Source organism: Microdochium trichocladiopsis (assembly GCF_020744255.1).
Source record: "Microdochium trichocladiopsis strain MPI-CAGE-CH-0230 chromosome Unknown B0I36scaffold_15, whole genome shotgun sequence".
Lineage (NCBI taxonomy): Eukaryota > Fungi > Ascomycota > Sordariomycetes > Xylariales > Microdochiaceae > Microdochium > Microdochium trichocladiopsis.
The window spans coordinates 1-1,018,895 of record NW_025763558.1 but is presented as its reverse complement, the minus strand read 5'-3'; the positions used below and the strand labels follow the sequence as shown (position 1 = coordinate 1,018,895).

The 1,018,895-nt window shown below is 52.9% G+C and overlaps 288 protein-coding genes across 288 annotated transcripts; 156 read left to right on the top strand and 132 right to left on the bottom strand.

Moving 5' to 3' along the window:
* Positions 1-7,664: 7,664 nt before the first annotated feature.
* On the bottom strand, positions 7,665-8,255 carry B0I36DRAFT_356377 (uncharacterized protein; the record flags this gene model as incomplete). The annotated part of the gene is made up of 1 exon (XM_046157619.1): positions 7,665-8,255. One exon carries the CDS (start codon positions 8,253-8,255, stop codon positions 7,665-7,667), a length of 591 nt encoding a protein of 196 aa, XP_046004690.1.
* Positions 8,256-9,123: 868 nt separating this feature from the next.
* On the bottom strand, positions 9,124-10,222 carry B0I36DRAFT_400494 (uncharacterized protein; the record flags this gene model as incomplete). Its single annotated transcript, XM_046161674.1, is given in 2 exon segments — positions 9,124-9,252; positions 9,266-10,222. 2 exon segments carry the CDS (start codon positions 10,220-10,222, stop codon positions 9,124-9,126), a joined length of 1,086 nt encoding a protein of 361 aa, XP_046004689.1.
* Positions 10,223-11,326: 1,104 nt separating this feature from the next.
* Positions 11,327-14,372, bottom strand: B0I36DRAFT_370061 (ankyrin repeat-containing domain protein; the record flags this gene model as incomplete). The annotated part of the gene is made up of 2 exons (XM_046159865.1): positions 11,327-14,106; positions 14,165-14,372. 2 exons carry the CDS (start codon positions 14,370-14,372, stop codon positions 11,327-11,329), a joined length of 2,988 nt encoding a protein of 995 aa, XP_046004688.1.
* Positions 14,373-15,321: 949 nt separating this feature from the next.
* Positions 15,322-17,062, top strand: B0I36DRAFT_55432 (Alpha/Beta hydrolase protein). Its single transcript, XM_046163015.1, has 2 exons — positions 15,322-16,594; positions 16,813-17,062. Exon 1 carries the CDS (start codon positions 15,443-15,445, stop codon positions 16,577-16,579), a length of 1,137 nt encoding a protein of 378 aa, XP_046004687.1. The 5' UTR covers positions 15,322-15,442; the 3' UTR covers positions 16,580-16,594; positions 16,813-17,062.
* Positions 16,547-17,468, top strand: B0I36DRAFT_55441 (uncharacterized protein). Its single transcript, XM_046163016.1, has 2 exons — positions 16,547-16,594; positions 16,813-17,468. The coding sequence occupies exon 2, from the start codon at positions 16,846-16,848 to the stop codon at positions 17,335-17,337; it is 492 nt and encodes a 163-aa protein (XP_046004686.1). The 5' UTR covers positions 16,547-16,594; positions 16,813-16,845; the 3' UTR covers positions 17,338-17,468.
* Positions 17,469-18,795: 1,327 nt separating this feature from the next.
* On the bottom strand, positions 18,796-20,365 carry B0I36DRAFT_340907 (uncharacterized protein). The gene is made up of 4 exons (XM_046155978.1): positions 20,170-20,365; positions 19,686-20,106; positions 19,381-19,613; positions 18,796-19,316 (listed from the first exon to the last, which is right to left on the bottom strand). The coding sequence occupies exons 2-4, from the start codon at positions 19,972-19,974 to the stop codon at positions 18,993-18,995; spliced, it is 846 nt and encodes a 281-aa protein (XP_046004685.1). The 5' UTR covers positions 19,975-20,106; positions 20,170-20,365; the 3' UTR covers positions 18,796-18,992.
* Positions 20,366-26,275: 5,910 nt separating this feature from the next.
* B0I36DRAFT_55335 (uncharacterized protein) lies at positions 26,276-27,177 on the bottom strand. Its single transcript, XM_046163014.1, has 2 exons — positions 26,970-27,177; positions 26,276-26,888 (listed from the first exon to the last, which is right to left on the bottom strand). Exons 1-2 carry the CDS (start codon positions 26,998-27,000, stop codon positions 26,434-26,436), a joined length of 486 nt encoding a protein of 161 aa, XP_046004684.1. The 5' UTR covers positions 27,001-27,177; the 3' UTR covers positions 26,276-26,433.
* A 586-nt stretch (positions 27,178-27,763) lies between these two features.
* B0I36DRAFT_256922 (uncharacterized protein) lies at positions 27,764-29,061 on the top strand (the record flags this gene model as incomplete). The annotated part of the gene is made up of 2 exons (XM_046150985.1): positions 27,764-28,822; positions 28,885-29,061. The coding sequence occupies 2 exons, from the start codon at positions 27,764-27,766 to the stop codon at positions 29,059-29,061; spliced, it is 1,236 nt and encodes a 411-aa protein (XP_046004683.1).
* A 565-nt stretch (positions 29,062-29,626) lies between these two features.
* B0I36DRAFT_256677 (uncharacterized protein) lies at positions 29,627-29,839 on the top strand (the record flags this gene model as incomplete). The annotated part of the gene is made up of 1 exon (XM_046150954.1): positions 29,627-29,839. A coding segment is annotated over one exon (213 nt), but the record flags the coding sequence as incomplete, so codon positions are not given.
* Positions 29,840-36,349: 6,510 nt separating this feature from the next.
* On the top strand, positions 36,350-37,279 carry B0I36DRAFT_340887 (uncharacterized protein; the record flags this gene model as incomplete). The annotated part of the gene is made up of 2 exons (XM_046155977.1): positions 36,350-36,372; positions 36,521-37,279. A coding segment is annotated over exon 2 (253 nt), but the record flags the coding sequence as incomplete, so codon positions are not given.
* B0I36DRAFT_378478 (uncharacterized protein) lies at positions 37,204-38,649 on the bottom strand (the record flags this gene model as incomplete). The annotated part of the gene is given in 6 exon segments (XM_046160689.1): positions 37,204-37,500; positions 37,517-37,615; positions 37,627-37,686; positions 37,764-37,894; positions 37,962-38,249; positions 38,364-38,649. 6 exon segments carry the CDS (start codon positions 38,647-38,649, stop codon positions 37,204-37,206), a joined length of 1,161 nt encoding a protein of 386 aa, XP_046004680.1.
* Positions 38,650-43,736: 5,087 nt separating this feature from the next.
* On the top strand, positions 43,737-44,312 carry B0I36DRAFT_256822 (uncharacterized protein; the record flags this gene model as incomplete). The annotated part of the gene is given in 2 exon segments (XM_046150970.1): positions 43,737-43,985; positions 43,998-44,312. Coding segments are annotated over 2 exon segments (564 nt in total), but the record flags the coding sequence as incomplete, so codon positions are not given.
* Positions 44,313-46,403: 2,091 nt separating this feature from the next.
* On the top strand, positions 46,404-47,198 carry B0I36DRAFT_256794 (uncharacterized protein; the record flags this gene model as incomplete). Its single annotated transcript, XM_046150966.1, has 2 exons — positions 46,404-46,603; positions 46,637-47,198. The coding sequence occupies 2 exons, from the start codon at positions 46,404-46,406 to the stop codon at positions 47,196-47,198; spliced, it is 762 nt and encodes a 253-aa protein (XP_046004678.1).
* A 2,120-nt stretch (positions 47,199-49,318) lies between these two features.
* B0I36DRAFT_378474 (SNF2 family N-terminal domain-containing protein) lies at positions 49,319-52,340 on the bottom strand (the record flags this gene model as incomplete). Its single annotated transcript, XM_046160688.1, has 9 exons — positions 49,319-49,339; positions 49,409-49,507; positions 49,600-49,702; positions 49,792-49,839; positions 50,163-51,093; positions 51,150-51,343; positions 51,488-51,718; positions 51,775-51,882; positions 51,937-52,340. 9 exons carry the CDS (start codon positions 52,338-52,340, stop codon positions 49,319-49,321), a joined length of 2,139 nt encoding a protein of 712 aa, XP_046004677.1.
* Positions 52,341-53,399: 1,059 nt separating this feature from the next.
* B0I36DRAFT_256992 (uncharacterized protein) lies at positions 53,400-56,691 on the top strand (the record flags this gene model as incomplete). Its single annotated transcript, XM_046150988.1, has 6 exons — positions 53,400-53,895; positions 53,950-54,963; positions 55,022-55,133; positions 55,199-55,423; positions 55,552-55,952; positions 56,024-56,691. The coding sequence occupies 6 exons, from the start codon at positions 53,400-53,402 to the stop codon at positions 56,689-56,691; spliced, it is 2,916 nt and encodes a 971-aa protein (XP_046004676.1).
* A 2,545-nt stretch (positions 56,692-59,236) lies between these two features.
* Positions 59,237-59,614, bottom strand: B0I36DRAFT_356366 (uncharacterized protein; the record flags this gene model as incomplete). The annotated part of the gene is made up of 1 exon (XM_046157618.1): positions 59,237-59,614. One exon carries the CDS (start codon positions 59,612-59,614, stop codon positions 59,237-59,239), a length of 378 nt encoding a protein of 125 aa, XP_046004675.1.
* A 127-nt stretch (positions 59,615-59,741) lies between these two features.
* Positions 59,742-60,398, bottom strand: B0I36DRAFT_356365 (uncharacterized protein; the record flags this gene model as incomplete). Its single annotated transcript, XM_046157617.1, has 4 exons — positions 59,742-59,845; positions 59,931-60,013; positions 60,127-60,320; positions 60,360-60,398. The coding sequence occupies 4 exons, from the start codon at positions 60,396-60,398 to the stop codon at positions 59,742-59,744; spliced, it is 420 nt and encodes a 139-aa protein (XP_046004674.1).
* A 1,646-nt stretch (positions 60,399-62,044) lies between these two features.
* B0I36DRAFT_340874 (uncharacterized protein) lies at positions 62,045-63,218 on the top strand. The gene has a single exon (XM_046155976.1). The coding sequence runs from the start codon at positions 62,293-62,295 to the stop codon at positions 62,908-62,910; it is 618 nt and encodes a 205-aa protein (XP_046004673.1). The 5' UTR covers positions 62,045-62,292; the 3' UTR covers positions 62,911-63,218.
* A 6-nt stretch (positions 63,219-63,224) lies between these two features.
* B0I36DRAFT_340873 (uncharacterized protein) lies at positions 63,225-63,922 on the bottom strand. Its single transcript, XM_046155975.1, has one exon. The coding sequence runs from the start codon at positions 63,901-63,903 to the stop codon at positions 63,520-63,522; it is 384 nt and encodes a 127-aa protein (XP_046004672.1). The 5' UTR covers positions 63,904-63,922; the 3' UTR covers positions 63,225-63,519.
* A 2-nt stretch (positions 63,923-63,924) lies between these two features.
* B0I36DRAFT_378472 (uncharacterized protein) lies at positions 63,925-66,201 on the bottom strand (the record flags this gene model as incomplete). Its single annotated transcript, XM_046160687.1, is given in 10 exon segments — positions 63,925-64,119; positions 64,150-64,173; positions 64,261-64,293; positions 64,307-64,459; positions 64,514-64,644; positions 64,752-65,202; position 65,280; positions 65,381-65,554; positions 65,570-65,774; positions 66,195-66,201. 10 exon segments carry the CDS (start codon positions 66,199-66,201, stop codon positions 63,925-63,927), a joined length of 1,374 nt encoding a protein of 457 aa, XP_046004671.1.
* A 681-nt stretch (positions 66,202-66,882) lies between these two features.
* On the bottom strand, positions 66,883-69,443 carry B0I36DRAFT_300110 (FluG domain-containing protein; the record flags this gene model as incomplete). Its single annotated transcript, XM_046152009.1, has 5 exons — positions 66,883-67,929; positions 67,997-68,325; positions 68,374-68,894; positions 68,956-69,172; positions 69,229-69,443. 5 exons carry the CDS (start codon positions 69,441-69,443, stop codon positions 66,941-66,943), a joined length of 2,271 nt encoding a protein of 756 aa, XP_046004670.1. The 3' UTR covers positions 66,883-66,940.
* A 1,205-nt stretch (positions 69,444-70,648) lies between these two features.
* On the top strand, positions 70,649-71,165 carry B0I36DRAFT_400412 (uncharacterized protein; the record flags this gene model as incomplete). The annotated part of the gene is made up of 1 exon (XM_046161673.1): positions 70,649-71,165. A coding segment is annotated over one exon (297 nt), but the record flags the coding sequence as incomplete, so codon positions are not given.
* Positions 71,166-72,179: 1,014 nt separating this feature from the next.
* On the bottom strand, positions 72,180-73,580 carry B0I36DRAFT_356362 (uncharacterized protein; the record flags this gene model as incomplete). The annotated part of the gene is made up of 4 exons (XM_046157616.1): positions 72,180-72,452; positions 72,575-72,780; positions 72,810-72,840; positions 73,524-73,580. The coding sequence occupies 4 exons, from the start codon at positions 73,578-73,580 to the stop codon at positions 72,180-72,182; spliced, it is 567 nt and encodes a 188-aa protein (XP_046004668.1).
* Positions 73,581-75,663: 2,083 nt separating this feature from the next.
* B0I36DRAFT_340865 (nucleoside phosphorylase domain-containing protein) lies at positions 75,664-76,956 on the top strand (the record flags this gene model as incomplete). The annotated part of the gene is made up of 1 exon (XM_046155974.1): positions 75,664-76,956. One exon carries the CDS (start codon positions 75,664-75,666, stop codon positions 76,672-76,674), a length of 1,011 nt encoding a protein of 336 aa, XP_046004667.1. The 3' UTR covers positions 76,675-76,956.
* Positions 76,957-78,294: 1,338 nt separating this feature from the next.
* Positions 78,295-78,756, top strand: B0I36DRAFT_356360 (uncharacterized protein; the record flags this gene model as incomplete). Its single annotated transcript, XM_046157615.1, has 1 exon — positions 78,295-78,756. One exon carries the CDS (start codon positions 78,295-78,297, stop codon positions 78,754-78,756), a length of 462 nt encoding a protein of 153 aa, XP_046004666.1.
* A 984-nt stretch (positions 78,757-79,740) lies between these two features.
* Positions 79,741-80,223, top strand: B0I36DRAFT_210348 (uncharacterized protein; the record flags this gene model as incomplete). Its single annotated transcript, XM_046148901.1, has 1 exon — positions 79,741-80,223. A coding segment is annotated over one exon (483 nt), but the record flags the coding sequence as incomplete, so codon positions are not given.
* Positions 80,224-82,558: 2,335 nt separating this feature from the next.
* On the top strand, positions 82,559-83,231 carry B0I36DRAFT_356358 (uncharacterized protein; the record flags this gene model as incomplete). The annotated part of the gene is made up of 3 exons (XM_046157614.1): positions 82,559-82,594; positions 82,657-83,070; positions 83,226-83,231. The coding sequence occupies 3 exons, from the start codon at positions 82,559-82,561 to the stop codon at positions 83,229-83,231; spliced, it is 456 nt and encodes a 151-aa protein (XP_046004664.1).
* Positions 83,232-83,898: 667 nt separating this feature from the next.
* B0I36DRAFT_400407 (uncharacterized protein) lies at positions 83,899-84,636 on the bottom strand (the record flags this gene model as incomplete). The annotated part of the gene is made up of 1 exon (XM_046161672.1): positions 83,899-84,636. One exon carries the CDS (start codon positions 84,634-84,636, stop codon positions 83,899-83,901), a length of 738 nt encoding a protein of 245 aa, XP_046004663.1.
* A 4,562-nt stretch (positions 84,637-89,198) lies between these two features.
* Positions 89,199-90,010, top strand: B0I36DRAFT_400399 (uncharacterized protein). The gene is made up of 2 exons (XM_046161671.1): positions 89,199-89,373; positions 89,455-90,010. The coding sequence occupies exons 1-2, from the start codon at positions 89,204-89,206 to the stop codon at positions 89,594-89,596; spliced, it is 312 nt and encodes a 103-aa protein (XP_046004662.1). The 5' UTR covers positions 89,199-89,203; the 3' UTR covers positions 89,597-90,010.
* Positions 90,011-92,288: 2,278 nt separating this feature from the next.
* On the bottom strand, positions 92,289-93,206 carry B0I36DRAFT_356356 (uncharacterized protein; the record flags this gene model as incomplete). The annotated part of the gene is made up of 3 exons (XM_046157613.1): positions 92,289-92,563; positions 92,724-92,825; positions 93,092-93,206. The coding sequence occupies 3 exons, from the start codon at positions 93,204-93,206 to the stop codon at positions 92,289-92,291; spliced, it is 492 nt and encodes a 163-aa protein (XP_046004661.1).
* A 6,723-nt stretch (positions 93,207-99,929) lies between these two features.
* On the top strand, positions 99,930-101,054 carry B0I36DRAFT_231529 (ankyrin repeat-containing domain protein; the record flags this gene model as incomplete). The annotated part of the gene is made up of 3 exons (XM_046149135.1): positions 99,930-100,144; positions 100,418-100,883; positions 100,953-101,054. Coding segments are annotated over 3 exons (783 nt in total), but the record flags the coding sequence as incomplete, so codon positions are not given.
* A 576-nt stretch (positions 101,055-101,630) lies between these two features.
* On the top strand, positions 101,631-102,506 carry B0I36DRAFT_356353 (uncharacterized protein; the record flags this gene model as incomplete). Its single annotated transcript, XM_046157612.1, has 2 exons — positions 101,631-101,790; positions 102,010-102,506. 2 exons carry the CDS (start codon positions 101,631-101,633, stop codon positions 102,504-102,506), a joined length of 657 nt encoding a protein of 218 aa, XP_046004659.1.
* An 89-nt stretch (positions 102,507-102,595) lies between these two features.
* Positions 102,596-108,249, top strand: B0I36DRAFT_389729 (uncharacterized protein). The gene is made up of 7 exons (XM_046161362.1): positions 102,596-102,610; positions 102,669-102,802; positions 102,872-102,980; positions 104,924-105,069; positions 106,843-106,949; positions 107,072-107,161; positions 107,361-108,249. The coding sequence occupies exons 2-7, from the start codon at positions 102,777-102,779 to the stop codon at positions 107,975-107,977; spliced, it is 1,095 nt and encodes a 364-aa protein (XP_046004658.1). The 5' UTR covers positions 102,596-102,610; positions 102,669-102,776; the 3' UTR covers positions 107,978-108,249.
* Positions 108,250-117,568: 9,319 nt separating this feature from the next.
* Positions 117,569-117,997, bottom strand: B0I36DRAFT_356351 (uncharacterized protein; the record flags this gene model as incomplete). The annotated part of the gene is made up of 1 exon (XM_046157611.1): positions 117,569-117,997. One exon carries the CDS (start codon positions 117,995-117,997, stop codon positions 117,569-117,571), a length of 429 nt encoding a protein of 142 aa, XP_046004657.1.
* A 344-nt stretch (positions 117,998-118,341) lies between these two features.
* B0I36DRAFT_256853 (uncharacterized protein) lies at positions 118,342-119,248 on the bottom strand (the record flags this gene model as incomplete). Its single annotated transcript, XM_046150973.1, has 3 exons — positions 118,342-118,586; positions 118,617-118,762; positions 118,812-119,248. The coding sequence occupies 3 exons, from the start codon at positions 119,246-119,248 to the stop codon at positions 118,342-118,344; spliced, it is 828 nt and encodes a 275-aa protein (XP_046004656.1).
* Positions 119,249-119,614: 366 nt separating this feature from the next.
* Positions 119,615-122,233, top strand: B0I36DRAFT_370043 (P-loop containing nucleoside triphosphate hydrolase protein; the record flags this gene model as incomplete). The annotated part of the gene is made up of 3 exons (XM_046159864.1): positions 119,615-119,732; positions 119,873-120,020; positions 120,082-122,233. 3 exons carry the CDS (start codon positions 119,615-119,617, stop codon positions 122,231-122,233), a joined length of 2,418 nt encoding a protein of 805 aa, XP_046004655.1.
* A 183-nt stretch (positions 122,234-122,416) lies between these two features.
* Positions 122,417-123,898, bottom strand: B0I36DRAFT_356349 (uncharacterized protein; the record flags this gene model as incomplete). Its single annotated transcript, XM_046157610.1, has 5 exons — positions 122,417-122,520; positions 122,638-122,731; positions 122,871-122,915; positions 122,963-123,534; positions 123,811-123,898. The coding sequence occupies 5 exons, from the start codon at positions 123,896-123,898 to the stop codon at positions 122,417-122,419; spliced, it is 903 nt and encodes a 300-aa protein (XP_046004654.1).
* A 1,776-nt stretch (positions 123,899-125,674) lies between these two features.
* B0I36DRAFT_55114 (uncharacterized protein) lies at positions 125,675-126,648 on the top strand (the record flags this gene model as incomplete). Its single annotated transcript, XM_046163013.1, has 1 exon — positions 125,675-126,648. A coding segment is annotated over one exon (861 nt), but the record flags the coding sequence as incomplete, so codon positions are not given.
* Positions 126,649-127,403: 755 nt separating this feature from the next.
* Positions 127,404-128,389, bottom strand: B0I36DRAFT_300104 (uncharacterized protein; the record flags this gene model as incomplete). The annotated part of the gene is made up of 4 exons (XM_046152008.1): positions 127,929-128,389; positions 127,733-127,868; positions 127,534-127,681; positions 127,404-127,485 (listed from the first exon to the last, which is right to left on the bottom strand). Exons 1-4 carry the CDS (start codon positions 128,004-128,006, stop codon positions 127,404-127,406), a joined length of 444 nt encoding a protein of 147 aa, XP_046004652.1. The 5' UTR covers positions 128,007-128,389.
* A 3,750-nt stretch (positions 128,390-132,139) lies between these two features.
* Positions 132,140-132,478, top strand: B0I36DRAFT_370038 (uncharacterized protein; the record flags this gene model as incomplete). The annotated part of the gene is made up of 1 exon (XM_046159863.1): positions 132,140-132,478. The coding sequence occupies one exon, from the start codon at positions 132,140-132,142 to the stop codon at positions 132,476-132,478; it is 339 nt and encodes a 112-aa protein (XP_046004651.1).
* Positions 132,479-133,656: 1,178 nt separating this feature from the next.
* Positions 133,657-134,631, bottom strand: B0I36DRAFT_340800 (uncharacterized protein). The gene has a single exon (XM_046155973.1). It carries the CDS (start codon positions 134,453-134,455, stop codon positions 133,742-133,744), a length of 714 nt encoding a protein of 237 aa, XP_046004650.1. The 5' UTR covers positions 134,456-134,631; the 3' UTR covers positions 133,657-133,741.
* A 4,366-nt stretch (positions 134,632-138,997) lies between these two features.
* Positions 138,998-140,156, bottom strand: B0I36DRAFT_256736 (uncharacterized protein; the record flags this gene model as incomplete). The annotated part of the gene is made up of 4 exons (XM_046150959.1): positions 138,998-139,355; positions 139,410-139,570; positions 139,623-139,749; positions 139,810-140,156. 4 exons carry the CDS (start codon positions 140,154-140,156, stop codon positions 138,998-139,000), a joined length of 993 nt encoding a protein of 330 aa, XP_046004649.1.
* A 1,446-nt stretch (positions 140,157-141,602) lies between these two features.
* Positions 141,603-141,983, top strand: B0I36DRAFT_340797 (uncharacterized protein). Its single transcript, XM_046155972.1, has one exon. The coding sequence runs from the start codon at positions 141,681-141,683 to the stop codon at positions 141,954-141,956; it is 276 nt and encodes a 91-aa protein (XP_046004648.1). The 5' UTR covers positions 141,603-141,680; the 3' UTR covers positions 141,957-141,983.
* Position 141,984: 1 nt separating this feature from the next.
* B0I36DRAFT_340796 (uncharacterized protein) lies at positions 141,985-143,367 on the top strand. The gene is made up of 3 exons (XM_046155971.1): positions 141,985-142,015; positions 142,072-142,687; positions 142,742-143,367. Exons 2-3 carry the CDS (start codon positions 142,344-142,346, stop codon positions 142,950-142,952), a joined length of 555 nt encoding a protein of 184 aa, XP_046004647.1. The 5' UTR covers positions 141,985-142,015; positions 142,072-142,343; the 3' UTR covers positions 142,953-143,367.
* Positions 143,368-145,482: 2,115 nt separating this feature from the next.
* Positions 145,483-146,530, top strand: B0I36DRAFT_400367 (ribonuclease H-like domain-containing protein; the record flags this gene model as incomplete). The annotated part of the gene is made up of 2 exons (XM_046161670.1): positions 145,483-146,312; positions 146,372-146,530. Exons 1-2 carry the CDS (start codon positions 145,749-145,751, stop codon positions 146,528-146,530), a joined length of 723 nt encoding a protein of 240 aa, XP_046004646.1. The 5' UTR covers positions 145,483-145,748.
* A 1,903-nt stretch (positions 146,531-148,433) lies between these two features.
* Positions 148,434-150,374, top strand: B0I36DRAFT_256712 (P-loop containing nucleoside triphosphate hydrolase protein; the record flags this gene model as incomplete). The annotated part of the gene is made up of 3 exons (XM_046150958.1): positions 148,434-149,722; positions 149,786-149,948; positions 149,988-150,374. 3 exons carry the CDS (start codon positions 148,434-148,436, stop codon positions 150,372-150,374), a joined length of 1,839 nt encoding a protein of 612 aa, XP_046004645.1.
* A 767-nt stretch (positions 150,375-151,141) lies between these two features.
* On the bottom strand, positions 151,142-154,748 carry B0I36DRAFT_400351 (uncharacterized protein; the record flags this gene model as incomplete). Its single annotated transcript, XM_046161669.1, has 3 exons — positions 151,142-153,919; positions 154,238-154,321; positions 154,577-154,748. 3 exons carry the CDS (start codon positions 154,746-154,748, stop codon positions 151,239-151,241), a joined length of 2,937 nt encoding a protein of 978 aa, XP_046004644.1. The 3' UTR covers positions 151,142-151,238.
* Positions 154,749-164,973: 10,225 nt separating this feature from the next.
* Positions 164,974-168,123, top strand: B0I36DRAFT_400350 (uncharacterized protein; the record flags this gene model as incomplete). Its single annotated transcript, XM_046161668.1, has 6 exons — positions 164,974-165,124; positions 165,243-165,589; positions 165,681-165,759; positions 165,949-165,974; positions 166,368-167,687; positions 168,085-168,123. 6 exons carry the CDS (start codon positions 164,974-164,976, stop codon positions 168,121-168,123), a joined length of 1,962 nt encoding a protein of 653 aa, XP_046004643.1.
* A 795-nt stretch (positions 168,124-168,918) lies between these two features.
* On the bottom strand, positions 168,919-170,070 carry B0I36DRAFT_389722 (uncharacterized protein; the record flags this gene model as incomplete). Its single annotated transcript, XM_046161361.1, has 3 exons — positions 168,919-169,548; positions 169,629-169,928; positions 170,065-170,070. The coding sequence occupies 3 exons, from the start codon at positions 170,068-170,070 to the stop codon at positions 168,919-168,921; spliced, it is 936 nt and encodes a 311-aa protein (XP_046004642.1).
* Positions 170,071-173,591: 3,521 nt separating this feature from the next.
* Positions 173,592-175,706, top strand: B0I36DRAFT_389721 (uncharacterized protein). The gene is made up of 4 exons (XM_046161360.1): positions 173,592-174,007; positions 175,108-175,134; positions 175,200-175,405; positions 175,527-175,706. Exons 1-4 carry the CDS (start codon positions 173,692-173,694, stop codon positions 175,569-175,571), a joined length of 594 nt encoding a protein of 197 aa, XP_046004641.1. The 5' UTR covers positions 173,592-173,691; the 3' UTR covers positions 175,572-175,706.
* A 3,033-nt stretch (positions 175,707-178,739) lies between these two features.
* B0I36DRAFT_436802 (uncharacterized protein) lies at positions 178,740-179,960 on the top strand (the record flags this gene model as incomplete). Its single annotated transcript, XM_046162859.1, has 5 exons — positions 178,740-178,883; positions 178,966-179,289; positions 179,313-179,469; positions 179,558-179,602; positions 179,639-179,960. 5 exons carry the CDS (start codon positions 178,740-178,742, stop codon positions 179,860-179,862), a joined length of 894 nt encoding a protein of 297 aa, XP_046004640.1. The 3' UTR covers positions 179,863-179,960.
* Positions 179,961-180,539: 579 nt separating this feature from the next.
* On the top strand, positions 180,540-183,225 carry B0I36DRAFT_400345 (uncharacterized protein; the record flags this gene model as incomplete). The annotated part of the gene is made up of 5 exons (XM_046161667.1): positions 180,540-180,567; positions 180,639-180,856; positions 180,900-181,969; positions 182,172-182,476; positions 182,846-183,225. The coding sequence occupies 5 exons, from the start codon at positions 180,540-180,542 to the stop codon at positions 183,223-183,225; spliced, it is 2,001 nt and encodes a 666-aa protein (XP_046004639.1).
* A 1,691-nt stretch (positions 183,226-184,916) lies between these two features.
* Positions 184,917-187,824, bottom strand: B0I36DRAFT_356334 (uncharacterized protein; the record flags this gene model as incomplete). Its single annotated transcript, XM_046157609.1, has 3 exons — positions 184,917-184,968; positions 184,989-186,820; positions 187,384-187,824. 3 exons carry the CDS (start codon positions 187,822-187,824, stop codon positions 184,917-184,919), a joined length of 2,325 nt encoding a protein of 774 aa, XP_046004638.1.
* Positions 187,825-189,042: 1,218 nt separating this feature from the next.
* B0I36DRAFT_389720 (ribonuclease H-like domain-containing protein) lies at positions 189,043-192,067 on the top strand (the record flags this gene model as incomplete). Its single annotated transcript, XM_046161359.1, has 4 exons — positions 189,043-189,378; positions 189,450-190,011; positions 190,066-190,310; positions 190,363-192,067. The coding sequence occupies 4 exons, from the start codon at positions 189,043-189,045 to the stop codon at positions 191,608-191,610; spliced, it is 2,391 nt and encodes a 796-aa protein (XP_046004637.1). The 3' UTR covers positions 191,611-192,067.
* Positions 192,068-199,007: 6,940 nt separating this feature from the next.
* B0I36DRAFT_378463 (E1-E2 ATPase-domain-containing protein) lies at positions 199,008-200,763 on the bottom strand (the record flags this gene model as incomplete). Its single annotated transcript, XM_046160686.1, is given in 8 exon segments — positions 199,008-199,127; positions 199,262-199,510; positions 199,533-199,832; positions 199,878-200,083; positions 200,128-200,207; positions 200,232-200,389; positions 200,407-200,615; positions 200,742-200,763. The coding sequence occupies 8 exon segments, from the start codon at positions 200,761-200,763 to the stop codon at positions 199,008-199,010; spliced, it is 1,344 nt and encodes a 447-aa protein (XP_046004636.1).
* Positions 200,764-201,144: 381 nt separating this feature from the next.
* B0I36DRAFT_340775 (uncharacterized protein) lies at positions 201,145-202,240 on the bottom strand (the record flags this gene model as incomplete). The annotated part of the gene is made up of 1 exon (XM_046155970.1): positions 201,145-202,240. A coding segment is annotated over exon 1 (539 nt), but the record flags the coding sequence as incomplete, so codon positions are not given.
* A 374-nt stretch (positions 202,241-202,614) lies between these two features.
* B0I36DRAFT_340773 (uncharacterized protein) lies at positions 202,615-203,138 on the top strand (the record flags this gene model as incomplete). The annotated part of the gene is made up of 2 exons (XM_046155969.1): positions 202,615-202,841; positions 203,041-203,138. Coding segments are annotated over exons 1-2 (158 nt in total), but the record flags the coding sequence as incomplete, so codon positions are not given.
* Positions 203,139-204,933: 1,795 nt separating this feature from the next.
* B0I36DRAFT_370024 (uncharacterized protein) lies at positions 204,934-205,587 on the bottom strand (the record flags this gene model as incomplete). Its single annotated transcript, XM_046159862.1, has 2 exons — positions 204,934-205,288; positions 205,376-205,587. 2 exons carry the CDS (start codon positions 205,585-205,587, stop codon positions 204,934-204,936), a joined length of 567 nt encoding a protein of 188 aa, XP_046004633.1.
* A 3,949-nt stretch (positions 205,588-209,536) lies between these two features.
* Positions 209,537-211,780, top strand: B0I36DRAFT_378461 (interferon-induced GTP-binding protein Mx; the record flags this gene model as incomplete). Its single annotated transcript, XM_046160685.1, has 2 exons — positions 209,537-211,128; positions 211,192-211,780. 2 exons carry the CDS (start codon positions 209,537-209,539, stop codon positions 211,778-211,780), a joined length of 2,181 nt encoding a protein of 726 aa, XP_046004632.1.
* Positions 211,781-229,067: 17,287 nt separating this feature from the next.
* Positions 229,068-229,439, bottom strand: B0I36DRAFT_356327 (uncharacterized protein; the record flags this gene model as incomplete). Its single annotated transcript, XM_046157608.1, has 2 exons — positions 229,068-229,115; positions 229,170-229,439. 2 exons carry the CDS (start codon positions 229,437-229,439, stop codon positions 229,068-229,070), a joined length of 318 nt encoding a protein of 105 aa, XP_046004631.1.
* A 429-nt stretch (positions 229,440-229,868) lies between these two features.
* B0I36DRAFT_356326 (uncharacterized protein) lies at positions 229,869-231,054 on the bottom strand (the record flags this gene model as incomplete). The annotated part of the gene is made up of 5 exons (XM_046157607.1): positions 229,869-230,108; positions 230,179-230,535; positions 230,616-230,847; positions 230,910-230,983; positions 231,052-231,054. The coding sequence occupies 5 exons, from the start codon at positions 231,052-231,054 to the stop codon at positions 229,869-229,871; spliced, it is 906 nt and encodes a 301-aa protein (XP_046004630.1).
* Positions 231,055-233,200: 2,146 nt separating this feature from the next.
* Positions 233,201-234,680, top strand: B0I36DRAFT_340743 (uncharacterized protein). Its single transcript, XM_046155968.1, has one exon. It carries the CDS (start codon positions 233,359-233,361, stop codon positions 234,193-234,195), a length of 837 nt encoding a protein of 278 aa, XP_046004629.1. The 5' UTR covers positions 233,201-233,358; the 3' UTR covers positions 234,196-234,680.
* Positions 234,681-236,003: 1,323 nt separating this feature from the next.
* B0I36DRAFT_389717 (uncharacterized protein) lies at positions 236,004-237,057 on the top strand. The gene is made up of 2 exons (XM_046161358.1): positions 236,004-236,272; positions 236,402-237,057. The coding sequence occupies exons 1-2, from the start codon at positions 236,162-236,164 to the stop codon at positions 236,969-236,971; spliced, it is 681 nt and encodes a 226-aa protein (XP_046004628.1). The 5' UTR covers positions 236,004-236,161; the 3' UTR covers positions 236,972-237,057.
* Positions 237,058-237,527: 470 nt separating this feature from the next.
* Positions 237,528-239,871, bottom strand: B0I36DRAFT_370017 (uncharacterized protein; the record flags this gene model as incomplete). The annotated part of the gene is made up of 4 exons (XM_046159861.1): positions 237,528-237,605; positions 237,707-237,763; positions 237,816-238,370; positions 238,429-239,871. The coding sequence occupies 4 exons, from the start codon at positions 239,869-239,871 to the stop codon at positions 237,528-237,530; spliced, it is 2,133 nt and encodes a 710-aa protein (XP_046004627.1).
* Positions 239,872-240,979: 1,108 nt separating this feature from the next.
* B0I36DRAFT_340738 (uncharacterized protein) lies at positions 240,980-242,250 on the top strand. The gene is made up of 2 exons (XM_046155967.1): positions 240,980-242,053; positions 242,107-242,250. Exons 1-2 carry the CDS (start codon positions 241,469-241,471, stop codon positions 242,221-242,223), a joined length of 702 nt encoding a protein of 233 aa, XP_046004626.1. The 5' UTR covers positions 240,980-241,468; the 3' UTR covers positions 242,224-242,250.
* Positions 242,251-244,700: 2,450 nt separating this feature from the next.
* On the bottom strand, positions 244,701-245,111 carry B0I36DRAFT_256744 (uncharacterized protein; the record flags this gene model as incomplete). Its single annotated transcript, XM_046150960.1, has 1 exon — positions 244,701-245,111. A coding segment is annotated over one exon (411 nt), but the record flags the coding sequence as incomplete, so codon positions are not given.
* An 871-nt stretch (positions 245,112-245,982) lies between these two features.
* On the top strand, positions 245,983-247,158 carry B0I36DRAFT_256801 (uncharacterized protein; the record flags this gene model as incomplete). The annotated part of the gene is made up of 1 exon (XM_046150967.1): positions 245,983-247,158. One exon carries the CDS (start codon positions 245,983-245,985, stop codon positions 247,156-247,158), a length of 1,176 nt encoding a protein of 391 aa, XP_046004624.1.
* A 2,081-nt stretch (positions 247,159-249,239) lies between these two features.
* Positions 249,240-250,237, bottom strand: B0I36DRAFT_370013 (uncharacterized protein; the record flags this gene model as incomplete). Its single annotated transcript, XM_046159860.1, has 4 exons — positions 249,240-249,263; positions 249,386-249,580; positions 249,670-249,914; positions 250,150-250,237. The coding sequence occupies 4 exons, from the start codon at positions 250,235-250,237 to the stop codon at positions 249,240-249,242; spliced, it is 552 nt and encodes a 183-aa protein (XP_046004623.1).
* Positions 250,238-251,817: 1,580 nt separating this feature from the next.
* B0I36DRAFT_214491 (uncharacterized protein) lies at positions 251,818-252,276 on the top strand (the record flags this gene model as incomplete). The annotated part of the gene is made up of 1 exon (XM_046148949.1): positions 251,818-252,276. A coding segment is annotated over one exon (459 nt), but the record flags the coding sequence as incomplete, so codon positions are not given.
* A 2,625-nt stretch (positions 252,277-254,901) lies between these two features.
* On the top strand, positions 254,902-255,580 carry B0I36DRAFT_400241 (uncharacterized protein; the record flags this gene model as incomplete). Its single annotated transcript, XM_046161666.1, has 1 exon — positions 254,902-255,580. A coding segment is annotated over one exon (679 nt), but the record flags the coding sequence as incomplete, so codon positions are not given.
* A 3,051-nt stretch (positions 255,581-258,631) lies between these two features.
* On the top strand, positions 258,632-260,022 carry B0I36DRAFT_356321 (uncharacterized protein; the record flags this gene model as incomplete). Its single annotated transcript, XM_046157606.1, has 3 exons — positions 258,632-259,168; positions 259,432-259,491; positions 259,903-260,022. The coding sequence occupies 3 exons, from the start codon at positions 258,632-258,634 to the stop codon at positions 260,020-260,022; spliced, it is 717 nt and encodes a 238-aa protein (XP_046004620.1).
* A 2,356-nt stretch (positions 260,023-262,378) lies between these two features.
* Positions 262,379-262,861, top strand: B0I36DRAFT_356320 (uncharacterized protein; the record flags this gene model as incomplete). Its single annotated transcript, XM_046157605.1, has 1 exon — positions 262,379-262,861. One exon carries the CDS (start codon positions 262,379-262,381, stop codon positions 262,859-262,861), a length of 483 nt encoding a protein of 160 aa, XP_046004619.1.
* A 1,243-nt stretch (positions 262,862-264,104) lies between these two features.
* Positions 264,105-264,800, bottom strand: B0I36DRAFT_356319 (uncharacterized protein; the record flags this gene model as incomplete). Its single annotated transcript, XM_046157604.1, has 3 exons — positions 264,105-264,118; positions 264,195-264,717; positions 264,798-264,800. The coding sequence occupies 3 exons, from the start codon at positions 264,798-264,800 to the stop codon at positions 264,105-264,107; spliced, it is 540 nt and encodes a 179-aa protein (XP_046004618.1).
* Positions 264,801-268,423: 3,623 nt separating this feature from the next.
* B0I36DRAFT_340722 (uncharacterized protein) lies at positions 268,424-269,698 on the bottom strand. The gene has a single exon (XM_046155966.1). It carries the CDS (start codon positions 269,615-269,617, stop codon positions 268,439-268,441), a length of 1,179 nt encoding a protein of 392 aa, XP_046004617.1. The 5' UTR covers positions 269,618-269,698; the 3' UTR covers positions 268,424-268,438.
* A 772-nt stretch (positions 269,699-270,470) lies between these two features.
* B0I36DRAFT_256787 (uncharacterized protein) lies at positions 270,471-271,499 on the top strand (the record flags this gene model as incomplete). Its single annotated transcript, XM_046150964.1, has 3 exons — positions 270,471-270,707; positions 270,741-270,859; positions 270,959-271,499. Coding segments are annotated over 3 exons (897 nt in total), but the record flags the coding sequence as incomplete, so codon positions are not given.
* Positions 271,500-274,934: 3,435 nt separating this feature from the next.
* B0I36DRAFT_340721 (uncharacterized protein) lies at positions 274,935-276,261 on the bottom strand. The gene is made up of 4 exons (XM_046155965.1): positions 276,214-276,261; positions 275,817-276,104; positions 275,623-275,753; positions 274,935-275,542 (listed from the first exon to the last, which is right to left on the bottom strand). The coding sequence occupies exons 1-4, from the start codon at positions 276,242-276,244 to the stop codon at positions 274,991-274,993; spliced, it is 1,002 nt and encodes a 333-aa protein (XP_046004615.1). The 5' UTR covers positions 276,245-276,261; the 3' UTR covers positions 274,935-274,990.
* A 2,924-nt stretch (positions 276,262-279,185) lies between these two features.
* Positions 279,186-280,239, top strand: B0I36DRAFT_256698 (putative hemolysin-III channel protein Izh2; the record flags this gene model as incomplete). The annotated part of the gene is made up of 5 exons (XM_046150957.1): positions 279,186-279,304; positions 279,353-279,525; positions 279,574-279,755; positions 279,814-280,050; positions 280,105-280,239. The coding sequence occupies 5 exons, from the start codon at positions 279,186-279,188 to the stop codon at positions 280,237-280,239; spliced, it is 846 nt and encodes a 281-aa protein (XP_046004614.1).
* Positions 280,240-280,550: 311 nt separating this feature from the next.
* Positions 280,551-283,377, bottom strand: B0I36DRAFT_356316 (uncharacterized protein; the record flags this gene model as incomplete). The annotated part of the gene is given in 5 exon segments (XM_046157603.1): positions 280,551-281,004; positions 281,089-282,013; positions 282,307-282,549; positions 282,565-282,863; positions 283,352-283,377. 5 exon segments carry the CDS (start codon positions 283,375-283,377, stop codon positions 280,551-280,553), a joined length of 1,947 nt encoding a protein of 648 aa, XP_046004613.1.
* A 1,542-nt stretch (positions 283,378-284,919) lies between these two features.
* Positions 284,920-287,213, bottom strand: B0I36DRAFT_356315 (P-loop containing nucleoside triphosphate hydrolase protein; the record flags this gene model as incomplete). The annotated part of the gene is made up of 3 exons (XM_046157602.1): positions 284,920-284,984; positions 285,020-285,836; positions 285,975-287,213. The coding sequence occupies 3 exons, from the start codon at positions 287,211-287,213 to the stop codon at positions 284,920-284,922; spliced, it is 2,121 nt and encodes a 706-aa protein (XP_046004612.1).
* Positions 287,214-288,727: 1,514 nt separating this feature from the next.
* On the top strand, positions 288,728-289,560 carry B0I36DRAFT_356314 (uncharacterized protein; the record flags this gene model as incomplete). Its single annotated transcript, XM_046157601.1, has 3 exons — positions 288,728-288,750; positions 288,946-289,255; positions 289,513-289,560. The coding sequence occupies 3 exons, from the start codon at positions 288,728-288,730 to the stop codon at positions 289,558-289,560; spliced, it is 381 nt and encodes a 126-aa protein (XP_046004611.1).
* Positions 289,561-293,173: 3,613 nt separating this feature from the next.
* B0I36DRAFT_389710 (major facilitator superfamily domain-containing protein) lies at positions 293,174-294,305 on the top strand (the record flags this gene model as incomplete). Its single annotated transcript, XM_046161357.1, has 2 exons — positions 293,174-293,651; positions 293,834-294,305. 2 exons carry the CDS (start codon positions 293,174-293,176, stop codon positions 294,034-294,036), a joined length of 681 nt encoding a protein of 226 aa, XP_046004610.1. The 3' UTR covers positions 294,037-294,305.
* A 15-nt stretch (positions 294,306-294,320) lies between these two features.
* Positions 294,321-295,060, bottom strand: B0I36DRAFT_340717 (uncharacterized protein; the record flags this gene model as incomplete). The annotated part of the gene is made up of 1 exon (XM_046155964.1): positions 294,321-295,060. The coding sequence occupies exon 1, from the start codon at positions 294,877-294,879 to the stop codon at positions 294,322-294,324; it is 558 nt and encodes a 185-aa protein (XP_046004609.1). The 5' UTR covers positions 294,880-295,060.
* A 577-nt stretch (positions 295,061-295,637) lies between these two features.
* On the bottom strand, positions 295,638-296,013 carry B0I36DRAFT_356312 (uncharacterized protein; the record flags this gene model as incomplete). The annotated part of the gene is given in 2 exon segments (XM_046157600.1): positions 295,638-295,667; positions 295,681-296,013. The coding sequence occupies 2 exon segments, from the start codon at positions 296,011-296,013 to the stop codon at positions 295,638-295,640; spliced, it is 363 nt and encodes a 120-aa protein (XP_046004608.1).
* A 1,164-nt stretch (positions 296,014-297,177) lies between these two features.
* B0I36DRAFT_356311 (uncharacterized protein) lies at positions 297,178-298,455 on the top strand (the record flags this gene model as incomplete). The annotated part of the gene is made up of 5 exons (XM_046157599.1): positions 297,178-297,354; positions 297,415-297,451; positions 297,519-297,658; positions 297,810-298,069; positions 298,302-298,455. 5 exons carry the CDS (start codon positions 297,178-297,180, stop codon positions 298,453-298,455), a joined length of 768 nt encoding a protein of 255 aa, XP_046004607.1.
* A 4,371-nt stretch (positions 298,456-302,826) lies between these two features.
* On the bottom strand, positions 302,827-304,316 carry B0I36DRAFT_356310 (uncharacterized protein; the record flags this gene model as incomplete). The annotated part of the gene is made up of 4 exons (XM_046157598.1): positions 302,827-302,950; positions 303,010-304,074; positions 304,133-304,206; positions 304,263-304,316. 4 exons carry the CDS (start codon positions 304,314-304,316, stop codon positions 302,827-302,829), a joined length of 1,317 nt encoding a protein of 438 aa, XP_046004606.1.
* A 5,618-nt stretch (positions 304,317-309,934) lies between these two features.
* Positions 309,935-310,828, top strand: B0I36DRAFT_256869 (geranylgeranyl diphosphate synthase; the record flags this gene model as incomplete). The annotated part of the gene is made up of 1 exon (XM_046150974.1): positions 309,935-310,828. The coding sequence occupies one exon, from the start codon at positions 309,935-309,937 to the stop codon at positions 310,826-310,828; it is 894 nt and encodes a 297-aa protein (XP_046004605.1).
* Positions 310,829-312,168: 1,340 nt separating this feature from the next.
* B0I36DRAFT_256886 (Bestrophin, RFP-TM, chloride channel-domain-containing protein) lies at positions 312,169-313,621 on the bottom strand (the record flags this gene model as incomplete). Its single annotated transcript, XM_046150979.1, has 4 exons — positions 312,169-312,689; positions 312,743-313,092; positions 313,155-313,516; positions 313,580-313,621. The coding sequence occupies 4 exons, from the start codon at positions 313,619-313,621 to the stop codon at positions 312,169-312,171; spliced, it is 1,275 nt and encodes a 424-aa protein (XP_046004604.1).
* Positions 313,622-315,310: 1,689 nt separating this feature from the next.
* B0I36DRAFT_256781 (histone) lies at positions 315,311-315,805 on the top strand (the record flags this gene model as incomplete). The annotated part of the gene is made up of 3 exons (XM_046150963.1): positions 315,311-315,517; positions 315,565-315,717; positions 315,767-315,805. 3 exons carry the CDS (start codon positions 315,311-315,313, stop codon positions 315,803-315,805), a joined length of 399 nt encoding a protein of 132 aa, XP_046004603.1.
* Positions 315,806-320,585: 4,780 nt separating this feature from the next.
* B0I36DRAFT_356306 (uncharacterized protein) lies at positions 320,586-321,101 on the bottom strand (the record flags this gene model as incomplete). Its single annotated transcript, XM_046157597.1, has 1 exon — positions 320,586-321,101. The coding sequence occupies one exon, from the start codon at positions 321,099-321,101 to the stop codon at positions 320,586-320,588; it is 516 nt and encodes a 171-aa protein (XP_046004602.1).
* A 527-nt stretch (positions 321,102-321,628) lies between these two features.
* On the top strand, positions 321,629-323,025 carry B0I36DRAFT_356305 (uncharacterized protein; the record flags this gene model as incomplete). The annotated part of the gene is given in 4 exon segments (XM_046157596.1): positions 321,629-321,936; positions 322,029-322,325; positions 322,337-322,658; positions 323,011-323,025. The coding sequence occupies 4 exon segments, from the start codon at positions 321,629-321,631 to the stop codon at positions 323,023-323,025; spliced, it is 942 nt and encodes a 313-aa protein (XP_046004601.1).
* A 3,599-nt stretch (positions 323,026-326,624) lies between these two features.
* Positions 326,625-327,338, top strand: B0I36DRAFT_356304 (uncharacterized protein; the record flags this gene model as incomplete). Its single annotated transcript, XM_046157595.1, has 1 exon — positions 326,625-327,338. One exon carries the CDS (start codon positions 326,625-326,627, stop codon positions 327,336-327,338), a length of 714 nt encoding a protein of 237 aa, XP_046004600.1.
* A 2,818-nt stretch (positions 327,339-330,156) lies between these two features.
* On the top strand, positions 330,157-331,451 carry B0I36DRAFT_356303 (uncharacterized protein; the record flags this gene model as incomplete). The annotated part of the gene is made up of 3 exons (XM_046157594.1): positions 330,157-330,379; positions 330,525-330,862; positions 330,972-331,451. 3 exons carry the CDS (start codon positions 330,157-330,159, stop codon positions 331,449-331,451), a joined length of 1,041 nt encoding a protein of 346 aa, XP_046004599.1.
* Positions 331,452-331,957: 506 nt separating this feature from the next.
* Positions 331,958-334,011, bottom strand: B0I36DRAFT_378449 (glycoside hydrolase; the record flags this gene model as incomplete). Its single annotated transcript, XM_046160682.1, has 2 exons — positions 331,958-333,648; positions 333,969-334,011. 2 exons carry the CDS (start codon positions 334,009-334,011, stop codon positions 331,958-331,960), a joined length of 1,734 nt encoding a protein of 577 aa, XP_046004598.1.
* A 1,746-nt stretch (positions 334,012-335,757) lies between these two features.
* B0I36DRAFT_340704 (uncharacterized protein) lies at positions 335,758-336,685 on the top strand. Its single transcript, XM_046155963.1, has 2 exons — positions 335,758-335,780; positions 335,840-336,685. The coding sequence occupies exons 1-2, from the start codon at positions 335,771-335,773 to the stop codon at positions 336,304-336,306; spliced, it is 477 nt and encodes a 158-aa protein (XP_046004597.1). The 5' UTR covers positions 335,758-335,770; the 3' UTR covers positions 336,307-336,685.
* Positions 336,686-339,675: 2,990 nt separating this feature from the next.
* On the bottom strand, positions 339,676-340,115 carry B0I36DRAFT_389706 (uncharacterized protein; the record flags this gene model as incomplete). Its single annotated transcript, XM_046161356.1, has 2 exons — positions 339,676-339,958; positions 340,019-340,115. 2 exons carry the CDS (start codon positions 340,113-340,115, stop codon positions 339,756-339,758), a joined length of 300 nt encoding a protein of 99 aa, XP_046004596.1. The 3' UTR covers positions 339,676-339,755.
* A 1,852-nt stretch (positions 340,116-341,967) lies between these two features.
* Positions 341,968-342,798, top strand: B0I36DRAFT_436792 (uncharacterized protein; the record flags this gene model as incomplete). The annotated part of the gene is made up of 1 exon (XM_046162858.1): positions 341,968-342,798. The coding sequence occupies exon 1, from the start codon at positions 341,980-341,982 to the stop codon at positions 342,796-342,798; it is 819 nt and encodes a 272-aa protein (XP_046004595.1). The 5' UTR covers positions 341,968-341,979.
* A 1,306-nt stretch (positions 342,799-344,104) lies between these two features.
* On the bottom strand, positions 344,105-344,632 carry B0I36DRAFT_356300 (uncharacterized protein; the record flags this gene model as incomplete). Its single annotated transcript, XM_046157593.1, has 1 exon — positions 344,105-344,632. One exon carries the CDS (start codon positions 344,630-344,632, stop codon positions 344,105-344,107), a length of 528 nt encoding a protein of 175 aa, XP_046004594.1.
* A 495-nt stretch (positions 344,633-345,127) lies between these two features.
* B0I36DRAFT_256804 (cytochrome P450) lies at positions 345,128-346,829 on the top strand (the record flags this gene model as incomplete). Its single annotated transcript, XM_046150968.1, has 4 exons — positions 345,128-345,452; positions 345,519-345,633; positions 345,698-346,146; positions 346,231-346,829. The coding sequence occupies 4 exons, from the start codon at positions 345,128-345,130 to the stop codon at positions 346,827-346,829; spliced, it is 1,488 nt and encodes a 495-aa protein (XP_046004593.1).
* Positions 346,830-348,950: 2,121 nt separating this feature from the next.
* On the bottom strand, positions 348,951-350,447 carry B0I36DRAFT_356298 (uncharacterized protein; the record flags this gene model as incomplete). The annotated part of the gene is made up of 1 exon (XM_046157592.1): positions 348,951-350,447. The coding sequence occupies one exon, from the start codon at positions 350,445-350,447 to the stop codon at positions 348,951-348,953; it is 1,497 nt and encodes a 498-aa protein (XP_046004592.1).
* A 553-nt stretch (positions 350,448-351,000) lies between these two features.
* B0I36DRAFT_400203 (SNF2 family N-terminal domain-containing protein) lies at positions 351,001-354,650 on the bottom strand (the record flags this gene model as incomplete). Its single annotated transcript, XM_046161665.1, has 2 exons — positions 351,001-351,942; positions 352,002-354,650. 2 exons carry the CDS (start codon positions 354,648-354,650, stop codon positions 351,151-351,153), a joined length of 3,441 nt encoding a protein of 1,146 aa, XP_046004591.1. The 3' UTR covers positions 351,001-351,150.
* A 1,873-nt stretch (positions 354,651-356,523) lies between these two features.
* Positions 356,524-358,560, top strand: B0I36DRAFT_400199 (uncharacterized protein; the record flags this gene model as incomplete). The annotated part of the gene is made up of 2 exons (XM_046161664.1): positions 356,524-357,060; positions 357,118-358,560. The coding sequence occupies 2 exons, from the start codon at positions 356,524-356,526 to the stop codon at positions 358,558-358,560; spliced, it is 1,980 nt and encodes a 659-aa protein (XP_046004590.1).
* Positions 358,561-359,109: 549 nt separating this feature from the next.
* B0I36DRAFT_300066 (uncharacterized protein) lies at positions 359,110-362,185 on the bottom strand (the record flags this gene model as incomplete). The annotated part of the gene is made up of 2 exons (XM_046152006.1): positions 359,110-361,128; positions 361,186-362,185. 2 exons carry the CDS (start codon positions 362,183-362,185, stop codon positions 359,324-359,326), a joined length of 2,805 nt encoding a protein of 934 aa, XP_046004589.1. The 3' UTR covers positions 359,110-359,323.
* Positions 362,186-364,076: 1,891 nt separating this feature from the next.
* B0I36DRAFT_378452 (efflux pump antibiotic resistance protein) lies at positions 364,077-365,798 on the top strand (the record flags this gene model as incomplete). The annotated part of the gene is made up of 4 exons (XM_046160684.1): positions 364,077-364,175; positions 364,270-364,397; positions 364,455-365,413; positions 365,485-365,798. 4 exons carry the CDS (start codon positions 364,077-364,079, stop codon positions 365,796-365,798), a joined length of 1,500 nt encoding a protein of 499 aa, XP_046004588.1.
* A 1,652-nt stretch (positions 365,799-367,450) lies between these two features.
* Positions 367,451-370,338, top strand: B0I36DRAFT_256913 (uncharacterized protein; the record flags this gene model as incomplete). Its single annotated transcript, XM_046150982.1, has 2 exons — positions 367,451-369,855; positions 369,912-370,338. Coding segments are annotated over 2 exons (2,832 nt in total), but the record flags the coding sequence as incomplete, so codon positions are not given.
* Positions 370,339-371,322: 984 nt separating this feature from the next.
* Positions 371,323-371,954, bottom strand: B0I36DRAFT_356291 (uncharacterized protein; the record flags this gene model as incomplete). The annotated part of the gene is made up of 3 exons (XM_046157591.1): positions 371,323-371,449; positions 371,585-371,623; positions 371,803-371,954. 3 exons carry the CDS (start codon positions 371,952-371,954, stop codon positions 371,323-371,325), a joined length of 318 nt encoding a protein of 105 aa, XP_046004586.1.
* Positions 371,955-375,138: 3,184 nt separating this feature from the next.
* B0I36DRAFT_369989 (uncharacterized protein) lies at positions 375,139-375,957 on the top strand (the record flags this gene model as incomplete). Its single annotated transcript, XM_046159859.1, has 4 exons — positions 375,139-375,216; positions 375,277-375,611; positions 375,660-375,737; positions 375,813-375,957. The coding sequence occupies 4 exons, from the start codon at positions 375,139-375,141 to the stop codon at positions 375,955-375,957; spliced, it is 636 nt and encodes a 211-aa protein (XP_046004585.1).
* Positions 375,958-376,223: 266 nt separating this feature from the next.
* On the bottom strand, positions 376,224-377,325 carry B0I36DRAFT_400190 (uncharacterized protein; the record flags this gene model as incomplete). The annotated part of the gene is made up of 2 exons (XM_046161663.1): positions 376,224-376,427; positions 376,615-377,325. 2 exons carry the CDS (start codon positions 377,323-377,325, stop codon positions 376,224-376,226), a joined length of 915 nt encoding a protein of 304 aa, XP_046004584.1.
* Positions 377,326-377,926: 601 nt separating this feature from the next.
* On the bottom strand, positions 377,927-378,391 carry B0I36DRAFT_369987 (uncharacterized protein; the record flags this gene model as incomplete). The annotated part of the gene is made up of 2 exons (XM_046159858.1): positions 377,927-378,040; positions 378,104-378,391. The coding sequence occupies 2 exons, from the start codon at positions 378,389-378,391 to the stop codon at positions 377,927-377,929; spliced, it is 402 nt and encodes a 133-aa protein (XP_046004583.1).
* Positions 378,392-381,029: 2,638 nt separating this feature from the next.
* On the bottom strand, positions 381,030-382,125 carry B0I36DRAFT_340678 (uncharacterized protein). The gene is made up of 2 exons (XM_046155962.1): positions 381,946-382,125; positions 381,030-381,892 (listed from the first exon to the last, which is right to left on the bottom strand). The coding sequence occupies exons 1-2, from the start codon at positions 382,109-382,111 to the stop codon at positions 381,042-381,044; spliced, it is 1,017 nt and encodes a 338-aa protein (XP_046004582.1). The 5' UTR covers positions 382,112-382,125; the 3' UTR covers positions 381,030-381,041.
* Positions 382,126-382,547: 422 nt separating this feature from the next.
* Positions 382,548-385,034, top strand: B0I36DRAFT_378443 (uncharacterized protein; the record flags this gene model as incomplete). The annotated part of the gene is made up of 2 exons (XM_046160681.1): positions 382,548-384,692; positions 384,993-385,034. The coding sequence occupies 2 exons, from the start codon at positions 382,548-382,550 to the stop codon at positions 385,032-385,034; spliced, it is 2,187 nt and encodes a 728-aa protein (XP_046004581.1).
* Positions 385,035-388,491: 3,457 nt separating this feature from the next.
* B0I36DRAFT_389702 (aldo/keto reductase) lies at positions 388,492-389,966 on the bottom strand. Its single transcript, XM_046161355.1, has 3 exons — positions 389,745-389,966; positions 389,565-389,673; positions 388,492-389,478 (listed from the first exon to the last, which is right to left on the bottom strand). The coding sequence occupies exons 1-3, from the start codon at positions 389,850-389,852 to the stop codon at positions 388,742-388,744; spliced, it is 954 nt and encodes a 317-aa protein (XP_046004580.1). The 5' UTR covers positions 389,853-389,966; the 3' UTR covers positions 388,492-388,741.
* Positions 389,967-390,678: 712 nt separating this feature from the next.
* Positions 390,679-392,518, top strand: B0I36DRAFT_378450 (uncharacterized protein; the record flags this gene model as incomplete). Its single annotated transcript, XM_046160683.1, is given in 3 exon segments — positions 390,679-391,461; positions 391,480-391,900; positions 392,364-392,518. The coding sequence occupies 3 exon segments, from the start codon at positions 390,679-390,681 to the stop codon at positions 392,516-392,518; spliced, it is 1,359 nt and encodes a 452-aa protein (XP_046004579.1).
* Positions 392,519-402,301: 9,783 nt separating this feature from the next.
* Positions 402,302-403,440, top strand: B0I36DRAFT_436785 (uncharacterized protein; the record flags this gene model as incomplete). The annotated part of the gene is made up of 3 exons (XM_046162857.1): positions 402,302-402,351; positions 402,416-402,536; positions 402,637-403,440. 3 exons carry the CDS (start codon positions 402,302-402,304, stop codon positions 403,048-403,050), a joined length of 585 nt encoding a protein of 194 aa, XP_046004578.1. The 3' UTR covers positions 403,051-403,440.
* Positions 403,441-405,253: 1,813 nt separating this feature from the next.
* B0I36DRAFT_54726 (uncharacterized protein) lies at positions 405,254-406,511 on the bottom strand. The gene is made up of 3 exons (XM_046163011.1): positions 405,822-406,511; positions 405,630-405,761; positions 405,254-405,560 (listed from the first exon to the last, which is right to left on the bottom strand). Exons 1-3 carry the CDS (start codon positions 406,394-406,396, stop codon positions 405,314-405,316), a joined length of 954 nt encoding a protein of 317 aa, XP_046004577.1. The 5' UTR covers positions 406,397-406,511; the 3' UTR covers positions 405,254-405,313.
* Positions 406,512-410,670: 4,159 nt separating this feature from the next.
* Positions 410,671-411,297, top strand: B0I36DRAFT_356281 (uncharacterized protein; the record flags this gene model as incomplete). Its single annotated transcript, XM_046157590.1, has 1 exon — positions 410,671-411,297. The coding sequence occupies one exon, from the start codon at positions 410,671-410,673 to the stop codon at positions 411,295-411,297; it is 627 nt and encodes a 208-aa protein (XP_046004576.1).
* Positions 411,298-413,639: 2,342 nt separating this feature from the next.
* On the top strand, positions 413,640-414,332 carry B0I36DRAFT_369981 (uncharacterized protein; the record flags this gene model as incomplete). Its single annotated transcript, XM_046159857.1, has 1 exon — positions 413,640-414,332. One exon carries the CDS (start codon positions 413,640-413,642, stop codon positions 414,330-414,332), a length of 693 nt encoding a protein of 230 aa, XP_046004575.1.
* Positions 414,333-420,280: 5,948 nt separating this feature from the next.
* B0I36DRAFT_300057 (uncharacterized protein) lies at positions 420,281-420,895 on the bottom strand (the record flags this gene model as incomplete). Its single annotated transcript, XM_046152005.1, has 1 exon — positions 420,281-420,895. One exon carries the CDS (start codon positions 420,893-420,895, stop codon positions 420,281-420,283), a length of 615 nt encoding a protein of 204 aa, XP_046004574.1.
* Positions 420,896-421,528: 633 nt separating this feature from the next.
* B0I36DRAFT_356278 (uncharacterized protein) lies at positions 421,529-425,230 on the top strand (the record flags this gene model as incomplete). Its single annotated transcript, XM_046157589.1, has 3 exons — positions 421,529-421,631; positions 421,718-424,767; positions 425,213-425,230. The coding sequence occupies 3 exons, from the start codon at positions 421,529-421,531 to the stop codon at positions 425,228-425,230; spliced, it is 3,171 nt and encodes a 1,056-aa protein (XP_046004573.1).
* A 370-nt stretch (positions 425,231-425,600) lies between these two features.
* B0I36DRAFT_256915 (uncharacterized protein) lies at positions 425,601-426,929 on the bottom strand (the record flags this gene model as incomplete). Its single annotated transcript, XM_046150983.1, has 1 exon — positions 425,601-426,929. The coding sequence occupies one exon, from the start codon at positions 426,927-426,929 to the stop codon at positions 425,601-425,603; it is 1,329 nt and encodes a 442-aa protein (XP_046004572.1).
* A 2,597-nt stretch (positions 426,930-429,526) lies between these two features.
* B0I36DRAFT_356276 (uncharacterized protein) lies at positions 429,527-430,055 on the bottom strand (the record flags this gene model as incomplete). Its single annotated transcript, XM_046157588.1, has 2 exons — positions 429,527-429,778; positions 429,831-430,055. The coding sequence occupies 2 exons, from the start codon at positions 430,053-430,055 to the stop codon at positions 429,527-429,529; spliced, it is 477 nt and encodes a 158-aa protein (XP_046004571.1).
* A 1,662-nt stretch (positions 430,056-431,717) lies between these two features.
* Positions 431,718-432,251, bottom strand: B0I36DRAFT_356275 (uncharacterized protein; the record flags this gene model as incomplete). Its single annotated transcript, XM_046157587.1, has 1 exon — positions 431,718-432,251. One exon carries the CDS (start codon positions 432,249-432,251, stop codon positions 431,718-431,720), a length of 534 nt encoding a protein of 177 aa, XP_046004570.1.
* A 1,793-nt stretch (positions 432,252-434,044) lies between these two features.
* Positions 434,045-434,869, top strand: B0I36DRAFT_356274 (uncharacterized protein; the record flags this gene model as incomplete). Its single annotated transcript, XM_046157586.1, has 4 exons — positions 434,045-434,231; positions 434,468-434,498; positions 434,559-434,630; positions 434,803-434,869. 4 exons carry the CDS (start codon positions 434,045-434,047, stop codon positions 434,867-434,869), a joined length of 357 nt encoding a protein of 118 aa, XP_046004569.1.
* A 101-nt stretch (positions 434,870-434,970) lies between these two features.
* Positions 434,971-436,314, top strand: B0I36DRAFT_340634 (uncharacterized protein). Its single transcript, XM_046155961.1, has 4 exons — positions 434,971-435,209; positions 435,275-435,818; positions 435,865-436,062; positions 436,119-436,314. Exons 1-4 carry the CDS (start codon positions 435,180-435,182, stop codon positions 436,223-436,225), a joined length of 879 nt encoding a protein of 292 aa, XP_046004568.1. The 5' UTR covers positions 434,971-435,179; the 3' UTR covers positions 436,226-436,314.
* A 519-nt stretch (positions 436,315-436,833) lies between these two features.
* Positions 436,834-439,990, top strand: B0I36DRAFT_228135 (acyl transferase/acyl hydrolase/lysophospholipase; the record flags this gene model as incomplete). The annotated part of the gene is made up of 5 exons (XM_046149106.1): positions 436,834-437,848; positions 437,897-438,463; positions 438,512-438,844; positions 439,077-439,735; positions 439,790-439,990. Coding segments are annotated over 5 exons (2,775 nt in total), but the record flags the coding sequence as incomplete, so codon positions are not given.
* A 5,720-nt stretch (positions 439,991-445,710) lies between these two features.
* B0I36DRAFT_256879 (thaumatin) lies at positions 445,711-446,375 on the top strand (the record flags this gene model as incomplete). Its single annotated transcript, XM_046150976.1, has 2 exons — positions 445,711-445,939; positions 445,990-446,375. The coding sequence occupies 2 exons, from the start codon at positions 445,711-445,713 to the stop codon at positions 446,373-446,375; spliced, it is 615 nt and encodes a 204-aa protein (XP_046004566.1).
* Positions 446,376-448,009: 1,634 nt separating this feature from the next.
* On the top strand, positions 448,010-448,720 carry B0I36DRAFT_356271 (uncharacterized protein; the record flags this gene model as incomplete). Its single annotated transcript, XM_046157585.1, has 1 exon — positions 448,010-448,720. One exon carries the CDS (start codon positions 448,010-448,012, stop codon positions 448,718-448,720), a length of 711 nt encoding a protein of 236 aa, XP_046004565.1.
* A 1,468-nt stretch (positions 448,721-450,188) lies between these two features.
* B0I36DRAFT_228675 (uncharacterized protein) lies at positions 450,189-450,419 on the bottom strand (the record flags this gene model as incomplete). The annotated part of the gene is made up of 1 exon (XM_046149115.1): positions 450,189-450,419. A coding segment is annotated over one exon (231 nt), but the record flags the coding sequence as incomplete, so codon positions are not given.
* A 3,220-nt stretch (positions 450,420-453,639) lies between these two features.
* B0I36DRAFT_340633 (uncharacterized protein) lies at positions 453,640-454,677 on the bottom strand. The gene is made up of 2 exons (XM_046155960.1): positions 453,984-454,677; positions 453,640-453,922 (listed from the first exon to the last, which is right to left on the bottom strand). Exon 1 carries the CDS (start codon positions 454,653-454,655, stop codon positions 454,053-454,055), a length of 603 nt encoding a protein of 200 aa, XP_046004563.1. The 5' UTR covers positions 454,656-454,677; the 3' UTR covers positions 453,640-453,922; positions 453,984-454,052.
* Positions 454,678-456,219: 1,542 nt separating this feature from the next.
* Positions 456,220-456,735, bottom strand: B0I36DRAFT_356269 (uncharacterized protein; the record flags this gene model as incomplete). Its single annotated transcript, XM_046157584.1, has 1 exon — positions 456,220-456,735. The coding sequence occupies one exon, from the start codon at positions 456,733-456,735 to the stop codon at positions 456,220-456,222; it is 516 nt and encodes a 171-aa protein (XP_046004562.1).
* A 497-nt stretch (positions 456,736-457,232) lies between these two features.
* On the top strand, positions 457,233-457,613 carry B0I36DRAFT_356268 (uncharacterized protein; the record flags this gene model as incomplete). Its single annotated transcript, XM_046157583.1, has 1 exon — positions 457,233-457,613. One exon carries the CDS (start codon positions 457,233-457,235, stop codon positions 457,611-457,613), a length of 381 nt encoding a protein of 126 aa, XP_046004561.1.
* A 525-nt stretch (positions 457,614-458,138) lies between these two features.
* B0I36DRAFT_378440 (pyridoxal phosphate-dependent transferase) lies at positions 458,139-459,914 on the bottom strand (the record flags this gene model as incomplete). Its single annotated transcript, XM_046160680.1, has 5 exons — positions 458,139-458,235; positions 458,398-458,524; positions 458,598-459,194; positions 459,247-459,750; positions 459,848-459,914. 5 exons carry the CDS (start codon positions 459,912-459,914, stop codon positions 458,139-458,141), a joined length of 1,392 nt encoding a protein of 463 aa, XP_046004560.1.
* Positions 459,915-462,760: 2,846 nt separating this feature from the next.
* Positions 462,761-463,072, top strand: B0I36DRAFT_226204 (RlpA-like double-psi beta-barrel-protein domain-containing protein-containing protein; the record flags this gene model as incomplete). Its single annotated transcript, XM_046149081.1, has 1 exon — positions 462,761-463,072. A coding segment is annotated over one exon (312 nt), but the record flags the coding sequence as incomplete, so codon positions are not given.
* A 1,523-nt stretch (positions 463,073-464,595) lies between these two features.
* B0I36DRAFT_340630 (uncharacterized protein) lies at positions 464,596-465,012 on the bottom strand. The gene has a single exon (XM_046155959.1). It carries the CDS (start codon positions 464,964-464,966, stop codon positions 464,664-464,666), a length of 303 nt encoding a protein of 100 aa, XP_046004558.1. The 5' UTR covers positions 464,967-465,012; the 3' UTR covers positions 464,596-464,663.
* A 591-nt stretch (positions 465,013-465,603) lies between these two features.
* On the top strand, positions 465,604-467,241 carry B0I36DRAFT_356264 (uncharacterized protein; the record flags this gene model as incomplete). Its single annotated transcript, XM_046157582.1, has 4 exons — positions 465,604-465,677; positions 465,793-466,351; positions 466,439-466,834; positions 466,981-467,241. 4 exons carry the CDS (start codon positions 465,604-465,606, stop codon positions 467,239-467,241), a joined length of 1,290 nt encoding a protein of 429 aa, XP_046004557.1.
* A 2,292-nt stretch (positions 467,242-469,533) lies between these two features.
* On the bottom strand, positions 469,534-470,468 carry B0I36DRAFT_54646 (uncharacterized protein). The gene has a single exon (XM_046163010.1). The coding sequence runs from the start codon at positions 470,217-470,219 to the stop codon at positions 469,575-469,577; it is 645 nt and encodes a 214-aa protein (XP_046004556.1). The 5' UTR covers positions 470,220-470,468; the 3' UTR covers positions 469,534-469,574.
* Positions 470,469-473,852: 3,384 nt separating this feature from the next.
* Positions 473,853-475,355, top strand: B0I36DRAFT_225480 (uncharacterized protein; the record flags this gene model as incomplete). The annotated part of the gene is made up of 2 exons (XM_046149066.1): positions 473,853-473,892; positions 473,953-475,355. Coding segments are annotated over 2 exons (1,443 nt in total), but the record flags the coding sequence as incomplete, so codon positions are not given.
* A 535-nt stretch (positions 475,356-475,890) lies between these two features.
* On the bottom strand, positions 475,891-476,394 carry B0I36DRAFT_356262 (uncharacterized protein; the record flags this gene model as incomplete). The annotated part of the gene is made up of 1 exon (XM_046157581.1): positions 475,891-476,394. One exon carries the CDS (start codon positions 476,392-476,394, stop codon positions 475,891-475,893), a length of 504 nt encoding a protein of 167 aa, XP_046004554.1.
* Positions 476,395-477,308: 914 nt separating this feature from the next.
* B0I36DRAFT_256905 (uncharacterized protein) lies at positions 477,309-477,563 on the top strand (the record flags this gene model as incomplete). The annotated part of the gene is made up of 1 exon (XM_046150981.1): positions 477,309-477,563. The coding sequence occupies one exon, from the start codon at positions 477,309-477,311 to the stop codon at positions 477,561-477,563; it is 255 nt and encodes an 84-aa protein (XP_046004553.1).
* A 655-nt stretch (positions 477,564-478,218) lies between these two features.
* On the top strand, positions 478,219-478,578 carry B0I36DRAFT_206892 (ankyrin repeat protein; the record flags this gene model as incomplete). Its single annotated transcript, XM_046148853.1, has 1 exon — positions 478,219-478,578. A coding segment is annotated over one exon (360 nt), but the record flags the coding sequence as incomplete, so codon positions are not given.
* A 186-nt stretch (positions 478,579-478,764) lies between these two features.
* On the top strand, positions 478,765-479,538 carry B0I36DRAFT_256936 (ankyrin repeat-containing domain protein; the record flags this gene model as incomplete). The annotated part of the gene is made up of 1 exon (XM_046150986.1): positions 478,765-479,538. One exon carries the CDS (start codon positions 478,765-478,767, stop codon positions 479,536-479,538), a length of 774 nt encoding a protein of 257 aa, XP_046004551.1.
* A 1,328-nt stretch (positions 479,539-480,866) lies between these two features.
* On the top strand, positions 480,867-484,169 carry B0I36DRAFT_400162 (glycosyl hydrolase catalytic core-domain-containing protein; the record flags this gene model as incomplete). The annotated part of the gene is made up of 5 exons (XM_046161662.1): positions 480,867-481,576; positions 481,836-481,847; positions 482,578-482,937; positions 483,309-483,419; positions 483,792-484,169. The coding sequence occupies exons 1-5, from the start codon at positions 480,896-480,898 to the stop codon at positions 484,167-484,169; spliced, it is 1,542 nt and encodes a 513-aa protein (XP_046004550.1). The 5' UTR covers positions 480,867-480,895.
* Positions 484,170-484,263: 94 nt separating this feature from the next.
* On the top strand, positions 484,264-485,319 carry B0I36DRAFT_340625 (poly polymerase catalytic domain-containing protein). Its single transcript, XM_046155958.1, is given in 4 exon segments — positions 484,264-484,898; positions 484,917-484,980; positions 484,991-485,100; positions 485,146-485,319. The coding sequence occupies 3 exon segments, from the start codon at positions 484,590-484,592 to the stop codon at positions 485,098-485,100; spliced, it is 483 nt and encodes a 160-aa protein (XP_046004549.1). The 5' UTR covers positions 484,264-484,589; the 3' UTR covers positions 485,146-485,319.
* Positions 485,320-485,784: 465 nt separating this feature from the next.
* Positions 485,785-489,843, top strand: B0I36DRAFT_54621 (acyl transferase/acyl hydrolase/lysophospholipase). Its single transcript, XM_046163009.1, has 5 exons — positions 485,785-486,290; positions 486,337-486,475; positions 486,525-486,809; positions 486,862-487,511; positions 487,579-489,843. The coding sequence occupies exons 1-5, from the start codon at positions 486,254-486,256 to the stop codon at positions 489,600-489,602; spliced, it is 3,135 nt and encodes a 1,044-aa protein (XP_046004548.1). The 5' UTR covers positions 485,785-486,253; the 3' UTR covers positions 489,603-489,843.
* An 829-nt stretch (positions 489,844-490,672) lies between these two features.
* On the top strand, positions 490,673-492,582 carry B0I36DRAFT_426031 (uncharacterized protein; the record flags this gene model as incomplete). The annotated part of the gene is given in 4 exon segments (XM_046162372.1): positions 490,673-491,092; positions 491,108-491,621; positions 491,712-491,844; positions 491,914-492,582. 4 exon segments carry the CDS (start codon positions 490,673-490,675, stop codon positions 492,236-492,238), a joined length of 1,392 nt encoding a protein of 463 aa, XP_046004547.1. The 3' UTR covers positions 492,239-492,582.
* Positions 492,583-500,603: 8,021 nt separating this feature from the next.
* On the bottom strand, positions 500,604-501,960 carry B0I36DRAFT_356258 (uncharacterized protein; the record flags this gene model as incomplete). The annotated part of the gene is made up of 4 exons (XM_046157580.1): positions 500,604-500,769; positions 500,933-500,955; positions 501,025-501,596; positions 501,873-501,960. The coding sequence occupies 4 exons, from the start codon at positions 501,958-501,960 to the stop codon at positions 500,604-500,606; spliced, it is 849 nt and encodes a 282-aa protein (XP_046004546.1).
* A 1,794-nt stretch (positions 501,961-503,754) lies between these two features.
* Positions 503,755-504,778, top strand: B0I36DRAFT_54602 (uncharacterized protein; the record flags this gene model as incomplete). Its single annotated transcript, XM_046163008.1, has 1 exon — positions 503,755-504,778. A coding segment is annotated over one exon (861 nt), but the record flags the coding sequence as incomplete, so codon positions are not given.
* A 709-nt stretch (positions 504,779-505,487) lies between these two features.
* B0I36DRAFT_300045 (uncharacterized protein) lies at positions 505,488-506,473 on the bottom strand (the record flags this gene model as incomplete). Its single annotated transcript, XM_046152004.1, has 4 exons — positions 506,013-506,473; positions 505,817-505,952; positions 505,618-505,765; positions 505,488-505,569 (listed from the first exon to the last, which is right to left on the bottom strand). The coding sequence occupies exons 1-4, from the start codon at positions 506,088-506,090 to the stop codon at positions 505,488-505,490; spliced, it is 444 nt and encodes a 147-aa protein (XP_046004544.1). The 5' UTR covers positions 506,091-506,473.
* A 4,336-nt stretch (positions 506,474-510,809) lies between these two features.
* Positions 510,810-512,491, top strand: B0I36DRAFT_256790 (cytochrome P450; the record flags this gene model as incomplete). The annotated part of the gene is made up of 5 exons (XM_046150965.1): positions 510,810-511,558; positions 511,611-511,674; positions 511,729-511,941; positions 511,988-512,311; positions 512,369-512,491. 5 exons carry the CDS (start codon positions 510,810-510,812, stop codon positions 512,489-512,491), a joined length of 1,473 nt encoding a protein of 490 aa, XP_046004543.1.
* Positions 512,492-513,931: 1,440 nt separating this feature from the next.
* B0I36DRAFT_356255 (uncharacterized protein) lies at positions 513,932-514,621 on the top strand (the record flags this gene model as incomplete). The annotated part of the gene is made up of 1 exon (XM_046157579.1): positions 513,932-514,621. One exon carries the CDS (start codon positions 513,932-513,934, stop codon positions 514,619-514,621), a length of 690 nt encoding a protein of 229 aa, XP_046004542.1.
* A 6,355-nt stretch (positions 514,622-520,976) lies between these two features.
* On the top strand, positions 520,977-524,245 carry B0I36DRAFT_279029 (uncharacterized protein). The gene is made up of 2 exons (XM_046151449.1): positions 520,977-522,044; positions 522,102-524,245. Exons 1-2 carry the CDS (start codon positions 521,048-521,050, stop codon positions 524,111-524,113), a joined length of 3,009 nt encoding a protein of 1,002 aa, XP_046004541.1. The 5' UTR covers positions 520,977-521,047; the 3' UTR covers positions 524,114-524,245.
* A 1,333-nt stretch (positions 524,246-525,578) lies between these two features.
* On the bottom strand, positions 525,579-526,382 carry B0I36DRAFT_356253 (uncharacterized protein; the record flags this gene model as incomplete). Its single annotated transcript, XM_046157578.1, has 3 exons — positions 525,579-525,619; positions 525,826-526,162; positions 526,311-526,382. 3 exons carry the CDS (start codon positions 526,380-526,382, stop codon positions 525,579-525,581), a joined length of 450 nt encoding a protein of 149 aa, XP_046004540.1.
* A 3,585-nt stretch (positions 526,383-529,967) lies between these two features.
* On the bottom strand, positions 529,968-530,736 carry B0I36DRAFT_256634 (Frag1/DRAM/Sfk1; the record flags this gene model as incomplete). Its single annotated transcript, XM_046150953.1, has 2 exons — positions 529,968-530,200; positions 530,250-530,736. The coding sequence occupies 2 exons, from the start codon at positions 530,734-530,736 to the stop codon at positions 529,968-529,970; spliced, it is 720 nt and encodes a 239-aa protein (XP_046004539.1).
* A 320-nt stretch (positions 530,737-531,056) lies between these two features.
* B0I36DRAFT_356252 (uncharacterized protein) lies at positions 531,057-532,268 on the top strand (the record flags this gene model as incomplete). Its single annotated transcript, XM_046157577.1, has 1 exon — positions 531,057-532,268. One exon carries the CDS (start codon positions 531,057-531,059, stop codon positions 532,266-532,268), a length of 1,212 nt encoding a protein of 403 aa, XP_046004538.1.
* Positions 532,269-533,150: 882 nt separating this feature from the next.
* Positions 533,151-533,755, top strand: B0I36DRAFT_340586 (uncharacterized protein). The gene has a single exon (XM_046155957.1). It carries the CDS (start codon positions 533,160-533,162, stop codon positions 533,439-533,441), a length of 282 nt encoding a protein of 93 aa, XP_046004537.1. The 5' UTR covers positions 533,151-533,159; the 3' UTR covers positions 533,442-533,755.
* A 193-nt stretch (positions 533,756-533,948) lies between these two features.
* On the top strand, positions 533,949-535,199 carry B0I36DRAFT_340585 (uncharacterized protein). The gene is made up of 3 exons (XM_046155956.1): positions 533,949-534,163; positions 534,237-534,491; positions 534,551-535,199. The coding sequence occupies exons 1-3, from the start codon at positions 534,094-534,096 to the stop codon at positions 535,054-535,056; spliced, it is 831 nt and encodes a 276-aa protein (XP_046004536.1). The 5' UTR covers positions 533,949-534,093; the 3' UTR covers positions 535,057-535,199.
* Positions 535,200-536,153: 954 nt separating this feature from the next.
* Positions 536,154-536,846, bottom strand: B0I36DRAFT_378434 (uncharacterized protein; the record flags this gene model as incomplete). The annotated part of the gene is made up of 1 exon (XM_046160679.1): positions 536,154-536,846. One exon carries the CDS (start codon positions 536,844-536,846, stop codon positions 536,154-536,156), a length of 693 nt encoding a protein of 230 aa, XP_046004535.1.
* Positions 536,847-544,618: 7,772 nt separating this feature from the next.
* On the bottom strand, positions 544,619-545,016 carry B0I36DRAFT_369965 (uncharacterized protein; the record flags this gene model as incomplete). Its single annotated transcript, XM_046159856.1, has 2 exons — positions 544,619-544,838; positions 544,907-545,016. 2 exons carry the CDS (start codon positions 545,014-545,016, stop codon positions 544,619-544,621), a joined length of 330 nt encoding a protein of 109 aa, XP_046004534.1.
* A 193-nt stretch (positions 545,017-545,209) lies between these two features.
* On the bottom strand, positions 545,210-545,931 carry B0I36DRAFT_54563 (uncharacterized protein). The gene has a single exon (XM_046163007.1). It carries the CDS (start codon positions 545,823-545,825, stop codon positions 545,328-545,330), a length of 498 nt encoding a protein of 165 aa, XP_046004533.1. The 5' UTR covers positions 545,826-545,931; the 3' UTR covers positions 545,210-545,327.
* A 1,207-nt stretch (positions 545,932-547,138) lies between these two features.
* On the bottom strand, positions 547,139-549,063 carry B0I36DRAFT_256830 (major facilitator superfamily domain-containing protein; the record flags this gene model as incomplete). Its single annotated transcript, XM_046150971.1, has 6 exons — positions 547,139-547,295; positions 547,344-548,275; positions 548,316-548,439; positions 548,501-548,517; positions 548,591-548,798; positions 548,858-549,063. The coding sequence occupies 6 exons, from the start codon at positions 549,061-549,063 to the stop codon at positions 547,139-547,141; spliced, it is 1,644 nt and encodes a 547-aa protein (XP_046004532.1).
* A 453-nt stretch (positions 549,064-549,516) lies between these two features.
* B0I36DRAFT_256894 (acetamidase) lies at positions 549,517-551,196 on the top strand (the record flags this gene model as incomplete). The annotated part of the gene is made up of 1 exon (XM_046150980.1): positions 549,517-551,196. The coding sequence occupies one exon, from the start codon at positions 549,517-549,519 to the stop codon at positions 551,194-551,196; it is 1,680 nt and encodes a 559-aa protein (XP_046004531.1).
* Positions 551,197-552,056: 860 nt separating this feature from the next.
* B0I36DRAFT_356247 (uncharacterized protein) lies at positions 552,057-552,644 on the bottom strand (the record flags this gene model as incomplete). Its single annotated transcript, XM_046157576.1, has 1 exon — positions 552,057-552,644. One exon carries the CDS (start codon positions 552,642-552,644, stop codon positions 552,057-552,059), a length of 588 nt encoding a protein of 195 aa, XP_046004530.1.
* Positions 552,645-554,613: 1,969 nt separating this feature from the next.
* B0I36DRAFT_369962 (uncharacterized protein) lies at positions 554,614-555,285 on the top strand (the record flags this gene model as incomplete). The annotated part of the gene is made up of 1 exon (XM_046159855.1): positions 554,614-555,285. The coding sequence occupies one exon, from the start codon at positions 554,614-554,616 to the stop codon at positions 555,283-555,285; it is 672 nt and encodes a 223-aa protein (XP_046004529.1).
* Positions 555,286-557,020: 1,735 nt separating this feature from the next.
* B0I36DRAFT_389691 (S-adenosyl-L-methionine-dependent methyltransferase) lies at positions 557,021-558,470 on the top strand. Its single transcript, XM_046161354.1, has 5 exons — positions 557,021-557,169; positions 557,232-557,360; positions 557,458-557,720; positions 557,838-557,979; positions 558,089-558,470. Exons 1-5 carry the CDS (start codon positions 557,054-557,056, stop codon positions 558,363-558,365), a joined length of 927 nt encoding a protein of 308 aa, XP_046004528.1. The 5' UTR covers positions 557,021-557,053; the 3' UTR covers positions 558,366-558,470.
* Positions 558,471-558,884: 414 nt separating this feature from the next.
* Positions 558,885-559,388, bottom strand: B0I36DRAFT_369960 (uncharacterized protein; the record flags this gene model as incomplete). The annotated part of the gene is made up of 1 exon (XM_046159854.1): positions 558,885-559,388. One exon carries the CDS (start codon positions 559,386-559,388, stop codon positions 558,885-558,887), a length of 504 nt encoding a protein of 167 aa, XP_046004527.1.
* Positions 559,389-561,135: 1,747 nt separating this feature from the next.
* B0I36DRAFT_228040 (uncharacterized protein) lies at positions 561,136-562,734 on the top strand (the record flags this gene model as incomplete). The annotated part of the gene is made up of 1 exon (XM_046149104.1): positions 561,136-562,734. A coding segment is annotated over one exon (1,599 nt), but the record flags the coding sequence as incomplete, so codon positions are not given.
* A 1,630-nt stretch (positions 562,735-564,364) lies between these two features.
* On the top strand, positions 564,365-565,664 carry B0I36DRAFT_356243 (uncharacterized protein; the record flags this gene model as incomplete). Its single annotated transcript, XM_046157575.1, has 3 exons — positions 564,365-564,592; positions 564,880-565,240; positions 565,609-565,664. The coding sequence occupies 3 exons, from the start codon at positions 564,365-564,367 to the stop codon at positions 565,662-565,664; spliced, it is 645 nt and encodes a 214-aa protein (XP_046004525.1).
* A 2,520-nt stretch (positions 565,665-568,184) lies between these two features.
* Positions 568,185-570,251, bottom strand: B0I36DRAFT_356242 (uncharacterized protein; the record flags this gene model as incomplete). Its single annotated transcript, XM_046157574.1, has 3 exons — positions 568,185-568,200; positions 568,225-568,409; positions 568,710-570,251. The coding sequence occupies 3 exons, from the start codon at positions 570,249-570,251 to the stop codon at positions 568,185-568,187; spliced, it is 1,743 nt and encodes a 580-aa protein (XP_046004524.1).
* Positions 570,252-571,837: 1,586 nt separating this feature from the next.
* On the bottom strand, positions 571,838-573,783 carry B0I36DRAFT_436772 (uncharacterized protein; the record flags this gene model as incomplete). Its single annotated transcript, XM_046162856.1, has 4 exons — positions 571,838-572,051; positions 572,092-572,175; positions 573,020-573,645; positions 573,724-573,783. The coding sequence occupies 4 exons, from the start codon at positions 573,781-573,783 to the stop codon at positions 571,838-571,840; spliced, it is 984 nt and encodes a 327-aa protein (XP_046004523.1).
* A 1,951-nt stretch (positions 573,784-575,734) lies between these two features.
* On the bottom strand, positions 575,735-577,111 carry B0I36DRAFT_223651 (uncharacterized protein; the record flags this gene model as incomplete). The annotated part of the gene is made up of 3 exons (XM_046149042.1): positions 575,735-576,050; positions 576,120-576,251; positions 576,312-577,111. Coding segments are annotated over 3 exons (1,248 nt in total), but the record flags the coding sequence as incomplete, so codon positions are not given.
* A 1,262-nt stretch (positions 577,112-578,373) lies between these two features.
* B0I36DRAFT_369955 (ankyrin repeat-containing domain protein) lies at positions 578,374-579,861 on the bottom strand (the record flags this gene model as incomplete). The annotated part of the gene is made up of 2 exons (XM_046159853.1): positions 578,374-578,397; positions 578,473-579,861. 2 exons carry the CDS (start codon positions 579,859-579,861, stop codon positions 578,374-578,376), a joined length of 1,413 nt encoding a protein of 470 aa, XP_046004521.1.
* A 1,415-nt stretch (positions 579,862-581,276) lies between these two features.
* B0I36DRAFT_369954 (uncharacterized protein) lies at positions 581,277-582,590 on the top strand (the record flags this gene model as incomplete). The annotated part of the gene is made up of 1 exon (XM_046159852.1): positions 581,277-582,590. The coding sequence occupies one exon, from the start codon at positions 581,277-581,279 to the stop codon at positions 582,588-582,590; it is 1,314 nt and encodes a 437-aa protein (XP_046004520.1).
* Positions 582,591-585,662: 3,072 nt separating this feature from the next.
* On the top strand, positions 585,663-585,932 carry B0I36DRAFT_224647 (uncharacterized protein; the record flags this gene model as incomplete). Its single annotated transcript, XM_046149055.1, has 1 exon — positions 585,663-585,932. A coding segment is annotated over one exon (270 nt), but the record flags the coding sequence as incomplete, so codon positions are not given.
* A 959-nt stretch (positions 585,933-586,891) lies between these two features.
* Positions 586,892-588,106, top strand: B0I36DRAFT_436771 (uncharacterized protein; the record flags this gene model as incomplete). The annotated part of the gene is made up of 2 exons (XM_046162855.1): positions 586,892-587,255; positions 587,325-588,106. 2 exons carry the CDS (start codon positions 586,892-586,894, stop codon positions 588,104-588,106), a joined length of 1,146 nt encoding a protein of 381 aa, XP_046004518.1.
* Positions 588,107-588,831: 725 nt separating this feature from the next.
* On the top strand, positions 588,832-589,173 carry B0I36DRAFT_256688 (uncharacterized protein; the record flags this gene model as incomplete). Its single annotated transcript, XM_046150955.1, has 1 exon — positions 588,832-589,173. The coding sequence occupies one exon, from the start codon at positions 588,832-588,834 to the stop codon at positions 589,171-589,173; it is 342 nt and encodes a 113-aa protein (XP_046004517.1).
* Positions 589,174-590,377: 1,204 nt separating this feature from the next.
* B0I36DRAFT_356235 (cytochrome P450) lies at positions 590,378-592,240 on the bottom strand (the record flags this gene model as incomplete). Its single annotated transcript, XM_046157573.1, has 5 exons — positions 590,378-590,549; positions 590,656-591,017; positions 591,170-591,397; positions 591,464-591,909; positions 591,988-592,240. The coding sequence occupies 5 exons, from the start codon at positions 592,238-592,240 to the stop codon at positions 590,378-590,380; spliced, it is 1,461 nt and encodes a 486-aa protein (XP_046004516.1).
* Positions 592,241-593,603: 1,363 nt separating this feature from the next.
* B0I36DRAFT_229736 (uncharacterized protein) lies at positions 593,604-594,477 on the top strand (the record flags this gene model as incomplete). The annotated part of the gene is made up of 3 exons (XM_046149125.1): positions 593,604-593,665; positions 593,810-594,211; positions 594,288-594,477. Coding segments are annotated over 3 exons (654 nt in total), but the record flags the coding sequence as incomplete, so codon positions are not given.
* Positions 594,478-596,786: 2,309 nt separating this feature from the next.
* Positions 596,787-597,352, top strand: B0I36DRAFT_340573 (uncharacterized protein). The gene has a single exon (XM_046155955.1). The coding sequence runs from the start codon at positions 596,791-596,793 to the stop codon at positions 597,022-597,024; it is 234 nt and encodes a 77-aa protein (XP_046004514.1). The 5' UTR covers positions 596,787-596,790; the 3' UTR covers positions 597,025-597,352.
* Positions 597,353-598,670: 1,318 nt separating this feature from the next.
* On the top strand, positions 598,671-599,915 carry B0I36DRAFT_340571 (uncharacterized protein). Its single transcript, XM_046155954.1, is given in 2 exon segments — positions 598,671-599,845; positions 599,860-599,915. 2 exon segments carry the CDS (start codon positions 598,990-598,992, stop codon positions 599,907-599,909), a joined length of 906 nt encoding a protein of 301 aa, XP_046004513.1. The 5' UTR covers positions 598,671-598,989; the 3' UTR covers positions 599,910-599,915.
* Positions 599,916-600,615: 700 nt separating this feature from the next.
* B0I36DRAFT_356232 (ankyrin repeat-containing domain protein) lies at positions 600,616-601,911 on the top strand (the record flags this gene model as incomplete). Its single annotated transcript, XM_046157572.1, has 1 exon — positions 600,616-601,911. The coding sequence occupies one exon, from the start codon at positions 600,616-600,618 to the stop codon at positions 601,909-601,911; it is 1,296 nt and encodes a 431-aa protein (XP_046004512.1).
* A 1,202-nt stretch (positions 601,912-603,113) lies between these two features.
* B0I36DRAFT_256765 (uncharacterized protein) lies at positions 603,114-604,313 on the top strand (the record flags this gene model as incomplete). The annotated part of the gene is made up of 1 exon (XM_046150962.1): positions 603,114-604,313. One exon carries the CDS (start codon positions 603,114-603,116, stop codon positions 604,311-604,313), a length of 1,200 nt encoding a protein of 399 aa, XP_046004511.1.
* Positions 604,314-606,426: 2,113 nt separating this feature from the next.
* On the top strand, positions 606,427-607,030 carry B0I36DRAFT_356230 (uncharacterized protein; the record flags this gene model as incomplete). The annotated part of the gene is made up of 2 exons (XM_046157571.1): positions 606,427-606,502; positions 606,714-607,030. 2 exons carry the CDS (start codon positions 606,427-606,429, stop codon positions 607,028-607,030), a joined length of 393 nt encoding a protein of 130 aa, XP_046004510.1.
* Positions 607,031-608,757: 1,727 nt separating this feature from the next.
* Positions 608,758-614,839, bottom strand: B0I36DRAFT_356229 (uncharacterized protein; the record flags this gene model as incomplete). The annotated part of the gene is made up of 6 exons (XM_046157570.1): positions 608,758-608,765; positions 609,235-609,729; positions 609,754-612,717; positions 612,784-613,614; positions 614,278-614,418; positions 614,446-614,839. The coding sequence occupies 6 exons, from the start codon at positions 614,837-614,839 to the stop codon at positions 608,758-608,760; spliced, it is 4,833 nt and encodes a 1,610-aa protein (XP_046004509.1).
* Positions 614,840-620,784: 5,945 nt separating this feature from the next.
* B0I36DRAFT_208605 (uncharacterized protein) lies at positions 620,785-621,051 on the top strand (the record flags this gene model as incomplete). Its single annotated transcript, XM_046148872.1, has 1 exon — positions 620,785-621,051. A coding segment is annotated over one exon (267 nt), but the record flags the coding sequence as incomplete, so codon positions are not given.
* A 2,331-nt stretch (positions 621,052-623,382) lies between these two features.
* B0I36DRAFT_356227 (uncharacterized protein) lies at positions 623,383-626,172 on the bottom strand (the record flags this gene model as incomplete). Its single annotated transcript, XM_046157569.1, has 6 exons — positions 623,383-623,619; positions 623,647-623,775; positions 624,081-624,697; positions 625,446-625,532; positions 625,851-625,987; positions 626,078-626,172. 6 exons carry the CDS (start codon positions 626,170-626,172, stop codon positions 623,383-623,385), a joined length of 1,302 nt encoding a protein of 433 aa, XP_046004507.1.
* A 1,110-nt stretch (positions 626,173-627,282) lies between these two features.
* Positions 627,283-628,395, bottom strand: B0I36DRAFT_389686 (uncharacterized protein). Its single transcript, XM_046161353.1, has one exon. The coding sequence runs from the start codon at positions 628,295-628,297 to the stop codon at positions 627,299-627,301; it is 999 nt and encodes a 332-aa protein (XP_046004506.1). The 5' UTR covers positions 628,298-628,395; the 3' UTR covers positions 627,283-627,298.
* Positions 628,396-630,002: 1,607 nt separating this feature from the next.
* Positions 630,003-630,303, top strand: B0I36DRAFT_256877 (uncharacterized protein; the record flags this gene model as incomplete). Its single annotated transcript, XM_046150975.1, has 2 exons — positions 630,003-630,159; positions 630,221-630,303. Coding segments are annotated over 2 exons (240 nt in total), but the record flags the coding sequence as incomplete, so codon positions are not given.
* A 2,630-nt stretch (positions 630,304-632,933) lies between these two features.
* Positions 632,934-633,596, top strand: B0I36DRAFT_356224 (uncharacterized protein; the record flags this gene model as incomplete). Its single annotated transcript, XM_046157568.1, has 2 exons — positions 632,934-633,036; positions 633,295-633,596. The coding sequence occupies 2 exons, from the start codon at positions 632,934-632,936 to the stop codon at positions 633,594-633,596; spliced, it is 405 nt and encodes a 134-aa protein (XP_046004504.1).
* A 1,332-nt stretch (positions 633,597-634,928) lies between these two features.
* Positions 634,929-635,935, top strand: B0I36DRAFT_340553 (uncharacterized protein). The gene has a single exon (XM_046155953.1). The coding sequence runs from the start codon at positions 635,020-635,022 to the stop codon at positions 635,548-635,550; it is 531 nt and encodes a 176-aa protein (XP_046004503.1). The 5' UTR covers positions 634,929-635,019; the 3' UTR covers positions 635,551-635,935.
* Positions 635,936-636,647: 712 nt separating this feature from the next.
* Positions 636,648-639,723, bottom strand: B0I36DRAFT_300025 (uncharacterized protein; the record flags this gene model as incomplete). Its single annotated transcript, XM_046152003.1, has 2 exons — positions 636,648-638,666; positions 638,760-639,723. 2 exons carry the CDS (start codon positions 639,721-639,723, stop codon positions 636,862-636,864), a joined length of 2,769 nt encoding a protein of 922 aa, XP_046004502.1. The 3' UTR covers positions 636,648-636,861.
* A 3,314-nt stretch (positions 639,724-643,037) lies between these two features.
* On the top strand, positions 643,038-645,094 carry B0I36DRAFT_300024 (uncharacterized protein; the record flags this gene model as incomplete). Its single annotated transcript, XM_046152002.1, has 4 exons — positions 643,038-643,415; positions 643,710-643,997; positions 644,082-644,287; positions 644,519-645,094. 4 exons carry the CDS (start codon positions 643,038-643,040, stop codon positions 645,012-645,014), a joined length of 1,368 nt encoding a protein of 455 aa, XP_046004501.1. The 3' UTR covers positions 645,015-645,094.
* A 2,901-nt stretch (positions 645,095-647,995) lies between these two features.
* B0I36DRAFT_356221 (uncharacterized protein) lies at positions 647,996-649,743 on the bottom strand (the record flags this gene model as incomplete). The annotated part of the gene is made up of 3 exons (XM_046157567.1): positions 647,996-648,133; positions 649,020-649,323; positions 649,595-649,743. 3 exons carry the CDS (start codon positions 649,741-649,743, stop codon positions 647,996-647,998), a joined length of 591 nt encoding a protein of 196 aa, XP_046004500.1.
* Positions 649,743-650,741, bottom strand: B0I36DRAFT_369942 (uncharacterized protein; the record flags this gene model as incomplete). Its single annotated transcript, XM_046159851.1, has 2 exons — positions 649,743-650,394; positions 650,467-650,741. 2 exons carry the CDS (start codon positions 650,739-650,741, stop codon positions 649,743-649,745), a joined length of 927 nt encoding a protein of 308 aa, XP_046004499.1.
* A 1,636-nt stretch (positions 650,742-652,377) lies between these two features.
* On the top strand, positions 652,378-654,675 carry B0I36DRAFT_356220 (uncharacterized protein; the record flags this gene model as incomplete). Its single annotated transcript, XM_046157566.1, has 6 exons — positions 652,378-652,399; positions 652,535-652,569; positions 652,933-652,973; positions 653,171-653,242; positions 653,551-653,581; positions 653,938-654,675. 6 exons carry the CDS (start codon positions 652,378-652,380, stop codon positions 654,673-654,675), a joined length of 939 nt encoding a protein of 312 aa, XP_046004498.1.
* Positions 654,676-655,264: 589 nt separating this feature from the next.
* B0I36DRAFT_356219 (uncharacterized protein) lies at positions 655,265-656,305 on the top strand (the record flags this gene model as incomplete). The annotated part of the gene is made up of 3 exons (XM_046157565.1): positions 655,265-655,876; positions 655,900-655,955; positions 656,152-656,305. The coding sequence occupies 3 exons, from the start codon at positions 655,265-655,267 to the stop codon at positions 656,303-656,305; spliced, it is 822 nt and encodes a 273-aa protein (XP_046004497.1).
* Positions 656,306-657,087: 782 nt separating this feature from the next.
* B0I36DRAFT_378421 (putative hydroxyindole O-methyltransferase) lies at positions 657,088-658,406 on the top strand (the record flags this gene model as incomplete). Its single annotated transcript, XM_046160677.1, has 2 exons — positions 657,088-657,255; positions 657,375-658,406. The coding sequence occupies 2 exons, from the start codon at positions 657,088-657,090 to the stop codon at positions 658,404-658,406; spliced, it is 1,200 nt and encodes a 399-aa protein (XP_046004496.1).
* Positions 658,407-658,754: 348 nt separating this feature from the next.
* On the bottom strand, positions 658,755-660,353 carry B0I36DRAFT_400083 (uncharacterized protein; the record flags this gene model as incomplete). The annotated part of the gene is made up of 5 exons (XM_046161661.1): positions 660,166-660,353; positions 659,982-660,086; positions 659,678-659,868; positions 659,391-659,585; positions 658,755-659,244 (listed from the first exon to the last, which is right to left on the bottom strand). The coding sequence occupies exons 1-5, from the start codon at positions 660,307-660,309 to the stop codon at positions 658,755-658,757; spliced, it is 1,125 nt and encodes a 374-aa protein (XP_046004495.1). The 5' UTR covers positions 660,310-660,353.
* A 2,268-nt stretch (positions 660,354-662,621) lies between these two features.
* Positions 662,622-664,060, top strand: B0I36DRAFT_300019 (short chain dehydrogenase). The gene is made up of 2 exons (XM_046152001.1): positions 662,622-662,750; positions 662,871-664,060. Exons 1-2 carry the CDS (start codon positions 662,693-662,695, stop codon positions 663,668-663,670), a joined length of 858 nt encoding a protein of 285 aa, XP_046004494.1. The 5' UTR covers positions 662,622-662,692; the 3' UTR covers positions 663,671-664,060.
* A 3,569-nt stretch (positions 664,061-667,629) lies between these two features.
* On the bottom strand, positions 667,630-669,397 carry B0I36DRAFT_356215 (uncharacterized protein; the record flags this gene model as incomplete). The annotated part of the gene is made up of 7 exons (XM_046157564.1): positions 667,630-667,666; positions 668,051-668,151; positions 668,357-668,460; positions 668,831-668,977; positions 669,015-669,119; positions 669,219-669,264; positions 669,350-669,397. The coding sequence occupies 7 exons, from the start codon at positions 669,395-669,397 to the stop codon at positions 667,630-667,632; spliced, it is 588 nt and encodes a 195-aa protein (XP_046004493.1).
* A 910-nt stretch (positions 669,398-670,307) lies between these two features.
* On the top strand, positions 670,308-671,539 carry B0I36DRAFT_356214 (uncharacterized protein; the record flags this gene model as incomplete). The annotated part of the gene is made up of 4 exons (XM_046157563.1): positions 670,308-670,374; positions 670,555-670,915; positions 670,959-671,323; positions 671,373-671,539. 4 exons carry the CDS (start codon positions 670,308-670,310, stop codon positions 671,537-671,539), a joined length of 960 nt encoding a protein of 319 aa, XP_046004492.1.
* Positions 671,540-672,925: 1,386 nt separating this feature from the next.
* On the top strand, positions 672,926-673,828 carry B0I36DRAFT_356213 (uncharacterized protein; the record flags this gene model as incomplete). The annotated part of the gene is made up of 1 exon (XM_046157562.1): positions 672,926-673,828. The coding sequence occupies one exon, from the start codon at positions 672,926-672,928 to the stop codon at positions 673,826-673,828; it is 903 nt and encodes a 300-aa protein (XP_046004491.1).
* A 783-nt stretch (positions 673,829-674,611) lies between these two features.
* Positions 674,612-676,681, bottom strand: B0I36DRAFT_356212 (uncharacterized protein; the record flags this gene model as incomplete). Its single annotated transcript, XM_046157561.1, has 5 exons — positions 674,612-674,812; positions 675,283-675,376; positions 675,453-676,149; positions 676,294-676,372; positions 676,502-676,681. 5 exons carry the CDS (start codon positions 676,679-676,681, stop codon positions 674,612-674,614), a joined length of 1,251 nt encoding a protein of 416 aa, XP_046004490.1.
* Positions 676,682-681,900: 5,219 nt separating this feature from the next.
* On the top strand, positions 681,901-685,421 carry B0I36DRAFT_356211 (uncharacterized protein; the record flags this gene model as incomplete). The annotated part of the gene is made up of 6 exons (XM_046157560.1): positions 681,901-682,005; positions 682,097-683,147; positions 683,448-683,608; positions 684,321-684,463; positions 684,576-684,634; positions 685,015-685,421. The coding sequence occupies 6 exons, from the start codon at positions 681,901-681,903 to the stop codon at positions 685,419-685,421; spliced, it is 1,926 nt and encodes a 641-aa protein (XP_046004489.1).
* A 354-nt stretch (positions 685,422-685,775) lies between these two features.
* B0I36DRAFT_389682 (uncharacterized protein) lies at positions 685,776-687,360 on the bottom strand (the record flags this gene model as incomplete). The annotated part of the gene is made up of 3 exons (XM_046161352.1): positions 685,776-686,276; positions 686,340-687,290; positions 687,355-687,360. 3 exons carry the CDS (start codon positions 687,358-687,360, stop codon positions 685,863-685,865), a joined length of 1,371 nt encoding a protein of 456 aa, XP_046004488.1. The 3' UTR covers positions 685,776-685,862.
* Positions 687,361-687,629: 269 nt separating this feature from the next.
* Positions 687,630-688,988, top strand: B0I36DRAFT_340530 (nucleoside phosphorylase domain-containing protein). The gene has a single exon (XM_046155952.1). It carries the CDS (start codon positions 687,739-687,741, stop codon positions 688,756-688,758), a length of 1,020 nt encoding a protein of 339 aa, XP_046004487.1. The 5' UTR covers positions 687,630-687,738; the 3' UTR covers positions 688,759-688,988.
* A 1,014-nt stretch (positions 688,989-690,002) lies between these two features.
* Positions 690,003-691,899, bottom strand: B0I36DRAFT_256916 (uncharacterized protein; the record flags this gene model as incomplete). The annotated part of the gene is made up of 2 exons (XM_046150984.1): positions 690,003-691,780; positions 691,851-691,899. The coding sequence occupies 2 exons, from the start codon at positions 691,897-691,899 to the stop codon at positions 690,003-690,005; spliced, it is 1,827 nt and encodes a 608-aa protein (XP_046004486.1).
* A 2,703-nt stretch (positions 691,900-694,602) lies between these two features.
* Positions 694,603-695,840, bottom strand: B0I36DRAFT_356207 (uncharacterized protein; the record flags this gene model as incomplete). The annotated part of the gene is made up of 2 exons (XM_046157559.1): positions 694,603-694,981; positions 695,761-695,840. The coding sequence occupies 2 exons, from the start codon at positions 695,838-695,840 to the stop codon at positions 694,603-694,605; spliced, it is 459 nt and encodes a 152-aa protein (XP_046004485.1).
* A 1,001-nt stretch (positions 695,841-696,841) lies between these two features.
* On the top strand, positions 696,842-697,863 carry B0I36DRAFT_340529 (uncharacterized protein). The gene has a single exon (XM_046155951.1). The coding sequence runs from the start codon at positions 697,264-697,266 to the stop codon at positions 697,789-697,791; it is 528 nt and encodes a 175-aa protein (XP_046004484.1). The 5' UTR covers positions 696,842-697,263; the 3' UTR covers positions 697,792-697,863.
* A 3,567-nt stretch (positions 697,864-701,430) lies between these two features.
* Positions 701,431-703,577, top strand: B0I36DRAFT_369931 (uncharacterized protein; the record flags this gene model as incomplete). Its single annotated transcript, XM_046159850.1, has 3 exons — positions 701,431-702,130; positions 702,224-702,273; positions 702,408-703,577. 3 exons carry the CDS (start codon positions 701,431-701,433, stop codon positions 703,575-703,577), a joined length of 1,920 nt encoding a protein of 639 aa, XP_046004483.1.
* Positions 703,578-708,289: 4,712 nt separating this feature from the next.
* B0I36DRAFT_378424 (3-oxoacyl-reductase) lies at positions 708,290-709,394 on the top strand (the record flags this gene model as incomplete). Its single annotated transcript, XM_046160678.1, has 3 exons — positions 708,290-708,347; positions 708,468-709,028; positions 709,171-709,394. 3 exons carry the CDS (start codon positions 708,290-708,292, stop codon positions 709,392-709,394), a joined length of 843 nt encoding a protein of 280 aa, XP_046004482.1.
* Positions 709,395-711,392: 1,998 nt separating this feature from the next.
* Positions 711,393-712,692, bottom strand: B0I36DRAFT_400066 (uncharacterized protein; the record flags this gene model as incomplete). Its single annotated transcript, XM_046161660.1, has 3 exons — positions 711,393-711,651; positions 711,681-712,424; positions 712,611-712,692. 3 exons carry the CDS (start codon positions 712,690-712,692, stop codon positions 711,398-711,400), a joined length of 1,080 nt encoding a protein of 359 aa, XP_046004481.1. The 3' UTR covers positions 711,393-711,397.
* A 5,978-nt stretch (positions 712,693-718,670) lies between these two features.
* On the top strand, positions 718,671-721,232 carry B0I36DRAFT_436761 (uncharacterized protein; the record flags this gene model as incomplete). The annotated part of the gene is made up of 4 exons (XM_046162854.1): positions 718,671-718,814; positions 719,015-719,133; positions 720,803-720,907; positions 720,969-721,232. 4 exons carry the CDS (start codon positions 718,671-718,673, stop codon positions 721,165-721,167), a joined length of 567 nt encoding a protein of 188 aa, XP_046004480.1. The 3' UTR covers positions 721,168-721,232.
* Positions 721,233-721,992: 760 nt separating this feature from the next.
* Positions 721,993-722,648, bottom strand: B0I36DRAFT_300014 (uncharacterized protein). The gene is made up of 2 exons (XM_046152000.1): positions 722,298-722,648; positions 721,993-722,202 (listed from the first exon to the last, which is right to left on the bottom strand). Exons 1-2 carry the CDS (start codon positions 722,586-722,588, stop codon positions 722,134-722,136), a joined length of 360 nt encoding a protein of 119 aa, XP_046004479.1. The 5' UTR covers positions 722,589-722,648; the 3' UTR covers positions 721,993-722,133.
* A 3,358-nt stretch (positions 722,649-726,006) lies between these two features.
* Positions 726,007-729,845, top strand: B0I36DRAFT_356200 (peptidase M16 inactive domain-containing protein; the record flags this gene model as incomplete). Its single annotated transcript, XM_046157558.1, has 5 exons — positions 726,007-726,306; positions 726,371-727,222; positions 727,279-728,863; positions 728,923-729,167; positions 729,777-729,845. 5 exons carry the CDS (start codon positions 726,007-726,009, stop codon positions 729,843-729,845), a joined length of 3,051 nt encoding a protein of 1,016 aa, XP_046004478.1.
* A 6,891-nt stretch (positions 729,846-736,736) lies between these two features.
* B0I36DRAFT_369924 (uncharacterized protein) lies at positions 736,737-737,792 on the bottom strand (the record flags this gene model as incomplete). The annotated part of the gene is made up of 3 exons (XM_046159849.1): positions 736,737-737,489; positions 737,562-737,639; positions 737,706-737,792. 3 exons carry the CDS (start codon positions 737,790-737,792, stop codon positions 736,737-736,739), a joined length of 918 nt encoding a protein of 305 aa, XP_046004477.1.
* Positions 737,793-743,821: 6,029 nt separating this feature from the next.
* Positions 743,822-744,573, bottom strand: B0I36DRAFT_356198 (uncharacterized protein; the record flags this gene model as incomplete). The annotated part of the gene is made up of 2 exons (XM_046157557.1): positions 743,822-744,117; positions 744,369-744,573. The coding sequence occupies 2 exons, from the start codon at positions 744,571-744,573 to the stop codon at positions 743,822-743,824; spliced, it is 501 nt and encodes a 166-aa protein (XP_046004476.1).
* Positions 744,574-746,321: 1,748 nt separating this feature from the next.
* Positions 746,322-747,346, bottom strand: B0I36DRAFT_340523 (uncharacterized protein). Its single transcript, XM_046155950.1, has one exon. The coding sequence runs from the start codon at positions 747,338-747,340 to the stop codon at positions 746,726-746,728; it is 615 nt and encodes a 204-aa protein (XP_046004475.1). The 5' UTR covers positions 747,341-747,346; the 3' UTR covers positions 746,322-746,725.
* A 4,561-nt stretch (positions 747,347-751,907) lies between these two features.
* Positions 751,908-752,474, top strand: B0I36DRAFT_356196 (uncharacterized protein; the record flags this gene model as incomplete). Its single annotated transcript, XM_046157556.1, has 1 exon — positions 751,908-752,474. The coding sequence occupies one exon, from the start codon at positions 751,908-751,910 to the stop codon at positions 752,472-752,474; it is 567 nt and encodes a 188-aa protein (XP_046004474.1).
* A 2,559-nt stretch (positions 752,475-755,033) lies between these two features.
* B0I36DRAFT_340519 (uncharacterized protein) lies at positions 755,034-756,754 on the bottom strand (the record flags this gene model as incomplete). The annotated part of the gene is made up of 2 exons (XM_046155949.1): positions 755,034-756,154; positions 756,217-756,754. Coding segments are annotated over 2 exons (1,222 nt in total), but the record flags the coding sequence as incomplete, so codon positions are not given.
* A 6,575-nt stretch (positions 756,755-763,329) lies between these two features.
* B0I36DRAFT_256815 (S-adenosyl-L-methionine-dependent methyltransferase) lies at positions 763,330-764,299 on the top strand (the record flags this gene model as incomplete). Its single annotated transcript, XM_046150969.1, has 5 exons — positions 763,330-763,402; positions 763,463-763,475; positions 763,531-763,957; positions 764,013-764,097; positions 764,154-764,299. 5 exons carry the CDS (start codon positions 763,330-763,332, stop codon positions 764,297-764,299), a joined length of 744 nt encoding a protein of 247 aa, XP_046004472.1.
* Positions 764,300-765,284: 985 nt separating this feature from the next.
* Positions 765,285-768,278, bottom strand: B0I36DRAFT_356193 (uncharacterized protein; the record flags this gene model as incomplete). Its single annotated transcript, XM_046157555.1, has 7 exons — positions 765,285-765,526; positions 766,313-766,445; positions 766,923-767,026; positions 767,107-767,194; positions 767,236-767,302; positions 767,618-767,838; positions 767,997-768,278. The coding sequence occupies 7 exons, from the start codon at positions 768,276-768,278 to the stop codon at positions 765,285-765,287; spliced, it is 1,137 nt and encodes a 378-aa protein (XP_046004471.1).
* Positions 768,279-769,496: 1,218 nt separating this feature from the next.
* B0I36DRAFT_369919 (poly polymerase catalytic domain-containing protein) lies at positions 769,497-771,560 on the bottom strand (the record flags this gene model as incomplete). The annotated part of the gene is made up of 3 exons (XM_046159848.1): positions 769,497-769,631; positions 769,858-771,333; positions 771,399-771,560. The coding sequence occupies 3 exons, from the start codon at positions 771,558-771,560 to the stop codon at positions 769,497-769,499; spliced, it is 1,773 nt and encodes a 590-aa protein (XP_046004470.1).
* A 1,497-nt stretch (positions 771,561-773,057) lies between these two features.
* B0I36DRAFT_436757 (uncharacterized protein) lies at positions 773,058-774,119 on the bottom strand (the record flags this gene model as incomplete). The annotated part of the gene is made up of 3 exons (XM_046162853.1): positions 773,058-773,406; positions 773,782-773,863; positions 773,900-774,119. 3 exons carry the CDS (start codon positions 774,117-774,119, stop codon positions 773,058-773,060), a joined length of 651 nt encoding a protein of 216 aa, XP_046004469.1.
* Positions 774,120-777,103: 2,984 nt separating this feature from the next.
* Positions 777,104-779,212, bottom strand: B0I36DRAFT_400054 (uncharacterized protein; the record flags this gene model as incomplete). The annotated part of the gene is made up of 3 exons (XM_046161659.1): positions 777,104-778,284; positions 778,357-779,016; positions 779,071-779,212. Coding segments are annotated over 3 exons (1,746 nt in total), but the record flags the coding sequence as incomplete, so codon positions are not given.
* Positions 779,213-780,574: 1,362 nt separating this feature from the next.
* On the bottom strand, positions 780,575-783,475 carry B0I36DRAFT_436755 (uncharacterized protein; the record flags this gene model as incomplete). The annotated part of the gene is made up of 3 exons (XM_046162852.1): positions 782,193-783,475; positions 781,987-782,078; positions 780,575-781,829 (listed from the first exon to the last, which is right to left on the bottom strand). The coding sequence occupies exons 1-3, from the start codon at positions 783,399-783,401 to the stop codon at positions 780,575-780,577; spliced, it is 2,556 nt and encodes an 851-aa protein (XP_046004467.1). The 5' UTR covers positions 783,402-783,475.
* Positions 783,476-786,553: 3,078 nt separating this feature from the next.
* Positions 786,554-789,202, top strand: B0I36DRAFT_256990 (uncharacterized protein; the record flags this gene model as incomplete). The annotated part of the gene is made up of 3 exons (XM_046150987.1): positions 786,554-786,788; positions 786,894-787,016; positions 787,095-789,202. The coding sequence occupies 3 exons, from the start codon at positions 786,554-786,556 to the stop codon at positions 789,200-789,202; spliced, it is 2,466 nt and encodes an 821-aa protein (XP_046004466.1).
* A 679-nt stretch (positions 789,203-789,881) lies between these two features.
* On the bottom strand, positions 789,882-790,598 carry B0I36DRAFT_54364 (uncharacterized protein). The gene has a single exon (XM_046163005.1). It carries the CDS (start codon positions 790,448-790,450, stop codon positions 789,932-789,934), a length of 519 nt encoding a protein of 172 aa, XP_046004465.1. The 5' UTR covers positions 790,451-790,598; the 3' UTR covers positions 789,882-789,931.
* A 237-nt stretch (positions 790,599-790,835) lies between these two features.
* On the bottom strand, positions 790,836-792,454 carry B0I36DRAFT_400036 (uncharacterized protein; the record flags this gene model as incomplete). Its single annotated transcript, XM_046161658.1, has 2 exons — positions 791,872-792,454; positions 790,836-791,815 (listed from the first exon to the last, which is right to left on the bottom strand). The coding sequence occupies exons 1-2, from the start codon at positions 791,972-791,974 to the stop codon at positions 790,836-790,838; spliced, it is 1,083 nt and encodes a 360-aa protein (XP_046004464.1). The 5' UTR covers positions 791,975-792,454.
* Positions 792,455-798,762: 6,308 nt separating this feature from the next.
* On the top strand, positions 798,763-808,381 carry B0I36DRAFT_369914 (uncharacterized protein; the record flags this gene model as incomplete). Its single annotated transcript, XM_046159847.1, has 6 exons — positions 798,763-799,066; positions 799,126-800,702; positions 800,802-800,938; positions 801,046-801,672; positions 801,847-806,948; positions 807,027-808,381. 6 exons carry the CDS (start codon positions 798,763-798,765, stop codon positions 808,379-808,381), a joined length of 9,102 nt encoding a protein of 3,033 aa, XP_046004463.1.
* A 1,796-nt stretch (positions 808,382-810,177) lies between these two features.
* Positions 810,178-813,184, bottom strand: B0I36DRAFT_256691 (kinesin light chain; the record flags this gene model as incomplete). Its single annotated transcript, XM_046150956.1, has 4 exons — positions 810,178-810,929; positions 810,981-811,694; positions 811,742-812,351; positions 812,432-813,184. 4 exons carry the CDS (start codon positions 813,182-813,184, stop codon positions 810,178-810,180), a joined length of 2,829 nt encoding a protein of 942 aa, XP_046004462.1.
* A 1,723-nt stretch (positions 813,185-814,907) lies between these two features.
* Positions 814,908-815,635, top strand: B0I36DRAFT_299993 (uncharacterized protein; the record flags this gene model as incomplete). Its single annotated transcript, XM_046151999.1, has 2 exons — positions 814,908-814,969; positions 815,021-815,635. Exons 1-2 carry the CDS (start codon positions 814,967-814,969, stop codon positions 815,633-815,635), a joined length of 618 nt encoding a protein of 205 aa, XP_046004461.1. The 5' UTR covers positions 814,908-814,966.
* A 609-nt stretch (positions 815,636-816,244) lies between these two features.
* On the bottom strand, positions 816,245-818,655 carry B0I36DRAFT_299991 (uncharacterized protein; the record flags this gene model as incomplete). Its single annotated transcript, XM_046151998.1, has 1 exon — positions 816,245-818,655. Exon 1 carries the CDS (start codon positions 818,633-818,635, stop codon positions 816,245-816,247), a length of 2,391 nt encoding a protein of 796 aa, XP_046004460.1. The 5' UTR covers positions 818,636-818,655.
* Positions 818,656-822,104: 3,449 nt separating this feature from the next.
* B0I36DRAFT_356181 (uncharacterized protein) lies at positions 822,105-822,831 on the bottom strand (the record flags this gene model as incomplete). Its single annotated transcript, XM_046157554.1, has 2 exons — positions 822,105-822,561; positions 822,770-822,831. 2 exons carry the CDS (start codon positions 822,829-822,831, stop codon positions 822,105-822,107), a joined length of 519 nt encoding a protein of 172 aa, XP_046004459.1.
* A 772-nt stretch (positions 822,832-823,603) lies between these two features.
* B0I36DRAFT_369910 (family 18 glycosyl hydrolase) lies at positions 823,604-825,041 on the bottom strand (the record flags this gene model as incomplete). Its single annotated transcript, XM_046159846.1, has 4 exons — positions 823,604-824,598; positions 824,654-824,703; positions 824,762-824,860; positions 824,923-825,041. 4 exons carry the CDS (start codon positions 825,039-825,041, stop codon positions 823,604-823,606), a joined length of 1,263 nt encoding a protein of 420 aa, XP_046004458.1.
* Positions 825,042-826,475: 1,434 nt separating this feature from the next.
* B0I36DRAFT_389672 (uncharacterized protein) lies at positions 826,476-828,027 on the top strand. Its single transcript, XM_046161351.1, has 2 exons — positions 826,476-826,761; positions 826,850-828,027. The coding sequence occupies exons 1-2, from the start codon at positions 826,575-826,577 to the stop codon at positions 827,584-827,586; spliced, it is 924 nt and encodes a 307-aa protein (XP_046004457.1). The 5' UTR covers positions 826,476-826,574; the 3' UTR covers positions 827,587-828,027.
* Positions 828,028-828,325: 298 nt separating this feature from the next.
* Positions 828,326-830,459, bottom strand: B0I36DRAFT_436749 (uncharacterized protein; the record flags this gene model as incomplete). The annotated part of the gene is made up of 4 exons (XM_046162850.1): positions 828,326-829,063; positions 829,735-829,857; positions 830,007-830,067; positions 830,388-830,459. 4 exons carry the CDS (start codon positions 830,457-830,459, stop codon positions 828,669-828,671), a joined length of 651 nt encoding a protein of 216 aa, XP_046004456.1. The 3' UTR covers positions 828,326-828,668.
* A 1,030-nt stretch (positions 830,460-831,489) lies between these two features.
* On the bottom strand, positions 831,490-834,280 carry B0I36DRAFT_356177 (uncharacterized protein; the record flags this gene model as incomplete). Its single annotated transcript, XM_046157553.1, has 10 exons — positions 831,490-831,774; positions 831,796-831,875; positions 832,521-832,841; positions 832,983-833,080; positions 833,182-833,227; positions 833,381-833,505; positions 833,580-833,590; positions 833,675-833,778; positions 833,978-834,043; positions 834,181-834,280. The coding sequence occupies 10 exons, from the start codon at positions 834,278-834,280 to the stop codon at positions 831,490-831,492; spliced, it is 1,236 nt and encodes a 411-aa protein (XP_046004455.1).
* A 4,427-nt stretch (positions 834,281-838,707) lies between these two features.
* B0I36DRAFT_340492 (ankyrin repeat-containing domain protein) lies at positions 838,708-840,602 on the bottom strand. Its single transcript, XM_046155948.1, has one exon. The coding sequence runs from the start codon at positions 840,445-840,447 to the stop codon at positions 839,026-839,028; it is 1,422 nt and encodes a 473-aa protein (XP_046004454.1). The 5' UTR covers positions 840,448-840,602; the 3' UTR covers positions 838,708-839,025.
* A 2,096-nt stretch (positions 840,603-842,698) lies between these two features.
* B0I36DRAFT_54283 (uncharacterized protein) lies at positions 842,699-843,421 on the top strand. The gene has a single exon (XM_046163003.1). The coding sequence runs from the start codon at positions 842,839-842,841 to the stop codon at positions 843,316-843,318; it is 480 nt and encodes a 159-aa protein (XP_046004453.1). The 5' UTR covers positions 842,699-842,838; the 3' UTR covers positions 843,319-843,421.
* On the bottom strand, positions 843,422-845,268 carry B0I36DRAFT_54286 (uncharacterized protein). The gene is made up of 4 exons (XM_046163004.1): positions 845,253-845,268; positions 844,983-845,179; positions 844,521-844,914; positions 843,422-843,806 (listed from the first exon to the last, which is right to left on the bottom strand). The coding sequence occupies exons 2-4, from the start codon at positions 845,000-845,002 to the stop codon at positions 843,525-843,527; spliced, it is 696 nt and encodes a 231-aa protein (XP_046004452.1). The 5' UTR covers positions 845,003-845,179; positions 845,253-845,268; the 3' UTR covers positions 843,422-843,524.
* Positions 845,269-846,762: 1,494 nt separating this feature from the next.
* B0I36DRAFT_400028 (uncharacterized protein) lies at positions 846,763-848,763 on the top strand (the record flags this gene model as incomplete). The annotated part of the gene is made up of 4 exons (XM_046161657.1): positions 846,763-846,795; positions 847,595-847,803; positions 848,035-848,153; positions 848,330-848,763. The coding sequence occupies 4 exons, from the start codon at positions 846,763-846,765 to the stop codon at positions 848,452-848,454; spliced, it is 486 nt and encodes a 161-aa protein (XP_046004451.1). The 3' UTR covers positions 848,455-848,763.
* A 5,224-nt stretch (positions 848,764-853,987) lies between these two features.
* B0I36DRAFT_356173 (uncharacterized protein) lies at positions 853,988-854,914 on the bottom strand (the record flags this gene model as incomplete). Its single annotated transcript, XM_046157552.1, has 2 exons — positions 853,988-854,377; positions 854,855-854,914. 2 exons carry the CDS (start codon positions 854,912-854,914, stop codon positions 853,988-853,990), a joined length of 450 nt encoding a protein of 149 aa, XP_046004450.1.
* Positions 854,915-860,849: 5,935 nt separating this feature from the next.
* Positions 860,850-861,338, top strand: B0I36DRAFT_356171 (uncharacterized protein; the record flags this gene model as incomplete). Its single annotated transcript, XM_046157551.1, has 1 exon — positions 860,850-861,338. One exon carries the CDS (start codon positions 860,850-860,852, stop codon positions 861,336-861,338), a length of 489 nt encoding a protein of 162 aa, XP_046004449.1.
* Positions 861,339-862,305: 967 nt separating this feature from the next.
* B0I36DRAFT_356170 (pyridoxal phosphate-dependent transferase) lies at positions 862,306-863,477 on the bottom strand (the record flags this gene model as incomplete). The annotated part of the gene is made up of 2 exons (XM_046157550.1): positions 862,306-863,238; positions 863,295-863,477. The coding sequence occupies 2 exons, from the start codon at positions 863,475-863,477 to the stop codon at positions 862,306-862,308; spliced, it is 1,116 nt and encodes a 371-aa protein (XP_046004448.1).
* Positions 863,478-865,648: 2,171 nt separating this feature from the next.
* On the top strand, positions 865,649-866,152 carry B0I36DRAFT_356169 (uncharacterized protein; the record flags this gene model as incomplete). The annotated part of the gene is made up of 1 exon (XM_046157549.1): positions 865,649-866,152. The coding sequence occupies one exon, from the start codon at positions 865,649-865,651 to the stop codon at positions 866,150-866,152; it is 504 nt and encodes a 167-aa protein (XP_046004447.1).
* Positions 866,153-866,788: 636 nt separating this feature from the next.
* On the bottom strand, positions 866,789-867,368 carry B0I36DRAFT_356168 (uncharacterized protein; the record flags this gene model as incomplete). Its single annotated transcript, XM_046157548.1, has 3 exons — positions 866,789-866,881; positions 866,911-867,013; positions 867,070-867,368. 3 exons carry the CDS (start codon positions 867,366-867,368, stop codon positions 866,789-866,791), a joined length of 495 nt encoding a protein of 164 aa, XP_046004446.1.
* B0I36DRAFT_54178 (uncharacterized protein) lies at positions 867,177-868,285 on the top strand. Its single transcript, XM_046163002.1, has 4 exons — positions 867,177-867,692; positions 867,773-867,790; positions 867,926-868,106; positions 868,215-868,285. The coding sequence occupies exons 1-3, from the start codon at positions 867,363-867,365 to the stop codon at positions 867,974-867,976; spliced, it is 399 nt and encodes a 132-aa protein (XP_046004445.1). The 5' UTR covers positions 867,177-867,362; the 3' UTR covers positions 867,977-868,106; positions 868,215-868,285.
* A 200-nt stretch (positions 868,286-868,485) lies between these two features.
* B0I36DRAFT_389670 (uncharacterized protein) lies at positions 868,486-870,067 on the bottom strand (the record flags this gene model as incomplete). Its single annotated transcript, XM_046161350.1, has 2 exons — positions 869,214-870,067; positions 868,486-869,039 (listed from the first exon to the last, which is right to left on the bottom strand). The coding sequence occupies exons 1-2, from the start codon at positions 869,875-869,877 to the stop codon at positions 868,486-868,488; spliced, it is 1,218 nt and encodes a 405-aa protein (XP_046004444.1). The 5' UTR covers positions 869,878-870,067.
* Positions 870,068-870,147: 80 nt separating this feature from the next.
* On the top strand, positions 870,148-871,915 carry B0I36DRAFT_389669 (uncharacterized protein; the record flags this gene model as incomplete). Its single annotated transcript, XM_046161349.1, has 2 exons — positions 870,148-870,736; positions 871,821-871,915. Exons 1-2 carry the CDS (start codon positions 870,445-870,447, stop codon positions 871,913-871,915), a joined length of 387 nt encoding a protein of 128 aa, XP_046004443.1. The 5' UTR covers positions 870,148-870,444.
* Positions 871,916-875,405: 3,490 nt separating this feature from the next.
* Positions 875,406-876,731, top strand: B0I36DRAFT_356164 (uncharacterized protein; the record flags this gene model as incomplete). Its single annotated transcript, XM_046157547.1, has 4 exons — positions 875,406-875,470; positions 875,524-875,586; positions 875,870-876,076; positions 876,590-876,731. 4 exons carry the CDS (start codon positions 875,406-875,408, stop codon positions 876,729-876,731), a joined length of 477 nt encoding a protein of 158 aa, XP_046004442.1.
* Positions 876,732-879,472: 2,741 nt separating this feature from the next.
* On the top strand, positions 879,473-883,946 carry B0I36DRAFT_378408 (uncharacterized protein; the record flags this gene model as incomplete). Its single annotated transcript, XM_046160676.1, has 8 exons — positions 879,473-879,640; positions 880,316-880,425; positions 880,485-880,609; positions 880,637-881,981; positions 882,033-882,143; positions 882,201-882,836; positions 882,899-883,074; positions 883,660-883,946. The coding sequence occupies 8 exons, from the start codon at positions 879,473-879,475 to the stop codon at positions 883,944-883,946; spliced, it is 2,958 nt and encodes a 985-aa protein (XP_046004441.1).
* Positions 883,947-888,192: 4,246 nt separating this feature from the next.
* Positions 888,193-890,025, top strand: B0I36DRAFT_400001 (uncharacterized protein; the record flags this gene model as incomplete). Its single annotated transcript, XM_046161656.1, has 1 exon — positions 888,193-890,025. One exon carries the CDS (start codon positions 888,193-888,195, stop codon positions 889,867-889,869), a length of 1,677 nt encoding a protein of 558 aa, XP_046004440.1. The 3' UTR covers positions 889,870-890,025.
* A 2,224-nt stretch (positions 890,026-892,249) lies between these two features.
* Positions 892,250-893,248, bottom strand: B0I36DRAFT_256757 (uncharacterized protein; the record flags this gene model as incomplete). The annotated part of the gene is made up of 4 exons (XM_046150961.1): positions 892,250-892,534; positions 892,585-892,758; positions 892,818-892,871; positions 892,934-893,248. The coding sequence occupies 4 exons, from the start codon at positions 893,246-893,248 to the stop codon at positions 892,250-892,252; spliced, it is 828 nt and encodes a 275-aa protein (XP_046004439.1).
* Positions 893,249-897,296: 4,048 nt separating this feature from the next.
* B0I36DRAFT_369899 (uncharacterized protein) lies at positions 897,297-898,117 on the bottom strand (the record flags this gene model as incomplete). The annotated part of the gene is made up of 2 exons (XM_046159845.1): positions 897,297-897,905; positions 898,025-898,117. 2 exons carry the CDS (start codon positions 898,115-898,117, stop codon positions 897,297-897,299), a joined length of 702 nt encoding a protein of 233 aa, XP_046004438.1.
* A 4,200-nt stretch (positions 898,118-902,317) lies between these two features.
* Positions 902,318-903,221, bottom strand: B0I36DRAFT_356159 (uncharacterized protein; the record flags this gene model as incomplete). The annotated part of the gene is made up of 2 exons (XM_046157546.1): positions 902,318-902,617; positions 903,150-903,221. The coding sequence occupies 2 exons, from the start codon at positions 903,219-903,221 to the stop codon at positions 902,318-902,320; spliced, it is 372 nt and encodes a 123-aa protein (XP_046004437.1).
* A 2,658-nt stretch (positions 903,222-905,879) lies between these two features.
* B0I36DRAFT_369898 (uncharacterized protein) lies at positions 905,880-906,855 on the bottom strand (the record flags this gene model as incomplete). The annotated part of the gene is made up of 2 exons (XM_046159844.1): positions 905,880-906,630; positions 906,701-906,855. The coding sequence occupies 2 exons, from the start codon at positions 906,853-906,855 to the stop codon at positions 905,880-905,882; spliced, it is 906 nt and encodes a 301-aa protein (XP_046004436.1).
* A 4,045-nt stretch (positions 906,856-910,900) lies between these two features.
* B0I36DRAFT_436740 (uncharacterized protein) lies at positions 910,901-911,761 on the top strand (the record flags this gene model as incomplete). The annotated part of the gene is made up of 2 exons (XM_046162849.1): positions 910,901-911,331; positions 911,392-911,761. Coding segments are annotated over exons 1-2 (705 nt in total), but the record flags the coding sequence as incomplete, so codon positions are not given.
* A 179-nt stretch (positions 911,762-911,940) lies between these two features.
* Positions 911,941-912,542, top strand: B0I36DRAFT_399992 (uncharacterized protein; the record flags this gene model as incomplete). Its single annotated transcript, XM_046161655.1, has 2 exons — positions 911,941-912,208; positions 912,358-912,542. Coding segments are annotated over 2 exons (453 nt in total), but the record flags the coding sequence as incomplete, so codon positions are not given.
* Positions 912,543-914,545: 2,003 nt separating this feature from the next.
* Positions 914,546-915,809, top strand: B0I36DRAFT_340471 (uncharacterized protein). Its single transcript, XM_046155947.1, has 3 exons — positions 914,546-914,858; positions 914,922-915,060; positions 915,129-915,809. Exons 2-3 carry the CDS (start codon positions 914,986-914,988, stop codon positions 915,459-915,461), a joined length of 408 nt encoding a protein of 135 aa, XP_046004433.1. The 5' UTR covers positions 914,546-914,858; positions 914,922-914,985; the 3' UTR covers positions 915,462-915,809.
* Positions 915,810-915,890: 81 nt separating this feature from the next.
* On the bottom strand, positions 915,891-916,756 carry B0I36DRAFT_389668 (P-loop containing nucleoside triphosphate hydrolase protein; the record flags this gene model as incomplete). The annotated part of the gene is made up of 3 exons (XM_046161348.1): positions 915,891-916,075; positions 916,128-916,603; positions 916,649-916,756. 3 exons carry the CDS (start codon positions 916,754-916,756, stop codon positions 915,925-915,927), a joined length of 735 nt encoding a protein of 244 aa, XP_046004432.1. The 3' UTR covers positions 915,891-915,924.
* A 6,000-nt stretch (positions 916,757-922,756) lies between these two features.
* Positions 922,757-923,973, top strand: B0I36DRAFT_436738 (uncharacterized protein; the record flags this gene model as incomplete). The annotated part of the gene is made up of 3 exons (XM_046162848.1): positions 922,757-923,018; positions 923,067-923,335; positions 923,769-923,973. The coding sequence occupies exons 1-3, from the start codon at positions 922,818-922,820 to the stop codon at positions 923,971-923,973; spliced, it is 675 nt and encodes a 224-aa protein (XP_046004431.1). The 5' UTR covers positions 922,757-922,817.
* Positions 923,974-926,357: 2,384 nt separating this feature from the next.
* Positions 926,358-929,611, bottom strand: B0I36DRAFT_436736 (uncharacterized protein). Its single transcript, XM_046162847.1, has 3 exons — positions 929,485-929,611; positions 928,492-929,426; positions 926,358-928,434 (listed from the first exon to the last, which is right to left on the bottom strand). Exons 1-3 carry the CDS (start codon positions 929,590-929,592, stop codon positions 926,436-926,438), a joined length of 3,042 nt encoding a protein of 1,013 aa, XP_046004430.1. The 5' UTR covers positions 929,593-929,611; the 3' UTR covers positions 926,358-926,435.
* Positions 929,612-929,998: 387 nt separating this feature from the next.
* B0I36DRAFT_340460 (uncharacterized protein) lies at positions 929,999-930,495 on the bottom strand. Its single transcript, XM_046155946.1, has 4 exons — positions 930,473-930,495; positions 930,312-930,418; positions 930,245-930,261; positions 929,999-930,195 (listed from the first exon to the last, which is right to left on the bottom strand). Exons 1-4 carry the CDS (start codon positions 930,488-930,490, stop codon positions 930,122-930,124), a joined length of 216 nt encoding a protein of 71 aa, XP_046004429.1. The 5' UTR covers positions 930,491-930,495; the 3' UTR covers positions 929,999-930,121.
* A 1,985-nt stretch (positions 930,496-932,480) lies between these two features.
* B0I36DRAFT_340459 (uncharacterized protein) lies at positions 932,481-933,147 on the top strand. Its single transcript, XM_046155945.1, has one exon. It carries the CDS (start codon positions 932,514-932,516, stop codon positions 933,117-933,119), a length of 606 nt encoding a protein of 201 aa, XP_046004428.1. The 5' UTR covers positions 932,481-932,513; the 3' UTR covers positions 933,120-933,147.
* A 2,140-nt stretch (positions 933,148-935,287) lies between these two features.
* On the bottom strand, positions 935,288-935,569 carry B0I36DRAFT_223907 (uncharacterized protein; the record flags this gene model as incomplete). The annotated part of the gene is made up of 1 exon (XM_046149048.1): positions 935,288-935,569. A coding segment is annotated over one exon (282 nt), but the record flags the coding sequence as incomplete, so codon positions are not given.
* A 1,958-nt stretch (positions 935,570-937,527) lies between these two features.
* B0I36DRAFT_54040 (uncharacterized protein) lies at positions 937,528-938,734 on the top strand. The gene has a single exon (XM_046163001.1). The coding sequence runs from the start codon at positions 937,808-937,810 to the stop codon at positions 938,543-938,545; it is 738 nt and encodes a 245-aa protein (XP_046004426.1). The 5' UTR covers positions 937,528-937,807; the 3' UTR covers positions 938,546-938,734.
* A 508-nt stretch (positions 938,735-939,242) lies between these two features.
* Positions 939,243-939,956, bottom strand: B0I36DRAFT_340451 (uncharacterized protein). The gene is made up of 2 exons (XM_046155944.1): positions 939,845-939,956; positions 939,243-939,793 (listed from the first exon to the last, which is right to left on the bottom strand). The coding sequence occupies exons 1-2, from the start codon at positions 939,883-939,885 to the stop codon at positions 939,352-939,354; spliced, it is 483 nt and encodes a 160-aa protein (XP_046004425.1). The 5' UTR covers positions 939,886-939,956; the 3' UTR covers positions 939,243-939,351.
* A 1,117-nt stretch (positions 939,957-941,073) lies between these two features.
* B0I36DRAFT_340449 (uncharacterized protein) lies at positions 941,074-942,107 on the top strand. Its single transcript, XM_046155943.1, has 2 exons — positions 941,074-941,547; positions 941,636-942,107. Exons 1-2 carry the CDS (start codon positions 941,110-941,112, stop codon positions 941,996-941,998), a joined length of 801 nt encoding a protein of 266 aa, XP_046004424.1. The 5' UTR covers positions 941,074-941,109; the 3' UTR covers positions 941,999-942,107.
* Positions 942,108-942,390: 283 nt separating this feature from the next.
* On the top strand, positions 942,391-942,965 carry B0I36DRAFT_340448 (uncharacterized protein; the record flags this gene model as incomplete). The annotated part of the gene is made up of 1 exon (XM_046155942.1): positions 942,391-942,965. A coding segment is annotated over exon 1 (223 nt), but the record flags the coding sequence as incomplete, so codon positions are not given.
* Positions 942,966-944,511: 1,546 nt separating this feature from the next.
* B0I36DRAFT_340446 (uncharacterized protein) lies at positions 944,512-946,102 on the top strand. The gene is given in 5 exon segments (XM_046155941.1): positions 944,512-944,771; positions 944,839-945,602; positions 945,652-945,774; positions 945,787-945,993; positions 946,008-946,102. 5 exon segments carry the CDS (start codon positions 944,654-944,656, stop codon positions 946,029-946,031), a joined length of 1,236 nt encoding a protein of 411 aa, XP_046004422.1. The 5' UTR covers positions 944,512-944,653; the 3' UTR covers positions 946,032-946,102.
* A 2,000-nt stretch (positions 946,103-948,102) lies between these two features.
* B0I36DRAFT_340439 (uncharacterized protein) lies at positions 948,103-949,066 on the top strand. The gene has a single exon (XM_046155940.1). The coding sequence runs from the start codon at positions 948,246-948,248 to the stop codon at positions 948,720-948,722; it is 477 nt and encodes a 158-aa protein (XP_046004421.1). The 5' UTR covers positions 948,103-948,245; the 3' UTR covers positions 948,723-949,066.
* Positions 949,067-950,418: 1,352 nt separating this feature from the next.
* B0I36DRAFT_356146 (uncharacterized protein) lies at positions 950,419-951,994 on the top strand (the record flags this gene model as incomplete). Its single annotated transcript, XM_046157545.1, has 3 exons — positions 950,419-951,138; positions 951,532-951,677; positions 951,766-951,994. The coding sequence occupies 3 exons, from the start codon at positions 950,419-950,421 to the stop codon at positions 951,992-951,994; spliced, it is 1,095 nt and encodes a 364-aa protein (XP_046004420.1).
* A 552-nt stretch (positions 951,995-952,546) lies between these two features.
* Positions 952,547-954,612, top strand: B0I36DRAFT_356145 (uncharacterized protein; the record flags this gene model as incomplete). The annotated part of the gene is made up of 2 exons (XM_046157544.1): positions 952,547-954,281; positions 954,446-954,612. The coding sequence occupies 2 exons, from the start codon at positions 952,547-952,549 to the stop codon at positions 954,610-954,612; spliced, it is 1,902 nt and encodes a 633-aa protein (XP_046004419.1).
* Positions 954,613-958,661: 4,049 nt separating this feature from the next.
* On the top strand, positions 958,662-960,983 carry B0I36DRAFT_340429 (uncharacterized protein). Its single transcript, XM_046155939.1, has 4 exons — positions 958,662-959,482; positions 959,534-959,644; positions 959,704-960,339; positions 960,403-960,983. The coding sequence occupies exons 1-4, from the start codon at positions 958,752-958,754 to the stop codon at positions 960,761-960,763; spliced, it is 1,839 nt and encodes a 612-aa protein (XP_046004418.1). The 5' UTR covers positions 958,662-958,751; the 3' UTR covers positions 960,764-960,983.
* Positions 960,984-964,194: 3,211 nt separating this feature from the next.
* On the top strand, positions 964,195-964,542 carry B0I36DRAFT_356143 (uncharacterized protein; the record flags this gene model as incomplete). The annotated part of the gene is made up of 1 exon (XM_046157543.1): positions 964,195-964,542. The coding sequence occupies one exon, from the start codon at positions 964,195-964,197 to the stop codon at positions 964,540-964,542; it is 348 nt and encodes a 115-aa protein (XP_046004417.1).
* Positions 964,543-966,274: 1,732 nt separating this feature from the next.
* On the bottom strand, positions 966,275-966,851 carry B0I36DRAFT_369890 (uncharacterized protein; the record flags this gene model as incomplete). The annotated part of the gene is made up of 2 exons (XM_046159843.1): positions 966,275-966,519; positions 966,599-966,851. The coding sequence occupies 2 exons, from the start codon at positions 966,849-966,851 to the stop codon at positions 966,275-966,277; spliced, it is 498 nt and encodes a 165-aa protein (XP_046004416.1).
* Positions 966,852-969,006: 2,155 nt separating this feature from the next.
* On the top strand, positions 969,007-970,989 carry B0I36DRAFT_299985 (calcium ion transporter; the record flags this gene model as incomplete). The annotated part of the gene is made up of 7 exons (XM_046151997.1): positions 969,007-969,196; positions 969,277-969,722; positions 969,791-969,992; positions 970,029-970,255; positions 970,312-970,423; positions 970,476-970,561; positions 970,620-970,989. 7 exons carry the CDS (start codon positions 969,007-969,009, stop codon positions 970,737-970,739), a joined length of 1,383 nt encoding a protein of 460 aa, XP_046004415.1. The 3' UTR covers positions 970,740-970,989.
* A 591-nt stretch (positions 970,990-971,580) lies between these two features.
* B0I36DRAFT_389660 (calcium-translocating P-type ATPase) lies at positions 971,581-975,186 on the bottom strand (the record flags this gene model as incomplete). Its single annotated transcript, XM_046161347.1, has 2 exons — positions 971,581-972,566; positions 972,643-975,186. The coding sequence occupies 2 exons, from the start codon at positions 975,184-975,186 to the stop codon at positions 971,766-971,768; spliced, it is 3,345 nt and encodes a 1,114-aa protein (XP_046004414.1). The 3' UTR covers positions 971,581-971,765.
* A 4,579-nt stretch (positions 975,187-979,765) lies between these two features.
* Positions 979,766-980,494, bottom strand: B0I36DRAFT_256833 (uncharacterized protein; the record flags this gene model as incomplete). Its single annotated transcript, XM_046150972.1, has 1 exon — positions 979,766-980,494. The coding sequence occupies one exon, from the start codon at positions 980,492-980,494 to the stop codon at positions 979,766-979,768; it is 729 nt and encodes a 242-aa protein (XP_046004413.1).
* A 5,844-nt stretch (positions 980,495-986,338) lies between these two features.
* B0I36DRAFT_369886 (uncharacterized protein) lies at positions 986,339-987,392 on the top strand (the record flags this gene model as incomplete). Its single annotated transcript, XM_046159842.1, has 3 exons — positions 986,339-986,425; positions 986,490-986,567; positions 986,640-987,392. The coding sequence occupies 3 exons, from the start codon at positions 986,339-986,341 to the stop codon at positions 987,390-987,392; spliced, it is 918 nt and encodes a 305-aa protein (XP_046004412.1).
* A 105-nt stretch (positions 987,393-987,497) lies between these two features.
* B0I36DRAFT_369885 (uncharacterized protein) lies at positions 987,498-987,830 on the top strand (the record flags this gene model as incomplete). Its single annotated transcript, XM_046159841.1, has 1 exon — positions 987,498-987,830. The coding sequence occupies one exon, from the start codon at positions 987,498-987,500 to the stop codon at positions 987,828-987,830; it is 333 nt and encodes a 110-aa protein (XP_046004411.1).
* A 5,539-nt stretch (positions 987,831-993,369) lies between these two features.
* B0I36DRAFT_356138 (uncharacterized protein) lies at positions 993,370-994,775 on the top strand (the record flags this gene model as incomplete). Its single annotated transcript, XM_046157542.1, has 3 exons — positions 993,370-993,550; positions 993,627-994,038; positions 994,565-994,775. 3 exons carry the CDS (start codon positions 993,370-993,372, stop codon positions 994,773-994,775), a joined length of 804 nt encoding a protein of 267 aa, XP_046004410.1.
* A 704-nt stretch (positions 994,776-995,479) lies between these two features.
* Positions 995,480-998,673, bottom strand: B0I36DRAFT_256884 (peptidase M16 inactive domain-containing protein; the record flags this gene model as incomplete). Its single annotated transcript, XM_046150978.1, has 4 exons — positions 995,480-995,871; positions 995,895-997,479; positions 997,536-998,387; positions 998,452-998,673. 4 exons carry the CDS (start codon positions 998,671-998,673, stop codon positions 995,480-995,482), a joined length of 3,051 nt encoding a protein of 1,016 aa, XP_046004409.1.
* Positions 998,674-1,000,118: 1,445 nt separating this feature from the next.
* On the top strand, positions 1,000,119-1,000,412 carry B0I36DRAFT_369883 (uncharacterized protein; the record flags this gene model as incomplete). Its single annotated transcript, XM_046159840.1, has 2 exons — positions 1,000,119-1,000,320; positions 1,000,381-1,000,412. 2 exons carry the CDS (start codon positions 1,000,119-1,000,121, stop codon positions 1,000,410-1,000,412), a joined length of 234 nt encoding a protein of 77 aa, XP_046004408.1.
* Positions 1,000,413-1,001,437: 1,025 nt separating this feature from the next.
* On the top strand, positions 1,001,438-1,002,143 carry B0I36DRAFT_53917 (uncharacterized protein). The gene has a single exon (XM_046163000.1). It carries the CDS (start codon positions 1,001,591-1,001,593, stop codon positions 1,002,104-1,002,106), a length of 516 nt encoding a protein of 171 aa, XP_046004407.1. The 5' UTR covers positions 1,001,438-1,001,590; the 3' UTR covers positions 1,002,107-1,002,143.
* Positions 1,002,144-1,002,181: 38 nt separating this feature from the next.
* On the bottom strand, positions 1,002,182-1,002,841 carry B0I36DRAFT_256882 (uncharacterized protein; the record flags this gene model as incomplete). The annotated part of the gene is made up of 1 exon (XM_046150977.1): positions 1,002,182-1,002,841. The coding sequence occupies one exon, from the start codon at positions 1,002,839-1,002,841 to the stop codon at positions 1,002,182-1,002,184; it is 660 nt and encodes a 219-aa protein (XP_046004406.1).
* A 1,687-nt stretch (positions 1,002,842-1,004,528) lies between these two features.
* B0I36DRAFT_278974 (uncharacterized protein) lies at positions 1,004,529-1,005,184 on the top strand. The gene is made up of 2 exons (XM_046151448.1): positions 1,004,529-1,004,882; positions 1,004,978-1,005,184. Exons 1-2 carry the CDS (start codon positions 1,004,592-1,004,594, stop codon positions 1,005,041-1,005,043), a joined length of 357 nt encoding a protein of 118 aa, XP_046004405.1. The 5' UTR covers positions 1,004,529-1,004,591; the 3' UTR covers positions 1,005,044-1,005,184.
* Positions 1,005,185-1,011,761: 6,577 nt separating this feature from the next.
* B0I36DRAFT_299979 (uncharacterized protein) lies at positions 1,011,762-1,013,818 on the bottom strand (the record flags this gene model as incomplete). Its single annotated transcript, XM_046151996.1, has 4 exons — positions 1,011,762-1,012,337; positions 1,012,569-1,012,774; positions 1,012,859-1,013,146; positions 1,013,441-1,013,818. 4 exons carry the CDS (start codon positions 1,013,816-1,013,818, stop codon positions 1,011,842-1,011,844), a joined length of 1,368 nt encoding a protein of 455 aa, XP_046004404.1. The 3' UTR covers positions 1,011,762-1,011,841.
* A 3,322-nt stretch (positions 1,013,819-1,017,140) lies between these two features.
* On the top strand, positions 1,017,141-1,018,874 carry B0I36DRAFT_369880 (nucleoside phosphorylase domain-containing protein; the record flags this gene model as incomplete). Its single annotated transcript, XM_046159839.1, has 5 exons — positions 1,017,141-1,017,373; positions 1,017,463-1,018,053; positions 1,018,132-1,018,139; positions 1,018,331-1,018,512; positions 1,018,581-1,018,874. Coding segments are annotated over 5 exons (1,308 nt in total), but the record flags the coding sequence as incomplete, so codon positions are not given.
* Between the last annotated feature and the right edge of the window lie 21 nt (positions 1,018,875-1,018,895).

Sequence of the window (1,018,895 nt, the reverse complement as noted above, 5' to 3'; positions counted from 1 at the left end):
AGGAGAGAGAGACCTAAAACCTAAACCCTAACCCTAACCCTAACCCTAACCCTAACCCTAACCCTAACCCTAACCCTAACCCTAACCCTAACCCTAACCCTAACCCTAACCCTAACCCTAACCCTAACCCTAACCCTAACCCTAACCCTACCTGCCGGGTTTCTAAAGCCTTCTCTTTCTTCTTCTAAACTACTTGTGCTACGCACGGATCTCTGCCTACGGACGCGCTTCGCGCGACTACGTTTAACTATGACCTCTCTTGTCTATTCTTTCTCTACTTGTCCTACATACGGATTCTGCCCTAACGGGAACTGATCACGGCCTACCTCTTTCTTTACTAACTTGTGTACTACGTACGGATTTCCGTCCTTACGCGAACGGACTGTACCGCCTTACGTTCTGCTAATTATATCTCTGTTGTTTCTCTTACTGTTTATTTCATGTTTTTCTATATTAAACTCAAATTATTATTCCGCCTAACGTCGACAATCCTTTTTCTCTCATTAACCTGAAATATATAACCCTAACCTTGAAATAAATCTTCCTCTCTTCCTCTAACCCCAAACATATAACCCTAACCCTAAAATTGTTCCCTCTTCTTCTTTAACCCTAAACCTCTAACCCTGACCCTGATCTTACCTGACTTCTATACCTGCTTCTCTTGTATTCTTCGCGCCTTGAAACCCCTCTCCGTCAACCCTTCTCGCACATTCCCATTCTCCTCTAACCCCGAACCGCCCCCCTTGAATTCACATCGCCCTACCTCTTCTTTCCGCTACCTGTGCTACGCACGGATCTTTGCCTACGGGACGCGCTTCGCGCGACTACGGTTCTCAACCCTCTTCTTTACCTACTTGTACTACGCACGGATCTCTGCCCTAACGGGAACTGATTACGGCCTCCCTCTTTTTTTCACTACCTGTATACTATTGGAATAATTACCTTGAAAATCCGGCCGTATATGGTTATGGCCTGGACCCTACATCAGCTACGAAGCGACGTTTTAACCTTCCCACGTGATATAGTAGTACATGAACATGCCGGCTTTCTGGCCCTGAGTCTTTAACACGACGACTTACACTGAAAATAAATATAGCTTTGGCCAGTACCTTTTATCAGCCCCGAAGCGACGTTTCGACCTTCGCATATAATACAACACCACCTGGACCTGCCGGCTTCCTGACACTGACTGCACGACCCGTACAATCACCTGGAATTCCAGCCGTATGGGGTCTTGGCCTGGACCTTATATCACATGTGAAGCGACATCTCAACCTTCACCCATGATATTGTGGCACCCAAATACGCCTGCTTTTCTGGCCTGAGTCTTCGACTTGAAAACTCACCCGAACATATATATAGTTCTGGAACTGCCCTTATATCACCCGTGAAGCGACGTCTCAACCTTCGTGCTTGATTCGACCCGCTTGAAATACCCTGCTTGATAATTACCCTCTGCTTTGACTAGCTGAACCAGTACTCTCCCCCTCGGTATATCTCCCATATTACCGCCTCCCATAATGCCAAAGCATTCGTCCCGCGCATCCCGTGAAATCGTCGATCCTTCCCGAGCCACGCTAAATATGCATCCTCGTCCTTCACATCCACCTCGAACTGGCTCTGTGCTATTCTGCGTAGCCGCCAGCTCTGCGTCCCGATCAGTAGCAGCGGGAGTATCTTGTCCATGTATGCACAACTCCCGTCCGTCTCCTTTGCCTCCTCGCACCAGTCTAACGGGAGCTTACACTTGTAGCAGCACGAATGCTGCCCGAACCGAACCTTCCTTCGTGCCTCGCTGTAGTTCAGCTTCCCCATTCTCCTACACATCTCGCCCTCCTTGCAGCGCGTCGCCTGCTCCGGTGCCTGATTGCCGTCCAACAAAGCCTGGTGTCGGTGCATGTGGCATACGGAGCACTCGTCTGCGACCTCCTCTAGCCACCGTCGTAGCACCATATCCCGTTTTCCCCTGTCTGCCCTGAACTGCTCCCAGCTGCCCCTTCCTGCCTCCTCTCTCCCTGCCACTGTATCTGCATCTCCCTCTCCTTCTGCCGCTGTCATTTTGGCGTCTGCTCCCCCTCCCTGTTCCTCCTCCTGGCCTTCCTCGTCTGCTATCCGGCACCGGTCACATCGCTCTGCCCCGGCGATATCTCCGCACTGCTCGCCCACGACCCCGTCCATAAACGCTGCAATCACCGCTCGTCGGCATCCAGTCGTCGAAACGAACGCCTTCATCGCAATCTGGTTCTTCTCGGCTGCCAAGTCCTGGTGCGCGTTCACCCATACTGGTCGTCCGTCGTGTATGATAACCGACTCCACCACCTCGCCCTCTCGCCGTGCCCCACGACCTGTCTGCTGGATAAAGTCGACGAGCCCGTACGGCTGCTCCATGTGTACGATCGCCACGATACCTCCGATGTCGATACCCGTGCCCAGTCCTGTCGTCGCCGTAATCCACCGGTGTCCCCGTCCCGTCGCCCAGTCCTCTCGTGCCTTGCGCATCTCCTCCTCCGTCATGTCGCCGTGGTGAAACCGGCACCCTAAACTAACTGCCATAGCCTCGCTCTGCGCCTTCGACCGGCAGTACACCACCCCCTTCTGGCCCGCTGTCATCTTGCTGTCCAGCCGTGCTACTACACCCTCGGTTGCCTCCTGTACTGCATTCCGTCCGGGCTCGACCTGCTCGATACTATAGCGGCAGTTCAGCTTCGTCGTTCGGTCCCGTATCAGCCCTGCCCTCTGTACCCCCATCACGCTCCGGAACCAGTCTTCCAGCCCTACTGGCAGCGTTGCTGTCAGCAGTACCAGCGGCCGTCGGAATCTTGCCAGTCCGCGCAGCTGCTCTAGCTTCGGCCGGTATCCGACGTCCATGATGATCGTGTGGCACTCGTCGACGAATATCCGCCCCAGCTGTCCCGACTGCACCAGCCCGTCTGCGTAGCCGCAAAAGTCATCGCTGCCCACTACGTCCGCGCTCACTACCACGAGCCGCGCCGACCGTGGTACCAGCTCTCGTCCGACGCCGATAGCCGGTCGATACTGGATACAGTCTACCCCCATCAGCATTGCCCGCTCTACCAAGTCGTCGATGAGCGCCACGAACGGCACTACGACGATACTGGTACCCGTCTCTTGCATCCTCGCCGGCAGCATGAATAATATGCTCTTCCCGGCCCCCGTCGGTAGTACGCTGATCGCCGCATCGCTGCCTCTCAGCCGCATAATCGCCCGCATGCTCTCGGCCTGCTTCTCGCTCCTCCACTTCGCTTCCGGGCCCAACAGCCTCTTTAGCCCAATCGCCATCTCCTCCTCCGGATCCGGTTTCGTCCGCCGCCGCTTCGTATCGCTGCCTGCCTGACCCTTCTCGTCCGCCGTGTTGACTCTCTTATTCGGCGTCTCTGCTTTTCCCTTGCCACAGCTACAGCAAATGCTGCTCCTCTCATCCTCCGCTTTCACGCTGCTCCCCTCCTCCTCTGTGTTGCCGCTGCTGCCATTCTCCAAAAACTCGTGCCATAATTTGCTGATCGCCCGGAACGACCGAACCATCTCCGGCTGTAGCTTTCCCGGGTGTGCCGTATGTAGCCCATACATCGCCCGCGCGATCCGTGTCCCGTGTGTAGCCTGTAAGTCCCAAATTACGTTCCGACTACCGCCACAGTCGACTGGCTCTCCGGTCAGTGGGTTGATCTCAACGTTGTCCTCGTCCTCTTCCTCGCCCATGTCTACCTCCTGCTGCTTGATCGCCAGCGAGCGTATAAGCCGGCCCATCTCGATAGCTACCGGCCGATACCGACCTACGCTGAGCGTTACCCCGGTACCCGCTAGCGTAATCCGTGCCATGACCGTGCTGAGCTTGTTCGTATCCCAAACCTTCGAGTCTCCGTCCCGCCACATAAACTCGCATAGCTGCCGCTGCGGTACCGGTAGCCCACACCTCTTCCGTAAAGCCTTCTCTGCCGGTAATAGCCACGTGACGTACGCGACCAGCATCCGCCCGATCCTGTCCGGCATAAACCGCGCCACCTTGCGGCCCATATCCCGGATCGCCTTCATCTTATCCCGGTCGAATACGAACATGACCTCCCCGGACTGCACAAACATGTTCCGGAGTAGCTGCCATGAGTCGCAGTGCCGTAGCGTCGCAACTTCCGGCCCTCTCCCGGGCTGCCCTCCGGTGATATGCACCAGCATCATCGCGAGCTCCTTGAACTGTCGTAGCTGCCGTAGCCATCGCCGTACCGCGCCCTTCTTAAACCGAGCTCGGGCGGCGTCCCATAGCTTCGACTCTCCAAGCCTGAATACCTTCTTGCATCCCGGCTCTAAAAAGCTGTTCTTCGGGTTCGTAACGAACGACTGGCCGGCTCCTGCGCGTACCATGCTGTCCTGAATCCGTCCTAGCTCGAGCCCCTTGCCGATCGTCGCCCACGACCCGAACATCAGCTCGTCCAGTAGCTTCTCTGCGTCGTTGATTGTGCTCCGTACCGTCTGTCTGAAGTCGTCGATCCTGATCCGCTCTCCGCAGTGATATAGTGCCGTGCCGTCATCCTCCCACCGCATCGTCGCCGTCCCCGTCCGTAAGTTGCGGTGGCCCTTACCGTACGCCATCCAACCGATCACCGTGCTTATTACCGTATTGGTCCCTAAACACATCCATTTGGGGTGCTCCTCCTCCCGGAATTTCTTCGCGCCCGCCGCGTCAACTTCGTACAAGTCCCTCCCGTACTCCTCGAACGCGGCCTCCAAAAAAAACAGCCTGGCCCACCAAAGCAGCCCTGCCAGCATGCCCGTGTATAAGTGCGCCTCCATATATCCTTGCGGCTTCTTCATAATCCCTAGCGCGGCGCAAAACGCTAGTAGTGGGCTCTCGTACACTCTACCTCCGACGTATTGCTTGATCGAAGCCATGATGAATGAAAACACGGCCCGGTCTAGCCGGCTCCACTCTCTCGTGCTGTCTCCGCCCTCTTCTTCCTCCATCTCCTCCTCCTCCTCCTTATCGTCGTCCTCGCTGCCCTCGCTACTGAAAAAGCCGCTGTCCTGCGTCGTATCCACGTCTTCGCGCTCTTCGTGCTCGGTCTCGTATACCATATCGCATAGTAAGCCCCACTGCTTATCGTTGAACCGGATGGCTAGCTGCTCTTCTGCTGCCTCTCGTCCGAGCTGGTGGGCCCGTAAGCAGTATCCCAAGTAGCGATGCCCGATCGACTTGTACTTCGTCATCGACGCCTCGTTTTCCTTCCGCCCAAACGGCACGCCGCTCTGTTGAGTTGCCGATATCGATGCCAAACACTGCAGCGTATCTGTCGGCACCACATCCAGTCTCCAGCAGCACCGGTCTACCTCGCGGTCGAAGCTCTCTGCTAGCCGTGTTAGCAGTAGTGACTGGCGCATGCCTGCCTCGTCCACGGCTCTCCTGCCGTACTGCTGTTCTTTCCGGGCCCTCACCCACTGGGCTGCGTCGCTTATGTCCATCAAGTCTCGCCCAGCGAAGTGCCTGACCCAGCCTAGCCTCTTGACCCACGATGAGTCACTGTTTATCCCCTCCTTTAAGTCGCCCTGTCGAAGCCATGCCTCGTTCTCCTTCTCCTCCTCTGCGTCGTCCTCTATAGCCATTTGGTCCATCATGGAGATTAATGGTGTCGCTTCGGGATCGGACAAAACCTCGTCACTGTCGTGCCCAGTACGGACGATCCAATAACGCGCCCACCGTCCCTTACACCACGACTGGACCTTTACGGCGCTCCAGCCTGCCTCGTCGCTACTGTGACTTGCAGTACGTTGGTGTCGAACAATGTTGTCTCTCGTGGTCGTGATATATCGACATACTGCACAGCTGAAACCGTTCACGACGGGAAGCAATTGAACTGGCTTGCCGCCATCGGCCGGCAGTCTGCACGTCTGCGGATCTTGGAGTTCGATGTCGCTAAAGCTGTAAATAATGTCCTGTAGTAGCTTGCCCCGAATCTGGTGTTGGTAACGGAAGTGCGCCTCGATGCCAGCGCCGGGCTTAACACCAGCTGGACATAATCGACATAGCAGTACCTGCGTATCCACGTCAATTGTCACCACGTCGTCGCGCTCGTACAGTTGTTTGGCCATGTTTGACGTTCTTGAAGTTGTTGGTTCTTGAAGTTGTTCATTACTCGATTATCTACAGCTCTGACTATCTACAGTTCTAATCATCTATATACTATGTTGTCGCGTCGCGCCCCTGATCAAGCCCATCATTTCCTTTTTGGCTTCTCGTGTCGCGTCTTCCCTGCGAAACTGAGCTGTCGCTTCAGCTGGACATCTCATGGGGCTGCTAACCCTGTGAATTGACCTGGGGTTGATTCGGGTTGGGGTAGTGCCGGTGGGTCTGGGGTTATTTTGGGCCAATCAACGACCCGGCCCTAGTCAGCTCGACAGTGGTCAAATGCACGGACCCGCTGCACCAGTTTGTGTGGGCAAGTGGCCCCGTCTTTAATACAAACGTCTGCGAATAGTGCCTAGGGTCCCTAACCTGAGCTTGTGGAGCCATCCGACCCGGACGCTCGAGCTAGTCACAGTTGAAGAGCTAGGTTCGACTCCTAGGCGTGGCATTTTTTTGGCCCTCCTCTCTCTGCCTCTCTCTTTTGCGCGCGCCTCCGCCTGCCTGCTTGCTCTGGCAGTCGACGCGCCTCCCTCGTCGTCGTGCGGCCTGTGCATGTACGCATATGAGCGCGCGACTGGGCCCCACAGGTTCGGACCCCTGCTAGTTGGGGTTGGGCTTGGGGTTGGGTTAGCTGTGGGTTAGCCCATTTTTCGCTGGCCGGAATGAACTCAATCTGGGGTTAGTTGGGGTACCGGAATGGACTCAATGGCCCGTGCCCCCGGCCCCCTGTCCCACCAGGAATCGCCGAAAGTGAGGCCAACCCGGCCGGGAATGATGGTCAGGGCGATGCTGTCATAACGTCCCCGGAGATCAGCTAATAGTTCTTTTGCCGCGTCATGCTCGTGGAGCCTGTGTATGGAGAGGGACATCTTTACCGGGTTGTTGATATCGTTGGGGTTCACCGTGATCCAAATGGCAGGCATACCAGTCCAGACGTTAACGGCTTGTATCTTCCTCCGCATCAAGAGTCTGGTTTCGTTCGAGAGTGGCTGTGCATGGCCAAAGATGGATAATTCGCGAAGCAAGAACGATATGTCCGGATCTGTCGTGGCCCTTGTCTCCCGCAACTCCTCCTTAGCTCCTTTTAGGCGGACCGCTGTCAGGCGTCTATAGACCCGTTCTAGTCTGTTGAAGGAGCCCTTTGCCATACGGACCATGCTGATACGCCGATTTGTGGATCGGAGGAGAATATTGAAGACCAAGAAACAAAAGACTGGATGTGTGGCAAATCGACCACCGTGTCGTTGCAACACATATTTAGCCCAGTAATTGAGCGAGTGATTCGCACCGCGCTGCACAGGCTGCGAAGCATCAGGTCTATTCCCATCTAGCTCACTAAGCGCCTTGGGGCCGCCACTCCCCCACGGAAAAAGCCTCGGAAAGGTTCGCGGAAAGAAATCCTCGCGCAGGTTGTCCGCGAAATCCGCACCACGCTCAACCCGAACAAACGGCTGGTCTCCTGCGGTGTGGACCCTCATAGCGGAAGGTTCGGCATCGTCACCGTGTCTAATATGACTCGTCTGAATAGCCCCGGCTAGGAAGGACAGCCTTTCGACCTCAGAAAAAGCGGCCGGCCCCTCCAAAAAGGAACCATTCCGGAGGTTGAAGTCTCGTAGACGACATCATCGCCGCGGCCACGACTCCTTGGGCCAAGACCTGGCGCACGGAAATCCTCAGCCAACGGGTGAGACTGTTCCTCTGATGCATTGTCATCCGACGGGGAGGTATCGTCGCTTGGATCTGCTCGTACCGAGGCGAGGAGCTCTTCAATGTCTGTGAAACCATTCTCCTCTAATCCTCGATCGGTATTTGGGACGATGGGGTCTGTGTAGGTCTTTTCCACGACCGAGGGTTCCTCTCTCCGCATCCGCTCCATGAGAACGGCGGGAACTGTCGAGTCCTCGGCGTATTGCCAGCCCTGTATTTCATCCTGGTTGATTTCTATGTCCTTGTAGAGGGGATTGTGCTTTCGTAGCCAGAAAAGGGCGGCGGTCACTTGAGACTTACGCACCTGGAGAAGAGTCCCCACCTCCGCGGGGCTGGGTCTAATTGGCGCCACTCCACTTGCTGTATGCACCAGATCGCCGGCAGGTGTAGAGGCCGCAGATGTTGGACAACGCGTCATGGCTCAAACAAACGCATCGGCTTCGCTTCGAAGACTGAGGTTCTTGACGGACGAGACACGGCTGACCAGTAGGGAGTAAGTCAGCGTCTTATGAAATGGTAGGCGATGCGCAATCCTGTCGTAGGTACCATCCTCGCGCCGTTGCTTCACACTAACACGCTCGATGAGCCCAAGAAAGAGGGCGTAGATGGCGGAAAATTGAGCAGAGTCATACTAGATGAACTTATCGTGGTTATCGAACCCCATGTCCAGCGGCATGCGGTCGTAGCTGGGGCTGAACCTCGCGTGGTAGGCCAGGCAAGAGCGTCTCGACGGCAAAAATCCAACTTTCTCTGATGCTTATCAATCGCATAAGGGCAAGACTGACTCCTTCATCTGCGGCCGGGCTAATTGATCTACCTGAAGAGACGGTATTAGCAAGGCACTTAATTTCAGCTGAAGGAGGAAAGCGAGACGAAAACTGGACTACTAGATCTCTTTTGGTCCTAGTGAGAAGGAGGCAGGGGATGGCCAGGCAGACATTAATAGATGCAGCAGGGATTGAAATCAGGTTACGTGAATCCCACCCGGACAGCGGTTGTAGTACAAATACGCCAGCTGCTGATGGTCACACCCTCTTCCCTCCACGCCACGCCAACCAATAGAAGGAAGTCCTCACTCTCTGCCACCTATGCCGATTTTCGAGGCTGCGGCTCGAAGTAGTACAAATTTCAGCAGATCAGGTCATAACTGCAGCCAACTACGAGGTCCTCTAGCGAATGATTTGGTCAAACAGCGAACGCCAACTTACCTGGTAATGGCATGTCTTGCATTTTATGAATTTGCAACCGATTTAATCGAACTACGCTTAGGCATGTTCTCGAGGACCTTACTTGCCAAATTGCACAGATCCAGAGAAATTAGCCCCAGGGAACTGGCTGCCACTGCCTTTGCTGATGTTCTGAGTACCGCCAGGAGCATTGAATTGATCTCCGGGTCCTACTAAAGGATGAGTTGGCTGGCTTCTTGACTTGAGTGTCTCCCTTCGATTGTGTTGGTTGACTGACAGCTGAACTCCAGATTTGTGATTCCCATCTAATCAGCTCACCCAGCACCCTTTTGAAGCCATTGTCGTCCGCGGAGCTGAACTTGACCATATTGCTATGATTGGCGTGAATGGTGATCGCATTGTAACTTTCGAGCGTGGCCGAGTCACTCGGAACGACTAATCCGATCACAGGCAAAGGCAGTTCCTCAGAGAAGCATGTTACCTCGACATCCCGGCCGGCTTGTTGCCGCTCCCGTACCATGGACCAGAACCGATCTTGAACGGATCGCAGGTAATCTTCAGCTGTCTGCAAGCTCTTTAACAGCGAATTATTCGAGGACTTCACGAGACCCAGAGCCGAAGCCGGTATACGGGCCCAGTGAGCCATCCAGGAACCTCTATGCGGAGTGCCCATGAATGCGATGGCCTTGGTGCAATCGAATATGCCTCGGAGGTGTGCATTAGGGTTGTTTCGCGAGAGTAGAATGGCTTCTTTACGAGGCCGCCCAGGCTGTGGGCAACAAAGATTAGCGGTCGCGAGGACGGAACAGGCTCTGTCGGTCGTCAAGTCATTCAAGAGGTTCTGGGCATAATCGACCAACGCATTTACCGATGCCGGTGATTTTCGCAAGACATACGCGTCGTAGGCATACGTGAGGATGCGGGCCCTGCCAAGGTTGGGTGGCAGCAGCGTCGCGGGCCATGGTCTGGATTGTCCATTGGCAGTCCAGGTGCTGTCCCGATCACCGGTCAAACCGTGAACAAAGCAGATGTCAACTGTCGCGTCGTGGCAATCGTGCAGAACTTCAACTCCATCGGGGAACGAGGAGGGACCTGCAGGGCACTGAGAGGATAGGCCAGGGTCCCTGTCATGGGGCGATGGTGGACTAGGTGGGCCATGGTTGCGGCTTATATCCTGTTGATGAGTTTCTGGCGCCATGTTGGCGGCCAGACCCCGCTTCCGCCATGGAGATTTCGCAAGCATTGTCCTCATCGGCAATGGATTGTAGTATGAGATATGAACAGGACTGGGTCGGTGGAGATCATCACAATTGTACCTGATGAATTAACGGTGCTCGAAGGCCGAAGAAATAGAAAAGTCGAGAGAAAGGTGGATGCGCGTGGATGACAGCTGAATGCGACATGTCATCTTTCTGTACTGCTGTACTACCCAACGTCCCTAGGTTGTGACTGTTGGCCTTGAAGGTGACGCATGTGTGTACCAAGAGAGCACTTCACGCCAAGCAGTGCCGCATATCCTTGCTATTTCGCTTCAACCTGTGATGAAGCTGCAAAAAAGGGCAGGTTGAAGACAAAGCTTTAGGAATTCCTTCCATCGTTTTGAGCCGGTCCCGGGAGACGCCCAAACATAGGAGCCCTCTGGCCCCTTTGGTGCAGCCTGGGAACGTTTTGGAGAACCTGAACAGCCAGCAGTGCTTGGACGACCTCGGCAGCGAAAGGACTTGCTCGGAATCAATGCCAACAAGCTCATTCTGTACACATAGGAAAAGGCTTCAAGTGCGCCAACCTCTGCGATGTCGGAAGCCACAAAGTCGACGCTCACCAAATTCTTCATGATTCCGACCAAAGATCAAGCCCGGCACGCCCCAATCCAGTACTGCCCCACAGAAGAGCGTAACAGGGATACTGCCGAAGTCCTGCGCGCTCTCTCGGAGCCTGCAGAGCTGCTCGTTCGGGCATATAGCGTCCGAGCACCGAGCATGCTGGCCTCATCGATGATCCGCAGGTATCTCTCCAGCCACTCCATCCTTGTCCGCCTATCCATGCGGAGGGCTGCTGGGCTAGGCAACGCGAAACCGTCGACGTCCGCATATTAGCCTCCCCGTGGGGTCGGCTCCTTAGAGGCTTTACACGCCGCGTTAATGCTTGCAGCTACTGTCCCGAACGTGGCCGAACAACTCCGCGAGGGGCATGATGATCCGAGGCTTGCCGGTGCCCCTTCGCCGCCGATGAAGTGGTGTTGAAATAGCTTGAGAGCCTTGTGCTAGGACTGAATACAGACTGAGCAATTCCTTGGAAAGCGTCAAGTGACAGATGCCAGTAGCTTCGCCACTGCCTCGTACTTTTCTTTTCGAGAATATGGGTTCTTTGTGACCCGCAACACCCGCAACAGCGGCGTCCGACCCGACTTATCCTTCGACTGGGCGTCGGCCCCTTTCTCAAGCAGCAACTTGACGACTGCCTCGTGCCCGTCCGTTGCTGCCCACGATAGCGGCGTCCGACTGTCGTTATCCTTCGACTCTATGTCGGCTCCCTTCTCGAGCAGCAGCTTGACGACCGCCTCGTGCCCGTCCGTTGCTGCCAACGATACCCGCTGCCCTGCTGACCACGACAACGGCGTCCGACCCTGTTTATCTCTCGACTCGAGGTCAGCGCGCTTTTCGAGCAGCAGCTTGACGACGGCCTCCTGCCCCCTGCTGGCGGCCTTAGATAGCGGCGTCTGACCGGAGTTATCCTTCGACTCGAGGTCGGCGCCCCGCTCGAGAAGCAGGGTCATCACGGCCACTTTTCCTGATATGGCGGCCAAGCTTAGTGCCGTCAAACCCCACTGATCCTGGCAGTCGATATTGGCGCCTTTCTCGAGTAGCAGCTTGAAGACGGCCTCATGCCTGTCGGCATACATAAGCGGCGTCCGACCAAAATTGTACATGATGCAACTCTTCGAGTCGATGTCGGCGCCTTTCTCGAGTAGCAGCTTGACGACGGCCTTATGTCCTTGCTCAGCGGCATAGCTAAGCGGTGTCCGATCCCAGTCACCCTTCCAGTCGACATCAACGCCTTTCTCGAGCAGCTGCGTGACGACGGCCTCATGCCCATGCTCGGCGGCATAGCTAAGCAGCGTCCGAACCCGACCATCATCCGACGTGCCCTCACTCTTCGAGTCGATGTCGGCGCCTTTCTCGAGTAGCAGCTTGACGACGGCCTCATGCCCCCGCTCGGCGGCATAGATAATGGGCGTCTGACCTGCATTGTACGTGCCCGTGCTCTTCGAGTCGATGTAGGCGCCTTTCTCGAGTAGCAGCTTGACGACGGCCTCATGTCCTTGCTCGGCGGCATAGCTAAGCGGCGTCCGAACATACCGATCCTTCAAGTCGATGTCGGCGCCCTTCTTGAGCAGCAGCTTGACGACGGCCTCCTGTCCGCTCCCGGCGGCCCACGACAGTGGCGTCCGGCCATGAGAATCTTTGGGGTCGATATTAACGCCCGCCCTTTTCAAAATTGCCCACAACGCCCCTACCACTCCATACCTCGACAGAACGTGTACCAGACTAGTCCCTTCTGGCAGACAGTCAGAATACTTCTCCAATATCCTGTAAGCACGCGCCCATCGTTCCACAAGAGTGTTTGATGGCCAGGCGAAATATTCCGGAAGATCGTCTTGAAGGACACTTCTAGCATCACTTTCCTTCGTGTGCGCCACCCACGAGGTCGTGGCGTAATGCAGGAATGGAAACTCGGATGCTATGTCGTTGCGCTTAAGCGTTGCCAACCGACCGATCTCCTCCATCGCCAAGTAGTGTATGCAGATCCTAGAAAGCCGATAGTGTGCGATTCCGACTAGAAAATCGGGTCCCGCGGCCCCGTCCAGAACCAATAGGCCCTTCTCGACGAAAAAGTCGTGGGCGGACTGGTGGATGAACTGAACAACCTTCGTATCCGACGTGATCTCGGCAAGACCGCAGCTAAGCGTCTGAACTCGCCTCTTCATCCCCTCCTCGTCGGATGTGTAATCTCCTGCGCTCTGGCATTCGTATAATGACCGGTGTGGGCAATCGGCCTCGACAACCAGAGCCCATCGCAATTCGTCTAATGACAAGGGCCGCGTGGCAAAGCAGATCCATTGGATGAGTTTCAGAGAGTCCGGGCCCATGTTTCGGATGAGTTCGCGGTATAAGTCATCGAGCATTTGAGGGACTGAGCGGATTTCGGCGTCAATCTTCGTTGATCCGGCACCCTTGCGCTCAAGGTCCAGAACTTGGTTCACCACAAGCCACGCCCACAAGAAAACGCCCTGGGCGCGTTCCGTGATCAAATCGGGAATCATGGATGACGTTCGTACACGGAACGAAGAGAGCTTGTCTCGCACGAAAGTCGATATATCCTTCTTGTTTTCTTCCTCTGTGTATATTGTGAACACACCATCCAGGTCCAGAATCGGGTAGTGACGACAAGTGAAGCAGATGCGAAACTCTTTCAAGTTGATAGAGGGGAGCCTCTGGAGCAACGACTTGAACTCCCCAACTAGCTCGACCGCATTCTCTGGGCTGCATTCGTCTAACGCGTCGACGAATAACCAGACTGGGCGAGTCTTCAACACCTTCAGAAGCGATGACTTGAAGAAGCGTTGCAGCTCGCACGGATGCCACTGCCACTTTTCGCCGGGCTTGCCAACAGTTTCGCACCGCTGTTGGAAAGTGGCCACGAGGTCTGGCAGTGCGTCAGGGACCTGAATGAGGAGCTGGTAAAGGAGCGACCGGAAGAGGCCCAACGGCGTCTTTTGGAGTTCAGTACCACGACCGTGGAAGAAGAACGAGAGGATCAAGGCTCTCTCTCTGATGTTGGGTATTGCCGTGACATTGTTCAAAACGTACCGCAGCAACGTCGACTTCCCAGAGCCGGGCTTCCCTTTAATCCAGAGCAGGCCACGATCACAAGAGGCCCAGTTCGTGTACGTTTTATGTCGAAGCAGCCACTCGCATGTTCCCTCAGCGGCGGCATCGATATCGTGGGACCGACTCTCCATTTCTGGAAAAGCCAGCGATCTCAAGCAGTCTCGTGACGGATTTGGGGGTTCGTCGGTGCCTGAACGATACAGTGAGTTGAGAATCTCTATGCTATCCACGAAAAGGCCTGCTCTTACCCAAATACACGGGCGCTTGGAAATATTGGTTGCCACTGCCTTTGCTGATGTTCTGAGTACCGCCAGGAGCGTTGAATTGGTCGCCGGGGCCATAGCTGTTAAAGGATGAGCTCTGGGAAGACGGCCCGGTGCGTTCCGTCTCCCCTTGTAACCCATCAGTCCGAGGCCGCTCCTGTGGCCGAAATATCTTGCCTATGGCTCGCTTCATTGTCTAACGCACGTTAGATCAACTGGCCGAAGACGACGGAAATATGACCGACGCTGTACCGGGAATATAATCTGTCCGAGGGCTTTACCAAGGCCTGTAGTTGCGGCTGAAGGAGGAAAGGCAGGGTGAGAATCGGACTTCTAAATCTTTCGTCTTTGCCGAGGAGGCAGATGTGCGACCAGACGTGAAGGCACCTGGAAATTGGCGGGAACGACGAAGTCTGTCCCTCGATATACTAGTTGGCGCTCATCGCGGGGCTGAAGAGGCCGACGTTGGCCACTCGGGCTCGCGAAAATGTGACGGCCCTATCAGACGGAAAATACAAACGAGACTGCCGTTGTCTTGCGAAGATCAAAACATGTACAACACGCAGAGGATTCTCTTGCGAGCCGAAGCATAGTTTGATACTCTTATGAAGCGCGAAGAGGGCTCGGAGCGCTCAATAATAAAAATTATCTGGCTTCCTCCCCTTCTGTGGGATGGCGCGGACAACCTCTTGCGGTATCGCAGGGCAGTCTCGGCATTTGCCGAGTCTTGTGTGCGTGGTGGTTTGGCGTCTCAAAATGTTGCTTGGCCAGACCACTTGGGAGAGGACCCTCTAGGGTTGCCTCGCCACCAAAAAGAGTTTCTCGGCAGTTGCTGAACTTTAATCCCCAAATCACGTGTAAATTACGTCTCATACTACGTATGGCCATGGGGGAGGCCTGCCATTCTACTGGTTGGAGGGGAGGGAAGAGGGTGTGGCCACCAACCGCTGGCGTCGTGGTGCCAAGCCACTCTGACGAGACCAAGCACAGTCTGGCGGCGTCTGGCCATTTATCCCGGCTGGAAGGGCGACAGCTACGAGGAGACATTGGGTGTTGGGCAGCAGCCACTGCAGGCCGCGAGAAAAGATGGCTCGTGACTTTCGCCTGATATCCCCACCCTTCCTCCTTCCTCTCGACTTCACATTTTCTCGGAGCTGCCACTCTTCTTCGATGAGGCCCAGTGGCTAATGCATCAGGCACACAATTGTTATGATCTCCGCCGACCTAAGCTCCCTTTCCTATTGATTCTACAACACATCGTTGATGAGGAGATTGCGAGCGATGTTTACATTGCGGAAGCAGCGTCTGACTGGCGTCGATTCGCCGGAAATTCATCATCAGGAGACAAGCCGTGACCAGAACCCGCCTAGCCCACCATCGTGCCACGAGACAGATCCCAGCCCTCCACTTCCCTATGGAGTTGAAGTTCTGCACGACTGCCGCGACGCCACGATTGACATCTGCTTTGTCCACGGGTTGACTGGCAATCGGGACAGCACCTGGACTGCAGAGAAGCAATCCAGACCCTGGCCCGCGACGCTCCTGCCACCCGAGCTCAGTAAAGCTCGCATACTCACGTACGGCTACGACGCGTACATCGTGCGGAATTCGGTCGCATCAACAAATGGGCTGACCGAGCATGCCAACAACCTCTTGAACGACTTGACGACCGACAGAACCCGTTCCAACGCGTCCTCTCGACCGCTAGTCTTTGTCGCCCACAGCCTGGGCGGCATCGTCTGCAAGGAAGCCATTCTTCGCTCGCAAAATAACGCTGGACCACATCTCCGAGGCATATTCGATTGCACTAAGGGCATCGTATTCATGGGCACTCCTCACAGGGGATCCTGGATGGCCGACTGGGCCAGGATACCGGCTTCGGCTCTTGGGATAGTAAAATCCACCAATAAGTCGCTGTTGAACATCTTGCAGACAGATGACAAGTACCTCCGGTCCGTTCAAGATCGGTTCTGGTCCATGGTACGAGAACAACAGAAGGCCGGCCGGGATCTCGAGGTTACATTCTTCTTTGAAGAGCTTCCTTTGCCTGTGGTCGGAAAAGTCGTTTCTCAGGACTCGGCCACTCTTGAAGGTTACAATGCGTTTAGCATTTACGCCAACCATAGCGATATGGTCAAGTTTGGCTCCGCGGACGACAATGGCTTCAAAAGAGTGCTTGGCGAGCTGACCAGATGGGAGTCACAATTCAGGAATTCACCTGCCAGTCAACCAACACGATCGAGGGGAGAAGCACAGATCGAGAAACCAGCCAACTCATCCTTTAACAGCTATGGCCCCGGCGACCAATTCAACGCTCCTGGCGGTACTCAGAATATTAGCAAAGGCAGCGGCAACCAATTCCCTGGGGCTACTTTCTCTGGGTCTGTGCAATTTGGCTAAAAACTAGATCGGGTTGTGGGTGTTTCGATGCTGTTAATGTCTGGGGCTCTTGTTAGCTATTAATATTATGTTCCCAAGAGTCGGGCCTTTAGCAACTACAGAGAAGATTGCGACTTTTCTGACCGATGTGTCACGAGCTCTCTGAGTCGGGATAAAGCTATATCGTGTAAAGATCCTGGGGATAGACCATTCCCCGAGGGCCTGACGGTTCAGCAGCTGACGATTCTGGCTAGGAGATTCGATCCCTGGATGTCAGAGCCTCTTCAATGGCTATACATCTGGAACATCGTTTCCCCCCACAGGGCACCTCCCGCTATGGTCTCGCTGCATTCGGGCAAGATAGAGTATCCTATACCTCTAGGACGGTGTTTGAGACCCTGCCGAGAACCAGTCCCGTATACCGTGTAAAAATTCTAGCGCAACTGCACAATCGCAACAGTACCCTGGGGGTTAGCCGATTTTGGCGGGGCCGGAATGAACTCAATTGGGGTACCGGAATGCCCTCAATGGCCCGTGCCCACCACCCCCCTGCCCACCAGGAATGCGCGAAAGTGAGGGCTTCCCGGCCGGGAATGACGGTCAGGGCTTCCCGGCCGGGAATGATGGTCAGGCAACTTCCAGCGGGAATGATGGTCAGGGCGGCAGAGCTGCGTCTGAGGGATTTTGGAATATCGAAGAGTAGTGATCGCGTATATGTTCTGGAAGTCCTAAGCGATCCGCTAAAGGGACACTATGCTTGTTCCATAAGTGTGCAGTAACCTGGGCTCCGTCTGGTGAAATAGCGTGTCGGCATTCGGGTCTACAGCAGATGAGGACATTGTATGTTAGGTCGGCGTAAATCTGTAGGGATGTCAAGACCGGATCGGGATTATTCTCGCGGTCCGGCGTCGTCGCGGAGTCGGTTCGTAACTTGTTACTCCTCGTTCTACTGTAGGCTGTCCTACTGCTGTCGGGTTGGGCGCGTGGATCCCTTGGATTTCACCTAAAGCCGCCCTGGAATAAGACAGTAGTACTTAACTCTAAACCCAGATTCTCTTTATATCTCGTAGCCCGTTCGAGTAAGACGTACTATAAGGAGTCTTTACCGACGAGACTACCGGCGAGGCGAGGATAGCTGCAGGATCACTCTGTGATGCCGCCATTCCGCCTAGTCGAGAATGAGGTGGCTTTTAGCGCGTAGTTGACACACAGCACTGTAGCCCGTCCAGCCGAGAGTGAGGTGGGGTCCCCTCTCGGCTTTACCCCGCTTCAACACCACTGACAACCATTGGACCCGGGCCAGGGTTCCAGCGGTCAAACCACGGTTCCAGGCACAAGAACGGTTCTGCCACAACCATGGTTCCATCTTAGGAACCGCATATTATTCAGCCACGGTTCTTACTCTCCAAACACGGTTCCAGCCCATCTAGGCAGCCCCTAGGGTAGGCCATGAAAAGTAATTCCTCGACAACTTTCCAGAGGCGTGCTTCTGTGCCAGTCCAAGGTAGACGGCTTATTCCGCGCGTCTGCAGCCACTAACGCAGCCCCTATCATATCCCCGGCACACCATCACGCCACTTCAACACAAAGTTCAGGTTACTTCGGCGGCCTATCACTTCATGCCACGCCCGGCTCAGCTTCAACCCATTGCAGCCGACGGTGTGGTAGTACAAACGTCCACTGATCGCCGTAAGAGAATTGTCGCTGGTTTGAACAATTCCAGGCGTCCTTGCACCTCAAACTCATCGTGTTCGGTCGGTTTCTCTACCACTCAGTCCTACTATCCTGAGACTTATCCTCTTCGGAGCGCAACAGAGAATTTCGCTGCTACTCCGACTGCTGCTGGAGATAATGGACCGACTGCTGCGGGAGATAATGGGGTAAAGTCCATGGATTTCAACGGAAGTGCACCGGCCATTAATCATGTTAGCAGATCAAGATACCCGCACGACAAACACATTCCCGACACGGCCACAGGTGCGAAGTTGGATAGGTTTTTCACGCGGATTAAGAACTGGAGGCGTAGAAGATGGGAGGGGCGAGAGGTGGGGGGTCGTCTTGCCTAAGGGGCGCTATACACTAGGGTCAGAGTGTTACGTCGATCGTTGCGGTAGTAAAAGGGGCTGTGGTAAGGAGATAGAGTGGATGGGACCTAACACAGAGGCAGACTGTGACGGCTGGCATGGTTCGGATAGTGACATAGCAACTAAACATCAACTACTCCTATTAACGAAAGAATCCTAAGCTAAAGAGAAGAACGTTCTCTGGTGTCTTATGAGGGAGCGCGAGCTTTTTGAAGTGCACGCGTACAGATTTGGCCTTGAAACATCCTTGAAACTATCCCTATTTGGCGTCCGGCACGCGCCATGACACAGACACAAAAGTCAAATATCTCCCTATGTCTTCGTTGGAGTGAGTGTCACTGAATTTGAACTCATACTCCCGTCGCGCAGGTACAGGTCCCGCTTTGATCTGCCTGGCTTCCGACATATACGACCAGTACAGCGGCGTAAGCGGCCGTGGCCGCGAAGATGTCTCTCCTCTGAATGCCAGTGGTTGTCGCAAACCAGCCACAGAATGCTGCCACGAACCCGGTGACCAGCGCAAGCCTCGTGACCATGTCCGTCAGCTTGTAGAGTGCCCACATAGCACCCACGAGAAAGCCGATGGAGATCAAGGCTTGCAGAATCGCTACGAAGCGCCGGATGCTTGTAAGATCGATCAGTGCCTTGCCTTGTTTAATGGACCCGATGATATCCTACGTTTGATTTAATATTATATCTGGTAAGACACGTGCAGGATATGTCGGCTCTTTCACTTACAACAAAAAGGAACATGAGCCAAGTGCTCGATATGAAGCGAGTTAGGGGGTCGGAGAATGTCGAAATAGCGACTAGGTCCGAGAAAGGGCGTCCTCCCATCGGCGAATTCCCGTCCCATATCGCCCATGCGCCATCGTTGCCCTCCTTCTTGAGCATCTCGACCAGATCACGCACGTAAACGGCTGGAGGCCTGCTGAGATTCACAACGTCGCTGTAGCGCACGATTGCCTCATCTAGTATCACGTAAGAGTTAGCCCCACAGGTACCGTCGAGTCTTCCTACCTTACATATACTTTAGGACCTACGATAGGCTGTGATTGCACTATGATAATTCTCCGAGGCGCGATTCTTCGAGGCGTGATGACGTGCATGGTGACTCCGCAGCGTCTCGTCGGTCCGCAGCGTCTCGTCGGCTGCTCTCTGCACGTCGGAATGTCCTTTGTCGATCTCGGCCAGTTCAGCATGAAGCTCCAGGATGTTTTGGATCGCAAGTTTGTCGAATCGGCGGACAATGATGGATTGTAGGTCACAGTGAGCTGCCACTTGTGCTGCAGCGCCGGGTATAGAATGGGAGCGCTCTGTGGGGGGTTCCATGGCTGGGCAGTCAGTTGCCGAATTGACAGTTAGCTGGGCGAAGAGATACGAATTTCAAAAGAGGAGCTTCTGCGGGAGAGCAAGGCAGGAACTGACGAGCTAAATACGGCGTAAGTGGTGTGAAAAGGGTGCCTCGTCACATATTTGGCTTAGCAAATCGGTATTCGGCTTAGATAGGTGTCCTGCAAGGCACACCTCGCCGCGTGAAACCGTCAGGCTACTCAAGCCGGGCGTCAGGCCTCCCCGCGTACTTGTGGACGCAAAACGTCCGACACAAACGAGGTTGGCTCCACTCGTGCCGTTTGTAGTATTGCCCAAAATTCCATTTAGTCGCCAGGGGGCGGGGTTGCTTGGATACATTGGCAACTTTAGAAACTGGCGAACGTTGGGTGTGCTGTGGCGTCCGGGTGCTTCAATGGACTCAGGTCAACTCGTTGCATAAATGGTTCGGGTAACGTATCATGGAAGCATGTGCCATCACATGCAAATGTCGCATGGGTGTGTGGCTCGATTGTGCCTCCCCAGCCGACGGCAGAAATCCCACACCTTCACCAGCTCGAGCCGGCTCCGTTTGTAGGTCCGCTTAACGCAGAGCGTCATCTCCCTGACTGCCCAACCAACACAATACAGCAGGGAAACCGGGAGCAGATCTGCGCGCCCCAGCTCCCGCCACTCGACGCCGGCACCAGCCGCCCCGTATAGCACCTCTGCCGGTCGTTCTCATCGAGGACCGGGTGGAAATCCACGGCCCGCCAATTCCGCGGGGTTGGCGTCCTAGCAACCGGCCAATTCATCAACACGATACAGCTTGTCTAACGGTCCTTAGCACCGAATCTTGACTTTGCGGCAGAAAATGGTCGGTCTATTCTCGCCGAACTAGCTCCAACTTTTTCACCCGGCCCGCAGCTGCAGTGTCACCTATTTCTTCAATGAATCTCGTATCCATTCGCTATCCTGACATGTGAAATACGTGTACGACAGAGGCGCAGAATGTTTCAGCTTATGGCTAGGTATTTGCTCTCTCTCTCTCTCTCTCTCACACACACACACACACACAGACATAGAGCCTATAGAGCCTATTACGTCGAGGCTAAGCCGGAGGACTCTCTACACTATGATGCAATCTCGTTTCCTCTGTCACTGACGTGGTCTTCCGAAGTCCATCCAAAGGAAATCCTCGCTGATGTTTCTCCCTCCTCTGTGCCGAGTCTCGTATGACATCTTACATTGTGCACCTTAAGCCGCAGTAACTTGCAGTTGCAATCACCCAGGCTCACTAGGAAGAGTTCAAAAGTTTGTGATGTACAGAATCGCGGCGATTACCGCATTCTGGGATAAGCCCCATATTCTAGCTAATGACTGCATTCGACCGGGGATGGCACCAACTGATCGTATTGACCTGGACACAACAGGACACCGAACCGAAGGCTTGCGTCCAGGTTGATGCATGGATGCAATCCTGGGGCATACTTTCAGTGACCCGGACATGAACGCCATAGACACAAGACTGTCAAAATAGTTTGATTGAAGAACTAGGATTTAAGGGACAGTTAGGGTTAAGCGCTCGCAGCGCCATCAAACTAATGCTCTAATGCTTCCAATCGCCGCAAGAAGTTAGGTTTCGAGATGCGACAAGATATAGACCTGAGAGGAGAACAAGGGGAAGAGTTAGAATATCAATTTGTCAGTAATGCTCGGTTCCCCACCTGCACGTAAAGTATCGCAGCCTGCGATTTGGGATGACAGGCTGTTGGGGTAACTTAATGGAGTATTTGTGTGTTTCAATAAGCACAATTTTAGACCAGTTAGGAAAGCGCTGGACCTTCAAGCGGAGACCTGTGAGATAACTGTGTACGATCGTCCATTCGCATCAGTCCGCGTTCGCACATAATTAGCTCGGATTCCTCATTCTCTGGCATCTCTTGGAAATGATCCCTGACGACAACTCCAATCTACCGTTAATTCCGACTGGCTGGCCGGACGTGATTATTTCAAAGGTCCTAGCTCGGTCTGGTCACCCACAATAGGGTTTGCGAATGGACCGAAGCCCCAAAATTGAGCATGTGAAATTTTACGTACTTTTAGGTACTTTTACACGTGAAATGACCAACAGGCCACAAAACAGGCGCAATGTTTAATTTGGGGCATAGAGCCATACAATAGTAACGCTAAGCACTTTTTCCGGCTACACGACAGCACTGAGCATACATATCCAGTGTGGCTAACAAACCGACCGACCTAGACCGGCCCCTTCGGTCCGTCGGGTTGGGTTGGTCAAGGCTCCCGGTCGGTCGGCCTTGGTCTGTCTGGGTGCGCTGCCAGTCGGTCTGGGTCGGTCTGATAAGTCCTATACAGAGGTTCAACGGGTGCAATTGAAATGATTCCCTGAATGGTTAACTAACGGTACCAAGCTTGTGTGACAGGGGAGCGGACGGGACCCTCAATTTCCTTGATCCTATGGTCGTACGTGAAATGATCTGTCTTTAAAAATCACTCTATCTCTAGGGGGGAAGTTCTTAGTTGTGGGTACACTCAGATCGAATGCCCAAGATCATTGTATTGATACTGGATAATCCTACCAGGTGTTCAAGCACAACCCATCACCGATGCTTGACAGAAGTGCTTTCTACACGTCATCGCTGCATGCCATGAATTGGCTCGAGTTCTGGCCTGTGAACGGATCCATCCTGAGCCCCAGTCCCGCCGACTCTTCACGGAAGTCGAGGACTGCGAAATTCTCGGGTCATTCTTTGAGCTGCAGAACCATGACTGCGGCAGCTTGTGAAGCGGTCTTGGCTTATCGGACGGTAACTGCGGCCCCCACCCTGCGCCTTGATGCTGAGGTCATGACTCGAACAATCAGCTTCTTGTGCTACCGTCACCAGAGCGGGATCGGGATGGTCACCCGAGACCGCTGCTCAGGCGCTCCCGATGTTCATGTGGGTTACACAGACTATCATGGTCAGTATCTCACAGGCACACGCCGGAGTCCGATGTCGATGCCCAGATTCCAATGGCAGGGATATGAGTGCAGCTAGGCATATAGGAAAGCAGACCAAAGCCAAAAGTCCTTGCTACAAGCGCGGATTTGACAATTAGCAGTTTACAGTCAGCCTGGTACCCAGAACTTGAACGAAACTCTGGCCTGTTGAGACTGGCTGTCCACATTCAGAAGAGTGCTAAGATGACGCTTATTGCTTCATGTCCTGTATCATGTAAGATGACGAGGCGATCTTTGCACAAGCTCTGCCAGTTTTTGTACTGCACTAGACAGGAACGTTAGACAGTCAGACCTGTCGTGAATGATCCAGTGCCGGATGAGGGCTGCTTTGATCTGTGCATCCAGTCTGTGTTGCACTCTGCTGGTTTCTGATCCGTGTATCCGGACAAGTCCCGGAGGCGTCTGCTGATGGGAGTCAGGTAAGCTGATGTGTCAGGACAAAGGCATTATCACGACATCGCAGCAGCTGAACTCGTGTTGATTGGCATGTGAGATGCTGATACTGTGTGGTATGGTTTGCGCCTGCATCGACTTCTGAACGAGAACATATCCTCGCGCCAGTTGTGTAGGCTCTGCTACACAGCATCAAAGCAGGCCTTATGTTGCTCAGGCCAGCCCGTGGTCACAGCCCAATCCCATGCATGTCCTTCCCGTGCACGAATGAAGGTATGACAGACACGCTTAGAACGACGCTCTGCCAAAGATAGCTGCCGTGCATGTGTCGGGTGTTAGCTTTGTGACTGCTGCCAGTGAATATGGAGCGCTGGACCTGCGGCGCATTGAAGTCTTCAACTGTGCCGCTTAACTTACACAGCAGTAAGGTCACCGAAACCGCTGACAAAAGGCTTGCCGGAGTACGAGCATCATACAATCTCAGGAGCCTGCTGGCTTTGAGACTCCGGGCCCGTGTTAGTGCTGCAGACCGTAACTAGAGCACCCCCTCCAGCCGGTCACCGTGGTGGAGGCGATTTCCATACGATTGCGGATTGCATGAGGTGCTGCATTTTGAGCCACATGAACCAGTAGGTAACCTTTCATCCGCCGGCTGGCCACTGGCCATGCCAGTTCATCGCCGAGTCGGTGGTTACAGACGTGCTCGGGTGGAGCAGAACTGGGTCGTGCATTAGCTGATGTCTGCTGACCACCCATTACGATAAGCTCGCGCTGTTGTCTGTCTGGGGAAAGTCCGTGACCTTGGAGCGACGCATGGAGCCTCCAGCATGGAGAAGACAAAGGCTGCGCTAAACGTTGGAGCCGAGCGAGCCGGCGAAGGAGAGACTAACGGCAGCTGTGGTTGACTAAAGCACACCTATTGTGGCACCGACGGCATAGCATCACAGAGCAGTTCTCCCGGGCGAGGGACGAATCGCCCATCGATTGTCGATCACTCAGCGTCGAACCTTGAAGCTATCCCCGGGAAGGAACCAGCCGAGTGCGACTGGATCTAATTCCCGGCTAGGTGTCGCGACCCCGGAGTGGACGGCGTGGGCAGACCCGACCCGGCGCCTGTAGCGGGTGTCGAATGACAGTGGACCTGGTTTCTCTTTGGCGCCAGCGTGTCTTGCTTCGGGGCTGGGCTGAACAATGGCCGGACACCTTACAAGGATGGCGAACAGCGGCTCCGAGGCCCCCAGCTCGAGGCAGACGGGGGATGAGGCGCAGGGCTCGGCACTCGGAGCCACAACACGCTGCGTAACAGCGCAAGTGCTGTGCTGAGTGGGATTGGCAGGGGCGCCAAAAGGCCGGTGCCGACGGCTTGCATGACGCGAATGTGTGCCGGGGAACTTTGGTGAAGATGGTGGAGGCTGTGCGGGAGGCGGCTCGCTTGGCGGTGCTGGCGGGGTTGTTGGCGGGCCGCCTGCTCAGGCTGCCAGGCCCTGAGTGTCAGCAACCCGTGATAGCCTCAAAGGCAGAGCCGCAGCCTGATTGTGGAAGGGAGTCGCATTGAAGCTGCCGGGAAGCCTCACAATCTTATTTCTCGGGGCGCAGTTACCAGGCTACCGGTATCATGTCACTGACCGCGTCTCAGTTGTGACATCCCTGCCTCCGCCTTGTGCGCAGCGCCCTCGTTGCTAGCAAGCGCGACATTGCACCATCTTGTCATGACGTACCGCTCGCAGGCGAGGATCTTCTGCAAGATCGCGACAGTGATGCCTTCGCCCTTGCTTCACCTGCCATGACCTGTCCCGGGGCCGGAAAGGTCCGCGAGACGTAGCACGCCTTGTCTCTCGTGGCTTGGCCCTGGATCTCCAACTTCACTTTGAGCGGGAGAAAGGCCCCGCATCGAGCCATATCAACCATTCTCACGACTGCCGCGTTCATGTCGTGGCAGAAGACGCAGTCTCACCCCCGGGTGCGGAATGATGCAGACACAGGCACTTCTCGCGCAACACGAGCACGCATGGCATGCCTCAGTGATCAGCAAGGACGAGGATGCCTCCGAGCACTTGCAGCACAGCGCTACGGCCCAGTCTGCTCGACAGCCTCAGCTCAGGTGCTTCCGCCATGCCCATATGTATCTATGTCTTGTCACTCCTCTATGGGCATCGTCGCGGCGCCAGCTCTCTTCGCGACCCAGCTGTCTATCCGGGAAGTCGCAGCGCTGTGGCCTCCCGTCTCCACGCGCCTTCCTTCTGGAAGTTCTTGATGGTTCTCCGCCACCACGGAACAATTCTTGCCAGACAGCTTCAAGTCAAATGGTCTAAGCCACCTCGACGACATGGCTAGAGAGTAGGCCCCGCCATCATCGCCCAAATATGCAAGCCAGCAGCAGTTGGGTTCCCCTTTTACATCACAGCTGTCGTTCGCCCGTCAAGCCATTTCGGGACAACAGCCATCGTTATAAGCTCCAGTCAGCCCCCACACGGCGTCGTGGTCGAATCTAAATGCAGCGCCAACACATCACCGGCTCTACAAGGCCCGCGCCTTTGAGTTAGGCAGCACACGTCCTTTTTGTCACACGTCCAATTCGAGCGGCATGCCATCGTCCAACGACGCCCGCGAGCATAGCCCACGGGCCTTCGCCGCCGCCGCCGCCCTTTGCTCGTGGCCTTCATGTCATGACCAGCCAACTTACCGTCTTTGCCGTGCTTGCATGGGCACAACATGCCTACCATCAAGCTTCGAGATCCTGTTGTTCGCATGGCGTCTGCACCATAAGATATTCATAGCACTTTCTAAGCTTTGGTCTTGGAGAAGTTCTCGTGCAGATTTCCCCACGCCTGATCCGCAAGAATCTAAATGCCGCAGCCATCAGCATAGATAAACACAGAATCTGCCTTCAGAGCGGTGCGTCAATAACGACTCCACGGATTGCACATGCGTGCGCCTCGCATAATGGCTGGCCTTGACTTGGCGACAAGATAACGGCTGGAATATGGCTTTACCCACGTGAGGTGCGTGCGAAGTAAGTGCGGCACAAGTCGGGTAGGCAAGGGTAGAGGACAGAACGCCTGAATCTACTCATCCGAACAAGCTTGGGTTCGAGCTTTCAGCAATTTCCCGCAGTATTGGTACGGCCACGGAGAGGGCGATTGACGCCGCTCGTCATAGTGATCAGGACAGCGAGCCTCCTGGTCTGCGAGAAATTCACTGCCATTGAGAGCCAGGCAAGCCGTGATATAACGCGAGACAGCGGCGCCCTCGAGCGGCCGGGAAACTGATTGACCCTTCTTTGCTCCGCCATCGGGCGGTCTGAACACCTGCATCCTGTCATCTATGACCAAAGAAGCTAGCTTAGTCGTCCGCGCAGCTTTCGACGAGCTCTTGCACGTGAAAGAGACGTAGAGCACGGCACCTGGGCCCTCTGGCCTCGTAGCTGATCGAATTGGCGATTGGTTCCGGTTCGTCGAACTGTGGTTCGCATTTGTAGTACCGGCATTCCGGACCGTCGGTGGTCGATCTGGGGAAGAATCTGGTAAATTTGGGGTTAAGAGTGAACTCTAATCCGCCTGGAATGGGGCTGGAATGAGACGGATCTGCTTCGTGCACAGACCTTTCGTAGGACATAACATAGGACAAAACATGTCCTACGTGGGAATGAGAAGGAAGTCGAGGTATGCACGGTCGACACTGCACTTGTGGGCCCTGGAGGTTGACTCAAATATGAGGTGGAATCAGACAGTAGGCATGTTGGGTCGTGGCGCAATTGCAGCCACAGCAGCTGCCTCCTCCATCACACTACTCGCCAAACACATCAAGCTTTAGCGTCCATTCGTGCGCGTCGTTTATTATCCGACTTACACATTGCCACTCGAGGCTGACCTGCCCCTTAAGGAGTTCTGTCTTCGGTGGTGCGAGAGGCTATCAGTCCCAAACTTCAAACGCGCATTTGTGCACGCTTGCATGTGCGCAGGCTTGTGCATGTGCAGGGACGAGAAAGACCTTGTCCACAGCCCGGAGCTTCCGCGCTACTGCTTAGGTAACTAGTCGCTGACCACACCACATACAGTTGCTTGGTCGTTGCTATGCCCCACCCTTGGAACCGTAAAAGTGGGTGCTGGCTCCTCTCCAGTCCCCTTACGATCACCCTACAACGCAGTGCACCACTTCACAACGACAGCGAGTAAGCGATCACTAGTCACCACGCGCAGGGTACCAATGGCCAATGTGCTTTCATGGCTCGAGAAGATCGAGCCGGAATCGCAACCGCCGGAATCGCAACCGTCGGAATCGCAACCGCAACCGCAAGCCGTGCTCGGCAAGCGCGGACGAAGTGCCAGCCCTAGCCGTCTACCAACACCACCAGCATCTTCACATCGGCTTTCCATGGCAGCAGAAGCAGGCGGCATGGGTCCAGGTTCTGACCGCACCAATACGTCGCAACAGCAGCGAAGGAGGTTATGGGACTCTGAGGAGGACGAGAACGAGTTTCAGGACTACCCGGCCAGTGGCGATTCCGTACAGCACAACACCCCTCGCGCTTCGAGAGCAGCTCATCTACAACTTGATCGCACGCCGACTGCATCGTCAACAACCAGCCGCAGCGACCAGTCAGACAAAACCAGATCTTCTCGATCACCGACGAAGCGGATACGCGGGCTCGAAGTTGCACGCAACAGGTCCTTGGTGCTGCAGATCGACCGCGCCGATCCACGCATGCCGACTGCGCTCAAGAATGAGCTTGCCCAGCTTCGACAATGCAGCCGGGGCGACAAGGTCATTCCGCCTTATCTGCGAGACGAGCTGACGAGCCAGCGCGGAAGCGACGAGACGCTTTACGATATCACCGACGCTGCCTTCGCCAGCAAGGAGGACGAGTTGGCCATGGCGACGGCAGGTTTCCCGCTCGTAACGATGCAGGCCGTGCGCAACATCTCCTCGGAGGCAAAAGAGTGCTACAACCACGGCCATGCCGAGGCGTCATGGAACATGCTCGTCCACTGGCCGCTCCTGGCGATCGCTCTGGGCCGAAACGAACAGCAGCCGCAAGATCCGACTCAGCCTCGTGTGCACGCCATGCCCTGCACCATGGCGCGGCTATCTGGCGATGCGCGTGGCAACAAGATGGTCGACTTCTGCCTCTATATCGAACCAGCGGATGGGTGCGATAAGAAGCGCATCGACGGGCTACGGGCGCAGCGCCCCAGCGAAAACATCAACCACACCGACTACACGCCTCTACGGGCACGGCCCATCCTTCTCAGCGCCGAGTCTAAGAAACCGGGTGAACAGCTTGCTGAGGCGCATCTGCAATTAGCTGTGTGGCAGGACCGCCAGCTGCGGCTGCTAGAGTCGGACATCGCTCATGAGCGGAGAGCAGACACAATGATCGCTTTCCTCCCGTCGCTCGTGATTCAGGGCCACGAGTGGTGGTTCACCGCGGCCACACGGCACGAAGGCACAACGGTATGTCATCATCTACAGAAACCCTTGACTACACAAGCTGACCAGTCGAACGTTGTACACAGATCCTCTGGACACAGCAGCATATTGGAAGCACCAGCACGCCACTAGGGATCTTCCAAATCCTTCACGGGCTGCGACATATCGCATGCTGGGCAAGTACGACATACTGGCCCTGGTACTGCAAGCACGTTCTCAGAGCTTCCATGGCCCCGACGATGATGATTGATTCGAACACCTAGCGCGACCTTGCAGCGTCAAAGACTATAATTGCTATCACAGTTAACACAACACGCAACTTGGCGCACAAGAGCACCATCCAGGAATGGCACGAGAGTGGTCGATGCAGAAAAGGACACTGGGTTGCAGCGTCGGCCCCGCTTCTGGTTCAGCCAGTGGTAGGGGCTGTCAGTCAACCCCGCAGTTTCTTTCCTTGTTCAGCCGCTGTTGACGCCTGCTGTTTGTGCCACGCGTCGATCGTGTTTTTCGAGGAGACTCGGGCTTCATGAATAAAGTCGCATCGCGCGGTCGCTGATCAGACCTACCAATCAGTCAAGAAATCTTGCTCAAATTGCGCCGACGAGATGCGCCTTCTGAAACTCCAGGAGGATAGCAGCCTCAGACTTGGGGAGCATCCTCCAGACGACGTCCCGCCATATGCCATCCTCTCGCACACCTGTGGAGCCGATAACCAGGAGATCAACCTTTCGAGACGTTCAACATCATACAGGCAGGCCATCATAAGGATGGGTTTCAAAAGCTCACGTTTTGCAGCCAGCAGGCGACGCTGGATGGCCTGAAACATTCTGGATCGACACCTGCTGTATCGACAAATCTCACGACCAGGAGCTTCAAGAAGGGATCAACTCCATGTTCCGTTGGTTCAGAGAAGGCAACCATTGCTACGTCTACCTCACCGATGTGCGACAAATACTAGCGACGATAACGACAGACCTTCACAAGTACAATGGGAGAGAGCCCTCAGAAGCAGCCAGTTGTTCACCCGCGGCTGGACACTAACCACGGGAGGGTGACATACCCAGGTGGCCACAGTCGCGCTCCCCAACGTCGCGGTCGCTACAGCTATCGGTATGTTGCACCTCACTGGGTTTGGGCCAGGAGGCTTCGTTAGAGGCAGGTCCTATTGCTCGCTCATTATTCACTCAATGCCCTGCATGTCTGGCAACTCACTAACACAACAACCTGGGCTGGTAACAGGGAGCATTGCTGCAGCTGCACAAGCCTCAATAGGTAATGTTGTCGCTCCGAGTCTCTTCGCCACTGCGACCAGTGCTGTGCTGGAGGTTACGGGCACGGTGCAAGCGATGGGAGGAATCGTCTCCAGGTCCACTGCCGCCGCGAGCGTGATGCTAAACACTTCGGCATGATGAGAATAATGGGATGGAACTCAGCCGGGAGTCCACTGTGTGCATAGGTCCAGGAAGATTGTGGTAGCCAAGTACTCGAAAGTTTGTTACCATGGCATCGGTTCTGTGACTGCTAAGTTTGTACCTATGTATGAGAAGCCTGGCGGCATAGCCTATAGTTGGTATCACTCCCGACGGAACTTGTTGAGGACATCGCCTATCACGCCACAATACCTTCTGCCGGGCTCGCAGGCTTCCTGTCAACACTCGTGGATCAGCCAACAGCAGGACCAGAGAGGGAAGCCTCACGTTAGCAATGCCTGCATCCGATGAGGAAAGGCAGGCCTCCCCTACATGCATGCCCTTCTCGCCACTGCCTGGTCGAATGACATCGGCTTGCCGCAGCTGCTTCTGGTCGTAAGGCTCCAGGGCGGGGTTCTCGTAGAACGGCGGCTGTAGTGCGTAGTGCTTTTGAGCATATGGGCAATCAGACAGGTTCCTGTTGCTCTATAGTGCCGCTGGCCATCGTTTAAATAAGGTTGATATCTGTCGTCATTCTCGAAACTCTCGCAGTCTTCGGCGTGGACGGCGCCCCCATCACCGTCATTTTCCGGCACCAGCGTCGCCCCCTTAGCGAGCGTGGGCGAAGCTCGTTATACTACAGCAAAGTTTTGCACAGGGCATCGGTTGAGAGAAATGCATCTGGTGTGATGGCGTGTCGGCACTCGCTTCTGCGGCAGATGAGGACCTGATATTGTAGATCTGCGGAGACTTATAGGTACGTGAAGACCTGGTCGGGACTACTATCGTCCTCCGCCCTCGTGGCTGGTCTGATTAGGCATTGGTTCCGCATGGTCGTACTACAGGTTGTCTTCGTGGGGCCGGCATTCTGGACTGTCGATGGGTCGCATCTGGGGAAGAATCGGGGCAGAGTTGGGATTAAGAGTGGACTCAAGTCTACTTGGAAAGGGGCTGCAATGAGACGGATCTGCTACGTGCACAGGCCTTTCGTCGGACATGACATGTCCTACGCGACAATGAGAGGGACGTCGAGGTATGCACGGTTGACACTGCATATGTGGGGCATGTGGACCCCTGGAAGTTGACTCAAATACGCGGTGGAAGAAGACAGTAGGGCAATCCGGCCGGGAATGATGGTCAGGCCGAGGGATCTTGCCGGACATATGGGGCAGGTGGACATGGGATTTGTCTCAATTCTGGGGTGCAATAAGAAGACGTGGTCAGCGCTCAGATTCCCTCGCCAAGGACAGACTTATTGGACGTCTATGAATTGATTGATTTATTGTTATATATGTCTCTACAGAGAATCGCCTATTCAGTTCACTCTTAGCCCATTTAAGAGGGCGAAATAATTCAATTACCTTCACTCTATATTCAGTACTAGCTGTCCACTGGTGCTGAGTCTCCATCAAACGTAACAAGACTACGAGATCTCAATTTATTCAGTTCTTCAATTACTATAATCTTAGTGCTGATGGGCAGAAGTTCGCGTAAGTGGCAGCCTCTAAAAACCGGTTATGTACGTTCTCATTCTCTTCCGACACTTGTATGCCTTGCAAGGTTTTGTGGCGGCGCCTGGCAGGGGAGATAGACTGGCTCCTATCGTTTCGAGGGAACGGGGTGCTCGAACCTCGTGATCCTCGGGGGCCTTGCCTTGGCGCCTGACTCTTGTCCCCTGGCATTATTCATTGGCAATTACTACACGGGCATGAAGAATTGCTACCCGGGCATGACTCTTACACGGGCATGACTTCTATCGCCTCTGATTCGCTCATTTTTTTCCTTCGACCCACAGGTACATCAGTGCAAAGGCGGTGAAGCAAGCTCTCTTAACAAGGCCGTGCTTTCGGTATAGTCAGAACCAACCAGGTCAACCAGGCCTCTAGAACAGGTCTTAGGCGTATATCAAAACAAGGTCTGGTTTTCAATACAGAACACGGCCAATTCCAGCACGCCCTAGAGGGCAGCTATCTATATCTCTATCCTCTAACTACTATAGATGGAAGAACCTCCTCGTCGCTGTAAAGCAGCTCCCACTGACTCCTTCGCCTGCGAATGCTAGATTGCGTCTTCCGTCCGTTGGCACGTACTCCTGTAGTTCTTCCAGCTCCAAGAACAGCTGACCGGCTGCGCGTCTGGCGCTGGGATGAGGCACTGGCCTGGCTACTAGCCTGGCTGCTGGCCTGTTGGCTCGCTTCCAGAGCAAGCCTAGCTAGCGTTGACTTGTTGTGACTTCCTGGTGGTCGACCTCGTCTGCGCCCTGTCGCTTGGCTTGCTGGATTGCTGGCTCGTTGGCCACTCGGCTGGCTGCTTGCCTCAATGGCTAGCCGCGCTGGAACAGCCTGTGTGGTGTTCTTAGGTCTGCCACGGAGAGCAGTGGCGATCTTAGGGTCGAGGATTCGTCGGTATGGATCTCGAGAGGATGGCTCTCGTAGGCGCCACCGAGGATGGACCTCCCATTTGGTGAGAGGCGTGCCACTCACCAGCTTTGAGTAGATTGTGTGGCAGCAGGGGATTCCAAGCTCGGTCGAAACCGAGCAGTCCTCACTGCAATCGCCAATGGGGTCAGGGAACGGATTCTTCCCCGTCGGCATTGCTTTCCTTGCTAGCCGATATTGTTTGTTGATAAGCCCGAGACCCTTCGAAGAGAGTGCTGTCCGGGGTTCGCCTAGATACTCCGAGCTGGACCCTATGTACTCTCGCGCGGTAAGTACCTCGTCCGCTGCGCAGGCGTCGTTGAAATCTCGCTCCTGGTCCTTCATCATGTCCTGCATAGCCTCGATAAGCCGATAGAGATTGCTCATACCATTCAGGAGATAGCTCTTGATGTTGTTGTTGCTTGCTTCTGTCCCAGATGTGACGCGTATGCCGAAGTTGCGATAGTTGCGAATGAAACATCGTGCCCACTGCGCCCTGACAGGCATGTAGGTTCCATGGAGATACCGCAGGATGGCCCGCTGATCGTCAAATTCCCTACAGAGGCTTCCCCACGCCTTCTCGTGAGCCTCCTCTGTCTCCGCAAACAAGACGACCTTCCACATCATGAGAACCCCTCGATGGCTATGAGGGACGACTTCAGCTGTCTGCGCGTTGACCAACTGTCCGTCTTTCGGGCCGAGCTCAGCCTGTGCCTGTGGAGCGTAGTCCTCCCCGTTGCTGCTGTCGGGACTACTACTGCTACATTGGCCCTTGACCCACTTCTGCTTTGACTTGAGCAAGACGTTAGAATTGATGTGGTGGATGCACAGCTGCTGCTGTGCATCAGGGAACTGATCATTCAGGGCGGCCTTCATCTGACCGTCGAAGTCAGTAATGATAACGTCCGGTTGGCGAATAGAGTGCTGCTCTGAGATCTGTCGAATGCTCTCAGAGAGGAACTGGAACCCCTCCCGTCTCTCGTTGTCGATCAGACCGAACGCCGCATTGTAGACAGAACCAAGGCAGGTCTGTCCTGTTGCTTGGAATAATGGAAGCTTGAAGCGGTTGGTGTTGTATGTGTTGTCGAAGCTGAGGACCTCAGGAAACCGCTTCCACATCTGGAGGCAGTACGGAAAGGTCCAGACAAGACCGACGAGGCGGTTTGGCTCATCATCCGCCCACTTAACAAGATAGGGAATCTCCATCTCGTCGAACAGCTTGATCAGTGCTGCAGTAGGAGTGTGGCCGCTCAACTTGTCTCGACTGATACGAGACCTGGCGTTATAGATATCCTTTCGTGTAAAAGATGACTCGGGATGCTGCTCCAGGACGATCGCGCGTACGTCACGGGCCCGAATTCCGACCCGACGGCTTGTCGATTCGACTGTTGCCCTGATAGGTGTAGTGAGTCGTCTGTGGGAGGGATGGGCGGATGGTTTGATACTGGCCCGGTGGTTATGCTGGCTATGCTCGGAATTATCGTGGTGTCGTAGAAGCCATCTACCCTCCTCCAGTGCTTCGGCAATGACCATCCATTTACAACCACACTTTCGAGACTTCCGTTGCCGAATACCGGTACTCTCTGAGGGGCGTGGTTCTCCGAATCGATCGCATTGGAAAGAGTACCGGATCTTCCGACCCTTATATGAGTAGGCATTTCGTCGAACAATACCGAAGCCATTAGCCTTCGCGAAAGTATTCACCCACTCGAACAGGACTTCGGCTGACGGCGCTGGGTCGTCTGGGATAGGTGGGTTCGGGATCGGGTCAGGGACAGGCGACAAGGGGTGGTCGGGCGAGGGCGGCGAGGCGATAGGCGGAGAGTGCCTTTCTCGGGGAGGCGAGTATGGCGGAGATGATTCGAATGGAGTTGAACTGAGCGGCGAGTAGCCCCATATCTCGCGCCATTGGCGGACTCGTTCGTATGACCGGACGAGCTCGATGGTAAGTCTTCGATCTGTCCCAATCACCTCGCGCACTAGCCTAAGGGCGGACTGAAACTGGGGTCTTGTTGGAGAGAATTGTTCTTGTGCTGATTGTTGTGGAGAGCAGGCAGGTGGCTGGTCGATTTCCGGGCCTGGTATAGGCATTCTTACTCGTTGCGACCGTCTTCCTCGGGTTGGGAAATCATTCGATAGGTGAGTCTCATGATCGAATCGCAGCTCCCATGGTGGCTCGTTCAGCCCACGCGATCCATGGGGGCGTGGAGCGGTCGTGAAGGTCTCTGGGTACGAGGCGAAAGCATTACAGAGTGCCTCGTCGTCTCCCACGCCATAGTGTGGGCCAATGCTCGTCCCTGTGCTATTAGACGAAGGTGGTCTTGAACTCTCAGATTGGTTCTGCCGCTGTCGTTTTCGAGGACGTAATTGATAGCTTCGAAGTCGTTGGTTGCTTGCTGAGCTAGATCGAGAGCCGGGCTGGGACATAATGACGGCCTTGATCGCGACAGGAAGAGTGTCGCACGCACGGATGAGAGCATGGTTAAAGGGGCAGTTGATTTGACTATGAAAGAAGGAAAGAGGGGACCAATTTCAGCACAAAGGAATGACCTGCTTTGTGATGCAGATGCCTTGGAAGATGAGGCTATTGGATATTCCTGATACAGCGTGTGTTTGAGTGTTGGTCTCAGCAGGGGGCCTAACACACCACGCCTGGAGCCCTGGGACCTTGACAAATATGGTATCTTTCACGAACAATCATTATCAGTAGGCTTGACATGCGACAAGAGGTAATTGGTGTAGTAGCTAGCTAGTGAATAGCTTCCATATGTCTCGTCGATCGTCGTGGTGGAGAGCTAATCCCGAGGTACAAGGGAAGCGTTGGCAGAATCTAGATGCACTAACAAAAAGGGATGGACCAATCAGAGGCTGCAAAAGGTCATGCCCGTGTAAGAGTCATGCCCGGGTAGCAATTCTTCATGCCCGTGTAGTAATTGCCTATTCATTTACCGCTGATGGATAACATTGAAATCGCGGACCACGGCTTCAAGATGGAGGCACTTCGGTCATTACCCTGAAACCCTTTCCGCTTTTTGGACTACATTTCTGCGTGTATGCTCTCACTTGTAGATTTCGTAATATTATGTCGAAACTGACAGCAGGTCAGCTTGATTGGAATTCTGACGCAACAGGACAAATGAGCCCCCAGATCAAAGCGGTCCTCTTTTGGTAGAGCCTGCTTATGTATTTGCGAAAGGCGATTTGCCACTCCAGAAGATGCGCCATAGCTGTGTGGCTGTGCTCCATCTATCTCTGTTAGACGTCGCAAAAGGCGAATGCGCGGATAAGGTCGTCATAATAGTGGCGCGGAGGGCACGGCCTTCTAGATGAGTCAACAGGGTAAGCCCTGACATGTGCCGTTAGCACAAAGGAACCTTTCACGCGGCACGACGTTCAAGAGAAAGTAGCACACAGACACTCTCGACATTTGGGAGTTGTTTGACCGAGGTTTGGGCGATGTGGAACTTATGAATTTGCATAACGATGCTAATGAAGGGACTTTGAAACCACGTAAGTATTGCCTTGTCTATTGAACTATGAAAACCTTGCCTAACGTAGATCGTGACGTGATTGAGGGATGGTTGGACAAAAACTGGTCGAGGGTCTATACAAGACGTATGGGCAGATTGAAGAGTATCTCCAGCCTGCTTATGTTCCAACTTTCGAGAAAGTCAAGAAAGACACAAAGAATCTCCGACACCACGAGGTTCGTAAGCACTTGCGCTTGGAAGACCAAAAGCGAACTGGGCTGGAGAGGAGTTAAGGAGGGCAGGAGAGACTGTAAAGGATCCGTGGCAGAGAGTGTGGATGAGATGAAGGACCTGCATGTGGTGATAGATGGATGCCTCGCTGTAGCAGTCGGGATCGTAGCAGGAATCTGGAGTCACGATACTTACATCGGTCTTAGTCGGTGCACGGCTTTGGTGTAGTAATTGAGGTTTGCCTTCCTGATATCCGCCGCTTCCAGCAGGCTGACCCTGAGTACCCGCTCAACCCGCATTGCTTGTGCTGCTGTCGGCTTGCTGGCGCTCTTGTACCCCGAAATGGAAGCAAGGCACCTCCCGGCTCGTTCCCATCTTGTTTCGCTGAGTGCGGTATCATCCCGCGACGTACTCGGCAGCCGAGATCTCCTTATCAACACCAATCACCATGGGCCCGTCATCGAGAAGCTCGCCACATCCAAATCCGCCGTACTGAAGGAGCTTCACGTTGTCATTGCAATACATTTGGCGATTGTATGGGTCAAGATCGATGAACTGAGGCCCGCAAATGGTGAACAAAGCCTTACCAAAATGAGAGGGACGTCGCGGTGTGCACGGTCGACACTGCATGCGTGTGGACCCCTGGAAGTTGACTCGATTACGGGGTGGAATAAGACAGTAGGTAGGTCTGAGGACATTATCTACGCATGCTGCGGAGGGCTCTAGGTAACCTAGGTCCGGTCGGCTTCCTTCTTGCCTCGAAAACTGGGCGAGCCCGCGAGATCTCGTCTACCGATCGTCTGGTCCACAGACCTTTATCGTCCTTGTCGTCTATGCCTCCAGCAAAACTCTGCCAACAGATGCTAGAGTTTCCTGGTTTAGTGGATTTGCTGACCACAAACAAGGCAGTCCAGAGGCTCCGTCCACTCCTTGAGACCACCGGTCACTTCTTCCCGCAGATCAGTAATCTCGACAACTAGCGGACTGACATCACTTCTAATGATGGCAGAGAAATAACCCTCGTATGGTTTTGCCTTAATAATGGGAAGCACGTTCTCGACATCGGCCATCTTGACGGTGTTTTGCTCCTCGGGCTTCACATCAATAGAAGGCTCCGCCGTTGGTGCTGCTCCCGACTCGCTGGGCGACAGAGGCCGGCGGCCAGTCTCATTTATCTTGCTCGTCCTTGACGGGCGCCGGCTTGTGAGGTTTGTTGGTTCCGAGGCGTGCGAAAGTGCGCAGGAGAGCTTCGTGGACCAGGCAATCGTCGTGCAGCCACTTGCGGCACTCCTCGTTGGTACAGCAAGTGAGCTTCTTGTCGGGTTTTCGGGACGGTTGCAGCGGCAACGTTCTTCAGCGGACTGTTATCAATTCATGAGTCAGCAGCGTCTCAACAGCAGGTAATTTCCAGAGTCCTGTGCGAATGTGGATGGCATACCGAGAGGTCCATGGTTCGCACGTCAAAGGCTTGGCGCCAGTACAGAGCCGGCTGTACTTCATCTTCATTTGTCTCGTCCCACTGATGAACAGTAGCGCTTGCCGTGACACTGACGACATTGATGACATCCACTGCAAAGACGACGAATGTCAGCTATCCACGCGATACACACCAGTTTGGGCGCGCAAAATTCCTTACTGTGATTGGAAGCGATGAGCTCGTTGTTGCCGTGGTAAGGCTGTCTACCCTTCATTCTTTGCTTTCCTTCTGTCGTGCCTGCCGGCAGCTCGTCAGGCCAGTACATCCAGTAGACGCGCGCATAAACGTGATGCTCATCCGCAGCGCGAATTTCGAGAATCCTTGCGACCCAGTCGTCACCGGACTTCTTTCTAGGTTGACGGGACTCGCCGGAGTTCTTCTGGCGCTCAATAGTGTTGTCAGTTGCGACGAAGACGAAGCCTTCACTGTGGTACTTGACACCATTCACTATGCACCCGCATGTCAGTATCGATCAAGGTACAAGTTGTCAGAGGACGAAGCAGGAGACATCACAAGACAGATTGAGACATAGGAGGGGTGGTAATAGGGAGGCCCGCGTACAAACGAAGCTGTTATATCTGGTCATGTCCATCCACTTGGCAAACGGAGCGATCTGGTAGTGGCGGTCCATGGTGTTGTCCTTGGCGTTGAACTTGCCGATCGGAGAGAATGGCGAGACCTGGAGGTGAATTTTTGGCGAAGGCGCGGGCCGATCCTCTGAACTGCCACGGCGGCGCTTTGTCTTCATCTCCTTCTCATTGGGATCCGGATGTATGACAGTGAACGGGCCCTCGGCCACATTCTCGGTGGACTCCTCCGGCCGAGGCCGCTTGCGAGCGGTGGCCATTGCTGCAGAATCGTATGTTCTTCGAACCTTGAAGATTGGCGTGTTTTTGGCAGCAGCGTTACCTGTTTGCTATGCCGATATTTGCGCGTGGGATTCAAGCGACGTGTCTGGGCCGCGTGGACGGCTGAGCAGTAGCCGAGGATGGAACAGACGGTTGAAGCTCAGCGCAATCTCTTGGAAAGGAAAGTAGAGCAAGTAGGCCCAGGCAGCAGCGGAGAGACTGCAACAAAGCGCCGCGTTGGAGTTGCGCGCAGCCTCGGAGGGGGGGTGGCAAGTGCTGTGCGGATGGCGCAGCAGGAGCTACTTCAAGATCCGCAGCTAGAGAGCTACGCTGGCGTGGCGCTCGCGGCAGGGGACCCTGTCTCTATCTAGCGGCAAAAAGGAGGGATGCTGCCCACGATGATATGAGACTTGCAGTCGGCAAAGAGGATAGATGTCGGCTGCTATGCACGGCGCAGTGGAGGAAAAGCTTGTAAAGGTGTGTGGGCTTGGTTGGGCGGGTGATGCGGCCCGAGGTGCTGACTGATGCGCAGACGCCGACGCGCGCACGGCTTCGAACAGGAGCAAATTCAAGCTGGTTCTGAGGGAGCGACGAGAGCGCAGGCGTTGTCGCGATTTGACAGGCGCGATGATTGAGACGGAGCGGCGCGCGGCAGTGAGGCTAGCGTGCAGCGGCTACTCTGGTGGACAAGGGTGTGGGCCGGCGGCCGGCGCGGCGCGTGGAATCAGCTCGTGCTTGGGTAGGTGGGCAGGCAGCACCATCTAGCAACTCGACAAGCTGCAGCTCGTCAGAATGGGCTGGCCACTGTCCTTCTCGTTACGGGCACCAGCCAGCGCAACACCAACCCCTCCGAAATCCTGCTGGCGGAGGAATCCAGCCCGACCATCTCTGCTTTGCGTGTGTGCCCCGTCATGCTGGCCACCACCACAACGACCTACAGCCAGTTTCTCAATTAAGGCACCGCTAAATGCAGTAGACTATGCCGAGTGTTATACTCACGCTCCAATCACTCTGGACCTGCAGAGAGATATACAGAGGCCTAGTTCCTGACAACACGAAGTCCCGATGATCATTACCAGGGCCTCCCGGACGCTTGACAGAGCTGGCATGCAGACCAGCTACGCGCTGGAGCTCGGCCATGTCCGGCCCCACTCCGCATATTCGGTCACCACTTTTGCCGCCATCTTGGCCTCAAAGTCTTGACCTCCACCGCCGCCATCCGGCCCCGGCTCCGCCCTTGCATGCGTGGTAGCTTGCCCGCTGCCGGCGTTCCTACGACCCAGTACCGCGTGCGGTGCATTGCCGACGAGAACGACTGTAGTCGCACTTCTTTCCAATACGTGTGGCCTATGCCTGCCGAACAGTCCTTTTGGCCGGGATCATGGCTGACCGCCTCTCTCGCCCGGTGCTTCTGAATCTCTTCCCGCCTTCTTGTCACGAATCAGCACGCTATACAGCAGAATTCGGAGTAGACCTGCAGCTCCGTGATAGTTGGACTGCCGCCCACTGGGGGCTCTGCCTCGTATGGGTCCACGTGCCTTTGGAAGCCTTCTGCTGCTGCTGCCGCTGCTGATTTGACCGCCCGTAGCTGGCCACCCTTGAGCCGGTGCCTCGTAGAACCCAGAGCACCCATGCATACGGAGCGAGCCATTCTCCACACGCTCGCAGACCAGATGCTTGGCCATCGTTTGCAGGCAACGTCTCGCTGATCACGGTGGGCCCGCTTTCTCAGTCTCCCGCCCACCTCCGTTCAGGACACCAGCTATATGCCGCTCGAATAGAGAGTCCAGTAGTGGATTTCTATGGAATTCAAAGAACACCAATGAGTCTAGAAAACCCAAAGCTATCGTATATTATGATGGGAGGAGGATGCCGTGAAGACCCTTTTTAATAGGTAGGTGCACGAAGGCGTACTCAAGGACGACCTCTTCCTTTTGGAAAGCCCCACTGTGCTGGGGTCCTCGCGTCGTGTGTTGGGCGCTCACGATAGCCCAATTACAGGTATGATCCAGCGTGTTCTATCTTTCAAGCATATCCATCGCGTCTATCACTCTTGGACGGCAGCTTGACATTTGGTCAGTGCACCTCTATCCTTGTCAAGATATCTTCCGTTGCCGCACACTTGGTGGCGCAGCCTAAGGTCTCGTCAAATGCTGGTGAACTACTATGTATCGTACCCGGCTTTCTAAAGCGATCCATGACTCCGAAGGCACTGCAACCATACGCTCTATGGCGAAGCGAAAGTTGTCTGGTAAAGGGGACATAGGATTGGTTGCTGAGAGTTGCGAAGAAGCATTCCTCCAGCGATATCAACAGTCCGACACAGGAGCACTTGCCCGGCCTCACCAGTAGTGCTGGCTCGGATGCATCTTGGCGGTGGCTCCGAGCCCCGGGGGTCCTCACATGTTCGAATTGGTGCTCAGAAGCTCGTCCTCTTCCACTCGTCCAGGTATTCGCGGAATGGGAAGCATCAACATTACTCCAGTCTTTGTCGCCCCTGAGAGGGCATTCGCAGGGCTGCCAAGCCGATCTGGCCACATGGGGCGCGTTCGTGGCCTGTAAACCCCAAACGTACTCGACCTTGTTCTGCCTGCGTGCTTCGCCAGTAAGCCGGTCCTCAAAGTTCTGCGCGTTGTTCACAGTTGGCCTCATCACCCATATCAACCTCGAGCTGCTGAATGACTAGTCCTCGAATGTGTCGACATAGCTCGATAGCGACGTGGCGATAGTCAGCCACGCTCAGCTTCACACCAATACGCGCTGTCGTGACGGCTACATGCCTGACGGTCATTACCAGAAGCATGAACGTCATACAGGAGGGGGGTGACCACGTAAACTCAGCGACGAAGGACAAAGGTATATGGTCAACCGGATTCCCTTTACTCTAGATAGTCACCTCCTTTGTACTTCAGCGATCAATCTAAGTATCAGTTTCACACACACTTGCAACTGGTCACTCAATTGCCGAGACTATTATCTCTTCCAAGAGGCACGACAACGCCCAAAGAGAGAACGACAGCAAGAGTTAGTGATATTACAAAGGTTCAACCTACCTTTCCAGAACAGCAACCTAGCGCCCTGCCAGTCGGTTGACCCCGGAGGCTGGATCGTGACACTGGGCTCCGTACAGTGAAATAGCGTGTCGGCAATCGGGTCTACAGCAGATGAGGACATTGTATGTTAGGTCGGCATAAAGCTGTAGGCATGTTAAGACCGGGTCGGGATCCTTTCTGCGTTCCAGCGTGGTCGCGGAGTCGGTTAGTGACTGGTTGCGCATCGTTCTACTAGAGGCTATCCGGCTGCTGTCGGTTTTTTTTTTTTTTTTTTTTTTTGGATTTATCGGTGGATCACATTTAGAGAAAAATATGGGGGTAGAAAGGAAATCTATGGTAAAGAGTGTTAAGTAAATTCGCGGGAAAAGGGGCTAGAATAAGATAGACCTGCTCCATGCACAGACCTTTCGTTGAACATGACATATCCAGAGACAGAACGAGCGAGACTTCACGGTGGCAGGGATGCTGTCGGAGATGTGTAGCGCGCGGGTCCCATGGATTCAGCTTAAAAGCTCCCTGGAATTAGATAGTAGGGTATAGTACTAAGTTCCTCAGGTATAGGTTCCTAGTACTCTTCTATTATCGCTTACTAGTACTCTTTTTTTGTCGCTTAATAATTCGGCGCTGAGTCTGCAATGACGGACGGCTAGCGCACCGTGCTCGGGGGCGGTCTCATCCGCTGTGTTTTTCATTCTAACTATATAGTCTTGGCGGTTCCGTAAACATCCCTTTGGTCAATGTTAGGTTAGGGATACGTGACATCGTGTGACTCAGTAAAACCTTTTACGTGGAGCTAGTTCCTTTTTGCCAAGTTGGCTCGCGGGTACATATACCCAGGAACCTACGCGGCGGAGGAGTACAAACGGGTTCAGCTGAAAGTACTGGTTCTTATTAAAATGCAAAACCATGTCACGCAAGCTTTTCAAGAGCTTGTTGCAAAGGATTGGACTGAGATCCACGAGTTGGCAAGCTTTAAAAAAGAACGAGATCAGGCCTTGAGAAGGGCCAGTCAACTACCGCTGGAATCTCTGTTGCTGAAGCTTAGAGCTTTTGCCGAGAATCAAGACGTAAAGAAACTGATCGAGGCTGAAGTTGGGATAGATCAGATCAACTTGCGGGCATTTTTCACGCTCGTTACTAAGCACATTGCGAGAGAATACGCCAAAATCAGCATTGAGGACGCAAAGGCATACTACGCCCTTGCATCGCTAATCAAACTCTGGATTCGTTCGTGCATCAATGGTCAATGGGAACAAATAGGAGTTCAACCATGGGAACAAACAGAGTTTCAAGTATCGGAAAACTTCCGGTTTCTACAGGTTATGGACTCAATTGGAAAAAGCAGCCTGCACAAGATTAAGCGACTTGAAGCTCATACGTGTATGAAAGACTTGACCCGCGAACTAACTGAGATAAAATGGTCCGGCATTAAAGCACTTCACCCCCTTTGGAAGACTTTCAAAAAGTACCGCCGGAATCTAGCTCGGGAGGAGTTGGATCCGGATGAATTGTCCAAAAGACTCGATAACATAATCAGAAAATGGAAAGTGGGAAATAGAAAGAACAAATTCGAAGAGATGCGCCACAAAACGAGCCAACCCTATCTACAGCTTGCAGCTCTCGTGGGTAGATTCATACTCGAGCGACCGGGACTATTGAGGCCGAACGCCTGCTGCCACTGGCCCAAGCGGTGAATAAAGTTAGCCGTAACTCCTGGGTGATAAAAGACTTTATCTTGTCTCTCCAATCGAAGAGTGGTACGGAGATAATCAAAGAGAGCGTTCCGAAGACTAAAGGAACTGCGAGTAAAATGAGCCCTGTGAGGCTCAATGTTGTACCAAGAGCTAAGACGGGCACGAAAACGACGAGGTGGAGAGCATTGCCAAACAAGAAGCACATCAAAGCAAGGTCACGGATAATCGAGAACTTATAGAAGAGATAGGGGAGGTAACAGGGGTCCTAAAAAGAGCAGGTTTAGCGATTTTGGTGGGGACTTGGTGGTCGCGAGGTACTCTGGTCGCGAGACGGGGGGCAGACTTACCTACATGGGAATTTACGCCTTCACACTAGCCAGTAGCAACTACTTCACACCAGTCATCTGCGGTTTGATTGCAGAGTATCACCGTTGGCAGTGGGTTTTCTATTGGCCAGCGTTATTCCTTGCGTTTGTCTTCATACTGCTGCTCTTTTTCATGGAGGAAACCAACTACACCCGCACGTGCCCGTCCCACAAACCGGCATCCACGACGTCCCCTTCCACAGCTTCGGGAGCCGGGTCAAGTGTATAGGGGAAGAGTCTGTCAGCAGCTGCGACATCGCCAGCTGTATCAGAACCCGGGGAAACATACCCGGCGATCAAGACTTACATGCAAAAGCTGTCCATTTGGCAGCCGTCTCCAGGCCAGGGAATGCTTAGCCGTGCGTTACGGTCCGTCAGATTTCTGTCGTGGCCCATTATCTTCTATGCTGGGTTTTCCTACGGGACATACCTGATCTCGTTCAACGTCTTGAACGCCACGGCATCAATGATCCTTTCCGGTGAGCCATATAACTTTCCCCCTTCCCTGGTCGGGATCAGCTATTTCTCCTGCTGCGTAAACATGCATTAGTTAAGTTAACCCTAAGCAAAGTTTTAACCTTACAAACTTAAACGTTAATGAGGAGCATGTTGGTGGATAATTACCAATGTTTACCACAACGTCTCCCACGCACCATACTCAGATAGCATCGGCACCTGATACGGAGATTCAAATGGCTATTTAAGGCATGCATAGAAAGTGTAATGCTCTATTCAACGAGGAAGCATCTTGATCGGAGCAATGAAGCTCACGCACAGTTCGGATCGTTCTACAATAACCTGCAATATGCGAAGCGCGAGCCACGAAGCTGACGCAATCCGAGCGCATAGCCTCGATTGCTGTTAAAGGAGGCTAGAGTCAGTGCGGCGAGCGCACGTGCGGCTTCTCCTGATTACAAACGTTGGGACTTCCCCGCGTAAGGAAAAGCTGACCACGACGCGAGCTCTTGGCTGCGCGGCGGAGTGGGAGGTGTGTGTGCAAAAAAGACATTCGCGTTACAATCATCCCACATCAACAGGCACAAACAGGCTTTTGATGGCCTGCGTTGTGTGGAAACTGTTATACTGTGCCGTGATCCTTCGGCAGGTATGGTGAAATTTGTCCGACGATTCGCGATGGTCACCATTGCAGATAGGTTGACGAAGAAACAGCCCCCAACTGCTGCATGTCATGCTGTAATCCACTTTTGGAGGGTACTTGTTATGGGACAGTCTGCACAGTGTGCACCATTATGTGCCACAGTTTTATGGTCCGTGCGGGAACATCAACTACAGTCTGAAAAGCGGACACAGTTCTCGGTCACTGCTGTATGATCGAAGCGCTCAGCAACTCATTGAAATGGCCCAAGCGTGAAACGAGCGCCATTGGGTCTTCAGCGAGTGGGATTCACGGGCAAGGCATCAGACGCGAGGTCCAAAATCGGCTCTTGTCGTACGAGCTTTGTGCATTCGGCATCACAGGATACACAGAGAGGACCCCTGAGGGAGCCAGAAGATGCCGAGGAAACCAGGTAAACGATCGAAGATCTCTAAAGCCGAAAGTGGCTTGTCGAAGGGGTGACGTTAGACGGCAAGGGTCGGGTTATCATGGAGTACCCTGACATTTCATATCTCAGGGATGGGGTGCAGGGTCCCAGTCTGCTAAACAAGGGCCATGATTCAGTGCTCCGCAGTTTAAGTACCAAAGCGTTGTGCTCCATCCATGGAGGGTACTGCGCGGGTTCCTCAGGGTTGCCGAGAGCGAGGGAGACGCGTTCTCTCTCGCAGTTCCCACGCCCCATAGCAAAGCTCAGTTTCGCAAGCACCCCAGCTGTCCTGAGTCTGAGCATTGTCGCACACTCGGCGTCCAGGATAGACAGGCAGAACACCATTCACGTCAAGTAAAACCATCATGCGTAGGCACTCGCAGGAAAAGGCCAGCCGCCTGTATCTCGCCACCTCAAGAGTGTTCATTTCGTAGTCTACCTATGTCTCAGTGGCCCCCTTCTTATCTGCTAAATGCCGAGAGATGCCCAGCCTCCTGATAGCTAAATGAAGTGCAGCTTAGGGTCAGACGAGGGTCCAACTCTGCACAGGCCGCCTTGTTCACCTTATCAGCTGCAAAGCCCTTTGTCACGAACTCGGAGCAGGCAGAAGGTCGCAGCGCGGAGGACCTGGACGCCGCGGTGGTCGGCGTGATGACGTGGCTCGGGCGTGATGACAACCGCGACTGGCTGCTGGTGTTTGACAATGTCGACCTGGACCACGATCGGGACGGCGCGGAAGGTGGCTACGATGTGAGGAAGTACGTCCCGTGGGATCACGGCGCAGTCTTGATCACGACGCGATTATCGCGCCTAGCACAGCTAGCACCACCGGGCTATTCACGCAAGCTGGTCAAGGTGTACGGCTGGCTCGGGAGGGCCATCCTCGAGGCATGGTATGGTGGTGATCTTGGTGAGTGGCGTATTGGCCGATTTTGGTTGGTGTATTCTGACTAGATCCAGGCCCCGGCGCCTCGTACCTCCTGACCCTCCTCGACGCGCTGCCGCTGGCGTTGGCCCAGGCCGCCTCGTACCTCCGAGAAACGGGGGCTAGCATCGCAAAGTATTTGGAAATCTACCGGCGTCAGTGGGACAAGCTGATGGCCTCTGGAGCAGGCCGACCGCTGCTGGACTACGATCAGGGCAGTATCGCGACGACGTGGACGGTCTCGTTCGGCCAGATCGAGGCCAAGGACGGCCCCGCCGCCAGCCTGCTACGCCTCTGGGCCTTTCTCGACAACAAGCACCTGTGGCACGGGCTCTTGACAGTGGCAGGCCGGGATGGCTCTGGCAAGCGCAAGTGGCCACAGTGGCTCCTGGGGCTCGCCGTCAGCGAAGTCCGCTTCCTCGAGGCCGTCGGACTCCTCCTGCGCTACTCCATGATCGAGGCGAATGAGGACGTCGGAGCTGGCTACTCAATGCATCCGGTGGTGCACAGGTGGGCGTCGCATCTGGACGAGGGCAGCCGCAAGGCAGACTATGCACGGCTGGCCCTCACAGTGGTCGGCTTGTCGGTACCCATGTCGACGGAGAGAGACTATTGGGTGTTGCAGCAGCAGCTTTTGCCGCATGGGCAGCGTTGCGCCGAATGGGTGCAGAGTGATGGGACTAATAGCTTAGGGTTAGCCGACGAAGACCAACTTGAGGCACTTCACAACCTGGGACTTCTCTACGCGGACCAAGGCAGGCGGGCCGAGGCCGAGGCGATGTATCAGCGAGCGCTGGCCGGCAAAGAGAAGGCCGTTGGAGCCGACCATCCCAAGACGCGACTGGTTTTGCGTAACTTAAAATTACTGCAGGAATCAATAGGTGAGACGACGCATTCTGCTTTGGGCCCAGTAGCTGACTTGATTACCAGAGGGTCTCGAGGGAGGGAGGCTCTGGAAGAGGGCTAAGACGAAGCTCCTAACCCTTCTCCGCACTGACCGTGTCAATGTGCCAAAGGGTCAGGTCGGCGGGAATGACAACAGTTAGCGGCAGGCTGTCCATGAGATGGACAAAAATGTGAAAGGCGAGCTACATGATCGAGTGCCCGCGATCTGGTTATTACGACACTCACTCTCTACGCACGTGCTCGCTGGAGGGGCGGACAATGCGATGTCACGATGATGCCCACGAATGGACTGACCTGCATGTGTTTAAAGGAGTACGGCAACAACATAGAAGCTGCATCTCATATCTTCCTCTCTGCGTGTGTCCATCGGGCTAGACGCTCCTCAACGCTGGCGCCCCCTTGGCGTAGCTTCTATCCGTCTCTCCGTCCCCGAATAGCTCCTTGAACACCGCTGCTTCGGGATCCACGGGATGGGATGCCAGAGATGTGGAATACCAATCAACGCCACCAAACGAGCTGCATAATCGTCAATCCAGTAGTGAGCACCAAATCCGTCATAACTTAAGTCCGCCAAGCAATAGGCAGGTTCACCCAGAGCGGTGCTGTTTACTTCTTGTTTCATCCTTCTATCACTTGGCTCTCTCGTCACTGGAAGATAGCCTTCTGGCTTCCACCGCTGATTTTGACTCCATACTAGCTGCTCTGCCACCGAGTCTCGAGTCTACGTACTCGAGCTTCGTTGCCAAGATTCTGAAAGACAATGTGGTTAGTGCACATCGACTGCTGAGTCTGATCCTGGCCAGTTCGAGGAGCCTACGGGAGGTTTTGCTCGGTTCTCAGGATGGCGCATATTCTTATCAAGCACACCTGGAAATGCCTGCCATTACCATCAAGAGCGCCGCGCTTCATATGGCGAACGCTTGCATTCTCTACCTTCTTCTCAAGGACTTTCAGATGACTACCTCATCGTCCGAGCCATTCCCGATTGACGAGGTTTTCAACACGAATGTGGTCGGTCCTGATCATGATGATGTGTTTCATGAACATACGCTGGGACTGGCGGCACCGGACTTAGATCAAGTGTTCCAAGACAACGAACTTTCACACGCTCTGAACAAGCAGGGGTCTCTGAGCCGCGCGAGCCGCGTCCGCTCTTGTTGCCCCAGCGCTCTGGAGGCGGCACCCCAAGCGGCCGCCTTCCCTCACTTCTACACCTCCGAACCCATGGATGGTCATCTTCTCTACTATGCCTCCTAACTTCCAGCGCAATTCCTCAAACCACCGCGATCCCCATTCATGCAAAGTCTGAAGCTTCACCTAGCCGAACACGATCGCAAATACAATCAGCGACTCTGAGCACTCGACGGCGCTTCAAAGCCCGAACAGCACCTCCGTCTCACATGACTCGTGGCAGCTGGCGAAAGAACATGCGGCATCCCGACCATATATACGATTCGAGACACAAATCCACGACGAGGAGAAGCGGATCATCGAAGCAGGCGCAACCCGCACGAGCACTTGTCGCATTAAAGCTCACGCACAATTCGTATTGTTCCATAACTACCTGCAAGACGCGAAGCGCGAGCAACGAAGGTGACGCGAGCCGAGCGCATTTCCTCAATTGCCGTTATAGGAGGCCAGAGTCAGTGCGCCAAGCGCACATGCGGCTTCTCCTGATTTCAACCGTTTGGGCTTCCCCGCGCAAGGAAAAGCTGACCACGACGTGTACTCTTGGCTGTGCGCCAGAGTGGGAGTTGTTTGTGCGTGTGTGCAGAATAGACATTCGCGACAAAATTATCCCGCATCAACAGGCACAAACTGGCCTTTGATGTTCTGCGTTGTGTGGATCGCGTCATACTGTGCCGTCATCCTGCGACGGGCATGGCGAAGATATTCCGACGATTCGCGATGGTCACCACGGCAGGGCCACGAAGAAACGGCCCTCCGTTTGTGCCAACTGCTGCATGTCATGGTGTAATCCACTTTTGGAGGGCACTTGCTGTGGGTTGTATGCACAGCACGTGCTACAGTGCGAAACCGGGCACTGGTCCGTGCGGAATCGTTCTTTGATACTAGAAAAGCGGACACATCTAGTGGTCACTACTGTACCCTAGCAACGGGAGAAAATCATGATACTGTGGAACAGGAAGCTTTGGCAGCACCCCAGAAGTCTGAGGCGGCTCACAGGAGTGACCGTAGCCTCTAAAAAGACACGTTATCCTTAGCTGATGCCCTTTCCAACAGACTGAGAGGCAGAGGCTCAGAACTTACCTCCAATGTTCCCAGACTGGTGTCCGTCTCAATTCCGTCATGGGGTGACAGAAGAATGCCAGCTAGATCCCGTTTCGAGTCCTGGAGTTTCATGACCTCCTGCGACACATGTCAGCCGTTGAGCTTGAGCGAAAACATTCTAATTCCGTAATCTAGAGTCGACGGAAACATGTCCAACACTGCGGTCTTACTTCTTCAAAGGAATTGCGCATGTAGAGACGAATCGTCGTCACTGGCCGTTCCTGTCCAAGGCGATGGACTCTCGCCAGAGCCTGATCCTCGAGCGTGGGGTTCCTACGATCAATGATCAATATCTGGCCCTCAAGGTGGACCTAGAGGGTGTCCAGGAAGTGTTCCCAGCAGAGAGATGGATGACGACTTACCAATGAGGCTCGAGGAGATAAGCTCGCGAGGCGGCAGTCAACGTCAAGCTATATCAGGCGGAGAGATCAGTCGCAGGCATACGCAGAGGGCATCAACTCTAGCCTTCACTCACCCGACTGCGCCGCAGGATAGCGTGAGCAGCATCACGCGAATACCAGGATCGTTCTGGAATCTGTTGACGATAGGCAGCCGGTCTTTTTGCGCGACTTTGCCGTCGAATCGAACGGTTGTGACGGAAGCTTGATTCAGCGCACGCTCGACCAGATCGAGAGAAAGCCTCCAGCTCGAGAACACGATGCTGATGTAGACACCGGTATGTCAACAAAAGCCTCGTTGAATATATTAGATGGGTTCTGCAGGAAGAGCTCACCATTTCACGTGTGCAGGGACTGTATGAATGTCAGCCACCAGTGCCTTTACCTTGGAAGACATGTGCGTGAAGTTCTGAGAGTCCGATGTCTCCAGAGTATTGTGAGCAACGACTGTGTCGTCGACCTTAGATGTTAAGCTTGTCGATACGGAGGCGAAAGCACACGACTTGGTGTGCCCGCACGGAAGCGAGCGCCTAGATCGGCCGAGATTGTCGACGCAATCGCTGCATATGAAGCGTAGACAGCTGAAAAAGCGTGCCCTAGGTTCTTGCCGTTTCGACGTGTTAGAGGAAAGCCCATCATCGCTCGCGATTTCTGTCATGTCGGTCGCAGACGAGCACTGGATACAGATCACTGGTCCCAACTCGCACTGGCGATAGAGCACAGCCTGAGCTTGCTGCTCCCACTCTTCGGAATCGGCCATGGCCGATGGTCGGGAATGGTAATGGAGGCCAAGGTCGCTGAACAGTCTCAATGCTTCGATCTGCTGCAAAGCATTGACATGAGATGAGCCGTGTGCGCGTTGCTGTTGGTGCCCTTCATGCAACGCGTCATCGATACGTGTGATGGCATGCTCTCTCATCCGCTCGTACACTTCGCGCTCCTTCTGTGTAAAATCAACAGGACATAACAGGTCTTTCCGTGGAGGTAGTTCGATTGTTCCTTGACTTCTGCGGAGGACAAGAGAGGCGGAAAGCAGCTTCAGACGTTCGACTGCTTTGGTACTTTGTCCTGACTTCCACAGCTGAGAGATGTCGGCATCAAAGCATCGGGGGTCGCCGTAGGGATGCGGGCGTACGAATTGTAAGAGAGTGGCGAGATCGCTCAGACGGTTTTGTATCGGCGTGCCCGTGACCGCCCATCGAGCGACGGCCTCGAGTGCACACACAGCTTTTGTGATGCGAGTGTTTCCATTCTTGATAAAGTGCGCTATGGCCCAGCCTCATTAGCTTTTGTGCAGTGGAAGAGATTGAGCAGGTGCTTACCTTCGTCGAGGATGATTCTTCTCCAACAACGCGAAAAAATGAAAGATTCGTGCGACGTCCCAGCTGGCTTCCAGTCAGCTGAAACAGTGTGGAATGTTGTCAACACGATATCGCCCCTCTTCAATGTCGAAGATTCTCCCAAACGTGTTTTCCTGTGGTGAATGTGAACATTGATACATCCGGGTCTCACGTGCCTGTCCTTCAAGTCAGCGTATGGTAGGACAACCATGGGCACCAACGTACTGGTTGATCTGTTCCTCCCATGTGCTCAGAACTGAGAGTCGTGTATTAGATTGTTGCTCGCACGATTGGGCTCGGCCTTTGCGGGGATATAGTACTTACGTGGTGGTGGAACAATAATGAGCGTTGCGGACGTGGTCGGTCTTCCGCAGGATTCTCCATTGTCGAAACCCTGAACATGGCAGTGCTGTTGGTCGTTCTCGTGGTCGGTGGTCACTAGAGAGATCATAGTCAAGGTTTTACCAAGGCCCATTGTGTCTGCGACGATTCCGCCATAGAACTGTGGTGGCTCTTCCGCCTGACACGAGTTTGAGACCGTGTTAAGAAACCTGGCCAGGCTCTATAGTGAGAGAGAGATCGGTGCGGAAGCAGAGGCAGCACTTACACCGGGATGCGACTCGAGTCAAGGACTTCCCAGACGTCACCTCCTGCACTTCGGTAATTCCACCCCTTTTCCCGTTCAAGCATGAAAGTCAATGCCTGCTTTTGGTGCCTGGATCGCAGGTCAGTTTGCGAAGCTTATTCACTACCACAGAACAACTCCTACTTCTTCAACGCCGTCAGAATTGCTGCTGGCTGGTCTGCTTCTTCGAGATCTTTCCTCGTGCTGAAGACATCAAGAACATCTCGACGGTCGGTAATCTCCTCAAATTCGAGGACGGTCTTGTCTGACACGTAGTCGGACAGCCAGGGGCAGCTGTCTAAGTCTGATGATGATAGTCGATGAGGATTGCAATAGCGGACGTTTTGGTGGCAGTGTCTCGGATCCTGTAGATACACCTCGTAGTCTTGGAACCAGGTTCCTACTTCGTCCAGTTGAGAGAATGGACCGCACACCGTAATATCTATGGTGCATTGCTGAATGACCGACTTGCGCGTGCCGGACTGTTCGTCTGGATAACAGCGTGCGTGCAGGGAAAGATCAGGCTCCTCCAGCAGACTCTGAATCATCTGAGTGTGTGCAGGATTCTTTACCCGCCCAGTGATGCCGTTATCTCCGATGCCGAGAAACAAGCTTCCGGATTGAAGGATGACTTCGAAATCGGTGATCCCGTGAAGCGACCTTGAACAATCGAAGGTCGACGAGACATTCGTCACCTGTATCTGTCAGCGAGGCCGGCTAAAAGGTGCTTGCACGTACCACGCCGTAGCAAACAATACTGTCTTCATCCTGCCTGGCATCGTCTGCAGCATGCTTGAGAGGAACGCCGTCGAGTGCAAGAGCGTCCCACATCGGCTGTGAGCTTGCCAAGGATGTCTCCCATTCTGGCAGAGTTGCCACTGACGTGAAGTGTTGCTGATCGTTCCAGAGGCCTATGGCAACACAGTCCACCTGCTGGCTTTCCACTCCAGTCCTAGGCAGGATATGTTTGTAGCCAACCACGGCAGATCCTGGCGCGAATGGCTGTAGAATGCTGTTGCTTATGTTTGCCAGGTGGTTCCGAGCTGCCGTGTTTAGGTACTGATTCGGCTCGGACTGGTCGCACATGACCAGATCCGCCCATGGAGACGTTGTTGGTTCGCTGATCCGGGCTCTCTTGTGCGGTCTATGAAGCGTTTCGTCGTCCATGGCTGAATGAGTTATCGGACCGCAATTGAGCGCACGAGTCACGATGACCGCGGGTCCCCTGAAGTGAAATGATCAGAGATGCCCGAGTCCATGACTTGTAGCGAGAGGAACGATGGCCAGGCTCGCAGCACTGCCATGTCACCATTTTCGCCCCAGCTGAGAGGTGGGCGGCAGTGCAGACAGTAGTGTGCTCAGCTGAAACATGTTGGTGGTGGCATTGGCGCAGCGCCTGCATGGCTTGGGCATAATTCAGCGCCTGATTCCATGTAGGCAGACCTTGGGGCTGACACACCGCTTGCTGTCAGCTGCAGGAAATGCGGCCTGGTTCGCAATTCTCAGCCGCTAAATACTGCGCCATCATATAGGTTTCCCCGGGGCCCTCCGTCCAGTCGTCTCGTCTCACCTCGATTTGAGGCACCGATGACTGCCAACCGACGACGATGCCACTCAACCCAGCACCCTGCCCACAGGCGATACAGACCATCAGCAAGGCTTTCGAGGACCTAAGGCAGACAATCACTCCCTTTGACTCACGGGGGTTTAGTGAAACTCTGATCGAAGATGTTCGGCAAGCGGCGCTCAAAATCGAGGACCAACTGGCTGCTAGACAGTCGTTGAGGAACATGAAACGGCTGATGCCACTGTTCGCGAGCCTGGAGCACTATGGCAAAGTCATGGGTATCCTCTGCAACGGGACTCCATTTTTGTCGTGGGTCTGGGCGCCGATTACGTTGATTCTTCGCGTGGCTTCAGAATACGTCGAAGCGTTTGAGAAGATCATCAAAGGTTACTCGAAGATGGCGGAACCCCTGAGGCGATTCCAAATACTGGGCGCCACATTCAGCAAGAGTAAGGAATTTCAGCAGACGCTCGCTGTCTTTTACGCGGACATCTTGGAGTTTCACAAGCATGCCTACGTATTTGTGAAACGCAGTGGTGAGCTCCCCCACGATACTTCGATGCTGCATTGGTCCTGCTGACGCGCAGTAGGTTGGAAGCTCATTTTCCTCACTTCCTGGGGTCGATTCCAACGAAAGTTCAACGGGATCTTGGAAGACATGACTCGACACGAAGCTTTGATTGACAAGGAAGCAAATGCACGCAACATAGCCGATGCGAGACAAATGCGAGAGGATCTCCGATCATGGAGGGAAGAAAACCTCCTGACGCAGCGGGCGGCGGACGAGGAACTGTCATCGCGACAACTGGCGTTCGTTACGTCCTGGTTGAAAGTCGACGAGTCGGACCAACTGGCCATCTTTGACGCTCTATCGGTCGAGGGCGAGGCCTATCCTGGAACCTGCGACTGGCTCCCGAACGATGAGAGCGTGCGCTTGTTTCTAAAGCGTCACCCTTCAACAGCGCTTCTCTGGCTCCAGGGAATTCCTGGTGCTGGGAAGAGCATCCTCTCCAACCGGCTCATCCGCTTCATGGAGCTAGCAAAGCTTCCCGTGGTACGACATTTATGCAATCATTCTTTCGCAACCTCCCTGACCTACGAGAATACCATGCAACAACTTGTCCTTCAACTCATCCGGAACGATGTCGAGCTCATATCGTTTGTCTACGAAACCATGGTCCTTGGTCGGAAAACACCCTCAAAAACAGCACTGCAAAAACTCATCCTTGACATTGTGTCGGTGTCGTCCAAGCTATCAAGCCAGACTGACTACATGTGGATTGTGGTCGACGGCATCGACGAGTGCCGTGACGATCATCAGAAGGCCATCATCAACTTGCTTGGCCTCATCACTTCAAAGGCCGCGAAGTCGAACACCACTACCTTCAAGGTCATGATCTCCAGCCGCCACACCTCCACACTGGCACACTTGTTGAAGAAGAGTCATATCATGTCGCTAGGCTCAAGAAGTGGCAATGTTGATCATGCTATTGGAGCATATGTCACTGCACGCTTGCGCCCTGTTTACGAGCACCTGGGGGAGTTTGGCTCAACCCAGGCAGACATTGAGGCGATTGAGACATCGATCGTCCGCAAATCAGACGGTGATATTCACCTCCCTGCCCGATCTAAGTTTGTCGCTAACACTTCCATGCCTTGTAGGAATGTTCCTCTATGCGAAACTTGTGGTCGACTACTTGACACACAACATCATCTACAATACAGCGGAGATCATGAACTCTGTTAACGAGCTGCCCGAGAAGATAGTGGACTTGTATGTCGCCGCCCTCCGGTATATGAAATATCCAACGTTCGAAGCACTAACAATGTGTTCTGTAGCTATCAAAAGATACTGTCGCAGATTCTGACACATCTTGACGACCGCTCCATCACGCGCCTTCAATTGATTTGCAGCTGGATGTCATACGCGAAGCGCCCACTCAGGAAGCATGAGCTGCTGTCCGCACTCTCCTACCACTTCCAGGAGCCCTTCGTTACCAATCTCGCTCCGGCTCACATTTTGGTGATTTGCGACTCACTCATTGTGGAGAAGCCCAACAACACGTTCGCCTTCGTTCACGTGTCTCTGCAGGAGTAAGTCAGATTCTGCTTTCTCCCTAGGGACGACCAGTCTCCAAGCTGACAGTCTGATCCAGGTTTTTGCAATCGCCTTCCAGCCCGTTGCGGACAAGCCCCGCAGCTGCCGCCATCCAACACACACAGACAGTTTTGGCCTGTCTGATACACGGCATCAAATCTCTTCCTGGTGAAGAGACCTATGACAAGTCGCTTTCGGTGATCAAGGGCCTCCACGGGCTTCTCGTCTATGCCACAGAGTATTGGATAGACTACCTGCAGGAGACGTGCTCTCCAAAAACGGTAGTGAACCACAAACCGAACTTCTTGGACCTCCTACGCATTCTGGACGAGCATCTCGCCGTGTTTCACTTGCCTACGACTCCCACGAGAAATGACGGAGGGCAACTTGATGATGACTGGACCGACCAAGCGATGCCTCACTGGCCGAACGTGCGATTCCACATCACCAAAGAGCAGTCCAGGAGGTCTTCTGATCACACCAACCTTGCAGTTGGTTCCACGGCAGGTGAGTAGGCTATTATTCTCACACGGAGTCAAATACTCTGAATTGCTAAGGTAATGCAGATACTCAACACTCCCCGTCATCCCTCTCACCAGAAGGCGGCATAGAGACAACTCTGACTGCCTACAAGAAGACGATACGCAACTTGCTTGACAAACAATACTTCTCCGGAGTCTCCGCCGAGCACTTCGAATCGTTCAAGGCACAGTTCCGCACGACGGCGTTCAGCTGCCGTTTCGCCTTGTGCCCATATGCTTCACGGGGATTCGAGTCGTTCGAGAAATGTCGTCAACATGAAGCATCACACGAGGTCCGCATCAAGTGCGAGGCTCCGGATTGCCAGTACCTGGCGTTTCATTCACGTCAGGCACTATCTAGACATGTGAACAGGCATCATCAAGTATTGCCGCCTCGGAGACGGATCAGGAGGCAGCCTCGAAGTGTTGGACCATTGCGTGCCGTTCTCTCTGAGGAAGGTCCACCCAACAGTGTCCCTGATTCGGGGAATTCACCACCATGGTTAGCCGGGACTATCGATCGGCTAGATGAATCGCTTACTCAGGATTCCTTCTTCTCTCCCATGGGCCAGGGGTCGTCCACTCCTCCTCATTTGCTCGGAAAATCAGGTGAACCTCTCCCACAAACCATTGCCCTGATCGGAAGCACGCTCAATGCCTCACTCATGCACGCACCATCTCGTTTCACACCATGCTTTAGAGGATTGTACTGACGAGGGCGTAATTGAAAGGAAACGCTCCGGATGACCTGGACTTGCAACTACTTTTTTTCCAATCACATGATCCGATAAGGAACGGTTTAGATGCAGCGGGTGAGAAGTTGCTGTTGGACAAACTCACTTTCCCTGCTCTCTCTCAGGAGGCGAGCCAGCTTCAACACATGACGGACAACGAACTGCTTGACTCATTATCGCACGCGCCGGGAAGTCCAGTCAGCAGCAACGTGTCCCCTAAGTATCTTGGATCTGCTGCTCCAAGACACTTCGCTCGCGACGATACCTCATTCGGTCCCGACGAAGAATACCAAAGAGAATTGATGGCTCTAGAAGCGGAGAATAAGAGACGTCTGCTGATGAACAGAGAGAATGCTAGCAGAGATCATACCGGCCAGCCCACGCCGTCTTCGTCGGTAACCGAGCTTGCAAAACGATTGACACCCGAACAGGAAGCAAGGCTTGGCATGGTCGACCATCTACATCAGGTAAGTTACGTGTGGAACTCATGCAGCTCTTCGATGAACGTTGGTCATCTCCCCAAGCCTGATTACTAACACACATTACGAACGACACAGACAGATACATCTTTGGACGCTTCCGCCAGACAGAACCAGCAGGACGCCGCTTCACAGATGGATGAGAAAAACGCAGTAGGTCTACTCGGTTCTGGACAATTGTTAAATTCTGTTCTGACGTTCCTAGGCGTTTCTTGAACGTGATCCATCGTCTGGGGCCCAGTATCCCAAGCGTTCCACTCAGCAGCTAGATAACACATCTATCGAGGGGGCAGGGGCACCGGCGTATATGGATCCATCTTTCATTACAGGGTACTACTCAGGGGGCAGGAACACCATTGCCACCGATTTGGCTCGGCTCCCCGCCTATGGCGCCCCCGCAGCACGGCCAAGCAACCTCAACTACACTCTGGAGGAACAGAGCAATGAGCATCCAACGACGAGAAGCGGATCAGAATATGTACGTCAGCACCTCAGATACGAAGTGATTGATGCACAAGCCATTTGAGCGGATACACGACTTGAGTCTTGCATGGCGAAAATTCACTGACGTGACGAGCCTTTTCCCAGCATCCCTGCAACAGACCTTGAATGCAAGCTCCCGTCACGCTTTGTGCCCTTGTCGACAAGTGTCGAGGCCAGCCACCTCAGCCGTGGTGCATGCCGAGCATGCATGACCCTCGGAAGATTTCCTGGCTCCAGCCAGCCCAGTGTCCTTCTCCATCGGCCTTGCAAGCCCTGCAGGCAGGGCAGGTGGAGTTGCGACACCTGTGGACAAGATCTGCGCCGCCCGCGAGCTCCGGCCTTCCTGAAGCAGAAAGATTCAATTTGACGCCTGACCTAAATAGGAAAGGCGAAGCTACGCGTACCTACATAGTATAGGTAGTCGGTGCTATGTTCTTGAGGCCGACAAGCCTCCGCGACAAATACAGTGGGTAACGTACGGGCGTTTTTAGAGTACTTGCAAGCGTACCTAGTATTCACCTAGCTTGATGTACCGAAGATCATTGGTGGTACGGACAATCACACTACGGACTGGGCGCTAAGGCTGCATTTTTAAGTACCTCGATCACTGCTAGGATAACGTGGGTCAATTCTCCATTTTTTATGTAGCGGAGGCTTGTCGGCCTCACACACATAGAAACTTAGAAATTGCTACCTATATCCCCTGACGACCCGCTGAGCCAACGTACCTGTATTAGACACGTAATTGTATATATGTTCCAATCATCTTTCTGATATCCCTGGGATGCGGACGGTCGCAACACAATTGATTATCACGAAGAACAATGTCGCGATCAGCGACCTCCTTCCAGTCAGTCTGCCGCATATAACGGCGAAATTATTGTGCAGATGTCGTCTCTGTAAAGTTAAAGGGTTTGGTGCGTCGTGGGCGGTAGATAGATTGGGCATGCGTCGCCTGCGGACGACTGACGATGGTGACGACCAAGACTGGGTGCTGCGGATTGGACAAGCGATGCTCGGCAGATCTATAACCCGATTTCAATAAACTGATTCTCCGGCAATAACCAACAATCATGTTGGTGATCGCACGTAAGAAAAGTGCTCTATCTCTTATGCTCGGTGCCAGTACATCATGCCTGTTCCAGCCAGCTTCAGATATTGGCCACCAGTGGAGCATGCCGTCCGTTGGGTGTAAAGTTCGAGCCCTTGTCGTAGATCTAATGAGTAGCCCCACATTTGGAGACCAGCCTGACGAGGTGGCTCGGCAGCTCCCGTTGTGTCGTAGGCACCGCGGCCCATGTTTGATATCCCCCCGGACATGCTCCTGTGCCTTGGCATCGTAAGTAATTGACCAACGCCGACTGAAATGATTAAACGCAAGCGTGCTTCCTTGTAGGCGTCTTTCTATATATTTTGATTTCCAAAAGCCTGTGGCGCCGCGCTGGGAATGGCCCCTTCGAGGTGACGCACATCCGCACCACCGACTTTTGCATACTCCGATATAACAGATGCTCGAGCTCTGGGAAAGGGAGGGGCCACTTCAAGCATCGAGCACCGCAGGCCTAGCCTGCCGCACCTGCTAGCAGCCGGTGATGCGGCTCTTGCCGGTGCAAGGAGGGAGGGTTGGTGCAGTGGGAGCAGTAAGTATGTTGATGCATCGTCGAATGGGGCCAGCCGACGATGTTGAGGACCGAGATTGGCGGCTGCGGGCCGGGTAAGGGGTGCTCGAGGGGACGGAGGCTGGACCCACGGCTGGTGCGGGCGAGCTCGAGGTCGTCCAGAAGCCAGTCGCGCGTGCGCTCATGCGCGGGGTGGGAGGATGTGAAGGGATGACGGCGGCGATGCCTGAGCCAGCACTGGAACAAGAGTGCGGCTGTGGGGAGGAGGGCGACGAAGACGCCGACGATGGCGATCTCGGCTTCTGCGCTGAGGGTCGCCATGGTTTGGACTGATGTTCGCTGGACTGTCGCAGAGGCAGGAGGGCGGTTGCGTGGTTCTATGTACTCCCTTGGCACGAATGCTCTGGCGGCTGGAAGGAACCTAGAAGGGGCATGCTTCATGATTTATTTAAGCGCGCCCGTCGGGCGTCCCCTGGCTTGTGGCTTGGCCAGATACAGGCGCATCAGACAAGGGGGTGACCCTTTTTGACTGGCATAAACGACATCCTGGGGCTTGAGCAGATCCCGCAGGTCTAGTGCTGCCCATGATTTCCGGGTACAAGTGACAGACCCAACACGGTAGATGAGAAGTACGTACCTGGGATCCAGCTGATGGCAGGGCCCCAGATCAGGGTACCCTCTAGGGTCAACAGTGCCCACGATCTCAGACCAGGCCACTTGCTAGGCGCACACCCTCAGGTTTCACCCATGACCCCAGCCACCACCCTTGTTCAAGATACCTGTAGTCCTTCGGCTCCGGGGAGACCATGAAGTAATTACGAATACGTCTGTACCCTGTGCCGGGGAGAGCCGTGCTTGGTACCGCACATGGACCGGGCGGCTGGTCCCAGGTGGCTTTGGCAAAAGACGACCATGCCCGACGAGGCATAGCTGGCGAGCGAGAGCAGACAAGTACTGCCCTGTACATAGGCAGTATGGCGCTGTTGCGCGGCAGCCTGGGCAGGCTCAAGAGGTCCTCAGAGGTCCACTAGCGTACGCTAGCGTACGGAGTACGACGCTAGCATACCTTGTTAGCAACCACATGAGCCATGCTCGCGAGGGACATCATGGCCCTGAAGGCGCCCACCTTTCCTTCAAGGTCGACCCGACATTGGCTGATCAATGCTGACCCCGAGTCAGCCTGTCGGGGCAGTCTGTCCGTCCCAAGTACACTAGCTGCCAGTGACCCCTGACCATCTCTTCGCGAAGCGAACCTGGTGGAGCGTGCGCGTTGTGGAAACAGGCTCGGAGACGAGCTGGTACCCGGCCCAGGCCCATAGAAGCTTGTGGCGCGGAGCCAGGCTCGCCTAGAACTGCCCGCCTCATTATCTCACCGCAAGTGCGGAAGAAATTCGCACGCCAGCTCGGCACGAGTACAAGTGTGCCAGCTGACGGCACTGGTCTGTACCTGGCCGACACCTGTCTCTCCTGGCCCCATCGTGGCGAGCACCGTCCAATAAACTTCCATCCTGAATCCCTTTCCGTTCCCTGGACCACGCGGCTGCAGAGCCGGTCGCTTGGACGGCCGAGCGAGCGGGACCTCGAGCCCGCCACAGCCATACGACTTGCCAGCCGCGGTGGGCCCTTCGATGAATAACCTCATCTACGTAGCTTGTTACTATCCGAGGCCAATTGCGCAGTATAGTGCACAACAGTGCGGCAATGACTATGTCTCTTCAGATTGCTGTCTAGAGCTAGACCACTTTTCACATTTGGTATGGCGGCGTGCTTTAACGTCTGATTTAAACAAGTCAACGGCGCTTTCCGCCGGTGCCTTAACGAGTGGGCCTTGGCGGGTTGGGGATTCGGGGCAGGGGGCCCGCGGTAGCGCCCGTGGGGGTAAGCGGGTCGATTGTTTCGTGAGTCAAGAAACCAGCCCTGATTGTCACCACCAACACCCGCGACAGTGAGGATGGCGTTGAAAACGCCACCAATACCCTCACCCGCACTCAACTAGGCTTAGTAGGAGTCACGGCTCTGATGTGATGTATTATTGGCTGCCGTCATGCACATTCACCTTGTCGAGGATCATTTTCAGCCCGCCCGCTGGCGAGGACTGGAGGTGCAGGGGCTGGTGCTCGGACGACTTGGTTGGCTGTACCAATATCTGGTCCCACTCTTTCCCACACGACGGAACCGTGACCGCCAGCGGCTTGGAATCATCATGTTTACCGACGGCTTTCGCCTGCTTTTCACTTCAAGATATCTACAGATGATGGGAAACTCAGCCCGGATCAATGTCCGACGCCTAATCGCTTGCTCATGAGTAGTACTGCCCACCGTGGAGGGGGAGTCCAAGTTCACAAAAGCTAGCGGCCTTTTTCCTGGCTCGGCCAGCGAGATCCCGTAAAGATTGACTCGCTTGTGGGACCTGCGGTAGACTAATGGATCGGAATTAGGAAGGCAACAGCAGTTAAGAACCACCAGAGGCAGGGCCAGTCCCGCTTGCCTTGCATGGATGGTGCGGGCGGCTCAAACTTGCCCGCGCTCTTGCCCACGATGCTTGGCGGCCGGCACCGCAAGGGAAGGCTGCATGGGGCTGCAGCTGCATGGGGCAGCTGGAACCCAATATGGCAATTGGCCACGCTGGGTGGCAGCTGCACTTGGTCTAGCCAGTCCTGTCACAGCCATGATCACACAAGAACAATGGGCGCAGAAAGCCCCACTCCTGGATGGGCCGACGAAACATGATTTCTAGCATCCCGAGTCATCCATCAAGTCGGCAGCACGGCCTGCCCCAGGATATATACGTGCTGATAACCTAACAGACAAGCGACCTTCTGATTCAACGCCTGACCTTTTGCCCATAAATATCGCGAGTGCCCAACATGGCCAACTTTCTCCGATGCTTTCTTAGTGCTCGTCGACCATCAACGCTGCGCGACTCCTCATCAAAACTCCATAAGAGCGCTTTCAACCTTTATCACATTCTCTAATCCCCTGGTCTCTGGCGTCTCAATATGAGTTCATCACATACGAGAGATGACTCCAAACATCACAAGTCGAAGGCCTGTTATTCAGCTCGAACAGCTCGTTATCGCCAAAACCCTTCTGACTCACAGAACGCAGCCAGCAAAGAAGTCACTACTTCAGATTCCGTGGCAGCAACTACGAGCCTACTTCATCACCTTGTCGTGACGGAGAAACATCTCTCGCGACTCAACTTCCAAGGCAGCACGTACACGCTCAGTACAGTCGACCACCACACATCCCCACACGAACAAGGCTCGGCCACCGTGAACGATTCTGCCACCACACAAGCCTCCTCCCTTGACGACCCTCTACATTATCCCTACCAAGCCTACAATCCGGACGACGACGATTCGTTCCTTCACGATGGCACGTCCTCATACGGCCCCTTCTGCACCTCATTCCCCTGCCTCGATCCAACCTGCTACACCCACCCAACCTCGACCACGACGCTGCAAGAGTACTATATCACCGGCACTGGGGCATACTTCACGGACACCCACAACGATCCCGACGATGTCCATGACCCTCAGTCGAACACCTTCGATCCGCAGATACACATTGAAGCCGAGGACGAACAGCAGTACGATGCTCCGGCCAGACACTGAAGCAAGCTTAGGAGCCCGGAGGGTGATGTTGTACGATCGGTGTTGAAGGTAAGCCATTCTCCCATACGCGTACTACCCTGCCACAAGACTGACCATACCAACAGTGACTGGACATTGAAAGAACGTTGCGAAGAACTGGATCACTGGTCTCCGTCGTGCTGCTGCATACAATGCTGAAGCGCCTGTTGGCCCTCTCGCAGAAGAGCATTTGAGTTCCACTGCTGCCGGCCCACCTGCTCCCCACCGCACACCCAAAAAAGAGTGGAACAGCATTGTGACCCCCACCCGCTACGACGGCCGACTCGGGACTTAACACGGACAATTAAACTTTATTACGACCTCCATAGACTCAATTCTATATTTCCATATAATCAATGTAGACTCCTCCGATGCCGTAAAATGGAGACAGACACATGTTACAAATTGACCCCACCACCACCTCCTCCGAGCCCAGTGTTGCTGTTCCCACCAGTGTTATTGTTGTCAAGTGCAACAGAAGACCAGTCCGCCAGGCTTTGCCAGAACCCGACCTCGTAGTCCCACGTGTCGAGATCGAACTGGGACGACAGCATCGGATCATGCTGGTGCTGCTGCAAGTTCTGATCCTCATTATGCCCTGCCTCTGCTGGTGCTGCCATGGCCGCTTGGTTGAACGGAGGGAGTCGCTGTCCCCGATCGCTTATTCCGTCGTCGATTCCCCAACGCGGGAAGCTGGGAGCTGCTGGTCATGTGCTTGGCTCGTTTCATTGACAGCAATGGAATCTCCGTCAGGGCCGTGGTTATAGTTTTGGTGCTGTGTCTGGTTGTGCTGAAGACGCGCACGTTTCGCCCGAGTGCCGTGGTGGTTATCACTCTGCACAGCGCCGTCGTGCTGCAGCCCACCACCGACATCCTGCTGGACCAGTACATGATCGCTGCGCTGCCGACCAACGTAATTCGAGGCCGAATACCCATGACCGCCACCGCCACCACCACCGCCGCCACCGCCGCCATCGCCCATGAGCTGCACAGAGTTCAAGAACCCCTGAATCGTTCCGTCGCCGTCGACACCAGACCATAGTTGGGCTCGTCGGGCTTGGCGAGCGTGCCGGTCTCCAGCTCCGCGACGAGGACGATTAGCAGGCGGAGAACTTTACTCTGGTTAACTGGTGGCGCCGGTGCGGGTTGTGTTGCATCGTTCGTTGTGATGGTAGGAGCAGATTTGTGCCGCTAGATAATGGCCAGCAGCAGGATGCCCACCGCAGGGAGGCCGAAGTAGGTCACCTGCAGTGGTCATATCATAGGCCATGTCAGCAATCCAGATTGCTTAGAGCGAGCGCTAAGGCTGTACGGGAGGGGGCAGTGACATACCTTCCATGACAGGTTGGTGCCCGAGTTGGCCAGCTGGTAACCCTACTCTCACCAGCACAATGTCGACCACTAGCTCCAGGATCCCCTCGGAGATCTCGACCATGCTGGCGTCCGGCTCGGTAAAGGAGTTCATGAACACCAGACGCAGGAGGAATAGCACGTGGAGGTAGTCCAGGCGCACGCTGGTAATAAAGTCGCGCTGGAAGGCCGTCGTGCATTGCGTCGTTAGGGCGGCGATGCTGTCGACGGCAACCCCCGGGGTAGCTGGTGTTGGTGTGGCAGTGGCCGAGGGGCCAGTGGCTAGGTGCGGCTTGAGGGAGTTGTTCTCGAGCTTGAAGTGTGCGGGTAAAGCTGCCCATTGGGCTTGTGCGCGTGCTTGTGTGGCTCTGCGTTTCAAGTGATTGATTAGCGCTGTGTTGCGAGGATGCAAATGAGACTAGTATGAGACTGCTTTATATCCTCGGGCAGGAAGGTTGTAGCGGGAGAAGGACGTTGCCTAGCTCTTAGCAGACAGTCTGGCGCCTTCCTATTATTCAGAAGCTCTAATATCTCCTCTTTGAGAGCCGCACACATGGCTGACCACCGGGCGAACGCACGGTACGTGATAGCCGTGTCGGTTCTCCACGAGAACCACGTCCGCGAAGTCTCAAAGTCGGTCTTAGCGCTTGGCTGGTTACCGTGATTCGATAGATTGTCACCAGCACCAGCACCGCCGTACTTAACAGGTTCATAGAACAGCGGACCCTGAAAGTAACAGAACCGCCGGCTGATTCGTGGGGGACGGCCGAGGAAGATGGCGACATTCTTGTCCGCCGAGTAACTGTAGGCGAATGCGGTGCGGCGGAACTCGGCTAGAAAGAAGGGGGCCTCTGGGGGTTTGGTCTCGATCTTTTGGTGGTAGCCTAGGGTGGAGAGTGATGCGATATGGTCGCTGAGGCGGCGCTAGGCGTCGTAGCCTTGTAATATGTTAGCTTCATTCGTATGTTATATGCAGTTAACAAGGTAGATGTAAGACTTACTCTGATTACCGTCCACGTTTGAATGTAGAATAAACTTCTCTATCTATAGCATGAGCTGGAGGTCGTTTATGCAGTCCAGTGTAAGACAATATTCAAGGCACTTATCACTCATCTGAGTGGCAAACTTGCGTAGGCTCATCTGTCCAGCGCTGTCCTTGTATAGTGGCGGCAAGAAAGGCACGTCAAAGGTCGCCCTGCCGACCGCGGTGAAGAAGAGCCCACAGGTCTCCCATCGGGTATTGGCCGCCGTGAACTGCCGCGAGAATTCATCTGCGCTGGTGGCCTGCTACGAGTCCAGGGGCCTGGCGGTGTTGGTGAAGAGTTGTTCCGACAAGGCGAGGCGGGCAGCCTCGTCGGTGCCGAGGTGTGATGTTGGTAACGTGGTGACACTCTGGGTGCAATGCGGTACGATGGGCTCGGCGAGGAAGAGGTTGATGCCTTTCCCAAGCCAGAATGTGACGAGCAGCCTGAGCGAGTCGAAGCTGTAGCCAGTCACTATGTGCATCAATGTGTCTGCCCCACGATGGACGAGCCGACTGCTAGGTGCCCTCCTATGGGCAGCCTGGGGGCCAGGGGTTGAGAATGTCCGTTCCAGACGTGCCGGTCGAGATGGGAAGGCGGGGACTCCTCAAGCCCATCGGTGGGGATGTGGTTGAAGAGCGTGGCATGGCTGGAGAAACCCTGATACCCAGGGTTAGGATACGGACTGGGCCCGGGTGGTGGTGCAGAGGACGGGATGCGAGATGCCGGGGACGAGGCAGTGCTTGAGCCTATGCTCGGCCTATAAGTCTGGTGTTTAGTCGTTTGTAATTAGGTAAGCACGCGTGTACTCATCGGATCCAAAGCACGGACCTCGTCTCGAGCAGGGGCCGGGATTGGCGGCGCCGTTTGAAAGGGGTTGCGCGATAGACGCACTGGCCATGCCGGCCTCGCGCTCGGCACCGGGATATTCAATGAAGGTCCAGCTTATATAAGCTGTGCAGTTGTGGCTGTGCCTAGCCAGATGTGGCGTAGCGGAATGGTGGAGTCAGTAACTGGGGGTCGTGGAAGCGCGAAACCGACAGGCGGCGCTCCTGTACACGAGTTAATAGACCGCTGGACTAGTAGTTGGGTCGGTGACGACCAGCGAATCCCCGGTGTTGTACGTTTTGCACTTCATTTTTTTGTTGTTCGAGAGTCAGGTGGTGATGGAGAACCTAGAATAGCTCGTCAAGGCAGCCATGGCCGCGAATCATCTGTCAACCCTGCACCTCAATCATCTCAACGAAAGGAGCGATTCCAACTGCATACAGCCCTGCATCAGTGAGCACATTGACAAAATAGGCGAGCCTGTCTCCACAGTACTGCCAAACGAAGCAGAACGAAGACATGATGTGGCTTGATAATTTGTCACGGCACTGAACAAGGATTCCGATGGGAGGCATGCGGCCGAGGAAGCAGGAGCGTCCCGTTTGCAGAAAATGGTCACCAGAATACAGCAATTCAGCCAGACTGCAGCTGGGCCAGGCTCCCGTCCTCGCCTGTCCCTTTTGCCCTTGCTACAATAAATGCACACGTGTGTTGCCACTGATAGCTGACGCCTTATCACCATACTCTACATTGCCTTTGTAGCAAATGTCCTTTTCCATTAGCCAGTATCTCAATGGCTCTCATCAAGTGTCTCAGAAGTCGTATGCTTTCCGTCCCTTACAACGCCTGGTGCTCGGTGCGAGCCAGAAGCCATGATCCTTCCCCGCGTGGTTCCTGTAAGCATCGAGGGTTTCGAACTTCACTCCTGCGGAGGTACAACCAGGTACCACGCAAGTGATCTGACTTCGGCTCTCAAGTACTGTCATCTCCCGCAAGTGTTGTCTTTCGAAATGGTTCCTCATTACAGAAGCACGAGCGTAGCTGTAGTATCTCTGACTGTCGGGCAGTCTCCTGTCACCAACGCACCGTGGACAGACGTACTTGGTAATGGGAGGCTTTACAGGCAACCTCTGAGTCTCACTTGGTGCCGAGCTTGACAAAGGAAGCTTCGCTGATATTGGCATCTCGCGTTTCTGACACAGGGCAACCATCAGATCCGCGACTCTCGTCCACAGAGCATTCCGAGCGATACTTGATGTCGGTATCGCATCCTCAAGCAAGATCTCTGCAAGTTTCTGTCTTTCTGGTATGTGGAGGTTGATCTCCGGTTTCACTTCTTCCAACTCTGTTGTGTCCGCTCCAGCGAGTTGTTCTTCGATGTCCCAGTTCGGTTTGTTCTCCAAGTAATATCGACGGTATTGTTCTTGGACATCCTTGCTTCTCTTATCGCGCTTCTGTCGAATCTGTGTCGTGAGCTCACGAATGATATCCTCTTTAGGATTGTTGTGGATATCGTAATGGCCGGCCTTGAGCGTTTCTCGTTCTCTCTCTAACGCAAGTATCTCAGGATCTATAGGCAAGGAGTCCCAGACCTCTGGCGGTACCATATTCCGTTTTGCCGAAGGATCTCTGGTCAAGCTCATATGCCCCATCAGATTGATGAGGCTATCTTGGGTCGGCTCATTCAAGAATGCGCTCTGGACGTCAAATTTGACATGTTGATTGATGTACGCGCTGTTGAAGGTCGCCCACTCTGGGTCGTGTCGCATAGCTTGGTCACGGACAGCATCTGAAGCCTGGCCTAAACGCGGGACATGCTGTTAGTCTTCCCAAACATCCTAGGTCAAGTGTTCAGTGGGGCGTCCAACCATTGATGGCGTCTGAAACCCCACGACGGAACGCCCGAGGGGTGATAGCATGCTCAAACCCTGCCTCGAGGCTTTGTCTTTTGAGGTCCGATGATAACCAGTCGTAAGTCATTGGCGGTTCTGAAATTGGGTCGGACGTGCCACACATTCGAAATATGGGTCGTTTCAGCCACTCTTCCTTCCAACGGAGAGGCAGACACTGCATTCTTTTTGGGATTTGGAGGTTGTAAATGGATGCCGCTGTCGTCAGCCCTTTTGCAGCGAATGCTCCATCACGAAGGGCGGCCACAATGACTGTGTTGATTAAGCAGAATATGGGTCGACGTGCTCTCGGGAATGTGTATATCGTACTGTGGCTGATCAATTAGAGTGTGAACAGCAAGGGATGTGGAGGTTTGACTTGCGGCTTCGGCTTTCTATCCTCTCCTTTATGGTGGATCAGCTTCATTGCCAGGACAAATGTGGTGCCTCCATCCGCCTGATCGCGAAGCGCGATTAGGCGGATATCTTCATAGCAAAAACACTTCGGACGACCTCTTCCCACCGTCTCTTGGCGTAGCAGCTTCTGGATAGCCTTCGACGCGTCGTCTAGGCATTGTTCGTCATCGTCATCATCATCGTCGTGTCCATTATCCCCGAACAGTTGCTTTCTTAACTTCCCGTTTGGGACCCTTTTCTCGTTGAAGACGAACTCCGCAGGCCTAGCACCTGTGCCCGACAAAGCTTGACAGATTCCCGGGAGGTTGATGACTCGATGGCGTTCCGTTGCGAATATACCACGATCGAAGGCTATGTTGAAGACCAGGAGAGCGTGAAGGTCGTCGGCATTCACAACTGGCTGCTCTTTCATGTTGGGAGGATGCAGCTTGAAACGAGGGATCACGACTGTCTTGTGCCACTACAAGAAGTTAGAGAACTGGTACGACTCTCTTGGAACAGCCGCGGAACAGCCTACTTACCTTGTCAACCTCCATAGTGTCAATCTTCGCAAAATCCCGTCGTGTGGTTAACACAAACAACTGCTTGAAGCGTCGAAAATATCCCCAGGTAGTGCCGTAGGAGTTGATTGCCCCATTTTCGCAGATCCATAGCAAAAGGTCCATGGCAATGGCTTTGATGTTTTCAGTCTCTTTCAAGATGGATATCCAGTCGCCGAGGCTGTTGGATTCGCAGTAACTGAGGTGTATAACTTATTAGAAGTCTTCCAAGATATGGCATGTCCGATGACTTACTTTTTCCATTTTTTTGCTACGAGGTAGACACCCAGCTGCGTCGAATCAGCCCAGACAGGGGGAATGAATTTCAACTCGTCGAGGATTTTGCGCAACGTTTCATGCTGTGAGGCGTCGAGCACATCTGGCCGTTTGCTCCGTTGCTCCGCCTCCCTCTTTTGAAAGAGGCGAACAAAATCAGTGTGTGTTCGTGCAGCATTCGCCAACGACGGCATGGTGATCGTCTTGATGGCCGCATTGGCGGGCAAGCAGGCAAGTGAAGGAGGGCATGGCCGCGGTTATTATGGTACTGTGCTTGAAGCTTCATAAGTGGCACAAGGTCAAGCAGGGGTGCAGTGCAGGGCGCGGCCTGGACGCGCTGAAGCAGCCCCGCCCCACCCACACCTTTCCGCACCCCTGCCCGACAGAATACTGTTTCCTGTCCGAGGTTCCAGGTACATTCAAGGAACATCGTAGTGTTCAAGGGTCAAGGAATTGATCCCCAAGCCTGCTCAAAAATGATTCTTGGGCACCGCCTTTCATCTTTATTGTGTCATTCTAGACCCTGATGGCACGAAACCAAAATGACCTATCCCGAACGCGACCCTTGCTATTGTGGAAAGCGCCGGCACAAAAGCTTCTGTCGTTTTCTTGACTCATCCGGAACATCACTTTTGATGATTCACGAACTGTTACCTGACCGTTCGTGATTCCAGCAAGCAACCCCCGCGGCCAAAGGTTATAAAGTAGTCTCAGGAATGCTAGTTCGAGCAATGATGCACGATACTCCACAGGTGTACATGTACTTCGATTTCATTATTGGTATTCATAGTAAGCTGTATCCTATGTAGGATTAGCTAGCTGCAAATCTATCGGTATAAGTAAAGGTAGTCGTCCGAAGCCTTCCCTAAGGATCTTATACCACCACTACTCATTAGGGTGCCGTTCCGACCTACTCCCCTAGCCCGGAGGTCGGTACCCACTTCGCTCGTTGTTCCGGCGCGTAATAATTCGAGTGACGGCTCGATTCGGTGAACCCCTCCTCCTACTGTCGTATTCCAGGGCGGTTTAAGGTAAAAACCAAGGGACCCATGCGCCCCACATCTCTAACAGAATCCCTGCATGCCGTGAAGTCTTGCTCATTGCCTTCATGAGCATGCCATGTCCTACGAAAGGTCTGTGCACGCATCGGGTCTGTCTCATTCTAGCGCCTTTTCCCGCGGATTCATTTAATACCCATTACCCCAAATTCCTCTCAACCCCCATATTTTCCACTCAATGTAATCCGCCAACAAATCCACAAACCAACAGCAGTCGGGCGGCCCACAATAGAACGATGCGCAACCAGTTATCAACCGACTTAGCGACCACGCCGGAACGCGAAACCGATCCCAACTCGGTCCTACTATGCCTATAGCTTTACGCCGACCTAACATACAATGTCCTTATCTGCCGTAGACCCGACTGCCGACACGCTATTTCACCAGATGGAGCCCAGGTTACTTCACACTTGTGGAACAAGTATAGTGTCCCTCTAGCGCTTCGCTTAGGACTCCCAGAGCATCTACGGGATTACTACTCTTCGGGATTCCAGAACCCCTCAGAGGCAGCCCTACCGCCCTGTGGTTCCAAACCCATCCGGAACCCCAGACCTACGATGGCTTTAGCTGCCGCAAGTGCGTCTTCTTTACGACGAGCTTCCACGAGCTTACAAGGCACATCTCTCATGAGCACCTAGATGGGCGAACAGCGGCCCGACCACGGATCAGCCTATCCTACGACGATGTCTACCTGCAGACCTGGGGGGCCGGGCCGAATCGCCGTACGGATGGGTAGTCAGGTACGGTTCGTCCAGTGCCCGGCCGCCTGCAAAATAGAACCCTCTCGAGACAACCAAAGGATAGAAGGACTGCTATCTCGCAGAGAAATCCATGGCTAGACCGCACAGGCTGGCCCGAGATCTTCGAGAGCGCAAACTATGCAGTACTCATCGTGGTCTCTAATTGATGCGCCAGAAGGAGGGTGGCAGCCACATGTGGCTGTCTGCGCCACTCATGTATGATAAGCTGATAGCGCACTGGTGTGGGTCGCTGCAGGAAGCTGCAGAGTGGTCTGTGCGTAGCGCCCCCCACCTGCACTAACCCACCTGCACCTGCAGGACCGCACTCCGCCCGACTCTTCTGAAATGCATCACACCTTCACCTACTACTATTTGACCCCATGGGCACGCGCATCATTAATTCTGTCGATATGCTACAGGACGCCATTGTGGTCAACCTCAAGGGATAGCCGCGGCGCGAGAAGTTGACAACCGCCTCGTTGTCTGCCAGGTGGTCGAAGCTACGAATGGCAGCCATAATCTCGGAGTACACCAAGTACTCGCGATACCCCTGGATGAACTCTTGTAGAGGCGAGGATCCATAATGGCTTCAGAGGCGGTGAATCACACCTCATCCAGAATGACTGGCTCCCCAGATCCCTTGAGTGCGCCAGTAGTGGTGTTCTCCTCATTCTGGACCGCCCGCAGCCGACTCAAGGCGTCTGGCACGTAGTTGAGCCTGCCGGGGATAAAGTACACCTTGAACCGGAAATGAGACAGGTATATGGATGCGTTGGTCTATCTACGATTGCCTCGGTATGTCGAGGCCGCGCGCAAATTAGTCTGGTTGACAATGCCCTTGATGGCGTCGTGATCGGTCAGCACAATCGTCGGCAAGGCGGCGAACTGAATGATGGTGCGGAGGCGACGTGCTGCCCACACAGGAACAGATGCTTATCCTAGTCATGATGATATAGAGTGGTCTTATTGCAAATCGCGTGTTTAGCCACGGCGAAGCTCTGACGCTCGGCCTGGTTCGGCTCGTAGTAGGTTGAGCGGTGGTAGGCTTGACGCTTCTGAGGTTGTCGAACTGGCCGGATTTGCGGCCAGTGGCGAGTAGGACAGTTTTGTGTTTCTGCAAAGGTTCCACCAGTTAAGCATAGTAGGGCAGGAGGGTGTGCAAGGAGCCTGATACGCCAGGTACGGTTCTAAGGCCTACAGCTGCCTGGGGAAGGCGAGGGTAATTGTCAGGTACAATCATGCGGTTCAAGGCTCTCCAGTCAATGACCGTGAGGCCCTGCTCCTTGCCGTGCACGGTTCGCCACAGCACGAAGACGAGGTGTGCAAATGTAGATACTTCGTCCACCCATTCCACGCAGCCTTGATTGTGCAATCCATCAATGGTAACGTTAAGATTGGTCTCATCCTAACGGCTGACTGGGTATCGCTGTGAATTGAGCTTATGCTTGTGCCAGCCGTCGACGAGCGGCATCTTCAATGTTTGTTCGATTGGGACGTCGACGGTGCCGTGGTCAATCCAACCCTTACCCTGGGGAAATTGGTGGCCAGGTTGGCGAGGTTGTCCGCAAAGGAGGCCGATTCGGTGTAGACATGGATGCTGTCGTTAAGAACGCGTTCGGACAGATCGACGGGTTTCTTGATCCCCAAAGCGGAATCGGGTTCTGCGACGCGTAATGATCTGTCCCAGGAATAAAATAACCTATAACCTGTAAGCTGAAAGCCGTCGTAGCTAACTAGTCATACGGGTAGAACAGAAATACACCTGGCATATTGTCTTCCCCTTCGATCAGACACTACATTTGTTATTAAGGACAGTTAATAGCCACCCGCCCCAGGCAGATTACCGTTGCCTGGCGACGGCGATACGATACAAGACCCTGGTGGCCAGGTTGAAGCCCATGGTTCGGAACCTAATGACTTGGCAACAGGGAATGCCCTGTCAGACACACTTGCCCTCGCTTAGAAAAACGGCCAGATAGCTGTCGATGATCCCTCCTGCGGGGCAGGAAGACAAAGTCCGTGGCACGCCCTTGGCGAAAAGGCACGCACATATGGGTACCACCCTTCTGGACAGACACCAATTACAGATTTGGAGGCGCAGCACTCGCAGTGTTTTGGGCCGGTGGAGTTGAAGATGGGCCCAAACGGCGAGCTATAATTAAGCTGCCGTTTAATCTGGTCGTGTACCTTCGGGCTATAATGTGAGTGAAGCGCCTGTTACCGGGGGTAGCAGCAGAAGCTATTAGGGATGGCAGAAGTGCTCATATTGTGGCGCCTCAGGCGCGCGGTGCTGCATGGCGGTTGATATAGCTGTGATGCGCCCGGATTATTTGCCTATATACATGGACAAGCCTTATTGTGGCTCCATATCTCATTGATCCTCCACCCCTGACGCCCTCTATCTCGCCTAATTGGGGCCAATGGCCAGCATGGCTGTGAAGTACAGCAGCAGAGTCCTGTTTGGCTGTGCACTAACCTTGTCCGTGAGCTCGCGGTAAGAGAGCGTGTGGAATGCATTGGCACGACCCTCCATATTGGACAGGCGGCCCACCAGACATGACTGGATTGTGCATTCTTGATCATAGGTAGGGAGTATTTAGGCTGAGAGTGGATCGAAACTTGCAGGAAAAGGGCCTGCTATGAGACTGATCTGCTATGCGCAAAAGCCTTTCGTAGGACCACGACATGCCACTTGAGCATACATGATCTGATTCAGTGATTAGAGGGACTCGCTTTGTATCGCGAGCAAATCGGTACCGGCGTCGCGATCGATGTTGATGGCAATACAAAAGTCCATAAACCGGCCGACCACGGCATGTACGGTGTAGATGTTGCGCTGAAGCAGGGCGGCCAGATATGCGCCTGCCATCCCACCTGCGCCCTCGCGGGAGAGCCTCCCCTGGAATCGTTCAGGACGATGCGAAGAGCGCACCACAGCGACTATCCAGGCCGATAGATAATGGTGCAGCTATAGCACTCGAATAGTCATTCATCAAAGATTATGTTTTCGTGTTAGTACTGTTATTTCGTTGTATTCAGAGACAATCTACAAATTCCCGACAGGGATCTGAGTCACGTCCTCACATAGAAGTAGATGAATCTTACGCCGATAACTAAACATAAAGGCTAACAACTAGCCCTAATCAAGTAAAGGAGTAGCAAACGATGAACGGGAATGTCAAATGTGGCTGTAGCGAGGCCTGATGGTACAATGCAAAGGTTGTGAAAAGATAGTTCCATGAGCCATTTTCCCCACAGGATGTCGAAGTGTACACTGGCGACACTGTATATGTGGCGCGTATTAGACCCTGAAAGTTGACTAGATTCCGGGGTGGAATATAACAGTAGGCCCACCCGCCAAAGACTGTAATAGTAGGTGTCTAGGGTGAGTCAGAAACTAGGGCCAGAGCGTCCGATGTGCACATTCTCCATCAAACCCTTTGATGCTGCCCTTCACAAAGGCTGAGATGAGGAGGGCCGCCAGACTCAAGTACACAGCTGCATGCACCGCACTGAGTGCTATACAACCATCCTAAAATAACAACATCCAAATGCAACCGCGTCAGTCTTCTCCAGAAAGTGTGTGGCGTCCAGAAAGTGTGTGGCGTCCTTGCGCCGCGCTAATCTACGGCCTTGCAGCTGCCAATGTAACATTTAATAGCTCCGCTAAGGTGCAGCAGACGTGATTGCGGATACTTGACCGTAGGTAGGCAGTATTTGCGGGAAATCCGTAGCCGCGAGTGGACTGAAACTTGCAGGGAAAAGAACCTGCCATGAGACGGATCTGCTGGTTTGCACAACTTTGTTGCAGGACATGACGTGTCCTACACGGGAATGAGAGGGACATCGAGGTGTGCACGGTCATCCCGTATAACTTACCTCAATTATGGACTGGAATAAGACAGTAGGTGGGCGAAGGAAAGAAGGTAAGGTTGACCTCCGAGGATAAATGCTGAGAAGCAGTAGGGTTAGGCAGGATTGCGCTTCAGACGAGATATCCGTATGCGCTTCACATCATATGTCGCAGGGGACGAGGAAATTGTGAAGTGGTTGCTCGTACGTAAGCCATCAATGGCCCACCCAATTTGAACCTTACGCTTCCTTGCTCCTGCAGCCCAACCAGCAATTGGCTTCTGGCACCCACTGCTCCCGCGCGTGTCACACTTTTAGGAGGAGTGTGCAACTATCTGCGCACTCGCGCGTTTGGGGGGTTCTGATGGCTAATGCAACGGTGCACCATACAGTTCCGCAGGGCAGAAAGGCTAAGTCGTCATACGGATGGTACGGAATCGCAACGATCCAGGCAGGACACGATCAGCTCATGGTCACTACAGAGGAGCTGTAGATGACAACAGAGTACCCGTGCTTCGCCCCTTCGACCAGCCTTCCCGTCATTCAGGGGTCCGCACATCCCTGAACCCTCATGCAGACGCGGGGTCCATCACGGAAACAAGGCAGACAATGTCTGTTAGGCTGAATGCTTTGCCTGCTTCAGCCTCACCGCATCCTTGGTTTTCCCCTGCCTCGGTGCCCTCGTCTTCCCAAGCAGGAACCCATTCTCTCTATTGTGCTGCTCAGTAATTCAGATTCACCTTTGCCCGCAGCTGGCTGACGAGATGGCACAGTGGTCTGGTGGCGGAGCTCTCGCGAGAAACAAGCGCGCGCTCGATGCACCTCCGGCTCCTGAGAAGAAACGGCGAACGCGAGTGGAAACGCTCACCAGGGACAACTACAATATCGGCTGGGTCAGCGCGCTTCCGATACAGCTCGCTGCGAGTGTGGCTCTTCTCGACGACCGCCACGAGCCACTTCCGAAGCTAGATGGCGACAGCAACGCCTACTTTTACGGCACCATAGGCGGTCACAATGTCGTCATGGCGCACTTGCCGAACGATCTGCCTGGTTCTGGTAGTGCTGCTAATGTCGCCGCAAACATGTGTAGAAGCTTCAAGAACCTTCGGTTCTTACTTCTCGTTGAGATCGGCGGTGGCATTCCACGAACCGGCCACGATATCCGGCTTGGTGACGTGGTCGTCGGTCGCATGATGATTCAACATGAACTCGGCAAAGAGGATTCTGGCGACGGGCCAGAGGATACCGGCGTTCCATACATGCCGCCTCGGGACATCAAGACGACGCTGTCGGCAGTCAAGGTTCGCGCAGAAATGGGGCAAAATCCCCTACCTCGACTTCTTGACGAATTGGAGGAGCGCGGCCTGGTCAGCAACGAGTACTTCGATAGGAAGCGACTTGAGGACCACCTTTTCAAGGAAGACTATGACCATCCTGACGAGACGCAGGAGTGCGACAAATGCGATATTGCGCAACGCGTGCAGAGAATACCAAGGCAGAGCGTCAACCTGCAGATTCACTATGGCATGATCGCGTCGGGATCCCAGGTCATCAAGAACCCCAAGGTCCGGGACGACATAGGGAGACGCCACCAAGCGCTCTGTGTGGAGACGGAGGCCACCGGCCTGATACACAACTTTCCATTCTTGGCAATCTGTGGCATCTGCACCTATGCGGATTCCCACAAGAACGAGCGCTGGCAGAAATATGCTGCCATGACGGCGGCTTCGTACGGAATAGAATTCCTTCGAAATTGCCAACCCGTCAAGAACTAATCGAAGCCTGTGTCTACAATGCATACACGAGCATTTCGTCGTGTACGCGTATATGAGAAGGGTCCGTTACATAACCGGTCGACTTACTCTCCTCGGAGTTGCGAGCTGCCTGATAAAACATTGTTCGCACGCCTTGCTGTGGCAAACATGTAGCTCTCGCATTATGCAGGCGACTTCTAGCCTCCACGCAGTAAAGGGCTAGCACGGCTTAACACCTCGGCAGGAGGCCGCGGTAGACGTCGTGCCCCAGCTTCTACTCCACTAGCAATATCACGAGCTCCTTTGAGTCTTCATCCTTCGTCTTCTGTGACTACGATGCCCAGGTTGGCTGAGTGAGACGAGATGGGTGGATATCGATTTCAGTGCTTAACACGTGGAAATTGCACAGGTACGATACCGACCGATGATGGATGATAATCTTGCCCCTTGAAAGTTCAAACCGCGTAGTGTAATACCAAGGCATCAGGGATGACAGGTTCGGCTTGGCTATGGCCAACTGGTTTCAGGCTATCCCGCAAATGCGACAGCCTTTCTCGGCGGACTGTCGGAGCGATCGTATTCTCGCGTGATGACGACGGGGTTCTATGTCGGTGAATTGATAGGGGGCGGGAACTGTTTTCTGCTGTGCAAGAGCCCCGAAGATGGTAGCACGGCACACTTGACAGATGCGGTTTTCCGGTGGTGCTGGAAGGTCGTGGTCTGTTGAAAGGGGCTCCACGATGCGTCCGGCAATGTGACGGAATAAGAGGAAGTTCAGGATCAGTGCGGCGCAACAGAAGGGGGACGCGAGCAGGAACGGTGCTGGCATCGAAGGAGCGAACGCCGTAGCGTAGCAAAGCACGACAGCGGTCACGCCGAGCTGCGGCTTCTCTAAGTAGCCGTCAAGAAGTTACGGCGCTGACAACGAGGTGAACGAGCCAGCCCAGGCCGTGTGTTAGGAGTGAAGGACAACAAAGATGTCGATGTAAATTAGGGGCAGGATGAGGGTGAAAAGTCTTAACGCCCATAACTCAGGGAATAGAGCAGTGCACTGAAAGCCAGACCGAAGAACCAACCCACTCTGGTGGGACGGGCGAGGCTGAAACGGCCGACACTGAGTTGGGGAGCATCATCGCCCTGGAAGATCAAGCGAACCAGTGAGGGCACTCCACGAAATAGGCCCCAGCTGGGCAATAGATCGCAAAAGGCGTCAAAGTTGACCGGGACTTGCCCTATACGACGACAGCACCACTGATATGCTAACCACACACAGCCTAACGTAAGCAGCTGCGCACCTTGTACTGAGACATGAGTGCTGATCCGCAAAATCTCCCTTGCCCTCATCGGACGTAAGAGTAGGTGTTACAGTCCTTGTAATGTCTTCGGGGTAGTCTGGAAGACTTCCACAATAGACCATATTGTGTGAAGAGTAAAGGCCAGACAAAGCAGCTTCCAGCGCCAGCTTGAACTGGACTTGGATCGCTACAAGATTAGCCAGACATGAAAGATAAGATTGTTCATTTTCGGAGAACACCAGTCTCGGTGTAGTCAATGTTGATACCTGGGCAGGGGTGGAATGGGTGAGCGGGCCAGATTTGATCGTCGTTATTGCAAGGTTAATGACAAGCTTAGCTGGTCGACATGAATTCAGCTACGGTACAGATTGTGGAGGATGAACCGCTCTACCGGAGCCACGTCCTTATGAACAAGTTCCGCGACAAAGAGTGCAGTGACTCCAAAAAGGTTGATCGCAAGATAAAAGAGATCACAGAGAAGATCCGCGGAGGATCTCCACTGAAGCAAGCAGACGATTGGATCCGCAAGAAGTGGTACGACGGGCAAGACCCAGATCGTTCCCACGAAGAAACCGCAACTACCTCTCCATTCTCACTTTTTACTCGGCAGAAGGTCGAGATTCCAGATAAGACGACACATGTTAAGCTAAAATCAACCTTCGAACAACGCGAAAGCCCTAACGGTCAAATGAAAGAACCCAGACGAATCTTGATTCGAGGAAGAGCGGGGTCGGGAAAACCACCTTATGCAAGAAGATCATCCATAAATTCAAGCAAAAAGATGACCTCCCTGAGTGGAAAAGGTTAGGTGACCGTATCCTCTGGGTACCTCTACGAAACCTGAAGCTAGAAGAAAGACGCCGCGAACCTGGACACAACCTTACGAGTCGATTCCGGCACGAGTATTTCCAAAAGCCGGAAAACGGACCGGACTTCAGTTACGGCCAACAAGCCTTCAACGAAGACACAAAGGGAGAATCGTTTCAAACACTATTGACACACATGCAGAGCGGATTCGAGGGTTGTCTCGGCACATAACCACAAGAGGCAAGATGTTCTTGGTGCGACCATCCACACCACGGCTGTGAGGAAATAGAAGGGAATCTCAGAGCCATCGACCCCACCTTGTACTGGACTACAGTCAACGCGTTGATGGCTGGACAAAGGCGCTGACCTAAACCTGGCGCTGAAACGGGATGAGACGGTGTTCACACAACGGTCCAGTGGGCCTCTTTGCCAGATTCCATCTTCTCTCAGCATATGGAAAACTATGCTCTAGGCGCAGAGGTAGCTACACCAATTCGTCGAAGAGCGCGGGACAGCAGGACGGTCTGATACATATCTACTCTTGGTTGCCATTGAGGCTAGAGAAAGTTTCCACAATTCAGGCATCAGTAGCTCGCAGCTGACCCCTCAAAGTTAGTTTTCTGGTGGAAAGTATAGATAGACAGCAGCAATTCCACGTCACCCCATAGGCGAAACCTTGCCACCCTTCTTCCCGATCCATTGCGCAGCGTCAGCAAAGCTGTTTAGTTGTCACACAATGATGCCAAGCTCCTACGGGAGGTATAAGTTGCCTGGCGGAACATGTTCTCCATTTCCATGCGTGGCTCCTTGGGCTACTTTTTACTCATTGCTTCGACCTCCAAGATTCTATTTACGGAGTATTTGCGCAAATAGTCAACGGCGGACGGAACTGTTACAAGCTCTTCATGGAACATCATTCAACCCAGAAGCGGCTACTCCATGCACAACAGGCTTGCAAGCAATCATCGCGCTCGTGCTAGAATTCTTGACGGTTCACGAGGCTATCGACATTCTCTCCGAGTTCCGCGGACCTAGGTGGAGATTGAATGCACAAGTACTCTGGAGCGGCATGAGAGAAGAAGTGGCACAGGCATGGGCAAATCGGCACGGACTTCGCACTCTGACGAAAGCAATGGGTCGCCTCAGAAATCCTCGTCACGATTCTTGCCTGAGACGACCGAAGTCGAACGCGGGATGGACTGCTTACATAAAGGGTGCCTCTGCGCTCTTCGCATGGTGCATTGCTCAAGAAGGGCATGTCATAATCCTCACGCCACCACCAAACCAGCGGTTCCACCCGTCAAACCTCACGAGCTTTCAACGTATCGAGGGCCCTGTTCTTGCAGGGTGCTACGGAGTGCCATTGGTCAAGAGAATCGATATATGCCATCCCCAGGTAGATAACGCACACGAATCGTCATACCAATTGTGGCTAAAAGACAGGGTTGGGTCTTGGCTTGCAGACTTCTACGATAGTCCCTACAGAGGTGAGCCGTTCCGACGAATCAATGGCTGGGCACCTATCGAGGTCTGTGGTCTCCAACCGCCTTCGAAACTTGGACTCGCCTCGATAACAGAGGTCAGAATCGATATGACCGTAACAGGGATGCCAATTAGGAACTCGAGTAGGACAGCGATTCCTTTCGGAAATGCCAGAGACAGCGAACTTCGTCAGCTCAGTGGTTCTCGTTCAGCGGAGGAGTCGCAAGTACATTTGGACATTCGTAAGGCATTTGTGACAACAAACTTGGTTATGAGGGCTGACGAGGTTTATTGAAGCACGGCGACCCGCCGCGCTCGCATAAAAAGCAATTACGGCGACACCAGGGACAACCGTACTATCGTCCAAATTCCAGAAGAAGGCACAATCTATGAAAGGGAAAAAGAACAGAACACGGGTTTTGGGCCGCAGACATAACAGAAGGAGACGAATGGGAATAGATAGTGAGACTTATCAATTGCCCGTGAGAGTCGGAGGGAGCATATTATGTACCTATTAATTGGCGTCCAAAGCTCCACAATGTACTTCAAGAATCCTCGGTGTGTCTGAATCACGTAACATTTTGCCGGACGCTGGTGTTCTCGCGCGCTTCCCGAACCTTGCCGTGCTTACCACTTACTTGACCCACTAACACCACAGATCAACGCGATGTTCCGAAACGAAGCTAGCCAAATGTTGTGGGGAGGTCAGGCGGATTTGCCTCCGTGGCGCACTGCTTTCACGAGCAGGGGGTTTCTTCGTAACCTTTAAGCACACTCCATACTCCTGGTTAAGCTGACGCCCTTGCTTACTGTATCATAAACATTATGCTGGAAGGCCATGGTGTGAATCACGTCCATGAGTTTCAACCTTGACAGCGAGAGGGCGATACTGGCAACTATGAAGGGACTGCTCGTTTGGATGACTCGGCAAACGGGAATCATCAGCTTGTCGTTGAAGGAAGAATGAGACCGAAAGCTGCTAAGGCCTCCGAATAGCGTGATGACCCTGTGGAGCCAACAGATTACCTCTCTCAACTGGGATTCCAGGTTCCAGGTCCACAAGCATAGCCCAATTCTCATTTTCACTTCCCTTCATTCTGTGCGCCGCACAGTGATCTATCCAGCACACTCCTCGATGATGCCTCGGAGTGCTCTCAAGGGAAGGTCCCCTCCATAGAGCCTGAATGCTAGCGTAAAACATCACTTGGTCTCGAAGTCGGTAAAACTCTGCGGTATGCCTAAAACATGGCCAAATACAGGTACTTTCCATGACGAACCAGGCAATATACATCTCTTTGGCGCAGCGTCTTGTAAACTCCATGAGTCCTGAACGAACGGAGATCCGGTAGACTACCCGCCCCCACTCCCATCCTGCTCCGGGACTCTCATCTCCTCTCATTATGCCTCCATTAATCTGAGGTTTAGAGAACGCGGAGTGAGGAAAGAAGACGAGCAGTACATTCCACGTGTCACCTCCGTCTTGCGGACAAGCAAAAAATACCCCTCGGTCGCCCTCCTCCTGGGAAGGACGGTTTGTATTACACTAATCCAGTCAGTCATTTGCTCATCTCACTGATAAGAAATTCATACCATCAAAGCAATAGTCAGTGATCTCTGGACGGCCCAAACCAACTTTTAGCCCCCATAATATTCTTGCCCCAGTTAGCGCTATCAACCCGGGCTCAACACTCACTGATGCACTATCGAGTGAGGAAGGATAGCAAGTACTGCCCGTCAAATAGGTAAGTTCGCGGCTCAGAGATCGCTGGCCTCCAGAATTTCTGCCGGGAGGAATGTAGGGGCGGAACATTTCCGAGTGTGCTTATCAGCAATGTAATCACAGTGTGCAGTGGGATTTTCCCACCTGAGAAGTTGGGAATACCCTCGTCGCCGGTGCTCTGCAATGTTGACTGGGGCGAACCCTGCCCAAGGTCAAGATGTTGAGCGGCCAGAGCTGGCGACAACGATACTTGTTCATGGATATTGGACGCAAATTAAGGTTGGAAAGCCATACACCGTTTCTTGCTTTAGCCAGAATTTGACTATGACACAGCACCACGTTCCTAAACACGACCTTAGTCAAATGACAAGCTTTATTCGAAGACCAAATTCACAGTCAAAGACTGTACTTCAATCATAAATACCGCGGCGTGCCCTTTGAAAGTCGAGTATGGCCGACATCTTTTCTCTCTCCTCTGCCACTCCCTGGGTAAACAGGGCTGCGCTACCTAGCACCAGTCCCATACCTACGAAAATAGGGAAGATAGGGAGAATGCCATTCATAATGTTCATTACAATGTTTCTCGCGAGCAGTGCGGTCAATGTCCTTGCTCTTGTGCCGTCGCCAACGCGGCAAGGTAATGCTTGCCCAGCATCCTATTGCGCTGTGGAGTCGCAGTTCCATCCCATCATGCTCCAGGGGATAACATGTGACGACTGGAAAATGGGCGGCAACGTTCCTGATTGGGCTGCACAACAATCCGGTTGGTTTCCTGTGATCAACACGACTAGCATAGAGATGCTTGCGCGCTACGCATCCAACCGGCCGCAGTCGCCGCAGTGGGATAAAGGACATGACCTGATCGACGCGCTGGATAGAGTGGAGCGCCTTAGTAAGGACTCGTTGTTATCCTGGAATGGTATCCTCTATGCAGCGCTGACAGGATTCTGGCGTACTTACCGGATACCGCTGGCTGTGCGTGTTGGTGAACTTGTGGAAAATCGGAGAGACTCGCTGCTGACCTCGTCTGAGGTTCTAGAGATGAGCGAATACTTGTATTTACAGGGAATGGGCTCATCCTATGTTCCATGGATGAATGGGACGGACCACAAGGTGCGTGATCTAGCGACACGCGTTAATTGTAGTGGCCTGCGCGAAGGAGGTCCATACAAGGGATTGCTGCATTCCGCTGCCGTGTTTCATATGCTAGACACGCATTGTACGCACGATCAGTGGCTTCTCGGCAGCATATTGCATAACATCAATAGAATTAGGTGGATCGCTTATGCGATGAAATGGTCTTACATAGAGCTGAAAGCGGACCTGATGAAAGAACGCTTATACATTATCGGGCAGGAAAGAGGGGCAGAAAATAGTTCGTCACGGTTACCAATACAAACAACGGCGGTATCAAGAAGCTCCCCAGTAGCTTAGATGTAAGGGCTACAGTACTAGGAACAGATAACATGGTCAAGTGATACCTATTTAATGCCAAGATTAAGCATGGAGGAAAGGTGAAACTGTGGCTTAGAAGTTATGACGTAACTTTAGTCTTGTACGACAGCGACCTTTTGGAATACAGAGAACTTCCCATCGCATGCCTATTCCGGATCAGTACCTTCTCCTTAACAGTACCGAAAGCAATACTTCTCTTTGATGCCTGTTCTAAAGGGTTAGTGTTGGTCGGGTGCATTTGCGGTCACGAAATCTGGGCTTGGTAAGAGGGCTGGCTTCACCGCCTTTGTTCGGAAGTATTTATGGATCTAGAAAATTTGGCCCAATCAAGTGTTACAAAAAGTCATGCCCCCCTAAGGGTCATGCCCGCGTATCAATTCGTCATGCCCCCCTATCAATTGCCAATACAAATGAATCTATACTATGGGAAATGGCTGTTGTGTAGTAGAGAATAGAGGAGCAGGATTGTCGGTGCTTAGACTTCCGCTAGCGGAATGTCGGACTACAGATGATCTCGTCGATCTCAGTAGGCCCCCCAGCAACCGTCCACCTCCCGTTGCCCCCGTCGCCAAAGGTCTGCTTGTTCAGGTTGACGCCTCGGTTGAGCAGCACGACTTGCCCGCCGTTTAATGCCTTGCAACGGAGCGCCTGATTGTCCACCCCAGGGCCAACGAAGAGCTCTACATGCGTGAAAATGCTACCAACCGATTGCCTCTGGTCTTTTCGACCCTCCGAGTCCGAGAAATCAAGCTGGCGCTCAAACTCCTGCGCACTGTTTGACAGAGCTACGCGGATATCATCACGCCGATCGAGCTCTGTCTTTCTCAGTGCTGGATCGCACGTGACGCGCAAGTTGGATGCTTTGACTGGCCCGCCAGGCTGAAGTTTCCAAGCTTTGCCAACTCCGAAGTTGAAGTCAATGCTACTGTCCCGCGTGACGATGATTCGGTTGTTGTTCCGGCCAGCATCACGAAGCTCGCATCGGAAGTCAGCCTGAAGGTCCGACGAGGCGGCTTGCTCTGCAGCTGCAGTAACCTGGATGCGGACTTTTCCAATGTGACCCCAGTCAGCACTAGGCTGCAGAGTCACAGGTTGCGTGGCAGAAAAGCCTTGAAGATAGAATATGTTGCCGTCGGTATTGATCAGGTCCACGGTGACTCCGCTGGTGGTCCTCAGGTGTTTATAATGATGTCTTGCAAAGACATTGGTTGGGACTACGGCCATGGCGGCGATGAAGGATGTTATATAATGCATGTTAGTTGTTGTAAAAGATTTTGGGATATGGTTGAGGCGCAGCAAAGATAAATACTAGTTGTAGGTGCTGGAGTAACCGTCTTCACAGTCGCCTACTTGCAGTCGTGATTTTCGATGACGACAAAAAAGGTGTGCTCAGCTCTAGACTTTATAGAGATTCAAGACAAAGAAACTAGTAGATGCAGAGGTGGAGCTCCTATAATTAGAAACCCTCTGAGCGCGCAAATTGTGACAAAGTTCTCGGCACCATGTAACAAACGGAATGTGATACAGGTTACCAAAACAGAAAGGACGATAGTTATGCTTTGACTCTTTCTCCAATATCGTCGGCGCAGTCATCCAATGGCGCGGCAGGCCTTTCCACGGATGCCACCTCCAACGCCTTGCCGACCGGCTTCTCGAACGCTTCCTCACAGGATGCGCCTGAACTCCCGCCCGACGAACCACCTCATCCCTGCGGACAAACGGCCGACAGTCACGACTCGGCACGTTCGGACGGGGGCGTATCTCCCGACCTACCAATGGACGACAGTACACTGCCCGACGAATGGGAGGGTAAAATTATCGGAGAAGAGGCTGACGGGTACTTGGTTGCTTGGAAAAGTAGCTTCATACCCAAGGAATTCGCCAATGAAGCGATGATTCGGGCCTGGGAGGAAAAGAAGGCGAAGATTCTGGCCGCCGGGGGGGGGGGGGGGGGGGGGGGAGGAGAAAGGAAGGGGTACCGGATTAAAGCAGCCAGCAACCACCAAGGGCCGGGTGGAGAAACGAGGAGCGGGAAAACGAGGTCGAGGTCGACAGCGTGTCTAACAGCTCATTCTCTGAGACGAATTCAGGTGTTCTCTGTTCCTATAACGTAATCCACAAGCAAGTGAGCCACACAAGCAAGTGAGCCACCGACCAGGTAACCGTACGACAATATATAAGAGAATTCAACCATAACGCCTTAAATCAATTGAAACTATTCAGAATCCTCTTCTTCAGAGGCAGATACAACTTTCTGACACGTACGAGCATTATGGCCGGGCTCGCCGCAGACGCCACATCGTCGCGCGCGCGTTTCGGGCCTCCTCGTACGACCACTATTCTGACTCGTTTCCGCTATTATCTGCTGCGTCGCATCGATTTGAGCCTTCAAATCCTTTGCCTGATCAATCGTGAGGGACCCTCCTTTCTGTAGCTGCTTTCTTTTCGTACGACGACGGCGGCTGAGGCGGTCGTTTGCATCTCGAAGTTCGGCGAGGTCTTGGCGCATAAGGGTCTGCTCGTGCACCATCATTGTGACTCCTTTTCTCAGCTGCCGTAGGCTCTCAATAATGGACGACGGAGAGCTATTCTGGTGTCGTACGATGCGATTTTCAAGATACTTCGTCTGCGATTCGGCCTCAATTGGGTTGTTCGGCGTCTTTGAAACCCATGGGGGTGGTAGTCCAGCAGAGGAACCTGGCGGTGTCGGCGTATGAAACTTCATATCTAGCTGCGAAATCACATAATTCGGGTCGTACGGTACTAGGCCTGTCGCTCTGAAGCCTGCCTGGATGTTTGATTTGGTCATTGCAGCGTCGTACGCCTTATAAAAGGCTGGGAGGAAGTCCTCCTTTGAAACGTGGGTTACGTGCGCCCGCATTAGACCTTCGATTTCTTTACCGTACGCCCGTTTCAGAGGTCCAAAACACCCAACATCGAGAGGCTGGAGTTTATGTGACGAATGAGCAGGCATACAGAGCGTGACAATATTCTGTTCCTTGCAGTAGAGCTCGAAATCGACGGAATGGTGGCTCTCATGGCCATCGAGGATAAGGAGGCGGTGGGTACCCTTCGTACGACTCTTCGTATGGAAATCGAAGTGTTTTACCCATTCTAGACCTCTCTCGTTCGTCGTCCAGCCATTATCTGAAAGCGCGATTACCCAGTCGGCCGGTAGAGGGCTATTCGCGGTCCAGGAGTCGAGGTGGACCTTCCCCGCGAGGATAATATATGGTGGGATCGAATAGCCGTACGACGCGATACCCTGGATTACTGTAACCCATTCCTGATTACCTTGTTGTACGGCTCTTGGCCTCCCGCGTCGATCGGAGGTCGTAACGACAGTTTCGGCGGAGATCTTGCCCATCGCGAAGCCCGTTTCGTCGAAGTTGTAGATATCGTTATCGTGGATCCCGTATTTCGCGATTATGTTTCGTACGAGCTTAAACCACGCGCGATACGCGTCCGGGTCTTCGCAGAGGACCCTCTGGTAGTCGATTCTTCGATTAAAACGCGTACGGAGCTCAGGTCGTCGTCGTACGAAGTTCGAGGCCCAGTTCGTTCCGACGCGTGGCGCGTCGCGTACGCGGAGGAGTCGATCCGCCATTTCTCGAACACCACTTAACCGCGGTGGAAACGAACGCGAATCTAGGTCGAGTACGTATCGTACGATGCTATCCTCTTCGTACGAAGTTAATTTCTGGCAGGGTGGTCGTACGTCTTGTTTTCGCTGTGCGCCACGGTGTCGGTCCCGGAGCGTCGTACGAGGTACATTATAGATCTGTGCAGCCTTAAGTACGCTTAATTTTGGGTCTGATCGAAGCGCATTTAGCGCTAGAATAATGTCGGCTTCGTTTGATTGCTGTGGCATAATTATTGGTGGAGAAGAAGAGGAAAGAAGATAGCTTGTACGAGAGGGAGAGGAAAGTTGGCGGGTCACTTGTATTGGCGGGTCACTTGTGGATTACGTTATACTATGCATACACAAGAAGGTACTAGGAAGCATCCAAGTACCATATCGAGCCTCGCAATGATCATTTACATATTGCATAAATTTATGCCCGTCGTATAGGGAATTTCAAATTTTGTAGACGTCTCTCATTATCTAATTGTGGAACAGTCTACAGGTTTACAGCCTGTTACAAGCTGATCCATGTAGAATAAATCCGTGAACTGGTTTTACTGAGCCGTACCGTTATTTCTAGGCCCGTTTACTTCAAGTTCTCTCAAATTCGATAGAGCATACACTGTCGATCACAGCATAAGACTGAGGAGCATATTAGCGAAGTTCATTCGACGTAGTTTTATGGTTCTCATTATTCCCTACTCAGGATAGATAATCTGACAGAAAAATGATCTTTATTGTACCACTATTCACTTTATGAATTCTGTTCTAACCCAGTTCCTTGGCTGCGAGCTGGGGGAGTTCAATCGATAGCACGAGATTGCGAACAAGTTCGCCGTCACGTTGAGGCGTAGCGACGCTGGCAAGCGACACATAGACGACATCTGTGAGGACAAGCCCTGTGGACCTAGAGATTCCGTCATAACGCATACTATGGTATACTGTATGCAGCCAAAAACAGCTGGAGCCTAGGCACGAGCAAGCTGGGGCCTGCCTTCAGCTTGAGCTCATTCATGCCGCATTAGAATATAAAAGAGCCACTTTTGGATTCGAATGGTCCCAATCATTCTTAGCTTTCATTGTCACTCCCACATCGGATCGTTAAGGAAACTATCTCAAGCTGTTCCCTCCTCCCTCGAATTTCCGATGCAGCAGCTTCTAGGTCAGCCCTTGTATCGATACTGTACAGTTGGAAAAATCGATTCTGGTCCATCACCAACCTCAAACAACGAATTTCTACCGGTAACCCTGAATCGATAAAACCTCAATCGACAAACCCCAACGGAAAAACTTTAGTCGGTAAATATCGAACTCGCGATAATGGGGAAGAAGAAAAGCGCTGCCGACTATCATCGTGTTGCGCAAGAGAGGGGAGCACACAAATGTTGGACGGGAATAAACAACGACATAGTACACGGCGTGTTGACCAAAGGCGAACAACGTAAAGCAGACCTGATTATGGGCTTGTGGGAAGAGTACGTATATCAAGCAGCACGCTTCCTCATATTTGCGCTAAGTACATTGACTCAGGTACAAACGACGCAATCAAGGAGCCAATGAGAGAGACCTGATCCATCTGAAAAGCTTCATGAAAGAAGTTGCAATGGGAATCGAGGGCTTGAGACCTGATCCCGGGGTGGAACGAAGACCTGGTCTCGAGAACCGTCGTGGAAAACCTTGAGCCGTGTCTACTATCGTGCAGATAATCCCCTCGGTCCACAGCTCACACTTTCAGTTCGACAAGTAAGTCGTGAGATCTCTCCCGCCTTCAACTTAAGGTCCAGTACTAACACTACCTGATTTATTTCAGTATATTAAAACAGACCTACAGATAGACTTCCAATACCCAAGGTGAAGCGGCCTACACGATTTGGTGCCCCTTCGCACTACGGACACCTTACTACTCAGAGTTGGGGACAAGACTAGCATTCTTACGCGACTCCTTTAACGCGAGTTTATAACTGGGCAGGTCTGAATGCTCATGTCACCTCATCCTCTAGAATTAGGGAATATTTCGAGTCAACCTGTCGGCCAGGGACAGAGCGGGGATTGCATTTCAGGGTAAGAAGCTTATTGGCATAGGAGGAATGCACTACAGGGATGTGAAACGATTGAGAAGCTCTTTGCGAAGAGACCTTATCCGGGGGACAACATTTCCATCATTCCATGGAGAAAAGGTATAAGGATGAACCCTTTTATCCTAGCGCATTCAGCAAAGGTATTAAGCGAGCGGGTCCGATCTCTCGCCGGATCAGGGAGCTTAGAATACGGGCCGGCTACGCTAAGCCGCCGCGCCCGCATGACTTCAGGGCCGGCAGCCTACTACATATTTATAAGTGCCGAGACCTTCTTTGAGCACGAATAGCGATTTCTAAGACTTATCAACTAGCAAAACATCATACGGAGGCGGAACGCAGAATATATGCTAGGCATAAGGACAACGGCCCTTACGATAATCACTACGTATTAACTCTAGCGGCAGACGGCCAAGGTACATACTTTACAGGGCGCTCTCGCACGGATATGCAAGAGCTATTCCAGGATCTAACAATCCGCTAAAACCCCGTTATGTTACAGGCACTTCCGGCGCAGAGTCGTGCCGAGTTCGAAAACTCGAAACCTATCAAAGAGCTTCGGGCTAAGCTACATGCACTTCAGCAGGGGTATACGAATAACGATAGAACGAAAAAGTAAAAACAGGAATTATATCGTATGAAACGAAGACTCGAGACCGAGGCGTATCGGGAGCTACAAGAGCAGCAACTTTCGACACCACCGGAGGCGACATCCGAGCTCTACTACTACCGAAGCTATTTTAACCGGACACGCTACCTCATACCTAAAAGAGATCGACTCGCCAAAACTCTATTCCAATCTACTCAACTACGCAACGCACTTAGACGTAGCGCCCTTGCGGATCTAATAGCGCTTTACACACAGAAGCGCGAGGTCCAGTTCCGGCGAGGATTAGAACCAGAAACGTACAATTAGCATCAAAGCCCAGAGAATCACGACTAGATACACGTTCACGAATACTACAAGAAGCAACAATCGGGCTCGACGACGTTTTACTTTTTATACCATCATTAGATTACCGAGGAGGTCGGATAGAAAGAGCATTACCAAGCACACTTAAAAAGTGTAGACGATATCCCGAAGTAGTATAATCCTCTCCTCCACAACGGTATACTCGCCACGCCTGGACTTTGTCCATTCTATCTTAGGGACGAGCGAATTCCCCCTAGGACCCGACTACATCAATTCACCTACATTACAAAATAGAAAAATCACCTCCGCCGCTATTTTAAGCGCCGAAGCATAGAGGCGAACAGCAGTTTTTTAGTCCGGTACAGTCATCCACATTACCGGAACAGAGCGCCATTAGCCTCACTACAAAACCTACTTTATCACCTCGAGGACACTCACGGTTATCAGCTGAGACAATACCAGACCGATCTGGACAACAGAAAGAGGAAAAGAGAGCAAGAAGACACTGCTTGAAGAGCAAGAGAAGTCGTCCAACATCCCTATGTTCTCTTACTTCAGAATATCATTTCATCGAAGTTACTGGAGCCTCGATCAGAGTCGGGTCGCGAAGTGGGCCACACGAAGACGTCACGGTACCACAAAACGACATTCTTGAGAGCACTGTAAAAGATGAGTCACTCCCTAACCAAGCATCAAAGGAACCGCTCGATGAAGTTCGAGTCCAGTCTCAAGAGGATTTCGCGGAAATGCAAGAGCCATCCCGAGAGACGGAAGCTGGACCGATGGACCATGACGATAACCAGTATACGGTAGAGAATCTTATTAGTCGGAGGAAGGGAGGTAGAGCGATAGAGTACTTGGTCAAGTGGGAGGGGTACCCAGATTCAGCCAACAGCTGGGTGAAAAAGAAAGACATCGATCCGGCATTGGTCAAGGCATATGAGGGTCGCTCGTAGAAAACAAAAGAGCATGTGTTCTCATTCTCTTGAGAAGGATGTATCTCTGCCTAATCCTAAGGTATTGCTACACTAGCTGCCGCCGGAGAGTTTAATGGCATGTAAGTTATGTGAGACTGTATTTCAACCCTTAAGACAGTCGTTACTGCGTGTATTGCATCCTTCGAAGAAGTAGGTCTAAGATAAATCCCAGAGCTACTAAAATCGCTTGGCCCAGACCACCACGGGTAGCATAATCCTGTTCATTTGCCTGGCTCAACCTACATCACAGGCACCGTCTTTGCAGGTCTCCACGTAGTTATCGAGGTCGTCTTTAAGCTTGGAAGAGAATCGTTGGTGGAGTCTTTCTTCGGTGTGCTTAGTCACAGAGCGATCCACCATAACGTGCGTGCACATCGATACTACTGTGTCGCAAGCAATGGCGAGGTCAAATCAGACTCTCTGAAGCTTAGAGACTTTGGTAGTGGGATGCCGCGAATTAATATTTCCTGAAAGACGCACATGCGGAGTTCGCTGTCTCGAAATCGCGGTTTTGGACTTGCTACAATAATTTGAACAGCTGAGTCAAGTCGGTGAAGCCAGTCAGCTTCCATTCTGGAGAGCCCTCTGTCCATGCCCTGATTGAAAGTTGGGATGGTGAGTGGCTATGGGTCATGCAGCAAAGGAGTCTTGTCCTGATCTCTCTGGATGTGTTATCTTGGACCGTAATGCCGGGTTCGTTCATGGCGCTTTGCTTCACCTCATTGCAGGTTTTGATATCAGAAATGTGAGGGAAGAAGAGGGGTAGGGGCGTGGTGGGGTGCAAATCAAGTTAAGCCACCTAGCCATCCTTTATTATGGAGGGCCAGCAGCTCGATTATCATGACTAGCTGCGGAGCCTGCTAGGGAGAGCAAGCACGGTTATCCACAGCTACACCTCAATAACATCTTGTTGCCTTCACCAATGCACCTAGTACCCAGGTCCGTATGAAGATTTCATTTCGGACCACGATCATCTTTAATATGTGTCCAGGAGATCGGGGGGCGTGCGGTAAAATTATCATGTGCTGCCGTGCACCACGCCCTTGCCCAGCTTACGCGAGGCGATGCTGAATCGTCATGGGGAAGACAGTTGCGATTGCAGTTATGCACAAGCATGCTTGGACGGCTGAGACTACGCCGGTATGCTATTGGTTCTTTCTGGCGAGTTATTGTGACGGGGGCAGCCGCCACTGTACAGCACAAGTTTTTTTCTGCGTGGCAATTGCAGTTAGAATGGGCCACGTAAACACTGATTGTGGTGGACACCTCTTCTTATGGCTGCAGCGTTATGTGCCAGAAGTAGCTGCGCCGAAAGTGGCGCAAGCAAAACTTGCCTCCTGTGCGAGTGAATGATCATGAAAGCTATTAGCGGACAGACGGGGGAGCTGTCCCTTCATTGAGGAGGCCTTACAGCACCAGTGGTCTTTGATGCCCATAGCTAATGAGTTTGCCAGTCGACTGCTGAACGAGCACGCGTCCTCATGGATTGCTGGCACAGAGAGCCCCACGAAGCACGTGTCAGTAGCGAAACCTGGGTAAGCGCCCTCCGAAGTGCACGGAGCTAATGCAAACGGTAGTGATCCTTGTGTTTCAATATAGGTGTTTTATGTGCTGCATTAAACAGGGCGAGCTTGAGGGAGCCTCGACTTTACAAGAACCCCGAGCAAGGCCCTCACAGTCCTCCCAAGACAACTCCTTCACCAGTACCTTGCTATACGTACCGGCCACGGCGACTTTGCCTGGTACCACCGAAAGTTCGACCACCCAGATGCGGAGCTCAAATGCGCCTGCGGACACTGGAAAGACCCAGAGCACGTTATTCACTGCAGGCGAGTAGAAGTGCAGTATAGCCTCTGGCCAAACAAGCCGATCCCAAGGCCGCAGGGCAACCAGAGGCTTCTCTACCTCGACTATCTTTTATCGGAGCCTGAAGCCTTCCTGATCTTCTCCGAGGTCACAGGGTTCTACAAACGACTTGACCCAGCACCGTAGAGGCCGGGGAGTGATACTCTCAGCTCCGCCTATATATGATACCATATCATATCGCCTCGCTACTCTCTCCTCTCTCTTCTTTGTTTTCTAATGTTACCTTCGTCTGCTTTCATTACTCTTCGCCCTACTTTTCTAGTTCCCACGAGCCGGCTGAGACGAGGGGCTGCCCATTGCGAAGCTCTGCCGCTCTGCACGAACTCTCCAGCCTCCATGGCAGTACGTACAGACAGGTGGGATTAAGACCCAAAAGGATACGTTTATGTCCTATGTAGATGCTGAGCACTGCCCTCAACCGGCCGTAGGGAGGATGCAGCTTCAAAAGGACTGTTTTTAACAGCGCGTATGCTAGATTTGTTGGATGGGCGAGCGGCCTCTCTCGGCCTCGTCGAGAGATGAGACGTTGGAAGTCCTAGCCCAGCACGCCAAAAGTGGCCCTCGGGAGCCGATGGGCCACAGCTACGCTATGGATTCCTGGCGTTAAAGCAATAAATAAATAAATAAATGGTATAGACCCTGCTGCTTATAAATCGAGGTGTTTCCATTCAGGTCGCGATGGTTCTAGAGGACGGAGGCGGGTTTGGTAAACGGAGAAGAAATGGATTCAAGAAGATCATAACTTTAGCTACAGTCCCATTTCTCCAAACATTTTGGCTAATTTTCTGCCTTCCCTGTCCAAACCGCGGTCTTCTCTCAGCTCATAGCGCTCTTCGAGTCTAGCCAGTAAGCCTTGTTGCATGCGTTCCAATCCTACCGCATGCCAGGGTTCCCCAACGCTCTTCAGCTTCAATATAGCAACGTCGATATTACTTATCCCTACTTCAATGCATCTCTTATCCCCTTGCTGGAGAAATTCCGAGATTATTTCGTACTCTTTTGCAAAGAGATCCCAGGATCCCGACTCCTTGTGCAATCTCGATAGTCTGCGCCTCCCTAGCTCGATTCGATGTGCCCCCCCTGTGTATTTGTGCGTCGTTTCGAGCCGGAATATTGCTTCTCCTCTATCAATCAGATCGGCACATAACTCCCGACAAAGTTGGTGCTGACTGGTCTGAATCGATGCGCAATATGATAACGAATCTAAAAGGTTCAATGATTCGTCGGAAAGGCGACCATTGTCTCTGTCGGATTGACGCAATCGATTCTTAGGCGCATCCACTGAAATAGGACAATTGTCCATCGGCCAGGTGTTGTAGTGGCCACAAAGACTGGTCAATACAACAGGATGCTCTGGCCCAAGAATCACACCTAGAGCATTTATTATCTTGAGATGGCATATGCGGAGTGTCTCGGGCACTAAAGATGGCTCAATGTCGCCCAAAGTGTCGATGAATTCCAAAATCGGGCGGCACCATGGAGAACTCACGTTCGACTGACGCCTTAGATAACCAAGAAATTCAGCCATAAACTGATGGCTGCCCACTTGCTGAGATATTTGGTGCAATCGATGTGCTATCTCACAGAGCTTGTATATACCCCTCCATTCGTTCTGGACGAGGGCACAAGCTCTTGATGTGACATCCGGAATCTTGTTTGTTCACCCACTTCGCGGGAAAGTTTCGCAGGTAGCGATAAGTACATCGATACAAATAGTGCAGAGCTGTTTTCGAGTCCAGGTGGGTATATATATCTTGTCGAGTTGAAGGACCAGCCATGGCTGCCGAAGCAACCATGCACAACCACAGTTGCAGCATCAAGCATCTTTTCCATCTTATGGCATGCGTCAGAGCTGCGCATGTATCTTGGAATCGGGTTCGATGCCTGCATGAGCTTTTGTATTTTCTGGAGTCGCAATGGTTGGCTCATCTGCATGCGCTTTCGCCTCTCTGGTCTTCGATTCTTGTTGCTAGTCTCTCGTCTCTTGCTCGCTGGACGTTTCGAGTTGTTCTTGAATAGGCCCCATCTTCCAAGTCTGTCTTTGTACATCTTTGGTCTGCACTATGATTAGAATCCAATAAAATAATCTTCGAAAGGGATGAGACGCACGAGGCTTCAAAACCCCAAATCAAATACATATGGATCATAACATCTTCTAAGTTCCGGCCCTTTGTGGAATATAGGTCCTCGATGATGGGCTTCATCGAAGCCCATTCTTCCCTTCGATTACGTCGTGAGAAAAAAGTCGTAGGATGAGCTTCACCGTGGATCACGCGGGCGTCCCGAGTAGCTTGCTTGCGTGTGCCAAGGCTGTTGTTGGTTACACATTCCATTGAGAATTCTCCAAATAATTCGGGTGGTTGGCCGAACAGGAAGGCGTCGGCGACCTCGGGTTGTTCTGTAGTTGACATGTTTAGCAGAGTCGTTAGAACTTGGACGGCGCTACCGAAGTTACTGTCATTTCTTGCGGCATGGAGAACTAACCGAATCTTGAGTGCTCATTCGTGGTACTGTTTGGCAGTAGAGTAGTGAAAACATTTTGTAGTCCTTGGTCTTCAAGGTTCCAGTTTTCGCATGTGTGTCCACTCCAGAGGCCAGTCTCCGACCATGCATCTCTTGCAGGCATCGATGTGTTACAAGTTACACCACCCATATCGAATCCTTGGATTGGAACCTCTCCTGGCAGAGAAAAATGATAGATGGGAATGCGTAATTGTTGAGACCCAGATGGACACATAATCCCAGCATTGAATGGTGCGAAAGAACCGTCCAGGGCGTTTTCTGCAACAAATTCTTGTTGGTAAGGGGGCAATGGGGCAGGTGCGAAGGGAAGCGGATCGAATCCCAAGATGTTTCCTCTCATTGCGTGGTCTTGTAGATCTGGATCAGAGAACAGCTGTGGTGGAATTGTTGTCGATGCACTGTTGTTGAGTGAGGGTTCGACTGAGGGTAGAGTGGCTTGGAACAGATAATTTGCTGAAGGGGGAAAGCAAGATGCGTCGAGCTGGTGGACTAGGTTTGTATTCAAAGGATTTGATACAAAATCAAGGTTAGAATCACTGGATGTGAGGCCTCCTGATCTGGAGTTCATATGACAATGCCATTGCTGTGATTGTGGAAGATTCTGTTGTTGGAGATCAAATGGTGCATGCCATGGATCGTCAAGGTCGAGCACATGCCGGAAGCTGCCCGTGGTTGATTCCTCGAGGTGCAAATTTGCATGATATAGCTCCATCCTCCAGGAAGTTGAGAAATCCGGGGAATGTCGTCTGTCAGGGCTCTCACGCTCGTCAGACTCTGCGTCTAGGCAACCTTCAGTCATGTTGCCGACGATAGTCTTGAACGATGCGGGGAAAGGTGGCAGCACGCCATAGAAATTCCGGAGGTTTCGTCGTTTGGATATTTGCAGATAATCCCAAACCCCACATCTTTCCCTACAATGCCATTGGACGATTGTACCGAAGTTTTGATTGGTGCGAATGAAAACTGGTCGCTGCGCCACGACCACGATGTGTGCAGATACGAGGTTGTGGCCTACCTCACACCACCCTGTCTCATTAGAACCCATTGTTATTGGCCCAGTTCTAACTTTACATCACTGTGGCTTTGCTTGGCGCATAAGACACTGATGGGGGGGCGTGGCCGGCTGCAGGAAATAGCTACTCCGTCATTGCCATTGGACTAGTCCTAAAGTTCCATTGTCGATGCTTTGATTGGTTGTGTGGAATGAGGGAATGGCCAACTGAAGAAACGATGTCGCTCGAGCAAATTATTCTATAAAGAAACACACAGTAGCCCAGGAGGACGTTCGAGTATGCCTGCGATCGTAGCAACAATATACGACAGCAGATCCGGAACTACACATTTCAGCGCGTTGCTTACGACCACACCTATTAATCGAGATCGGTATGAATAGGCTGTACAAAGTCAGTTGAGTGTTTTAATTCAGAGTTCAATAATATTTAAAAAATTAACTTACCCAAACCAATGAGATAGTCGTTGCAGACTGCCGCAAACCACATCGGGTTCTTCATATCACTGTACCTTGTTGTCGCATACCGCGAACATCTGGGACACCGTGATGGCTATACTCGACTACTAGCATGGCAAGAATACGTTGAGGCGGCATTGAAGATACGACGCTTCGTGATTCTTATCATGGTCGCACTTGCAGGTGTTCTGGGTCTATGTATCATTCCGCGCGTGAATCTATTAGTAAATCATTTTCTATTTACAGACTCTATAAGGGAGTGAGATACACAACTGGATGAGACACTTTAACCTAATACTAAATTACTCCTTTACTTCCCTTAGTTTCTTCGTTAACAGTTATCAGCTAATAGTGAAATAGAAGTGACTTAATTCTAGCTCTTTATTGTCACGATCCAGCCCTTGGGGTCAGCCAAGGCGCTGGGCTTCGGGATTACTGTTCTGGGAAGTAGGTAAGCTTGCGCAATATCACAACTGTCGAACATCGTTCTTCACTTGGGTTTGTCGTGTCTGGGAAGAGATATCACTCTCGTCAATTGAGTGACTAGTTCAAGTGAGGGGTGGGAATGATAATTAGATTGATTGCTGAAGTACAAAGGCAGTGACAGTCTGTTCTAGGAGATCCTTATTCTATGTATTTGTCCTTCATCAATGCCTCTCGGGATGGTCGTGCATGGTCATGCCTGACTGCTGGCGACGGTCATTCCTGCTGGTTGGTGGCCGTCAGTCTTTGGCGGCCCCGACGGTCATGCATTTCATGCACGACCGGTGGTATCCTTATCGTGATTACGTAAGAAACATGTGACTGCCGTCCGCCCTTGTCCGCGGTTCCACAGCTTGCATGTCCAGAGCAGACGGAGCTTCAGGGTCCATCACAGAGCAAAATGATCGACTGTGATTGACAGCGGGGTTGGGCCGTGATTCTGGGGGGATGGCCACGACCAAAGCGATTCCCCACCGAAACGCGTGCTGGAAATGTGGGAAATGCGTAGAAATTTGGCGCGGTGTTGGCAAATGGGCGCTATTGTCTCTTCTGGCGCATAGCGATCGTCTTCCAAGTAAGCAGACAGGCAAACATCGCAGACGAACGATGTTCATAGCCGAGCATCAGCAGTCACCGGGGTCCTTCTCATCCCGCATCGGCCACGCTCGATGGGACAGAATCCCAATGCTCACTGGACTCATTCGGCCGATAGCGCGGACACAGCACTAGCCTGAGCCTGAGTACCCTGGGCTGACCTGCGCATGTGTCCCGGGAGGACGCAGCGAAGAATGAGCGCTTTGCGAATTGAAAGCCCCTGTAGGACACATAGACAGAAGCGGCAGCCCTAAAAGCTGAGCGCCCACTTGCAGAATGACCCTGAAGGCTTGCTCCGTCAGGGCCTGTAGATAATAATTCCTAGACTAACCCTGAATGGGCATCGCTTCAGGGGTTTTTCGGCCCCAGACGAATGGGCCAGTACAATGCTTTGTACCTTTTTTCATGCCCACTTGGTGGTCTGGACCCCTCCACCCCTTGTGCCGCCTTGTCTGCCCAGACGGGACGCCCGCAAGCAAGCCACGATCTGCTGGTTTCAGCACGCCATGTTGGCCGCTAGCACGCCACGTTTTTCGGGTCTCAGTCAGGAGAATTTCGAATTCCCACGCTTTCCTCCCTTCTACACGCAGTAGCTAATGTCGTCTACCTCTGTTGTCAGTCATCCGATCCGCTCTTCCAGTGTGAACTGCGTGGCGTGAGCTGCGAGGACAACCGGCCGGCTGGCAGACAACGCCGCTTGCAACCGACGCCGCCTTCAAAATTCAAGATGCAATTCTCAGCCCTGGTCCTGGCCGCGATGGCCGCCTTTGTCAGTTGCTGTCGTGATGAAGGCGCTGGGGGGGTGGGGGGTAGGGGGGGGTGAGTATCGTCGCCGAGTGTTGAACTCATGGGGACCATCCGGTCAACGCTATCATCGAACCAATGCTTCGACAGCGACTACTTTACTAACGGGGTCGCGACTGCCATGCCCCTCTCCCCTGCTGACACTGCCGAAGCTTTCACACAACGCATCAAAATCATGCGGGGCACGTTTGCCAATGTCGATGCCCATAAGTCTCCCGGCATGCACGCCGAGTTTAATTTGCAGCTAAGCACATCCCGCATCTGACCCTTGACTGCCTAGTGGAACTGCCTGGGGACTGTATGGGATGGGGCACGTCTGCTCACCTCAGCTTTGGTGGAGCCGGGGATGCCTGCCTTGCTGACATGTTGGCTGGTTTCCGAGTGTGCCGCCAGCAGCGATGTCAGCAACCGCTACGGTGCATCTTCAAGATAACAGATTCACAGAGAGGTCGCTCAAGCCTTGCCCCGGCTCCTGCCTCATCAATCCAAAGATCTCATCAAAGTCATCGACCATCAACAGCTTTACAGACTGTACGAACCATCTCAGTTCCACCACAAAAATCGACCAGGCCAGCCAATAAACATGCCTCAAGGGCCCGGTCCCATGTCAGGCGTGGTCTGCAACTTTCAAGACATGTCATCTCCGGCAACACTCTCGCGATTGCCACTCGAACTCTTGGTACAAATCGCCGGCTACCTATCGACCCGGGACGTCCTCTGCGGCCTAGCATGTGCGAGTCGGTTCATACACACAGCCGTCACAGATTTCGCTTATGCAAGACACGTGCGGTACGGCCCGGCCGGAGCGGCACCGCTGTGGTGGGCAGCTCGGCTGGGACTTCTCGAGCCAGCACGACGGGCCCTCGCGTTCGGTGCGGACCCAAACGAGCACACGGAGGACGCCATCGTGATGCGCGGCCAGCGCAATACGACGCCGCTTGCGGCAGCAGTGTTCAACAAAGACGTCGCCATGGTGAAGCTGCTCCTGGAGCATGGGGCATATCCTGGCTCTCTGGTGTACAACCAGACGACGCTCACACACGCCGCGTCCGAGGGGAGCCTGGATATTGCGCGGCTGCTGCTCGAACAGGAGCGCAGAGACTGGAATCCCTCTTTAGTGCGACGGCATCCGTGTGACGAGTCACAACCGCAATTCGCATCAAAGCTGGTCCATCTGCGCAACGCGATTGGATCATCTGCCCTACACAAGGCGGCAGAGGTGGGCAACGAGGACATGGCCCGCCTGCTGCTGAGCTACGGAGCCCGCGTGGATTCGAGAGACATCCAGGGCTTGACGCCGTTATGCGTAGCGACTGGGAACAACCATCTCGCCATAGCGAAGCTCTTGCTGGAAGCCGGTGCTGATCCGCTGGCCATCGACTACCAGGGCAAGCGGTGCTCGCTGTCGATTGCCTCTACACTAGCCCTTAATCGGGGCGCCAAGGCGCAAGAACCACTTGCTTTATTTAAGCTGCTCCTTTCTTCTACGATGAGCGGATCGCCGGATGGTAGAGCCAGTGACAGCGCGGAGGCGCAGCTCACTTTGCCCACCGAGTTGCTACACGACCTGCTCTCCACCGGCACCGCTCCCGTCATCGATGCGATACTCGCACTCGGCGCAGATCCCGACACGAAATCCACCGATGGCTCGACTCCCTTGCTGCGCCGGGCAGGGAGCCAGACTGTCGGGCGTCACAATGCTCCAGCCGTGTGGAAGCTGCTGGACTTTGGTGCGTCTCTGGAGGCCACATTGCCCGGCCAGCTCGAGACGCCTCTACTGCACGCCATTGAGAACAAGCAGGACGAAGTGGTGCAGATTCTTGTGGCCAGAGGCGCGAGCCTGACCGCCAGGGACAAGGATGGGAGAGACCCCCTCCTCAAGGCCATCTCCCTTGATCGCCGGTGGGTGACGCACCTGCTTCTCGACAGTGGCGTGGCCGTGGAGACGGTGGATTCTTATGGCACAAGTGCCCTGGCTCTTGCCGCTGGGAGTGTTATGCGCGGCATCTCAGCCCGCCTGCTCGAACTTGGAGCAGTTCTCGAAACGAAAGACAGATTAGGCAGAACCCCGCTCGTATGGGCGGTGGAATCAGAGGTCTGTGAGGATGTCCGCCTCCTGCTTGACAATGGCGCTGCGGTCGATGTTGTCTACTCGCGTGTGGACTCCATGGGTGGTGCAACAGTCAGTTCGGGGGAGGAAGGGACATCGGAGCCCTTATCAACCCCCCAAAGCGGGACACCACTTAACGCTGCTGTGCGTGATGGCTCTCTCGACATTGTTCAAGCACTTCTCGAGGCAGGGGCGGATGTTCAGCTGGCGCGGCAGCTAGATCCGGCAATGCTGCAATGCGCGGAGCAGGCAGACGAGGCTGAGGCTTTGGTAAATCTGCTGAGAGAGTACGGTCTCCAAGAGGAATCATGATCTTCCAATAGATGCTTGTCACTTGCGTAAATATGCGAAACAGGTTACGTTGGCCTTGTACAATCCGCACTCCGTCTCTGTATTCCTCATTATTTGATTTGAGGAGCAGGGGGGGACTTATTCCTTTGGGTGTAGACACCACAAAGTAAGCCAGTCTGTAGGTTTGTCAATCCCCATCAGAGCTGAATTCAACCAATCGCTTTCAGGAACTTCTCCATGTCGCCAATACTCTCGGAAACCCATGCCTGATGGACAGACTCAGCGTCACAATGTGGCTGCCTGATAAATGCAGCCCCGCACCCAGCGGTCGACACGGATGAACACACGCCCGTTATCTAACATGCGCCAAGCGATGCTGACGACGAGCTTGTAGAGTTGCATATTGGTGTACGTATACTGTACAGTTTGACTCGTGTTCGCTAAAAACGATTGAACTTAATAAGCCTTACCCCACCAAGAACACAAGAAATGCACATCACACGCATCGTGGACACAATTGTCTCGTTACTGATTCTGGGTCACCTTTGGCTGATGTACCGTGGAACAGACGGGGTTACATTCTTTTCGGCTAGCGAGTCTGACGTAACAAGGACAGATCTTGCAACCCTCGGATTTGTGCGTCGAGCGGGTAAAGGCGGACATATCAGGCTCTCGTCAACGTTCAAATACACACAAAGCTGTGTCCAGCTTTCTCGCAATCTACCTGTCGACAGAAGAAGTGTCAGGAGGGTTGCCCTACGGCTCGTCGCGGAGTCCATCGAGGCAAGGCTAGATCAACCCGGATCTCTGCAGATAGAGCCGTGCGATGCGATTCTCCTACCATTCGAAAATGCATACCCACGATCAGCCAAAGATGAAGACCTGGCATTCGGTATGGCCACGTCTTTGGTTCGTCTAAGTCAGAGCGTCGACTCGATTGCTCATTGGACCTCTGACCGGGGCACACTCCTCGTCGTGGTGATCGAAGACTACATCGGGCATGAGGACGAAGTCGCCGACCTGCTTGCACAGTTTCACAGCCTCAAGATCAACGCCATCTTCATACCGCCCATCGCCAGCAACCATTCCATGTCTCAATCACATTTTGCAGTTCTCAGCAAGATGCTCGCCGAAAGCGGGCCAGAGACAAAGTGGTTCGCTCTGCTTGACGACGACACGTTCTTTCCGCACCTGGAGCCTTTATCCACGGCACTCAGCTCTCTTGATCACGAAAACAAAGACCTTTATGTTGGCGGGCTGACGGAGGACTGGGGCTCTCTCACGCGATTCGGTCTCATGGCTTATGGCGGTGCTGGCGTATATCTCTCTGCATATCTGGCTAGGAAGATCGGGAACCTGGACTAGGACCTCCAGTGCATCGAGGAGTCCCCGCCACAGTTGGGAGACATCATCATCCGTGACTGTGTCTACCGCCACAGTAGGGCGCGTCTGACCGTGCTGCCAGATCTGTAAGTCCTTCCACCCCATCATTGATGTCTTGTGACAAGAGTCTAACCTCTTCGATAAGGATATCAACATGATTTGCTGGGCGACCTGCGCGGCTTCTTCGAATCTGGCGTTGAGCCTTTGAACTTGCACCACTGGAAAAGCTGGTACAGCGAACCTGTAGTTTCCATGGCGCAGGCGACCAACTTTTGCGGGTAATTCATTCTCGTGAAGCACCGGGGTCCCAGCAACGTGTATGCTGACTAGGCGAGCTTGTGCCACAGGAACTGCTTCCTTCAACGATTCATCTTTGGCAACGATACTGTCCTTAGTAATGGCTACTCGATCACCGTGTACCCAAAGGGTGTGGATTCGCTTGATCTGAACAAGATAAGTCTAGACCCCCCATTGCGACCAGTGCGCATGGCGACCACCCCCCAACCTGCGCATGAGGGCATCACCGACCACATGGTCACTCTGCAATAACTGAACAAGCATTCGTTAAAAAGGCTTCAAATCAATTGATCGGCACCTCAATGCAGCTCTCCTCGTCACTGTCGTCTTCAATGATCTCTACCTCGTCGTCGCTGCTGTCGGTGTCGTCATCCGTGCTGAAGTCCGCCCCCATCTCGAGCTGCAATTGCCTCTTTGCGCGCTCCACGTTTACGACCTGAACAAACTGTTTATTGGGATCCGGATCGACTCTGCGGCGTTTAGCAGGCTTTGAAGCATCTAATGCAGCTTGGAGACGGTCTTTTTGGTGTTCTGCGGTGGTGCGCGCGATGTTCGAAGTGTCGATTGCCTTCCCGACCTTGTTGAAGAGCTTCCTGCAGGTCGCCGCCCCTAAAGGTACACCACACTTTACCAACTCCCTATGCATTTTATAGACATCGCGAGATGTTTTTGGTGTTTTGACGTCAATTGCGCACAAGGGCGTCAAAAAATCTGGCTCTAAAACCGTCGTTTGGGCCCGATTTTGGGGATTCTGCTGGGCCTCCCGTACCTCCTCATAGTCCCGCATCACGAAGCGGGAACCCAGCGCCTTCAACCGATTGTGAGGCCACACCCCTGTGCCTTTGAAGCCTCCTAAGATGTTCTCCTTATTGAGCTTTCTTTTGCGCGCAATTTGGTATGCTTCAAGGAACTCCCGCTTGCCTGGGGACTCGTTCATAGTGTTATATGCAACCTCCGCGACCGCTTGACGATAGTGGTCCTTCACCGCCGAGAACACGCCCACATCGAGTGGCTGAAGAACATGTGAGGTATGAGCCGGGAGGTAAATCAGCCAGATTTTATTGATGAAGCACTCCGTCATAAATTCCTCTGTTGCGTGCGACTTGTGGCCGTCGAGAAGAAGGCATCGCCACTCTCTAGAATCCGTAGGCTTGGTGTTGGGAATAAATACCTCCTTGAGCCATTTCAGAGCAATATCATTGCTGGTCCACCCGTTTGGTGATGTGTCAAAACACCAATGCTTCCACCTGTCAAGTTCGACGTCGGGAAACCACTGCTGCTGCACGGATTGGCCCTTAAAAATAACAAGGGGAGGGATGAAGCCACCGCCAGCAGAAATGGCCTCAATTATCGCGATCCAGGTGCTCCTGGCGCCGTCCTTTTTCAAGGTAAAGTCGCGCAAGGCATCACTGACCACGAAGCCATTGTGACCTAGGCCCTCCGCGACGCCACACTCGTCAACGTTCCATATGTTCTCGGGCCGTACTCGTTTGCCCCTCAATGACGTCAGGCGGTCGAAGAAGATGTCGATATTGGCCTTGGAGGCACCGTCGTATCGTTTGTATTCAATAAGTCGTGATCTCGAGGTCTTCAAGGTCGGGTTGCGGCGGATGAAGCGTCGGTACCAGTGCTTGCCGAGGTGTGCGGAGGGGTTGTCGAGAGCCAGCAGGCGCATCGCGAAGTGCTTGAATTGCTTCAATGGAGCTGCATAGCCCATTGCTGCTTGGTCGAGGGCCCAAGAGACCAGATAATCCTCCTGGGTCACGGAGAGGGTTTGTCGGACTTGGTACCTTTGCTTGAAGGTTGGGCACGCGTCAAGGCGACGACGTAGGTAGGATCTGTCGACATCGTGTCGTCTAGCAGCCGTCGCGACAGGTACGCCAGCCTCAACTTCATCCAGTGCGCGCAGGGCGCGCAATTGGTAGTCTTTTGCGACCATGACGATAGCTTCCTTTTTGACGGTCACAATGCAGGTGGTCGGGTCGCGGTGCGACGCGGTTAAGCAGGTTTATATGGGAAAATGTATGGTGGGGTGCTCAACCGCGTCGCGACGCGACCCCTGGTCGCGATGCGCACTGGTCGCAATGGGGGGTCTAGACTTAGAGCGAACATGGGGCAACGTCTATGCAGGCAAGGACCCGAAGTACGAGTACAGCATGGGGCCGCTGCGCGACAGGGTGCCCGACAGTGATCACAAAACGTACTACCTCAAATACACGGAAGTCAGGGCAGATCTCATGAGACAGCTGTATGTGTGGAAAGGAGTTGAAGACCGTGGAGTGCCTGACGAAGTTGTCGAGCTGGTTTGGAGGAGATGACTCAACGCCAGGGTCATATCCTGCTCCGGAAATGGCAGAATATCATGTCGGGTAGGATTTTGTTCGGTTACAAGGCCTCAGAGGAAGAACATGTACCTCAAAAACTATCTGGCAGTCACAGAAATATGGCGATCAGCAGGCAAGAAGGCAAAGCGTGGAAGCATGAATCACTATGCCGACATTGACAGACTACTCGTCCTCCTCGCTGTTCCTCCTTCTGATGACCGCAGAGCTGAGTCCTTTGGGACTCGTTATGCATGCCTGGACACGGTATGGCACGAGGACGATGTACACCGGGAACTGAGTCCTAGAATCAAGACGGGAATCAAGACGGGGAAGGCAACCTCGAGTTTTACCAGCAGAAATCTATCAAGAGATAGGCAGCCGTCCAGCAGTCGGCGCGTATGTGTGCAGCCCCCTTGTGCGGCGCCGAGTCTGCCTGCTAGGCTCGACACAATCCCCCAAAATTGGTGAAAAGGAGCTGGGCGGCCGCACCGCCCTGAGGCTCGTGCTCTGTAAGAACCCCGACGATGACCTCTCGAGAGGGCCATGCAATGAACGTGTGACCAGTGATGATCGCTTTGGTTTCTAATCGAGTACGGGGCGGGGACATTCATTCGGCTGCTGGCGAGCGCGTTGCATGGCAACCATTAAAGATGGCACAGCTGCTTTGGCCCGGCGCACATTGTCAGCGACGGCACCCTCAAAACTTTTACATTCAGCGACCCGGAGCTCGGGCAGACCGGTGCTGCAACGGGTTTAAAAAGCGAGCCGAGTCCTAGGCGGCCGAGCATTATGGTGCGATATAGCAAACACGCTGCAGTAGCTACGCGAATGGGCTTTGCGTGACTGCGCATCGGAGTCACAGGGCATGGGTCGCACAGCGGTCGTAAGGCGGCACGTTGGAACAAACGAAACCTCCCTCGGATGCCGGACTGGGCTGTCGCCACGAGCCCGCCACAGCGCAGCGACCGCGGCGGCCCATGGCTTCCTTCGGTTCTTGCTTACCGGCTCAACATGTAAGTTGGTCGAGGCAGTGTCGCCCGGCGGGTCGGTCGCCAGGGTGCAATCGCGGTCTGGGTCATGAGCCATGCACAGCACTTGGTTGGCGCTGCCCAGACTGTCGATGCTTTGTTTGAGAATGCAAAGAGTGCGTGCAAAAAGAACTCCCAGGAAAGTCATCATATCATCGGCTCAGAGGAATGCAGCCTCGTATTGAAAATTACGGTTCATTGTCGGCTTCAGGTGGCCATAATGAAACTGCCCGTCTGCTCTGAGGGCTTGGCCTAGGACTGGTCCTGGGGCCCCCTGGTGAAGGTCTGATTGTGCGCCCTCATGCTTGCCCTCTTTTGAGCTTGCGCGGTGGCAATGACCCTGGAAGTGTCCTGACATGCAAAGGCCACCTACCCGCTGCTCTGAAATGTTATTTGCAGGCGGGGAATACTCGACTCCTGCTTGCCATCATACTTGCGTCCAGTGAAGGCAGACCGACCTCCCTCCATCCATGTTCGGTGAGTCCGTGCGGCCAAGCAGACCACCCCGGGCCCCGAAGGAACATATCTCCAGGAGAGTGCGAGCGTCCACAGGTGACCAGGTGGGGTTATGTGGTGCAAAGGGGTTGAAGCGGGCCCACTTTGAGGGGCTGCCAGGCACCCAGCGTCGCTGGCTGTCAGGCATCCGCCGTCAATGCACCTTGTCACTAGGTGCTCAAGACCGCACTTCCCCGGCAGCCATCACCAGGCCATCGCTCTTTTCTCCATCATCAACATCAACCCCGATCTGCTTCACGGGTGCACAAGCCAGCACCGAGGTAAGCGTACCATTCGAGACCGCCTCCAGCACCTGCCAATACACCAGACAGGGCGATTCTGAATCGTTGAGTCTGCATTCGTCTGCTGACTCCGCCAGCACCTCTTCTTTCTTAGTGGACAGAGACCAAGCCAAACATGCTTCGTCTCCAAAGTCTCTGGGCAGAGGCAGTCGCCATCTCACCAAGTGGCAAGGAAGACCCGCCAGAAGAACGTACACATGGACGAGTTGTTTTCCCAACTTGGCCCTGAGGCCGGCTCCGACGATTGCAGCCGTCACACCCGTCACCTGAATGATTGACACCAAGCAAAAGCGCAAGGTCTAATCGGCGCGTCCGCAGGTCTCATGATCAACGCAGCGATGCACGAGAACCAGCTCTGCGTCCCGGCAGCCTAAGAGAACTGGGATATAGATACCAAGGATCTCTTGCAAGAGCTCTGTGAAGGCGTTATCCACTACATCTTGTCGCTCGACGAGCGCTTCCGCTTCGAGCACAAAGTCGTCTTCGCCGCAGTCAACATTGCTCTCCATGCCATCCTCAAACCTGAAAAATGGGCCATTTTTGAGCCGACCAGGGAGGTGCTCTACGCGAAGGTCGGCAGCGCATGTCTTGACATGGCACTCGGCCTCACTGCAGTCCACAGAGCCATCGTTGAGGCGATGCTGGAGACCGCAGTCATGGATACAGATCGCCAGCTCTCCATGGACAGCATTCTCAGCACACGGGCGAGCATCCTGCACCGCATTGGCCACTGCGTCAACGGCTCAACCCCAATCCACTTCCTCGACTTTGTGTATCCTCCCGATTCGCGCACCCCCTTGGAGCAATACATACGCTTCGAAGTCTTGCGTGTCCTCCGGGCTGTACTGGTGGAGCCGTCTTTCTTCTCTTGCTCTGCGAGCCAGATGGTGGCTGCGGCAGTCTCTGCAACGTGGCGTCGTCGGTTCGGAATCCCCTGGGCGGAGCCGCTCGATTCCCTTCCTGGTCACCATTACGAAGAAATCAAGTGGATAGCGGACCTTCTGTAATGTCGCAAGTGAGTTGCGGGGTGCGGTGATTCCCGGCTCATACTCTCTACAAGAATGTCTTATGTGTATGGGAAGGACGTTCGTAAAACAATGTCAAGGGTACCCATAGATTTCTTGCCCTACGGAACCTCCTCGCCGCGGTCTGGGAAGGTGAGACATAGTGTCTGGCAGTGTAGGTGCGGGCCATTCGTAGGCGAATCGACATTTGTATGTACATAAAGCTGGTCAATGTATCTCTCGTTTAGTTACACTTCCTGTCAAGAATTTGCCCGAACCTTGCTTGTCTCAGCCAGCAATATGTGTGACCTGATCTAGCGAGACGAAGCTTAGCTAATTGCCTCCCCTACCATCTGGCGGCAAGGAGTAAGCCGCTACCAGGCGCTCTTCCCACTTGGTATGTAATACAACTTCCTACATATTGTTGTCCCTCTGTTCATGCAAGTTTAAGTCCGCGTCGAACCACGTCCTCTCCTGCAGCAGGGACGCGGAGCGGCGTTCCGCCTGGTGCGCTGTGGCCGATGTCCCACCCCGAACAAGCCGTAGATAATTGTTTTTTTGTTTTTCTTTTGGGCCGAAGACGACGGCCCACAAGCCCAGCCAGTCCGACGTGCTGAGCTTGTGGGATGCCCCGTGACCGAATACCGAGGGAGCTCACCGCTGTTGTGGTGGAGTCCTGTTTCAGCACTGGGGCGGGGGCGGCTCTGTCGCATGTGTACAACATCCACCATGTCCTGCCAGCTCCTCCTCCCTAAAGTGGCAAGTGGGGTGGGGCAACGCGGCTTAACATTCGTCAGGTCTTTGATAGGCCATCGCGCAGCACGCATCGTGCACGATTATGCCAAGCCCAATCGGAAGGATGATGATCATGATGGCACGTCTTTATTTCTAAGGTTTTTCGAACCTGTCTGCCATTTTTCGCGGTGCTATTACGTATCTGGCCCAGGTCCCCGTTGATCCCGTTAGAAAGCGAACGGACGCCAAGCCAATTGTTTGTTTACGTTCTGTCGGCTAGACCCCAGCATCTGACTCCACCCTTCGTCTCGCCCAGCTGGAGCGGTTTGTTTGTAGTGCAGTAATCTTAAATGCGGTGTTGGGGTGGTTGGGACCGCTACTCACGCGACTTTAGGCACGGCTGTGGAAAAATTTCCACGCCCGTGGAAAAGCTTCCACGCCTGTGTAAAAGCTTCCACGCCTGTGGAGAAGTTCCCACGCCCGTGGAAAAGCTTCCACGCCTGTGGAGAAATTTCCACGCCCGTGGAAAAGCTTCCACGCCTGTGTAAAAGCTTCCACGCCCGTGGAAAAGCTTCCACGCTCGTGGAAAACTTCCCCAGCGCCCCGCATTTCGCGAACCCCCTTTTGGCCAAAGCGACGTCTCTCAATCATCTTTGCGTCTTCATTCTCCGTGTTATCACTGCCTATGGAGGCTATGAAGTATTTTGCCCTGGGCCGGGCTAAGATCGACTATAAAAGTGACGGCGCCCCACCATGCGGTTGGACATTTCCTTCATTCGAAGATTTAGAACGGATCGTGTCATTGTTTGCCAGCCGACATGGATACAAGGCCAGAACGAAGGAGAAGAGGGAGAGGACCCGATTCTATGTCTGCGGATATAAACAATGTCCCGTTGCGTGGAGCGCACAACGAGTGGTCGACAAGTTTCCTCCGCTCTCAGATTCGCTTGAGGTGGTCCGCATACAATATTCAACCACGATCAGCCACAACCACCAGCTTACCGCTCGTCCGGAGCCAAAACCCCTTCCAGTCGATATGATCTGGCTCGGAGTCCCATTTGGCCCCCTGGTTGAGGAGGGTCGATCTGACTCCGCTATACCATTAGGTGTTCCGATGTCTCAGGAGGGGAAGAGGCTAAAGTCGTCTGCTCTCGATCTAGTAAATGTCGAGCCGCATTTCAAACACCAAGAACATGACGATGACGAGACCGTATGGGTCTATGAGCCGTTGATCATGGCGATCTCGGCAACCATCAAGAACCCTTGCCTTACGATGTCGGCGACTTTAACATGGAGTGCAGACTTGTTCCGAGACCTTCGCGAACAGCTTGCCGATGCCACATCTGAGAGGAAGAAGCTCGTTCTTCTCGGATGCATGTCAACGCCCATCCTGGTGCCGGAAGGGCCCTCTTTCGATGAATATTGCGAATATATGAAACTGTTTATGGACAACAATGCTTTTATTAAAGCATATCCTACCACGGAGGAGGCAACATTCCAGGCAAGCAAAGTTGGCGATCTTAGAATCCTCGACGAGTGGGCCGCAAAATTCGACGGCCAAGGAATGAGCTGGCTCGAATACCGACCCATAACGTGCGATGGTGGGCTATCGGCGACGTGTAACCTGCCACCCTCTCATGGTGGCCGCATGGTTATCAAGCCGACACATAGCAGCAGTGGAGAGGGAGTCAAGCTTGTTAAAGTCAGCAATCGCAAGGGACTGAAGTGCCGAATCCCTGGGAACAAATGGGATGCCGATATTCAGCCCAGGAACCATCTCTTCCACCAAGAGTATGTCGACTCATTAGTCAAATTTGGCGAACTTCGGGTCTGTATGGTGCGTGATCTATCTCAAGAGGCTATAGACGGTCTCATTCCCCCAGGTAAGATCATTAGTATCACCATCACCAGACCAACCACTTCTGCCGGCAAGGTTCAATTCTCGGATATGAATCAGAGTCCATTCAGTCACGAAATATTTGGGCAAGGAGTTGGGGATGAGCACGCTCAAAAGCGCAAGTATCATGAACTGAAGCAGTTCGCCTCTCTGTGGTTTGCCATTCTTTTTAGGCTTGCCGATTTTGAACCTGGTCTTGCCTCACTTAAGGATGGCGTAGGTCTCGACATTGGCATCTCAGAAGTCGCAACCGATGGGCGATTTTTCATTAATGAAGTCACACGATTGTGGAATGCGTCAAGCTTTTCAGAGGGGAACTCTACTAACGTTCAAGAACAATGGGGCGAAGCTATTGGCCATTCGTGTACACAGCCTCGATGTTGGCAGCAACACCCCGAGCTGTTAGAGACTCTTGGGACAGAAGGCAGTGAGGTGGGCTTACCTGGACGCCCCGCGAAGCGACAGCGGCCCGGATAAAGACGTACTTTCAACATCTCGTCTTGCTGGTTATTATCAATTCTTTATTCGTCTCCATAGCTTTCCTACTATATTCAATCAATCGGGCTTATACTTGCCGCACGGAGCTAAGCCGCAATGCGAAGCTGTGCTGCTTTTTCTACTTATCCTGGCCAAGTCTATTAGCGTACGACCATCCTCGTCGCGGTTATCAATGTCGGCGCCGCTATCTAGCAGTTTCTGCATAACGTCGTCACGCCCCCAAGATGTCGCCCATGACAATGGAGTCTTCCATCAATATCTCGGCTATCCACCTGAACGCCTCTCGCTAGCAGCAGATCTATAATGCTGATGTATCCCTTTTCGGCAGCTAATGATATCGGCGTCCGACCATGAATGTCTTTACTGTCGGGCTCTGCGCCACTGTCTAGCAGCAGCCGCACGACGGCTTCGGCCCTGTTGTAGACAGCCCATGCGAGCGGTGTCCGACCAAAGGAGTCTCTTTCGTCAATTCTGGCGTCTCTATCGAGCAGCAGCATCACATTCCGCTCGCATCCCATGCCGGCAGCCCATGAGATCGGTGTCCGACCGGTCTCATCTGCACGATCAACCTCAGCGCCGTTGTTGAGCAGTAGCAGCACTACCTCGTCGTGCGGATTGCTAGACGCCCATGAGAGTGGCGTCCGGCCGGCCCGATCCGGGTAATCTACCTCGGCGCCCTTGTGAAGCAGTAGCTGCACAAGATCTGCGAATCCGTTTTCAGAGGCACAAGCTAATGCTGTTCCCACGTTACCACGAAAGTTGATATCAGCACCTCTTTCTATTAGTAGCCGCACCGCCTTTGTATGCCCTTCGTTGACAGCATACATGAGCGGCGTGAACGCAGGCATCAGCATCGTCATAGTACCATTTGTGGTACTAATTAGCGATCTGGTCAGACGTGCAGCTGGTCTCGGGCTAGACTGTCAGCAGTGGCAGCCAGCACAGGCAACCGGGCGAGAGGAGAAGCCGCGGGTGTCACGGCTCGTCTTCGTCAGTGCAGATCAGGTCAATAGCACAGAGTTCTCGACTTATACGGACTGGCTGCGAAGCCGGGGTCTGCTCAAGCGGTTCTTTGTCGACGAATGCCATACGATTATTATGGACGCTAGCTATCGAAAGTGGCTTACGGAGCTGAAGTGTATCTACCGGTACGGCTGTCCGGTCATCTTACTGACAGCTACACTACCGGTGCGGCTTGAGGCTTGGTTCCGCCAGATAATGCTTGCAGGGGACGCCGAAATCATCCGAGCAAGGACCGACAAGAAGAACATCAGCTATAACGTCATGCAAGTCACGGGACCAGGTCGGAGCGCAGTCGAGGACGAGGTCGTATGCCTTATTGGCGTTTCAGATTCCCAGGCGGGGTTCTGTCAGAAGTGGGGCCTATGCCTAACAAGGAAGGAATGATCACCGACAAAAATGAGTTGCCCTTCGCCGTCCGTCGACCCTACCTCACACATCTCGTAGCTGCCCCCCTCTGGGGTTCACATTCCCAACTCTCTAGTAGAACGAAGCTAAGGCTACTGTTTAAGTTTTCTGAGGTCGTCGAGCCACACTTAGACCTAGGAAGGCAATTTTATTCAGCGCACCCAAAGTGCCGTCGCCGGGCAAGCTGTGGCAGTGCGACTAACCCCTCAGCTTTCTCTTCGTTCAAGCACGGGGCATAAGTTGTCCTTCCTTCCTGATTCGGTAAGTAGTGAAGCCACCCGCACAGTCGCTGGAGGTCGTCCACGTAGCGTCCCAATCCGGCGTCCTGAGTCAACCAAATTAACCGGGTGGCTACGGGTTGAAGATGTGATAGGTACAACGCCCTAAGGAATATTACCTCCGTACATGTAGTACTCTCTCGATCGGGTGTCGTGGCTTTCACAGAAGATACCGCTCCGGTGCAATTCAGTGACTGGGTCAAGTGTACGATTAGAACCCTAGATTGAGTCTGATGAAAAGTCACGACTATCTGGCTTAGGAACCTCCATAGCAAATTGCACCTTTCCTCCATGCCAGGTTTTCATAGAAATGTCCTGGTGGTCGCTCGATCCCTGACTGGCTGTCAGTTGCTTCGCACCTAACATTGGGAACCATCAATCGGTGCCTGTTTCCTGATATGGACCCTTATCGATTACTGCTTATCTAATCTGCACGTCGTTGTTTTACCCCACGTGCATGACCTGTCCGAGAGTCACGAAGGGAATACGCGACCAAGACTACACAAGCCGTCTAACAGGAACGCGACAGCGCTGGAGGTCTTAATCAATCCCGTGATCACACCCAACCCATAGAGTGGAACGAGTCGGTCCCTGATCGATCAACCTCACGGCAGGTCTATGACCTCAGCACGCACGTAACAGCAGAAGCTAGTAATGAAGGACGCGGTTCTCCTGCATTCATTGATGGTGATGTCCTCGTGGGGGCAGGAGCATCAAGTATGGTCGCGGTACCCCAGGCCGCGGAACCCATCATTGGTACTTTTTTCAAATACAGGGTGCCAGACAGCGAGTGGTTACCCTTTTATATCGCAAAACCTGATCTCCACCCATGCTAAGCTCTAAGTCGAGCAATGCCGCAGGTGTGTCCCATGTCGGAGATCAGGATGTAGATGTCCCGATGTTACTTAAGCTGGGCAGGCCCGTTTCTGACGGCTTAATAGCGACTTGACGGCCGCATATTCAACCGTCAAGGCGTGGGACTGGCGTCTACCATCTTTATAGACAGCGGCAGCCCCTAGGATTGCTTGGCTTCGCGGCTGAAGATATGAAGGACGTGGAGGTAGGGCTCACTCGTAGGACTCGCAAGCCTTAATTATCAAACGCTTGCTAAAACGCCTCAAGATATCGATCGATGGGAGCAGCTGATTTGCATACTGAACAGGAGGTTTTGGAGAGAATGGAACATTGCATCGATGGTCCGCTAGCCCCAAGGAGATGTCACTCTTGATTCTCCTCAATAGCACCGGTCGCTTCTCTTGGAAGTGGACCAGGCCGAGGGCCGAGATAGAGGAGCCCGATTATGGTGATAGCCACAAGACATAGAAGCCATTTGATGCTGACAGGCGTATGGCTCTCTTTGATGTTGCGAAGAAGAATCTTGAGACAATTTGTCATGATTGAACATCAACATCAAATTAATCGCCGACAGCCGTGTAATCCAACGAATTGACAGTGTCAACACGTCGATATTACTGTGTTGTCGAAGCTGATGACCTCAGGAAACCGCTTCCACATCTGGAGGCAGTACGGAAAGGTCCAGACAAGACCGACGAGGCGGTTTGGCTCATCATCCGCCCACTTAACAAGATAGGGAATCTCCATCTCGTCGAACAGCTTGATCAGTGCTGCAGTAGGAGTGTGGCCGCTCAACTTGTCTCGGCTGATACGAGACCTGGCGTTATAGATATCCTTTCGCGTAAAGGATGACTCGGGATTCGGCTCCAGGACGATCGCGCGTACGTCACGGGCCCGAATTCCGATCCGACGGCTTGTCGATTCGACTGTTGCCCTGATAGGTGTAGTGAGTCGTCTGTGGGAGGGATGGGCGGATGGTTTGATACTGGCCCCGTGGTTATGCTGGCTATGCTCGGAATTATCGTGGTGTCGTAGAAGCCATCTACCCTCCTCCAGTGCTTCGGCAATGACCATCCATTTACAACCACACTTTCGAGACTTCCGTTGCCGAATACCGGTACTCTCTGAGGGGCGTGGTTCTCCGAATCGATCGCATTGGAAAGAGTACCGGATCTTCCGACCCTTATATGAGTAGGCATTTCGTCGAACAATACCGAAGCCATTAGCCTTCGCGAAAGTATTCACCCACTCGAACAGGACTTCGGCTGAGGGCGCTGGGTCGCCTGGGATAGGTGGGTTCGGGATCGGGTCAGGGACAGGCGACAAGGGGTGGTCGGGCGAGGGCGGCGAGGCGATAGGCGGAGAGTGCCTTCCTCGGCGAGGCGAGTATGGCGGAGATGATTCGAATGCAGTTGAACTGAGCGGCGAGTAGCCCCATATCTCGCGCCATTGGCGGACTCGTTCGTATGACCGGACGAGCTCGATGGTAAGTCTTCGATCTGTCCCAATCACCTCGCGCACTAGCCTAAGGGCGGACTGAAACTGGGGTCTTGTTGGAGAGAATTGTTCTTGTGCTGATTGTTGTGGAGAGCAGGCAGGTGGCTGGTCGATTTCCGGGCCTGGTATAGGCATTCTTACTCGTTGCGACCGTCTTCCTCGGGTTGGGAAATCATTCGATAGGTGAATCTCATGATCGAATCGCAGCTCCCATGGTGGCTCGTTCAGCCCACGCGATCCATGGGGGCGTGGAGCGGTCGTGAAGGTCTCTGGGTACGAGGCGAAAGCATTATAGAGTGCCTCGTCGTCTCCCACGCCATAGTGTGGGCCAATGCTCGTCCCTGTGCTATTAGACGAAGGTGGTCTTGAACTCTCAGATTGGTTCTGCCGCTGTCGTTGTCGGGGACGTAATTGATAGCTTCGTAGTCGTTGGTTGCTTGCTGAGCTAGATCGAGAGTCGGGCTGGGACATAATGACGGCCTTGATCGCGACAGGAAGAGTGTCGCACGCACGGATGAGAACATGGTTAAAGGGGCAGTTGATTTGACTATGAAAGAAGGAAAGAGGGGACCAATTTCAGCACAAAGGAATGACCTGCTTTGTGATGCAGATGCCTTGGAAGATGAGGCTATTGGATATTCCCGATACAGCGTGTGTATGAGTGTTGGTCTCAGCAGGGGGCCTAACACACCACGCCTGGAGCCCTGTGACCTTGACAAATATGGTATCTTTCACGAACAATCATTATCAGTAGGCTTGACATGCGACAAGAGGTAATTGGTGTAGGAGCTAGCTAGTGAATAGCTTCCATATGTCTCGTCGATCGTCGTGGTGGAGAGCTAATCCCGAGGTACAAGGGGAGCGTTGGCAGAATCTAGATGCACTAACAAAAAGGGATGGACCAATCAGAGGCTGCAAAAGGTCATGCCCGTGTAAGAGTCATGCCCGGATAGCAATTCTTCATGCCCGTGTAGTAATTGCCTTCGTTTATAGCTTTGGTTCTTGATATGTGTCCTATTCTTAAGTGATTGTCTCCCTGGGAATGAGTAGTAGTTCTACGATGCCTCATTGCAGTCTAAGTACGCTGCCGAGCCAAGAACGCAAACGTGTAGCACGTTATGCATAATGATAGTGTAGCGGTATATCGTCCTGAGGTGCAACTAAACTGTACACCAATATTCGACTCCTGTCGATGATAGGGTTGATTCCATTCTAGATAAACATGCAGAGCTTGCAGTCTAGGTACCCTTCATCCTCGCTCCTCAGCTCTTCGCCTCAAGGCATTCTTTCTAGGTATTATTCCAGGAGACTGTATCATTCCAGGAGTTTGTAAGTACTATAGTGATAGCGCCCCCAGGGTCTGTTATGTCTTCTCGAGTCTCTTAAAAAGGAGCATTAGTGCTGAATAGCCTCACACGTAGTTGCCTTCCTGGACTCTACTTTCGGTCAAGCTGTCATATTCTCTTAAATTCCAGTATAAGACGTAGAGAAGCGCTTCGGAGGCGAAAGTAGATAGGTCCAGTTTATTGCGAATGGGTCGATTTTGCAACTTTTGACACCTGTTCATAATCTACCTCCGCCCCGCTTAAAAATTGCCATAGGGTCCAAAGACAGAGAACGATTGAGATGATACTTCTCATAACTTCGCTTGACGAGTTCGGGTCTATCATGATGAATAGCGTAGGTATCTACTTGAGCACTGCTCCCGGACAACCAGAGGAAAGGAAGGCTAAAGTTGAGCGTACAGTATTATAAGAAATATTGCAATGATCAACATACAACTTAATGACATATGAACCTGCTGCTTCTTGCGCAACTCATGTGGCGGTTACAGCTAGGTTCACGTTCAGCGTCTTCCTTGACCAGTCGGAGAATAAGTGAAAGTGGAGCCATAAACAGTGCCGAGTGAACAGGAGCAAGTACCCTGCCATCAGAAACCTGCGCAGTCACTAATTTTGGCGCCCTTAATCATGAGTCACAGATCCCCACTCAGGCTCCACAACCCATCGACATTGTCCAAGTGATATTTCGCCTTTCTCGCACCTCTGCATATCGCGGCTGGTACGGCTGCCGCTGGAAATGGCTCCACGACTCTCCGACTCCCAACACGAACTGGTCGAATCCATGATCCGCCGAAACTTCACGAACGAAGCCATAACTGATGCGATCTCTTGTACTCCGCGCCCCATTAGCCGAGCACGAACGACCTTTGCACGGTACGGAACCACGAGAATGCCATGCAAACGGACTGGCCCTGATCCGAAGATCACACCTTCAATGCTAATGGCGCTTTGCCACAAGCTTACGACCGAACCTGATACAGTACTGTATGTAAACGACATTGCGACTGTAAGGCTATTTTCCTGGTCAGATCACGTCCTTAGCTTGTTCTCCACGATCGTCCAGTCAATGTTTAGAGCACTGGAGCGCTTCGAGACGTCCGGCTCGCCGCGTTTGGAAGTGGACACCACGATCCTCGTCTCGTCGGATTTGTAATCGTGCCTTGAGGTGCACATGCAGGGTGTTCATTGCACATGGAGCGTGGCGCGAGTAGTCGGGCGCAGGCGCTCTACTCGTCACGATAGTCAGCAGTTCGGATTCCAGGACTTGGTTCCAGTAGGCACCGTTTGCCACGTCGCCATTCTCAATAGTGTCTTTTGTGATCATCGTGAGCCTTACTTTTCGCAGATGCAGCTTCCACATTATATTGTAGCGCAGACCCGAGACAAACCCCACGTCACTCGAAGCCGGGACGAGCGGGTCATCGAATTCTGCACACTCCTGGGGTCCTTCATCGAGCTCAAACTCGTGCTCGTCAAGATGAATGCTACGCATGCTGGTTCAAGAAGCGAGAAAGTTGTGATGGTCGACGTTGAGGTGTCGCGACGCTTCTCTGGAGGCGAAGGGCGGGCACAAAGCGGCTACGATGCCCTCCATTGGCAGGCTAGAGGTCGCCGTAACGTGAGCTTGAAGCCGCATCGCCGCATTGTCGGACCAAGCAAACGCGGTGTCCTCAATCTATTCCCTTACATCCATAATTAAGCACATAGGTCATAGCTCAAAGCCGTAATTCTCCTGACTTCCTTCTTCGATCTCAACTATGCGAAATCTTTTGCGGTGGGCTTTGGCTGGCTCGGGAAAAGCACACTCACTAGAAATGGCCAAGTCCTCGCACCTCTTTATTTAAACATCTGGGCGAAGGAAGCCGCATCCATTTGTCCTTGAAATGCCCGGCTCTTGTTTTGCGCGTCCAACTTCCCGAAGGACTGATCCACGCCCTTCTGCGCTTCTCCCACAATCCCTTGCATGGCCATAGACTGATCGGCCTGCATGTCTCCGAAAGTTTGAACCGTTCGTGCTGCTTGGGTGGCCTGTAAAGCAGCCTCGCAGGTATTTCTCAGCGCTAAAGTCGGCCGAAGACTGGCTTGGTCGTCGTCCGTACTAGCACGCAGACCCTCGCCCGATGTATGCGATTCTATTGTTCCTGGGTCCGTGGGTCTTTGCGAAATCTCGGCGACCAGAGAGGTGAGCGCCTGTTCATGGGCTTGGAACTGCTTGCTCAATTGTTGCAGGTTGTCGGACGTGCCGCTAGATACGATTCTGCAGATGGTTAATTCTAGCGCGACCCCTAGTTGACGTAGGGACATACAGGGTGATCGTCCCAAGCACCAGAGAAATGGTCTTCTGGCAGTCGCCCAATTCTTGATTGAATCGGATGATTTGCGACTCGTGAAAGTTCACCAAGATCCTGTCACGGCTGCTGAACCTTGCATCGGTCGAACGACTAGTGTACTTCGTGATAGTCGTGCCGAACTTGTCGCAAAGTTGCTGCGTAGAAAGCAAGGTCTGGTCGAGTTCTAAGGGTCGTAGAACGGACCCAAGCCTGGCCTGTGTATCTTGCGTCGTTGTTAACGTTCCAATGAGACTGTCCAATGCTGTTTGTGTCCCTGCAAGGAGAGTCTTCGAGTGCGCGATGGCATGTGGGGCTTCCGCTAAGCCGTCGATGGCCTGGTAGATAGCTTTGGTGCTTTGCGCCGCAAGGGTCGCCACGGCAATAGCACTAGCTGTTATGCTCAGTGGATCCATGGCGACATATAGCGATGTGCCTCGCAACGAAGTTGTACGAAAGGATAGCTATAGGGATACGATGCAGTCGGCAAAGGGCGGGCTCACCTCGTAGCCATAATCGCGCTCGTGATGACTCTCAGCCGCACAGTCCGACATTCCAATTCGTGGATGCTAGCAGCACGTGACAACCCCGCACACAGCCGCTGTCCGCTGACCCTCCAGCGGTTCTGCTTTGCCTAGGGTCAGTCGCCTTCCTCGCTTATCGTGGCACTGATGCGCGCAGCCTGCTACGCAGTGCGTCCTCGACCTCAGAAAACGACGGTAAAGTTTTGATCGAAGACGGAAATCCCACTCCTGGCCTAGGCTGCTGGCCCGACGTCGGCTATGGCGGACACAGCGCGGCAGCCGCCGAAAGCTATCCAACAGCAGTTCGGCCACACTGCGGTGAACGACAACAGCCTCTTGTTTCAGGGCATCGTCCATGGGGATGTCCATCTGAATCGTACGTTAGCCTAAATGCAATGCATTTCTGAACACACCAATCACTCTCCTACCCTTTATTTGAATCACCTTGGCTAACAGCGTCCAGGTATGTTACTAGACGTCCGAGCACGACCAGCGCTAATGCTTGTCCCAACCTAGAACGACCAGTGACCCCGCCGAGCCCGACAGCGATCATACCCTTCGGCCGCGACCCGGACTTCGTCGACCGAAAAGAAATCGACCGGGTGCATGAGCTGTGTGCCAAGCCAGCATCGCAAACAGCTCTCCTTGGCTTGGGTGGTGTCGGGTAGGCATAGCTCACACTACGTGTGCATTAGAAGCGATCGCGAAAGCTAACGCACGAGTAGCAAGTCGCAGATTGCCATCGAGTATGCCTACCGAGTCCGAGAACGATCGCCCGAGACATGGGTTTTCTGGATTCACGCGAGCAACGCGGCCCGCTACGAACAGAGTTTCCGAGACGTCGCCGAGTACCTCAAGATTCCCGGGCGACGAGATTCCCAAAGCAACATCTTCGAGCTCCTGTCAACTTGGCTACGCGAAGAGAAAAGAGGAAAATGGGTCGTGATATTGGACAATCTAGACGAAGCTGGCTTTTTCTTCGACGTCTCGAATGTCGACAGTGATGGACAGCCGCAGAGTCAAGGGCGAAGTATACCACTCAGATCATATCTTCCCTGTTGTCAACATGGAGCCGTTCTTGTCACTACCAGAAGCAGGGATATGGCGTTCCGACTCGTCGAAGAATGCAACATTGTCATGATTGAGCCCATGAACGCGACCGACGCGTTGTCTCTGGCAGAAAAGAAGCTCCGAGGGCTGGTAAAGCAGCCGGGCATCGAAATCACCCAAGCCCTTATCAAGGCGCTCGAGTATATGCCTCTGGCGATCGTCCAAGCGACGGCCTACATAGCTCACAAGGCGCCGCGGTGTTCTATCAAACAATACCTCGAGAAGTTTGAGCAGAGCGATCGGAAGAAGGTTGGTCTTCTTGACTACGATCGCGGGCAGCTACGCCGGGACCGCGAAGCCAAGAACTCCATCATCACTACATGGCAGATCTCATTCGATCATATTCGCGAAGCTCGACAGTCAGCAACCGACCTGCTCTCGCTCATGAGTTTCTGTGATCGGCAGGGGATCCCGGAGAGTCTGCTACGAGCATCTGACTACGAGGGCCCCGCCACGGGGTCAGACCAGCAGAACATCGGTACAATTGATTCAGAAGACGAGGAGCATACTTATGATGAGGAATCTGGTGATGAAGAGAGCAACTCGGATTTTAGTGCTGCCGAGGCATTCGAGCAAGACCTTTCGACGTTGATGGACTACTCGTTCATCTCTACAAGCGATGGTAGGACATTCCAAATGCATAGACTGGTCCAGCTGGCTACGCAGAAGTGGCTTCAAGCGAAGGGTCAGGAGGATAGGTGGAAGCACGAGTTTATTGATCGCCTCTCCTCACAATTTCCAACAGGGGAGTACGAGAACTGGCCAAAATGTCAAGAGCTGCTGCCACATGCCACGTCCGCTGCAGCACAACGGCCGAAGACAGAAGATTCGTCGGCCGCGTGGACCGGCATCCTTTACAGAGCTGCGTGGTACTTCTTGAAGAAGGGTCAAGGACCTGAGGCGCAGAAAATGGCGGAAGCTACCATGGAAGCCACGTCTAAAAGGCTTGAACGAACACATGACGATACTCTTCGCTCTATGGATATGGTGGGCCATGCCCTTATGATTCAAGGCCGATGGAAGGCTGCGGAGGAGCTGTTTGTGGAAGTGATGGAGACTCGCAAGCAGAAACTCGGACTGGATCATCCCGATACGTTGACCAGTATGGCCAACCTGGCCTCGACGTACCGGAATCAAGGACGATGGGACAAGGCTGAGGAGCTGTTTGTGGAAGTGATGGAGACTCGCAAGCAGAAACTTGGACTGGATCATCCCGATACGCTGACCAGCATGGCCAACCTGGCCTCGACGTACCGGAATCAAGGACGATGGGACAAGGCTAAGGAGCTGGAGGTGGAAGTGATGGAGACGAGCAAGCAGAAACTTGGACTAGATCATCCCGATACGCTAACCAGCATGAACAACCTGGCCTCGACGTACGGAAATCAAGGACGATGGGACAAGGCTAAGGAGCTGTTTGTGGAAGTGATAGAGACTCGCAAGCAGAAACTTGGACTAGATCATCCCGATACACTGACCAGCATGGCCAACCTGGCCTCGACGTACCGGAATCAAGGACGATGGGACAAGGCTGAGGAGCTGTTTATGGAAGTGATAGAGACTCGCAAACAGAAACTTGGACTGGATCATCCCTCTACGCTTACAGCCATGAACAACTTGGCTTACACCTGGTACGCACAAGAGCGCGCAATAGAGGCTATCGACATGATGGATTCCTGCTACCGACTAAGAGTGAAGGCATTAGGGCAAGACCATCCACATACATCTTCATCCCTCCAGTCTTTAACTATCTGGCGTGCCGAGTAGGAGATATCACCTCTATTAGCTCTAAAGTTGTTTTTAAAGTAGCTAGATCGACTAAAACGACTTGCCCCTATGCAGGTTTTAAACTTCGATTTATTAGAAAAAGAAAAATCAAGTGCACTGTACCTATTATTTAGATAATAGGTGTTCCGAGTGAAGTCGCATTAATTACTTCAATACAAACACTTACGTCGTCGTAGAACTTCCCTTACTTTGGTCGCTGGGTACAATAACAGCCAGGTTCTCCAGTGGCCAGGCGGGCGGGGAACAACAGAGAGTGAAACCGTGACCTACAGTATGACGAGTGACCGTATATTTGACCCAGCAAGTCGGCTGGGTAGACAAAGCGCCGAAGGCAGGCTTTCCGCTGTGTCCGCTCCGCTGGAAAACAATGTGGAGTTACTCACTCAGGGGTTGTTGCGATGTGGGGTTTGTTTCGGCTCCTGGTCGGTGCTGATAGGTCGCGTACAGATTCAGTACTTCGAGGTACGAGGCTGCGCACTGTATTGCAGCCAAAAATAGCGCTGTGGGGCCAAGTCTACACCAACCTGATGGACGCTGAACCTTAACCTCACTGTACTCTCGCATGACTTCGTGGAGTTATTTCTGGACTTTTACGTAAAAGTCCTGCGAATCTTACATGGGGTACTTGAGGTCCATAAGCTATACGATCTGACCCCACTTGCTACATATCGTCACACAGGCCTATTCAGTTGATTGCCTTTGTTCTACCACGGAAACAACTCTGTTCCCGCTTTGGTCAGGCTCCCGGACGTAGCGCATTTGCAGAAAGTCCGCTATCATGTCCGTCGTCTTCGCAAAGTCTGTTTCGTACGGGACGTCCTCAGACTTCACTACCGCGAAGCCAATAGACTTGATGTCTCTGCCTGTGACTAACATGAGGACCTTCTCGACCACCCACCAACCGCTGGACCACTTGTCGGTTCGCGTTCCAGCGGGAACACGCCACATGGCAGTGATCGAACCATAGCCCGCGTCTGTGTATGCTTGTCGGAAGAAGGCGACAACTCGTGATGGCTCTCGCCGTGGAGTAGGATCGAACATGTATGCGGCGCCGGTGTCTTTATCCACGTGAAACAGGATCCAGTCGTCGCCGTCAAGCCAAGGGATCACCAACGCTCCCGTGGTCTGGTCCGTTTCATCTGGAACAGTCTTTCCCAGGGTCTCAATGTCAAGTCTTTGGCTCTGTAGCATACGGAATGACGGCAGAACCATACGTGTCGCCAAGAATGTCCCATACTCAACGTCTTGAGGATCAAGAGGATGCTGTTGCAGTCGTTTGGCTAAGATGGCGAGAAGCTTAGGTCCATGGATCCGCCTGAAAGCCTCCTAACTTGCAGGTGATGATCCCGTCGCTGATGTGCGGTTGCTGAAGACTGGATGGCATCCAGTGTCGGAAGGCGAAAGATATGGAATATCAGCCGGTCTGTCGTATAGAAGTTGTAATTTCTCATTGAATGCGACCGTTCTAGATGTTGGCCAGCTCCTGATCTTCTTCGAAGCCTGGATCCAGCGGACCAACGCACTTGCCGTCAGAGTTGGGCACTAGCCAATTCGACCTTGGTCGATCGCGGCGATGAAGCGAGTTCCCTCATCGGCCGGACTCGCATCTGGACCTTGGAGATCCCGATGCTTCTTTTCGGGCATTGCTCGGCATGGGCTTTCGTGGGGCGAGTGAGTAGATCTACGACATTGCTGACCTGTGAGCCTCTCCTTGTGATGAGTGATGATGTCGAAAAAGTGCATGCGCTTGGACGGCAAAATAATGCGAGTTGAATTCCCCAGGCCTCGAGCTCACTCGGTCGCACGATAAGCAGGCTTGCCCCATGTAGTCGGTTCGCGATAAGGAGTTGAAAGTCTCAGCAGGCAAGCGAACAAGTCAGGGGCGCGTCCCAGACATCTGGTACTAGGAGCGAAGGAGGACCTGCAGTATTCGTGGCACATTATTGCTAGACTCAACATCAGTATGGTTCGGTACCTCTAGAAATGCACAGGCTAGATATAGGTCTACCTAAATTCCTTTCTTTAGCATCCTTTGGAATGACCTGGCGTGGTCTAGTTTCCTCGAGCCTTACCTCGGGGTAGAGCTGGTTCAAGCCATCAAGGGTGTGCAGCGGATCGCTTATAACAAATTGGCTTTTAATCCAAACAGATTATTGTTGCAACTTTTCGCAACCGTGCACATAAAAGAGACTCGTGCGGCAGAGGAGTATGAGATACTGCTCAAGACTACCACACCCGTAGGACATGCGTCAAGATGTCTACCTTCCTTCTATCGACATTAGGGGTTGATCAAGATGCATTATCGATAGCGCTGGGAGCGGACATAGACTTTCCACGTTGCTCCAGTCCTGAGTTGATACAGCCGAATACGCATCTAAATCAGGATTTTGTCCTTAAGCCCGTCCTAAATCGTGATTGCTCACGCATCACGAGCATCCAGCCAAATGGACGCAGCTCGCCCCCACCACTCGCGTGCGCAGCTTTGCCTAGAGAGGAGAACAGCCCCCCATTCAAAGCTACACAGATTGGGTCGAATGGAAGCATCAATATCGCTGAACTCGGCCAGGAAAACCAAGCTCTAGCTCAACGACAAGAGTCACTCGTAAGTCAAGTGTACCACTATCTTGACCTGGGAAATCCAGCAGTAGCATGGAGCTTCGACGAAGAGCTCAGCAGTATCAGCGGCATATCTGTGCAGCAGTTACGTAGAGACGACTGCTTAGCAAGCAGCCTAGCAAGGCCACCTTCCAAGGTGGGTTTCATTCCACGGGACATGCATGTCAAGGCAGGCGAGTCACACTGACAGATTGATAAACCACAGGGCAGTGCCGCAGCCCAAACACAGAAGTCCACGCGCTGGAGGGCCTTGAAGCTGTATATCCAGGCGTGGGAGACCTTGCAGGAGCAGAACAACACATCAAAGACCCGCGACTGTTAGCAGATCCACCCCTACAACCGACAGATATTGTTCAATTGACTGTATAGGTCGGCGATTAGCACAGACTTTTCATGGCACGCGATTCGACATGTTTTCTCCGGAGCGGGTGAAAAAAGGGACAGACGGTATCAGTTCAGCGTTTGGCCATAATCCAGGATTGTTGTTATGGCTGCTGTATCTTTTGTGTCTCTAGCCACTTGATTGAGTCGGCTAAGTTGGGCCCGTCAATGCCCCTACTCGGGATCGGATAGTCGTACCATTCCATATAGCCCTGATATATCGTCCGTTCTATTTTGGTATCCCGCATCACATTCCATTTGTTACATAATGCCGAGATCTTTGTCAAGATTTGCGTGCTCAGCCGGTTTCTAATTATAGGAGCTCCACCTCTGAATCCGCTCGTTTTCTTTTGTCTTGAACTCTATAAAGTCTAGAGTCGGGCACACCTCTTTCGTCGTCATCGAAAATCACGATTGCAACTGTACGACTGTGAATACGGTTGCTCCAGCACCTGCCGCTACTATTCATCTTTACTGCGCCTCAACCTTATCTCAAAACCTTTCACAGCAACTAACATGCATCTTATAACACCTTTCATCGCCGCCATGGCCTTTATGCCAAGCAATATCTATGCAAGACATCATCATAAACTACTAAGGACCCCCAGCGGAGTCACCGTGGAGCTGATCAATACTAACGGCGACATATTCTATCTTCAAGGCTTTTCTGCCAACCAATCTGTGACTTTGCGGCCTAGTGCTGACTTGGGTTACATTGGAAAAGTCCGCATCCCATTCACTGGAGCTGCAGGGCAAGCCGCCTCGTCAGACCTACAGGCCGACTTCCGATGCGAGCTTCGTAATGCTGGCCAGAACAACAACCGAATCATCGTCACGCGAGACAAGAGCATCGACTTCAACTTCGGAGTTGGTAAAGCTTGGACACTTCAGCCTGGCGGGCCTGTCGAGGCTGCTCACTTGCGCGTCACGTGCGATCCAGCACTGAGAAAGACAGATCCCGATCAGCGTGATGAAATCCGCGTAACTCTGTCAAAAAGTTCGGAGGAGTTTGCGCGCCAGCTTGATTTCTCGGACTCGGAGGGTCGAAACGACCAGAGGCAATCGGTTGGTGGCACTTTCACTCATGTAGAGCTCTTCGTAGGCCCTGGAGTGGACAATCAAGCGCTCCGTTGCAAGGCATTGAACCGCGGGCAAGTCGTGCTGCTCAACCGAGGCATCAACCTAAACAAGCAAACCTTTGGCGACGGGGGCAACGGGAGGTGGACAGTTGCTGGGGGGCTTAGTGAGATCGACGAGGTCATCTGTAGTCCGGCATTCCGCTAGAGGAAGTCTAAGCACCGACAAGCCTGCTTCTCTACCCTCGACCACATACCAGCCATGTCCCATAGTATAGATTTTGATTTGTAGTAGCTCATCTTTATCTGTTCTATTCTGTCTTTCGATTAATTAGGAAGTCCAGAGGAATCTGAATCACACTATAATCCGGATGTGACAGGCGGCTGAAATGGAGGCGATCTGGAGTTGCAGTCCTATCCAGTCTTGCTCAGGCTCCGCTTACAACGGCCCCCATTCCACAGGACGACCAGTGTACACACGACATCTGGGCCCTTTCCCTCTTTTGCGCCTATGGACTACCGTCCTACAGAATCGTTGGATAAGAGGCTGCACACTGCAGCGCAGCGTGCTTTGGTTTTAAGGCGACTAAGCATATCGTCCGGAGAGCTTCCGAGCGGAGCTGTTTGGTTGCGAAACGATGGCAAGGCAATGAAACACGAAGGGAATAAAAAATGGGTTGCTCAGACGTAAAGACATGCAATGGTCAGCAAGTACGCGGAAAGTCTAGAAGAAGCTACTATTTGTCATGACAGCCCAGTTGATTGGCGCTCTCTGCAGCAACTGTGACTGCACCTGCACACACCGCGGGACGCACAGTGTGGCTGTTGGGCCTTACTAGCACCAACGCGGCCATCTCTTTTCACAGCACCGACATCAGGGGCTGCGCACCCAAGACTGTAAGCCCTCCCTCCTCTGCCTTGCCCGCAGGCTGGAGGTGTGCCGCCTTGTCTGACTTCTCAATAAGGTTGTCCCCGTGCAGGCCAGAAACTGGCACAATGCTGATTCTATCAGACGCGTGTGACATGGTCAGTCTCGGTGGCCTTGCTGCGGGGGCCGCATGATTATCGCACCAGTCTTACTTGGATTGCGCCGGCTTGATCTTAGCGAATGAGTGTGCGACCTGCGCGAAGACAGTCTCCGACCAGTTGGTCAGGTCCCTGAGTCGCGTTAGTCGTAGATGGACATTAACCATGGCAGTCACTTACATTTTAGTAGCAATTATAATCAGCTGCTCCTCGACACGGAGCTTCCCGAAAGACAGGAGGGACGCAAGCCTTTGGCTCGAACACGCTCCGTAGTCATCAGCAGACGCATCTACAGCCCAGAGGGCAACATCAGCATTTCCGGGAATGTCTTCGGTGGAATGATTAGTCTTTTCCAGATGTCGAGGATAGTCATGGTTACCTGTGATCGTGTATTGGGCCGAGGGGCCGTAGAATGAAACGGGCCTGCCTTGCTGTCGGTAAAGGGTTGCGATGCCACGATAATCGCAAACCCGACTCTTCTCGATGGGTGCAATCTCAGGAAGGGAAGCCCCGCACTAGAATTGAATGTTTCAGCTGGGATGGAACCAGGGCCAGTCATCTTTCTCGTGATTTACCGTGAAGACCAGGTGCCAGGTCAGAGTCTTCTTTCCGGCGTCTGCATCTCCTAGGACGCACATTGCTTTTGAAGCCATTGGACTTGTGTTCGAGCCTGACGTAACTACAAGTGCCGGACGAGGACATGTACGGTCTTGGTGACAGCGGATTAGGGATCATCCTGACCCTAGACCAAGCTTTATGGGTTTTTGGTCTAGTCTATCGGCGGAGCTCGTACAAAGCCGAGGCAAGCAGCTTGTATCTCTCTCTGGGGTGGTCGTGTTGTTTGGAGAAGAGATCGTTCCTTCCGCCCTTCATATGCTAGATCGATGAGTGCTGCAATGCTACTTCCAATGTCAGGTGAGGATGAAAGGCACTGACTTTCTGGCAAGGGTTTCTTCAAGGCTGTATGCACCTCTCCTCCCGGCCAGAATTTTATAGAGATCACATGGCGCTTGCTATCTTCGTGCTCCAAGATTACTATGATTCCCCAAGTCCCGTCGATGGGGATAATGGACCCCCTTGTCTCCCAGTGGGGCCACGATGCAATCCTTCTGGTAGGGCTCTGGCTGATGTCCATGCATGGTCTGTTTTTGTCATCAGCTGGAACCATGGCCTGTTCGGCTGGCCGTCATATTTGTGTCTTTACGGGCTTTCCGATACTGTAGCATTACGGCTTACGGCCACTTAATTCGCCTGCGGTACTGTCTGGCTGGATCTTCCATACCATGGATCGGTACAAAAGATATCGGAAGATTCTGTTTTTTTCCTTCTAACGAGCGACGAATGTTAGCAGACTGTCCCATATCAAAAACTGGAAGCTCCTGAATGATACTCAGCCTGATAGTTTCTAGGGGAACTCATCCACAAGAACAAGCCACTGTTTGCAGAAAGAAGAAATGAAGATGATACCATAATTTCGCGGCTGCTATGTACCTCAATTCTACCGCAGTATCACACCATGGATAGCGGCAAGGTCATTTCCAACTATTCATCGGTAATGGCCGTGCGTATCATCATTCACCTATCTCATCGCACTTTTGGATGAGATATTTCTCGTAACAGTTAGGCACTAAGATAAAGCAATCCACTGGGTTCTCGTATCTTTTACTGCTAAGACAGCCCCCCGCAAACTAGCCTATTCTGCCATAAGTTGGTGCAAAAGATACCACGGACGTTGAAGCCCAGATCCCAAGGCGCTAAGCACCCCCTGTAACACATGATTTGCTTGTGGGTCATCCAGCGGAAACAAACTTCGGGAGGCCTCTATGTGGCTGTGGGAGAGACCCCACCTCTGTACTTGGTAGGGAACACACAGAGTGGGGCCCGACCCACCTTGTCTTCTTACCTCGTTTATCCATTTCCAATGTGTTTGTCTTTGTGCATTGTTTGTTTGAGTTTGTAAAGTTGTTTCTGTGCAGCGCCGTAGGTTGTTGTTTGTTTACGTGGGGGCTGCCGTCATTTCCCAGCAGGCAGGTACTGATTTAATCTCTTCAGTGCGGAGAGGATGCGAATAAGTGGCCAAGCATGGCTCACATCGAGGATATCACGTTCAAACCAATGTCAGCGTCCAGTTTATCACAAATAATTAATGGCGAAGAGTTTTCAGTGGAAGAAGGCGATGCGTCAGACCTCCTATCTTCTCCCTCCAAAATCCATGACTACTGGGCTCCTCTACGGGCAGGAGAAGTGGAAAAGTTTCATAGTTCCATCAGATTTATCAGACAGTTTGTCTACGCCGCAGCGAACATACCCGGAGGCATTCCTATTGCCATCAGAGACACAATAGACCGGGCGGGTACCCAACTAAAGACACTATCAGAAGAATGCTTCGCTGTCCAAAGGGTCCACGACCAAAGCCGAGGCTTTAGTCGAGGATCGTTAGACGGAGCTAAACCAATACGGAGGGTTTTAACCAAGAAGCAATATCCAGTGGAACAGCTCGAGAGGCAATGCGACGTCAGAGATAACACCGCTTTATCTCAGCAAAGAAAGCGAACATGGGACGAGTCTAATTGTGAAGAGTCCGGATCGGCGAACCGACCCTTCAGAAAAAAGCAAAGGCACAGATATTATTTCCGGAACAATCGCATCCCTAAAGCTGGTTCATCAGTGATTAAGACTATGGAAATAAGGTCTCTAAGTGCGACTATGCAGCTTGATATCTAAATAAGGATGCAATACGAAGGAGATATCAAACTTCTATTCTAATAACAAATATTGGGTCGGTAGCTCTTCGGAAACGCATCCTATTTAACCTTGACGAACTTTCGTTGAATGATACTGTAGTGTAAATTATGATCCGGACCCATACAGGCATCTATGTCTTTCAGAATGTGCACTTCTAATTAGAGTAAGGAAGGGATATTGAGCGAGTCAGCCTTAGAGAAAGCCTTGGTGGCACAGCTATTAGGATAAGTGGGGGTTATAGTGGACACCTGGTAACGTAAATGCATAGCGAGTGGGCCAGCATAGCGAGTGGGCCAGCATAGCGAGTGGGCCACCTCCACCACATCTCGAGAATCAAAACCTCGTCAGCAAAACCAAAACGTCTTGAATTGATATAAACTAATCGCTATCTTCGAGTTCAGACCCTAGAGTAACTATTTGGCAAGTTCTCGCATTATGGCCAGTCATCCCGCAGGTACCACAGCGGCGCTGCGTTGGCGTAGTGCCGCCTGCATGACCTCGATTTTCTTGCGTTTCCTGTGTTATTTAAGTGTTCACCTCTCTCTGGGCTATAAGGTCCTGTCCCTCGCCTAGAGTCATGCTCTGGCCTTTCCGGAGACGTGTTTTCTTAGCTCTCCGGCGCTTACTAAGTACTGCATTCTCGTCTTCAAGCATCTTCATCCTTGCCTCCATTAGGGCGAACCGGTGCATGATCCCCTTTGCTCCCTTCGTGAACTGCTCAACTGCTTCAATAATTGACGTTGGAGAGCTTCCCTGGTGACGAGAGATCCGACGTTTGATGAAATTAGACTGTGAACGGGCTTCCATAGTGGTGGTGGGCGTTCGGGAAGTCCATGGCTCCGGTGACGTCCGAGGCGTCCACGAGGGTGTTGGCGTCTTGAACTTCACATCGAGCTTGGATAAAACGGCTTCAGGGTCATAGGGTACAAGTCCCGCCCCTCTGAAGCCTCCCTGGATGTTTTTTTCCGTCATTGTCTGCTGGAATGCCGCTAAAAACGAGGGGAGGAAGTCCTCCTTGCTGATATGCGTTGTACCCGCCTTCGTCTTAAGCTCAATTTGCCGACCGTATGCTTTCTTCAGCGGACTAAAACAGCTAACATCGAGAGGCTGGAGTATATGAGACGAGTGAGGAGGCATACAGAGCGTAATAATGTTGTTGTCCTTACAGTAGAGCTCGAATTCGACCGAGTGGTGACTTTCGTGGCCGTCGAGGACGAGGAGGCGATAACCGCCTTTTGGTCGCGACTTTGTGTGCTGATCGAAATGTCGAATCCAATCTAGACCAATTTCGTTTGTAGTCCAGCCGTTTGCGGATGTTACGATTCTCCAGTCGCGAGGAATCGCGTTATCTTGGTACCAGGTCGAGAGGTGATATTTGCCGGCAAATACTACGAACGGCGGGACGTAGAATCCAGTCGCGCTAACGCCCTGGATTACCGTAACCCATTCCCGATTACCTGGTTGCTTCATCTTAACGTTCGACCGTATTTGCGCGTTTGTAACGACCATCACGGTCGCGATAACGCCCATCTGAAAGCCTGTCTCGTCGAAGTTGTAGATATCGGAGTCCGCTACGCCGTTTTTCGCGACTACGTTCCGCACAAGCCGAAACCACGCGTTTATCGCGTCGGGATCCTCGCATTGGGCTCTCTTGTAGTCGTACTTGCGAAAGAAACGCGTCTGGAGCTGTGGTTGTCGCTTAACGAAGTTTGACGCCCATCGTGGACCGACGCGTGGCGCAGCCCGCTTATCGAGCAGTCGATTCGCCATTTCTCCAAGCTCACTTAGCCGAGGAGGATATGCTCGCGCATCCAAGTCGAGAATATAGTCGGCAGCCTCGCACGAGCTAGGGAAGCTTCTTGAAGATCTCAGGGATTTTCCTATCAATTATAACCACTACTACACTGACGTGATCCAGCGTCGGCGGCAAGAGAGGCTTGGAACGAAACTGAGAGTCCTCATGCCAGCCAGGTTTCCGCATGAATCCCATGAAAGATGCAGCCGTGGCTCCCACTATGACAAGTAGGCCGCCGAGCTCGACATGAACCAGGTCGTCCAAGCTGTGATGAAGAGCAAAGCTACTACCATTGACATGGACACATTCAGCATCGAAGACGCACTTGACTGCATGCGAGCGATCTACAAGGTGCAGTACAAGACCTTTGTTGCCAATGTGACAACTCAGGTGATTGAGAGGCATCTTGTGAGGGGTCTCGAGAACATTGTTTCGCCGCTTGTGGTTGTGAAGATGTCTGATAGTGAGGTGGAGGCTATAGCCTCGGAACAGACGACAACCAAGCAGCAGAGGATCATGCTGGTGAGCCGGGTCCGAATATTGGGAGAAGGCCTTGCTATCTTCCAGGAATTGATTGGGTCTTAGCTTGGATTTGAATCACTTGACTGCCAAGTCTTTTGCTATGTCTTACCAGGCTCTAGCAAATGTCGTAATCCTGGACTTGATCGCGGACATGGCTCCTCTTCCGCATGGGCCTGCGCGCGGAAAGTATCCGAGGGCCACTGGCAGCTCACCTGCACGACCAGCACAGCACTCGAGCGTCATTTTGATCACGCCCGTGGCCCCGGACACCGGCCGCGCTGGTTCCCCGTGACTCACTCTTATTCAGCAATATCAGATATATCGCGTGAGCTCCGACGACATGGAGCATAGTTGGAATTTTAATAAGCACGCGCTACATTCTGAACAACCGCAGGAGCAGCCGCTCACGGCCCGCACGTTTCGCATGCGATGCGTGAGATTGCCAGCATCAGCACCATTGCCTGGAATGGAGTGTTTACGCTACAGTGCCACCAAGACACCATATTTAGCCTGGCTGACGGCAACGAGATTGCCGACAGCCAGCGTCAGCTAGGCTAAGACCTCGTTGGATTTGCCAACCACTGTGTGGCTCACTCTAATAGGGTCGCTCATGGAATACCGACGGGGTTGGAAGACGAAGGTGGCCGGCAAGTACTGCCAAGGAACGGTACAGTATTGACAAAGTCAGGATAGCGAGACATCAGTCACAACGTGCGAGCGCATATCCCTGCCGCTGGTACCTAAATGATACTTGGTGGCCTGTGGGCTGCTCAGATCAGGCTGGGCAGTGGTGCCGCCGACTTGTTTATCCCCCACTAACAGAAACAGTCGAATTATGTCTAAACACCACAGCGCTCCAGGCTGAACTTGCTACATACCTGCACTCTCAAACTCTGCTTGCAGCTTGAGGTGTTGTGTCTGTGCCACGGCAGCAGTCTCAGATGGCGACGTCGCGCTCGGTGAGACTGCCCTTTGCCATCGGACGGGTTTAGTCCACCAGATGCCCCTGCGTGTCAACCAATGCACATATAGGTGGGTGGGCACGACATCACTTGCGGCTCTCCATAGTCTATCAGCAAGGTCAAGCCATCAAATGTTACCAGTTGCGTGCCGCGCAGTAGTAATAGAAGTGGCTCGCGCTGCAGAAAGCGACTTCACCTTACAATTCGTCCCTGGTATTGACGGCACAAGCCCTGAGAGTGGCCAAAACTTCCGAGCCAACGAGACCGGTTTGGGGTAACAGCATTCTCCAGCAACACGCATCTCACGATTGTTTTGTGTGTTCAGTCACTTCACCCGCGACCTATTCTACCTACTCTACTGGCCTCAAGCCAAGGACAATGCCAGAAGGGCCCTCGCCCTCCCCGGAGACTCAAAGTCCGGCTCACCGAACAGCTTCCACACCAGACCAGAAAGTTCTGCCTGTTTTCCACCACGCGGAAACAGCTGCTCCACAACCGCCGACAAACTGTAGGCGACAAAAAGTAGCCTCGCAATGTCAGCATCCTCGACAGTCCAATGCACGCCCACCAAGTGGTCCCATGTCCGCACAGCATCGTGCCCCGGACACTCCTCACAAAGCGCCAGCCTGCACAAGTACTCATCCGCCGCTACCCCATCAGCGCGGCTGTCCTCCGTGCCCGGCAACCTGCCTCCACGAACCAGGTAACCACACAACGCCTGTCTCTCCAGACTCCGGCCCAACAAGTAGGGGTCTTCATCACTCCATGCCCCCCAGTCCGAACCACTCAGTGGTATCCCGTGTTTGACCGCCCAGCACAACAACAAGACGCCTCCCTCCGTCGCCGTCACATCACTACCCGGATCTGCCTCATTGCAGTATCGCACCACCCTCTCCAGGTCTCCACAGGCCTCCGCCTTCTCCCTCTCTGTCAACGCCTCCAGCGCGGCCCAACCAGCCTCACCTACCCACATGAACAGCTTCGGCCCGTCCATCCCGTCCTCCCTTTCGTCCATGCCCAACATCGAACAATAAGCCCGGCACAATTGCCTACATTCATCGTCCATCCTCTCCTCCATTCCCTCGTCACCACCACTCCGTATCGTTGCGCACCGTGTCGTGTTCCAGTAACCCGGAACCCAAGAAGCAAAGCCCTTCCTTCTCCACTCCTTTGTCGCACTTACCTCAACTATTCGTGCACGGCCCGTGTGTCAATCCTCTTGTCTTTCGTCCAAAAGTGTTATGTAGAAAGAAGAGAAACCATTTCCCCTCTTTGTCGGGGCACCACCCCTCTTTATCTCTGTGTGCACAGAGTGCACCATGACGTTTCATTGGTGCGTGTTGTTGTGGGCCCACTGGGCGCACTTCCATTTATGGTAGTCGGTTACGACCACTGGTCCGCCCTCCAAAAAGTGATGTACCGGTGGTACTTGAGGTAGTGACAATAAATACTGATACAGGGCTCTTTTGGGTCTTGTAATTGGAATGAGTACAATTTAAATCCCTTAACGAGGAACAATTGGAGGGCAAGTCTGGTGCCAATGTGGGCCAAACATGGCGTCGAAGCGCCTCCGAGGTCTTCGACGCCATGTTTGGCCCACATTGGCAAGAAGGTCAAGATCTGTCCAGCGACCATCCAAAGGCAGTAGAACTTCCAGATGACAACTTTCAAGCGATGTTGACCATCTGTCTAGTCATACACCACCGCAACGAACTGGCGCTATGCGCCATCGGTCCTGCAGACTTCCTACATGTAGCCATCGTGATTGATAAATATGACATGACCGTCGCTCTCAAATTTGCTCTGGCGCAATGGCTACATGTTGACGACAGCATGGATATGACATCAATAGGATACATCATGGCTGCATCATATCGTCTTGCTGACGAGGAAGTCTTCGTGAAGGCAACAGTACAGTAGCGCTCATTCTCGACCAGAAAAGTTCGTTCTGGTGCCTTTTCGAGAATGACGAAATCAGCCAGGTGGTGCCAGGGAAAGCGATATGTAGGCAGAAACATCCCTATCGGGTGTGAAGACAATCACTCACAGTATCCCAGACTTACTTGAGAGACGACGGAATCGACTGCGGGCCGAAGTCTTGCAGATGCTTGCAACAGCCGGAAATTCTTGTACGCATTGTGGCTGGGGCACAAAATTTGAAGCAAAGCGCGCGGTCCTCCAAAACAAGTACCAGCCGCTAACCATGCTTCAAATTCCCCTTCGTGAGGTTATACATGAATTGGAAAGGATCCCAGTTGACGACATAATGGGCAAGGCCTTTTGTGCCTTAATTCATAGCAAACCGCACCGCGCGCTTTCTTGGGACGAGCTGCCTATTGGGAAAATAGCTAGCCTGAAGAGCAAGGCGGCGGTTTGTCTGGATTGCATAAACAGTGACAGGCTGTCAGAGTGTCGTTTTGCCCATGATTAGCTCGGAGCGCTGAGAGGGCCATCTCGAGGACCTTTAGGGCGACTTCACGAGCTAGAGCAAAAATTAAATATTGTGCGAGAAGAGAGAAACAACCATGATCGGTAGAAATATCAAGCCTGGGACATCCTGTACATGCCAACGGTCTATGCACTGCTGATTGTGTTCGGCTTGGCTTGACAACTCCAAGCCAGAATGCTCATCTCACCCGGGCAAGCAGCCCCGCAAGGACTCCTCGTGATCTGGGCCAACTGATCTCCAAGGTCGTGGCGGAAGGACTGAGCATCTGCAGCGCGAACAGTCCCGCTCGACCATGTGTAAGAATTTGTCCGCAACATTGTCGGATCGCAATGCGGGCTAATTCGATCCACCAGCACAGATTGCAAGTCTCTTTCGTGGGACGTCTAATGGTCTCGGAAGCTAATCCATAGAAACCACCTTGGCGGGAGCAGAAAACCTTGAGGAAAAGAAGCGACAGACCCAGATCCAGACCCGTAACCGCACAGTGGAGGCCATGGCCACGCTTGCTGGATCGAAACCGACCAAAGGTATTCCGAAAACTTGCGACGAGGCGACTCAGGAGCGGCGCTTGTGTCAGGGAAAGGTTGAAAAAATGTTGAACATCATCTATGAAAAACTGATGGAAGCTACGCACGAGGACTGGACGCGACACTAATCAGTTGGCATCCCTGAATTGCCCCGGACGACGAGCATGGTTCTGCATTGGACTTCTACAGCCAAACAGATGTTTGATGCTGCTACGGAGGACATCACGGACGCGAAATACAGCTTTCGCAAACTCGACGGGACACTCAGGAACATCACCTGTTGGATCGTCTTGCTGTGTGCTTTGATCCCCAACAAAGGACGTCTCCAGGCACAGGAAATTCGGGATCTGGCTGAAAAAGGCCAGAACTGAGCAGCCCTGCCACACGAGGAGGCAGCAGATTCGTCACGGCGACTGGAGGACGGCGATGCACGCGGGGCAACCGGCAACCATCATCCCATGCTCAAGCAGGTAGCTTCGCGGGTGAAGCCCGAGCTAGCCTACCTGAAAGCTGATGCTCAGTGCACATTGACCAGTCGTCTCGAGTACGACATTGTCTGTGTTAGTCTGCGGGAAAAGTCCAAATCCATCGGAAAGGGGAGTAGAGTACAAGCAAGACTTCCGCAATGCATGCTTGGATGCAGTATGCTAGAAGCGCAGCAGCCCGGTCAGAACAGAGGACTTGGCGCTTTGGAGAGCATCCAAGTCACGACGTCGCATACCTCAGGAGCTCGCGACAGTCTGAAGAGAGCAGAGCATGTATGTGCTGCTTACAGAGACGAGGATCGGGTCGAGGCGGGTGACTGGCCGCTCCCCGCAGTCATCCACTACCTCCTGGACTACCGTGCCGACTAGTCGCCTCGAAGATGCAAAGTTTTCCAAGCCTCTGCGCTGTCGATTGTGAATACGTGGTGAAGTGCAAGAGCATTTCGCTCAGACCACGTCGTTCACAACTGGCAACACTGCACCTCATTTGACGCTCTAATGACCGTTTGCGATTTTTTGAGTCGATCCAGGTGAGCTTATGCCGAGCGGTCTCGAGATCATCATCAATGCCCCAGAGGCAAAGGCCCTCACGTGGGGCTGCGACAGTCTGCTCACAGACTTTTGAGCCACCATTCACTCGGCTTGCTTCGTTTTCCCCCTTGGTTGTCATGAACTCTCTAAGAGCGCAGCTGATGATGGCCGGGATAATGAGGCGCTCTAGCAGTCAATTTCGCGTTGCCAGGTGCGCTTGCCCGCAGGTTTCAGTCACTCCTCGCTTGCTACATCTAGACCAGGGACCAGGTCATTTCGACACTATTCGAGTGGTTAACCACATACGACCACAAGACGGGAGACCCACGATTACCAGCGCGACCTCGCATTCTTTGTGGTCTTCCCAAGTACAAGGACAACGGCTCCAAGCACGAGGACGATGACCGAGTGTCATGAGGCTTGATCACCCGTTCAGACTGGGCATCGAGGAGGCGCAAGTCGTCAGGCTGTCCCTTACGATACCTATACCGCTGCCACAGACGAAAGTACACTGAACCCTGAGAACCGAGCAATCGTTGACATTTACGTCGACCGTTTCTAGCGTGCGAATAGCAGGCATCAGCCAGCAGAACTGCATCTCGAAAGCGACGTCTCTGCCGGCTGTTGCAAGTCTAACACGCTCAACATTCTCCTTACCGACACGGCGCGGCAGAATGCCCTGCCTAGCACCATTCTGCATTGTGCTCAATGGGAGTTGGTCCAACGAGATGGACGGACTTCCACTACACTCTATTGTCCAATTGCCCGTCAAGGGAGGCGCTACGCTAACTCCTCTACAGGGTACAGCTAGCCTTCCACTAAGAACTCAACAAAACGCCCTCTACAAGCACAACATCGTCAAGGCCCCTGTCGCCAAAATCATCGGGGCTCTCGGGTATCGCAATGCGACGAAACGAGTATTCGTTGCTAAGCGCTGGCGCTCATGACTCAAATTAGCTTCGTGCTGACCAGGGCTATGAAAACGGGTACTATGACGCACGAAGCCGAGAAGGGACAGATCAATGCCGAGCAACTTCTGAAGTTTCAAGGTGGAATTGGGTCTCCAGGTCCACAGATGCTTGCTCGAGCGCAGTCTGCAAGTACGTCGAACGGTTAGATCGTCGTGCTACGAAGAAGAGAGAGTAGCGCTTTGGTGTCGGGGATACTGTCGTGTTTGGCACCACTGAGTTACAGTAGCTTGTGTGTCTGGCATCATCAATGGCTCGACCCTTTGTCGTTGATGCACCGGCGAAAGTGAGGTGCGAGCATTGGGGACATGGCTACGCTATGTAGCTGCTTCATCCGGCGGTGAATTAGTCTCCAAGGGGCTTTGCGAAAGTGGCCAGCTCGTGCTGTTGCGGAGTGTGGACACGAGTGGACATTATTGAGGCACAGAGCGTGGCACAAATAATTGAGACACTTTTGGTGAAGGTATGCCGCGCCGCAAATGCAAGGAAGAGTGACCCAGGCCTAGTTCGTAGCCATTGCTGCCTTGAATCGAAAAGGTTTAGGGGCAAATGTGTGGTCAGGCGGCGAGGACGCACTTGGACCGGCCGCAACTTCTGTCATAGCCACTTTGGAACATCGACGTCCTCATAGCCTTGTCGTCTTCCTCGACGCCTATTCTCTTATCTCCAGCCATTTCGGTGACCACTGATGAGCACGTCATAAGTCAGCGCGGGCAACGTTTTCAGGACCTGACGTGCTTCCTCCATGTCCAGTAGTTCAATATGTTCCTGGAAGACTTCCACTACAACATCTCTCATGCCGCGATCCGTCTCAGGGGTAGATGTGTAGACTTTCTGTGTCGAGTCCAGAAAGTGGCGAGCACTCCAACTCCCTCTGGCAGCAACCCTAAACTTCGTCACTGCAAGAGCTTTGAGTTCAGGCACGAGATACTTGTCAGCAAGCGCGTACATGGCCGTGTGGAAACTGAGAGCAGAGTGCATTTGATCCTGCAAATTGTGGTCAAATGACTCATCCAGACTCTCAGGGACGTCTTTCAAGGAGCTCTGGTGGTAATCATGCTCAAGTAGGAACTCGGCTTGGTCATCCTCGAAGACTCCTCCGATAGTCGATCCGGGGACTGAGCCGGAAAGGGGTGGTTCCCAGGTATAATCACGATGGTAGAAATAGAACATCATCCTGCCGACAGCCTGAGGATCATCGCCCAGAAGGCTTATCTCCCCTGTTCTCCCCTCCTATGTTTTTTCGTAAGCGACGTTTCGCGTTTGCTCAAAGGTGTTGGTTTACCTTGAAAGATCCTTTGCAAGCTGTGGCGAAGTACGCAGACTGAGGGCATACGATGGCCTTGTGGACTGGATACGAATCTTGACCACAGCGGACGAGAAGGTCTGAATACTCTCCGCTGCGGTACAGTCTGGCATCTCTCAGTCAGCGCGAACGTTATGCACCGAGTCACCTGGAAGTGCGGCCTCACCCCTGCACCAAGCTGGTGAGCCCCTTCATCATTTCCACTGATGCTTCTGGCTGAGGAGGGAGCCTGGAGTTGCCCAATGAGCTGTCTTGCTTCTCGTGAGAGACCTGATCGAAAATGTCGGGAAAGACACGTCGCGCTGCCTCATCTGATAAAAACACATGGTCCTCCAACAACGACCCAAGTATTTTAATAATGTTGGGGTGCCAGAAATAGTAATGCAAAGGTGCGTATTTGCTGACAACGGCCTGAATTTTGCTGGGCTTCCTTAATTGCCAGTTGCTTCCAAGTGTAAAAACTGGCTTCCATGACAGGTAGACCTCCCTGCGTACAGCTGCTTCGTAGGACATGTTGTGTGAAGTGGGGGGGAATGTCGCGACAGTCGGGCGAGGCAAGAGCGGTCTAACCTATGCGGTGGTCCCAAGCAGAAGCGGGGATTGCGGGGTTCAAGAGCTTGATTAAGCGCACGGCCGCGTGTGAAACAGTGAATGATTGTCAAGCGAGTCTGGCGCTGACAACGGCCTCGGTAGTAGCGTTGGATTAGAGGCGACAGCCATCGACTATTACTGCGCGTGGCGTCCTACATGTCACTCAGATGTATTGGTGGCTGCTCACGCATGCTATCATTTACAGTACGGTGCTCAGGTCAAACAGGTCCCTTGACCAGGGAGACGATGGGTGAATCGGCAGTGATGCAGGCGACCCTATCCGTAACTGCGAGAATGATCTGTTCAAGCTGAGTTCTGTTGACAATGTGCGCGACAGGTGTGGCTTACCACCTGGGACTGGCGGCTCCTGCTGCGCTTGCAGCTCATTACGCCGCTAATTGGAAGCCAAGGAACGCACCCAGGGTTGTATGGTTATCGTGAGCGAATCTGAGGTATCGGCGTGCGACGTGGCCCACAACAAACACCGCTGGCTCGGACAAGAGAATACTTGTATTCGAATCAGGCTAGTCCGAGTTCACACGGCAGTGCATCTCTCAGTGCTGTGTTATCGCTGTGATAGTGGTGTTCGGCACAGTTTCCGTCCAAGGTTAGCTCCAGTGACCGTGACAAAAGTGGGATGGAGCGTGCTCCATCCAACCTGGTGTCATTGCCCCGCTTGCGGTTCCTCTCCCCACGAGGAGAAGCAACCACAGCGATAACCCCTCGAGCAGGCATCTTCGACCATCTCGGCTGTCACATTCCTGATCTCCGTCCGCAGGTAAGGGAGCACCAGCAGCTACACAACCGCCTGTGTTGTGTGAGTGCGTGCACAGCCTCCAGCCCACTCTTCAGCCATCCGCACCCAAATGTCGGCCCTGGGTTGCCTGGGTCCAGGTTGCCCTTCGAAGTCCTCGTTCGACATTGTTGTGTCAGCCCACCTCGACCGTTCTGCGTTCTGTGCTCTTGCCGCGGCCCAGTGCCTTTCTCCGCTGTCGTGGACACGAACAATTCCATAGGGTCACAGCCGTACTAGGCAACCTCGTCATTCCGCTTGCCGTCTGACTGGGAGCTTACTGCTTTCCCATCATCATCACTCAGAACTACGACACTTTCTGCAGACGACCTCCACTCGCCTCTGCATCTGTGCACGTTCTCAAAACATTCACCACTACGTGTTGCGCCGGCACTGAAAATCCTCAGATCTCCGCGACGATTCAGGTTCACGGCAACCGTGCAGAGCATCAGACGCCATTGTGTTCAACGTCAATCCCGACGCGCCAGACATCAAGTCTAGCTGATTTGCGGCACGCAATTCTTTTACGAACCCATCAAACTGGTCGATTGTCCTGCTGGCACATCGCTACTGAGAGGCTCGTCCCGGCGAAGGTCGACGGGCCCTTTCCCGTTGCAACAGAACCACTGTGTTCTCGAAGGATTTTCCACATCATGTCGATTTCAACGACATCCTCTTGTGCCCAAGCGGCAAAGGGGAAATCTGCCACTCCCAAACCAACGACCCAAGGGAGCCCAGCGAATAGCCAGGCGGGTGACAGCGCGACTGCTGGTGCCACGATCGAGGGATTCGCTCTGCTCCGTCGCTCCGCTGTCTGGTCTGTTGTCTCCAACTTGACCTTGTCCACACTCTGCTGTGCGCTTGTCTTGATCAGCTTGTCGCTCATCATTGGCCCCACTGGGCTCCGACTTTTGCTCAGAAGCCAGTGAGGTCGTTGTTTGTGTGGTGGTATTCTTAGCCTCGGAGCTCGGATCGTCTGGCACAAATGGTATGTTTTTGCTCACAGGAATTTTTCTCTCCGCCACGCCACTGATAAGTGATTAGGGCGATCACATGAGACTGGCTCGGGCTCTCGCACACCGAGCGAGACGATTAAAGCTCCCCAAAGCGAGGCCTCGACGACCCATGAAGCTCGCCAGTCCAATGCTTCAATTACTGCCGAGCCTGTTAAAGCATCTGGTGATGCTTCGATTCCCACACTCCCAGATAGCGTGAAGCCGACTCCCGGCGTCCCTGAGACCGCGGGTACAGATTGGATTATTGTTGAACATGAATGTAGACCTGGACCCTTGAGCGATGCCATACGTTCTTGCAGCATGATGGAGAACGCCAGGCAATTAGCACTGGAGTGCCCTGAGCTATCTGCACGGGTGGCCCCCAGGCAATTTGCACTCGAGGGTCTCAAGGCGCTGGAATTACACCTCAGCACGAAGCGCCCGGGGGAGTATCAACTCGTTAAGAAGAAGATTGACGAGATGCTCACGCATTCAGTACGGCAGAAGACCGACTGTCCTCACAAGATTCTTGCCGCAGCACTGGCCTACATCGGGCTGTGCTGCAGTAGTTTTATCGCCTGTGACACCACCAATGGTGGGGAGGACGTTGCATTAATATTATTCGTAGAGCGCGGGATCCGACTATGGGCCCTCGCTCAAGTCGAGTGAGTCAATATCCTATAATGAAGCAGTACGAAGTAGAAGCTAACGCGCCGTAGGCTCGAACCTGGCTCACTAGGACCCGCTGGGATCATAGACCCAAGGGTTTATGTGGAGGCTTTCGAAGATCTCTGTACTCACATCAAATCCTTGCGGAAGGCTATTAGTAAAGAGACCGACCTGAAAACTCGCGGGAAACTCAAGTTCACGCTAGGGCTCCTCGACGAAATCCTGGAGGGTTTGGCCCATAAACTTAAACCAACGGGCTAAGTCGGTGTTACGCACTCAAGACGGATGCGCCATTTGAGACGTGCAGGAGCACAACTTGTTTACATTTTTGTTTCATCCACATGTGCGTCAATTAGCAAACCGTGTAAAGAGACTTGTTTGGATACACAGGTACGCCTGGATGCTCGGCTAGGGTCTCCGGAGTTCATTTCGTCGGAGAGTGCTTCGGTCTGAAGCATTTTCTTACCAAATTTATTGTCCCTGATGGCTCCATTCAACGGTGCACAAGCCTGGGTCTTGGATGGAAATATGGTGGAGTTCAATCCGCTAGAGTCTAGGCTGGATGTGCACGGCTGATCATGTGCTGGTCGACGCGGCTGGGAAGTATGTCGAAACTGATATGTCGACAATGTGGGTGGCTAAGGTTCTCCAATCGAGAATGAATGGGCGTGTTCAGTCCCCTGTGCGCCATGGCTTTCTGTGCCTGGATTGTAGCCCCGTGGACATGGATGGCATACCTGACTTGTGGGTGGATGGGGATCGAGGTGTCCGAATCTCTACCTTGAGGTACATACGTATGTACGTGCAGAGCGTACCTTGCGCGCACCCGATCCCGGTCCTTGGGGCATGCCGGGTGCCCTAGCTCCCTAGGTGCAGCGCTGACTGCTCGCGCGTCAGTGATCAGTCAGAACAGACACAGGTCAAGTGCCCGCTGATCAGCCCATCCCAGTCACTGTTTCTTCAAGAGACAGCGCATTCGTGCACATTAACCGCCTGTGGCGTGGTTACGCAGCACCAGCACCACCCACATGCAGTCCACGGTGCCTTTGCACCTGTATGACTTTCCACTACTGAACCCAGTCGAACAATTCCACACTCGTCTTCGTCTTCGTCTATATCAAGGCCCGTGTCCTGCGCTATTTTCTGATCCAGGATCGCGACTGCCGGCCACTCAATAGCTCAGTACCATCCTGAACACGGACACTATCGTCGTTGCGAGTATGTGTTATCGTGTAACTTAAATGGCAGTATGAGGAGGTTCTCACAAAATTGCCAGGCCGCCAGCCTCAAGCCACAGGCCGCTGCCACCGGTGTAGCCGGTTAACGGTTGATAACGGCACGGTTTATAGGGCTGAAGCGAGTTATCATTTCCGGGCTCAATCGATGACAGCTCGTAAACTTGCCCTGCGCACAATCCGATCGCAGTCACGCTCGAACGGGCTTTCAGAAGCATCTGGGAACGATGTTCCACCGCTGTGCGTGAGGGCTTCAGACTCCTCTTCGACTGGCTCAGTTAACCGCCGATGTACAGTTGACAACGACCACCTCAGCATTGGGAAGCGTGCTCTCCACAGAAGGGCCTTAGCCAGGTCTCTACCCAATACGTAGTATGCTTTGCGCGCTATCCACAACCGTTCGCTGCAACTTGGGCGTCAGTTCCGTCGTAGCTTCGGCCCACATCAAAGAGTCGGGAGACCACGTTGTCCCCAACTGGGATATAAGACACCGTTGGCACCGCGGCACGAACATCTCCCTATGGGCGTCGATCAGCGCACTGCACATTGCTCGAAGACACTGCCCGTGGCAACAATGGGATCGTGTCGCGGTCGATTTCGTAGAAGCACAACAGTTTGACCTCGTCGTGGACCTTGCCTTGCTTAACGTCTGGCATACCCGTGTGTGGAAGCTCTGGCTGGCTTGTTCAGGGGTGATTGTGAAATGGCTGCATAGTGTCTTGATGGTCTTCTGTTCTTCGCCATTTCGGAAGGCCGCGAGGACGTCAGTGAACCCTACTGCGGCTTCGAGCATGCCGTGGTGGTCCGGGATTCGCATGCGACAGTTTGCTCGGGCAAGACGACTGAGGCAAGATCCGCGCCGCGCAGTAAAGGGCAGCACATACCACCACGCAGCGCCAGCTACGAGGCTATATGTACGTCGACACCATAACTAGGCTGATGAATAACTACTTGCCGTTCACGCCGAGCCGGCCACGAAGACGTGTTTGCTCTTGGAGGGTTAGTACTTGAAGCCTTGCCCTCGCATCTCTGCAGGAAATGGCCTTCAGGCTGCAAGGCTCATGCTACAAGCTCACAGAATCCAGCGTGGCCAAGAATTTCGAGACGGAGTCTGGGAGAAACTGCTTCATCCTAGCGTTATCTTTCCTGAGTTAGGCCGGAAACAACAAAGACACCTTCTCAGTACCCTGACTCTGAGACACCCTTCCACGCACGTCTGCGATTGTGTGCTGCGAGTTGTCCTTGATGTGCTGGACTACCATGCCACAGCCCCCCTCGCTGCGCGATGGCAAGTCAGTTTTGAGCGAGTTTGATACGGCTTCTATTCCTAGAGTATTTTGTCAAGCGGGCGGTTGTGACGGTGTAGATGCATTCCTTAAACCTATTGACTTAACCTACCTACCACATGCCTGAGAGGCGAGTGCGGCCCTGAGACAGGCACACACGCGGACATCGAAATACACCGGTACAGCCCACGGCGGCGGTCGTAGCTCTTCGCCAGGACAGGTACTAGGTCGGGCGAGCATCACAGGCTCAGGCAGAGGGGCGGTCAAGTTGTCGCAAAGCTCTGCCTCAAATTAATTCCGTTGCCCGAAAGGCTGGGTTGCCCGACGGCTGTCCCAAAAACTGCCGCTGTGACTGGGACGCCGGCTGTGTCTCGGACATATTGTGCTCAAAGCGCAAAAAAGCTCTACTTAGACGTACATCAGATGCTTCGCGGCGCCAGAGAAGCCTTTGGGTTCTTCCACTGCTATGCCTAATCACAGCCTTGAAACATCCTTCTCTTCCCTAGTAACTCGAGAGATCACGACAGATCACGACAATGTCTTCATCGGACGCTTCCTACTCTCTGGTCGACTCGATCGAGTCACTCATCTCCTTCCTGGAAGCCATGAAGGGCGTCTCAAGACGGGCCAGTCCCTGCATATCCGTAGATCTCGAAGGGGTCCGCTTGTCACGATACGGCACTGTCTCGCTCATTACCATCTTCGACCAGGTCCCGAACCAAGTATACTTAGTCGACGTACACACCTTGAAGGCCACGGCATTCACCACCAGCCTCCCACCAGACACAGAGACGCCGCCAGAGGCATCCTGGACGCTCAAGACCGTCCTCGAGTCACCCGCGATCACTAAGATTTTCTTCGATGTTCGCAATGACTCGGACGCGCTGTTCAGCCACTTCGGCATTCGTCTCGAAGGAGTCGAGGACGTGCAGCTCATGGAGTGCGCGGATAGGCCGCCCCGTCGCCGGCGCTTCGTCTCGGGACTACAGAAGTGCATCGAAAAGTTTGCGCCTCTAACTTCCGCGCAAAAGATGCAGTCGAAGGCCATTAAGGAGTTTGGTGTTAAAGCGTTCGATCCTAAGCAAGGAGGCTTGTACGAAGTTTTCAACAAGCGACCACTGATACGCAAATGGCGCTGTACTGCATCAATGACGTGCAGTATCTGCCCTCGCTGAGGAATTTGTTCTGGGGGAGGCTGGATTCATCGTGGCGAGATAAGGTTGCCGCCGCAACGAAAGCGAGGATCGTGCTGTCCCAGAATGCAGACTATCAGCCGCACTCGAACGACAATGCCTTCAGTCCTTGGCGATTCGAGTAATGGTCGCTTGGCTGTTTAAATTCTCAGGGTCAACCGTGCATTGGTGGCTGTCAGCGTCCTCGTACATTATCCGGGCGGTCCTAGGTGGAGGCTGAAAGCACCGGTATTTGGCGTGCGATGGTGAACCTGAAGCGCGGCTCCCTCGAGGATCCGCGATGGTGGTGCATTAGACAGTTGCTTGAACATTAAGGTGTTTTGACTGCATTCTGCACGGTCGCATTTGAACCCTCTTGTGACAGGTTGCTCGCGTATTTAAGAACGTGCAGGTCGGGTTGACGGCCTAACTTTCCGACGGCAGTCCTAACAAGTTCTCTTATCTTCATTCGCGTCTTCCGTGTTACGGCAGATTGATGTTTCGCGTGCATTCGTAGCCTTCGCTTGAACAGTCTTGAAGACTGCTACCCATCAATAAGCATGGCCCCGAAGCTCTGAAATGGTAATCGGCCATCTTCACCGTGTGCAGGCTATCTCCGAGGCCGGCTGGAAAAGGACCAAATCCGGGGCAAGGAGTTCACTGAATGCATCAGAGCGATGCGGGGTACGGCATACGTGCCCGTTACGTCAGCAACCAGAGCTCGATTAGCGGACACGGCCTGGAGACTCTCACCGCTGTAGCACACGACTGTTGTCATTCATTGCATCATCCGGGCGCTCAACCCCCGAGTATTCCACGGCCAGCATACGTCGTGACGCGTCACATACCAGCTACGCCACTTGATCCCATCACGGATTGAGATTGTGATACAAGTTATGGCCAAAGTAGCTGCAAGGTCAACTGGGGGCACGGCCCCTCGAAAAACACCTCGGCCGCCGCGCCCGGTGCCACGTTTACAGGTGCTCCGGGATGACCATGAGACGAAGAACTTTTTGTGCTCGGACGTTCAAGGACAATCTTCGCAGAGTTGCCCCATAGAGGCAGTTGATATCTTTTCAATTCGGTTGAAGCAGGAAGATTCTGGAAGTGGCCCGTGCACAGAACAACCAGAACACCTACTGGGTTAGGCCCTCCAGAAAATGAACGAAACCGAGTCGGAGAATTTGTCGATATTCTTGCGAAGCTCTTCGATCGCTCTAATGCCATGAACACCACCACGGCTCGGACGCAACTATTATTATTGGACAATCACGAATTCCAGTACACATTCGTGTTGTCTCAGCTCACTCCCTGCTTTTCAAGGCAGCACTTAGCGGCAAGTGGGCTGGAAAGGATGCAGTCACGGTAGATGATACAATCTCAGAGTCTTGTACGAAAACCACGCTGGACGCCTTGTACGGAGGACCTTTCGAACTTCCTGCGGAAGGCTTGGAGCTTACGGTGGTAGGCAAACAGCGGGGTTTCTACAGCTGAATGATATATTCGAGAGTCTGCTTTCAGCGGAAGAATGTCAGATGCTGAAAAGATCTGGCCGAGATTTATATGATGAGTTCTACAATACAATCCCAGGCCGGCGGACCGACTTTCTGCTTATTTATATTGTGTTGTCACACCCACGGTGACGTTCATCGCCCCATGTTGTTGATATGCGAGCGCGCAGCCGAGTCACGGTCCTCCGACAACGACCCGCTGCCGCTCCGATGCGACATCGTTACCTCGATAGCTGACGCACCTAGACTACCACGACCGTCCTGTCGCGCCGGGGTCTTGAGCGTTCCAAGGTCACCCACAAAACTCCCGCACTTACGCTCATTGTTCTGTGGATCACCGTCTGAAGCATGCCCTTCATATGCATTCGTTGGTAACCTCGCCAACCTCCTGAATACCGGCGAGGACTATCCCGCGATGTGCAGGCGGTCTTCAAGCTGTTCAACACACTCCCTGCCACAGTACGAAACTCAACTCAAGGACGGAAACGCCGAGTGGAAGCCGGCTGGGATGTACCTCAGGTGAGACGAAATGCACTAGATGAATATACCAGAGATCGGCGATCTGCCCATCGTCATAGATGCTGCAACACGTGCCATGGGTATCACCACGGACAGGCACGATAATGCGCAGGCTGCAGACGCAAGGAAGAGTGCCTTTTCCAAGGACACACTGAGCAGCGAAATTAGTGGTCCTTCACCACCCCAACTCACTGTGATCGACTTTCCCGGACTCATCCAGTCTTCGACGAGAGGGGTATCCGAAGAAGATGTTGTAATGGTAACAGAAATCGCAGATCGCTATATCAAGCTACGTCGGACAATTTGCTTGGCCGTCATTTCCGCGACCAATGACGCAGCCAATCAGCCTATCCTCCAACGAGTGCGAAAATTTGATCCGGCAGGGAAGCGAGCACTTGGCGTCATCACCAAACCTGATCAGCTGCCTGCCGGATCTGGCACCAAGTCCAAGTTCCTTGAACTTGCCCAGAACAAGGACGTGTTCTTCAGTTTGGGCTGGCACGTCATTCGGAATCGTCGTTTTGACGAGAAAAACTTCACTTTCCACGAGCGTAACACTGCGGAAGCTCACTTCTTCCAAGAGTCCAACTTCAGCGTTCTCCCCTCGGAAATGGTCGGTATCGCGGCGCTAAGAGAGCGGCTGAGTCTCCTTTTGTTCCAGCACGTCAAAGCCGAACTTCCGCAACTCAATACGGAGCTCGAGAGAGCACTCGCAAGGGATCTTCATCAGCTGAAGATGTTAGGAGATTCGCGACAAACACCTTCGGCATGCCGCATCTATTTGACACAGCTCAGCATGGAGTGCCAGGAAATCTGTAGATCAGCCATCAACGGCAACTATGAGCACGACTACTTCAAGACTCACGACGATGACATTGACGAGGACTTCTCGCTGGAAGATGAAACGACAATCGCCAGACTGCGGGCCGTGGTCCAGCACGTCAATAGCAATTTCAGCGAAACACTCCGAATGAAGGGTCACAAGTACGATCTCGAAGCACCAGGGGAGGGCCCAAAACAGGTAGACAGCATGAGTCTTGGGGAATTCCTCTCCAAGTCGAGCTCGCCAAAGCGGCTCTCCAAGACAGAATCGGTAGCTTGGGTGAAAAAATTGCTTCGGCGTTCTAGGGGTCGAGAATTAATGGGCAATTTCAACCCGCATCTCATCGGTGAGCTGTTCTGGGATCAGTCCGAACCATGGGAGCATTTGGCAGAGGATCACGTCCACAAAGTCAGTCAACTCTGCGAGAAGTTTTGGACAACCCTTTTGAAACACAGAGCCCCTCAGGATATCAGAAATCGCATATGGTCAGTCAATCCTTGAACGCATTCACATCGAACTTCGGAATACTGACCGCAAGTTCGGCTAAGGGCGAGGATGGTGCACAAAGAGCTGCAGCGGCGGAAATCGGCAGCCTCGCACGAGCTAAGGAAGCTTCTTGAAGATCTCAGGGGTTTTCCTATCAATTATAACCACTACTACACTGACGTGATCCAGCGTCGGCGGCAAGAGAGGCTAGAAGGGAAACTGAGAGTCTTCATGCCAGCCGCGTTTCCGCATCAGTCTCATTAGAAATGCAGCCGTGGCTCTCACTATGAGAAGTATGCCCCCGAGCTCGACATGAACCGAGTCGTCCAAGCTGTGATGAAGAGCAACGCTACTACCATTGACATGGACGCATTCAGCATCGAAGAGGCACTTGACTGCATGCGAGCGATCTACAAGGTGCAGTACAAGACCTTTGTTGCCAATGTGACAACCCAGGTGATTGAGAGGCATCTGGTGAGGGGTCTCGAGAACATTGTTTCGCCGCTTGTGGTTGTGAAGATGTCGGATGTTGAGGTGGAGGCTATAGCCTCGGGACAGACGACAACCAAGCAGCAGAGGATCATGCTGGTGAGCCGGGTCCGAATATTGGAGGAAGGCCGTGCGATCTTCCGAGAATTGATTGGGTCTTAGCTTGGACTTGGATCACTTGACTGCCAAGTCTTCCGTCATGTCTTACGAAAGCTCTAGAAAATGTCATAACCCTAGACTTGACCGCAGACATGGTTCTCTTTCGCATGGGTCTTCGCGCGTGGAGAGTTCCGAGGGTCACTAGCAGCTCGCCTGCGCGACCGACACAGCACTCGAGCGTTATTCTGATCATGGCAGAGGATGATATCTGGAGTCAGAAGAACTCCCCAGGATTCTCTGAAGCTTTTTATCAAACAAATTATATGAGGCAGACGCAGCACGGATAGTCCAAGGCGCCAGTATGATTTACGTGTATTTAGAGGTCAAATGTAAGCTGAATACACGGCAACTCGGGCACCCAGTAACAAGTTTTGTGTCTGCGTTCGTTGTGGCCCCCAACAACTTGAGAACGGAGTTCTGGAAGAAACCAGAGGTCCGGCTGGGAATTTCTCAAAATCCATGCACCATTCGAAGTGACACCGTAGCGTTGGCGGCGGGCCATGACGGACATGTTTGGATACGGATCCAAGATGTATCGCATGGTATGCCCGACACTACAAACTCGAACACCAGCACGAACATGCTTATGAGTCGTGGCAAAGGAGACCGGCCTACTGGCCATCGACTGCGTACGTCGCCTCGCACGTGCCCGCAGTCGCATCCCATAGCTTGATTGTATTATCCCATGATTTGGAGACAACGCGGCGGCCGTCTTGGGAGAAGGCTGCTGACTTGGTACCGCCGGTACTGTATAGCCCTCAAGTGTTCAGAATCATTCTGTGGTCTCCCCACAAGCACTATCTCATCAACGGCCAAGAAGAAGGGGAGGGGAACGTGGCCTGCAGGGATGGAAACCACCTGGCCGAGTCACTTCTCTCTCAGCACAAACGTAGCCCCCTCCCATCCATAAGACCGCGTGAGCCTCCTGCCGATGCGCCGTGCCATGGTGAAAGGCAATTTCTTGTGCGGATGAGGCTCGTGGAACAGGATGCGGCTCTGGTCGCCCCCGGCCGTCCTGGAGAACTGCCACGCGGATCCATACAGCTTCTCGACGGTGAACTGCCCAGCAGAGGTCATGGCATGCAGGAAGTCTGTCCAAGGAACCTCTCCGGGCGAGGAGGTAACTTCTGGGTTGTGGAAGAGCACCCGGAAGACCTTAAGCGAGCGCGCGTCAACGGGGATGGTTTCAGTCCTGGAAGCAGGCTCCGGTGCTGTAGTAGGTTCTGTAGGCTCCGCTGGGGCTGGTGTTTGCGACTTGCTGGTCTTGATCTTTTGCTTCGGGGGTGCATATGAGGGTTCATTGATGCGCTCGCCAATGTATATGTTTGACATTGGTCTGTACAACACGGCCAGCGCCGGGTCCAGAGCTTCATTCTTTCGAGCTTTCGCCTGTGATTGACTGGCATACTCGCTGCTCTCGGGCCAGTCTGTGGACACGATAGTCCGTCGGAGGGTACGCGGTTGATCAAAGAACTTGCGAATTGCAGACCGGTTTTGACAGCCAGTGCGTGCGTCCGACCCAGTGGCTGAATCAACCTCGTTCCAAAACTCGTCAAGGTGATGTTCTGCTTGATACAAGGCGTCGATAGTCTCACGTGTCCGTCTTTTTTCCGATGGATAAAAAAACCGCCGATCAGCAGGATCGCTTAGTCGACCTATTCGAGACAGAACATGCTGTTTGTTCAGGTCATAGCGGACTACTTGGACCACGGAAACGAGTTCATTTTGATACTCCGTCTTGATCTCTTCCTCCTTGTCCACCATCGCATTTTCAAATCCTCGCGCCCACGGCTGGAACAGCTCAAGTTGTCCCAAGCAAACAGAGATAATCGAGAGATCACCAACTACTTTGGCGATCCGGGAGGAGACTAGAGTTCGTGCCTCGGCCTCTGTAGCTAGAAGTCGCTCCAGTTCGTCCAGGACCAAAGGCAATCGAGCGAGAAAGAGGTCATTGCCATCGTCCCATAATGTACTTAACAGCCACAGTAGCTGTGTTTGTACTTTTGTCTTCTTGATGGGTTTGAGCATGGTTTTCATCTTGGTAGTAGTTGCATCCAGGGGGGCTTCTCGAACAAACATGGATCGCCAAGGTGGTGACGCCGAAACCCCAACCTTGAGTTCGCTGAGATGTCTTCCGACGACGTGATTCAAATAGTAGCGAAACCTGAGCAAAGCTGCCATATATTCGTCGGGCAAAGTCTTTGTCTCCACAGAGATCTCATCTTTGTATATGGCCTGCATGTCGCGCAGAGCTCTCGCTTTGGCAGCCAGATTTGAAAAGAACTCCAGATTTTCGTATGCTTCAATGACCATGTGCCCTGACACACGAGCCCAAAACGTTTCGATTCGCCCGCGGCTGAGAGTTGGATGATCATTGCCGCGAGTGTCCTTGATCAACTCCTGCCTGTGCTCCTTCATTTCAGCTTGATACTGTACAAAGTAGGCAGGGTCTTCCCTGAGAGCCCAGACGTGGTCCTCAGCAGCTGACGCACGAGCTTCCAGTAGTGAAACTATCCGGTCCATGTTCAGCTTCGCAGGAACTCGATATGGCGCTTCTGCGACTAGGGCGACCAAGGAGTCTAGACCGCCCGGGTTCTTGCTCTCATGCAGTGGCTCCGGCACGATGGGGAATTGATCTGATGTCATCTCCTCCGCAGGGATATCGTGGAGAATCTGCTTGCAACAACCAACGAGGAAAGCTAGCAGACGGTCCTGGATTTCAAGGATCATCAGCCCTTCGCCTGGATGGAACTGTTGGGATGTATGCAACCATTCAAAGTCATCCTCGTGGTCTTCCCAAGAAAGGAGCCTGCCATATTCTTCGGCGTTGTTGGCCCCGTGGAGAACCATGACATGTTGGTTGAGAAAGACGGGCTTGAGGTTCTTTGTGACGCGGCCGAGATGCGTTGCCTCGAAGTCGGCGCCAGCAAATGCAGCAGGGGCGTGGCGGCCACGGGCATTGAGCAGCAGGGGCAAGTTCGCAGGCTGGAGCAGGTCCTCCTGGTTGATATATGGCCACATGAAGCTCTCTCTGTGCTTGCCCTCCGCGCGGGGCCCGCCAGTGCTGCTCCGCTGTCGGAGAGCCGCGAAGTCGGGGCGGTGGGAGGCAACCATGGAGGGCCAGGCGGCGAGCAAGATGACCAGCCGCTGAGACCTGGTCTTGCCAGTCCACCGCTTCTGGATTTTGGCCTCATGGCGGCAGAGGATGGCGTTGAGCAGGCTGTAATGGCGGAAGATGTTTTCAGCCCGTGTCCGTGCCTCTTTTCGAACAGTCTCAGGCCGGCCAAAGGGCGTGTGAGGGTCCATCTGGCGGATGGAGGCCTCTGAGTCGAAGCCGCCTTCAGAACCATCGTTGTCACCGCCACTCAAGGGCGCTTGCGAGTTAATCTGGCGCATGAGAGCTTCCTCGAAGTCGGGCCCGGGGCCACCGAGTTCCTCGCCACCAAGTTGAAGGATCCCAGGGCTGTCGCCAAAGAGCTCTTGGTGAAAGTCTGGGACTCTCGGGTCGGCTCTCGGATCAGACCTCGAATCGGCCATCTTTCTGGTATCTGCAAGCCGAAGCTAGTCAAATTGAGAAGGTGTCGTCTGTCAGGATGTGCACAATCCGGGAAACTGCGTCAAGTCCTGTGAGGAGCACAGGCTCGGGAGTGAAAGACTGGCCGGTGGGGACCCTGGGGTCCAGCGAGGCAGCAACCCCGCTTTCGTGAAATCCCGTAGCTGTTGCGGTAACTTTATTCATAAGCCTCCCTCCATCATTCTCGCGAACCATTTTCTTCAAGAAGTATCACGCTTCGAGGATTCTAACTGACTCCTCGATTCACGGACTTGCCTTTTGTGATCCCCGTGGCTCTAGTCCGCTGTCTTACCTCCTCTACCAACCCCTAGCACGATGACGTCAACAGCACCAGAGATCCTCCTTCTGTCGCTGCGGGACTCATCGCAATGAGCTTCTATTCAACATGGCTATAAATCTCTATTACATCCGCTCGCCTCCAGGTCCACTGTCACCTGGGCATCAGCTGTTCATGAGGCTTCAGAGCATGTCGACCGCGAAGCACCACCACAGGGGGTTTTAGTAGCAGACCCGGCGGTCGTTGACCGTGAACAGCCGCGGGAGCGGTTCCCGGCCCGCACATTTCGCATGCGATGCGTGACCGAAGTGTTTGCGCTAGACACCGTAATTAACCTAGCTGGCGCTGGCTGACGCTGAGTGACAGCAATCTCTCTGCCGGCAGCTACGCTGAGACCCTCGATGGATTTGCCAACCACGGTGCGGCTCTCTGGTGGGTCGCTCATGGAGTATCGACGGGGTTGGAAGAAGATGACTGGCAAGCACTGCCAAGGAATGGCATTGGCAAAGTCAGGAAAGCGAGACATCAGTCACAACGTGCGAGCACATATCCCTACCTCAATGCTACTTGGTGGCCCTGGGCTGCTCGGATCAGGCTGGGCAGTGGCGCTAACAAAAACAGTTCAATTTTGTCTGTGCCACTACAGCAGCAGTCTCATATGGCGAAGTCACGCGGGTCTGGTCCACCGCATTGCCCCTGCGTGTCGACCAAATTGTATGTGGGTGGGCACGATATCGCTTGCGGCTCTCCGTAGCCTGTCGCAAGGTCAAGTCATCAAATGTGAACAGTTGCGTGCCGCGCACTTGTAGTAATGGAAGCGGCTTGCGATGCAGAGAGCGACTTCACCTTACACGTCGTCCCTGGTATTGACGGACGAACCCGAGAGTGGCCACAAAGTTGCAAACGCCATTGGAACCTTTGAAGAATATATGCCCGACAAGCTGAGATCTTAGCTATGCTGCAGACAATTGCCTATATAGGGCAGCACGCCCTTGCCCTGTCTCTGCCATCCTGATGCTCACTTGTAGACGGAAGGAGTGTTGAGACAAATACTCAATTGCGACTGCCCCGATTCCGATGTTTGGGACCCAACCGACGCGTTCTTAAGCAAGTGTGGTACCGCCGACCGTAGTTTGCACTCCTGCATCAATTTGAAAATCCACGTGAATTATCGTTACGATCTCTAGACCTTCTCACCTGTGAGGCGATACGTTCGATACAAGGTGGCCCGAGAGCAAGTGGACCAGGTGAGCCACTCCTTGCCGCTATATAAGTTACCAAACCACTTAAAGTCACCATCTAGCTTTAAAAGCCCCAGGGACTTCACACGTTTAATTCAATTGCAGAGCTTCTATTGGGCTTTTCTACTGAAGCAAGTGTCAAGCTCATCTTCAGTGCTGAAGGGAGGTTGAGACAGGTGGACCAACTATGGCATAACAGAGTGCCATGACAAGAATCAAATCGTGATCAATGTCCTGCTGGAGCCGCACCTGAAATAGCATGAACAGCCAAGAAAAGGACTGCCACCCTCCCCGAACTGGGACAAGCAAGGTTTGGGCCGGACACTACAAGAAATGCGCTTCGGAAGGCCCTCTCTGTCTGGACACACATTCCATCAGCGAATTAACGAACTGATGAATGAACCCTAAAAGCAAGAACAACCCCAATAACCTCTCATCGCACTACCTTCTCGATAAGCTTCAAGGGCAGCCTTGTTTTAATGCGCACATCCGTGTCATATAACAATACCTAATAGTTCGGACAAAAATCTCGGAGACCTGGGATATTGTGCGAAATCCTCTGTTTTGAGGATCGTCATCACGTTTTATGTTCAGCCTTCAATATCTAGCGAGGCATTACCGCGAGTGTCGTTTTCCTCGCGGCATTGAATCGGTAGTAAAGCAACTGGATCATCTGGTTTCAAAGGCGTTAGTAAATGTTCACAATAGGATTTCATGCGACTTATAAAACCACGCGCTCTGCATCTACTAAACGGCTGTAGCACTGTATTCCTCTTGCACAACGCCGGCGAAATGCCTAATATAAAACACGGAAACCAATGATGATCAAATCACGGAGGGTGCACTTTACGAAGCCATATTATAATAGTAAGTCCTCCTAAGCATTCATAGACTATTAAAAGTATACAAGGTGCGAATAAGTGTTGTACAATCTTTCTACTTGAATGCGCTATAGTGGGATCGTTATTGGTTGCTTGGTATGGCCTATAAACTATAATGTTGCAACCAGAATGTTACTTGTGAACAACCTGTTATCAAGACCAGGTCGCGAGTATATCATGACACGGCAATCAATATGAAGCGATATGATCACATCACTTACTTTGCCTCCCTCGGACACAGAATCAGGTGAATAGCAAGCTGCGTTACCCATGCCTGAACGCCTAAGGATGGGAGACAACAGCTACATGTGGTGTGGATGAGTGGCCTCGATTGCTCAATTGATGTAGCGCATCAACTCTACTGTGGTGCCAAATGCATGTCCGGAATTCCAGCTGCAGCTATCCAAACTTTTTCAGTAGATTAAGAGTGCGCGTTTTTTCGACGTCGCGTGCTATGATGACTTCTCAGGGATAATGTGATATTACCACTCTTTATCTGCAATCCTATCGCTGCTAATCATTTCCATGTGAATGAGATTTACACGAAATATCCTCTTTGGATTCACTGGAAATGAGCTGTCTCTCTCGAAGGTAACGTCCTTCACCAACTCGATAAACCGGTCCGTAGGCTCGCCGCCATGAGCTGAGTCGTGCTGGGTAGACCCTCTTCTAAAGCTCTTCGTTATCATCGCGAGTCGTGAATAGTGTTTCCAGAGCCCCCGGAAGTAAAGAGGGCTTGGCTTATCCCGCGTACGTCGGTCAACGGCAGTATCATGTAAGTTGATCTAGAGACACTGATCTCACTCACTCAAACCTCTCCCTTCTTGTTCCTTGCATTGTGTGCTGGGAGGTGGAAATGAACCTGCGCGCTCCATCTATCCCGGAGGCGGAAACGATTCGGTCCGTCCGTGAATGTGATTCAAGTAAGGACAGTTTAGACTGAAGGAAGAAGTAGAAAAAACAATCCCATCACAGAATTCTACGATTGGTTATAAGTGTACCTAGGGAGGAAGAAGCTCTACGCTAAATGTGTTGAAACTGTCGTAGACAGATAATTTCATTTACGAGGACGCTACCACATGTGTATGTCTAGAGGGATAGGTGCATATAGCGGTTTTTTTTTTGGGGGGGGGGGGGGGGTGGGGGGTTTCTTACGGTAGAGCGTAGGTAGCCCGTTGCTAGTGTCGATGTTGGTGCAAGTACAATTCTATCGTAAACTCAGAGTCGCTATCCTAAGCCAATGACTGGAGAATAGTTGTTTCATGTCACACATCTGCAATTGGAATGATAGTCTTGAACCTTGATGTAATAAAAAGATACCTATTATTCATTGATTGGTGAAACGCTCTAGAATGTCAATTCTCCAGAGACGAGAATCAACATCCCGCCTTCCCATTTACGAGGCCATTCCTATGCCCCTACTACAACTACATAAGTCAAAGTCCCTGGAATCCGAATCTACCAAAACACCACGTTTTTGACAGCGAATAACTTAACATATTTCGACTCTGGACATCTGTAGTTCTCTATATTAGAGAGAACTGTATCTAAAGTATTCTAGCTGATTTTTACTGTAACCTGTCACGTAATCGGTGCATGACGAGTTTTTTTTTTTTTGAAACGAACCATCCCCTTTCCAGTTTCGCAAGAACACTCCTGGGAAATCAATGAAAGCAGATAGAAACTTTTCTAGCTCGGACAGTCGATAGAACTAATTATACTCTTTTACCGAGACTTTCACCGACGAGATTTGGCAAATTTTGAGCATGGAGAAACTAGCAGGTGAAGAAATCACATAGTTATGGGGGTGCCGTTTTGGTGACAAGTGTCGGGACTTAGAGCGCGCCGGCATCCGAGTGCCGCGACTTATGCGTCATCCAAGAAAAAATCAAGCAGGAAGCGACTCATGATTATTGCTGGAAGAGAACGCAGAGTTGTACACTTGCTTGTGGCCGGTATAGCCACTGACTAGCTGCCGAACCTAGGTTACGCTTACATCCTTGAAAGAAATTTAGTTCGAAATGAGAATCTGACGATAGATAATTAAATAATAGGAGAGAGATTAGTGATCACTAGATCCAAGGTCCTGGACGTTCAAACAGGACAACATTTCCTGCCCTTCAGGGACAGCAATTTTTTTCCCCAACGCCACGATCACCATCCCATTTCAATTCTGTTCCACAAACAAAGTTCCAGACCGTTGATTCAGTGTATTTCTTATTCTTCTTTTTCGCTTCTCGTTCCAACAAAGGCCTCGGTATGTCTCATTCATGTCTATCTAGCTATTCCTTTCTGTTAAAGTGATTGAAGAAGTGCTCGAATTCAATGAGGTTTCTTTTTTTTTTTTTTTTGAGTAGTACTGAATTGCATGATCAAGCAAGCATGTACTACAGCTTTCGAGATTGGGGTCAATGCAACAACCTCAGGCAAATGCATCAGTCAATTCTACATTTGTTCATCATTCTCATTTTTGACAAAAGCAGACCTAGAATTTGGCAAATTCATCGCTTGGGTAAAAAAAAAGTTTGTTCGGGCGTCTGGGGCATTCTGACTATAGTATGGTAGCACAGACATTCAAATCCCATTTTGGAGATTAACTTCGATTAATGGCAGAAATGTGATTCTCTGCAATGAAAGTACCAGTAATCTCATAAGAGATCATCTGGAAGAATTTCACCGTGCCATTGAATTATTATTTCATATGGAAATAGAAGAGTAAAGTCACGCCAGGATATCAATAAGTTCTATCATGCACCCAATGGGTGTGTAACCAAAGTAGCCAGGCTCTGCATTTATTCCGAAAACGGCGGTTGACTGATATCGTTCTATACATGTATGTATGTGTCTAGTATTTACTGAGATGGAATGATGATTTTCAACCCAGTTATACCTATCAAGGTCAGGGAGAGCTATTGCCACTCACTCACAACGGTACATTCTGGGGCTTCGAGGTTTCAAGAATGTTTGGACGTAAGCACGCTGGCCTTGAAACATGGAGTTTCAGATCGCCGTATAACAGACATGGACCAACGAAGGGTACTACTACTACCAATATGACGACCCGTCGGCATGATCACTAAAATTAAGCCTGCTTAGCATTTCTTCGATGACTATTTTTGAATTGATATTGATTCGAGAAGCGGTACCCAAGCTATGGTAGCGAGCTTAACCTCTATATCTCCTATATCGATCGTCAAGTCATTTCTATGCATCTACCTTGTTTTATTACCTGGAGATATCAAAGAACTTGCCAAAATCACGTATTTAAGCTATCGTATAGCTTTGGCCCCCAACGTTCGATACAGTCGAATTAAATCTGGACCACAAAATTAAGATGTGCTTTCTCGAGCTCATGAACCTATTTGGAAAAGAAGGGCATCGATATCTCTCACATAACAAAGTGCTCCTGCAAATGAAGCCACTTCGGGGACTATATTTAATGGTCTTCAAAGAAGCATGCTTGAGGAGGCACTTAATGCTTACCCGGTCATCTCTATGACTTTCCCTTGCCCTCATCGTCCGCTCACACGTGCCAAATTGTATTTCATACTCTTAATTGTCGTCACCCATCATTCTCTTTAATTCTTTGAGGGGGTTTTGTAATGTGCCCGTCGAATACCAATGAGCGAGAAGAGAACGTGCTAGCTGGCTAGATCAATAATGGCTTCTTCATGCTCAACCATCATTCATGCAGAAGTTGCCATGTTTTCTGAGTCGTGACAATATCGTGTTAAATAACGTGGTAGATACCCTGGCGAAGAATGAGTATAAGCAATCAGGGTATGTTTTCTCTCTCGAAGGCCAAATTCAATTGTTGGCATTAGATTAGAGGAAAAAGAGATACAACGAATGTGATGCCTGTCGTTGGAAATCGAGCCTTAGGTTAGCATTTTTTTTGTTCTCAAAAAACCCGATAGAAGGTGTGTGCTGCTTAAGCAATACACTAGAGTGCCACAATCCGTGTTATCTATCAGCCAAGCATCGAAGACGATTTTTTCTTTAAAATTCAAGTATCTCAATGCGGCGGCATATAACCTATCCCCCATGTGATGATAAACGTGACTTTCACTCTGATTGTAAAGACCAAATGCAACGATAAGAAGAATGCTCTCTATTTGTTCAACTACTGCCAAATTTCCCAAGATTTAAAACATACGGGATTTGTGGCCACTCTTTCGCTTCCACGAGTCTTTCCAACTTCATCCGCCCGGAACAAAAATATGTATCTGCCACGAATTTCCATGGATCAATCACAAAGCTCTTGGAGGTATATGGATATTTGCGTTTGTCACGAACCCTTGAATTCATCCACTTTCAGCTCTTGTTCATTCTTTAGTATTTCTGTCTGAGACCTTGGATTTCCTCTACTTTCATTGGTCTCATATCAATCAAAAGTCCCATGATCTATCAATTGATCCAACAGATTATTGATTTCGATCTGGGACTACATTTGCAAGTAACTACTCGTCACCAAATTCGCATGGCTGAACGAGGACTATATCCACCATCATCGACGTGCTATATGTAGCTAGTGTACTTTTGATCTCGTGAAGAACCAATCCCTCCGCCGACCTGTAAACAAGCATTAAAGAGTCCCTAATTTCATGGCGGCAACGCATGCATAAATTGTTCTCAGCAGATGTGTGAAATTCATATATAGAATATAAGAAATAATAGGCTTTATAGACACATGACCTCAAAACCTTTCGCCCATTGCGAAACGAGAATATATCTCTTTGTGAGATCAACATTGAGAAGTAAAGTTCAGTGTTAAGTTATTATGGATCTGTTATTATAAACTGCAAATCACAAGCCATATTCTTGCTTTCATATAAGTCTAAATTTTTATTGGCCTGGGCATTATCGTGTTACACATTACATGTGTTCGGATTAACAAGCTACAAAGCCAAACAGGAGTGCGACAAGCTTCCTCGTGGTTATCGCAGCTCACTCCATTTTGCCAGGCAGAGAGCGAGTTCTCTGTAACAAGTGAGCTCAAGCACCTGTGAAGTCGGCCGCATTCCTTCCGTATCGCAAGTCGTCGAAAACTGTTCTGAGAGAGAGCTCTGCCATCCTAGGAGCGCCACCACTATTTCTAAAATCCAACAACTTTTGTCAGCATAAGTTCGTGCTTTGCTCCAGTGACTACATATCTGAATTTCAAGAAACAGAATGTGTGTTCAACAAAGATAAGTTGAACAGCGGACCCATCGCATCTCCATCAAGGTAGTCAGATATATTAGTGCCGTGTAGTACTATTGATTGGTACAATTGGACATAAAAAAGCCAAGAAAAGGCATAATTGGGATATTGCATGTGTGTTCGGAATGAAGCTCGATTGTAATGCCAGAACTAACAGGCGCGATCGGACTAGCTTAGCAAGATATTCCATGACTAACTAGTGTATTTCTTCTGCTTTTTCTCCACTTTTTCTTAAGCTAGTGGGAGTAACGCCGGCTCGTTCTATCACGTATGCACAATAAAATAAGCCCGTCAGTTGTTCCCTAGTATTCACCGACGGTTGAAAGTTGTGAGTACCTGACTCACGTTATCTGATCACTACGGCACTTCGCTGATACCGCGAGAAGAAGTCGGGAACATGCTTAGCAGTAACATTGAGCAAATAATTATCAATCTCACCTTCTTCCGGACCCTACCACCAGTCCAATCTATCGTGCGTATCCATTAAAGTCATCTTCGACTTTAAGGATGGCTGTGTTCCAATATGGCAAATAGGCTATGAAATTCAACGTATGTTTTGCAAATTTGTGAACAAGGAAGAAATAATGAAAAAAGGAAACCTACCGAAGATCTCTTGTGGCGCACTCTTTTGTTCTGGTCTTAATTGTGATGCAGCACGTAAATGGAGGAAGGAGGCAAACATGCACAGATGAGGATGGGACAAGCACACTATTGTTAGCAGTAGAATTAAAACATGGACTGATTGATATATACACTTCACCGTATGTCTTGTCCAGTGGCGCCAAAGTCTCACAGAAAGGATATTTCAGAAACGGTAAACAGCTAATAACGGTCACAGTAGACTGACTCGTGCAACTTCGTGAAAGAACTCATCTGGTCGTAACAAGCAAGCGTTGAGCAACTGTAAACTTGGAGCAATCAGCTTCCAAAAAGATGATACTTTAAGCACCAGACTAAAGTCGTATCGAGGCTCGTGTGCACCCAAAAAATCCTTTGTGGTGGACACAGCATCACTTCTTTGCTCTAGCAACTAAGAGACGGCTGATGGCGCTCAACCTGAGAAAGAAGGGTACGACGATCGATGACGGCAATGGCGTCACGCAGACAGAAGCACAGAAGCCCCTTGAACAACTGAATTGAAATCATCACCTGTCTCTTGGAACCTCCATGGCGGCTCGCTTCTCCGGGCTCGGGGCTGAAAGCCATCTTCCAGGAATAATGCTTTTGAAGCTCCAAGATCGAGGACAGGCGATTCCCATTCAGCGGATGCTCTACTTGCCACGACCTTTGCAACGGTTCTTTCTCTGACTCATGCTCTAACGCTGGACGGTATGAAGAGTCTGCTCGAGCTGTGCGCTTCAACCATTCACTTGCCGGATGTAGCCTTAAATATTCTTTTGGAATGCCTCAAGCGCCAAAGTCCGCGTCTGCTTGCTGGGACCCTCAAACCAGCGATCGCCATGCATTTTGCTAATAACATTGTGGGCATCGCTCTGGAGCGTATCCATGGAGATAACGAACAACAAATCGTCAGATCTAGAATGCACATGCGACACAGCCTCAAGAAAAAATGAGATAGATTTCGCCTGGACGAAAGCATTTTCCGTATCGATTCTACCAAAGGTCGCTGAACGGCCGCTCCAAAGCCCACAAACGCGCCCTTGGCCAGAAAGCATGCATCGATGCACTTGTGGTCCAGAGTCACCTGGGCTTGGTTACGTTCCAGTGTTTTCAGCCACTCCCAGTATCCATGGAAGGATGTTTGTGGATCCTGACAAATTACGTCTCTGCCATGAAATCGCGCGCCCTGCTTGCTGCTATGTGGCGTTTCGTCAATACTGTTATGTTGCGAACGAGCTTTTGGCATCGGACAAGATCGCTTGTGCACCAGTGACACCATACAGTATTCAGACGGTCTTAGTGATCTCACAGCACGGTTTCAGCTCTCCCTGAGTGAAAGACAGAGAACCGCGATGCTCTCTGCTCTGGTGTAATCACTTGTTCTCATCTGGGGCTCATCAGGTACTGGCAAGACACAGACAATTGTCGCCATCATAGTTGGCCTGCTGGACCGGTTTCCAGTTGAGAGAATTCTTGCCATGGCGCCCACTTTATATGCAGTGGACAACTTGATGAGACGGTATCTTGATTACACTGGACGAACGGGCCCTACTGCTCTTAGAGTCTCAATCGAGGCGAGTTTCCTCCATTCCCACACTTTGTCGTTGTTCGTTTGGTAACCATTTGTCCATCAAGCTGTTTCTGACATGCAGGACAGGTTCGCAAAGCGGCTGAGAACCTCGGGTAATAGACGCTGGACGGCCGAGCAGAGAGATCTATACAAGTCGTACAAGTCCATGCAAGAAGCCAAGAAACGTGTAGAGTCCTGCCAAATTGCCTTCTCCACCTGCATCGGCGCCGGCATTGGTCTGTGACGATCCGAGGACTTCGGGCTCGTAAGAGCCGACGAGGCTTACCAGCAAACTGAGGCTTCATCTCTTATGCCGCTGACCAAGACGTGCAAGCAGGCGATCCTGGTTGGAGACGATATCCAGCTCCTTCCCACGGTGCAGGCCATCACTACGACCCTTGCTTACGACGTTTCGTTGTTTGAAGGCAAAATGAGCTGAGTGCTGTTGCTGCGGCATGGAAGAATCTCGTGGATATCTTCACAGAGGTCGTCAGGCTGCGACCATCATATTGGGGCGGTCGAATGATTAAATGCAATCGTCTCTTACTATCGGCCGTGGGTGGACTCGGCAAAGCGGGAAAGTGATGGTATTTTTGCGTCTGTTGATTGACAGCGTGTCATACTTGTGGGAGTTCGACCAAGTTACCCTGCCGCTTCAAGATCTATCGGATTGCCTGCTGTCAGCGACAGCGGTGCAATCTACACGTCGAGTATTTACGATGGCCAATTCGACGAATGAGGGTAGCTATCTTGGAGGTCAGCTGCACGGCTCCTGAAGAGGTAGTTTGCTCCTAGGATGCTCGTGGTTGGGGGGCCGCAGATCCAAACCAACTTGGCGGACCACATGGGCTCGTGTCAGATATCTGTCGATATATTGTACAAGGACATGCGAAGGCTCATGACGGACAAAGTGGCGGATATCCACGAGCTCCCATTGATCGCCCTGATGCTCTTGCCGGGCAGTCGATCCACAGCAGCCGGGTGCGTGCGGGTGACAACTGGGCGGGAATTCTTATGGAGTATGCGGTATATCGACAAGACTGCGACGAGCGCAGAAAATTGTCAACACTTAAGGAGACGCTTTGACAAAGGAGTTCCAGAACAACGGTCAAACTTACGGAGAACCAGCCAAATACTCCTAATGGCCCTTGAGATCGAGGGCGCCAGTCTCATTCGCGACGTTCGAGCCGACCTTGCCACACGCATGCAGAGCGCTGTCCATGGAGATGAGCCGTCATGCAATTGAACACGGGCGAGGTCAGATCCTCCGTCGTCGTGCCTACTTCGCCCGCAGACGGCGACAAGCTGATGCGCGTGCTCGTGGGCAAGCCGCAGAGCAAGCAGATGGACCACATGCTTACGTCGAAACTCGGCGGCTCGTTTGATCGTCAGGTCATACATCTCCCATTCTCCCACGCAATCAAGGCCGGCCAGGCCGAGCTCGCCGTCATCGACAAACTCTTACCTCGCTGCCAGACGTGGTCGCTTCTCACATGCGCGACTAGTCGAGCCGAGGGCTGAAGGCAAGCTGTTCGACATGCTTGTCGGTCGGGTGTGCCAATACGGTATCAAGGCTATCCCCATCGCTCAGGCTGCTCCAAAATCTTCGCGAGTACATCAGAAACCCTGCGGCACCGGCGACATCATAAGTCGTGTAAGCAGGCCCTTCCGCTGGTTTCTCGGCGGAGACTGCCAAGCACACGCTGCTTCTGCTCCGCGACCACGTCGCGAAAGGCATCCTCACCTTCGAAGCGGCGGAGGATTGACTGATGGATCAGATACTACCAGATCACCGCCAGCCAAACTGATCGTGTCTTTCCACGCCAAAGATCGCCCCTTTGCCCGTTCCGAGGTTTAGCCATCCGGGTGTGAGCGACTGCTACGAGGGCTTGAACGACAGGTAACTCAATGACGTGCTGGCCCCTTCCGACCACTCCGGCCAGCGCGTCAACAAGTACGTGACCTGGATCAAGGACTTCAAAGCCACTGAGTGCACTCAGCCTCTTGACCCAGGAGGTTCTGGTACGTCCCGCGCCTGCACATGCCACGTCTGTGATGCTAATGTCCTGCGAAGAAGTTTGTCGCCGCCGCCGAGGCTGCGTTGCTTACGCTTGGTGGTTCCCCGCCAAGGGTCGCGTCGGCGCTAGGGACCCCTCGCTGAGCCTGTGTCGGCAGCCCATGGCGGTCGGCTTACTTGGCGTTGGGTGATAGCTCCCGAGAGCTTAGCTCGTGGTGTTGTAAGTCGGACCTTGCTGCGTGTGAGACTCAACTGCGCTGTGACCTTCTCCAGCTTGTGCGCGAACGGCTATGGTGCACTGTGAGCGTGGTCAGTGTACCCCACACTTACTCAGTAGGTCCCCATCCCACAGGGGTCACGCATGTAGTCATTCCTCCACAATGCACATCAACCGTCACAATACGCACTCTGTACCCCTGCATGGCCATTGCATGCCATGCACCATAAAGGCACAGGCCGCCGATTTGGCACGACGCGTGTGCAAGGACCCCAACCGTGGTCAGTCACAGCATGAGGTTCAGCCCACGCTGTTTAAAAGTAGCTCAGGTCATGGCCGCTTTTGGGCCACGACCGCGCCAGCAGCTTCCTCCTTTTTCTTCTCCTGCCTCTCTAGCATCGCGAGGCGTGCATGCGCGCCGCTTCCAGAACGAGGATGCTACCCCACCTCCCTGAAGAGGTCATCTTGGACATTCTCAACAACCTCGTCCCTACCGAATCTGCCACCAGCAACACTGTCAAAGACCTCCAGCCCAACTTGAGATACCTGTCTTATGCGAGTCGCGTCTCTCGTCAATTACGCCGTGTCGCGGAACCTTTACTATACCGCTACATCTACCCGACGCGTCAGCTGCTCGAGACTCTGTGCGAACGGCCCGAACTAGGCAATCATGTGCATGAGGTTGGCGAGTATAGACCGCCTTTGACCTCAGAGGAACGCAAAGCCGTCAAGCCACTCCATGATCGAGTCCATGAACTCGCGAAGGGTATTTATAAGTGGCCAGTGCTTGACGCGTTCCTGGAGGACTCTTTTCGTCCCGAATTGGCTGAGAATGACAACACGACTGATTTCCGCGACGACAACACGACCTGGCTTCCATCAATACTCTGCCTGGCACCTCATGTCCAGAGGTTACACCTTAATGTGTATCAGCTAGAGTGCAGGAAGCTCAACATGCTTGCGCAGCTGTTGCAGTTGTGCGAAGACCGCAAGGAGGAAGGCGGAGATGCAGCATCGAGAACGCCAGCGCCGCTGTCAAAGCTGCGGTCTCTACACTTGTACGCAAAGAGCGATCCCTACCACGCTTTCCTCTACGGGTTCCCACCCCAGGACTGGCTCTGGTTCTACTCAACGAACATCCGCCCGCTAGTGCGGTCTACCAAGCTTCGGACATTGAAGACTAGCGCAATAGACTGGGGTCTCACGAGCATGGACCGACGCCCAGACGCCGAAGAGGCAGAACGGAGGGACGACAGCATATTCCCTGATGGACCACCGCGCAGAGAGCTGTATACCTCCCGAGGTTCTCATCCGAACTTAGAGAGTCTAAGTCTCTGCGACAACCGGTCTCCTGAGCCCTGTCGCGTGAAGGAGATGCTGGAGGCCTATCCTAATCTCCACACTCTCGTCCTGAAGCCAAGTCAGCGCATGGCGCGACAATCTTTTGACTTCAGCGAGTACGGCATTGTACTCCGCGAACGTGCCACGGGCCTGCGCTGTTTAGATTTGGAATTTCCCGGCATTTCCCACTCTGAATCGGACGGTGGCGCGATCGGGTCTCTGAGGCACGAGTGTACTCAGCTAAAGCAGCTGCGTTTGCCCCTTGCTGCACTGCTTGGCCTGGATCCACCCGGTAAGCTGGACCTGTGTGATTACTTGCCGATCAGCCTGCGCTGGTTCTGGACCACTTTGCCGGAGAAGAAAAAATACGCGGAGGTGTGTTCCAACGCGCTGGCAAGGATGCTTGACGACAAAAGGTTACCACGGTTGGAATGGGTTCTGGTCGTCCTGCCTGAAGGATGTGAGCTTGAGCCCACAGGATTCCGCGCGTTGCGACACGGCGAACACCATGTTCTATATTGGAGAAAGCCAACCTGTGTCATACATACGCCGCCGGGGTGGGAGGATGCCAATGTCGAAAGGGGCGTGGCGCTGCCTTAGAGGCCAAGTACGGAAAACAGGGGCGTAGCCATTTTCTACTGGCTCATTCATGAGTGCAAGGTCGACGACCCAAAGGGGAATGGACTCAGCAGGAGTGGGAGTTGGAGAATCGACGCCACGAACGCATGTGCCAAACGGGCAGTTATTTTGCGTACCTGTTCCGTCTGTATAGGAACCTCTAGACCTGCCTGTGTACTCAGTGAACACATGACGAAACTCGTTTGCCAAAAGTAACATCATCTCATGTCACGTCACTACGGTTCTCTCTGCAATCGCCCGAAAAGGGTTGTTGCTACCTAGCTCATGCTATTGCCCCGCGATCAGCTGATGGAACTCAACCTGGAAAGGAAGGGAACAACTGTTGACCGCAATGACGTCAAAGAGACAGAAGCACAGAAGTCAGCTGAAAAAGGTCGGAATCGAGTTCATCCAGGAATCCAGACGCACCGGCTCAAAGGCGAACGCAGGCTACGCACATGCCACGACTATGATAAATGCCGAGAAATATGACTGCTCCTGTGACCTGCCACTTGAGCGACACAGTCACCCTCCGTAGTACTGCAAACGCGCATGGGTGGCGATTCAAGGGCATCCCTACTCGACTGGAGGATGCTAAGGTCACAAGCAAAGCGTCAGGGCGACCAAAGAAGCATTGGAGGGCCCTCGCTGGGACGACCTCCAGAGCTGCATCAGGTATATGAAAGCCAAGAAACTGCTACAGCAGAAGGCCGAGGAAAACAACCACAAGAAGAAGGAGAACCCCAATTGTGTCCCCGAGACAGCGTTCTATGCGTTCATACCGTGTGACGAGGACGGATCAGAAGCTGACCTTCCAGTCGTTCAAATCTACGTGACGACGGCAATCCCGAGCCCACTGCGCGACTCTTGGCTCCTCGATCGCTGTGCGAGCCAGCTATCACGAACGACAAATCCCTTGCCGCTCCAGGGTCACATAGAACAGCGATGGAGACTCGCATGGCCCTCGCCGGCGCATCCAGCTTTGACATCAAGTTGAGGCTTGGCCGAGAACATCGGCCGGGTCAATCACAGGTGCCTGTCGTTGTGGTGTGCACGCCATCGCAGCTTGTTGCCTGATCCTCCATACCCGTGCCTCATCTTTGATCCTTGCCAGCATGAACCCTTTCCTTGCGTGGCCGGAACCATCGTTGCCCAGCTTTCGACTGGTCATTCCGAGATGGACTGTCTCCTGCAACACATACAAGTCTATCTGCTCCTCCGCCTGATGCGCATACCTCCTCTTGAACATGGTCTGTACAGGTGCCCGGGGTTTCAGTCGTCTTGCACCGGTGTCGTGCTCGGCCTGCAGACGGCTTTTCTGCTCTTTGCGTGTTCGACCACTTTGCTGATACCGTTTAGTGGAATCGACAGCTAGCGCCCCGCCCACCTGTTGAAACAACAGCTTCAGGTACTCTGCTGGGCTAGCAGGCGGTTTGCCGTTAGCGAAAAAGCTCTCATTGCCGAGGATCATGCGAGCAATATCCATGCCAACCCATGTCAGTGCCTCCTTGAACTTCGCTGCTGTCGCTGGATCGATGCCACCATTGTCCTCCTCCTCGATGCTGAGCATCCCTTCCTTCTCTAGTGCCTTGAGTAGATGCATCGCGCCGCCGATCGACTCACACACATCAGCAACAGCGAGCCCAGCATCGCGAACAACAGGGAATCATAGACTGGCCAGTCCGGCACGCAACGCACGGTGGTGAGCAAGTCGGAGATTAATGGCACCGCTAGAACACGGTCGTCTTTGAATTTCTGCTCGCCGGTTATGAAGTGCCGAGGGTCTAGCGATGGGTCAAAGCTGCTGTACGTGCCGTCTATGTACGCGGTGAGCTCGTCATAGATCGAATAACTGAAGTTGTCCGTGATCAATGGTCCACAAACGAAGATCACATCCTCACCCCAGCCTTTCAGGCGAAGCTGGAACGCGTGCAAATCAATGAGCAGCTTCTTGAGGCCGCCGCTTCGATGAGCGGCGTGACGTCCTTGAACATGTCCCTGGCGAGCCGAGTCGCCATATCCGTCGCTAGGGTGGCTGCGGCCAAGTCAAAAACCAAAACAAAACCCGCTTTCATAGTTTTCCCACATCCATTTGACGTGCTGGGACTTGTACTTATGGGTTGAAGCAGAATACGGTCATCGCGAGCTTCTCAATCTCAGACCGACGCTGCCAGTTCCGAAGTGCCTGTCGCTCAGTAGCCGTGACATCAGCGCTTGAAGTTGCCAAGGGGTTATGGAGTCCGGCCTTCACGACCGGGTGAAGACTTGTGTCATCTAGGCCATCGTTCATGCAGCATGACGCGACGTGTCACGCGCAGCTTTCTTCTCCCCAACACTATCGTAGATAGCTGAGGTTCTTGGCTTGCAGTGGTGTAGCCCGCTGTCATGCCTTATGTTTCCCATCCTGGTTCATGGCAACTTGTTCCCAGGCATGGCACCAAAACCTCTGAATCTCTGCGATGGGGATCCATCACACGGCCGCTCAATAGACAAGAAGTGGAACGCCGACTAAGCCGTGGGTTGGCAATTGATTGAGGGTGTTATGCCCAATTGATGTCAGGCCCTTTTCACTCCAGCCCAGTTGACAAGATCCCTGCCTTGCAAAAGTGCGGCTGTGCACGAGTACAAGGCTCGAAGACGCAGGCATGGAATGAGCGTGGATGGTGCTGTACGTCTCGTGAAAAGGTGTAGAGCAGGCTATTCATGCTTCGATGTCCTGTGCGGTGGAAAACCTGTCGTAGTTCATTGCTGAAGAAAGATTCATGGCGCGAAGCAAAGGCCGCATGCATCACGTCCAGCAGGATGAAGGCAGCCTACGTACGAGGGCGGATTGCTGCGTCCGCACTATATCTGTGCTGCCAACAAGTGGCAGCCATAATGCTGCCTGGAATCATCAGAGGCCAGACACTGAAGAAAACAACGGATCAGCACGGCATTATGGGAGCAGCAGACCCGCCCTTGGAAAAGGCTTGTAGAGAAGGCGCTAGAGCAGGGGCGAAGCATGACACAACTACAGAAGCAGATGCCGAGGGCAAATGATAATGATGAAGATATTAGGACGTGCCTTCACAATTTCTGGACCATCCATGATTCGGGCACGTGCGGATACACAAGAGAGAGCGGTTTTGGAGACAATGCTCACCGCCGCTGCTTTAAACCCGCGGCTAACGGAGGCACTGTTCATTTTGTCGTTCGACCTGGTCACAACGGACCAGGGCCAGGCGTCTTCTACTCGACTGGCTCGTTCGACCACGCGTTACAGTGACAGGCAAGATACGAAGCTAGTTCTATATGTATCGTCTCGTCAAGTACCATCATCTTCTTCCAGAAGCTCATGACGTACGTTCGAGGCCTTGGTGACCTCTGTAGTCAGAGGCAAAGACAGACGTCTGAAGCCACCGCTAGTCTTTCTCATAGGTTCATGGGTTCGTGGGTTGGTTAACAAGATCACTCGCGAGCACTATTTCATCGAGCTGCCGAAGGCTTTCCTCTCGCTATATCCCGGGGATCGGTCTAGCGGTGTCGAACAGCGATTCCAGAGATTACATAGAAATTATCTCAAGCTCGTCGCATCAGTCGTGGTATGAGGAGGCCTATTCTATCCCTCACTGATTCGGAAACATCTTGCCACTTTGTTCTGGTCAACGCAGGTAGTCTGGGGACACTGAAGCATGACAAGTATGGGACTTTCATTCCGAGACGGTTGTCGTTACACTCAATTGTTAGTGAAATGGAGCTATCGAGTGTCACCTTCAGATTCCAAATGGAGCCGCCTGGCAAGCCAGCATGCCTTCCAGTGAAGAAGGATCCAGATATCCTCTGGCAGACCTCCTTCATCCCAACATCCCTGCCGGGGCGGCCCCTGCGCAGCCTCCGGGGGCGCAATGAGGGCTTTCATAGTCAACAGATAACACCGCAAGCAGAGTTAGAGAGTACAGGCATCTATGTAGCAATGCCAGCCGGGCGCGCTGTGGGATTCACGGTTCCACTGGTGGGTGACGACAATGCTATTGTCGTTATGTCTTGTGCTGGGTCTTGGTCTACAACATCATCTCGGTTGGCAGCTCATCAAGAGTCTTGGATGGAAATGCACTGGACTACATAGAATCATGAAACTTTGAGAGTTTTGATAAAAACTAGTAGACAAAAAGTCGCATCGGTGTTTTAGGAGTACCACGCGGTGATATGTATAACGATGGCCTGAGAGTTTCCGTCTTAAACTTGGGTACATTGACGCGCGAGAAGAGAAAGCCCGCAAGTTTGCTGCTACCTTGTCAATCCGATAGCCACATATATAGCTGGTACACGCTGCCACCGGACACGCTCCACGTTCGCAGGCTGCGAGGACTGGTGTCCATTTTGAGCACGGTCTCATGGCCAGTAGACTCTCCAGCCTCATCACTCTGCATTCAAATGCTGACAAGCGAGTGGCAGTCCTGTTGGTCTGACGATCAAACGATACGCCGCAGTAGCTGCCGGTGCAGAGTCGTTTCGTCCTAGGATGGTGTACTACAGGCAAGTAAATTGCAATTGATTAAACGCGCAGACTTGAAGGGGTACATTCTGTGTCGAGCCCAGAGGGGAAACTGCGCATCATGATGGGCGAACCATCACTTTTGGATCCGCACAACTGACGGCTCGGGGTTTAATTAGAGCTCGGTGAAAGCATCGACCCACGGGGCATGTGGCTCACTTCTCCACCCTTTAAAAGCCTCGGAACTCTGTTGGTAAGGCGGCGGCCGACGGCGAGTTTTGCAACTGGCAAACGATCATCGCTCGTCACAAGAACAGCTTCTCGCTCGAGTGCCTCGTCGCTTTGCGGACCTGCGAGCAGGCCAGAGCACTCGGACGGGTCCTGCATTATAGAGAGCCAGTGGTTGACTGCATGCCTCCCACTATTATTGATTCGGATGAGAATGCAGCCTGGCAATTTCCGGGGACCTGGGAGCAACTGGTTAACTGCGCCATCACAGGGGCTCGACACTGTGATAGAAGGGCTTTTTCTACGGAGTCCTCTCGGGCAGCCAGGAACAAACTGACGAAGCTGGAGAGAGGCGGCGAAACACTTCAGGCTGATGCAGAGCGAGACAGACCAAGGTGCACGGTCGGATGGTGGGAGACTAACTCTTGGACCTTGTTGCGGGTGTGCTTTGCCCCACTTTACTTGCAGTTTCGTTCTTGATGCCCGAGCTCGATTGAAGTCCAAGGGTTCGCCGAGCGCGCAGGCAACGTCCAGGACGAGGCAGCTCACGGCATATTGAAGCACAAGCATAATTTCGGCCTGGCGGCTGGTGCCGCTCAACCTGCACGGAATGGACTAATTTGGCGCCTGGGGGGCGCCGCGATGTGGCAGCCATGGCGGCGTCCTGAGCTTTTTCTTTTTAGCTGTGTGCACGCACTCTGGGCGGGATGGAAGCTTGCAAGCAGGCTACATTTGCTTGGGGCCGGGAATCTTTCGGTGCGCAGCATCCTAGGGTAAGAACAACAGCACTTGCGTGGTGCATGGGGCGAGCAGCGTGGACTTTCATGGGACATAGTGATTGGGGGCACGGCTTATGGCAATCTGTAGTGTCTGAGTTGTGAGCTCCACCATGGCGCATTGCTGCCTGATTGTCCCGCTCGGTTTGCTAGAGAGCACAAGAAAGGGCTCCAAAGCCGTAGCCAAGGTACCCAGCCGTCTTCTCTCCTGCAACACCCGCTCGAACACCAGGATTTGCATCCCATCGCCGCGGCTTCCCAAACACCCTGCCGTGTATGCGCAATGGCCAGCGACTCATTGCATATAACATCGATGTTGCCCACACTTTCTTCCACGTGGCGGCCCTTGCTCGTCTTGATCCCTACTATCATCAACGTCGCCAGTATTTTCAGCGATCCTCTGAACACAGCTATCAACTCGATCTCGACAAACCATGAAATGCCTTATTGGCGCATAGTACTGGACGCAGGACTGCTGGGTCTGGTAGAGTGGGCCTATTTTCCGCTCAAGCGAGGAGCACCAGACCCGACCACAATAGGCAGCTCCATCGTTCTGCGCCTCATGCGCTACTTCCATATGATAGTAGTCGACATCTCTGGTATTCTGCACACTCTACTTCTTATGGCAGTCTCTCCCAGACAGGCTGATGGGCCCCCGTGGTTTAAGACGCTAGGTTGGGGTGTTGTTGTGCTGTTTGTTCTCCACATGAGCTGGACTTTCAAGTGTCTTCTGGTCGGACTCGATCACGACGCACAAAGAGACGCGCAAAGGACTAGAGCGAAGCGATAATACGTACTGAATTCTGACCCGACGACATCAAGCACGAGACAACACACTTTGTTGGTATGGATGAGAGGCGCCACCTGCGCAGCCTTCTCGACCAATGGTCAAAAATCCGAAGATGACGCGACAACGAGGCGACAAGCATGCGTTGACACCGAGGCGATCGTCACACCAATTGTCCCGGCCACTAGAAGCACGCCGCCCAACGTGGGTCTCAGTCGCGGCGGCCTCGCAGCCCAGGAGGGGCTCGTGGTAATGACCGGTCGTCATACCAGAAAAAGGCGAGCGGCAGGCTATCATCTTAGCCTCTCGAGGTGGCTCGCTCCTGCAGAATGAAACTAGGGTCATAAGTCAAAGCACCTGGATTCCGACACCTATATCAACCAAGACAACACCTTTTTTTGATTGCGAATAGCTTAACATATTTCGACTCTAGAGATCCGTGTTTCCAATGTATAAGAGGGAACTGTGTTTATTATTATCATTAGTACGCGTACTAGTTAGGTTTCGCGAGCCTATGAATCTATCGTATCATAAACCATGCCGGAGCTGGATGAAAAGTATACGTTACGTATTCGGTACGCCTAAGCGGCGTCTGCGCTGCGTGGTTCCGTCGCGTGTCACGAATGGCTCTCACTAGCCAGACGTTCTTTGGGCGAGATTGGTCGCCTCCCTCCACGCCTCCAAACCGGTGCAGCTCCTGGGTATGTGTGATTTCGGGGCGCGCGCGCACCGCCAGAGCTGCGTGGGCGCATCGTTGACGGCGCTCCCTCTTGCGGAGGTCGTCGTCGTCGTGATTCCTTCTCTCCTCCTCCAAGCCATCGTCAACCTGTAAGTGCTCCTCGCCGGCCGCATCGAAGTCGCGCGGCTCCAGCGTCACTGTCGAGGGCTTCAAGCTAACCTCCTTCGCAGCAGTCGCAGCAGGAACAACAACAACGATGGGTATGTCGTCGCCTTAAACCTCCAACCTCACCTTCTCTTCACCTGCTAACTTCGCAATTTTTCAGACCCCAACCCTCTCAAGCGCACCCTCCCCGGGGACGTGGAGGACGAGGCGCACGCGCGGCTCGGAACCGTCGCCGCCGGTGCCTCTGCGGTCATGGGCGAGGCAGGAGAGTTGCTGCATCTCCAGCAGCAGCAGCAAGCTCCCCCGGCCCCCCGGACCCCCTCGCCGCCTCCACAAGTGGACGGCCCGTCCTCGCCTTCGGCGTCGGTGAGTGTCGCTCGCGCTTCGTATCCGTAGCGTCGTCGTTCTCGCGCAGCTGATATATTTCCGAGACAAAATTCAAACATTACCAAGAGCGTCTAGACCAATGCATGAAAATTCGTAACAGATATATTTGGTGTTCCTGGCAGACGAAGAGCCATCAAAACTGTAAGGCCCGTGGACGCCATCGATACGGCGCAGGGCTGGCCTGGCACCGATTCGGTGTCGATAAGGTGGAGATGCCCAATGTGCACAACTGTGCTGCATCTACCGAGGTACGAGGAACGCAGACAGTGGGAATGGCAATCGTCTTCAATGCTTGGTTGATAGATAACATAGATAGATGTATGTTAGAATTACATTTACATTGTCCTTGAAAATGAAAATCATACAATCATACGTATTATGGCGCTCTAGTGTGTTGTTTGCTTGAAAGGCATGCAGCATACAGCTAGCGTATAGGGATTCTCTGCAAACATACAAGCGAATATCATGATTATCTACAAAAGCGCTACCTGAAGCGGCGGCTTCCAACAGGAGCAATGACGTTCGTTGTATCTCTTTTGCCTAAACAATCACCCTCCCAGTTCCGATATCAGCATGATGCGCCAATGCTGCAGAGGTACTGTACAGGCTGGCATGATTGTAGAGCAGGAGTCGCACGAGGCAAAGCTCACACGTCAGAGTCCATTCACAGCCAGGTGGTGCTCCCCCCGTTGGCCACCCTCAAGATGGCGCGCTGGAATCTGCTGTCGAAGGTAGGTCTAAGGACTAACAGCTGGAACCAGCAAAGACCTGGGCATTGCGCGATCGGTTAGCCCTCAACTCTTACGGAGCACACTCGAAGGTGAGCAGGCGACTTTCTTAGATCGCGCCCAGTAGAGCTCTCAAAAGATTTCGACAGGCAGCAGTATGGGCGCGTTCCATCTGTGAAGGTCCAGCTGCGTGCAACACTCTTACAGATGTGTTTTCTCTACATGCATCTTGATTGTCTCCCAATTTCACCACCGATCAAGATAGGCCCAACTAGATGATATGATGGACTGCCTGCGAACTTTGCTAATCTAGAACCTAGCCTGTGCGAAAGAGGGCTGGGAGATCGCGGTGTTCTAGGAGTCGTTATGCCAAACGGAGAGCGGAGATGTGAATCACTCTGGGCTAGGGGATTAAGCTCCAACAGCTGGAAATGGCGCCGTTGGCTGGGTGAAGCTGGCTCTGGCGGTAATCCGCAACTGAGGAAACTGCTCCTATGGAGTCGGCCGACGCTATGCGAAAATCCCCCAGAGATGTGAGATGTAGACTGAGCTTGCACAACTGATTATGTGCGAGTCGGCGCGGCCAGGAAGTACGTCGTGACTGGTTTGTTGACAATTGCGGATGAACACTTGTTCGAAAGTGACTGCGTTCAACCACGAATGGAGGCGCGAGTTCAGTCAAATGCGAGCCATGGATGAGACATCCCTGAATTCTGGGGTCAGTGGCAGGAGCGGGTCCACGCCGTGCCTTCCCGGGAAGCTCAGAAGGCATGGAGGTGAGTGCCCCACTACTTCGGTACCTACGCTAGCGTAGATTGACCCCTCAACCCTCTAAATAATTTATTTGTTCTAGGCCATGACTGCGCTGCCCCGTCATCGTTCACCTCAGCGTATTGATGCTGACTGCTCGCGTTGGTACCAAGCTCCCTGGTACAGATTCGCGCCTCAGTGCGCCAGCGACACCCTGAGCCACGGCGCTACACCGTGAGTGAGAACAAACACAGGTCAAGTGCCCGCTGATCAGCCCATACACATCACTATCACTTCAAGAGACAGCGCATTCCTGATGATCTCATAGCCTGACTTCTACAGCACTAGTTCTTCACTGCCGAGACGCCATGGGCCATCACTCCTGCAAATTCGCCCGCCGGAGCTCCGGGCAGTGCACTGCTGGACGCAGCACAGCGCAGCCACGCTGACAGTCGTTGCTCCCGAGGTCTGGCCTCCAGCACATCTCGAAGTGCCAGTTCCACTCTGACGAACTCCGAGAGGCATGACAATGACACGCTGTCGGTTGTCCGATGCAATGAGGCCGCCACCCTCTGATTCTGTCGAGTTCACCCACGGCTGATGTACAAGACGAATGCATCGCCATCCGACAGCCTCAAACTGCACGGTCACAGCTTAACCTTTGCGAAACTATCCACGAGACTTCTCTATGTCGCAGCAGCATTACCTGGCCCATTTTGCCCCCAAATGCGCCGGCGGAAAGTGCAGCACGGCATCCCAATACAATAAGCCCGCTACTCGCCCTTGTCAAGGCAACATTCATCCTTCTCAGATCCCCGATAAATCCACTCTCACTGTGCTCATTGCATCGCACTGTGACGAGAACGACAATGTCCGCGTCTCAGCCTTGATGGCCATAAATAGTGGACGCTTCAATGTCCGCTCCAAGCCCTGTGAGGCGGTGCCCTTGAGCTTCGATTTGCAGCCAGCACGCCACGTCAGCCGTCAAGCGCTGAGGTCGCACATACGACAAACTATCCTACCTGGCCATTCGCGACTAGTCCCTCGAAATTGGCCTTACTGATGTCTACTGCACGGAAGCCCTCTCCCACCAACCCACGACTCCTATCTTTCTTCCTCTGTCGGGAAACCGATTCAAAACTCAACCACGCCTCGGCCGTGCTGCGAGGATTGATGTACCTCTTGATCCGTCAGTGCCCGACCCTGATCGAGCATATCGAGCAAAACATGTTGGGAAACAGCTTTTTGAGGGCGAAGATGCGTTCCATAAACTCTCGACGGTCTTCACCAGTATGCATGGCGGGTGCCCTAGCCCCTAGGTGCAGCGCTAACTGCTCGCGCGTCAGTGATCAGTCAGAACAGACACAGGTCAAGTGCCCGCTGATCAGCCCATCCCAGTCACTATTTCTTCAAGAGACAGCGCATTCGTGCACATTAACCGCCTGTGGCGTGGTTACGCAGCACCAGGACCACCCACATGCAGTCCACGGTGCCTTTGCACCTGTATGACTTTCCACTACTGAACCCAGTCGAATAATTTCACACTCGTCTTCGTCTTCGTCTTCGTCTATATCAAGGCTCGTGTCCTGCGCTATTTTCTGATCCAAGATCGCGACCGCCGGCCACTCAATGGCTGAGTACCATCCTTAACACGGACACTATCGTCGTTGCGAGTGTGTTATCGTGTAACTTAAATGGCAGTATGAGGAGGTTCTCACAAAATTGCCAGGCCGCCGGCCTCGAGCCACAGGCCGTTGCCACCGGTGTAGCCGGTTGACGGTTGATAACGGCACGGTTGGTAGGGCTGAAGCGAGTTATCATTCCGGGCTCAATCGATGACAGCTCGTGAACTTGCCCTGCGCACAATCCGATGGCAGTCACGCTCGAGCTGGGCTTTCAGAAGCATCTGGGAACGATGCTCCACCGCTGTGAGCGAGGGCTTCAGACTCCCTCTTCGACTGGCTCAGTCAACGGCAGATGTACAGTTGACAACGACCACCTCAGCATGGAAAGTGTGCTGTCCGCAGAGGGGCATTAGCCGGGTCTCTACCCGAAACGTAGCATGCTTTGCCCGCTCTCCACAACCGTTCGCTGCAATCTGGCCGTCATTTCCGTCGTAGCTTTGGTCCACATCGAAGAGTCGGGAGACCACGTTGTTTCCAACTGGGATACAAGACACCGTTGGCACCGCGGCATGGACATCTCCCCGTGGGCGTCGATCAGCGCATTGCACATTCGGCACGCATCTTTGCTCGAAGACACTGCCCGTGGCAACAATGGGATCGTGTCGCGGTCGATTTCGTAGAAGTACAACAGGTTGACCTCATCGTGGACCTTGCCTTGCTTAAGGTCTGGCATACCCGTGTGTGGAAGGCTTGTTCAGGGGTGATTGTGAAATGGCTGCATAGTGTCTTGATGGTCGTTTGTTCTTCGCCATTTTGGAAGGCCGGCCTGGCGAGGACGTCAGTGGACCCTACTGCGGCTTCGAGCATGCCGTGGTGGTCCGAGATTCGCATGCGACAGTTTGCTCGGGCAAGACGACTGAGGCAAAATCCGCGCCGCGCAGTAAAGGGCAGCACCTAACACCACGCAGCGCCAGCTACGAGGCTATGTGTACGCCGACACCATAACCCGGCTGATGAATAACTACTAGCTGTTCAAGCTGAGCCGGCCTTAAAGACGTGGTCGCTCTTGGAGGGTTAGTACTTGAAGCCTTGCCCTCGCATCTCTGCAGGACATAACCTTAAGGCTGCAAGGCTCACGCTACAAGCCCACGGAGCCCAGCGTGGCCAAGAATTCCGAGAAGGAGTCTGCGAGAAACTGCTTCATCCTAGCGGCATCTTTCCTGAGTTAGGATGGAAACAACGAAGACACCTCCTCAGTATCATGGCTCTGAGACATCCTTGCACGCACGTCTGCGATTGTGTGCTGCGAGTTGCCCTTGATATGCTGGACTAAGAGGCGCCAGCCCACCTCGCTGCGCGATGAGAAGTCAGTTTGAGCGAGTTTGATACGGTCTACTATGCCCAGAGGATTTTGTCAAGCGGGCGGTTGTGGCGGTGTAGATGTATTTGTAAAACCTACTGACCTGACCTACCACATGTCTGAGAGGCGAATGCGGCCCTGAGACAGGCACGCACGTGAACATCAAAATACACCGGTACAGCCCTCGGCGGCGGTCGTAGCTCTTCGCCGAGACAAGTACTAGGTCGGGCGAGCAGCACAGGCCCAGGCAGAAGGGCGGTCAAGTTGTCGCAAAGTTCAGCCTCAAATTAAGTCCGTTGTCCCAAATGATTATATTGCCCGACGACTGTCTCAAAACCTGCCGTTCCTGTCTGCTCTCTCCAACAAGACGATGTCTTGGAGACCTTGGTCCTCGCCATCAGCAAAATGAGCGACCAGAGCACAGCGCTTTCACAGCCGACGTCCAAAAAGCGGGCGCAACAATTGGATAAATACGCCACTCAGTCAATCGCTGCATTGTGACAGACTATCTCTCGTCTATCTTGCTCACCCTCGGCTCAGCTGTCGAGGTGCCGGCCGCTCCAGTGTACAAGGAATTCATTACATTCCTCATGGCCGCGCTGCTGCGGGAAGCACATAAGCATGACATCGAAAGCGACCTTCTATCCATTATGACCTCGAAAGTCAGCCAACGCTTGCGTAAGCTAGGTGCCAACGCAACACCTGGCTCCGGAGATATGGAAGCTCTGTCGTCAGGGATACAAATCTAGTCCTGGAGGACTGGTGGAAGGTCATCTGCAAGAATGACGCTCACAACCCCGACTATGCCTCCCTTACAACCCTCGACTTCTACAAGGACACTTTCGCCTCGCTACCGGATCTGGATGAATACCTCAAGACAGTCAACCGGCTCGCTCTGCAGGAGCCGGTGGCCAGGTTCTCGCCCAAGTGTAGCCTCCATCTTCCTGACCCCAGAGAACCGCCCCGTGTACGTGCATACGCAGACGACTACCACGACTTCAACCTGGCAGGTGTTGAGAGCTGGATCGAGTCTTCCTGGACGATTGGCTGCCACGAAATTTTTCGGATATGCCCACTTGCGGAAAGTCTACAACTTGCTTTGCGAGTACCATGCAGCCGCCCACGGGACTTACCAGAACAACCCAGAGGCCACCTCCCTTATGGTTCTGGCCTGCCTCGAGCTGTGGATCGCTTGCAACAAGTCAGCACTCAAGATCTGCCCCTTGCTCAGCAAATATCATGACGCGAGTGTGCAGCCCAGTTTGATCCGCGCCCTGCTTCAGAGCCTGATCCTCCTACACAAATCACAGCTCGAGAGGCTCAAGCGCATCGAGTCGTACCTCGACTTGTGTTCGGGTGATTTGAATGCAGCAAGGCCGTCTGTCTTCGACAGCTTTGGCAAGACGAACGCTTTCTACGTGGGGTACTATGAATCATCTCTGGAACAGCAGCAGTTGTATGCTTACATTGAACGCCAGGCCAATGGCACACGTCAGCAGAAGATGATCGAGCTGGCAAACCTGCAGAGGCAGCACGCGAGTCTCAAAGCTCAGGCCGATGTGATGGTTTGCACCTACCGCGATGTCATCGACACGTATGGCCATCGGACTCGCAAGCACACCAGCCGGAAGTGCAAGAAGTGTCGGAAGGTGCGAGAGTACCAAGCATTGGAGATTGGAGTGCACGAGTGGCCACTCCCGAAGAGAATTACGGAAGCGCAGAATGTCGTGTTCGAGCTGCGACCCCCAAAGTGGTTCCCGGCCTGGAGAGATGCCACAGCCTTCCTCCTCTTCGATGTCCTGTCCCTGTCGTCCTCGTTCATCTCGAAGGTGCAGAAGATACATGAGCTATTTGACTATAAAGCTCTCATGCCTTACCGCTCAGCCTCGAGGAGCCAGAAGATCACAGTGGTTTCTCAGGCAAAGTCGTTCCTCAAGTCGCACTACAGGACAATCAAGATTGGCTCCATCACGAGCGATTCCCAAGTCCTCGTCGATCACGCGCTCCATTACGAATACTTTGACCCGTCCGCCCGCGTGCTTGCGGGTCCTGCCCTGTTGACTGACAAGATCCCCCGGCGGTGTATGTTGAGGCTACCCTCAAAAGACGCTGCGATGCAGCCTTGTCTCTATCGCCCTGCCACCAAACCGAGTGGCCCGCCGCCCAACGCTGTTATCGCATCCCAACATGAGTGTCCACCGCATATGACCTTGGCCTAGTTTCGAGAACTTCGTGTGCTGCCTCTGGGCTCCAAAGTGCAGTGGCTAAATATCCTTCGCCAGCTCCACGCCCCCTCAGTTGACTTCAACCAGCTATCCACTGTTCGTCTTCCACGCGCAATGTATCACACAGGCCGGTCCTCCTGATGCAGACAACGTCCTGCGAGAGTCCCATGCCATCCTCGCTGACCCGGCTTTCTCGCAAGAGCTGATGGACGGTGTGATCACTGCCACCTCCCGAGCCGCGGAATCGTGGCAGTCCGCCGAAGCTCTCCGGGCATTCATCCTGATTGTCACTCGTACTCTACAGCTGACGACAGATCTCATCACTATTCGTCAGTGCCTGGAATACTTGGTATCCGCAAGGAGTACAGTCCTTGGCTGGGCCGTCTCTCTCAGGAACAAGGCTCGACGACCTTCGATGTCCGCTCGTGCTTAGCAGCAAGATTGTGACGATCTTCTTGTTCCTTCTCGATAACGTAGAGCTCGACATCAAGATCAGAATTCCACCTGGAGGTTGGGATTTACGTGGCGCAAGAGACCACCGAAGCAGTTAACGAGGTAGCCTTGTTGCTTATGCTACTGGGTGTTCCGTCCGAGTAGACCTGGCCTTGGATCTTTGGCGTCGTGCCATCGGCAGGGTGGACAAGGCAAAACACTCGCATGAGCAGCATGCTCTGCGTCTCGAAGCCGGCCTTGTGATCGGGGTCTCATAGCGCATAGAAGACGTGCTCTAGAATCGTCGAAAAGAACTGCTGAAAGAAGGCGGTCGCAGTCTGGGCATAGGTCTTTGGGCGATGTTCGTAACGAGCCTCAGGCCCATATTCAGACCTGCACCCTCGATATCACGGTTGTCATGCTTACTGGCCTACATGCAGGCATCGATGACGAACTTTCACTGCCGGTTGTTGAGCTCGAGCAGAGCAGGGAAGCAGCGCCGGCTGATGGCTCTGAGAAGGTTGAAGAGCCCGACGCGGTGCTCGGGGAACTCGCAGAAGTCTTTGTCGATCATCTCAAGCGTGCACTCGAGGACGTTCTGCATGATGTTGGGAAATTGGTCCTCCATCAATTCCTGCGAAGGGTTAGACATGCGAAATGGAGGGAAAGTGGGAAGTAGAACGGCATGCCGTTAACTGCGTGATTACCACAGACATGGCACGAAGAACCTCTGCGCCGCGGGCACCTGGCACATTGCGGTTGTAGTTGACCAGGACGGGATCAAGAAGCGGAGGCACCATTTGCGCCCGGATAGCTCGTAGGTCTCGATCAACTTTAGGATCTCCTTCTTGATGGCTCTAGAACCTCGTACTTTGGGCGTTCGCGGCGCAATTGCACCTGTAATATGTGAGAGAAGAGCGAATAACGCGGCTGTGACTTATATCTGAAGCTTACCCATCACGAGCCACAACCTGCGAGATTAGCAGACTTGTTGCGCGGTACATTTCCAAAATATCCATATAGATCCAGCCAATTTGAGGGCCGAAGTAGCCGCCGATTGAAGAGCAAGCAGAGACGTTGGTCTTCATGATGTTTCCAAAGATCTTAATCGTCTCGGAGTCCTCTAGAATCCCGGGACCCTGAGTTACAGCACGAACAATATCATCCCACGGAGCATTGACAGTAGGCATGAGCTCCGCCAGCAGGCTCTCCTGCTGGTGCTTGTTGCTCTGTACCGCAATCATATGGCCACAGGCTTTGTAGAAGGTATGAATCTGTTGCCGAGTGAGATCGCAAGTAATGTGCTGCAGGTTGCGGACGATCTCCTTGATGAACGGCTCGCTCTCGCTAGGTTGCAGAGCTATGAAGTGCGGCGATCTTCATGAAAGTGTCGCATGCACACCTGTTTGATTGTTAGTGGACGTCTCAAGTACAACTCGCCGGATAAAATGCTTACCCTCATGAGGTTCGCGCATGAACTCGAAGAGCTCGTTGACGACCGTTCTAAGGAACTTCCAGTGAGCCTTACGGGAGCGAGGATACTGGCCAACAATATAATACATAATGTTGGGGGCGACGATAGCCTTGTCGCCCTTATGATACTTCATCTCAGTTAGATATTAGTGACTCTGAATGACCGTCAGGAGGAAATGCTTCTCTGCCTCTTCGTTCATGATAAGCGAAATGGAACCGATTGCCCAGCAAAGCACGTTACAGTTGTGCCATGACCATTTAGTTCCGTCAACTGCATTTGAGAGCTTGTCGGTCATGATCTGTTCAGTGTCGATGTGTGACGTAAACAAGACATTCGCGGATTGTCTTATAAAGCTGGACTGTGCCGCTCTCCTAATCGAACTCGCGCACAATCTCGCCTTCGTCATTTGTCTATGATGGGAACTTCCTCAGGTCGGACTATGACGACTTATAGGTAAGAAAACAACTCCTTGTACTTCATCTCTATAAGGTGGGGGATTCGGAAGTGACGTTGGAAGCTCGCGCGCTATTCTGGAACAATGCCCGCACCCACTGTAGGAACGCTAGCTATCCCCTGTGACATCCCCGGTCGCGCCTACTGTAGTATATGCACTGTCGGGTGCACTAAAGCAACCACTGGCGTACGGTCAGTTTAGCTTATATCGTGCTATCATGCACCTGGAGCATTGCTGCAGCGGGGTAAAAATCCGTTAAGGTAACCCCGCCTTCCATCCTGACTGCATTGATGAGGTAGGTAGCTCGACTAGGCGCATCCTGCTCGAGCAAGTGAAGGACGTGGTAAGGACGTGCATGATTATGTTGTCCGCTTGGCTGGCGCAAGAAAGCGAGGCCAGCCAGGTGGTGAGTGTGAGCCATTTCTTTCTTGTGGCGAGCTGACTAAGGAGGCGGTGCAGTCTCAGCCAGTTCTTCACGGTGAACTGCCGAGTTCCTATATCCCAAGGCATGAACCACTTTGCTTCATAAGAGAGCTCGTCGATCTCGAGGCCTGCGGAGCCATTGGCGACTGAGTACTTCTCAAGGAAGTTCCAGATGTGCCTTGGCAGGTCGTGGGCCACAGTGACGTGCGGATCGGACCTGTTGTTGTGGAGCGTGGCGGCCACGACGTATGTCGCTGTTGCGGTGGCAGAATCATGAGCTACGTCCCGAGCCTTGTAGACGACATCGTGTGTGGTGTCGTGGTCTTCAGCGCCGAAAGTCGAGACCCGGAACTGAGCCACGCGGATCTTGTGGCGGACCAGGAGGCTTCTTTTGATACCAGAGTACAGACCTACAGACTCGGTTTCCGGATGACTTTCGTGGAGAAACTTCTTGTCGGTCGCCTGGTCGAGCATTACCTGGACCTTGTCGACAAAGCCATCGTGCTGTGCCAGGACTCCAACCTTGTTGTCAAAGTGCATCGTCTGCATCACCCGCAGGTGCCTGGGGTAAAACTCCCTCTTTGGAGTCAAGCCGGCAATCATTTTGAGTGTTGAGATGGAAATCTGTGTTAGTCCATCGGCGGACCGAACAGCAGCGGATTGCAGAATGCGCAGCGCCTCTTCCGTGCCTGTCCGCGAGGTGAGCTGGTCAGGCATGCAGAAAGACGTCAAGGCATGAAGAAGATATAGAAAGCGCTTGCCCTGCAGATCCCCGCCGTCCACGAGACGGCCAAGAGGTGTGTCGACTCGGTAAGGGTAGAGGCACTTGCTTGGGCCTTCGGATATGTGCAGGGACACATGGGCTCGCGTTCGTTTGGCTTGTGGGCTGCCGTTTGGTACTAAGACGATCCTATCGGGCGACAAAGATGTGCTCTTCAGCACGACCTTGTTGGACAGGCCGACTAGGGTGCCAATTTGCTGATCCTCATCAACAATCATGCCGCGAAAGTCCCTGCACGATACAGCAGTGTCTCCTGCTTCGAGATAGAACCGAGAACGAAGACCGGGCAGCTCAATATCGAGCCCCTCGTGGTCGGCCGACAAGAAGCAGTGGATGCGTGCCTCCTCCTCAAGAGTGCTCAGGATCTTGGCAAGAGTCTTTGAGGTCGGCGTGTGGAGGCCAATGACGGTCGTACTGTCCTTGCATAGCTGCCATTGACCAACAGCAGCTTCACGCGAGAGGGTCCATGGCTGCTGCGGGACAGCCCATGGCTTGTTCAGCGGCCGCAAGCTCAGAACTTGGGTTGTTTCGTCGTAGAAGTGGACGTAGTCACTAATGAAGGCCTCTGGATACGAACCAGACAGGAGCCGACTGGGTACATAGTAGAGTGTGTGGCCGTTCTTTGTCGCCCGAACGTATAACTCACCCGAGTGGAGAGCGAATTGCACATTGTATCCAGCAAATGGAACATTTGTGGACAATGGGAAACCGTGCGAGCCCTTTGGCATGACCTCGACGATTGACCTGCCAAACAAGATCTTGTAAGTCGCGTGATTCTCATATTCTGACGGGAGTCGGTTCAGTGGTAGACCGTTGACAAGAAGTTCTCCCGTAAGCAGATTGAAGCGCACGACGGAAGAGTCTACCTCGCACGCAGTGCTGCCCACGAGCCACTCTGTATATTGGCTCGACGCAGGTGCCCAGTTCTCCTGTGCGCTGTGTCCAGACCAGGAGCTTCTGATGGCATCGTCAAGAGCACAACTGCCGTCTGTGATGGATTTCGAGAGGACGGGGAACACGCGGGTACTGATTCGTTGCCATTGCCAAATAAGAGCATCGTTGGGGTCAGACCCGCTCTCACTGTCGGTGCCCTCGCGAGCGATGAAGGAGCACTGCAGAAATTGAGACGCAGCAACTGAGGACTGTAGTGCAGATGAAATGTAGCCTTGATCCATGTCGAGGGTCAGTGAGCTGATGAGGGCACATCTCGCGGCACGGTGTCGGAAGTCGTTCCGGATCCGAGCATTCGTGCTTGCTCGGCTTGCTAAAGCCGTCCGACATTGGGGACGAGGAGATATGACTGAAAAAGGAGTTCCGGTAGTTTGCGATTAAACACGTCACGAGGCCAGAAGACTGAGGCTCTAGTAGTGAGACCTAAGGTTCCCTCTTTTAGTGGCAAAGCCGAGCACGGGAACCGTGGTTTGGTCTGCCTGAGACGGGACATCGGAAGCAGACGGACGAGCAACACAATGCCTTTAATAGGCCAAAGGAGCGCGAAAGGAATGTTCCCCCATCACCAACGTGGAAACCTTTGATGTATAAGATACCACGATATAAGAGCTTCGCACTTCCCCATGATTAGTGCTGATGCCCTTGACGTTCCCGATTCTACCTCTCCTCGCGTCGTACTAACAAATCGAGGTCATGCTACTGGTTGGAACTCCCGCACACGTTTCCAATTAGCTTTGCTCCCCGGTATTTTCACCCTGATAGTGTCTGCGCGAAGTCGAATTACATCACATGCAGCCTGAATGCTTTTGTGCAGTTTTCGCAACTCTGCCTCGACGAGGACCTTTTTCACATCCGCGAGAGCAACCATTTCGCTGATGACTTGTGTCTCCGCGATCTCCAGCGCCGGGATATCGACCTTGTTGTTATCGCCTGAGTCGGGACGGTATGTACCGGTGCGGACCGCAATGCTGCTACCGGCTTCGACAACTGCGGCGAAGGTCTCGTATTTACAAGCGATTGTTTCAAGCGTGTCGGCCTCGCGAAGCAGGGGGAGGATCGGGGGGATGAGGTCGTGGGTGATGGTACTTTGGTTGATCGGGATTCCTTGGGGCTTGTTGTTTGGGAAGATCTTGTAAAAAGAAAGACGGCTCTCCATTGCTGTGGAGACTATCGCTTCGTGACTGGTCTTTTGCATGCGGTCTCCGATGGTTAGAAGATGCCTGTTTGCGCAGCAATCACTGTTGCGGAGGGGAATGAAAAGAAAGAATGGCTTCCAGCACGCCAAAGTGCTGCAGCCTATTTCTGAAGGCTTGATTGCCCTTTTGATTCCTGGAAGGTAATGGCTACCCTTTTCGGCATAGTATTAACCATGACTGTGTACGTGTGTCGAGCATGGACCTGGAACTGGCGAATGGCGAATGGCAAAGTCACTTTCGCGCACAACGTTTCAACTGTGCGGTACTGTATAACGCATAACCCCAGGCGGCATGAGCATTTACGACCCATAGCCTGGATTGCGGTGCACATTTTGCCAGGCAAGAGAAATGAGGTACATCAATTTGTGTGGAAAGCGCTAGTAAATTAATGATCCTTATTCTTTTAGAGACTGGTTGGTTGGCATGCCAGTCACGTGAAGCAATTTGGGCCAGTCAGAAACGTTAGTGACAGTGATGTAAGGCTGACGTCTACAGTCGGGGACGGGGAACACTCCCCACGAAACGCCATGGGTGACAACAGCAGCCGGTTTCGAGCATCTATGTCCCAGGTTTCAGTCAATATATACCAGTCACCGCTGGCCATTCGATCCCCAATAGGACTGTCTGATGGGCGGGAAATATGTGGTCATTGATATAAAGCCTCACCATTCTTCCCTTTACACTCCTTGCACTAGTGCACACCGGCTAGCTCCTTTTTCTCCTGCTCTGGTTTCAGTTTTGATATCTGACGTTCCAGAGCCGAGATATCTTCTCGGTCCTACTCACCTATTCCTGTTATGTCCGCTCCAGGTCGTGGTGGCTCTTTCCGTGGTGGCGGCGGACGACGTGGCCCTGGACGAGGAGGTTTTGGGGGTGATTCCAGTAGAGGCCGCAGTGCCCGTGGAGGCTTCCAAGGCAGAGGAAGGGGCGGCGTGGCTGTTTCGGTGTTCTCGTACGTATATCTAGCATGGTTTTGCCCCTCTCCTCCACGACTCTACTGACACCAGCGATGGAGGACTGCCGATCGAATCATCCCTGTTCCAAACACGGTTGTCGCGAAGACCGAAGATGCCCTTCTGGCCGCTACCAAAGGTGGCCTCAGTCTCGCCGGCTTAAAGTTACGAGAGGGGTTTCCTTGTCGTCCCGGCTTCGGCACGAAAGGCACACCCGTGACGCTGTGGGCCAACTATTTCGAAATGTGTGCACCCCCAAAAGTCATGTTCTACCGATACGATATTGCTGTTTCACCCGCGGTCGCCGGAAGAAAGCTTAGCCAGGTCATCAGGCTGTTACTGGAGTCCGAAGAATTGATGGAATTTCGACGGGATGTGGCCACTGACTTCAAGTCAACTCTTGTGTCGCGTCAGAAGTTGCCCGCGGATGAGACGGTTGCCAAAATCCAGTACCGCTCGGAAGATGAGGACGAACCTCGACAAAATGCCACCCAATACGAAGTTCGTCTCCTATACACGAATACCTTGAGTGTCTCGCATCTGATCGAGTATCTCACATCTACGAACATAAGCGCGCGGTTCGACGACGCTCAGTCTCTGGTTCAGGCCTTCAACATCTTCCTCAACCATCACTCAAAGCTGACGGGGAATTTGGCTACGATTGGGGCTAGCAAGAATTCTCTCTAGCCGATAACGCGGATACGTGGGATCTTGGCACAGGATTGACGGCAATACGAGGCTTCTTTTCGAGCGTGAGGGTGGCAACCTGCCGCCTCCTTGTCAATGTGAATGTCAGCCACCGTGCCTTTTATGAAGCAGGGCCGCTGGACAAGATCATGTTAATGTACTACTCTGCTCACCAAAGCAGCAGGTACAAACTGAACAACTTCCTCGCGAAGCTCAAGGTGGAGCCTACTCACCTGCCAGAAAGGAAGAACAAAAAGGGTGAAATCGTGCGGAAAGTCAAGACCATTGTTGGCCTCGCCAACACGAATGACGGACACGGCCTCCCGCACCCCCCAAGGGTAAAAGAGTTTGGTGCAGGTCCTAAGGATGTGAAGTTCTGGCTCGAAGGCGGTGGGGGAGGCCAGCCTGCGAGCACACCAGGAGCCGGAAGTCAGGACGAAGGTAAAAAGAAAAAGAAGAAATGGAAACAGGCAGGCCCTTCCGACAAGCCATCGTCGACCTCGTCCAGTGGCAGATACATCAGTGTTTACGACTTCTTTTGGACCAGTGAGTCTCTGAATACCTACTGGGGAGCTCATTTTATAATAACTGTCCGAATAGAATATAACTGGCAGACCAACCCCATGATCCCCATCATCAACGTCGGTACACGAGATACCCCAAGCTACCTTCCACCTGAGGTCTGTGTCGTCGGTCCAGGTCAGAATTCAAACTCACAGCTCAACCCCGCGCAAACCCAACGAATGATACAGTTTGCTGTACGGAGCCCATGGGAGAATGCTGCTTCAATAGTCCGCGATGGTTTTCAAACAGTTGGTCTTTCATCACAGGCGAACGTGCTTCTGGTAGGTAACGCCCTCTTTATCGCTGCACACCGCGACTCACTCTTTATGACAGGATCGGTTTGGCGTATGGGTCCCACCTCAGTTGATCACTGTGTCAGGGAGGGTTCTCAACGAGCCTAAGGTCTTGTACAAAGAGAAGCCAGCCCCGGTGCGCTCTGGCAGCTGGAATATGGTTAACATGAAGTTGAACACCACCGGGACTATGACGAATTGGTCGTACCTGCTCATTTCAATACCTGATCGGCGAGACGCATTTGATCAAGCAGGCCTCATCGCTATGCTCGTCAAGTTTCAAGAGGCTTTGCGCAAAACCGGAATGGTCGTGGCCCCCCCGGCTCAGGGACGAAGACTAGTCCTGAGAGACCAGGATGACCCTGAGCTCGACAACGTCTTCAAATTAGCTGCCAAGTCCTTACACCTGCTTTTCATTATCCTACCAGATACCACACCCCTCTACAACAGGATCAAACACTGCGGCGACGTTAAGTACGGGATTCAAACTATCTGCGTTGTTGGCCATAAGATTGCCAAAGAGAAGGGTCAGGACCAGTACTTCGCCAACGTCGCCCTGAAGCTCAACCTGAAACTGGGCGGAAACAACCAGCTACTCGATAAACCACGCCTTGGTATAATCAATGAGAATAAGACTATGGTTGTCGGTATTGACGTCACACACCCGTCTCCTGGGTCTAGTTCTCGCGAGCCAAGCATCGCCGGGATGGTTGCGAGCGTTGATAGGTGGCTTGGCCAGTGGCCTGCAATTCTCCAGGTCCAGGCCGGCGCTCGCCAGGAAATGGTCACGGACCTGTCAGACATGCTTAAATCACGCCTCCAGCTGTGGAAAACCAAAGGACACCACCAGCCCCTGCCCGAGAATATCTTGGTATACCGTGACGGCGTCTCCGAGGGTCAGTATGACAAAGTCATCGATGAGGAACTTCCACGGCTGCGTAAGGCATGTACGGAGGTGTATCCGACCTCTGACCAGAAAAAGGGCCTCCCACATTTCACCATCGTCATTGTCGGTAAGCGTCACCACACGCGATTTTACCCGACCAAGGAAGCCAACGCCGACCGGTCCGGCAACCCGAAGCCCGGCACCATCGTCGACCGCGGTGTCACAGAGGCACGTAACTGGGACTTCTTCCTCCAAGCGCACGCAGCCATTCAGGGCACCGCGCGTCCGGGGCACTACGTTGTCGTGCTCGATGAGATCTTCCGAGCTCGCTATGCCAAGACGTTGCCGCCGGATTGCAGCAACGTGGCGGATGTGCTTGAGGACCTAACGCAGAGCTTGTGATATGTGTATGGGCGTACGACCAAGGCAGTCAGTCTGTGTACGCCGGCTTACTAAGCTGATATTGTCTGTGAGAGGGCTAGGTGCTATCTGAGTGGTGTGTTTGACACGCCGACACAGTCCGCGGAGCCGTCACTGGCCGGAAGTCAGACGGAGGGGTTGCAAGTTGGGAATGAAGATGTGAGGATTCATGAGAAGTTGAAGGATACCATGTTTTATATTTAAGCAGCGGAAGAAGCGGGGAAGCTGGGATCTTGCAGTCCTTGATTTTGGTCCTCCAACAACGACTCAAGTATTTTAATAATGTTAGGATGCCAGAAATGGTGACGCGAAGGTGCGTATTTGTTTATAACGGCTTGAATCTTGCTGCGCTTCCTTAATTGCAGTTGTTTCCTAGTGTGAAAACTGGCCTCCATGACAGGTAGGCCTTCCTTCGTATGACATGTTGAGTGAAGTGGGGGTAAATGTCGCGACAGTCGAGCGAGGCAAGAGCGGGTCTAACCTTTGCGGTGGTTCCAAGTAGAAGCGGGGACTGCGGGGTTCTAAGCAGTCCTCAGCAAGCTCGACCCACCGCCATTTTGTAGGATCAAGCAAGTCTCATGGCTGATGTCGAACCAGAGTTCTGGGCCCAGACAAGATTCCTTTCAGAATGTTTCGTGACGAGGCATCGAAACAGCAGTGTCTGATTTCGATCCTATCTGCCTGCCGTCAAACTAAACGCCGTCGTGCCTTCAGTTGACGAGTCCGCAGTGGTCCGACCCCAGAGAGTGATCTGATACATGTGCAGGACTGTGGAGCAGCACCAGGCACCAGCAACAAGCTGGTGTTCCTTGGCGACACCACCCTGGGCATGCTCTGCGATAGACGTACCAGTGGTCGGAGGACGATGGCTGGTCTCGGTGCGAGGCTCGAGTTGTGACGAAAGACGCGTAGAAGGACGACGTGTTGAGGCCGTGCTTGGCGGTGATGCTGCAACCACTGTCACGCAGATCCCCATTCCCGACGTGGCTGTGGATAATAATTAGAGGTGCTTATGAAACACGTCCAGCAGTGCCTATACGCGGGGAACACACGACAGGGGCCCCTGTGTGACACGGGTCGTTTTCCCGGCCGAGTAGACTAGCAAAGAGAGCAGCTTATGCCTGTTGCTCTCATGCCGAGAGTCCTTCTTACGAGGTTAGGCAAATGCATGTACAGAACACGAACTGACCCTGAACATGGGTCTGCCCAGGCGGAACAGCAAGACCTTAGCTTTATACCGCCTGCATGGTACAGTATCGGAGTTGGAGCCTTAGGGAAAGAAGAGGACATCTCACAAGCCGAATACTAGACAGGGAGCACAAATGTGGCCAGCCCGGGCCGATGCTGGCTGCACGCCAGCAAGGCCGGCACGGTCGCGTCATCGCTCTGGTCACTGAGCATTGCTGTCAGCCCGCCGACGTTGTATATCCCGACAAACCTGAGCCGCGAGCTGTAAAGGTGTCTTCTATCGGCGTCATGCGTAACAGACATCAGCGATCTGCCCATCGCCATAGATGCTGCATCACGTGTCATGGGTATCGCCACGAACAGGGACGATAATGCGCAGGCTGCAGACGCAAGGAAGAGTGCCTTTTCCAAGAACACACTGAGCAGGTTCCATAGCAGCAAGATATTCCTCCTGTAGAGTTTGATGGTCGCTATGGGTGCGCTCCTCTAGGCATCAATCGGCTCATCAGCACTGGACGAGCCAAGATGCCCCCTTAGTCCTGGGTGTTAGGCTATTGCTGAGCTACTGCAAGACTGTTCACATATGACGGGCTAAGCATTAAAGCTGCCCGCCCAGTCAGGGCGCGCAGGACAACAGCAGTGCCTTGCCCTTAGGTTCAGCCGTGAGGTGCGAGTGCCGGCTGCCACCCACCTGTGGAGGCTGCCGCGACACGCTGCCGCCCAGACTCCTGCAGTAGCGTTCCAGGATGCAAGATCGATTCAGTCCTATGGATATGTTTTTCTTATGTCGTAGTAGACCTCATGTCCTATAGCGCTGGCAGGACAGACCCGGGCTTTTCTGTGTGTCTGTACGGTAGCTCGGTGAAGCACATATGGCCGTCGTCCTTGTCGCCCATGCGTTTTGTAGATGCCTGGGGGATATTATGTCAAGACCATGGACCAGAGGGGGCCTGGGATACCACAGGCAGGCGATTCGCAAGTAAGTGCTGCCGGATTGTACTACGCTCAGCTAGACTGAGATGAGTGCTCCATTTGAACTCAGGAGAGTCGAACATGAACGGGTTCTCTGGGTCATCCCACTTCAGGGTGATGTGACACTCCATCCACTCATCTATCCGATCTGGAAGCATCACTTCCAGCATGCGCATCACCAGCAACTGACACGGCTGAAGACTTCTAAGCTTGATAGCACGCCAGTCGGCCTCTGTTTTATTCCTGCAAACTTCGTACGGCACCAGCTCGTCGATGCGGATGCGCGCTTTAATATCTTAGTCGCTCAGGTCGATGAAGGCGTCGAGCGCGGCGACAATATGGTCTATTGTACTTTGAAGTGCATTCGCGTGGACGACCCTTTGAGGCGGTGCCGCTACACTCGTATATGCAGACCCCGTCTCTATTACGAACTTTTTTCCATAATACATTGGCCAGCTCGCCGACACAGGTGCCGCCTCGGTGTGATACACTGACCAGACAAGCTGCTCACTATCCAAGAGAGACTTGGAGAAGCAACCTCCACGCCTTCGAACCGTTAGGCCGGGTGTTAGACACTGCACTTTGTTGGTGTTGTGGTAGAGTAGTGGTAGTGATTGTGTGCACTGAGTGGGTAGTGCAAGGTGAGTGTGTAGTGTTGAGTGAGGGCATCATCACTCTTGCTGTCGCTCATTCTATTCATCTCCTCTTTTTCATCACTCTATTCCCTATCATCATCTTCCATCATTCTACTCTATCACAGTATCTTCCAAAGGCAATTGCTACACCGGCGTGAACGAATGGCTACACCGGCGTCACTCTTACACAGGCGTCACTTCCATGGCCTCTGATTCGCTCTTTTTTCCTTCGACCCACAGGTACATCGGCGCAAAGGCGGTGAAGCCAGCTCCCTTAACAAGTCCCTCAGCTTCGGTAAAGAACCAATAGGGTCAACCCAGGTCTAAATCGAGCTCATAACAAGATCTGCAGAACAAGACCAATTCAAGTATGCTCTAGATGCCAGCTCTCCATATCGCTATCCTCTCACTACTATCGAGGGAAGTACCTCCTCGTCGCTGTCAAGCAGCTCCCACTGACTCCTTCGCCTACGAATGCTAGGCTGCGTCTGCCGCCCGCTGGCACGTACTCCTGTAGTTCTTCCAGCTCCAAGAACAACTGACCGGCTGCGCGTTTGGCGCTGGGATGGGGTACTGGCCTGGTTACTAGCCTGGCTGCTGGTCTGTTGGCTCACTTCCAGTGGAGGCCTAGCTAGCGTTGACTTGTTGAGACTTCCCGGTGGTCGACCACGTCTGCGCCGTGGTGACTTGCTTGCTGGTTTGTTGGCTGGCTGGCTACTGGGCTGGCTGCTTGCCCCGATGGCTAGCCGCGCTGGAACAACCTGCGTGGTGTTCTTAGGTCTGCCCCGGAGAGCAGTGGCGATCTTAGGGTCGAGGATTCGTCGGTATGGATCTCGAGAGGATGGCTCTCGTAGGCGCCACCGAGGATGGACCTCCCATTTGGTGAAAGGCGTGCCACTTCCCAGCTTTGAGTAGATTGTGTGACAGCAGGGGATTCCAAGTTCGGTCGAAACCGAGCATTCCTCGCCGCAATCCCCGAGAGGGTCAGGAAACGGATTCTTTCCTGTCGGCATTGCTTTCCTTGCCAGCCGATATTGTTTCGTGATCAGTCCGAGACCCTTCGAAGAGAGCGCTATTCGGAGTTCGCCAAGATACTCCGAGCTGGACCCCATATACTCTCGTGCGGTAAGTACCTCATCCGCTGCGCAGGCATCGTTGAAATCCCGCTCTTGGTCCTTCATCATGTCCTGCATAGCCTCAAAAAGGCGATAAAGATTGCTCATACCATTCAGAAGATAGCTCTTGATGTTGTTGTTGCTTGCTTCTGTACCAGAGGTGACACGGACGCCGAAATTGCGATACTTCCGGATGAAACAGCGGGCCCATTGGGCCCTGACGGGCATGTAGGTTCCATGGAGATACCGCAGGATAGCTCGCTGGTCATCAAACTCCTTACAGAGGTTTGCCCATGCCTCCTCGTGGGCCTCCTCCGTCTCAGCAAATAAGACGAGCTTCCACATGATGAGAACTCCTCATAGTTATGAGGGATAGCCTCGGTTGTTGGCGTGTGAACCAACTCTCGGTCTTGAGGGGTTAGTTGAGCTTGTGGCTGCGGGGTAGTTGCCTCTCCGTCGCTGGTACCAGGGCTACTTCTGCTGCTGCTGCGGGCGTTAACCCACCTCTGCTTTGACTTAAGCAGGATGTTCGAATTGATGTGGTGGATGCACAGCTGCTGCTGTACATCGGGGAACTGGTCGTTCAATGCGGCTTTCATCTGGTCGTCGAAATCGGTGACGATCACATCCGGTCGCCGGATGGAGTGCTGCTCTGCTAGCTGTCGAATGCTCTCGGAGAGGAATTGGAACCCTTCTCTCCTCTCGTTATCTATCAGACCGAAGGCAGCGTTATAGACAGAGCCAAGGCATGTCTGTCCCGTTGCTTGGAATAAGGGAAGTTTGAAGCGGTTCGTGTTATATGTGTTGTCGAAGCTGATCACCTCGGGGAACCGCTTCCACATCTGGAGGCAGTAAGGAAATGTCCAGACAAGGCCAACAAGACGGTTTGGCTCATCGTCTCCCCACTTAACGAGATAGGGAACCTTCATCTCGTCAAGCAGCTTGATCAGTGCTGCAGTAGGAGTATGGCCATCCAGCTTGTCTCGGTTGATACGAGATCTGGCGTTATAGATGTCTTTCCGTGTAAAGGATGATTCGGGATGCTGCTCCTGGACGATAGCACGTACGTCACGGGCCCGAATTCCGACCCGACTGCTTGTCGATTCGACCGTTGTCCTGATAGGCTCGGTGAGTCTCCGATGGGAGGGATGAGCAGATGGCCCGATGCTGCGGCCGTGGTTATGCTGGCTGTGTTCGGGCTTCGAGTGTTGTCGTAAGAGCCACTTCCCCTCTTCTAACGCCTCGGCAACAACCATCCATTTACATCCACACTTTCGAGACTTCCGTCGTCGAAGTCCTGCGCCTTGACTAGGGGCTGGTTCTCCGAATCGATCGCATTGAAAAGTGTACCGGATCCTCCGACCCTTATATGAATGTGCATTTCGTCGAACAATACCGAAGCCATTAGCCTTCGCGAAAGTATTCACCCACTCGAACAGGACTTCGGCTGACGGCGCTGGGTCGCCTGGGATAGCTGGGTTCGGGATCCCGTCAGGGACAGGCGATGACGAGAGGTCGGGCAAGGGCGGTGAAGCTATAGTCGGAGAGTGCCTGTCTCGGGGAGGCGAGTAGGGCGGAGGTGATTCGAGTGCATCTGAACTAAGCGGCGAGTAACCCCATCTCTCGCGCCATTGGCGGACTTGTTCGTATGACCGGACGAGCTCGAGGGTTAGTCTCCGGTGTGTCCCAATCACCTCGCGTACTAGCTTGAGAACAGAATGAAACTCGGCCTTGGTGGGAGAGGGATGCTCTTGTACTGATCGCGGTGGAGAGGAGCGAGGTAGTTGGTCCATTTCTGGGCCTGGTATAGGGATTCTAACTCGTTGGGATCGTCTTCCTTGGAATGGGAAATCGTTCGAAAGGTGAATCTCTTGATCGAATCGTAGCCCCCATGGTGGCTCGTTCAGCCCGCGCGATCCACGGGGCCGTGGCGCGGTCGTCAACGTCTCTGGATATGAGGCGAAAAGATTATAGAGTGCTTCATCGTCGCCGACGCCGTAGTGTCGGCCAATGCTGGTGCCTGTGCTATTAGAGGAAGGTGGTCTTGAACTATCAGATTGGTCCTGCCGCTGTCGTTTTCGAGGCCGGAATTGATAGCTTCGTCGTCGTTGGTTGCTTAGGGAGCTAGATGGAGACTCGGGCTGGGACATGACGGCCTCGATCGCGATAGGGAGTGTCGCACGCACGGTGAGAAGATGAGTAAAAGAGTACTTGATTCGACTATGAAAGAAGGAAAGAAGGGTCTCATTTCGGGCAGAAAGTAAAGACCTGCTTTGCGATGCCGATTCTAGATGAGGCTGTTAGCGTGATCTGATACAGCCTGTGTTCGAGCTTTGGTCTCAGCAGGGGTCCAACACACCTCACTCCAGCCCTGTGACCTTAACAAATACCGTATCTTTCGCGAAAATCATTCTAAGTAGGCTCGACATGCGGCAAAGAGGTAATTAGTGTGGTAGCTAGCTGGTGAAGAGCTTCCATAAGGCGCGTCGATCGTTGCGGTGGAGAGGTAAGCCCGAGGTACAACGGGCGCTGTTGGCAGAATCTAAATGCACTAACAAAAAGGGATGGACCAATCAAAGGCCGTAAAAGCGACGCCTGTATAAGAGTGACGCCGGTGTAGCCATTCGTTCACGCCGGTGTAGCAATTGCCCTTCCAAAACTCATTCCATTTCCTCATCTTCTATGATGAGCCACGAGACTCACTACGTTCCTCTTAGTGGCACCCGGGGGGGGGGGGGGGCATACCCCCTAGGTCCAGAACTCTGACCATCTTTTCATCATTCAAGGCTGCCAAAGTAGGGTAACAGCATTCTCTGTAAGTATCTCGGTGGGAGCGAGTGGAATGTGACTCTATAGAGGTGCACTGCGCTGTCTATATTGCGTAACCTACTAGTCCTGGCGCCTGCCCAACACTCAAAAAACCATAATCCACTTCCCATTCCGTGTCTGTATCCTCCGCCTCTCCCGTAGCTTCTTCCTGTGATTCCTCTTCCGACGACGAGACATCCTCACAGCAGACATCGGTCTCATCCTCCTTACCTTGGAGCCCCTCCAGCACCTGCTGCAGCGAGCCCCCCAGGGGCAGGTCCAGGCTCAGCTCCTGGCCCACCCGTCTTGCCAGTGTCTTCAAGGAAGACGAGGTCGTTGAGGATTGAGGCGATTCGACGTGGTCGTCTTCGCTCAGGTCGAGGTACGCGGGAGGCCACTGGGGAAAGTCGCGGTAGGTGAGACTCATAGTGCGGAGCGACTTCTTGGCGTACTTGTCAATTACGGCCTCGATGCCCTCGCGGTCAGCTTGGGTAAGAGGAGAGGCAGCGATAGTCGTAGCATCGGTTTTCTCAGAACTGTAGCCAAGAAGAATTTCGAAGCATCCTTGACAAGAAGTCTGTAGCCAAAACCATCGCGGAGCTTGATGACAGCGCCCATGCACTTCTTGCCAGAGTCGAAGGGGAATATTTGGGCAATTGCTTCATTGGCGCGGGCCTCGGGGAGCGATTGCATGCCAAGGTGATCGCAAGAAGAGCAGTCTCAGTCTTGGAACCGATGAACGCAAACTGGCCGTTCTCCACACCCTCGAAAGCAGTAGAGTCTATCACGATCGACTGGACAATAGCGTGCCTGGTGACCTGCGGGAGACCAAGAAGCCTACTGTGCCAGAGACGGTTCGTTCTTCCCAGCCGCCAAGTTCTGGCCAAAGTTGATGTTGCCGAAAGTGCCTGCAACGACGGTCATCTTGTTCGTCGTCAATGTGCCGGTCTTATCCGAGCAGATAGTAGTCGCGTTACCCATAGTCTCGCACGCGCGCAGGACGCGTAAGACGTTGTTCTCCTTGAGCATACGCTTTGTTGTGATGGCTAGAGCAAGAGTGACTGCCAAGGGCAAACCCTCGAGAAGGGCCACGACAATGATGGTGATAGCAACTATGAGAATGTCCATAAACTGAGAGGCCTTGACAGCCGTCGAATCCGTGTTCTGCGAGAGGCCGGAAGAGGACAACGAAGAGGAGGAGGGCAGCAGAGCTACCACCGATCTTGGCGATCGCGACGGCCAGACCCTCCAGCTTCTTCTGCAGAAGTGTAGCCTCGATCTTCGTGCGAACCGACATCATGATCTTGCCGAAGCTGGAGTTGACACCAACCGAGGTCACCATAAACTTGCCCATACCCTCGAGCACCTTTGCGCCAGAGATGATAAACGGGTCCAGGTTCCTCGGGTCCGCGCCAGCCACGCGCCGCTCCATGACCTCATGGCCGGGCGTCTTCTTCAGCGCATCAGATTTGCCGGTTGCCGAAGACTAGTCACACTTGAGGTCGTGGTTCTCGATGAAAATGCCATCCACAGGGACAAGGTCGCCCGGCTCCAAGTGCAGGACGTCTCCGACGACAACGTCGTGGACGCTGATCATGTACGACTTGCCAGAGCGAAAGACCTTTACCTCGCGATTCTCCTTCTTCGCATTGAGCTTGACCAAGGCTTTCTCTTTCTGCCAGTCGTTGAGAGAGCCGACGAGTGTCATAATGAGGATAGCGGCGCAGATGGCGACACCTTTGATCCAGTCCAGAGGGGTTCGCCGGAGGCATGCTCGACACCAAACACTTCGTAGAGACCAAGAGCAAGTGAAATAATGGCATCCACATTCAGGAGAATAATGACGTCGTCTTTGTAGGGACTCCAGGCGAGCCGTCAGAAGGACGTTGCCCTTTTGGCCGGTAGCACATTCTTGCCATATACCCTGATACGGTCAGCGAATGGCTCAGAGGCGTTTCCGCCCAACCTCTCCGAAGCAGCAGGCAACTTGTCCGAATTGAGGCGAGTAGCCTGTCCAAAGCTGACATTGGAACTGACGGCTATCTCGTCGATGCTGAGACTAGTCTTTGTGTTTGCCTGCAGGCTCTCTCGATGCCCTTCAGTCCACCGAGGGCCCTGAATGCTGCCAGTGACTTTGGGTTGACCAGCTTATCAAAATGTCCAGGAATGAATGCAAAGGGGTTGTTGTCCAACTCGACGTCGGCTTCAGTGCCGGGGTCCGGCTTGAGTGCTGTCGCTGACTCGATGTTGATGCACTTGGGACCACCGTCTGACGGGGCCGGGGTTGGTGATATATTTGAGCCGGCCGAGAGCAACGACGCATCAGAACCGCTGCTATCGTGGTGAATTTCGGTCTGGGTGTTGACGGCAGGAAGGGGCCCTGAAGCTAAGGTACCTGAGCAAGTTAAAAGCGGCATGGTAAGAGTCGTTGGTACTTAGTGAGGGATCTCCAGTTGAAGATGGGATTGTCTTCTAGTCTGGTCGCTCACCTTGAGGGAATAGGACGGCTGGAGAAAACCTGACCAACAAAACAGACTTCGCCTCGTATATGAGAGCGGAAGATTTCTAGCATTGGGGAAACTCGGTATGCCAGGTTGAGCATCCACGAGGCTGTACGAAGTCGAGCAAAAGTCCTTGGCTTGGCACACCGCAGAGAGCCCTGTTGTGTCGCGATGAGCCGGAGCAGTGCCAGAAAACAACAGCGGACCTGCATCAGATCCAACGACAGCTCGGCGAACTCTGTGCTGTACTATGCTTTCTCGATTGATTTTTGTTCTACATACTCTTTGTTGGAGCTTGCCAATTTATCACCATTGCAGAGAGGGAGACTGGGACTTCGCGGCCGTCATTGTCAATAGCAACCGGCTGATAAGGTTTACCTAGTCAGAATAGTAGTACTCGAAGTCACAATCGTTGATAATATCCCGACAGCTTGTTGGACCATCATCATCAGGATCCCAACCACCCTCATCGAAACCCCAACCATCTTCTTCGCTAAAACTGCGATACGGAACGTGATTCCACTTATCCAAAACTCTGTTCTGATCATCGCTCCACGGGGCTAATGTCCGATTGGGGCCATGGGGTTTGTACTCTAAGTCCTGTGATGCTTCGATGCGCTTCTTCGTCTCTTCGTTCACAAGGACTCGCCAATCGTTTGTATTTGCCTGGAATCTTTTCCACAATGTAGGAAGATGGTGGACGTCACCAACACAATAGGAGATTATCTCGTCAGGAATCGGGCGTTGCTCGAAAATCTCGTAGGAGCCGCCGTACTCCGATGTGAAAAGTCGTCTCCCTTTTTCTTTCGCTCGCTTCCAGCTTATAAGCTCCTCGCCATGGAGTGCATACTGCTCAACACACCTGGCTAAGCTGTTCAGATACCTTCTAGAGCTTGTCGTCGTCTTTGTAGCGCTCTCCATCAGCTGGAGATCCTGGACGCCATTTAGTGCTACGCCAAAATGTGCAAATAAGGCATCAGAATCGTTGCGGACGTCGAAAAAGATTTTTGGAATCTTTTCGTCTTCCAAAACATCTTTGAGCGTGAGGCCTTTGGTGCCGGTGGTGTTGAATGTTTGTCGGCCGAGAGAATACACATCGATGACGTAAACGCGTAAGGTCGGGATTCCTGTATCAATCAAGAGGGTGAAGATGGAGAGCGACCCTTCTCTGCAGAGGTTCACCCCTTCGAGATCGACATACATCGTTGGCTCGTACGGCTCAGGAGGTGCATGGCGCAAGACGAGCCAGTCGACTAGATCGCCGATCTGCTTTGGAGTGTTGATGATCTCTATCTTGATCTCCTTCATGTTAAACGCAGTGTAGAGTGGTCTTTGTTCAGTGTTCACCGCTGTTTGCTTGGAAGATCAAGTAGTAGGTCGAGGTGAAAAAGTTGCAGGCACAAAGGAGTGTATTGAAGTCGTTCTTCTCTCCTTCTTCTTGAAGCTCAGGAACTGGTGAGTTATTTCTAGACCGAGCTGGTCTGAGATAGAACATTCTAGATACATGATACATCGTGGTAGGCTTGTATAGAAACATAGAGATATATCTCCAATCTTTTCCGTGGCAGGCAACACAGATATCGGCGAATGAACTACTGCCAAGCATATCGTATATGCAGTTATCGCAATTGGGCAGCCATGAGACAAAAACGAAGCGGGGTGTTTTTCCTGGAACACCAACTGATCGTTGGCGGGAGCATTAGGGATGCCACGTCAGTGGAACGGTAACGTCCCTGAACTGGTGGGCATAGTGACTTGAGACACTTGTTGGTAGGCCTCTCGCACGTGGCTTGCAGACTGCATCTGCAGGCCATGCAGTTGATCAGGCGGTGACCTGATAAGGCCAACCCCGCAATGTGCGATGCTCGTTGGGGCGTTGAGTCTCGGTGTCGGCTGTCAACAAAATCTGCGACAAAGAGACTGCCGCAGGCCGACCAACCGGATGATAAGCTCCGTCCAGATAGCTAGACTGCGGTTAGCGCACAGTGAATCTCCTGAATCGTGATAAGCAAATGTGCACGGAAACACTTCAAGAGTATGGGTGTGGCCGGTGTCTGCATCGCAGTGCCTCGCGCAGAGATATGGAGAGGCTTGTGCTCACCCATGCCCCTACAGAGCTTTTTTTCTGCGGCAGCTGCCGATCCCCGTTCAGCAAAAAAGATAACATCTGGAGGCACGAACAGAGCTCCATACCTTGTCGTCGTCAAGGGAGGTGTGAATGATGCTGTCATAGTCTCTCTCTAGCGCTTCATTTAAGCAATAAATAGTCTCTCACCAAAAGTTGCCAGAGATCATAGTTGCGAATGGTGCAAGTCGTCCTTTCTGTGCCAGCAGCAGAACGATGGAGAATTAGTTGGTGGTTCATCCCAGAACTGTGAAGCGGATAATGAAACCACAAGCGCGAACGAGGAGATGAATGCGTCCTATCTGTTCTTGTTGCCTACCCGAGTTGTGCCGCACTTCTCGAACACACAATGCGCCGTCGGTGCAGTTGGCTGATGCAACGTAGGCGGGGAACAGTCTTGATCTGACCCGTGTCTTTGTTGCCACGTCAGACCCAAGCATCGTGCAAAGCCGCATGCATTGGTAGTGCATGAAGTCGTTGTTTCTTGGCGACTTCACAGACAGATTCTGTGTTGTTCCATGCTGACTGCCACGTCATTGAGACTGTTGTGTGATAGGGCATGGGGCATGCTTCCATGTGACGTGTCCCCGGATCAGTGCTCCGGGGCCCTGGTCTTCTGGTGCTCATATGGCTTTGGACGTAGTCGCCTCATTCGCCTTAGCTAATGGGGCTCGAGTGATACACATTTTTTTGGAACTGACAAGACCTCAGATATTGCCAAGACGATAGAGGATGCCTACAGTCGAACTTCGAAATGGGCGTCCACTTTCGCTAGACGTACAGTACTGTAGGCTTTCCGCAAGGCTCTGTGACTGACAACGTCAGCCGTAGCAACCGCGACTGGAAGGCAGCAAGGCGACGCCATACTAATATCAGGCAATGGTCTTAGTGCTGCGTGCCATAGTCCTGGCCCTGGCGGAAGGTTGACTACGGTGTGAAACTTCCTGTGGGTTATGTTGGCCACGTCACCCGGAGGGTATCGCGCGCCACGCCTGTGGCAGTGGAGTTGTAGTGCCCGGGGTAGCAACGCGAGCACTGAAATGAGCTGCCACAAGTGTGGAGTAATGAGGAAAGCAAAGTCCTGGGGACCTGGCAAGGCCGATCGTGTAGAGGGCGACGACCTGCAAGAAGTTGGCTCTTCTGAGGGTCTCGGTGTCGAACTAACCAGACTTGTGGTCAGCGGCAAGCAGGGCAGAAGGTTCGTTTCTGCAGAGGCTCTACCAGCTGCGCCGCAGGAACCCTGACGCGCCCAAGTACTGTTCCAAGACTGTCAGTTATCTGGAGAAGGCGAGGTTGCGAAAGGCTGCAAGGCGCTCCGAAGGCGTCGGCGTTGACGCCCAGCAGCTCGACTAGCCTAAGAACGACTTTGTCGGCGAGATTGAGATGCCCTGGTCCGTAAAGACCTTCAAGATGCTCGTCATGTTGGCCAAACCGAGAAGATGACGATGTCGTCCAACAGTCTGTCCATCAAGCGTTGCAGATAGGCTGGTGAGTTGCGATAATCCATGAGTGTAACTGTGGAACGCTCGAGGCTGCGATGAGTCACCAAGGCAAAACAGTCGCGATAGTTCAGATGTACCAGGGACTGGTGGAAGAGTGCGGTGGCGTCAATGACGGTAATGAAGGTCTTGCCGCGTAGGGAGGTAATGACGTCTGCCTGCAGTGGGGCCGGATAATTGTCAGGCACGGCGACGCGAATCAAAGCCTTCCAGTTAATGGCCATGCGGCCCTTCTCTTTACCATGCACGGTGCGCCACACCACCTAGACAGGATGCGCAAATGGGGTGCGCAAGCGAAGTCGCTTCATCTACCCGTGCCATACAGCCTTAATTGTGCAAGCCGTCCAGGGTGGCAAACCGTTGACGAGTGGCATCTTCATTTGTTGGGGAAACTGGCGGCCAGGTTGGCGCAGAGGACGCTGATTAGGGGTGAAAGTGGATGCCGTTATCGAGGACGCGCTCTCACAGGTTGACGGGCTTCTTGACTAGGATTCGTGGTGCGAGATGGCTTCTCCTAGCCTGCTTCGGACGCAGACTTGACTTCGTCATGGTGAAGACTGCGTCGGCGAGGGAGTGCGCGATGCCGCTCAATGGGGCAGTCAGCGGCGACTCTCCCGTCAGGATAGAAGTGACGGTAGGTGTCATGTCGAAGCTTCCCCGGAGGAGCGCAGTGGGGGCGGTCTCTACCTGGGCGCTGGTACGAGCGCCTGGAAGGACTCCTCCGACAGTGACCGCGGCTGCCGCACCAGTGGTGATCGCTTTGGCGGCACTGCTCCATGAGGTTGGGAAGAAGCCGCTGTCTCTGTTTTCGCGAAACCTGTCCAGGCAGGTTCGGTGTCTTTGCCGCGGTGGTATATGTTGATTGGCGGGGGGACTGTCACGATACCCCTTCTGGGTATCTTACGGAGGCGTATTTGGGGGCGGCGGTTGACGTCGAAGTTCGACGCCGAAGCTGTCGAGCGATGCGGTCAGAACTGATATTAGCACCATGTAGCTTGACGAGGTCATTCCCAATGAGCATGGCTGGACCAAAGCTGTTCGCAACTGCCCATCCCTCCTCGACAAAGCGCATTGTGTGTGCTTGACGTTCTTGTCGGAGATGGCGGTGTTCGACATCCTGGGAGCCGGGCTTGGTGCGCGCCTTGACACACAGGTAAGAGTAGGTGCTAACAGAAGTGTGAGAATCACCCTTGAGCGCAGGGAACCCTTGGCCACGCGTAGCTGGGTCGGAACCAGGGGCGTCGGACCGGGTTCCGTGTCTTGGAAAGATATGTGGGCGGCTGCTGCGTCGCAGAGCTTCGAAAATCGCGTTGCAGACGCAGGTACGGTTCTTGGCGTCAAGCGGAGAAGGTTTGGCCACCACCTGGCCGATGTCATGGGCGCGCGGCGCAGTGCACTTCTTCTGGCGCAGCTAGCCATGTGCCTTGGACTCGAATGTCGTTTGGCAGTGCAAGCACGTGGTCTGTCGGGACACGGTAGAGAAGTAGGGGTCGGCAGGCGACCTCTAGCGTCTCTGGAGAAAGTCCCGTATCGGCCAGGATTTCAAACGGAATCCGAGAAGGTCCAGACAATTGTCTGATGAGAGACCCCAAGGTATGATCGAGATGTACAGAGCTTCCTAGGCTTCGCCAAATTCCATGGGGATCTAGTCAAGGGTATGTGGAACCCAGTAAGAGGCGGCATTCCAAAAGATGAAGGAGACGCTCGCGATTCTCGCCGATCATAAAAACCTAGAATTCTACGACTCATCAGCGAACGCCAGGCGCGATGCGGAGGGATGCTCTCATCGGATTAGGGCCTCCGCTACCGCCCAGGTACACAAGCCCTCCTGGGCTAGTCGGTCAGTGCTGCCGTCTTACACGACTGGCTACGTGGACCAACCTGATGTGATTATCGCAGGCTAGCTGACGCTCGGCCACAGACTACTTGAAAGCCAAGAAGGTCCGGATGATCGGGGCATTACTCCGTCCCATCCGCACCAACACCGACAGACGCCTCAAAGGCTGTGCAAGTGAGAACAGCCTGTGCCTACAACGGCGCACCAGTGACGACGGTCCCAACCAATGCGAGTCATACATGCTGGGTAATTCCCAGCGCCAGCTGTATGAGAAACAGATCTGGCCCCTACCGGACCCAAAAGAAGTGTTGTTGTCACCCAGGACGTTGGACGGCATCATCACGGATCTGGCTGGCTCTTGCACCAGCCTTCCCCTGGCGGGCCACGACTTGTGCAGGGCTATATCAGAGTCGGAGCGAACGGTGGATCCGTCTAAGAAGAAAAGGATCCAGCAGTACACGACTGACTTCAAGTACTCCGCCTCGCAAGCAGAGAAGACGCACATCGCTAGACAAGCGCATCTGACTGGAGTGGAGGATTTCGATCTTCGAAAGCTGCTCGAGACCCGACATGTGCTCTTCGCATGAGACTGATGAAACAAGAAAGCGACGAGTGTTCTGTATCCGCGGTGGTGTGAGAACTAATTACTGTCGTGGACGGGACGAACTCATAAGACCTCGTGGCTCGTCCAAGCTGGATCAATAGAAGTTCTGGTACTCAGTTACTGCTGGAATCAAGTCTGGAACGGACATAGCCAAGGGCCGTGTCTGGACTAAGAGTTCGCGATAGTGGAACACGGTTTTGTGTGGCTGTTATCGCAGCCACGGTCCTGAGTGCATGCATGGTCACTTGATGCGTGGTCATCCGTAGAAAGTCGCTGTACTTGTGCTCGTGCCACAGCCAACATGTTTTCCTGAAGCATCCGCTCGGCAACAATAGATCCTGTCGCTATCATCTGACCATGGCCAATATAGCCTCGCGGGGGTTTCCGCATCATTGTAGAGGCCGTCACAACCGCACAGATACGCGATCCGGCTTACTCGCCCACCAGTCTCCGTAGCGGTGCCTGGTACCTTTATGAAACATCTTCCCAGCTTGGATGTTACCACGATGCGCCAATGCTGCAGGTGTACAGGTTGTCATTAAGTTGTAGAGCAGGAGCCGCACGAGGCAAAGCTTACACAGGTGGTGTTCTGTTGGCCACCCTTAAGGTAGCGCGCTGCGGTCTGCGATCTGGGACAGGTCTAAGGACTAACAGTTGGAGTCATCAACGACCTGGACATTGCGTGATTGATTGGCACTCAACTTGTACAGAGCACACTCACAAGATGAGCCGGCGACTTCCTCAGATCGCGCCTGGTAGAGCTCAAAAGGGTTCAACTGGCAGCAGTATGGACGCATTCCATCTGTGGAGGTCAAGATGCGGGCATCACTCTTGCAGATGTTTTCCTCTCCCTGCATCTTGATTGTCTCCCGATCTCACGGCCGACGAAGGCAGGCCCACTCTAGATGATATGATGGGTTGCCTGCAAACTTTGCTAATCTAGAACCTAGCGTGTGCGAAGGCGGAGTGGGAGTTCGCGGTGTTCTAGGGGTCATCATGCTGGAGAGCAGATATGCGCTGTGGTCTAGGGGGTTAAGCTCCAACAGCTATAAATGACGTTGTTGGCTGCGTGAAGCTGGCGGTGGCAATCTGAAATTGAGGAAACTACTCCCATGGAGTCGGCGAGGCCAGGAAGTACGTCGTGACTAGTTTGTCCACAGATGCGGGTGAACACACGTTCGACGGTGACTGTGCGTTCAATCAAGAACGAAGGTGCGTGTTCAGTTGAATGCGAGCCGTCTACGGGTAGCTTCAGGCGCCGGTTGCAGCCCGTGGATAAGGCATCACTGATTTCTGGGGTCAGTGACAGGGAGCGAGGTGTTCAAGTCTCCACGCCGTCTCTTTCGGCGGAGCAGGCATTTGCTCTGGAGGCATTGAGCGTGAGGGCCCCACTACTTGGGTACCTACGCTAGCGTGGATGACAGCTCAACCCCTCCAGGAAATTGTTCTAGGCCATGACGGCGCTGATCGACCGCTACCAACCCCAGAGCTTCCCCGCATGCCTCACTGCCCTGTCATCGTTCCCTCAGCGTAGTGACCCTAATTTAGTGAGACAGCCTGTTTGAATGACGACCAAGTGTAGCCTAAAATCCAGTGGTCGCTTGAGGCCGAAGATAAGGACTCTCAGCTCAAAACTCTACGAAGAGCGTTCTGCAATAAGGTTCTCGGCTGCGATTTCTCTACCTGAACTGCCCTGCCTGAACTGCTCTACCTGATTTGCTTCACGTAAGCTCACCCTCCAAAAGCGTGAGACCCCCATGTGGTCAACTACGCTGTTGCTGTAGCCCCTGCTGCTCTTGAATGACTAATAGAAACTGCGACCTATGCTTTCACGGACTACAACACCCAGTTGACGACTATGATACATGGCGCACCTCTCAGATTGATGACAAGTCCAAGTCATGCACTTTCTTTCTTGTCCGTACAGCCTGCAGTGCGCGACAGTTGCGTATTGTCTGCTGTGTCGTGTGTAGGCAAGCTCTTCGGCTTGATGCGAATGCAAACTCTACTTGGGACTACGAGGGAGCTCATCGCATGATGTACGATATGTCGATGAAGCCGCACCAGAAATAGACCTTTGTACAACGCCAGCTACACAAACCTTACTGCGAGGCAACTTCAGTAGGCTTTGGGTTAGAGCGAAGTCAAGGGCCACGTTCAGAGCCTGGAAACCACAAGTTTCAAGGCGCTGCCTCTCGCCCACAAGCGACAGCTCTCGGACATGCTTGCGTTATTAAGGCAGTGAAACAGGTTTATTTTCTGTCTCCGCACTCACGTGCTGATCCATTTGTATCGTGGTAGCATGACACCACAGAACTCGATCGCTCAGTCCAATATCTGGACCACTCGGTCCAATATCATCTGTCCTTTGGCACGCTCAATATAAAATCACCAGCCGTGCCCGGCAACTATCGTTCCTGCTACAACCAGAGCAGCCTCGTATGCAGATCACAGAACAACTGCAGCGACCTGCAGCAGATTCGCCCCGTGCGGTGGTATTGTACAGTCACGAACACTATCAACACTGTCAAGACGCATTAATTCTACAGGAGATATATTGCTCGAGAAGTCAACACGTCATGAGTCAAATCTGCACTGAAGGAAGTGAAGACCTGATTCCAACAATGGACAGGCTTCAGACTGACGAGCAGCGCAAAGTTCTCGATGCCATCACTGACTTACGAAAGTGCGGGCTCGATAGCATTCTTTCTCTCCCGGATATCGTTGTTTGTGGAGACCAATCGGCCGGCAAAAGCTCTGTGCTCGAGGCATTGACAGAGATACCCTTTCCTAGGAACGACAACCTCTGTACGCGCTTTGCAACGGAGATCAGTCTACGTCGGGCAGTCGCAGACAGCCTCACTGTCAAAGTGGTTCCGGACAGCGCCCGGCCGGAAAAGGACCAAATCCGAATCAAGGAGTTCTCTGAATGCATAACAGATATCAGCGATCTGCCCATCGTCATAGATGCTGCAACACGTGTCATGGATATCACCACGGACAGGGACGATAATGCGCAGGCTGCAGATGCAAGGAAGAGTGCCTTTTCCAAGGACACATTGAGCATCGAAATTAGTGGTCCTTCACGACCCCAACTCACTGTGATCGACATTCCCGGACTCATCCAGTCTTCGACGAGAGGGGTATCCGAAGAAGATGTTGTAACGGTAACAGAAATCACAGATCGCTACATTAAGCAACCTCGGACGATTTGCTTGGCCGTCATTTCCGCGACCAATGACGCAGCCAATCAGTCTATCCTCCGACGAGTGCGAAACTTTGATCCGGCAGGGAAGCGAACACTTGGCGTCATCACCAAACCTGACCAGCTGCCTGCCGGATCTGGCACCGAGTCCAAGTTCCTTGAGCTTGCCCAGAACAAGGACGTGTTCTTCAGTTTGGGCTGGCACGTCATTCGAAACCGTCGGTTTGACGAGAAAAACTTCACTTTCCACGAGCGGAACACTGCGGAAGCTCACTTCTTCCAAGCGTCAAACTTCAACGTTCTCCCCTCAGATATGGTCGGCATCGCGGCGCTACGAGAGCGGTTGAGTCTGCTTTTGTTCCAGCACGTCAGGGCCGAACTTCCGCAACTCAATGCGGAACTCGAGAGAGCACTCGCAAAGGATCTTGGTCAGCTGAAGACGTTAGGAGACTCGCGACAAACACCTTCAGCATGCCGCATCTATTTGACACAGTTCAGCATCGAGTGTCAGGAAATCTGCAAATCAGCCATCAACGGCAACTATGAGCACGACTACTTCAAGACTAGTGACGACGACATTGATGAAGAGTTCTCGTTGGAAGATGAAACGACAATCGCCAGACTGCGGGCCGTGATCCAGCACATCAATCATAATTTCAGCCAAACAATCCGCAAGAAGGGTTACAAGTACCATCTTGAAGCGCCAGGGGAGGGGGCAAAGCAGGTAGACAGTATGAGCTTGGGGGAATTCCTCTCCAAGTCGAACTCACCAAAGCGGCTTTCCAGGACGGAATCGGTAGCTTGGGTGAAAAAATTGCTTCAGCGTTCCAGGGGTCGAGAATTGATGGGCAATGTCAATCCGTATCTCATCGGTGAGCTGTTCTGGGACCAGTGCAGACCCTGGGAGCACTTGGCAAAGGATCACGTCCACAGCATCAGTCAACTCTGTGAGAAGTTTTGGGCGAATCTCTTGAAACATAGAGCTCCGCAGGATATCAGAAGTCGCATATGGTCAGTCAGTCCTTGAATGCATTCACATCGAGCTTCGGAATACTGACCGCAACTTCGGCTAAGGGCGAGGATGGTGCACAAACAGCTTCAACTGCGAAAGTCGGCAGCCTCGCAAGAGCTAGGGAAGCTTCTTGAAGATCTCAGGGGCTTTCCTATCAATTATAACCACTACTACACTGACATGATCCAGCGTCGGCGGCAAGAGAGGCTTGAAAAGAACTTGGGAGTCTTCATGCCAGCCGCGTTTCCGCATCAGTCATATGAGAAATGCAGCCGTGGCTCTCACTACGAGAAGTATGTCCCCGAGCTCGACATGAACCGAGTCGTCCAAGCTGTGATGAAGAGCAACGCTACTACCATTGACATGGACACATTCAGCATCGAAGAGGCACTTGACTGCATGCGAGCGATCTACAAGGTGCAGTACAAGACCTTTGTTGCCAATGTGACAACCCAGGTGATTGAGAGGCATCTGGTGAGGGGCCTCGAGAACATTGTTTCGCCGCTTGTGGTTGTGAAGATGTCGGACAGTGAGGTGGAGGCTATAGCCTTGGAGCAGACGACAACCAAGCAGCAGAGGATCATGCTGGTGAGCCGGGTCCGAATATTGGAGGAAGGCCGTGCGATCTTCCAGGAATTGATTGGGTCTTAGCTTGGATTTTGATCACTTGTCTGCCAAGTCTTCTGTCATGTCTTACGAAAGCTCTAGAAAATGTCATAATCCTAGACTTGACCGCAGACATGGTTCTCTTTCGCATGGGTCTTCGCGCGTGGAGAGTACCGAGGGTCACTGGCAGCTCGCCTGCGCGACCGACACAGCACTCGAGCGTTATTCTGATCACGGCCGTGGCCCCGCACACCGGCCTCGCTGGTTCCCCGTGACTCACTCTTTTTCGGCAATTACAGATAGGTCGCGCCACCCCCGACGGAACTGAGCACATACCGGTGTGCAGGGGCCAGGTGAACTGTATCGCGACATCTACCACAGACTTGCTGACGTCAGTGCCGTAGAGCACATGATGGGTCTAAGGAGCACCACGCCACATACCATACAATTCTTTCACAGTTTACTAAGCTGTATAATAATGAGGGATGTTATAGTAGCATTGTGTACTATATGTACTAGGATTCGGAGCACTAACACAGTTCCTCGGAAAACTGGACTAGTATCGATTGTTTCTATAATGCATAGATATATGTTGTCACGATCCGGTTTCTGTAAGGCCAGTGGCCTCAACGGTCCTATATAAGGTGCTGGAAGCCCTGAGTACGCCGTGCGGTGTACTGATAGATCTTTTGGTCTATTGGTCGAGCGGTTACAGGGCTCCGTTCTTACACCTAGAAAGTGGAAGGTAAGCCACCAGTGAATTGTAGTTCTTAAACCATACGTGCTCGCTAAATAAGATATTACTCCTATTCATAGAGAATAACGAGTCTTAAGTAAATATTTGGAATGATACTTAAATTATTATTATTGGTAGTACGCGCTGCCTATCTAGGGTTCGCGGTGCTACAAATCCATCGTATAATAACTCGTGCCGGAGCCGGATGAGAAATATATGCTACGTATTCGGTACGCCTGAGTGGCGTCTAGGTTGCGTGGTTCCGTCGCGTATCTCGAATGGCCCTTACCAGCCATACGTTATTTGGGCGAGGTTAGCCGCCCTCCTCCACGCCTCCAAGCCTGTGCAGCTCCTGGATGTGTGGGATTCCTAGGGGCGTGTGCGCACCGCCAGAGCTGCGCGGGCACGTCGTTGGCGGCGCTCTTCTTACGGAGGTCGTCGTGTATGTCGGCCTCGGTATCCAGGGCTACCAGTGACAGGTGCTGCCGCCCCCTTCACGTCGACGGTGGTATTGCCGTCGTCGTCGTGATTCCTTCTCTCCTCCTTCAAGCCACCGTCAACGACCCTCGACGGTCGCGCCGACGTCGCGCCGTTCCAGCATCGTTATCGACGGCCTCGCGCTGACCTCCTTCACAGTCGCAGCAACAGCAGCAGCAACAACAACGATGGGTACGTTGTGGCCTTCAATCTCACCCTCACTTCACCTGCTAACTCCGCCATGTTTCAGACCCCAACCTTCTCGAGCGCGCCCTCCCCAGGGACGCCGAGGACGAGGCGAGCGCGCGGCTCGGAACCGTGGCCGCCGGCGCCTCTGCGGCTCCGGGCGAGGCAAGAGAGCGGCTGCACCAGCACCAGCACCAGCAACAACCCCCGGCCCCTCCCCGGACGCCTTCCCCGACGCCACAAGTGGACGGCCCGTCCTCGCCTTCGGCGTCGGTGAGTATCGCTCGCGTTTCGTAGCCGTAGCGTCGTCGCTCTCGTGTAGCTGATATACCTCCAGACGGAGAAGAAGAAGGAGGTGCTGGCCAGCGCCGTCCGCGACTAGCCCTGTGCGTATGCGCATCGCTGTTGCGACGTCCTTGGGGGCAAGGGCTGGCGGTGCTGGTCATGCACTAAGGGTAACAAAACTTGCGTCGCCGTAAGTCCTCCGTCGCGCCGACGCAGTGCCCGCGCGGTGTCCTCGCTCCTCTCGCGCGGTTCTATCGTGTTCCGCGGGTGTTCATGGATGGTGCTGTGGTGTCGGTATCGCTCCGGAGTACCGATGCGGTCGATGCGCTCTCGGCCACCTCGAACCGGCGGGCCCGGTGGGCGAATGCCTCGCGAACTCGCTCGCGCTCCGCCTGCGCTGCTCTGCAGCGCCTGTCCCATGCTGCGTGTGGTCCTTGGCAGTTGACGCATGCCTTCCTGGCGCTCGGTGCCGCCCTCGTACAGCTCTTCTCGCCACCCTCGTGCCCCGCTTCGCCGCGGTGTCCGCACCGTGGTTTCGTCTTGCACCCGGGCCCGGTGGCCGTAGCTGTAACAATTGTGCATTGAAGGAATCGGAGGTTAGGGTTGTAAGGTTTGCAGTTGAAGATCCGAGCCTGCCAGACCAGTCCGCGCTGCGCCAGCTCCTGCGCTGCGTACCGCTAGGGCGCATTCATCGTGTGCGGCCGCTTCCACCCACTGGTTGTCAAAACGCCCGGGCTTGGCCGCTTTGCTCGCGGAGGCAATCGTAATATCGCCGCATTGAAGGCGCGTCGCTGCTAGAGCGTCCCCGCCGCGCAGGGCCGCATTCACAGCCTCCACCGTCGCTTTCAGGTCCCTGTCAGGGAGTGTGTTCCTTTCGGGGGTGGATATTATCGCCTGCCTCTCCCTGCGTTCAGGGATGACACCCCGGGGCTGCCGCCATGCCGGTGCGGGGTTTGTTGCCAGCTCCTCCTCCCTAAAGTGGCAAGTGGGGTGGGGCAACGCGGCTTAACATTCGTCAGGTCTTTGATAGGCCATCGCGCAGCACGCATCGTGCACGATTATGCCAAGCCCAATCGGAAGGATGATGATCATGATGGCACGTCTTTATTTCTAAGGTTTTTCGAACCTGTCTGCCATTTTTCGCGGTGCTATTACGTATCTGGCCCAGGTCCCCGTTGATCCCGTTAGAAAGCGAACGGACGCCAAGCCAATTGTTTGTTTACGTTCTGTCGGCTAGACCCCAGCATCTGACTCCACCCTTCGTCTCGCCCAGCTGGAGCGGTTTGTTTGTAGTACAGTAATCTTAAATGCGGTGTTGGGGTGGTTGGGACCGCTACTCACGCGACTTTAGGCACGGCTGTGGAAAAAGTTCCACGCCCGTGGAAAAGCTTCCACGCCTGTGGAGAAAGTTCCACGCCCGTGGAAAAGCTTCCACGCCCGTGGAATAGCTTCCACGCCTGTGGAGAAAGTTCCACGCCCGTGGAAAAGCTTCCACGCCCGTGGAATAGCTTCCACACCCGTGGAAAACTTCCCCAGCGCCCCGCATTTCGCGAACCCCCTTTTGGCCAAAGCGACGTCTCTCAATCATCTTTGCGTCTTCATTCTCCGTGTTATCACTGCCTATGGAGGCTATGAAGTATTTTGCCCTGGGCCGGGCTAAGATCGACTATAAAAGTGACGGCGCCCCACCATGCGGTTGGACATTTCCTTCATTCGAAGATTTAGAACGGATCGTGTCATTGTTTGCCAGCCGACATGGATACAAGGCCAGAACGAAGGAGAAGAGGGAGAGGACCCGATTCTATGTCTGCGGATATAAACAATGTCCCGTTGCGTGGAGCGCACAACGAGTGGTCGACAAGTTTCCTCCGCTCTCAGATTCGCTTGAGGTGGTCCGCATACAATATTCAACCACGATCAGCCACAACCACCAGCTTACCGCTCGTCCGGAGCCAAAACCCCTTCCAGTCGATATGATCTGGCTCGGAGTCCCATTTGGCCCCCTGGTTGAGGAGGGTCGATCTGACTCCGCTATACCATTAGGTGTTCCGATGTCTCAGGAGGGGAAGAGGCTAAAGTCGTCTGCTCTCGATCTAGTAAATGTCGAGCCGCATTTCAAACACCAAGAACATGACGATGACGAGACCGTATGGGTCTATGAGCCGTTGATCATGGCGATCTCGGCAACCATCAAGAACCCTTGCCTTACGATGTCGGCGACTTTAACATGGAGTGCAGACTTGTTCCGAGACCTTCGCGAACAGCTTGCCGATGCCACATCTGAGAGGAAGAAGCTCGTTCTTCTCGGATGCATGTCAACGCCCATCCTGGTGCCGGAAGGGCCCTCTTTCGATGAATATTGCGAATATATGAAACTGTTTATGGACAACAATGCTTTTATTAAAGCATATCCTACCACGGAGGAGGCAACATTCCAGGCAAGCAAAGTTGGCGATCTTAGAATCCTCGACGAGTGGGCCGCAAAATTCGACGGCCAAGGAATGAGCTGGCTCGAATACCGACCCATAACGTGCGATGGTGGGCTATCGGCGACGTGTAACCTGCCACCCTCTCATGGTGGCCGCATGGTTATCAAGCCGACACATAGCAGCAGTGGAGAGGGAGTCAAGCTTGTTAAAGTCAGCAATCGCAAGGGACTGAAGTGCCGAATCCCTGGGAACAAATGGGATGCCGATATTCAGCCCAGGAACCATCTCTTCCACCAAGAGTATGTCGACTCATTAGTCAAATTTGGCGAACTTCGGGTCTGTATGGTGCGTGATCTATCTCAAGAGGCTATAGACGGTCTCATTCCCCCAGGTAAGATCATTAGTATCACCATCACCAGACCAACCACTTCTGCCGGCAAGGTTCAATTCTCGGATATGAATCAGAGTCCATTCAGTCACGAAATATTTGGGCAAGGAGTTGGGGATGAGCACGCTCAAAAGCGCAAGTATCATGAACTGAAGCAGTTCGCCTCTCTGTGGTTTGCCATTCTTTTTAGGCTTGCCGATTTTGAACCTGGTCTTGCCTCACTTAAGGATGGCGTACGTCTCGACATTGGCATCTCAGAAGTCGCAACCGATGGGCGATTTTTCATTAATGAAGTCACACGATTGTGGAATGCGTCAAGCTTTTCAGAGGGGAACTCTACTAACGTTCAAGAACAATGGGGCGAAGCTATTGGCTATTCGTGTACACAGCCTCGATGTTGGCAGCAATACCCCGAGCTGTTAGAGACTCTTGGGACAGAAGGAAGTGAGGTGGGCTTACCTGGACGCCCCGCGAAGCGACAGCGGCCCGGATAAAGACGTACTTTCAACATCTCGTCTTGCTGGTTATTATCAACTCTTTATTCGTCTCCATAGCTTTCCTACTATATTCAATCAATCGGGGTTATACTTGCCGCACGGAGCTAAGCCGCAATGCGAAGCTGTGCTGCTTTTTCTACTTATCCTGGCCAAGTCTATTAGCGTACGACCATCCTCGTCGCGGTTATCAATGTCGGCGCCGCTATCTAGCAGTTTCTGCATAACGTCGTCACGCCCCCAAGATGTCGCCCATGACAATGAAGTCTTCCATCAATATCTCGGCTATCCACCTGAACGCCTCTCGCTAGCAGCAGATCTATAATGCTGATGTATCCCTTTTCGGCAGCTAATGATATCGGCGTCCGACCATGAATGTCTTTACTGTCGGGCTCTGCGCCACTGTCTAGCAGCAGCCGCACGACGGCTTCGGCCCTGTTGTAGACAGCCCATGCGAGCGGTGTCCGACCAAAGGAGTCTCTTTCGTCAATTCTGGCGTCTCTATCGAGCAGCAGCATCACATTCCGCTCGCATCCCATGCCGGCAGCCCATGAGATCGGTGTCCGACCGGTCTCATCTGCACGATCAACCTCAGCGCCGCTGTTGAGCAGTAGCAGCACTACCTCGTCGTGCGGATTGCTAGACGCCCATGAGAGTGGCGTCCGGCCGGCCCGATCCGGGTAATCTACCTCGGCTCCCTTGTGAAGCAGTAGCTGCACAAGATCTGCGAATCCGTTTTCAGAGGCACAAGCTAATGGTGTTCCCACGTTACCACGAAAGTTGATATCAGCACCTCTTTCTATTAGTAGCCGCACCGCCTTTGTATGCCCTTCGTTGACAGCATACATGCGCGGCGTGAACGCAGGCATCAGCATCGTCATAGTACCATTTGTGGCACTAATTAGCGATCTGGTCAGACGTGCAGCTGGTCTCGGGCTAGACTGTCAGCAGTGGCAGCCAGCACAGGCAACCGGGCGAGAGGAGAAGCCGCGGGTGTCACGGCTCGTCTTCGTCAGTGCAGATCAGGTCAATAGCACAGAGTTCTCGACTTATACGGACTGGCTGCGAAGCCGGGGTCTGCTCAAGCGGTTCTTTGTCGACGAGTGCCATACGATTATTATGGACGCTAGCTATCGAAAGCGGCTTACGGAGCTGAAGTGTATCTACCGGTACGGCTGTCCGGTCATCTTACTGACAGCTACACTACCGGTGCGGCTTGAGGCTTGGTTCCGCCAGATAATGCTTGCAGGGGACGCCGAAATCATCCGAGCAAGGACCGACAAGAAGAACATCAGCTATAACGTCATGCAAGTCACGGGACCAGGTCGGAGCGCAGTCGAGGACGAGGTCGTATGCCTTATTGGCGTTTCAGATTCCCAGGCGGGGTTCTGTCAGAAGTGGGGCCTATGCCTAACAAGGAAGGAATGATCATCGACAAAAATGAGTTGCCCTTCGCCGTCCGTCGACCCTACCTCACACATCTCGCAGCTGGCCCCCTCTGGGGTTCAGATTCCCAACTCTCTAGTAGAACGAAGCTAAGGCTACGGTTTAAGTTTTCTGAGGTCGTCGAGCCACACTTAGACCTAGGAAGGCAATTTTATTCATCGCACCCAAAGTGGCGTCGCCGGGCAAGCTGTGACAGTGCGACTAACCCCTCAGCTTTCTCTTCGTTCAAGCACGGGGCATAAGTTGTCCTTCCTTCCTGATTCGGTAAGTAGTGAAGCCACCCGCACAGTCGCTGGAGGTCGTCCAGGTAGCGTCCCAATCCGGCGTCCTGAGTCAACCAAATTAACCGGGTGGTTACAGGTTGAAGATGTGATAGGTACAACGCCCTAAGGAATATTACCTCCGTACATGTAGTACTCTCTCGATCGGGTGTCGTGGCTTTCACAGAAGATACCGCTCCGGTGCAATTCAGTGACTGGGTCAAGTGTACGATTAGAACCCTAGATTGAGTCTGATGAAAAGTCACGACTATCTGGCTTAGGAACCTCCATAGCAAATTGCACCTTTCCTCCGTGCCAGGTTTTCATAGAAATGTCCTGGTGGTCGCTCGATCCCTGACTGGCTGTCAGTTGCTTCGCACCTAACATTGGGAACCATCAATCGGTGCCTGTTTCCTGATATGGACCCTTATCGATTACTGCTTATCTAATCTGCACGTCGTTGTTGGCTCCCAATAGGCGCACGGGTACCCGTGCGTATAATATTACACGGTACCCGTGCAGATTCTGCTTACAGCTTAGCGTGTCTTAATTCCCGCCGACATCGCAATCCTGGATCCATATCCGGGGTGCACCCATATCAGCAGAAAAGGTCTGTCTTGACCTTCGCTGGTGATCTCAGGTGCTGTTTGACCTCCGATCACAGTATGTGCGTTGCCTTACACGTATAACGTATTTGACTTAACCTTTAACTATAATACACTCATCATCATCCCGGTGAAGAACTTGCTGCTCCTCACAGTCCTGTGCCGCCCTCCTCCACACATCACCCATACCTCTTCGATTAGCTAGACCGCTTATCGACTCCTGGGCAACCTGAACATCGATTCGCTCCGTCTCAGACCGATCCCAGTCCAAATATGCCATCATTTCTTCCCTTGTCCAGGCCCGTTCACCCTCTCGCGTTAAGCAACGCCTCGTCATTTGCTTATGGTCTAAGCACCAATCGTACTGCGCTTTACTATACCGTAATGGTAAACCCATTGCCTGCCGGTACATCTGGTTGCTCGCATAGGTACCCGGGAGTAGGGACTTCTTCCAGATCTCTCGCGTAGCGACGTATCTTTGGTAAATCGCTTTTGGGTCACTGTATTTTAAAGGCTGCTCCGGAGCTTGCTGGTGTTCTTCGGCGTACTCTGAGACGGGTTCTTTAGCTCGTCGTAAGGGCTGGTCGTTTTCTGAGAGCCGAGCTTCGATCTCTTCTAAGATCTGTTCCGTAATCCCTTCTTGGGCCGACGAGTTATTAAGAAGTTCGGGAATTGGCGACTCATGTTGAGGTCTGCACGTCGATAATTCAATCGTAGCTTCAGGTATCGACGTGTCGGCCGGCGGCTCTGGTGTTATTCGTAGCTGTTGCGATGCCGCCTCTACTCGAAGTTGTAGCTCTGCGTACTTTAGGGGGCATAATCGAGACGTCCTTGAATGACCTAGACGGTGACATCTAGTACAGGTTGAAGGTCCCTTTCGCTTAGCCGCGACTTCAACAGCTTCAAAGCCGCTAGGCTCCCTTCGGTTACTTGATCGCGGTAAAGAAGTGTTGGTACTAGTCATATCAATACGTTGGCGAGGCTCTTGGAGAAAAGGTTTCGCGCCGCTCCGGATTAGGTGCCAATGCGAATGGAAGTCTCCTAGGCAAAGGGCTTTTCCTTCGGACAACAAAGCCTCAAGTTTGTGAACGCATGGTAGGCCTTGCGACCGAGAGAATATGCCTGTACAGCGTTGTAGCGGACTGCTCGTCTGGAGAAGCTTCCGCTGCTCTTCAACCTTTCGAAGAGCCTCGTGTGATACCCAACCCCGTACTACACCATAAAGTGGACCGGAAAGTTCGATCGGAGACCGAATCTGCTGTTTTGCCTGGTTGGACCTCAGCTCCCCAAGTTGGTTTATTAGCGCATGCTTAATAGCCCTCCAGGCCTCAAACAAATCGAGTGTCGACGTTTTCAGATGACTTTTAAGAAGCGCATGGACACCTTCGACGCGCGAAGTAACAACATTACCGAAATGAGGGTAGCTGTCAACCCAGGCCTTTACAAGCTTTTCCTTATACAGGTCAAGCCATGTCTCTTTAATGTAGGCCACGTCCCGTACATGCGTTGTAATATAGCGTTGTTCAAATGTCGACATACGGATGTCGAATATTGCCTCGGTGGGAGAACGAATAATTTGGTGCCAGTGCTGGTAAAAGTCATGCCACTCTTTCAGTCTCGCAGATTTGTCGGCTTCGGAGTCCTGGAGTTGTAGCTGGATAGCGAATGAAGGCTGACAGTATCGAAGGACGGCTTTGTTCGCATGCCAAAGGCATAGCAATGAAGCAGCAGAAGGAAAGCATACTGCGATTGCGTTGATACAAGCAAGACATCGATCGGTAAGAATAACTGAAGGTAGGCGGGATTTGCTAATTTCGTAGAGTGACCGGAGGCGCTCTAGAGCCCAAACGAAATCTTCCTCGCTTTCTCCACTAAGAAATGCGAATGCGATACAGAAGGATCGTTGAGAAGCGTCTACTCCGATTATATCTAGGAGCGGCATTCCGTATTTGTTCGTTTTGTAGGTACAGTCGAGGATTAAAACATCCGGATAAGCTTGAAGATAGCTTAGCGACTCTGGATGGGCGAAAAGCACAGCCTTTACGCGGTTCTCCGAATCAAGTTGTAAACGGCTCCAGAAACCTTCATGGTCAAGCCGGTTAGCTAGGGCATTGATCGTGCTCTGCCCTTCGTACATCTCGCGCCTACTGTCCGCGATTCGGTTGTAGATATCTTGCTGCGTTGCAATCGAACTCGTGTTTTGGTGTATGTACGTTCGAATCTCCTTAGGTGCGACGCCAGCATTTGCGAGGCTAGATAGACGAGTGATCGTTTCCGTATCGAGTGCGCGATGCTTAGGATGGGCGGATGGGTGTAAACTTGGCTCGTGGTTGTGTTGGGCAAACTGCGGGTCGGGTCGGTGTCGTATTGTCCATGTGCCGCTGTCTCGTGACTCTTTTGCTAGTACAGAGAACGGACAGTTGGTACTTCGCGTAGATGTTTTTCGCTGGCGCGGTCTTCCAGAGGCGTAGTCGCGACATGATCGATCACATGCATATACGACTGAGAGCCTGCCTGTCTTTTCCTTTGTTGACCTTTTCGTAACAAAGGCGTAGCCTCTTGTGTACGCCCACTCGTTGATAGCTTTAAATAAGGTATCTCGGGACTCGTAGGTGCCTTCCGGAGGGAGACTGTCATCGGGAAATGAATGGTGGGTACTACTAGTAGCTGCCATCGGGAGACAAATCTGAGGCTAGTAATGGTAATAAAAGAAATACACGAAAGCACCTCAGCGCGCTTTGTAGCGCGTAAAGTATTGTATGCTGACAGCACCTGAGATCACCAGCGAAGGTCAAGACAGACCTTTTCTGCTGATATGGGTGCACCCCGGATATGGATCCAGGATTGCGATGTCGGCGGGAATTAAGACACGCTAAGCTGTAAGCAGAATCTGCACGGGTACCCGTGTAATATTATACGCACGGGTACCCGTGCGCCTATTGGGAGCCGTCGTTGTTTTACCCCACGTGCATGACCTGTCCGAGAGTCACGAAGGGAATACGCGACCAAGAATACACAAGCCGTCTAACAGGAACGCGACAGCGCTGGAAGTCTTAGTCAATCCCGTGATCACACCCAACCCATAGAGTGGAACGAGTCGGTCCCTGATCGATCAACCTCACGGCAGGTCTATGATCTCAGCACGCACGTAACAGCAGAAGCTAGTAATGAAGGACGCGGATCTCCTGCATTCATTGATGGTGATGTCCTCGTGGGGGCAGGAGCATCAAGTATGGTCGCGGTACCCCAGGCCGCGGAATCCATCATTGGTACTTTTTTCAAATACAGGGTGCCAGACAGCGAGTGGTTACCCTTTTATATCGCAAAACCTGATCTCCACCCATGCTAAGCTCTAAGTCGAGCAATGCCGCAGGTGTGTCCCATGCGCAGATCAGGATGTAGATGTCCCGATGTTACTTAAGCTGGGCAGGCCCGTTTCTGACGGCTTAATAGCGACTCGACGGCCGCATATTCAAACGTCAAGGCGTGGGACTGGCGTCTACCATCTTTATAGACAGCGGCAGCCCCTAGGATTGCTTGGCTTCGCGGCTGAAGATATGAAGGACGTGGAGGTAGGGCTCACTCGTAGGACTCGCAAGCCTTTATTATCAAACGCTTGCTAAAACGCCTCAAGATATCGATCGATGGGAGCAGCTGATTTGCACACTGAACAGGAGGTTTTGGAGAGAATGGAACATTGCATCGATGGTCTGCTAGCCAAAAGGAGATGTCACTCTTGATTCTCCTCAATAGCACCGGTCGCTTCTCTTGGAAGTGGACGAGGTCGAGGGCCGAGATAGAGGAATCCGATTATGGTGATAGCCACTAGACAGAGAAGCCATCTGATGCTGACAGGCGTACGGCTCTCTTTGATGGTGCGAAGAGGAATCTTGAGACAATTTGGCATGATTGAACATCAACATCAAATTAATCGCCGACAGCCGTGTAATCCAACGAATTGACAGTGTCAACACGTCGATATTACTGTATCTTTGATGTACGACCTCTATTTGACTGCTGTGACTGTGCCACTTTCTGAACCCGTGGAAGGCCAGTGACAGAAACAACCAGCCTTGACCACGTATAACAGAACAATCATCATGCTTGGCATCCCCTGTCGACCTGGAAAACCTCAGACGACTCCCATCTCGACTACAAGTGAGGGGCAACTCAGGCAATACCACACTAGTCATTAGTTATATTCAATGATGAATGTCCCTGTCATCTCGGGACAGTTCATTGACCGTGCCAGGTCGGGGTTGATGAGTTGCTGGAACAAGCATTGACGAAAGTCACGGTTCATAGCAAGCAGGGGCTTCTGACATTGGCAAGCAATAGCTTGGAGAAACTCATCCAGCATGACACGCTCTCCGGATTGTAGTCTTCTGCCGGTCAAGAACTTGTGCAGCGCACGGCCAGTTGGTGGATGAGGGGTTTCGGGAGAGAATAATCTCTGTTCTATAACGTAAATGCATAGCGAGTGGGCCAGCATAGCGAGTGGGCCACCTCCATCACTTCACTAGAATTCCATCTTCTAACACATCTTACTCAACAACCAGCCATGGAGACCCCTTCTAAAGATAACCAATTGAATCTCGCTCTTCAAGCTATGGACCTTGATCCTTCCCTTTCTATACGCCGCGCAGCTGCAATCTACAACGTCTCTCGAACAACGCTTACCCGCCGCTATAAGGGGACGCCTTCTCGACGCGATAGCCTACCAAATTCGATGAAATTAACAGAGCTAGAGGAGCAGACGATTGTCGACTATATTCTCGACTTGGATGCGCGAGCATATCCTCCTCGGCTAAGTGAGGTTGGAGAAATGGCGAATCGACTGCTCGATAAGCGGGCTGCGCCACGCGTCGGTCCACGATGGGCGTCAAACTTCGTTAAGCGACAACCACAGCTCCAGACGCGTTTCTTTCGCAAGTACGACTACAAGAGAGCCCAATGCGAGGATCCCGACGCGATAAGCGCGTGGTTTCGGCTTGTGCGGAACGTAGTCGCGAAAAACGGCGTAGCGGACTCCGATATCTACAACTTCGACGAGACAGGCTTTCAGATGGGCGTTATCGCGACCGGGATGGTCGTTACAAACGCGCAAATACGGTCGAACGTTAAGATGAAGCAACCAGGTAATCGGGAATGGGTTACGGTAATCCAGGGCGTTAGCGCGACTGGATTCTACGTCCCGCCGTTCGTAGTATTTGCCGGCAAATATCACCTCTCGACCTGGTACCAAGATAACGCGATTCCTCGCGACTGGAGAATCGTAACATCCGCAAACGGCTGGACTACAAACGAAATTGGTCTAGATTGGATTCGACATTTCGATCAGCATACAAAGTCGCGAACAAAAGGCGGTTATCGCCTCCTCATCCTCGACGGCCACGAAAGTCACCACTCGGTCGAATTCGAGCTCTACTGTAAGGACAACAACATTATTACGCTCTGTATACCTCCTCACTCGTCTCATATACTCCAGCCTCTCGATATTGGCTGTTTTGGTCCGCTGAAGAAAGCATACGGTCGGCAAATTGAGCTTAAGATGAAGGCGGGTACAACGCATATCAGCAAGGAGGACTTCCTCCCCTCGTTTTTAGCGGCATTCCAGCAGACAATGACGGAAAAAAACATCCAGGGAGGCTTCAGAGGGGCGGGACTTGTACCCTATGACCCTGAAGCCGTTTTATCCAAGCTCGATGTGAAGTTCAAGACGCCAACACCCTCGAGGACGCCTCGGACGTCACCGGAGCCATGGACTTCCCGAACGCCCACCACCGCTATGGAAGCCCGTTCACAGTCTAATTTCATCAAACGTCGGATCTCTCGTCACCAGGGAAGCTCTCCAACGTCAATTATTGAAGCAGTTGAGCAGTTCACGAAGGGAGCAAAGGGGATCATGCACCGGTTCGCCCTAATGGAGGCAAGGATGAAGACGCTTGAAGACGAGAATGCAGTACTTAGTAAGCGCCGGAGAGCTAAGAAAACACGTCTCCGGAAAGGCCAGAGCATGACTCTAGGCGAGGGACAGGACCTTATAGCCCAGAGAGAGGTGAACACTCAAATAACACAGGAAACGCAAGAAAATCGAGGTCATGCAGGCGGCACTACGCCAACGCAGCGCCGCTGTGGTACCTGCGGGATGACTGGCCATAATGCGAGAACTTGCCAAATAGTTACTCTAGGGTCTGAACTCGAAGATAGCGATTAGTTTATATCAATTCAAGACGTTTTGGTTTTGCTGACGAGGTTTTGATTCTCGAGATGTGGTGGGGGTGGCCCACTCGCTATGCTGGCCCACTCGCTATGCATTTACGTTATTTAGAGGCAATTGCTACACCGGCGTGAACGAATGGCTACACCGGCGTCACTCTTACACAGGCGTCGCTTTTACGGCCTTTGATTGGTCCATCCCTTTTTGTTAGTGCATTTAGATTCTGCCAACAGCGCCCGTTGTACCTCGGGCTTACCTCTCCACCGCAACGATCGACGCGCCTTATGGAAGCTCTTCACCAGCTAGCTACTACACTAATTACCTCTTTGCCGCATGTCGAGCCTACTTAGAATTATTTTCGCGAAAGATGCGGTATTTGTTAAGGTCACAGGGCTGGAGTGAGGTGTGTTGGACCCCTGCTGAGACCAAAACTCGAACACAGGCTGTATCAGATCGCGCCAACAGCCTCATCTAGAATCGGCATCGCAAAGCAGGTCTTTACTTTCTGCCCGAAATGAGACCCTTCTTTCCTTCTTTCATAGTCGAATCAAGTACTCTTTTACTCATCTTCTCACCGTGCGTGCGACACTCCCTATCGCGATCGAGGCCGTCATGTCCCAGCCCGAGTCTCCATCTAGCTCCCTAAGCAACCAACGACGACGAAGCTATCAATTCCGGCCTCGAAAACGACAGCGGCAGGACCAATCTGATAGTTCAAGACCACCTTCCTCTAATAGCACAGGCACGAGCATTGGCCGACACTACGGCGTCGGCGACGATGAAGCACTCTATAATCTTTTCGCCTCATATCCAGAGACGTTGACGACCGCGCCACGGCCCCGTGGATCGCGCGGGCTGAACGAGCCACCATGGGGGCTACGATTCGATCAAGAGATTCACCTTTCGAACGATTTCCCATCCCAAGGAAGAAGGTCCCAACGAGTTAGAATCCCTATACCAGGCCCAGAAACGGACCAACTACCTCGCTCCTCTCCACCGCAATCAGTACAAGAGCATCCCTCTCCCACCAAGGCCGAGTTTCATTCTGTTCTCAAGCTAGTACGCGAGGTGATTGGGACACACCGGAGACTAACCCTCGAGCTCGTCCGGTCATACGAACAAGTCCGCCAATGGCGTGAGAGATGGGGTTACTCGCCGCTTAGTTCAGATGCACTCGAATCACCTCCGCCCTACTCGCCTCCCCGAGACAGGCACTCTCCGACTATAGCTTCACCGCCCTTGCCCGACCTCTCGTCATCGCCTGTCCCTGACGGGATCCCGAACCCAGCTATCCCAGGCGACCCAGCGCCGTCAGCCGAAGTCCTGTTCGAGTGGGTGAATACTTTCGCGAAGGCTAATGGCTTCGGTATTGTTCGACGAAATGCACATTCATATAAGGGTCGGAGGATCCGGTACACTTTTCAATGCGATCGATTCGGAGAACCAGCCCCTAGTCAAGGCGCAGGACTTCGACGACGGAAGTCTCGAAAGTGTGGATGTAAATGGATGGTTGTTGCCGAGGCGTTAGAAGAGGGGAAGTGGCTCTTACGACAACACTCGAAGCCCGAACACAGCCAGCATAACCACGGCCGCAGCATCGGGCCATCTGCTCATCCCTCCCATCGGAGACTCACCGAGCCTATCAGGACAACGGTCGAATCGACAAGCAGTCGGGTCGGAATTCGGGCCCGTGACGTACGTGCTATCGTCCAGGAGCAGCATCCCGAATCATCCTTTACACGGAAAGACATCTATAACGCCAGATCTCGTATCAACCGAGACAAGCTGGATGGCCATACTCCTACTGCAGCACTGATCAAGCTGCTTGACGAGATGAAGGTTCCCTATCTCGTTAAGTGGGGAGACGATGAGCCAAACCGTCTTGTTGGCCTTGTCTGGACATTTCCTTACTGCCTCCAGATGTGGAAGCGGTTCCCCGAGGTGATCAGCTTCGACAACACATATAACACGAACCGCTTCAAACTTCCCTTATTCCAAGCAACGGGACAGACATGCCTTGGCTCTGTCTATAACGCTGCCTTCGGTCTGATAGATAACGAGAGGAGAGAAGGGTTCCAATTCCTCTCCGAGAGCATTCGACAGCTAGCAGAGCAGCACTCCATCCGGCGACCGGATGTGATCGTCACCGATTTCGACGACCAGATGAAAGCCGCATTGAACGACCAGTTCCCCGATGTACAGCAGCAGCTGTGCATCCACCACATCAATTCGAACATCCTGCTTAAGTCAAAGCAGAGGTGGGTTAACGCCCGCAGCAGCAGCAGAAGTAGCCCTGGTACCAGCGACGGAGAGGCAACTACCCCGCAGCCACAAGCTCAACTAACCCCTCAAGACCGAGAGTTGGTTCACACGCCAACAACCGAGGCTATCCCTCATAACTATGAGGAGTTCTCATCATGTGGAAGCTCGTCTTATTTGCTGAGACGGAGGAGGCCCACGAGGAGGCATGGGCAAACCTCTGTAAGGAGTTTGATGACCAGCGAGCTATCCTGCGGTATCTCCATGGAACCTACATGCCCGTCAGGGCCCAATGGGCCCGCTGTTTCATCCGGAAGTATCGCAATTTCGGCGTCCGTGTCACCTCTGGTACAGAAGCAAGCAACAACAACATCAAGAGCTATCTTCTGAATGGTATGAGCAATCTTTATCGCCTTTTTGAGGCTATGCAGGACATGATGAAGGACCAAGAGCGGGATTTCAACGATGCCTGCGCAGCGGATGAGGTACTTACCGCACGAGAGTATATGGGGTCCAGCTCGGAGTATCTTGGCGAACTCCGAATAGCGCTCTCTTCGAAGGGTCTCGGACTGATCACGAAACAATATCGGCTGGCAAGGAAAGCAATGCCGACAGGAAAGAATCCGTTTCCTGACCCTCTCGGGGATTGCGGCGAGGAATGCTCGGTTTCGACCGAACTTGGAATCCCCTGCTGTCACACAATCTACTCAAAGCTGGGAAGTGGCACGCCTTTCACCAAATGGGAGGTCCATCCTCGGTGGCGCCTACGAGAGCCATCCTCTCGAGATCCATACCGACGAATCCTCGACCCTAAGATCGCCACTGCTCTCCGGGGCAGACCTAAGAACACCACGCAGGTTGTTCCAGCGCGGCTAGCCATCGGGGCAAGCAGCCAGCCCAGTAGCCAGCCAGCCAACAAACCAGCAAGCAAGTCACCACGGCGCAGACGTGGTCGACCACCGGGAAGTCTCAACAAGTCAACGCTAGCTAGGCCTCCACTGGAAGTGAGCCAACAGACCAGCAGCCAGGCTAGTAACCAGGCCAGTACCCCATCCCAGCGCCAAACGCGCAGCCGGTCAGTTGTTCTTGGAGCTGGAAGAACTACAGGAGTACGTGCCAGCGGGCGGCAGACGCAGCCTAGCATTCGTAGGCGAAGGAGTCAGTGGGAGCTGCTTGACAGCGACGAGGAGGTACTTCCCTCGATAGTAGTGAGAGGATAGCGATATGGAGAGCTGGCATCTAGAGCATACTTGAATTGGTCTTGTTCTGCAGATCTTGTTATGAGCTCGATTTAGACCTGGGTTGACCCTATTGGTTCTTTACCGAAGCTGAGGGACTTGTTAAGGGAGCTGGCTTCACCGCCTTTGCGCCGATGTACCTGTGGGTCGAAGGAAAAAAGAGCGAATCAGAGGCCATGGAAGTGACGCCTGTGTAAGAGTGACGCCGGTGTAGCCATTCGTTCACGCCGGTGTAGCAATTGCCTATTTAGAATATAAAACCCCAGCGCCCGATTAGACGGTTGACCCCGGAGATCAGGTCGTGACAACTTAGTAGATGCCTTTAGTATCGAAAGCGCGTCGTTCTCCATCCTGGTCCTATAGTATTATACAAGAACACGTCGCATCATCATCCTTATGGGCTTCCTTGACCGTAGCCTCAGTCTTATTAATCTCTGTAGCCGTTCCAATCCAGAATTCTGAGTCGGGTAAGTTGGCAACCTTTGCTCGTCCCTCTTCAATCATCCTCTTCTCAGCCTCGGCTCTGTTATATCTCTGATGCGAATGATGGATCTCTGCTGTGGTGTGCTCTAGTTCCTTTACGAGCTCGATCTTCCGCTCGCCGGCTATGGTCCGTTGCGAGACACTTGCTTCGCCGATACGCTCTTCGCCGTGAGCATTAATGGCAGCAGCTTGGAGCATATGAAGGGCCCGGAGCAATTTACACTGGTGCTTGTTAAGCCGGTCAATCGCCCATTCCTCGACTTTCATGATCTGGTCTTCGGCCTCTTCGGCCTGACGCACGTATTGCAGACCCGTTTCTTTGGCCGGCAAAAGGGCGAGCGGGCCCCGTAGCATCGCCCTTTGGACCGGCGAGGCCAAGTTGACAGATACGATTAAGCGCAATATAGCGCCAATAGCGCCGAAGAACCAAAAATGAGGGAGGCAAGCTGTTCTTGAGCTTGACCTCTCGTCAGCTCTATCTCGAGGAAGAGGTCTTTCCCCTGGACGAGGACCCGCTGGACTTCATTGTTCGCTTCACGGAGAGAATGAATCTCTTGTTCTGTTGAATTCATAGCTGTTAGCACAATAAACTGGACATGCATTCGAGTGCGCCAACTTGGAGAGTGACTAGCCTGCGTCCTGGAGTCCTAGAGAGTCAAACATAGCCTGGCGACATTTCATGGACGGGGTGAAGCAGTTTGTAGCGGCTGCTTTCTTTGCTGCTTGGAGGATATTAGCAGCAAGGGCTATCCACTCTGGGTCATTGTCCCCAGAGAATTTGCAGATTCCCCTGTGATCACAATTTGCAGTCCGAACGGTTTCTCTGCTTGGTGGCAAACCCAAGACAGCAGAGTCCTCGGGAACAATCTGCACACAGCCAACGGTTAGAAACCAGACAGTGTAGCATCTGGCGTCAGGGGCTAAGAAAGAAACGTACGACACCTAGCCCTGGACCAAACGGCAGACTCTCAACCCAAGTGTAGAACTTAAATGCTTCGTAAAGCGGTTGAAAGCTAGCGTTGAGCTCCTCCCAGCTGCGTGATGTTCTACTCAAGGTTTCTAGGAGGGCGCTACTAGGCTGACGAGTGGCCGTGCTGAAAATGTCAGCGAGAATTTGTCCCCATGAAGCGTGGCAGGAGCCCTTGTGTGGCACAGCAAGGAAAAATATGGCGTATGTAAAGGTCCAGATCATGGGATACGCGTTGTACCCTCGCCACGCAGTAGCCAAGGCTTCCTTTACAATGATGCCGCCCATGCTGTGGGCAATGAAGATGAGGGGACGCGCTGGGTTGTCCTATAAAAGACCGCGAGTTAGTTGGGAACAACTTGAACGAGCAGCCGCTCTATGGGTCTTGAGATGGTTGGGCTGCAAACCTTTCGAGCCATGCTAAGGCAGCCGAGGAGATTAACAGCCTGCTGTTGGACACCAGCCGTTGACGTGCCAAACACCACATTCGCATTGTACTGAAAAGCTAGAACCCTTGCACGAGGAAGTAGTGTGGGCAGCAAGGTCCGAAGCCAATTCACTCCGGTTTCGGCGTGGGTCCACGTATTTTCTGCATGGGTTTCGTTTCCCCAAACATTGATACCATGCACTGCAATGATACTGAGATATATCATGGAGGTTAGCTCAGGAGCGCCCTGAACAACATGGCAACGCGGACGTACTCGACCGTCGCATCGGTGGGGCTCGTAATGGGAACGAGGGTGTTGGAGTCGGACGGATTGGGGGCGTGGGCCGCCTAGACGAAGAAGAGCAGGAGTGTAAGTTGGGTGCGTGCGTCAAAGAAACGAATGTATAAACACTTACCATGATATAACAATTGCGCTGAGAACCTCAGAACGGTAGTAAACCAGGTGTTATCCTCAGTTGTCGAGGTTGGAGTTTACTTTGACCCGACCAAGCTGTTGCTTAATCCTACTACACTTTGATGCCCAACCGCCTAAGCTCTGGTACCCAATCTCCTTGGCGCGTACAACATGCGGGGTCGAATCGACACAATTCGCTAGGAGGGAGGATATGTTGTGTTACACGAGAAGGAGCGGGAGTTGGAGGCAGTTATACATATTATAAGTCAGGCGCATCAGGGCCCTGGAGGGTCGCGGGGCTGTCGGACCTAGTGTGACGACCCGACTAACAGGTCGCAAGATCGGGCCAAGGACAAGGGCAGGTCATGCACGCGGGGCGGGCGCTCCCCTGGTTATGTAAGCATCTCATTATGTCAGCAGGATGGATATGTTGGATCACAACACATCCACACATATCCAGGGACACAGGCACATCTCTATGGAAATCCGATGAAGGGCAAAGGATATATAGGGACAGGAGGATCTCCTAGATACACAGTCACTACCTTTGTACTTCAGCGATTAATCTAAGTATCAGTTTCACTCACACTTGAACTAGTCACTCAATTGCCGAGACTGGTATCTCTTCCAAGAGACACGAACGACAACCCAGAGAGAGAACGACAGCAGAGTGTTAGTTGTGATTGCACAGGCTTTACCTATCTTGCAGAACAGCAACCCCAGCGCCCTGCCAGACGGTTGACCCCGGAGGCAGGATCGTGACACCGGGGGGGGGGGGGGGGGCGGTTCCCTGGGGGTTAGCGTCTCTGCCTACTACAAGTTTATGTCCAAGTGCCGATCCTACTATAGCGCACTTAGGGTGCAGAATGAGTGCAATAGCCCAAGCGCTCGCCCCCTGTTATATAGCAGAGAGACGCCAACTGGACACAAACTGCTTGTGAATGATGGTTAGGACATTGTATGTTGGATGAGCTGAAGGTATGTGAAAACGGGGTCGGGATCCTTGTGGCCTTCCGGCGTCGTTGGTGAGTTGGTCGGTACGTGGTTCCGCATCGCATCGTAATACTACAGGCTGTTCTACTGCTATTAGTATTGTGGATTGTCGGTGGATCGTGGGTTACTGGGAAAAGAAGGGAAATCTGGGGTAACGAACTAAGACTAAATCCGCGGAAAAAGGGGTTGGAATAACGCGTACCTCTAATGCGCACAGACGTTTCGTAGGACATGACATGTCTATGAAGAGAATGAGAGAGACTTCACGATATGCAGGGATGCTGTCGGACATGTGGGGCGTGTGGAACCCGGGGATGTAGACTAAATCACCCGTGGAATAATACAGTAGGCAAGTTCCCCTGGGAATGATGGTCAGGCTGAGACCTCCACCCTGCAGTAGATATTGGTGGTAGCCCGTGTTGGGCGGAGATAGTGGGGTTGCGCTGTGCAGAGGCCCGGCCACGCGCCACCGCACGCCAGCCAATTGGTGTGGTCAGAGCTGCCGTTGCCACTGTTGGCATGGCAACCATTTCAACCACTTAAACTTCCGCAGCTGCCCTCACACACGCGTCGATAACTCCACCACAATCGCAACCACAAACCCTCATTATTCGTCATGCCGACACATCCAATCGAAGCCTGGATATCCGAGATCCAGCCATCTTTTGCAATACCCTGCGCCGCGAGAAGAGGAACAACCACACGAACAAGACCGAGACAGAGTCGCGACAGCCAGCACTCCTGCGACGACCGTACCAACAGCGACGCCCGAAACGCCAAGCGACGCAAGAGCAACGGAACACTGCGAGTGGACAGAAAGGTCGATGTGAAGAGCATATTTCCGAGTCCGACCTCTTCAATGGCAGGGGACGAAGCAAGGACCCCGCGCAAGAGATCTGCAGTCGAAGCACTTGGCAGTGGCGAGGAGGAGGAGGAGCCAACACCTCGTGGCAAAGTACCATCTGCAGCTCCAGCTCCAGCTTCGGCACAGCTACCCCCATCGTTATGGGCGGCGGCCCTCAGTCTGCAGCAACCGCGATACTCCGCTGCCGGGGATGGGGCTGCCACACCGAGCTCCTCGTCGGCATCAAGACAAAGCAAGGCATCAAGACAAAGCAACAGGTCAAAGAGTCCTACTAAGAGCACGGCCGACCTGCGCTCCGCCAACATCGAGGTGCGCGGCTTCTACGAGCACAGAGCGCCACGCCACGCCTGCGTCGACGCACTGTTGGCAGATCTCAAGCAGGTCGCGGATGGCGTCGAGGTCGTTCCCGCCATTGTCGTAGATGCTGCAGCCAGAGAGGGGGGCGACCCCATGAACTGCTTCAGCCAGCACCAGGTGAACAGAAACACGTACTGTCTTGCAGACGAGCTCGCGATGGACGAGTTCCGTCAGCTGCAGCGGATACTAGCCTACGCGGCCAGCTGCAAGCGAGAGTGCCAGTCCGAGGCCGCATGGAACACGCTGGTGCACAGCCCGCTCCTGCACCATGCCGTCGAGACATCCCAGTGTCCCCAAGTCACGCCTTTCATCGCAACAACCGCCGGCATCATCCCAGCCCTACTTCCCCGCAATATCTACACCGGAAACACCGTAAGCGGCCGGCTAGTCGACTTTTGTATCGCCATCGATGTCAACCGCTGCGCCGTCACCGATTTGCTCGCGACGCAAAGCGAGGCCCTCTGCTCACTCAATCAGACCATGTATACGCCATTACGCGAGCGGCCGATTGCCATCGCCGCCGAGACCAAGATTGACACGGCACCGGAAACGGGCGAGAACCAGCTGGCAATCTGGACCAAGGCCTGGTTGAACCGGCTGCGCATCTTTGGCAATGCGGATCTGACCCACGTGCCGCCACTGCCGCTGTTACGCATCAAGGGTCACGAATGGTATCTGCTGCTAGCTTGGGAAGAGGCGCCATCGCCGCGGACCAACGACAACGAAGGAAACGAATCTGCACAGCTCGGGGCACACAAGGAACCCAAGCTGGTTCTCCTGGGAGACCTGCTCATCGGGAGCACCCGCTCGGTCCTGGCCGTCTACCAACTAGTCAACGCGCTAAGGCATCTCGCGCGCTGGGCAGATGGGCCGTTTCGAGAGTGGTATCAGCATAGTGTGCTTAGTCGAAACTGCCAAGCACCTGGTTGATTGATTGTGTCGAGCATGTGAATGATTCAAACAGATATTCAAAATGGCCAGAGGTTAGAGCAGGCAGGACAAACTCTACATGCAAATGCAAAGGCCTCTAGCATATACGCTAGCACGACAAAAAGACCTCCGCCCGGTTCTGGACCGATTCAGCAACCGTCAGGAGATGCCGGGCCATCTCTTGGGCATGTGGGTAGAGGCGTCTATACGTATCCCAGTCCTCATAGTGCGCCGTTGGGAAATTCCGACTCGTCCAGCAGATGAATTGCGATTGGAAGTATCTTCAGCCAGTGTCACTGCCAGTTGCATGAGTCAGTGCATGAAGAACACGCCCGGGTCTCCCACAGCGGTAAAACATGAATGAAGCAAATACTGCACGTCCCTCTCAGCGGCGCCGCTTGAGCAGTTACCGCCTCCGCCCCCAGATTGCAGTCACTCGTTCTTTCGGACGTCGCTCTCATTGTGTTGGTTAGCCTCGGTAACTGCGCTCCCGCCCTGGCCGTCTCTCCGAGGCTCAAGAAGTGATACTGGAATGTGATTGCGATCGAAGAACGCCATGAAAAAGAGTAGAGCAGCGGCGGACTTAATTCCCTGTAGCTGCGCTCGAGGTCCTCGATGATGGGCTTCCAACGGGCTTTGATGAAGTCCGAGGCACTGCAGTCTCGTCGTGATTCACCACTTCCCATTGGAGAAGAGCTCCCTTCAACACCTCATTCTGTTTCAGTTCGTGTAGATCGGTATTGACTGATGTCGATGGGCTGCGTCGCCGTATGTACGCTGCCGCCTGCGTGATTGCTAGCGGATTATGCTCCAGCGTTTGCACCAATTCCACGTAATCCTGCTTGCTGATGGTCGCCGAGTTTCTTCTGAAGCAGCTTACAGCCGCATCTTACAGCCGCATCTGTGCTCATTGCTCTCACCGGCACAATGTCGCTGGAATCAACGGCGAGAGCCAGTGCAGTGTCCTTGTCTCTTGTGGTTACCACGATTGAACGGTGGGAGACATTCGAGAGGTGTAAGAGGCGTCTCAGCGCTTTTGGCGCCTGGGGTGGGGGTTTCGGCCGCGCCACAACTGAGAACGTCGATTTCAGTCACACCATCTAGAACTAGTAACCAGGGGCCATTCGGCGGATCGCATAGCCATTTTGCGATAAGTCGGGGAAGTTCCGCCTCTGTTGTCATAGCATCTCCTATTTCAAGTAGATCGGCATAAGAATTGAGGTCTCTCAGGAAACGCGCACGCGTCTCCGCGCCTATCCAGAGCACCAACGGCCGTCTTAATACTTCATCCGCTTGGCAACAGTACTCGATCGCGAGTTGCGACTTTCCCACGCCGGTAGGGCCCACGAACGCAGCACGAACTGCAGCACGGGAGCCAGGCTTGAACCTGGCGCGTTTCAGTACTGAAACTACTGCTGATTCTCCTCCTTGCAGCGGGGCGAAGTCGGAGTCGGGTTTGAAGGGAGGTAACGGACGGTCGGCAGGGAGCTCGTTGGTAGGGGTGTTGGATCACATCAACCTCAAACCCCGATCTACGCCAGAAAGGAAAGCCAATAGTGATGCGTATCAGTTATTCGAGTGTTGGTCGTTATTATCACACAGACCACTTCGCCATCTGGTTGCTTGTGTAGGCTCGAAAGTAGCTCCACAAGAGGCCTTTTTGAATACAAGTAACTGTGGGTTTACTAGCTTTGTACTTCGTCAGGTACTGCACCGTACTGTAGCTTCGGCTTACGTCACCTATGCTGAATGAACCCCTAGAGTGCTGATCAGCAGTGAGGGGAACATTTTGCGTTCGTGGCCTTCGGAAAATAATGCTTGTCCAACCTCATGAAGACAAACAACCAGATTGGCTATCACAAACGACGGAATGCTCCACTAACGTTACTGTACTGTATACCGTAGCATAAACGAACGTGCAGCCCCGGGTCGCTATGGTACTCGACATTGGAGCCGGTTCACACCAATGTCGCGCGCAGTGCCCCCGAGGACAAGTGGACCTTTCTCGGCGATAAGTTGGAAGAGCGCGCGACTTTTCATGGTTGCGAAACCGCCGGTAAACAATGCCTATCCTCATGTAAGTGCAGAAGCCAAGTCAGTCCCGCTCAGGCCCATGATCAGTCCACTGCTTTGAGGGAAAAGAATGACGACCGCAAGAAGCCACCACTCTGGGCACAAAGCTAACAATACGAGCCTTCTGTGCCAGCTGTCAGACCAAGGTCCATCATCAGCTGGCCCGTGGTCCTCCCCTTGTCCGTCTACTGCCTGGGCGTCAGCCTGGTCTACGCAGCACGGGAGAAGTACAGACGAGCAGCCAGGTCCAGATCTGACCCCGACCCCGACGACGAGGACAACAAGGACAACAACAGGAAGCCCAAATACAGAGAGGGACTGGAGACTGAAGGCCGCAGGAACTAGCGCCGTGCTCTCCTCCAACAATAGAAACGGAGGCACGATCTGTCACGCCTCTCCAGACGTGCAGTTTTCTCATGATACAGTTCAGGCTCATGCCCAGCATGGAAGTCGCTTGCGGAATCCGTCCCCTTCTTATCCTTCTGTGGTTCCAACAGCTCCATCGGCAACCATGACCTTCCCAGTACTATGGTCAGGCACCTCGCGCACCGCCTCGCCGCCCTGGCTGGATTGTCTCAAGCACAGAATAAAGACCGCCATTGCGAAGTGGAAGAAGGGCGAAATGTATCCCCTCAACTGCCAGGTCAAAGGGCACGTGCTGGCGCTGTTGGCTGTTCTTGCGTTTGCCGCCTTAGTGCTGTGATAGAATGGCCTGACGCCTTTCAGGTAGTTGGTCAAGGTATATAGCACAAGAGCTGTCGTTCTAGCAAATCATAAAAGTTACACGAGGATTTCGGGCAATCACCCCAGATGTGACTATTGAATGCATATCCGCTACATGCAAGATTTTCGCCTCACCAAATCATATCCCATTCTCTCTCCATGTAGCTTACTCTCCATAAACATGAAGAGGCGCCGTCATTCAGACTCTCGCGCAGAAGACCCGTGGACGACTGTATGATGGTATATTGCATTGACTTTCGACAGTAAAAGAGCCCCGGCTTAGCACCGCCGAAAGTGTCTTCGAAAATAGTTCGCACCAAGTCATCCCAGAGAGCACGTGTCTGCATGTGCTGCGCCCCTATTCTCAGTGCCAACGCTCTAATGGTGTGTAGGAGAGCTTCTCCCCTTTACGACATAAATCTGTATTCAAACTTGAGCTTGCCCTTCCAAGCATCAAGTGACTAGGCTCCATCTCATGCCACACCTGCCTCTCCATTCAGCCCGTAGGCGTGCCAGGATGTTAGCTTCCACGGCCTTCATCTCGTTGATGCGTAGCCAGCCCTCCTGTGGGTGATGTATCTAGCATCATATTCGTCGCCCTCGCTGGCCTTGTCCTGCCCCATAGTAGATGAAATGTGGCGTTTGGTGCGCACTCTCAATCGACCACCATTGCGTCCTCGTGGCATCCATTACACCGCCATCGGCGACTGCTTACAGGCATTTTCGCCTCCGAGCGGATACAGTCGTCGTGGTAAAAGGGTCGATCGCAATCCTGCGATATCAGTCAGCCAAGCCGCACACCACACCTCAAGATAGAAACGTACCTCATTATCACATATCAGCGTCGAAGGACCACGGACTGGCTGACCACACACGCCACAACCTGACGCAGACCTCCTGCCTTCAACCCTTGGTGACGCCGGTTTTGGCTCCTCAGATGAAACCTCCTCCGCGTCCGCCTTTGCGTCTCGCAACATTGCAAATGCTTTAATGATCGTCTCCTGTGTCAGTGAGTTTCGGGCCTTCAGATAAGTGAGATGCTTGGCGAACTCTATCATGCGACTTTGCCGTGAAGTGAGCCAGGACGCCTTCTCCTCGATGAAGCTGAGGTAGACATTCTGAAGGTGAGGCTCGGATGTTATACGCTGCTTCAGGACAAACGCATCCCACTCGCAGATGTACTCCTTCTCCTCTGCATGCACGTCGCTGTAGTCAAGAATAACATCCCGGTGTTTTTGCATCAGCCAGGAGTCGTCCACGGGTGGTGGTTCTATCAAGGCCCCAGGTGCGAGCGTTGCCTTCGTCACGCGGTTGTAGAGCGGTTGCTTGTTGTCCGGGATCAGCTGCCTCGGGTCCTTTGGCTTCACAGGAAGCAAGCGCTGCTGTATCCATTAGTTGTTGTAGGACAAGTGCACTGATCGGGGCCCAGGAACTTACCTGCTTCTGATGCGATACACGAGGCTTGGGCTGTTTCCGCGGAGTCATCTCCCGTGCCGGCTCACTTTCCGCATCTTCTGGCTCTGGTGTGGGTTGGCCATGTTGTGATATCAAGATCCTCATGCCGTGCTTCCCACTCAAGTCGAGCCTGAACTTGAATTCCGGATGATCCTCTGTGTGCTGCAGAAGCAATGCCTGAGATGGATGCGTGGCATAACATCGAATGCAACCGAAGTCAGCCGTCGTGACTTGACCGAGTTGTGGAAGCACCCAGGTCACGCGTCCCGCCTCGGGGCCACTCTCTGTGGCCTTGACTTGCTGTTTCCGTTCCTTCAGGCCCTTCCCGCGGGCTTTGTCGCTCAAGGCTATGAGGTTGTAAATCTGCTTCTTCTTCTGTCTAAGAGCTCGTGTTGGCGTGACTGCTTCTCCAGTCTCGTCAAAATCTTCATCCGGTGGTGGTTCGTGCCCATCCCCTGCACGTATGATGTTCTCAGTCTCAGCGCTCTGGTTGAGTTGGCCACTCGTGAGCGGTTCTAGAGCACCGCTTGCTGCCGCCTTCACCTCTGAAGGCGATTCGAGTGGCCTTGCGCGCAGAGGCGCGCCTGCATGGTTGGTTGACCATCTCAGATCGATGTCCAAATCCAAACCAGCATCGGCCTCGAAGCCGACCTTTCTCCTGAGCTTCACGGGCGCTGTTGTCCGGTGCTTGGCAAATTGGTATGTTGTCTGGGCCGATAGAACCCAGCGCTTTCCTGCGTCCTTTGCGTCATCTCGCTGCTCCTTGGCAAGGAGAGCTTGCGGAGGCCAGTTCGGGTCGCCAGCTGACTCCAACTCGACAGAGATAAAGTAAGAGTCTTCCAAGGTGAAGAGATCGTCGTCCTCTCGAAGAACATAGATCTTCTCCGCGGGAATATGGAAAGGCTTGGTGAGGTAGATCCGAGCCATCCGGCGACCCCCGTCAGCATCTGACGGCACCTTGACGTTGCAGATTTGGCTGTCACAGTAGAGGATCCGAAGCTCTTCTGGACGTGGCGCGCGACAGATGATCAACTTGCAGCGACATCTAACAGAAGTGGTCACCTTGTCCTTCTTGACTGGAGATCCAGCGCTGGCGTCCTTGGTGGATGAGTCCGGAGTGAGGACCGGCCCGCCCCTTTGAGTGATTTTAAGCACCTCAATACGCAAAGCCTTCTCAAAGTCGCAGGGCTCATCTGGCAGAATTTTGCCAACCAAGTCACCGAGACCTCGGTCTGCCGAGCTCTGCGAGAGGCGGCGCCGCTTTGCTGGCCGATGCCCGGCGTCGTCGCCATTGCCGGTGACGCCATGTTCACCGTTTGTTGTGAAGATGCCCTCCGGAGCATACGGCGACAGATGGCCGACGGCGGTCTTCCATGCCCGGTGGAGGAATGGGAAGTCGCGCTTGAATGGTGTCGTAGCTGCCATGTCTGAGGTGGACCGACCATGAGAGCAGCCTGCCACGACGGCGCGACTCCTTGATTATGACTGATAGCTGTGATCACTTATGCAGACCATGAGTGACGGCAACCGTCCCCCGCTGCACACGGCGCGCACGTGGACAGGACGGCGGTTCAAGCACGCATGCTTCAACTATACAGTGCCAGGTGCCAAGTTCGCGCACGGCACTGGAGAGAAGACGCCTCGTGGCGGCGCGAAAGACAGGATTATCCGCTTGTGCCGACGCAGCCAGATGAGAGTCAGGCGTGGCGACGTGTTGCTTAATTGGAGTTGATGTGCATGAAGAATGACTAAAGGAAACAAGAATAATGGGGGACAATGCGCAACACACAAACGCGCTCGTTTGCGTGGCGATGTGGACGTGTTGCCCGAGACATGTGAGTGTAAGAGAGCGACGGGAACGGTGCGAGAACACTGAACGAGGATGAGGCGCAGAGTGAAGATGATCTCGGGCCGGAAAGTGAAGCGCGTGGGAGCTGGCTGGCGATGAAAGAAGCGACGCGTACCGTGCAACGGCGCTACGGCCAGGGGGCGTGCCTGTCTGGGATCAAGCGCACAGTGCCTGTGATCCCATACACACTGTTGAATATGCGCCTGTCGTTCCAATTACACCTGGCGCAGTGTCACGATAGACTACACGGTGATATCCTTGAACTCAATGCTTTCAGGGCGGCGATTGATAGAGCTGCATGGCGTAGATCAACGGCACCAGTTCCAATATTGCAGTCACTCCAAGGTTACAGCAAGGGCGTCACATCTGCCGGCGAAGTAAATGACGACTTGCAGTTTCTTTGGCTTACTATTACGAGCTCGTGAACAATCAATGGCATCGTCTGGGCTCAGCGACCGCAAAGCCCGGAGTCGCAAGCGAGTCTGTGGTTGATTTCTTCACCAGATCTTTCAGTACGAGCCTAGCTCAACTCCAGATGAGCTGGCGATAGAGCCAGTCTGCGCCTTAGAGGAGACAACTCAACCCTCAGCGTTACCCCCGGTATGATTCTCCTTGATAAATATGCACCTGTGTATGCTTCGTCACCTTCTATTTAACAAGCCGGCGAGGCCAGTGACTGCCAGTGGTACAGAACTGCAACATCGCAAGAATCGTGGTGGAGTGCATGATAAAGCTTGCCCAGGTGAAGACGGGATGGCGTGACATGCCCCACCGCAGCCTCCATTCCCCCCTGGAGCTCGTCTGCAGGGAGCCACAGCGGGGTGCGTAACGCGGGCACTGTGGGCCAGCGGCTGCCTGCCTGCAGGCGGATCTGCACTTGCTTTGTGCAGTCGTCATTGCTTCAATCCTATTGTTCCACTTCCGACTTGAACGAATGCTACGCCCTATTCAACACAATTCTCACACGACCGCCTCACGACGACTGCACCCCCGCGATTCGTGATCCTCGATCATATCTCTTCCACCTCTCGCGCGCTTCAATATTCGACAGCCTATTGCCATGGTCCCCGACCTCTCATGCTCCAGCTTTGCAGATTCCAGTCCAGTCTAGCCATTGCCTCTTCGACTAGCAAGCCAAGCTACTCCTAATGGACCTCACTGCTCGCAACAACCATGCCTAATACCGGGCCGAGTCGCGGCTTGCGATCTATACCTCCTCGTGCCGCCAAAATCAAGAAGCCAGCTCGACACACTCGCGCAGCCGCAGCGCTCCTCGCCTCTCCAGACACAGATCAAAGCTTCTCAGATGACGTTGAGCCAGTTCCGGTACAGCAGCCAACCGTCAATAGAAAACGCCCTTCGAGGGCTGCGTCTCGGACTGCTCGGAAGCGCATGCGAGGGACGGACAAAGCGTCCACATCACAAGGATCTCGACGGTCAAAGGCGAACTTCAAAGATTCGGTCAAGCTGAAACAGCCGACATTCACTTACCCTGGCAATGACCTACCTTACCATGTTTGGCTGCGCATATTCGAGTATGTGGCTGCACCTTTGCGGGATCCGAATGCATCGTATAAGGAATGCGACGAGACCCGGCGCTCCCTCCTTTTAATGGCCAGATGTGATCGAATCTTTTTCGAGCCTGCCCTGGCAGCACTTTACAAGTGCGCGCTCCTGCTATATCCGGAGGACTTTGCCGCTCTTGCGAAGCGGTTGAGTTTGAAACCCCAAGAAGCGTCGCGTGCATGGTTGGCAAGGGTTCGCGATCGTGATTCGAAAGACAATTGGTACAGTTGGCTAACTAGCCACAGCTTCGAACAGGCCCTCGCGCTCTTCGGACGCCCCAAGTCGGTGACCGGCTTCTTCCGGGCCCAGCGGCCCATCGAGAGCGAGCTCGAGCACTCGTTCACCATCAGCCTGCAGTATGACGGGGCCCTTCTGGGCCTGCTCGTCACCGTCAAGACGGCCGTCACGAGCCGTATGGCGCAGCAGCTCAAGCAGCTCGTGCGCGGGACCAAGGGGTCGTTTGTCAAGGTAAGGATTGAACCCTTGTAGAAAGCAGAAGGAACCGCGTGCTGACTGGCCAGTACTTCCAGCAGCGAAGCACCTGTCCCCGGGAGGAGGGAGCAGATCGGCGCTGGTGCTAAGCCCCTCGATGAAGGATTCGGGGTCGAGTCGGAGGCCCTGCGCGGCATCTTGACGACGTACAAGGAGTTCGACCCAAGCGTGCAGAAGCATGACCCTGAGACGAAGAAGTACACCGGGGGGTACCCGACCGTCACGGGACGGTGGATGGGGCTGTACGAGAACGTGGCGGATGCTATTAACGGCAAGGCCAAGCTGGAGGTCAAGGCTACGCAGTCGAGGATGGCCTGCGGCTTATCGAGCCGGCGAGGGAGTCGTACGATAGGGGTATCACGGTGGCGTGGAGGTAAGGGAACTCATTTGTGCATCACGCCGTTGGATCATGGTCTATAGATCATCATCGCGTCATTAGACTTCATGAGCCTGGATCTGCAGCGTCGCCCTGCGCCGTCTTTCCTTCCGCCTCCCACCAGCTCTTCATGCCCTCAACGTCGCACCAGTCAAACTGGCGCGGCTCCTCGTACCACCACCTCTCCCCCGGCCTCCTGGGCCTGTCGCTGACGTACTTCCTGAGGCTCCCGCCGTCCGCCAGGTGGTTCTTGACGCCGACGAGCAGGATCACGGCGCCAACCCGCGGAGCGAACTCGTCGGGGTCAAGGAACACGGTCAGCAGGACGCGCTTGCCGGTGGAGGGGTCCGCGACGCGCGCCGTGCGCATGGCGTAGGGGGGCACCGGGCACGGCTGGACGTTGTTGAGGGCGCTGACGACCACCAGTGTGTTGATGGACCAGTTCTGCTTGTAGGGCAGGGCGGGGATGGACCGGAGGCGGGTGAGCTTGAGCGGGATGGAGGGATGGGTCCAGTCGCGCGGCAGTGCGGCGGGGCCACGGTGCGCGTAGGCGACAGCTTCTTCCCTGCGTCGAGAGGTTTTGGAGGGCGAGACGACCATGTTCTCGACATCGTCCGCGTCGAGGCTGTCGTCGTCATCGTAGTCGTTGCTTTGTTGCTGGCGAGGCCGATGCTTCGTCGGTGTTGCTTGGCGCGATTGGCGTTCCGCCTGCGCCAGTGCTTCTTTGATGCCCTCGAACTCGAGCTGGCTGCTGGGTATCAGGTCGACCTCGTCCTCGACCCCGGCCCGGTCGTCGTGTTGCCCTGCTTGTTCGCCGACTTGCCTGGCAGCCGGGCTCACTTGCGCAAGTTCTGAATGCCACCCGACGGTGACCGGGTCGCCAATGACGAGGTACACCATCTGCAACGGGGCCCCCGATTCGTCGTTGCCGAGTTCCATGTGCCAGATGTGGAAGGTGTCGAGGCGCACGAAGCAACCAACATGGACGGCGCCCGCGTCGATGAAGCGGTGCATCTCAGGGCGCAGCAGGGCCTGGATGCACAGGTCGCCGTCGCCGAGGACGAGGCGGACGGCTCGCCATCGCGTCGACCGCGGGAGGGGGGCGATCGTGACGTCCTCGACGAGGAAGATAGAGCCGGGGATGCAGTAGCTGGTGCGGAGGAGCTCGACGATGAGCAGTTTCGGGGTGAAGGGGTCGGACGGGTCGGCGAAGACTATCGGGAGTTCGGGCGGCGCGGGGCCAGGGTCCTTCTGGGCATCTTGGTCGTGGTCGTCGGGAGACACCGGGAGAGGCATGTGGAGGGATACTGTACATGCTTCGGTCAGTCGTGGGAGGGACGGCGGTGTTGAGTTGTTGGTTGGCAAAGTACATGCCTTTCCTAGAACGGAGTAGGTCCAGCTGATGGCTGATTATCAGAAATCATTCAACGCGCCGTGAAGCAAAAGCCGTGACTCTGAACCTGTGATTGGCGCTAGCCCTACGTAAACTCTAGTAGTTCGGTGCTATGTATGGAGGACCGATGTGACGACCGCACCAACAGGGGACGATTGTTAGGGCAGGAAAGAGCACAAACAACGAGGCCACAGGATCAGGCCAGGGACAAGGGCGGATCATGTGGCAGTGCCGTCACGGGTTTCTTATGTAATCACCGACAAAGATCACGATAAGGATAAGGATCGGGTACCGTACCACTGGTCATGCATCTGCATAACCATCACTCCGCCAAGCATGACGGTCACCATCAAAAGCATGCCCGTCGTGCAGAAAAGAATGACCACGCAAGTCACACGATGAAGGACAAAGGATGTATAGATGGAGGATCTCTTAGCCCAGACAGTCAATACCTTTATACTTCAGCGATGAATCTAAGTATCAGTTTCACCACACACTTGAACTAGTCACTCAATTGCCGAGACTGGTATCTCTTTCCAGAGACACGACAACCCATCGAGAGAGAACGACAGCAGGAGTTAAATGAGAATTGCGAAGGCTTTACCTATCTTCCACAGCAGCAACCCCAGCGCCCTGTCAGACGGTTGACCCCGGAGGCAGGATCGTGACACAGGCCGGCCCGCCCAAGACTGTAGGTAGACGTCGTCGTAGAGTAGGCCAATTCGCGGCCGGGTCGCGGTTTCCCCGTTGAGGTGCTTATGAGAGAGGTGCCTTGTAAGCTCGTGGAAGCTTGTCGTAAAGAAGACGCACTTGCGGTAGCTGAAGCCATCGTAGGTCTGGAGTTCTGGATGGGGTTTGGAACCGCAGGGCGGTAGAGCTGCATCCGTAGGTTTGCGGAGGCCGTGAGAGTAGTTATCGCGTATATGCTCCGCAAGTCCTAATCGGCCGGCCAGTGGAACGCTATGCTTGTTCCAGAGATGTGCGATAACCTAGGCTCCATATGGGGAGATGGCGTGTCGGCACTCGATTCGACGGCAGATGAGGACGTGGTATTCTAGATTGGCGTAGAGTTGCAAGTACGTGAAGACCTGGTCGGGACCACTATCGTCTTCCGGCCTCGTAGCTGGTCTGATTAGCGATCGGTTCCGCATCGTCGTACTGTAGGTCGTCTTCGTAGTACCAGTATTCTGGACTGTGGTGGGCCGTATCTGGGGAAGAATTGGGGCAAATCTGGGGTTTAGAGTGGACTCAAATCCGCTGGGAAAGGGGCTGGAATGAGACGGACCTACTACGTGTACAGACCTCTCGTTGAACATGACATGTCCAGGGAGGGAATGAGCAAGACTTCAGGTATGCAAGGATGCCGTCGGAGATGTGGGCTGCGCGGGTCCTTTGATTTTCACTCAAAACCGCCCTGGAATAAGACAGTAGGAGCCGGTGGCAGATGAGGAAGATGGGGGTAAAGCCCTGGATGAAGCGGGAAGCGCAGTTCCTGCACTTCAATGTGGCATAGTTGTGCTGGAGGACGTAGAGGGGCGGCTCATGGCCGCGCGTGTTGCAGAGGACACTCGAGACTGCATTGTCAGTACGTTCATGCCAGAATGCCGGAGTCGAAAAAGAGCAGGCGTCTTGAGCTCAGCCGAGCGATCGGGATTAGAAGGACTACTCTCTTACGTAAATAACGCAAGATCCACCTATTTTATACATTTAGAGATAAGCTTCGGCAGGAGTGGGCTACAGTTTTCTCCTCCTACAGCCCGATCAAAAATTCGCTCCCGCTACCTGCTACTGCCGCGCTCGTGACAACTGCTTCCCTAGCGGCTTCGAGGCGCATCCATTAGTCGCGACAGCTGATCCGTGATGGCCACGAAAGAGACGCCGTCATTCGTCTCCCTCCCCCCGGAGATTCGGGTGCAGATCTACCAACTTTTACTCGATTACGACCTTAACGGCAATTATAGCTACAAACACGCACTCGCCCTCTTTCGACTCAGCAAACTAATCAATCGCGAGGCAAAAGAAGAGTTTTTCAAACTCAACATCTTTGTCCGGGTCGAAGCTGTGTGGCCCGAGAAATTTGTATTTGAGCGCCATGTCCCCATCGTCCTCAAGGACCAGCAGGCAGAGCGCTTCGCAGAGCACAGCCTGAGCGTGTTCATCACGAGCTGCAACCCCGAACCGCGTCGGCCACAGTACTCCGTCGTGCTTCGTGTCGGCGATCTTGACAACTTCATACTCACGTGGTTAGGGGCGCGACTTCCAAAAGAACGCTTTAATGTCGAACTGCGCCTTCGTAACCGTTGTGCTACGGCTTGGGACGAGACAATCACAACCGAGAGGCTGCAGCGGAGGCTACTGATGCCCTTTGCCATATTCAAGCCTCGTCGGAGCCTCGTTATCACGGGTGAGCCAACGCCACTCCCGTCGGTCACACAAGAATTGCACGCCGCGCAGCTCGTTCGCCTGCCCACGCGAGAAGAGTGCCTGACGAAAGCGACGGCGCTCAAGGCCACAGGCAACGAGGCAATTGGACAGGGTGATTACCATAATGCCCTGGAGAATTATAGAGAAGCCTTGGACGCGATATACTACATCATCAGGGGCGGCCAACAATATAAATACTACCCCTTCACGGTGCATGGTCACATGATGGAGCCGTGGCTCGGCAGAAATTGGCAGGATGAGAGAGAAAGACTGTACCATGAACTTATGGCAAACATATGTCAGGTACTTTTGAAATTGGAGCACTGGAATAAATTGATCGAATGGGGTACGCAGAGTATCTCACCCTTCAGAAGGGGAGGTTGGCGGCCATCGCCAGAGGTTGAAGCTGCTCGTGGTCAAGGTTTTCCTGGTTTTATATCAATTGGGAAGATCTACTACCGTACTGCCCTAGGTTACAAGGCACTTGGGGATGAGGTCGAGGCTCTTAGTCTACTTGAAGTCGCGCAGGTATATTTACCACATGATAAGCTTATTAGGGAGCATATTCAAGCATGTAAAGAACTCATTGCATTGAGGTCAACTCAATCTTAGCTAAGGCAGGTTGAGCAAGTTGCACTGAGGCAATTTATTTCACTTGGAAATCGCCGTACATGGGGCTTATGTTGGGTCACTGTGGGCACACATCAAGGAGATGTGCTGGAATAATGCGCCAAGTACAGAGCAACCGGACCATTGAAGCTCAAGGATGAGTTTCGCTTTGCTGCCCTGCCACACCCATCTTCCTACATGCCCGCTGGCCGAGGTGGCCGACGACTGCTACTGCACTCGTGGACCGCAGCGGACTATTCCTTCGTCGGTATAGGGGTGCAGGTCCTCCTGGTGGCTCCATAGCGTGCTTGAAGGGCCAATGAAGCCCTGGCCACAGGCATTTGGCATTTCCTCCTACACTAGCCAATCCATCCTTCATCATCACTCCCTCACTCCCAAATCACGCTACTCCCCGCCGAGCATCAGACGGGCGTCTGGACCGCCATGTTCTAGCGCAGCTTGGGGCGCTCGGCGATGACGAAGATGTTGCACAGACTGCAGGAAATCGCGTTATGTATGCGAATGCTCGCGAGCTTGGGTCTCCCGGCGCGCTGGTTTGAATTCAGGTAGATAGCGAGGCGGAGACAGCTGAGGAAGGGGAGCCATTCTCCGCCGATCTGTCGCATATCCTTGTTCTGCATCTCGCTGTCGTTTGCTCCATACTTGGCACAAACCGTACCACCGCGGTTAACCCACGGCATTCATGTAGATAAACACCCTGGCTGTCTGCCAGCCCAAGCAAGGGGCGACTCGAGACGACCTGAGAGTAGCACCGCTTTGCTCGTTCTCACCCGTCATCGCCACGCCCGCGAGGTCGCCAACTCGGGATTAATAACGCTCCAGGCGTTTGCCGAGTCTTCACACCGGCCTCTGGCGTTGTAGGGGGTCGGGGTCCCGAGCAGGTGGCTCTCATGGGTCAGGCTCTGTCGACGACTGCGTACCAGCGCCGGGCGTCATGAGGTCTAGCACGCGCTCATCACGAGACAGCACTTGTATCCACACTACGAGGTGTTCTTGCTCCCGGTTTTCCAGTTGTCCTCCTCCTTGCCACTCCCCATTCGCTGCCCTCCGCACGCCGGTCCTCACCTTGCCACGGTCTCTGGGATATGTCATTCTCGACTGCCTTATTGCTTTGCCGGCACATCTCTATGAAGACGTAGTAGTAGAGAAGAATCGCAACGACAGTCATCGGGAATAGGTCGCGCGTGGTAACGAAGTCTCCGCACGCCCGCCATTTCTCTGTGCCGTCCTAAGGCCGGAAGCACTTCCCCGACTCGAGGTTCATAACACCCCTTTTGCAGGCGGTTGCGTCTATCTGTATTTCTCCGAGATCGATTGGCACCCAAGCCATACATGCGGGAAAGTCTGACCGTATGATAGACTTTGTTGGCTCTCGTATGGGGCGTAAATGCCGAGCCCTCATGAAGCCCTTCGGACATTAGGGCCTCCCAGCTGACGAATCGGCGGTCCAAAGGGAGTACTATTGAGCGCCTATTCTCCGATGCGCTCTAACCAGTTGTCGAGGTGTATGTATGCGGAAACCTGGCCAACACGGCTGACGCTCTCTGGCCTTGCACTAACTAAGAATTTCCGGAGTACCTCGAGAAGAAGTCTGTGGCCAGAACCGTCTTGGAGCTTCATGACAGCACCTATGCATTTCTTGCCAGGGTCGAGGGGAAAACATTTGACGGTAGCTCGTTGGCGCAGGCTTCGGGGAGTGATTGTGTACCGGTGTGATCGCGGACGAGACTTAGGAGCGCGTTCTCGGTTGCGGAGCCGATGAACGCAAACCGGCCGTTCTCAATAGCCCACAAAGACATCAGAGTTGATCGTAGTCGACTGGAAAATGGCGTCCATGTTAGTCTGCGGGAAACCAGGAGACCGGAAGCTCACTGGGCTGGAGTCGATTCGTTCTTCTCGCTATGAGTTCTGGTCAAAACTGGTATTACCGAAAGTGCCTGCAATGACCGTCATCTTGTTGGAGCAGATAGTAAGTCTCGAGAGCTAGGGGAAACCCACGGGCAAGTCCTCGGGAACGGCCACTCCAATGATAGTGATGGCGACCATGCGAATTTTCCATAGACTTAGACAGCTGCAGGAGCGGTGTTCTGCGAAAGGTCAGCAACGAAGCGGAAGAGGGGAACTGCCACCGATCTTGGCGATCGCGACGGCCAGGCCCTCCAGCTTCTTCTGAGAGGTGTAGCCTCAATCTCCGTGCGACAGATATCACAATCTTGCCGAAGCTAGAGTTGACACCAACTGAGGTCTCTATGAAGGTGTCGATGCCTTCGAGCACCTTTGCGCTAGCGATGATGAACGTGTCTAAGTTCTCCGAGGTCGCGCCAGCCTTGAGCTGCTTCATAGCCTCATAACCAGACGTCTTCTTCAGCGCATCAGGTTCGCCGATTGCCGAAGACTCGTCACACTTAAGGTCATGGCCATCGATAAAAATGCCATCCACAGTAACAAGGTCGCCGGGCTCCAAGTGCGGGACGTCAGGATGTCACCGGCGACAACGTCGTCGTGGACGCTGATCATGTAAGGCTTGCCAGAGCGGAACACCTTGACCTCGCGATCCTCTTTCTTTGCTTTGAGCTTGATAAAAGCCCTCTCCTTCTGCCAGACGTTGAGAGAGAAGACGAGTGCCACGATGAGAATAGCAATGTAGATGGCAACAACTTCGATCCAGCCCAGAGGGGCCTTGCTGGGGCGATGCTCGACACCAAAGGCTTCGTAGATGCCAAGAGCCAGGGAATTGACTGAGGCCACAGTCAGAGTAATAATGACGTTGTCGTTGTAGGCAGTTCAGGCGAGCTGCTAGAAGGAGGTTGCCTTTTGGCCCGGGGGGGGGGGGGGGGTTCCAGGGCGGAGAACAAGGGGTGGATCACGAGCAGCGCCAACAGCCCCTTCTCGCAGCTCATCCAGGGCTGGGCACTTGATGTGAGTCCTGTTGCTGTCACACTGAATGCTACTGGATCCGGCACGGATACTGACCTACCATTAGCCTGTTAAGTATATCGGTGGCGATTGGCACCTGGACGACCAATCCACAGCAGCCGTCAACCACGAGCATCAGATCCATCCGCCACGCCCAATCACCATGCAAGCGTTCGTTTTGGCGCGATGCAGTAGCATGCTGGCCTGCGCGTCCAGCTGCACGCCCCGGATGCCGCCGCCAGCGGCGGACTTCATACCACGGAAGCACATTACCTAACGGCGCTACGGCCGTGCGACCTCGTTGATGGCGTGACGGTTGCGCCGGCAGCCGGAATAGCAGGTCAGGCAAGACATGCGCAGAGTGATGACGGACATTATCATAGGCTATTTGAATCGCGTCCTCGGACAGCTGCGAGCTGGGGACGTTGGGCACCCACGCGCCACTTGCCCAAATCTGCCAGAGCCTCGAGGACTTGGTGGTCCGGCAGCCTTGGGAGTCGGAGCCCCACATGCCCCGCTGACCGGACAACGCAGTGGGGGCACTAAAGTGCTCTCCATCAACACTGGACGCGACTCATCAACTGATGATTTAATGACGATAATTTCGAACCCTCAGCAACTGAAGTAATCTCAGTCAACGCGGCGATGGCAAGCGCGCCCAGCCCTATGACGCAAGCCGAGCGATAGCACTTTAGAGTCATCATGTATGACACGATCGAAGACTGGATTCCGGAACAACCAGAACAACAAGAACAACAATCCATCATTGCCGAGAAGGCAGCCAGCCAGCCCGAAACGCGGAGCCGCAAGCGCAAGCGACAAAAGGGATACCTATCGCCGGACTCATCCGACTCTGAGAAGAAGACGACCAAGACGGTGACGAATCGTCAGGCGATGTCAAATCAGCTACTCAACCCACGAGCAAAGCGAAGGGCCGAAGATGACTTCGAGATCGATCCACTGTTAGACAACCATAATGAGCAGCAAGAGGAGGACGGAGAGGCTACTCGCGAAGAGGATGCAGACGAAACGCCGAAGAGGCGACCTGGCACGATCTTCCCAGCCCCCGCCCCTTCTCGATCCGGTAGCATCACCACGACGAGTTCGCGGGAGTCGCGGGGGTCATCTCCATCGAAGCGGAACCGCAGAGTCCCCCAGGTCATGCTTGCCACGGCAATTGATCTAGCCTTCTTTGACGGATCAGAACCACTGCCGTTGAACCAAATGGTAGTCAAGCTAGAGAGGCTCGATTCCGACCGGCAGTTTGTGTGGAGTGAATTACTAGAGCCCCTTCTCGCTCTCTCTCAGAATGATCCTCGGTTCCGGAAGCTTGCGCGGCCCGTGTGGTTCACCCGGAGCATGAGCACCAACACAGGCATGCCCAACGATGGAGATAATGATATCTTAAGTGGCCACTTCCAAAATCCGGCCCCGAGCATCCAGGCCTTGACGCGCATCATGAACAACGCGCGTCAGTGTGAGGACGAACTCGACGCCGAGGCTGCCTGGAACTGCGAGGTCCATCAACCGCTGTTCGATTTGGCTTTGGACGGCTACCAGGAGAATTTGCGCGCGTCCAACTGCACGGCGGCCACGATCCGACCCGAGTACAGTACATATACAACGCCAAGCAACAGCAGCAACTACAACACAAAGAAAGTAGACTTTTGCATCACTCTACGAAGACGAGCCGATGCGCGCATTGCGGCCCTCGTGCGCGATGGCGTCGCCATCAATCACACGGTGTACGAGCCGTACATGCAGAACCCCATCGCCATTAGCATCGAGACGAAATCGCGCAAGCCGGATCGAGAGGAGGCACTGCTGCAGCTCGGCACCTGGCTCTCGGCGCAGTTCCAGTGCCTGCGCCACCTCGTCGTGGCCAGATACGCCAATCTCGCCGCGGGCAGAGACGCGTGGCGCGCTGCTCTCGAGGAGCTCGCCTTCCTCCCAGGCGTCATGGTCTTACAGCACAGCTGGCACCTCGTGGCTGCAACGCGACCCGATCCTGACACTGAAGCCAATTCTCAGCAGCAGCAGCCCCGCGTCAAGCTGTGGAGGACTCTCGAAATGGGCAACACGCAAACGCCCGAGGGCATATGCCAACTCATTGTCAGTTTGCGCATACTCCTTCACTGGGCACAGAACACGTACTGGCCATGGTTTGAGAAGTGGGTGCTGCGGCAAGTGGAGAGATCTCGATGATGATGACCAACCGCTGGGTTGGGAGAGACCGAGTTGGAGTGTGTACTCAAATAGCATTTGTTATGATACCCCGAGATGGCCGGCTGCTTGCACTAAAGTACTCAACCATGACTGTTTTGACAAGATTGCAGAGACCATTATGAGTGACGGATTTCGCCAACGTTAGTGACTTACTTAGTGATCTTCTGACAGGATGTGGATGTCGTTCCCAGGCAATGCCAACATACACCTGGGTTAGCCGAACTGTCGCAGTCCTGTAAGTCCGAAGGCCAGACGGTCGCAGCTGCCATCGCTAGGCCGGGTGTCTTCAGACAACCGCTCTATTCACACACTCAATTGACCTACGAACGAATGCGGATTGGACTGAGCTTAAATCTGCCTGGTTCGGGTTCCATATTTTGCCAACGCAACGCAAACAGCATTACGAAGTCGAAGATACCAAGCTATGGCTCACACAGTTCCCAGAATCGCATGAGCAGTTCTGTAATGATAATCGCAACCTCGATTGTCTCCGGATGAACTCGCTTGGCAGCTCAGCACAGATCCGAGAGTTTAGGTTTAGTGATTCCAAGCCTATTGCTCTCGAAAAGCACACGCCAGGCGGTCTCTGGCTGGTGAGGTCGCATGGCAAGCACGGACAGTATCGTCTGGTGGCGATATTACTCTATCGTGCTTGGGACATCCCAATTTATCAGAACTGGTTCTACAGGGGCGGCGATAAGGACCCAGTCCCGCACGGTATTCCCAAGGAAGCCTGCGTTCGTTGCCCGGTGGTGTTGCCCGCCAGATCTGGTCTGGGTTCCTATTCTGACAAGGTTGTTCAAGACCGGGGGGGGGGGGCAAAAATACATTGTTATATGAAGCAGAGTTATAACTGTGACGTAAGTCCTAGCCGGATGCGCCATCACGATGATCGCTACCACTAATTACTGTTATCCAATCTGAACCTGTGACGGGAGGGGCAAGGAGCGCTTTGGCGGATGGACGAACAGACGGCCATGCGGCAGGTTCTACGGTTACGGGGCGGGCGAGCTCTTACTGTCGTGCTCCCCACGGGCGCAGGAAAGAGTCTGTTGTTCATGATCCCATCCGTGCAGACCGTACACGGGGGTGTGAGCATCGTCGTCGGACCATTGGTGGCACTAATGGACGACATTCTCACTCGGGCCCGCTCGGTCGGGATCAACTGCATGCGGTGGAGATATGTAGAGGATGAAGGGAGAGACGCCAATGTGCCGGCTCGCTTGGCAAGCAACCACGAGTTCATGACAAACGTCGACAGCCTACGGGAGCGGCGGCTACTTAGGCGGATCTTCATAGATGAGCGCCAGACAATTATCACGGACATTGGCTGTCATGGGAGGCGAGGTCGGTCTAGAGAGCTACACCGGCTTGACCAGCCGCTTATTCTACACACAGCAATGCTGCTGGTCAAGCTGGAGGGGTTTTCCGGGGGCAGATGGTCGCCAGCGATGTAGAGATTATCCGGGCATCAACGGCCAAGAAAAGACATCAGCTACTACGTTGTCCGGGTGCAAGGCAGGATCCGGCACTAAAAGGGCGACAAGGGGGCTATTTACTGCCGCCCGAAGAAGAGCTGTGAACAGCTAGTTGTGTCGGGTGCTCGTACTACCGCAGCAGGGTGGAAGGCTGGGAGCGGCTCGATGTGCTAGCGAGGTGGTCGAACGGAAGCTCACAGTCACGGTGGATCACGGCAACAACTTGGCTGGGCACAGGCGTCGACATGCCGGGAATATGCATTGTCATCCACGCGGAGCGGCCGTATGGGCTCGTGGTCTACACTCAACAGACAGGGTGGGGCGGCCGAAGGGATGGCGAAGTTGTCGAGGCTATTATCGTCATACAAGATGATGGGAAGCAGGGGGGCGAGGGTAGGGCAGATCAGGGTGAGGAGGCGGATGTGGAGAAGGCTAACCGAGTGGCAATGGAGCAATTCGTCGACACGAAAGGATGTAGGCGAAGGGTCTGGGGTGGTTTTAAGGACGGGGCCGGTCGGGGTGACTGCGAAGTGCTCGAAGCGGTTCGATGTGACCGCTGCGAGGAGAGAGAATAAGATGTTCTTGGTGCGACCAGCCACACCACGGCCGTGAGGAAATGGAAGGGAATTTCAGAGCCAGCGACCCCACCTTGTACTGAACTACAGTCAACGCGCTGATGGCTGGACGAAGGCGCTGAAACGGGATAAGACGGTGCTCACACAACGGCCCAGTGGGCCTCTTTGCCAGATTCCATCTTCTCTCAGCATATGGAAAATTATGCTCTAGACGCAGAGGTAGCTACACCAATCTGTCGAAGAGCGCGGGAGAGCAGGACGGTCTGATACAGAGCTACTCTTGGTTGCCATTGAGGCTAGAGAAAGTTTCCACAATTCAGGCATCAGTAGCTCGCAGCTGACCCCTCAAAGTTAGTTTTCTGGTGGAAAGTATAACTTAGATAGACAGCAAATCCACGTCACTTCATAAGCGAAACGTTGCCACCCTTCTTCCCGATCCATTGCGCGCAGCCTCAGCAAAGCTGTGTAGTTGTCACACAATGATGCCAAGCCTCTACGGGAGGTACAGGTTGCCTGGCGGAACATGCTCTCCATTTCCATGCGTGGCTCCTTGGGCTACATTTTATTCCTTGCTTCGACCTCCACGGCTTTATTTACGGAGTGTTTGCGCAAATAGTCAACTGCGGACAGAACTCTTACAAGCTCTTCACGGAACATCATTCAACCTAGAAGCGGCTACTCGATGCACAACAGGCTTGCAAGTAATCGTCGGCTTCGTGCTAGAATTCTTGACGGTTCACGAGGCTATCGACATTCTCTTCGAGTTCCGCGGGCCTAGGTGGAGGTTGAATGCACAAATACTGTGGAGCGGCATGAGAGAAGAAGTAGCGCAGGCATGGGCATCGGCACGGACTTCGCACTCTGACGAAAGCGATGGGTCGCCTCAGAAATCCTCGTCACGATTCTTGCCTGAGACGACCGAAGACGAACGCGGGATGGACTACTTACATGAAGGGTGCCTCTGCACTCTTCGCATGGTGCATTGCTCAAGAAAGACATGTCATAATCCTCACGCCACCACCAAACCAGCGGTTCCACCCGTCAAACCTCACGAGTTTTCAGCGTATCGAGGGCCCTGTTCTTGCAGGGTGCTACGGAGTGCCATTGGTCAAGAGAATCAATATATGCCATCCCCAGGTAGAAAACGCGCACGAATCGTCATACCAATTGTGGCCAAAAGACAGGGCTTGGTCTTGGCTTGCAGACTTCTACGATAGTCCCTACGGAGGTGAGCCGTTCCGACGAATCAATGGCTGGACACCAACCGAGGTCTGTGGTCTCCAACCGCCTTCGAATCTTGGACTCGCCTCGATAACAGAGGTCAGAATCGAAATGGCCGTAACAGGCATGCCAATCAGGAACTCGAGTAGGACAGCGATTCTTTTCGGAAATGCCAGAGACAGCGAACTTCGTCAGCTCAGTGGTTCTTGTTTAGCGGAGGAGTCGCAAGTACAGTCGGACATTCGTAAGGCATTTGTGACAACAAACTCGGTTATGAGAGCTGACGAGGTTTAATGAAGCACGGCGATCCGCGGCGCTCGCACAAAAAGCTATTACGGCGGCCCCAGGGACAACCGTACCATCGAATAAATTCCAGAAGAAGGCACTATCTACGAAAGGAAAGAAGAACAGAACACGGGTTTTGGGCCGCAGATAAAACAGAAGGAGACGAATGGGAACAGATAGTAAGACTATTAATTGTCCGTGAGAGTCGAAGGGAGCAATTGTGTACCTAATTATTGGCGTACAAAGCCCTACAACTTACTTCAAGAATCCTCGGTGCGTCTGATTCAAGTAATATTTTGCTGGATGCTGGTGTTTTCGCGCGCTACCTGAACCCTGCCGTGCTTACCACTTACATCACCCATTAACACTACACATCAACGCGATGTTCCGAAACGAAGCAAGCCAAATGTTGTGGGAGGTCAGGCGGACTTGCCATCGTGGCGCCACTGCTTTCACGAACGGGGAGTTTCCTCGTAAAACGGGCTAAGAATGGACTCGTTCTTGTTCTGTTCAGGGAAAATCGAAGTTTAGAGCCGTGGCGCACAGCAGTGGATTGGCTTGGCGGGCAGTGGCTTGCCATGATGGCACCGCTGGAGCGGTAGTCAAGAGGCCATAACCGGGTTATGTCCTTGACAACGCAAGGTGGCCACAGTCGCGCCACCCCTTATTCACTCAACGACGTGGGAGCATTACCGCAGCTGACCAAGCCTCAATAGGCACTGTTGTCGCTCAGAGTCTCTTTGCCATACATTATATGTTAGGTCGGCCAAGACCTGGTCGAGATCGTTTTCACGTTCTGGCGTGGTCGCGGAGTCGGTTGGTAACTGGTTGCGCATCGTTCTGCCGTACGCTGCTGTCCGTCTTGTGGATTTCTCGGTGGAGCATATTGAGTACTAAATATGGGAGTAGAAAGGAAATCTGTGGTAATGAGTATTGAGCAAATTCGGGGGAAAGGGGTTAGAATGAGACTACGTGCACAGACCTTTCGTAGGACATGACATTGTCAGGGAGAGAATGAGCGAGACTTCACGATGTGCAGAGATTTTATTGGAGATGTGGGGCGCGTGGATCCCCTGGTTTTCACCGAAAACTGCCCTATAATAAGACAGCAGGTGGGTTTGCCATGTCCCATGGTCGCCTACGCTTATATCCTGATAGCGCACATTTTGAACTTTGACGGTATCCTGCAAGCCTCTGTCATCCGGGACAAGTAAGGTAACCTTTCAGTACACTCCATGCTCCTGGTCAAGCTGACCCCCTTGCTTACTGTATCATAAACATTATGCTGGAATGCCATGGTATGAATCACGTCCATGATTTTCAGCCTTGACAGTAAGAGGGCGATACTGGCAACTATGACGTGACTGCTCGTTTGCATGACTCGGCAAACGGGAATCATCAGCTTGTCATTGACAGAAGAATGAGACCGAAAGCTGCTAAGGCCTCCGAAGAGCGTGATGACCCTGTCGAGCCAACAGATTACCTCTCTCAACTGGGATTCCAGATTCCGGGTCCACAAGCATAGCCCAGTTCTCATTTTCACTTCCCTTCATTCTGTGCGCCGCGCAGTGATCTATCCAGCACGCTCTTCGATGATGCCTGGGAGTGCTCTCAAGGGAAGGTCCCCTCCGTAGAGCCTAAATGCTAGCGTAAAACATCACTTCGTCTCGAAGTCGGTAAAGCTCTGCGGCATGCCTAAAACATGGCCAACTACAGTACTTTCCATGACGAAACAGGCAATATACATCTCTTCTGGACAGCGTCTTGTAAACTCCATGAGCCCCGGACGAACGGAGACCCGGGAGACTGCCCCCCCCCCCCCCCCCTTCCTGCCCCGGGACTCTCATCTCCTCTCATTATGCCTCCATTTACCTGAGGTTTAGAGAACGCAGAGTGAGGAAAGAAGACGAGCAGCACATTCCACGTGTCTCCTCTGTCTTGCGGACAAGCAAAAAAAACCCCTCGGTCGCCCTCCTCCTGGGGAGGACGGTTTGTATTATACTAATCCAGTCAATCATTTGCTCATCTCACTGATAAGAAATTCATACCATCAAACCAATAGTCAGTGATCCCTGGACCGCCCAAACCAACTTTTAGCCCCCGTAATATTCTTGCCCCAGTTAGCGCTTTCAACCCGGACTCAACACTCACTGATGCACTATCGAGTGAGGAAGGATAGCGAGTACTGCCCGTCAAATAGGTAAGTTCGCGGCTCAGAGATCGCTGGCCTCCAGGATTTCTGCCGGGAGGAATGTAGGGGCGGAACATTTCCGAGTGTGCTTATCAGCAATGTAATCATAGTGTGCAGTGGGATATTCCCACCTGAGAAGTTGGGAATGCCCTCGCCGCCGGTGCTCTGCAATGTTGACTGGGGCGAACCCTGCCCAAGGTCAAGATGTTGAGCGGCCAGAGCTGGCAACAACGATACTTGTTCATGGATATTGGACGCAAATTAAGGTTGGAAAGCCATACACCGGTTCTTGCATTAGCCAGAATTTGACTATGATACAGCACCACGTTCCTAAACACGACCTTGGTCAAATGACAAGCTTTATTCGATGACCAAATTCACAGTCAAAGACTGTGCTTCAATCATAAATACCGCAGCGTGCCCATTGAAAGTCGAGTATGGCCGACATCGTTTCTCTCTCCTCTGCCACTCCCTGGGTAAACAGGGCTGCGCTACCTAGTACCAGTCCCAGACCTACGAAAATAGGAAAGATAGGGAGAATGCCATTCATCATGTTCATTACAATGTTTCTCGCGAGCAGTGCGGTCAATGTCCTTGCTCTTGTGCCGTCGCCAACGCCGCAAGGTAATGCTTGCCCAGCATCCTATTGCTCTGTGGAGTCGCAGTTCCATCCCATCATGCTCCAGGGGATAACATGTGACGACTGGACAATGGGCGGCAACGTTCCTGATTGGGCTGCACAACAATCCGGGTGGTTTCCTGTGATCAACACGACTAGCATAGAGATGCTTGCGCGCTACGCATCCAACCGGCCGCAGTCGCCGCAGTGGGATAAAGGACATGACCTGATCGACGCGCTGGATAGAGTGGAGCGCCTTAGTAAGGACTCGTTGTTATCCTGGAATGGTATCCTCTATGCAGCGCTGACGGAATTCTGGCGTACTTACCGGATACCGCTGGCTGTGCGTGTTGGTGAACTTGTGGAAAATCGGAGAGACTCGCTACTGACCTCGTCTGAGGCTCTAGAGATGAGCGAATACTTGTATTTCCAGGGAATGGGCTCATCCTATGTTCCATGGATGAATGAGACAGACCACAAGGTGCGTGGTCTAGCGACACGCGTTAATTGTAGTGGCCTGCGCGAAGGAGGTCCATACAAGAGATTGCTGCATTCCGCTGCCGTGTTTCATATGCTAGACACGCATTGTACGCACGATCAGTGGCTTCTCGGCAGCATATTGCATAACATCAATACAATTAAGTGGATCGCTTATGCGATGAAATGGTCTTCCATAGAGCTGAAAGCGGGCCTGATGAAAGAACGCTTATACATTATCGGGCGGGAAAGAGACGCGGAAAATAGTTCGTCACGGTTACCAATACAAACAACGGCGGTGTCAAGAAGCTCCCCAGTGGCTTGGATGTAAGGAGCTACAGTACTAGGAACAGATAACATGGTCAAGTGATACCTATTTAATGCCAAGATTAAGCATGGAGGAAAGGTGAAACTGTGGCTTAGAAGTTATTACGTAGTTTAAGTAAACAAATTATTAAAGCGTAGACAGGAAGTAGCCTTTCCACATAAACCCTAGTATTGTTTGCATCCAAGCCAAGTCACCACGACTGTCCATTGCCGGAAAGTCTTTCGTGCACAGTTCTAAACTTCTTCCATGGCGTCCTCTCCATCATATGCATCATCCGCTTGGCGCCGCTTATACCATCGAACCTAGGGCCAAACATACGGCAATGGCTTTCGGGATATGCCGCCACTGTACTCAACGACACACTTGCGTCACAATCGCCCTATTGATTTGCGGACTCACTCTTCCACTAGCCAACCAGTGTCTCGTTCGTTAGCAAGACCCGAACATCCAGCTCTCTCAGCGAAGGGAACTTCGAACGAGCCAACGATCATTCTGAAAGACTCTGGATCTTGAATGCCAGTGCATGCTGAGTCAGAAGAGTGTCTCCCAGTGGACAATGAGCTCACCACGAATGAAACTTCGCTGAGTGACTCGGATCCATAAGCAAGACTGCGGCGTTGGTGGAAGCCCTCGGGTGTATGCCATTAGCTATCAGCCAAGCAGGGGCATACATCCGATTGCGAGCGCCGCGAACATCGATCGGCGAGTACTTGAGGGAATTCTGGAGGAGTGAGCATCTGGAGCTTAGTCTTCTTAATAGGGACGAGGGCGACCTTGGGCGAGACCAGAACGCGTTGAATTCGATCGCTGTAACATGGAAGTTCTCGTTCGAAGCTATTCGATCGGAGCAGCCATCAGCAGCCAACCTACTTTCCCTTACGAGGTTTTCGACCGGCAGGGCATCCCCCAGTGTCGATTTGCAACCGCCTTGAACTTTTAAGGGGGCAGTCTTCCCCTACTGCAATAGAAAAAGGTGTTAGAGAGGCAGTCAATAAAACAAGGAACGTATTATCAACAGCAGCTTAGCCGTACGCTTGCTTCCGAAATGTGGAAGGAAGTTCTGGGAGACGATGAGAGACAGAGGTGCGACTCGTAGACCCCGCCGCCCTGTCGAAACCATCAATGAGACAGACCCCGTCGGACAAAGGCCCTTACTAAAAACCAGAAATTGCGAGCCGTGCGACGGCTAAAATGGCCGCGTTCAAGGTGCTGGAGAAGTGGGCTAAGCCTACATCCAGGCAATTTTTCTTTGGTGCTTGCTCACCCTCACGATTGCCATGAGACACAGTACAGCAAGCCGGTATCATCGCCACTAGACTGCATTTGATCCAAGACGCCCTCAACTCTTACCCTGACATCTGAGCATGGCCTGGAGCGTTTAACTGGTTTCCAAGACATGAGTCAAGGCTTAAACAAAGGTTAGATAGATAGGCTGTCGCGAACCATATGCCCCTAGCCGTTATAGTTTCCCGACGTGGATAATTTTCTTCAGGACTACAATACGCGGTTCCTGAGAGATTCCAACTCTATGCTTTTGAAAGCCAGATGGCGGAGTCCTTCGTCATCTTCGACAAGGAAAAAAGGGTGCACAAGCGCCGTCGAGACATGTTACCTGTAACATCAAGCAGCCCTCTCCCTTGATGACAATAGCGCTCCCGGAACTGCAGGAATAAATCTACGCCACGGCTTTGGAGGTTTGAAAAGCCATGCCTTCGGACAAATTCGCCAGCATAGTAGGTGCTCGAAGCAATGATGACCTTTTGCAATCCCAAGGGCTCTCAAAGTTTCGACGCACAGTTCGCTCGATATTGTACCGAGTCCTATGAAGGACGAATCGATGACACACTGCATTCCCCTGCAATCACGCAAATTTCCGCTCAGCCGTCTACCAACCCAATAAGCGGACACTCCAGAGTGCATGCATTGTAGGACGCCTGAGCGCGGTCGATGCCTGGCCAGTGGTCTGAGCATAGAGAGATCATGCTTCAAAGCAGAAGCATTTGGTGCCTCTCACATGCGTTGCTCACAAGAGCGCGTTTCAGTTACCGATCCACCTATCGTATTGCATCTCTTGCTCCATGTCCCTCCCTCAGGCGGTCCAGCACACGGCCATCACGAGAGAGCACTTGTATCCACGCCACGGGGTGTTCTTGTTCCTATTGTTCTTGATTGCCCTCCTTTCTTCGCTGGCACTCTCGGCATGCTATTTCTTCCCTTGCCAATGATTTCGGGAAAAGCCATTCCTGACTGCCACCCTGTTTCGCTGGTACGGCTCCATGATGACGTGGTAGTCGGCAAGCATCAAGACGACTGTCGGTGGGGACAGAGATCGTGTGTGGCGAAGTCAGCGATCGCCAGCCGCTTTTCTGTGCTGCCCCGGGTCCAGTAGCACTTCCCCGCCTCAAGCTTCGTGACCTAACTCTTGCACGCCGTTATTTCCATCCCGTACTGCTCCAAGATCCACTAGCATTTGGAGAAGCCATATATGCGGGAAGAGTCTGTCAATATGAGAGGCTTCTCGCGGCTCTCGCATGGGGCGCGACTAACGAGTCTTCGTGCCTGGATGAAGAAGCCTTTGCTGATGCATCGGCGGCCCAAAAGGACCACCGGTGGACGCCTCGACGAAGAAGCGCTGGAACCAGCCACTGAGGCGTAGGAATATGAAGCCCCGGCCGACGGTGCTACCGCCGGCCAGCTTGTAGGTGAAATGATTCGCGATTGGTACCGCGTTCGAGTACCGCAGGTAATCTCTGTGTTGTCAGAACCCCCCCGGGGTATTGTGGATTCTTGACCATAGGTAGGCAGTGTTTGGGGGAAGTCCGCAGCTGAGAAAGTACTCGGCACACCAGGTAGTGCTCCGCCGTCATAGTTGCCGTCGTCGTTACAATGGTCGTCCTCGTCGTTCCCGTCGTCCCCGCGTGTGCCGGGTTTGCTCCCTTTAGTCGCGCTGCTAGGCGAGCTATACGGTCTACGCCGAGCTTTGCTGCGGCTAGAGCGCCCACGAACGAGTCGAGATCCCTCCCCCAGTCTCCCCTGAGCATTCAGGCCAGTGGTACTCCGATCGGCGGATCGTACGAACGACGATCTGCCACCCGTACCCGTCTGGTGTTAGCCGCCTGCTCAGTAACCGAAGCCGTGAGGAAGACCGGGCGGCGGCAGGCCGACGATGTGCTAGCTTACCTCTTTGACGACGTCCCTGACGTCCTGATTGCGGGCCAGTCACTGCCAACCTGCTCGCCTAGCCCCATCTCGGCCGCGTATGGCCAGGACCAGCAGCTTCCGGATCTAGGACCTGGGGCCGCTCAGTATGCCGTGCCTATCCTTGGCCCTCATACTGTCTGGGTGTGTCCCACCCTCCTTCTTTTGTAATGGCCAGGATGGTAGCGAGCTCTCGTAAAGCCCCGCGTCTTGTGATATAAGAGGAGGCCGATCTGGAGGCGGACCTACTAGTGTCGGTGCACCTCCTCCGTGTCCTTGGCCCTCCTCGCTGCCTGCTCCGAGACGTCGGCTGCCGGGTTCCTGATCCTTCACGGCGCCCAGAGCCGCCCAACACGCTCGCGGATCCTCGCCTCGGCGATTTGTATCTTCTTCTGGGCTGCCGTGAGGGCTGCTTACCGGGTCTTCGAGCAGACGGTATGCTTGTTTGTCGAGAGGTCCACCTCGGCCGTGCGTCGTGACGATGGCGCCAGCCTGTCCCGGGAATGGTCTCCAGCTCGCTTTGCGGAAGTCCTTCCCAAATCACCTTGGCATTCCACATCTAAGAGGACAGAAGAGAGCTACATGTCACGATCAGGCGTCGGGGGGGCCACGCGTCTAGTTGAACTCTTCTACTTTGCGTATCTTCTTTTAGCCCTGAAAATCGAGGACGCTTTTCTCAGTGGGTAGTAGCCGCCCGACGGGGTCCCCCGTAACGCGAGGAAAGCTATTATCTTCGAAATCCTCTTCTATCATTGTCCATTCTTCTCCCAGCGGCACGAAGTTGTAAATGGCTTGGCTAATGTCCAAGGCGAGAAGATTCGGAAAGCCAGGGTCAGGGTAAGGCACAACCAGGGGTAGGAGCTACGAGGAAGATGCGTCTACAGCGAAGGTCAGTCTCCTCTCTGCGTTCATAATTGTGCAATACCGTTGCACGTGACCCCAGCTGACGACAGTACGTGCGACGCCTCGGACTCGGAAAAGAGAAATGCAAGCTCCAGTCCGAACAGCTAGTGAACATCAACAGGGAAATTGTAGGAATCTTGACCGTGGTCATGGCAGGTATGGCGGCAACGTCGCGATACGTCAAGGTCTGGCGAGTATTGAGTCAGCAGCCTGCTAAGTATACCTCTATTTGCCCTATTTGCCCTTGCTCCTGGGGAATGGAAGTGCGTTGCTTTGCGCACTCCTCATGCACTTTCTTGGTTAGAAAAGGGGCTGAAATGAAACGGGCCTGCTACGTGCATAGAGCTTTCACAAGATATTACATGTCCAACATGTGGGTAACAGGCACAGTGAGGCAGGCACGGGGGACTAGGAATCAGTCGCATTATCGAGACGCCGATGCAATAATACATTCATTGACATTGTCTACATGCCGACCTTACGAATCTAAGGGCGATAGTGCTTTACATCTTCACATATCCGTGGCTATGATGTCTGGAAGTATAGATAGATAGTGCTCTGCCTGTTGTTTCTTGACCTCAAAAACGTCTTTTCCCGTTACCTAAGTTGGCGCGCATAGACTCATCTTGCTTTATTTTAGCAATTTCCTCACCATACACAATGCCCAAATCAAATTGATGGTTCAAAGTATCTTTCCATGGATCAGCAGCCATTCTAATGATATCTTTCAAGACCAAGGCAAGTGGGCAGTTCTCGCATTGTTCTGCCTCGAAATCCTGAGACAGCGTACTTAGCTGAGGGCTCTTAAGTTCCATGAGAACCATGGATGTAAAGATACCGTGTAGTCTGGCAGCATCTTTCTCTGCATCTCCTTGGGAGCGCTCTTTTGAAACATCTTCAGAATACATGGCTCGACCGACTTCAGACCATACCAGGTGTCGTACGATTCTTGGTAGTTCAGAAGTCAGCTCCCGCTCAGTTGCACGGAATTCTGACAGAACTTCGAATTCATCGTCGGAGCTATCTGTGTCACTGCACGCGTTGGTAGGGGCTTTGTCTACCTTGCTCCTCGCAGAATAGCATTCTTGCGACTGTTCTTTTTCCCCTGGCTCTATTTTTAATACCTGCGGGAGCGTATATTCCATAGCAAGTTCTTCCTGACCTAGTCGTTTCGGTTGCCAAACTAAGGATTGACATTTCGTACCATGATTTGAACTGTAATCGATAGCGCTTCTGATTTTAGCCCGCCTTACTATTTTAGATAATGCCTCGGGGCGGCGATGAATGGGTATTTTCTTTTCACTCCTGGTACGCGTCATGGCTAGGTATTGTCGACTGGGCAGTCTTCTTATACCTCAAAATAATTCCTAGTAACTCTCGGAATTGGACGAATTTGTCATTCAATGAGAGCTACAAAACCTTTCACAGTTTAATTTACGCACAGTGAGGTAATGCTCCTCATCACATATCTTGCGATGACCGTCAACTACCGACTTGGCCTGCCTGGCTCGGCGACTTCTTCTGACTATTGAGGTCTTCCCCATTGCCTTTATGCTGATCGTCGATAGGTGATTCAAACTCGGTGCGCGAACGCGTCCTTTAATCAGCTGAAATGGGTATGGTGCGGGTTCTCGCCGGCATAGATTTCGTCGTTCTCCACTTCCTAGGTGGGAGGGATCCTGAAGCCTTGAAAGGCCTGTAACACAGCATGCCGCCTGGGTAGTGGTATCACATAAGACTCTGCCCATTGCATCAGCAAAATGGACGTTTGCCATTGTCAATCTTTCGTAAGTGAAACTCGTGGATTCCTCGTAAGGCGATAAAGTGGGACGTTCGTGATTCCAAATCTGTCAGAGTGCGTAGCATTACAGAGATAGGACGCAGCTTGGGGTTGTAGAGCTCCGTATTGCGCTTTGCGGAGCAGGGGCAAGGCCTACTGCATGAGCCTGTCGCTTGCGACCCTAAGCCGAGACTCCACCTAACATGTCCCTCTGTCGGTGATATCCTGAGGCTCGAGAAATGCTGCGCCGCGCGTGATAGACAACGACTTTAATAAGGCCTCGCATTTGCGGCAATCACGGTTTACGGCTGTGTAGACCTACCGTGGACGGTATCCGGGAATGTATTACGCGCTTGACAGTCCCTGCTACGGAAGGATTTGTCGGAAAGTGATGTATGGTTACCACTCAGCGATAGAAACTGTTTGTAGAAAGGACGTATGCACCGCATCTCGGGCTGAAAAGAACAAGCTCCGGCGTCAGCGTAGTGATTATAAAGGCCTTCCATCACATAGCTGCCGCTCTTATATTCTCTTTGGACCAGACAACCAGGGACCCGACATCTGAAGAGTGGCTATTATGGTAGCATCTCGCCGCGCCAGTGACTATTGAAGTATTGGCCTTTTCAATGTAAAACTATTCTCCATCACTCAAAGATGGCTATTTACGGCACATCACTCTCGTTCACCTCTTCTCTTAAGTTGCCTCCTTCGTTTCCTCTGTGGCTGCTGACGCCCTGATTCCAAGTAATAATGGCGTCACTTAGATAAGATGTGTCTATTGATCCTCCTTGCGCAGCCGCCCTCGGTGGGCAGAAGCCCCTGCCTTGTAGCGAATGTGCTTTATTGTGCGAGAATTGATCACGCGGTCTCTAAGTGGGCGTGCTAGTCCGAGGAGCCGCACCATTTCGGCCGTATTGTGAAGGAGGCGTTTACAAGTAAGAATGACATGACGAGACCATGGCCCTCTGCGATGCTCTACCTTGACAATATGATTTACTCGAAGGTGCTGGACTAGACGTATGCCCATGTTTACCAGCGGATTTGCTCACTCGTGGGAGTATCGAGCTATCACGTCAGGTGTTCCTTAGAATACATCTTCTACATATACAGCCCTGTGACGGCTGCTCGGGCCTGGATGCACGCGTCGATGATGACGGTGGTCTGGACGATACACATGATAGACCATCACTATTCAAGCCAGTTCCTGTTCCGGCAGGTGTGGCGCATTGAGTGAGACGACGAAGGATTCACGTGCAAGGTGTCAAGAGGAGTGATAGACAACGGCTCGGATGAAGGCCTCCTCGAACATACTTGTCCCTGCGGGTTGAACATGCTTTCCCAGATCGCTGTGAAGGACTCTGGCTATGAATTCTGCTAGCAGAAGACTCGACTATTGCGGTTCAAAAGAACCTCTCACACATTAAGGACGATGCCGGCGAAAGACGCATGATAGACTCAAGCAAAGATGACCATATATAGACGGGGGCGTAAAAATACTTGGACTGAAGCACGACTCTATACGTCCGACCACTAAAAGTCAGCAGAAGGAGAATCGTCGTTCGTAAAATGTACCAATCTTATTCCGCGAACACCATTATTCCACGCACTACGATTCGTATTACGTGAAGCCACGTAGATCATGAAAAATAAGGCATTGCACAATTATCGTTTGTTTTTTGGCGAATTCTTTATTATTACGCGAGATCAGTAATTATGATCTCATCGCTCACTTTACAGCCTAGTACATGAATACTTAAGCCCATTGGTGTCTCTAATCATTGACTGCGACAAAGGTACAATAAGAACCAGGTTCAGTTTCCACATTTTACGCCTCAGTGATTTCTAAAATAAGTCACTGTGGAGCACACTCACAGTGCACACTTTTGGCTTTCTGGTGTGGGGAGATGACAAGCTAGAAACATCAACCCCACTTCTATGACTCATAGCCATGACCAGACACCAGACATTGGATATCCTAGAATCCCCCAGCATTGCCACCCTATCTGATTTCTTCCTCTTTCGCCACTTCAGGAGCACACCAGGCTCAATATGGCTCCTCGACTAACCCGATCTCAGCATGACCAGATCTCATACATGATCCATAAAGGGTTCGACAACGAAGCCATTCTTGACGTCGTACCTTGCACTAGTCGATCCCTCCGTAGAATACGATCGACGTTCGCGCAGTTTGGAACGACAATTGCACCCGTGAACCGAACCGGTCCAGATCCCAAGATTACTCCTTCAATGAGTGATATACTTATTCACCGACTCAGTAAAGAAACTGACATGACGCAGCGTGAGATGGTCAAATTTATTCATGAAGAGTTCGACGAGGAGGTGTCTGTAACCACAATCGCTCGAACTCTTAAGAAGTGTAAAACGACATTCAAGGTCAAAAGGCGTGTAGCCCAGCAACAGGTGCCCGATCTACAGCACTTCTATTTCTACCGATTGAAAATGCAAGGATGCCGTTCCTACCATTATGTTTTTATTGATGAATGTGGCTTTGACAGGCCAGGTATGTATCGCAAGAAAGGATGGGCGCCAAAGGGCATCACACCAGTAGAAAAGGCTCGGTTCGAACGCGGACCGCGGGTACAGCTCATTGCAGCATATACACAGAGAGGCATCAAGCTATGCCGCTTCTTCAGCGGATCCATGGACAGACTTCTTTTCGAGGATTTTATTGAGCAATTGCTTTGCCACTGCAGCAGATGGCCCGAACCGGAGACTGTGCTTATCATGGATAACGTTGGATTTCACTACTCAGAAAGGGTACAGCAGATGGCGGCAGAGGCTGGCGTTCTATTAGACTTTACCCCGCCATACACCCCGCGCACTGATCCAATCGAAGAGTTCTTCGGAGAAGTCAAGACACACATGAAAGCACAACGCAAGAATTATCCGAACTTGATCCGGAGAGATTTTGAAATCTACACGAAGTCTTGCGTCAGGGCGGTGGGTTGCCGACGCGAAAGTGCTGAGGGCCATTTTCGCAACGCCGGGTATCACGTGGAACATCCTCCGGAGTAGTCTCTATCATCACTCAAATCTTCGAAGCTTCACTCTGTGTTGATTGCGTCTACCCAAATCATAATCTTGTGCACAAACTGCTCCGCTATCCCTGGCATGATTCCGTTCTCTTTGAATATCCCAGCACCGATGGTCTTGTTGTTGTGCAGCCATTCCAAATCATAGCCCAGCTTCAGCGCTGTTGCAGCAGTGGCCTGATAGGCCTCCTTCCAATCATCGTTAGTGGTCTTTTCACTTAGCCAATCGCTGAACGATTGGATGGCCTCATTTGGGGGCATGGGCAGGTTTAGGCGATATGGCGGGACGTCGGCATTGCCATCCCGGCAGTTGGTGCTGCAAGGATCAAGTTCCACTGCAGTAGCTCTCCGCTTCTTGCGTTGCATTGCTTCTTCAGCCCGTGCGATGGCCTGCTCGCGAATTCTATAGGGCACATCCGCATGCGTCTTCAGCGCCATGCCTTCTACAGCGTGATCGATGAGCTGGTCTAGAATCTTGTCGTCCAGCTTATAATGTTTTCCGTTCTGAATCCAACAATAAAACCCGACGTTTGTACACGAGGAGCTGGTGCAAGAGAAGAGCTGATACACTTCTTGCCAGACGGCACCTGCGCCCGTACCGGCTGCCTGTTGCCCTGCAACAAGTTTATTCAATGCAGCGGTGTGCTTTTTCGTGGCACCGCGGCCTACCTTCTCGGTCACGACCTTGAGGCACTCATAGATTGCAAGGAATTCAATTCTGAGCTTGTGCTTCGGGTCACTCCACGACCGAAGCTTATCCTCAATATCTGTCCAGTCGATGTCGGATCCACTAAAGGGTGGTGGTTTGAATGGGGGTTCGCCTCGTCTGGAAGTAGATACGGTGATGATCGTCTCTCGATGTTCGTATTCGGGCTCGGGCAACTTTTCGTTGGCTTTGTTGGCAAGCTTGAAGCGCAAGGTTTCCCCCCAGCAGAGATCCGGGGCAACTTTAATATTATCTATAGTTTCATCTGCAATCTTCATTAGTCTCCCCTTACGCAGTCGCATCTTGAAGTCAACGGTGTAGCAAAGCGTAGATGGGATGGGGCGGTCGACGCCTGACTCAAGCCCGGCCTCATTGCTGCCTTGTGATCTTCCTGGCACTTCCAGACGAACGCTAGGTGTGCTGAAGCCAAAGACGAGGTCATCGTGGCTGTCAAGTAGAGGGCTATCGGGATTCATAGCTGCCATGAATCCTTCAGGGGGCCAAAAAGGTGACTCGGAGAGGGAGAGAGGAAAAGCGAGAGAAGAGAGGTAAAGGGATGTGGGTGGGTGGCGGGCGCCAAACGGGGAGTGTGACCTGCGGCTCGAATAGCGGAGGCTTGAGAAAGTGGGGATAGAATGGAGCCATTACCTTGGAACATTCTAGAAGATCCCAAAATAGATACTTACAGTCAGGGAGAAATGATCAAATGCGCTGTTGAGCGCTGGCCTGGTGTTCCAATATGATATCTATTCACGAAGACTTTGTCGCTGCGCTCATGTGCTTTAGAGAGAGACGGACCCCGACAATTTATATATTCCGGACTTGTTTGGAGCCATTACAGGCGATGAGAGAATTCAGTGACCCCACAAAACAACGAGTCACATGAAATGCCTCCATTTTGTTTGCTCTTTTAATGCTGCATGCGGAAAATGCTGACGTGTGCAGGTCTTCACACTGTGTTCCACCTGCTTAGAAACCTTCCCCACAAATAAGATAGGCTGATAACGTGGAAGCTGAACCTGGTTCTTATTGTATGAAGCAAAAGCACTACAAGAAGTTTATGGCTTCTGGGCCGTCCCGGAAACTACTAGCATGCTCCATTACGGGTCTTCTGTCGTTCATCGCTTGCGTTCTTTCTCGGAACTTGCTTTATGGATCCCTGGCACATTTTCTTATTTCGCTCGTTACTCTAATACCTCTAACAAGCACTTTCCAGCACCTACTTAGAGAGCTTGTCTGGAAACTTCAAAAAGCTAATCATGAGTTCCTGAGTCTGTTACTGAATGGAGTTCTGGGGTTAGTGTTTCCCATCGTTTGTATCGCAAATATACTAAAGAGACTTCTAGAAACTCAATTGATCTCTCCTTTGCGACTATTGCAGTACTGAAGGGGAAGCCTTTAGTAGCACAAAACGCACTCGTGGGAGTGCTTCTAGGGAACCTCCTCGTTATCATGGGCATGTGCTTCATAAGCGGAGGTTTCCACCACTCGTACCAAGAATATTCCTCCACAATGGCACGTCTTAATTCTCAGATGCTCGTAGTCAGCTTAATGAGTATTATCGTTCCTACTATAGTAGGTTGGCAAGGTGAGACTGCCCTGATTAAGACTAGAAATCGCACATCTAGGAAACTAGCTGACACTCAATTAGATAATATACGAGAGCCTGCTAACATATCTCACGCTGTAGCCTGGGTCCTGATTGCACAGTTCGTCCTATACATCTTGTGGTCCTTCCAAGTACACAAAACTTCCAGTGTCCCTGTCTCTGATACTTTTCAAGAAGCAGTGATGTTCCCGGCCCATGTGCTGTTAGCTATTGGGAGCTCTTCCCTCCCGATCAAGTACGAGGGCCTGGGACAGTGGCGTAATCAACAGAAGGAGAAAAACGCGCATATGTCTCGTTTGCCATATTCAGTTTCTATCGCTGGAATAGTTCTGAGCTATTCCGCAGCCGTCGCGTCGTCCTATTTTCTTATAGAGGGTTTAGCCGCTCGTGAGCTACAAACGATCTCTATCGATTTCCTTGAGTTGATTGTCATACCACTGGCGCTGGGAATCATCGACCAGGTAACGATCATCACTAAGACAAAGAATCAGGATATTAGCTGGCTTATCGATACGGCAGTGGTATCAAGCATTAGGGTTTCGCTCTTCGCGTTCCCCATTGCGGTACTTACCGGCGTTCTGATTTCATCGACCTCCGTGCTAGCCTTTGATACTTTCCAAGCAATCATGCTTGCCATTGCGGTCTTACTAGTCAACTACGTGTTGCACTCTGGCAAGGCATTCTGGATCGAGGGGTCAATGCTCATATCTGCATATGTTCTAACCGCGATCGTTCTATGGCACTATCCTATTCACTAGGTGCTTGTTGTCGCGTACTTCCACAAAGATGGAGTACTCAAGATGAGAGATTGGTCTCTCAATTGTCACAGAGGCCTCTGCGCCCCAGCCGCCGATACGCTGGCACACTCGTGGCGGAAGGAGGTGGGGGGGGCAGTATCTCTTGTACAAAACGATAGGGAGTAGCATCCCAAATGGTCACATCGTACAACCACCCAGACCGCTAGGAGGTGAGATTCGCAATATATATGTATAAAGCGGCAGGCAAATAAACGATGTTCTAGTGTAAAGCACTCTCGCAGTCACTCTCAGTGCATGACATTCTAGGTGTCGCCCTGAGCAGAGATTCCACGTACTATATCCCTCGGTCAGTGATATCCTGAGGCTAGCGAAAGACTGCGACACTCAGCGGCGGTGGAAATGATCGCAAGACTAGTTCGATAACATATTGTACAATGCTGCCTTCCATGTACGAGGTCCAATGCTGAGTGCAGGTTGGCCTGCTCGTTGTAGTGGATGGGTTGCATGGGATATAGTATATAGTGATGAAAATTATCGTACATTTTTACCCGAGAAAAACGCGTTAGTAGACAGCGCAGTGAGGAAATGACGGAAGGTGGTATGTTAGGGCAGGGGCAGTCTAGTCAGGGGCCTGGTATTCCAGGACAGTACTTCATAAGCCAGAATTTCGTGATCTTTTCCATAGACACCCAGATACACACCACCAATGCAAGCAGGTTTCGCCACATCTTCAGTTTTGCAACTTGACATCCAGAACAGTGCTGCATTCGCTTGACAATGCCCTGATCAGGCAATCCCTCATATGTGCAGCGACACCCCTTGCATGCTGTCGTTGCTGGCTCCCCCATCAAAACCATCGCTATCTCTACATCTGGGAATTGCCTCACTTAGGTGTCCCGCCTAAGTGAGCCTCGCTAGTAATACCACCGAAATTGGCAGGCGATGAACTCACCTTAGTCATTGGGTGGTTGTCCTTTCCGTGACCGAAGGGAGTCTCACCTTGCCCCTGCTCAGTGTCTCATTTGGTTCAGGATTACCTGGGCATTGTTAAGTTAAGTTAACTTAGTTATAATTTTTCGAACTTGCTATAATGGAATATCCATCTTTTAGACAGTTCGACATAACGGGATGAAACAAATATACAGAAGAAAACCACGCAGTGGTCTAAGTTGAGCAATCTGGGGGATCACCGAAGACGGATCAGAGACCCTATGAAACCTATCTGGGAAATCCAGGACTGGGGTCGATCACCTCTATGGCTACTAGAACACTGCAAGGTCGGGGCTCCGGTGGGAATTACTCAGTGTCCGGACATATGCAACTGATCTACAAGCTGTGACTCAACTGTAGATAAGCATTGGAGTAGCTATACAGTAGGCCGCCAAGGGTAACGTCGGTCACCAGGATCTATTATGCGACGATTAGTCTCCCCCCTTCCCAAACCCCCTGGTGCTATGAAAGATGGTCATTTCTCATGGAGATCTTGGCGTCATCAATTGGTCATAATAAGAAGCACTGTACCTTCCATCATTGAAGCAATTTGTCATGCCTTACTTAAGGTCTTCGACTATAAGTTCGGCCTCGTTGCCCGCGAGAAAATGTACTCAATACTCATTAAGATCAGTCATGGCCCCGTCTACTGTCCAAAACATTCCAAGCTATGTCAATCAGCGCGACTCGGTGTATAATGAAAATTTTGAGGCCAAACGTTTGCGGGATGGTATGGTACGAATCACGTTTAAGTCGGATAAGACCATTCCCAAAAAGGAGTCATACATTAGAGCTATCAAGTTTTCGGATGATCGTAACGGCCTTTCCTATATTGAAGGCAAGACCCAGTATGTGCACAATAAAGACCAGCCTGGCGTGCCTATGAAATTCCCTACTCGGAGTATCTCTTTTCGACAGTACACGTCTATGAAGAAATTCAGACTGGGAAGCTTTAAGAGTCGTTCACATGGTACCTTCCTCAGACGAATCATTCGACTCCGAGGCTTAAAGGCGCAATGGAGGCGGGCTAGGCTGTGGCCACTTGCAAAATAATGAGTCCACACATAAACCACATTTTGTAGTGTATTTCTCAAAAGCATCATATTGCTGCGTGTTTTCACTCCGGGCGATGGGAACCGCTTGTTCCAGACACGCCTCAAATTTAGGCTCAATGAAGATCAGGTCAACGGGAATTCCAGATGCCAGGGTGTCGCAAGTTTGGAGAGCAACATGTTGAGGATGGGGAGGAGTACGGCAGCACATTATTGTACGCAAGAGCTAGCTGTAGCACGTAGTAGGTAGTCAAATAGATAATCAGAAGACCTCGAAAAATCGCGCATCCTACTACGAAGAAACAAAATAGAGGAAAACTGTTTATGCTATCCTTTCACGGGGAGAAATCAGTCATGCAAGTCGCGGACGTTGTGATATGTACGACGTCCGTCATCCATCATTCTACTATCGGGATCACCTGGTGGAGCTGCTGGCTTTCGGCGGGAATCGTTGTTGCGGTCACCGTTTTCACCTTTCCTTCCCTCTGCATTATCACTTTGTAAATGCTCCTGCCGGCGACGATGCCGACGATGACATCGACGTTGTTAGTCCCACTGGCGGTTGGGCTAGGTAGGAAGCCAGACGGTATGCCTGCGCCAATCCGACGAGGTTTCTGCGCGTGCAAACATGTTGCGCAGTTGGAATAATGCGGTCGCCATACGATAGGCCCTAATCGAGTAATGGTGCAATAAGCGACGTGCCCTTTATTTCACACGAAGCTCTCATAGCTCGGCCGCGACTGGGCCTGTCCAGGTTCAAGTCGCCAACTCTGACACAATTCTGGACGCAGAAAACAGGTAGGAAGGTTGTTCTATACTATGGCCTGGCTACATCGCTAAGAAGAAGCACTAGAGACTTTCGACCAGGAGGACCGATGGCTGGGCTGCGGTCTCCGCGACCTCGAACTGCCTTGCATGACGGGTCAATGCTTCCGAGGGTTACGCGGCTTTAGCGTCTACCACGTGGCCTGGCGGCCATGCCCACTTGCACATGTCTTCGTCGCACTGGACGCGGCGGCGAGGTCAGCCTAGCCTGGCAGGCACCTGTTCGAACCTCCACTTCCGAAATAACAAACTCAATGGATATCTTGTCTGCTGGCAAGCAAACAACTTCGCAACCCATGGAGTTGATTAATGCTCTAAGCTAGCATAACCTACGTGGAAGTAAGAACAACGTCGTGGTGTGCATGGTTGACACTGCATACATGTGAGACCCTGCAAATTAACTCGATTACGGGGTGAAATCAGACAGGAGTTAGGTCTGGGATCATTAACTACGCATGCTACGAAGCGTCTCTAGGTAGACTAAGACGGTTGGCTTCCTTCTTGCCCGACAAGTTGGCGAACCTGCGAGATCTCATCTACCGATCGTCTGGTCCACAGACCTTTACGGCCTTGTCGTCTATGCCTCCAGCAAAACTCCGCAAACAGATGCGAGAGTTTCCTGGTTTAGTGGATTTGCTGGCCACAAACAAGGCAATCCAGAGGCTCTGTCCACTCCTTGAGTCCACCGGTCACTTCTTCCCGCAGATCAGTAATCTCGACAACTGGCGGACTGACGTTATCTCTAATGATGGCGGAGAAATAACCGTCGTATGATTTCGCCTTCTGGGCATCCGGCTTGCGGCCGCGGCCTCTCTTTCTCGGTTCTGGCGCCTGACCCGTGCTCTCCGCCTGGATAATGGGAAGCACTTTTGCGACATCAGCCATCTCGGCGGTGTTTGGCTCCCCGGGCTTCACATCAACAGAGGGTTCGGCCGTTGGTACTGCTCCGAACTCGCTGGGTGACGGGCACACGCGGCCAGTCTCATTATCTTGCTCGTCCTTGACGGGCGCCGGCTGGTGAGGTTTGTCGGTTCCGAGGCGGGCGAAAGTGCGCAGTAGAGCTTTGTGGACCAGGCAATCGTCGTGCAGCCACTTGCGGCACTTCCCGTTAGTGCAGCAAATGAGCTTCTTGTCGGGGTTTTCAGGACAGTTACAGTAGCACCGTCCTTCAGCGGACTAATTCCAATATACGAGTTAGCATAGTCTCGACGGCACGGATAATTCCCAGAGTCCAGGGCGAAATGTGGATGGCATACCGAGAGGTCCATGGTTCGCACGTCAAAGGCTTGGCGCCAGTACAGAGCTGGTTGTACTTCATCTTCATTTGTCTCATCCCACTGATGAACAGTTGCGCTCGCCGTGACAGCGACCACGTTGATGACGTCCACTAACGAAGGCGATGTCAGTAGTCCATTCACGTACCCCATTTGTGCACGCGGGATGACTGAACTGTGATTAGAGGCGATGAGCTCGTTATTGCCATGATACGGCTGTCTGCCCTTGATGGCCCGCTTTCCATCTGTCGTGCCTGCCGGCAGCTCGTCAGGCCAGTACATCCAGTAGACGCGCGCATACACGTGATGCTCGTCCGCGGCGCGAATTTCGAGAATCCTTGCGACCCAGTCGTCATCCGACTTCTTTCTAGGTTGGCGGGACTCGCCGGGGTTCTTCTGGCGCTCAATACTGTTGTCATTTGCGACGAAGACGAAGCCTTCGCTGTGGTACTTGACACCATTTACTACGCATCACTATGTCAGTATGGAGGCACGCATTGCTGAAAGACGATGTACTGTAGCAGACATCATTGGGCAGATGGAGACAAAGACGGGTGGTGTGGGGGCAGGTACAAACGAAGCTGTTATATCTGGCCATTTCCATCCACTCGGCAAACGGAGGACCTGGTAGTGGCGGTCCATGGTGTTATCCTTGGCATTGAACTTGCCGATTGGAGAGAATGGCGAGACCTGGAGATGGATTTTCGGCGGAGGCGCGGGCCGATCCTCTGAGCCGCCACAGCCGTGCTTTGTATTCTTCTTCTCATTGGGATCCGGATGTATGACAGTGAAGGGGCACTCGGCTATGTTGTCGGTGGAATCTTCCTGCCGAGGCCGCTTGCGAGTGGTGGCCATTGCTACAGAATCGTATGTTGTTCGAACCTTGAAGATTGGCGTGCTCCTTTGGCAAGAGCGTTACCTGGTTGCTATGTCGATATTTGCGTGTGGGATGCAAGCCACGTGTCCGGGACGTGTGGACGGATGAGCAGTAGCCGACGATGGAGTTCCAATGGTTGAAGCTCAGCGCGATCTTTCGTAAGAGAAAATAGAGCAAGTAGGCCCAGGCAGCAGCGGAAAGGCTGCGACAAAGCGCCTCGTTGGAGTTGCGCGCAGCGTTGGAGGACAAGGTTGGAAGTGCTATGCGGATGGCGCAGCAGGAGCTACTACAAGATCGGCAGCCAGAGAACTATGCTGGCGGGGCACACGCGGCAAGGGATCCTATCTTTATCAAGCGGCAAAAAGAAGGGATGCTGCCCACGATGATGTGAGACGTGCAGCAGGCAAAGAGGATGGATGTCGGCTGCTTTGCGCGGCGCAGGCGAGGAAAAGCTCGCAGAGGTGTGTGGGCTGGGAATGGGCGGGAGATGCGGCCCGAGGTACTGACTGACGCGCAGGCGCCGATGCGCGCACGGCTTGGAACAGGAGCAAATTCGAGCTGATTGTGAGGGAGCGACGAGAGCGCAGACGTTGTTGCGATTTGACAGGCGCCATGATTGAGACGGAGCGGCGCGCGGCGGTGAGGCCCGCGTGCAGCGGCGACCCAGCGATCCAGGGTGTGGGCCGCCGACCGGCGCACCGCGTGGAATCACCTCGTGCTTGGGCAGGCAGGCAGACAGCGCCTTCTAGCAATTTGACAAGCCGCAGCTCGTCGACAATGGACTGGCCACTGTCCTCGCTCTCTGCAGGCACCAACCAGCGCAACACCACCTCCAAAATCGTGGTGGCGGAGGAATCCTGCCCGACCATCTCTGCTTTGCGTGTGTGCCCCGTCATACGGGCCACCACTACAACGACCTACAGCCAGATTCTCAATCAAGGCACCACCAAATGCAGTCGACCATGCCGAGTGTTATACTCACGCTCCAATCCCTCTGGAGTCAAAGTGACGCCGGGCTCATGGCCGATTGTCCGGCCCCGCTCCGCGTCCTTCGGTCGCCATTTTGGCCTCTAAGTGGGCCTCTCAGTCTCGACCACCCTCTACTGTCCGGCCCCCCAGCCCCGCCCTTACATGCGTGGTAACTTGGCCCGCTGCTGGCGATTCTACGAACCACTACCGCGAGCGCTGCCTTGCCTGCCAACACTGCAGTCGCACCTTGCTGCCCTGCGGTCTACTATGGTATTGTATCGGCTGTCCATGCCCATTATTCTCGGGGCTGTTTCCAAACGAGGTCTCTCGCGTACAGTTTTATAAGGAACCTTGACGTGGCATCGCAGTTCGAGCCCCCCGCGCCTCACTTTCACTCTCCTCTGCCCTCACCTGCCCTGGGCTGGTAATATGACGCGTACATCGCGCTTCCCGCTAATTATCTGTCAGTTGCTTTCCCCTCCCGTGAGAGTCTTCCAAAAGTTGCGCGAGAAGGCGGACGCGAACCTGCCGTCACGGTTGGAGATTTCATTTCATTAAATACTCCAGTCGTTCCGGAGCAATTGGCGGGCCAGGGCATTAGCCCAGTCTTGGGCCGTAACGTTATCGTTGTCCGAAATCAGAAGAGTACACTTCGGCGGAGCGCACCTTACAACTTGTCGTGAGCATGCAGCTGTAATGGTTGAAACAGGCCTTTCCTGTCAATTGTCGGGGTTCTATGATGGCTCCGGACGTGGAGAACCACACCTCGTCCACAATTGCGGGCTCGTCATATCTCTTGAGCACCTACGGTGGCATCCTCCTCATCTTGGACCGCACGCAGTCCATTTAGGTCATACGGCACGTAGTTGCACGCGCTGGTCAGCCGGCGATCACCGCGGCTGTGTAAGTGAATTTGGTCAACGATGCGCTGCGTATGATGCACCACAACACCCAGCAAGGTGTACCACGGCATAATAGTACGAAGGCAGGGCATAGCCCACATAAGGCAAGCAATTGCGAGGAACAAGGGCATATTGTTATGACGACGACGTGGTTGGCCTAAATAGATCTCTTTCCCCCAGCCCGTGACGTGCGGCCGGCCAGGTTGGGCAGCAGGAGCCGCCAGCCCGCTGGGGCCTGGCCTCAGAGCGACATCAATATGGCTCGTACCTGACTCGGGCATGGACACAATCCGGCCCTGGGGAGGATCGACATGTCTCAGACCTGCCACCAGGCCGCCAGTCTACCGCGCGCCTTCCTCCCCAGGCCGTGCCTGCCTCTCAACGCGAAGTTTCGTGGGCACAGGTGGGTTTCCAATCACCTATCACGTGCAGCCTCACTCTTCCTCGTCTCTTCAAGGCGCCTCGCGTAGCGAGTGGGTAGATCAACCTATACATCATATCCCCACTAGATGCCACCATCGCCTAAAAGAGAACGCCGTTTGATAGCCCAGGTGCCTGGCTCTTGAGTATGGCCGAAGTCCGGAGTGGAATCATATAGTGGATAACACGAAAAATGCTTGTCGTACTCTATGGAAGGGACAAACAACCAGGTTAATCATGACAAACAATGATTGCTCCACTAACAGGTATAAAAGGTGAATCTGTAGCTCCAAGTCGTTACGTTCGCCATACTTGCTCGCCCTACTCTTGCTTACGATGCCGCAACGATTAAGACTTTGCCCGCTGACATACTGATAATGTCACCTGTTGGGAAAGCAAACCGTATACAGGACCATCTGTCGTCCAAAAGCCTCATGTTATACCATGCGATTCCATCATGGCAACAGGATAATGATTTCATACTATCTGGATATCGGTACGTGCGCTTGAAAGCTGGGTTAATGCATGGCTGATTTTGTTGCAGGCCAATCTCCGGGTCTTTGTACAGGTCACTACGCAGCGTTCTGTATCTGCATAACGAGACTGTGAACATCGTTTCACATATGTCTGGCTGTATCGCATTCACCATAATTCCTTTCTTTCTTCATCATATGCATCATCCTACGGTATCGCGTTACTGCTTCGGAGTGGCCTTTTGTTTCTTATGCTCCGCCATGTAAGCCCGTTGCTCGATTTCTCCAGAAGATTATTGTATTGACGTTGAGAACATATTCCACTCCTTGTCCAATCATAGTCGCAGTTGGGCCCAGTCCTGTAATCGACTTGATTATTTAGGCATCGTGGTCCTTGTCTGGAGTGCTAATGCACCCGTGGTTCATTACGGACTGGCCGGCCTCCCGGACCTGCAGAGGTTCTACAGCTCGACTGTATGTTATTCTTACCCGCAGTTCCTATGAGCGCCTCTGACTACTGTTTGTTTTTAAGAATCTCATTACGGCTGTAATAACTTTGGGGCTCATCTTTGGCCATGGCTTTGGCTTTTCTGCCTTCAGAAAATGGCGTGTACTTGTCTATAGCACATCCGGCTTGGGGTCGCTCGCATCGCTGTTGCATGGCCTTCAAATCAAGGGCTGGGCCGTTCTGGGAAATCATATATCCCTTGGGTGGCTGGCTTGTACGATGTTGCTTAATCTCATCGCCGCAGCTGTCTATGCCTCGAGGGTATGTCGCCTACGATTCCTTACCTGTGACCAAAAATTAACATCCTAGTTGCAGATCCCCGAGAGATGGTTTCCATATAGGTTCGACCTTATCGGAGCCAGCCATCAGATTTTCCATGTCTTAGTTTTAATAGCCACGTTCACACACCTAGCAGGCCTTCTTACAACTTCCCAATATACTATCAGGTAATCGCCTCATAACCTAGCACAACATCGCAGCTATATCAAGTGCTACTCCCACCCGGTCGACTCGCATATGTACCACAGATAGTTGGCGCAATTATGTATGGGATACTATTATGAAACATCTTGAGAATAATAGAGTAGCTGCACACAACACATCGTGATACCCGAGCTTAAACCTACTGCACACCACACAGTGGTAACTTCTTGCGTATCTCTACTATCGCGAAAGAACCGACTTATGAAATAACGCCAAACTGACTAATTCACCCCTCAACGCAGCATCGTCTGTGAACGGTAATAGATAAAACAGAACTGTTACTTCCTTCTCTTTTTCCATCGCTCCTCTGACTGATTGCCTGCCGTCTGGGTACGCTTGGAACTTCCACCCCTTGCCGCATACTTCTCACTCCATGTGGTTAGTGCATCCTGAGCGAATATTGTGTCCTCATGCTCCGCACCCAACAGCTGCTGGCGGACTGCCAGGCACTTCCGCATCAGATCCAAAGCTTCGGTATAATCACCCGATTTCTGCCTCAAAAAGGCCAAATCGTCCATACTCTGTGCCGTGAGGAGATGACTCTCTCCAAACATTTCCTTGGACCTCCTCATTACGGCCCTTTGTTGATTTTCTGCCTTTTCAAACTCCTCCAGCCCGTCATATGCACAAGCCAGATTCAATTTGGCTTGAAGGAGCCTAGATTGATTGTTGCCGGGATTTGTTTCGTGGTACTTTACTACATTGATGTAGATTTTTTCCGCATCGGCCCATCTTTTCCAGTGTAGGTATGTTGTTCCAATTTCTGCCATACAGTCGACGGTAAGACTGTGCCCGCGGCCGAATGTCTTCTCGTACCTAGCGAGCGCTTTCTTGAGAAGCGCTACTGCTGCACTGAGCTTCTTTTTCCCTTGCTTTCGATATGTTGTGGCCAGCTCGATTTGAAAGATCAGCATGTCAGGATGATTACGAGGGATCCTGAATTGCACTGATCTTTTTATGGCATTTTTAAACACCTCCACAGCATCCGGTAGTTTGCCGCACTCCCGAAGTAGCATACCCTTATTCGAATAAGAGCCGACCACGTCAGTAGGGTGGGCTCCTTCGGGCCCTTCGCACTCTTCCCGGACGTGGACGATATGTTGTATCAGCTCTAGGCCGGCCTCTGGTTCTCCCAAGCACGAATGCATGAACGCCCGGTCTTCACCAATGGTTAGGGCCAGGGGATGTTTCGAAATGGAGTGCTCCTTGCACATGGTCCACAGATCAGAGAATATCGTTTCCGCTTCCTCGTCGAGGCCTTGGTCACGCAGGATTCTGCCAACATACTGTTTGCTCTCCAAACACAGTTCGTGTATCGGTGGGTACACCTGTAGCGCGGCGTTGTGTGACTTTGTTGCCAGTGGAAGGGCCTCATCGAGCCAGACTTGTTCCCTGGCATATCGACTGCAACGACAAAGCACTAATGCCCACCCTGTGAGTAACGTATTATCCGTCGGGCGGTGTTCGGCCATGATTTTGACAAGAGGGTATAGGTGATGGCACGTATCCCAGTGCTCGTAGTACGCTTCTGGGAACATGTCACTCATCCAAGATATGAATCGCCGAATGAAGTTCCCAGAGCCTCCATCAGTCTCCAGCAAGTATCGTACAGCCAGTTGCACGGTTTTCGGCACCGTGGGAACGTCTGGCTTGCCTGCGGCAACAAGAGCTGAACGACAGAGATGTTTCTCCGCAGAAGATGGTATTTGCTTAACGTGCTCCTTAACGTGCTCCCGGTGGGCTAGGATGAAGTCTGAGGCGCTGCGGTCCCGTTGTGTATTACAGCTTTGCCATTCAAAGAGAGCAAGTCTCGATGCCTTGTTTTGTTCCAGTTCGTGTAGGTATGTACGGACGGATAGCCCGCGCAGGGTCAATCAACCGGCGAAGTGTCTCCGAGCTCGCACAGTAGCCTCTGCGCCATATCGCGGGCTGCCTTCCCTTACCGTATGATACACCAGGAAAAAATCATAGGAATGACTCAGTTGCTGTTCTAAACGTCCTCTAATTCCCAATATTCCTCTCCATCTAGTTTACTTCTATGTTTCTTAAAGCCACCCACTTCTACAGGATGGCGTTCCCAACGAGGACTATAGTAGCGACCTGCTTCGTCCAGTCCCTTTGGCGCTTCGATTTCCGTAGTATAGAAAGAATTAATCTGGCAAATGACTTCGTAGACCGTTGCGTTAGGAGGAAGCTCAATGACAGCTTTACCCCCATTGTCGAGATCATCTACATGTAATTTTGCTCCATTCTCGAACAAAACAGCATCAGGGTTCACTAGAGAGTTCCTACCATTACTGTCAATATACGCGTTCCACGCCCAACTCCCATTGCTCCAGGTCCACTCCATGCTGCGCAGCTTAGAGGGTTTGTAGGTTACGCGGGTATCGATGTTGTTGAAGAAGTTATACACGTAGTCGTAACCGAGCCTAGAGGGTTTGTAGGTTACGCGGGTATCGATGTTGTTGGAGAATTTGTTCACGTAGTCGTAACCGAGCTTTTCAATAGGAACGAGTTGATCTATAGGCTTCTTCCACATTTGACAACGAACAAACAGCAAGGGACTCCTTGAAGACTTGAAGTCTTGTTGGCTTATATAGGCGATAAGGCAGACCAAAAACTGCTGATATATCCACCCATCCCGTTGAAAGTCACTAATGAGTTCATCCTGCAGTCCTTTAGCTTTCCAACTCTCGGTTGCTTTCGCCAAGGACCACCCCGGTTCCCAAAACCATTCACTGTCGACCTGACTTATCCTTTGTGAATCTTTGGTCGTTTCGGGATTTTTAAGTGTTGTGACCTCAGTGGTGAGAATTTGTATTCCTGCATCTCGATATTTTTGTTGCTGATTCTCTATCCGTTCAAGTTCTTCCTCGAAGTCTCTTTCCACTTTACTGAATCTGTTTTGCACAATCGCATCATAATAGCGCTGGAATCTGGACGCTTCGGGTTGACGCCCTGCCCACTCTTTCTGCCGCTGCAGCCAATTCCATGGCGTATCGCGTTTTTCTGCATAATCAGGACATCGGGACTGGATGACCCATCTGTCTATTGCCATGGAGATTGTATACCATGTTACCTTACGTCACTAGCAGCGTCGCGCATTGTGCAAGTAGGCGTGCTTTGACATCCTTTGCTATTCCTAGCATTCTCTAGCTTGTCAAGTTTGGCAGTAAATCTCCCCTTCGTAGCCTTCTTTTCTCTCTCGCTATTCGCAGTGGTCGTAGCTCTTTCAATCTTGGTACTACGTCTGGACCTCGCAACTGGCTCTCCCTCTACAGCATTCATCACTTTCGTAGCGCCGCCCTGGAATTGAGTCCGAGTCCCTTTCTGGGAACGTGTTTGACTTCTAGTTGATACCATTGTTCTGATGTGTCAAGTGTGTGCTCTGGATGGATTTTAAATATTGCACGACGATGAAGGATGAATGATTGATGTAATCAGTCTTGAGACTGTTTGTCAGGATTGAACATCAATATTGAATCGTCAACGCATCCTATACTACCCGATTCAAGAGATGCGTTGTCGGCCTGGCAATGCGAACTCAATAAACAGGTAAGCGAATGCAAGGCCTGTATATTCGACCGTTGTGACTCCAACTGTTCTCCGATGGAGGTAGCTTGCGGTCTTGCCCAATGGTTAATTGGAGTACGTCTTGCAGTCATTCTCAGACATCTGATTAATCGTTCCGGTTGCGTAATGGCTATTAACCTAGGGCCGTTCTTTGCCTTCGGCGAAAAGGCGTGAAACGGTTCGGTATACTGAATTCTATGGCTCTCACTGATCGTTCTGCCTGCACTTTGGCGCGCCTCTCGGCGCTCAGAAGCCAGCGTAGGACACCTGCAAGTTCGTGCCTTAGGTGGTAGACTCAGACTTCCAAGAGCGGCAGGATTGCGCTGCCATGAATGAAGCATTTTACTTTGCATACAAAAGGCTAGACAACTATCGGGACCTCATAGTTACCGGCTTTGAGTTCCATCGAAAGCGACTCTCGCTACAGATGAGTAATGAGGGTGGAAGAGCAAGGGACCGGAATCACTTTTGTAGAAGGTATTCTTTACCGATTCTCACAGGTAGTTCCGAAAGTGATAGAATTCTGGGCACCTATCTTGTGCTGCTGTAATCGCTCTGACACCGGGGCGCTGTATCTCGAAAACCCCGACATCGGAAACGGCCAAGAAGTATAAGCTCCGGCTCCTGTGCAGTAGTTTTATATGCTGTCCGAAGTGTAATTGTAAGCGTAGCGACCATAAAGCCAAGGGACTCCTTTCCCTTAGCTGTCACTCTTACACATTCAGTCGGCCGGGTTCTGCCTGGCTAATATGAAAATAACCTCTCTTATCGTCGAAGAATGGTTGTCTATGGTAGAAGGATCATTTCTCTTCTGTCAATTTTATTCGCTTCGGCCTGCCTCCTGCATGATGTGCTCTTTTCCTCTGCGCCCGCTGGCGACCTGCTTCCAATAGCTCACGGTACCACCCAGGCAAAACGTTCCGAGCCCAAGTCGTGTCTTCTTTTCTCGAGCCTGGTTGCATGGAGCGGACTGTGACAGAGCCTTGTAGGAGGATGATGGCGCTAGTCTTATGGCCCATGCAATTCTCTGTGATGGCCAAATCCTCCATACTATCCCCGATGAGATCACTGATTTTAAAGTTCTGCTTGGACGTTTCCATCACAGAGACCTGTAATCTTCTTGCATCTTCCCACATGTCCTGTAAATAGTATGCACTGGCGAGGTTTAACTTACTCCTGAGGGTGTCAGCGTGTGATTTGCCGAGTCTGGACTGGCGAAGCTGAGCTACTTCGACGCCCAGCTCTTCCGCCTTTGCGCACTCCTTCAAGTGTAAGTATGTTGTTACCAGGTTTGCCTTACAATTAAGGGTGAGAGAATGATTTCTGCCGAGTGTTATAGTGCATACTGAAAGCAGTTTTGAAAACTCCCCTTCTGCTGCCTGGAATTTTCCTTGGTCTCGATACACAGTGGCCAGCTCGCACTTGATTGCTAGGATGTCTGGATGGTTTTGGTCGAGAGAACTCTCTCTAGCTTGTTGCAGAATGCTCAGGTACAGCTGCTCAGCGCCCTCTAGATCGTTGCGTAATCGGAGGAGTGTGGCCTGATTCGCATCACAGCCAATGATGTCCGCGGGATGGGCATTTGCAGGCCCACCGTATTTGTTCCGATCCGCCCGGACCTGGTCGATCCGCATTACTGCCTCGTCCAGTCTCCCAAGAGACTCCAAGTTCATCGCGTGGTCCTCGCGAATGCTCAGCAACATAGGATCATCGGGGCCGAGATGCGCACTGCATGTTTTCAGTACTTCAGAGAATGTATCATCAGCCGCCTCGTAATGGCCCAGGTTGCGTAGGGCTCTGCCGAGATAGTGTTTGCTCTCCAAAACTAGGTAGTCTTCCGGTTTGTGCATCTTCATCGCTTTAAGAGACTGGTTGGCGAACTCCATAGCTTGGTCGGGATAGCCCATTTCTAGCTGGTACAGGCTGGCGTAACATAGCACCTGTGCCTGCTTTCTAAGCAGTTCAGCATCCGTCAGGCGATGTCGGGCCACCTCTTGAACATGTGGGTTAAGGCGTCTGCACGTGTCTCGGTTCTCATAGCGCCCCACTGGGAAATTCCGACTCATCCAGCATATGAACTGCGATAGGAAGTACTCAAAATGTCTGTTGTTCCTCAGCCAGTCTCTTACTGCCAGCTGCACGAGTTGGTGCATTGAGAACACCCCGGGATCCCCCTCAGCGATGAAGCCCGCGTCAAGCAGATCCTGCACGGCCCCCTCGGGGGCGTCGGTGGAGCGTTGATTGTCTCCATCTCCCAGTGGCGATGGCTCGATCGTTTGGAGGTGGCTCTGGTGGCCCTGGGAAGACTCGGGCACCGCGCTCTCGTCGGCTCCGCCCCTTTGAGACTCAGCAAGCAATTTTGGAATGTGATCGCGATCGAAGAACGACATGAAACAGAGCAGAGAAGCTGCTGGCGTTGTGGCCTTGCGGCTCGGCTCGAGGAACTCGACGACGGGTCTCCAACAGGCCTTGATATAGTCGGAGGCACTACAGTCTCGTCGGAACTGATAACTTCCTTCTTGGAAAAAAGCTCCTAGAGACGTTTTTTTGCGTTTCAGCTCTTGCTCGTACGCGTTGACTGAGATGGGTTGGGGGCGTCGGCGTATGTACGCTGCCGCCTGCAGGATTGCGAGTGGATTGTACTCCAGTGTTTTGACCAACTCCATATAATCCTGCTTGCTCTGCTGATTTTGGTCGCCGAGTTTTTTCAGCAGCAGTTTCGCAGCCGCGCCTGCCCTCATTGCCCTCACGGGCACAATGTCGCTGGATCTGATGCCTAGAGCCATTGCAGTATCCTTATCTCTTGTCGTGACCAAGATTGAACCGTGGGACACATTTGAGAGGAGGTGCACAAAATCCCTCCGCTGAGCGCCGCTGTCATCGCCTGGTGTATTGGGATCGCCGTCGCTACAACTGAGAACGTCGGCGCTGGACACACCATCTAGAACCAAGAACCAGGGACCACTCGACGGGTCGAGAAGCCATTGTGCGACGCGTTCCAGGTCAGTTGTGCCATGATCTGTAATGTGAAGCAACTCAGCGATGGACCTGACGTCTCCCAGGAAACGTTCACGCGTCTCCGCGCCTATCCAAAACACCAAAGGTAGTCTGAACACCTCATTCGCTTGGCAACAGTGCTCAATAGCCAGTTGCGACTTCCCCACGCCGGCAGGTCCCACAAGCGCAACACGGTAGCCAGACTTGGATTTGGCGCGTTTCAGTATTGGAACTACTGCTGATCCTCCCCGCGGAGGGATGAAGTCGGAGTCGGGTTTGAAGGGAGGCAGCGGACGGTCAACGATGAGCTCGTTGCGGTCGGCAATCAGCGGACCATCGAGACGCGGTCTACGCCAGAAGAGAAAGGCCATAGTAAAGTACGTCAGCTCCTTGAGTGCTATGTATTATCGCACAGACCACCCCGATATCTGGTTGTGGGTGGAAGCAGGGACAAAGTCATTCTACGAGAGACCTCTAGACTAGATGTTTTTATAGGTTTGATGATACCTTTCCAGCTCGGAGATGGTATAGCTTCATCTCACACTGAACAAAAACAATGGTGTGATGGCTAGAAATCAAAGGAGCTCTTCGGATTTGTGTACTTATGAGAATGATATTTGTCGTACCTTGTGGAGGAGAACAAACAACCAGGTCAGCTCGCGTGGAATGCACCACTGCAGTATGTAGCATCAACAAACTTGCAGCTCCGGCTCTCTTTGAGATGGTTCGTATACTTGATTGGCTTGACCCTGATTAGTGATAGCCCCTGTTTCGTGACTAAGCCTACGGCTTTCAGCACACTGAAAACGCTGGCGGTTGCTGACCGCACCCGCTGAAAAGATGGAATGGCCGATGCGGACAGCCCCACCATAACACCATGATGCATCCGAGTCCGTTAAACGGCAAAATGGTACAAGCTGGCTGTAACCTGTCGATAATGCTGAAAGGGGACGACCGGCTAGCTCAGGAGATGTTCGTGAATGAATTAGCCTTCCTTCACATCCGAATTTCGTAGAAATCTCTCGTGGTCACTCCAGATTGAGGGCCAGTTCCGGGGTCCAGATCGGTCAGTGCATCTTAATAAAGCCCCACTCGATCTCTGGTTAGACGGCCTGGCTTGGGCACCACTTACGTAGCAGACGGAAGAACAGAGAATATCGGGGATGGCAAATCAGTATGAATGACAATCTCATGGTGCATTCGGCGACGCCATGATACTACTCACTTGCTCTAATCAGACTGGCTCTACTCCGGACTGGCGTTGTCAAATGTTACAGCGCGCACATAGGGTTCTAGGCAGTTACATCCACCACGGCGCCTTCTGCACCATCCTTCAATATGAGCACTTCTGCCATTACCAATAGCTTTTGCTGCCACCCCCGGCAAGCGGTGGTTCACATTATCTAGCCCGAAAGTCGGGAGTAGATTAAGCAGGAGCTTAGTTGTAGCCCTGCCGTATGAGTCCATCTTTAGCTCCACGTGTCCAAAGTACTGCAAGTGTTGCGCTTCCAAATCCGTTATTAGTGTCTGTCCGTGAGGGTGGGACTCATGTGTGCGTGCCTCTTCGCCAGGGGCGTGCCACAGTCTATGTTGTCCTGCCTAGCAGCTATCCGGCCGTCTTCCCGATCAAGGCCAGATGTGTCTAAGCGGGATAGATCATCACGTTTTGAACAAGGGACGAAAGTGTTGCGGCGCGGCAGCTCGGATAGGATCTGACGATACTAGCCAATGGCCTCGGCGCTGAAGCGGTCCTGCAACATTGTGTCGCAGACCATAGACTAGTTTTGTCGTTTCTCCAACACTTTGTCGGCGCCAAGTGAGCTCCAGAGTCTCATGGTTGTAGATGAGGAGGACAAAATCAAGGTTGCTGTCGCTACGCTGACCAATGCCTGACATCTCACGTCATAGGTAAGGTGACTACTACGTGAATATTATTCATTTGTGGCTTGCTTGAACTTATCTTTGCACAATGACTGAGATAAACGCCGCCCTTCGCTTAAGAGTAGCCGTTTTAGTAATGATGAGAGTATATAAAGGCATCCTCAGTTCCAAAAATGGTCACTAAATAATGGTATTTACTAGGAGCAAAAGCCGAATATCTAGTATTCTAGAAACAAGAGGTCAAGATAACACTTATGAAGAGGCCACTCCGGAGGAATACTTTGACGCGGAAGATTACAGATCAGAAACGCCAGATTGTACAACGAAACCTTTAGACACCAACGACCATATTACGCCCTTTCTAAGAGCACTCCTTCAAGAAGACTGGTCCAACGTTTATGGAGTAGCGCAGTATGCAGAAGACGTGCCTCAAGCTCTACAAAGAGCGAATGAGTTTGAGGAAGGCGATCTTTTACAGGAGCTCGAAGCCTTTGTTAAGGACTGGACTTCAAAGGGAGTTCTACAGCCTATAGTTCAAATAGAAAGGCGCGATCTGCGGGCGTTTTTCACTCTCATTACCAACTGCGTTGCGAGACGGGACCCGAAGCTAAGTATTGACGACCTACGGGTTTACTTTACCTGGGCATCCATTACGAATCTTTGGGCTCGTCGTTCTTTCCCGGGCAACGGGGGGAAAATAAAGCCCGACAAGGACTTCCATTTCAATCTGGCTATGCATTCGATTGAATTGGGAAATATTAACATGGTTGATCAACTACATGATAGTAGGAAGGTCTGGATTTTCATAATGCAGATGCTTACAAAAGACTGGCCTGATTTTCCATTACTTAGCCCCTTTTTTACAGCTGCCAGAAATCGCGCACACCAGGTCCATGTTCGAAGCGATAACTATGTTAATAAGAGGCTCAGGAACATCCTTAAGAATTGGGATGGGGTGATCAAACAATTAGAATCTTTGTCAAAGTGGCAAGGTCAACCACATCTACAGCTTGCCGTTGTCATCGCAAAATTCATCTCTGAAGACGCTCGAGTGGGAGACAAGTGGGTCCATTTAGCGATGGCACTGGCGCTGAAAGACGTCATCGAACAGTCAATCAACCTCGGCGAATGGATCACATTCCTTCAGGGAAACTTAACACAACCATCGAACAGGGCCCAGGCGCTTGTAGATCTTGGATGGTCTTGGCCTTTATGGCGCTCGCCATATGAGGCAACAGCCAATGATAGATCAAGCGGTGGGAAGCCTGTTCCTTTTCATATGGACGATATCCTCTTTGAGAATGCAGCTACACTATGGCTACCAAACAGCAATCGTAGCTTCTATAGAGGCATCAAAATTCCGGCAATGTCCAGTGTATATACGGTATTAACGATGATCACCTCTTTCTACGAGAGACGAGCAATGCTAGAAGAGGAAGATGAGAAAGCTGGAGAGATAATTGACGAAGACGAAACATATAATTATACGGATCGTTTCCTTGAATACTTTGAAGGGATTTCAGAAAATGAAGATGGGAAAATTGACGGATGGAAAGTTAACCTTGGAAGCTGACAGTATGTATTTCCCATCTCGTAGATCATAACTAAATCAGTTTCCTTCCCGTCAGACTTTTAGAAGAATCTGTCATGGTAGCTTGGTTCCTGATTGATGGCCGGTCCCAGAGTTTTGATCGATCAGTGCACCCCGCCCCCAGATGAATGTTGCCCCTCGACCTACATCACTGGCTTGGACGCGGGTAAAGTGCTAGGCGAAGAACAGAGAGGATCGAGGATATTACATTGGCATGAATGCCCGAGTGCACTTGAGGAAGCTAAAGTACTACCCAGTTACTCTATCCAGACTCGAGTCTACTCTGGGCCCTGCCGCTCGTGGTTTTGTTTCAGGGCCAGCATTATAAAACTACACGACCCTCGCTCCCAGTATCCGGATATTTCATGCTAATATCCATATCTGCATCGTGAGTCACCTGCGTGCCGAGCCAAAATATAGGTACCTTACCTTCGACATAAACTCTAGGCATGGCTTCCCTTCCTTGGTTAATCGAGGACGTGATATGAACAGGATTTCCCCCCCGAAGGACATCACAATTGTAGAATACATTTTACGTATCAACTTGATCTCTTGACTAAAAGGCATCTAGGACAGAGGGCAGCCACCAACTAATTGGGAACAGGTGATAGACTGAGCGCTTCTGCTTGGACTCCTCTCTCGCACCAACGGCGCTACGCTAACTGCCACATCCAGGCCCAGGCCCGTGACCAGTGAGAGGAGACCCGATGGACCGTTGAACCTCGAAGAGCAGTGAGGGAGCTCTCCACATCCGAGGCAGAGCCTCCGGACATGAAAGTCTCCATACTAAGGATAAATTGTGTTAGCCGATATCTGAGTTATTGGAATATCATCATACAAAACGCCGGAGAAGTTGGCGCGGGAGGCTCGCGCGTTGCTTACTGTTATGATGGAGATGGGTTAGCCGATTCAGAAAACCATGTTTCGATTATCATAGGGGGGACTTTTGCTTACCACTTGGGCATACTGCTCGTTAGTTAGCTCGGTAAGGTCGAAATCCGTACCATCCTCGTAAACAATGAGGTCAGGCTTTTGGCACGGCTCGCCATTCTCCGCGAGATTCTCTTGTATGTTGGACCTTGCGCTGGCGAAGTAATACCTGCCCGCTCGGTATTGGGGCGTGGGAAAACACAAATCGGGACTGCCCCCGCTCTGCCCAGACCCGGCCACTGTGCCATTGCACCCCTCCTGCCAGTACCCAAGCCCAAGGATGTTCCAGTCGGAAGGTATTGCATTCCAGCTGATGGCCGAGTTCGTGTCTTGACGGCCGACAGAGCAGCATCTATCCGGGTTGATGTTGGTGCACTGCCAGTAGTGACCACTGCAGCCGCGTTGTGCGTACCAGCGGAAGTCGATGGCCGTGGAGGTGGCTACGAGGCTTGCGAGGATGGGGAACTTTACGAACAGCATTTTGGCTGGAGGGTTTTATGAGATTCTTTCTCACCAAGAAACTGACTGGTGGCTTATGAGGATGGAAGGAGCAGACACTGACGTCCATAAATGCAAGTAGGACTGACTTTTGTATGCAGGTGAGGTATGCCAACTCGAAACCTAAGCAAGTGCACCGAGTGATGTTTACCATTGGCAAATAAAGCCGCCCCAGCTTTAAAATAATGACGATTCTTTTCACGCTATGCATTGTCATTAGACGCAAAACAATATGTCGGGATGTACTCCATGCGACGGAAATGGCCGGCACGACAGTGACCAGTCTAGTACTGTAGCATGCATAGTGGGGTGATCATTGCAAAGGGTCGAGATGTTTCTGCGCAGAGTGGGGCTAGCATGGGTGTAGTCAGGTTTTCGGGGCTTGCAGTAGACACACGTAAAAACACGCAAACAAGCACGCACAAAACCAAGCAAACCCAACCCTAAGGCGATGATAAGTAAAAGCCGGGGTACACTTTGCTAGTGCAGCCATTTGTAAACCTCGAAGAGGGTCAAGAGTCCGTTCCATTTGATTACTGTAGAATCATTCAACCAGCTATACGCTCGCCGAATGATGTGCCGCGCTTTGATCATCGCTTCAACTTGGTGCTGGTGCTGTTGCGATACAGCCTGCATTTGGTTTTCTCAGGGTGGAGGTATGTTGTGAAGCCATAGGGCAAGGAAGCCTGCAAACAAGCACTCCGTTATGCTAAGAGCTTGGCAAGGCATACAGGCGAGCGTGACGCCAGGCCTCCCCCCTCCCCCCTTCATCTTCGTTCAGACAACTGCGGAGGACTTCAAAGCCACAGAGAAGTTGGCTCCGATGTACCCGTCAGTCGTAGCCCTCCAGTCTTCACCAGTGCCAGCTTTCAAGAATCTCCTGACTCGCGAGAAAAAGAAGAACATTTTAGTCACAGCCCCGAGCGGCGCCGAAGAGAAGAAACTGCTGGCCAAAAAGCACGTTAAGTCTGACTATCCTGAGGTGAATTGATGCCCAGTGTTCGTAAAGAAGCTCGAAGCTGTAGTCAGTGGGGTCTGTGACAGCCTGACGACCGTGGAGGACAAGAAGGCACACAAATTTGAATCAAGAATGCCATCACTGAAATGTCCACAGCATGGAGATGCTCAGATTTACTCAGAACAATATTGTCGAGGAAGTGCTGGTTATAGCCACAGCTTGTTTGGAGCACTGTACGATGAGCATGCAAAAGAGGATACGAGAGGCCCTGAAGCCGCTGACCTCAACCTATATCATTCCTCCTCGTCACCCCCGAGAGAAAGTGCCGGCCTACAAGTGGAAGTTAATGCTCCTTGCGACAGCCCTTCTATCTGCCATTAGTGGTAGATTTTTGTTCCTCATTTCGAGACTTACGCGATCACCAGACGGCCCAACCGTTTTGCTAATCGACTGACGGAATCTTGCTTTTCTCCATGCTTCTAGGCTCCAACGTGTCAAATGTCTCCAACACGCATGTAGCCATCTATGAGGTCTTTGGGCAGATTGAGGTACTACCTTCGGTATCCTTGGCGAACTCACTTGTCAATGCGGCGTGCATCCCGCTCTTTCGCGAGCTCACGCGCATTTTCGACCTGAAGATGTTGTACATTATCGCGGTGGTGCTAGTGATGGTTTCTGCGGCGGTGATTGGCGCTGCCCTGAGCATCGAAGTCGTCATTGTCGGTCGCGCGATGCTGGGCATTGGCGGTGCCCTCTCATACCAGTTGATCCTAACGTACAATGTTGTCTTTGCATTGCCCCTCGAGCTCGCCTTTGCGCAAGCCATGGTCGGCGCCTGCTTTGCAATCGGCCTTCTGACGGGCCGCTTGATCGGGGGTGCCCTTACTGAGACGCCGCACGCCACCTGGCGCTGGGCCTTTTATATTGTCGTTATGGGTGCCGTGCCTCTTGGTATCAATATCAAATACCTACTTCCAAGTCGATAGCGACACAGCCGGACGAGATTGACTGGTTCGGCTGTGTCCTGCACATGGCCACCCTCGTCCTGCTGGGCTTTGCGTGCATCGGCGGCGGGATCACGTGACCATGGGGCTTCGGGTCGTCTATCGCCATCCATGTGGCTTTTGGACTAGTGCTCGTCGGCAATGTTGTCCAGCAGACCTTTGGCCTGGGGACTACCGCGGAGCCCCGCATTCTGCTCCTCACGGTTCTCACCACCAGACCCGTTGTCTCGCTCGTGGCGCTCTACAGTATCTGCGCGGCCATGAGTTATGGCGTCACGATATACTACACGCCGCTACACTTTACCTCTATACGCGGCGAGACCCCCGTCTGAGCCGCCGTCCGCCTGCTGCCATTCATCGGTCCTTTCATCATCATGATGTGTATCGCAGCTGGTCTGCTGCCAAAGGTCCGCTACTACATGGTTGTTTTCGCCTCGGGCTCATTGCTGCTGGTCATCGGTAGTGACCTGTGGCCACTCGTACTCCCAGACACCTCTGAGTCGCCTATTGTAGACTTCGACGCAATCACTGGCCTAGGCTGCCGCCTCATCTGCTCGCTCGACAAGCTCATCGCCTCAGTACTCTTGCCTACAGAGATGCACTTTGACGCCGCTATGCTATACAATCTGTCCCAGCTTAGTGGTGTCATTATAGCTAGGGCCGTCTATCAAAAGGTTGGCCGCCAGCGTATGCAGCACTCCGCCGAGGGCGGTGCCAGCCAGACGCTCACCGACCTCGAGTGCCTTGAGGTGCTGACCGACATCAAGTCGGTTCTGTTCGAGAGGGCTCGCGATGATCCGGCCCTGGGTCCCCGCTATCGTCGAAGGCCTGACGACTGTTGTTGTCCGCCTCTTCTGGATAGTCTTCGCCGCGGGCTTGCTGTCCCTGATTTGTAGCGCACTGATGAAGTTCGAGGCTGTCAACTTCATCCCTGAGGGTGACAAGGTGCGAGCCACAGCTGCTGAAAATTGCGCCAAACGTGATAATCCTGCCGCATAAGAGGCCTCAAGCAGGCGAAGACAATCATTCACCGCATCCTTTGACTTGTTGCTGACCCCATAACCCAATGCGATTTGAAGGCAGGCGGCATAGGGAGTCAAGCAAGATATAGTATGTACGTTAGTGCAAGACTTCATTACTGTTTCATGGACTGAGACATATGTGGCTTTGCACATACGCTAAACCAGAGGTGGTCAGCAGCCCGGACGCAATGGAGGGCCAGCCGAGGAACTATATATGCTCTCAACCGATGTAGGGCGAGCCGGGTGGACTTCAATGCGTTTATTTCGTGAGACGTGGGCATTGTACATAGCCACTGTGTATCAAGCCCGGATACCTCAATTAACAAAGTCTCCCACTGTCTATAGGTAGTACGGATGAACGTCTTTGAGAAACATCCATCCATACATCGCGTCCCACAAAGCCAACGCATCATCACGCCCACAATGATAGTTCCCAAGCAGCGGTAAAGCAACGCGGCTATCCAAATTACTCTTTGCATCACCGTCTACGTGAAGATCACGGAAGTGTCCATCTTGTGGCCATTTCATCTCGCCTGCTTCATCTTCGATATCAGGCCAACTCGATGTGCGCGCAATCCCTCTGATTGTATTAAGGCTGTGTAATATACTGCCGAAAAGCCACTGGTCGTACGTGCAGTGTGCATCCAGCAAATGAAATAAAGCAGGGGCCTTTAGCCTCCCTGGATATACACTTCCTTCTTGCAAACCATCACAACCAACACAGGTCACAATAGTTCGAAATGTATCGTCTGTCCCGTTCAACCATGTGTAATCTGATTCTGATCCTTGGGAATAGAGGTATTCGGCCATGCGCCATACCTCAGGTGATGTCAAGAGAGCAGGGCGCCCTCCACTTACGGGTCGGCCTAGCCTTACTTTCAATGGAGATCTACACAGACGCCACCACTCGGTCAAAGCGATAAATAGAGCTTCATGCCAGCCTAATAGACTCACATTCACAGCCTGAGTTATCTGTTGTGCTTGTTCTAGCCCTTTCATCAGACTGTGTCCGGCTGTCGAACGATTCAGGCATTCGGCGGAGGCCTTCTCCAATGAGCTCATCCTGATGGTAGGATACCAGCCTCGTTTCTGTACAGCCCAATCAGGGACCTCCTCGGCTAAGGCCCAGTCAGCGGGGCATGTTCCTTCACTTATGATTGTGGGCAGAAACTGAGGCTTGGCAGGGCAGTATGATGCCGGACAGGTTTCTCTTCGAGGTGTAGCCAAGGAGGCCATCGCCATCGTGCTAAACAGGAGCGACTGCGCGTACTTCGACTGTTTTACCATTTTGGAAAAACCAATATAGACAGGATATGTCCTGCTTCGACAAGTCTAGCGTTGATTCTAAAGTATAGACCGTTGTTATGGAAGAGTTTATATTGTTTTGTAATCGTATGACGCTATAAGAGCAGTTATTTATGGACGATAACGTTGGTCAGCGTTTTCTGAGGCTATTAGTCCATGTTATCAAGATAAAATCTCAATAGGTTTATTGGTGAGCTAAAGTGGCACTGTAAGTGCTCAAGGTCGAATGAGGGCGCGCATACATGCAAATAATTCAGTTGGGTCAGCATGGCACCAAGGCGGTGCGCTTCGGCCGCAATATGAGATCACTTCTGTGCATGACTACACCTTTGTCTACGGGACGAACCTCCAGGCCAGTGTAACGAGCGTGTAAGGTTGCATGTATCTGCGTTCAGAGACGCGGATTTTATTCCAGCCTCAACTACCTAAGCGACAATAGAATAACATTTGGTCGACGCATTGGAAAGCAAGAATAATGACAAGACAACCACTTCTACTTTAGACCTCGATATAAGTCACGCCCGGATTGATCTTTTAAGGCAAGCGCGGGAAGCAGCTTATGTTGTGCCGCTCGTGACGTCTCGCACACATAACCAAGGTGCATCCTTTAGAGACATTGCTTCTCCGCTGTCGGTCCTGAGCACGGCAGAAGACAGAGTCAAACACCTTATAGCAAATGCCTTCCAGGAACAAGAACAAGGTGTCCCTCGTTTCAGCTAGATGACATACCGCTATGGCGTCCAAAGAAAAGGGCATCTTTAGGAGTTAGGGAGCTGATTAAGGACCTCATCAGCCCCTGGCGCGAGTTCCTAAACGAGCTACAAGGCGGAATAGCTAGTGCAGGACTGTAGGGACCTATTCCGTGGCGGAACGAAAGGTGAACGGGACTAGAAGGGCATGCATAAAGATAAGGCTAACCTCCGGAAGCGCATAAAGTCGTTACTATGTCCCTGGGACCACAGGGGTGACGAGAGGATTGACCCAGAGCCCTTTCGGCGGAGATCCACTGGCTGCTGACCTGTGCATGACGGGACTTGACCATGGTCAAACAGACTTAAAGTCCCCCTGAAGCGCCCCATTAAGGCTGAAAATTTCGCCATTTCTTTCGTTGTGCTATCATCAAGTTATCGAGCTTCTAGATTGGGCATGCCTGAATCATTGAAGATGGACACGACGGCTCTCGTCTGTGCCATCATTGGCATCCTGATTTTCTCTATCAACGTCCTAATCTTGATTTTGCGGCTTAAAACCCGGAAGAAACTGCGCCCTCAGGGCTCGCCGTACTTTCATGGCTGGGATAACTGGTTCGCGATCATTGCAACAGTGAGTTCCCACTGCCGCAAGGAGGTGGTCGCCGGAGACTGATCCTGTTGATCCTTCCAGCTTTTCACCTTCGCCGTGGTAGTGCTCGCGGTACAAGGTAAGATTATACATCCTTCTGCCTCCGACAGGCAAACCATCGTATGCCCTCTTAACTCGACAATTAGGGTTCGCGGGCGGTATCGGGTACGATCTGAACCCTGAGTCCGAGATCTACACTCTTTGTGAGTACAGCAGCCACTACGAGTTTAGACCTGTCAACACTCTAACAGTAACAGTGATAGATCATTTGCCGGCCCTGCTGCAGGTGGGTGCCCCCAAAGGGCGATGGTCGTACATGCCATGCATATTGACATGATTTCTAGGTCACGTTTGCCAGCACCATCTTATACAGCTGTGCCCTCAGCTGCACGAAGTGCTCCCAGCTGTGCTGGTATATAACGTTCATTTCGACACAGTGGATCAACTATTGCTCTATCCTGGCCATATCCTGCGTTGCTGCTTGGCTTGTAGCATCCGTCACCGTCCTTGTGCTTGTGTTCATCAATCCCATGCGAATCCCGTGGATCGAACAGCGACCCGGCTTGGAAGTTCTCATTTTCACACACATGATTACCGAGGTCTTGATCGCAATACTTCCTCTCTATCCCGTATGGAAGTTAAATATGAAATCTTCCGATAGGATGAAGACGATCGCTTGGTTCTCGATAGGCTTGGTGTAAGTAAATGACCTTTCCTGATTATCTGTCTCCATGAGGAGCTGACGCCGGTTTTTCCTTCAGGCATATAATAACGAGTGCATTGCAATTCAAGTTCTTACGAGAGGTCCAACCGTCAAACCTAACAGGAACTTTGCTGCCTACGATACTCCTTGGAATCATCGAGCTTAACGTAAGCCTTTTATGCGTTAACCTGGCGATGGCGCGACACTACCTCTATCCCGTGCGTAGCGAAAGAAAGCCGGTTGGCCATGAGGGCCACCAAGAACAGCATGAAATGCAGGTCCTTTCGAGCTCTACCAGACGCTCTAGCAATTGCCACAGCGGGGCGCTTGCTCGCGTCGATAATGATGGACCCTATGTTGTTGCCTTACAGTTAGCCTAGAAAAAGCAGTGTACCGGAGATTGTGAGAGCCGATTGTGGCGAGGAAGACTGCCGTTGACGTTCTAGCATACAGGGGTAACCGATCAAGAAATACCCTTGGATGTGGTACAGGGATAAGGTGTACTTTGGAGTTAGGAAGGGTGTCCCCTCTGCATATGTCCACAGGAACCATGCAGATTGGAATTGTGGCGAGACAGCTGTCTATGCAGTAGCTACGAAGGATGGCATTACATCACCCTAGATATGCCCGAAAGGCCCGGGATGGCCGAACTTTGCCAATCTTGCTTCCACTATGGATCTGTCAGCCTCCTAGCACATGACCCGCGAGGTTGTTATGATTTCCTATGATTAGAGGTTTTGAAGACTGTCAAAGAAGCTCTGCCAAATCTTGATCTGGTACACCATGTCCAATAGTGCGGTCCTTTTGACGAGATGAGAATCGAGCATTGAAGCAACCGTCGTGTTTGATGCATCCACAAATGGACATGTGATAATATTCCATAATGTCTAGCATGTTCCGTCTATCCAAATTTCCTCGTCTCGCTAGAGGGTGCTGGTTTTGACCAGGAGTTACGGCCTAAGAACCCGACAACCTTGAACCTCTGCCTTGAACACGTGAGCGACTGGATTGACCAGTCAGTGTGGAGAACAATACGTTCGTGCTTACGGACAATTTTCTCAATTGCGAAATGTCCGAACTGCTCTCTACTCCTTCTGCAGCCTTTTGTAGCAGAAAGGATTGGGATGGTGTGTGCTGCCGATCGATGACTGCTCAATCCATAGAGTCGGTTTATATCTTCGTTTTCATCCTTGCAAAAATTAATAAGCTGGTCGAGGTCCATCACCACCTCCGCTACTGGAACACTCCAGGGCGAGAATACCCTCGAGGCTCTGCTGGGCATTACTCACAATCCAGTGCGTGTGCAAACCGTCTTCATGCCGTTAGTTAATCGCAGGTGAGCATTGCAAAAGCTATAAACCGCCACCAATAATGAGCATTGCGAAGATGTATTATTTGACGAGTCCTCTTGCATACAGCCTTGGGAAATACAGCCATTGCCGTTCAAAGTCTTGACGTCGACTATTGGTCATCTCGTGTCGTGTTGTGTCTTCTACCAAGTTGGCATTTGTCATACTCAACATCACGTCCTCGGCTATATATTCAGCGTAGCCGTTTGCAAGAAAGCTCCCTTCCCAGAGATATCAAGATCGATTATGTTGTCATCTAACACGAAGAATGGGCGCAAAACCAAAGACAACCCATCACGTCCCATGACTTTCCGTACTGGGAGTATCCACTACAGGCGTTGGGTGCCCGGGTCCAGGCTGCGAAACTATACGAGTCGGTTGTATGATTTTTGCCTCACACTAACCGGTCGAGTTCTCCTTGCAAATGTGTCTCGGTGGACAAAGCGGTGGTAACTAATAACATGCCGTGCTTGAATAATCCTTCACGTATACTCTCAGTAGAAACACGTTCCTAATTCTACTCTGCGACAGTCACCAAAATCGCTCGTCCAAGGGACAGGGTCCCCACATAGGCCATTAGGGTCATGACCTTTGGCAATCCCTATCCGCTGAGATGTTGCAGGCTTCGAAAGCCAGATGTTCACTTCGGGACATCAGAATACGCAAGCGCTGCCCCGCAGCGGCTACTTGGAACTTAAACTACATAGAGGATAACGCTAACTTATCTGAAAAGCTAATCTTATCATTATTGTCATAACAGTGATGCAGTGTTTGACCACTCTCGCAGGCCTCGAGTAATCTCACGACCCTGCGATGCATAATGACGGCCGGGCTATTGGGACGTGACATTCAAAGCCGATCAGAATCCCGTGGAGTTGTGTGTGCATTTGGATAGGAATCTTACTTTCCTCGCGAGTGCAAGACGCCGCAGAGGACGCCACTTTCCTCATGACGTATATGGTTATTGATTATGTACGTACAATACTACACTAGGTCAGAAAAGGCGAACTTCTAGACTGTAGCTAAAGGCTACAAGTAAGGCTAGACTACGATCGCGAACTTACATAGAAAAAAATCAAATCTACTCAGCCAGTCATCATTGGCAATAATGAGTATGGTTTGGCCTTCACGGGCTGATACGACGGCGTCGGATCTGAACCAGCCACGACTCACCGGGCGACCGGCAAGCAACTCATAGTCCTTGAATGAAACGTAGCTGGAAATCGCGCTGCGTCTAGAACGCGAAAGATGGGAGCGTGCATATGCATGGCGTCATACACTGAGAAATCAGGCCTTTGAAACTCTCACCGTGTGCCGAAGCTAGGATGATAGCAGGGTATGGCAGCCTCCTAGTATTGTGGCTGCCTAGAGGAAGTTCCGCGATTGGTCCACGGTTTCTACGTACCTTCGCGTAGCGAGCTCAGCACACTGCAGGCATGGGACTAGATCAAATACTAAGTATCAGATGCTTCGGTGAATCCGACGGTGACTCCGAGTTTTTCAGGTGCTGAGGTCGCCTGAATAACACAGGTACGGCATAGCACGTCCAGGCATTACTGAAATGTGCTTCAGTCATCATAATAAAGTCTTGAGTATACGCTGAGGACATGACGTGCAACGATGAATGCTCACTATCGCTCCTTGCCAAATGGAATGGATGTCGCTGCTCTGCCACGGAAATCAAACGTTGTCTTAGATCAGACTTAGGACGATCGGGATGGTGGGACTAATGCATCTCTCCATCCTCGATTATTTTCACAGACGTCGGTCAACCTTTTGGTAATATGCAAGATTATCCTAGCGGCTACTATGATCCAACCTTAGAACTGCCTCCGCTCAAAAAGCAATCACGTACCAAATTAAATTGCGCTCTGAAAGTCAGCTCCGATACACGTAGGAATTAGCAGGGGGATAGCCTCATGCCATCCTTGCTCTGATGTGCCTTGCCCAGGCACGAGGGGTCCCGAAGCCGTAGTCAGGGGCGCTCAGGGGCGCACGATATGCCGATGGATGGAATGAGCCGCGATAAGGCCCGACCGAGCCAGAGAAACAATTTCCCACAGAAATCATTGTAGCTAACAGCTCTACGGCACATCTTCAAACTCTTGACCATCAAGATCTAGTCAATTGTGCGAAATGCCGTAGTCACGCGTACACACTTGCACCGGCCGTGAGCTCAAATATTCACGAACAATGTTCGCAGTGTCCACCTAGCCACAAGTGACAGTATCTTCAGTGTCATTCCCATTATCAGACTCGTCCATGGTCTGGATTGCTACTTCATTGAATCTACTGCAGGCTAAAAACAGGCCCTCATATGGTCGCATCAGGATCAGTCAACAGACTAGGGCATCCCTCAGTCGGATATAGCCGCCGTCAATCGGGCCAATCGGATGCGCATCCTTTGAAGCCGTCCTGCACGTCCTCGGCGGTTCCTGCATAGCCTTGAATATCGAAGAGTCTTGGCTGGGTCTTGGATCTTTGGTTTCTTCTTTCGCTGAAGGATACCAGCTTCTTCGCCTATAAGAAGTGCTTCACCCCATGCCGATTAATCCGAATAGTTCCTCAGTATCATCTAATTACCTTTTACCTTCGCCCTTATTATCTCATCAGGCGCCCCTCTTGCATTCGTCAGATCACCTCAACAGCTTTCCTGGACTTTGACTCTCCTAGCAACTTGGTTTGTACGTGGGTTATCAATCCGAGCCATGTCACGCGGCGTCTACGATACCACTGGAGTTCCAAAGCCGCCCCCAAGGCCGTCGCCAAAGTAAGCAGGCCCCACAATAACCGGTAAGATTCTCAGCCAATCTGTGATACTTCTACAGCTCTCATGGATTTCAAGTTGGAGAGGTAGCTAACATGGGTCCTAGCCTGGTCGAGAGCTCATCGTCTTCGACCGTCATCATTATCGGAACCATCAGGTAACGGGTCGTTCATATCTTCAGAGGAGGGGCGGCATAATGGACGTGGTACAAATCAATTAGTTGCACTAGGAATACAGCCATCAAAATCGATAACGAGCCGCTAGTGAGACTCTTCGGATGTGCTGAACGATAGAGCCTGGACATTCGAGGAATGTCAACCTCTCGCTCCACATCTCTGACACCTCGAAATCTCTATAGGTACTACATTCAGGAATTCCATGAGGCTTAAATCGAGATCAACGGATACGTTCTCATCGTTGCAGTACCACAGGTCACAAACAATAATAATTATACGGGGTCCGCTAGCATTAGTTGTATGAATGTAGAAGGATTACATATCTTCCTTAGTAAAGCCTAAAAGTCTCTCAATGCCCAATCCTAATATAACTCTTACTTAACTAGTTGTTGCAGTAGTGTACACGATCCGAAGTAAAGCTATTGCTGGTATAGGCTTTGAAAGTGCCATTGTTATTCTTTAGACGTTATAATCGCGTGTATGATACCAAGAGTCTACGCCCCATTCTTCGGAATACAGATTGCCTTGCTTGGGCCCGTCGGGAGCACGCCTGCACGGAACATCCCACGTCGGAAGCCGAACTCTATATTGATGTACGTCGTATTGATGTTATGAGTAAGCCCTTTCATCAGGACGACTTACGAGTAATCGACTTCGTTTGAACTATATTGAGATTCAGAAGAAGCAACAGAGACATCATCGTACTCCGCGGCATCCGCAGTTGGTGGGGCGTCATTCAATGCCGCAAATGCTGTGCCTCCCACTAACCAATCGCCTCGTGTTTCGAGTCTGTCAGGCGAAGATGTAACCAATCGAAGCGAGACTGCTTCTTCAAGATGCTTCTCAAGCTTAAGAGAAGTGAGCCTGCGTATCTGACCAGCCACAAGATCTGTAAGGATAGAGGTACTTGCAGCCATGCTATCTGCATTGTGACTTTGCAGCAGCGATGGATTATGCCAGAGTTGATGATTATACTGGATCAGATGATACTCGAACTTCTCCTCATCCCCGTGTAGAATTTCTGAGCATTCCCCGTAAATACCAGCGATTAGTGTACCGAAATCCTGCTCAATCCGAAACAAGTGGCGCTCGACGTCTTCCAAAAGCAGACCTTGCAAAGTTGATGACCAGGGTAGCGCAAATATGGAAGCCGTGTCTTGCAAATAGCCAAAAATGACGTCAGGTGTACTTATCCAAGCAATGTCAAAGAAGAACATCGCTGCTGGATGCGGTGGTGTGCCATGGTAATGTAGCCACAGCAATGCCTGCTTGACAACCCAGATACCCAGACCATGTGCTATGAACGTGACTTTGCGGGATTGAAAGACAGGGAGAAGGCCACCAGCCGAGTGGGAGTAGAAGCATTCCTCTTCTAGATCCCCGATGGTTCGTTGAGCACCATGAAACAGTGGCGAACCACTGTCAAGTGTCAAGCTCAGCAGTGAATTACACAGGAAATGTGCAGCAGAGCACAATGCTTTTTTGCCGTACCCTAAGACTTCGGCCGTGTTGAAGGCCATACGCCGCACAACGACTCGCTCTTGTAGTACTTCTGCAGAGTCGCAAATCCATTCTTCGAGGATGTGCCGCGCTCGGGTATACTCGGAAACATCGTGGAGACTATGGCCTCCTTGGGACGTCCGTTCTCTGCAGTCCTCATGGGGTTCAGTGTTACCTGGAACAGCGAAGCCGTGAACTAGGATTATTCTGTTCGAGCACGATATTAGTACGAGCCAACATATATATACACTGCTCCGCTGCTTACTCGTGCGTGTTAGCTTCGTTGTCCAGCTCCCAAACACCGCCTGCTATGCTATCAAATGCCAGCGAGAATTGTACCTGTATGGAATCAGCTTCTTGGATAATGGGCAGCACTGTGGTCAGGGGAGACTAACTGGCGCCTCTGACTCAGCCGCGTAATCACCTTGTTGTTCATGGAGGCTGCTCATTGTTAACCCTACGGTGATTCATTTTGAGGACTTGGGCAAGTGCAGTGGTCATATATGCTGTAAAGTGTGAGCTACAGTGATTATGAGAACCGGTGTCTTGCTGTCAGCTACGGAGTGCCGGAGAGTACTATACCTAGTAGTGAACAGGAGGAATGACGTTTCATAGGAGTAGTAAACATGGCGCCAGTTTGACCTGCTGCCGTTAAGCTGGTGTCACCGTTTTGGTCATTTCATAAAGCTCCCGGACTATTACATCACGGATCAAAGTAATGCAAAAGGGCGTTTGAGGGGCTTCGAGAGTTTCTAACTGCGGTGGGTGGCAGCAGAATACCTTTCGGTATGCATACATCATCCTACTGGAGCAAACCGCGCAAGTCGTTGCTCATCAGACAATCAGGGCTTGCACGACGAGCCCGGTCACGGCCTCCAATACTTCTGTGGCTTCTGGAGGAAGCTGCCTGGCTGAGATTGCAGGCACCTTCCTGGGGGCCTTGACCTCTTGAGTAAATTTCAGGGCCGGTATTGTTATGAGTGTGTCCATTGCCTTGAAACGATATAGAGTAGCAAAGAGGCGGTGTTCTTGACTTTCGTTCACTTAAGTGCATGGCGAGCTAGGCTTTAGCCATCAACCAGCTCTACAGAGCATAGTGACTACATGTTCAACTGGCAATGACTGTACCGGTCACCAGCCTAAAGCTATCATTGGATGCTCTGAGGGCCTGTAATAGTCTGGTAGGTAGGGTTGTCCACAGTATGCTAAGACATGCCACTCTCTAAAGCCCTCTGCAGCTCCCTCCAAGCAAATAGGACTGATATCGGTGGTAAAAGGGTCCGGCATAGCCCCTCCTTCGATACATCTCCAGCTCCGTGGGCATGGGTCCAAAGAGACACTGATAACCAGTGATGGGTGATGAGACCGACCGTCAACTATGTCCAAACAAGTCGAGTAGAGAGGCGCGGGTAGGGAATCATAAAATAAAACGGGACTCCCACATAGGCAACTACATTCTCCTTCTGACTTGAGTTCGGAGGTGAAGCTCACTTCCTACTGATGCAAGGCACTTCAAGAACGAATAACAATTTTCTGTCCTCGTTGCTTGAACGCGCCTATGTATCGAGCTATTCTCTACATGCTCGCAGACCAGATACGTGACCCTCGTTTGCAGGCAAAGTTTCGTTGATTAAGAGGGGCCCGCTTTCTCAGTCCCCGGCCCACATCCGTTCCAGACACCAGCTCGACGCCGCTCGAATTAGAGAGTCCAGCAATGCATTTCTATAAAATTCAAACAACACCAATGAGTAGAGGAGACCCATGGCCATCTTATATTATGATGTTGAGCGGGATACCGTGAAGCCCTCGTTTGACAGGTCGGTGCACGGAGACGTACTCAAGGACGACCTCTTCCTTTTGGAAAGCCCCACTCTGCCGGGGTCCTCGTCGTGCATTGGGCGCTCAGGATAGCCTGGTTACAGACATAATCTAGCTTGTTCTACCTCTCAAGCATGTCCATCGCGTGCATCTTTTTGGACGGCGGCTTAACATTTGGTCAGCGCGCCTCTGTCCTTTGATTGCCACACTCTCGACGGCACACCGACCAATGTTAGGTTTGGCTTGACGTGCGTGGTGTTGCCCAACGTCTCGTCGAATGATGGGCAACTACTATGCGCGGGTCTTTCTACCACGCTTTGACTCCGAACATTCGGAACGGGTCGCTGAGGTCCCGAGAAGCATTGCTCTAGCGATCTTACCCGTCTAACAGAAAAGTGCATTCCCGGCGTCCTGAACAGTACCTCTGGGCCGAATGCATCTTTGCTGTGGCTCGGAGCCCTGGTGGTCCTTGGCTCAGAGTTCGTCCCCCGCCGCTCTTTCAGTTGTCCGCGGAATGAGAAGTGTCGCCACTATTCCAGGCTTTACAGGGCTTTCAAGCTTAGCCCGCAAGATAGAGCGCGTGAGCACCTGGGTGTTTCTGCATGGTAATACCCGAGCAGAGCAGGATTGCAGGCGCCGTCTACAACACGACCGGGTTCCACGAACTCTCGCTTACCCAGGCCGAAGGTGTGAAACCCAGACATCCCGTAGATATTGGCTGGAACAGAGACCATATGGACCTGGCTTAACGGGAAGACTCCTCACTCGGGTCAGCACATAAGGTCTCAAGACAATGGTAGCGCTATGACATACCCTTACTTGACAACTACTGTATAGAAACGTTTATCCAATGGTGAGAGCAAGAATAGAAATCATCTATAACTTACCTCCAATTCTATAAAAGTGTGAGACTTGTAGCACGTGCTCTACTGCTAAGGAACCGGGGACAGCGGTACAACCCTATGCGGAAGGGGCTCCGACTGTCATGTCTGACAATAACCCCAGGATCGCGCACACGCACTGTTCTGAATAGACGCACCAGTACTCGACTACGCTACACCTGTCGTCTGAATTAGTTTTTCGGTCACTGATACTGTATAACATACACCGGTTAAAAATAGGTTCCAACTCTTTATATCATGTAAGGGAGAGTGCTTGCTGGTAGGCCTCCCGCTCTTGTCATAGCCGGGATGATGTAAAAACAATAGTTATTGATATACCAGTACTATTTAAGAGCCCAGGTACTCCAGGCACTATCATAGCACGATATTATGTCCCTCGGCGCAGGTGAATACTTGATTGTTCACACGCGTTCATAGATAATCGCGTTATTACCCTCTTTACCTCAGTATGAGCCCTCTTTTTAGCGCTTACGACCTCCTCGAAAGGCTTCTTGAGGACGACTGGACTGATGTCCCGAGCCTATGCCGATTTGGAGACGCTCGAGCGAAAATCCAAGAAGAATTCGAACGAATTTCTACTCGGGAATGTTATGATAGACTAGAAGTAATGCTCCGACGATGGATGGAATGGAAGGGCGAAAAGAAGAACAACGTCACGCAAATTATCCACAGCGGGCCTATGGGACTTTTCAGTCTTATTCAGGATGAAGTTGCGGAGCACTACCGAAGCCTCGAAATGGGCTGGAGGTTACGCACTTACTACATCTACGCTAGGTTAATAGATATATGGATGTTCGGCGCAGAATATGCATATTATCTATCACCTCCAATGGATCAATGGAGCTGGTTCAAGGGCAAGGAGCTGTGGAATATTTCAAAAAACCTACTGTTGGAACATTTTCTCCCGATATGCCAGGGACATTTCGAAATCCCGGAGCGAGATATTCCGCAATTCTTGAGGGCCTTGGTCCTCCACCGTATACACGAAGCACAACATGTCCATTCCCTTGATCTGAGGCTCTTCAATAGTAGGCGTCAAGACGCAATACGGGTTACAATGAGCATTCCCCCTCGGGAGCAAGAAAATGCAGTCAGGCGATACTTAAGGGAATGGGCAGAACGTGGTACAATCGACACATATACGAGTCAACTCGACCAGGCAAACTACCAAAACCTGTGCTACTACATTAGGAAACACATCTCTTTGGCAGTAACCGGCAAAGTTCACGGTCCGCTATGGGAAACATATCATATCCTAGCCCAGGTCGCCGAGCGGTTGTCGTATCAGCATCCACTCATCGATCATACCACCCGATTCTTGCTGGAGCAGAGGACACCTACACAATATTCCCCAGAAGAGCTGCTTAAGATGCAATGGAAATGGGACATACTGCAAGAACCGTGGCATCTAGCTTATGTGATTCATACTGGGGGCCCCCGAGTCGTCAATCCGAATCTAGTCATGTTTGGAGAGGACACAGAACTAGTAGTTTCGGAAAAAGGCACCTGCAATCTCCTGATGAAGAAGCAGATGTCCAGAAAGAAAACTGTTCGGCAGGTCCTACAAGCGATTAAGGTTCTGGTCCATCGATCTTATGTCGAAGGTCATTCTTCAGTGCGACTGCAAGGCTTTTCTCGTAAGGGCTCAAGTGTAGAGGTTAAGGTTGCTTCAGTGGTTCCCTAGTGCTCCCCGAAGGCGGGTTACACACATGCTCTTGACACTTAAGCCTAGTTATCTCACTATCTCAGCGAAGAACTGGACCAGAATCAAGGTGTGCATTAATGAGAAGTAAGAATATGGAGCTTACGCTGCCTTTTTATGGCAGATTCGAACTCTGTAAAAACTTGATCTTGCTCTGTATTTAATTGTGGCCTCATGCATAATAGCTCAATGAGGAGTTCCCAACTTTCCAACTAAGGGCCTTCTCTCGAGTCTGACCGGCTCCATGCACTGTCAGAGCAATGATTCCGGGATAAAGACGCCGCCAATAAGTAGCTCCATCACCAGGAATGTAATGAATTCTAGGGAACCCCTCCACCCAAACGTCAGATCGGTCAGAAAAGATCGCCAGTGGCCCAGCCAAGCAGAAATTGAGTACCCAGATAGCATGAAAAACCCGTGGAGTCCCGTGAGTAAGACTCGCCTTTGTGCCATGGAGACTAGGGCTAGGCGAAAGGGGCTGTGGGTGATCAGACGGCTAAGGCCAGTGCCCTGAATGATTCGCACAACGGTGAGCATTCCGATGTGAGCACTACCGGCTGTCAAGAGGCCAACAATGAAAGTCAGTGTGTATGCCCCTCTCAATGCATGTCTTCGGCGGAAACTGTCGACAGCCCGGTTGTCGGCCAGTGCAGTGATTATACCACTCAGGAAGAAGAGCACGTTGATGACACCAAGTACGCTGTCGAAGTATGGGGCATTCGTCCCCACGAAGGAGAGCTTGAAGTAGGTTTGAACCCCGAGGTTGGCCCAGGTTGGCAGCGAGTTAGGCAGTGCTTGGAAATACGCACTGGTGTCGCCTCCTACTGTGGTGGTATGTATGCTGATGCGAGGGTATACTAAAGCCATCTCCGAAGCTGTCGAGTGCCGCAATGAATCGTGCAACTATGGTATTTGGGCACTTTAATCGAACTGGTACTTAAAAAAAGGGTTCGAACTTTGGTCGAGTAAAACGTCTTGTTTAAAATGAATTACAAGCCGTTCTCCAGCCCACCAAAGATATTTGCTGCCTGAGGCCCCGCCCGGAAGCAGCAACATCTTTTCACCATTAGTGATCATGCTGCTCTTCACCTTCTTGGTAATACGCATAATGTGCAACCAATGAACTCCTCTTCTGTGTGGCAAACTTGTGGCATGCTTTTCGGCCAACAAGAGCAAGATCAATCCATGCAGCATAGTACAATGTAGCACAAGGTTTAGGATGAGGTAAGACTAGATTGACATATAGCATACAAACAAACAGTGTGGAAGCTTGACCCCAAACATGCGTCATTGTGGTAGGTTACTACCCTATAACCATATCGTCTCTACCTTATCAACCATAATCAGGAAAGCCAATGCCTCCAGGTCTTGTGCCTACATCTTTACCTCGGTATGTTAATTGGCCGTATACGACGTTTACCTCAAGCCACTCGCTCCGGCTGCCCGTCTTGACGGTGGACAAAAGAGTCGATCTTTACACGCGGCCTGCAATACCGTCCATAGCCACGCGATCGGACATTCAAGCAATAGCTCCACAGAAATGGGTCCAGAAAGTGATGCCCAGGAGATCCTAGGCTCCCCATCGACTCAACCAAGCTCATGGGACGTCTGCCGTTTTACGACGGCAGACCTTGCCGTGAGCTCGATGGGGTGGCCGTATGATAGGGAGAAAATTCTCCTTGGGCCTTACAACTACCTACATTCACATCCAGGCAAGGAAATCCGGAGCCTCATACTGGATGCCTTCAACGAGTGGCTGAAGGTGCCACAGGAGAGCCTCGACATTATAACCAAAGTAGTCAGTACACTGCATACGGCATCACTGCTCTTGGACGATATCGAGGACAACTCGCTGCTTCGCAGAGGGCAACCTGCAGCACACATAATTTTTGGCACACCGCAGACAATCAATGCTGCCAATTACGCCTATTTTCTGGCCCTGCGCGAGCTGAAGCAACTTGATAATCCCAAGGCTCACGATATCTTTGTCGAAGAGGTCATCAATCTCCACCGAGGTCAGGGGATGGACCTCTTCTGGCGCGACAATCTTCACTGCCCCGAGGAAGCGGAATATCTCGAAATGGTCGGCAACAAGACGGGTGGGCTTTTTCGTCTGGCCATCAAGCTCATGCAAGCCGAGTCCACCGCCTCACTGGATTGCGTGCCACTGGCTCATCTCATGGGTCTCGTTTTCCAGATCGCTGATGACTACAAGAACCTTTTCGACATCACATATACGCAGGGCAAGGGCATATGTGAGGATTTGACAGAGGGGAAGTTCTCCTTTCCTATAATCCACAGCATTCGCTCCGACGTTTCAAATCCGCTGCTGTTGAATATCCTTAAGCAGAAAACGGCGGACGTCGAGGTGAAGCGGTGCGCGGTAAAGTATATGCAGGGTACCGGCAGCTTCGACTACACGAAGAAGGTCTCAGACGTCTTGATCGAACGCGCACGGAAGCTGGCCGACCAGTTGGACAATGGCCGCGGTCAACATGCCAAGATACTTGAAACCTTGAACAGGATGATGATTTCGTAATCTGGATTAGGCAGCTTTCGGGGATTCATTGTATCTATGGGGCTAGCTCATAGTGTGCGCACAAAGGTTACGCAATTTCTGTTCCTCCGAGTTACCCATGGACTACTTGATGAATCTGGAGAAACTATGAATACATTGCCCCTTCTACACTGGGAGAGGAACTTAATCAATTCCCGTTAACTACTCCATGTTACCGCAGTTTGGACGTGGATGCTCCATTAATAGGGCTCATTTTGACTCATCTTTTACGGGATGACATCGTGATCAAGGAGCCCCATCAGATACACGTGGAAGATGGTGCCGCGAGCCTCCACCTTTGCCTTCGTCGTGAAGCGGTGAAGCACTGATCCAGTGACACTTGTACTGTCTCATTTGAGGAGCATATCAACGCAGTTTGCGGCGTCTAGCACCAGCGACACCACCTGGCAAGCTTCCCCTTGCCGGCTCCTAATATCTTTCGAGGCTTGCCTCGTACGGCAGTGAAGGGCTCGCGGGACGACGAGCAATTACGTGACTTCTGGAGGAAGCTGGTTGAGGAAATCCTACCATTACTTACGCAGCTTCTGCGAGGGAAACGGTAGGGTGTGGGCAGTACGGGCCTTGCCCATAGGAGGAAATAAGCAAGAATTAGACCTGGATACGTGCCAAATCCAGCCATGCCGCTGTGTGCACACAAGGCAGCAACACCATAACCTGTCGAATAGGTGATTCCAGTGGCATGTCGAGAGGCCTTTCCGGTAGGGGGTCTGCACGGTGTTCCATGGTAGCCTGCCAGTGTGCGGTCGCGTTTCCGATGCGGGGGTCGTGCGCCTCGACTCTGCTCAGCTGGAAAGTTGAACAAGGATCGAAGATGCCGAACATTGAGTAGAATGTCGGCGATGACCGATAAAAAGATCCTCGCAACAGCACGAGATTGGCCCTCATCGTCACGGGGAAGAAGAAGCACCTAACGATGTTCAAATTCATGATTGACCAGATATGGCTCAACCGCGATCTGATCCTGGTTCGCCCCGGCAGGGCACAACTTTGCGGCACTATGTTGCCAACCCATTACAGACCTCTAGCGCGCAGTCGCCTTTATTCCTGTGTTGACGAAACCATGCCACGGGAGGGGGCAAGAGGAAGGCGGAGAAGAGGCGCAAACTCCTTGCCAGCACGTTATGAACAGTAGGAGACACTCGGAAGGATGCTTTCTCATAATCTTTGAGCAATGCTATCTCCCTTACGGTCGCATATACCACGAAACAACGGTAACTTGAAGTCACATCCCAAGAACCCCATATCTCAGTCAATATCCCTCGAATGTGTGGCTGCAAACATAATCCGCATATCAGCAATGTCTACCCTTCATCAACTGTCGGGTTACCTTGGTGGGTCGAGCTATCCATGCAGGTAGGCCCGGGACAAAAAGTACAGAATGGGCGATTGCGCAGAGTGTGGCGTAGAGCGCCCTCAGAAAGGGTGGCCCAGTCCTCATAGGACAAATTGCTATGTGGAAAGAGCACCTTATTTCTGCGGCTCTTCGAAGTCTCGTCCCAGACGGGCTTTGGGCGTGAAGTCATGATCTCAAGATCTCTGACAATCTGGGCACAATACGTCTCAAGGGGTAAGTCATTGACATCTGTACCAAAGGGGTTTTCTATCTCGCCGCCTATGTAGAGAATCGACAAGATAATGCCAGAGGCAGCAGCCGTTGCAGGGATTGTGGCCCAGTCTAACCCGTCCACTAGCTGAAATGGTAGGAGCATGAGGTACAGCCACGTGATCTGATGAATAGCAATAGCGTAGGCGATCGGGAGAGGTGTCCTAAGGACACGCTCGCAGCCTATCAACACGTCATTCAGTGAAGCCACACTATTGTCTATTACCTGCTGTTAGCCTGCAAACTAACATTTGAATCCCGGGTTTACTTACAGGCTATGTTCTGTTGCATCGCAATCGGCAGCTGACCGTTCTCACAGAGCGAGTCGAGATATGCGCTCAGGTAGCACAATATTTCAAGCGGTAGACTTCCCAGCGGGCCCTTCGTCCGCTTCATTGCCTTCCGGGGATTAGAATAGGCAAAAGAGAGTCCAAGGCCCTCGCCTATCCGCTTCAATATCCCTTTGTTCTTGAAATGGTTAAGGTCATCATTTGAGACCTGTTGGGCAAAGGTATCGAGGTGCTCGACAAGATCTTTCAAATCTTTGAAGTTTCCGTAAGGCTCAAATCGAAGCTGATGCTTCAGGGAAACAGCAAAAGTGACGAGCAAATTAATGGCGGTACTTTTTGAGTAGGTATCGTAAGCACATTTATCGGAGCTATCACAGACAATGAACCAACTTACAGTTTGGAGAGTACATCCTCCCTGACAGAATCAGAGCGCTCCTTGCCATGAATCCAGATAGTCCGCGCGAGTTTGTGGCACGTCACAGTCAACTGACTCCAGTACCGGCGCCCTTCAGCATACCGCTCGTAGGCGGTCGAGCTACGGAAAGAAAGCCCAAGACCGACGACGAAACCAATCACAGTAAGGAGGACGTTAGTAGTACCAAGACTGATAGAGGGGCCCTCCTTATGAACCCACGTGATGCCGGTGGCCCATAGAGCGATAAATGTAACTGGCACAATAAGCTTGGGAAGGATACTACCTTGAAGCCGCAAGAAAAGAGGCCATTTAGAGTGTTTCTGAATGTCATGGGGCCGAGCCTGAATTTGAATCGGCGCGGATTAGCGCCATCATGATGACAGCGTGAGCACTCGAGAACTTACAAAGGAGTCGTCAACATCGATGCTCGTCTGGTGAGGACGCATTTCGGAGGCCTCACCGCCGACCGTGTGGGTAGCTGCTTCACTTTTAGTGGCCCTCTTCCTTCCGGGACATAATGGATCAGACATCTAGGATTTGGAAGAAAAAGTCGAGGAAACCTACAGAGTAACAAGCGTCAAAGATAACTTGAATCTGGCATTCAATAGGACCAGAGAGTATGACAGTATCGATGACTACAACGACCTCCAACATTTGTTATGTTAGTCGTCATATTTTGAACTTTCGGTAAGGACATTGTGAAAGCCATTCTTGATCTGCGTTCAGCAGTTAGCACTACTCTCATCCTCACGAAAAAAATTCGCTGGCCTCCGCACCAGTGCGACGTTGTAGTAGGCTGCGATATTGGCTTACGCCATGGTCTTCCAAGAACAAATCTAACAACCAGACACGTGATGTTCGATTGAGGATTCTCATTCATCTTCAGCACTTCCTTCCTCACTAGGCATATACATCAGCGGGCTCGACCTGATCGAAATGGGGAGCGGCGGCCCGTATATGCTTTGCGCACTTCTCACAGTCCATGACCTCGTTCAACCTGCCGAATGGCGTTCACAGCAAGTGCATGGGCTACCGCAGACTTGCTCATATTGTTGATTTTTGACGTAGGCAGCTTCGTAGAACATCAACTTCTCTACGCCGCTGGGCATTGTCCAGTACGACGAAAACATCTTCCGAAGTCGTAGCTTGTTTTATGATATCCTGCCTTTTAATATGGTCCTTCCTAGACTTTCGCGGACAAAGTGTCTTACGCATCGTTTCTGACGCATCTGCATTTTCCCCAATTTTGTTTCTAGTTACCTCCATGACATGGTGAGGTAGTCTCTGCCACTGCTGGCGAGTCAGAAAGCTGGTCGGGCTGCAATAGGGCAGCCCGGTCGTCGTGGATGAGTAGCTTATACAAAGGTGAAGGACAACTGTTCATTTTGCAGTCATTCATAACAGGCAGGGCTCGCAGGAATTTCTGGGGTAGAAATCAGATACATTCTCTGCGGTGGCTGGAACAATGGAGAAGAGGAAAACGGGAGGGTCAGGCTCCTGCTATCCATATCATATAGGCACCGTTCTCGTGCTGTCATGGCTGGCACCCGTGACGACAACTCTTCGCCCAACCCCTGTGGTCGTTAGGTTGTTCTGCTTCCGATGATCAGAAAGCACCTCACTTCGCACCAGCAGAGGTGCTCTAGGCTATTGTCATGAACTCCATTGCACCCTCAAATTTGTAGTACCCATGATAGACGAAACCACAGAGGTTAGTTCACGAAGATTCTAGAGCACGAACTACTCAGTAATCATCCAGGTTCGATGATCATTGTATTGAACACGCTACTGGTGTTCGTAACCCCTAGTCATACTTATAAGTCGGCCCGAGGATGTGCAATGACTGAAAAGCACCCACAGTATATAAAAGATATGTATAGCATACAGGAGTCTATCGAGGTGATTACATTGACAAATTCCTACTTCAATCTGGACCTTCCGATACTACTGTAGTGCATCCACCTTCCTGTTTTTAGCTGTTTCAAATTCATATAGCGATGCGGCACGCTATTACGTTAGGAATCGCCAAATACTTACGAAAAGGAATTGCGTCCCTTTCGGACCTTAAGTAGGTGAGACAGTTCGACTTTGCCCACCGTTCGTCGTCGGCCCTTTGAGCATACTCATTATTCCACATGGCTCGGACGAAACAGAATGCGAGGAAGTCCACTGGCGGTAAAGCACCTCGGAAGTCGCTCGCCGGAAAGGCTGCACGAATAACCACCCAAACAAAAGTCGACCGAAACTATAGATACAAGCCGGGGACTGTGGCTCTACGTGAGATCCGACGGTACCAGAAAAGCACAGAACTCTTAATACGGAAGGCCCCTTTCCAAAGAATAGTAAGTGTAGCGAAAGGTCCTAGATTCCAGTCTAACAGATTTCACAGGTGCGTGAAATTGCTCAAGACTTCAAGAGCGATCTGCGGTTTCAGTCTTCGGCGATTGGCGCTCTACAAGAGGCTGTCGAGAGTTATCTGATTTCACTATTTGAAGACACGAATCTATGCGCCATTCACGCAAAAAGAGTAACTATTCAGTCGGTTAGTGCTTCCGCTATCTCGTGAAAGTGTCAAGCTAACAGACCAGTAGAAGGATATTCAGCTAGCTCGACGGATTAGGGGTAAATAGAGCTTTTTCGGTATGATCAGTGTTTCATAGTTCGATGTTTTCTCCAGTTTATCGCTCTCGCATGATAATATGGCCGGGAATGTGTCTATTCAAGTAAGACTCGTTGCAACCAACGAGACGCTCGCTGGTTCCTTTCCTGGTGTCAAGCACTCGCTCTAATCCTTGGTAGTTGTTACCGTCAGCTCTTTAGTGATCAAATAATCCTTCTTTGTGATGAACCCTAGAGTTCGATGCGGCTCCATGCCAAAAATGGAGTCGCATCCCCTACAGTAGCTCAGTCTATAAGTCTAGACCCCCCATTGCGACCAGTGCGCATCGCGACCAGGGGTCGCGTCGCGACGCGGTTGAGCACCCCACCATACATTTTCCCATATAAACCTGCTCAACCGCGTCGCACCGCGACCCGACCACCTGCATTGTGGCCGTCAAAAAGGAAGCTATCGTCATGGTCGCAAAAGACTACCAATTGCGCGCCCTGCGCGCACTGGATGAAGTTGAGGCTGGCGTACCTGTCGCGACGGCTGCTAGACGACACGATGTCGACAGATCCTACCTACGTCGTCGCCTTGACGCGTGCCCAACCTTCAAGCAAAGGTACCAAGTCCGACAAACCCTCTCCGTGACCCAGGAGGATTATCTGGTCTCTTGGGCCCTCGACCAAGCAGCAATGGGCTATGCAGCTCCATTGAAGCAATTCAAGCACTTCGCGATGCGCCTGCTGGCTCTCGACAACCCCTCCGCACACCTCGGCAAGCACTGGTACCGACGCTTCATCCGCCGCAACCCGACCTTGAAGACCTCGAGATCACGACTTATTGAATACAAACGATACGACGGTGCCTCCAAGGCCAATATCGACATCTTCTTCGACCGCCTGACGTCATTGAAGGGCAAACGAGTACGGCCCGAGAACATATGGAACGTTGACGAGTGTGGCGTCGCGGAGGGCCTAGGTCACAATGGCTTCGTGGTCAGTGATGCCTTGCGCGACTTTACCTTGAAAAAGGACGGCGCCAGGAGCACCTGGATCACGATAATTGAGGCCATTTCTGCTGGCGGTGGCTTCATCCCTCCCCTTGTTATTTTTAAGGGCCAATCCGTGCAGCAGCAGTGGTTTCCCGACGTCGAACTTGACAGGTGGAAGCATTGGTGTTTTGACACATCACCAAACGGGTGGACCAGCAATGATATTGCTCTGAAATGGCTCAAGGAGGTATTTATTCCCAACACCAAGCCTACGGATTCTAGAGAGTGGCGATGCCTTCTTCTCGACGGCCACAAGTCGCACGCAACAGAGGAATTTATGACGGAGTGCTTCATCAATAAAATCTGGCTGATTTACCTCCCGGCTCATACCTCACATGTTCTTCAGCCACTCGATGTGGGCGTGTTCTCGGCGGTGAAGGACCACTATCGTCAAGCGGTCGCGGAGGTTGCATATAACACTATGAACGAGTCCCCAGGCAAGCGGGAGTTCCTTGAAGCATACCAAATTGCGCGCAAAAGAAAGCTCAATAAGGAGAACATCTTAGGAGGCTTCAAAGGCACAGGGGTGTGGCCTCACAATCGGTTGAAGGCGCTGGGTTCCCGCTTCGTGATGCGGGACTATGAGGAGGTACGGGAGGCCCAGCAGAATCCCCAAAATCGGGCCCAAACGACGGTTTTAGAGCCAGATTTTTTGACGCCCTTGTGTGCAATTGACGTCAAAACCCCAAAAACATCTCGCGATGTCTATAAAATGCATAGGGAGTTGGTAAAGTGTGGTGTACCTTTAGGGGCGGCGACCTGCAGGAAGCTGTTCAACAAGGTCGGGAAGGCAATCGACACTTCGAACATCGCGCGCACCACCGTAGAACACCAAAAAGACCGTCTCCAAGCTGCATTAGATGCTTCAAAGCCTGCTAAACGCCGCAGAGTCGATCCGGATCCCAATAAACAGTTTGTTCAGGTCGTAAACGTGGAGCGCGCAAAGAGGCAATTGCAGCTCGAGATGGGGGCGGACTTCAGCACGGATGACGACACCGACAGCAGCGACGACGAGGTAGAGATCATTGAAGACGACAGTGACGAGGAGAGCTGCATTGAGGTGCGGATCAATTGATTTGAAGCCTTTTTAACGAATGCTTGTTCAGTTATTGCAGAGTGACCATGTGGTCGGTGATGCCCTCATGCGCAGGTTGGGGGGTGGTCGCCATGCGCACTGGTCGCAATGGGGGGTCTAGACTTAATGGGGAGGTTGAATCGGAAGCTGGAGATTGTTGAACATCCGCGTGGCATACACGGGAGGGTGGCCGTAGCAAGGGAGAGCGCCGCTAAGCTTAGTGCTCACTCGAGTTTCTCCTGCTGTACCCACGTCACAATATCGACCAAGGCCACAATTAAGGCAGTGGGATTGCTTCAGGTTGGATCTGAGCTAGCACATCCGAACTGTACAGTAGTGACCGCAATCAGTGTCCACAAATAACTTAATTGAGATGATTCCCGCACGGGCCACAATGACCTAGCTGTGGCTTAGGACTGTGCGAAAAAGGTTCAGTACTATGTACTGTCCATAAAAGCTCCACCTCCCCTCCATTTCTGACTTCCCTTGACTTGGCTGATGTCCCAGCGACCCTTTATGTATGAGCAGACATAAACTAGCCTTTCAATGTTCTGCATAATGTTGCCGCGTTATAGTTTGCCGTCATCTTGCGAAGGACATAACGAAGTTTGCCAACGATTCGCGGTGGTCAACTACCGCAGATAAGGCGACGAAGAAACAACCCTCCGTCACTACCACCTGTTGTATGTAATGCTGTAATCCACTTTTGGAGAGTACTTGTTATGGACCAGTCTGCACGGTATGCGCCACAATGCGCCACAGCATGCTGGTCTGTGCGGAAACGTTCTTTAGTGCTAGAAAAGCGGACACATTTAGAGGTCACTACTGTACACTCGGAGCGTTAAAAGAGCACGGAAGCGTTTGAAGCAGCATCGTATTCGCGGGGCTCAGGGAAGCAGCAACACTATCCATGCTGAGGCGACTGCTTTGCTGTCAAACATGCTGCTCAATCCCCTGGACAGTGTTTTGGAATTGTACCCACTTGAATTGCTAATTGACTTGCTCCAGTACTTTTCTAGTTAGAAGCCTTCCCGCGTTGGAAGCCTTTGGCAGACTCTGGTGGATAGGTTTCCATGCGCATTGCTGGACTAGCTATTGCTTTGTAAGGAGATATCGCTGGGTGACTTGCGCAGCTCAGTGGTAGGCATCGAAAGAGCAACTTGCTTCCTACTTGCCGCCAACTCTGAGACTTTGGAAGCATCAGGGCCGGCTCCTCAAGGCCATAATGCGACCATAACTTCAGATGAATCTTAGTTAGTGCTTGCGCATCGTGCTGGTTTGATGCCTGCATCTGGGATTCGGGACATGTCTGGCATTGGTCATTCTGATAAGGCCAGCGTAAGTCACGAACCTCAAGACAGCCCTGTGGAACCATAGCCCAATCTTCTTGCTTAAGGAGAGCGCCGTCCGGTTGTATCTCCTGCCTGACCAGACACTTGTCCCCTGATGAAGGCGCAGTTTGTTTACAACGTCGCGAAGCTAAGCTGTCTTGATTGAAATACTCGATGAGTGCTCCTACGCCCTTATAGATTACCGTATGTCACTAATTTAACATCGTGCTGCTATCATTGTTTGTTCGGGCACTGGTCTTCTGCGCCTGGTCGTGGATCGGGTACATATTGGTCTCCCGAGTGCTTGTGTGGGCGTAGTTTGCTCTTATGGTACAGACGCGTCTTACGTTTGGCGAGGAAGTGGAATGGGCGGGGTTCGTGGTTGTAATTGGTCCGCTCCAAGTGCTTGCCGCATTGGAACCCGCATGTGCCTCCATCACAAACCTCCCAGCCATGGTTGCTGCGTTGTCTTAGTAGAGTTTGTAGTTGAGGAGTGCTACCTTACACAGTGGATAGAAGCCCCGCTCGGGCGCCTCCTATGGTATACACCATTACGCCCTGGCCTCGTCAACCTGTGGCAGGGGGACAGCGCAGTGGACGGGGATGCATGCTTGGAACGCCTGCGTCATCGCATCTCCACCTCCTGGACAACCTTTCCGGCAGCCAGGCTAAGCCTCGAATATCACATGGAACGCAAGTGATGTAGAACCGCGCAATGGTACTTTAGGACACACAGTGTGCCGTGAATTAGGACAAATCTATCTTACTATGGTGCCCCACGACCAGTCTTTGCAAAGATCAGACGATACTCAGTCACATCATAGAACTGCTTGACAATTGTTCAGCGCTATGGCTCGTTCACGTACGCTCAATCAGCCCTTCATAACTGTATATTCTTGATTGATGCGCGGTTTTTCACTGATGAAGCGGCAATCTGCTTGAAAGGTGTTCATGCAGCTGCAAATTCTTTGCGTGATTGGGCACATCCGAGTTCGGACCGCCCCAGGCAGTCAGTCAGTTGTCGTGATACCATTGTCGCATCTAATGTGGGCTATAAAGTGTATAACTAATAGTAACTGTAGGTAGAACGAATGTGGATAGAGATTCCGATAAGTTCTTCTCGCGAACGTGAAACGTACATGTACGAATGAGAAGATGAAAAGGGAGTGCTCAATATAAGAAGGGGCAGAAGATCCTGTCCTGTTATTCAGAAGTAGATTTATTTGCGCAGCGAGCTCGGTTGTAGCAAGCTGTCGGGAAGTTAGAGGGTTAGGTAGAGTCTCTTCCTCGTACATTCGAGACAATGGTGGTGAAGGTTATCCAGCGCATCGTGAGGATCAACCTTGGCTTAATAATCTCCGGCGATTTCTCCAGGCGGTATGATCTGGTGCACATGCTGGATTGATGGTTCTGGGTTGCGCTTATTCATCGATCGGCCCCCAAGCTGGGGCATCGTTTCACCTCGCTTGACCACAGGTCGGCCCTCGAGCTGGGGCATCGTTTCACCTCGCTTGACCACAGGTCGCCCCTCAAGCTGCGGTGTCGCTTCACCTCTCTTGACCACAGGTCGGCCCTCAAGCTGCGGTGTCGTTTCACCTCGCTTGATCACAGGTCGCCCCTCGAGCTGGGGCATCGTTTCACCTCGCTTGACCACAGGTCGGCCCTCGAGCTGGGGTACATCTTCTCCATCTCTTTTGATGACCGGAAGGTATTTATCTGCGAAGACTGGCGACACCGCACGTAGCGCCGGGAGCTCTGCTCCATCGGCCCTCGATAGAAATTCCAGTCCAGATCCTACAGGCAAAGCCCCAGAGCCGAGGAGGTGCAGAGGTAGCACGAGGATTAGAGGACTCGAGAGGCGCATATTTCTGAGTACGGACGTCCCGTAGTGTTATAACTTCTGTTAACGGTGCTGTTAAGAGTTCAAACCATTGGTGTTGTCTAAGGTCTGTCTACCATGTAATATTCCAAAGGCTTGCTGTCCTTATATATGTCTTTCTTTAGAGAAACGCGATGAGATGCACAAAGGGGTGGAGTTCGATGTCTGGAAGTATCTCCGATCCCTTCCCGACTGTCCCAGTATCAATAACAATACAAACAACAACATCACAAGCAATATCAACAACAACGTCAACAACAGCATTAACAAATCACATGTCGTAGTCCATGCAAACACTAGCTGCCACCTAATCAGCGAAGTGGCGCAACAACGCCAAAGAAGTTTTAAGGATTCGTTCCACTAGCCAATTAGGTGTTGCAGCTCACGCTCAGAATAGCCGTCTTCCAGGTTACTCTCCGTCCTTGGTATCAGCCACAGAGTAGTCATACCTCATTCCTGCTGGACGCGTCCTGCTCCTAAGCCGAACAACTTCCGAACACTGACGTGGCACAATGGATTCCCAGCAAACACGGCCGTTCCGCATTGTTATTGCTGGGGCCGGCCTCGTGGGCTTGACTGCGGCACACATTTTACACCACGCCCACATCGACTTTGTAATCCTAGAGAAGCGGGGTGATCCTTCCCCAAAAGTTGGCTCCGTCATGACAATCTGGCCGCAGACATCCCGTATATTCCAACAGCTGCGTCTCAGTGAGGTTCTTGATCCTCTCATGGAGTCGTTACGGACCAGCATGGTCATCTCTGGGGACGATTCGCACACGATTGATGTCTCTGACTTCCCATCTGTCCTTGAGAAACAGTATGTGAAGAGCACGCATCTTTCCTTTGGAGCCTCGCTTGCTAGAACACAGGAGATCATTGCAAGAGCTAATGTGCTACTGTTCCCTTTAGTCACGGCTGGGGACTTCGTATTCTACTCCGCACACAGTTGGTGGAAGCACTATACACTATGCTCCCTGAGGAAGCCAAGTCAAAGGTTCTCCTTGGGAAACAGGTTGAGAGTGTATATATGGATAAAGTCGGTGTTCAGGTGACCTGTCAGGACGGCCATAAGGAAGAAGGAGACATCCTCATTGGTGCTGATGGTGTTCGGAGCCGTACGCGCTTATGTATGGAGGCTCTGAGACAACATAAATCCCCCATGATCTGGATGAGAGATATCAAAGCCCGTATCGCTCAACCTACAGGGTTCTCGTCAGCCAAGTTGAGCCGTTGTCTGATGCCCCTTCCCATATGAAATGTGACGGCGTCAACTACGGCGGTGCAACGCAATATCTGCACGGAAAAAAGGTTTCCTGCTTCGCCATCTACGAGAAGCTGGCGAAACCGTCTTCGAAACACCACCGCTACACGGACGATGATAAGCGTGAAATGCTCGAGCGCTGGAGCCACCTGATGGTCATGCCAAACTACTCGGTTCGGGATTTGAAATTGACGGGCGGCAATATTGGGCCTTACGACTGCGAAGAGGGCTTCATTTCCGACTGGTACCACGGTCGTATTGTGCTAGTGGGTGATGCGGTAAGGAAGCTTGACCCCCGCACTGGCTTGGGATACAATGAGGGGGTGATCGACCTTGTGGTGCTAATCAACGGTATTCGAGGGACATCCGAAGTTCTTTCTCCGCGAAAGGTGGGTCCAACCATTGCTTCACTTGGGAAGACCTTTCACGATTATGAGAAGACGAGGACCAAGCATGTGAGCACTGTAATGGGGATATCAAAAACATTCGCTCGGGTTTCGGCATGGCTTTCGTGGAGAGACATGGTTATGGCCAGGTACTTGCAGCCATATTTCAGACTAACTGATCTCTGTGTGGCGTTTATTCTTGATCCTATGATAAGGGCGTCACCCCTCCTGAATGAGACAATAGAAATCGGGCAGATAGGTAATTAAATTGTCAAGAAGCATCTTCTAGTTGTAAGTGATCTCAAAAACTATCAAGACCAAAAGCCTTCAGAACTTTCTGGTATATACTTCATTTCGAGCAACTCCAGTTCTATATAAAACAGGAGCGATAGGCCGATTGCAATCCACTAGTATCTACACGCCCGCTTCTATATGTCATAACGATATGTTAGATAATACCCACGTGTTATCGTATCACACGATACGTACCGGGCACTAATTGAGTACTAACAGGGTTTTGGGAGGGAAAAGAATGAACTTCGAACGCCGCAATGAGACCAACCTAAGGCTGTCCAGTTGCCCGACGATTCAGTTCTAAAGTAATAGAAACACTTCAGAGCTACAGTACTAAACCGGGATATACTGTAGTAGATATCCACACTTGTATATTGAGGCATTTATTACGTCCTCGGTCGAGAGGTCTTACGTGTATAGTAGGTCAGGGTATCGTATAATGTAATCCATCCGACTATATAACACTCATCTAGTCGCAGGTCCTCCTATACTTCACCTGAAACTCCTATGGGTAGGGGCAAAGTCGATAAACGTCTGTGGCTTTTGTTGGCCTCCGTATCTATGGCTCTTTCGATCTTCTACTTTTACTCGACTTTTTTTGTCCTTCTCAATCTTTCTCCTCTGTTCATCGCTACATCCGACCTCTATCGCGGTGGCACATATGCAACCTCCATTATCCTAGCCCTAGCTGGAAAGCATATGGTCATATGCGCAATCTGCGCGTGTGCTCCGGCCTACAGCACGAGTGATTCTTCACACTCAAAGAAGAAGCATGGAGTTGAAGGCATAATGAGAGCCCTGGTTATAGTACATTCCATTCTGTTTGCCTTATTCCTCTGCCCGATCACGTTCGGATTTCTTTGGCATGCTGATAGCACAGTAGGTGGAGCCGGATATGTGGGAATATGTCTTGGTTTTGCTATTTGCATGCTGCTCGAGATAGTTTGCTTCACGTTCTACTATACTACGTGGGTCTGGTCAACCTTCTGGTCACATCTCTGGCTAGCCTTGCGGTCCGCTCTTGGATCAGCTTTCAAGTCAGCGAAGCAGATGTCAAAGACAGCAAGAGACTTTGCCTGGTCCGCTTTTGGACCAGCTTTCCGGTCAGCAGAGCAGATGATGTTAAAGGTATCAAGAATCTTCAGAGCAGGTGACCCGCAGAGATCATACATGACGTAAGTATAGTGTACGACCTGTCCACCCGGAGAACAAGACACAATGCGACTCTGGCGATGCTTGATATCCACACGATACAGATTTCGAAAAAGCGAGACGAAGGCATCGCCTAATAATGCCCATGCATATAATGCATAATCAACGCGAGTCCAACATGGTGAAATACGTACCGAACAGCTGACCACCACTTGGTCTCAGTATAAATCATCCCATTTACCTACAGCTCCGTTTAGATTCCCTAACTCATCCTACGGTAACCCCTTGAAGATAGTGTATCTCTCAATCAAAGCTTGGTTCGAATATTAAGCCCTTCCTGTGGGCACCCGTCCACTTCCAGACGGGGTTCAACCCAATCTCACACTAGTGGTACCTATTTAAAGTGGTGAAGGGCTAAGAATGGTTTCGCGTGTAAACATACTATTCCATTTAGCCCGGCTGTCATCTAGCCGAGGATATGATACAAGCACGCTATGGACACAACATGGAGATCATCTGATTCGTATATACACATCGAATCCAGCTATAAGTCTGACGGTGATCGCGGGCCCGGTGAACACTTGCGCCAAACGTTCAGATAATACTTTCGGTGCTGTAAACTAGTACGTGGGACTTATCAGACTTGGGTTTTAATGTAATTAAAGGAAAGCCTGAAAATGCGTAGAGGAAACTTCAGCAGACCGACTATAGACGAATTCCGGACAACATGTCAGCCAATGAGACGTTGAACAGCATGCGCCGAAGCGTCACAATTGCAAGCGTTTCATCCTGGCCGTGGGGGATATTAATAGAAGCATCGACAAACACCGGGAGTTTCTATAAACTGCCTGAAGAGCTAAAAATAGTGTGTTCTAGCTGGGGCCGCAGCTTCTACTATCTAGGAGGTACTGGAGTATATATAATATTCGAGGTACGCTATTTGTTCCGGACAGGACAGGATAATCACTAGTTATGGCGCCACGGTCCGAGTCTCTACGACAGCGAAATCGCTTAGCACAGAAAAGACATCGTTCTAAAAGACGTGAGGAGCAAAAACGAGATGCACTACGGCTTGAAAGCATGGAGAGCACTTGGCAAAGTATTGCCTATGCATATTATCAGAACGACGTGCCCGAGATCATGGCGCTTATTAGGGATCGTATTGTCTCTCGAGATCCACCAAGACAAATTACACCAACTTGCGACACGCCTAGCGTCGACAAAATATGCTCCTATTCAACTACTGGATCTACAGATCTTCCATCTCACGAGTTACCAGCGCAGACCCTCTTGCCGAGGGCCCCAGACATCTCAAAATATATCTACGATGGCTGGGAGTTGTCCGCTATACCCGCCGACTTGAATACGCTTACCACATATGACGTCTCACTACTTGATGAGGAATCATGGTGGTGGGCAGAGACAAACGACTCTCTTCACGCCGTAAATATCATGCCAGGGTCATTACATGGATTCTGAAGCGCGTTGTCCACTTCTCCACGTATTTTATCGTTTTATCATGGTCCATCAGGACTTAAAGGACCACGGATGGACAAAGTCCGGTATTCTCGCGAATCAAAGCACCGCACGGCCTCTTTGTTTTATGAGTGAAGCCACCCGGCGGTTTTCTCAGAGCTCGATGGATGACATTCCTTCAAATGCTCAGAGACGCAGCAAGTTGGGAAATACTTGCGGACCGAGTAACGTTCTGTGCTCATGACTTGAGATCCGTGCTACGATTAGACGTATGTGTCATAAGGCTTCCAGTCCTGCAGCTGCCCCGCCTATAGGCAGCTCTCCTATAATCTGACGACCCGACAAAGAACCTCCTTTTGTTCGTTGCTCGTTGGGTGTGTTCACACAGTATAGCCATTCCACTCTGTACTATGGTCGCACGAGCGAACACCCCAGGTGCGAAGCATCGACGAAACCGTGGCAAGCTACCGCAAACAATGTCCGATTGCCAATTTTGACACAGCAGGTAACAACACAAACACGATGTTGATAGACTACTCGCTAGTTGTACAGTAGAAGAAGCTATTTGTTGCCATTCGTGCTGTTAATCAGGTCGCATTCAAGTATGTCATTGTTACCAACGTTACTGCAAACAACTAGATCTTATCGTACTACAGCAGATGCCAAAGACTCCTTGGTCATCACCCACCATTTACCTCAGATTGATGTTACAGTAGTGACCACAATCAGTGTTCGCCGCTCCTTCGTTTCTCTCTTCCATCTTCTCAACCATCACTGCTTTCAACTTCTCCTGGAGCGGCAAACACACGCCCCACCTGTCCTTGTGAAACTTGTCTGAGTATCAAAGCTTCCCAGCCGCCAAGTAAGTGTTGCTCAGCCTTCGCAAAAGTGGGCTATCCGCTATTCGACTGACACAATCTAGTGCCTCAGATCGACATGAATTTCGAAGACGTATCTCGAAAGCTCGATGCTATGAAGATCGTCGCTCTTTACAGAGTCCGCGGAGGCACAGCGAAGGGTAGGAGTCGCAAGATTCGTGACTTGTCCCGTGCCTTTTACACGTCCGCCACCCAGGAAGAAGGCATCGAGTCTGCCGTATGGCTGTACGAAGATCATGATGCCGCGCCAAATATCGATTGGACCGAGATTCACGACATTACCGAGCTCGGCACAAAGGCGGGCAGTGGCCGCGCCCAGATCATCACTCTCCCCGATCCATTCGACCCCAGCTACACAACCTACAAGGTCAGCGCGGAGGAGCTCGTTATAACCTTGCATCCCCCATTCGGAAAAAGCCTATGGGGTTTGACCGACAAGAAAGGCTTGGAGTCATTGCAGTGGATTTTGGATGGTCACGCGCGGCGCGTATGCGTGGTGAACTGGTGTGCGGGAAAAGTTGATGCGACTTGCCTCCCGCACCTGCCCGAGAAGATCAAGGAATTGAAGTTGTGTGGAATGCCGAGGTTCCTCGCCGATCCCGTGCCGTGGAACCCTTGCAACCATCATCACTGGATTCACGAATTTGTGGAGAAACTGCAAGCACTGCAGAAACTGACTCTTTCTGGGTGTGGCTACCGTTCTGATGATCTGCCACCTCTCAGGAACTGGATAGATTCATTGGAGATCAACGTCGAAAAGGAAGCGAAGTAGGTAGATATATACTTACTGACAAGTTGTAGACCGCGCGAGAGCAGGCACGGGCAAAAGGAATGAGGGGTAGAATAACGAATAGACAGCTGAGGGTTGGAATGGGGCATCAATGGACCTTGTATTGTACTGCTCGTCTCTATACTATGGCATGTTACAGTACATCACACAAGACGTGGTATTACTGGTCATGTTCCATTTCTAGATTACTGTATCGATCGATTTATCCCCAGAATAAAAGCCATGGCCTTTTTGGTAGAGGCACAAGATGAGACCGACGATAGTAGTCATGACAGAATCGCCCATTGAAACTCATGCCTCACATATCAATTAACAGATGGTACCGAGAAAGGGACCAGGGGATCCGGCCGGTCGATCGCAAGTTATCCGCCAGTATATCCGCTGGCTGAGTTGTTCAGGCATGGCAGGTTGCCGCAGTGAGTGGCTCGGCTCAAACATCTGGTTTCAAATCGAGTTCAGTCTGCCTTTCTTCCGGCAGTAACTTATTGCAAGGACATACCACATTCACCACAGCGTGCTGGGCTGTGCGGGAAGGGGAGCTGACTCCTGAAAGGCGGATACATTGAGTGAATAATGCTGGACTGTGCTAATACGCTCGCCCCGGCAGGGACAGGGTTGCACTAAGTTGCGGAAATGTTACAGTGATTTACCACAAGCCATTTCTAGCGAGTGTTTGGTACAGTACGGGAAGCCAGCACTGTGCACGCCACAATGCGCCACACTACTTGGTCCGTGCGGGACTCGCAACTCATGTCAATAACGTGGACACTGATTGTGGTCATCACTGTATTATATGGCTCGAGGTGCTGTATCAGCCATGTCGCATGCCATGCTTCCTACTTGAATACTACCTGGTCTACCCAGACGAACCGTAATAGTTACTAGCCGTGATAACAAGGTGCACCAACACCGCATACATCCCTAAAGAGCTCTATGAGAGCCTTCCGTGCTTAAGAAAGCAAGATAAATCCAATAATCTAACGGTACTAAGTGTACGATCGTTTATTGAGCGGTATGCAACAGCCAGCGGAATGAAGCTTCACTGTAGCGTTATCGTTTAGTATACTTAGCTGACCACCAAATCGCACTAGTTATATAAGCACCAAGACTTTCCATGTCTATCAATTCTATGATGGTTCTGAAGTAAGGTGTTGTGAAATCTAGTCTATACTATCAGATTTCGAAAAGTAGCAAGAGTATCTACTTCTAGTGATTGGGAATAGTTTGGTGGATCAGTGGATAGACTCGTGTCGATATTCATATCTAGTAACTCTCCTAATAATGCCTCCGTCGCTTTTTCAATGGCATACGCCGCTGCTTGCCAACATGATTTGTGGCCCCACTCTCCTATCAGTGACTCAAATTGTGCCTGGCAGGTTGGAGCACAGACACAAACAAAGGTTCCAAAGTAGACGTGAGTCATCTCGTGCAATAGAGTCCTGAGGTAGCGTTTAAACCTGGATTCAAATTCTGTAAAATTCGAAGACCGCCTAGATGGAGCCATATTAGTCACTCTGATTAAGGCGGCATAGTTATCTGGGATATATTTTCTGTACTCCATGGTTGTTTCCGATGATGTAGTGTCTGCAAGCGTGTTTTCTGGCATCTCACGCGGGTGCCGAAATACTATCTTGCAAAGTCCATTGAGGCAGCCACCGAAGAATATTTCACTGAAGATGTTGTAGCATTGTAGCATTATATCTTCACTCTCTAGTGCTGGTCGAAGTTTTAGTACCGTCTCAACGAGCTTATGATATTCACTAATGCTATTGCCTTGGGATGGTGTAAGATCGGGCCCCCTATTACGTGCAAAATCCTGTATTAGGGCAGAAAGATATTCTGGAGAGTGTCCAGACAGCGTAAGGCTTCTTAGTTGTATAGATACGTTGCCTTTTTCAAAAATTTTAGAGTGGCTGTGATCCTGTTGGATCGTGCCCATCTTGATGTCGAGAGGGGGAAGCTTGCGACCATGTCGAAGTAGCGTCCTTCGTGGGATTGAATTGCTCATGGTTAAAAAGAATAGACCGCAGGGTCACATTATATATGGCCATTTCCGTGTAAGATCCGTTAATCGTAACTTAGTTTTATTGGAAATTGGCGGCTTTCTAGCAGTGATGTATCAAAGTGACATTATATTACTCAACGCAAGATTGAGAGTGATGCGCTTGCACAATCGGTGCTGCACGTCCCACGTTAAATCCTGGCGCTTACATAGTATGATTTGACAAGTTTCACAATATCTAACAGTCTATATTAGTTCGAATGGTACACGGGTTTGGGGGATTCGCGGCCAGTCCTCTGACTTCTCCCAGAGCTCCAATCGGGAGCTGTTGAGTGGGCCACACTGGATGCAGGCACTAAGCTGCTTCTTGGATGTTGGGATGGTCGTGTTTTTATCTTACACTTTACTGCTATGTAGAGACATCATTATACTTCACACCTTATCTCATACAATACTATTGTGGACCAAGCCCAAGCTATGAGAACATCTCTATACGAATGATTTTCCGAGTGGGAAACTATACACCAGCCGTGGATGCGGCGATAACATTTCCGGCGTGAGCCGAGAAATCCATTCTGAGGAGAGGCACGTGCGGGAATGCCACCTGAGGTCTTTCAATCATAACCTCTGACTCAGCCCAAATTGACAGGAAATTCACGTGGAATGAAACCTACCCCAGAATACCCGGACGTTCACGACAGCGTACCGTAGGTTGTTTCACCAAAAAGCTTCAAGACATCTTGAGAATTCGTTCTGAGTTCCTCCCAGTTATCCTCCTGTTTATGCAACAAGTGAACGATGGGAAATCCAAGATGCGGCGCGAGCTGGCTGTTATTGCTGCCCACCCACCTCCGGGCAGCTCTGTTTGTGGGTCCACGCACCTTGCATCGTCAACACAAGGCGGAATATGCACAGAGCGAGTTGCGTTGGGCGAAAATGGACACGGATTTCGAATCTGATTGTGGCTCCTGCAAAACCAGAACTGTTCATGGTGGAGACTGGATTCGTGTTTCACAAACAGGTCACTTGTAGCAAACAAAGGATTCTATAAGTTTGTTAAACATATCTTTAATGATAAGGATACAGCACCGCCAGTAAGACAAGGCGTAAGCCCTGCATACTGAGTCGCCACATGCGGTAGCAGCTACTTAGTTTGCGCTTGTCAGCACCGCTTGTACACAAGACGCTATGGCAATGCTTCTTCATACCTCCCGCACCTCTGGTGCAAGAGATCCTTTTCCTCGAGTTTCATACCCTCTATCTCTATACCGCGTCTGAGGATCGCTCTTTGAAGATGGTGCGCAGACAGATCCAGCGAAATCGGCCCGCGCAGCGGAAAATCATGAAGAAGGACCTACACTGCGCAGCCCAGTCCAATGGATCTCCAGTATTGAGAGTTGACTATGAGCGAAAAGCTGTTGTCCATCCAGAAGAGACTCTGGCTCAAAACGAAAAGACACGATCGGAGGACACCTGCACTTATTGCAACGCCTTGATGTTTCAGGTAATGGATCTCCATAATTACAGCAAGTTTTACTCCTAACAGTCCACAGGACAATAGAATTAGGTCTATCTGCGATAGGTGCGCCGGTCTTCAACACCAATGGGTACAGGCCATGACATCGGGCTCCAGGGAGGCTGCCAGTTCCAACGCAAAGGACTGGCATGGAAGAACAGGGAGTGTGGATATAGATCACACCCAGGACCCTACAAAACATCAATTAGACAATTCCAAACAGAGGACTCGATGGAGCTTTCAACCCCAATACCAGTACACGGAGAGTATCACAGACAATTCGACCAAGGACCCTTTACAGGCTGCCACCGAGGAGTCCGAGTTAGTCTGCTTATGGCCCCTGTGTAATCACATTGCAAAGGGCAACGATTGTCTCGACGAGCATTATAAAAGTAGCCATGTCGCAAATGAGGTCGGAGCGACCGTAGCGATCGAGAAGGCATTACTGACGTCTATTCCAAGCACTGCGTCAAGCTTTGACATGCGACCATCGCCATCTGCGGAAGGGGCGGGCAAAGGAGCGTCTTCAAATCACATCATGTGTGTTGAGTTCCTTCTTGAAAGGCCTAGTGCATAAACCGCCTCACAGCGGTTGCGCTACGTAGATAATCATGTCATCGAAGCGGAAGGAAAATGAGGCTATGCTTCCGGGAACTATGACCGTCTTATAGCTGCTATGCGGTTACCCTATGAAACCCTCGCTCTATCAAGAACCACCGCACATAACGCGGCGGTCTAGTATAGAGGTCTAAGACTTTTCATCCCATCAATATCATTCGACGATGAAATGGTGGGAAACTAGTAAATTCATAGTGGGAATATAGATCCAATTTATCAGTAAGTATCCCCTACTATTAAGTATAATTTTCATTAGTAAGGTTCACTATGGACGAGATCGGCCTAATCCGCCAAAGCATCGGTGATTCTGTGAGTGGGGACTCCTGACGCTTAGAACATGCTGAAAGCTTATGTTTCCCAAGGCTTAATCCCCCCTCTTTCACAATTATTGCATCGTACCGGTACTGGGATATAGTTACCGAGCTCAGTCAATACTACGTTCTACGCTACCCATACCTTCCAGCATTATGGCAACAATCTTCGCAAGGGGTGCGCCTCGGTATTGAACACAAAGTCGTCCAAGCTGATGATATTCGGATCGCTGAACACCAAATAAAAGTATTTCAGCGTTTCCCCCAGCCAAAAGGACTCCATCGAGTCTGTTTGCAGTGGCTTGCCACGGAGGCTTGAAACACCACGTACTGCAGAGTTACCAAACTCGGTGCGCGTGATTCGATCAATCGCTGTGAACATGTTCCATGCTACATCGTGCAGATCCTTGCGGCCCGTTGCACGGTACAGAATAAATATGCTCTCGATCGCTTCCGGTCGAAGCAGATACGCATCGTCCGGGATCGCCGTGAATCCTCTTGGCAGGTTTTTCTCCGTAACGAGCTGAACTAATTGAGAGTAGCTAAGACTTTCCACGTCCCTCACATTATTGTCTCGGAGGACCTGTGTCATCCATAGCAACTCGTCCCAGGTGCAGTTCTGTGGCGATGAGCAGGGGTACACTTTGAAGGTTTCCGGCATAACGCCGTGAGGCATTGACTTATAGGCCCAGATGCAGCCATCTACGAGCTTCTCTGCAGCCGCGAAGTCCTGCTTTCGACTGAACAATCTGCCTCCAAGTGCCATCAGGCCTCCGAAGAAACAAACAAGATGTTGGCCGGCGGGCTCCAGCTCGACAGTGCGACCGCCGTGACTAGTGTGGGCTACACCAGCGATGAGAATGTCCTCCCCCGTGGGGACCATAGGTCGAAAGAGATTATGCCGTAGTGCTGCCTGAGCCGCGCGTTCGTACATGGTCTGATAGAGATCCATCTGGCCGCCGAGCAGAGCTGACATCTTTGGCAAGTACTCATACGCCGAGTCAGCCATGGCGCCGAGTGTAAAGGTCGATCCCAGGCTGAAGAGGAGCTTCTCTGCGTCAACAACGAGTGGCCATAAGCCAGGTAACTCTGTCCACATTTGCTGCTCCTCCATACGTTGAGCAATCGTGTGAACCGCGTCGAACCACTTTGGGTCTCCCGTGAGAATGGACAGGCGCGTAAATTCCATTGATAAGCTGCCAATCTCGGCAACAAGTGTTGATGAGCCCGCCACTTGCTTCTTCTTGTCATTGAGCATGGCAGCATGCAAATCCCACCTTGTGATAGGCATCCTGTTGGGTGTATCGAAGGCCTTGTACAGCATCTCTCCAACCTCGACAGCCTTTCTAAGTAGTCGGTAGTCTCCGCTGACATCAAAAGCACCGAGGAAACCGCCAAGATAACGGATAGTAGTTTCGAAGACATTGATTTCACCAGCGTCGGTCCGTGTGAAATTGATGGTTGTTGCTGCGGCGACGGCGTCCTCAAACTCTTCTCGCATGTCCATGATCCACAGAGTGTCGAGCGAGTCTACCAGTGTGGCAGCCCAGCCGCCGAAAGCGCTTCGTTTGCCTCGGGTAACCGGTGCGAGCTCGTCGGCGAGCCAAGCGTACTCGCAGTAGGATGTCCATGCCCGTGTGAATGTGTCCTTCACAGCTTGCCTACGTTCCTTCCTGAGAGCTTTCTCAAAAGAAGACTCGGGGAACGATATGGCTTGAACAGCGGGAAAGGAAACAGGTCCACTTGTCGGCAAGGCCTGCACTGACGACGGAGGGTAGAGTATTGGCAAAGACTTCCAGAAGTATGAATCGCTTTCCGGGTCACGCCAGTCCGAGTTGTGATGGACTGAAACCGGTGACGAGAAATGCGATGGAGGCTTCGACGCTAGAATAAAGAGTATGAAAGCGGCGCAGATGAGGATCGCAGCCCCGCTGCTGGCATTTGGACGATGGAGAAAGATCATCGTGGGTATGGGGGTAAAGGAACAATAGCGATTCAAAGGTAGTGTTGGCCTCGGGCAATGGTGAAGAGATTTTTCCTTCTGGCGCAGCTGCGGCAAGACCCCTTATCGTGTTGTCGAAGTACACCGTGGTTGTGCACGATTTGAGTACAAACAATGTGGAGTTTCCAGTTTGCCTACGGCATGCTTCCGAACACCGAATCACCATCGAGCAGAGTTGCATGATGGATCCGCCAGTACGTCGCCATGGGCCTTCCGACATCACCTCCGTTAATTGCCCAGCTGTTAAAACAAACACCCTTTACAGGTGGTGGCCAGTCTGTCATCTTCTGGGCGAGTGCACCAAGCCCCTGTTTGAGGGATTCCATTTGCCACTGACGACGTTGTGCAGCGTCCATCCTAAGACCCCATCAGCCACTCCTTTATTAGCGTGTTGGCCGAGACCCCATAGCACCCTGCTAGAGCGTGGTCGAGGAGGACTCAAGAGAGATGCGAGTTTGCATGACTCTCGCAGCTGGCGGATTGAGCCTGGCTGGCTGGCTTGACGACCTGCTTTCAGCAATGCGTCAGGGCCCTAGCCGGGGTGGAAACGCGGTCGGCACGCATCCCTGGTCCCGGAATGTTTCTGGCGAGACGCTTGCCCCGGGATCTTCCCTGCAGGTACGTTCAGGCTAATGCATGTCGTACGGTCCAGCGCCACCACATGGACCAGCACAACAAAAAAGCCTGGCCTGCCTGGCCTGGATCCTCACTTACGACGGATGGCGAGCTGCATCCACAGACCGACCTCGGGGAGGTGCAGAGTGGCGTGTTGTGTTGCTCAGGCGGAACCGTTCATCCACCCGCCATGCCAGGATAACCGGAACCTGCGTGTCCAGTGCCATCCATCGCGCCCACAACGTTGAGCGCACCAGCCGCAGCATTTCCTGTCCATTGGCCCGAGCTCCAGCGAGTCAGAAGAGGCTCACGTTGGGGCCCTGTGGCTGCGGTCGCCGATGCACATGCCAATTGATTGCAGCGGGGCAGGGCTTACGTCCGGCTAGAGAGGGTGCGGGGAACCCAGCCACTACCATGAACGGCTTGGCCGTGTCACACCTGCGCAAGCCACTTTGCGGCTAACCTCTCGGTGCCAATGTGTGCTCGGAAGCCAAGGCGCTCGGGATTTGGGCCAAACATCGCCATGAAGCACGCAGCTGCCAGAGACGAGGCCTGCTTGAGGATACGTATGCATACTTACACCTGCGCGCTACCGGCTGAATGGTGTCTCCAGCAGTTGAAATTGACAAAGCCGAGAGATTTGTGCCTCCGTCCAGTGGCACCGGCGTCGGACAGCCAGCATCAGACACGAAGCCCCCCGGGGTGTCCCAGTCCCAGACATTCAATCTCTCGGCCTTCAATTACCCGAGCCAATGGTGCCCAGCGGGTCGAAGCTCTCTCTCCGTTCCTGCTCTGTCGCTGCCCTCTCCCTCTCTGCACAAGTGCCTCATCCTTTATCGCCCTTCATGTACTCGTGTTCTGAGATACCACCCTAAACCACCATCACCAATGTTTGGTCTTTGGACGTCCTCACGGCCAACGACACAGACTCCCTGTTAGATGGGAAGGCCTGTTTCCGCCCATGATTCACCGCCCACGAGGATGTTAATCCTCTGAGTAACGGTTCGTACTCAACCGAAGCTACCCAGTACGACAAGACAACGAACCTCTACTGACCTGAACTGAGAATGGCAGCATATTTCGCCCCTACCGCCAACGAGAATTTTTGGGCATTGTTCACTTTCACTGTGCCACAATCGACTCCCGTCTACCAACCGGCAGTTCATGAACTGTCACTCGCTCGCATCAAATCAACCAGTTCACCACCGCATACACCGAGCTACCACACGAATTATACACCTGCATCCCTGCGCCGTCTGGCTCCGCGCTCGGCCGATGACGATATGGGTTAAGCGATACTTACAAATGGTCGAAAGCTCGCAAACCTTGGAGCGAGGGGCAGGATCTCGCATGGGAATAAGTATGACGAGGTTTTGACGTCTTGATGCAGAGTCACATAGGCTGATGCAAACTGCGAAGCAGAGATTCCAAGAGTAGACAACAAGGAATCTCGCCTGAACGGCGGCATCTCGATTTGGCTCGGGAAGATATTACTGGGGGAAGCGCATCGTCTTTCAAATGAGGCACAGCGGCTAGAGACTCCCTCATGGCCAAAGGTCTCGCCGCGACAGGTGGCAGCACTGCAGCAGAGGTTGAATTTGCCGACCGGGAGCATGCCTTGCCAGAGTGTATTAATCCGAGAATTCTTCAGCTCAACCATGAGCTACACCTTCCGGACGCAATCTGCGAAACTCCCTGTTTGCAACCGCAATCTCGTCAAAATGGCCAGGTTTGTCTCGAGCTCTAATAGAATCGCTGAGGACAGCACTCCTTCGCGGGAAGCTGTGCTCAGCGCATCAATCATACTATACGACTTTGCTCAGAATCAGGCTGCGGTTTGCGCTGAAGACCTTCAAGGTCTGACAGCACTGAAGAATAAATTGTAAGACCGACTGGGGAGAGAACAGGCATTGTAACTTGATCGTCGTTTGTCGTTCATCTTCTCCGTGCCGCTCTCGACTTTTCTGTGTTTGAGATTTATAGTTAAGTGACGACAGTCCAGCAATCCACCAAGTATAATTAATCATGTTGAATAACAGCTCATTGAGCTTCCGTGCATGCGGCTATTCCTATTCACCCGAGAGAATAGGCTAAGCAGAGCTGCTAAAATTCATCTTCTACATATTGATACAACACAACTACGGACCTCGTAAGAAGTCCTAATTAACAGACACCCTGACGACCAGAGCCATACTTTATGCATGTACACAGAATAATAAAGGAACTTATTCTAAGACTGCTTAGGACTTGCTTATAGAACCAGCGCTGCAATCAAACTTCTGCAGAGACTTCCTGATACTTATCTTGCTGTGCCTCAGAGAACCCGGGGATTTACAAGTGTTGTAAGAGCCGAACCACCGAACCAGCTATAGCACATCTCTCCGGTCTCACTGGTGTAGGCGAAGGATTGTGTGATTGCCCATCCCGCACGGTACAGTACTTGGCCCTCGTGCTCCAACCCAGGCTCCCTGGTTGCATGACAGGTGCCCTTCCGTTGACTCCAAAAAGTCATCTGTCCACACAATTAGTGTTACTCGTTACTAATGACGGGGGCATGCACACCTAGTTTGACAGTGCTCGGTAAGCTCTTTCCCATCCAATTGCAGGTGCAGCTCATCGATTTGCCGACCAGCCAGCAGTTGGGGCATGAGTTCGAGAAGTGGCCCCCACATCTATCAAATGAATTCGAGACATTCAGATAGCCGTTGTTCATCCAAAGGCATGGCGTGAGATCCATGTATGTATATCCCGTTTCATTTGATGCTCCGCTTATCCGACAGTCAGCACCAATAACCTTGGTTGTGCCAAATATCTTTGATAGTGGGTCTTGGAAACCGGGGTGATGGATACGGAAATCTCAACACAGAATTAGTAACTGTACTTAGCGACCGAGGGTGTTCGTACTTACTGGTACATAGATCTAAGCTCTTTGGGGTGGTTCCGCTGGAACAAATCCCGCCTGAGACAAAGATGATTGATAGACAAAGTAACGAAAACGATCTCATCTCGTCATGACTCGTTGTGGATCCGTAGATATGTGAGGGATGGACCTCATTAAATAACCACAGCCCATGACTGGCAGGGTCATCATTGCGTGATAATGTGTACCTCCAAAATTGGATATCATCGCATTGAACAGGTGTGCAATAGTAAACTCAATAACGCTACCTCCTAGGAACTTAGACGACGCTGTGACTTTTCTAAATATTTTTGGGCTGGGTTCAATTATTAATTAGTGGAGCTCGAACACTCCTTTGGAAACGCTAGCACCGAGAAGAAATATAGAAGGCCGCAGATTCGGGACCTCAAGTATGTCAGAAGCCTTGGCTGCCCAAAGCAGGAGATAGAAAGGGGCATGATGAGGAGTTTCCTATAGCCCTAGAAAAAGGTAGACGATAAGTACTTAGGCACAGTGGGGATGTAGAGGGATACCTAGCAAATTTCACTCTTGAAATGCTCCCTGGTATGAGCTGTCTTGTTTATCCCTATCAATTATTTCAGATCCTTGACATAACCCTCGTGATTCCCATCCACATCTGGTGGATTTATCCCATCCTTGAAGGCCTTGACATATAACCGCCCTGTGCGATACGCCTCATTAATCTGCATAATCTTGGCCTGTAGACTGATTCTCATACGCTCGTTGTGTTTTTGGTCATGGCGCACGCCGCCAGGCATTCTCAGCTGCATGTCTTCATTAACCACCTCGTTCCGCCGCAAATGCCTCTTGAGGGACTCCTGCGTTTCCACAAGCAGACTCGCAGCCGGAGGCCCCTCAGGATCCTCGTCGAGGAGCTCAAAGATACGGGTCTCGCCGGCGGCCCAGTCCGTCAGTTTGGGTGGATTGCGGCTTAAGTGTTCTTCAGTCAGCCCCGTAGTCTGTGTCATGTAGTTGACAAACCCCCGTGACCGAAGACGAGGATTGCCGGCGTCGGCCGGTCGTCATCCTCCACGTATGCGGCCCTCCCAATCATTATGAGCATCTTGATTGCTTCCTGTCCACGCTGGATGAGATGCTCTGGGTGCCAGAGACCGTTTTTGAGATGCCATGGCATGTTGCCTGTGTCGTTCGCCCCTGCCTCATTGCCTTGCGGGTGAGTAGTGTCCGCCTTGCCGGCTACGGCGGCGAGGTTGCCGAACGTCGTGCCCACGAGTAACGCGTCTTCCGGCACGGGCTGCACAAGCTGCTCCAGATTGAAGTCGTCCAGGCCGCCGTGAGGGAGCGTGATGCTAGGCTTCCCTCGCAGCTCCTTGTCCACGAGCCGTCTCAGGTGTTTGAGCGGTCTCGTCCGGTCAGAAAACCACGTTGTCTGCTCGGCGATGATCGGCGAGATGGTGATGCCAGATCTGTTATTTAGCCTCTCGGCCGGGAGCGCGATGATGGCGGTCTGGATCGCCCTCGACAGGCTCGAGATGACGACGGGACTGTCAATGGTGACGTGGGAGGTGTCGGGATTGTCGAACATGTCCTGGTACTCTGCTCGTGTCTTGCTGGAGCAGTAGTCGCGGCCAGACATCTCAGCCTTGGACCAGGCTGCCCTTGTCTCGTCGGTAGTCAGCAAGGGGTCCATCTTGCTGACGGCAGAGTTGTCTGGGACGTTGGACTCGGACTCTCCATGGCGGGTGAAGATGACCCTGTAGGTTCGTGGTGCCATTATCTTGTAGATATCCTTCCCTTACTTCCTCCAGGTGTTGGGTCTTACTTGAGGAGGGATTCAAAATTGAATGAAGGTACTTTTCCCCCTTTCCAGAGTTAAGGTGTTGCTCTTCTTTTTATATGTGGCTCCGCTCTTGTCCAATAGATATCTGCTAACGCCTGGTTTGGCTGCCCGCTTTGATGCTCATCTGCCCGGTTATTGCAGCAAGAAAAACACTGCGCTGACCAGGCAGGCATAGTTTGCCCATTACGCCCGAAATGTGTGCGGTGAAAATCTGATCAGGCTGAGCACCAAAGCCACATGCGAAGTGTCTCTGCATTAGCGTGCATCACCTCACCTTCCCCGGCCCTTGCTACTGCGTGATACTGCTGTATGTCTTATGCCGGCGCTTCCACCAATAATCCCTGCCAAGTCTCTCTTATTACGGCTGCACCGTTATGGCCTAGAGACGGCTCAGGCTGTTCCCGCTCGACGACAATGTGCAGGGACGCATGATTGGCCATTGACTCGGTTGAGACCGTGGTGAGGACCGACAACGGTAACTCTTTATTCCACTTGATTCGGTTGCGATAAGCGGTGAAGCGGAAAGGGGAAAGGGCAGTGGCGCCACATTTGCATGACAAGAAGAGTTTGTCACACCCCGTGCAGTATCTTACAGAACGAGCACCTTTCCTAACCTAGGACACCGTTTCTGGGCATCCATGTTCTCCTTCACCGTCATAGAAGATCTTGGTCCCAGGCAACTTGCCTCTGAGCTTCAGATCGTGCCGCCGCGGCCGCACCACATGCCGGGCGGAAAGCTGGGCGCAGGCTAGGCACGAGCCTCGCGCGTGCGGCCGGGTGGGGCTAGAGCAACGACCATCAACATTTGGCTCAAGCTCTATGGTTCAACGTCAGCCAGAATTCCTACAAATCCGGGCGCCTAAGGGCCAGCACTTACTTTTGAAGTTGTCGGAGGTTATCTCCACTTCACGCACATCAAGTTCCTCGGGCTCGACAAGAATCATGCGGTGGTCCGGAGCCTGTGAGCGAGGCATGGCGACCGATTAATGGTAATGCTTCAATGACCCTGAGTATCGTAAACCAAAGCGTATGTTGGTGTGAGATTTTTGCGGCAAGATGCTACGGCTTCGAAGGAGTACGGCCGGCTTTGACGGCAGCGAGTCTCATCCAGATTGCAGTATTGTATCTTGTTGTCTCTGCGATGCGTGAAATCGCAACGCACTCTGTTACACATTTGTCCAGCAGAAAGAGACGCAAGGTGAGACCAGCAGCATAGGGAGCCATTTTGTGCGGCTGCTGCTATCCTAGCAAAGGCAGCGGCGAGTGATGGCTCGCTCCCGCTTGCCTGGGAACCAGGAAGACCGCGATTGACTGGTGCATCGAGACTTTGCTCTTCTGGCTTACTTCCCTCGTCTTTTCCGCTATTTCCATTGGGGCGCCTAGGAGGAGACAATCGGTCATCAGATCGAAGACGGTGCGAGATTCCGGGCTTTCGATCTTAGAGGATATCCGTGCATGTCGACTCCGGTCCCTTCAGTGCTTGCCTTGTCGATGTTGCCCAGACCAGTCTTTTCGCGAGTGGGGCTGTTGGTTGCGGGCGCTGGACATAAGGCTGTGGGGGGTGGCTGAAGCCTCTTGCAGCCCGAGAGCCCCGGAATGTGACGAATGTGATGTCTAAGGGCATAGTGTATGTGCAGGGTGGCTGTGATCTCGCAATGATCCTTGTTATCGCGAGCCAGCTTGCCTGGCCTTCCGTTGGCGGCCTCAGGGGCCATGCACGACCATGCGCTGAAGTCTCATTGTGTGATGGTGGGGCCGTTAGGCGGGCCTCAAGAGAGCAGGCAGCACCCACCCATGCCGGCCAACTTAGAAGCATCTGCAGACTGAACAGCCTCACAAGGACGACTGCCGTGTGCGAGAGCAACGGTCCCAGAGATAATATAAGCTGATCACAGCCTGTACTAGATATTGAAGTGTCGACCGTTCCCGACGACCTCGGAGCGATGGGCTTTGGCCTGAAAACGCATGCAAGTGCCTTGTCCATCCAGAGATGAAGTCCGCCCCACCTTTCTGTTGTGCACCACCCACCCGCCGCGCGCTTCTCGCGCCCAGGTCTCGCAGTATGTTCGCGGATAACACGTAGGGTAGGAGTCTTGTCAATAACACCAAGTTCCAAACGTGCCGCTTCAGGCTCGTATTTGGTGCCAAGCCAGCGACACGCGAGTAACACACCGCCTATCTGTTCGAGATCTCTAGGCACCCTTCGAGCGCCGAGCACTCCGAACTCGACGAGCGCCGTGAGGGCTGGTGGCGGGAACTGGATGGGATCTTTTCGGAGTCGGGTCTTTGTGAAGAGGAAAGGAGAGGGTAAAAACAGTGCGCGCTTGCGATTTGGGGAGCGGCACAGGCGTGTGATGCGGTCAGCGCTTGCGAAGTGGCATTGTGGATGGCCGCTATTGTTTATATTTGGAAGTCCGGACGATACGCCTTATGTATGTTTGCCGGTTTGGCAGATTGTCCTGTGCCATACCATCAACAACCTCACACTGTGACCAAACGGCATACTAAGCTGTATCAAGCTCTACAGGGCTCATAGGCGCCCGATACATACATATTTACCGGTCTCTGTCAGGAGTGAGCGCTAGACGTTTTTGAACGGCCACAGGATTAGTCTTGTATATCGGTGGTCCAATGTTCCGTAGATCAGCCCAGGCCTTCCCTTCACCAACTCTTTGCTTACTCGATCCGCTTACACAAGTACCTGCTTCTACTAGGAAGTTACCGGATACCGCGCTGCGTCAGAGCCGTATTGTCCGGAAGCGAGACAACGTCGCAGGGCATACCGAGTTCCCCGGCCATGTCCGGAATTTGACTACGAAGCGCCATGGGCACTATACTATGGACTCACCATTCACTATCGGCGAGCTGAATAATATTATACTGGAGAAGTCAGCACTCCGCGAACTCTGGAAGGTCCAGCTCAGTGCGAAACAAAACAGACCCACCAGAAGCAGCCTCTATGCTCAAGGAACACAATATCTCTATCATGCCGTCCATCCCCTTGATAACATGGGCCCCAAGTTATGTCAGCCACTCGATAAGCGAGACTTTAAACCTGGCCGCTTGTACGTGTTCCGGCGCGCCTCATCCCCGGGCTACGTCAAGATCGGATGGACCATGAACCCAATCCAGCAACGCCTCAACGATTGGTGCAGGAAGTGCGGCTACCGCCCTATCCTCGTGCACAGTACAGACGTCTTCAAATACACCCAGCGCGCAAAGACGCTCGCGAAAGAGGAGCTGGCGTGGGAGCGTCACAAGGAGCCCCAGTGCGCGGGCTGTGGCAAAGGGCATACCGAGTGGTTCAGGGTCAGCGAGCAGAGGGCAAAAGAGGTTGTCGACAGCTGGGCGTCGCTCATGACGCATGGGGACTTGTATGATAAGCATGGACGAATTAAGTTTAGCTGGACCCTCGCTGCTTTGACGCTGGATCAGGCGAACAGTGATGTCCGGATCACTGCTGAGAGACTGCTCTCCAGCCATAAGGCATTGGAGATGCAGCTGAGACAGGGTTTCGTGCAAGGGGTGTACTATCTTGGCAGCGAAAAGTCCCCGAAGGCTGAGGAGGACTGTGCGGAGCCTCGCGATGGCGCCAATCAGTATCGCAGGCCCTCCATCTGGAGCCGGCTCTCCCGCATTCTCTATGGGCCTCGATAACTGATAAAGCGGCCAGCACAGCACTTGAACGTCAGGTACAGCGGGCAGGAGACCTGTACATGGCAGTTTCAAACAGTAATCCGAAGCAAATAGCATATATTGTTGTGATCAAGATAGATATTGATGCGCGCGCGTGGGGTCAAATAATAGCAGGTCAAGTGGTGATGCCACCTGCAGCTGCCTTGCAGCGACCTACCCCGACGCGCTATCAGTTTATCATACATGAGTGGCGCAGGCAGCCACATGTGGCTGCCACCCTCCTTCTGGCGCTTCAGGCATCAAGAGCTACAATGGCTGCACCCATGATCTCGAGTTTTTCCCGCCTCGGATATGACTGCGAAACACTTCATATAGTTTGACAAGTTCAGTCAGGCTATGCATCCCCTGCGCTCGTCTCATACCGAGCTCCACTGGTCTTGAACCTCCTACCACCGCCGATACTCTCTACATTTCAATCTTGCGGTGCCACACGTCTGCCAAACATGGACTCGTCTGGAGGTAGGACCCATCCATATGCACGGAAGCGCTAGATTCAAACCCAAAATTCCCTTGGTCCTTATTATACCCAAGGGCATGACTAAGTGGGTGCCGCGAGCGTTCACACTAAAGCTTACGGTTTTACTGCTCCTCATGGACCATTATCCATTTCATTGACAACCAAAATGATCATACTAGGGAGGAATGAGACTCGCGATAACATTTAGATATTATTATAGAATAGGTCCTTAGGATACTATTAACCAGAATGTTGGTTTTCGCGACATGACACAGCCAATTGCTATGAGATCTGGGAAGTTCGTTTTCAATCACTTGGGAGACAACTCCTTCGCGCCGAGCGAACAAGATAGCACATCCTCTTGACCCTCAAGGTTTAACTCGTCGAGGATCATGCTTAAGGACTCCGCCGATCTCGATACATTTCTTGTGAAGGCTGAATGGTATCTGAGGGACCAAGGCGCCACGTGTCCGCTGTGTCAAACGCGACACCAGCCTGTTGGATGGGTGCAAGATGGCTTTGCGTAGGAAGCACGCGGGCAGGCGTGTCGGCTTCCTCCCCGCTATCAATAACACCACCTTTACGCGGCCGATAGGAAGAGCTGCGAGCGCAGCCCAGTCCTCATAGTCATAAACTCCTCGTTCTCATCCCTCCATGGACATATGATGAGGCTTCGGACGCATTGGGTCACCGATATTGAACTTTTTCGTCATAAACTATGTCGTCATGCTGAACGAGTAAGAGACTTTTACAGGGGAGTACGACAAAGCAATAACTCCCCCACCCACTGTTGTCCACTCTCGATATTGGCTATTTGAGGATGAGGCACTGGCCACGTCGCCTCGTTCTGTCTTCAATTTTGTGGTCAGTTTTGGGTTGACAGCGACGAGAAAGCTGGTGATCATGTAGGCGCACCGTGGCCGTGCCAGGGCGAGGACCCAAGTGAACATCAGTCTTGTAATGCTCGTTCGCCATAAGTCTTTGGAAGACGAGGTTGGGGTTTGGGATAGTATAACGTCTCAACTTGTCGCACTCGAGCGAGAGAGACTGCTCCTTATATTTATGCAGCTCGGCCTTGCAGAGTATACTTAGCTGGCCATTTATGCCCCGCTGGGGTGTAATTACGCCGCGATTGACGGGCTGGGAAGAGGTATTTGGCTCCAGGAGAATGGAGAGGATAATGTCGTTTGTGTTATGAGGTGGCACGCCTGGTGATGAGTGCGGTGCAAAGCAGTCCGGGGGAGACGTCTTTGACTTCACGACGCGAGCCAGAAGGCTGTCGATGTATGTGGCAGGCAAGGAGTCCTGAAGAAAGAAAAATCGGCGTTCTGAGGACATCGTCACAGCGGCAACGAGGTGATTTCTCTGGTCAATGAAATTGATATGCCAACTTGACTTTAGACATCGTGGCAGAGATGATGCACGACTTGTTATATTGTTTGGTCAAATTCCAATTAGCAACCGCCTACTTCTCCACCGATTAACCTGGTGTGACGGACTGTCAACGTGAAGACGCTTCGTATTTGTGATTTAGCATGGATCAATTGTTTGTTTGTGTAAGGGAAATATCCTTACAAACAGTGTTACCTTGAACGGTATTGGTTGTATACAGTAGTCACCCATCCGACCTCTGGAAACTCCTCAATATCTCCATTTCGGTTCGTCTACAACATCGAAGATTACTTACAAAGAACGTCTCTGAACACACGTCTTCGAACGTTCATCAGCGTTTCATACTTGCTGTACAACTCGCCCTTAGCCCTGAGCCACGCGCTCGCGAAGATGGATTCTACTTCCGTAGCGCATCTTCTCCAAAGTGTTTGGTCGTCGTGGATGGCCACTGGCGCGCTCGCGGCATTGGGGTGTCTCGGGTATCTCACTGTGAATGCAACCTACGCATTAACGGGACATCCTCTGGCTGGCTTCCCGGGTCCGTCTCTGTGCGCTTTTAGTCGCCTTCCGTTCTGGATCCAGGTCTTTCAAGGTACTGACGTCCAGTGGATCCACCAACTCCATCGCTACTACGGACCAGTGGTACGCTATGGTCCGAACGATTTAAGTTATCTATCTGCGCAGTCGTGGAGGGACATCTACGGCCGTCCCAATGGCAGGCCGACACTTCCTAGGACGGAAGACTTTGCAATCAAGCCATGGAATGGTAAGTGGACATCCTATCGAATAAGAAGCTCGGTCATGTATGCTTGTAGCTAAGCAGCAGTCACAGGAGTGCCGAGCATTCTGACGTGTGACGACGAAAATCATGCGCGAGTTCGACGCATCTTTTCTCCGGCGTTCTCCGAACGTGCGCTCCGTCAGCAGGAACCTCTCTTTCAAAAGTAGTCAGTTCTCTCTTTTCTAGAGCGTGCCAGTATAGTGGGCCTTGGCTAAAGTTTACCCCGCTAGTACCAAACTCCTGCTAGAGACAATGGAGAACGATCTGAAGGCCGGGGAGAAGCTTGAGATGACTCGTTTCCTGACCTTTACTACGTTCGACATTATGGCAGACTTATGCTTTGGGCACCCGCTGGAGCTGCTATCAAGAAACCAGTGGAGTCCCTGGGTCTCTGCCATCTTCGACATGATCAGGATGCTACACGTTTCAATGCTTGTCGACTACTATCCCATTCTCGGTTACGTAGTGCGAAAGTTTGAGCCAAAATGGCTTCGAGACATGAAGTCGACTCATTTCAAGCACTCCGCTGATAGAGTAGACCAAAGACTGAAAGAGGGTACAGAGAAGCCTGATTTCTGGAATCTGATAGTCAGGACTCGAGACTCTGGGGGTGGTCTTAGCCTCGATGAAATGCATTCGAATGCCGAAGTGTTTATGCTTGCAGGCACCGAAACCACAGGTAAGATCACTCCCTTCCCTACCGTCGTCCGAAAGCACGGTGAAATGAGACACTATATCTGATGCGATGGTTCACAAACAACAGCCACACTTCTTGCCGGCCTTCTGTATTATCTCTGCCTCAACCAGAAGAAGCTCCAGTTACTGGTCCAAGAGATCCGCACCGCGTATAGTACCATGGACGATATCACCTTTGACAGTCTAAGTAGACTTGAGTACCTTCGTGCATGCATCAAAGAAGCGTTGCGCATGTACCCACCGGGACCTGCTGGCTCTCCTCGACTTGTTCCAGGAGATGGTCATTATATCGAGGGTCGATGGGTCTCTGGGGGCACCCGCGTGGTCGTCTCCCCGTACGCCGCTTACCGCTCAGAGATTAACTTCGCTGATCCAGACACGTTTGCCCCAGAGCGATGGCTGAATGCGGATCATGCCGAAGCTGACACGACGGGTAAATTCGCTGGTGATAAAGGTGAAGCACTGCAGCCTTTCTCGGTAGGCCCGAGGAACTGCATTGGGCAGAGTATGGCGCATCATGAGGCCAGGCTCATCCTTGCAGCGCTCCTCCTACGGTTCGACTTTGAGCTTTGTGAGGAGAGTAAGGCCTGGGCGGATCAGAAGGCTCACGCGTTGTGGCTGAAAAAGCCACTGTTGTGCCGGGTTACTCAGGCCGTGCAGACGTAGGAAATGGTGCTCTGCCTTCTGATCGACCAGCTGGATCTCGTGAGGCTTAAAGAACTCTTCAGGCATAGATATTCGGGTAAGAGGGTTGCTTGGCAGCTACTTTTAGACTGGGTGTTGCCGAAGATAATACCATTTCGCTTCTCTAACACCACTACTCCGTACCTTTAGGCGCCATTTGCTAGTGCATCCCATTATAGTACATCCTGCTCAATAGGAATGTGCCAGTGTCGTTAGATGCTGGCTGCAGGTTGAGCCACCATAGTTTGTTCGAAAAAACTGGGCAGGCATTCTTTCATGGTGAAATGTGTTTGTCGTAGGCACGATCGTTGGCCATCAGCTCTGGGTAGATTCATGGCTTGATTGCCGTATTCGAGTACCCCTTTCTCGCCGAGAATGAATCTGTGCCTTGTAGTACATCGACAAGTCTACCTCCATCCGTACTTGAGCGGCGGTAATGGAGATCGTAACACCACTAGCCTCACCTCAGAGCAAGACCCTGTATGGCTCCCGCGGCCCCCTGACCAGGGGACACGCATATCTTGAGCTGACGCCTTCAACCAACCAGATTTTAAGTTCCTCCCACTTCGTCATTATGAGCAACTCTTCAGTGTTTCTTGCGCGACCACAAAATGGAGCAGCACTGTCGTTACTGTCCGCCAAAAGGAGAAGACGGAAATAACATCCCTACATGCCACCACTCATTATGCAGGGCCCGTCACTCCTAAGCGTCCCAGTGCCCCGTGCGGGGTCGGTAGCCACGCTACTCGCACTAAGTAGAGAGTTGAGAGGCCCCTCGTGGCCCGGCCGTGGTGCGCTGCCGTTTCGCAGTGCTCTGCCAGGCTGGATTTGCTGCGCGATGGTCTGATGTCTGCATATGATACAGTATGTTTCTTGTTCAAGCTCTTTCCAGAAGCCTCAGCGCACCAGGCTGTCTGGCACCGCTGCATAGTGCACGTAGAGATTGAATGCGGGCAGTGGCACAGGAAACCTTGCCCCTGTGTGCTTAGGCTGCGCGGCGTTTCGGCACCCAGAAAAAAGTGAAATGGAGGACGGCACAACTACGATGTCACCCTTCGTTAGACTCGAATTGCCATGGACGCTACTTTGGCGGGGGAAAACGATACCGGCAGTCCTGATCATAACACCAGAGTAGACGGTAAGGATGCTAGGGCTTTGGCGCCCCGCTCGAAACCTAGTCCCACCAATAGCTGCTGCCGCTACTTGGACGCGCACGTCAGCGCCATCACCGTCCACCGTCGTGAGCTTTGAGCTGTGGTAGCAAAAAGGAAAATTGCTTGCAGCCTAATGATTCCATTTCTATCAAGGTGGTTTCAGGGTCATAATTTTGTAGAAATCTCACGATTGCGCCGTCACCTCAGCAAAACCACTACCCAGGGAAAAGTTCACCTGTGAAAAGCGACCCACAGAAATTCAAACGCGGACCAGCAAACCGGCAAGATATACTGTCACATGCCACGTACCCACGCTATTTGTGCAGCGACCTTTCGAGTTCCGGTGATCACTATTGGAGCTACTAGCATCGAATGCCGACCCCATTTCGTTCGTATATCTGGGCAATGTGGACAAACGAATCTCAATTGGGAGACTCGAGCCATGCTGGATACTTCTCCTCCCGCCCAGGTAGATACACGTCGACACACAACCCGAAACGGTCCAGCCTTCTTAGTCTTCTAACTCCGAAGGACTGCGCGTCACCACCAGCAATGGGATCACCATCGGCCATGGTGCCATACCTCCATCCTGTTCGAAAGGACGCGTTCAATAGTTGGAAGGAATTGGTCCTGCGTCCATAGTCACACGTAGTATCGTGGACGGCTGTGCAATTTAGTCAAGGCAAGAGAAGCTTCCATGAACTTTCACACGCAATAATGTGTTTATATCTGTATGCTATCTTTCTGCTGTCTAATGAATAAACCCTGATCGGCAAGATAACTCATAGTTGGCCGCATGCCAACTTTCTCGGACATTTGCTCGTACAGCAACAAACGAAAATCCTGTGACGACCGGGGAGTATCCAGAACAGGGTGTGGCTACACTGGAATGGGCCTGGCCTGATTGTTTGGCTTTCGAAAGGAGGTCGTCAATGCTGGGTGCTCACTCCTATAAATAGACTAGCGCGATGGCGGCCATCAAGAGTGCCTGATGCACGGGCCCACAACGGCGTGAAATGCTCACTAGCTCCACGGTGTCCGGCTCATTACCTAGTACTGGTGGGTCCGCGCCGCCGGAGGTCTGCAAGGCCGGTTGAGCCCGTGCAGTCGAGTATGCATCTGACGAATCGGGTTCAGTCTGTTGAATGCTATCCAGGACTGATGCAGATGTCATAATGGACGCTTTATCCGTGGTAGTATCTGCCCGTACCATGTCCGAGCTCGTGTTATGACCTTCATTTACGTCTCCAACTATCCCTCCTGTATTATATTCGGGGCTGCTACTTCCGTCGACCTCCTGCGCTATGCTTGGAAACAAATCTTGGCTTGAAGTGGGATCAACAAGAGGATACGAATCTACGCTAGATTCTCCGTGTGCTTCTGCGCGCGAGGAGCTTTCCGGCGTGAAGGTGGGCACCACCGGATACTCTGCATATTGCGTTTGAGTTGGACTGCTCCAGGGCGTCTCGGTTGGTTTAATATTGCTTGGCGGCGCTGGCAAGTAATCTGGCACTTTTGTATAAGAGTGTCCAATTGTTGTTCCGTGATTATATTGTGAGGTGTCGGCTATAGCAGTCTCGATCGGAGGACTGCCCTCTGTTGGCATAATAGTGTAGTTATCTGATTCTACCGCTGTAGCATAACTTGATTCCGCGGCGGAGGGGTAATGTTCTGTGCTACTGTCTTGGCCTGAGGAAATTTCAGTAGATGAAGTAGGGTAATCCGGGGTTGTTCCGGAGCTCTTGCTCGATTGCCCTTTCCCTGTCGTGGTAGATGAACCATGGCTATTCAACGAAGATATGGTGATTAAGCCTGTCGAAGAGGTTGGATAAGGATCTGCAGGACTAGCGGTGGAAGATAGCTCGGATACGAGGTAGGAAGACGAACTCCAGCTGTGCTTAGATACAGTGGAATAACTAGAAGAGTGACCAGTAGGTGAGTAGGCAATAGATGAGTATGCAATAGACGAGTATGCAATAGATGAGTATGCAATAGATGAGTATGCAATAGATGAGTGGGTAGTCGATGAGTAGGCAGTAGATGAGGAGCCCACAGAGGGATAATCAGCGGAATACGGAGGCTGTTCTGAGGTCGTAGACAAGTGTGAAGTGGTCTGCTGAGTCGTCTGAGATTCGGACACCGGATATGATTCCATTGATTCCGTTACTGTCAGTGAATAGGAGTCTGGCCAGCTACGTATAGGAGATGATGACATGCTCTCTAGTAAGCTGCTGGGCACGGTGGTGGTAGAGTCGCATGATGATGATGTCTGGCTAGTATCACTCGAAGTCTCTGGATATTGATATGTCTCAGTAGGCGCTGGCTGGACCGGGTAATATGTTGTCGGATTTGCTGTGGAACTGGATAGTGAGGTATCAATAGTTTTGCAGGATGAGGCCTGCGCCGTGGATGAGGAAGCATAGTATCCAATAAGTGCGAGGGCCATTATCGGCTCAGACGCTGGGAATGGTTCTCGTGAGGGAGATTGAAGGTTTGCGAAAAGGTTACGCAGAAAGATGGCGCACGTTTTAACAGCAGATGTAACTACTTGTAAGCCAGACAACACCAGCGAGACTGGGAATTGACATGATCTGACTGTACAATAACGGATGACTTAATTGTTATGTGTTTGTATAGGGGAAGTCGGCAAATTCATTCCCGTTGGTTATTTGCAATACAACAAAAATTTAACAGGTCGAGCTGTCTATACAAATACAATAATGGCAGGCTGGGTGCGCTATGCTCTGTTGGCAAAACAAACATCAAGCCAGTAAAATTATACAACGCTTCGGAGGGCATCACTATGAAATCTGGTGCGCCTGATACTGTATTCCTTCATCCTTCATCTGTTCTGTTTGGATCACCATGATCCGAGTGATCCAGTCGCTGACGTAAGGAAATTGATTACATAATGACTGTTGCCGCACGTGGCCTTCGCAGCTCCCGATCTTTTTTGTCGTGTTCATCAGCCCGAACAATCCCGTGTGGGTCCGGGTCGTCACAACATTGCACACAAACTTAATCAGTGGGAACAACATGCGCCAACTCAGAAATGGCTTTGATAGAAGTCCTCGCTTATTGTATGGATGAAGACTTGTTCGAAGCCATAGTTAGCTAGTTGAGCGCTCATTACACTAGCCGATTTGCAACTAGTTTACCTCTGCGAAACGTGTCCTTTTCTGGGGTCTCTCTGCTACATAATCTACGTCTGAAACATACTGGATATAGCGACCTTGGTGCATTACCAGAATCTCAGTCGTCGACAAAACTTCTCGGGCTGGGTTCAACGTCTCTTTGAATGGCCCCGAGCCCCTGACTGCTGACTTGGAATCAGGGGTGCCAGGTGGAGGAGCGATCACTTGATACTCCTCATTTGTGGTCCTGCGTGTACCCGTGTCCAGCGCAATAAGTCTGTCCCTCTGCGTGACTTGAACTGACGACACGTTGAACACAGTTTGAGGTGCTCGAAGCATTGCGGTTTGTGACAGTTCGCCACCATGGTCCACAAGGTCTACAGGGGAAGGGCCCATGGTGTCGGTGTCCATGGGCAAAATTTCGACGTTTTTAATCCAGTCCATGATTGGCTTGTCTTCAACGACCGACCTCATGGTTCTTCGCTGTTCTGAATGCGTCATGTTCCTACCTCGGTCGACGATGAATTCCTCGATGCTACCCTTTAGAACAAGAGTCTCCACGGTGACAGGCTTCTGCTGGCTGATACGACGAGCGCGACCAATAGCCTGAGCTTGGACTTGTGAGTTTAACACAGGGCTCACAAAATAAATGCGCGACGCACTGCGCATGTCTAGGCCGAAGGCTGCTTGACTAATGTCCATGAGTAACACCCTATTTGTTGAGTCGTGGGTGAAGCGCTCTATACATTTGGCGCGATCTTGGGGGCTTTGCCCGGAGCGGGTGTATATGAGATGCTTTATTCTGAGCTTGAGATCGAGGATCTGGTCAGCGGGAGGCACTACTATCGGCTTTATGGCAGACTTACTACTTCTAGAGCGCTGTTTAGATGAGACGCGATACTGTCGATATCATAGAAAATAATGATTTGCTCTTTCTCATAATGCTGCATAATCGCATCTATCAAGTATGATAGCTTGGCAGAAGCCGTAGAAATGATTCGGGTCGATGCTAGAACTTTCCTTGCCGAAGGAACAGTATGAAGGTGATCCTCACCCTGGAGTTCAGCGACGTTGTCAGTGATGGAAGTGGTCCCAGTGGACATAGAGTTCGAGATCTTGTTGCTGTCCCACCCTGGCTTGGTGTGCCAAGCTGTCGCAGCCTGCTGCTGAAATTGGCCCAAGAACTGTGCGATGATTCGTAATATCTGAAACTGATTATCGCATGTCGCCGTGCTCTCTGATATCGACGTGGGATCGTTGAAGTTGGCATAACCGGATTGTTGTAGTGAATAGACAAGATCCAAACTAACACAGACAGCTTCACCCTCGATGTAATCGGGAGACGGACCAGACCTGACGCCTTCGAGAGAGTGAGTAATGTAGACCGGCAATATATTGAATTGATTGCTGACGTTCTTTAGGTCGTTCGTGAGAGCCTTGTGCCCAATCTCGATAGCTCGGCAAAGTGAGGCTTCATCCTCCGCACTTATTGGTACTGGCTTGCAGCTGTAGAACTCCTGCGCAATATCAACAGCCTTCTGGATCTCTTCCCTGGAAAAGAAAACACCTCCGAAGAAGCAAGCCTGCCTCAGATTGCGGACAAGCTCAAGAAGGCTCTTTCTCTGCCGTGGATGGAATAAGTAGTCCACACCTGTGCGTTGTGACTGGACGGCGTTCAAGATGATCATCATCGAGAACAAGTTCAATGCAAGTTTGTCCTGATAAGAGCCCTCAATATGGACAATCTTCTCATCCACAGGGGGAAGTAGCGTGCTGATGTCTGCAAGGCGGTGCCGAATCAAAATAGAATTCAGCGTAGCCCTCGTAGTATCTACGTGATGTTGGCACCTCGAATGCTGTGTCGGACTCACAACGTACATTTTCCAATCCGCAATAGAATCGTCGACGCATTTTGTCTTGGCCCATGGCGGGGCTTTCAGATACTTGGCAATGATCCTGCCCAGGTGTACTAGGTCGCTCCTTTGTGACTCGATATCGTTCAGTCTGGTCGAAGTATCGTCCACTTCTGCACCATGGAGATTTCTTGTCGGAGTGCCTGTGACAATCCACATCGCACTTGTATTGAGCCTTTGCAGCACCATGGACATAGTGCTCTCGCCTGGCTTCCCCAGCTTATGGCCTTCGTCGATGATTGTACGCTTCCATTGTATGTGCTCCAGTTCACAGTCTATTCCGTGCACTTGTCCCTTGTCATTCTTTCCTTCTGCCCAGATCCGTTCAAGACGGCTCTGGGAGATGAGGACTATATCAACTGCTAGCAGCTGTTCGACACAAGGCATTCGCGCTCGACTGATCAGGGTCATGACTTCGAGTTCAGGTGTATGCCGTAATATCTCGTCCTTCCACTGAGTCACAAGATTGTCAGGAACTACGATGAGAGTCCCACTGCCCAGGAAAATCGTTCTCGTCTGCGGCTCGCCCCGCATGAGACGAGTGCTTCTTCTTGTGGTGAGCCCGACATCGAGGCCTAATTTATAAGCGGCGCGGTTTGCTGGGCGTTGCAGAGCTTCGACGCATCGAGTGTAATCTTGGCCAAGGCGTTGGTTCATGTATGTAAAATATGGCTGCCACGGCACAGAATGACGATTAACACCAGCCGCGCACATATCCACAAAGTTTCCGACATATCTTCGTCGCGGAACTTCTACCGCGAATGGGTCTGGTGCTGTTGTTGGCTCGCGCTTCGTGCTTGAAATGAGAGCAAGACAGATCAACGTCTTCCCTGTGCCCATCTCCTCTGCGAGGATGCCGCCGCGAGCACCATTGTAATATCGCGGCTTGGCCAAAACCAAGCCCGTGGCCGAGTCGTAGTACCATGGACGCCCTGACTGGTCCTGACAGCAGCGCAACCTTGGGTCCAAAACCTTGGTCGGGACAAGCTCCCTTCGTAGCATCAAGGCCGCCGAACGACGCTGGTATGGATAGAGAGTGGTGCGTATACCAGGAAGATTTCCCTCCAGAATGGAGAGCATAGCATGTCGAGCATTTAAATCGGAGACGGAGTTGGGGTCTGGATCCGGAGAAGGGACACTATTGAAGAGAGCCAATAGACAAGGGTCGTCTGGGAGGGGATCTGGTAAATCCGTGAAGGATAGTGGGTGCGGAAGCCTTTGCTGGTTTGAGGCGTCATTCCACGCCTCTGAAGAATAGTTTAATCGTTGTAATAGCATGGCGACAGCTTTCATCAGCTTTTCATCGTGGCGGTCACTCACCCCATGCCGCTCAACGTCGAATGGGAGTACATAGATGCGGAACCGGACAAATGAGCCTTTGGCGGCTTGGCGTACAAAGAATTCGAGCTGGATCCACTGGTGCTTCAGCAGCGTGGTAATGTTGGGCCGATCGTTCGTCGCCTGAAGCAGGGACGAAATGCTTGTTGGCAGTAGGTCCTCCGAGACTCTACGCCAGGTTTGTGTGTCATTGAATTGAGCTGTGGGGTTCGTCGCGATCGGTTGGTCTAAACAGCCTATTGGCCGGAAATCTTCATCCCGCATCCTAGCTATAGCAGGTCCGACCAAGGATAGGCAATTACGTCGAGGCCTGAGGACCTGTTCCGGGGCAAGTCAACTTCTTCGTGACTGTGCTAGGACCTCGAAATTGGCGCCACAACTCCCTATTCAGGGGGGTGATAGGCTGGGTATAATAAAGTTCTTCGCCGAGCATGGCCATGCTCTGGGTTTGGCCGATACTGTAGCTGGAAGCGTAGATACTCAGCTTATCTAAAGAGTCTATGTTCGGCCTTAATCCTGAGTAAAAATTACGGCAAACAAACAGAGAAATGGTTGCTTCCCGGGCTGTTGTTTGTGTATGCTTTCAATGCCCCGCAAGGACAGGCATCATATCAACAAATTCAACGGAGGTCCCACGTCTCTGCGAATATGTCTTATCGGGTACTGTGCACAAGCTCGACGTCGTGCAGAACTCATCCTATATTGCAGTAATATGCAGTACTGCATGTCTTTTGCTAAGTTGCATGGTTTTCCGCGCCCTCGAAATCTTGCAATATCTAAGCCCCAGAAGTAATCAATTATAATGATTGACGTTGACCATTTCCACGCCGGCATAGTGAAGACCCGAGGAATCATTAATATAGCTGAGAGCCGGCGCCTAGAATAGAAATTCCGACAACGAGATGTGGATCAAATTACGATAGGTCCAACACCCAAATTGGCAAGCACAACATGATTTGGGATTACAACGATATATATATAAGAACCTGGGCTCTAATCCGTAAGTCCGAGTGGCTTCGACTGTGAGAACAAGTTTCGAAGTGAACAAAAGGGTTGAAAGAGTCTTCACAGGCTTATTGAACGCATCGTTCACGGTCGTATTCACCAGCGTGGCCGCTGCTTGAGCCCCAGGTCTACTCTCTCCGCTAACGGAACTTCTTATAACGCATATATGATCATGCTGTCCCTGATGCCTCGCCGCGCACAAGGAAGGCAACAGCAGCCTCATCGAGAGTCTGCGCCGTCGGATCCGGGACCAGGCAGTCAGCTTTACAGGGACCGGCTCCATCTATTTTCTTGTTTCAGCCTCTATATCATGCAATGAAGAGTACTTGGAAAATCCCAAACTCTGCCCTGTACAGGAAGTCTGGTAGGGCTGTCGCTTATACTGTTTGGGATTACATCTATCTGGGGTATGGAACGGCCGTTTTCTTGGGCGTCACAGCTAAAATCCTGCTTAGAACTTGGAGATAATGCCCCAACTACTACTTGTGTTGGAGTAGCCGCCATTGCTAATAGGATTTGAAGCTAACATAGCAGTAACTCTAAGGGTATGGAGTGAGCGATGTAGGGAAAAACAGAAAAGTGTAAGGGCAGTGCAATATTAGAGGATTGAATTACATCATATGCAACGGATTGAAATGATCATCAATGAGTGGACTGTGAAGCAGTCAGGCCGTTCATGAAGCGGCTCACGTTGTTGTATCTAGAAACACGGCGGGAAATAATCAATTTGCATTGTTTCGAAGGGCTTATGAGCGCGCAGTAATTATGGTGTTCGACGGGAGTGAAGTGTCTATTACACATCCACAAACATATTTCTTCCAAGACCCAACTTGCTAGAGTGGTAGCCTTGGCTATTATTCCAGGTTGCTCTGTGAGGGGCGGGGTATCACTTTCGTCTACGACATGAACCATTTCACTACCTTTTCAGACCAAAGCCAAAGAACAAGGGCGTGCTACATGTGCACGAAACGGACAACAAAATTGTGCCAACTGTAATGACATAATAGGCCCTCTATTCTAGTGACGTTAGAGTTGACAAATGTGTTACCTCCGCACCGTGAGCCTTTATCTCTGCACCACAAGGTCACTGCGTGCTCATTTAATCATGCGTGCCCTCCGCCACATCGTTGGAATGGATTCGAACAGCCGTCCTTCACGCGAGCGAACCGACGTCCACAACCAGCATGCATTCATACATATAGCGCTAGCGACAATCCTGGTGCTGGCATACTTAATCCCGTTATCTGTAAGTATTGAGAAGTCAATCGACGAGGCACAAGATCGAGCTTCCGTTGCCTGCCTCAAAGCAGAGGCGGTCGGGAGCACGGTTGTCTCAATGCCACATTACTTATCCCAAGGCATTAATTCTTTGACGGCGGACGGCGTAACAAATTCAGTCCGAGCTATCGCTAGCTCGCTCGACCTTGTCTTAGAGGCGATGGAGAAGCTTTTGCTCTTTGTTTTCCACTCCATGACAGACACCTATATGTGTCTGCTACTCATGGCTATTCATGGCGGGTTGAACATAACCATTAGCGCGATGGAGGAGTTCCGCTCGCTTTATCAAGGCGCCACTACCGGGTCCTTGCAGTCTATCGAACAGAGCATAGCGACTACGAACAAGGGCATAGATAGCGTGAATGCTTTCATAAGTCAGGGCGCAAACACAGTAGGCGGTATTTCAGGCACTATTAGCAACTTGTTCGGCTCCCGCACCAAGCGACAGGACGTACAACAACTACCGCACCTCAACGTGGATGATGCGCTGGAAAGCATCAGGAATACGAAAATAGACATTGGCCCGATACTTAATGACTTGAATGAACTGGAGCGGCGCATTCCTGATTTCGCGACAGTGAAGAATATGACCGACATGGTTCTCACAACGCCCTTCCGAGCAGTAAGGACGGAGCTGAATCAAACGCTTGGAAGCTGGGCGTTCGATCCGAAAGAGCTTTTTGTTCCGGAAAAGGAGTCTTTCGTGTTTTGCCCTAACGACACCACATTTTCAGATGTTTTCAAAAAGCAACGCGATCAGGTTCGCTTAAAAATTACATGGAGTATCGTAATCATAATCTGTCTCGCGGTACTACTAGCAGCGTCGCTATACTACATACACTCAAGGAATCTGGAATTTGTTCAAGTTCTTGTGGAAAGCCCAAGGCTGAAGCAAGCTCAAGCACGAATAGCACCCTTAGCTTCTATTTTGACAAAGTTTCGGATCTCTAGGCGCCATTGTTCCAGTAATGCGTCCGCATTGCTTCTAATTGGATTTTCCGGGCTACTGAGCTGTCTCATTGCAACACTGTTTCTTCGCACGGTCGAAAGCGAGGCGCTTGAGATGAGAGACGCTATCGAGATCCGAGCTGAAGCACTTTCTACTAGTATGCAACGAATATCTACCGCATGGGCAGATACTGCTGACTCCGCCATGGGACGGTTAAATGAGGATCTTACTGGTCAACTACAGGATCAGATACACAGAGCCGCTGACGGAGTCAACTCAACGATAACCACGTTCAACGTCCAACTTCAGCAGGCCCTTACGGCAGCGTTCGGAGACTCGATTTTAAGAGATGCTATACAGCAGGCTTTGAGGTGTTTGATAGGGACGAAGATTGACGCCGTGCAAACTGGTCTCCGGTGGGTCAATGAACAAGTCAACATTGACTTTCCTCCGTTTACACACGACGTGTTTTCTATTGGCGCTAGTATTGCAGAGACGGGATTAGACAAGGCTCTATCTTCCGGCAGTGACATTATCATGGACAACATTGACTCTGCGATTATGTATGTGGCAGATAAGGTCCGGCGTGATATCCGTACTCACGCCATAATCTCCACTGTATTGATCCTAGTCTACCTTGTGCTACTGCTGGTGGATGTAGTTGTCTCACGTAGGACAGGTGCCCTCAAGACGAATAATAAAGAGATGTCAGAGTTCTCGGGAAAGCCACTACCACCACCACCACCACAACAACAACAACAACAACAACAACAACAACCACAACAATTGCAACCACAACAATTGCAACCACAACAATTGCAACCACAACAATTGCAACCACAACAATTGCAACCACAACAATTGCAACCACAACAACCACAACAATTGCAACCACAACAATCACAACAATTGCAACCACCAATAACGCCGAGTTGGATCTAAAGGATGAGGCAGTACAGTAGTGACCGCGAACTGTGTCCGCTTTTCAGACTTTAGTTGATGTTCCCGCACGGACCATAAGACTGTGGCGTATTGTGGCGCACACTGTGCAGCCTGTCCCATATCAAGTACCCTCCAAAAGTGGATTACGGCTGTTCTTCGTCACCCCATCTACTGTAGTGGCCATCACGAATCGTCGGCCAATGTTCACCATGCCCTTCGCAAGATGACGGTACTGTAAAGTATGACGCGACAAATACAATGCAGAGCATTGAAAGCCATTTTGTGCCTGTCTATAGGAAATACTTGTGAAGTGAATATCTATAGTACTGTAATGACTACTGGATGTGTCCGGCTTCGAAGTTAGTGGCTGTTTTCGCACGAATCAGCCAGGTGTGGCGTGCTATGGCGTGTTGCCTCTTAATAGTCCACGTCAGAAATAGACAGTATTCCAAGCAGCAGATGGCCTTCATAATGAGGTCGTTCGGTATGCGTCTCCTTTCAGAATTACCTTCCGGCCCTTTCGTTAAGGGGGTGGATGCGGCCAGATTTCATGTACAATAACTCCGGAAAGACGTCCACTCTCTCTTCAGTTGAGACTTTATGCATAAATAAAGCTGAAACTTGATTATCGTCCTAGATGCGATCCACTCTGTGGTACAGCAGACTCCCCGTGCTTCGTTCTCTAGATTTGCATGCTACTCATAGCCTTTATGAGCTTCTCGATGGATGCATGCCTGCTTATGGTAGTGTCCTTGTTGTGCCCTTAGTCATCGCCATCTGAGACTGGACTCTTGCTGTCCATATTCTCATTACACGATTCGAGTTGTATGTATGCATCCGCTAGCAGATCCACGGAGAGAACGCGCTCGGGGTCGTCCTCGGCATAAATGTGAGCTTCAACAGCAACGACATGCTCGAACATCTCGATCGCCTCCTTAATCCGTCGGTCGTCGAGGTATGCACCCGCAAGCTCGTACTCCGATGCCAGTCGATCATGATCCTTCTCGTCCAGTGTCTCCCTCCATATCGCTACCACATGCTCGAACATCTCGATTGCCTCCTTGATCCGTCGGTCGTTGAGGTATGCACCCGCAAGCATATGCTCCGATGCCAGTCGAGAATGATCCCTCTCGTCCAGTGTCTCCCTCTGCACCGCTACTGTATGCTCCAATATCTCGATCGCCTCCTTGATCCGTCGGTCGTTGAGGTATGCGCTCGCGAGCCAACTTTCTATGTGCTCCTTTGATAGCCTTTCCCCTGTATTGCCATTTTTTCCCCAGCGCCACATTTCTTCAAAGCATCGTATTGCTTCTTTAAACCGTCGGTCGATATGCATACATCTCCCAACATGAAACACAAGCTCATATCGGTGTTCTGTTTCCGAGGCCTGAGTGTCATGAAGAAGCCGCATTGCGTGTGGCATACACTGCCGCCACCGCTTACGGTTCTCATGATCGCTTGGAGGAAATATATCGTTGAAGCGACGAATAGCATCATACGCCACCCGTTCATGTCGATCCTGTTTCTTAATCCATTCCCGCGTGGCCATATGCACAAGACTGTGCATTTCGAATATATCGTCGTCTCCTCGCCGAGCAAGAAACGAGTAGCCGCAGAGGATGCCGATCGCCCATTCGTTCTCCTCTGACTCAGACCCGGGCATGATCCATTGTGGTATCGCCTTCGGCTCGATACATGCCGTAAACGAGAGCAGATCGACCGCAACTGGATCGGACTTCAGAATCTGTTCAAATGAAACAATCCATGTTGTGGCTATAGCGTTACGCGAGTTCCGATATCTTGTACTGTCGCGAAATTCTCGACCTAAGAGCCCGACGGCATCTTTCTCGGCCCCACGTAGTAACCCTAGGTATTTGCGAATTGGTACCTTGGTCTGATTGAGATATGCTGCTGCCTGGGTGATTGCGAGCGGAAGATAGGTCAGTTGGATAAGAAGATCTTCCACCAGTGCTTTGTCCTGGGGTGTCTGTCTCTGCGTGAGAGACTTCTGGAGAAGTAGTGTGGCCTCGTTGGTGTCCATTTCCTCAATGTCGACAATATTAGACTGTGCAAACTCCACGGCCAACTGTCTCGATCGCGTCGTCAATAGGATCAATCCGTTCTCGCCCTCAGGAAGGTACTCCTCGATACTAGCCTTGCCGTCAGATCCGAAGAATAGGTCCGGGTCGTCAGCGTTGTCAATCACTAGTAGCCACTTGCCCATTTCGTCTGAGCTCAGATATTGGCGAACCAGTTCCTTGATATCTTCGTCGTCGGTCTTCTTCTGGACACCTAGCTTTCTGGCTATCTCGACGTACGCCTGTTCTACGCTGCCATAACTCAAGACTGGAACCCAGAAGATAGAATAGTCGGGCCGGCTAGCTTTGATATCGTAGGCAAACCGTAGCGCAATCTGCGTCTTGCCGATGCCGCCTAGACCAACCAGCGCCATTCGTCGGGTTTCCTCTCTTGCGAAGAATGCTTGTTTCAACGCGTCCAGGATGGTGTTCCGACCAGTGAAGCGGGCGTTCTGAGGAAGCTGGATATAGTAACATGGAAGAGCAGATTCTGCCAATAGTTAGTAGTATTCTAATTAGAGAGATACCAGCCTTTTCTAGCACTTACCGTTTGATCTCATAGCCCTTGTAGTGCCATCTGTACTACTTGTACTTTTAGCAGGAGGTATCTCCCTCAGCACGGCTTTCGCATACGCAGCCGCCATCGCCGCTGCGTACGGCTGCCACTCTTTGTTTTTCTGCTGGTCGCCATAGTCGCACACCCCCCGGATGACTCCTACGGGTATTCGGTTCATCGTCCCTGCCGCCTCCATCTCGAGGCCAATAACCCCGTACTTGTCCCTGAGCTCGTTCAGTCTCTGCGCATTCTTTAACAGCTTCTCTCCCGATCCAATCGGCCCGTACCACACGCGTGTACGGGCTGTATTTGGTCGTCGAGCGCGTTCAATAGCTACTCCCGGCTTGTTTTCGGTTGTTGTGGAGTAAAGTCGGTCGCGATCTTGCCCAGGGTCGGCAAAGGTACCGGTTGCGTGCTCCCTATTACGGATCGTCTCGTAGTAAGGTAGGAAAGTGGCCGCGTCGTTCGGTGCTTGGAGTTTGATCCTCCCGATTGCCGACCGCACTATCGGCTTCGTCGTGGTCAAGACGTGTCCGTACCGTAGGGGTTGAAATCCGTCGTCGGTCTCTTTGCCGAGATCGTACGCGATGATCCCGGCTCTCTCGCCCTCAGGGAGACTGACCAGCACATCGCCGAGGCGGATATCGCGGGGTGGGTTACAGGATAGGTCTGGCAGTCCCGCCGCGACGCCAACCAGTAGTCCAAACCAGTGATGGGGAAAGCACTTGAGAATCTGGCTTGCGAGTGCTGCCGCCGACCCTGTGCCATACTCCTGGCCAGCTGGGAAAGTCGCTATGACGACATTGTGGCCGCACATGCTGCCCGCGTGGAACACGTACTCATCGCCATGATCCACTGCAAATCGGCCTTGGTGTTGCTCGTCGAGCATATATAAGGCGGCCTTGGCTTCGATCTCGAGGGGTGCAATCCAGACGACAGCATAGTCCTTGGGGTCGAGGATAGCTGCGGGATCACCCTGTGATGCCGCCATCCCGTCTAGTCGAGAATGAGGTGGCTTTTAGCGCGTAGTTGACAGACAGCACTCCCGTCCAGCGTCCGTGCTGACGATTACCTCTGGAAGGTGCCCGACCACAGGGCTGTGCAGCCTTGGATCCGCTTTGCAATCCTGCCCGAAAGTGGGGTGGGGTCCTCTTTACCCCGCTTCAACACCACTGAAGACAACCATTCAACGATCCTAGTTCCACCCATGAGCCTTTCACCTCCGCAAAAGCGTTCGGCACCATCTACATTGCTGCTGCCTTCGAGGGATCTTCCAACCTCTGGTCCTGGGCCCCAGTAGGAATTGTCCGGAGTCTCTGCGCCGCATGATGATTTGTGTGAGGATTACTTCCTGATAAGCATATGTAGAATAGACATTCACTATCAAAGTATCCTGTACTGTATAAACAGACACAAATTGGCCATTGATGCTATGTGTTATGTTTGCCACCTCATACTTTGCTGTCAGCTTACGAAGGGTATGGCGAAGATTGGCCGATGATTCGCGATGGCCACCACTGCAGATGGGGTGACGAAGAAACAGCCGTAATCCACTTTTGGAGGGTACTTGTTATGGGACAGTCTGCACAGTGTGCGCCATAATGCGCCACAGTCTTATGGTCCGTGCGGGAACATCAACTAAAGTCTGAAAAGCGGACACAGTTCGCGGTCACTACAGTATTCGACAAGATGACTGCCATGAAGCTGTATAATAGTTACTGCGAGGTGTCTGAAGGATCAACTTCTTAAATGCTTTCACCGTTTGGTGCTTTGAAGGGATGACTTCAGCAGAAACTGGTGGATTTAGTCACAAAAATGGAACTTCTATGCCAAGACTAAAGCCAGTGCCTTCTCGGGTTTGGAGCGCCCGAATCTAGATCATGGCTACTTATGGAGTCACGATCATATCGCATCGCAATGGACGATGTCAGCCTCCATTAGTTCCGCATAACTGGCCTTCGTACTGAACTCTGCCGGCTTCAGAAGTAACTGTCAAGTCCTGGAGGTGCCACGTGCAACTACAGGACCGCATTCTGACGACGTGCAACCCCTTCAATCATCTCCTTTTTGTGTCGTGAAAAACCCCCGACAGAAATCTCGAAACTCTGAACTCGTCCGTCGTGCCTGGTGTGAAAAGCCACTCAAGGGCTAAACCATATGTAGGCCTAGCGCTTGATGGTGGAAGTGCCTTAATGTAGCCTCTACTTAACAGCATGGGCAACTTTTCAATGGTTTAAATTCCACTATATTCTTTACGTTAGAGATACACAGGTCCGACCGGAGGAGTTTGGGGGACTGATATAATAGCTGAAGAGCAGCACTCGAGAGGTGATCTATGAATCAATGCCCTTCTTGCTAGGCCTAGGGATGAATCAGCAACTTTAAAGGGACAAGCAGTGAAGGCATACTCAAGAGCAAATAACATATTGAAAACAAACAAGGAGAAGGAACCAGCACAAGCACATGCAGAAGCATCGTTTGGTTGTTTATCCGGTTTGATACATGCCATGGCATTCATCGGGCAAGATACACTCGGACCTAATGGCCTTTTCCACGCATCTGTGCTGTACCAGCTCGGAAGAGCGAACCTGAATTTAAGATTAAGGCCAACGGAACGAGACTTCAACATCCCCGACTTATTCAATCTGTATAGCTTCCATCGCCCGTGCATCATTACGTCAAGCTGTACCTCGAGTCCATTGTTGTCCCAGTGTCCTAATACAGGTGTCAGTGGCTGAATTGCGGAGTGAGATTTCATGATGGCTGTTACACCGAATGATAAGGGGCCAGGCGTGAGATGCGTCTGGAAATTGGCAACAAAAGACAACGATCGCGCCATTACGGATATTCAGAAGGCGGAAGGCAATGTCGAAAATGCGCTCATGACGGCTGATGAACATGTTGACTACCCTTCCGGCATGGCCCTGTTCTTCATTGTTCTCGCCTTAGGCTTGAGCATATTCCTGGTCGCACTCGACATGGTCAGAACCCTACCGTCAAAGTCATACTGCCCAGCCTTCCCGAATGGCATGAATGAACCGCAATCAGTGCCAGTGAGACTAACATATCAAACAGACCATCGTTGCTACAGCCGTTCCTAAGATCACAGACGAGTTTGCACGTCTTTCCGACGTTGCCTGGTATGGCTCAGCATTCTTCATGACCATCGGCGGGTTCCAGTCAGCTTGGGGCAAGGCATACACGTAGTTGAATCTCAAGACCGCCTTCCTTATTGCTATGGTCATCTTCGAGGTCGGCAGTCTGTTGTGCGGCATTGCGCCAAACTCAGGCGCCTTCATCGTCGGCCGTGGCATCGCAGGTGTCGGTGCTGCGGGACTCAGTTCTGGGTGCTACACCCTTATCGCGTTCGCCGCCGAGCCCATGGACCGTCCACTGTTTACTGGAATCTTGGGCGCTTCATACGGTATTGCCTCCGTCGCCGGTCCCCTAATTGGAGGCGCCTTCACCGACCACGCTTCCTGGAGATGGTGCTTCTACGTCAACTTGCCCATCGGCGCCCTCTCGGGCACAATTATCCTCCTGTTCTTCACAACCCCAAGCAAGTCAAGGCCAGTCGAGGTTTCTGTTCACGAGAAAATCCTTCAAATGGATCCCTTCGGCATTGTCCTGATTATGGGAGCCACTGTCGCTTTCATCATTGCTGTCCAGTATGGTGGCCAGAGCCATTCGTGGAGCTCAAACACTGTGGCCGGTCTTCTTGCCGGATTTGCTGTCATTATTGTCGTTTTCATCGCCTGGCAGGCGTTGAACGGTGAGCGCGCCATGGTAGTTCCACGCGTCATAAAGGAAAGGACTGTCTGGGTCAATGCACTCTGCGGCTCTGTCCTAGGCTCTGCCTACCTTATCATTATCTACTATCTCCCTATCTACTTTCAGAGTATCAACAATGACTCTCCAGGCACCTCGGGATTGCGCAACATTCCAATCATTCTCGCTGTGACCTTTGCGACCATCCTTTCGGGAGTGCTCATCTCGAAAACTGGCATTGCAGTACCGCTCATGGCGGGTGGTTGTGCGCTTGGGACGACTAGTGCAGGGCTTATGTGCACTCTCAAGATCGGCGCAGATGAGAGCAAGTTGATTGCTTACCAGGTTCTCGCTGGAGCTGGTTTTGGTCTCGCGATCCAGGTTCCAATGATCCATGCCCAAGGAAATGCTGCAACTGAGGATTTAGCTGTAACTACATCCATTATTATGTGTAATTACCGATCCCCAGTCCCTTGCTACTTACCCTCGTACCTAGAGACTAATAATTATGCTTACTATTAGTTTTCCAGACCCTTGGCAGTGCGTTCCTCCTCTCAGCCGCGCAATCAGCATTTGTCAATGAGCTCCTTAGAAATCTTCAAGAGTATGCCCCGGCAGTTCCCCCGGATATGGTGATGTCTACAGGAGCGACGCAGATTCGAACAGCTTTCGCCGCCGCCCAGGTTCCCGGTATCCTACAGGCTTACATGAAAGGCATCCGAGTCGTTTTTGCCGTCTCAACCGCGGCGGCTGGTTTGGCCTTTGTGGCAAGCTTGGCCAGTTCATGGAAGAGGCTGAGCAGGGAGCCGCGCATGGCTTCATGTGATGCCGCTTGAGTCGGCTGGAACCACACCCATTTGGTATTGCAGATGGCGTTGTTGAGCCGAGGTGATAGTGTGTCTGCAATTCGAGGCAGTCTAGTTTAGGTATTTAAAGGCGCGGCATGTAGGCAGGAAAATATGCAAACCGGTGTCAATACCAGAGAGAAGGCTCGTCTCACCCGAAAAGGGCCCCCCCCCCTCAGTCCTGGAACTACCTCATCATCCTATGTCAGGGCTAGAGAGGGATGTTAGAGTCAATTGTGATGTGATTTCTATCGGGGCGTGAGGAATATTGCCGTCCTTACCGTGCTGGCAGTGATACCACGAGAGCCCCTCGAGCTTGGTCCGGCACCCTGAAGATATTCACCTGCAACGTGGCATAGTGAACTCGAGGCATAACAATGCAGAGCGCTCGCTCGGCATCTTATTCCGCATTCCCCGAGATTAAATTCCCTGGGAACATTGACCATGAGGCATAACAGCCTTACAGGATGGAAATTGAGACTGCGTGCCCTTGCCAAGAACCTGCTCACCGGCGGATGGCGGGTGACCAAGGTTTGCCCCACCTTGGTGCAGTAGTTATAGTCCTTTGCATCAAGTTACGGTAATATATGATGACTAAGGCGTAGGTGAACCGATACTGAGGCCGAATGCCAGGCCAAGAGTAGAAGTATGTAATCTAACTTAGTTTATGACATTGTAAATACAAAGCCAAGTAACCCTCGCAATCAACTCTAATGTGTGTATTCGCTGTAGACTTGATAGATCAAGTTCGCGTGGTTGGGCTACCAACAGGCTATATCACGCTTAAGAAGGCTCTCAGAGGAAATCGTGAAGACCACTCTACCCGTCTGCGATCACTACACATTCGGCGTCAGTAACTAGCTCCAATTTAGTGCACTGTCACGATCCTGCCTCCGGGGTCAACCGTCTGGCAGGGCGCTGGGGTTGCTGTTCTGCAAGATAGGTAAAGCATGTGCAATCACAACTAACACTCTGCTGTCGTTCTCTCTCTGGGTTGTCGTTCGTGTCTCTTGGAAGAGATACCAGTCTCGGCAATTGAGTGACTAGTTCAAGTGTGGGTGAAACTGATACTTAGATTGATCGCTGAAGTACAAAGGTAATGACTGTGTATCTAGGAGATCCTTCGCATCTATATCCTTTGTCCTCCATCGTGGTCATGGTCCTGTCCCCGTTGGTCGTGGCCAGGTCCCAGGTCCGGTCCTGATGGTCATGCAGATGTTGGTGACCATCTTCCTTGGCACGGCGTCGGTCGTGCAGATATGCATGACCTGGTACGTACCTTCCTTATCGTCCTTTATCGTGCTTACATAAGAAACCTGTGACGGCGCTGCCACATGATCCGCCCTTGTCCTTGGCCTGATCCTGTGGCCTAGTTGTTTGGGCTCTTCCGTGCCCGTAACAAACATCCCCTGTTGGTTGGCCGTCACATGCACATAGCTTACATAAACACTTCTTAGCTGATCTGACTAACGCGGTCGTTCGTAATCCAACGTCTCATAATACGTACAGCCTACGCTGGTCTGTAATATAAGTGAAGCTCGGGAAAAGGGCCACAAGAGAGTACAAATCCCACGAATGTTGGTATAATGGTCGATCTTGATGCGAGACCAAAGCAGCCGTCCGGTGGAGAGATTACTATCGATATGACATCTTTAAACAGCAATGGCGAAACAGGTCAGAGTCATTGGCATAAGGATTATCGAGCAGTACTAAAGAACAGCCAAAGCTTCTGGAAGTTCACATTAGTGACATATAACGATAAGCTCTTGCTACTGCTGACAAGTACCGTGCTAATATCGCTGGTCATTGCACTATACCAAGAATTGTCCAAAAAACACTCAGTCGGCGATACGTCGAGAGGGTTGATTCAGAGCGTGACAATCCTCGTGGCCATTTCTATCGTAGTTCTCGTTGGGTCTCTCAACGACTGGCAGAAGGATCAACAGTTTTCGAGGCTCAATCGGAGGATGGCCAGTGAAGTCCTGCACCTGGAGCCAGAAGATGTGGTCCCCACTGACGGGACGACAGGCAAGGCAGGGCTCGTCTCAAAAGAGCCAGCAGAGAAAGCCTCTGCGGACATCAAGGCAGGAAAGTTTACAACAGAACCATCCTCATTCGTTCGTGCGAGCAGTTGCGACACGGCGGAAGAGGGCACTCTTCTCTGCAGAAGGACGGGAGCCCTCATCCCGCTTCATGAGCAAGTCGAACTTACACCCCTCCAGTCGAAGCTGAATCGAATTGCCGAAAGGCTTGCTATGTTCGGTGGCGTAGCTGGCCTGACTCTTCTCGTCATCTTGCTTGTCATTTTCTGCACCAAACTTCCACAAAACACGACCACAGCATCTGCAAAAGCTCGAGAGGTCTTGGACATGTTTATTATTGTCGTTGCATTCATCATCGTTATAGTCCCGGAAGGGCTGCCGTTGGCGCTCACGCTTGCTGTCGCATCCGTTACCACGCGGATTCAGAGAAGTAACAACCTTATTCCTCACCGGAAGGCATGCGAAGTTATAGGAAATGCCACGTCAATTTGCGTCAACATGACTGGTACGCTTACTCAAAACGGCATCGTGGTAGCTGCCGCCGTCGGCACTCGGCGTCACTTACACTGCACCCAAAGCGCAAGTACTGAGAGGTTAGCCCATGCGGAATTTATTGCAGGACTTGCCAAGGATAGTCGAAATTTATTATTCGAGGCTATTTCGCTCAGCTCGACCGCGTTAGAGGGCGACAAAGATGGGGTCTCTACCTTTATCGGATCAAAGACTGAAACGGCACTCCTCAAGTCCGCACGAAGTTTTCTCGCCATGGAATCCCTCAGCAAAGACCACACCAATGTCGAGATTCTGCAAACATCTTTAGAGCCCAATCGGGATTGCATTGGTGTGGTCGTCCAGCTCGAAAACGGGAACGCACGTCTGTACGCGCAGGGCGCGCCAGAGACTCTTCTCGCCAAATGCAAAATGTTCCTTAAGCGCCCGGACACAGATATCAGCAGCGACCCCCTCGCCAGCGACGGTAAGCCCATCATGGCACTGATTGAGGAATATGCCTCACAACCTTTGACATCCATTGGCTTTGCTTACCGCGACTTTGCTGAGTGGCCTCTGCAAGGAGCCCGACACAGTAAGCATAACAACAAGGGTGCTCTATTCGAGGATTTATTTGACAACATGTGCTTTATTGGACTTGTTGGAATTAAGCATGCCTTGCGACCAGGCGTCCCCGAAGCTGTCAGAGAGTACCAACGAGCGGGCGTCTTCGTGCGCATGGTGACTGGAGACAACACCCCGACGGCTCGCGCTATTGCTAACGAGTGTGGTATTCTTCGCGATGAGGGCACCATCATGGAAGGTTCAGAGTTCCGGAAGCTTATTCAAGACCATCAGAACAAAATCCCCCGCCTGCAGGTCCTCGCATGTTCGACACCCGACGACGAGGTGCTCCTGGTTCAGCGCCTCAAAGCCCTTGGTGAGATTGTTGCCGTCATCGGTGATGGAACCAATAATGCGCCTGCGCTGAAACAGGCGGACGTTGCTCTCTCCATTGGTAATACCGACACGGACGTTGCGAAGGGCGCTTCAGCCATTATTGAGGTTGAAAGTTTTCCAAGCACTGTCAAGGCTTTGAGGTGGGGTCGAGCAATCAATGACGCGGTCAAGCGATTCCTCCAGTTCCAACTCACCATCACTATCACTGTCGCCGTCCTCGTGTTTTTCACTGCTGTAGCTAGCGCTCACCAGGAGTCTTTATTCACCGCCGTGCAACTGCTCTGGGTTAACCTGATCATGGACACGCTCGCCGCTCTTGCCCTGGTGACAGGCCCTCCCGAGAATACTATGCCTGATTCTACAGCTAACAGCAGGGGATCTGGAATTATTTCTTCAGCCATGTGGAAGATGATAATCGGCCAAGCTCTCTATCAACTCGCTGTAACATTCGGGCTCGAATACATGGCAACACGGCTTGTGGAAGCTGAAGAACAGAGATATATGCGTGCTCTTGTGTTCAACACTTTCGTCTGGATGCAAATCTTTAATTTGTGGAAGTAAGTGAGATTATTCTTTACTTAACTTACACCGATTGTGCTAACCTGGTCTATAGCAACCGGCGATCGGATAATAAACTCAATATTTTCGAGGGTCTAACAAGGCACTGGTTCTTTATTGTCATCAGCCTTATTTTAGGCGGTGCTCAGGTTCTTATTATCTCCTTCGGTGGCACTCCCTTTTCCATTCCAACCATAACCCCGAAGGGCCGGCCGCCTCAAAGTAGTCTACAGTGGGGCATTGCTGTCGGCTTTGGTCTGGTCTCCATCCCCGTGGGCATCGTCATACGTTGTTTCCCTGACAAACTCATATTAAAATGTGTCCCACGATTCCTAAAGGTCAGGCGTTATACGGTCGATCGTTCCCAGGATTTTGACGACGAAATTTCCAGTAGCTCCGCTGAAAACTCTGCTTCTGTGAAGAATGATCTGGGATTCCTAAAAAAGTTCAAAGGCGGTCGTGTCGTCAACTTGAAGTTCGCCAACCATGCAGAGGATCTGCTAAGTTACGCCATGCCCAGTCCATCTTTCAGGGGCCGAAGTTCTGCAAGAGAACCTCCCTTGCCGGTGCTAACAGGGCCAAGTTCAGCAGCTGTAACCTCTAATAGCTCGACGCGCAATCTTTCATGGTCACAATCAGAAACGGAAGACGTAGTTGTGAGCGGAGTTGGATGTGCTAGAGCTGTAGAAATAACATGTATTCAGGACCCCAGAGCATCGTCACAGCTGCAATTGGTAACAGTTCCAAAGGAAAATCCGGATACAGAGCAGATCGGCACTTTGGTAAAGAACGATCCACACAGTGAGTCCTATGGACATGATAACTCTACGCGGCTTTCGTTACCAGATGGCAGTTCCACGCGTCAATCAAAAAAAAATGAAATGGCTGTCGGCATCAGCAACCAACAAAGGAAACTGTCGTTGGAAACGCTTCAAACAGATATTGCAAGGAAAGAGTCTTCAACGGATCGGAACTCACTGGGACTTCAAGGGGAAGGCAATGAGATTCCAAGTCCACGACCCTTACAGGGGCATACTACTCAGCAGGAGCAGCTAACAGGAAGTAAGGAAACATCGCCGTGTACTACATCTCAACCCCCACAAATAAGTGTGGACACTCCGTCCGGAGAACTCTCAGATCTAATACAAAGAATATCGGATATCGCTAGAAAGACATAAGAATTAAAAGCGTGTAAAGAACTCCCACGAGTCCTAGGAAGTTGATTCGTATCCTAACATATCTCTAACGTGTCGCTAAAACACGCTAGTCGGGTGGCTTAACGGAAGCAGAATTGCTCAGATAACAATTATTATAAATCGAATGGTACACCACTTACTATTTGAAGGATAAGGTCAGGACATCGTTTCTTGTGAGAGCACTTTTATTTGGTTAAAAGAAAAGCTGTACGAATCGAAATGTCTTCGTCGTCTTAATATCTATGTAGTTGTACTATTCCCATATTTTTTCTAGTTGTTTTTCAGCCGTCCAGAGTAGATGTAGAACAAAAGACTAGCAGGATTATTATGTCGAGCAATATCTAGCTCAGCAATATTACTCAGTAGCACTGCACGTTCACAGGTCAAGGCAGCAACCCTATTTTGAGAGAGGATTCAGTGTTGCGTAACTCCCCCTTATGTCATGTCCCGGGCAGGTCGATAGACTCCAGACCAGCGAAGCACTCCGCGACTGAACAGGGCCTAGCATGAGACTCAATGCATCACTACTTACGCACCGCGAACAATTGCCAACAAAATACTAGCTGCCAAACTAGTGAGAGGGCTGTATACTTGGAGGCGGCGATATTGATAGTGACTGTCAGATCGAACACCGGTTGTATTCTGCCGGGGCAAAGTCAGGTTCTCTCTGATCATGGGAAGAACAACCAACCAACGACCAAAGGGAGGTTATCGCCTGGCAGGTTCGATGGTATTACCAGTGAGGCTTACTTAGACGTCGCGCCGAAGTGAGGCCATCTCAGATGTCTGGGAACGGCGATGGGCTTGATGGGGCCAGCAACGAAAGCACAAAGAGGTCGCAAGACCTGGCCAGGAACAAACGGCTGGTCATGCACGCAGGGAGCGCTTTCATAAAGGATCATGATTACTCATCCAGAGTGGACCTGTACATTGCAACACCAGAACTGACATCTCCCGCTGCAACGCACGATGAAGGGCAAAGGGAATATAGATGCGAGGAATCTTCTATACAGAGAGTCTTTGCCTTTGTACTTCAGCGAACGATTCAGTGACAATTTCACTACACACTTGAACTACTCACTCAATTGCTGAGACCAGTATCTCTTCTGGAGACACGATAACCCCAAGAGAACGACGATAGCAGGAATAGTAATATTGCAAACGCTTGAACTATCTTTCAGAACAGCAAGGCCAGCACCCTGGCAGACGGCTGACTCCAGGCGGCAGGATCGTGACACCTCAGTGTTCCGCAGTATCTATTATCTGCAATAAACGCCATAGTAAATAGGCGAAGTAACATGCGGTTTGTAGGACGTAGCATACTGAGACAACCCATGGGTAGTGGAGTGACGAAAGAAATATAAAAATGGAGAGACCAGTGACGGAATGATTCAGCCAATATGAGATATCCTGGCCACGACAAAGTGCCCAAATATAAGTCCGCAAATATTGAGTGTTGAGTAGTACTTGGCAACCAGCCAGAATGATCTGGCCAGTGTGTAGCAGCATGGCGGGTTGCCCACTCTGAATGGTGCACGATTGTGATTGGGCCGTTGAAAGGGCAGCTAATAACAAAATAACGGCGATTCTGTTTCTTTCAAGGAGGTGAAAACGCGTCGTAGAGGGTTGGAGATTATACTGTTGTGGTGGCGAGATGGCCGAGGTGACACAGCTTGGCTTTCTTATAGAGACTCTAAGGGAGAAGCATTGTCTAACGTTTTATACACATGTATGAAGTGAAGCCAAGTCTGTAATCAGCACCACAATACCCACTTATTATGTCGGCTATGCTACTAAGGCGTTCTCCAAGGTTGACTCGCTTATCTTAATTCCATCAACTGAAGGTGCACTTTCTGAAAGGCATCGATGTGTGTAGGAATATGGCTTAGCGACAGCTTGGGAAAGCTGAAGAATACGCGAGTCTGAAAAAGGCGTATGCCGGATCTCCATTCTTAGAGCCTAGCCCTCATGCCTCCGCATAGTACCCTCAGTTAAATATCCACAGACTTGACCACTGATGATCCAACTTTAGGGATGCGATTGTTGCGGAAACTGTATCTGTGTCTTTGCCTTTTTTTGAAGGGCCGATTTGCCAATCCGGGCTCTTCACAATTAGACTCATCCCATTTTCGCTTTCGCTGCTGTCCTACAGCTGTGCTATCTCTTACGTCGCAGCTCACCTGGAGCTGCTCCAGTTGACAGTGCTTCTGAACCAAGACCCTCCGTATTGGCGGTGTAATTCCTTCTAACGACCCTCGCCATAAGCCTCGGCGTAGGTCATGGGCCTCTTGGACTTTTTCTGACAGTGTCTTCAGTTGGGTGCCCGCCCGATCTATCATGTCTCTGATCCTAATAGGAATGCCTCCGGGTATGTTCGCTGCGGCGTAGACAAACTGTCTGATGAATCTGATGGAACTATGAAACCTTTTCACTTCTCCTGCCCGTAGAGGAGTCCAGTAGTCAGGGATTTCGGAAGGAGAGGATAGGAGGTCTGATGCGTCGTCTTCTTCCATCGAAAGGTCCTCGCCATGAATTATTTGTGATAAATTGGACGCGGACATTGGTTTGAACGTGACACTCTTGATGTGAGCCATACTTGGCCGCTTTGTCGCACTCCCTCCGCACAAATGAGATTAAATCAGTACTTGCCGAGTGGGAAATGACAGTAACCCCCCTCAAATAAGAATCTTCTAACGGCGCTATAGAGGGACAACTAAACAAACGTAGACAAACACACACAAACACACACAAACACACACAAACACACACAAACACACACAAACACACACAAACACACACAAACACACACAAACACACTTATACATTAGAAATGGATAAACGGGGGTAGACAATGTGGGCCGGGGCCCACTCTGTGTGTTACCTGCCAAGTACAGAGGTGGGTCTCTCCCACAGCTACAGAGAGGACTCCCGAAGTTGCTTTCCACAGCCTGATTGAATGATCCACATGCAAATCAGGGGTTTTAGGGGGTGCTTTGGGCCTTGAGATCTGGGCTCTAACGTCCGTGGTATCTTTTGCACTAACTTCGAATAGTTGAAGCTACTTTGTGGGGTTCCTACTTTAGCAGTAAAAAATACGATAACTTAGTTGATTGTTTTATCTTGGTGCCTCGCTATTACGAGAAATAACTCGGCCAAAAGTGCGGTGAGATAGGTAATCAATTATACTTACAGCTACTACAGTACCGATGAATGGTTAGAGATGATTTTGCTGCTATCCACGGTCTGAAAATACGGTACATAGCAGCCGCATGATTATGGTATTATCTTGATTTCTTCATTCTGTAGATAGTAACCTCCTCATGTGGATAAATTCCCCTAGAAACTATCAGGCTGAGTATTATTCAGGAGCTTCTAGCCTCTGGGGTGGAACAGTCTGCTAACATTCGTCGTTCGTGAGAAAGAAAAGGCAGAATCTTTCTATATATTTCATACCGATCCATGGTATAAGATCCAGTCAGACAGTACCGCAGACGAAGTAATTAGCCGTAAGTGGGAATACTACAGGATAAGAAAGCCTATAAAGACACAAATATGATGGCCAGCCGAACGGGCCATGGTTCTGGCCGATGACAAGAACAGACCATGCTTGGACATCAGCCAGAGCCCTACCAGGAGGATGGCATCGTGGACCCACTGGGCGACAAGGGGGGCCGCTATCCCCATCAGGACTTGGGGAATCATAGTAATCTTGGAGTACGAGGATGGCAAACGCTATGAGATCTCTATAAAATTCTGGCCGGGGGGAAAGGTGCATAAAGCCTTGAAGAAACCGTTGCCAGAAAGTCAGTGCCTTTCATCCTCATCTGATATTGGGAGTAGCATCGCAGCACTTATTGATCTAGCATATGAAGCGCGGAAGGAACGATTTCTTCTCCGAACAACGTGACAACCCAAGAGAGCGATACAAGCTGTTTGCCTCGACTTTGTACGAGCTCCGCCCATAGACTAGACCAAAAACCCATAAAGCTTGGTCCAGAATCGGGGTGATCCCCAATCCGCTGTTACCAAGAACGTATATGTCCTCGTCCGGCATACGTGTTTACGTCTGGCTTGAACACAGGTCCAATGGCTTCAAAAACATTGTGCGTCCTCGGGGATGCGAACGCCGGCAAGAAGACTCTGACCTGGCACCTGGTCTTCACGGTAAATTACGAGAAAGAAGACTAGCCCTAGTTTCATCCCAGCTGAAACATTCAGTTTTAGTGCGGGGCTTCCCTTCCCGAGATTGCACCAATCGAGAAGAGTCGGATTTGCGATTATCGTGGCATCGCAACCCTTTATCGACAGAAAGGCAGACCCGTCTCATTCTACGGCCCTTCGGCCCAATACACGATCACAGGTGACCATGACTATCCTCCACATCTGGAACAGACTAACCATTCCACTGAAGACATTCCTGGAATTGCCGATATTGCCCTCTGGGCTGTAGATGCGTCTGCTGATGACTACGGAGCACGTTCGAGCCAAAGTCTTGCGTCCCTCTTGTCTTCTGGGAAGCTCCGTGTCGAGGAGCAGCTGATTATAGTTGCTACTAAAATGTAAGTGACTGCCATGGTTAATATCTATCTGCGACTAACGCGACTCAGGGATCTGGCCAACTGGTCGGAGACCGTATTCGCGCAGGTCGCACACTCGTTCACTAAGATCAAGCTGGCGCATTTCAAGTAAGCCTGGTGCGATTATAATGTGGTCAACGCAGCAAGGCCACCGAGACTGACCATGTCCTTCGCGTCTGATAGAATCAGTATTGTGCCAGTCTCTGGCCTGCACGGGGATAACCTTGTTGAGAAGTCAGACAAGGCGGCACACCTTCAGCCTGCGGGCAAGATAGAGGAGGGGGGGCTGGCAGTCTTGGGTGCGCGACCCCTGATGTCGCTGCTGTGAAAAGTGATGGCCGGCTTGATGCACCTAAAGCCCAACAGCCATACTGTACGTCCCGCAGTGTGTGCAGGTGTAATCGCAGTCGCTGCAGAGAGATGGGGTGTCGTGACATAAATAATAGCTTCTTCAAGACTTTCCGCGTACTTGCTGACCATGGCATGTCTTTATGTCGGAGCAACCCATTTTTATTCCGTCGTGTTCCATTGGCTTACTACGGCATCCAGACACCTCTACTCGGAAGCGCTCCGGACGATGTGCTTGGTTGATCGCTACAACTTGATTTGTTCTGTGCTTGTTCTGGCAGTGCGCGGCATCTTATCCAACAATTTGTTAGGGAGACAGTCCGTATGCGCAAAAGAGGGAAAGGGCCAAGATGTACACTGGTCGTTCTGTGCAATGGGGCGGTTGACTTGACCGGAGCCTGAGTAATACTGGATAGGACTGCGAGTCGAGATGGTCTCCATTTCAGTCGCCTGTCACAAGAGGATTATAATGTGATTCAGATTTGTTAATCAATCAAAGACAGAATAGAACAGGTAAAGATTGACTAATACAAATGAAATCTATACTATGGAAAATGGCTGGTGTGTGGTAGAGAATAGAGGAGCAGGACTGTCGGTCCTTGGACTTCCGCTAGCGGAATGTCGGACTACAGATTACCTCGTCGATCTCAGTTGGGCCCCCAGCAACCGTCCACCTCCCGTTGCCCCCGTCCCCAAAGGTCTGCTTGTTCAGGTTGACGCCTCGGTTGAGCAGCACGACTTGCCCGCCGTTTAATGCCTTGCAACGAAGGGCCTGATTCTCCACTCCCGGGCCAACGAAGAGCTCTACATGCGTGAAAGTGCCACCAACTGATTGCCTCTGTTCTTGTCGACCCTCCGAGTCCGAGAAATCAAGCTGGCGTTCAAACTCCTGTGCACTGTTCGACAGAGCTACGCGGATATCATCACGCCGATCGAGCTCTATCTTTCTCAGTGCTGGATCGCACTTGACGCGCAAGTTGGATGCTTTGACAGGCCCGCCAGGCTGAAGTTTCCAAGCTTTGCCAACTCCGAAGTTGAAGTCGATGCTATTATCTCGCGTGACGATGATTCGGTTGTTGTTCTGGCCAGCATCGCGAAGCTCGCATCGGAAGTCAGTCTGAAGGTCCGACGAGCCGATTTGCCCTGCAGCTTCAGTGGCCCGGATGCGGACTTTTCCAATGTAACCCCAGTCAGCATTAGGCTGCAAAGTTACAGGTTGCGTGGTAGAAAAGCCTTGAAGATAGAATATGCTGCCGTCAGTATTGATCAGGTCCACGGTAACTCCGCTGGAGGTCCTCAGTTGTTTATAATGATGTCTTGCAAAGACATTGCTTGGCATTACGGCCATGGCGGCGACGAACGATGTTATAAAATGCATGTTAGTTGTTGGAAAGGATTTTGGGATATGGCTGAGGCGTAGTAAAGATAAATACTAGTTGTACGTGCTGGAGCAAACGTATTCACAGTCGCACAGTTGCAATCGTGATTTTCGATGACGACGAAAGAGGTGTGCTCAGCTCTAGACTTTATAGGTGTTCAAGACAAAGAAACTAGTAGATGCAGAGGTGGAGCTCCTATAATTAGAAACCCGCTGAGCGCGCAAATTGTGACAAAGATCTCGGCATCATGTAACAAATGGAATGTGATGCAGATTCCCAAAATAGAACGCACGACATATCAGGGCTATATGGAATAATGCTACGATCCGGTTATGAGTAGGGACGTTGACGGGTACAACGTAGCCAACTTTTCCAGTGGCCAGAGACAAACAAGATACAGCAGCTATAACAACAATACTAGATCATGGCCAACCGCCGCACTCGTACCGTCTAAGGCCTTTTTCACCCACTCCGGAGAGAACATGTCGAATGCGGCGTGCCTCGAAAAGTATGTGCTAATCGCCGACCTATACACAAAATTAAGCAATATCTGTCTGAGTGGATCTGCTATCACTCGAGGGGTGTTGATGTGTTGTTCTGCTCCTGCAGTGCGTCCCACGCCTGGATATACAGTTTTAAAGCCTGCCAGCGCGGGGACTTCTGTGCTTGGGCAGTCCCACTGCCCTGTGGTTCATCAGTCTGTCAGTGCGACTCGCCTGCCTGCATGTTCCGTAGCATGACACGCACCTGGTAAGGTGGCCTTCCTAGGCTGGTTGATATGCAGTCGTCTTTACGTAGCTGCTGCACTGGTATACCGCTGATACTGCTGAGCTCTTCGTCGAAGTTCCATGCTACCACTGGGCTTCCCAGGTCGAGATAGTTGTACACCTGAGTTACGAGTGAATCTGGTCGCTGAGCTGAATTTTGTTTTCTTTGGTCCAGTGGCGCGATATTGATGCTGCTATTCAATCCATCCTGCATAGCTGCGCAATCGAGTGGTAAGGGCGAGCTGCGTCCATTGATCTGGTTGCCCATGATGCGTGAGCAATCACTATTTGGGACGGGCTTAAGGACGAAATCCTGGTCTGATTGCGCCTTCGGCTGTATCAACTCAGGACTGGTGCAGCGAGGAAAGTCTATTTCCGCTGCCAGCGCTGTCGACAACATATCTTGATCACCCCTTAATATCGGTAAAAGGAAGGTAGACATATTGACGCATGTCCTATGGGTGTGGTAGCCTTGAGTGGTTTCTCATACTTCTCAGCCGCACTACTCTTTTTTATATGCCCCGTTGTGGATATTTCTAACCATAGTCTGTTTGGATTGAAAGCTAAACTGTTAGAAACGATAAGCTACATGCCTATGACAGCTAAAACTAGCTCTGCGTCTAGGAAAGACCCGATAAAACTAGAACGCGCCGGGTATTGCTCAAGGATACTAAAGACAGAAACTCAGGTAGACCTACGTCTAGCTCATATCTTTAGAGGTGCTGAACCATACTGATATTAAGTCTAGTACTATTTTACCTCGAATACTATAGGTTCTCCTCCGTTCCTGGTGCCGGATGTCTGCGACGTGCCCCTCACTTATGACCTGCCTGCTAAGGCTTTCCACTCATAATTACCGACCGAAGGCGTGGTGCAAACGTGCTTATCTTGCGGCCGGAGGAGCTCGAAAGTTCAACTCACATTACTTCGCTGTCCAAGCTAAGCGCATCCTAACTCCATGTGCACTTTTTCAACAGTATCGCTTAGCATGGAAAGGCGCTCACAGTTCGTCGTTGTTATAAATCTATTACTCGACCCACGAAAGACACTACCGAGCAATGCCCGGTAAGAGTATCGGAATCTCCAAGGCTCAGACAAGAGCCTGGCCAGATTGGCTGAAGAGGGAGCTCGCTTCCTCCCCGCGATCGACCAATGGCGCGGATTGGCTAGTGCCCAACGTCGACGGCAAATGTGTTGGTCAGCTGGATCCAGGCTTCCATGCAGATCAGGAGCTGGTCAGCATCTAGATCAGTCGCATTCAGTGACAAATTACAACTTCTATACGACAGACCGGCTGATATTCCATCCATTTCGCCCTCCGACACTTGATACTATCCAGTCTTCAGCAACCACATGTCAGCAACGGGATCATAAACTGCAAGCCATGAGGCTCTCAGACGTACCTATGGACCTGATCTTCTCGCCATCTTGACCAGATGACTGCAACAGCATCCTCTCGATCCTCAAGACGTTGAGTATGGGACATTATTGGCGACACGTGTGGTGCTGCCGTCATTCCATGTATTGCCGAGCCAGAGACTTGACATTGAGACCCTGGAAAAGACTGTTCCAAGAAACGGGCCAGACCACGGGCGCGTTAGTGGTCCCTTGGCTCGATGGCGACGACTGGATCCTGTTTCACGTGGATAAAGACACCGGCACCGCATACATATTCGATCCTGCTCCACGGCAAGAGCCATCACCAGTTGCCACCTTCTTCCGACAAGCATACACAGACGCGGGCTACGGATCGATCACTGCCATATGGCGTGCTCCCGCCAGAGCGCGAACCGATAAGTGGCCCAGCGGTGGTGGGTGGCCGAGAAGGTCCTTATGTTAGCCACTGGCCAAGACATCAATTCTATTGGCTTCGCAATAGCGAAGTGAGGACATCCCGTATAAGCCGACTTTGCGAAGAGCACGGACTTAATAGCGGACTTTCTGCAAATACGCTTTCCGTCGTAGAGCAAAGGCACCTAATTGATTAGCCATATGTGACGATATGTCGCGAGTATGGTTAAATCGTGTAGCTTAAGGACGTCAAGTACTCCATGTAAGTGTTGCAGGACTTTTATGTAAACATCCGGAATAATTCTACGAAGTTATGTAAGAGCAACCGCCACATGGCTTGTGTAAGTAGCTGCAAGTTCATGTGTCATTAGGTTGTGTGCTAATCATTGCGATATTGCTTATAATGCGCTCAACTCCAACCTTCCCTTTCCTCTGATTGTCCGGGTGCAGTGCTGAAGTAGACACCTACGCAATTCATCATGATAGACCCGAACTCGTCAAGCGAGGTTATTAGAAGCATTGCCTCAATTGTCCTCTGTCTTTGGACACTATGGCAATTTCTAAGCGGGGCGGAGGTTGATTATGAACAGGTGTCAGAACCTACAAAATCGACATATTCGTCATGAACTGGACCCATCTACTGTCGCTCCAAAGCGCTTCGCTATGTCTCATACTAGAGTCTGATAGAATAACAGCCTGACCGAAAGTAGAGTCTAGTCAGGCAACCACGTATGAGAGTATTCAGCACTAATGCTCCTTTCTAAGAAACTCGAGAAGACATGACAGACCTGGGGCGCTATCACTATGCTACTTACAGACTCCTGGAGTAATACCTAGCAAGAATACCATAGGTTGAAGAGCTGAGGAGGAGGTTGAAGAGTACCAAGGCTGCAAGCTCTGCATGTTAATCTAGGATGGCATCAACCCTATTATCGACAGGAGTCAAATATTAATGTACAATTTATGTACACCCCAGAAAGATATACCCCTACACTGTAATTATGCATAACGTGTTACACGTTTGCGTTTTTGGGTCTTGTAGAACAACTACTCATCCCAAGGGAGGCAATCACTTGGAAATGGCACGCATATCAAGAATCAAAGCTATAAACGACCTATCATTGATCTCAGCAAAAGTCTGGTCGAAGGAGTACTCTAGTTTCTTGGTACTCCGTGTCAGCGAATGTGACTCGTACAGGCGAGCTGGTGAAATGTCCTGGAAAATAGCCATTATAACGTTTCTTGTATGTCACCGACTCCCCTCCTTCTGGGTAATATTGGACCAACTGCGGCTGTTCATGTTGCAGGCTTTTGTCCGTGCTCTTCCGGTCAACCGAAACCTTCTGCCCATCATCCTGGGGTCTCGAATGGTTCCACCATCCAGGCGGGTTCCACAAGCTCGAAATCTGTCCTGAATTGGCGCTGTTCACGTGTCGGCAGTAAGATTGTGATTGGGTATTTCGGGGATGGCAGAGGAGGGGCGCTTGGAAGTCTGTGGCAATGCACGCCGACCCGTGAAGTAATGATCGCTCTCTCTGGCAGCTTTGCGGGTCATTAGCATAGCTGAGATGGCATGCATTGGTGATGTTGCTGCCGCCATCTTCACGAAGTGCTGGATGATGGGCATCCTTGCCCTTTGGAGTCGACGATGAGCGCATTGGCAACGATGTAGTCGGCGTATTGAGCGACAGGGCAAGACCGGACCGCCGTAGGAGCTGACGCTTCATGTCCCTCTGGCGCGTAGTGGCTTTCGTATCTCTACGCCTGGGCACGTGGGAACCGCCGTCTTTCAGGCTGGATCCTCTTTGTGGTGATTGTCGCTGCTCTTCCCTCTTCAAGCGAGTTATGTGTGGGTGACATAATGGGCCTTTTCTCCGAGCTAATGCTCCGTTGTAGACATCTTCTGGCCGGAGATCGTCGCTTGCTCGTGAGACTGTGTTTACATAGATGACGTCTTTGACTTCTTCAACGGTCGTGTCTGCCATCGGTTCGGAGGGGAACGTGGGGGGCGGGCTGTTTCTCTTCGAGTACCGCGTATTGCACAAGCCAGGTATCGGCGATGACAGTAAGAAGTGTGGCATGCATGGGCTGTTTGCGCATGATTGTAACAAAGAACTATTCTTGTATGTTTTCTTCGCTGCTGGCAAGGACCGCTTATCGTTACGCCTCCCTTCTCTGCTCCTTTATCGTGGGCCATCAGAATCTGCCTACAGTCGAATTCGAAATCGGTGTCCACTTTCGCTCAACGCAACTCTCTCTGCGCACGGTCCGCCTTGTCTCGGCGATACCAAGTGTGGAGCCATAAACAGAGCTGCCTGCAGGTAAGTGGGGCAGCGGTCACGACAGCGAGTTCTGGCTGCAAAGTCGGTTTCCGCATCCTTCACTTATTGCATAAACAGGGTGATATTTCACAAACCTTCTTTCTTGGCGGCTTGGCGGTCAACGCAACCCCCGGACCCTGGGAAAGCGGAGACAAAGATCGTATAATTACATATCTGCTGGAGTGTGACTGAATATGGCAAGCCTGTGGCCCCGCAAAGCTCCGCAACAGAGCGCGCGTCAATTATGCCGCAAGCCACACCAGCATGACAATCAAAACATCACCACGACCAACGTATAGGAGCGAGCGCCAAATGAACGAGAACGAGACCGAGACCGAGATCGACAGCCTACGACGGCAACTGCAGGAGGCGCGACAGGAGGCACGAGAACGCGCAGCTGAAGCCTTCAGCGCGCAAGAGCTTCTACGGCAACGTGCAGACAGCGAACGGCAACGCGCAGAAAACGAACGGCGACGCGCAGACAGCGAACGGCAACGCGCAGAGGATGTCACCGCCCGCGCCAATTATACAACACTCACGGAATACATCACCAACTGCCACCGATATCTCGACCTCAAGATAGAAGTCGAGTCCAACAAGTCCCTCACTTCGAAGGGAACCATCACAAATCCCCAGGATAAGTTGGTCCCGTCGTCTCTCAAGCCGTGGAGCGACTTTCTCGAGCAGCAGAAATCGATTCATGGAAGACTGTACTCGACATTTCCTGAAGACAGGCGGGCCTTCGAAAGCATAATATTCCTCGAAGCACTTGGCGAACGACTCGCCAGAAAGAAAATAGCCAACGAGCGCGATCTTGAATCTACCCAGCACAACATTGTCGAGACCCCCGTCGCCAACATTGTCGAAGTCCTCAAAAACCACAATGCAACGAATCGGACATTCGCCCTGGGTCAAGGGATTTTCTTCGACAATCACCCGAATGCGCTAAGCGATGCCGCTGAGGAGCCAATGCAACGACGTGCAGTGCACGACTCGAACCAGCTTCGCGCCGACCAGGTGTGCGTTTACAGGCACGATGACGTGGATCGGGCGCTGCGAAGTCTGCTTTTGGTGGTTGAGTACAAGCCGCCACACAAGCTGACGTTGCCGCACCTTCGTCTCAGTCTGCGAAAGATGGATATACAGCACGAGGTCGTGAATAGGACAACAATACCAACGGACAAGGACGAGCTTTTCTCATACCATGCCGATAAGGTTGTCGCCGCCGCTATCTGCCAGACATACCACTACATGATCACAGGCGGACTGACGTACAGCTATGTGACCACTGGCGAGGCAATCGTCTTCCTCAAAATCGACTGGAGGACTCCTGAACATCTGCTATTCCACCTCGCGGAGCCACGAGCGGAGGTGCTGGCGCATCCACACAATGCTGTGCACTGTACGGCCGTTAGTCAGGTCCTTGCGTTCACCCTGCTGGCAATTGAAGAACAACATTCCAATCCTGGGCAGGATGACCGTGTTCGAGCCATGGGACAACTTGGACGGTGGTGCGTGGATCACGATGCCATTCTGAAGGCCGTTCCAGAGAGTGTACGGAAGCAGACGCCACCGCCATCAGCGTATGCTGCTCGGGACTATGACCGCATCGATCGATCGCCATATTTCTTTCGCAACCGTCTTGCAGTGTCAACATGTCGACCAGCATCAGGCGGAGTCATCGACGACGAGCTTTCAGATCTATCAGACGATGGAAGCGGTGGCTTCGTGCAAAACAGTCCCAGCCTCAGAGATACACGCCGTCATCCACAAACCGGGCAAAGACGAGCCGGTGGCAGCAACAATACTCCCGCCGGTTCTGCCACATCGCAACGACAATACTGTACGCAAAAATGTCTGCTTGGACTCGTCAGGGGCGGATTGCTTCACAAGGCATGTCCGAATGCAGACTTGCACCAGCAAGCCAGTTCGCAAACCCATCCTGTCGGTTTAGAAACTTGGCTGCAGCTACTACGCGATCAGCTGGCTGGATCTCACGACAAGAACATCGTACCGCTTGGCAAGCAGGGAGCGCGTGGGGTTGCATTCCAAGTCACACTTGCTGAGTATGGCTACACAGTCGTGGCGAAATGCACAGTCTCTGAATTTGTCGTCGACCTCGAACACGAGGGTTCGATGTACAAGACACTCGAGCCTCTGCAAGGCATCCAGGTTCCTGTTTTCCTGGGCGCCTTCCACCTCGAGCGGCCATACTACTACGATCATAGAGTGCAACTTGTCTACATGATGCTCCTATCATGGGCAGGCGAACCCATCGATACGCACCAGCAGTGTTCTCCCGAATTGACTCATGCACGTCGCTCGGCAGTCTCCGCGGTAGCACAGTTAGGTGTGGTGCATGGCGACGAACGGGACAACAACACACTGTGGTGCTCCGAGACCAATGATGTGATGCTCATCGACTTTGAGCGTTCAACGCTCGCACCAGTCTCGCCTGTAATGCCGTCTCAGCGAGTCAGGTCCAATCGTCGGCCGCGCATTCGAGAACCTCTGCTGGCAATTGCGACTAATCGGCGATTCGTTCATCACGAGACTGGACTGCAGAAAACTAGACATACAAGAAGTACTCGCTTCTGCATGGCTACCAAAGCGCAATGATGTCGTTGGTTGGTGTTGCTCGTTGTCCGTGACGGACGGGATGTCACCGGACACTTTGATCGGGTCCGCTTTTTGTTTGCCTACACAGCAGGTTGCTGGCATTTCACGTGATAATGATAGCGTTACGAATGACGATAGTTTCAATGGGTTGGAGACGCAGCGACCTTTGCGTACCAGTGAAGCTGTGTCGTTGTGCCTTCGCCAAACTGTGCCACACCTGCCACAGTACATTTCAGTCAGGACCTAGAGAGGTTTTAATCTCAGACATCATACAAATCCAAATTGCAATTGTACTATAGGTTCCGATGCGCTATCCACGATCCGAGAAAACAGTATATTCGATGTCATACACCTATAATTTACTTATTCTAATCACTCCACTCGCTATGGACCTGTCTATGGTCGATTTCGCGGTGCTTCGAATCTGTTCGTCTAGTACTACTATCCTCGAACTCTTGAAATGTATCATGTAGTTGGACCGCAAGCCTAGTAAGAATACCTCGTAGTCGCCGAATCTCTCTATCGCCCTTGCGGATTCTAGCCTTTGCTTCTTCTATGTTTCTAGCTAGCTCCTTGTTCCGCTCTGAAAGACTGCATACCCGCTCCGCAAGTGTTAACATGCGCCGCTCAGCTAAAGGCGCTGGAGCGAGCTGCACTGGGGTTTTCGGCAGTGATTTGTTGAGGCTCATATTTCAGTACTAGGGAAGTGCGCATGACTTTGGATAGAAATTCATGCTTGGGAGAGAGTACTGGGTGGCTTAATATGGCTCAGAGGGCTAATTTGAACGTCATATTCCGCCATAAATTGGGATCCAATTCGGGCCGTTAAAATCAAGAAGGTCGAAAAACTCGTCTACTAAGCTATTTTCGACGCACAGGCTGTATAAAGAGTAGTACAGCCACCAAAGTAGCTCCATTGAGTTTTCGGGGCAATTCATTTCCACCTTTACAGATTATCCGGTGACTACGAACGAACTACAGAAGAAATGGCGAGGCTTTTCATCATCCTATGGTCCCTAATTACGATCGTCGAATCTATAAACACACTCCCACCCAACTGCTTGTCCAGCCCACCCTTTAATCTTACTGCAGGAATTTCCACTATCTCAGCTCTGTTTGTAGCCTCGATAACCAGATTCTCGCTCTGGAACACATTGCTAATCTGCCTACAGCCTTACCTCGGACAAGGTAACACAATGCTTGGCTACTCTTGACTTCTCAGATGAAGGATTTCTGCCCACGTCCTGGTCGTTTAATGCCTCGAAGCCGTGCTCGGGACAGGAGTTGGCAAGCTTCAGGCTACCTCTTGCCGTACCAAACGGTGATGCATGGTTACTCTGGTACGCATGCCACCAGATAAGGCTTGTAAGCCGCACTGACATTTCATAGGCAATGCTCGGGCCAAGAGGCCAGCTGTTATCGGGTGTCGATTGCAGGAGGAGATCCCGATTTCGCTCTCGCAGCGCAACACAATGGTAGTATTGCTTGCATTACGGAGGAGTTCAGCACCATAACTACTTTGACCACCATGACGTGGCCTACCTTAACCGCAACTGAAACCACTCATCAAACAATCACGTTCACGCGAACGTTGACGGATGAAGAGACAAGCCTCTCATCTAGTAGTACGAGCGCGCCCCTAGTGGTAGATCCTGTTGAAGAAACCGCCAGCAAGACGGGAACTACACAAGCAACAGTGACACCTAATGAGACCGTTAGCGGCCCCAGCGTTACACGAACAGCAAGTATTAGTGAGACCTCTAACTTACAGAATGCTGGAGCTACCGCTTCTAGCGGCAATCCCCTTTTTATAGATAGTTCAGGTTCTTCCAAACCGAGCTCTCTTGCTACCTTAACGATTGCCTCAACAGTTACAATGATTCAGACTGTGTCACTTTGCTATGTTCTATCTCACTGAAGGGAGAAATAGACTTCATCTACTATCCGCGGGGCGAGCCGTTAGTTCTGTGTAATAACCTGCTTAGTACACCACGAGTTGCAAAGTCAACTATAGATAGTAATATACGCCATTTTCATCAAGTCCAAGATCTTCCTTAGATGTTCTGGGGTATATAAGAGTAGCTATGTTGATACGTGAGAGGGATGCTCTCGGTACATAATCTCTAACAACATAATGTTACTACTCCATACCGTGCTCATTCAGGTGTGGGCGAAAGAAAACTACCTCCGGTAGATCGAGAAAACGAATGTCATGCCTGGTATCTGCCTTTTCTCTAGCTGGCTCTTTGAGCCGGAACGTTCGTGATGGTTCAACATCATTTCTTTTCCCCTTCTCGTCTTCATTCAGGGCGCGAGCGACAGCCTGAAGTAGTGCTCTTATCGCCGCTCGTGCATCGGCGTCGTCAATGGCAGACTGACAAGGCTCACGGCAAGGTCCGAGGCCTTGAGTAGCAATAGGCTGTATCTGTGCCCGAGCCGGGATGTATGACCGACGATATCGCTGGAACGGGTCCGCCATGTTTGCTAAGGACGATTTTTGTATAGACTTGAGGAGGCCGGATTGATGTGGTCGCTTTATCATGCTGCAAGAACCAGAGTTGTACGGATGAGCCAGTTCTTTATACTACACTTTTGAGGGAACAGAGGAGGGCAAAATTATGCTGAACTATATAAATAACTCCTTGGGCCGACCGGGACACCGCCCGGAGGAGCGGGGTACGTTGGCACACGGCGGCTCATGTGAACTATGATTCGCTAGCTAGCCGGCTGAATCGGCCCCATCATGTCCGGACCCGGACATCGTATGACAATTACGCCGGCGGGAACGGATATGATATGATTGGCAGCGCGAAGATCGATAACCCCTTTGGACTTTTGGCGCGGATCGGCTGACTCTCCGGCAACGACCCCGCGAGCTCTTTCGCTGTGCGTAGGCTACGCCTATGTATCTGCCCTGTTGCCGCTTGTCTTCCCATACACTATGTACACCGGAAGAGCTGTGCGATCCTAAGTTGCCAAGAAAGGTCCAGGTTGCACCATCTTATGTGTCTCTGCCAACCATTCGGTCTGAACTGCTCAGCCATTATACATCTAGCAATTGAACACCGCCGTGAATCGAGACACTCTACCCTCAACTGCCTACTACGTAGTCCATAAGAGAGCCGGAGCGTGCTTCAAGCACGCGAGTCGAGCCTTGTCTGTCCTCTGAGACCTAGTCCCGAGCTATTGCCTTCTTCAATCTCCTCGAGGGCGCCCCAGGATGCCGCTGCCGGTACACGCATGCCGCAGCCTTAGCCATGGCACTAAAGACAAAGTGCCTCCGTCGCCATTGCTTTCTGGGACTCTAGGAGGTAGATACATTTTAGTAGGCAGCATCCTGTCCGCGAGTTGTGTTGTGTCTCTCCCTTCAAGCGCGAGTGTCTAATGCGGGTACAATTCGCTATATATCGCTGATGCGATGCCCTGTATCACGGAGTGGTGCCTGGAACACGCCAAGGCACAAGGCCGCTGACCCGCGCACGGGCCACAATGACATTGGATGTCATTGTGGCCCGTGCCCAACCCAACACAGTGACGTGACTCGCGTTGTATGGGGCCATTGAGCATGAGCTAGCCCGAGCAGTAACGCGACGCACGACTTGATGAGACGTTCTCCACGTTTTACGCGCAGTCTAGTCTCATGATGGCTGTTTTAGTCTTTAGACGGACGAAAGGCGTTAGGTCACGAGCAGCAACTGCTCGTGTACAAAAATTGATTTTGGTGTTACGCTTGTTTATCATTATGCCCTTGTAGTTCCACGCAGGTCCGGGTGAAAGTGACTTTGCGCACTTTGCGGCTCTGCTACTTGTGAACTCTCTCGCAAGAACGGCAAAGCACGGCTACATTGACACGCTCCTGTGCCCTCGACACAGCATGACACGTTTCTCTACCGGGTATCACCCTCTGCAAACTTGTTAGTCCAAAAGCAGCGGTGGAACGCCTCGCCTCCCTTTGCCGAGATGTCCTCGACCTCCTTTGGGGTGAGCTTGAAGTTGGGGATGTTGCAGATGTAACTATTGATGCGCGTCTCGTTTGAGCTGGTGGTGATGGCGACGATGCCCTGGTCGATGCACCAGCGCAGGAGCACGTCCGCCTCGTGGACGCCATACTTCTTGGCCAGGCCAGCCAGCAGCCCGCTCGTGTGCAAGGGCCCGTCGGGGACGCGGATCACGGGGCTCAGCAGCGCGTAGGCGCTCACGGCGATGCCCCGGTCGCGGCACGCCTTGACGACCTCCTGGCGCTGGTAGTACGGGTGGAACTCGACCTGGTTGATGGCGGGGATTACTTTTGGGGGGTTGGTGCCGCCCGAGAAGAGCATCTCAATGTCGTCGGCGAGGAAGTTGGAGATGCCGATGCTGCGCGCGCGGCCGGACGCGTGGACCGCCTCGACCTCTGCCCACAGGCTCTGCAGCCGGGCCGGGTCGCCGCCCGCCATGGCCGGGTGGTGGACGAGGTACAGGTCCACGTAGTCGAGGCCGAGGCGCTCGAGGGAGCCCGTGAAGATCTTGTCGACCTGGCCGATGTGCTCGGGCTTGTTGTCGAGCTTGGTCACGACGTAGAGCGCGGAGCGGTCGATGCCGGACTTGGCGATGGCCTTGCCGAGCTCCTTTTCGTTCCCGTACTCTGTGCGAGCGGAAGAAGCAGGTTAGTACCGTCGACCTGAATGTGAATGGGGTGTTCCCCGCATGGCAGGAGGAAGGGGCGCGCACTCTCTGCACCGTCGAGGTGGAAGAAGCCGGCCTTGATGGCTGTCGTGGTAGCCTTGATGACATCATCGTCGGCGTATTCGGAGTTTGCAGTGCCGAGGCCATAGGCGAGCTACATTGTGACCTTTAGTGATGAGTAAACTACTAGTGAGTGTGACTCGAGTCCGAAGTGCGGGAGCTCACCATGGGGATCTTGTGGCCGTCGTTGAGCTCGAGCATGGGGACGGCTCCGTGCTGCTTGGGGGGCGTCCCGGAGGGGTCGGACCGGAATGCGGAGACGATCGAGTTCATGGCTGCTGTGAGGGGGCGGTGCAATGTCTGAACAGCTGGTGCGTGAGGATACAGCGTAGTTAGGAGGATGTCTGCTGGGCGTAGAGCGGATTGTCTGGTGGGAAAGGGACGTGCCGTCTTTAAGTAGTCGGGCGGACATGACTCTAATCCGCGATCGTAAGGCAGGCGCGCGTACCCGGCGGAGGGGTCCCGGGGGGGTGGCATCGTCAGCGCCGTGCATGAGCTGGGCTGCTCCGCTTTTCGGAACCATGTCCGGGCGTGCGTCCATTGGAGGGCTCGACATTCGAGTCGGGACAGCGGCAACCGGAGATGGCAAAGCTGTTGCAGCGGCGCAGTCGCAAGGCCTCTTGCCCTTGGTCAAATAAGCCACACGGCACCTCACCTCGCGGATGCATCACTGAGGACTTCAGAAGCCGCAGAACCATGGATGCCGAGGCCGTCTGGCTGGCTCCGGGACGGCCTGCCATCGGACCCCACGCCATGCTCGCCACTCCAGAGAGCTCGTCATCCCCGCACCCGTCATCTTTACGCACCAGCCCATCACTGCCGACCTATTTCTTTCACTCGGGCCTGTTGCCTGCTTCGACTTTCCGTTGACTCACCGCTGCCGTCTTTCTCACTGCCTGCAAATTTCTTGAATAATTTTGCTGCAAGCCTACGCCTCCCGGATCACCCTGGCTGAGCTCGACGAGCACGATCCGCGCACTCTGACAAGCTCGAGCCGCTGATGCTTTGCAGAGCACAACCCGCCGCCACCATCCGCCGCACTCTCCCGCGACCTGTCCCACGATCGAACCTCGTGTCGCACCGCCTGCGCCTGGCCCCGATGGCCGCACTCCTCTCGTCCTCGTCCTCATCCTCGGCAGGGGCCGCGGGCGAAGGCGCCTCGATCAACGACATCCCCAAGACCTGGAACTTCACCTCGAAGCTGCCCGCCGACGCCCGCTACCCCACGCCCGCCGACTCCCACAAGACGCCGCGCGACGACATCGGGCCCCGCCAGGTCCGCGATGCCATCTTCACATGGGTCCGCCCCCAGCCCGTCGAGTCCCCCGAGCTCCTCGCCGTGAGCCCCGCGGCCATGCGCGACCTGGGCATCCGCCGCGGCGATGAGAAGACGGACGACTTTGTGCAGACCGTCGCCGGCAACAAGATCCAGGGCTGGGACGAGGACAAGCAGACCGGCGGCTACCCGTGGGCGCAGTGCTACGGCGGCTTCCAGTTCGGCTCGTGGGCCGGCCAGCTCGGCGACGGCCGCGCAATCTCCGTGTTTGAAACGACGAGACCAGCACAACAATCGCCAGCTACAAACGGAGCCTCCTCGTCAGTCTCCGAACAAACAAGCCCCGGCAACGGCGAAGACGTCGACAAACTCTCCCTGCGAGCCCCGCCCGGCGCCCCCGTGCGGTACGAGCTGCAGCTCAAGGGCGCCGGGATGACGCCCTACAGCCGCTTCGCCGACGGCAAGGCCGTCCTGCGCAGCAGCATCCGCGAGTTCGTCGTCAGCGAGTACCTGCACGCCCTGGGCATACCGTCGACGCGCGCCCTCAGCCTGACCCTGCTGCCCAAGGTCAAAGTGCGCCGCGAGACGCTCGAGCCCGGCGCCATTGTGGCGCGGTTTGCCTAGTCGTGGATGCGCATCGGCAACTTTGACATCCTGCGGGCGAGGGGCGACCGCGACCTGATCCGCAAGCTGGCGACGTATCTTGCTGAAGATGTGCTCGGTGGCTGGGAGGCCCTGTCGAGTCGGTTGGACGATCCCGAGAAAGCCACCGAGACTGCTTATACGGCCAAGCGCGGTGTCGCCAGGGATGCCTTGGAAGGCCCAGAAGGGTTGGAGGAGAACAGGTTCGCCCGGCTATACCGCGAGGTCGTGCGGCGCAATGCGGTGACGGTGGCCAAGTGGCAGGCCTACGGGTTCATGAATGGCGTTCTCAACACGGACAACACGTCACTGTTTGGCCATAATAGCTTGAACCAGCTTTGTCCGAGGGAAGACCCTAGAACACGAGAACGCGCCGGGCGTTCTAAAGGAACACTAAAGGCAGGTATTCAGGCAGACCTTAGTGTAGTGATAATGATAATGTGCGGTAAATACTGTAGATTCTCCTTCGCTCCTGGTACCGAATGTCTGTGACGCGCCCCTAACTTGTGGCCTGACTGCTAAGGCTTTCAAATCCTAATCACCGACTGAAGAAGTGGGGCAAGCGTGCTTACCTTACGGTCGAGTGAGCTCGAAAGCCAGAGAATTCAACTCACATTATTTCGCCGTCCAGGCTAAGCGCATTTTCTGCATACGTACTTTTTCTAGGTTAGGGTTAGGGTTAGGGTTATCGACTAAGGCCGGATTGGCTAGTGCCCAACTCTGACGGCGCTGGTTCCAGGCTTCCAAGAAGATCAGGAGCTACTTAATATCTAGAACGGTCGCATTCAAAATGAGATTACAACTTCTATACGATAGACCGGCTGATAATGCATATCTTTCGCCTTCCGACCCTGGATGCCATCCAGTCTTCAGCAAACAAAAATCAGCGACAGCATCATCACCTGCAAGTCGGCAGGCTTCTCAGGCGGATCCATGGACTCTAAGCTTCCCGCCCTCTTGGCCCAACGACTGCAACAGCATCATCTTGATCCTCAAGACGTTGAGTCTGGGACATTTCTAGCGACACGTATGGTGCTGCTGTCATTCCGTATGCTACAGAGCCAAAGACTTGACATTGAGACCCTGTGAAAGACGGTTCCAGATGAAAAGGACCAGACCACGGGAGCGTTGGTGATCCCTTGGCTCGATGGCGAGGACTGGATCCTGTTCCACGTGGATAAAGACACGGGCACCGCACACATGTTTGATCCTACTCCATGGCAAGAGCCATCACGAGTTGCCACCTTTTTCCGACAAGCATAAACAGAAGCGGATTATGGTTCGATCACTGCCATGTGGCGTGTTCCCGCTAGAACGCGAACCGGTCAGTGGCGCAGCGGTTGTTGAGTGGTCGAGAAGGTCCCCATGTTAGTCACTGGTAAAGACATCAAGTCTATTGGCTTTGCAGTAGCAAAGTCCGAGGACGTCCCGTACGAAACATACTTTGCGAAGACGACAAATATGATAACGGACTTTGTGGAAATGTGCTATGTCCGGGAGCCTGATCAAAGCGGAGACAAAGTTGTTTCTGCGGTAGAACAAAGGTAGCTAGCCGAATAGTCCTGTGTGACGATATGTCGCAAGTGTGGTCAGATCGTGTAGCTAATGGACCTCAAGTACCCCATGTCAGATTCGCAGCACTTTTACGTAAAAGTCTAGAAATAACTCTTCGAAGTTATGCGAGAGCAACTGCCATATGGATTGCGTAAGTAGCAGCAGGTTCATATATCATTAGGTTATGTGTTGATCATTGCGATCTTGCTTACAGTAAGCATAACTTTCTACAAAAATCCCAGCGTTTCGAAAATGACCCTCAGCACTGCCTTGTCTACTACCTACCATCTTGACACAAGATCTCACGTACCCCTCGAAATCTCTCTGAATGAAACTTTGGTGATTCTTCCGTTCTGACTTCATATGTGTCTTTACTTCACCAAAGAACTCCTCGATAGGATTAGTTCTCGGGCTGTAGGGTGCAATGAAGTCCCACTTCACAGAGGCGGCCTCACACATCTGTCGAATCCTCTCTGAGTAGTGGAACGAAACATTATCCATTACAAGGACGGTCTCAGGCTCTGGCCATTTGCCACAGTGGCGGAGCAGCTGCTCCACAAAGTCTTCGAAGATGGGTTTGTCCACACTCCCATGCAAGAAACGGGACAGCACTACACCCCTCTGAGAATATGCTGCAAGGAGCTGCAGCCTGGGTCCGCGCTGAAATCTAGCCCTGTGCACAGGCGTGACTCCCTCTGGAGCCCAGCCCTTTCGCTGAAACATAGTCGGTTTATCAAATCCAGATTCGTCAATAAAGACCAGATGATATGATCTACACCCAAGCTTTTTAAGCCTGTACTGGTAGAAGTGTCGTAGTTCGGGCCTCTGTTGTTCGGCTACACGGCGCATTGCCTTCCAAGTCATGTTGCTCTTTCTTAAAGCACGAGTGATGTTGGTCACCGACACATCCTCATCAAAATGTTTACTAAGTCCACCATGTCATGTCTAGTCATATCAGGTTCGGTTGCGAGCTTGTGGCAAAGTGCCGTTAACATTGAAGGCGTAATCTTCGGGTTAGGGCCGGTTCGTTTGCCTGGCATTCTCGTGGTTCCATATCGTGTGTAGGTCGTTCGTGCTCGACTGACGGCGCGCGGAGTACAAGAGATAGCATTGGCTATAGCTTCATTTGTGAAGCTTCGGCGGATCATGGATTCGACCAGTTCGTGTTGAGAGTCGGAGAGTCGTGGAGCCATTTCCCACAGCGGCCGTACAGTACCAGCAGCGATATGTGGAGGTGAAGAAAGCGAGAGAGACGGAGAACGTCGCCTGGGAACTTTTGATGGGTTGTGGAGCCTGAGTGTGGATGTGTGAGTCACAGTCATAGGCGCCTAAAATAGCGACTGCTAAGGTTTTCCATGGCATGGTACTTAATTCTAATCACTCGGCACTGTCAAAGGCTCCACTTTCTCTTATTCTCCGACTGGTCGCTGGAGACGCGGAACCTGAACCTAGCTGTAGTAAGAGGCACCGCTAACGCACACTAGTTACTCACAGGGATCACTATCGCTCTTAGCACAATCCGTAAGTCACTTCATCAAGCCATATTATCTGTGCTGACAGATCACTCGCAACAGTCTTCCTCCTTGGTGTCGGACACGACATGCATTCCAAATCTCCGCATTATGGAGCCCGTACGTACTGTACGTGAGTGGCGCCCAAGCCAGACTGTTGATGCAGTACAACGAGTGGGGCAACACTGATGCGGGGCGCACCTGGGCGACCGAGCAGGACTCTAGAGCTTGCAATCAATCAGGAACCAAGTCACCACGAGAGATTTCTATGAAAATCGAATGTGGGGGAAAGGGGTATTTCGTTATGAGTGATATGCCGTGGTCCTAGGGTCTGATTATGGGTGGAGGTTTTCAACGAGAATCGTCCCGCGACGTAGGCACGCCTGCCGACGACGAGATCGCGGCACTGGCCGTGGTATGAGCGACCGATCTACATGCAAGATCGGCTCTAGCCTGCATTTCCGACGCCATCAATGACAGAAAGTATGACCTAGCTCTAGAGTCTTGGCGTGAAACCCCCGCTATCAATTCCTCCATACCCACCATACTCGCGCTTGTCCCAAAGTCTGTCAGCGATATTATGTCATAGCCGAATCAATGTTCAGCTGTCCAGCCCGTGCGGTCAAGGTTGCATGGCCGCTCATTCCCAATTGGCCGCCTGGTGTGGCGCGACTTGGATTGAAAAGTAATCCAGCTGCAGGGGACGATTCTGCGTTCATGGCGACAGGCTCTGGAACATCGCTTGGCCGCCCTCAGAGGCTTCCGGGGGGCCATGGAAGCTTCAGCGATGGCGGGCCGCATGCCACATACCCGGCGTGCGGTCGTCTCTGGAGCGCCGCGTAATCCAAACAAGCTCATGTCGCTGTGGTAGTACCCGCATCGGATCAGCTCCGCCAGCCGTGTGCAGTTTGCTTTGGACCGGCTGTAGATCACGCCTTATTGCCTCCCGCTCATGCGGCCGGTCAGTCGGATGACATGCTTCACGGCCTCGTCCTCGGCTGCGCTCCGACCTGGTCCCGTGACTTGCATGACGTTATAGCTGATGTTCTTCTTGTCGGTCCTTGCTCGGATGATTTCGGCGTCCCCTGCAAGCATTATCTGGCGGAACCAAGCCTCAAGCCGCACCGGTAGTGTAGCTGTCAGTAAGATGACCGGACAGCCGTACCGGTAGATACACTTCAGCTCCGTAAGCCGCTTTCGATAGCTAGCGTCCATAATAATCGTATGGCACTCGTCGACAAAGAACCGCTTGAGCAGACCCCGGCTTCGCAGCCAGTCCGTATAAGTCGAGAACTCTGTGCTATTGACCTGATCTGCACTGACGAAGACGAGCCGTGACACCCGCGGCTTCTCCTCTCGCCCGGTTGCCTGTGCTGGCTGCCACTGCTGACAGTCTAACCCGAGACCAGCTGCACGTCTGACCAGATCGCTAATTAGTGCCACAAATGGTACTATGACGATGCTGATGCCTGCGTTCACGCCGCTCATGTATGCTGTCAACGAAGGGCATACAAAGGCGGTGCGGCTACTAATAGAAAGAGGTGCTGATATCAACTTTCGTGGTAACGTGGGAACACCATTAGCTTGTGCCTCTGAGAACGGACTCGCAGATCTTGTGCAGCTACTGCTTCACAAGGGCGCCGAGGTAGATTACCCGGATCGGGCCGGCCGGACGCCACTCTCATGGGCGTCTAGCAATCCGCACGACGAGGTAGTGCTGCTACTGCTCAACAACGGCGCTGAGGTTGATCGTGCAGATGAGACCGGTCGGACACCGATCTCATGGGCTGCCAGCATGGGATGCGAGCGGAATGTGATGCTGCTGCTCGATAGAGACGCCAGAATTGACGAAAGAGACTCCTTTGGTCGGACACCGCTCGCATGGGCTGTCTACAACAGGGCCGAAGCCGTCGTGCGGCTGCTGCTAGACAGTGGCGCAGAGCCCGACAGGAAAGACATTCATGGTCGGACGCCGATATCATTAGCTGCCGAAAAGGGATACATCAGCATTATAGATCTGCTGCTAGCGAGAGGCGTTCAGGTGGATAGCCGAGATATTGATGGAAGACTCCATTGTCATGGGCGACATCTTGGGGGCGTGACGACGTTATGCAGAAACTGCTAGATAGCGGCGCCGACATTGATAACCGCGACGAGGATGGTCGTACGCTAATAGACTTGGCCAGGATAAGTAGAAAAAGCAGCACAGCTTCGCATTGCGGCTTAGCTCCGTGCGGCAAGTATAAGCCCGATTGATTGAATATAGTAGGAAAGCTATGGAGACGAATAAAGAATTGATAATAACCAGCAAGACGAGATGTTGAAAGTACGTCTTTATCCGGGCCGCTGTCGCTTCGCGGGGCGTCCAGGTAAGCCCACCTCACTTCCTTCTGTCCCAAGAGTCTCTAACAGCTCGGGGTATTGCTGCCAACATCGAGGCTGTGTACACGAATGGCCAATAGCTTCGCCCCATTGTTCTTGAACGTTAGTAGAGTTCCCCTCTGAAAAGCTTGACGCATTCCACAATCGTGTGACTTCATTAATGAAAAATCGCCCATCGGTTGCGACTTCTGAGATGCCAATGTCGAGACGTACGCCATCCTTAAGTGAGGCAAGACCAGGTTCAAAATCGGCAAGCCTAAAAAGAATGGCAAACCACAGAGAGGCGAACTGCTTCAGTTCATGATACTTGCGCTTTTGAGCGTGCTCATCCCCAACTCCTTCCCCAAATATTTCGTGACTGAATGGACTCTGATTCATATCCGAGAATTGAACCTTGCCGGCAGAAGTGGTTGGTCTGGTGATGGTGATACTAATGATCTTACCTGGGGGAATGAGACCGTCTATAGCCTCTTGAGAGAGATCACGCACCATACAGACCCGAAGTTCGCCAAATTTGACTAATGAGTCGACATACTCTTGGTGGAAGAGATGGTTCCTGGGCTGAATATCGGCATCCCATTTGTTCCCAGGGATTCGGCACTTCAGTCCCTTGCGATTGCTGACTTTAACAAGCTTGACTCCCTCTCCACTGCTGCTACGTGTCGGCTTGATAACCATGCGGCCACCATGAGAGGGTGGCAGGTTACACGTCGCCGATAGCCCACCATCGCACGTTATGGGTCGGTATGCGAGCCAGCTCATTCCTTGGCCGTCGAATTTTGCGGCCCACTCGTCGAGGATTCTAAGATCGCCAACTTTGCTTGCCTGGAATGTTGCCTCCTCCCTGGTAGGATATGCTTTTAATAAAAGCATTGTTGTCCATAAACAGTTTCATATATTCGCAATATTCATCGAAAGAGGGCCCTTCCGGCACCAGGATGGGCGTTGACATGCATCCGAGAAGAACGAGCTTCTCCCTCTCAGATGTGGCATCGGCAAGCTGTTCGCGAAGGTCTCGGAACAAGTCTGCACTCCATGTTAAAGTCGCCGACATCGTAAGGCATGGGTTCTTGATGGTTGCCGAGATCGCCATGATCAACGGCTCATAGACCCATACGGTCTCGTCATCGTCATGTTCTTGGTGTTTGAAATGCGGCTCGACATTTACTAGATCGAGAGCAGACGACTTTAGCCTCTTCCCCTCCTGAGACATCGGAACACCTAATGGTATAGCGGAGTCAGATCGACCCTCCTCAACCAGGGGGCCAAATGGGACTCCGAGCCAGATCATATCGACTGGAAGGGGTTTTGGCTCCGGACCAGCGGTAAGCTGGTGGTTGTGGCTGATCGTGGTTGAATATTGTATGCGGACCACCTCAAGCGAATCTGAGAGCGGAGGAAACTTGTCGACCACTCGTTGTGCGCTCCACGCAACGGGACATTGTTTATATCCGCAGACATAGAATCGGGTCCTCTCCCTCTTCTCCTTCGTTCTGGCCTTGTATCCATGTCGGCTGACAAACACTGACACGATGCGTTCTAAATCTTCGAATGAAGGAAATGTCCAACCGCATGGTGGGGCGCCGTCACTTTTATAGTCGATCTTAGCCCGGCCCAGGGCAAAATACTTCATAGCCTCCATAGGCAGTGATACACGGAGAATGAAGACGCAAAGATGATTGAGAGACGTCGCTTTGGCCAAAAGGGGGTTCGCGAAATGCGGGGCGCTGGGGAAGTTTTCCACGAGCGTGGAAGCTTTTCCACGGGCGTGGAAATTTCTCCACAGGCGTGGAAATTTCTCCACGGGCGTGGAAGCTTTTCCACAGGCGTGGAAGCTTTTCCACGGGCGTGGAACTTTCTCCACAGGCGTGGAAGCTTTTCCACAGGCGTGGAAATTTCTCCACGGGCGTGGAAGCTTTTCCACAGGCGTGGAAGCTTTTCCACGGGCGTGGAACTTTCTCCACGGGCGTGGAAGCTTTTCCACGGGCGTGGAAATTTCTCCACAGGCGTGGAAGCTTTTCCACGGGCGTGGAAGCTTTTCCACGGGCGTGGAAGCTTTTCCACGGGCGTGGAAGCTTTTCCACAGGCGTGGAAGCTTTTCCACGGGCGTGGAACTTTCTCCACAGGCGTGGAAGCTTTTCCACAGGCGTGGAAGCTTTTCCACGGGCGTGGAACTTTCTCCACGGGCGTGGAAGCTTTTCCACGGGCGTGGAACTTTCTCCACAGGCGTGGAAGCTTTTCCACGGGCGTGGAACTTTCTCCACAGGCGTGGAAGCTTTTCCACAGGCGTGGAAGCTTTTCCACGGGCGTGGAACTTTCTCCACGGGCGTGGAAGCTTTTCCACGGGCGTGGAACTTTCTCCACAGGCGTGGAAGCTTTTCCACGGGCGTGGAAATTTTTCCACAGCCGTGCCTAAAGTCGCGTGAGTAGCGGTCCCAACCACCCCAACACCGCATTTAAGATTACTGTACTACAAACAAACCGCTCGAGCTGGGCGAGACGAAGGGTGCACTCAGATGCTGGGGTCTAGCCGACAGAACGTAAACAAACAATTGGCTTGGCGTCCGTTCGCTTTCTAACGGGATCAACGGGGACCTGGGCCAGATACGTAATAGCACCGCGAAAAATGGCAGACAGGTTCGAAAGACCTTAGAAATAAAGACGTGCCATCATGATCATCATCCTTCCGATTGGGCTTGGCATAATCGTGCACGATGCGTGCTGCGCGATGGCCTATCAAAGACCTGACGAATGTTAAGCCGCGTTGCCCCACCCCACTTGCGACTTTAGGGAGGAGGAGCTGGCAGGACATGGTGGATGTTGTACACATGCGACAGAGCGGCCCCCACCCCAGTGCTGAAACAGGACTCCACCACAACAGCGGTGAGCTCCCTCGGTATTCGGTCACGGGGCATCCCACAAGCTCAGCACGTCGGACTGGCTGGGCTTGTGGGCCGTCGTCTTCGGCCCAAAAGAAAAACAAAAAAACAATTATCTACGGCTTGTTCGGGGTGGGACATCGGCCACAGCGCACCAGGCGGAACGCCGCTCCGCGTCCCTGCTGCAGGAGAGGACGTGGTTCGACGCGGACTAAAACTTGCATGAACAGAGGGGCAACAATATAACGTAATCCACGGGTGAGTGAGCCACACGGGTCAGTGAGCCACTTTTCAAGTACTCGTACGACAATGTATAAGACAATTCAACCACAACGCCTTAAATCAATTGAAACTATTCAGAATCCTCTTCTTCAGAGGCAGATACAACTTTCTGACACGTACGAGCATTATGGCCGGGCTCGCCGCAGACGCCACATCGCCGCGCGCGCGTTTCGGGCCTCCTCGTACGACCACTATTCTGACTCGTTTCTGCCCTTAACTGCTCCGTCGCATCGATTTGAGCCTTCAAATCCTTTGCCTGGTCAATCGTAAGGGACCCTCCTTTCTGTAGCTGCTTTCTTTTCGTACGACGACGGCGGCTGAGGCGGTCGTTCGCATCTCGAAGTTCGGCGATATTATGGCGCATAAGGTCCTGCTCGTGTGCCATCATCGCCATCCCTTTATGAAGCTGCTTAAGGCTTACGATTATAGACGACGGTGAGCTATTCTGGTGTCGTACGATGCGATTTTGGAGATACTCCTTCTGCGATTCGGCCTCAATCGGGTTATTCGGCGTCTTTGAGACCCAGGGGGGTGGTAGTCCAGCAGAACCTGGTGGTGTCGGCGTACGAAGCTTTATATCTAGCTGCGAAATCACATAGTCCGGGTCGTACGGTACTAGGCCTGTCGCTCGAAAGCCTGCCTGGATGTTTGACTTGGTTATCGCAGCGTCGTACGCCTTATAAAAGGCTGGGAGGAAGTCCTCCTTTGAAACGTGGGTTACGTGCGCCCGCATAAGACCTTCGATTTCTTTACCGTACGCCCGTTTTAGAGGTCCAAAGCACCCAACGTCGAGAGGCTGGAGCTTATGCGACGAATGAGCAGGCATACAGAGGGTAACAATATTCTGTTCCTTGCAGTAGAGCTCGAAATCGACGGAATGGTGGCTCTCGTGGCCGTCGAGGATAAGGAGGCGGTGGGTGCCCTTCGTACGACTCTTTGTATGGAAATCGAAGTGTTTTACCCACTCTAGGCCTCTCTCGTTCGTCGTCCAACCGTTCTCCGAAAGCGCGATTACCCAGTTGGCCGGTAGAGGGCTATTCGCGGTCCAGGAGTCGAGGTGGACCTTCCCTGCGAAGATAATATACGGCGGGATCGAATAGCCGTACGACGCGATACCCTGGATTACTGTAACCCATTCCTGATTCCCTTGTTGTACGGCTCTTGGCCTCCCGCGTCGATCGGAGGTTGTAACGACAGTTTCGGCGGAGATTTTACCCATTGCGAAGCCCGTTTCGTCGAAGTTGTAGATATCGTCATCGTGGATCCCGTATTTCGCGATTATATTTCGTACGAGCTCAAACCACGCGCGATACGCGTCTGGATCTTCGCAGAGGACTCTCTGGTAGTCGATTCTTCGATTAAAACGCGTACGGAGCTCAGATCGTCGTCGTACGAAGGTTGAGGCCCAGTTCGTTCCGACACGCGGCGCGTCGCGTACGGCAAGGAGTCGATCCGCCATTTCTCGAACACCACTAAGTCGCGGTGGAAATGATCGCGAATCTAGGTCAATTACGTATCGTATAATACTCTCCTCTTCGTACGAGGTCAATTTCTGGCAGGGTGGTCGGGTATCGTGTTTCGCAGCTCGGCCGTCTCGTCGTCGTTGGAGGGTTGCGCGGGATACATTATAGAGTAATGCAGCCTTTCGTACGCTCAATTTTGGGTCAGATTTAAGCGCAGCTAGCGCTAGAACCAAATCGCATTCATTTGATTGTCGTACCATGATTGTTGGTGGAGAAATAAGGAAATGAAGGTTATCTATTCAAAATGGGGGAAAAGTGGCTCACTGACCCGTGTGGCTCACTCACCCGTGGATTACGTTATAGGAAGTTGTATTACATACCAAGTGGGAAGAGCGCCTGGTAGCGGCTTACTCCTTGCCGCCAGATGGTAGGGGAGGCAATTAGCTAAGCTTCGTCTCGCTAGATCAGGTCACACATATTGCTGGCTGAGACAAGCAAGGTTCGGGCAAATTCTTGACAGGAAGTGTAACTAAACGAGAGATACATTGACCAGCGTTATGTACATACAAATGTCGATTCGCCTACGAATGGCCCGCACCTACACTGCCAGACACTATGTCTCACCTTCCCAGACCGCGGCGAGGAGGTTCCGTAGGGCAAGAAATCTATGGGTACCCTTGACATTGTTTTACGAACGTCCTTCCCATACACATAAGACATTCTTGTAGAGAGTATGAGCCGGGAATCACCGCACCCCGAAACTCACTTGCGACATTACAGAAGGTCCGCTATCCACTTGATTTCTTCGTAATGGTGACCAGGAAGGGAATCGAGCGGCTCCGCCCAGGGGATTCCGAACCGACGACGCCACGTTGCAGAGACTGCCGCAGCCACCATCTGGCTCGCAGAGCAAGAGAAGAAAGACGGCTCCACCAGTGCAGCCCGGAGGACACGCAAGACTTCGAAGCGTATGTATTGCTCCAAGGGGGTGCGCGAATCGGGAGGATACACAAAGTCGAGGAAGTGGATTGGGGTTGAGCCGTTGACGCAGTGGCCAATGCGGTGCAGGATGCTCGCCCGTGTGCTGAGACTGCTGTCCATGGAGAGCTGGCGATCTGTATCCATGACTGCGGTCTCCAGCATCGCCTCAACGATGGCTCTGTGGACTGCAGTGAGGCCGAGTGCCATGTCAAGACATGCGCTGCCGACCTTCGCGTAGAGCACCTCCCTGGTCGGCTCAAAAATGGCCCATTTTTCAGGTTTGAGGATGGCACGGAGAGCAATGTTGACTGCGGCGAAGACGACTTTGTGCTCGAAGCGGAAGCGCTCGTCGAGCGACAAGATGTAGTGGATAACGCCTTCACAGAGCTCTTGCAAGAGATCCTTGGTATCTGTATCCCAGTCCTCCTAGGCTGCCGGGACGCAGAGCTGGTTCTCGTGCATCGCTGCGTTGATCATGAGACCTGCGGACGCGCCGATTAGACCTTGCGCTTTTGCTTGGTGTCAATCATTCAGGTGACGGGTGTGACGGCTGCAATCGTCGGAGCCGGCCTCAGGGCCAAGTTGGGAAAACAACTCGTCCATGTGTACGTTCTTCTGGCGGGTCTTCCTTGCCACTTGGTGAGATGGCGACTGCCTCTGCCCAGAGACTTTGTAGACGAAGCATGTTTGGCTTGGTCTCTGTCCACTAAGAAAGAAGAGGTGCTGGCGGAGTCAGCCTGTAGACTCAACGATTCAGAATCGCCCTGTCTGGTGTATTGGCAGGTGCTGGAGGCGGTCTCGAATGGTACGCTTACCTCGGTGCTGGCTTGTGCACCCGTGAAGCAGATCGGGGTTGATGTTGATGATGGAGAAAAGAGTGATGGCCTGGTGATGGCTGCCGGGGAAGTGCGGTCTTGAGCACCTAGTGACAAGGTGCATTGACGGCGGATGCCTGACAGCCAGCGACGCTGGGTGCCTGGCAGCCCCTCAAAGTGGGCCCGCTTCAACCCCTTTGCACCGCATAACGCCACCTAGTCACCCGTGGAGCTCGCACTGCAAGTGCTCCCGCTCTCCTGGAGATATGTCCCCCGGGGTGCTCCGCTTATTAGCCAGCATGAAGGAGCCGAAGCATCGCAGGGACGCTTGTCCTGATAATTCAAGGGGTAGCTGACCGCATTGTGGCGGCCCGAGGCTTCGCCAGGTGACCGCACAGACTCACCAAACATGGCTGGAGGGAGGTTTGGCTGCCTTCAGCGGACGCAAGCATGACGGCAAGCAGGAGCTGAGTATCCCCGCCTGCAACGAACATTCGCGAGTAGCGGGTAGGTGGCCTTTGCATGTCAGGACACTTCCAGGGTCATTGCCACCGCGCAAGCTCAAAAGAGGGCAAGCATGAGGGCGCACAATCAGACCTTCACCAGGGGGCCCCAGGACCAGTCCTAGGCCAAGCCCTCAGAGCAGACGGGCAGTTTCATTATGGCCACCTGAAGCCGACAATGAACCGCACTTTTCAATACGAGGCTGCATTCCTCTGAGCCGATGATATGATGACTTTCCTGGGAGTTCTTTTTGCACGCACTCTTTGCATTCTCAAACAAAGCATCGACAGTCTGGGCAGCGCCAACCAAGTGCTGTGCATGGCTCATGACCCAGACCGCGATTGCGCCCTGGCGACCGACCCGCCGGGCGACACTGCCTCGACCAACTTACATGTTGAGCCGGTAAGCAAGAACCGAAGGAAGCCATGGGCCGCCGCGGTCGCTGCGCTGTGGCGGGCTCGTGGCGACAGCCCAGTCCGGCATCCGAGGGAGGTTTCGTTTGTTCCAACGTGCCGCCTTACGACCGCTGTGCGACGCATGCCCTGTGACTCCGATGCGCAGTCACGCAAAGCCCATTCGCGTAGCTACTGCAGCGTGTTTGCTATTAAACCCGTTGCAGCACCGGTCTGCCCGAGCTCCGGGTCGCTGAATGTAAAAGTTTTGAGGGTGCCGTCGCTGACAATGTGCGCCGGGCCAAAGCAGCTGTGCCATCTTTAATGGTTGCCATGCAACGCGCTCGCCAGCAGCCGAATGAATGTCCCCGCCCCGTACTCGATTAGAAACCAAAGCGATCATCACTGGTCACACGTTCATTGCATGGCCCTCTCGAGAGGTCATCGTCGGGGTTCTTACAGAGCACGAGCCTCAGGGCGGTGCGGCCGCCCAGCTCCTTCTCACCAATTTCGGGGGATTGTGTCGAGCCTAGCAGGCAGACTCGGCGCACGCACAAGGGGGCTGCACACATACGCGCCGACTGCTGGACGGCTGCCTATCTCTTGATAGATTTCTGCTGGTAAAACTCGAGGTTGCCTTCCCCGTCTTGATTCCCGTCTTGATTCTAGGACTCAGTTCCCGGTGTACATCGTCCTCGTGCCATACCGTGTCCAGGCATGCATAACGAGTCCCAAAGGACTCAGCTCTGCGGTCATCAGAAGGAGGAACAGCGAGGAGGACGAGTAGTCTGTCAATGTCGGCATAGTGATTCATGCTTCCACGCTTTGCCTTCTTGCCTGCTGATCGCCATATTTCTGTGACTGCCAGATAGTTTTCGAGGTACATGTTCTTCCTCTGAGGCCTTGTAACCGAACAAAATCCTACCCGACATGATATTCTGCCATTTCCGGAGCAGGATATGACCCTGGCGTTGAGTCATCTCCTCCAAACCAGCTCGACAACTTCGTCAGGCACTCCACGGTCTTCAACTCCTTTCCACACATACAGCTGTCTCATGAGATCTGCCCTGACTTCCGTGTATTTGAGGTAGTACGTTTTGTGATCACTGTCGGGCACCCTGTCGCGCAGCGGCCCCATGCTGTACTCGTACTTCGGGTCCTTGCCTGCATAGACGTTGCCCCTGTTCGCTCTATCTTGTTCAGATCAAGCGAATCCACACCCTTTGGGTACACGGTGATCGAGTAGCCATTACTAAGGACAGTATCGTTGCCAAAGATGAATCGTTGAAGGAAGCAGTTCCTGTGGCACAAGCTCGCCTAGTCAGCATACACGTTGCTGGGACCCCGGTGCTTCATGAGAATGAATTACCCGCAAAAGTTCGTCGCCTGCGCCATGGAAACTACAGGTTCGCTGTACCAGCTTTTCCAGTGGTGCAAGTTCAAAGGCTCAACGCCAGATTCGAAAAAGCCGCGCAGGTCGCCCAGCAAATCATGTTGATATCCATATCGAAGAGGTTAGACTCTTGTCACAAGACATCAATGATGGGGTGGAAGGACTTACAGATCTGGCAGTACGGTCAGCCGCGCCCCAGTGTGGCGGTAGACACGGTCTCGGATGATAACGTCTCCTAACTGTGGCGGGGACTCCTCGATGCACTGTAACGCTTGGTCTAGATTCCTGATCTTCCTGGCCGGATGTGCAGAGAGATACACGTCAGCACCACCATAGGCCATGACACCGAATCGCGTGAGGGAGCCCCAGTCCTCCGTCAGCCCGCCAACATAAAGATCTTTATTCTCGTGGTCAAGAGAGTCAAGTGTAGTGGATAAAGGCTCCAGGTGCGGAAAGAAGGTGTCGTCGTCAAGCAGAGCGAACCACTTTGTCTCCGGCCCGCTTTCGGCGAGCATCTTGCTGAGAACTGCAAAATGTGATTGAGACATGGAATGGTTGCTGGCGATGGGCGGTATGAAGATGGCGTTGATCTTGAGGCTGTGAAACTGTGCAAGCAGGTCGGCGACTTCGTCCTCATGCCCGATGTAGTCTTCGATCACCACGACGAGGAGTGTGTCCCGGTCAGAGGCCCAATGAGCAATCGAGTCGACGCTCTGACTTAGACGAACCAAAGACGTGGCCATACCGAATGCCAGGTCTTCATCTTTGGCTGATCGTGGGTATGCATTTTCGAATGGTAGGAGAATCGCATCGCACGGCTCTATCTGCAGAGATCCGGGTTGATCTAGCCTTGCCTCGATGGACTCCGCGACGAGCCGTAGGGCAACCCTCGTGACACTTCTTCTGTCGACAGGTAGATTGCGAGAAAGCTGGACACAGCTTTGTGTGTATTTGAACGTTGACGAGAGCCTGATATGTCCGCCTTTACCCGCTCGACGCACAAATCCGAGGGTTGCAAGATCTGTCCTTGTTACGTCAGACTCGCTAGCCGAAAAGAATGTAACCCCGTCTGTTCCACGGTACATCAGCCAAAGGTGACCCAGAATCAGTAACGAGACAATTGTGTCCACGATGCGTGTGATGTGCATTTCTTGTGTTCTTGGTGGGGTAAGGCTTATTACTGTATAATGCGCTCAACTTCAGCCTTACTTTCCTCTGGTTGTCCGGGAGCAGTGCTCAAGTAGACACCTACGCTATTCATCATGATTGACCCGAACTCGTCAAGCGAAGTTATTAAAAGCATCGTCTCAATTATTCTCTGTCTTTGGACGCTATGGCAATTTTTAAGCGGGGCGGAGGTAGATTATGAACAGGTGTCAAAAGTTGCAAAATCGAACCATTCGCAATGAGCTGGTCCCATCTACTTTCGCCTCCGAAGCGCTTCGCTACCTCTCATACTAGATTTTGATTGAAATTAACCTGACCGAAAGTAGAGTCCAGTAAGGCAACAACGCATGAGGATATTCAGCACTAATGCTCCTTTCTAAGGAACTCGAGAAGACATGACAGACCCTGGGGCGCTATCCCTATGCTACTTACAGACTCCTGGAATAATACCTAGAAAGAATGCCTTAAGGTGAAGAGCTGAGGATGAGGTTAGAGAGTACCGAGGCTGCAAGCTCTGCACGTTGATCTAGGATGGAATCAACCCAATTATCGACTGAAGTCGAATAATAATATGCACTTTAGGTACACCTCAGCACGATATACCCCTACACTACAATTATGCATAACGTACTACACGTTTGCGTTATTGGCTCGGCAGTGTACCCAGACTGCAATGAAGTATTGTAGAACAACTACTCATTCCAAAGGAGGCAATCACTTGGAAATAGCACACATATCAAGAATCAAAGCTATAAACGAAATTCTCTCATTGGTTTCAGCAAAAGTCTAGTGGAACGAGTACTCTAGTTATTTGGTACTCCGTGTCAGCGAAGTTGACTCGTACAGGTGAGCTGGTGAGATGTCCTGGAAAACAGCTATTATAACGTTTCTTGTATGTCACCGACTCCCCTCCTTCTGGGTAATATTGGACCAACTGCGGCTGTTCATTTTGCACGCTTTTGTATGAGCTCTTCCAGTCATCCGAAACCTTCTGCCCATCATCCTGCGGTCTCAAATGGCTCCACCATCCAGGCGGGTTCCACAAGCTCGGAATCTGTCCTGGGTTGGCGCTGTTCACGTGTCGGCGGTAAGATTGTGATTGGGTATTTTGGGGATGGCAGAGGAGGGACGCTCGGAAGTCTGTGGCAATGCACGCCGGCCCGTGAAGTAATGATCGCCCTCCCTGGCAGCTTTGCGGGTCATTAGCATAGCGGAGATGGCATGCACTGGTGATATTGCTGTCGCCATCTTCACGAAGTGCTGGATAGTGGGCATCTTTGCCCTCTGGAGTCGACGGTGAGCGCATTGGCAACGATGTAGTCGGCATAACGGGCGACAGGGCAAGACCGGACCGCCGTAGGAGCTGACGCTTCTGGTCCCTCCGGCGCGTAGTGTCTCTACGCCTGGGCACGTGAGAACCACCGTTTTTCTGGCTGGATCCTCTTTGTGTTGATTGTCGCTGCTCTTCCCTCTTTAAGCGAGTTATGTGTGGGTGACATAATGGTCCTTTTCTCCGAGCTAATGCTCCGTTGCAGGCATCTAGCCGGATATCGTCGGTTGCTGGTGAGATTGTGTTTACATAGATGACGTCTTTGACTTCTTCAACGGTCGTGTCTGCCATCAGGTCTGGGGAGGAGGGGGAGAGGGGGTATGGTGGTTCTCTTCGATATACGCGTATCGCACAAGCCAGGTATCGACGCTGACAGTAAGAAATGTGGGATGAATGGGCTGTTTGCGTATGATTGCAACAAAGAACTATTATTGTATGTTTTCTTCTTTGCTGGCAAATGACCACTTATCGTTATGCCTCCCTTCTCTGCTCCGTCATCGTGAGCCATCAGAATCTGCCCCTCAAGTTCACTGCAGTGCGACTTCAACCGGGGGTAGCAGGCAACCTGAGACGAGCGCGGGGCTGTCTGGGTTTGTTTGTGTTTGTTCGGGTTTGTTTCTGTTTGTTCGTGATCCCGACCCACACACCGACCCACACACCGACCCACATACCACCCACAAACCGCCACCGCCTATGTGCTATGGCTTACATGTTTTCATGCTCACTGACTAGCCCTAAGAAGCCCCACAGATCATCATTGATGACGAGCAAGTCCCGGCAGCGCAGGAATGTCACTGCTAGATAGCAAGTGGACCTCCAATGCCCCGTTGCGCACAATAGCCTGTCCTAGCTGCTTAGCGCGCTGGTTTGTGACACCTGGACACCGCCTCGGTCGCTCCAGGACTTGGACTTCGAGGGAAACCCCGCTGACTCACTTCGGATCACGCCGTTTTAGAGCGGGGCATCGGAAAGGGTACGTCCTAAACAGCACGAGTGGCCCAATGTGAGATCAGTCGATGTGTCAGAAAAGAAAGCCCATCTAGTCAAAGCACGAGCTTTTAGAGACGAGATTTACACGACTATAAAAGAGATCTATTGTCACAACTATAGGATACTACGCGTCTATACTTATGAAAGAGTCTTTAGAGGGGGAGGAGCATGAAGGGGGTGGTCGGGAGATGGCGTCATAGTTGTCCCGCAGACTGCATGCTCAGCACATGAATGTGCACTCTATGTTTCGGTGATACGGTAACGATAGCTTCCAGCCGTCATGATGACATTGTGGTGCACTCGGAGGGTCGTCCATGGACTCGCTATTCCAGGCGAGATCGCCATAACGAAATTCAACCAGATAATTAATCCACAAATGCGGGCAGCGCCTCTTCAGCGGTTCGTGTCCGCCAGGAAGATCGCATTCCGGCTCCGGGATATCAGGGCTCACGTTCTCAGATAGCTTGATATGCAAAGAACTCGACAGTCCTGTATCGGACGTGGCTAAGGCTCCTTCCCCACCCCACGGCTCGTCAAAGGAGCCAGTCGACGAGCCGCCTCTACCATTTTCAAGCGTATATTCAACAGTTACCTTATCTGAGGACCCGGAATATTTTTTCTGAGTAATCTTCAGCGTGCAGGTGGGGGTAACGACGGGACTAGTGGCAGACTCTGGCGAAGGCACAGAAGAAGTTGTTGCCGAATCGTGTACATGGAAGTCACCATCCGTTATTCCTGCAGTCGAGGGGCCAGGCACAGTGGTTGAGGTGGGTCCTGTACCGATGTCCGGCTGGACACTTCCATCATGACTCGTGGACCTTGATGTAGTGAGGGTTGCAGATGTCAAGATACTATGTGAAGTAGTGTATTGACCTGGCAGTGCCAGGCTCTGTGAAACTGCATATTCTGTGGTCGTCGTGCGAATTGTGTCTGTGATCGTAATTGTCACTATCACATCGGAGGTGTTATCAGAAGTGGTGTGCGAGCCAGGCTGGCTTTGGCAAGAGGCCGGAGGCTCGCACACCACTTGAACAGCGCTCAACAGAACAGCGGTCGCAATGGAGGCTAGTGTATGGTGCTTTGTCATCCTTGAAATGGGCCTGTTTTGGCATAAAGAAGTCCTGGAATGGAAATGCCCCGGCGACACAAGTATATAGATGCCGCTAGCTAGACGCTTATGCCAGGCTTTCATTACTTGTATTCCCATAATCGCGTGACATAAACACCTGTCATTAATGAGGATGTGTCCTACCAGTCCTTGGCCCCACCTTCCCCCACAATTGCAACATTTTGTCTTTAGGACGCCAAGACTGGTGTGTTTTTTGTTGTGTGTGGGTACCTACTTGGGTATGGGGATGTGTTTGTGAGCGTATCCACAAGCGTGTTTGTGAGGTCGTCAACGAGGCGATTGACTCCTATATTATATTCCACGCTCCTGCACGTCCTTTGGACTTGGTAGTTTTGAAAGAATAGTTGCTGGCTATACGAAGCTCACCTTGGTTGCAATCCAGCGAACAAAGCCAGTACACTATGGAAGAGTCAACGACTGTCACCGCGACCTCGATTGAAGTGCAATGTCCCACCTGTAAGAATTTCTCCTCTACGGGTCCCTACGCAATCTTCCATCGGCAGCTGCTAATCGATAAGATAGGCAGCGATAGGTTCTTGTATGAGATGCAGGGGCAAGTGAGCCGAGCCAACCAGGGCATGGAGTCGGAACCGGAGCTGGGCCCGGAGCTGCAGTCAGAGATTAAGCCCCTCGAGCGAGTGGGGTCTGCTGGGCCGCGACTCCAGCGTTCGGACAAACCGAGCCCGCAAACACCCACGACAGAGCACGAAACGCAGGGGCCGTGCACAGAAAGATACACAGACGACGGTCGCAGCGTGGCAAGCAACAGCAAGCGTGCTGATTCTCGCGGACGCTCAAGTCACCGAGATCGCTTTTCCTGGAGGGCCCGGGGCCGTTATGGAGGCTCTTATGGAAGCGCTGAACGAAAAAGGGGCATCGAGCAGCCATACTACCCCGAATACGACTGGCCCTACCAAAGACGTGATCGTTCTGGCTGCTCGAATCGAACGCGAGACTACGACCCAGATGCCCCATCTGATCAGGACCAACGTCGCTACAACCGCCGACTAGTCAATTACGGAAACTAGCATTGTCGAGCAGGAGACGCTTCATCCCATCCTGCGCAGTTCTCCAGAGGTTTTGAGAAAGGACAAACCGCTGGCCTGCAGCCACATCTTGCGCCGTTCCGTCGGAGCAAGGAGCATGAAACAGCAGGCGGTCCCACGATTCACCTCGCGCGCACGCCCAGGCCAATTTCGCGCTTAGAGCTTGAGATAATGTCTGCCTGCATGACTGAGACAAGGCGGTGCTGTGTGACAGGCACAGCAAGGGGAGGATGTGACGCGGGTTTGTGGACCAATGTACCGATGTAGCGCCCGACGATCGGCGATTGGTTTGAGGGAGGTGTCCGGGGTTGCTGCGACAGGACACAATGCCTTGGCCCCACAAACCCGGGCTGGGCATCACACGATAATGCCTCGACTGCTTCCTCGGTTTTCACCACTCCCGCCCAACAGACCTTCCGCATTCGGCCCAGTCTCAACCCTTGTTGTGTGTGGCACGGTGTGTGATTGTCTTGGCCGCAGGTATGAAATCCTTGCTCAGACGTGGAGGGACAAACCCGAAGCCTTGCAGCCTCGGGCTTTCTTCGACACGGCCCCACATGGCCGGTGCCTTTGACGACACCGACGACACACGAACCGGCCTTCGTCCGCATGTAAGCAGGCGTTCGTCCGGGTCCGTAGCTCCCTCAGCCCGGCATCCAGCGAGGGTTCATGACTTTGCTGGGTGGGGCACAGCCTGACTTGGAGAATGCAGTTTTGTTTACCCTGTTGTGGTCTTGGCTACAATGGGCACCAGCATGCTGGTAGCGAGTGGCCCCACCTGCCAAGCCTCAATTACGGACGCCACTGAAAATCTTCCACAGAAACTCTTCCACGGAAACTCTTCACGAAATGAGTACCACGCGACACTCCGTCTCCCCCCCGGGGAGTCCCGACAATCGCGGTATCTCTCGCCTATATGGCGGAGCTGTGTCAGTCAGGCACGGCTCAGCCTGCCTGCCATAGTGGCACTTGACAAGTCCTGGGTGAGTCGTCCACGCCGGCGGACGAGCGCGCGCGTCATGATGCCGACACGAATGCCGCCCCTGCCGCCTCTACCGGCGAACAAACAAACCGGCTCCACAAACATCTAATGCCCGGGGCAGCAGGGATTCTTTGTAGAGTTGCAATGGGAGAAGCCTGGGCACAGGACAAGACCATCACGTGACACCCGCCGGGCTCAAATGGTACAGCATCTACCTGCCACCCGGAGGCTAGCCGTAGCACAAGGTCGTAGCGCACAGGAGCGATTGCATTCGTGAGGGAGCAGCGAGCATTCCAAGCACCCATTATTGTCAGAAGGCGCCGACAACATACTATGCAGCGCTTGAGGTTTGTGTAATGTTGGCTTCACAGCTTTGCAGACTGGACTCGAGGATCGAGGCAGGGCGGCATCCATTTCCTCCACCACATGGTGGCGGCCGCAGCTGCCAACATGTCTGGATCCACCCCCGAGGACAAACATCATGAGCTCAGCCGGTCCGATCCCATGCCATATCTATGCTGTTGGCTGTACATTGGTCCCGACAGTCTGGTTCGCCCATGCTGCAAGACAGGGCAAATTCGTCACAGCTATTCGTGAGAGATTGCAAGTCTGCCAGACTCGAGTCTGGACATGGCTATAAAATCTGCGCGAGCGCGGGCAACCGCCATCGAGTTCAGAATGACTAGGTAGATTGGATGAATTGAAGCCGCATTTGAGCAAATCAACCCAGGCAAAAGATGGCACGAGCAAGAACGAAGAAATCCACGCCCCACAAAAAGACGACTCACAAGAGACCCCCAGCCAGGCACGAAGAGACCCAGCTGGAGCTTACTGGCCACGAGTTTTTGGAATGGGCGGTGGGCGAGTGCGGGACGAAGCTCCCAGAGGGCACTGCGGCGTCCTACTTCGATTTGCGGGTTTGGTTTGACAAGCTCACCAAGGACCCGAGAGACCAAGTAGCCCGGGGGCGATGGTTGAGCGGTCTACTTAGTACGTGCCAAGGTAATGACATCGCGCGCATCCCTGAGAACAGGAACAGTCTGCTGACGTCCACCAGTGCTTAAAGTACGAAAGCAGACGAGGATTATGGTGGCATGCAGAAGGTTGCAAGGAGTTTGCGCTGTTGAAAGCCAGGCTCAAAGTGCACCAGGCTAGGTTACGTGCGCAGACACCACTCGAAGCGCCAGCGCCAGCATCTCCCCAGACTCAAGCGCCCCCGCCGCTTGCGCTGCAACCTAACGACCCAGCACAATTTATCTGCCACGATTGGCACGATCCTGGCGCCCATGTCGAGCCGTTGACCAGCGAAGTCTGCGGAGACGTGCACACCCCTCATTCCTCCATGACTTACGACGATGAAGATCAGCGAGCGGCAGATCAAGCACTTTACTGCGTTCCTGCTGACAATCAGGAATCCTCGAGCCTCTGTGCCAGCAGCGAAGATTGGGGAGACGTGCACACCCCTCATTCTTCGTCCACTTCCAACCTTGCTCATCAGTGGCCGCCAGCACTGCTGACTGATCAGGAATTTTCCCGTGTTCCTGCTGGCAATCCGGGATTTTCGAGCTGCTGTGCCAGCAGCGTGGACTGGGGAGACGTGCACACCCCTCGTTCCTCCATAACTTACGAGGAAGAATATCAGCGAGCGGCAGATCAGGCACTTTACTGCGCTCCTGCTGGCAATCCGGGATTTTCGAGCCTCTGTGCCAGCAGCGGGGACTGGGGAGACGTGCACGCTCTTCATGCCTTCCCAACTTCCAACCTTCACGATCAGCGGGTGACCGCACTCCAGATTCATCCCGAGGTTTACTACGTGCCTGCTGGAAATGCGGGATCCTTGGTCCTCTATGACGGCAGCGAAGACCGGGGAGATATGTACACCGTTCATTCCCTCTCAACTTGCAAGCTTGGGGATCAGGAAGTAGTGAGCGTCCAGACTGATCAGGAGGTGGCATTCTACTCTGCTCCTGCTGGCAATCAGGGACCCACGAGCTCGGTCTACACGGGCTCTGGCCATCCACATCAGTGGCCCTAGGGGTGAAGCAGTGAGGCCAGCAGGCGTACAAGCCAATAACGACAATAGACAGGCAGCTAGTCCAAACGAAGCAATTCACACAAAATGTTCGCCCAGGAACCGAATGCCAAACGTAGACTATGGTAATCCACGCTTGTCGTTAGCGTGCTTCCTCCGTTTCCCGGGGTACATGCCCACCTCCCTGCCGCTTCACACCAGTTCAGCGTGAGACTGTCAGCAAGGTGCAGCCTGTCGCAGCGGCTTGCTTTGTCCCGTGCTGTCTGCGCACGAGGTGCAGCAGCTTGACTGCTCAATGTGGTGCACTCTTGGACGGCTACACATGCTGGCGAAAGTATCGTCTTTTCCACTGGTTCAGACAAGGCTGGAGCGTCCCTGCTAGAGTGTTCCTACATGTGGGGTAAATGGTGAGAGGAAGGCGCACAAGCTCGACATCTTGGTGGTGCTGAGCTGCATCAGCCGCCCAGCCCTCGCTTGACCAGCATTTGCGCGTGGCAAATCATCAGTGTCGGACAACGACAGCCGCTTTTATGGAGGCAATCAATGCCCCACCACGCCAGCCGAATGCATGACTGGACGCAGCTCGTGCATAACCCATGCAAGGTACACCCTGCAAGCTCGGAACGGAAAGGGGAACGATTCCAGCCTAGGCCCGGCTCAGTGCCAATGGAATCAGCCGGGAAGGCGGCTTGGCGGCTGGGCTGTGCCTCCGGCTTTTTGCAGTGCATCAATTCCGCCAAGCGAGGGGGTTTGTTTGTGGACTCAGCACCCCAGGATGGTGCGCGAGTCCCCTTTCCCATGCCGCAGGCAGGTGGAATCGTCGCGTCACACAAACCCCCACTCTGACAGGGCAGCACAAACCCCCATTCAACCAGAGTCGAGATTCCTCAAGGCTCCTTTGGACCTGTCCGCACTCATGAATCATTAGTGAATTGATCCTGGCTAGGCACTGCACAGGGTAGCCATACCGATGCACGCGCGGCATGCTCGGGAGTCCCATCTGAGGGCAGAGGTCTGGAGCGGGCGGTTGGCCCGTCGTCGAGATTATCCTAGTGGGTCCGCCTGGACGAACATATGGGGAATGGGTTTGTGGGATAAGGTAGACCGTGTAGGGGGCCATGCTACTGAACAAACCCCCAATTTCTTGTCCGGGCTTCCCAGGTCTGTCTGGGGTCCGTGCGTCAGCGGCCCCCTCAAGCACTTGACAGGGTGGGGCTTCTGTACCCATGAGAACAAGTGGAAAATTGTCGGCGTTGATCCTATCGGGACGATTCCGTAAGTCGGCTCTACGCCTGGTGCTGACGAACTGGTGGTCCATTTCAGACTGAGGACACAAGTTCGGAAGAATGAGTATAGCATGGCAAGCACTGTTGGCAAGACTGAGAAGCCTGTCCATGATGAGTCAGCAAATTGCTGCTTGGGATCGTGTCCGTTTGTTTCTTATACCATACAACCGGAGTCTTTATAGAGTGGGGATGGTGTCCACTACTGTACTAGCCAGGATGTTCTAGGTTTGATCTTCTACTATGTAGCTATCCCAATGTGCATAATTGGGAGTTGCGCCTCCATACGCACGTGCTGGCGTGTACATACCAGATTCACCCTTTTGGCGGAATCCCGGTCCAACCTTGACAATTCCACCAAGTCATCAGCATCTGCGGGTCAATGTATGGTTCTGAATGATGTCGGTTTGTGTTTGTTTGTCTGTGTTTGTCTGTGTTTGTGTTTGTTTGTCCGTGTTTGTCCGTGTTTGTTTGTGGATGTTTTGGAGGTTTGTTTGTGGGTGTTGTGATTTACGTCTCGCTGGTCTGAAACTGTCCCAACTCTGTGCCTGCTTGGGCCTCAGATAAATCATCAACGGCCACGTTCTGCCTCGATTGAGAAACTCATGGTAACATGCAAGATAGCTGTGCTTACGTTTGCTTCGACCTTCGACCTTGTTTGATACGTTCAGAAGATGGAATATAGTCGAGGGCACACACGTCGTCCCAAGCCGCAGGAGGAGTTCCACGCCATAGTCACAAGTGTTGTGAAAGAGGAATTCGCAAAATGTCTCACATGGATCGTCAAGCACGGCGAAACCTATGTCAAAAAGACTGCTGCACAAGCGGCAGCTGACGCGACAAATGCCTGGCTTGAAGATCCGAGCCTACGAGGCTGCGTGCAAGCAGAGCTAAAGGAGACTCAGATCAAAATCGAGACGGCTGTACAATCCATACAGAGCATCACCGAAGATATGATGCGACGAAATCGACACTTGGAAGAGCATCAGCAACAGATCATCTCCACGATGGACAACAGGCTGATGGCCAGCTATTCGATGAATGAGGCAAGACAGGCCGAAATAACAGGCCTCATCGAGAAGATGCATGGGCATTTGCAGACCACTGTGACGTCCCAAGCCTCTATCACACAGAAGCTTGTCTCGTTGGGCGAGGCTGTTGTCTTGAATGGCACACAGGCTGAATCCATACGTTCTGAGGTCTGGGAGCAGTTGTCCAACATTGGAGAGCGATTCGATTCTCTGGCGAAACTTCATTATGCTGGCGAGAGAGAACCTGCTCTGACTCCCAAGTCAACACAAGATAATGAGCCCCATCAGGCAATATCGACAATAGAGAGGTCGACCAAGGTTGCGAGAAGTGCAAGCCCGAAAGTGGATACCACCGACGGCCCACAGTCGCGCAAACGCAAGAGGCATGAAGAGGAAACACCAATACCAAGGAAGAAAACGAGGATACAGCCACAAAGGAACAAGGCCAAAGGAAGGTTTGAGAGCGACAAGCAGGAAATACTCGACTGTAGTGAGTGTCCATTACCCGTCAAGCCCGTCTCGCAGATCGACTTTGGCGAGGCCGTCATCGAATGCTCAGGCTGTCGGACATGGATGCATACAATGTGCAATTTTGGCACAAGGGAGAAGGAGGAGCTGCCTGACAAATGGTGGTGCCCCCGATGTCGGCCTCGCAAGAGACCGGTAATCCGACCAATACGTCGTTTGAAAAAAAGATGATTGACTTTCCTTTTGGATCGTTTCAACTCGCGGCATATATGTTTTAGTAGTAGGTGACAGTGTTTTGCTTAATCAATTCTGGTTTAGGGCGCCAGAAGGATTCTCTGAATCCAGTCAATAGCATGTTGGCTGCATGTCACCCTAATCGCCCCGTGGCGGCCTTAAAAGCCATTGTATTCTACCTATTTCTACAACAGTACTCTAAATTACGTCCAGATTTGTGCATTCACCGATAGTCTTACATATTGATAAAGCCAACATGACCCTCAGCGCTATGCGCACGTGCAGTGACACGGCGCTGCGACGCTGGCTGCTACAGTTGGCATGAAACCAGCCCCTATTCCAGATGTCGTCGAGGCAGCTCCTCCCAGAATGGGCGCAAAGATGTCTGCGAGAGAAGAGTGCGACGGAGACCCAGAGCTCGTCTGGTGCTCTGACGCCACTGACGTGGATGTCTGGTCAGGAGGCGTCCAAGGTTTGGTTGCTGTTGGTGTTCTTGCTGTAGTCGGATTTGGTAGCCCCCCTTCGTTTGGTTGCCCGCTTGATAGTGGCATGGCCGGGGAGCTGTGCGAGGGCTGTGGTTGTGTGAGCATCGTCGTGCCGTAAGGCTGCGTCGGGTTTGGCAGTGAATTAGTCGCATGGGTCGGCAGGGCCGGATAGCTGTCAGAGGATTGCGGTTGCGGGGGCATAGCACTGGTGTACTGCGGCCTTGGAGTCGATGGTGAATTAGCGGTGCTAGAAGCCGGCAGACCTGGGATGCTATGCGAGGATCCTATTGGCGTGGGATCCGTGGGCGGGTATTGCAGGGCTGACCTGGAGAAGGTGCTCTGGGGGAGAGAGTTTGGCCCGTGCCACGTTGAGTTGTTTGCGTATGCATGACAATATTGCACAATGCTATTTTCGTCGACATCGTAACCTTCCACCTTTCCTTGGATTGTTCCGTTAATGCAAAGTGACTCGCCGTTGCAGAGCCAGGTCAGCGTGTACGGACCCAACGTCGTATTCTGGAATAGAGACAGCTTTTGCTCAGGCTCGTTACTACAGGAACCGAAGTTTTCCACGTCGAGTAATACAGTTTTGTTATTGCTGAATGAGATTGCTGCCGCATGGCAATCAGCATCTTTCGGGCCGGGGATGGAATTCTCTTGACCAGCCCACAGATATTGCGGTAGGCATTCATGGGCATGCCTTTTTGGGGAAAGCGATGCATGCACAGAAGCCAGCCAACTAAGCAGAAACACCAAACGTCGGATCATTAGACCAAAAGCAAAGGCCCCGAGAAACCATTCTTATACTACGTGGAAGAAAGGTTACCTAAATACGTATGCTACTATTATGTTACACGATAACATCCTGACGAGAATTGCACTGAGAGCACTCTCTACAGGGCTTCCTCTAATCAGGTATTACCATGTAAGGGGTATCGACTGTTCTCATCAATCATAGAGATGATGTCAGATTGTGCTAGTCTTGGGGGGATTTCTGACGTCAGCCCGCGCACCTCCTCCTTTAAGCTAGTTAACTCCTCGTTCCACCGACAACGGGTGACCTCGCTTGTATGGTGTATTCTTTGTAGAGGTGACCGACAGACCATCGTTGGGCACCGGAATGTAGCTGCGAAAGTGCGCTCGAGGACCTCCAGCTGCGTCCAGTCTGTATTGCAAATGCTACAATGCCACATAAGTCGATCTTCTTCCTCGATATGACTATTCAGGACCTTGTCCATTACATCAATCCTATGGGTAACAGCGGCAAGGAACACACAGTAGTCGACATAGAAGTAAGTTCCGTGGATGGGGTGATCGTGACTATGGCCAGACTGTAAGCCTATCACTGAGATACGATGCGGTGAGCCAGACCTTTGAATGATGTAGTGCTCCTTTAAGGCGGCACAAATTCTCAATGTTTCGGCCTGGCTAAGTCCAAGCCTCTGAGCAAGCCACGTGTGGTTTGCCCTGCTAAGTCAGTGGATACCCTTCGGCTTCCGAGTACGAGTAGGTTACATACAGTTTTCTGCGAGATAACTCTCTGACACAAAGACGATATTCTGGCTTGTCGAAGCATAAGCTTGTCACTCTGTTCAGCAGGTTATAGCACCTCTCCATGCTGGATAAGTGTCAGTCGCACGATAGTCAGAAAGCCAGCGGCGCGGGAATGCGACAATGGGGTTCTTTATGCCACTTCTCCCCGCCATTTCGGGCTTCTGTCACAAACAATGGATGAAACATCGTCACGTACACGGTGTGCCACTTCCCAGGTATGTTTGTCTTGGTTGTTCTTTGCCCAACCGTTCAGGCTGTACCCGCTGCCTGGAGTATCATACCTACAATAGGACATGGACTACCCTACAAGTAGCGCCGACATCGGACCATAGCACGTGTAGAGCTCAAACAGTTGGTACCCACTCAGGCCTTTCATGCTCATGATGGCCCGTCAAGGACCACTAGTACTGAGAAAAATACACACGATGTACTGATCTCTGCGTGGAGATTCATACTGCAGCATATAACTCCCTTGGAGAATATTACGAACGGAGTCAAGACTTGATAAGAAGACCAGGTCGACGGTGTCGTCAAGTGTGGTCGGAAGCCTCGGCACTGTTTGGGGCCGGGCAATATTGCTCCACTGCTCGCTGAAGTGGAATACTCAACGCTCACGCGAAGAACTTAGTGAGCTCAAGCACAACCAAATATTTGACTGAGATTTTTGAGCGACATCCCCAGCTCAGAGCAGGAAGGCCGCCTTGCGTGCCATTCAGCTGATGGGCGAGCTCGAGGTGTGTGCAACCACTTCAAAGCCCGGAGCCTTTCGTGGCGGTAGTTCAGTAAACCCAGCTAAGGCCAGAACTTTCCACAGATGTATCATTGGGGACGTGGGCAGAGTCCTATCTCGCCTGTTAGTTCATGACAGACTTGCGCAGCTTCAGAAGAAGAGAAACTCACGGCTTTTGTACTTGTTCTGCAACATATCGATTGAGGACAACGATGGCAGCAAAGATAGCGAGGTATGCGTGCGGCCCAAAGATGAGCTGAGTTTCGTGTATCGATAGCATGGACGCTACAAAGTTGGACGCGGTATAGACTGCAGAGTAGGATGGGAGGATTCTCATTTGGTTCAACAGCTTGATCCCGATGCGCGGGTAGACGAACCCGTTAATGACGCGTATCGATGCTCGGTAGAGGAACGGATCACCGGTTAGGTATGCAGCTGCGGAGAGGCAGAAGCGCATCGTGGTGATCGTCTGATACGTTGGCCTAGCGATTGACCGGTCTCCGACCCTCAACCTTGAAGTCAGGGCAAATGCTGTAAAGGAATGTAGTACGCATAGTAAGAAATCGCCGCCAGAAGGGCCCGGGGTACCATGCAAGGCTCTCAGATGGTATCTGCAGATCTCCATGACTGGTATACTCAGATGACATAATACAAGGACGTACTTTTGCAACCTGAAGCTCGGCTTCGTGACTGGAACCGATCGACGAAAGGTGTGCAAGAGAAAGACGCCTGCATAGGACGAAAAGACCCACAGTACCTCGGCAAACTCGATATTAGGCATCTTGACTTATTCATTTAACACGTACAGGAGCGTGTAAACAGAGGTTAGTACCATGAGTCCTAAGAGACACTGTATCTGTGATATTTATAGTGATTCTGCCAGATATTTCCAAGGGCTTATAATGGTGGACGATTTAATATGGACTGGTTTGTTTGCGCAGGCTTACAAACTCTGATTTTCGGCCCTTTTACGCGACGAGAAGACCATACGTATATTAACGCGTGGTGGGTCTAAACGGAATTATACTACTATGGTAGAGCACCACGCAGGAGCCTTGAACAGAAGCAGCAGTATGATATAACAGATTCTACCAGGGACTTCACCAGGGTGCACATATGAGTTGGCATCTTCCCAAGGCATTAAAGTAGCGGGTCCTTGGGACCTACGGTTTGGAGTACCGCGTCAATAAGTATTAGAGTCACGGCGCAATCATTAAGGATGCAATTCCAAAGAGGGACAAAGCTATGTATTGCTACTCCGTTTGAAGATAAGACGCAGATCTAAAGGACGATGAAGGTGCAATCGAGCTATTGGAAGGACCGCTGTCGGCACGGCGGCTTTCTTATCAAGGAGGTACTGACCAGATCTCCACCAGTCTTACGAACTAAGTGGCGTAATTGACGCTTACCTGTCATGTCATGCATGACTCAGTGTCCTCCAACGGCTCCTATATTCGAGCCCATGAAATACTCCTGCGGGGCAGGTTCAAAGCTCTCTCCCGAATTAACGGTGCGAGGTCAACTGCTCGCAAGATGGCGGAAGCGCTATGAGTGAACTTGACGATGAGGGATCCTGTAATATCATCTTTAATGGACCTCATAGATGAGCAGCAGTATGGCATGGTACAGCCCTCGACAGAAGTTGTCAATTCGCTTAGGCCGGAGCCACTGCAAGAGAAGCGCGAAACCCGTGGAAGCCCGATTCCTGAAATCATGGTCCCCCAACAAGATAGTACGAAAACTGTCTCCGAGGCCTCCGATAGACTTAAAGAGATTGGCAATCCTAATCCGGCCAAATTCCCACTCAGAGATTGTCTTGTACGAAACTCACAAGTCCAAAATAGCTCAACCGAGGAAGCGATGGTGGACGTAAAAGATGCCCCATCACCATCTCACGACCTGATGGAAGCACCTATAGTGCCGAAAAAGAGCGTGAAACGGGGTGGGAACTATACTCCGCAGGCCACCAGGTCGCGCACTGAACAAAGCATCGAGCGGCCCCCCGAGCTGACCCAACAGCTTCAGAGCACCGAAATGAACCTTGATTCCTATGAAGATCGTTGTGTAGGACAAACCGGCTTCCTGGTCCCGCTCGATCCACGAATGGAAAATCTTATTCTGCCTGGCTTGAATTCCAGCATTGACTTCAATAAAGTCAATGAACTCACTACACAACGTGGGACAGAAGACACTAATACTAGTGTCGAAAATCACGGCAAAGATGAGGTGCGGATGCATTGTGATGCCCGTGTCACGGGCTACGAGCTGGAAAGTTACAACGGGCATATCGGAGTGAGACTACCGCACGCTGCGAAGAGTCATCCGATAGATAGAGCTAGCAATAATAATAATGTACCAGGCTTCCAGAGGGAGATCAGACAAAGCTTGCTGTCAATCGGTCACAACGACCCAGGAGTGCTCGAAAGTTCTGGCGTGCTCGAAGAAGACTATGCCACAATGAATCAGGAGTCGCTTTCAAAGCTTGCAGGCGTCTCAAGAGATCTCATGTTTGAGGATTCTGTCTCAAAAAACGCCAGAAATGAGAGACAGAGCCAGCCAGAGTACAACAAGAGGAACAGAGAGGTCGCCTGCTACGGGGCGGAGAACCCAGTGTCGCCCCAAGATCTTCCGACACACTTGATGGAACTAGTGGAAGCTTCTATGTTGAAACAGACCGTTGATGATGAAAGAGGCAAATCTTCCCAAGATGGCTCACTGGAGAGTGTCAGTGAACAAGGAGAAGAAGAAGGCAAGAAAGAGGATAAAGGAACCATTTGCTCAGTAGAAGAGAGACTGAACAATGACTTGGCGATCGTGGCAGTATTCAAAGACATTCCAGCGGCCGGAAGTCCGCAACGATCGATTCGAAACAAGCCTATGAGCTCTATATTTGAAAATTCAGACAGTGTTTCACTGGGAGGAGCTGTCTCCCCGAGAATCGAACCATCCCTGGCCCTTAGCGGAGCACGATTACAATATGATAATGCAGCAGATAGCCCGGCCAATGTCGAGCTTAGGCGCCAACTGGAACAAAGGTCCCAAGAATTAGAAAAGGCGAAGGCCGAGTGCACATCTATCAACAACCTCCTACAAAAGGCATACGAAGAAGTGCAAACTGAGAGGTGCCATATTATGGACATTAAAAAGCAACATGAAGTTGCGTTAAATAGATTAAGAAGTGAGCGGCAGTTGGCCGATGAAGAACGTGAATCCCTAAAGGCAAGTCTGAGCGCAGTTTGGGTCCGGGTGTCCACAGCTCCTGTCAATTGTTCACCTGATCAAGATATCTCCGCAGCAGTCAATGCATATCTCAATCGAGTTGTGAGTGAGCGAGCTGAGCTAGAAGAGCAACATCAGACAACTATTCGAGGGCTTGAGGCTTCCCTGCAGTCCATTCTTGCTCGTCACCGGTGGGCCTGCCAGGTAAACGAAGCAGACACAGAACAGTATACGCTAGCGGGTCCTCTCGCTAGTACGGTTAGCAAGCTCGCTTCTCTATATGATGAGCTTCAAATGAGGCATGACGGACATGTGAGAAATTTCCGAGATTCGTCAACACAATGCAGTGGATACCCGCGCGGAACTAATACTGGTGCGACTCACGGATTCGAACGGCAGTCAGCAGAACTACATGAACTCCAGGCCAAGAAGTCAAACCTTGAAAGGGAATTGCGGAGCTTGGAGATAGAATACAACGTAGAGGCAGCCCGAAGGAAGGCTGATCTATCTCAACCTACTGAGCAGAGTGAAAGCGATGCGCTACACCAAACACGGCGAGAAGTTCAGAGTGCCGACTTCCAAACTAGATTCGGCACCCCTGTAGAGATTGCGAAATATCTTGATATCGCTTCGGCACACCAAGACTTAATTGAGGATATTCATGCATCCTTGGAGCGCGCGAAGCAAATTGAGGCTCTTGGTATGTGTAACCTGGAGAAAAGAGCAAACCCTCGCGAAATGTTAGGACAGCTGGATGCGGCATATGGTACACTCGACAAACTTTATAACGAAGAGAAAACTCGATGTTCGAAAGTCAGGCAGGAGCTTTCGAAACTTAATGAAGCGCATGCATCCACGTCGGCGCAACTGAACGAGGCCAGGAAAGAATGCCAACAACTATCAGAAGATGTAACCAGATTCAGAACCGAATTGCACCAGAAGGTTTCGACAACGAACAAGCCCATCCGCCGGCCCGATAGCGTCGAGCAGGCACCAACGGGCACGTCCACTAGCAAAGGTGGCTTGGGTAAGAGTGGCGTCTCGTGTGAAAAGACCATGCAAGACTTAAAGGCCATCCGCGGCGACATAAAAGCCCTCCAAAACAGCTTCATCACGAGAGGCATTAAACAGCCAGACACAAAGTGTATACAGCCAACTGAGCCGATGACGGACGAGATACGCGCGCTGAAAGCGCAGATGTTTGAATGGTTGGACTTTTGGACCCGGCAACAGGAATTATCGTACGCAAACATGAATAGTGAACGGATTCGCCGACATAGTGTTGGGTGCAAGCAAGTCCAATCCTCCACCTATGAAAGAAAGATATGCAAACTTGAAGAGAACCAAGAGCAATTGGAGTCTCGTCTCGCTCTAGTGGAGGCGGGCTTAAAGGATAAGGAAATAACAAAACAATCGAGTCTTCAGGCCTTGGAGGTGGAAGAATCTCAGCTCGCCCCCATGCACTATGAGATAATGACCCCCACAACGATACTTGGGGAGAAGGACGAAACTTTTAAAGGGGCAATCGAGTACACTTTAGACATGCGGAAAGTTCTCCCAGAACTGGTTCAGATTCACAATCATCTTTGCCCGAAACCCACACCATACGCGGACACTGAAAGCCCACAACGATGGGTCATCGAAGCGCCAAAGAAAGGGATCGCGATTAGATCTCAGAGGAGGAAGAAGAGAGAATACCACTGCGGGGAGTGCGGAAAACCAGGGCACAATTCACGCTCACATAAAGCGCCCCCCATTGTACCTCAGACCAGGCACAAGGTACCAGAGGACAGGCGACGTCGCAGACAAGACTCTATCGCCTAATTAATGTTATCAGAAAGAGAAATGTTCAGTAATATCTATAAAACTGTTCATACAGTCGCACGATTTGGTGTAATATCAGGCGTCATTAATTAAAAAGAAAATGTTCAAGAACCGTTGCACAAACCAATTCCTGCATGCGCCTAAACCCCGGTGCCTGCGCCAGCAAGAACAGTTCTAAGTATGTCTGGCCGAAAGCATTAACAGCTATGATCTTTCTTAGATTCAGGGAGACGATACACGAATTGCCTTAGTATAGAAACATCCCACGCCTCCTACTTATTGAAAAGATGAAAAGATCTGTACCTATATAAGACCGGCTCAGTACTCGGGTAGAGCGGCTTGGATGCTTCCTATTGGCCGCCGAATCAACCGCGCATAGGTGCCGCCTCAGGCAGTGCGGTGATGGGCAGCCGGAGTAGGGGCGTAACCAGGACTTTTGACAGTCACGGTAGCAATACCACAGTCTTTTGTCGCATACCTATCCTGAGCGGAAGTCGGACTCGCTTGAGGAGAGTAGACCTGAGCTCTCGAGCAGTGGTGGCCACAGGTGCAGATGAATGGGCAGGAAACTGGCGAGAGCTAGGTAACTGAAGAGCAGAGCTGCTTTTTCTGGCTTGGCTGTTGTCGTGAGCAGCACTTGACGCATCATCGTTCACAGCTTGGTTGCCGACATTCCAACCGGAGAGTGTGACATTGTTGGGCAGCGAACTGAACTTCTCATGTACTCCTGCATTGAAGAAGTCAAACGGCTCGAGAATCTGAGGCTCAAGGTTGCAGTTCTGGTCGGTACTAAGACCGCCCAGGATGAGCGGGCAAGTGTCCATGCCCGCGGTGCCAGTGTTGCAGGTATTTATGATGGCTTGAAGGGTGTCGGGGTCCCAGCCTGAGATGAAGTCGGCGTGAGAGCTGAAGCCAGTCACATCCCCGTTGGCAAAAACGAAGGGCTGTGTCATACCATCCTCAATCCACTGCTCGTCAAATTCGGGTGTGTTCCAGTAGACCTCAAAAAAGAGACGGGGGACATGGATGTGGCCCTCAGGGCAATCTTTGTAGCCGTTCCCAACGTCCTTTGGCCATTCCATGTTCTTGCGGTAATCATCAAGGCTGAACGCAGGATTATAGCAGGAGGGAAAGTGAAGATCCTGACGGAGAGGTGAGGCGTAACCATTACACTTCTTGACAGGAAAACCGACTCCGGCGCCGTGATTTTGAGGGTCCGGGATGCCAGCCCGGCTCCCGTCAGAGTCCGGGGGGTAAGCGGGGGCGTTGTAGTTCGAGGCCGGACAAGTGAACTGGATATTATTAAAGTGAGGCATGTTGGGATCGAGCTGGATGCTGTAACCCGTAGGAGGGTCTCGTTTGTTGGCGTCGCCGACGAGCATCTTTAACCCTGGTGGGAAAGGGACAAGATCGTCGTGAGTCTTGTCGAAAAAGTAATAGACGTTCATGTAATACATGCTTACCTTTTGAAAGCTGCCATCCTTTGCGAAAAAGAGTTGGGGAACCCAGTAATTACTGAAGTCACGCGCAATTTTGGCAGTGGTACACTTAGAATTCCTGAGCAGATCGTCTCCCTCAATAGTAAGATCAAAGGCATCACCACCCTGGATCATATGGTAGTGGTGCGAGGCAACTCCGGGACTAACAACTGGATCCATTCGCCCCTCCGTTAGAGGCTTATGACCATTGAAACGTAGAACAGTAAATGTAGCAGCCTTATGAGACGCGGTAGCCAACGTAGCGAAGGCACTAAGGATAGTACCAAACCGCATAGTGATTGTCAGGGTGCCTTTAGGATGTATTTTGTACGATAGGATACAAAGTGACGCATAGGATCCTGAAGGCTTGATAAGATGGATATTATATCACGAGAAATCTCGTGTTACGTTATTCTATCTATATGAGGAGAAAATACCATTTGAGTCCTGGTTACGTGGGTGACCAGAAGGAAAAGAAGGTCTGAACAGGCGGAACGGGTGTAGAAAGCAAGTGAACGAAATAATGTATCCAGTCTATAAGATAGTACGGAAGTGTTTCCGAGAGTATGTGACTGATTGAATAGCAAGGTAGCAATATAGCCCTCATTATTACCTAATTCTATGTCATAGAAGATCACGTCTATGAAAGTACGAAAGGATTATTGTATGATAATAACCTCAACAACACCCTAGTGGATTGTGCTCCTATAAATAGGACTATTGGAGAGAACATACTGCTGATATACAATGTCGTTGACGGATACAAAGACTAAGACCCAAGGAGAAAGTAACGAGAGACCTTTACCTCCTACACCACCTCCCTCACGTCTAAGCGAACGCCCGATCCGCTTAGATGCCCAAAGGGTTACCTGGCGCAGCTAAACTATAGCTTCATATAGATCCACATAAATATTCTAGATTGCCCAAGCAACTATAATAAAGTTTATTGTAGGGGACTCCGGGTTGTGATATGAGTCGTAGAATCAATTATATTAGCTACAGTAGCCTTAGCATTCACAGCTCTTGCCTTGTATATTATCAGCTAGGTGTTAGAACTTTCTCGGTCTCCCCATCGTAGGCCCTAAGCCTTTACTCTACGGCGAGGTATCTATGTCTCGAATCTTTCTTACACTGGAAAGGATAGGTACAATCTTTCCAGCAGTTTGTATGAGACTTCAGAGAGGAGTGTAGCCGGAGATTGCCGTCGGCACAAATATAGTCCAGACAACCTCCGCCGCCAGTATGCTTGTTAAAACAAAAGCGATGTCCGTCGTGAAGACATCGGTGTGTGACAGCTAGTGAATAGACCTCATCACACATGTGGCATTGCCACAACCAACGGATGCCCATTTGCGAAACAAATGGTCCTTGAGGAGCCGCGATGGGACACTAATAGCGGAATCCCAGATTATAATTAGCAAAGTGATTGTCAGCACAACGTTACTACAACCCAAGTCATAATGACGGGTCGGAAACCCTTGGAACAACCTATTGCTTTAGTCATGTGTATGAACGCGTTCAGTGCCTCATAATGCATAAAGTTTGCCGTGGCATAATATGTCTTAGTGATTAGAACATAGCAATACCTACTTCAATCATCTATATGGAAAGTCGCATGTCATCAGACAAGACCACGACACCATATCAATCAGTGACAAGACACAACCACGCACTTGGGACTTTCATCTTGCAGGTCAGAGTAGAGTCGTGCTTGTATCGCTGTCTCGCAGCTTCGTGGTGCCGGACAGCCATGAGTGGAAGTTGCTGGAGGTCATTGCCTACGAGCATGACCTTTAGCGTGCACTCAACCAGCCTCGAGTTTCTTATCCGTCATCGCCCGCGTGATCTGAAGTATCGTGTTGCTCTTCTGCGAGTCAACAGTCCCAGTTAGGTCGCTATTATCTGATAGCAGGCTGAACATATCGATACTCAATCTCTCATTAGGACGAGTCCGCCGTGTATATCTTGCCCCAACCAGTTGATGAATTCCTGTCTCCCCATCCTGCCCACATCAGTCTAAGCGATCCACAATTTGTTATCGTACACACCCTTGTCCCTCACCTCTTCTACATAGCGGCATACTACGCGCTCAATATGATTCATTGCGTATATAGGACCCGATGATAGCCAAGCGCGAGGATGGCGGGCACGTAAGTGTGCCTGGTATAATAACGGAGCGACCTTAAAAATGCAACTAGGCAATTGATGACCCACACAAATCCAACATGATCTCCCTCATTCCCCAGCATACTTCAGACGCTCGACCTGCAGCTAGACGAGAGGCAAGACCCTGCGAGATTGAGGGTCGCGGTGTGGTTCTGGACGCGTCATCACCCTTTTTGGTGGTGACCAGAATTATAATAGCAACTACCCTGTCGCTGGCGTCGGCCGGCTGAGCGCCTTCGACTAAGATCTGCGCTGTCCCAAGTCCTGCATTTCGCGGACGGTGTCCCATCCATTTACTCTAAACATACCAGCATCCCCAAGTAGTGCTGGAGAACTCCTATAACCTGTAGATTCCCGTGCGCTGATACACCTACCTCGACATTGTCCGCCTCACGGGCTGCATGGAAACTAGGCGAGATGAAATAGCAGATTCTCCGTCTGTGCGGAGAGCATCGACACTACACTCGCCGCAACGGCGGGGTTCACGGTGGATATAGATGACCAACTATTCTGCTGCAGGCCGAGAATTGTGCTGCTGAGGTTGGTTGTGTGAGCTGTTGAACTAGCTAATGCTGACTGGCAGTTCTGGACCATGAAAGCACGAGTGGGAGCTGTTAACCTTCCGAGCCGTCTCACACTGCAATACATGCAGTACGTGTGTCATGGGAGATTTTAAATGACATGTTCGAGCTAGGCGCCCCGACGGGAGTGCGATACAGTACCCACTAGGCTAGCTGGTCATGAAGAAGGGGAACGGTGCTCAGAAAACCGCCACTAAGGGGGAGAATGTCTTTGCGAGTGACATAAAATCCTTGGACCCAGGCACCCAAATCAACAATAACAACAAGGCTGCTCGAGATAGGATGACGCAGAAATGGTCGAGCGATGGCACGAGCATCAGCCTTAGCACGGCGTCTCGGCTCACAACGGTTACGAAGGTGCAGTGCCTTCAGTTTGCCGGTGCTCGTGAACCTTTGCTGTCAGGGAATGTCAGCAGAATATCTCGCCCTACCGAGGGGAACCACTAACCATGTTCACTCTCTTATACCTCGTGGAGCCATTGGAATGGTCCTGTATATCTACTGGCAGCCCTAATGTTTCTAGCACGGAACAGCGTTCCACAATATGCCGCAAGTCGCTGGTGGTGTAGTTGTAGGCTGATTTAAGATCGTGCTCTTGCCGCTTGCTATCAAGCACAAGGTGTCGAAGATTCTTTGCTACCTTGAATATAGAACCAATGGGGAACGGGCTCATTGCTAAAGAGAGGATTATAGAGAGGTCAACCAAGGTTTCAAAGGGAGCGATTTGATGTAACAACTGAATGATGTGGGGTCGATTATAGTCCGTTGTCTTAACGAAAAGTCGTCGAAGGCGCGTTGGCGGGCAGGCTATTAGGGCTTTGAGGAGAAGGCTTGTGTTCTTGCATCTGATCACCTCTACGCTCTCCAAGTCTCTCGTTTCAAAACTGGGCAACAGGCCAATATCTACGTTCTCGAGACGAATTTCCCTCAGAATTGCCATTGCCTTTGGTTGGTCCATTAGTTCTCGGATGGGCGGCTGGTAAGTCGATTTCATCCGTAATTTTAATGAGCTCAGGTTCCGGCAGTTGTTCAAATGCCAATTGGTCCACCTGATGTCCTCATCAGTCTCCAAGGTCATACAATGAAGCGATTGTATGCTTGAATAAAGGGCGTTCTTGTGCACACTGTCCATATTCGAGGAGAAATGGAGCAAGTTCGCAAGCTCACTACTCCCTATGATTGTGGATAGGACAGTCTGAACGATGCCGGTCGGTACCTTGATCCAGGACGACATGAACATTTCCTTGAATTCCAGAGAACGTACGTGTTTCACCAGGTCCTGCCTCAGGATCAATGTTCGCATGAGCGACTCACTGCACGCGCTCAGTTGGCCGGAACTCGCAGTGAAAGAAAGATACCGATATAGATCTGGCATCACAGCTCGATAAAGTGCACGACTGCAACATGTCAGTGCATATTTTTCTCGAGGTGCTAAGTAGATGGCTACTATGGCCCAGACTTCTGGTGGCAGAAAGCTCATCTCGTTGGCGATAGAAGTGATTCGTCTGCCATTCTTCTTGCGAGACAGAACTCCCCATGGATGCGATCACTTATAATGTCCATTCGGGGACACGGTGGACAGGTTAGCCGTGAAACCGTGATCCGCATTACGAGACAATGAGTAGATAATCACGACTAGCCGAAGCTGGGGCGGTGGATATGTACAAGGTGCGAAAGAGACTCGAGGGCGTTCTATTGCAGGGTGAGTCTGCCAAAGTACGGAGTCTCTCAGTGGGCTGTGCTCTATATTTAGAGATAACGTAATGGTCTTATTGCTAGAACAACTACGCTGAACTTTTGCACCAGGCTCATACAGAAGAACCGAATACACCAGGCTTTACCCTACCTTGTGCTCGCTTCATGGTACCTATTACTCAGTGTGCACTATAATTAACCAGTATGTTCCATATCAGGTTAACGGAAGACTTAAGCCATGAGCTGATGAAAGTGAGCACCGCATATTGGGCGCCCATCGAAGGCAAAGTCGACCGATCGGAATGCTTTCCTATTTCGACTAGATCGCGAGCAGGAGTATTAAAAGGTCGGGGTGGTGGAATAATGGATATGAAATTTGGCTATAGTAGTCTAGGAAAAGCCTGCCGACTATTCACCCATATGACAAAATCACCTCCGTGACCACGGTATACGTTGATTCACGAGTTCCCTATACGTTCTGGAGTGACCTGGTATAGACTCAAGAAGGCCAGGAAATAGGGCAGGGCTGGCCTTAATACGTGAGGGATTTCAATATTGATATGCAAAAGTTGGTAAGATTGGCGCTAACCATTACTCCCTCCTTGATATTGGCCATGATTCCGTCAAGGCTGAGTCAAACTTAAGAGAAGAACGGCACTTGGGTAGCGCTTGGGATGCGTTCAGGCTTCGTATGGTTGGGCTTGAGATGTTGCCCCTGTAACTCATTGATTGAGCGGACAATCATGGGCTGAGAGAGAAGTCGTAACAGGACCAGTAGTACATCGTCTTTAGAGGCTTTGGGCCACATGATGGTCTCTGTTCTACGTGGTATCTTGCGGTTGCGGATTCTGCTCCTGTCTTGGATGGCAAGGTTCCAACAACGTCCGGGATGAACTCTTTGACAGTGAGGACAGGCAAAATTGCTATGGTGTCTAGTGGCCAACTGAGCAATATGCCAGCACTCACCAGAATGCCTCTTGTGACAGGTCGAACAACCAGGGGTTGGGCACTCTCCGCCTCTATGGTCTTGACTTCGGCAGTGGATGCAGACTTTCAGGCCTTCATATCTGCATTTGTAGCCATGCCAATTTCCGCAGTCAAGACAACAACGGTAGTTCACCCTAAGCTTGGGGTATTTGCCGGGGCGCGCACGTAGATGGTGGAATGCTAACATTGGGTGCAGTGCGCTGGAGTTTATTCAACATCTTTGCGGCAGGTGTGCCTTTTATTCCTATGGAGTGGTTTTTGAATTAGCCCATGGGGCGTATCAATTACACGTGGACTTTGCTGAGGGCCTCGTCATCCTTCATGTCGGAGGCGCTCAGGTTATCAACTAGTATGGGATTTCAGTTGAACAGTATTACTCATTGTTAAGCAAGCCTAAAGAAATTAGGTAATGGCTCGTTTCTATCCCGGGAGACTCTGAAGAACCAGACAGCACCGTCAACCATATATGCTGGGGCCAATTCGAGCTGACGCACATGGCTACGACTAATCCTTAATGGGTGGCTCCGAACACTTATGCAACGATACCCTCTTACCAAGCCGGTGTAGTAATTTATGTTCTGCTGGATAGATGAAATTCGGAACAGTGAGTGCAATTGTGGTGTTCTCTTCGGACCATCGTGTCTGGGTCTCTCTCCAGCCATCCCACTTTGGTCCATGTGATTCACTATATCAAGTGCAAGAGTGGAATGCCACTTGGAATGATTTCTGTCTGCGAATGGTAATGAGTGTCAGGCAAGGAGATGTTCGTGACTAAGTACAACTCACTCCTCATCGGATCTCAGAGATCTCTCATCGTTGACACATCCGTAACTGACTGTCTAAGATGCATTGTGACTGACCCGCCAAGTCCAAGCACCCGATCTACTGAATTGGGAGCTTCTGATTGAACGACCAGGTCCCGATCTCGAGTCCTCCTAACTGAAGTGTCCGGAAACCCTTAACAACCGTACCCTCCCAGTGATGAAGAATGCTTTTCGTGCACATTATCGATGACACAAACTGGGGCTGTACCGCGCAGTTCGTAATGCTTGCCTTAATGATAATCTTATTGCTTTCCTCCGTTGCCGTTCAGTGATACTACTTAGAAAAGGTTACGAGAATGGGGTATCCTGCTTCTTTCTTCCTGTATGATATCGTCGAAAACTGAAGCGTCAGTCTTTGAGATAGTGTCATAGGTGTTTACTGTTAGAGGGCAGTCGGAGTACGGGAGTCTCCACAGACGACAGCAGCATAGTGTCATGCTCCGGGAGTGAACAACACTATACGGTCTTGCCACATCCCATGAATGCTCCCCGAAACGCGCACATAAGCATATTCCTGTCTCGTAGCAGGGTCGATGCGTCCATCTGGGAGGAATGTGTGACATAGAAGCGGGCTGCGCCCAGGAGCATCGCACTTCTGTGTTCCTGGACGCAACGTCGACGCCACTCGCCAGCTGGGCCAAATCAATATGGCATCGTTGCATAAGTTCTGCACGGCTGTCAGTTAGGAAACTAAGGAAGGTAGAATGCCCTACCCTGATCCGCGTTCAAGAATTTCGCGACAGCCCTCGGTATGACGCTTCTCACATTCCTCCCGACCCAGATTTTGTATAGCCGACGATCATTCCACTGTAAGACTTTGATCCAATATATCTCGCTACGCAGTGTGTATCTCGCATGTATGGCAAAGTGATGAGAGACCCTGAGCCAGATGAGAAGATCTCCTGGACTGGAATAACCTGACACTAAGTACCAGACCTCCGCGGGCAGGGCGCTTAAGCCAGTATGAAGCATGGTGACTGTATCAACGCTTCCGAACAGTGTTTCTTTGCTCTTGCTCAAGATGACTAGAGCACGTATCGAAGGCCGTTCATATAGAAGATTCCCATATGGTAATGGAAGCCTGCGGGGACGGGTTCTGATAACGATTTGTCGAGTTGGATGCCCAGTCAATATCTGGAAAAACAAGCACAAAACCATGTGCTCAACAAGCTTGCTAAAGAGCGTTATTTGGTCACAAGGTTTCCTGGACTCGCGAAATGCCAAGACTCCCACCACTCGCAAATCTCCTCAATGTCCCGAGCATAGTAGTCCGTCTCGCTCTCCTGTTCCCATAGTGTATTCCCAATGGTGGCAAATGAGACTGCGCCCCAGTCCAGGTCGCGGTAAGCACGGCGACTGAGATAGCCGACCAATCCTGACTTCTGGATACGTATTTCAGGTTGCCAAAGCCAAGGTGCGTTAATCGTGGATGGGGTCGAGAGGATATAGACGTATTTTTCGTCCTCCCTGTAGTACACCATTGCGTTTTTCACTCTCAAGCGTGGGGAAAGGTGATAAAGTTCAATTGAATGGAAAGCCTGACAATCGGTTACCTCCACTGCTATTAAGTAGGCTGTAGAAAGCAGCGAGGAGACGCTTCCTGCTTTGAGGTACGAGACTTAGGGCATTAGATGTTGAACAAACAAACGGGATTTATGTGGTATCAACAGTTTGTGCATAAGTAGTGAAGGCCAGGGTCACCGGACTACTGAGAGAGCTGTGTCCATACCACCGGGATTCCGGTAAGTATCAATAGCCACACCTATTGAAGTCCAAGGCATTGCTGAGTTAGCAAGGCGTGACTGTTCAAATAGAACTTCAACGAAATGACTCTGCGTAGACTACTTCTGTTGCTTCAATAATCGACCAATATACAGTAGTGACCACGATGAGTATCCACTTCGGTTATATTAGTTTCGCTTTCCGCACAAACCAGTCATTGTGGCGCATTGTGGCGCCTACAGTGCCAGAATTGGCTTGAAGAATGTACTTCGGCTGAAGGCGGGGTCACGGTGGAATGGCCCAGTCAACCCCGCTCTCTGGTGCTGCCGAATCTCAACCATCTTTTGGCTGTCCTCTGCTCGACATTCTCACTTCTATGAGAGACATTAAACTGCCAGTTGTCCGCTATAGGTTCGGCAGGACTCCTGCCTCGCCTCTTTTCCATCGACTTGTCCCTTGTTATCATGCGTCCACACCCGTAGCTTTCCGACATCTGACGAGTGGAAGTACCGCAATCAAGCGGAAGCACCGACTCCAAGCCAATCGCAAGACGCTTTTCCAGGATTCGGATGGATGAGTCTGCCTCAGCTTGTAGCCATGTCAGCGCCAATAGACACCAATAGAACAAGATTCCGCAACGACTGTATCTGATACGAGCCAGCAGTCCGACCGGTACGAACAAATATATGATACAGGGGATCTCATTCTCCTTCTTGGTCCACACCAAGCGCCATTGAAGGTGCAGTCAAGATGCCTTCGAACGGCATCGAAGGTCTTCGACGTTATGCTTGGACCGAACTGGAGCGAAGGCCAAAACCTCTCTGAAGACAAGCCCAAGCCGGTCGACTTGAGCGACGACGATTTCGGTGCAATGCACACTGTCTGCTGTGTGATCCATCATCGAAACGACCTATTGACGCCAACTCTCGATCCTGCAGACCTTCTCCGAGTTGCCATCGTGGTTGACAAGTACGACCTCAGTGTAGCTATGAAGTTCGCCCTCGCGCAATGGCTCAAGCTTCGAGACGACATGGACATGATACAGCTCGGGTTCATGCTGGCAGCTGCATATCAACTTCGCCATGACGAATTATTCGAGGAAACCACGTTAGCTCTGATCATACGTTGTGATGCTTCTTATTGGTGTCTTCCTGGGCATGAAATAATCAACGAAGTCTTCAACATAAAGACACCTGGAAAAGTACTTTGTAAGTTTTATCTGATAGTCTGTAAGATGAAATACTAACGTCACAGACGTACTTGAGGAGAGACGAAACCGCATGCGAGCAGATATTTTGCGCCTTCTTGGATCATCAGGGCCAAAGTGTTCTTGTGGTTGGGGCAAGGTGCATGCACAGGGTCGTGAAAAGCGTAAGGCAAGGTATGGACCGCTTGACTTATTGAAAACGCCGTTGAGTCAGATCATCGACAGACTTGAAAGGATCCCACTCGGTAATTTGTCCAAATCTCAAAGTTGTCACATCTGGGCTAACATGCATGAGCTGGAGGGGAATGGAGACCCGGCAGGCGAGATAGACATCATGAAGAGGGCTGCAGCAGTGTCTCTGGAGCATATATAGTGGTGGACTTAAACAAGCTGATACTTCTTGCATGAAGGATGAAAGCATTAGTCTCGTTCATTCGCGTAGCAGAATGCTTACTTTTGACATTGCTCCAGACCGTGACCGGTATTTTGCACATCACTACTACATACTAGCACGATTTCCAAAGACCCAGACGCCTAGCCTACCAGGATACATGAAGACTCAATCATGATAGACGATTTGAGATTGTGTGACGCTTTGAGATAGTGCGCACCAATATACACACAGTTAAAAGAAACAAGCGGATCCATATGACCCGTGCGCGAATCGTCTTAATTGAGTTATGTGTGGACACTGACTGTGGTCACTACTGTACTCTATACCATTTCAACAAGACCTGCAGAATGTTGAGGTGCGACGGGGGCGAGATTTGTAGTATTGCAACAGTTACGATATGTCTTATGAGGAGGGATTCGCCGACGCAAGTCATACTGATTCCATCCTAACGTTGCGGGTGAACTCTCGTGGGAAGACGAGACCTTTCGCATAAAATACGTCGTCGGACCCCTGAGCGGATGACGTGTTCAGTACTCTGACAAGACAGCCCATTTTCATTGCGAATTAGTTCAACATATAAAGACTGGTTCAAGGTCTCACATTGCATTTGTTAAGGATGCCGTGCGGGCATAGCAGATGGTTAAGCTTCGTCCGGCACAATGGTAGATCTGCGCTTGAGGCCACGGATTGTCCACAGAGGTTGCTGCATAATCTGCCGGACCCAGACTCGCAGCGGCCTGTTGTGATTACGACAATTGGAAACCGTCTCAAAGTGGAGTTTCTGCGCAGCCTTGGCGTTAACGTTGATCCAAGGAGAAAAGGGGAAAGTCGCAGCGTTATAAACCTATCCATGTGGCCGAAAACAATCAAGGACGACAGTCCCGCAATCTTTATGGACACAGACATCCCTCGAGACGGGTGGAATAGCACCAGGTCATTGAAGCCTGCCGGATGCCACGAGTCAGTCTTCCACAATTGTGACCATCTAGCCAGAGAGAGGCCAGAGGCCATTGCCGATGTACTGGCTCGCAAGGCTCTCTTTCCTTTTTCGGATGTCCTTTGCGTTTTTGCCCCCGATATTGGCGGAGTCGTCAGTGTCGGCAAGCAAATAGCTTCTTGGATGCGAGACAGCCCCTCTACGCCTTTCATGCCACGTCCCTGGCTGATTGTGGTCGTGGAGCGAGCTTTAGAGGGAGAAGCGCTGGATACTATCATTGGAACCATTAGGACCAGTGTCGGCGAAAACGTCTCTGCTCACTTTGCATGTATCCGCGTGGTGAGAGTGGACTCTAAGCCAGCTCAGAGACATCGCCAGTGGCCTTCACTGGCCCAGGAGTTCTCATGCCTCTTTCCAATCTTAGGAGAAGAACGGCAGAGATATGGCTGCCTGTTCACAGCAAGGCACCTCGCTGGCTTTCTACACGATACGGCGGGCGCTTTGACACTTAACTTAGCAGAGAGACCTAACTTAATAAGTGTCTCCAGAGCAAAGTTCCCCCCTGCCGAAGATCATCATGAGCACTTGAGCCGCTTCATAGCGAGTTCAGCGGTATCAACTTGTGAGGAAGCTAAAGAGTTCTTGCTACCTACAATTGCATCAAGCCTAATCCTCGATCATTATGTTCCTCAGATGCACAGTAAGTATTGCTCGTCACGCAGTCGGTTCCTCCACTAACGAATATTAGATTTTGAACCGGATGATGTATTTGAAACTCTGTACCTTGAGAAGTGGAAAAGCGCTTTACAGCGAGCCAATCTATCGGTAATACCACCAGGTGGTGACAACCCTGACCTCATTTGCGCGCTTCGGGCCGCTTTTAGAGACGCATTTCGAGAATATCTTGTTCTAGGATCATCGGAGGAGCTACATCTCAACAAGCTATCCGCTCATAAAAGCAGGTGGGAAGTCGTTCATTCCAATGAGACATGTCTATGTTGTCTCAGGCGCCAGCCAAAGTATTGGTTCTCCTGCGGGCACTCGTTATGTGAATGCTGCGTTGAAGTATTTTCAAAAAGGGACGTTTTCGATCCTTTGCTATGCGAACTTGAGGGCTGTCTGTTATGTGGACGAGTGCTACCCGCGACCCGTATCAAGCTGTGGCCTCGAACAGCTGGGGTTCGCGTTTTGAGCATTGATGGCGGGGGTATTCGTGGCCGGATCCCCTTGGAGTTTCTACGCGTTCTACAAGACCATGTAGCGCTTCCACTTCCGATCCAAAGTCATTTCGATCTAGTCTTTGGAACAAGCTCCGGTACGTGACACTTAACGACTCTTACTGAGCATGAACTGACATAAATAGGTGCCATTATTGCATGTGCATTATGCATAAACGGCTGGGACATCAAAGTCTGTACGGCTACCTTCGAGAGCTTTGCAGCTGAGGCCTTCAAAGCTCGCTTTCCGTATAGAGTACCATTACTGACGAAGATCTACGATTTGTGCCTGCTGATGATTGCGGACTGTCGCTACTCCGCAACAAATCTGGAACAGTCTTTGCAGGCCGTCTTCGGACCGACGAGAAGCATGCTTGAATATTCTAGAGCCTCTGAAATGGGCATCTTGGTGGGGGTTCCTGTCACGACAACTTCCGACGTGAGTTGCCACATATTCAGTAACTATAACGGTAGTGGTCGTCGGGAGAAGACAGGTAAGCACGGACGCTGTACATTGGTTGCATACTTGCTAATCTTTGCAGACTACACTATGGTCAGGCATTCGTCCTCAAGAACCCCCGTCCCGCTATGGGAGATGTAAGCTTTTGCTCCTGATTGAAATGATGAGGGCGTCATGTAAGCTAATCGAAACAACTTATAGTCTGAGATGTTCGACGGCAGCACCGTAGTAAGTCCTAGATGGTTCTCGAGATTGGTCACTGCTAATGGAATATAGCTACTTCCCTGCCAGGCATGTCGACGGCCTGGAAAGATACCAAGATGGGGGCCTGCTGTATAACAATCCTGCCTCCGTGGCGATCAGAGAGGTGGCTGCAATGTTTCCAACTGCTAGGAAACCGAGCACGCTGGTGTCGTTAGGCACGGGATCTAGTCACACGCCTGGAGATCATGCAATACAACCCAAAAGGTTCTGGAATGACTGGTTTGTCCTTCGTGGTTTTAGAGCCTTAATGCAATCTGGAAGCTCAGAGAGAGCGTGGCAGCAGCTGGAGAGTCATTGGAACATATGCAGGTCGGGTAAGATGTTTCGATTTGATGTCGACTTTCAGCAAACAGAGCCACCTCTGGACGACGTGGATAGTATGAAAGAAATCGCCGTCATGGCAAATCAGACAATTCTACGGGCACCACATCTGAAAGAAGCCGCTTGTTCCATTCGTGCCGAGCTCTTTCTCTTTGAACTCGACGAATGCACTCCTTTCTTAGTAGAGGGCGGTTTGTACAAATGCCAAGGGAAAATCATATGCCGACTTGATCCTAGAGTTAGGGCAAGCCATGAGCTTCTTCGGCAGCTTTACAGAAGCAATGCGAAGTTATCAGTCAACGGGGTAGAGTTCGAGCTTTCTTTCGTAACTCCTTGGAGTCACAAACTGAAAAGATCGAATATTCTACCGCGCCCAAAGCTGACAAAGTCCGATTTGACTGATGGACGCACATTCATGCGTGTGGAATTTACTTTATCTAGTCGTTTGGATAAAGTACAAATGGTCCTTCAAGAACAGTCTCATGACAGCCATATAAGTGGCTCCCCCTTCACATTGCAACGACTTCTAGATCAGCAAAATTTAGAACATTGGTTCGGTAATCATAATCACCGTAAGCGAGCTTGGCCAGAACCAGAAGTGCGAGAACGAAGGACAAAAAAACCCAGAGCCTGTACGTCGTAGTAACTACTTAGAGCCATGGCAGGACAAGCTGCTGGTCCGAGGATTAATCGCCAGCGTGTAATACATCCGCTCAGCATTCATATAGCATGAAGTACACAATAACGTAGGGTTTTGTGATTAATAGATTAGGCTCTGTCCTATGTCATTAGAACACACCCTAGTGCCGCGTAAGGTTTTGGACCTTTCAAGTGGGACTGACACCGAAAGAGATTCTGAAGGTCACCTGGACTCGCGATTTCCCCGAGAAGAAGTCACTACGCTCCTTAGATTCACCAAAGCCCATGATGGCCGCCACGCCGTCAACGAGCAAGGCTTCGTGGTAGCCTGCAGCGCGCTGTTCGTCAATTTGTGACCGATTGCCTGCTTCGATCCCAAAATAAGCCTAGTTGCTACGATTGGGCGAGTACTCCCGCCGCCATTTCGTGTCGAGCTTACCAGTCTCCCTACAAGCACTTGCCTTGTTCTTTTTGGAGGCATGTAGGGCCTACGCGGTAAGCTCTTCCACTGCACTCACTATGTTCAGTTGAGTAGCTCGGGGGAGTGTGTGGGATAACTAATCCTTCGCTGCTGGCCTTTGGCTGGGGCGTTCTGGCCGCCGGCCATGCCGAAGCACGTGAGACGCTGCCATCCGCCACAGGACCGATCCCCACGAACACCACGCGCAGCCTTGAGCTGATGGGCGGGCAGGCATCCAAGGAAGCGTAGTTGCACCAGATTAGTAAAGCAGTAGCTCAATGTATCCTAACTCCTGCTCGTTCCCTCATAATGGGGGGCCTACAAAGGCCGTCTGGTCCATAACCGCGGAAGCACCGCGCACCAACAAACTTGGGCAAGGCAAAAACGTACTTTTCACGAAAGTCACCATTGACCTTAAGTCTCTGCATTAGTCTCGCACGCTGCTGTCGTGAGCTTCGCTCGTTCCATGGGAACACGCCATTTGGCGTACAGAGCACTGCCACCTTCTCGCTTGTCCAGAGTCAACGTCATTTCACCGATACTGCTTCATGGACCAACCAATCATCCGTGTGACTGAATTTGCTGTTATGACCAGATCTGGGAACTCGTTGGTAAATTTACCCAAAGATCGCCACAACAACGGCCTTGGTCTCTCCACTGCTTCTTGCGGCATGACTGCGAAGATATCGTGTTTGCAACCTTGTCGACACTGACCTGGAGTGACGCGACCTCGATGGCAACGTAAAGCACGACACTTTCCCTGAGCGTTCCCTGAGCATAGCCCACGGCGCCCGCGGTTTCCACGTTTATCTACCGCGTGCTTCAGCTCCGGAATTGCCCTTGAAATATTTCTCATCAGGTCTGAGACTTCCGCTATTGGAGGAGATTATATGTATATGGAGGTCCCGTTCTCTACTACCAAACGTTCTCCATGATTCAGGCTCACGTGCCCCGCAGCTCTCTTTCTGTTGAGCAAATCGAGTAGTTCGATTGTTACACCAAGAGGATCCCACGTGTCCCCATCTGACCACCAGTCTTGGACATCCGCAGGGAAGTATTAGGACTGCGGAGCTCCTCTGCATGTGTCAGAGCGCTTCAAGAGCGAACCAAGCACCAGATTCCTTGTCGCAACACCATGAATAGCACCGACTGGAAAGCAGTAAGCGCGGGAAAGCTAAGTGTCTGGCAAGAATTAATTATAGAACATGGCTATCATTATTAGTTTAGTGTTAAAATAACAAGTTATGGCACACTCGGGGCTTCCCACCGGCCGACCCACCTAGCCATCTTTGTGTATATACTGTGCACTCCCCACCGATCGACAATGAGAAGGACCCAGGTAAATCCAAATTCACAACCAGGCGAAAGCACTTCCTAGTGGAAATGGACCCACGTTTCATCTCAGTCATTGTGGGCTTTTTTCTGGCTGGCCTATTACACTGTGCCGAGATACTGCTACATCCAAACAGGTCTCCTCTCTTGACACTACTAGGACCTCTCCTTGTTGTCCCGCATCTAGCATTCGTGATACTCCTACTGCTTGGAAATGACGCATACTACCCGGCCGCCAAGCTCCTGTGCATAGGACACCTGTCGGCTCTCCAGGTACGTTCCAACACCTATGCAGCGGCCACGAACCTTTCCTAACTTAACAGCCAGTATATCCTGACCATCTGTCCGATGCTGAGGCTGTATTCAGCGCTCTGGCATCAACAATGGGCAATGTTCTGGCCAGTTGTCCCAGCGATTCTTGCCGCCATGCAGCTCTATCTCGCCATGTTCGGCATGATATCGGGATCGGCCGTTATCATCAGCTGCATCCCTCTAATCACGGGTGCAGCTTCCCTTAGTCTGCCAGGATACGGAATGTTTCATTTTATATCCCATCACTTCAATAAAGGCGGCCCCATCCGCCAAACCTCCATCGCATCTGTGTGGCGAATCGGCGCTTGGATGGTACTGATATGTTCTGGCTTCTTTCTCTCCATCACACTCGTCATACTAGGCGCAGTCTCGGTGGTCGACGACTACGTCGTCTTCAGTGGCCTTACTGCGGTTAATACTGTATTGATATGTGGCGATCTTTATCGTTCATTGAACAAGGTGGAAAATCCCGAAACAGTGTCCGAGGACACTGACTATCTAATCAATGTTTCTGATACTGCTGACAACAGAAGAAAGGCGGATGTGGGTCCGGCTGTGTAGTAGTACAAGTAATCAGTAGGCTGCAGTGCTACAGCTGTCAGTCATTAGGATTACCCATCGTGGGCTCCTTGGGAACACGACATTGGTCACCAAATGTATGGACTTGGGTGTTACTAAAGGGTTTATTAAATGCTTCTTATAACTGCTTGGGGTCTGAAACTTAAATTTGCAAGGGAATGCCTCAGCGATCCCGCGAAGAAGCCTGAAGGCGCAAACTGAACAACCCCGCGATCAGTGTAATATATGCCGTTGGGGGATTCGAAAAAGATAAAGTACGCCGTGTATAAGTTGAACTCCGGAGTGACCATGAGTACTGTTATTACAGCATTGATCGCTGTTGATTCACAAATACGAGCTGTGATAGTAGAGAGGAAACGCGTCGCAATGTTCGACTTGCATATTCCAGTTCAGCTTGGGTTCTGGCCAGAGCCTCCTGTACGAGCTGCAGAGAGGCGAGAGCTTGCATAGCCTCCTCTTCAAGGTCAAGGACGGCTTTCGTCTGCATTGTCGCTCGTTGCAAGGCCATAGTGTTCGTAGGGTCCTCGTCGCAGGCTGGTTTATTCTCACGCTGCTGCTTTGTCGCTAAATACTGGCCTGTATTGGTGAGCCCAGAATTTCATCCTAGCTTTTCGGGGAAGGGGCGATAGAATGTATTATGCTTCTTGGTCGTGGGGTATACCTGAGCCTTCATTTTATACACAAGCTCAGGCGGAACCACCTATTCTCAGGTGTTATTTTGCACAACCAGTAGTAGTGCTAACAACTCGTAAAACGTGGCTTGGTTAAAAGGTCGACGGCATGGTCCCTTAAGCGGGAAACAGTAGGATAACACATGGTTAGAACCATAACAAATCTGTTTATATTGAACAATTGAATAAACGGGAGACATATGTGCTTACCATGGTATGTCCATGGCGCGGAGCCAAGAAGACGTCTCTATTCGTCTTGCTAACAAGTGCAAAGAGAGACAAGCTTGGTGGGGGCCGCCATGGTATCTCGAACCTCAGCGGGCGCTGATGACATCAGAAATCTAATGCGTTTTTCAGTTGAGGTTATATTAGAGTGTGCGTCGTTGATCGTGGACAGATAATGGGGGTGTCTCACGCTACTTGGTCCCTCAGCAGGAAGTGCATGCCGTCCTGTTGTGTGTAGATTATCCATCCGGGTGATACTCTTGTTGAAGATACCATTAGCCAACTACACCCATAGGTGGGTAGGGTGGTCTTTCTTTCGAAGAGGCCTCCTGTAAGAACAGTGCACCATAAGGTAAATCAGCTAGGGGTCGGAGGTCCAATTGAGGTCGCATTACTGCAAAACTAATTCTTGGAGATCTAAGTGCTCTGTCATGAAGTGCACACGTTTCGACCACAATATGGTGTCGTGCCAGAAAGCCCAGTGCAGCTGTCCCGTGTCCACCTGTGTGCACTCTCATACCTCGGTACTGGTTGCACAGTTGTGCACATTGTGCATCCTCACCTTATCGGCACCAAGTCGATCCCCGGCTACGCCAGCACCTTGTCCACAGTCCCCGCGGCCTTACACCTCCTTATGTCATGTGGACTATATATAAATAATTAGTTGGTTGTGAGACTTGCGTATTCCGACGGGAGACATCACGTAAGGATCAGAAAACAAAGAACAAGTAGCGTTGAAGACTTCTGGCGATGAGAACCCAAAGACTTAGCAAGGTAGATCAGGGACTCGTGTCCCCGAACTCTACATAAAGTGGCCTCTTAGCTGTTTAGGACTCGATCAAATAGGTTCGACGAAAGAATGGATTACATGCCCCTCAGGGTTCAATGCCCGTTTGGGACCATGACTTACATATACGACATTTTATGTAGTTACTCGAGAGGAGACACAGTATATCACGGCATTGTTTGCAGGAACCTCAATAGCTACTACTTGTCATGGCTGAAAGAAGGAGACGAATCATCCACATCGCTACGTAGCAACGGCGCTTCTTCTCCAGCAGAGCGTGCAATCGAAAAAATTATAACTGTATACGATGATTTCCGCACGGGGTCCACACTAGCTGCTGTTAAATGGAGAAATATCGAAGAACCGACATGGGAGGATGTCAAGACTCTAGTCGAGGGAAGAAGCCAAATGGAGAATGATCAGATACTTGCCTACTACAAGGAGGTAGATCTACGAGAGAGGGAATACCTCGGCGATACCCTCTATCAAGAGGTATCCTTGCCGGAGTAACGTACAACGCGGTGCGAGCACCAAAATAAGTCAATCAAATATAGCTAGGCTAAGTTATACAATTTATCCATTAGGTAAAACGAGTTATCGAGTATAGATCGCCTTCACAACTTCATAAATAAAGCTGATTATATCTGCGTATCAACTTTAACCCCCGGCTAGGCTACCGAGACAAGTATTAGTGTGGACCACTATCATCGAGAGGTCATGTCAAGGATCGAGTAAGTGATGATGACTCCGTTGCTAGGATTAAGTTATTTAACACAGTAGTAACTCGCATTGACGTACAATAATCTCAGGGCGCCCGAACATTCTTGTAGAATTCTGATAAGAAAGAGCGGTACACATAGTTTCGATCGTCTTTCTAGCCGCAAAGTTACCATACTGTGTCCCTACTCTGAGAGCTGCTGTTCCCCTACTGATCGATCTTTTCTGTCATCCAACCCTCTCCGAAGGGACTGCCAAAGCCCCAGGGGCCCCGCAGCAAGTAGGAAATTGGGCCCATGTAGGCTAGTCCTGGTCGAAGCCCAAGCACCCCTCTGATTGCCGACCTCAGCAGCGAAAATATGACATGTAACGAAGCAGATATTGTAAAGGCATGTGACAAAGGTGCTTTACTACGTCACAGAAACAATGATCACCAAATCACGCGCCCTAGTACTACAATATAAAGATAAGTCTTAGACGCCAGCTTGAGCAGCATCACTATGGGCTTCAGAATTACTCTCCACAACGACGGACTCCAAGATATTTGGCCCTCGTTCCACTTTGCATCTAGTGATCAAATGCAACCGATTCTGCCTGGCATTCTCCGGCCAAATGGATCGTATACCGCGCTTCTCCCGGATGAGGCCAGTGCTGGCCGTCTTTGGGCAAGACAATACTGCGAGGATGGGGCTAACTGTGCGATAGGAGACTGCGGATCATCAGACTGCTGGAGTCATTCTTCAGATAACACGACACTGTTCGAGTTCACACTGAATGCGGACACGTTTTGGTATGATATCAGTCTAGGTAAGTCGCAGGTTCCCACGTTTAGCATTCTATTTATTGACGTAGAAAAGTGGACGCTTTTACCTGCGGTATGACAGTCGTTCCTGAAGTGGAAGATAGCTTGAGGTGTAAGACTATTGCATGTCCTTACGAGTCTATACTTGGTACGTCTCATCAGCCCCCCCTTTGCCCAAAAGAAAACTTGATACTTGGAACAATGACCGCAGGGCAGGCAACAACAGCGCCATATTGTCTCTCAGATTGTAGGTTATATGGATCCGATGAATATTGTTGTAGAGGCGGTACGCCACAGTCGTGTCAACCAAGCAGTACATGGTTTAAGAATGTGAATGCATGCCCGCATGCCTATAGTTATGCCTTCGATGATGCATCCTCGCTATGGGGCTGCGACGTACGGGACGTAAATCATATCTCTGTGCGCTTCAATTGTCCTTAGCATAGATATAAGAATAGTTCAATATAGGTAATAATACTGCCTGATTAGTACCGTTCGCTTTTACTTCTTTACGAGTTGGCTTATAAGGTTATAGAAAAGACTTAAGCCATCAAGAGGATTACAATCAAGAACACGCTCCGTGTCCGCATCGTCTACATAGAATAGATTGTTTGGAGTACCGTAGGGCGTTAACACAATGCCAGGTCAGCCTGCCGACAATACCCGCAAAGTTCTATCTATACATGACGGACCTCCACTACTGGACCGCTACCGACTTCTCCTAAGCGTTATGTTCCAGCCCTTTTTGATTCTAAATACTCGGACATCTCGATCGTCTAAAAGGACTTGATCGTGTGAAGTTAATAAAAGCCTACGTAACCGCTTGCTAGTTGTGCTAGGAGGCTTACTTATTGATATCTCATGTTGCTATATCTACTTTTGATTTGAATGAACTGGTTCTTCCGGGTTATCAAAAGTTACTGAGGCGGCAGCCCAAGCTTGTCCCGCAGAAGACAGAGGAAAACAGCCGCTGCGAGATCACGGCGCAGGTCTGTAACAGGACCGGAATGACTCAGTAGCCAGCACCTAGTGGAATTGTATGGCCCTAGCAAGAAAGAGAGATAGAGCAAGAAACTGATCCTTGGCCCCTACCTCCTTCACTCTCGTGCAGTAGGAGGTATTCCTTATATAAGCTTGGGGGCCTGGAGAGATGGCGGGACGGTCATGGCTCCAGCCTTGCAGCCTATTCTTGTGCTCCCACTTTGAATCCAGTACTGCTGTCCTCGGGAACACCGGGAGGCCAACGGTCTAGTCACAGAGCTAGCTCGTGGTGGCACCGGCACCTCCAAGGCTTGGGCTGGCGTCAGCTCCGACAACACTGTATTCCGGACAGCTCACGGAGGGAGGCAGGACCGCCTAAGATTCTGTACCGCTCTGATGTACATCTGGGCCATTTTCAGTCCTGCACCTCATAACTCCAACGTCGCCATGCAATTCTGCCACTCCACATGCAACATTTTGAGAAATCGCATCCGACCACGGTTGATCACTCGTCTAGTAAAGCTGCCTTGGACTAAGCCGTACATCCCCTGTATAAGCGGCTATTCGAGTGGCTCGACCGGGTTAATTCCCTTATGATTTTATCAATGAGCGACCGAGGCTCCCCGTACAATCACCCCCGCAAGCACGACGTTATTGTTGTATTACACTTTTAGGATCTTGATTGGATAAACTTATTAATCCATGTCAGAAGATGTATTCAAGATTACAAGGGTTATTGATTTGGGTTTGTCTGGGTTTGTTTGGGTTTGTTTGGGTTTGCTTGCTTGGCTTTGTTGAAGCCCCACTTAACATTCAAGCGAACCAGTGGGGGTTTGTGAAGGTTTGTTCTTGTTTGTTTGGGACCCCAGTGACAACTGTGGGGGTTTGTTTGTATGCCTTGACATGGACGGATTGAGCCACGCTATGGTAGCAGGAATAGGTTTCTGGCGCAAAAGCTGTTTCGTGAGCCAGCTGAAATGTTTTCCAAGTCATCAGGCGCCTTTATAGGATGGTGAGGTTCTTCGCTGTTTGCACTTGGCTAACAAGCAGTCCCAGGCCGACAATTCCTGCGATGTGGCTTCGAGGCGACAACAATGGACAGCGATGATCTCCTGGAATGGATGTCCCGCTTCAACAACCAACTGAACAACATTTTCGACAAGGTCAACAATCTTCAAAGCGAGCTTCAGACTGTTCGTCACGATGTGCATCGACTATTATCCCAACGACAGACAATTGCTAGGGCAGCGGCCCCACGCACAACAAGACCACGAGGAAAAGTGAAACTTTACTTCCCGGACGGGACGAAGTCTCCCCCCATACCCTATGTGACACTCATCCAATTTGCCTTTTTAAAGCAAGGCAACAACCCGATGTCTGTCAAGTCCTTGTATCAATGGCTGGCGTTAAAAACGGATGTCCATGATTTAAAGAAGTCATCATGGCAAAACAGTGTTAGGCACGCCTTGAGTTCAGATGATGGGTTTTGGAATGACAAGGAAGAGAAGGTGTGGCGCGTCGACCCAAGCAGAACCGCAACACTGCACTATAGTGAAAATTGGCAGTACTTCCTCAAGGCTTTTCCCGGCTTTATGGACGATACAACCTTGTCTGTATACCCGGCACTGTTAGAACAGCCATCACCATCCCACAATGCCAGATTTTATCCCTTCGAAAAGGATGTTTTTGGGGGAAACCTAGACGACGCCACTTATAGAAACGTCTTGAATGAGCTTAACACGATCGATCAAGACACTGATGGACCTATGAGCCTAATTACGCAGAGCCACAGTTACCTATTCTGAATTAGATACATTAGGTCGCACCCAGCATCAGGACTTTCATTTCACTCGGACATTAAATCCTCATATTCTCTTTTCGTGCTGAGAACGCCATCTACAGCTTCACTCATACAACGGCACGTCTAGGTGGATGCACGATCCCTCTTTTAATAGGGCCCCTCCGCAGGAGCAGCTTGGCAACAACGAGATTCCGGGCACTCGATTCGTGCGCAGTGAAGGCTACGTAATCGCAAGCGCGATTCAGAATAGCGAAACGAGTATGCGGACTGATTATGAAATATGAATGTCGACCACATTGTGGGCTCCCTAACTTGTAAGCAGATGTTGGTGAGCAATTCTTGGAGACTAGAACGAGGACGCCCTCGTCGAAGTTGCTCCTCTTTGACCAGAAACTGCGCCGGGCGTCGCTTTTAACTTGTTAAACATGGTATAGTATCACCAAGGCTTTCGTTTACATGCCTCTACGACTCAGCAATGCTACACGTTCTAGATCCGCTCTGGGGTGTCGCTCGTGCTGCTGGGATCAAGGAGGGACCACACTATTGCGAGTGGCAAATGACTGTAATGCAGCCCACGCGGCGCTGCTGTATGGATTAATTAATCCACTCCCAAAATCTAAACAAAACCACCTCTCGGCTACGAAGCCCTCCCACTTGGAGAAGGCAGTGCCCAGAATGCTATGCCATATATGTCACCAAGAACTCATGAAATCAGGTACTGCAAGTCGCTAGTCAAAACGGCATCGATGCCCATCGCGCGGTGACGGTCCCTCATCCCCTCTGTCCGCAATAAGACTTCTCCAAGCATTCGACTCCCTTCATCAGACACAAAGTGGAGATGACTGGCCCGAACTTGTTGCTCTGATCTGTCTTCGTCTGACACCCTGGTATTGGCTGTCTCTGGCACCTTCGGCATCATTTACAGACTTTTACCATACATATATGACTCCGCCGAGGTATCTATGATTGTATTATACGTCACTTTAACCGCGCCTTGCCCGTCGCCGTGGTTCCAGGGCGAGGTGTATCTCAACACCGTTGGAGCACCTGTGGTTAGCCACACTCAATGCTTTTGGTTGAATGGACGTAGAAAAGCCTTGAGCGCAGCACTCTGGTCACCGTTCACTCTTGCTCCTCCAGCCAGGGGAAAGACCTTATTCTGCTGCTTCGAATACTTCTTGAGGGCCTTTATAGTTGGAAAAGTCTTTAGATTGCGAAGGAGCTCATTCGTCGAGGCCTGAGAGTTACGAGACGCGATCGCGTGTCGCGCGCAGTGTAACAGGTCGAAAATGTTGACATGAATTGCCTGTAGGATCTGGGACGTGCAGAGCACAAAGCGTCAGCTATTCTGGGCCGTAAAAAGACGCAGCAATTGGCCGGGAAAAGGCGGCCGGAGCATATCCAGCTGGAGATGGAATGAGGCTCACCCTCTTGCAACTAGTGATTGACCGTCCGACCTCTCCTCCAGTGACCACGGCACGGCATAGCGCCTGCCATGCAGCTAGATCGTTACTGCTGCCGTACAGATCCTCTAGCTCTATGTCGATGGCCTTGTGAAAACGTTTACTTAGAGCTTCGATCTCTTGGTAGCTCTTGCGGTCACCATGGTACTCTTTGAGCTGCGCAAAGCTGAAAGAGGACGTAGTGAATGGGTCGTATTTGAACCCCTCAAACGCCCGAAAGAAGCGATCCAATTGCGTATCGATATCGACGTTCGGAGAGGAACCTCCCACACAGACGATAGCAGTGCATAGTGAGTCCTCGCTGGTAGGTGTAAGTTCTAGATCTGACGACGACGAAGAGGTCCAATGGTATGTGACATCCAAATCCTGGCAGCGAGCGCATAGTAATGTGAAGTCCTTGCCACAGCATGGACATGTGTGCGCCATGTTACAGGCTTTCGCTGATATGTGGCTTGGATCGTGAAGTTCTTGCCCTGGCCGGAGGACGCGAAGTGTAACGACCTCACTGACGCGGGCGCCTCCCAGCCGGCGATGCAAAGAAAGGCTCGCGGGGGGATAAGGAGCTTGGCAGCATTATCACAGGGGCATGTCAGGCGATACTGTCTGAAAAGAGTCGGGCAATAGCAAACTTTTCGTTTGAACTTTAAACAATAATCCTGCTGGTATGCTATGCTAAGATTCTGTCGCAATGGCCTACCAGCCACTTGCCAGGCGAATCAAATACCGTCCGTTATTGAAGAATCCTTTCGCCGCAGAATGTTTGTTTGCAATGGTCGTGCATTGTTGGTGTGTACTCCCCACCTCTTCCCAATCTCTCCTTCTCACCCATCTGACTGGATTGAGCTTTCCGCCACACCCCACGCCTCCCTCTCCTCCGCCAACCATCTCGGTGATCTATCATCAGGCAAAAATGCTGAGGTCCATCATCTCTGTGTAACATAAGCCGAGTCGTCGTCCGGAGAGAAGACAGCCCATGGGCGTCGCACCTGTGAGGTTAATCGCAAAAAACAAGAAATTGTACACTTCATCTGCATTGCGTCGGCGTTGGGGGGAGTGACTGCGTGTCACCATCTTGGCAAATTGCCCTTGAGGAACCATGTTCCATTTAGAGCCAGATCAGAGTCGTCAGTGAGACGTACGCTACGCAGGGGAAGACGTAAGCCAGTCAAGAAGAGCAGGTGCACGATTGCCACACAAAAAGACTAGATGCACAAAGTAGCATGGACCGGTCTCGGGTTGCATGGATAAATCATACAGAACATTGAGTAGGCATTTCCAATATTTAGCACAATAGGATGTGTCTTTGTCTTTCCTCTCCCAATTAGCTCTTGGGATTATGTAAAAAGGCGTCCAGCAGCCGCATCAATCTGTCGTTGAGAGCTGCTCGGACCTTCACATCTAGAAGTGCGACCCTGTACCCGATTGCTATCGAGCACTGCAACTTTTCTTCATCACCCAGACCGACTTGGAAGACCTGGACATTTGGATGACAATATGGTGAATTTTCGGGCTCCCGGACGAACTGGTTCAGGATCCCCTCCAATTTCGGAATAGACCGACTTCGAGGAATGTCTATTTTGATCGCCGTTCGACTTCCCTTGCTCCGGGATCGATTCTCAATGAACAAGTTGTTCAGGATAATGTTAGAGATCTGCAAAGTCTCGTGCGTGTCGGAGCGAGAGAAAACCGTGAAAAGCAAAGATATCTTTATCACAATGAGCTGTTCCCTTTCGGTGTTCGTAATGACTAAATCATCACCAACATCATATGGGTGCTTTACAAAGAGGAATATGCAAGACCCAATAAACTCCTGAGCAGTCACTGCAAACATGAATGACATTGACAGAATCATTGTCCCGGCTGTTGCGATGCTTGTTAACAATGATGCTTGGAAGAACGAGACTAGAGCGCGTTATGTTAGCCTACCGCGAACAAGAAAGGTAGCTTGGCTTCTCTTACAGAAAATTAAAAGGGTAATAAAAACGACTACGCATAAGCAGACCTTCTCCAGCGATCGGATTGCTTGGGCCATGTCGGTCTCGTTGCTAGTAATTGCACGATACTCCTGTCCAATCTCTTTAATCCTGCGACCCCACTCTTCATTTGATAGGTTTGTAGTGACAACACTGCAACTAAACAGCTCGTTGAGTGGCTCTAGTTTACCGCGAAAATCGCTTCTTGAGATAGTGTTGACCTTTTCGAGACCAAGTTTCTCCCAAATACTTGCGGCGAGCTGCTCGGTAGAGGCCTCCTCTCTTAGCATTTTGAACACATTATGATCGTCTAGGGGATTTTTCATCACGAGCCTCTTAAAACAGTTCCTATATGCCAGTTGTCGTTTCTGCGGCGGCTCACCCGTCCTATAAAGCTTTTGAAGATTGTCCGCATCCTTTTTGTTGCCTGCTTTCCGGAGCTGAAAGGACTGGTGCTGGTAGCTAATCGATACGAGTTGTATAAACACCTTCTCCCCGAGAAGAACCCCTGATGCGATGAAGCAGGATATGAGGATGTTACTACAAGTCGTGACCCATTGAAAGTCGCCATGGCCTCTCTCCATGACAGCCTTATATGTCATCCATGATGCTAAGAAGGCCAGGAATCCCGCGATATAGTTCTCAAGCAGGTAGAGAGCCCTTTCATACCTAGGCTTTGTTATGCTAACAACGCCGCAGAAGAATTTTATCATGGAAGGTAGGACGTGTGCGAATGCTTTGGCTCCCCAGAGCGAGATCCAGGTGGCTTCAGCCCATATGAAGAGATCCAGAACCCGCGGACCGGAGACAACGACGTTCCCGGTTTGAGTGTTTACAGTCAGCTCGCCGAGCTTCGGTTCACTGCCCTTAATGCTTTTGATTGCTAGCAAAGTGCCAATTGGTATGGCTAGAATGATGGCGATGGGTAATATGTACAGTACATATCGGCCGGCGGTTGGGAGCTTATGAACATTTCCGTATAATCTTCCTATTGAATTGGGTTGTTCTCCTTTTAAATCGGCTTGTTCTTCTTCTCTGGGCTCGGGAGACTCCAACATATACCGTCTGCACAGAGGGTCCTGACCATATATATAGTTCTCCATTCTGTTTGAAAAGTTAAGGTCTGTAGAATCATAGACGGTTTTTATTCTAGTTCCCTGACATACTATAACATTGAAATGTCATTATAGTTATGCGAGAAGGCTCTGTCATACTGTTGACTTGCGAGTAAATTACCTTATGCTGAAAAGAACATTTATTACACTGTACTGTACAGTAGTGACCGCGAGATGTGTCCGCTTTTCAGACATTACTTGACGTTCCCGCACGGACCAGCACGGACTGTGCCTTGTTGGCTCGTACTGTGCAAACCATTCCACAAAAAGCACTCTCCGTAAGTGGCGCAAACCACTTGCGGCCACATTTTTATCCAGCCCTAGTCCTAATCCATCCGTATCGCAAGGCATTTCGAAGCAGAACTTTCGGCATAATATCAACGAATTTTCAATATGGCTATCAAAGAGATCTTGTCTATAGATGTAGGCTTTCTTTCGACACTTGATTCAGTCGGTGCACACATTCACAGCTTCCTGCTTCGATCATTCTTTTCCACATTGCAATCGTCTTCAAGAAGTCTTCTAGCACCTTGACTTTCCCACAAGCACACGCCATCTTCCTCAGAGTATTGCGGACCGATGAAGCATCCTTTGGGTGAGATTACGGCGAGGATATACGCCGCTAGCTCTACTCTATTCTTAGCCTGGCAGTGGTCTCTTTAGCATCAGGAAAGATCTTGGAAGCGGCAAAGTTAGCTGGCTGGACTTTCACTCACCGACTTTTCGATTGGACAGGCCGATCTGTGTTTAGCTCGGCACAGCTGGAGGCAGTCTTGCGTTCTGTGTTATAGAAAGTCCTCTGGTGGAGGCAGCCTTGCCACAAAATCTTTCCACTTTAAGGTCTTCCCAAGATACATTGAGATCGCTTCCAATATATCCTTATCCCAATCAGGGGAAAAGAATTTGATCCGTGGAGGTTTTTCAGCCCGGTGGTCAGACAGCCGCATCACGACCTGCATCGCTGTAGTCTGCGAGTACTGAAGACCTGCAATTGCCAAGTCTTGAAGCTCGCCGGCTTGCTTTCCAAACAGATCAAGCTCATCGAGCAATAGTTTCCTGGCTAAGCCGCTTGTGTTGCTCCCAAGTTCAATTGCCAGAATGCACTGGACAGCTTTATCGATTAAATCGCGTGCGCTCTGAGTCTCGAATAACAAACGATCGTTATTTCTCGAAATGTGCCGATGGTGGAACGGCGAGGACATGATTCTGACGATGAACCTCCTCTCGCCGCTTTCGTCAGGAAGGTTGTAACTCTCAAAGGAGCCAATTGTGGCGCAGATGTCCTTAGTAACGGAGTTTTGTCCTGGGATTGTCGCGCGTCGATAGTGCATGAAGAGGTTTCCCGAGTCCGGGAGGTCTCGGAGCTCGCTGACCTCCATCCCGAACATGAAAGGGAGGATTGATTTCGTCCGTGCAAATGGGGAGAAATAGAGTAAGAAGCAAGTGGGGTTAACCGGTTTCTATAGGAGAATTAGTTGCATGTAGTGGGGCTGAAGCGGGGGAGGCATACACAGTGACAATTGGCAACTTGTTCACAGTCAGGAATTTCATGCCCAACGCACAGTACTAAGACAAATTTCCACGCGGTTTCTACTCATGCCTTAAAAGTATGGACCGTGCGGAGATCATCGTAATCAAACTGCTTGCGGAGACTGATTTCCGGTACTTCTGTACCTTATCGCCTTTATTGCTCTAAGTCCAGGCAATGCCGTACTGTACGGAATGCGCTTACGGACAAGTGTGCCTCCACAAAGCACTAGTTTGTGGTGCAGCCAGCACTGTGCATGCCACGATAACCCCGCACAGGTTGGTCCGTGCGGGGATCGCAACTAATATCGATAAAATGGACACGGATTGTGGTCACTACTGTAGTGTCCCTAGATTTCAGAAGACGTCATGAAGTGCGTTACTGTTCTGGGCATTGGGCAGTTATCTCAGAAGGACATCTGATGAGACGGGGTGTGGCCCGAACATCCATGGAAGTAATGTTGATAAAAGCCGCGCTTTTTTAGCTGCCGGAATGCACGCTGAATTAAATGGACAACAATTTGACAAGATATATATAGGTCTGTGGGTGATACTGTATTATTAAGCACATTCGCCTGCTCTTCCTCTATTTCAAATTGTATGATATAGTTATTCATGGGCGTACTAGTATGTTTACGTAGTTAGATTTTATGGGTACGACCGCCAAGGAGGACGGAGAGTATGGAACTATGAGGATAAGCTACAATCTGATGCCACTACTCGCGTAGTACGGTGATACGATCCGATGTCCGGAGTCAACTGTCTGATCGGCGCTGTAGGGCTCATCTCCTGTCAAGGTAGGTAGGACCTTGCGCAATACTGGCTACGTGCTGTCGTGCTCTCTGGGGTTGTCGTTCGTGTCTCTTGTGAGATAACACACTTTGATCAACTGAGTGACTACGTCGAGTGAAGGGTAAGGGTTACACTTAGATTGATCGCTGAAGTATAAAGGGAATGGCTGGTTACAAGAAGATCCACCGTTCTATATATCTTTGTTCTTCATCGGTGTTTCCCTTATTCCTGCTACGTCGATGCGTCGCATGGGAACGAGTCGTCGTCGCGACCCAACTGCTAGTGGTCGCATGCCCACTGTTCAGTGTCGGCTGCTGACGTACGGTAGAGTGATCACCTAATAATCGCCCGCCAATCTTTGCTGGCCCGCCCTTGTCCCTGGCCTGATCATGCGGCCTTGTTTGTGCTGCGCTTCTTTGCTACTTCAGCCCCAAATAGTTCCACTATTGGTTGGGCCGTCATATAGGGCCTGTTTGATAACCTTCTCCCGGATGTAATGCTTTGTCCTCGACTCCTGCCTGGAAGGCATGGTGGAAAAATCGCAGGGCATGATACAACTGCTCGTAGATATTAACTTCTACACAAGCTGTCCCCTTGTCGTGGTCCTTGCTAGTTCAAAATGAGATTGAATTACTATAATGTAGGCGCCATCCAATCGAGAGCAGTAGGATTAATAGATATAGGACTGAGCATGGCATGAGGGCCTATGAGATCCATGATGCCGTGGTCTTCCTTCGTCCCTAGATCTATATCCGTGTCCAGAATATTGGTGCTGATCTCGTCATATATCCTTTGGGTATCCTCGTCCAAGTTGAGATCGAAATCAAAGACACCGAGCTCGGTGTTATCGGAGAGCGTAGAAAGTGCCATTGTTGGCACGTCGGCAGTGCTATTTATGAAAGGGTCGTTTTGGAGGAGGCCTGACATTAACATTGCAGGTGTCCTTTGGGCCATAGGGATATTATATAGTATGGAGTACAGGGCTGACATGTCGTTGCGGAAGACGGCATCGCTTATAGAACTCAGGGTAGACTCGAGCTGCTCGATCTTTTTCTTTATCGACCTCTGCTCTTCGAGCTTCTTCCTGCGATGCTTTTGTTGCGCTAGCCGATTCTTTTCTTTTCGCATTAACTCAGTCTGTCGCGCCATATTGTCTGGTGAACTTGTTTGGATTGGCCTTAAGGGCTCCTTTCCTCCTGAGGTTCATCGCCTCTATATCTTAGTCTTTCTTCGTTCATGATCGTGCTCAACCACTCTGAAGTCCCAAAATACCAGTATTTGCCTAATGATGCTGTCAACAGCATCCTCCAGAGGCTAAAAATGCACCAAGATCTGAAACACTGCATTATGTGAACTCTCTCGAGATCTTGTCTCCAATTCTACCGCGGCCCAAAATAGCCGCGTCTGAAACCAAAAGATTATGTCACTTCTCCGTGAAAGGACACTTGCTGAGTCTCTGCCTCGTGTCAACCCTCTGTATTCGAGTTGTGAGCGCGAGTATTCCCTCTCCGATTGGCGCTAACAAGAGATATGACATAGGTTCGACAAATCGCCGTAGACTGCAAAACAGGCAAGTGATCACTATATGACAAGTGCTACTGCTTTCCATGCATTGACACAGCGAGTCTCTACCTTCCACATCAGCCATGGACGCTACATGCATTTTGTGTCACAAGAGACGGTCCTCTAGACGGAAGACACAGGACACTGTCGACCGCTACATATGCTCCAGGGCGAATTGCGGGTGGATCAAGAACTTGATCAACCCAGTAACCCATAACAGCCCATGTCCCGTCAAGGTCGAGATTCACTGCTACCCACAAAGTCCCAGTACAAGTCCGACCTCTGGCGAACCAACGAAGGAAACTACACTACGCCCCCAGCATTCGATTGCGGAGCTCCACGGCCAGGAAAGAAGATACCAGCCATTCAGACATCAGCCGCAAGTGAACTTCTCGACAAAACCAACAAGGACCGATCTTGCCGGGTCTAGCAGGGCAGGCATCCGCGCCTACGAACTATACTAACAACTCCATACGATTGTCGCCTGTTTCTCCATAAAGCCGTTATCCTAAAAACGGGGCAACGCATACTTCTTCCATGCGCAACCAATCCGAAACATTCCGAAGCCAGGGCTCAATATGAGTAGCCCTACAAAGCTGGCCCTTCTCTAGCGTAGGGGGAGGAGTCGGCCTGGAGTCAAAGAAATGCCAGCACTTATCCGTTATCTGATAGTTCACCAGCGGTTTCGAAGATTTACTTCGCTTCTCAACCGGCGCATTGCAGAGGGTGACTCAATTCACCCCACGATGTCCTTTGTGTTCTGACCTCTAACCTTTTCAGTTTATTGAATGGTAAGATCTTATAACCATAAGATCAGTCGGTTGGGATTCTACTACGGCTTGATAATAAGCTATATGGTGGAATATTTATTGCGTTGAAGCATGATAATGCATGCTCTCGCTGTGTATCTTAATCTCACGCCGTCTCTCGTGATATCAAGTGCGCTCTCTTATCCAAAATTCTACTTTCACTTTCCGCTGTTTGACGCCTCAGAGTTGGTCCTTCATGAAGGTGGCCTGGATAAATTGAACGAGGGCGTCAACGTCCGCTTTTGTGGACATAGCACCTACACTTGCTCTAACCACCCTGAGCAATTCATGAATGGTCAGCAGTCGAAGCCACCAAACTCAGATGTGACGTGGAAACTGCTGCTGAAACAACGGAAGGACTGGGGTCATAGGTGCTGGGGGCTACCAGCACAGTACTGATAACAACGTAGAAGATTCCTATACTCAACAGAATACTTACCCGGTAGGTGTCCCATGGAGGACACCTTTGGCTGATCTGCCACACATGGAGCCTGCTTGTAGTGCGCGATGCAGCATCCATGACTCATATCCCAGGACTGCGTAAATTCCTCCGGGATTGCACACTCCTACATTCTCGATGTCAGCATTAAGAGTATCATCATGCCAGTTATCGGTTCACCCGTCCATTGCTCGGCTCACCTCCTGACCTGACATATATTCCGGCTTGATTCGCTGCTTCTTCAACTTCCGTGAAAGGAACATATTTCCCATCATGACCGATGATATTGAAAGCAACTGCTGAGCCATGTCTGAAGGTGCTCCCGACGGAGACATCGTCTTGCTTCTGGTGTTTGTAATGGTAGATTTGACACACTGACCGCCCATTGTAGTGCCGCAGCGCCACGAGCCCTTGCTGCAACCGCGTGACAAGATCGTGTGTATGGTCAGACACCACCTCCATCGACATGAAAAGTCGTTGGTGCGAATCGATGGCTTCGCCAAGGGCGAGAATGCTATGGAAAGGGAGAGTCCCATCCTCCAGCCCTTCATGCAGATTTTCATCAGGTCCTTCTTGGCCCTTGGAACGGTGAAAGACGTCCTCGATCACACCGACAGCCTCGACCGTTCCACCTCCGAAATATCTCCTAAGACTCAATATATGGCCAGACTCTCTGCGGACAACCAGAGCCCCTACGTCCGGGAAACCGAAGATCTTATAGAAAGACAAGCATGTGAAGTCCGGTGATGATGCTGGATCTGAAAACACTCGAGACATGGGAAATGTCATGGCCAACGCTGCAGCATCCAGCAGCGTGTATGTATTCTGTGAATCGTCAGCATGGCGCACGTGCCCATTCCAAGGGCAGTCGCCTGCCAGTCAAGTTCGATTGGGCCGGGTACGCAAATAAGCCTAAGGAGTGGCGATCCGGCAGTTTGACATCGGCAGTAGCTGGTCGACGAAGCCAGTCTTCGACCTCTTCATCACTCTCGAAGCAGTGCGACTGGTTGTTCGACCACTCACGAACTCCAACGAGGCTGGTATGCGCGTCCCTGTGATATCCGTACCAGAATGATTTCGAACGTGTCTTCTCTCCCAAGTCTCGGAAGGCTTCCCCTACAAGCTTGATAGCTGCTGTAGCATTTGCGACAAAGACAAGATCGAAGTGTTCCGGATTAGCACCCAGGAAATCTAGCGTCTTCGCGCGGACGTCTTCAACGACATTGCTGGAGAGCCTCGCGGGAGCATTTTCCGAGTGGGGATTTCCGTACAAGCCTGTCAGCATCTTCTCGGTGAAACCTTCGATCGCTGATTTCGCATATATCGTGGCTCCACTGTGGTCAAGATATACTCCTATTACAATATAGTTCCAGGTCAGCTGTGTCGGCGAGACTTGTGTTTGTCAAACGACCATATGATTAGCTATGCTTAGGAGTTCTGAGTAGCTCACCAACGTTCATATGCGGATACTCAGTCGGCCTCATCCTATCGACATTTTCGTTATAGGTTCCGGCCATCTTGCTGATGGAGCACATGCTGAAAACCCAGCCTAGCGAGACCCTGAAGGTTACTCTAATTGGAACGCTATTGGTGTCGGGGACGAAACCGGGTTATCAAAGCTGCAAATAACGAAGACGTGCAGATATTAACGAGTATTATACATGACATCCTAGTCACGCCCTTATCCTGATTGCTTTCAACCTATATTTGTTACGGTCAAGAGTTGATGTATGATCTTGTTTGCGGAGCAGACGATAGCGACCCCGCCTTCTAGTGCTGCTTTCCGTTCCTGAAGTGTCACCCCACCCTTGGACAGCCTCGACAGCGAACTGACTATGGGATTATAGTCAATTTCGTCCTCGAGTAAACCTGCTGTGGGCTTTCCGCGCCATTTGCTCTGGGGTGCTAGATGATCAGGCGCTTTCACGGTTTGTACATCAAGAGTGTATGCTCTCAGACTTATTTCGCTGGCAGCCTGCGACAAGTGGCTGCATTCGTGCTAGAGCCTTGGGTGGCCTTCAAAAGCGAGAAAGCTTGGCGCTGCCAAGAAAGGCGTCAGCTATCCAAGCACCAGCTGGCGGCTAGCTGTAATTGTGTTGGTCTTGGAAATCGGGTCATAATGTACGGTGTGCTAGGCGATCTGGTCTTCTGCTTCCAGAGCTTCAAAGAACTCTCCTTGCCTCTGCCCACGAGCAGCCACTCGAGTAACCATCGACCAAGAACCTAATAATACTAGTAGAGCTCATAGAGACGCGATCTGCGTGATCAATATATACCGTACCAACGAATCTGAACGACGCGCTTTGACTCGAACGCAGCGAGCGAAGACATGACTTGTGCGATGTTGTCAACCAAGACGGCAGAAAGGTACTATAGTAGGGATATACAATACCTTGGTGCAAATATGTTACTTTTGGGACATCTTTCCAACCGGCGGACTCCGTCATTCGCGGTACATTAGCAATTATAGAAATGACCTGTTAGGAGTGACCAGATCAGAGAACTGCTTAGCAGGCTTGGTACCTGCAGTTGCTCACTTAATCATTTCGACGTACTGACGCAGCATTCGTCGATGATTCTGTCCGAGCCTCGAAGCTGTACCTGTGCAATCCAGGCGCCATGCACGGTATGCACTCATGTGGGCAAGGCGTCGTTGAAAGCTGAATTAGGACGCGTGCTAAAAGACCCGCGGTGGGTCTTGCCGCCCCCCCGAGATCTTGGTTCACAACCACGAGTAAGCTCTCGATCATGCAGCAACGCAACGCAGAGACATTTCTACGGAAAAGTGATCACGGCAGAACTCGAAAATAGTATAGTGCGTATGACTCAAGTTGGCTCGGTTCAGATGACAAATGTTCTCCAGGCGTAAAGTGAGGTTGATGGAGGACGACTCGGGCGCTGTTCACCCCACTTTACAGGGTCTCCTACCTCCGGCGCCACGCCCCGCAACGACAGCACAGGAGGCGCCAGAGACGTTCTCAACTTCCCCTGGGATTATGCGAATCCTCATACTGCTGCCGAGCGAGCCGTAGCGCAACAACGTTGCGGTGATGTTGCGAGTTACGAGGGCCGTCGAGATAAGCATCGAGTGATGAGTCATGACCCCACGAAACCATTGAAAAGAGGGACACGAAGAGTGCAAGTGAAGCGTCTGTTGCCGGGGTTCAGCTGCAGAAGCGATGGTGACCTCTTTTAGCTAGAAGATTACTCACTCTGAGTTCGATAGAAAGACTCCATGCTTCTAAGGCGCGGTAAGACAAGGCCGCTATGGGACTGTTGTAAACCCCCCGCTGCCGGGACATTGCACCAGACTTCTCCTTTCGACATGAAGGTCTCTATCCGACACGAAGTTGACTGCTGCTGTGCATCCTATGGCTGGTCGAAAGCAGTAATAACGTGCAGCATTATGCGGTATCAAGGTATATGAGCCGCCAGATTACACCTGCAACGCAAGACATGAGTTACTTTGCGGGATATGATCAAGATACTCCGAAAGTCGCAACTCGCAGAGTCGTTGACCAAAACAAGCATCTGCTGTGACCATTTGGTAATTAGCCATCTTTTGTCCGCAACAGTCATGTGTTTAACGGAGCCAAAACGCGTGAGTCAAGCTTCGGCGTGACAGGCTATGACTTAAGTCCTTGCTTATGATGATCCTCTTGATGTGCGCTACTCCAGAGTACATCTTCCAAGAAGTTACTGATCCCAACGGCACTTGTGGCTTTACGACCCATATCTGAAGGCGAGGTGGGCATTTCCTTGTCTGCCGTAGATTTCTGTGCTCGTACATCTCGCTTCTCGACGAACCTTGTGCGACCGTGAGTTATTAACCCTATTCTGCATGCTTAAGAACTCCCAGGTGGTCCTGGCTCGAGTTGCTGCCGACTGCTACTTGTCATGTTTTCTCCCGCATCATGAACTACGTAAGAACAGATAATTCTCTCCTGAAGCAACTTTGCTATCAGCGACAGAACGGCATCAAAAGCGAACGTGTTTCCCAGTACAGCGCATAACCGCAACCATGAAGTCTATCACCATTGTCTATGTTCTTCTAGCGTGTGCTGTCGCTGCGGACCTCCACGGCCACGAGCGCTACCGGCGGCATCCAAAACAGCGCGTTCACGCGCATAACAAACGTCATACATGCGATGAGGACTTGGCGGTCACGCCTAGTTCTGGACTCGTCATCGTATCCAGTGCAGACTCCAGCTCCTCTGCTGGTATGTATACAGCGCAGGCGGCGGCCGCCACATTAAGCGCCGGAGCGGGTTTCTCTGGGGCAGCCATTTCGGTTTCTGTTGCTCCCGAAGAAACCTCCGAGTCGCCTGCTAGCAGCGAACGCACTTACTCCATTACCGGGGATATCACTTACTATGATGTCGGCCTTGGTGCTTGTGGGTATGATGACTCTGTGCACAATGATAGCGGTTTATTCGCTGCCGTGTCTGCAGAGTTTTGGAACGGCATCAGCACGCTCACCAACGCTGGCCCTGGCCTGCCTCTCCACCCTCTTTGTAACAGGAAGGTCACACTCTCCGCTCCGAATAGCAATCAAGTGGTTGTCACTGTGCGCGACAAGTGTCCCAGCTGCGCCAAGGAAGCCATAGATGTCAGCAGAGCTGCATTTAAGGCTCTTTTTGGTAACCTGGATGTTGGCCGAACTAAGGTAAGCTGGAGTGTGAGCTGGTAAGTCCACCGTTCTAGTCTTCAGGCTGCTCCTATCATTTCCGTTTATTAGACAAACGAACAGTGCCCATTTGCATTCCTCCTTCTCATGGATGACGGTCCCACACGGCACCGGTCTCTACTAATCCACAGGATCACTTATGCTCGGAAGAGCTTTACCACAAAACGAAATGAGTGCGCATGTCTAACCCTATCCTGGCGCTTCTGGCACATGGGGCATGCTCGCATGCACTGCAGTCGCAGGCACTAGTGACTCGCTGCCCAAGGGAGAAGAGGCCGTATTCTTTAATCACATAGCAGGGCTACCCGCATATTTATTAGGAAAGATAGTGAACCACCTTTTGTATCAAGAGATTCGTATAGTTTCTTTCAAAACGATCTTCAGACGACGAGTTGATTGATAACATCGCAGGATGAATTATGACGCGGCGTGGCATGACGATTAGTGTGGTCTCTGATGAGTCAGCGGCGCCCAAGAGTCAGGACTGTGCTAACACCTACCAAGCGAGGGAGGGGAAAGAGATCCAGCTCGTGGTGTCTCCAATAACGATAGACACCTTTTGAATTTACACTCTAGACGTTATTGAAGTCCTTAATACCGACTGACTGATTGAGCTTTTATATAACAAAATCCGGAGAGCATGCTGTCGCAGAATAACTTGGAACATGACTGTCACAGTGCGGAAAGGTGTGCACATCCGACCCGAAACGTGGGGGCGATGGATGATGCGCTCGCAGGGATCTGACAGCGCCGGATGCAGGGTCCGCTCCCGGACCTGGTCACATTTCGCGTCAACTACTCAAGCACGAGGGTTGCGCAATTCGCGATCCGGGCAATTCGCGTTGCTGATTGGCGCGACCCGCTCATTGACTGCAGCAAATCCGGACAGGGCTCAATGACGCCTGTCGATGAGACGAACGCAGAGAGAACCTTAATTGGACGTCCTTTCGAAGGACCTTGCGCGCGGCTCTTTCTGGACCTCCCGATACTTGGCCGCACATGCCACGAAACGGACTGGACAATTATGGTGGGTCGAGTCACCCGTCTTTCCTTGCGGCTCGGAACAAGGCGTGAGGTGAGGTTCCTGAATTATGTGGGGTGCCTCCCCAAACGGCGCCCGTCGACGGCTGCTGCTTCGACGTCCTGCTGGTGCAAAGCCTTCTCTGCAGCAAGCTTGAAGGGGCAGGACCCCACTCCTGTGTCATTGCGAGTAGGTCGGCGCCGCCCAGATGGCGCATCATGTTGTATGGCTGTCTCTCTTTCCGAATTACTCATTCCGACAAGGCTGAGCTGGGGCTAGACAAAGCCGATGAATGGCGACCAGGAATTCCGCCTTGGGGTGGCCGACGTGTGGAAGTTCCCGCTGGCAATTTGGGGCGCAGGCAACCCACTGACCCACGCAGGCACACCGTCCAGCTCGCGGCACGAAAGTGGACCGTGGCACTTTGTGCTGTGCCTTCGCGCGACTAGAAGGCCCGTCCTGGGTGTCGACCAACAAGGCAAGCCAGCAACAACCATATAAGGTCACCATCAGCTCGGCATTTCAGGCCCGCATCCTGACAAGAGATCCTCACCCATTTCAAATCACACGAGAAAACGCACTACCGATCCCCAAGCTATGATGCAAGCGTGCAACGCTGCCCGAGCGGCGTCCGGAACGCCAGCCACACTGGCCGCGCCTGTGGCGTGGGCAATATATACAACGCGTTGCCGAACGCCCAGACGCTGTCAAACGACCGTCGATGAAGCTGCCGCTCCTGAGAAGCCGCGTGTGTTGCCGAAAAATCTTCAGTCCATACAGTCCTTCAATGCGCTTGAGGTCCTGGCGGATGGTGCGCGTCGTTGCGACGGCGAGCACCAGCGAGATCCAGCGCTGGAGCATGGACTGCGGGAGCTGAGTATACTCCTCAAAGACAACTCATACATGGGATCAGACCTGCTCCAGTGCTTTGCCAGCTTCCCGGAACCTCCTACGGATATATAGCGCGCTTCACCGTACTCTGACTCGCTGGACGCCGTGGTGAAGTTCCTCTTTTCTATGGCCACTTCATGGACCGAGTTGATGAAGAAGCATGCGGCACACGGTTACCCATTGCTGATGGATGAGGCTAGGACCGCTGCATCTGCATCCAGACGTTTTGCAACTTGTCGTCTTCCGTGCCTCCAGGAGGACAGCAGGTGTTCCCCGCGAGCCTGTCGGCACGCAGATGTAGTTTCTATTCGAGGATCAGGACTTTCATCGGTCTGCGGAAGGTTTTTTTTTTTTTTTTTTTGCCAAAGGCACAGGATCCCGCCTATGCGAATTACAAAGTCAATCTTATCCAGCGATACCAGGAGTTGGCCCACACCACCCGAAAGCCTAATCGACCCATGCCTCCATATAATCAACATAGCAACAACGATATGTTCAACAGTCGGCCTCGCCAACAGCTGCGGCAAACAATGCGCAGAGCTTTGTCGGAAATGTCCCCTCTCCAGCGGCGCCAAACCAACAGTGGACGGCCCTGCCAAGCCAAACGATGTCCGTGATCGTTGGATCTCTTCACAACAATCCTCCCAGCGTTTCCCAAGGAGTTGCCGCTCGGCCCCAGGAGTCAGCAACCCCGATGAATGTTGCAAGTCATCAATTTTCTACGACCTCGCAAGCACCCTCTCCTGGACGGCAGCGCCAACACAGCACGCGTTGCGTACTGAGGCGCCGGGTTTAGCCTGGCACGGTCAACCCCAGAGACTTCACAGACACATGCGCGGCCGAATGCGCATATCTCGGAATTATCGACAAATCAGCAGGCTAGTGGTGCATACTGGTCCAGTGGCTCACCTGTTTCAGCTCAGTCGCCCGTCGTGCAGGCTTCGACGGCCATGCGCACCATTCACAAACGGCAGGCTGTTCAGCCTCAACAAGCCTTTGTGGCACAGCCAACACCGACTGAACCAACCTCGACCGGCCTCTTGATCCCAGGCCGCACTAACCAGATTCCCATCAATGAATCCCCGAGTGATCCGCAGGATAGTAACTGCATCATGCGTACCCTTCATCATGCCCACATTCGTAGTCCAAAGCGCCTCCGTATACGACCCGAAGCACAGAATGAGCGATACTACCAGTCAGTCAGGAGACTCGTGTTAGGTCCTACCTCAATTGCCCCTAGCGCCGTGGTCCACAAATTCAGCTTCCACTTGGGTCCTAGAGATCGTGATCGTTTGACACATGTCGAAACCGATCCCGATGATCGACTCCCTATTCAGGAATACACCAACGGAACCGTACGCGTCCGGATCCGCTGCTGCTATCTGCTCGACCAGCGGCACAGCATCACTGACAGCGACTGGGTCACGAAAGACGTTATCTAGCCTGAACACCTTTTTCTAGAAGTCAATTATTCCGGCTTGACCTTACGGCGAAAGGCGCACCATTCCAAAGACTTGCCGGTTGAGGTTCCAGCAAACGCGCTCTCGGAGGAGAACCACCTTCATGTCTGGGTTCCGGAAACTGCTAAGCGCCCACGGCAGGCGCCGAAGAACAGTCACCCACATCTCGCGGTAGAGCTTGTCGAAACGCTAAGTCACTCAGCCATTTTGAGCTTGGTCAAGACTCACGGCATTCAGCAATCCTCGAAGACTCTTAAAGTCATCAGGCGACGATTATCGAGCACTACAGCCAGTAATGATGATGAGATCGCGGTGGTTAGTCACGAGCTGGTCATTGACTTGGCAGACCCATTCACCTCCGCAATCTTCAAGACTCCGGTACGTGGCATGAATTGCACCATCTTGAGTGCTTCGATCTGGAGACGCGGTTGAATACCCGATTAGGCAAAAAGAAGACATGCACGTGCGGCAAAGGGGGGTCATCGTGTCAGAGTTGCCCAGATGAACCTTCCTCCGTGGACAAGTGGAAGTGCCCACTGTGCTCAGGTGATGCTCGGCCATACAGCTTGCGCATCGACGAATGGCTGGCTGAGGTTCGCGACAAACTCGAGAAAGACGGCACATTACGCGCCAAGGCCATCCTTGTGTCCGCGGATGGAAGCTGGAAGATCAACGAGGTGGTCGAGGAGTATTTACCGCCTGGAGCAGCGCCAGAATTTGGTAACAACAAGTCTGTTGCAGCGGTGGTGAAGGAGACGCCTGTCATTGCCATCGACAGTGACTAAAGTGAAAAGCGCAGAGAGCCCTGATAAGTTGCTGGGTGTGTCTTCTCAGCCTTTCCATAGACTTTCATTAAAGCATTGAGCCTGGGTCAAAACTGGCGATTATATATCTGATAACAAACCAGAATCCCTCTATGATATCCAGTTTCTAAGCCGCGTGCGGGTCCCAATGCTAGTATGGCTTGCTTAGTTTTACGTCTAATCTTACACTTTTAGTGTCTTACCAACTTATAGGGCTTACAAAATTACTACCATACTGAAATATCTCTGATCGGGGAAAAAGAAGAGCATCACTTTTCATCGAATAATTCGTTCATGACGTGTTCCTTCATCCACCTCTTACTACAGCGCGATTCTCCAGATCCTAAGGGACAGAGAGGCGCTCCCGCATCGCCTGCGCATTGAACGCGTGGGATGGCAGAGCCGATGGTTATCGTGGGGGCTTCTGCTGGGCTCGACCAGAGTAAACACCACCCACACGCGGGCCGAAGCGCAGAGGCACCGCAGGCGGCGCGCGAACACACCGAAGGCGACACTGTGGCGAGCGTTTGAACGCAGAACTCGACTGTCGAACAAGAAATTGCCGACGTATTTGGGAATGAGGATAAGGCGTGCCTCCACAACCTCCTCGAGAAATTCTACGCCCTCCGTATACGACGCGACCGAGCCTCGAGCGGGGCACGACCGACAAACATATCGAAGGCGTCATCGCGAAAACCGTACAGGTGACTATCGACGCGGAGGAGAAGAAGCAGAAACCTACTTGGGCCGCGGTCGCGTCGAGCCCGGAGCTTAGTAGCAGTGCATGGCAGCCCCCGGTCTGACATTCCCGAACGCAGGGAGATGCAGGTAATAATATCGGCCCCCGAGGGGAACACACTCCCTGACAGGGACCCAAAGCGACGGTGGAGGGTGTGGACGCCGCCCTGTGCGGCCGGGACACTCTAGCAGCGATGCGCCTTCAGTCCGGCGATATCATGATTACCTTCGCGAGTAAAGCGGCCAAGCCCGGGCGCGACGACTAGTGGCTGGAAGGGGCCTACGGCCAAGGGGCGTTTCTGAAGCACCGCCAAGTCGCGGTGATCGCGAAGGGCGTACCGACGGCACTACTGGCAGCCGCGCACGATGAGCGCACACTGGCCGCGCACACAGCGACGGAGAATAAGGCGGGCATCACAAGGTGCAAACGGGGCCTCCCTATGAACAACCAAGCGGCGAACGCATCGCTCATCATTTTCACCAACGGCGTAAGCGCAGCTCAGGAGCTGGTCCAGCGCGGGTCAGTCCGGCAGGCTCGAATTTTCGACTACGAGCCTTACGACCCTAGTCTCCGCGGTTCCTTCAATGCTACGACTGTTACGGCTCCGGCCACAGGGCCCGGGTGTGCAAGGCCAAGCTGAGGTGCGGGTACTGCGGCGGCGGCGCGCAAGAGGGCGGCTAGAAGAAATGTACTAGGGCGGCACCGAGCGCCAGGAAGGCATGCGTCAACTGCCATGGACCACACGCGGCATGTGACCGGCGCTGCAGGGTAGTGCAGACGGGGCGCGAGTGAGTCCGCGAAGCATTCGCCTACCGGGCCCGCCGTTTCGAGGCAGCCGAGAGTGTCGACCGTGTCGGTCCTCCGGAGCGATAATGACACTAGGGCACCACCCGTGAGCACCCGCGGGGGAGCACGCCTTGACGGCGACGCGCGACGAGTGGCAGGTCGTGCAGGGTAGAGAACGATCCAGGCCCCGTGGCCGCCCACGGAAGCAAACAGCGTAGAGCGTCGGCGGTAGCCAGGATAGGGCTATAACGTCAATGTTCATTGCGCCCGCGAAGCGGAGGCGTGGCGACGGAGGATCAATCGCAGCGCTACCGGAGACGAACTCAACCCGATCAAGATGAAGCTCTCAGTCCTGTACTGGGACACCGTAGCAAGCAGGCAGAACACGGCGCTGTCCCTAGAAGACCACGCCGAGTACGTGGTCCAACAGGGACAAAGGGGGTTCTACTGCCCCAGCCGCTGCCGCTACACGGCGATTTACGAAGGCGGCAGAGCGTTGTTCTACGTATATAAGTGGCTTGACCCAGCCTCGTGGACGTGGCGCGAGGCAACCAATTGGTGCGTCATTACCTTCGGGTCGGAGAACGGGGCTTATGGTAATACGCCGCCCTATCGGTCGGGGCTGGCATTTGGCATCCATACCCCCACGCTGAAGCACGGCAAGAAGGAGACAGGCCCAAGCAGCGAAAGTGCATCGATACAGTCGTAGTGCCTCCGCGTCGTCTGCAGCGCACCACTGTCGACCGCTATCCGGTATCTTGAGGGCGAAGCCTGCGTCCCTCCCTTGGACCTACACCTGAACTATGTCACCGCAAGCTTTCAAGAGAGGACCGAGAAGGAGGATGAGGAGAAGCTTGTGCGCATCGCGTCCGCAAGGGCAGCGGGCTTTGTCAGCCGCGCCCAAAGCGCGGCGGAAACGAAACTCGACGGCGAGCAGCCCATTGCCGAGACCTGACGCAGTACTGACATAACAAGTGACAGGCCTCCTGGCGGGGACCGGAGGGTCCTCACCCAAGCTCGCGCCGAGGGGTGGGAGGACCGCTGGAACGCTGCGCGTGCGCAGTGCACAGACCCTAGACCGATCGCGGAGGACTGCCAGAGCAGGGGCAGTGGCTCCGCCGCTGCCGTCGGCGCGGTCGTCGGCACGGAAGGCACCTAGCAGCTGAGCTGCTGTGAGGGCAGCGGCGGCAAAGGACTGAACGAAGCTATCAGCATATGGATACCGTGAGCAAGCCGAGGTCGTCGCGGAGACGAGGCGCTCGATACGCTCGCGCGCAGCACTTACTGGGTCGGCATCGCTCTGGGCGTGCTCCGGGCGTCGAGCATCTCGCGCACGGCGGTAGCGCCTCTGGAGGGAGAGGGGCGGTGAAGTTTGCTGCTGCTGCTGCTGCTGCTGGCGCATCCGCTCTCCCCCTGGCCAGGGCCGCAGAGGCATCGGCAGCGATGGTTTTGAGTCGTGCGCTTGCTTCGTCCTACGCGCTGCCGGAGAGGGCGCGCTTGAGATGTTTCGATTCGGGTCTGGAACATGGCAAAGTTAGCAAGTGAGATGGGGGTGAGATTGTAGGCGGCGACGTACCCATCGTTGTTGCTGTTGCTGCTGTTGCTGTGGCTGATAAAGACGTCAGCGCGAGGCCCTCGACGAGGAACACTGATAGGTTGACGATGGCTTGAAGGAAGAAAGAAGGAATCACGACGACGACGACGACAATGCCACCGTCAGCATGTAAGGTACTACAGTAACTGCCAGTGGTTGTCCCGGATACTGAGGCCGGCCTATACGACGACTTCAGGCTGAGAAGCGTCGCCATAGACTCCAACGAACCGCACTTTCCCGCGAACCACGCTGGCTTGGTGGCCTGGAGGGTGGCCAACCTCGCCCAAAGAACGCCTGGCTGGTGGGAGCCTTTCGTACTACGCGACGGAACCACGCAGCTCAGACGCCGCTTGAGCGTGCCGAATACGTAGCGTATATTATCATCTCGCTCCGGCACGGTTCGTTATACAATAGATTTGCAGTCTCGCGAAATCGAGATAGGTAACGCGTGCTACTACTACTAATAATAATCATAATAAAATTGCTAGCAAGAAAATGGACTCCATAATATAGCCATCCTTAAGTTATATTACTTTAATCATAAGTCAGCTTTAAGATGTAACGTTAGCGTTAATCAGCTATATAGATAACCGAACGGAGGTAGTAAAGATAGCTTTTGTTAATTCCCTTCCCTCCTTATATTTACTGTTACTAACGTGTGTAAAAATACTCTAGAAGGTTTAGAAGCTTTTTGAAGTGAGCATAAGCCTTATTTTTCGAGAAAGGTTCAATCTCGGTGTCTCGTGTGGGGAAGGAAGCAATTTTCTGCTTTCCGTTGAATGTAATCGGTCCATTGTGATCGAAAGTTTCATCTCGTCCTTTCGGCTTAGCTGGAGATTGCGGTAGTGCTGCTTTTGCTGGAACTGGAGCCCCCTCGTGCTTGTTCCTATGATAGCGACATGACGCTTTCATCCGAGGACAAACCGTTCCGTTGCCCATAGGCCACTTGCACATGACTTGATCGACGTCTGGGATGGATTGGGCAGCACGCTTTTTCGCAACCATTTGTTTTGGCGTAGGGTACAAGGGTGGATTAAATAACGTTGAGTTGGTATTACTAACGCTTCATTGCTGTCCAGTAATATAACAAATTATCGAAATGTAACGGTGATGATTATGTGACTGCTCTCGTACGGAATCTCAAAACACTCTGTAGATCACGTTTTTGTAAATATAAATCACCCATAATCAGTGCTCTCTTCTCTAGCTGACACACTGACCCCCAAGAGTAACGCGTTTCCGACTAGATAGGGCTCCGCATTTTTAGTCTTTAGCATGCCTTTTACTTAGGATTAGAATACTGTATTGCAGCCAGTTGCACCTGATATACATAAAAGAGCCTAGTGTCTCGTCCTATATTGTGGCGTTCGACGGTGGTTCATGAGTTCGCGAACCAAATCGATACGACGAAACAACTTGCACAGGACTATCATTTTCTACTCTTGTATAATTACTCCCCATCACTTTTCGTTTCCTCTGTCTCGTACAAAATGCCTGATCCACCTTGACAGGTCGCGCAAATTGTCTTTCCTACGACATGAAGTGACAGGTTACCAAAGACATGATAGTCAGACAGAACCTTACTAATACAGTCAAAAGGCTTGGGAGAAGTAGTAAATTTGCAAGCAATGGGGTTCACTCGGCCTCCTCGATAGGAAGCATAATGAGGAGAAGGGTCCATGCGAAATTGCGCTTAAGACTCGGATTCTGGCCGCGCCTGGACCTGATACCCGCGTGGGGTAGCAAGTGTTCATTCTAATTGCCGTTCTTGATGAATTTGCCTGGCTCGTGACGGTGCCTGAAGCGACGGAGGCTATGCCCGTTACCTGAGGTTGCTAAGGCTCAAATTTCGCGCGACGGTCTTGCGGAAGATCATGGCCCGGTGTAGAAGGTCGGCCGGCGGTCATGTGATCAATTGGCTGTGAGTCGCAACCCTTGGCAGCGAAGGCGCCGGGCTTCTCAAAATAGAAAGGCCCACGCCGTCTTAGAAAAACCGTCAAAGATGTACTACTAGTCAAGGCAATATTCTTCCAACTCTTGCCGAAGGGCTAGTGGCCGTGCCGACCGCAAGCCATATCCCCACTGCCTTGAGATTATACTGGGGAGAGAGTTCGTCGACGACAGTATGAATAGTTGAACTATCCTGGGCAGATGGAGAGCCGGGAGGCGAGGAGGAAATCGCTGATCGGCATTGGATGGTAGACTCCGGATCGCCCCAGTATAACGGGCTTCTTGGACTATGTGAACAAGACTTGCCGGCAACAAGTTTATCATATCTTAAGGCCCCCGAGTTCTGCTCGAGGCCACAACCAGGGGCTAATACAGGCAATGTTGACGAGAGGCCGAACCTAAACATGCGCAGGGATGGATATTGATAAGTTTGCCCATGGCTGTCTGCAGATGAGCTGCAATGCTGTTGAAGTGCTGGCGGTCTGTATTGACCGCATACTTGCTTGAATCCTGGTATGGTACACAGCGAAAGGCCTGGTACTGTTAGCTGTGTCTTGCTTGTGTACGCTGCTCCTCTCTAGCTGGGTCACATACTGACTCATCTTCCATTCTACACTACCACCTCAATGGAGGTTCTTTGACTTGGCGGGAGTTTGAGCTTCTCGAGCGATCTAGGAAGCTAATTCATCGGAGCGCAGGGTCATAAGGGACATCCCTTCCCGCAAGGTTCGAAGAGGATTAACGAGCTTCTCTGTGCGCGATAGAAGGAGTCTTATGTCACTTATATTCTTGATATGAGAAGGTTTGCCGCACCTCGAGACTCCATGGCTGAAAACGCACTGAGGCTCAAGGTGACAGAGCTTTATTTCGAGTGTCTAATACACGGTATTCCCTGATTGTAGTAGCGACCATGTGTTCGGACTATCGGTGCAAATGGAGATCTCAAAGCAATTCGAGACACGATTGCCAGCCAACCATCAGCTATGAGCATTCTTCCATGCGCTCCGGACAGGAATCATAGAGCTTATGGCGGCACGGTATCGCCGAAGACTGCTTCCCTTGTTATATACACAGAGGGGTGCCAGTGTAGCCACCTACTTGGTGGATTCGTCTTCTGCACCTCAGAGCTCCTGATAAGAACATGAGACCTTGGCTATTGCTTGTATTATGCAGCTTACGAACAAAACCTCGCTAAGATGATAGGGAAGAAGTCCCGAAAATCCCGACGCTCATACAAGCTCTTCAAACGCATCGAGCATAAAATCTCTCGTTATGTCTGTGGGACAACCTACTGAGCAGTCTGAAAGCAAGGAGTCCTAAGTTTCGAAGCATCATTCGGTTACGGTTGAAAATAGTCAACATATTACGCACATACGCATAAAATCGGTTGACCAGTTGGTCATGGCAACAACAACCATCGTCAGGTCCCAGCCACCGCTAACACGACCTCCCGGCCAGCTGCTCGTCATCGATACCTCTCAATCAACCTCTGAGCACCCGTGGCCGCCATACCGACACGCACGTGGCAATTCACCTCTTGAACGTCTGCCTACCGAGATCTTGCGTAAGTTGCAATCGTCCTCGTTTTTTACATGCTGTGTCCCATTGCCAACACGCTATACAGAAGAAATCATAGATATAGTGGCTACGAGAAAGCCAGCCCTCGGGGACCGATCTCAACAATACAGCATACAGCCGCTTCTTAATACTTCAAAGATCCTGTATTCTGTCACTGTCCGCGCACGTTATGAGCACGTTACTATCCCCGACTCGCAGGTCTTCCGCAAGCTGCTCTCCGCCTTGCGCGGTAATCCGGGATTTGGTACACTCGTGCGGCGCATTGACTTCAGCTCATTTAACCCCATAATACTCTTCTCCTCGGCCAAGGAGCGCTTGAGCGCTGATAACCTGACACCGAGAACACTGATTCAGTGCTTGAACCTAACACCCGGGCTGCGCGAATTCGTTGCGCAAGAGCACATGGATGATGAGATAGACATTATAGTGCTGAGGAAGCTCTTTCACCACCTTTCTCATCTAACCGCATTAGACTTTTGTGGCTGCTCCTCGCCACGCTTCCGTACTGCGATGACGACATTTGCCAAGAGTATAACCGACAAGGATATCGCCTTTTCTGTTTCGCGTTTGTCACTGCACCGCTGCGACAATCTACCTTCTGCAGTTTTTGATCAACTACTACGTCGGATGAACGCCCTTACCCATCTCGACCTTGCCGGCACGAAAGTTTCTGACCAGGCTCTGCAGTCAATACCGCACTCGGGGCGAATAACGCATCTGAATTTGTCCCGGTGTAATGGTTTGGCAGCCAGCGCTGTCCTCAAGTTTTTGCAGAGCCATCCCGGCGTAAAAGATAGCCTCGTGGTCCTGAACCTTGCAGTTGACTTCCGTACTCGATGCGGGCTCAGGGGGAACGACCTCTCGGAACTGTTGATGGGCTTGCCACGCAGCTTACGGTCGCTAAACCTGAAAGGCAGCGAAATGGGCTCAGCACATATTCCACTCCTCCAGAGGCTTATGAAACATGTTCATGAACTCGCGCTGGGACGAGGATTGACAGTCGCTGACTTTGAGAAGCTATTCGAGGCGAATCCTCGGTTATCCGACCAGGATAAAGATACTCAATGTTGTACAACGCCACCAGCTTCCATCCTGTCACACACGTTGAGGTATCTTGATCTTTCCGATTATGTGGGTCAAGAGCTCGACCTGGGTGCTCTGTTCTCCCCCGAATGCAGTATCATGCAAAACCGTTCGGCCCCCCTTTCCGTAGTCGAGGTTGCGGGCGAATTGTTTAAAGGGCTTTCCAGGTCCTCTATCCCAATCAAATTCGGCTGGACCGTGGTCGAATCTGGGTGCCGAACTTGGATCCAAAGGCAACAAGGCGAGATTCTCCAGGGCTCTAATGACTTCAGCTGGAAAATGGGAACAGGGAATTGGGGTATGCGCAAGATTCCCGTTGTTTTCGGAGAAGTTTGTGCTATGTACCGTAATTATACTTTTATGCGGGGCGTTTGAAAATAGAAGATATTAAGGCTGTATGGAGCAGCAATGATTCTGCAGCGATTAGCTCCAGCCAGCTTGGGTCTGAGATGAGGGGCTCTCCCGCTAGTGTCCGGGAACTAACCTATGGTACGCACGAACTGGACGCATGTCGCTATCGACTGACTGGTTAAGTAGTGCACATGGTGAGAGGAGCCTCGAAGGGCTGCCTTGTGGCATCGATGGGCCTCCTCAGTTCCGCACATCATAAGATGAAGCCAGTAAGATGGGACACCAGAGAACTAAAGGCACGCAATTCCACGCGGTTAGTTCGGAGAAGCACAGCGTGCTTCACATTCTTTTAGGATAAAATGCTACCATCGCGCGAACGAAGGATTGATATGACACCACACACCAGAGGGCAACAACGAGGGGAATCTATCAAGCAATTCAGGGAAACTATCTGGCTATTCTTAAGGACTCCTTTCCTTATATTTCTATATCACATACAAGTCCCGCTTGCGTTAGAATGCTTACAAGCTCGCCACCCAATATTCTTCCATCAGCATTTATCCGCTTCCGACCTCCACATGCTATTGACCAAATCCTCTCCGTCGCTATCCAGCATATAGCCAATAGCAAAAGTGTTCTCTGCTCCCGTTGTCCCAGCTACAAATAAGCCACAGTTATTTGAGATGTGATCAAAGGCCCGCCGAACTTCGTCCGCGGTTATTCGAAGAATTCGATCTCCCTTTCTATCATCATTGTTTACGATGAAAGCCATGACGTTGTGATTGCGCTCGATGATGGATTCGTGCGGTAAGATTGGGCGGCCAGGGTCTTTATAACTCTGCACCGTGCCAATCAGAGCGGTAACGGCCGCACGAGTGGCGTCGTGATCAAGGTGGCGGTCGCAGCCGCAGGCCCTGTTCCAAAAACCCCCGGCTCTTGGACGGATGGCGTTGTCGTCCTGGCTCGGATCGTCCTCTTTCTTGTTCATGCGAATAGCCTGTGATGCAGTGACAGCTGATATATGCACTTGCGCTACAGACTGCGTTGCAGCCATTGCAGTTGTGGCAGCAAGAAGGAGCGCACGCTGGTAAATCATCATATCTGAAACAGGTTTCTCTCTGTGAGGGGTAAAAGGTGGTCTCCTCGTTTTGCCCCAAGTAGCCAGTAGATCTATATGTGTCTATCTTGGGTCGGACCGGCAATATCACGTCATAACTGAGAACAGGAGGTGGTCCTTCCCAATATGACTAGCATAGTCCGATGCGATTATTCAATCCTTCGTCGTGACAAACGAGCACGCGAAAAGATGTTCTTCGGTTATTGTAGGCCTGGAGAAAATAGCTCACGCGATACATGTGTCTGGAGACGTGCAAGCGTTAAGACCAGGAAAATGGAGCGTTGCAAACGTGTAACAATCAGTTGCAAATAACATAAATACCACCAACGCTTCACTTGTGACGGCGGGTGCATGAAGTCGGACCGACATCACACTGACTTTGTTCGAGTGATTTGTTATTCATTAGCACGCAGTACATAAAGAATAACAACGCAACTAAGACATTGGTCATGCGATGAGCAGGCAGCCTTCTTCCGTTCTTAGTCAGATAAACTAAGCGTATTTGTACGCCTGGATGCGAGGTACTCTCCGAGGGTCAACTTCACGGCTGGAACACCGCACAACTACCATATTCATCGTCTACGTCTTAACAACTACCCACCGGCATAAAAATATCGAAAATGCCAGCGCTGACTATCATGGGGGCCATTGGGCCTTTTCAACTCCCGCTCGTCGTGCAGGCTCATGCGCTGCTCATGGTGGTCATGGGGGCTAGATCCCTTCTTACATCCCCCCAACGGCCAGAAAAGCTTCCAAGCCTGAAGATACAGCCAGATAAAGCGGATCACGATCGCTTCCATGAGGTCACTGTTATACCCAGTGATGTGCCAGGAGACAACGGCGATTCCGGCATGGAAGGAATTCTCTCCTGTGCCCTTGGACTGGCTTATTTCATGACCTCATACATGCCACCAGAGCAAAATCAATTTTTACATGCTAGTGTCCCTTTGCGAATATTCCTTGCTTTATTAGCAGGGGGGAGACTCTTCTACATGCGAAACTCACGGAGCAAAGCTGGCCGAACTATGTTACTCGTGCTTGTCTACGACGGCATCGGGGGTGTAGCCGTAGGAATAAGTATTCGGAACTTCACCGGTCGAGTTTAAAGATAAAGGATATGTCGCGACTGGTGATCGGCTGCACGCAGTCGTTGATCCTGGTGGCATCGCGGGCAAGTCGGTGGGGCAAAGTACAGTCCTATCCTTCAAGTGCGTGGAGAACAGATAGCAACACGAATGGCTGAATCAAGAGAGCCTGCAGGCTGGGGAACGTATTTATAAATTGAGATACATAACAACAAAGCAAACGTGTTTGCTTACGTGGGCTCGACCATGGAGTTAAGTACTGCCTATGAATAGGTATTACTAGGGAAAAGATATGGTCCCTTCAATGTCGTTATAAATGGTGTATGCCTGGAAGGAGCTTGACTGGAGAACATCGCTATTCGACTTCAACATAGACAATCACAAACACAGCGCGCAAAGCCCTGCTCCCACCATGCACCAGCCAACGGGTACTCGTCATCTGGCATCGATACCTTCGACCGATTCTCCTGACGGCAATGAGACGCAGACTTCGCTGTTTCAGGCAGTCCAGGGGGATCACGACGCTTGGGTTCGCGCTCTAATCAACGACGGCGCAGACGTCAACGCTCGAAGTGCGGCTGAACTGTCTTATGAGAACTGGCTGTTATTGTTAGGGGACCCTGACGCAGCAAAGGCCACCACCGAAGATTCAGTGTCGGAAGGTCAGTTCTGGTGGGGAGAGACACCATTAATGTGGGCAGCTCTGAGCGGCAACGCGATCATTGTTGAATTACTTCTGCGGGCGGGAGCAAGCATTGATGCTCGTGGCCGCGGATTTTGCACTCCTCTCCTGTGGGCGACCATCTGCGGGCATCTGCCGGCCGTCCATCTTCTACTTAAGCATGGCGCGGATGTTAACGTTCAAGATGCCGGGGGTCGCACTCCACTGCACTGGTCGTCTAAGAAAGGGCACACAGCAATTGCCCAAAGATTGCTTGAATTCGAAGCAAAAGTCGACCTCAAAGACGCACAAGCTCAGACTCCTTTGATTTGCGCAGCGAAGAACGGTCATAAATTAACAATGGAAGTCTTGATCGCTAAGAATGCTGCGTTAGAGGCACGGGATACATATGGAAGAACCCCGCTTCTATGGGCCGCTTCCATCGGAAGCTTGGATGCGGTCGACACGCTTCTCGAAAGAGGATGTAATGTAAATACGTCCGATATACTGCATTGGACTCCTCTTGGACTGTCAATAGCGCCTAAGTACGATATGGGAAAGATGGTCGATTTGTCATCTGAGTCCAAAGAGGTCATTCGCCGCCTCATCCGGTGGAGGGCGAATGTTAACTGCACCAACATCCACGACGAGACTCCGTTGCTTTTGGCAGTTCGGCGCGGACATTCCGACATCGTAGTTCTGCTACTTCGAGCCAGAGCAGATCCTAACATTACAGACCTCGAAGGATCGACACCTCTCATGGCGTCTGCCGCGATTGGCAGAGTAGATATCGCGAGAAATCTCCTGGAATCCGGTGCAATGGTTACAGTTGAGGACCGCCACTGTCGCTCCGCCCTAACGATTGCCTCCGATAACGAAGATCTAGCCATGATGGAACTTTTACTAGACCATGGTCCTAGCGTTGATACGAAATTCATGTCAGGTCGAACGCTCCTACACTGGGCAGCCATAAACTCCGACTGCGTAATAGCAGGGGCTCTGTGCGCTAGAAAGGCTGACATTGACGCCGTTGAGGATCACACGCAGTATACTCCATTGTTCTATGCGGTCAGGGAGGGCACCATTGACATAGTTCGAGTGTTGCTGGCGCATGGCGCCAGCCTCGAGGCCAGAGATCGAGATGGCAGGACTGTACTGTTTCACGCAGTGGATCGAGGGCATCAGACAATCACGGAGTTGCTATTGGAGCACGGCGCTGATGTGATGGCAGTGGATGGAGATCAGCAGACAGCCCTTTATCGAGCTACCAAGCACGGAGATAAAGCACTGGCTAACTCGCTGGTATCACGCGGCGCTGCGTTAGATCGCCTGTAAGGCAATTATAGTCGCGCGCCACTTTCACAAATGATCGAGGAGTATCCTGTCGCTATCGTCCGTGTGAAAGAGGACATGGGAGTGACCAGTGCAAGAGACTATTTTCAGGTATAACAGAAGAACGAATAACTTGAAAGGCCAAGGTTGAGGAAGCCTCAGGGCTCTGGTTCCGGAAACGGCACTACTGAACTAGACTCGGTTGAATTATGCTATGGCCGCTAGGCAAGTACGTGTAGCAGGTCCCGTAGCCCGTTGTGCTTCATATGTCATGTCTGAGAGTTGAGAGACGCCGAACGTAAAAGATATCTCGAGTTTACGTCACCAGTGAGATAGTCGGTAGGCGCGCCCCTGATATAACTCCCCCATCAGCCCTGCACCCACGAGGTGGTTTTTTCCCCTCCCTGTCACTGAGTATGGGTGAAGACTGGATAAGACTTTTCTGCGGGCTTTTAAGCCTCTGCTTTGTACCGTTTTATGGGTACTTTGCATACTTCATCTTCGACGAGCTTATGCCTTTCCATTTGTCGAGATCGCTGCCCCAAAGTCATCATGCGCCTCTTGCGGGTTTTGGGTGCTTCATCTATGCATCCATATACGCAGCTGTAGTTTCTTTACATACTTCAGCTCCAGGTTTCACGGATTACAAGTGCGTACCAACAGATATCAGAAATTTCGCGCTTTTAGTTCTGTCACTCTTATTCACGATCACTGGCGTATGCGCTTCGGCTCAGGGAATGGTATGGTTTATTTATATCACGATTAATCCGCGCGACGATGAGAACCTGCCCTCTATTTATTGGCAATGCCTTGGCTCCGTTAGCTCTCTGATGGTAGGGGTCATCCTGAATGCTACACTGTGCGCTGTTGTTTGGGTGCAGCAAAGGGGACACGCTCCCAGGTTACACTTTATAAGCCAGTTTAAACCACACGAAGAGAATAGAGATTAGACTTTTTGCGTAGAATAAAATACTCCAGCAGACTCTCGCTGGGTTTTAAGGGACAGCCCAAACTCTGAGATTGGGCAATGAACCTATAAATGCCTGGTAGTCGTATCTGCCAACCTGAAGTAGAATGTGGCTCAAGGTAGAGCGAACCCATCAAGCTCTTATTGTTTTGCAGAGAGGTGGCTATACAAAATAGTGACAAGTGGTCATCCGTACTCAAGGCCGTAGTGGAGGTCGCTCACAGTTTCTCATTCTGGAAAGGAGTCAAGTCCCTACCCTGGTGCTCAGTCCCTCCGCCATGTGCTTGACGTAATATATCAGGTCAGGGCAAAATTCACGCTTCATTGCCAGATATAACTGTCGTTCTGAATCTTCCTACGAGCTGGTTGTACTTACAGAGATCACGCTTCGCAATGAAATCGAACCTTCGCGCCTTCCTCCATGTCCTCCTCATGCTCCCGCTCGGGGCCATCGCACAAAGCAACATGCTTCAGAACCAGAGCCATAGCAGAAAAAGAATTGTTCTTTGGGATCCAAAGAACAGTGAACAGATTGAACAGTTCCCAAGACTCAAGACGAGTGCGGAGGAAATTGCCCGTTCTCCAAGCGTTTCAGGGGCGTTGAATTGGCATCTCACGCGCCCAAAAGAACTTCCCGCAGATGTCACCTTCTATCCTATGCTTCGTGTCATTAACGGTACCGATTCATGGCAGGAAATGATTGAAGAAACAGTCGGATGTAGTCGTATTATACATTTCCTTAACGAGCCAGAGCGAGCCGGAACCCTCGTAGAAGCTGCTGTACGAGTCTGGCGCTCTCACATGCTTCCATTGCGCCAAAAGCACTGCTACAAGCTAGTTGGACCGGGTGTCGCGAGTACACCTGAAGGTAGTGCTTGGCTTTCCGAGTTCATGCATCAACTCGAAACGGACGAATGGCCTGATTTTACGGGCATACATTTCTACTCAAGGAAGGATGTCCCTGTGGCAACTGAAGTGGAGGCTGCGAAACAATTTCTAGCCACGAGACAGTCACTTTACAATCTTCCTCTTATCGTCAACGAAATGGCTTGTACTAGTCGCAACAAGGATGATGTAATACACTTCACGAAAGAGATGGTTGCGTATATGGATGCAGATCCAAGTGTTGCTGGATATGGCTTTTTTGGAGCTTCACTGGCACCGGTGGACGACTTTGTAAGCCCAGAGGCCCAACTACTAGATAGTTACGGCGATTGGAATGATCTCGGCAGGATGCTGCTGGCGTAGGTACGGCAATCAGCTGCTTTCTGCGAGAGGATGGATAGGGTGATAGTGAAAGATATCCGAGTATAATACTCATACCTGTTAACAGGTTATTGATCTAGTATGTTACCTTACTCCGACTGAAATCCAATAGGTGATCCAGTCTATTATAATGAGCTTCCCCTGACGTACTCGTTCCACTAGGGCGCGTGACACAACGCATTACTCGACTTCAGATAACAACCGCCTCTCTGCATCACATTACTTGCTATCAATGTAGTGCCTTGCGACTTGACCACGCTATCTGTGAGCTCGGGAGGTCGTCCCTTCCTATCGACAACGGGCCGGTTGCACCTCGGTTGTTCATTCAACGGCTCCTGCTGTAAGAGAAATCATGCAGACTGCGACTAGATTTATGGAAAACGAGCTACATCTCGTAGTCCTAGGGTCTCCGACCGGAAGTATGATAGATCGACTGGGTGGTCACCTTGGATCGGTTTTGATGGTGTAAGTCATAACACTTGCGTAAACATGGGGGTTGTTCTGATTTGACCATCATTATGACCCATAATGATGGTCTCGAATTCGGGCACTTCGTTATTGCTATAAGAGCAAAGATACATGCACCGCCTTGAACACAACAAATCAAACGCGATGTCCTTTCTCAAGTTCCCATTGAAGAAGCCCACTGACATTCTCAGGGGTTGTCACATATTACTGAGTCTGATTGTTATCGCGCTCCTCATTCCGATTGTCACAAAAGAAGAATATTCAGAGTCCGGTGTAGTGTCGTTGAATGTAAGGAAACCTTTATACGTGTCGGAGCCATGGGGATAAGCTGACCAATGTAGTTCGACAACTTCAAGTTACGTCGCGATATGTCTGCGTCCATAGGCACTATCGGCGGCCAAATTGCTAATTTGCCTGCCCAGGCCACTGCCGTTGTCGCATCTGCTGGGGCTCAGGCCACGTCCGTGGTTCAGGATCTTACAGGCAATGCGATGAACGCTACAGTTGCGGCCCTGAGCAATTTCTTGCACAAGAACTACACTCTGGGGACAAGATATGGTTGTGTAGACACTGAGTGTAGTAGTGTGCCAATAGTCACTGCGATTGCGGGTAGTAGCTTGGGATTCGCTTTGATCTCTTGCTTCACGGCTCTGGCCCCTCAGAGATTCCCTTTGGTGGGATGCGTATCGTTAAGTTTCATGGTATTTTGTCTTTTCGCATGTATGGTGTTGGCAGCATGCTCGCAATCGGTCTCGAGTATCGGTGGTTTGGTCACGCAGGTTCTAGGCTTTGGTGCTTTACAGATGGGGGAAGTGTACCCGCTATCATGGGCCTCATTCATCGTGTCCTGCTTGGCATTTGTTGCCCGAGTTTTGTCACTTTCACCACTCTTGTAGTTACTGTGAGAACCCGATCACCTAAAGACGCGGAAGACAAGTGGTCATGCTGTGATGACGAGGAGATATACCCGCATATATGATGATGAGCCATTGAATCGATCGTAAGATTGACCATGCACTTACTCTACCTTGTCTAGCAGCGGCGACTTTTATGAAGACTTTGTTTCAAGCAGGAGAGCACTTCCCATGGGAATCACGCCATTGAGCATGAGTCAGGATCGGGTCTCGTTGTGAGCCTCGGACTGAGCGGCGCCGCTTTTGCTTTCGTGGTTCTTGTGGCACAGGTGAAGAATAATGGCAGCACGATACTTCCCGTATTCTCTTCGATATGCCGGGCCAGTAGGCACGTAGGGAGTTGTATATGTCATGCCTCAATGCAATCAAATGCGGCTATGGATTGAAGGCCTTAAATTTGCCGACCATAGGGCCGCAGGGAATTGAAGTGCGCTGCTAAAAGGCGTATCGAATGGCCTGCGGCAGTCTTATCCCTTTATCCTAAAGCTATCTCCGGATGCAAATGAGGGACGGGTTGTTTCATGCTTGGGTGAACGCAGTGCTAACCTAGATGGCTGAACGAGCAGTACATATTTCTCACGCGAAGTGGTATCGTTGGCCACACTGGGGAAGTGCTGTTGTCAGAACGTTGCGGTCAGTAGGAAACTGTGCAAAGCTTTGAGGCGATGTTTTGTCAGGTCGCAGGGCAGGAATGGCGCGGTAGATCCAGCGTGAAGACGTGGTGGCTCGACGATGAGTATCATGTCGTCGACCTGAACTACACGCGGAGGCAGGGAGCCTTCCACGTCGACCTTCCAGACTACGCTGAGTTGGATGCGCAAGTTAAGCCTGACATCAAAGACTTGATTACATTGGTCCTGTATGGCAAGAAGGAGGACCATAACGACATTGAAGAAGTCGAGCAGTATATGCCTCATCTTCTGACTGCTCCTTATCGACAGCTCAGCCTTTGGACGATCTATAGCGGCTTCTACTTACTGAAGCGGATTTCTACCTCTTACGGAGCGGAAAGCCCTTGAGATGGAAAAGTTTATGGAGAGCTACGTCAAGATACCGTTGCGTCACTCCCCATTATTCGGGTTCAGTAGGATTGGCGCCGGTCATTCACAGCCACGGTGCTATATTGATTGAACTCAAGCTCCTCTACGCATTGTGCCCCAAGCATCAGGAGATCAAAAGTCTCCTGAACACTGTGGCCCAAGAAGCCGAAGAGCAGAGACGGATGTTCGGGTCACTCTCTCAGCCTACGCGTCATATCTACTCTTGCCTCACGTACAGGTTCCGGCGGTTGACAGATCCAACAGCGGCAGAGTGGCGAGACATCTGCGGATACCTGCACGGCTCCAATCAGCCAGCCCATAGAAATCGAATCGATGGTCAGGGGATCTATACACTATCCATAAAGCCAAACTCGCCGAACGACTATCAAGATTGGCTACATGCCCGTGAGCTGGCACGACTTGATTGAAGCTTATAGGGACGATGGATCGACAGCGGGAACAGCGGCACGCCATCGGATCGACACGAAACGATTGCTGCTTTGGCACGGGAATCCCATGCACAACGTCATCAGTATCCCTGAGACAGGTCTTCGCACTCGACCTCCGAACTGCACAGCCAGGCGGACAATGTTTGGGAAAGCAATATACCTGGCTGATGCGTCCAGCAAGTCGGCCAACTACTGCGGGAGCCACAATGGCGAAGGGGCGGTCCTCGTTCTGTGTAAGGCGGATCTGGGGCGAGGGGGAGTGATGCACGAACAGTAGTATCGAGGTGGCGATATAGTGATCCAAGACGGGGACAAAAAGAAGAGATGTGTGCAAGGAGTGGGTTCAACCAGCTAGCAGTTTGGAAATCAATCAGCTGGCGTATTGCAGCTGCGCCAGCAACATCAGCCGCGGAAGTCGAGATGGTGAGTTGTTAAACTTCGCTATGAACTTGTTAACGTAAGTTCGACTAAATCGTCACTAATTATAGCCTACTGCTGCGACATACCAGGGGAGCTAGCGGTAAACACGAGGTTTTCGCTATAATGAATGCGCGATGAAGAACAAGTGGTGTTTAACCCTGCGCTATATGGCCAGGGCGAGGATTTGGAAAGTCGTCTGTAGGACGAGAGTAAGATGATGTGACGGGGCACACCCGGGAATGCGCAATTCTTATGATGTCTACGAGACGTAAGAAAGCCTCTTCTCCTCGTAAGCGTACAGTGGCGGCCACAATCGGTGTCCACAAGCAACTCTAATGAGATGATTTGGGCACGGACCATATTGACCTCACTGTGGCTCAGGACTTGGTGAACATTATTCAGCACTATGTATCTTTCATAAAGCTCCACCACCCTCCACTTCTGGCTCCCACTAGCGGATGCCCAGCGATCCCATCCTGGCGAGGCGCCCTGATCGAGAAAATGGTTCGTTGAACCGCAAATGCTTTGCGAGTTGAGACGTCCAAATTTCGGACTGCCCTCGCTTTTCCATCGGCTGAACAGTGGTGGTCACCATATCGGTCGCGGCCGATGCTGCTTTAGGCTGAGGCGGCCGGCACACTACGCGCGCCACCATGCGCCACAGCTTACACAATAGAATTGTTCTCTTCGAAGACGTACAGCCACAGCGCTAGGATTCAATCGGTCTTAGTGTTGATAGATCCTGCCATGAAAGAGGCGCTCGGCGAGTTTTAAGCCTTGCGATGTTGAGCCAACTTCTTCAAAACACTGGCTGCGCAATGCAACGGTTCCTTCCTGGAGAGCTCTTTCTCCGATCATGCAAGCAAAAGGCAAGGATGACCGAAACGACGATGGCATGAATACCCCGCTGCAGCCCTGGTGATGATTGGGTGTATCCTGCGTAGTGGCCCGTGCAGACTGGTGTGGCAATGGCTTGCAGCATGAAGCTGACAGCCGAGAGCCGAAGGCTGAAAGTTGAGGAGCGACCGGTGAGGAGGCCTACCACGTCTGGATGAAGATATCATTGCAGGCGCCCCTGCCATGGCTCTCTCCGATCTCGTCTGTCGTCAACCCGATGTGATGACAAGTCTCAATCGAACCCTCCACACAGATCACAGATAGTAGCCCGGAAAAGTCCGACAGATAGACATCACGATGGCGTGCCCCCCGCCATTGCGAGTCCTCTCTCTTGGTAAGGCCCCGCAGTCGTAGCCTGGTGTCGCGCTGACACAGTCCAGATGGCGGAGGGATCCGCGGGATATCGAGCCTCCTCATTCTGGAGAATATCATGGAGCAAATCCGCGATGCCGAGCGACTCGACCACGTCCCGCGGCCATGCGATCGGTTCGACCTTATTGGTGGTACAAGCACAGGAGGGTACGATCACCGGTGCGGATCTTAGGCATGTGTACTAACGACTGCACAGGATCATTGCGATCATGCTCGGACGGCTGGGGATGACGGTCGATGAGTGCATTCGAGCATACAGGAGTGTGGCCAGACAGGCCTTCACCCCTAAGACGAAGACCATCTTGCAAAAACCACGATCCGGTGCCTTCTCCGCCACCGCTCTTGAGGCAGCTATCAAGCAGACGGTCAGGGAGTTCTGTGTGGAGTCGGAGTGTGTTGAACGCCGACGACAAGGCCAGACGACCATGGGGACATGCCCACACGGGGACGCCTTGTTCCGCAGCAAGTCGTGTACAAAGACGTACGTTTACTGTTGTGCCAATGACAGCCGGGATGGCACTGATTTCCCACAGCACTGTACTAGCCATTACGAAGGACAACGTTGATGCTCCGCCGACTCTTTTCAAGACATATGACACATCTACCGCTCTGGATGGCTGCACCATCTGGCAGGTGGCGCGGGCCACGTCGGCTGCTACGACCTTCTTCAAGCCCATCAAGGTGGGCCGGGATGAGATCGAGTTTATCGACGCCGGATTCGGATATAACAACCCTTGCGAATTACTCATCGGTGAAGCCCAGCGACAGTTTCCCGATCATGGGCAGATGCAAGTCCTCAGTATCGGCACCGGCCTTGGGGATGTTGTCGAGATTAGCAGTTCGTGGACTTCCATTATCAAGGCACTCAAGCAGATGGCAACATCGTCCGAGAGGGTAGCGACGGAACTGCACGACCGGTACAGAGGTAGCGGCTGTTATTATAGGTTCAATGTCGAACAAGGTCTGAGGGACGTCACGCTGTCCGATTGGGAGAAGTCCAGCACGATTTCAGCTCACACCCTCAACTATCTGAAGAAAAGGATTGGGGAGATTAACACCTTTGTGGACAGCTTTGTTGCAATCGACCAGGGCGGGAACATAAGGAGTAGCCAGGAATTGACTTCGAATGCGACTGGAGCCGGAACACAGACGCAGCGCATGCCTGCCGAACTTGGCGAATCGAGTATGTACTAGTGTAAAAAATGTCAAGTCTGAAAAGTTGCGGGCGCTGATACTTTGCAAATTGATAGACCCTCATCATTACATTCCCTTGGACAACAATGAACTCTTCGTCGGGCGAGAAAACCACCTGAATCAGCTCAAGACGTTATTTGACCGAAGAAAACGAAAAATTGCACTCGTGGGACTAGGAGGCGTGGGCAAGACGCAAGTGGCTTTGCAGCTTGCATACTGGGTGAAGGAATGCCGCAAAGAGCACTCCGTTTTCTGGCTTCCGGCACTAAGTGACGGAAGCTTCGAGCAGGCGTGCGTCGAGATTGCAAGCACATTCGCGATACCCACGGCTGCAGACGACAACGACGCAAGAAAAGCATTGCAGCGGTACCTGAGCTCAGATGCTGCTGGCAAGTGGCTACTTGTTGTGGACAATGCCGATGATACGAGGCTGCTCTTCGGAGCACCTGATGCACCCGGCGGCATCCACCTGTATCTTCCCAAAAGGGGGGATGGCGTGACGTTGTTCACGACTCGCTCGAATGAGGTGGCGGTCTCTGTTGGAAGAAACGACGTGGTTGAGTTGGGCGAGATGGCTCCGAAAGAGGCGAATTTTTTCCTAACCAAGTCCGTGGTCCAGCAGAACCTACTCTGCGATGAGGTAGCGACGGTAAAGCTGCTGAAGAAGCTGACATACCTCCCGTTGGCGATTACACAGGCTGCGGCATATCTAAGCGTCAAAAGGATGCCCGCCGCGGAGTATCTGGAGCTATTGAGTGCTACGGAGGCAGACGCCATTGGACTGATGAGCGAGGGGTTCAGGGACGACACTCGATATGAAGGTTCACAGAACACGATAGCAACGACGTGGCTTGTGTCCTTTGACCAAATTCGCAACACAGACCCCGCGGCGGCCAAGCTGCTGAGTTTCCTGTCATGCATAGAGGCAAAAGGCATTCCCCAGTCGCTCCTGCCCCAGCTCGGATCAGCACAGCAGTTGGCGAGTGCGATTGGTACACTCTGTGCGTATGCATTCCTTGTCCGACGCAATGTCAGCAAGGTGTTTGACATGCACAGACTAGTGCAGCTGGCAGCCCGAAATCAGCTGCGTCAGGCGGGCCATGAGATACAGGAGATGAGGGAGGCAGTCCGACATATCCGGGAGGTGTTTCCCGACGACGACTATGAGAACCGAGACGAATGGAGGGAGTATCTCCCACATGCTTTCCGAGTACTTAGCAAAGATACCGGGGTTGATTCCGAGGAAAGAAACAACCTAAGTTTTTGGGTTGGACGATGTTTGCGAGTCGATGGACGAAGCAAGGAAGCGGTCTTCCATCTAGAAGAGACGTGTCGGTGGAGGGATAGTCGGTACCCTGAAGAGCACCCCGATCGACTAGCATCACAACATGCTCTCGCCGTAGCATATGAAGCAGACGGCCAGGTCAAGAAGGCGGTCGAGCTGCTCGAGCATGTAGTTACGGTACAAGAGAGGACGCTCGCGGAAGACCACCCGTCTCAACTAGCATCACAGCATACTCTCGCCGTAGCATATGAAGCAGACGGTCAGGTGAAGAAGGCGGTCGAGTTTCTCGAGCAGGTAGTTGCGGTACGACGGAGGACGCTCGCGGAAGACCACCCGTCTCGACTAGCATCACAGCATGCTCTCGCTATAGCACACCAAGCAGACGGCCAGGTCAAGAAGGCGGTCGAGCTTCTCGAGCAGGTAGTTGCGGTAAAAGGGAAGATGCTCGCGGAAGACCACCCGTCTCGACTAGCATCACAGCATACTCTCGCTTTGGCATATGAAGCAGACGGCCAGGTCAAGAAGGCGGTCGAGCTACTCGAGCAGGTAGTTGCGGTACGACGGAGGACGCTCGCGGAAGACCACCCGTCTCGACTAGCATCACAGCATACTCTCGCTTTGGCATATGAAGCAGACGGCCAGGTCAAGAAGGCGGTCGAGCTACTCGAGCATGTAGTTACGGTGGAAGGGAGGACGCTCGCGGAAGACCACCCGTCTCGACTAGCGTCACAACACGCGCTTGCGTTATTGAAACACGATATTGCGCTTGAAGGAGACGACGCAGACGGACGATGATGGGTCTCGCTTGTCGTCCAGCCTTCCCACGTATGCATTTTGTTTCATGCGTTTGAACCGCGGGTGGCTGGAGCCAATGATCGGGTTGGACTTTAGAGGAGAAAGTCTAGTTTCACTCCTGCCCCTAATAAGCAGCTACAAGCACAAAATTGGGTAGTTCCAGTCACGGCCGGCTAGGTCAGCGGGAGAAGCCTCGTCTATAAGGGCAACAATGGAGAAGAAGAACAATCTAACGAAGGAAAAAGAGAAAGTGGAAGGAACATTGCAAGCGATGAGCTCAGGTAGGCTGCGCAGACTCTGCAGCAGTCATGTGACGTGACGCCCGCGCAAGGAGTGACGCTGGTAGCAGCGGTCCTCACAGTCCCCTGCTCGCTACTGTAACTAAGAAAGATAATCATCAAGAATGCCATCCTGGTCGGTTGCACTAGCTGCAACGCATTTGGACGCCGCAGATGACTAGGTTGTTTCTCGACGCTCTATGTTCTGTAAAATGGATTCTATTTGGCAATTTCAGCGTCGTTCAATCGCCTTGTACTGTTCGCCATTTCTGGAGGATACTTATTACGGGGCAATTTGCACGGTACGTACTACAATGCGCCACAATGCGCCACATCTTGCAGGTCCGTGCGGAAACATTAACTAGTGTCTGAAAAGCGGACACAGGTAGCGGTCACTACTGTACAGTACTGTACACGTGCAATTCCCAAGGTTAGATGGGAATGCGGCTTGGTTGCAGATAACTCAGGTTAGTCAAACAAGGAGACGGGGACCCCTTCCCCAGCGCATCATTTTGAGCATTTCTTAAACGTGTAAAGGCGAATGCCGGTCCCGTGTAGCCGGCAGAGACTATAGAAACAAACAGATCCCCCAGGCTCCTCTCTCAGCCATGAGCCATGATGCTTGCTAGTTGCTGTCACCAGGTGATGCTTGATTTTTGCATCTTATCAAGCAAATGCACTGGCTCGTGACTTATCTACTGTACCATGGGCCTGCCATTGCACTACAGTTTGACTCGTGTTCGCTAAAAACGATTGAACTTAATAAGCCTTACCCCACCAAGAATACAAGAAATGCACATCACACGCATCGTGGGCACAATCGTCTCGTTACTGATTCTGGGTCGCCTATGGCTGATGTACCGTGGAACAGACGGGGTAACATTCCTTTCGGCTAGTGAGTCGGACGTAGGAAGGACAGATCTTGCAGCCCTCGGATTTGTGCGTCGAGCCGGTAAAGGCGGACATATCAGGCTCTCGTCAACCTTCAAATACACACAAAGCTGTGTCCAGCTTTCTCGCAATCTACCTGTCGACAGAAGAAGTGTCACGAGGGTTGCCCTACGGCTCGTCGCGGAGTCCATCGAGGCAAGGCTAGATCAACCCGGATCTCTGCAGATAGAGCCGTGCGATGCGATCCTCCTACCATTCGAAAATGCATACCCACGATCAGCCAAAGATGAAGACCTGGCATTCGGTATGGCCACGTCTTTGGTTCGTCTAAGTCAGAGCGTCGACTCGATTGCTCATTGGACCTCTGACCGGGGCACACTCCTCGTCGTGGTGATCGAAGACTACATCGGGCATGAGGACGAAGTCGCCGACCTGCTTGCACAGTTTCACAGCCTCAAGATCAACGCCATCTTCATACCGCCCATCGCCAGCAACCATTCCATGTCTCAATCACATTTTGCAGTTCTCAGCAAGATGCTCGCCGAAAGCGGGCCAGAGACAAAGTGGTTCGCTCTGCTTGACGACGACACGTTCTTTCCGCACCTGGAGCCTTTATCCACGGCACTCAGCTCTCTTGATCACGAAAACAAAGACCTTTATGTTGGCGGGCTGACGGAGGACTGGGGCTCTCTCACGCGATTCGGTCTCATGGCTTATGGCGGTGCTGGCGTATATCTCTCTGCACATCTGGCCAGGAAGATCGGGAACCTGGACCAGGACCTCCAGTGCATCGAGGAGTCCCCGCCACAGTTGGGAGACATCATCATCCGTGACTGTGTCTACCGCCACAGTAGGGCGCGTCTGACCGTGCTGCCAGATCTGTAAGTCCTTCCGCCCCATCATTGATGTCTTGTGACAAGAGTCTAACCTCTTCGATAAGGATATCAACATGATTTGCTGGGCGACCTGCGCGGCTTCTTCGAATCTGGCGTTGAGCCTTTGAACTTGCACCACTGGAAAAGCTGGTACAGCGAACCTGTAGTTTCCATGGCGCAGGCGACGAACTTTTGCGGGTAATTCATTCTCGTGAAGCACCGGGGTCCCAGCAACGTCTATGCTGACTAGGCGAGCTTGTGCCACAGGAACTGCTTCCTTCAACGATTCATCTTTGGCAACGATACTGTCCTTAGTAATGGCTACTCGATCACCGTGTACCGAAAGGGTGTGGATTCGCTCGATCTGAACAAGATAGAGCGAACATGGGGCAACGTCTATGCAGGCGAGGACCCGAAGTACGAGTACAGCATGGGGCCGCTGCGCGACAGGGTGCCCGACAGTGATCACAAAACGTACTACCTCAAATACACGGAAGTCAGGGCAGATCTCATGAGACAGCTGTATGTGTGGAAAGGAGTTGAAGACCGTGGAGTGCCTGACGAAGTTGTCGAGCTGGTTTGGAGGAGATGACTCAACGCCAGGGTCATATCCTGCTCCGGAAATGGCAGAATATCATGTCGGGTAGGATTTTGTTCGGTTACAAGGCATCAGAGGAAGAACATGTACCTCGAAAACTATCTGGCAGTCACAGAAATATGGCGATCAGCAGGCAAGAAGGCAAAGCGTGGAAGCATGAATCACTATGCCGACATTGACAGACTACTCGTCCTCCTCGCTGTTCCTCTTTCTGATGACCGCAGAGCTGAGTCCTTTGGGACTCGTTATGCATGCCTGGACACGGTATGGCACGAGGACGATGTACACCGGGAACTGAGTCCTAGAATCAAGACGGGAATCAAGACGGGGAAGGCAACCTCGAGTTTTACCAGCAGAAATCTATCAAGAGATAGGCAGCCGTCCAGCAGTCGGCGCGTATGTGTGCAGCCCCCTTGTGCGTGCGCCGAGTCTGCCTGCTACAACATCCACCATGTCCTGCCAGCTCCTCCTCCCTAAAGTGGCAAGTGGGGTGGGGCAACGCGGCTTAACATTGTCAGGTCTTTGATAGGCCATCGCGCAGCACGCATCGTGCACGATTATGCCAAGCCCAATCGGAAGGATGATGATCATGATGGCACGTCTTTATTTCTAAGGATTTTCGAACCTGTCTGCCATTTTTCGCGGTGCTATTACGTATCTGGCCCAGGTCCCCGTTGATCCCGTTAGAAAGCGAACGGACGCCAAGCCAATTGTTTGTTTACGTTCAGTCGGCTAGACCCCAGCATCTGACTCCACCCTTCGTCTCGCCCAGCTGGAGCGGTTTGTTTGTAGTACAGTAATCTTAAATGCGGTGTTGGGGTGGTTGGGACCGCTACTCACGCGACTTTAGGCACGGCTGTGGAAAAATTTCCACGCCCGTGGAAAAGCTTCCACGCCCGTGGAGAAAGTTCCACGCCCGTGGAAAAGCTTCCACGCTCGTGGAAAACCTCCCCAGCGCCCCGCATTTCGCGAACCCCCTTTTGGCCAAAGCGACGTCTCTCAATCATCTTTGCGTCTTCATTCTCCGTGTTATCACTGCCTATGGAGGCTATGAAGTATTTTGCCCTGGGCCGGGCTAAGATCGACTATAAAAGTGACGGCGCCCCACCATGCGGTTGGACATTTCCTTCATTCGAAGATTTAGAACGGATCGTGTCAGTGTTTGTCAGCCGACATGGATACAAGGCCAGAACGAAGGAGAAGAGGGAGAGGACCCGATTCTATGTCTGCGGATATAAACAATGTCCCGTTGCGTGGAGCGCACAACGAGTGGTCGACAAGTTTCCTCCGCTCTTAGATTCGCTTGAGGTGGTCCGCATACAATATTCAACCACGATCAGCCACAACCACCAGCTTACCGCTCGTCCGGAGCCAAAACCCCTTCCAGTCGATATGATCTGGCTCGGAGTCCCATTTGGCCCCCTGGTTGAGGAGGGTCGATCTGACTCCGCTATACCATTAGGTGTTCCGATGTCTCAGGAGGGGAAGAGGCTAAAGTCGTCTGCTCTCGATCTAGTAAATGTCGAGCCGCATTTCAAACACCAAGAACATGACGATGACGAGACCGTATGGGTCTATGAGCCGTTGATCATGGCGATCTCGGCAACCATCAAGAACCCATGCCTTACGATGTCGGCGACTTTAACATGGAGTGCAGACTTGTTCCGAGACCTTCGCGAACAGCTTGCCGATGCCACATCTGAGAGGAAGAAGCTCGTTCTTCTCGGATGCATGTCAACGCCCATCCTGGTGCCGGAAGGGCCCTCTTTCGATGAATATTGCGAATATATGAAACTGTTTATGGACAACAATGCTTTTATTAAAGCATATCCTACCACGGAGGAGGCAACATTCCAGGCAAGCAAAGTTGGCGATCTTAGAATCCTCGACGAGTGGGCCGCAAAATTCGACGGCCAAGGAATGAGCTGGCTCGCATACCGACCCATAACGTGCGATGGTGGGCTATCGGCGACGTGTAACCTGCCACCCTCTCATGGTGGCTGCATGGTTATCAAGCCGACACATAGCAGCAGTGGAGAGGGAGTCAAGCTTGTTAAAGTCAGCAATCGCAAGGGACTGAAGTGCCGAATCCCTGGGAACAAATGGGATGCCGATATTCAGCCCAGGAACCATCTCTTCCACCAAGAGTATGTCGACTCATTAGTCAAATTTGGCGAACTTCGGGTCTGTATGGTGCGTGATCTATCTCAAGAGGCTATAGACGGTCTCATTCCCCCAGGTAAGATCATTAGTATCACCATCACCAGACCAACCACTTCTGCCGGCAAGGTTCAATTCTCGGATATGAATCAGAGTCCATTCAGTCACGAAATATTTGGGCAAGGAGTTGGGGATGAGCACGCTCAAAAGCGCAAGTATCATGAACTGAAGCAGTTCGCCTCTCTGTGGTTTGCCTTTCTTTTTAGGCTTGCCGATTTTGAACCTGGTCTTGCCTCACTTAAGGATGGCGTACGTCTCGACATTGGCATCTCAGAAGTCGCAACCGATGGGCGATTTTTCATTAATGAAGTCACACGATTGTGGAATGCGTCAAGCTTTTCAGAGGGGAACTCTACTAACGTTCAAGAACAATGGGGCGAAGCTATTGGCCATTCGTGTACACAGCCTCGATGTTGGCAGCAATACCCCGAGCTGTTAGAGACTCTTGGGACAGAAGGAAGTGAGGTGGGCTTACCTGGACGCCCCGCGAAGCGACAGCGGCCCGGATAAAGACGTACTTTCAACATCTCGTCTTGCTGGTTATTATCAATTCTTTATTCGTCTCCATAGCTTTCCTACTATATTCAATCAATCGGGCTTATACTTGCCGCACGGAGCTAAGCCGCAATGCGAAGCTGTGCTGCTTTTTCTACTTATCCTGGCCAAGTCTATTAGCGTACGACCATCCTCGTCGCGGTTATCAATGTCGGCGCCGCTATCTAGCAGTTTCTGCATAACGTCGTCACGCCCCCAAGCTGTCGCCCATGACAATGGAGTCTTCCATCAATATCTCGGCTATCCACCTGAACGCCTCTCGCTAGCAGCAGATCTATAATGCTGATGTATCCCTTTTCGGCAGCTAATGATATCGGCGTCCGACCATGAATGTCTTTACTGTCGGACTCTGCGCCACTGTCTAGCAGCAGCCGCACGACGGCTTCGGCCCTGTTGTAGACAGCCCATGCGAGCGGTGTCCGACCAAAGGAGTCTCTTTCGTCAATTCTGGCGTCTCTATCGAGCAGCAGCATCACATTCCGCTCGCATCCCATGCCGGCAGCCATGAGATCGGTGTCCGACCGGTCTCATCTGCACGATCAACCTCAGCGCCGTTGTTGAGCAGTAGCAGCACTACCTCGTCGTGCGGATTGCTAGACGCCCATGAGAGTGGCGTCCGGCCGGCCCGATCCGGGTAATCTACCTCGGCGCCTTTGTGAAGCAGTAGCTGCACAAGATCTGCGAATCCGTTCTCAGAGGCACAAGCTAATGGTGTTCCCACGTTACCACGAAAGTTGATATCAGCACCTCTTTCTATTAGTAGCCGCACCGCCTTTGTATGCCCTTCGTTGACAGCATACATGAGCGGCGTGAACGCAGGCATCAGCATCGTCATAGTACCATTTGTGGCACTAATTAGCGATCTGGTCAGACGTGCAGCTGGTCTCGGGTTAGACTGTCAGCAGTGGCAGCCAGCACAGGCAACCGGGCGAGAGGAGAAGCCGCGGGTGTCACGGCTCGTCTTCGTCAGTGCAGATCAGGTCAATAGCACAGAGTTCTCGACTTATACGGACTGGCTGCGAAGCCGGGGTCTGCTCAAGCGGTTCTTTGTCGACGAGTGCCATACGATTATTATGGACGCTAGCTATCGAAAGCGGCTTACGGAGCTGAAGTGTATCTACCGGTACGGCTGTCCGGTCATCTTACTGACAGCTACACTACCGGTGCGGCTTGAGGCTTGGTTCCGCCAGATAATGCTTGCAGGGGACGCCGAAATCATCCGAGCAAGGACCGACAAGAAGAACATCAGCTATAACGTCATGCAAGTCACGGGACCAGGTCGGAGCGCAGTCGAGGACGAGGTCGTGTGCCTTATTGGCGTTTCAGATTCCCAGGCGGGGTTCTGTCAGAAGTGGGGCCTATGCCTAACAAGGAATGATCACCGACAAAAATGAGTTGCCCTTCGCCGTCCGTCGACCCTACCTCACACATCTCGCAGCTGGCCCCCTCTGGGGTTCAGATTCCCAACTCTCTAGTAGAACGAAGCTAAGGCTACGGTTTAAGTTTTCTGAGGTCGTCGAGCCACACTTAGACCTAGGAAGGCAATTTTATTCATCGCACCCAAAGTGGCGTCGCCGGGCAAGCTGTGGCAGTGCGACTAACCCCTCAGCTTTCTCTTCGTTCAAGCACGGGGCATAAGTTGTCCTTCCTTCCTGATTCGGTAAGTAGTGAAGCCACCCGCACAGTCGCTGGAGGTCGTCCAGGTAGCGTCCCAATCCGGCGTCCCGAGTCAACCAAATTAACCGGGTGGTTACGGGTTGAAGATGTGATAGGTACAACGCCCTAAGGAATATTACCTCCGTACATGTAGTACTCTCTCGATCGGGTGTCGTGGCTTTCACAGAAGATACCGCTCCGTTGCAATTCAGTGACTGGGTCAAGTGTACGATTAGAACCCTAGATTGAGTCTGATGAAAAGTCACGACTATCTGGCTTAGGAACCTCCATAGCAAATTGCACCTTTCCTCCGTGCCAGGTTTTCATAGAAATGTCCTGGTGGTCGCTCGATCCCTGACTGGCTGTCAGTTGCTTCGCACCTAACATTGGGAACCATCAATCGGTGCCTGTTTCCTGATATGGACCCTTATCGATTACTGCTTATCTAATCTGCACGTCGTTGTTTTACCCCACGTGCATGACCTGTCCGAGAGTCACGAAGGGAATACGCGACCAAGACTACACAAGCCGTCTAACAGGAACGCGACAGCGCTGGAAGTCTTAATCAATCCCGTGATCACACCCAACCCATAGAGTGGAACGAGTCGGTCCCTGATCGATCAACCTCACGGCAGGTCTATGATCTCAGCACGCACGTAACAGCAGAAGCTAGTAATGAAGGACGCGGATCTCCTGCATTCATTGATGGTGATGTCCTCGTGGGGGCAGGAGCATCAAGTATGGTCGCGGTACCCCAGGCCGCGGAATCCATCATTGGTACTTTTTTCAAATACAGGGTGCCAGACAGCGAGTGGTTACCCTTTTATATGGCAAAACCTGATCTCCACCCATGCTAAGCTCTAAGTCGAGCAATGCCGCAGGTGTGTCCCATGCGCAGATCAGGATGTAGATGTCCCGATGTTACTTAAGCTGGGCAGGCCCGTTTCTGACGGCTTAATAGCGACTCGACGGCCGCATATTCAAACGTCAAGGCGTGGGACTGGCGTCTACCATCTTTATAGACAGCGGCAGCCCCTAGGATTGCTTGGCTTCGCGGCTGAAGATATGAAGGACGTGGAGGTAGGGCTCACTCGTAGGACTCGCAAGCCTTAATTATCAAACGCTTGCTAAAACGCCTCAAGATATCGATCGATGGGAGCAGCTGATTTGCACACTGAACAGGAGGTTTTGGAGAGAATGGAACATTGCATCGATGGTCTGCTAGCCAAAAGGAGATGTCACTCTTGATTCTCCTCAATAGCACCGGTCGCTTCTCTTGGAAGTGGACGAGGCCGAGGGCCGAGATAGAGGAGCCCGATTATGGTGATAGCCACAAGACATAGAAGCCATTTGATGCTGACAGGCGTATGGCTCTCTTTGATGTTGCGAAGAAGAATCTTGAGACAATTTGTCATGATTGAACATCAACATCAAATTAATCGCCGACAGCCGTGTAATCCAACGAATTGACAGTGTCAACACGTCGATATTACTGTGTTGTCGAAGCTGATGACCTCAGGAAACCGCTTCCACATCTGGAGGCAGTACGGAAAGGTCCAGACAAGACCGACGAGGCGGTTTGGCTCATCATCCGCCCACTTAACAAGATAGGGAATCTCCATCTCGTCGAACAGCTTGATCAGTGCTGCAGTAGGAGTGTGGCCGCTCAACTTGTCTCGGCTGATACGAGACCTGGCGTTATAGATATCCTTTCGTGTAAAGGATGACTCGGGATGCTGCTCCAGGACGATCGCGCGTACGTCACGGGCCCGAATTCCGACCCGACGGCTTGTCGATTCGACTGTTGCCCTGATAGGTGTAGTGAGTCGTCTGTGGGAGGGATGGGCGGATGGTTTGATACTGGCCCCGTGGTTATGCTGGCTATGCTCGGAATTATCGTGGTGTCGTAGAAGCCATCTACCCTCCTCCAGTGCCTCGGCAATGACCATCCATTTACAACCACACTTTCGAGACTTCCGTTGCCGAATACCGGTACTCTCTGAGGGGCGTGGTTCTCCGAATCGATCGCCTTGGAAAGAGTACCGGATCTTCCGACCCTTATATGAGTAGGCATTTCGTCGAACAATACCGAAGCCATTAGCCTTCGCGAAAGTATTCACCCACTCGAACAGGACTTCGGCTGACGGCGCTGGGTCGCCTGGGATAGGTGGGTTCGGGATCGGGTCAGGGACAGGCGACAAGGGGTGGTCGGGCGAGGGCGGCGAGGCGATAGGCGGAGAGTGCCTTTCTCGGGGAGGCGAGTATGGCGGAGATGATTCGAATGCAGTTGAACTGAGCGGCGAGTAGCCCCATATCTCGCGCCATTGGCGGACTCGTTCGTATGACCGGACGAGCTCGATGGTAAGTCTTCGATCTGTCCCAATCACCTCGCGCACTAGCCTAAGGGCGGACTGAAACTGGGGTCTTGTTGGAGAGAATTGTTCTTGTGCTGATTGTTGTGGAGAGCAGGCTGGTCGATTTCCGGGCCTGGTATAGGCATTCTTACTCGTTGCGACCGTCTTCCTCGGGTTGGGAAATCATTCGATAGGTGAATCTCATGATCGAATCGCAGCTCCCATGGTGGCTCGTTCAGCCCACGCGATCCATGGGGGCGTGGAGCGGTCGTGAAGGTCTCTGGGTACGAGGCGAAAGCATTATAGAGTGCCTCGTCGTCTCCCACGCCATAGTGTGGGCCAATGCTCGTCCCTGTGCTATTAGACGAAGGTGGTCTTGAACTCTCAGATTGGTTCTGCCGCTGTCGTTTTCGAGGACGTAATTGATAGCTTCGTAGTCGTTGGTTGCTTGCTGAGCTAGATCGAGAGTCGGGCTGGGACATAATGACGGCCTTGATCGCGACAGGAAGAGTGTCGCACGCACGGATGAGAACATGGTTAAAGGGGCAGTTGATTTGACTATGAAAGAAGGAAAGAGGGGACCAATTTCAGCACAAAGGAATGACCTGCTTTGTGATGCAGATGCCTTGGAAGATGAGGCTATTGGATATTCCTGATACAGCGTGTGTTTGAGTGTTGGTCTCAGCAGGGGGCCTAACACACCACGCCTGGAGCCCTGTGACCTTGACAAATATGGTATCTTTCACGAACAATCATTATCAGTAGGCTTGACATGCGACAAGAGGTAATTGGTGTAGTAGCTAGCTAGTGAATAGCTTCCATATGTCTCGTCGATCGTCGTGGTGGAGAGCTAATCCCGAGGTACAAGGGGAGCGTTGGCAGAATCTAGATGCACTAACAAAAAGGGATGGACCAATCAGAGGCTGCAAAAGGTCATGCCCGTGTAAGAGTCATGCCCGGGTAGCAATTCTTCATGCCCGTGTAGTAATTGCCTTCGTTTATAGCTTTGGTTCTTGATATGTGTCCTATTCTTAAGTGATTGTCTCCCTGGGAATGAGTAGTAGTTCTACGATGCCTCATTGCAGTCTAAGTACGCTGCCGAGCCAAGAACGCAAACGTGTAGCACGTTATGCATAATGATAGTGTAGCGGTATATCGTCCTGAGGTGCAACTAAACTGTACACCAATATTCGACTCCTGTCGATGATAGGGTTGATTCCATTCTAGATAAACATGCAGAGCTTGCAGTCTAGGTACCCTTCATCCTCGCTCCTCAGCTCTTCGCCTCAAGGCATTCTTTCTAGGTATTATTCCAGGAGACTGTATCATTCCAGGAGTATGTAAGTACTATAGTGATAGCGCCTCCAGGGTCTGTTATGTCTTCTCGAGTCTCTTAAAAAGGAGCATTAGTGCTGAATAGCCTCACACGTAGTTGCCTTCCTGGACTCTACTTTCGGTCAAGCTGTCATATTCTCTTAAATTCCAGTATAAGACGTAGAGAAGCGCTTCGGAGGCGAAAGTAGATAGGTCCAGTTTATTGCGAATGGGTCGATTTTGCAACTTTTGACACCTGTTCATAATCTACCTCCGCCCCGCTTAGAAATTGCCATAGGGTCCAAAGACAGAGAACGATTGAGATGATACTTCTCATAACTTCGCTTGACGAGTTCGGGTCTATCATGATGAATAGCGTAGGTATCTACTTGAGCACTGCTCCCGGACAACCAGAGGAAAGGAAGGCTAAAGTTGAGCGTACAGTATTATAAGAAATATTGCAATGATCAACATACAACTTAATGACATATGAACCTGCTGCTTCTTGCGCAACTCATGTGGCGGTTACTCTCGCATGACTTCGTGGAGTTATTTCTGGACTTTTACGTAAAAGTCCTGCGAATCTTACATGGGGTACTTGAGGTCCATAAGCTATACGATCTGACCCCGATTGCTACATATCGTCACACAGGCCTATTCAGTTGATTGCCTTTGTTCTACCACGGAAACAACTCTGTTCCCGCTTTGGTCAGGCTCCCGGACGTAGCGCATTTGCAGAAAGTCCGCTATCATGTCCGTCGTCTTCGCAAAGTCTGTTTCGTACGGGACGTCCTCAGACTTCACTACCGCGAAGCCAATAGACTTGATGTCTCTGCCTGTGACTAACATGAGGACCTTCTCGACCACCCACCAACCGCTGGACCACTTGTCGGTTCGCGTTCCAGCGGGAACACGCCACATGGCAGTGATCGAACCATAGCCCGCGTCTGTGTATGCTTGTCGGAAGAAGGCGACAACTCGTGATGGCTCTCGCCGTGGAGTAGGATCGAACATGTATGCGGCGCCGGTGTCTTTATCCACGTGAAACAGGATCCAGTCGTCGCCGTCAAGCCAAGGGATCACCAACGCTCCCGTGGTCTGGTCCGTTTCATCTGGAACAGTCTTTCCCAGGGTCTCAATGTCAAGTCTTTGGCTCTGTAGCATACGGAATGACGGCAGAACCATACGTGTCGCCAAGAATGTCCCATACTCAACGTCTTGAGGATCAAGAGGATGCTGTTGCAGTCGTTTGGCTAAGATGGCGAGAAGCTTAAGTCCATGGATCCGCCTGAAAGCCTCCTAACTTGCAGGTGATGATCCCGTCGCTGATGTGCGGTTGCTGAAGACTGGATGGCATCCAGTGTCGGAAGGCGAAAGATATGGAATATCAGCCGGTCTGTCGTATAGAAGTTGTAATTTCTCATTGAATGCGACCGTTCTAGATGTTGGCCAGCTCCTGATCTTCTTCGAAGCCTGGATCCAGCGGACCAACGCACTTGCCGTCAGAGTTGGGCACTAGCCAATTCGACCTTGGTCGATCGCGGCGATGAAGCGAGTTCCCTCATTGGCCGGACTCGCATCTGGACCTTGGAGATCCCGATGCTTCTTTTCGGGCATTGCTCGGCATGGGCTTTCGTGGGGCGAGTGAGTAGATCTACGACATTGCTGACCTGTGAGCCTCTCTTTGTGATGAGTGATGATGTCGAAAAAGTGCATGCGCTTGGACGGCAAAATAATGCGAGTTGAATTCCCCAGGCCTCGAGCTCACTCGGTCGCACGATAAGCAGGCTTGCCCCATGTAGTCGGTTCGCGATAAGGAGTTGAAAGTCTCAGCAGGCAAGCGAACAAGTCAGGGGCGCGTCCCAGACATCTGGTACTAGGAGTGAAGGAGGACCTGCAGTATTCGTGGCACATTATTGCTAGACTCAACATCAGTATGGTTCGGTACCTCTAGAAATGCACAGGCTAGATATAGGTCTACCTAAATTCCTTTCTTTAGCATCCTTTGGAATGACCTGGCGTGGTCTAGTTTCCTCGAGTCTTACCTCGGGGTAGAGCTGGTTCAAGCCATCAAGGGTGTGCAGCGGATCGCTTATAACAAATTGGCTTTTAATCCAAACAGATTATTGTTGCAACTTTTCGCAACCGTGCACATAAAAGAGACTCGTGCGGCAGAGGAGTATGAGATACTGCTCAAGACTACCACACCCGTAGGACATGCGTCAAGATGTCTACCTTCCTTCTATCGACATTAGGGGTTGATCAAGATGCATTATCGATAGCGCTGGGAGCGGACATAGACTTTCCACGTTGCTCCAGTCCTGAGTTGATACAGCCGAATACGCATCTAAATCAGGATTTTGTCCTTAAGCCCGTCCTAAATCGTGATTGCTCACGCATCACGAGCATCCAGCCAAATGGACGCAGCTCGCCCCCACCACGCAGCTCGCCCCCACCACTCGCGTGCGCAGCTTTGCCTAGAGAGGAGAACAGCCCCCCATTCAAAGCTACACAGATTGGGTCGAATGGAAGCATCAATATCGCTGAACTCGGCCAGGAAAACCAAGCTCTAGCTCAACGACAAGAGTCACTCGTAAGTCAAGTGTACCACTATCTTGACCTGGGAAATCCAGCAGTAGCATGGAGCTTCGACGAAGAGCTCAGCAGTATCAGCGGCATATCTGTGCAGCAGTTACGTAGAGACGACTGCTTAGCAAGCAGCCTAGCAAGGCCATCTTCCAAGGTGGGTTTCATTCCACGGGACATGCATGTCAAGGCAGGCGAGTCACACTGACAGATTGATAAACCACAGGGCAGTGCCGCAGCCCAAACACAGAAGTCCACGCGCTGGAGGGCCTTGAAGCTGTATATCCAGGCGTGGGAGACCTTGCAGGAGCAGAACAACACATCAAAGACCCGCGACTGATAGCAGATCCACCCCTACAACCGACAGATATTGTTCAATTGACTGTATAGGTCGGCGATTAGCACAGACTTTTCAAGGCACGCGATTCGACATGTTTTCTCCGGAGCGGGTGAAAAAAGGGACAGACGGTATCAGTTCAGCGTTTGGCCATAATCCAGGATTGTTGTTATGGCTGCTGTATCTTTTGTGTCTCTAGCCACTTGATTGAGTCGGCTAAGTTGGGCCCGTCAATGCCCCTACTCGGGATCGGATAGTCGTACCATTCCATATAGCCCTGATATATCGTCCGTTCTATTTTGGTATCCCGCATCACATTCCATTTGTTACATAATGCCGAGATCTTTGTCAAGATTTGCGTGCTCAGCCGGTTTCTAATTATAGGAGCTCCACCTCTGAATCCGCTCGTTTTCTTTTGTCTTGAACTCTATAAAGTCTAGAGTCGGGCACACCTCTTTCGTCGTCATCGAAAATCACGATTGCAACTGTACGACTGTGAATACGGTTGCTCCAGCACCTGCCGCTACTATTCATCTTTACTGCGCCTCAACCTTATCTCAAAACCTTTCACAGCAACTAACATGCATCTTATAACACCATTCATCGCCGCCATGGCCTTTATGCCAAGCAATATCTATGCAAGACATCATCATAAACTACTAAGGACCCCCAGCGGAGTCACCGTGGAGCTGATCAATACTAACGGCGACATATTCTATCTTCAAGGCTTTTCTGCCAACCAATCTGTGACTTTGCGGCCTAGTGCTGACTTGGGTTACATTGGAAAAGTCCGCATCCCATTCACTGGAGCTGCAGGGCAAGCCGCCTCGTCAGACCTACAGGCCGACTTCCGATGCGAGCTTCGTAATGCTGGCCAGAACAACAACCGAATCATCGTCACGCGAGACAAGAGCATCGACTTCAACTTCGGAGTTGGTAAAGCTTGGACACTTCAGCCTGGCGGGCCTGTCGAGGCTGCTCACTTGCGCGTCACGTGCGATCCAGCACTGAGAAAGACAGATCCCGATCAGCGTGATGAAATCCGCGTAACTCTGTCAAAAAGTTCGGAGGAGTTTGCGCGCCAGCTTGATTTCTCGGACTCGGAGGGTCGAAACGACCAGAGGCAATCGGTTGGTGGCACTTTCACTCATGTAGAGCTCTTCGTAGGCCCTGGAGTGGACAATCAAGCGCTCCGTTGCAAGGCATTGAACCGCGGGCAAGTCGTGCTGCTCAACCGAGGCATCAACCTAAACAAGCAAACTTTTGGCGACGGGGGCAACGGGAGGTGGACAGTTGCTGGGGGGCTTAGTGAGATCGACGAGGTCATCTGTAGTCCGGCATTCCGCTAGAGGAAGTCTAAGCACCGACAAGCCTGCTTCTCTACCCTCGACCACATACCAGCCATGTCCCATAGTATAGATTTTGATTTGTAGTAGCTCATCTTTATCTGTTATATTCTGTCTTCGATTAATTAGGAAGTCCAGAGGAATCTGAATCACACTATAATCCGGATGTGACAGGCGGCTGAAATGGAGGCGATCTGGAGTTGCAGTCCTATCCAGTCTTGCTCAGGCTCCGCTTACAACGGCCCCCATTCCACAGGACGACCAGTGTACACACGACATCTGGGCCCTTTCCCTCTTTTGCGCCTATGGACTACCGTCGTACAGAATCGTTGGATAAGAGGCTGCACACTGCCAGAACAGGCGCAGCGTGCTTTGGTTTTAAGGCGACTAAGCATATCGTCCAGAGCTTCCGAGCGGAGCTGTTTGGTTGCGAAACGATGGCAAGGCAATGAAACACGAAGGGAATAAAAAATGGGTTGCTCAGACGTAAAGACATGCAATGGTCAGCAAGTACGCGGAAAGTCTAGAAGAAGCTACTATTTGTCATGACAGCCCAGTTGATTGGCGCTCTCTGCAGCAACTGCGACTGCACCTGCACACACCGCGGGACGCACAGTGTGGCTGTTGGGCCTTAATAGCACCAACGCGGCCATCTCTTTTCACAGCACCGACATCAGGGGCTGCGCACCCAAGACTGTAAGCCCTCCCTCCTCTGCCTTGCCCGCAGGCTGGAGGTGTGCCGCCTTGTCTGACTTCTCAATAAGGTTGTCCCCGTGCAGGCCAGAAACTGGCACAATGCTGATTCTATCAGACGCGTGTGACATGGTCAGTCTCGGTGGCCTTGCTGCGGGGCCCGCATGATTATCGCACCAGTCTTACTTGGATTGCGCCGGCTTGATCTTAGCGAATGAGTGTGCGACCTGCGCGAAGACAGTCTCCGACCAGTTGGTCAGGTCCCTGAGTCGCGTTAGTCGTAGATGGACATTAACCATGGCAGTCACTTACATTTTAGTAGCAATTATAATCAGCTGCTCCTCGACACGGAGCTTCCCGAAAGACAGGAGGGACGCAAGCCTTTGGCTCGAACACGCTCCGTAGTCATCAGCAGACGCATCTACGGCCCAGAGGGCAACATCAGCATTTCCGGGAATGTCTTCGGTGGAATGATTAGTCTTTTCCAGATGTCGAGGATAGTCATGGTTACCTGTGATCGTGTATTGGGCCGAGGGGCCGTAGAATGAAACGGGCCTGCCTTGCTGTCGGTAAAGGGTTGCGATGCCACGATAATCGCAAACCCGACTCTTCTCGATGGGTGCAATCTCAGGAAGGGAAGCCCCGCACTAGAATTGAATGTTTCAGCTGGGATGGAACCAGGGCCAGTCATCTTTCTCGGGATTTACCGTGAAGACCAGGTGCCAGGTCAGAGTCTTCTTTCCGGCGTCTGCATCTCCTAGGACGCACATTGCTTCTGAAGCCATTGGACTTGTGTTCGAGCCTGACGTAACTACAAGTGCCGGACGAGGACATGTACGTTCTTGGTGACAGCGGATTAGGGATCATCCTGACCCTAGACCAAGCTTTATGGGTTTTTGGTCTAGTCTATCGGCGGAGCTCGTACAAAGCCGAGGCAAGCAGCTTGTATCTCTCTCTGGGGTCGTCGTGTTGTTTGGAGAAGAGATCGTTCCTTCCGCCCTTCATATGCTAGATCGATGAGTGCTGCAATGCTACTTCCAATGTCAGGTGAGGATGAAAGGCACTGACTTTCTGGCAAGGGTTTCTTCAAGGCTGTATGCACCTCTCCTCCCGGCCAGAATTTTATAGAGATCACATGGCGCTTGCTATCTTCGTGCTCCAAGATTACTATGATTCCCCAAGTCCCGTCGATGGGGATAATGGACCCCCTTGTCTCCCAGTGGGGCCACGATGCAATCCTTCTGGTAGGGCTCTGGCTGATGTCCATGCATGGTCTGTTTTTGTCATCAGCTGGAACCATGGCCTGTTCGGCTGGCCGTCATATTTGTGTCTTTACGGGCTTTCCGGTACTGTAGCATTACGGCTTATGGCCACTTAATTCGCCTGCGGTACTGTCTGGCTGGATCTTCCATACCATGGATCGGTACAAAAGATATCGGAAGATTCTGTTTTTTTCCTTCTAACGAGCGACGAATGTTAGCAGACTGTCCCATATCAAAAACTGGAAGCTCCTGAATGATAGTCAGCCTGATAGTTTCTACGGGAACTCATCCACAAGAACAAGCCACTGTTTGCAGAAAGAAGAAATGAAGATGATACCCTAATTTCGCGGCTGCTATGTACCTCAATTCTACCGCAGTATCACACCATGGATAGCGGCAAGGTCATTTCCAACTATTCATCGGTACTGTATCTCTTTTCATAATGTGCGTGCCTATTTGAGAACTAAGTCCACTCCAAATACATCAGATCACTGTACCTATGTCACTCTATGTAAGAGTAATGTCGACATAGCGAAAGGTACTGCATTATCGCATAGATAGAATGGCATTACACGCGAGGTGACGGGCTTACCAGTGCTGTATTTCTGCAGCTTAGCCGCTTCGGGCGAAACTTTTCGAGCTCACTCCCTGAACCAATAACGCTTCCATGTAACACATTATGTCGTGACATAAAGCTCGCTTGGTGCAGAGCTCGCTGTAATATATGTTATTCTTGAAATTCCCATCTACTCTTATTGCATCCTTCATCTGCCAACTTTTGACACTATGGGTGTTATTCTGGAAGCTGGCGATTCTGCTGCTTTTCTTCACAACATTAAAGAGAGTCATTCGTCTGTCAGTACTGTAACAAATGGCTTCTATGTCTTATAGGTATTACAATAATCGGGCTCCTCTATCTTGGTCCTCGGCATCATCGAAATCTGAGAGAAGCGACTGAAGCTATTGGGGGGAATCAAGAGTGATATCTTCTCTGTGCTAGCGGACCATCGATGCAATGTTCGATTCTCGCCAAACACTCCTCTTCACTATGCTAATCCGCTGTTCCCATTAATCGATTTCTTGAGGCATTTTGGCAAGCGGTTGACCTGCTCTACCTCCCTGTGCCTCATATCCTCATCCGCGAAACTAAGTGGCCCAGGGCTTTCCGCCGCCTATAGTATTCGGCCATCGAGTCGCTACACAACCATCATAATCGGTCTTTTCCAGCTTAAGTAGCCTCAAAGCGTCTTCATCCTGGTCTGCGACGCGGGACACACCTGCGGCACGGCTTGGCTCAGAGCCTAGCATGGGCTCAGATCAGGTTTTGCGACACAGCCAATAACAAGCATACAACTACTGGCTTTCTGGCACCCTTATTCACAAAGGTGCTAATGATTGGATTCTGCGACCGGTCGTACCGCGAATCTACTTGTTGCTCCTGCCCCTACGAGAACATCACCATGAATAAATGCAGGACGACTACATCCTTCAGTGCTAGATTGTCTTGTCACATGCATGCTGAGATCATAGACCTGCCGTGAGGTCGATCAATCCGGCGGATTGGATAAGCAGTAATCGATAAGGGTCCATGCCAAGGATCGAAGCAACTGGCAGCAAGTCAGGATCGAGCGACCACCAGAGTATTTCTATGAAAATCTGGCTTGGAAGAAAAATGCAGTCTGCTGTGAAGATTTCTAAGCCAGAGAGTCGTGACTTTTCAGTGGACCCAATCTAGAATTCTAACTGTGCACCTAATCCAGTCACTGAACCCCAGTGACTCCACTAATTTTAAGACGTACGGAAGAAGGACACCTCATGCCCTGTGCCTGAGTAATGCTAGGACGAAGAGAAAGCTAGGGGCGAATCGTCGCATATTGACGTTTCCAAATTAGGAAACTTTCACGGCCACAGTTTGCCCGGCCGCGCCACCAAGGATGCGACAAATAGAGTTGCCTCCTTTGGTTCACGCGTTGCTAAAGCTTGGCTTCTTTCCATAAGGGGAATAAGGGACCGCGGCAGTTGTCTACAGGTCTTAGTGAAGGAGCCACTGGAAAGAGCATTGACAAGACTGATGGTATGGCCATCTGCACTTGGTGGAGGAATAGTAACCATGAGTGTTGATTGCGTGGCTGAGATGTAGCCACTAATCGCATCCCCCGCTAACCATTTATAAAGTGCTATTTGTCCGATGAAACCAGGTAGTCCTCTGTTTGACTACATGGTCACAAGATCAACGGTCTGGAGGTCAGCCTAGGGTGACAAGGAGCTCCCCTGGAAGGCGTCGGTTGTTTCCGTTCGACCGGCCTGGGTGACTGCGGGCCTCTCCAATGCTGCGGCGTGCTTGTTTGTAACGCTTGTCGAACACTCGAGCTTAGTCAGATGATCTCCTTGACCAGATGTAAAGGTTGCATGAGATGAGGCCGGATCAGGGAGAGAAGTGACCACGAGGAAGCATAAAGACAGAACTTCAATCTTGTACTACATTATTTCTACGACGCATCACAGCACTGTACCTAACTCGTTACAGAAATACCAAATGAATGACGATCCTTTTGCTCGGTGGCAGCAACTCCTATGGCGTCGCTTGCATTTTGGCCGCGAGAAACGGGCCGCTATCTTCAGACCAGACTGCGACAAGCCTAGTAGGGTCTTTCACCACTTTGGCAGGCTCCCGGCAGAGATCAGGCTTTTCATCTGGCAATTGGCTCTTCACCCACCTGGAGGTCGACTGTTTCAGGTTAATCACCACCTGCCTTGTACGAAAGCATCGTGGTGTTTCTATCAGCGCCAGCGCACTCCAAGTACAGCCAACTTCCACGATCACAGATCCATGCGAAATGTCGGCGCCAGCTGTTACGAGGCATGGACTACTATGCAGGCATTGCGAAAGCAGCCAAGAACAGCTGAGCTCGGTCATCCTCTGAGTTTTGCGAACATATCATCCTTTCGTCCTGTTACCGATATCCTGTATTTCGACAGCGCCTGCACAGGACGCCTTCCAAATGCGCAGAGATTCCATCTTTTTGCAACTCCGGTCAAAGCTCAATTTGTTGAGACTGTAGCTCTTGAGGCGAGCTGCCTTGATATGACGCCTGCGGAACGCTCGAGTGACGCCGCCTCTTCGAGGACAGAGGCACTTCAGGCACTGTGCGAAGGATTTCCATCATTAAAGTCGGTACTGATCTTGATTTCTCGTCAATCCAACCCAGATTACATACCTTTCACGCAGCTACGGAGCTGTAGATCCCGACTCTGGCGGACAATCTCAGTGTCTATAATGCTCCCGTTGCTAACGCTCCTGGGTGCATCAAACCCGTGGAAACTGAGAGCAGCGGAAGGGAGTAATAGCGACGAAGTTGTGTTAGAGAAGGAGTGTTGTAAGACCCTACCAGTGTCGATCATCACGGTTTCGGAAATCCAGACCGACCGTCTCACATCTCAGGACCGGGCTCGGCTTGATCGCTGCGAAGCGCTGTTACAGGACACCAAACGTATTTTGGAAACCCTAGTCAGGCGTGGGACTTTATCATCGGCACCCAGAGTCGAGGTTAGGCTGATTGTGCGAGGCGGCGGCTGCACTGGGCCATGGACATATCGATCTGGGCTTTCACAGGACAGCTGTAGTAATGATGATTGGTTCTGGGCGATCAGGGGCCTCACTTTGCCTGTTCTTCCCATAAAGTGCGCCTTGGAGACATTGCAATTTCACTAGATAGGACTACTTGGTCGCCGTGCGGACGATGGGCGAAAACATAATTTTCCATAGAGAAGAGTGCGCTTTAGGTCATGCCTTGTAACACATTTGCTTGAAGACAAGGCTTTGAGCACAGGGAATGCTCCTTTGTGTGGTGTGTGTTTGTGGGGTGTGTTTGTGGGGTGCGTTTGTGGGATGTGTTTGTGGGATGTGTTTGTGGGATGTGTTTGTGGGGTGTGTTTGTTGTGTTTGCATAGCCGAGCGTCTTGGGTCGTTTGGTGTTCCGGTGCATGTGGCGTGCGTGTAATCTGTGTGATACTGATGCTGGTGTACAGTATGACAGGTGCCATTCAGAATTGCAGCTGAACCAATTGATTTACAATGCAGGGCGTGCCCTCGGACAGCAACTTCCAGGTGCTGATGAGGGTCCGCTTAGGCTGAGCCACTACCCTGGTTCACGAGGAGCTACACATTGTACTTAAGAGGAACCTTTGTGCACTATGTAAGCATGGCTCACTGAGTATCTTGGGAAGCAAACTCTGTTCACCATGGCTTTCGTTCGTTTGATCACCAGCATCCAACCCAGCAGCCTGCTTTGCCTTTCCATCATTACGTACTTCTTGTACAGATGGTGGCGGCTTTCACACATACCAGGGCCGCGGCTCGCCTCTTTATCGCATCTGTGGATCGCAGGTCATCTTATCAGGGGTGATTCAGTCGATGCCATGACCAAACTCACAGCTTACGGGCCCCTAGCGCGAATTGGTCCTAACTATGTACTTACCAGCGATCCGGAAGATTTAGACAGGATGTCTCGCGCCAGGAGCCCTTACAATAGGCACGAATGGTATCTGGGAGGCAAATTCGATCCGGAACACGACAATATTCTAACAATACTTGACAAGAACGGACACGATGCTCACAAGAAACGCCTTGCAGACGGTTTTGGAGGGCGCGACGGAGTCAATATCGAAGAGACCGTGAATCATATGGTACTTCAGATCGTTGCCGCCGTTCGGAAGCGATACCTAGCGAAGGAAGTAGATCTCAATGTCCTCATACGAAATTTCACGTTGGACGTGATCTCACGCTTATGCTGCGGGGAAGAGTTCGGATTTATCACAGCCAGCGAAGACCTATCCTCGTTTTCAGAGTCAGCAGAGAAAACAGCCTGGCTGTTCTGTTTGTTCGTCGATATACCCATCCTACGATGGCTCGCGGTCTCTCAGTATTCGATCCTAGCCAAGTGGCTCAGGCCTAGGGCTACCGATCGCGCAGGCTTCAGGAGAGCCATGGGGTATGTCGACCCAGCGCGTCGCGTCAATGCCCGTTGCTAACGGTGGTTCCAGTATTGCTCGCGATATTATCGCCGAACGGTACAAACTCGGCTCGCGGGATACGTGCGACATGATAGTGAGCATAATTGCTACTATGCGCAGGCTCATATACGTGCTAAGCCACATTCAGGGGTTTTTCATGCGGCACGGCCTCAGTCAGAAACAGACCGAAGCCGAGACGGTCGTACAGCTCTTTGCTGGAACAGATACGATTGCAACGGCAATACGCTCTACACTGCTCTATATCATCACGACCCCGCGGGTCGTACGACAGGCTATACAATCGGGGCAGGTCTCTGACCCCATTACCCTCGAAGAATCGCGGCGCCTCCCGTACTTCCAGGTCAGCGCCTTTTCCAACACGAAGGGGAACACTTCACTAACACCAGCAGGCCGTTCTATACGAAGGACTGCGTATGCGCCCACCTCCCATAAATGGGCAATTCAAGAAGGTTCCGCCTCAGGGCGATATCCTCCACGGCACGTCCCTTCATCCCGGCACTGCTGCCGGGATCAATTACATTGGTATGCTAAGGTGTAAACAGACCTTCGGGGAAGACGTTGAACTTTTCCGGCCCGAGAGATTCACAGACGTTAGCTGGGAACAAAGAAGGTCCATGGAATATGTAGTTGAGACGTGCTTCAGCCGCGGACGATGGATGTGTCCCGGAAAGTTACTAGCATTTACAGAGATGAATAAGATATACTTTGAGGTACGTTGCAAACTTCCTTCTTTCAGTTGCTCCATATAGCTACTTACAGCTATAAAGTTCATGCGGCACTTCGAATTTCGGGTGAAATATCCAGGAAAACCCTGGGAAAAAGAATCTCTAGCACTCTTACAGCGGAACATTATCGTCCATATTCGAGATGACGAATCTGCGCAGTGCTGAATCTCTCCTCAATGTACGAGGCCATTCTGGAGCAGATCAAAGGATTTCAGAGAAAAGTACGCGTGCGGAGCATCTGGCAGTGCAAGAAAGGTGTGCTACATAGCTAATCCTATCTTCTAGGCGTGCCAGAAACCTTTCACTCTATAAAGTTGCGGGGATAAAAATTATTATATGATTCTTCTGGCCACGTTTCCCCACAATGTGCCTCCCACAATGTGGTTCAGCTGCGGTCCTTGAATAGAAGATGCCTCAGCGCCCGGGGGTTCTTTGATAGGCCTAGTATGTAGACGTCATTCTTAGGAACAGATCCCTCCAAATATTGAAAGAACTGCCTAACAAAGAAAGGCGCATCGTGCTTTGGAAGAAGTGAGCTGCAGATAGCACGAAGCTGGTCATCCCAATACTCAACGCCCAATCGCCGCGGACAGCCAAAATCAATGCCTAATCGCGTCAGACAAGAATGTCATTCTGGGAATAGGTAGTATCGAACCTATCTTGATAACTCCGTCCGTGGTAAAACCCACTTCGCGAACCGGGAACGGTGACTGGATTGCTTTCAAATGGTCTATGCCCGAGATGATCTTCGGAATTAGCGCCATGTCCAAACGAGAGATGGAAATGACTCACTTGATTCAGGATACAAGATAGTGCCTGCGGCTGCTTGACGGGAAGCAGGGTACATAGGTTCTTGTCTACAAGCTCTGAGACAAGATAGAAGGTCTTCTCGTACTCGTATAGGCGACAAGGGCGCCCTACGTTCATATGGCAAGACTGAACGATGGATTCTAGGCGCAAGTCGTGAATTACCTGCAGACTTTGTATGTTTAACCCATTATCACGACGACGAACAAGTTGACGATCTCCGCGTTGTTCTGAGACTTCGCAATGAACAACAAGGTCAAGCCACGGTGGTTTACCACATTCGACGAGGAACAGCATCAGTGCAAGACTTTCGCGGCAATGTGCATCACATATCAATGCAGCTGATTTCTAGATAACTCTTAGTACTCATGTGAAGTGAAGCGATGACCAAAGTCCGGACAGTCCACAAAGCGGGCATGAAGTGAAGGGTAAGTATGTCACCATGACCACTATGACGTGACGAATTACAGTACCAAGCCCACCAAGTCGGGATGCTGCATATGACGCCAACCGAGCCATTCCCACAGGGACAAACAAACCATATGTGGGTTGAACAACATGGCCCCACAGCAGCACCTCCCTGGGACACCCACTCCTTATCTTCCTGTTTGTTATCACCATCCCGAGCAAACAAAGTACCGTCCAGCTTCTAATCGTCTGCCACATACAGTACATAGCCCAATCATTTAGCTACAGGGGAAGAGAAAAAGACGGCCTTCGACAATTACTAGCTGCCAACTTATTCTACACGCACATGCTATCTGCTAGCCGAGTGTGGCTTTCTGAGAGCTTATCATTATGTCACTATTGTTTTCACAGGACCAAAATTACGACCAGGAACTTGCTGCTTGTCTAGGTTTAGGGGAGCGTCATACATGGCGGGAGGCTTACGAGTATCGCTCTCACCTGCCAATTATCCCACCCAAAGATTATATGTCCCCACCTGCGCTGGGAGGCGGGAGCGGGGCCGAACTAGCTCCTCATTTCTGGGCAACATCGCCGTTGTCCTCGGACAGCACCGTCAACAATGTTGATTGCTTCGGTACCCCTCGTTTCGCAGTGGTTGGTGAGACACAGTCTGACACACTCGGGTTAGAGCGACAGCTAGCAAGTTTTGCCTTCTTCCAAGCGCCCACTGAGCCTAGCAAAGAGCTGGTGGAGGGATGGAATACTTATTCTCCATCTGAGAAGTCGGATGGCTTGTACGAGACCAGAATAGTGGCTTTGCCGGAAGGGAGAAACGTCACGCAGTCTTCTCCAACCAGTCAGCCGACTACAGGCCAACCTGAGCCGTCATACGCAGCGCTCATTCGTCGTGCTCTGTTAAGCACTGGCGATAAAGGGAAAGGAATGACCGTCCAAGAAATTTACGCGTGGCTCGAAGACAACACGTCGAAAGTTGATAAGACCGAGAATGACTGGCGAAGTAGCGTCCGGCATAATCTCAGCCAAAATAAGGTAGGAACACTATCACAGGACAACTTGTAGAATGAACAGTGCTGATGACTTTCAATCAGGCATTTTGCTCATACGAACGCCGGCCGGCTATGAAGGGGGGCAGGGCCAATAAGAACGAGTGGCGCCTTGAGAAATTCGCGGAGAGCGAGGAGGGGCTCAAAAGTACAAGCAGCTACCGAACCAAGAAGTCCTCAAGGTCGTTGATAAGGGTAGCAAGGCGTGCGGTAGGAGGGCGAAGGGGCGGTCAGGTGGCCGCGTCGGCCTGTCGAGCGAGAAGGCTACACTGCAATAAGTCGGAGGAATGGTCGACGGGCTATGCTACTCAAGATAGGATGTGATCGCAGATGCGGCTGATACACGCGAGCCAAATGTGCCACGGTCTGAAGCAGAGCTGCTGGGCTAAGGCCTAGACGCGGAATGGTTTCTCGTTATTTGCGGATACCCGTTTGAAGAACTCCATTTTTTCGCATTGAGAACTGCTACTGTAAGCCCAGCCGTCACCTTTTACGCTCCATGAGCCATCTCGATGCTGGAAGATGTCAGCTGGCGTGGTATAGAGGACGTGGCCCCAATGTTCGTCCGCAAAATATGTTGCAAGTTCAGTATAATAGCAGCGCTTTGGTTGGACACCTGTTTGCAATTGAGGCGATCCTTTTGCTGCCTCAAACTCCGCTCGCATTATAATTCCGCCATACCTGAGCAATCGTCCTTTGATATTAACATGGACAGAATGGATTCGATTCCGACAAATGACGGGTGGAAAAGCAATCAATACGTCCTTCTCTTGGAATAGTGTCTCACAGAGCTTGTCTACCGACATTCCTAGATGTTGGATGTGCTCGTCCTTTAGATGAACCCCCTGACCGGATCGAGTTGACGTGATTAGCATATCTAGGAATGCGAGAAGTTGACGTCTGGCAGTATACATCTCTGAATAGAGCCGAACTGTGCTGCTCGTCGAAAGAGTTGAACACTTAAGGAGGTAATCTACAGGCTACTCTCTCTCCGTGCCTTCAATTGAAAGGCATGAGAGTGGCAAATCTTGCTGGATCCTCGAGCAATGCAACGCGCCCGGCAACAAGGAATCTATATATAGCATGCTTAGGTGTTTACGCAACGGATAGGAGCACAATTATGCAGAGCGTAAATAGAGCACATGCCATTCAATTATCTAGGGTATGAAACCGCGGACGCACATCGCGACACACATACGCAGGCCTCAGCGAAGCTGCGAGGCATTGCCTCGAGGCACAAACCAGCAAATACTTACCAAACATACTCATTAGCTTAATAGTAGATACTCTGGATCACTTCGGCACCACTATTCCGAGTGGTAATCACCATTAATATGGGGCAGAACGTTAACATGTAGTCAAGGAATCGCGTTCCAATATTAGAACGACTTTCAAGACGCTTTGCTTACGTTGCGGCCTGGATATCCGTGAAAGCGCCATTATGCTATCGTGGACGCGAAACCCCATCGTATGATCGAAGAACAGGAATTGGTTTACAAGGACATCAATTCGTATAGTTCGCATCGTGGACTGGGCCCAGTCACGCGTCAAAAGCCAAGTGCTAGAGACTGTGACAATTTAGTCTAACGGAGACTTCGAATATACTGCTATTTATGCAGGAAGTGATATTTACTAGGCGGGTTCTAATCCTACAATGAGTGATAGCTTAAGCACATGGTCTCGAGCTGCTGGTCATAGAGGGACAGAATGGAATGGAGCGACTGCATATGCGCATTAGGACTGGCTACAGCGTAAGCATAATCGATTTTTACGTCACTCGTCTGCGAGACATATGACATGACATCTCCGTCGAAGATGTCATTTACACGAGAAAAGCATCCGTTAATATGTTTCCTATGATTGGAGATCACCTGGTCCCTACGTTTCTGCAATATATAGATGCGATCCTTTAAGCAATAGATGATCTCAGGTCGCAGACAACACACAATGTCGGAACAAATTCAGAATCTAGAGGATGAGATTAAATCTCTGCTGCTCGACTCAGCCTTTTCTTCACACCGCCTGACATGTCACAGGCTTGCAGATATCCTAGGAAAATGCCAAAACCAAGTGCGGAACTCATCCGCAGCCCTGACGTGGTTGGTCAAAGAGGAGGGCGCTGATCAACTGAGCTGGCTGCAGAATATGCTCGATTTCGAACAGATGCAATCTCGGAGTACGCTATGGGAAACTAGAAAAGTCTCAAGACCCCACACAACAATTCCAATCGACGAGAGTAATATTGATCGTCTAGTAGACGAGCTTAGAGCTGGGGTGGAGGACCTAGCCTATATTCTAGACGTCCCGTGCACACCAAGTTCAGGCGGACGCTGGACCTACGTCTCCAATGTTGGATCGTGGTACGACTCACGACCGAGTACCGAAGACATAGAGTCAGAGGAAGAAAGTATAGATACGACTGATGATGAGTGTCTACAAGATTGGATTCCGTTCACAGATAAATATGCCTATATATAACACAACATTATCTAGCCCTATGCTGTCTAGCAGGCTGCCTAATAGATATATGTTCATTACAGAAGCTCCTACAGAACGAGTATTGGTTACACGTAGTGTTAGGCTCTTCGTACCTCAGCAGGGCTCTGGGAAATGGAAATAGATGCACACATTTAGTAAAAGCAGAAAGGAAATAGTAATATGGAAGCAAGCACCGCTACAGCCAGGTCCACTCCGAAGATGGACTCTGCCGCTCTTTGGAAAGAGTATGATAGATTCAAGCTACTTCCAGTCAAGCACGGGACGGTGCTCAAGCTACCATTTCCACCCCGTCTTCCATTATCTAACCATCAATCCGCTTTTCGAAAATGCCGAAGAACATTACATCCACACGCTGATACCCGGAGAGAACCTTAGGGGTTTGTTCTGAAGAAGGTAGATTCAACCATACTACTGGCAACAGCTCCCCTCAGCCATCTGAAGTATATCATTTACTAGATAGAATTGCAGTGCGCTAGAAAGAACAATGCAGCATAGGGTAAGGCGGACAGTAGCGGAATGTCTGGTAGGGGTTCGCATTATTGCAACACTCTTCCTTAGTATTCTAAGTCCGCTCAGCTGGAGCGCGTGCGTTGCTGTTACGATATGGTGTCGTGGCAGCAAACCCAGTTAAGCCCTAGGATCCCACTATCTGCACATCCGTACCGTGGTACTTGTAGTATAGTTATACGCGTGTTACATCTGTACCATCTCTAGATCGAATTAGGGCTAAGCCTGCATCGCTCAATTGGCGTCTACGACCTTACAGCTGTCTATAACACTTCTGTGACCGAACTAGCAGGCGGGGAACCTTCTTTGGTTGGTCGGTATATGTCTTCCGGATGATTAGAGAGACACCAACTCAAAGTATCGTTAGTTTTGGTACAAAGTATTATGCAACAAACGTTGAACTGAAAAGTGCAAGGCGACTCTACATTAACCAGTGACGGTTTAGTGCCACCCGTAGCGTCTTGGTGTAAGGGTCGAAGGAACGACTACTCAAACAACTGTTATTAGCATTGAAATGCGTGACAATACGATTACATAGGCCCGTAGGGATGATTATAGAAAATATTTCACCTGTTTTCACGTAGGGATACTGACGCGCATCTCCTTCAACAAACTTTACATCTCAATCCAGGATAATGTTATGATAGAAATAGCTCCGCCAACCTGGGGCACTGCAACCCAGCATTAGGGCCAGCAAGCTTTGTAGGAACATCCACCTTAGAGTTCGTCTTTCTGGATGTGGCGGGCTTTCGCATTAGAACCGAGGCAGTCTTCTACTTTGAAGGTCCCGGTCTCATTAGGAAAGGAGCCACAACGGGGGAAAGGACTCTCAGATAATCATAATGAATAGATGTTAGATAGCACCCAGCCAACCCACCGTGTGTGAACAACTTTAGAACGCTCACTACTTGATCTGCTCTAAGCCGATAGCTACTATCGACAGCCTAGCAACTCTTTGCAAGGCAGTTATACAGGTTTGTGCATGACTGTTCAACTCATGACAACTGAACCTAAGCAGGGATGCTGACGAGCATCTTCTACAAAACGTCCTATATCTCCATCCACGACAATGCTTTCTTGTAGGTGCAACTCCTTTAGCTTTGGATACGCTGAGCTGAGCATTCTAGCAAGACTGCTTTGGAGAAACATTCTTTTGAGCCGAAGTCGTTCTAGATGTGGCAATGTTATTCCGCAATCAAAAAGCGCAATGGACGAACGAGGCGAAAGTGTAATACTAAGACCAATCAAACTGGGGAATTTGGACAGAAAGTTCCAATCATTAGCAGAGGCTACCTCAACGGCATCGAAGTTGAGGTTGGCAATATGGCAGAACTCGGTGTGACTGGACAGAAGTGAGGCTGGACGTAGCCGGCCGTTAAAGGTTAGAGAGGAGACGTTGTCGTCGATTTCACCCAGGACCGTGTCAGCTAGTGTATCAATCGTACTTCCGAACACCGGAGAAATCCATAATTGCCTCTGCAGTGCTTTCAGCCGTGGATTTCGTGAATTCTGTCCCCATGGCCGCAAGTATCTGAGATTCAAGTGCCGTACATTAGGGAGCTGGCCTAGCACTCTTTTCATCAATTTGCACTCAGCAAGACGATCTTCCTTGCGCAAAATATTCTCATACCGCCTGAACGCGGCTGAAAGTTCCTCCTCCGAAGGCGGCGCAGAGAGACACCGGTATCCATCAAGTAGCAACGAGCTATTGTCCCATTGCTCACGCGTGTAGGCCGGCCAACGACCATAATAAAGGGTTACGGAGTGAGTGAAGCTAGTGTCTACAGTCTTCAGGTATTCAGCGAACTCGGATAGGCAATGGCTTGTACCTAGTACGCAGAAATGCCCAGCTATTGCAGGGTAAGCAAAGCAACAGAGTGTGGAACATGTTAAACGAAACGCTCGAATATCTTCAGTGCACAAAAAGTCGGTGATGCAGCGGATGATGTCCACCGGGAGACGATTCATCGCAGGCGGCGCTTTCAAAGATATGTGGAGACGTTGTCTTAAAATACTAAATGCAAATACAAGGCGTCGTTGTTCGCTGACCAACTTACATGTTGACATAACAAACATCGTGATGAGCTCAAATGTATTGTCACCTGGCTCTTGGTCATTCTCTTAGGGCACGTCGAACTAATGTGCTCTATCGTGCTGATTGTAAGCACAACTATAATCTCGGCCATGTCTATCTCGCTGAGCTGTGCAGAAGTAGGGAAAGATCAGGAGGCGCAGATCAAGTCGCATGCGGCTAGAGATTCCATCGCTGGCCTGGCCTTGACCTTTGGTTCGTCGATTTTGGAGGCAGGTGATGCGAGGACGTCCATATCAACGATGAGAACCTTTTCGTCCTGGATAAGCGTTCGACGGAAAGTCAGGTAGATATGGAGAGACAAAGAGGAAGATGTTGTCGAAAACGAAAGCTTCTCGAGGCAGCAGGTGCAGGCTTTTACATAGATAATGGGCGAGCAAGCCTGTGATGATTGTTGGCTTAGACACGTACTTCCACCAGATCTTCTGTGTACGAAACCTGTAGTGAGCGTGCGATGCAACCATCTCAGAAAGCCCAGGTGAAGTCGGGACCAACTTCACCAACCCTATGGCCTCGGCGATTTGCGTATGACCCCACTCTAATACGTCCGTGTTTTATACCTCGAAGATGGCAATCCTCCGAAAAGCCTCGAAGACTTCCAAAAACGCACTGTTGTGAAACTCGGCCTGATCTCAGATGACATATTGGCCTGAGCTCCTTAATTAATGTGATATATCATGGAGGAGTACAGTAGTGACCGCGAACTGTGTCCGCTTTTCAGACTTTAGTTGATGTTCCCGCACGGACCATAAACTGTGGCGCATTATGGCGCACACTGTGCAGACTGTCCCATAACAAGTACCCTCCAAAAGTGGATTTCAACATGACATGCAGCAGTTGCTGTTTCTTCGTCGCCCCATCTGCAGTGGTAGCCATCGCGAATCATCGGCCAATCTTCGCCATACCCTTCGTAAGCTGACAGCAAAGTATGAGGTGGCAAACATAACACATAGCATCAAAGGCCAATTTGTGTCTGTTTATACAGTACAGGATACTTTGATAGTGAATGTCTATTCTACATATGCTTATCAGGAAGTAATCCTCACACAAATCATCATGCGGCGCAGAGACTCCGGACAATTCCTACTGCGGCCCAGGACCAGAGGTTGGAAGATCCCTCGAAGCTCATCGTGGAACTAGGATCGTTGAATGGTTGTCTTCAGCGGTGTTAAAGCGGGGTAAAGAGGACCCCACCCCACTTTCGGGCAGGATCGCAAAGCGGATCCAAGGCTGCACAGCGCTGTGCTCGGGCGCCTTCCAGAGGTAATCGTCAGCACGGACGCTGGGCGGGAGTGCTGTCAGTCAATTATGCGCTAAAAGCCACCTCATTCTCGGCTAGACGGGATGGCGGCATCGCAGGGTGATCCCGCAGCTATCCTCGAACCCAAGGACTATGCTGTCGTCTGGATTGCACCCCTCGAGATCGAAGCCAAGGCCGCCTTATATATGCTCGACGAGCAACACCAAGGCCGATTTGCAGTGGATCATGGCGATGAGTACGTGTTCCACGCGGGTAGCATGTGCGGCCACAATGTCGTCATAGCGACTTTCCCAGCTGGCCAGGAGTATGGCACAGGGTCGGCGGCAGCACTCGCAAGCCAGTTTCTCAAGTGCTTTCCCCATTACTGGTTTGGACTACTGGTTGGCGTCGCGGCGGGACTGCCAGACCTATCCTGTAACCCACCCCGCGATATCCGCCTCGGCGATGTGCTGGTCAGTCTCCCTGAGGGCGAGAGAGCCGGGATCATCGCGTACGATCTCGGCAAAGAGACCGACGACGGATTTCAACCCCTACGGTACGGACACGTCTTGACCACGACGAAGCCGATAGTGCGGTCGGCAATCGGGAGGATCAAAATCCAAGCACCAAACGATGCCGCGATCTTCCTTCCCTACTACGAGAAGATCCGTGACCGGGAGCACGCTAACGGCACCTTCACGGACCCTGGGCAAGACCGCGACAGGCTCTACTCGACAAACGAGGGCAGACCGGACGAACTCGTCGAACGAGTCCAACGACCAGACTCAGCCCGTACACGAGTATGGTACGGGCCGATCGGATCGGGAGACAAGCTATTGAAAAATGCGCAGAGACGGAACGAGCTCAGGGACAAGTACGGGGTTATTGGCCTCGAGATGGAGGCGGCAGGGACGATGAACCGAATACCCGTAGGAGTCATCCGGGGGGTGTGCGACTATGGCGACCAGCAGAAAAACAAAGAGTGGCAGCCGTACGCAGCGGCGATGGCGGCTGCGTATGCGAAAGCCGTGCTGAGGGAGATACCTCCTGCTAAAAGTACAAGTAGTACAGATGGCACTACAAGGGCTATGAGATCAAACGGTAAGTGCTACAAAAGGCTGGTATCTCTCTAATTAGAATACTACTAACTATTGGCAGAATCTGCTCTTCCATGTTACTATATCCAGCTTCCTCAGAACACCCGCTTCACTGGTCGGAATACCGTCCTGGAAACATTAAGTCAAGCATTCTTCACGCGAGCAGAAACCCGACGAATGGCACTGGTCGGTCTAGGTGGCATCGGCAAGACGCAGATTGCGCTACGGTTTGCTTACGATATCAAAGCTAGCCAGCCCGACTGTTCTATCTTCTGGGTACCAGTCCTAAGTCATGGCAGCGTAGAACAGGCGTACGTCGAGATAGCCAGGAAGCTAGGTGTCCAGAAGAAGACCGACGACGAAGATATCAAGGAACTGGTTCGCCAATATCTGAGCTCGGACAAAGGCGGCAACTGGCTGTTCGTGGTTGATAACGCTGACGACCAGGAGCTATTCTTCGGATCTGACGACAAGGCTGGTGTTGAGGAGTACCTTCCTGAGGGCGAGCACGGGTTAATCCTGTTGACGACGCGATCGAGACCTGTTGCTGTACAGTTTGCGCAGTCCAATATAGTCGACATTGAGGAAATGGACTCGAACGAGGCAATACTACTTCTCCAGAAGTCTCTCACGCAGGGACAGACACCCCAGGACGAAGCACTACTGGAAGATCTCCTTATCCAACTGACTTATCTTCCGCTCGCAATCACCCGGGCAGCAGCATATCTCAATCAGACCAAGGTACCAATCCGTAAATACCTAGGGTTACTACGTGGGGCCGAGAAAGATGCCGTCCGGCTCTTAGGTCGAGAATTCCGCGACAGCACAAGATATCGGAACTCGCATAACGCTATAGCCACAACATGGATTGTTTCATTTGAACAGATTCTGAAGTCCGATCCAGTTGCGGTCGATCTGCTCTCGTTTACGGCATGTATCGAGCCGAAGGCGATACCACAATGGATCATGCCCGGGTCTGAGTCAGAGGAGAACGAATGGGCGATCGGCATCCTCTGCGGCTACTCGTTTCTTGCTCGGCGAGGAGACGACGATATATTCGATATGCACAGTCTTGTGCATATGGCCACGCGGGAATGGATTAAGAAACAGGATCGACATGAACGGGTGGCGTATGATGCTATTCGTCGCTTCAACGATATATTTCCTCCAAGCGATCATGAGAACCGTAAGCGGTGGCGGCAGTGTATGCCACACGCAATGCGGCTTCTTCATGACACTCAGGCTTCGGAAACAGAACACCGATATGAGCTTGTGTTTCATGTTGGGAGATGTATGCATATCGACCGACGGTTTAAAGAAGCAATACGATGCTTTGAAGAAATGTGGCGCTGGGGAAAAAATGGCAATACAGGGGAAAGGCTATCAAAGGAGCACATAGAAAGTTGGCTCGCGAGCGCATACCTCAACGACCGACGGATCAAGGAGGCGATCGAGATATTGGAGCATATAGTAGCGGTGCAGAGGGAGACGCTAGACGAGAGGGATTATTCTCGACTGGCATCGGAGCACGCGCTTGCGGGTGCATACCTCAACGACCGACGGATTAAGGAGGCAATCAAGATGCTCGAGCATGTGGTAGCGATACGGAGGGAGACACTGGACGAGAAGGATCATTCTCGACTGGCATCGGAGCACGCGCTTGCGGGTGCATACCTCGACGACCGATGGATCAAGGAGGCAATCGAGATGTTCGAGCATGTGGTAGCGATATGGAGGGAGACACTGGACGAGAAGGATCATTCTCGACTGGCATCGGAGCATATGCTTGCGAGGGCATACCTCAACGACCGACGGATCGAAGAGGCGATCGAGATGCTCGAGCATGTCGTTGCTGTTGAAGCTCACATTTATGCCGAGGACGACCCTGAGCGCGTTCTCTCCGTGAATTTGCTAGCGGATGCATACATACAACTCGAATCGTGTAATGAGAATATGGACAGCAACAGTCCAGTCTCAGATGGCGATAACCAAGGGCACAACAAGGGCACTACCATGAGCAGGCATGCATCCATTGAAAGGCTCACAAAGGCTATGAGTAGCATGCAAATTTAAGAACGAAGCACGGGGAGTCTGCTGCACCATAGAGTGGATCGCATCTAGAACGATAATCAAGTTTCAGCTTTATTCATGCATAAAGTCTCAACTGAAGAGAGAGTGGACCTCTTTCCGGAGTTGTTGTACATGAAATCTGGCTGCATCCACCCCCTTAACGAAAGGGCCGGAAGGTAATTCTGAAAGGAGACGCATACCGAACGACCTCGTTATGAAGGCCATCTGCTGCTTGGAATACTGTCTATTTCTGACGTGGACTATTAAGAGGCAACACGCCATAGCACGCCACACCTGGCTGATTCGTGCGAAAACAGCCACCGACTTCGAAAGCCGGACACATCCAGTAGTCATCACAGTACTATAGATATTCACTTCACAAGTATTTCCTATAGACAGGCACAAAATGGCTTTTAATGCTCTGCATTGTGTTTGTCGCGTCATACTTTACAGTACCGTCATCTTGCGAAGGGCATGGCGAACATTGGCCGACGATTCGTGATGGCCACTACACAGATGGGGTGACGAAGAAACAGCCGTAATCCACTTTTGGAGGGTACTTGATATGGGACAGGCTGCACAGTGTGCGCCACAATACGCCACAGTCTTATGGTCCGTGCGGGAACATCAACTAAAGTCTGAAAAGCGGACACAGTTCGCGGTCACCACTGTACGACATACTGAAGGTGTAAGATTGTCATCGACGGCATGTGAGCTTTGGTATGTTCGAACTAGGCTCCCGCACGGTGTTCATCCCTACGTCCTCCTCCAAGGATAGCTGGACGTAGTGGCATCATAACCGCTAGGAGTTGGAGGATATCGGACCTCCATCTTGCCACGTATGTGACACCGCCGGTGTGAGCTCTTCGTAAATCTATTCAAGCATTATTACAACCCTTTCTGGCCCCAAGATTCACCACATGGCGTAGGGCTATCGTCTTCGTGAATGAAGAGTTGAGCTATAAGTGAAGCTCGCGAGACTTCTGCGTGCCTAGAGAATGAGAAGAAGCCTAGCTGCTCAGTGCCTACAAGCCGTTAAGGCGATGTTCACCACGTAATATATGACATCCGGACAATACAATCTTAAAAAGCATGTGCTGGTTTCTGTAATCACTCAACGGCCTACCTAGGTAGTCTATATGCTTAATGGTCCTGAAGAACTGCTCCGAGCATTGCCGAAGGCTCCCACCCCATATTCATCTCAGCATCCGGCATTCGCTGTTTCATATGCTTGAGACAAGCTGTTGCTCACGTCGCCATTGGGCTTTGGCCCCATAGTGCCTCACACCTTGCGCTCTTGACAATGTTCTCCGTGGAGCCGGTGTGTCCCCGAATTCGACTGGTCTTTCGACTTCCCCTTGCTATTTCCCTCCTTAATCGGGCGAAGATAGCTATGTCGTTCATTCGGTCGGTTATGATTGACGACTTGCGGCGACACGACGACGCAGTTCGGCTTCTCATCGCGGCATTATTCGTGCAGCGACACGTCGAATGCCTCGCCATTTGCAGCTGTAGCCAGGTTAAACAAGTTGTGCGCGTCCCTTCGTGATACTGCATACGCGAAACTGCATATCGTCATGCGAGACTCTTGTCCGGCTCGCCGCCCCGGGGGAACCTCGTTAATAACAAAATCTCGTGCCCATCCATGATATTGCTGATTCGTGGGCCCCATTGGGTCGACTAGTATACGGGTTTTCTGTGATTCTTATCATTACCATTCAGATTATGGCCCAATGAGCCGGAGGGTCTAACCCACAGTACGTCCCACCCTGTGCCATAAGGTGTGCTATCGTCCAGATAGCTGATCAGCTGGTGCCCAGTCTTGTCGTAGCTGCGGCCAAAGGCACGAACATTGTCTGAAACGAGCCGTATCTGGTCTTTGATGCGCAGGTCCCAGTCCGCATCGTCCTCGAAAATCAGTGCCGTTTCAAGGTCCGAAGATGTTAAATGCGGCAATATATCAATATGTGCTAGCCACGCTGTAGCCGAGTCGGGCTCCCAGCGCGTTGTCTTGCCGACTGGACTATCTTCCAGTAGCCCGTCGCCTAAGCTCTGTACGGCGTTCGGAGTAGTAGAATGATTCTGCATCAGTATCCAAAGGCTGACTGTGAACGTCAATGCTCCTGTGACGAGAAGACCGGCAAGCAGCCGCCGTGGGCGGCGGGCAATCAGTGCTCTTGCAATCTGTATGTGATCATACATGTGCTACTAGCCACTGATAAGATACACCGAATGCAGCGTGAGGCCAGGCAGCCTCCAGCTTATGTGGCATGTCAATGAACTGATTGGCTCGAAGGAGTGAGGTTTCATACATTCATTCCAAACCTCGAGCAAGCATCAACCTGAACCCAGAAAACTCTGATTGTACTATGTTAGTTCTGACACGGACCAGGATCTGGATGTAGTTAAGCGGCTGAAGCCCTTATTGCCAGATCGTGGGACAGGTCGAGTGCTGTCTTGCCGTAGATTGCGCGACGTGAAGTTGAGCGGGGACGTGTGATGACCTGTCAACACAGCGTCCACTGTTTGTGATAAGTGCAGCAAACAACGTTGCAGGATCGGGCCATGGCAGACATGCGCACCAAGAAAGGGCATCCCCCCACGACATAGTTATAGATAGGGTCGACATGACACTATACCGCGACGATCTGCTTGCCCTCGCCGGAAGGCGGCTTCGTTGATAGTGGGCGATTCCAGCTCACCATGCACAACACGTTTCACATGACGCTGGACGGGTGTGGTGAATCCCTGCTCTTCTCGACGTTCCAGCTTCAGACATGCCCTTCACCGACACTCGAATTTCTGTACGCTTGCGCATGGGATAGGCTCTTCTTCTTCGCGTATAGTTTGGGGTATGCCGTTTTCGCGACCTCTGTTGCCCCCAGTTTTAGATCAGTTTTAGTCGATTATAATTCTTTATCTAGCGAAAGAGGCTTGTAGAATCCTGCGCATGATAAACCGCCACTACTATTATTCAGCCAAACAATAGCCTAAGTTTCTGTACGGTGTCTACCAATTTCTTCCCAGATGCAAAGATACCATTTTTCACGATATTCGTATTATAAGGCTCATACATTTTAAGGTAAGGGGAATTCATAACCCCTATTATGGCCGTATATACAACTCCATCCAGACCTTGAGAGACGAACAGGCCTGAACCCTCCAAAGCCGGCTCTAATTCCCCAGTGCCGGCCGTCATATCGGCGTTAGTGTACACAGGCCCGTCATCGAGAAGCCCGCCACACCCAGAAGGGCTGTGCGTGAGGAGCTTCACGTCGGGACTGCAATGCATTGATCGATTATATTGGTTAAGATCCATAAATTGAGGCCCGCAAGTTGTGAATGAGGATCCGTTAAGATGAGCTTGAGCTGCGTCTGGGGCCTGCACATCTACATAGCCCAGTCTATCCCCGAGGTCTTCCGTAAGGATAAGGATTGCGAAGTCACTTTTCCGCTTGCATTCTGGTTTCATGTCCTTGGGAAAGAAGTCCTTATAATACCCATCAAGCTACGCATAACTCATTAGCTTTCTCCTGAGACATCGAGCGGCCTTCAACCTTATATTTATATGGGCAGGTACTAGGATAATTCGTGCTTACTTGATAAGGATTACACTGGTTCCCAAGAGCCTCCTCAGCAAAGGGATAAAACCCAACAATAGTTGGCACCAAACATCCTGATGCGGTAAGCACCAATCGTCGACCAACTAACGTTCCTGTACAGAAAGATTTCCCGTCTGAGGAAACAAGTGTCCCAATAGTACTGTAAGGATAAGGGATGCTCGAATTGAGAGCCGCAGGAATCGTGCGGTTTTTAGCGAATGCTGCTAGGCCAGGCATTCCTCTAAATGAAGCTGTGGTGGAAGAGTTCAAAGTATCTGAGACAAAACTGGATAGGATAGTGTTGAGGGAGTCTTCGTTAAGATAGAGCGATAGGGAGCTTGTCAATGTCTCATTACAGTGCGATGGTTGGGAGCTTCGCGCGATACCATGGACGCCACGGAGTCTGGGAACTCTGTGCAGAGCATCGGCACTATGACAGATCGATACTGCTAGCATCGCAAAGAGAATGGTGATTTTTGCCAAGTGAACTAACATCTCCGCGAATATCTGGGGAGCTAGTCTATTGAGTCGAGGCTGCGGGATTGATTGTGATTCGGGTGGAAAGCGTTTAGTACAGAGTTTTCGCTCCTCTGTATTGACACATATGTAACACTGCGAGTGTTGACCCCTTGCACATCCATTGAAGCATTACGGTAGTAACAGGCATGAAATCTTGTAAGAACGTGCGATGTAACGTGAGCTGCACAAAGATTACATTATCTTATCGTTGCTATTTGTATATTATTTGGGTTGTTTAAACAACCCCATTTGTTAACAGCTATGAGGTTCGCGTTTATCACAAGGTCGTCGTCTTGATTATTGTTGAATGAGATGTGGATTAGACAATCTTGTACTGCGACCACCCTCCTACATTCCAACTTTTCCACAGCCAGGCCTGCTGCTTTAATGACTTAGGCAGCTCCGTCTAGACGATAGCGCAACCGGACCGTTAGTCAGGTTCGTCTAGACTGGGCTTCTTAACCTCCTGCTCCACCGTTGGTTAGCGCAGCGTATCACAGCTCATCGTTATTGATAGCGCTACCAAGCCTGTTATAGTGGATCAGCTACTTGTCGCCGATCGCAACCGCGCACCACTCCGGCAAGGTCAGTAACGCACTGTATATCATACATTTCTTGAAACACTGTCTCTCAGGAACAGAAAGGACGTCGGCCGTTGTATGGAACAAATGAAGTATGTACGCCTATGGTAATGCTGCGAACAGTGGGCACAGAAACGTATGCTGTGGTGGGTGGACAAGTCATACAGCAACTATTGCAGACGTAATGCATGTGTTATATCATCGACCCTCGCCCGTTTTAGCTGTCGACGTAGGCTTGAGGCCATAGTCATGTAATCAGGCTGAGACAAAGTTTGTCCACCTGCCCGCCTTTTGACTACGACATAACTCCATAAGGGTATGTATTGCTCAAATCGCTGTCCTCTCCCAGATACTTATGCGACCCCTGAGCGTTCCATCTTTGGTCGCCGTCGAGTCAAGATCAAAGCTGTTAAACGCTTCGATCATCCACAAACATCATCAACCAATGATAGAACAGCCAAACGACCTGCGCGAAACGATACCTGGAACGATCGCTTGGCAGATTGGGCACAGTCTCCACGCGCTTGATGTTCAACGGTGTCCCGGATGTTATGAGACCCGCTTCTGCCGGGCTGAGATACAGGAGGTCGTCTAGCGCTTTGGGCCAGGTGGTCGCCCTCCAGTCACCGGGTCATAAAAGCATATCATCGTTTGCACCCAGAACTACGTGCCATCACAGCCCGTCGCGCCCTCGTCACGACCTGACGTCTCGAGAGCAAATACGAATAGCGACCAGCTGTTCGTCAAAGTCGCCTGGGCAGTGGTACACAATATCTCGTGAATCATCATGACAGCCAAATGCTCAATGACTCGCGCACTGAGACCTTCTATCCCATCCAGCAACATCTTCCATCGCGCAAGGACTTCGGCCACACATCACATTTTGTACCACTTAATCAATGTACCAATTGGAGGCGCATTTCGCGAGATCATATAATGGAGCAAGATCCACTGGTTATTGCAATTAGAACCGTAGACTTAGACATGATGACTTATTGGCGATCATGGCTGCCCGTAGACAGTCTGAGGCCCTCCCAATTACTCGTGAAAAGTTCTTCTTGATGCCAGCCTGGATCTCATCCTACAGCCTTTGATCACTGAGGAAATGCCCGCGGCGAGTGCTGATGTCGAGCTCTAGGCCCCTTATGATCAGCATTAGCCGCGCAAATCGGATGCCTGGTCTTCTCGCTTCCCGGGAATTAAGTCAAGGGAAAAGGAGATGATATAAAGATAGAAAAGGATCGCTATAATCCACTCCAAGATAGCCGCGAGATCGAAGTCGGATCGGCCCTGTGCCGCAATGAAGGCGATCCCGAGGATCATCTCAACTATGAACAAGAATTGTTTAATGTAAAATGAAATGCGCAGGACCCCCTTTCGATGTTGACCTACCCAGAACTTGTTAGTCGTGTTTCTAAAGTGGCATTGCATTCCTACCTAGTCTAAAGTATTCCCGGCAGACGAAAAGGCCTGATGAGAGATACCCAAAGATGAATAGTATGAGAAATGCAGTATGGAGCTTTGGGAAGCGCGCAATGTCGAATCCTGCAAGACAGCATAGCGCGATACTGCCTGATAGGACCAGTAACACGGCTAACGTAGTAGGAATCCTCTGGCGGAGCACAGTATCGGACGATCCATTCCTTCTCCATCTCTGAGAGATGAAGGCGATGTTGAAGAGAGTGGAGGAACTGATCGAGCCAATGATAAACAGTGGCTTTAATCTATGTGCTGCCACGTCCGAAATGTACGCTATACTCTGATTTGGCTGCATGGTGTCGTATCGCATGCGGCCACTGCGTAGATCCCACTCGAGGAATAATGCTAAAAGGGTTGCTAGGCCGATACATGCCGACAGTACTGGAAGCAACGCAAGTGTCCATTGCAAAATACGGTGGCTAGGCTGACGAACCCAGCACGTCATGGTGCTGATATGAAATGCCTCCGGTTTTGTCGAAACGTGCTGAAGGCAAGATAAGACTGGGACTGTCGCTGGCATGAACCTGCAAAGAACTTTAGGAAGGATGGTGATGATCTGAATGAGGACAGTACGTAGCGCCCATCCCGAGCAAACAAGGATTTTGTTTGTCGTTAGGGACGGTGTTTTTGCTTATGATAAACACAATCAGCCAGCATGAGTCCATGGCGGTTTTATATACGGCAGCGGTGTGAGCGTCGCTTTGTTCCCTTCAGCATGAGCGCAATTGTACACTGCTATTTGGACCTTACGACAATTCACTAAGAATGGCCTCCAGTCGCCTCTATGAGGACTATGATATCGAGGCGAAGCCCTTCCTCTCCACTCAGGTAGTGGTGATCGGGGCAAGCATTGGATCAGGCCACACCTCTGCCGGCCTAGAGCTTCAGCGGCGCCTTGAAAGCGATGGCATCAGCACCGAATACCACGATATCCTCGATGCACTACCTCTTCTGATCCGAATCATGCTTCGAGATTTATATGCACCTCTGGTCACTTTTGCTCCTTCACTCTTCAGCTGGCTTATGCTAGCCTGGGAGGTGGAGTCCTCGTGGATGATTCGCCTGGTATTATGGACCGCTTCGGACGCTCGAGTGCTGGAGTGGATACAAGGCAAGCAGGCCATTGTCACGACGCACGCCATTGCTACCCAGATCGCTGGCAGCCTCCGAGTTCGAGCCGAGCACGACATACCGATCGCATCGTATCACTGTGATGCAGGAATACACCCTCTTCAACTGCACCGCTCTGTCAGCATGAATCTCGTGCCTACACGCGTCGCGGCGATGTCATGTAGGAGATATGGACACGATGCTCTAGTGATTCCCCCACTGGTCGGACCACGGTTCCGAGAGACCACACCTTATGCCGCGTGCTTCAAACTGAAGAAAAGCCTGGGGCTTTGCTCCACAACCCCTATCGTCATATTGGCGGCTGGGTCACTGGGGATCGGCAAAGTGGTCGAAACTGTTCAAGACATTGTCGAGGAACTAGCCACAGCTCAGATTTTGGTTCTCTGTGGGAAGAATGCGAAACTGCGGAAGCGCCTACGTCCATATTTACAGGTGGTCGCCCTGGGTTGGCGGCAAGACATTGCCGAGATCCTCGCCATCTCAGACGTCATGGTGCACAATGCTGGCGGAATGGCTATTTGGGAGGCAATGATGTCTGGCCTGCCCATCGTTACGTACAATGCGCTACCAGGCCATGGAAGAGCGAATGCTTTAGCCCTCGAGGATGGCGGAATTTCTCCATGGCCGCGCGATCGTGCTAGTCTCGGGCTGGCACTAAAGAGCGTCATAGCAAGTGGCAGAGGGAAAGCCCTAACGGCTTGCGACGCGCCAGTGAGCAGATATATATCTGAAATGACTTCAACTCTCATAAAGGGTGTTGACCATAGGCCGGGTAGAGGCACTGCAGACGGGATCTTGCTGGAGAAAGCGCAGACTTACGCCAGAGTTGGAGGTAGTACGGGGTAACCGATCGTTTACTTGGTCGTGTTTATCAATGACTATCGACCTGTCGCGAGTCGCTACGGAGATGCCCTTCAATATTTACGAGAATGCAGACCTGTTTATTATGCTGGCGAGGAGGCACGGCACTCAATAATCGCATTGGTCTATGGTCCCAGCTAGCGCAGCAACAGTAATACGAGTGCAGGTATTGACCCAAGTCAAGGGGAAGTAAGGATCGTAAATGGATGATGACTGTTGTTCTGAAATTTGTCACTCGCTGCTTCTTTGAAGTCCACTTCGGTGTGCTTTTCTGCTGTGCTGATTACGCGCCCCAGCGACTGCCTGGACATTCCGCCTTGCGTTGGGCATGTGTCTCATCAGTGATCGGTACGGGCCTCGGGGACGCCGAGACGCTCCTCGCTGTGTTTGTCTCGAGTGTGGCGGAGCAGTGACTCCATGCGCTATTAAGATGCTGACTTGTGGATATCGCTGGGACAAGGCTGCCTTGTAGTTGGGTATAAATGCCGACCCTGCCTCTCTTCGCGCTGTGTGTATGCTCGCCCGATCTAGGAACATCATCACCCCCTCAGATATTGAGACATCAGTACATGATATACGACACTCATGATGTTGAATGAATCAGAGCTGGAGCCATATCAGGCAATTCTGTCAATACTTCAATATGTTTCGATCCTCCGCAACGTCTTCAAACTTGTTATTGACTTGATGGGGTCGGCCATCCCGGAAAACCAACGCAGACCGCCCGGCGATCGTACACTCGGCTTGAGGACTGGCGAGCTGGATATACTAGCAGTGGTCTACGGACTGACTCTGCTTCTCGAATCACTCAACTTCATTTTCAGCTATTTTCTCGCGAATGGGTTAGTCGTCACCAACGTCTCGAACGTCGTCGCAATGACGACCATCGCTGCCACCATCTGGGGGTCGGAACGATACCTCCCCACGTTTCACAATGCCGGCACTTTGGTGTTCACAACTCTCTACCACAGTTTCACACCGATCCGGATTCTTGTGGAAAGCGAAAACATCCCTCTTGGAATGAGGATTCCGCTTTTCTGCACGACCACCGGAGAGTTCTTCCTCCTTGTACTCGTCACGCGCGAATGGATACGGATCCGGTGTCGTCACAAGAATGAAGGATCTGAGGGGGCCGATGAAAAGGACTGGCTTCTTTGAAAGTTTACGGGAGGTGTTTACTCCATTGTGTAACCCAGCCGGGCCATTCGCGCATGTACACCCGTTTCGGTTAGATGTTGTTGCAAACACGGTCATTTCGGGCAGGGAGAGAACAGAGAGTGTGTTATCAGAGATAAAAGATAGTCACGCCTTCCTCCACGTCTTTGACATACTATGTCCATGCAACTGAAGGGATGATGAGCAAGTTTCCGTGCCACAAGAGTGGACAGGGCGCAGTCCACGCTGCTGAATGGTCCAGGATCAGCTTCCCGTTGGCGTATCAAATAATGCCTGCATACCTCGTTGCAAGCGCATCTTCTAGCCTTGGCAAGGCGTACTATGTAGGGGAGAATGCCTTGCCGCAGTTCATGCCGATGTAGTCCCGCTTGACAGCACTGACCTGGGCCAGGGGCATGCACGGATGCCGGTAGGGGTGCAGGTGGGGCTGAAGTGATCACGTTAACGTACTCAAGTGCTTAAGTACCTCCGTCAGGCACGCGTCGTGTTCGCGCCGTCGCGCCGTCATACCCCACCAGACACCCCTCGGCATTTGGCGCTCTCACACCCGTGCTCATGTTCATGTCCATGCAGGGTCTCAGCCAAGCTCCTTCCAGCGTACGAGCTATTTCTAACGGGGGTCTCGTGCAGCTCGATGGCTAAGGCCACGAGAGACCGCGGCCTCAAGTGCACATCAACGGATTGCGCTTCCGGCGAGTTACCAGGTTCGTATCCCATCATTCCCATGCCTCGCGTGCGGATGATAGGCTGCATATTAACTCAAGACCATGATTACAGGTCAGGATAGACAACGGCGTCGGTCATCTCGGTTCAGGACTAAAACAGATGGGGAAGAATTCTCGTCACAAGTGCCTAGAGCGACCCAGTCCAATTCCATTGGACCGTCCACGAAGAAACCTTCATCAGATGTACCTGAGGGGACACCTCTCGACTCCAATGATGCCCCTCTGAATACCGAGGCGAATCGGTCTGAGGGAGGCTCCTCTAAGCAACCCGGCGCTGTCGAGGCTCCCATGGATTCGTTCGATGCCCGTCCGTGTTCTCTGAATTTTGCTCCTTTTATGGATTTCTGCTAATACGAGGTCTTGTAGCAACTGCTTCTGCTCTTCCCGAGAAGGCAACCCCCCAGGCGCAAGAAGGTGCCAAGGCCGAGGCCGGCGGAGAGGCGGAAATTGCAGAGGTGCAGGCGCTCCTTGACCACAGGATGCTAGAAGATGACAGCGTAGACTTGCGGGTTCACTGGGCAGGCGAGCCCGCGGAGCAGGCCACCTGGGAGCCAGAGCAGGAGATCCAGGACGGAGCGAGTGAGCTGCTTTATAGCTATTGGAAGAATGCCGGGGGCCGGACAGAGACCCTCTTCCAGACCATGACCGAGGTATATCACGTCTTCCGCATTCTCAACCACAAAAAGAAGGACCGCGGCGGCTTTGTGCTCAAGGTCCAGTGGGTCGGCTATCCCGCCACAAAGGGCAACACGAGCTGGGAGGGCGAGGCCAAGCTCCAGAAAATCGCGCCCGACTTGTTGAAGGAGTACTGGGACAGTGTTGGTGGCCGCAGTAAATTCCTCGCCCAGCGGGGACGGACCAAGACAAAATAATCGCTCACAGGCGGAGGTGCATGTTTTTCTCAAAGGGCAGCTTGTTCATGCGGCTTTGGTCATTCCAGTTCACAAGGCTCTAGGACTTATTCCAAATGTCAATCATGTACACAGCGGGCGAAGAATCCTTAGCGATGCTGGGACTATTTCATGATTTCCGCAGTGCAGCAAAGTTCAGTGATGCGTATTTCTCAAGAGCGGTCAGGCCCCACAGCCATTGAAGTCTAGTACACCGCTCACTGGCCGGCGATTCTCGGGAGGCCAAGAACTTGCTCATCTCGCCATGAAGTCGCACCGTAGTCGAGGCGTGCGCTACTCCTTTGCGCGTCATTTGGTGCCCGAAAGTCTTCTTGAGGAGAAGCATTGGCCCAAATACAACCCGGTGACTGGTGGCGCTTCTCGGTCTCTGCGGCGCATGACGATCAGCGGTCCACGGAGCCATCTTTGCCACGATTCCCTGACGGCTAGAAAGTAGCATAACATACCTAGAAACGCCGAGGCTGGCTCAGCAGTGGAGTCGAGGACAGCCCTTGCAGTTAACTTACCACTGGAGTCATTGTATGTTCATTGGCAATCCATGCGAGTACTTCATTGGCCGCCTTATGTTGATAATGTAGCCGTACGTGGAGGTCTCAAACTCCAAAGGGGGGTGGAGGAATCACGTAGCAATAGATCTCCTTTTTGCACGTGCTCGCGGTGTCAGGTGCTCGCTTGAGGATAGGTGATTAGTCAAGGTCATGGCAGAGATGATCTGCAAGCTCCTCATAATGCGCCAATCTCTTGTCTCACTGGAACCATCTCTAACAGCCCCTCGCTGAGCATACTAGGAAACTCCCCCGTGGCGCTCTCTCGAGCATTGACAGCCATCACTTGCATTAGACCTCAATGTATGTCGCGCTGATCCAACTCAACTTTTGCGACAGTGCATGGAGGCTTTCCCGTTCTCAAGCCAGGCGCGGCACGAGTCACACCACACCGTCCCTGCTCAGGGACATGTCAAAGATCGGACGGGAGCGCACGGGGCATAAATACAATATATGACAACTAGCGCCTAATCTATGGAGGATTCTTTGTTGGAGCCTAGCTACGAGACTATTTTATGGGAGGACAGAAATTGATAGGCTTGGCACAGGGTCTGCAGGAGACGACTGATGACCTGTGCCGTAGTCGATGTTGATGACACTCTTACCATTCAGATGTACTGGCGCACCGAGGGTGTTGGGGCACGAAGGCTGGTTGCTGATCGAAGGCGGCGGCAGAACACAGAGCTCGTCATATCCCAACGTGCAAACAGAATCGACGATGTTGTATAGAGCGTAGTTCTTGGCAGCCCATGTATCAGCGCCGCAGTTGAAGACGTAGTTCATGCTGTTGGCCGCTGTCAGTGGTAGCTTGCCTCCTGCACCAGCGAGCAGATCTGAGCATTGAGACATGTCGACGTCCTCCCAGGTGGCCACGATCCCAGCCCCGTACGCCGGGTTTTCACGGGCACTCTGGCCGGTTACGAGGTAGTTCCAAGCGTCGTATGAGACGTCGTAAGCGCCGCCAGATTGGTCGACCTTCAACAGGGTGACCGAGCGATCGTTAGCTGTTACCTTAACGCAGAGCTTATCGCAAGACACCGGTGACGGCCAGTACGCGACGCGGTTCGTGTTGATCTTGCAACCGAGAACACCAATTGAGGACGAGTAGCGGTCGTGGGGAGTGACCCAGATGGAGCCACTGCGAGGGTCAACACCGCTGGGAACAGTCGTAGCTGCGGCGGAAGCGGAGACAAAGCTGTACTGCATCTTTCCTGGCAGAAGCGAGGAGACGGAGATGCAGCATTTATATGGAGGGGGTTTACCACATGATCGATTTATATTTACCAATGCAATGAGTAACTTAATGATAAGTCAGCTCCAGTATGAGTAATGAAACCTTTTATTCCTAGGTAGAAAAGGATGGAAACCCTACCCGAGCTATCCGATCGAGTACCGTCCCTGCCCTTGTTTAGACGAAGTGTACACTGCCTAGGCGTCCTCATAACAGATGGAGTTCTTTAATCAATCATACCGTGGGGAGTGTAAAGGCAATAACGGAGGTTGGCTCATCATCTCTTAATTATAGCGTTGTTCTAACTACGTGCATGCGTGTTTACAATGCTTTCATTTTCACATATGAATGCGAGACCCTGCTGGCTTTTGCAAACGCTCTCTTGAATTCCACTTTCGCTTTCTTGAATATGGGACAGTCCAGCTTCACAAGCATTCCTCCAGTAGTTTCGTCCTTTATTTCAAGCCTCTGCTTGTATGACGTGATAGCCCGGGTCGCACACCTTCAACGTGTCAAATGCCTGGATTGGGATCTTCTTCATTGCTTTAAGCATGGCTATAGTAGATAGGTTATTTTTACCCGGCCTTTTCTTTCTCCTCTTAGGGCTCTATACTTCCTCAGATGTCTATTTCGGTGGACGCTTCTCAGCGGATTTCTTGTGCATGCCGGGTTGATTAAAGGACGCTTTGTATCCAGCAAGAATGCGACTCGCAGTTGCTGGTGCTCGGATGAGATCCTCTCTCTCTTTCACTTCGAGTACTTCTCCTGCGTTATGGACTATCCTGCGTGACAGTTCCTCCACCGCATCCTTCATTTCTTTGTAAATCAACTTAATGAGAACTTGAATAGCAATGAGAACTTGAATAGCTATGGTTACTTGTTCTTGTTTTATAGCTTCTTCCTCCGCTCCCCATCCGTTCGGAAAGGACGCTTTGTATCCAGCAAGAATGCGACTCGCAGTTGCTGGTGCTCGGATGAGATCCTCTCTCTCTTTCACTTCGAGTTCTTCTCCTGCGTTATGGACTATCCTGCGTGACAGTTCCTCCACCGCATTCTTCATTTCTTTGTAAATCGACTTAATGAGAACTTGAATAGCTATGATTAGTTGTTCTTGTTTTCTTGCTTCTTCCTCCGCTCCCCATTCGTTCGGAGAAGGAGAAGCACTCGGACTACTCAGTAGGCGTGAGGCCAGATCTGAGGGATGTGGTATTTGATTACGTGTAGCGCCCGCCATTGGTTCTATCAGTGGCTGGAACAGCCTTAGACAGTAGACAAGACTTACGACGCTGCATACTTATAGTCCCTTAACCCCCGTTAGTGCCTTACGGCTTACAACATCATAACAGATTACGGAGGTAACATGAGATTAGACGATCTGCATACTATCGAGCATCACCGAGAGCTGCCGTTGAACTGACACATAGCATCTTTGGTCCTGAGCGGGTTTTCCGCATAGTGTGGATTGCTGAACTCCAGTAATGATCTCACAAAGCCGGGTAGCAGGAATTTAGTCGCGTGTCCGATCATCGAGCATCAGCGCTCGCTCCTGAACTTTGCGTTCTCTCTCGCACGACTGCTGTGGTACAAAGATTTATGTCAGGCAGTGGCCTGCCCAACATGAGCTTTAGCAAACTTTACACGCAATCGCATCCTTCTACTCTGTTTTATAGGTAAGTAACGGTCTAGCTCCACTAAGAATATAAGTAAGTCAAGCATCCCACCCGCTTAGAAAGTCCATTAAAGATGATCCCAACAGTGCAAACTAAAAAAAGTACTATCCCAGCAGGAACTCAGCAACCAGAGAATACCCCGAATGATCTGGCAATAATTGGGAAGCCTCAAGCACTCCTGGGCCAAACTTCACTGACCGGACTCGGCGGTAGTCAGGGCCTAGGTAACGAGAAGCACGAAGATTGGTGGTGGGATGGGTTTGAGCATGGGCAGAGAGTGAAGGATGCCTTGAAAGCATTTGTCGAAGCTAAGTACAATGATCTATTGCAATGGGATACCGATTGGCCAGGCGAAATGGTGGCCGAAGAAATGCTAAGTATGGTAGGCGAAGGATATTTCGGGGGCGCTAGCAAGGGGAGAAACGCGTTACTCCGACTGATTAAGGATGGAGAACTGGAGGAATTGGTAGCATGGCTTTAAGATTCTGCGTTGAAATAGATAACACGACTCGTCAATAGGGAAAATACATTGTGCGTTCGGGCGCAAACACATTTTAATAAACTTTGCCAACCTCCCGGCCGCTCTCCCGCCAAACCTATGGGTTAGCATCTGTGATCATATTTCATCGTCCTGTCAATTATCACAAGCAACAGTGAGCCGCCAATTCCGCATTTCAATGCTCCCATCCGTCACCAAGCAAGCCTTGAAAACTATCCCGGACCTGTTGATGTGGGCGGTGGACAACGGTCATAGAGATCTCGCGCATACTCTTCTGAAGAGCAAAGCCAACTCCAACCGCCGAAAACCAGTTCATGACCATCTGGTTGATTATCGCAGAGGCTGGAGCTCTTCATGTTTGGATGGCAGCCGGGAGAAGTATAAGGTTTTCTGGGTGGCCTGCCAGGGGCTGATCGATTGGTTCCGCAACCCCTCAAGCTGAAAGTCATTGTCCTCGTCCTTTTCATATACGCGTTAAGTTGCTCTGTCTGCCTCAAAGCTATTCGCAACCCAACCGGTTCCGGCCCGGTAGATGCCTGAGGCTGTGGAATCATCAGTAACGGGCGGAAACTCCTTGCATCAACATAAACACGTCCTTCATTGAGACCCTCTTCATACAAGTGCAACAGTCTACAGCACTGACAGGGCGCTAGCACTCTCGACATTATGTATCCTCCCGATTCACCTGCCTGTAACCCGTTGAATGAAGTGGTAATGGCCGTACGATTCAACCAGCCGCATAAGCTTGTCGGGCTGTTCCAGCAGGAATATGCTTGCGTGCAATGTCTTGACACTAGATGTCCTCAGACTGCCATTGTGAGCCCGGCCGTGTCCAGCCAGCGATAGCGCGAGTCCAGGTAGGGATAGCATCAGGCCCCTCCAAGTCCGCGGATTCGGTCGTGAAGTAGGTTCTTGGCGGTTCTCCGGCCCTCCAAGTCCAAAACACAACCTTCCCCGTCAAGTTCGCGCATATGGTCGCCTATTTTGATGCTAGTGTGTAATCCTTTGTCGAGAAGCTTGCCCATCGGGTGTTATAGTCGGTGGGGAAGGAGAGCCGCGATGTGGTGGGCCGAACGAGAGATGCAACTTACGCTAACAGCCTTCCGATGCGGAGCTCGACGTCTATAATAGTGTTGCGTCCGACAAATTCGCCGGGAGCGAGGTTGCGGGGACGGTTTCGGGTGGCATCATGGAGGCTCTGGATATACGGTGGCATCTACGTTCTAAGCTGCGTGCCCGCCTCGCGATGCCGCACCTCGGAAGAGTCTCATCAATCGCCCTCCGGCCCTCCCACCACCTATACTGCGATAACTGCCGCCTTGCCCATCTACTATCTCTACAGGCTTGCACCTAGCGCAGGCGAGCTGCCTGTCTCGCGGTGAATGCGCGATGTCGTTTTCGACCGGGGATGTTGCAGTCCTTCTGAGCGCTTCCACCAGCTAACAGCACAGGTGATATATTCATCGAAATAGCGCCAGCAGAAATGCGCCCGTCTGTGCCTCGACCGCACCCGCATCGCTCAACTCGTCAAACATTCTGAAACAGCTTCGTATTGCACGGGCCTCACGCCGATGAGATGGAAATCTCGGGGCGCACACCCGCACTTTATTAGAGACCTGGTGTGATCAGAAACACCGACTCGAAAACTGATATCTGCGGCTGCTGTTGCGTCCATGCACCTGGTAACGTGCCCACGAGGCATGGATGTAACCGTGCCCGGTAATGGAGACAGGGTGCAGCGACACCTAGGAGGAGATCACCTTGCCGTGTGCCACGACAGCGCGAGAACAAGTATTATGGCGCACCGAGGCGCCGATTATTCCCGCCAGCTGCGCATACTACAATATTCCGTAATTGACCAGTCATTCAGCACGTCCTACAACATGAGAGACGATCCATTCTCGAATCTCTGAGGGTCTTCACGGAGATGCGTAACAGCTCATAGGTCGATGACATCTTCCCCTGGCAGGGGAGGAGCTCGAGTTTATATATGATGTTCGTTACTCTACACACTGTGGCTTCGTTATTTATGCTGCCCAAGGACCTTTGGTATGGTGGGCGCGGCTAGCCTCCTGCATTTGGAGCCAATGAAAGAAGCCGACTGTGCCAGGTCTCCGTGGCCTATCCAGAGCTTGTCACAGCCCGCGATATTTCGTATAGTTAGAATTTTTCGAAGGGAGGAGCGCCATAGAGTATGATACTTGATATACCCTCGGAACACAATCCCAAAAGCAATAATCAGACGCCCCGTAACTCTTTTGCGCTACGAACCTCATTTAACATCCGCGGTAATGCCGCGGGCCTCGGAAGGCTATAATCGCAACCGAACTACGACCGAATAATGAACATGATTTCCCGAGTCCACGTGCCGTGTATACGTACGGGTTAAGTAGGATGTGCGTGTTCTTTCTCCAGAGTTAGTACCATCATAGGTAGAATTCCTCAACCGGATTAGGTTGAATTCTGCCCCGAGCCTCGACGAGCAAATTCAGATGGTGCTTCGAACCATAGTTCGCTTTCAATTTATTATAGAGGAGCAGACTTGGTGAAACGTATGGACATACTTAAGGGAAGAAGGAGGAAGTAGATGATAGGGCCGCGCCATTCAGAAGATCGTACATCATCGCCCAGCAACGGAGAAGCAGAAAATGCTGGCATTCGAGGTGGGCATCGCTTCGAAAAAGGCTAATTGTTCCCCTTAACATAAAATGCGACGGGGATTGATTTCTTCTCTTGCAATCTCTGTTTCGTTACCTATAGACCAATGCTTGCAATTTTCTTAGCTGCATACCTCAGCGCGAGATCCTGCCTGACTTCACGAGGCTTCTAACTCCTCTTTCACTTTCGAGTAAAGGAAACAAGTTTCCGACAATAGACCTTTTTCAAATAATTCCAATACTTTCGTTCGGACCCCCTCATTTGAGATGTGGCAACCTTTGTCGCACATATCCAATGTGGAACATGCCTGGATCGAGAACTTCCCATCCTCACACTTAACCTGGACCATGCAGGTGCAAAGATTCGGGGGGTTGACTCTCTGCTCTGCTTTCCCCTGAGCCTGACCCGGGCGTGTTACGCTCTTATTCGTTGCGTTGGAAATCATAGTACGCATGTTCCCATGATGGTGGCACGACCGTGTATTTTTGCACCTCCTACGTCTCTCGAGGAGTTTGGTACATCCGCCTTTATAATTGTCGTCATTGTTATGCCAGTTGCACGATCGGGTATTTTTACACTCTCTCCACTTGGTCAGTACGGCTGTGCATCGATCACGCTGATTGGGCTTGTTCGTACCGCTCTCCATTCCTATAGAGCCTATCCGGGTCGATACTATGTTAAAATACCATTTGCTCCCCTTTTGCTTGACATGATAACCGGTGTAGATGACCAATTGAGCAACATGCTGCTCAAAGATTACGGAATGGCGGACGAGATCGCTTCAAGCTCAGTTAGTCATGACGGTGCAAGAACAAGCAGGAATCGCTCGAGTCTGCCTGAGCCTGTGGTGGTTTGATTATAGCTTTTTCATTACAAATCAGCGCGATGTAGTGGCGTGGAGGCGCTAGTTCGTGCGGGAGAAAAGTCAAGCGGTCAACGCTATTGCATTTACCTCGTCGCTGAACTTATCGTGAGGCAAATTTGCGTAAAAGAAGTGACGGAATCAGGCACAATGGACAGAGCAGAAAAGTCAGAACAGCAATATAGCCATTCCTGATCACCATCTCTCATGAGCGTGATAGCTCTAAGGTTGGCTTGAATTTCACGCGCCATGGCGGCGTACTCCAACATGCTCCACATACTGCAAATCCTCCACGAAAACGCGCCGGAGGTCAATGCGGGAGCCAGAGGACTCACTCCACTGATGGCGGTGACCGGAATGGTGCTCCCATTCAAGGCTCGGCCTGGGCATGACAGGCAAGAGACTATCCGCTGGCTGCTCGAACATGGTGCAGACCCTAATATTACAGACATTCAGGGCAGGCAGGACGGCCCTGTGGACCGTATGTACAGGCTCACTCGACTATGACGAGACTTTAAAGCTTGCGGATGAGCTTCTAAAAGGCGGAGCTGACCCCAATCTGTTGCCGCCGGAATCTGGTGAGCCAGCTTCGTTGAAGGCTCTGCAGCGTCGTAATGTCAAGCTGTGCCGCCTGCTAGTCAACCATCATGGCGAAGTCTCGACATCAGCAATACAGCGGTGCCAAACCCAGCGCCGTTGTTGCCGTGCAGGCGGTGGTCTCTAAATCAGCTTTATCTAACCTCATCTCGTAGCCCACCACACGTGTTAGGCGTGGTTGTGCAATCCGTTTGTCTGTTCTTCCATATGACGGTCATGCTCTTGCCTAGATGGCCCTACCGCTGTCCTCTATACGTGTAGAATGTCCAAGATACGGTTCGACGGTGGTCTCCGGCCCACCAGGGAAGCCAGAATATGGCCTGCCTCAATCCTCGTCGATCACAACCACGTCATGACTCTCCTTCTCACGATACATCACGCACGCCAACCTCTCAGACCACAATAGCTCGACGACTTTGTCTCCCTCGGTCCTATTGGCGTCTGTCCCGCATTACGCCCGGCGCCTCGAGCGGCCCGTCTACTGAACATGGTATTCGCTCTGCCATTCTCAAATCGATGGCCGATGACCTGTCCGATAGATGAGTAGATCTTATCGACTGAGAGTCGCACTCCTGCTTCCAGCTCAGAGGGTCCCGGGGGTTACCTCGGTCGATGAGCAGCTCGACGCCGTATATGTGGTTTCCTTGTGTAGCCCCGAATTGATGAGCCTTATGGTACGCTCGTCGGTTCAGGTGAGGGACTGTGTTGTGCGAGGCGACAAAGGGGTGTCACTGCTGCGCTCCATGGCGCCGATCCACGCGGAGTTCGTGACACGCAGCCTAGGCGCTGGCGATAGCAGCCGTCTTTTCCGCTATGCTTTTATTCGCCGCGGTGGATCGTTTCGCAACTATGGCGTTAAGTTGATGTCGGAGTCGAGAGAGAATGACTCTGCCGGCGCGGAGCCGCGGCTGTCGGAGGCTATGAAGTACGAGAAGTCGGAGCGCCATTCCCTTTAAGCTCCAGCTCGTCTTTGCTGCTACCACCGACGGCGAGCATGCACAAGGCATCTGCTATGGGAGTGTGGTTCTGGTCGTGGCATGGATTTTGAATAGGCTGTCTGTGATTACTTGTGACACGAGCTGCGGATCGTGTCACTATGAGATCTATTGTCGCATGGCCGGATGCAGAGGGCGTCTCTAGGCTTCGAGGTCCCGTGAATTGTTGGATGCGCTGGCGTTTGTTTGGATAGGTGAGGGTCAATCTGGCGCCGAGCACATTGAATGGAACCAGTTGTGAAAGATCCGTACCACGGTGGCTATGACCGTGATGGTCCCCCTTGAGCGTGTCGTCCAAGACCCTCTTGTATCACTGCGTACCTTCGCGGACTTGCAATGTCTCACGGTGCCCTGCAGAGTCTGTGGAGTCTTCCGAGCGAAGTTCTCCCGGTGTAAAGTAGCCAACACCATCTGGCATCGCTGGGGAAGATCAGTTGCATGGTATTTGGGGTGAGTGCTGCTCCACTTACGAGCATTGGAAAGAGGCACGGGGCCAGTCTTTTGCATAGCGCTTCTCGAATGTGGCCAGTCTCTCACGCTGGATTTTGCAGCCATGAAGAGTGAAGGTGGTTTCCTTGCCTTGACGCTTTCGTTCGTCTTTCCTTGCAATCAGAATCTTCATGTTGTCGCGGGAAAGGCTTTTGTTGAAGCCCCATCGCTGAAGTCGAGTCTTGAGGCTTCGTATTCTGCACAGAATGTCGTTAGCGCAATGTGGCGGAACATGAGAGTTGAAGAGGGGATAGACCTGATATACCCAGTCTTGAATCCATGATCCCGCTCCAGGCATTCCAAGAACAGGCCATTCGGGAGCAGGGCGGACCGAACGCGCTGGACAGCCCAGCCCTGGCGACCCGCGGCCTGCATGTCGCTGGCTAGTTGGAGGGTTGCTGCATGCAAATATGGACATATCGGATGTGCCTGTGCCCACACTCGCCGATTAGCGGGGAGGTACGGAACTTGACCAACCATGGCGGGGCCGACACTGGTGTTGTGTGGGGGGCTTTAGTGACCCTCGCTGGCTGGGCTCTGTCCACTCCACTGAAAGTTACCCCCGTCGCAAGCATTCCTTCGTCATCCTCATTGTCTGGTCGCCACAGCAGCCTTTCGCTGTTCATCGCCAGGCCGCCTTCCCTGCTCCGGTATCTCCCCATCATCTTGGGCACACCATAAAACGCTCAGTATACGACTACTGCACGAACACAAACACTGGGATCGCGAACGCGGCTCGTACAGTGTGCACGCGACTCCGCTCCTAATGTGAACTTTCGCGCTCTCCCACGGTTTCCATTCTGCCACCGACGCGCGTCCGACAGGTCACTATGACTTCCACCCTGCGCCAACACAGCGACACCGACTACACTCCTAGCACCTATCGGCAACGATGGTGATGATTGGCGCCTACCCCGCAGGACCAACCTGCCCATCTCTCGCAATCGCGTACCCCCGAAGAAGCCGAACTGGGATAACAGGGGTGAATTCGAGGACGAGGATGCGCAGGCTTGCGTCAATGCAGACTTGCGTTGCCTCCCTGTGTCAGGCCGGTTCGCAATTCTGGCAAGTTGAGCTGCGCCGCGGCGAGGCCTGTTCGACTTGTCAGAAGGCCCGAAACACATGCCGCTGCCGGATTTCTCGGCTGCCAATTCCACGATGCGCAATGCCTCGCGATGTTTCATAGCATAAGACTTCACTCGAGTCCGTGTCGGATGGCGACCACTCTCAGCATCATCGAGCGCCGCAACATTGCGGATCGCCTACTCATTCTGCTCAACAATGTCTCGGATTCGATTTGAGATCGACCTGAATCGAGCCGGCTCCTCCTCTCTGCCTCCGCGACTCCTCCGAACCAGCTCTGATAGCGGCTCCGCGCACCACACCCCAAGGCGCTGTCAATGACTACGCACAGTCCGCCAGCAATGGCATCGCGGTGCCTTGGAGGGTCGGCATGATGGCCAAGTCAACTTGGGCATGAAGGTCCTCGCCATCGTTCCCCTGTGCCAGTCCAGCGCTGGCCAGGCGGGCGCCGAGCTGATTAGAGGATGGAGCAGGGACGAGGTGCGGGAGGCGCTCGAGGAGCAGCTTCCTCTCATCGACTTCCTTATGATATATCCCTCGGGCCTGGGATTGATGCTGCCTGGCGAGGGGCCGTGTATAACAACGCCGCGCTGCTTGACGTCTTGACCAAGACTGGATGCTCGGCGATCTGCTTCAAGTAACCCCAGTAGTGCGACACTGAAAGGCCATCAACACCCCGTTAATAGTCTTCGAGGAAGACCGCAAGCTGCGGCCATTTGTCAACCTCGTCCAGTGCATGGGCACCATGCCTCGGCGGGTCGGACCAGTGGCGGCAGAGGCAGCGATGGGGGCCTGCTTGGTGGCTCAGAGTTCCGGCTCGGCTACCCCATGGAATCAAATGTTCTTGTTCAGCGGAACGAACCACCAGTTGCAGCCTGCGAGGCTCATGGGCAGCATTCGCGTGCTGGTAGGCATGTCAATATTCTATTGTAGAGCGGGGGGCGTGGTCTGTGGCATATTTGCAGCTAGTTCCTAGGTAGCTTATTGGGATAGACATAGGTTTGGGGGCATCGGCACGCTTTGCAACGCGGTCTCATAAGGTCACCAAGCTCGCAAGACTTAAACATAGGGCTTTTTGTCTTTATAGCGATAGAGAACATGGAGAGAAACTCAATGGCCGAGATATTGCCTTAGTTAACACTGCTACACGTCTCTGCCGGGGTTTTAAGTCACATCTTCTGTGCTTGCTTCGAGCACTATTCTATATCTCAGTGTCTCTCTTTAGTGTGTACTTCGGGCTTATTCTGATCCTTCTTTGCTATAGCAAGCTCGGAACCTGGGTGCCTTGCCCGGTGTGAGGAGCGGACTTGCTTTTTTCTCGTCTCTGCGAGTTACCTTCTGCACTGCGACACCGACCCCCTCAAGTTCCGGAAGACAGGCCCTGGCACTTGAAAAAAACCGCCAAAATGCGCTACTATCGCACAAGCTCAAAATACTTGTCTGCGCTTTGTACCCGAAGTCTTTTGCCAAACTGGATAATGATGAGATAGACAGACGTGACAGCCAGACCGATAAATGCCGCCGTAATGAAGCAAGTCTGGTAGCCAAGCTGAGACAGCCACGGCGTGATTCTGCGAATAGTGTCAGTTGACCCTCAGATTTTCTATGGCTGCAGAAACATGGCGTACCCATAGCTAATTGCGAATGACATAGTATTACGGATAATGATAACCGTAACAATCGCGTCGCCGCTGATCCCAGGGTAGCTGTCGATGAGATAATTGACAGAGATGGTGAGACCTATTGTGGTCGCCGTAGCGAGGCTGCCCATTGCCATGATCAGACCAAACCAATGGATCTCGTGGGCTGCTCCGACACCCCAAAGAACAAGCCCTCCAGGTATGAGTATTATGCAAATGGTGAAGGGCCACAGTCTGTGCTCTGCCTCCATAATACCGTTATTCCTCCGGGCAAGTTTGACTGTCAGCCAGTCGCTCAAGAGCCCAGAAAGGAACGCGCCATCGATGACACCAATGCAGCACGAGAGGTAGCTGATCCCGACCAGGGAAGGGGAAAAGTTATACGGCTCGCCAGAAAGGATGATCGATGCCGTGGCGTTCAAGACGTTAAACCAGATCAGGTAAGTCCCGTAGGAGAACCCGGCATAGAATATAATGGGCCAAGACAGATATCTGACGGACCGCAAAGCCCGGCCGAACATCCCCTGACCAGGAGAAGACTGCCAAATCGACAGTTTTTGCATGTAAGTCTTGCTCACAGGGTATGTCCCACCGGCTTCTGATAAAGTTGGCGACTCCGCGGCAACGGAGAATCTCTTCTCCCATGCACTCGACCCAGCTATCGAGGCTGGAGAAGGGGACATCGCGGATGCCGGTTCGTGGGATGAATAGTTGCGGGTGTAGTTAGTTTCCTCCATTAGAAAGAATAGTACTATGAAAATAAAACCAAGGAATATTGCTGGCCAATAGAAAACCCACTGCCAACCGTGATACTCTGCGATCAGACCACTGAGCACTGGGGTGAAGTAGTTGCTACCGGCTAGAGTGAAAGCGTAAACCCCCATATAGGTACCTCGTTCATGGGTAAAGTACTATATGCGAGAGAGAGTGAATTAGCAAGATTTCGGTCACGAAGCGCAGAGCAATACTTGCAATATCAGTGACTGAGATCTCCGGAAGAGCTTCAATAGGAGCTATGAAAAATCCCTGAAGTATGCACTTGGCCAACCATTCGCCATTGCTTGTAATATGCGCGCTATAACTAATGTTAGCAATAGCGAACTTGATTGTTGATATCCCGGACGGCTTGTACAGACCTCCAGACACTGGTACCCTGAAGAAATGCATGTCAGTAAGACTCCATGTATTCCGTAGCGCTCTCTCAGAATAGCGAAAGAATGGCTTACGATAGCTCCGAGGATTGAGATCAGGTATGTAGGTCGCTTGCCATAGCGAAGTGCAAAAGGTTGCCAGAACAACAAGCCCCAGCCAAGTAAAAGGAACATGTAGCCGGTTCCCTCGTTTAGCGCAGTAATAGTAACCCCGGAGCTTAACGACAATGGCACGAGGACAGAATAGATAGTCGAAACCGCAACGCCAGTGAACCATGTATACCTGATACATCCGAGTCAGCGCTGGCAAGCATGATTTTACTTCGGTATAAGTCGGCCTACAGGTTTTGGCAGAGAAGAGATAAGAGCTTCCGACGCGGAGACCAATTGAGCGGGTCATTAGGGTCGTTAGAAGGGCAAGGGTGAAGAACGATGTCACTGCTGCCAGCATAACGGCCACGAGTGCTGTGGTGCAACCCGACTAGGCGCACAGTCCCAGGAGTTTTCTCGCCACTGGGAGTGGCCCGTTGGATGGTAATGAATGCCATAATGAAGCTCGAGTCGGGACTGCGATGTAAGGGAAGTTTCTGCCGTGAGAAGTGCAGACGTCCTCGGCTATATATGGAAGAAATACCTCAGCAAAGGCTCCACGACAGAGTATGTCCTCCAGGATAGTGCATACGACAGGTCTGTCGTATCTGGCCATTGTGGCTAAGGTTAGAGTAGCATTGCTTGTCCTAAACAAGTCAGTTTGCTTGAAAAGCGTGTGTTGTGCTAGCATCGTCTATTGGATCGTCGCAGCCAGGTGCAATCGTTGGACCAGGGTCCTTGGCGACAGAGATACGCATTGTTGCTTGTGTTCTGTTTGTTAGATGTGTTTATGGTGTGTATTTATACTCAACTACTCGACGAGGAAAAGAGTTTCGGCACCGATTCATTTCTTTACACACTTGCCATCATCTGCATTCGGTCTCCAATATCTTGAAAACCCATTGGTAGTAATGGGGTGCCCGCCGAAGTTCACCATTCTACAGCCAAAGCCAGTACCCCCTGGTAGTAAGGTCTTCGAGGTCAAACGTGCGGCTGTACTGGAAGCTTTTCAGGACAAAGTACCTGTCGCTTACTACTTACCAAAGGAACTTCTCGACAATATTGCCTGCGACGTCACAGACATCCCCGCCAAATGTGGCATCCTCACGGCTGAAGAGATTGCCATCACCGAAGACTATGACACAGTCGGTCTTGCCGCGGCCATTGCCGCGCGCAAGCTCACAGCTGTCGCGGTTGCGGTGGCCTTTGCGAAACGCGCAATCATCGCTCACCAGTTGACATGCTGCCTGACGCAGTGGTTCATGGAAGAGGCTGTGGCTCAGGCGCAGCAGCTGGACACATACTTGGCAGAACATGGCAAGCCAGTCGGCCCTTTACACGGCGTGCCCGTGAGCATCAAGGAGCACATTCCTATCGCAGGTGTCTCATCTTCAAGTGGATGTCTGGCGTCCATCGTCCTCGACAAGACTGATAGCCAGCTGGTCGGAATTCTGCGCCGCCTTGGTGCTGTTTTCTACTGCAAGACTAATCAGCCCCAGTCACTAATGCACCTCGAGACTGACTCTTTTTGGGGCCGGACTACCAACCCGTTCAACATCCATCTCTCAGCTGGAGGCTCCACGGGGGGCGAGGCGGCGCTCATTGCCATGAAAGGGTCCGTCGTTGGTGTGGGGACAGATATCGGTGGGAGCATCCGAGGACCGGCAGCGTTTTGTGGCATCTATGGCTTCAAGCCTACATCGAACACCCTGCCCATGCAAGGCTTCATTCCAAGTCCCTTCCCCGCCGAGCTCAACATTCTGGGTTCTACTGGCCCGATGTGCCGTAGTCTCCGAGATATGGACTTCTTCATGAGTAGCGTTCTAGCGGACAAGCCACATCTCTTGGATCCCAGGCTTGTACCAATCCCGTGGACCGGCTTACAGACAAGCTCGACTAAGATTCTCAAGATCGGGATAGTCGAGAACGATGGCTTCGTGGAGCCACAACCTCCAGTCAAACGCGCCATTGCCTGGGCACGTGAGCTTCTGATGGATGCCCGTCATACAGGCGCTATTAGTATCAAGTCTTTCAAGATATCTGGTGCAGCAGAGGTCTGGCGCAAGGCCAGACGGATGTACTGGCCTGACGGCGGCTCAGGTTGTCGCGACGCGATCCTCTCGGGCGGCGAGCCACTCCATCCCTTGAGCGAGTGGATCTGGAAAGACGCCGAACCCTTCGGCATGCTTACAGCTGCCGATGTCAGCAATATGCGAGGTGACCGCGATAATTATCGTCTTGAGTTTGCCCGTGCGTGGCAAGAGCAGGATATCGATGTTCTCATTTGCCCAGCCTACGTGGGACCCGCCTGTGCTCATGATACAGCCTTCACATGGACATACACATCACTCTACAACTTTGTAGACTATCCTGCAGTCGTTTTTCCTACACCGATTGTGACAGAAGTCGGGGAGCAGTACGATCCTTCATACCAGCCTTTGAGTGAAGCCTGCGAACAGGTAAAGCAGCTTTGGGAGGAAACTGATTTCCGAGGAGCGCCAGTAAACCTGCAGCTGGTAGCACGCAAATACCACGACAATGAGCTTTTTGGGACCCTCAGCAGACTCAAGGATATTCTGGGCTTGAACTAGGCGAATGGAGGTTCGTTGTCAATCCATACTATTTGTAGCCATTGGCCTCGCCGCAATTCATGGTATAGAACTTCAATCGTTTCAGGATCCCATTTGCACATTTGAGGGTTTTCGAAGCCTCTTAGCTATTCGAGCTGGTACTCATGCCAAGCTTAGGACGATGTAACCTCCTGGTTGTGCACACCAGAATGCGCATGATAACAGAATGAGGACTGTTTCCACTACCACAACAAACCTCACCACTTAAAATACCAACAGACAATTTCAAGAGTCCTGATTGCGTTAAGGTAGTGGTGAAAAACTTGTTGCCAAATAAGCTGGTATTGCGCGATTGATTGGCGTCCAAAGAGACGCACTGCGATGATGGAGGTTTCGGGACGCAGATTTATCCATTCCTCCTCTTCCTCTCCCTCCTTCCTTCCCTTAGCTCTGCATAAATCGATATTGCTTGGTCCTGCATGTACACCTTGTCAAGAGGATGAGAGGAGAGAATCATAGTTAATTGAACCATGACGCAGCAGTAGCGACTATCTGTCAACGGAAACTCATGTAACCCATATCCTGCTTCTTTCTTCATCTTTCATCCTGCCGCCACTGCCAATCGCTGGCTTTATGTCCTGATGATTATAAGGTGTATAAATGAATCGTCCACTCCGCCTTTTTCTTGGCCTAATCTTGCAGTGCTCTTTGTCCCCCAAAACTATTCTTTGTTAAGTTCGAGTTGTTACAATTACTGGTCAGATCGAAGATCAAAGCAACGCCGTACCCTTTCTTTTGCGGAATCCAGACATCATTCTCACAGGTCCCAGTTTTCTTAATGGCCGTAGATCTGGAGACTAGAAGAGAACCATGTTCGCAGTCTAAGGGCATGTTTCCAAGGTCGACGCCCATATGCTCCCATCCCAATTCTCCGCGTCATATCTATCATTTTCCATGTAGCCAAACGCTAATCCGGATCTGATGTCCGCCCCTTGGTCGTAGATTCCTGCTGTCCCTGGTACGTCTTCCCCACCGCAAGCGTTGGCGATCACCTCCCACGCAGCCCTAAGATCTTCGTTCGTGATAGTAAATGGCTCTTGGGTGTAGTTGATAACAAAGGCCTTTACCTGGTGACCAGGGTCAATGGCGGTGAAGTTCTTCCCTATAGGAACCCTGGCGAGTTCTGGAAAGTCGTCCATTTGATTGAAAAATCTCTCTCTAGCATTGTCAACGGCGCCCCTGTTCAGTTTGATACCACAACCGCAGCGGACATCCTCAAATGTTCTTTCACGCTTAGGGAAGGTAGCGGAGGATAACGTGGAGGGTTGCGCGATGTCGGATACGGCGATGTCGGCGTGGCCACTATCATATCCAGGGGCAAGGTTGACATGGCTTGAGATAGCCTGTGGGGAAGCAAAAGCCACGGCGGTGGTAGCAAGTAGCAGGTAGATTTTATGTAAGAACGTCATGATATATCGACTTTCGCTGTGGTGCCAGTTTTGGCGGTAATGGAAGAGACAAGACGGTCAGGACGATTGTGCTATTGGCCAAGTTAAATACCCGTCGTATAAGGGCTTGTCCATGGGAGGAGGATAACTACTGGTTCGCGTTTCCTGCTAATTGTAGGATAACAAAGAGAAATGACATGCTCAAATAGCAGTATAACGTAAACGAGGTAGACAGGTATTCAGGTTTCAGTTAAGATTGTGCGTTAACGTTTCAATTGTACATTCAACTTACATAATTATGAAAAGGAGCAGTATTTCTGTAGACCAATAGGGGTGCCAATAACAGCGATTGTGAGAGTGGTTGTCCACGGCGCGCGGCCTCTATCTTATTGTCGATACTTGGCCTCTGCCATTCGTTTTACTGCCTGGCGCTGGTCAAGGAGATACGCCACCCATGGATGGTCAGCAAAGCCATACATGCCGAATAGCAGAACCAAGAGGCGGGCTCGATGTCTACCAATTCTCAGCGTCCTTCAGGAATCTCCAAGAAGGAAGCCGATATGAATGCACGCGGGACCGGGAATATAAAGACAGGAGGTAACCTATTCGCGGGAGTTGCCTCAGCGTCCAGTGGCCCGTCCTTGGCACCCCCTGCTTTGTCTCCTTCTACACCTGGGGTCCCAGGGCACCATTTGATGAGTTTGCGTAACACCCAAGGTATTTGCTATTTCGACTCCGTCTGACCGGCAGTCGCGTCCGTGTACTTGAGTGCACTGAGAGTGCCAGGGCTTACGTAGGATAGACTCGTTATGCCTTTCCCAATCATCATTCAATGGCTCTATGCTCATCCGATAGTGGCAAAGCCTCGAAGCATCAGACATTCTTGTACCAGTTGATATGTTGGCTGGGGCCGTTTTGTGGTGAGGGGGCACCGCCATGTCCAATTAGCCGCACCTGGAGCAGCTGCGATCTTCGCTTGCTGTAATGCTCAACCCATGATGGCTCCAGTGGCTGGGCCTTTGTGGTAACCTGCCTAGTCGACGCTGGTTCTGGACTACCGTGCCCTGCTTATAAGGGAATCGCAACCCCTGTGCGACTTTGCAGTCGGGTGGTTGTGACCGCTGGTTGTGTCGTTTGACTGTGCCGGCACCAGCTTTGAGTGGTAGGTAGACCATGGGACAAGGGGGTTCTAGATGCTAAGACACTGATCGCCTATAATAGCCCTTCGTGACGACAAAATGGATTACTGGTGGGCTACTGGCCATGATCTAGATCCTTTGTATTGGTGTGTGGTACGCAGGATTCTGTAACTGACCCGCTTGTGTCTTCTCGGGGGGCGAGCCTTGCCTCTGGCCAGATCGAGACGGTCGCCGCATGCGTTATTCCATAGAACGACCAGGCTGGCCGGGCCCTGTACGGTGGGCAACGGCGAAGGGTCGGTGGTGCAGGCCTAGTAAATGCTCACAGCTTAATCGCCAGTTTTCTGGGCGGTCGAGGGCGTCAATCATCAGACGCAGCAGAGGTCTTTGCTTTGGGGCCATGCTCATCGCTGCCTAGATATTCATGACTGCGGCGGTGGCACCGTTGCCGTGGTTTCATGCCTGCCTCGCAGACCACCCCGAGCTGCCGCAGCTAGAGGAGTGAGAAATGACGCCGCCTAATTGAACCATCGAGGCTAGACAACCGTCACAAATTCGAAGAATAAGCCCGGCACGCATCCCGTCTCTGCGTCTATTTTCATTTCCCTCCTCCCCGGTAGTTGCGAGGTGACGACCTGCACCCGGCTCCACGCCAGCAAAAGAGTAGACTGCAGACACATCACGGCGCTCTCACATCACGGTAACCTCGAGGAGTCTCACAGTACAAGGCGCTGAACCTCCTTCCGCGCGCAGGTTGAATATGGTCGACCGGGCCTCACAGTACATCTCATATGCCCTCATTACAGGCTCTAGACAATACTAATGCAAGACAGCCCATGCAATCCACCCATATGTCCGTCAAATATTCTGGAGACCCGAGCGTCTGCCTCATCGCGATGGAGGGCTCTACTTGCGATAACAGCACGAAGGCTTGGTCGCATGCGTCTCTCGGGTCGCTCCCGCCCGAACTTTTAGATCTCATACTGGCGCATCTTGACATACGGGACATCAAAACTCTACGCCTCTCCGTCTGCAGTCATGAACAATCCTACCTGCGTGTCCTGTACAGCTCCGCGTATATCTCCATCCTCGACCGAGACGTGAAGAACCTTGTCGAGATTGCGCGGCACCCAGCTCTCGCAGAAAATGTCCGAGACATTTACTGGGTAATGTACCCTGCCTCAATACACGAATTGTCCGACTGGCTTCGCACATCGTTCAGCCCGCCCCTCTTTTACCAGAGGTCTTACGAGGTCGCAACGGAGCTGGCGAAGGCTACTATGCTCAGTCCCGTCAGCCAGAAGCATGGCCAGAGCAGGGCTCCTCCTTTCCGCTCACTCGCAGACGCCATGAGGGAATTTCAGCCGACACTCATCTCCTGCATCCTGGCCATGCGAAACGTCCAGTGCATCTACATCATCCCTCCCCCAAGCGGGCAGCGGCCGATGGGAACCGCAGAACGCTGGCGCCGACGCCCCGAGGACAAGTCGGCCAGGTCATACTGGGGACGGACATCACCCTAGAGATGTTTGGCCGAGTACCCGTACATAGCCTCATCAGCATCGTGACGGCACGCGTGAGCATGGGGTCAGCAACGAGTACCAGTCTAGCGTGGTCCGCCCGCGGACTGCTACTTCTCCCCACCCTCAAGGTTCTGAGGTTCACAGGACAGCGCGTTTCCAGTCGGCAGGCCCCCATAGCGCTAGAGGAGTGGGATGCTGTGCTCCAGGCTTTCCTCACACCACGACCGGGAGCTCTCGGGCTGTCCGAACTGCAACTACACGGCGTCATACCACCTCCAGAACATCTCCACTTCATAGTGAAACAGTGTTCCAGCACCATTAGCATGCTGTCGCTGTGCGCCGCTGACATTACCATCGGGCATCTCCTGCACCTCGGTCGGTTGACATTTGGGGATCTGCGGCAAGTATGGGTCCACGGACATCTTCAGCCTGAATTACTGTGTCTACAAGATACTGACATTACCAGCTGGCTTGTAGGAGGGCCTCATGCCGACTCAGCCGCCCTGTTTGCGATGCAACCCGTGACTGGCGCCTTCACGCGCGAAGCTAGCCAGCTGCTGACGACTCCGCCGTTGAAGGACTGGATACACCCGGCGACCGACGTGTATGAATTAAGGCTTGCAAACGTGGGGGAAGAGACAGCGATATAATGGGATTTGTGGAGAGGTTTTGCTGGTGTTGTGCTTGGGCTGTCTCTTGGCAGCGCACAGGGCCAGAGCCTCTTTTGTGCAGGGGATTACCCCGGAAGGCCGTTAGCTACGGTCATCTGGGTCAAGATGGAGCGTTTGCGCGTGCGGCAGGGAAGGCACCGTCTGCATCGCAGCTGTTTGGGCGGCCGGCCGGCGATTGAAGACCGCGAGAGCTTACTCATACGGCTTGTTATTTGTCAATAATAAGTAATCGTCGCCATGACCCCGTGCATATCGTAGCAGTCATCGGCCGTGGTGCATGTCCGGGCCCAATACGTGCTCGCCATCACCTGTCGGAGAAGAATTTGGCCTCCTGCATCAAGTGGGGCCCTGATGTCCGCTCCCTCGGCCTCCGGCGGTCATTCGAAAAGCCCCACTCGAGCCATAGCAGCAAGGCCCCGATTTTCGCCCAGAGACGACCTCGTGCCCTGCTCCAATAGGCCGCGATCACGCTGGCCAACCCACCATATAAGGTGCGTCGTGAAGTCCGAGTGCAACAATGCAACCGGCCCACCGCGGTCGCAGTCTTACCGAACATCTAGATAGCAGGCGCAGATACTTGAATGACAGCGACATGCTGAAGTCCCCATCGAACATTGGAGAGAGGGAGTTCCGGAAGGATCGAGACCGTCCCCAGTGGTTCTTGAACACCATGCGCAGGGACTTTGAGGCGCCAGAGCGGGCCACCATGGATGGACACTACACGGTCCTGAGCAAGGGCGGGAGGGGCGAGGACCGCACGAATATGCCAACGACCTCGAGGACTGTGAGTGCGGCAATGTCTGTTATTGTCAAAATATGTAAGAAACTACTCTTCCCTTTCCGACTGCTAGCGAGCAGACCAACACTGTTAAGGAGCCACCCCCAATGCACGCGGGGTTTTGGTGTGACGCGACCTCACTTGAGAAACAACAAAGTCAACGGATGTCTTGTCCGCCGGCAAGCAAACAAGTTCGTAAGCCATGGCATAATAAGTTAATAAATGCCCCAAGTCGGCACACTAAGGTGCGACTGCTCCCATCATCAGTTTTGGTCGCCGATAAGAAGTCGCGGCCGAGTATTAACAGAACAAACACGAAATGGCGCATGCCGCTCTGCGATCGCAACCCCGGCAGCAAATCACGGTCGACAGCTCCCAGAACATCAAGTCGGATGACAAGTACGTTCTAGCCCGTGGCTACGCAGCCGCATCGCGGTAAGTATGAAACTTCAGACCTACGTATGCATTTGCACATGCGCTAATAAGACTCGACATAGACTGAATCTCCAGCATTATCTATGGAAAGAAACACAGCGGTATCTTCTGCATCCGTGGGTTCGTGAGCAACTGCGTACTTCTGCCGAGACAGGGCGCCTCAAAGTCGCGGATTTAGCGACAGGAACAGGGTGGGTCGTCATAACCCAGTCCTTAAATTACTTGTTTTAGGGCAGAGCAGCATTTCCTGACAGTCGCACCGACTGAATTCTTTTTCACACGCTTTAGGATCTGGCTTCTAGACCTTTCCCGCTCGTCAGAGCTCCAGGATCTCGCCCTTGCCCTACATGGCTTCGACATCTCCTCAATGCAATTCCCGCACGCTGCCTGGCTCCCAGAGAACCTCAGCTTTGACGTCAGAGATATCCTGACTGATCCTCCCAACGAGCTGTGGGGCACGTTCGACCTCGTCCATATCAGGCTCGTGGTCTTAGTGGCTCGACAACTTGATGATCCGCGGCGAATAATTCGTCACGTGCACAAACTTCTAAGTTAGTCAGAATTTTATAGAAATGTGAAATCAACGCAGCACGAGCTGGCAAATCGACACGGGTCAGGGATGTGGGTGCAAAAGCTCAGAGAACTAATAATGCTTTCATGACTATTAGAACCTGGTGGCATTTTGCAATGGGAAGAAGTAGAGCCTCTCGGCCACCACCGCATCCTCGTACGCGAGGGTGCCGGCATCGATACCAGTACGACCGAGATGGATGAGATTTTCGGCGTGGTAACAAAGGCTTTTGACTTTACGTAAGCTCCTCTTTTTGATGCCTAAGCCAGCCTCAGGTGATGCTATTTTTGCTTCCCTAATCCTGACCAAAACGACCAAACCCTCTTCTGACACATTGATGCAATATAGCTGGGTCACACAGATTCCTAGCCTGCTCGAGAAGGAAGGCTTTACCGACGCAGTGCAGCGCTTTTGCGATCCCCCACCGGTGCTGTACCAGGCATTGACCTGGTCGCAGCTGAACGTACTGGACGAGTTCAGCCACAGCGATGTGATGGCAGGCGATCGCGGGGTACAATTCCGCAAAAAGATTGAGGCTGCGTATTTAGAGGCTTCGGCCGGGAGTGCGGTGGGCGCGTGCACCAAAGTCTCGCCGGCTGTAACTGTGGCACGCAAGGCACTTTGAGGTGCGAGAAACTTGGTTGTATTCCCTGTTGCCTGGCCTGTAATGCTCTGCTCCTGAAGATTAGTTCGAGGTCCCTGAGACATCTTCTGGACTCCCCAAAACCTCATAGGCGTGCCTAATAGCACTACAAGCACGATCAATCAGTCTTTGGAGCTTAGGAGCGTTATTTTTGAAGCCCACAGATACATTTCTCGCATACGCCCGCAAACATACTTGTGATAAGTATCAATGTGCCCCATGTTAAGAATGCTAAGTACTCAGAGAAGTTGTCTGGTAAACTCCATCCACTTCACCATTTTCCCTCCCGACGCGATTCTTGGTCTTGAAAACAGGCGGAGGAGGCCTGACCGATGCAGCTTCACAACATCTGCTTGGCCTCCCTTCCCAGTGCCTCCAGTGTTTGAGATCCCAGCTTGCGCTTGCTGGCAATAACCACTGCGTCACAGAGCGAGATCTGTAGCTGCCGAAACGACAATCCCTCCAAGGATCACTCCCTCGCCTATTCGACCTCAGGACCCGTTATCGTAGCAGGACGTCTAAAGGTAGGCGGGACAGGCAGGTTTGACATGCCTGGTTCTCCTGTAGGCAGAGGTCCAGGTGGAAGAGCGTTATGTTGAAGTAGTAGACACGAATGATCTCATCGACGCTGCAAAACTCCGTGCCGCGACTCCGCAGGAATATCATATTCTCGTCCCAAGTCTCCTTATTGAATATCTCATGCGAGCCGATTCCGGGAAGGTGAAGCTCGATCGATATCCGCTTTGTTCTGATATCGAATCCCTGTAGTTTGAGGTGCTCGACGAATTTCGTGTACGGGAGCCTCTCGCACAGACTGAGAGCAGCGGACCCCTTGATCAGGTACTGGATCGGAATCTGAAATCCGGGGTGTTGCGTAACGGATGCTTCCTCCTTGACGACGGGAAGAACGGCAAACTTGAACTTGGCCAGCATGAGGTTGAATTGGCAGCCGTGGGTTGCACATGAGCTGTCACAACCGTTCGCATTGCCCAGTAATTTGGCCATGGTTCGTGAGTATGATCGAGAAGTGAATGACTGGTGAGGTTGGATGGCTCCTGTAGAGCACAAGATATCAATACGGGTGATCGTTCATCTGGACGGATTTAGATTAAGACCTACAGTTGATGTTTCTTCTCGTCCTCGACGATGCGTTCTCGTATGGGTGATGACCACGAAATGAGTCTCGCCCGTATTGTGGGATAGTTCAAGTAGGAGTCCCTGACGTACGCGACAGCTGGCACGCTGTGTCTGCCGAGCGAGTATCTGGTGTTCCGGGCAGGTTACCCTCACGTCGCCTAGAACGCGAAGGATTGCATGCGACTGAAAATGAATCAGTTGGACGATGTACCATAGTAGGTTGTACAAATAACTTGCGGAGACACTACCTGAAGTTTGTCGGAGGTCTGAAATACTACAGCGGTCCGCCCGGGACACCAGCTCCGTCCCTTAGTACGTAGAAAGGCCGAAGATTAGCGGTACACCTCTCTGTGCACCACGTTCTGCTGATTGGCGTTAGTGCTCAGCGTGCTTTTGTAGGACAATGACTTGAGCGTTATGTATTCCGGCAACATGGTGCGCGCACCACTCGGGTAGGCTACGCCCACCAGCCGCAGGCTGCCCAAAAGCGACGTCCATGAGCGCTTTAAGTTGCCTTGTGTCCGGTCGAAAACATCATGTCCATCGCCCTTCAGAACAGACCTGTCGACTTATTCCGCATAATTTCTCCGTCAACGGTGCTACTCCAAAAGCTAGCGGTCTACGAATAAGGGTAAGTCCAGCCCAGCCGCGTCCTGTTTGCCGTCAAGAGAAGCTTCTGTGGTTCCGAAGCATGCGTAATGACACCCGCACTGTCCGACCGGCACCACTGGCTGCTCTTTGGGCAGACCTCCCTCGCCGCCTTTCGAGTGCTGACATATCGCTTCAGATTAACAGCATCGGCGTTCACACAGCGTCTCGCGAAGCTACACCGAATATCTGGCTCTTTCGAGGACCAGTGCCACCACGGAAGGAGTAGAGCACCAACCGTCACGTTCAAACTCTAGTGCGAGGTTTCGTCGTGTGATACTGCCGGCATCCAGATCCTGGGCACACAGCATCCGTGCTACTCAAGTCCCTAAGCCTGAGGCCGTCTACTGCGCCAGAGCGTGCAGATTTCGTTGCTTCTTCGTACATCATGTCCAAGGGCAAGGGCATCGAAAACTCGTACACGAGCTTCCTAGGGCGATCTGCAAAGATCAGCTGTCCTCTAGGCGGCTGTGGCAAGGACGTAGATGCTGTCGAGCACGCCATCAAGGAGCACATCAAATCAGCCCATTCAGATATGCTGAGCACGCACGACCTTGCGGTATTGGTCTCCGAATTTCGCAGGTAAGTGTGGTGTCGGGCCCTCCAGCATGGGGCACTATTTCCCGCGCGTCCTGCCCATGCTCGCCTGTGCATGCGGCTTTTTGAAGACTCCAGGCCACGGCGAGCGACCTGCTCAACGTCTCATGTTCCCACGCTGACTTGGGACGGCAGACCGCAGAGCAAAAAGCCAAGTGCGCCGAGCTCTACGGTGTCCAGCATCCCGTCATTGGCCCTAGAGGTGAACGAGGACGAGTCGCCCCCAAAGGACGACACATCCCCCTTAAACCCCAAAAAGAGGAGCAAGAGCTCAGACTCATCCGCCACAGCTCGAGGCCGCAGCTCCAGCCCTCAACGGCTATCGAGGGCACAGTTCAACGCCAACATTGACCATGACCCCGGCTTTAAAAGGTCGACAACGAGTGGTGGCTCTTTGTGGACACCGCAAAAGGATGGCTCGCCGCAGAAGCCAACCAGACCGCAGGTTGCCGAGCCGTTGCCTGCGGCTGTGGAGGAGCCCTTCAAACAGCTCGAGACTCGCGCAATCAGTCAAGATCAGCTTGTTGCGGAGGTGAAGGGCATCTACGCCGGGCTGGTCATGGTTGAGTCGAAATGCATAGAGGTTGATAATGCACAGTCCTCAGAGAATGATGCAAAGTTGAACAACGAACAATGGCAAGCCCTTATAGCTCTTCATCGGACACTGCTCCATGAGCATCATGACTTCTTTTTGGCCAGCCAGCATCCAGCGGCGAGCCCGGCTCTGAAGCGACTTGCCACCAAATATGCCATGCCCGCGCGTATGTGGCGCCATGGTATTCATTCATTCCTCGAACTTCTCCGGCATCGTCTGCCAGCCTCGCTCGAATACATGCTCACCTTCATCTACTTGGCTTACTCAATGATGGCTCTCCTGTACGAGACCGTTCCTGCATTCGAGGACACGTGGATCGAATGTCTGGGCGATCTCTCTCGCTACAGGATGGCGATAGAGGACGATGACATTCGTGATCGGGAGATCTGGACATCAGTCGCCCGCCACTGGTACTCCAGAGCAAGCGACAAGGCACCCCCGACCGGTCGCTTGTACCATCACTTGGCCATCCTGGCCAGACCAAACGCCCTGCAGCAACTCTTTTACTACGCAAAATCACTTTGCGCGCCAGCACCTTTCCTTTCGGCGCGCGAGTCTATCCTTACCTTATTCGATCCGCTGCTAAAGAGACCAAGGAAGGCTCTCAAGCTCGCGTCGATCGAAGCAGAGTACGTCAAGTGTCATGGGATCTTGTTCACTGGACAGTCTCGGGACGAGCTCGAGTCTTCAACGAATAGTTTCCTTGCTGCGCTGGACAACCATATCACCAAAATCGGCAGGCGCTGGATGGAGTTTGGCTATTACACGGCTGTGGCCAACAGCTGTGCCATCATGGGCTACGGGAAGGAGGACAATTTTATTGCGAAAGCTTTTCAGCAAAAGGCTGAACCCGCCGAAGCACAAAAGCTCAAACAGGAAGCTACGCCTCACGACACCGCATCGGACCCAGACGTGCAGGATGCTCTACGATTGGCAAATGGGACAGCAGGCGTTGTTCTGAAGCGGCGTGGGGACGACAGCGTCTTTCCGTTCTTCCACGTGTCCTTGGCGTTTCTCTATCATGCGGCTCAGTACAACAACGTTGTTGATACGGTCGGAACATCGTTCCCTTGGGAACTGGTCTGTGAGCTGCTCAATTCGATGCTTCTCTCATACCGCACCCACGAGCGCCTCCAGAGCGAAGAGTTTCCTTTGCCTGCCGGCAGGGCGACTCCACGCCCCCTTCCCGAAGATTTCGCCATGAAGGGGCTGACGTGGACAACCAACTATTACCCAGATGACTTCTTCGCGGACGACAAGATTGACGATGATGAGAAGTATTTTGAAGTCGCGTCAATGACTGATGAGAGACGTGAGCGGATCTTGTGGCTAGCGACTCGTCTCGCGAGAGGCCAACATTGGCTTGCCGTCAACGAGTCGTTCACCACTTTCAGTCTTCTTGACGCCACCACAAACGACGCAGGGCACTCGTCGATAGTACCTTCCGACGTAGTCATGACGGGTGCCGACAAGCCTCTGTGATTGGCACGCCAATCATATGTGTCAGCCAGTTGCCCTGCTGTTGTCATCAATGGTCAGAGCAGATCGGCATCACTTTGCAGAACGCGGAATGGCACCACGAGTGTGCGTTCCCCACCGTGGATGCGACGAATACATACGAGAGTAGGACCACGGACAAAGTGACCATGGCAGTTTGAGGACAGCGGACAGAATGACCGACTATTCATCAATGGGTCACATGACCAACCAACAAAGCAGGCTTTGCATACGGACGGTGCCCCCGGTGTTCCTCGGCAGGGACACCCTGCAAGCCATTTCACCAAGAAATTGCCAATAGCGAAGGTTGATTGGTCCAGTCGCAAGGCTACAGGCTCCGTCCTCGCGTCGAATCAGCAGGAGACAAGGCTTTCAACCGGGCATGGTAGCCGCAAGGTTTCGGCACCATCGTGCAGCCACGATCCATTTTAGGAGCTTTCCCCAAGAGTTGCAGATCAACGGGACAAAGTGACAAGGCGACCTTGCAGGCTCAGTGTGGGCTATCATGGGGGGTTGAGACAGTCAGGCAAACCGGCTCGACCAGGCAAGCCGGCCATTCATTGTCCATGTTTAAGTGTTTATCACAGGTCTATTTAGGAGCCTTGGGATATGATCCTCTGAGGCGCCGCTTCACAGCTTCAGCGCCAATGTCATGTTTCATCAATCGATAATTGTATATTAGTCAAGCAGATGTTCGTCAGAAAGACTTGAGGGTAATTAGACAAATAATCGAGCTGAATGAAGCAGGAGGCTGGGGGAACGGCGTTCGCTTTAGACCACTCCGCGTGTTGTCCTGGCTCTACAAAATGAGACCCTCGCGTGCCGTTTATATGCAAGTCGCACGAGAGCGCATCCCTCCAGAATGTATGACAACGGTGCCTTGAGAGTGGACGGTCTGCTGGGCAGAGCATTAGTAGGTGGGGCTGGAACTACTCGCTCGCGACAGTGCACGCCTGGGTCTACGCGATGCGCTTGAATAAACTCTGCAGACCTGTATGCTAGACGCAATCTCCCCTTTCTTTTGTGTGACTTCGTTGTTGGTCTCGTGCTTATGTTGGACCCCTGTACTCACAGACCTGCGCCCACAAATCCCCAGCCGTGTCCACAAACCTGTCCGAACAAACCCCCACCTGTCTCCGCGACCTGTACCCACACAGGGGAACCAACAAACCCCCACCCATGTCTACACACCTTGTTCGAACAAACCCCCACACATGCCTTCAACTCCACAAATCATGCTGCGCCTTCAAGGGAAATTGGACATGGGGCCCGAGGAAATTAGGGCCGGGTTGGTCAGACATGGAGACGAGTACCTACCATAGTATTCAACAGTCCTCCACCATGAGCATTCCTGGAATATGAGGTGACGGATGCCCGTCCAGCAGGGCCAACAAGATACTGTGGTGGTGTATATGGTCTTCACTGAACGCTTCTAAGATGGTACTGTACTACCACAACTTCTTCTGTATGTTTGTTTTGGTTCATCTACTTTCACACTGGCACAGCCATGGCAAAGTGTAGCCCCATCAAGACCGAAGTGGACATGAGAGATGGGATTCGAGCTGGGACCTTGTCGAGCGGCTCAACGCCTTCGGGCACGCCGCGCCTCTTCTCCGACTTTGACCCTGTTCCCAGCGACCGTCGCCAGCGAATCGAGAGAGAACACGAAAAGTTTCCCAGGGGTAAGCGTGGAAAGGGAAGCGGACCCGTTTCCCTGGCGCAAGGGCAAATTGAGGTAAACCTAGCAAATTGAACACGATGAGGCGGGCTGCTGACAAAGCGCTCTCCAGACAGTGATGTATCACGGCGACTCAGTAATACTTGGCCATGATCGTGGTGCTGGCTCCTACAATTTTCATGTTGATATTCACTACGTGTTCGGACTGAAACTTGCCTTCCTCTTTTCCGAATCCGAGGCGTCGCACGTGCAGTCTACGGCGAAGGTCGGTGTCCTCCCCACGTTCACGATCGTGTAATACGGCTGTAACTTTATACCAAGCTGACGATGCATCATCTTCCTAGCTCTATACGCTGATGAGAGCACCTCGAAATACTACCCCTGACCCTGACCCTGACCCTGACCCTGACTCTAAGCATAAGCCTGACTTGCTAAGCACTTTGCCCTCGGAGATTCGCCAAATCATCTACATGTTCGCGCTGCGTCGAGTGGAGTGGAGAATTGTAGACAACGATGACTTCCAACACAATGACTTTCCTCGGGGTATAGGGGACCCCAGCGGCTTCTACTATCCATTAAGAAAAGCATCATCGGTTCTTCGACTCAATAAGCAGATACGCGAGGAAGCGCTGCCCTTGGCCTTTCGCCTCACCAAATTTTGCTTCGATAGCCCGCATAGCGCTACCATGTTCCTTATGGCAGTTGGTCAAATCGGACGCGAGAACATCGAATGGCTGCAAATAGTTTGGGAAAGCAATTCCCGCAGCACGTCGACTTGTATCCAGTTCTTGAAACAGTGCAAACGGCTGCGGCACTTATCTCTTCAATTCGATAGTGAACTGATAGAGAAGATTGGATTGGAGTCCTTTAAGGATAATACAGACATACAGAATCTTTGTACATTGCAAGGGTTGAAGAGGGTGGACATCCAAGGATCCGAACGAGACCCCCTGGGGCACTCTAGTCTTGCGGAAGCAACCTCCCTGGAACACCTTGCCGAGTGGCTCAAAAACCAGATGGAGGGGCGCCCGAGAATAGAAAGAGCAGCATAATGAAGACACAAACGCGTCCAGTTTTTCGATTTGATATCTCAAAGACCGCAGAAGCCAAGACATCCTCGCCTAGTTAGATCCGCCCCTGTCTATTCTCTTTACCACCCGTCCGGCCTCACGGTATTACCATGTCCACGGCCTCGATTACGAAGCTGTGTACAAGGCGCAGGAGGTTCTTGCCATTCTGGCGCGTATAAGCATCCAGACCAGCGCGGTTTGGATCCCCTTGGACGCTTGCGAGGATTCGATACGCAAATGTCACATCGTCCAAGTAGGAAGATCATGTCCGCTCGCATAATGCGTTAAGAGGAGTGATTAACATCCCTCCATGTTGTGTCCCATCCTGCATAGCCGTTCGAGGTATGAACGAGTTCTGCTACCTCAATAATGTAATTATTGGTGAAGACTGCCCGCTTCCCACTACTATATTTCGAAACTGCCGCACGCACTTGAACATCTTTGTCTCAATTGAAAGTCTTCTACACATCGTTTCGACAGCTGAACTCCATCTGCGACGAACCCGGGGCGTGGTGATTGGTGAGCCATCCGATTATCTCCTTTCGTTCGAATCGAGTCACAACCTGCTAAAGCATATCATAGACACGATTTGGCTTGAAGGGATAACAGCACAAGGGGACCAAACGTAGTCATTCTTGGTGTGATAAGCAATAACGCGGAGGCCTCGCTCGAGAGACTTATAGATGTTCAGAAAAAGATGCTTGTCGGGGTTGCGATGATTTGCTGCAAATAACATCCTGGACAGCCACGAAGGGCTGACGCTCGGCCTCGGTTGGCTCGAAGCAGGTTGGGCGGCAGCAGGCCCGGCGCTTCTGCGGGTTTCCTGTGTCGCATTGTCCCAATTTGAGGCCAACGGCGGGCGGAGCAGGCTTGAGCTCCATTGGTCGAGTGCCCAAGTACTGTTCGAGAGCCCATCGTCAAGAGCACCACGGAATTGTCAATGATATCAAATTCAGCATCCTTGATATTTTCTGTTCTTCGTCTGGGATAGTTCGTGAGTGGCGCTTAAGTTAGACTATTGATGCTGTAACGAGTGGGGCTACACTGATCTGTGGTGCATTAGAAGGATGGGACTCTGGGACTGACAGTCAATTAAGGAGCAAGTCACCACGAGACATTTCTATGAAAAATGAAGGTGGTCGAAAGGTGTATTTCGTTATGGATAATATGCCGTGGTCGTCGGAGCTAATTGTGGATGTAGGCTTTTAACGAGAAGCGTCCTGCGAAGTAGGCACGTCTGCCGACGACGAGATCGCGCCACTGGCCGTGTTATTATCGACTGATCCTAGCTCTAGATTATCAGCGTGAAACTCTGCTTTTGATGCCTTCATCCCTGCCCTAGTCGCGCTTGTCCCAAAGTCTCGTCGGCGATAATTATATCATATGTAGTCGAATCAATGTTCAGCCGTGCACCACTGTCCTTGCTTAAGTAGCGGTTACAGTCCATTTACGCAGCCTCTCATGCGGTCCAGGTGGTGGATGCGCCTGCCGGCCTGCCCTGGTCAAGGTTGAATATCTCTTCCTGGTATGACGCGGGTCGGGTTGAAGAAGCAGCCGGGCTGCACGGGACGATTGCGGCGAGGCTCCCGAGGGGGCCATGGAGGATTCACGATGCCGAGCTGCGTGCCACAAGCGGCATGCGAGCCGTGCAGTTGTCTCAACAGGGTCAACCGATGTATGGCGGCTACATGCTTTTTGCATGACGTCGCCATGGCTCTTGCTAGCCATGCATTAGGCAGACTGTCCGCATATCAGGGACGACCTGCAGCCCGAGCCCCGGCCCGCCCCTGCCTTATCGAATCCAGAGGTACAATGGCTGCCTCGCTCGCGGTTCCTTCTGCGGGGCTGCCTCGCCGTAAAGCCAGTAGGGCAAGGCTCCGCAGTGATTTTGCTGAACTGGCCGTCGTATTGCCCACTCCACCATGTTCTAGCTAATCATCGTGCGTGCTTCAATATCAAAAACTACACCTACGCACCTGCCATCATTCATGCAGACTGGCTGTCCAGCGAACCGGGCTGTCTGATGGCCGCCCGCGCCGGAGCTGCCTGATCCACCTCGGCACACAGGTACTTCAGCAGCACGTTTCGCTGCCTGCGCTGATGAGCGACGAAGGTTCCGATGCGTTGCACCACTTCCTCGTCTCCATAGCCGCCGAGCCTGAAGTAAGACTTATTTCCATAGACGCTGTAAAGCTTCTAGAGGAGCTTGGGCGGATGCCCCTGTCGATGAAGCAGTGCGCTGAAGCGAATACAGCGCATCTTGCAGACGGCCGCTGCAGCGCAGTGACGCAGGCCAATCACTTATGGACCATGGGCCTGCGAACCACATTTCAGCATGCAGCAGTTGCCTTGCTGCCGGGGTGTCTGCCTGTATGGGCCGACAGCGATTTCTTGATACTTGGCAAAGTCCCTAGCTAGGCCAGGCGCCCTTCTTTGTCGCGTCCATTAGAGCGCAAAACTGACATCCCGACCGAGCTGGCGGGATTGGAGGCCGAGCTACATCGAGGACCTTGCCAGAAACAGCGAGCCTCGAACGACGTCCGTCTCAGCAAAGACCCTTTTCGATATCTTAGAGTAATTCAAGGTACCATCGCCCTATATTGCGCGACCTCAATTTACCCTTCATCCCGCTCAAAACACTTTTCGGATACGAATTTACAACAAAACTGGTCGTCCAGGCCGACGATGGGCTGAGCAGGGAGGAGATCATCACCAAGGCGGCAGACGGGGCACAAACAGGGTTGCTTGGGGCTGCTACAGATATCGTAATGATATTGAACATGGACAGTGGCGAGAAATTGCACCTAGCATGAGGATACAGAGGACGTATAAACGACGGGATTTCCACCTGTGGCTCGCGGCTTGCGTACAAGGCAACAACAGATTCTATGACTGGGACACTAGGACAGGCTACCCCTTTCCCCCAACTCCCTCTACGTTGCTGGGGCAAACTGTCACAGAGTGCCCCAAAATTAAATCTTCTGACTAATCCAAGTAAAGCAATGAAATATTTTACAACGTAAGCTCCTTGCCATCTCCTCTTTGGGGACCGGTTCGAGGTCCTTCCTCATCTCCTTTACGACCCTGCGATGGAACTCGCGTACGATCTCATGTTCTTCGCCAGGGTCATCCCAACACATCCTGACGCTGCCGCCCTCTTCTGGGTCGACTGGTCTGACCCTAAGTATAAATTTAGGTGGATATGTAGATGCGTTCCAGTCTTTTGGAAGCGGCACTTCATGCACTTCCACGTGCTTTTTCTTAACGCTCTTGCCGTCTACGATCTCCTCGCTTTCGATCACTACCTCCTCCGCCAGGTAAGGAAGAACTGGCTTGCTAGGTAGAATATTATGGTCACGCGCAATGATGCTAGTGATCCAGTCGAAGAGCGTGATGCTTTGGAGAGTTTTGGACTGGTTGGTAAACTCCTCGACGACTGTCCTGATGTCCTCGTGCCCTGCAAAGATTGTGTCGAGGTCCTCCTTCTTGATCTTCCACTCTGGTGCCTTGGCAATTTCTGTCGGCATGATCAGGAACGGAATATTCTTCTCCTTAACTTTCTGAAGAAAATGCCAGGCTGACCAGATGTCGGCACCGACGTTGAATTGGTTGGGGAGAGTGTTGTGCTTGCCCTTTGTGTAAAAGGCCATGCCCGTCACCTTTGACAATCGGCCCCCCTTTTCGATCCACTTCAAGGCTTCGGTGAAAGGCCCGCCGATCACGGCTTGCCAGTCTCCTGGTTGGAAGCTGGCCGATGATGTCGTCTGCTCTGCGATCAAGTCGTCGAAGGGCGACAGGATGCTTTTGCGGTTGTACTTCGTCGCCATGGCCTGGCTGAAAATGTCACAGTACCCCCGCAACATCTCCCTGCGTTTCTCCGGATCCTCCTCCAGCAGTATCTCTTGAAATCGGGTAAGCATTGCTTTGGCGTTTTCCTGTTTTGATTCTCTCTTTTTCTTCTGTTTGGGTGTCTCATTTTTGGGCGGGTGAATCTTCGTGGTATAGCCGTATGTGAAGTCGGCCACGTGAGCCGCGTGCCTTAGTCCTGGCGCGACCTTTTCCATTGATTCCAGGTCCCAAAAAAAGCGAATGAGAGTGTCGGATGAAATGACTCCGGCTTCGCACAGCATGTCAAAAATGCGCCAGGCAGACGCTTTCATGTAGTGGCATGTGTCCTTCTTGAGCCCATTCGAGTCATTGGCCTCGAAGACCCGATCTGGAGTGGCAAAGTATGGCAGTACTTCCTCGTCCTCGATTTCTTTCACCCAATCGGGCGGCGTCGTGTATGCTTGCATCCTGCGTCTAACCATAGTGGTGGTATCGGGCTTGCCATTTGGCAGACGAGGGATGATGTTGTAAAGGGCCCTTCCCACCGGGCCGGGTTGTCCCGGCGCATCATCGGGACCTGGGTAAGGCTTGACGGTGAAGTCGACGGGGCGGGGTGTAAGTACGATATTGACGCGGTGATTAGGATGGGCTTTGATGACGGAGAGGCAGCAGAGGATGTTGTCAATATCAGGGACATCAACGAACACGAGTATTTCAGGCACCTGTGGTGGTAACTGCTTGCTCGGGGTGTGCGATGGCTGGAAGGTAGATTTGGCTTTCCGAAACCAGGAGACGACTACGCGTCGTCTGGTCCCCATGGTGAAAGCTTCACGGTGTCAAAGGACGTCGTTCGTGCGTGCCAACTGTCGCTTGGTTTGGCTGTCAGTGCCCCAATGGCTCGCAGCACTCGACAACGAAATTGGGGGCGTTTTATTCCTGCCGGATATATGATCAGCCAGTCTTAAAACCACCCTGTTTCAGTTTGTTATCAATGTTTGTCACCGTTTGTGATGTTTATGTGGAAGATACACTAAATAGACAGCATAGGCCATAGGGCCTATTACGACCTTGATATAGCTTTATTATACGTTTCTATTGTGCTCTGCTCAGCAAGGATCCGTACAGAGACAGCCAGTCTCGTTACGCCGAAGTGCCTTCCGAACAACTCAGCAGCGTACTGCCGTTCCTGCCTTCTTCGGCTGACCTGAATCCCATGTATATGACCGAGTGCCCGATTTAGTAGCTTTACGTGTCAAAACTACTTGTTATGAAGCAGATCAGTGTAATTGGTGGATGTGGTCCTTAGGCGGATTGTCCGAGCGCCTACTACCAGTGGCGTGAGGTAAGCAACTATCACAGTCATCGTTGTATGGGTAGAAGAATCTGGGGCGCAGTGCCCTGCTGAGCTGCATAACCTCGATACCCTACGACAGCATCTTTTCCGTTGGGCGTACTAGGGAATAGCAACTTCGAGTTTGCCTCTCATTAAGCGTCTTCAGTCTCGCCGTGCTACTACCTCCCTCCCTGAAATTGGATCAGGCACGACATAGGTTTCCAATGAGCTCCACGTTATTCGATGCCGCAGTAGTTACCGAATCGTCCCGCAAGCTAAGATATTGCACACATAAACTTACTCAGTAACAATAGATGGCCGCACAGCTGAACGTCTCATAACTAGTTGGCAGGGGTCTTCTACTCCACAAATGCACACAAATACTGTTCTGTACGCTGCGCCATAAGCAGAGTCGAAGAGAGGCTTCTAACAAGACAACAATGCAAAAGTGTCTTCGATTACACATTTGAGCCCATAAGTCGGCTGAAATTGGGCCGCTTTGGAGACGACTCTGACGCGTCAAACAAGGAAACTGGTGACATTCCACAGTCCGTCAGCACAAGCATTTTTCAAACATGGCAGGAGGGTTCAGGTCCAGTCTGGGCGAGAAGACACTGTGGTAGAGGCTTTTTATAGAGTAATACGCTGCACGAGAAGAGAATTTGCCTTGGCGATAATCCATCCATTACTTCAGCCTCATGCATGCTGCTGCAACCAAACTGCTCCAGCCATGGGTCCGACAAGAACTAAGTGGAGTCAGAACTGGCTTGGCATCATTACGGTCCGAGCACAGCCGCCGGGTCGGGTGTGTAGTAGCAGTGTCATAAATGGTGGTCAAGCCCGAGGCACCTCAGGAGACGGAGAAACATCCTTATTGTCTTCCTTCCGACCAGGTTGGGCATAAGCAAGGGTGCGTGCATAGGCACGCCGGTGCGCGATTGGAAATCAACAGAGCTGACGAATGCTAAGCCGCGATGTCCTACCCCGCATGCCACTTTAGGAAGGAGGGTGGGGTGCAACAGTGAGGTGGTGCGCCGACGAGGTGGCGCTGGTGGATGGCCTGAGCGCATTTCACTGTTCCGGCGTGGGGCATCCCACAATGTCAGCACAGCTCCACCGGGACTTGTGAAGCGTCGTCTTCGACAGGAAAGGTATCATCCAGGGCTTCCTTAGGTATGATGTCGGCAACGACGTACAAGACAGAGCTCCGATCCGCGCCAGTGTTGCAGAAGAGGAAGAGGTTCGACGCAGATTCAGGCTTGAATAAGTAAGAGGACACAGGAAGCTGTAGTATGTAGGAGTAAGATCGCTTGCTCGTGTATTACCTGCCACCAGGTGGCAAAGGTCGATAATCGTGCAAAGCCTGAAAGAGATCCTCGACAATGACAAATGGGTTATTAATCATAGTTCTATCGTCAGCAGTATTGAAGTTAATGCTACGAAGGAAAAATCATGTCCACTGAATGCCAATGAACGTTCAGACCCGATATTAGTGAAAAAAGTTCAAGTCCATAGATTCTCGGGTTGAGACGTGACTACGTATAGAGAATGGTCGGGCGTTCGTATTGTTTCTGACGGCTTCTGTTCCGCTTTGTGATTATCACGCTATCCGGGCAAATTGGCTTTCACAAGGCTTTAAGTACTTGCGTCTAACCGTGCCGTGTAGATGACATGTAGCTTCCGAGCTGCAGATGGTGCACGGAGAGTTCTTGTCCATTAATACATTAGTCCATTAACAGACTGAGACTCCTTGTGAACAGATGCTATCAGCGAACCCAAGCGGATTGCGACTAGTAGAGAATGAAGCCTGGGTGATGATTTAGGTGCTCCTGGAACTCCATTTGATTACTTGCCTCAGAAAGCACTTATGTAAGGACCGCTAGAGAAGTGATGTGATGCTACGCGTAGTGGTGGACGTCCAGTTGAGCTTGACTTGTCCGGTCACACACATAGCGGTTGAGTCAAGAAAAGCTCAGAAATCATTCCTAACAGACAATACACGAAGTGCGCTGGCTAGCTCTATGAAGACATGACTGATAATCCACCATGAATAGCCGGCATATACACTGCTAGACACCATGCTGGTCCAGAGCTACTGCTCATCCAGAACCGCCACGATGGGAGCTGAGTAGGGCAAGAAATCCATGAGTCCCACTGACAGTCTCTACGAACAGCCTTCCTAATACATAAACACTCTTGTTGAGGATACTGAACTGAGAGCAAGCACCGCATGCAACTCGCTTGCGATCTTACAGAAGGTCCGCTATCCACTTGATCTCTGCGTAATGGTGGCCGGTAAGGGCATCGAGCGGCTCCGCCCAGGGGATTCCGAACCGACGACGCCACGATGCAGAGACTGCCGCAGCCACCATCTGACTCGCAGAGCAAGAGAAGAAGGACGGCTCCACCAGTGCAGCCCGAAGAACACGCAAGACCTCGAAGCGCATGTATTGATCCAAGGGTGTGCGCGAGTCGGGAGGGTACACAAAGTCGAGGAAGGGGATCGGGGTTGGACCGATGACGTGATGAATACGGTGCAGGATGCTCGCTCGTGTGCTGAGAATGCTATCCCTGGAGAGCTGCCGGTCTGCATCCATGACTGCGGTCTCCAGCATCGCCTCAATGATGGCTTCATCGACCGTACTGAGGCCAATCGCGATGTCAAGACAGGCGCTGCCGACCTTCGCGTAGAGCACCTCCTTGGTCAGCTCAGCAATGGCCCATTCGTCGGGGTTGATGATGGCGCGGAGAGCAATGTTGACTGCGGCGAAGACTACTTCGTGCTCGAAGCGGAAGCGATCGTCGAGCGACAAGATGTGGTGGATAACGCCCTCACAGAGCTCTTGCAGGAGATCCTTGGTATCTGTGTCCCAGTCCTCCTAGGCTGCCGGGACGCAGAGCTGGTTCGTGTGCATCGCTGTGTCGGGTAAGGGTCTTGCGCGCTCAAGGTGATTAACGTGATCGGCGTAATCGTCGGAGCGGGCCGCAGGGCCAAGCTCGGAAGACAACCTGTCCATGTGTACGTTCTCCTGGCGGGTCTTTCTTGCCACTTGGTGGGATTACGACTGCCTCTGCCCAGAGACTTTGTAGACGAAGAATGTTTGGCTTGGTCTCTGTCCTGTAAGAAAGAAGAGGTGATTGCGGGGTCAGCACACGAATGCGGACTCAAGGATTCAGGATCGCCCTGTCTGGTGTATTGGCAGGTGCTGGAGACGGTCTCAAATGGTGCGCTTACCCCGGTGCTGGCTGTGCACCCGTGAAGCAGATGGGGGTTGATGTTAATGATGGAGAAAAGAGTGACGGCCTGGTGATGGGTTTTGGGGGAAGTGCCTCTTGAGCACCTCCAGTGACAGGGTGCATTGACGGCGGATGCCTGACAGCCAGCGACGCTGGGTGCCTGGCGACCCCCCCTCACAGTGGGGCCGGCTTCACCTCCGCACCACATAACCCCACCTGGCCACCTATGGGCGCTCGCACTCTCCTGGAGATATGTTTCTTCAGAGCCGGGGTGGTCTGCTTGGCCGCACAGAATGACCATACATGGATGGAGGGAGTTCTGGCCGCCTTCGCCGGACGCAAGTATGATGACAAGCAGGAGGAGTCGAGTATCCCCAGCCTGCAAAGAACATTCGAGAGCTGCGGGTAGGTGGCCTTTGCATGTCAGGACACTCCCAGGGTCCTTGTCCCCGTACAAGCTCAAAGATGGGCAAGCATGAGGGCAAGCATGAGGGCGCTCAATCAGACCTTCACCAGGGGGGCCTCAGGACCAGCCCTAGTCCAAGCCCTCGGAGCAGACAGGCAGTTTCATTATGGCCATCTGAAGCCGGGAATGAACTGTAATCGTCAATACGAGGCTGCATTGCTCTGAACCGATGATATGATGACTATGACTTTTCCTGTCAGTTCTTTTTGCACGCACTCTGTGCATTTTCAAGCAATGCATCGACAGTCTGGGCAGCGCCAACCAAGTGCTGTGCATGGCTTATGACCCAGACCGCGATTGCACCCTAACGGTTGACCCGCCGAGCGACACTGCCTCAACCAACCTACATGTTGAACCGGTAAGCAAGACCCGAAGGAAGCCATGGGCCGCCGCGGTCGCAGCGCTGTGGCGGGCCCGTCGCGACAACCCAGTCCGGCATCCGAGGGGAGTCTCGTTTGTTCCAATTTGCCACCTTGCGGCCGCCGGGCGCCCGAGAGGCGTGCCCGCTGGTTCCGATGCGTAGTCACGCAAGCCCATTCGCGTGGCTTCTGCACTATGCTTGCTACATTGTAGTACAAGGCTCGGTGTCCCAGGAGTCGGCTCGCCATCTAAAACCGGTATAGGCTCAGTCTGCCCGAGCTCCGAGTCACTGAATGTAAGGGTGGCGTCGCTCATAATGTGCGCCGGGCAAAAGAGCTGTGCCATCTTTAGTAGTAGCCATGCAAGGCGCTTGCCAGCAGCCCAATGCAAGTCCCCGCCCCGTACTCGATTGAAGACCAAAGCGATCATCACTGGTCACACATCCAATGCATGATCCTCTCGAGCGGTCATTATCGGGGTTCTTACAGAGCGCGAGCCTCCGGGCGGTGCGGTCGCCCACTATTGTGTCGACCCAAGCAGGCAACCTCGGCGCACGCATAAGGGGGCTGTACACACCAGTGCCCCGACTGCTGGACAGCTGTCTATCTCTTGAGAACATTCTACTGGCAAATTGCATTTCCCGTCCCAATTATAAGGACTCGACTCTCCAGTCATCGGAAGGAGGAACAGTGGGAAGGGCGAGCAGCCTGTCGATGGCTAGATAGTGATTCATGCTTCCACGCTTTGCCTTCTTGCCTACTAGTCATCACACTTCTGTGACTGCCAGACAGATTTCGACGGATATGGTCTCCCTCTGAGGCCTTGCTACCGAATTGAAATCCTACACGACATGATATTCGGCCATTTGCGGAGCAGGATATGACCCTGCCGGTGAGTCATCTCCTCCAAACCAGCTCGACAACTTCGTCAGGTATTCCACGGTCCTCGACTCCTTTCCACACGTACAGTTGTCTCATGAGATCTACCCTGGCTTCCGTGTATTTGAGGTAGTACGTTTTGTGATCACTGTCGGGCACCCTGTCGCGCAGCGCCCCCATGCTGTACTCGTACTTCGGATCCTCGCCTGCGTAGACGTTGCCCCATGTTCGCTCTATCTTGTTGAGATTGAGCGAATCCACACCCTTTGGGTACAAGGTGATCGAGTACCCATTGCTAAGGACAGTATCGTTGCCAAAGATGAATCGTTGAAGGAAGCAGTTCCTGTGGCACAAGCTCGCCTAGTCAGCATACACGTCGCTGGGAGCCCGGTGCTTCACGAGAATGAATTACCCGCAAAAGTTCGTCGCCTGCGCCATGGACACTACGGGTTCGCTGTACCAGCTTTTCCAGTGGTGCAAGTTTAAAGGATCAACGCCAGATTCGAAAAAGCCGCGCAGGTCGCCTAGCAAATCGTGTTGATAGCTTTATCGAGCAGGTTAGTCCCTTGTCACAAGACATCAATGCTGCGGTGGAAGGACTTACAGATTTGGCAGCACGGTCAGACGCGCCCGACTGTGGCGGTAGACACAGTCACGGATGATGATGTCTCCCAACTGAGGCGGGGACTCCTCGATGCACTGGAGGAGCTGGTCCAGCTTGCCGATCTTCCTGGCCAGATGTGCAGAGAGATATACGCCAGCACCGCCATAAGCCATGAGACCGAATCGTGTCAGGGATCCCCAGTCCTCCGTCAGCCCGCCAACATAAAGGTCTTTGTTTTCGTGGTCAAGAGAGCTGAGTGCCGTAGATAAAGGCTCCAGGTGCGGAAAGAAGGTGTCGTCGTCAAGCAGAGCGAACCACTTTGTCTCTGGCCCGCTTTCGGCGAGCATCTTGCTGAGAACTGCAAAATGTGATTGAGACATAGAATGGTTGCTGGCGATGGGCGGTGCGAAGATGGCGTTGATCTTGAGGCTGTGAAACTGTGCAAGCAGGTCGGCGACTTCGTCCTCCTGCCCGATGTAGTCTTCAATCACCACGACGAGGAGTGTGCCGCGGTCAGAGGCCCAATGAGCAATCGGGGCGACGCTCTGACTTAGACGAACCAAAGACGTGGTCATACCGAATGCCAGGTGTTTATATTTGGCTGATCGTGGGTATGCATTTTCGAATGGTAGGAGAATCGCATCGCACGGCTCTATCTGCAGAGACCCGGGTTGATCTAGCCTTGCCTCGATGGGCTCTACAATGAGCCGTGGCGCAACCTTTGTAACATTACCTCTGTCGACAGGTAGATCGCGAGAAAGCTGGACACAACTTTGTATGTATTTGATTGTTGAGGAGAGCCTGATGTGTCCCCCTACGTCGGCTCGACGCACAAATCCGAGAGTTGCAAAATCTGTCTTTCCTACGTCCGACTCACTCGCCGAAAGGAGTGTAAGCCCGCCTGTTCCACGGTACGTCACCCACAAGCGGCACAGAATGAATAACAATACGATAATGCCCCCGATGCGTGTGACGTGCATGACGTGTATTTCTTGTATTCTTGGTGGGCTAAGTCTTATTGAGTTCAATCGTGTTCAGCGAACACGAGTCAAACTGTAGTGCAATAGCAGGCCCATGGTAGATGAGTTACCAGCTAGTCCATTTGCTTGGTCAAATGCTCAAACCAAGCATCACGTGCTGACAACAACTAGCAAGCATCGTGGCTCATGGCCGAGTTAGGAGCCTGAGAAATCTGTTTGTTTCTATAATCTCTGCCGGCTAACGGCACCGGCATTCACTTCTGCACGTTTAAGAAATGCTCAACACGATGCGCTGCGGAAGGAGTCCCCGTCTCCTTGTTTGACTAAGCTAGATTATCTCCAACCAAGCCGCATTCCTGTCTTACCATGGGAATTTCACGTGCGGCAAAAGCTTCTGCATTGCTATGTTGCCCAAAGCGCCCCTGTCTAGCTCTGTTTGTGGTGCAAGGTTTAGTCCATAGTTTGTGGAGTGTCTTTCAACCCCGACAATGTGTTGGGCACTGAAGGATTTCAATGGAAAGACTTTGAAGAAGTAGCATAATAAGAGCCTGAGGATGATAACAAAGAATCTGACTGGTAGAAAGAAATCATTCTGGCGCAGTATCACACGATTCGCTCTTCCTTGATAGCCATCTCGACTGTGATTATGGAGCTTCGTTTGCGACATGCTTGGTGCCGGTTCCTCAAAGTATGCCTAATGGGAAGACTGTAGCGACTTCATGTAGACCTAATAAGAGTCTAAAGCTTGGTGATATAATGACCCAGTGTTAGGAAGTTGGCTGGTAAAAATGTGCTACCCTAGATGTCTGTTCCCAGATCGGCACTGCATAAAACATCACCGTCAATATTGCTCGCACGCCTAACACAACCCTAAGCTCTTACGTACAAGGACAGGTCGACTTTCTACCTCTACGTATGTTTTTAGCTTGGATGAACTCAACTAAGTCCCTTTCTATCCGCCTTCACATCTGCATTATCACAGTGAAGATTCAGCACGGCGGGCTTTAATCCTTCATTCATTAGCAGAGAAGTGCCTCTGTGAGTCCTCACCCTTTTGCGCGCGAAGAAACACATAGGTCAAATTACTTCAGACGCTGAGGAGCATCCTGCACCAGCAGGACCAGTCAATATCCATTTGCCCGGAGCCGCCAACGTTGTGAATCAATAAATTTCGTGAATACTTCGGCCTCCTGCCGGACGATTGCCGCATGGCCCGTCAGGAACATTTGGGCCTCGGGACCAGCAAGAACTTGGCCGAGTGTACGGATGCGCGCAGAGGGCACTCTGTGATGCAGCTCTGACACAAGCGCCCGGCGCATGATCGATTCGAAAGGGTGGTACACAGTTGCGATCGTGAGGGCCGCCTGCAATAGCTCGTCGTCTTTGATTGGCTTGCTGTGCTCCCTCGTTACCAAACCCTGTCTTGTATCGATCACCCGATTTAGACTGAAAGAGATTGCGGCGGCATCCAGGTAACACTTCTCCACGTCCCTGCCTCGGAACTCGCCCACATACCATTGTAATGCTGTAAGCGATTGATTGCGCAACCATATACTAGAGAGCTTCTCGTTCATGCCGTGCGCGCTCCATGCACGCCTGACAGCTTGGATTTTAGTATCCTGTGCCGAGACCAGGACTCTGTCCTGAACCCAATCGGCCAGTCGGTAGATCCAGTTTTGCGTCCACGAGTGCATGACCTCTGCGACTAGTCGAGCCTTCGGCGCCGCGAACTTGGAGATGGATGCTCCGTATTCCTTGGCCAACCATTCGGCAATCGATCGATTGTGGGAAACAGCGTGCTCAAAGACAGTCTGTCCAAGAAGATCTTTGGCGAGCGGGTCTGCACCGAGTGTCAAAAGACATTCGACAATGTCTCTGTTGCCAGACTTGACTGCAATGTGAAGTGCTGTGCCACCCACGCCGAGAGCGTTGATGTCAAGCTTAGCTTCCGTGACGAGGAACTCGATGGTCGCTTTCCTCCTTTCAGCAACCTCGGACTCTACAGCGTATCCGATGAGCAGTCTCCCGGCGAGGTCGGCGTTCGGAAGGGTCCTGACTTCGGAAATCAGACGGAGGATATCCAAGAATCCTCGAGATATGGCGCTGGCAGCGAGAAGCAACCCATTGTGGCGGGTGGGCGCCCCCCTTTCTAGCAGGTACTGCACCGCCTCTTGGCGACCACAGTTGACAGCCGTGAGAATTGGCAATGGCCGTAGCGTTGGAGATACAATGTTAACACCGCGGTTGTGGAGAAACTCCAGCACATTGATATGTCCACCGAAGGCAGCGACAGATGCAGTGGTGTGATCGCCGAACGCCCAGTTCAGCTGTACCAAGAAGTTTGCGCACAGATACTCGAGCAAGTCGACATCTCCCCGGACAGCAGCGCACACTGCCGATTTTGCGAGCTGATGTGCGGTCGGTGGTTTGGCAAGATTCTGCAAGGTAGTGGCGAATCGCTGGCAAGAGCCAAACCGCGCCTGCGCGAGGGCAACATCCGGCGGGAAAGGCCCAAGGGCCGCGAGGCGCTCATAGTATGCGTCGGCTTCCTCGATGCGGGTCTGAACCATGAGGGCAAGGGCTGCAGTCTCCAGCCAGGCAGGCGTATTCTCAGCCCGGCTCCTTCGTAAGCTTATAAGGACAAAAGCGGCAAAGTCATCGTTGTCGTTGTCTGTGGGCGCTGGCACTTGGTTGTACATAACTCGCAAAAGAAATTTGATATCCTTCTCAGTGTCGAACGCATCGCAGCCATATAGTTGTTCTTCAATCGCAAGTTCGCGAAACGACAACCCTGATTGAACTTGGCGGTGATGGATACCAGGGCCATAAACGGCCCTGAAGGCAGCTTTGGCGGCATCTCTGAGGTCGCGAGAAGCCTTTTCCACCTGCGTCAAGGACCTTGCATCGAGATGTTCAAGAATGCAAAGGAGTAGTTCTCTGGGTAACGTTAAGAGCTGACTTGGTGCTAAGTCACAAGGTTGACTGTCGTTCATTATGGCAAGGTGGAACCGACCGGTAAGCCGGTCCGCAACAATGCGCCAAGGGGTGAGCGTATGCACAGGATGTATTTCAAAGAGCTACATGGCAGTAAAGAATATGGCACCGCCTGGCAAGATGGGCCAGTGACTTCAAGTAAAACAGAAACTAAGAATTCACATGTCTACAATGTAGCGGGTTAGCAGACACACACAACATCCGTATTTGCACGTTCTTGGCCACAGCCAAAAAGGTACAAGAGATTCGTATCTGACATCCAGTATGTTTGACCAAAGTGTTTTGTTTGATCAGCGCGCATGTTTGTTGTGTTGAATGAACCCCCACATTCGTGGATCGCACGGGACTGGGACTTCCCCGACGGCCTCTTCCGTCTTCGCCGAAAGCTTTCCTGTAAGCGTTCACGATGAGACCTATATGGGTACTTGTATATCTGAGATCTTCAGCTTTCTATGGACAGGCGGCTTGGAAGGTAGCAGCTCGCGCGGATCGGACGGCCTGGCGCCTTCTCAACTGGATGACGTCAGAAGTGGTGGGCTTCTATTACCTGCAGCTAAAGCCAACTTGGCGACAATTTACACCATAACGCGACTGAGGCTGAGTATGGCCTCATCGTCTTTGGCGTACTTTGCTTGGGGTCACTCCATCGGCACTGAAGCGCTGACACTACGACAGGGCTTGACACTGTTCAGGATCAGAGTTGGGACGCACCATATCGAGGTGTGGGCCCAATTGTTTGTTGCACAAATTCAGGCCTTTACAATGCCATCCGTCAGAGTCTCCCTCCAAGCATAACCGGTGATTCCGCAGCCACTCCCTGCAGGCGTAGGCTAGCTAAAGCCCGCGATGCGAATATGGACGGCGCGTGTACACTACGTAGGTGAGTAGATGGGGAAATGCCTTGAGTCGGGTGTGAGTGCTATCAGAACCTCTCCATCTTCAGTTCCCTGACGGCCCGTTTGGCCTTGAAAAGCCCCGGCAATCAGCCAGTATGCAATTCCGCATACTTGCCCGCCTCTTCGGCGGTCTTGGTCTCGCAGGCGTGCCGCTTGGGACAACTGCTGTCCGGACAGCGGTCGAGTTGCTGTCCAAAAGATCGTACTACGACATTTGTACTGAGGACTGCAGCCTCGCGGGCGTGCCGTTGCCCGACAAGGACAACTTCCAGCTGCCCTTAGAGAACAACTACGTGCAGCGATGCCCGGCGATCGCCCTCACGACGCCGAGCGGCAGCATCGTCACCTCGCGCGTTTGCCTCGACTTCATAGGTCCTAACCTGTACTTCAACGTTTCGTCTTTCCCGGGTTACACTACCAAGTCTGCGACTGTAGCATGGAAGCTGAAGGGCAACTCGCTCGACCCGAGGACCTGGAGCAACCCTCCAATGGCCAAAATCGTGTGCGCACAGGATGGTTCCGGGTTTGTCTGCATGCTGCCCTTTACCACCATCCTGGGGGTTCCTGTTACTACCCCGATCAAGGATGTCATGGCGGGAATGTGCCCCAACGACGACAGGGAGGCTCTCGACGTCTTCCTGGCATTCTCTGGCCAAACTGAATCAATCGAGTCGAGCACTGGTACCGTAATCACTTCTGTTTTCAAGAGCATGGCTCCTTGCATGGCCCGGGACGCTCGCGGTCAGTGCACGTCGTACTCGGCCACCACCCACGACTACTTTGAGATGATACTCCGCTGCACCAAGTGCGCGGCGGTCCCATGCAAGACAACCTCCACATCGGCATCGATATCGACATCGACGTCCGCTCTGCCGCCGACTGCAACCCACAAAATCTGCAGCTTCGGCGCGGCCTTTGGCTACGAGAGGCCAACCGGCAGCACCAGGAAGTCCTTCACGCTGGACACGCAGCCCGGCGAGGGGTGCAACCGTTGGGGCTGGTACGACACCCCCACACTCGCGGAGCTACAGGGCGGTCGCAGCGGCGGTATCGAGGGGCCTTTATACGTCGGCGCCGGGGGCGATGATATCACCAAGGCTGTAACGGTGGGATCCTGGGCAGCAAAAGCCAACTGGGAAGGCAAGGTCGCGATCGGCTGGGCCCTTGCCGAGGGGTACAATCTCGCGGAGGCGAATGTCTACTTCGATTGCCTGCCCCTAAATCAGTGCACGCCGGGCTCGTACACGCGCAAGTCGGGAACCCTCACTGCCAAGGATACGCGTTACTGGGCGGTCACGACGCTCGCGTATCCAAAGTGTCCGAGCGGGAGCCAGGCGGCGCTTATTGTCCATGCCTTCGTCAATATTAAGACCACGGACAGCAAGTGTCCAGCTAGAAAGGCGAGCTGAGCATGATGTTTTGTCTTGGCTTGTGATACAGTGGGTGGGTCCAATAAATGGCGCTTGAGTGGATGCCAGGACATCAGATTTCGGGACTAGGTACTTGGTAATGAACTGGGCAAAGATGTACTGCTAACTGAGAGCAATTCATACTTGGTGAAAAACCGACTACATATTAGAACAAGACCTAGAGATTATTCAATCTAGAGCTAGGTCGAAACCAGCACGATGAGGGCCTACCTGCGCGGCTGGACCGATGCCTGCGAGGTGAAAGGACTGTCTAGAATGCAACGCAGATCCCCAAGCCAATCGCTCAAAAGTCCCACCCACTTTGTCCCTTCTACATGCCGTTGGACGCCACAATTACTGTGGTCACTATGAGGCTTGCAGGAGCACCGCTTAGCTCAGGTCAAATCCAGCATGAGACTGGATTGCATACAAAAGCTTGCTCCTCAGCGTCTCGGCAGAGGTGTACCGCGGCAGCTTGAGAAGATTGACGCACGTGCTCGTGCTGGGCAGCCTATCCTCATCGGTGCCGCCGTCACGGATGCTGAAGGCGGGACTGAGCTGGGAAAAGCCGAGCAGCGGGGCGCGCGGCGTCGAGGTGACATACTTCAAGCCCTCGCGCCGCTCAGAGTCCTTGAAGGAGTGCATGACCTGCCAGAACATCTCGACGGTGGGGTGCTCGAGACCGTCGTCGCCAATGGTGTAGAGGCCCGAGTATTGCGTGTTGCGGCGCAGGTCCTCGACGTCAATCTCGGTGCTGTCGCCACCGACGAGGCGCTGCAGCTCCGACTGGTTGAACATGGACAGCCAATAAGGGTTGATGATGGTGCCCAGACCGCGCAGGAACGCTTTCGTCTGGCGGTACGGCTGGGCAACCAGGCGGTGGTTGACAACGTATGCTATGAAGAGGGGCCGGTCCTTGTTCGTGACGGGCAAACTCGACCCTTCTTTGCGCAGAGGCCGTGTGATGGTATGGACTTTGCCTTGGAAATCCCTGACCTGGTCTGTTATGGTGAAGTCCAGCGAGAGATCGGCAACGTCCCCCGGATAGTTCTTGAGGCTGATCAGACCTTGGTACAACTCCGGATCCATATCCCGCAGATCGTTGAGATTGGCTCTGTGGTCGGTGGGTGAGGTCTGACCTGACGACGCCCACTTGAGCAGGAAGAAGCTTGCAAACGACATATCGACCAGAATGCCCTCGTACATGCACTTCCCTACCAGCCGTCCCAAGAACTCGTACCGCTTGGACAGGTCAGTCATTCCGTTGTTCCATTCCGGCGATCCCTTGGCCGTGCCGGTGTAACGAAGGAATTCAGCGCGTTCATCAAAGGCGCTTGGGTTGGGATACAGTAAGTTCTGCTGGTTGGCCACGAAATACCCAGGACCGTTCTCGCTAGGGTCAAAGGCCTCTTCCGCAGCACTTGTGAGGAACTCCTTGGTCACGCCTCCACCATCGATACCAGCCTCTGGCTGGTCGAATTGATCAACAAAAGTAATCTGTATAGGCTCTTTGATGCCTTCACCCAGGTTATAAAACTGCTCGTAGGCATCATCGAAGACGGAACCACGCTTTACGCGAGCAGTTTGACGTCCCAGAATCTCTCGTCCGCCAGGTGTTGGGCCACCAAATCCCCCGGCACGTTGTATGACGTCCCGCCAGAGCCGCAGTTCACAATGATGACGGAGCTCGCTATCTGAGTGCATCATTATGACTTGTAGCCACTCAATGCTACTCATGCACCACAGACAGCTGCGCCATGCATATTAGGCACCTTTGCGCATGGTCTGCACTGCTACTATGGTAAGCAGACCACTTCCTTGCACACCGATAGCCTGCCTCAGGTGATCATCATTCCGACAGCCTGTCTGCCTTACGCCCTGCCGCAAGGGTAAGTCGCTCCCCTCTCCCTGTGCATGGGTGGGGCCCATCAGGTCAATAAGGCGGCGGGTCGTGTGCAACAACTGGTCGCATTTCTATGAGGTCAGATCCAAAAGAGCGCCCTTTCTCTACACGGGATGTAACAAGCGAACAGCGGAAAGGCCAATAAGCTGTGTCTGCAGCACACATTTCACGAACGACGCTGAGCTCTACAGCAGGCTCCAATAGGCAGCCAAAAATACCTAGGTACTACACTGTGATTAATCCTTGCTGCGAAGTAGACCATGCTACATCAGACCTGAGGTGCGTGTTGTTTCCTTCATCTTCCATATACACCGCTGCTCTTCTGCAGGTCACTTTATGCTAGCGTCGCAGCAGTCCACGTAGGTGCTGCGTTGCCTAAGGCCCGCGGGTATGGAAGAGAGGACTATTTTCCCCCTTGTAGGCTGGCTGTATGCCTGAGGGGGTACCGTTCAGGACAGACTGGGCATCAGAAAGATGACCAAGAAGTACCGGAGCTTCTGATGCCATTGTCCACCAGGTGCTTTTATGTCGTCCTACAGAGGGCAATCGCTGCTGGATAACTATATCCCGTAGCAGCGTAATGAGTCGCGAATCCACCCAGATAGCAAAGAGGCCGTGCTCATCTCCTGAAAGGATTTCTGGAGAAGATTTCTCCCCGGTGTGCCTTGGCAGTAGCCTCGCAGACATACGAGCACAGCCCCATCGGGCTCTAAGCCTGTGCCTATGGCTAGGAATTGTCCATATACTTGATTTTCTCCAGAGATACACCTCGTACTAACTGGACCAAAGGATCAATCTCACAATCCGGGTCACCTTTCTACTTCGATGCGGCCTTGCTCACAATTTTGGCATGCTTCACCCTAGCGGAAGCCAAGGGCAAAGCTGGCGGACCGAAAGGCGGCGGTAGTGTGTCATCGAGGTATGTGCCAGCATGGAAGACTTCTGCAGAGCCCTTTTCCTTCCTCAGCCCTGGTTGATGCGTGCTCCCATAAAACTGCCAGAGATATCCTACTGAATCTCTATACCACAATGTCACGAACTTGCCTAAAGGGTCTCCATTTTCCAACGCCGGTGGACCCTCTCCCCCAGGCTCCCCCTCTTCTAGCGGCCACCCACCAACGTTGGTTCGATCAGGTGAAACGGGAGCCCGCCCTGAGATATACCCAGGTGGCCAATACGTGTATGTATGGAAATCTTCATGCATTTACTACAACGCTACGACGCGGAGGAACGAGACCAAGCCGGCCGAGTGCATCTGCTCCATCTATGAGCCATGTGGCTGCGACGAAAATCATGACGAGTCATACACGAGCGGTTTGCTGGGAAACGGCAGCTACCAGAGCCTCAACAAGAGTGCTGTCTTGGTATACAACAGGGATGAACACGACTCTGTTATTCTGATTCTGGGAGGATTGCCTAATGGGACCACTGCTCCAGGAGGTACAGAAAGTCCAAACTTAGCGAATGGCCATCTGTATGGAGCAGTTCCCCAGATATTTCTCTTCTTCATGCTTTTAGTCCATTTAACAGTCTCTACCTGAAAGGGATGGATATATATTCCTTTGAACGGCCGCATGCTCAAATGTCGGTGCTGGGCCACGGCATTAGTGAAGCACTGCCACATCCCGCGCGCTTGCCGTTTCCCGGTGAGTCCCGGACCTATGCAATCCTCACCGAGAAGCGCCCGGTGAGAGTTCTAAGAGTTGGTCATATAGATTGTTTCACTGATCCCCGTGTGCGTGTGGGGGACTATCAGCCATAACACGGGGTAGGCTATGATTGGGGTATCCGCGGCTTTCGCGTCAGATGAAATTAAGTCATTAATATTACTTCGAATAACCTGCATATCGCCTTGACTGATGCCAAGTCTCGGACGGGAGTGTCTTGCAATCTAAGCGTTGAAGGCGAGGCACCTTTGGCTAATGATAGAGCTCGCTATTTGGGTGCATAATTCCAATAGCATCATATCTTGCAGCCACCTAGTTCTGGCCATGCGCCATAGGCCCACTGATGACCAGGCTCTCGGTCCGCCACTGTGCGAAGGAAGTGGCTTGCTCAAGCATTATAGACCATGCTCAAAGTTCCTGATACGCATGGCGCAGCTGAGAACCTGTCTGCCTTGCGCTAGTTGGCGAACACCGTGCATCCCGGCTCTCTCCAAACATGACCAAGGACCATATCGCTATGTTTGTTATGTCTTCCCTGCCTGCTTAGGCCTCCAAGGAGGCTATGCAAGGGAAGCCTTGGGAGGCAGGCGCGTCTATAAGGGCGTCAGATATATAAGGCCTGAGAAGGCCGCCTCTTGTTGGGAACCCAAATAAGCTTCTCTGCACCACACTGAGCCTCGTATATCGCTTTCGTCATTGAGGACAGCCAAATCATCTCCCAACAGGCCAAAATGCAGTTTTGGTCGATCGGCTGTGATGGGAAGATGACTGAGGCTACTCCCCCGACCATCAGCTATGGTTGCAATACCATAACTTTCAAGGATCAATTCGACTGTGGCCGCACCACGGAGTATAGCGTTGACAGTTCCAAGACCAGCCCCAGCTCGGCAACCAAGGCATGCGAGCCCGAACTCACTCTGGCGAGGATGCGGCTCAAAAGCGGCCAAGGTTGTTTAGTACAGCAAGATTTGGAAACTGTCTTCAAAGAGTGTGGCGACAACGTTAGCTGGATATCTGACAGGAGATCTCCTGTTGTGCGATACCTCACACTCCACGTTAACACGGTAGACACCGGCACCGGAGCTGATCGTGATCGTGAGTATGACAACTATTATATTACTGAGATGAATCCCACTAACCTCCCTTACTTATGACATCGGTTAGGTTCTCCAGAGCCCAGAGCCTTCATCTTTGGCCAAAAAGAATGTGTGGAGAGGCTTTTCGAAGCGGTAGAGGGCATTAAACGTCTGAGGGAGCGGATTCCCGACATTGAGGCTCTCAGAAACACGGAAAAGCGAGTCGTCATGTCACCAGAGGACCTCAGACAGCTCCACTCGGTCATCCCGAATATGTCCAACCACACCACAGAGCTTGCTATAAAAAGCATCATCCAGCCATTCATTAGGGTTATCATCCCGACCGAAAACAAGCACAAGATCACCATAATCAAGGAATACTTCGCCAAGCTTGTCGCTGAAAAGACTGAGGTCACCTACGATAGGATCCCTGTGCGGTCCGGCGTCGGCGAGCAGCCGTACAACGCGGCAGGCGCCCTGGGCGCATTGAACCGGATCCAGAACGCTGTGGCCAGCATCAAGGCCTCAGGGGAGACGATGAACACCTTTGTAGTGGCCATCGAGAACTACATTCAGGTGAAGGGCATTGATCGACCCACCGACTTCGGCATCATCGTAGCATACAACGTGACTGACGATACTTACGCCGTTAAAGTCTCCGACGGGGTCACGATCGACAAAGACTTTGTGGAGGCGGCCCAAATGTACGGGTATGAGTCGAACAATGAGAATTTTGGCAGTGTAACGGTAGGCGGTGTTCTTGCTTCGAGATTCCCGTCTATTGACAAGGCCAATTGGCATGAAGTTGTTGCAGGAGTGCCACGATACCGTCTGCTGACGGAAGCAATTGAATCTCTTTCATTGCCTTAGGTGTATGGGCTTTCCCTTTTCCTTCCTTCTCCTTCTTCCTTCTTCTCCTTCTCCTTCTTCTTATACTCCTCGACGCACCTTTAGCTAGTATCCATCTTGCAACTGATGGGTCTCTTCTCAGTCTGCAATACTTTCATATCGTGATCGTACTTAAAATGGTCGGGAGTGTTCGCTTCATAAGGCTTAGCGCGTGGGACGACCTGCAACGCCACGAGCGCGGCCATGATGTCAATTTGCCGGTGCGCGAGTTGTGATACGGGCCAACGGTATGATTGTTTCCTACTGTGCACCACGCCGAAGATGTTACATATTACATTGCCATGCCCTCTATGAGGGCGGCAGTGCAGAAGACACTGCTTGACCAGCCAAAATAGAATTAACTAGGGGGTAGAGCTTGTCTTCGGCTCTTCCACCCTGGCCAATTTGAGGTGCCGGAGAAGGGCCGGGCTTCTTTGCGGGCTGTTTACGTCAACACCTCGAGATGTTATAGCATACGGTCTTGTACTTGGCTATATATGCATCGACTCTCTTACCATCCGCTAAAGACTTTGGTTAGTCTGTCCATCGCCACGAAGGCATATGTGAAACTGGCACATCTAAATAATGAAAGCCCATCTGGCCATCTCATTATTGCTCTCCTGGTATATTCAAGGACAGCCTTCGCCATTATTCGTCCTAACCCATCGCACGACAACGAGTATTTCAACAATGCCGTAGACGATCCGATGTCGTTCGACAAATGCACTCTGTGGGTCCGTTGGTACAGTAGTTGGGACGAAATCGGCCGGCGGTATGGGGTGGTGGCTACTGCACGTAGCGGGAACTCGACGCAGAAGGTCAATGATTGGACCAGTAAATGCAGGTCCATTGCCGACAAGGATGGTTGGAATCATAATCCCCAAACGTGGCCAACGCACGGTGACCCTTTTCTAAACGCTGAGGCAGCTTGCGACATAAACTTTGTGCACGGGCCTGTAGGATACCATGAATACCTGGAATGGCATCAGGAAGTCAGTAATCATTGGCTTGGTCTCCATCCTGACTGCGATGTGTATATGGTTATCTGACCAGAGTATGGTAGTTTGAGCCAAGGAATATAGCATGTCTGTACAGGTCAAAACTGGATTGTAATATGGAGGAAACCTGCCCAGCATTTATCTACTTGTATATATTGTCCCATCTACGAGCTTGATAGCAGAAGCTACCGTGATAGAGGATGGTGAATAGCGCCTGACGGAGGCGTAATGCGAACGAACCATCTGCATATCTACATAGGTCAGCCTTATCGTGGCTCCATATCTCGTTAGTCCTCCACGGTCCACGCGTTACGAACCATTGTTATGAGATCCGATTTATGCCAGCATATCTTTCACGCTTGCCTAGTTTCAATCGGAGCACCACTCCAGGAATTTCGGAGATTATTCCTAGATTGTGATTCTTCGATTGATATGTGTAACGCCTGGGCAGAGAATGGTTAACCGCCTAAGGGGTATGGGGCCTAGGGCGGCTCTAATATATATTTCCGTTAAGCATCCCATACGTCGTGGCCACTCCGTCCTGAGGCCGGCTACCTTGCTACGCGTCTCGTCCCGCGTCGTCACAGGAATAATAAAATAGAACTTACCACCGTGCCCCTGGAAGATAGGAACCCATGGTGACGAATGAGGCTCCGTCACCGAGGCGGGTAGCCGACCGTGCCACCCAGTACTGACAGGATTTCCGGGCGCTTGAGCGGCCCGACATTGAACAGGTGATTGGAAAGATCGGATATGCTCGATGGGGCTTTCAAGATTTGAATGGAAGGCAGGTACATCTCGGGTAAGTCCGGATTGACCACTAGCTTTGGCAATGCTTTGAAGCCAGGTACAATAATCATGCTTTCATCTCGTATATGAACATGAAACGAGAAGGATTCAGTATAACATTTAAAGTAGTGCAAACAAGTGTTCTGCTCAATCATGTTCCCAAGAGTCTCGACGAGCATCGCAATGCTAGAGGCTTTTAATGGACAACCTTTGGCGGCGGTAGCATGGGCAGATCCAGATAGCATTGTCACTCGATGCAATATATAGGGTAATTGTCTAGAAACGATCGCGCGACACCATCATCGTGTGACCTCCGTTGCCCAGGTCTCATGCTGTTCAGTCAAGTTGCCCCAGCAATGGCCGTCTACACTTTATGCTCCGTCACTCGCCTCTTGCTTGTTGTAGTCGCTTGTTGACTTGAGCGAGACCAGGCGTAAAGTAGGGTACAAGCTCGAATGCGAAGCCCTTAGCAGATGCTTATTTTGCAGCTAATGGAACCGTTCTTGGTCTGCAGCACAATCATGTCGTGATCGTACTTAAAATGCTCAGCCGGCTCGCCAGGCTCGTGCAGCGTGGCGCGTGGGATAACCTGGAACGCCATGAGCGCGGCCATGATGTAGATCTCGCAGTACGCAAGACTGTGCATTGCCGTTGTAAGCCTTTGGACATTCGCGACCTTTCTCGACTATTTGGTGAGGCATTGAAATAGCAAGACATATGCGACCGAACAGAAAGAGAACTTACTTCTCGCCAATACAAGACCGGCTGCCCCGGCTGAAGGCCAGCAAATACTTCTGAAGCTTGTAGTTTGGAGATCCATCGTCCAGAAGCCACCGCTCAGGTCTGAAAGCCTCCGGGTCCGGATACAGTTTAGGGTCCATGTGATTGATCACCGAGGACATCCCGATTGGTGTGCCACGGGGGACGAGGTAAACGACGTCACCAGCCGCGTTCTTGTAGTGCAGATCTTCATCCCTGGCAATGCGTGCGGAGCGGTGCGAGACGCCCGGCATGATGCGCAGCGATTCTTGCACGATGGCCCAGAAGTAAGGCTTGTTCTCGAGGTGGGACCATTTTAGCGTGGAGGGAGAGGTGTCGCTAAGAGTCTGCATAAGGCGCTTGTAGATGGCTGGCTGATGGAGGAGGTGATATGTGATGACGGTGAGAATGGCCTAACACCGGGTCAGCACGCCGGCCGGAGATGACGATGACGATGACGATGACAGTGAAAAGAACGGGAGATGATGACGATACTTACTGCAGTAGTCTCTGTCCCGGCTAGCAGAAAATTGAACCCTTCTCCAGACAGGTGGAACATGTCCTTGTAACTATCTGGAAGACTCTTGTTCTGCAGGACCTCGGCAAACACACGCCGGTTCTCCGGATCGTCCAGTGCGGCCTGGATGTACCCCGGAATGACGACATTCATCTGCCTCATGACAGTGGCAATATCCTCGCCCATGTGGTCCGCCATGAGCGGGATGTACTGCGCGAGCTTGCGCGCCACCGCATTATGCCGCATCGTGTAGGCCTACTGCAGAAATGACTTGACCCAGGTCGCAAAGTTGGGCGTCCAGCCCTCCTGTGTAATGAAGCCCATGGATGTGCCAAAGGCATATTGCCCGATGACATCGGCCGTGTAGCAGTTGAAGGCGTCCTTGACGTCGAAGACCTCGCCGTGTTGGCTTTTGTTGGCCTCCTTCGAGGATTGCGCGATGGATAGCACCTTGTTCGTTACGAGCTGCGCTGCATCGAGGACCTCACCTTCGAGCTTGGCGATCTGCTGGCGGGAGAAGAATCGTGCGTAGGGGGCCTTCTTCATCTTGTGCACCTCATGCAGCACAGTCGAGAAGGCAGTCGCCGACACAGGACCGGCACCGCCCGTGTTGAGCTGGTGGTACCATTTGTCTCGGATTCGTCCCGGGCCGGCATATATCTCGTCGGTGAAGAGAGGGTCGTTGCAGTGCAGCTCGTCGGGGTTGATGCGGACGATTGGACCTAGGAACGGATACTACAGTATTACTTACAGTTGATCGTGGACTCTCATTACCCTCCAAGACATCTCTATACACTCACCGTACTTCTCGTGCATGCGCTTGATCTGCTGCGTATACTTGCCGCCACAAATCCAGCCGTAATATGCCTCGTAAAAGTATCCTGCTGCTGCAAGCATTGGTCCGGGGAAACGGGACAGGGGATGGAGGGGAGAGATGTTGTAGAGCGCGACCATAACCTTGTAGCCAGCATAGGTAGCAAAGGCAATCTCCAGAGAATTCCGAATCCAAGATTCCTGGAACGCGTAAGGCGTAGCAGCAAATGTCGACGACATTGTGACTGCCAAGCTTCGATTCGCACGCCGTTATAGTCGTATAATATGTTTAGTAAAGAACCTATGTTGCAGCTCGAAGATTGTCCCGAGTGCTCTTTGTCGGTGACGACTGGGAGACTTCGGGTCTAATAGAGTGACACATAGGCACGCTATTTATGGAGGATTTCTTGTTTGCCTCGACATATGGGACCACATTGCCTTTCACCAAACAAAGCGGGCAGGTCTCAGAGGATGTGTGTGGACTTGTGTCATTCTATGTAAAGGCGATGAATCCAGCTGTTTTGCCACGGTTGTGGTCCAGTATCTTCCCAGTGATAGTGACCCAGCACTTGGCAGCGCGCCCCTGGAAGACAGGAGTGCATGGCAACGAATTGGGCCAGGTTCCTCATTGTGAGCCTGTGCAAAAGACAGGATCTCGATCGTGGCGCGCGATGGAGGACTTACGCGAATCGCGTACCGAGAACTTCGTAGGAGGGCCATGATCAGTACCACCCGTCGAGCGACCCTGGCCCGATCTGGTCATCCCAGGGACATGGATCGCCTAAGGCTGAGGAGCCGCTTCGAACACACCAGCATAGCACATTCACACAGTGAAGTCTCACACTGAAACAAGAGCCATGGGCCAGACCTCCGTAGTCAAAATCGCCGCACAGCCTGATTCCCTCGGCGTGAAGCCTAACCCAGGTTCTTGACTTCCGAACAAGATAGTGACATTCTAGCAAAAGTCTCAGAGGCTTACGCAGGGTTGCATGCGAACTAGAATCGGAAGCAAGCCTAAAGAACGTGGGATGCTACCATGGTCGCGTTGCTGAAGCGTCCTTCTGAGCCCCTGCATGACACTCCATGCAACGAGACAATAGTAGGGACTGGGCAAGAATATCAACCAATTGGCAGTTCCGGGGGCCAGACGCTGCTTTTCCGAGCCAAGCCAGGGCCCGGGATCTCGCCGGCTCGCATGCATAAGCGCCGCAACAGTACATAAAGAGGAGCGCGTGCCGGACGAAGATCCTGAGGCTTCTTCTTGGACACTTCTCACACCCCTTTGTCTTTCATCATCGTCGATCATGTTGATGCTTCCTCTTACATCAGAAGCGGTCGGGTGCATCGTTGTAGCTCCTATCATATGGGTGCTTGACGTCGTTCTGGTCATCATCCGTTTGATAGAACGAAGGAAAAGTGGCCAACCATGCTGGGATATTTGGATTACCGTCGCTGCGATGGTAAGTACACCAGCACTGAATTCCGTAGGAAGAAGCACCGCTAACGTACAATAGTTATTCATAGGGATTACCATCGCTCTTAGCACAATCCGTGAGTTACCTGACCAAGCTATATTACCTGTGCTGACCGATCACTTCGAACAGTCTTCCTCCTTGGTGTCGGACACGACATGCATGACAACTCTCCATATGATGGAGCCCGTACGTAAAGAATCACCTCGAGGGACATAAGTAAGATGATTAATCAGGGACGAGACTTTTAGTAGTTGAGAATCTTCCAACCATTCTACAGGTGAGACAATACGCCGTGGACCCTTCCACTTTCTTCTGCAGCACACGCTCATTCAAGCAACCACGTTGACTCTTCTCACCAGGCCACGTTCATATACACACTAGTCTACATCATCACTCTTGTATTATTCAAGATCAGCCAGCTCTGTCTCTACCTCCTAATTTTCCGAACCGAGAAACGACTTTGCCAGGCCATCAACATAGCCATAGGACTCGTTATCCTTTGGGGATCCGTTTTCCTGCTCAATTCCGTCTTCCTGTGCGACTCCGTGGGCCCGCAATGGAGTATTGTACAAGGCAACAGTTGCAGAGACCAGGTCGCGCTGTGGACATGTCTTGTAGCAACAAACTTTGCTTTAGACCTCGTCGTCACACTCATGCCGATGCATAGGCTTTGGAAGACACAGATGTCGACATCCAAGAAGATAACTGTGATCGCCATCTTTGCTTTGGGGTCCGGGTAAGCTTAATGGAGACGATAAGGTCCCGCGCCCCTCCCTGCGAACCAGGCTTTGCTGACAGGGCGAGTCTCCAAGGGACTGCATTATTAGCGCTGTTCACTTCGCCTTCCTATTCCGGATCGACTGGAGCGCCAATTTCACGGGGTCCTCGAAAGTTACCTTCGTTCTCATCACCGTCGAACTGGCGTACATCAGCTTACGTATCAATCTTCCTGAGGTCTTAAGGGCCTGTATCAGACTTGCTGCTCCGACTACCAGGGGCGGATTCTCATCAGGCGATAACGAGCTAGTCTCTTTGCCAGAGAAGTCCAGGAACGGCGAAGCAGACCATAAATACGACGTAGGGCACCCGTCCTATGCCTCGCATGGTGTCACGAGTGACGAGATTACCAACGAGATGGAAGGAGCAGCGGCAGTTCTTCATCCAGATGAGGGCGACGTATGAGCAGACTCCATTAGGGACACCGGTCTTTCCACGAAGGTGGACACGAGGTACTCTGGCAGACGTCCCTGTACCAAGAGACAGGAGCCAAATGATGCCATGGCGGGATGTGCCGCACTGCCCCGATAGTCTACGGAGCGGGCGCCGTACGTCACAAACCTACACCAGTATGACCACATGGCGGCGAGGGCTGCTCTCCGCGGACTTGACCAACAGAGGCGCCTGCCGTTCAACAAGGATCAATAGAACCAGGTGGACTGAAGAAACGTATATAGACAACGAGTAGGTGGTTCGCGGTCAGAAGGGTCATGCACGTCGTCGTGTATAGTCTATACACATGGTTCTAATGGAGGCGTTCCAGGTCTGGCTTCTGGAGTGTCTGGCGATGGTCGAATGACTAAGCACGTGGCAAAAGGTCCGGGTTCAGAGTCCCACCTCGGCCCGACACATGCGCCCGTCAGCCGCCACGGTCCAGGCGTCGCTCCCCGGCACCTGGAGCGCCCAGAAGAACGAGTCTGGATCCCACGTCTTCTTGACAGCCGCCAGCGCGTCGTAGTTATCGCCAAAGAATGCCTCTCGCCAGTTGGGCTGCGCTCCATCCGCCTCGTTCATGTATGTCCCACTCCCTGGCGTCACCTCCTCGATCAGCGGCCGCATCTCGTCGCCCAGCCACCGCTGCCGGCCCCGCATGCGGGCCCAGTCGGCTGGCGCGTCGCTCCACGGCGTCAGCAGCCCCAGCAGTGCCACGCCGTCCCGCCACGCCGGCAGCACCGCGTTGGCCGCGCCCGTCCGCTTCACGGCGCCGACCACTGTGCCCCCGATGGTCACGGCCCCGTCGTCCACCATGTGCTGCAGCGCGGCCATGAGCTTGCTCAGGCGGGTCGCGTCCTCGACGACGCTTCGCGGCACGATGCGCGCACTGCTCTGCCAGAAGGAACCCACCGGCCCCGGCGCGACAAACGTGGTCCAGTGCGCGTGGTAGCCCGGCGATGCCAGCCACTGCGCCGTGCTCGCGATGCCGGCACGGTCGAGCGCGTCGACCAGAGGCTGCACCAGCGCCTGGGCTGCCGCCAGCGTCAGGCCGTGCGCCGTCAGCGGGGTCAGGTAGAACACGTCGGCGCCCAGGCTGAACGTCGCTCCGACCCCGCGGTCCACTATGGCCGGCATCAGCTCGAAGAAGACCCGCATGGCCGCCCAGAAAGCGAGGGGCGATGCGGTCTTCCGGTCAATCATCAGAAACAGGCCGGCGACCGGCGCGTCCGGGTACACCCGGACGGTCACGCTTGTCACCACGCCGTAGTTGCCGGGTCCGCCGCCGCTCAGTGCCCAGTACAGATCTGGGTTGACCACTGGAGAAGCCGTGATCGCCACGCCCTCGGCTGTGACCACTTCGAACTCGAGTGTCTGGTCCGCGCCCATGCCAAACTTGGACCCCAGCGGCGAGTGGCCACCTCCGGCGGTAAAGCCTCCGGCGACACCCACCGATGGACACCAGCCGCCGACGGCCACGAACCCGAGCGGCGCAAGGAACGCTGCAGCCTCAGAGCCTTGCACGCCCGCGCCCATCTTCAGTGCTGGCCCAGTGTACAGTGCCGACTGGTAGGCCGCCACGAACTCCGTTGACTTGAGGTGATGCGTCCACACCGCCAGCGCCCCGCGCGCCGTCGACCTCCCGACAAAGTCGTGCCCGGTGTTTCGGATCACGAGCCGAATATTCTCAGACTTGGCAAAGCCTATCGCTGCGGCGATGTCCGACGGCCCGCTCACGTTGACGGAGTAGCTGACGAGATTGCCGAGGTCGGCACAGGACGTCTCCCGCGGCGCAAACGGGTTGCAGGACTGGTTGGCCCAGAATCGCTCCATCATGGACGAGGACGAGCTGTAGTGTGTCTCTGGCTCGCTATACGACGCGCGGAGGGCTGTACATGCCTGCTCGTCGTAGGTCGGGTCATGGCAGACTGAGCCAATGGGGACGGTCGCCACCAGTCTGCCCGAGACAGTTGCGTTGAGCTCGTCCCACCTCGCCTGGGAGGGCCAGCATGAATCACCCGGCAGGCAGCGGCAGATATTCGCGCTCATCAGGCTCCGCCGGCTGGCTGGGCGCGGCCATGGGACGGCGGCGAGCTGAGCAAGCACATGCGGCTGGTGGTGGTCGTGGTGGTCGTGGTCGTGGTGGGTGAGGGCTTGTTGGCTGCCGACATAGTCGGAGCTCTGACTAGCCGCCAGAGCTCCGATCGTGAGGAGGTGGCGCAGATTCATTGCGAGAATTCCCTGGGACGGGAACTGTCCGTTGTCCTGAGATGGGCACTCCAAGGCGGCTGCCTGCTGATAATTGACTTTGTTATAGCTCTTCGGCCTTGCAGTACATGAACCTCACCGGGAAAACTTGAGCAGACTGCGTGAATTTCTGCGCGCGCCAAAAAGAGACCAGGTGGTTTCCCTCGGCTGACTCGTCTGGGGGGTTGCGTAGACCCGTGTCAGTGGATCTGATGGTGGCTGTTGACGAGAACCAACAACGGCCCTCTCCCCCTCACAGCACAACGACCGGGGTAGGGCAAATCGTCCATTTTGAGATGGGACTCGGGGTTGGCTTGACATCCCAGTACAGCGCAGTAAACCGCCGCTTCCTGCCAAGTTTTCAAATCATACATGACCAACCTGACTGCCCAAATTTGTGATTATGCCACATATCGCCAGGCGTATGCCCTCACGGCCCCGTGTTCGGTCGGGGACAGCACGAACCCGGCCCGGTGCGCCGTCTGGCAGAGCCCCGTCCGCTCATGCATGACGGCCGAGTCTACTACGGCACTAGCAGGGATGCAGGCCTCATGAGCCTGCAGCACAAAGCATGGGGACCCAGGAGTGTGTGGATCTGACAACCCCTTGCCGGCTCTCATTGGACTCACACTTGCAGTTGTGTGTTTGTTCGGGTTTGTGTCAGTTTGTGGAGCTCATCAGCTGCAACCACTCAGACTAATGCTCTGCTCCACCTGCTTTGCTAAGGTCCCCCGTCCAAACAAATCTCCTCACCCACAAACAGACCCAGCATTCGCGAACAAACCCCCACGGGACATACTCAAGTTCCGCAAACATGGATGCACAAACATACACACACAAACCCGCCCACCTTGGTGCCCAGCGTCTTTCGCCGGAGGCGAGCTCAGAACACGCCACGGATCGTTTGGCAGCTGTGAGCAGTAGCATACATGTAGAATATGAATACTTCACGGCAAGACTCAGAGGGCTTTTCGATAAAGCGAAGAGTTTGCTCAATGATACAGTGGTCGAGCGATGAAGTTACGTCACCATCTCTGCCGGCTCAGCCTGCCCAACCCGACATAGCGAAAGTGTTCACCGGGCCTCACTATGGCGACCGAGGGTTTGTGTAGTGGGTCACCATTTCCTCTCACGCGGCTGCCGCCCGAGCTGCTCCTTTATGTGCTCGAGAACCTCGACGCCAAGTCACTGTGGTATGCCGAGAGAGTATGCCAGGCTTTGCGGCATGCAGCACATAGTGCTTTCCGAGGAGTATACGGTCCTGGTGTCCGACATCGAGTGGCTCTATCGCCTTCGCCATTGCGGGAGCTCGCGATCGAGGAGTACAAACTAGACTGCACCCCTTTCCATTACACGTGGGAGATCACGGCCCTCTTGTACGCCATGTATGAGCAGGTCCACTCTCCCATAGACAGTGGCAACCAGTCGTTTGCCGTCTTCAGCCTGCTCAGCCTGCGACGTAGTGATGCTGCATACAGTCCCGTCTGGCTAGAAACCGCGGCTCTGGCGCTCATGATACAGGGCCGCCTGAGGGAAGCCGACCAATGCTACGCTCAGCTGGCCGCCCTCGGGCCGCCGTCGGAAGGAATGGTCATAGCTCTGGCGCGCTACGGCTCGCGCAAGCGCTTAATCGAGGCACTGCAGCGCCTTGGCGCCGAACCAAGCTCCACAATGCTGCACAAACTCGTCATCGGGGCTGCCGCTCGCGGTGACGTCGACCTGCTCGAGTACCTGTGCGCCAAGTATGCGATCAATCTCTGCTGCATAGTCGATCGTCACAGCGTGGCGTCGGCGGCCGCTTCTGGAGGGCAGAACGCGGTGCTGGAGTTCCTGAAGGGTCGTGGCGTAGACATTACCGGCCACCACCTATGGCCGTCGCCCATACTCGCGGCAGTCAACAACGGCCACTACGAAACTGTCAGCTACCTGCTGGCCAAGGGAGCTCCCACCAAAATCGACGGGGAATTTCTCGCGGTACATGCCATCTGGAGAGGGCGCCTGAGTGTGCTCCGGCTCCTGAGCCAGCACTCGGCACTGCCGACGACCAACTCCATCGGCATGTTGAGTATCGGGTTCGCCGTGGAATTGCGCGACAAGGATCGAGGGAGAGAGATTGTGGAGTTCCTCGTCAAGGAAGCCAAGCTGGACATCAATGCCCTGGGCATCAATGGGACGGCACTGCACTTGGCGATCAGGTCCGGAGACGTGGAGACGGTATCGCTGCTGATCAGCCTGGGCGCCGATATACATGCCACAGACTTCCTTGGCCAGGATGCCTTTGAGCACGCCATTTCTCACAGTGGAGCCGTCGCCGAGTGGATGGCCGAGCAGTATGGGGACCGCATCTCGGAGCTCCTCATCACAAAGAGACAGATGGTCACGCGCATTGTTGGCTCATCTGCAACCCTCAGAGTGCGGCAGCTCGCTGCTTGGATAAGCCTTGGCTCATGCGAGGTCACGCCGCAGCAGAAGGAGGAGATTGTTCTACGGGCATGGACAACCCAGCAGATGGATGACAAGCTGTGCGAAATCTGGATGCACAACTTCTCACTAGCCGCACTGCAGTGGTTCGTGGTCCACTTCCAAAACAGAGGTATCAAAGGGTATATTGATGATGCGGCGGTAGTGTCTGCAGACCTGGCGCGGGCTATGGAACGTGGGTCTGGCGCCAGGGTGTGTTACTACACTCCCGAAGACAAGCCTATTGACGGTGAACTGCGGACGGCGGCTCGGTATGTTGCCGACGTCCTGCAGCCCCTCGATTGGTGCATTCGCAGGAAATTAGTGGTCGAGCTGTGCCGCAAATTGCCTCATGACGAGTTGTGCACACTTGGCTCGGCTCTCGCCACTCCTGACGCTCAACCGTTTCTGATGGGACACAAGGCCAACACGTTGGAGGAACATGGCTTATTCCGTTCTTTTGCCGAGAAGCAGAGTTGGAGATTTATTGGCAAAGCCTAGCATTCACAGCTGAGTAGGCGATAGTCAGAGGCTATAATCAGTAAAACTAAATGATCTTGCTCCTCCACAAATCTGTGGCCACACTTTCTATCAAAAGTGGGAAATAATAACAGTGCAGTACTTACATAGCTGCCTAAGGACAGAGGGAACAATAAATAATAAATGGTGGTCGCGCGCTCCGGTGCCCCATTTGACTGCTCTCAGGAGAGCTCTAGATGCTTTGTCGGGTACTGCATTGTATTCCCAATAGCCCATTTCCTGCTCCACATCACACTTACGCTTTGCTTTCTACCTGATGGGAGGGCCTGCCCATGTCCTAGCAGCGTTTGACGATGGAGCCAGGAGGTCCGCCCCCGTGAGGCTGAGGATTGCGACGTTTGGGGGTTAAATGATCCAGCTCAAACAATGTATACACCCAAGCAGTCCTAACAAACAAATATCCACGCCATCTATTAATAAATTTAAGTCGCCTCGCTAAAGGCTACTGTACATACAAATGTATATGCGTTGATCATATGAGCGCAGGGCCTGAGAGCTTGTGATCTATGACATATCACGGTAGTCCGGGAATGCAGGTCTTGCGCATTTTTCAGAGTTATCTCAGATAGATGATGGAGAGGCAATCCGGTCATTAAATCAGGCTCCGGGCCAAAAGTCTCTCTCGCACGCCCTGCTCCGCTCGCTTCATTTATCTCTGCCTGGAAATCAAAGACTATCTCGGTTATGGACACTAATGCGAGGAGTGTCGGCCCCTCATGCCTGTTGACACGGTTGCCCGTCGAGCTCCTTCTTTGTGTCTTAGGAAATCTGGATGCCAAATCACTATGCCGTGTTGAGAGGGTGTCTACTGGCATGAGAGATGTGGCCCAAATCGCTTTCAGAATCATCTATGGTCCAGAGATCCATCACCGAGCAGCTCCATCCCCAGTTTCCTTCCGCGACCTGGCAATAGAGGAGTACAAACTCAATCTTAAGCCGTTTCAGAATGTCCAATTCATCGCGTTCCTCGTCGCGAACTTGTACTGGCGAGCATTCAGCCCTGAAGAAGAGGAACGCCAGCATAACAAGTCCTACGCCACGGAGTTTCTGCTGAGCTTACGGCGGACGGACTTCAAGGAGTCGGCGGCTTGGCTGGAGGCTGTATCGCTGGCTCTTATGATTCAGGGTCGCGTTGAGGAAGCTGAACTATATATCCATCGTCTCGAGGCTATCGGTCCACTACCTGAGAATGCATTCTACGTGCAAGCTCGGTATGGTACCTGTCAGGGTTACACGGCCGCTCTCAAGCGTTTTAGCTCCGTCCCAACTGCAGAGATGCTCGGAAAGTCCTGTATCGGCGCTGCTATCCGCGGCGATATCGAGTTGCTTGCATACCTGTTCGCAAACGGCGCGGCAGGGATGCGCTATGTGATGAGGGGCCACAGCATAGCATCTGCGGCGGCCTACGCGGGGCACACCGTCGTCCTGCAGTTTCTCCACGGGCGAGGCGTTGACATTACGTCGCCCGGCTTGTGGACGGCACCCATCGTTGCGGCAGTTTTTGGTGGGCACCTCGACACGGTCCGGTATCTGCTAGAAAAGGGAGCGCCTACCATTATCCATAGGCGGCTGCTTGCTGAATACGCCATCCATCTCGGGCGCCTGGATCTGCTCCGCCTGATTGCACAGCACTCGCATCTGCCAGCGATCGGCCCGAACGGCGTCCCAGTCATTGCCTACGCCCTGAGGTCAAAGAATAGGGAGGCCCGCGCGGAAATCGTCGAGTATCTTGTCCAAGAGGCCAGACTCGACATCAACGCGCTTTCTTATCATGGAACGGTACTGCATATTGCGCTGAGATTCGGGACCGTTGAGACGATAGCCCAGCTCGTTCATCTTGGCGCAGATATCCATGCAACGGATTATGAGGGGCAAAGCGCCCTCCAGTACGCATATGCTCAGAGCAGATCTGTGGCTGCGTGGTTGACACAGAAGTACGAGGCTACAGCATGGCGAGGCTATAAAGGACGTGGCCGTTAGTGACTGTATCTAACGCGCTCAAAGGACAAAGACATCCGGTCTGAGTTGTCCTCTAGTATTAGTTGACTTGTAGACGATTATGGATCCGACTCTCACATGCGCCTGAACTGGACTGATCTTCCATCGCTGCATTACTCAGGAAACCTCCTGGTCAAGAGGGTCGCGCAAATGACCTTTGAACCAGCGATCGACCACACAAAGGAAGACTGTAAAATGTAAAATCGGCGACATCATAAGACTCGGTCATGTACGGAGGTGCCTTTGTATCATTCAAGGACCGGTTCGTTAATCAAAGCCAATGAAACATAACAGAACCTGGCCTCAAAAGAATAACTGTCGGATTAGTTGTCGCGAGTGCTGATCAAACAGGGACCAAGAGGCCACGAGACATCATCATGAATTTCGGATGCGAAGGAAAGGCATATTTGTTCTCGAATATTCACGGGCCACACATCCATCATCTTTCCTCAGCGATCAATTTAAGTATCATTTTCCCTTTGTCTCCATGCCCGCGTAAGTGTACAGGATGCTCCGGCTCCGAGCTGCATATGGAGTGTTTTGAGGCAGCTATATATATAGCAAATGTTTGCCCTTGAACTCTTGGCTCAATAATGGAGCAGCTGGTAGTCCGACAAAGATTTATCAATTATTGACTGTTACAGTTAGGTTCAGGTTTAGCGTCCATGTGTTTCGATTTGAACTCTAGCCCACATCGCTATTTTTGGCCGCGATACAGTGCGTGGCCTGGCGTCTAGAAGTACTTGGACTGTGTTCCACGCACCGGCCAGGCTAAAACCGGAGCCAAAACAAACCACCCCACACCACAACGCCCTTTGTATCTAACGCATTGTTTCCCAACGAAATGCACACAACAAACAGCCTGCCTTGAGCGCGTTGTGTACGCCACCGACTTTTGGGCCAAATACAGCTGCAGTGGCGCAAAATTATGGTATAGCATTTAAACTGGGCGACGGCATGTTTCCCTCGTGCTTGGAGCTTGGACGAGCAATGCCCAAGTCGCGGGAGTCTGGTGCGCTTTTTGGTGGAAGGGCTAGTTGAAAGCTGGTTGGCTTAGTAAGTCATGCAAAGGACACGGTGTCCTCCTGGACCTACCTTACCCCCTCCTGCCGCGATATGCTTCCCATTCTTGTCCAACCTCCCAACACCTCGCGTGATGTTCATATTGCACGGACGTCCTCGCAATGCAGAACCCGGAACTCGATGCGCTCATTTTTGATCAAGATCCAAATGACGGCCAGAGCTTTGAGTTTGATTTCAGCACACCCAATGGTCATGCATTGCAGGGCGATCTTTCCGAAAGCGAGGGACAGCGGACCCCACGGTCAAGTGACCATGGATCATCTTCTTTACCCTCTTATACTCTCATATGGAAGCTACAACTACGTCGGGGAAGAGTGACAACGCTTACACAAGATACTATAGAGAATGTCGATATTGCGCCTGGTGCGTACTGGAACGACAATTTAATGACCGAACTCTCAAGTCCCGTGAACGAGAACGTACCTGAGCCTCACTTTCAGCCCGACGAGACAAACATCACCCTATCCAACTCCAAGCGTGGCGTGCCGCCGTATACCAGGCGATTTCCTAAACAAGTCATTGACTGGAGTGACATTGAAAGCAAACTAAAGTCCTGGAATAATCTCAGCGGCGCGATTAAAGTCGTGATCTCGCTCATATATAAAGAAAGTCAAGCGCCAGACAAAAAGGCTAAAGCAGGACGTGGAGCCACCAAGAAACATCTTGCAGCTCTGAACAGTCTTATCACCCGGCAGGAAGCATATGGTGATCGTCCGGTGTGGAAAGACGTGTACCAGTTGATGGAATGCACTAGCGCAAGCTGCATGAACCGAGGATTTCCCTGCCTGCGCGAGGACGATCGGCATTGGAAGCTTGACTCGGACATCATGGACCGGCTCGTCGACCATGCCGAGCAGGGCAACCCATTTGAGACGCATGCCGATGTACCTCCAGGAATTCGCGAGCTGATAAAGATACGCAAGGATGAAGAAGATGCTCGTAAGAAGCGGAAGCGCCACGGGCCAGACACGCAGCCCATAAGCATCCGCTTGTGCTGCCATGAACATTCTTCTAGCCAGGGCCAGCCAGCATTGACGGTCGATTTTGCGGAGCCGGATGATATGGCACCTATTATATATGCTCACTGGCTAAGCGCTAGAGTCACCAATCAGCATTGGCGAGATGCGACAAAGCTGGCGGGCGAGGTAACTGTGGCTAAAGGATATGATCTTAAATGGCTGCACGCCAATCAGAAGGAGGGGCAAAACATGCTAGTCGCGAACGGGGTCTTGGAAGGCGTTGCCGCTCGATTTGTGAGCTGGGGGGTGCAGAAATGGGTAGATGAAATCACGGTAGATTGAGTGACTTCTCTTTGAACGAGCTCAATGTTTTCTCAAGAACAAGTTTCTACGTAAATCCCAGCGTTTCGGAAATGGCCCTCAGCACTGCTTTGTCTACTACCTACCGTCTTGACACAGGATTTCACGTACCCCTCGAAATCTCTCTGAATGAAACTTTGGTGGTTCTTACGTTGTGATTTCATATGTGTCTTCACTTCGCCGAAGAACTCCTCAATGGGATTAGTTCTCGGGCTGTATGGTGCAATGAAGTCCCACTTCACAGAAGCGTCCTCACACATCTGTCGAATCCTCTCCGAGTAGTGGAATGAAACATTATCCATTATAAGGACGGTCTCAGGCTCTGGCCATTTGCCACAGTGGCGGAGCAGCTGCTCTACAAAGTCTTCGAAGATGGGCTTGTCCACAGTCCCATGCAAGAAACGGGACAGCACTACACCCTTCTGAGAATATGCTGCAAGGAGCTGCAGCCTGGGTCCGCGCTGGAACCTTGCTCTGTGCACAGGAGTGACGCCTTCCGGCGCCCAACCCTTTCGTTGAAACATAGCTGGCTTATCAAATCCAGATTCGTCAATAAAGACCAGATGATATGATCGACATCCAAGTCTTTTGAGCCTGTACTGGTAGAAGTGTCGTAGCTCGGGCCTTTGCTGTTCGGCCACACGACGCATTGTCTTCCAAGTCATGTTGCCCCTTTTTAAAGCACGAGTGATGTTGGTCACCGATACATCCTCATCAAAATGTTTACTAAAGAACTCCACCATGTCATGTCTAGTCATATCAGGTTCGGTTGCGAGCTTGTGGCAAAGTGCCATTAACATCGAAGGCGTGATCTTCGGATTAGGACCAGTTCGTGTGCATGGCATTCTCGTGGTTCCATATCGTGTGTAGGTTGTTCGTGCTCGACTGACGGCGCGCGTTGTACAAGAGATAGCATTGGCTATGGCTTCATTTGTGAAGCTTCGGCGGATCATGGATTCGACCAGTTCGTGTTGAGAGTCGGAGAGTCGTGGAGCCATTTCCCGCTACAGCCGTCCTAGCAGCGGTATGTGGAGGTTGAGAAAGCGAGAGAGGCGAAGAACGTCGCTTGGGCAGTTTTGATGGGCTGTGGAGCCCGAGTGGGGATCGGTGAGTCATAATCACAGGCGCCTAAAATAGCTATTGCTAAGGTTTCTCATAGCAGGGTACTTAATCCTGATCACTCGGCACTGTTCAAGGCTCCACTTTCCTTTATTCTCCGACTGGTTACTAGAGACGCTGAACCTGAACCTAGCTGTACTTGAACGCGGCAAACGTGTGAAAAATAATCAAGGGAACCGACGCTTCATCTGAAATCATGGAGGACGGCTCTGGGGTGCGAGGACAGGGGCGCGGCGCCCGCAACAGCTCGTCAACCGAGAAGACCTCGTATTAGCTTCAAGACGCTGAATACCTCTTGTCTGATGCGCACGCCCCATCCAGGGCCTCTCATATTTGTAAGGCCACCAGAGACAGGAAGGTCACGAGATACTCTCTATTTCGCCCGGACTCTTGATCATCTACCGGGCAGCCTTTTTCAGCTGTTAATCTCGGTTGACTTGCTGATAACCCGCTCATCATTATTTACATTAACCATCTGCGTGGGGACGTTTCTGAGGAGTACCACCAAATGAACCAAGGCGCGGCGCAACAGTTCTCGACCATAGACGATACGCCTTTTCCCCCTTGCAAAAATGGGGAGCCTTTAGACAAGCTGCGGGGTTTTCCACGTCGCTGCCACCGCTGTACTAAGACATAGGGTTACAGTACAGTACATTTTATGTCAGACTGATGCGCCTGAATATTGTTGTGGATTTACGTCAGTCGTAAAAGCGGAGCTACCGGTTGTTTACAAAGTCTTCTCGCAGCCGTCCCAAATATATTGGTCACAGTGTCATCGTACTCATATCGGGGCGACAATGTTTGTTGACACGTCAGCCGCCAAATGATTCGATTATATGTTAGATGCTCTATTGTTACTTGCCCGCATATGTAAGACCTGTGACTCTTTGTAAGCGCAATCCCATTATATATTCATGGTGCTTTACGAGTTACTTGCAGCAGTATCTAGCGGACCGCAGTCTGAAGTTATAGGATTATGGCCCATCTCCAGAACCTCGGCTTCGACGAGTTTGTAGAGTTCTCCGACGCGAGAAGTCGCTATCTCGTTCTTGGTATGTACTATGATGAAGTCTTTACAATTATTTCAGCCCAGGAAGGATTCTGATTTCCTTATAGCAGCAAAAGTTCATCCGAATGGGAAGCCAAAAGCATGGCAGAAAATGGCCACGCATTATACTCAAATCTACAATGGGGTTTATGAAGGACTGAGAAAACGAACGTTCGAGGGGACATACGAAAGTGTGTATAACTCAACAATGGAAGGCCCATACAGAGAAATATCGAAACAATTTTTGGGGGTCGCCAAACTCATGGATATTGAAATACCCGAACTACAAGCCATCCCCGAGGATTCAGGGGAGGATACTGACGGTGATAATTACATCAAGGAGCAGACAAAGCGATTTGACAGCATTGTGACTTTTCATGAATATAATCCAATGCTGGGCGAGACTGCGGTCGATAGAGCCAGCTTCATTAAGGAACATTTCAAGTATATTAAACAACATTTGCGGAAACTACAAACCATCCCTAAGGAGCCGGAGGGGAATTCTTGCGATGGGGACACTTACGATCAGTAAATTTACGATGAGTACACTTACGATGAGAACACTTACAATAAGTACATTAAGAAACAGGCGGAGCCCTTTAATAAGATTGTGACCTGTCGTGAATATGATCCAAAGCTGGGCGAGGCTGCGGTCGATGGAGCCAAATCTATTAAAGATCATCTCGAGTCTATTAAACAAAATTTGTGGAATGGTCCAAAATGATTCCACAGGACAACTTAATTTAGCTATAGTATAAACTTGAAACTCACCCATTTTCAAGCGCTTTTGATATAAATCATAGTACACTTTATTAAGACATATATCGTGCACTTGCAAGACGAGCACATTGATACCTGAACATCGAAGCAGACGAACTTTATGTAACCACGTCCTAGTATCCCAGCTATCTCACAGTGCTGCACTGCGCAATCTGTCGCAGTCTATCTGGACTATCATGTAAGACCACTCGACATAATGGAGTGATTATTCTGCCCGTCGGACGACCTTTCCAGGGGCTGGCCGAGGGTGGACAGGAGTCTTGCTATTTCGTCAGCTTAAGGCCTCCTTTAGAGAAGTTCACTAGAGCCGAGAGCTTCGCTAACAGACCTCGATGCATTTTATGACCTGTGAATTCTAGTGTCCCCATTCAACTCCCCATTCAAAGTATGGTCAACCATACTGTACAAGGCGATAGATGTCCATATCTATGTTGATTCATAGTCTTTACTCTGATTTCAAGCCCAGTAAAACAACCTATGCTCATTGGCTGCCATCCGCAGCTTGCAGACCTTCAATAATCATAATTTCCGAGCACAGAAGGATGAACAAGCGACACATTGACTCGTTTCACAGAGCCAGCCACCATAATTCCCCCATGGTGGGTAACTGCACACAGTCAAGTGTTCCAAAGAGTCACCACCGCGAGCGTTCTTCAGTCTTCCAGGCATGCTCAAATAATTGTCCATAGCAACCCTGACGGCGGTGGTCTATGTCCAAACGACCTGCGAAAAGTGACCCCAGCTATGGAAGGTGCTCATGTCCGGCTCACCGCTGTTAAATTTGTAGATTGTGAGCTTGCCACTATACAGGGTCACAGTCACAAAAGATATCATAGTATCTGGCGCATAACAAGCGTCGATGTTCTGGCAGTAGCCGCCTTAATCATAGAAGTGCCGTGCCTGTAGACGCATCCCGTTGCGATATTTTATGCTATAGCAGCAAGGGAGGCAGATCAGACAATGTCTGCCGCTCAGTAGTTCGCGCGGGAAGCGTTGCGGAACCTAGAATTGCGCCGATGTACGTAGTATATATGTTCAAAGAGGCTGGTTTTAAAGGTATGCTAAAGGCAACAAAAGATACCGAAAGTGGTTGACAGATCGTCTAAAATACCCGTGCTAGCTTGCATGCAGTCGTCGTCGAACCAAACTTCACGAGGGTTATCCTCAAAGGGAAGCTGAGAGAAGAGGAAGAAGGCGCTGAGATTGGAATGGCGGCCATTCACGACCGAGGGACGAAATGGCGGCTGGGTGATAACCCTCCTTTTTCTTCTCGCAGCCTGCCGGGGGTGCAACACAGACTTTAGCAGCGACGAGCACTCCTAGAATGCCCGAGTTGTGGCGAACAGACGCATGTCATCTTTACTGGCCATTCATTTTCTATCTTGGAAGTCCCGCTTAAACTACCAAGGCACTATCCAGGTCGCCGACGACTACCCTTTGGCCAATTTTCCCGTTTCTTTCTTCTGTCTTCAGCGAGGTCTATACATCTACGGTAAGTATGCATTGTAAGTCTGCAATAGCCGCATTTATGTTCTTGATCCTTCTTGATAGCGCCGCTCGTCCGAGTCACTATGTAGGCCGAAAGGGCTCGAAAGTGGTCATGCCAACGGCCAAGTTCTTGAATCACTCTCTGCATCTCAGCACCATTCCCCTCTGTTCGTGTAGTGTCGCATTCTATATCTAATATCCTCGTTGATAAGGTCCTTATCTCGCTCTGAATTAAGAAGACCCAGGCTTCTTGTGTGCTAGCAAACTTAGTAATTGGCTTTTTGACCGCGTCTTCGACGTCACTGCCCGCCTGCACTTGGGCTGACGGTGGTTTGAGTTGTTTCGCATCATCCTTGAGGCAAGTGACTTCCGTCCCATGCATCATGAACCGAGCTGTCCCACGCCCAATACTATGGAGACTGACTCGCTCACTGTTCATCCTTGCGTACGACTCTTCCTGCTGCTTACTCCACTCGGATAGCCACTCGGATAGCCACTTGCATACTGCTGATCGGAGGTCGCGTATCTCCTCTGTTGATAACTCTATTGCCATTATGGTTTCGACATCGGCTTTCCCGGCCTCTCTGATGTTGAAGTTGGCTTTGAGAGTTCCAACATCGGCGAGAATCGCTTCGGCGCGAGTGTTGTCTCCCGCCAAGTCTTTGCTGTCAATTGACTCCTCTTCATTACATGCACCTGCCCAGGACAATATACATGTGTCTTCCGGTTCCTGGTCGTGCTCGTTCGACGCTACATTGATCTCACAGGACGGCTCCCTGGACCTCGCGACTTCCTCTGATTGGTGCATGGAGGTACTCTCTGCCTCACTTTCTATTGGCGCCAAGCGTACATCCTTACAATGCTGTTCGTTGTTGGTAGGACTCAACTCGTAAATTTCCTTTGTGTTTTGAGGCCGCTTTATAGTATCGTGTTCCTTGTTTGACTGGCACAAACGATCGTACACTGTAGCCAGGTGCTCTAACTTACTTTTCCTAGTTCCTAGAGTCGCAATATCACGAACAATATATTGCTCCACGCCCGCCCCCGTGAGCACGTTATCGAGGAACTCATCCACATGCCAGATCTCCTCTTGAAGGTTATGGTCTGTTTTGATCAAGTGCTGAATAATTTCTTCTTCGTTATCAAACCGGCCGGCGCAAATCGCATGTGCGGCATGTTTTGAGACCTGTTGCTGAATGTTGTGAAGGACTTCTTTTCTTCCTTCCTGCGCAGCTTGACTCACTTCATCTCGCTGGACGCTCTTGCTGGCCTCTGTCAAACCTTTGCACTCTTCTGCAAGTATCTCCTTACTCAGTTTGAGCTCGTCACATATTGTGCCGATCTGAATCACGCGATTAGCCAAGCGATCCCTAGGAGTGCGATCTTCGTTTGCTATCTCGATTGTAGATGAGACTGGTTTATGCCGAGCAATAATGTCATCAAGAGAGCTTTCTACTGTTCCAAGCTCACCCTGTATTGACACAGCGCACTGGTGTTGAATTTCATTGACCCGCGATGCAACAAGGGCAGCTGCATCTTCCTCCCCAGTAGAGTCCCTACAAGACAAATCTATGTCCAGTTGGTCAAAGATAGTGTCTAGAGAGCTCTTTGCGTTATTTCTTTCTAGGAGGAGCTGCTGCCGATCATTGTCCAGTTCCTCTAATTTTGCTTGGTACTGGCTTTCCAGTTTTGAAGTGGAGGCCTGCTCTCTACGGAGCTTTTCAACCTCGTCCAGAAGCTTCTGTTCGTTATTAGTCAGCCTTGTAATTTCGCGCACGTGCTCTTCCAGTCTACCATGGGCGGTCGCCTCAGTAGCAGCGCGAACGCTATCTTGCATGTTTCGAAGAGACACCATGACTCGCGCTACGAGTTCGTCTCCATCTCTTGCATGTAATTCCACTTTATCTAGGCTATTGCCAGCGATCTCTCGTAGCATATTCCTGTGTCTTGAGCTCTCTTCTTTCAGAATCTTGCAGATTTCCTGCGACGTGTCTAGTTTTGACTTAATGTACGGATAAAGGCGTTTAACCTCAAGTCCAATATTGTGGACTAACTTCGCTTGAGCATCGCTGTGCTCCCGTTTTAGTTCCGTTATTCGCGTATCGGACCTCTTTCTGGCTTCACTCTTTTCCTTTTCAAGGCGACGAACGTCTGATATGAGTTTTGTTATGATCTCCGTTGCTAGTAAAGCCGCTTGAATGTTGTAGAAGCTCGTCTCGCAGAGCTTTCCTTTCCAATCCGCTTCGATATTGCCAAGGTCTTCCTTGTGCTTGGTTTCACGCGAATCCAATGTTTCCTTCATGTCACTCTCCAGTTTACTCCTCATAACATCAAGATCCCGCTGAGCATGCTCTTGTAGCTGTTTTAGTTGGGTCTCGAGACAGGATGCTTTGTCAGTTGCCATTTGCTCGCATTGTCGTGCGTTTTCGGCTTTTTCATGCAACTGGCTCAGCATCTGTTGTAGCTTATTCTGCGTATCACTCAAGCTGTCCGCGCGGTGCCGTTCGATATCTAGCGCCCGATTCTTCTCTTCTAGTGCCTTTCCCTTCTCTGCAACTGCTCGATCCTTCTCTGCAAGTGCCCAATCCTTGTCTGCAAGCTCCCGGTTCTTCTCTACAAGTTCGTCACTCATATTCCGAACGGCCAGTTCGAGTTGGGCCGTATGGTCTGCTATACCAGCGTCTCTCTCAGCTAGAATATGTCCCTGAAGATGTGCTGGTGGCGTTGTGCTTAACCAGCCTCCTTCTTGAGTAACCATCGTCTCATTGACTGCGAAAATGCCGCAATCATCCTGCGTAGCGCTTGAGAGCTCTTTGAAAGGTGATATCGGTCGTTCATATACTCCCATACTGTGGGCCGTGTCTAACGAGGGACTAGCGATTTCTGATGTGTGCCCCGCCGTCTTCATCGGGCTTGCGATTATCCTCACTTCTCGGCCTGAACCCGACGAGACCTCGTTTGGAGGTCTTTCGATTGACCCTCCCGTTGAAGTACGCATGACCAGCGCCATTTCTTGGTGTCGTTCGGAGGCTTCTGTCCCATCAAGTACTTCCATGTCACTATCATCCATGGTTGGGTCAATGCCCGCCCGCATCTCCGGGACTGGGGTCGAGCTATCCCCACCTCTGCTATCCTGACTTCTCTGGGTATGTTGTGATAACACACGTTGAACAGCATTGGCTAGATGTGTTGTTCTTTTCTGTACCGCCTGAGACCTGGTTACTCTTGCACCAGTTACTCTTGCAACATCTTTGCGAGCCTTTGAGACCGTCGCTTTGCGGCTTGTGAATCTCGAACTACTCGCCCTCCCTTTCTGTCCACATTCGACTTCGTCATAGGTACAGCCTTCATGCTCCATCTCAATCCTCCGATCGGTCCCGGTCTGGAGTCCTTGCATAGGCTCATGGCTAAGTTCTCCTGGCTCGCCAGTGTCGTTATTTTGGGAGACCGGAGGGTTGGGTATATCTTCCCCGGAGTGCATACCTTCGTCTTCCTCTAATGGCGAGGCAGGGCGGTTATCTGGTGTCTCCTGGTTCGAGGGCTTTGTACTTCTGGACGCAGGGACCCCAGCCAATCCGCTCTCGGTCTGCGGCGGGTCTAACACGTCAAAGTCGGATTGCGCGCTTTGGATAGTCTCGTTCTGAAACAGTACGACCACCATACCACTTGCTCTGTTCGCCTCAGGAGGTGTTGGGAGCTCACTAGACTGTACTTTATAATATGAGGTTTGCGGTTGACACTGCTCATTGTGTTCATCAGGGGCTAAAGGCTGAATTGTCCTCTCGCCCAACTCCGAGCCAGTTTCATTGGAGTCCGCCATTGTGGGGTCAGGCCTGCAGCCTAACTCTTGTGACATGATCTTGTTCTGCGGCACTGAGCGTTCCTCTGTGGAAGGCTGGCCTTCATCCGTGATTATGGCAGCCTCGCTTGAGGGTCTCTGCCAATCGATATCTGATACCGCTCCGATATGTTAGTGTTCAACCCGGCTGTGATTATGGGAACTACTGCACTGCTCACCGAGATCAACCATACTATCAGGGGTATCACTATTCTCGCCCCCCATTGTACTATCGTTGTCAGATGGCTCAAACATGGGTTTCGAGGCCGATATGACTGCTCCATCTGTACTGTTGGTAGGAAAGGCCTCATCTTCGGCGTCAATGGGTTCTGCGTATTCTAATTCGTCCCCGTCCTTCGCTCCCTGAATGGGTTGCGGGCTAAGGTTGTCAACGAGAATTTTCCCCTTTATTAATGGTTCGATTGCTTCCCGGTGGACGCTAGGCTGCTCGGATTGGGGCTCTGCTAATTTCGATGTATGATCCTGTCTCTGCGGGCTATTCAGTATAACGTCCTGCTGATCTGATCTTTTGTGGTTATCCATTTCTAAGGATAGGCGAGTGGCTCGCATAGTTGTCTCTGTTAAGCTTTGATTGCTGATTGTAACGAGCCCCGTCTCCAAGCCTCTTAAGCGATCATTGTTCCTGCTTTCCTCGGGTACAATTTGTACCTGTTCCGTTTGAAGATCTTGCACCTTCTCTACACCCTCGTCTAATTCCATCTGTGTGCTTTGTAGGTGCGAAGCATCCTTGTGCTTTCTTTGGGGATCTGCTATTTCTCCACTACCGCCGCCCCTCGTCCTGAGTCTTCTGGTGTTTCTCCCAGCCCTCGTGTCATTATATATCTTCTTCCTGCTTGTACGGCCCTGAACGCTCGCTGTGTTGTCCCCTCTGGTCCGCAATCCCTCAAATTTGAAAGGCGCGCTGGCTTGAGTCGCTCCAAATGCCTCTTCCTGATCTCGCACAGCTGAACTATACTCGTCTCCCGCGTGACGCGTGCTGCCCATCTGGTCTGTAGCATTTGTGTCGTCATCCGGATCGTCCATCCGTTTCCTATTTACGCCAAGAGCCCCTTTCTCCGAAGCCTTATTGTCAAGGGAAAGGGGAGTAGGCTGTTCATCAAGCTGTTTCGAATCTAGTCTGTCGTGGCAATTCCGCGTGTCCCGGTCCACCATGTCTACATCATGAGGCGCATCAGTGGGGGGGTTTGTGGACGATTCTTTCCCCGACGTGTTTAATCTCCTCTTCTTAGAAGCTCCGTGACTGTTGTCACCAAGACTTTCGGGCCGAGGACGCCGCCTGCTCTCCACCTGTGACTTCTGAGTACCGTCGATAGAAGTTTCGGGCAGAGAACTCTGTATACTCTCCACGTGCGACTCCTCACTAGACTTTACTGTATAACATGAGTTTGCCGGCGGAGACTGCTCATTGTGTTCATCTGGGGCTGAATGCCGAATTGTCCTCTCGCCCAACTCCGAGCGAGTTTTATTGGAGTCTGCTAGTGTGGGATCAGGCCTGCAGCCTAACTCTTGTGACATAATCTTGTCCTGCGGCGCTGAGCGTTCCTCTGAGGGTCTCTGCCAACCGCTATCTGATACCGCTTCGATATGTTGGTACCCAATCATGCTACCCTTGTGAGAACTAATGCACTGATTCCCCAGATCCACCATCCTACCGGCGATACCACTATTCTTGCCTGTTGTGCTATCGTCGTCAGATACGTCGTCAGTTCCGTCATAGATAGGTTCCGAGACCGGGTTGAGTGATCCATGTGTGCTGTTGGTAGGAGAGGCTTCGTGTTCGGTCATGACTGCATCTATGAGAATGGGTTCTATATCTATACTTCGCTTGTTCCCTAATTCGTCCCCATCCTCGGCTCCCTGAATGAATTGCGAGCTATGATTCTCAACTGGAATTATCTCATTCGTTAATGGCTCGCTTGCTTCACCGCCGGCGCTAGCCTGCTCCGATGGAGGCCCTGATAATTGCGATGGGCCATCCTGTCTCTGCGGGCTGTTATGCGCCAGTTCGTGTTGATCTGGGATTTTGTGCTTATGAATTTCTGAAGACAGTCCAGTGGCTCGCTTGATTTCGTCTGCTGACGTCTGATAGTTGATTGTCCCGAGTCCTGCCTCCAGCCCTCTTGAGCCATCGTTCTTTGTGCTTCGCTCGTGTAAAGCTTGTCCATCCTCCTCTTTATTATATTGCACCTGCTCCACACCAACGTCCACGTCCATCGCTGTGCTTCGTGGGTGCAAAGCCCCTTCATGGTTTCTTTTGAGATCTGATTCTTCATTCCCATAACCTATGCCCGTCGACTTGGATATTTGGGTCCCTAATGGGACTGGCCTTCTTCCCCTTTTGTTCACCGCCTTACGTATCCCCGCCTGGCGAATCCCCGCCTCACGTATCGCCAATTTCCTTGCAAGGGACCTAGTGGTCACTGTGTTGTTCTCTCTGGTCCCAAATCCCTCAAGTTGGTCGTCCTGGATGGCTTGAGTCGCTCCAAATGTCTCCTGAGTATCCTCACTGGGAATTTCGGAGAGAAGACTCTGTCTACTCTTTTCAGGTATCACGGGGGCTACGGAGTGTACGGGGATTTTTACTGGCCCGTGTCCAGTTGATAACTCAACAACCGTAGATTCGAATGATGTGAGCTCTTCTTCATCGCACTCTCCAAAACTCCTATAGATCTGAAATGTTCTCATAATGGCTTCGGTATCTGGTTTTATTTGACTCCCTGTTTGGTTTTCGCACAGCCATTGACATACGCCCTTTGTAAAATCTATTAAATGGTCCTGTTTCTGGATGGCTATCGCCAAGTCGACTTTCGCCGCGCGAGTATCATGTCCACTCTCGAGAATATGATCTTGGCGAAGTGGGTTGACGAACCGTACTAAAGTCCATAGAATTTCCGACTTCTCTTTTGGGGGCTCTATCCCATATTCATCGAAGATAGTGGTCCAGAATGTTGCCCACCCGTTTACTTTTTTTGGTGCCATGTCGCAACGGAAGTACAGATGGCCTTATTACACGTCGGGCAGAGGCCTCGCACCTTGAGGAGGGGTTTATCGTGCTTCAATATAAAGGTAGGGGAAAGCTTTACGTATTCGATGACGTCCTGCTTATGTTGCAGATTCCGCCGTGTGTTGGATGTGTGATTGGGAACCCCCAATACTATGTAGCGGAACCTGAAGAAAGTATAGGCTTTAAATGAGCGGTCTCGTAGCCGACACTAAGACGTCATGTTCTTTGTGTGCTAGTATTCATGACCTGATGCATGATAGTCCATGGAATTTACACACGGAATTGGCCGCTCCGTGCATCTTTGAATGAGGTTTGCCTAGATTTGTACTCCTTTTTGTACATTTAGTCACGGAGGGGACAGTTATATAGGCGAGTCGACGTTATTGGATTTTGCCACTACTCTCGGGTGGTGCTAATGACAGGACGTAACTCGAAGAGCTGCAATTCAGACTAATAAGAAGGTGCAAGGAAGCTCCGAGTCCACAAACATGCAAAGTCCTCCAGCCTATCGTTGTAAAAAGCTACGACGGAATAGCCCTTCGAGCATCAGCCGGGATGATTCCTTCGACAGACGCCTATCACGCATAGTAAGACACCATAACATGATACCTGCGCCATGACCTGGCACAAACGAGCAAAAAAGTATACCCTATCCCAGTTCGCGCTCGCCCTCCGCCGCAAAAGTTCTCATTTCAGTATCGCCACGATATTTTCTATGCTCAGGAAGTTTTCGCCGTATAGGGGGTTTTCATCCAATAATTCAAGGACAAAGCGGCAAATCTGACAATAGGCCAGAAGGCACGAATCCGCAGGTCCGAAAGGACATAGCAGTGCCATCACTTCGTGCGCCCATCACTGGCGCGCGCGATGCTAGACCCGATGGTCATTGCTGGGCGCGCTTGACTAGAGCCAGCGCCACCCCATGGCAGGACGGAGCGCGACAGCACGGCAAACGGCGTGCACTACGTAACGAGCGACCGGACAATGAGCGACGAGCCTAAAGTCGACGACATGGAGAACGGGATAGTCAAACTTGGAACAATCGATGAAAATTGGGGGGGGGGGGGGGTGGGGGGGCACGCGACCCAATGAGCCGATAGTCCGAGCTCCGCGACAACGAGGCGACGGTAAGGCGCCTAGAGACGACCACCGGCGAGAACGACATCAAGGCGATCATCGCGCCCACCGTAGCGGCTGCACTCGAGACACAACGGCCGACTTGGACAGGAGCCGCTGCAGGTTCGCAGACAAACGAAAATGGCAGGCCATTACCTCTGCCCCGTCGGAGAGGCTCGCTCCTGCAGAAGGAGTCCGGGTCAATAGTCGAGCCGGTCGGTGTAGGCCTGCGCGGTGGCGAGGCAATGACAGCGACGCGCCTCCAGTCAAGTGCTGTCATCGTCACCTTTTCAGGCAAGGTTGCGTTACCTGAAGGGAATACTAAGGATATCACAAGATGAAGGGGTGACATGCCAAAGGGCCCGCAGGCCACACACGCCGTTACTCGTTCCCTTAACGAGCGGCATTACCGTAGCGAGTGAGCTGGTTAACTGTGGCCGCGTCTGGCACGCGCGGCTGTTCGATTGTGAGCTATACGACCTCGTCTCCGGTTCCTGCAATGCTTCAACTAATACGGGTCTGGCCCTAAGGCCCGTACCTACGAATCAACAGCCCGCTGCCGGCACTGCGTTGGCGTTGTGCACAGCGGCGAGGAAGAACAGTGCCCGGATCGCGCACCCCGCGCAACTAAGACCTGCATTAAAGATCACGGCCGACACGCAGCGTGAGACATGCGCTGCATAATTACGCAAGTGGCCTTCACGGGACCAGAGCGACCTTGACGAGCGGGGGCGCAGTCGACGCGTGCTCCGTCTCCATGAAAGGCACGAAGAAGTGGCGTGGGATCCGCACACAGGGGTCGACTGTGTGGAAACCCTTGGAACAGGGGACCAGCTAATACGCGGTAGGGTCGATCTACTTCTCCGAACAGAGGACAGTGCCGCGAGAGCACCATGTCCTCGTTGGGCACTATGGCTCGCATACGGTCAGAGATCGGCCCATAGCGCGCATCTCCTGGAGTGCACGAAACGCTGGTGCCTCGAGCTCGCCACCCCATACGGTGATGACCCGAGGATGTGCCATAGCCAGGAAGACTCAACAATTGAACAAGATTAAACATGAACAATGCCTCATGACCGAAGCAAGGGCAGCACGGAGCGCGGCACCGGAAGGCTGGAACTGGAAAATGTGCGACTAGGAATCTCGGGAAGTAGCAGGGCTGGAGGCGAACAGACATTGCAGGACCACAAGCCCTGCTCTGTGCACCAGATGACCTGGAAATCTGGTGGATTAGGTGGCAAAGTAGCTACAGCGGGTCGCAGAGGCATCAGACTCCCAGAGGACAAGGCCCTGGGGGGGAGTGCAGACTGGTGGTGCCCTGAGACCGAGGTGGCAAGACCCATCTCTTTTGGACTGGTGTTGTTTGAGGTACGGGCCTGTTTGGCGGAGCGCGAGATAACTAGTGCGAGTTGGGACGTCGTCAACGTCGCTACAAGCTTCAGAAGGACTACACATGCCTTGTCCGTGACTGCACGCGTTGCGACTGCTACCCTGTGTCCTTGTTGACGTTTCGCCAGCCTCCAAGGTGCGGCATTGACCCGATCAGTTTGCTTCACCACTGCATCCACGAGAGTGGCTTACTCGCGGCTTCAAATACACCAAAACCATAGACAAGCGAATTCGTGTCTTTGAAGGTGGAAATTGACATGTTTACCAGGGTGTTGTTTGTCGACCCTAGGGAAGCATTTCGTACATTTGGGCCTTTGCGTTGCGCTTGATCCAGCAGGCATGCCCGAGGTCGTGATTTCAATAAACTAAGCGGCTGTCTCTGAAGTGTAGCCTGAAAACTTCTTGTCGCTAAGGTCACGCAGTGGGTGTGATCGAGACTTGCCTCGGCCGCTCTAATTGTACAGAGTTCTATAGAAGTGTGGCAGCCGTAGAAGGACTTTGTATTCACCGCTGGTAGCTTTTTCATGCCAGTAGACTATCCATTGTTGAATCCAGATCACTTTCCCTGTCCAACCTTCCGCTTTGCGTCAAACAGAAAGTGAGCGACTTCGAACACGGAGCAACTATAATCAATGGCGACACGGCGCCCCAGCTCACGTTAGGATCGGACACGAGAAATTACGCAAGGCTCAGCACGGCACAGCACGATGCAACGATAAAAGTCCACAGCTCGACAAGTTGATCGCGAGTGTGGGTAACGGTCCCTAGAGTCTTGAGGAGTTTCTAGACCAACATTGATTACTATCTACGTCCGCGATCTAGCTATCTACAGCTTGCGCGGGAGTGACAGCTCCCTCCAAGAATCACGACTTCCTGGAAAGAGCGAGAATCGACCAGCTTCGATATTTCTCGAGCTTTGCTTACCTCATAGAATAGCATCCTGGCAATGCTCATTCAAGTGCAATCAGCTTGTGACAAGAGGGGCACACGTACATCATGCTGTATGAATTACGTGAATGAGACCACTTCTACATGTTGAGGAGATCTTAAAGCCCGTAGACACTGTTTCTTATATGCCTGATGGCGAAGCGATTCAACAAAGATGGAAAGGAACACCTTAACGGATTATCTACACTCGATACTGATCTAGCTCTGTCTATTTACCTTACGAATCTCGAGGCCTATTTCGAAGGGGCGTGGCTAGAAAGGAGCAGGCTAGTTGATAAATTTGTCACATACCGAGAGAAATACAAGTTCCCGTTCGAAACAATAGCACTATCAGTTCGAATAGTAGATCGCTATCTTAGTAGCCTCAACTTCGGGCAAAAAGGCAACGTATGCAGAACAGAGAACGATAAATTAGTATTTACATCTACATATCTTGCTACGAAACAGGTAGAAGGCGAAACCGTAGCTAAAGAGTTTTGCGACGACACCTTGAAAGACCATTCCGCCGTCACGAAACGAGAGGTCATGAGGGATCACGCTATCCTACAAAAAGAGATATTCAAGGTGTTATCCAACCCACTCGAGCACTCTTCCATTTCTGACTATACTTCCCATAACTGGAACACGCGCGTTCTGGAAACATTTTGGTACTTGGGAGAAGTAAGCCTTTTCAGCCACAAGTTCATTTTGTATACATCCAAGGACCTTGCGAACGTAATACACAAAATCGCATTCGAGATTAAAGATTTGTTCGAAGAATCAATATTGCCACAATACCTCCCTGAAGAAAGTGAGATTAGGCGGTGCTTTGTAGAGTTTCATCTAGATTGGTTTCCATTTGAGAGTATGCCCAGCTTGAAACAATACCGGCGGAGAGGTAAGCGACCGAGGACTATCCGAAATTGATGATGGTATGGAGGCTAATCCCTGCCGCATCTCAGAACTTAATCTAGGTTATGTTTGGGCTTTAAAGTCCCAAAATCCGGAACTCGCGGCTCTTCTTCGGAAGACTATGAAACATACCCGCGCACTCTTACTCGATCTGTCTCCGTGCGGACCAACCAGATGCTGTGAGCTTCAGTACGCGAACAACGGAGACTTGAAACCCGAACCTTGTGCTGCGCAACAAAGGGCAGGTGTTGCGGATAAACTTGGACAGGCCATTGGCTCAACAAAATACTTGCCGTGCAACAACCCATGCAACGCCCTTGCCTCGACCTCCGATTCGGGCATCGTAGGAAACGATCTTGTGCTCCGCCTTGAAGGAGGTTCTCAAGGCATCCAGCGGAAGCTTGACACAGCTTACGCTGTAGACGACCTCGCTCCCTTCGAGGTCAGCGGGGAGCAGCTACTGACGGCTGGCGGAGATGGCTCTAGCAAGCTCTGCGACGCCAAATTCAATGAATTTCCTGTCACCAACTTACACGAGCAAAAGCACGAGATCTCGCCTGTGGCCCGAAGAAATACAATCAAGGAGACATTTGCGTCAAGCAGCTTGGATGCCGCTCCACGTCAACAGGGCAAAGCCATCCAACCACGGGACTCGACTCCGGGGCCAAAAGTTACGATTCCCTCGGTCTCGAGGATCAATTCTTCAAACCCCGCCCTTCACTCTTCTTCCCGTGGTCCGGCATCTACAGCGACCCAGCGTACAAGCAACTCATCCCCAGAACAATCTTCTCGCTCCGAAAACGGAGACATTATTGAATTGCCTGAAATTGACACGGACACTGACGACAGCGATTACGAAGATGTTAAAAGGGTCGAAACTGCCTCATGGGCCGATGCATCGCCTCTCAGGAAGGCACTCATCAACCAGGAGAATGTGAACCCATTCCTCGTGTTCGGAAAGCCCGCCCCTCTCAATATGGAGGAATTATTCCCGGAGAGTAAGGATCGCTTCCACATGTTTCGACGAAGAAAATCGAGTGGCGACTGGAGCGGCGCAGACAGACTGACCGAGGAGGAAGTGCAGCGAGACATCGATGTTCGTGAAAAGATGAGGAGAGAAGGGGCATGGAATCACGAAATGACCGTAGAACTCGCTGGAGTGTACCAGACCTAGCGATAGCAGACTAAAGCCAGCATAGACTATGGAAGGTATTGTGGCGCTAATTGCCTTCAGTAGCTATCTAGACGGAATTTATCTGCGGTATCATAACTCTCGTCTTTCAAGCATAACCGTACGTGGAGCGTGTCTCTGTCTTGAAACATATGGAATTGTTCTATTATGGCACCTGCGAGCAAATTACTTCAGACGTCTTGGCTGTGGGAATCGTGGACAATGATGACAGCAGCGCCGTGGTGTGTGCAGATTGATGGCTCGATGCAGTCAGTATGAAGTTTTGTTGCGACTGGGAGTATTACGAATTGGCCAACAAGATTAACTGCCCTTATTCAATTATGTCGGGCGGATAGCAAAGCGAAGTCAGTCGAGGTACGACAGCACGTTTGATCTATCTCCTTGGCGTCTCCTCCACGCGTACGCTCCACGTTCTCGTCGCATGCAAGCCAGCCAGACGTTGCCGAAAACTGAAACGGAGGACCTCAGTAACCACGGTTTGCACAGGGAGACCGTCCACAGACCGGCCATGTGCGCAGGGCGGGCGGTGCGCGAAAGCCCCTCTAGCGCTGCGCCGAATGCCCAATGAGCACTTCGGCATCTGGGGCGAGATGGCCATCGGTGCAGTGCCTGGGTATAGGTCAGCCTCATTGCTGCACGTTTCGTTCGTTCTGTTTCTTCCTTCGCCAAGCCCGTCAACCCCCTAAGTGCTCTTTTGAAGACGATGACGACGTTGCCGTCGTCTTCATGGATGAATAGACGCTCCGCGCTTGCTTCGTCTGGCTAACCTTCACACGGCAGCAGCAACAATCTCGATAGGTAAGTCGCCGATTCCAGCTGTACTGAGCCCTTCCTGACACCTTCGTATAAGGGCTCCCATTCTGGCCGCAAATTCGCCGCCGCCATCCTAGCCTCCGAGGCCATCAAGCTGCTTCGGAAGCAAGAAAAGCAACAGCAGCAGCAGCAGGCAGTGCTCCTTCCTCCCAGCTCAGGCCCGGCTCCGCCCGAGACGCCCATAAGCCACGATACCACTGGGTCAGCGCGCCGCACTAGGGCGTCGCTGATATATTGTGTACATCTGGAAATGATACGGCCCCACTAGCTACGCGCCCTAGAAATGTTCACCCACATGACTAAGTACATTACCACACGCTTCGGTCTCGCATCGCTAATGGTGCGCGTGTATGTGATTGTCGCTCAATCCTGTGGCAGGCGCATCCGCCAACCGCCTCACTGAGGTAACCGACCGCGTGGCTTCCTCCGAGAATCCATATATCTCTGCTTCATTTCCGAGCTCGGGAAGGGTCGTGCTGAAGGCCACGTCGGCGGCAGTGAGTTCGCGGAGTCTCATGATCGCTCCCTTCGCGAACGTCAGATGGCGCCTCTTGAGAGCCTAGCTCGTAGTATTGTAAGTTCGTCCTCGGTTTGCGCGCCGGGTCGTGGGGGACAAGGACAAGGAGTAGAGGGTGGGGTTTCTCGTCTTGGTTCTTAGTGTTTGTCACGGGTTTTGTCAGTGCGGGTGTTGCCGTACCGCGGCGGGGGAGGCTAGAGAGAGTGGGGCGCTGTCGCCGCGCCGCGTCCTGTTCTCTCCTGCTGCGTTCTTGCTGGGCTCTCGCGACTGCTCGTGCTTGTGTCAACTCCTCCTTTATTTGCTGGGCCCTCGTTTCTGTCCTTCTGGGTGCGCACTGCCTTTGATGCGGTAGTAGATGCGTGGTCAGGGATTTGATACTGCTTCACGGCATCGCGGCTAATTCATCGCGGGTTCTTGGTGCAGGTGTCTCCAGTTTCTGCCAGAATCCTTCTCGGCTAGTACGAAGCGCTTGACAGGATATGACAACCTGTTCGAAGGCCTCGTCTCCTCATACCGCCATCGCGGCGATATCACCCCTAATGCTGCTGTTCTATACAAGGAGGCTCTGAGACCCATTCGTTCCGTTCATACGTTTGGTGATGGACGACTCGAACTCAAGCTGGGCCCAGTGGCGGGGTATGCAGGAAAGAGTCTCCGGGGTGAACGCGCGTAGAACAAAAGTGTATGCAAAGGCCATGACAGAACTGCTGTGGATAGTTGGTCGGCAAGGAGAAGGTCATGTGTAAGGAGAAGGTCTTGTGTAACCGAATTGGGTGCAGCAGGCCCGCGGTCGGAGGCCTTGGGATGAAGTGATGAAGTCGGTGGTGAAGTCGGAAGGCTCTGGCAGGGCAGCTCCTGCTGTAGTGGTAGGGAATCACGGAGAGAAGTCACTCTCTCAGTGCAGCATCGGATGTGCCACTGCGACCAGACTTGCGGACGCGGATTGCGGCATTTTCTTCGCGACTGCAGTGGGCGTGTCGCAAGCTCGCTCCGTCGTCACTTCGCGTTTGGAGACGGGGCAATACACAAAGAGGGCCCTGGGAAGCTCTTGCTCGATGGTCTCGTGACGTGCGATGCTTGAATGCCATAGGCGGGATCAGCCTTGCTTTACCCGCCATGGGGTCCTATTATCCTACTTTATGAAGGCTTACCACTACCTTACTTAATGGTGATATCTCCCAAGCGGGCTTCACAACATAATGGCGTGGTCTGAAAGCTAAATCGAAACTATCTTGCCATACTTCAGTCAAAAGATATGTTCCCTCAAGCTTCCATGTTTTCTGTTGAGGTAACTTTCAACTCGTGAATGAAACAACTAGACTAGCGGCACATAAAGCGTAACGACGTATGATAAATAAATGGTAGCTTTCCTGAAAATACGGCCTAGAATTTGGTCCGCGATACATGACCCCTGAAGATGGAATAAATGATGACATTACATGAGCTCTTTTGGCCAGTAGTCTTTTACAATTTTTTCGGCATCCGTTTCTGCATTTTGCTGCAGGGACACCCCAAGCTTAGCCAGGTCATTCTTTTGACACTGGTTTAAGACCGCTATGGAAATATCTACAGCGTTAGCACGTACCACCATACCGATCTCAGAATTGTTTGCTTCCGAGAAATCTTCCCATTGAATTAATAGAGCCAGCAACTCGCGTTTCTGTAAGGAGTTGACCTTCTTTAAGAAAGTAGCACGATGATAGGCCAGATTATCTTTGACATCTTTCTTGAAGCGCTTATCCTTAGCTCGCCGAGTTGATTCAGCGCTATCGATTCGGCGCCGACTCCAAAGCATCGCCAGAGCTGACCAATAATCCATGACGCATTTCTGAGATACGTCTCTCAAAATCAGTCCCACGGGCTTCATATCGTCGAAGCTTTGGGCCGCATTTGTTTGTTCTACAGTTCGATCGGACGAAGAACGGCACGCGCGGGGAAGGGAATTGCTCGCTTGCCTGGCTTCTCCTATGTGGAATTGATAGGCTCCTTTTTCGTCAGGAATGAAATCCTTACATGGAGGGCGATCGTACAAGCATTCGACAAAAAACTCTATCAGGTCCGCAATCGCGGAAAGCCAATGTTCTTTTCGTTCTTTTGTAGCATCGAATGCCCTGAGGAAGTCATCGATAGCAAGACTCATAAAGGATTGTGCATGAGTTTCATTCTCCAGGGATTCCACGATATCCTTTTTCACATCCCTAGCTTGATCTTTAGTTAGTAGTTGAGTCCACATCGCATCAACATCGTTCACAGTTTGCGCTGGAATATGGCTCCGTGTGCGTGGCATTCGGCGCACTGACTACTAGGTAGCCGATGATCCATTTTTGGCTACATGTCCGTATAATATATACGAAGCTTAACCATTATTTTATGACTAAGAGGTTTACACCTAATTTCATTCGCGAGTAAGCAAATCACGTAAGTATCTGGAAGGCCACCCTTTGAGGCAGCCATCCCAAGATCCCCGTCAGCAGCCCACTGCTCAGGTGATGCCCCTGGTAAAGCCCGTGAAAACTGGGTTGTACGTCTGTCTGGTTTGGCTTTGTTTTTGACGATCTGGCCATCCCTCTCGCTCCAAGACAGAAGGGAGCGTCCTGGAATTGGCTAAGAAGTCCTGTTGGACTCAATACGACCGCTTGAGCACTTGATACTCTTGTAGACCCTACTTGGGCTAGAAAACCACGAATGAACAACAGGGCATGTTGCGCATTACGAAACATGACTCTTCTAGATAGATAGCTCAGGTTAAAATACATGATGCACGTGGAGGACGATCTTTTTCAAGGCGCATTTGGAGAGCTCGCATGCGCTGCATGACTCCCCGAAGACGGTCTACAACACCGTGGCGATTATTTGAAAGCGAAGCCCAGACATAAGTGATGTTCAGTTCTTGATGCGCTGCTTGTTAGCTCCTCTATTCTAGCGTCAGTAAGGGTCGTTCATAGCTTACCTGTTTTCCATCGACTTCGGAGTCCGTCAAGTTCCACAAAAGATAATTCCTGATGAAACTTGACTAGGTGATCCCTGATCTGGCCTTCTATATCCGTATAGCATATCTTTAATGACTCCTCAAATAGATTACAAACCTCGTTTGCAGCATTATATATAGCACCCGCGAGTTCTTCGGCTGTATACGAGATAAATCGATGGCTGATTAGAGTAACTTCTCTCAAGTATTCAAACGTGCTCCAGAAACGAGTCTTCGAGTTCTCAGGGGGGTGTTTGTAATCTGATATGCATGGATACTCGAGACGATACCCGAGACTTGTGAGTATTCTCCTTTCCGCACCGGCGTGGTTATCCGTTAGTACACCGTGTTGTATAGCGCTGGCACACCTGAGATAGTCCGGCCAACCTTCTATTAGTTTGATAGCAATAAAAGTTGAGGTGTACACTAATTGATAATCTTCAATTTCAAGGGCGTCGCCTTGCGGCCCCTTTTCCAGGTTCCCCAGATATCGATCGATTATCCGGACCGATAGTGCTGCTGTTCTAAACGACAAACCAGAATCTAGTCTCTTTTGCGAATTAAGCATTTGGTCGATTAGGAAACTTCTTTCCGCCCAAACTCCCTGAAAGTACCTTTCGAGGCCGCTGAGGTCGATAGATAGTTCTGGGTCAGATTCGAGACCGTGTAAGTAGCGCAGGTAGTCTTCTGCATACTCGTCGAAGTCCATAAATTTCCCTGAAACAATTGAAGAGCGCGAGAGCTCATTTAAGATGGATCCTCGTACCAAGTAACGATAAGGATTATGCAACATTTACGGGAGGGGGTGCCGCATTTTAGATACATAGCTCGGCATATCCTGCCCCTGATTTAACATCACAATCAACGTTTCCACAACTCAACGGAGCCTTTGAGGCCATAGTCGACATGCTCAGCTACATCAGACCACAACCCTCACAGACTGACCAAAGTCTATTTACGTATTTCAACCTTAGTGAATAGCTCAGCATGATCACACAGTTAGTTTTCTGCGGGACTGTGTGACAAAGCAAAACAGCTCTGAGCCGCGCGTCGAGTCGCACTGTCTTACCCGCATGTTTTACCAACTATTTAGGCTCGTATTCTAGAAAAGCGTTCAGTAAATGAAATCAACCCCGCTATTCATGTTGCGTCTCAGCATGGGGTAGCTTCTTTGCAATCCACCCTCGAACCCCGTGCCTGCTAGACTGGGCAAATGCGATCTGATAACACACCGGTCACCGAGGGAATATATGTGAGTTCGGCCAGGCATGCCAGCTACATTATAGTGCCCCGAGGGCTCTGAGCTCCGTATACACAAGTTGTAATGCACCGTTTATGCACGACCAAGGATTACACACTAGCATATGACCGGAGCCCTGTCAATACCGGAATGGAGTTTCCTAGCTCGTGTTTGAAGACAACGATAACAGAGTGGGAATTGCTGACCCGAGAACTATCGCCACAGTGGAACGCGGTTGACCTCAGGCCAGCCACCTCCGGCCGAAGCCGGTTCAACCTATCGCATACACTCCTAGAGTTATGAGTCTCGTTCTATGAGGCGTGTACTGCGAAGAGAGAAGATGCAAGTGTCTTCTGCACGTCAAGTTCGACAGCAGAGGTCCATACCTGTGCGAAATTGTTGTACATCGCAAGCGGTATCCCTACTCCTATTCCAATTATATCTGCCCTTATCGCGTTTGTGGTGTGCATCATAGGCCTTTGAAGTTATCATCAATCACAAGACCACGCTCAGACGTAAGAGGTTCAGACCCTCATCTGTGCTTGTAATCTATGTTATCAGTATTCTGTGATCGATGGCCTTCAGGCAGAATGCTTTAGGCGAGATGGTCCTCCGTGATGTTGATATTGATAGCCGAACGAATGAAATCGAGGAGTGGATCGACACCCTTGGGGCCTCCAGCACTGATTAGCGCCGTGGGGGCCTTGCAGTTCTGCTCGAGTAGGCCTTTTTGAAAACAGATCCGGCGCACAACCTCCAGCATCCAGTAGCCACAGCTCCAGTCGTCATCTTGCTTCCCAATTTTGCAGAGTGCCCATGAGTTTATGTCGCCCAAACCAGTCGTGTTCCAGACAGGCATGAAGTGCGTAGCCCACTCGACCGCAAACTTTTCGCTATTACTTCGAGGAACCGTGTCAATTATGAAAAGACCCTTCCCGCTCAGGTGAATCAGGAAAAGAACCCAGTGATGTCCAGCGTTCCAGGGGAGGAGTATACACCTGGGCTTTTCCTGCTGGACCTGCGCCAGAAACTTGTGATCGAAGAGTTGTAAGGGCTCCCCTTCAATGGCTGGAATGACGGCCTCATCTGGGGCCATGATGCACTCTTTTGGAACAGTCTCGAGAAGAAGCTGCAGACACGTGAAGATCTCGCTCTCACAGAGCCACCCGTCTCTGCCTCTGAGATGGCTCTTTCTGAGAATCTCCACCAGCCGGGGTCCGTGCTGTTTCTGGAAATTGGTAAATGAGGCTTCGTCCAACCTGTTTGTGAAATAAGCGTGAGCCTCCTGATCTGTCTTCCGGTAAAGGGATTCGAAGTAGCAAAGTGTTTCCGTGACTATTGTGACAGGGTTGCTGTTCCTTGATTTGTAGGGAAGCACCTCATAGGGCACTCCGTGGAAAATATCGTCTATAAGAGTACCGAGCACATCTTCTTGGGCTGTCGGGATGACCGAGTGACGTTTCGGCTTGAAGCGGCTGTCTTCAAGGACTGAATCGAGCCACTTTTGGCCCGGAGTCATATTTCTCTGCCGGAACGTCTTTTGCCTGACCCACATTCGTCTCTGCTGTCCGAGCTCAAATTTCGATGGCGCCATATGGCAATGAATTCGCAGTATGGAGTCGGAGATGTCGATGCTTTTGTACCTTGTAAGAGCTGCTCGACCGACATGTGTCGTAATGACATAACGACGCTGTCAGGCCAGCAGCGAAAAGGCAAGCAGTACAGCTCACAAGGAGCATTCATTGTACTTATTATCTCGTACACCAGAATAATAAACTACTGGCAGTTGTAAGCAGATGGTGAACGCGGCTCGTCATAATGACTGCAGTCGGGATTACCTCTGCGCCGTCATCTTTCGAGGAAGCAAGGGAGGATTCGACGAGCTAGATACTATGAGAGGAGCGGATCCCTGATTCTGGTGCTTCCAATGCTATCAGACGTACCAGAGTATCTGTACGTGCTGGTTTTGAGGCTATTTTCTTTCGGCATTGCCTACGATAGTGGCGATCCGCGACATTGCCTGTCTCAATCTATCCTCGTGATCCGTACGTTTTACAGCTAATCCTATCTAGGTTTCAGCAGGTATAACTGATAAACACCTCTCGTAGTATATGTATACCACTCATACGTGGAATCTGTGTTATAAGCCCCCTAGGAAAGGCTACGAATCTTTGGCGAGTTCTTTCATTTGCCACTGAGTGGCTTCGACCTTCTTAATTCCAATATCTCCCGGTTCATTTTCTTCGGAGAACTCTATCGGTTACATATATCCCCCTTTAGGCATCGGCCCTTGTATACCAGTAGCAATGCACTCCTGACCCCAGTCGCCTCCGCCACTTCTGCAATCTGTTTTACCTTGTCTTAGCCACTTCTCATTTATGCCTTGCAGTTCAGCTCAGCCAAGGCAGATTATGCTTTGCCAAAACCAGGATCCTGAATACTTCCAGTCTTACATAGGTATGCTCCTCTCCCTCCCCCTTTGTCTTCTCCCTTAAGTAGTCTTCCGCCGCCTACCGTTATTGATCAACTATTTGGTCTCAGGTATAATGCCAAGCGACTACAGTTGTCTGTCCATCTTACGTCGTTGCTCTCTTCACACACAAAAGTCGCCATCTGGCTGCTGCTCCGCCAGTGGATCGCACTCCATCGCCGAACGAACGACCGATTCCAAGAATACTCTGATGGAATTTCGATATTGGCAAACAGGGCCTCTGCCAGTCAGCCGCAGCAGTGGCGCGTCTACAACCTGCCCTACGCAATCAAGCAATGACGCCAAGCCAGTGTCCCTGCGGCCAATTGACGTATATACTCAGCCTGCGATGTCTCTTCGTCCTCTCCCAACATTCGGTTATCTACAGGACCTGTCCACAATGAGTGATACGAGCGGTAACAGCGGAAGTCTAGTGGAACCATTGAAGCTGATGCAAGATGGGCACGGTTCTTATCAGAGCCGCCAGTTCTCTCATGGCAGTGTATCTTTCACCCACGGGACAGTGGGCCAGCCTGTTCACCTTCAATACCCAGTGGCCAACTTTGTGGGTCCTGGAGATCTCACCGAGAGGGAGATATATGGTCACCTCCACCCCTATACAGCGCCATCAACTCTCCATGAACGTCTCAGCCAGGTGGGTTTTGGTTCTGTTTCAGTCCAATCGTCACCTTGTCTTATATAGGAAGCAGCCACGGCATCTCTTCACGTGGTTGCTCGCCAATCCGCTTTTCGAGACATTATAATCGCTAATTACTTGGGTAATTTCAAGAATTATACCGAGCAGATCTATCCGGTTGCCCAACACTCTGGTGAAAAGCTGTATAAACGACGGCGTCGTCGGCCAGAAGATGTTGAGCGCAAGTTCATCTGCGTCTGGGATGGCTGTGATAAGTCTTACGGGACGTTGCACCATCTCAACACCCACATGGCCATTAAAAAACATGGGGAGAAGAAGACATCCGCAGGTATGACGTCCAACAAGGAGTTGATTTGGCTAGCAGGAAATCTGACTAAAGAGAGACACAGAGTACGAAAAGATCAAGAAACAGTGGGAGAATAGGAAGGCACAAGAAGACCAGCGAAAGGTTGCCAACCGAGCTATTTCATAACTGCATCCGGCCATCAGCCAACCATGCCAAATTAGTGGCGGTGCCCTTGCCACAGCTGTTCACCATCAAGGCCCCTCACCCACAAGACGGTAGCAATTGAAATAGATATCGTCGCACAAGCAAACCATTAGCTACCTCGTATAATATGGTTGGGGCTTGAACGTGGCGTAGCTAGGCAGTCATTATACTTCCTCCTCGGCGATTAATCGAAGTATCTTTCTAATCGTGTACTTGACCAACTGCTTAGGTCACAGTCACTCGAATAAGCGTAATGGTTTCTCTTCCCAGAGCCACGACAATCCCAAAGGCCTTTAGTCTTTGCCTTATGATCAGAACTGAGCCCACAAGAACCAGCCCGTCTGACGTTTAACCACGGAGGCTGGATCGTGACACAAATGGAGGCTCGCATTGGCCCCTTCCGCGAAAGATACACGACGTGTTTTCAGGGAGGCAATGAATTCAACCCTAGGAATGCTCGCTTAAGCTATATGGACATGTGCATACACTGCCAAAATGAAAAGACTCAAACTCCGCTGTTGTCGTGCAAATGAGTGAGCAAGCCTGGCACAGACTTTCCAGATTCTCAGATGCTACCGTTTTCTCGGCGGACTCGAGCTTCTCGTAGAACAAGGTGAGCTACCGCCTAACGCACAAATGGGAAACTAACCATCAGCGGAGCATAGGCCTGTCCATGGTCACCCACCAGCACGACGAGACCGTTTGTCGATAACATATACGAACGATGCTTATGACTGGGCGTCTCTACTCTCAATTCGCCGCCCCAAGCTAGGTAGACGGACAGTTCCAGCACCACGTGGCGGTGATTGCAGCTACATCCATCTTTATAGAGAGCGCCCTGGACTTCAGGCCTGTTCGATTGCAGGACGTGAGAGTCATTATCCTCTGGAGTCCAACCTGCCAGACTTTCGGTGTATTCTACCGGGCAAGTCCTAATGAGCATCGTAAGGTCGAAACCCGGCCTGTCCCCAGAAAAATCTGATAGAAGGCATGCATGATGGTCCCAAGATTCATGCTAGGCTGAACGAACTTATCAATGAGCCTTCAGCGGCCTTGGTCTGGATTACAATCACACCTATATCTCCAGCCCTTCCGAGACACCTTTTCTTAGCTGGAGTTCGCGAACCTTCTCTTGTCGTTTCACCCTACCGTCGGTGGGGTCGAGGTGCACAGCTTCGACAGATCTCGCCACCCATACCTCACTAAACACTACACGGCTCCCACCAATGCCTCAAATTACGTGTCCAATAGAATCATATGCTTTAAACAATCGTCTTTAGATGAGTATACTAAGGTGACCTCCACCAAATGCCACTGAGACTAGATGGACAACAGCCCCCCCGCCGAATAGTTGTTCCCATCAGGATGGAAAGGTCTCATTTCCGTTGCCCAGTCACAAAACACCTTCTACCGCTTGTCCGAAGGTTTCATATGCCGTGGGAATTATACTGCAAGAGTCTACTGCGCATAATATGGTCGAGATTTAGAGTCGACCTACTGATGGCAACCATAGCACTCTCCAGGCGCGATGGAGCAGGACCCTCCGACCAGAAGGATGGTTTCGCCGATACAGTCGCGTGTAATACTTCGTTGAAATCTACGTCAAAGTTCAGTCTACCTCGCCGAGACAATGCTCTACGATTCCCCGCGTTTGCCAGCGGCGACGAATCTGCGGCGTGGAGGCTCTCCGAAGTATGGATGCCCTTTTGCCTCCACGCCTGGTTGTAAGAGTGGAAAGCATATCGAGGTCTTTGCCTGGGGTGTCTCCAGCCATTCAAGCAACGCATGTGGTACAGAATGATCCAACTCCGAGCTGGATGCGGAGCGCCACGGCTGCCTCACGGCGATGAAGGGCGTCAACCTCTTTCGTCGTTTGCCTGGACTGTCATTCGACCGGTAGTAGCTCTCGAAGTAACTGATGATCGCCCTCGGCGTAATCTCTGTTGCAAGAGGGGGAAATTTGCCGCGAAGAACAAACCGCTCTGCCACCCTGATATCTTCGCCACAGTCATACCAACAAATATCCTCAGCACTTGTATCAGGCCTGCTATCATCCAACCTGTCTTCATAATCGGACAGCCTCAGAAACAGGACATCCTGCTTGCCCCATGTATAGTCATCCATCCATTGCAGCATCCCAGCCACCCCGGACAGGAGATCTCGTTCCACGGCGCAGCTGGGAGAGAACGCATTGATACAAGTCGTGTTAATCTGTCGTAGGCTTTCAAGGCCTTTGTCGTTCTTGATCTCTGCCACTTTTGTCGACATGCTCAGATGCCCTAGCATCTGAGCAATGTGACAGCCAATGAATCCTAGTCGTCTTAGCGAGGGAAGTCGGTTCAGAAGCCCAGTCAGGTGGAAGTCGCGTGGTATGGTCCAACCGCGACGATGCTCAAAGAGATGGCGCCAGCGCCGACTCTGAGGAGCGCTGTATGGGTCGGCGTGGCTGCATTTGGACAGAAAGATAACCTCCTGTATCATCCCCACCTCCTCTTTTGGGAGTCCCGTCAAGCAGTTTTCGAAGTTGCGGAGTTTAGTAGCATTATCCGGCTGAAACGAGACGTAAACGGTCTGCAGTAGATGTGGATTGAGGATATGTCGGAAAATACGGCATGTCCAACGCAGTCGGAACAGATGGCTTTGTCGCTTGCAGAGCTGGCGAACCAGGGCCTGGCGGTGGAGATTATGGAATACTGGAAGCTGATCATGAAAGTGGTCAATGATTAGAACGAGGATCTCTAAGGGAAGCCTGTCCATGATAGCGAATCCATTACAAGACAGGTACCATTTTACGAGTCTGGAACTGGAAAGTGTGGAGGCTGCGAGATCGCGAAGACGTACTTGAGAGAACGTAGGACATCGCAAGCTTTTCTTCAGGGCGGCACTTCCTTTGTGAAATGTTTGCTTTGGAACATGTCCCAACAACAAGCGAGCAACGGGCGGATCCACAAACATCCATCAACTATGATCTAGCAATTGAAGGCGATGAGTGCGTGAGAAGAGCAAGGCAAACATATTCGACAGGCACATCTCGAGGGTCGAGATCAAGCGAGACTATCATGCGTCAAACCGCGACAGCCGCAAACGCTGTCGAGGTGCAAGGGCTGGCGCCGAGACATAGCTATGACCCCGTCTTCCAAGATGTGACTGACCCTGGCGACCGCTGCTCGGAGGTGTGTATGCCCCTCTCTGTCTTCCTCGCCATGCTCCTGAAGGAAGAATCCAGGCCACTGCACGTCCATCATATGTCGTGCCACCATCTCAACAATCGCTGATGAATGCACCCGCTCAACCCGATGCCATATCTCGTTAACGAGAGACTGAAAATCGTCAGGGTAGAGGACTCAGAGTAAGATCATGACGTGTTTGGTAAGGTGTTGCCAGCCTGCGATCTATCGGAATGTGTGCCAATCGTGCGCGAGCTGGGAGCAGTATCTCGTCGTAAAGCAAGCAGAAGATCAGCTAGCCGTGTATCTTGCTTGCAAGCCTCAGCGATTTGAGGGTGGCCAAGTCTAGGTAGGAGGTGATGAGAGGCAAAAGCTGGGGGGGAGGGCTTTGTGCAGCGAGATGGCCGCCTCGTCGTGATCGCCTGCCACAGGGTTCGATTGCCCCACTCCTGGCGACGCAGCCCGCTGCGCATCCTGATGAGGGCAGGACGTGTGTGCTCGTCGCTTGGCGTGTGTGCTGCGGCCCGCCCAGGGTCAGCCACCCGAGTGTGCAAGGGCGCCCGTCGTCGGTGTGGCGCCATGATCCCCCTGTTGCTGCATGATGATATGACGCTAGAAAGGTGGCAGCCCGGTGATGGCGTCTTCTCGAAATGTGAAGGTGACTCAGTCGAGCCACATTTGGGTGTGATGTAGCAGAATTATGTAAGCACGTGGCAGACAGGCAAAGTGGGGCATTGGTATTATCACAGACGAGAGCATGTCCAAGCCTCGAGTATCTCACAAAAGAGCGGCGCAGCTCACTCTAGTAGATTTGTATAAAATTGCACCATTACTGGCGGCTTGGCCAGGCTCATGTGCAGAGCTATGTGACGTTTTAGCGCATGCTACCACAGACTCCTGGCACAAAGTAGGAATCTCCAAGAACACTCGTGGAAGTCGGAAGTCCCTCTTTTCGCAATCTCATTTTTCCCTGATGCGCGGAAAGGACAGGATATTACATGACCCTCATGTCCCTGATCAGCTGGAAAGAACAGACCGCAGTTCTGTAGCATCATTAGTTCCTATCTGTCGTAAGGAATTGCCCCGAAAAAACCACTGTTATCAGAATGTCGAGTCCCTCAGCTATCGTCAGGCCCCTGTTCCGTACTCCGCCTCCCCCTTTCACCATGGGACCTAGTCTACCTAATGTGCCAGGACCTTTTGTCGCACTAAACCGGCGAGGACACAGCCCTGTGGCTTGGCTTAACCCTGCAGCTTCGCCTTGAGAAGAAAAGACTAATAACGCCGGGCTGCAGGCAATCTCTGCATTGCCACTCTGAGGCCTCACACATGGGGCATTCTTGGTGCAACTAACGGGCAACCCTTGACAGGGATACAGTGCACCAATATATATAAAGGATGTTAGTAGCTGGGGGTGGTCGTTCTCTCTAACATTGCTCTCGACAACCAAAAGCTGCTTGGCCCTATCCCGACTTCGATAAACGCCCTGCCATATATTCACAAAGCCTAGAACTCATTTCCCACGACATCAATGTGGCCTGGAATTTCCACTGCGCGGCGTTACCTGGCCCTTTTTCTCATTTTCCTCCCCACATTCTACATTACTTTCCAAATCTTGCCCACTTCCCCCCTGGCCAATTCTCCAGAGATAACTTGCAATTCGATTTCGCCAAGCCATAGACTCATCTATCGGCGCAAACTAGTAGGACTAGCAATAGTGTCTCTGTTAAACTCGCCGCACGTTCTGCCCCAGACAATTTGCGAGGAGATAAAAGCGATCACGACTACCACGGGAGGGAGCCGCCGCATTCTAAGATATCTCCAACCCTTCAACTTGTTGTATATCTTTGCGGCCGGCTCCACGCTTACCACCGGGGCTGCAATAGACTCTTACAAACAGTCCGGGAGTGAAGCGCTATTTTTTAGCGTTTTTGCTGTGTTATTGGGGTATTTCACGGTCAAGATGGCTTTGCTTCTCTATGAGGAAATTGAACCCTCTAGCGGTATTGATGAAGACGGGGAAAATAACACATCTTCCAATGCCGATCCGTATCCAGTCTAGATATGGCCACCGTTACTGTTCCTGCGATAGCCAGCTCAGACGCCTGTATACTCAAGGTCTCGAATACGCTTCAAATATGGATCGGCATAAGAGCAGTATCATGGTAAGACTACCCCTTAGCCTCAACTCTCTCAGGTGCTTTCACTAACAATTACGCGCACGCGCTTCTATAACGTGTTCGGAATTGCAGAAACGATATGAGCCTTGCTGCGGAGGAAGCTTTATTGGGATAAATCACACACCAAGCCTATCAGACGATTTCGGCGTGCGGGGTAGTAGGGCTCTTGTGGCGGGCAGAGCACACATCAATGTCAGAGGAGACTATGGCCAATAATAGACTCGGGTCGGTTTTAACACAATATACACCTGATCTATGCAGTACCATGACACACGTTGCAACGATTGACGTAAATGAGCTTACTTCTTGTGGTCTCATGATAGGTGCGCCACTCGCAGCAATCTAATGATGTTTGGGTGGGCAATTCCGTCCCTAAATTCGCCCTGACACTAATATGTGATGTCTATGCCTTCAATAGCACGATACAGTAGTGACCGCGAACTGTGTCCGCTTTTTAGACTTTAGTTGATGTTCCCGCACGGACCATGAAACTGTGGCACATTATGGCGCACACTGTGCAGCATGTCTCATATCAAGTACCCTCCAAAAGTGGATTATGGTATGACATGCATCAGTTGGGGCTGTTTTCTTCGTCACCCCATCTGCTGTAGTGGCCATCACGAATCGTCGGCCAATGTTCGCCATGCCCTTCGCAAGATGACGGCAAAGTATGACGCGACAAACACAATGCAGAGCATTAAAAGCCATTTTGTGCCTGTCTATAGGAAATACTTGTGAAGTGAATATCTATAGTACTGTAATGACCACTGGATGTGTCCGGCTTTCGAAGTTAGTGGCTGTCTTCGCACGAATCAGCCAGGTGTGGCGTGCTATGGCGTGTTGCCTCTTAATAGTCCACGTCAGGAATAGACAGTATTCCAAGCAGCAGATGGCCTTCATAATGAGGTCGTTCGGTATGCGTCTCCTTTCAGAATTACCTTCCGGCCCTTTCGTTAAGGGGGTGGATGCGGCCAGATTTCATGTACAATAACTCCGGAAAGAGGTCCACTCTCTCGTCAGTTGAGACTTTATGCATGAATAAAGCTGAAACTTGATTATCGTCCTAGATGCGATCCACTCTGTGGTACAGCAGACTCCCCGTGCTTCGTTCTCTAGATTTGCATGCTACTCATAGCCTTTATGAGCTTCTCGATGGATGCATGCCAGCTCATGGTAGTGTCCTTGTTGTGCCCTTAGTCATCGCCATCTGAGACTGGACTCTTGCTGTCCATATTCTCCTTACACGATTCGAGTTGTATGTATGCATCCGCTAGCAGATCCACGGAGAGAACGCGCTCAGGGTCGTCCTCGGCATAAATGTGAGCTTCAACAGCAACGACATGCTCGAACATCTCGATTGCCTCTTCGATCCGTCGGTCGTTGAGGTATGCACCCGCAAGCTCGTGCTCCGATGCCAGTCGATCATGATCCTTCTCGTCTAGCGTCTCCCTCTGCACCGCTACCACATGCTCGAACATCTCGATTGCCTCCTTGATCCGTCGGTCGTTGAGGTATGCCCTCGCAAGCTCGTGCTCCGATGCCAGTCGATCATGATCCTTCTCGTCCAGTGTCTCCCTCTGCACCGCTACCACATGCTCAAACATCTCGATTGCCTCCTTGATCCGTCGGTCGTTGAGGTATGCGCTCGCGAGCCAACTTTCTATGTGCTCCTTTGATAGCCTTTGCCCTGTATTGCCATTTTTTCCCCAGCGCCACATTTCTTCAAAGCATCGTATTGCTTCTTTAAACCGTCGGTCGATATGCATACGTCTCCCAACATGAAACACAAGCTCATATCGGTGTTCTGTTTCCGAAGCCTGAGTGTCATGAAGAAGCCGCATTGCGTGTGGCATACACTGCCGCCACCGCTTACGGTTCTCATGATCGCTTGGAGGAAATATATCGTTGAAGCGACGAATAGCATCATACACCACCCGTTCATGTCGATCCTGTTTCTTAATCCATTCCCGCGTGGCCATATGCACAAGACTGTGCATATCGAATATATCGTCGTCTCCTCGCCGAGCAAGAAACGAGTAGCCGCAGAGGATGCCGATCGCCCATTCGTTCTCCTCTGACTTAGACCCGGGCATGATCCATTGTGGTATCGCCTTCGGCTCGATACATGCCGTAAACGAGAGCAGATCGACCGCAACTGGATCGGACTTCAGAATCTGTTCAAATGAAACAATCCATGTTGTGGCTATAGCGTTATGCGAGTTCCGGTATCTTGTGCTGTCGCGGAATTCTCGACCTAAGAGCCGGACGGCATCTTTCTCGGCCCCACGTAGTAACCCTAGGTATTTACGGATTGGTACCTTGGTCTGATTGAGATATGCTGCTGCCTGGGTGATTGCGAGTGGAAGATAAGTCAGTTGGATAAGGAGATCTTCCAGTAGTGCTTCGTCCTGGGGTGTCTGTCCCTGCGTGAGAGACTTCTTGAAAAGCAGTGTTGCCTCCTTCGAGTCCATTGCTTCAATGTCAACAGTATTGGTCTGTGCAAACTGCACAGCTACCTCTCTCGATCGCGTCGTCAACAGGATCAGCCCGTTCTCGCTCTTAGGAAGATACTCCTCGATACCAGCCTTGTCTTCAGATCCGAAGAACAACTCCTGGTCGTCGGCGTTATCAATCACTAACAGCCACTTGCCGCTTTCGTCCGAGCTCAGATATTCCCGAACCAGTTCCTTGATATCTTCGTCGTCGGTCTTCTTCTGGACACCTAGCTTCCTGGCCATCTCGACATACGCCTGTTCTACGCTGCCATAACTCAGAACTGGTACCCAGAAGATGGAATAGTCGGGCCGGCTAGCTTTGATATCGTAAGCAAACCGTAGCGCAATCTGCGTCTTGCCGATGCCGCCTAGACCGACCAGTGCCATTCGTCGGGTTTCCTCTCGTGCGAAGAGTTCTTGTTTCAATGCGTCCAGGATGGTATTCCGACCAGTGAAGCGGGCGTTCTTAGGAAGCTGGATATGGTAACATGGAAGAGCAGATGCTGGTAATAATTAGCAGTGATCTGATTCGGGATATACTAGTCTTTTGTAGCACTTACCGTTGGATCTTATAGTCCTTGTAGTGCCCTCTGTACTACATGGACTTTCAACAGGGGGTATTTCCCTTAGTACGGCTTTTGCATACGCAGCCGCCATCGCCGCCGCGTACGGCTGCCACTCCTTGTTTTTCTGCTGGTCGCCATAGTCGCACACCCCCCGGATAACTCCTACGGGTATTCGGTTCATCGTCCCTGCCGCCTCCATCTCGAGGCCAATAACCCCGTGTTTGTCCCTGAGCTCGTTCCGTTTCTGTGCATTTTTCAATAGCTTATCTCCCGATCCAATCGGCCCGTACCACACACGTGTGCGGGCTATGTCTGGCCTTCGAGCGCGTTCGATGGCTGCGCCCGGCTTGCCTTCGGTTGTTGTTGAGTAAAGTCTGTCGTGATCCTGCCCAGGGTCGGTAAAGGTGCCAGTCGCGTGCTCCCTATCGCGGATCGTCTCATAATAGGGAAGGAAGATTGCAGCGTCGTTTGGTGCTTCTATCTTAATTCTGCCGATTGCCGACCGTACTATCGGCTTGGTCGTGGTCAAGACGTGTCCGTACCGTAGGGGTTGAAATCCGTCGTCCGTCTCTTTGCCGAGATCGTACGCGATGATCCCGGCTCTCTCGCCCTCAGGGAGACTGACGAGCACATCGCCGAGGCGGATGTCGCGGGGTGGACTGCAGGACAGGTCTGGCAGTCCCGCCGCGACGCCAACCAATAGTCCAAACCAGTGATGGGGAAAGCACTTGAGAATCTGGCTTGCGAGTGCTGCCGCCGACCCTGTGCCATACTCCTGGCCAGCTGGGAAAGTCGCTATGACGACATTGTGGCCGCACATGCTACCCGCGTGGAACACGTACTCATCGCCGTGATCCACTGCAAATCGGCCTTGGTGTTGCTCGTCGAGCATACACAAGGCGGCCTTGGCTTCGATCTCGAGGGGTGCAATCCAGACGATAGCATAGTCCTTGGGGTCGAGGATAGCTGCGGGATCACCCTGTGATGCCGCCATCCCGTCTAGCCGAGAATGAGGTGGTTTTAGCACTCCCGTCCAGCGTCTGTCCTGACGATTGCCTCTGGAAGGTACTCAACCACCAGCGCTGTGCAGCCTTGGATCCGCTTTTGCAGTCCAGCCCGAGAGTGGGGTCCTCTCTTGGCTTACCCCGCTTCAACACCACTGAAGATAACCATTGAACAAATCCTAGTTCCACGATGAGCCTTTCACCTCTACAAAAGCGTTCGGCACCATCTACATTGCTGCTGCCTTCGAGCGATCTTCCAACCTCTGGTCCCGGGCCGCAGTAGGAATTGTCCCGAGTCTCTGCGCCGCATGATGGTTTGTGTGAGGATCAGTTCCTGATAAGTATATGTAGAATAGACATTCACTATCAAAGTACCCTGTACTGTATAAACAGACACAAATTGGCCTTTGATGCTATGTATTATGTTTGCTATGTTATACTTTGCTGTCAGCTTACGAAGGGTATGGCGAAGATTGGCCGACGATTCGCGATGGTCACCACTGCAGATGGGGCGACGAAGAAGCAGCAACTGCTGCATATCATGCTGTAATCCACTTATGGAGGGTACTTGTTGTGGAGCATTCTGCACAGTACGCGCCACCATGCGCCACAGCTCACTGGTCCGTGCGGAAACATCCATTAATATCTTGAAAAGTGGACACAGTTAGTGGTCACTACTGTATCAGGAACGCTGTAGTTCTGGTGGGCTTGTGTCGTGAAGGCTGTGATATGGACTTGAGCGCACTTTGTACGTAAGAAATCATTGACGAGAGCTCAGATTGAGAGGTCTACTAGCGACGATAGACTCCACTATCCTGAGCCGCCGTGCTATAAGCATCATCAACTTTATGCAACCATAATGAATCGCACGAAGGAACTACAGGCACATACTATGCGCATCCTCAGCTCGTCCCAGTATTACATACTAGGCGGTGACCACTCGAACTCGGTTGCTTCAGCAGCGACTCGACCCACCAAGGAAGACAGACATTGAGGCCTCTGGACATCCTGCGCACTAAGTTATTCTTCGTTATAACTGCAGCTGTTACCATTAGATCGTCGTCCTGTTCCATCCTTGTTGTTATCGGGGTCGGCGGCAGTACTTATTGGAGACGTCGCTAATATCGCTCCGAGGATAATTCCATGCACATGGTAGGCCAGTGTGAGTGCAGTCCCTTTACCTCTATTAGAGTTTCCGCGGAGAGGATGGCCCGCGAGCGTCTCTCGCTTTTGTAGAGCCATTCAAAGTGGACATGGGCTGGTAGATGGGTAGATTGAGTAGTCTTTCACAAAGTCAGGCCAAAGAGTTATCTCGGCGTCCCTCTGCCATACTGATATCGACCTTAGACTGAGCCCATCCACGCTGGCAAGCGCAGTAATGTGTCCAACAGTGACCCCGCAGCACCAGAGGTCCAGATCTTTGATGGTTGAGGCATGATGCCAGACCAAGTCCCGAAGCTCTTCAGGGGTGAAGTCAAACTCCCGCAGTCGCAAATCTTCGAGCCTTGACGCTTGATTCGAGAATTACGGAATTCATTGGCGACAATAGTTCCTAGCTCGTGCCGAACGCGTGTATCTGTTGGGGGCAAATGGTACTTGCCCTCTACACCTTCCAGTAACAGTCGCTCAAGGTTAGGGCAAAATGACAGGACTGTACGTAGAGTTAGAACGCTGTGGTCTATTGTGGTGAGCTGGACCCTCATGTGGACACTTTTGATGTTGCCAAACAAAGCGACTAGGCACTGCGCCGTGAATGCTGGAGGCCCGGAGTGGAATACCATCCTCATTAACAGATCTGTGGTCCGCGAGCTTTCCATGGTAAGCGTGCCCTGCTTTACTCGTCACAAGGCGATTGTCGATCTGAGACCGCGGCGCGTAATGTCCAGCTCTTCGTGATATGTGAGATCCAATGATTATTACCGATAACATTATACAGAAGTTGGTTGTCAAGTATCGGTTTACCAGTTGGTCGCCACTCGTAGGACGGTTGTTTATGGACGCTTTTGAGACACGGCAGATTCTGAACTGCGGCGCTCGGTGTTGGTTGGAAATACACGAAAGCTGTCTGGAGAGGTGGCTCATCGTTGAAACCAGCTGTGGGATTCGATCCAGTAGGAGTTCAGCATTTGCCCGGCTAGTGTCTTGATGACCCATCATCCTCGCGGTTACGGACGACGTTCGCAGAGTTTGGTAGTCGCCGGCTGTACGTTAGCCACTCCCTTAGCCGCTCCGCCGTGCTTGGATACATGATCCAGTGTAACTCTCGTACGAGCTTGCGGAGAGAGTCATCCGAGGCGAGCGAGAGGAACGTGGATCGATCGTGATCGAGTAGTACGAGTCGCACATGCCGATAGAGTAGCCTGCGTGCGGTTTCATCGACGCGGAGGCCACTCTCTCGAGCAGATTTGAGATCCTTCCCACTCAGACATTGCAAGATCAAGTCGGGATATCGGGGGAAGCATCTGTAGCGCCGGCATGGCTGGTTCCTCCCACAGACTTTGGGGCAGCTAGGTCGTCTTCAGTGGTGAGCAACTCAATCCGTTAAAGAGGTGGATGCGCTCGTGGTAAGTGATTGATAATACCATGCGGCATCGAAGTGTCTGGCATCGTAATGTCTTGAGTTTCATCCACAAGGCTACCCGAAGGGAGCGGCTTGCAAATATATGGGCACATTTAATTCCAAGGGCAGTGCCGATCCACGTAGTGAATGAAACAAACGAGGAGCAGGCGCCATGCCGCAGGTACATGGCGGGTCCCATTTGCACCAATCCATCCATCCTTCATTATCAATCCCTGCAACAATCTGCGCTATGTAAGACCTTGCTACGCATTTAGAGTGCCTCCTACCTCTGGATACCCATTTCCCCTCCCTCCACCATCTCTCTCCCATCCCGCCTGGATGCTTACACTATGTATGGCCGTGTGACGAGCCGCAACCCGCCCGCGCATCGTCCCGCACAGATCTAGCTTTCCTTGACCAGGTGTCTTCATTACACCGCGATAACATGTTACTTCCGTACCCGGCCCGATCGGTGCACTTGCTCAGGGCGGGCTTAGCCCTGCTCGTGTTCTTCACGATCTACCGTTACTTGCACATCTCCTCGAAGACGACCACGATCGGCAAGCAGCCGGCTCAGAATGCGCTTCCCGTGCACGATGGTAGTCCAGCTGCACCGGTTCAAGGTGATATTCCCCGGATAATATCGCTTCCCATGGGACTTCCAAGGATGTCCCAGGCCTGCCGCCAGCGAGTGTACCGCCGCCTGAGTTACTCCCTCCATCTTCACGGCCGGACACTCTCAGCATGAACCTTCCTCTGCCGGACGAGTACGCCGTCCACGACCCAACATCAGAGTTCTGCGCGGCGCGCTTCACCACCAAGTGGTTCGACGTGGTCCGCGCAGGCCACGTGCAGTACTGTATCGGCAGCGCGGCCTCGCGGCTGCACTGCTTCCACACGCCGCCCGAATTCCACAACGACCAGCACGTCGACACGTTCTGCATCGCGCAAAATGTCGTCTTCGACCCCGGCCGGGACATGTTCACCCTCGACTGCCCCCTCACTAAGCACGTTCCCCCTGGAGTCCCCGCGTCCCCCTGGACCTTCCATCAGTACTGGTACGAGACGGGCCCGGGGCCGATCTTCTGGCGGTGGATCACGCTGCAGGACACGGCCGGGATGGTCAGGCACGCCCCGATCAAGGGACCTGTGGTCATAGGCGGTGGTGGCGTGGCAAAGCCAGCCTTGGGGTCTTCGTCGTTGTCGTCACCAGCCTCCCCAGGGCAGCAACCACAATACGACCGTGAACCAGACTTACCAGGGCGACCAACTGAGCGAGCCGTGGTAGAGAACGAAGACAACGACCGCCGCAACAGCAGCAGCAGCCACCATGAGAAACGTCGCTCACCAGCACCGGGACCATCACAAGATTCCTCAGACTCAACCTTGCGTCTCCTACTGTCCCCGGAGTCCAAGGCCCTTGAGAAGGCCGCCCTCGCCGCGTCCGATTGGACCCCGCGCACATTCACGTACCTTCTTAAGCGCGAAGGCTCGGGCAACATCTTCCACTGCCTGCACGAGATCCTGTCCATGACGCAGACTTTTGACGCGCTGCGCACGACGCGCGACCCGGTCACGGGTAACCCCTTCTTCGTCACCATGCAGGACGTCGCGAATACGCAGATCGTCATCATCGACGGGCACAGCGACGGACCGTACTTTGACCTGTGGCGGCTGTTCTCTGGCCGGCAACCTAAGAGGATCGTGGAGCTTGTCAATCCGCGCCGCAGGAGAAGGAGGAAGATGAGAGAAGATCAACGAAGCAGCGGCGACCCAGATTTGGCGGAGGACAGTAACACTGCCGCCGAGACGGCTCTCGCGAGAGAGGCAAGCGCGCAGGACGACAGTGCCACATGGTTGTCCAGTCCGCTGGACAATGTGATTGTCGGCTTTGCCGGCGGGTCGAACCCTGTGTGGCACGACGATTGGGAGAGGTGGGACTGCGTCAACGAGCTGAGGACCGTGTTTGTCAGGAGAGTGCTCGACTTCTTTGGGTTCCCGCCGGAGGAGCCTGTCGCGAAAAAGGTCGATGGGCCGGACGAGCGGAGGAAGCGGGCACTGGAGGACGGGAACGAGAGCGGCATCAGCGAGAACAAGTCTCTGGAGAGACTCCGGAGCGTCAACACCGACAACAATACCTTCGCTGATTCACCTGCCGGAAACAAATTCGCACCAAACAAGGAGAAGCTCACCGCCGCGCCCACCACCTCGGGCGACAACGGCAGACATCTAGAAGAAGAAGATGTTGCTCCGCCAAAACCCGGCGCCCTTCGCATAACCTTCATCGACCGCAAAGAAACCCGCCGAGTGCAGGACACACCCCAGCTGCTGGCACACACGCGCAACGCCCTGGCAAAGGCCAACGTGCACATCCGCGCCGTTGACTTTGCTACACTCTCCTTCCGTGAACAGATCGCGCTCGCGCGGGAGACGGACATCCTGGTCGGCGTGCATGGCGCGGGGCTGACGCACACCCTGTTCATGAGGCAGGACATGGGCGCGCTGGTGGAGATCTTCCCAGAGGGCTTTGAGCTGCGGTGCTTCCGGGCGATGGCGAGGGACCGCGGTCTGAGGTACTACAAGATGCACGTACCCGTAGTGGAAAGGAGGGTGGATGTTCACGCCGAGGACGTCATTGTGCCCATTGACCGCTTTATCAGCATCCTGGAGCATGCGGTCAAGGCGTTGGATAATCGGCCTGGAAGTTTTAGAGATTTCTGATCATTCTTTTGATATTTCAGGATAGTTCATAAAGAGACACCACGGGACATACGACGCCTTGTCGCCATTCCTCACACTCATTCATTTGCCCAAGTTCCACGACCCCAGCTACTTTGCTCTTGTACTTTGCTGCAAAATGACCGAAGCCTTCGACGTAAATGGATAAAGTCGAGGGGGTCCTGTCTCACCTCCTTGCTGCTTGCGCAGTCCGTCCGGCGGTAGTGGATTTTGTTGCTAGTAGGGTGCCGCACACGCGGTATGAGGTGCCGGGCTTCCCTGTGGACAGGCGTACCGGCTGTAGGCAAGTGCATCTCTTGTGGCTGCTGCTACCACAGCATTAGTCGTCGCTGCGTCGGCATGCTTGCGGGCATCTTCTGTTCCCACATGTGCATGTTGGCGGGCATGTGCATGTTGGTGGGCATCTTCAGGTCCTGCACGGGGGGCATCTGCTCCTGCATCTGTACTAGCAATTTGCGGAAGAGACTGGTCTGTCATGCGGGGATCGAGGCGGATTGTCCGATAGATGCTTATCTCCATCCTCACGGGGTTTGTTCTCATCCATTATTGCGCCCGACGAAGATAAGCTGTGCAAATCAATATCACCAGTAGTCCAGTGTGTCCTCAATCAATCAGAAGCCAATCTCTCTCGCCAATCGTCACCAGATTGCTGTGCGGCCTTTTGCCAGGGGAACTTGTGTGCGGGGTGTGCTGTGCCGGCTCGTGGCTCCACCCCCACCGGTGCTCCTCTGGGACTACGGCGCCTCCAGGGGCACCTTGCTGCGGGGCGACAGCCCTAGCGTGGCCGCCACAGCCTTCTCGGGCAGCACGACCATAACTGCGACACGCGGCATGGTAGAGGATAGTGTATGCGGAGTGGAGGGGACCAACGCGCGGAGGGCAGCACGAGCATGATGCCTCCACCGCGTTCGCCCAGTCACCACCCCGGCCTAAAGCGCCCACGGCATGGGTCTAAGCCAGAGGCTGATGGAGCGGAAGCGCTGCACAGGGTTTCGCGTGTTCTGACTGAGGCAGATCGCAGACAGGTAGACCCTGTATTCAGAGTATCAATCCACGCATGTCAATTTGCCGGATCGCAAGTGGCCTTCGCAACGGGCCGCACTTTGTTTCATGCGGCTTCTTGATCTGTCCCGCGAGTGACCCCGCCACCACCCCTCCTCCCCGGCGGCATGCTGCTGGCCCGCAGAACTCCGGCAAATTGTCGAATGCCTCAATCTCGATACATGCCAATCATGTGGAGAGGATGTCGCGGGTTACGATATTTGTCGCTCAGACTGCTTCAAAAATACCTTACGGCCATAAAATATATCACCGAAAGCCTTTGCAACGGCTCTCCTTTGCGCTACTAACCATCGAGGAGTGCAGATTTCACAGCCATTTCGGTCGTCGTCCCCTGCGTTCTGAGAGAACCCGGAGAATTAATCAGCGTTCCAGAGTGACCCAGGCGCTCTCGGAAGAAGCGATCATCAGACCCGACCACCATGGTGCCCGTCAGCTCTTCACCCCAGCTTTCGAGGCTTTCGAGCGCGTCGGCTCTGTCCCATCTCCCGAGATATTCGATCGAATGTGCTGTAAAGCCCCGCTGAGCGGGATTATACTGGTGTTCTGGCCATTTGTTTAAGACACTTCAGTTGGAAAACGACAAAATTCATTCTAGTTACGTGGCCACCTAAAGTGCCTGTCGCCGCGGCCGGCAGCAGAAGCATTGGGGGAAGGCAGAAGGGCTCATATCGAAGGATGGCGCCGAAGGCGCGGTGGTGTGACGTAGCTGTCATGCGCACGGACCATTCCATAGATAAAGCCTTATTGAGGCTCCACCGTTCACGTGCTACGTAGATTCGGCTGAAGCGGCCAGATTTTGGTCGCACATGCAGGATCTGGAGATTTTGGCAACCAGATTTTGGCGGCATATGTAAATGCTTGCTGCAAGAGTTTGATTGGACAGATTTTGGACGCCCATGCAGAGCCTGCAGGGTTCGAGCGACCAGATTTTGGCGGCATATGCATGTGTTTGCCGCAAGATTTTAATTGGACAGATTTTGGACGCCCAGGCAGAGCCTGCAGGGTTCAAACGACCAGATTTTGGCTGGCCGTAAGCTGGTCTAAATTCTGGCTATGTCACAACCCGGCCCACTTTTTCTGAAGAAAGAGCCAGTCAGGCTTTGATATTTTCCAAGTCACAGGGCGACCTGCTCCCCGCCAGACTTTGGGCAAGCTTATACAGTCCCCTGATCGGCACTTGGCGGGTCACCAGATTTTGGACAAGCCATATCACCTTTGGCTTATTCTCATCAGATTCTGGACGCCTGCCCCGGTGCCAGGCAACCTTTCCACTGTGCTTAATGCCTAGTCCAAAAGTTGATCGAGCATCCGTCCAACAGGAAGTAGTCCAGCAAATAGACTAGAGAATAAAGAGGATATAAAGCTGATGTCTGGAGGACCATCATGAATCTAAACGACCTCCCAAGCCGTCCAGATCCAGTTTCACATACTTAATATTCCTTCTGTGAGCTCTTGGAGAGTTCTTCCTGCCCATGCCTCCCTCGCAGCTTCCATCTGAGCTTCTCACGATGATCGCAAGCATGCTATCCTTGCGTGATCTCCGCTCCCTCCTGGGCACTTGCCGGCGGTTTCATGCTGTATGCCGCGATGCCCAGCCTCTAGTAGACCATAGAGAGAATGGCTACTCGTCAATTACCTTATCCGCACTCCTCGTTGCTGTAAAGAACGACGCTCGACACTCTGAAGCCCTGCAAGTCATCCAGAGGGAAGTCTGCAACGGAGCGCACCTGGACGCCAGTATTCCAGAAAAGTACCAGCACTCCTATATCCGATGCCAAGCTGTCGTGGCACGAACATCTATATGGCACCCATTCGCCAAGGCCCAAGATTTATTCACTCCGGTACTCCACGCTACCGGTCAGGGTCTCATGCGGAGGTCGCTCTCGGCTGCCCCTCTTGGCTCATGGGAGACTGTGGAATTGTGCTTCGCAGTATGCAAGGACATAGACCAGTTCGGAGATAAATTCGGAGAAGGGACCAACCTCAAAGTTCCTCGCAACCGGATCACCATTTGTGTCGCCGTGGTCGTTGCCCGACGACTACATCGAGTCCGTGGACTGGATTTGGGATCAGGCAAGCATAAGAGAGCTTGTTTCCACCACATCAACCGAGCCTACAGGCCTGCCTGACGATTCTGCTGACCTGAAGTTTGCTCTCCGGTGCTGGCTCCGCTCAACAGTTCCCTCAATTCCGTTCGGCAGCTGTACTAAGCCCTGCACAGAGTCTACGCAGCTTACACAGCCAGGGATTGCCCTCAATACGCTCTCGGTACTTGCTTGTAGTCGTTGTGGTAAGCTGTATATCGTGGGCTGGCACGACTGGGTGGTTCAAGGTGGAAGGCTGATTGAGGGAAGCGTGCCGACAGACTTGGATCTCTGTTGGGCCGACTGCGATCCAGAGTGTGGGACTGAGCGTGGAGTGGACGAATTTGACGAATTTGATGTGTTATACAAGGTTCGGTGTGTGCTGGTCAGGGAAGGCCGCGGCTGGTCGTCCACCGATCTCGATCCACTCACTATTTCCGGTCGGGCGCCATTTACGTGGTGCCAGAAACATTTCCAAGTTTATATAGCCGTTTCCGACAACTACCTGGCTCCGGCTCCGGATGGCGATTTTCCCTCTGTACCATTCTTTCCTCAGTCATGGAAAGACGAAGAAAACCGCTACCACTGCATCGAGATCAGCAGTCCGCGACTACTAGGCTTACCAGATCTCAAGTATCATTTATAGATTCTATGGCTTAAACAGTTCATATTCATAAAAGAACACCAACATTCATAGTGTAAAAGCTCTTCAGAGCATTGTGGACTGAAGCATCTATGTCAAGCCAGGTTGAGATACTTAATCAGCTTCCGTAGGACATGTTCTCCCTGATCTTGCTATTGCGCCGAAACAGTGCCACAGGGCAGTGTACTATCGACTCACTCCATGAACACAGGACATCTCGCTGCGCACCATACTCGGCGGCGGGCCGCAATGTTTTTGGCTAAAGCGGCTCTTCTTCAAATCGAAATCATCCATAATCTGATCCGGATGGTGCACCACGAAGAATTCCACAGCCAGCATGTGCTGATACCGCGTCACATAACTGCCAACCCTTACGGCCCACCACGGGCCAATGATGCGACGCAAAAGCAAGCCGACAGCTCGAAAGTCAACTGGGGGCCAGGCCCCTTCGAAGTGCACTTCGACAGTCGTATCCCATAGCACCTCCAATGCCAGAGACGCCCTAGGAACACCAGGAGACAGCCGACGTAGAAGCTGTGCAGCTTGCGCCACGTCGATGGAACATAGTGGCACGTACATCATACGCCTCTTCGTCCAAGAATATGCGGCAGCTGTACCTCAATACAGAGCTCATCCCAGTCGTTTTCTTGGCCAGGGTTAGGTTTTGACAGGACCTGAAACGTGCGAAGCATGCCCTGCCGCCCGCTCGTAACACCCAAGATCAGACACCCTGCAACTGATGAGCTTGCACCAGACGTATACATAAAACAAACCCTAGCTCTGGAGCACAGATGACATTAACACATGCGGGAGCAAGGCGACTTCCGCTGATAAGGTGCTCAATTTTGCAGAGTTGAGAGAAGAGCGGAGGGTTGGGCTGATAGGTAGTGCCAACGATCACCAGTCTGCTGTTGATGGCCATTAAACCACAGCAGCATCTCGCGACCTCCACGGCATACCCGTAGCACGAACTAACAGTATAATCGCCACGGCGACCATAACAACCCAGTATGTCATCAGGACAATCATCTTGCCGGCTCTGGATGCGCGGACCTCTAGATCGGAGTCACCAAGCTGTGTGTTTTGATAGTTGCTCCACAGCTTCGACTCCTTGCGTAGCAACCCTATTGACCAGCGCGTATGCAGATCCACCAGCCCGAGAAACGCGACGGTAAGCACACCCATGACCGCAAAGTCGGCCGGCGTCGCCGTGATCCGCCAGAGCGCCTCATATGTGACAATGTACACCGCCCACGACATTGGCCGGCTGAGCACTAGCGTCCACACTAGTCCGCGGAAGCACTGCGCCATCCTCAGCGGAGGTCGCGTCCAGGGCCCTAGATATTCCATAAGCAACAGAGCCAGCTGCACCATCCCGCTGAGACCGAGACTGAAGAAGCTACACGCCGCCACGTTACGGATCATCAGTATTGTAATGCCCGGATCCATGCTCATGGTAGACCAGTACAAACAAAAGGTGATGCCCATCCACCCCACGTGGTGGACCACGTCTTGCGATCGAGGCGGGAACGCCCTTACCAGGTCGTAGGTACACATAGCAGCCGCGAGGAGCCTTTCGAAGCCTGTTTGTCAGCATCTGTGTCCATGGCCGGGTCGTCAATGTGTTGCTGCAGGGCATACAAACCATGTCGACCTGGCTGAGGACTGGACGCCATCCTGATCTAGAAGGATGGCGGCGTCGGAATATGACAGGACTTTTAGAGATGCCCCCAGGCAGTACGCACTCGCTGGCGCAGTGGCTATGCGTAGGACAATGAGCAGTCTTGTGCGAGACGGAAGCGCGGGCCACCGCTGTCGTGAAAGCTTGGGGAACAATCTCCGCGACGTGAACTCGCTTGCCAAGGCGACCGCAACAAAGCAGGCACAGAGCTGGATTTCCCACTTCTCAACTTGCGGCATCATTGGCGCTTTGCAGTGGAACACCGTGTCTGAATATCGGACACTGGTGTGTGTTCAAACCTGGATCACCCTTTTAAATGTCGGAGACCTCGCCTGGGTAATCGCTCGTAAATTGAGCCGACAGGGCCCATCTTGGTTATTTGTTCACATGCACGATCGAAACATTCGCTGCGGGTCTAACCAACATTGTGGGTGGACCCGGTGAAAGACTTGTATCAATAAGTGAGGTGGCGCGGACGGCTCCTGTTAACCGCGAACATGGTAGTCATGTTCTCCACTCCCTCGTCCGCCCAGATTCCTGGTAGACGATTGTCAAGAGGACCTCGGACTATGTGCAGATTACGTCAAGGGATAGCTAGCGAACTGGCGTATGCTCATTGCTTTTGGCTTCTCCAGGGCAGCTTAGCCCTTCCCTTGGCCTTCACGTTCCACCACGAGCCGTGCCCCTGCTGCTCGTCTTGGGCTCGTTCCCGAGTGTCTCCACCTGTCCGGCCCTGTCCTCCGCACGCTACGGGCAGGCCAGGACGGTACAAATAGATCGCAGAGGGTCTCCCGTAGCTTCCATCCTTCCCCGGTTCACCTGCATGATAATTTGTCGCTTCTGCCGTCGTCCATCCAGGACGCTCCGGCAGTCCCTACTCTATATCCGAGATCTGAGGCCGTCCGCTAATGGGCGTGGCGGCCTCCACTTTGCTGGGAGGATGGGTTGGTCCTGGTGTCGTAGGGACTCACAGATCAAACGATTGCATTGACCGGGCTGAACCTCTCCAATAGGTGGAGCACATCTTGTAGGACCAGCGCTGCTGCAGTTTTGGCATCTTCATAAGCAGGTGGAAATTCAATCGTAACGATACGATAGCCTCTAATGGCTTCGAATCGTGAGCAGTCTGTGGGAGATCAAAACACTCGCAGGCTGGGCTGTCGGCCCTTGTCCCGAGGAACGGGTGGGCGCGGGGACAAAAACTGCCATGGTACATCCTCGGGTCGCCGGGGCTTTGGGGATTGACTGGATGCTCTGGTCCTCTAGGGGGCAGCCCGTTATGTAATAAGCAGACCAGACATGGCGCGGCACCTCTCCACCATACCTCCTTGCACTGCTCGTTTGTGGATGGTGTTTGTGCAAGCGGTTTGTGCTTGTTCGGTCGTGGTGGGGTGGGAGTGTGTGGGGCAACGGTCATTGTTCTGGCGCGAAACAGGACGGTCCAGCTGGCAGTCACATTCACAGACACTCCTCTGACTACAGGTGCAAGTTAGTATGATTGATTTTCGGCAAGCCTGTTGCTCTGTCTGTGCTAAAGTGGTAGCGTTGTTAACTTCTCAACCCGCAAATTCCACCCTCGACGCGAGTCACGTCCTGCTGAGTCCAGAATCTTTACCCTCGTGGCACCCGGCACCCCGCAGAGCACTCCCCAACACCTTGACTTCTCTGCTCATGCGACCTTCCACTAGGCGCCTTGAGGGCTATGCAGCTGTACCAACTGCCGAACTTCACCCTGTGCAGCAGCATGTAGGGAAGCTTTGTTGAGCAGCTCGGCAGTCGTTCTCGCCTTGAAGAAAGCCAGAGCCGCCATCAGGCGTTGGGACGAATCACGCACAGCCCGTACAGTAGCCGCGTCTTCAGAAAGCGTGTCACCAAATGCTTGGCACATGTCGTAGTTGTGAGCTTCCTGGGGAAGGCCGTGTATCATAGGAATCAGCGCCACAGCCTCCGTCCAGGTGGGGGGTCGGCAGGACTCTGTCCGCGACAGGTGACGTAGAGGACCTGCACCAGCGCTGTGACGGCTCTCTATCAGGCAGGGAAGAAGACGATCTGGTCGTTGTAGCGAAGGTAATGACACTGCTTCCACCTTATGAGGTTCGCGGGAGAGTCGCTGTTCTTCTGTCAACTCAGCGCACAAAGATTCTCCTTGCAGAGGTCCACGCCCAAGGAACGCACGACTCTCGCCCTGAAGTGCGACTTCGGTACATTTGCGATATGGAGCGTGTTTCCTCTTGATGGAAATCTGTGAAATGGCCCTTGAACGTAAGAGGACCGAAGGTTGAGCGAATTTCCGAGATCGCAGTACGGTCTGCGTCATCTTTGGCCGTAATGTCTGTATGATTATCCAGCTTAACGAGCATATAGATGCACCGCTACTACTGTACTGTAGAAGGATGTTGTCAACGATCATTTGCAATATATGCTGCATAGTACCGTGAACACGCTTCCACGCGAGTTAAGAAGCAAATAAGGTAAGCTGTGCCTCCATTGTTTGCTTCGGCGTCATTGTTTGTGTTATGCAGGTCCCACTTCAAGCACAAATTCCATGACACTACGTGGGTGAGGAGTGCTCTGGAAGATGGGAGCGATCCAGGTGCCGTCTGTCCACCGCAGCCGACCTTGGTGATGGCCTTGCTGAGCTACTAGTGCTTGTGTCATAATCCTACAGTAAACAAGCGGACCCCATTCTGGCAGCACTTCAGTGGCACCATAATCCTGAGGTGGCTCGTGGTGCTGTGTGGTGACGATAGCTGCAGCCGTCTGGGGCCAACACTACCACTTTCGAGCGCGGCTTCACTGTGACGAGCGCAGTCCACGGCATCGCACCGTGACGAGCTACTTGTTCCGCACGATGACGGCTCTGTCAATGGCCAACCATTCCAGCTATTGAAAGGTTCCACGATGTATGGTCTTGCAACGCCGATGTGTTGACCTATGTCAAGAACCACAGCTAGGCGCTTGCACTGAGCGTCTCAATGGAGTTATTGTATGCATAAACACCAAGTGGAACCAACATGGGATTGACATTCATCTGACAGCCAAAAATAGCCGTGGAAAGACTTATGAAGCAGCTTACAAAGTGAGTCCAGCAAGGACTTACGACCGAAAATAGACCAGTCTTTGGTCATACGCGTGATGGAGTGCCCGGGCATTGGACATAAGTTCCTGCCAACCCCCGAGTTCCATGCAAATAATTGCTACTAAAGATCCCAGTGCTCTACTTCCACACAAAATACCGAGTATCACTGACAGACAAAAGTAACCTCGGGAGACATATTGTGAACAAGAGTATTAGAAATGCCATTACGATCCCTTGGACGATCCGTATACGCTTTAGGGCGTGAGTTCACAGGCCTCCCCGTCCTTTTGCGGCACAGCGGCCGGCCTATGCTGCCGACGGCGACGGAAGCCCGAACGAACTCAAGATATCGCAAGACAAGCTTCCACGGTGGTACTTGGCTCCAAGCTGCCTACAAGCCACTCGAGTCCCGCTCGTTGTGTGAGAGTCAGGCAAGAGAGCTCAGAGCGGGCTTCAAACCCTACGAAGCAAACGAACCAGTGGCGCTGCTTCTGCGAACCTTGTACGGTAGAATACTTTCGCCCACAGAGAGAGCCGACACGGAGTTCGCCGCGGCCGTCGTGTATGATTTGCGACGCAGTGATGTATGGCCTGCTCCAGCCTGCCTTGAAGCCGTAGCACTAGCACTCATGATACAAGGGCGCCTTGAGGAAGCAAGTTTGTGCTACGAGCAGCTTGCCGCTGCTGGCCCACTGCCTGAAGTTGTGGTTGTCGTTCAGGCGCGTTATGGTTCATGCCAGCTCTTCATGGCTACCCTGCCACGCCTTGGGTCAAAGCCATCCCCCGAGATTCTCGGCAAGTCTTTTATTGCTGCTGCCGCACGGGGCGATATCGAGCTGCTAGCACATCTGCACCTGAATCATGGGGTTCGGCTGGACTACCAATTTGGTCGCTACAGCGCAGCCCTGGCAGCTGCCGCTGGTGGGCACACGTATGTAATGGAATTTCTCCAACGTCGCGGTGCATTATCGACAAGCCTGGCGGCGATCGTCACAGCGGATAGTCACGGGCATCATGACACAGTACAGTATCTAATCGCGCAAAGAGCTGCCAACTGGCATGGCCGAGAACGCCCCCGCGGCCGTGATGCGTAAGGTGGTGATAATCACATTGGGGGGATAACAGACAAATATGGTAAGCCAATCAGAAATAGTTACAAGAGCAATCACAGGATAATACTAGTGCAAGATTGGATTATTGTCAAGTTCTGTCATGTCCAAAGTTGAATGTCCTTCAGCCCTGGAATGTGTGATACTTCCTTAAGTTGGTGATGCTTCTGAGTTGAGAATGAAAGATCATACTGGGTGCCATCTCTGAAGGCCCAAATCTTGCCCCTTTCCTAAGGAAGTGTTGAAAGCCTTGAGATTAAAACCCTCCCTAAGCCGTTCTAGCATTGATACTGTACTTGATCGGGCTCAATTTGTTGCTTTTCTTGTGCCTCGCCAAATTAGGTTATAGATCTCGAACATATAACGTAATTATGTTAGGGTAATTAGGAGAACGAGGTCACCTCCTCGATGATGCTTTATACAGCCAGTCCTCTACGTGATCGATTACTCATACCCTAGTCCCCCACATGTTATATAGATATAATAACACCCAATGAAATGATCAGCAATCACACTTGCTGGTCGACAGCTAGATTGGCATCTTCCTCTATCTCGTTGCGGGCAACATTCCTAAATGGCAGACAGGTTCACCATTGATTTCGAAACGTTTGTCGTGGACCGGGTAGTTAGCGAGGCCAGATCATTCGGCAAAACAATAAAGCACCTCGATAATGGCTCCACCAATTCTCGGCGCCAATTCACGAGAAGAGAGCTAAAAGAGGTCGAGTCTCGATTCCGCTCGCTCAAGGAGGAGAACACGCGTCAATTAGAAGAGCTCAAAAGTTCATTCAGCCATTGCCGACAGACCGTCGAAACGGACGTTGTCATAAACTTAATCGAACGAAGTATCAGCAGCGCCACTTCTGCGCTATTGTGGAATGGTGGACACTATCGTGAGACAATGGGGCTTGTGCGGATCGATCAGATCTGGATAGGCTGGCGCGCCCGCATAAGTGGTCTCATACTGAGGAAGTTTGGTGTAGAATACCCAATCCACTATTCTCAGTATAGAGTGGATGTGAATTGGAAGGAGAAGCTGGAGGCTTTTCAAGCCCTAGCACAAAAGGAATCCAGGGAAGTTGGTATATTGCCTCAAGAAGGCCCGCAAAGTAACGCCCAAAGTGCAAAGAATGAGAAAGAGTGGTTAACTCAAATTTGTGTTCGCTTTGCACTGCTGGGTACGTTGGTAAGTCTTATGACGGATTATAGGGTGGGTTGAGGGAGAAGTCGATGGTTATTCGTGCTGAAGGTACAGTTCAGCATGGGTGAGTGTTTTGACTCGCGCGATGCCTGTGGCAAGTCTTCATAATGCCTCGATACGTGCTGTTACGGTGGTGAACAGAAACCCGCCATATGCTGAAAGATCTCCTTTTGTAACGCTGGCGGGTATGGAATTCCTCGTTTACAGTAACTTATACTAAAATATACAACCATGCATACTTTGGATCTTATGTCCCACAGGTATATGGGGCGAAGTGATACTTCTGCAGCTAGGGTACCTGTAGTCTTCAGAAGCGGCAATATGGGACTGGCTGTCGCTGTTGAGGCGCAAGCGTCAATACTCGAACAAGACTTTGTTGCTGCAAGTCTTCAAATTGTGTTCCTGGGGTTTTAGTGAAGCATACCACAGCCTTTCTCAGCGGTTCTTGACCAAGCCCGAGGTGTACTGCCTAGTCAGCAATTGCAACGACATAGCAACACCGCTAGGTTGTTGTGCAGTCAACTTCAAAGTCCGCGTTCCCTTTGGCCTAACATAACTCTCTCCCAGCACGTTCCACCCTTTCTTTGCGAGGCCAGGTATCTGGAGCAACGATCGGGATGTTTGCGGGTATGTGGGCAAGTCATTACAGTCTGAAGTACAGTATCTACAAACATGGTCGTAAAAACACTGAAGTGGGAGCCCAGTAAGTGAGAAAAGCAAACAATAACAAACATGGCTCTGGCGCTTATATGAGAGTCAACCATATCAACCATATTGTGGAGCAGCTTACGGAGTATGGTTAAAATGCCCATCCGACTGACTGTCTTTTGGCATCCACGCGCAAGGAAACCCCCCCGCTCCCCTGAAGATCTGCTTGCAACAGCCGCGAATCTTGTTTGTTTCGATTTCGCATTTGTACTACTAGCCTTAACGCCACACTTAAAATCATCGCCGGGTGAGATCTTTTGGGTGTGGTATGATGATCGTTGTCCTGGTGTATTGCTTGTATGATTTTCGGGGAAGTGCTGAAAGCCTTGAAGTCATAAGACTGCCCCGAGCTATTTTGCTACTAATATAGATGAACGTTACTTTCCCTTTACTTGAAACTGTCCATCCAAGTCTACTCAACCCATTTGTCTAACTCTTTCATTGCTTCCAGATTCCGTGCGAGGAACTTCGACGACGTTGCATTAAACATGACCGCGACCACTGCTTCGTGCATCCTAGCCAAACTGGCAGCCACAGGCGATGCCTACGCGAAGGGCCAGCCCGGCGCGCGTGAGTCGCTGATAGCGCTCTCACGCGAGCTCATTGCCAACTTGGAGCTGTCGAGCGAGTTCTTGCAACGAAGCTTTTGGGCAGAGGTATGTACATTGTGCAACCAGCAAACTTCCCGATGTTGGACCATGGCAGCTTAGTTTCGCCTCGAGAACCCTTTCAGCCATATTGGCCTGGCTAACGCTGCGAGTGTCGTGTGATATAGCCCGCAATGTGCGCGAGCATTAGACTAGCTGTCGATCTCGATATTTTTGGACTCCTTCGAGAGGCCGGCGCAGAAGGCGTTCTTCCTGACGTGCTCGCTGAGAAGGTCGGCATGCAAGCGAGCCTGTTGAAGCGACTGATGCGGCATCTCGTCGCAATGCACGTCTTGGAGCTTGCCGACGGCAAGTTACGGGCAAATTCCTTGAGCAATGGCCTCGCGATGCAAGATTACCAGCGCAGCATCATGTTCTGCTTCGACGTGTCGCGGCCCTCCTTGAACAGCTTTCCAAGTTACTTCAAGGAGATGAAATACCAAGAGCCAGCGTTGTCGAAGATTGATGGACCTTTTAATAAGGCATTCGGGTCACCGCTGCCGTTCTTCGATTGGCTTAACGCGAACCCTCCCAACTTGCAGCACTTTGCTTCCTTTATGGCTTGTTATCGCGATGGAAAGCCGAATTGGTTCGAGAGCGGGTTTTATCCCGTGCAAGAGAGGTTGATAGCGGGCTTCGACCCGAGCATTGGGGAGGCACTCGTTGTGGACGTTGGCGGCGGTAGAGGCCATGACATGGTCATGTTTGCTGCTAGATATCATGATCATCCTGGGAATATCATTCTGCAAGATCAGGACGTGGTTATCGGAGAGATTGAGAGCAAGGACGCACAGCCATTCACCGCTATCGCACACGACTTCTACAAGCCACAGCCCGTCATGGGCGCCCGGGCATACTCGCTGCACTCGATTCTACACGACTGGGACGACGACCACGCGGCAAAGATTTTGGAGAACCTCAAGCCGGCGTTGAAGCCAGGCTATTCGAGGGTGCTGCTGAACGAGATAGTCGTGTCGGAGGATGAGCCAGCACTTGCGGCTACTGCGATGGACATGATGATACTGGGACACTTAAATGTCTGCGAGCGCACAGAAGCTCACTGGAGAACGATCATTGAAGGAGTGGGCTTGCGGGTAATTAACATTTACCGCTACCCAGGCAGCGCAGAGAGCCTGATTGAAGCAGAGCTTGCTTTGTGAATACTATGCGCTGTTTCGAAGATGGGGCTACAAAAATATCGACGGCTCACACCATTCACTTCGTTCCAACATGACTTTAGTGGCCATGATAACTTGCATTCTTCCAAGAATGGAGTACTAATTAAGGCACAGTTCGCCGTGCCAATTATGCTTAGCATAGAAGTATTCAGTGAATACCAGAAGCCGTATCTCGGCGCCGCGGTCAGGTTTTGCACTCCGCTAGTGCAACCTATCAAGCAAACACTCTGGCACGGCCTTGCACCAGGGTACTATAGTACGCAGAAATACGGTCTGCCATGAACAATGATTGCCCTTGCCCAGCCACCGCCACCACTAACTTTGCCGAAGTTAGAATCCACCGTGCTGGCGGTCGCTGCTGTTGCGAGCTGGAGAACCCCGGCTCGGAATGATTTGATTCTGGCTCCGATCGTCGACCAGACTGTCGCTGCTCGCATTCGCCATGTCCCTCTGGTATACTACGTTCGTATCGTCCATCACTCCATAAGGCGATCTGAGTCCACGGCAATGCTTTGCCTTATCGGAGGTGCTGTCGTCTGGACCATCAAGTTCCAGGTAGTTATCGTGACCGTCGGCTCCAGAGGCGCTGTTGTAGCCGGTCACGCCGTTGCCGGTCCTTCCGGCCCCGTTGCGGGACAAAGTCAAGAGAGAGAATATGCGCTCGAGTAAGGGCTTGCAGGCGGGGAGATTAGCGACGAGCATGCCGATGCCGACTTCAGCTTGGGCCCAAGCGAGTATGATGCCCAGTGCCTCGAGAAGGCGGGTCGAGTCGTTCATCAGGAGGAGGTATTTGAGGCGGACAATAGGCGCTATGGAGGCACTGTTGATCTCGTCAGCCATATATGTTTCATCAGCGAAGAAGAAGTAAACATCGACGACGTGGCACGTAGAGGGTATGCATATCCTCGCTTACGAGCGTAGAGGATTGGAGTCAGAGTAGTGATGGCGAAAATAGAAGAGACTGACAAGAATCCCAGGCTGAGGAGCCCGATCAGAGCGACCTTGGTCCGGCGCGCTATCTGTAATCTATATAGGAGGGCAAAGGGCAGAAGGGCGAAAGCCCAGTCCGTTGTGATGGATACGGCCGCGACAAGGAAAGATAGTGCGGTCTGGATTTGACGGGGCTTGCATTCGCCAGGAAGGGAACTATGCCAATTCTTTCTGCTCTCGAAGATGATGTTAGTTCCTTGCTGAGGAGACCCGCGAAGCAAGAGTTTAGTCATATGGATGGCAGGAAGGGATTGAAGACCTACTCGACAGGATAGCACTGGAAGAACAGGTACATACCTGTTCCACCAGTGCAGATAGTAACAAAAGCGAGACAGCTGTATATGACGATCCTGACCCAGCGATTACCCCCGTCGATGCGTAGTAAGGTGAAGCCGATGGACCACTTAAGCGTGACGAGGGTGAAGCACCAAAACTCTTGAAATACGTAGAACCACTATTATTGATACAGAAACGTTAGTCGACGATTGAATCAGTGGCTGGACTTCTACCCTTCATTCCGGGAGCAGGTCCGTGATGTCCTGCGCGTTGTTGTATATGAGTACGTACAAAGAGAGAGTCAGCTATCTGCTGCTCCGACAGCGTCGAGTCGCGTTGTCCGATACCGCTCCAGGCCATGCCCAGAAGACCGACTTGGGAAACGACCCATACAGGCTATGACACTTCTGTCAGTCTCGTGAGGGGCGCTTCTGGGCCACAAAAGCTCGTCGATGGCCTTCAAGGCGAAACATACTAGAGTGACAACCATTGCCCAGTCATCTCCGCCCCAGGCAGACCACTTGACACGGATCCAGAACCGCAGGGCCAGCGTGATGAGATTGAAAGGCAACAGTACCAGCGTGGCTGCCGCAATATCCTTGGACGTGGGCGCACCCATGATTGCTGCAAAGGACGCTAGAGCCGTGGCAAGGTTGGCAGATGATGGCTCTGGCTTGGTGAATGTGAATTTGAGGTGCAGCTCCACAAAGAGGGGAGGAAATCGAGGCTTCGATGCTGTTGGCGAGTCGAAGCAATTCCGCTGGGAGGCTCACCAATAGATTAGCGAACCGGAACTGGGGCGGGATTGAGGTGCGAAAATCTGGAATTCTACTGGCAACGGGAGACAACGCGCATCAAGGAGAGGCCGGAGGAGACTTCCATTTTATGTGAACCGCGCGTTTATAGGCGCAAGTAACATGCTTTACGTATGCGACAGTTGAACTGGTCAGCTGCCCCTGACGGTTTGACGGGGACCTTTGGTAGGGCCGCAATGAAATTAGGGCCATGGATACGGTATTATCCGAGCTCATCCCAGGCGAGGCTATTCTTATCCGTTGCAGGTCGTGATGAACCTTGGAGTTTCATCTGTCTGCGCTTCACAAGAGCATATTGCACAACTGGATCTTTGGCCACGTAGAGCAAATCAGCCATTCTGTCCTACTTGATGGCGCTCGCAATGCTCCCGTGGCTCAGAGTGATCATGTAGACATTGAGCGGACGCGTGGTTCGTGATCTTCCGCCCTTGTACTGTCCTCCCAGCCGTTCAAATCACCAGGATACAGTAGCTAGAATCCACATCCCACAATATCCGCGGTCGCACACCCCGGTCCCGACTTACAACAATAACCCGTGCTCGACACCAAGACAGGCCAAGAGTTGGGGGCTGAGGGGCCCTCTTCCACGCAAACCAAGAAGGCCCATTGGTCCAATCGCGATGCCGGCTTAGTTGCCGGATGACCCCTTGTAGCAATGAGGAATGCACATGGACCTTGCCTTTCTCCGACAATCTTTACTCGCTGGAGGACTCAGTCTGAGAACGCGAACATGAGCCCGCTGTATTGCGCTTCTATGGTTTTTTTTCGTTCTTTTTTCCTTTTTATCTTTTCATTTTTTATTTTTTCAAATCCGCCTTCCGTTTAGCAAGTAATGCCAACTGCTCCTAATGGAAATACAGTCGCTCTTCTACCCATGCAAATATAAAGGTCAATGCATCGGCGCGGCGACGGCACAGTGAATCCTTGACCAAATCAGACAGAGCTGGGATGATGCCCGCCCCAGCACTTCAGATTCTGGAGGTATGGTATCATGGGACCCGGACCGGTGTGCATGCTGTAGTGACAACACAACAGAGTCGCTTCAAAGTTGTCGGGGGTGCCCTGCTGTCACGGGTCGCTTCTGCCAATTGAATGGGACGGATTGGCAGTTGGGTCTAAGTACGCACCCTAGCTCCTTGACCCCTGGAAGCCAACATTGAGGTGACAAGGATCGCGGAACCGGGATGCTGATCCTGCCGCTTATGCCAGCACAGAGGCAAGGACGGCCACACGTTGGCCGCCTCCCAATAAGGCACGCATGTCAAAGTTCCTGACGGGGAAGGGTATGATCGGCTGGGCATGGACCCTTGTTCCCGCTAGCAGGGGCTGGCTGCGGCCTCGGCCCACTCGCATTGTCAAAAAACGACGACTTGTAGGAGCGGCCAGCCATCTGGACGAGACAATTCTTTTGCGATGATTGTGTGATCACTCGTTCCGAGTCAGTCTGCAGGCAATGTCTGGAGGCTCTCGGGGTGTTTGGGCCATGCAGGGGTTTTGGCCAGCCCATCCTTACTTATCAAATGGGTCAATCATCATCACAATGACTTCGACGCGCCATCATTTGGTCCAGGCTCGACTCATTTCGTCATGAGGAAGGCTGTCAACATAGATCTCGAGCAAAGCAGCTCGTATTAAGATATTGGAGAAGGTAAACAGCATGGAATTGCCGTGACACGGGAAGGACTACCCACATCCACTCCTCGGAAAGTTCCAGATGAGGCTGTTGCTAAGTCAGGAGACAGTCTCTACTGAACGTAAAATTGGAGACTGTTAAGCATGCTCCGATGGTTGTCACATGCACTGGTGATGATGCGTCGAAAATGAAGCGCGACGACACCAGCGAACTTTTGTTCTTTGTATGACAAAACTGTTGGTACCATACCACCCGACTCCAATCATGGGGCTGGTAATAATCGCTAGGGTGGCTGTAACCCTTGCAGAGGCTCTGGCGCCTTCTGCAGGAATATTGGATCCACTGCGCTGTCCGATGCAGGAGTGCCAAGAAGCAAGATGCTCAAGGAGCCGCCAACGATACAGCGGTGCCATAAGAGCTTAGGATAAAAGTCGGATGATGCCGTCCTTCTGTTGCATCCCAACTTGCCGAGCAGCATCCTCCCAAGCGAAGATCATCCTCCTGATCCACTCAACACACTCAAGTCACGCCTCAAGGCTTGGATCATCGGAAATATGGTAACTTTCAGGGTATTCGAGGGAAAGCTCGCCATCGTCACTGGCGCATCGCGCAGTAAGTAATCTTTGGCCCGAGGAATAGGCATCTTGTCCTCACTCGGCGACGTCCAATGCCGTGGCACATCAGCTGCACCAACACGAGAGTCAGAGCCACTCATACATGTATTCGCAATAGGCTTTGGTGCCGTCTGCGCCGAGCATTTCGCCAGCAGGGGCGCCAATGTGGTCATCGTCTATGCCACTGAAGGCTCCAACGAGCGAGCGCAGACACTATCCAAGGGGTTCGAGGACAAGTACAAAATCAAGGCGCTGCCGGTCCACGTCGACCTGAGCACGGCCGACGGGCCCCAGAAAGTGGTCGACGCCGCCAGGGCGCACTTCACCAACTCAGAGACGGGCAGGTTTCAGATCGACATCATTATCAACAACGCCGCTGTCGTCAACGCCCAGGGCCTGGCCGAGCTCGACGTCGACCTCTTCCAGGCCACGTTTGACCTCAACTGCCGCGCGCCCGCGCTGCTGATCAAAGCGGCGATCCCGTACCTGCCTACCGATCGCTCAGGCCGCATCGTCAACATCTCGAGCGCCACGACCACATGGGGCGTCTGGTGGCAGACGTCCTATGCGGGGACAAAGGGTGCCCTCGAGGCCATGACGCGCGTTTGGGCTCGCGAGCTTGCCGAGCGTGCTACAGTGAACAGTGTCGCTCCTGGCCCGATGGACACCGGTCTTTATTCGAGCTTGCCCGATGTGCCTCGCGAGGCACTCAAACCGTTCAACCTCCTCACCCCGCTAGGCAACCCCCGACCTGACATCGACAGCCAGGAGGTCCTTGACCTTGCGGCGAGCATCGGCTGTCGCCCAGGTTACCTGGAGGAGGTTGCCGGCATCGTAGGCATCGCTTGCTTGCCAGAGAGTGGGTGGATGACCGGTGATGTCCTAGGCGCGAACGGTGGCGGCGCGTTTGTCCGCTGAGCTTATCTCCTGAGGTCTATGTATCCCCCGTAGACATTAGCTTTGCGATGTCAGTATCCGGTGGTCGGGACTATGGGAGAAGGTATTATAGCGACTATAAATTGGCATCCATGTTGAAACTACGGAAGGTTATGCCCGCCAACGAACGCTCTGGACTGGTCTAGATAGGTAGAACGACGCTCACATTCCTTCCCAGATTTGTTTACTGGGAACGCGTTCCACCACGACTACCTATTCTGATCAATCGTTGCTCATAGCTCTATTGGCAGGTGTGTCCCGAAGATTGAATCCGGTGCAAAGCTTTGCGGGGAATCCAGTGCGAAGCGTTCTGGCGATTGGCATGTGATCACATTGCAAACATCAAGTGTACTGGGGTCAACATATTATGACAATGCTGTTGGTATTCGGACCAACGACAAGGAGAGTTGGCCGAGACCTGAAACTAGCCACTACCAGTCTGCCTTATGAACGCACGCCTTTTCTCAGAAGAGCTCTCCTTTCGAGCACGCTTGAATACAACATGGCCGAGAGGGTCAAGAGTCGCAGGGCGGTGATGGGTAACGACCACACTTGCAAGGAAAGCTTCTTGGCACCATGATATACTCTTAGTCTTCACATGAGCTCCTGCCGGTATAAGTGGCCAAGAGCATAGTCTAATGTTAGCTTTTGCTAGGTGCTACGACGGCATAGCAGTTGATGGTCGATACAGGACTCGGGCGGCAAGGCAGCTCCACAAGTCTCGCCCTTGCGATCGATGATTAAGTTTCTGGGAGCGCCCGGTAGTCCCTTCACCCGTTACCCGACATGCAGGCTCTCCTCAGAGGATAGTCGCTATCAAGACCAGGTCTCCAATTGATTCCGATGTGCTGGCACTGCTGTGCTGCGCGTGAAGGCTCAGCCAATGCGGCCGCTCGCCCCTGTCTTAGAACAAGGCGAGATGTGAGTCGCTTCCGATATCTGGGACTGAGTGGAAATTGTTACACCCAGTCAGTCTGCTGATCAGCAGCTGGCCGAAAGTGAATGCTTGCTCAGGACTCCTCTGATGTCTGCCGTACGCTAAGAGCAGAACGGGCTCGGGCCGCGCGAAGTAGATTGCTGGCAGCAGCAGCAGCATTGTGGAACGACCTGACAGAGTCTGGCGAAAGTTCTGAATGCGTCAAGCGGACTTCCGCGGCAGGGTGTCCCGTCAGGGGCTTACGGGGGTAAACACGACTGGATGTTGTGCTGAAAATCAACAATGCTTCGATGAGTGTCCTTATGAGCGTAGATAAGTGAATGAGTGGCTACCAGGCTCGCGAGACCTGGCCAGGCACTTGCATTGCCCGAAAGCTTCTCGGTGGTACGCTGGTTGATGAGGATGAGCTGGCACTGTCCGAGGATACAACAGAGTCAATGGGACCTTGTGAAGGAGGAGGAGTGCGCCGACGCGATATCTCGCGTGCCGCTCTGCCAGCTACTGCCAGACCCCTCTGGGCCACTTTTGATGGCCGTTTGAGACTGGAGCTGTCTATGGTGCCAATCAGTGGATGGGGCTGACACTGGCAGAGTCCAGGTGAGGGAGGGATTGAAGGACGCTGAGACTGGCTGTGACGAGGCCGATTGCGGAAGACCTGCATGGAGCCTGTCGCGTAACCACGGTTGATGGGCTACGCCGCACTGAACCATACTCGGGAGAGGCCCAGACACATGAGCGGGAGAGCGCGAGCATGGCCTGACTGCTGTAACTAGGGTGGTCTTCCTGGCTGTGACGACTAACGAGCGTAGAGATGGTTGCTCTTTGGCTGGCATCTCTGTTCCAGGAACGGCGGAGTTTTGAGCGGGCATGCTCAACACTTTGGAAGAAACATGGAGGGGCCGAAGCCCACGGACCCCACCGCCCGCCGTGACCCAATCACAGCGCCGGACGATCTGTCACCACTCGCGCCAGCTGAGCGGCCTGCCTGCCCCAGCCCGATGACCTCGGGGGGCGCGTTCTCGTCTCGCGATTGACCGCCCACAGCCAGCACTGCTGGACCATCGGCCTACACGCGTAGGAAACATGGCCACGCCTTGATGTAGGAGGGCCATCGATGCCGCTGCCGTCGTTGCCCTGTGAGCGGCTGTGGATCCTGGCTCAGTGCCTCGCGTGCAGCCGAGATGCTGTTCAAATAAGGTTGCTTGGCTGTGCCCGTTCCTGCAGGGGCTCGAGGGCTGCGTCCTGAATGGGTCTCGCGGGTCTGCATGCGCAGCCTCCACCGTGCCGTCGGATCTCGGTGGGCAGGCCCTGGTGGTTCGTGCTTCTGGCGCCGGGCACCTCTGCCATCACCTGCGTTCTGCTGCCTGCGCTGGCGACAGACGCTTCAAGATCTGTGAGAAAATCCAGCAACGACTCCGGCCCCTCAGCTTCGGCAGTACCCATTTGCTGTCCATGGATGAGTGGCTCCAGGTCACGAAAGCGAAGCCGGGACAGCTGAGAGCTGTGACTAGTCTTGCAGTCACAGATGCCCCACTGTCCAGTCTCAATCCTTGAGCATCAAGTGAAAAGGAATCCGCCATTCCGGCTCCCGGGCTGCGATGCTGATAGTGTTGAGTGACCACGAGTTCGAGACGGAGTCCACGAGGCAGCTATGGGCGTGGCGGCTATGACTCCGCTGCGATTTGTAATATTCATGTCACGGGCAAGTGGGAGTTCTGTATGTGCACAGGGGAGAGGGAGAGACTCAGTCGCGCCTCACGGATGCTAGGAACATTGATGGCTCTTGCGGACGTGGTACAAGAGTACCACTTCGGGACGTCTGCTTTGCCTGACGGCAACAGGGGAGACTGCTGATGGGTACGTGGCCTCGTGTATAGCGGGAGCATTCATGATCTAAGAGGCATTGTCAACAAGCGCACAAGGGTCATGTTCTGTCGGAAATGATTCGCCACACTGCCTCTGTAGTCCCATGCCCTCGCTCCTATCGGAACGCTCCTAGATCTTACAATCGTGGCGGGCTGGTCCCTGCCGCCTCTGATCGCCATGAGCACCCCCGTCCAAGTGCGCCTGTGGGTTCGTAGTTAATTCGTGGTCGACCCGTCTACTAACCGCTAAAAGGCCACTCGATATTTAGTGGCCTAGAGGCGCCATAGGCGCTACAATATTAGCGACCTCTAGGCCCTATCTGGCGCCATAGAAAAATGGAGTGGGGCAGGTGCCAGATTGTAGCGCCCACAGCGCCAGCCGACCACTGAATCTCTGATAGTCTCGTAGTGGTCTCTCAGTGTAGTTCCGGAGTCAAATTAACCGCGAGTCGCGCACCCCCAGAATTCGTCAGAGAGTACCCCCAGATATAACATATCGGGCTCATTTGAACCAATCAGTAGCCGAATGCGTGTATTTGCACTATTTAGAACGCTCTATTGGTGTTGTTGTAGGTGGCCAAAATCGGCTGCCGGAAGCCTTGCACAACCCCTCAGGCCAGCGCTCCGCCACTTGAGGCATTCCGGTTTTGGCGGAGTGGCCTGAACGGCGCACCATAACTTACAGCAGACTGTCCTGCCCGAAGCCTCTGCGCTCAGCGCCCTCGACCACCCCCCAGCCCACCTGGGCACGAACTACGAGAAACAAACCGGACTCCTCAGATTCCCCCACGCCGGCACCCACCTTGAGCGATCGCACCACAGAGGTGCTGCGGACTCGGGACTGGATGGATTCGAGAATTGAGAGATTGTTCGTTTAGACGGCGCCCAGTTTCTGGCGCGTGGTGCCCTGTGGTGTGGCGTATGGTACGTGAGGTTGTACCTGCACTGCGCTACAGCCCGCCAAGAGCACTAGAGCGAGGGCGCATCGCGGGAGTGTAGCACCGAACGTCATGTCGCCTGGAGGCATTGAGCCCGTTGGGTCCGCTTTGCGTAAGCACGCATGGGAGCCACGTACGACTGAACACTGTTGCCACTATATCCTCATTGCATGACTGTGCAGCGCATGCGGTCGAGAGAAGTTAGCCTCTCGTGTCCTCATCTCGGTCACCCGAGTGGCTAGCTTGGGGCCGGTCCAATGGCCCCCCCCCCCCCCCCCCCAACTAACACGACTCTGCGTCCTCACACGATAAGCGCAGAACCCGCCGGCGACAAAGCCCAAACACGAGCTTGCTCTCTGCCCGACTCCAACGGTCTTTGCTCCGAAGCTCCATACGAGTCCCAAATGCCGGGTCCGCTCCCGGACAAGCCCTCCTTGTACCGTTTTGCTCCATACTTGGACCAGACAGGCTACGATGAGTGGCCTGACGGCAGCGGAAGGGCCTACCCACTCTGGGCACACAAACTGATGCGCGACAAATAAATCACCTTTTCCTTGTTCCTCAGCAGAAACCTGCGAGAAACAAGAAATGTTCTGTCATATCTGGAAGCAGGAGCTCCTACCTAGGGGCTCCCCGAGCCTCGACCCCACCTTTGGGCTGATGCTCCTTGGCAGCCGGGCATGCATCGTCGGCTTGCGCGCCCGTGGAGAGACGGGTCTGGCACTACAGGGCGTGGCGAAACGGGCGATAGCTCTGCGTGGCCCCTGTGATTCTTGGTTAGACATTTCAAGACAGCGAAGCCTCGACTTTACGCTCTCGAGCTCTGGCAGGTCCACTACATACGCAGCGTAAGGCTGTGGGCAGAGCAGTAATATGAGCCATGGGCTTCTCGAAGGCGTCTGAGGCCACACCGCAGCCTGTACCTTACGCTTCTTCGGGAAAGAAAGGCCACAGCGTGGCCAGCATCCGTCCACTCGGGTTGTTCATTCAAGGGCTCGCTGCATTCCAGGCTTGTGTCCAACCATGCTTCAACTACAATGTAGTATTGTATACGAGTATCTGTCGCCACATGGCTTGGTCCCGTTTATGCGCTGTTTGAATAGATACGGCTCGTGACAAGCATAAGGCCGAGTTCTTGGAACCAGCTTGTGCAGAAGAACAACAGTCAACAGAGTCGACGGCCACTTCTCGGGGGGGTTGGCTCTACAAACAGCGCCTTCGCCCTAAATGACAGGCGGCAAGGTGCAACTCAGTGTTGTCACCGAGTTATCTCGGCCGTCGTGTGAAACATGCGGGAATTCGTCGACCCGGTTTGTCGAGATTAGCGCTCATCTAGTCCGCTGAGCTTGATTCCAATTCCTCGGAAGGCTGCATATCTCGGGAAACTTATGATTCGCATTACTATGGAGGTAGTTCTCTGGATATCGCCGGGTGCGTCCACAAGCGGAGCCAACTTGTCGGGTGGATTGATCGTGCAGGGGTCGTTCTGAGTTTCTGGAACGGCCGGGCAAGCCCCTGTCACACTGTCCATTGCTGCGCTTGCCGTGGGCTGCATACAAGGTTGACTTCCCTATGCCAGGTCCTACAGCATGCTCGTACTTCAATGACCAGGCCCGTGTAGATTATCCGCGTTGCTGGTCGATTGAACTGCTTTTCCTTGGCCGAGCATTCTCGCCATGTGTCGGACGAGGCTAAGTTATCACAATACGGAGCTTGCTGTCTAAGCTACAGGATTTACATAGATCTTCTACAGGATTCAGTGATACGGTTGGGATGCGAGGATTCTATACCTGCCTTCTTTTTAAAGGTTGGCCGCGGTCTCACTCGAGGATGAGACTACAGAGAAGTTGCAACAGATCTCCTATGACTATGACGATGTGTACTTTCACGTGTAAAATATCCCAAGCTGCCCCCGCATTACCGGAATCGAGGTCGATTCCTCTAGATTGACGCCGCCGGAACGATTCATTTCTCGGAGACGACCCAGATAATGGATATCTGCTTGGACAGCTCAGAGACTCAGTATGCACCGAGTTGAGTTTGCAGGAAGCGAGGAAATACCGTCCCTGCAAATCAAGACACGTTGCAGCCAAGCAGGAGTCTGCACCCTTTCAGATCAGGACTACATCGAACCAGCGGGCTTAAACGATGATTGACATATTTCAAGGACGATTTCCATTAATCCAGAATATTGAGAGAAAGATTGAGATAGATTGGTCATACATCATTACGGTTTAAGGTACTCGACAAGGGAGAGGACGGAGTAGTCTTGAGCCAGCATCTTATGCATTAGTTCTTTTTAACATAGGCAAGTGACACGAAGGCTTTAGTTGAGTAGCTTGAAATATATACTTGTCTGGCTCACAATGGAGTAGTGAGTACGCTGCTCAGACATATCGTGTCCGATTGACACAGATCGAGCACGATCTAGCTTTCTGTACTGCCCGCATAACTCCCAGTCGTAAACTACGCGTAGGAAGGGACTCTGTCTGGTGGTCGGGCAAATACAGGATAACTAACCAGCATCTAGGCCGATTGACACGGATCGAGCTTGATTATCTCTGATCGGGGGCGAAGTCCCAAGATAGGATATAAATTAGTAAAGCTGTACCGCTGAGCTTGGAATATTCCCACGTCCTGCTTACTTTTATGCATTCTCCAAGACCAGGTCCCGGCACTTACGCTGAGTAAAGAGTGCACAGTCAATTCGAACCTACCGTATGAGACATACTTGTTACTAATGGAGCTCGATCTGAGTCAACCCAGCTCGATTCCCGTCAATCGTAGTAACTCTACCTTGAGGCCACCGGAGTTTCTTTCTTCACATCACGGAATCGCGATCACCTGCCCCTTCCGCCACTGCCTCAGGCAACAGACAGATGCCTAAGCCCTGGCGCCTTGCGGCTATCCGCGGTCTTGTTGTGCCTCATTCCTACTACCAAGTGCGTAGGTCTTGTACCAGATGCGTGAGTCCATCGACGAGGTTGACATCTGGCGCATCACAAGCTGTGTGGCATCTCCAGATACGATTTGCACATTTCTAGGCCGATTGACAGGAATCGACCTCGGCTCTCACACACTACAGCCACAATAGCTAGGCACGCACTACCTGTTTCGATTCCTCAGACTGCAAACCTGCCTGGTTCATGAAGCGAAGCTTCACGTCGCGCTCACCCCAGCAACTCCATAGCCACACTTCTACGCGCTCAAATCGAGGCGCGCTTCCTCCCACTCTCAACTTCAATTACCACCGACGACCTTCCAACATCGCGCCCAGCTTTTGCGATCGCCTTGCGGCTTTCCGCTGGAAAGGAGGGCCGCTTCACAATCCCGTCTCTACTCAGCCGCTCTCCTCCAACAACATCGAGCTAGCAAGAGAGGATGGCGCCAACACCAAAACCCCCGAAGCCGCTTGCGACCTAGAAGGTCCCCAACGGCACAAGGGGTCTTCTGGTGACCGAAGTAGCGTGGGAGCGCTGCGAACCAGGTGAGGAAGAGACAGCCTGGCTTATGGACGAGTTTCGCTAGAGCGAATTCACGGATGTTCGTAACGTCTTGACAGACTATGAGGTAAATCCCTCCATGCCGCTCTCTGTCTATGTCGTCTCGTCTCATACTCTCCAGGGCCCGATTCGACGATTCTGGAAGACAAAGAACAGGCGCGTTGATGGCGAGCTTGGTACATTCGAGTGGAAACACGATGGACGCCAACGGGCCAAAGCTATCGCCCTCTACATCCTCATGGAGAAGAAGAATACCTCAGACTGCCACGCATGCGCTGGATCAGGCAATGGCCCTGGCGCCGAGTGCATTGCTGGTCCTCCAGCCGAGATCGATGGTGCCTGTACTAACTGCTACTACTCTGGCACGGGGAAGAAGTGCTCTCTTCGTGTTGGTAAGCTCCCCTTGCTCTGCATCATCCAGGCGGAGGCTGACGGGAATAGAGTATGAGAAGAAAGCCGAACGCGAGCGGCTCAGAGCCGAGGGCAAGTTTATTCCGATCTCCGAGGATTGTCTTGGCCTTATCGAGACGGCTGAGCTTGAAACCTGGGTTGACTGGATTGAGGAAGAGCTTGTGAAGCGTCGCGTGGCACAGAAGCCCAAAACGTAAACCGCGAAGAAGTCGTCAAGCCAATGGTTCCGAGAATGAGGCTGGTTACGATGATGCCTAGGCGCTTCGCTCCTTATGTCATGTCATGCTAATGATTCGGAGTTGCAAGCATGGAATTGGTTTCCCCTACAACTAATGGGATTGTGCGCTTGTTTCAGCACATAGATAATAATGGAATAAGAGGTCTCCCTTGTTACTCTAAGGTAGTTCTTAGTAGTCAGGCAGACCTGACCCGAGAGTTACACCAGCAACTTCGATTGACATGAATCGAGCTCAATTGATACGAATGATATATCCTTCCAGATATCCTTCTTCGGACACGCAACCACGACAAAAAACGTTTGTCAGACCATTAACTCTGTGTTGCTCATGGCACCATGCCTGAGAACTGGAGAAATCGCAGTATCTACAAGACAAGAAGCGCAGGGGATCGGCATCCAGCCTCCTTCTCTGGCCGGAGTTCCCGATACTGAGCTTAGGAATACACTATCTCAAGAAGGAGCCGTCCTCCGAAATACTGGTATTGCAGTACTCCATTGTAATATTGGTGTTTTCCTCCGCTATGATGATGAACGCCTCCGAGTTGCCCAGAGTACACGACAAAGCGTCTTCGGAACACCTTCACCGTTACTTTCGGACCTTCCTAAACTCTTCATGCATTTGCGGGAAGCCCAGCTCCGGATGCCGATCTATTCGATGTTCATGCGGGTTCGAAACGACTTTTCTGTCAACGAACAGATTCGGCAACGTCTACGACGAGTCCACTGATGTTGGGAGTTGGTGGTTGTGACTTGTAGGTGCGCGATGATGAAAACTATTTGAGCTTGATTGACACGGTTCCGGGTGAACCCAGCTCGATTTCTGTTGATCGGACTTAGTCTACCTTGAGGCCACCGAACTTTCTTTCTTCATGTACCACAATCGCGATCACTTGCCCTTCCGCTACTAAGGCAGCAAGGGGATGCCTGGCCTTTTGACCCTCCGCGGTATTGCTGTGCCCCATTCCTACTAACATGTTGCAGGAAGCTCAAGCACACCGCGCTGCTGTTCAGTACGTAAAACTTCCACTAGAAAAAGCGCAACCCCATCAACCAAGTTGACATCTGGCGCACCACAGACCACAAGGCATGTGCAAGTTCGATTGACAGGAATTGACCTCGGCATTCACATACGACACCGTGAGTAGCGAGTTGATCACCATCTGCCTCCGTCCGCTGAAACATTTCCCTCGAGGTACTGATCAGCCGACACTCATGTTACGCTCACCCCGGCAATCTGGACTACCTCTATCTTGGCCTGTACTGCCTCCTCTCAGCCTCGACTTCACATCACCGCCGTTTTGTCTCGCGCCCAGCAATCACGATCGCGACGGCAGTCAACGACACCATGGCTCCTGTGCCCTTTACCGCTTTCCTCTGGCAAGGGGAGCCGCTTGAAGATCCCGTCCCTGCCCAAGCAGCCTCCCCCAACAGCGTTCAGCTCGCATCCTACTTTCGCCGCAACAGAAGAGCTGTGCCAGATGAAGTTGCCGCGGCCGCCCTTGCCCAACGTCGGCAAGAGAGCGATGCGCATACTTTTGAGTACGCCGGCAAAGACGACTTCGAGAGGGACGAGTACGCTCTGGCCAAGACCGGGACAGCCTGGCTCACAGAGTGCATTTGTACTTCTGTCCATGGGAAGCCTCGCGACCTTGTTGAGGAATGCCATGTAAGCTGTCCTGTGTCTCTCATTTCCATCCGAACCGTTGTCTTACTCTGGAAACCCGCCGTCAAGACTATCCAACGCCTCTTCACACCAAAGGTCATTGTCAGGCAGAAGCAGGAGTACTACGCCAGCTTTGACCTAGAGACTTCTTCCCGCGTCCTCGCTATGGCCTGCTACCTCTTCCTGGAGAAGAAGAATACCTCGGACTGTACAGCATGCACTTCGGCAAGGGGAAGCGGTCCTGGCGTTGAGTGTGTTGTTGGCGGCCATGCGGATCTCAAGCATGCCTGTACCAACTGCTACTATTCTGGCACTAGCAAGAAGTGCTCTCTTCGCGTTGGTAAGCTCCCTTGCTCTACAGAATCTAGCCAGAGGCTGATAAGAACAGTATACGAGGAAGAGCAGGCAAGAGCTGCGGCTCTCCTAGAGAAGAAAGGGCTCGTCTTCAATCCAGACATTATTGCACAATTACCATTGGATGACGTCAAGGCCTTGCACATGAAGTTCGAGCAAGAACTTGAGAATCGTCGCGCCGCCGTCAGTGAGATTGATGTCTCGCAGGGCAAGAAACGCCGCATGGCATGAAGCTATGGGTAGCCTTGGTTGTCAAGATACGGATGGGCTTTATTCAAGGCGAAAGAATGTTGAGTTTCGGTACAATCTTGAACTGTCGATTCGATGACTTGTTGGGCGGTTCATAGCTTCTCGGCGGATAGATAATAAGGGAAGATATCCCCCCTTACCCCTCTAAGACAGTTCCTGGTGGTTATACTTTACCACAGAGCAAGTGCAAATAGACTTTCAGTGGTCAAGTAGGCAGACCTGAGCTGAGAGCTACAACACTAACTTCGATTGACATAAATAGACTTCGATTGACGGGGATAATATATGCTTCCCGGCGTCCTCCGGACACCTGAGAATAGCGAATAAAGCTGGCCAAAATACTGTGACTCTGCGTGGCTTATGGAGCTATGCCCTGAGACCGGGCGCAAACACTCCTATGAACTCAGCTTGCAGATGAAGACGGGAACTTCTCTTAGATGCTTCCACGAGTGTTCCCGTTGTAGTCAGCCTCAACGGCGACGCCAATCCTACTGAGCCATAAGCGTCTGTGGTAGATCTTCTGAATTCCTGTACTATGGAAGTGCTCCGTCCTCCGTCCTAGTTTAATAACCACGATCGGCACCGGTCGAGCTCGAAGCATGACAATGCTGCACCATCACAGCGAGAGAACGACAGCTCCGTACCGCGAGCAAGGCCAAGTGCGGCACTGACTGTTTGCCCACAGGGTCGACTTCCTAGAGCTAGTTTCTGCAAAATGGTCGTACGTCATGAAGGCGGGCCGGAGTTCTGCCTTGCCTGTCAGACTCAGATCCGTGGGCCCACGTCGGACTCCTTCTCCTTGGCTAGGGCATTCTTGACGTAGGTCTGCCGAGGCTTAGATGCGTCAACGGGACACTTGATATCTAGATTGCGACGTTGATATGGCTCGTTGGTAGGATTGTTGAGATAATTAGGATGCAATTGAGCTCCTGCTCCCTGTTTAACTGCCACAGAGTTATGGCAGAGCTATTGGGCATGCCCGATGTATCTCTTCCGGTGATGTACTCGAGCTGCGATAGCGTGAGTCCAACCCAGGCCTCCCCTGGGTGGTGGTTCCCTTGCGATGACCATCGGCGCGGCTGCATCATACAAGGTGTCAGAGTTTCTCCAAGGCCCTGACCGAGTACTAACGATTGTCCGAGCTAAACAGGACCTGGAGTTAAGCTAGGGCAAATGCCGTGGTGCATACAATGGTATTAGTTGGGACGAAGTATCGCTGGGATGTCCCAAGAGGACTCATGTGCTTGCTTTTCACCATGTTGAAGAGAAGAGAACAGACTTCTCCCTGTCCGCCTAAGCAGCATCTCGGTCGCTCACTGGTTCCCAGCTAGGAATTTGGGCAGGCCCAGATGCGACTTTCCGTCAGTGATGGGGATTTTCTTTTCACAACTGCCAAGCGCTTGTCTGGAAGACTCAGCGCAGTAATTCTACATCACCTGTTGTCTGTCGATAAACAGGGGAGAGTCAGGGGGCACAACCTGAGACTCGAGAACAGTGTTCATGTCGCTCGGCAGCTGCGATGGCCCCAGCCTAAATCCGTGTCATCTTGAGCACGCCATGTGGGCCGACAGTACGATCGGCTTGGGAACGTAGTAACACCCCTCACGGTTTTGTGTCCGGTGAGCTTTTCAAGCAAGCCATTGCGAGACACAGGAGCTCCACCTTGTTGTCGTCTCTCTCGTTGCCGTCCTTCAGCGCACTGTCTTTTTCCATACCGCCGCCCATCTCATTGTTCAACAATTTCTCTGTGTTTGCTATGAGGCCAGCAAGAGGCTCACTCTCCCCCAGAAGTCGCTCGAATGTGGCGAAGAGGATAGTCATGATGAGTATGACAAGCATAGATTGACGCGTCAGCGGTAAAGCCATCGCGTCGATCCTCTCGCGGAACTTCAGCAGTGCATCTCGATGGTATTGAATCGCCATACGATATGCGTTTTTGACCCGATACTCTCTATTCATCTGAGAGTCTTCTCTGCTAGTATAGAGGCTGTCCGCGTAACTCAATGCTCCTATGCTTAACACGGAAGCTCCTACGACCTTGTCGGTAACAGCCTCCTGCATGATGATGCTCACAAGTAAGGTCCCACGACACGTCGCCAGACTGAGAATCTTGATTGCGTAGCTTTCGATAATGCTGAGAGACAATGGTCGTTCCAAATCCAGATCTTGTTTGTCTGTGATAGATTGGTGTCTCACAATTTCGATCTGTTTATCCCAAGGCTCGCCACGCGCTGACTTATTCACCACACCATGACTCCCCTCTGTTGTAGGCAGAGGAATCTCATGGGGTAGCATGGCCGAGACTGTGAGTGCAGCCAAGTGTGATAAACTGCACGGGACTATGGATATCCCACAGCATGATGTGCTGCCATCAAAACCAGGCGCTGGAGGAGTCGATGACGATGACTGAGCTATTGAGCTCTGCCGTCCTATCAGGCCAAACGTACCGCTGCCTGCGATGCCTGAAGCTGTTGTGTATTTCCTTTGAGGGGTCCTGTAACCTCGTTGGGAGGGGACATATTCGCACTTCATGCAAGTATGAGTGCAACGACTGCACGGCTTTTGTCCATCGCATTTGACGTGTCTCGCCCGCTATATGGCACACTTAGCGTTGCAGGTTGTGATAGAGGTGGAACTTCGGTTGGAGCGACTTACACAATTGAGACAAGCAGTATGTGCTGTCTCTGTGCTGGAAATAGGACGAGCAATGCTGCTGCTATTCGAGGCTGCAGAGGAAGCTGGCTGTGTGCTGGTAGTTCTCTTGTCGAGATATTGCGTTACACTGACTGGGCCAGAAAATGATGACATCACAGGGAGCTCTGCGTTCGGTGCCATCACAATTTCTTCCCGACGCCTGACAGAGGGGAGAGAGATGCAAATATGGACGTAAGGAGACGTTTGTGGATAAGGATGCCGGCATCTGCCTTCTCGCCAGGCTAGTGAAGAGGCTCGAGGATCCAGGAACCATGTTGGAGTGCTCCCTGGCCCTTTTCAATGGACACCATTCCCCCCTGGACCGCCCGATATGCGGTCGGGGACACCCGCAAAGGGGAATGAGACGAGGGGAAAGGTCCAGTCCTTGTGGCCCCCAAACATTTCAAGAGGAGCCTGGAAGAGAGCACAATCCCGACTGGAATACGGCATTGCGCTCTTGAATCAGCACTTGACTACAGGGCAGTTGAAAGGCTTTAACGACTTAATCTACCGGTTGCCTAAGTGACCTGATCATTATTCTGCCGACGGCTGGGCATTCTTTGACATACACGTGCGCTCGTAATACGGGCGTCCCCAGGTCGGACGGCTGGCAGAAGAGGTCGACGCGCCATTGCCCTCAGGCACAGGGAATGTCGGAATTCAACGATCACCCTAACGAAATGATCGAGAAGACCCCTCATATTAGTCGGATATCTAACCTAGTCGTGCCAACTCCTGTTAGATTACTCGCAATTTCGAACGACGCTAAAGGCGTCGCATATTTCAGAGGACGTCAAACGTGAGCATTATATGAGAGAGCAGGAAGACACCTGATTCACTGACCCGGGAGGAATGAGCGGCCGTGTGCTGTTGCTTCACTCATGTCAAAAGTCATAGGCCCCCCCTGCACTAGATTCTGCCCTGGTTCATGACGAGAAGTGCCAAGGAGTGTGCCTAGGCATGAAGCCAAGTGGGACCGCTGAGCGCCTGGAGAGGCTGGTGTGACTGTATGACCCTGGCAGGTGGCTTGTGCTATGCCGGCTCGCAGCCCCGGACCAGGTTGTGCTTCTGGGACTACCTAGGTATGGCCCCTGCAGTAGTGCTTTGCTGCGCGGCAGCCTTGTCGTGGCCGCCACAGCCTCCCGAGCAGGATGACCATGTCTGATGCTACACGTGGCATGGCAGAGGAGGGCTTCCACGAAATGGAGTGAACCCAACGGCGGGGGGCGCACGGGCATGATGCCTGCGTCGCGATTGCGCAACCACTCCGCCCCAAGCGCCCAGGGTACGGGACTGAGCTGGAGGCTGCTGGATCGGAAGCGCTGCATAGGGTGCCGTGTGTTCTGGTTGAGCCCGATTGCAGATGGGCAGACCCCGTATCGAGAGTGTCCGGTTACGCATATCGGCCTGCCCGATCACGAGCATTCTTCCGTTCTAGCTGCGTTTTCTTCCGTGATGTTATTTGCTCTGTAGCGATAGTGGGGGCAGCCCAACAGAATTCATTACCTGCTCGGACTGCACTGCTTTCCGAAACCATGTTCACCGACAACGATTATTGATTAGAGGTGAATTCCACGGAATCATCCTTCATTTCCTTGCAACTCTCCTCGGGCAGCCTCTACTCGCCCTCCATCGTCCTCGTGATGTTCCCCAGCGCGGATGCCTGCCAGGCCACACCTACAACCACGCTACCGCACACCACGTCGAACACGAGTGACGCCGAGACCGGACACCGCTGAGATTTTCAAGAGATCTGATGGAGCTGGCACTAAGCGGCCTCAGCTCCTGTTCCTTCTCTACGGATGTGTCCCCCACACATCAGGTATGTGGTACGTATGTTTCATATTCACTATGTCGTGATGGACTTGGTACAGACTGCCGCTCTTCAGTCTCCATTCGTGTGAGCGCCTATCGAACACTAAGGAGCCACGCTCCGAGACCGCGAGCACTTTGTCGTTGTGAATTTCAAAGGCGAATGCTCGATGTCCTTGTTAGGCGAGGCGATCGTCGCCGTTGGCGGCTATGCTGCGAATTCCTTCGGTTGACTCCAAGAGCATCGCTAACTCGCGAAAACGACGTGGCGGTCGCGCCCCCTGATGTGGCGCCATTGTATCTCCTGGTCTCCATGATGTACATCGCAATGAAGAGCGGCATGTTCCCGGTTTCGATTGCGTCCTCGCACTGGCAGAGCGGCTACTTCGCCTCGAGACCGCAAATATTATGTAGGAAGGACCGGACGCCGAGTCATCCTGTGGGGAGATGGGCGGGAACCGGGAATTTGAACTTCGACAGATCCCGGTGTCTTTCAATAGTTAGTCGTTGCGCGGTTCTCAGTGACCCATTCAGGCCGAAACTATTCGTGTTCAGGGAAAGAAATGGCTTCGACGCCCTCGCTGCAAACCGCGGCGTTGGGATCTATGACAACCTATTCGAAGGAGTCAATACGCTGATCAAGGGCTTCGCGGATGCGCGATTATGCGAACCTTGCCATGAGGATAGACCATGTACTTTTGTTGGATCTCGAGGGAGCACTTACACAGCGTTATTCCGCATCGGTGCATCACTCATGGTGAGACTGACAGAATATTGGCAGGGGTGGCCTGGCGAAACGGCCAGGAGTGAGACTTTCTGCAGAAGTGGAGGGAGAGAGGATGAGGCTCTGAGTTGCCTGGTGGCGGCATCAGCAGGAGTGAAGTTGAAGGCATAGCATGTCTACGGTGATTCAGATCTGGTCGGAGAACTTCCCTGATATAATCAGTGCTCTTACTACGCTACCCTAACAGCTGGACCGCTATCCCTGTGAGGGAATCAAGCAGTAACTTATAGTGTTTAAAACTCTAACGCCCAGGTTTCCGCTGGATCGCTCGCACCGTTGCAGGTCACAGGTCCATCGAGCTTGGTGGCAGCAGCTAGACTAGGTGACTTGGAAAGTAAGAGTCCCTGCATGTGCTTCGCATTCCTCGTCGTCGAGCTTTGTCGCCCTCACACAGGTGTGAATTGTCAAGAGCCTGAGCTATAAATAAGTCCCACGACGAGACCCATGGAAGGCAGCCACGATCACTAAGATGCACCACACGGTAGTTCGCGTCGCCATGATCATATGTCGCAGCATGATCGGAGCACCCGATGGTAGGAACTTTCAGACGAGGGTCTTCTGCTGGCCAGGTCTGTGGGCAACTCCAACTCTAAACAAACTAAACAAACGAAGACCACACCACAGCTGCCTTCGTCTTCTCTGGCGTGCCGTCAGCCGTCCGCGCGGACCTTGGCGGCCTCGCTGGCAAGGCAAGGGGTCTACCCTTGTCGATTTCGGGGACGCCATTGAGTTGGTGGCCGGTGGGATCGCAGCCTGCCACCAACCGGCTTAGACAAGTGCATGTTAGATCCCTGTCGGGATGTGCCGCGATGCGGTAGCCGCGCCGGTCTAGATCAAGAAACAGCCGGAGGGCGGGGAGAATACTCTCGCAGCGATGCAACCACGCTACCAGAGCACGCATGAAACACCCCTGAGGCATAACAAGGCCGCGGCCAACCCACGAGGCTGAGCTGCGAACTGATTTCTCAAGCGACCAAGACTTAACCAGAGGTGTTCAAAGGCGGGCAGGTATTCACCGAGGTGCTCACCGGTCTGCTGGGGTAAGCCAGCATAGTCTTCCAAGCCCATGCCTGACAGCCACATCAAATGGCGTCATGGGCAGTCGATGTTAGATGCGGCCCAACTGTACCTTCTTCTCTGTATCGCAGTACGTTGGGTGATCATCTCTTCGACACCGTCGCTGTCGTGTGCAGTGCAGCTCATATGGCCATATCGAATTGCGACCGTAGCCACGATCATTGTGGGATTTGGTTCGTGCTACGTCTTGGCGGACAGTGCGGTGAGCCGGACAGCGCGGTGAGTCAGACCTGAGCACCGCGGCGGGAAAACAAGACAGGGTCCCTTGGGTCTTGACAAAAATGCGTCAGAATGAGGCTCAACTGGCTGGAGGACACTGCCTCTGCTTGTAAGCTTAGCAAGACCAGGATTAGTGATTAGTGGTAAGGATAGCGCATACATCCCGCGGCTGGGCTGTGGGACCCGCCAGCCCAATCTCCCCGGATGCCGGGGTCAACACACCCGGCAGTCTGCTACAAAGAAGCTAATTAGAATCTTCGTTATTTTCATTGAACACTCCGGAATGAAAGATCTTGCGTGATACCGCACCTAACCTGGAACAAGGCTCGGCCGGATTCGGGGTGTTTCCACCACAGCCCTGTGGGGACACTCTAAAAGTGATAGGTCCACTCGCAAATATGAACACTCCTTATCGAGCATTTCGTTGATAGACCGATTGTCTGATTCTGTCATACACCACTGCCTGAGGGCAATGCTATGTCGATCACCTTGCCAGCCCTCCATCCTGGAAGGTAAGCCGAGCGTGTCGCAGCCTCTATGTGTGTTAAACGATGCCTAGCCGTTCAGACATAGGTAGCGGTGCACCATGAGCAGCAAGGAAAAGTGTATGAAGAGTTAGTGCATCGAGCGAATCAGAGGGTCCCATTGCACAGAAAGAAACATTCCTTGACAGTGCATTACAATGCTAGGCCGGGGTTAACTGACCCGGGATGTGCGCAACACTACTGCGCCTGCTCCTCTGGTTTCGTCCAGCCGGCCTGGTCCTGCCTGCTGGGTTCCCGTTGACATGCCTGGGCGGCCACTACGCTGTCCCTACATCTTCCTGGCAGGTCTCATCGAGAACAGTGTATATCCTAGTCGGGACTGGGAGTGCGGCTCTGTCCTCCAATCAAAGTTGCCTACTCCTTCATAAAAGGCATCTCCTTTTCATTAAATTTTACAACCTCATGAGCTTCTTCTTCTCCAGCTTCATCCTACTCCGACAACCTCGGGCATCCTCTCTTCTGCAACCTTTGTTTAGCTAGGCTCCCGGGATAGCCGCCCACTTTAGCTCGAGTGACCCTCCAGTTTTGTTCTCAGATCCTCAGATTTCCTTCCTGGTCCCCATTCCGCCCTGTCGAATCCAGGGCACATCCACCCGCTCCCGAGGCTCAGTTTTAGTGCCACACCATAAAACAGTCCGGCTTGTCCAGCAGCAGGCAAAGGCCGTAAGAGCACAGCTCAAGATATCATTTACATCTGTATGCGATCTGACCATTATCAGTCCCCACGAAACCGCAGACTGCTAGCCGGTATTATCTTCCATAAACGACATCCTGCTACAGCATTTGAAATCGCCTCTCCTCCGACCGATCTCAGCCTAGAGGAAGCTCACCTCATTACGATACCGGGCAATATCTGCTCAGAGATCCACGCCATACTGTCATTTCCTTGACCAGTCCGTGCAACGCAAGATCCCGACAACAAGATGACCACCCTCACGCGTCCCACTATCTCTCCGGGCCCGAATACCCAGAGCGTTGCTAATCCAGCGCCAACGCCTACTAGGATATTTGTTGCTTGTATCCCATGCGTAAGTCACCCGATGATGTGATTCTCTCCAGTTCACCAGGGCATGTTCCAGATTTTACCCTAATATCTGATGGCTAACTGTGGCCGTACAGGAGGGCAAAAGTGTCAGGTCCGATAGACAAAGACCTCGCGGCTGTAACGTCGATAGCGCATCGGAATGCTTTCTCATTAGCAGTCCTGCTCGTGGCCTACGTCCTCGAAACACTGGTGAACCTGAACCCGTCGTCACAGACTACAACACCTTTCGAATGGAAACATGGCAGACGACACCATCTTCACCATCATTATCGACTCCCGCGGCATTATGTTATGATGGCAGCAACACTCACAGTGACATACCCATTGTACCTGCCAAGAGATCTCAGATATTCAACGCGTCTACCATGATTATCGGCGAGGGTCCTGTCTCAACAACCGAGGCGAGCTGTGGCATGATGGACGAGGTAAAGCAGGTGTTTCCCCTACAGGGCAGCATGAATGGCGCCATGTCCACCTCTGCCTCACCACAAGCGGCAAGCATGCAGTCCGACGCCTGTTGGGTCTATCATGATACAGCGAGCTCAGCCCTTGACCCCACCCAGATCCCGTTATTGACTGCGCAGCCTCTTATTCTGGGGACGTCGTACCGTGACCAATATATCGACGCAATCTACGATTTCTTCTACCCTAAACACCGTGTCGCCCCCCCGAAGGAATGGTTGCATCACGCAGACAAGACGAGCCTATTACCGTTGATGACGGCCATCTGTTGGGCCGGGTCGCGGTATGTCGGGCCGTCCCCTCTCAACCTGCACCTCAGATGTGTAGCCGAGCACAAGCTCGACACATATACGCTCGTCAAGGACGGGTTCTTTGTTCAAGCGATGATCATTGTGGCTATCTGCCTTCACAAGGAAGGCCAGTGCCACAAGGCAGACAGGATTCGCAATGAGGCGGAGTGCCTCGGGCTTAAAATTGGCATGTACGCTGGGCACTATTCCATTGACCACGGCCTTGTGAGTCCGCAGCTCGAGGAGTCACGGCAAAAGACGTGGGAGGCGCTCGGGACCTGGCCGCCGGGTGAAGGGGCCGATAAGCCAGTATACGACATTTACCAGAGGGGCGCTGTTCATACGACGGGCGATCAGGTCGTCAACAATGCGCGTGAGTGAGTCGGAGCTTGGGAAAACTTCTAAATCAGTAGTAAGACTAACGGAAAGGTGTTCATAGTATAATGATCCATTATCGTTATCTAGTTGCAGCTGAGGGGCGCTAGTGTTGTTGGGAAAGAGCTGTGCGTCTCTGCACCCGAGACAATGACGGTGATGAGGTTGCTTGATCTGCGATAGACCAAAAGACGGCCTTTCACGTCGAGAATGTGATAAGTCCATCTTTGTAATAGATGAGACGCCAGGTTTTCGAAGTGTGTAACTTTGTCGTATCGAATACAAAAATGTGTTCAAGGTTTTGACCTTCGTGGTTTTATGGAAGGTATTCAAGTATTTGTGCTCATGCTACGCCGGCCATCCATTTCCGAGGACATTTCAAATCCGAGCCCAGGTTTATCGTGCTTCGATCGCTCGGGGATCAGGAACCTTGATACAGTGACGGGAGTGCGAAACAGGGTATATCAGCTGTCCATCCGGTTGGCGCCTCTTGCCACCTCAAGTATTCCAAGGCCCCTACCGCCGTGGCACGGCTGACTCCTCATTTGGCATGTATGCGTTCTCAAGCATGTTTGTCCAGTTGCCGCTGGTGCCTGTGTGGCTATGCTTCAAGTGCTGTCGGAAATGGTCGGGTCGGAAAAACTTCTTGCTCGAGGTGCACTTGCGAAACTTGTGCGCCTCCTGCGGGTGTCGCAGGCGGGCTTCCCTATCTTGCTTGGATACCTGCCGGGCGTATCCGGCAGAGCCGCTGTGCGTGTGCAGACATCCGCCTCGCTGGGCCGGCTCGTGCTCTCGTGAAAGGCGTGGTCATAGCCGTGTTCGAGCAGCGCCGAATATGACAAGCTGTGGCACCTCACGTGAACGCTGTTCTGGTGGCGTTTAGCCTCGTTCTTGCTCTTGAAGCGGTTACCGCAGAACGAGCATTCTTCTCAGCTTCGTGGGCCTTAGACGACGTTAGTCCTTGTCCAGTAAGCACAAGCGAGGGTGTGGGCCATGGAACGTACTGAATCTCGTCTGCAGTCTCAAAGTTCTTTGGCTTCTTGGGACAACACTCGCACGAGAAGTAGTCACCTTGAAGTTTAGAGGCATTGCCCTTTGCAGTATCAGGCCCTTTCCGAGGTGATACGGCTGCCCTTCTTTCAGACTCACTCAATTGCTGTTGGTGCGACAGCGGTGCAAGTTCGACCGCAGGGACGGGCCGAGTGTGGAAGCCGTGTCAAAAGGCGAGTGGCAGACATTGACAGGTGAAAGGCCAGACGAAGTAGACCAGTGCCCAGGTGAAAGTGACCCACTCTCAGATTGGGGCTTGAGGTTGTAAGGGCGACAACGATTGTGGGCGAGCCGGTGCTCTGGTGAGGGCAATGAGCTCCGTGCTGGGGTTGCCGGGATAGGTCTGGGAGTCTAAAATGCTAATTGCGGCCGCTAGACGAGGGTGCCAATGCAAGTTGGCAGGAGAAAGCGGCCAACGAGGCACGAGAACATGCGGTAAGTGGGCGGAGCCGCCGTGGGCGTGGATCCGGAAGGGTTCGACGCTTCGGGCTCCAAGCAGAAGGCGGATCGAGGGACGTCTGCGATAGCAGGATGGCAGTGGTGTGCGCTGGCCCCTGGAGGATATTGACAACCATGGCGTCGTCCGACAGGGCTCTGCCACGACCAGGGGTACGGGCTTGGCTGGCTTTTGGCTTGCTTGGCTTGCCGCCAACGTCAAGAAAAAGGCGCAAGAGTAAAAGACACTGCATTGACGTTTCTGCAATGGAGCCGCACGTTGTTGTAGACATATGCAAAGAACGAGGACCGGGGCTGTCGGTAGCGCGTGGCCATGCAACGGTGGTGGGCTACGGTCATGCATGTCTTTGACTTAATAGATTTTGGCGGCGGAGACCTCTGCCGGCGAGGCTGCGAGGGTTCCTCCGGAAGGCTGACGGCACATTTGGAGACGAATTGCGGTGGGCAAGTGGCCTTTGTCTACAGAGTAGGGAAACAGACACAATCGCGGCCAGCTGGCTGGGACCTTGGTGTAAAAAGTCCCAATGTCGTGTGCTCCGGTCATGCGGAGACTTGCCGCAAAGACCTCGATAGCCGCCGACAAGAAACATCTCCAGCTTCGCATTGGTTGATGGCCCTTAGCAGAGCCTCAGCTCGCTCTCACTTCTGGCGAAACCCTCACCCCGGCTCAGTTGACTATGTTTTGCTTCCTTTATCCAACAGCAGGCCAAGAGCTGAATACCAAAGCCTTTCGTCTCCCTCTGATGCAAGACCCAGGACTGCGTAATTCAGCATAACGACACGCTTAATCTGCTCATTCATTGCGCTGACCACATCCTCACCATTCGCCCCATAATCCTCCTCCAATTCATCGAATCTCCGCGCCCCGACCTTCTGCATACATCGCCCTTGACATCATTGAAGGTATTTAGACCCTTATGTCGCCAGGGACGCGCCCGTCCGACCTACGTCAGTCGCGGGTGCACAGCCCGCCCCGAAATTCACAGGACTGGGCGGAAGGCCGCCGGACCGGAAGTGCTGCACAGGATCTCTATATGCTGGCGAAGGCCCACCTCGGACGTGCAGACACTGAGTTAAGAACATCAATCCACGCACATTGGTTCTCTTTTATGCTATTATATGCGCTATTCCTACAGTGGCGGCAGCCTAATAGACTTCTTTTCCTGATTCGGCGGCGCTTCTCTCATCCTCTCGCCCACAGGAGAGTTCACACAAACATGGCAAACTCGGCCTTGATTCCCTCACACACCCCCTCCACCAGCTTCTGCTGGTCCTGCGGCGTCCTCGTGACATTCCCCAGCGCGCCAGCCTGCCAGACCACACTGATGACCAGGTTCCCTCTCTTGACGCTGACCACGTCAAACACGAGCGGCGACGAGGTCCGATTCCGCGACTGCGCAAAGATGATCCATTCCACCGCCACCGCCGCAGCAGCAGCAGGTGGAGGAGCAGGCGAGAAAGCAAGCAGGTTGCTGACCTCGTACGAGCCGTCCCTCTTCTGACCCATCTTCTTGGCCATCCACCTGGGCACACTGAGCGCGTAGCGCAGCAAGCCGACTGGCTGGTCCTCGGGGGTCGTGGCGCTGAGGGCGAGCTTCTGGGTGGTTGCGGCCGCGGCGGCCTATTCTTCTTTTGTCAGGGGCCCGTCTTTTTGCTTTAGTTGTTGTTGTTGTTGTTGCCCGACGCGACGCGGGTGGTAGTCGAAGCACCCATTGACGTACAGCCCCGTTTTTGTGTTAGGGATGCCGAGCGTGGGACGCATGTTGATGGCCGAATGGGACACGAACCACGTGATGGCGGTGGCCGACGAGACCGTGCCACCGCCGCCGCCCTCCTTGTCGTTGTTGCTATTGCCTTTGGCCGTGGCAGAGGACAGTGTGTGGCCTGGCAGGGCGTCGCTGAGCGCATGCACAATGATCTGATGAAGCACGCCCGTGAGATTGGCGCCGCGCCTGCGGGACGTCCGAAGCGCTGCCTCGACCTGGGCGGCAGGAATGCCGATAATGCGTAGCTGTGTCGGGTTGGCCTTGTGGTCGTCAAACATCGGGGGACCAGTCCAAGTCCCTGGCTCAAGAAGACTTGTCGACGCCCGCACCCCAAGCAGGATGGCGAGCCACTTGGGCAGCAGCACGGCAAAGAGCGGTCCGAACAAGTAGCCCCAAGATATCGGCAGACGCTTGGGCGTGTCGAACGGCTCGTCCAGGGTCGTCGTGGGCGGGATCGTGACTGTCGTTGTGGATGATGAATCTGCGTTGGCGGACGCATCGCAGAGGCCCTCGAGAAGGTGCTGGTGGAAGATGAGCCCGTTCATGCCGTCGCCAAGCATGTGGGAAAACGCAAATGCAATGAAGAGACGAGTTGTCTGTCCAGTCCCCCGGCCCAAAGGCAAGACGGTCATGCTCCATGGGGGCCGCTCGGCAGCATGGGCATGGTCGACCAGAGAGGGCAGCAGTCTCTCGATCCTGGTCGTCTCGTCTTCGGCTTTTCCCTGTTTGTCCTCGGACGCAATGAATATGCGTTCTTTGAGATTGACACTGGGCACATGCTCGTAGTATGCCTTGTCCGTGTGCTTGTCCTTGAACACCACGGTGAGAAAAGGATGCCTCTCGACTACTTGCCGGACGGCTACGTAGTACTACAGATCGCCAGCAGTGGCGGTGCCATGGCAAGAAAACGTGTGGATGGCGCCCACAACGAACTTGCATTCTGCTCAGAATGGAGTACTGGCTGAGGCTCACATAGACCAGCGTTCATGCGTCGAAAATGAAGCTCGATAAAACCAACGAACATTTGTTACCTGTACTACCTGTCGCTACGCAGGCGATATACCCCTGCCATACAGGGAGCGGCACAGCATGCCAAGATCGCAAGCTCACCGCTCGCTGCTGATAAGGCACACCAGCGGTGGGGCGTAGCCACATTTATCTGACGCCCAACCCCGCCACCCCTCTCAAAAGGCAGCAATCGTCCTTCGCAGACATTTGGTGCTTGTGTAGTACTTCTGGCCGCCAGTGCCCTTATCACAACCAGCCAGCGCGAACCAGCGACTCTGCTCTGCGCCGCGCACCAAACGATACGTGGACATGGGTCGACCTATGAACACCGCCAGAGACGGGAAAGTCGTCGAGACCACGAACCCGCAAGAGCTCGACAATCAAAACTACTCAGTTGGCTGGATCTGCGCGTTCAAGACCGAGTATGTTGCAGCGCAACAATTCCTCGATGAAGAACATAGAGGGCGGCCTCTGTATATGCCAGAGCATGACAAGAACGAATACACGCTGGGTCGGATGGAACGACACAACGTCGTCATCGCAACGTCACGGGACGGTCAGTATGGCGCAACTTCGGCTCACAGTGTGGCCCACGGCATGCGGCAGAGCTTTCCCAACTTGCTCTGGATCCTCGTGGTCGGTATTGCTGGTGGTGCGCCTAGCGACAAACACGACATCAGGCTGGGTGATGTAATTGTGTCCGATCCTCAGGACGGCCGCGGCGTGTTGCAGTACGACTACGGGAAGGCAGTTCAAGACCACGTCTTCCACCATACAGGATCCCTGGAACCACCGAAAAGGCTGCTCGATGTCGTGTACCATGTCAAAGCGCTGTATGAAGCTGACGGCAATCCGATCTCAAAAGCCATTGAATTAATTATCAACAAGAGGCAGTGGCTCAGTGGGGAATACTCCCAACCGTCCTCCAACACAGATTGCCTGTACGAATCCGAGCACATACACCCGCCGGGAGGCGGTGCATCATATGAGTATGTCCTCAGCAATGAGGCTTTGGCGCTGCGCAAGCGACAAGCTCGAGGTGATGATGACGACAATCCGGCAATCCACTACGGGTTGATAGCATCTGGCGACCAGCTTGTAAAGGATGCTGTCCTGCGTGATTGGCTCTCGCAGGAACAGAACATTCTATGCTTCGATATGGGACTAGGTACAGATATTCCCTACCTCGTTATCCGAGGGATCTGTGACTATTCAGACATACACAGGAACGATCAGTGGCAGTGCTACGCAGCAATGACAGCCGCGGCTTATGCAAAAGTCCTTCTTCGGCGGGTGATCCCTGTGAAAGTCGAGACCGAAGAAGGCTAGCAGAATGTCTGGCTGGTGGAACGTACACGGGCCGCTCCTGTATTATAAGGAAGGACTTGCAGGAGAGGGGGAGGACAGCCCTCAAGTCCTCCCTCGAGCTCCACTGTATCCTCGCATCTTCCGTGATTGAACATCCTTAGCAAGATAATAAAGCGAGCTTGTGACTGTACATTCACTTCAACCTCCCGCACATATAGAATCAAAACCTTGCGAACGCTATTTGTAGCCTGAGCCTTTAGTTATACTATAACAAAATGCAAACACGCTGAGATGTCTCAGTAACCGAGTGATGTCGCAGCCAATGGAGTCTAGCCACCCGAGCGAGGGAAGTTGGTTGCGAATCCCAGTTAGGTGGAAGTTGCGCGGCATGGTCCAACTTCGACGCTCCTAAAAGAGATGGCGCCAATGCCGGGTCCGAGGGGCGCTGTAGGGATCGGCGTGCCTACATTTGGAGAGCAGTACAACCTCCTGTATCATCCTCACCTACTCTATCGGAAGCCCGGTCAAGCATCTTTCGTACTTGCAAAGTCTAGTAGCGTCATCCGGTCGGAGAAGACGTATACGGTTTGCAGTATTCGTAGGTTCAGAGAAGTACGGCATGTCCACCGCAGTTGGAACAGATAGCTTTGCCGTTTGCAGAGCTGCCTAGCAAGGGCCTGGCGGTGAAGGTTATGATGTAGTAGAATCTAGTCATGAAAGTATTTAAGGATAAGAACGAGGCTTTTTGCAGGAAGCCGGTACATCATAGCGAACCCATCACGAAGTAGGGAGCATATGATGGGTCAGAGGCGAGGGAATTTGAAGGCTGCGATGGGACCGCAGATTCGTACTGGGGGAGGAGCACGACATTATCAACGCTTGTTTCGGAGGCAGCGGTACCCTTGTGAATTGTTTATCCTGGAAACTTGTCCAACAGTAGTCGGGCAGCTAGTGGATGCACAAACGCGCCATGTCGGCGGAGTAGAGCAGCGTTATGATCCAGAAGTGTAGACCGAATAGTGTGACATAGTTTGGCGTAAGAGTCCAGCTCTACCAATGCCGAATATGGCGAACCTAGAGTTTATAACCGTACACGGCATACAGCTTGGCACAACGGCAATATTGTCCAGTCATCAAGACCGAGGCCTATTCGGATGATCTACTGTCTATACACGATGCGGACTAGGATCAGAAAGATCGCGATGGACGTCATGATCGTGACGTACATGGCGACGGAATCGTGAGCTCCGATTTCACCGCGGACATTAGAAGCGTTTTTGGCGACTGTGGGAGATATGAAGGTTAGCGGCGCCGGACACGCAGAGAAGTAGCAGACTTCTTGGTGGGAGGGCTCCGGTAGCAGACTTACAACGCGCTTGATACTCCTTTAAAATAGTAGCATAGTCCCTCGGCTTATACGGCAGGAACACATCTCTCAGTATTGATTTCTTTCTTCGCACCTTGAGGCCCAAGTCGTTCATCAAGAGGTCCACGTACGAGAGCGAGTCAAAGGTCATATCCGGTACAAGAGGCCCATAGCCGCACGGATGGCGCCACTTCTCGAATTGAGTGTGCCGTATGATCTCATCCACGACAGCCCTCTTGTCAGCCGGCGGGCTGCGGTCAAGATTGCCGTCGAAGAACGCGGTTATCCATAAACCCTGGAGATGAGCGGTGAGGGCGGTCGATGTGGTCGAAATTCCGCCTGCGAAGGCAATGTTTCGGGAGCTGGTGGCTTGGGAAGGGACGATGAAGCGGTAATATCGGCGTGGTTCGCTGTCGACTTTTCCCGAAGCCAAGTTTTGCTTAGTCGTGGTATCTTCGAGTTGCTTGACCGGCTGAGCCTTGAGAATGGGGAGCTTGGCAAAAAGCTTCTTGTCCGCTTTTCGAATCAACGCATCCCTTTCCTCACCGCTGAGTGCTAGCCCAGTGTCGAAATCCTTGAACGCCATGGAAGAAGAGTCCTCCTTCACCCATCCCGTCGCGCACACGACAACGTCCACGCCATCTAACCTCTTGCCATCCTTGAGCTCGACCACACGTCTTCCCAGACTCTCAACCTCGGCCAGATGAACTCTGATTGTCCCCTGCCTGACCAGACCCAGAAAGTCTTTGTCGTAATTCCATACTCCTAATGCACTGTTTGCCCAGAGCGTACCATACCAGGGCTTCAGCTTTTTGGTCTCCGGGTGGTTGTCATATCCGACCGTACGCATAATATCCGCCCCAACGGCCCAGAAGAACAGCCGGACAAAGATATTTCCGAGCCACGTAGCCTGCAAGAACCTCCGCACTACGCCATATCCAGCCTCATCACCCCATGCGCAGGGGCTAAACCACGTCAGAAACCTCACAAGAACCAAGTCCTCGACTTTGAGCTTGAAGGGTGTGGCGTAGGCGTTTGCCATCCAGACTGGGCCGTTTCCGCTGGGCCGGATGAGCAGGTCGACACCTTCCGTGCAGGTTGAGCTGGTGGCGAACTTGTATGCTACGTCGAATGCCGACTTCCCGCCACCGATCACGACCGCACGGGAGGCAGTGGAGGTGATGTGGGATTTGTCGCAGAAGTCGCGCGCGTGGAAGATTGGTGAGCTGAATTCTGCCGCGCCGGTGAAGGAGGGCTTGTTGGGCTGCGAAGTCAAGCCGGTGGCGATGATGAGCTTATGTGCTGTTATGGTGGATGTTTCCGTCGATGCTTCCTTAGTGGTGATAGTCCAGCCTCCAGAGGTCATTGCCTTGGCCGAAATGACCTCCGTCTCGAACCGCACGCGCTCAAGTACGCCGAAATGCTTCGCATAGTCTTCGCAGTACTCATGCATGACTTTTCCGGGGATGTGCTCGCCCTCTTTGAGGCTGTACTTGGTACCGTCCATGGGGAAGTCAGGGTATTCTAGCGACCCGAAGAGATTGTTTGTCTTCAGGCTTGGATAGAGCCGATTGTGCGACCAGGTTCCGCCGCAGGTTGCTTCAGCTTCGATAACGAGAAGCTTTTTTTCTGGGTGCAGCGCCAGATGTGTCTTTGCAGCGGCGAGACCGTAGAATCCTAAAGATCAACGCATCAGTGCGCGCCTTTCTTGTGTGCGAGGTGAGGGTTGCGTGATGCTACGTGTTACCTGCGCCGACGACAACAAGGTCGTATTCTTCATTCACGTCGTTACCCATGTTGACCAGATGCAGGTGATTGTGCTTGACGCTCGAAGCTGGAGACGAACCAGGTTTCCGAAAACACGTTGGGGTTTCAAAGTGGCACGCGATGAACGACGTCCTGATACGTTTTGGCAGGTCGGTGTGGTCATCTTGTACGCTAGATCTCGGTGCGGAAGCGACAGGACAACTGTTTGTTTGCTAGTTATCATGGCTTCTCAGGAGGAGCAAACATTCCGGCAGCTGCTGGCCGGAGGCTTGTACCTGGAGGGGGCCAGATTGCAAACAAATCGTAGCTGGGTTTGAACAAGGACCAGCCAAGGCCGTCTGGATCAACTTATGCGATTGTGTGGCAGACCAACACGCAAGACTGCAGTGCGAGAACTGTTTGGGCAGGTGCCTCGCCAGTCACACTTGACGGCCTTTTCTAGTTGCCCTGATGCAAGCACGTCGGGATACTTAACCTGAGTTCACTCCGGTGAAGCAACCGATCACCACAACACTCCATCTTGCTGCCTCCTTGTCATCTCGTGGGGCAGGCGACCGCAACGCGGCATGCCGTCCACAGCAAATAGACCATTGAGGAGAGCTCAAGAACAGCTAACGACGATTGGGTCCACTATCCTGAGGCGCCGTGCAGTAGGCGGCAACTTGATCGGTGCAACTGTTATGCGCTCTGCCGGTGATGCGCGCCGAACCTGGTTGAGCATCGCCGTTCCTTGTGGTGACAGCGACTGTAACAGGCCACGATGGCGCTCGAGGATCTGATCCCACTGCTGTAAAGCCCCACTCATTCCGAAACCGCCCAGCGAAGGGAGGGCTGGGGATGGGTGACAGAGCCGGTTGGACACACTTTTACCTAGAGCAATGGCCGCCAAGGCAGACGGGGCTGACGGTCTGCAGGCTTCAGCCCCTCGTGGTGGAAGATTCTGTGCTGCGTGCGCAGGTAGTGCTGCACAACGGTTTCTGATGTGATGCAGTTTCAAAGTACATTTGACAACATAGCAGTCTCGAGGACGCGAGCGGCGGGCGACTGTGCGCATCGGTCGCGCTAATGGCAACGAACGCGAGCCAGAGAAAAGAGGGATAGGAAGAAATAAATGACGTTGCAATGTCTCCGTGAGGCGCAAGCAGCACCAAGTCACGCCGACAGATTGCCGTCGTCAGCTCGTAGAACACCACATGATAGTTTACCCCGCACTCTTCACAGGATATGGCTCGCAACTAGTCCCACAAAAACGACAATGAAAGGTGGGGCATCATGTCAAGGAGTCCTTTGTTACTAAGTCTCTTATTACGGTAGGATTGTGGGACTTAGACTCGAAAGGCTGTAGGGTACTCCCTTTAACCCTCCTCCAATTAATGAAAGCTTGATAAATATATAGAAATGAAGTCTGATGGGTGTACGCTATATCTTCTTGAGGGAAGGATAGGTGACTAATCGCTCCGGAGGCCCCACACGGGAGCCACTGAAATCTGTGTTGATTGTGCCAAGAACCCCTTGCTTGCTGCGCCTGCCAAGGACAGTCACTCCCTGCAGTACTGCCAGCAAAAGGTGTTTCTATCGGCACTCGGATATCTTGCATTAGAGCCCTTGGGTAAGCAGAACACTGCACCTCGCTTTCTTTATTATTAAGACTGTCACGACGAGCAAAGCATGGCATTGCCGTACTGATTGTAGAATTGTCAATCCATATGATGAAAGGCTCGAAGGATACGCTTGCTGCTTCTCGGTATGGCATCGCACCTTCCAAAAGGCCGCCACGAGCTCCGTGACGCATCAGCAGTTTCGCAACGTTATCGTGGCGGCATGCCACTGCAAGATGCAATGAAGACCACCAGGTCGTCTGTGGAGCTACCGAAAGGAAACTGAAGGCATCGTCAGGGCTGCCCGACCGGCGTAGGAGTCAGACCAAACCACGGATCCAGGTTTAGGCAAGCAAGTCAGCACGCCCGCAGAGGGCGGCCGTGGTGATGTTGAGCCTTGGTGAGCACCACGGACTTATACGAGCAAGTAAGCTCCAGCTTCTTCCGATATGTGCTGTTCCGGCCCGGTAGTGCATTCTCAGTATGCACGAAGCCACTGCCCATGATGGAGCATTTTGGCCAGCAGCATCAGGTCGGTGTGAGGATATATCGCTGCACCCGGCTTAGCAATTGGTGATGGCACATATATTATATAATGCATTACTTTCCCCTCTATATGGACCAACTAAATGGTGACTTTCCAGCATCCTCACTTTCTGCGAGCATAACTTCCCCGAAACGTCAGAGTTGAGAGCCCAGGAAATCGACACCCCATTCCTCGGGCTTCCGGCGAGCACAACGTCCAGCCAGTCACGACGTCGCAAGGTGCAAGGCGTATCCAACAGTGACACAGGCATTGCCGTCGAAATCGACCAAGGCTACCACTCAGTTGGACTTGTCAAATGTGGTTCTCGGACAAATCGCCACCAGCCTGCACAATGACCACCATCCGCCAGCGATTGACTCCCATGAATGGGTTCCGTCGGCAGAACCTGGCCAGCCTCAACAACAGGCAGAATGGTGTGGCTGCCCCAAAGCGCCATAACAGCATTGCCCATCTCTTCGGTCCTGGCTCTATTCTTGTCTGCTTTCTCTGTGCTATAGTATCGGTTATGAGGATCAACACCATAGGTACACACCTACCATTTCCGACGCTGATAGTGCTTTCCCAATACTTCGTGACGGTAACCAATATCAATAGCCTACATCGTCAACTAAGCGGAAAGCCACCGATCCTGTAGACACCGATTTCTGAAACCGTATACCTTTCCCTATCTCTAAGCGGCACAAGGACAGCAGTGACAGCTCGTACAAGAATCTCTTCATCAAACCTTCTCGCTTCTTGATCACAAAGTCTGCCAGCATCAATGACGCCCACAGCTCCTCACGACTCAGCTGTCCCTGGCCACGCTCTTTGCTCAACCCCAAGCCTCCTGCTGCCCGCATTAACACGGGGATTATCAAGGCTCCCGCTCTCTCGGCGCCCGCTGGACGTTCGCCGACACGAGGCAAGAAGACTGGACTTCTGTCCACCTCACGGCAGCGTACAGGTGATTCCGACAGCTTTATTGACCTACATGCCTTTGTTATCTCGAGCTATGCCAGCCGGAATATGCCAATAGCAGACGACGGGAAATATTGTTCCCGGCCAGCAAAGACAATGGCAGCTTGAATGAAGCTCGAGCAACCGCACAGCCACGCCGTTGCCATACGCAGACACAACGCACGCCGTTGCCCGCGCGGCTGCTGGCGCACATACATGTCTCCGTCCGAACGATGGCTCCTGCAATTGAGGTGCTGTTGCGTATACTTCGCGTGTGGGTATTCTGCTATTGTCGGTCCTGTCTCCTCTGCCTAAAAAGTGAGAGGAGTAAAAGGGTGGTCTCTGATGACGCTGTATGTACCTTTTAGGGCTGGACGCGGTCCTGGATATTCAAAAACTGTCTGCTTTGTTGCGCCATACTTGTGCGGTGTGCTTGCGGAAGGTACAGGAAGGCTCCGGGTCATGGCCCATCCAACAACTCGTGATCGGAGGCCCGGATGAAGCCAGAGGATCGGCTGCGAGTCCCTTCAAATCCATGCACCATCCGCACTGATCCCATAGCATTGGCGGCATTCTGGATACGGACTACTCACCTCGCATAGACCCGAGGTCGCGTCCCGTAGCTTAATTGTCTCATCCTCTGTTGCCGAATCAATGTGGCGGCTATCTAGTCAGAAGTCCGCCGACCGAGCCACTGGATGGGTTCAGGCAAGCGACCCTGGAACCTTGCTCCACATATCAGGCCAGCACTCACGACAGAAAAATGCAGAAAAATGGATCCACAGGACAGCATATCGCGTCGCTCTTACTCGTCCAGGAGCAGAGCCAGCTGGCTCGTGGTGAAAGGCAGAGAACCAACACAACCACGGGTGGGGCAACTCCTTGGCATTGGGTGTTGACAATGTCGGCTGTTCCGACGAAGCGAGATAGGACTAACCAGCTACTTCAAGCAACCACAAGTTCTTAATGACATGCACTCTGTAAGCACTGACCGACCCCTGCCTCTTGGGGCTGCCCAATTTGCGGTTTTGTGGTATGGTACAATACACACCGGTTCTGACGCCGCGGTGTTTACAGCGTAAACTGTCGAGCAAATGTGTGAGTGCCTCTTGAAGGTGTCCACGTCAGTCGGCCTTCATGTACAGTATTTGTGTCACGCCCTGTGGTTGCGCCCGCGTATTGGGCTTATTCGTCAGTCAGCCTTCAGGTCGGGCATTTGGCCTATTTTCCTTATGTCGTAGTGGCCGCAAGCTGCCTTCGTCTTAAGGACGGGCTCCTGTAGGGCCCGCACTGCTCGCAGTCCAAGACGACAACTCCCTGTAGGTTGGCACGAGCACAGTAAATGAAAAAGGCTGCCTCCCATTATCATACAGCGGGGATTTACTCGTATCGACGTGCACCTGCGCCTTCCATCAGCCTGAGATGTTTCACCGCCTCTCTTCAGTGCCGTCACTTCCTTTTTGTCTGCCGAGGACTTGTTTGGTACATAGAAAACGTCCAATCATCACAGTGCTGCCCCCCGCACTGCGCAGGCCCTTGTCCCGTGCTCCGCCACTACCATTCGCCTTGCAGCTTGAATCACAGTGCTGACCCCTGCGATGGCGCTGCCGATCAGCAAACCTACCAGCACTGCGCAGGCCCTTGTCCCGTGCTCCGCCACCACCATTCGCCTTGCTGCCTGATTTACCCTGCCTGCCAGATTCAGGAGCGCGAATCGCACAGAAGAAAGGGCAGTTGGCGGTGATATCCTTGCCAGTCCGGCTGTGCAGGACTGTGAGGCACACTCACGCACGGAACAGTTTTGGTGTAATGAAAGGGGCAAAATAGAGCACGTCAAACATATAAAAACGCTTTCAAGGTCGAGGTAGTCGGTAGTTCTAGCACCTCGTTAGACAACCAGAATTTACTTTCCCATCACCCCAGCTTCCTTCAACAACCCTACCTCAAACGCATAGCCTGCAAAATGCCGAGCACAACATTGACGGCGCGCGAACTTCTTATCGTGCTGCTCGTCCTACTATACAACCTTGCCATCGACTTGGTCGTCGTTTTGATCATTGCCTTGTTCATTGCACTCGACCTTTCTCAGAAAACAACCACTGTGGTGCTTGCATGGCGCACTCTAGTGGACGTGGTGAGTGTTTCGATACCGTTTCTATGGTGTGTGCTGGACACCTCGACAGCCACCCCCCAGGATCGGACTTTTGAGCACCACAGGGCCATGAGCCTCAACGCGTGTTTCGGTTTCATGCACGCCCTCTGCTATTTTGCTGTAGCGGTGGACCAGGGGCACGATTTGCGGGCTTGGTACTATGGGCCATGGTCGATCGGTTTTGCCTTGGTGTTTTTCTGTATCGCGTACACTTGTGTTCGAATTATCCGAGCTGGTATGGGCGCGCGTAAGGCCAGGGTTGGGGAAACCCAGGGGAATAACGAGCTCCCCAACGGAAAGTCATTGGTCTAGATGTGTACTCACAGGGCCTGGCACCACAACCACCAGAAGGCAACCGAAGGGGTTCTGCAAACTTCCAACTCCACATCTCGACAGATCCATCGCCAGCCACGACCCCCGACATAAAGTATCGCCGCGGCCACACCATCCTCGCCATCATACCCACCGCCGCACCTCCTCGTCTCCACTGCCATCTTCGTGTAGGCACCTGTCTCACCAACGCCGACGGCACCGTCTTGGTTACTCGCCTGCTCCATCTGCCCCGGTCTCCAAAAGGAAACCCCACCTCGACGCGTCGCGCTGGGCCACGGCATGGCACATGGCGGCCCGCCGGTTCTGCGAATGCGACCACCATTTCAGTATAAGGCACCCATTGTTATACTTCTAGAGGCGAGCCTAGTTTTCTCATAGTTGCTATATATCATTAAAGGACGTAGCAAGAAGAGTTGCTTGCACCAAATAAGTATGTTGCCAAGTCGTGAAATTGAAAGACTCCCTCGCAACACGGATCTGCAAGTCCAAAAGGACATCAATGCGTTGGCGCTCCATGCCAAAACCGGTGGCCATTGCCGTGGCACCGAACACGCGAATGCCAGACATGGCGCGATTGACGCTGACAGCGGACCGCGTCGATATAGTCTTCGAGTGTCGCTTGACATACACTCCACCGCTCTGACAATTCCGCCTTACACTTGACCCAGTCTGTTTTCTCGTCGTGGAAGAGCCTTCGAATGTACTTATAGTACGACTGAAACTGGGTGCTGGGGCATGACATTGTAGTAGTCCGGCCGGGGGCTTCGGGGAAGATGGTACACGTCAACGACTCCTGCCTGAAGATCAAAAGCACTTTGATGATCCTGCTCGTGTCAGTACTGTTGACGTATAGGCTGGTATATATGAACATACCTGAATCCGCTGTTTGAGACTATTTAATGCAGTAATGCTGTCTGAGCTGCCACGTAGTAGACTCAACGCCTCAGTCCAGTATAGAGCCTTATTCCGTAAGAAGCCATCCGCTATTCCGCCGTCGCCTGCGCTGCCCTGGTCCTGATTTGAAATGACATCCACTAAACTATTGACCGAGCAGACGCAGCAGCACCCGACTGGCGAGAGTGGGTGAAACGTCGGCAGTTTGAATCTCTCGATTGGGAGGCCAGGATCGCGTGGATTGTAGGTATCGCGCCTTAGTATGCTGGAGATAGCCGCAATCGAGCCCTTTAAAATATGGCTGTGGACAGTTGGCTGGCCATGTGGAAAGAGAACGATCTCGTGCGGACTTCATCAAGTAGTTCTTTGCCGGTTGGGAATGGGGATCAGCGGCCTTTTAACGATGCATTTAGAACCTGAATTGACTGGTGAGCTTTGGCAGCTCCATAGCCAGATCGGCATAAAGGATATGGCATGTCTGTTCACAAATACGGAATGTGCTGCCGGTGTTGCTAATCAAGTGGTGTTGTTGCCAGGCATACTTAAAAATACCTGTATGCCAACAATGTCGTCTGTTGTGCGTGGACAGGCACACCTTAGTTGTCATCGTATCATATCCAAAAGGGAAAGAGATAGGGGCTCGGCGATCCCGCCGATATGGGAGCACGACTCGAAGCACCTAACACGGTTTGTGGACTTGTTTGCGCGATTGGGTGGTGATCGTGGCGTTATGGACACAATTGTTACCCCTCCCAAACGTGATGTAACAAGACAGGCGTTCGTGACGCAACTCTCCTCCATAATGCCAAACGGCAGTGGGAGAGCATTCCTCGCCTACTTGACTCTCTACTCAAGCGAGCTCCCCCAGATGCTTTGATTGCTGTGCAGTTGAGCAAGCAGCTTGACGTCGACCCGCGCGGTGGCATTCTGACCAAATGCAAAAATACCGTTGACTACGATCCTTTCATTGTCAAGCTTGAACGGGTCGCCGTTATACATAACCCCTACAGTGGCCGCGTATCCAGTCCCGTGTAAGTCCCTGAGGGTCGAGCAGGTCTGAGGCTGGCAAAGTAGGGCCCGCAACTCCAGTACGGAGCGTCGTATCCGCTTCAATAGACATGTCTTCGAGAGGCTCGCCACGTCCAGAGCCGCTGTAATTGGGGAGCTTTACGTTGTGAACGGGATACATTTCTCGGGTGTATGAGCCAGGACCGACGAATTGAGGCCCGCAAGGGTCAAATTTGGTTTGGTCAATATCATTGGGAGCTGCATGTGGGGATTCGGACTTTCACATAGCTGATTCTATCCCCGAGGCCTTCCGTGAACATGACGATTGAGAAGGCACTGTTTGTACAGCAACACGTCACGGCCTACGCATAATCCGTTAGCTTTCTTTGGGGACATCAAGCGGGTACTGAAATCATGTCTGGGTAAGCAAGCAGTAGGATAATTCATATTTACCGCGCCATATCCGATCTAACTGTCCCAGATGCGATCAATTTTCCTGTTCTCTAGTCACCCGTAGACCTCGACGCATCCTTCGCCGTAACATCATTGACCCAGAAAACATCAAATACAGGCCTTCGTAGAAATACACAGCAGAGAGGCATTGGCCGAAGTCACAAGAATGGGAATGTCCTCATTTCTCCAGTAGAAGGCCATTTCACCACGACCCATGAGCGGCACCCCACTGTTTGATCGACCTGTAATTACGATGTGGTGCAGTTATCAACCACAACTCTGGCCGTACGCATCCAGACTAACGGCCTCAAGCATGCAAGAACCGCTTCAGTATTCTAGTGATCAGACCTCACACTTGTTACCCTAAGTGCGTCTCTCAATGCGCGCAGGAGTCATGAAGGGCCATGCTTTGGCGGGCAAAGTCAGCGCCGAGGATCTAATGCTGGCTTGCAGTCTTGGATGTCATATGACGGTGTTGATGGAGATAGTGAACAATGCGTTGGGTAAGTCCGTAAAGTTCCTGTCTGTCTAAGACTTATTGGACAGAGCTGTTGAACTCTCCAGCTCATTTCTCAAGAATTTCTCTCTCGCCTTTGTGGCCGTGTGTCGCCGTTAAAGGCATCGATTCCGCTGAAGTATTACATCATGCCCCTCAGCCGAAAGGTGATCTACAGCGCAGTTAATTAGACCACGGTTGAGGCCACAGTCCTGCGGAATGCGTAACCGTTGCTGAGTCGTAGCCGCTGCTGAGCCCGCAGCCCTGCAGAATGCGCAAGCCCTGCAGAGTGCGTAGCCGTTGCTGAGACCGCAGCGCCGCGGAATCCGTAGCCGCTGCTAAGTGCGCAACTATATTTGAGAGACGCATCCGAAGTCTCTTGGATAAGCATTGACATGATGAAAAATAATCTCCCCCTCGGTACGAGGCTGCCAACTCTTGCTATTACCCATTATCCCGTATCGAGGACTTCAAGACAACCATCAACGCTTCCACCACTTTGCCTTTCACAACATGCGGCTTTCTCTTCCACAGGAGCTATGGGACATAATCTGTGCCAAGCTACCGCTGCCCTGTCAACTTTCGCTGGCGGCAATGAATCGCCAGTTCCGTAATCGCTTACTACCGGAAATCACCAGGCAAGCCTTGAAGACAAAGCCAGGCCTGCTGATGTGGGCAGTTGGAAAGGGCCACAGAGATCTCACCCATACACTTCTGCAGAGCCAAGCCAACCCCAACTACCGCGTGTGGGTTGACACGCCTATGTACCCTTCCACGGTTTCAGAGCGACAAGCACATGACCCTTCTCAACCTCTTCGAAAGGACAGCTGGACAGCTCTCCACCTCGCCGTGTCCAGTGGCCATCTGGAAATCGTGGGACTACTACTTGACTACGGATCTTCCATCAATGATCCATATCGTGGTCTCTGCCGATGCGCCGCCGGCAGACCTTGGAACAGACGAAGAGAGTCAGAAGACCGCCCCATATATGAGGACCATTGGACAGCCTTGCATCTCGCCTTATGCAGCCAGTACCAGGAGATCGCAGAGTTGCTTCTGTTGCGGGGTGCTGAGACCAAAGTCTCGCTTGTACTCGACAACCATACCGCACTCGACTCGGCAGCCTTGAACCAGTGCCCCATTATGATCAAAAAGCTTCTACTCGCGAAGCCCGACGACAGGCAGACACGGCGAAGCCCTAGCGGCGGTGTGGATCTCGTCTCGCTATCCGTACTACGATCGGCCAATGTCGAAACTACTCGAGCTTTGCTCGACGAGGGCTTTCCTATCGGCATGGCACTGCACATGGCATGCATATATGGCCGGCTGAACTGTGCACAAGAGCTCATGCATGCAGGTGCTGACGTCAACCTCCGGCTTTGGATCCTTGACTCCCCGTCGGCGCGTTGTCCTTTGAGCCCCTTGGACCTCATGTGTCTTCACATCTCCCACGAGGATGTCATGGCAATGCCCATCTTCGAATGCTTCCAGCTTGATAAAGGAATGTTAGGCAGCACGGAAGACCGGTTGAGCCTAATTCGTCAACTCATCAAAAAGGGCGCCGATGTGCACCCACGGCTTGGCTTCCCTCATTCCCCAATGATCTTCGCGGCGCACTCCACGATGGTGAGTGTACTAGAGATCCTGCAAGAAAACGGCGCGAAGGTCAATGCGCCAGCCTGCGGAGTCACACCTCTGATGGCGGTTACTGGAATCGTGGCCCCATTTGGAGCTCGGCCTGGAAATGACCGGCAAGAGACTATCCGTTGGCTACTCGACCACGACGCAGACCCGGACGTCACGGATCTTCACGGCAGAACAGCTCTCTGGAGAGTCTGCGCAGGTTCGCTTGACCAACACGAGACTTTGCGGGTTGCGGGGGAGCTTTTACGCGGCAATGCTAACCCCAATCTGTTACCGAAATCTGGTGAGCCAGCTCTGCTGAAGGCTTTGGAGCGTCGTGATGTTGAGCTGTGCCAGCTGCTCGTGAGCCATCATGCTCAGGTTCTGACACCAGCAATCGACTATCGACAACTTTATCGCACTCTCCTGGAATCTATGGGGACTCATCGGTTTTTGACGACCAACCTTACGCTGAAAACCAAATAAGCAATCGGAAGTATCTGGATCAGTGTCTGCGCTTCGCAAACCTACTCTTCGACTTGGACCATCACTCCTCTATCCTGAATGACCCAGAACTCTTTTGGCACAGCACGAAGAATTCCTTCTACGAGTTCGCTTTGGAACTCTTGCGAAGAGGGGAGCCTGACCTGGCGTATACGCCGGCTGAGAGAGGAGATCTGTCCTGCCTCCATAATGTCCTTGCTGTCTCGTTTGCGGGCATTGTGCACGACGCCAGGCTGAAACTGCTAAATGCGCTGATCGAGAGAGGCGTGGACGTCAACCGAGGCCATCCTATCCTGAAAGCCATCGGTCAACGGAATTGGCCATCTGTGGAACGATTGTTACGAAACGGGGCCATAATCCCATTCGAGTACAGCAAACCTCTCCGGCGACTTCTCCTCAACGTGGGATATGCCAGGCCGATGGGGTCTCTTATAAGGCTCGTGATACACAGCCTGGGCAGGACTTATCCGGACATGAGCTTGCAGGCGTGGCTTGACGAGGGCCTGCTCCATGCATGTGTTGTTCCACATCCCGATACAATCGCTGCACTGCTCGACGCTGGGGCCGATGTCAACGTCGGGGGGCCTACGTGTACCATGGTCTCCACCCCGGCGGAGACTCCGCTGGGCGTACTGCTGAACCACGCACACCAGTGTGAGGAGAGATACCCCGTTGACGACGGCACGTACCCGAGCATCACGATCAACCAGCTGTTTGAGACATTTCGGCTTCTCTGTGACCGAGGCGCTGTCATCGTTGCTCCCACAAGCCAGATCCCCACGAAGTCCTCGGCATCAGTCGTCGAAGACTTGACCAGAGTCTGGCCGAAGAGTGGTTTCCGCGATGAGGTCCAAAGCAGGTGTGACTTCGTGCTGAGTAAGGAGCATTCTAGCCACTCCAGATTGGTAATAGTGGGGTTTCACGATTACGAGCCAGACAAAGTGGACGAAGCATGGCATGGAGCTGTTGAAAGATTACAAGCGGGATCTTACGGCAGCCAGCAAGACGGGGTTTCGATATGGAGAGCAGATGCCGACCTGTTCGACTCTGATGGTGGTCGGCACGACTGGGAGGAAGAAGAAGATGAGGCCGGCCATCCTTGTTGTCCTACAGTCATATCGTCGTCCGTGGCCAACTCCGACTCGGACACTGAGACCATGTAACCATGTACAGTGGACATGCGCGGTAGTAAGCCAGAGAAAAGCAATCACTCGAGCGCATGGCGATAACAGGACATTCTTTGTTTGTTGCGTGAATATGCATCGCAAAAAGAGGTACTTTTTGCCGGGCGCTAGTGAAAATTTTGGTGAATGTCCTTCCATTTGTTGTCCAGCTGGCCGTGGTCCGTTTGAGCTTGGCCCTACCTTCTTTGCCGCCACGTGTCCTTTCCTAGTTCAGTCTTCGCCGAGCGCGGCTCAGTGGGAGAGGCCGCGAGGGCCTCCTGTGCGGGTTGCGCGGGTGCGGTCCGAGGTGTTCGAGGTGGTGGGGCCGATTGCGCCGCCCGCGTTGTGTCGCCTGGCGGCGTACGGGGGCGATGGGCACCGCCTCCCGGGTGTTCCGTGCCTCTAATTAGTTGGCCGATTGTTCCGGGGCCGGGGGTGAAGGGCTGGGATGGCCCGTTGAGTTAGCAGCGGGAGGCGCGCAGCCTCCGTCCCCGCCAAGGGGCCCCGCCGCGCGCTGGTCCTTCGCGCCGGCGCTTTCGCGAAGCCCGCCTTGCTGTGATCCAGAACCCGAGAAGGCCTGAAGAATAGACAGGCAGCCCTGGAGTCAGGCATCCTGTATTACTTCCAAGTACGGTAGGGAAAGTGAGTGGCGAGGTGCGCCCGATTTCCTGCGCCCTCCCCGCGATGGGTAGCCAATGCCGGCATCCAGTGCCACTCGTGCGCCGAAAGTGGCCACGGCTGTGCCTGTTCAGACAGGTTGCTGGCCGTTCTGTAAGCGCCGCGATACCGATGCCGACGCGCCTGTGTTGTACGCTGCTTTCTTGGGTCTTCTACGCCCTGCACTGGACCCGACCTTGGGAACTGCTAGGCTGCCGTCTTGTTGGCTGCGCTGCCCGCGCTTGGGGCGTGATTTGCAAGGTTTTCAACTTGCGCGCCCCTGGGGAGCATACATACAAGAGAATGTGCTATCAGCCCCAGTTCGCCTCCGTTTTATTCCCACGCGCTTTCGTCTGGGGTGCTTCCCTGACAGCCGTTTCCTGTTCCGAAGCCTCCCTTTGAGGGAGTGCGTCCGCTACTCCCAAATGGCACCGCCTGCCATATCGCTGACCAAGCCGGCCACATTCCTGATCAACATATCGAAGGTTTCTCTAGCGCGCGCGAAGTGACAGTCAGAGGATGGACCACTTCCTGGCAGCACCTTCCAGAACGTCGACAAGATCTGCGAGAAAGGCGGACCCGCGGAAGGCAAGTCGAATCAGACTGCCAGTGCCTCATGGGCTACAACCGACCTCTGCCCAAGTCACTTGCAAGGGTGTGAGGCAATGAAACGGCTCGCAAAATAGCGACTTTGTGCACTGCTTGTCAGACACTATACCAGAAGTACTAGCATTCCTCGGGGCCACAGAGGAATCTTGTCGCTACGAAGGACAGTCACATAGCGCGTCCGCGATTTCTATCTAAGAATTAGGTTCATAGTACTCCAACCCGAGAAATGATAGCAGAAGATCAGTCTGACTACTAAGTCTGTACTTCGTGGTGAGGCTACCCGCGGTAGTGTAGGGTCTGTGAAGGTCGGTGCGTACGCGGGGGTCGGTCGCAGTCGACAAGATGGGGCACAGATGTGCTCTTCGCCGTGGTTACGGCACAGTCTCCACCAAGTTTGATGTGTGCAAATGACACCCCCAACTTCCTCGGCCGCCACAGTCAAGATAAATCAGCTGAGATTCCACATTTCCGAGGCGCTCAATCACGCAACCCCCAGAAAGCCCAAATGAAGGTTGTCGGCATCGAAATTGTAAGCCACTACATACTCCCAATCTCTGTTCGCTGGTAAAGGGAGGATAGCTCATGCCCCTCTCATCCAGTTCGAATCAGACTCAGTTCAACAAGGCGAAACTACCCCGTAAACGAATCAGCTCGTGGCGATCGTGCACTGTGCAACATCTTTGGCCATGGCGACTCGCGTGGGGCTCGAGCCAGGGTCGGTCCACGCAAGCTCCGACCAATTGTCTACAGAGGATATCCTTAACACAAACACTGTACCCGGATCGGACGCAGGATCGGACGACTCCGAGTTCTACGGTTCTGAGCAAAGCGCTATTATCCACGATCCAGACCTGGCGCGCTTCGCATGCCCTATGTTCAAATCCGATACCAAAAGATACGAAAGGTGCTTCATTAAGTGGTTTGGCTCAATCAGGGACCTCGAGCAGCATCTCCTGAACGACCATTCTAGATCACCATGCTGCGTGTGCGGCAAGAGCTGCATAACAGAACTCACGCAAGGGTCACAACTTCCCATGCTTTTTTGTATGCAACTGCCCAACGGCAGACTCCCAACTGACATCACCAAGAATCAATTCGGTCCATCTGATTCAGAAGAGCGGGGACTTGCATCGCCGGAGTCGGAGTGGTTGCGCATATGGGACTTCCTCTTCCCTTCGGAAGATCGGCCTGAGTCACCGTATTGGCAGCCCCTCGTAGACATCGCGGCGGGCTCGTTGAGGTTGTGGGAAACCGAATTCGCACCGCAGGTGGCTTCAGATACCGAGTGGGTAGACCTGCGAAACAGTATCGTGGCGGGCTGGTTGAGTTCGTGTGATGCTGAAATCGCACCACCGTCGGCTTCAGGTATCAATTGGGAGGATCTAGTAATCAGTATCGTGACCGCAGCACTTCGTGGCTTCTTGCAGAAGTGTAGAGACTCGCTTAGAGGTGGGCAAGGCGATTTTCGAAGAAGCGCCACACGCGCATTCCAGGCTGAACCTCTTAATCCGCACGTTCCTTAGCTAGCCGTCGATATTCAGGCCTGGTTGTGGTTGATGATCCTGCTGCGGGTAGGGTCAGTCGCAGACTATGTAGAACTAGTATAATCAAACGTTCTTGACTTCGCTGGCATAAATTGAACGGTTATGCGGACTTGGAACAGCCCCTTTTCTCGGCTGCGAGCCAGCACTGCCGAGGCGCACGATGATGGGCCCACCGTCGTTTACGCAGGTCAGACACATGGTCGTGTCGCCCTGGAGCTTCTGACCCGCCCACTCCCCCCGCTCGTGCGAGATCATGTACGTGCCTAGCACGAGTAAGGTGGCAGTCATGCTGGAGACCATGATATACCAGTCCTTGTACCTCATCTAAGGGACCACGGCAACGACGAGCTGCATTGCCATTGTAGCGTAGCCAAATCACCAAATATAGTCGCGGGTTACTTCAGATCGTGGTTCTAGATGGGAGATATTGATGCGGATCGAGACTGGGCGTTGCTGGTTATCCTTTGTTTGTTGATCGCTTATATGAGCTCGTGGTTGCAAAGCGGGCGATCGAGGAGGCATGAATGTTTGTCGCGTGCCACTCGTGTCGCAATCTGGCCCCATGCATTTGGTGTGCAGCGCGTGTATGCCAGCCGCCCGCACCGGTGATGAATCCGGCTCTCTATTCGCACTTTGCAACCTCTTCTTGGTAGTGCGCGTTTCAGCTTCGCTGGACACTCCCATGTCGTGAACTTCGCAGCGTTCTAGTAAACCGACTGCAAGTATCAAGCAATCATGATTAGACATGTTGTCCACACAGCACCTGCCGTCCACCCTTCTCAGGTCGTTCTTGAAAAGGTTTACAGTCGCATTTCTAGCCATTGGAACCGGCCCTCTTTATTCGCTGTAAAGAACGACCAGTTGCAGTGCGATATGCCCAATCTGCTCCATATCGTTTGGAGGAAATGGCCGACGTTCAGCACCTCGCCCGTTCCATATCGATTTCCACCGCATTGCCTGTACAGGCGACTGTGATTACCATGATCCCAAAGTCAATTGGCCACACGCCAGCCTCCACCTGAACGCCACTTTCCACTGTCGCGATAACATTATGGAAGTTATCGGGAAGCTGCTTGTCGACTTTGGGCTTCTTCAGGGCTTCTTCAGGGCATTCTTGGTCCTCCTGATCGCACCAGCTGTCCTTGGATTTCACGCGGTTGCCCTCCAACATTAGAGTCCAAGGCAAGCTGCTGGAAGGTGACTTCTCGATCGATTCAAGTTCATTCAGTGCGGCTTCGAAGCATTCTTTGAAGTACTTGTTTGTTTCCTCGCTTTTGGATGTTACTTCAGCAGTGATAGGAGAGCCCGCAATCCTTTTGTATATGACGGGAGTCCGTAGCTGGGTGGTGTGACATGTTTGCCTCCTGAAGATCCACAGGAAAGCGGCTCGATCAGGTTTTCCGACATGATGGTAGCTGTCTGTTTCGAACCGCGCTCGCGTTCGCTTCGATATTCAGGAACTTGTTTGTTTCGGTCCAGCACCTGGACTTTCAAAAACCACGAATAAACACGTCTTTTCTCTCCTCACTACAGCACTCTCGTTGATGTCAGCCTCAATCTCACCGCCGGGTGTGTTTATGGGTGCCTTCCTCTGTGACTCCAATCACAGGTTTGCCCGTAAGTCCGTGATGTTGAGAACTCTACACCAGCTCTGGCTAATCGTGGGACCTGCAAATGCAGTAATATGGGATCCACTGTGCTATCGTACACAGGCAAGCGAATGGGCAAGATGCCCAAGGAGTCGCCGGTGGTGTATGACTGTAATGTGAGCTTAGGATAAGATCTCGAACAATGCCACTCTTTTGCTGCATCTCGAGGCTTTCAACTGTATCCTCCTAGCATCTGGCCCAGGTCCTTATCTCTATTCTACTTGACACGCTTTAATCTTCTACAACAGGAAATATGGACGTCCCGAGGGTACTCCAGGGCAAGCTTGCCATCATCACTGGCGCATCGCGTAGTACGTAATTAGTCGGCTCAAAAAATGACATCTTGTCCTCGCGCTCCCATGGTCGATTCTCTGGCACACTAGCTATATAGCTACTAGAGTCCGAGCCGCTAACATGTGTTTTCGTAATAGACTTGGGCGCCGCCTGCGCCGAGTATCTTGCCAGCAGATGCGCCAATGTAGTTATCGTCTATGCCTCTGAAAGTTCAAATGATCGAGCACAAAAGTTGGCTGATGAGCTCGAGGATAAATACACGATTAAAGCGCTGCCGATACAAGTTGACCTCAGCACGGTTGACGGACCCCAGATGGTTGTCAATGTTGCCAAGAAGTACTTCACTGACCCAAAAACGGGCAAGTTCCAGATTGACATCATTATCAACAACGCCGCCATTGTCAATGCACAGCCCTTGGCCGAGCTCGACATTGACCTCTTCCAAGATGTATACAACCTCAACTGCCGCGCGCCTGCACTACTCATCAAGGCGGCCCTTCCCTACTTGCCCACCGACCGTTCCGGGCGCGTTGTCAATATATCGAGCGCCACCACGGCATGGGCTGCTTGGGGACAGACTTCTTATGCAGGGTCAAAGGGCGCCCTCGAAGCCATGACCCGCATCTGGGCTCGTGAGCTCTCCGAGCGTTGCACAGTGAATACAGTTGCCCCTGGCCCAATGGCGAGTATCCCCTTCAGTACTGATTCCCTTGGAAAGCTGATATCATGTGTCCTGCCCGGTCAGCCGGGTCGACGACCTACCTGCTCCCAATTACTTCTAACAGGATGCCGTCTAACATTATCTGTAGGACACGGGCTTGTATTCTGGATTGCCCGTAGAAGTGCGCGACTTTCTGAAGCCTTTCAACACTCTGACGCCGCTGGGCATGGCTCGGCCTGGCATCGACAGCCCAGAGGCAGTAAAACTCTCAGAGGAAATTGGCTGCCGTCCAGGCTACCTCGAAGAGGTTGCCGGCCTTGTAGGCATCGCCTGCTTGCCAGAAAGCGGCTGGATGACGGGCAGTGTCCTGCCGGCGACCGGTGGTGGCACTTTTACGCGATGAGTTCCTTAAGAGGGGCCTTACAGCGCTCTCTAGACATGCCAGCGAGGGCATTGGCCCGACCTGAATAGACAGATGACGTCCTGATAGTTCTCCTAGAGTTCCATGACTGGAAGACATTCTCTCTCGATCAATCGCGCTTTACTCACCTGACTATCCGACTCTTTATAGAAATGGTTGACAATGCATGTCCTTTTTCACCACGGTATTGTAGAAACGTGATGCAGTGCACACTCGTATGATTTGATGGACAAGTGCCTATCCCCGCGATTTGACTTACCGGTGTCGGCGAAGTCTGATCCGATAGCACTCGGGAGACCGACGAACGTTTTCACATACCCTAGGGCAGATATCTTTGAGTGTATTATTGTTCGTCTGAAAGGAATCCACGGCGTCTTGGACCTTTTCGTGGTGCTCAGAGTCGAATGCTATCATCATAACGGCAGAACTTCGGGCAGAGTCTCTGAAGAAGCCTCCACCTGCACCGGGAGCTGACCCGGCGCTAGTTCAAGTCTGAGGTCATCTCGCTTGATCCACCAACTGAGGGCTCCAGAAGAGAATATGGTGATAAAAACCGAGGGTGAAACAAGGCTTGTCCTAAGCACATGTGATCTACTGATAGGGCTGAGAGCCCACAATCCTTGTGGACATGGCGAGAGTCCGGGGCGGGATGGAGGAGACATGGGTGGTGACAGGCTACATTTTCCCGCGCTGCTAGGGAGTTCGGTGCGTACGTTACAGTTCCGTCATCGGGAATTCCACCGTCCTGGCCTCGGGAGAGCCGAATTCCTTTTGATCAATAGTTTAAAGGAGCTTATAAATATGTAGAACTAGGTGGGGACGAAAGCCCGCGTTCTACAGGTTGCCCAAAAGCTGTCTGCGTTACTGCACACTTGCTATGCATAGCTGGGCGTCCCGTTGTACGGGCGTGTCTACAAGCTGACAGAAAAGATGCGCGAGGAGGTTCTGAGTACAGTCGACCCGGATGAGCCGAGGCGCGTGAGACTGCGGGACACTAACAGATGCTAAGTTGTGCTAGAATAGGTATTTCTTTTCATTCCGGAGCCCTTCTGTACCTTCCGTAAGCACACCGCTCAACCTCGTGGTAGACGCTAAGTGCTAGGCGAAAGTCTTTGCGGAGCAAGCACCTCATTTGTAAATACACACCGCATAAGTGTGGCGCGACGAAGCAGACAGTCTTTGAATGTCCAGGATTGTGTCCAAACCTGAAAGGTACATACAGCGTCATCAGAGATTCCCCCTTTACTCCTCTCACTTTCTAGGCAAAAGAGACAGGACCGACAGCTGCAGGATACCCACGCATGCGGCTACAATTACCTTCCTCAAGTGTCTTGACAAAGGAGTAAAGTTACAAGCTCCCGGTGGACATCCCTCGCGACAGACACGATCAACAGGATAGAGGAGACGGAAGTATAAGCAATAGCACCTCAAATGCCGGAGCCACCGTTCGGACGGAGACACGTATGTACGCCAGCAACCGCGCGGGCAAGGGCGTGCGTTGTGTTTGTATATATGGTGACGGCGTGGCTGTGCGGTTGTTCGAGCTGCATCAAAGCGGCCGTCATATTTGCTGGCCAAGAACAATATTGCCTGTCGAGTGCTCTTGTAATCTTCCGGCGTTTCAGGGTGCGATAATTCAGCCAGAAGAACCTTACTCACAAAATTTCAGTAAGGCAGAAATATATAAGCAGTGTGAAACAATAAAAGAATTCGAGAACTGGTTCCGCCATTAATACCAATAGCAGCACAGCAACCTGTCGCCGCCATGCAGGCAACCCAAACCAATAACAGATTCATGCGCCTTCAAGCTTCATCCCCTTGTGCAGAATCCAGAGTACCGCTATAGTCCGTCAAGTACCAGGCATCGATCCGTGAGACATCGTCAATGCAGCCAACGAGAGATCAGCACTCTGCCGCCTTCTCTGTCTCGTCCTTCTCACTGCCGGTCTCCCCCAGATCAAAGCTCTCGCCCTTCCCTACATGGGTTACAGCACCGCAGCGCATGGCGCAGGCTCCTCGGTCTTCTGCATGAGCCCCTCGGCAGTCTTGGATTCTTGCACCACGACCACCTCCGCGGCAACAGTAATGAGTTCCACTTCTTGCTCGGAGTCCTTGACAGGCACGCTAAACCGCTTGACACTCGCAGAAGCGTCAGCCAGCACAGCCATGACATCGGCCTCGGCCCTAGGCTGCTGCGCAACCTCATCTTCGTCGTCACCAGGGACGACGTTGACCGAACCTCATCGCAGAACTCAGAGAAGTAGCCACTCATTTCGGTGAGCGGGCTTCTCTTCTTTCCAAAAGTCACGCCGTCAGCATCCGCTGCTCGGAACGCCTGCGAGACTTCATCGGCTGGTGGCATGTTCTCCTTGCCTTCGGCACGTTCCCGCTGCCATCGGGTCTCAGTCTCCTCATCTGAGCTGATGGCGAGCACGCATGTGCTGTGCTCCAGAAGGTTTGTCATCTCTTGCTCGGCAGTGTCCTCGTGGATCTTAAAAACGTCGAGGCCGAGCTTGAGGCTCGTTGAGGCAACAGGCGCCTGAGACACAATCTCGCGGCTGTCATAGCTTGGGAGCGTACCCTTGAGAGCACCGTCGAGAGAGAAGGGGGCAGCAGCCTTGGACGAGAGACCAAAGGCAGGAGAGCCCATACGACTGTTGGAACCATCTCTGCGCCGCCGTAACGGGCACAGAGATCCAGTCTTCTTGCCTCGTGTTCGCGAACGTCCAGCGGCCGCCGGAAGAGGGAAGGCCTTAGCCATGCCCGTGTTGTTGAGGCGGGCAGCAGGAGACTTGGGGTTGAGCAAAAAGCACGGCCAGGGATAGCTGAGTGGCAAAGAGCTGTGGACGTCATTGGTGCTGGCAAACTTTGTGACCATGCTGGTGGAATGCTTGATGAAGAGAATGTTGTACGAGCTGTCACTGCTGTCATTAAGCCGCTTGGAGAAAATGGCAGGGTATACATTTTCAAAATCATCGGTGGCTTTCCGCTTGGTTGACGACGGAGTGGAGGCTGTTGATATTGGTCAGCGTCACGAAGCATTGGGAAAGCACTTTATCAATGTTGGAAGTGGCAGGTCTGTGCCAAGGTGTCGCAGAGGATCCTCATGGCCGATGCCATACCGCAGAGCAAGCATACAAGAATAGAGCCAGGACCGAAAAGATGGGTAATGCTGCCATGGCACTTTGGGGCAAATACCATTCTGCCCGCTCTTGAGGTTGGTCAAGTTCCGCGGAGGCTGCCCGTCCAGAGGAGTCAATGGATGGCGGATGGTGGCCATTGTGAAGGCTCGTGGCGATTTGTCCGGGGGCCAAGTGTGACAAGTCCAATTGAGTGGCGGCCTTGGCGATTTCGACGGTAATGCCTGTGTCGCTGTTGGGTACGCCCTGTACCTTGCGACGTCGTGACTGGCTGGATGTTATATCTCGCCGGCAGCCCGGGGAATGGACAAGTTGGAAGCGTGTGACTGGGGTGGTTGCTTATTTTGGACAGGTGCTCTTGTGTTGTTGAATGAAGGCCATGAGGGGCTTGAAAAAGACCACAGCTCTGTGGCAGTGGCGGGAGGAGAAAGGCGGCGAGGAGCGAGCCTGATAGGGAGCCGAGTAGGTCTTATTGCTGCGTCCTGGGCACGGAACAAAGACATACAACTTGGAGGCCCGGATATCCGATGTAATCCACTGGCTGGATAAGCTGCTCACACTGGATTGCGGCCTCTAGACGCTTGAGTGAGACTGGGAGTGAGCTGTCGGATCTTGCGAGTGGTTTCGTTGCAACTTGCCAGTCGACACGTTGGAGACGTCGCTGTACGCAGCGTAGGACCTGGCGGCGGGCGACCCCCTGCAAGCGAGTGGGGCTGGGCGCTGGAAGGCATGTGGATTCAACACAGCATCGATGCACGTTTGCTAATCTCGGAGTTCCTGTTGCGGATAATGATGGTTCTTAATCCCGCTCTTTTGTGTACCTAAAAATGATTGGCTATGCAAGGTTGAAATTCTACAAGATTGAGATGGCAAAACAAATGATCATCTTCAACTACAAGCATGCTTCGCGAAGCAAGCGTCTCATCCACCCGACCTTCTGTGGATCATCAGGTCGTGAGTCGGCGCCTCCAAGGTCTCCAGGTTTCTGAAGATGCCCGACAGAGTTGACCTTGATGGTTGCCGATTGCGTTTCGACTTTAGCGGAGATCTCTAGCTCCCCATGCCAGCACAAGGTGGACTTGCGAACGGCGCAGGTCAGGGCGCGTTTGCCACAAGGGATTTCTCACCAAACCGTCTCCGTCAGTCACAAGACATCGCACAACGACTGCCCCCGACTGAGGCTGGCCCACCTTGGCCGATAAGGCAAAAGCCTCTCGCTGGGCAGAACCTTGTTTACTCCCGAGCCAGCACCACTAATGCTCCCTGTTAGACATCTCACGCTCTTCGGACCGAGCCCGCGCTCTCGAAAGGAAGCCAACCTGTCAACCCGATTTCTCAAGGACAAAGGGTCGCTCTAATGTGATTATCGGAAAGGCCGAGCAAGGCTGAGCAAGGCCCTGAGGTCTGCCCACAGGTCTGACTCCCTCGAGCCAGCTCCTACAGAAGCTTTGCACGTCAGTCATTGGGTCCGTGTAGAAATTCTGCCTTGCCGGTCTGACTCATATCTGAGAGCCCACACATCTTCTCCTGAACTAAAAGCTTCTTGGCGTAGGCTCTTGCGAGGCAAAGGAGCGTCAATGAGCAACCTGCCTTCTAGACGGCCGCTCTCATACGGCTCTTCGACAGGGTTAACAAGGCCAACAAGGCTGCAGTGATGTCGTCGATCCACACAACCGTGGAAGAGGCATTGGGACCCCTCTGTTCTTGCTCCAAGGATACTGTCACTGTCCTGGACATGGCACCTCACTAGAAATCCGCCTCTGTCGCTCCCAACCATCCTTTCCACCTCTTCCTGTATTACCTGAAGTCGCAGCCCCAATTCTCGGGTGCAGCTGTGCATGTGTGTGTGTGTATGTGTGCGGCGATCGACGGCTGTGTCACGAGGCAAACTGACATACGCGAGAGGCGAGTACGCGAAATGGAGTGGACCAAGGGCGGAGGGCAAGAAGCGCAAGACGCCTGCGCCGCGATTGGAAATACCAGTTAAGGCAGATCGCAGATGGGCAGGCCCTATGTCGAGAGGGTCGGTCTGCACATGTTGGTCTGCCCGGTCGCGAGTATTCTTCCAGTCTAATTGACGCTGTTTGCCAGTGAACACGGTGTGTGCAAGAAGCGCAGCCCTGTCCGGGAACGGAAATCTGCTGGGCTGCCGTCAGTCACTATCGGCATATGGCAAATAGCATCCGAAAGAAAAAGCAGCTGGATATTTCGCAAACTCGACCTTGATTCTCCCGCATGACTCCCTGACCGGCCTCCGCTCACCCACAACCGTTCTCGTGCGATGCCCCAGTACACCAGCTTGCCAGACCACCCTGACGACCAGGTTCCCGCCAGTCAGGCTGACACCGTACGAACAGTCTCCCCTCTAGCGCAGCTCCTCAGCCAACCACCCGCGCAGGCTAGGCGTGTTGTGTAGTAAGCCGAGCGGCTTGCCGGCCAGGGTCGCGGTCCTCCGCCTTGGAGGTCTTGACACTTTCATTTTTGCGGTTTTTGCGGATCCAGAGTCGCGGCCGAGACTCTGATGCTGCCGGTGGGTAGTTGAAGCACCCGTCAACTTACAGCCCATTCTTTGTGTTAGAGATACCGCACGTGGGACGCATATGATGGCCGACTGCGATGTGAATCTCGTGATAGCGATAGAGGCCGTCCCATCCTTGCTGCCCTCATTGTTGTCGTCAGTACTGTTGGATGATAGTATGCGGTCAGATCAAGGCACCACTGAGGGTATGCACGATGATATGATGCAGCACGCCGGCGAGCTTGATATCGCAGTTACGAGACGCATCGAGTATCGCGCTGGCATGCTTGGCCGGAATATCGCCAACCCGGAGCTGTGTCGGGTGAGCCTTGTTGTGGTCGAACATTGGCGGGCCAGTCCAGGTCGCTTTGTCCACAGAGGGCTTGTTAATGCCCGCACTCCGAACCAACGGTGGTGGATGAGCGTGAGGCCGCGGAGGCGTTGCGTAGACCCTAGAGAAGGCCCTGGTGGAGATTGCCAAGGCAATGACGAGACGTGTTGTCTCTCCAGCCTTGTGGCGCAAAAGCAAGACAGTCATACTCCATAGCGGACGCGGACAGCATGGGCGACGTGTTCCTCGTGATCGACGCTGGGTGCATGCTCGTAGTACACCTCGTCCGTGTTCTTGTCCTTGATAACTATGGTTACAAACGGATGCTTCTCGACGACCTGCCGAGGGTGCCCTACTAGTAGAAAGGCAACAGCCGACCGATGGGAGTACCGGCGCCGCCTCTTCACGACACGATACTAAGGCCTATTCAGACCACCGTTCTCACTTCTTTTCACATGTATAGCGTCGCCCACAACCTTACGTCCGAAACAACGGTCCGGGGCCTTTCGGGGTGGCATTAGAGTTTTATTGGCTATCTTGGATTGACGTTCAGGAACGTATTTTAACTACACGAATGCCCAGGCTCTACCCAGCGCATAGACAACGCAGCTGATCTGCACCGCCTCCGCCACCATCTGAAGCCGGCGTGTCCCATCATCGCCAAGCTGCCCAGCCACGCTTTGATCGCTAGTCCATCGCACACTTTACTTATGAGCGGCACATGATCGTCTGAGTGCGCGGCCGAAGCCCCAAAGCGGCACGTGCTGGGCTCTACCATGTACTAGGCGGCCTACGATGCACCCGATCGAGCCCGTGGTCTGCCTGATGCAGGGGATCTTTTCAAGATGGGGCTGGGCATGGTCGACATAGCATCTTGCACACCACTCGCTTTCCCTTGGCGCACGATCATTAGCGTGTAAGTGATTGTCTTGGTGACCACGTTCTGAGTGCGTCCGACCCTGTAGGTTGAGCATTTAATGGCTCGACCGTTCGTGTAGTGTCGAGCCTCTAGAGCTGCCTCCCGGTTGGAAGGCTGCGGTGCAGACCGAGCCCTGAATAGTAAATGCACGGCCGTAGGTGAGTTCGCATCCTTGACGGCAAGAGATTGCGTGATGTGGAGGCTGGAAATCGGAGTGGTGCCAGTTGGAGAGGTTTGACAACTTGGCCGTATCGCAGAAGTGGGCGAAGATGTATGTGGTTTCCACATTCGCACGAGCAGTAGGCGCGGTCGCCGCTGGCGGTACAAGACACGGCATCGCAATCGTGGCTCGTGGCGGTGGTAGCTCTTGAACTTTGGTGCTATGTCTAGGTTGAGGAACTTCGTGTAGGCGGGAGGCGGGGTGATTGGCGTGGTGTTGGCAACCCCATTTTCCATGAGGACCGGAATAGAAGAGAGGGATGAGTCGGCCGACGGAGTCAAAAGCTGCGAAGGGAACGTGGGCGTGGGCGTGGCCGAGTTTGTCAGGACGGACCGAGGCCGTGAGTTACGCATAATGGGCAATGGGGTTCTGTTATGAAAGTGATGGCTGGCAGAGCTGGGCGTCTGCTAGGAACCGGGGAATCGATCATGCAGCACGGAGGATTGCACTAGAGGTCTCGGTGCCGGAGGAGGAGCAGGAGAGGCGTTAGAGGGCGAGAGGAGAGGAGCTGGCGACAGCAGTCTAGAGGTTCTGACAGAAACGCCCAAGATATACCATTGACCTGGCTGGCTCAACCTCGATGGCAGACGCTGCGCAGAGGCACTAGTCGTCGTTCAAGTGCGTCCAGCGGAAGGGTGCGTTGAGCTGAGACGTGGGTACCGGCCGTGTTGAGCAGGCTCCCAGATGCTTGCAAGCCCTGCGGCCACACCGCTACTACAGCCAACGATGCCCATGCGATTCCAGAGGACATTTGTAGAGCGAGAATGAAGGCGTGGCTCGCCAGTAGAATGGTACAAGTCGAGGAGAGGTTATGCTGGACCCCATCCAGCCAGTCGGGTACGGTACCACCAAACGTCGAGGCCGATCCGGGGTGGTGGGGTGTTCTGCGGACGACATATGATTTAGAGTACATAAGGTACGTACTTAAGCTTCGCCTCAATGGCAACCAAGTGCCTGGATTGGTACAACCCCGGGATGGCTAATGGGTCACAGCCAACAGGGGCTGCGCACATTAACTTTATATGCGCAGTAATGATGCAGAACGTATGCACGCTCCTTGCAACTGTTCCTGGCCTAGCCAAGCTTGGAAATAGTACTACGGTACCGCTTATCTCGACGCAGGCGCCTTCAGAGCCGTTGAGCCTCATCTTGATGCATCTTCGGCTCCAACGGGTAGGCCGCTCCCTGCAAAAGACTTATCGCCACCCAGTCTTGTTCTCGCGCCACAGCGCCCAGGCCTGACACATCGCACTTACCCTGCATGCATCACCTCAGAGCACGGTGTCCTGCAGGTGACTCCTCTACATACATACATCATCGCATACATTCAACTCCGGATTGCCGACAAGAAGCAGCGCGAAGTACCCGCCGAGGCAATCGCGGTAGAGGGATGCACCTGAGCATTGCCTCCTGGGCTTTGCTGCACACATCTGCAACGGCGTCGGAGAGATGACTGTCCAACCTGCGGCATTGCCGCCAGGCTCATAGGGCAGGACACGGTACTTGAAGTGCCTGATTCGCCACTTGGTGTCGGTGTAGCTGCTCGGCATGGGTTGAGAAGTATCTGCTGGCCTACCCAGGCCGGCCGGTGAGCACCGAGGTGAATCCTTGCCCGCCTTTGCAGATCTCTGCTGTCAGGCCCCGGTCGCTCGACTACTTCTATGGCTCTCTAGGAATCTCTTCGCAGCCTTGCAAGTTCGGCTGTGCCCCTGTCGGCCCCGGGACGAGAGCCCCCCCCCCCCCCCCGGGCCAACGATTTCTCGTCCGTGCTCTGAGGGCAGAAGGCAAGGCTAAAACCCATCTTACAGAGTGAGCAGTTCCCCAGCCCCCCGGCTGCTTGTCCATGCAGACCAACGCGGCTCCTGCATCGCGGCACATCCGGTCGACAAGGATCTGACGTACCCTTGCCCAGATCAACTGTCAACCTCATTTCCCACAGCCCGACTGACAACCTGGCCGACCTGCAGGACCATGTTGCACGTTGGTTTCCTTGATGGGCCCCATTGGGGGGCGCGCTGCGCCGCAACCGTGGTCGCGAATGGTGATTGTCTGCAGGGCTTCGCGACGGCCTGGGAGCCTGGATTCAACTTGTCGCCTCCATCAAGTAACACGCCTGGGATCTGCATCGACATGGCCGTGCTGGAGCCGCTTGTTCAGCACATCGCTGTGGGCGAATGCGACGCGCGGGCCCCGCCCGGGCCGTTGCGCTGGCGCATCAATCTAGCGGGCTACGGCAGCCGCTCCGGCCAGCGAGGCTGTGTGAGACGGTCCGTGGTGAGCGGACGGCAGCTGATATGGCGTGGCCCTTGTTTGCATGGTACACAGTCTAAGAGGAGAAACGCCCAGAAGCGCGGCCAGCTGACAGACGGTGGTGCAAAAGTTCCTGATGCCAGATGGTCCGATTATGCTGTGACCCACGATTGTGACGCCACAAGGCGACCGCAATCGCGCCTAAGTGGTGGCGACTGCCTTAGACCACGGATTGGATTGGATTCACAGTCCAGAACCCCGAGAATCCACGCGCCAAGGGAGAGATTGTCCGAAAAGTGCGCAGCAATAACACTGATGGTATTTTCAAGGGTCCACTACAGAGGTCTGACTGGCCAGAAACAAGCGATGTCTCAAGCTTCGCTTTTGTTGACGGCCTTCAGCAAGTGTAGCAGAGCCTTCTTCTCATTTCACCTCTTGTGGAACCGTCCCTCTTCTGCCATGCCTTGCCCAGGAGCACGCTGGAGATTCGACCACCTCTATGTCATCGCGCTCTCGAGACCACGCAGGGCTGGCCCCCCTCGCCTGAAATGCACACCCTGAGCCAGCAGCAGGCCTTGGTCTGCCGTCAACGACGAACAAGGTCCGCACAAACGCGCAATCACGACCCCCTTCGATTACCCATTGCCTGCTTTTGAGCACCTCGTCCCTTATCGTTGCTGCCGAACGATTCCCCCCGATTGCATCGATCGTTCCGTGGCGCTGGGGTTGACCCTGCTGACCTGTCTCCGCATGTCAACAAGCGAGAAAGATTATCGTCTATGCGAGGGTTGGAGGGAACCGTCAGGTGGCGCTAGGCCAGCAGGGGCTCTTTCTTCAGCTAGCGGTGCTGTAGGGCTCTCCAGTCGGGCAGAGATGTAGTGTACGCAGGCGCAGAGGAGATGTCTCTGTGCACTGCCCTGCGCGCGCCTGCCTCAACTGCTTCCTCTGCTTCCCGACCGGGCCTTTCCAGAATGCCGAATGACTTGCTTCTGTTCGACCAAGCGACTTTTTCGCACTATCTCCATGTCGTTTCTCGAGTCACGATCTCACGCCATGCGCCTCCTTTGCGCTCGCATCACAACTCCCTGCCGAAACCGTGTAGCCAGTCACCTTCAACAATGGCGATGCACCGTGGGACTAAGGAATTACCAGCCTTTGCATCATTGCCCCTCTCTCGACTGCATCGCCTGCTTGGATCGCTCACATCTGTGAGGCGAATCATCATCTAGCCACGGGTTTACGATTCGATCGTATGCCAGCAGAATCGGAAGCGTGATTCCCACCTTCGTGCAGCTGTCGCTCAATGTCAGCCATATCTTCCTCCCAAGAGTCTCCCTTCCGCCTTGCCAGTCTTCTCAATGGACCTCTAAGTCTAACCAGGCCTCAGCACACTCCGCACTACAGACCAGCCCCTCTCTGCCGTCGGCTTCTCGCTCCTCACAGACTTGCTAATTATGAGGCTTGGACAGAAATGCCCCGCTTTCCGGAGCTCTCAGCGGCGTCGATGGTCCAACTTTGATCCGGGTCGAAAATCGTCATCCCGCGCTCTTGACAACATGCTTGCTATGCGAGAAAAGCCCAACGCCGTGCGACGCAATCACAGACTGATTCCCACCGCCGCTCCCTCCATCTCAGTCACACGGCTCCCTCCTCACGGAGGACAGACGATCACAACTTGGTTGACCATCGCCATTTTTACGAGGGGAAGGTCTGGTTTACTTTGGAGGCTCTGCGAAAGTAGGAGAGCATAGCCTCGAAGAATGGAACTGGACAGCATTCGCCCGTCGACAATGTTCACAAAGTTGATTCTCGACCTAGGAGTGACGCAAAGCAGAGAGTGTTGCGAGGAGTGCTCCAGGCGGGAACTCAAGTCTAATCAGCAAATTTGCGGCTAAACATCTGGCTGTACGGAGTGCAAGCAGTCCAGAACAATTTCGACCATAGAGAAGCGTGAGTGGACCTTCAACGACAAGAAAGGCAATGGGGCAGAGCTAACAGTCTATGCCTACTAGGTACATTCGTAAGAAGGTGGCACGGGTATGCCGCAACTGTGGTGGCAATTCGCCCCGTTGCGGTCCGTTCAAGCGTTCGCGGATTGTGTCCGTTATCGACGAACAGTAAGTGGGCACGTTGCAAGAGCCTTGTGGCTGGCTGGTTCTGACAATACTCTTCACGCAGACCTCGTGCAGGTGGTAACCTGACTCGCCGACTCAAGGATGCAGCTTTGCAACCCAAGGACGCCATCCTCGCCATCGGGACAGTGGCTCCCAGGGAACAGTTGGGAGCTCGTCGAAGCCAGGAAAGAAACCATTGGCAGACCAATCCATATGGTGGAGGCATCGCGGAAATGCAATACGTTGAGGAAGGTCCGCTATAGCAGCCCAAAACCATGGCTGGCGTTTGTGAAGCCACTAGGTGGCTCGTTGCCTCAGCTCCTCAGTTTTGATTGTTGAGCGTCTTCTCACACTGCAGCCCCCCTCCTCTCCCCTCCTCCCCTCCACATTCAACCTGAAAAGGAACACTAGGCTGATTCGACGGCCAAGTGAACGCCGCCACACTGGGCTCCGTGTTGCCCGTCCGCTGGACACGTCGTACTCTGTTCAATGTAGGCTGCATGCTGATGGGTAGTGGACGGGCGTTTCACAGAGGATGCCTAGGTTCCTTGGCCATGCAGTGCTTGGTGGAGAAGATACTGAGTAGAGAGCGCGGCGAGGACAGCCACTGAGCAGAATTTGCACGTGTTGAGCGATGCAAGGACCCGGAGCGGCTGGGTGGGTGAGGAGGCTGCGGTGGCAGGAGTGACGCTTGCATACTTGGTTTGCACAGCAGGGACACTCCTGCGACTTGGACGAGACTGGGCAACATTCTACTGAAACAGAATTGGCAGAAGATGTCAAGTCGACTAACATTGGTCGGTGTGGGCGTGGGCGGCAGCCGGGCGAAGGCTTGTAGGGGAGACAAAGGCCGTGGCAGGTGTTGCAACCGCAAGGCATTGACGGTATCAAAGTTTGAGGGTAGCCTTAGGTCGTGAAGACTGTCGGACCATCCTGGCACCTTTCTCGTCTTACATTCAGCTCGCATCATATCAATCATATTACGCCACAGGCAAGATCCGATCCAATCACTCACAATTACTCGCCGGATCTCGCGATATGAAAGAAGCTACAGTGTCCTTCCCCTCCTGCTTTCGAAAGCCACCACTGTCAAACAGGAGAGATTGGATGTGTTGGCAACAAACACAGGCTGGGAAACCCTAAGATTTTGTTCGTGTATAACTTATACCAGATAGGAGAGTGGTCGACAATGCGCTGGTCGAGCTACTCGTGATAATGAGCATCCTGGCTTACACGGCGTCGTCAAGTCGATTGTTTTCTCTTGTCGCATCCGTTATGCAAGGATGTTTGCGAAGAGCCTGTGCGTCAACATTCTCGTCAGCGCAACCCGTTCACGGCCCAGGACCCACAGTTCCGGCAGAGCACGTCAGTTGATGGAGAGCTCTCCACTTACAGTGCTCCTTGTGAACTCCTTTCCACATTGGAGGCAGGCGACCTTCGTATTCATGCCCGACTTTTCTCTTTGGTGTCTCCGCAGATTACTATTCGTGGAAAACCTCTTGCCATTGCATCCGTGGTCCCGACACCGATTCTCAGACCGCTTGCTACTGACTCTCTTCTTGTGTTCTGAAGAGACGTTGAAGCCAATTCCTAGAGTTCGCTGTTTGTGATCATGAGGTTTTGGGGCAGCTAGATTCCTGATGAGCTGGGCTGGGAAGACTGCAGCAGGCTCGCGTATATGCATGTCCGTGAGCGAGATCGGTGAAGGAGTCGAGTCTGACCGGTAGTCGGAGCCTCCAGTGGCGTCTGTGTCCCTGACAGAACCCGGAGACATGGCCGACTGCCGTTCTGGCAGCGGGGGCGACCATGTAAACTGTGCCTGCGGGCAAGATGTGAGCGCTCTTTCGAAGGGCATTGACGGCTGCACAGTGTTTTCAGCAGGTGGATTGCCGGTCCTATTTCTTTCATTCGTCCACAGTGGCAGAGGCTGCGATAGTAGGTTGTCGGCCATGTCTGTGTGAGTTGAAATCTGTGATTCCCTCCAGGCCACGTCACTTTCTCTAGTACTCTCGTATCGATCTGCTACGGAAGAGGAGGTGAACACATTGTCCGAGCCTGGGCTGAGAGGAGAGGACGTATTGGACAAACGATCGGCGTTATGTTTGAAGCCTGTTGAGAGTCATTAGAGCTGGGTTTTTATATGATGTTTCCCTTTGCACATACTGGAACAATTGCAAGAATCCTCGAAACCCCCAAAATACATTCTCGACCCAGGCGACACTGGACTCATTGCACTATCAGACAGCGGCTCTTGAGGTCGTCTAGCGTCTGAATCATGACAGCCATTTAGTGGGGAGATGGCCTCGAAAGTGGGCGGATGGTCGGAGGATGGACGCGTAGGGAAGCTATTGGTGTTTGCCGCGACAAATGCTACAGCTTGCGCTTGCCCGCACCAAGCTGGCAAAATGGATGTTCCGGCTACCCGAAAATTCTTGGTAAAATGTGATTCCGGCGTCCCAGTGTGACCACTGTTGTCCGGAAGAGCTGGTCCCCCATCGCTGGCGCATAAAAGGCCGCGTTGACACTGAAGAGGCTGCATCTTTCGGCCGCGTGATCCTACAAAAAGGAAAGAGGAAGAAGACCGGACAAAAGATGCCAGGCGTGACGTCGACTTTGTTGCCATTCGGCACGGGAACCTGTGTTCGACTAGCAGCCAAGGACGCCCGCCGTGATTGTTAGGGGCAGAGTGATTGGACCTAACAAACAAAGATGCAGACTTATTGATAGGACCGACTAAACAAACATAAATCCTAGTCCTCGACGAGATTGATTGGTCCGCCGTCCTTCTCAGTCTCTGCCCTCTGGGTCCTGTTATGTTGATCTCATCTCAGCGTACTTGTCTACTGTCTAGCCTAACACGACTCTACTATACTATGGGAACACATATGGAACCGCCTTCAACGAAGATGTCATGCAGATCACCCGACGTCTCCATAATGTGCTGGTTTCATTGGCTCCAGGTCCAGAGAATCGAGAACAAACGAGTGATGTTTCAATAATGGAGAAAGCTGGGGTTCTAGACTTCATCGCATGGGTCTCACACATCGGCCTCCACAGTACAGCGCGGAACAATGCTCTCTCCAGCATAATGCGGGGCATGAAGCTCACACTCAGTAGCAACCGCCGGCGCCGGCTTTCCTTATCACTCGGCAAGCAGGCGGAGGAGTGGTCTGAGGCTCAGCATGGGTACTTCTTGTGTCAGGGATCGAGCACTCAATAGCCTACAAGCTGGTCTGCACCAGAGACTTCGTGTTGTCACGTGAACTTCGTAGCACCGGGGAGCAATTCTGCCTTTGAAGCGACCGAGAAAAGAGAGCCGTGCTAGAACTGCTACAAATGGAAACTCATGCGTACAGGATTTAAAGGAGAGTGAATGAGACAGTTTCGCCAGATGCCTATCTTCCGGAAGCTGACTGTTCGCATAAAAGCTGCCCAAGTCAGAAAGTTCCAACCAAAATCCCGCCTACGAGATCCTCATAGAATTCCGCATCGCCACTGCGAACGAAGCGCCTTGGTCAGCGGGAGATGATATCACGAGTGTCTGTCTGGACTTACTTTTCTTGTACTTGGTCAGCTGTTCCAGAGTGCTGCGTCCACCCGACGAGGATGAAGACTTGGCTGCGATCTCCCTGGTTGGAGAAGCGGATTTCTGTTCATTGTCCTCCTTGTTGTGGGACGAGTAGACGGACTTGAAGCCGGTGGTAGTGCCCTTGGCATATTTACTGGGTTTGCCCTCGCGGGAGAATAGGAAGGGCATGGCGAGTAATGGTATAATCGAGAAGGGTTGCAACTTTGTAGAGTGAATCTCGAATGCAAGGTTGTCTTGATTAGAGCTCCTTCGGGTCTTATTATTTTAGTGAAAGTGGCTTTGGATATGACTGAAGGGCATGGCTGGAGGGCGGACGAGACGTTACTTATGTATCCCCACCTCACTGACAGCAAAAGCGCGCCACGCCCTTTAGTGTGCTGGCTCCTTTACCATCATGGCTCACAATAGCGACCACCGCGGGTGGGTGGCTTAGGTCTGATGCCAAACTGCGGGCTTGAAGACACCCAGCTCTGAATGTGGCAAGCTAGACATGCCGGATCTCGGCCTCCCAGGTGTACTGCAAGCAACGAAACCCAACCAGCTCTGAACTCATCTTGAGGATGAGTCAAATGCCACGGACTGGCTGCGCCTTGCCAGCGGTTACTTCTGGACGAGAATCACATCTCCGAAAGGCCTGGTGAAATGAAGCTGAACACGCACTTCCATGCAGTTTGTTCTATTTGCCTTGTCCTGGTCTGGAATTTTTGGAAATCAAGCGGTAATTTCGCATAACCTGTACCTTGGGGGACCTCTTTACCCCGTGTGGCGGAGTTCTCTGCAGGCTGGGATGTCTCCAGCAAGGCTAGGCAGCATGCAGTCGGGCAACCAAACAGGGCGTGCGCAGCAGGCAATGTTTGTGCAAACAAGGCCATCATCAACAGCCTCCGAGGGACCGGCCAAGTTGACTTTCGAGTGGACCCAAGAACGCACCTCTACCGGGAGGACGAAAGCATACCTTGGCGGCACAGTACGACCGGAATAGCCATTGGTGTGGGGATCGATTCTCTTTGTGTCCTGTCTCATCATCTTCAAACAAGCCGATACCCCAAACATCGTGAACGCTGTGCGTTGCGGCACCAGGCAAGTCCCCTTCCATAAGCACCCTGTATCTGCCACGATACAGAGCCAGTTCCGAATGGTGTGGCTGCCAAGCAGACAGCCAACGACAGCAATTCATGATCAGCACGCCAAGGCTAGCATGATGTGTTGCCATTGTTGTGGTCCCCTTCTCCGCCACCCCTCGAAAGATACGGGCACAGTGCTTCCACGAAGGCGATATGATTGATTCATCCCCAAGGCTTTCCAGGACTAACTACAGGGATTCCACCTGTCTATGCTTCTGTATGCAACAGAAGAAGCAAGAGCATCATTTAGCAATAGGTTCAGGAGGTTTCATTCGACGAAAAGGATCAGAGAAAATGCCGTTTTGAGGCCGCCAGACTGGAGCCGTTCCTTTCATTCACACCTTTGGGGAATAAGCTATAGCCAGGAGGTTTCTGCGTCCGTTCCAAGGATGGCCATCGCCCCTCGTACCCTGACTCGCGTCAACCCTCGCCGTCCCAGCATGAGCCCTTCTGCTGAACCTCCGACCATGAGGCAGCAGCGACAGTGCCAAGTCGAGCGGGTGACCGACCAGCTCGAGACTCCCTCGGTTGACAATCGTGGCTATCGCGTCATTCGCCTGCCGAACCAGCTCGAGGCCCTCCTTGTCCACGATGCTGACACAGACAAGGCCTCTGCGGCCCTTGACGTCAATGTCGGATCTTTCAGCGACGAGAGCGACATGCCTGGAATGGCCCACGCTGTAGAGCATGTAAGAAGAACCCCGCTCACATTTACACCAATAGCGGACATTACAATGACTGACTGTGACCCAGTTCGTCTTGATGGGCACAAAAAAATATCCCGAGAATGAGTACAGCGAATACCTGTCCTTACACTCCGGAAGCTCAAATGCGCAGACCCACGCCTGCTCGACCAACTACTACTTTGATGTCGCCGCGAAGCCCAGCAACAATAAAAAACCTACCAGGTCGAACCCGTCGCCTCTGTTCGGCGCTTTGGACCGCTTCGCCCAATTTTTCATCGCGCCGCTGTTCGAACCAACAACACTGGACAGAGAGCTTCGCGTGATGGATTCGGAGGACAAGGGTTATAAACAAAGGGACGACTGCCGGTTATCTCAGCTTCACAAGTCCCTGTCTAATCCAAATCATCCATATTCTCATTTGCCGACAGGAAACCTCGAGACGCTCAAGATACTGCCAGAGAGCAAGGGAGTTGACGTCCGCGCCAAACTCATGAAGTTTTATGAGACGCACTACTCGGCCAATCGGATGATGCTTTGCGTGCTGGGCAGAGAACCCCTCGACGTGCTGGAGAAGTGGGTAGCGGAACTGTTTGCGGAGGTTCCGAACAAGGATCTGCCAAAGAAAACGTGGGAGGCCGAGTTGCCATGGACTCAAGACCGGCTGTGCAAGCAGGTTTACGCCAAGCCTATAATGAACATATACGGACTACAACTGTGCTTTCCTTTCCTGCAAGAGGAGGCACTGTTCGAGAGTCAACCAGGTCGCTATATCAGTTACTTGATCGGTCACTTAGGTCCAGGAAGCATCATGTCCTACATCAAAGTGAAGGGCTGGGCGAACACACTGGCTGCAGGCACCCACCAGATCTGTCCAGGGACGCCTGGTCAGTTTTTCTTTTATGTCGAACTAACGGAGAAGGTTCGTTCGATTTCGAGTACGTGCTCTTTCAAGATCCAGACTGACATATTCGACAGGGTTTGGTGCACTACAAAGATATCGCCCGGGTGTTCTTCCAGTATGTGGCGCTTCTGCGCGAGGGGCCGCCTGAAGAGCGGATCTTCAACGAGCTAAAGGAAATGGCCGATTGGGGGTTCAAGTTCATGCCAAAAACTTCGGCAAGCGAATTCACATCAAAAATATGTGCCGTCATGCAGAAGCCAATTCCGCGAGAGTGGTTGTTGAGTGGTCAGTACCGTCTCAGGAAGTTTGACGCCAAGCTCATCAAGCAGGGATTAGACTTGCTACGCCCGGACAACTTCTTCATGACCCTCACGTCGAGTGAGTTCCCGGGAGATTGGGACCACAAGGAGAAGTGGTACGGAGCCGAGTACAAGATCGAGGATATTCCAAAGGATTTCATCTCCGAGCTTACTCGAATTGCGTACGGAAATGCGAAGGACCGGCTCGCGACCTTGCACCTACCGGGCAAGAACCAGTACATCCCCACAGCATTGGAGGCGGAGAAGCAAGAGGTCAAGCAGCCAGCCATTCTGCTCCAGTTGCTCAGAAAGTGTACAATCCCGCGAAAGCTGTACATGAAGGACGATACGTTTCGGGGACCTAAGGCCAACGTCAAGGTTTGCCTCAGCACTCCACTCGTTCTCGCCTCGGCTGCGAATTTCGTCAAGGCGAGACTCTTCACAAATCTCGTGACAGACGCTGTTGAAGACTACGCGTATGGTGCCGGTCCCACCGGCTTATCGTACATTGTCAGCCTCGATAGTCGCGGTATGTTCGTCGAGGTCTCCGGTTACAAAGACAAGCTTCCTGTACTTCTGAAAGCGATCATGGTCACAATGCGGGACCTCGAGATCCGCGACGACCGCTTCGAGATTGCGCAGGAACGGGCCAATCGAAGCTTTCAAGATTCCGAGCTCCTGCAGCCGTACAAGCAGGTTAGCGTTTACGTGAGATGTCTCACTTTGCAGCACTTATACCATGTGGAGGAGCTCGTGCAGGCAGCTTCAAATGTCACCGCTGACGGAGTTCGCCGCTTTCATACAGAGGTCATGTCGCAGCTGCACATCAAGACATTGGTGCACGGCAATCTCGCCAAGCAGGATGCACGCGAGCTGACGGAGATGACTGAGTTAACCTTGAAGTTGAGTGTTCTGCCCCAGGAAGAATGGCCCATCGCGCGCTCCCTCATCATTCCACCTGGATACAACTTTTTGTTCTCGAAGACATTGAAAAACCCGGAGAGTGTTCACCACTGCATCGAGTATTTCCTCCAGATCGACCCAAAGGGCGATCCGGGTATCCGCGCCAAGACACAGTTGCTCGGCCAGATACTAGACGAGCCAGCGCTCCGGCAGCTGAGGACAAAGGAGCAGCTCGGTTACATCGTTTTCGCTGGTGTGTGCACGGTTGGCTCACTGTATGGGTACGGTATTACCGTCGAGAGCGAGGAGAAGCCAGAGTACCTTTCGGCACGAATCGACCTCTTCCTGGCTACGCAGGGCACTGCCCTCAAGGAGATGAGCGAGGTTGACTTTGAGAGCCACAAGCGGAGTATTGCCAACGCATGCCATGAAGGGTTTGGGAAGTTGGATGGAGATTGTAAGTCTACCCAAACACAAAGAACTGATCGAAAATAACGCTAATTCAGTGCAAAACAGCGCGAGATGATGAAGCCCGAGTGTCACGGCTCACCAAGGGCGACATGATTGGCTTCTACAACAAATTCATTGCTCCTGAATCACCAGAGCGTGCCAAGCTTGCGATCCACCTCATAGCTCAAGGACCCAGCGGTAATGCTACACAAGCCCATGTTCCACTTGAGCGAGAGGATGTCCCTGCGCCTTCGAATGGGAAAGAACTTGTTGAAATTACTGACATTAAGGGTTTCAAAACTGGTCTCAAGGTCAGCGCTGATGACTGCCCGACTCAACAGCTCAGCGAATCTGAAGGCAGGGGCAAGAAGCCGTGGCTGGATTTCATTAGGACTGTTAAAATGTGTTTTTACAGGAGATAGACGCTGGCATACTTAGAAGATATCAGGCAGCAGGAGAAGAGCCAACAGTACTTGCATCGTGTTTCATTGCTGAGACCTATCAGAAACTCCTCTATGACCCTTACCCTTGCCCTTGAAGAGATACCAAGTGTATGCGGAAATGGAAAAACACGCCTGAAGGGGCCACATGAGCCCAATGAACGCCTGCAGGCTTGTAACTTTCTGCCTTGCAGTAAGCTGGCTAGCAGACCGCATGCACCAAAGGCGTGGCGCGAATCGTAGCCCTTTGCAGCCCTCGACGGCTTTCTTCCACATAATCGGCGAACAGGCTTCCCTACTTGCTCAACAAGAAGCCGCGCCAACCGTCGTGTCTGGTTTTCTGCAGCACGGCCTGTGGCACACGACCCGGGCGGCGTCGGAAGACCTCCCAGGCTGTCCCGACATGCCTGCCGAGGTTCAGCAAGTGCAGCCTATGTGGCGACATTCATGTTGACCGCTAGATGTTACATCGCATGGTAGGCAAGCGCATTTGTCCGACAGTCCTGGAATCGCGGCGTATCCCAGCAGGCCGATGCAAAGCAAGATTGAATTCTCGCCTGCCATCCTGTCCGCTTGGGTAAGGGGCTCGGGTTTACTGCTTAGTCCCAAAAGGCCGTGGTGGCAATACCCTAAATGCCGCCCAGCTTTGTTCTAGATCGAGTACCTCCATACGGTACCATTCAAGGGCCGAGTGTCGGATGTGGTGACCCTGGCGCGCCCGGCATCTGGCTAGATTGGGCTAGTGAGTCATAGCCCATCGGGTCTGCGTACATGAACTTGACGTACTCGTGCAGCATGTATGTACTATCGTTGCAACTGACCATGATATTGCTAACCTTGCAGCTGGCGCTTGACTCGAGGCAGGCGTCATCAGGCAGTTGAGCCTCAATCTGATGTGTTTCCGTGAAGGGGGGCAGGCCCCCTCGAGCCCTCCCTGTAAAGGCCCTAGCATACACAGTCCTCACGCCACGGCGCCTAGGCCCGACACATCATATAGATTCTGCATGTACCTTGAAACTTGCTCACTGCTGCAGATCTACGGTCGAGCTCTGGTCCCTCGGCTGCTTGTATGGCAGTCTCGTAAGTCCGGCTGTGGCCTAGGGGCGTCTCATCCGTACTCTAAAGACACGGCTGAGCCCATCTCACAGGTTGAGCCGGTCCTCAAGCTCCTGGCTGCTCGTCCGTGCAGATCATGAAAGGACCTAGGATTGTGGCGGCACAAGGCGACTGGAACTGCGCCCTGGTGATGGTGCCTGCCTGACATTATGGCATCATTGGCTATTCAAATCTCATAGCCCCGACAATTTAGAGCGCAGTGGTAACTCTTACGGCACCCCGAGAGCCCACCGTTAAGAGCTGGATCGCCAGAGGTGAGACTGGTCTCCAGCATCAATTTTTTTGTTGGCCCACCGTATGCGTAGCAGAGCCTCATCCCTTCCACGCAGTCCTCGGACACGGGGGCGCGGTGCCAGACATTGGAAGCTCTCAGAGCGTTGTAATTCGCGTCCATATTTGTGACCAGCCTAGTCCATTTTTCCTGGTCTCTTTGGGTGCGAGTCTGTTTACGGAAGAACTGTGCGGGAACAGCTGTACTTTGCAGATCACCCTATGCGCTCAAACATGCGTTGGCGAAGAGTGTGTTGGCACGACTGGTTGCATATGGCTCGCGCGACAAGGCCCGGCATCGATGCAGAGCGATAAGGGACCCCTGGCCACAGAACGGCCAGGAAGACCGCGCTGGCGGCTTGTGTGCCGGAAGTGAGGGAATCGAGGGGAGTGTGTGGCCGCCGTGTTCATATGCAGGGATACTGTTTACCATGGCAAGAACAAGCACCTGCAACAAGGCGTTGGCTTGAGCCATGCCATGTTTCGGGCAGCCTGGCGACGAATGTGTTGGCATGGGTACCCTTGACCGAGAAGGGCGCCCGCCCCGGCTATCAGCCCTGTAGCTCAATTTGTCCTCGCGCTTACAGTGCAGAAAGGACTGGATGAGAGGATTTCAACACCGCTGCATGATTGTGGAAACATGCTTGTTCAGGCTGCTGAGCCACCAACGATTGCAGAGCATGACATCCATCCACGGTGATTGGTGTTGGCGAAGAACGCATTTACATACTACACCTTGTGTTTGGTGGCAACGTCAGAGTTCCCGGCACAGGGGCTCATGCTTGTTGGCAGCACTGCCTGAAAATTATGAGGTCAGTGATGCAGTGCTAAGAGTGCTTCGTACTCTTGACCCTTAAACCATGAGGCCCTCACAAAAGCACAAAGCCCCAAGTGGTGAAAGAAAAGGCCTGCCTCCATGCCTCTCAGGCCTGCCTCGCACGGCACGGGTTCTATTTGGCCTTCACTCCGCCTTGGCCGCCGCCGCTAACAATGTATGATTGGGAGATCCAGAGAAGGCGCAGGGCGGTGATGAAAAACAGACATGCGAGTTCTTGGGGGGGCAGAGCCGAGGCATGCCAGGCTATGACAATTCTGGCGACTCCAAATAGAGCAGCAACTCTCTGAGGACTGTGTGCGTGTGTCGTGCCCAGACGCGTCCACCTTGTTTCAATGGGGCATACAGGCGATGAGCAAACCCTGCGCATAGCAGTAACCTGATAACCTGCGCGAACGGATTGAGGAGGTGTATCCCAAGCATGGAGTACTTAGTCGTGCAGACTGCGCATCAGGGGAGCTGACGTTGCGATATGGTCTGAAACTGCCTGTGTTTGGCCATCTCCCCAGCAAATAACCCATAATCTGGGCGGGGATCAGTATGGACATCCAATCTTCTCAGTAGGCTGTCATTGAGCAAGTCGATGAGCTGGTGGGCTTCGCTAGGCGAAGCCTTTCCGGCACGACCATGCAAGGCTACTAAGTCTTGAAACCCATTAAAGCGTGGATTGTGACATGTCTGGGGCAATCATCATGACACGGAGACATAGTTTACATATGCACAGTGATGATGAAAGTTACACCGCGCGAACAGTTCCGCGACTGAGCTTAGTACAGGTGATTGGCAATGGCATATCGTCAATGGAAGCGAATTCTGAAATGAAGTAGTGTCGTCCAAGCTGTCGAGTCAGCATCCTCGTGAAGAGATTGAATGTATATTGAGTCAGGTCAACGGAGCAAATTCTGGACTGCCGGAGTATCCAGCCTCGCAGTCATGCCTCGTATGTCCGCAAGCCTCACACTGCGGCATGATTCTGCAGGCATGAATCCTCGAGCTTGCTTGTCTATTCATGGCTGATGCTTCCACGACTATGCTTGAAGTCTGACGTCCTTTTTCTGCTCAGTTTCCAGCCAGAAGCTTATCCAAGGTCTCTACATCCGAACTCGGTGCCATAATAGCCACATACAGCTATCTCTCCAGGCCGATTCGTGCGCTTGTGAATTGCACATTTCTAGTCATTGAACAACGCTGAAGATGGGCAGCTACGAAGCCTCGCATGGACACTGTTCTGCAGGCTGGAACGTGGTTGGTCTCCGGCCCGATGTGCTGTCTGCACCTGGCCACGTCTAGTGATGCACCGCCCGCAGAATAGGCAGCCCGTCGTTAGTCGAGAGAATCTGACTGTGTACGCTCACTGGACCACGGCCGCTCAACCCGCTTCCGTTGCCAGAGTTACAATGCAGAAAACAAAGCCTGGAACGGACACAAATGGCATTCTTAACTGCGTGTAGGACGTCGGCCAGCACCCATGAATGTGTGAACAAGCATGTAGATGGAATCCCCGGGCTGGCTATACCTCACCATGTCTCACAAGGAATTTGACAGGCGGAACGCTTGAAGAGGACACATCTCGACCTCCCCTGCTACCCAGAAAGGGTCATGCTGCTGTTTCTACAATACCGACGGTATCAACAGCTCTCCTCATATGCTCCTGCACGGTACCAGCGCCGTCTAATGAACTAGACTCTGTGAGTTGGAAGCAAGACGGCATGATTGAAGGATGTGCTCAGCATGCATAGCCACTGCCTGAGTCATGCTGATACACCAGCAAGTGCTGCGTCACATCGGACGTCTATAGGTCAGCCTGATAGCTCCTTGAGATCGCGGTCATATCCCCCAATACACACCGACACAAACGACACATTCTATGACGAGCTTTGCCACCATCTTGTGCTACCATACGTCGCCGTTTCTGCGGAGGAGGGGATTGGAAATAGCGACGGAGATGTCGCTGCCAAATCATCTGTTCCCAAGTAGACGAGTTCGCTCACTCAGCCATACGGCACTACCCATTTCAGAGACTCATCCCGTACGACGCCCATTATTCCCAGAGAGGCTCACACTGGAAGAGAATCAGCTCCAGCCTGCCTGCATAATACGCACAAACGACCACAGCGTGTATTTGCGTCGCGATGTCCTCCTCGCCCGCCTCAGGGTAGCTCTTACATGGCGGGAGGAGAGGCTAGCTTTCGAGGCGTGTAATCGGCCCGCATCTAAGCGGTGATTGTTGCGCCTCCCATGTAGCGATGCTTGTGGTGCCCACTACTGCGTGACCGAGAGGGCACTGGCTAGCCAAGATTGCCATTGCCCACGGAAACAAGCGAAGAATCGCATCCTGCGAAAGGCTGGATGATGCTCGGACATCTGCCAGAGCTGGCCAGGAGGTTTCGGCGATCACAAGCTCCTGGGTTGACACTCCCTGCTTCGCCCCCGCGGCACCGGACGAACCAGGCAGTTTATTTAGGCGCCATCATAAGCTGGGGTGAGGTCAGAATAAGGTTATCCGCTTGCATCGATTGGCGGGCTTGCTGACAAAGGACAGGATCACACGATGTGGGGTTGAGGCTGACTCGAAACAAGTCTGGAGGAAGATGGTCGGCCCCCCCACCATCCGCCATCCACCATGACAGGGCTCGTCATTCAGACGTGGGCCTGCTACAACCTCGTGACTGGCTAGCCTTGGCCAGGGTCTCTGGTAGCCGGCGACCTGCATGACCTGCGCTGACTACTCTGACTGTCCAGCTTCCTTGTACCGGAAGGAAGCTGTCATGGGAGGCTGGCGTGTTCCTTCCCCGGCGGCTTAGTGACTGTAGGGATCCTGTATCGCACACCGCATGTCCAATCATCGCTTAGCCGCCGTATAATTCGCCTGAGTCACTCCGCACAGTCTTCTGGCCCCGGCCCTGCGGGGCCCATCACAATCTCCAGCCTGTCTTCCGATGCGGCTCCTAAGAATCATTGCGGGCTTATGTGGGCTTCGCAGGCTCTTTTATGTGAGACAGGGATGTCGCGCGGCCTCGATCACCAACTCTCTTCTTGGCGGACGGAGCCTCGCATCGCTCGTGGTGGAGAATCATGAGGGCCGAGGGCAAGGATCAGCATGGCTAATGCGAGAGCAAATTCGCAACCCTCAGTCCAGCCTTCCTAGGACACCAGCCCAAGCCATAGCTGTAATGTACACCATGACATGCAGGTGGATCCCCCACGTCGTTGTATGTGTCGGCGTCTGGAATCCGGCGATGATCCAGCTGTCACCAGACAGGCAAAGATAACCAGGACACAGCCATAGCGAAATTTGTTTGTGGTGAAGGGGCCAAGATGGTTCTCAGAAAGGAAAGGATCCAAGCTGCCAGACTCTAGCGGTGCAACAGTGGCTGCTGAAGAATCTCGCGTTCGCATGATGCATCGATACTGCACTCGACGAGGCTCGCATAGACAAGCCCTGGCCGCATTCGTGCCCGACACCACGCGGCCCTGACTGAATTGGATTGTGATGCTCCAAATATGTGTCAAAGCGCCCTTTCTAATCTGCATGACCTGCACCTTCGGGGAATATGGCCTAATGGTTCTGCACCATAGGTGGGGATGTTCGACGTCCAGGAAGCGTCCCTGACCCAGGCGAGAGTGTGCTGCAATGCTGAAAGCGTACAGGAACACACACCAACAATGTGCCAGCCTCGAAATCGAGAGCCTGGGCCTTAGCACGCTGTCTCAAAACAAGGTTTGCGAGCCACAACACGGCGGGAGGCTGAGCACACCGGAGACACCAACTGACCTAGACACAGCGGGTTCGTGCGTGTGGGAACTGCACTTTGCAGGCAATGCTCGCCACATCGCGATGGAAGCCTGTAAGACATGTACGCTATCTCTCGCGCCGACAGCACCGAATGCTAGCCAGCAGAGGAAGAAAGATATAAAAAAGGAAGAAACAAGGCTGCAATTGCTCGGTGGGACATAGGCAGCCCCAAGTGCTCTTGCCCCCTCGCAGAACGCCCCAGTGATATTCCCGCACCATTTCCGGCTCACGCGCTGTGCCTTGCAACCAGTCCCACAAAAACGACAATGAAAAGTGGGACATGATGTCAAGAGTCCTCTGTCGCTGAGTGTCATTATCATGGGGAGGTTGTGGTATAATCAGTCTGGAAGTTCGCAGGGCGTGCTTTTTACCATCCTCCAGCTGGTGAAAGCTTTGAAGATTTATAGAAATTATGGTAGACGGGCTCGCGACAGGGCTTCTCGAGAGTCGTCCCCGGGCTCTGCACGTATGGATGACTAAGCGAGCCGCGAGACCCACAACAAACCGTGATCCTGACAACAATGGTGCTCAGAAAAGTCATGATTCAACGTCCCGCTGTCTAACAAGGACGGTCGCTCCAGAGAATGCTGCAATCACCGTTGTTCCGAGTTGCATGTGCATATGATCAACAGACAGTTTTCTCATCAAATACTGGGTGTCGCGCATCAGAGCCTCAGCGCGTGCACGCGGCTTCCTCTATCGTCAACACCATTACCATGAGGCGACAAAACACGATACCACCTCAGATCCACAACCGTACCCAAATGTCTCCAAGTACCTCGTCTAACATCGCGTAAGGCCAAAAGAATGATGTAGGCAGCTCTATTAACCGCTCATTCGTCCAGGAACTCCAACATAAGGACAACTTGTTCTGAAGACAGGCATACTCTGGGCACTCCAGAGACACACAGCCACAAACATTCTTCAAGGAACGACTTGTGACAACGATAATGATGTAGATACTCCCTGCATATGGTGGCTAGTTTTAGACTCGTGATCTCCCATGAACGGCACCTTGCAGAAGGCGCTGGATCTGCTTCAGCGCCGTGGCCTGCTGGTTGGGATACTCTCCAAGTTCCTCGAGTAGGGTTTCTGGCTTGATGTCCGCCAGGATCTCCGCGAGCCGGTCCTTGTGAGCATTGAAGAATTTTGCGAGCGCCTTGATGCCATCGTGGTTCATCAGTGCGCGCAAGGGCACGTGCTGTTCCTCGGCCTCGCATCGCGCCCACCAAATTGCCGCCATGATGCCGTGCTCGGATCGCGATATGCCGCGCACAAAGACAAACCACATGACCAGGCCGTCGGCTAGGTCGATCATCCTCGCGGTATGCTCGGGAATGGTGATGAATCTGGTGAGTACACCCCGGCCGCGGGTCCGCGAGCTGGGCGGCTGGTCCACCCGCTCGATCCACTCGACTCGCTTCTAGCGGCCGCTGACTGTGAGACCGCTGGCGTCGTAGGCCGCTAACATGTCCTCGGTGCCGCCTGGCTCCGTCAAAACTGGTTTCTCCATGTCGCGATGCTGGACATGCCGACGCTGGAGCTCGCTGGCAATCTGGGCGAAGTGGCCGCGGATTCTGCCGTTTGTCCAGAATACATGCGAGGACAGGTGCGCACCGAAGCCCTCCGGCAGTCCATGTTGAGAACGGAGATCGACGGTCTCGTTGTAGTTGAGCCCGCAGGTGGCCTCGTTGAATGTGCATGTAGCAACCTCCAGGCGGAATGATGGCAGGTTTATGAGGTGCTTGACCTCGTCCACCTTAGTATCAACGGTCTCGTCAAGCGTGTTCGTGACCACGCTCTGGATCGCATTCAGTCCCTGAATGTGCAGCGCGTTGGTTGAACTCGCGTCGAAGTTGCCGGCCAAATCGAAATAGTCGGCCATATCGATGCGGACCACGAATTGCTTGAGCCGTACGGCGTGCGCGAGCAGCGCCAGAATGTGGTTGTGCTGCTCGCTGATAGAATTCAACGCTGCCTGGTTACTAACACCTGTAAGCATCGCCTCAAGCTCCTGAGTATCCGGCAGGCAGCTTAGTTGGACAACCAGATGGCCGATTTCCGAGAGCGCGTTGGGGCTGTGAGAGGCCAGAAAGGCGAAGAGCTCGTGGAAGTCCAAGAACTTGTGCCGCACTACGCTAAGCGGGCCACACCCTGTAAGCAGGTTGCACAGGAACTTGGAGTTGTGTATGGTTGCGATTCTCTGGGTATCTGCCTCATATTGCTCGCCGGCTGACGCTTTCTAAACGTTGCTCGTGCGGCCACCCTGCTGCGAGAGCGAGAGCTCGGGGCCACCGAAAATGTACTCTCCAATCTGTCGCCTGAGCTTTTGAATTTGTTGCGTCGTCAGTGCTTCCCTCTGTCTGCGACAACGATGAGGGGGAGAGCAAACCTCGGGCGGCAAGCGGTTGAGAAGGCATGTGTTTCCTGGTCTTGTCATGTCGACGTGTCCGTCATGCTGCTCGTTTGGCAGCTCCATTGGCGTTTATCGCGCTGAAGTCTACGCGGCGCAGCTTGGTACTAGTGTCGGCGTTCGTGGTAGGTGAGCTTTTTTGTTGTGGTTGAGGGTCAGTCGTGTGAGCGGACGAGGACGACTGGGGTGGTTGCAATCAGCACTGCTGAATGAGAATGCCTGATGTAAGTAACTGTCCGGGAGTTGCCTCACCATCACCCCACACTTTGCTCACCCACGGACTTAATACCTGAGGCATCAGTGCTTAAGAAGAGCCATGGGCGGACAGAAAGCTAAAGTCCTGCAATCGCACGGGTATTACAGCACACGGCCATTCAAGAGTCCCGAAATCGAGTCGAGGAGGGACTTTTGCCAGTGCTATTCCTGTTTGTGCTATTCGAGTTGATTCCAGCTGGCTCAAAATCAGTATCAGCCAAAGACAGCACTACCTCAGGATCGCATGATTTATTCAATGATGATCTTGACCATACCGGCATGCCATAAGCGGGCGGTATTTGAATGCTTTAACCCAAGCCTCGCAACATATTCCAAAGCCAATAATCTTTGGCGGAGACGGAATGCCCTTCGTGAACCTATGCGCTCCACGAGCGACAGCTATCAGTTCGAGCGCAGCATACTACCTCCAACGAACAAGCATTGCTTCGAGATCATTTTCCCCGCCCACTCGACGGGGTCGATACTGTATGCAGAATGGCGACCCGTGGGCGATCTCTTGCGCTAAATCATTTCCAATGGCATGGACCAGAATGTGTTTGCGCCAGGCTTTCCTCGGCTAACAAACAATGCAACACAACAATCTTTCACAACGACCCTAGCAGAACCAAAGGGTCCACCTGCCATCTCTGCTACCTTTTGTATATTTTCGCAAAAGTCGATGGTGCGGATTTCGTGGATCAGAAAGCACAGCTGAACTAGACTTTCCATCCCATCCTGTCTGACACAATCATGGACGGTGAAGACTGGACAAAGGTATCGGAGCGGAAGGAGCGCCGGCGCCTACAAAATCGCTTAGCACAGCGTAAATATCGTTAGTCATCCTTCCGTCTGCTCGATTGACTCTCTTGATTAACCCGCGACCAGGCAAGAAAATCAGGGACCGTCTTAAACTCTTGGAAAGCAGGGCTGAACCTGCCCAGCAACACAGCAGCAAAAAAGAAGGGACCAAGAGCCCTCAAGGTGCCATGGAAATGGAAGAAGTTCCCGTCCTGGAGAGTGTCCTCGGTGACCAGGAAGGAGGCACGTCAAATCACTCGCCAGTGCACCCTACGAGCGACTTTATACCAAAGTACGAGCTTGACACACCTCACTACTATACGCCAATCAATTTGAAGCAGGATTTCATGGCCGGCAGCCCCATATCGCAGGAAATTCAATGCAGCTACGCACGGCATCCCTATCAGGATGGCAACATATCGTGCCAATGCTTGAGCCATTTGCTTGCCCATCAAGCTTGATCACCATCGAAGAATCGATAAGTCTCTCGATGAGCACAAGGGCTCACTCCAGTGTTAATCAGGGATCTACCGTGGTGCTGAAAATGACGGCATTCATTTGAGATCTTAGCCAAGGAGTGCCAACGTCGTTCCACGCGAATGCACGTTCTCAAGAGGCTCTCAAAATTAGCCACAATACAATATTAATGCTCCCTGCGCCAAGAATGGGGACTATGTGCATGGCTCGTGATTCAGAACCAGGCAGTGATCAAAATTTCGTCCAGCCGTAGCATATTCAGATCTTGACTGAAACATTTTGGTGTCGCTCCAGGATATCGAGCCATAAATATGGATCTGTTTTGTGGACTTTTCAAAACAAACTGTGAGGAAAGTTGAAGGAATCCCCGCGCGAGCTGCCGACTCCTATTTTGCCCTATTCGGACTAACGCCCCTCTAGATGGAGTGGGTACGATGTTGTACTAGGGCAAGATAAGAGCTGTTTGTTTAGTTGGTTGGATTGTTTGAATCACATTGATTGTTTGGAATGCATTGAGTGTGCATCTTACGAGAGGCCCCCTCTGCGGCAGTACTTTGAAAAGACGCTGGACATGTTCCTCACAATGTACCATAAATCTATCATTAACTGCAAGTCCCTTTCGCCGACACAGACAATCCTGGATCAAATCCACCATATCCCAGCATGGCAGAGCGACATGTCGATGCTTGTCAAGCCCTACCCGCCGAAATCAAAGCCATTTATCGAGCTCTATTCCAAGCATATTTCCAAGAGCAACTATCCCCTCAATTGCAACGAGCCTTCGAATCGTCTTGTTCAGCTACACTGAGAGAATGTCTCCCTGGCCCTCTGTGGGAGAAAATATCAAAGCTGATTCATCCAACATGGCCCGCTACGATTCGCGAACTAACGCTTGCACGCCAGGACAATATCATAAAAGCTGTTATGCTTCACCTACAAGACTCTCTTTATAATGATATATGCTTTGAAAGCGACAGTTGGCTCGCGCATGCTGGCAGTCGGCAATTCTCAGCCAGCCTTATTCAGGATTCCCTCACTATTCTGGCGTCGGAAAGCCTGTGTCATCTTTATTCTTCCCGCTCGCATAAGCGCGAATTCTGGCTCATTGACTGCGCCATAGTGGTCTACAAAGATGCCACGAAGGAGTGGCCCTCGGGATACGAAACCCTCCTTCTACAAGCGCCAACAACACAACCATTGTCGATTGAGGCCGCCAATGGGAATCGCCGCTACATATGGGATCAACTCAGTTATCTCATCTCCCATCATTATAACCAGCTATTATTGTTCTGCGAAGAGACCATTCCACTGGTCGTTCCTGATCTCATCAAGGACAAGTTGGATTATATCTTGCCGAGATATGAACCGCATATCCATGAAAAACTACGCAAACTTCTGCCAACGACGGACTTGTATATCCCGGCAGGCACACAAACACTCCCGCTTGGACAACCATTACGTCCTCACAGACAGGGGCAGGCCGTGTCGGCTCCTCCACCAGCCTCGTGCGCGTAAGACGTAGATGGGACCTCCCAAGTATCATGTGCAGGGTGGCCCGATCTTCGCCTGGCCGTAATAGCTATGGCGGGTGCTCGGCCAAGCCGCCACTTCCGCCGAGAAGCTCGACGAGCATAAAGAAACCCAACACCTCGATAAGTCGAGTTCGGGTGTCCGTGTTGGTTGGTGCGTACTTTTGGCGATCAGTTAAAGCCGGGCCAACAGCTCATTTAGCCCCTGAAGGTCATCATGCTGTACGGGCGTTTCTGCTGCCTGAACTGGATTCTGAAGGCAGACTGCAGGGCTCAGACCTCAAAATCCCAATATGAATCCCAATCGAAATTGGAATGAGTTCATGCATGGCCGGCTGTATGTATTATTCCAAGGTGCTTGAGGATTCCTAGGACAGCAAACGAACCGATAGTCCCAGTATATTTAGCGCAGCGTGGTTACTTCAAAGTCAAAGCTTCCGATTTGCCGTTAATAGCAACAATCTTTATTTTCGTCATCTCAGGGCGGATGCCAGATGTCATCTCTGCAAGACAAGCGTGGCCGCCCTGTCATTACTAACCAATCTCCCTATCTACTACACGGTTACCTTCAATGTCTCACAATACCCCTAGGAGTTATGGCTGTGAGTGCCCGACTCGAGAATCGAGAATGGCCTGGCGTCCGGAAAGGCAGGCTTCGTCGAAGGTGCGGGCTCCAGGGTACTACTGTTACATGGCTGCACGAGAGTCGTCCGTATAGTTGAATGACGCGTGTTCTCGTTTGCAACCACGAAACTCTCCGCCCTTCTGCCTGATAACACCAGTGGTGAGTCCTTCATGTAAATTCGTGGACTCCACGGCACTGTCTATGGCATGGTCAGACAAAAGAGTGACCTTCGGGGTTCCACGTCGATGGTGGAAGGGGAATAGCTCGTCGATCAGATTTTGCAGTGCTGTTTGAAGTGTTTGTCCGGGGGCAAATGAGTACTAGAAAACATTGATGAGGATACCAAACAGCAAGACGAACAAAAAGCGTCTAAGTGTGGGCCAGATGCTTCCACACCGTATGAAGAACCGTACTCATTCGCCTGCATCCGTCAGCGCTTATGCTATTATGTCACCAAGAAAAGACAGTCAAGTGGCGACTAGGCAAAGTTTGCTCGAAAGCTCCGTCCCAAATATAGAGCTTGGCCCACGGATAGATAGGCTGCGTCAAGGACCTACAACCTCTCATTGCTCTCAACAAGCGGACCTCGCTCATCACAATGTCCCTGCTCGGTCTTCCTCTCGACATTTTGACCTTTCTGCCGGCATATTTCGACAATCTTCGAACCCTGATACAGTTACAGGCCACGTGCAGGGCTCTGCACGCTACTCTCGAACGAATCTCACCCAGAACAATTCTGGCGCTTGCTGTGCGGTCAGATTTCAAGCAGTCAAAGGCATGGGGGAGTCGGCCGTGGGTTCATACCCTCGCTTTGGCGGTTGCAGGTCAGGTCTCTGACTGGGCTATCGGGGACCTTGCGCGTACAACAAGACTCCAAGGTGCCTTTCAAGATGGCTCTCGAGGAATCTTAATGCTCGCCCTTGAAGTGGCAGGGCTGACCCTAGCTGACATTCGCGACCTGTGTGTCGATGATAGCAGCAGTAACAGCGGCCCCGGGGTATCCAGCCGGCGCATGGCCTGGATACTGAGCCGAATTGTGGCCTTCGTGGCGCAAACTCAAGGCGATCGGCAATACCAGAACTTGCTGCACGAGACAGGGATGGCGGCTGACATGGTCTGCCACATGGCCATATATGGAGAACTATTCAAGTCCAGCAGGAGGGCATGCTTGAATCCGGGCGTGAACCGGCCATGTTACTCAGCTGAAGTAAGGCGCATGTACCTCTCACGGTGGCCGCCATTGTCAGAAGTTATGCCAACCCTAGCCCCTTTTGCTAAACAATTGGGTCAGTTCACAATAAACGCTCGCCCTCAAACAGATATCACCACAGAGCACGCCACATCTGCGACGTTAAGGAAAATCTTCCAGCAAGAACTTCTCAATCTGTCAAGTAATAAAGCATGGCAGATGAAGTGGCGAACAGCGCTACACGGTGCTGCTGTCCTCACTACGCAGAGCACCGCGGAGGAGGACCTCTTTTGGACCACAACAATGCAGAGTTGTGGCCTAGCGGGTCTGGACGCCTGGTCAACGCTCCAGTGGCGTGGTATTCCTGGCTTGTATAGTTCTAGAAGTTCAGATTGGGCGAGGGAGCGGCAGGTGATAGTTGAGGAGACTCGAGAGTATTTCGCGCTGTGCCCATCTCAGATGAGCCGGGACGAAAACTGGCCTGACTTTTTTGATGATCTTCGGGTTGTTCAAGCAGATCGGCGGCATGAGTAAGGTGGCAATTTCTGTGATCATAGGACCGAGAAGCAATATGTACACTCTGTTATTAGCATCTTGTCCACTTTGGTTCAGTAAATCACTATGTTACCAAAAGACCCCGTGGTTTGATGAGCAGGAGGCCAGGTCAGCAAGAGAGGTGTTGTATCAGCAGCCAATGTGACTTGGTGCTTAAACTGTTCGTCTTGCTGACCAACCCCTGCCACCCACGGACTGGACTATTATACGACGCCAACACTACTATGGTAACGCAATCTACAGCTTGACATCCCCGTTAGTCCTTAAGTGGGCAAGAATCGCGCACGGGGCTTAGTTCCAATGCAGATACTACGCATTTCCACGCGTCGCAACAGGTCTTTGTTCTCGAACGAAGAGCGATCTGTGAGAGAGTCACCGAAGCGGTGGGTGGAAATCCCCAAGTTGTCCATCCTATGTCCGATGCTGATCAGTTTTGATATTTCTGGCCTCCTTCTGGCATGTAGTATCAAGTCAAGTCCGAGAAGGCGCTTGGGGGCCGAGACACTTGTCGAAGTACTAGGCATAGTGAATCAGTAGAAGAGGAGCCACAGTCTTTAAGTTCAAACGCGGTCTGATCAAGATCTACTAGCCGATTTACTTGCTTTATCTGCTCAATGGGAACGGTGTTGCAAAAGTCAAATATACCAGACCTCGTTTTCAATTGCTTTCAACCACTTGTACAATCCATCTCTGGGTCGTATCGTTCACAATACATGCAGATGTTGTCTCCCGCCCAAGTGCCACGCTCCATAGCCTGTCGTTTGGCTTGTGCCCTCTCCTGCATCCCCTCAATGTCTATGTCCTTGTTCAGCAAATTAATGCTAGCAAAGGTGAAGAATGTGGTCATACTCAGCCGAGTAGCGAACTGACGGCGTTCGGGATGCACCCAGGAGTAGTTCTTGGCCCTCTCAGGGAATAAGTAGATGAGCACATACATGCACTTGTACTCGCTCTGCTCCTGCACTTTGCAAGCGTGTGCAAGTACGCGCCCGTTGGGGAGAAAGCATATTTTTCGACCACTGGTCTCACCCTGTGGCTTCGGAATGGCCCTATTCTCGCGATAGTGGACGCCTTGAAGACCTTGAACCCTGCGATCAAATTCTTTCTTAGGAAACCTCTACTGGAAGGGCTTGAATCTCTCGAGGACCTCATTCTAAGATGCTTTGAGGTCAATCTTGTGGTACCGATTACAGTCCTGTTCCTCGAGGAGATACTTGACATTGCAGTGAGTTCTGTTGGGCTTTGTCCGTCCTTTCTTCGGTTCATCCTCTGGCGGCGCTGGCTGTTGCGGGGGAAACCGGAAATGGCCTTGGGATCCAGGGACTGTCGTGCACTGCTGAGAGAGAAGTCTGAAGCGCACCAAGGGGTGGCCGCGCCCACTAGGCGGGCACAGGAGGCCTTTTTCCGGTTGCCGGCCATGATTCACGCTTCGCGTAAGTGGGTCATCCGGCCCGCTGATGTCGCTGAGAGAGGGTACAGGGCATGAAAGGCGCGTGATCAACTTTCGCATTGGTTGTTCAGGGAGCACATCTCCTGCACAGTGGGCAGGGGTGACTGCACTGAGACTGTTGAGTACCTTAGGCAGTGTCATTTGCGCCGCGTCATTCCTCGAGTTTGACTGGAGACTCGGAGGACCTTCCCAGGCATCCGACCATGGGCTGGCTTCGCTTACTGACCTGTTGATGATTGCGGTCAATTGCCCGAACTTCCTTTGGTAGCTGCGTTGGAGACTGTGGTCTGTCCGTCCTTAACGGCCAAGGCCGAGTCCGCTACACGTAGGAGGTTGCAGAGGTCAGGCAGAGCTATGTGTGGGGAAGGCTTGTAATCCTGGGCAGTGAGATCATATGGGACATGACCGCGGGAGCACCAGAGATCAACTTACATACACGCATGGGGGATGATAGTTTTTTTGTAGAGATGAGGCACGGTGGAACGGTCCAGAGCTTTAAACAATGAAAACCTTCACGGCAAAAATCTGGCTCACTCAGCCCTTAAAATAACTTCCTCGACACAACACGCTACGGGTTGGTGCTATGGCGTGATCCAAGCTGCAAGGGGCTAGTTGCAAGACAACCCACCACCTTGCAGCACCCTATCACTTTATTCAGGAACTCCTTGCAATAATCAGGCGACATGGCCAATAAAAGCGACAATGTGCAAGGCCAACTAACCAGGCACCAAGACGCTCTGCAAGGCGACATAGCTTGCTACGCCACAAAACACACTGGACAAAAATTGAGACTGAACACGTCACAGAAATCCTGCAGGCGACGCTAGACGCGGCGGCGAGATAACGGAGAACCGCTGCACTGTTGACCGGAATCTGGAGCGTGGGCTGTTTCTCGACTAGTTCTAGATAATGTGTCCCTTGCATTGCCACAGTCTTCCCATACCCTCAACAATCCGACGCTGCGCTGAATGGGGAGACGACGTATCCAAGAATCCCAATACTCTGGGTGAAAGTTCCATCATCGGCCGCACATCTCCAAGCGCCTGGATAAAGCAAAAAACATGAAATCAGTAGGTGTACTGGTCGGTGATCAGCATCTGTTGTCCTCCAGCACTTAGGACTACATGGCCAGCGATGGGAGAGCACTGCATGTCTTAAACACGAGACGAGCAGGAGGAATTACGACTGTACAATTTAGTCCCGTTATGTGGTGAGATCTTCGATTGGTTCTCAGGTTTAAATCTGGATTGCTACTGACAGAAAGGTGTTTGACGGCCCACGTCCACCTACAGGGACTCGACGTTGAACCAAGACTCGTAGAGTACAATAGCGAGACCCTGTTTGAGCTTTGTGCATGCACGTCCTCGTTGCGGCTACTCGATAAAGCTTGTCTCTACATGTTCTGCCCTCCAAGTCAGTTTTTCCCTGGTGTTGAACTACAGGGGTCGTCGCTCCGTAGCATGCACTCGTTGACATCGAGCCACGCTGCGTCGCTGTTGTATAACACTTATCCGCCCCCCAAGCCCGGCTGACACCTTCGCTGTGACAATTCATCTCTTCAGCGCTGTTCCTCCTTCGTGCTCAGGTGATCGGGCAAAGCCGGAACGTGTGTGCGTGTTGGGGGATCTCTTTTGGTTACATGAGATGTAAGGCGAGCATCTGAACACGTGAACTGCGATGTCGATAGCCTTGACTCTGTTGACTTGCTTATCTCGTAGTCTGGCAAGTGCCATAAAGACGCTGTTGTGTTACTGTACTACTTTGTGGATATCTAACTCTATCTCATTGTCAAACTAACGAAACTGCTGGAAGGGTAGCCCATTCTTCCGTGGCCATCAGGACTGTCTAGTAGCCAGCTAGGCACTTTTATACCCTTTGCCGTCCCTGCATGATTACGAGCCCCGGTACATTGTACAGGTTCAGAGAGCAGAACAGCTTGTGGAGCTCGGAATTCTCTACGCCATAGTGAGCAGCGGTAGTTGGATGAACAGCTATTTGAACACGTTGTAAGCACTCCGGCAGCAATGAAGTCAAGTCTGCCAGCCCAGCCTTTCCATCGACTAAGCAGCTCAGGTCGATAGTCAGTCCTTCGAGGTGTTTGAGACCCGCCAAACTGACAAATTAGTCGTCTTTCCGCGGCTTGAGGTCCACTCGTAGTTGTCGAATCTCTGGGGAAGATTCGCGGATGGCATTCCCCACGCGATTGATGCCAAGCGCCTGTCTGTCGGAGACGCCAATGAAGATGTCTCCAACCGATAGATCCGCCAACCGAGGGCAAGCTTGAAGTAATTTGGTGAAATCCGAGTTGCTGTCAAGGGAACAATCATGTATCGTGAGTTTTCTCAAATGCTTAAGGCTGCATGTGGTTGATGTCCTCAGATGAGTGGAGCGCAAGGACAAACGCAGTAGTCCTGGGAAAAGATGGAGTTGTGCGAGTGAGACGTGTTCTTCTTCGCGGATATCGTGAATGAGGAGCGTGTGAACCTTGGTGAAAGGCCCCTCACGGCTCTTGGGAGGGTTTCTCTGCGAAGGGACGGGTCTCCGCGAACGGACAAGGTCGCAGCCCATGATTGTCATGCTCTCCAGATTTGGCAGAACTTCCCCGAGCAATACGAATTGGAGTCGGACAATCTCAGCATGACTCCACCCTTTCTGATAGGAGGACTGCACACGACGTTTGAAAAAGCTTTGGTTCTTCGATCCAAGGCAGTCAAAGTTCTTTCTGGACAGCCCCATGCCGACTCCAAAAGCCGGGTTTTCGAGCAGCTCTGTAAAGTCTTGGTGGGTGACTTGGCTTACGCCGCGAACTTCTGGTCTTAGGTCGCGAAACTGTCTAGGGATGATCTCAGGATGAGGTGGATGAATGTCAACATGACAGACACCAAGGCCCAGAACCGGGTCCTCGAGAATCGGAGCAAAAGCGCGGCTGAAGACCCTCCCTCTCTGTCCCAAATGGCAATGCTCTGCGGAACATTCTCAAAAGGACTCAATACTGAGGTCTTTAAGCCCCTCGATACTTGGCCGAGCTGGAAAAGTGACTAGTGATCGAGCCATTCCATGATGATGAGGAGGAGCTCGTGTGGAAGACTGAGAAGGGAACAGCTCGCGACGGGCGCTTCAGGTGCCTGTGAAGCCTTCGTGGTCGCAGCCCCGGCGTTGGAAGTTGTGACGCGTCCCATTTCGCTCGAGGAGATGTGGGAGGAGATGATAAGCTGTAGAGGGTGTCAAGGGCCCGGACGCGCACGGGAAGCAGACCTTGTTGCGACGGTGAGGTCGCTGGCGGGAGAGGCTCCATGGGATCCACGGAGCGAACCTGGGAATAGGAGCAGGCTACCCCGCGGCCCCACTCCCCATGGCAAAACTGGAGGCCGAAGCGGCTAAAGCACGAGATAAAACTTTCACTGCATCGCCCAGCGCTGCCCATCGCGACAACAGCTTTTGAGGCGGCATACATAATCATGTCAGTCCTCTCGAGCTGCGCAACAACTAGTCGATCTCACAAATCATCGCGTTGCTTCTTGTGGCCCAGCAATCAGGATTATCGCCGACGGCTTGGCCTGCACCCTTTTGAAGCGTGGTCGATTTGCCGTTAGGAGTGCAGGAGGGCGTCGAAGGATCAAGGTGTTACAGGCGTTGGCGGACCCGATCTTTGATTGCGTCCCTGTTCAGGAAAACAACGGAACGCTATTGTCAGACATGCAAGGCGCAGAGACGCCATATACATAATTTAGCGCAGTCAAGCTGAGAAATGTTTTGTCTGAATGCCTAGCGTATGCGATGCGCCCCGGGAGCATCCAACTACAAGCCCTCGTGTACGCTAGGTTGCCAGCAACGAGTGCGATAACATTGACCTTGGAAAAGGCAACAGGGTCTGCCCATCAGCTGCGCATAGCGCAAGCCTATGTGCGTTCACGTTCAAGACGCTCAGGTACACAGAGTTCACAAGTGTGGCGTTGTGGTTATGAAGGCTGCTGGGATGCGTTGCGCCGTTTGTAGTTGTGGTCAAGGTCAAGCACAGAGCAGGAGCCGAGGTCGTGTGCGTTGAAATTCAGGCCGGTCAGCACGTGTCAGGTCACCCACACACGGAGGGTCGCCACACCGTGGTCCGGGATGGACGGCAGGAGTAATTTGTTCCCGTGACGGGAAGACTTCCGTGACGATGCCGCAAGCGTTCTGAGCATGTCGACCTGACGGCTGCCTTGTCAACCGTCCGTCCTGTCCTAGGCAATCCCTCGTTGAGGATACCGGACAGTCCTCACACGTTGGCGCAGGATGTCGTCCATTCTCCGAGAGTCTCCACACCCATAGCGCCAGTGAAGGCAGAACGCCACTGGTACTGGTCCTCCGGACGTCCAGAGGAGTCCGCCCCTTTCAACCTGGAGGTAGGCCTGTCACCCAGTGCGCAAAGAGATGGCCGATTTAGCCCGATTTTGCGCGTAACAGACGCGCATGTAGGTTTGTGCTTTGGAGTTACCACAAGCGTGTTGCGCACGCGCATGGTACACTGCTTCTACAGTCCGGACACTGTAATGCAGCAGCCCCTGGCCGTGCTTCCTCATCTTGCTTGTCCCTCCCCTCGACTGTCCACTATGCGAGAAGGGAGGACTCTGATAGGTATTGAGTGGCGCGGGAGGGCTACATTCATGTCGTTCATGCCTGCAGTCTGCAGGGTTGAAGTGACCTACCCGCCATCATTGGGGCGAGCCAGGCATCTAACTAAAGTGGAACAGGTAGGTATGTCATCGTGCTGTCTAGCCCTCGTTTTGCGACGTGAACCAGCATGTGGTTCTTTGGAATATATTGAAGGACTTGCCTTAATCTCTAGCAGCATTCGACTGGCGTCCGCAGCGCACCTTACATCATCTTTACTTCGCCTGTGTACATGCTTAAATAGCAGCGATCAGCGCCCTGTTACCTCGATCATTGCTTGTCTGGAGCACAACAAGTTTCTTGCTCTTTGGTCATTGCGAGGCACTCGACGCCTCTGACACCGGGGACATAGCACTATGACGATGTCCTATTGAAAACTCACGAAGACTTGCCTGCTGATGCCGCTGAGAAGCAGACCTTGCATGGAGAACTGGTTAGACCATTCCGGACATCAAACTAAGTAAGCTTTCTCAGAGGTAGCTTGATTCCGCTCGTCGCCATGCCAAGCGACCCAGGCGGCGCTGGGTCCTCATATTTGCCAAGTCACAAAATCAACAAGAAAGCTGCGTGACCGCGTGGTCAACAGCATGCGTGCCTGCACAGCCGTTGCCTAGCTCAGTGCCCACCTGACTTCTATATATTCTGAGCGCTCCTTGAAGACGCCAGCTATGCCGTTGGATACTAGGGCAGCCGAGCAGCGGAAGTGGCTCGATACATATGTGACCCTCCTCGCCCGCAGAGTCCTACGCAGCAGCTTTGGCGGTGAATGAGCCCGCCGGACACGGTCACTAGTGCGCAGGGAGGATTGGACGAGATAGCCAGGTTCCAGACCTAGAACCGCTGTTGCAATGACCGCTGTTCCGACTACGTTACTTAGACTTGGCAAAGCCCGACGACGTATGGGCAAACTTGAGCTCGGACACTTCGCGTCAAGGGGAAAGACCGGATTCTCGTGAACAGTAGTTTTCTTATCGAATTGGTGTGCTAGACTTTCATGAAATGGACCGTTCGTGTTGGCCTACCCGCACAAGCCTTGGCTTACGCTGGGCGAGAGTGGCGCGTATCAACGGCCAGATGGACGCCAGACGAACCGATCACCATTGGAGGCGCCAGTGCAGGCCAAAGGGCCACGTCGTGGAGTGATATGGGACACGCATAATTTCACCACCATCTGTCAGATATCCTGCCGTCCGATGTCGAGACATGGAAACCGGATGCCCACTTTGTTGTTGTACTCTCCGCGTTTGAGCTTGTTCCAGCTGAGTGGCTGTGATGTGGGCACAGCCGAGACAGCTCAGAGACATCCGAGACACGCTGCCACAGCACAGCGTGAGGCATTGAGGCTTGTCCGAGCCCTTGCCCCTTACTGTCTCCAGCCATTCTATCTTGCGAGCAGCGGAGCGTGATCTAAGGGCGCTGAGCTGCGGGAATCAATTCTCCGGGTGGCAACGTGGATGGAGGCTGGGTGACTGTCCCACGCAGGCCAGAAGGGTCGTGCCCATGGCACTTTCGCTCATATTATCATTGTGGCACATCCTTCAAAAAGCAGCTCTGTGGTTGCCTGTTGCATTGATGCAGCTATTTCGGGGGCAGGCAACCTGCCTGGTGAGAAATGTTTCTCTGGCTTCATGAGCGCCGCCATGTTGGTGTGGCCACAACTTCCTGGATTTCCGCGCGTAGATTAATTTGCAGGCATCCATATCGATAGGTTTTACTTAAGTACGTACATTATCACAGCACAAGCGCGATGGGACACCGCCGTCTTTCAGAACTCACTACGCGCAATAGCACATACCACGACGGACCTCAAACTCTGACCAGGTCGCTCTTGTTCCTTTGAGTCCTTCGAATCCCGACCAGCTTGATGAGCCACAGCCTTCTCACAAACAACAACCTCCTGACAATCACCTCTGAAGTGCGCTATACAATATATCCAGGACTTCACAGTGTGTTTCACCCCGTCGGATTCGCCCTTGCCCTAAATCTTTGAGCTGACTTCGAGCCACACGTTGCTTCCACCAAGATATCACGCAGCTGTTACGCACGGCTTAGACTCGGTTCACGAATACGCCCCCTTCTGTGCCGTCTCAAATCGAGTTGGCCATTAGCTATCGTCCCGCCCCTTTCCCATTCACGCGGCACTGCATTAGCGGGATCGCAGATAGGCTCGCAGAGTTTGCCCGGGCGGCTCCACCTCGGCCAGCAATTCTTCCAACAGCGTATCGACAAGCCCTCGCACTCGTCGCCATTTCTGTCGACAGCCACGCTACGTGCCCTGTCTCCATCCCCGTCGACATTGGCAGGTACTATCTCGACCCAGCCGCAGCACGCTGCACGCTGCACTGCCACCCGGACTGAGCTAGAAGCGAGCAACAGCGACCAGCCAGGCGCGGACGACCAGCAGGCTATATACCGACAGGTACCTGCGGCAGGCCCTGCGCCATGGCGCAGAACATGCAGTGCCGGCAGTTTATCGTCTCGAGCCCAGACAACTCAATCCCCCCAGCGTCACCCCGCTCAACCATATGGCATGGAAATGGGCATATGCCTATCACATTGTCTCTGAGCGGGAGTCAAAGTACACACAGACCTGGACTCCGGAGCACCTTTCATGGGACAGTCTCATTCCTGAGAATCCGGTGAATATCGCTCAATGTGTGTTTTACCCGATCGTGTTCACGTTTCCTTGCAATATTGGGCTGACCTTGAGGTACAGGACGCTTCTGCCGGCTTCCACTCAGCTCTCCCACGCACCCAAGATTCGCCTGTCGATCACTCCCCTCCAGCGGCAGCAAAGTCGTCTGGCTCGACTTTCCCTGCCCACCACGGTGGCGGCGGTCTGCCACAGATGGACTCGCAGATTCTGTCGGGACAGCCATCCGGCCAGCAGCACCCACAGCCTCAGCAGGCACATCTGTCACAGCAGGCTCGCGATTTTCCTGTTCTGGTCACTACTGGGGCTGAACATCAACAGGCTCCTTCGTGCTACACTCTCGCCACATTTGACATTCTGGAAGCAGAACAGCCGTCTTCCCAGGCCCACAAGGTTCCCGCTCTCGAGGCCGGACATCTGCCGACCCATCAGCCCCATTCTGACCAGCATTTCTGCGAGTGGTTTGCCCAGCGACACCGCGAGCGCCTCCAACGGCGTGAGCCGGTGCACGAGATCAACCAGCTCGCCCGGCTTCAGAATCTGTTCTCGGTGGAAGCCGACGAATAGTCGGGCTGGCAGAGCAGGTTGCTGCTGCTGCTGCTGCCGGGTCGAGATGGTCGAGATGGAGCCTGACAAGATGGGCGGAGACGAAGACAGGGCACACAGCGTAGCTATCGAGACTGACGGCGAAGATTGTGGTGCGGCCTCGGCTCGCTGCTGGTGCTGGGCAGCGGCCTGCTCGAGTTGCCACTGAGGGAACTCTCTTGCGATGAGCTTATTGATCTCGTCCACCGGTTCATGCCGTTGGAGGCGCTCGCGGTGTCGCTGGGCAAACCACTCGCAGAAATGCTGGTCAGAATGGGGCTGATGGGTCGGCAGATGTCCGGCCTCGAGAGCGGGAACCTTGTGGGCCTGGGAAGACGGCTGTTCTGCTTCCAGAATGTCAAATGTGGCGAGAGTGTAGCACGAAGGAGCCTGTTGATGTTCAGCCCCAGTAGTGACCAGAACAGGAAAATCGCGAGCCTGCTGTGACAGATGTGCCTGCTGAGGCTGTGGGTGCTGCTGGCCGGATAACTGTCCAGACAGAATCTGTGAGCCCTCCTGTGGCAGGTCGCCGCTGTTATGTTGGGCAGGGAAAGAGGAGATGGGACGCTCTTTAAGCCAGACAACTGAGCTGCCGCTGGGTGACGCTGTCGGGGCGAGAGCGAGAGGCGGATCTTGGATACGCGGGAGAGCTGGGTGGATGTTGGCGGAAGCATCCTGTGTGTGTGGGAACAGGACAAGTGGAGGAGAGGGGGGCGAGAGAGGTTGGCTGGCGAGCATATGACTGTCATACTGTTGGTGCGCGGAACTCAAGGCACACATGTACCTGGACTCCAGAGCATTTTTGCACAGCCCTTTCGTTCCTGAAATGCCAGTAAATATCGACTTGTCCATAGTGTGTTGCCCTGATCGTCCAAACGCACACACAAGCAATCAATCAATCAATCCAAACACAACCACGCCTATCTGGCTGACTTCCAATCACAGAGTACTTTCACTGACACCCACATGGCCACTCTTCAAGCCCAGGATCCCGTCGACCTAGCGCGCAGTGACAGCTCTCTAACCGTCAACCGTCGTCCTCGGCTTCGATTGCGATCACGGTCACCCCGATGATAACTCACGATCCAATAATAGACCATCGATCTTGGTGGCGCATTCCAAGGTCTACAGATTTTATGTGGCAGCATCAGACATATGGAGGCTTATTTCTCTCCTCCGCCTTCCGTCGTTTCCCAAAGCCTTCTTAGAGTATCGCCTCACCGTCACGCGCAGATGCAGTTGCCAAGAAGCCAAGTGGTCGCTGCTGCAAGTTTTCATGGTGGCCGCCTCCGCACTGAGCGAGTGGTAGGTTTAGAGCAACCAGGCTTGATAATGTTCATACTTGATGTCTGGAGCTCTTTTGATGTGAAGGGCACCGGCAGAGTGATGCTTCTCACCAACACCAACGCTCGCGATGCCAGGATCGGTTGTGCGTTTACCTTGCAACGTCCTATCGCGATTTTCAGGTACGAGAGTGTCATCGCTGGGGATGTGAAGGGCTGTCGACCCGTGCCATCAATGTGCCGAGCCTGATTGAGATGGTTGCCGTGGATGTTCGTGAACACCGCCTCATCGCTAGTGATGCAATCAATTCGCCCGTGCGAGCGAGCTTGATCAAAAGACCGGTGAAGGTGCCGTTGTCGTGAGTCCGTCCGCAGTGCTCTATGTGTTGGCGAGACCATGTTCCTTCTTGCTCGCTGCTGTCGCCGCCTTTAGTCTCGGCACGTCTCGCCACGTTGCAATGTCTTGGGCAGGAAGTAGGAGTGTTGGGTGGCATGAAGTCCTGTGTTCGGCATGCCGACAGTTCGTATCGACGGACTAACTCTTATCGCTGTTGGCTTCAGACGCTTCATACGCCTCAAGGCTGAACACAAATGCCTGGGCACGACCTGGTGCGAGTTGACGTGGTAACACAGCGTGTGCATGTCGTCTCTCCTTGAACCGCCAATTGTGCGATTGCCGGGAGCTATCACGCTGTGCAACAGGGCTGCTGCTCTACTGAAGGCTGAGAGCGCGATCTTGGCATCGACGAGTGGTACACGCGGTTTCACGAGCCGCAGGCTGGGCCGGGCAAGAGCATTGTGGTCGAAAGAGTAGATCTTGGTTGCGGCTAATGGGGGCAGCAGCAGTCCTTCATCGCGCTTCATGATCTTCGACCGTGACCTCTGTCTGCACCGTCCTTAGCAATGCTGACTTTGGCCATCGCTGAGTTTGGCCATGATTTGATGCTGAAGGACTTTCGTAGCTGTGGCTAGGGTCGTCGTCCGCTGCCTTTGGCATGAGTACTGCGAATACAGCCATCGACGAGCATTACCCGTGCGTTCCTGATGTCGTCAATCCCGCTGGTCGTGCTGTCTACCGGGGATCATGGTGCGACTCGTCCGGTGTGTCTGGTTGCGGGTTGCGGGTTTCGGGTTTCGGAGACGGTGTGCGGTTCAAGGTGTGCAGCGCATGCCGGCTTGCCGTAGACGTCAGTGTGTCCTCAGCGTCGAGTACTGCCAAAGGCGTGACGGTGCAGGTCAATCGGAATCGCAATCGATGGGCCGGAGCAGTGCCATGGAATGATGTGAGCTTGCGAGCGTGCAGGTGGGAGTTGGACGGGGCAACCTTCTTCTCGAACTTCATTGATCGTCTAGTGTATTGTTTCTAGAGTTGTATATGCGTGAAATTGACGTCTATGCATCGTGCTCGTCTCATACAGCGGGTCATGCCGCCTTGGGTATTTCGTTCTCGCCATAACCTCTCCATCATGGTAAAGCCGAATAAACGCCGAACAACTCTTTCTCCATCCAGTATCGGGCTTTCGAATGCAAATGGATTGCCCGATGTCTAACTTTCTATGCTTGCATGCAAGCGATGCCATGCAATCATCTAGTGTCGCATTTAGTGTATCATGTGAGGCCTGCAAGACGTTGTGCAGCCGAGAATAGAGTCAGACGACTCGCCTCTCCATCGGGACATTGTGGGAGAATTGGATTTCATCGGACGAGCCCAACTCTTCTCTTTGGCAGTCGCCGACGTTTCGCCTTGTTGTCGTTGTGATCAGGGCTGCCTGCATTGGGATCTTCTGAAAAGCTCACGTTCAGAACTTCTGGTAGAATTTCACACCGCCGTTTGGTCGAACCTTTCTCCGGACAGGGCGTGAGCTCGTCTTTGTACGTGACCATGCCGTTTTTGTTGAAGTCACCAACCACCTCCCGACCCAGTACATGACCAAGGCGCTCTTTCAGACCGAGCACCGGCCATACGGGTACTCGGGTGTGCTTGATGTGGATGTCTGCAGGGCTTTCGGGCGCCTTATTGGGTTGATCGAACATCTTAATGCGTGCAGCGGGCACGACCGTGGAGTAGACGATGAAGCACTCTTCCTCCTCAGAAACTGTGATGACGCGGACTTCGACGTCTCGGGGAATAAAAAGCGTCCTCCGGGACTGTGCATCGACGGTATAGACTGCTTGCTGAGCGAGCGCGATAATGGCAGCGACAAAGTACGGGTCCTCGTCCATGTTGCTGGGCCTAAGATTTTTGGAGCGCAAGTCATGCAGCCGCTGTACAGGGCCGTTATCTGAGCCGTCCGGCGAACGCGGTATCCTTCTGCGGTCACGCCGAACGTGATCGAGATAGCTTCGACTTATATAAGCCAGCACAGGATTATTTTGCGTCTACAAACATGAGATTAGTGTCACTGCGCAAGGTTGAAGTATTGGAGCAAGGCACGACTTACAGGACTGCTGATACTTTTCGACGACAAGAGCTGGCTGGCGGATCTATTAGAGCACGTGGCAGCCGAGTCGAAAGACGAAGATCCCGAATCCGGGTGTTTCCAGATGGCCTGCGCCCTGACAGCCTTTGCATAGCATCGACTTCCAAAGCGAAGGTCGAGATCGGCAGACGTCTTTCGGCGGGACAGATGTGAGGGGAATAAGGTCGAGAGGATGTCCTTGACGGCATGCGTCTTTGTGAGAGGCACCTCTTCCACTGCCAGAAGCGCATTGAGATCTCGTCGGAGTTTGAGAACAGTTGGCGGGATGCGCCGCGATCTGCGTGGCGAAGTGTTTGCGGGCATGGGAGTGCGCTGGTCTGGTTGTTGTGAGAAGCTGACGCCCAGCAGCTGTGAATGCAATGGTGTCCAGCAGATGGGCAGGATGAAGAGTGATGTGCCTGGGTGTCGTAGCATCGTAGAGTTGAGGGAACGTGCCTCGGGGACGGTGTGGCCGCGTCGCATCCTTGCGCGCTTGCTCGGAGGCGTATTTGTAGTCATGGTGGATGTCGAGCTGGGAGTGAGGGTGTGGCAGACTTTCGTCTTGGGGTCGTGATTTGCACTCGCCGGGGTTGAAGTTGTTGAGAATCGAGGATTTGTTATTTGTGTCACATTGGGAGCGCTTGGGCTACTATAACCATCGATGCCTGTTAGTCATGTCGATCGAATCGAAACAGACAGGGACGCACGCAGGGGAGCAGAACGCATTCGCCCGTCCTGCAGGGCCATGTGCTTCTCTGTGGTGGGATTCGGGAAATTTGAAGATCAAGGTTGAGAAATGATACGATCGAACAGGACTGTATAGCAGGGCGCTTGGGATTTGGGGAGTGTATGGCGGCGTACTGCTGCGGGCGTTTACCCACACACCTGCAACTGAGACCCTGCCCAGGAGGCTCAATGTCGATCAGGGATGACTTCCACTGAGCCATCGTCAATTATGCTTTCGTCCGCAGTGCCAGTTCAGCGCTGCTAGGTTGAGAGGCAGAGGTGGAGAAGAAGCGGCTGGAGGCAGGGGTGGTGGTCCCTCGAGTGGCGACAGAATGAGGTGGGAAGAAGGTAATTAAGAAGCAGCGCGCAAAGCGCGTTCCTGCAACCACTTTATGGGCGGCGGGGCCCTCCCTCCCTGCTGTCCCAATGCTGCGTGGCCCCACCTGGCCGCTGGCACGAAACCTTGGAGGCCCGCTGCAAGCACGTCCCGATTTAGTAACAGCCAACACCAACATGTCGCGCGCGCACGTGACCTACACATTGACGGGAGCAACTGGTGGCGCGGACAATTGACAGAACCTGGAAGTACGGAGGGCAGCGTTGCACTTCCCTGTCAATTGCCTCACCGCGTCGAAGTCAGCGACGTATGAACGATGCCTTGAGACTGCCTACTTCGCTGACTACTGTGGGTTGCTGGAACAGGGCATGAGTAGCATACACCGAGTTGTGCACAGATCCAACGCGCCCACTATCAAACCGTGTGGCACCTCAGCCCTCGGCTCAGTCAAACCCGGCACCGGGCGCCGTATGCATGCGCCATCTCTTGGCGGACGGTTACGTCAATCCCCACATCGACCCCGGCATGAGCTGCACTACTATGTATGGAAGCCAAACAATGCCCCCACAACCAATTTGTATCCCTGCTCGATAAGCGGCTGGGGAAATGACGCGACCAGCGAAGAGCATAGGAAAGACACGAGCCTGGCAGGGGCCATGAACCTGCACAGTATTCAGCCATGTCAAAGTCAGAGTACGATTTGCGCGAACGAAGTCACTGCCACGTGCAATGCACGCGCCTGCACGTTTGTGCATTGTGCAACAGCCCAGTGTGCAGGTTGCCATGCACTCTCTGGCCTCTGCGCCTCCGCGTCTACCAGCGGAGGCATCGGGGAGGGCCCATTATTTCCCTGCCAAGTGTCCGCGAGGCATGCAGTCGTTCCGTCTCCTCGGCCTTACCGGCGTACTTGCGATGGCGAAAGACAACGTCCAATGTGTACATTTTACTGCCCTGCGGTAGCCAATATGCGGCTGCCACATCATGCCGAGTTGTTCCTTTATGGCGCCGTGGCTACCCCCTGACAGGCAGCGCTGCGTCATGTCGAAACGAGGCAGGCTGAACCGGGATCGTCAGCCCGTCTGAGTTCGTCCACTGAATTTGTAGCACAGCGTGTGAATGTTGTGAGTATCAGCTGAGCCACGGGCCGGATTGTCATGCTAGACACACTCGGCATAAGAAGTCGCAAGTAACGGAAGTGTGTGTACCGCCATCCATCTCAGCAACACCCATAGTCCAACTACATAGCTAGACGAAATCGGACACTCGCCATGGACAAGTCAATACAACCGGAGAGAAATACAGAAACACCAGATTGCGATTACTAACTAATCTCCAGCCGAACGGGGCCGACTCAGCCGAGACAGCCATTGGTCACGCAACAACAATGTCAAACGCAACGCGCACAAGAAGCAGAATTGTAGTCAAACAGCATAAGGCTGTGCATCTGTTTAGCGCGTGCCTCGAGGAATAGAAGGTCCCTGAGTCCAACAATAAGCATGAGCTACACGCATCCTCCAGCAGTCTCGCGACGGACGCGCGAGGCACCACGGACGTCATGAGTCTGGCTCGTGCTGTGAACCCAGTGGCTGGCCGCACGGTGGCATCGCGGAATGCGCAAGGCCTCCTCTATGCTTGTCCGGAGGTAAGCTGGTCTGGAGGGCAAACGCCGTCTGCTGGCTGCAGAGCCTGAGGATTCCACGACTTGGAATATGTCAGAAAGTGCCACACCCCTTGCAGGGATGTTCTCTTGCCGGGTATGATTGTGTCGCATCACATGTTTCCTGGACTGTTTATGTCATTGGACACTTCACGTGCCGTCCCAACCATTGATCAGCAGACCAGCGTACTGACAATGCACTGGCTTCTGGGAGTTCAGATCTCAAGATTGGGTTTGCGCGCATAGCGAAGGCCGTGGGTTTAGGGTGTGCAGCGGTCAATGCTATCTTTCTGTGGTACCACTTGCCAACGTGTCTGCTTTCTTTCCTGTACCTAGTGACCCTCCATGATGAAACCTCCACCTCGAGGTCACTCAATCCTCCTACCGGCTCGTTGAAGCTGTCGAAAAATGGAGTATTGACCGCTGTTCCTCATCGACGGCCCGCTCAGTCATATCTTGGGCGAGAGAATCTTCGCAATGGCCACTAGCAGCGAGAGCCGGGTCTTTGTACAGACTGACGAGTTCGTCGGAAAGCTCCAAGTTCTGTACTCCAGACCACTTCTCCGAACACCGGCAGGCTCATCAATCGCGCCGACACGGACGTCCACTTGAGCCGTCGGGACCTATTCCTTCGAATCAGTCATTTCTGGAAAATAAAAGTCAGAAATTGTACGCCATCTTCCCATTCAGACCATATCCGCCCTGTATCGTCTTACCCAGGCGGGCTGCTGGCACCCCGGGATCTGCGCATTAGCCAATGGCGGCGACGAACAGACACGAGCACGACCTGCATGCTTGCTCGCTTGACAAGCTCTTGTGCTAGCTCTCAAGCAAGACGTCCAAGTAGGCGATCGCCTCTTCACTTGGTCGAGCTTGCGCAATCCTTGGCTATCTTGGACGAGTCAGAGTGGCAAGGGTTGGCGGAATGGTGCGGATTGGCGTGGCCTGCCTCTGCAGACTACCAGGATGCCGCTCCGGCAGGCCACGCTCTGACCAGCAACAGCAGCCGGCCCCTCGGGGCAAAGGTTCATGTTGCTTTTCATATTGCTCCACGTCGTGTTGCGTGCCCGCAATGACGGGGGAATCAATGGGAAAATGCTGTGGCGCAAGACAAGTGGATAACACAAAATACCTACCCAGCTGAGCAAGATCGTGAAGCAACCCCTCGGTGTGGGGCGTCATCGGCCGGAGGTTCATGCCCTCGTTGTTCTTCCTCACCCACCACTTGCCCGGCAGAACGTCTTTCGGGAAGCTGAGGTCAAAGACAGGACGGTTGAAAACTAAGCCCGTGAGGGTAAAGATGAATGATGCTGTGCTTATCAAGTTCCTGTAGTGCCTAGCTGCAATCGTGCTGTGCCATTGATCATTCGAGGCACTACTACAGGACGAGGATTCTTTGCTTGCTTATGGGCGCAAGGAGGCTTTCTTGTTCTGGGTGGACCTATTGGATGATACCGCAGGGGTTTCCGGGCTGGGCAACGGGCCGGCAATTTCGACCCTCGACTTGGGTATCACTCACTTGATATGTCGAAGGGATCAAGGCTGATGTGCATTGGCATGCGGCAGCAGGTCAATGCACAACAATATGGTCGATATATTGCTTAACAGACAGAAGCAGCCTGCCGCCCTGGCTTCTATTTCGAGAGACGATGCATGTGTAGCTTGCGGGCCGCTCAGTGGCTTTGCGACTGATTGGTCATCTCGTTTTTATTGCCGAATTGGGATGGGCGCGGAATGGGTGGGCCGTTGCCCACGCTAGATTGATTGTTGTTAACTGAACATGGCTGAGATAGGTCTTGTCGGTGTAATGGCCAGGAGCAGTAGGCCCTTCGCACTCCTGGTGTCTTTGAGGCACCCGTGTAGTGGGCCGCCTCCACTGACGTGCATAGCGTTTTGTGCCCGGAAGGGGCTGGAATGCCCGCCGGAGTGAACTAGAAGCCGGGGTGGGCAATGGTCTTCTTTGATCCAGTGCTGTAGGGCTCCCCGACAGCCAAGACAAACCTGAGAGGCGTGGCCCTGTCGCTACTGGCGCTACGTCCGAACATGGCAGGCAGCTAGACTCATGAACAGCTCGGAGTCTTGAAGGTTGACAAGAGTCCCATATGGAAAGTTCGGGCGCGTCTGACAAGCTGCAGCTGGGTGTGTTTCCCCGTGGACCAACCACAACACCGCTCTTGACCATCAGTTGGAGTCCCTAGCAATAACGCGGTAACACCATTCAGCCCCCCACAGCTTGCAAGGAGCGACGGACTAATCGTTAATTCGAACAACCTACGCTCGGACCTTTGTGCAGAACACCATGGACGTCTGCTTCTAGAAGATGCACCGGTTGTCGGCTAGGCCGTGATGCAAAGCTCGGAATTTTCGTGCTGCTGGTACAAAATGTGCATCACATACACCAGATCTGAGCCCGAGTCAGCACTTCAGCTTCGAGTGCGGTGGTAGGATGCATGATTCAGCTTTGACACTCACAAGGTCTGCGGGAACGGGACCCGGAACGGGAATTCCGATCGACACTAAGTTCAAGGGGTAGTAAATTGGCTTCAGCCGAGTTGGGCGTCAGCATGACATTCTAAGCCACCGGCCTTGACCGATGCCCTTGGCTGAGACATTGTTGGTGCAGTGTGGGCTGATCCTCAAAAGTTCCTTCCGCCGTGGCATCCCGCCGACTTGTTTCGTCCGGAGCAATTAATTCAATCTCCAAGGCAGCGAAGTTCACACTGGTATCCCGAATGCAACCCAGGCGCGTGCGCACTCTTTAGCCCGTCGTGTTTGTGCATGTGGTGAGTCGGGAGCTTAGCCTCGGACCTTCAAGGATCATCTAGACCAAGAGAATGAGCTCATGGACGGCGGCGTGGATATGCACGCGACAGTGGCTGGTGAATGTGATGTCTCTGCTGAACTCAAAAATGAGCAAAACCTGGTGATCCACACCAGCATAACAGTTTTCAGCCACATAAATGAAATAATGATTGGTTTTCCCCCGGCCGTGAGTAGTAGTGTCCTTTACGTGCTACTTTACACAACGTCTGTGCAAGTAGCAGACGAGATAGAGACAGCCCCTGGCTCCTATCGATGAGCTTTCATTATGACTTGGGATCGGCCACTTTGTACCGTGGAGATGTAGTATTTTGTGAGATACTGCTTTATTGTGCGAAATACTCCCACTCTACCAAGTTCACGAATCTCGATTAGACGAGTCTCTGCTGTGGAGCTTCATATTGCATTGGATACACGATCGGGGGCCAGCCAAAAGAGGCTGCATCGTCAAGTTACGAGTGCCTCGGCGCTATCCGTTGCCGTTTTTGCGCAGAAAGCAGTCGTTTTGCTCTCTAGCCTGGTTGTTGGAGTGTCACAACCTTGTGTGCTAGATGTTCTTGCTGCAACGGTGGTTCTGGAACTGAACTCGTCAAGCCGGATGACGTTGACAGGTGGGCCGATATTCAGACACCACGTGCCCCCGAGGAGGCTGTCAATAAGCGGTTTCATCGTCGGAACGCAAGCAGTGACGATAGAGAGGTTACAGCTTATTATCAACCAAGAGAGAGGTAAGACACCATCCCAAGTAAAATCGCTCCCCCGACCGTTGCATATATGCGACGTGTTGTAGAACAGTGCCGGTGCGGCAGTCAAAGGACACCTGGATATGATGTAGAAGAGATTAGTGGCTTGCAAGAACTCCTACATGGCGACTGTGATTCAGGGTCCACACATACACAATGCGGATGCAGAAGAGCGCGATGACGGTTGCTTTTCCTCGCATACCTGTCCGAACTCTGTACATCATGAGTATAGCGAGGAGACAACACAGCGCGTCGATAATCATACACATCCCCACGGTGTACTGGTAGATCTTAATGGCGGCAGAGCACGCCTGGGCTGATTCCACGAGCCAAGGGGTCGGTAGATGTCGGAGGCCCGTAGCCAGGGAACTCGAGACGAAACTGCTGCCGATAAGTACTCGAAGGGCTCTATTTGCAATGCGAGTCCCCTCGAAGGGGTTGATGGCATTGATGAAGAGACAAATGCAGATCTGGGTAGATGACACCACTGTGATGCTCAACAGGAAGATTGCGTATTGGATCTAGAGGAGGGAGCTTCTGTCAGCAGATGGAAAAGAAAGTATCAGAGTGTTGATATGCGAATTACTCTACGAATCTGATCGATTTTATCGTCGTCGAGGGTGGCGGCATGCTTGCCGAAGCCCAACGACGCAGCAAAGACTGCAAGGCTCGATTGTATGCCTACGGCTAAGAACCCCAAAAAGAGAGCACCATCGTAGTCTTTGGCCGGGACGAGCTGTTTCGAACATATCAGGCGGCAGCCGAGCGTGGCCGCAGATATCACCATGCTGGACGTCGCCGCGATCGCAAGGATGCCAGTGCTATCTCCAGAGCCCAATTATGACACTTTATTGCAGAAAGTACTCGACGTTGGTTGCGGAACAGGTATTTTTGACCCCGCAACCCTCAATATTGGCGCAAACAGCAGCTGACTTTTCCACACAGGCATCTGGGCAATGTGAGCAACGAAACTCTAAAATGACGCTCTACGAGCCCGAGCTGACATCCTGCAGTGATTTTGCAGACCATCATCCCGAGTCCGAAGTCACCGGCCTGGACATCTCGCCGCGACTTCCACACTGGGTCTCTAGTAATCTGAAATTCGAGGTAGATGATATCACGCAGCCGTGGACCTATCCCGCCAACACATTCGACTACATACACATGCGCTGGCTGGTAGGCTCGATACCTGACTGGATCTTTCTCTACAAAGAGATATTCAAGTCCCTCAAGCCAGGCGGTATATTTGAGCACAAAGAGTCATCCTGCGTGATTCAGAGCGACGACGGCATCGTAGGCCCTGCGCTTGCGCAATGGGGCAAGGTGTTTTTGGAAGCCGGCACGAAATTTGGCCGCACGTTCGCCGTGCACGAGGAGCGCATTCAAGTGACGGCCATGGAGGCTGCGGGATTTGTAGATGTCCAGGTCACCGAATTCAAGGTAAGAGTGTCGCGATGGCGCTCTTGACGTATGGGCTGCAACTGACTTTGTACAGGTGCCGATTGGTGATTGGCCTCTTGACGAGAGGATGAAGAATGTCGGCAAGTATGCACAGCTGGCTCTCCAGAGAGATGTTGAAGGTAGGATATGGTTCCACTCCCAACACACACCAGCTGCAGTACTAACATGTTGGCAGGCTTGGTGACCTTCATGTGGAGCTCTGTGATGGGTTGGTCGCAGGACGAGATTGCGGTGTACGCTGCGCACCTGCGAGGAGAGCTCAACTCCGGCAAGTTCCACGCTTGGTGCCCCATGAAAGTTGTCATCGGCAGGAAACCTTGAGCGACGAGACTGGATCGTGGTGGTTTTGCCAAGAGTCACGAATACCTGGCCAGGTTCCATAAAACCTTGTGATTCTGCCCTCGAATATGTCCACAACCTTGCGGGACCTGACGATATCATCTCTCATGCTCTCCCGCTGGTTTCTGTGGGGAGACTACCAAGAGGACTTGCTCCTTCTCCGAGGCCTCGTTGCGTTGCATGGGGCACCCTGGCTTTTGCATTGGACACAAGCGGTGAGGGTCGACTATGGCCTGACACCGTGCAAAGGACCACCCTTTTGCCCGCTTTGAGTTCAGCCATTCGGATGTGGTCATTGTGCTGACAGTATTGAGTACCAAGGCTGAACGGCGGCTGGCTCAGCAATGCACTATCCCATCCCGACGGCTCTGGTCATCCCGCCGACGAGTACACAACCTGGGTCAAGGACGAAAATGCACTGCCCAATGCGGTGCAGCATCTCGATAGCGTAAGCTGGGAGGATACAGACCTCTGTGCCAAAAAGCTCTTCCCGCGCTTCAGGATCTTCAGAGCGGCGATCGACTGCTTTCACGCCCACATGATCTTCACCAAGGTGCGGAAGAAGTCCCCTCGCTGGTCGTCGGCATTTAGCTAAGACTTTGGCAAAGAGAAGGTTTATCCGAAAACTCGCTTCAGCGATGCGCAGATTGTACTTCCGCTGGGTATCACGGATATGGGTCTGTCCGCCCAGGCTCTTGTCCTGCAGGACCTGCTTCAGCACGAGACCCGGGCGATGCTGATGCTGCTGAAGTTCAAGGTGATACTGGATGATTAAGCACTTGGCAAGCATACGAATAAGCATCGTGAGACTCTGCAGCATGAGATAGGCTTTATCGCTCTTACAACACACATAATGCAATTCCTACTCCCATACTTGCTTCTTTTGACAGATGCCATCTCTTCACTGAGCAGTTGTGTCCGCGCATTTCCTCCCCAAGCACCAATGCAGAGCAACTCATTGACATGGTCATCGTGATGGACACCGACGTACGCGCATGGTGCCCAGTCCATCGAGCTGGACAACCTGGGCGTCGTGAAGAAACGGCTGAGTTTGCTGGCCCACAACAGTGACACAGCGGCGGCCGTCTTCGTTGACAAGGACGACACCATCTGTGTCGTGCAATGTACCTATCGCGTCGAGCCGCTCCGCACATCGCCCTACTGCATGCGGCTTCTCTGCGTAATGTCTCTCCTGGCTGTCCGACCCAACTACATTAGAGGACAACTGTGTTAACATGTATTCTCAACACGATATACTTAGCCTTTAGGCGTATTTGCGAACTCGGCAGAGGCCAGTCCGTCGTCTCTACGTGTCGGGAGTCTGACTCATGGGCCGCAACGAGTTCGCGCAGCGAGGGTCCATCTCTGACGTTCCAGCCTGGTCCATCTCTGAGACATGGCATGAAGTCGGAGTAACGCGGCATTCTGAGCGAATCAAGGCTAGCGGCACGAAAGCCACAGCCAGCTGGGGGCACAAGCACGCGGCAATGGCATGCTTGGTGTTTTTCTTCATCGCTGGCCGCTATTACAGACGATCTGGCCGAAGAGTTTCTCAAGGATGGCGCAGCTTCTCGAGACGTGGTGCCGCCCAGCTTCGTAGTCAGACACTGCAACTTTCAGCCAACCCCCTGGGCGAAACGCAGCGTCCCAACGCTCCCAGGACCTCGACGCGACGGGACTTTTCGCAGCGATCCTTCAAGAGCATGAACACAAGCTAGCATCCGAAGCCGAGGAAGAGAGACAGCTCGACCGGCTGGACAAGGCGGAACGACTAAAGCACGCCCTCCACTGGGACGTCGTGGCCATTGTCCAGACCAGCAGCATACCGACCCCACCTACAAGTCGCTCGCCGACCCCTCGGCGCGCAAGTATATCCCAAGCTGCGCCGTCGCCCAGGCCGAGTACACTGCACGCGCAACTTCTAGGCACGCCGACTGTGGGCACTGTATGCGACTCGTACCAGCGGCCCTTGCAATGCTTTCGACGAGGCCTTACCCTCACCGTCGCCCCAGAGTAGCAGGATGGATCTAGTGGCGACCGCACGCTGAACCACATGGTCATTATCAGCCCATATGACGCCCAGCACCTGATGGACACGGTCGAGCAATCTCGTGCCATGGCATCGCACCTTTACGCGCCGTGGTGTCACGAAGAGTTACGCACCTCCAAAGGCACGTCAAGTCATCTCGATCTATGGAAATATGACCGTATGGCTTGACATTCTTCCATCCCACCCACAATCTGCTCATCCTTGAAGAATGTTGACTTTTCGTGGCCTCCGCCTCCAGCTTGTCACTCGTACAACTTTTTCTTGCCATGGTTTTGGGCATCTCAAGCCGTTATGGACGTTGACATCGTTCCATGGCTTTCGAGCAGCCTCAGAACCAGGTTACAGCTGGCCCAACGTCTGACGAGCTGTAGTGATGGTCACGGTCTACGGCCAGCGGAGGTTGCCCTTGGACGAACACTCCACCAGCAATCGATTAATCCTTAAACGCTACATGCAAGACCCTGCTACAGGATTCCATTCCGCGGAAAGCTTCAAGTACCTCTCACAATCAACAGTACTTATCCTTTTTCCCCCATATTGTCCTCATTTGCTGACATTGCTCTTCCAGATAGTCCGAGCTTTATCCAGCTCGTCTTCATCCCCGAAACGAAGGCCGTGTTCCCGGCAGAGGATACCCAGGTTGTGGAGACACATGAGTGCTATGGGATGGTTGTCTCCAAGTTGACTGTGCCCATATCCGCTGCTGCTTCGAACAGCTCCAAGGCCTCGTAATATCTACCTTGACCGTTGTAGATCATCGCAAGACTGGATTGAGACACGATCGTGTCCTGATGAAACTTTCCAAGGGCCTCGAGTGTGGCCAAGGACTGCGCGCAATGAGCTTCTGTTCCGCATACACATGCTGCACTTGATCCCTAGCAAAGTCGTCCACATAAAACGATCTGAAACTGAGCCAGCTGCCGAGAGCCGAAGACCTGGGATATGGTCATAGGTACTGTAGCTACCCCGCGGGGAGCTGGGAGATGATTGGGGACAGGGTTCTAAGCACGAGAGAAAAGTTGTGCACTTGAGGTGGAATTGGGTCAATCAGCTCTGGCTAGTCACAAGGCGGAACACCAGGAATCGGATTAAGCATGTCCGCAGGGTGCTGGCCAGACATATGTGACGGAGCTGGACCCGGTCCCCTATGCGCCGGGACGCCCGCCTGGCCCCGAGATTCTCGGCTGATCTCCGTGCGCTTGTGGAGATAGCCTGTCATGTAGGAATTGACTCCACAACATCAAGTTGACCTTGCGGCAGCAACAGTCTGCATAAGACAGGCGAGAGGCCGGGCGAATCTGTTGGCTTGATCTGCCAGTACAAGAACCCGCCAGAACTGGGTTCCCATCAGACGCTCCATCGCCGGTGATGATGGGAAGTGACGGAATCTGTCACGATGTCTCCGATACAGCTCAGGAGGAGATGCGTGCGTCTCTGGTACGGCCTTGTGGGATGCAGAAGCATGAAATGTCTATGGCATGATACCAGATACGTTGTGAAGCAACGCACAGCCGTTCAGTAGTGTAGCGATGTCCGACGCAGTGTGGCGATCAATGCACTACGTCCTAAAGCGAAGGCCTCTTCCGACGACATGCGCGCAGCAGCGCAGCATCGCAGAATATGATTCACGAGCAATGGCCAACGACTGTCAGTGTGGCCGCCGCACGGCGCACCGCGGACTTCTTCAGGTACAGACTCATTGGAGGCGCGGCTCGTGGTAGTCTGTGACCCGCACTGTGTTGCTGGCCTCGTGCCCGATGACTGTGTCCAGCTTTGGCTTTGTTGCTGTGGGTTGCGCTGCATTGTGCGCAATGCGAACATGGACAAAGAGATTGAGAGCAGAGCAGGAAGGAAGAGAGGCAAACGATCACCAGCCCATAAAGGGGGTATAGAGCAGGGCGAGCAAGTCATTGATATGGCTGCGTGATGTGCGGAAAATGCAATCCAAGTTCAGCGCGTCCAGCAAAGCCTCCCTCGCAGAAACAACTCATATGGCGTCGCTGTAGCATTGCCGAGCACGACGATCAGGTGGGCCGTAGTCGATGTTGGAGAAAGCTCCGTGGAGAAGGCAACAGTCATCCATCCAGAATTAATCAGACTCAATGAAAGCGCTGCATTGTACGGGTTGACTTGTGACCTCATACTGCTCTCTGGTGATGTGATCTGAAGCTAAGTGGATTGTGTTGAACTCGTTCACTGATCGTTCAGGTGCTTTGCAGGGCCAGTGTCACGAATACCAGGTATGGGAGCAGCATCTTTCCATGTACGCCGTAGCAGCGCGCCACGGAGATGAGCTTTCCGCAGAGCACTCTCCGGTACCACTCTATTGAGCCACCACACACAGCTCCCCCATTGAAGAGAACCCTTTCATCTCCCCGAACAGCCTGAAAACCCATCTGAGAATCCACAACAGTGTCCATCATGTCTAACACCATCAGCATCTTCGGCTGCGGCATCCAAGCCCCATCTCGTGCATCCAGAAGATCTGCACCCCGTCGACTGTCTCGACGACGGCGTCAATAGCCAGTTTGGCTCCCTGGACTACCAGCGTCGCCGGGCTAACGGGCCACGTGGCCGAAAATACCGTGATTTGGGGGAACAACCGCTGCGCGTGGCTCTGGTGGTGTCTCCGGTGGTGGTGGCTCCGGTGGTGCGACAACACGTCGACGACGGCGGTGCCGACCTCGACTTTGGGCAGCTCGGGGTCTTCTCCGGGTCAGGAGGCTCGAGCGCTGGATCCGGGAGCGCGCACGGCGGTGCCGCGGTCAGTGTATGCTATGAGCGCATCAGCATCGCAAAGATGCTTTCTCAAGCTCTCTGTCTCGGTGCCGTTCTGAAATTGTAGGCGGAAAAGCTATTCTTTGGCTGGACGCTGGTACAAAGCCTCGTCGTCACCTTGATCGTATGCTGCTTTTACATAGCTCTGGAATCAAAGCCATGCGAAAGCTCAGGTCCTTGACTATTCGATTTTTTCGTAGCCTGTCGCGGTCCTGGCCTTTCAGCTTGCTATGATAAAGCACTCCCCACATCATTGATGTTGATGCAGCAGCTCAGCCGTAGATATATTATTGTGTGATGCCATACCCACCACCAGCGAGATGCAGCGAGTTGGCCGGGCAAATTAATACTCTAGCAACCCGGCCCGCTGATTTTGAGTCGGAAGACGTATCGGATGATGAGATGGGAAGCCCTGAACATGACGTACTCGTTGAAGCGCAAAACGCCTCTTGAGTATCCCTCACCATATGGTGAAGTCGTATCTGGCTGTTGTACCGAGAATTGATCTTGTTAGCTAAGGGTGCCAGAAATTCAGATCACTCAACACCTGCGCTCCATAATTGAAGTACTTGCAAAGTCAAGAAAGCAAATCCTGAGAGGGAGGCTATGATTTGCGATGAACTTGATCGCATCCGCTTTATATGCCCCCGCCACTCGTCAAGGTCATGCGTCCGCAACTGGTTCGTCACTCATCGCTAGAAGATCAACTCACCATTAGCACCACTCCAGGCTTCGCCGAGGGAGCAGCCTGAATGTTCCACCCCACCCCTTTCCACGCGGCAGGGCCATTCTGCCCAAGCCCTTGAATGCAGCGTTGCTGCCCGCGACTCGCTTCGACAACATTGTGGCCCTCAGGTATGCAATGCTGGCTCAGCAGTCTGTTGCTTCCCACGTCGGCCTCGCACAGCAGCAGCACCGCCTCTGCGCTCTTCGACTTTGTGGCACGCCCAGCACCGCCCGAATTGGGGCGTTGCCCACCAGAAATCGAAGCCCGATTGGCATTCTCTTGATGTCGGCAATAACCGGCAGACTTGCTCGAGCAGTCGGCGAGGTATATGCCGTTGCCGAACATCGTGCCCGTGAAGCTCGCGCCGCGGCGGCGGATCTGCAAGCCCAAATCCAGGATGCCAAGGAGGGAATCGAGTGGGGTGCCGTGCCAGAGAAGACGGCGGTCTTCTGCGTCTCTGTAGCTGGTTTGTATATTCGGTGGGGATTCGCTTGTCGACATTGAACTTGTGTCCGAGGTTGGGGTCTTGCTGTCGATCCATTCTTGGTAGCCGTTGGGTAGCCCCGACTTGATGAAGACTCGGTATATGTCCTGAACCTCAAAATACGTGCGGTGCACGGGGTGGTTGGAGCCATGCAGATACTGACAAAGCTCGCGATACTCAAGCGAAGACCGATCTGTCAGGCGTCTGAAGCCATGTCGTAGCGAGCTGTATGCCTGATATAGCGGCTGAGCCAGCACGCCCTGTGTGTGCCAGTGCATCGTCGCGCGAGTGCACACGCTGTTCGCGGCGCGGGAAATCTCCTGTTGCTCTGGCCACAATGACGAAAGCAGCCGCAATTCGAGAAGGAGGGCCTGGTAGCTGGATATCACTGGCGTGTAATGTGTTGACGCCCGGCAGTGCGGGATTTGGCTTCTGTAACGTGATGTGAGCCGCTGCATGGTTTTCCATTTGACGGACCCGTCGGTGGCCTCCAGGACATTCCCAATGAGCTTGAGTATCCTGAAGCCCAGGTACATTGTATATTGACTGAGCTCCTGGTATGGCGCGGTATATGACGACCATGACCTCGTCTGTTCCAAGTCCTGCGACTGCTTCGAGGCCTGCGCAGACGCCCCGTGGAGGATGAGGTCCATCATGGTTCTGACTTCGTCCACGACCGTCAAGTTGAGCCAGGTATCATCGGGCAGCTCAGGTGGGCTTGCTCGTCTCGAGGAAACGTAATCAAGCTCGACAAACTCGTACTGCTCAGTGCGCCGCCGGAACTTTTGTTCCGAGTAGCGCTGCTCCCAGACTTTGCCCGTTGCAAGCTTGAACAGTGCTTTGAAGCGAATTGTCACAGGTCTGAGTGAGGGCGCCGACAGTACCTCGCGACTACTCGTGCTGATGTGGCCGAGCTGACCAACACACCCATCTCGTACCAGAAGTACGTAACGCTCCAAGACCTTATTGTAGATAATCTTGCTTGTTTGTCAGTCGAGACAATTATATTGCTCAGCATCTTTCTATAGAGCGAACCGCTTACCTGCTGCCGCCTGAACCGATTCACATTTCTGGGCACGTCTGCTCGCAGCAAGTATGCGTCCCATATCGAGTGCGTCGACTTCTCCACTACAACATTCGACTCAGACCCAGCGGCGGGATCCACAAGGAGAGAGAGCCTCTCGATATGCAGCATCTGCGACATGAAGTAGTCGGTGTGCCTCGTCAGCCGCTGTTTCCGTAGACTCAGCCGTGCGGGCACTGTAGATGTCTTGCGACCACAGAATGCTTCAAACTCGAACCGTGAACCGTGTCCATGCCCAAAATGAGCACTCAATGGCGAAACAGAAACGGAGTCGGGTTCTGATGATATCCGTGGCAGTCGTGCTTGACAGAGTGCGGTTTGATGAGAAACGGCATCCCATTGGTTTGTGCTTCCTGCGTAGGTCTCAGGAGGTGTTGGTGAATAGCCTAAAGCTGAAGTTGAGGCTATAATTGGAGTTGGTGGCGGGGTAGGCAGAGACGCGGCTTTCATGATGAGCATGTTATCCTGCCAGCACCATTCACGCCAGGAAGACTGGAGGATGGGAAGTGAATGGTGCGACGAAGACGTGATGGGATAAGGCTCTGTCAGGAGAGTTTTATTGCAGTACTCTGCCTCGACTTGATGCGACACTGCCGGAGCCTTGCACGGTTATTCATAAAATTTCATGTGAAATTACGGCGCAGCAAAATTCAGAGGTGGTACTTATCCTCGTAAAGTGAAATGGAATAAGCAGGGGTGAAAAAGCGGTCGGTCAGTTACTATACCATACTAGCCAGGGGTGACAAGCTTCAGCCTCACCAATCGGCGAAGTTGTCTGCCTTGAAGAGCCTGATGGGCTAACTGCAGGCTGGGCTGAGTCGTGCATCTTCCGCTTTCGTTCGATTCCCGCACGTCTGTAAGAGCGCACCCAGACGAACTCCACGCAATCGGATGGTGATGATCAAAGCAATCAGCGGCTTCGGAAAGACTGGTGAAGAGTCAAGTATAAGGTGCGCATGGAAGCCATGTTAAATCATTGCGCACATGCGAACTTTGCCCCCGGAGATGATGGTGTTGCCGAAGAATTATGACTCCATAGAGTGATGCCTTGAAACTCGAGGTAATGTATGAGTGGACGACAAGGAAGCAACAAATCGGGTTGAAATTTAATGCTTGCGTTGGGTGTGTACTTATCTCCGTGGAGATGAATGATAGACTGGGCCATTTTAAGCTTGAATTTGGCGCCCTCACATGCCCAAGATCAGTGACTCAAAGGGGGATATTTTGGGACGTCAAGTAGTGAAGTAATCCAGTGGCTGAAGTGGCGCCTCGAGCTTCGCAATGGTTTCTCTTCAATTCTGTTTCTGTTTCTTTCTCTTGTTTTTTCGGACTGGGCTCCGGTGCTGGCGAGCTGCTGATCTTCAAGACCGACGGGGTTGTGGCGGCCGCACCTGGTGTCACTATCTGGTGTTTCGACGGTAACATGAGCTCAGCCACCCTCACCTTCATTAGCATCACGCGCTTGACACTCAAGCTCGACGACGCGCTTCTGGCCCTGCTGTGGCTCGGCATCAATGGTTGGGGCGAATTTGAGAAGTCCATTGTCTCGACCCGTATCTGACTCTGGACTTTGAGACCGGCCTCTAGGCCCTCGATCGGACGCTCGCGGGAATGTAGCTACAGTGGGACAAGGTCGGTGGCACCATCGACTTCAACCCGCTCAAGGCCAAGGGCAATGTATTTTCGACGTAAGTCTCGACCACGTTCAATTTTTCGGGTGTGCCTACGGCCAAGGCCACGTTCGGCCTGCCCGTAGAGGTCAATGTCGCCATCCTTGTTGTGGCTGAGTGCAAGTCCAATCACATGGCTGGCCAGGGCGGGCACGAGTGCCCGAACGGCATCCACTTCTGCAGCAACCTCTTCAAAGAGCTCGAAATCAACCACTTCGACGCCCCCATGTTTATCGAGGGCACTTCTGTTGGTGCTCTGTGATTTGTACTGGCGGTTGTCCCGAGGGACACCGTCACTTTAGTATCAAGGTGCGGCGGTCGATCCCTGCACGTACTCCCTTTTCAACTTGCAGTCGACTCCGCACCTGTGGCGAGTTGATGGCGTCTACTCTATACAGAACTGATGCATTACCGGTGCAGACGAGAAGCGCATTGACTACCAAAACATCCTGCCCATCGCGTCACAGAACCCACGAGACTTTCCACCGGATGAGATGATTGACATTACAGTGCCGTCACATCATCAGAGTTCAACGGCAGTGTCGTCATCACATGTGAGCGTGCCGCGCAGTTCGACATTCGCCTGAATGATATCTTCCCGGCTCCTGAGTAAGGAGCCCCCATGGCTGATCAGTATCTGCACGGTTGGAGTGATCGACGACATATCGTACCTCGTTGCTAGCGCTTCTGGTCTCGTCAAACGCGCCGTCGGTAGGGGAAAAAGCATGTCCGATTCCTCCTTGCTCAACCCATCTTGAAGTGAGCCGCATCAGCCTCTCTGACAATAACATGAGCGTTCGCTTTCCCACGAGAAGGAAGAGCGCCAGGACAACACTCTCCCAGCCACTTCCCAGGGCACACCGCCGCCCAACCCTGCGGGGTCGATCCCGCCACACCGATGATCGCCTTCGCCACCGCGACCAACATATCTGGCGTGAACACAGCCCCCATCGCTGATGCCGTGTTCTCTGGCCCCTCCGACTACAACTTCAGCCTTCAAGGACGTCATGTCCCTCACGGACGGCGCCCCACACAATCTCCTCGCGCTGGTCCTAAGCAGCGGCAAGCTATTCCTCGGCGAGGCCCAGCTCCTCGACCTCTAAGGACAGTCCCGCCTCGCCGCCGCTGTGAAGTATTCTATCTTTGTGGCCGGGGTCATCTTCGAAGCTCTGATTCGGGTACGGTACCATGTGGGCGGCGGTGTAACTCGACTCGGGGCTGTCCATCCAGGCACACCCATGTCCTGCAGATGCATCCCGCTTGACCGGAAAGACGACCCGTGTCACACCATGATCCTTGTCGAGAGGTTCTATTTGTACACCCGGCAGGGAAGGTCCGCTCCAGTAATCGTCACTCCCCGCACCTCCTGCAGGTCGTATCATTGCGCGACCACCCTTGGCATAAGGGTTGTGATCCAGGCCTCCGTCGCAGGTTCGCAGCGCACTCAGTCCATCGAGACGTCCGAGTAGCACCCGGAGGATGAAAGACCGCGGCTGGCTGAGTGACTTGTTTCCCCATAGTTTGACATTTGGCCTCCCGGGGAAGCCTACATGGGCTTATAAGGCGTGGTACACGAGCCATAGGCTCAAGGGATCGCACACGAGCTAGCCTGGAAGGACGTAATTATGCTGCGAACAAGGTGCGCTCCTCGTCAACAGTGCAGAGAATAAGCTTCGCCCTGTCCGAGATTACCAGGTGTTGCGGTGAGTTACAACGTCGCTACCGCGCCCAGGCGCGAAAATGCACCATGGAGTTTGGCGAGCACCAGCCCATTCCGCTGCGGGATCAATAACGAGAGTCAAGCAGAACAGCGAGCTTTGGATCAGCTGTGGCCCTGAGACCCCTGAAGGCCGGAACGAGCTAGATACCCCAGAAGACCTACGTGGAGCCAAAGCACGTACCTAGCAGCCACGGCCTTGGGGTTTCCAGCCTCACGACTGCTCTCGGGGCGCGATGGGTACGACGCAGAGATTCGGACACCTCCACCCACCATCATCAACCCCAGTGCCAGGGATCGAAGCTTCCAGATTGACCACCCGTAGGCCACAACGACTCATACCAGCTTTGCTCTTGATTGAGACCGAACTGCTGTTTGCCACTTGCATCAGCCACAAACATGCTGCCTAGCCATACTCGGGGTTCTGCACAACATAGTGAACATTACCGCCGACGACGACTTCCCTGCTGTTCGAGGCAGTGACGCCAGAACATAAGTCTGACAGCCAGTGCTGCCATATTTTACCAAGAATGGGAGGCAATGAGGATTTGTGAGAGGGAGAAGGGGTCGTCAATCCTTCCACGCCAGGTCAGTCCGCAGCTGCGAGTGCCAAAGCTATGCTAACGCCAGCAGAGTGGAAGTCTCACCTTTGTGGATGTCAGGACACGAACGTCGAGTATCCACCGCGCTCGGCACGGCCCACATGATCAGACCACCACTCCACAGAGCTAGCTTCAACAGTGTCATCGACCCTGCTCAACCGCTCCTCTCTCTTCGATCCATAAATTATGGACGTCTTGAATGCTGTCCGTACATCTTTGGCAGTACCTTTGAGTGTTCCGTCAGGCGCAGTCTAGTCAAGCAAGCCGTGCTTAGACTTCTAAACCAAAATACAGTGCAGATAGCTTGCAGGTGGCCAACAGAAGATCACCGGGCTGCGAATGGGCTGTGACGTGTGCTCGTGCAGCCCTACCTCAAGGCGTAGTTCTAGCCGTGGTGAATCGTAGCTTAGGCGAGTGGCTCGAAAGAGAACAAACACTGTGCTGGAGATCAGAGGGTGAGCGTGCCGACGCCTGTGTCCGAGGCTGTGACGACCTATACAATTCCACGGGGCGGCCGACATCGCCCATCGGTAGTACGGGGTAGGCACTTGCCAACGCGCATTGTGTGTATGCTGTGGGGCTGTGAAGTTATCATGAAGTCATGAAGTGAAATGCGTGTCTTCTCGGCGACAACAAAGATACGCAGGCATCAGTGCGTGGTGTCTACCAGCCAGCAATCCTTGCAGGTCCAGGCCACGACGAACGGCATCAAGAGCAAATTGGCAAGGCCAGCAAACTTCGCGGCCAGTGCACCATGGTTGATCTGGAAGCCACAGCACAATGGCACGGGTATCGACATATCAAGGCTCCGTGATCCTGTCAGGAAGTGCCTTGGCTAGTCTTGTAACCATAGAGCGCCTTAGCTATGCGCCAGTGGTGCCACGACGACCACCGCGCTGAGAAAACGAGGGGCACTCGTGCGTACGACTTGCCGAGCACATGCCATGAGACCGAGGCGCAGCTCATCAAGGCGTAGTTGGACCAGGACGCAGCAGATGTCCCTCGAATCCCTGCCCCGCAAGACGCGGGAGCCGAAAGCTTGAATTATGTATAGATTACTCTTGTAGATTAGCTCTTGTACAGCGCAGGCGCAGCGTGCTCTGGAAGCGACTGGTCTCTTCGTCGCTATCCCGTCTGGCGGATCCTTGGACTACTGTACGCTTGATGGCCGACGCAGATCACAGCTCACACAGACGCAATCGCACAGATACGTACCCAACCCACGAGTCGGGGCCGCAGCAGCCTTCTGAAGATAAGGAAACAAATGGTGGGCTTTTAGGGGTCCGATATGGCCAGGCTGTGAGCAGAAAAATCCAGACACTCTGAAAGGGATTTGATTGGGTCAGTGCCCGCTACAGAAAATGTCCTCCTGCTTACACGGGAGCTAAGCTCAGCTACCAGTACTAACACTAGGCAGCCTCCATGCTCACACAATTAAGTTATCCATGAGAAGGAAGCATAATAGAATCGAGGGTGCCGTGACGGCGTCAGATCGAGATCTGACACATAACTCTGCGTGCGATGGACATACTAGAGGCAACCTAAGGGCTCCAACATGCCTTCGTGGTTGACGCTGAAAAAGAGCTGAACAAACTTAAGACTGTACAAACTATTTACGCAATGGGTCTAATGAAATTATAAGGAAGTGATTTCAGCTGCCACAGAGCTCCTCTGGTAAGGCACATAATGCCAACCTCTGGCTCGATCTCTGTTTCGTTCGATGAGGTCTCGGCGGAAGTTGCATATCGGCTGTCAGAGCGAGAATCCCCCGTCATGTGCAGATCTCCCATTTTGGGATCCCCGAAGTCTTTGCATGACTGAAACCTCCTTTATGCTGGACCTCTGCTGATGTGTTCCCTAAGTGGAAAATCCTGCGAGACACCTCTCGGGAGCGAGACTTGTACGTAACAATCATGCTCCGTGTGATCTGCCAGACTGTCGTTCATCTGAGATGTGAACAGCAACAAGGCTCAAACACCTTCCGGTCGGGATTGTGTAAGTCTCCGTCTTTATGTAAAGCGTTCGGCCAAGGTCTTGGACGTCGCTGGCCAGAGCCGTAAGATAGTAAGAATGCTGCGGAACTTGGAACGAAGGGCATGAACTCCCCATCCCATCTGAATCGTGGCTTTGAGGTGGTTCTGGACGCTGGATCAGCCTTCCAAAGCCTCGTCCCAGGAAAACGACACCACCTGTACTTCGTTGGAAATCCGCCAACTGCCTCCCCTCCACGGGAAGGGTCGCAAAGCTGGGTCTTAGAGGATCCTGTTCTTCCACGAATTGAGAGAATTCCCAACCTTCCAAGTTGTCGGTACGCTCTGCGTGAGCTGAGGCGCATGGATGGCTATTTGCGTCGTGATACGCTATCATTTGCTCAAGGTGATTGCAAAAACGGTTGAGCTGGTCCTTGAGGGTGGTCTTCTCGTTGTGATAGAGTTGCAGCTTCAGATTCTCCTCATGCATGAGAAGATCAACAGCGGACTTTGTCGTATAGGGAACCTTGGCCTCGACGAAACATTCGGGCTTCAGGAGAAAGTACGGCCCAAAGTCGCTGGCTCTCACATGCTCGATCCAGGCACGGAGGAGATGTAGCAGAGCACTAACGCCGTCTACAAGCCAGCCCGTTTTCTCCTCCTCGTCCCAGAAGGTCACCTTCTGGCTGTGGAGCCACTGCAAGCGTCGTCGATGTTCATCTTGATCGGAGCGGCTGAGGTGAGCTGGAGTGTCTTTGGTACCGATCTGGAATGGTTCCACTCCGACAAGTCTGCCGCGCTCCACAATTGCGCCATAGAGAAGGCAATCTTCATTGACTTCCGGAAGCAATGAGTACTTGACCGAGTATTCTGCGTCTAAAGCTTCTACACCAGAACAAATTCTCAGCATGAGGCAAAGATGTCAGGTTTTGCTCGAGTCATTCCACAGCAACTCACCTGCGAATAGCCGTGCGTCTCTGCACCACCCGAGAAAATGGCGGTGGCCAGTTTGAAGGCGCCGCAGATCGAAGGAAGGCGCAAAACACGACAATCCCCTCGCAAATGACATGTATTTCGCGTCGACGTTGTAAATGAGATGCCAGGTCATGGAATTATGTTCCTGCCGTGTCGGATATAACAGAGAACTGAAGCTTTTGATCATGGGTGTCTTATGGAACGAATTCAAGAACTGTGCTTTGGTTAGACTAGCCATCATCGGCAATGTGATTTCAAGTCCAAGCCCGCGCCTGTCGTACTCCGAACGCTCGGGGATCGGATAGCCGGGCGCCACAACTGCATTGCGAAAGAGACCATGCCAGCATTGACCATAGGTGGGCTTGGTGTCTGGATCAAAGTCTCTGAACAAGTAGTTGACCTGAAAGCTGTAGGTGACGTTGTGTGGCAGGTTCCTTGCTTCAGAAGCTGGATCTGACGTCTGGATCATCGGCTCCGAGAAGCAGAGAGCCTCTGATGAGTTGGGATTCTCCCGCAACGCTGCGCCGAGCCATGCCAGTTGCTCACAAATGTCGCACACGAGAGACTTGGTTCCATGTATCTTGCCCACTAATTTGCGATCCTCGATTCGCAGTTCAAGGGAAGAATCTGGAAATTGGGAGACTAGATATTTGTTACTACAACGGCGTGCTATGAAGGCCTGGCCTTGCAACTTACAGTCTACCCGAGATACGTTGCTGCAGAGGCACTCCACAAAGCACTGCATGGTGTCTTGCCCTGTCGATGGCCATGTCTGCAGCAGATACTTTTCACAGGGCGTGGCTTGAGCATCCACGTCTGAGCCGACCAGGACGATTGCTCGACCAGCAACCTCGTGAGGCGCTTGCTCATACTGTTGCTTTTCGAAAAATCCACGCGCATCCCAGTCGATTTCGATGAGCACACCGGACTTTCTTTGTGCAGGCAAAGCTTCAAATTCTCGCCTGATTTGACCTTGATGGTCAGGTTCAATCCGTGGTAGTGATGTTGGGCGGACTCTCGGATGTCGCCATGGCGTCAAGAGTCAGAAGCCTGGCCGAGTTTGTCATATAGCCCGCGTGGGTGGAACTTCGGGAATCCGAAACGGAAGCTAAAGCACCTTTCTTAGTCAAGGCGCCCAGCCTCTGAGACGAATGCGATTGTTGGTGTCGTGATGAAGATACGTCGAGGAATAAATGTCTCGCCTGAGTTGACGATGATAAGAACACATCAGTGTCACTGTGGACGGGCACAGTCCACCTTTTGAGCCCAAAGGTGGGTTCAGGCGCTTGGGAGCCGCTGTCGCATCGCCACCTCTGCCAATGCGCCCCTTCTGGGTAGGCGGACCGCTGAGGCCAAGGCTGATAAGGATGACACATACATTCTTGATTGTCCCGTGAACCTCCCCCAGTAAAAACCGTGTCGTTCCTTTCCTGCCGTGTGTTCAGCACTAACCGTGAATCTTTCCCCGTCTCTGCCTTACGGGTCCTTCTGCCTCACTTCGTGCAAGATTCCTAGTAGGCCCAATCCCAGAAGCTCCCATTACAGCTTGCATAGCTGCCAACTGGTGGCGGCTGGACCAGCTCCGGCTCCGCGACTCGGCTGGCAGCGTTGAATTTGAGGGCCACTCATCGTTAGCCTGTCTAGGTACCAGGATCGTGCGGATGGGTACAAGCAATCTGGGCGCCAACTGGGCGTGCTGATAGCATGATCGGAAGGGGACATTGGCGCGCCATCATCACCTTCGCCTAAGATCACATGTGCTGTCATCATCTGCCGACATACAATCGCCCTTCGCATCGACATCAATCAATGGCAAAAGCAGCATCGGTCATGAAGAGAACCCTCAAACTCTCTGGCTCCGAACCTGGGTGGCGTGGAGCCTGCGGAACGAAGGAGCGCCGCGAGACGCAAGCGCGCACCCTGCCACTGTACACTAAGGCCATCAAGACTTCCCCAGCGTGTCATTGCCGGAGGACCATGTGGTTATTCGGGGGTGGAGAACCGCAGCTGGTGAGCAAGGTCGTATGCGCCGGTCGACATTCGGAAGCCCTACGTCCTTTGTCATCTGCACTTTCCCGACCACGAGAAGCCATCGGATTTTGACACGTTGTGACTCCGCCGCGTGGCGCAAGATGACACCTAGACGTCCTTCACATAAATCAGTCACGTGGATGGTGTAAACCAGCTGTAGCCGCATTAATTATTCATCCTTGATCGTCGGATCTTCTTGTGCCTTGCGCAAGATTTCCGTCATCGAGGAGTAGAGTTTCAGGTCTTCCTCGCGGTCTTCCTCGTCTTCCCCGCCGTCTTGCCCGCCGCCTTCCTTGCGCAATCTCACGCGCGATTTCCGTCGTCTCCCGTCCGGAAAGACCACCATTCGTAAGCGGTTGACGTAGGGTATCAATACCTGGTAGTGCTTTGTGAAGTCTTTTCCGACAGTCTTAATGAAGTCGTCCTCATCACTGACCAGCCCCTTTTTAAGCGTCGCCAATTCCTTTGGATCGGTGTAGTTCCACGGCTCGAACCATTTGTGTATCCTCGGCTCGCCGTTTTCGCCAAAGTGGATGCATATCCAGAAGAGAACCCAGAAGAATGACTCGAGATCATGCATGAAAGTGTATTGTTCTCCCAGAAGCGCACCGATGGCCATAAAAGCTCGCGTACCGGTCATGCCTACCGCCCCCGAAGGACCCCCTCGCTGTTTTCTGATGCCGAGGTCCAGGTCGATAAGCAGTCCATTATGCAGCACGCCATGATTATCCTTGCGGATCAACAAGTTGTTGATGGAGATGTCTCGGTGGAGCTGCTTAGACTTGCGCCAAAGTGACTCGTGCGCCTTTATGCAGTCTACCATAGCCCCAAGGAATGCTGAGCGTGAGGGCGCCAGGTAGATCGGTATTCCGTAGCCGTACGTGATGACGCGCCGATGAACTCTGTTCGCCCGCGCGATGCTGACGGGCTTTGTGGGCGACCTGGAGTAAGGCCGCTTGTTAGGCGGCGGCAGAGCACCTGCTTGGCTGGAGGACCTCTTCGAGCCGGCCGCGCCGCTACGGCCTGTTCGCGCCGACCCTGACACGCTGGATCCTCCTGCCCTTCCGAGGTGTGCTGGCTGATGGACCATAGCTGTTGTGGTGTCCAGCCCTCGGCGCACGTTGTTGACGACATCATCAGCCTCGTGGCCGACTTGAACGTTGTAATAGTGGTAGTAGCGAGGCACATTGATCACTCCGCTCTCGTTGGCTTCGCGGAGTAATTCGCCTTCTTCGGTACGCCTGCAGCATTGCCACGAATCCTTGATCACGAAAGAGGGATCATCCTCGCCCTCTTTACGAGCTCTCCAGCATGTTGTAGCTCGGCCAACAACAGACCGCGAGCGGGATATCAGTTCGATGATAATGAAGCGCTCAACGGTGCCGTTCAGATCAATCTCGATATACCGCTGGCCGTCTGCTGTCCTGAATGTTGGGTCAAATCCGAGTCGCTCCTCGTCCATGCAGAGAAAGCCAAGGATTATGAGCACGAATCGTTCTCCATCCTCGTGGATATCGAATGACTCTGACGCAACCGCACCCCCCCGGTCGAAATGCCACACTCCTTTTGTCATTGGTATACCCTTTCAGGTGAGAGCTGGGCGAAGTCCCTGATACCACTGATAGAACGGAACCAGTGTGATATTCGCCAGTTTTTGGAGTCGCTGGATGATTCTGTAAACCCCCATAGCAGTCTGCGTGTCGCCCAGGGGTAGTTTGTGCCACAGAATCTGGTGGTCATCGTTAGCTCAACGTTGCATACGACAACTCATATTTGAACGAGCTCACCCTCTTTCCCTCCGCATCCATCGTGAACGCCACCAGGTTCCAGTCGTGGCCTTGTACAAGTATTGCCGGCAGGTAGTCAGGCTTCTCTATCCCAGACGTTGATGAGGTCAGTAAGCTAAGCTCGTCAACTTTGTTCTTTTGCGCGCTAAGCCACGTGAGCAATTGCAGCTTCGCGGCCTCGGCGCCGTCACCTGCGCGCTTGACCTCGACAGATAAGACAATGGGTCCTTCAGTTAGGCCGGGATAGCTGGTGAAGTTGATGCTCTGTTCTTCTTCTGAAAGCGGGCTGGCCCGCAAGAGTTTCTGGAGTTCGCCTTTTTTGTGCTTGTCCCGCGGATAGTACGCAACCGCAAGGTCCACCTTCTTCAATGGCGTTCTGAGCGTTTTGTAGTGAGGGATGATGGATGCAGAGGAACACGGGATAACCCTCAGATCGGCAAGCTCATCCTTACGGGAATTTGTGTTGTCCGCCAGTCGGCCTGATGGTGTGGGCCATAATGCGGTGCGTAGGAGGCGATAGATAACCGTGGTTGTCCAAGCCTCCTCATCCAGCATCAACCTGGCGCAGTTGTCGGCCTCGCCAACGATGTCATCGATATCGCATGGGTCTGGCGTCGGACCCAGTGCGCTTCGTTCCATGCCGTAAAGCGATTTTTCGTGCCATTGTTGAGCGTTTCGTGTGGCTCCGTAATGTGCCTGAATTGTGTCACGTGTTGAGGAGCACAGCAAGGGTGATGGCGACTGGAGTGTGTTGAAGACTTCGACTAGCCCCGCGGGCATCCGCTCGTCATCAGCGTTAAATCCGCATACTTCTGCGCCACCTTCGGCTGGATGAGCTGTGCGCAGGGCGACAAGATGTTTGCGCGGAGAGCTCGAGCGTGAACTGGACACCGACGCAGAGCTAACGGTGGAGGCACTGCTCTTGGGTGCAAGGCGCATTGAATGTGCCGGTCGGGGGGTGGCTTGCTCGCCTCGCAGACGATCTTGGTCGGATAAAGGATCGCTGACATCGGGGGGTGTGCTGGTCCGTCGCTGCCTCTTAGACGGAGACGCGCCGGATGCGACCGACATGGGGGGCGACACGAGGCTTTGCCCACGCTTCGTGTACAAGTGCTGCTGTTTTGTCCGCTGGGTTGGAGGTGATGCTTGTTCGAAAGCCTTCTGGCCGGCTGTAGCGCGGATGGAATTGACCCACTCGTTCACGTCCATAGCCGATGTGCCAGTTTCCCGACCGTGACCGTTGGTTGGTGATGGTGCGGTTGGTGTTGGTAAGGACGGGTGAGATGGTGGACGATGGTCAGATTGTTCCCCCCACAACCCGGGAAGCGGCTTATATAACCCGAAGCGGGGGTGCCTCGGTTCCCAGGGCAACCACTCGAGGCGGGTAGCAGAAAAGTCGGGCACTGACCCAATCAAATGCCCAACAGAGTGTCCGGACTTTTCTGCTCACAGCCTGCCATTCTCGGGGTCCGCCAACTCTTGGCTTTCACAAAAAGTACTTTGCTGCTACCCCTGCAGGTCACATGCTCAGCCTCGCCTTTATCAACTACTTTTGTGATGCACGGATGCGCCTTCAGCCAGCGCTCGTGCAGGCGGGCTTCGTCCTGCTACTTGTCGGCATGGCTGGATGGTAGTCTTTGAGAAGGTTCGTCTCAAGCCGATACTACGGGGGAAAGACGGTTTTGAGCTCATGTCGAGGAGATGGTTGTCGGCAAGAGCGAAAAGTGAAATGCGAAATCACGACGAGGAGTTGTGGTCTCAGCACGTTATCCCAGACGAGCGCGCTCGCCCCACCTGCCCTTGAGCAGGCACCATCAGCCGCCTGGGAACAGACGGATGAAGTCGACCACTGTGGCCGACAGCGACCCGCAGTGTGGACTAGGACACCAACTCAGCACCTTCAGTGTGCATTGCTGATACCTGCTACGAAGGCATCCTTTCGACGCTCAATTACTGGTGACGTTGTACACCCAACCCCCACCCCGCCACTATCGCGTTGATGTAGGCAAGGTTGACAAGAAGGCCAAGATCTGTCCGGCGACCATCCAAAGACAGTAGCATACACCACCGCGACGAGCTGGTGCCAAGCGCTATCGGCCCGGAAGACTTGCTACATGTAGCCATCGCAATTGATAAATATCGCATCACTGTCGCTCTCAAACTCGCTCTGGCGCAATGGCTACATGTTGACGACAGCATGGATATGATATCAATGGGATACATCGTGGCTGCATCGTATCGTCTTGCTGGTGAGGAAGGTTCGCGGAAATCACGTTAGCGCTCATTCTCGGCCAGGAAAGTTTCGTTCTGGTGCCTTCTCGAGAATGACGAGATCAAGCAGGTGGTGCCAGCGAAGGCAATATGCAAGTAGAGGTCTCGCTGTAAGACTCAAAGACAGTTACTAATATTGCCCTAGACCTACTTGAAGAACGACGGACTCGACTGCGGGCCGAAGTGTTGGATATGCTGGCGACAACGGAAAATGCCTGTCAGGATTGTCACTGGGGCATAAAATTTGCAGCCAAGCGCATCAACCTCCAAAACAAATGAAAGCCGCTGTACATGCTCCAGGCTCCGCTTCGTCAGGTCATCAATCGGGCACAACCACACGACCTCGCGTCATCCACACTCAATTCATTGCCAACCCACGGCTCCGTCGGCCTTCCACTTCTTGCCCATCGGACAGTCGTGTGATGGTCTTCATCGCAGATATACGGAAGCGTTAGTGCCATGCCTGGGAACCAATCACCGTGGACCAGGGTGGAACCAGAAGGCATGACAGCAAGCTACATCAATGCAAGCCAAGAACCTCAGCGCTTTCTACGATAGTACTGGGGGGGAAAGAAAGCTGAGCGTGATACGTCGCATCGAGGCTGCACGAGGGACAACGGCCTGGACGCCACCAGTCATCACCGTGTTGAAAACGCCGGAATCCCTCCGCAACTTCAATTGCTGGTCTCGCGAATATTGAACCACCGGCAGTTCACAACAGGCAGCATCCCGTCTGAAAATGAGAGGCTTCATCGTGGCCATTTTATGCTTCTCCACAAACATAAATTCCAGCACGGATGTAAGGTCGCAAGATTGGGCAAAGGTCAGGAGCAGGTCGTGCACGCTGAAGCGAAAAATTTCCTGTGCAGAGTCCACCGGTCTACGCAGGGATCACTTGGCATTTCACCTCTCACAGACCGATCCAGACGATCATTTGCAGATGAGCGGTATTCTTCCCAGCCATCGGTTACAGTACGACCCGACCAACAGATCTCAGGAAGCAGGGGCCCGAATCCCTGCGAAAACAACTTGCCAAGATACTGGATCTGTGCATTTCATGTTTGGAACTAACAGCTCCACGAACGGGCCAAGCTTTTCCACAAACAAGCCCCACAAACAGTTTGTGGGCCGTTGAAGGAGGAAGGCAACAGTTATTCCCTTTCTACCCTGTTACAGTATAGGAATCAATCTATGTGTTGTGTCATTCCAGTCCCACACTTGACCTAGACGCGAAATTGCACAGAAGTAATATCTTATGACGATCCGACCAACAGGCCGCACGACCGGGCCGAGGACAAGGGCAGGCCATGCAAGCGGGCCACAAATAGCGCTTGCGTAAACATTTCATCAATAGGAGGATCACTGGATCACGGAGTGAGCCGGTGAGCCTCACCCTCGGACCATGGTGATCCACACATCGGATCACGGTGATCCACGTACGGTTTGTTTGTGTTTGTCCGTGTTGTTCGTAACCAAACATGATATAAATGATGAGGATGAAAGGTTCACACGAGGAGCAGAATCCTCACAGGCAGCCAGCACATTTCCTTCACTCCTCAGCGATGAATCTACGTATCATTTCTACCAACACTTGAACAAGTCACTCAATTGCCAGAAGTAATATCTCTGACGAAGAGACACGAAGCCCAGAGACACGCCAAATTGCGAATCGATGCTGTGACGGCCTCACCTACCTTGCAGAGCAGCAATCCCAGCGTCCAGACCAAAGGTTGAACCGGACGGCTGGGTCGGGATATATCTTTTCCCAGAGACACGACAACCCCAGAGGAAACACGACAGTTACGGAGTCGTATGGCTTAGACTTTACCCACGTGCGCAAGAACAGAGCTCACAACAGCCCCGTCAGGCGGTTGGACCCGCCGGCCGTATCGTGATACCGCGAGACACGACAGCGTCGACCTGCCGGAACAGATATCCACAAAGCGCCGAGATCTGGTTGACCGCGGAATCAGGATTACAACACCAAGCTGGTTGACAACACAACAGGTATACCGCGTGGGGAGCCGCCCAGCCCCGTACAATATAAACACTTCAGCACAACGGCGGCTGCCTATATCCCCGCTGCCGCGATGCTCCCCCCCTTGCTGAAGAGCAAGTATACACGGTACAAAGAGGGAACGGCAGTCGTGGCGGAGTGGCTTAAGTCTACAGCGTCAAGTCTCGGCTACAAGACGAGCGCATCCGGCGGCAGCGCCGCTGCCCCGTCACGAGGCGGCCGCCGCAAGGGCAAGGCTCGCGCGCAGGCCAAAATGGAAGCTAGTGCCGCCTCCGCTACGATCTCCCCATCCACAGGTCCTGTTTCGAGTCAACCACGCAAGCCAAAAAAGCCATTTGCGCCGTATGCGCTCGAAATAAATGAATACGTGCGGGTGGCCAGACACATTGCCGCCAAGCAGATTGCGGTGCCAGACTTCTTCGGTTGTGCGCTGGACCGTACGATCACGGCTCGCAGTGAGTTTGCTAAAGATTTCAGAAGACTCGGTCTCAACACAGATGAGCATATAGCTTTGTCGCACGAGCACTTCGTCAAAGGTAGGACTGGTGTGAAAGCAACCGACGGATTCTCAACTCATTCATCTGACACGCCATAGCTAATTGATGGAGAATCAGTCCTATCCCAGGTCCGCGGGATCCTCCTGCCAGGCCAGAAGCCTCTCGACGCGGCGCTTGACCCGGGAGCCCCAGAGTCCCCAACAGTGGGTTCGCCGGTCTTCGCGATGAAGGTGGATGACACATATGCCGAGGCCATATTCGCACTGACGATGCTCATCAATGAGCTCAACGAGCTGCGCTCGCGCGTCAGATGGATCTGGGAAAACTACAAAAGCGGCTTTTTTGACTTGGCCGCAGCCGCCCTGGCGACGGAGACGGTGGCCCGGCTCGCCAGGGACATTATCAAGGACGTCACGCCGCTCATCGAAGACAGCGGCGGCCTCAAGAAGCTGCTCACTGATTTTTACGTGCTGCAGCTTCGCCTGAAAGGCTGGAAGACGAAAAAGATCTTCGTTCGCAGATCAGGGAGCGAGGACAACTTCAATTATTCGACCTACGACGAAGCTGAGAATACCCTTTTCGCAGCATTCCGCCTTCTAGAGTTCTTCGTCTCCTCTCGACGTCAACATGAGCTTCCCGTGTACAGGGACAGCACGTACAGCAGATTTGACCCATCGTTGGGCCCTCGGCAACAGAAGACCGGCGAGCAGAAATTCGAAGACGACCGTGCTCTAGCGGTGCCATTGTTCTCCGACTTACTCACCATCGTACGTTGCGTGCCGGACTGGCCAGTCTATGACTCCCTAATGTTCGCGATACGTGAGATCGACAGCACCGACGTCATCCCCTTGCACGCCGTTTTCGCGCTTCAATGCCACCTCGACATCACATATACTCTTGCTGAGGCCATTTCGGACCCGTACGATACCCTGGCAGCCCAGACGCGGGACATCTCGAACGACCTGGCCATGCATCTCGGGTTTCACCGAGAACTCAAGAGCTCGCGCTGGCCTGACTCGAATGACGACAAGCTGCGCCGCATACGGAGCAGTATCACGCGGTTCATGACTGATGATCCAGTTGGCAGAGTGCAGAGGACGGCGGAATGCGACACGAGATCGGCCATCGACACGGGGCGTGGGACGGCGAACGGACGGATGCCACGCTCATCGCCCATGATGTGTGGCCTTCTGCTGTACCACTATCGCGCCCAATATCGCGATGCTGGGCTCGCCATTGCTGATGCATGGGGTTCGATCAGCTGCGCCATGCACCTGCTCAATGCAGTGGAGAAGGAAGGCATGCTCAGCATTGAGGAGGAAGAGGATGGTGGCTGGAGCACCGGCTCAGCGACAACAGCGAAATTCAAGAAGACGCTACCATGGGTTGACATGGATCTTGTTCGCATGATTTTTGGCAACGAGAGCTTTTTCGTCGACGGCAAACCGCCTGCTGGCCCAGCAGAGTACCTGAAGCTATTCTTTCAGCAGGTTGGCGGGGCGCTAGCTGTCGATTCCACCAAACAGCGTCAGCAACGCGGCCGAACAGGGAAAGAGCAAAGCACCCATCTGCAGGCCGAGCACGAAGCCGGTGCAAGGCGACTCAAACCTGGGGCGCCCGTGCAGACCATGTTCAAGAGGAGGTATGTGCACCAGACGGAGGAGCAGATAGACTTGTCCGTGTTGCAGGAGACAGTCCATCTCGGAATAACCGGTCGAAAGCTGGGCAGCGATGGTTCTGGCCACGCAACGAAAGGGTTCATGCTGGCGAGGATCCAAGACGAGGTGCGGGCATGGAGGATCAGGCAACAAGCTGCGATGGCGGGCACACCACAACGACAGGCACCTGTGATTGACCTGGCCGAGAACATTGGCCAAGCCGCAACTACAGCTGACGAGCTCATCGAGTGCCTGACCCTGACCCTCCACGCAGAAACGGTCGAGTTTGCATTTCCCCTGCTACGCCTCCATCGCTTGTGCTGGGAAGTGCTGCGGGCTGTAGATGAAGAGTGCCACGCAGCCCTAGCGCGCTTGTTCGGGAAGAGGTACATTGAGCACAACGATCAGCTGCCTTGGGTTGTGGGATTGATTTTCGGGGCAGCAAGTGTGTCAAATATGGTACCACTAAAGCTGGCCGCGCGGGCTCTGCGAGTTTTTCTGGACTCTGGGAGGGGAGATGTGGCGCAGGACATGTATGTGAAGATGCTGATTAGACCGGACGTCTAAGTCGAGGTCGCGTGGGGATGGATCAGGAACGGAGTATGTGTTGCAGGACGGTGACAGATCTCTCAGCCAGCCACCAGCTTTTCAAATGTTTAACTGAGTCGTAGTACGATGCTCCGAGAGCAGCGTTTGGCTGTCTTCCGAGAGCCATAGTGGCTCCTCCACCCCACTGATCGTGTCCCATTTTACCCCACTGCGCAGCTCAACATGAGAGCACCCGCGAGGCCCTTGCTTTCAAGTCATTATGAACACTCGAGACGCGGCACACAAGCCCTGCTGTAGAAAATGTACCTGTCGTGGCTGCCTAGGGCTAGCCCACAAGATAGTCATCCTCCTGCTGCGCGAGATGTCTGGGTAACGGCCCCAGTTTCGCAAGCACACGCCCACGGGCATTGGGAATGCCCACTGACGAGGCACGTGTTCTTTAATGCCCAACTACTGTCTTGATGGTGTGCCCCATTAAATCAACACGTTCAACTCAATATGAGGCCCCATGTGCATCAGTCCATGGAGACTCTGGTACCCGTAGTGAGCCCGCCATGGCGGCGTAGTTGATCATGACATGGTACCATAGTAGTGCGCCAGTGTACGCTAAGTATCTAGGTCAATTGGATTGTAACTGGGCTCAGGGTGCTCTTGGTCGGAGCTTGCTGCGTCCGTGGCCCTGCGACGATGGATTACAAACGCCGCCTCGGGCGTGGGAGGGTGGCTGCTGAAGTACCGTCCACGGCATCAGTCCGCAGTGGTCCGACCCCTGAGAGCAGCCTGGCAACTATGCGGGGCTTCATCTGTGCCGAAGCGCAAGAGGGGAGGGAACGCGCGATGCCTGACGTGTTGCCACTGCCACAAAAGAGCGTCTTTGGAGTTGAAGCTGCCTCTGCTTCCGACGTCTTCGCGAGCTATCAGCAAGCACTGTAGGAACTGCGCAGCGGCAAGTCGACACCGCAGGACGGAGGGAAGATGATGCTCCCTATGTCGAAGGACAATAAGCAGATGAGACCGCATCTCACTGCACGGCGCCGGAAGTCGTTTCAGGTCCGAACGGCATCGCTTGATCGTGCTGTATCCCTGAGCGAGATTGCCCAACCAAACAAGATGCTTCTCGCGGACACTAGGAAGTCGAGACACCCGCGGACGATGGCGGCGTCTGTAATGAGCTGTGATGCGTGAGGAGCAATGAGAATGAAGGTCCGGAGAGCTTCGGCAGACTGCCACGACTACCTCATCCGAATGATGAGGCAAGAAGGCCATGAAATACTCTCTAGCACATGCAAGAGGCTTGTGAAGCTGATGACAGAGTTGCAGACTGCGAGGGGCTTCTCAAGATGTGACCGAAAGCTCCTGATGCAGTCGGATCAAATGAGGGATCCAAGGGCGATACTGAGCATGACACAGAGACCGAAACCGGAAGAACACCGCGATGACAATGACTCAGGCTATCTGTATCTGCTGACTGCAGACCTACAGTTGTGCTGTTGAATGGCTTCCCATTGAGTATGAAACGGCCTCCCACACGTAGGACATGGAATCGATGGAGTGCCATGCCTTTCACATGTCGTTGTAGTTGGTGGTTCTTTTTGAACCTTTTGTTGCATCCTGGCTTATTGCAAGCATAATCTCCCGTATTCCTGGGCCTTTACTGAGTGTGTGGTTTAGCTTCATGGCTTTGGCGGGAAGCATCGCTCTTGAACTCTTGTCCGCATTTTGAATAAGAGAAGCATTGCGTCTTATGTGTTTTCTTGTGTTGTGCAAGCAATTTGAGGGTTTTAGAACGATGCTCGCAGCCGGGATGAGTGCATTTGTGTGGACGCTCTTCGCTGTGTGCGGTGGCTTCGTGTCTTTTGAGATCCTTCTTATATTTCGAGCTCCAGTCGCATGAAGGGCAACGAAACTTTCGCTGGTCAACATGGACCGTATTTTTATGGGTCTTGAGATCTCCTTTCCTTTTGAATTTTTCCCCACAATCGCACTCGAATTCCCGTATGTCGGAATGACAGTACTTGATATGTGCGTTGAGTGTGTCTCGGAGTTTGTAACGCATGTGACAGTCGGCGCAGGCATGCGGGTACTGCGCTGAATGGCCCTCAACGTGCTTCTTGAGGTCTCCACGTCGCTTTGAATGATGGTTGCAGCCTGAAAGAGGGCACCGGAAAGGCCGCTGCGTCGAGTGCGTGAGCGTTGTATGCTGATTGAGTGCGTAACTTGTTTTGAAGGAGTAAGTGCAAAGCTCCTTGCGGCAATGATGTGGACGCTCGTCTGTGTGCGCGAACTCATGGTTCCGTAATGCCGTCTGGGTCTTGAACTCCCAGGTGCAGCCTTCGACTTCGCATACAAATGGCCGGGCGTCGGAGTGAACAGTTTCCAGGTGCTGCACCAGGTATTTATGCTTCTTGAACGTGCTTGGGCAGTCATCGAATATGCATTTGTAGATTTCTCTACGGCGGTGAGTTTCCATGAGGCTTCTGACCCAGATATCTCTCTTTCTCAACTGGAGGACTTCCTCGAGACTTTCCAAGTGATTGACCGCAGACTCGACATCGCCGATCTCGAGATGGTCGATCTCCCGACCCATGAGCTCGAAAGGTGCTAAAGCATCTGCTTTGACCCATCTTACGGCTCTTGTTGTTGACGTTAGCTTCATTCAATGACACCGACAGGTAGGTTATACTAACCGAGTTTCGCTGTCATCGAAAATCCATAGAGGATATTGTCGATCCCAGACACCGGCATCTCCATCACGAAAGCCAGGAGCCCATCCGGTGACTTGTGAGCCATCTGTGGTCATGCGGACACATTCCGGCACATTCTGCAACAGCCCCAGTCGCGCTAAGCTAGACCCTGGCAAGCCGACCGTCTCCAGTTTCTCCCATGGTAGCACAATTCCGACAAACGCCGTATGCTCATAGGCACGGACCAAACTTATTGTGGCTGGTGCAAGTACGTCGGAGCCAAAGTTGTAGATGGGAATCATGGTACCGAGCTGGTGTTGGATAGCGCAGGTTCCGGTAGTAGGGCAGTGGAGGCAGAAGTGCAAGAGACTTGACTTCAGAGAGAGGGAGGAGCCAAGGAGTGTCTCCGGGATGAATGTGGAGAGTAAACAGACTCGTGAGGGGGTTCGGGAGGAAAGTAGTCCGGCGTCGGGATGATATAGCTGTTCCGCAAAGGGACCAAAGTTGATCGCTCTGATCATGGTCGGAGGAGGTACAAGGCCTCTTGGTCGGAGCCGCAAGTGAATATTTATGCCCATGGTCGCTGGTCATGCCCCCTGACAGATCAATGGCCAATCGGAACCACCGCGCTGGCGCCGGCATGGCTGTGGTCTTGATGTGCACGACCTTGCGCAGCGTAGCTCTTGAAACCCGTGTGCACAGACACGGCAGGGTCGCGGCCTTGCTGGCCACTTCCTGACCTGCAGATGTATTTTGTGGCGGCCGCGTAGGCGGTCCGGCAACCAGGCGAATACCAAGCAAGTGCTCGACAACGCGTGTGTGACGCGAGTGCAGGTTGCTTAACGGGTGCTCGACGACCAGCAACGCGTCAGGCTTTGAGAGCCAGTGACTGCATGCGTCCCACTACCCGTGCCACGCCCCACTTTTGTTGGTTCTGATGAGAATGCAGCCTGGCCATTTCCGAGGATCTGTCCGCGTCTGAAGGACCCTGAAAGCCTTGCATCAAACCACCCAAGAGGTGTCTTGGGCAGCCTGGGAGCAGCTCATTGACTGCGCCATCGCAGGGGCTCGCTCGACACTGTGATAGAAGGGCCGTCCTTTCGGGCAGCCAGGAATAAACTGACGAAGCTGGAGAGAGGCGGCGACACACTTCAGGCTGATGCAGAGCGAGACAGCCCAAGGTGCACGGTCGGATGGTGGGAGACTAACTCCAAGGGCTCGCCGAGCGCGCAGGCAACGTCCGGGACGAGGCAGCTCACGGCATATTGAAGCACAAGCATAACTACGACCTAAGTGGTGCCGCCTCAACTTGCACGAAATGGACAAACCTGGCGCCTGGGGGGCGCCGCGATGTGGCAGCCGTGGGGCGTCCTGAGCTTTTTCTTCTTAGCTGTGTGCACGCACTTTGGGCGGGATGGAAGCTTGCAGCAAGCTACATTTGCTTGGGGCCGGGAACCGTTCCGTGCGCCGCAGCCTAGGGGGAGTGACCAACAACTACTTGCGTGGTGCCTGGGGCGAGCAGCATGGACTTTCAATCTGTGGTCTGCACTATGAAGCCGACTTGTGTCCGAGGCGAGCTTCTTGCGCTGGAAATCTTCGAGGGGCGACGGTCAGATGCCGCCGCCGTCAGTGTCACCGCCATCGCCATGACGAAATAGTACATGAGATAATTTCGCGATAAGCTCGTGGTCCGGGTCGACTGACACCGAGTTCACGCTTTGCAGTACTACGACGTTGCGTTTCACCAGCATCAGCCTTCATATAAGGTACTGTGAGCCATGAACTCTCTGCTGCTCACTACCGGTCAAGGCGGTATCGACACTAACCTAGTGCTGAGGTTGCCACCGACGGCTCAACCCTTGGGCTGCCGACGTCAGTCCTCTGGGATTCACTTGTAAGTACCCGTATCGCCACGATGCTGCCGTCGTTGTCCACGTCCACTTCCCCCCTACGTCCACTGCCACGAGGGTGAGCCAACTCCTCGAACCACGTGGGCTCGTTCCATCACCGCCACGATGCGACACACCGACGCGCCCCTGCGTCATGGCCCCATCGCCGAGAGACGACACTTCCAAAATGTCACGAGCGGGCACTATTTTAGCAACAGGACGCCATGCAACGCTAGCTCCAGGGGTTGTGAGTCCATGCGCGTGAGCGAGGTTGTTTGCATGCGGTAGTTGCGCGCACCGCACGCCAGTGATTCCTTTGATTATTCGACGCGGGGACATGGCACCCCTGGCTTGCGGGGGTGGATGGGATCGAGGTGTTCGAATCTCTACCTTGAGGTACGTATGCACGTGCAGAGCGTACCTGGCGTGCACCCGACCCCGGTCCTAGGGGGCATGCCCAGTGCCCTAGGCCCCTAAGGTACTTAGGTGCAGCGCTAACTGCTCGCGCTGGTACTGACTGACCTGCCTGGAGCAGACTCATAGCCTGACTTGTACAGTACCGAGATGCCATGGGCCATCACTCCTGCAAATCCGCCCGCTGGAGCTGCGCAGCCACCCTAACAGTCGTTGCTCCCGAGGTCTGGCATTCCAGCACATCTCGAAGTGCCAGATTCCACTTTGACGAACTCGAGAGGCATGACAATGACCTGCTGTCAGCTGACCGACGCAATAAGGCCTTCACTCTCCGGTTCTGTCGAGTTCACCCACGGCTGATGTAAGAGACGAATGCATTGCCATCAGACCACCTCAAATTCCACGGTCATTTCCTGACCTTTGTGAACCATCCACGAGACCTTTTCACGTGGCAGCAGTAGTCCTCACTTCCTTTTACTCGCAGATGACCCAGCGGCACCCATGGCGTCTGCCTATCGTTGGGCACACTGAGGATTGATTGCCACTCGCAACGCCGTGAATGGAGCTACAGGCGGCGAGGAGGTTGTCGAGGCACGGCCGGACCATAGGCTAACTATTGCCGCCAACGTTACTGGGAGAAAACGTCGCGCGCGCGTCCTATGTGATGGCTGAGCTCCAGGGGTCCTGCTTCTCTAAAAGGGGCATCTCCGAGAGCCTTCTGTACGGCATTGTGCGGAAGGCATGTGAGTTACCCATTATCCGTCATTGTTCCGTGACTCGGCTCGGAGCTGGACACCACCCGAGGGAGTGTTAACTGAAGATGCCTGTCCTGCTAGAGGGCTTATAAGTCGATCGAATTCTGGCTGTAGAGAATGGCTCAGCTTCAATACATCTCGAACCTCCTTGGTCAGTTGTCGCACTTCTTCAAACGCGACATTCCGGTTTTTTTTTCGATCCGCAGAAGCCTCAGCGGTCTCCTTGCCTCTTCGGCAAAAGCGGACTGCGAGGAGCACGTTTTGACGACGACCTCACTCATCGCGGCGGACATTCCTACGCGCTATCACAGATGGGAATCAGGCAGATTTTACGAGTCTCGTGTGATGGTAACCGACGTTGAGCGACCATATACAATGTTAAAAGCTGGAAAAGAATGGGGGCGGTCGTACTTGGAGTCTTGAGGAAGACAAGGGTACCACAAGATCAGATGTCTCATTCATATGGCATTCTCATGTTACACTGGTGCAGAGGTATGTCGGATTTGGCCTTAGATTCAGACTACCAGAAGTCATATTGCAGAACGTTCCGACGAAATAGGCTCAGTCTACGAAGCAGGCTCTTCCGATCGGATTCTTTCTGGCTCCATCTTGGGTTACCATCTCGTGTGAACTTACGAGCAGTTTTCCTGCTGGTGACGGAAGGTGCAATCCTGCCCTCATGTAATCATGGTACATGCCTGCCCGGGAGCCAGTTGAGTTCGCAAGACCGCCGAGCTGGACACTGGCTGGGTCGAAGGGCGTCGAGCATCACTTAACCTCACGTGGACTCTTTTTGGGGTTGCACTTGTAACAGCGCCTCAGTGAACTTGCAGCACTTCGCTAAAGTCGTGGGGGCCATCGGTTTGAGACGCACTTTCTTGCGAGTGAGGCTGAACATCCTCTGCGTCCGAGGAAGAACTTCCACCGGCGCGTCTTTGGTGGATCGCGTAACAGACATACTTACCGGGAGTCGTCTGGTGCGCGATGCCTGGATAGCCAGGCCTGCCAGCGACGGCAGAAGAAGGAGAAAATGAGGACTAACAGGGCAAGGCAACCATCTCTTGGCTATTTTCCAAGCCGCAGAGGGTAGCTCCCCAGCAAGACAGCACCTACTTGTCGCTGGGGGGCATCGCCCGCAAGGACGCCTTGACAAAACTCATTTGTTGCAAAAACAAGTCAGCTGAGAACACCGAGCTCTTGAGCGGCCTAGTCTAAAGAAGCTATTCCAGATACAAGTCTGGGAAGAGTCTGGGAGGAGTCTGCGGCAGGTTGGCATGCATTGGCTCCTTGCCTGGAAGTGCACGCACAAGTGGCTTCTATCCTCATGCGGGCAACAAGCTTATCCCCGCCATGCGAAAGTGTTCATACTGCCTATACCAACAGCTGCTTTGCGATCATCGTTGGCTCCTCGAAGGCTAGCAGTGCTCAGCAACTCAAGGCTGATTTATACTTCGACTCTTGTAAATCGTGGACGCGAAGCTTTTGAGCTAAGCTGCAGTCAAGGTTCCCCAGCACTTGCTTCGCTGATGCTGCTTAACCTTGATTGTTTGCAGCGCAAGAAAATAACACACCAAGTCGTCTGGTATGCAAAAATGGTGAAATCCCGTGTTGGCCGGCTCCGGATGTGCGTCTGTACTTCAAAATGACGGCAGAACAACCAGAATGGACGTCGATAAGAACCACGAAATCAATGGCAATCTTTGTCCAATGGGAGACATCATTTTACGCGTTGGACCGCAAACAGAAGATATCAGAGTACAATCTCACTACCTCCGAAACGCCTCCAAGGTCTTCTACACCATGTTTAGAGTTGGAATTCTCTTTTTCAGCACGTCACCAGGGACAGGAATGAGGACGCAGACAACAGGCTGGGATGGGCCGCGGTGCGCACGAATCAGTGATGCCCTACCCGGCTCTAGCCTGTCCCTGTCGCGTTGACCTTGAACCTACATCTACATGTACCATCCAAGACCGCCGGTCTTAGGCCTCCGATGACTTGCATCCCAGGCCCAATTCAGCCCTAAATCAGGGACCTCCCCACCTCAAACCTTGATGCTAGCGTGATTTCCCTGCCGTTGTCGCAAACAGGCTTGAGCAAGGAGCCATGTCGGGGACTATCAGTCTCCCTAGCATAAACAGTTGCGCAGACAGTCGATCCGAGATTCCCATTCGTTCTCGTATTTGCACAAGTTTCCATTCCCCGTATGCCTCATTCATGCTGCGATAAGTGCGAGACATACAGTGCATGCGCAGCTTCTGGAGCTAAGCTGCGGAGTCAAGCCTGACCAATATATGTTCTGCCTGTGCTCGCAAACCTATGGGGCTTGTGTTTGCAAGCTGGAAGGACAGCAGAGCAACATGGTTGGACGACAAAAGCTTCCAGCTGAATGAGTCCATTTGTGACTGGGCAGACATTGTATTTCTTGTCGCGCCACAAAACCATGTTGTGCTGGTCAACATCGTGCCAGTTCCCGCGACGGGTCTTTGAACTTTGACCCAATTGCACTCCGCTTCTTCTACCATGTCCCTAGTCATCCACAATGAGATACTTGAGTTCGATTTCGATCGTAGTAAACACTTCGACACAGAAAGAGGATACACATCCGAGCAATCATAGGAATGCTGATTTCTTGCCGGAGGCAACCTGTAAAGAGTGACTTTCAGGCCTGAGTCGCTGCAACCGGCCGGGGGGCTGCGCGTCTGACCAGGGACGCCAGCCACGCAGGTGGCGCTGAACGTGCGGCCTCTTGCACTGTATGGCACGCCGCCCGACAACTAACTGTACCATTCCACTCCTCCACACCCGGAAGGCATGTCAGTGCAGAAGTGAAGAGTCTCTCCGAAACTTTCTGTCCTCAAGAACACTTCACCCCTGGTGAGTTCGGCAAGACAAAATATTGTGTCAGAGCATGTTATTGTGTGATAAGTGCTCCACAGCCTGCTGCCTTAACTTATTTGCGGGGACGTTAGAGCTAAATAACAATACAGTGCAACTCTCCGGCTGCCCTGAACCCCGCCACATGCGTACTGGCGAAGTGCGGCGCCCCACAGATCACACGCGGAACTATCTGCCATCGTCAGGCGAGCGAGAAGACGGTAGTGCGGCGTGTCGAAGGAGCTTGCTCAATGCGACATAGCGTGCCAGATCTTGTCAAGGAATAGCCGGCAATCGAGGAGTACTGGTAAGTCAAGGTTGACGCTTGTGTGCAGCAGTAGAAATTGATGTTACAGAGCCTCGGGCGAAGCAGAGACACGAGTCCGCCAGATTGCAGGCGACGCATAATAGGTTGACCGTGAGGCCCTCTGGTCCGCCGTGTTCGTGCTGCTGGTCTTCGAGATATTCGCGACTTATCAATTTGACTTGCCCTCGGCCGAATCCTTCGCTAAGCCTCTTCTATGTGATAAGGCCTAGGCACGGAAGGCCGCTTTGACATTGGCTACATAGGATGATGATCAATGTGCTTTTGCAAGATAGTCTAAGTTAGACATCCCGCATCTCAGGACACGCCCGGTTTCTTTGCAGACCAGTGAATGGACCTCAGCAATCTTGGCGATCTACGTAGGTGGCCTACCACCATCTCTACGACGCGCGTCTTTTCCTCCGCACGTGAATTAATTGTGCTGTGAGATGTTTGTGCTAAACCCAAACGTTTGGTTCTGGCCACGGCTCCAAATTCAAAACACATAAGTTGTCAACTCTGTAACCCTGATCCCATCTCTGCAACCTCTCTTGCGCCCATGTGTCCATGGAGAAGGTTGCGACACGACAGACCGACAGACTCCCTATTACTCTTCCCTTTTCGAGCCTGCAGTTCGTGCAGTGCTGACCTTCCGTCATGGCGGCTGCAACCGACAGTATATCTCCCAAGAGTCTTCTTTATATGATCAACCACCTTTTTCTGCCTCCACAGCTACCGCAGGAGCATGACTACTCGCAAACATGTGTCCAAAGCTTTCTGACCTTTGTGACACGTGCCCTGCGGGACTTCGAATCTCACTCAAATGCTCAAGGCGGGACCATAACCAAGGCGGCCACAGACATGATCACCACCTTCGCTGAGCTGCACATCATTGGAGAAAGTCAGGTCGCTGTCCAGCCTGACGAGCTTGCCCGAAAGCTGCAAGTGCTGTGCAGACAAGGTACGAATACGTCATGGAAAGACCATGCTTGCTTACCCACTAAACGTCTTGCCTTTCAGGTGGTTGTTTGCTCCTCCAGATCTCTTCTCAGAACGCCGGCATCCTCATCAATCGTGTTGAAACGGACGTCCACTTCGAGCTGTTTGAGCTTACTCCCTCCAATCACTCGATTCTGGAAACAAAAGGCAGGCTCGTGCGGCAATTTCCCGGCCAGGCCATAGCCGTCCCCGTATCCTCCCTTCAGCAAGACGATGTCATGAAAAGCTTGGCCAGCTCTGTCTCAACAATGAGCACCCAGAGCACCACTCTCTCACAGCCAACTTCCAGAAAGGCCGGATCTGAGATCGTCGAAGTCCGCCACTCGGTCAACCCTTGCATTGTCACAGACTACCTCTCCTCCATCTTGCTCGCCCACGGCTCAACAGTTGAGGTGCGTGCCATAAACAAGAAGATGCGAGAAGAGGTGATGTATACATCCTGTCTCATTCCCTGGACTCGATCGCAGACGTGGCTCCTCTTTCGCGTTGGCCTTCAATTGACCATGTCGAGGCTGCAAGGAGAGCTCCACCGAAGCGGTAACTTTGCCGGAGCTGCTGTGTACAAGGAATTCATTGTCTACCTTATGGCCGCACTACTCCGTGAGGCACACAAGGGTGGAATCGAAAGCGACCTTCTCTCAGTCATGACTTCCAAGGTCAGCTGGCGCCTTCGCAAGATCGGCGGCATTGCAAGCAGCTGGCTTCTGCAGTATGCAGACAGCATCATTGAGAAAACAACCAAAGGCTTAGAGGGCCGCTGGGCAGTCATCTGCAAGAACGACACTCACAACCCAAACTACGCGGCCCATCGAAATCTCAACTTTCACAAAGACACCATCGCCTCCATCCCAAATCTTGACGCTTATATCATGTCTCTCACCCAGCTCGACTTGCAAAAGCCAATAGCCACTTTTGCGCCCAGCTTCCGCCTGTATAAGCTTAGTCCCGACAAGCTACCCTCTGTCCACGTAGATGCGAACGACTACCGTCCATTCCACCTGGCAGGCCTTGAGAGCTGGGTCGAGGATTCGCTCAACAGGTGGCTGGCACGCAATATCTCGGATCTACATACTTGCAAGAAAATTTGGCATCTGCTCGACAAGTACCATGCTGCCGCAAGTGTAGCGTATCAGAACAATCCCGAAGCAATCTCCCTCATGATTCTCACCTGCCTCGAGTTGTGGATTGCTTGCAACAAGTCAGCGCTGATGATCTGTCCCGAGCTCGGCAGGTACCATTATGCCAGCGTGCAGCCTGGTTTGATTCGTGACCTGCTTCAAAGTCTGATCCTCCCGCGCAAGTCCCAACTCGAGAGGCTGAATCAGGTCGAGGAGTACCTAAGCCTTTGTTTGAGAAATTCGAGTGCAGTCGCGCCGTCTATCTTCGACAGCTTTGGTAACAGAGACAGCTTCTATGTGAGGTATTTTCAATCATCGGAGCAGCAACAGGAGTTGTACAATCGCATTGAGAGCGAAGCTAGACAGGCTCGCCAGCAGAAGGAGGCTGAGCTCGCCACGAAGAAGGAGCAGCACGAGATTCTCAAGAATCAAGCCAACGGCATGTGCTGCAACTATCATTACGTGGCCCGCGGCGAAGAGGTACGTGAAGAGCACGATCAATGGAGCTGCAGAAAGTGCGGCATTGTGAGAGAATATCGGGCAATGGAGGTTAAAGTGCACGAATGGCCGCTCCCGAAGAACGTCCTGGAAGCACGGAATGCCGTCTTCGAATTGGCGCCTCCAAGCTGGTTCCCTGCCTGGCGAGATGCCACTGCATTCCTTCTGCTTCGTGTTCTGTCGCTCTCATACACGTTCGGCATGCGTTCTCAGCAGCAGTACGCACTCTTTGATTATCACGGGCTCGAAAGGCACTGCCTAGCCCGACCAGCCAGATAATCATAGCGGTCTCCCGGGCAAAGTCTTTTCTTCAGTCGCATTACAGGACGATCAAGATCGGCTCGATCAAACATGATTCTGACGTCCTCGTTGACCACGGCCTTCGGTATGAATACTTCAACTCGCACGCTGGCGTTTTCACCAGTTCTGCAGCCTTGACGGATGTCATCCCGCGACAGTGCATGCTGAAGCTGCCCTCTAAGGACTCCGCGATGCAGCCCTTCCTCTATCGCCCGGCCAGCGATCCGAGCGGGCCGCCCCCCAACGCCGTCATTGCTTCCCAGTATGGCTGCCCGCAGCACATGACCGTGGCTGAGTTCAAAGAGCTGTGCGTACTGCCTCTCGGATTCAAGCTACAGTGGCAGAACATCCTTCGCCAGCTACAGGCGCCTTCCGTCAATTTCAACGAGGAATCAACTTTCGTCTTCATCGCACAGTGCATCACCCAGGCCGGATGGCCAGATTCAGGCAACGTCCTGCGAGCATCGCATGCTATTTTGGCGGACCCTATTTTCGCGCAAGAGCTTCTAGATGGCGTGCTCACTGCCACCTCCCGTGCCGCAGAGTCGTGGCAATCTGCCGAAGCTCTCCGGACATTCATTCTCATTGCCACTCGCGCGTCGCAGCTCACTACAGACACTTCCATCGCACGCGGATATCTCGACTTCCTAGCGTCCGCGAGAAGCACAGCACTCGGTTGGGCAGTCTCGCTCCGGGATAAGGCACGATCAAGTGATGCGTCCCAAACCCGAATCGACTTTCGGCGTCGGGCAGCTAGATGCGCTCTTGTCTGCTCACTATCATTCGATTTAGGGGACGATCATCTGACCTCTGTTCTTCAGTGTAGACTTGCTGCTTCTCAATTCCTGCAGTGCCTGCTGATCGCTCGCGAAGGCATCGAAAGTGGGGGCAGCGTCGACTTCAAGGAGGCCCTATTCTGGCAGTCGCAGCGTGTCAGCCATCGCGCATTCCCAATCCTCTTGCGCTTCGTCACAGATGGAAGCCCCGCCCTGGACGAAGCCATCCGCAGCTCCTGGTCTGGCCACGCCGCTCAGGAGAGTTGGGCTGCCGTGTCGGATCAGTTGCCGGAGTGGTTGGTAGGCACAGGCTGTGATGTGAACTCTCCTGTAGTGCGCTTTAATCTGCTCACAGGCGAGCTTCTGGTCAATGGCCTGCCATTAACCCGCCTCCCTCCAGAGTACGAGTGCCACGCAACCTACAAGACCCTCTTTGGAACCTCCATCGTCGATGTCATGCCAGGCAGAGTTCCTGGCTTCCCGTTCTCCACAAATGTTCCCTTCTCTGGGTACGACGTGCAGTTTGCTCTCGTGTCGTCTAAGCTATATGTGCGAGCAAGCAAAGACCGCCACATTTTACATTTTGTACCAGGTGGACTCCTGCGCGGATTCTTCCCAGATGCCTTCGTCGACAACTACGTCCACTTTTACCATGAGCCCACTACCAATTTAATATTCCACTCGCTTGAAGATCCCTGGGTCACACCACATAACTCATGGGTTCTCTTACATGTGGCCGCTAGTGATCAATGGCAGCTGCAGAAGGACGACACAACCATCATCAGCCTCGGCACGCCGACTTCAAAGACCATGGCAAAGATCCTAGGCACCCTCGAAGACGAGGTGCGTATTCACTGCTTCGTCTCAGACAACCACAAGCGCCTCGACATTGAGCTTCCGCAGCTCCGTTCTCGTTTCTTACTCCAGGCAGGAGACAGTGCTGTCGCGAGCAGAGATTTTCGCGGCATGGTCATCGATGAGGATCAGAATGTCGGCACCTTGGTCGGCCTCTTCAACAAGCTTGTCCTGAAAGACCCATCTTCGTTGTCCGATCGGATTGTCCTATTGCTGGGTGGCCAGCCCCAGGTAGAGAAGACTTCAACACACGTATCTGTGCAGATTATCAAGACCTTGAGCACAAGTCTCTACGCATATCGGGTAGATACACTTCTTGGACGGCTCGTCGACGGTGGTGGCCTGCAAAGCAAGCTCTTCTTGTCTCTTCTCCACAGCTTGACAGCTTTTTGCATCCCTGACCAGCTCACTTCGCGGACAGGCACGGAGGAGGCCTTGCGCATTCTGCGATCCGCCGCGGTGAGATCAGCAAATGGGCTAACTAAGGAAGCGATTGGGACACTGGAAATAATCGCCGGCTTGACTCCAAAAAGGGAGTTCTATCCCAAGCACCTGCGTGACATGCAGACAATGCACTTTGACCGACGACTTGGGTTCATGGCTCAACACGACGACTTCGTTGGGCAAGTCCAAATTCTGCTCGGTCAGGCCACAGAGAACAACTTCTTCCACGAAGGACATCCCGAAATCAATTCCTCAGGCTTATATTCTGGGATCAACACAGAACTCCTGGCGCGCCACAAGATCCGCGTGTCCCAGTTCCGTGTTTCGACGTTTGGCGCTGAAGATCGCAGCACTGCCCACGACGTCTTCTACAATGCCCGAGACGTCCCCCGCAATTCTGCCACTGCCACAGTGGCGTACAAAGTTGCGGACACCATACAGTGTAGTCGAGTCAATCCCAGTCTTGCTCTCACCAGTGACCTGCCTGCGAAAATCTGGACCTTCTTGCAACGAAGCTTGGTGTCCGGTACCTGGACGGGCTTCGGCATGCAAATCCCCTCCTACGATGCGAAGTGGTTCAAGCCCTGGCACAAGGACACGGGAACGCATGCCTTCATTGCAGAAAACTGGCTAAAGCTTCACGACCTGCTCAGCCAGCCAGAGATCCAAAAAGAGCCTTTCGCAGTTATAACCTGGCTGGCTGCGATCTCCTGTGCTGAGCACGCGAACACCGACATCGTGCACGTTCTGACAACATTCTTTACCTCCTCGAGCAAGATGAGGCAGGTCGGCCTGCCCCCATCTACCACTCAATTCGACTTGAGCCATGGCTACACGTTCCGGCCAGGAGATATCTCTAAGATCTTGTGTGAGCACAGGCGCGACTTCAATCCGAGCACCGACATCATCGAGACACAGGAGCAGCGAGAACCGCAAGAGAAATATCACAAGCGCGGTCGCAGAGAGTGGCTGAAGAGGGCCGACAAGGCCGCACAGGCTCTCGTCGAGCATTTTCGACAACAGTGGCCGCGTGCCGTGCCGGTCGGGCCAACCGGCCGTGACCGCAACGACGCGTATGAATATTTTCGCATGAAGAAGGGCGGCGTCATGTCCCAGGTCTGCGCCATGTTCCGCGTGTGGTACGAGAATCTGCAGTTCTTCAAGTATCTCCAACAGGTCTGCGCCATTGTGTCCCGGGAGACGTGTCCCGTGGTCCAGCCAACCCACCAAGCGCTGGTGGTGGCGCCGCTTGTACCAAGTGTCAGCCGAGGCTTTGTGTCAATCTCTGGATTGTTCAGCCAAGCTGCCCCATCAATGTCTATGCCAGCACCCACTCGCTTGCCCCAGATGCTGAGCTTGTCACCCAGCGCCAGCACTAGAACTCGCGCGCACTCCCAGCTCAAGAAGTTGGTCGATTCTCTGAAAGTCATGGCCAAATCGCCATACGAGAATGATTACGTAGCAGATCTGGAGGCTAGTCGCGCTGCGCTTGAAGGGGGCCAGTTCACCCCCAAAATGTTCGCTGTTGAAGATGCACACTTGAGAGCCGTCTTAGTGAGCCGTTTGGCATCATGTCAGCAACATGTAAATCACCTGTATCATAACATACGGAGGGTCATGACCGACGGAGTCGCGGATACCTACCAGCTGCCACGCATCTCCCCAATGCTCCTTCTGGAGCAGCTCAGACGTGACAAGTGGCCTCTTCTGGGTGACGACTGGAAGAGAGTTCTCATCGAGTATGCAGTGGCCTTAACATCACTCCAGCGAGCGCAACGGCTTGTCAACGCCCGGGGAACGACTTTGGTGAAGGAGCTACAGAACGACGGCCACGGCAACTGGGATCCGTCCAAGCATCCCGAATGGCTCCTTCTCGAGATTGAAGGCGCCATTCTCATTCGCGACGTCCAGGTCGACATCGCCACAAACATGCAGAACCCTGCTGATGGCAGAAACGCCGTCATGCAGTTGAACATGGGTGAGGGTAAATCCTCTGTCATCGTGCCCATGCTCATCACCTCGCTCGCGGACGGTGACAAGCTCATGCGCGTCCTCGTGGCCAAACCGCAGAGCAAGCAGATGGCTCACATGCTTATCTCAAAACTCGGTGGACTCGTTGATCGCCAGGTCTTCCATCTCCCATTCTCCCGCGCAATCAAGGTCGGTCAGTCTGAGATCAGCGCCATTCAAAAGCTTCTGAATCGCTGCCGTGACGAGGGTGGTGTGCTTCTCGTCCAGCCCGAACACATCTTGTCGTTCCAACTGATGGGCATAGAGCACAAGGTTAGCCAAAAGAGCTGGACTGCCGACCGGCTCTTGCAGCTGCACGAATTTATGCGCCGCCACAGCCGCGACGTGGTTGACGAGAGCGACGAGAACTTTAGCCCCCGGTTCGAGCTCGTCTACTCACTCGGTCAGCAGCAGCCGATCGACCACAGCCCGGAGCGCTGGGCCTGCATCCAGGAAGTTCTCGATATGGTCCGGAAGTGCCTGCCCGAGGTCCAGCATGACTTTCCCAATGGAGTTGGCGTCCGCCCGGGACCTAAAGGTTGCTTTCCACATGCACGACTAGTCGAGCCGAGGGCTGCAGACAAATTACTCGACATGCTTGCGGATCGGGTGTGCCAAGACGGTATCAAGGGATTTCCCATCACTCAGGCTAGTCTAAGTCTTCGTGATGCCGTCCACGAGTATATCAGAAACCCTGCGGCATCTGGCAACATCATAAGTCGTGTGGAGCAGGTTCGGCCCGCGGGTTTCTGGGCGGACAATACCAAGAACACACTGCTCCTTCTTCGCGGTCTCATTGCGAACGGCATCCTAGCTTTCGCATTTGGACAAAAGCGGTGGAGGGTAGACTATGGTCTCGATACCACCAGAGCACCGCCGACCAGCCTGGCGGTGCCGTACCGTGCAAAGGACCACCCATCTGCCCGCTCCGAGTTCAGCCATCCTGACATTGTTATCGTGTTAACCTCGTTGAGCTACTACTACCAAGGCTTGAATGATGACCAGGTCAGCCATGCACTGTCCCATCTCGACCGCTCTGATCAGCGCGCCGACGAGTACGCGACTTGGGTCAAGGACGCCAATAAATTGCCCAATGCGCTGCAGCATCTCGGCGGCGTGAACTTGGAAGATACAGACCTCTGCGTCAACAAGCTCTTCCCGTGCTTCCGGCACTCCAAGGCGGCGATAGACTACTTCCTTGCCCACATCGTCTTCACAAAGGAGCTGAAGGAGTTCCCTTACCGGCTGTCGGCATCGGGCTGGGATATTGGCGAACAGAAGGCTTATCCGACAACCGGCTTTAGCGGCACGAATGATGCGCAGATTGTACTTCCGCTGGGTGTCAAGCAGATGGCGCTGCCCGCCCAGGCTCATACCAATGCTCTTGTCCTGCAGCACCTGCTTCGGCCTGAGACCGCCGTGAAGCTGATTCCATCTCTTCGCTTAGCAGCTGGGTCCACGCATTCCTCGACAAGCACGGATGCAGAGCAACTCCTCAACATGGTCGTCGTGATGAGCCCCCCCGTGCGCGTAATTTTGGACGTTGGTGCCCAGATAATTGAGCTGGACAATCTGGGTGTCGCGAAGAAATGGTTGAATCTTCTAGCCCACGAGAGCGGCATCGAGGCGGCCGTCTTCGTTGACACGGACGACAACATTTGCGTCGTGGACCGTAAGGATCGCGTCGAGCCACTCTACACGTCGCCCTACTGCACGCGGCTCAGCCTGTGCGTAGTGTTTCTCGACGATGCTCATACTCGGGGCACTGATCTCAAGCTGCCCGAGGATTACCGCGCCGCCGTTACGCTGGGTGCGAACCTGGCCAAGGACAGACTTGTGCAAGGTGAGTATTTGAGCCAAGTTCTTGTTGGTCCTGCGTGAGAAGACAACTGTGCTAACATGTCATTCTAACGCGGTGCAGCCTGTATGCGTATGCGTGAACTGGGCAGAGGCCAGTCCGTCGTCTTCTGCGTGCCGGAGGAAATCCACCGCAAGATCAACCAGCTCATGGGCCGCAACAACGTCGCGCAGCAAGTATCCGTCTCCGATGTCCTCGCATGGTCCATCTCCGAGACTTGGCACGACGCCCGGCGCAACGTGGCGCTCTGGGCGAATCAGGGCAAGCAGCACGAGAGCCACAGCCAGCTGTGGGCACGAGCACGTGGCGAAGGCGTGGTTGGTGCTGCCCTTCATCCCCAGCAGCCGCTAGACCTGAACTTCACTGAAGATCTGGCCAAAGAGTTTCTCGAGGACGAGGCGCAGCTGCTCGAGACGCGATACCGGCCGGCCTCGCAGCCAGACACCGCAGCTTCCGGCCAAAACCCCCTCAGCGAAACGCAACGTCTCATCTCTCAGCGCTGCCAGAACCTCGACGCGACGGGGCCATCCTCTGCGATTCTCCAAGAAGAGCAGGAGCGCGAGCTAGCACCAGAGGTCGAGGAGGAGAGACAGCCCGAGAGGCCGGCCAAGGCGGAACCTCTACAGCACGCGGTCCACCCGGACGTAGTGGCGTTTGTCCGGACCGGCCTCTTCCCGGCCGAGAGCAGTACGTTCATTCCCGTCTACAAGTCCCTCGCCAACTCCTCGGCAGGCGAGTATATCGCCAAGCTGCGACACCGCCAAGGCCGAGTACACTGCACGCGCGACTTCCAGGCAACTATCAAGCCGCCAACCGTGGGCTACGAATCCGACTCATACCAGCGGCCCGTGCAGTGGGTCTTGACAAGCAGCAATGCCTTCACCGAGGTCTCGCCCGAACTCTCGGACGTGGAGGAGCAGGCTGGTTGTGGTGACAAGCGCAGGCGCACGCTGAAGCACATGGTCATCATCAGCCCATACGAGGCACAGCATCTCATGGACGCGATCAGGCAATCTCGCGCCGTGGCCTTGCATCTCTACGCGCCATTGCTCAACGAAGGGTTTCGTAGCCTGGACAAGCTCGATCTGTACACGGTCCCGTCGTCGTTGTCGATGACAAAACCCTTGCCGGATATCCCCATGGAAGTGACCCTTGAGCTTGATCTGTTCGCTGGGCAGCTGTACTTCAAGTCGTATGCCGAGTTTGAGGCATTGCGGGTGTATCTGCTCGATCGGTCTGTTGCTGCATTCGATGGCCAAGCTGGCGGCAGTGAGTCGCGGTTACTGGACGAGAACCTGGTTGGCCTGCTCAATATCATCATGACGAGGATTCGGCGCTATTGTGAGACAATTGACAAGACTCATACTGGAAAGGCGCTGCATGGCTGCCGGATCGCGGAAGAAGATTTCTGGGAATGAGATCTGCAGAGTTCATGATCGCCATGAGATTGAGAGGTCATGTACGAGACGGAGTAGACCGACACGGTAGCATAAAATGAACTTCACACGATAGTAAACACGTTGTGGAGAAAAGCAGAGCCATTCAGCCGCGCAGTGATGTCAGCTGCGATGTGGCAAATCGTGCGTAGCGTCCTCGAGCGCACAACAGAGCACAATGGCAGTTTGCGGGCAATGCCCACCAACTGCTTGCGTGGTCGATGGGGCGAGCACCGCGGACTTCCTGGTACATACTGGCTCGAGGCACGGCTTGTGGTAGTCTGTGGTCTGTACTGTGCAGCCGACTTGCGTCTGAGCTATGAGCCTGGCGCGAGGCCACAGGCTGCGCGAGACACTTTGGCGCGTGTTGGCGCAACGCGTCAAGGCGCCTTGAAACGCAGACAGATCCCAAAATGCCTGTTACATTCTTATGAGAACCAATAGCGGGGGCCAGGCAGTCAATCACTGGCTATCTGGCCGGCGGGACCCTGCCAAGTGCTCGAACTCTGGGTTCTTCGCTCTGAGGATCCTGGCACGAGGTTGCAGGCATTCCCGTCAGCCCTGGGAGCAGACTGGCCAGGCGGTCTGCTCGTAGGTCCGCAGGGCGACGAGGCACTTGGGCGAGGGCAGCTGTTCATCGTAGGGGCAATGGTGGTTAAACCCCAATGGCAAAACTCGCAGTCCGTTGCCGCCTAACCCACAGAGTTCAGACCTTCTTAAGAAGTGGGCCATGGGTGAGCGAGACTCCCCGCAGATGCGCTAGTCAATTGTCGCTGCTTGAGGAATGGGGTCAATGTCTTCGACGAGCTGCAGTCTGAATGAAACCCAGGGCTTTGACTGATGCGAACCCAAAAGTGACCATTTGCTCATTTGGCGAGTGCTCATCACGCTGGCTCGACACATGTACAGTCAGATTCGAAATCGGTGTCCGTGTAGGTCATGCACAAATAGTTCTGCGCACAGGCCCCCTGGTCTTGGCACACCACGTCAAGAAGTTGACACCGCTAGCAAAAAGGTGGGGAAGAGGACAGCCAATTCGTGCTCCATAGTCAGTAATGGCTTGAATAACACTCCTCGCTTATTGCATGGACGAAGGCGTCACATTATGAGAAAAACACACGATTTGCAACGAATAAGGGTCTTCCGACCAAACGGTCCCCCTCTAGAATACTGCACCCGAAGGACCGGAAAGATGGCTGCCCAGATGTACAGTAAGGTAGCTGACTTGTAAGACTAACGCCTTGCACTCCATAAGCTTGGTTGCATTTAGGCACTCCAACACAGTACAATACTGGGTCGCAGTGCCAGCCTAGCTTCCCCGCTTCTACCACCATGAGTAAACTTCATTTCTGACATGTACTTGTTGTGGGGCTGTCTGCACGGTTTTCGTCACACTGTGCCACAATGAGCTGGACCGTGCGGAAACAGCAATTCAGTTCAAAAAGCGGACATTATTCAGTGGTTATGTATGACATCCTACTGACTTTTCTATTCATATGAAGACCTAGGACTCGCTTCAGCTTGTCTCGTCGCCTCGGCTTCGACATCCGAGGTTATCTTAGATCTGTCAAATGTTGGTCACCACTCGAAGACGTCCCACCTTCAAGGGCGACATTTGTAAGCTCGAGAGTTTGTCGCGCCGATCGGACAGCCGGATGCGATGGCCCGAGGAGCTGCTCACGACCATCGTGAGCCTGTCGATAATATTGCCGCGCTTCACTTGTACGGTTCTGTTCTAATCGTAAAGTTCCTAGGTTCGAAAGGGTATTAATCGTTGGTCAATATGTCGCAACATTGTCAAGTCCCATAGCTCTCTCGTATCCATGGAGCGCCCGCAAGTACATCTTCTCGGCCTCGCTCAGTTTCCCCTGATCTTTGTAAAGGCTCCCAAGGTTTTCGACTATAGTGAGCGTTGATGTGTGATCCGTTCCAAGTGCCCTCTCGTATCCATGGAGCGCCCGCAAGTACATCTTCTCGGCCTCGCTCAGCTTCCCCTGATCTTTGTAAAGGCTCCCAAGGTTGTTGACTGTAGTGAGCGTTGATGGATGATTAGGTTCAAATAACCTCTCTTTCATTTCGAGCGCCCACAAGAACATCTTCTCGGCCTCATCCAGCTTCCCCTGATCTTTGTAAAGGTTCCCAAGATTATTGACTGTAGTGGACATCGCTGGGTGATGCGGTCCAAGTGCCCTCTCGTATCCATGGAGCGCCCGCAAGTACATCTTCTCGGCCTCGCTCAGCTTCCCCTGATCTTTGTAAAGGCTCCCAAGGTTTTCGACTGTAGTGAGCGTTGATGTGTGATTGGGTCCAAGTGCCTTTTCTTTCCCATCCAGCGCTCGCAAGTACATCTTCTCGGCCTCGTCCAGCTTCCCCTGATTTGAGTAAAGGATCGCAAGGTTGTTGACTGTACTGAACGTTGATGTGTGATCCGGTCCAAGCGCCTTCTCGTATTCATATAACGCCCGCAAGTACATCTTCTCGGCCTCGCTCAGCTTCCCCTGATCTTTGTAAAGGCTCCCAAGGTTTTCGACTGAGGTGAGCGTTGATGTGTGATCCGTTCCGAGTGCCCTCTCGTATCCACGGAGCGCTCGCGAGTACATCTTCTCGGCCTCGTCCAGCTTGCCCTGATGGAGGTAAAGATTGCCTAGAGAATGAAAAACCCAGTTCGAAGGAAGATCGTTTTCCCGTACCGTTGAACAAGACTGGATCGCATGTGGTACCAGCCTTTTCTGAAGCAGCCAGTATTCAGGTTCAACGTTGGATGGAACCTGCGACGCCACGCTTTCGACTGCAAGCTTGTTCAACCAGCCGTCCCACTCCTTGTTCAATATATGCATTGTCCAAGAATGAAGGCAGCCATGTATGCTGTATCCCTGTGTCTCCTGGAACATGGTTGTAGGTTCGACAAAGCTGTAATCGTGGAGTAAGCCTATCGCATCGTTGAAGTTGAGCTCCTCTGAAAGCTGCTTCATCCACACCGGGCCCATTCGGCTTCTCGCTTGGACAAGACCAAACCATATGTCTTCGTTGTTGAAGTAGGCCCACCACCGGAGCAGATTAGCCGCGAGTGGGTTCTGTGCCTGAAGATGCTCATACGACAGCTGCCATGTCGAACTCAAGGTACGATCTGCATAGGATCCAAGATACAGATCACTGGTAACTCTGGCCCAGGATTCCTGGTAGTAACGAAGGTACTTGCGTATGCTAACCGGGACTCGCTTCAGATATGCTCCGGCTGTAGCTAGAGCGAGAGGAAGCCCGTCCAGTTCTCGCACAAGTTCTTGTGCATCACCATCTAAAACATTGTTAGTGGTCGAAAATGAACTACCTTGAGATTCTTACCATCTTGTAAGCCAATCCGGCCAGATGCCTTTGACAATATTTGCAGACTCTCGTGTTTGGATTTTAGTTTCTCAATTCGGATGTGGTGTCCTATGTCGATCTGCGCCAGCCGTGTTGTGATCACTATGGACCCCTGATGTGCCATCGGCAGAAATTGGTGTATGTCGACCGCCGCGTCGGCTCTCCGCCCGGGGAGCTTGGGGTTGTCGTAGTTATCGTACACGAGGAGCCATCTGGTGTTGCCTGGCAAGCTGAGCCATGCCTTCACGGCCTGAGCTATTTTATTATGGTCTTGCTGCAGGTCCAGTGCCTTGAGGCTGCCGGTGTCGGCATTCTGTTCGAGAATCTGCGTTGCGACCCTAGCAAAGCTCTGCTGAATGGACGCCTCGTCCTTGATATTGAGCCAGAAGATGGCAGAGTACTCGTCCCGATATCGGTTGATATAGGTCGCAGCGAGCTGTGTCTTGCCAATGCCACCGAGACCATGGAGCACGACAACGCGACGGCTTCCATCCGAGCACAGCACTCTCCGCATCTCGGCTACTTCTCCATCTCTTGCTACGAAATGTGGAGTCTCGGGGACGCCCGACAGGCTGAAGCTGATCGAGAACTTGTTGTGGTGAGTGCCTAAGTGCATTAGTCAATATGAATCCTCTCTTACGAGTTTCTGAGCTGTGTCTCGCCTTTTACAGATCTCTGGACCTCTTCTCGCAATCTTCTATGTGCTTGCTCGCGACCCTCCCCGTAGATGAGTGGCATGTGAACACCAAATATCCCAAGCAGCGAGTATGCCATGTCTTCCTCATACTTTGTTTCCCGGTTGCGAACCCATGCCTCGCGTTCGGAAGTCGTAAATTCAGATAATGGCGTGCCTCTCAGAGCCTCTGCAGGGATACCTGTTACGTCGCGTATGACAGCCTCCAGCGACCTCCTATCACCCAAGAAGACCCCTTCCTTCGAGTAAAACTCGACAATCTGCGGGGCGATGAGCTCTTGTAAGGTCCAGCCCCGCGTGAACCACCGACTGCCTCGGAAAGCTGTCTCCCACAACGCTACGCCTGGCTGCTGACTGGATGTCGAAGAACAGGAGTTTGATGGACAGGAGACGTCAGACAAGAACACGTAGCATCGCTTCGCGCCACGGTACCATCTGAACATGCTGTTGACCGCAGTCTGGAGTTCGATGGCGTCGGATTTGTCGATACAACAGGTGTCTACCCAGAAGTGCTGCAGGCCATGTCGCTTAGCCTGATCGGCGCAGAACTCGATCTTATCGTAGCCGGCTTTCTGATGCCAGTCATTGGAACTCGTTTTGACATCGTTGTAGATGACCTCGTCGGCGCCCCAGGTGTGGGAAAGGATTGCGTATGGGGGAATGTCGTCAGGGCGCAGATCGTCCGTGACGGTGTACGTGTTGGCGTCATCTCGATGCAGTAGCCGCATTGTAGGGTATGACCCATGGCATTCAGGGTTCCTGGTCGGGGTGAAGGGATCTCGGTTGCCCGAATGTCACGCGTGAAGGTGAAACGGGATGCAAAGGAGCAGGCAACAGCATCATCATGGGTGGGATATTGGGCCGTCTCGCAGCTCCAATGTGAGGCTGTAAGTGCGGGGTAAGGCAGACTCGGCACTCATCCGTGACAATATAATGTGCACAGCTACGCTCAACAGGCACAAAGTGAGCTTTAGTGCTCCGCGTTATGAGGACCGTGCCATACTCTGCCGTCACCCCTGCGACGGGCATAGCACACGTTGTCCGACGATTCATAGTAATCATCGTTGCAGATGAGGTAACGAAGAAACGGCCCCAACAACCCACATGTTATGCTGCAACCTACTTTTGGGTTATCTTGCCGATCTGCACAGTGTGCAGTATAATGTGTCACACTTTTACGGTCCGTGCGGAAGCAGTAACTGAAGTCTAAATGCGGACACAAGTCGTAGTCATTATTGTAAAAAGTAATTTGTCTAATAAAACACTTCAAGACAACTTGGGAGTCCTTCTGAGGGTCCGTCTCCAGATATCATTCTGTTTATGCAATAAATGAGGGGTAGGGTAATCCGATCTACAGCCTGAAATGGCTGTCGTGACTGCCCCACTTTTCTATGGACAACACTGCATCGCCAAGACGAGATGGACCGTGCGCAGAGAGAGTTGCGTCCGGGGAAAGGACACCGATTTCGAATGCGACTGTACGCCGTTAAGTCTCCGTGTTTAATCAATGTACTGATTGAGCTTGGCACATTACTCACAGTTGGCGGGGTTGTGCCGCACCAGCATCACCTGCAGTAAACTACCCTAGGGCGCATGCCTGTGCCCAGGCAGCCATTCCGGTCTAAACTTTGATCGTCAGTCCAACAGTACACCAGTGGAACGAAATCACTCGCCAGCATTCAAATGCAAATGGGTGAGCTGATGAGTCCGCAAGCAAGCTCAAACTGCAAGCCGAGAACTCCAGGGTCCTTGATTCGGCGAGGAGAAGTCTGAGCAAACCACATCGCGTCAGGGCTGCGTGGAGGACGACCTCAACCACACCAATCACCACCCTCTGCATGGGAGCGATCGCGAACTGTGGCATCCTTTCAGCAGTGACGGGGCCATCTGCACGTACCACGAGTTGTGGTGTATAGTGGCGAGCGTGACAGTTGACGTCGTGTACCAACTGTAAGTGACTTTCTGAATAACAAGGCAGCAGCAGAACTTGCGGCAAATCTTAATTACACTTTCGGAGCATCAGCCCGCCTTTTCTCGCAGCCATAGAATTTACTCTGCAAGCTACAGCACCAACTCCGCAAGAACTCTGCATAGCATGCATCGTATTCGCACACACTAATATTCGTTGAAACTCAATGTTGCATGATCCTTTGGAGACCAGTGATACGCCTACCAACCGAGGCCATGTTATAGAATAAAATACAGTACAAGACATGACGACAATGACTTGATGAGTTGTGCCGAACGCCGTTTTCGGTTCGATCCATGCAGCAACAAGTCGCTGCACTGAAATCAAGTTCCAGCCATGCAATGGACTTTATGAGCAGGCTCGCGCGAGGCCTTCGCCGGAATCATAGTTTCTACCGTGGTTGCTATGTCTGTCGGGCCTCCCTGATTATGTATATATGTCTCCACCTGGATCTTGAATCTACAGTGCTTCAATCCACGACCCAGGATTCACAACCTGAGCACTGTTCCATCGTAAGCACGGGGCTACCAACGAAGCCAACATGGTAAGGAGATCATCAAGACGACGGAGGAACTCATCCATTAACCAATTCCAGATGGTTTCACCACAACGTGAGCTTTACGCCGCCATTGCTGGGCTTCACCTCAACAAGTTATACTCGGACTTGACCATCGCATCTACGACCAAGGAATATGCAGTCCATCGCGCCATCATATGCACGCGCTCCGAATTCTTCGCGGGCTGGTGTCGAAGTCGCTTTAAGGAAGTCGACGCAGGAATACTGTCTCTACCAGATGATGATCCCTCCGTTGTGGACGCGATGATTCGATATTTCTACCATTTGGACTATGATGTGCCAGTCAAACGACCACAGGGCCAGGGTGACACAAGGCTACTCTTCAATGCCAAAATGTACACTCTGGCAGACAAGTATTTGATACACGGGCTTAAAGACCTGGCAGTGTCCAAGTTCAAGTCTGCGTCTTCCAAGCACGAAACCGTGGACATACAAGACTTCCTGGACGCAACACAGGTGGCGTACAGCTATACTAATGAAAATGATCGAGTCTTGCGAGAGGCGGTACTCGAGACCTTCGTCAACCACAAGGTCCTGCTGGATAAAGAAGAGACTCAAGACATGCTGAAGGAAACAGATATGCTGGCGTATGACGTGTTGTTATATTTCCGGCAGCGGCGGTCCATTGGCTAGGTCTAGTTATCCTTATGAATATGTGGAAGCACGCACAGCTGCGACTATTCCAGGCGTGAGGCCTTCATTCTCATGAAAAGTTCCTGGTTCGAACCACGTCTCACTAGATGCGTCACCACCGTAGCCGGGGAGGAGAGCGGGAGACTGGCGGAGAGAGTAGGGAAGGGCTCGAAGTTTACCGGGTCTTCATGCGAGGTGGTCCAAATCGGCCCCCTCAACGACGGCGGCAGCCTACACCTCAGGTGGCAAGAAACGTAAAGCGCAGCACCAGCACCCGCGCCGGAGACGGACGAATGGGGAAATGAGGGTACTTACGAGCTCACAGCCGTGGCCACTCTTGGCGCCGGGTCCCGGCAACAAAGCAACAGGAGGCGCAGGGGACAGGGCGCACCTCGCTAGGTAGACCACACCTCTTCTTGCCCAGACAAGGTTCACTGCGGCTCATAGGCTTCTGCAATGGGAGAGATGGAGCAACTCCTGACCATGAGGAACCATCGGAATTTAACACGCTTGAGACTCTGCCGTCTGGTGCAAGATGACGCCTGGACGTCCTTTGTCACATGGATTGTGTAAGCCAGCCACAGCCGCAGCCGCAGCCCCATTAATCATTCAGTCTTTGATCGCCGTATCTTCTTGGGCCTTGCGCAAAATATTCGTCATCAAGGAGTAGAGCTCTAGGTGTTCCTCGGGCAATTCCTCGCGGAATTTCCGTCTTCTCCCATCGGGAAAGACCACCTCTCGCAGGTCATCAACGTACCGTATCAAAACTCGATAGTGCTCGTTGAAGACCTCCCCAACAGTCTCAAGGAAGTCGCGCTGATCACTGACCACTCCCTTTTTCAGGTCTGCCAAGTCTTTCGGGTCGATGTAGTTCCAGCGCTCGAACCGGTCGGTGATCCTCGGCTCGCCGTTTTGGTTATAATGGATGCATATCCAGAAAAGAACCCAGAAGAACGACTCAAGATCGTGCAGGAAAGTGTGCTGTTCTTTCAGAAGCGCACCGATAGCCATAAAAGCTCGCGTGCCGGTCATTCCTTCCGCCCCCGAAGGACCTTCTCGCTGCTTCTTGATTGTCAGGTCCAGGTCGATCAGCAATCCGCCGTGCAACACGTCAGCATTATCCTTGCGAATCAACAGGTTATTCAGTGAGATGTCTCGATGGAGCTGCTCAGCCTTGACCAACATTGACTCGTGCGCCTGTATGCAGTCTACCATAGCCCCAAGGAACGCTGAGCGAGAGCGCGCTTCGTAGATGGGTATTCCATAGCCGTATGTGATGACGCGCCGGTGCTCTCTGTTTGCCAGCTCGGTGCTGCCGGGATTCGTTGGCGACCTGGAGCAAGACCGCTTGTTTGGCGGCAGCAGAGCACCTGCTTGGCTGGACGTCCTCTTCGAACCGGACGCCCCGCTGCGACGACCGGTGCGCGCCGATCCTGACATGCTGGCTCCTCCTGCCCGTGCTGGCGGACAGATCTTAGCTCTTGTGATGTCCAGCCCTCGGCGCACGTTGTTGAGAACATCATCAGCCTCATGACCGACTTGAACAGTATAATGGTGATAGTAGCAAGGCACATTGATCACACCGCTCTCGGTGGCGTGGCGGAGCAGCTCGCCTTCTTCAGAACGCTTGCTGGGTTGCCACGAATCTTTGATCACGTATGAGCGATCCTCCTCGCCCTCTTTATGAGCTCTCCAGCATGTTGTAGCTCGGCCAACAATACACCGCGCGCGGACTATCGGCTCGTCGATGATGAAGCGCTCGAGTGCGCCATTCCGATGGATTTCGAGAACCTGCTGGCCGTCTACTGTGGTGAATGTTGGGTCAAGTCCGATTTGCTCCTCGTTCATACAGAGGAAGCCAAGGACTATGAGCACAAATCGTTCTCCATCCTCGTGGATATCGAATGACTCCGACGCGATCCCACCCAGTCGGTCGAAATGCCACACACGCATGAGAGATCCGCACATGGTGAACCCTAAGACAAAGCGCCGAGTATACTGAGCCGAGAGGACTTCTCGTACATAACGAGCTAGATCGTGCCATGTCTTCGACGAGGCATCTGCCTTCGGGTTGCTCTTCAGCTCGCCCGGGATCATGATATGGATCCAGGAATGACGCGCATCCTCACTGACCGAGTCTACAAAGCCGAGGTCCAGCTTGCGCTCTCCGGTAGAGCCTTGGATGGCTGTGTTCGGCGAAGCCAGTAATTTCCTGGACGGCAGAAGGGCGGCCGGCGAGAAGCTCGCGAGTTTCTTGGTGACGTTAACGAACCAGGACAGAACCCCGTCCTGATCAGCAGCCTCGGGCCACCCCGTCCAGTCCGTGCTGAAGAGTCCCTCTGTTTCGTCCTTGCATTTCTCGAAGACGGCCTTGGACGCGGCCGCAAGCCCCGGTATGCTTTCGAAAAACGTCTCGAAGAATTGAGGAATGTCGACATAGAGAGGGCCGAGTTCGGACTTGAGAACGTCGTCCACGTCCCGACGAAGTTCGGAGGAGTTCACCAAGCTACTGGTGCTGTACACCCACGGCGTCTGTTGATGGGATGGGGCGGTTGATCGAGGCGGCGGTGTCGCTTCTGGAATGAGTTTATAAACGAGGTCCCATAGTTGTGACTCGTCGATAGGCTCGACGAGGGCAATGGCCAAGATGGGATCCGTACGGCTGAGCTCAAAGTTGTTAGGGTGGGTATTTTCGAGGAGGCTTTTGAGTTCGTAGTCAATCGTGCGTGATCCGGAGCTGGTTGGAAGGAGCTTGGACGCAGTGCTTCTGCTCAATGATGAAAGAAGGACTGCTGTGAGGTTCCGTCGTTCTGCGCACTTGTCAGCTTCGTGGGGGAAAAGCAGCAGGCAAGCAAGCCTACCATTAGGAGGGAGTGCATCCAGCGCTGGAGGGGCGGCCAGTTGATACTTGACACATGCAGACCGTAATGACGCGCTGAAATCGGTAAGGCTGTCTCTGAGGGGGTTGTTTTTGATGATGGCGCGCTGATCGTGGACCATGGCGATTCTGGTGTCGTGGTAACGATCATTGTTGGGTTCAGTGGTCCCGAGGCGCGTGAAGAGCATCGCGCGCAGGTTCCCTTGGCAATGCCCCATTTTCCCCATGCACCTCGCTAGTTGCATAACTTGTCACCCTTAGTCTGACCTGAACAGAGATGCAGCGACAATTGAGGCGTAGAATCCAAGACAGGCCCGTCTACTCTGCACAATCTCGGACTGATTCAGCACATGCTCATGAGCGACTGCTCTGTCATCAGTACCATCGTACTTGTAGCGGCACTGGGGGATTGTACGTCGGTCAACATGGTCGGGGATGGAATGGTGCACCGCAGTGTGTGGGGCAATTCACGGAACACACAGGCCAGTACAAAGCGCCGCGCCTGTGCCCGCCTGGTGGAAGTTGCATGGGGGAAAGCACTTGGTCAATCGCGCAAGTGCACATGCCAGCCAGCCAAAGCAGGTCTGGAAGTGGCTTGTTCCTCGACTTTTCTTCAAACCTCTATCCGGAGAAAGGTCAGCTGTTCACCGACGACAGGAGCAATACTCGCACACTTCCCGTGATTATAGAGAGCTCAGCTCGAGGTCCATGGTTTCACTTATGAACGCAGCATCCGGACTGAAGCACCTGGCAGAGATCACAGATCGAGCAAACGGCCAGACACTGAAACTCATTGATCGACAGTACTAGAACCCGCAAGCAAACTTGTGGCCAGCCCCGAAATATCCACGCGCAGGCACATTTTACAGCCCCTATGTCCTTCTATGTCGCGCCTAGGACTTTTCTTCCTTGACCTTCTTGGCAGTCGTCGTCCCGGGTCTCTCCAGGATCCAGCTGTAGGCACGGCATCCACGACTTCAATGCAAAGCATGAAATCCGTGTCTGCCTGTGGTCGAGTGCCTCGTGGCGGGAGGCGATCTCTCCATGTTATCCGCGGCTACCATCATTGCTCCCACGGCTCGACATGGCCTCTGTTGTCCTCCAAAGGACAACTATGCACTGGTCAAACCTATGGATATCTGTGCATGAGCATATTACATATCGCCGAAGCGTAGTGTTTGCATTTGTGCAAGTAAGCTTTGTGGACGCCTGTCCCTGCACGCTGCACGGAATTCCAGAAGGCTCCTCATCGAAGGCCAGATGTCGTGTATAGGATCCCTCAGCTAGATGACGCAGGGAGGCCAGACATGCGTAACTCGAAATGAAGCATTCTCGGACGCCATGCCTCTCTCTGCACCGATGACCTTGTTGTCGACACAGTATCTCTCGAACTCCCCCAGCGGAAGGCGTGCCACAATGCAAGCCTCCGGGATCCGACCTTGTACCAGCCAGTGCGATGGAGCAGCGTGGTGAACACCGTTGGGATTTTCCTTGCAGTACGGTTTCATCCCTGACGAGACTTCCTAGACCATGAACGTGGTAATTTTCGGAAAAACAGTATATCTGAAGACCGAGTTCAAGCCTTTCTGGAACGTCTGGCTCAACTCCTTTCTGTTCGTCGGCAACAGAAAGTTGGCACAAGCCCGAATAAAGGTAGTTGATGAAGACTCTGCCGGCGCTTTCGGAAACGTCCTTGAGCTTGATTTCATGTCTCCAAGTATCGAAGCAGACTTTCTCCGCCCCCTTGAAACCGGTGATGAGGCCGTCATGGATTCGATAGATGATGGCCCCATCAAAAGAAATCGACCGGGTCTTGGTAAGGAAAGGTCTGGAAAGAGTCAGCAACGTGCGACGAGGACGGCACGGGTGCTTACGATTTGGCCGCCTGCGGTGGCTTCATCTTGGATTGCAACCTACGTAAATTTGAACAGTTTCCTGCACGTAATGTGGCAAGGGCGGGATCCTCCACTCTTATAATGATGGCACATGCTCAATATGCGCGCGAGGGGCTTCACCCGAGTTTGTCAGAACGCCGAGATGGAGACTGGCTCAGTCCAAAGGCATTAAGCGTCACCTAGCCTCTCTTGGCCTTTTTTTGAGTTGAACAGAATTTCCGTCGACTTGAAGCACTTCGCTAAGATCCTACTGGAGAATCGACTCCTTGGGGCGCTCTCCTCTGCGAACGAGCTGCACAGACTCTGCGTCTCAGGCCAATACGTCTTTTCTGGATTGCGTAGGGCCTGGAGCGCGATGCCTGGACAGCCAGCCAGCGACGGCAGATGAAGGAGAGAATCAGGACGAATAGGGCAAGGCGATCATCTCTTGGCTATTTGCCAAGCCGTAAAGGGTGGCTTGAGGGGATGGAACTGAGGAGCCCCATGGTTCGGCATGCTTTGCTACACAGCAAGACAGCACTTAGCTGTTGCTGAGGGTTCGAGCGCCTTTGACGGAACGTCGCGCAGAGCTACAGATAGTTGACATTGCGCGCCTTGACAAAAATTACTTTTTCAAGGAAGCTCAATAGCGCCGAGTTCTTGGGGGACCGACTTCAAAGAAGCTACACCGGATGTAAGTCTAACAGTAGTCAGCGGCAGGTCGGCATGCAGTTCCTCCTCGCCTGAAAGTGCACGCACAAGAGGCTGTTATTCTTATGCTGGCAGCAAGCTTTCTCCTTCGCGCGAAAGTATTAGTGCTTCCGACACAAACAGCCGGTGTGCGTTCGTCGTTGTGTCTCCAAGGCCAGAAGTGGTCAACATCTAAAGGGTGACTTATGCTTCAACTCTCGTAAGACCCGGACGCGAAGTGTGTGGAGCTAAGCTGCAGTCAAGGTTTGCCAGGACTTTTTTCACCGATGCTCGTTAACCTTGCTAATATGCAGCCGTAATCAAATACCGCACCAAGTCGCTGGTATTAAAGATGGTCGAGACCCCATTTCATCCGGCTCGAGTTTGTGCGTCTGTAATCTGAAACGATGGCAAACAGGCAAAATGGATGTCGACAAGAATCACCAGCTCAATGGCACTGTTTCTCCAACAGGAGACGTGATACTACTTGTGGGACCCCAGAAAGACGCGATCCGAGTTTAATCTCACTGCTTTCGAAGCGACTCCAAGGTCTTCGACGCCATGTTCGGCCCACATTGGCAAAGAAGGTCGAGATCTTTACAGCGACAATCCAAAGACAGTAGAACTTCCAGAAGACAACTTTCAAGCAATGTTCATTCTTTTTCGAGTCATACACCACCGCAACGAGCCGGTGCCACGCGCCATGGAGCCTGCAGACTTGCTACATGTAGCCACCGCGATTGATAAATCTCGCATGACCGTCGCGCTCAAATTTGCTCTCGCGCAATGGCTTTATGTTAAAGACAGCATGGATAAGACATCAATGGGATACATAATGGCCGCATCATATCGTCTTGCTGACGAGGAAGTCTTCGTGAAGGTAACGTTAGCGCCCATTCTCGACCAGGCAAGTTCGTTCTGGTGCCTTTTCGAGAATGACGAGATCAACCAGGTGTTACCAGCGAAGGCGATATGCAAGCAGAACCCCCCGTGAGGTTTGTAGACAGTCACTCACATCATCCCAGATCTACTTGAGAGAGGACGGAACCGAATGCAGGGCGAAGTCTTGCAGATGCTTGCAACAGCCGGAAATCCCTGTAAGCATTGTGCCTGGGGCACGCAGTTTGCAGCCAAGCGCATGGTGCTTCAAGGCAGATACAACCCGCTTGACATGTTCCAAGTTCCGCTTCGTGAGGTCATGCATGAATTGGAATCGATCCCGGTTGATGATATAACGAGGAAGGGCCTTTGTGCCGTCAAACGACATCGTGCTCTGTCCGGGGACGAGCTGCCTGTCGGGAAGATAGCTAGCCTGAAGAGCAAGGGACTCAGAGCGCCACATTTCGAAGCCCCAGAAGGCGCCGGTTCCTCGCGTGTCGAGGGACAGGCAGTCATAAGTCATGCAACAGTATAATTTGGGGTTGTCCTGAAACAAAGACGGTGGTGACAAGAAGGAGACCTTGGGCTGGACACCTCCCTCGTGTCTGTGGCGCCGAAAGTCGAAATTAATACTTCGACCGTCGCCTGCATTGAAGGTTGTACAAGGAAGGAATGTATTAGGTTGCCGTCAATAGAGGCGACCTACGGTCGCCCACACACGCCATTGTGTCTGGTAATGTCACCGGAAAAAAGAGAACGCTATGATCCCTTGGACTGGAGTCGTTTTCGTAATTGAAGAACGTGGATCCTTACATCACGGCAGTCATGGTTACATTGGCACAGCGCGAACGTGGCGTCAATTCCATAACAGTCATTGCTGTCTTGACCAAGGCGCCTGAACAGACTCGCCCGGGCAACAACAGCGTTCGAGGAGGTGACGGCTGCGATGGTACTGGCTCAACTGCGTGTCCTTCAGTCAGCCCCCGAACAACTGGCTCAAGAAGTATTCTATCACACTCTCCTCCCGGCTTCTTCCAAAAGACAATCTCCCGAAACAGATGCAGCTGGTGCCGACTCAGACCGTGCTGGTCTGCGGCATCCTGGGTGGATCACCATGATGCATCCCAGTGATGCAGCCTCGCAAGGACGGGCGGCTCAAAGTACTTCACAAGGGGGGCCCTGACTTGCGAGGCTCTAGAGGCAAGAGAGCCTCCTGGATGAGGGCTAACAAGTGGGCGAATGTGCGGTGTCGGCGGCAGCAGCAGCGGCTAGCCAGTTCTGGGTGTACCGCATGAGCCTTCGCCTATCTGCCGGGAAAGTTATTATAGTCCGCGTCAAAGCCGATCTGGACAAGTACGGAGTCAGCGCATTATTGTTATTTTAAGCAATCACGACAGTGGCACCAACAGGAGTTCTTAAGCATTTGACTAAACCCTAACAAGACAGACTGGCAACTAGGAAAAACATAACGTCAGTTACAGCGACGAGCAGCTCCGCATCCAACCGTCCACCACGGCGGCACATACTATTCGGCCTACACGCCCTGTATCTGCTTCCATCCTTTCCGAAGCAAATTGAGCCAGTCAATATGAAAAGGGCTCTATCCATGAGCAGAAACACATGGACCAAAGTCCCACTTACGCATGTTCAGACGAGGCCAGTCCGTATATTATCGTAGATCGATTCCGGATACAATAGCAAGTTGTCAGTCTTGTCCATTCTCGAGTCGCCATCCTGGCCGCGAAAGCAGTTCGCGATGATCGAGTTCTCGTCAGTTCGGTCACCAGAGGCCTCCCAGAACATAGTGCCGCCAAGGCCCTTATTTCTTATGTACTCTACTTTCTTCTTCACGCTAGTGATTGTGTCATATGATATGATGCGATGGTTCACGGTGTCCACGGAGTATGACGCGCCGGCGATGTAGTCGTACTCCTCGAACGAGCCCTCTAGAGGCAGATTCTTGTAGTCGTAAACTCCGACCTCCCATGTGCCGGGACTGGCGCTACTTGCAGCTTGGCCGAGTCCGAGAGCACCCTCGTAGCCACGGCCGTAAAGAGGGATGCCCATGACAATCTTACGGCCGGGTACACCAGCCTCAATGTAATCAGTGATGGCGCGGTCAGTCGAAAATGGGGTGGACTCTGGGTTTGATGGGTTAGGGTATAAATTTGCTTGGTGGCCAACTGCAGATAGGTCCCAGCCGCCGGCGTAGTCATAGGTCATGATGTTCACGTAGTCAAGTATCTCTCCCATTTCCTTGAGACGCAGCACGTTATAGTGTTCAGGAGCGGCAGGCGTCGCGGCAGTCAAGAGGAAGTGGTAGTCAGAAGCTGCACGCTCACGATAAGAATCAAGCTCGGCACGGACAGCCTTGAGCAGGAGGATGAAGTTAGCGGCGTCACTAGGCGTCGCCGGGTACTCCCAGTCGATGTCGATGCCGTCAAAGCCATAGTCCTTGACCATGGTCACAGCCGACTCGGCGAAGTTTGCGCGTTTGGCGGCATCGGCGGCGACGGCTGGAAAGTTGGACGACATGGTCCAGCCGCCGATGGACAGAATCACTTTCAGGTGGCGATTGGACCTCTTGAGCAAGGCCAGCTGTTTGACAGCTCCATAGGCGTTGTTACCCGCATTGTTCCAGGCTATTTGCGTTAAGTTAGCGAACTCGGATTACGGGTCTGTGTCTGTCAGACTCACAATCAGAAGAATCGTGCTGCTCGATGTCGGCGTATTTATCTCGTGTGAAGCTAGTAAAGAATCATTAAACTCTGCAGTAGCTAGCACGTGTTTTGAGTGATGCCTTACACAGTCCCGTCATTCTGGATGTTCATAAACGAGTATAAGACTTGGTTTATCTGGCTCACGGGCAGCTTCTGCGGGGGATAGTTTCTGTCATACACACTCCTATGGGAGACGTAAGTGATTTTTTGTGTACGATAAAGAGCTTCGAGGAGGTGGTGACATACCAGTTGGTCCAGTATACCGTGTTCTGGAAGACAGAAACATCCCGCCCAGCGGTCTGGGCCAAGCTTGCATGAGCGGAGAGCAGAATGAATCCAAGAGTAGTGATGATGGTTGGCACCATATTGCAAGATCGCCGGAAGCAGGAACGACCCAAAGACAGTAGCACATGTGATCCATTTAACTAATTGTCCATCCAGCATTTCTTCGTCATGGAAGACTCAGGGTTAGGCAAGTCTGACGCAACAGTCCGCTTCACGGTGAGCTAGACAGACGCAAGTGAAGCGGCCGGCTCATGGGCATCTGCACTCACAGCAACGCCGCATGACGTGGTTAATATATTCACGAGTTACGTTGCATTTACTTGAGGGCGCACTCGGTAGGCCTCTACGTCGCTGGCGCGAAAGACCAGCTACTATTTGGCTACGTTGGCGGACCATCCTCGAACATGCCACTAAGTACACCCGATCCGTCTATCGGATTCAAGCTCCATCCCAAGACTTGCGTCGTGAGTCTACAGGCGGGCGCGATTAGGTAATCAGGACGATTGGGTCATAAGGACTGACCCTGCGATCCTCGGGATGATGGTGATTGATACATCTCTATGAAAAATTGACGAGGAGGAGAGTTGCATACTGTGCGGAACGTCCATTGGCCAGAAAGTCCTACCAATCACCACAGATCTCGTCGAGAGGTGCTGTGTCTTTAATCACAAACATCTCGCACAAAGACATATCTGCGACAGCTTTGCCTGTGTCATCCAATCAGAAACCCAGCGAATGACCCTGGAGGCCTGGTTACAACATGCTGTCCAGTCGTTACCAATGACGTAAGTCATCACTTGCGCCCTGACCATTTCTCTGTGACCAGCCAAGCAGAGCGGTGCAGCTGAAGACGTGTGGCCGCCAGGTCATTCGAGTGGGTTACATGTGCTGCGAGCCGTGCCACCAAAATAGAACATCTGGGGAACCTGCTTGGTTGGCAGCAGGCGGCGCTCTGCTTGATAATAGAACGTGGCCATCACTTGACGTGCGGCTGCGAAGCTTGTTCGCGGATATGCGGTCCTTGTTCTAGGAAGCATCCTGTTCTCCGCCTTTGTCTCCTTCAGGCTCCACAAGTTGAGACAACCTCAATTACCCCACCCCTGTATCCCGGGCTTCTGAGCATCCACCCGCCGCGAGATTTCGTCGACCTTCCTCGTCGCATTCCGGGGAGACCGACAGGGTTGGATTATGGCCCCTGCTTATCTGCAGCGCTCTCAATCACCGTTCAAGAGAAGCCTGTCTTGGCGTTTTGGAGGATGCAGGGGTCGAGAACCAACTGCATGAAGCAGGGGTGAGAGTCCACAGCTGGCGACATTATGCCTGTCGGAGCAGCAGCGCGAAATGGCTCCTGCATGTAACCCATGCTCCGTGTGCAATTTCAGATTGCACGACGACCACCATTTGAGACGAGGCGGCATGCACGGATGTTGATCTGGAGTTCCGCACGGACATTCATCGTTGTGAGAGCCTGCGGTTGTCCAGGTACCTCTCCGTGTTCTGAATAACAACCTCTTCCCCGACTCTGGCCACCTGCCAAATATCCTGCGCTTATTCCCCCGCCTCGACCAATTCGACACGCGACACGCGACAATTGCTTACCCTACAGTGCGACCATGTCTTCCTCTTGCGCCGGCCATTCAACATGGCAATCGCCAAACACGACTACCCAGGCCGCCACCGGGGAGACACTGAACCTCACGCATGTATTCAATCGTTTCCCGACCCTGACAGCACTGGGGTTTCAATTTATCCTTGTGCAGAAAAGAGACGACGCGGAAGATGTCCAGGTCCCTATTCTCAGTGCGTCTCATCAATCATCATCTATCGGTAGTGCTGACCTGGATGGTTCACATCTATCGGCAAATATCCCTTGCTAATTCGATGGCAGACTCCACCATTCCTTGGGATCCCTCTACGCCCTTTGGACTGCCTTCTACTCAAAACTTGACGTCACCTGTCTGGGCGCCGATCGACAAGACCTGCTTGACCGCTGTATATTACATTTGGCAAATTCCATCAGACTTGATCGACGGTGACAGGTCCTTTGCGACCTTTTATGTTTCTTCAAAATGGGACCTCACATCGGACAACGGTACATTCAGCTCACCTGGTGGCCTGAAAAGCCAAGACTTCATCATACGGAAGCAGGCTGTGGCTGCACCTCTGCCAACCGACATGTCGACCACCGTGGCGAGCAGCAGTACGAGCAATGTAAGCCTGGCATCGAGTGCTACGAGCACACCGGAAGAAGGCGACATATCCAGCCAATCTTCGCCTGATGCCGGCACTCTGAGCTTCGCTGGCCGTCTCGCTGTTGGAATCGCGCTGCCCATCCTCGCGTGCATGCTCCTCTTTGTAGGCTGGTGGTTGTGGCGACGACGAGGACGAGAGGCATCGCCCCCTACAAGCCACCCGAGCACAAGCGAGCAAACAAGATTCGAGAAGGCTGAACTTGGCTCGCCAGCTGAGGAACAGCGACAAGAGCTGGACGGAAAGCATCTTGTGGAGGTAGAGGGCCATCACCACAGCCATGGCAGTTCACCCTCTGCGACAGATACGTACGAGCTAGACGCGTCGGAAGTCCCGCGCTCGCCGTCTGTCCCGAAGCCAGGCAACTCACGTTAGGGCTGCCGTTTCAAGGGCGAAGCGTGCAGAGAAAGTGACCGCTACGGAGGGTCTTTTATCCTTCTCGGCACATGTGTCGAAAACGGGGTTGCAAGAAACGGTTCGGAACTCAATCGAAAGATGCGATAGTCCAGGAGAGGCACCGAAGCTATTCCTCGCCTGGTCGCATCAAGTAGCAGATCGGATTCCAGGGAGATGGGCATCTTGGGCGTTGGAAAGAGTCTCAAAGCGCAGGGAGAGACAAAACTGCACGTCCAACGATGGGCGCGAGTCTGAAGAGACCCGTGTCCAGCTGGCGCGCTGGACTGGTCGCCGATCGCTGGTCTTGCCTGTCGGGAGAATTGTTCAAACCTTCGACTTCTGCATCTGCTGAGATTGATCTGTTCCATCCAATGAGAGATTCGATTATATCCTCAAGAGAAGCCCCTCGCGGTCATAGCCTTTGGTTCGCAAGCCTCTCGCATGTGCTTGAAAATCTTTCATGGTTTTGTTGGGCGTCCCGCCTCATCATGAGGATCAGCCCGTTGTGACTCGGTGTCCGCATACGTGCTGCACAGCCAGGACAAGACCCAAACGACTTTGCCGGACATCCTGCGAGGCAATTTTATGTCTACAAGCTCATGGACAAGCGCACCGTCTTCTTTTGTTCACTGATGGACTCTAGTCCGCTTCGTCTTGTCCTGGCTCTTGCATGAGCCATCCTGTGTGGGCTACTCGTCCAAGGTTACCCTGGGTCATCGCGAGGCCTTGCACGTCATGATCTTTGCGAACTCTCGGCGAATTTCTGTATGCATGCTAACCACCGGTTTCAGTCTGCGGTCCCGAATCTTGCACCGCTTCGAGGACTCGAACCAGGTCGCTGACGTCTGTGCGGGCGCCTTCGTTCAACCTCATCCCACGATGTCGAATCCAAGGCGCGCTGCTGAGGCCCCGAGAGCCCAAGGAGGATCTACTTCGGCAAAACCCATACTAGCGGTCGGACACGCTGTCGCAGAATGGTCCGATATCCCCGCCCTCAAGGACAAGATTCTCTGCGCGGTTCGCGCCCCCCCGCAGCTCGTCTTGACGCTTTCGTCTCGGCGTCAACCTCCCACGGCTCGAACAAGCGCGGCGGCGCCAATGGTCTCCGCATCTGCTAGGACCGGATGATCAAAATCTGCAGCAGCTCTGAAGACACTCGAGGACACGCCAACAACACAGCTCCGCTCCCGGGCGGCAGGAAAGCCTGGTCTGCCGACATCATCGTCTTCGGTGGGGTCACGGCCGTTGAGAGGGCGCCAAGGATGTTGGCCACAACTTCGAGGTGCCCTTCGCCCAGCTAATCCGAGCTTTTCGTCGACTGCGTGGAGGCCCACCGGTCCCGATTGCAAGCCATTGGAGGATTCTGACAAGAGGGTGAGTGCGGATTGGATCTCGTATTGACCTGGTGTTTGGCCCCGTTTCCGAGGTCCTTGCCTGGAGCGATAAGCGCCAAGGCCTGTCAGGGATTTGTCAATATATGGACCGAGATTGCAATATGGACAGGCTGAATCTGCACCCGGCGAAGCTGTAGCGAGGTCAGTGGCTGAGGATCTTCTTTCGGTAGCTGTGACGCTCGGCGCAGGCGAAGCTGGCCTCTACTAACCTCTCCCTGTTGTTCTGTAGAGAGTCTGGAGCAGGGGAAGCAGCCCGTTCCTTCAACCTGGGTGAAGGGGCTTGCCAAAAAGTAGTTGAGAACGGGACGTTGGTTTGGTGGACTCGTCAATGTCTAGCTCGGGCCCTGTCGTTCTGAGAAAGGAGTCTATCTGATGCTGTCCCCAGAAGCATTGACAGTATTGCCTTTGACCACACTGGTTTTCAATGAGAATGTATATTCAAGCGATCGCAATGACAATAGTGAAAGGGCAGCCTGGCCTACCGCTCGCAGGACGTGCTTATATGACTGGCTTTGCCTCCTGCAACCTCGCTGAGTTCAACTGCGCGGAAGGGTTGACGGAAACCCGGAGCAGCTTAGGGATGTTCTGCATGTAAAGCGCAGTGCGTGGGGTGTGTTTGAGGGTCGGTCACGAGTATGATCTGTGATTGCCTGCTCATTCTTAAAGCTCGTTGGGTGCTTCTCGTTGTCTGTGGCTCCTTTGACTTTTGCAGAGACGGATCACTGGACCTCACGTATCAATTCATGACGCACTTCTCGTCGACAAAGCACGACCACACCAGGAAATATCTCTACGTATCTTATCGATGCGAACCAGTCCTCAGCGGCATCGCCTTCCGACCAGAAGCTAACAACCTCTGGGCAGAGCCCATTGCATCTCGAACAGTACTCATGAAAGCCACGAGGGAATCACGTTGAAGCCAAGCGCGGGCCACACAGACGAACGGCGGGAGCAAACAAGAGCACATCAATCGATGCCTTTAGCACTGCTGAGGTCAGTCCACACCTGGTGTGTCCATGGAGTCCACGAGCAAAACCGGCCGTGTTGGGATCATGCCCACTTGAGTCTGTAATTGTCTTCAAGCACCTGGTGTCCGCTACACGCGATCGCGTCGCGCAGGCTGCCCGCGGACGGTGCACCTCCGCATTCTGCGACGGCTAGCGACTGGACGAGGCATCCATGCGCCAAGGACAACTTGCTGGTGACGATGCTTCTGCCGGGGTTAGCCCCTGAGGCTGTCTTCCCAGCGGTGTCCCTCTCGGTGAACGAAAGCACCGCCAGAGTTTATCGACTCGGAGGGTGTCGGCGTCCTTTTTGCGGACGGATAGATGGGCCATCCAGACGGCAGTCTCTGTCGAGCACATCAGCAGCGAGCGTGAGACTTACAAGACGATCGGTGCACTCATCTCGTCTCCCGGATCCAGCGCCTACAGAGCTTTCAGCTCCTGGAGATGCCATTCATGCTGAGAGTCGCTACCAAGCACTCAGAACAGGGACACGCGCCTTATCACGTTTCGAGGTATTGCTTTCCTTGTTGCTTCTCCACTCCGGACTCTCGCAGGGGAGAACGGCATCCACTTGCTAGGCCGAATACATTTCTCCACCGTGCCACCAGAGAAGGCAGTTGATTCTGTACAGCGGCTGTAACGCTTGTCCAGGAGGTGCGAGTGGTCTCAGGGGGTGTTCCTGGTTGGTGTAGATGTCAATTAGTGCGGCCCGCGCTTGGTGCCGTCTGCAGCTGGGACTGCAAACTGGGCGATCTTGTGGCTCGCCATTTGCGCAAGTCGGCAGGGCCACATGATTTGTGTCACGGTCGACTTTTTGCTAGCGGGTGCATTCTGTACTGTACATTCCTTTCTGATTACATGTCGACTCTCGATCTAGCTTCCGTGAGGGGCTTATGCAGCAGGCGCCATTACAGGCCCTCGGGTCGATGCAGAACGAACAAGCTAGAAGCCGCCCAGGTGAAGATTGGCGCAATTGTCCAATGTGCACACTGCGGCGGGAGCGCTGATCGACGGCTGCGCACAAGGCGGAAGCGGGTTCTTGCCGCCAAGAGCGGAGCTGTGTTGGCGTGTCCTCGAGTGTCCTCATAAAGAGGGGAAAACGAGTACATGGTTGTGCGCTGCACTAGAATACTCAGTCAAGCTGGCCAAAATGGTGCCAGGCGATGCTGCTGGGCAGACGAGAAAAAGAGACTTGACAGGCCATGTTCAAATGGCAGACAATGCGGGTGCGTGAGAGTGAGAACGGCTCCAAATCGGGCAGGAGCAACCCACTGGGCAGGGACTGACCTGCCCACGATGCATCGCTTTATCAGCAGGCACAACAGAGAGGTGAAATGGGGAATAGATGGCTGCACAACCAGCCCGCGGGCTCTTGCCGGGGCTGCAGGGAACATTGATCGGTGGTTGTAATTAGTGGACAACGCACGTAAGCTTAGGGGGGAGAAGGCCGCACCAAAAGCTGCCAGCACGCATCACCACACCTATGCTGGTGCATCTTGAGATGCGCTGCGCACTTTGAACGGCACACCACCTCCAGAACCACCAGACACACCAGATGAGTCGCTCGATCTTCCTTTGCGAACGGCATGATGAGCGGGATGGAAGCCATCAGGAACGGACAGGTACCAGTCGTTGATGCCCGTTCTTTCGTCGCTGATGCGAAAGGCAACGAGCGATAGCCCAGCCGCAGCTACGCCATGGCGAGATTGCCGGAATGGTAAAGGTTGAGGGTCATGAGGCGCGATGATCGATGGCGCCTGCCACCACTAGCCACAACGTGAGACTACCTTTTCCTCAGGCTCTTCTAGCCGAATCCAGCCTGCGAGTGGCGAACTGTCGCGCATCGCTGGTCGATGCCAGGACCGCCCTCTCAACCGTGAGTAGAGCAGCAGCCCTGCTTGCACAGCGTGACAACTCCCCGTAAACCACATACGCTCTACGCCTGTGCTCCAATTGAAGGAGCGATCCGAGACTCCATCCAGGGTGACAGAGGTTCGGGATTACTTGAGCAGCCGGACCATTCAATATGGGCGCCAAAGTTGATGGTTGTGACGTGCGGATGTCCCAGAGACGGCCGTTGTGCTCCGGGAAGGTCGGATTTGGGGAGAAAGTACTGGAGCTCGAATAAAGGTGCTGATGTTCAGCCTCAGTCGTGACGCAGGCAGCGACACCGCAAGCCTGGTGTGCCATGCGTTGTTGCTGTGCGTACTGTTGCAGTCACCACTGCCCACCAGACTGCGTCAAGAAGCGGTTGGCCGGGATGCTGCTGAGGGATCCTGGCAACGGCCCGTGCACAACTGTAGATGTGTGAACGCGTCGCGTGCATTGGCTCAGCCATCCCCTTCGACAAGAATCCCCTCGAAAGCATCTCATCAAATTGTAAGCTTTAGTATCAATGGTTCCGCTTCCACGCTGACCCAGACTGCCTAGCATTTAGTCGCACGCAGCATGACAGCAGCCCAAAGCAGGGAATTCTCCAACACCTATACGGATGTCCAAAGGTGGGACTTACTTCGCGAAAGTATATTGTCGAGGGTGGTGGTCCGGGAGGGGTTTGTGGCAGTGTTCCGGAACGAGCTTGTGGCAATTATACCCGATGCTAGTCGCAGAAAGCCAAATATCAACTCAGAATGGCGTGTCATTCCAACAGACCAGAACACCACATTGGCAGAAGTGGTCGGTGGTGCGCAAAGACCGAATACGAAATTCGTATCTGCACCAAACAGCAGCCATGAAGGTAAGTGCAAAAGAGGGCCCAGGCCTCTGGAGTCTCGGTCTTGTCGAAGGAACAGGAGACTGTGGCATGCCCGCATACCGAGGCGAACGTCAGAGACTAAAAACGAGCAGAGTCCACACCAGAGAATGCGGCCATAGGACACGCATCACAGGCCTCTGGACTGACCCACAGGGGATGTCATGTGAGTTTTCGTTCTCATTGTCGTACGTCCCAGCGGAGCTTCGTTGACAACTTTACCTAGGAATGTCCTTATTGTGGTAAGACGTTCGCGAGATCTGACGACCTGAAGGTAATATCCCAACTCTACCGAGACTGTTTTCGTGGCGGCTGACAATCTTGACAGCGCCATGAAAGAACTCACACCGGGGAGAAGCCTTATGTGGGTTTCCACTCCCACTATCACGCTGTCCCAGCGGAGCTTCGTTGACAACCTTACCTAGGAATGTCCTGATTGTAGGAAGAAGTTCGCGGATCGTAGCAACCTAACGGTAATATTTCAACCCTACCAAGACCATTTTCGTGGCGGCTGACAATCTTGACAGACCCATAAAAGAATTCACACTGGGGTGAAGCCTAATGTGGGTTTCCACTCCCACTATCACGCTGTCCCAGCGGAGCTTCGTTGACAACTTTACCTAGAAATGTCGTTATTGCGGTAAGACGTTCACGCAGTGTAGCAAACTGGAGGTAATATTTCAACCCTACCAAGACTATTTTCGTGGCGGCTGACAATCTTGACAGGCCCATGAAAGAACGCACACTACGCAGAAGCCTTATGTGGGTTTCCACTCCCACTATCACGCTGTCCCAGCGGAGCTTCGTTAACAACTTTACCTAGGAATGTTCTACATGTCATAAGAAGTTCGCAGAGCCTGGCTATCTGAAGGTAATATCCCAACCCTGCCAAGACTATTTTCGTGGCGGCTGACAATCTTGACAGCGCCATGAAAGAATTCACACTGGGGTGAAGCCTTATGTGGGTTTCCACTCCCACTATCACGCTGTCCCAGCGGAGCTTCGTTGACAACTTTACCTAGAAATGTCCTTATTGTGAGAAGAAGTTCATCCAGCCTGCCGATCGGACGGTAATATCCCAACCCTGCCAAGACTATTTTCGTGGCGGCTGACAATCTTGACAGCGCCATAAAAGAACGCACACCGGGGAGAAGCCTTATGTGGGTTTCCACTCTCACTATCACGCTGTCCCAGCGGAGCTTCGTTGACAACCTTACCTAGGAATGTCCTGATTGTGGGAAGAAGTTCAGGCAGCGTAGCAATCTGACGGTAATATTTCAACCCTACCAAGACCATTTTCGTGGCGGCTGACAATCCTGACAGGTCCATAAGAAGAAGCACGAAAAACGCCCCTGAAAACACGCATCTTGGCATTCGTGGCGCAATACACGTTCTCAAGCATATTCGGAGCTCCCCACACCTGTCGACTTCAAAAGAGGGCCACCAACGGGGCCGCTTCCATTCAACAGGCTCGTCAGACACTCAGCTTCTGACTGGCGAGCCATGTCAACAGAGGCCATGGCGTCCATCAAGCACCTCAAGAGCTGGGCTGGTAGCGGTTGGATAGCGTTTTGTGCTTGAGATACAACTGGCTGACATGATGACCTCAAACATCAGAGCATGACATCAGCCGATATTTTGAACAACTATTTTCGTCACTTGACCGGTTACACTTGTAAGGCACTCGGCCTCGCTCGCTGAGGCTGGATCAAACGCAAACGCGCCAAGGTAGCAGGCTGCCGTTGCGCCCTTGCCATTGACAGCTACTCACCTTTGACACCTGACGATTAACATTGATGGCCACTCATACTGCCTCGAGAACACCGTGTGCGATGCGACCGCTTCAGCCTTCCGACGTCCGGTCTCCTCCGAATGACTCCTCCTCTACGCCATCTACAACGGAGAGATCGCCTCCGACTGATTCGACTCAGTCGCATATACCAGAGAAATGCGGAGTTGTGACGTCGACTTCGGCGACACGTGTTTGCAGCGTCCATGAGAATTGCTGTATTGCCTCAAAATCCAGACTTGGACTGAGCCTTCGAGGCAGCTCTCGCACGCCATTGGGAGTGGTCTGCCGGTCGTTGCGTTCTTGGATGGGGCGTCTTCGGACCCTCGGTCCTGGTTACATGGTACGCCTCGGAGGGTGGGGCCATTGTGTAGGGGTGCCTTCGCGCCCATTTCCATACACTACCTTAGACCTCGCAGACATGCAAGCATGATTCACAATGGTTCGGGACGACTTCGATGCTGACGCCCTCGTGTTGGTTCTTCGCTGGGACGGCGTGTTGGTCCTGCTGTGGCAGCTCGCCAGGTTGTACCGTGGATAGGCCGAAAGGAGAATGTGGCCACAGTGGTGGTCGGTGAGCCGAGCAGATAAATACAGATATGTGCATTGATCGAAGGTGACGAAGACCTCTAGCAAGGCCGAGGACGGAAGCCCCACATGTCGAACTGACACTTTGGAGAGCCGGCTGTCTCGTGTCCTAGGAAAGATGGTCGAGCTCAGGAATGCAGCCTTCTGTGCATCTGACGGAGCTTGGCAGATGGATACGATGGCCTTGAATTTTGGGGTCATATCGACGAGGACCTGCAGGCAAGCCGAGGCTGCACAGGTTGGCAGCCGCGCGCAATAATGATCCAGCTGAAAGAACAGACCAGTACGTGTATTACACTACTTGTCACGTAGGCTCTGTGGCTTTTTTGAGGATCGTAGTATCGGCTCATCGGCTCATCTGCTCACCCTCCCGCCCACGCCTTCTTGGCGATTCTGACACGAGGTATGTGAGCATGGCATGTCGCTGTCCTCAGTAGCCTGTGGGCGAGACGACCTACGGTGCCGGTGAGACGAGCAGTAACCATAATCTTCCGCACCCTGTGGATTATCCGCAACCGTCAAATTACCTCAGGCTGTAACGCGATCGATAAGTAGTACGCGCAAGAATCGACGTATAACGACCAAGACGTGGATTCCCAGGATGCTACTTCGAACAGTACTTGCGCAATTCGTCCGTGTCACTTCACCGGCATGCGATGAACGTCACATGGTGCGAACGATTTGAAACATCTCTTGCTTTGTCGGCAAGCTAACTCCCCTTGTTGCAGGCCCGGGAGCAGATCACATCATTGTCAGCACGGAACGTACGCCAGCAATCTGTTATGATGGAAGGCGCAGGTACTGTATGGTATGATCTCAGGTCACAACAGGCCAAGAACGTTTCCCTCGGGGCGAAGGCGTTGGTATTGCTGGCGCACTACCATATGCGCTGGACCTCGTCAATCGCCGTCAGGATACATGGATTCTAGCATCCGGGCAGATCCGGTTCAGGAAGATGGACCCCAGAGTCTTGCCCTCAGAGAGCGCCTGAGGCGTCTCGCGACCGTTCGCACAAGAGCGAATTGTCAAGAGCTTGTGATTAGGACGATTGTCTGTGCCAGCAATGCCGCTATCTGCCGAGCCTTGCCAGTCAGACGTCGATATGTCTGTTGAGCTGTGTGCAGTCGGCAGGTCCGACGACGGACGGCGCTAGGAAAGCTGAAAGCCGCCAACCGCGCTCGCCGCACGAGTTTGAATAACACCGCTTAAGTCGTGGGCGTGCAAAGCAAGAGTGTTGAGACTTGAGCATGCCAGCTGGGCCGTGAATCAATGAGAATACAAACTCTATCTAGTAGTCCTCATACTTGCAACCACGCCACGCTGTTGGTAGCTGGTACAATTCATGAAACGGCATTATTTCATCTTGGTCCATCCTGAAGTGGCTTATGAACGACCTGCTGTGTCAGGGACGCCCAGGAAACCAGCTTGCTCTATCGACCGCTTCGCTGGGCAGACCTGTATTGGCTCGAGTGGGCACGGCCAGAGCGCCTTGTCCCGGAGCCACGGTTACGTACTCAGTCGGGCTTCAGTGGGGAGGCTGTTCGATGCTGTCGGTGTATGTGGGTCGTGCCAGTTCCGGCTGGTTCTGCCCTACGTGAGATATCCCCTCGTGGGGTTGACGCTTGCTGGATCGACCTGAGCGTCCCGGAGAAGGGTCGAAGGTCTTTAAGGGGGCCTTGGGATGAAAGATCACGAGAGCTGGGGGCACCTCGAGAGCTGATGGCGAGCCTCAAGGACTCAAGGTTGCCGGTCGTCTGGCGGTTTGGCTCCCTGAGTATGGCAGCGTTGAACGGATTTTGTCAGGCTGAAACCGATTATGGAATGTCAAAAGCGCGAGCAGGAAACTCCATGGTCTGTCCGAACATGAGGGAAGTCAGCGGCTGGTCGTGAAGAGACCCATGGCCTGGACTTACAGAGATGACTTGATCGAGTTACTATGGTAACCTGAGGCAGGCTGTAATGCCATTCATCCTGCACCACCGGCCTGCTCGTGGCTGCCCCATTGTTCCCGCAATAGTCTGCGTTTCCTACAAGGCTCTGCCCATCACTTTGTGAGAATTGGTGTTGGTGGAATCGTGCCTGGTTCATTGAGCCCCAAACATGCTGCTCCTGGGAGCGAGGCGGGTGTTGGTGTTGGTTGCAGGGGCGACCAGAGCAGTATGGCCGCCTGGGGGTGGGCGAGGAAGCCTGTAATATTGGAGGCGGAATAAGGTACGTTTGGGGGAGTGGTCTGACAGCGGCAACTCTTCAGGGGCTGGCGAACCCAGCGCAGAAAAAGTAAAATCCATCATAACAGCAACGCTTCAATTGAGGCCATCATGGACAACTTTTGAGGCCGTATCACACGGTCTTGAGCCTAGCCCTCTGCGGTGTGCCATGTCGAGCTAGTCTGTGTGTTTCTTGAGTGTCTATCTAAGTGCCTTTGGCTTCCTGCACGTAACTCGGCTATGCATACGATGGGATGCCTGACCTCGGCGCGAAAGAGCGCGGAATTGGACTCGTGATCGCCACATTCACACGCCGCCCAGTCAATCAAGCCACATCGGAAAAGATGCAGAACAGGCTCATCGCGGTGAGCTCCAGCCTCCAAGCGCGCTCAACGGTCTAGTGGTACGTACAATGAAACGAAGAGACCCACGTCTCATTGTATCGTAAAGAACACCAGTGACGCCCTTGCGCTAGACGCCTCCCAAGGCTGACAGACTCCTCCTCCCCGTTAACCAAGGATTGCTCGAGTACCTCGGCCGACATGCATACCTCTTGCTCTCACGCACAGTCCGAGAAGTGAGCTAAGGGATGATCCTCCACCCTAACCCCACGGCCCGAATGGAGGATCATCGAGAACATGCTGTGATGTCCTTCGTCCTGCAGCACCGGCCGACCGTGGTCGTACTATTGTTCTCGCTGTGGTCGGCATTTCCTACTGGCCTGTGCCAATTACTGCGATGGTCTTGTGAGCATGCTATCGACGGTGTCGTGCGTGCCTATTGAGCTCAGAAATATGCCGCTCCCGGGACGGGTATGACATTGAAACAGGCGCGGTCCTAGCTGCTGGCGAGGCCGCAAGGCAGGTAACATGCACCGAGCAGCGTTGCGGTGTGTCGGTGGTCGGATCAGCGTGCCAAGTCGAACAAGCAAGTGATTGTGGAGCGGGCTCAGCGTGCGGTAGGTGTCGGTTGCAGCGGCCACCAGAGCAGGATCAGGCATCGCCGAGGAGCTAGAGGCCCTGAAGCCTGTGGCGCCAGCGCCCTCTGCAACCTCTGAAGGGCTGACATGCCGGCGCCCTGCCCAACCCCGCTCTGCTCAACCACGGACATGCCCGCATGTCTGCGCCTCTTCCATTGACCTGTTTCATTCGGCATCTGCAACTATGGACTCATGCGCTTGCACCATGCGTTCGAGAACCCCAGAACGATGCTCAAAGCCAGAAACCGAGCCCTAGGGCGAGCCAAGGTCGGCGTGTGCATCTGCGGCAATAGCACAACGAGGTGCTTGCGATGGACTTGAAACCGCTGTGTTTGCTGCCATCGGTCTCAAACAATCGGTCTTTTCGGTCTCGGAGCCGTTCGGAGTCATTTGGGTCTGGTCTTGTTGTTCATTCATATCAATCAACGTGGACCGGCAGTGATATGGTCTGCAGGCAAGCAGAGACCGGCAAGCCCGCCATAAAGCAGCACAAAACCCGGCCGTCACCTGGTGTGTGAGGTACGGAAATATCGTCTCATGGAATTGAACGTGTTCAGCGAGAACCGACCACCTGCATAACTCGTTCTGTGATGTCTGGCTAATTAGGGGAGCAAGCCAGTTGCCCCGGCCGCGAAATTCCTCCCAGGCCAAAGCTGCCGCGATTGCTTCACGAGGGAGCTTTCCGTGGAGTCTATCCTGATGTCAAACACCAGTCACGCTATCTGCCTTGAGCTCCCGAGACCTTTGCTTGATGGCTGACGACAGAAGTTCAGCACAGGACGAACACTCGACCGAATCAGCATAATACAGAGCGGTCTCGCCTCTATTACACTTTGCCGTCGCATCAGCATTAGCATCGAGTAGATATCTAAGTAGCTGGCATTCGGTTTTTGAATGCGGCCGTTGCAGCAGAGTCAGCAGTGGAGTAAGGCCTTGGGAGGTTTGAAGCTCAAGATCGGCGCCGTGCTCAATCATAGCCTTAATGACGGCCATGAAAGAACCACTGTTTGTCCGCCATCTGCTACCCAATGCGACATGCAGTGCAGTCTCGTCATTTTCTGTTGTCATGTTGATCAGCCCGCGGTCCCACTGCAGCAAGAGTACAACCGTGCGGCGATTGTGCATTTCAGCAGCTTCCATAAGTGCTGTCCAGCCGTCCTCACGCTGCTTCCTCGCGTCCGCGCCGGCCTCGAGCAGATAGCGCATCACCTCGACTTTGTCCGTGAAGGCCACTTCGATTAGCAGGGTCGACACTTCCGAATTGTGTCCAACATGCCCTTCCTGGTTGTCGACCCTCACCAAACCCTGGTCAAGAAGCCAACGGACTTTTTCGAGGTTGCCTTTTCTCGCCGCTGCGCAGAGCAGTGCCTGCGGTGATACTCGTGATGTTTCCCAGTCCTGGTATTTGCCTAATAGCTCGACGAGGCCCTGAAATGAGGCATCGTCGGCGACTGCAATGCAGTCGAGCATCAATCTCCAAGAGTCGTCTTCGTGCCCTCCACGCTGGAGCTCGGCTACTGCGCCATGCTCGAGGAGGGCTCTGCAAGCACCGACGTTGAGTTCGCTAATTGCGAAGTATAGCGGAGTGCAATACCCAGAGACCTCGCCATTTAAGAATGTGCTGTAGTCACACTGACTAGATCTAAGCAGCAGCTCGACGATGGAGGCGTGGCCAAACCTGGCAGCGAGGTGCAGTGGTGTACTATGGCGCTTGTTGATATAGCAGTCGACTGACGAGTCATTGTCGAGCAGCAGCTTGGCAGCGTCGTAGTGGTTGCAGATGACAGCGCAGATGAGCGCCGTATATTTCCCCGAACCCCGCATGGCATAGAAGAATTTGTTGTTCTCCCCGAGTCTTTGTCTGAGCTTAGCATAGACAGGTTCCGCCAGCAGCGTGTTAACCCCTGCTCCATTCCTGAGCGACGTGGTGATTATGGCTTCGTTGTCAGTTAGGGCGCCGTAGAATAACGCGTAAGCACCGCCATAGCGGGCGTCGTGTTGGTAGAGATACGGGTGAAGTGAGCGGTGCGCACGGCAAAGGGCGCTGATGTCTTTGTAGCGGTCGAGAAACTTCACGATAAGGTGGAGAAGCTCACTCGGGAGCGACAATAAGCCAAGGGTCATGTGCAGGTAGTCAGAGTGCCCAGAGTCGGGCGCGAAGACGGCTGCGAGGGAAATCGTCGTTGTGTTGGTGAAGATGATCTGATCAGGAGTCGTCTCCTCACAAATAGCCTGGAAGCGTGGTGCTGGACGGAGTGGATTGTAGTGGGAGCCAATTGCTGATTGGGCTGCGGGAGGAAGGTGGCGTCAGTCCAGTGCCTTGCTTCAAGTACAAAAATGGCGGGCAGTCGCTATCTTACATAATAAAGCAAGCACGTAACAAGCAATTCTGCCCCTGTCTCCGCTGGACCAAGCTTGGCCGATCTGGCTGTCGACCTGCTTCTTTAGGCGTCAGAATCCCGCCCGGGGCTCAAAGCCAGCCACCGAGCCCGAGCCCGAGCTTCTGCGGCAAGAGTGAGCCAGCACAGGGCAAAGCCTCGAATTGAAGCTCTTGTAAACCAGTTCGAGGTTCTGTGTAATGGTCTAGAGCCTGGTTGTGCTAGTCTGGACTTTCGTTGCTAAAGATGCTCGAGTGCCTCCGTCGCCGCTCGAGCCTGACGTCGGGAGTCTGCGCGGGCACGGCGGGGCCTTAGCCATGCACAGCGAGCATTGATTCATGCCCACGGCGGCGCAGCAAGCACCAGTCACTGGTTTCCACCACAAAATTGTCAGGCTCCTTGTGCGGAGAATATCGCACCCAGCCAACAATACTCTCACCTGCAGCCTCTTGGCAAGGTCGTCAGGCTTGCATCCACTCCAAGGTCCGTTGTTGCATCACAAAATTACACTGCACCCTTGCGAGCCGACCGGGTCGGGAGCGACGGGATCTGACAGCGGCCTCGGAAGAGCGCTGCATTCGACTTCTGCCGTGGCTGGTGCACGTCGACCAAGCCACGCTAGAAGGTCCCGAGGTCCCTGTGAGCTCCAGCTCCACAGCGCGCTCAAATCAGCGGACATGCGCCAGCTGGGGCACTGGGGTGAGACGATCAGCCCTGTGGGACATTGCGACGCTTGGAAGGGTCCATTGCGGGGATTGCGTGACCCCACTGTTCGTCCTTATCCTGACGAGGGTTTGAACGCGTCGCATCGACGCGCCGAGCTGTCATATCTCGCGGATGCGCAGACCCGACGACAGGCTCGATCAGACACTGCGAAGGCATGTCGCTCGCATTGCCCATGCTCCAGACATGAGCTAGCAACACAGTGCAGCTCTCGCGCTGTCCTGAGCCACGCCTCACGCGACCATGTACACGGAGAAGTACGTGTCCCGTAGACCACCTCGGTGGGCATCCATCAATGCTTGTGCGCCCTGTCGTGCATAACTCGTCCGAGCTTTGCTTCATGCTCCGACGCCGCGCATTCACTACCACGGGGCACAACACTATGCTTGCATGTTCCTGCGTCGTGAGATGCTCCAGCCCCGCTCGATACCGCACAAGACTGCACACCGGGGACGCAGACCTGTGCGTCCAGACTCTGCCAGAAAACATCGTGATCGCCACAAAACTCTGTCGAGGCCTTCCACCCTGGCAACATAGCACTCGAAACCCGTGTGTGCAGGATCAGTGATCCTCAGACAACGGCTGCCAGACATCACTGTCTTTGCTGTATGTTGGCGGCTCGCCGTCCACGGTGTTGCGGAATCAGTGCACCCGTGACAGCTTGGCCACACAGCTGTCCGCCTTACCACAAAACCCCAAAGGGCGTCCCACAGCGAACAGGTACTACTTTGGCAATTTCTACTGATTCAACTAAAGGCACAACTTTTGAAGCAGCCCATCTGCCAGATAGACGTTTGGGTTGGCATTATACAACAACCTTACGAACTCTAGCGATTCCGCCACATCTCCAAACGCAAAGTGAACAGCCTTCTTTGTAGCGTCCAAGGAGTTCAGGATTATCTTGCTGTTCCGTACCCCTTCGCTTTCTTTTCCCCCGTAATCCTGTCGTGAGAACGACCCGAGCGTGAGCAGATCAACCTCAATATGCTTCGAGCTGCCAGCCACAGACCGCAGCATAGCACCATCTATGACCACCTCGATATTGGCCTCTGACGTCGTCTCCCACGGCGTCTGACCATCGAAGTACATCACCACACACTCGGTTTGTCGCGAGTGGGCCAGGGTCCCTGGCATATGGAGTCGATACCACGCACAGCAGGACCAGTCCTCTCTGTCCGCGGCGATCGAGGTTGGTCGCCTGCCTTCTAAGTGATTGGTTGGTTAAGGAATCGAGTACCTGATCTTGTTGTAGGAGCAGCTGCCGCAAAGTTGGCAGTTGCCCGGTTCAGTCGCGAATCGCTGAGGTTAGCCTGGTAACGCGCCTCTGCTCGGAAGACCACCCGGTGCTGCAGACTGTTCTTCACCGGGCGGAATCATCGTCGGACTCGAAATATAGACCTCTGCGAGGACTTCTATGAGCTCTGAGGTCCCGATCCGAAGCTTCCTGGACACTACCAGAGCTGGAAGTGCGAGGGGAGCTGCTCACAGCTCGACTGAACGGCAGTCAAGAGATACGGCGACAAACGTGATCGCGGGCGACCTTTCCAAGACTCAGAGAACGGGTAACCACCGCGGTATCTCCCTACGCTTGGCGAGCAGGAGAATTAGGCTATATGGTTTCACGAGGCTTGGAGTCGAGCCCGGCTTATTCAGTAAATTCTGGCCCAAAAACGCACTTGCCAGCCACTCTGGTGCAACCTACTGCGCTCCAGGAGTGAAGAGCCTGAGAGGTCTGCAAGGGAACCTAGTCTCCCAACCATTTCAACTTCCACGAGGGTTAACCAGTCTTACACCAACACAGAAACTCCCCATTACAGGAAGCCGTCCAGCCACGCACAGGGCATGCCTCTACTCCTCCGACAGTCCAAGCCACAGGAAACTCGCACAAAACTAGGGAGCGAAATGTATCTGCTTGTCGCAGGACCTCTCCAAGCAAGGAGAGCCACCAGGAGCGACTTCTCTTGAAGTTTTCGATTTGTTCCCTCAATGCCGTAGTGTTGTGCAGAGTCGTTATCCGAATGCGTCGCAAAGATGGTGGCAGCAATGTGGCTAGATTCTTGAAGTCCTTCCAGGCGGCCAGGAATCAGCCCATGCTGATGCTTAGTTCTTCGAGATGCTTGAATGCTGCAAAGCCCCCGGAAGGGGGGATTTCTCGAAATGGAAACGAAGCACATTTGGAGCACCTGCACGAATGGCACCGATGATCTCGCAAGTGGAGAGGATGGCAAATTCCTCTGGACACTGCTTGTTCTGGATCATGACTCTGCCCTCGAGCGATAGGTCAGTCAACTCTGGCATTCCGCGAAGCAAAGCTTCGAAAAGTACAGGGGATAGTCCCCCAGAAGGCCTAAGGGTAAAGTTGCGCAGAACTAGAGATCTAATCTTCGGGTGGAGGGTACGCTGGTAAGCATGGAAATTGAGCAAGGACAAATGGGTTAGGTTCGGAAGAGATGTGATGTCGAACTGAGGGTTGCCATTGAACTCGAACGAAGTGATTTTATCCAGGGGCAAGCGAGGTCCGAGGTTTGGACAAGAGATATCAAGTTTGTAGAGTTGGGTGATGTCATGTCGTTCGGTTGCCGTGCCCATCCGAGTCCGGACGCTTTCTGTTCTCGGGGCGAGCGCCAGGAGAAGCGCGATTTGTGACTCCAAGCGGTCAGGAGCCGTAGCGCGTGTCAAGAGGTGCTCGCCTATCTCCGGGCAGTACTTCTCGCCGAGGTACTTCCGAATCTCCCTGCTCTCGTTGTCACGAAGCGCAATTGGGACAGGGCCTGGGGCAATCTTTGCCGTGATATCGACTTGTTTGACGTATTCACGCATGTCCGGGCGGCGGATTAGTGTGTGATATGCGCGGCTGATGACTCTGACTTCATGACTCGGAATGGTGTGCCACAAAATGGGTGTCACGATCGCGTTGTAGTATCGTGAGCAGGTGGCAAGAGCTGCTTGTGATTTGACGTCCGTGTATCGCCCAATTGCTTCAATGAGCTCGTAAGGCAGGCGATTTTTGACTACTTGATTCACCTCTCTACTGCTTCCGTTTTGTGTCGATGGTGTGTCCCCCACCGACGCTGACTGCTCCAGATTTGAACATACCGCTGGGTTCGTTGTGGGCGCCGTATGTGGCAATCCGTCTGATCCAATAACGACCGGCTCTGAATTGTCTTCCGGCTTTGGGTTTTGTTCCGGCTCTGCGGTGCGAAACGACTCCTCGCCTGCGGTGTCAGACACGTCCGTGATGCTTTGCGCGATGAAAGTAGCGGCTGCGCAACGTTCTTCGGCCTCCTTCGTTGCGCCGCGTTCGCAACTCATTCTCCGTCTTTTCGCGAGACCACTCGACTGCTTGAGAGGTCGCGCCTCCGTGTCATGACGCCGTTTCTCTATTGGCCGCCTCTGCTGGGTTGTTCTGCCGAACGGTGCTCGAGAGTTCGAGATGGCTTCTCTTATTCCCATCTCGATCTCCTCGACGTGCTGGGGGAGGACCGCAAAACTGATGACAAGTGTTAGTCTTCATTGCGAGTGGCTGAGGTATGCCAGGGTGAACCTAGGGAGCCTTACCCTGGTTTGAGTGGTGCCATAGTGGTGGCCTGCTGCCCGTCAGGCAAAAGTAGGAACTCGTGGGGAGCGACTGGGATGGAGGGCGGCGATGAGACTGGTGTCGCAAGACTTTGGCGACCAGACGTGCAAACCTGGGAAGTGCTATGGCGAAGCAGAGATGCGTCGGGCAAACGGACGATAGGCGCCCCCGAGTCTTTCTAAAATGGTGGTGAGGAAATGGCGCGTTAATAGCCCCAAACAGGGGTTGTGATCACGGAGCAGGGCAGGTACGGGAAGTAGGCGGCAGAACCCAGCGGCTGCAGGGCGTCAACATGTCCTACCCAGCCAGCGGCGGCTCACAGTGCCCAAGCAGCGAGAGCCAATTGGTCGCCGGTGCCAAGCAAGCTGTTCCCGATGGTAATCCCGGAAGCTCACTTGCTGAGGCGGGTGCGAAAACGTGCGAGAGACCACAATTACCTCTGCACATAGTTGAGAAAAGCAAGCTGGCTTCGTGACAGGTCGCATGGTCTCTTTGGCGGATGCCTGCAATTGGATCAAATCGACTGAAAGGCGGGCCGGGGGCTGAGACTACCTGCGTAGGTTGGATTATGATTCGACAGGGGAAGCACTGCTGTGATACCTTGCTTTAACGAAGAGGGTCTGTCCGCCTAGCCTGCTCAAGGCTCGCGCCAACAGCAGCCCCGGGACGTTGATTGCCAGACCGGTCGGAAGTTCCTCTCACGACGCGCACAGCCGCGCACGCCAGCTGGAAAAAGCAATGTCGCCTACGCGTACCTGGTGCTCTCCGCACAACGCCACGCGCTATCCTGTCCCAATATCGCCCCACCCCAGTCTGGCATGCGATCGCTCAGTGCCTTCCGTTGGATCCAAACACCGTTTGGCTGCTATTCAGTGATACCCAGACGCGGCCGGGCGCCGCGATGACCGCCCCCGTCCCAGCGATGCTGACAGCCGAGGCGGCTTTGGGAGCTAGGCGTTGCCCCCATTTTTTGTAACGAGCACGACCCCATGGCAAACCAAACGCAGTCGTAGTCGTAGACCAACTTTAGCCTTGAAAACAGCGTACCTCTCCGCTCTGCTGACCACCTCGCCCACTGTGGTCCGCGTCCGTCGCTCGTGTCTCCCACGGAAGCCGCGGTGACTTTGAACGTGATAGGCGCACATTTGCACGGGTCTCTACGGCAACAACTCTCCGGATGGCGCCGCCGTTCCTGCATGGCCGCTCCAGGGTGGTGCTGGGCCTAAGCGTCTTCACTCATCCGATAGAACCATCTTGTGACCCAGCAGCCAACAGTTCAAAGGGCAACAGCACGCCTCGCCTGAATGGACGCATCTGTCCTCGCTGAGCCCACAAGGCGCTGAGCCCTGCCCCGACGCTCATCGAAGTACAGTACTGCGTAAATGATCCTTGTTCACGGGGAAGTGGCAAGTGCCGATCATAAGCACTTCTGTTCCATGCACAAAAGTTCCCCAAAAGATAACCGATCATCCTGGCTCGGATCCTGGACTTTCCCCACTCTTTTCGCTGTCCTCCATATGAAGCAAGGATACGGTGATCTACAGCGTTCACCGTCACCGTCGTTCTGTGGGATCTGACGGATGGTAACGTACGCTGCGTAGTGCTTCTAGTAGGGTGTGAGGGAAGGGCCAGTGGGGCATGTGTTCTTACGTAGAACCCAGAGGCGCTAAATCACCCACGGTGCCGTAGTAGGACCACTAGTCCTCAGTAGAGCACACCAAAGATGTGAGAGGGCCGAGCTTGCAATGGGTGGATGGGAGCATGGCTGATGGTGGACACCTCACTTCCACCCGGGTACTGTATCCTTCGATTCCAGCCAGCCCCGCGCGTCGTCACGCCACTCTGTTGCAGGAACAAGTCATTGATGCAAGTCTGCACCCACCCACTAACAAATTACAGCCTGGTGTCAGGCTACATTTCCGGTGTCCCAGTCACCCGGGGAGAGCACGCGAGCGAGTTGGTGAACTGGGAGAGTTGCAGGCTCTATCGTCGGCACGCTCCCAAATGCCCCATCACCGTGGCGGGTGGGGTACAGTCGCCAGGGGCATCGTTCTCCAGCTGGGGGCTGGGCGGGGCAAGGCCTCACGTCATTTTCGCAGCGGCTAATAGGCCCTCTCCTCTCAAAATGTACTGTCCACATCGCAGCTACGCAGCCTTGCCAATTGGCAGACCACAGAGCCCACTTGTCCTACCGACTCGAAGCAGCCTGCGCGTTCTTCCAAGTCGAAGTCGCCTGATCCCGAACTCCGTGTCTGAAAATTACGGGCTGCCGCACTGCCAGGTTTTTTCCCGATGGCGATGCCCGCGTGGACAATGTGGATGCCAGTAGGGTGACCCATTCCCAAGATGAGCAGTCCGTGGGCCACACCTACGACTCTATGGGCGACGTCATCCAGGTCGACGTGTGCGCTCATCGTCATGCCTTACGAGTCTGACTTCTCTGTCGCCAGGCTAACGACGATCGCTCACGACAGCTGCCCACCCGCGCCGTGGACCCCTTGGAATAGCACGTTCACTTTCCAGTACAGGTCGTCCTCCAGCACAACCCCGACATTGTTGATTCCACGACTACTGTACTGTACGGTCGTCGCAGCCGCTGACCAGCGAGTTCGCCACACTGCCCACGCCAGGCCCAGCCCTCGAGTTGTGGACCCGTGCCGACGCTGAAGGTCGGTCGACATTCTCCCAAGGTATCAACTTAGAACGTGAGACCCAGCTTGATGCCCACTTCATTCGTCCGCCGATTCGCGACAGCAACATCTCCTGTCTTTTCGATATCTCCGACCGGTATATGCGCTACAGGTTCGTGAGAGGAACACAATCTAGGTCAACACTGTGCAAAAGTAGGCCAAACGCCTGCGACGACAGCAACCCTTAGCCGGCAGTCAGGAGACACTTCAAGCACGTGCTATCCTCAGCTCGCACTCCGCGCGACCACACCCGCCAGCACTTGCCCGGGGGGCCGAACGCGAGGTCTTTGCAGACGCCCTCCGTAGGCTCTCGCCTGTGTCTCGTGACCAGCGCACGACGTAGGACAGATGGAGTTGCCAACACTGGCGACAGCGGCAAGATTGCTTGGGGCGCTAGCACGCGAAGTAGACCTTGCGCGCGTGGCACTTCCTTCACCACTCCACACCATCGTGGCCGAGGTGGTACGACTCAGCGGGGTCTCGATTCAATGTGGACTGATACCACCGTCCGACGGGGTCGCGAAAGCTCCCCAGACGTTGCAACAGTTCCCGCAAGCCACCTCTCGGTGGCGCCTCTCGTGCTTTTGGGTAGACACGACGAGCTCGGCGTCACAAGGTCGACATATCCGCGCCACTAGACGATCGCTGTCGCAATGACTACCAGCTTCCCGTCTTGGGAAACCGTCGCCTTTTCACTTGCCACGAATCACGCGAGGGCTTAAAGAACTCGCAGCCACCGACATCGACATTGCGTATATGCTGAGCAGGTTCATTGAGAAGTTTTTGGTCGGGGCAGCCGGCTTGTCGGGAAAGATGGCTGCGGAAGGGCCGTCAGTCTTTGCTTGGTCGACAGCTGGGATGGAGACTTCCTCCTTGGGCATCTCGGGGTCGACGCGTTGAACCTCGTCTTCTGAGTCATACCGCAGCGACAGTGCTTCTTGTTCTTGTGGAATGCGCCCGAGACGGACCCGTCAGCGCTCTTGGCCGACCACTGCGCTGGAGCTTGCCGGAGCTTGCCGGAGTCGTGGCTGTTCTTCCACCTGATGACCGCGCTACACGGTGGGGTGCGGAGGGACACGATTCAACACTTGTACTTGCAGTACAGTACATGCTTGACAGGACATCATTGCAGTCATGGCCCTGGAAGAGTCAATGGCCTCTGATCAGACTCACCGGCTGTCAGGTTGGATTGCTTGATTCTCCTCGCAAAGAGACTGCATCGCACACTGGCCTACAACCACAACTAAACTAGACTCACCATAGATGCGCACGACCATACAAGCCCTGTGTCACTCAGCAGCTATGTAAACCCATCTCGCGCTTGCCCACTGATTCTCGTCCAATGACCTAAGGCTAACTTGCGTCAAGTCCAAAAGCCTCTCTGATCGAGGCTCTCCTCAACCACCAGCTTGTTCACGCCGGGGTCTTAGTCCTGGGGAACACGGTTGCAATAAAGCTCACCCTGGACACCATCAAGTCTCTGACCGAACACCAGAAGGGTGTCTTTTGTGTCCACGGCAAGGCCGTCGCTGACGGCTGAACCAAGAAGGACCAGCAGGCAGAGAAGTTACACGATTTTGTAGTCCACACACGTCTCTGTTCTTGAGGATGGGCCCGCGAGAGGTGGTCACGAATACCATCCTAAATCATGAAGTTCGCCTGTCGGCAGCGTTACGTCCCGATCCATTCACTAAACAGTCTTGGACGCCATGCCGACGAGCATGAGACGCACCTGTTGGCCCCTCCCTTCCGGTTCGGTCACTTCCTCAACCCACACCTGCGCTCCCCCTTGGGCCGGCATTTTGATGTCGCCATGCGCTGTTAGCGCTAGTTTCAGCGGCTTCGACTGAAATCAACTACACGGGTACGCTGTGAGCATGTGACAGCAGCTGGAAGAGCCCGCCATCTCCCGGAACCTGCATCAAGTTTTGACCGTATGGCTGTCCGGGTACTCCATGAGGTGGGACTCGAGCGGACTCGGTTATAATAAGACGCCACTGGAGAGGACTACCATCACCTGAGAGAAACAAGGTGCACAACGGTCTCAGGCTGAATCGAACCACAAATCCGAGCCACGCTGCCAGGGTTGGCTGCGCCCAGGCGATTGTCACGTCAACACAATAGGCACTCTGCGATCAGTGACTCCTGGTGAGCTCCAGCCTCGCAGCGTGCTCAACGCATCTGACATGCGCACGGTTCGGACGTTTGAATTGGTCTCCGTCAATCACAGAGCTACAGGGTCCACTACAGGTGAACCCCGGTTATGCGGACCTCACATCAGCGGATTCCCTCGCTTCTGCGGATGAACTGGCTGTTTCCTTTCAAAACACATGCGATTCCGCTAATCCCTCGCGTTCATCGATTACGCACAAAGCGAGGCCATCGCCACGACCTAAATCCGCTAATCCGAGTGAAATAGGGGCGCGTTTGGACCGCGTTTTGACCCCCCGAAATGGCACCCCGCGCCACCGCACCCTCCAACTTGAAGCCGTCGCGGCGACCCATTTCGACTGCGCAGAAGCTAGCCCTTCGCGAACGACGACGTCTCCGTCCGACAGACTCCCATATCGAGCTACAGCAATGGTTCCTGAAGCAGTACGACCAGCCTATCTCGACATCCTCCATTACCGACATCCTCGGCAGCCGTTTCACGTACCTAAGCGAGCCACTACAGCAGCCACGCGCCCTCGACTTAACGCGGGTCAATAATAACCCTCACCGCGACCTCGAAGGCGCCTTATATATGTAGTACCAGCAAGCTGAAAGCTCAATTCCTATCACGGGCGAAGTCATCAAGGCAAAAGCACGGCAATTCTGGGCGCAAATGCCTCAGTACAAGGACCAAAAGCCGCCGCAGTTCTCGAACGGCTAGCTCTATCGTTTCCAAAGCCGACACGATATAAAACTACGCGTACAGCATGGAGAGCTAAGCAGTGTCAATATCGTCAATACTAAGAAGGAGATGGCCTCAATCCGACAGATCCTCTCGAAGTATTCCCATAATAACATTTACAATTGCGACAAAACAGGTCTTTACTGGAAGATAATTCCGGATCGCTCTCTTTCGACGCGCAGCCTTCCAGGCCGCAAAAAGGAGAAGGCCCGGATCTCAGCCCATCTCTGCTATAATTGGTCAGGTACTGACCGTTTACCAATATGGTTCATTAGCAAGGCAAAAAGGCCTCGCGCCTTCACCGCTGCGGGGGTCGATATCCGCCATATAAACCTAGAATGGACTCACAATAGGAAGGCCTAGATGACAGGGACTATATTTAAGCAATAGCTACGTTAGTTCGACCGCCAAATGGCTAGCAAAAGCGTCGTTTTGCTGATGGATAACTTCTCTGCTCATGAAGCCGGATATGAAGCTATTCTAACAAGTGCGACCCCCCTACAAAACACCGCTATCATATAGCTACCACCCAATACTACAAGCAAAACACAGCCTCTTAATCAGGGAATCATTGCAGCCTGGAAATCTCACTAGCGACGGCACTAGGTACGCTATATGCTGTCGGAATATGACGCCGGTAGAGACCCTCTTAGTACAATGAACGTACTAAAGGCTCTGCGATGGGGCATCCAAGCCTGGAGCTAGATGTGACTCCTGAAACTATCACGAAGTGCTTCAAGAAAGGCCTCATGGAGGCCCCTAGAGACCCCCAGCAGGCCACACTTGAGGCAGCAATTGCTGCTACTCATGAAGAAGCCGTTCGCGAGATTACGTACGGCTTGCAGAGGCTTCAGGCTAATCATCACGTCAAGGAGGTGATGAACATCCATAACTTCCTGAACCCGGCTGACGAGAATCTGACTGAAGAATCCGACGACCTTGACCAGCAGATTCTCGACCAGTTTACCCCGGCAGGCAATAGCGACGACGACGACGACGACGACGACGATAATGCTGAGCTTGAAATTGAGCCACGAATCACCATAGTTGAGGCCCTAGAGGCCCTCCGCCGACTGCGCCTTTACCAGGAGCAATCAGGTGGTGATACTGGCCTCATTTCTTACCTCAATAAGCAGGAAAGGGTACTTACGAACTCATCAATTGAAGCCTTACAGCAGAGAGATATCCGCATGTACTTTCAGTAGAATACAGAGCCTAGATAGGCGTGAAATACCTCAAGAATGACCTCCCCTCAATACTGCGGATACCTCATTTTAGCGGATTGAACGGAATGTCTCCTTTATTCCGCATAACCGGGTTTCACCTGTAGTGGCGAGGGTGGTTGATTGCACGGCCCCACTGTTCATCCTCATCGAAATCAAGCACGGCTCTTGTTCGTACACGGGCTTTGACGCGTAGCATCAACGCGCGCCGAGAATGCACATCTCCTGAATGCGCGGGCCCAACGACAAGCTCAATAAGGCACATCGCTCGCTCTCTCATGCTTCAGACATAAGCCAGCAACACAGTGCAGGTCTCGGGCTGTCCTGAGCCACGCCTCAAGCAACCACGTACCCGGAGAAGTGCGCGCATCGTGGACCGCTTATGTGGTCGTCCGCCAATACTTGTGTGCCCTGCTGTGCATAACTTGTTGAGACCCTTGCTTGAGGGCGCCGCCCGTTGACTGCACAGGGCATAACACGATGCTTCCACGTCCCTGAGTCCTGCAATGCTTCGGCTCTGCACAATGCCCGAACAAAAGGCACATGCCAGGGACGCAGACGTCTGCGTAAATTTGCCACTAAACATCGTGGTCACCACAACACTCTGTCAACTCCTTCCACCCCTAGCAACATACGGTCCGAAGCCCATTTGTGCAAGACCAATGACCCTCGAACGCTGGCTGCCGGACATCGATGCGTCTCACTTTCTCGATTGTCCTTGCTGTCTGACTGACGGCGACACGCGGGCCCAGTACCAGAATGGTGTCGCGGATTTCACTCGTGATGGCTTGCCCGCACAGCCGTCCGTGGCCTGCACTGGCACGAAACGTCGTGACTGCATCATACCCGGCTCGTCACTCACCATCCCCTTGTTAAGAGAACAAGTGGATCGTGCGCAGATCAATCCCGATCGCCACCAAGCTGGCAGGCGCTGGCCGCGGCATGGCGCCATCCGTGGCAACCTCGATACAGGTGATTGCTGGTTGTGACGGCGCGGGTGGAAGACAGGAGGCGATGGGATTGGCGAGTGGACAGTGGGTGATTGAGGATGAAGACTGCAAGCTTCACGCTCGCAACGGCAGATCAGGTCAAGAGCAAGCGAGCAGAACGATGGCAGTTGCTGCTTATTTCAACTGGGTGTAGTCAAATGCAGAGTCGCACAACGAGCGGTTGGTTGTACCTCCCTCAGGCGCCTCTCTGGCGCGTCAAAAACAAACGATGAAAGTAGTCGGAACTGTCCAGAAGCGTCCCAAGTGCACTGACACGTCAATGGAAAGGCGCATCCGTGACAGAAGCGAACCCGGCCCCGACCATCGACTCATCGCGGATGCTGACCTGGGCCCTGCCCGAGACCAAAAGGACTTGTGACAAGTGGAGCAAATCAGGCCCGGGGTAATTGCTCCAAGCGCACAGTCACGTTCGAAGGCGGACTCTTGGAGGCTTTCTCGCGGTCTCTCTCATGGTGTTGCGACTTCTTTGCGGAATCACAAAAGCTTGCAAGAAGCCGACTATCTGGGAAGGCACACAATCCCCACACCCCCCGAATAATGCGGCATATCCTCAATTCGTTGGCTCAAGAACCGCACGGAGACAACCCACGTCGCTGATTGCGGAGAGGCCGATGTTGTCAAATTAAGGTTGCTTGGCAGGATTAAGGCCCGCTTGATGAGGCTACACCAGGCGCCAGTGAAATGCCCACGCTTGCGAAATCCACTCTCTCCTATTCTGGTTGGTGTACCTTTCACAGCAGCCGTGGATGACTAATATTGCTTCACAAGACCGCCCAGATCATGTAGACGACCAGAGCTGAATGTCCTTCTACAATGGGGTGTCAAAAGACACCCAATTCCTGCGAAAGTCGGCTGAAAGTTTAGCTCGACCTCGACATGCACTATTTGCGTTGTTCTACATTGCCTCAAACTGTGGCCTCTATTGATGGTTTAAGTCACAAATCTGCCCCAATCGCCGATAGTGAAAAATCCAGCCACCCTCGTTTCACGGTACCTGCCTGACAACTCTCACAGAGATCTACTCGCACCAGAAAGGCGAGATGGCTTGGCTGCGCCCTCTTGGACTGTCTAATCTTGTAGCAACGGTTGAGCAGGGGCCTGATCCGGGGGCATCTTCGCCAGGCCTCAGTTTCCTAGCGGCCGAGGAGGCCAGTCAGTGCTGAGTGCCGGTCATGAGAGTTGGACTGCACGGCCCCGCGGGAATTGGAGTGGGTGTCCGGCACGGCTGGTTTCGACCCATGGCAGAGTATCCTTGTCAAGTACGCCCGGGTTTGGTGAGAATGCGGCTTCGATGGTGGGTGTGCCAACCGGTGTGAATCCAGGCACAGCTCCACCGGTGTTTGCCAACGTCGGCGTAGCTGCATGATCCTGGTCCTCGGCATTCACAAATATACAACAAACGCAAGGCGCGCGCACGAGGCGGCGTCGCAAGGCTCTGACAACTTGGCATGTTGGGCAGAAATTTGCACTTCCTGAATCACCGATACAGAGATGAAAAGCAAAGACACCGCTGTTTCCTGCTATTTCGTCGGCACCCTGCCCGGGGGCTCTGGCAGGGGTCTTTGTGGACACGATGTTACATAAAGAGCCTCACTGGCCGCAGCCAGAGTCTTCAGAAACCGTCGGCTAGGTCAAAGCCAGGTCTGTTATGATGGTAAATCAAGACTTTGCCTCGGTCTTTGACCAAATAGCGCCTCGCTGCTATGTCAGCGTAGCCCGATATTTCCGCACATCAGCCGACCAGGATGCAAAGCGTAATACAGCACACCTGCAGCAAGCGGTACGGAATCTCATTACTGTCCAGCCATGCCTTGATGGCAACCTGTCCGAGGATGCCTCGGCCTTCATCGACTTCCCTCGCGCCCTGTGCCAGAGCTCAATGACATCGAGATACGTGAGATCGACTACCGGCCGGTCTCATTTGCAGAACTGGAGGAGAAGCACTACGGCCCGAGCTACTGCTGCAACCCCGAGTTCGCGGTACCCTCTTTCAAGAGCTATGTCGTCCCCGTCTTCCGTGCTGCCATCTGCTGGTACCAGGACGGTTTCACCGTTCTGACGTTCCTTCATCACTGTGTCGGAGAGGAAAATGTGCATAAGATCAGGGATGTTGCGGCTAAGTATGATCCAGAGGGCGTGGTCCAGAAGCTGTGCCCGGGAGGGTTCAAGATCTCAGACATGAAGTTTCGAAGGGTCTGCAATTGCAATAGCCATGCGTGTTTTCCTCCTCTGCCAGATGCCTATGCAATCATTTCCACAAGACTCTCTTAGACTTCGCGCTATGATTGGAAATGTGTATCCGTTTCGTTGTTAAATCAATCTCTCTCTGTCCGTCGCCACTCGTGAGGTATATAAGGTCCGCAACCGTTTGGGCGGCGTTCACACCCAGCATGTCGGCATCGTGCACGCATGTTAGTACCTAGACTCATACCACAGGCGCTGGCAGATCCTGGAGGGGAAAGCAAGGCAATAAGGGCAGGTCGCACATCGTGGCACACCACCTGGCCAGCGCAGATTTTGTTGACCTCACTGTAACATCCTTGGAGGCCCTGTTCTATCGTTCCAGCTGCAGGAACGGGGAGCAGTTTCCGGCTCAACCGTATACCGCATACCGCATGCATGCCAAGAGATATGTATGCACTGTGCAAATTCGGGAGCTGATGCAAGGTTGTCCGACTGGATATCAAGCAGGATCGGGATGGGGGTGGAAAGAGAGAGCGGGCAGATTAGAGGGCGAGTTGATCGGAGAGGGAGGAACAAACCAAGATTGGGAGGGAGAGAAATCTGGGCCGAAAGAGGGAGGGGGGGATGTACACCGGTCCCGGGGGGCGTAAGCTGCAACACAAGCCTGGACAGAAACGGGACGACCGAAAGGACACTTGACGAGGGGTGGTGGTCTCCCAAGCTGATCTTTCATAAGGGGTACACCGACCGCCATGGAGGCAGACATCCAAGTGGTGGTGACTGCTTCATAGATGCGTGTCACTTCGAGCTGCAAGGGCTATCTGGCAATTGGCAAAAGGGGGGGGGGAGGCGTCCTTGGCGCCATGGATCCTCTTGAGGGTGATCAGTAGACATTTCTACGGCTTGCGGATGTAGTAGGCATTTGTCGGGACACCGCCAAAGCTACATTTTTCAACAGTCCCGCAACTCCGATCACGAGACATTTTGCATGAAAATCAGAAGCAGGACTGGCGCAGCCGGAGCAGACCATAACACCCAGCAGCCTTCGTGTGGCGTGACTACTAATGCCGGGTGGAAGCCTGCCATGCCGATTCTCTGCTTCCAGGACCCGGCACACCCGAATGACACAGCGATATCCTGCGCGTTGTGTCCGGAAGATAGTGTCACATCGAGTCCTAGTGTCATGGCATATTTTGAATTGCCGTCATCTTTTGCGGTGCCTCATGGCCTCGTTGCGTTGATATTGACTTGTCCGCCCTGTTTGTATCTTTTACCCACACCGCGCTTCTTCCCCCGTCCCGAAACAGCACGCAACTACACTTGGGGCGCTTTTTGTTCCAGACATCACGTCAAAGCATCAAACTATTTGGGTCAATGGTACCACGACGGCACCTACCAGGCCAGGCTAATCTACAGGTCGCTGGTTTTATGGGCAAGTTGGAGCATGTGTTTGCTCGTTGATGAAATGGCCCAGTCGTCCCAGATGCCACATGACGCCACCCGATCAGTGTGGGCTGTTTCAAAAGCGACCCGGCCCAATTCAGGTGAAGTCCACTCGTGCGCAGTTGTGATTCGCTGAAGCAGATGTCTTTGTCAAGTGGCAAGGCTGGCGATCGCATGCAACCCTGCCCGTACAGATCACTTGGGAGACGGATCCAAGGATAGCCAGCAGGGAAGACTGAGGTCAACATACCTGTACACCGATTTCGTGCATATGTAACATGCCGGTGAGCGCCCTACCCCTTATTGATGTTCGCTCGTGGAGACGAGTGTCAGTGTGACTTGAACCGTGGCTGCAGGCTCTTCCCCCGGTGCTCTCAGCTGCGGCATCCGCACTAGCTTGGCCGCTTCAAGGGGCGCGTATCTGATCAGGATATAGCAGAGAGCACCTAAGTGCTAGATCCGCGCCTTACCTCGAAGCAGACGCTTCAGTCCCTGCCCGTGCGTCAACCCAATCCTTGTCCACTCACAGCTCGGGCCATACGCCTGACTGACAAGCACGTTGACCGAAAATGAACAACTTATCGAAGAAGCCATCCGCAGCATTGCGCCAGATTGGAAGACTTCGAGTGGAACTGGTCTGCTCTCTTGGACACCCTAGTGCTCGGGCTCAGCAGGCTATTGGGCAGCTTTGCAGTTCAAGCGACAAGGATAGACTGATCCATGGGTGGCAACGCAGCTCACCTTGCACAATGCGTTGTAGAATAGAGCCCATGGTATACGACTTCGTGCTTGCTCTGACTGAGTCGCTATTTATACCGCGCTGTGTGCTCTTTCCTGTACCCGTGTCAAACTCAGACGAGTCAAACCACTGCCAAGTGCCCAAGTTTGAACCACATACCAGGTGTGCTAGAAGCCAATTTGCGACTGACTCAATCAAACCACGAGAGGACAACCCGAAGAGACACGACACCATGCATCCCGGCTTCTCAATTGATGTGTCTCCCACAGCAGGCCGGATCCATGAATACATGAGCACGCCAATGCCGACAAATCCTCTGCTTAATGTCAGTCAAACCTAGTTTGTCCAGTAATGGCGACTCGCTTCGCTGTTCTGGGCATGGCTATCATATGATGACACGGCTAAAACAGGCTATTAGGTCAATAACGGAAGCAGCAAAGGTGAACCACAAACAAAAGTTCGCAAGAAGTCGCAAATGGCATGCAGTGAGTTGGTTTCTACAGTAGAAAGCGCGCAATCAAGTTCAGGCTGACTCACAACAATCTATAGACGAATGTCGACGGCGCAAGGTTCGGTGCAAGCAATCCACCAGTCCAACATGCGAGAAGTGCGCCAGTCTCGGTATAGAATGCGTCATTGAGCGCGTTAATCCAGGCTCCGTCACTGCCAAACGGTTGAAGCCACTGAAAGGCGACGTCAGCTCGATATCATCACCATCAACAATGCTCAATGTGGGAGAATCTAGTGCAATCACGATGGACATGTACCCGCAATTGATGGGCAGCTACGTTGTTCAGGGCTCGAATTCGCCATATACACAGGGTAGGCGTTCCTACGAGCACGTAGACTGCGAAATATCAATGCCTCAGCTAATGGGTTGATGACAGGAGGCTACGCCACACAGATTTGTTATGACGATGCACCCGCGGTGCTTCCACAGAACAGTAGCTCAGGTTTTCAAACGGGATCGTGGGACCAATCTAGCTACTATCGATAGGGACAACTGCCGGAAACTTCTGGTCCATGTGTGGAGGCCAGGCTACCTTGTGAGGAGGCTGATCAGGCTGTGCAATAGCATTCTCAACTCCTGATTTTGAGACATCCGGATGCCTGAATTCCGAGCTACGTTCAATGATAATTCTGCTTGTGCCATACCTACTCGACATAACTGGATGGCTTGTGTTGCTCCAGGGTACGGAGCTAGAATCGAGGAAGTGCTCCCTTCAGTAGCCTGAGATTGCGTTTCCTAAAACCTTTCGCAAAGGAGACCGCCGGCGACAGAAATTGTAGCTGCTCGATGAAATTATTCTTGGAGTGATTACGTCAGATGGCTACGGTCACTTCAGCTTCAGATCCCGTTCAGCACAGCTTCGCGGCTGTGGTTCGGAAGCGTCAAAAGTCGGGACGATGGTGTCTCTGGCTCTGTGCCGATATGGTCACCCAGTGGAAGAGGAAGACTTCAGTCCTCCGCGGACATCAGCTTCTGTACCAGTGCATGGACGGGCCGGGAAGGCGACTGGGCGTCAGGGCGTGCCTCAATGCAAGGTATGAAGAAGCTAGCATCGATAAGGGTGATGGCTCAAGCGGGGAAGTGTGAAAAGAGCTCAACGTTTGTGAATGTCTTGGCTGCCTTGCCCTCAACTTGAGCCCGTCCGGAGACTCGGGTTCGGTACTCGATACTTCAAGACAGCGGCCAGCTGATGGCGGACTTTCAGGTTCGTTTCCCTGTTGCGCCGGCCTCTGACGCGGATCGACATGGGTCTAGGCGCCTTGCACTCACCCTGCCCGGCTCTGCTGACCATAAATAGGCGGCTGCCCCGTTGATTGAATCCCGAAAATTCTGAAATTCCATCCTCAGCTTTATCCTCTCCCATTGACCGCGCCTCAGCCGCACTGACTTTTGCTCCACCCGTCTGACACTGAAATCTGACATCGCCATCTTCTATCGGTAAGTTTGGCCATCGATGATGGTGAAGTGCTACCCATGGAATGCCCCTAATTTCTGTACCGCTCGACAGTAAAATGGCGGAGTTCGAGTACCTAGTCCAGAAGGTGCACGAACACGTCATCCTTACACTACCCTGCAAGCCCACCGAAGCACAAGCGGATGGTATCATCGATGAACATAGTACGACCGTTCCAATAATCATCTGCACCAACGCCACGCACGACGAGTTGCGGCAAGTCTTCCGGAGGGACCAGGCGGGTGTAATGGCACAGGGGTTTGAAGCTAGTTACGGCAATGTTCACGTGCAGAAGGAAAGCGAAAAGGAAGTCTTGGATTGGGTGAAGGCAGAGATGGATAAACCTAAGATGGAGAATATGTAGGTCTGTTCTGAGGATAACGAGAGCGATCAAGGCACGTAGAAAGCCCGTAGTCAAGACAATTACACGGAGTCCCTTGCAGGCGTGGAATGCTGGATCTTTGCCTTTCTCTAGAACTGGTGAGTCACGGCTCGCAACACAGCGTGAATGTCATGGGTGCATTTATTTGCCCTCCGGGATCCATGTCTTTAGCTTGAGCCAGCGAGTTCCTCATAGCTGAATGGAAACAGCGGCATACGCTGCAGATCCATGCAATACTTCAGTGCTGTCTGGTTTCGATGGCAGATCTTCGTTATCGAAGACCATGACTCTTTCACGTGAAAATCTGATTTACGCTTTGGCCTCCACAGACTGGATGCCAGAGTCCGACTTTGTTTCCTCAGTCGGGCCTTGGGTTCTGGCTGTTTGAGCGGTTTGAGCGGCTCCAGGACATCGGTATGCGCGGATACGTCCCGAGCCCGACAACCACTCACGTCATGTCACTCGCAAGGGTGAGACCGCTGCACCCCAAGAACAGCTGATTGCTCCGGTTGTCTCCAGGGGGAATACATCTCGAGGCCTGGGAAAGAGGTCGGTTGCGTAAAGTACAAGGCTAAACTGGGAAAGTTACCAGTGTATCACATCGACATGCATCGTCGTGTGCATCGGTCGAGCCTAATCGTCCGGGGAGGCTGCGGGTCTCCGTCCAGGGCACAATCAACGATCAGTACAACAAGGGACGCCCCTTGTTGGCGACCGTAACTTGCTACAGTGCGAGTATCGCTGCCTGAACTGATCCTTCGTGCATAAGTGACTGATAGTGATGTGTGGCCATTACGCCACAAGAGCCTTGCGTGTCTTCGTGTTGTACGATGGTCTCTGTGCCCACCTTCATGCACGGCATTTTTGCCCTGCATCGTCGACGTGCCGAGGACTGTGAGACTACGGCCATTGCTAAGACATGCACTCACCGCTGGTAGGTCTGGGGGTTCACCGTCAGATCGTGCAGCTAAAGCAACCACTGTTGGGTCGTATTGCATTGCAAGGATTCAAGCTAGGGCTGTCCCAGTTTCCCGCCTGGTAAGCTCGTCTACCCCGAGACCACCTGAACTTGGCCGCCTGGAGTGGCTCTTTGGCGCTATATGAGCTCATGGAGCTGGTATATTGGCCTCCTGTTCTAACATACGTACCAATGATGCTACCACAGAAGACTGGACCTCTTTGTCTCAATGTTTCTTCTTGGCTAGTTCCTTCTGAGAAGCGCCAAGTCTCCATTTCATCTATTCATTCCCACCCAAATACATCACGTCACGAAAAGGACATACGTTCCAACCACTTGTGTCCCGGTAGCAACCGAGAACAATGTTGTATATCATTCGGTTCCACGTCAAGTGCCAAGTGAGGCTCCTCAAAATCAAGACCGACGATCGTATGACCTGGGAAGCATTGTGGCAACTCGGCATCAAATCGACTTTGAAACTCAGCACAATCATCGGCGTCGAATTATCTTCCGACAAAGCCCATGGAACGAGTGCGAAACCTTGTACTCTTTACGAATCATCAGATGCAGAAGCGGCGAGAAGTCTCTCGTCAAAGAAACAGATAGTCCCCGATGTACAGGCGGTCCCCGACGATATGCTTCGAGACTCGTTCATAATGATCGACGTCTACGAGACCGGAAATGGCACTTTCCATGACTTTAGCAGCATCAAGCTCGTTAAATTGTCAGGCGAAGAGGAATGGGACGATGTGCGAAGTGAGCACACTGGCGAGAATGGGTGCGAAGAGCAACTTGGAGAAAATTACTGTGCTACTTGCGGACGGCAATGGCAACAGCAGCATTCTGGTTGAGACGAAATAAGGCAGCCCCCGAGACCAGAACCAGGCAATGGCCCAGCGATCTCCCAGGGCTATTCAACAAACGATGAGCTAGATTCTGTGTACTTCTTTAGAATTCCTCGAAGGTGGCGTCCGTCGATACGATATCGCTCTATATCCAAAGACAGAGTGCTTGCGATAAAATGTAGGCTTTCGCTGCAATAGCTCATTGTCCATTCGATCATCGCAAGGATATCCCTGTTGGCTATCGTTGTGATAGTGATCGAGGTGCGAAGGATTGAAAGAGACGCTTGCGCCCCTGTTCACCGGCCGCCTTCAACAGAGCTGTCAACCATGGCGAAGCACGTCCATTCGACGCTCTATCTAGCCCAACATGGCTGACCGGTCAGTGATAATGCCACTCGGCTCGGAGACGGCTATATATTACATACTGTTCAGTCGCGGAAGTCCTTTGACCACCTGTGGTGACATAGGCGGAGGCTAGTTCTGATATATCCTGCTGTAGCTTCCATGTCACACACCATTGCAAATACTAACGGACGACTTCGGCCATGTTATGTATTCAGGTTATGCATGTTCAGGTGATGCAGGAAGCCACAAGGGATGGGTCAGTGTCCGGATCCTAAGACCTTTGAAAGCATCATAATTTGCTCATCCTATCCTCTTCACACTGTTTGCGCCATGCTCAGTCGTTCCCAGAGCTTTGCAAAAGACTCAATTCTGTGGCTGGCGATGATTGATATCTCGCCGGAACGGGACAAAAGAAGTCACACTGGTGGCAGCGGAGAAAGATTCCCTTTTGAAGGGCCACCCACCAGACTCCATTCGCTGTGTACAACAGGCCCTCAAGTAACACGGTCAACCGCAGAGCTCACCATCGCCGCGGCCTGGCACACTTCGACCCTTTTCCCTAGGTAGATCATCAGGTAATCACAGAGACTCGCGTGAGTATTGCTAGAGGAAGGACTTCTTCTCCTTGTCAGGACGTCTTGCTAGCGCTCCGACAATTCGCCTTGTGGGAAGGTTTATCCCAACAACCACCACAATAGCACCCAGAGCAAGTCTTGCAAGCCCCTCCATCGCCGGGTACAGGCATGTCGCCGCATTCGACGCAGATTTCCTTCGCCATCGTTTGGTAGTATATATATCTCTCCTCTGCATATTCGGGATTCAGCAGAGATTTCACTCGCTCACTGTTCTCCATCCCGACATCCAGGTAGGGAAACCAGCGTGTAAGAGAGTTTCCAGCAGCCGCACTGACGACACCGAGAGGAGAAAGTATCTTAGTTCTGGGGATATAAATCAGCGAGTCTAGACCTTTGATCTTGCTTTTGAGACCAAAGTCGAGGAGGAGCGTTCTCAGCATCGATCCAATCCGCTGCGCTCGCTCGGGAAGCTTATTTTGCTTGGCAAAACGAACTACCGCAAGAGACTCCAGTATCGCCGGCATGTAGACGACATTCGACGCTTGGCGGTCGAGATGGTTCTCGCAGAAGGTCACAAGATCGTCTTTCGTGAGCCCGAGGTTTCCCAGCGTTGCTCCAGACGGGTTCAATGCCAGGCCAGCAACACGGAGGGCCTTTCCGAACAGTACAAAGTCGGGTTGGTGAGCTTTATACTCTGGACGCTGAAAGGCAAAAGGTGCTCCGCATCTCACGGCGGTCACTGCTTCATCTACGATAAGACCGAGACCTGTTTTGCGGCACTGGGTTGCAAGCTTTGCCCAATGTTTCGCAGGTAGGGGATTGCCTTTACGAGAAGAGACCATCTCGACCATGACGCCGATGTATCCTTGGGAGGCAAGTTCTTCCAGTCGAACCTTCAATTTACGTGCTGAAACAGCCAGGTCGACAAGTTCAGGAACGTGCCCAACGGCAGCGGCCTGTGAGAAGGCCAAGACACCATGGTAGGCCTACAGGCACGAAAGAATTAGTAGGCATACGGATCGCTACCTTTGGGCAATTTTACCTGAGACCCATAATATGATCCGTAGCAACCCTTCACCTGAGCGATCTTGCAATGGTTCACCTGTAAAGCGCTAAGGCTACGCGAGATGTTGCTTGGGTCAGGTGTATCGGTGTCCCGACTGAACGCCAGTAGCTGGTGCAAGGTTGATCCGATTCGTTGATGCTGAATGTCGCTGATGTGCATTGCGAAACAGACAGGGACCAATCCGAAGAACTCCCTGCGTAGAGTTAGTAGATATGCGGCTTCTCAACATTTGGCAGACTTACCAGAACTCGTTCCTGTATGTAGGGAGCCATTTGCCCAACTGCGCCGCCCCTTGAATTTGGTTAGATCCGTAGAAATCGTATGCTTTCTTCAGATTCGGGTCTCCGGTGAGTGGGTTGGCCCGTGCGAAGAATGAGGCGAAGCTGGCGTTCATGTCCACATCTGGGTAGATGTGCTTCGAGAAGATGATCTTCAGGTCGACGGTGTTGATGTTCTTGTGATTTATTTTGTGGATATCGTGATAATGTTTGTTGAATGTGGATGGGTTGAAATGCGGTTTCGCCTTCCAATTGCAAAAGGAGTCTATGCATTGTAGAGGGATGCCGTTTCCTTGGCACAAGTTCTTGTGATACGTGTACTCGCTGTGCAATGTGGGAAACTCCGCCTTGCAGTCAGGGCAAGACTCCATGGCGTGCGGGAGGGAGCCGAGTTCGAAATAGCATCAAGTCTTCGCAACTACAAGCGTGCCGCTGCGACAGCAGCATATAAATGCCAGCCAAGCTTGGAAGTGGGCATCCAAGTGAGTGGATGGTGATGGATTCTGATTGGCCTAACAAAAGCCTGTTAGGCCAATCAGATTGGTCCAACCGTTGATGCTGTGGCCTTTTATGGGTCTGCCCTACCAGGCAATCCTTCTTCGATTTCGAGAACTGATTGCGGAATAATGACTTGCAATCCGCCTGCAGTGCGCCTCTACTCGATCGGCTGCATATCAGTTAAGTGACTGACGTGGTGTGATTGCAGCCCTTGCATTTGGAGACCGCATGGTGGCTTGCGTGATCCATTCTCGAGAGTGTCCATGGACGACTACTGCATGGAACCAGCCTGCCATAATCCTCCACTCGTGTATCAAGACCTCAGACGCCACCGTCTCGCTGCTGAAGCTACATCGGCAGCAGTCATGCTGGCTGCTCAGCTGCTGTGGGCCCTCCAAACTATACGCGCTGCAACATGGCCATCCTCATTGGGCTCCTGCATGGCGTTGGTACTGGGTGGGAGAGGAACCTGGTCCAGGATCTGCCCTCACACATGCGGCCCCGTTCCTCAAGGACCCCAAGCCTCAATAGCCCTCACGGACAGTTGGTTACTGAGTTGCACACCTTCGGCATGGGTGCACCATGTTGAACACTGCATACTGCATTTGCCAAAAGAGAAAATCGTTGAAAGATGCGTGTGGCAATTTTGATACTGGAGTACACGACCCAGATCACAAATGATGTATCGGGAACGCACGGAAGTGATCCGCGCTCGTCGACAACAGAGCTGTCTGGCCGTCGGACAACGGCTCCGCCTGAGTCACCATTGACTGATGAGCCCTCGGACTCGACAGGCTGAGATGTCGTGCCATCAAGCAGCGCAAGCGTGTCATCTTTCCGTCAGATAGCCGAGAGAGTGGTTGACAATGTAGTTGACCCGTACGGTACAACGGCACACCACACCCTCCCCAGATGCCCCCATGGCCCCAGGGATCGTGTCGCGCTCGTGCGAGAAGGAGTGTCAGTAGCAAGTTGAAATGACCAAGGCTAGCAGATCGTCCAACGTGCTCAGTTGGAGTCACCCGATACGGCGCATGCTCCGACGTGGCTGGTCCTCCCGCGAGGCGTCACTGCCAACCAGGCGGTGCGGGACAGGCTCACGTCAGTGCGAGGGGGAAGCCAACCGCGTCTTTGCAGACTCTTCGCACGCTCGGGCTACAAGTTACGCATCGGTGAGCACGTCGATGTGGAAGTTGGCGGGCGGAGTGGAGCTGGCCTCCTCCCGTGCATGTCTGATTAGACTACAAGGCTGGCCAGTTCGGGAAGCTACCCCCTGTCGGACACCAAGCAGGCGTGCATGATGCCAAAGGCCCACAATGTGCTGATCCCGCTCGAGACTCATTCAGCTACATGTCATGGCGGGGCCAGGATCTCTTCCGCATGCCGGGGTACCTGCCTCGCTAGCTTGTCAAGTCCTTGCCGCATGCGTCAGGCGTCATTGGTCCGGAAGTGCAGTCCCCAAGCAGGCCTCCTTGCTGCAGTCGCAATTGATGGCACGAAAACTGGCTGCGGAGGACCACTGCCAACACGACTGCTTTGACACGTTGAGGTCCCATGCACACAGCCGAGAAGAGCTCTGCACACGGCCGTCCCGTGGCATCACGTCATGCTCAGGCGACGCAATCAGATGCGGTAACCTCTCTACCTTATCTGAATATGCACAATGCTCACTCCGACAACTGTAACATCTCTTGGCCCCGTGGATTGGGGACAAGCAAGGGTCGACAGCATGGTGATTACAGATCGCCCAAGGCAACGCCGCGTTCAGGCCACAAGTCGACCCTTCTGGGGGCCCTAAGGGGGGCCGACCAGTTGGACGAGCTGATATGTCCTCATAGACCTAAACCTCGCCCTTACGGAGCTCTTGCGGGGGTGGCCTTGTCCCGAGACAAGAGTATGCGGGTGTCGCACCGAAAGCCTGCCGATCCGGATTGCCGCCCCCAGCACAACACCACATTTGGTCTCTTACCTGCAGCGTATCCTCTGGTCGAGCCGTGTGATTCAATGGCAAACGGCCCGCATTCGTGGTGGACGACGCCACCCGCCTGGTCCAGCTGAGCCGTGATGGTCTCCATTGTACATCACTGCACAAGCAAGACACATCAGGCCGTTCAGACCTGCACATGCAGATGCATGGCCACAATAGTCGTTTGAGGATGCTCGGATCCTATCTCCCCTCGAGTCGGGGTACATCCGGGCATGCAAACAAGTCGCGACAACTTCCCGACCGAAAAAAAGGGTGGAACGTGGTTTGCAATACGTGCGTTTTCCATTATGGTGGTTGCGAGTCAAATTACCACAACCGATGTCATTTTGATTGTGACCTTTTTCCCGCCGTCCTTCTTGCTGTCCTTTTCCGATCCATGGGCAATCGACTTGGAGACTTTCTTGATGAAGACTTTGATCGATACCACGCATGCCTTAAGGAACACTTGGCATAGCCGGCGCCGCTGAGATTCCATTGTTTCGGGAAACAGGTACCCCAATGTGCGATCCAATATGAGATACCATATAAGATCCAGCAATAACTTCAGCAATTCCTTGAGGATAAATTGGATGATCTTTTGCAATACATCATTCTTTGACACACTTAGAGCACTCGCCCATGCGTGACAAAGTGTCTTCCAGGGCGTGCTGATCCGGAGTCGAATGTCAGTACAACTCAAACGTGTGTCGTTCTGATGAGGTCAATGCTTACATCTGTGCTGAGTCCTCTTGTGCTTGGGCCATGGCTGTGTTGCGCGTTTCGTGAACATGAGAAGCACTGTGGAGCTTAAGGTAGGATGTCTAGGCACGACTTCGATCACAGCACGTACTGTTTTTAAAGCGAGGATGAAGTGGAATGCATACGTCGACATTGTGCGCCCATGTAATCCCTGTGGTCCACGGTCTGTCACTTCCAACTCTGCTGCTGTGCAGCTGCAGCAGAGGACTGTAGTCGACAGTCTGCAACAGGGGCTTCATTATCTTGTCACCTCGCATGAGCGGGTTGCATGCCACGTCTGCCATCCTGGACGACCTTGAGCGTTCTTCTTCCGGTCAAGAAACTCTGCTGGGAGCAGACGCAACCGCCGCATGTGTAGAGGGGCATAGAATTAGCGTTTGTGGCACAGAGTGTCTGGCGAAGCATAGCATCGACATGGAAGATTGGCCCTGGAATGGGCAGGTAATGCATTGCATCACAGAGACCAGTACCCGTACCGTTGTTCAGCTGGGTACATCCAGGTCTCTTTGCTATTGATCCAGGCTGCCAGACTGTGGAGGTGTAATGCATGCCAGAACCACGATAGCTGATCCCACCAAACAGGGGGTTAAGTCAGCGCTAAACCTCGCTCAAGATCCAGCCCCGATGCGATCCAGCCCCTATGCAATCCAGCCCCGATGCGATCCAGCCCCGATGCGATCCAGCCCCGATGCGATCCAGCCCCGACGCGATCCAGCCTCGTGCACAATCAATCCAACCCCGTGCACAATCAATCCAACCACGTGCACATTCAATTCAGCCCTAATGCACATTCATTTAGCCCCAGTACATAATCGATCCAGCCCCAGGGCAATCCGCCTAACATATTCCACCCTTGCGAGAACGGAAGGAAAAGTATGTCAGCTAACCCCGTTAACGAAACCAGTTGCCTGGTCAATAGTGATGAGAGGATTGACCGCCTGAGAGGGCGGCAGGAGCTGTCTCGCGATCGGGTGAGTCTCACAGGAATCTTATCTGACTAATGGGTCCATTCCACCGCGACTCGGCTACGCATTTTCCACGCTCTTGAAACTACCCCGCTCTTGGGCACTTGTTACGTCAGGCATCCACACTCATCTTTCTGTCAGGCAACGAAGCGGGGCATCGCCTTCGACTCGCTCTTTGAAATCTTCGCATAGCATCGAACAGTGTTTTGTACTCTCTGTTCTTGAACCACTACAACAACACCAGGCATGCAGGCGATTCCATCTCCAAGGAATATCACCTATCCCCCCGCGAGACATCGGTACTACAAATCGTTGCTCGATGGTAGGTGTTACCCCTTGACACCTTTACCCCTCATCTACCCCCATGTGTTCCAGCTGCCGCTGTCCATGCTCACCTAACATCTCATTGTAGTCCGACGACGCCATTAAGGCTATCTTTGACTACGACGACCTCCCCCCCGATCTTGACTGGGAAGGCGCAAAATCGGGTCCTCGATATGTCAATGGTGACGCGAAAACGCAGGTTTCATGGAAAGGGACAGTTTGTGTGGTTTACAAAAATGAGAATCGAATCGGCGATATAAGAACGGGGGAAGGCACGGGGACACCTGATAAAAATGTCAACCTGGCATTTCCAGGCGGTGCTATATTGATACGGAAACAAGAATAACCATCAGCACCGGCAGCAGAAGAGAAGGGTCCTAATCAGTTCCCCAGAGTCGTTCCTTAAGCCGGAGGCCTGCCAATAGGTCAAATGTAGAGTTCAATACCAAGGGATCTGACGGATTGTTGCTCAATGTGGCAGACACAGTCATGGTTTTTGGCAGGCACTGCTCGCGCTCGTCCTTGTATCCCGGACTTTGAGTGACCGCATCAAGGAGGTCGCCAGCGAAGACCTTCTCAAGCAGCGTGTAGTCGCAGCAGGTGTAAAGTGTTTTCGGTTGTGGGATCATCTTAACACCAGTCGGAATGACGGCGCCCCGTACCCCGTCTTCATCCTCAACAGTGACACCAAACAATAAGTGGAATACTTCCAACGCTTTAATGCCAGCCATTTCTAAGCTCGAGATGCAGCAAAAGTAACCCCGCTCCTCAGACTGAGGGAAGTGCAGTGACCACGCCGCAAGGTAAGTTCCGTCGTTGTTCGATGACGGGATTCGACGAATCGCTTCCTGGAGCAAGCCTTTAAGCAGTTCGCTAGCCTTTTTCATCGTCGGCTTCCCAAAATTGTTAGTCGGCATTGGACCATTGGTAGCTGTTGACATCATAACAGTGTCAGGCGCTCCAGAGAATCGACCGGCCACGGAGGCGCCATTTGCCAAGTTCCCAATTTGATCACCCACTCTTGTCCTCGTTCGTCTGGTTATCGGAGTGGTCGGTTCATAGTTCGGTGGGGGGGCAGTGGTGGCCGCATAAAGGCGTGACTGACTTGATCTGTCGATCTCGCTATTGGTATCGCTTTCGCTGGCGTCTTCGCCAACACCGCCGCCGTCGCTACAGCTGCCTGTGCCCATGTCGCTGTCGACTTCGGTCTCGCCGCCGTTAGCCCTGTGGTTGGGGCTGTCAATAAGACTCTCGGTATCATCGTGAACATTGGCTTCGGTCGGTCGTTCTACTCCAGCCGAGGTGTCAGGATTCTTTTGCTTTTTGGATTTTCGGTTCTGGTAGTAGGATTTTCCACTGTTGGCCAGCCGTATGGATAGATCTCGGTTTGATTTGATGTGGTCCTTGAGCGCTCGCGCAAACGCAATCTGATCTCTGGTGCTCGCTTGAAGCTGGCACTCGATATCGGCCTTACATTCGGCTTTGTTGGTGAGATGGAATGATTCAGTGGCACAAGCAGACTGGACTCGGTGGAAAAGCAACCACGTTGTGATGCCACCATGGTGCAGCATGATGGCATTGAGAAGTCGCTGAGCGCTTTCTGTCACCTCGTCTTGCCTGCTCAGTCGTTCAGCATCTCGTTTCGCGGTGACGTACGCATCCTGCGAGCTTTTTCGAGGTCGCGTGAGCTTGAGCTTGCTCGGAGGGAACAAGCCAAATCGTTTGGCTGCCGCTGAATAGTCTGGTGCTGGAGCCTGTGGTTCCATCATCACAGAAGGTGCAAAGTGGTGCACAAGAAACGAGACTGGTCGACGTGACGCGAGATGGACTGTGTTCAGCACTGTGATGGTGTCAAGCGAACCCGTCTGAGAACTGCGTATTGCGTAAGATAACACGCATCGAGGTCGCGTCAATGCGTCGGTTTGAGTCTTCGCGTAGCCCGAAGAACCCCACTTTTAGCTATCCCTGGCGAGCAGATGCACGGGACGGGTACGCGTCGCCGTCGAAGTCACCCCCGAACACGCAGAATTCGCCACGGCCAATGATCTAACCCATGCAACATTTTTCAAGTGTCGTACGGAGTGATAAGTGCCTCCATCGAAAATGGCGCATCTGGATAGTTCTCTTTCCCGAAAAACGCGCTATTTTGGATTGGGGTAGCTTCCAGTGAGGGCGGTAGTGATGGCGGATGCAGCGTAGGCCGTCGGTAACCGCGCGAGGGACCAAGCGAGTTACCAACTGCTTCATTTGAGCTCAAGTTTGCGTCGCAAGTGCCTCGAATACAAGATCGTCTTGGAATTTCAGATACTCCTTCACGTCAAAGCGATGGCGCCGATATGCGCAACGACAGTCAAGGACCCGCGGAGGTGCTGGATGAATATGCACAGAGGCTGGATCGTTTGTGCACCGGGGCTGGATCGTTTGTGCACCGGGGCTGGGATCGCGTCGGGGCTGGATCGCATCGGGGCTGGATCAACTGGGGCTGGATCAACTGGGGCTGGATCAACTGGGGCTGGATCAACTGGGGCTGGATCAACTGGGGCTGGATCAACTGGGGCTGGATCAACTGGGGCTGGATTGCACGAAGTGACGAAGTAATGTCGCTACGCATATCAGCGTCAAATAGCTGTTCGTCCAATCACCCCTGTTCTCAGTCACACTCAAGGACGTGATACATTATGTGCCCTGTAAGTTTAGCGAGGCTATATGCTGGTCGTGTCATGCAGATCTTAGTCCTCAAGGCATGTCTGTTCTTGCAGCTATACACAAGTGTTTTGAGCTGTGGCTTGCACAGCCGACCATCATCTCGTATGCCACTGCACGCGTTGGTCTGAGACTAGGATACAACGAAACACGTCGGTCGTCTGGCTGCATGTTCTGACGACAGGGTTGAGAACGTTCAGTGACACGGGCTGCGAGAGGTTAACCCCAACCTCAGGAGTTACTCGGGTCATTTGGAAGCCAAACGGACCTCCTAGGGTGATCTAGGACATGCATGCTACACTATCACTGATAGCCAAAGTGTCTAGCTGGGAACATGGTGGACTTGGAACGGCCCGGGGCAGGGGCGGCTGTTGGCCGTATCCACGAACCAAGCTATTCTGCATCATTCTGAATGCAGCTTCGTCCCATGCATGAGAATGCTGCAGGTCAGGGACTGACGAGCAATGGAGATTCTCGGCACGCCAACTGACCGCTAACAGGAGTACTCTGTTCCTGGCCGGATTCTCGGCTTATCTGGCGGTAATCCCGTCCGTAGAGTGTGGTGGCCTCTGATTGCCATGTCACTGTATAAATACAGGATTGAGATCATCCGTGGAATGACAATGCCCGACGCTCTGCCAGACGCGATGGATGAAGGTTCGAACTACCTCTGCGCGTGCCACAAGCTTTCTTATCCATACTGTTGTGCCTTCTGCGAGAACTGTTCGAAAAGCCACAAGACACAGTCAACAGTAGCTCCATCTAGGTATGTGGGCCACGAAGCCAGTATTAGACAGGACATCGTCCTTGTGTCGTGGCTGATACTGCTTTTGTTCTGGTTCAAAAGCGTCTTTATACAGCATATAACTGGGACTGAGGTCCACAAGAAAGCATCTAAGAAATCAGAACGAACTGCAGGTTTGGATAGTGAGTAGCTCTCGTTCTGAACTTGGTATTCTGGTATATCAATCGGACAGAATGCTCTCGAATCAAGCTGACAACGCTCTAGTCTCTGCCGAGATGTCTGAAATGACATCACCAGTAGGCTCTATCCAGGGCGAAGGTGGCAACGGTGGTGAAGTTGTGGGTGGTGAGGCAAGATGAGAGGGGCGACTGTGGACGAAGCAATCCCTTTCACCTCGCCATTTCGTCGTACATCTTGACCGTTATGATTGCTGATACAATCGCAACTGTTGCTTCCACAATATGTTAACAGTGACTGGTGACGATGTCTTGGCTGCGAGTTAAATAGTAAATAATAGTAAATAATAGTATTATGCTTTAGTGTACGCGTTACCTGCCACCTGATGGGTTCAGTGGGGCTATGAGTCCATTGTATACTGAAGATACACCCGGCGCCTTCTCTGCGCGTGAAAATATCAACCAAGCATTGTGAAGAAGGGAAGCCAAGAGTACGTGGCCGCCACATCCGACTATTTGCCGGAGAAAGGGGGATAGTGGCTCATCGTACGATTTGTACATTGTGTGCGCGCTCTTCCTGCTCGCATCTGATGCTGATTCTGGTATCCGGGGCAACTGATGCAGCACTTGACCATCTGCTGACTTCGTTGTCTGTGTTTCCATCTTTGTCCAAGCCAATCATCACCCCGCGAGTGCCTTCATGACGGCGGCGTCGCCATCCCGCCGTCGGCGCGTGTGCAATCCTAGGTATCTCCGCCTGGTCCACCCGCGCGAAGCATAGCAGCAGCAGCAGCAGCACCAGCACCAGCCAGAGCTGCCTGCTCCAAGTCTGGGCCCGGTGCCACCCGATACGCCTGTAAGCAGCATTGCTCTGAGCCGTAGCTAATATGTCCTCGTAACCAAGAAGGATCGGTGTGACCCTGCCGGTGGTGTCCGCTCGGAGCCAAGTGCCTCCTGTGTTAGGCGCACCGTCACCGTAGCGGAAGAGCACCATCTACTACTCAAGAGCCAGATGGGTAACTGCCGTGGCGTTGAATGAAGCTCGTGCATGACCTCGCCTACAATACCTGGTCACGCCGCGGACTCGCCCCGCTCCTGCAGCTCGATATAAAAGGCGCAGGTCATCATCGCCTCGAACGGTTTCCTGATTGTACTTGACAGAGGGCTGAGTCTTCCCACCAACCAGGGGATGCCTTCCTTTCTGATCAGACTATTTCCGCGTGGAGCGGAGCGCCGCTGTGCAGGTGGATGCCATTCGAAATGGGACCCTCCGTGGTGTTCACAGCCTGAGACACATCTTCGCTGCTGACTCGCTGCGGGATTGGTAAGGTTGTTCTGTGTCTGTCTCATCCAACGTTAATCCAATTTGGGCAAGAATCGCCAAGCTAACACGACCCCTTTCTCGCCATGAATTAGCCCCGTCAACGCCATGCGGTGACTCCCGTGCTCAGTTCTGGACATGTGAGCCCCATTTGCCTAGCGCCGGATGTCTTGATCCTTCTCGGAGGCAGCGACGAGCCATAGGCGCCTGGGTTGCTCGCTCGTCAGCTATTGCGCGCCGTTGAGGGGATCCGCCGCGTGGAGCCCAATCCACGTGTGTGTTAAAGGGTGCGTTGAGTCCCCATGGCGAGACCTCTTCGTGAGGTGACATCGTCGGCCAGCCGCTTGCGTTTGTTACGCGGGTCGGGGGCGGTGCTATCGCGCTGGCATTGCGCACGCAATGCGGGAGTGCGCGGTGTTGCTTCGGGCCTGGTGCATCGCGCCCTAATATCTGGTTTCTAATTGACGACCTCATCGCCGAATACTTTCCATTAAAGCGCATTTTGCTTTGGCTCGAACTGAAGAAGGAGAAAGGTGATCGTCTCCTTCGCCCCTACACTGCAACCGCGTGGGAGAAGTGAGGGAACTAGCCCTTTTGTGCGCTTGTACACTTGAAAATCTTTTGGCTTCCTTTGCCACCATGCGAAGCTCACAGAGACCTTCTGCTTGTCGGTCTGCTTGTCGATGGGGATAATGATCGCGAAATGTGCTTCTGGGACTGGCCCGATTCGTCCTTCTACTAAGCGGATGATCACAGGGGTCCAGTCCCATGAAGCCTTTTTGAGCCACTTGCTGAGTAATGGTGAAGTCCGGATCAAACTATTGATGGCGCCGTCGTTCATCTCCTTGAGCGCCTGGAAATCGTACTTGATGGAGTACGCCACGAATTGGGCACGAAGTTGTGGTTGTTTTGCTAAAGTGGCTCGACTCACGCGTTTTCCGAATTTTGAGAACGTGTGAAGCTCAAGGGGTTCGCTTTCGAGTGCATCCAAATCGAGCGGCGCAAAATGTGTTAACAGGGCCTCCGTTTCCTCGGTCGGGTTTGGAAAATATTTGTTGTATCTTTTTAGTTTCGCCTTAAGATCGATGAATTCGTGCCACTGGAATGTGTCCGCATCCTCTCCCGGATTGTCCTGCTCGTAACATGGATCTGACGAACATGACTCCGAGTCTGACGAATCTGATGAGAGCACATCCAGACAATCGTCAGAATTCGACGAATGGTCTGCTTGTGCAGGCGAGATTTGGTTGAAGGATCCTGCCGATTTCGGCGGGCGATTGTGCTCGGACGGAGATTGCGTTGGCTGTCCCGTGGGCTCTGCCGACTTCCTACAAAGGCCCCCGGGAGATGCGCTAGCAAGTTCCTCGTCACTTGCGCCGTTGCGATGAAGGTGATGGTCAGGGAGGACTCGTGGACTCTGTTCAACTGCAAATTGCATCACCATTCGACTTGAGGCGCTTGCCCTGCTATGGGTAGGTTGACGCAATGGGTCTGAACCACCGATCGGTGATTCAGCCACAGCTTTTTCCACACCGGGTGATGTAAGTATAGAAGAATGCTTTGGCGCAATAGATGAATAGGTTTGCCCAGCCGCCAGCGCCGGTCCCCGGGGTTTTGCGGTGGACAGGGGCCGCCTTCTTTGCACCGTTCCATGCTGAGGCTTCGGCGACGACCGAGGCTGGGCCGGTTGCGTAGCCCTGCGTTCCTTTTGGTTCTGTGAGGCTCGTCAGTACCTGACATTTCATGGCAAAGCTGATTCCGTACAATTTTGTGCTTGTTAGCACAGGCCCCACACCGGAAACGAACCTTGCCGACTGGGACCTCTTTGCAATCTCGGCAATGCCATTTGTCGCCAATTCTGGGAGGAGCCATTGTCGACATGGTCTGATCGTGGCGTATGGCAGTCTTCATGCCAAAGGGATGAAGTGCAATGAAAGTGGATGATTTGGGAAGCGAAGGGGCTCAAGCATAGATTGGAACATGGTGACAAATTGTGGCGTCGTTGCTGTGGCTGATTATTTGCCAGGGTTGAGGTGACCCTCTCGATGCACCTATCCCGCACTGTGGGCTAGAATCAATTTCCGTTTTAAGTACTGTATTGTACTGTGCACGGTAACTGGGACAGCAAGCAATCTACCGAGTCCTATCAACGCCCTGATGGAGCGGTCGATAGAGCACCTTCTTGAGCCGATAGCCTGGTGCTTGGAGCCATCTTCCTTGTACTTGGTGAAAGATGCGAGTATGCGAGACTGGGGCATGTGGCCGTGGGTTCCCCCTGTTGTGATCGGGTCCCTGCGCTTCATGGAGCGAGTGGGAAGGGACTAATTGGAGGAAACTTGTGCGTCTTCGATTATGAATGTTTATGGTTCCTCCGTCGGCCGTCAGCCGCCAACTACGCTTGCCAAGGATCTCCTTCAGTAAGCGGGTGCAAATGACAGCAGGGGGCAAGGCTGCTCGCGTACGGCGGTAGCTACTGTGTGATCTCGTTGCACGACGCAGACTTGGTTTCTGCCTTGACGCAGTACTTGGACAGGTAGGTTCTAGCTCCGCTGGCCCTCGTGCAAGGCGGTCGATGTCGATGTCGGGTTAGCCAGCGATGGCGTCTTGTTGTAGGATCAGTGCGAGCGGCGATGAATGTTCTATGCGTAGTCTCGCGCGGGACATAGAAGTGATACTGCAGGTCCGATAGCAGCTTGCGGGAGCTGTTGGCCTGCTCGTTGGCAGCGACAGAAGACCAGCCGGGGATGAAGCATCAACAGTCTGCTGATTCTACGCTGTCATGGTAGCAACATTGCGCCGTGCTGCTTGCCGCGCAGGCAGTACGACAGGCGGCACTGGTACAGCTGGACCTTGTTGATGATGATGACTCAGAGTGTACAGCTCGTCAGAAGAGCACGCCTAATCAGCGGCCAGCGGGTGGCCCTGGATGGCGGCATTTTCTTCGATGTTGATGGTGGTAACGTGGAGGCATCAAAAGCGCGCGAAGAGGTCTCACTTCTCGTCGGTGCTCATGTCCTCGACAGGTGCGCCATCGCGCCACGCGGACCCTGACAATGGTGGACGCCCTATGCTGTCACTCATCGTGATCCCAATATCCGCTGACCCTCGGATTGGGCCGCTTGGTCACGAATGCGCGGAAAAGGTGGAACGGTTGCTAGGCATAGATGGGGAGTTGGCCATGCTGATACGCCGGGAACCATCGACCTTGTCGACGTCGGCGGCAGTCTTCCATGCCTTATACTTCGGCGTGTGCTTCATGATGTCGTATTGTGGTAGTCCACCACGGGACCGTGAGGAATAGAAGGCGATGAGATCATTTCTGCAGTCGTTCCGGAAGGGACGGGTGTCAGCGAGGGGGTCGCTGGCACGCAGCAGCGGGCTCAGAAGAGCGCCTCGAGGGTCTCTTTGTTTCCCGCAAAGAGCCCTCGTACTGATTTGAGAGTGACCGGCATCTGGCATCCTCCTCAAAGTGCTGACCAGACTGCGCCGTTCTCGGGGAGTTCTTGGTGCATTATGTAGTTGAAGATGACCCATAGATGGCGAGGTAAACCGCGCGAAGCGCCTATCGTACTGCCTAATGTGATGAACCTCAAGCCTCGCGCAGGTGATGTGATGGGGACGTTACTGAAGGAGATCGTTCTCGCCATTGCGACACAGAATCGAGAACGTCCTTGGTAGCATAGGGAGGGCTGTCGAAGTCACTGATAAGCGCGGCATGGAACAGTGGCATCTCAGGCCGGCCAGTTGTCCACGAGTTCCTTCCCATGTTTGACGCCGTGTTGTGGAGGATCTGCTCCGGCTCTAACTGGACGGCAGTGGTATCAGGGACGACGCCGCGCGCCGTTCATGAGCCCATAAAGCTCGACCCTTGTGAATGTCGTCACCAACAACCTTGTTAACGCTGGCGTGATGGTGGTTCTCGCGCGGTTTCGATATCTGCAGGTCGATCAAGAAGTGTGGATGTCGAGGTTGGTGGACCTTGAGAAAGATCTGACGCAGGTGTGGCTTGTTCGGCTAAATCACGGTGATGTCGAGCTCCTTGAGCATCTCGGGTAGCACTCGGATGAAGCTACGGATGCGACTCTTGTACTGTCTATGAGCTTGCCAACGGTGGCAGACCTCTAGAGCGGTGTGGTTTCTGACACTCAACATCTCCTTGCTCTGACTCTCGGAGGTGGGCAGGCGGTGCTCGGAGCCCCAGCTTGTTCTTAGCCGGATAGAACTTGGCGTCGAGGCGGGTATCGTGCCCCCAGCTCACTTGCTGGATGTTGTCGGACTTGCTGATATAGAGGACTATGCATGGTTTCCATCTCTGCTAACCACTCGTTCCCAAGTCTGGAGTAACCGTGAACACCGGCTGTCAATGCCGAAGCGAGGCTGTTCGAGATGGGTGCTCTTCATGAAAACACTAAGGTCGATCATGTAGGGGTGTTGCCACTATCTCGACCCGAAACTGATGCGGAACTCGTCCCAGTAATCCATCCGATCTGGTAGCATCACCTCCAGAATACGAATTGCCAGTGCAAGACATGACTGGAGACTTCGAAGCTTGATGTCGTGCCCCTCATTCTGGACCTTGGTGCTTTGTTCATCAATCTCGTAGGGCACCAACTCGTTGAAATGAATGGGTTGCCGAACGTCATAGTCCTTCAGTTGCAAGAAGATGGTGAGCGCACAGAACGTATGCTCGAGTGTAAGTCGAAATGAATGTGCAGCAACTGTTCTTCGCGGAGGCGACGCCAATTCTCGAGATGCGAGGAGGAGCTTTTTTTGAATGAGATATCCATAACTGCTCCCGGACAGGGCGCAGCAAGCCCTTTATCCTCTGATACTGTGTCGAGTATGAGTGCCTGGTGGTGCGGAATTCTGCAGCTCCGTCGAGGGGCAGTGATATGGTGTGGGGGATTTTGAAGTCAAGGATATCGGAGATGTTGAGCCCACCAATACTGGGGACGTTGAAGTCACTGATGTCGGGTTCGTCTTGAAGGCAGCAGACAATAGCGGAGAGAAAGTCTGTGTAAGTTGTGACTTTGTTCATCATGAGAACCTGCACGCCCTCGGCCAGCCCTGTACTCAGGTGGAGCACAAACATGTCGCATTGCTCCCGAGTCTGGAATCGCTCGCGTGCTGCACTGAAGAGGAGCTGGGCTGAATGAACATGCCCACAAGCGCCCACTCCGAGGATCTTTGCTGCTGCATGTGCAGCACACAAGACTCTGATTTTATATGGTCCTGCCACCCTTGCAACGAAAGACCAACCTGGCACCACCATCTCAAAGGTTGCCGGAAAGACTCTTCAAGGTCTGGTTGCTATGCACATAGTCGATGTGTCCACCAAACAGCCCAGTAAGGAGGCATATGCGGCCACCTGGCTCGCTTTTGCTTTCCTATAGACAGTGTCTCAAAACCCTCTCACTTACAGTACTTCGGACGATGTGCAAACTGCCAAGGTGTAATCTGTGAACCATGCTGCTTACATGCCAAGGCAACCTCAGCCTCTTCTGATAATTGGCGTCACCCGCCCTTTCACGGTCGGCAAGCATAGCCAATCAGCATGTGGGCACGCGCAACCAATCAGCATGTGGGCACGCGCAACCAATCAGCATGTGGGCACGCGCAACCAATCAGCATGTGGGCACGCGCGATATCTCCGAGGGACACAGGCGGCCAGATGCACCTCAACCTACATATAATCTGGTCGCCTTGCAAGTAAGATGATTGCCTTCTCGCACAAAACCCGCAGCTCACCCAGAAAGATGAACACTCCAACCGAAATTACGAATACAATCCAGCAGAACCTCCCATATCGCATTGTAGCAATGGAGCTGAGACCCAAGGGGCAACCCGCCGCCGCTCACGCCGGATAATGAGATCAGGCGAGCGCTAACCCTCTTGTCTCTGTGCACCCCGAAAACTCTGTCGAACGGAGCTTGCAGCAGGCCCATGATCTAGCGACTAGGGTCTCGCAGGGTTCCGATAATAATGCGTCGGCGCTGCACACTTCCTGTCGGCCCGGGGAGCGGCAGAGTTGGGCAGTTGGGTTGTGTGGGGCAGCTTTCAGTACCAAGATAGCGCGCCCTAGCTGATGTGGAGGTCGACACCCCACGCATTCAGCGTGCAGCGGGTCCCACTTGGTGCAGGAGCGCAGACACTGATCTCCCACCTCTACTACCCCCAAACTTAATTGGGTAACGGTATCTAAAAGAAGAAAAGATGTCGCAGACACTTTGAAGCTCCCGGTATGACGCTAGTGCACCGCAGCTGCAGGGAGCGATCATTGTGCACTCACCCAACTGGTGTCTCTCTGGGTGGCGCTCGTCCTCAGCCTCCGCAACGCGACAGACCCACAACTCACTGATTCCGTGGGTGAGGCCTGGAGACGGGTCATGTACATCATATAACAGGGATGGAGCCGTCACATGCTGTCTCCTGGCACTGCTCGCCCTGGCGATCCTGTTCCATACATAAGTTCGTGCATGAAATTCGGACTGCCCGACTCATTCCCGCCTAGCGAGTTCAGACACATGCCGCCTTCGCCGAGGTCGCTACCGCAGAATCCGCGTGCTTCTTATTCCTCTTCAGACCAGGTACTGCGCACTTCACACGCGTAGCAGAGCCACTGCGCCGCGGGGCCATGGCGAGCGCTGTCGGAATGTCCCGGGCATTTCCCCCCAACGAAGACCAGTTTTCTTCGCAAGAGCCAGACCATTCCATACAGCCGTCCGATGTGAAGCGAGAACCAGACACAAACGATCCTCTGTCCACCCCGCAACCTCCCGACTTGACGAAGCACTCGTTCGACAGCCACCATCCGCCAGTTCATGTGACTCATGGTCGACATCTGCAGCCGCCACCTGGCCCTCTCCAGCGGCAACCGCCAACGAGCTTTGCGTCTTCCTCAGTTCCATACTCGGGCCTCCCGACGCCAGTGCCTCTTCATAACCTGTACGATGGTGGCCTATACGGTCATAGGGCTCACCCAAGCCATGCACCGCCTCTCCAGCTGCAACCGCCAACGACCTCCGGGCCTCCCCCAGCTCCATATTCGGTCCCCCAGACAGCAGTGCCTCATCATAATCGGCACGCCGGCGGGTCATACGGCCTTGAGGGTCATCCAAGTCATGCACCGCCGCGGATGACATACCACACACCACTCGGGATTGCTCAAGCCGCCAGTACCAAACCGAAGGCGGTGAGAGCATCTCAGGTATAGAGCCTTCCTGCCCGCTGTGCAGCAAAACAATACTGACTCCGCTTCATAGGCTTGTGACTCATGTCGTCATCTCAAGTCCAAGTGTGACGAGTCGAAACCGTGCAAGACGTGCAGAGAACGAAACATCCCATGCGTGTTCCGCGACCCGCAACCCAAGCAGTAAGTCGTGCAAAGGAACAAGACGTCCACGTGCCGAATACTAATCTATGGTGTTGCAGATCCGATAAAGCCAGTGCTGACATACTGGATGTCCTGAATGGCTTGAGAGATGATCTTATGCAGAGTTTCGGCAAGATTGATAACCGCCTTGAGCGGTTGGAGAGTGCCATCCACGCAGGCGACCGTAATGGCACTGTGGACTCTGATATAGAGTCGATTGAGGTTGAAGATTATCAAGATGATGCAGGCCCGCACGACCATCCGTCGCCCGATGACCAAGGTGCCGAGGACGAATATGCGGCAAAGAATAGTGTCATGGATCCAGACACGGCAGAGAAAACGATCCGGATCTGGGAACACAATGACAGCGACGAAAAGCCGGGGCCTCCGGTCGCAGGCAAGACGAAGCTGCCCGCAAACCACACTACCTCGGCAGGACTGCTGTTGAAGTGGGAGTCGATACACCGGCTGGTCGCTCGCCATCTCGCTGTAGAACACATTGGCTATGTCGAAGAGTTCCCGATTCGACAGGAAAAGGCTCGCGGCTTGCTGCGCGTGTGTGGGGCGGGAGAAGGCTCTGGGGGGGAACATGCCCCAGCAGATCACACGGACCCACGAGCAGACAACATCATGACCGATTTCCAGGATGATAGCTCGGAGGCACAGTCGCCAGCACCCAACTCAGAAGTCTGGGGCCAGACTGGAGGGGTTTCCCCGGCCGCAGGCATGACGTTCAGAGGCGGCGTCATTGGCACGGACGGAAACCCGGATTTTTCGCCATCGACTGTGTGGAAATATGTCAACAGCTTCAAGGAGAACATCCTAAACATGCACCCGGTCATGATCCTGGAGGAGCTGGATGCGCTGGTTGTGCTTTTTCTCAAGGAGATCCCCCAGCATTCGCAGCAGTCAAGCGTGCGATCTAGCAGCAACCCCAAATTCGTCAACCAGCCAACATCTGCCGCTGCATCACTGCCTGAGGCTGTCGGTGCGAAGAGGAAACGCTCACCTGGCGGCGATGATCCGCTACCATCCTTCAACATCTTTAAACCTGGCCATCCTTTCCGTAGCATAACAAGCGCCATCGTTCTGCTCGTTTGTGCGCTTGGCAAGATTTGCCTCCACAAGCAAAGGATTCCTGATATTGTCATGGAGCAAGATGGGGCCCAGCCACATCGGTCGCCCTCCATGCGGAATGGCGACGCGATGTCTCCAATCCAAGACTCTTCTGGATTCGGTTCGCGCTCTCAGTATTCTGGACTGCCTTCGCCACAGGACACGTGCGATCGTGCTATGCCCATTCGCAGTACTTCCACGCGGAGTAATGTGACAGGAGTACGTCCGACACAGATCAAGCAAAACTACGACATAATTCCCGGATTTGAGTACTTCGCACTAGCAACGGACATTCTGGGCAGTCATCTAGGCGGGATCGGTCTCAAGCATGTTTATGCTTGGGTCCTTGCTGGTCTATATCATGGGCAACTCGCGAGGGCTGTGGAAAGCTGGGCGTACATAAAACAGGGCTGCACTGTTCTGCAGGAGGTCATCAGGTCGTAAGTCAAAACTACTATGGCTGGCACTGAGCAGCGCTAACTTCAAAGCAGGAGCATGTACCGTTTCCACGAGATCAAGAACGGGAATGGATATGTGCCTGTGGAATCCAAGAGGGACAACCAGGTACTGCTGGCGTACTGGACCTGCTTGCAGCTAGAAAGGTAAGACATAGGTCCAACTCGCTCACGTTGGCCGCCTGCTGACTTCTTTGTGCTCAGTGACATCCTTGCGGAGCTGCCACTGTCCCAGAGTCCCATTCTGCAGCACGAGGACAACATGCCTTATCCGAACACAACCTTTGTGACGACCCACGGTTACAGTCCCAAGGTGTCCGGTAGCTATTTCGCCCAGCTTCATCTCCGGCGCCAGCTCAATGAGATCCATGGCCACTTGTATAATCCCGACAAGATACACCAACCCTCTTCACTAGAGACGATTGACGAAGGCGTCGAGCATTTCCAAGCCCAATTGAAGACGTCCCGCGGCATCTGGGTTCCTGCCGAATTGAGGTGGGATGATAAGGAGCCGCCTGCTGACGATATCCTCTCTGCTCGCCTGCGTGCAAAATACTGGGGGTCACAGGTCATTATCTACCGCCCCTTCGTACGGCACTTGCTCGAGAAGGAGCCGATCCCGTATGGCGCTTATAAAGATCCTCGACCTCCCCTACCGGAAAGCCTCCCTGACTTGGCAATCGACAATGGCCACGACCCGGTCCCCGAGGGAGTCGACCCCCGCACGCTTAACTATGCCCGCCTCGGTATCGAGGCATTGATCAAGAGCACCAGTGCATTCCATGGCATGCCGCCCAAGCAGCACATCATTGTGACCAACATTTTTGGTACTGCCCACGCGTAAGTAACACACTGTCGGCCGCTCTTGTCACCGCATTAAGACCTGACTCGTTCGACTATAGCCAATGGGGCAACCTCCTCACCCTCGCCGCCTGCTACACCGATCCACTTCTTTCGAGATTTGTTGATCGCAAAGTGCTATCTGAGCTGTTCGAACGGACAATTCAGCTCTTTGATCTCATCGCCCACCAGTCAAGCCCCTTGAGGTCGGAGCGCAACATCCTAAATGGACTGGCAAGTGATCTGGGGCTGCTTCGCGAGGATCCCCAACCAGCTCAGGCTTTTCCAGCATGACGAGCGGCAGCCATTAACTACCTCAGCGACGAGCGATTCTCCTACAGGTCATCCTGGAGACATTCACCCACCCACGGGATCATCGGTTTGACGTCCCATCACGAGCACTTCTCGGCTGTAAGGAATCACGGCACCGCACTCGGCCGCCATGCTGTCCTTACCCTTGTCCCAAAATTTTCGACCTCATGATCCTGGGAGTTTGATCAAGAGCCCTGCACTGGAGAGGTTACAAGGCTCGTTTGTCTTACTCATTTTCTTCTTACTCTTGCATAACTCGGCGTTCTCTTTCGAAACAATTTCTACCCCGTCAATCAGCACAAGTGCGCCCCACAGCAGGCTCGCACACAACGCATATATGTCAAGGACACCTTTAGAATTTGAAGAGCCGGTATATTCATTGCTAGGCAAGGACGCCCTACCTAACGGTGCCACCTTGCTTCTGACGAGCCTGACGGGAATGCTCTCCGTAAGGAAGTTGCGCGCCCACCGGATGGACGGAAGGGAGCTCTGATCTTTGACCAGGATCTAGACTGTCGCGAATACATCAAAATCAAGCAATCAAGGGGCGACTGGGGGACGGGGCCGGAAAAGGAGCCTGGCTTCTTCGTTCATGAGATTGTCCTCTTGACGACTCCCGTTTTGCGCCTGCATATGTTGCGACGCCTGTCTGGAGTGGTTGCTGCGGCCCCTGAGAAGTTTGGCTCTGACAATGGGGCTGCCGGCACGGCCGTGGCCACAACATGTGGACATCAAGTTGGACAGGACGCTGCTATGATTCAGGAGGAGGACGAAGCTGCTCCTTCTGGCTGGTGCTAATAAGGTCATGTCTACGTCTGCAAATAGAGTTTGGACCACTTTCCAGAGCCATGGATGGTTGATGGAATTAGTGATCTGTTGGAGCTCGACAAGGGAGCCCGTTTATGTGCGCAGGCACCATTTGATAAGGAAAGCTTAGCTCGCCTTCAATATACGACAATAATCGGGTAAAGGTGACAGTCACCAACCTCGTGTCGGAGTTCTCGCTACTGATCGGAAATGCGAAGCTCCGGCCGCAAAGAACTGCCGCTCATTGGGCTGTCTGTTGTGCTTTGAGGCTAATGCATTCCAAAGATGGCGGTCGTCATGGCCGAGTATTGAAAGCGTGACAGGGCGATGTGTATCGTCCTTCTCGGTTGTCCTGCCGCAAGGGAGCCGGGCAGTGGCCAGGCCAAGTAAGATGATGTGGACTCCTTTGCCTGCGAAACAGGTGCCCTTCGGAGCTGGCGGTTCGGAGAGGTGATGGACTATCGAGATCTGGAGCTGGTGTTTTTGTGAGCTTCGGGGAGCGGCGGTAGCTACTTGAGCATGTTCGAGCGTCGATCGCACGTAGTCACCTCAGCGACTAAAGGCAAAAGCCATGGTTCAGCTGCTGAGGTTGCGTCGGCTTGCAGTTCGCGTGCACGTTCACGACACTCGCGCAGGCCAAGCTCGTAGTCCTGCCTCTTCATGTCGTGTGGTATCTTGCCGTCAATGTTTGAGGTTACAAAACCGTTGGTGGTTGCGCCGATAGCAAGGGGTTGGGTCTGGTCTGGGTTCGTTGAAGCACCGACTCGATATCCTGTTGGTCTCTGGCGCTTACTGCTTCAAGGGTAGGTCCTGGCTTGTCTCGAAACGGTTTCGTCGTGGATTGGCACAATCATGGTCGGAGGGGGCTGGATCCAAGTCCGTCACAGCACTCTTGTGATGTCTGGCAGCCACGCGCCGATCAGGTTGCGCAGGAGAGGAAGCTTTGAGCATAGCCGGAATCAGTGGAGAACTAGAAAGCGTCAATGGTATCGAGGTTACGTTGCCACGAGTGTTGGCAGGCACAGGTAGTTGTCAGATCTCAACAGCAGTGGCTGCGATCTCCCATGTAGCTGGTTGGAGGTGAAGCTGTCTCAGTCGATGTCGGCTTGTGAGCGTCTTCGTCCCGTAGAGTCTTTGTGCTTGGCGGCTTCCCCGGCCGACACTGGCAGTCTGAGTCGAGTGAGATAGTCGGCGATGCTGGCAACCGCCAGAGAAGCGACGGTGAGAGGAGAGCGTCCAGAGCTTCGAGAGGTTCGTGCCAAGGTGAGGTTGAGGACTGTGCGACGACTACGTGGTGGCGTTGCAGGCAATCTTAAACGTCTCGCATAAATGTCTACGTGGAAGCCACCGAGGCAGCGGTGGCATGAGGAGGATAGTCTGTGGCAGATGCGCATGAGTGGGAGGAAGCTCGCAATTGTTGAGAGGAGTGATTTCAGGGTGGGCGCCGCGTTGGTAGTTGAGGCAAGCTCTGAGGCCAGCTGGGCAGCCCTGGAGCAGCCTGTCATAGAGCTCTCTGGGGCTCTCGGCTGTGCTTGGGGGGCACGGTGTCCCAGTCACAGCATGTGTCGGCGCTAAGTCGCCCGTGAGTACAACCTTAGCTTCAGGGTGCCGCCTCTGCACTATTCGTTGGCTGACCATGGCTTGGATTTGTCGACAAACTCTAGTTGGCCACCGTCGACACGCCTCCTAGGACTTATGGGGTCTGGAATGTCTGATTTTGTCCTCGCGAGGCATTGCGGGCAAGGTTCCTTACGATTTGTCGGATGGAAGCCAGATTTTGCACCCAGTTGGGGCGGCATGCAGGCTGAGAGAATGCTGTGACCGGCCATCTGTGTCCTGAGACTGGGGCGCATTAGGCCAGTGGCGCCTCCCTGGGCCGAACGATCAATGTCCCATAAAGGCCGTGTCCTAGCTAGTAGGCGTCCAGGCATCCAGCATCATCGGTGACTGCAATTTGAGACTCGTCAGTGGATGCGCAACGGTGCTTGAGTAGCCCCGAATAGATTTTGTCGTTCCCCTACTTCCTGCCTCAGGTGGCTTGACTAAGCTGGACCAACCCTTTCCTCGACCATCTGCAGTGGGGACAGTATGGAAATGATTGTTGAAGGGCAGATTGATTGTGAAGGGGTACAACACGGGTCATCCCGTAACCATCATTGCGATGAAGCCATGCCAGCCGACATGACAGCGTTAGGTTGCGCCCAAGACATGGGTTTTCTTCACTGCTGGAAGCTCGAGTTTTCCTCTGCGAACAAGTACAGTGTTCTTGGTTCCCGATTTCGTTGATCTCAATCTGAATCTCAACTCGCGACCTGCAATACGGCAGATCTCTCTTAGCCAGCTCACAGAATGTATCTCAGGCTCTGCTCCTTCAGTGGGTATTGGCTGAACTTCGCCTATCCACGCCATTGAGCTACATATGCTTCTTTCCGAGGGGAGGCTTAAGACGATCCTGTCGCACTGCTTGTAGCCTCGCCGATACGGTTTGTGGTGTTTCTTCAGTTCACTCGCTTGGTGTGCCTGCGTTCGGTCGTGTCATGCTTATTTATACGTGGCCAACCGCGAGGGCTGGCTAACTCAGCCATCGGACGCGTGAGGCACTACGATACAGACCTTAGGCCCGACCGTCTCCGTCCTTCCACCCCCCTTCTTCCCTCCCGCCAAAACAACAGGTTTCGGCATCTCTCGCGTTCCGCAAAATGTCTTCAAATGCGCACCAGCATCCAGCATTCGATGAGCGCCTTAAGCGGCGGACCTAGCCAGATGCGCTGGCTGGGATCCTCAGGGCTCTTGCCAGGCGATCGACCTGAACGCTTCATCTCGACAGCGCTGTTCGAATCATGATCCCCCACCGACAGGCGCTTCAGAAGGTCACGTGTCCGCCGTGCAAAAGTCGGCGCCAGGGCGCCAATCAGGCACAAAAGGCCTGGCCCAATCGCGGACAATTGCTCTGGCTGTGTTTAGATGCATAGGTTCGCAGAATGAGCGGAGTAACATCTCTTATGGTAATGTCTCAAACGCCCCACTTCTCAAGGCAAAGGTAGGCTAAGGGCATGAACAGGCTCGTCAAAGCCAACGATGAAAATAGTCGAGTTGCTTGCAGAAGCCTTTATGCGCACGAACATGACAATGGTTGAGCGTAGCCGCGGGTGTTTGCTGTTCTGTGCTCGTTTGGCCAGAAGACGATGCAGTTTGAGGCCGTCCATCCCACGTCGCGCATAAGAGACAACCAATCTGAGGTTGTCAAGTTAAGGTTGCTTGGCAGAAGTGGCCCCGCTCGATGAGGCTGTGTCATCCAGGAGTGAAAAGCACGGACGCAAGTAATCCACTCTCTCCCGTTGCCTCGTTCTGGTTGGTGTGCCTTTCACCGTGACTGTGGGTGGCTTTGCGTGACTAATCTTCCACCATTTAGATTGAATTTGCCCTGCTCGTCAGTTGCGAAACCTTCATTCACACTGGTCCCACAACTCCCACGGGGATCTACTCGCAACGGAGAGGCCAGATGACATGGACCGGGCTGCGCCATTCCAAGTACATCACCATGTAGTGTTCGATTCGGTGGTGTTTCGCCAGACCTCTGTTTTGATGTGGACTCAGTCTGTGAGGGTTATTCCAGGGTGGGTGTTTAGCATGGCGACGTGTGCAAGGTTCCGTGCATGCCCGGCACTCGCAAAACAGGACGGTGCGTTGTCTGCATGCAGGGTAAATTGTCTGCACAGTGGTGTTGGGGACAAATCTACTTCCTGTCGAGGCATGAAGGCTCTGCCACTGCATCAATATAAGCCAAACACGCGAGTTGAAATGGTTATTCGAAGCGTTGGACAAGCAGGCACGATCAAGTGGGAACTGCCCGAGGGGACTGACGAAGCCGTAGAACAATGCAGATCCACACCCCATCTGGCGGCCAATGAGGCCAGTCAGTGCTGCGTGCTGATCGCGAAAAATGACTTGAACAGCCCCATGTGAGTTTGTGTCGACGACGTTATGGTCGTATGGAACCATGGCAGAGTATCCTTGTTAATTACGCCTGGGTTTGGTGTGAATCCGCCTTCAGTGGAGGGTGCGCCAATCGGTGTGCATCCAGGCGCAGCCCAACCCTGTTTGCCAATGTCGGCGTAGCTGCATGATCCTGGTTCTCAGCATCCAACAAACATCCACAAACAAACACAAGGCGCGCGCGCGAGTCTGCGCCGCAAGGCTCTGACAATTTTGCACATTGGGCAGAAATTTGAGCCTCATGAGTCACCGATACAGAGATGAAAGGCAAGACACCGCTATTTCCTGCTGTCTCGTTGGCATCTTGTCCGGTGGCCCTGGCAGGGCTGCTGTTGACAAGATTGTACATATGGTGCCTCACATGTCGCCGTCAAAGTCCCCAGAAACCGCCAGCTATGCCAAGACCAAGTCCACGATAATGCAGACCGGAGAGTTTGCCTCGGTCTTTGACCAAATCGCACCACGCTGCTATGTCAGCGTGGCCCAATATTTCCGCACATCAGCCGACCAGCACACAAGACGTATCACAGCACACCTGCAGCAGGCTGTGCAGAATCTCATAACCGTCCAGCCCTGCCTTGGTGGCGTCCTGTCTGAGGATGACACGGCTTTTATCCGCTTCCACCCGCGGCCTGTGCCAGAGCTCAACGATATCGAGATACGGGAGATTGACTGCCGGCAAGTCTCATTCGCCGACCTGGAGAAGAAGCACTACGGCCCGAGCTACTGCTGCAACCCCGAGTTCGCGGTACCCCCTCCCAACAGCGAATTCATCCCCGTCTTCCGGGCTGCCATCTGTTGGTACCAGGACGGTTTCGCCGTTCTGACATTCCTCCATCACACTGTCGCCGACGGACTCTCGTGCCAATATCTGATTGAGGCACTGGCGGCCGTCACCTGGGATGAAATCAAGTTGCCACGGCACCGCCAGCTCCGCTTCGGTGAGCCCAGCTGGAAGAGCATGGCCCGCCGTGGCTCGATTGCACCTTCGACCAGTAGCAGTGCTCCCGCGTCGACTTCATCAAGGCAGCATGGGCAGCATGAGGCTGTCCAGTTCGACCAACACTGCGCGTACGCGGCCAAGGGCTGCGAGTCTGGGCCACTTGCTCACCGAGGCACCACGACGCCCCCTGGACCCCTGACACAGCTTCTCGTCCAAGTCTCGACCCCCGGCACGGACGACGCCTCGTGCACTCGTTTCTGCAAGAGAGCCGCACAGGCCTGGATCCTTACCATGACCTCTCGAGACCGGGCCAGCCGCTTCAAGCGCCGCCATGAGATAACCACGGGCATCGAGGCCGACGTTGAAGATGAGCCGCTCGCAGACCTACTCTTCGCGGTCGGGCTGAATCGTGCCGATGATGAGCTTGGCAGCCGCGCTGTCTACAGCAAGGTCTCGTACCCTGTTTTACGCCTCATCAGGGCTCTCGATGACCCGGCCGAGCTCCGCAAGCTCGAGATCCACATCAGCAAGGCCGTCGAGACTGCGCGCCTGCCTCAGTTCCGCCGAGCCTACGAGGAGACTTTTGAGAACTACTTTCGCGAAGGCGGTGACCCCTCGCGGATTCAGGTCAGCGCCGACCAGGCCGACCCGTACGTCTTCATCTTCAACACCTGGCGCTTCATGGGCAAGACTGGGGACCGGGTCACCCCGATCCGCTGGAAGTTCCCGTGCTTCTCCTCACCCAAGGCCCCTGACTGCATCCGCAAGGTCGCGTCCGGCTATGGCGGCGCTTCATACGGTCTCGTCCAGCCCTCGACGCGCGTATGCCGCGACGGCAAGCGCAGCCCGGACGAGATTCTGATCACCCTCAAGAGCGGTGACGCCCGCGAGTTCACTGCGCTCGTTGACGAGCAGAAGCACGCGGGCATCACTTCATGTTGGGAGGTCCTCGACATGATTGAGCAAACTGCTTGACCTTTTCGGTTGGATCTCCGGCTCATTTAAAGCATCTCGATACAATGCCTGTAGGAAGTGCAATTGTTGCCCTGAGTTATGCCTTAGGAAAAGCACCTGATTCTCTTTTTCATGACGCAGAAAGAAATAGACATTAGATACAGTTAGACGACACGGAGTCTTGATTTGAGATAGAAAAGTTTATAGATAAGGTTCGGCTTATTCCGGTTTGAAATAATTGAAACTTCGAAATTTGCAGCATTTTTGCCATCAGTGAATCGCATGATCAGGCCAACTCTGGGAAAACCAACAGCACAGCTTTGTACGTACAACCTTGTGACACAGATGTCTGGTGACGCACCACGACTGGTCCTCATGCCCAAGACGGTCGGTCCCTGAATTCCGAATCCCTAAGATCGCCCTTCCATCTCACTCGGTTGCAGCATACGCTGCTCACCTGATGTCAGAGCTCATGCATGGGTGTCATTGCCCGTACATAAATACATCGCCTCTACTCTGATAGCGTCTACACCAACGGCTGACTGTGTTTAAAGTATTCTGGGATAGTACGAAATGCCAGAATCTGTTGCTGATCGCAGGGGGGACACGCGAAATCTGAGAGGCTGTGCAGATTCGTTGAAGCGCAGGAGAAGAAAGCCAGTCAAACGTAGACTGCATTAGTGATCAACGCTTCGCGAGTTGATTGTCAAACATATCCTTAGGCTGTTGTGCATGGACCCTACCAAGGCGGTCCCAATGTGGCTTAGCAGGGCATTGCTACACAGCCGAGCATCAGCCACCTTAGCTTGCCTACGTATAAATATATACTCATCTGCACGCACCGCCGTGTTGTGCAGTCGACTTGAGCATTACCGCAATCACTAGCTCAAGCAGCATTCAAAATGTCCTTCATCCATTCGCTTCTTTGGATATTCATTGTTCTTATCGGATTCCTGGTCCTGCTCATGCTTGTTGATATTTGTAGGAACACCTTCGGACGGCGATACCCCAGGTCGAGTTAGAACATGACAGCTTCGGACTCTCGCAACGGCCGTATGTATGTGTATCATGAGTGTCTCTCATTTCCATCGTAGGGCTAATCGCAAGACTTAGGCTAATGTTCTGGGCGGGCAGAGCTGATTGATAGGAAATTGTTGCATCTCGGCGGTCGGGGCCCTAAACTCTATGATATGGAGCTGAGCAGCCTTGGAAGTCCGCCAAATTTCTGCATGGCGACGGAAAAGAACTGTAGGGTCCTCATTCTGGCACAATAAGATCGGTCGAGATCTGTTTGTTGGGTCCGCATTTCGCATGATGGCATTTGTTTTGGCCTTGAATACATTGGCTCTGTGTCATATCTTGGCTCTAGCATAATCTCGCGATGCTTTGTGCATGATCATGCCAGCGAAATGTGTGTTTTGGGGCGACGCAATCACCGTGAGGACATCCGCCATCCATGCCAGCATTTCCGCAGTTCATCACCACCTCGACACCGCTCTGATGGTCTCTGCCGATGCACCATGCCACAGTTGTACAGCTCCACTGTGAAAGAACCAATGGTTGCCATGATAGTGACGTCACTTGAAAGCCATTGAGCCGCCTTGAGCTTCTAGACCAAATACAGACTCCACCATATGTCCTCGTCGCTCGCTGCCTCCAAAGCTAATCGTGCGCAGGCTCTACATGGCGAGTCACGATGCGTCTCAACTATGGCAAGTACACAGTTGAAAGCTCGTGCCTAGACACCTGCAATGAGGCTATGTGAGGACGTTTTTGAGCATCTGTTGGCCACATGCACGGGTATGCCGCAATCTTTGTCATCCTTCACTGGCCCCTTGACGTCAATATATTCATTGTCAACAGCAGCACCGCACGACCTCTCATGGTCGTCCTCGCCATGTTCATATGTAGATTCCGCCTTCACTCCGCCACGCTAGTCCGTATCCGAGAATACTTCGCAATCGGTTTCACCATGGCTGCTGCCACAGGCAGAACAGTGAAAGTTTCTGCTGTGTTATATCATAAACCACAGCTAGACCTTAACAAAGAGGTTCGCTAAAATGGATGTGTATATAGTTGCCCTTACAAGCTCCATTCTCTCGGCTGGCTCACACTCCCTCCTGCGATGGGCATGTTGTGTTGCCAATAAGAAGCTAAGAATTCCTTCCGAGAATGTGTCAACTATGGAAACGCCGACAGGTACTTGACGACGGCGATCATGTAGCACCTTCTTAACCCTACATGCTGTGTGCTGTATGTGTTCTGAAGCTGTATTGATCGTGCCCATCTTCAGCGGCATGTGATCTAGAAATTCTGCTGTCGGGCTGTGGTACTCGTCGTTACCGTGGCTTTCACGGTGGGTGGGCACTACGTGCCCAAAAGCGTTGGATGGGGACACCCCCTAGTACAGATTCCCGTAAGGCATCTGATGCTGTGGTTGACGCTGCGTCGACTGCTGTAACTCGGGGCAGTGGCTTGAGGGCATCGCTGATGACGAGCTGTTGTTATTCACCTTGCGGTCCTTGCCGCGGCCTTTGATGCCCTTGTTGCTGTTCTTGTAATGCACTGCAAAGTACTCAAAGAGCTCCTTGTGTCCCCCCTTGAGCTCTTCCCCAGTACGCAATATCGCGGCAAACTTTTGAGTTAGAGCTTTGATTGTCTCTGTGTGGAACTTGTTTTGATGTGTCTGGATTGCCATCAGCATTTTGTTGCTCGTTTAAATTGGGGGATACTGACCTTCATGTTCCCCAATTGGCTGAACTTCTTGGTGCACCCGTCGACTCGGCACGCAAAGCGCTTGAAGTTGTTGTGTGTCTCCTTGTGAGCACGTACGTTGCCGCGCTGAGCAAATCGCTTGCCACAAATCTCACACGCGTAAGGCTTCTCGCCAGTGTGACGACGCTCATGCGTCTACATGCCACCAGTCAGTATAAGCCGAGTCACAGCATGAAGCCAAAACTCAGGCGTACCTTGCGGTTGCCCAGTTGAGAGAAGCGGTAGTTGCATCCAGGCTGGGTGCAAGGCTATTTCCGTGGGTAAGTCTACATTGCTGCAAGTAAGGAAGGATCGACTGGGATGTGCTCACATATGGCCGTTCGTCAGTGTGCGATCTCACGTGTGTGCCCAAGTGAGTCTTCTGGGAGAATCTCATTGGGCAATTCGGGATTGTGCAAGGGTGGCGCTTCTCTGAGTTGCGTGAGCCACTTGAAGACTCGGGGTTCGATTCAGCGTGAGGCGGCGACGGGTAGCGAAACTCGCCATGGTCAGCGGCGGCTGAGATCGTCGTTCTCTCTTGGATGGTTTTCATAAGAATGTCCACATCTGTGTGGAATACGGTCTGCTTCTCGGGATCTGCAGGGACGGATGACATGATGGTCTTGCTGCTGACGACGTCCTTCATCGAGGCTGGCGAGGCCGGGGACATATAATGCTCCTGTTCCTGCTTGACGGGCTGGGCTGGTATGTAAGTCTGTTGGTCACTGCCTCGTACATAGGCTATGTTGGTGTTGCTGTTCTGAACGTTCATGCTCATCATGCGAGCTCTCTCATATTGATAGATCGCGGCTGATGACAGCAAGTCTATCGTTGGCGTTGCATTTAGAAAGCTGTCGTGGAATGGAACCATGTGTGCCGTGGGGTACATCGTCGCTAGCCGCGGGTCATCATTCGAGATCGGGAATTCTTCATAGTGGCCAAGGTGGAGGCTGGACCTGGTTGTGTCGGCCCATTGGTCACTCCAAGGAGCTGGCAAAGGGTGAACCCCCGCCATGCTGGTGCCGACAGCCCAAGAAGTCAATCGCTCGAGGGGGAAAACAAGCAAAGCCAAGTGAGGCTAGTCGGAAGTCAGAACTACTGAGAAGATGAGAGTGTGAGGCAAGATGAAGATCCATATATGTGCCTAGGGCGGCATTCTCGTCGGAGCAGCCTGTCTTTGTATGGAGTCGAACGGCTGGGTGCACGTCTGCAGAGTGCGCTCTTGAGGGAGTCTCGACCTTTCTCGCTGGACATGCGGTGCTGTCTCGTGTCTCACAATCGTAGACAATGCCACTTGGGTCTTCAGCCAGAACGAGACACGCAGTGGTGATGTCCACATTTGTGGTATCGGCTGCGAGCCGGGCCGTCAGCCGCTTGTCTCACAGCGTGGCAGGGCTTGTTATCACGAAAAAGAAAACTCATCAAAAGGCGGCGAATCCCGGCGCTGCCACTTGAGCATGATCTCACACGCAGCCAATGCTCGAATGTTGCTTTTGGCTCCGCGAAACATATCCTTGTCCTTGCGGTTGATTTGATCCATGCAGATGCTAGGGTACTCTGTGAGGCTGAAGATCGCTGGACGTGGCTGCACTAGTGCCACACCCTCGAGATGTGCCCTGAAAGTACTCCGCATGTCCACGCAGCTTCGGTCCTGTGGTTGGACAGCGTCAGAAGCCATGCCGAGTGTGTCTCCGGCTCCGTGTCGACATGACCACCCAGCGAGCGAGGAAGACGTCAGTCCTTCTGGGACATAGTCTTCCGTGCAGGCACAACGACGGAAAGACCCAGCGCTTACTCGCTGCACCTGTGGTTCGCTGGTGCTCGGAACGGCCGATGCGTGCTCGAGACGACTTACTCATGGGATCTGACCGACGTGCGATGGCAGTAGTCATCTGAACCACCCTCAGTTGGTGCTCGGCGCCGCCTGCCTGTGGCAGGGCGGGCTTCGCATGGCTTAGACGTATATACCGGGGCTGCGGGGCAAGCAGACTGCTCACAGCCCAGGGACAGCGACCTCACGACTCGCTCAGAGCACAAAGACAGCCAGGCATCACAGCCTTTGTTCTGAAGTCAGGGCTCGGCCTCTCTACGTGCAAGACGCCTCGTGTTTCTCTCTGTTACGCACACAAATGTTGAACATCGTTTCGAGTCCAGTTGACATCAGCCCATGCATCCAGAGTCCGACCGTCTGGCGCCATCCTTGTTCTCTTCTCTTCTCTTTTCGTATTCTGAGAATTGCCTAGAGTATCTCACCCTATCACGTCAAAGCACACGGTCGGCAACAGCTCATGCTGAGGGAGGCGACCGCTAAAAGAGATGGAAGAGATAAAAAAGAATCCGTCAGCCAGAGGCTGCTGAAATATCGTGCTCCGATTCCGACCCGCGGCCTTTGACATTGACGACGATCTGTCGGACGACCGCTCATCCGTGAAACCCCCACGTGGCCCCACTACGTCCGGCGCCCCACGTGTGGTGACTCCATTCGACAGTTGAAGCAGCCATTCATTTGGTTGAACCTACGCGATGACTTCCGGGGTTGTGCCAACTAACCGTGAAGAAACAGCTCCCTGTCCTCCTACAGACTCTGAAGTAAATGCTGCTCCTAATTGTGGACGTGCGTGGACTACAAAACGGGGAGTACAATCGAGGTCACCGCCCAGATCAACGACCGAGAGGAACGCTCTGAATTAACATCCTTTCGCCAATTAATTGTACTCGTGGAGAATGAGCTTCAGCTTGAAGCCAAACAAGGTCTTGAAGAATTTCATTTCGCCTATGTACAGATGGTCGAGAACAGGTCTTGAGATATGACACGCCGACAAGTACCCAACATGCTTGTAATTTTCCCGGGTCGTTGTAGCCAATCACTTCCCGCCACCTCGACGGGAAAATCATCGTGTTCAGCTGTTACCTTCACGACAACAGCAGAGCGAACAAAAGTTTGGGTTCAATGCTCTCCATCAGGAGGACCAGACGACCTATTGCTTCAAAGTCGGGTTTGGTGCTTGAAAAATCCGGGTTGGCCCCCAAGGCTTGTCGAGCACCAGTGCTGATGAGTTTCTCCCGGCGCAACCTTCCACATTCGGACGCGAGTAATGCAGATTCGGGAGGTTAGCGGTCGACTTTGGGCAGCATGGCTAGGACGCAATCAGACAATGCGACTATCATCACACGGCTGCTTCGGCGGTTCAATGCCTGATAGGCTGTATAACGTCAACTGCAGCGCCTCATTGCATGATGTGGATCATCTTGGCCAGTCACATCACTTATAGAGGCATAGCTGCAAGATGTTTATCAGACGATTCTTCAGCCTGTGAACCAGCGGCGCCAACGCGACCGTGATGGACTTCATGACCAAAGCCTCCCCACTCCCCTTCTGTTCAGTTTCTACGCCACCGATACGTGCACGGTCTGCCGTCTCGCGAAGTCAGCTCTCCAGAACAACAGCTGTCTCTTTACCAGCAGTCGCGGGCATGCAACCTTTTGCGTTGTCTTTCTCCCTACTTGAAGTCGAGCGTCGAGTTCAAGTTTTCTGTGGACTGCTAGCTGCTATTGTAGACTGCTGCATAAAGCTCATCCGCTAGCGATGGAAGGACCTGGCGGCTATCAAATGTTACGCAGAGAAATTCTGAGCCACTACTTATCAAGACAGCTCCGATATGACGGTAGTTTATCCCCAACAGTCAAGGCGACAACAGCGATGCGACAGCATCAACAATGTGATCGTGGCGCCCCCTGCAGCCACGGCAGAAGCTGCAGCAGGCGTCATTCGGTAAAGCAAATCTCCAGCAGCAACCACGAACACATTGAGATCAAGCCTATGGGAGTCCGGGGACGGCGGTGCTGTGCGACGGAACGGTGTCTTTCCAAGGCCAGCACTTGCCCTGACACCTGAGGGACGCATGACCCAAGGCATACACCAATGATTCCGCGCCGAACTGTCTCACATGATTCCAAGACAGAGCCGGCATCCAGATGTAGAGGTCGATATCAATTACGCCTGACACCCAGCAGGACGATGTCAGTCCATAAGGAGCGTCGTCTACAGTTGAAGTCGTGCTCACGGCAATGTTTAGTGCACTGAGTGTCACCTTTGTCCTCGTTCTGTTGTTTCTTCACCAAGTAGACTAATCAGGATACGCAATCACTAGTCGTTCATAGAATCATGACCTGAATATCTCGCTAGAGCTGCCTTCGCCTTCTGCACGACAAGCCTTGCATCAAATAGCCAGTGCCAGGGCAGGGGGCTCATCCGTGCGCTTTCGCCCCACATTATTCTGCCACCTGGAAATAGACAGTAACAAGCCTCAGATCACGCTCGGCAAGCCAGAGGGCCTCTCTGCAAGAAAAGAACATGGGGTCCTCCAAAGACTTTTGCCTGTCCGCCCCGTGTACCACCACTGCAGGTTGTCCCCGATCTTGTGTGTACAAGGGATGCTCTTGTCTGATCCTGCTTGAGCGATAACAGAAATGGTTCCGAGACTTCCTTAACGAGTCGTTTTCCTTTTCGGACCATTCTAATCCATTCAGGTTTTCGCGACGTAACACCGTCGCGCTTTAGGACAGTTGAGTTTGCAGACGGTATTTCTTCGTGATGTGCTCGATGAAATCGGCGAGATCCCGCGCCACCTTCGTTGTCGAAGATCTTGAACTTTCAGGCAATCACCCGCTCTTGCCCGTTAGTGACAACCTGGTCAGAGACAGCAGTGATGGTGCTGGAGGCAAATTTTGCTTCGTCTGAGTGCTCGGGCAGTGGTAGGAGTGGTGCCGCTGGTGGGCGCCAAAGGGCAGCCTGGGCGGTAGTCGCACAGGCTCTCGAGGCCCTGGTAACGATGTCTTGAACTGCTTGGGTACAGCCCTCGTGCATCGGGCAACCTCGCTCTGCCTTCAGGCGGCGGCGTAGACGAGCGCCGCGACACCAAGTGCATGACCATTGTCTCCTGGTCCGCCCCGCGTCTCGAGCTCAGTGGCAGACTGGGCAGGTTTCTCAAAGTGTCTGAGCCATACCGGAGGCCCACAATGCTGGCTCTCGAGTCTCTATGTGCGGCTTCTGGAGACGCTGCAACACTGAGCGAGCTCTTCTTGTTGCGGCGGTTAATGATGGGACCCAAGACCGCCTTGAGATTTGGTGGGTGCGCTCCCGCTCGATTTTGCACTTCGGTCGTAACGGTCCTTGCAAGGCGCACAAACAGCCTGCTGATCTTGAGTAGGGCCGCGTGGTAGCCTACCCGGACAATGGCGTGTTGTAGGGCGGTGCTGAGGGCGAGCTTGCGTAGTGTGTCGAGGATGTTGTCAGACCAGTCCTGTGGATGTTCAAGGTCGCGCTGGTGGCGTCTCGTCGAGGAAGACGATGTCGTGTTGACGTTGCCGGATCTCTCGTACGTGGCGATGGGGGTGCGCAGCTCCCAGGGCCGTCCCCCACAGAGGGCATGTACACGCTGGCATGCATCTGCCTGTCGCTTCGCTTCTTGAGGGGTGGAGGGGATGCCATCTTGTGGGCTCTGACACGAGCCATGATGCTGTCGTTATGGTGACAAGCCTCTAAAAAGACATCGACAGCGCACTGTCGACGCTGAAGCTACCAAAAGATAGTGACTGTACTGGCTGACAGAGTGTATTGGCTCGTAAGTCAAGAGGTTGACTAGGATATACGGAGAGAGTGTGACTGTGCCGCAGGGACCACGCGGTCACTTGTCGGTGTGGCACTGACAAGCGTCATAAGTCATAGCACAGAAAATTTGCTGGCTACGAGGAGCGATGGTTGCTCTTAGCGACGGGTAACCTGGGGCATCAAGGCGAAGCTTAGAGACAATAACCGATGATCGAAGACATGAACAAGCAGGAACCGATGTGCGATATTTGTGGATCCCCCTGTGTGAGGAGGAAGGCAATGAGTAGGCAAGCTTTCGAGGCCCTATGGGGCATGTGCTTGCGAGAGACGCGGATGGCGGAGCGCTGCTGCAAGCGATGGGGGCAAGGGACTTCTGGAGGGAGCGCGGATGTCATGGCAAAGGCAGATGGATATTTTCATCCTCTTTAGCATATCAGCGGCCAAGCATAGTCTCGGTGCCGGCGCAGAAAGCCACAAATCTCCAAGTGCGCCTTCAGGCCATAGTCAACCCTCAATATAACAGAGAGCGCCCCTTGTGAATGACCGTGATTTGCAACAGCGACGGCTATCACTACCTGATCTGGCTCATCGTGCTGCTAGTGATTTGCGGCTATCAAGCCACCAGAGCCTTGCGTGTCTTGGTGCTGCACCATTACCAACCTGCATGCTCGGCGTGCCAGCCCTGCGAGAGTTAGCCATTGCCAACACAAACACTCACCGCTGCTCGATCTGGGCAGCTCACTGCCAGGTCGTGCAGCAGAGAAACCACTGCTGGATTGGCTCTGGCAAGACTGCTGGGAAAGATTTGGGGCGCAGTTCCAAGCGAGAACTTCCGAGCAACTTTGTGCTGGTTGTGGATGGTTCATAGCAGCACCTTGTACGAGAGAGACGGTACAAGAAGGCCAGTAGTTGACGAGGTTTACGAGGCGCAAATATGAGGTGAGGGCACAGCAACTACAGTGCAATCACTGTCAGCTTGCTCACTTTTGATTGTACCGAGAACGTAGATGACCATTGTGATGATTTGAAACCCAGAGCTTTGACCTGGTGTTGAGGCCAGAACGCTCCCAAGCTCTGAAAGGGGTTTGTCAGCCAACTGTGGCCAATCTTTTCTCGACTTCTGATGGATACGCCCTGCTGCAGCACGCGAGATGTCATCGGAGCTCATCGAGTATATCCCAGGTTCTACCGGTAGTGGCTGGGGGCAGTTCTTGTATTTACGCGCATTCATGTGAGATACAACCACGTCATACCCAGGCACTCTTGGAGGCGTATTTGGCCGGTTGGGGAAATTTTAGATGCCGTATGTGGTCGCAGTATGGCTAGCAAGACGATCAGCTTGGGATTGGCGAGGATGTGTGCTGAAGCGGCCACCATCCGCGGAGAAATCGTGCCCGCGGCTGGTATGAGGTCTTTTACTCGCCGCTTGAGTATGGACTGCACGCCATGGTACAGTCGTCTGCTCTCTGGGTTCCTTCTCAGGTTTGGATCTGTATAGGGACTTCACCATGGTTAGACGCAATGGCAGCAGTTGTGGAGCCTGCGGTCTAGCCCGAGGAGCGCTACCGTGATCTCTTCCCAGGACAGGGAGAGAGGCGGTTCTCTGAGTTCATCTTCTTCTGTCCGCCAATGGCTTCGAGGACGTGTCGCCAATCAACACGTTTTTGAGCTCGCCTCTCTGACTCCAATAATCTGAAAACTTTCAGTTTCGTCAGTCTGAGCGACAGTGACCTCCAAGTGTGCGTGAGGCTGGACGGCAGGCGATGGACTTTGGCTGGTGCCGTGCGAGCGTGGAGCGTTGTTTTGTGGTGGGGCAGTAATGATGTGGTATCTGGGAACTCATCGTTTACGTCCAGAAGCGGCGGCAGTATCGCATTTAAGCTGTTGGCGCGACCGCGTTAATCAAGCAGAGACTACAACAGCTTGCGCTCACTGTCAACAGACAGAACGCTGAATGAGTGACTACAAGGGCTGAAGCGCCTAGAACGACCCAAGCGAACCGGGACACGTCTCACCAATGCATATGAGCCTTTCTGGACACGATCCAGGCATCGGGCATCAGGCGTCCGGCGTCAGGATGCAGGATTCAGTCAGTGAGCAATCAAGGGTGGCAAGGCTCGATGACCAACATAAGCCTAGACAAACGATACACACTGCAGGACCACCTGCTCGATGGGAACATGTGGCCCACCTTCTCATGGTTCAGGCAGTGGTACTTACGCCTTAGCGATCTCCCGAGGCCCGGCAACAGACGCTGAGCCCATTTTCTGTGGTTGGTCAGGAACTCCTATGTGTGGTCTCTGAGGGTATGACCTTGTACTGTATCCACCGACAGAGTGCTTGCTTGCGACAAAAATATCCCTTCGTTGTGCTGACATCTATGTCCCAATATCGTCTTCATCTGTCCTGGAACGGGACCTCATGTAGACCGCAGTGAGTGGACTGGTGACTTTGACACTCGTCCGCGCCAGAGCTCGCTCATCGAGGCGTACAGGGCACCTCGGTTTGCAGCATTCTGGCCGATACAGGAACCCTGACCAGGTCTTGTCCGCTTCCGCTAGCGTGGCCCAGGCTCGCGCTCAAACAGTGACTTCAGTGCAGCGTACCCACAGGCCGTCCGGCTGAGCACTACGTTGGCAACATCTGGACTTGCCTGTCAGGCCTGTTCCGCGTCATGGATGGCGGCTGCCCCACTGATTCACAACAGACTGCACACCACCTCTCGAGTCGCCAGGGATGATGAGAGGACCACTTCTCGGAGGAGACGAGCTGGCGTGCTATTCATTGGCTGGCGCTTTGGCCAGTCCAAGCCTCAAAGTGGCGCCGACTTGAGCTGATTGCAGTCATGGCCTCGTCTTCCGTGGCGAGGGCTGTGATGTCCCATCTCGACAGGCCTTGAAAGCCACATTGGTCATCTTAGTACACCGTTCCCGACGTCAGCTGGAGAAGCAGCCCGCCTGTGGAGTAGCATGGCTCGACAGGGCTATCCCTGCGCGGTGTTGTTCATCTGATGATCCGTCCTGCGGACAGAGCGCAACTTCTCGGCCCTCGGAGGCCTATGTTTATGTTGCTTACCGCCCCACTGCAGGTGATGGGGAGTTGATGATCTCGCTCCTGTTCAGCGGCTGCTTTCTCGTCATTGACTAGTGCACCTTCTATTCCTTTTCCTTACGACTCTGGCAAGTGGGACTACCCCGAGCTGTCAACCATCACGGTGCCAACGCCATTCATAGCCCGGCATGCGTGAGTGGTCATTGACGGCGCCACCAGGCCCACAGACTGGTGTATTTTTACATCATTTTCGGTAACGTCAGTCATTTGTCCACGTGTGACGGCTCAGCTGTTGGATGGTGCTGATATGTCATCCCGTAGTTTCCTTGGGGCACAACGTGGGAGCAACTGAAGCACTACTTCCGCATTGCAACTCAGAAGGTTTTACATGTTGAGGTCAGGCAGGAAGCTGCATGGGGATGGTCAGTGTCCGGGGTCATGCCGAATTCGACAGCATCCTCGGTTGGTCATCTTACACGCTTCGTGCTGCTGTTTATGGCATGCTAAGTCGTTCCCAGATCTCTGTGATAAGTTGCCTTTCGATGGCTCGCGATTATCGCTCTGTCGATGCAACAGCACAAAAGATGTCATCCTGACAGCAGCTGAGAAAGGCTCCCTACTGAAGGGCCACGTAAAGTCGAAATGCCGTTCGCAGCTATTCCTCACTCGCCACGGCCAATCGCAGAGCTCATCATCGCTGCGGCATGATGCATATCTGGGGCCAACTGTTTGCCAGCACGGCACGTTTCCACCTAAGCAAATGCCATTCGAACACCAACTGCCGCCCATTATCTTTTGCCGCGTCATAGGACCTTGGGGGTTTCCAATGTGGGCAATTCGACCGCTCTCTCTCGGACAAGCACACCCCATGCATGAAAGCAATCAGGACTCTAGGGCTGGTCATAGAATGATCGATACAATATACATTGCCGCACCCCCGCCTCCTACTGGGGGCTGTGCGACAGCGGTGATCCAGGTGACGGAGCTCGAGCAGTTCGCGTTTTCCGGAGACATGCTGTCGTCAGCTGCTTCGGTCCTAGGACGAGGACAAGATCATTTGCATGGATGTGCCAGAGATAAAGGGGCCCTCAACCAGAGCGTGATCCTCAACCCAAGATCGTTATTGCCTGCGGGACACACAACGCATTGGCAAATGCAATCAAGCCAGGTCGACCACACAGGCCTGTCACGACCGAAGCGCAAGCCGAATTCAGCCATGACGACAAAGTTCGTGAGCCAACCCTTAAGCCCGCCCTTGAACGCTCGCCAGAGATCGGCGTGCTCCGTCGCCAGCGCAGTCACAACGCGGTTATCGGCAATGACGACCGTGTGAAAGCACAACATTGGAAGTGGCTAAATCGAGCGAGATCCAGCAGCGCACTGAGCTAGTCGAGGTGCTGCACCGCCACACTCAGCTCGTTGACGTCGCCCGGCTGTACAACACACGCAGGCTCGAACCGAACGCCGCAGTTCTGTATCCCACGATAGGCATCCCACGATAGACCTCGACAGCTCATTATTTTTGTCTTTATGGATAATCAAATCGGTCTTTGTTCCGATTCCCAATACCTCGTGTACAAAGTGACTGCCATTGCGAGACGGATTAGACAGCCAGCTAGGATTACGCGATGTAGCTAGCTTGCCACAAGCATCAGTGCCGTGCTCCCTCATCTGACTGCCATGTCTGAGATTCTCTTAACGCCACCAACGACGACCATTCATGATCGAGAGCTGCGGACAGTGGGCCATCCCTATGATGCTCTCTTGGATACCGCCTGATGGCTTGCATGATCCACATCGAGAGTGTCCATGGACGACCGGTGCATAGAACTAGCCTGCCGCAATCCCCGATGATGCACTTGTGTCTGAGGACTAACCTACTGACCTCGTAAAAGCCCATGAGACCGCCTCGGACGTCACCGTCCCCTCGCTGGAGAGGGCCATCGGCAGCAGTCATGCTTACACGCGCAACAATATGATGTCGGTGCCGAACGTTCATGGGCCGGCATCTAGTGTCTGTGGCCCCAATGAAACAGAGTTCCACGAAGCAGCCCATATTGTTGCAAGGTATTACATGCCAACCCATATACCTGCATAAGAGCTTCGACGGGAGTTGATGAAGAGGCTCTCTAATGCTGCATCCCGTGTTGGCTTTACGCCACTTCCTAGATAACACTAAGTCTTGACGTGGGGATGAGCCTGGAGGCGTCTTGCCGACGAGGCGGCTTCAGGCCGCGTTGCACGTAGCACAAGCCTCGTGATCAATACGACAAAGTCTCCCATAACGTTTGCAGTCCATGACCATCGTTCCGATAATTATCAAACATAACTCCACGGGCGCGTGTCCTTCGAAAATATCAGGTAGAGGGTTGTGGAGGAAAGGTATTCCCATGCCCCTCGCGACGTCAGGGCAAGAACTTCAGTAGCATCGTGGCAACTGCCTGCATTACACTATCTCATGTGGTAGTGGCAACTACACCGTGACTGGCGTGATTATTCTGCATCTGCATAGTATTGCCGATTATGAACTCGTCGGCGTGGTCGAATGACCAGTCAAGAGTGAGCGCACCACCATCACCATCACCCGGGCAGAAAAGCGTTTTCAGGCGAGGTAAGACTATCGAGTGGTCGTACCCTCCACCGTCCTTGGGCTCCCTAACCAGCAAACCCCCAATCGTCCGGGACGATGACCAAAGGGTCCAGTCAGTTGTATATAGTTCTTGCCCCTTTTTGTTGTCTTTCACCCATAGATCAGTCAGAGAATGCGTAAGCACCATTCATTTGTAGACTCAGGACATGAAGCTAAAAGTTTTTGCTAGGGCTACCTGCGCATGGAAAACTTGGAATTGAATGGCCAGTTTCATGGCCAACCACTTGGGGGTAGTCAGGAGGCTCATCCCGTCCGCTCACGCCCGGGACTATCCGCCTCAGTGAATGCGAGGGCAACAAACACTAGCGGACTCTCATCAATAGAGACGGCCTCCTCAACGGTCTCAAGGAGAATGGGTTTCTTGACAGATTTATATTCCCAATCATTGTACCTTATCTTTTCCCTGAATGTACAAGGCATGAGGCACAAGGCTCTATATTTGCACGGTGCTAGCTGACCCTTCACAAGTCGGAGCAACAATATTGCTTCTACGTCTATCGGAACGGGCCGTCCCTGTTCCTTGGCTCGTATCGTGACCAGGTTGATCTTTATCTATCAGCGCAAGCCAGGTGCGAAAGACGGATGTACTCACGAGTTCTTGTTTTATTTGGCAAAGCAAAGCCGTATGTTCTTCAGGGCAGTCGTCGTAGCTGATGTAGTCGACTCTGGTGTCGGGTAGGACAGATATTTTCCATGGCAGGGTCTTGTCATTGAAGACTATGGCTTGTTCTCGTAACTCATTATATCGTGTTTCAGCCGTTCTATGCTCTGCTGGGTCGTCTATGGTCTGCTCTACTGAGTCAGCCATTGCATGATCTGCCGGGTCAACATCTCCCAAGATTGTATCCCAGAATGATTCTGTCCCTTCCCTGCGGGGACTGGGTTTGACCGGCTCCATAACGTAGTTGTACACGCAAACTGAGGCGAGGCAGGTGAGAAGTGATTGGGACAAAGGTCGTTGTTCAGAAGATGAGATGTCATGGAGGGCTGAGAGATTCTTCCTGTCAAACGTGCATGGCTTTAATACTTAAACTCTCGGAGGATCTATCCGAGGTTACGTACGTGCCTCAGGGCAGAAGAAGACGTAGCACTCACCCACAGTCATTCCATCTAATCCATATTCTCAGCTGGGATCCTGCCTTGATTCACATGCGGCCAGGACGGGTGGATATGTCCCGAGGCATGTCCAGCCTTCCAGCCATGCAACGGTGCATGCCAAGAACACCTGATTTCTCAAGTCATCTTCAAGGGGAAGACATGTCGGGGGTTGGGAGGTAGTGTACAAGGCTAAACCGAGGAAGCTACGACAGTACCGCACCAACAGGCATGATCGTGTGCATGGGTCGAGGCGAGCCGTCGCCGGGGAGGCTGCCGGTCTGCGTCCTAGACACAATCAACGACCAATGCAACAGGGAACGACCCTTGTTGACTGCCACAGCTCGCAAGAGTGACACGCATCATTACCTGATCGAACCCTTCGTGCATGAGTGGCTGATAATGATGTGTGCCCATCACGCCACAAGAGCCTTGCGTGTCCTCCTGCTGCACCCTGGTCTCAATGCCCTCTTCCATACACGGCACCGTGACCCACGGCCTCGATCCGCGCGCCACTCGTGAAAATATGAGGCCTCAACCATTGCTAACGCAAGCACTCACCGCTGGTCGATCTGGGAGGCCCCCCGTCAGGTGATACAGCAGAGGACGCCTGAATCACATGCGGGCGTCCGTGAGTGGACAGTCTGGCGACTTCGATAATTGTCCACAAGAACACTCTCTACAGCCTTGGCCATTCGTCGCCGTATATCTCCCCCCGAGACAATGAACGTCAATCAACATTGCTGCCCTCGCTCGAACCATGCAGCAAACAGCCGGCTCCACATGTGAATGCTCAGTCAAAATGATGCCAAGAGACATGATGATTGCCATTAAGTTCAAGCTGTGCAGAACCATCTGTCTGCCTTCTCGCTAGTGTCTAAACCACGTCTCTTTCGACCGCACCTCGTTCAAACCCTCCTGTCTCAACTGCTCCAGTCTCAACTGCTCCTGCTCCTGCTCCTGCTTCTTCGTGCGGTTTTCCTCCTGCTTCTGTCTGACGGAATCCACGACTGGCTTCTCTGCCTCATACAGGTTCGTATACAGTTTGGTCTCGAAGAACGTGGCACCCTCTCCATCTTTCACAATGATGGACGGCGTCCATGATTCGTCTTGCGGAGATAAACGAGCTTCCGCGCTGAGGAAGGTTTGCCCCACGAACACTTGTCTCCCGGTCTCCAAGTGCTCCCTGCCCAGAGCATACGCCCAGTTGCGTGAAATCTGCCGTGCTTCTTCCTTGTCTTTTGTCGGCACAGTGGCGCCCGTCAGCGAACCCCCCAAACTCACGTACGCGATCGCTGCCAGGGGAGCCGCCAGCTCTTGCGAAGAGGTGGAGTTGCCGCATCGATGCTCCGGCCAATATTCGTCCATGGCACTGAGCGATATGTTGTACTTGACTGCCCAAACCTGGAGGGCGATACAAGTCAGGTAGGAGGTCTTCCCATCCGTCCCTCCTTCCTTCACCAAGTCGTGGCAGTGGGTGACCACAGCCTGCAAGTCCTCACGGGCTTTGTCTTTCTTCTCCAGCTTATCCAAAGCGCCAAGACCATCGCAGCTCAGCAATGGAAATCTAGGCGGGGAACCCATCTCAGCCGGCACCTCGATCCCCAGCTTCTTGCAAAAGCTTTGCTGCAGGTCGCTCGTCTCTTTGTCCATCCTTCCTGTATACTGCTTTCTTTTATGATTGAATAGACAGGTTGTTGTTGACGTTGTTGACGCTGTTGACGTTGTTGACGCTGTTGACGTTGTTGACGCTGTTGACGTTGTTGACGCTGTTGACGTTGTTGACGTTGTTGCGCGTGCTGCTGTGGTTTGCTCTGTAAAGTGTGAGGAAGGAAAGGAAGACCATCTTTCTCCAGATGGACCTGAGCAGCGGTTTGCCTTTATATGTCGGAAGCCAGACACTTGTGCCGAGACTCGGGTTTCACGAAGCTGACTTGTGCCAAGAGTGGTTCACGCCCCAGCGGATACAAGCGAGGCACCCTCAAGTGGTTTGATGAGGCTGCAGCGCGGTTGCATCAGACTGCGAGCGTCATGCAGTACGGTAGTAGGTCAGGCTCTCCCAGCCCAGAACAGGGCATCAGGGACTGACCCACCAGAACGTGGTCTTTGCCAGGAATGCAATAGCTGCCTCGCCTCTGCGGACTTGGAAGCTGTTGGAGTCCCTGTCATGCGGCCCAAGGTGTGCTGGCGGTTTGGCAGAAAGCTTCCGGCGCATACATCCACATGCATGATCGTGTACATGGGTGAGTTGGGTCGTCCCCGGGAAGGCTGCCGGTCTGCTTCCAAGACACAACCAAGGATCAATGCAACAGGAAGCACCCTTGCTAGCGACCGTGGCCCGCAAGAATGAGGAGCATCACTACCTGATCTGATCCTCGCGCATGGCGACTGATAGTAATGTGCGGCCATCATGCCGCAAGAGCCTTGCCTGCTTGGTATTGCACCAGAGTCCCTATCCCTCCTTCATGCACGGTTGCCTGACCCTGCATCCCTAATGCGCGAGTCGAGAAGTGCGAGGTTTAGCCATTGCTAACGCAGCACTCACCGCTGGTTGATCTGGGAGGCTCACCGTAAGGTCGTGCAGCAGACCAACTACTGTTGGGTCGCATTGCGTTGTATGCCTCACGGTCAAGCTTGGCTTGTCCACTCGGTGAGGCCGCGCGTGGCTGCGGCCCAGTCATGGGGGCAACGAGGGACGTCGTCACAGGAACTCCATCATGCTCACACCCTCTGGCTTTGGCCTGACAGCGTGGCTTCCTGGCGCATGCGCACACGGGTCAACCCTGGGACGAGGGTCTAAGACTGCGGAGGAGCACCCGCTGTGTCCCCAGTAAGGCTGGGCTTATGCCAACAACAGGAGAAGCATTTCGGCTGCAGTGGAAAGCGAGCCGATTCGCAGCTTTGTGCTAGTTGCGCATGGCAGTAGTGAAGCATCGGAAGCAGTACCCTGAATGAGCCGGTCGAATGCAGCCGCTGAGACACGGCCCCGGCCATGGCACCTCCGCCTCAACGATCTGCCCAGGGCCAGCTTCGGTGGTTGATTTGACGCTCCTGAGAGCGGCTTCGTCGACATGATCTCACTGTGTACCCACAGACAGAGTGCTTGCTTGCAATGACATGCAACCCTCCGCTGCACTGGCTCTCATTGTCCAGTCGACACCCCTGCAGCAGTGAGTACGTCGATACTGCTATCGGATCGAGGCTTACCCAGCCTTCCTACCGCTCAAGCCATGCACCGGTACAGCAATCGCACGGGTGATGTCACTGCATACCACGCACAGCTGATCGCTTCACTCGCCTTCAGGGGAAAGACATGTATTGCTGTATTGCCTCATTGTCCAATCGACCGTCCTCCTCTGCCCTTGACCGGGGATGTCATATGCCGGGGTTGCAGTGGACGGACCGGCGACTTCGACACTTGTCTGCACGAGAGCACGCTCTGCAGCCTTGGCCATTTGTCGTTGCACATCCCTCATTTAGACATACGGGGTACCCCAGTATGCCGCATCCCGGCAGACACGGGGACCCTTCCCGGGTCTTGCCCATCACACACGCGCTGCCACTAGGGCGGCCCACAACCGTGCTTGCGCTCGAAGAGTGACTTCAGTGCGACGTACCCACAGGCCTAGCCGCCCAGCCTCGCATTACGTCTGCGGCATCTGGGCGTGCCTTTTCAGCCTCGCGGCCCACGGACGGCGTACCCCTGCCTGACTGCCGCGTGGAGGAACATGACCCGCAAGGATATCCCATGCTTGCTGTAGACAGAGTGCAACTTCTGGGTTCTCGCAGGGCACTGTCCATGCTGGCCACCTGCCCACCGCAGGGATCTGGACATTCGAACCGCTGTTTGCAGCCATTCCTCAATCACCACGGCCAATCCTAGAGCACTTCACCGAAGACTGTCTCTTTCGCTCATGCCGGCGAGCAAGGTACATGGACACAGTAGCTCGATACTCTCGTATGGCTTTTCGACAGCAGGATCGGCGCGGAGCGGCGCGAGTGGATCTTGAATGAGTATGCATTATATTTCTCGTTCTACCAGGTCCTGGCTCCAGCCTTGACTATCGACAAGTTTGCAGAGCGCCGGGCAGTGGATTGCTCAGCGTGAACTGATAAGCCCAGTCGGTGACGGTCGACTGTGCGTGGACGAAGCAAGTAGACGAGAAACTAATCTTGGCCATTGCGATGTTGTACTTTTCACGGTTGGAGATGTCGAAGTCCCGATTGGTCTCGCGGGCCAGAACATGAGGGAACGACGGGGGACGCACAGAGAGTGGGGCCGGGGAAGGGGAAGCGGGAGAAGGTTGGTCCAAGGTGAGATGCAGCAAACGAAAGCAGGGGTGTAATCAGCCAGCCGTGCCAGGGGCCACTCATGGCGCGACGAGGCGCGATGGTGTGCGGCCTGGTACCAGGTCAGTACATTAGTTGGAGCAGGGGAACTCGGCCAGCTGGCAGCGTGCGCACGACCGAGACCATGCACAATAGATCAAGCCTTATTTGCCCGTTCCGCATGTGCTTCTCGCATGCACCTTGCTTAGAGCTCCTGCTCACTCAGTCATTCCAGCCAAACAATGAGCTTTGTTACCAATCCGGCGAGCAGTCCCTTTCCGCAGTGGAAATGACGCACATGCCGTTCGACTGCAAGTGTCTTCCGAGAAGTGCTACCAAGACTTCGTAGGCACGAGCTTTCTCTCCTTCTCATTGAAACCCCTCCAGCACAGCCGAGAAGGTCACCGCTTCACTGGCCCAGCGAAGACCTTGTGAGCAGAAGATGGCGCACTCTTGAGAGAACAATCGACTGTCAAGAATACTCCAGACGGCATCATTATGGCACACAAGATGTAAGTACCAGCGAATCCAGCCTCAAAATCTGATCACCCATGTCTAAAACGCATCAACACATAGCTCGAATCCAGAGGGCTTTACGCCAGCACACGCCGGTCGCAGTGACCGAGCACCCCACACGCCAACTCCAATCTCCCACGAGACTCAGAAGCCGACGGGAATGCCGATATCCGAAACTGGACAGCATAACAGGCCGGACATTCGAGCAATTTGGGGGGTACCCCCATCTGAGAATCGTCAATTCAATGGAGATACCTACACTGCTCGAGAGAGTCTCCCAAAACTCATCAGCCCGCAAGGGGACCCGTGGTTGAGACAGCCAGCATGCGAAGCTGAATACCACCTCAACGGCAGGACGCCGGTGGCTTCGTTCGCCCACTTCGCCAAGGTTGGCTTTAATGAGCCAGGCTCAGAGGCACGGTCCATGAAAACAGGCGGAGAATGGTCAGCAGATGAGAAGGCCGTAGCGGTTCGCGCGTTGATGAACCGGCGGTCCGCCTGGGAAGATGTCGAAGTCTTTCTGCCAGGGAGAACTCGGCACGGTTACGAGCAAGTGTCCGGTCGGTTGAAACAGGTGTTGATCGAAAAAGGCCCCGAGGTCATCGAGATATGGGACAAGTACGTACAAAACCCCTTCTCGAGACGCCGAAACAGTGCATGCACCATCTGACACGACATAGATATCGTGAAATATTTTGGGCAGAAGCACGAGCCATGAACCTCGATATAGCAACGGCACAGGCAATCGGAGAAGTATACGGCTCTCGGAGTTTAGAAGAAGCTATACGAGCCAGACAAGCTAGAGAAGCAACAAGAGCTAAACAATCCGAACAGCCCAAGCAATGCATATATTGCAAAACCCAAATTACCTGGAAGTGGTATTATATTAGCAGCGAACCCACATGTAACAGCTGCAACAAGAGAATCAAGAAGTCAATACTCAAGGAGAGGCTCGCCAGTGGGAAGAAGTTCTTTGAGGATCAGAGAAAAACTCCCACATCCGAACCTGAGGATGAGGCGACAGTGGTGAGTAACACCCACGATAGATCCCAGATGGCGAGAAGATTGAGGAAACTAACAGACCCCATCAGCGCCTCCGCCTACAGCGACGGGATGCCCAGCGAGCATACAGAGAACGACAAATGTTTCCACTAGCTCCGTCTGCCTCGAAGCTACCGATGCTGCCATCCCTTCGAGAACCTTCGGAGCCGATGGGCCAGCATCTGATGTCTGGCCCTATTCAATACCACAATCCATTCCATGGAGACACCAACATTGCTCCAAAGATCAGACCGCCACCATGGACAGTAAATGAGAAGACCATAGTACTTCACGCTATTGTAGAAGGGTGGGCCACCTGGGAAAATGTCGAAAGGTTTCTACCAGGGAGAACTAAGGCCGGTTACGACAAAGTGTTCGCTTGGTTGGAACAGGTGTTGAAAAGGCAAGGCCAAGACGTCATCGAAATATGGGACAAGTACGTACAAAACCCTCTTCAGACGCCGAAACAGTGCATGCACCATCTGACACGACATAGACATCGTGAAGCATTTTGGGCAGAAGCACGAGCCATGAACCTCGATGCAGCAACGGCACAGGCAATCGGGGAAGTATGCGGTTCTCGGAGTCCAGACGAAGCTGAACGAGCCAGACGGGACAGAGAAGAAACAAGAGCCAGAAAACCCGGGCAAATGGAATGCAAATATTGCAGAACCCAGGTTTCCTCCAGGTGGCATTCTAAAAGCAGCACACCCACATGTAACGCCTGCCAACAGAGGTTCGCCAAGTTGAAGCTCGAGGAGGAGCTCGCCAGAGAGATCTCGGAGGGTCAGGAACAGGCGCAGTCGAGTCAAATCACGAACCCGACCACATCCTTTCAACAACCATATGAGTGGGGAACTGCGGTCGTGCATGACAATGGTCGCACGACGACCTTTGGAGGGTGGTAAGCAGTGCAGAGAGACGTGGAAGCTCAGATGGTGATGCGCGGGTCTACATAGCAAGCAGTAATATACGATTTGAATTAGTGGAAAGAGGCAAACGGCAGGCTGAAGAGCCTTGATTATTGTTTGAGCGGGAAAAGTGTCAAGTCCAGAGAGTCCTGATTCTAGGCCACCCACAAGCCGCACGCCCTGTTCTCCACGAGGGACACTTGTCGCCTCCAACCTCTATCCACCCAAAACGCACGACGGGTTCTGGCTGCGAGAAAGTCATGGACGACAGCAGGGAGCTTTGTGGCAACGGGGACTACGATTTCTACAAGAAGGCCTTACCTGATGAGGACTCGTTCACGAAGCCCATTCTTGTTGCTACCTGTTCTGACCAGCGTGATCAGTGGAAGGGTGAAGCCAGATGTAAGCACCAGCTAGCCACCGCACCCGGAAACTGATGTGAATCTGGGGCGCTCACACGTGATGACTGGCCAGCGAAGTGTTCAGCAAAGCGCAGTGACCGTGGACATCGTGATCGGGATCAGTGTAATCAGAGTCTAAACATTGCTCAGCGGTCCACAGCATGGGTGTGGAAAAGGCGCCCAGTCAAGATCCGCGGGAGTGCTCCGCGTTCCGTCCAGACAAGGCGGCAGGGGCGGGTCATGAGCGAAGCTCAGCTAATCGTTCGCGGCCCTTGCATGAGCCCTGCTCGGGAGCAGGCCCTGTCTTGGTGCCTCTCCACAACGCTGATCCCTGAAGACGTAGTGCCGGCTTCGTGACATGGAGGAGCCAAACCAGAGGGAGTCTTGGCTTAAGGCTTAGCGAGACACTGCAGCCGACACGACTAACCTTTAGACGGCCAGCCAATAACTTACGAGTCGCGCCTCAGTGAGCTTGGCGACATGCGTCCATGTGGGACATGGATAGACGGTCCATTCACAATGTCAGGTAGTCAGGCAGGTTGACTGGCTGTTGACGATGATGCTGAAGGCCAGCGCGGGCTACGGTCTTTCCTACTGCAGAATTGGCGCACATTCCCTAGCAGCAGCTCGATGCGCATGAGAGTCTTCTTCGTCTCAATCGGACGAGGTGTGCGTACTCAGATTCGTGGGTTGACCCGCTACATGAGGCAGCCCTTGCACACTGAGGCCTGGCCATCAGGAAGCCATCCTCAGACACTGCCCTGCGCGGCGCTAGTGCGGGTGAGTGTGCCATGGTGTGCATGCGCGGGTGTTCTTCGTGGACTGGGCTTCTCCGTCGCTGCTTATGTATCACTTCGTGCAGCCAATCAGCGAAGACAAGTCGGGAATTCGTAGTAATTGATAGGCGATAAAAAGGCGCTGGATGTCTGCACTACTCTTTGCGTAAACACCAACGCGCAGCCCCCGGGATCGCCTCAACACACTGGCATATCATGCCGGCCCAACCCGCTTGAGTCTCACCGCGATATATTCTGTTGGCAGCAACCTGTCATCATCCCCTTCAGGTCGCATCCATCGCTCGTCGCCAGTCAGTTCGCACAATTCTTTGCCGGTCACATCATGCTTTTACGGCTTGTATTTGGGACTCTCCTGGGTGCATTGTTCCTGACGTTCCGGTGGTGTGTTAGTAATGGTCAAGCTTCATCTTCTAATGTTTATACGGACCTGGAGTGTGAGTCGCACAAGTCGTGACACTCGGGGCTGGGGCCATGTTGAGCCTTGACGTGTCGGCTTCGTCGTGGGACGCAGTAATAACTGTAACGGTCTGAAAAAACTTGGCGATGTTAGATGACGTGGTTAAAAGGCTGGTAGTGACGTACGTCTGTCCCAGAGACGTCCGAGCAACCTAGTGATTCAAATTCCTTCTTGACCTCGACGGTGATATGAATCCTATTATTAGGCTGTGCCATGCTGATGTTGTGTCGGAGCCGTAGGCAAGTGATGTGAGGAGCTGTTGCGAAGCCGGAAGAAGGACAAGAAGGTACATGAACATGCCGCATGTTGCGACCCAATGTGACTAGACGGCACGAACGGGGAAGCTCTTTATACCCGGCCATGGCAACAGGACATCGAGCAGGACCGCACTCACACTCGATACCGATCTACTGGTGACAATGGTACCATCACAGTTCCTTGCCGATAGCCAATGATGCCGGGACTCTGGTGCAAGGAAGTAGCACGGCCAGCTGTTCGGTGGGTGGTAATCGCACGGGAGACTTCCCCGTGCCTGGTCGCTCGCTGCCCCGCCCGAGCGTTGCAGGGGCTCCGGCGCTCATGCGCCACCTATCCCCACCATAGCACATGCCAACGCAGGCTTCGTGCTTTGCAATTGGCTGCATTGCACCCTGACAAGAAGTCGAGTGCTCGCCTGCGAGAAAGCCATTCGAGACGCCGTTGGGGTAGTCAAGCTCGGATGCGCAACGCTGCAAGTTTGCGGCGGCCTGTCCACTGACTCCGCCATGCGGTTTGGGAAGGGATCCATGCCACCTTGAAATGTGTGTCATAATTGAAAGGAGGTATGTTGCATTGCAATGTGCATGTCATGATCAAGCCCAGCGAAGCCGTGCCGGTGCGAGAGAGATGTGAGAGGGTCAATGCTTCACTCGACGTCATTCTAAGGGCTGTGTGGGCCTGGGGAACTGTACCTGAACGTGTCAGTGCACATGCATGGGCCACATCAGCCGCTCCCAGACAGCAGCCGGTCTGCTTCGCAAACAGGACCCAGCAAGGACATCCCTGTGAGGCTGTCAGTATGATGCTTTCTGTGAACACGGCGCAACTTCTCTGCTTTTCGCAGGGAAGGGCCATGTAGCTGCAGCTCAAGTGCAGCCATCTGGCCCTTCGGATCGGGGTCAAGGCGCCAGGGGTTGGACAGGCCACTCCGCCCCTGTTCGGCCACTGCCTTCAGCAGAGCTTTCTCGTCCTCGTCTAGCGCGCATTCTCTTCCTTCCCTCATGACTCTGGCAAGCGCGACAACTGTCAACCATCACGGCGCCTACGCCAGTCGTCACTCCATCTCGCCCAACATGGCCGTGTGGGCGGTGGTGTTGCCGCCCAGCCGAGAGACTGGTGTATTTCACATATTTTTTGACGTAAGTCATCGGTTCAAGTGTGCTGCGCCACCTGCACACCAGCGCTCACATGTTGTCCGCCAGCTGCCTCTCCCCACGTGGCAATCTCCAAGCGATCACTTCGGAGGAGCTGGTACGGAGATAATCCATGTTGAGATCCACGGTTCTCGTGGATTTGGATGGGTCAGTGTCCGCGGCGAAGAAGGATATCAGAAGTTTATGGGTCCGTCGGATCGACATCCCTATTCTCTTTCATGTTATGCTCAGCCTCTCACAGATTTTCGCACCAAGAACTTCTTCGGTACACAGCCACCTTGGACCTTTGGAGTGAATAGGGGGAGCTACCTCGAGCTCCAAGCAGTTAACAAAGATTCTCTTTTGAAAGGTCTCACTGAAGCATGGAAGAACGATTTGCGGTCAAGGATCGAGCTCTGCGGGGAAATGCAGTGCTTGCGCCCTCCCCAACAGTTCCCACAGCCGATCTATCATTCTCCAGCACCACCTCCACTTCCACATCTCGTTCCTGGCCGGTACGGCAGCACTGCTGGGGTACATGGCCACGGGATGGTTGTCACGAGTTACGCTCCCTACCCACCAATTCCTAGGCGCCTCTCTATGCTATGAGCTCTGAGACAGCAGCAATTGAGGCGCAGGAGATCGAGAAGCTCGCGTCACGTATGGGGATGCTGCGGACGGCCGCTCCAGCTTGGCCGTCGCCATACGAAGCATTCCGAGGACGGCGATAGGCTCATCCAGTGCGCCTCGACCGGTCAGGGGTTTTCCGGTGCGACCTCCTGAGAGAGCGCACCCTGGTCTACGGCACGTCGATGGAACAAGGGGAGATAACACACGCCGCGACCAAATGGCTGGTGTTCTCGTCGTCCGTGGCAACTCCAACGCATCCGCAAACGTGACCACCCCGGGTCAGAGTGCTCGTTAGTTGTAGTATTATGGATAATCAAGCTTATGTGTTTCGATGTTCAGTTGTAATGATCCCATGCGGCGCACGCCTCGAGCGTTGAGATCCAAGCCATGGGCCAAGTCACGCCTGCTCTCCCACGAAGGCAACCGTCGCGTCTCTCGACCTCTACCCAAAAGCCACGGCAGCTCCCCCAACCATCCATATCCCAGTCTGCGACACATTGATGGTGACTCGAGCGTTGATTCTGAACTGGTGTTGACAGACGTGTCTTCTCCCAAAGGTGGGGAAGTACAGAGTCCAACCCTCTCGGACGGAGCTTTCAAGACATTAGCACGTGTAGGAAGGCTCAAGTTGACAGGCGAACTGACCCAGGTTCATTCGAGTGACTCCAAGTACAGACGAATCGCGCCAGGTATCGCCAAGACAGCAGAGACGAGGCGATCCCAGGCGAAGGTGCCGCGTCCCGTAGTTGGAGCACATGGTCGAAGATCTCCGACACTTCTGATTTCTTCTCGGCCGAGACTTCAAAATACTGGCACTTCAACTCAGCTTTCACTTGTGCCACGGTTCTCGCTCTCTGTGCTTCAACGATGGCCATTCCTTCTAGCTTGTCACATTTGTTGCCTACGAGGACGTATTTCGCCTTGTCGGAAGGCTCACCGGCGAACGACCGGACGTTCATAAGTGTCGGAAGCTGAGTGACATCGAATACGAGCACAATGACATCGGCAGTGCGTATATGACCTGGGGCATCTGGGTGTGCTATGACACCCGAAGTGTCGATAATCGTGGCTGGGTATCTCTTCCGTTCCGGGAGGTGAACGTCCAATTGAGTAGGGTCATACTGGATATGTTAATTCAGGTAATTTGAATGTCCAGAGAGACTCACATCATCCAGGAACATCTCATGCCGATATTGGTATATCAAGGTAGACTTTCCCACACCTCCATCCCCGCAGAAGACGACCTTCCAGGTGTTCGGCGTTCGCCGTGACATGGTGAACCGTAAGGTGCTGCTTGTGAGAACTTTTGGAGCGTGAATATGCAGGACTTTCTAAACTAGAACCAGCGCAAGAAAAGATAGAGTGCTCCTGCATGAGGCAGGCGCCTGCTGTCACGAGCTGCATGCGACCGACCTGAGTGCGGTGATATATGCACTGCTGCCCCTAATAGCGAGTACCGTGCAGCGCCTCTCGGGCCAGGGTCGGTCCCGCGCCCCAGTCCTTCAGGGCTGGCCCTGGACCAGAATTGCAGTGGCACATTGCAGGATCCACTCAAATGGGATGACCAGGACGGTTCATGTGCAAGCAGTCTAAACATCTGCTCAGCAGTCTACCGTATGGCACAGCAGGGGTGTGGGAAACAGCCCAGTCACAACCGCGGGAGTGCTCCGCGTTCCATCGAGGCGAGGCGCGGTAGGCGAGAGTCATGAGCCAAGCTCAGCTAGTCGTTCGCGCCCTTGCATGAGTCCTGCTCGGGAACAAACCCTGTCTTGGGGCCTGTCTACAACGCCGATCCCCGAAGACGCAGTGCCGGCTTCGTGACGCGGAGGAGCCAAATCCAGAGCGGGTCTTAGCTTAAGGCTTAGCGAGACACGGCAGCCAACAGGACGACTAACCTCTAGATGGCCAGCCGATACCATCCAAGGTGAGGGATCCCCTCCATCCTTGTTCTCCTCATCCTTGGGGAGTCTGGCCGTCACTTGACCGCCCCTCTCTGTGCCAGGGCTTGGTGGTCGTTGTAGGCCACTCAGCCATTGATCGGCCCAGCCCTGGGCGAGCCGGAATGTCCCTAGAGACCAGGGTGCCAGGCTGTGGGTGAGCTGCCGCAAGTCTGCTCATGTCCGAGACACATGCATCTTGGGATGAGCATGGAAGCTTCCGTCCATTCACTACATGAACTTTTGGAGCCACGCAGCTTCTCAGGCAGGCCGGGGTGGTAGTGAAGAAAAACAATAGACCGAAGGCACCAAGGGTGACCAGCGCAGGGGTAGCGCTGAGAGTCGCTTGCGCCAGCGTTCAATGTGAGGTCGAGATAACATGCAATGCGCCACTATCTAGTTGACCGCAACCACCTGACAGGCTACCCTGGCAGACACATCTACTCCCAAGCGGAATCCTAGCGCGCCACTGTCAGATCCACGATTTGCCGGCTAGTGCCATAGGCTGTGGCCGATTGCGATGACGCCTCGAAGCTCAGCATATTTGCTGGTCAACGTGCACCCACACAGGTGGATAGACCGAAAAGGATGCACGACTTCCAGACGGAGCTGTATGAGCTTGGTCCAGACCCGACCCGCGTCCGCCAGACAGCTGTCCCTGTAAAGTTCCAAGACCCCCGAGCATCGACTTCGAAAGTCGCTACTTCCCGTCAGATGATCGGAGTAGGAGACAATGGCATAACAGGCCCGTCTGGACTTCGCGTGCGCTTCGAACATCTTGGCAGTGGCGTCATTGGCCTTGTAGAGCGCCGTGGCTGATTTCAAGGCCCGCACCAGGTCCCGAGGGCCGCGCCAAGTCAAGTAACACCAGAGACCACTCACAACACACATGCTTGCAAGGTCAATGAAGTCTCGGCTTATGACAAAATCCTGGTGTTCGTCGTGTGCTCGACTCATGGCGGCTCTCTCTGGCAGAGTCATGGGCTGCGAGGCATCCTCGCTGATGTTTGTCAGTCCACAAGGCCGGGAAGTTTTCGAGGACGCTGACACTCACAATTTCTTGTCTCGCTCCCTTCTGGCGTCCTGATCCCCTATGGTAGTGCTCATGATTTGCCTCCCGCTCCAGCAGACCCAAAATCCGACGAGCAATGCGACTACCCAACAATCCCAGGAGACGAGTGTGGGCAAGAACTGCAGCACCGCGCCGATGATCGTGAAGGGGCCATGTACATACGTTCCCAGAGAAGTCGTCTTTTTCAGTCCTTTTCTCTTTTCCTTGGTGAATACGTCGTGGTTGTTCGTTGTGTCGTCCATGGCATCTGGCCCCGGCAAGCCTTCCGTGACTGCACGGAAAACCATCTCGTCCAGTACTCGGTCTAGCGGTGCCCAGCAGCTGGTCCCAAATTTCTGTGCTAGCACATACACTACCATCTGCCAAAGCGGGTTGGGAAGGTGAAGTGGTAGCATATCAATGCCTAACGTGCAAAGGTCCAGCACGAAACATAGGACATAGATCGTCTGGACGAGGAGCCTCTTGGGAGTGCATCTTGGAGACGTGGAATTTGCGCCCTCCGTGCCAACCGGAAGGCCTGGCTCGAGGTCAGGCGTAAGTAGAGACGTAGTCTCATGTGTGGGAGCCATTGCGGCAAGGCACAAACATCTGTGTGAACACATCTCTCGTCCTCGGGTTGGTCCAGATCACGTTATATGGACATTCTCGCAGCTGCAGGACAACGCATCTGATTTGCACGGATGGTGTCGTCGAGTCGCAGCGACTTCGCAATTCGAAGTACGGGAACATGTCCAGCCAGCTGCAGGTTTGGCTCCTCCGTTCAGACGTGGGTGATATGCAAGAGGCATCCGTTCAAGCACGCATCTGCAGCTGCATGCCTGGGGGGGCCGGAACCACATTCAGGCGCGCTCCCAAACGCGTGCCAACTGGACCGCACATGCTGCTCAAGGCCTGCTTCGGGCCCCTTTCGACAAGTTTTCCGCAGACCTCGACGATGATCGTTCGTCACGCTCATTTTGATAGTCCTTTGTCTAATGCTTGCAGGCCAGAGCAGGGGGCCGGTAGGAAAGGTGTGCACAATGCAACATCCGTGGCCTTGACTACACCTTCGTGCTTTGTCCGTTATCCTCAGCTCATGCCGGGCCGCGAAATGTTGAGAGGGTCACTTCTACTGTTTCTGTGGTTTGTTCGCGCTCCCTATTCCGATAATGACCCCTGTTGACTGACGTGCTGCAAGCGCCACGCCTGGAGAACCATCCCACGATGCGAGGTCTGCCAAGCTATTTCCCACCTCCGGCGAAAAAGCGTGGGCCACAGTTATCAGCGACAAAACACCATGTTGTGGATTTGCAGTACAGAACGACACACGGCGGTGATCGGGGTCAGAAAACGCCGGAGTGTGGAGTTCAGCGGACGGCCAGACAGGTTTGCATGCAGCTGGGTCTGATCGGCTTCCTCGTGCGGGGTTGGCGGGTCAACTTAAGGTGGAGCAATTGGCCTATTTTCTACGGTCAAGAGGGCAGCGCTTCCTTTGTCCGCGCGTCTTTTCATCGTCGACATCTTTACCAACCACGATATGGACACCACTAATGTCAACATCAAAAGCTTCGCCAAAAATTTCTCTACTGCTGTAAACAAGTACAAACATAAACCCTCATCGTTCGATAAGGAATGGAAGGAGTCCGACCAGACAATACCCAGCATCCTGAAAGCGGCGCTGAGATGTCGTGCCATCAAGCAGCGCAGTAGATAGCGAGAGTGGCTGACTGTGTAGATAGTTGACCCGCACGCCACAGGGCACATCCCCCCCGCCCCCCGGGAACCCTCGTGGCCCTAGGGATGTCTCACAAGCGCGAGAAGGTGTCAGGCGCGAGCTGAAGTGACCAAGGCGAGCAGATCGTCCAACGTGCTCAGTTGGAGTCACCCGTATCTGGTCCTACAGCGAGAGAAAGGGGGACAGGCTAATGTCATTGAGGGTGAGGCCAATCGCGTTTTTGCAGAGTGTCCGCGTTCCCGGTGCCACCCTCTTGGCACGCTGGGGGCACTCATTCAGCTAAATGCCAAGCCGGGGACAAGATCCCTTCTGCATGCTGGGGTACCTGCCTCGCTAGCTTACCAAGTCCTTACAGCATGCATACTGCGTAAGGCGTCATTGGCCTAGAATTCCAGCCCCCAAGCGGGTCCGCTAGCGCACTTGATGGCATGAAAACTGACTGAGGGGATGCCAACACGACTGCTTTGGCACGGAGATTAATAGGTCACACGCACACAGCCGAGTCGAGCTCTGCAAGCAGCTGTTTCTTGGTATTACACTATGCTTAGGACACGCAATCAAATCCGTAAACCCACCTACCTTATCTGAATGTGCACAGTGCTCACTACGTCAACCGGGACATCTCTTGGCCCCTACGAGATGGTGACAAGCAAGGGTCGAGCATGGTGATTACAGAAGGCTCAAGGCAACCAGGTTCAGGCCGCACGTTGATCCTGGGGACAACCAATTGGACGAGCTGTCATGTCCTCAGGGACCTAAGGTGGCCGTTTCCCAAGACACGGCGATGTCGAGTCTCGTACCAAAAGCCTGCCGATCCGGATCGTCACCTGCAGACAACACTGCATCTGGTCTCTTGCCTGCAGACTATCCTCTAGAGTCGAGCCGTGTGGTTCAATGGCAGACGGCCCGCTCATGTGGTGTCCGACGCCACCCGCGTGGTCCAGCTGAGCCGTGAAATGCAGTGGTCTCCATTGTACATCAGTGCACATGCAGCAAGACACGCCAGGTCGATCAAGTCTGCACATGGCCACAAGAATAGTCTGAGGGCGTTTGGATCTTGTCTCTCACCAAGTGGGGGTGCATCCGGGCATGCGCCAGGCGCGACAGTTTCCCAGCCGCAGTCGGAACGTGATGTGCAATACGTGCTTCTTTCATTGTGTTGGCGGCCAGTCAGCTACCACAACAACCGATGTCATTTCGATTGTGATATCTTTCTTGCTGTCGTGCTTTGGCCATGGATGTGTTGCGTGTTTCGTAAACATGAGAGTGTTGTGAATTTGAGACTGGATGTTCTGGTCCAACTTCGATTGCGGCTTGCACTGCTTTTAAAGGATGGAATGCAGCCGTCAACATTGCGCACCCATGTGATTCGTTCTGGATCATCCTAGTCTGCAGCTGCACCGGAGCAGTCGTGGAGTTTGGACATCAGGGCCTTCGTTATCTTATCACCTGGCATGAGTAGGATGTACAACAAGCTCGGCATTCTGCACGGTGTTGGGTGCTTTCTTGAGGGGTCTTGCGGCTGTACAGCCTGCGCGTCATATAATTGGCGAGGACTCATTATCCCCCCAGATGACCCTGCAATACTGCAGTGGTACACGCACTAGGTCCACAAATGATGTATCGGGGACGCTCGGAAGTACTCGGCGCTCGTCGACATCGGACGATCGGCCGATATCATCTTCAGCCATTGTCTGACAACTGGTGGAGCTGGCGCATTCTCGGGAGCAGAAGGAAACTCAGTCAACCAAACGTGTAGCACATACTATTGTGCAGGTCTGCTTGTCGTGGCGAGTGCAAGGGCAGCGTTACAAAATTCGGCCTACGACCATAGTAAATACAGACCAATTTTTGAAATCCGATTTCTACAATGTACTTAAGTTCAGTAGACCCACAAAAATCATGCAGCAGGTTTGAGCGCCAAAATACTCCATCATCCTACTCCCAAGAAACTGCTGTTGACATGATACCAAAAATCCTCCAGAGACGTCAAGCACGCTATGCTTGAGGACACTTAGGCATATCTGTGCCTATAATTTCTGACAAATCCCTTATCTGCGGTATTGGTGCGTTTTCCTATCCTTGCCCGCTGGTACAGGGACCATGATTAGCAGAAAAGCTAAAAGACTGGAGATGGCTGAAACGTGCTACCTTCGAAGTTGTAGGATGGAGTGGAAGGATAATGCGATGTACTCGGCGCATCGTGAAGCCACTTTTGTCCGTATGCGCAGGATCAGTCGCCTGCAAAGTGGAGGCGCTCTGGACAGAGCGTCACGTGAAGAATGCGAAGAATAAGGGATTGAGATTGTAGAAAATCAGATGTCGAGTCCGTAGATGCACAGTGCTGTCACTTCTTCCCCGGGCATCTGGTGCAAAATGTGCCATCTGCCTGAACACCATCGGTACAGTATCCACAGTCCCCCATTGCGATGCTTGAGATGACGTGTTGAGCTGACGAAAGGGGAAGGTCGGTGTCGAGTGGCAGAGCTTTGTGCGTAAAGGAAGGGACGAAAGTAGACTGATGCCCCCGGGCTTGGGCCGAGTTCTTATCCTGCAAGGCAAGCTCCCATTTTACCCCTCATCTTAGGCACCCACCCCACCAACACGCCACGATGGCTACTGAGCCCGACATCGACGAAAAGCTCCCGGATGAACCGACTTATGCGCAAGCTTGGGAGTACCTGCAAAGACATGGAGCCATCGTTGTAGAGTCTCCAGAACTTGGGGCTCTAATGAAGGAAGTTGATGGCGGGAAATACGCGCACGAGCCGCGTGCTTACAAGACTTTCCTTCCGTGTTTGCGAGAGATAAAGGTATGTCGATCTGATGAGGAGTTGGAACAAGACAGCTAATTCAATAAGAAAATATCTCCCATCTTCTCGGTGCTTCCAGAAAACCCGCAAAATTCGAAAACCTACGGGCGTGTAGCTGAACATTATTATTCTGTTGCTCCACAGCCGACTTCAGCCCTCGCGTTCGCTATCGTGAGCAAAGAATCGGAATGGGTCATCAGATTTGCATCACACAAGAAGAAAGCGCTGTGCCACCCTGATCCGACAGGATTATTCGTATTCCATTCTCTTAATACTTTTGGAACCGAGGGCACAGTGAGCTTGGCCGAAGGGGGAGTGTAAGTAGTTCCGTTGATCACCCTCTGCTAGCTCGGCTGACTCAGAGATCTAGCATTCTCATCAATGCAAGAACCCAATTTAAAATACTCAGCGGTGCTGTCTCGCTACATTGGTTCCAGCCGGCTCAAGGCAAAAACTGAGTTCCATCCCCAGACTGCTCCAACCGCCAGAATGTTCCCGGTACTGTGTACCAATAGTTGAAAGAGTTAGACATCCCAGCAAGGTTTTGATCCATTTCATCATGTGTAATCTCGTGGGCGGACGGCACAGATACTGAATTGAGTCGCTCGAATGTCTGATCCATCAATGGACTCGGTCGGCCTTCTATTGGTCTGCCACGAGCAGGCCCTGTTGCCGTGGACTCGTGTTGGGTGGGCGTGTCTGAAGCCGTCTCCTCCGCCACGTGGTTGTTATCCGTTTGTCGTTCTGTAGGAAGAGCGTTGTTGGTATGGATTGTCTGGACACCTGGGCTGCGTTTCCTCTTGCTCGGCACAACCGCGCCTTGGGTATTGTGGATCCGCGCACGCTCCTCGATTGCAAGCATGCGAAGCTTGCATGCCTCGAGTTCTTTCATGAATTCGGCCTTTGCATCCTCATCCTTGACGCATTGCACCATGCGATAGGCAGCAACATCTAGCGACATATTAGTTATAATCCTCCGTAGTCACACTGTGGAGGACGTACCAATCAAGGAGGAATTTTGTGATGTTTCAGGGAGATGACAGCAGTACGCAGTAAAATCCCGGAGAGAGATCTCCTGATTCTCCGCACACGTGTGTTTTTTGAATTCTTCAGTGACCAGGGTACTGGAAGAGCTATGTTCTAAGACCGATTTGTTCATGTGAAGTCCTGCATAAGTACGTTTGGCGATGTCGAGTTTAGCGAACTTGTTAGCACGCTGTGCGTCAACATATCGGCACGCCAACATCGCACGCGCCGGTCTTAGCTTAGCCGGCGTCGACATGGCACGTGCGGAGTGCTGAAGGTGTCGTTACGAGAACAAGCGAGTGTGAGGATAATGGGCAGAAAGGGATGGTTAGGCAGAAAGGGACGGGCGGGCAGAAAAGAACGGGCGGGCAGAAAGGGACGGGCGGGCAGAAAGGAATGGTTAGGCAGAAAAGAACGGGCGGGCAGAAAAGAACGGGCGGGCAGAAAAGAACGGGCGGGCAGAAAGGGACGGGCGGGCAGGAAGGGACGGGCGGGCAGAAAGGGACGGGCGGGCAGGAAGGGACGGGCGGGCAGAAAAGAACGGGCGGGCAGAAAGGGACGGGCGGGCAGAAAAGAACGGGCGGGCAGAAAGGGATGGTTAGGCAGAAAAGAACGGGCGGGCAGAAAGGAATGGTTAGGCAGAAAAGGGACGGGCGGGCAGAAAAGAACGGGCGGGCAGAAAGGGACGGGCGGGCAGGAAGGGACGGGCGGGCAGAAAAGAACGGGCGGGCAGAAAGGGACGGGCGGGCAGAAAAGAACGGGCGGGCAGAAAGGGATGGTTAGGCAGAAAAGAACGGGCGGGCAGAAAGGAATGGTTAGGCAGAAAAGGGACGGGCGGGCAGAAAAGAACGGGCGGGCAGAAAGACGACAGGCCGCAAAGAGGTGGCCCATAATTATGCACGGAGGTACTGTAATCCTGGCTGCAGATGTTCGTAGTCTCCCGAGTACGTACTGCGGACTCGCACGAGCCCCTGTCTCCCGAGTACGTACTGTAAGGCACGCATTCTCGCGTTCCACAACTTGACTCTCCGAAGCGATGTCCAGGGTCGAACGTCCCCTGTCTCTCAAGCCACTGCACATACTTGCTGGCCAGCAGCGAAGCTGTCTCTAGGGTGTCATTGAGGTTTGATGATATTGATTCTACGGTTTCATGGTGAAATCTGATCGGTAAAGTTGAGTGCTTATGCGTAGTGGTGAACAGCCAGCGAGCGCACCTGGATTAACTGGCGGATAACTTGAAGGAGCCCGGCGATGAGAGAAGTGATCGAGCTGGAATTGCCAGTGTCGTAGCCTGCAGATCCGGGTTCGCAGGGGTGAACAGCCTCAACGCCAGAATGGTATATGGCGGGCGAGTCCAGCATTGAAGTCGATCCGATGCAGGCCATCTAGTTGGCCGCGTATCCCGGAGGCATCCTTGACACCCTGTGAACTACCTGCATATGCTGGCATGCGTCGAGCTGTTCGAAGTCCCGAGCGACCTCGAGCATGGTGACCGGCCTGTCAATGTCCCAGAGTCGCTGCTCAGCTACAGGCATGGCTGAAAGAGCTGTTGGCCGTTTTGTCGGCTGCTTCGTGTACAGAGCCTTTTGTGTAGATATAAGAACCATAGGAAACACGACAATGGCTGGATTGATGAATGCGCCAGACACTATCACCCCGACGGCCACTCGAAACAACGCCCTTCTTCACAACGTTTTGATAGAACCACCTTCGTTCGTCCCGCTGTGGTAAGAAATGTCCTTCCCTATGTCCTATTACCGATGCATGCCAACCTCCTGATCGCTGCCGCGTCGACTGGCCGATCTGAACAATGCGTCGGGCACATAGACACCGTGAGAGCACGAGCTGACATGTTCACCATTGACCACATCCCATCAGCCCGCAAGACTGCCCTCCCTTCATCGTTTCTTAACCCGTACAAGTCACACACACCCTGTTGTCTCCATTTCGAACTCGCTCCGACCTAGGCTCTGGTAATCTCAAAGGGCAGCACATTTCGACGGTCATGTCGGAAGTTGGAACCGCTCAAGGGGGCCCCCCAGTGATGGAACTTGACAAGCCAGTTTCAGATGGTCCCGTTTGCAGTGCACGATAGCATCAACCCTGGCCTGCGTGGTCCATGTAGGTGGAGCCCGCCCGATCTAAATTGCACCCTATGCTAATCTTGTTCAGTTCGAAATGCCAATGTATGTCCATGCATAAGTCATCATTGGGCCGAGAAGCTCGAAGTTCCGTAGCTGGCGATTGGCATTAGGTTCTCCCCAATTGTGGTCCATTGTGTGAGGTTGCTCTGGGTCACGACACAGGTGAATATGATAGAGAAGACACTTGTTTTTCAGTACAATACACAAGTACAATTCCGTTGTTAACTATTGAAAGCTACATGTGATTTTACTCCTCATAGACTCCGCAAAGTAAAAACAGTATCGGCGACACATGCACCTGGACATAATCCATCTTATGCATTATCATCAACGCCGGTCGGGTCACAGAGCCAATGATAATTGTTTCGGCTTTCTTGTTTCTGATGCAATGCCTGATGAAACGAATTTTGTTATCACCCGCGCTCTTGGACGATACAAGCAGCGTGGCGACAGGGATGAAAAGGTATCCGAGGGCGTCTTTAGGACATTTGACGGTGCCGCACTCAAGATAGTAAAACGCTGGATAGCATTTTCGCCCAGGCCCGTAAAGTCTAGCGATCTGAGGTTTGAGTTCCTCAAAGCAAGCTTTGAATGGCTCTGTAAACGATGGCGGCCACTCGAGCTTGGTTGCGTCGAGCTTTGATAAGTTAGAGGCTAACTCGTCAGACTCTAGTTTCCTGCCATTTATGGTGAGGCTCGTCAGACTCAAAGGCTGACATAGTATCTCGCCTGGTTTGAGTGCACGGGCCGCTTCCTCTAATTGCTTCAGGCTTGGTATCGTAGAGCCGTCGAAGAAAGATTTCTCGTATCCAGAAGGCATTCCCGGCCTAAAATTGGGGTCCAGGAACTCGTCCTCTTCTTCTACTTCTGGCGTGAACTCCGCTACCTGGCACGGCCCTGGAGGGTCGAACACGAACTGACCTGGAATGCCTGTTGGCTTGGCACGGCAAGAGGTTACCAGAATCTTGATCGGAGACGTTGGACTGAGAGTGGTAATCGGAGTGGGAGCAGGCACGTTAAGCTCCGTGCCGGGTTCTGATGGCGCTCCGAGTCCGAGTGCCACATTGGGAGTCCTTGTGACACCGTCGGGTGTGGTGCATGTTTGGGACCCGAGGGCCACGCTCATTGCTTCATCATCGGTCTGATAGCTCGAAGGAGTATTGGTGCCCCGAGCAGATGTCACCGAGGAGGGAGAACCAGTCGGTGTGACGACAGACGATGTGTCGCTGTCGTGCTGTGTGCCTGCCTCTGCGATCTGTTGGTGACTCGCTTGAGGTCGGAGGTCTGGTGAAGGGAATTGTGGCTGACAGGCTGTGTTGCCTCCAAACGTGGCGGTGACCGTGGCTATGTGTCGTGTCGAGCAACTGATGAGGCCTGCTTCCTGTCGTGGCGCCATAACGCTGTGTATGTCCGTGACCTGATGACCAGTTGTGATCGCCGAACTGCCTGCCAAGGCTTCATTCGCTGCTTCGGAAATGCTGGGCATTTCTCCACCTATCGCTGACGGTGTGGCAGGTGTGGTTTGCTCCAAAGTGGTCGAAGTAGGTTCTCTGCGAGCCCGCTTGTGCAAGCCACCACTTTCGAGCGCATCTGCTGCTGATAAGCCTCGCCGCCGACCCCTGGTTGCAGCAATTTGACGAGAAGGAAAAGCGGAGGTTGGCTCAAATTGTACAAGCTCTCCGGTTCGTGCTTCACTTCGGTAAGACTGAACCACGCCATCAACGCCAAGGACTTCATCAGTGCCAAGGTCATAGTCAGACCCAATGACATCATCAGTAACAAGGGGCTCGTGGGAGACTGGAACGGTGGTTGGCAGCCATGCAGTCGCAAGTGGCAAAGATGGCGCTGAGTTCCGGATCTGACTCAGCAAGTCGAGAGATGTTTGTGCAGGTGGAGGACAAGTCCGCGTGGCTGCTGCAATGGACTCATGGGTAGCCACTCCGCCATCCGGCCTGCCATTATCTTGCGCTGGCTCAACTCCGCTACCGTTCGACGGACGTCCCGTATCCGGACTTGGTTGTCTTGCTTCTGGGGAGACAACTGGAAGAGTAGAGGATTCTTTTTGCTTTTGCCGGAAGTGGTCTGCCCAAGATGTAGCATAATCGTCCACGACTAAGCCCTCGCCGCATTTGAGGATTGCCTTCATTGGCTCGCGAAAGGGTGCAGCAGCCTCCATGACATTTTCCTCTTTAAGTTGCCGAAGATACCGTTCGTAGAGTGTCGATCTCTTGTACATTTTGAGAAAGCTTGCATTCGTTAGCGGATTTAGGGCCAGGATTACCTCGTGCATAAGGACAACTTACAACGTGTCGTCTTTCTTTGCTAACACAGCTAGTGGACCGTACCCGTCGCTGGGTTCTTGTCCATTGTTCTCCTCATCGGCGAGGTCCGTCAGAAGCTTGTTTATCACAAAACCTTTTGCGCCTGCATTCTTGATTGCCGTATAAGCCTTGGGGTCATATTCCCGGCCCAAGAGCACGAGCTCGGTGAGGTGCACCCAGCGGCAACCAGAGATTTTCTGACCAAGCTTGTGAAGAAGCAAGTACGCGACCAGAGCTCGAAGCCAGTCGGTTTTATGATCAGCTTCATATTGAGACACGAAACAAAACAGTTCCCTCGCGCGGTTAGGATGTGGATCTTCCGGTGTTGCGATTGATAACACGTTACAACGTTGGTAGAATTCAGAGGGATCCTTTGCGGATTTCTCGATTAGCTCTACAGCTTCGGGTATGACAGCGACTGCAGCTTCTGAGGCAGAAGAGACTCCAGCTGGCGAAGTCGATACTTCTGGCGCTCCCTTTGGTGTTCTCGGCTCATCTCTCGCCTGATTTTGGCTGCTTAAATCAGATGCAGGTGGCTTCGGGCCGTTTTTAGGTTTTCGCTTCCGTTTGCGTTTATTTGCCTGCGTTTGTGCATCTGAGCCTGTGTCATGATCTACCACGGCCGATGGCGATGCCACAGGTGGTTCAGAAGCGCTGGGTTCTCCTAGCAGCATCCCAGGGCCATTGTGGCTCTGAACAGGCACCTCCGCTCGTACTGGTAATGGTGCAGTGTTTTCTGGGCCAATGGGGCCATACACATCGAGAGCGGCGTCGCCTTGCCTCTGCTGAGAAGCAGCATGGTGGATCAATGAGCTGCAGAAGGGACCGTCTGTGACAGGGTCCCTTCGAAGGGAGATGCCCAGAGGCTCGTTCGCCGTTGACCTGGCGCGGAGCCACTCTTCAAAACAGAGTTGAACCTATCCAAGTGAGTCAGTCTCATTGCCTACGTGTCCGCGCCATCTGGCAAGCACTCACTAGGCTGTCGTTCGCGAGCTCGTCGAAGATAGACGAACCAGAACGCGCGCTTCTTACAACCTCGGCGACCGCTGCGCGGCAATCGTGGCCTGGGGGGTGGCAGTACATCGCTGTTGCTGCATGGCTCGAATGGTGGACGGAGGAGGAGTTTGTGAAAGTGGAGAGCATGGCTCCCATTCTCGGTCGGCGCAGAAGGCGGACTGCAAGAAAAAGCGCTATACCTGATTGAGCGAGTACGTTCCAAGTCCCATAATGGAGGGGAACGTAGTCGCTCAATCGGGTATAGCACGGAGTCCGCAGAAGGTGGACTGCAAGAAAAAGGCGCTTGACCCGATTAAGTGACTACGTTCCCCTCCGCTATGGGACTTGGAACGTACTCGCTCAATCAGGTATAGCGCCGAGTGTGGAGCAATATTGCGACCGGAGCAGTGTATTGGCCAAGAGGTAAATTGTAAGCAGCCATCACATTCAGAAGACCCATGCCATTGACTTTGGATGCACTCTGGACTCCTGGAGTCCTGCCCATTGCTCGTCACATGCTGGGAAAGAGGAACATGTCACTCGCTGAGAGTCATATTGAAACTACCTCCACTACCTGGTCCTCCGCTAATGACATGAACATTGGCGTAATCTCAATTCACACATATGGGCTCTGACGCGGCCTCCTGATCATGGACTCCCAAGCTGATAACGGGACCGGTCGACAATCCGCTGTTTGTGTCAGTCGGGCTCCAGTGTCATGGAGGCTGATGCAACTTACGACAGACCTCATCGCCCCTACAAGTCAGTTAGCAACAGAGAAGCTGGTTTGAGATGAACGTACTGACCTCCACTCAGCACAAGTAACGTTGGGCTGGCACTTCTTATGCGTGCGTTCGTAGACGTGGCACCAGCGCTGCACGGGAAACCGGAAGTGGCCGCAATGATATTGGATCTGTTATCAATCAGCTTCTGATGATCTTGGTGATATCGGGACAGGTATAGGCACCTGAATGTAATTGCACATGTTGACTGGGATGAGGACACTGTCGCAAGAGGTGTTGCAGGTTGTTGCGAGATGTTGCGAGATGCTGCCAGATGCTGCGAGATGCTGCGAGATGAGATTCCAGAGGGACGCCCAGACGCGCACCCTGGATTCTTGTACCACCATGGGGTCGGGAGACAACGGGGCGGGTTCATGCACACCCAGCTGAACCTGCGGTCCTCTCGGGGCGAGACAGCGTCCGGACACACGCTGTCCAGGAGATGTCGGAGGTCGATAGCTGATTTGGGCGAGCTGGATCAATGCTTGTGTCGACGCTGATGCTGGGGAACATCCGATGTCCGATGCGGGTCAGACCTGCACCCCTCTTTTCCCGCAGGGGTCGTGGAGTGGAGTACCAGCCTTCACTGCTTCTTGGCAAGGGGCATTGGATGGAGCACGGCACCATCATCACGGCCATCCCCAGAGATGAGTGAGCGCAAATGACGCGATTCCAGAGGGGCTTTTGTAGTGGCTTCCATCAGGCGAATGATGTACGGTCCTCAGCGAATGCTCGTGCGAAATGTCTCAGCCCATTCGCCGGTCACATATGCGATATCGACTAAGACGAACAGACAAGCCCGATCCGACCAGACAGGACGGCATCCTGCAAGCGTGGCGAGAGACTGACGTGAGCTTCTCTTGAGGCATCCAGGGGTGCTCACTCGCGATTAGCCAGCGAAGTGTTCAGCCAAACGCGGCGACTGTGGATATCGTTATCGGGATAAGGAAGCACCCATCCTCACGGCAGGTCCACTGCAGGCCTCACACCAAGTGGCCTCCACAGCCTCTCCTGCCTCCATGAGCTCGAGTCGGGAGTGGGAGCACGCGTCTCGTCTTTGCGTCTTGTTGGCTGGCGCACGAGTACACTACGGCTACCCTGCGGCTGGCTGCTCCAGTCATTCCGGCGTGCAGTGGATCCGGTGCAAGAGACATTTCCTGCTTGTTCCGGGATCTGCTGCGGTGTTGGAAGGTACGCTCATGTGCCAGTTCGGCATGTGGATGGGCAACTATGCGCTGCGTGCTGTGTCATGGCGTGGGCCGTGCAAGCCACCCAGATAGCGGCCTGGCTCCCTGCACGGGAAGGTTCGGTGCTCGCCGGCAGCGCGGCCCCTGGTGTTCCGTGGTGCCACCCCCAACACCAAGCTGGCCTCCGCGGCCTGCCAAAAGCCAAGACCGCGCGTCGTGGGTCCTTTCAATGAGACATGGCTATGCTCAGTCTGATAGAGGCTGGCCCGTCCCGTTGCGGGACCACTAACAAGACGGGGGACTTCAGCAGTAAGCCCCGGGACATGAGTGCACCAGCTGCGGAAGTCGAGACGGCTCGTGTCAATCCTGACTGCCGTGGTCGATCGCTGATGACCAGGGTCTAATGCCAGCTGCGTCTGCAGGCACTTAAATGGCCTTGTCCTGTGCGTGTAACCACCTCAGCATGCAGCGATCATCTGGCAGCCACTCCCAACGTCTGAGCAGGTTCCTTCACTCAGCTACCAGCATGCCGCAAACAGGATCAGAGCGTCTTAAAGGGCAAGTCGTCATACTTGGCGCGCCTTTCGTTGGCAAGACTCGCCTCCTAGAGCAGATACTGAAGGCTGTAGGCGAGCCAGATCTAGACTTCAACATTGACGAGGTCTGTCGCAACCCGAAAGCTATACTGCGTTAACTAACGTTGCCATAGCGCACACGGATCGAGAAGAAGGACGCGGAGGATATCCTGCATGAAATCACTATTAACGAGGTACGTGGCTCTCAGAGAGCCGTATTGCGGTAACTAACGTTGTCAAAGTACATACGGACTCAGCGGGAGACCTGGGGACGCTTATTGTACAACATCGGAATTGTCGATGTTCCGGGATTGACTCGGAATATCGACCACATTCTGAGAAGCCGCGATCGTCCCAGAACAGTGATCCTGCTGGTATACGATCCTAGGTGTCCGTTCACGCTCTCTATGGTTCTTAAGATGTGGCAGGAACTCAGGAAGGGCTCATCTGACGAAGCTTGGTCAATGAAGCCCATTCTTGTTTCTCCCTTCTATGACCAGCATGAGAAGTCCAACATTGATCCCACCTGGGTGCTCGATCATGTAGCCAAGCGGCTAGGTTTGTCTTTCTTCCAGACTTCTTTCAAAACCTGCGAAGGTTTACAAGATCTCATCACCGAGACATACCGATTGCTGGGAGCAAGGTGCCCGGACTTTGCGATACAGCTCTACAAGACAGACGGAGAGAACGAGAGCCCGCTTGCTGAGCCCAACGAGGGACTGCAGGTAGAGATGTCGCCTACTGAGCACGACAAGGAACCGCAGGCTGAGAGTCCACCTGCTGAGCCGCCCAAGGCGGCGGATGCGCAGAGGGACGATGTGAGGTTGAAGGATTCGTGCGGCGAGAAGATCAGGCCCAAGCCGCCGTCCACGGCTTCGGCGGTACTGAGCTGCTGTGGTTGTCCCCTGACAGTCGTCTACAGGAGCTCGGTAGACGGTGTGAAAAGGCGTATCAACCAATTGCTAGCAAATCTTTCTGGGCGCGGTCGTCTGCGCACTCGTGCGCGCGCCTTCAGCGGCGGCACCGAGTGGCGCGACTCTATGACGCCGCTTCTCGAAAAACCCGTGTAGACTGCCAAGGCGAGCGCAGCATCTGGCCAAGTCGCTACGTCATAGAGACTTCTGCAGGCAGAACACCAGACCGACACAATCAATGCTGCATTACCTGCAATCGAGCTCCCTGGTGCTGTCTGTGCGGCTGGCAAGCAACACCCTGCCTGCCGGAAGGTGCCATTCCTCGGCTCCATTGTGTGTGCTTGTGGCTTATTGCGGGCCTGGCCACCCCAGTGGATGGCCCTCTGTTTCTGGCGCAACCCCCAAGCGCGACTCTGCCCGTTCTGCACGGCCCGACGTGAGGTGAGAACTCACTTGCCGGCCCTGCAGCAAAGTCAACACGTTGTGGGTCCGATCCAACCAGGGCGGAGCTGGGGTAGCCTGCTGGCTGCCTGCATGGCTAGCCAGGGGCAACCTTGTCCGCCAGGCGTGGGTGATGGTGTGCAGGGCTGCAGGTTGAGCCAAGAGGGCCAATCGGATGGCTGGACTCGTCGTGCCAGGGGCTGGCGCCGAGTCCAACCATTGGTGACCAACATTGACGGGGAGGGCTGAACAGCGCATGTCTCGATGTTCGCACAGCGCTCCGTCTTTGTCCATCAGCGGCCCCGTCGTCGTCATGCTTCCTCATGCTGGATCTGGGTCTTGGCCGTTGGCCCAGCTGCACTTGCTGTTTAGAGAAATGAGACATTTGATTATCGCACTCATGCAACATGCTCGGATGAGCCGCCCTGGCGGCGGCTGCCCAAGACAGAAGGCGCCAGCAACGAGGTTGAGGTTGCTCGAGCATGCCCTCATACATTCAGCAGGTCTCGAGACTCTGCCAACTGACAGTGCAGATTTATATGGCCCTTGCGTCCCGGCGTCCGAGAATGCCCAGTGTGCTGGCTCTTCGCGCCACCACCCATCAGAGTTCTCGAGTACCGCTTCCTGCTCCTTCAGCACTTCGACTTTCTCCGCCAAGATGTCTGGGTGCTCCTCCAAATTTCTTTGTAAATATTGGTTGATTTACAACTGTCGAACTTGGGTGCGCATCAATCGGTCTGCGTGTCCAGAGTGCGCGGTATGTCACCATCGTACTCATAGACTTCCGCCGCATGTTGCTAAGTCGCTGACCCTGGGCACACAGGCCATGGGGCGAGATAGTGACCCGCCGCCTCCTAATGGCTATCGGCAAAAGCGGGAGCAACAGCTCAGAGCCAATTTTGTAAAATACTTGAAAAAACGGGGCCTTGAGAAGATGATAAAATACGTACCCTGAACATTCGGCTCGCTGGAAGACCTTCGCATCTGGCCAGCTACCCTCAGCTTCAATGCGAGAACCCTGCCTACTAGACACTTCGGGTTGAATCCACGTGCGTGCCATGCCGAGTGATGATGCCTGGTGCTCGAGGGGCTCGACGACACGGGGGCTTTCACCACACTGCCCTGCTGCACCAGACAAGCCGCCTTGGCTGCAATGGGCAATGACTGCATGTCGCTGATCCCCCGGCCCAGACCCTAGACCAGACGAGGTGCTCGCGCCCACACATCGGCACACGGACAGGACTGTCTGCAGTGTTGCGCGCAGCGACGTCCGCTCTTTTCGCAATGCAGCTGCAGCTCTCTGCTGACCTCCAGCATTTTCCGGATAAGCAGAAACGGGTCGCCACATCTCTCGAGTGACCCGCATACCAGGCCCGATCTCGTGCCGCTCATGGTGGACTGGACAGCTGTGCGGCAGGGGACCCCGTTTGAAGGCCCAGCTTGCTAGACTGCCATGACTGCATCATCCTGATATCACGCAAATTCTGTTCAATGAGATGGGATCGGTGCAAACAGAAGCTGAAGATAGTATTTGTGGTGCTTGATATTAAACATGCTATGGAAAGAAATTACGAGAAAGGAAACCACTGATTGAACGGAGAAGAGGTGTTGTAGCTGGCCCGTTTTCAAAGGGGCTTTCCAGGGCATTACCAGCCAAATGTGTGGTATCTGCCATGGCGGTTGAAGTAGGCCTTCTCCTCGTCGGATTCCTCGGAGTCCTCGGAGTCTATCTTCTTGGAACTCGTCCTGAGACCATCGACCTTATCCAAAGTGTGTCGCCTCTTGAGACCGGCATCCGCGGTCTTGTCCTGGCTAGACGCGCTGTCCAAGTGCGTCCCCTCAAGCTGCTGCGGGAGATCGGATGCACCGTCCGAAGGGTTGTCCGAGGAGTGTCGCCTCTTGAGCACAGCATTCGCCGTCCTGGTCTTTTGGTGCCTCTCCCAGAGCAGGCCGCGGCGAACAGACTCGGTGAGCTCGATCGCCAGCATGGTGCGGCGTGTGGTACGAGGGGAGAGCGCGGGGGCCCCGTGGCGGCTGGGCCTTGCTCGGGTGCGTATGGGCTGCGACGTGGAACGAGGAACCTTGTTGATGGTCGTGGTCTGGGTAGGCTCGCGTTTGATCTCCATCATCTGGAGGCCCTCGTCGGAGTCGTGGGAGGGGCTGCCACTGGTCGACTTCTGCTGCTTCTTTCGCGAGGGCTCAGGCGAAGCCGGCGACTGCTGTGAGGCGTGGCTGTTTCGAACGGCTGTGCGCTGGCCTTGACTCTCAAACAAGAGGCTGATGAGAGATTTCCCCGAGGCCAAGTTTGGCATTGAGGAGATACGCCTGAATACTATTGGGTCGGCTACACTGGACTCCCTGCTCTCCTCTTGCGTGTCCTCCCAATCCGAGTCTGAGTCGTCATCGTCGATGGCACTCTCGTCATCGTCGTCCGATTGATCACTATGGCTGGCACGATGTGCTGCAACAATTTTGGCAAAAGTCGTCTGCTTCTTGGCACTTAGGCTAGGGGGCGCTAGGGCGCTCTTGAGAATTGGGTTCTGCCCGACAGATGAGGATGCACACGGCGCAGGCGTGCTCGTCTTGGAGGCCGATATGTCGTCCGAGGTAGGGCCCTGTAAGTCTGAGCCCAGCTGCAGCTCGCGAAGAGACTCGGTGAGCTCGGTCGCGGTCAGGAGGCCCTGGCCAGAACTCTTGAGGGAGTTGCCACTGGTCGAATTGCTCTGCATCGTTCGCCAGCGCAGACGTGAAACAGGCGGCTGCTGTGAGGCGTGGCTGTCGAGCGCCCTTGTGGACTGGCCTTGTGCTGCAAGCAAGCTGCTGCGAGGAGATGGCTGTGATGCCAAGTCTGCTTTCCCGGGAACATGTCGGAATGACTCCTCGACGGCAGACTCGTCACTGTCAGACTCGTCGGTGGTAGACTCGTCGCTGTCGTACTCGCTGTTCGAGTCCGAGCTATCGCTGGCGCTCTCTGGGGCGGTGCCTTTCACGAACTGCGTAGGCATCTCGAACACCACAGGCTGGCTGGCAACCGGATGAGGGTCGCCGGCGCGTGTCGGGTTCGCAGCCTCGTCTGAGAGCCTGTGAGGCATCTTGTCGATGAGGAGGCAGAGTCATCTGCCAGGAATGGTCGAGTAGATGTGATACCGCGTAATGTCGCAAGTCGTAGCGTGCTTCCCGACATCTAGGTCTACAAAGCCGCAGAATACAGACGCGAGTTGTTGGAGCGCTCGAGATGACGTTGATGGGTACGAGGGCGAAGACGAGTTCAACGACAGGACAGAGGGGAGAGTGGCAGCTCCAGCCCGTCAGCACCCCGACCTTGAAAGCCATGTCATGCAGACGGGGGACCTCTGCCGCCCGATCTCCAATCCCCCCTGCGTCCTAATCAGTCTCAGCCCTCTGTCGTACCGTACGTCTCGCGCGTCCTATGTCTCGCGAGACTCGTCCGCTCGTCAGGCCCCCACCCCAACATCCATCCCGGCTTGTCCCTTCGCTTCCCCGTGTCGGCTGCATGATTGCACACTACATGGGGAAAAAGCAAGGGACTGAGCCAACGCGCCAGCGCTGCTCCGTTATCACTCTCACAGTGGTGTGTTAGCGTTGCCGGCCGGATGCCGAGCCATGGTGCTGCTGTAGATCGTTGGCGTCCCCGCGCTCACACAGGGTGAGCAGGCCCGTGACAGTGAGCTGCAGGCATGCGTTGTCATGATGGCATGCTGCGTCGCGCCCAGACTCTCCTCTGCTGGAGTTCGCATGGGCTGTGAATAGATCCCCATGAGCCCTCGGCTGGACCTGCCTTGCTACAGGCTCCGCTCATCCCAAGTCTACACGCTTCCGTTTGAGAGCAGCGTTGCTGAGCAGTTGTCTCCACTCGCGACCAGAAGGACGTAGCCGCTCATCGGTGCCGAAGGGCCCCCTGAGAAGCTTGCATCTGTCGTCTACCGTCGTGCCTCCTCGTCGTGGCCGGCCTCCTCTCGCTCTCCAGCCAGACGGGCCGGCCCAAACGATGCTCGCAAGCCTGCTTTCTGTCCAGTATCACCTCTCGTGCTGCCGTGGGTGGGAACGCCAGGTGCTCGACAGGGCTGCCTGACGCCCATCAGCGCTCCCACAAAGCCGGGTATGCCTGTGGTGCCCCAGAATCCGCCCTCCTTGCCTATATGCCAGCAGCGCTCGCCACTCGCTGTCCGAGAAGGCCAGTCCCCTAGCCCAGAACGAAGGCGCTCCAAGCCACCCACCCCTTTAACACTGCCTACACTGGTGCGCGCACTACAAGCTTGTTGCCTTGCGCTGCCTTGATCACCTCAAAAGGCCTCCCATCTCCCACTGGTCGAGTGTTCTGGACGTTCCCGTCTTCACCTCTCCCGAACAGCCTCCAGCTCGTTCTGGACACGACAGCCACCATGAACGACCTCAACGAAACCGGCGCCGAACTCCAGCTCAGCGATGTCTCTATTGTCGTTTCGGCCCTTTTCAAGGACGAAGACAGCATCGATGCCACCACAGACAACTTCAAGGATACTGGTGCGGACTCCTGGAACAGTGATGACAATACCAACATTTCGTACCTTTCCGGAGACGAGAACAGCATCAATGTCACCACCTTCAAGCCTGGCAGATACTTCGTGCCCTTCCACGACAGCAGAAGTGCGCAGGACGGCGAGCACAGTGGCCGCCTCTATGTTGTCTTGAAGAAGGGCAACACAGGTTGCAGCGCGGGCCAGGACACCGATGAACAATTCGCACACGCCACGTTCGTCGCCCGTTTCACGCGGTACACACCCGAACCTTCCGCCGAGAGTTCCCAGCTCGTAACTCCTATCCTCTACGTACATCCGATTACTCGAACCGTTACAGGCGAACGACTTCACGATGAGGGCAAGATCATACTTCCGAACATTCAATTAATGGAAAATTGCCTCTCCGGGAAGGCCGACGAGGAATTAGGAGAGACATATATCCTTAATACGGAACAGTATCAGGCCTTGCAAAAATTGGTCGACACACTCACCAACGACATAAACGATCTTCTCATGATCTGTGAACATCCGAACGCATGGGCTGACACGAAGCGGCTCATTCTCGACAAGGGAGTTTTGCGTAGCTGGTGGTCACAAGGGACAGTCCCATTGCTGGGGTGAGTCATATCTTACTACAATGAGACTCCTGATCACGCATGGTCAGTCTTGCTACAACGCATACAGGAACTCAATTATCTGAACGAGAATATTCCCACGTACAAAGCCTTTTTCGCGCGGTGTCTCGGTCACTTAGCACGGGTGGCCAGGTGTATGTCGCCTCTCCAGGAAGAGAAGGATCAGTGGGCTGGAAATGCTCGACTGTGGTACAGCAAGGCAGCGAGCGCACGTAGCACGCATGAGGAAGGGACCCAGCCATCTAACACACATGAGGACGGGCAAACATGGCTGAAATCCGATACGGCTGTTACTGGAGGCAATGTGCATTGATTGGCCACCCGGTTAAGGGTCAGTAGTTATTGGATAGGGGGCCGTCGTCTTGATGGAAACCTCGCGAGGTAGGGTGGCAGAAGTCTGGCGTCTCGCCTCTCGAGGAGGAGAAGGACCAGTGGGCCGCAACTGCTCGACTGTTGTACACAAGGGCAGTGAGCGCATGTTGCAGAAGGCGGCGTTTCAACAACCTACAAGAGCTTGTCTCCTGCCTCCCCTACGTCATCGTCACAGTGTTGTTTCTTCTTCCGGCCAGGCCGCGTCGCTTGGCACTCAGCTTCATGGATCCGGTGCCAACCAGGAGCACTTCTTCATGGGCACAGAGTCCTGTCTAGCAATACTTGCACTTTCTAATGCTATATCTACTTTAGTGTTCATGATGCTCGTGCCTCGAATTGTGACGTGAACACCCCACGACGCCGGATGGTTGACATCGGTCGGTTGGACAACTCAGCATTGAATCTACTTAACTCGAGTGACTACTTCACTGGACCAACTTGTCGAGCAAGGAAGGCAAGGTAAGATTTCATGTCCGGATACATGTTGTCCTCACTGCGAGGGGCCTCTGCACTGAGCAGCTCAGTACCGTCCCCAGCTGTAGGGTAGCGCTCCTCTTCGGTCCTGCCATCCCATGGTGCCCAATTCTCATTTACCATACTGGGCCGCACCCCATCGATGAAAGCGTCCGCAAAGTCACCAGCCCGTCCCATGGTGGCTGCTTCAGTACAATGGTTGAAAGACTTGCAGACTTTGGTGTGCCTCATGTATTCTTGGTAGGTATTTTTGATGATCTCTTGCCGTCTATGCGGCGAGACTCCAGCTTGGGGCCTTTCCGGAGATTGCTGTCCTTTTCTCTCGCGAGGCTTCTCTGCCTTGGGTTGATCGCTGTCCTGGTCTTGCGGCCGGGCCAGGTGAGGCCGACTGAGGTGACGTTAGCGTGCTGGGCACATTGAGAGGGGAATCCAATCTTACTCTGCGCTCGATGATGTGGTACAGGACTCAGATGCGGCCATCGGAGAGGAGGTGGTGAGTCGATTCCCGCGAGGTCGAGAGGAAGGGTAAGACAAACACAGCCGAGGGGACTTATGTGCGAAGGGGTCAGATGTGATGCCACGACCGAGTCAGGTCTTCAAGGTTCGGCGGTGTGTCCGGGGACCCCTTTCTGTCAACAGTGCCGAATTCTGGGTGCCTAGAGCCTAGAAAGCCACCGTCACTGGCGCTTGAGGAGCTTGTGGCGGCGAGATAGCGGCGGTCGAGCCGAGTCCCAGCGCTTGACGCCTCCTGCCCTGAGGGTCGCTTCCGGGGACTTTTGCATCTGAAGCGGCTTCCTGCCCTCCGCTCGCCCGTCATAACGCCAGGGCCAGGATATCATCACGCCCTCCTGGTCGCGGATTTTCACGGCAGGGTATGGTCAAGAGCTCCGAAATCATACAGCACCGAGCATGCTTGATGACCTAGGAAGGCAAGCCTCCGCACAGCCTGCATGTGCAAGGTACTTGAGGCAGGCCTTGTGGATGGGTTCGGTGGTCCTCGCTCCCACAAGACATGGGCAGCACTGTCTGCAGTGTCACACACACTACAAGCCGTCGTCTCTCCCCCCGCCTGAACCATATGCTCCTCCGTCGTCGAGGACCTCGGCCCACCCCAGAGGGAAGCCGTGTACAAGTCCAGCACAGCGAAGAGCCCACCGATGTTACATTCGCACTCGTCGACGGCTACGGCACCCAGGGCAGCGTCTCCTCGATGGACGATCGCTTCCAACCACGGAGCACGATTGGACAAGGACCGACTCTCTCTCTCTCTCCTTCATTGGATACGCCATTCACGAGCGTCACGGCACGGCGCAGTCCACGGACAGGCTCCTGCGCTCGATGAACCACCTCGTTCTGTACACACGGCCGCTCTTCCCGAGTGCCCCCTGGTCGCCACCCGTACGCTCCGTCCACTACCGTGTGCTGCTGACGAGCCAGCTCACTCAGGTGCCATCTCCTCGACTGCACAACAGAGACAACCCTGACAGGTTGGCCGTGGTTCACACCAATCCACTGGGCTTGCGACCCCCGGCACTCAGCCATAACAAGCAGATATAAGTGGCCATCTTGTCTCTTCTGACTGCCCCTTCGATCTGTTCTCGCACCCCAAGCCACCATATGAAGCTTACACTTCTTCTCCGACAGACGCTGTCCCTGGATCCTCTCCTTGCGTCCTTCCATCGACCATACTGCGACATCGTCAAAATGGTTACGATCCAGCCGCTCAGCTCGACCACCTCCCTCCAAGGGTGGGCAGATGCTATCGGCTTACCACACCTGCCAGAAAACATCCCTTACATGGTCATGTCTGCACTCTTCTTCTGGATCATGTATGCTTCCCTTTCGATGGAAGTATTCAAGCTTGTGTTCGGCAGCGAACAGTGGGACGAGCTCAAGGCACAGAGACAGAGTACATGGAGGATGTGGATCACGAATCTGGTCAAGGCGATCGGCATTAGTTTGGGTGCGGCCTTTCTCACGATCATGGTTGACCGCTTCGCTAGCTGGAACCTGCGGTTCGTAGCTTTCGCTGTGGGGTTTTACTTTTGGCACATTTTCTACATCTCAGGCGATGATCCTTCATATGTGGTTCTGAATTATTTCCATCACATCGCAGTCATTACTTGCAATCTGCTCGTCTACGTAAGTATCACACACGGCCTTCATGAAGATTGTTTGCGATGGCCTATCTTGCCGGCAAAGCAGCTGCTAACGCCTGTTCGGAATCTAGACACTTCCCAAGGACACGAAAACGAATCTCGCCCAGTATTTCCTGTTGTTTTTGCTCTCCGAGTTCACCAATATCCCGTACAATATTGGCTCGATGTACCAGGACCTAAAGCACGAATACGCAGCCAAAATTTGTCACTACATACGCATTGTGCTTTTCGTCGTGCTTCGAATTTTCTTCGGAACTTACGTAGCATGGCTCACACTTCAGGCTCTGCAACAGCTTTCATGGAGCTCGCGATCGACAACGCTATTCGGGTTCATTTGCTGGTGCGCTGTTTGCGCCCTCGGACAGCCCATCCTTAACATCATATTGTTTTATAAGATCCAGGCCAAGCAATCTCGCACCCATAAGGGAGGGTAAACATGCCAGAGATCCAATATGGCTGTCGCTGACAATCCCGGCGATCAGCTTTCATGAGCTATCTAGTGAGAGACCGGCAATGACTGTACGGGGGACCGGGTGATGGGGGACCGGGTGATAGGGGACAGAGCGATGCAGGGTGGCACAAGTCTATGACACCATGTCCGATCGAAGCACTTGAAATAACCCCGCCAGGCACAATGAAGCGGCCAGTCGGGCCACGAGGCGAGCGATGTGATACTGTCTAGGCAAGCTTTCACACAGGTAGTTGGAATCGTACTAGAAATACCGCAGAGTCTTGATCACTTATACCTGTGCATGCGGACAATGTCCGCCCCTCAAGCATCGTAGAATAGAGCCAGCGCGTGTTAACAAGAGTCCAGTTGCCAACGTTGGATGGTTGCGCCTGCGCTTGGATGATATTTGTCTGGTGCCTGCGCCAAACTTCCATACACTCTCGACAAGAAGGACAGCTCCCGACAAGGGACTCAGCAGCCGACGAGGCAAGGCAGACGCGGCCCGCCAGTCCACCTCACTTCTGCTGGACCGCGCCCGCGCCAGCCTCACTACCCTATCCACGATCCCCGCCACAGAACCACCGGCCTTCTGTGTCCACCTGGCCCGCCTCGCATGGCTTGAGCTGACGACCCGACAGCCCACATTGTCGCGCGGGCGAGTAGTAAGTCGGCGCAGATGGTCACATTACCCGGCTGAGTTTTCGCATGTCGACCTGAGTCGCCCATTTCCTCATAACATAGATGTGACGTAGTGCTTGCCCCCATCGACTCACGAGCCCGGTCAGTCTTGCTCGAAGTCTGCGAGCAGCGGTCCCACAAGCGACGCTCTCGGGCCGAGTGAGCCAAGGCCAAGCACGGCCCCCACAGGTCGGTGCTGCTGCGCGGAGCCCGGTCCGGTTCCTGGCTCATGGACGTGCATAAGCGCCAACCGCGGGTTGGGGTGGTCCAGGGGCACAGACAGAAGCGCAAGGCCCTATCGGAGGGATGCTCGAGGTGGTGGCTGATCCATGCCATAGACTACTCTATTGGTCATGCGAGTGCCCACTAGTGCGGACAGTGCGAAGCACCTTCGCTCCCGCAATCATGCCCTGCCAAGAAGTACCCGATGCAGACTTGCTTGCTTGTCAGTGCTAGAAAAAAATCAAGGACATTTCACTTGGTACTCCGATAAGTGAGTGCCGGCACGACGGAATGCTTCTCTCGCACTTGTTTCTGCACACTAACCCCCGGCACACTCCTCCGCCGATGCGAGCATCACCAATCATGTGTATCCTGGAGGAAGAGCGTGGCAATTGCAACAATCTTTGCGTCGTCAAGCGGACCAAAAGGGCCTGCAGAAATGGGCTTGCCAATGCCCACTTCGCTGCTGCCCATACACATCAGATAGTCCGTCAGGAGATACTTTGCGTCGGTCGCTGTCCATGCGGCAAACCCGAAAAACACCAGGACCCTGCTGTTGATCTTGTCGGACATCACAGGTATGTGGCCCTGCTTTGCCTCTTTCGCGAAGGGCATGCTCTGATTGATCGGGCAGTTCGGCGAATGTGCCATTCGCGATGCTGTCTCCACAAGCCCAGATCGAAGATTGCCTTTTTCGAGTTCGAGACCTGGCCAAGCGCTACGCTGCTGGGTAGCATGCACTTCGTCTGTCCTCGCCAAGCCAGCGCCATCAGCGCAGAAGCGAGCGATGGATCACCACAGCCTTGAATTACCACGATCAAGGCCCAGTGGCAAGGCCGCGATCGAAGCGGCGTTCACGTCTCTGCGAGTCACTAGGCCGAATATCCTGTAGCAAAGATAGCATGTATGACGTTCACCACCACCTTGCAAAGCTGTTTGAGATAAGCATTGTCTGCCCATCTCTCTGCATCTCATTACTCGTGTTGGCACAGGTTCCATAGTGGACCTGTCGTTCAGGTACTGCTCACGTTCGGTGCATTTCACCTGGCGATGACCATGCGTGCCTGGTGTGTTCTGAAGAGGTGTTGGCGTAGGGCAGCTTGTGCTCGTTCTGGTGGCAGCTCTGAGCACCGCTCATCCTGTGTATGGTGCGAAGTGCCAACATCGAACACGAGCCGCACAGCCGCACAGCCGCGCAATAGCAGCTACGAGACGGCGTTCCCTGTAAGCACGTCCGGCGCCGCTGGACACATCCCGATCGGAGCCAAAAACAGCTCCACAGTCCACATGTCGGGTTGCGCCACCATGGCGAGATGGCGCACGCACTCACTCTGAGTGGATTCCTTTCAAGTGTATCCCAGCGATAGCCTGATGGGCTGGTAGGTGGCCCACCTCGGCTGCTGAGGCCCACTGTATCCTTTGTCGAGGTGCAGTGCAGGCTCGCTCCGGTCAAGACCATGCGAAGAGCGTTGTGTGCCCTTTCCTGCCCAGTGAGTGCTTGACTAACAACGCAGTGTGGCTTAGTGTGCTTGAGTGGTCCTAATCGCCACAGAAAGGGACAGCTACGTGCCGGTGCAGGACTTTGCTGGCATTGATGTCTGTTCAGGTCCTGGCCCACTCTGCTGGTGCTATGCCTTTGCTTATAAAAGACCAGTCGCACCTTGTCCCTCCATGGCTCGCTCGCAGCTGTTCACACATCCGGTACACATTCGCCGACATTTTCGCCTAAACAAACGAAATGGCGACATTCCTAGACCGTGTCACCGCAACTGGCCGTGAACATGTTCGGAATCATCTCCATCCATTCTGCAGCTTATGCAAAGAGGAGCTCGACATATATAGCAAGGTCGTCATCTGTGAGTCCGGAGTCTGTGAGTCCGGAGTCTGCTTGTGGAAGGACGAAACATTAATATCATCTCTCAGTTGACTTGGCCTCTGACGACGAGCATCCAATCGGTTGCAAAACACACATGATCCGTTCATTCAGGAGATCTCATGAGATCACTCCTCAAGAGATTCCTTGTGAAGCACAGAGGTCGTATTGCGCAGACATCAACTGCCATCAGTGCTCGCCTAATTATCGCAGCGTGAGCGCACATCAGCAATGCGTCAAATGGCTACAAGACATATCCCATGCTTTCGAAAAGCAGAGTGTGCTTGATTCCGACAGCTACGTTATTTTCTTCCTACGCACGCAATCGCCTTGGACGCAATGCTGGTCTGGTCCGCTCTTACCCCCGAAACTACTGTACGAGCCTGGGCATGAAGCGCCTAGCGGGGAACAGCCGCCTCAGCGTCAACTTCGAACGTGCGGCCCGGCAGAGCAGGATGAGCATCCACCTCAGCCACCGTACTTGCCGATTGAGATAATGATGCAAATATTCAATCTCGCAGATGAAACCTCCCGCCGGTGGCTTTATTTGCGTCATTCAGTTCTAAGGCCCAGACCTGGGATGGTAGAGAAGCGATGGGACCTCCGGCGTGTCCGCTCATGGAAACGCGGCGAAGATCCAAAAGTGGTGGGTTCGGCCGTGCCCAGTGAAGACCTCTGGCTGAAATTTGATTGTTCTGGACTTGTCGAGCTCTGTACTGCGAGTGGGGCAGGTGTTCACGGCTGGAATGACATCTACCTTTTCTGCAAGGTCGACTCGACAAGCCTTCTTCAAGATAGCCATGCTATCTTCCAGGTAAGGGAGCCACTCTGAAACCTTGAAGACCTGCACGCTAACGAGTCAGTCGGGGATGTGCTACGTCAAGCCACCGGATGACTATGGTGGGCAGATATTACTCGCGAACTCAACAATCGCGTACAACAAATTGCTGCCACCCGAATCTGAATCGGCAATCGTGGCGAACGGGGTACCGCTCCAGAAGTGCATTGGCATCACGTTCTTTCTTCTGCGAGTCACCGACGAAATTGTTGGTGTGCATGTACACACCAAGAGCATCTCACACCCCACCAGAACTCACAGGTGGTTAGAAGCTTCCAAGAACTGTCGGCTGGGGAGCATATTCATACCACTGGCGCCACTCGGAGCCAGTTTCATGGTCGTGAAGTGGGACAAGGGCGGGTTCTCGGTACGTCTTGGCAGCCTCTACAGGAAAGCTTGAGCTGACAAGACTAGTTTCATAATGAGTTCGGGACTCGTTCTGTTGGCCGTGCTCGAAAGCACATCAAGCCAGGGGACAAAGGCGTGGCTTGCAACGTGGACGCTAACCCTACACTTATTTTCTACACAAACCAGGCCAGTGGTGTAGAGTCGATCGACCTTGTTTCAAGCAACACATTCCACTACGAGCACACAAGAAGTTCTCCGTGCCTGGGCTGTGTGTCATTCCTCAGTGTCAGGTATCTCAGCCGGTTTTTTCGACCACTAGAAGGCACAGACCTCGTTTACTGTTACGCTGCTATCATAATTCATGAGGATGGGTCTTGCAGTGCAGTCGGTGATTTCGGTTCCGAGCACTTAGTTGAAGAACGTGTCGGCAGCCTGGACGAGATCAACGAGATAAGGAAGGAATTGAAGAGCTGCAAAAAGTGCGGAAGGGATGCTTGCGCGTCATCACTCATACGCCGCTGCATCAAACGGGCCGGAGGTCTATTTAAGATACAACCATAAGCACTGGGTTCCCCGTTTGTCAGGTTCTGATGCCCTAAGCGCATCACACAAACAAACATATCGTGATCATGTGAATGCACTAACTGTCACGCCCCTGATCTCACACTTCCCGAACATGATGAACACTGGCACATATTCCTGAGTGAGAAAAAAAAAGGTAGCTGCTGTTGCGTGCAAAGTCACCGAGTGTGATGAATACTGCCTGTAGGCTGTTGTGACCGGACACCATCTGGAATGCGCGGTGGTGACGGCTCTTATCGGTGCCACGCTCGCCGTGTTCGGATTCTGGTCAGCCAAGGCCGACCAGTGCTATGTCTGAGCCTTTTTCACCGCTGAATCCACGGTATACCCATGAAGAATAACAACAGCATCCCGTGTCTGGCTCATCTGCCTCTGGCGAGAACCCTAGCTGGCGATCCGGCGGTTCGTCCTGGCCAGAGGCCGAGCATCGCACAGCAGGACCGATCGCCAGCCTGAGTGCCCTGCGGTGGTAATGGATGCCTCCGCGCTAGAGTCACTCTTCAAAGCGTCGGCCGGCAGTAGGGCCTTTTCGAGGCTTCAGACGCCACCACTGTGGGAGGGGTCCCATCTGCTGTTGTGCGCTGATCACCCCCCGCAGCCCATAGCCCGCATACAGAGAGCCCTACTGACACGGGCTGAGAGACAGGCTGCCCACTGGCGACTGCTTCTCCCGCCCTTGTCCTTGCTAGCTTGCGTAGCTGGGTTAGGGGTCATGTTGGACTGACCATGTCGATGGAGCTGGGATATATCACCTCTCTAGGCTCCATTTCCGGCACAGCCTAGCACTACAGGTGACTGGGTCCAGCAGGGGCGACATCTAGGAGGCAAGGATTCGTGCGTGCAAGGTATGGGATGGCTTAGAAGCAGGGCGTATGCGTCCACAGTTCTTCTGCCAGGATGTGGCGCCAGTCTAGGTTTACGGGGCTGATCGTCAAAGCCTCTGCACCAACCGATTTGGCCCCAGTCGTTGGTTCACTAGGCTAGCCGATGCTTTGCAGGTCATATCCTTGAACGCACTGGGACAATCCCCCTGCGGCTGGGCTTCGTGCCAGCTGCGACCAGCAAAAAGTTGACAGCCGCTGGGCACCCGACTGGAATCCGCTGGCCGAGTCTGTCCCAGTTGATGCAGCTCAAGATGGAAGTTCCCAGTCTAACCTCGTACTGCACAGTGGAGTCTCGTATCTAGGTGCTAGTTCACTGCACTGGGAGGCGAACACTGAGCCTGTAAAGCAGCCACGAAACCAGGAGAATGTGGGCCTCTGGACGTTTATTCTCCAGGGGCTGCAAGTTACCCTGGCACATGTTTGTCATTCCTGCTCCTGCCTGAACGACGAGAGATTGTCAGATCGCCCCCGCCATGGTGCGAAATCGCAGCCTGACATTCTTAGGGCGTTCCGATGCTGGGCCTCGGCAGCTCATTGCCGGCTGAGTCCAGGATACTTGTCTGCAAGGGCATGATCCGGTGGCTCAGCGCAAGGCACAGCGCTATCTGTAGCACCGGACTGGGCTGTCTCGGCGGCCGACAGAGGGGCGACCAGGAGTGCACCACTGGTCTTTTGTGTATAAATTCCATTCTTCCCACCGCGCTCCCAACACTTTTCCTGATAGTTCTCGCTACGCTCAATTGTCATTGTCCCATACAGAGAGCCTCCAGAGTCACTGCTTCTTGCTGCAATCCGCCCAGTCAAGATGTCCGAATACGGACCCCACGCGGCACTTCGCATTGCCCGTACCCAGACACCCTATGGAAAGCAGTTCCCTATTCCAAACGAGCAACAAGTCCATGACATTGAGGTGAACTTCGACGTCACCTTCACCACCCACGATGTGGCAAATTTTCCAAACGACTTCATCCCAAAGGCTCTTCTACACAACGAGGAAGATGATATACCCGTCGACTGGAATGAGACGTTGGAGCTCCAAACAGATATTCACCTTAAGAAGGCACAGCGTAAAGCTGTTCTGAAAAACAACAAAATGGCCACTAGATGGACTGTGAAAAGTCTCAAGGCCCGAAAGCCAGGGCGTTATGACCTGATCTTCCTCATATATCCAGCCGACACAACGCAGGGCCTAATAGAAATCTACGACTATAACGCCAGCGCTATTGAGATTGTTGTCCAGCAACCACACCCAGCGGTCGAAGTCTCAAGGGGAACATCGTGAACTGGGGGTGCACGTCCAGACTCCACCGTCCCTGCAGCGGCGTCAAGACCAACCACTTTGTCAATCAGTGCGCGGATGGTGGAGATATAGTGGAGTCCCCAGAGCATCGACTTCATGAGAGGTGTCCCAACGACACAGGAGAAGCTGCCATTTAGTGATAGCTAAGCCAAATATCAATGTGGCTCAGAATAACCGCATTACTAGGGAGGGGAAGTATTTCACTTTGAAGTAATGATTGGCCTCACAATGTCTCTCAAGCAGAACTGTGCCTCCGTGCAACGTGCAGCGCCTGAATGTATACAGTCCACGTGCTTTAGCACGAGGGGTTAACTCTTGATGCATCATCCTCGCGACCCAAACATCTGTGTCACCATCTTAATGCGACCTTGCCAAACTGTTCAATGATGCTGAAGATGGTGTGTCGTATACATCTGTGCGGCAGCCTGACAACGACTTGGTCAAACCAGAGCATTGAAGAACGGTTGATCTGAGGAGACGGCCCGGGTCCCCGGGTCAGTTTGGACGCTTGTGGCCTTTCTGACGTGTATGACCAGGCCTGTAGCTAATGTGCGTCCCGAAGACGCTCAGTACAACATTTGGTAGGGGCTGCCCAGCGCGCCTGGCTACAAACAGGCACATGTGCTGCTAGACGACGCTCGCTGTACTGGCCCTCAGCACCCCACACCCTGCCCGGTCCCGTCCTCGCTGTTGCCTCAACGGCGAGCTGGCCATTCTCGTTTCAAGCAATAGGCACACCCAGGCCTCTTTGTTGCTGCCCTGCACCGGTCACAGGGACTTTTCTCGAGCATCCGTACCTGAGCTGTGGGACGTGGATCCCTCCCAGCCCCCTTTCCTAAGCACTTCCTTCCCCAGCAACCGGCTCCTCTGGCCTGCATTTCCGTCCCACGTTATATGCGTGATGTACCAGCTTCCCTGCCGATCGACGCATGTTCACCGAAAGGATGGCGTATGACCCAACCCAGTACGTCTGCATCCATGGCGCCCCACACGACCTCGAAACGCATGCAGCAATCTAGCGTCGTTGCAATGTCTGAAGAGGCACGATCAAGAGGCGGGTCGCCTGCGGCCACAGGCCAAGCCTGGACCACTACCTACTCCTGACATTGACTTTCTGGGGGACGCCATCCAATGGTCACCAAGCGCTCATCACTACAAGTGAAAGAAATATTGTCGTTGGCTGAGTGAACTTTTAGCGGCCTTTCTCTGGGTGCGCCCTGATTGTCTTCCACCCTAGGAGACCGCCCTGATCGCGAGTCTGAGGAGATTCGGGCAGCCGGCGGCAGACATGATCTTTGATACTGTTCGCAGCCTTGCCGCGCAGGGTTCATGTTGCATTTTGGCTCTTTCGGGGAGAGGGCGTGACAGGGCGGCCTGGCTATCAACGCCGGCCCTGTCGATGTCCGAGATGCCTATGGTCAGTTATCATGCCGCGCAATCTAACCTGCAGCCCCAGCACTGAGACGTGGCAGGTAACCCTGGTCCTGATCCAGACCCCAGCTCGAGAAACATTGTCCTGCAGCCCTGCTTCGGCTTCTTAGATAAAACCTAGCGGCCAACCTGACCGTCGAACCTAATCCTTCGTCTTTTCGCTTTCTCATACCATCCCTCATAGCTACCTCTACTTCAAACCCTTACAATCGTCTTCGATATGTCGCGCATAGACCCGTCCCTCACAATGCCTGAAGCTCCAGACTCATCAGCTGGAGTATTCTTCAACCCCGTACCTTTGAGCTCCCAGCTGTACCTCAATGTCAAAGACCGCCACTCCATCCAATTCCAGACGGCAAGACTCCCATGTGGACGCCACTATTTCTCAGCATCAATGTTTATGGATTTGGGCAGCTCGCCCCACGAGCTTGGAAACGCGGTTCCTCACCTGGTTCGTAACCAGCCGCTTTACGCCTTCGGATGGAATATCAACCCTGCTTATATCCCGGAGAGCGGAGGCACAATCACAATCATTGCCGAATGTTGGATACCTCACGAGTCCGAGCCTATCGTTCTTTGGGACACGACTTGCAAGATTGTACTGGGGATCAAGCGCGACTTCCACGTGAGCGTATTCACCGGCGATCTTCTAGTTGCGCAGGCGAGCGCTTTGATGAGCTATGTTTACGCTCGACCCCAGTCCTCTTGGGCTAACTACCCGAATGCACGTGTTAACCGTGTGGTGGCGAGCGACGCTGCTGATGGGTGCCGGCTTAGCGACACGACATTCGAGCCGAGTCCCCCAGACTCAATCGCCGGCGCTAACGACAAAGAACGCAAACATGGTACCTCATGTGAGGACGGCAACCCGGACGAGGAGGACGACTTCGGTGAGGGGAATGACCTGGGCGAAGAGGATAAACTGGGTGAGAAGGGTGACCTGCAGGAAGGGCAAGCTTACAAAATAGTCTGTGCTCGTCTCAAACCCTCCGTCGTGGACGGGCGACATCCGAGGGCTAATAGTGGGCAACTCCAACTTCTCCAGCGTCCTGTTCTTAGGCTTGGTGGGAAGGGCAAGCTTGAAGATGAGGACAACCTCGGGGGGAGGATCAACCGGATGAAGACAATCTTGGTGAGGAGCATCTACCGGATGAGGGGCCGCCCCAGTGTGAAGACGGAGACTTCGTGCTGGTCTGATTTTGTCCCAAACATTCTGCCGTGTAAGGGCAACATTGGAGTGTCAGAAAGGGGCATTGCCGTCTTGCTTGACGTCCAGTCCATGGGCATTGGAATGGCCAAGGTCTCATTTCAACGGGCACTACGCTGTAGTCGTCGCATCACTTTTAGTAACAAATGACAGCTGCACATATGTTTCGGCTATGAGATGTATCTGCCCGGTCCCTTCTCGCTCTTGCCTCAACGAAGCGCTGGCCATTCTGTTCGCACAACAGGCCCCCTCCTCTGCCTGCTGTTCCCCTCCGTCAGGGCCCTCCGTCTTGCTGCCAGGTACTGTTCGCCTGGCAAGAAGGGGCGTTTCTCGAACATCGGCACTCGAGCTGTGAGCTGTAGAGCCCTCCCAGCCCCCCTTTCCAAGCCCTTCCTTCCGCAGCAGCCTTCTCTATTACCTGCGTTTCCGTCAAACTTCATATGCGTGGCGTGCCGGCTCCCCTGCCGACCGACGCATCCTCCCGACTTGGCTGGCGTATGAACCATCCCAGAACATCTATGTCCCCTGCGTCAGATATGACCTCCAAGCGCACGCAGCAGAGCAAGCTGGCGTCGTTGCAATGATCGAGTACACGCGAGATCGCGACGCGGATTAGCTGCGTCGACAGGCCAAGCCTCGCCTACTGCCTTCCCTGACGACGGCTTCCGGGCCGAGGCCATTACACGATCACTAAGCGCTCTCACTAGAGGCGAAAAAAGGTGTTGCCACTGACTGAACTGCTAGCTGGTGGTGGCCTAGATTTTAGCAGGCTTCTGGGTGTCACACGCCCCCCCACCCCCCAAAAGGCAGTTTCCTTGACATGATGTTTGATTCTGTTCACAGCCTTGTCGCGTAGGTTCCCGTCTCTTCTCTCTTTCGGGGAGGGGGGCTGCCAGGGCGGCTCGGTTATCAACCTCGGCCCTGTCCGAGATACCTACGGTCAGTCATCATGCCGCGCAATCTGACCTGCAGCCCAAGAACTAAGAGGTGGCAGGTTACCCTGGTCCCCGTCCCCAGGCCGAGCAGCATTGTCTTGCAGCCCTGCTTTGGCTCCGACGATAAAAGGTGATCGCGAGCCCGATCCTCGCACCCGATTCTTCGTCTTTTCGCGTTCTCATACTACCCCTCAACGATCTCTCTACTGCAGACCCTCACAGCCGCCTTCGATATGGCGCGCATTGGCCAATCCTTCTATATTCCCTCAGCTTCAAGCTTGTCGATTGAGATATCCTTCGTCCCCGCACCTTCGCGCGATCTCGAACCGACAACATGGCCATCCGAACCGCACCGTCCCTCAGCATCGATGTCTACTGAGTTGGGCTCCTTGAGGCCCAATTCTTGCACTGCGACTTCTCGCCAACCCTGTCACTCCTATCGACGGAGTCTAGATCCTGCTGGTATCCCGGAGATCGGTGGTACAACCACCATCACTGAGATCAGTCACGAGTCCGCACCCATCGCCTTCAGGAACATGGCTCGCAATATCGTATCCTGGGAGAAGCACACGTTCCTCGTGACGGTATTTACCTGGATTCTCCTACGTCCGGACGTGGAAGCTTTGTCAAGACGTGCCTTTGAGCTTCACGCTCCATTTCATTACTCCAGACGCATTTGCTCGAATACGTTTCTCAAACGCGTGGCCGCGAGCGCCGAGGCTGATCGACGCTTGCCTGGCGACACGATATTCGAACTGGCCGACGCTGAAGACGACAGGCACGTACATGGTCTCACATGTGAAGAGGGCAACCTTGGTGAGGAGGACGACCTGGATGAGGACGGCCTGGATGAGGACGGCCTGGATGAGAAGGGTGACATGGGTGAAAAGAGAGCGTCTATGGTGCTCTATGTCCCTCTCAGACTCTTCGTCGTGCAAGGTCGACATGAGAGTGTCAGGAGAGAGGACCACCATCTTGTCCGGCGTCTCGTTCATGTGCTTGATGAGGAGGACAATCTTCGTTCAAGCAACAGGCACCTTCAGCCAGCCCTCTGCCCGCAGTCTCAACTCACTGCTGACGCCAAGCAACGCCTTGCTTCCTTCCATACTTCACGACTTGATTCAGCCGAGCTGGCCCACACGGCACTGGTCCCGATCGCGAGGGCCAGCGGACTGCAGATTCAGCAATTCCACGTGGCAAGCTTGCTTCTGGCCTATGTAACGTTGTCTCTCTCGCCGCATGCCGATGGTGCGGAAGACGACATACTTCCCTTGATGACTTCACCAGCCAAAGATGCTCCAAAGTCGGAGTGTTGCATCTGTGGCACGCCAATTGATTCAGGCGCAGAGGGCGAAACTTGGCGTGGTCATGCGCAGATATGCACCTCGCACGAGGGCCATACAGCCCACATCAGCTGTCAGAGAGCGCTGATTCAAGCAAAAGAGGAGCACCCTGTACACCGAGGGAAGGGGAACAAACTGAAGTATGACCCTGCATCATGGATCAGCTTCATCGAGAAGCTCGCCAGCTGCCCGACAGCATTTGACCTCCCTGTGCGGGATTCTTCTCAAGAGCTGATCCCGGACAACACTCCCTTGAGAGCGCTGCCCGCAAAAGCTTGTCTACGTGTCTTACACTACCTCCAAGAGCCCTCAGATCTTCTTTCACTAGCGCTGGTGTCTCGAGCATTCTATTCATACGTCAACTACTGTTGTGAAGAGTGGGCTTGTCGGAAACATAATCTGCTGAGAAATTCCCACGTCAAGCCCGGGGCTTGGTACAAGGTATGGGAACAGGTCGCACCCCGAGCTCGCCAGTCGTTCGAGGATAGCTCGGAGCATTTGGTCGCGGACTCACCAACGGAGGCAGAGACTGAGATCGCGGTGCCGTGCGAGGCTTCGACTTTTCCTACTGGATTGATACGGTCAATTGTCTTGGGAAGTCTTCAATCAGCAGAGGGCTTGATAAGTAACATCGAGCAGCCGCGAAGGCGACCACGAAGGCGCGGGCGCCAGCTGCGACCGTCTCGCACGTCCTAGTAGAACAAGAATGAGGTAGATAAAACCAGCATCGATCCATGAACCCTGTGAAGCGTACTGCGTCTAAGCCAAACTGTTCTCGCATGTGTCCAGCTCTTGATGAGGTTTTAAACCCTCCATCGTGGAAGTGTGATGTTCGAGTGCCAGGAAGGAGCACCGCCAACTTGTCCCCTATCCGATTCTTTTACTTTGGAATGGTCAAGGTTTCATCCCAACGGGTATTATGCTCTAGTCATCACTTCATTTTCGGTAACACGTGACAGCAACATGTATGTTCAGGTTGTGAGATGCATCTGCCATGCTGCGGATTGTGCCTAGGACGATACCTTCACATGTTTGCAACCTTGCGATCATGCATACGGACATAAATCCCTGCCAACGTTCACAAAGCGCATCCATCCGAGATAGGCCACTTCTTAATTCTCGCGAAAAACCATCATCTCACTTCCCAGAGTCCGCGCATGGCCAGCAGCTCATCTCCTGGAGGAGCGAGGATGACAGCTTTCAGTGATATAGTGTTGTCGGCGAAGGATGAGGCTGGCTGCTGGCTGCTGGCTCGGGCCATTCGAACGGACCGGAAGTTACAATTCTTCTGGTAGTGTTTCAGGTGCGAATATCATCCAAAGCATCGATGCTTGCCGTGGAGAGCCCCCCCCCCCCTAAGATGCGGTTGGCGCAGGGAAAGGACGTTCCCGCCGCGGTTCAACCGACGCAAATGAAGCGCCCTGAACATCAGTCCCAAAGCGGAACGACCTCGCCGCAGCTCAGTTGGGGCAGACCATCGTCGGGATTGGTTCGCAGACTGATAAACTGGCCTTGACGCGACTCGATCTGTATGATCAGTCACACTAAACACCTAGTCGCCGCCGCCAATACCATCATTACCGCTCAGAGTACGACGGCAAAGCGACCGCCCATACACGCGTGCCTTGAGCACAAACCTTTCCCTTGCATGCATCTCTGGGCGGCACAATATTCGGAACTCGGGAAGATGAGTCGGCAGGATTCCGCAAAGCTCTGGGGTCTTAGATGTGCTCTCTACAGGATATCATGCTGTTGCAAGGCTGCCCTATCGTTTGATACCATTCTGGGCCAATGGATAGGCTCGAGTTTACTGCAAATGGCATACATCAGACCCTCGTCGTCTTCATAACACCAGTGACACCGTCATTGGCTATTTGCATACCACTGCTCGACGTGAGCCGATCCTTGCTATCAAATGAGGGAAACACCCCTGCAGGATGGTTGACATGATCTGGCTTGCAGTCTGCATGGCCCTTGCCACCACGTGTCATCCAGCTGAATCAAGCCCCAGTACACGTCTCCTTCAACCAGCAGGCTTGTCCTTGATCGTGGGGTCCCAAAGGCGGCCCGACACATCTACAACCACTGAACGTACTCTGACATTTACCGGTAGCCAGTCTGTCTCGCGTGTGTGAAGGACGCCACCAGATAAAACAACCAGCTAATACCCATTTGTCCAGTCTCCGCGCAACGCCCAGCACGTCGCGGGCTGTCTTCTGGAGGCATCGCCTTGCATTGATGATCCTGACTGGATGTCAATTGCGTGATGCGACCCTGGTCGATAATTGCTGGTCCCTTGCTCTGAGGCCGTTCTTGCGAGTGTGGCGCGGGAAACCCCGACTACAGCTCGGCGCCTCAGCGCGTATGCCGTCTAAGCTGCGGTGCCAAGTTGACACTACCGCCATCTCCGTCATCGGCAAATAACTTCAGCGTAAAGGCATCAGAGCCCGCCTCGGTCGGGCTCGCATCCATTAGCACTGGCTCCAATTGCTGAAAAAGGCTGTCCCAACCCAGTGCCGCACTGCGACATTGACCAGACACTTTTGCCCTCGTCCATCCTCCCATCTCAGAAAAGTCTTTGCCACAACTCAACACCGTTGCAATCTTTGGCAACATGAGAGCCAACTCTTGGAGACGAGCGCAAGCCCGGGCCTGTCGGAGAAATGGTGGCTGCCCCACATTTCATCACTTGTACCCTGCCGAGCCAACACAGTGGAGGACAGCCTCCAACAAGATGCTGTAAGCACGAATGAACTTTTGTCAATGGCCGCACGCCACCAACTTCACTTCCTCCCTGTATCTTCTGGTGCGGCTGCGCCGTTTGTCTGCAGCCCTGCAAGATACCAACCTGTGCCCATCTATGTCGAAGTTGAGGTTGTCACTCACGCGTATGCTGCGCCCGACCATGAGAGGTATTCTATCAATGAAGCCAGGAACCGAGCGGCAATGCACCGCTCCGCTGCTCATGCCGAGCAAGGGGCTAGCGCAAACCCTCTTGTCCCTGCGTGGCCCAAGAACTCTCCGCCGAACGAACCTTGCAGCGGGCCAATGATCGAGCGACCAGGGCGTCGCAGGGTTCTGATAGCAATGCGCTGCACACTTGCTGTCGGCCCGCGCAGGGCAGAGTGGTGGGCGTACCCGAGAAGAATGAGTTGTGTGGGGCAGCTGGAATGCCAAGATGGCCCACCCTATTGTGCCATCCATGGATGGCAGCCGAGCTGACTGGCTCGTCGCGTGGGGGTCGGCACCCCACGCTTTCAGGGTGCAGCGGGTCCCACTCGGTGCAGCTGCGCAGACGCTGGTCGTCCTCCTCTACTACCTTGAACCTAATTGGATGAAGGTCTCTAAAAGAAGAAAAGATGTCGCCGACACTTTGCAGTTCCTGGTTTGACGCTAGTGCTTCTCTTCGGGTGGCGCTCGTCCTTGCTCCAGCCTCCGCGATACAGCAGATCCACAACGCACTGATTCCGTGGGTGAGACCCGGAGACAGGTCATGTAATTACAACACATAACAGGGATGGATCCGCCACATGCTGCCTCCTGATGCTCCTCTTCCTGGCGGCCGACTTGCATTTCTACATACTTAAGTTTAGCATGGGCTTCGGACTGCGCAATCCATTCCCGCCGTGTGAGGCTGGACGGACGCAACCTCGGCCGAGCTCGCCGCCGCAGAATCGCCGTGCCTGTCGTTCTTCTTCAATCCACGCATACTGCGCCAGCAAGTCGCGTGAAGCGAGATCCAAAAGAAGAACCTCCGCTGCCCCAGCTGCGACGTCCCAACTCGACGGGCCACCCGATCGACAATCACCCTCCGACACCTCATGCGCCTCATCATCGACCGGTGCAGCCGCCACCTGGACCACCTCGCCAGACGAGTTACGACAACGGCCAGTCCATGGCGCAATCGCCAACAACCTTCAGGCCTCCCCCGGTTCCCTATTCGGTTCCCCAGAAACCAGTGCCTCATCACAACCCGTACGATGGGGGTCCATACGGCCATGGGGGTCACCCAAGCCATGCACCGCCGCCGATGACATACCACACACCAATCGAATTCGCCCCAGCCGCAAGTACCAGACAGAAGGCGACGAGAGCATCTCAGGTATGGAGCCTTCATGCGCGCTGTGCAGCTCAACCAATACTGACCTCATTTTCATAGGTGTGTGACTCGTGTCGTCAGCTCAAGGCCAAGTGTGATGAGTCGAAACCTTGCGAGAGTTGCAGGAAACGAAACATCCCATGCGTGTTCCGCGACCCGCAACCCAAACAGTAAGTCGTGCAAAGGAACAAGACGTCCAAGTCCAGAGGTCTAATCTTGAGCGTTGCAGATCCGACAAATCCAGAAGCCGACATCCTGTATGCCCTAAATGGTTTGAGAGATGATGTTATGCAAAAGTTCGACAAGATTGATACCCGCCTTGGTCGGTTGGAGGGTGCCATCCACGCAGGCCACCATAAGGACGCTGAGAAGATGCTAGAGTTGACTGAGGTTGGCGATTATCAAGATGATACAGGCACGCACAACTACCACTCGCCTAATGACCGAGGTGCTGAGGACGATTATGCGGCAAAGAATGGTGTCATGGATCCGGACGAGGCACAAAAAACGATCCGAATCTGGGAACACAATGATAGCGAAGAAAAGCCGGGGCCACCGGTCGCAGGCAAGCCGAAGTTGCCCGCAAACCACACTACTTCGGCAGGGCAGCTATTGAAATGGGATTCGATTCGCCAGCTGGTCGCTCCCCATCTCGATGCAGCACGTATTGGCTATGTCGAAGAGTTCCCGATTCAACACGAAAAGGCTCGTGGCTTGCTGCGCGTGTGGGGTGCCGGAGAAGGCCCTGGAGGAGAACCTCCCCCTGCAGACTATACAGACCAACGGGCAAGCAATGACATGACCGACTTCCACGACGATAGCTCGGAGACACAATCTTCCGCACGCAATTCAGAAGCCTGGGGCCAAACTGGAGGGCTTTCCCCAGTCCCAGGCATGACATTCAAAGGCGGCGTCATTGGCGCGGACGGAAACCCGGATTTTTCGCCATCGACTGTGTGGAAATATGTCAACAGCTTCAAGGAGAACATCCTAAATATGCACCCGGTCATGATCCTGGAGGAGCTGGATGCCCTGGTTGTGCTTTTTCTCAAGGAGATCCCCCAGCATTCGCAGGAGTCAAGCGTGCGATCCAGCAGCAACCCCAAATTCGTCAGCCAGCCAACATCTGCCGCTGCATCACTGCCTGAGGCTGTCGGTGCCAAGAGGAAACGCTCACCTGGCGGCGATGATCCGCTACCATCCTTCAACATCTTTAAACCCGGTCATCCTTTCCGTAGCATAACAAGCGCTATCGTTCTGCTCGTTTGTGCGCTGGGCAAGATTTGCCTCCACAAGCAAAGGATTCCTGACATTGTCACGGAGCAAGGTGAGGCCCAGCCACATCGGTCGCCCTCCATGCGAAATGGTGGCGCCATGTCTCCGATCCACGGCTCTCCGCCTGGGTTCGTCTCGCACTCTCAGTCTTCTGGATTGCCTTCGCCACAAGACCCATACGACCGTGGCATGCCCAGTCGCCGCACTTCTATGCAGGGCACCGGGACAGGGGTGCGTCCGACACCCATCAAGCGAAACTACGACGTTATTCCTGGACTCGAGTACTTCGCACTAGCGACGGACATTCTGGGCAGCCATCTAGGCGGGATCAGTCTCAAGCATGTTTATGCTTGGGTCCTTCCTGGTCTGTATCATGGGCAACTCGCGAGGGCTGTGGAAAGCTGGGCATACATAAAACAGGGCTGCACTGTTCTGCAGGAGGTCATGAGGACGTAAGTCAAAACTACCATAGCTGGCACTGAGCAGCGCTAACTTCGAGGCAGGAGCATATACCGTTTCCATGAGATTAAGATGGGCGATGCATATGTGCCTCAGGAGTCCAAGAGGGACAACCAGGTACTCCTGGCGTACTGGACCTGCTTGCAGCTAGAAAGGTAAGAGAAATAGGACCAACTCGCTCACGTTGGCCGCCTGCTGAGTTCTTTGTGCTCAGTGACATCCTTGCGGAGCTGCCACTGTCACAGAGTCCCATTCTGCAGCACGAAGACATCATGCCTTATCCAAACACGACCTTTGTGACAACCCATGGCTACAATCCCGAAGTTTGCGGCAGCTATTTTGCCCAGTTTCATCTCAGGCGTCAGCTCAACGAGATCCACAGCCACTTGTATAATCCGGACAAGATACATCGACCCTCGTCCTCGGAGACGATCGACGAAGGCATTCATGGTCTCCAAACCCAACTGAGGACATCCCGCGATATCTGGGTTCCTGCAGCATTCAGATGGAATGATAATGAGCCGCCTACTAGCGATATCCTCTCTGCTCGCCTGCGTGCAAAGTACTGGGGATCACAGGTCATCATCTATCGCCCCTTCGTACGACATCTGCTCGAGAAGGAGCCTATCCCACATGGCGCTTATAAGGATCCTCGACTTCCCCCACCAGAAAGCTTCCATGACTTGGCAATCAATATTGGCGACAAGTCGGTTCCTGAGGGGGTCGACCCCCGCACGCTTAACTATGCCCGGCTCGGCATCGAGGCGTTGATTCAGAGCACCAGTGCATTCCATGGCATGCCGCGCAAGCAGCGCATTATTGTAACCAACATTTTCGGTACTGCCCATGCGTAAGTCACACTGCCGGCCACTCTTTAACACTTGTATTAGTATCTGACTCCTTGGACTTCCAGTCAATGGGGCAACCTCCTCACCCTTGCAGCCTGCTACACCGACCCGCTTCTTACGGGATTTGTTGACACCGAAGTGCTGTCTGGGCTGTTCATGCGGACAATTGAGTTCTTTGACGTCATCACACACCGGTCAAGCCCCTTGAGGTCGGAGCGCAACATCCTATATGGACTGGCGAGTGATCTGAGGCTGCTGCGCGACGATCCCCACACCGGCTCAAGTTTTTCCAATATGACTAGCGACACGACGCCGGTGGCTACCTCAGCCGCGACCCATCCTCCTACAAGTCATCCTGGAGATATGTACACACCCACGGGATCAGCAATCTTCGAGTCCCACCACGCACGCTCTTCTCGGCCGTGAGAAGTCACGGCGCCGCCCTCAGCGGTCACGTTCTCCTTGCGCTTGTCCTAAATCTATCGGCATTATGATTCTGGGACTCTGATCCCATGAGCCCTGCTTCGGAGAGGTTATGATGCTCTCTTCTGGCACTCAACTTCTTCCCACTCTTGCATAGCCCGGTGTTCTCCTTTGAATCAACTTCTAAACCCCTTCTGAGGGCCCTGCAACGCATTGCACATCATGCGCACACATCATGGTGGGCCCCTCCGAAAGCTCAGTTGTTCAGCATATCATAACAAGCTCGAGGGTCTGACTCTTTTGATCCTTTTGAGGCGGTTTCTGTGGGGGGCCATGTTGGTGAGCCAAGCCTGCCGGTCTGCCTTGCGGACTCGGCTGGAGTGAAATTACTCGGTGGACATTTCAGAGGCCGAAGCTGGAATCGAGGGAGCTGTGTGGATATGACCTGTACATTTTTCAAATTTTTGTCCATCTATGGGGCCACCTGTTGGATCTTGTGTTTGACTAGACAACCTGCCGGCATATTTACTAGAATGGCAATGGGGCATTGCGGGTTGTAGAACATCAGCGACGGCACTGCCGTTGCGTGTTACGACTCTCTCGAAAGCAGAAATCTTTTGCGATGAGCCACGGGCGATACTTATGAAGGAACGAGAATGGCTGTTATTTAGGCTCTACCGTGTCTCGAGTGTATCATGATATGCGCGCTCCGTCGATGGTGCCGCCCAGTGGTATGGTTGACGGACGGCTTTGCTCACCTTGGGTGTAGAAGAACAACGGGGTAATGATGTAGATTACAGGCTTCGTGAGGAGCTCATGCTAGTGCTTGAAAATGCGAAGATCCGCCTGTAAGGGACTATCGCCCATTGGGGTTTGTGTTGTGTGGTGAGGATTCGTATCTCGAGGGTGGCAGTTGCCGGGCCCGATTGAATGCGGGAGAGGAAAGTATGTGTCGTTCTTCTTGGCTGTCCCTGCCGTGAAAGAGCCGGACAGCTGTGAGGCCAAGTGAATGGAAAGTGGACGTCTTTGCCTGTGAGAGGTGACTTGGAGGCTACGAAGCTGTCCGTTTGCAGATTGGCGGGAGTAACGACAACCGGGAGCTGGTGTAGCTGTGAGCAGCTACTTGAGCTTGCTCGAGTGGGTAGTCGCCCAAGTGACAAAGGCATTTTCCAGCTGCCGACATTTGTTCGGCTTGTAGGGCTTGTACGTCGTGGTCATGACACGCGCAAGTCAAGCTCGTTTCCTGCGCCTTCATGTCGTGTAAGATCTTGCCGTCAATGTTTGAGATTCCCAAGACGCGCGTGGTCGGCTAGTAGCGAGGGGTTGGGTCTGGTTGGGTTCGTTTGAACCCTGTTGGTCTCTGGCACGTACTGCCTCAAAGGTCGACGCTGGCTTCTCGTGAAGCGGTTTCGTCGAGGTCGGCAGGATCATGGTCGGACGGGGCAGGATCGAAGTCCCTCCCAGCACTCGTGTGGTGTCTGGCAGCCAAGCACCGATCAGGTTGGAGGGGAAGCTGTGAAGTTGTCTCAGTCAACGCCGGCTTGAGTGTCCTCGTCCCGCGGGGTATTTGGCGTTTGGCGGGTGCCCCGGCCACCGCTGGCAGTATGAGTCGAGGGTACGCTGAAGCTGATGACCGCCAGAGAAGCGACGCTGCAAGGGCACTGTCAGGAGCTTAGCGCACCGATGCGAGGTTGAAGACTGTGTGACGACTCCGTGATGATCGTGTGGGAAATGTTGAGCGAGACAACTGCTCGCGACGAAGCCACCGAGGCTGCAGTGGCGCGAGGACGACAGTCTTCTGTGGCAGATGCGCGTGAGCGACGGGCCCAGGTTGGTAGGAATCTCGTGATGGTTGAGAGGAGTGATTTGGGGCGAGAGTCGTGTTGGTGGTCGAGGCAAGGGGCAGAGGCCAGCCTTGGGACAGCCTGTCGATAAAGCTATCCGGCGCTCTCGGCTGTGCCCCGGGGCATTGTGTTCCAGTTACGGATGTGCAGACAAGCCCTGACCACCGTAGACACGCCTCCTACGCTTTCTCCGGTCTCTCGAACGTCCGAGATCGCCCTCGTGCGGCATTGCACGCAAGATGCCTAACGATTTGTCGGAGCCCGGGCTTTGCACCACAGTCTGGCCGGCAAGAATGCTCTGACGGGCCATGAAACTGGGGCGACAGGGCGGCTCCCTGGCACAATTCCGCGTGACAGGGCTGAACAATCAATGCTTCAGAACTCAGGCATTCGACAGTATTGCAATGGGAAGCTCGACGCCATCAGTCAATGCGCAACGATGCTTTGCTCAAGCAGCGCATGAATAGATATTTCGTTACCCTACTTCCTCTCTCAATGGCCTCAGCTTGGGAAGACACAAACCATCTCCTCAACTGCCCACAGTGACGACAGCATGGGAATGATTGTTGGCCAACACACCGGTCTGGATGCGGCCACACCAATCGACATGACCACGCTAGATCGCGTTTAAGACATTGGTTTAGTTTGCCGCCTCGCAAACTCGCATCCTTGTCATGGGCAGTGCTTCAGTCTTTTTCAGCGAACATGCAATCTGCGATACGCCAATACCTCTTAGCAAGCTCTGCCTCAGGCCTGGTCATTCAGCGGGCACTGTCTGACCTCCCTTAAGCGGGCTGAATACGGTCCTTACCAAGAGAAAGCTTGAGACCACCCTGTCCCAGGGCTTGTGCCCTCTCGTCAGCCACTGGACGGGCGACAGCCTCCACCCCAAAACAACAAGCCTCGGCATCTCTCGCATCCCGCGAAATCTCTTCGAACACGCGCCAGCATCCAGCAGTCGATGAGTGCGTAAGGGGCGCGCCCGACCAGACGCGCCCGCCGTGCTTTCTCCGGCGCTCTTGTGCGGCGATCGGTCTGAACGCTTTCTCTCGACAGCGATGTTCTAAACATGAGCTCGGCCACCAAATCTTCTCAACCCTCCTCATCGAATCGTTCTCGCCCTACCCTCACGCGTTCTGTGCCTGGCTATTTCACCGACTCTCGGCACGATTAGCATAGGGCTATTGATTCGCGTGGTTGGTGACGAGAGATCATCCGCTTACGCCCTTGCCAGTGCAAATTGCTGACCACTACATGTCCACCAGCAGGCGCAACGCTCGAATTCACCCGTGCTCGAGGCAACCCCCCTTCTCGACACCTAGCCACCAGGGCCAGCTCAACCTGAAGTCCTTACGGGTCCGGACGCCTTCGATTTCTCTCGACAGCTATCGCAAGATTTATGGTCGACTCTCGGCGGTCTCCCTGGATTCCCGGCCGTCTCCTTGGACTCTCGGTTGTCTCCTTCGACTCTATATTCAACTCCTACCAGACTCCAAACGAAGACCAAGCTGCGCATGCACAGAGACCGGACAATAGACTGCATCTGGATCTTAGGATACAATACTGTCAATCTTGGGCCTCGTCGCCTTGATGGGAGCGCTTCTCCAAGATGCGCTGCTCATGTTCTTCCTTGGGCTGCTGAAGCTAGTCACCAAGAACGGAACATCAGCGGATCTCCTCTCGACCACCACAAGGCAGCTCTCATCACAACTCTTGCTCAATGCCGGCAACGCCTCGAGCCAGTCCGTGGCAGCTCGACTTATTGCTCGATGCTGTAATGGGACAGTGCGACCTGTTCAAGCCGGCATTACTTCGAAGTACGAAGCCATCGTAGCCAGTCTTCCTCAACAGACCGGGCTCCAAAGCCCGTCATACGACCAAACACATGTCACCACGTCTCTATCGCCCGAAGGCTGGCCACGCATGGAACGTCTCTGATGTCAGAGGCTCCCATTTTGATCGGAATGGCTCACAGTGGGCTGCGACTGAGGTGTGTTTTGTCAGCCATGCCAGTATTGGCAGGGCTGGACTCACATTGGTTGTGGTGACACGCTCCCTTCGATCAGAGACATGGAGACGTTTCCAATGCCGGTGCTGACAGTCCTGCACCAGCTCAGCATAACTCAATGTATCAATGATGTTACTACTCGCTTTGGCTCGCATCGTGTCAGGTGCCTCCCCTTGAGTCCTCCCCCCATTTCAGCTTCAGATCTTTGCTTCTTTGAACCCACCCTCTTGACGACCTCCCTGACTGACATCTGGCCTTGACCGCAGATGCGATCATCCTCTCTATTATCCATTGCTCCGGCTTGGGTGGCGAGACCAGCGGCTCTCAATGCACGTTTTCTTCGGATGAACCCACCGAAGTTGTCTGGCACCACGGAGGCGCCGAGACAAGCAAGGTCTACTTACCGAGACCTATTTTCGTAGATTCGGCCACAGTCACATCAGCAACTACGCCGGCTAGATGGTGGATTGGCTCTCCCTGCTCTTGCCCGCATCCGTCGAGCACGAATCACATGTGCCGCAAAAATTCCAATCAGCAGCTGCTCGCTCTGGCCAGTCTCTGAGGGGTGATCAAAGGCGGCTTGTCCAATGGGCCTCGCTCATACATGATATCGGGTCATCCGGTCATGAGTACAGTGTCCGGTCGTCATTGTTGAAGGTGGTGTAAGGGTTGGGGAAGCGCGAACTTGTTCGTAGTGTCGGGGGCGGCAGTACGGGGCGAAGGGTCGCTTGTCATTGGCATCAGGATGATCAAGGATGGCAGCCACGATCCTGAATGTCGCACGGAGGCCACGGCGTGAAGGGCATGATCTCTCGCTGCTTTGTGCATGGCCAATTCCACCAGAACGATCACTGTTGGTAGATTCGAGCGCCATTCGGACGCCTTTCATCGTGCAGGCTTGGAGGAGCAGCCTTCACCTATAGAGCGGGTTTCCACACATAGTCCATATAGCAGATCTAGGATGGCTTGTTTATTTCTACTGGAAATTCGCTTTGCACTGTCCATGTCGTTTGTAGCGCAGGCCTTCAAAGAATATGATGGGCATAGTGCGTAATGCCTCAAGCTTTACATGATTCGGGCTTCTTGTCATTGCGGCAGTTAACGCTCGGTTTCTATGGACAACACGGCGTGCCTGAAAACAATGGCGTATCCGCTAATGAAATTGCAAAGAGAGCGATGAACCTGACAGCAGGTCTTGCGTCGAACTGTGATGAATGACCAGCCCTCCCGCAGCTATCGATCTCCAAGTCAGGAGCTGCTCGAGCGAAGGTGCAAATACACGAACCAGGTTCAGACCGAGAGCAAAACGAGGCACAGTCACAGCGAAGGCTGTAGACGCCATGGCCGCACCATGCGAGAACTGATGCGATGGCCCACCAACCTCGAAACCCATCGTGAGAAGATGATACCGTACACATTCCCAGTTGTGAGTGCTGCCCGGTGTCGAAGTATCCGGCACTCATCCACGGTTCAAAGCACGAGCGGATGAGGCGCAGTCAGCATTTCATGTAAGTCTGCTGCTTCCTACTGTCGTTCATGCAACATGTGCCGCCTGTTGTAATAGACACTCGAGATAAGGTGGAACCAGAATAGCCCAGCCCAGACCAAGAGCGCAACGCCGGTCGCGGCGACAATAAGGGCTATGGACGCCATTGCCACGCCTTACGCGAACTGCTGGAACTGCACAGCACCCTCGAACCGGTCCGTCGCCAGCGCGACCTGCATCGCCGAGAGCATGACCGTGATGTACACGAACACGACCAGGCGGAGCTCGCCGTAGGTGTATCGCGGCTGGTCGGCGTCCACGCGCCACGTCTGGTTCCTGATGACGTCTCGCGCGAGGAGCGTCCAGATGGTCCAGTCAACGTCGTCGGGCAGAAGGCCAGTCTCGTGCGCAATCTTGAGGTCTGGCTTTGAGCGTATGAGCCAGGTGTAGGACTGCAGGAGTCCTCTAGCTGCGATACGATGCCTCGTGAGGGCAGATACTGGTCGACCAGAAATCGTGGCTCAGAAGGTATTCGGGCAGCGGCTTGACAAAGATCGAGGTCTCGTGCCATACTAGATGTTCATCGGGATTTTCGGTGATGACAATTATCCGTCCCAAGAGGCGCTGCCGGTGCAGCGTACGGGCGGGGCGCGGGAGTCCAGCCAGCCAGAGGTATTTGTGGAGGAGGTCTAGCTTCGGAGTTTGAAGATCGAGCTCCTTGGAAGTTTCGAAATCGGCACCCCATCGGAGCATGAGAGACTGCCGAGCACCATCGGCTGTCCAGCCTTGGGGGGCATAGTCTTTAAGGGACCGGATGCGTCGTCTGATGCTGGTCCATGGTGCCGTGGGGAGTCTGCATCCAACCTTTGTGTATGCCTGATTGGGGAAGCGTCGATGACTCCAGGTTGTCGTTCATCCCAGGTTGTCGCTCATCGACATAGCCGTGCTCAACCAGACGCGCCTACAGCGCTGGGTTGCCGGGCCTTCGGGCTGCGTATCGCATGTTGCGTGCGCAAGGCAGTCTTGCCAGGCCTAGAAGCGGGACCCGGCGTACTTTGCTGGCTGTTGGACACGAGCCGCGCGCGGACGGCATCCCCTGAACTGTGGGAACAGGCTAAGCCAGCATGGTATCGTTGCCGCGTGTCAAGTCCTGGCCCTTAGCCCAACCTCCCCGGACGAAGCCAGCCTTTCGGGAAGCAAGACACGCTGTGATGCCAGCGAAAACATCCAAACAGGAAAGGGGAGCGTGCCAGAGCACCGCCAGGTCCCCAGGGTGCAGACTGTCGGCCGTTGCTGTCGTCAAGATAAGGGCCCATGTCCCGGACCGCTCCAGCCTCACTCCAATGCGTAGACTTTTGAGATAGGCGAGGTACTCACGGCGCCTTGCATGTGGGAGCTTCGCATGCCGTCACACATCACGCACGCAGGCCCGGCAGGGGTAGTCTTAAGTGTGTCCATGTCTGGAGGGGCTCGCGGGGACGGGGCGTGATGGAGGTGCACAGGGCATCGGTCAGGCCCCATCCCCGAACATGTCTCGCCAGTGAAGCCACCAGGCGGAGATGCTGTGCGAGAACCATACCAGACGCGCTTCTCACCACGCAGTAGAGTGCATCTGCTCTGTGAACAGGCTTGGCAGCGATGTCGCCTGTCCGAGGGGCCGGAGAACTTCCCCGCGACATGCCTGGCGTGATTGCCGTGCCTGGCCCAGCTGGGCTGGGTGACCAAGACCTGTCGTGCAGAGATGTGCTCCGTATGAGCGAAACGACCGTGCACGGTCTCGCTGAGCTACAAGCGCACGAGGCAAGTGACTTGCCGGCCACGAGAGTCTGGGAATGCCACCAAACCAGCTGGTCAATCCGTGCTTCAATACTGTGCCAGGTCCAGGGGCGGAATCAGCCCAACCTTGGAAGGCCCGTGCTCAAAGCCTCCGTCGCCTGTATGCAGTATCGGGGCCCACTCTCGGCTACCGTACCACCGAGTCCAATGGGCGGAGCCGCCCCACTGTCGGTGTGTCAACCCTTGCATCCGGGCCGGGAATCCCATCCCCGATCAGCATTCCGCTAGCTAGGACTGCCCACGTCCTTGCAAGCACTGCCCTTTGGTCATGGCTGGGTCCGTGACAAAATCCCGTGGGTGGCTTTCTTCAAGAGCTCTGAGATTGTCTGAACTCGTCCCGTAGGCCACGGCTTCAAGCACGACAAGCACCAGGCTGACAGTCCGCTTGCGTGGTTGCAAACGCTCGGTGGAACCTGACTTACATGCACCCAATCATGATTTTAATATCCTTGCGGCCGTGGCATCTGTTGTTTCCTGCCTTTTCATCCTCGTGGAGGAGCGTGCTTTCCTCCCTGGCGATGGCTGAGATGGACCCATGCGCCGAACTGAGAAGTGTGTACTGCCTCCGCAAATAAACAAGGCAGGAACACGCCCCAGCCACGATAAGCGAAAGCGGCTCGACTGACCACCCTTCGTAGTTGCTTTTGCCATGGGTGCCTGGCCTGAAATATGTTGGTTCTGGCCGCACTGAAAGCCAATGGACCATGACAAGGCTCCCCGGCTCTCTTCAGCCAACAAAGACTTTGGCCCCTGCTGCGGCAGGATATTTCAGCACATTCTGCTCGCCTCTGAAGCTATCGGCATTCAATTCTCATTTTCCACTCTCTGTCCATGATTCAGCTCTTCATACTCCAAAATTCAAGTAAGTCACTGGCACTCTGGTCCGCTTTGTTTATCTCTCTGGTTGTTGTTTGCCATGCGCAGTGCCCGAGCATGCTGACAGACAATGCTTGCGAAAGCCACTTCCTTTGTTACCGAGCTTATATCACACACACAACATCACAACGCGCGGTAGACATTTACCATTGTTCCTCCACCGCCGGGGCATATCAGTCACCTACGCCGCACAAGTATGAACGGGGGAGCAGCACCAGACGAGCACACAGCGCTGCTGGGCAGTGGCGGTCGCAGTGCCAACGGCAGCCACTCGACGCGCGACTTCTTCTTCAACTCGCGGGTCACGCCGGGTCTCGAGAGCAAAAAGCCATGGGTCAAGTATCCCGCCCACGTGTGGCACATCACAAAGATGACCCTGCTGAGCAGTGAGTGGTGGTCCCCAATGCCGTCGCATGGCATGCGCAATGCCCGCGCCGCGCATATAGCTGACCGCAGATGTTCACAGGCCCTGTCAACATCCTCCTCGTTTGCGTGCCCATTGGTATCATTGCCGGCCAGGGCGGCTGGGACCCGATTGCCGTCTTCACCATCAACTTCTTCGCCATCATTCCCCTGGCGGCTGTCCTGTCGTTTGCGACTGAAGAGATCTCTGACAAGCTCGGCGAGTCGCTTGGTGGACTGCTCAACGCGACATTCGGCAATGCGGTTGAGCTGATTGTGAGCATCATTGCGCTCCAGAACAACCAGCTCCAGGTTGTCAAGTCTTCCATGATCGGGTCGATTCTTTCCAACATCCTTCTTGTCATGGGTATGTGCTTCTTCTTCGGCGGCCTTGTCAACATGCGCGACGGCAATGGCGACGGCACAGAGCAGTCGTTTGCCTCTATCACTGCGCAGACGACCTCGTCCCTGATGACACTGTCGGCCGCCTCCATGATCTTGCCTGGCACTGTAAGAAATACCCGGCGTATAAACACCTGAGCCTTCTTTCTTTGTGCTGACTGTACATGGTGGCACAGCTCTTCATGATCATCAACCCTGCCGACGACGAAAAGTCAACTCGTCGAACCATCCTCGCCCTGTCTCGTGGCACCGCAATCATCCTTCTCATCCTTTACGTCATGTACCTCTTCTTCCAGCTAAAGACGCACCACAACCTCTTCAGCCTCGAATCCGCGACGACCCCACCTGACTCGCAGAACGCTTCCGACGAGGAGAGCAGTAATGCGAACCATCAGCAGGAGGACGACGACGAAGAGGACAAGGAGGAGCACATGAGCCCCTGGTCGGCTGGTGTCGTTCTCATTGTGACGACTGTCCTGGTCTCCATCTGCGCGGACTACCTTGTCGACAGCATCGACTCTCTAGTGGAGCGCGCTCACATCAGCCGCAACTTTATCGGTCTTATTCTGATTCCTATTGTCGGCAATGCGGCCGAGCACGTCACAGCTGTTGTCGTTGCCGTAAAGAACAAGATGGACCTGGTGAGCTCTTTCTGGCGCCTTCGTTTAGTAACAGGTACTGACATCGTCCACTCTAGGCCATGGGAGTTGCGATTGGCTCTAGCATCCAGATCGCCCTGTTTGTCACGCCGTTACTCGTCATCCTCGGCTGGATCATGGACCGCGACATGGACCTGCACTTTGAGACTTGTAAGTTGCAGACTGCTTATTGATGTGCACGCAGTTGCTAACCCTCACGTAGTCGAGACTGTCTCTTTCGCGCTGTCCGTGCTTGTCGTCATCTACACCGTCATGGATGGAAAATCAAACTACCTCGAGGGTGTTATGGTATGTCTTGCAAGTCTGGAGAGTGGGAAGCTGCATCATGTGCTGACACACCGCGTAGTTGATGGCGCTCTACATCATCATTGCGCTCGCCTTCTTCGTAACCCCTAGCGAGGACTTCGACAACGAGAACGCTACTCTTCTCTCCCACGCCGTGCGCAGCATCTTTGGGTCCTCTTAGACATGGATTGTAGTACTGAAATGGGGGAGAAAAAGGTCGGAATGAATTAACAAGGGGCACACCGCGCGCTGCTACCGGGCGGGCATGACAGAGTTGCCGAGGTTACAGGAGGACAGGGTTGAGAAGACCGGTCTTGCGCCATTGAAGAGATCCGCCCAGAGCCCGCTGATGTCGAAGAACTTGTCACGACAGGCGAATTCGGTTGTCATCGTGGGGAAGCATCGCAGTCACGCAGCCACATTCACCATCTATCTCTCTCATCATATAATAAAAGCAGTAGAGAAGACAATGCACATGCAACTGGGATGCGCAACGCATTTAGGCTATTTGAGAACATGATGCCGCGTAAGATACCATGACGCTGTGCTGGCCACTGTAACTCTGGAGCACGATATGCCCGACACTGGAATAGGGGCCCTAGTCGTCCTACAGACAGTCCAAAGTCTCTCAGTAGCGTAGCCGATTTTTTAATCAACAGTGGTCAGCAGTGTCACGAGAAATGGACTTGAGCACTAATGCGTATGCTGGAAATCAAGTCCAGGGCTGCTTTGGTCAACCTTCATCGACTCCCGCCTACGTTGCACGACTTATGACTGCAAATTGCAGGCTTAACAACGCCATGTGAACTCAACCGCGAGTCTCCGTGGAAGCTCAATCCTCGGACACCTGGTGACTGAACTGCCATGACCTGCTCATAGGCTTGGTGTGCGTAACTCAAAAGCATGGGTCGAAGTTCCGCGACTTGCTGTGTGCCTGTGCCCAAAGCGTATAATCTGACTACGCTGCAGCTTGAGAAGGGACTTGCATCGATTTTCATCTCTAGGTTTCTTCTGCCATTGAGCTACGAAATACGACCAAGTACATATTTATTCTAGAAGAAAAAGCAGACGGTGCTGGGACATTTCATACGGAAGTCGTCGTCAGTCAAAGGCGATGGCGTGATTTTAGGGTGCGCGTAGAGGCACCAGGCACATTTTGCGATATCTGTCACTCTTCGACATGGCGACTCTCCAAACGAGCCGGGGATCACTCCCTCGAGACAACGACATTGGGGACGTCATTGGCATTGCCGCTCTCGACACCTGCCTCCTCGTCGGCATTCTTCTTGTCCTTCTTGAAGACACGGAAAAGCTTCTGGAAGCCGCCCCGAGCAATGCGCCAAGCCTTGGCCACTGGCCCACCAAAGATCTTGACGAGTGTGGCGAACCACGTATCGGGAAAAAGTCTGACAAGAACAGCCCAGGGCAAGCTGATGGCAGCGACGCCAACGCAGACGCCCCACTGGGTGCCGCTGATACCACCAGGCGTGATCTCGAAAGCAATGCCACCGACGTAGATAATAGCCACCTGGAGGCCAACCATGAGCAAGTTAATGAAGATGAAGAAGTGGTTGCGCTGGACACCCTCAAAGATGTTGAAATTATTGTCGAGGCGACGGTTGTTGAACTCGTTGAAGATTTGCATCCACACAAACATGTTGAAGATCATCGTCTTGAGCTCCAGTCGCGCCTCGGCGGTATCGGGATAGCCCAGAAGCTGCATGCCAGCAAAGTAGAAGACCAAGGTGACGACGAGCTGGAAAATTGCCTGTCCAATGATCATCTTCCACATGTTGGTCGTGATCAGAGGAGCAGCCTTGGGCTGAGGCTTGCGGTCCAAGACCTTATCCGTGGGCGGATCCGTAGCGAGAGCGAGAGCGGCAAAGGTGTCCATGATGAGGTTGACCCAAAGAAGCTGCACGGCAGTAAGAACGGACTTCATCTCGGGATCCGAGACAGCGGAGATGAAGGCAAGGAGGACGGCGGTAATATTGACAGTGATTTGGAACTACACGATAGCCAGTTAGTGTACATTCAACTCCCATCATAGATCATGAGAAACTTGCCTGGAGGAACTTCTGCACTGAGTCATTGACAGCGCGGCCCCATTTTAGTGCAGTGAGAATAGACGTGAAGTTGTCGTCCATGAGAACGATCTCAGATGCCTCCTTAGCGACTTCAGTACCGCAGATACCCATAGAGAAACCGACATCAGCGGCCTTGAGCGCAGGAGCATCGTTTGTGCCATCTCCGGTAACGGCAACGGTCTCGCCGAGGTGTTTCAATCTGGCAACAAGAACACGCTTGTCCTCGGGGGAAGAGCGGGCAAGTACCTGCAGACGAGGCAACTTGGCGTCCATCTCACCTTCGCTAAGAGCGCGGAAGACAGGACCTTCCATGATGATTCCATCAGTGTAGATGCCACACTCCGTAGCGATGGCCTGTGCGGTCACCGCGTTGTCGCCGGTAACCATGCGGACAGTGACACCGGCGTGCTGGGCCTTACGGACGGCTTCAGGGACACCAGGGCGGACGGGGTCCTGGATACCGACAACGCCAAGGAAGACAAGGTCCTTAAGAATAGAGGCGAATTCGACGTGACCGTCTTCACTCATCTCAGCATGCGCAGGAGGCCACTGAGGGAAGTCGCGGTAGATGAGACCAATAGTGCGAAGAGACTTTTTGGCGTACTTGTCAATGACGGCCTCAATGTCCTTGCGGTCAGCTCGAGTTAGAGGAGAAGTGGCGAGAGTTGTGGCATCGGTCTTCTCGGAGCTGTAGCTAAGGAGAATTTCAGAAGCGCCCTTGACAAGAAGCCTGTGGCCAGAGCCGTCGCGGAGCTTAATGACAGCACCCATGCATTTCTTGCCGGAGTCGAAGGGGAACATTTGAACAGTCTGCTCGTTTGCGCGGGCTTCGGGGAGTGATTGCATGCCAAGATGGTCACGGACAAGACTGAGAAGAGCAGTCTCGGTCTTGGAACCGATGAACGCAAACTGGCCGTTCTCAACACCCTCGAAGGCAGTAGAATCGATCGCAACCGACTGGACAATGGCATCCTTGGTGATCTGCGGGAGACCAGAAGCCCACTGCGCAGGGCTCGATTCGCTCTTCTCGGTCTCTGAGTTCTGGCCAAAGCTGGTGTTGCCGAAAGTGCCTGCAACAACCGTCATCTTGTTCGTAGTCAAAGTGCCGGTCTTGTCCGAGCAAATGGTAGTAGCATTGCCCATGGTCTCACATGCGCGCAGAACGCGCACGAGGTTGTTCTCTTTGAGCATGCACTTCGTTGCGATGGCTAGAGCAAGAGTGACGGCCAGGGGTAAGCCCTCCGGAACGGCCACAACAATGATGGTGATGGCGACAATGAGAATGTCCATAAACTGGGAGGCCTTGACAGCCGCAGGATCCGTACTCTGCGAAAGGCCAGCAACGAAGCGGAAGAGGAGAACGAAGAATAGGAGGGCAGCAGAGCTACCACCGATCTTGGCGATCGCGACGGCCAGGCCCTCCAGCTTCTTCTGCAAAGGTGTCGCCTCAATCTCCGTGCGAACCGACATCATGATCTTTCCGAAGCTGGAGTTGACACCAACCGAGGTCACCATAAATGTGCCCATGCCCTCGAGCACCTTCGCGCCAGAGATGATAAATGGATCCAAGTTCTTCGGGTTGGCACCAGCCTCGAGCTGCTTCATGACTTCATAGCCAGACGTCTTCTTGAGCGCATCAGATTCGCCGGTTGCTGAAGACTCGTCACACTTGAGGTCGTGGCCCTCGATAAAAATCCCGTCCACCGGGACAAGGTCGCCGGGCTCCAAGTGCAGGACGTCTCCGACGAGAACGTCGTGGACGCTGATCATGTACGACTTGCCAGAACGGAACACCTTGACCTCGCGGTCCTCCTTCTTCGCGTTGAGCTTAACAAAAGCCCTCTCCTTCTGCCAGTCGTTGAGAGAGCCGACGAGTGTCACAATAAGAATAGCCGCACAGATGGCGACACCTTCAATCCAGTCCAGGGCGGGTTTGCCGTCGGGATGCTCAACACCAACAGCTTCGTAGATGCCGAGGGCAAGAGAAATGACGGCAGCAACAGTCAGGAGAATAATGACGTTGTCGTTGTAGGCAGTCCAGGCGAGCCGCCAGAAGGAGGTTGCCTTTTTGACGGGGAGGACATTCTTGCCGTATACTCTTACACGGTCAGCGAATGGCTCAGAGGCGTTTCCGCCTAACCTCTCCGAAGCAGCTGGGAACTTGTCCGAATTGACGCGAGTGGCCTGTTCGAAGCTGACATTGGACCTGACGGCTGTCTCGTCGACGCTAAGACCCGTCTTGGTATTTGCCTGCAGGCCTCTCTCGATGCCCTCCAGTCCGCCGAGGGCTTTGAACGCCGCCAGCGATTTGGGGTTGAGCAGTTTGTTGAGGTGCCCAGGGGTGAATGCGAAGGGGTTGTTGTCCACCTGGAAATCGGTCTCGGTACCGGGGTCCGGCTTGAGTGCTGTCTCCGGGTCGACGGTAGCACCACATTCCGACTGTGCTGGCGTCAGGAACGGGTTTGAGGCGTTGAAGACGGAGGAAGCACCGGAACCGGCGCCGCAGCCTCCAGTCTTTCGAGGGACAGCAAGCTGGGCCATTGTCACTGAGGAGTCAATTGTCGGCTGGTATAAGTGAAGGGTAATTGAGTGTATGTAAGATCAGGCACAACAACTGCGGGTTTCCAGATGGATGCATATAAAGACCTTGCGCTGCGATTTATAGCCAGGAGTGAAAGTGAGCACTGCCTTTTCCTCATGTTCTCCAACCTCCCCGATCCTACAGATACTGAGGACTTGCCTGGATCTCTGCACACTTGGGGCTGTGCACATCGGTGAGGATTGTTGGCCTACTATGCCTGCAAGGTTGAGTTGGCGAGGCTGTGCATTGCTACCTTTAGCCGTCCCCTTTCGACGAATCAGCTATGCGTGACTCACTGTCTCGCCTTCTACCGCTGCATTACACTGCTGCCCCTTGCCCGAGCAATCAGCCCGTATTCAACCAACGCTGCAAATGCACTCTCTCACCCTGTTATCACCCTGGCACAAGGCTATTCTCTTTCGGCCTTGGAGTTACCAAAGCACACCATGCCACAAGACTGGTGTGAAATCGTTCATGCCCCTTGCAACCACTCAAAGGCAGCAGCAGTAGACTAACCTCATTCTGCCTTGATGGCGGAGATGACAGCAGGAGTATGCCCACGGTGCCCAACCAGAGGTTTGTGAAGCGAGTGGAAGAATGGGGTGGCATCCTATTAGGCACACTGCCGCCTTCTGACAGCGCAGGGCCAGCTTCGCCATTGACAAGTAGACATGACGTCACAAGATCACGCGCGGCCCGAAGGGCCAGCCACTCGTAAAAGCAGAGAGACTTGACTGGTCCATTGAACGGCGTGTGGATTGTAAGGATGGAGAGAATATCGCAAGCGAAAAAGCAATGCTCGCAGAGCTTCAGAATGAGTATATAGAATATCAGTCATGTAATCGCCTACCTACAAAAGGATTACACATGATGCAAGGTGGGACCGAGTCGCCGATACTCCACCGTCAAGCTGTCCCAATGACAGAGCAACCGAGCATACTAGGTCGAAAGACATGTCTGGCGAGATCTTTTCTTTGTCACTGGATGCTCCTATGGATTATGCACATTTGCCCTGCCATACTATGTGGGTCACCACGTCCTTGCGTGGACGCGACGTATGGCCCGCGCCGCCGGAGCATTTACACATCCATAGAGACGGTATTGAGAAGCAAAGCATAAACCCGTGTTGTGAAACAAGTAGACCCATCGACATCTCAGGGCCGTTTGAAGAAACATCAGTATCACTTTTCTTAGCGCCATGTCTCTGCATAAAAATCTATTTCATTGTTGAAATACCTTATAAAGCTACGTGTGGCCGTGTTGGCGCTCGAACATTCCCACAGTAGCAAGGTAATGCGCTTGCTAAGGAGTGCACTATAAATGCCAGCAGAATGTGGCAAATACGGGATCTTGTTCTTCTCGATTGTGCATTTTCTCGATGCTAGGCCGTGTCTCTTACCACGAGTTGGTTTCAGACAAGCGAGTCTCGAGATTTTGAGGATACTTCCCACCGAGCCAAAGGCGCCGAAAGCAATTCACTCAGCACTTTGGCCACACCATTTTCCGGCGCTCTTTGGCTGATAAGCGCAAAATCGACCATGGTTGATGCAGAAAGGACCAAAAAGGATACGAGCATTGTCTCGAGACCCATCCGCTTGTGTCAACGACTCGTTTGCACCGGTGGCGGAAGAGGGGTGATCATAAAGCTGTGAATACTTTCACACCGCAGCTGGCCAAGCGTCTAATTCGACAGTCTGGCGCCGTTGTGAGACCTCTCCTGAAGGGATGCATGGTGACGTGCCACGCCTGTTGAGTGCATGCCGGAGAAGACACCATATGGCGAAAATTACCACAAATGAGGCGGAGAGCACATCAACGGTGTACATTAGATAGGAGAGGCAGGTGCCGATGATGCGCGTGACCAATGAAAGCACAATTAATCCTATCAATATCGTTCCCGCGGAGCGGTTGAGCAGAAAGGACTGCCTGAGCAGTGGCGCCAAAATATCTTCACCTAGAAGAACTGCCATACAGTCCCTCGATACGGTCGTCGGGGGACCTTTAAAGGGAGCCTGACCTATGATCTTGATTGCATCACAATGATAAAACCCTAGCATAAACCAAGAGCCGTCCTCACAGGTCAGGTCATATTGACGTCTGTCGTGACATACATCAAGTAACCGTAGGCGGCGCGTCATTGCTCAATGGTACGGAGGTCCTGTGTAGAGGTCCTTGCCAGCTAGCAGTAGGTCTAGGACCGCGGATGGGGCACGCCAAAGGTTCTTTCTTGGGATGATGGTCAAATAAGTATCAAGCTCTGCGGCAACTGTGCTCTGATTAAGTTCTAAGCTTGTGGCTGAATACTCGTCAATGATAGAACATTTCCATAAACACGGTTCTATTGCATCCTGATTTGCTTTTACTGCCTGGCAATCATTGTCAAGTCCTCCAAGCCATTGCGTCTACACTATACCTACTTTGGCAGCATGCTACTTCCTAGTCTAATATCTGCGACCAACAATGTTATGTTTCAAGCTAACCGCAGAGGTCCTGGGTTTGCCCAGTGGACATTGACCGGTACCAGTGTAGGAGCTAGATCGGAATACTTATTCAGTCGTTTGGCAGCGTACATAGCCCATCAACTGCCACATCCGCGTTACGGCTGCACAGCAACCACAGCACCTAAGAATTCCTGAACAGGGCCACCACTACCAAAGGTCTCAGACATGCGTCGGTTTTCCACTTCGCCTCCTTTTGTGTGGATCATTTAGCTTATCGTAGTCGATTCTCTCCCTTTGGCGTAGCTGGCGCTTTTGAGCATCGCTGCTAGAAGCTTCAGCATCATGAGAAAGGGGGGGAGAACCAAGAGGACTGTATTGCGGAAAACTACATCCTAGAATGAGCCCGAAAAAAGCCACGAAGACTGCAATCGCATATAGTATAAAGTCCATGCGATGATTGCAGGTGCCTCGCATCGCTTTAAGTAGGAATTCCATCTCGTGACAAAGTCTGGTCATACTTGTGGTGACACATAGCGAGTTTACGTAACACCATCCATAACGTCAACGAGCAGTGAGACATAAGGCATGATTTATTACTCCTTGCGTCCTACGAGAGCAGGTTTCATGTTTAGTTTGACTTCAAATCTTTTTATGAGTGCTATCCGCCCACTCCTATGTAATGGTTAATTCTACGCAGTTCTTCAGCCGAGCATCCTCTTGGCCTCCATAGGGTAAGTTCCCATATGCGAACCAGTCTTTCACCTTCCACATTGAAGCTGAGACACACCTTCCGGAATACCTCCAACTCGCATCTGTGTTGTACCAGAGCCTGAATTTGCGGGATTTCCCTTTAATGAACCTGAGCAATTCTCTTTGAAATCCCATGAGTATCTTTGTGGCGCGTGGCCGAGGCATACTATGACCGTCGTCCAGATCAAGTTTCTCTGCACAGTCACAGTCCCAAATGACCACGTGCTTTCCGTATCCGCTCGGACTTTTGATGATCAACAAGGCAAATGTGTGCCAAATCTCATTCTCGATGTTCCGGCCGTTATGAAGACCATCCTGGGGAACAGCGAAAAGAGCGATCCAGGACTTAGCACCCCTTTTGGACCCTTGCCAGAACTCTTCGAATGTATCTCGCGCGACGAGGTCATGATGCCACTTCTCATCAGTGCGTGTGAGATAAGTGCGTCTTTGTGAGGCTTTCGCAAAGGTGACGCAGCGCGGATGGACATATGGAATATCAACGGGTATGCTGACATCTGCCAATCGAGTTTCGAGCTCAGTCCTTGGTGAGGCCCTGTCAAATTGCGCTAAAAAGCGTTCGAAAGTTCTGCCGAATGTGTCGGGGCTGGTAGGCAAACGTGCTGGTCGTCTTATAGGAATAGCACACTTCATGGCCTTCCGGGTGTGTATCAAAATCTGGCGGCTACAGCGTCTTCTCTTTGGCGTCATTGTCAGATGTGTGCATGCTGTTGACAATAGGCGTATCCTCAGTTATTTTTCACCATGACTTGACATTCTACCTACCAGGAAGTGTTGTGTAATATTTATGTGCAAATACACAAAGGACTCCACGAGCCTCACAAGCTTCAATCCCATCATCAACATACCGTCTCCACAAACATGCCCCAAAAACATACCGTCTCCACAAACATACCAGCTTCAAAAACATACCCCCTCCACAAAGTTACAGCCCTGGAGTCATGCTCTATGTCCTTCTTGCCCCCTCAAAAGAGTAGCATTGTGGGGCGACTAGGATCCTCCTTCGTGAACAAACCAACCTGGTGGGGACATCTCATCATGCGATCGTATTTCTCCATCTACATAGTCACCCGGTTCCATAGATGTCCTGCAGTATTGGTGATCGTCGAGTCTTTCCCAGTCTTCTGTCCAGTGCCTACGAAAGCGTTAGGCAGGCTTGACATGACGTTGCATACAGTTTCTTAAAGTGGTCTGCCATTTCTTGCCGGTAATGTTTGACGTCAACGAGCAGTGAGACATAAGGCATGATTTATCACTCTTTGCGCTCTACGAGGTAGGTCTCATATTTAGTATGATTTCAACCTTTTATAAGCGCGTTATCCCCCCACTCCTATGTAAGGGACAACTCTACGCAGTTGTTCAGCCGAGCATCCTTTTCGCCCCCGTAGGGTAAATCCCCACAGGAGAACCAATTTTTCACCTTCAACATTGATGCTTGAACACACCTTCCAGAATATCTCCAACTCGCATCTGTGTTGTACCAGAGCCTGAAGCTGCTTTTTTTCTTCTTGATGAACCTGAGCAATTCCTTTTGGCATCCCGTGAGCACGTGTGTGGCGCGTGGCCGAGGCATCCTATGACCGTCGTCTAGGTCAAGTTGCTCTGCACAGTCGCAGTCCCAAATGACCACATGCTTTCCGTATCCGCTCGGGCTTTTGATGATCAACAAGGCAAATGCGTGCCAAATCTCCATGTCCATATTCCGGCCGTTGTGAAGACCATCCTGGGGAGCAGCGAAAAGAGCGATCCAGGTCTTAGCACCTCTCTTCGGGCCCTGCCAGAACTCCTCGAACGTATCCCGCGCGACGAGGTCATGATGCCACTTCTCATCCGTGCGTGCTAGATAAGTCTGTCTTTGGGAGGTTTTCGCAAAGGTGACGCAGCGTGGGTGGACGTATGGAATACTGACGGGCACGCTGACACCTATCAATCGAGCCTCGAGCTCAGTCCTTGGTGAGGCCCTGTCAAATTGCGCTAAAAAGCGTTCGAAAGTTCTGCCGAATGTGTCGGGGCTGGTAGGCAAACGTGCTGGTCGTCTTATAGGAATAGCACACTTCATGGCCTTCCGGGTGTGTATCAAAATCTGTCGGCTGCAGCGCTTCTTCTCTTTGGCGTCATTGTCAGATGTGTGCATGCTGTTGACAATAAGCGTATCCTCAGTTATTTTTCACCATGACTTGACATTCTACCTACCAGGAAGTGTTGTCTAGTATTTATGTGCGCATACACAAAGAATCCACGAACCTCGCAACCTTTAACTCTATCAAAGCCATACACGCCTCAAAAGATACCGTATCAAGAACATACCACGGTCTCCACACATACCTGCTCCACAAACACACCTAACCCTCCACACACAAACCTGCTCCACACACAAACCTGCTCCACACACAAACCTGCTCCACACACAAACCTGCTCCACACACAAACCTGCTCCACACACAAACCTGCTCCACACAAAAACCTGCTCCCCACACAAACCTGCTCCACACACAAACCTGCTCCACACACAAACACACCTGCCCCTCTCTCAAAAAGGTACCATAGTAGGCATCGGAAACACACGATTTGGCTGCCAGGATCCTTTCTCGTGAAAATACAGACTGATGGGGAGACCTCGTCATGCTATCGTATTTCTCTACTTAACATCCACACTCACTTCAAAAACCGTCCTGCAGTATTGGTGATCGTCGACTTTATAACCAGTCCTCCTTCGACGACTGTAATGTTGTTTTTTGGGGGTCAACGCCTACGAAAGCGCCAGGGAGCCTTCCCATGACATCCTATAGAGCTTCTTGAAGTGATCTGCCATTTCTTGTTTGTATTGTCGCCTAAGGTCAGAGCGCCGCTTTTCGAAGTCTTGTGCGCTTGCCTCCAATTGGATTCTGAGGATATTTGAAGTGTAGAGAAGCAAAGTATCATATTCAGCGCAAGAGAGGCTTCTAATCGAATTGTAGTTTAATTCGTAGATCGTTTGCAGATCCAACTTCTCCATCTCGAATTGCTTCTCGAGCCGAGAGAGTTCGGCAATATGATCCATTTCAAGGAATTGCTTTTCTGCCATCCAAGCAGCATGAAATTCCCCTTTGTGCGTCGTGGACATGGCGATCTTGCGGACGATGCAGGAAACGCGAGTAGTCGTCTGACTTCTTCTGAGGCTGGGACAGTTACAACTTATACCCAGTCTTCAGTTTGTTTCGCGGGGCTACTGTTGACAAGTACACTTGTCATTCTTAGTGAGTGTGACCAAACGGCACATGACATAATAAGGTTTTATCCGCTAGTTGAAGTTCATACGCACGACTAGAGGACCTGCACTGCGGAGAACACACGGAAAGTGATTGTCACACATTACTCATGAATGTCATCCCGATTATGTGTATTCTTCTAAGTTCCTTGCCAGGGTACGCATTACAGTCAAATGATGGTCACATAATTAACTATTGCTGAAAGCCAATCAGAGTCGAACATAGGTGCGAAGGACGATCGATTGATGGCTAGCTACAGTGAAGGCGAACATCGTGTGCGATCTGAAACGCATGATTGAGAAAAGGAATTGTTGCTAAAATGGAGGATCAAGGCGCAGTAACCCTCCATTGTTCCGCAGGAGCGAAATTATTGGGAGGTGGAAAATCCTTATTCACCTAGTATCTCGCTCTTTTGTTTTTTGCATTCACCTGAGAGCAGCTTGGAAAACGCTTCTTGAACGGCCTCGGCAAGGTAAAACATACTTGATTCATTGCACCCCTTCCTCACCGACCTTTATATTATAGCCTGTAGGAGGCAGCCGTCTCATTTCTTCTGGTAACAACTTGGTCATATAGTTACTCATTATTTGATTTCTCTCTATAATGATGAGATTCTTAGCATCAGCAGGGGCGAGACTTCAGTGCTACGATGACAGAAAAACCTTACAGAGGCCACTCAATCTAATTCCAACCTCCCACCCAGTGTGAAAGCCCCGGCCAGTGCTTATTTAGACTCCACGCAAGCCACTAAAGTATTTTGGCAGAATATAACCTCGTTCTCATGTCTTTCCAAGAATATGATAGTGAATATCACGAGTATCTCCAGTCTCTAGAGCAAGATCCTGAGCTCAGGATTGACATTAGCGGACTGTGCAGATTTTTTAACAACGACCTGTTCTGGCGAAGCAGCATGATTGACAAACTACTCGCCTTTCAGCAGCCACATAAACTTTCATTCCGGACAATCTCGCTATCTGTTCGAATTCTTGATCAATACCACAGCAGAGCGAAATACTCATACCGGCAGGTGAAGAAGCGCGAGGCTTATGCCCAAGCGATGATTTTCAGCTCTTCCTATATTGCGGCGAAGTTTTCAGAGCAACAGGGTACATACGCACTCCTAGATGAACATGCAGTTGGCTCAAAACATGCAGAAAGGGAGATAATCATATTGAACGAACTGGACTACAGACTCGTGTATCCGTGCATATCCGATTACTGCGCACCACTTTCTAACCAGGACGATCTTTTCAACAAGGTTATGTGCCTTCTGGGAGAGATCAGCCTTGTTGACCTTCAATTGAGCATCTATCTAATAGGGCATCTTTCTATCACCATCGCAAAACTAGCTTATGAGATTGCGTGTGTTGCCCCTCGATTCCAGCGATTGTTGCGCACGTACGATCTCTATACACCCGAAGAAGCAGATATCCGAGCGAGATTTGCTGAATTTCTACTGGGGCGTCAGTTGCAATACCTCCCAGAGTTAAGACAGCGAAGGGACAACGGTATGTAGGAAACTTAGCGCTGCTAACAACACAAGAGAAAGACTAACTAAATGATGTAATTACTCGTTCAGAGCTTCGACAGTGTAAATCTTGGGCATTTAACATCACCATGATCAAACTGATTAGTCCAAAGATCCCCACAACGCACGATTTAAGAACCTTATTGGATCTGAACAATGATGCGCAGTCTCAGCAAGATAATCGAAGGCTTTACCGACAAATGACACATCGTTGAGAACAATTCACCCAAAAGACTCGGGTTATGGTGTATCTATACAAACTTTGGCCGAGCCCAAGATTCGGACGAGCACATCTCACTTCGCCTTCTAGGATGCTGAGTGCGCCTCCAACGAGATGCAGGCTCCCCGTGATCAAAGGATACCTTTCCTCACCCGTGAGGGGCAGTTCGGTAAAACCTCGAGCTCTGCACGACTTGAGGTTGATATATAGCTTACGAGGAGTGTAAAGTCTTCCACGTCTGAAAATTGATTGCACTGGCTTTGTAATTCCGCGAACACCCAAATCATCTCCTGTGACGATAGAAACATGCCGTAAAAGCCAAAAAAAGTTATGCAATCCATAAATGCTTTAACAGGCAGTCAAGTCAATCCAAAGATACTTATACACCACCTGCGCTTTGTTTTTCGGAACACACAATGGTGTCGGACGAGAGGAAGTCTAGGTTTGAAGAGCATCTGGAGTCACCTCTTAGACATTGCCAGCCGGATCTTGACGAACAGAGCAGGACCTTTTCCGATGGCTTACGACCCTTTTTGAAAGCGAGACTAATGGACTGGCAGAAAAGGTTCACCATTGCAATAACGTAATCCACGGGTAAGCGGGTCACACGGGTGAACGGGTCACCTTCCAGTAACTCGTACGACAATATATAAGACAATTTAACCACAACGCCTTAAATCAATTCAAACTATTCAGAATCCTCTTCTTCAGAGGCAGATACAACTTTCTGACACGTACGAGCATTATGACCGGGCTCGCCGCAGACGCCACATCGTCGCGCGCGCGTTTCGGGCCTCCTCGTACGACCACTATTCTGACTCGTTTCCGCTATTAACTGCTGCGTCGCATCGATTTGAGCCTTCAAATCCTTTGCCTGATCAATCGTGAGGGACCCTCCTTTCTGTAGCTGCTTTCTTTTGGTACGACGACGGCGGCTGAGGCGGTCATTTGCATCTCGAAGTTCGGCGAGCTCTTGGCGCATAAGGTCCTGCTCGTGTACCATCATTATAACTCCTTTTCTCAGCTGCCGTAGGCTCTCAACAATGGACGACGGTGAGCTATTCTGGTGTCGTACGATGCGATTTTCAATATACTTCGTCTGCGATTCGGTCTTAATTAGGTTGTTCGGCGTCTTTAAAACCCATGGGGGTGGTAGTCCAGCAGAGGAACCTGGTGGTGTCGGCGTATGAAACTTCATATCTAGCTGCGAAATCACATAATTCGGGTCGTACGGTACTAGTCCTGTCGCTCTGAAGCCTGCCTGGATGTTTGATTTGGTCATTGCAGCGTCGTACGCCTTATAAAGGCTGGGAGGAAGTCCTCCTTTGAAACGTGGGTTACGTGCGCCCGCATTAGACCTTCGATTTCTTTACCGTACGCCCGTTTCAGAGGTCCAAAACACCCAACATCGAGAGGCTGGAGCTTATGCGACGAATGAGCAGGCATACAGAGCGTGACAATATTCTGTTCCTTGCAGTAGAGCTCGAAATCGACGGAATGGTGGCTCTCGTGGCCGTCGAGGATAAGGAGGCGGTGGGTACCCTTCGTACGACTCTTTGTATGGAAATCAAAGTGTTTTACCCATTCTAGGCCTCTCTCGTTCGTCGTCCAACCGTTTTCTGAAAGCGCGATTACCCAGTCGGCCGGTAGAGGGCTATTCGCGGTCCAGGAGTCGAGGTGGACCTTCCCGGCGAAGATAATGTATGGCGGGATTGAATAGCCGTACGACGCGATACCCTGGATTACTGTAACCCATTCCTGATTGCCTTGTTGTACGGCTCTTGGCCTCCCGCGTCGATCGGAGGTCGTAACGACAGTTTCGGCGGAGATCTTGCCCATCGCGAAGCCCGTTTCGTCGAAGTTGTAGATATCGTCATCGTGGATCCCGTATTTCGCGATTATGTTTCGTACGAGCTCAAACCACGCGCGATACGCGTCCGGATCCTCGCAAAGGACCCTCTGGTAGTCGATTCTTCGATTAAAACGCGTACGGATCTCAGGTCGTCGTCGTACGAAGGTTGAGGCCCAGTTCGTTCCAAAGCGTGGCGCGTCGCGTGCGCGGAGGAGTCGATCCGCCATTTCTCGAACACCACTTAACCGCGGTGGAAACGAACGCGAATCTAGGTCGAGTACGTATCGTACGATACTCTCCTCTTCGTATGAGGTTAATTTCTGGCAGGGTGGTCGGGTGTCGTGTTTCGCAGCTCGGCCGTGGTATCGTTGCTGGAGTGTCGTACGAGATACATTATAGATCTGCACAGCCTTTCGTACGCTTAATTTTGGGTCGGATTGGAGCGCATTTAACGCTAGAACCAAATCACTTTCAATTGATTGTCGTCCCATGATTGGAGGTGGAGAAAAAGGAGAAGGAAGTGAACCTCAATTAAATTGCAGTAAAGTGACCCGTTCACCCGTGTGACCCGCTCACCCGTGGATTACGTTAACCAATATGTTCCGGTGATTGAGATCCAGTGCCTGTAGAGATGATGGACGGCTGTATCGAAAGGCAGTTATATAATTTTCCCTAACTATAACTAGTGTGAGAAGTTGATTGAGCTGAAGGGCATCTAGGACGGCGAAGTAACGTTTTTGCGATCCAAGTCAACCGTAGAATTCATTCTCACAAATGATAGTGCTGGCACGCCGAACTTTCAGCAGTAACCATTTCGTCTGCCCTTCCTAAGCACTGATGCCTCAGGTATTAGTCTGTGGGTGAGCAAAGTCTGGGGTGATGGTGAGGCAACCCCCGGACAATTACTTCCGCTAGGCATTCTCATTCGGCAGTGCTGGTTGCAACCGCTCCAGTCGTCCTCGGACTCGTCCGCTCGCACAACTAACTCTCAACCAACACCAACACCAACACCAGTACCAAGCTGCGGCGCATAGACTTCAGCACGACAAACGCCAATGGAGCTGCCAAACGAGCAGCGTGACGGAGACGCCGACATGGCAAGACCAGGAAACACATGCCCTCTCAACCGCCTGCCGCCCGAGGTTTGCTCCCCCTCGTCGTTGTCCCAGACAGAGGCAAGCACTGACGACGCAACAAATTCAAAAGCTCAGGCTGCAGATCGGAGAGTACGCTCTCGGTGGCCCCGAGCTCTCGCTCTCGCAGCAGGGCGGCCGCACGAGCAACGTTTAGAAAGCGTCAGCCGGCGAGCAATACGAGGCAGATACCCAGAGAATCGCAACCATACACAACTCCAAGTTCCTGTGCAACCTGCTTACAGGAGGTGGCTCGCTAAGTGTAGTGCGGCACAAGTTCTTGGACTTTCATGAGCTCTTCGCCTTTCTGGCCTCTCACAGCCCCGGCGCGCTCTCGGAAATCGGCCATCTGGTTGTCCAACTAAGCTGCCTGCCGGATACTCAGGAGCTTGAGGCGATGCTCACAGGCGTCAGTAACCAGGCAGCGTTGAATTCTATCAGCGAGCAGCACAACCACATTCTGGCGCTGCTCGTGCACGCCGTACGGCTCAAGCAATTCGTGGTCCGCATCGATATGGCCGACTATTTCGATTCGGCCGGCAACTTCGACGCGAGTTCAACAAACGCGCTGCACATACAAGGACTGAATGCGATCCAGAGCGTGGTCACGAACACGCCTGACGAGACCGTTGATATCAAAATGAAGAAGGTCAAACACCTCATAAACCTGCCAGCATTCCGCCTGGAAATTGCTGTCTGCACATTTAACGAGGCCACCGGCGAGCTCAAATACGACGAGGCCGTCGACCTCCGTTCTCAACATGGACTGCCGGAGGGCTTCGGTGCGCACCTGTCCTCGCATGTATTCTGGACAAACGGCAGAATCCGCGGCCACTTAGCCCAGATTGCCAGCGAGCTCCAGCGTCGGCATGTCCAGCATCGCGACATGGAGAAACCAGTTTTGACGGAGCCAGGCGGCACCGAGGACATGTTAGCGGCCTACGACGCCAGCGGTCTCACAGTCAGCGGCCGCTAGAAGCGAGTCGAGTGGATCGAGCGGGTGGACCAGCCGCCCAGCTCGCGGACCCGCGGCCGGGGTGTACTCACCAGATTCAACACCATTCCCGAGCATACCGCGAGGATGATCGACCTAGCCGACGGCCTGGTCATGTGGTTTGTCTTTGTGCGCGGCATATCGCGATCCGAGCACGGCATCATGGCGGCAATTTGGTGGGCGCGATGCGAGACCGAGGAACAGCACGTGCCCTTGCGCGCGCTGATGAACCACGATGGCATCAAGGCGCTCGCAAAATTCTTCAATGCTCACAAGGACCGGCTCGCGGAGATCCTAGCGGACATCAAGCCAGAAACCCTACTCGAGGAACTTGGAGAGTATCCCAACCAGCAGGCCACGGCGCTGAAGCAGATCCAGCGCCTTCTGCAAGGTGCCGTTCATGGGAGATCACGAGTCTAAAACTAGCCACCATATGCAGGGAGTATCTACATCATTATCGTTGTCACAAGTCGTTCCTTGAAGAATGTTTGTGGCTGTGTGTCTCTGGAGTGCCCAGAGTATGCCTGTCTTCAGAACAAGTTGTCCTTATGTTGGAGTTCCTGGACGAATGAGCGGTTGATAGAGCTGCCTACATCATTCTTTTGGCCTTACGCGATGTTAGACGAGGTACTTGGAGACATTTGGGTACGGTTGTGGATCTGAGGTGGTATCGTGTTTTGTCGCCTCATGGTAATGGTGTTGACGATAGAGGAAGCCGCGTGCACGCGCTGAGGCTCTGATGCGCGACACCCAGTATTTGATGAGAAAACTGTCTGTTGATCATATGCACATGCAACTCGGAACAACGGTGATTGCAGCATTCTCTGGAGCGACCGTCCTTGTTAGACAGCGGGACGTTGAATCATGACTTTTCTGAGCACCATTGTTGTCAGGATCACGGTTTGTTGTGGGTCTCGCGGCTCGCTTAGTCATCCATACGTGCAGAGCCCGGGGACGACTCTCGAGAAGCCCTGTCGCGAGCCCGTCTACCATAATTTCTATAAATCTTCAAAGCTTTCACCAGCTGGAGGATGGTAAAAAGCACGCCCTGCGAACTTCCAGACTGATTATACCACAACCTCCCCATGATAATGACACTCAGCGACAGAGGACTCTTGACATCATGTCCCACTTTTCATTGTCGTTTTTGTGGGACTGGTTGCAAGGCACAGCGCGTGAGCCGGAAATGGTGCGGGAATATCACTGGGGCGTTCTGCGAGGGGGCAAGAGCACTTGGGGCTGCCTATGTCCCACCGAGCAATTGCAGCCTTGTTTCTTCCTTTTTTATATCTTTCTTCCTCTGCTGGCTAGCATTCGGTGCTGTCGGCGCGAGAGATAGCGTACATGTCTTACAGGCTTCCATCGCGATGTGGCGAGCATTGCCTGCAAAGTGCAGTTCCCACACGCACGAACCCGCTGTGTCTAGGTCAGTTGGTGTCTCCGGTGTGCTCAGCCTCCCGCCGTGTTGTGGCTCGCAAACCTTGTTTTGAGACAGCGTGCTAAGGCCCAGGCTCTCGATTTCGAGGCTGGCACATTGTTGGTGTGTGTTCCTGTACGCTTTCAGCATTGCAGCACACTCTCGCCTGGGTCAGGGACGCTTCCTGGACGTCGAACATCCCCACCTATGGTGCAGAACCATTAGGCCATATTCCCCGAAGGTGCAGGTCATGCAGATTAGAAAGGGCGCTTTGACACATATTTGGAGCATCACAATCCAATTCAGTCAGGGCCGCGTGGTGTCGGGCACGAATGCGGCCAGGGCTTGTCTATGCGAGCCTCGTCGAGTGCAGTATCGATGCATCATGCGAACGCGAGATTCTTCAGCAGCCACTGTTGCACCGCTAGAGTCTGGCAGCTTGGATCCTTTCCTTTCTGAGAACCATCTTGGCCCCTTCACCACAAACAAATTTCGCTATGGCTGTGTCCTGGTTATCTTTGCCTGTCTGGTGACAGCTGGATCATCGCCGGATTCCAGACGCCGACACATACAACGACGTGGGGGATCCACCTGCATGTCATGGTGTACATTACAGCTATGGCTTGGGCTGGTGTCCTAGGAAGGCTGGACTGAGGGTTGCGAATTTGCTCTCGCATTAGCCATGCTGATCCTTGCCCTCGGCCCTCATGATTCTCCACCACGACCGATGCGAGGCTCCGTCCGCCAAGAAGAGAGTTGGTGATCGAGGCCGCGCGACATCCCTGTCTCACATAAAAGAGCCTGCGAAGCCCACATAAGCCCGCAATGATTCTTAGGAGCCGCATCGGAAGACAGGCTGGAGATTGTGATGGGCCCCGCAGGGCCGGGGCCAGAAGACTGTGCGGAGTGACTCAGGCGAATTATACGGCGGCTAAGCGATGATTGGACATGCGGTGTGCGATACAGGATCCCTACAGTCACTAAGCCGCCGGGGAAGGAACACGCCAGCCTCCCATGACAGCTTCCTTCCGGTACAAGGAAGCTGGACAGTCAGAGTAGTCAGCGCAGGTCATGCAGGTCGCCGGCTACCAGAGACCCTGGCCAAGGCTAGCCAGTCACGAGGTTGTAGCAGGCCCACGTCTGAATGACGAGCCCTGTCATGGTGGATGGCGGATGGTGGGGGGGCCGACCATCTTCCTCCAGACTTGTTTCGAGTCAGCCTCAACCCCACATCGTGTGATCCTGTCCTTTGTCAGCAAGCCCGCCAATCGATGCAAGCGGATAACCTTATTCTGACCTCACCCCAGCTTATGATGGCGCCTAAATAAACTGCCTGGTTCGTCCGGTGCCGCGGGGGCGAAGCAGGGAGTGTCAACCCAGGAGCTTGTGATCGCCGAAACCTCCTGGCCAGCTCTGGCAGATGTCCGAGCATCATCCAGCCTTTCGCAGGATGCGATTCTTCGCTTGTTTCCGTGGGCAATGGCAATCTTGGCTAGCCAGTGCCCTCTCGGTCACGCAGTAGTGGGCACCACAAGCATCGCTACATGGGAGGCGCAACAATCACCGCTTAGATGCGGGCCGATTACACGCCTCGAAAGCTAGCCTCTCCTCCCGCCATGTAAGAGCTACCCTGAGGCGGGCGAGGAGGACATCGCGACGCAAATACACGCTGTGGTCGTTTGTGCGTATTATGCAGGCAGGCTGGAGCTGATTCTCTTCCAGTGTGAGCCTCTCTGGGAATAATGGGCGTCGTACGGGATGAGTCTCTGAAATGGGTAGTGCCGTATGGCTGAGTGAGCGAACTCGTCTACTTGGGAACAGATGATTTGGCAGCGACATCTCCGTCGCTATTTCCAATCCCCTCCTCCGCAGAAACGGCGACGTATGGTAGCACAAGATGGTGGCAAAGCTCGTCATAGAATGTGTCGTTTGTGTCGGTGTGTATTGGGGGATATGACCGCGATCTCAAGGAGCTATCAGGCTGACCTATAGACGTCCGATGTGACGCAGCACTTGCTGGTGTATCAGCATGACTCAGGCAGTGGCTATGCATGCTGAGCACATCCTTCAATCATGCCGTCTTGCTTCCAACTCACAGAGTCTAGTTCATTAGACGGCGCTGGTACCGTGCAGGAGCATATGAGGAGAGCTGTTGATACCGTCGGTATTGTAGAAACAGCAGCATGACCCTTTCTGGGTAGCAGGGGAGGTCGAGATGTGTCCTCTTCAAGCGTTCCGCCTGTCAAATTCCTTGTGAGACATGGTGAGGTATAGCCAGCCCGGGGATTCCATCTACATGCTTGTTCACACATTCATGGGTGCTGGCCGACGTCCTACACGCAGTTAAGAATGCCATTTGTGTCCGTTCCAGGCTTTGTTTTCTGCATTGTAACTCTGGCAACGGAAGCGGGTTGAGCGGCCGTGGTCCAGTGAGCGTACACAGTCAGATTCTCTCGACTAACGACGGGCAGCCTATTCTGCGGGCGGTGCATCACTAGACGTGGCCAGGTGCAGACAGCACATCGGGCCGGAGACCAACCACGTTCCAGCCTGCAGAACAGTGTCCATGTGAGGCTTCGTAGCTGCCCATCTTCAGCGTTGTTCAATGACTAGAAATGTGCAATTCACAAGCGCACGAATCGGCCTGGAGAGATAGCTGTATGTGGCTATTATGGCACCGAGTTCGGATGTAGAGACCTTGGATAAGCTTCTGGCTGGAAACTGAGCAGAAAAAGGACGTCAGACTTCAAGCATAGTCGTGGAAGCATCAGCCATGAATAGACAAGCAAGCTCGAGGATTCATGCCTGCAGAATCATGCCGCAGTGTGAGGCTTGCGGACATACGAGGCATGACTGCAAGGCTGGATACTCCGGCAGTCCAGAATTTACTCCGTTGACCTGACTGAATATACATTCAATCTCTCTGCGAGCCATCGGCCAGGACGAGGATGGTGACTCGACAGCTTGGACGACACTACTTCATTTCAGAATTCGCTTCCATTGCCCGCTCGTCCTCAGCCACGTTTAACTCTAGAGCTCGTACCATAGACGATGTGCCATTGCTAATCACCTGTACTAAGCTCAGTCTCGGAACTGTTCGCGCGGTGTAACTTTCATCATCACTGTGCATATGTAAACTATGTCTCCGTGTCATGATGATTGCCCCAGACATGTCACAATCCACGCTTTAATGGGTTTCAAGACTTAGTAGCCTTGCATGGTCGTGCCGGAAAGGCTTCGCCTAGCGAAGCCCACCAGCTCATCGACTTGCTCAATGACAGCCTACTGAGAAAATTGGATGTCCATACTGATCCCCGCCCAGATTATGGGTTATTTGCTGGGGAGATGGCCAAACACAGGCAGTTTCAGACCATATCGCAACGTCAGCTCCCCTGATGCGCAGTCTGCACGACTAAGTACTCCATGCTTGGGATACACCTCCTCAATCCGTTCGCGCAGGTTATCAGGTTACTGCTATGCGCAGGGTTTGCTCATCGCCTGTATGCCCCATTGAAACAAGGTGGACGCGTCTGGGCACGACACACGCACACAGTCCTCAGAGAGTTGCTGCTCTATTTGGAGTCGCCAGAATTGTCATAGCCTGGCATGCCTCGGCTCTGCCCCCCAAGAACTCGCATGTCTGTTTTTCATCACCGCCCTGCGCCTTCTCTGGATCTCCCAATCATACATTGTTAGCGGCGGCGGCCAAGGCGGAGTGAAGGCCAAATAGAACCCGTGCCGTGCGAGGCAGGCCTGAGAGGCATGGAGGCAGGCCTTTTCTTTCACCACTTGGGGCTTTGTGCTTTTGTGAGGGCCTCATGGTTTAAGGGTCAAGAGTACGAAGCACTCTTAGCACTGCATCACTGACCTCATAATTTTCAGGCAGTGCTGCCAACAAGCATGAGCCCCTGTGCCGGGAACTCTGACGTTGCCACCAAACACAAGGTGTAGTATGTAATTGCGTTCTTCGCCAACACCAATCACCGTGGATGGATGTCATGCTCTGCAATCGTTGGTGGCTCAGCAGCCTGAACAAGCATGTCTCCACAATCATGCAGCGGTGTTGAAATCCTGTCATCCAGGGCTTTCTGCACTGTAAACGCGAGGACAAATTGAGCTACAGGGGTGATAGCCGGGGCGGGCGCCCTTCTCGGTCAAGGGTACCCATGCCAACACATTCGTCGTCAGGCTGCTCAAAACATGGCATGGCTCAAGCCCACGACTTGTTGCAGGTGCTTAAACAGTATCCCTGCGTATGAACACGGCGGCCACACACTCCCCTCGATTCCCTCACTTCCGGCACACAAGCCGCCAGCGCGGTCTTCCTGGCCGTTCTGTGACCAGTGGTCCCTTATCGCTCTGCATCGATGCCGGGCCTTGTCGCGCGAGCCGTATGCAACCAGTCGTGCCAATACACTCTTCGCCAACGCATGTTTGAGCGCATAGGGTGATTTGCAAGGTACAGCTGTTCCCGCAAAGTTTTTCCGTAAACAGACTCGCACCCAAAGAGGCCAGGAAAAGTGGACTAGGCTGGTCACAAATATGGACGCGAATTACAACGCTCTGAGAGCTTCCAATGTCTGGCACCGCGCCCCCGTGTCCGAGGACTGCGTGGAAGGGATGAGGCTCTGCTACGCATACGGTAGGCCAACAACAAAATTGATGCTGGAGACCAGTCTCACCTCTGGCTATCCAGCTCTTTACGGTGGGCTCTCGGGGTGCCGTAAGAATTACCACTGCGCTCTAAATTGTCGGGGCTGTGAAATGTGAATAGCCAATGATGCCATACTGTCAGGCAGGCACCACCACCAAGGCGCAGTTCCAGTCGCCTTGTGCCGCCACAATCCTAGGTCCTGTCATGATCGGGGCACCCGACTTTGGGAACTTTTGCACCAAGATCTCTCCGCTGGCCGCATTTGTTGACGTATACCTGCCCCCAGTCTGGTCTCCGGCTGTGAACTATGCAGACAAAGGCCACGCCATGGTTGCTACCCAGCCCCCCGCACCCACGGGGACCTTCGCAGCCTCGCTGACAGGATACCGCCATCGGTTTCCAGCATCCACTGAGTTGGTGGCTCATGGGACCGCACACTACTACGGTTGCATCACCTTGCACCACCGCAACGGCCCCGGACTCTCGTTCTTTACACACGTCTGTAGAAACGTGATACTACGCCTCAGCAACGGCAATCCAGACTCTTTAGATCTCAGGTCTGTTTCTTGACGGTGATGGCAAGTCAAGCTTACGCTCCGGGCCGTCGTAAAGCCCTGCAGACAACCAGAATACGCGACCACCGTCGCAGTACCAGACACGACACCGCCAATTGTTGTCCCAGGAAGGCAACGGAGCATTGGAAATGAGGTTGACAAATGGCCCAGGCAACGGTATGTCAGATCCTTGTCGGCCGAGTGTGCTGCGATGCAGGAGCCGCGTTGGTCTGCATGGACGAGCAGCCAGGAGCTTGAGGACCGGCTCAACCTGTGAGATGGGCTCAGCCGTGTCTTTAGAGTACGGATGCGACGCCTCTGGGCCACAGCCGGACTTGCGAGGCTGCCATACAAGCAGCCGAGCGACCAGAGCTCGACCGGAGATCTGCAGCGGTGAGCAAGTTTCAAGGTACATGCAGAATCTATATGATGTGTCGGGCCTAGGCACCGTGGCGTTAGGACTGTGCATGCTAGGGCCTTTACAAGGAGGGCTTGAGGGGGCCTGCCCCACTTGACGGAAACACATCAGATTGAGGCTCAACTGGCCTGATGACGCCTGCCTCGAGTCAAGCGCCAGCTGCAAGGTTACCAACATCATGGCCAGTTGCAAGGATAGTACGTACATGCTGCACGAGTACGTGAAGTTCATGTACGCAGACCCGATGGGCTATGACTCACTAGCCCAATCTAGCCAGATGCCGAGCTCGCCAGGGTCACCACATCCGACACCCAGCTCTTGAATGGTACTGTACCGTACTAAGGTACTCGATCTAGAACAAAGCTGGGCGGCATCTAGGGTATTGCCACCACGGCCTTTTGGGACTAAGCAGTAAACCCGAGCCCCTTACTCAAGCGGACAGGATGGCAGGCGAGAATTCAATCTTGCTTTGCAACAGTCTGCTGGGATACGCCGCGACTCCATGACTGCCGGACAAATGTGCTTGCCTACACTGCGATTGAACATCTAGCGGTCAACATGAACGTCGCCACATAGGCTGCACTTGCTGAACCCCGGCAGGCGTGTCGGGACAGCCTGGGAGGTCTTCCGACGCCGCCTGGGTCGTGTGCCACAGGCCGTGCTGCAGAAAACCAGACACGACGGTCGGCGCGGCTTCTTGTTGAGCATGTAGGGAAGCCTGTTCGCCGATTATGTGGAAGAAAGCCGGCGGGGGCTGCAAAGGGCTACGATTCGCGCCACGTCCTTGGTGCATGCGGTCTGCTAGCCAGCTTACTGCAAGGCAGAAAGTTACAAGCCTGCAGGCGTTCATTGGGCTCATGTGGCCCCCTCAGGCGTGTTTTTCCATTTCCGCATACACTTGGTATCTCTTCAAGGGCAAGGGTGGGGGTCATAGAGGAGTTTCTGATAGGTCTTCAGCAATGAAACACGAGGCAAGTAAGGTTGGCTCTTCTCCTGCTGCCTGGTGTCTTCTAAATATTCCAGCGCCTATCTCCTGTGAAAACACATTTTAACAGTCCTAATGAAATCCAACCACAGCTTCTTGCCCCTGCCCTCAAAGTCGCTGAGCTGTTGAGTCGGGCGGTCATTAGCCCTGACCTCGAGACCAGCTGTGAAATCCTGAATGCTAGTAATGTAAACAAGTTCTTTCCTATGCGAAGGCGCAAGAACCTCCTCTCGCTCAACTGGAACATGGCCCGGTGTAGTATCACCGCTGGACCCTTGAGCTATCAGATGGATTGCAAGCTTGGCACGCTCTGGTGATTTAGGAGCAATGAATTTGCTGTAGAAGCCAATCATGTCGTCCTTGGTGAGCCGTGACACTGTAGCTTCATCATCGTGCGCTATTTTGCACTGAATTAGTGTTATGATCGATGAAGCTTTTGTGTTTAAGTAGACTTACAATCTCCATCCAGCTTCCCAAACCCGTCACGACATGCATTGGCAATACTCCGCTTGTGGCTCTCAAAGTCGGCCTCGCTCATCTCTTCCAGGGCAGTGCCCTGCGCAGCCAGGAAGAGGTCGACTTGTGCCGAGAGGTATTCTGGCTTCTCTGCGCTCTCGATGGTAATACCGTAACCATACATTGAGCCAACCGTGCACACATCAGCGAGAATGGTGTAACCGAGCTGCTCCCTTGTCTTCAGCTGCTGGAGCGCTGGCTCGTGTAGTATCTGGCCGAGCAGCTGCGTCTTGGCGCGGGTACCCGGATCGCCTTTTGGGTCGATCTGGAGGAAACAGCCGATACAGTGGTGAACACTCTCCGGGTTTTTCAATGTCTTCGAGAACACAAAGTTGGATCCAGGTGGAATGATACGGGAGCGCGCGATGGGCCATTCTTCCTTGGGCAGAACACTCGACTTCAAGGTTAACTCAGTCATCTCCGTCAGCTCGCGTGCATCCTGCTTGGTGAGATTGCCGCGCACCAATGTCTTGATGTGCAGCTGCGACATGACCTCCGTATGAAAGCGGCGAACTCCGTCAGCAGTGACATTTGAGGCTGCCTGCACGAGCTCCTCCACACCGTATAAGTGCTGCAAAGTGAGACATCCCACGTAAAGTTTAACCTGCTTGTAGGGCTGCAGGAGCTCGGAATCTTGAAGGCTTCGATTGGCGCGTTCCCGCGCAATCTCGAAGCGGTCGTCGCGGATCTCGAGGTCCCGCATTGTGACCAAGATTTTTTCCAGAAGCACAGGAAGCTTGTCTTTGTAACCGGAGACCTCGACAAACATACCGCGACTATCAACGCTTACAACGTACGACAAGCCGGCAGGACCGGCACCATACGCGTAGTCTTCAACAGCGTCTGTCACGAGACCTGTAAAGAGTCTCGCCTTGACGAAATTCCCAGCCGAGGCGAGAACGAGTGGAGTGCTGAGGCTAACCTTGACGTTGGCCTTAGGTCCCCAAAACGTATCGTCCTTCATGTACAGCTTTCGCGGGATTGTACACTTTCTGAGCAATTGGAGCAGAATGGCTAACTGCTTGACCTCTTGCTTTTCCGCCTCCAATGCTGTGGGCATGTACTGGTTCTTGCCCGGTAGGTGCAAGGTCGCGAGCCGGTCCTTCGCATTTCCGTTCGCAATTCGAGTAAGCTCGAAGATGAAATCCTCTGGAATATCCTCGATCTTGTACTTGGTTCCGTACCACTTCTCCTTCTTGTCCCAATCTCCCGGGAACTCACTCGACGCGAGGGTCATGAAGAAGTTGTCCGGGCGTAGCAAGTCTAATCCCTGCTTGATGAGCTTGTCGTCAAACTTCCTGAGACGGTACTGACCACTCAATAACCACTCTCGCGGAATTGGCTTCTGCATGACGGCAGATATTTTTGATGTGAATTCGCTTGCCGAAGTTTTTGGCATGAACTTGAAGCCCCGATCGGCCATTTCCTTTAGCTCGTTGAAGATCCGCTCGTCAGGCGGCCCCTCGCGCAGAATCGCCACATACTGGAAGAACACCCGGACGATTTCTTTGTGGTGCACCAAACCCTGTTGAATATGTCAGTCTGGATCTTGAAAGAGCACGTACTCGAAATCGAACGAACCTTCTCCGTTAGTTCGACATAAAAGAAAAACTGACCACGCGTCCCTGGACAGATCTGGTGGGTGCCTGCAGCCAGTGTGTTCGCCCAGCCCTTCACTTTGATGTAGGACATAATGCTTCCTGGACCTAAGTGACCGACCAAGTAACTGATATAGCGACCTGGTTGACTCTCGAACAGTGCCTCCTCGTCCAGGAAAGGAAAGCACAGTTGCAGTCCGTATATGTTCATTATAGGCTTGGCGTAAACCTGCTTGCACAGCCGGTCTTGAGTCCATGGCAACTCGGCCTCCCACGCTTTCTTTGGCAGATCCTTGTTCGGAACCTCCGCAAACAGTTCCGCTACCCACTTCTCCAGCACGTCGAGGGGTTCTCTGCCCAGCACGCAAAGCATCATCCGATTGGCCGAGTAGTGCGTCTCATGAAACTTCATGAGTTTGGCGCGGACGTCAACTCCCTTGCTCTCTGGCAGTATCTTGAGCGTCTCGAGGTTTCCTGTCGGCAAATAGGAATATGGATGATTTGGATTGGACAGGGACTTGTGGAGCTGAGATAACCGGCAGTCGTCCCTTTGTTTATAACCCTTGTCCTCCGAATCCATCACGCGAAGCTCTCTGTCCAGTGTTGTTGGTTCGAACAGCGGCGCGATGAAAAATTGGGCGAAGCGGTCCAAAGCGCCGAACAGAGGCGACGGGTTCGACCTGGTAGGTTTTTTATTGTTGCTGGGCTTCGCGGCGACATCAAAGTAGTAGTTGGTCGAGCAGGCGTGGGTCTGCGCATTTGAGCTTCCGGAGTGTAAGGACAGGTATTCGTTGTACTCATTCTCAGGAGATTTTTTTGTGCCCATCAAGACGAACTGGGTCACAGTCAGTCATTGTGATGTCCCCTGTTGGTGTAGATGTGAGCGGGGTTCCTCCTACATGCTCTACAGCGTGGGCCATTCCAGGCATGTCGCTCTCGTCGCTGAAAGATCCGACATTGACGTCAAGGGCCGCGGAGGCCTTGTCTGTGTCAGCATCGTGGACAAGGAGGGCCTCGAGCTGGTTCGGCAGGCGGATGACGCGATAGCCACGATTGTCAACGGAGGGAGTCTCGAGCTGGTCGGTCACCCGCTCGACTTGGCACTGTCGCTGCTGCCTCATGGTCGGAGGTTCAGCAGAAGGGCTCATGCTGTGACGGCGAGGGTCGACGCGACTCAGGGTACGAGGGACGATGGCCATCCTTGGAACGGACGCAGAAACCTCTTGGCTATAGCCTATTCCCCAAAGGTGTGAATGAAAGGAAAGGCTCCAGTCTGGCGGCCTCAAAACGGCATTTTCTCTGATCCTTTTCGTCGCCGAATGAAACCTCCTGAACCTATCGCTATATGATGCTCTTGCTTCTTCTGTTGTATACAGAAGTATAGACAAGTGGAATCCCTGTAGTTAGTCCTGGAAAGCCTAGGGGATGAATCAATCGTATCGCCTTCGTGGAAGCACTGTGCCCGTATCTTTCGAGGGGTGGCGGAGAAGGGGACCACAACAATGGCAACACTTCATGCTACCCTTGGCGTGCTGATCATGAGTTGCTGTCGTTGGCTGTCTGCTTGGCAGCCACACGATTCGGAACTGGCTCTGTATCGTGGCAGATACGGGGTGCTTATGGAAGGGGACTTGCCTAGTGCCGCAACGCACAGCGTTCACGATGTTTGGGGTATCGGCTTGTTTGAAGATGATGAGACAGGACACAAAGAGAATCGATCCCCTCACCAATGGCTAGTCTGTCGGAGTACTCTCCTACTGTGCCGCCAAGGTATGCTTTCGTCCTCCCGGGAGAGGTGCGTTCTTGGGTCCACTCGAAAGTCAACTTGGCCGGTCCCTCGGAGGCTGTTGATGATGGCCTTGTTTGCACAAACATTGCCTGCCGCGCACGCCCTGTTTGTTTGCCCACATGCATGCTGCCTGGTCTTGCTGGAGATATCCCAGCCTGCAGAGAACTCTGCAACACGGGGGAAAGGAGGCTCCCCAAGGTACAGGTTATGCGAAATTACCGCTCGATTTTCAAAAATTCCAGACCAGGACAAGGCAAGTAGAGCAAGTAGAACAAACTGCATGGAAGGCGTGTTCAGCTTCATTTCACCAGGCCTTTCGGAGATGTGATGCCCGTCCAGAAGTGACCGCTGGCAAGGCGCAGCCAGTCCGTGGCATTTGACTCATCCTCAAGAGGAGTCCAGAGCTGGTTAGGTTTCGTTGCTTGCAGTACACCTGGCAGGCCGAGATCCGGCATGTCTAGCTTGCCACATTCAGAGCTGGGTGTCTTCAAGCCCGCACTTTGGCATCAGACCTAAGCCACCCACGCGCGGTGGTCGCTGTGAGCCATGATGGCAAAGGAGCCAGCACACTGAAGGGCGTGGCGCGCTTTAATGCTGTCAGTCAGGTGGGGATACATAAGTAACGTCTCGTCCGCCCTCTAGCCATGCCCTTCAGTCATATCCAAAGCCACTTTCACTAAAAATAACAAGACCTCAAAGAGCTCTAACCAAGACAACCTTGCATTCGAGATTCACTCTACATAGTTGTAACCTTTCTCGATTATACCATTACTCACCATGCCTTTCCTCCTCTCCCGTGAGAGCAAGGCCAGCAACTATGCTAAGGACACTGATACTGACGTCGGGTCCGTTTGCTCGTGCGACATCAAGGGGGACAACAGACAGCAACCCGCTTCTACAACCAGGGAGATCACGGCCAAGTCTTCATTCTCGTCGAGTGAACGCATCACTCCGGAACAGCTGGCCAAGTACAAGAAAAGTAAATCCAGACAGACACTCGTGATATCATCTCCCGCTGACCAAGGCGCTTCGTTCGCAGTGGCGATGCGGAATTCTATGAGAATCTCGTAGGCGGGATTTTGGTTGGAACTTTCTGACTTGGGCGGCTTTTATGCGAACAGTCAGCTTCCGGAAGATAGGCATCTGTCAAAACTGTCTCATTCACCCTCCTTAAATCCAGTACACATGAGCTTCCATTTGTAGCAGTTCTAGCACGGCTCTCTCTTCTTGGTCTCTTCAAAGGCAGATTTGCTCCCCGGTGCAACGAAGTTCACGTGACAATACGAAGTCTCTGGTGTAGGCCGGCTTGTAGGGTATTGAGTGCTCGATCCCTGACGCAAGAAGCATCCATGCTGAGCCTCAGACCACTCCTACGCCTGTTTGCCGAGTGATAAGAAAGCCGGCGCCGGCGATTGCTACTGAGTGTGAGCTTCACGCCCCGCATTATGCTGGAGAGAGCACTGTTCTGCGCAGTACTGCGGAGCTCAAGGGGTGAGACGCATAGGATAAAGTCTAGAACCCCAGCTGTTTCCATCACTGAAATATCACTCATTCGTTCTTTGTGCTTGGCTCTGTTAACCTGGAGCCAATCAAACCAGCACATAATGGAGGCGTGGGGTGATCTACATGACATCCTCGTTGAAGGCGGTTCCATATGTTTTCCCATAGTATAGTAGAGTCCTGTTAGGCTAGACTGTAGACAAGTACAGTAGTGGCCACAATCAGTGTCCACAAACAACTTGATTGAAATGATTCCCGCACGGGCCACATTGACCCGATTGTGGCTTAGAACTGTGCCAAAAAGGTTCAGTACTATGTACAGTCCATATAAGCTCCACCTCCCCCCTCCATTTCTGGCTGCCTTTAACTTAGCTGATGCTTCAGCAATCCTTTCTAGCCTCCTGATCGAAAGATGGTTTATTCAGCTGCATATGCTTGAGTGATTGAGCCATCTAAATACAATCCAGACTGTCACCTTGCGAGGAAGAGGTCCTCGCACAGGTTGCGCTACAATACGTTGAAATCCACCTGCAAGGTTCACAAGCCGAGCGCCGTACCACGGTCGGAAAGCGGGGTTGTCTCCAGCTTTTACCCCGCTTCATCACCACTGACGACAACCATTGAACGATCTAAGGTTCGCCTTGGGTCTTCCTTCCACTTGAAAGCGGTCGAGCACCTGCAACGTGGCTGCCGCCATACAAACCCTGAGTCCCGATCAGCACAATAGAGCACCGCGCATCTCGCCGAAGATGGATCAACTTCGAGCGATCTTTCAACCTCACCAATTCACAGCCGACGAGCAGTACATCGATCTATATCATGTCTACGACAACCTGTCTCGTACCCCATACCAAGACGGCCTCGGCATCGTATGCGGAGATCGCGATGTCTACACCATGAATGCTTGGCATGTTATCACGCCTTCTGCTATGAGGAAACATCTTGAGTGGAGCAATCGTACTCTCACGCAATTCATATCCTTCTACAAAAATCAGCGAGACGCGGAGGACGAGCAACAAAGACGACGCAATCAAACACGGGTTGCAGGCGGCCACTACAGGAAACCAGAGTCCGTGCGCATTGCGCATGTGCGCCTGGAACGGAATACACACGTTTGGGCTTTCTCGCGCAAGGAGATGCTGAGCATGATGGGCAGCCTTGATCCTGCGTCGCAGAGGGAGTTGTCCCCAATGTCTGGACTAAACGAGTGGTTTGTTTGGGGACTAGTTCCTGACAAATGTGTAGAGAATAGACGTTCACTTTGAGAGTGATTAGAACGAACGAACAAGTAGATACTGTTTGCGCTGGCCTCCAATATTTCCTGCCAGTTCCGCATATTGCTAGGTCAGGCCGAACATCTTGAGGATGACTGCAACAGTCCCCACTTCCCCATTCACATCCCCAAGGTAGCCAATCCATCCATCTCCAGCTCGGGCAAATGCAACTGGAGTTTCGAGAATGTTGATCTCAGACCCTGGTGCGAGTGATTCTACGACAGAGCGATCCGAGATCACGTACCACGCTACATCGGGGTTGACACCTTCGAGAAAGACTGCTTTTTGATTGTATGAGGAGAGGAGCCCGGTAGTGGAGCGAGGGATCGCCTCCTGATTCAGATATAATGTCGTGCGATAGTAAGAACCAGCTTTCCAAGGCAGATCCCACTTCGCTTGCATGTACGTTCCGAGATCGTCCGGTCGTATATCGGTACTGAAAAAGCCACCATGTATGACGATTCCTCCTTTTCGAACATATGCTACTAGTTTCGTGGATAACTCGTCGTATTCAGGGTGGACAATTGTCGGATTTGCTATTAGAATCCCGCGTGGTGGTGCTTCGCGGTCGAGATGCTCAAAAGTCTCACGAGCAGTGAATGCCCAACTGACATTGGACCTGGAGTCGAGAGAATGTAATAAAGATCCATGGACTTGCTCAACATCAGCCCGCGACGATCGGTTTCCCAAAGATAGAAGGAGGATTTCCGGAGCAATTGTCGTCATCGTACTCGAAGTCGGTCGGGGAGGCAAGAAAGTGAATTGAAACGAATGCTGGGATTACGGAAAGTTCGTCCGTGCACCGAGGAGTCAATTACATGAAACCAGCTGTCGTTGAGCCTGACGCTCGTTGAACAGAACTTTTTAGGATGATGGAGAGAGTCTTGTAAAATGAAGTAGCCGCGACAGACATGGGATCATTCGAAAGCGGGGTCACTAGCCATACCCCGCTCTCAGGGTCGGAAGCCAGCAATGAAGTCGAAATTACAGGACTTTGTCTTCTGACTTTCAATCGTCTCGAGGATATATCTAGTGAACATGTATGAAAGGGCGTAACATCACCATGTGATATTGCAGGAGTAACACATTCGCTTGTCTAGCTTAGAACGGGGTTATTCTGAGTCGTGTCGTTGGATTCGGTTTCCAGATGCAGTCGTAATGGCTTGCACTGCCGTTGTAAGCTGCAAGCCATTTCTGGCAAGTACTTGGTGCGGGGCCGCCAGCACTGTACGCGCCACAATGCGCCACAACATCTGGTCTGTGCGGAAATCGTAAATTCAATCGCCAAATAGGACACTGATTGTGGCCACTACTGTACGCTGAGATGAGATCAAAATAACAGGACCCAGAGGGCAGAGACTGAGAAGGACGGCGGACCAATCAATCTCGTCGAGGACTAGGATTTATGTTTGTCTAGTCGGTCCTATCAATAAGTCTGCATCTTTGTTTGTTAGGTCCAACGACTCTGCCCCTAACAATCACGGCGGGCGTCCTTGGCTACTAGTGGAACACAGGTTCCCGTGCTGAATGGCAACAAAGTCGACGTCACGCCTGGCATCCTTTGTCCGTTCTTCTTCCTCTTTCCTTTTTGTGGGATCATGCGGCCGAAAGATGCAGCCTATTCAATGTCAAGGCGGCCTTTTATGCCCCAGCGACGGGGGACCAGCTCTTCGGGACAACAGTGGTCACACTGGGACGCCCGAATCACATTTCACCAAGCATTTTTGGGTAGCCGGAACATCCATTCTGCCAACTTGGTGCGGGCAAGCGCAAGCTGTAGCATTTGTCGCGGCAAACACCAATAGCTTCCCTACGCGTCCACCCTCCGACCATCCGCCCACTTTCGAGACCATCTCCCCGCTAAATGGCTGTCATGATTCAGACGTTAGAAGACCTAATGAGCCGCTGGCTGATAGTGCAAGGAGTCCAGGGTCGCCTGGGTCGAGAATGTATTTTGGGGGTTTCGAGGATTCTTGCAACTGTTCCAGTATGTGCAAAGAGAAAAGCACAACATCATATAAAAACCCAGTTCTAATGACTCTCAATAGGCTTCAGACATAACGCTGATCTTCTGTCCAAGACGTCCTCTCCTCTCAGCCCAGGCTCGGACGATGTGTTCAGCTCTCCCATAGCAGATCAGTACGAGTGTACTAGAGAAAGTGACGTGGCCTGGAGGGAATCACAGATTTCAACTCACACAGATATGGATGACAACCTACCATCGCAGCCTCAGCCACTGTGGATGAATGAAAGCGACAGGCCCAGCAATACACCTGCTGAAAACACTGTGCAGCCGTCACTGCTCTTCAAGCCTATGAGAGCGCTCGCGTCTTACCCGCAGGCGCAGTCTACATGGTCGCCGCCACTGCCAGAACGGCAGTTGGCCATGTCTCCGGGTTCTGTCAGGGACGTGGAGGCCACTGGAGGCTCCGACTACCGGTCAGACTCGACTCCTTCACCGATCTCGCTCACGGACATGCATATACGCGAGCCTGCTGCAGTCTCCTCAGGCCACATCATCAAGAATCTAGCTGCCCCAAAACCTTATGATCACAAACAGCGAACTCTAGGAATTGGCTTCAACGTCTCTTCCGAACACAAGAAGAGAACCAGTAGCAGACGGTCCGAGAATCGGTGTCGGGACCACGGATGCAATGGCAAGAGGTTTTCCACGAATAGTAATCTGCGAAGGCACCAAAGGGAAAAGTCGGGCATGAATACGAAGGTCGCCTGCCTCCAATGTGGAAAGGAGTTCACAAGGAGCACTGTAAGTGGAGAGCTCTCCATCAACTGACGTGCTCTGCCCGATCTGTGGGTCCTGGGCCGTGAACGGGTTGCGCTGACGAGAATGTTGACGCACAGGCTCTTCGCAAACATCCTTGCATTACGGATGCGACAAGAGAAGACAATCGACTTGACGCCGTGTAAACCAAGATGCTCATTCTCACGAGTGGCTCGACCAGCGCATCGTAAACCACTCTCCTATCTGGTATAAGTTATACACGAACAAAATCTTAGGGTTTCCCAGCTGTGTTTGTTGCCAATACATCCAATCTCTCCTGTTTGACCGTGGTAGCTTTTGAAAGCAGGGGCCAAGAACACTGCAGCTTTTTTCAAACCGCGAGATCGACGAGTAATTGTGAGTGATTGCAACGGATCTTGCCTGCTGCGTGATATGATTGATATGATGCTAGCTAAATGTGAGACGAGAAAGGTGCCAGGATGGCTCGCCGATTTTCGCGATATTCGACTTCCCACAGACTTGGCGACATCAACGGCTTGCTCTTGCAACAACTCCAATTGCCTTTGTGTCCCCTGGTGGCCTTCGCCCGGTTGCCGCCCACTGCCGTGCCGACCAATGTCAGTCGAGTCGACACCTTTTACGCTTACTATTTCAGAAGAATGTTGTCCAGCCTCGTCCAAGTCGCAGGAGGGTCCCTGCCGTGCATACCAAGTATGCAAGCGTCACTCCTGTCACCGTAGCCTCCTCACCCAACCAGCCGCTCCGGGTCCTTGCATCGCTCAATACGTGCAAATTCCGCTCAGTGGCTGTCCTCGCTGCGCTCTCTACTGAGCATCTTCTCCACCAAGCACTGCATGGGCAAGGGACCTAGGCATCCTCTGTGAAACGGCCGTCCACTACCACATCATCATGCAGCCTGCATTGAACAGACTACAATGTGTCCAGCGGACGGGCAACACGGAGCCCAGTGTGGCGGGGTTCACCTGGCTGTCCAATCAGCATAGTGTTCCTTTTCAGGTTGAATGTGGAGGAGAGGAGGGGAGAGGAGGGGGGCTGCAACGTGAGAAGACGCTCAACAATCAAAACTGAGGAGCTGAGGCAACGAGCCACCTTGATGCTTCACAAAACGGCAGCCATGGTTTTGGGCTGCTGTAGCGGACCTTCCTCAACGTATTGCATCTCCGCGATCCCTCCACCATACGGAACACTCTGTCAATGGCTTCTTTCCTGCCTTCGACGAGCTCCCAACTGTTCCCTGCGGGCCACTGTCCCGATGGCGAGGATGGCGTCTTTGGGTTGCGAAACTGCATCTTGAGTCGGCGAGTCAGGTCACCGTCTGCACGAGGTCTGCGTGAGGAGCATTATCAGAACCAGCCAGCAACAAGGCTCTCGCAACGTGCCCACTTACAGTTCGTCGATAACGGACACAATCCGCGAACGCTTGAACGGACCGCAACGGGGCGAATTGCCACCACAGTTGCGGCATGCCCGTGCCACCTTCTTACGAATGTACCTAGTAGGCATAGACTGTTAGCTCTGCCCCATTGCCTTGCTTGTCGGAGAAGGTCCACTCACGCTTCTCCATGGCCAGAAATTGTTCTGGGCTGCTTGCACTCCGCACAGCCGGATGCTCAGCCGCAACTTTGCCAGTCAGACTTCAGTTTGCCCCTGGAGCACCCCTCGCACCACTCTCTCACTTGCGTCACTCTCAGGTCGAGATCAAGTTTGTGAATATTGTCGACGGGCGAATGCTCTCCAGCTCCATTCTTCGAGCCTACGCTCTTCTACTTTCGCAGAGCCTCCAAAGTAAACTAGACATTCCCCTCGTAAAGATGGCGATGGTCAACCAAGTTGTGATCGTCTGTCCTCCGTGAGGAGGGAGGCGTGTGACTGAGATGGAGGGAGCGGCGGTGGGAACCAGTCTGTGATTGCGTCGCACGGCATTGGGCTTTTCTCGCATAGCAAGCAAGTTGTCAAGAGTGCGGGATGACGATTTTCGACCCGGATCAAAGTTGGACCATCGACGCCGCTGAGAGCTCCGGAAAGCAGGGTATTTCTGTCCAAGGGTTATGGCGAGTCTGTGAGGAGCGAGAAGCCGACGGCAGATGGGGGGTGGTCTGTAGTACGGAGTGTGCTGAGGCCTGGTTAGACTTAGAGGTCCATTGAGAAGACTGGCAAGGCGGAAGGAAGACTCTTAGGAAGAAGATATAGCTGACATTGAGCGCCAGCTGCGCGAAGGTGGGAATCACTCTCCCGATTCTGCTTGGCATACGATCGAATCGTAAACCTGTGGCTAGATGATGATTCGCCTCGCAGATGTGAGCCATCCAAGCAGGCGATGCAGTCGAGAGAGGGGCAATCATTTAGTCCCACGGTGCATCGCAATTGTTGAAGGTGACTGGCTACACGGTTTCGGCAGAGAGTTGTGATGCGAGCGCAAAGGAGGCGCATGGCGTGAGATCGTGACTCGAGAAACGACATGGAGATAGTGCGAAGAAGTCGCCTCGCTGAACAGAAGCAAGTCATTCGGCATCTTGGAAAGGCCCGGTCGGGAACCAGAGGAAGCAGTTGAGGCAGGCGCGCGCAGGGCAGTGCACAGAGACATCTCCTCTGCGCCTGCGTATACTACATCTCTGCCCGACTAGAGAGAGCCCTACAGCACCGCTAGCTGGAGAAAGAGCCCCTGCTGGCCTAGCGCCACCTTACGGTACCCTCCAACCCTCGTATAGACGATAATCTCTCTCGCTTGTTGACATGCGGAGACAGGTGAGCGGGGTCAACCCGAGCGCCACGGAAGAATCGATGCAATCGGGGGGGATCGTTCGGCAGCAACGATAAGGGGCGACATGCTCGAAAGCAGTCAGTGGGTGATCCAAGGGTGTCGTGGATGCGCGTTTTGCGGACCTTGCTTGTCGTTGAGGGCAGACCAAGGCCCGCTGCTGACCTCGGGGTGTGCATTCCAGGCGAGGGGGGCCAGCCCTGCGTGGTCTCGAGAGCGCGATGACATAGAGGTGGTCGGGTCGCCAGCGTCCTCCAGGGCAAGGCAGGCCAAATGTGGCCAGGCAGGCATGGCAGAAGAGGGACGGTTCCACAAGAGGTGAAATGAGAAGAAGGCTCTGCTACGCTTGCTGAAGGCCATCAACAAAAGCGAAGCTCGAGACATCGCTTGTTTCTGGTCAGTCAGATCTCTGTAGTGGACCCTTGAAAATACCATCAGTGTTATTGCTGCGCACTTTTCGGACAATCTCTCCCTTGGCGCGTGGATTGTCGGGGTTCTGGGCTGTGAATCCAATCCAATCCGCGGTCTAAGGCAGTCGCCACCACTTAGGCGCGATTCCGGTCGCCTTGTGGCGTCACAATCGTGGGTCGCAGCATAATCGGAGCATCTGGCATCAGGAACTTTTGCACCACCGTCTGTCAGCTGGCCGCGCTTCTGGGCGTTTCTCCTCTTAGACTGTGTACCATGCAAACAAGGGCCACGCCATATCAGCTGCCGTCCGCTCACCACGGACCGTCTCACACAGCCTCGCTGGCCGGAGCGGCTGCCGTAGCCCGCTAGATTGATGCGCCAGCGCAACGGCCCGGGCGGGGCCCGCGCGCGTCGCATTCGCCCACAGCGATGTGCTGAACATGTGGCTCCAGCACGGCAATGTCGATGCAGATCCCAGGCGTGTTACTTGATGGAGGCGACAAGTTGAATCCAGGCTCCCAGGCCGTCGCGCAGCCCTGCAGACAATCACCATTCGCGACCACGGTTGCGGCGGAGCGGATACGGTGCCGCCTACCAATGGGGCCCATCAAGGAAACCAACGTGCAGCATGGTCCTGCATGCCGGCCAGGTTGTCAGTCGGGCTGTGGGAAGCGAGGTTGACAGTTGATCTGGGCAAGGGTATGTCAGATCCTTGTCGGCCGGATATGCCGCGATGCAGGAGCCGCGTTGGTCTGCATGGACAAGCAGCCAGGGGGCTGGAGAATTGCTCACTCTGTAAGATGGGTTTTAGCCTTGCCTTCTGCCTTCAGAGCACGGACGAGAAATCGCTGGGGGGGCTCATCCCGGGGCCGACAGGGGCACGGCCGAACTTGCAAGGCTGCGAAGAGATTCCTAGATGTTCGTGCCACGACAGCTTGGCATCGGATATAGGAGTGCTGGTACTTTTCCGAAATACTGGCGTCCAGGTGCGCTCCGTTGCTGACTTCCCTCTGGATGACTTGCAGGGCTTCAGAGTGTCGAGCGTCGTTCTTTGCAGCAACGAGGAGTGCGGATAAGGTAATTGACGAGTAGCCATTCTCTCTATGGTCTACTAGAGGCTGGGCAGCGCGGCATACAGCATGAAACCGCCGGCAAGTGCCCAGGAGGGAGCGGAGATCACGCAAGGATAGCATGCTTGCGATCATCGTGAGAAGCTCAGATGGAAGCTGCGAGGGAGGCATGGGCAGGAAGAACTCTCCAAGAGCTCACAGAAGGAATATTAAGTATGTGAAACTGGATCTGGACGGCTTGGGAGGTCGTTTAGATTCATGATGGTCCTCCAGACATCAGCTTTATATCCTCTTTATTCTCTAGTCTATTTGCTGGACTACTTCCTGTTGGACGGATGCTCGATCAACTTTTGGACTAGGCATTAAGCACAGTGGAAAGGTTGCCTGGCACCGGGGCAGGCGTCCAGAATCTGATGAGAATAAGCCAAAGGTGATATGGCTTGTCCAAAATCTGGTGACCCGCCAAGTGCCGATCAGGGGACTGTATAAGCTTGCCCAAAGTCTGGCGGGGAGCAGGTCGCCCTGTGACTTGGAAAATATCAAAGCCTGACTGGCTCTTTCTTCAGAAAAAGTGGGCCGGGTTGTGACATAGCCAGAATTTAGACCAGCTTACGGCCAGCCAAAATCTGGTCGTTTGAACCCTGCAGGCTCTGCCTGGGCGTCCAAAATCTGTCCAATTAAAATCTTGCGGCAAACACATGCATATGCCGCCAAAATCTGGTCGCTCGAACCCTGCAGGCTCTGCATGGGCGTCCAAAATCTGTCCAATCAAACTCTTGCAGCAAGCATTTACATATGCCGCCAAAATCTGGTTGCCAAAATCTCCAGATCCTGCATGTGCGACCAAAATCTGGCCGCTTCAGCCGAATCTACGTAACACGTGAACGGTGGAGCCTCAATAAGGCTTTATCTATGGAATGGTCCGTGCGCATGACAGCTACGTCACACCACCGCGCCTTCGGCGCCATCCTTCGATATGAGCCCTTCTGCCGTCCCCCAATGCTTCTGCTGCCGGCCGCGGCGACAGGCACTTTAGGTGGCCACGTAACTAGAATGAATTTTGTCGTTTTCCAACTGAAGTGTCTTAAACAAATGGCCAGAACACCAGTATAATCCCGCTCAGCGGGGCTTTACAGCACATTCGATCGAATATCTCGGGAGATGGGACAGAGCCGACGCGCTCGAAAGCCTCGAAAGCTGGGGTGAAGAGCTGACGGGCACCATAGTGGTCGGGTCTGATGATCGCTTCTTCCGAGAGCGCCTGGGTCACTCTGGAACGCTGATTAATTCTCCGGGTTCTCTCAGAACGCAGGGGACGACGACCGAAATGGCTGTGAAATCTGCACTCCTCGATGGTTAGTAGCGCAAAGGAGAGCCGTTGCAAAGGCTTTCGGTGATATATTTTATGGCCGTAAGGTATTTTTGAAGCAGTCTGAGCGACAAATATCGTAACCCGCGACATCCTCTCCACATGATTGGCATGTATCGAGATTGAGGCATTCGACAATTTGCCGGAGTTCTGCGGGCCAGCAGCATGCCGCCGGGGAGGAGGGGTGGTGGCGGGGTCACTCGCGGGACAGATCAAGAAGCCGCATGAAACAAAGTGCGGCCCGTTGCGAAGGCCACTTGCGATCCGGCAAATTGACATGCGTGGATTGATACTCTGAATACAGGGTCTACCTGTCTGCGATCTGCCTCAGTCAGAACACGCGAAACCCTGTGCAGCGCTTCCGCTCCATCAGCCTCTGGCTTAGACCCATGCCGTGGGCGCTTTAGGCCGGGGTGGTGACTGGGCGAACGCGGTGGAGGCATCATGCTCGTGCTGCCCTCCGCGCGTTGGTCCCCTCCACTCCGCATACACTATCCTCTACCATGCCGCGTGTCGCAGTTATGGTCGTGCTGCCCGAGAAGGCTGTGGCGGCCACGCTAGGGCTGTCGCCCCGCAGCAAGGTGCCCCTGGAGGCGCCGTAGTCCCAGAGGAGCACCGGTGGGGGTGGAGCCACGAGCCGGCACAGCACACCCCGCACACAAGTTCCCCTGGCAAAAGGCCGCACAGCAATCTGGTGACGATTGGCGAGAGAGATTGGCTTCTGATTGATTGAGGACACACTGGACTACTGGTGATATTGATTTGCACAGCTTATCTTCGTCGGGCGCAATAATGGATGAGAACAAACCCCGTGAGGATGGAGATAAGCATCTATCGGACAATCCGCCTCGATCCCCGCATGACAGACCAGTCTCTTCCGCAAATTGCTAGTACAGATGCAGGAGCAGATGCCCCCCGTGCAGGACCTGAAGATGCCCACCAACATGCACATGCCCGCCAACATGCACATGTGGGAACAGAAGATGCCCGCAAGCATGCCGACGCAGCGACGACTAATGCTGTGGTAGCAGCAGCCACAAGAGATGCACTTGCCTACAGCCGGTACGCCTGTCCACAGGGAAGCCCGGCACCTCATACCGCGTGTGCGGCACCCTACTAGCAACAAAATCCACTACCGCCGGACGGACTGCGCAAGCAGCAAGGAGGTGAGACAGGACCCCCTCGACTTTATCCATTTACGTCGAAGGCTTCGGTCATTTTGCAGCAAAGTACAAGAGCAAAGTAGCTGGGGTCGTGGAACTTGGGCAAATGAATGAGTGTGAGGAATGGCGACAAGGCGTCGTATGTCCCGTGGTGTCTCTTTATGAACTATCCTGAAATATCAAAAGAATGATCAGAAATCTCTAAAACTTCCAGGCCGATTATCCAACGCCTTGACCGCATGCTCCAGGATGCTGATAAAGCGGTCAATGGGCACAATGACGTCCTCGGCGTGAACATCCACCCTCCTTTCCACTACGGGTACGTGCATCTTGTAGTACCTCAGACCGCGGTCCCTCGCCATCGCCCGGAAGCACCGCAGCTCAAAGCCCTCTGGGAAGATCTCCACCAGCGCGCCCATGTCCTGCCTCATGAACAGGGTGTGCGTCAGCCCCGCGCCATGCACGCCGACCAGGATGTCCGTCTCCCGCGCGAGCGCGATCTGTTCACGGAAGGAGAGTGTAGCAAAGTCAACGGCGCGGATGTGCACGTTGGCCTTTGCCAGGGCGTTGCGCGTGTGTGCCAGCAGCTGGGGTGTGTCCTGCACTCGGCGGGTTTCTTTGCGGTCGATGAAGGTTATGCGAAGGGCGCCGGGTTTTGGCGGAGCAACATCTTCTTCTTCTAGATGTCTGCCGTTGTCGCCCGAGGTGGTGGGCGCGGCGGTGAGCTTCTCCTTGTTTGGTGCGAATTTGTTTCCGGCAGGTGAATCAGCGAAGGTATTGTTGTCGGTGTTGACGCTCCGGAGTCTCTCCAGAGACTTGTTCTCGCTGATGCCGCTCTCGTTCCCGTCCTCCAGTGCCCGCTTCCTCCGCTCGTCCGGCCCATCGACCTTTTTCGCGACAGGCTCCTCCGGCGGGAACCCAAAGAAGTCGAGCACTCTCCTGACAAACACGGTCCTCAGCTCGTTGACGCAGTCCCACCTCTCCCAATCGTCGTGCCACACAGGGTTCGACCCGCCGGCAAAGCCGACAATCACATTGTCCAGCGGACTGGACAACCATGTGGCACTGTCGTCCTGCGCGCTTGCCTCTCTCGCGAGAGCCGTCTCGGCGGCAGTGTTACTGTCCTCCGCCAAATCTGGGTCGCCGCTGCTTCGTTGATCTTCTCTCATCTTCCTCCTTCTCCTGCGGCGCGGATTGACAAGCTCCACGATCCTCTTAGGTTGCCGGCCAGAGAACAGCCGCCACAGGTCAAAGTACGGTCCGTCGCTGTGCCCGTCGATGATGACGATCTGCGTATTCGCGACGTCCTGCATGGTGACGAAGAAGGGGTTACCCGTGACCGGGTCGCGCGTCGTGCGCAGCGCGTCAAAAGTCTGCGTCATGGACAGGATCTCGTGCAGGCAGTGGAAGATGTTGCCCGAGCCTTCGCGCTTAAGAAGGTACGTGAATGTGCGCGGGGTCCAATCGGACGCGGCGAGGGCGGCCTTCTCAAGGGCCTTGGACTCCGGGGACAGTAGGAGACGCAAGGTTGAGTCTGAGGAATCTTGTGATGGTCCCGGTGCTGGTGAGCGACGTTTCTCATGGTGGCTGCTGCTGCTGTTGCGGCGGTCGTTGTCTTCGTTCTCTACCACGGCTCGCTCAGTTGGTCGCCCTGGTAAGTCTGGTTCACGGTCGTATTGTGGTTGCTGCCCTGGGGAGGCTGGTGACGACAACGACGAAGACCCCAAGGCTGGCTTTGCCACGCCACCACCGCCTATGACCACAGGTCCCTTGATCGGGGCGTGCCTGACCATCCCGGCCGTGTCCTGCAGCGTGATCCACCGCCAGAAGATCGGCCCCGGGCCCGTCTCGTACCAGTACTGATGGAAGGTCCAGGGGGGCGCGGGGACTCCAGGGGGAACGTGCTTAGTGAGGGGGCAGTCGAGGGTGAACATGTCCCGGCCGGGGTCGAAGACGACATTTTGCGCGATGCAGAACGTGTCGACGTGCTGGTCGTTGTGGAATTCGGGCGGCGTGTGGAAGCAGTGCAGCCGCGAGGCCGCGCTGCCGATACAGTACTGCACGTGGCCTGCGCGGACCACGTCGAACCACTTGGTGGTGAAGCGCGCCGCGCAGAACTCTGATGTTGGGTCGTGGGCGGCGTACTCGTCCGGCAGAGGAAGGTTCATGCTGAGAGTGTCCGGCCGTGAAGATGGAGGGAGTAACTCAGGCGGCGGTACACTCGCTGGCGGCAGGCCTGGGACATCCTTGGAAGTCCCATGGGAAGCGATATTATCCCGGGGAATATCACCTTGAACCGGTGCAGCTGGACTACCATCGTGCACGGGAAGCGCATTCTGAGCCGGCTGCTTGCCGATCGTGGTCGTCTTCGAGGAGATGTGCAAGTAACGGTAGATCGTTAAGAACACGAGCAGGGCTAAGCCCGCCCTGAGCAGGTGTACCGATCGGGCCGGGTACGGAAGTAACATGTTGTCGCGGTTGTAATGAAGACACCTGGTCAAGAAAAGCTAGGTCTGTGCGGGACGATGCGCGGGCGGGTTGCGGCTCGTCACACGGCCATACATAGTGTAAGCATCCAGGCGCGATGGGAGAGAGATGGTGGAGGGAGGGGAAATGGGTATCCAGAGGTAGGAGGCACTCTAAATGCGTAGCGAAGGTCTTACATAGCACAGATTGTTGCAGGGATTGATAATGAAGGATGGATGGATTGGTGCAAATGGGGACCCGCCATGTACCTGCGGTATGGCGCCTGCTCCTCGTTTGTTTCATTCACTACGTGGATCGGCACTGCCCTTGGAATTAAATGTGCCCATATATTTGCAAGCCGCTCCCTTCGGGTAGCCTTGTGGATGAAACTCAAGACATTACGATGCCAGACACTTCGATGCCGCATGGTATTATCAATCACTTACCACGAGCGCATCCACCTCTTTAACGGATTGAGTTGCTCACCACTGAAGACGACCTAGCTGCCCCAAAGTCTGTGGGAGGAACCAGCCATGCCGGCGCTACAGATGCTTCCCCCGATATCCCCGACTTGATCTTGCAATGCCTGAGTGGGAAGGATCTCAAATCTGCTCGAGAGAGTGGCCTCCGCGTCGATGAAACCGCACGCAGGCTACTCTATCGGCATGTGCGACTCGTACTACTCGATCACGATCGATCCACGTTCCTCTCGCTCGCCTCGGATGACTCTCTCCGCAAGCTCGTACGAGAGTTACACTGGATCATGTATCCAAGCACGGCGGAGCGGCTAAGGGAGTGGCTAACGTACAGCCGGCGACTACCAAACTCTGCGAACGTCGTCCGTAACCGCGAGGATGATGGGTCATCAAGACACTAGCCGGGCAAATGCTGAACTCCTACTGGATCGAATCCCACAGCTGGTTTCAACGATGAGCCACCTCTCCAGACAGCTTTCGTGTATTTCCAACCAACACCGAGCGCCGCAGTTCAGAATCTGCCGTGTCTCAAAAGCGTCCATAAACAACCGTCCTACGAGTGGCGACCAACTGGTAAACCGATACTTGACAACCAACTTCTGTATAATGTTATCGGTAATAATCATTGGATCTCACATATCACGAAGAGCTGGACATTACGCGCCGCGGTCTCAGATCGACAATCGGCCTTGTGACGAGTAAAGCAGGGCACGCTTACCATGGAAAGCTCGCGGACCACAGATCTGTTAATGAGGATGGTATTCCACTCCGGGCCTCCAGCATTCACGGCGCAGTGCCTAGTCGCTTTGTTTGGCAACATCAAAAGTGTCCACATGAGGGTCCAGCTCACCACAATAGACCACAGCGTTCTAACTCTACGTACAGTCCTGTCATTTTGCCCTAACCTTGAGCGACTGTTACTGGAAGGTGTAGAGGGCAAGTACCATTTGCCCCCAACAGATACACGCGTTCGGCACGAGCTAGGAACTATTGTCGCCAATGAATTCCGTAATTCTCGAATCAAGCGTCAAGGCTCGAAGATTTGCGACTGCGGGAGTTTGACTTCACCCCTGAAGAGCTTCGGGACTTGGTCTGGCATCATGCCTCAACCATCAAAGATCTGGACCTCTGGTGCTGCGGGGTCACTGTTGGACACATTACTGCGCTTGCCAGCGTGGATGGGCTCAGTCTAAGGTCGATATCAGTATGGCAGAGGGACGCCGAGATAACTCTTTGGCCTGACTTTGTGAAAGACTACTTCAGATCTACCCATCTACCAGCCCATGTCCACTTTGAATGGCTCTACAAAAGCGAGAGACGCTCGCGGGCCATCCTCTCCGCGGAAACTCTAATAGAGGTAAAGGGACTGCACTCACACTGGCCTACCATGTGCATGGAATTATCCTCGGAGCGATATTAGCGACGTCTCCAATAAGTACTGCCGCCGACCCCGATAACAACAAGGATGGAACAGGACGACGATCTAATGGTAACAGCTGCAGTTATAACGAAGAATAACTTAGTGCGCAGGATGTCCAGAGGCCTCAATGTCTGTCTTCCTTGGTGGGTCGAGTCGCTGCTGAAGCAACCGAGTTCGAGTGGTCACCGCCTAGTATGTAATACTGGGACGAGCTGAGGATGCGCATAGTATGTGCCTGTAGTTCCTTCGTGCGATTCATTATGGTTGCATAAAGTTGATGATGCTTATAGCACGGCGGCTCAGGATAGTGGAGTCTATCGTCGCTAGTAGACCTCTCAATCTGAGCTCTCGTCAATGATTTCTTACGTACAAAGTGCGCTCAAGTCCATATCACAGCCTTCACGACACAAGCCCACCAGAACTACAGCGTTCCTGATACAGTAGTGACCACTAACTGTGTCCACTTTTCAAGATATTAATGGATGTTTCCGCACGGACCAGTGAGCTGTGGCGCATGGTGGCGCGTACTGTGCAGAATGCTCCACAACAAGTACCCTCCATAAGTGGATTACAGCATGATATGCAGCAGTTGCTGCTTCTTCGTCGCCCCATCTGCAGTGGTGACCATCGCGAATCGTCGGCCAATCTTCGCCATACCCTTCGTAAGCTGACAGCAAAGTATAACATAGCAAACATAATACATAGCATCAAAGGCCAATTTGTGTCTGTTTATACAGTACAGGGTACTTTGATAGTGAATGTCTATTCTACATATACTTATCAGGAACTGATCCTCACACAAACCATCATGCGGCGCAGAGACTCGGGACAATTCCTACTGCGGCCCGGGACCAGAGGTTGGAAGATCGCTCGAAGGCAGCAGCAATGTAGATGGTGCCGAACGCTTTTGTAGAGGTGAAAGGCTCATCGTGGAACTAGGATTTGTTCAATGGTTATCTTCAGTGGTGTTGAAGCGGGGTAAGCCAAGAGAGGACCCCACTCTCGGGCTGGACTGCAAAAGCGGATCCAAGGCTGCACAGCGCTGGTGGTTGAGTACCTTCCAGAGGCAATCGTCAGGACAGACGCTGGACGGGAGTGCTAAAACCACCTCATTCTCGGCTAGACGGGATGGCGGCATCACAGGGTGATCCCGCAGCTATCCTCGACCCCAAGGACTATGCTATCGTCTGGATTGCACCCCTCGAGATCGAAGCCAAGGCCGCCTTGTGTATGCTCGACGAGCAACACCAAGGCCGATTTGCAGTGGATCACGGCGATGAGTACGTGTTCCACGCGGGTAGCATGTGCGGCCACAATGTCGTCATAGCGACTTTCCCAGCTGGCCAGGAGTATGGCACAGGGTCGGCGGCAGCACTCGCAAGCCAGATTCTCAAGTGCTTTCCCCATCACTGGTTTGGACTATTGGTTGGCGTCGCGGCGGGACTGCCAGACCTGTCCTGCAGTCCACCCGCGACATCCGCCTCGGCGATGTGCTCGTCAGTCTCCCTGAGGGCGAGAGAGCCGGGATCATCGCGTACGATCTCGGCAAAGAGACGGACGACGGATTTCAACCCCTACGGTACGGACACGTCTTGACCACGACCAAGCCGATAGTACGGTCGGCAATCGGCAGAATTAAGATAGAAGCACCAAACGACGCTGCAATCTTCCTTCCCTATTATGAGACGATCCGCGATAGGGAGCACGCGACTGGCACCTTTACCGACCCTGGGCAGGATCACGACAGACTTTACTCAACAACAACCGAAGGCAAGCCGGGCGCAGCCATCGAACGCGCTCGAAGGCCAGACATAGCCCGCACACGTGTGTGGTACGGGCCGATTGGATCGGGAGATAAGCTATTGAAAAATGCACAGAAACGGAACGAGCTCAGGGACAAACACGGGGTTATTGGCCTCGAGATGGAGGCGGCAGGGACGATGAACCGAATACCCGTAGGAGTTATCCGGGGGGTGTGCGACTATGGCGACCAGCAGAAAAACAAGGAGTGGCAGCCGTACGCGGCGGCGATGGCGGCTGCGTATGCAAAAAGCCGTACTAAGGAAATACCCCCTGTTGAAAGTCCATGTAGTACAGAGGGCACTACAAGGACTTAAAGATCCAACGGTAAGTGCTACAAAAGACTAGTATATCCCGAATCAGATCACTGCTAATTATTACCAGCATCTGCTCTTCCATGTTACCATATCCAGCTTCCTAAGAACGCCCGCTCACTGGTCGGAATACCATCCTGGACGCATTGAAACAAGAACTCTTCGCACGAGAGGAAACCCGACGAATGGCACTGGTCGGTCTAGGCGGCATCGGCAAGACGCAGATTGCGCTACGGTTTGCTTACGATATCAAAGCTAGCCGGCCCGACTATTCCATCTTCTGGGTACCAGTTCTGAGTTATGGCAGCGTAGAACAGGCGTATGTCGAGATGGCCAGGAAGCTAGGTGTCCAGAAGAAGACCGACGACGAAGATATCAAGGAACTGGTTCGGGAATATCTGAGCTCGGACGAAAGCGGCAAGTGGCTGTTAGTGATGATAACGCCGACGACCAGGAGTTGTTCTTCGGATCTGAAGACAAGGCTGGTATCGAGGAGTATCTTCCTAAGAGCGAGAACGGGCTGATCCTGTTGACGACGCGATCGAGAGAGGTAGCTGTGCAGTTTGCACAGACCAATACTGTTGACATTGAAGCAATGGACTCGAAGGAGGCAACACTGCTTTTCAAGAAGTCTCTCACGCAGGGACAGACACCCCAGGACGAAGCACTACTGGAAGATCTCCTTATCCAACTGACTTATCTTCCACTCGCAATCACCCAGGCAGCAGCATATCTCAATCAGACCAAGGTACCAATCCGTAAATACCTA

Bases quoted from the DNA above. Each gene is read 5' to 3' on its own strand.
- B0I36DRAFT_54726 (XM_046163011.1), bottom strand. From the start codon at position 406,396: ATGGCCACGTCTTTGGTTCGTCTAAGTCAGAGCGTCGACTCGATTGCT. The intron at 405,762-405,821 runs GTAAGTCCTTCC...TCTTCGATATGG, and splicing joins CTGACCGTACTGCCAGATCT to ATATCAACATGATTTGCTGG. The intron at 405,561-405,629 runs GTAATTCATTCT...CTTGTGCCACAG, and splicing joins CAGGCGACGAACTTTTGCGG to GAACTGCTTCCTTCAACGAT.
- B0I36DRAFT_400399 (XM_046161671.1), top strand. From the start codon at position 89,204: ATGGAGAAAAGGTATAAGGATGAACCCTTTTATCCTAGCGCATTCAGC. The intron at 89,374-89,454 runs GTGCCGAGACCT...GGCGGAACGCAG, and splicing joins AGCCTACTACATATTTATAA to AATATATGCTAGGCATAAGG.
- B0I36DRAFT_389686 (XM_046161353.1), bottom strand. From the start codon at position 628,297: ATGGCGCCATCGAAATTTGAGCTCGGACAGCAGAGACGAATGTGGGTC.
- B0I36DRAFT_340523 (XM_046155950.1), bottom strand. From the start codon at position 747,340: ATGGGGCTGTCCAGAAAGAACTTTGACTGCCTTGGATCGAAGAACCAA.
- B0I36DRAFT_340446 (XM_046155941.1), top strand. From the start codon at position 944,654: ATGGCGACATTCCTAGACCGTGTCACCGCAACTGGCCGTGAACATGTT. The intron at 944,772-944,838 runs GTGAGTCCGGAG...ATCATCTCTCAG, and splicing joins ATATAGCAAGGTCGTCATCT to TTGACTTGGCCTCTGACGAC. The intron at 945,603-945,651 runs GTAAGGGAGCCA...CTAACGAGTCAG, and splicing joins ATAGCCATGCTATCTTCCAG to TCGGGGATGTGCTACGTCAA.
- B0I36DRAFT_389721 (XM_046161360.1), top strand. From the start codon at position 173,692: ATGGCCAGCGACTCATTGCATATAACATCGATGTTGCCCACACTTTCT. The intron at 174,008-175,107 runs GTATTCTGCACA...CCTTCGCAGCAG, and splicing joins GATAGTAGTCGACATCTCTG to TCGCAGCAGGAACAACAACA. The intron at 175,135-175,199 runs GTATGTCGTCGC...GCAATTTTTCAG, and splicing joins AGGAACAACAACAACGATGG to ACCCCAACCCTCTCAAGCGC.
- B0I36DRAFT_53917 (XM_046163000.1), top strand. From the start codon at position 1,001,591: ATGGATCAACTTCGAGCGATCTTTCAACCTCACCAATTCACAGCCGAC.
- B0I36DRAFT_389691 (XM_046161354.1), top strand. From the start codon at position 557,054: ATGGCGCATGCCGCTCTGCGATCGCAACCCCGGCAGCAAATCACGGTC. The intron at 557,361-557,457 runs GTGGGTCGTCAT...CACACGCTTTAG, and splicing joins GATTTAGCGACAGGAACAGG to GATCTGGCTTCTAGACCTTT. The intron at 557,721-557,837 runs GTTAGTCAGAAT...CATGACTATTAG, and splicing joins TCACGTGCACAAACTTCTAA to AACCTGGTGGCATTTTGCAA.
- B0I36DRAFT_340449 (XM_046155943.1), top strand. From the start codon at position 941,110: ATGGTTACGATCCAGCCGCTCAGCTCGACCACCTCCCTCCAAGGGTGG. The intron at 941,548-941,635 runs GTAAGTATCACA...TTCGGAATCTAG, and splicing joins CTTGCAATCTGCTCGTCTAC to ACACTTCCCAAGGACACGAA.
- B0I36DRAFT_54563 (XM_046163007.1), bottom strand. From the start codon at position 545,825: ATGAAACATCGCGAGGCATTGCGCATCGTGGAATTGGCAGCCGAGAAA.
- B0I36DRAFT_54283 (XM_046163003.1), top strand. From the start codon at position 842,839: ATGAGCTCTGAGGTCCCGATCCGAAGCTTCCTGGACACTACCAGAGCT.
- B0I36DRAFT_54621 (XM_046163009.1), top strand. From the start codon at position 486,254: ATGGCGTGCCCCCCGCCATTGCGAGTCCTCTCTCTTG. The intron at 486,291-486,336 runs GTAAGGCCCCGC...GACACAGTCCAG, and splicing joins ATTGCGAGTCCTCTCTCTTG to ATGGCGGAGGGATCCGCGGG. The intron at 486,476-486,524 runs GTACGATCACCG...ACGACTGCACAG, and splicing joins GGTGGTACAAGCACAGGAGG to GATCATTGCGATCATGCTCG.
- B0I36DRAFT_340451 (XM_046155944.1), bottom strand. From the start codon at position 939,885: ATGGCCGCATCTGAGTCCTGTACCACATCATCGAGCGCAGA. The intron at 939,794-939,844 runs GTAAGATTGGAT...ACGTCACCTCAG, and splicing joins ACCACATCATCGAGCGCAGA to TCGGCCTCACCTGGCCCGGC.
- B0I36DRAFT_54646 (XM_046163010.1), bottom strand. From the start codon at position 470,219: ATGCCTCTGCGGCCCTGGCCAGGGGGAGAGCGGATGCGCCAGCAGCAG.
- B0I36DRAFT_55441 (XM_046163016.1), top strand. From the start codon at position 16,846: ATGGCTATACATCTGGAACATCGTTTCCCCCCACAGGGCACCTCCCGC.
- B0I36DRAFT_278974 (XM_046151448.1), top strand. From the start codon at position 1,004,592: ATGCATATACGCGAGCCTGCTGCAGTCTCCTCAGGCCACATCATCAAG. The intron at 1,004,883-1,004,977 runs GTAAGTGGAGAG...GTTGACGCACAG, and splicing joins AGGAGTTCACAAGGAGCACT to GCTCTTCGCAAACATCCTTG.
- B0I36DRAFT_340630 (XM_046155959.1), bottom strand. From the start codon at position 464,966: ATGCTCCAGCGCTGGATCTCGCTGGTGCTCGCCGTCGCAACGACGCGC.
- B0I36DRAFT_54364 (XM_046163005.1), bottom strand. From the start codon at position 790,450: ATGGCCTTCTTGCCTCATCATTCGGATGAGGTAGTCGTGGCAGTCTGC.
- B0I36DRAFT_340873 (XM_046155975.1), bottom strand. From the start codon at position 63,903: ATGGCGGCGGTGGCGGCGGTGGTGGTGGCGGTGGCGGTCATGGGTATT.
- B0I36DRAFT_340471 (XM_046155947.1), top strand. From the start codon at position 914,986: ATGTTGAGATCCACGGTTCTCGTGGATTTGGATGGGTCAGTGTCCGCG. The intron at 915,061-915,128 runs GTCCGTCGGATC...TTTCGCACCAAG, and splicing joins AGGATATCAGAAGTTTATGG to AACTTCTTCGGTACACAGCC.
- B0I36DRAFT_340585 (XM_046155956.1), top strand. From the start codon at position 534,094: ATGGCTAAGGCCACGAGAGACCGCGGCCTCAAGTGCACATCAACGGAT. The intron at 534,164-534,236 runs GTTCGTATCCCA...CCATGATTACAG, and splicing joins CGCTTCCGGCGAGTTACCAG to GTCAGGATAGACAACGGCGT. The intron at 534,492-534,550 runs GTCCGTGTTCTC...GAGGTCTTGTAG, and splicing joins CATGGATTCGTTCGATGCCC to CAACTGCTTCTGCTCTTCCC.
- B0I36DRAFT_436736 (XM_046162847.1), bottom strand. From the start codon at position 929,592: ATGTACTGCCACCCCCCAGGCCACGATTGCCGCGCAGCGGTCGCCGAG. The intron at 929,427-929,484 runs GTGAGTGCTTGC...TCACTTGGATAG, and splicing joins AGCTCGCGAACGACAGCCTA to GTTCAACTCTGTTTTGAAGA. The intron at 928,435-928,491 runs GTAAGTTGTCCT...AACGAATGCAAG, and splicing joins GCAAAGAAAGACGACACGTT to CTTTCTCAAAATGTACAAGA.
- B0I36DRAFT_279029 (XM_046151449.1), top strand. From the start codon at position 521,048: ATGGCGGCATCGCAGGGTGATCCCGCAGCTATCCTCGAACCCAAGGAC. The intron at 522,045-522,101 runs GTAAGTGCTACA...AACTATTGGCAG, and splicing joins AAGGGCTATGAGATCAAACG to AATCTGCTCTTCCATGTTAC.
- B0I36DRAFT_389702 (XM_046161355.1), bottom strand. From the start codon at position 389,852: ATGAACTCGATCGTCTCCGCATTCCGGTCCGACCCCTCCGGGACGCCC. The intron at 389,674-389,744 runs GTGAGCTCCCGC...GTCACAATGTAG, and splicing joins ACGGCCACAAGATCCCCATG to CTCGCCTATGGCCTCGGCAC. The intron at 389,479-389,564 runs GTGCGCGCCCCT...CCGCTCGCACAG, and splicing joins CCACCTCGACGGTGCAGAGA to AGTACGGGAACGAAAAGGAG.
- B0I36DRAFT_340797 (XM_046155972.1), top strand. From the start codon at position 141,681: ATGTCGATTTCAACGACATCCTCTTGTGCCCAAGCGGCAAAGGGGAAA.
- B0I36DRAFT_340722 (XM_046155966.1), bottom strand. From the start codon at position 269,617: ATGGCAGCTATGAATCCCGATAGCCCTCTACTTGACAGCCACGATGAC.
- B0I36DRAFT_340738 (XM_046155967.1), top strand. From the start codon at position 241,469: ATGCCTAATACCGGGCCGAGTCGCGGCTTGCGATCTATACCTCCTCGT. The intron at 242,054-242,106 runs GTTCGCGATCGT...AACTAGCCACAG, and splicing joins CGCGTGCATGGTTGGCAAGG to CTTCGAACAGGCCCTCGCGC.
- B0I36DRAFT_340553 (XM_046155953.1), top strand. From the start codon at position 635,020: ATGTGGCCTGGAATTTCCACTGCGCGGCGTTACCTGGCCCTTTTTCTC.
- B0I36DRAFT_340492 (XM_046155948.1), bottom strand. From the start codon at position 840,447: ATGACCCTTGGCTTATTGTCGCTCCCGAGTGAGCTTCTCCACCTTATC.
- B0I36DRAFT_340573 (XM_046155955.1), top strand. From the start codon at position 596,791: ATGCGGCTGGTGGTGGTCGTGGTGGTCGTGGTCGTGGTGGGTGAGGGC.
- B0I36DRAFT_389672 (XM_046161351.1), top strand. From the start codon at position 826,575: ATGTCTTCCTCTTGCGCCGGCCATTCAACATGGCAATCGCCAAACACG. The intron at 826,762-826,849 runs GTGCGTCTCATC...ATTCGATGGCAG, and splicing joins TGTCCAGGTCCCTATTCTCA to ACTCCACCATTCCTTGGGAT.
- B0I36DRAFT_340625 (XM_046155958.1), top strand. From the start codon at position 484,590: ATGCCCGTGAGCTGGCACGACTTGATTGAAGCTTATAGGGACGATGGA.
- B0I36DRAFT_389717 (XM_046161358.1), top strand. From the start codon at position 236,162: ATGTCGCGCGCAGTGCCCCCGAGGACAAGTGGACCTTTCTCGGCGATA. The intron at 236,273-236,401 runs GTAAGTGCAGAA...CTTCTGTGCCAG, and splicing joins TAAACAATGCCTATCCTCAT to CTGTCAGACCAAGGTCCATC.
- B0I36DRAFT_340459 (XM_046155945.1), top strand. From the start codon at position 932,514: ATGAAGCCCATTCTTGTTTCTCCCTTCTATGACCAGCATGAGAAGTCC.
- B0I36DRAFT_340571 (XM_046155954.1), top strand. From the start codon at position 598,990: ATGTTGAGTATCGGGTTCGCCGTGGAATTGCGCGACAAGGATCGAGGG.
- B0I36DRAFT_340439 (XM_046155940.1), top strand. From the start codon at position 948,246: ATGTCCGAATACGGACCCCACGCGGCACTTCGCATTGCCCGTACCCAG.
- B0I36DRAFT_300019 (XM_046152001.1), top strand. From the start codon at position 662,693: ATGGTAACTTTCAGGGTATTCGAGGGAAAGCTCGCCATCGTCACTGGC. The intron at 662,751-662,870 runs GTAAGTAATCTT...TATTCGCAATAG, and splicing joins CGTCACTGGCGCATCGCGCA to GCTTTGGTGCCGTCTGCGCC.
- B0I36DRAFT_340633 (XM_046155960.1), bottom strand. From the start codon at position 454,655: ATGTTCGGGATGGAGGTCAGCGAGCTCCGAGACCTCCCGGACTCGGGA.
- B0I36DRAFT_340796 (XM_046155971.1), top strand. From the start codon at position 142,344: ATGATGGAGAACGCCAGGCAATTAGCACTGGAGTGCCCTGAGCTATCT. The intron at 142,688-142,741 runs GTGAGTCAATAT...AACGCGCCGTAG, and splicing joins TGGGCCCTCGCTCAAGTCGA to GCTCGAACCTGGCTCACTAG.
- B0I36DRAFT_54286 (XM_046163004.1), bottom strand. From the start codon at position 845,002: ATGGCACCACTCAAACCAGG. The intron at 844,915-844,982 runs GTAAGGCTCCCT...ACTTGTCATCAG, and splicing joins ATGGCACCACTCAAACCAGG to TTTTGCGGTCCTCCCCCAGC. The intron at 843,807-844,520 runs GTATGTTCAAAT...CTCCACCCGAAG, and splicing joins CGCCCACAACGAACCCAGCG to ATTAGATCTCTAGTTCTGCG.
- B0I36DRAFT_54040 (XM_046163001.1), top strand. From the start codon at position 937,808: ATGAACGACCTCAACGAAACCGGCGCCGAACTCCAGCTCAGCGATGTC.
- B0I36DRAFT_300014 (XM_046152000.1), bottom strand. From the start codon at position 722,588: ATGCATATACGCGAGCCTGCTGCAGTCTTCCCAGCCCAGCTCATCAGG. The intron at 722,203-722,297 runs GTAAGTGGAGAG...GTTGACGCACAG, and splicing joins AGGAGTTCACAAGGAGCACT to GCTCTTCGCAAACATCCTTG.
- B0I36DRAFT_340907 (XM_046155978.1), bottom strand. From the start codon at position 19,974: ATGGAACCCCCCACAGAGCGCTCCCATTCTATACCCGGCGCTGCAGCA. The intron at 19,614-19,685 runs GTAGGTCCTAAA...ACGTGATACTAG, and splicing joins TAGTGCAATCACAGCCTATC to ATGAGGCAATCGTGCGCTAC. The intron at 19,317-19,380 runs GTAAGTGAAAGA...AATCAAACGTAG, and splicing joins GGCTCATGTTCCTTTTTGTT to GATATCATCGGGTCCATTAA.
- B0I36DRAFT_340586 (XM_046155957.1), top strand. From the start codon at position 533,160: ATGACGACCATCGCTGCCACCATCTGGGGGTCGGAACGATACCTCCCC.
- B0I36DRAFT_340529 (XM_046155951.1), top strand. From the start codon at position 697,264: ATGGGCCATGGTCGATCGGTTTTGCCTTGGTGTTTTTCTGTATCGCGT.
- B0I36DRAFT_340429 (XM_046155939.1), top strand. From the start codon at position 958,752: ATGCACCCGGTCATGATCCTGGAGGAGCTGGATGCCCTGGTTGTGCTT. The intron at 959,483-959,533 runs GTAAGTCAAAAC...ACTTCGAGGCAG, and splicing joins CTGCAGGAGGTCATGAGGAC to GAGCATATACCGTTTCCATG. The intron at 959,645-959,703 runs GTAAGAGAAATA...CTTTGTGCTCAG, and splicing joins ACCTGCTTGCAGCTAGAAAG to TGACATCCTTGCGGAGCTGC.
- B0I36DRAFT_389729 (XM_046161362.1), top strand. From the start codon at position 102,777: ATGGCGCAGGCGACCAACTTTTGCGG. The intron at 102,803-102,871 runs GTAATTCATTCT...CTTGTGCCACAG, and splicing joins CAGGCGACCAACTTTTGCGG to GAACTGCTTCCTTCAACGAT. The intron at 102,981-104,923 runs AGTCTAGACCCC...GGTCTAGACTTA, and splicing joins CGCTTGATCTGAACAAGATA to GAGCGAACATGGGGCAACGT.
- B0I36DRAFT_54178 (XM_046163002.1), top strand. From the start codon at position 867,363: ATGCATGCCAGAACCACGATAGCTGATCCCACCAAACAGGGGGTTAAG.
- B0I36DRAFT_340743 (XM_046155968.1), top strand. From the start codon at position 233,359: ATGAACTGCTTCAGCCAGCACCAGGTGAACAGAAACACGTACTGTCTT.
- B0I36DRAFT_340634 (XM_046155961.1), top strand. From the start codon at position 435,180: ATGGATGAGTCTGCCTCAGCTTGTAGCCAT. The intron at 435,210-435,274 runs GTCAGCGCCAAT...ACGAGCCAGCAG, and splicing joins CTGCCTCAGCTTGTAGCCAT to TCCGACCGGTACGAACAAAT. The intron at 435,819-435,864 runs GTAAGTTTTATC...CTAACGTCACAG, and splicing joins GACACCTGGAAAAGTACTTT to ACGTACTTGAGGAGAGACGA.
- B0I36DRAFT_340678 (XM_046155962.1), bottom strand. From the start codon at position 382,111: ATGGCCCACGATAAAGGAGCAGAGAAGGGAGGCGTAACGATAAGCGGT. The intron at 381,893-381,945 runs GTACTCGAAGAG...AACCGATGGCAG, and splicing joins CCTGGCTTGTGCAATACGCG to ACACGACCGTTGAAGAAGTC.
- B0I36DRAFT_340530 (XM_046155952.1), top strand. From the start codon at position 687,739: ATGGGTCGACCTATGAACACCGCCAGAGACGGGAAAGTCGTCGAGACC.
- B0I36DRAFT_340800 (XM_046155973.1), bottom strand. From the start codon at position 134,455: ATGGAGGAGAGGATGGACGATGAATGTAGGCAATTGTGCCGGGCTTAT.
- B0I36DRAFT_55432 (XM_046163015.1), top strand. From the start codon at position 15,443: ATGAGGAGATTGCGAGCGATGTTTACATTGCGGAAGCAGCGTCTGACT.
- B0I36DRAFT_340874 (XM_046155976.1), top strand. From the start codon at position 62,293: ATGAGTTCATCACATACGAGAGATGACTCCAAACATCACAAGTCGAAG.
- B0I36DRAFT_340721 (XM_046155965.1), bottom strand. From the start codon at position 276,244: ATGGAAATGGCCAGATATAACAGCTTCGTTT. The intron at 275,754-275,816 runs GTTCAGTCATCC...CGCCTTCGTTAG, and splicing joins GCTCATCGCCTCTAATCACA to TGGACGTCATCAACGTGGTC. The intron at 275,543-275,622 runs GTATGCCATCCA...TATTGGAATTAG, and splicing joins TGCGAACCATGGACCTCTCG to TCCGCTGAAGGACGGTGCTA.
- B0I36DRAFT_55335 (XM_046163014.1), bottom strand. From the start codon at position 27,000: ATGTTTTGTCCTATGTTATGTCCTACGAAAG. The intron at 26,889-26,969 runs GTCTGTGCACGA...CAAATTTACCAG, and splicing joins TATGTTATGTCCTACGAAAG to ATTCTTCCCCAGATCGACCA.